Source organism: Lissotriton vulgaris, chromosome 6, assembly GCF_964263255.1.
Source record: "Lissotriton vulgaris chromosome 6, aLisVul1.2, whole genome shotgun sequence".
Taxonomy (NCBI): Eukaryota; Metazoa; Chordata; class Amphibia; order Caudata; family Salamandridae; genus Lissotriton; species Lissotriton vulgaris.
The window spans coordinates 1,011,622,477-1,012,775,909 of record NC_141694.1 but is presented as its reverse complement, the minus strand read 5'-3'; the positions used below and the strand labels follow the sequence as shown (position 1 = coordinate 1,012,775,909).

Here is a 1,153,433-nt window from a genome sequence, read left to right as displayed (position 1 = left end):
CTCTTCCTCTTCCTCCTCCTCCTGTTCTTGACCACCAATATAATTTGGAGCTGGTCCTCTTGGTGGTTGTGGTGGTGGTGGTGGGGCAGATGCACCAGCTGATGCTACTACTGAAGCCATTATTTGGAGCAAAAAAGTAGAGAGAGCAACAAACAGGTCTTCCTCAGTCAAAGGACAAAGTCAGAATAAGGAAAAAAGGTGGGGTCTTTCATCATTTGGAAAAAAAAACTGTCCTGAACCAATGAGAAGTGTTATTTTCAGGTCACAAGACCAGGGGCTTCATCATTATGAAACTAAAACTGTTATGAACCAATGAAAAGTGTTATTTTCTGCTCACATGACCCGACGCGCTTATGCTACGCGCCCAGGGGCGCGCAGCGTAAGCGCGTCGGAAGTTTACGTTGTGCGATCGTATTCGCTCGAGTACTTCCAGGTGCGCTTACGCCGTGCGTATCACACGGTCGCGGCTACGCGATACGTCACGATCATGTTTTCGTTTGCGATATTGGCGCTCACGGGACGCTCCCCGGAGCGTGCCAGGGGGCGCTTTTCAGAAATACGCTTTTCGGGGCGCACTCCGGGGCGCGCTCTGGGAGCGCTCCCCCCAAAAATTAAAAAAAAAAAAAATGGGATAATTGTAGGGACAGGTAGCCCTATTCTGAAGTGGTTTGTAAAAAAATTATAAAAATATGTATTGTGCTACATTGGGCTTAATATATGTTAGAGCCAAAATGTAGCCCAAATGTAGCCCAAAGTAGCCCAATGTAGCCCAAAGATGGCCACCAGAGACCAAAAATTGTAAATGTAGCCCAAATTTCAACTAGATGTAGCCCAACTGTAGCCCAATGACAGAATGTACCAGAGTGTTAAAAAGAACAACTAGAGTGCTAACAGTCTTATTTATAAAGTGAAACTTATAGTTAGGAATTAGCATTAACAAAACCTATGAAATTCACTGAAAAAACCATAGGTTTCACACCAGTTATAGTTAGGAATTAGCATTTAAAAAACCTATGAAATTCACTGAAAAAACCATAGGTTTCACACCGGTTATAGTTAGGAATTAGCATTTAAAAAACCTATTAAATTCACTGAAAAAACCATAGGTTTCACACCAGTTATAGTTAGCTGGAAATTTTACTGATATAAAACCATTGAAATTCCCACGTTATAGTTAGTCGGACTCACTATAACTTGCGCGTGCAATGCACTGCTGATGACATCACATATTACATCACTCATGACATGGTGAGTGACATCACTCATGACATCACTGATGACACCATCCAGTGAATATGTGTCTTTCTGAAAAGTAAATATTAGTGAGTTATGTTTAAATATTTAAATACATATATTAGTGTTTCACTTTGTGTATAAGTGGCTACATGTGTTGATAAGTAGCTACATGCGTATGTATATGGGTTATTTGATATTTTTATTAGTATCAGTTTGAGTGTCTATATGGTTTGGTGGGGGTATTACTTAGCACATAGATGCATGAGTGACTGACTCTTTGTTTGTATGTGTTTTGAAGACAGCATATGTACAGGACTGTATGGGTGGATGAGTGTCTATATGTGTTTGTTAGTGAGTGAATGACTGTCTCACTAGTGTCTTTATCAGTAACTACATATGTTTTAATCTAGTATATATGAATATTGATGTATATAAGTGAGTATATGTGAGAGTAAGAGATTGTAAGAGTTCCTGTTTAAATAAGTATGTGTTTCTATAAGTGATTGTTTAAGAGAATAAATATGTGTAATTTTCAATAGAAGTAAGGTGGAAGTGTGTGTATAACTCTATATTCAAATAAATGGTTGTTCAATAGTTTATTTGCACGTGTGAATATGTGTGTGAGTAACTTTTGGATGAATGTCGGTGTGTAACAGGATGTATAGGTGTATCTCTTCATATGATGAGTGAGTATATGTATGAGTGACTATATAGAACTGTTGGTGAATGAGTGGATGTGTATATAGATAGTGGAAGTACAGAATTGCTTGTTGTAACTGATATAGGTATGTCCATTTTTTTAAAATTTCAGTTTCTATTTTTGAATATGTGTCTCAAGGGTTACTTTACACTGAGAGGAGGTCTGTCACTGTGTCACAAGGATGGGGTCATCAGTGATGTCATGAGTGATGTCACTCACCATGTCATGAGTGATGTAATATGTGATGTCATCAGCAGTGCATTGCACGCGCAAGTTATAGTGAGTCCGACTAACTATAACGTGGGAATTTCAATGGTTTTATATCAGTAAAATTTCCAGCTAACTATAACTGGTGTGAAACCTATGGTTTTTTCAGTGAATATATATATATATATATTACCTACTGGCTATCGCCAGTAGGTATATATAGTTAGGATTTTTTCTCTATGGGACTTTTGAAAATTCTATGTCTAATAACTTTGGCGTTTGTGGACGGAATCGGCTGAAATTTTCAGGAAAATGGCACATTTTGTGTCTGAGCAGCCCCTGAAAATTTTGGGGGGGTTTGTCAAGGGGGGGCCGAGAAAGAAGGGGGGTCCCAAAACGCGTTTTTCCCATGTTAATTTCCATAGGGCGTTTGGCCTCACTTTTAGCTCGAACGGCTGAATGGATTTGCTCGAAACTTGGCAAAATTGTAGGGACTGTTAGCCCGATGTGCCTTTGCTGGGTCTCAATATATGTGCTCCAGTGGATTTTGAGAAATTAACGTTTTAAAAAATGTATATATCTGTGACAGCGTCCCAGATAGCGCTCCAGATCGCGTACTTTTCGCGTCACGGAGCTTTGCGAAGCGATGCTGATTGGCTCTCCGGTGTCTGTCAACATTCTAAACAGTCCGGAGCGGCCGCCATCTTGTCTCTCGGTAGGATCGAGAGACAAGAAGAGGTGAAAAACGAAGGGGGAATTTAATGAAAGGGGGCAATGTAGACCCCTCTTGACCCCCTAGGAATGATGTTGGGGTTATTAAAGGGTCCCGTGGGGAAAATTAAAAGAAATAGATTTTTCACGGTAGAAGCGCTTCTCGGTTCGCAAATTAACGGCTGAATGAATTTGCACGAAACTTTGCAAAATTATAGGGACTGTTAGTCCGATGTGCCTTTGCTGGGTCTCAATATATGTGCTCCAGTGGATTTTGAGAAATTAACGTTTAAAAAACAGGTATATCTGTGACAGCGTCCCAGATAGCGCTCCAGATCGCGTACTTTTCGCGTAACGGAGCTTTGCGTAGCGAAGCTGATTGGCTCTCCGGTGTCTGTCAACATTCTAAACAGTCCGGTGCGGCCGCCATCTTGTCTGTCGGTAGGATCGAAAGACAAGAGGAGGAGAAAAACGAAGGGGGAATTTAATGAAAGGGGGCTAGGTAGACCTCTCTTGACCCCCTAGGAATGATGTTGGGGTTATTAAAGGGTCCCGTGGGGCAAATAATAAAAATTTGATTTTTCGTGGTAGAAGCGCTTCTCGGTTCGCAAACTGGTAGCAAAACGTGAATTCGCCATTTTGTGTTTCGATTTCATTAAATTACTAGGTATAAGGGGGTACGGGAGACGTATCCTGACCCCTTTTGTTTTCTGAGGGTGGCTGAGGAGGCTCATATATGTTGATACATGTCTTCCAGCGGCAGTGCGTGAGCGTTTTTTTTTTGTTATGTGACGTCTGTTAACGTTCGATTCGATGGAAATCAGGAAGTGTTGACCGCCATTTTGTCACTGCGAGTAAATATTTTGTTTTAAATAATTGTTATAAATTAATCCTTATTGATAAACATTGTCTGCGCCATCTTGTCTTTCTTGCAATGCCACACTTTTGTTGAGCACGGCAGCCATTTTAGATGCCTTGACCAGACCCACTCTCTGCACGCCGCCAATCCTCAGCATGGCTCCTCACCCTCGCAAGCATCTCCCCCACGCACTGGTCACCCCCGCTCTCTCTCTCATGCATGGGCCAGAAACCTCCTCCCATGTGCGCTGCTCTTCCCTGAGAATCACACCCTGTGCCCGCCCGACACCACCCTTTCACCCTATTCACTACCGCACCCTCTAACACTCCGCTTACTCTGTGTCCGATTGTCCAGGCCGTTCCCAGGCTATCACCTAGCCCTGCAGATGTAGTTTATGGCCCCAGCTGTAGAGAATCACCCCTCTTCAAAGGAGTTACAGTAGATCAAGGCCCCCACCCGATGAGATCCGTCACACCACACGCGTTCCTACTATCTGATAACCATCCTGTATTGTGCTTGGGGAGGGGATTCTCACTGTGAGGGTGTGTGGGACCGAGCCTGAAGCGGAAGATTCCAGGGATGCCTCTTTGTACATCAAAGTTTTTACAATTATGTGTCACATTAAAAATATATAGCACTCCAACAAAGTACAAGGAAAATAACACTTTAATAACTTATAAATATATAGAACGCAACAAAAACAGTAAATACATTTAAACATTTTTTTAAAAAAGAAGCAACAATGGTCAGTAGCTGTGTTTTGTGCGAATAGTCTCAAGGCAGCACAAAGTGCTGAGTTCTGGAGGGCACCCAGGTGATGTTACCTGGGTGCCGCACTGGTTTTTGGTATCCTACAATGCAGCTCCGAAAAACGGTGTGGGGCGTCCCGGGGGGTGCGCGGGGAGGCCTCGTCAGTAGCGGTCTGTTGTGTGAATAGTCCCAAGGCAGCAGAACGCGCTGAGATGTGGATGGCACCCAGGTGATGTCCAGTAAGTTGTCGCACTGGTTTTGGCATCCTACAATGCTGCTCCGAAAAACGGCGTGGGGTGCCCCGGGTGGGGGGGGGGACGAGGCGGCGTGAACGGGTCTCCCCAGGTGGAGGCTCGTCGGCTGTACTGGAGTGCCCCTTTACCGTTTCAGTTGCCATTCCGCCCGCTTTTGCTACACTGTGCCTCATCCTCCATTCAGCTGTTTATCGCCCGCTCTTGTGGCTACAGCGTCTCGCTCACCTTGTAGTTGAGTTGCGCCCACTCTTGCGGTGCAGCGATAGGCGGCTGCCACAGGACTCTTAAAATGGCGGACAGCTCTTCGGATTTGGGCCTGGTCCACTAACATGGCCCTGGGACACCTTGGAACTCGGACGTCCCCTGAGCCTTGAAGATTTTACCAAAGTCTTGGGGGCTCCCGACTCCTGCAGGCTTCCGGTGGGGAGCGGCTGCTATGATTGCTCGCGGAATGACCACGACGGAGCCACGAAATGGTGGTGCTCTCAGGCTGACGCCAGCTTCAGTCTGAAACATCTAGAAACAAGGTGGGGCTTTCATCGTTTGGGAAAAAAAAATGTTTTAATCCAATGAAAAGTGATATTTTTAGGTCATATGATCAAGCCTTCCATCATTAGGAAACCAAAAGTAAAATGAACCAATGAAAAGTTTTATAAAGAAGTCACATGACCTGTTATGCTTACGTTACGCGCTGCTATAAAAAGCGTAGAAAATCCGTTGGCACGTGAGGCGGCGTCAGTAGCGGACCGATGTGCGAATAGGCCGAAGGCAGCACAACGAGCCGAGATCCGGATGGCAGCGAGGTGGTGTCCAGCAAGTTGCACTGGTGTGGCCATCCTACAATGCTGCGCCGAAAGTCGGCGTGGGGTGCCTGGGGGGGGGGAGGTGGCGCAAACTGGCCTCTCTCGCCTCCTCAGGTGGAGGCACCTGATGTGCAGTGCGGCGCCCCTTATATTTTCACTCACCGACCAGTAGAGTTGCGCCCGCACTTGCTGCTACAGTAGGCCGAAGGCAGTACAACGCGCCAAGATCCGGATGGCACCGAGGTGGTGTCCAGCAAATTGCCGCACTGGTGTGGCCATCCTACAATGCTGCGCCGAAATTCGGCGTGGGGCGCCCCGTTGGCCTGTGAGGTCGCGTCAGTCAGTGGGGGCTGTTTAAGAAAGCAATGTGATGCTGTGCGTCGCCCCCAAGATGGAGGCTCCTCGGCTGCAGTGGGGCGCCGCTTGGTGTTTCACTCGCTATCCAGCTGAGTTGCGTCCGCACTTGCGGCTACAGTAGGCCGAAGGAAGCACAACGCGCCGAGATCTGGATGGCACCGAGGTGGTGTCTAGCAAGTTGCCGCACTGGTGTGGCCATCCTACAATGCAGCGCCGAAAGTTCCATGGTCCGGCGGAACTTTTTTCCTTTTCCTTTCTGCATCTTGTCCCACAATCCGTTTAACCTTTAGACACGACCAGGTCCCTGAATGTGTGCAGGGGGACGCTATTGATTGAATCAAAATGGCGGCTTCACACAAAGCTGACTCAAGCGTTGCTGGTGATGCTATACAGACAAAAAATGGTTTTCAGTTTGTACATTCTTCAGGATTTTTCCATCCAAGTCTGCTTGAGAGTTTGTAGAACAATGGCTTTAGATCTTGCCCTCCCCTCTTTTGACTGTTGGTCTTGTTGCCTATGTCTTCTGTTGTCATTTAACTGAACCTTTTTTGACTGCCGAAAGGGGTTCTGGTCCGACCGCTGGTTGGTGGAGATATTTTGACTATATCCTGGACCTGCCCGGCCTTGCCCAAAATGGCGCCGGTATAAATGGGACTCGTACCTCCTTGTTGTGTACTGGTTGCACAACCTTGATATCACGAGATACGTATGCAGTTTTGAAGCACATGGCGGGCGGGAATGAGAATTGATTGAATATTTCGACATCCCTATTGATATTATGTTCTGATCTGTTATTGATTACTGTACTATTGAAAGTTCGAATTAACGTCACCCATGGTACTTGCCCGCAAATGTATATCTAGATAATTTTATTGTAAGTGGCCCTGTCGTATTTTAATTACAAAATGTACGTCCACCGATTCCGCAACTGTTAGACACCTTAGTTCTTGCAACCTAATGGCCCGCTCGTTGCGTTCCTCTACAGTGTAAATGTCTCCTCATCATATACGATTCCAGTTTGCTCCGTGGCCGGCCCACGTGGTTATAGGCCCGTATTTGTATACTGACATTTTCACAATAAAGGTTTTTAAAACAAAACATGGTAGTAGTATTTACATTGGTAAAGTTTTTAATTTTAGTCACTGTTTTCGAATCAGTAAAAGGCAAGTGAAATAAAGCAGTCCAATTACATGACGGATAAAAGGTATAATACGCAGGAACGCAGTAAAGATAAATGGTCAAGGGCTGTTGTGTTTTTTACTCCTGCAACATAAAGTGATCGATAAGAATCTGATATTCGGGTGTATCGGCGACCAAGACAGCAGGCCGAGCATCTTTTGCTCAACGGCTCCGTCATGGGACGAAGAAACGCCCTTTTGCTAGAAAAAGGAATATATTTTACTTGCAGGACAGTTGTAAATTTTCCGGGAAAATACATTAGCCTGGAACATTATAACATATATGTTTAAGAAAAAATAATGTTCGAAAGTAATAAAAAGCGTAATTTTTAGGTCATATGACCAAGCCTTTCATCATTAGTATAACAAAAGTAAAATGAACCAATGAAAAGTTTTATTAACAAGTCACATGACCTGTTATGCTTACGTTACGCGCTGCGCGCCGCGCCCCGGATCTCTTCCGGGAAGCTGCGCTTTGCGCACTGGAGTACTTCCGGGTGCGCTAACGCGGCGTGTCATATAACGCATTACGCGACAACGTAGGTCCAGAATATAGTCAAAATGTCTCCACCAACCAGCGGTCGGAACACAACCCCTTTCAGCAGTCTAAAAAGTTCTGTTAAATGACAACAGAAGGGACAGGCAACAAGAACCATCAGTCAAAGAGGGGAGGGCAAGTTCTTCCCTACCGGGTCACATTGGGGCGCTACCGGAACTGATCGAATTGGTAGTCTACAGTGTTTCTGGATGTTTCAGACTGAAGCTGGCGTTAGCATGAGAGCACCACCATCTCGTATCTCAGTCATGGCCATTCCACGAGCAATCATGGCAGCCGCTCCCCACCAGAAGCCTGCGGGAGTCGGGGGCCCCCAAGACTTTTGTAGAATCTTCAAGGCTCAGTGGACGCTTTCGAGAATGGGGCCCAAGCCCTAGCAGACAAGCGTCCGAGTTCAAAGGTGTCCCATGGCCATTTTAGTGGACCACGCCCAAATCTGAAGAGGCGGCCGCCATTTTGAGAGTCCTGTGGCAGCCGCCTATAGTTGCATCGCAAGAGCGGGAGCAACTCAACTACATGGTGAGCGAGACGCTGTAGTCGCAAGAGCGGGTAGTAAACAGCTGAATGGCGGAAGAGGCACAGTGTAGCAAAAGCGGGCGGAATGGCAACTGAAACGGTAAAGGGGCACCCCACTACAGCGTGTCTTCAGGTCAAACGGATTGTGGGATAAGGTCCAGAATGGAAGAGTCATCAAAAGGCAAAAAGTTCCGCCGGACCCCGGGAGCCGGCCGCCTATGTCGGGGGCGATCTTAGGCCACGCCAGGGCAACACGACTTGGGGAGGCGGCAGAAGTCAAGCGCACCCTCCCAGTCCGCGCCACCACACCGTATGTTGAAAATCTGAAGCCCCGTTCTACAAACTCTCAACCAGCCTTGGATGAAAAATCTTGAAGAATGTACAAACTGAAAACCAGTTTTTGTTTGCATAGCATCAGCAGCAACGCTTGCTATCAGAATGCATGAGTTTCATGCTCGATCGATTGAGCTAGCCGGATCAGGCAACAAAAAGTATAAAATAGTTATATAAATAGTTATTTAATAAAATGTTTTACCCTGTTACTTTGCTGGTGTGTTGTATATATTTATAATATTTGCATAGAGTTTATCGTTATTTTGGGCGGGGTGGGTGGCGGAGCCGAGCTGTCTTGCAGCCATCATGGTGTGGAGCTCAGTTCATCTCACTAGTTTCGTATTTCTCATGAAGGGTTGTTCCTAATGTTTCTATTTTAGCGAGGTCAAAAAGAGATCCCATTAGTGGTCTACTGATTTTGCTCGATTATTTTTTTTTTAACACGATTTTTCACTATCTGCAAAGACTAAACAGAGTATTGCGGCTTTGTGCTTGTTAGTAAATAGAGAATGAACCAAAGAGAATACATTCTAAAATAGTAAATGCTTGGATAACAATCAATCAAATGGAGAGACAAGCAGGCACGACGGATTACAACGGGGGCAAAGGCCTGCGTTAACTACCCTTCACTTTCTGCAAAGAGAGAGTACTTCTAAGAGAAAAGAGGGGAGGGGGGGGCAGCGTTTAAAGCATATCAGCGTGCATAAACACGAAAATGTTTTTACCTATCACGTACTTGACATTTGACAGCTTTTGATATTTGTTATTAAAAAACCATTGAAATTCAATGAAAAAACCACAGGTTTTAGCCCATATATAGTTAGGGATTAGCATTTACAAAACCTTATTTTACTCGCATAAAACCATTGAAATTCGCATATATAGTTAGATGCGCTAACTATATATCGCGCACCCGCAATCCACTGCTGATGATGTCACATATTACATCATTCATGACATGCTCAGTGACATTACTGATGACATCTCAAATGACATCATTGATGACATCACTGATGACATCTCAAATGACATCACTGATGACATCACTGAAGACATCCCAAATGACATCACTGATGACATCTCATTTGACATTACTGGGCACATCACTAATGACATCATTCATGTGATAATACGATTAACCTCTTCAGACTCTAATATAACCTTAGATACACTCAGTGTAAACAAAAACTCACAGACTCACTCATCCATGGAGTTACTCACACACCTAGTCAGTCATGCAACGAATCAATCACACCTCCATTTCCTCTACTATACAGTTATACACACCTTACTTATTCAAACATATACTAACACATATTGACTCTCTTATACAATCCCTGATACAAGTTCAAAATGATCCATACAGCCACTCACACATTCACTGGCTCTTATGCACAGTTATTTATATATGTCAACTCTCACATGTACTGTGTTTTACATATGTACTTACTTTGACATGTAGCACTGAGATATCCATTCACTCAGCAATACACGCATGCACACAGTCAACCGCCCATGCAGCTGTTTCCACATGCACTCTTGAACTCATACATCTAGTGAATCAACTGCTCACACATCTATGCACAGAGTCACACACCTCCCAGCCACCCCCACACACACTCAGTCTCCCATACAAATACTTGGGCAACCAATCAATAACCCATATAGTTACTCATATAGCTACTGATTAACACATGCAGCAGTTTACAGAACAACAGACATAATGATGTACAAATTAAGACAGTTTAGTCACTAACCCATGCACTCAGTGAGACACATTTAATCACTCACTCATACAGTCAGTCATGCACCTACTAAATTCTTCATCCAATCCAGACACTTATACATCCACTCATTCTTCTATATGTGAGACATATTTTAACTTTACAGAAACATACAGTCACTGGAAGATGTCATCAGTGATGTCACTGAGCATGTCATGAATGATGTAATATGTGACATCATCAGCAGTGGATTGCGGGTGCGCGATATATAGTTAGCGCATCTAACTATATATGCGAATTTCAATGGTTTTATGCGAGTAAAATAAGGTTTTGTAAATGCTAATCCCTAACTATATATGGGCTAAAACCTGTGGTTTTTTCATTGAATATATATATATATATATATATATATATATATATATATATATATATATATATATATATATATATATATATATATATATATATATATATATATATATTCAATGAAAAAACCATAGGTTATAGGCCATATATAGTTAGGAATTAGCATTTACAAAACCTTATTTTACTCGCATAAAACCATTGAAATTCCATATATAGTTAGCTAACTATAAGCGCTAACTATATATCGCGCACCCGCAATCCACTGCTGATGATGTCACATATTACATCATTCATGACATGGTCAGTGACATCACTGATGACATCACTGATCAAAACAACCAGTGATTGTATGTGTCTGTAAAGTTTAAATATGTTTCACATATTGAAGAATGAGTGGATGTATAAGTGTCTGGATGAAGAATTTAGTAGGTGCATGACTGACTGTATGAGTGAGTGATTAAATGTGTCTCACTGAGTACATGGGTTAGTGACTAAACTGTCTTAATTCGTGCATCAGTATGTTTGTTGTTGTGTAAGCTGCTGCATGTGTTGATCAGTAGCTATAAGAGTGGCCATATGGGTTATTGATTGGTTGCCCAAATATTTGAATGGGAGGCTGAGTGTGTGTGTGGGTGGCTGGGAGGTGCGTGACTCTGTGCATAGATGTGTAAGCAGTTGATTCACTAGGAGTATGAGTTCAAGAGTGCATGTGGAAACAGCTATATGGGCGGTTCACTGTGCATGGGTGTGTTGGTGAGTGAATGGATTTCTCATTGCTACATGTGCAAGTAAGTACGTATGTAAAACACAATACATGTGAGAGTTGAGATATATAAATAACTGAACATAAGACCCAGTGAATGTGTGAGTGGCTGTATCGATCACTGTGAGCTTGTATCAGGGATTATATAAGAGAGTAAATATGTGTTATTATATGTTTGAATAAGTAAGATGTGTATAACTGTATAGTTGAGGAAATGGAGGTGTGATTGATTCTTTGCATGACTGACTAGGTGTGTGAGTAACTCCATGGATGAGTGACAGTCTGTGAGTGTCTGTTTATACTGAGTGTATGTAAGGTTATATTAGAGTCTGAAGAGGTTCATTGTATTATCACATGAGTGATGTGATCAGTGATGACAAATGAGATGTCATCAGTGATGTCATTTGAGTTGTCATCAGTGATGTCATCAGTGATGTCATTTGAGATGTCATCATTGATATCATTTGAGTTGTTATCAGTGATGTCATTTGAGATGTCATCAGTGATGTCATCAGTGATGTCACTGACCATGTCATGAATGATGTAATATGTGACATCATCAGCAGTGGATTGCGGGTGCGCGATATATAGTTAGCGCTTATAGTTAGCTAACTATATATGGAATTTCAATGGTTTTATGCGAGTAAAATAAGGTTTTGTAAATGCTAATTCCTAACTATATATGGCCTATAACCTATGGTTTTTTCATTGAATTTTCAAGGTTTTGTAAATGCAAATTCCTAACTATATATCCACTATAACCTATGGTTTTTTCTGTGAATTTCATTGGTTTTTTAATAGCAAATATGAAAAGCTTTAAAATGTCAAGTACGTGATAGATAAAAACATTTTCGTATTTATGCACGCTGATGTGCTTTGAACGCTGCCCCCCCCCCTCCCCTCTTTTGCCTTAGTAGTACTCTCTCTTTGCAGATACAGAAGGGTAGTTAACGCAGGCCTTTACCCCCGTTGTAATCCGTCGTACCTCCTTGTCTCTCCATTTGATTGATTGTTGTCCAAGCATTTACTGTTTTAGAATTGGTTCTCTTTGGATCATTCTCTATTTACAAACAAGCACAAAGTCGCAATACTCTGTTTAGTCTTTGCAGATAGTGAAAAATCGTGTAAAAAAATAAAAGTAATCGAGCAAAATCAGTAGGCCACTAATTGGATCTCTTTTTGACCTCGCTAAAATAGAAATATTAGGAACAACCCTTCTTGAGAAATACGAAAATAGTGAGATGAACTGAGCTCCACACCATGAGGGCTGCAAGACAGCTCGGCTCCATCACCCATCCCGCACAAAATAATGACAAACCCTATGCAAATATTAAAAATATAGACAACACACCAGCAAAGAAACAGGGTAAAACATTTTATTAAAAAACTATTTACATAACGTTGGTTTATAAGATGATGTCAGTAGTGGACCGATGTGTGAATAGATCGAAAACAGCACAAGGCTCCAAGATCCGGATAGCAAGCTCCTGGATGTTGGGTGCCATAGTTTAGAGTTCTGAATTTCAGCCTTTTTCAATGCCTGTGCTTTGTTGAATCAAAATGGCGGCTTGACACAAAGCTGACTCAAGCGTTGTTACTGATGCTATGCAGACCAAAACTGGTTTTCAGTTTGTACATTTTTCTAGATTTTTCAATCCAAGTTTGGTTGACTTTGTAGAACGATGGCTTCAGATTTTCAACATACGGTGTGGTGGCGCTGACTGGGAGGGGGCGCTTCGCTCCTGCCCCCTCCCCAAGTAAGATTTTCATACGTGAAAGTACGTTAATGGTTTTGGTCCCTGAGATGCTTCGATGTCACTACCATTCTCAAATAGCATAAGTTCTAGATGTTGGGTGCCATAGTTAAGAGTTCTGAGCAGCGCTTGTAACACTGTCTGAAGCTTATTTCCACCTACTGCAGCTTCACTATTCTCAAAGTAAGTGAGTGTCGTTTGTGGACCTGACTGCATTAGAAAACAATGTGATATGTTACCTTCCTAAACAGCTTGACGGAGGCCCCTGAGGGGCGCTGTGATGGCCATGGACTCGGAGAAGACGCTTGGCTCCGACACCCTCCCCAAGTCTTATAGCACTGGTGTAGCCTGAGATCGCCCCCGACATAGGCGGCCGGCTCCCGGGGTCCGGCGGTACTTTTTGCCTTTTGATGACTCTTCAATTCTGGACCTTGTCCCACAATCCGTTTGACCTGAAGACAAGCTGTAGTGAGGCGCCCCTTTATCGTTTTAGTTGCCATTCCGCCCGCTTTTGCTACACTGTGCCTCTTCCGCCATTCAGCTGTTTTCCGCCCGCTCTTGCGACTACAGCGTCTCGCTCACCATGTAGTTGAGATGCGCCCGCTCTTGCGGTGCAGCGATAGGCGGCTGCCACAGGACTCTCAAAATGGCGGCCGGCTCTTCGGTTTTGGGCCTGGTCCACTAAAATGGCCCTGGGACACCTTGGAACTCGGACGCTTGTCTGCTAGGGCTTGGGTCCCATTCTCGAAAAGCGTCCCCTCAGCCGTGAAGATTCTACAAAAGTCTTGGGGGCCTCCGACTCCCGCAGGCTTCTGGTGGGGAGCGGCTGCCATGATTGCTCGTGGAATGGCCACGACGGAGCTACGAGATGGTAGTGGTCTCATGCTGACGCCAGCTTTAGTCTGAAACATCCAGAAACACTGTAGACTACCAATTCGATCAGTTCCGGTAGCGCCCCAACATGACCCGGAAGAGAAGAACTTGCCCTCCCCTCTTTGACTGATGGTTCTTGTTGCCTGTCCCCTCTGTTGTCATTTAACAGAACTTTTTGGACTGCTGAAAGGGGTTGTGTTCTGAACGCTGGTTGGTGGAGACATTTAGACTATATTCTTGACCTACGTTGTCGCGTAATGCGTTTTATGACACGCCGCTTTAGCGCACCCGGAAGTGATCCGAGGCGCGGCGCGCAGCGCGTAACGTAAGCATAACAGGTCATGTGACTTGTTAATAAAACTTTTCATTGGTTCATTTTACTTTTGTTAATTTAATGATGAAAAGCTTGGTCATATGACCTAAAAATTACGCTTTTTATTATTTTCGAACAATATTTTTTTTTCAAACATATGTTATAATATTCCAGGCTAATGTACTTTCCCGGAAAATTTACAACTGTCTTGCAAGTAAAATATATTCCTTTTTCGAGAAAAAGGGCGTTTCTTCCTTCCATGACGGAGCCGTTGAGTAAAAGAGATTCGGCCTGCTGTCTTAGTCGCCGATACGCCTGATTATCAGATTCTTATCGATCACTTTATGTTGCAGACATGAAAAACACAACTGCCCTTGACCATTTATCTTTACTGCGTTCCTACATATTATACCTTTTATCCGTCATGTAATTGGACTGCTTTATTTCACTTGCCTTTTACTGATTCGAAAACAGTCACTAAAAGTAAAAACTTTACAAATGAAAATACTACTACCGTGTTTTGTTTTAAAAACCTTTATTGTGAAAATGTCAGTATACAAATACGGGCCTATAACCACGTGGGCCGGCCACGGAGCAAACTCAAATCGTATATGATGAGGAGACATTTACACTGTAGAAGAACGTAACGAGCGGGCCATTAGGTGACAAGAACAAAGGTGTCTAACAGTTGCGGAATCGGTGGACGTACATTTTGTAATTAAAATACGACAGGGCCACTTACAATAACATTTTCTAGATATACATTTGCGGGCAAAGAGTTACGAGTCCCATTTATACCGGCGCCATTTTGGGCGAGGCCGGGCAGGTCCAAGATATAGTCAAAATGTCTCCACCAACCATCGGCCAGACCAGAACCCCTTTCGGCCCTTTATGTTACAAGATGGTGTCTTCCATTCAGAAAATATTAATGGCAGCATTTTGAAAGGAAACAGAAACAGCCGTTCTCCTAGTGAGTTTCACATTGTTACATTTAGGAAGAATGTTGAAGAGTAGTATGTGGAAAATCTGAAGCCATTTTTCTACAAACTCTCAATCAGACTTGGATGGAAAAAAAAAACCTGAAGAATGTACAAACTGAAAACCAATTTTTGTCTGTATAGCACCAACAGTAACGCTTGAGTCAGCTTTGTGTCAAGCCGCCATTTTCATTCAATCAATAGCGTCCCCCTGCACACATTCAGGGACCTGGTCGTGTCTTCAGATGAAACGCATTGTAGGAAAAGAAGCAGAAAGGAAAAGGAAAAAAGTTCCGCCGGACCTAGTGAAGCTGCAGCAGGTGCAAATAAGCTTCAGACAGTCTTACAAGCACTGCTCAGAACTCTCAACTGAGGCACTCAACATCCAGGACTTGCCATTCGGATCTTGGCGCCTTGTATTTTTGTTTTGTTTTTGATGGAGGGGAAAGAACAAAAAACAGACATTGAAAAAGGCTCAACAGTGCAGGGCGCCTTGTGCTGGTTCCGACCTATTCACACATCGGTCCGCTACTGACATCACCTCATAAACCAACGGGGCACCCCACGCCGACTTTCGGCGCAGCATTGTAGGATGGCCACACCAGTGCGGCAATTTGCTGGACACCACCTCGGTGCCATCCAGATCTCGGCGCGTTCATTCATTCAATAGCGTCCCCCTGCACACATTCAGGGACCTGGTCGTGTCTTCAGAAGAAACGCATTGTAGGAAAAGAAGCAGAAAGGAAAAGGCAACAAGTTCCGCCGGACCTAGTGAAGCTGCAGCAGGTGCAAATAAGCTTCAGACAGTTCTACAAGCACTGCTCAGAAATCTCAACTGAGGCACTCAACATCCAGGACTTGCCATTCGGATCTTGGCGCCTTGTGCTGGTTCCGACCTATTCACACATCAGTCCACTACTGACATCACCTCATAAGCCAACGGGGCACCCCACGCCGACTTCCGGCGCAGCATTGTAGGATGGCCACACCAGTGCAGCCACTTGCTGGACACCACCTCGGTGCCATCCGGATCTCAGCGCGTTCGAGTCACTGTGCCGGAAGAGTGACCGGAACTCAGCTGAACACGCCGTCTTTCGGCGCAGCATTGTAGGATGGCCACACCAGTACGGCAATTTGCTGGACACCACCTCGGCGCCATCCGGATCTCGGCGCGTTCGAGTCACTGTACCGCAACAGTGACCGCAATTCAGCTGGACACGCCGTCTTTCGGCGCAGCATTGTAGGATGGCCACACCAGTGCGGCAATTTGCTGGACACCACCTCGGTGCCATCCGGATCTCGGCGCGTTGTGCTGCCTTCGGCCTATTCGCACATCGGTCCGCTACTGACGCCGCCTCACGTGCCAACGGATTTTCTACGCTTTTTGTAGCCCTATGTCGCATAACAGGTCATGTGACTTGTTTATAAAACTTTTCATTGGTTCATTTTACTTTTGGTTTCCTAAAGATGGAAGGCTTGGTCATATGACCTAAAAATAACACTTTTCATTGGTTTAGAACATTTTTTTTTCCCAAACGATGAAAGCCCCACCTTGTTTCTGGATCATTCAGACTGAAGCTGGCGTCAGCATGAGAGCACCACCATCTCTTGGCTCCGTCGTGGTCATTCCGCGAGCAATCATGTCAGCCGCTCCCCACCGGAAGCCTGCGGGAGTCGGGGGCCCCCAAGACTTTTATACAATCTTCACGGCTGAGGGGACGCTTTTCGAGAATGGAGCCCAAGCCCTAGCAGGCAAGCGTCCGACTTCCAAGGTGTCCCAGGGCCATTTCAGTGGACCAGGCCCAAAACCGAAGAGCCGTCCGCCATTTTGACAGCCATGTGGCAGCCGCCTATCGCTGCACTGCAAGAGTGGGAGCAACTCCACAACATGGTGAGCGAGACGCTGTGGCCGCAAGAGCGAGCGCAACTCAGCTAGATGGCCCCCACCTGGGGAGGCCCGTTCACGCCGCCTCCCCCCCCCCCCCGGGCCGCCGCACGCCAATTTTCGGAGCAGCATTGTAGGATACCAAAACCAGTGCGGCAGTTTACTGGACATCACCTGGGTGCCTGTCGTACATGTTGTGTCAGCCATGTGACACTGGACACAGACCGCTACTGACGAGGCCTCCCCCCGCACCACCCGGGACGCCCCACGCTGTTTTTCTGTGCTGCATTGTAGGATCCCTAAACCAGTGCGGCACCCAGGCGACATCACCTGGGTGCCGTCCAGAACTCTGCACGTTGTGCTGCCTTGGGACTATTCGCACAACAGACCGCTACTGACGAGGCCTCCCCCCGCCCCACCCGGGACGCCCCACGCCAATTTTCGGAGCAGCATTGTAGGATCCCTAAACCAGTGCGGCACCCAGGCGACATCACCTGGGTGCCGTCCAGAACTCTGCACGTTGTGCTGCCTTGGGACTATTCGCACAAAAGACAGCTTCTAACCATTGTTGCTTTTTGTGTTAATAAATGTTTAAATGTTTTTAGTTTTTGTTCTGTTCATTATCGTTAAAAGTTAATAAAGTTTTATAACCTTAATTTGTTGGAGTGTTATCTATTTTTTGAAAAACGGGTGAATGGGGCCTTGAATCGGGTTATTGTCATGTGTGGGCTTTGGAAGTGTGCTGCTGCAGGATCGGACATTTCAAACTCAAATGCACGTTCTTTTTCTTACCTTTCCGAAGCATGGAGCGCAATAGCAGGCAGAGAAAGGGTGATGCACGTGTTGAACACTACCTGACCTGGCAAGTTGCTGGCAGTGCCCCCCCGCCCGCTCCTGAAAGAGGGCACACACACACCGCCGCCCCGAGTACTTCACAAATCTTTAAAAGACCATGCGCTTGTTCATGAGGCTTAAATGGTTTATCACCTCTTCTAGAACCCCTACATCGACCCTCTGACGTTTCATGGAAAAATTACCATGTAACACAATACCAAGCCCTGTCAGCTGAAACCCCCAAGGAATCGTGGGGCATATTATCAAGGGGGTTTATCTCCGCTTTTTTGGCTTTAAAAACCATGAAAGCGGAGATAAAATTATTTCCCTATTATCAAGCTGTCGCTAACACCAGTTAGTGACACCTAAAAGGAGATAGCGACCATCTTGGGCCCGGCTTTGCATGTCAGTGATACTTATCACTAATGACATGCAAAGTGGCGTGCCAAGATGTTAGCGACTGGAAACAGTCCCTAACATCGCTACCTTCTATTACCAACTTTTGGAGATATTCGCGCTAAGCGCGAATATCTCCAAAATCTAACACCTGCCCTGAGCAGTTCTTAGCCATGTTATCCAATGGGAGGTGGATAACCTGGCTAAGAGCATTAGGTCGATAATACATGAATATCGCTGACTTTTCTGCGATAATAGCAAGGTTTATCTGCGATAAAAATCGCCGATGTGCGGCGATAATTTTTGTCTCTAAACAAGTTATAGACAAAAATTATCGCTAGTTGTTCGTAATATGCCCCCGGGTTTTTGCTTGCAGAAATCGGGAGGCGGGAGACTAGCACTGAAATCAGTACTCACACGCCTGAATCAGGAGGATTGGCATGTCTGAATTCTCTACAGCTGGGGCCATAAACTACATCCGCAGGGGTAGGTGATAGCCTGGGACCAGCCTGGCATCTAAAATGGCTGCCGTGCACGACAAAATTGTGGCATTCGAAAAAAGGCAAGATGGCGCAGCCGCTGGAAGAGATATATCAACATATATCAGCCTCCTCAGCCACCCTCAGGAAACATAGGGGATTAGGATATGTCTCCCGCACCCCCTTATACCTAGTACTTTAATTAACGAAGCACAAAATGGCGAATTCCCGTTTCGCTACCAGTTTGCGGCCCAGTTCGCGGCCCGTGAAGCGCTTCTACCGTGAAAAATCATTTTTTTTTTATTTTCCCCACGGGACCCTTTAATAACCCCAACAACATTCCTAGGGGGTCAAGAGGGGGATACCTTGCCCCCTTTCATTAAATTCCCCCTTAGTTTTTCACCTTTTCTTCTCTCTCGATCCTACCGAGAGACAAGATGGCGGCCGCTCCGGACTGTCACGCAGCAAAAAAAAAAAAAAAGCTCACGCACAGCCGCTGGAAGAGATGTATCAACATATATCAGCCTCCTCACCCACCCTCAGGAAACATAGGGGATTAGGATACGTCTCCCGCACCCACTTATAACTAGTAATTTAATTTACGAAGCACAAAATGGCGAATTCCCGTTTCGCTACCAGTTCGCGGCCGCGCTTCTACCGTGAAAAATCATTTTTTTTTTATTTTCCCCACGGGACCCTTTAATAACCCCAACAACATTCCTAGGGGGTCAAGAGGGGGATACCTTGCCCCCTTTCATTAAATTCCCCCTTCGTTTTCCACCTCTTCTTCTCTCTCGATCCTACCGAGAGACAAGATGGCGTCCGCTCCGGACTGTTTAGAATGTTGACAGACACCGGAGAGCCAATCAGCTTTCTGCGCGCAAAGTTCCGATAAGCGAAAAGTAAGCGGACCGGATCGCTGCCCAGAGCGCTGTTACAGATATATATCTTGGTTTGAACGTTAATTTCTCAAAAACTACTGGAGCACATATATTGAGACCTAGCAAAGGCACATCGGGCTAACAGTCCCTACAATTTTGCCAAGTTTCGTGCAAATCCATTCAGCCGTTCGAGCTAAAAGTGAGTCCAACCGCCCTATGGAAAAATGAATGGGAAAAACCCGTTTTGGGACCCCCCTTTTTTCTCAGCCCTCCCTTGACGAAACCCCACCAAATTTTCAGGGGCTGCTCAGAAACAAAATGTGCCATTTTCCTGAAAATTTCAGCCGATTCCGTCCACAAACGCCAAAGTTATTAGACATAGAATTTTCAAAAGTCCCATAGGGAAAAAATCCTAACTATATATACCTACTGGCGACCGCCAGTAGGTAATATATATATATATATATATATATATATTCCATCATACCATGCTCATACGATTGAAGAAGGCGCTGACTCCGTGAATCTGAATCCAAACTTTATTCCTTAGATCAGTGTCTGCTTAGACGCGTTTCGGCGTTGCCGCCTTGTTCACTACATCTGCATAAGAATTTCAAGCGTTTATATATGCACAGAGAACTGGGCGTGACATTCAATTGAGTTCAATTAAGGTACAGGTTTAAACAGGATTTCGCCATGGTTACAATGTGGCTGAACCTGTATTTTGTAATATTATACATTTATGCACCCAGAACGAGCATTACTTCAGAATTGGTTTTTTAAACATTATCATAGTTACATTTATCACCAGACCCTAGTGTTGACATAATTTATGACCTTTCCTTTGTATAGCATGTTAAAATTCACAGCTAACATGAGGTCATAATTCAAGACTCAGTGACACCATTAGTGAGAAAAAGGAAAGAAAAGAAAAAAGTGTTATTCTGGTTAACGCAACTTGCTACTGTTTCCCTTATGTGTGTTAACTGCCATGAATGTTCCCACATAAAGGTCCCACAGAGGTAGCCCATCTGGTTTGCCTGTTTGTCTGTGTTTAGCTGAAGCCTCGTGTGGACGCTGAGTGCGTGTCTGAAAGACTGAGCGCTTCAAACAAAGACGGTCGTCTCAGGCGAGAACCTTTGCCTTGCTACAATCGCTAAATCACAGTGAGTTATTGCGCGCTGTTTGGCTGGGGACTTAAAGGCATAAGTTATGCTTTTAATTGTTATTCGGCGGGGGTTAAGCCCGTGACTCGTGTCTCTCGCTGTGGCCTTGGGTAAACGCGGTGATTAAAACATCTTACTCGTAGGAAATGCCCGGCCGGGTTGGAACGGACATTTGGTACCTTTGTATGCTCGTTGCTTAGCGCGCAGCTTAAGCGAGATAAAATGAAAATACAAAAGAATGCTGTCGCGTGTGTTAACCAAATACTGTATGTATTTTTTCACATTTAATTGAATACTGCCCAAGTGGGCAGGCTCAACTAAATAAAGCGTGTAAATAACATTACGCGTTAATCACCATTATTACTCTGTACTACCCAAAGATGACCACAAAGGACAAGGGTTATGTATGGTGTGCCTTCTTGTTTGGGCTGCATGGCATAGGGATACAAGGTGGTAGAAGTTTGTTAACCATGGGTGGATGTGAAGGAACTGGATGTGATATCGACATGTGTTACTACTGGCATAAATTCTGTTCGTAGTGTGCTCAATTGTGCCCATATGTTAACCCGTGAGGAGTGTAGTACGTGAACTGCAGATGCTATACAAATGGTGCTGGACAAGAGGAGGAAGACAATACTGGATGCTTTTATTACAGATGGACACTGAGGGCTTCATCCGCATTCAAACCTGATGGGATCTTGGAATTTAGAAGTATGATGTACCTTGACTCTAAACGGCGTAACGCCAATGGGCGATTGCCTCCCCTGGGGTTTTTTGGAATACTGTCAATAACAAAGTATTGTATGTTATTGGTATTGCCTTGGTGAACCTCATGTATGTGTCTGGTCACAGGATACGTTGGATCATTGTTAGCGATTGCTCGCAAGTGCTGCAAGATCCGAACGTGTGCTGGATGAATTGTGGAACCTACATATCTTTTACCACATGTACACACAAGCACATATACTGCAAAATCTGTTTTGCATGTAAAAGAGTCCCTTAGGAGATAGGGCTTGGTCCTAAATGGAACGTACACTTTAGTAGTGTTCACTCCATGGGTGCAAGCCTTGCACTTGGAGCATTTCCTGAACCCTTTCTGGGAATCTAGCCAATTTTTAGTTTTTTTCAGTACTGGCGCGTGGCAGACAATCTCATTTCTCATTGATTTCACCTTTCGAAAAGTTATTAAAGGGCTTTTTCCTACTGTGTCACCTATGTTTGTATCCCCACGAACCAAGGTCCAATGTCTTCTCAAGATTTTTCTAAGGTTACTGTGGTATCTATTATAACCGGTTATCAGTCTTGGAGGATTTTTGCTGTGATCGTCCCCTTCTTTTACCTTACTTTTAGGGAAAATCAAGTCTTTTCTGTTTTTATCTCTGCACTTTTCTTCTGCCCTCTGGCAGGTGCGTGCTGTATATCCCCTTTTCCCAAGTCTTGAGAAAAGCTCTTGTTTTGCACTTGATAGTCCCTCAGTGGTACTACAATTTCGTGTCATTCTTAGGCCCTCAGCATAGGGAATTGATTGTTTGAGTGGTGTGGGATGGAAACTGTGCGCATGTAGAAGGGAGTTGCCTGCAGTAGGTTTTCTATATGTGCGTGTTTGTATTTTGTTGTTTTGTACATATAGTTCCAGATCAAGAAATTGGATATTCGCATTATTGGTATTACATGTAAATTTCAAATTCAGAGTGTTTTCATTCAAAGCCAGAGCAAAACATTCTGCCTCTTCAACACTACCTTGCCATAGGATAAAAATGTCATCGATGTATCTTTTGTACATCACTACATTATTTCTCATTATTTCTGCATGCTGGACTTTCAGTACCTGCTACTCCCACCAGCCCATATGCAAATTCGCATAGCTGGGGGAGAAGCAAGTTCCCATGGCTGATCCCTGTAATTGTTTATAGTGTAATCTGTCAAAAATAAACGTGTTGTTTGTCAGACACCACTCCGCCATTTCCAATAACATCTGTGTATGGTGGTATAGTTCTATTGGTCTGCTTCCCACGTAGTGTTTCATTGCTCTGAGACCATCTCTGTGTCTGATACTAGTGTACAGGGATTGGACATCCAATGTCATAAATTTGTAGTTGTCATGCCATGCTATATCAAAGATCTTAGATAAGAAGTCACTCGTATCTCTCACATAGGCCGGGAGTTTTTTGATCTCTGGTTGCAGGAAAGAGTCAACGAAAATGCTTGTTTTTTCAAAAAGGCTGCCAATCGCTGATATTATTGGCCTCCCCAGTGGTTTTGTTTCATTTTTGTGGACCTTGGGGATGAGATACAATTGTGGTGTTACTGGATAATCGTTTTTTAGATAATCAAACTCGTCCTTACTAAGGAGGCCCATTCCTTTCCATCTGTATAGGTAATTGTTATATTTCTCTTGAATGCCTACACTGTGAGTAGGGCTTACCCTCATGTAACAATCCTTGTCTTGAAGTTGAGTGTGGGCTTCCTTATTGTACATTTGTAGGGGCCAGAGTACCACATTTTCCCCTTTGTCTGACCATCTAACTACCACATCCGATCTTGATTTTATCCTTGCCATTAGGTTGTTATACTTCCTTCTGTGGTCTTCATTTTCTTTCCAAAACTCTTTAGTACTTTGTAGCGACAGATCTTTGAGGTCTTTTATGACATTGTCAGAAAATAGATCCAGATTATCTTTTGGCATCAAAGGCATAAATTGTGATTTTGGTTTGAATGTTGTTTTGACTGACTCATATATGTTGAGTTCTGACACAGTGGCTGCTCCACTTGCTGTGATCCCATCACCTGTTGTTTCTTGTTCTAGATCAATTAGTGTTCGCTGAGCTTCCATGTTGGCCACTGATAAGTTCCGGTCTGGATCTTCCGTTTGTACCATCGTAGTCGGGCGTTTTTTGGCATTGATAAAATATTTTTGCAGTTTAAGTTTGTGAACATACTGAAACAAATCAATCCGAGTCTGTGCATAATCAAAGTTTGTGTTGGAACAGTATGATAATCCTAGGGATAAAATTGAGAGTTCTTGTGCATTAAATTCCATATCCGTTAAATTAATGACTGTGTTGTCTGTTTCATTTTGTACTTCCATTATCGGCGTCGGTATCTTCTGTTTTGTGGTTTGTTCTGTTGTTGATTTTGGCCTTGTTTTTCTCCACCGTCTGTTTTTTCTTCTCCGGCTTTTTGTTGTTGTTTTTGGTTTTTGTTTTGTGGTTTCCCTCTGTCTGTTCCTTGCTCTTGTTTCGAAGGAAAACGGGGCCTCAGTGTTCTGAGGCGTTGTATTCTTAAAAAAGCCAATTCTGGTGCAGGAGTTGGTGGTGGGCCAGTGCTGTAATTGCTTTCCCCATCAGTTTCATACTCTGAACTAAGTTCATTCTCACTTATTTCCACTGTTACATTTGTCCCGCTCGGCTGTGGTTTGGGGGATTGCTTTCTTATTTGGTCATACTTTTTAGCGAACGTGTAGATTCGTCCGCTCATGTAGTCATTGCGGTCACGTTGGAATTTTATCGCTTTCCGTTCCTTGATTTCTGTTTCATCGTTTAAGGACTCTTTCTTTGATCTCATTGAGATTTTTCGTAATTTCTTCCTAATTTGGTTTCTGTTCGAGTAGCTGCATTATTTCTTTAATGCGGGATATCATTTTTTGTCTATCACTTCCTGCAAATTGAATTAGAATCCTCAGCATGTTTTCCGAAGATTTAGCACTGTTGTCTGCCCACATTTGTAACATTTCTGGGTCAGGGTCTTCGTATGTGGGGGCCACTAAAATCCTGAGCCCTCTGGGGATTCTTCCAACTTCCAGGTACCTCGTGAGTGATTTGACTTCCCACCACTTCCCGGTCTCTTTTTTGCTGAGTTTTTCCAATTCAATGAGTAGTTTCTTCGTTTCATCCAGAGTTGTAGGTTGTGCCTGGGCGTTGGGGAGTTTTTTACCGCTTTTGCCTGTGTCAGTGTCTGTGAATACATCAACAGCTGCTTCCTCTCTCTCCCTTTCCCATTCGGCAGACATTCTGATAGTGCTTTAGTAATTGATTTAAGTTTGTATAGATTCACTGCCCGTGTGTATATTGCTCAAACACCGGGTCTCCCTCTCCCATGAACCGAACACTTTTCACCCACTTCCCGCTACTTCCAGCTGTCAGCAGTCTTACCTGGAAATCTCTGACCACTCTCCAGCCGTCGTGGATCTCCAGACAGATAGCGTCCCACTGTTTTCACAGGTCATTCGGGTCTTTGGCTCTTGCAGGTTCCGGGGGGCTCTGAGTGTCTTGTTTCAAAGAAATACCAGCAGGCGTCCTTCTATACTCAGAGCAGCCATATCGAGGAGGGTCAGCGTTGGGTTTCAAGGACTTCCACCCTATTTATTCCATCATACCATGCTCATACGATTGAAGAAGGCGCTGACTCCGTGAATCTGAATCCAAACTTTATTACTTAGATCAGTGTCTGCTTAGACGCGTTTCGGCGTTGCCGCCTTGTTCACTACATCTGCATAAGAATTTCAAGCGTTTATATATGCACAGAGAACTGGGCGTGACATTCAATTGAGTTCAATTAAGGTACAGGTTTAAACTGGATTTCGCCATGGTTACAATGTGGCTGAACCTGTATTTTGTAATATTATACATTTATGCACCCAGAACGAGCATTACTTCAGAATTGGTTTTTTAAACATTATCATAGTTACATTTATCACCAGACCCTAGTGTTGACATAATTTATGACCTTTCCTTTGTATAGCATGTTAAAATTCACAGCTAACATGAGGTCATAATTCAAGACTCAGTGACACCATTAGTGAGAAAAAGGAAAGAAAAGAAAAAAGTGTTATTCTGGTTAACGCAACTTGCTACTGTTTTCCTTATGTGTGTTAACTGCCATGAATGTTCCCACATAAAGGTCCCACAGAGGTAGCCCATCTGGTTTGCCTGTTTGTCTGTGTTTAGCTGAAGCCTCGTGTGGACGCTGAGTGCGTGTCTGAAAGACTGAGCGCTTCAAACAAAGACGGTCGTCTCAGGCGAGAACCTTTGCCTTGCTACAATCGCTAAATCACAGTGAGTTATTGCGCGCTGTTTGGCTGGGGACTTAAAGGCATAAGTTATGCTTTTAATTGTTATTCGGCGGGGGTTAAGCCCGTGACTCGTGTCTCTCGCTGTGGCCTTGGGTAAACGCGGTGATTAAAACATCTTACTCGTAGGAAATGCCCGGCCGGGTTGGAACGGACATTTGGTACCTTTGTATGCTCGTTGCTTAGCGCGCAGCTTAAGCGAGATACAATGAAAATACAAAAGAATGCTGTCGCGTGTGTTAACCAAATACTGTATGTATTTTTTCACATTTAATTGAATATTGCCCAAGTGGGCGGGCGCAACTAAATAAAGCGTGTAAATAACATTACGCGTTAATCACCATTATTACTCTGTACTACCCAAAGATGACCACAAAGGACAGGGGTTATGTATGATGTGCCTTCTTGTTTGGGCTGCATGGCATAGGGATACAAGGTGGTAGAAGTTTGTTAACCATGGGTGGATGTGAAGGAACTGGATGTGATATCGACATGTGTTACTACTGGCATAAATTCTGTTCGTAGTGTTCTCAATTGTGCCCATATGTTAACCCGTGAGGAGTGTAGTACGTGAACTGCAGATGTTATACAAATGGTGCTGGACAAGAGGAGGAAGACAATACTGGATGCTTTTATTACAGATGGACACTGAGGGCTTCATCCGCATTCAAACCTGATGGGATCTTGGAATTTAGAAGTATGATGTACCTTGACTCTAAACGGCGTAATATATATATTACCTACTGGCGGTCGCCAGTAGGTATATATAGTTAGGATTTTTTCTCTATGGAACTTTTGAAAATTCTATGTCTAATACCTTTGGCGTTTGTGGACGGAATCGGCTGAAATTTTCAGGACAATTGCACATTTTGTTTCTGAGCTGTCCCTGAAAATTTGGGGGGGTTTCGTCAAGGGGGGGCCGAGAAAAAAGGGGGGTCCCAAAACGCATTTTTAACATTGAGTTTTCCATAGGTCGTTTGGCCTCACTTTTAGCTCGAACGGCTGAATGGATTTGCACGAAACTTGGCAAAATTGTAGGGACTGTTAGCCCGATGTCCCTTTGCTGGGTCTCAATATATGTGCTCCAGTGGATTTTGAGAAATTAACGTTTTAAAAAACAGATATATCTGTGACAGCGTCCCGGATAGCGCACCGGTTTGCGAACTTTTCGCGTAACGGAACTTTGCGTAGCGAAGCTGATTGGCTCTCCGGTGTCTGTCAACATTCTAAACAGTCCGGAGCGGCCGCCATCTTGTCTCTCGGTAGGATCGAGAGACAAGAGGAGGAGAAAAACGAAGGGGGAATTTAATGAAAGGGGGCAAGGTAGACCCTTCTTGACCCCCTAGGAATGATGTTGGGGTTATTAAAGGGTCCCGTGGGGCAAATAAAAAAATATAGATTTTTTGCGGTAGAAGCGCTTTCCGGTACGCGAAACGGGAATTCGTCATTTTGTGTTTCGATTTAATTAAATTACAAGATGAAGGAAAAACAATGTGAGAAATCGGTATAAGGGGGTACGGGAGACGTATCTTGACCCCCTATATTTTCTGAGGGTGGCTGAGGAGGCTCATATATGTTGATACTTGTCTTCCAGCGGCTGCGCGTGAGCTTTTTTTTTTTTTTGCTGCGTGACGTCTGTTAACGTTCGATTCGAAGGAAATCAGGAAGTGTTGACCGCCATTTTGACACTGCGAGTAAATATATTGTTAAAAATAATTGTTATAAATTAATCCGTATTGATAAACATTGTCTGCGCCATCTTGCTTTTTTTCCAATGCCACACTTTTGTCGTGCACGGCAGCCATTTTAGATGCCTTGACCAGACCCACTCTCTGCACGCCGCCGATCGTGACGTCTGTTAACGTTCGATTCGAAGGAAATCAGGAAGTGTTGACCGCCATTTTGACACTGCGAGTAAATATATTGTTAAAAATAATTGTTATAAATTAATTCGTATTGATAAACATTGTCTGCGCCATCTTGCTTTTTTTCCAATGCCACACTTTTGTCGTGCACGGCAGCCATTTTAGATGCCTTTACCAGACCCACTCTCTGCACGCCACCGATCCTCAGCATGGCTCCCCACCCTCGCAAGCATCTCCCCCATGCACTGGTCACCCCCGCTCTCTGTCTTATGCATGGGCCATAAACCTCCCCCCATCTGCGCTGCTCTTCCCTGAGAATCACACCCTGTGCCCGCCCGACACCACCCTTTCACCCTATTCACTACCGCACCCTCTGACATTCCTCTTCCTTTGTGTCTGATTGTCCAGGCCGGTCCCAGGCTATCATGTAGCCCTGCGGATGTAGTTTATGGCCTCAACTGTAAAGAATCACCCCTCTTCAAAGGAGTTACAGTAGATCAAGGCCCCCACCCGATGAGATCCGTCACACCACACGCGTTCCTACTATCTGATAACCATCCTGTATTGTGGTTGGGGAGGGGATTCTCACTGTGAGGGTGTGTGGGACCGAGCCTGAAGCGGAAGATTCCAGGGATGCCTCTTTGTACATCAAAGTTTTTACAATTATGTGTTACATTAAAAATATATAGCACTTCAACAAAGTAGTAGGATTATAAAACTTTAATAACTTATAAATATATACAACACAACAAAAACAGTAAACACAATAAAAAAATTTTTTAAAACAGAAGCAACAATGGTCAGTAGCTGTCTTTTGTGCGAATAGTCCCAAGGCAGCACAACGTGCTGAGTTCTGGACGGCACCCAGGTGATGTCACCTGGGTGCTGCACTGGTTTTGGTATCCTACAATGCTGCTCCGAAAAATGGCGTGGGGCGCCCTGGGGGGGGGGGGAGGCCTCGTCAGTAGCGGTCTGTTGTGCGAATAGTCCCAAGGCAGCAGAACGCGCTGAGATCTGGATGGCACCCAGGTGATGTCCAGTAAGTTGCCGCACTGGTTTTGGTATCCTACAATGTTGCTCCGAAAAACAGCGTGGGGCGCCCCGGGGGGGGGGGAGGGGGAGGCGGCGTGAACGGGCCTCCCCAGGTGGAGGCTTTTCTGCTGTAGTGGGGCGCCCCTTTACCGTTTCAGTTGCCATTCCGCCTGCTTTTGCTACACTGTGCCTCATCCGCCATTCAGCTGTTTATTGCCTGCTCTTGCGGCTACAGCGTCTCGCTCACCATGTAGTTGAGTTGCGCCCACTCTTGCGGTGCAGCGATAGGTGGCTGCCACAGGACTCTTAAAATGGCGGCCGGCTCTTCGGATTTGGGCCTGGTCCACTAAAATGGCCCTGGGACACCTTGGAACTCGGACGCTTGTCTGCTAGGGCTTGGGCTCCATTCTCGAAAGCGTCCCCTCAGCCTTGAAGATTCTACAAAAGTCTTGGGGGCCCCCGACTCCCGCAGGCTTCCGGTGGGGAGCGGCTGCCATGATTGCTTGCGGAATGGCCACGACGGAGCTACGAGATGGTGGTGCTCTCATGCTGACGCCAGCTTCAGTCTGAAACATCCAGAAACACTGTAGACTATCAATTCGATGAGTTCTGGTGGAGCCCCAACGTGACCCGGTAGGGAAGAACTTGCCCTCCCCTTTTTTGAGTGATGGTTCTTGTTGCCTGTCCCCTCTGTTGTCATCTGACGGAACCTTTTTTGATTGCCGAGTGAGAAAAAAAAAGGTGGGTCTTTCATCGTTTGGGAAAAAAATTCTTTTAATCCAATGAAAAGTGTTATTTTTAGGTCATATGATCAAGCCTTCCATCATTAGGAAACCAAAAGTAAAATGAACCAATGAAAAGTTTTATAAACAAGTCACATGACCTATTATGCGGCTTTGGGCTATAAAAAGCGTACAAAATCCGTTGGCCCATGAGGCGGCGTCAGTAGCGGACCGATGTGCGAATAGGCCGAAGGCAGCACAACGCGCCGAGATCCGGATGGTGCGCCGAAAGATGGCGTGTCCAGCTGAGTTTCTCCCGCTCTTGCGGTACAGTGACTCGAACGCGCCGAGATCCGGATGGCACCGAGGTGGTGTCCAGCAAGTTGCCGCACTGGTGTGGCCATCCTACAATGCTGCGCCGCAAGACGGCGTGTCCAGCTGAGTTGTGGTCACTCTTGCTGCTACAGTACGCCGAAGGCAGCACAACGCGCCGAGATCCAGATGGCACCGAGGTGGTGTCCAGCAAGTTGCCGCACTGGTGTGGCCATCCTACAATGCTGCACCGAAGGACGGCCGAAAGACGGCGTGTCCAGCTGAGTTTCTCCCTCTCTTGCGGTACAGTGACTCGAACGCGCCGAGATCCGGATGGCACCGAGGTGGTGTCCAGCAAGTTTCACTGGTGTGGCCATCCTACAATGCTGCGCCGAAAGACGGCGTGGGGTGCCCGGGGGGGGGGGGGAGGCAGCGCAAACGGGCCTCTCCCTTCTCCGCAGGTGGAGGCACCTCATCTGCAGTGGGGCGCCTCTTAGCGTTTCACCCGCCATCCAGCTGAGTTCCGCCCGCTCTTGCGGCACAGTGCCTCACCCCCCATCCAGCTGAGTTCCGCCCGCTCTTGCGGTACAGTGACTCACCCGCCATCCGGCTGAATTGCGGCTATTCTTGTGGTGCAGCGATAGCCGGCTGCAACAAGACTCTCAAAATGGCAGCCAGCTCTTTGGATTTGGGCCTGGTCCACTAAAATGGCTCTGGGACACCTTGGAACTTGGACGCTTGCCTGCTAGGGCATGGGCCCCATTCACGAAAGCGTCCCCTCTTTTGACTGATTGTTCTTGTTGCCTATTTCTTCTGTTGTCATTTAACGGAACATTTTTGGACTGACGAAAATGGTTCTGGTCCGACCGCTGGTTGGTGGAGACATTTTGACTATATCCTGGACCTGCCCGGCCTCGCCCAAAATGGCGCCGGTATAAATGGGACTCGTAACTCCTTGTTGTGTACTGGTTGCCCAACCTTGATATCACGAGATACGTATGCAGTTTTGAAGCACATGGCGGGCGGGGACGAGAATTGATTGAACATTTTGACATCCCTATTGATATTAAGTTCTGATGTGTTATTGATTACTGTACTATTGAAAGTTCGAATTAACGTCACCCATGGTACTTGCCCGCAAATGTATATCTAGATAATTTTATTGTAATTTGCCCTGTCGTACTTTAATTATAAAATGTACGTCCACCGATTCCGCAAATGTTAGACACCTTAGTTCTTGCAATCTAATGGGTTGCCCGTTACGTTCTTCTACAGTGTAAATGTGCCCTCATCATATACGATTCCAGTTTGCTCCATGGCCGGCCCACGTGGTTATAGGCCCGTATTTGTATACTGACATTTTCACAATAAAGGTTTTTTTTTAAAAAACATGGTAGTAGTACCTACATTGGTAAAGTTTTGAATAATAGCCACTGTTTTCGAATCAGTAAAAGGCAAGTGAAATAAAGCAGTCCAATTACATGACTGTTAAAAGGTATAATACGCAGGAACGCAATGAAGAAAAATGGTCAAGGGCTGTTGTGTTTTCTACTCCTGCCCAGCCGAGCCTCTTTTGCTCAACGGTTCCCTCATGGGACAAAGAAACACCCTTTTTCTCGAAAAAGGAATATTTTACTTGCAGGACAGTTGTAAATTTCCCGGGAAAATACATTAGCCTGGAACATTGTTAGTGATAAACTGTAAATGCATCTGGGTCCTTTGCTTTACAAGTCAGAGTGAGAAAAAAAAAAGGTGGGGCTTTCATCATTTGGGAAAAAAAAATGTTCGAAAGCAATGAAAAGCGTTATTTTTAGGTCATATGACCAAGCCTTTCATCATTAGAATAACAAAAGTAAAATGAACCAATGAAAAGTTTTATTAACAAGTCATAAGACCTGTTATGCTTACGTTACGCGCTGCTCGCCGCGCTCTGGATCGTTTCCGGGAAGCTGCGCCTTGCGCATCGGAGCACTTCCGGGTACGCTAACGCGGTGCGTCATATGACGCATTACGCGACAACGCAGGTCCAGAATATAGTCAAAATGTGTCCACCAACCAGCGGTCGGAATACAACTCCTTTCAGCAGTCCAAAAAGTTCTGTTAAATGACAAGAGAAGGGACAGGCAACAAGAACAATCAGTCAAAGAGGGGAGGGCAAGTTCTTCTCTACCGGGTCACATTGGGGCTCCACCGGAACTGATCGAATTGGTAGTCTACAGTGTTTCTGGATGTTTCAGATTGAAGCTGGCGTCAGCATGAGAGCACCCAATTCTAAAACAGTAAATGCTTGGATAACAATCAATCAAATGTAGAGGGAAGCAGGCACGACGGGTTACAACGGGGGCAAAGGCTTACGTTACCTACCCTTCAGTATCTGCAAAGAGAGAATACTCCTAAAAGAAAAGAGGGGGGAGGGGGGGCAGCGTTCAAAGCACATCAGCGTGCATAAATACAAAAATATTTTTACCTACCACGTACTTGACATTTTACAGCTTTTGATATTTGCTATTAAAAAACCATTGAAATTCACTGAAAAAACCATAGGTTATAGACCATATATAGTTAGGGATTCGCATTTACAAAACCTTAATCACTCGCACAAAACCATAGAAATTCGCATATATAGTTAGTTGCAATAACTATATATCGCGCACCCGCAATCCACTGCTGATGATGTCACATATTACATCATTCATGACATGGTCAGTGACATCACTGATGACATCTCAAATGACATCACTGATGACATCTCAATTGACATCACTGATGACATCACTGATGACATCTCAAATGACATCACTGATGACATCACTGATGACATCTCAAATGACATCACTGATGACATCACTGATGACATCTCATTTGACATTACTGATCACATCACTGAGAATATCATTCATGTGATAATACGATGAACCTCTTCAGACTCTAATATAACCTTAGATACAATCAGTGTAAACACACACTCACAGATTGTCACTCATCCATGGAGTTACTCATACATCTAGTCAGTCATGAAAAGAATCAATCACTCCTCCATTTCCTCAACTATACAGTTATACACACCTTACTTATTCAAACATATACTAACACATATTTACTCTCTTATACAATCCCTGATACAAGTTCACAATGATCTATAAAGCCACTCACACATTCACTGGCTCTTATGCACAGTTATTTATATATGTCAACTCTCACATGTACTGTGTTTTACATATGTACTTACTTTGACATGTAGCACTGAGAAATCCATTCAATCACCAATACACTCATGCAGACAGTCAACCGCCCATACAGCTGTTTCCACATGCACTTTTGAACCCATACATATAGTGAATCAACTACTCACACATCTATGCACAGAGTCACACACCTCCCAGCCACCCACACACACACTCAGTCTCCCATAGAAATACTTGGGCAACCAATCAATAACCCATATAGTTACTCATATAGCTACTGATCAACACATGCAGCAGTTTACAGAACAACAGACATAATCATGCACAAATTAAGACAGTTTAGTCACTAACCCATGCACTCAGCGAGACACATTAAATCACTCACTCATACAGTCAGTCATGCACCTACTGAATCCTTCATCCAGACACTTATACATCCACTCATTCTTCAATATGTAAGACATATTTTAACTTTACAGAAACATACAGTCACTGGATGTTGTCATCAGTGATGTCATTAGTGATGTCATTTGAGATGTCATCAGTGATGTCATCAGTGATGTCACTGACCATGTCATGAATGATGTAATATGTGACATCATCTGCAGTGGATTGCGGGTGCGCGATATATAGTTAGTGCAACTAACTATATATGCGAATTTCAATGGTTTTGTGTGAGTAAAATAAGGTTTTGTAAATGCTAATTCCTAACTATATATGGTCTATAACCCATGTTTTTTTCAGTGATTATATATATATATATATATATATATATATATATATATATATATATATATATATATATATATTACCTACTGGCGGTCGCCAGTAGGTATATATAGTTAGGATTTTTTCCCTATGGGATTTCTGAAAATTCTATGTCTAATAACTTTGGCGTTTGTGGACGGAATTGGCTGAAATTTTCTGGAGAATGGCACAGTTTGTTTCTGGGCAGCTCCTGGAAATTTGGGGGGGTTTCGGCAAGGGGGGGCTGAGATAAAAGGGGGGTCCCAAAACGCGTTTTTCCCATGTTAATTTCCATAGGGCGGTTGGCCTCACTTTTAGCCCGAACGGCTGAATGGATTTCCACGAAACTTGGGAAAATTGTAGGGACTGTTAGCCCGATGTGCCTTTGCTAGGTCTCAATATATGTGCTTCAGTGGATTTTGAGAAATTAACGTTTAAAACAAGATATATATCTGTAACAGCGCTCCGGGCAGCGCTCCGGTTCGCGAACTTTTCGCGTATCGGAACTTTGCGAAGCGAAGCTGATTGGCTCTCCGGTGTCTGTCAACATTGTAAACAGTCCGGAGCGGCCGCCATCTTGTCTCTCGGTAGGATCGAGAGACAAGAGGAGGCCAAAACAAAGGGGGAAATTACCATAAGGGGGCATAGTAGATCCTCGTTGACCCCCTAGGTTTTATGTGGAGGTTTTAAAAGGGCCCAGGAGGGTCAAAAAAAATTTTTTTTTTATTTTTTGCGTGGTGAGCGCCAGGTTCGCGAACCGGAAAGCGTTCTGGGCAGCGTACTATAAGGATAAAAGAATGATAGACTTTTCTAATACTGTATGTTAATTGTTTGTTGTTTTTGTTGTTTTTTTTTGTTTTCTTTATTTTAAAAGTATTTTTTTTTAAATTTTGATTGTGTGTCATAATTCATTAAACTTTTAACATTCAATAAACATATAAAAATAAATAATGTGTCAAACAATTTTTGAATTAAGAAATTAAAATTTATTTTTCATTTTGTTTTTCAAAATTTAAAAGAAAATTTAAAAAATCGTGATCATTTTTTTCTTCATTTTTTAGTAGAAAATCTACTGCATCTACGCATTGCACAAGTTCATTATTTATTGTGTCGTCGTAGAAATCCATGTAATCTTGTGTCTCAATTTTTTCTTCTGTTTCAGTTTTCATGTTGTTTTGTTGTTCTTCCATTTTCAATTCTGAAAAATGAATTTTTAAAAAATATATCAGTACAGAAAGGGCATTGTTGGGTTTCAGTACAGATTGGCAGTTTGGTTATTTATATAGTGTTTTTTTCACAAAGAAAGGTGTCGCCTGCAATTAAGGTCTATTGCAGGGGGCCCCCTCCTTGGGCCTCCCATGGATGGTGTCAGGAGGTATAGGGGAGGGAGAAGGAGACGCTCCCTCAATTGCAAGGAGACCATTCACAGGCACTGAGGGGGCCCATTGTCCAGCATTTTTGCGCCCCCACAGTTTTAACTTTTAGACCACAATCAATTCTCACACCTATGAAGGTGTGAGATATGCGTGTGGATTTAAAGTTAAAACTGTGGGGTCGTCAAAATGCTGGACAATGGGGCCCCCTCAGTGCCTGTGAATGGTCTCCTTGCAAGGGGCCACTTATGTAAATTGGAGGGGGCTTCGCGCACGTTCCTTTTTAGCCTATGGTCTTGCAAATTCTTGGAATGGCTCTGCCATAACTAAAACAGAGTAGTCTATTTTTTTCTATAAGTATTACAGAGTGATAGAATATAATTCTCAGAAAATGTTTTTCTAATTAGGTTTCAGTACAGAACATACTTAAGTTTTATAAATAATATCTTACCTTTTAAATATAAGTTGAAGTTATCAGTTGATTTTTTGTTGTGCACTTCACGAAGTAGCAGTCAAAATGGCTGTGTTTCCTTCTCTTCCTTTATATATATTCAGGTATATAACCAATCAAATGTCAGGTATTAAAAGTTGAAAATGAAAGTAACATTTTCATTGGTTGTCAATTCCAACACTTCAGATGTGTTTTGTGAAGTAATTTACCTCACGGTACTTAGAGAGGTCTACAGGCTAAATGGCTAAATGAAATTTCAATCAAATTTGTGAAAATGAAAGGGATTGTTATGTAGTATGAGCTAATCTATATTTGGTGAGAGTGTCTCTAGTCGTTTTTCTGTAAATTACTTTCCCACCTTTTTTTAGGACCGCTTCCCGGAAAGCGGCTCGGTTCGCGAACCTTAAGCGTCACGGGAGTCCACCATTTTGTGTTTCGGTCGCATTAAGATACAAGATGGAGGGCAAATAATGTTTAGATTGGGTAGAAGGGGTCATGGTAGACTTATCTTGACCCCCTAGGTTTTCTGAGGGTGGCTGAGGAGGCTTATATGTGCGGAAAAAAAACATTTTTAAAAAAAATTCCGCGAGGTTAGCTTTCGGTTCGCGAACCGGGTAGCGCCCCGGGGAGCGTATTTTGTGGAAAATTAGTGAAAAAAGTTACAAAAAAATAATAATTGTGAGTGATCAGATGAAGGGTAGCTCTGAGAAGAGCTTTTGGGTTTATGGTACATTTAGGTACTTATAAGTAGGTACCAATGCACAGTCTTAAATTCAGAATAAAAATTCTGTTGCCTCTCATCTGAGAAGTGAACTCCATCTCCTCTGTAGATATCTTGCATGTAGTAACGCAAGTTATTGTTGTACAAGGAGCCCATTCCATGGTCTCTCAGGAAAGCTGAAACAGATTTGTTTACATGCTTCCTCGCTTTCTCAATTTGTGGACAAAATTGGTTGGACCACCTCCATTTCTGTCTTTGGCATATATTGGAATATACCAAGGCAGTTTGAGGGAAAAGTGCCATTAATTGCTCAAAGGTGTCCTTTAAAAGCATTTCCAGACCTACCCCAGTCAAAGTGCCCAAATCATTACCTCCACAGTGCACAATTAACAGGTCAGGTTTTGGCAAATGCATAAAGGTTTTCACCAATGGTATCAATTGGTGACATTTTAATCCTCTTTGGCCCAACCACTTAATTTCCACATCTTGTAAATTGAGGTTAGGTACATTTCTGTTCTCAGCATACCTTTGAGCCCAGTGGATGTAACTATGTCCAACAATCCAGACATTAAACATGGTGGGAGAAGGTTGTGCTGCAGTCAGATGAAGTGTGGTAATGAAATTGCAGTTGAAACAGTAGGAGTTTGTAAAGAAAAAAAACTGTGGATTTCCAATGCTAATGATTCATTAGCAGTGATTGGTGCATTTCCATTTCTGAAAACAGAAAGTTAGGGTGCATGGATGTGTTCTTTGAAAGATGTAATTTGAATGGTCAAGGAAGAAACATTTAATGAAAGATTGCACTGGATACGCAGGTGCACTGAGAGTTCAGAGTTCAATTGAAACATTGTTGTGTGAATTTGCAAACATGAGAGGTCTTCCAGGAGGTGGTTGCTATTAAAAAAAGGCAGAGAGGGCAGAGGGGGGAAGGGTTTTGATTTGAAAAAAGTGAGGGAAGAGTTATGATTGGCTAATATGAGAGATATGTGAAATGAATATCTGTATTTCTGTGCTTTCAATAGCTGCAGCCTCTGGAGTGCATCCTTTTTCTTCTGCTGAAGACAATTTGGTGTATTTCTGAGACTGTTTTCAAAACTCAAAAAGTATTTGCTAAGGTGAGAAAAGATTTATTTAATTTAGATAGAGAATAGTATGATTTAAGGAGAAAATGATGAAGAAAGCTGTGTTTTTAAAATGTGGCTTTGTCTCTAGTGATATACAAATAGATTTTGTTTCTTTGAGAAATTGTAATTGCATATTCGGTGTAGCATTCTGGCATGCAGTAACACAAGTTATTGTTGTACATGGAGCCCATTCCATGGTCTCTTATGTAAGCTGAAACAGATATGTTGTTTTTAAAAACGATTTTTGAAATCAATTACATTTCTGGATATGTACTGCTAGAGCTTCATAGGTTGTTTTGGGTCATATTTATAAGGCATTTGAGTGTCTTTGATGTTATTTTTTCCTTTTTAAATGGAAAGCATTCCTCATGGGGCAAGTGTCTTGTAAATACGCTCCCACCTGTGCTTGGCAAATTTAGATTTTGATTATGGGAGTTACATAGCCATGTTAATAATGTCCAAAAATGGTGCTAGGGCATTCCAGAAAACGCTTTCATGTGTCTCAAGGACATTTTCAGTCATTTCCTCTTGAATGCAGGCATACAATTGATTTAAATGCTGTGTTTAAAAACGATTTTTTGAAATCAATTACATTTCTGGATATGTACTGCTAGAGCTTCATAGGTTGTTTTGGGTCATATTTATAAGGCATATGAGTGTCTATGATGTTATTTTTCCTTTTTAAATGGAAAGCGTTCTTCATGGTGCAAGTTTCTTGTAAATACGCTCCCACCTGTGCTTGGCAAATTTAGATTTTGATTATGGGAGTTACATAGCCATGTTAATAATGTCCAAAAAATGGTGCTAGGGCATTCTAGAAAACGCTTTCATGTGTCTCAAGGACATTTTCAGTCATTTCCTCTTGAATGCAGGTATACAATTGATTTATATGCTGTGTTTAAAAACGATTTTTTGAAATCAATTACATTTCTGGATATGTACTGCTAGAGCTTCATAGGTTGTTTTGGGTCATATTTATAAGGCATATGAGTGTCTATGATGTTATTTTTCCTTTTTAAATGGAAAGCGTTCTTCATGGTGCAAGTTTCTTGTAAATACGCTCCCACCTGTGCTTGGCAAATTTAGATTTTGATTATGGGAGTTACATAGCCATGTTAATAATGTCCAAAAAATGGTGCTAGGGCATTCCAGAAAACGCTTTCATGTGTCTCAAGGACATTTTCAGTCATTTCCTCTTGAATGCAGGTATACAATTGATTTATATGCTGTGTTTAAAAACGATTTTTTGAAATCAATTACATTTCTGGATATGTACTGCTAGAGCTTCATAGGTTGTTTTGGGTCATATTTATAAGGCATATGAGTGTCTATGATGTTATTTTTCCTTTTTAAATGGAAAGCGTTCTTCATGGTGCAAGTTTCTTGTAAATACGCTCCCACTTGCGGTTGGCAAATTTAGATTTTGATTATGGGAGTTACATAGCCATGTTAATAATGTCAAAAAAATGGTGTTAGGGCATTCCAAAAAACGCTTTCATGTGTCTCAAGGACATTTTCAGTCATTTCCTCTTGAATGCAGGTATACAATTGATTTATATGCTGTGTTTAAAAACGATTTTTTGAAATCAATTACATTCCTGGATATGTCCTGCTAGAGCTTCATAGGTTGTTTTGGGTCATATTTATAAGGCATTTGAGTGTCTATTATGTTATTTTACCCTTTTTAAATGGAAAGCGTACCTCATGGGGCAAGTTTCTTGTAAATACGCTCCCACTTGCGGTTGGCAAATTTAGATTTTGAATATGGGAGTTACATAGGCATGTTAATAATGTCCCATAAATGGTGTAAGGGCATAATCAAAATCTAAATTTGCCAACCGCAGGTGGGAGCGTATTTACAAGAAACTTGCCCCATGAGGTACGCTTTCCATTTAAAAAGGGTAAAATAACATAATAGACACTCAAATGCCTTATAAATATGACCCAAAACAACCTATGAAGCTCTAGCAGTATATATCCAGAAATGTAATTGATTTCAAATAATCGTTTTTAAACACAGCATATTAATCAATTGTATACCTGCATTCAAGAGGAAATGACTGAAAATGTCCTTGAGACACATGAAAGCGTTTTTTGGAATGCCCTAACACCATTGTTTGGACATTATTAACATGGCTATGTAACTCCCATAATCAAAATCTAAATTTGCCAAACGCAAGTGGGAGCGTATTTACAAGAAACTTGCACCATGAAGAACGCTTTCCATTTAAAAAGGAAAAATAACATCATAGACACTCATATGCCTTATAAATATGACCCAAAACAACCTATGAAGCTCTAGCAGTACCTATCCAGAAATGTAATTGATTTCAAAAAATCGTTTTTAAACACAGCATATAAATCAATTGTATACCTGCATTCAAGAGGAAATGACTGAAAATAACCTTGAGACACATGAAAGCGTTTTTTGGAATGCCCTAGCACCATTGTTTGGACATTATTAACATGGCTATGTAACTCCCATAATCAAAATCTAAATTTGCCAAGCGCAAGTGGGAGCGTATTTACAAGAAACTTGCACCATGAAGAACGCTTTCCATTTAAAAAGGAAAAATAACATCATAGACACTCATATGCCTTATAAATATGACCCAAAACAACCTATGAAGCTCTAGCAGTACATATCCAGAAATGTAATTGATTTCAAATAATGACTTACTTCATTGGTAGGCCTTCACATGTATTATCTCCTTTGTTTTCTTCAGTGAAAATCTTATCTGCAACCATGTGTTGGCCTCACCTCAAACAAACAAAACAGGTGATGGACCGAATGTGGATCAATGACACACATTCACCCCAGTCCAAAGATCTGGGCCTAAACAAACCTTTAGATAGGCCACACCTTATCGTCATCCTGAATTAATCATTTAAAATATTAGGGAGAGATTTATGATTGTTGTATGCCTGTTTTGTACCACTGTGTGTCATTTTTGTGATGCAGTGCTGGTGCAAAAGATTTGCTATGTTAAATAATAAGTAGGGCATTAAGTTTTTGATGACTGTTATTCATTTACTGTTTGGTAATAGTGGTTAATAACATTTTTTATTACATTTTTCCACAGATTCAACTGCAGATCTTTTCTTAATTTGAAAAATGCCAACGAAAAATCGAATTAGAAAGGCTAGAAAACGTCAAAGACAGCAGGATGATCTTTTATTGCAGCAGTCCTCTTCCCCAAATACTTTTCAAAACACCAAGAAAGCTCCGGGTAAGAGCACAACATCATTCTTAAGAAATATTTTTAGTAAAAAAAGTATTTATCCAAAAAATGTTTCAGTTCAGAAAAAGAAAAGCAATTTAAATGGAAAGGAAAGACCCATCAAAAATGTTACTGGTAGAGGAAGAGATAACTCTGTGCATGATAGTAGAAGGAAACAACAGTTTAGGGACATTCGAAAACGAATGTTCCGTAACAGGATAATAGTTAATTTATTAAAAAATATTAAGAAAGGCCAACAGAAAGTGGCATTTTATAAGAAGAAGAAAAATGTAGAGAAAATTATTGATCATGCTTTTGAAATTAAGCGAAAGTTGTTTATTTTGGTAATCAATAGAATTAGGAAACTAAGCAAGGTAATTTCTGATTTCAAAACAAAAAGTAGATGGAAGAGAGTAGTAAATCGTAGTAACTTTTGTGAAGTTTTTTCCGGAGAATGGATGCATAGTTCAAGTTGTGAGGCATTTTTTAATGAGGAGAGTTATTTTCAGGATAATGATTTGGTGTTGGCAGTTGACACCAGTGGTCGAGCTTATGAAGTGAAGGATGGTTGTCCAGTTGAAAAAGAAAAACTTGTGACAACAGAGACAGAAGAGGCGCTAAGTGATGAGGTTTTAGGAAGACGTCCTAAGGGTCCTGTGTACATTTGGAAGTGTAGTTCTATTTGCAGTGTGCGACAGGTTTCTATCAATTTGCTTTGTGATTTTATACGGACATTTAATAAGAAAAGTTTGAAGCAGAAAATGAAGTTGTTGCAAGATTTAGATCCTTGCAGAGTGAGACAAATGACAGGTTTGCTTGGTCATTCACTGGCTTGTCTTTCCAGGAGAGTATGCCAGAGTGTTTTTCATCATTTCAGGATGCTAGCAGTGCATCATAATAAAGTGAGAAAATTAGTGAGAATGTTGTATTATGCTAAGAGTCCAGCAATTATGCTTAAACAATTATGTGCTGCTCTTTTGCATGGTTCTGAAATAGATGTGAAGAATATTTGTGAAGAAATTGAGTTTTGTTACTTTGGTAGTAAAGATGAGAATGTTCAAATTGACCCAGAAGTAGAGGGTAATGTTGAAGATAATGTACAGGTTTCCAGTACAGATAATTTTCAGAAGGAAATTGCCACGTTTCAGATGAAATCAAGTGAGAGGCCTAATTTCACTTGTGTATGTTGTCGACGCACTTATTATAAGAATCAGACTAAGTTAGTGGATTTATATGCAAAAAGTGAAAGGGAAAATAATAGTGAATGGAAGGATTTTGCCACATACTTGATGGTAGAAAATTATTTTGATTTGGGATCGGATCAACGTGTGTGTACTTATTGTTGTAATAAATTAAACCAAAACCAGATGCCTGCTAGGGCAGTTCATAATAATCTGGAATTGGTTGAGATTCCTTCTGAATTGAAGGATTTAAATACTTATGAATCTATTTTGATTCAAAGTATCCATCCCTTTCAGGCTATTGTAAGAATGGAGCCAAAGACAGGGAAGTTGCCTCCATCAGATTTACAGAGAGGATTAAAGGGAAGAGTTGTTTATTTGCCTCTAGATTTGAACAAAAACATTAACACAATTGGAGTAGAAAAAGTGGAAGAGGAACCTCTGGTTATCTTGGTTAATGGGGTTCCGGCAAAGAATAAGAAAATATGGCAAGATTTAGTGGATGTTAGGAAAGTCAAAAAGGCAACATTGTATTTGAAGAAAAATAATAAGTACTATAAGAATGTATATGTTGCAGAAGAGGAAGTAAGTGATGAAGAGGATAGCGATTTGTGTGCTGGCCAAATTGAGAAAGTAGAGGCCTCTAAAAGTGAAGAAATATATGAACATTATAGTGTTCATCCTTTGCATTCCAAGGAAGTCATGGGGAATGCTATTGAGTTGTTTCAAATGAAACAAGCCAAAGTGAGTCCCATTAGTGTTTGGGAGGAAAGTTTGGAAGCTCGGTGTTTCCCACAGCTATTTCCCACAGGTCGAGGAGGAAGATATGATGAGCGACCTCATCAAATTCCTGCGTCTGAATACCGGACTTTACGATTGTATGCAGAAGATCCTAGGTTTCGTCAATGCATTCCCTATTTGTTTAATCTCCTGTTTGAAAGCGATCTGTCTGGACTGTCATATGCAGTGAACCACATCTTAAAAAGTGGTATACAGATGCGAAACATCTCGGCAAGTGATTTTATGCATAAAGTCAATGTCCAAGACAGTATTTTGGATTCTCACTTAATTAATCTCATGGCGTGTCAGCGTGGTACTAATGAGTACTGGTACCGTCGTCATGGTGATTTAAAATGTATGCTGAGGAACTTAGGAACTCTGACATGGTTCCTCACTCTGAGCTGTGCCGAGTATGGCTGGGAAGACTTACTTGAATTTCTACGAGAGGCAAATGGAAATATTGAAAACATTGAATTCAAGACACCTGGAGAACTGTGTTCTTTGGATCCAGTGAATGTATGCAGGTACTTCAATCATAGATTTGAAGCTATGATGTCTTTCATCACAAATAAGAAGAATCCACCTCTTGGAGAGGTGTTGGATTTCTTCTGGAGAAAGGAGTACCAAGCAAGAGGTGCTCCTCATATACATATGTTGTTGTGGATCAAGGATGCACCTAAATTTGGAACAGATCCGGATGACTTCGTGATGAATTTCATAGAACAGTATTCTACGTGTGCTGTTCCAAACGCAACGGAGAAGAAAAGCCTAAGAGAACAAGTTCTACGTTTCCAAAGCCATCGTTGTGGAAAGTACTGTCGTCGTAAATTCAGAAACAAGGACAAGTTCTACACCAAATGTCGTTTCAACTTTCCACGACCGGTGATTTCTAAAGGAAGAGTGAACAGTTTGATGTCTTCACTGCGACATAATGTGACGAGGAAATCACCCAAAAATACATACAATTTGAAAAGGAACGAAGAGTCCAAGTACATCAACGACTACAACCCTATGATTTTGTCCATGTGGAATGCTAACATGGATATACAGTTTGTGGCTGACAACTGTATGGCTGTGGCTCGGTATGTGACATCTTACATCACCAAAAAAGAAAAGACAGAACTGAAGGATATGTGGGAGGACATTTCCCATGAAAAGAGCCTCAGCAAGAAGTTGTACAGTTTCCGTCTGAAGATGTTGTCGCATCGAGAAATCGGAGCTTACGAATGTTCTGATCGATTGTCTTCAGCAAGTCTCTATGCCAAATCCAGGAGTATCATTTGGGCGAGTCTTGGTCTTGCTGCAACGCGAAATCGAGTTCTAAAACCTGTCCGGGAAATTGAGTATTTGGCAGAAAAGGAACCAAACAGTACCGACATTTTGAAGACCAACATGTTGGATACATATTATCCAAATCGAAGCAGTCACCTTGAGAATGTTTGTCTATATGAGGTTCTACAAAATTATATATTCAAGAGGAACATCAAAGAAGATATTGAGAAAGTAGTGTATGCTGTAATTGGAAGTGAGGGATGCCTGGTCAAGCAAAGAAAATGCCAATTAGTAAACCATCGAAAATTGAGTGGCGAATCTCCAGAAAAAAAGGAGTTTTTCTATTTAGCACTTTTGCAACTTTTCAAGCCTTGGCGTGCAGAAGAGGAACTGCTTGGAGTTTTCCTCTGTTACGAAGACTCTTTCACTGCTGCTAAGGAGACCATAGAATGTCCTGCTTTTCCCAAATATCAAGAAATGCTAACTTTGGAAATTGAGCAGGAAGCAACGATTGCAGCCGAGATTGCCAGAGACAGTTCTCAGGACAGTCAGAGTTCTGTTTCATTGAGTCAAGATCCACTTGGAGGACCTATTATCGAAAATGAAGCTGCCACTGCTATGAATGAAGTGGAAAGAGCCATGGCACATGCTCAGGAGGATTCAGTTAACTTAGAATACTTGGAAAAACAACTCAACGTTGAGCAGAGGAAAATATATGATGAAGTTACCAAGCAAATTGAGCATGGATAAAGTCATGAGAAGAAAGAGTGCTCATGTACATCGTTGAAGCCTGTCCGACTGTACGTGAGTGGAGAAGCGGGAACTGGAAAAAGTTTCCTCATTAAAGCAATTTCTTGTTATTTGCAGGAAAGGACTGAGTCATCGCTGTCTTGTGTTGTCACCGCTCCTACTGGACTGGCAGCACATAACATTAAAGGTATTACTTTGCATCGTCTACTGATGCTGCCAGTGGAGCATGACAACAAATTACAATACCACAAGTTATCTGGGGATGCTTGCTGTGAAGTTTCAAGAGTCTTGAGGAAAATGAAACTACTTATCATTGACGAAGGAAGCATGGTTTCCAATGTCATGCTTGCCTTTGTGCATTTGAGAATGCAAGAAGTACTTAAAACTGAATATGATGTGTTATTTGGTGGCAAACACATCATTGTTTTCGGAGATCTTCTGCAGCTGACACCATTAAAAAGGTCAACCTGTGTTCAAAATACTCACGCATGAAGATACCAGGAAGTGCCTAGGGAGCATTGGCAACGTCAATATATGGTTAAACTTCAATTATGCTGAACTGCATGAAAATATGCGTCAGGCGAAGGATGAAGATTACAAGAATATTCTACAAGATATTAGAATTGGAAAAGTGACCGAGCATGGAAAAGAAGCTTTAAATGCACGATTACTTTCAAATTTATATCCCGAACAAGAGATTGTGCCTGAGAATATTTTTCAGAAAATTACTGAGAAGAAATCCGGAATATGTTTGATGCCAACTCTTGCAGAATGTGCCATCTTCAACAACAAAATGTTGAATTTAGAAAAGCAAGAGATTGTGAAACTTGAAGCTATTGACAAAATAGAGCATATGGGATCAACAATTATTTTGTCAGAGAATTTGAAATCAAAATTGGATTCATTAGAGAAGACTATATCTAAAACAGCGGGTTTTGAAAAGACTTTGAATGTGTGTTTAAATTGCCGAATCATTTTGAGAAGGAATTTACATGTTGAAAGAGGTCTGGTAAATGGATCAATGGGTAATGTTGTTGATTTTGAGAAATACAGAAATAGAGATGGAATAGAATTTTTAAAAATTAAATTTGATGGCATTGAGGAAGTACAGCTAATTGGTCGTTGTTCTGCTAGGTTTTTGCTTGTTAAAGACTTATATGTTCGCCGTAAACAGTTTCCTGTTTGCTTGGCATATGCGGTGACAATCCATAAATCGCAAGGTTTAAGTGTAGATAGTGCATTGGTGAATATTGGCAGTTCTGTGTTCAATGAGGGTATGGCATATGTGGCATTGTCACGAGTTAGAACTTTATCGGGATTGTACTTGATTGACTGTGATGTCACAAACATTTGTGCGGATCTAGATTGTGTTAAGGAATACAATAGGTTAAGAAGAGAGTATGCGCCACATTTGCCTCAATATCCTTTGTTTGAGAAACGTGTGGTAGGCCGGAAACGTAGAAATATCAGTAATAGTAGGGAGGTTGTAGCAAAAAGACCAAAAGTCAATGAACCGAAAATTGTTAGCAGAAAGAAAGTGGATTCTGTTGAAGATGTTGTCGGTTTTCAATTTGAAAACAGTTCTGGTGTCAACTGCTATGCAAATGTAGTGGTTAATGTTCTCTTTTCACTAGAGAGTTTAAAAGAACAGATTCTGTTGAATTCAGAACAAATTTTATGCTGTTTGTTGAATTCTGTTTTCGAGAAATGTAGCACTGATCGAACAAAAGTAGAAAGTGTGTCTGAAGTTCGTTATCTGTTAGATGAATGTTCAGGTCAAACAGACTTCTCTGAAAATAATCAGCAAGATTGTCAGGAGTTTTTAATGTATATGCTTGATGTATTGCAAGATGAGGGTGTAGATGTAGATCACCTGTTTGGGCTTTCTTATCAATGGCAGCATGACTGCGAGAACTGTATGGTATCAAGTACTACTAGTGTAGACTCAGAAAGATTTATATATTTAACTTTGCCAGACAGTAAATCAGTCTCCTTTAATAAGCTAGTAAATGCAGCGGATCACAACATGGAGTGTAGCCAATGTAAATCTGAAATGATGTCAACATTATTTATACGTAGATATGGCCAGTATGTCATTTTAATGATCCAACGATGTAGGCCTGATGGATCAAAATTGTCAACTTTAATAAAAAAATTTGTGGCTTCTCAGCTGTCAATATCAGGAAGGACTTTTGTAACTGTAGCAATTATCTATCACGATGGTCCTTCAACAACATCAGGACATTATATAGCTTATTTAAAGTCTCGAAACGGCTGGTCATTCTGCAATGATTCCGTTGTAACTTTCAAAAAAAAATTGCTGTTTGACCTTAAAAATTCTTACCTGGTGTTTTTAAAACCAAAATTTTAAAGAAAGAATCTCGGGATTTCCTGTGAGGAATTGCAAAAGGTTCATCAAGTAGAGGGAATGTAAGTCTGCAATGCTGTCTAGATTATTGGTCCAAAACTTTTAATTATAATGTCAATTTAAAAATCCAACTATATAAACCTGATGCAAGTAAGTCTGCTTCATAGTAAGCAGTATCAGTGTCATAGGAAAAGGAGAACATGAGTGACAAAGAAGGGTAAGATATTAGTAGTCCAGGATTGTGAAAATAATCCTAAATGATTTCTTTTTGAAAGTTGCGAAAATAGAAAATGACGGGATTTGATTGGAAGAATTACAAGAGTTGTGAATCACTGCAACATGATTTGGCCTAGTGGAAACATGTGGTAGAATGTGAGAAGTCTTTTCTTCTATGTAATATATTTTTCAAAACGATGGAGGTTTTCTTTCAGAAAGTGGCGGGCTGAAAATATTTATAGCACAACAGAGTGGACGCTGTTCATAGGACATCCTTCGACGTCATTGAAAGTAAGTTAATTTTAAGGAGTTTTGAATTCAGATTTCTTAGGTTGTATGGGTTTTTTAAACACAATCATTTTGATTGTGTTTTTTTTCCCCCGCTTTTACATGATGAATACCTTCAAGTCACTGATTTAAGTGAAATTTGATACATTCTGAGAACAGCAAAAATAAACCATTTAACATGTATAATTAATGTTCTGCTTTTTGTACTTATGATATACATTTAGAAATGTGAGGTAGATATGGAGAAACTGAGTCTTCTGTAAGTGTCAATTTTAATGCTTACAGTGCTGTACTTCTGGGTACTGTTTTTTTTAAAAAAAAGGAATAGGCCTCACCTCAAAGAAAGCTCTTGAAAGCACACATCTTATTTGCATCCTGAAACAATCATTTAAAATGTTAGACACAATTTTATGATGGCTTTACATCTTTTTTGCGCTGCTATTGCATCACTATTGTGAGACATCAGCAGTGCAAAAGAAGCACCATGTTCCAAAATAGGCCTCAGTTCATCAGCATGAAGATACTGTTTGTTTAAAATATATATCTTTAGGATTGTGTAGGGGACGTAGAGAAGCAGAGGCTTCTGTAAATGTCAAAGTTGTTGAAAAACTGTTTCTTCTTGAACCTTTTCCCTTTTCTTTTCTAATTTTTAAATACATGTTTTAATATTTTTGGAAATGTTTGTTCTCTCTTTTACAGATTGAAAGTATGAAAAAATATTTAAAAAAGTTAACAAGAATTATAAGGTAAATGTTTTCTACTCTTTTTACCCGCAATGCACTGCTGATGATGTCACTGACCATGTCATGAATGATGTAATAAGAGGACATGACTTACTTCATTGGTAGGCCTTCACATGCATTATCTGCTCTGTATTCTTCAACAAGTGTAAAATTGATCTGTAACCCTGAGTAGGTCTCACCTTAAACAAACCTCAGGAGAGATCACACCTTATCGTCATCCTGAATTAATAAATAGATCTATTAAACAGTATCTCTGGTTTACTCCCTATAGCGGTCTTTCTTTTAACATTACTCTCTGTTTACTTCCCTTATGGAAAGGGGCGACCACTCGGTCCCCCCGCACGTATGGCAGAGTACCACGATCCCCCCGGGAAGCCATCTTGGGCGGGAAGCGAGTCTCGGCTGGTATGCCCGAAGCGGCGTAGCCGGGGCGCGCTTTTTCCCGCCCTTGAGTGGGCTGGCCTAGACACTGACGCGGCTGGCCACGCCCTCCGGGCAGGCAGGGGCGGGTTGACGCCCGCCCTGAAGACGGATAAAAGGAGACGCAAGACCAGAAGGCATCCTCTTGTTCCTGTGCTCTGAAGCTGCACCTCCTCGCTGCACGTGAGCTCGAGACGGAACGAAGAGCCAATTTTGAGCGTTGTAATCTTTCTTTTGTCTTACAGATACTCTGTCGGAGAAATGCCCAAGAAAGGCGGAAAGAGAATGACGACTGAACAGATGCTTCGGGTCCTCATGAAGGAGATGACCGAGCTGAAGAAGCGGGTGGCGGAGAGAGAGGGGGAAGGGGGGCCGGAACGTCCTTCGGCTGGAGCAGCCCCAGGAGGGAGAGCCAAGAGGCCAAGGAGGGGACCAGCTGGGGGAGACGTCCCGGTTCCCTGTACCCCGCTCGAAGCGCCAGCCCCAGTACCCGTGGAGGGGAATCCGATTCCCGTGGTGGTCACCCCGGTGTCCAATGAAGATATGCCGCCCGAGCTGGCAGCACAGCTTGCAGCGTGGTTGGGCGAAAGTATTGAGGGCGCCACGGCTGTCGACGCGCAGGCGCTGATGAAGCAACTGCGCGAGAAACGGGATGCAGCCAAGGTGTCCGCGCCGGCTGCTGTAGTTGACAAGCCACAAGGGACGATTACGACCGCAGAGGCAGCGTCCGGTGCAGGTAAGCGGCCATTGCCGATTGCGAGGGACGAGTCAGCACCCTCTCGTAGAGAAAGGTTGGGTCAACATGTGCCTTTGGCAATTAAAGAGAAGATTTGGGCGGGGGAATACGTGAACATCTTCTCGTTGCTTGTTGATCATTATGAGGTGGAGCATGTTAAGGGCCAGAAAGACCTCATGCATCCGAGTGTTTGGCGCGCAAAAATGGCCGCCTTTAAAGTGAATGAGAATATTGGCAATTGGGGCAAAGCATGGGGGATTTTTACGTCGATCTTGGGGGAACGTAGGCCCGAGTTGCTTTCCGAGTTGCCGACCTATCAGTCGCGAATCATGGGGTACTCGACGTCACACCAGGGTAACCATTGGTTCTGCTACGATAATCTTTTTAGAAAGGCTAAAGAGCATAATAAAAGCTTGACCTGGGATTGTTATGATTCTTTGACATGGGATAAAATGAAGGAGACAGGAATGTTGAAGATACCATTGGTAGGGAGTAATGTTGGCGAATCCTCCCGGCAATATGCGGGGACGCCCTTCGATCAGGTACGGGTACCGACGATTCCTCGAGACCTGCCGGCAATACAGGGAAAAGGGGGTTCTGCTGGAATTTCAACAGAGGTAAATGTACTAGGCCCCAGGGATCGTGTAAATTTAAACACGAATGTAGTGGGTGCGGGTCGTCCCATCCTGAGTCCACGTGCAGAGCCAAAACGGGTGATAACGGGGGTAGAGGAGGCGCCAAACAGGTCTAACATAGTCCGAGGGGCGCCTTTACCTACCCCGATTGATACCTTGGCGATGATTCCCTGGCTCAGTGAATACCCGGATCGTACTTCTGCTGGGGTGCTGCGGAACGGGTTTTCGTATGGTTTCCGCATCCCGGTAGGGGACTTTCAGGGTGTGGAGAAGTGTAAAAATCAACTGTCGGTCCTGCAGCATACGACCGTGGTACAGGACAAGATCCGCAAAGAGGTTACTCGAGGTCGGGTTGCCGGCCCGTTTAGTGTACCCCCGGTACAGGGTTTTGTGTGTTCTCCTTTAGGGGTGGTCCCCAAGAAGGACCCGGGTGAGTTCCGACTGATTCATAATTTATCAGCTCCACGTGGTCTTTCTGTAAACGATGCAATAGACCCAGAAGTGTGTTCGGTGCGGTACGCATCCTTCGATGAGGCCGTAGCCATTTTGAATCGCCTGGGGCCCGGGGCGCTGATGGCGAAGTCAGATATCGAGTCAGCGTTCCGATTGCTCCCGGTACACCCAGACGACCAGCGTCTCCTGGGTTTCATGTTTCAGGGTCATTATTACATGGATAGGTGTATGCCGATGGGGTGCTCTATATCTTGTGCCTATTTCGAGAAATTCAGTAGTTTTCTACAATGGGTCTTCACAAAGAGGACGGGTTTCCAACATGTAATGCATTACCTTGATGATTTTCTGTTCCTTGGGGCAGCCGGGGATCTCGAATGTGGCCAGGCCTTGGCCGAATTTTGTGTGTTAATGAAGCAGTTTGGTGTGCCATTGGCACCAGGTAAGACGGTGGGTCCTGCGACTTGCCTCGAGTTTCTGGGGATCGAGTTAGACTCCAATGAGGGTTGTTTTCGTTTACCAGCTGACAAAGTGTGGAAGTTCAGGGCAGCCCTGCAAATGTGTATAAATCAATCTAAAGTTACGCTGCATCAATTACAGCAGTTGGTGGGACAGTTGAATGTTGCCCTGAGGGTTATACCGATGGCCCGCCCTTTTTCCCGTTCAATTGCCCAAGCTATGGTCGGCCTAAAGGAGGGTCATCATCGCACGAGACTATCGGCTGAGGTCCGCCAGGACATGCGCATTTGGTTAGCATTTCTGGCGGATTTTAATGGTCGAGTCATCTGGAACAAACCGGCCGTGTCCTCTGAAGAACTGGGGCTATGGACAGATTCGGCAGGTAGCATAGGTTTTGGTGCCATCTTCGGCACAAAATGGTCGGCACAAAGGTGGCCGGCATGGTGGCATGACAATGGACTGACAAGTAATATTGCCTTCCTGGAACTTTTCCCCATTTTGGTGGCCCTGAGAACCTGGCCCGAAGGGTTAAAAGATCACTCTGTGGTATTTTGGTCTGACAATATGACCGTGGTCGAGTGCATCAATAGCCAGGCAGCACGATGTAAACTGATTTTAAGACTGCTCAAAGAAATTGTTTTACTGTGTATGCAACTGAATGTGCTATTTAGAGCAAAACATGTCCCGGGGGTAATGAATCAGGCGGCTGATGCACTGTCTCGTTTTCATATGCAGGCTTTCTCGGGTTTCCTTCCCACAGCGGACCCAGAGCCGGCACCCTTTCCCGAAGCTCCCTGGTCTCTCGGTGCCCCGAACTTCGTCACCTCGTGGGAGAGAGCCTAGCACCAAGGACGAGGAAGGCTTATGAAGGGGCGTTTCGGTCCTATTTAGCCTTTTTGGGGACTGATAGAGAGGGGCTTTGGGGCCACGAGGAATGGGTAGTGAATTTTCTGATGTCTTTACGTAAGGCTGGGAAATCGGTGGCTACGGCCCAGAGGCATCGTGCTGCCATTTCCTTTGTTGCCAGGGCTCATAGTATCCAGGACCCGACAGCGTCTTTCGTTGTACAGAAAGCGCTGCGTGGGTGGCAACGCCTTGAGGGTCGCAGAGTAGACGAGAGGCGCCCGATAGGTTTGGATAGGTTGGCCCAGTTGTTGGCCACACTCCCTGCCACATGTTCATCTCAGTTTGAGACGGTGTTGTTCCGACCCGCTTTTACGCTGGCATTTCACGGAGCGATGCGGGTGAGCGAACTGGTGGCAAGGAACAAACAGGATGTGACAGGGGGTTTGTGCCAGGAACACGTTCGGATCAGAGGAGAGACAATGACTGTCTCCTTTGTCAGGTCCAAGACCGATCAAGGTGGGATGGGAGACTGCATAATCATACGCAGGATTCCCGGGTCCTCCATGTGTCCGGTACAGTGTTTAGAAGACTACCTAGCACGAAGGGTGGCATCATGGGGGGGGACCTTGTTGAGACACGCGGACGCCACCCCACTGACGAAATTTCAGTTTCAGCGGGTGCTTGCGATGTCAATTGCCGCTGCGGGCTTGAACCCGGGCGAGTTTGGGACCCATTCCTTTCGGATAGGGGCTGCTACGGAAGCTACAGCCAGGGGTCTTAATGTTGAACAAGTGAAACGAGTGGGGCGTTGGTCCTCCAAGTGTTATAAGAGGTATGTGCGGTTGCACATGTTGTGAAGCTGTAACGATGTACTCACGCTTCTTGTTTTTGTTTCGTTTTCAGTTGCGCAAGCCTACGAGGCGGGGCGGACTATGCAGTCGACCCAACACCGGGCCAGCGGTCAGACATCACCGGCTGTGAAAAAGGAGGTGTGGGTCGTGGGCCACTCATACGTGAGGCGTGCCGCGGACGTATTCAAAGCAGGTGACATGATTCACGTAGCTGGGGAATACGGGTACAGTGTGTCCTTCTACGGAAGAGGCGGTCTCTGTATTGACCAGTTTCAAGCATTTTTCGAGGGTTTGTTAGGGCGGACGAGGTCACCGCCGTCTATAGTCATAGTACATCTAGGGGGCAATGATTTGGTCACCACCGGTAGACGACTTCTCCTGGAGGCAATGCTTTCCACTGTAAGTTGGTTGGCGAGGAGAGTTCCGGGGTGCACAATTGCGTGGTCCCATATGATCCCACGAAAGGTGTGGCGAGGGGCTCTTTCTGTTCCTGCTTTGAATCACTCTGTGAGAAAGCTTAATAACAAAGTGAGTAGGTTGTTCCGTTCCAGGACATTGCATTCTATTTCGCATGGCTGTATTAATGATGACAGTATGTATTTGGGGGATGGTGTGCATTTGTCTCGGGTGGGGAATGAGTTACTCATAGGAGACTTCTTAGCATGGTTAAAAACGTTAAAACATGACCTTTAGGTAGGAGCTTTGTGGGGGGTCCGGATAGCCGGTCAACTATCCGGCCTGTGGCGGTAAGGTCATGATCGGTGAGCACTAATTGGAAGATCCCTATGAGTGGGCGTCACCCAACACGGATGGGAGCGCTCGGGAGAGGTGGCCATTGGCCCCTCAATGGGGAGGCGGTCCCTTCTAAGGATGGGTCGCCGAAAGAAAAGGAAAGGCGGTCAAGGCCCCTTCCTGTGTAGGAGGGGTTATAGCCCCCTCCTGGGGAATTTCCCGGGGCCAGTGACGTCTGCGACGGCAGATGTGGTAAGTTGTGCGGGGTTTGGGGGGGGTCTACGCTACCTTCTAGATACCTCACACGAGTCCTCGAACGACCTTTAAGTGGCGTCGAGTTTTATTGGTGCCCCCGTCAAGTCAAGGGAAATTGGTAGTTGCACTTGAGGTACGCCTCAGTGCTGTCGCCCCTCACAAGTGGGGGGGGTATTTCTGGTTAGGGATCTTGACACCGGTTACGACCTTGCCGTTGGCCCTTAAACGTTAGGATGTACAATTTCATAATTTCAAGTAAATGTTTGTAGGATGTTAGTTCGGCTAGGAGAACCTCTGTATTAGAGAATCTGTTAAGGTTAGCCAAACATCGCAATGTGGTAATGAAATTGTACATTAATATGAAACTGTTGATTTAATGTTTTAATTTTGTTTTAATAAATACGGCCGGGAGGGTCACTCCCTCCCTCTTCCAAAAACTTCAAGAACTGTTTCCGGTTTCCCTCCTTTGGGGATTGTGTTGAGAGGGGGTGGCGGGTATCTCAGCCATATACTAACTCTTCTTTTTTTTAAAAAAATATTTTTTTGGTTCGCTTCAAGTTCGCGAACCGGGCAGCGAACCGGAAAGCGAACCAAAAGAAATAGAGCTTGCCAGAGTGCTAAACATTCTAGCAATTTTATTTGAAAGGGGAGGTAGTTCTGAAAAGAACTTTTTTTTAATGTTTTTGTTGTTTTATTTATTTATTTATTTTCTGAACATTTTTTTGTTTTTTTTGTATTTTTAGAACAGTTTTATGTTTTTTTGTGTTTTTCATGGAGGGGAAACAACAAAAAACAGGCATTGAAAAGGGCTCAACAGGAGCAAAAAAAAAATTACTGTTTGGGTGGGTTAGGGCAATTGTGGTTTTCGTACGCAATGTTGATTAATTTCACGCTCATGTTCCCACATGAGAGCAGAGCACCACAATATATGCAGGTAAACTTCATGTGTTTGAAGTTTTGCTGTATGTTTGGCACGGTTTCCTGTGCCTCTCTTCCTGTCAAAGAGATATTTGACGTTGACCTGGCCACAGGAGTTGTTGGGGGATTATCTTGCAGGTCACGCAACTCTGCCCGGCTGTAGTTTAGTGGATGCCACCTGGCCATATGGCGATGCATAGTATAGTTTCCCATACTATACTTTTTTTCAGTGCCTCTAGATAATCTGTATTTGCAAATGAGGCAGGTGGCATACTTCGCATTGACCTTCTTCTCCCCTCGAGGGATTGAAAAAAACTGCCATATGAAACTTGTTTTTTGTCGGGAAACACGGGGCAACTCCTGTATAAACTGTGGTTCATCTGTCTCCTCTTCCTCTAGGTCATCCTCTTCCTCCTCTCTGTTGGAGATGAATTGAAAAGGTGGTCCTCTCTTCTCATGAGGAGGTGGAGGTGGTGGTGGGGGTCCACCAGCTGAAGCAAGGATAGAAGCCATTGCTGAACTACAGGAAAATGGTCTTTCTCTCACCAAGATGAAAGTCAGAGTGAGGAAAGAGGAGGGGTTTTCATGATTTGGGAAAAGCAAAAGTTCTGAACCAATGAAAAGTGTTATTTTTAGGTCACATGACCTAGTCATACATCATTTGGAAACCAAAAGTGAAATGAACCAATGAAAAGTTTGATAAACAAGTCACATGACCTGTTCCGCTTACGTTACGCGGTGCGCGCCGCGTCCCGGATCGTTTCCGGTTCGCAGTCCGGAACACTTCCGGGAGCGCTAACGCGGCGCGCCATAAGACGCATTACGCGACAATGATACGTCGCGCTTCCGTGATGCGTCACAGTTGCGCTAACGAAACGTTTACCGGTTCGCGGACTAGGTCGCGGCATCAAGATGAGCTAACGGAAAGCTTCCCGGTTCGCTTACCGGAAGCGAAGAAAAAAAATATTAAAAAAAAAATTATCAATAAACATCTAAAATATATTTTGGGATTTAAAGAAGAATACATTTTACAGCTACCGATGTTAGCTTTTAAAAAACCAATGAAATTCACAGAAAAAACCATAGGTTATAGACCATATATAGTTAGGAATTTGCATTTACAAAACCTTGAAAATTCACTGAAAAAACCATAGGTTATAGACCATATATAGTTAGGGATTAGCATTTACAAAACCTTATTTTACTCGCATAAAACCATTGAAATTTCATATATAGTTAGTTGCTCTAACTATATATCGCGCACCCGCAATCCACTGCTGATGATGTCACATATTACATCATTCATGACATGGTCAGTGACATCGCAACAAAAACAGTAACCACCTTAAAAATTTTTTTATTAAAACAGAAGCAACAATGGTCAGTAGCGGTCTGTTGTGCAAATAGTCCCAAGGCAGCACAACGTGCTGAGTTCTGGACGGCACCCAGGTGATGTCACCTGGGTGCCGCACTGGTTTTGGTATCCTACAATGCTTCTCCGAAAAACGGCGTGGGGCGCCCCGGGGGGGGGGGGGGTTGGTGGGGGGGAGGCGGCGTGAACAGGCCTCCCCAGGAGGAGGCTCGTCTGTTGTAGTGGGGCGCCCCTTTAGCGTTTCACTTGCCATTCAGCGGTTTTCCGCCCGCTTTTGCTGCACTGTGCCTCGTCAGTAGCAGTCTGTTGTACGAATAGTCTCAAGGCAGCAGAACGCGCTGAGATCTGGACGGCACCCAGGTGATGTCCAGTAAGTTGCCGCACTGGTTTTGGTATCCTACAATGCTGCTCCGAAAAACGGCGTGGGGCGCCCCGGGGGGGGGGGGGAGGCGGCGTGAATGGTCCTCCCCAGGTGGAGGCTCGTCTGCTGTAGTGGGGCGCCCCTTTACCGTTTCAGTTGCCATTCCGCCCGCTTTTGCTACACTGTGCCTCTTCCGCCATTCAGCTGTTTACCGCCCGCTCTTGCGGCTACAGCGTCTCGCTCACCATGTAGTTGAGTTGGTCCCACTCTTGCAGTGCAGCGATAGGCGGCTGCCACAGGACTCTTAAAATGGCGGCCGGCTCTTCGGATTTGGGCCTGGTCCACTAAAATGGCCCTGGGACACCTTGGAACTCGGACGCTTGTCTGCTAGGGCTTGGGCTCCATTCTCGAAAGCGTCCCCTCAGCCTTGAAGATTCTACAAATGTCTTGGGGGCCCCCGACTCCCGTAGGCTTCCGGTGGGGAGCGGCTGCCATGATTGCTTGCGGAATGGCCACGACAGAGCTACGAGATGGTGTTGCTCTCATGCTGACACCAGTTCAGTCTGAAACATCCAGAAACACTGTAGACTATCAATTCGATGAGTTCCGGTGGAGCCCCAACGTGACCCGGTAGGGAAGAACTTGCCCTCCCCTTTTTTGAGTGATGGTTCTTGTTGCCTGTCCCCTCTGTTGTCATCTAACGGAACCTTTTTTGATTGCCGAGTGAGAAAAAAAAAGGTGGGTCTTTCATCGTTTGGGAAAAAAAAATGTTTTAATCCAATGAAAAGTGTTATTTTTAGGTCATATGATCAAGCCTTCCATCATTAGGAAACCAAAAGTAAAATGAACCAATGAAAAGTTTTATAAACAAGTCACATGACCTGTTATGCGGCTTTGGGTTATAAAAAGCATACAAAACCCGTTGGCCCATGAGGCGGCGTCAGTAGCGGACCGATGTGCGAATAGGCCGAAGGCAGCACAATGCGCCGAGATCCGGATGGCACCGAGGTGGTGTCCAGCAAGTTGCACTGGTGTGGCCATCCTACAATGCTGCGCCGAAAGACGGCGTGGGGTGCCCGGGGGGAGGCGGCGCGAACGGCCTTCTTCCGCCTCCCCAGGTGGAGGCACCTCATGTGCAGTGCGGCGCCCCTTAGCGTTTCACTCGCCTTCCAGCCGAGTTGCGCCCGCACTTGCTGCTACAGTAGGCCGAAGGCAGCACAACGCGCTGAGATCCGGATGGCACGAGGTGGTGTCCAGCAAGTTGCCGCACTGGTGAGGCCATCCTACAATGCTGCGCCGAAAGACGGCGTGTCCAGCTGAGTTGCGGTCACTCTTGCTGCTACAGTACGCCGAAGGCAGCACAACGCGACGAGATCCGAAGGGCACCGAGGTGGTGTCCAGCAAGTTCCCGCACTGGTGTGGCCATCCTACAATGCTGCGCCGAAAGACGGCGTGTACAGCTGAGTATCGGTCACTCTTGCTGCTACAGTACGCCGAAGGCAGCACAACGCGACGAGATCCGGATGGCACCGAGGTGGTGTCCAGCAAGTTGCCGCACTGGTGTGGCCATCCTACAATGCTGCGCCGAAAGACGGCGTGTCCAGCTGAGTTTCTCCCACTCTTGCGGTACAGTGACTCGAACGCGCTGAGATCCGGATGGCACCGAGGTGGTGTCCAGCAAGTTTCACTGGTGTGGCCATCCTACAATGCTGCGCCGAAAGACTGCGTGGGGTGCCGGGGGGGGGGGGGGGAGGCAGCGCAAACGGGCCTCTCCCTCTTCCCCAGTTGGAGGCACCTCATCTGCAGTGGGGTGCCTCTTAGCGTTTGACTCGCCTTCCAGCTGAGTTCCGCCCGCTCTTGCGGTACAGTGACTCACCCGCCATCTAGCTGAATTGCGGTTACTCTTGTGGTGCAGCGATAGCCGGCTGCAACAGGACTCTCAAAATGGTGGCCAGCTCTTTGGATTTGGGCCTGGTCCACTAAAATGGCCCTGGGACACCTTGGAACTCGAACGCTTGCCTGCTAGGGCATGGGTCCCATTCACGAAAGCGTCCCCTCTTTTGACTGATTGTTCTTGTTGCCTATTTCTTCTGTTGTCATTTAACGGAACATTTTTGGACTGCCGAAAATGGTTCTGGTCCGATCGCTGGTTGGTGGAGACATTTATTTATTTATTTATTTTTATTATTTTTTCTCAGCAAAAAAACTTTAATAAAAAAGTAGAACATTGGTGCCAAAGCATATCAATGCAAACTGTCTCCAATTTGCAATCAAAACACATAAAATGAAGTCTAGACTAAAAGGCAATGATCATATTTTCTACTCTTGCTATAGTTGTTCATGCACTGAGGGTGCTGTAGAAAAAAATAGAACAATGTACCCGATGCAGCACTATAGTGCAACATACACAGCACCTGGGGTGTCAAGAGTGAACAGGTCCTAGCTGCTTAACCAATGACTGACAAATGCTATATTAAACACTTACTGTGTATAATACTTGCGTTCACAATAGTTTTACTTTACAAAACAGAACAAAAGATGTCCCCTGTAAGTAAACCCATATTAGCTGTTTCAGTTATTGAACATCCTAAGGTTTTATGACATGGGGAACAGTAGTGATATCCTGGGCGGGTGATGGAACTGGGATTGTTAATGGAAAAACATCTACAGAGAAAACTATTGGTGAATTATACTTCTCCGGAAATTTAAAACTCACAAATGTTTCATTTGTGTAATCGTTTCATAAACATGTACATTAAAAAACTAAATACGCTCCACTGTTTTAGAAAATCTTTACAGCTTGCTAGATCACCCTTTAAAGTTACAACTACGAAAACCTACTTACTTAAGCTGTTGAATTCGGCTTCAAATGTAAAGCATAAGTTCAAGCTAGCATATCATATGTCTAAAAGGTTAAACATAATTGATATGCAAATTTAAATACTACCCTTTCTTAATGGTGACACCTTATCTCTCCTATATCCCACAATTTCCATGAGCAAAGCAAAAGAAATTCTGAGGCCCTGAAGAAATAAGGCTTACTGTGGGGTTCAACTCAATCTGGTGTTTGGGCGCTTCCATGTTTTGGGGTGATATTCTGTGACAGGGTGCAGGCACCAGAAGAATTTTAGCCTAGTTCATCACATTGGAGAATGAGGGTCTGGGTAAATATCTAATCTGGTGAAGAACCATCCCTTCTTTAAACCCCATGGTGACCAACTATAGTTTATTCTCTATGTCGTTCCCTTGCCATAACAAAATAAAAGTCTTGGGTTATTTATGGAAGGGAAGACTTTTTGTTTCTTCCAATTTTTTTTAAAAAACAAAAATTTAAGGAAAGGCAACCCTTAATGTGCATGTTTTCCACAGAAATTTGCCTTTGAAAACTAGAGGCAATAAATAAGGCCGAAATCTGTATTTTGTTTTTGGATACACATGTTATTTGTGTCTGTGTATTCATTTTTATGCATGACTTTATATGGAATGGTTAAAATAACTTATGATGCAACTTAACAGGAAAGATCACAAACATTCCAATGAGTGCTATGTCCCAGGTTTTACATAAAGTAGTGTTTACCTAGAGTGGTGCTGTGTAGGACACGCTGAATGGAAATTAACCAGAACTTTAACCATCTACTTCCAATAATATAACTTTTATGCCCAAATTACGCAAAGATTTAGCTAATCTGCCAAAGGGGGGAGTCGCCATTTCTTTTGATAATTTATTCACCCATCCGTAGCCTCTCTAATCTCCATTACAATGTGTTTGTTGCTGTCGCTAGCTGATGAAAAAACTAAAGTGACAACTTCCTCATCCTTAATTTGTCTTTCTTTGTTCCTTAAGATGTCATCTGTGTCAACCTATTCCGAGAATGCAGATGCGTTAGGGATTTCCTTGTGTTTCTTAATAGCATTGGTGTCTGCACACTTCTTTGTCAATTCTGTGAACATGACAGCTGCTTCATAGACAGACGATATCTTTGTTAAGTCATTAGTGTTAAGTGTGTCTGAAACTACAGTGCCCTTCTCTGTTTTACTTTCCTCAGACACTACAGAGTTTTGTGTGTTGTTCTTCTGAGCGACAATTATTCCAGAGGTTTCAGGTTCACTTGTTTTGTCCTGCAGTGAGTTAACAGCTTCAGAGACTTCATGTTTATTTGCTATGTCCTGCTGTGCGTCAACTGCTCCAGAGACGTCAGCCTCATTTGTTATGTTTGATTATATCCTGGACCTGCCCGGCTGCGCCCAAAATGGCGCCCGTATAAATGGGACTCGTAACACCTTGTTGTGTACTGGTTGCCCAACCTTGATATCACGAGATACGTATGCAGTTTTGAAGCACATGGCGAGCAGGGACAAGAATTGATTGAACATTTTGACATCCCTATTGATATTAAGTTCTGATGTGTTATTGATTACTGTACTATTGAAAGTTCAAATTAACGTCACCCATGGTACTTGCCCGCAAATGTATATCTAGATAATTTTATTGTAACTGGCCCTGTCGTACTTTAATTATAAAATGTACGTCCACCGATTCCGTAAATGGTAGACACCTTAGTTCTTGCAATCTAATGGGTCGCCCGTTACGTTCTTCTACAGTGTAAATGTGCCCTCATCATATACGATTCCAGTTTGCTCCGTGGCCGGCCCACGTGGTTATAGGCCCGTATTTGTATACTGACATTTTCACAATAAAGGTTTTTTTTTAAAAACATGGTAGTAGTACCTACATTGGTAAAGTTTTGAATAATAGCCACTGTTTTCGAATCAGTAAAAGGCAAGTGAAATAAAGCAGTCCAATTACATGACTGTTAAAAGCTATAATACGCAGGAACGCAGTAAAGAAAAATGGTCAAGGGCTGTTGTGTTTTCTACTCCTGCAACATAAAGTGATCGATACGAATCTGATATTCATGCCTATCAGCGATTAAGACAGCAGGCCGAGCCTCTTTTGCTCAACGGCTCTCTCATGGGACGAAGAAACGCCCTTTTTCTCGAAAAAGGAATATTTTACTTGCAGGACAGTTGTAAATTTCCCGGGAAAATACATTAGCCTGGAACATTATTAGTGATAAACTGTAAATGCATCTGGGTCCTTTGCTTTACAAGTCAGAGTGAGAAAAAAAAGGTGGGGCTTTCATCAATTGGGAAAAAAAAAATGTTCGAAAGCAATGAAAAGCGTTATTTTTAGGTCATATAACCAAGCCTTTCATCATTAGAATAACAAAAGTAAAATGAACCAATGAAAAGTTTTATTAACAAGTCACATGACCTGTTATGCTTACGTTACGCGCTGCGCGCCGCGCTCTGGATCATTTTCGGGAAGCTGCGCCTTGCGCACCGGAGCACTTCCGGGTGCGCTAACGCGGCGCGTCATATGAGGCATTACGCGACAACGCAGGTCCAGAATATGGTCAAATTGTCTCCACCAACCAGCGGTCGGAATACAACCCCTTTCAGCAGTCCAAAAAGTTCTGTTAAATGACAAGATAAGGGACAGGCAACAAGAACAATCAGTCAAAGAGGGGAGGGCAAGTTCTTCTCTACCGGGTCACGTTGGGGCTCCACCGGAACTGATTGAATTGGTAGTCTACAGTGTTTCTGGATGTTTCAGATTGAAGCTGGCGTCAGCATGAGAGCACCCAATTCTAAAACAGTAAATGCTTGGATAACAATCAATCAAATGTAGAGGGAAGCAGGCACAACGGGTTACAACGGGGGCAAAGGCTTACGTTACCTACCCTTCACTATCTGCAAAGAGAGAATACTCCTAAAAGAAAAGAGGAGGGGGGGGGCAGCGTTCAAAGCACATCAGCGTGCATAAATACGAAAATGTTTTTACCTACCACGTACTTGACATTTTACAGCTTTTCATATTTGCTATTAAAAAACCATTGAAATTCACTGAAAAAACCATAGGTTATAGACCATATATAGTTAGGAATTAGCATTTACAAAACCTTAATTTACTCGCACAAAACCATAGAAATTCGCATATATAGTTAGTTGCAATAACTATATATCGCGCACCCGCAATCCACTGCTGATGATGTCACATATTACATCATTCATGACATGGTCAGTGACATGATAGGAGGTCTGTCACTTTGTCACAAGGATGTTGTCATCAGTAATGTCATTTGAGATGTCATCAGTGATGTCATGAGTCATGTCACTGACCATGTCATGAGTGATGTAATATGTGACGTCATCAGCAGTGCATTGCAGGCGCGCAAGTTATAGTGAGTCCAACTAACTATAACGTGGGAATTTCAATGGTTTTATGTGAGTAAAATTTGCACCTAACTATAACTGGTGTGAAACCTATGGTTTTTTCAGTGAATTTAATAGGTTTTTTAAATGCTAATTCCTAACTATAACTGGTGTGAAACCTATGTTTTTTTTAGTGAATATATATATATATATATATATATATTACCTACTGGCGGTCGCCAGTAGGTATATATAGTTAGGATTTTTTCTCTATGGGACTTTTGAAAATTCTATGTCTAATAACTTTGGCGTTCGTGGACGGAATCGGCTGAAATTTTCAGGAAATTGGCACATTTTGTTTTTGAGCAGCTCCTGAAAATTTGGGGGGGTTTGGTCAAGGGGGGGCCGAGAAAAAAGGGGGGTCCCAAAACGCGTTTTTAACATTGAGTTTTCCATAGGGCGTTTGGCCTCACTTTTAGCTCGAACGGCTGAATGGATTTGCACGAAACTTGGCAAAATTGTAGGGACTGTTAGCCCGATGTGCCTTTGCTGGGTCTCAATATATGTGCTCCAGTGGATTTTGAGAAATAAACGTTTTAAAAAACAGATATATCTGTGACAGCGTCCCAGATAGTGCTCCGGTTCGCGAACTTTTCGCGTAACGGAACTTTGCGAAGCGAAGCCGATTGGCTCTCCGGTGTCTGTCAACATTCTAAACAGTCCGGAGCGACCGCCATCTTGTCTCTCGGTAGGATCGAGACACAAGAAGAGGAGAAAAAAACGAAGGGGGAATTTGATGAAAGGGGGCAAGGTAGACCCTTATTGACCCCCTAGGAATGATGTTGGGGTATTAAAGGGTCCCGTGGGGCAAATAAAAAAATATTGTTTTTTTGCGGAAGAAGCGCTTTCCGGTTCGCGAACCGGGTAGTGAACCGGGACGCGAAACGGGAATTCGCCATTTTGTGTTTCGATTTAATTAAATTACTAGATGGAGGAAAAACAATGTGAGAAATGGGTATAAGGGGGTACGGGAGACGTATCCTGACCCCCTATGTTTTCTGAGGGTGGCTGAGGATGCTCATATATGTTGATACTTGTCTTCCAGCGGCTGCGCATGAGCGTTTTTTTTTTCTTTTTTGCTGCATGACGTCTGTTGACGTTCAATTCGTAGGAAATCAGGAAGTGTTGACTGCCATTTTGACACTGCGAGTAAATATATTGTTAAAAATAATTGTTATAAATTAATCCGTATTGATAAACATTGTCTGCGCCATCTTGCTTTTTTTCCAATGGCACACTTTTGTCGTGCACGGCAGCCATTTTAGATGCCTTGACCAGACCCACTCTCTGCACGCCGCCGATCGTGACGTCTGTTAACGTTCGATTCGAAGGAAATCAGGAAGTGTTGACCGCCATTTTGACACTGCGAGTAAATATATTGTTAAAAATAATTGTTATAAATTAATTCGTATTGATAAACATTGTCTGTGCCATCTTGCTTTTTTTCCAATGCCACACTTTTGTCGTGCACAGCAGCCATTTTAGATGCCTTGACCAGACCCACTCTCTGCACGCCGCCGATCCTCAGCATGGCTCCCCACCCTCGCAAGCATCTCCCCCACGCACTGGTCACCCCCGCTCTCTGTCTTATGCATGGGCCATAAACCTCCCCCCATCTGCGCTGCTCTTCCCTGAGAATCACACCCTGTGCCCGCCCGACACCTCCCTTTCACCCTATTCACTACCGCACCCTCTGACATTCCTCTTCCTTTGTGTCTGATTGTCCAGGCCGGTCCCAGGCTATCACCTAGCCCTGCGGATGTAGTTTATGGCCTCAACTGTAAAGAATCACCCCTCTTCAAAGGAGTTACAGTAGATCAAGGCCCCCATCCAATGAGATCCGTCACACCACACGCGTTCCTACTATCTGATAACGATCCTGTATTGTGATTGGGGAGGGGATTCTCACTGTGAGGGTGTGTGGGACCGAGCCTGAAGTGGAAGATTCCAGGGATGCCTTTTTGTACATCAAAGTCTTCACAATTATGTGTCACATTAAAAATATATAGCACTCCAACAAAGTAGTAGGATTATAACACTTTAATAACTTATAAATATATACAACGCACCAAAAACAGTAAACATGTTAAAAAAATTGTTTTTAAACAGAAGCAACAATGGTCAGTAGCGGTCTGTTTTGCGAATAGTCCGAAGGCAGCACAGCGTGCTGAGTTCTGGACGGCACCCAGGTGATGTCCTTTACTTGCCGCACTGGTTTTGGCATCCTACAATGCTGCTCCGAAAAACGGCGTGGGGCGCCCCGGGGGGGGGGGGGGGAGGCGGCGTGAACGGGCCTCCCCAGGTGGAGGCTCGTCTGCTGTAGTGGGGCGCCCCTTTAGCGTTTCACTTGCCATTCAGCGGTTTTCCACCTGCTTTTGCTGCACTGTGCCTCGTCAGTAGCGGTCTGTTGTGCGAATAGTCCGAAGGCAGCACAACGCGCTGAGATCTGGACGGCACCCAGGTGATGTCCTTTACTTGCCGCACTGGTTTTGGCATCCTACAATGCTGCTCCGAAAAACTGCGTGGGGCGCCCCGGGGGGGTGGGAGGCGGCGTGTACGGGCCTCCTCAGGTGGAGGCTCGTCTGCTGTAGTGGGGCGCCCCTTTAGCGTTTCACTTGCCATTCAGCGGTTTTCCGCCCGCTTCTGCTGCACTGTGCCTCATCCGCCATTCAGCTGTTTACCGCCCGCTCTTGCGGCTACAGCGTCTCGCTCACCATCTAGTTGAATTGCGCCCACTCTTGCGGTGCAGCGATAGGCGGCTGCCACAGGACTCTTAAAATGGCGGCCGGCTCTGTGGATTTGGGCCTGGTCCACTAAAATGGCCCTGGGACACCTTGGAACTCGGACGCTTGTCTGCTAGGGCTTGGGCCCCATTCTCGAAAGCGTCCCCTCAGCCTTGAAGATTCTACAAAAGTCTTGGGGGCCCCCGACTCCCGCAGGCTTCCGGTGGGGAACGGCCGCCATGATTGCTTGTGGAATGGCCACGACGGAGCTACGAGATGGTGGTGCTCTCATGCTGATGCCAGCTTCAGTCTGAAACATCCAGAAACACTGTAGACTATCAATTCGATGAGTTCCGGTGGAGCCCCAACGTGACCCGGTAGGGAAGAACTTGCCCTCCCCTTTTTTGAGGGATGGTTCTTGTTGCCTGTCCCCTCTGTTGTCATCTAACGGAACCTTTTTGGATTGCCGAGTGAGAAAAAAAAGGTGGGGCTTTCATCGATTGGGAAAAAAAATGTTTTAATCCAATGAAAAGTGTTATTTTTAGGTCATATGATTAAGCATTTCATCATTAGGAAACCAAAAGTAAAATGAACCAATGAAAAGTTTTATAAACAAGTCACATGACCTGTTATGCGGCTTTGGGCTGTAAAAAGCCTACAAAATCCGTTGGCCTGTGAGGCAGCGTCAGTAGCGGACCGATGTGCGAATAGGCCGAAGGCAGCACAACGCGCCGAGATCCGGATGGCACCGAGGTGGTGTCCAGCAAGTTGCCGCACTGGTGTGGCCATCCTACAATGCTGCGCCGAAAGACGGCGTGTCCAGCTGAGTTGCGGTTACTTTTGCTGCTACAGTACGCCGAAGGCAGCACAACGCGCCGAGATCCAGATGGCACCGAGGTGGTGTCCAGCAAGTTTCACTGGTGTGGCCATCCTACAATGCTGCGCCGAAAGACGGCGTGGGGTGCCGGGGGGGGGGGGGAGAGGCGGCGTAAACGGACCTCTTCCGCCTCCCCAGATGGAGGCACCTCATCTGCAGTGGGGCGCCTCTTAGCGTTTCACTTGCCTTCCAGCAGAGTTTTGCCCGCTCTTGCGGCACAGTGCCTCACCCTCCATCCAGCTGAGTTCCGCCCGCTCTTGCGGTACAGCGTCTCGCCCGCCATCCAGCTGAGTTTCTCCCGCTCTTGCGGTACAGTGACTCGAACGCGCCGAGATCCGGATGGCACCGAGGTGGTGTCCAGCAAGTTTTACTGGTGTGGCCATCCTACAATGCTGCGCTGAAAGACGGCGTGGGGTGCCCGGGGGGGGGGGGAGGCAGCGCAAATGGGCCTCTCCCTCCTCCCCAGGTGGAGGCACCTCATCTGCAGTCGGGCGCCTCTTAGCGTTTCACTCGCCTTTTAGTTGAGTTCCGCCCGATTTTGCGGTACAGTGACTCACCCGCTATCTAGCTGAATTGCGGCTACTCTTGTGGTGCAGCGATAGCCGGCTGCAACAGGACTCTCAAAATGGTGGCCAGCTCTTTGGATTTGGGCCTGGACCACTAAAATGGCTCCCTGGGACACCTTGGAACTCAGATGCTTGCCTGCTAGGGCATGGACCCCATTCACGAAAGCGTCCCCTCTTTTGACTGATTGTTCTTGTTGCCTATTTCTTCTGCTGTGATTTAACGGAACCTTTTTGGACTGCCGAAAAGGGTTCTGGTCCGACCGCTGGTTGGTGGAGACATTTTGACTATATCCTGGACCTGTCCGGCCTCGCCCAAAATGGCGCCGGTATAAATGGGACTCGTAACTCCTTGTTGTGTACTGGTTGCCCAACCTTGATATCACGAGATACGTATGCAGTTTTGAAGCACATGGCGGGCGGGGACGAGAATTGATTGAACATTTGGACATCCCTATTGATATTAAGTTCTGATGTGTTATTGATTACTGTACTATTGAAAGTTCAAATTATCTGCTGCACTGTGCCTCATCCGCCATTCAGCTGTTTACCGCCCGCTCTTGCGGCTACAGCGTCTCGCTCACCATCTAGTTGAATTGCGCCCACTCTTGCGGTGCAGCGATAGGCGGCTGCCACAGGACTCTTAAAATGGCGGCCGGCTCTGTGGATTTGGGCCTGGTCCACTAAAATGGCCCTGGGACACCTTGGAACTCGGACGCTTGTCTGCTAGGGCTTGGGCCCCATTCTCGAAAGCGTCCCCTCAGCCTTGAAGATTCTACAAAAGTCTTGGGGGCCCCCGACTCCCGCAGGCTTCCGGTGGGGAACGGCCGCCATGATTGCTTGTGGAATGGCCACGACGGAGCTACGAGATGGTGGTGCTCTCATGCTGATGCCAGCTTCAGTCTGAAACATCCAGAAACACTGTAGACTATCAATTCGATGAGTTCCGGTGGAGCCCCAACGTGACCCGGTAGGGAAGAACTTGCCCTCCCCTTTTTTGAGGGATGGTTCTTGTTGCCTGTCCCCTCTGTTGTCATCTAACGGAACCTTTTTGGATTGCCGAGTGAGAAAAAAAAAGGTGGGGCTTTCATCGATTGGGAAAAAAAATGTTTTAATCCAATGAAAAGTGTTATTTTTAGGTCATATGATTAAGCATTTCATCATTAGGAAACCAAAAGTAAAATGAACCAATGAAAAGTTTTATAAACAAGTCACATGACCTGTTATGCGGCTTTGGGCTGTAAAAAGCCTACAAAATCCGTTGGCCTGTGCGGCAGCGTCAGTAGCGGACCGATGTGCGAATAGGCCGAAGGCAGCACAACGCGCCGAGATCCGGATGGCACCGAGGTGGTGTCCAGCAAGTTGCCGCACTGGTGTGGCCATCCTACAATGCTGCGCCGAAAGACGGCGTGTCCAGCTGAGTTGCGGTTACTTTTGCTGCTACAGTACGCCGAAGGCAGCACAACGCGCCGAGATCCAGATGGCACGAGGTGGTGTCCAGCAAGTTTCACTGGTGTGGCCATCCTACAATGCTGCGCCGAAAGACGGCGTGGGGTGCCGGGGGGGGGGGGGGGGAGGCGGCGTAAACGGACCTCTTCCGCCTCCCCAGATGGAGGCACCTCATCTGCAGTGGGGCGCCTCTTAGCGTTTCACTTGCCTTCCAGCAGAGTTCTGCCCGCTCTTGCGGCACAGTGCCTCACCCTCCATCCAGCTGAGTTCCGCCCGCTCTTGCGGTACAGCGTCTCGCCCGCCATCCAGCTGAGTTTCTCCCGCTCTTGCGGTACAGTGACTCGAACGCGCCGAGATCCTGATGGCACCGAGGTGGTGTCCAGCAAGTTTTACTGGTGTGGCCATCCTACAATGCTGCGCCGAAAGACGGCGTGGGGTGCCCGGGGGGGGGGGGGGAGGCAGCGCAAACGGGCCTCTCCCTCCTCCCCAGGTGGAGGCACCTCATCTGCAGTCGGGCGCCTCTTAGCGTTTCACTCGCCTTTTAGTTGAGTTCCGCCCGATTTTGCGGTACAGTGACTCACCCGCTATCTAGCTGAATTACGGCTACTCTTGTGGTGCAGCGATAGCCGGCTGCAACAGGACTCTCAAAATGGTGGCCAGCTCTTTGGATTTGGGCCTGGACCACTAAAATGGCTCTGGGACACCTTGGAACTCAGATGCTTGCCTGCTAGGGCATGGGCCCCATTCACGAAAGCGTCCCCTCTTTTGACTGATTGTTCTTGTTGCCTATTTCTTCTGCTGTGATTTAACGGAACCTTTTTGGACTGCCGAAAAGGGTTCCGGTCCGACCGCTGGTTGGTGGAGACATTTTGACTATATCCTGGACCTGTCCGGCCTCGCCCAAAATGGCGCCGGTATAAATGGGACTCGTAACTCCTTGTTGTGTACTGGTTGCCCAACCTTGATATCACGAGATACGTATGCAGTTTTGAAGCACATGGCGGGCGGGGACGAGAATTGATTGAACATTTGGACATCCCTATTGATATTAAGTTCTGATGTGTTATTGATTACTGTACTATTGAAAGTTCAAATTATCTGCTGCACTGTGCCTCATCCGCCATTCAGCTGTTTACCGCCCGCTCTTGCGGCTACAGCGTCTCGCTCACCATCTAGTTGAATTGCGCCCACTCTTGCGGTGCAGCGATAGGCGGCTGCCACAGGACTCTTAAAATGGCGGCCGGCTCTGTGGATTTGGGCCTGGTCCACTAAAATGGCCCTGGGACACCTTGGAACTCGGACGCTTGTCTGCTAGGGCTTGGGCCCCATTCTCGAAAGCGTCCCCTCAGCCTTGAAGATTCTACAAAAGTCTTGGGGGCCCCCGACTCCCGCAGGCTTCCGGTGGGGAACGGCCGCCATGATTGCTTGTGGAATGGCCACGACGGAGCTACGAGATGGTGGTGCTCTCATGCTGATGCCAGCTTCAGTCTGAAACATCCAGAAACACTGTAGACTATCAATTTGATGAGTTCCGGTGGAGCCCCAACGTGACCCGGTAGGGAAGAACTTGCCCTCCCCTTTTTTGAGGGATGGTTCTTGTTGCCTGTCCCCTCTGTTGTCATCTAACGGAACCTTTTTGGATTGCCGAGTGAGAAAAAAAAAGGTGGGGCTTTCATCGATTGGGAAAAAAAATGTTTTAATCCAATGAAAAGTGTTATTTTTAGGTCATATGATTAAGCATTTCATCATTAGGAAACCAAAAGTAAAATGAACCAATGAAAAGTTTTATAAACAAGTCACATGACCTGTTATGCGGCTTTGGGCTGTAAAAAGCCTACAAAATCCGTTGGCCTGTGAGGCAGCGTCAGTAGCGGACCGATGTGCGAATAGGCCGAAGGCAGCACAACGCGCCGAGATCCGGATGGCACCGAGGTGGTGTCCAGCAAGTTGCCGCACTGGTGTGGCCATCCTACAATGCTGCGCCGAAAGACGGCGTGTCCAGCTGAGTTGCGGTTACTTTTGCTGCTACAGTACGCCGAAGGCAGCACAACGCGCCGAGATCCAGATGGCACCGAGGTGGTGTCCAGCAAGTTTCACTGGTGTGGCCATCCTACAATGCGGCGCCGAAAGACGGCGTGGGGTGCCGGGGGGGGGGGAGAGGCGGCGTAGTACGGACCTCTTCCGCCTCCCCAGATGGAGGCACCTCATCTGCAGTGGGGCGCCTCTTAGCGTTTCACTTGCCTTCCAGCAGAGTTCTGCCCGCTCTTGCGGCACAGTGCCTCACCCTCCATCCAGCTGAGTTCCGCCCGCTCTTGCGGTACAGCGTCTCGCCCGCCATCCAGCTGAGTTTCTCCCGCTCTTGCGGTACAGTGACTCGAACGCGCCGAGATCCGGATGGCACCGAGGTGGTGTCCAGCAAGTTTTACTGGTGTGGCCATCCTACAATGCTGCGCCGAAAGACGGCGTGGGGTGCCCGGGGGGGGGGGAGGCAGCGCAAACTGGCCTCTCCCTCCTCCCCAGGTGGAGGCACCTCATCTGCAGTCGGGCGCCTCTTAGCGTTTCACTCGCCTTTTAGTTGAGTTCCGCCCGATTTTGCGGTACAGTGACTCACCCGCTATCTAGCTGAATTGCGGCTACTCTTGTGGTGCAGCGATAGCCGGCTGCAACAGGACTCTCAAAATGGTGGCCAGCTCTTTGGATTTGGGCCTGGACCACTAAAATGGCTCTGGGACACCTTGGAACTCAGATGCTTGCCTGCTAGGGCATGGGCCCCATTCACGAAAGCGTCCCCTCTTTTGACTGATTGTTCTTGTTGCCTATTTCTTCTGCTGTGATTTAACGGAACCTTTTTGGACTGCCGAAAAGGGTTCTGGTCCGACCGCTGGTTGGTGGAGACATTTTGACTATATCCTGGACCTGTCCGGCCTCGCCCAAAATGGCGCCGGTATAAATGGGACTCGTAACTCCTTGTTGTGTACTGGTTGCCCAACCTTGATATCACGAGATACGTATGCAGTTTTGAAGCACATGGCGGGCGGGGACGAGAATTGATTGAACATTTGGACATCCCTATTGATATTAAGTTCTAATGTGTTATTGATTACTGTACTATTGAAAGTTCAAATTAACGTCACCTATGGTACTTGCCCGCAAATGTATATCTAGATAATTTTATTGCAACTGGCCCTGTCGTACTTTAATTATAAAATGTACGTCCACCGATTCCGCAAATGTTAGACACCTTAGTTCTTGCAACCTAATGGGTCGCCCTTTACGTTCTTCTACAGTGTAAATGTTCCCTCATCATATACGATTCCAGTTTGCTCCGTGACCGGCCCACGTGGTTATAGGCCCGTATTTGTATACTGACATTTTCACAATAAAGGTTTTTAAAACAAAACATGGTAGTAGTACCTAGATTGGTAAAGTTTTGAATAATAGCCACTGTTTTCGAATCAGTAAAAGGCAAGTGAAATAAAGCAGTCCAATTACATGACGGTTAAAAGGTATAATACGCAGGAACGCAGTAAAGATAAATGGTCAAGGGCTGTTGTGTTTTCTACTCCTGCAACATAAAGTGATCGATAAGAATCTGATATTCATGCCTATCAGCGACTGAGACAGCAGGCCGAGCCTCTTTTGCTCAACGGCTCCCTCATGGGACGAAGAAACGCCCTTTTTCTCGAAAAAGGAATATTTTACTTGCAGGACAGTTGTAAATTTCCCGGGAAAATACATTAGCTTGGAACATTGTTAGTGATAAACTGCAAATGCATCTGGGTCCTTTGCTTTACAAGTCAGAGTGAGAAAAAAAAAGGTGGGGCTTTCATCATTTGGGAAAAAAAAATGTTCGAAAGCAATGAAAAGCGTTATTTTTAGGTCAAATGACCAAGCCTTTCATCATTAGAATAACAAAAGTGAAATGAACCAATGAAAAGTTTTATTAACAAGTCACATGACCTGTTATGCTTACGTTACGCGCTGCGCGCCGCGCTCTGGATCGTTTCCGGGAAGCTGCGCCTTGCGCACCGGAGCACTTCCGGGTGCGCTAACGCGGCGCGTCATATGACGCATTACGCGACAACGCAGGTCCAGAATATAGTCAAAATGTCTCCACCAACCAGCGGTCGGAACACAACCCCTTTCAGCAGTCCAAAAAGTTCTGTTAAATGACAAGAGAAGGGACAGGCAACAAGAACCATCAGTCAAAGAGGGGAGGGCAAGTTCTTCTCTACCGGGTCACGTTGGGGCTCCACCGGAACTGATCGAATTGGTAGTCTACAGTGTTTCTGGATGTTTCAGACTGAAGCTGGCGTCAACATGAGAGCACCACCATCTCGGGGCTACGTTGTGGCCATTCCGCGAGCAATCATGGCAGTCGCTCCCCACCGGAAGTCTACGGGAGTCGGGGGTCCCGGTGACTGTTGTAGAATCTTCAAGGCTGAGGGGACTCTTTTGGGAATGGGGCCCATGCCCTAGCAGTCAAGCGTCCGAGTTCCACGGTTGCCCAGAGCCATCTTTGCAGGCCAGGCCCAAGTCTGTGGAGCTGACCGCCATTTCGTGAGCTCCGTAGCAGCCGCCTGTCACTGTACCGCAAGATTGGGTGCAATTCCGTTGGATGGCGGGTGAGACGTTGTAATAGCAAGAGCAGGCGCAATTCAGCTGGCCGAGCGAGGCACTGTGTCGCAAGAGCGGGCGGAAGTCAGCTGGTCGAGTGAAGCGCTGGGGTGTAGCTGAGAAACCTCCACCTGGGGAGGTGGGGGAGGCTCGTTCGCGCCGCCTCTCCCTTCTACTGCACCCCACGCCGTCTCCTGGCGCAGGTATATGTGATGGTCGGACCAGGGCACTGCAGGACATGTCTTCAGGTCAAACGGATTGTGGGACAAGGTGTGGAGCAGGCGCAATTATCTCGGGGGCCTCCGTCAAGTGGTTCAGGGAGGCACCGCATCACATTGTTTTCCAATGCAGTCAGGTCCACAAACAGCCCCCATTTACTTTGAGAATAGTGAAACTGTAGCAGGTGCAAATAAGCTTCAGACAGGGTTACAAGCGTTGCTCGGAACCCTTAACTATGGCACCCAACATCCAGGACTTATGCCATTTGTGCAAGGCAGTGACATCGAAGCATCTCAGGGACCAAGCAACATACCATATCCAGAGTCCTTCCCACAAACTCTGCCTTCCTTCTTACCTAGTTATTGTTCTTTCACTCCCACTCCAGGCTTTTAGTCTGTGGATGGAAAACCATGAACCTACACTCACCTATGAAAATCTTACTATTGATGGTTTATTTTTAGCCCAAAATACAAAGGCTTGTTTGGATCGATGTTGCAGCAGGCTGCCATGTAAATAGTTATTTAATAAAACGTTTTAGCCTGTTACTTTGCTGGTGTGTTGTATATATTTATAATATTTGCATAGGGTTTGTCGTTATTTTGGGTGGGGTGGGCGGCGGAGCCGAGCTGTCTTGCAGCCATCATAGTGTCGAGCTCAGTTCCTCTCACTAGTTTCGTATTTGTCATGAGGGGTTGTTCATAATGTTTCTATTTTAGCGAGGTCAAAAAGAGATCCCATTAGTGGCCTACTGATTTTGCTTGATTCCTTTTGTTTTTTTAACGATTTTTCACTATCTGCAAAGACTAAACAGAGTATTGCGACTCTGTGCTTGTTTGTAAATAGAGAATGAACCAAAGAGAACCAATTCCAAAACAATAAATGCTAGGATAACAATCAATCAAATGGAGAGGGAAGCAGGCACGACGGATTACAACGGGGGCAAAGGCCTGTGTTACCTACCCTTCACTATCTGCAAAGAGAGAATACTCCTAAAAGAAAAGAGGAGGGGGGGGCAGCGTTCAAAGCACATCAGCGTGCATAAATACGAAAATGTTTTTACCTACCACGTACTTGACATTTTACAGCTTTTCATATTTGCTATTAAAAAAACATTGAAATTCACTGAAAAAACCATAGGTTATAGACCATATATAGTTAGGAGTTAGCATTTACAAAACCTTGAAAATTCACTGAAAAAACCATAGGTTATAGACCATATATAGTTAGGGATTAGCATTTACAAAACCTTAATTTACTCGCACAAAACCATTGAAATTCGCATATATAGTTAGTTGCAATAACTATATATCGCGCACCCGCAATCCACTGCTGATGATGTCACATATTACATCATTCATGACATGGTCAGTGACATCACTGATGACATCACTGATGACATCTCAAATGACATCACTGATGACATCACTGATGACATCTCATTTGACATTACTGATCACATCACTGATGATATCATTCATGTGATAATACGATGAACCTCTTCCGACTCTAATATAACCTTAGATACAATCAGTGTAAACAGACACTTACAGACTGTCACTTATCCATGGAGTTACTCACACACCTAGTCAGTCATGCAAAGAATCAATCACACCTCCATTTTCTCAACTATACAGTTATACACACCTTACGTATTCAAACATATACTAACACATATTTACTCTCTTATACAATCCCTGGTACAAGTTCACAATGATCCATACAGCCACTCACACATTCACTGGCTCTTATGCACAGTTATTTATATATATCAACTCTCACATGTACTATGTTTTACATATGTACTCACTTTGACATGTAGCACTGAGATATCAATTCACTCACCAATACACTCATACACACAGTCAACTGCCCATGCTACTGTTTCCACATGCCCTTTTGAACCCATACATCTAGTGAATCAACTGCTCACACCTCTATGCACAGAGTCATACACCTCCCAGCCACCCACACACACACTCAGTCTCCCATACAAATACTTGGGCAACCAATCAAAAACCCATATAGTTACTCATATAGCTACTGATCAACACATGCAGCAGTTTACAGAACAACAGACATAATGATGCACAAATTAAGACAGTTTAGTCACTAACCCATGCACTCAGTGAGACACATTTAATCACTCACTCATACAGTCAGTCATGCACCTACTAAATCCTTCATCCAGACACTTATACATCCACTCATTCTTCAATATGTAAGACATATTTTAACTTTACAGAAACATACCGTCACTGGATGATGTCATCAGTGATGTCATCAGTGATGTCACTGACCATGTCATGAATGATGTAATATGTGACATCATCAGCAGTGGATTGCGGGTGCGCCATATATTGTTATTGCAACTAACTATATATGCGAATTTCAATGGTTTTGTGCGAGTAAATTAAGGTTTTGTAAATGCTAATCCCTAACTATATATGGTCTATAACCTATGGTTTTTTCAGTGAATATATATATGTATATATATATATATATTTTTTTTTTTTTTTGTTTTCATTGAAAAAACCATAGGTTTCACGGACGTTATTATTAGAAATTAGCATTTTTTTTAAAACCTAAAAAATTCACTGAAAAACCACAGGTTTGAGAGACGTTATGGTTAGTTGGACATTTCACTTGTACAAAACCAGAGAAATTCGGCCGTTATAGTTAGTTCAGCTAACTGCAATTCGCACCCCCTCAATGCACTGCTGATGATGTCACATATTACATCATTCATGACATGGTCAGTGACATCACTGATGACATCATCTTGTGACTGTGTGTTTCAATAAAGTTTAAATATGTTTTATATATATATGCCAAGGTGTATTGAAGAATGAGTGGGTGGATGGAGGATTTAGTAGGTGTGTGACTGACTGTATACCTGAGTGATTAAATGTGTCTTACTGAATGCATGAGTTAGTGACTAAATTGTGTGAATGTCTATATCAGTCTGTCTGTTGTTGTGTAAGCTGCTGCATGGGTTGATCAGTAGCTACATGAGTGCCTGTATGGGTTATTGATTGGTTGCCTGAGTATTTGTATGGGAGACTGATTGTGTGTGTGGGTGGGTGGGAGGTGTGTGATTCTGAGCATAGACGTGAGAGTGGTTGATTCACTGGGTGTATGGGCTAAGAGTACATTTGGAAACAGCTGTATGGGTGGGTGAGCATGTGTATGGGTGTGTTGGTGAGTGAATGGATGTCTCAGTTGTACGTGTCCAAGTAACTACATAAGTAAAAGGTAGTGTATGTGAGAATATGAGTATTTAAATGACTATACGTGAGAGTCAGTGATTGTGAGAGTGGCTGTATGGATGAGTGTGTACTTGTATCAGTGATAATATAATAGAGTAAGTATGTGTTACTTATGAATAAGTGAGGTGGTGTGTATATAACTGTATAGTGAGTAAATGGGAGTGTGATTGGTTGTTTGCATGACTGCCTACGTGGTAAATGTGAAAATGTAAAGAATGCCTTCAAGGGAATTTATTTTAAATATCTTTAAGTTGATTTAAGAAAACTTTTAAGGACCAATGCCTCTTCCTATCTATCTATCAAATTGAAAATCAGGAAAGGTGTCACCAGGACCTACAGATTTATATAATAATTTATCACTGATATTCCTGTAGGCCTGTTTATATATTTGTATTTAAATCTCTCTCCCTTTTAACTTGATGATAAATTTAATATGTTCATATACGCCCGTCTAGTCTTTGTTTTCTTGTATTTTGTTTTGTGTTGAACATTAGTCTTTATAACTTGAAGATAGGTTTATTGCTGATTAATTCCATTGCAGGACCATTAAATTGTCCTTATAAGTTTTCTTAAATCAACTTAAAGATATTTAAAATAAATTCCCTTGAAGGCATTCTTTACCTTTCACATACATTTACCCAAGCCCTCAAGGGTATTTCGGGTTGCTCACTGTTATAAACCTAGGTGGTAAATGGCCACCTAACCGTAAGTAAGAATCCCTTCGCATCCTGTGAGACTAAGCTGCATCTTCCCCCTGAAGCAACCCCTTTGGTGGCTGTATTAACAGGAGACACACCGCTGGAACTGAACAGTAGAGAAACCACCCAGGAGCTCCTAGGAAAATCTAGGAATTGGTGTAGGCAGTATTCTAGTGGTGATATGGACATTTCCTCAAGCATTAGCATGGTAAGAAGGGTAGGATGGGTTGGCCCTTGCCATAAGAGTCTGGAAGGAGACCGCATTGTTATAAATTTCAATAAATATAATGTAGCCGACAGTTTATTTTGGGATGGATCTGACTTGCCTAACAGTGGCATTAGGCCCCTACCCTTGTGCTTTTTTTACCACCCACCAATAAAACAGACATGGTACCCTGCCCCACGGATAAGTAAAACTCTTGTCTCTCATCATACTAACACTCAACCATCACAGATCTCCCCAGTGATCCGGACCACTCAGACAAGATCTGAAAGTTCCCCGGATGTGGGCTTAACCCTAGCCAATCGTTTCTCTCCTCTGTCCCAACTGGAGGTGAACGATTGACTAGGAGCCACCCCAGGGTCAGAAGAAACAGTCCAGACCCAAGTTTCCGCCTGTAGAATCCTAAGCTGGAACACTGCTGGAATATGGTCAAAAATTGGGGATGACAATTGGGTGGGTTTTTAAAAAATGTATGACATTATAGCTCTCCATGAAACTTGGGATTCGTCAAATAGTTTATTTTTAGATGGATATAGTCGCTTCTGTATCCCTGCAAAACCTGGCTCGGTGGGTAGAGCTAAGGGCGGCTTATTCATTTTTGTCACATTTAAGTTGAAAGGTACCCTTAAACAGCTCGACTCAGGCAGTCATAATTGTTTAATAGTGGAGTTGACAGCTTCACAAACATCTAAATTGCTATTCATTAACTTTTATAACTCCTGTGAGAGTGACTATATAAATCAACATTTAGTTTTATTAGAGCACTTTCTGTCAGAATATAGTTCTAAATCAAGCACTTTTGAGGTCATCCTTATGGGCGACTTTAATATTCACCCATGTGGACAGCACTGTGTTGCTGATGAACATGAAGGAGCCCCATACTCGGTGCCTACACACCTTGAACACACTAAGCAAGGGGAGGCACTGGAAACATTTTTGGCCACCACAGACCTTTACGAGTAAGGGTGCATGGAGGATGGTCCAAGGGCACCCACGTTCAAAGGTAAAGACTCGGAAACAGTCATAGATTATATTTTTTGTCACCTTTTGTTTTAACTAGGGTTTTATCGTATAAGTTTGAGATCTCTGATTTTAGTGACCACAATCCTGTGATAATAGAGGTGGTCCCAGGGGACCCTCTGGGCTTTAAGGTAGTGTTGAATAGGGGCGGTAGTGATATGACACTTAAAGATCAGGGTAGAAGACTTAAATGGTCAAAAGTGGTACCAGACACCTTCCTGAAGGAAGTCTTGACCATGGTTGAACCTGAGGTAGCTACTTGTTTGGACAACAAGGCATCGAGATTAGAGATAGTTGGTGCTTTTTACACCATCTGTATACAAATAAATATCAGTCTGAAGAGCGGAAATAAACAGAATAGGCACAAAGATAAAAGATGGTTTGACAGTAGCTGTTCCAAGGCACACTCTGCTCTACTTAAAGCCTTGAAAGTATGTCCCAGAAACAGGGAGCAGATAGCAAGTTTAAGGAAATTATATAAACAGGCTATCCAAGTAAGGAAAAACCAAATAAAAGAGGAAGCCTGGAGTAATCTCCTATCAGCGGAGATTCTGCAAGATAGTGGGAAATTTTGGTCGACCATAAACCAGCCTCTGTTTTCGAATGAAGAGAACTCTCCTTTAGATTGTTATATAACAGATGATCAATGGATAGCCCATTTTGGGAATATTTATGGGCACCAGAGACATGAGATTCTCCCAGTGGCTACCACGTCCCAAAATTTAACCATTCCAGTAGTTTTCCAGGTAACAGATGTGGAAAGGGCCATAGAAGAGACACGGAAGAATAAGGCGCCAGGCCCCGATGGGGTCCCTGCTGACCTTTTCAAGTGTGCTCCTAAATTCTGGGACAAAATCCTGATGAATGTGTTTAATGCATCAGGTCCAAATAGTTTCCCTGTATCTTGAGCTAAATCTATTATTATCCTGGTTTTTAAAAAGAGGCACAGGGAAGACCCCTCTTGCTACAGGCTTATTTCCCTGATAGACTCGCAGTTAAAATTTTGGGAAAGTCATCCTGCACAAACTGATGGAGTGGCTGGAAGACAGAGGGGTCTTTTCAAATGTCCAATATGGTTTTAGAGCAAAGAGAAGTACCCTCGACCAGTGTCTTAACTTACAACTTTTAATTAGTAAATATACTATAGCTAAGGAGGGGTCGCTGTATATGGGGTTCATGGATCTCTCTTCAGCTCTTGACCTGGTGAATAGGTCAAAGCTGTGGGAAATTTTATTGGACATGGGCATTGACCCCTCCCTAGTCAATTTTTTAGCTGACCTTCATTGCGGTCTTTTAGCTTTGGTTAGGGTTACCCAGGAAGGGCGATGCACTAGTCACTTTAGGTCAGAGAAGGGGGTCAGGCAGGGGTGCATCCTGGCCCCTCTTCTCTTTACGCTATATATCAATGCTTTAGAGCCAGCTCTAAGAGAGGCCTCCCTGGATGTGCCCCGTATAGGAGAAACGGTTATCCCAGTTCTCCTCTACGCGGACGATGCCGTTCTTTTAGCTCGCTGGGGGGTAGGTCTAAAAAAGCTGCTGGATACTTTTGGCAGCTTTATGGAGACCCTGGATTTGAAAAATTAACACAAAAAAGTCCCAAGTTATGATTGTAGGGAAATGTAGCAGAAAGAAAAAAGTGAAAACGTTTTTTGTGGAGGAGAAGAAGTCAAGAGGGTGCCCACTTTTACCTATATAGGGGTCCTTTTTGACGAAAGAGGGAACTGGGGTCCGTAATTAAATAACAGAAGTAACGTGTTTGCTAGATCTACCTCAGCCCTCACGGGATTTACAAAAAAACTGGGGGCCAGACCAATGGAGGCAATTTTGAAGGTTTATAAAGCTAAATGTTTAGCAATTGCCACATATGGTTCTTCAATTTGGGGCTATAGCCCCAAGATAGAATTTAGGTGACTGAAAATAAATTTCTAAGATCGGTATTAACAGTGCCACAGTCCACCGCCACTTTTACTATTCACACAGAGTTAGGGGTGGGGTATATGACAGACCTAATAAAAATTGCCCCCCTGACCTGTTGGCTGAAGACCTGGCTTAACCAGGAAATTTCTTTGAATCACATGATCCTTAAAGATTGCCTTTCGTTGGATAGAGCCAGCAGGATCCCATGGTTGGCCTACATGAAATCAATATTTTCTAAAATAGGGAGACCTGAGCTTTTCTCCTCCCCCGAGAGTATAACAAGAGAAGATGTCGGACAGACAAAAAATGCATTGTTGAATTTGTTTTCTCTAGAGAGGGAGGAGTTGGAAATGAGGAAACCCACTGTTAGAGCCAATTTTTTAGTTAGCTCCCCTGGACTCGAGCCCTATCTTATCCTGGTGACCCATCCTTTCCATCCAGAAAAGGGGGTGGTGATGAACAGAGTGTATGAATTAAGCAAACCACTCTTACCCAGTCCAAAGATCAGGGCTTGATCCATCACCGTTATTTATCTCACTGCACCATCCCAGCTCAGAACCTGGCTATATGCAAATCAGTCTGTCCCTGGCCCAGTGCATCATGGGAACAGGGCAGACTAAACTACCAAGCCAATTCTTTACCAGAAAGGAGACAAGCTACCGGGGACCGGTTTCTGGCATTTCAGCCGTCTTCGGCGCGGCTTGCTTGAATCCTGATGGTGCAGTGAGAAAGGGACTCATGTCTGAGTATACCCTGCCACACCTATAGTGGCCAAAAACGATTCAGAAAAGGGGGTGGTGATGAACAGAGTGTCTGAATTAAGCAAACCACTCTTACCCAGTCCAAAGATCAGGGCTTGATCCATCACCGTTATTTATCTCACTGCACCATCCCAGCTCAGAACCTGGCTATATGCAAATCAGTCTGTCCCTGGCCCAGTGCATCATGGGAACAGGGCAGACTAAACTACCAAGCCAATTCTTTACCAGAAAGGAGACAAGCTACTGGGGACCGGTTTCTGGCATTTCAGCCGTCTTCGGCCCGGCTTGCTTGAATCCTGATGGTGCAGTGAGAAAGGGACTCATGTCTGAGTATACCCTGCCACACCTATAGTGGCCAAAAACGATTCAGAAAAGGGGGTGGTGATGAACCACCCTTTCCATCAGCACTTGTTAACAAGATTTAATTTTAATTTAAATCATCTGACATTGGGCTGTTTTCCTACCTGGGGGAACCCAGAAAATTCCAACCCTTGTAAATGTGATAATTTCTCCGTACAAGACACTTTACATTTTATTATGTTTTGCGAATACTACTCAGGCATCAGGAAGAAGTTCTTGTTGCCTATCCTTAGGGAGGCAGGGTTTTTACAGGGTAGGCCAGCCCTCCTCTATTTACAATTGCTAAGTAGCCCCCGCATCATATTTCACGTCACCAATTTCCTAGTAGCTGAAGTGCGGATCAAGAATAAGAGTATATGTGCCCCAATTACCTCAGCCCGATTTTGATTGTATAAAATTTCTATTTTTAGACTTATGATGTTAATGTATTGTCAATTTGAAACTGATATCTTGTTTTTTCACCTTATGATAAATTTTTTAAAACCTTTACAAATTTTAAATCGTAAAACTGTTGTTTTTTATTTTATCTGTATATGATTGTACCTGTGTCTTTTTATGATATTAATTTATCGAATAAAAGTGTTTGACTGACTGACTGATTGCCTAGGTGTGTGAGTAACTCCATGGATTAGTGGTGGTGTGTGAGTGTCTGTATAGGTGTATGAGTGCATGTGATAGTGTTGTATTGATTAGTGACTGCATATATGAGTGATTGTATTGGTGAATGATTGATGTGTGTGTAGACCTAGGAATCAGGGAGTGCGTATGTAGTAACTGGTATTGGAGTGTCAATGGTTTTGAAAATGGTAGTCTGTATTTTACAGTGGGTGTATCAAAGGTTATATTAGAGTGTGAGGAGGTGCATCAGATTTTCAAGAGGATGATGACATCAGTGATATCATCAGTGATGTCATTTGAGATGTCATCAGTGATGTCATCAGTGATGTCACTGACCATGTGATGAATGATGTAATATGTGACATTATCAGCAGTGCATTGCGGGGGAGTGAGTTATAATTAGCTGAACTAACTATAACGGTGGAATATCTCTGGTTTTCTATGAGTGAAATGTCCAACTAACTATAAGGTTAATGAAACCTATGGTTTTTTTTCAGTGAATTTCTAAAGTTTTTTAAATGCTAGTTTCTAACTATAACGTCCCTGAAACCTATGTTTTTTTCAGTGAATTTCAAAGGGTTTTTAAAATGCTAATTTCTAACTATAACGCCCCTGAAACCTACGTCTTTTTCAGTGAATTTCTGTAAATTACAAGTTTTTTTAAAGATATTTTGTAACTCTAATATCCTATAATTATTTTCTCTAATTTTTTTCATTTTTATTTTAAATATGTAATGTCCTTTGTCTTTTAAAATGTATGTATTTTTTTCCCAAAATACTGGAGTACGCGAATTCAAGCCGCCATATTGGTAAAGTTGAGAAGGAGCCGTGTTTGGTAAGTGACAGGTGTGCGGTGTGTGGCCCCTCATAATGTCATAAAGTATGGGATTGCGTCATGTGCGCGATTAGTAAGCGACGGCTGCGCGGTGCATGGCCCCGCGTAACCTCATATACATATGGGATTGAATCATGTGCGTGATTAGTAAGCGACAGATGCGCAGTGCCGGGACCTGCGTAAGGTCATATACGTGCTGGGTCGCGTCGCGTGCGCGGCCCCCATAAAGAAAAATTATGTTTTAAAACTATATGTATATAACTTTAATGCACATATCAGGCCAAGAGATTATCTAAACTATTTATAAAAATAATATATTTGTACTTGTAATAAGCTTATATTTTTGTTAAATATATTTTCGCGAAGTCGCATCGGGTGCGCGCCTGTTGCGCGTCAGGTGTGCGACTCCCTTGTGACTTTAAAAGAAAGCATTTGATTGGTTCATAAGGTTTCCCAATTGAAGGACCCCACCCATTTAGTCAGTCTTTCGGCAGCTTCACAGGAGAGACACCTTCTGTGCTTTTTGAGCTAGTTATTGAATTTTTTTGGTGTTTGCTAAAAAATTCAAGAAAGGCTTCTTCAACTCCTGTTGCAGATCTTCCTTGTGATGATGAAGGGTTTAACCATCCACTCAACAAAAAGAAGGAATCTATTGTCTGGAAGTTTTTTACTATCCACCTCGTGAAAGGAAGGTGAACGCAAGAAAAGTGAGCTGTACAATTTGCCCAAGAATTTTATCAAGGGGAAGTGATAAAAAATACTTGTGTGGATCATCAAGCATGTTCAAACATTTTCAAACAATTCACCTGAGACATCTGGCACGTGAACAGCTCCGATTTGCACAAGAAGTCATGCAGGAAGGTAACCAGGGAGCTGCTCCTAACACTTCTGGAGCCTAAAGCTCCTCATGTCAAAGACCTGACATTCGCCCTGAGTTTGTAACCCTTAAAGAACTTTGCAAGAAATGCAACACTGTATTGTGTTGTGGGGAGCAATTGGTTGATGCTGTTTGTTCTGCAGCAAGATACCATAATTGCTCCAAAAAATGTTGTGTTGGAATGACTATTTAATTCCAAAAGTTAACAGTTTTCTCTGCTGTTTTTTTCTTTTTTCAAAAAACACCAACAAAATCACAAAATTGTTTAAAAAACACAAACAATTACAATATAAAAAAGAAGAAAAAATTGGTTAAAAAAGAGAAATAACTGCATGCTAATGTGTGGGTGATTGCTTGAGTATATGTGTAGAGCATGATTAATTCAAAGAGTGCATGGGTAGTGACAGGGAGATGGCTGGACTGCATGAGTAATGCATAGGTAATTTTAGCTCTGCATGTGTTAGTGCCTGGGTCATTGCATTAGTACATGGGTAGTGACTGGATGATTAGACTGCTGCAAGGAGAGTGCATGGTTATTTTATAACTGCTTGTGTATTGGTGGAGTGATTGGTTCAAGTACAAGTTGTTGGATGGGTGATTGGAGGAGTGCATGAGAAGTAACAGGGGGATTGCTGGACTGCATGGGTAGTACTTGGTTAAGTAGAGGAGTGAATCAGTAGTGTGTAGGTGGTCAGAGACCTGCATGGATAGTGCACATGTGATTGTAGCACTGCATGTGTTAGTGCCTGGGTCATTCCATGAGTACATGGATAGAGACTGGATACTTATAGTGCTGCTTTGAGAGTGCATGGTGAATTTATAAGTGCTTGGGTATTGGCGGAGTGATTGGTTTACAATTACAACTGGACAAGTACTGCCAGTTTATGCTCTCCTTGGGTTTAAAAGTTAATAAGAGCAAGACTTTCGTGATGCATATTGGCCAGAAAGTGAAGAAACCGAAACCTCTTTTTATAGAGAAGGTCAGATTGGATTACGCCAGGGAATATCCATACCTGGGCATTCTCATAGACGACCAAATAACCTGGAAACCCGCCACCGCGAGTAAAAAACTGCTATTCCAGCGTACAACTGCGGCGCTGATGTCTTTCTCCAGGAAATTGGGCAAACCCGCTCCCGCCGAGTTGCTCAAAATCTATCACGCTAAATGCCAAAGCGTGGCAACTTATGGTGCAGGTGTATGGGGTTACGCTCCTACCGATGAGCTCCAAACAATTCAAAATGGGTTTTTGAAATACGTTCTTGCGCTCCCTCAAAGCGCCCCAACCTACGGTTGCCACATTGAGCTCGGCCTGGATTATCTAACAGATACCATCAGATACCAGCCGGTCCTCCTATGGCACCGTATATGGACCAAAGAACAATGCCACCTTACTCGGTCTTTAATAACCGACTGTTTATCCCTGGCTCACTGGAAAAAGATTCCATGGTTACTGTATGTCTTTAATTTTCTGAAAGATTTAAACTGCTCATTGTTTTTCACTGACCCTCCCTCACTTGTTGACATATCCAGGAAGGCTTTGAAGAGCCTGTGTGTTAATCACCTTAGAGATCCGCGCTTATGCTCAGAGGTTGGCAAACGAACAAACGCCCATCTATTGATGATACAAACCTCACCTGGTATACAGTTGTACCTGTCCTTCTTTTTGTCAAATAATGAAAAGTAGGTCTTAACCAGGTTTCGTTTTGACTCTTTTTATCGTCTTGTCTCGTTCCCCGGGGTTTCAAACTGGTCTCATGAATTGATTAGATGCCCCTGTGATGGAATTGCACACCAGTCTACCCTACATGTAACACTGTTTTGTAGTTACTATGAGACCCCACGTAAGCGCTGGATTGTCCCTCTCCTCCGACAAATGGGCCTGAGAAGATGCAGGCCTGCACTCCTGGCCTTACAGTTTTTAGAAACACAATTTGCTGCTAAGTGTATAGCTTGTTTTTTAAAAGCATGTTTGAAAATTCGATTACAACCATCTGAGTTATCTTTGTAATCTTTATCTAATTGATATCAACTGTCTTTTTTTTAATTCGAAATTGTTTCTTATCTTTCTGTAAACACTGTATATGTGACAACCTTTTTAAAAAAAGAAAAAATTATAGTCTTGATGCAACCCTTTTTACTATGCACTTTTTATGATTGTAAATCTCAATCGAAATAAAGACTTTTGAATCTGAATCTGATTGGTTTAGTACATGGTACTGGCTGGGTGATTGGAGGAGTGTACAGGGAGTGACAGTGTGATTGCTGGCCTGCATGGGTAATACCCGGGTAATTGGAGGAGCGAATCAGTAGTGTGTAGGTGGGTAGAGGACTGCATGGATAGTGCTCATGTGATTGTAGAAATGCATATGCTAGTGCCTGGATCATTGCATGAGTACATGGATAGTGACTGGATACTTAGACTGCTGCAAGGAGAGTACATGGTGAATTTATAAGTGCTTGGGTTTTGGCAGAATGATTGGATATGGATATGGGACTGGATGAGTAATTGGGGGAGTGCATGGGTAGTAACTGGGAGATTACTAAACTGTATAGGTAGCACTGAAAGGATTGTAAAAGTGCATGAGTTTGTGCCTGGGTAATTGCATGAGTACGTGGGTAGTGACTGGATGATTAGAGTTCTGCAAAGAGACTGCATGGTGAATTTATAAGTGCTTGGGTATTGGCAGAGTGATTTGATAAGTACATGGTGGTGCATGGGTAATTGGAGGAGTGCATGGGGAGTGACAGAGGGATTGCTGGAGTGCATGGGTACTACCTGGGTAATTGGAGGAGTTAATCTGTAGTATGTAATGAGTACATGGATAGCGACTAGATACTTAGAGTGCTGCAAGGAGAGTGCATGGTGAAGTTATAAGTGATTGGGTTTTGGAAGAGTGATTAGATAAGGACATGGGACTGGCTGGGTAATTGGAGCAGTGCATAGGTAGCAACAGGGAGATTACTAAACTCTATATGTAGCACTCAAAGGATTGTAGAAGTGCACAAGTTAGTGCCTGGGTAATTCCATGACTACATGGGTAGTGACTGGATGATTACAGTACTGCAAGGAGAGTGCATGGTGAATTTATAAGTGCTTGGGTATTTGTGGAGTGATTGGATTAGTACATGGTAATGGCTGGGTGATTGGAGGAGTGCCCTGGCGTTGACAGTGTGATTGCTGGACTGCATAAGTACTACCTGGGTAATTGAAGGAGTGAATCTGTATGTATAGGTGGTTACAGGACTGCATGGATATTGCACATGTTATTGTAGCACTGCATGTGTTAGTGCCTTGTTCATTGCATGAGTACATGGATAGTGACTGGATACTTAGAGTGCTGCAAGGAGAGTGCATAGTGAATTTATAAGTGCAAGCATCACTGCCGTGAGGGGAACAGCCATCATTCTTTACACCTATCTGCTGTGAGGGGGATGGTAACAGCAGGTACCACTGCCATGAGGGGAACGGCCATTACTTTCAACAAAGTACTACACCTCCCAGCATTCCTCTACTGGTGCCTGCTGTGACGCTGCCTCCCGTGCCCGGAGGCGCAATAAGGACCCAGCCGGTCTCCCACTATGCGGGATGCCCGCAAAGAGCGAGCATCACTGCCATGAGGGGAACAGCCATCATTCTTTGCACCTACCTCCTGTCTGGGGCACGGTAACAGCAGGCACCACTGCCTTGAGTGGAACGTCCATTACTTTCAACAAAGTACTACACCTCCCAGCATTCCTCTACTGGCTCCTGCTGTGATGCTGCCTCCTGCGCCCGGAGGCACAATAAGAGCCTAGCCGGCCTCCCGCAAAGAGCGAGCATCACTGCCATGAGGGGAACGGCCATCATTCTTTACACCTACCTGCTGTGAGGAGGACGGTAACAGCAGGCACCACTGCCGTCAGTGGAACAGCCAATACTTACTACAAAGTACTATACCTCCCAGCATTCTTCTACTGGCTCCTGCCCTGACGCTGCCTCCCGCCCCCAGAGGCCCTATAAGAGCCAAGCCTGTCTCCCGCTGTGTGGGATGCGAACGGGAGTGCCCGGGCCAAGGGCGGGCCCATCTGCACCCGTCAGCGGCAGGAAGAGGCAAGGCGGGCCAGGTCTCTTGGTCCCTGGTCTCCGGATACTGTACATTTGCCTGTTCATTATACTGGTCTGTTCCTGCACAAGTAATCACATTTCTCTTACGTAAAACAACCAAATTGGTATGGCTGCAAACTTGAAATCACTGGGGGGGGGGAGGTGGCCACGCCAAAATCCTTGTCTAATTCCACACTTGACTATTTCCTACTGCGAGCTGCAAAGGTTATTGACAAGGAGATTGAGGTTGCAGAACGGCAGCTATCAGTGAGTTGTGGCTCGGTTGGTCCCATCGCCGACCGACCTGTTATGGTTGATGCTCAGGCTGCCCAAATGACTGACACTGGCTAAAATATTCATGCAGCTACGAGAAGCTCAGAGGCTCCATCTCCTGTTCAACAGCCCTGTAAAGCATCTTTAATTTCACCTGCTTGTGATTTGGTTGGCAAAAGGAAAAAAAATTAAAACATATGTAGCCACATATGTGCACACGGACCATATCAAGGAGAAAACTTCAAGACATAAACCCAGAAGCCCCGACAGAACCCTTACAAGGCCCAGCCACTATGGATGGCTCTAATCTGTCTTTATCAACTCAAATTGAGGGTATCCCCCAGCAATTGACTGCAGCGTTAATCTCCTTTCTAGAGGAGGTGATTACCAAGAACTTTCTTCCAATTTTAGTCAGACTTAACAAACTGGAGTCTACTGTGGAATTAATGCACTCTTTGGTTAGGGATATAACTTCGGGGGTCGGGGCAAAACCTAAAATGTCAGATGGGGGTTTTCATCAAGGGGGGAACATAACCAGCCAGAGGGGTCATCTGCCACACGTAATGATCAATTACCCTGTCCTGCGAGCAATGGTATCCCTAGAAACTCTGCTAGTGTAGCAGCACAGAAGTACCAAGGGCCTGCTTGTACTAGACATCTGCCAAATACACGTATGCCCCGTAGCAAAGTAAGGTCTGGATCAGCTCCCACAATCACTATAGGGAATAGTGTAGGCACAAACCAACAAACACCCTATCACTGCCCTACAAAAATGGTCCAGCTAATCGAGACGACAAGGTGACCCTACATCTCCCACCAGAGTGCTGTCCCTATGTAGCCATTCTTACCAATGTTCCCTCTCTGCACGAAAACCAAACTGAATCACAGTCCCAGCTAAATAACAAAGCCTGCCATTGGCTCCTAAAGAACACAAACTTCACAAACACAAACTATCATGATATTTTATTTGTCAGGCGAGTTAGCTGGGTTGGCCCGTTATGAAGGTCCCTACCTGGTGACTGCATTGTTATAAATTGAAGATCCCTAAATATGAAGATCCCTAAATATTACTAGACGGCTGCCTGGTTGGGAGTCTTATCCTATAGAGCAGAGGTTGGGCAAAGGGATCACCATTTTACCACTTGGGTTCTTCTACTGGCACTTGAAAACAGAGGGATGAACACTCAGGCCACTAAATTGGCTAGTATAACGCCCTCTATACACCTGGTGCCCCCCCCCCTCTGGAAACCAGAAATAGATACCATCTCCTGAGCGACCTAGACTCCCAAGATTGACTATCCAGAGCATCTTTATCTTTACTAGCAACCCCTGAAGGCTCATCTGCTATGCAGCCTGATGTCACACTTACGCCACATACCAGCAGCGATCCTGTTCTAAGTGACCCAGCAATTAAGAGTATCCATCACTATTTCCAATCAGAGCCAGAACGAGTCACTAACAACATAGGACATACACAGGAATCCTTACTCGATCTCCAGGACTTGAAAATCTTATCCTGAAATGTAACATGTATAAAGTCCAAGATAATTGACCCGACTGGTGCAAGCTAGTGGATGACTTCCATTTTTGCCTTCTGCAGGAAACCTGGGCAGTAGGGCGGGTCTACAGGGTAGGTTATACTACTTACAGTATTGAAGCCAAACAACCAACCACTGGCCGCCCAGCGGGTGATCTCTTAATCTTGGTTAAAAAACACACTAGGCTGCAAAATTAAGGTCCTACACCTTGGCTCAGAGAAACTTTTTAGTCTGGAACTATCTTTTGGCAAGGGGAATGTGCAAGTTAGATTATTTAACATCTATGACCGGTTTAATAGTCCACATAGATTATCAGGGACAATAACAACGCTAATCAAATACCTTGACTCAGCCATTGGGAACCAAAGACTGATATTTGCTGGTGATTTTAACACTACTTTTGAACCCGTTGATTATATACAGGATCTTATCTCAGACAGGGACAAAGCCTGGGGGATTGCTGAACTCCAGATACCACCTATCAAGAAATGTACTAGGGTGGGGTATCAGGTTTTATCATTCACCATTGCATTTGGGGTCAGAGCCTGCAACGACCGGACTGACTCTGACAAAGGAGCATGCCATACATTCAAGAGGGGGGCATCCAAGAACTGGATTGACTATATTCTTGTTGATCTTGAACTTTGGTCCAGTATTAAAGATATGGCTGTACTAACCTGGGAAGATAGTGACCATAATGCTCTGGCTCTCACGCTGACTGGTTTAGCTTTATTGTATGGGCACCCCAGGTCTGAGAGCACTCTGGTTATTCATAGTAACAACAACAGAAGAGTCAAATTGCCCCTGATTTTAGCTGATCCAACTGCACTTCCTAAAATATATTCAGAGGTAGAGCGAACTCTTTCTGATCTGAGTATCTCCACTACTTGGCCAGTTGATATTATCACCATATTTTTTACATTGGCCACAAATATAAGGCCTTTTTTTATAAATATTGAAATTGTTCAAAGCGGAAAACAGCTCCTTGGTTTAATAATGCCTGTAAAAAAGCCAGGGATTTTAATAATGCTGTAAAAAAGCCAGGGATGACTTAATTGACGCAGTGAAGCTGAAATCTCCCACAGATGTAAAAAAGAGCAGGAAGTTATACAAACTGGCACTAAATAAGGTAAACAGAGACTGGGAGTCTGATAATTGGAGTATGCTTCTAGAAGCCTCGAAACAAAAGAATATTCAACTCTTTTGGCACCTTTTGTCAAAAGGGTCACCGAATCTGGAAATAGAAACAGACTTCCATATACAGCCCTATGTGTGGGAGGAACACTTAGGGCAGCTATATGTAGGCCAAGGGCCCCAATATGTTCCAGGCTCACAAATGAATCTTCCTGATCTAGTAACATCCGAGGAGATTAACATCACAGTAAATAAAACTATTTTGGCCATAAAATCGATACAGAGTTGCGAAGCCCCGGGCTTAGATAAGCTCCCAGGAGACTTATACAAAGCCAAACACATTATATGGGGACCCTCGCTCCAAATAGTTTTTAACACCATCTTGTCTGGAGGAGAAATTCCAGCAACTTGGCGGGGCGCCAAAATTAATCCCATCCAAAAAAAGGGTGACAAAGCGTCCCCTGGAAACTATAGGCCTATCAGCCTAATAGATGTTTCCCCAAATATTTTCTGTAAAATTATTTTGACCAGAATCCAAAATTGGAATTAGGAAAATAATGTTTTGTCAAATTTACAGGCAGAATTTAGGGCCTCTACAAGTACTACCGACCAAGTTTTTAAATTCCTTTTGTTAATCTGGAAAGAAGTAACCTTCAGAGAAGGCCCTTTGTATTTGTGGACTTATAAAACGGCCTTTGACTCAATAGATCGGTCTGAACTCTGGCTAGCACTGAGCGAATTAGGATAACCACCTTATTTACTTAGAATCCTGATTCGGTTACAGCATGACACATGCCAAGGTCAGGTGGAATTCCGAAGGTAGTCTGTCTAATGACATATCAGTATAGAAAGGTGTTCGCCATGGTTGCGTCCTTGCCCCTACATTATTTACCCTCTACATTTATGGCCTAATCCGAGAACTGTATATTTGTGGTGGCGATCCTCCAAAACTGGCAGGCAGTGTAGTGCCCTGTCTGCTCTTTACAGACGACACACTGCTTATTGCCAGAACACCTGGAGGGATCCAAAATCTCTTGAATACATTTGTTAAGGCCTGAAAAGAAAAGGGCTTAGAAATGCACTGCTCCAAAACCAAATACATGACTTTTAATCCATATAAATCCCACAAGGCAAACTCGTGCTCGGCACGCAAATAATGGAGCAGGTTAGGTCTTTTGATTATTTGGGCGTTCCCATCAGTGACAGGCTGTTATGGACACCGCAGTTAGAGAAGAGTACACTGACCCTCCATCATGTTGATTGTGCAATAGTATGAAGAACTAGGGCACCCCCCTACCGGCCAATTTTGCCTATTTTAGAATTTCATAGGGCAAAAGGTCTAGGAGCGGCCTTATACAGGCCTGAGTTATGGGGTCTGGAAACTCTGATGGACCTAACTGTTGCCAAAAACAAATTTATCAGAGCCCTCATGAACCTGCCAGTGAATACTCCCCTCCTGCTGCTATGAATTGATCTTGGTTTAAAACCTATAGACCACTTCTCTATCCTCAGGGCATTTTTGTTCTGGATCAGGGTATGGACAAGCAACACTCAGGCCATGGACGAGCTGATTGCCCTGCACAAGCAAACAGGTCATATTAAGTGGTTCAGCAAGATCAAGGCCTTTTTTTTTAAAACTAGGGTTGGGGCAGTTTTGAGGGGAACCTGAGTCCATTACTAAATCAATGGTTCCCCGTTTAAAAAATTGTACTGGGAATTAATGGACTCGGAAAGCTTAGAACGTACTGGACATGGCACTTTAACTGCGAGCTTTTTAAATTTTAAAGGAGATTTTGGCTTTGAAATGTTTCTGGATGATATCGAACCACCCCAGGCACTAGCCCTGTACATCCAATTTAGATACGGAGCTCTCCCTTTAAATGCAAGAAGAAGTACCTGGGGAAATGTGTCCGTTACTCCACTGTGCCCTTCATTCCACACTTTTCCTGAGACCCTTGAGCACTTTCTCTTTTGTTGCCCCTCCTATGCTGACCTTAGGAAAACCTGGGTAGCTCCTGTTTGTCGCATATTATCTTTTAATCGTCCCTCTAAAGCCACGCATATTTTTAGATCAGACTCCACAAGTTGGCTACTATTTCGAGATTCTTGCTTTTCGCCTGCTGGAAGAGGTCAAAAATGGTTCAAAATATTTCAGAAAATTAGACTTGTTAATTTAGCATAATTTGGCCTTATGGTATGATCTTGTGCACTGTGTATTTATACTGGAAGAAATATATGTCTGTTTTATTTTATTGGACATTTTAATGATAATTTTTATGACATTGCAACAGTTTTTATTCTTATGAACAAGTTTTATGATGTGAATGGTCATATTTTTGATCAAATACAGAATATATATATATATATATATATATATATATATATATATATATATATTACCTACTGGCGATAGCCAGTAGGTATATATAGTTAGGATTTTTTCCCTATGGGATTTCTGAAAATTCTATGCCTAATAACTTTGGCGTTTGTGGACGGAATTGGCTGAAATTTTCAGGAAAATGGCACATTTTGTTTCTGAGCAGCCCTTGAAAATTTGGGGGGGTTTTGTGGAGGGGGGGCCGAGAAAAAAGGGGGGTCCCAAAACGCCTTTTTCCCATGTTAATTTCCATAGGGCGGTTGGACTCACTTTTAGCCCGAACGGCTGAATGGATTTTCACGAAACTTGGCAAAATTGTAGGGACTGTTAGCCCGATGTGCCTTTGCTAGGTCTCAATATATGTGCTTCAGTGGATTTTGAGAAATTAACGTTTAAATCAAGATATATATCTGTAACAGCGCTCCGGGCAGCTATCCGGTTAGCGAACCTTTCGCGTAACGGAACTTTGCGATGAGAAGCTGATTGGCCCTCCGGTGTCTGTCAACATTCTAAACAGTCCGCAGCGGCCGCCATCTTGTCTCTCGGTAGGATCGAGAGACAAGAGGAGGCCAAAACAAAGGGGGAAATTACCATAAGGGGGCATAGTAGATCCTCGTTGACCCCCTAGGTTTTATGTGGAGGTTTTAAAAGGGCCTAGGAGGGTCCAAAAAAAAAAATTTTTTTTTGCGTGGTAAGCGCCAAGTTCGCGAACCGGATAGCTTTCTGGGCAGCGAACTTTATGGATAAAAGAATGAAAGACTTTTCTAATACTGTATGTTAATTGTTTGTTGTTTTTCTTGTTTTTTTTTGTTTTCTTTGTTTATTTTTTTTTTTTATTATGATTGTGTTTCATACTTTATTAAATTTTCTAACATTTCATTGTCAGAAATGTCATAATTTATTATAGGGTGTAATTGTTTTTCATTTTGAAGCAAGTTGTCTACTGCTTCAACACATTGTAGAAGTTCGTGGTCTCTACTGTCATCCATAAAGTCATCAAGTTTGTCTTGGCTGCTCTCCTTCAGTTCAATCGAAAATGAAACTTGTTGTTCGCCTTCCATTTTGCCTGAAATTTTGAATAAGAAAATATATATTAGTAGAGATAGGGCACTGTTGGGATTAATTTTAGATAGGCAGTTTTTATCAGTGAATTTATCTTTTGGCAGTGTATAGTATGAGAGTGGAAATAGGACTATAAAAAAGTGTATGTGATTTAACCAAGACAAGCCTTACTCCATTGATAACTATAACAGAGAAGTCTATCTAAATACATTACTACTACAGAGGGATAGTGTATATCTAGCAGAAAAAGTCTACTATATTAAGTCATAGTGCACAATATATTAAATTATAACTTACCTTCTCAAAGAAGTTGAAGTTTTTTGAAGCTTTTGAAATAGGAGGTACAACAAGAAGTAGTAGTCAAAATGGCTGTGTTTCCTTCTCTCCCTTTATATATATACAGGTATATAACCAATCAAATGTCAGGTAATAAAAGTAGAAAATGAAAGTAACATTTTCATTGGTTGTCAATTCCAACAATTCAGATGTGTATTGTGAAGTAATTTACCTCACGGTACTTGGAGAGGTCTACAGGCTAAATGGCTAAATGGAATTTCAATGAAATTTGTGAGAATGGAAGGGATTGTTATGTAGTATGAGCTAATCTATATTTGGTGAGAGTGTCTCTAGTCGTTTTTCTGTAAATTACTTTCCCGCCTTTTTTTAGGACCGCTTTCCGGGAAGCTGCCCGGTTAGCGAACCTTAAGCGTCACGGGAGTCCACCATTTTGTGTTTCGTTCGCATTAAGATACAAGATGGAGGGCAAATAATGTTTAGAATGGGTAGAAGGGGTCATGGTAGACTTATCTTGACCCCCTAGGTTTTCTGAGCGTGGCTGAGGAGGCTTATATGTGCGGAAAAAAAAACTTTTTTTTAAAAAATTCCGCGAGGTTAGCTTTCGGTTAGCGAACCGGGTAGCGCTCCGGGGAGCGAATTTTGTGGAAAATTAGTGAAAAAAGTTAGAGAAAAATAATAATTGTGAGTGATCAGATGTAGGGTAGCTCTGAGAAGAGCTTTTGGGTTTATGGTACATTTAGGTACTTATAAGTAGGTACCAATGCACAGTCTTAAATTCAGAATGAAAATTCTGTTGCCCTCATCTGAGAAGTGAACTCCATCTCCTCTGTAGATATCTTGCATGTAGTAACGCAAGTTATTGTTGTACAGAGAGCCCATTCCATGGTCTCTCATGTAAGCTGAAACAGATTTGTTTACATGCTTCCTCGCTTTCTCAATTTGTGGACAAAATTGGTTGGACCACCTCCATTTCTGTCTTTGGCATATATTGGAATATACCAAGGCAGTTTGAGGAAAAAGTGCCATTAATTGCTCCAAGGTGTCCTTTAAAAGCATTTCCAGACCTACCCCTGTCAAAGTGCCCAAATCATTACCTCCACAGTGCACTATTAACAGGTCAGGTTTTGGCAAATGCATAAAGGTTTTCACCAATGGAATCAATTGGTGACATTTTAATCCTCTTTGGCCCAACCAGTTAATTTCCACATCTTGTAAATTGAGGTTGTGTAAATTTCTGCTCTCAGCATACCTTTGAGCCCAGTGGATGTAACTATGTCCAACAATCCAGACGTTAAACATGGTGGAAGAAGGTTGTTCTGCAGTCAGATGAAGTGTGGTAATGAAAGGGCAGTTGAAACAGTAGGAGTTTCTAAAGAAAAAAAACTGTGGTTTTACTATGCTAATGATTCATTAGCAGTGATTGGTGCATTTCCATTTCTGAAAACAGAAAGTTAGGGTGCATGGATGTGTTCTTTGAAAGATGTAATTTGAATGGTCAAGGAAGAAACAATTAATGAAAGATTGCACTGGATACGCAGGTGCACTGAGAGTTCAGAGTTCAATTGAAACATTGTTGTGTGAATTTGCAAACATGAGAGGTCTTCCAGGAGGTGGTTGCTATGGAAACAAGGCAGACAGGGCAGAGGGGGGAAGGGTTTTGATTTGAAAAAAGTGAGGGAAGAGGTATGATTGGCTAATATGAGAGATATGTGAAAAGAATATCTGTATTTCTGTGCTTTCAATAGCTGCAGCCTTTGGAGTGCATCCTTTTTCTTCTGCTGAAGACAATTTGGTGTATTTCTGAGACTGTTTTCAAAACTCAAAAAATATTTGCTAAGGTGAGAAAAGATTTATTTAATTTAGATAGAGAATAGTATGATTTAAGGAGAAAATGATGAAGAAAGCTGTGTTTTTAAAATGTGGTTTTGTCTCTAGTGATATACTAATAGAATTAGTTTCATAGAGAAATTATAATTGCATATTTGGTGTAACATTCTGGCATGCAGTAACACAAGATATTGTAATACATGGAGGCCATTTCATGGTCTGTTATGTAAGCTGAAACAGATATGTTGCTTTTAAAAACGATTTAAGAAATCAATTACATTTCTGGATATGTACTGCTAGAGCTTCATAGGTTGTTTTGGGCCATATTTATAAGGTATTTGAGTGTCTAAGATGTTGTGTTCGCCTTTTAAAATGTAAAGTGTTCCTCATGGGGCAAGTGTCTTGTAAATACGGTCCCACTTGTGCTTGGCAAATTTAGATTTTGATTATGGGAGTTACCTAGCCATGTTAATAGTGTCCCAAAAATGGTGCTAGGGCATTCCAGAAAACACTTTCATGTGTCTCAAGGACATTTTTAGTTATTTCTTCATGAATGCAGGTATACAATTGATTTATATGCTGTGTTTAAAAACGAATTTTGAAATGAATTAAATTTCAGGATATGTACTGGTAGAGCTTCATAGGTTGTTTGGGGTCATATTTAGAAGGCATTTTAGTGTCTTTGAAGTTATTTTTCCCTTTTTAAATGGAAAGCGTTCCTCATGGGGCCCTGAGCAGTTCTTAGCCATGTTATTTAATAGGAAGTGGATAACATGGCTAAGAGCATTTGCTGGAAAATGCATGAATATCGCTGATTTTTCTGCTATATTCATGCATTGTGGCCGTTTTTTTTCACATTGCTTCATAGGTTGTTTGGGTTCATATTTAGAAGGCATTTTAGTGTCTTTGATGTTATTTTTCCCTTTTTAAATGGAAAGCGTTCCTCATGGGGCCCTGAGCAGTTCTTAGCCATGTTATTTAATAGGAAGTGGATAACATGGCTAAGAGCATTTGCTGGAAAATGCATGAATATCGCTGATTTTTCTGCTATATTCATGCATTGTGGCCGTTTTTTTTCACATTGCTTCATAGGTTGTTTGGGTTCATATTTAGAAGGCATTTTAGTGTCTTTGATGTTATTTTTCCCTTTTTAAATGGAAAGCGTTCCTCATGGGGCCCTGAGCAGTTCTTAGCCATGTTATCCAATGGGAGGTGGATAACATGGCTAAGAGCATTTGCTTCAAAGGTTGTTTGGGGTTATATACCATTTTTGGGAAATTATTAACATGCCTATCTAACTCCCATAATCAAAATCTAAATTTGCCAACCGCAGGTGGGAGCGTATTTACAATAAATTTGCACCATGAAGAATGTAAAATAGCATACTAGATACTCAAATAACTTATAAATATGACCCAAAACATCTTATGAAGCACTAGTAGTGCATATTTCCAGAAATGTATTGGTTTTCATTTAATGATTTACTTCATTGGTAGGCCTTCACATGTTTTTTTACCTTGGTTTTTTTTCAGTGAAAATCTTATCTGCAACCATGTGTTGGCTTCACCTCAAATAAACAAAACAGGTGATGGACTGAATGTGGATCAATGACACACATTCACCCCAGTTCAAAGATCTGGGCCTAAACAAACCTTTAGATAGGCTACATCTTATCGTCATCCTGAATTAATGATTTAAAATATTAGGGAGTGATTTATGAGTGTTGTATGCCTGTTTTGTACCATTGAGTGTCATTTTTGTGATGCAGTGCTGGTGGAAAATATTTGCTATGTTAAATAATTAGTACGGCATTAAGTTTTAGATGACTGTTATTTATTTACTGTTTGGTAATAGTGGTTAATAACATTTTATATTATATTTTTTCACAGATTCAACTGCAGATTCTTTCATAGTTTGGAAAATGCCTTCCAGAAGTCGAATACGAAAGGCTAGAAAACGTCAAAGACAGCAGGATGATGTTTTATTGCAGCAGTCCTCTTCCCCAAATACTTGTCAAAACACCAAGAAAGGTCCGGGTAAGAGCACGAAATCATTCTTAAGAAATATTTGTAGTAAAAAAAATTTTGCTCAAAAAAATGTGTCTGTTCACAAAAAGAAAAGTAATTTAAATGGAAAGGAGAGACACATCACAAATGTTACTGGTAGAGGAAGAGATAACTCTGTGCATGATAGTAGAAGGAAACAACAGTTTAGGGACATTCGACAACGAATGTTCTGTAATAGGATATTAGTTAATTTATTGAAAAATATTAAAAAGAAAGGCCAACAGAAAGCGGCATTTTATAGGAAGAAGAAAAATGTAGAGAAAATTATTGATCATGCTTTTGAAATCAAGCGAAAGTTGTTTATTTTGGTAATCAATAGAATTAGGAAACTAAGCAAGGTAATTTCTGATTTCAAAACAAAAAGTAGATGGAAGAGAGTAGTAAATCGTACTAACTTTTGTGAAGTTTTTTCTGGAGAATGGATGCATAGTTCAAGTTCTGAGGCATTTTTTAATGAGGAGACTTATTTTCAGGATAATGATTTGGTGCATGCAGTTGACATCAGTGGTCGAGCTTATGAAGTGAAGGATGGTTGTCCAGTTGAAAAAGAACAACTTGTGACAACAGAGACAGAAGAGGCGCTAAGTGATGAGGTTTTAGGAAGACGTCCTAAGGGTCCTGTGTACATTTGGAAGTGTAGTTCTATTTGCAGTGTGCGACAGGTTTCCATCAATTTGCTTTGTGATTTTATACGGACATTTAATAAGAAAAGTTTGAAGCAGAAAATGAAGTTGTTGCAAGATTTAGATCCTTGCAGAGTGAGACAAATGACAGGTTTGCGTGGTCATTCACTGGCTTGTCTTTCCAGGAGAGTATGCCAGAGTGTTTTTCATCATTTCAGGATGCTAGCAGTGCATCATAATAAAGTGAGAAAATTAGTGAGAATGTTGTATTATGCTAAGAGTCCAGCAATTATGCTTAAACAGTTATGTGCTGCTCTTTTGCATGGTTCTGAAATAGATGTGAAGAATCTTTGTGAAGAAATTGAGTTTTGTTACTTTGGTAGTAAAGATGAGAATGTTCAAATTGACCCTGAAGTAGAGGGTAATGTGGAAGATAATGTACAGGTTTCCAGTACAGATAATTTTCAGAAGGAAATTGCCACGTTTCAGATGAAATCAAGTGAGAGGCCTAATTTCACTTGTGTATGTTGTCGACGCACTTATTATAAGAATCAGACTAAGGTAGTGGATTTATATGCAAAAAGTGAAAGGGAAAATAATAGTGAATGGAAGGATTTAGCCACATACTTGATGGTAGAAAATTATTTTGATTTGGGATCGGATCAACGTGTGTGTTCTTATTGTTGTAATAAATTAAACCAAAACCAGATGCCTGCTAGGGCAGTTCATAATAATCTGGAATTGGTTGAGATTCCTTCTGAATTGAAGGATTTAAATACTTATGAATCTATTTTGATTCAAAGTATCCATCCCTTTCAGGCTATTGTAAGAATGGAGCCAAAGACAGGGAAGTTGCCTCCAGCAGATTTACAGAGAGGATTAAAGGGAAGAGTTGTTTATTTGCCTCTAGATTTAAACAAAAACATTAACACAATTGGAATAGAAAAAGTGGAAGAGGAACCTCTGGTTATCTTGGTTAATGGGGTTCCGACAAAGAATAAGAAAATATGGCAAGATTTAGTGGATGTTAGGAAAGTCAAAAAGGCAACAGTGTATTTGAAGAAAAATATTAAGTACTATAAGAATGTATATGTTGCAGAAGAGGAAGTAAGTGATGAAGAGGATAGCGATTTGTGTGCTGGCCAAATTGAGAAAGTAGAGGCCTCTAAAAGTGAAGAAATATATGAACATTATAGTGTTCATCCTTTGCATTCCAAGGAAGTCATGGGGAATGCTATTGAGTTGTTTCAAATGAAACAAGCCAAAGGGAGTCCCATTAGTGTTTGGGAGGAAAGTTTGGAAGCTCGGTGTTTCCCACAGCTATTTCCCACAGGTCAAGGAGGAAGATATGATGAGCGACCTCGTGAAATTCCTGCGTCTGAATACCGGACTTTACGATTGTATGCAGAAGATCCTAGGTTTCGGCAATGCATTCCCTATTTGTTTCATCTCCTGTTTGAAAGCGATCTGTCTGGACTTTCATATGCAGTGAACCACATCTTAAAAAGTGGTATACAGATGCGAAACATCTCGGCAAGTGACTTTATGCATAAAGTCAATGTCCAAGACAGTATTTTGGATTCTCACTTAATTAATCTCATGGCGTGTCAGCGTGGTACTAATGAGTACTGGTACCGTCGTCATGGTGATTTAAAATGTATGCTGAGGAACTTAGGAACTCCGACATGGTTCCTCACTCTGAGCTGTGCCGAGTATGGCTGGGATGACTTACTTGAATTTCTACGAGAGGCAAATGGAAATATTGAAAACATTGAATTCAAGACACCTGGAGAACTGTGTTCTTTGGATCCTGTGAATGTATGCAGGTACTTCAATCATAGATTTGAAGCTATGATGTCTTTCATCACAAATAAAAAGAATCCACCTCTTGGAGAGGTGTTGGATTTCTTCTGGAGAAAGGAGTATCAAGCAAGAGGTGCCCCTCATATACATATGTTGCTGTGGATCAAGGATGCACCTAAATTTGGAACAGATCCGGATGACTTAGTGATGAATTTCATCGAACAGTATTCTACGTGTGCTGTTCCAAACGCAACGGAGAAGAAAAGTCTAAGAGAACAAGTTCTACGTTTCCAAAGCCATCGTTGTGGAAAGTACTGTCGTCGTAAATTCAGAAACAAGGACAAGTTCTACACCCAATGTCGTTTCAACTTTCCACGACCGGTGATTTCTAAAGGAAGAGTGAACAGTTTGATGTCTTCGCTGCGACATAATGTGACGAGGAAATCACCCAAGAATACATACAATTTGAAAAGGAACGAAGAGTCCAAGTACATCAATGACTACAACCCAGTGATTTTGTCCATGTGGAATGCCAACATGGATATACAGTTTGTGGCTGACAACTGTATGGCTGTGGCTCGGTATGTGACATCTTACATCACCAAAAAAGAAAAGACCGAACTGAAGGATATGTGGGAGGACATTTCCCATGAAAAGAGCCTCAGCAAGAAGTTGTACAGTTTCAGTCTGAAGATGTTGTCGCATCGAGAAATCGGAGCTTACGAATGTTCTGATCGATTGTCTTCAGCAAGTCTCTATGCCAAATCCAGGAGTCTCGTTTGGGCGAGTCTTGGTCTTGCTGCAACGCGAAATCGAGTTCTAAAACCTGTTCGGGAAATTGAGTATTTGGCAGAAAAGGAACCAAACAGTACCGACATTTTGAAGACCAACATGTTGGATACATATTATCCAAATCGAAGCAGTCACCTTGAGAATGTTTGTCTATATGAGGTTCTCCAAAATTATATATTCAAGAGGAACATCAAAGAAGATATTGAGAAAGGAGTGTATGCTGTAATTGGAAGTGAGGGATGCCTGGTCAAGCAAAGAAAATGCCAATTAGTAAACCATCGAAAATTAAGTGGCGAATCTCCAGAAAAAAAGGAGTTTTTCTATTTAGCACTTTTGCAACTTTTCAAGCCTTGGCGTGCAGAAGAGGAACTGCTTGGAGATTTCCTCTGTTACGAAGACTCTTTCAATGCAGCCAAGGAGTCCATAGAATGTCCTGCTTTTTCTAAATATCAAGAAATGCTAACTTTGGAAATTGAGCAGGAAGCAACGATTGCAGCCGAGATTGCCAGAGACAGTTCTCAGGACAGTCAGAGTTCTGTTTCATTGAGTCAAGATCCACTTGGAGGACCTATTATCGAAAATGAAGCTGCCACTGCTATGAATGAAGTAGAAAGAGCCATGGCACATGCTCAGGAGGATTCAGTTAACTTACAAGACTTGGAAAAACAACTCAACGTTGAGCAGAGGAAAATATATGATGAAGTTACCAAAGAAATTGAGCACGGATTAAGTCATGAGAAGAAAGAGTGCTCGTGTACGTCGTTGAAGCCTGTCCGACTGTACGTGAGTGGAGAAGCGGGAACTGGAAAAAGTTTCCTCATTAAAGCAATCTCTTGTTATTTGCAGGAAAGGACTGAGTCATCGCTGTCTTGTGTTGTCACCGCTCCTACTGGACTGGCAGCACATAATATTAAAGGTATTACTTTGCATCGTCTATTGATGCTGCCGGTGGAGCATGACAACAAATTACAATACAACAAGTTATCTGGAGATGCTTGCTGTGAAGTTTCAAGAGTTTTGAGGAAAATGAAACTACTTATCATTGACGAAGTAAGCATGGTTTCCAATGTCATGCTTGCCTTTGTGCATTTGAGAATGCAAGAAGTACTTAAAACTGAATATGATGTCTTATTTGGTGGGAAACACATTATTGTTTTCGGAGATCTTCTACAGCTGACACCAGTAAAAGGTCAACCTGTGTTCAAAATACTCACGCATGAAGATACCAGGAAGTGCCTAGGGAGCATTGGCAACGTCAATATATGGTTAAACTTCAATTATGCAGAACTGCATCAAAATATGCGTCAGGCAAAGGATGAAGATTACAAGAATATTCTACAAGATATTAGAATTGGAAAAGTGACCGAGCATGGGAAAGAAGCTTTAAATGCACGGTTACTGTCAAATTTGTATCCCAAACAAGAGATTGTGCCTGAGAATATTTTTCAGAAAATTACTGAGAAGAAATCCGGGATATGTCTCATGCCAACTCTTGCAGAATGTGCCATCTTCAACAACAAAATGTTGAATTTAGAAAAGCAAGACATTGTGAAACTGGAAGCTATCGACAAATTAGAGCATATGGGATCAACAATTATTTTGTCAGATAATTTGAAATCAAAATTGGATTCATTAGAGAAGACTATATCTAAGACAGCGGGTTTTGAAAAGACTCTGAATGTGTGTTTAAATTGCCGAATCATTTTGAGACGGAATTTACATGTAGAAAGAGGTCTGGTAAATGGATCAATGGGTAATGTTGTTGATTTTGAGAAATACAGAAATAGAGATGGAATAGAATTTTTAAGAATTAAATTTGATGGCATTGAGGAAGTACAGCAAATTGGTCGTTGTTCTGCTAGGTTTTTGCTTGTTAAAGATTTATATGTTCGCCGTAAACAGTTTCCTGTTTGCTTGGCATATGCGGTGACAATCCATAAATCACAAGGTTTAAGTGTAGACTGTGCATTGGTGAATATTGGCAGTTCAGTGTTCAAGGAGGGTATGGCATATGTGGCATTGTCACGAGTTAGAACTTTATCGGGATTGTACTTGATTGACTGTGATGTCACAAACATTTGTGCGGATCTAGATTGTGTTAAGGAATACAATAGGTTAAGAAGAGAGTATGCGCCACATTTGCCTCAATATCCTTTGTTTGAGAAACGTGTGGTATGCCGGAAACGTAGAAATAGCATTAATAGTAGGGAGGTTGTTGCAAAAAGACCAAAAGTCAATGAACCGAAAATTGTTAGCAGAAAGAAAGTGGATTCTGTTGAAGATGTTGTTGGTTTTCAATTTGAAAACAGTTCTGGTGTCAACTGCTATGCAAATGTAGTGGTTAATGTTCTCTTTTCACTAGAGAGTTTAAAAGAACAGATTCTGTTGAATTCAGAACAAATTTTATGCTGTTTGTTGAATTCTGTTTTCGAGAAATGTAGCAGTGATCGAACAAAAGTAGAACGTGTGTCTGAAGTTCGTTATCTTTTAGATGAATGTTCAGGTCAAACAGACTTCTCTGAAAATAATCAGCAAGATTGTCAGGAGTTTTTAATGTATATGCTTGATATATTGCAAGTTGAGGGTGTAGATGTAGATCACCTGTTTGGGCTTTCTTATCAATGGCAGCATGACTGCGAGAATTGTAGGGTATCAAGTACTACTAGTGTAGACTCAGAAAGATTTATATATTTAACTTTGCCAGACAGTAAATCAGTGTCCTTTAATAAGCTAGTAAATGCAGCGGATCACAACATGGAGTGTAGCCAATGTAAATCTGAAATGATGTCAACATTACTTATACGTAGATATGGACAGTATGTCATTTTAATGATGCAACGATGTAGGCCTGATGGATCAAAATTGTCAACTTTAATAAAACATTTTGTGGCTTCTCAGCTGTCAATATCAGGGAGGACTTTTGTTACTGTAGCAATTATCTATCACGATGGTCCATCAACAACATCAGGACATTATACAGCTTACTTAAAGTCTGGAAACGGCTGGTCATTCTGTAATGATTCTGTTGTAACTTTCAAAAAAAAATTGCCGTTTGACCTTAAAAATTCTTACCTGGTGTTTTTAAAACCAAAATTTTAAGTAGAGGGAATGTAAGTCTGCAATGCTGTCTCGATTAAAAATCCAACTATATAAACCTGATGCAAGTAAGTCTGCTTCATAGTAAGCAGTATCAGTGTCATAGGAAAAGGAGAACATGAGTGACAAAGAAGAGTAAGATATTAGTAGTCCAGGATTGTGAAAATAATCTCAAATATTTTATTTTTGAAAGTTGCGAAAATAGAAAATGTCGGGATTTGATTGGAAGAATTACAAGACTTGCGAATCGCGGCAACATGATTTGGCCTAGTGGAAACATGTGATATAATGAGAGAAGTTTTTTTTCTATGTAACATATTTCACGTATCGATGGAGGTTTTCTTTCAGAAAGTGGCGGGCTGAAAATATTTAAAGCACAACAGAGTGGATGCTGTTTATAGGAGATCGTTTGACGTCATTGAAAGTAAGTTAATTTTAAGAAGTTTTGAAATCAGATTTCTTAGGTTGTATGGGTTTTTTAAACACAGTCATTTTGATTGTGTTTTTTTTTCCCTGCTGTTACATGATGAATACCTTCAAGTCACTGATTTAAGTGAAATTTGATACATTCTGAGAACAGCAAAAATAAACCATTTAACATGTATAATTAATGTTATGCTTTTTGTCCTTATGATATACATTTAGAAATGTGTGGTACATATGGGTAAGCTGAGTTCTGTAAATATCAATTTTAATGCTTAGAGTGCTGTACTTCTGGGTAGTGTTTTTTTTTTTATAAAAAAAAGAGGCCTCACCTCAAAGAAAGCTCTTGAAAGCACACATCTTATTTGCATCCTAAAACAATCATTTACAATGTTAGACACAATTTTATTATGGCTTTACATCTTTTTTGCGCTGCTATTGCATCACTATTGTGAGACATTAGCAGTGCAAGAAAAACATCATGTTCCAAAATAGGCCTCAGTTCAGCAACATCAAGATACAGTTTCTTTCGAATATATATCTTTAGGATTGTGTAGGGGACGTAGAGAAGCAGAGACTTCTGTAAATGTCAAAGTTGTTGAAAAACTGTTTGTTTTTGAACCTTTTCCCTTGTCTTTTCTAATTTTTAAATACATGTTTTAATATTTTTTGAAATGTTTGTTCTTTGTTTTACAGATTGAAAGTATGAAAAAATATTTAAAAAAGGTAACAAGAATTATAAGGTAAATGTTTTCCACTCTTTTTACCCGCAATGCACTGCTGATGATGTCATTGACACTATCTCTCATTTACTCTCTCTAGCTGTCTTTCTTTTTACATTATTCTCTGATTACTTCCCTTATACTAACTCTTCTTTTTTTTAAAAAAATATTTTTTTAGTTCGCTTAAAGTTCGCGAACCGGTCAGCGAACTTGAAGCGAACCAAAAGAAATAGAGCTTGCCAGAGTGATAAACATTCTAGCAATTTTGTTTGAAAGGGGAGGTAGTTCTGAAAAGAACTGTTTTTTTTTGTTTTTGTTGTTTTATATTTTTTTTTTATTTTTTGAACATTTTTTGATTTTTTTGTATTTTTAGAACTGTTTTATGTTTTTTTTGTTTTTTTTATGGAGGGGAGACAACAAAAAACAGGCTTTCAAAACGGCTCAACTGGAGCAAAAAAAAGAAAATTACTTTTTGGGTGCATTAGGGCATGTATGATTTTCATATGCAATGTTCATGAGGTTGATACTCATGTTGCCATATGACAGCATATCACCACAGTAAACACAAGATAACTTTATGTGCTGGAAGTTAGGTTGGATGTTTGGCACAGTCTCTTGTGCCTCTCTTCCCGTCAAAGACAATGTAGATGTAGATCTTGCCACAGGAGTTGCCGTCGGATTGTCTACAAGATCCCTTAACTCAGCCCGGCTGTAGTTCAAGGGATGCCACCTGCTCATGTGACGATGCATTGTATAGTTCCCCATACTGTACTTCTTTTCTGTGCCTCTCGACAATCTGTAGTCACAGATGAGGCAGGTGGCATATTTTGCATTCACTTTCTTTGTTCCAGGAGGGATGGTGAAAAACTGCCAGATGAAACTGGATTTTCGTTTAGAAACCCGGGGCAACTCATCAACAAATTGTTGTTCCTCTCTCTCCTCTTCTTCTTCTTCCTCATCTTCCTCCTCTCTGTTAGTCATAATTTGACTAGGTGGTCCTCTCTTCTTATGAGGAGGTGGAGGTGGTGGTGGGGGTGCACCAGCTGCAGCAAGAATGGAAGCCATTGTGGATCTTCAGATAAATGGTCTTTCTCTCACCAAGATGAAAGTCAGAGTGAGGAAATAAGGAGGGGTTTACATGATTTGGGGAAAACAAAAGTTCTGAGCCAATGAAAAGTGTTATTTTTAGGTCACATGACCTAGTCATACATCATTTGGAAACCAAAAGTGAAATGAACCAATGAGAAGTTTGATAAACAAGTCACATGACCTGTTCCGCTTACGTTACGCGGCGCGCGCTGCGTCCCAGATCGCTTCTGGTTCGCGGTCCGGAGCCCTTCCGAGAGCGCTAACGCGACGCGTCATTAGACGCATTACGCGATAACGTGATATGTCGCGCTTCCACGACGCGTCACTGTTCCGCTAACGTAACGTTGACCGGTTCGCGGACTACATCGCGGCATCAAGATGAGCTAACGGAAAGCTTCCCGGTTCGCGAACTAGAAGCGAAGAAAAAAATATTTAAAAAAAATTATCAATAAATATCTATATATATTTTGGGATTTAAAGAATAATACATTTTACAGCTACAGATGTTAGCTTTTAAAAAACCAATGAAATTCACTGAAAAAACCATAGGTTATAGACCATATATAGTTAGAAATTTGCATTTAAAAAACCATTGAAATTCAATGAAAAAACCATAGGTTATAGACCATATATAGTTAGGAATTCGCATTTACAAAACCTTATTTTACTCGCACAAAACCATTGAAATTCCATATATAGTTAGTTGCACTAACTATATATCGCGCACCCGCAATCCACTGCTGATGATGTCACATATTACATCATTCATGACATGGTCAGTGACATCACTGATGACATCACTGATGACATCTCAAATGACATGACTGATGACATCACTGATGACAACATCCAGTGACTGTATGTTTCTGTAAAGTTAAAATATCTCTTACATATTGAAGAATGAGTGGATGTATAAGTGTCTGGATGAAGGATTTAGTAGGTGCATGACTGACTGTATGAGTGAGTGATTAAATGTGTCTGACTGAGTGCATGGGTTAGTGACTAAACTGTCTTAATTTGTGCATCATTATGTCTGTTGTTCTGTAAACTGTTGCATGTGTTGATAAGTAGCTATATGAGTAACTATATGGGTTATTGATTGGTTGCCCAAGTATTTGTATGGGAGACTGTGTGTGTTTGTGGGTGGCTGGGAGGTGTATGACTCTGTGCATAGATGTGTGAGCAGTTGATTCACTAGATGTATGGTTTCAAAAGTGCATGTGGAAACAGCTGTATGGGCGGTTGACTGTGTGCATGAGTGTATTGGTGAGTGAATGGATATCTCAGTGCTACATGTCAAAGTAAGTACATATGTAAAGCACAGTACATGTGAGAGTTGACATATATAAATAACTGTGTATAAGAGCCAGTGAATGTGTGAGTGGCTGTATGGTTCATTGTGAACTTGTATCAGGGATTGTATAAGAGAGTAAATATGTGTTAGTATATGTTTGAATAAGTAAAGTTTGTCTAACTGTATAGTTGAGGAAATGGAGGTGTGATTGATTCTTTGCATGACTGACTAGGTGTGTGAGTAACTCCATGGATGAGTGACAGTCTGTGAGTGTCTGTTTACACTGATTGTATCTAAGGTTATATTAGAGTCTGAAGAGGTTCATCGTATTATCACATGAATGATATCATCAGTGATATGATCAGTAATGTCAAATGAGATGTCATCAGTGATGTCATCAGTCATGTCATTTGAGATGTCATCAGTGATGTCATCAGTGATGTCACTGACCATGTCATGAATGATGTAATATGTGACATCATCAGCAGTGGATTGCGGGTGCGCGATATATAGTTAGTGCAACTAACTATATATGGAATTTCAATGGTTTTGTGCGAGTAAAATAAGGTTTTGTAAATGCGAATTCCTAACTATATATGGTCTATAACCTATGGTTTTTTCATTGAATATATATATATATATATATATATTTATATATATATTCACTGAAAAAACCATAGGTTATAGACCATATATAGTTAGGAATTCGCATTTACAAAACCTTATTTTACTCACACAAAACCATTGAAATTCCATATATAGTTAGTTGCACTAACTATATATCGCGCACCCGCAATCCACTGCTGATGATGTCACATATTACATCATTCATGACATGGTCAGTGACATCACTGATGACATCTCAAATGACATCACTGATGACATCTCAAATGACATCACTGATGACATCACTGATGACATCTCATTTGACATTACTGATCACATCACTGATGATATCATTCATGTGATAATACGATGAACCTCTTCAGACTCTAATATAACCTTAGATACAATCAGTGTAAACAGACACTCACAGACTGTCACTCATCCATGGAGTTACTCACACACCTAGTCAGTCAATCAAAGAATCAATCACACCTCCATTTCCTCAACTATACAGTTATACAAACTTTACTTATTCAAACATATACTAACACATATTAACTCTCTTATACAATCCCTGATACAAGTTCACAATGATCCATACAGCCACTCACACATTCACTGGCTCTTATGCACAGTTATTTATATATGTCAACTCTCACATGTACTGTGTTTTACATATGTACTTACTTTGACATGTAGCACTGAGATATCCATTCACTCACCAATACACTCATGCACACAGTCAACCGCCCATACAGCTGTTTCCACATGCACTTTTGAAACCATACATCTAGTGAATCAACTGCTCACACATCTATGCACAGAGTCATACACCTCCCAGCCACCCACACACACACTCAGTATCCCATACAAATACTTGGGCAACCAATCAATAACCCATATAGTTACTCATATAGCTACTTATCAACACATGCAACAGTTTACAGAACAACAGACATAATGATGCACAAATTAAGACAGTTTAGTCACTAACCCATGCACTCAGTGAGACACATTTAATCACTCACTCATACAGTCAGTCATGCACCTACTAAATCCTTCATCCAGACACTTATACATCCACTCATTCTTCAATATGTAAGACATATTTTAACTTTACAGAAACATACAGTCACTGGATGTTGTCATCAGTGATGTCATCAGTGATGTCATTTGAGATGTCATCAGTGATGTCATCAGTGATGTCACTGACCATGTCATGAATGATGTAATATGTGACATCATCAGCAGTGGATTGCGGGTGCGCGATATATAGTTAGTGCAACTAACTATATATGGAATTTCAATGGTTTTGTGTGAGTAAAATAAGGTTTTGTAAATGCGAATTCCTAACTATATATGGTCTATAACCTATGGTTTTTTCAGTGAATTTTCAAGGTTTTGTAAATGCTAATTCCTAACTATATATGGTCTATAACCTACGGTTTTTTCAGTGAATTTTCAAGGTTTTGTAAATGCTAATTCCTAACTATATATGGTCTATAGCCTATGGTTTTTTCAGTGAATATATATATATACATACATATATAAACATATATCATCTGTATATCTACATATAAATACAAACATAAATGCATGCATACATATACTTATATGCATTTTAGGGTTGTTAGGGCGTTTTCGTGTGTATTATGTTGCTTTTTTAGGGCTTTTGGGTCAATTAAGTAGGGTTCCCGGAGCCTAGGACTGAGGGGCCGGTTCAGTTTCGTGCGTATTGGTGTTGGCAAGGTTTTGAGGGATTTTGGCGGTTTTTGGTCGAGATTTGGCCGTTTTATGGCTTTTTTTTGTGTTTGCGGGGGGCGCGTATTCGGGTTGAAATTCGTCCCCGTTCCAGTGGATGGATTGGGCTGATTTTCGGTGAGATGTTAGGGAATCGCTGGAACTAGTGTCCAGCCAAGTTTGAAGCGGATCGGAGCAGTGGAAGTGCTTTAAAGAGCAATTTTTGTGCGGAGTAGCGAATTGTCATGTTATTCAAGGGGAGTTTTTGGTGCGCATGGAGAAGGTGAATTTGGGGTGTTCCAGTTGCGCTAGAGGGACGGGGCTTGGGTGAGCTGTAGGGAGAGTGGATCGGCAGGTGTGCCGAATTTTTGGGATTTGTTGGCGGAAGGGTGTGCTTGGGCAAAGTCGATTTGGTGAAAACGGTGCGTTATTTACATGAAAGTTGAAAAAACACTAATAAAAGCAAAGCTAAAAAGCCACCTCATTACAAACAGAATGGCTTTAACTTAAATGAGGGCGAGATCTATTGCATTTTCAATGCTTGTTTACTTTGGTTCCATCAAGAAGGCATTCAGATGTGTCACACATTTGCCATAAATTCTGAATGTTAGCACTCTAGTTGCACATTAGATCACTGTAGTAAAGCTACTGCTCACCAGGGACGTCTGCTGCTGGTATTCAAAGTGCATGTTTCAGTCTGCATGTCAGAATTTTTTTAATGAAATAGAAGAGGATTTGAGAAGTCACTCAAAATGATCCCTAATTTTTCTTTCTGAAGCACTAATCATACTTTCTATGGCAAAATTAACCCCCTCATGTTGTTCCTTTTTAAATTGAGTGTTTTCAGACTTACCACTTCATTCCAATCAAGATGGCTTCTGGTGTGCCATACTTTTGTCATAAGTAAGACTGTTAGCGCTCTAGTTGTTCTTTAGAACACTCTGGGACATTCTGTCATTGGGCTATACTTGGGGTACATCTGGGTGATATTTGGGCTACATTTAGGCTCTTTTGTCTCTGGTGGCCATCTTGCGAGACTATGTCAGAATTTTTTAATGAAATTGAAGAGGGTTTGAGAAGTCACTCAAAATGTGCCCTAATTTTTCTTTCTGCAGCACTAATCATAATTCATATGGCAAAATATACCCCCTCATTTTGTTCCTTTTTAAATTAAATGTTTTAAGAGTTACCACTTCATTCCAATCAAGATGGCTTCAGGTGTGCCATACCTTTGTAATAAGTAGGACTGTTAGCGCTCTAGTTGTTCTTTAGAACACTCTGGGACATTCTGTCATTGGGCTATACTTGGGCTACATCTGGGTGATATTTGGGCTACATTTGGGCTCTTTTGTCTCTGGTGGCCATTTTGGGAGACTGCATGTCAGAATTTTTTAATGAAATAGAAGAGGATTTGAAAAGTCACTCAAAATGTGCCCTAATTTTTCTTTCTGCAGCACTAATAATACCTTCTATTGCATAATATACCCCCTCATTTTGTTCCTTTTTAAATTAAATGTCTTAAGAGTTACCACTTTATTCCCATCACGATGGCTCCAGGTGTGCTATACCTTTGTAATAAGTAGGACTGTTAGCGCTCTAGTTGTTCTTTAGAACACTCTGGGACATTCTGTCATTGGGCTATACTTGGGCTACATCTGGGTGATATTTGGGCTATATTTGGGCTCTTTTGTCTCTGGTGGCCATTTTGGGAGACTGCATGTCAGAATGTTTTAATGAAATAGAAAAGGATTTGAGAAGTCACTCAAAATGTGCCCTAATTTTTCATTCTGCAGCACTAATCATACTTTCTATGGCAAAATATACCCCCTCATGTTGTTTCTTTTTAAATTAAATGTTTTAAGAGTTACCACTTTATTCCAATCAAGATGGCTTCAGGTGTGCCATACCTTTGTAATAAGTAGGACTGTTAGCGCTCTAGTTGTTCTTTAGAACACTCTGGGACATTCTGTCATTGGGCTATACTTGGGCTACATCTGGGTGATATTTGGGCTACATTTGGGCTCTTTTGTCTCTGGTGGCCATTTTGGGAGACTGCATGTCAGAATGTTTTAATGAAATAGAAAAGGATTTGAGAAGTCACTCAAAATGTGCCCTAATTTTTCATTCTGCAGCACTAATCATACTTTCTATGGCAAAATATACCCCTTCATGTTGTTTCTTTTTAAATTAAATGTTTTAAGAGTTACCACTTTATTCCAATCAAGATGGCTTCAGGTGTGCCATACCTTTGTAATAAGTAGGACTGTTAGCGCTCTAGTTGTTCTTTAGAACACTCTAGGAGGCTGCAGTAGAACACAAAGGAATCAACTGACAGTCTCTGTCCTTGTTGGATGTACATGTTTTACTGAGAATGTCAGACTTCATTTTCACATGACTGAGAAAGATAATGTGAATTTACAGAAAATATGCTTTCAGTTTAGCTTATAGATCCCCTTCCAAACCACTGTGGGAAAATCATGAGATATTAGTTTTCTTTCAAACAATATTCATGATATCACAGCAGAAGGTTTTTTCACATGGTAAAATCACCTTAGAACCCACCACAATTCCTAAAACGAGTATGGTACCATCAACAAATGATTGATAATGTAACTAAAGTCCTAAAACCCTCTATTAACTACAATGCTTTTTAATGAGGTGCTATCATGTATATTGGTCCCAAGATGGCTGCCAACACTTCTTGGATGAAGTGCTGACAGCCAATCAGATCAGATGTGTGGTTAGGCTCCGCCCAGATATATATATTTTTTTTAACCTAAATTACTCAAAATCCACTGGAGCACATATATTGAGACCTAGCAAAGGCACATCAGGCTAACAGTCCCTACAATTTTGCCAAGTTTAGTGCAAATCCATTCAGCCGTTCGAGCTAAAAGTGAGGCCAACCGCCCTATGGAAATTAACATGGGAAAAATGCGTTTTGGGACCCCCCTTTTTTCTCGGCCCCCCCTTGATGAAACCCCCCCAAATTGTCAGGGGCTGCTCAGAAACAAAATGTTCCATTTTCCTGAAAATTTCAGCCAATTCCGTCCACAAACGCCAAAGTTATTAGACATAGAATTTTCAAAAATCCCATAGAGAAAAAATCCTAACTATATATACCTACTGGCGACCGCCAGTAGGTAACATATATATATATATATATATATATATATATATATATATATATATATATATATATATATATATATATATATTCAATGAAAAAACCATAGGTTATAGACCATATATAGTTAGGAATTAGCATTTACAAAACCTTATTTTACTCGCATAAAACCATTGAAATTCCATATATAGTTAGATGCGCTAACTATATATCGCGCACCCGCAATCCACTGCTGATGATGTCACATATTACATCATTCATGACATGGTCAGTGACATCACTGATGACATCACTGATGACATCTCAAATGACATCACTGATGACATCTCAAATGACATCACTGATGACATCTCATTTGACATTACTGATCACATCACTGATGATATCATTCATGTGATAATACGATGAACCTCTTCAGACTCTAATATAACCTTAGATACAATCAGTGTAAACAGACACTCACAGACTGTCACTCATCCATGGAGTTACTCACACACCTAGTCAGTCATGCAAAGAATCAATCACTCCTCCATTTCCTCAACTATACAGTTATACAAACTTTACTTATTCAAACATATACCAACACATATTTACTCTCTTATACAATCCCTGATACAAGTTCACAATGATCCATACAGCCACTCACACATTCACTGGCTCTTATGCACAGTTATTTATATATGTCAACTCTCACATGTACTGTGTTTTACATATGTACTTACTTTGACATGTAGCACTGAGATATCCATTCACTCACCAATACACTCATGCACACAGTCAACCGCCCATACAGCTGTTTCCACATGCACTTTTGAAACCATACATCTAGTGAATCAACTGCTCACACATCTATGCACAGAGTCATACACCTCCCAGCCACCCACACACACACACTCAGTCTCCCATACAAATACTTGGGCAACCAATCAATAACCCATATAGTTACTCATATAGCTACTTATCAACACATGCAACAGTTTACAGAACAACAGACATAATGATGCACAAATTAAGACAGTTTAGTCACTAACCCATGCACTCAGTGAGACACATTTAATCACTCACTCATACAGTCAGTCATGCACCTACTAAATCCTTCATCCAGACACTTATACATCCACTCATTCTTCAATATGTAAGACATATTTTAACTTTACAGAATCATACAGTCACTGGATGATGTCATCAGTGATGTCATCAGTGATGTCACTGACCATGTCATGAATGATGTAATATGTGACATCATCAGCAGTGGATTGCGGGTGCGCGATATATAGTTAGCGCATCTAACTATATATGGAATTTCAATGGTTTTATGCGAGTAAAATAAGGTTTTGTAAATGCTAATTCCTAACTATATATGGTCTATAACCTATGGTTTTTTCATTGAATATCAATGGTTTTTTAAATGCAAATTTCTAACTATATATGGTCTATAACCTATGGTTTTTTCAGTGAATTTCATTGGTTTTTTAAAAGCTAACATCTGTAGCTGTAAAATGTATTATTCTTTAAATCCCAAAATATATATAGATATTTATTGATAATTTTTTTTAAATATTTTTTTCTTCGCTTCTAGTTCGCGAACCGGGAAGCTTTCCGTTAGCTCATCTTGATGCCGCGATCTAGTACGCGAACCGGTCAACGTTACGTTAGCGGAACAGTGACGCGCCGCGGAAGCGCGATGTATCACGTTATCGCGTAATGCGTCTAATGACGCGTCGCGTTAGCGCTCCCGGAAGTGCTCCGGACAGCGAACCGGAAGCGATCTGGGACGCGGCGCGCGCCGCGTAACGTAAGCGGAACAGGTCATGTGACTTGTTTATCAAACTTCTCATTGGTTCATTTCACTTTTGGTTTCCAAATGATGTATGACTAGGTCATGTGACCTAAAAATAACACTTTTCATTGGCTCAGAACTTTTGTTTTCCCCAAATCAAGTAAACTCCTCCTTATTTCCTCACTCTGACTTTCATCTTGGTGAGAGAAAGACCATTATTCAGAAGTTCCACAATGGCTTCCATTCTTGCTGCAGCTGGTGCACCCCCACCACCACCTCCACCTCCCCATAAGAAGAGAGGACCACCCAGTCAAATTATGACTAACAGAGAGGAGGAAGATGAGGAAGAAGAAGAAGAGGAGAGAGAGGGACAACAATTTGTTGATGAGTTGCCCCGGGTTTCTAAACGAAAAACCAGTTTCATCTGGCAGTTTTTCACCATCCCTCCTGGAACCAAGAAAGTGAATGCAAAATATGCCACCTGCCTCATCTGTGACTACAGATTATCGAGAGGCACAGAAAAGAAGTACAGTATGGGGAACTATACAATGCATCGTCACATGAGCAGGTGGCATCCCTTGAACTACAGCCGGGCTGAGTTGAGGGATCTTGAAGACAATCCGACGGCAACTCCTGTGGCAAGATCTACATCCACATTGTCTTTGACGGGAAGAGAGGCACAAGAGACTGTGCCAAACATCCAACCTAACTTCCAGCACATGAAGTTGTCTTGTATTTACTGTGGTGCTATGCTGTCATATGGCAACATGAGTGTCAACCTCATGAACATTGCATATGAAAATCATAAGTGCCCTAATGCACCCAAAAAGTAATTTTCTTTTTTTTTGCTCCAGTTGAGCCGTTTTGAAAGCCTGTTTTTTGTTGTCTCCCCTCCATAAAAAACACAAAAAAAACATAAAACAGTTCTAAAAATACAAAAAAATCAAAAAATGTTCAAAAAATAAAAAAAAAATATAAAACAACAAAAACAAAAAAAAACAGTTCTTTTCAGAACTACCTCCCCTTTCAAACAAAATTGCTAGAATGTTTATCACTCTGGCAAGCTCTATTTCTTTTGGTTCGCTTCAAGTTCGCTGACCGGTTCGCGAACTTTAAGCGAACTAAAAAAATATTTTTTTAAAAAAAAGAAGAGTTAGTATAAGGGAAGTAAACAGAGAATAATGTAAAAAGAAAGACAGCTAGAGAGAGTAAATGAGAGATACTGTCAATGACATCATCAGCAGTGCATTGCGGGTAAAAAGAGTGGAAAACATTTACCTTATAATTCTTGTTACCTTTTTTAAATATTTTTTCATACTTTCAATCTGTAAAACAAAGAACAAACATTTCAAAAAATATTAAAACATGTATTTAAAAATTAGAAAAGACAAGGGAAAAGGTTCAAAAACAAACAGTTTTTCAACAACTTTGACATTTACAGAAGTCTCTGCTTCTCTACGTCCCCTACACAATCCTAAAGATATATATTCGAAAGAAACTGTATCTTGATATTGCTGAACTGAGGCCTATTTTGGAACATGATGTTTTTCTTGCACTGCTAATGTCTCACAATAGTGATGCAATAGCAGCGCAAAAAAGATGTAAAGTCATAATAAAATTGTGTCTAACATTGTAAATGATTGTTTTAGGATGCAAATAAGATGTGTGCTTTCAAGAGCTTTCTTTGAGGTGAGGCCTCTTTTTTTTATAAAAAAAAAAACACTACCCAGAAGTACAGCACTCTAAGCATTAAAATTGATATTTACAGAACTCACCTTACCCATATGTACCACACATTTCTAAATGTATATCATAAGGACAAAAAGCATAACATTAATTATACATGTTAAATGGTTTATTTTTGCTGTTCTCAGAATGTATCAAATTTCACTTAAATCAGTGACTTGAAGGTATTCATCATGTAACAGCGGGGAAAAAAAAACACAATCAAAATGACTGTGTTTAAAAAACCCATACAACCTAAGAAATCTGATTTCAAAACTTCTTAAAATTAACTTACTTTCAATGACGTCGAAGGATCTCCTATAAACAGCATCCACTCTGTTGTGCTTTAAATATTTTCAGCCCGCCACTTTCTGAAAGAAAACCTCCATCGATACGTGAAATATGTTACATAGAAAAAAAACTTCTCTCATTATATCACATGTTTCCACTAGGCCAAATCATGTTGCCGCGATTCGCAAATCTTGTAATTCTTCCAATCAAATCCCGACATTTTCTATTTTCGCAACTTTCAAAAATAAAATATTTGAGATTATTTTCACAATCCTGGACTACTAATATCTTACTCTTCTTTGTCAGTCATGTTCTCCTTTTCCTATGACACTGATACTGCTTACTATGAAGCAGACTTACTTGCATTAGGTTTATATAGTTGAATTTTTAATCGAGACAGCATTGCAGACTTACATTCCCTCTACTTAAAATTTTGGTTTTAAAAACACCAGGTAAGAATTTTTAAGGTCAAACGGCAATTTTTTTTTGAACGTTACAACAGAATCATTACAGAATGACCAGCCGTTTCCAGACTTTAAGTAAGCTGTATAATGTCCTGATGTTGTTGATGGACCATCGTGATAGATAATTGCTACAGTAACAAAAGTCCTCCCTGATATTGACAGCTGAGAAGCCACAAAATTTTTTATTAAAGTTGACAATTTTGTTCCATCAGGCCTACATCGTTGCATCATTAAAATGACATACTGGCCATATCTACGTATAAATAATGTTGACATCATATCACATTTACATTGGCTACACTCCATGTTGTGATCCGCTGCATTTACTAGCTTATTAAAGGAGACTGATTTACTGTCTGGCAAAGTTAAATATATAAATCTTTCTGAGTCTACACTAGTAGTACTTGATACCATACAGTTCTCGCAGTCATGCTGCCATTGATAAGAAAGCCCAAACAGGTGATCTACATCTACACCCTCAACTTGCAATATATCAAGCATATACATTAAAAACTCCTGACAATCTTGCTGATTATTTTCAGAGAAGTCTGTTTGACCTGAACATTCATCTAACAGATAACGAACTTCAGACACACTTTCTACTTTTGTTCGATCAGTGCTACATTTCTCGAAAACAGAATTCAACAAACAGCATAAAATTTGTTCAGAATTCAACAGAATCTGTTCTTTTAAACTCTCTAGTGAAAAGAGAACATTAACCACTACATTTGCATAGCAGTTGACACCAGAACTGTTTTCAAATTGAAAACCGAGAACATCTTCAACAGAATCCACTTTCTTTCTGCTAACAATTTTCGGTTCATTGACTTTTAGTCTTTTTGCAACAACCTCCCTACTATTACTGCTATTTCTACGTTTGCGGCCTACCACACGTTTCTCAAACAAAGGATATTGAGGCAAATGTGGCGCATACTCTCTTCTTAACCTATTGTATTCCTTAACACAATCTACATCCGCACAAATGTTTGTGACATCACAGTCAATCAAGTACAATCCCGATAAAGTTCTAACTCGTGACAATGCCACATATGCCATACCCTCCTTGAACACAGAACTGCCAATATTCACCAATGCACAGTCTACACTTAAACCTTGCGATTTATGGATTGTCACCGCATATGCCAAGCAAACAGGAAACTGTTTACGGCGAACATATAAATCTTTAACAAGCAAAAACCTAGCAGAACAACGACCAATTTGCTGTACTTCCTCAATGCCATCAAATTTAATTTTTAAAAATTCTATTCCATCTCTATTTCTGTATTTCTCAAAATCAACAACATTACCCATTGATCCATTTACCAGACCTCTTTCTACATGTAAATTCCTTCTCAAAATAATTCGGCAATTTAAACACACATTCAAAGTCTTTTCAAAACCCGCTGTTTTAGATATAGTCTTCTCTAATGAATCCAATTTTGATTTCAAATTGTCTGACAAAATAATTGTTGATCCCATATGCTCTAATTTGTCGATAGCTTCAAGTTTCACAATCTCTTGCTTTTCTAAATTCAACATTTTGTTGTTGAAGATGGCACATTCTGCAAGAGTTGGCATGAGACATATCCCGGATTTCTTCTCAGTAATTTTCTGAAAAATATTCTCAGGCACAATATCTTGTTTGGGATACAAATTTGACAGTAACCGTGCATTTAAAGCTTCTTTCCCATGCTCGGTCACTTTTCCAATTCTAATATCTTGTAGAATATTCTTGTAATCTTCATCCTTTGCCTGACGCATATTTTGATGCAGTTCTGCATAATTGAAGTTTAACCATATATTGACGTTGCCAATGCTCCCTAGGCACTTCCTGGTATCTTCATGCGTGAGTATTTTGAACACAGGTTGACCTTTTACTGGTGTCAGCTGTAGAAGATCTCCGAAAACAATAATGTGTTTCCCACCAAATAAGACATCATATTCAGTTTTAAGTACTTCTTGCATTCTCAAATGCACAAAGGCAAGCATGACATTGGAAACCATGCTTACTTCGTCAATGATAAGTAGTTTCATTTTCCTCAAAACTCTTGAAACTTCACAGCAAGCATCTCCAGATAACTTGTTGTATTGTAATTTGTTGTCATGCTCCACCGGCAGCATCAATAGACGATGCAAAGTAATACCTTTAATATTATGTGCTGCCAGTCCAGTAGGAGCGGTGACAACACAAGACAGCGATGACTCAGTCCTTTCCTGCAAATAACAAGAGATTGCTTTAATGAGGAAACTTTTTCCAGTTCCCGCTTCTCCACTCACGTACAGTCGGACAGGCTTCAACGACGTACACGAGCACTCTTTCTTCTCATGACTTAATCCGTGCTCAATTTCCTTGGTAACTTCATCATATATTTTCCTCTGCTCAACGTTGAGTTGTTTTTCCAAGTCTTGTAAGTTAACTGAATCCTCCTGAGCATGTGCCATGGCTCTTTCTACTTCATTCATAGCAGTGGCAGCTTCATTTTCGATAATAGGTCCTCCAAGTGGATCTTGACTCAATGAAACAGAACTCTGACTGTCCTGAGAACTGTCTCTGGCAATCTCGGCTGCAATCGTTGCTTCCTGCTCAATTTCCAAAGTTAGCATTTCTTGATATTTAGAAAAAGCAGGACATTCTATGGACTCCTTGGCTGCATTGAAAGAGTCTTCGTAACAGAGGAAATCTCCAAGCAGTTCCTCTTCTGTACGCCAAGGCTTGAAAAGTTGCAAAAGTGCTAAATAGAAAAACTCCTTTTTTTCTGGAGATTCGCCACTTAATTTTCGATGGTTTACTAATTGGCATTTTCTTTGCTTGACCAGGCATCCCTCACTTCCAATTACAGCATACACTCCTTTCTCAATATCTTCTTTGATGTTCCTCTTGAATATATAATTTTGGAGAACCTCATATAGACAAACATTCTCAAGGTGACTGCTTTGATTTGGATAATATGTATCCAACATGTTGGTCTTCAAAATGTCGGTACTGTTTGGTTCCTTTTCTGCCAAATACTCAATTTCCCGAACAGGTTTTAGAACTCGATTTCGCGTTGCAGCAAGACCAAGACTCGCCCAAACGAGACTCCTGGATTTGGCATAGAGACTTGCTGAAGACAATCGATCAGAACATTCGTAAGCTCCGATTTCTCGATGCGACAACATCTTCAGACTGAAACTGTACAACTTCTTGCTGAGGCTCTTTTCATGGGAAATGTCCTCCCACATATCCTTCAGTTCGGTCTTTTCTTTTTTGGTGATGTAAGATGTCACATACCGAGCCACAGCCATACAGTTGTCAGCCACAAACTGTATATCCATGTTGGCATTCCACATGGACAAAATCACTGGGTTGTAGTCATTGATGTACTTGGACTCTTCGTTCCTTTTCAAATTGTATGTATTCTTGGGTGATTTCCTCGTCACATTATGTCGCAGCGAAGACATCAAACTGTTCACTCTTCCTTTAGAAATCACCGGTCGTGGAAAGTTGAAACGACATTTGGTGTAGAACTTGTCCTTGTTTCTGAATTTACGACGACAGTACTTTCCACAACGATGGCTTTGGAAATGTAGAACTTGTTCTCTTAGACTTTTCTTCTCCGTTGCGTTTGGAACAGCACACGTAGAATACTGTTCGATGAAATTCATCACTAAGTCATCCGGATCTGTTCCAAATTGAGGTGCATCCTTGATCCACAGCAACATATGTATATGAGGGGCACCTCTTGCTTGGTACTCCTTTCTCCAGAAGAAATCCAACACCTCTCCAAGAGGTGGATTCTTTTTATTTGTGATGAAAGACATCATAGCTTCAAATCTATGATTGAAGTACCTGCATACATTCACAGGATCCAAAGAACACAGTTCTCCAGGTGTCTTGAATTCAATGTTTTCAATATTTCCATTTGCCTCTCGTAGAAATTCAAGTAAGTCATCCCAGCCATACTCGGCACAGCTCAGAGTGAGGAACCATGTCGGAGTTCCTAAGTTCCTCAGCATACATTTTAAGTCACCATGACGACGGTACCAGTACTCATTAGTACCACGCTGACACGCCATGAGATTAATTAAGTGAGAATCCAAAATACTGTCTTGGACATTGACTTTATGCATAAAGTCACTTGCCGAGATGTTTCGCATCTGTATACCACTTTTTAAGATGTGGTTCACTGCATATGACAGTCCAGACAGATCGCTTTCAAACAGGAGATGAAACAAATAGGGAATGCATTGCCGAAACCTAGGATCTTCTGCATACAATCGTAAAGTCCGGTATTCAGACGCAGGAATTTCACGAGGTCGCTCATCATATCTTCCTCCTTGACCTGTGGGAAATAGCTGTGGGAAACACCGAGCTTCCAAACTTTCCTCCCAAACACTAATGGGACTCCCTTTGGCTTGTTTCATTTGAAACAACTCAATAGCATTCCCCATCACTTCCTTGGAATGCAAAGGATGAACACTATAATGTTCATATATTTCTTCACTTTTAGAGGCCTCTACTTTCTCAATTTGGCCAGCACACAAATCGCTATCCTCTTCATCACTTACTTCCTCTTCTGCAACATATACATTCTTATAGTACTTATTATTTTTCTTCAAATACACTGTTGCCTTTTTGACTTTCCTAACATCCACTAAATCTTGCCATATTTTCTTATTCTTTGTCGGAACCCCATTAACCAAGATAACCAGAGGTTCCTCTTCCACTTTTTCTATTCCAATTGTGTTAATGTTTTTGTTCAAATCTAGAGGCAAATAAACAACTCTTCCCTTTAATCCTCTCTGTAAATCTGCTGGAGGCAATTTCCCTGTCTTTGGCTCCATTCTTACAATAGCCTGAAAGGGATGGATACTTTGAATCAAAATAGATTCATAAGTATTTAAATCCTTCAATTCAGAAGGAATCTCAACCAATTCCAGATTATTATGAACTGCCCTAGCAGGCATCTGGTTTTGGTTTAATTTATTACAACAATAAGTACACACACGTTGATCCGATCCCAAATCAAAATAATTTTCTACCATCAAGTATGTGGCTAAATCCTTCCATTCACTATTATTTTCCCTTTCACTTTTTGCATATAAATCCACTACCTTAGTCCGATTCTTATAATAAGTGCGTCGACAACATACACAAGTGAAATTAGGCCTCTCACTTGATTTCATCTGAAACGTGGCAATTTCCTTCTGAAAATTATCTGTACTGGAAACCTGTACATTATCTTCCACATTACCCTCTACTTCAGGGTCAATTTGAACATTCTCATCTTTACTACCAAAGTAACAAAACTCAATTTCTTCACAAAGATTCTTCACATCTATTTCAGAACCATGCAAAAGAGCAGCACATAACTGTTTAAGCATAATTGCTGGACTCTTAGCATAATACAACATTCTCACTAATTTTCTCACTTTATTATGATGCACTGCTAGCATCCTGAAATGATGAAAAACACTCTGGCATACTCTCCTGGAAAGACAAGCCAGTGAATGACCACGCAAACCTGTCATTTGTCTCACTCTGCAAGGATCTAAATCTTGCAACAACTTCATTTTCTGCTTCAAACTTTTCTTATTAAATGTCCGTATAAAATCACATAGCAAATTGATGGAAACCTGTCGCACACTGCAAATAGAACTACACTTCCAAATGTACACAGGACCCTTAGGACGTCTTCCTAAAACCTCATCACTTAGCGCCTCTTCTGTCTCTGTTGTCACAAGTTGTTCTTTTTCAACTGGACAACCATCCTTCACTTCATAAGCTCGACCACTGATGTCAACTGCATGCACCAAATCATTATCCTGAAAATAAGTCTCCTCATTAAAAAATGCCTCAGAACTTGAACTATGCATCCATTCTCCAGAAAAAACTTCACAAAAGTTAGTACGATTTACTACTCTCTTCCATCTACTTTTTGTTTTGAAATCAGAAATTACCTTGCTTAGTTTCCTAATTCTATTGATTACCAAAATAAACAACTTTCGCTTGATTTCAAAAGCATGATCAATAATTTTCTCTACATTTTTCTTCTTCCTATAAAATGCCGCTTTCTGTTGGCCTTTCTTTTTAATATTTTTCAATAAATTAACTAATATCCTATTACGGAACATTCGTTGTCGAATGTCCCTAAACTGTTGTTTCCTTCTACTATCATGCACAGAGTTATCTCTTCCTCTACCAGTAACATTTGTGATGGGTCTCTCCTTTCCATTTAAATTACTTCTCTTTTTGTTAAGAGACACATTTTTTTGAGCAAAATTTTTTTTACTACAAATATTTCTTAAGAATGATTTCGTGCTCTTACCCGGACCTTTCTTGGTGTTTTGACAAGTATTTGGGGAAGAGGACTGCTGCAATAAAACATCATCCTGCTGTCTTTGACGTTTTCTAGCCTTTCGTATTCGACTTCTGGAAGGCATTTTCCAAACTATGAAAGAATCTGCAGTTGAATCTGTGAAAAAATATAATATAAAATGTTATTAACCACTATTACCAAACAGTAAATAAATAACAGTCATCTAAAACTTAATGCCGTACTAATTATTTAACATAGCAAATATTTTCCACCAGCACTGCATCACAAAAATGACACTCAATGGTACAAAACAGGCATACAACACTCATAAATCACTCCCTAATATTTTAAATCATTAATTCAGGATGACGATAAGATGTAGCCTATCTAAAGGTTTGTTTAGGCCCAGATCTTTGGACTGGGGTGAATGTGTGTCATTGATCCACATTCAGTCCATCACCTGTTTTGTTTATTTGAGGTGAGGCCAACACATGGTTGCAGATAAGATTTTCACTGAAAAAAAACCAAGGTAAAAAAACATGTGAAGGCCTACCAATGAAGTAAATCATTAAATGAAAACCAATACATTTCTGGAAATATGCACTACTAGTGCTTCATAAGATGTTTTGGATCATATTTATAAGTTATTTGAGTATCTAGTATGCTATTTTACATTCTTCATGGTGCAAATTTATTGTAAATACGCTCCCACCTGCGGTTGGCAAATTTAGATTTTGATTATGGGAGTTAGATAGGCATGTTAATAATTTCCCAAAAATGGTATATAACCCCAAACAACCTTTGAAGCAAATGCTCTTAGCCATGTTATCCACCTCCCATTGGATAACATGGCTAAGAAGTGCTTGCAAATGTGATAAAAAAAGGCCTGCAATGCATGAATAACGCAGAAAAATCAGCGATATTCATGCATTTTCCAACAAATGCTCTTAGCCATGTTATCCACTTCCTATTAAATAACATGGCTAAGAACTGCTCAGGGCACCATGAGGAACGCTTTCCATTTAAAAAGGGAAAAATAACATCAAAGACACTAAAATGCCTTCTAAATATGAACCCAAACAACCTATGAAGCAATGTGAAAAAAAACTGCCGCAATGCATGAATATAGCAGAAAAATCAGCGATATTCATGCATTTTCCAGCAAATGCTCTTAGCCATGTTATCCACTTCCAATTAAATAACATGGCTAAGAACTGCTCAGGGCCCCATGAGGAACGCTTTCCATTTAAAAAGGGAAAAATAACATCAAAGACACTAAAATGCCTTCTAAATATGAACCCAAACAACCTATGAAGCAATGTGAAAAAAACGGCCACAATGCATGAATATAGCAGAAAAATCAGCGATATTCATGCATTTTCCAGCAAATGCTCTTAGCCATGTGATCCACTTCCTATTAAATAACATGGCTAAGAACTGCTCAGGGCCCCATGAGGAACGCTTTCCATTTAAAAAGGGAAAAATAACATCAAAGACACTAAAATGCCTTCTAAATATGAACCCAAACAACCTATGAAGCAATGTGAAAAAAAACGGCCACAATGCATGAATATAGCAAAAAAATCAGCGATATTCATGCATTTCCCAGCAAATGCTCTTAGCCATGTTATCCACTTCCTATTAAATAACATGGCTAAGAACTGCTCAGGGCCCCATGATGAACGCTTTCCATTTAAAAAGGGAAAAATAACATCAAAGACACTAAAATGCCTTCTAAATATGAACCCAAACAACCTATGAAGCAATGTGAAAAAAAACGGCCACAATGCATGAATATAGCAGAAAAATCAGCGATATTCATGCATTTCCCAGCAAATGCTCTTAGCCATGTTATCCACTTCCTATTAAATAACATGGCTAAGAACTGCTCAGGGCCCCATGAGGAACGCTTTCCATTTAAAAAGGGAAAAATAACTTCAAAGACACTAAAATGCCTTCTAAATATGACCCCAAACAACCTATGAAGCTCTAACAGTACATATCCTGAAATTTAATTCATTTCAAAATTCGTTTTTAAACACAGCATATAAATCAATTGTATACCTGCATTCATGAAGAAATGACTAAAAATGTCCTTGAGACACATGAAAGTGTTTTCTGGAATGCCCTAGCACCATTTTTGGGACACTATTAACATGGCTAGGTAACTCCCATAATCAAAATCTAAATTTGCCAAGCACAAGTGGGAGCGTATTTACAAGACACTTGTCCCATGAGGAACACTTTACATTTTAAAAGGCGAACACAACATCTTAGACACTCAAATACCTTATAAATATGGCCCAAAACAACCTATGAAGCTCTAGCAGTACATATCTAGAAATGTAATTGATTTCTTAAATCGTTTTTAAAAGCAACATATCTGTTTCAGCTTACATAACAGACCATGAAATGGCCTCCATGTATTACAATATCTTGTGTAACTGCATGCCAGAATGTTACACCAAATATGCAATTATAATTTCTCTTTGAAACTAATTCTATTAGTATATCACTAGAGACAAAACCACATTTTAAAAACACAGCTTTCTTCATCATTTTCTCCTTAAATCATACTATTCTCTATCTAAATTAAATAAATCTTTTCTCACCTTAGCAAATATTTTTTGAGTTTTGAAAACAGTCTCAGAAATACACCAAATTGTCTTCAGCAGAAGAAAAAGGATGCACTCCAAAGGCTGCAGCTATTGAAAGCACAGAAATACAGATATTATTTTCACATATCTCTCATATTAGCCAATCATACCTCTTCCCTCACTTTTTTCAAATCAAAACCCTTCCCCCCTCTGCCCTGTCTGCCTTGTTTCCATAGCAACCACCTCCTGGAAGACCTCTCATGTTTGCAAATTCACACAACAATGTTTCAATTGAACTCTGAACTCTCAGTGCACCTGCGTATCCAGTGCAATCTTTCATTAAATGTTTCTTCCTTGACCATTCAAATTACATCTTTCAAAGAACACATCCATGCACCCTAACTTTCTGTTTTCAGAAATGGAAATGCACCAATCACTGCTAATGAATCATTAGCATTGTAAATCCACAGTTTTTTTTCTTTAGAAACTCCTACTGTTTCAACTGCCCTTTCATTACCACACTTCATCTGACTGCAGAACAACCTTCTTCCACCATGTTTAACGTCTGGATTGTTGGACATAGTTACATCCACTGGGCTCAAAGGTATGCTGAGAGCAGAAATTTACACAACCTCAATTTACAAGATGTGGAAATTAAGTGGTTGGGCCAAAGAGGATTAAAATGTCACCAATTGATACCATTGGTGAAAACCTTTATGCATTTGCCAAAACCTGACCTGTTAATAGTGCACTGTGGAGGTAATGATTTGGGCACTTTGACAGGGGTAGGTCTGGAAATGCTTTTAAAGGACACCTTGGAGCAATTAATGGCACTTTTTCCTCAAACTGCCTTGGTATATTCCAATATATGCCAAAGACAGAAATGGAGGTGGTCCAACCAATTTTGTCCACAAATTGAGAAAGCGAGGAAGCATGTAAACAAATCTGTTTCAGCTTACATGAGAGACCATGGAATGGGCTCTCTGTACAACAATAACTTGCGTTACTACATGCAAGATATCTACAGAGGAGATGGAGTTCACTTCTCAGATGAGGGCAACAGAATTTTCATTCTGAATTTAAGACTGTGCATTGGTACCTACTTATAAGTACCTAAATGTACCATAAACCCAAAAGCTCTTCTCAGAGCTACCCTACATCTGATCACTCACAATTATTATTTTTCTCTAACTTTTTTCACTAATTTTCCACAAATTTCGCTCCCCGGAGCGCTACCCGGTTCGCTAACCGAAAGCTAACCTCGCGGAATTTTTTAAAAAAAAATTTTTTTTCCGCACATATAAGCCTCCTCAGCCACGCTCAGAAAACCTAGGGGGTCAAGATAAGTCTACCATAACCCCTTCTACCCATTCTAAACATTATTTGCCCTCCATCTTGTATCTTAATGCGAACGAAACACAAAATGGTGGACTCCCGTGACGCTTAAGGTTCGCTAACCGGGCAGCTTCCCGGAAAGCGGTCCTAAAAAAAGGCGGGAAAGTAATTTACAGAATAACGACTAGAGACACTCTCACCAAATATAGATTAGCTCATACTACATAACAATCCCTTCCATTCTCACAAATTTCATTGAAATTCCATTTAGCCATTTAGCCTGTAGACCTCTCCAAGTACCGTGAGGTAAATTACTTCACAAAACACATCTGAATTGTTGGAATTGACAACCAATGAAAATGTTACTTTCATTTTCTACTTTTATTACCTGACATTTAATTGGTTATATACCTGTATATATATAAAGGGAGAGAAGGAAACACAGCCATTTTGACTACTACTTCTTGTTGTACCTCCTATTTCAAAAGCTTCAAAAAACTTCAACTTCTTTGTGAAGGTAAGTTATAATTTAATATATTGTGCACTATGACTTAATATAGTAGACTTTTTCTGCTACATATACACTATCCCTCTGTAGTAGTAATGTATTTAGATAGACTTCTCTGTTATAGTTATCAATGGAGTAAGGCTTGTCTTGGTTAAATCACATACACTTTTTTTTAGTCCTATTTCCACTCTCATACTATACACTGCCAAAAGATAAATTCACTGATAAAAACTGCCTATCTAAAATTAATCCCAACAGTGCCCTATCTCTACTAATATATATTTTTTTAATCCAAATTTCAGGCAAAATGGAAGGCGAGCAGCAAGTTTCATTTTCGATTGAACTGAAGGAGAGCAGCCAAGACAAACTTGATGACTTTATGGATGACAGTAGAGACCACGAACTTCTACAATGTGTTGAAGCAGTAGACAACTTGCTTCAAAATGAAAAACAATTACACCCTATAATAAATTATGACATTTCTGACAATGAAATGTTAGAAAATTTAATAAAGTATGAAACACAATCATAATAAAAAAAATAAATAAATAAAGAAAACAAAAAAAAACAAGAAAAACAACAAACAATTAACATACAGTATTAGAAAAGTCTTTCATTCTTTTATCCATAAAGTTCGCTGCCCAGAAAGCTATCCGGTTCGCGAACTTGGCGCTTACCACGCAAAAAAAAATTTTTTTTTTTGGACCCTCCTAGGCCCTTTTAAAACCTCCACATAAAACCTAGGGGGTCAACGAGGATCTACTATGCCCCCTTATGGTAATTTCCCCCTTTGTTTTGGCCTCCTCTTGTCTCTCGATCCTACCGAGAGACAAGATGGCGGCCGCTCCGGACTGTTTAGAATGTTGACAGACACCGGAGGGCCAATCAGCTTCTCATCGCAAAGTTCCGTTACGCGAAAGGTTCGCTAACCGGATAGCTGCCCGGAGCGCTGTTACAGATATATATCTTGATTTAAACGTTAATTTCTCAAAATCCACTGAAGCACATATATTGAGACCTAGCAAAGGCACATCAGGCTAACAGTCCCTACAATTTTGCCAAGTTTCGTGAAAATCCATTCAGCCGTTCGGGCTAAAAGTGAGTCCAACCGCCCTATGGAAATTAACATGGGAAAAAGGCGTTTTGGGACCCCCCTTTTTTCTCGGCCCCCCCTCCACAAAACCCCCCCAAATTTTCAAGGTCTGCTCAGAAACAAAATGTGCCATTTTCCTGAAAATTTCAGCCAATTCCGTCCACGAACGCAAAAGTTATTAGGCATAGAATTTTCAGAAATCCCATAGGGAAAAAATCCTAACTATATATAACTACTGGCGACCGCCAGTAGGTATATATATATATATATATATATATATATATATATATATATATATATATATATTCACTGAAAAAACCATAGGTTATAGACCATATATAGTTAGAAATTTGCATTTAAAAAACCATTGATATTCAATGAAAAAACCATAGGTTATAGACCATATATAGTTAGGAATTAGCATTTACAAAACCTTATTTTACTCGCATAAAACCATTGAAATTCCATATATAGTTAGATGCGCTAACTATATATCGCGCACCCGCAATCCACTGCTGATGATGTCACATATTACATCATTCATGACATGGTCAGTGACATCACTGATGACATCACTGATGACATCTCAAATGACATCACTGATGACATCTCAAATGACATCACTGATGACATCTCATTTGACATTACTGATCACATCACTGATGATATCATTCATGTGATAATACGATGAACCTCTTCAGACTCTAATATAACCTTAGATACAATCAGTGTAAACAGACACTCACAGACTGTCACTCATCCATGGAGTTACTCACACACCTAGTCAGTCATGCAAAGAATCAATCACTCCTCCATTTCCTCAACTATACAGTTATACAAACTTTACTTATTCAAACATATACCAACACATATTTACTCTCTTATACAATCCCTGATACAAGTTCACAATGATCCATACAGCCACTCACACATTCACTGGCTCTTATGCACAGTTATTTATATATGTCAACTCTCACATGTACTGTGCTTTACATATGTACTTACTTTGACATGTAGCACTGAGATATCCATTCACTCACCAATACACTCATGCACACAGTCAACCGCCCATACAGCTGTTTCCACATGCACTTTTGAAACCATACATCTAGTGAATCAACTGCTCACACATCTATGCACAGAGTCATACACCTCCCAGCCACCCACACACACACACTCAGTCTCCCATACAAATACTTGGGCAACCAATCAATAACCCATATAGTTACTCATATAGCTACTTATCAACACATGCAACAGTTTACAGAACAACAGACATAATGATGCACAAATTAAGACAGTTTAGTCACTAACCCATGCACTCAGTGAGACACATTTAATCACTCACTCATACAGTCAGTCATGCACCTACTAAATCCTTCATCCAGACACTTATACATCCACTCATTCTTCAATATGTAAGACATATTTTAACTTTACAGAATCATACAGTCACTGGATGATGTCATCAGTGATGTCATCAGTGATGTCACTGACCATGTCATGAATGATGTAATATGTGACATCATCAGCAGTGGATTGCGGGTGCGCGATATATAGTTAGCGCATCTAACTATATATGGAATTTCAATGGTTTTATGCGAGTAAAATAAGGTTTTGTAAATGCTAATTCCTAACTATATATGGTCTATAACCTATGGTTTTTTCATTGAATATCAATGGTTTTTTAAATGCAAATTTCTAACTATATATGGTCTATAACCTATGGTTTTTTCAGTGAATTTCATTGGTTTTTTAAAAGCTAACATCTGTAGCTGTAAAATGTATTATTCTTTAAATCCCAAAATATATATAGATATTTATTGATAATTTTTTTTAAATATTTTTTTCTTCGCTTCTAGTTCGCGAACCGGGAAGCTTTCCGTTAGCTCATCTTGATGCCGCGATCTAGTACGCGAACCGGTCAACGTTACGTTAGCGGAACAGTGACGCGCCGCGGAAGCGCGATGTATCACGTTATCGCGTAATGCGTCTAATGACGCGTCGCGTTAGCGCTCCCGGAAGTGCTCCGGACAGCGAACCGGAAGCGATCTGGGACGCGGCGCGCGCCGCGTAACGTAAGCGGAACAGGTCATGTGACTTGTTTATCAAACTTCTCATTGGTTCATTTCACTTTTGGTTTCCAAATGATGTATGACTAGGTCATGTGACCTAAAAATAACACTTTTCATTGGCTCAGAACTTTTGTTTTCCCCAAATCAAGTAAACTCCTCCTTATTTCCTCACTCTGACTTTCATCTTGGTGAGAGAAAGACCATTATTCAGAAGTTCCACAATGGCTTCCATTCTTGCTGCAGCTGGTGCACCCCCACCACCACCTCCACCTCCCCATAAGAAGAGAGGACCACCCAGTCAAATTATGACTAACAGAGAGGAGGAAGATGAGGAAGAAGAAGAAGAGGAGAGAGAGGGACAACAATTTGTTGATGAGTTGCCCCGGGTTTCTAAACGAAAAACCAGTTTCATCTGGCAGTTTTTCACCATCCCTCCTGGAACCAAGAAAGTGAATGCAAAATATGCCACCTGCCTCATCTGTGACTACAGATTATCGAGAGGCACAGAAAAGAAGTACAGTATGGGGAACTATACAATGCATCGTCACATGAGCAGGTGGCATCCCTTGAACTACAGCCGGGCTGAGTTGAGGGATCTTGAAGACAATCCGACGGCAACTCCTGTGGCAAGATCTACATCCACATTGTCTTTGACGGGAAGAGAGGCACAAGAGACTGTGCCAAACATCCAACCTAACTTCCAGCACATGAAGTTGTCTTGTATTTACTGTGGTGCTATGCTGTCATATGGCAACATGAGTGTCAACCTCATGAACATTGCATATGAAAATCATAAGTGCCCTAATGCACCCAAAAAGTAATTTTCTTTTTTTTTGCTCCAGTTGAGCCGTTTTGAAAGCCTGTTTTTTGTTGTCTCCCCTCCATAAAAAACACAAAAAAAACATAAAACAGTTCTAAAAATACAAAAAAATCAAAAAATGTTCAAAAAATAAAAAAAAAATATAAAACAACAAAAACAAAAAAAAACAGTTCTTTTCAGAACTACCTCCCCTTTCAAACAAAATTGCTAGAATGTTTATCACTCTGGCAAGCTCTATTTCTTTTGGTTCGCTTCAAGTTCGCTGACCGGTTCGCGAACTTTAAGCGAACTAAAAAAATATTTTTTTAAAAAAAAGAAGAGTTAGTATAAGGGAAGTAAACAGAGAATAATGTAAAAAGAAAGACAGCTAGAGAGAGTAAATGAGAGATACTGTCAATGACATCATCAGCAGTGCATTGCGGGTAAAAAGAGTGGAAAACATTTACCTTATAATTCTTGTTACCTTTTTTAAATATTTTTTCATACTTTCAATCTGTAAAACAAAGAACAAACATTTCAAAAAATATTAAAACATGTATTTAAAAATTAGAAAAGACAAGGGAAAAGGTTCAAAAACAAACAGTTTTTCAACAACTTTGACATTTACAGAAGTCTCTGCTTCTCTACGTCCCCTACACAATCCTAAAGATATATATTCGAAAGAAACTGTATCTTGATATTGCTGAACTGAGGCCTATTTTGGAACATGATGTTTTTCTTGCACTGCTAATGTCTCACAATAGTGATGCAATAGCAGCGCAAAAAAGATGTAAAGTCATAATAAAATTGTGTCTAACATTGTAAATGATTGTTTTAGGATGCAAATAAGATGTGTGCTTTCAAGAGCTTTCTTTGAGGTGAGGCCTCTTTTTTTTATAAAAAAAAAAACACTACCCAGAAGTACAGCACTCTAAGCATTAAAATTGATATTTACAGAACTCACCTTACCCATATGTACCACACATTTCTAAATGTATATCATAAGGACAAAAAGCATAACATTAATTATACATGTTAAATGGTTTATTTTTGCTGTTCTCAGAATGTATCAAATTTCACTTAAATCAGTGACTTGAAGGTATTCATCATGTAACAGCGGGGAAAAAAAAACACAATCAAAATGACTGTGTTTAAAAAACCCATACAACCTAAGAAATCTGATTTCAAAACTTCTTAAAATTAACTTACTTTCAATGACGTCGAAGGATCTCCTATAAACAGCATCCACTCTGTTGTGCTTTAAATATTTTCAGCCCGCCACTTTCTGAAAGAAAACCTCCATCGATACGTGAAATATGTTACATAGAAAAAAAACTTCTCTCATTATATCACATGTTTCCACTAGGCCAAATCATGTTGCCGCGATTCGCAAATCTTGTAATTCTTCCAATCAAATCCCGACATTTTCTATTTTCGCAACTTTCAAAAATAAAATATTTGAGATTATTTTCACAATCCTGGACTACTAATATCTTACTCTTCTTTGTCAGTCATGTTCTCCTTTTCCTATGACACTGATACTGCTTACTATGAAGCAGACTTACTTGCATTAGGTTTATATAGTTGAATTTTTAATCGAGACAGCATTGCAGACTTACATTCCCTCTACTTAAAATTTTGGTTTTAAAAACACCAGGTAAGAATTTTTAAGGTCAAACGGCAATTTTTTTTTGAACGTTACAACAGAATCATTACAGAATGACCAGCCGTTTCCAGACTTTAAGTAAGCTGTATAATGTCCTGATGTTGTTGATGGACCATCGTGATAGATAATTGCTACAGTAACAAAAGTCCTCCCTGATATTGACAGCTGAGAAGCCACAAAATTTTTTATTAAAGTTGACAATTTTGTTCCATCAGGCCTACATCGTTGCATCATTAAAATGACATACTGGCCATATCTACGTATAAATAATGTTGACATCATATCACATTTACATTGGCTACACTCCATGTTGTGATCCGCTGCATTTACTAGCTTATTAAAGGAGACTGATTTACTGTCTGGCAAAGTTAAATATATAAATCTTTCTGAGTCTACACTAGTAGTACTTGATACCATACAGTTCTCGCAGTCATGCTGCCATTGATAAGAAAGCCCAAACAGGTGATCTACATCTACACCCTCAACTTGCAATATATCAAGCATATACATTAAAAACTCCTGACAATCTTGCTGATTATTTTCAGAGAAGTCTGTTTGACCTGAACATTCATCTAACAGATAACGAACTTCAGACACACTTTCTACTTTTGTTCGATCAGTGCTACATTTCTCGAAAACAGAATTCAACAAACAGCATAAAATTTGTTCAGAATTCAACAGAATCTGTTCTTTTAAACTCTCTAGTGAAAAGAGAACATTAACCACTACATTTGCATAGCAGTTGACACCAGAACTGTTTTCAAATTGAAAACCGAGAACATCTTCAACAGAATCCACTTTCTTTCTGCTAACAATTTTCGGTTCATTGACTTTTAGTCTTTTTGCAACAACCTCCCTACTATTACTGCTATTTCTACGTTTGCGGCCTACCACACGTTTCTCAAACAAAGGATATTGAGGCAAATGTGGCGCATACTCTCTTCTTAACCTATTGTATTCCTTAACACAATCTAGATCCGCACAAATGTTTGTGACATCACAGTCAATCAAGTACAATCCCGATAAAGTTCTAACTCGTGACAATGCCACATATGCCATACCCTCCTTGAACACAGAACTGCCAATATTCACCAATGCACAGTCTACACTTAAACCTTGCGATTTATGGATTGTCACCGCATATGCCAAGCAAACAGGAAACTGTTTACGGCGAACATATAAATCTTTAACAAGCAAAAACCTAGCAGAACAACGACCAATTTGCTGTACTTCCTCAATGCCATCAAATTTAATTTTTAAAAATTCTATTCCATCTCTATTTCTGTATTTCTCAAAATCAACAACATTACCCATTGATCCATTTACCAGACCTCTTTCTACATGTAAATTCCTTCTCAAAATAATTCGGCAATTTAAACACACATTCAAAGTCTTTTCAAAACCCGCTGTTTTAGATATAGTCTTCTCTAATGAATCCAATTTTGATTTCAAATTGTCTGACAAAATAATTGTTGATCCCATATGCTCTAATTTGTCGATAGCTTCAAGTTTCACAATCTCTTGCTTTTCTAAATTCAACATTTTGTTGTTGAAGATGGCACATTCTGCAAGAGTTGGCATGAGACATATCCCGGATTTCTTCTCAGTAATTTTCTGAAAAATATTCTCAGGCACAATATCTTGTTTGGGATACAAATTTGACAGTAACCGTGCATTTAAAGCTTCTTTCCCATGCTCGGTCACTTTTCCAATTCTAATATCTTGTAGAATATTCTTGTAATCTTCATCCTTTGCCTGACGCATATTTTGATGCAGTTCTGCATAATTGAAGTTTAACCATATATTGACGTTGCCAATGCTCCCTAGGCACTTCCTGGTATCTTCATGCGTGAGTATTTTGAACACAGGTTGACCTTTTACTGGTGTCAGCTGTAGAAGATCTCCGAAAACAATAATGTGTTTCCCACCAAATAAGACATCATATTCAGTTTTAAGTACTTCTTGCATTCTCAAATGCACAAAGGCAAGCATGACATTGGAAACCATGCTTACTTCGTCAATGATAAGTAGTTTCATTTTCCTCAAAACTCTTGAAACTTCACAGCAAGCATCTCCAGATAACTTGTTGTATTGTAATTTGTTGTCATGCTCCACCGGCAGCATCAATAGACGATGCAAAGTAATACCTTTAATATTATGTGCTGCCAGTCCAGTAGGAGCGGTGACAACACAAGACAGCGATGACTCAGTCCTTTCCTGCAAATAACAAGAGATTGCTTTAATGAGGAAACTTTTTCCAGTTCCCGCTTCTCCACTCACGTACAGTCGGACAGGCTTCAACGACGTACACGAGCACTCTTTCTTCTCATGACTTAATCCGTGCTCAATTTCCTTGGTAACTTCATCATATATTTTCCTCTGCTCAACGTTGAGTTGTTTTTCCAAGTCTTGTAAGTTAACTGAATCCTCCTGAGCATGTGCCATGGCTCTTTCTACTTCATTCATAGCAGTGGCAGCTTCATTTTCGATAATAGGTCCTCCAAGTGGATCTTGACTCAATGAAACAGAACTCTGACTGTCCTGAGAACTGTCTCTGGCAATCTCGGCTGCAATCGTTGCTTCCTGCTCAATTTCCAAAGTTAGCATTTCTTGATATTTAGAAAAAGCAGGACATTCTATGGACTCCTTGGCTGCATTGAAAGAGTCTTCGTAACAGAGGAAATCTCCAAGCAGTTCCTCTTCTGCACGCCAAGGCTTGAAAAGTTGCAAAAGTGCTAAATAGAAAAACTCCTTTTTTTCTGGAGATTCGCCACTTAATTTTCGATGGTTTACTAATTGGCATTTTCTTTGCTTGACCAGGCATCCCTCACTTCCAATTACAGCATACACTCCTTTCTCAATATCTTCTTTGATGTTCCTCTTGAATATATAATTTTGGAGAACCTCATATAGACAAACATTCTCAAGGTGACTGCTTCGATTTGGATAATATGTATCCAACATGTTGGTCTTCAAAATGTCGGTACTGTTTGGTTCCTTTTCTGCCAAATACTCAATTTCCCGAACAGGTTTTAGAACTCGATTTCGCGTTGCAGCAAGACCAAGACTCGCCCAAACGAGACTCCTGGATTTGGCATAGAGACTTGCTGAAGACAATCGATCAGAACATTCGTAAGCTCCGATTTCTCGATGCGACAACATCTTCAGACTGAAACTGTACAACTTCTTGCTGAGGCTCTTTTCATGGGAAATGTCCTCCCACATATCCTTCAGTTCGGTCTTTTCTTTTTTGGTGATGTAAGATGTCACATACCGAGCCACAGCCATACAGTTGTCAGCCACAAACTGTATATCCATGTTGGCATTCCACATGGACAAAATCACTGGGTTGTAGTCATTGATGTACTTGGACTCTTCGTTCCTTTTCAAATTGTATGTATTCTTGGGTGATTTCCTCGTCACATTATGTCGCAGCGAAGACATCAAACTGTTCACTCTTCCTTTAGAAATCACCGGTCGTGGAAAGTTGAAACGACATTTGGTGTAGAACTTGTCCTTGTTTCTGAATTTACGACGACAGTACTTTCCACAACGATGGCTTTGGAAACGTAGAACTTGTTCTCTTAGACTTTTCTTCTCCGTTGCGTTTGGAACAGCACACGTAGAATACTGTTCGATGAAATTCATCACTAAGTCATCCGGATCTGTTCCAAATTTAGGTGCATCCTTGATCCACAGCAACATATGTATATGAGGGGCACCTCTTGCTTGGTACTCCTTTCTCCAGAAGAAATCCAACACCTCTCCAAGAGGTGGATTCTTTTTATTTGTGATGAAAGACATCATAGCTTCAAATCTATGATTGAAGTACCTGCATACATTCACAGGATCCAAAGAACACAGTTCTCCAGGTGTCTTGAATTCAATGTTTTCAATATTTCCATTTGCCTCTAGTAGAAATTCAAGTAAGTCATCCCAGCCATACTCGGCACAGCTCAGAGTGAGGAACCATGTCGGAGTTCCTAAGTTCCTCAGCATACATTTTAAGTCACCATGACGACGGTACCAGTACTCATTAGTACCACGCTGACACGCCATGAGATTAATTAAGTGAGAATCCAAAATACTGTCTTGGACATTGACTTTATGCATAAAGTCACTTGCCGAGATGTTTCGCATCTGTATACCACTTTTTAAGATGTGGTTCACTGCATATGACAGTCCAGACAGATCGCTTTCAAACAGGAGATGAAACAAATAGGGAATGCATTGCCGAAACCTAGGATCTTCTGCATACAATCGTAAAGTCCGGTATTCAGACGCAGGAATTTCACGAGGTCGCTCATCATATCTTCCTCCTTGACCTGTGGGAAATAGCTGTGGGAAACACCGAGCTTCCAAACTTTCCTCCCAAACACTAATGGGACTCCCTTTGGCTTGTTTCATTTGAAACAACTCAATAGCATTCCCCATCACTTCCTTGGAATGCAAAGGATGAACACTATAATGTTCATATATTTCTTCACTTTTAGAGGCCTCTACTTTCTCAATTTGGCCAGCACACAAATCGCTATCCTCTTCATCACTTACTTCCTCTTCTGCAACATATACATTCTTATAGTACTTATTATTTTTCTTCAAATACACTGTTGCCTTTTTGACTTTCCTAACATCCACTAAATCTTGCCATATTTTCTTATTCTTTGTCGGAACCCCATTAACCAAGAAAACCAGAGGTTCCTCTTCCACTTTTTCTATTCCAATTGTGTTAATGTTTTTGTTCAAATCTAGAGGCAAATAAACAACTCTTCCCTTTAATCCTCTCTGTAAATCTGCTGGAGGCAATTTCCCTGTCTTTGGCTCCATTCTTACAATAGCCTGAAAGGGATGGATACTTTGAATCAAAATAGATTCATAAGTATTTAAATCCTTCAATTCAGAAGGAATCTCAACCAATTCCAGATTATTATGAACTGCCCAGCAGGCATCTGGTTTTGGTTTAATTTATTACAACAATAAGTACACACACGTTGATCCGATCCCAAATCAAAATAATTTTCTACCATCAAGTATGTGGCTAAATCCTTCCATTCACTATTATTTTCCCTTTCACTTTTTGCATATAAATCCACTACCTTAGTCTGATTCTTATAATAAGTGCGTCGACAACATACACAAGTGAAATTAGGCCTCTCACTTGATTTCATCTGAAACGTGGCAATTTCCTTCTGAAAATTATCTGTACTGGAAACCTGTACATTATCTTCCACATTACCCTCTACTTCAGGGTCAATTTGAACATTCTCATCTTTACTACCAAAGTAACAAAACTCAATTTCTTCACAAAGATTCTTCACATCTATTTCAGAACCATGCAAAAGAGCAGCACATAACTGTTTAAGCATAATTGCTGGACTCTTAGCATAATACAACATTCTCACTAATTTTCTCACTTTATTATGATGCACTGCTAGCATCCTGAAATGATGAAAAACACTCTGGCATACTCTCCTGGAAAGACAAGCCAGTGAATGACCACGCAAACCTGTCATTTGTCTCACTCTGCAAGGATCTAAATCTTGCAACAACTTCATTTTCTGCTTCAAACTTTTCTTATTAAATGTCCGTATAAAATCACATAGCAAATTGATGGAAACCTGTCGCACACTGCAAATAGAACTACACTTCCAAATGTACACAGGACCCTTAGGACGTCTTCCTAAAACCTCATCACTTAGCGCCTCTTCTGTCTCTGTTGTCACAAGTTGTTCTTTTTCAACTGGACAACCATCCTTCACTTCATAAGCTCGACCACTGATGTCAACTGCATGCACCAAATCATTATCCTGAAAATAAGTCTCCTCATTAAAAAATGCCTCAGAACTTGAACTATGCATCCATTCTCCAGAAAAAACTTCACAAAAGTTAGTACGATTTACTACTCTCTTCCATCTACTTTTTGTTTTGAAATCAGAAATTACCTTGCTTAGTTTCCTAATTCTATTGATTACCAAAATAAACAACTTTCGCTTGATTTCAAAAGCATGATCAATAATTTTCTCTACATTTTTCTTCTTCCTATAAAATGCCGCTTTCTGTTGGCCTTTCTTTTTAATATTTTTCAATAAATTAACTAATATCCTATTACGGAACATTCGTTGTCGAATGTCCCTAAACTGTTGTTTCCTTCTACTATCATGCACAGAGTTATCTCTTCCTCTACCAGTAACATTTGTGATGGGTCTCTCCTTTCCATTTAAATTACTTCTCTTTTTGTTAAGAGACACATTTTTTTGAGCAAAATTTTTTTTACTACAAATATTTCTTAAGAATGATTTCGTGCTCTTACCCGGACCTTTCTTGGTGTTTTGACAAGTATTTGGGGAAGAGGACTGCTGCAATAAAACATCATCCTGCTGTCTTTGACGTTTTCTAGCCTTTCGTATTCGACTTCTGGAAGGCATTTTCCAAACTATGAAAGAATCTGCAGTTGAATCTGTGAAAAAATATAATATAAAATGTTATTAACCACTATTACCAAACAGTAAATAAATAACAGTCATCTAAAACTTAATGCCGTACTAATTATTTAACATAGCAAATATTTTCCACCAGCACTGCATCACAAAAATGACACTCAATGGTACAAAACAGGCATACAACACTCATAAATCACTCCCTAATATTTTAAATCATTAATTCAGGATGACGATAAGATGTAGCCTATCTAAAGGTTTGTTTAGGCCCAGATCTTTGGACTGGGGTGAATGTGTGTCATTGATCCACATTCAGTCCATCACCTGTTTTGTTTATTTGAGGTGAGGCCAACACATGGTTGCAGATAAGATTTTCACTGAAAAAAAACCAAGGTAAAAAAACATGTGAAGGCCTACCAATGAAGTAAATCATTAAATGAAAACCAATACATTTCTGGAAATATGCACTACTAGTGCTTCATAAGATGTTTTGGATCATATTTATAAGTTATTTGAGTATCTAGTATGCTATTTTACATTCTTCATGGTGCAAATTTATTGTAAATACGCTCCCACCTGCGGTTGGCAAATTTAGATTTTGATTATGGGAGTTAGATAGGCATGTTAATAATTTCCCAAAAATGGTATATAACCCCAAACAACCTTTGAAGCAAATGCTCTTAGCCATGTTATCCACCTCCCATTGGATAACATGGCTAAGAAGTGCTTGCAAATGTGATAAAAAAAGGCCTGCAATGCATGAATAACGCAGAAAAATCAGCGATATTCATGCATTTTCCAACAAATGCTCTTAGCCATGTTATCCACTTCCTATTAAATAACATGGCTAAGAACTGCTCAGGGCACCATGAGGAACGCTTTCCATTTAAAAAGGGAAAAATAACATCAAAGACACTAAAATGCCTTCTAAATATGAACCCAAACAACCTATGAAGCAATGTGAAAAAAAACTGCCGCAATGCATGAATATAGCAGAAAAATCAGCGATATTCATGCATTTTCCAGCAAATGCTCTTAGCCATGTTATCCACTTCCAATTAAATAACATGGCTAAGAACTGCTCAGGGCCCCATGAGGAACGCTTTCCATTTAAAAAGGGAAAAATAACATCAAAGACACTAAAATGCCTTCTAAATATGAACCCAAACAACCTATGAAGCAATGTGAAAAAAACGGCCACAATGCATGAATATAGCAGAAAAATCAGCGATATTCATGCATTTTCCAGCAAATGCTCTTAGCCATGTGATCCACTTCCTATTAAATAACATGGCTAAGAACTGCTCAGGGCCCCATGAGGAACGCTTTCCATTTAAAAAGGGAAAAATAACATCAAAGACACTAAAATGCCTTCTAAATATGAACCCAAACAACCTATGAAGCAATGTGAAAAAAAACGGCCACAATGCATGAATATAGCAAAAAAATCAGCGATATTCATGCATTTCCCAGCAAATGCTCTTAGCCATGTTATCCACTTCCTATTAAATAACATGGCTAAGAACTGCTCAGGGCCCCATGATGAACGCTTTCCATTTAAAAAGGGAAAAATAACATCAAAGACACTAAAATGCCTTCTAAATATGAACCCAAACAACCTATGAAGCAATGTGAAAAAAAACGGCCACAATGCATGAATATAGCAGAAAAATCAGCGATATTCATGCATTTCCCAGCAAATGCTCTTAGCCATGTTATCCACTTCCTATTAAATAACATGGCTAAGAACTGCTCAGGGCCCCATGAGGAACGCTTTCCATTTAAAAAGGGAAAAATAACTTCAAAGACACTAAAATGCCTTCTAAATATGACCCCAAACAACCTATGAAGCTCTAACAGTACATATCCTGAAATTTAATTCATTTCAAAATTCGTTTTTAAACACAGCATATAAATCAATTGTATACCTGCATTCATGAAGAAATGACTAAAAATGTCCTTGAGACACATGAAAGTGTTTTCTGGAATGCCCTAGCACCATTTTTGGGACACTATTAACATGGCTAGGTAACTCCCATAATCAAAATCTAAATTTGCCAAGCACAAGTGGGAGCGTATTTACAAGACACTTGTCCCATGAGGAACACTTTACATTTTAAAAGGCGAACACAACATCTTAGACACTCAAATACCTTATAAATATGGCCCAAAACAACCTATGAAGCTCTAGCAGTACATATCTAGAAATGTAATTGATTTCTTAAATCGTTTTTAAAAGCAACATATCTGTTTCAGCTTACATAACAGACCATGAAATGGCCTCCATGTATTACAATATCTTGTGTAACTGCATGCCAGAATGTTACACCAAATATGCAATTATAATTTCTCTTTGAAACTAATTCTATTAGTATATCACTAGAGACAAAACCACATTTTAAAAACACAGCTTTCTTCATCATTTTCTCCTTAAATCATACTATTCTCTATCTAAATTAAATAAATCTTTTCTCACCTTAGCAAATATTTTTTGAGTTTTGAAAACAGTCTCAGAAATACACCAAATTGTCTTCAGCAGAAGAAAAAGGATGCACTCCAAAGGCTGCAGCTATTGAAAGCACAGAAATACAGATATTCTTTTCACATATCTCTCATATTAGCCAATCATACCTCTTCCCTCACTTTTTTCAAATCAAAACCCTTCCCCCCTCTGCCCTGTCTGCCTTGTTTCCATAGCAACCACCTCCTGGAAGACCTCTCATGTTTGCAAATTCACACAACAATGTTTCAATTGAACTCTGAACTCTCAGTGCACCTGCGTATCCAGTGCAATCTTTCATTAAATGTTTCTTCCTTGACCATTCAAATTACATCTTTCAAAGAACACATCCATGCACCCTAACTTTCTGTTTTCAGAAATGGAAATGCACCAATCACTGCTAATGAATCATTAGCATTGTAAATCCACAGTTTTTTTTCTTTAGAAACTCCTACTGTTTCAACTGCCCTTTCATTACCACACTTCATCTGACTGCAGAACAACCTTCTTCCACCATGTTTAACGTCTGGATTGTTGGACATAGTTACATCCACTGGGCTCAAAGGTATGCTGAGAGCAGAAATTTACACAACCTCAATTTACAAGATGTGGAAATTAAGTGGTTGGGCCAAAGAGGATTAAAATGTCACCAATTGATACCATTGGTGAAAACCTTTATGCATTTGCCAAAACCTGACCTGTTAATAGTGCACTGTGGAGGTAATGATTTGGGCACTTTGACAGGGGTAGGTCTGGAAATGCTTTTAAAGGACACCTTGGAGCAATTAATGGCACTTTTTCCTCAAACTGCCTTGGTATATTCCAATATATGCCAAAGACAGAAATGGAGGTGGTCCAACCAATTTTGTCCACAAATTGAGAAAGCGAGGAAGCATGTAAACAAATCTGTTTCAGCTTACATGAGAGACCATGGAATGGGCTCTCTGTACAACAATAACTTGCGTTACTACATGCAAGATATCTACAGAGGAGATGGAGTTCACTTCTCAGATGAGGGCAACAGAATTTTCATTCTGAATTTAAGACTGTGCATTGGTACCTACTTATAAGTACCTAAATGTACCATAAACCCAAAAGCTCTTCTCAGAGCTACCCTACATCTGATCACTCACAATTATTATTTTTCTCTAACTTTTTTCACTAATTTTCCACAAATTTCGCTCCCCGGAGCGCTACCCGGTTCGCTAACCGAAAGCTAACCTCGCGGAATTTTAAAAAAAAAAAAAAAAATTCCGCACATATAAGCCTCCTCAGCCACGCTCAGAAAACCTAGGGGGTCAAGATAAGTCTACCATAACCCCTTCTACCCATTCTAAACATTATTTGCCCTCCATCTTGTATCTTAATGCGAACGAAACACAAAATGGTGGACTCCCGTGACGCTTAAGGTTCGCTAACCGGGCAGCTTCCCGGAAAGCGGTCCTAAAAAAAGGCGGGAAAGTAATTTACAGAATAACGACTAGAGACACTCTCACCAAATATAGATTAGCTCATACTACATAACAATCCCTTCCATTCTCACAAATTTCATTGAAATTCCATTTAGCCATTTAGCCTGTAGACCTCTCCAAGTACCGTGAGGTAAATTACTTCACAAAACACATCTGAATTGTTGGAATTGACAACCAATGAAAATGTTACTTTCATTTTCTACTTTTATTACCTGACATTTAATTGGTTATATACCTGTATATATATAAAGGGAGAGAAGGAAACACAGCCATTTTGACTACTACTTCTTGTTGTACCTCCTATTTCAAAAGCTTCAAAAAACTTCAACTTCTTTGTGAAGGTAAGTTATAATTTAATATATTGTGCACTATGACTTAATATAGTAGACTTTTTCTGCTACATATACACTATCCCTCTGTAGTAGTAATGTATTTAGATAGACTTCTCTGTTATAGTTATCAATGGAGTAAGGCTTGTCTTGGTTAAATCACATACACTTTTTTTTAGTCCTATTTCCACTCTCATACTATACACTGCCAAAAGATAAATTCACTGATAAAAACTGCCTATCTAAAATTAATCCCAACAGTGCCCTATCTCTACTAATATATATTTTTTTAATCCAAATTTCAGGCAAAATGGAAGGCGAGCAGCAAGTTTCATTTTCGATTGAACTGAAGGAGAGCAGCCAAGACAAACTTGATGACTTTATGGATGACAGTAGAGACCACGAACTTCTACAATGTGTTGAAGCAGTAGACAACTTGCTTCAAAATGAAAAACAATTACACCCTATAATAAATTATGACATTTCTGACAATGAAATGTTAGAAAATTTAATAAAGTATGAAACACAATCATAATAAAAAAAATAAATAAATAAAGAAAACAAAAAAAAACAAGAAAAACAACAAACAATTAACATACAGTATTAGAAAAGTCTTTCATTCTTTTATCCATAAAGTTCGCTGCCCAGAAAGCTATCCGGTTCGCGAACTTGGCGCTTACCACGCAAAAAAAAATTTTTTTTTTTGGACCCTCCTAGGCCCTTTTAAAACCTCCACATAAAACCTAGGGGGTCAACGAGGATCTACTATGCCCCCTTATGGTAATTTCCCCCTTTGTTTTGGCCTCCTCTTGTCTCTCGATCCTACCGAGAGACAAGATGGCGGCCGCTCCGGACTGTTTAGAATGTTGACAGACACCGGAGGGCCAATCAGCTTCTCATCGCAAAGTTCCGTTACGCGAAAGGTTCGCTAACCGGATAGCTGCCCGGAGCGCTGTTACAGATATATATCTTGATTTAAACGTTAATTTCTCAAAATCCACTGAAGCACATATATTGAGACCTAGCAAAGGCACATCAGGCTAACAGTCCCTACAATTTTGCCAAGTTTCGTGAAAATCCATTCAGCCGTTCGGGCTAAAAGTGAGTCCAACCGCCCTATGGAAATTAACATGGGAAAAAGGCGTTTTGGGACCCCCCTTTTTTCTCGGCCCCCCCTCCACAAAACCCCCCCAAATTTTCAAGGTCTGCTCAGAAACAAAATGTGCCATTTTCCTGAAAATTTCAGCCAATTCCGTCCACGAACGCAAAAGTTATTAGGCATAGAATTTTCAGAAATCCCATAGGGAAAAAATCCTAACTATATATACCTACTGGCGACCGCCAGTAGGTAATATATATATATATATATATATATATATATATATATATATATATATATATATATATATATATATATATATATATATATATATACCTACTGGCAGTCGCCAGTAGGTATATATAGTTAGGATTTTTTTGAATAGGGATTTCTGAAAATTCTATGTTGAATAACTCTGGCGTTGATGGACGGAATTAGCTGAAATTTTCAGGAAAATGGCACATTTTGTTTCTGAGCGTCCCCTGAAAGTTTGGGGGGGTTTCGTCAAGCGGGGGCGAGAAAAAAGGGGGGTCCCAAAACGTGTTTTTAACATTGAGTTTTCCATAGGGCGGTTGGACTCACTTTTAGCTCGAACGGCTGAATGGATTTCCACAAAACTTGGCAAAATTGTAGGGACTGGTAGCCCAATGTGCCTTTGCTATGTCTCAAGATATATGCTCCAGTGGTTTTTACGAAAATTAACTTTGAAAAATATATATTGGGCTACATTGGGCTATATATATGTTAGAGCCCCAATGTAGCCCAATGTAGCCCAATGTAGCCCAATGTAGCCCAAAGATGGCCACCAGAGACAAAAAAAAACAAATGTAGCCCAAATATCAGCCAGATGTAGCCCAACTATAGCCCAGTGACAGAATGTCCCAGAGTGTTCTAAAGAACAACTAGAGCGCTAACAGTCTTACTTATGACAAAAGTATGGCACACCTGAAGTCATCTTGATTGGAATAAAGTGTTAACACTTAAAACATTTAATTTGCAAAGGAACAAAATGAGGGGGTTCATTTTGCCATTGAAATTTTGATTAGTGCTGAAGAAAGAAAAATTAGGGCACATTTTGAGTGACTTCTCAAATCCTCTTATATTTCATTAAAAAAAATTCTGATATGCAGTCTCCGAAGATGGCCACCAGAGACAAAAGAGCCCAAATGTAGCCCAAATATCAGCCAGATGTAGCCCAACTATAGCCCAATGACAGAATGTCCCAGAGTGTTCTAAAGAACAACTAGAACGCTAACAGTCTTACTTATGGCAAAAGTATGGCACACCTGAAGTCATCTTGATTGGAATAAAGTGGTAACACTTAATGCATTTAATTTGAAAAGGAACAAAATGAGGGTTTTCATTTTGCCATAGAAATGTTATATATTACCTACTGGCGGTCGCCAGTAGGTATATATAGTTAGGATTTTTTTGAATAGGGATTTCTGAAAATTCTATGTTGAATAACTTTGGCGTTTGTGGACGGAATCGGCTGAAATGTTCAGGAAAATGGCACATTTTGTTTCTGAGCAGCCCCTGAAAATTTGGGGGGGTTTCGTTAAGGGGGGGCCGAGAAAAAAGGGGGGTCCCAAAACGTGTTTTTAACATTGAGTTTTCCATAGGGCGGTTGGCCTCACTTTTAGCTCGAACGGCTGAATGGATTTGCACGAAACTTGGCAAAATTGTAGGGACTGTTAGCCCGATGTGCCTTTGCTAGGTCTCAATATATGTGCTCCAGTGGATTTTGAGAAATTAACGTTCAAAACAAGATATATATCTGTAACAGCGCTCCGGGCTGCGCTCCGGTCCGCTTACTTTTCGCGAAACGGAACTTTGCGATGCGAAGCTGATTGGCTCCCCGGTGTCTGTCAACATTCTAAACAGTCCGGAGCGGCCGCCATCTTATCTCTCGGTAGGATCGAGAGAGAAGAAGAGGTGGAAAACGAAGGGGGAATTTAATGAAAGGGGGCAAGGTAGACCCCTCTTGACCCCCTAGGAATGATGTTGGGGTTATTAAAGGGTCCCGTGGGGCAAATAAAAAAAAATTGATTTTTCGCGGTAGAAGCGCTTCCCGGTTCGCGAACCGGTAGCGAAACGGGAATTCGCCATTTTGTGTTTCGTTTTAATTAAATTACAAGATGGAGGAAAAACAATGTGGGAAATGGGTATAAGGGGGTACGGGAGACGTATCCTGACCCCCTATGTTTTCTGAGGGTGGCTGAGGATGCTCATATATGTTGATACATGTCCTCCAGCGGCTGCGCATGAGCGGATTTTTTTTTTTTTTGCTGAGTGACGTCTGTTAACGTTCGATTCGAAGGAAATCAGGAAGTGTTGACCGCCATTTTGTCACTGCGAGTAAATATATTGTTAAAAATAATTGTTATAAATTAATCCGTATTGATAAACATTGTCTGTGCCATCTTGCCTTTTTTCCAATGCCACACTTTTGTCGTGCACGGCAGCCATTTTAGATGCCTTGACCAGACCCACTATCTGCACGCCGCCGATCCTCAGCATGGCTCCCCACCCTCGCAAGCATCTCCCCCACGCACTGGTCACCCCCGCTCTCTCTCTCATGCATGGGCCATAAACCTTCCCCCATCTGCGCTGCTCTTCCCTGAGAATCACACCCTGTGCCCGCCCGACACCTCCCTTTCACCCTATTCACTACCGCACCCTCTGACACTCCTCTTCTTCTGTGTCCGATTGTCCAGGCCGGTCCCAGGCTATCACCTAGCCCTGCGGATGTAGTTTATGGTCCCAACTGTAAAGAATCACCCCTCTTCAAAGGAGTTACAGTAGATCAAGGCCCCCACTCCATGAGATCCGTCACACCACACGCGTTCCTACTATTTGATAACGATCCTGTATTGTGATTGGGGAGGAGATTCTCACTGTAAGGGTGTGTGGGACCGAGTCTGAAGCAGAAGATTCCAGGGATGCCTTTTTGTACATCAAAGTCTTCACAATTATGTGTCACATTAAAAATATATAGCACTCCAACAAAGTAGTAGGATTATAACTTATAAATATATACAACGCTCCAACAAAGTAAACACGTAAAAAAAAAACATTTTAAACAACTATTTACATGGCAGCCTGCTGCAACATCCATCTCAAAGCAACAATGGGCTGCTTTGGTCTGTCTTTTAGTCGGCAAAATCCGTCGGCCTGTGAAGTGGCGTCAGTAGCGGTCCGTTGTGCGAATAGGCCGAAGACAGCACAACACGCCGAGATCCGGACGGCACCCAGGTGGTGTCCAGAAAGTTGCCGCAGTGGTCTGGCCATCCTACAATGCTGCGCCGAAAAACGGCGTGGGGCGCCCCGGGGGGGGGGGAGGTGGCGCGAACGGGCCTTCCCCGCCTCCCCAGGGGGAGGCTCCTCTGCTGCAGTGGGGCGCCCCTTAGCGTTTCAGTCACCATTCAGCTGAATTGCGCCCGCTCTTGCGGCACAGTGCCTCATCCGCCATTCAGCTGAGTTGCACCCGCTCTTGCGGCTACAGCATCTGTCCACCATCCAGCTGAATTGCGCCCACTCTTGCGGTGCAGCGATAGGCGGCTGCAACAGGACTCTCAAAATGGCGGCCGGCTCATCGGATTTGGGCCTGGTCCACTAAAATGGCCCTGGGACACATTTGAACTCGGACATTTGCCTGCTAGGGCTTGGGCCCCATTCCCGAAAGTGTCCCCTCAGCCTTGAAGATTCTACAAAAGTCATCGGGCCCCCAACTCCCGCAGGCTTCCGGTGGGTAGCGGCTGCCATGATTGCTTGCGGAATGGCCACAACAGAGCCACGAGATGGTGGTGCTCTCATGCTGACGCCAGCTTCAGTCTGAAACATCCAGAAACACTGTAGACTACCAATTCGATGACTTCCGGTGGAGCCCCAACGTGACCGGGTAGGGAAGAACTTGCCCTCCCCTCTTTTGACTGATGGTTCTTGTTGCCTGTCCCCTCTGTTGTTATCTAACGGAACCTTTTTGGACTGCCGAGTGAGAAAAAAAAAGGTGGGGCTTTCATTATTTGGGGAAAAAAATGTTTTAATCCAATGTAAAGTGTTATTTTTAGGTCATATGATCAAGCCTTCCATCATTAGGAAACCAAAAGTAAAATGAACCAATGAAAAGTTTTATAAACAAGTCACATGACCTGTTATGCGTCTTTGGGCTATAAAAAGCCTACAAAATCCGTTGGCCTGTGAGGCGGCGTCAGTAGCGGACAGATGTGCGAATAGGCCGAAGGCAGCACAACGCGCCGAGATCCGGATGGCACCGAGGTGGTGTCCAGCAAGTTGCACTGGTGTGGCCATCCTACAATGCTGCGCCGAAAGACGGCGTGGGGTGCCCGGGGGTGGGGGAGGCGGCGCGAACAGGCCTCTCCCGCCTCCCCAGGTGGAGGAACCTCATCTGCAGTGGGGCGCCCCTTAGCGTTTCACTCGCTGTCCAGCTGAGTTGGCCCGCACTTGCTGCTACAGTAGGCCGAAGGCAGCACAACGCATCGAGATCCGGATGGCACCGAGGTGGTGTCCAGCAAGTTGCCGCACTGGTGTGGCCATCCTACAATGCTGCGCCGAAAGACGGCGTGGGGTGCCCGGGGGGGGGGTGGCAGCGTGAACGGGCCTCTCCCGCCTCCCCAGGTGAAGGCACCTCATCTGCAGTGGGGCGCCCCTTAGCGTTTCACTCGCTGTCCAGCTGAGTTGCGCTCGTACTTGCTGCTACAGTAGGCCGAAGGCAGCACAACGCGCCGAGATCCGGATGGCACCGAGGTGGTGTCCAGCAAGTTGCCGCACTGGTGTGGCCATCCTACAATGCTGCGCCGAAAGACGGCGTGTCCAGCTGAGTTTCTCCCACTCTTGCGTCATGTAATCGGGCTGCTTTATTTCACTTGCCTTTTACTGATTCGAAAACAGTGGCTATTATTCAAAACTTTACCAATCTAGGTACTACTACCATGTTTTGTTTTAAAAACCTTTATTGTGAAAATGTCAGTATACAAATACGGGCCTATAACCACGTGGGCCGGCCACGGAGCAAACTGTAATCGTATATGATGAGGGGACATTTACACTGTAGAAGAACGTAACGGGCGGGCCATTAGGTTGCAAGAACTAAAGTGTCTAACAGTTGCGGAATCGGTGGACGTACATTTTATAATTAAAGTACGACAGGGCCAGTTACAATAAAATTATCTAGATATACATTTGCGGGCAAGTACCATGGGTGACGTTAATTCGAACTTTCAATAGTACAGTAATCAATAACACATCAGAACTTAATATCAATAGGGATGTCCAAATGTTCAATCAGTACTCGTCCCCGCCCGCCATGTGCTTCAAAACTGCATACTTATCTCGTGATATCAAGGTTGGGCAACCAGTACACAACAAGCAGTTACGAGTCCCATTTACACCGGAGCCATTTTGGGCGCGGCCGGGCAGGTCCAGGATCTAGTCAAACATAACAAATGAGGCTGACGTCTCTGAAGCAGTTGACGCACAGCAGGACATAGCAAATAAACATGAAGTCTCTAAAGCTGTTAACTCACTGCAGGACAAAACAAGTGAACCTGAAACCTCTGGAATAATTGTCGCTCAAAAGAACAACACACGAAACTCTGTAGAGCCTGAAGAAAGAAAAACAGAACGGCACTGTAGTTTCAGACACACTTAACACTAATGACTAAACAAAGATATCGTCTGTTTATGAAGCAGTTATCATATAAACAGAATTGACAAAGAAGTGTGCAGACACCAATGCTATTAAGAAACAAAAGAAAATCCCTAACGCATCAGCATTCTCGGAAGAGGTTGACACAGATAACATCTTAAGGAACAAAGAAAGACAAAATAAGGATGAGGAAGTTATCACTTTAGTTTTTTCATCAGCTAGCGACAGCAAGAAACACATTGTAATGGAGATTAGAGAGGCTATGGATGGATAAATAAATTATCAAAAGAAATGGCTACTCCCCCCTTTAGCAGATTAGCTAAATCTTTGAGTAATTTGGACATTAAACTTATATTATTGTTGTTGTTGTTGTTATGGTTATAGTTCTGGTTAATTTCAGCAAGAAACACATTGTAATGGAGAATAGAGAGGCTACGGATGGGTGAATAAATTATCAAAAGAAATGGCGACTCCCCCCTTTAGCAGATTAGCTAAATGTTTGCGTAATTTAAGCATAAAAGTTATATTATTGTTGTTGTTGTTGTTATCGTTATAGTTCTGGTTAATTTCCATTCAGAGTGTCCTACACAGCACCACTCTAGGTAAACACTACTTTATGTAAAACCTGCACTTAGTTGGTCACCATGGGGTTTAAAGAAGGGATGGTTCTTCACCTGGGTGCCGTCCACAACTCAGCACGTTGTGCTGCCTTGGGACTATTCGCACAAAAGACAGCTTCGGACCATTGTTGTTTTTTTTTGTCAAAAAATGTTTAAATATATTTACAGTTTTTGTTACGTTCGTTATATTTAAAAGTTAATAAAGTTTTATAAACCTACTTTTTTGGAGTACTATATATTATTAAAAAATCGGGAGAATGGGGCCTTGAATCGGGTTATTGTCATGTGTGGGCTTTGCAAGTGTACTGCTACAGGATCGGACATTTCAAACTCAAATGCACGTTCTTTTTCTTACCTTTCCGAAGCATGGAGCGCAATAGCAGGCAGAGAAAGGGTGATGCAAGTGTTGAACACTGCCTGGCCTGGCAAGTTGCTGGCAGTGCCCCCCCCCCGCCCGCTCCTGAAAGAGGGCACACACACACCGCCGCCCCGAGTACTTCACAGATCTTTAAAAGACCATGCGCTTGTTCATGAGGCTTAAATGGTTTATCACCCCTTCTAGAACCCCTGCATCGACCCTCTGACGTTTCCTGGTAGAATTAGCACGTAACACAATACCAAGCCCTGTCAGCTGAAACCCCCGAGGAATCGTGGGGCATATTATCAAGGGGGTTTAATTCCGCTTTTTTGGCTTTAAAAGCCAAGAAAGCGGAGATAAAATTATCTCCCTATTACCAAGCTGTCGCTAACACCAATTAGTGACAGCTAAAAGGAGATAGCGACCATCTTGGGCCCCGCTTTGCATGTCAGTGATATCTATCACTAATGACATGCAAAGTGGGCGTGCCAAGATGTTAGCGACTGGAAACAGTCCCTTACATCGCTATCTCCTATTACCAAATTTTGGAGATATTCGCGCTAAGCGCGCATATCTCCACAAGCTAACACCTGCCCTGAGCAGTTCTTAGCCATGTTATCCAATTGGAGGTGGATAACATGGCTAAGAGCATTTGCTGGATAATGCATGAATATCGCTGACTTTTCAGCGATATTCATGCATTGCGGCCGTTTTTTATCGCATTTGCGAGCAGTTCTTAGCCATGTTATCCAATGGGAGGTAGATAACATAGCTAAGAGCATTTGCTGGATAATGCATGAATCTTGCTGTCTTTTCAGCGATATTCATGCATTGCGGCCGTTTTTTATCGCATTTGCGAGCAGTTCTTAGCCATGTTATCCAATTGGAGGTGGATAACATGGCTAAGAACATTTCCTGGATAATGCATGAATATCGCTGACTTTTCAGCGATATTCATGCATTGCGGCCGTTTTTTATCGCATTTGCGATAAACCTTGCTAATAGCAAGGTTTATCTGCGATAAAAATCGCCGATGTGCGGCGATAATTTTTGTCTCTAAACAAGTTAGAGACATAAATTATCGCTAGTTGTTGGTAATATGCCCCCGGGTTTTTGCTTGCAGGAATCGGGAGGCGGGAGACTAGCACTGAAATCAGTAGTCTCACGCCTGAATCGGGAGGGTTGGCATGTCTGGATTCTCTACAGCTAGGGCCATAAACTACATCCGCAGAGCTAGGTGATAGCCTGGGACCGGCCTGGCATCTAAAATGGCTGCCGTGCACGACAAAATTGTGGCATTGGAAAAAAGGCAAGATGGCGCAAACAATGTTTATCAATAAGGATTCATTTATAACAAAATATTTTATCGCACTGACAAATTGGTGGTCAACACTTCCTGATTTCCTTCGAATCGAACGTTAACAGACGTCACGCAGCAAAAAAAAAAAAAAAAGCTCACGCACAGCCGCTGGAAGACATGTATCAACATATATGAGCCTCCTCAGCCACCCTCAGAAAACATAAGGGATTAGGATACGTCTCCCGCACCCCCTTATACCTAGTAATTTAATTAAAACGAAGCACAAAATGGTCTCCCGCACCCCCTTATACCTAGTAATTTAATTAAAACGAAGCACAAAATGGCGAATTCCCGTTTCGCTACCAGTTTGCGGCCCAGTTCGCGGCCCGGGAAGCGCTTCTACCGTGAAAAATAATTTTTTTTTTATTTTCCCCACGGGACCCTTTAATAACCCCAACAAGATTCCTAGGGGGTCAAGAGGGGTATACCTTGCCCCCTTTCATTAAATTCCCCCTTCGTTTTCCTCCTCTTCTTCTCTCTCGATCCTACCGAGAGATAAGATGGCGGCCGCTCCGGACTGTTTAGAATGTTGACAGACACCGGGGAGCCAATCAGCTTCGCATCGCAAAGTTCCGTTTCGCGAAAAGTAAGCGGACCGGAGCGCAGCCCGGAGCGCTGTTACAGATATATATCTTGTTTTGAACGTTAATTTCTCAAAATCCACTGGAGCACATATATTGAGACCTAGCAAAGGCACATCGGGCTAACAGTCCCTACAATTTTGCCAAGTTTCGTGCAAATCCATTCAGCCGTTCGAGCTAAAAGTGAGGCCAAAGGCCCTATGGAAATTAACATGGGAAAAACGTGTTTTGGGACCCCCCTTTTTTCTCGGCCCCCTCTTGACGAAGGATTTGAGAAGTCACTCAAAATGTGCCCTAATTTTTCTTTCTTCAGCACTAATCATAATTTCTATGGCAAAATGAACCCCCGCATTTTGTTCCTTTGCAAATTAGATGTTTTAAGTGTTAACACTTTATTCCAATCAAGATGACTTCAGGTGTGCCATACTTTTGTCATAAGTAAGACTGTTAGCGCTCTAGTTGTTCTTTAGAACACTCTGGGACATTCTGTCACTGGGCTATAGTTGGGCTACATCTGGCTGCTATTTGGGCTACATTTGTTTTTTTTTGTCTCTGGTGGCCATCTTTGGGCTACATTGGGCTACATTTGGGCTCTAACATATATAGAGCCCAATGTAGCCCAATATATATTTTTCAAAGTTAATTTTCATAAAAACCACTGGAGCATATATCTTGAGACATAGCAAAGGCACATCGGGCTACCAGTCCCTACAATTTTGCCAAGTTTTGTGGAAATCCATTCAGCCGTTCGAGCTAAAAGTGAGTCCAACCGCCCTATGGAAAACTCAATGTTAAAAACACGTTTTGGGCCCCCCCTTTTTTCTCGGCCCCCGCTTGACGAAGCCCCCCCAAACTTTCAGGGGACGCTCAGAAACAAAATGTGCCATTTCCCTGAAAATTTCAGCCAATTCCGTCCATCAATGCCAAAGTTATTCAACATAGAATTTTCAGAAATCCCTATTCAAAAAAATCCTAACTATATATACCTACTGGCGACCGCCAGTAGGTAATATATATATATATATATTCACTAAAAAAACCATAGGTCTCACACATGTTATAGTTAGCTGGACATTTCACTCATACAAAACCATTGAAATTCCCCTGTTATAGTTAGTTCAGCTAACTAAACGTGCGCGTCCCCAAAGCACTGCTGATGACGTCACATACAACATCACTCATGACATGGTCAGTGACATCACTAATGACATCACTGATGACATCTCAAATGACATCACTGATGACATCATCCAGTGAATGTGTGTTTTTCTGAAATTTAAATATGATTTATAGATGTATATCTCAAGGTCAATGGAAGAATAAATGGGTATATAAGTGTCTAAATGGATGATTTTTTTTGTAAAATTGATTGTATAACTGACTGATTAATTGTATCTTAGTGAATACATGGGTTAGTGAGTAATGTTTAAATATGCAAATATCTGTATCAGTCTCACACATTTTTGAATAAGTGGCTGCATGGGTTGGTGAGTAGCTACATGAGTGTCTATATAGGTTATTAGTTGATTTTTTGAGTATCAGTATGAGTGTCTGCTGAGTGTCTATATGGTTTGGTGGTTTGGTGCCCGCAATGCACTGCTGATGCCGTCATATATTACATCACTCATGACTTGGTCAGTGACATCACTCATGAATCACTGATGACATCTCAAATGACATCACTGATGACATCATCCAGTGAATGCGTCTTTGTGAAAATTAAATAGTTTTTATACATGTATATCTCAAGGTCGATGGAAGAATAAATTGTTAAATAAGTGTCTAAATTGATTTTTTTTGTAAAATTGATTGTTTAATTGACTGATTAGGTGTATCTTAGTGAATACATGGGTTAGCGAGTAATGTTTAAATATGTAAATATCTGTATCAGTCTGTCACTTTGTGTATAAGTTGCTGCATGGGTTGGTGAGTAGCTACATGAATGTCTATATGGGTTGGTTTTTTGAGTATCAGTATGAGTGTCTGAGTGTCTGTATGGTTCGGTGGGGGTATTACTTAGCGCATAGATGCATGAATGAGTGACTCACTGTTTGTATGTGTTTTGAAGACAGCATGTTTGCAGGACTGTATGGGTGGATGAGTGTGTTTATAGGTGTGTTAGTGAGTGAATGACTGTCTCAATAGTGTCTTTATGAGTAAGTACATATGTTTTAAACTAGTATATGTGAGTATTGATGTATATAAGCGAGTACATATGAGAGTGAGAGATTGGAAGAGTTCTTGTATAAATAAGTATGTGTTTCTATAAGTGATTGTTTAAGAGAGTAAGTATGTGTATGTTTCTATAGAAATAAGTGTAGTAGTGTGTGTATAGCTATATATGCAAGCAAATGGATGTTTGAAAGTTTATTTGCATGTGTAAGTATGTGTGTGAGTAACTCTATGTATGAGTGTAGGTGTATAACAGGATGTATAGGTGTATGAGTACATATGATGAGTGAGTACATGTATGAGTGACTATATAGAACTGTTGGTGAGTAAGTGGATGTGTATGTAGATATTGGAATTACTTAATAGGTTGTTCTAACTAGTATTGGTATCTCTATTGTTTTGACATTTTTAGTTTCTATTTTTCAATGTGTGTATCAAAGGTTATATTAGGGTTAGAGGGGGTGTGCCACTCTTTCACAAGGATGATGTCATCAGTGATGTCATCAGTGATGTCATTTGAGATGTCATCAGTGATGTCATGAGTGATGTCACTGACCATGTCATGAGTGATGTAGTATCTCACGTCATCAGCAGTGCATTGCGGGCACGCGAGTTATAGTTAGCTGAACTAACAATAACAGGGGAATTTCAATAGTTTTGTATGAGTGAAATGTCCAGCTAACTATAACATGTGTGAAACCTATGGTTTTTTCAATGAATTTTTAAGGTTTTTTAAATGCCAATTCCTAAATATAACGTGGCTGAAACCTGTGGTTTTTTCAGTGAATTCCAAAGGTTTTCTAAATGATAATTTTTAAATGTATTAATTATTATATTTCTTTCTTTTTATACTAATTTCCTACATTTTTATTATAAATATTTATATTTATATTATATTTTAAGATATATTCCATATTTTTAATGTAAAATAATAACAAAACTTAATTCAAATTTTTTTTTATTAATTAATTTTTTTCGCCAATATATTAAAATTAAATTCTATATAATTTCTTTTTCATTTTTTTCTTTTTTGGGATAATTGTACCGTACGCATACGGTGATCGCACCGTCCTTTGTACGGCTAATCGTATTCAGCGCGTACGCGTGCATACGTCGCGAATATGTTTTGACGTTACGCGGCGCATCAGTGCTTCCGCGTGACGCCATGTACGCTTGTACGGCGCCCCGTACGCGTACCCCACAAAAGTTTTATAATGTTTAAAACAATATATCTATGTATTTTTTATTTTTTTAAAGACCTTTATTGTGAACTTCCATGATACACAGATTCCAGCATACAACCCCTCGGGCTGGCCACGCAGTAAGTAACACATGCATTGTATTGTAAATAGGATAGTCCTTAGAGACCAGATGATGAGTAGATATATTCATTAGATTTATTGATAAGATAATAACATCAATATCCATAGGAAGATGGTAAGTCCATATGATGCCCCACCAGGAGCAGCCTCTGTCCTGCTCAGCCTGCACACCCAACTGACACTCCACAGCTCACCAAGCACCCAACATTCCACGACATCATCATACATCCAACATTCTAGACATCTTCAGGCACACCAACACTCACACTGACTGAGCAGTAGAGAAGAGAACCATAGAGAAGGGAAATGCAGCAGTAGATTATAACACATCCCCCTCCCTCAGGAAACCAAACACAATAAAGGATAATAAAAGATGCATGAAAATACACTGGGCAAATGAATCAAGTACATATAACATAAATGAAAATGCATAACAATCCAAAATGCCAATGAAACACACACCTTAAATCACAATAAAAGAGTTCCCGGAAAGCATTGAACTTAGACAGTAATAGGAAAATCAATCCAACATAACATAGATAAAACCAGGAAACCACAAAAAAAACTAAAGCCCAAAAATTGCTTCAACCCAAACATTTAATAAGTAAGAAGCAGAGAAAACTCGCAAGAAAGTGTCATCTGCCACACAATCTTATCCAGGATAGCACTTAAAGAAAGTACAGGAAAAACCATTCACCCACAAACCAAACAGTGAGTGTACACGCAGAGAACTTCATGTGGAAGTGCTTACTCTACGCAGACCAAACCACAATAACCAACCAGAAAAACCATTCACCCACAAACTAAACAGTGAGTGTACAGGCAGAGAAACTTTATTAAAAGACACTTCCTCTTACGCAGTCCAACATAAAAACATTCACCCACCCAAAGTAAAAGTGAAGTAGATTGGTAAACTAAAAGTCATTCAAGTAACACAGAAAATGTGAAACCATACCCACAAATAAGTGGTTGATAAACCAAAGGAACACACAAAATGTGAATCCATAACCAACAAATAAGTGGTTAGCAAACTAGAGAACATGGGAAAAACCAGTGATGAGCACTACACCCCAAACTCAGGGCAACCCAATACGGAAAACCAAACCAAGTACACACCAAGCCAAGTATGCAAGGAAAGACCATAAACACAACACACACTCTCCTCCTCTCCTTCCACAAAAATTCAAAAACAACAGAAAGGACCTGCGACAACTGCAACATGCCCCCATTGCAATAATGTAAACACCCAGTTGTAAATAGGAACAAAGCAACAGTAGCATAACAAATTAAAACAATAAACGTGGTCACCGTAGTCTACGATCGGTGAGCGATTTCTCACCCGAAAATCCATGTAGCTTCTCACCCAAAGTCCAAATGGTACAGGCCAGATCCAGTGTTTCCAACGCACCACCAGTACCACAGTCCCAGTCTTGACAACAACGTTCCAATAACATCTTGCGTTAGTATGACTACGATGACCATCCTTAGACGAGGGTGCTCTCACCCGAAATCCCCCAGCATAAGGTCTCCATCAGTGGTACCTATCAGCCCGCAGAGTCCAGTATCGCGGGTCGGCAATAACAGAAATGTTACTCAGGTCTCAAAAAAAATTTAAAGAACATGAGGCTCTTCCTTGTTTACTCAACACTTTGTGAGGCAAAATCAAACTCTTTGTCACTGAAGAATGCAAACAAGAAGAGAGATGATAACACGATAAAATGGGAAAACGTCGTGATTATCACCATAGTCAAGGGAGTCCTTCCCAAAGAGCTAAGATGGCCGCTAGTGCGTCGTTTAGCGTCATCTCTAAAGGAGATAGGGCTTGAATCCAGCGTGACATCACCTTCAACTCACACAAGTCATCTCGCGGTAAGAATGCACAGATGATCATGCGCTATTAAAAGCGTCTTTCAAAAACGGTAAGCCTCGCGCACTTTAACGCAAACGTGTATTTTCAACTGCAAAAGATTAAGAAATGCACATATAAAAAAAAACTATTACTCACAGTCAGTGACACATATATCGCCAGTTGTGTACTACCCTCTGAAGTTGTCCCTTGACACAACAGAGGCTGGAGCAGGCACCAAGACCACTTTTCACTCTTGTGATTCTGCCAATTCAATTAATTGAACATCCTGAAGTTTTACCAGCCAGAACTGTTATCCACAACCTGAAGTTTTACCAGCCAGTAATTGTTATCCTTCGATGTAATGCCTCACAAAGGTGTTAGTTTTCACGTCGCTGTAGCAGCAACACAAGCAGTGCAAGGTCACAAAAGTCAAACGCAGTTAAATGATACACTCTTGTTTGTGTTGCTCGGGGCACAATAACAATTACAGAGTTAAAGGCCCGCACTGCGCACACTTGTAAACGAGAACAGTGAATCTTTTCCTTTTCCTAGAAGAAACGTGCTGTCAGAGTCCAAACACAGGAAAAGAATACAGCAGGGTGATCATACCAGCTGCGTCTCAGAAGCTAGTGGCTGGGAAATCCTCACTGACAAAACACAACAAAACACAGCAGGATGTGGCAAAACTCAGTCCATGCGCAGGGGTAGAGCAGACACTTGTGTTCAAGAGGTTACATGAAAGTCAAACAAGCATCAAACACTCTGGTCTGCAGGCTGTCCTGTTAACCAAGGACACTGGTGGGGCTTACCAGAGCGTAGTTTTTTGTAATCTTCTTTCTTGAGAGTAATGTTCATGAGTTCCTGTAGTTAGTCAAATCCTTAGTTCCAGGGTAATCCAGGGTAATCCTTCAGCAACACGCAGTTTCTTGTACCTCGTCGCCAGTATTGTAAATAGGATAGTCCTTAGAGACCAGATGATGAGTAGATATATTCATTAGATTTATTGATAAGATAATAACATCAATATCCATAGGAAGACGGTAAGTCCATATGATGCCCCACCAGGAGCAGCCTCTGTCCTGCTCAGCCTGCGCACCCAACTGACACTCCACAGCTCACCAATCACCCAACATTCCACAACATCATCATACATCCAACATTCTAGACATCTTCAGGCACACCAACACTCACACTGGCTGAGCAGTAGAGAAGAGAACCATAGAGAAGGGAAATGCAGCAGTAGATTATAACACATTGCTTCAGATATTACACAGCCCATTGCCGTCATCCCGGGGGCACGGCGGCGTGGTAAAGTGCAGGTGTCACACTGTTTAGAGAAGGATAGTCAAGGTCTGATTTTCCTTTTTTTGATAGCCATAGACATGAGAGCTTGTTTCAAGAATATCGTAAAATGAACCCCAACAATCGAACAAACCCGCCCCCTTAACCAACACGGTCATCTCGTTGAGCACGGTAAGTTCACCTCTGTACAGGCGATGCAATTATATTTCCCAACTCTAAAGCACCTGGAGCCACAAGGTCGTTAGGATCCTCACATATCTTCTGTGCGCGCCTGCGTGATGGACGGAGGCTCGCAGATGCCCCCCTGAAATCGTTCCAGTTGGACCATACTTCCACCCATTTTTGGGGACACCCTCTCGCCACATACACAGTCTTTTCCCTTAGCATACACCAGTTCATATCGCTATGCCATTCTGTTGGTTTTGGTGGATCAGGACTACCCCAGAGTCTGGCGATGTTCCTTTTTGCTACCATTTGTCCGAGCGTAACCCAGAGCCTCCCTTTCGGTGGCAGGTCCGTTGGCTCCCAGATATTGAGAAGACACCTCTTGGCCTCTGGGCGAATCTCCACCATACCTCCTGCATACACTGCACCACCCTTCTCCAATACCGTTGAATCTTAGGGCATCCCCACAACACATGAAAAAAGGTACCCTTGCCACCACATCCCCTCCTGCAGAGTACAGTATCAGCCCTCCCCATTAGGTGTAACCTTGTACAGGAGATATATACTCTATGGAGGATTAGTCGCAGGCGGGCCGATATCGCGACCTCACGCAGTGAAGCCAAGGCATACATCTATTCCTCTTCATCTATCTCAAGCCTGTCAGCAACCCATTTCTCTCTAAGGGGTAGGAGCATGTCAGGGGGGTGATTGATCAGTTTTTCGTATGTGAGTGATATGGCGTGTTCTGTCATGTGCCCATCAAGTATCCTATCCTCAAGTGGGGAGGATTGTGGTAGTTTAGTCTCTGGTGGGATATTTGCCTGTAGGGAGTGTCTCACCTGTAAATATCGATAGTATTCAGTTTGCGCCAACTCGTATGTGTCCCGTAGGTGGGCGAACGCGTGAATCCCTTTGGGGCCCCAGATATCCTTGATTTGGGAGATTCCGATCAAGTCCCAGTTTGCGGAAGCCCTTAGTACGTCCAAGGTTGCCTAGTTTTTCAGAGGCCCAAAGTGGCGTGGCCATAGTAAGGACTCCTGACCATCCGAGCTTCTTCAGGGCAACGTGCCATACCTGTACTGAATGTAGTGTAGGTCCAGTGAGTTGGCGTGCACCCCGTTTAGAGTAGAGTGCTATCTCGTAGTTCCCCCCGGGAAGCAACCATCTGTCCATACCGTAGGCGGGATCATTCCCATCGCCATAAGTCCCCTGGTTGATTGCTGAAAGGTGGGCTGCCCAGTAATACTTGCGAATGTCTGGGAGGGCTATACCGCCATCATACCACCCCAGCGTCAATTTGGTCAGCGCGATTCGGGGTGACCCGGCCCAGAGGAGGTCGCGCTGTGCCGCCTCAAAGTATGTGTTAGGGACTAAGTCTGGATAATTTTGCAGTGCGTAGAGGAAGCGTGGCAGCGCTAGCATCTTAAATAGGGCTGCCCGGCCCAGTAGAGACAGTGGTAGGTGCTGCCAGGATTTGGCTTCCCTTTGGAGCCGACTTAATGGTGGTTTGAGGTTTAGATCGTATAGCAGGGCCTTGTTCGTGGTTATGTACACTCCCAGGTACTTGAACCCGTCCTCTGCCACCATGATAGGACATGTGTCAGGGAGCCTCGGAGGGTCACCATGCAGGACGTAGAGATATGATTTGCTCCAGTTGACCCGGAAGCCAGAGTTGCTACCAAAGCTTGCAAATATATCAAGGGCTGCCATTATCGACCTGCGCGGTCTACATAGGTACAAGAGGATGTCGTTGGCGTAGAGGGATATTTTGTCCTCCCACCCTTACGTCCAGACTATGCCTTTCAAGTAAACGTCTTGTCGTATCCAGGCTGCCAGCGGCTCAAGGGACAGGGCGAAGAGAAGAGGAGAGAGGGGGCAACCCTGTCTAGTCCCCCTCTTGAGCGTGAAAACCTCAGACACCTTGTTGTTGACCAGTACCTGCGCCAGGGGTTCTGCATATAGGAGACGCACCCATGCTATAAAATGAGGACCAAAGCCCAGTTTACGCAGGACTGCGAACATATATGGCCACTCTAGGGTGTCGAACGCCATGGTGGCGTCCAGAGAAACCACCACTGCGTCCTCCTGCAGTCTGTGGCGCTGCCCCAGTACGCCATGTAACCGTCTGATGTTAAGAGCCGTGTTGCGATGGGGCATGAACCCCGACTGGTCAGGGTGGACCAACGAGGGAAGCATCGGTTTGAGCCTATTAGCAAGTGTTTTGGCCAGTATTTTGGGCTCCGCGTTGAGGAGCGATATTGGTCTGTATGAAGCACATAAGTCTGTGGGTTTCCCCTCTTTCGGTATCGCCACTATGGTCGCTATGCACTGATCACGAGGCAAAACCCCTTTCTCCCTACTCTCATCGAACATGGGTTTCAAATACTTACTGGTGACGTCAGGTTTTAGCTTGTAAATCTCTATGGGAAGGCCATTGGGTCCTAGAGCCTTCCCAGGGCGGAGGTCTCCTATTGCACGTTGTAGTTCGGCCTCAGTAAGCGGACTATCCAAGGCCTCCCGATCTTCATCTGATAGGGAAGGCATCCGAATATCGGTTAGGAGGTCTATAGAGTCCTCCTCCGGGCGATCTGATTCTCGCCTGTAGACCCTTTGGTAATGTCTCGCAAACTCTCTCACTATCTCCCGAGGTTCTGTAATTACGACCCCTGACTCAGTGCGTATTTCCGGCACCACCCTACTGGCCTGCTGTTTTTTCTTGAGCCAGGCTATAAGTTTCCCGGCTTTGTCGCCTTGATCATAGAGTCTACCCATCTTGTGCCGGGCCATAGTTTGAGCTTCTTGGGTAACCAGTGCTCTGTACTCCGCTGTTTTCAACTGCAGTTTGTGACTAACTTCCCTGGTCCCTGTTTCTAGCGCCTCCCTTTCCAGGTCTTCTAGATCTGCTTCAAGTGTTGTGACCTGTCTGCGCTGCTCCTTCTGTCTAATCGAGATGGTCGAAAGCGCCTCCCCCCTGATCACGGGTTTAAATGCCTCCCACAAAGTGACGGGGGAGTCAACTGATCCCACGTTGTGCTGTGTGATGGAGTTTGATATGTCCTTCCTGGTGTCCTCGTGTTTTAACTGCCATGCGTTTATTGGTGCTGCGCAGGCCTCATAACTGTTTCCGATTGTTATGTGTGTTAGGACCGGTGAGTGGTCCGAGATGCCCCTGGGCAGAAGTGTTGCCTCCCGTAATGTCATGTCATGTTGTAGCACAGTAAGGATATAATCTAAGCGCGAAAAGGAATGGTGCGACCCGGAGAAGAAGGTAGAGTCTCTGCCTGCAGGATGGAGCAGGCGCCAGACATCCGTGAGCCCGAAGGTTTCGAGGAAGTTCGGTAGCCACCTCTGTACCTGGGGCAGATCTCTAGGGGGCTGCCAATCTAGGGTCTCCGGCACCACTGCGTTAAAGTCCCCACCCAGCACTAATAGGCCATCGGGAAGGGAGAGGAGTAGTGTGCCCAGGTCCGTGAAGGTCTGAGTTTGGAGGCCAGGCGGAATGTAGACAGAAAGTAAGTTAAGTGTGCGGCCCTCCCACCGTCCAGACATAGCTGTGAAGCGTCTCTGTGGGTCAGTTTTAGTGAAGTCTATATGGAGGGGCAGTGAGCGACGGAGGGGGATCCCCACCCCCCTGGAGCCGGAGTGAGCTGCTAGAGTGTAGCCCCACCTGTTTAGGGCCTGACATGCGTTCCCCAGCAGATGAGTTTCTTGAACTAGTACCACGTCTGGCTGGTGTCGTTTGATGAACTGTAGGACTATGGTGCATTTGAGTCTGTCTCCTAACCCGTTAACATTCCAGCTAAGGACTTTCAGACTCTTCTCCCACCTCCTAGCCATAGTCATTGCTGTGTAGGGTGCCATGTCCCACGACCCCGGCGTTGCGGCTGACTACCTGACAACATCTTCCGTGTGACCGTAAAGGATCCCCAACTCTCCACCCCTTCCCGGTTCCCACCTGGTAGGTGTATGCAGTGCAGTTGATCAAGGATCTGTCAGACAGTTGACTCCACAAGTGAGACATTGTACGCCTGTACTCTGGTGCCAGATCCGCACCTGACATTGCGGACTACTCGTGACCGTGAAACTTCTTCAACTCCCCCACCCTCCCAACATCCTCCCCAACATGAGCAATTCAAGCAGACAGTGCACAGCATTACAGTTGTAGAATCCTCTAGCCCCTCCCCCCCAACTCGGTGGTTTAGTACTACCCTCCCCCGAACAACAGTCCCCCCCCTCCCTGCCCCCTGCTCCTTGGGTCTTCGAACTACCCACCACCCCAATTAGCAGAGCGCCTGTCGCCCCAAACCCCCCCCCCCCGGAAGAGAGGCGAGCCCTCCCCGAGGAACTTCTTGTGGGAAACGTGGCTGGCTCACTCCCCTTTCGCCAACCCATGCTGCCCTTGTGAGTCATTAACACTTGTGCGAAGCACACAGAACACTGGTTTAAGGTCCCTGAGTCCGGCATCGTCTATGTGAACCACCCAATGAAACAACCCCCATGGTTACACTGAATGTAGTATACGTTACTGTTCGAAGATCACCGGCAGCTGTGTTATGACATCATCCGACTCCATTGTCTCGGGCTGAACCCCAACGGGGGCTGTTTGACCTGGAGCGCCAGGACCTCTGGCTCCGGTCATCTCCGTCCTGTTGTCCAGCCGTGGAGCCAGGGGGGAGGCCCCAGGTTCTCTCCAGTTGGTGTTGTCTCCTTCTGCCCGGGCCTCTGGCGCCGCGGTGTCCAGCCACTCCTGGGCCGCTGCCGGTGTGGTGAAGAAGTAGGATTTACCCCCAGATAGAACTTTCGATTTCGCCGGGAAGAACATCATATATTTGAGCCCTCGCTCACGGAGTGCCGCCTTGATCCCTTGGAATGATCGTCGTTCCTGTTGGACTTGTAGTGTTAAGTCAGGGGAGAATCATATTGTTGCCCCTTCATAGTGCAAGTCTCCTTGTTGCCTGGCGACCTGGAGTATCGCGTCGCGGTCCCTGTAATTGAGCACTTTGGCCCCGGTTTTTGGCTTGGGGATAGGGGCTCGGTGGGCCCGCTCAATGGTAAAGATGTTGGACAGTCTCTTGGGCTTTAGGTGTCGCAGGATAAGGTCCTCTAGAAACAGCTCCGTGCTGTCCCCTTCCAATCCCTCCGGCACACCTACCAAGCGGATGTTACTTCTCCGAGCCCTCCCTTCCTGGTCCTCAAGCTTCAGCGCCATTTTCTGGTGTTGGTGGATGAGCTCGGTCACCGTGTCCTCCAGGCGTTTTTCTGAGGCCTGAAGTGTTTTTATGGCCCCTTCATTAGACTTGGATCTCTCAGTGGTTTTCCCCAGGTCTTCGCGTAGTAGGTTCACCTCGATAGAGATCTTGTCAATTTTCGACTCAAGGTTGGCTCCCAGTGTCTGGATGGCGGCCATGATGGCGTTCAGGGACGGTTCCGCCTGTTCCTTTGCGTCCTTTATCGCCCCCGCCGGCTGCTGTTGCGTGCGAGTCACTGCGTATTGGTCCATCTTATTAGTTTGGGTCCCCGTTCCTCCTTTGGGGGGCCGCATGTTGAAGCCGGGCCCTTAGTGGATGGGCTGGAGTGTCTGTCTTCCGCGACAGCGGCTGCGTGCGTGGTCGAGTCGACTCAGGATGCGACCCGGGGCGGGCCAGGAGTCACCAGACACCGGGCCTGGTCACGATCTGTTCCTCGAACCAGCCGGGAAGGCAGGCCCCCGCGTCGGCAAGTGTCCCCCTGCGATCCAGTACCCAGTGGCGTAGAAGCCAGGCGGGGCCGAGTGCGACACCACACTCCCAAGCGCGACAGCCAACAGGACGCCTCCTATACGCAGCAGCGGTTGCGTGAACCAGACGGCCCACGTCGCGGCCTAGTGCGGCCTGTTCCCAGCGTTCGTCCCGCAGAGACAGAGTCGGGTCCTGTAGTGCCCTTGGACCTCAAGGAACGCGCAGGTGACCAGATGAGCACCAGTTGCTGCCCACTCATCCCGCCGGCTCTCCCGGGCAAGGATCGCTATGCACCGGCCTTGTTCGCTGTCAATGTCACTGCCCTGGGCCTCAGGTTAGGCGGCCGGCGGCGATCGCGCTTCCCGCCCAGGAAAGGCGTTCGTGGGTTCAGGGGCGCCTCTCTATCCTCCCAGCACCTCACCTCCTATGCGCCGTCAGGGACCGGATGCCAGCATCGCCGGTACGCACCCCCTCCTCCGGGGCCTCACCCTCCACGGACACGCGGGTCGCACCAAGACTGCGCCGCCGGCAGTAGTAGGACCTCCAAAGAATGTCGTCGCAGGGTCGTGTAGGCCCACGCAGTCCGTGTGGTGAGCCCGTGTGAAGTAATGATGTCCCCAGGGAGCTAGTTCAGTGTGGGCCTTCACCTTCAGGCCGCGCCGTATGCTTCCGCCTGTGTGCCTGTGCGCCCAACAGTGGTGCCTCCGCTCCGTCTCGGGCATCAATGGGCCTCCGTCTGTCTCCTCGGCAGCGCCGGCCGCGCCCCGGGCCGTCTACCAGCCCCACCACACCTCCGGCCCCTCTCGCGGGTCAGCCGGCACGGAAGGGGCCTCACGAACACCAGCCGCCGCCCTCCAGGCTCCGGTGCAGTCACCCGCCCCCGACAGCAGGAATCTTCCCCGCCGCGCCGCCTTCAGGTTCCTGGCTCCAAATTTAGTCCCCGGCTCCGGCCGTTACTGAAGGCCGCAACATTCAGTGCGGCGGATCTCGGCGGCAGCAGGGCCGATCACGTCGCTGATGGAGTCTCCGGACAGCAGGAATGCTACGGTGTCCTATGTCGCTATTTTCCGCTGTTCTAGGGCAGGATAAGTGTGCGGATGTGCAGGGGAGATTCACCGGACCACGGAGCTCTCCTAAGACGCGGCCATCTTAGCTGGTCGCTGGCCACGCCCCTATATCTATGTATTTAATGTAAATTTTAAGGGTAGACATTATCTGGGACGATCATGAAAATATTTTTTTTTTACTTTTAATAAGCGTATGTTACTTTTGAAAGCAATTACAAAAATCGTGACGGTACGTCGTACGTACTCGCAGCGTAAGAGCACGGTAAGCGCACCGTAAGTGTACGCAAAGCCATGTGACCATTAAAGGAGAGTTTTGATTGGTTCATAATACTTCCTATTCCAACTGTTGAAAGACCCCTCCCATTCTGATCATTCTACTTTGACTTTCTAAGAAGAAGCATCTCTTCTCTGAATCCTGTCAAAATAGAAGGAAGATCACCATGACAACACCTATGGAGTCATCTTCCAACCAACTTGAAAAAAACAAAGGGGCCCCCTGTAAAAAAGGATAAAACCCTAACAGGAAAAATACTTGCTTGTAAAACACAGTGCACCGGGCATAGTACTAGAGATACAAAATGTAGCGCTCAAACAATAGAACTGGATTCCATTCATGTAACAAAAGACTTCATATTTTATAAAAATATATATTTTTTATTCCATTTCTTTTTCTCTTTTATATTGCTATTTCGCGATAAAATAATTCATATCTATTTCACAATAAATTATTTCTTATTTCATAAAAAGACATACATACATATGTGCAATGATTTGACCAAGAGACTATTTATATCTCTATCTTTCCCTATCTATCAACAAACCACAGATTATCAAAAAAGTATGAATTAGCCTAAGGAGCATGAGTGTCTTCTGTTATAACATAACTTCCATGGTCAATATAGTACAAATATCGAACTGGGTTGATGGACAACAAACCTTTAACAATTTCTCTTCAGTACATAGGAAACGAATCCCAGATGTTAATTTGTTTGCACCATATATACACTTAATTTAACAAGACAGTGGTTAAAGTTGTTAAGCTTCACCGACACTTTTCGGCCGTAGCCTTCCTCAGGGTGTTCACACCGATGATTAACTAAAAACGAGGGAAAAATTATTTTTTAGAGCATTGCACATTTCCAGATCTATGGTGTAAGCAATGGCTATCATCAATAACTGTATGTGGTCACATAATGGTCCCTCTACAACCAGTATTGTACTGGTTCTCAGAGTTCAAAAGTTCAGCACTCCACTATCACATGTGCCCACTAGACTGATAGGATACAGTACAAACACATAACGAACTATACAGTAAACTCTAAAAGTTATGACTATAAAAACACTTATCTTTAAGGCTAACATCTCCATATCTAAGATTTTGACCTTAGGTTTACTCTTAGATTAATGAGGGCTACCAATAGTTATCCGCACCCTTTCTTGGGTTGCTTATGTTTCCACAAAACGCTTGTTTCCTGTCTCGCTATTTCATTGATTTGGAATTGCATTTGGTTACACCGAAAGAGATCAATACCTCAATTTATTTTACGACTGTAGCCATCTGGCTTGCATCATGATCACGGCTGCATCTCTTTTAGTCTGATCAATAGTATGGCATGTATTATTATCTTACCAACACTCTTCCAGTCTTTAACTGCATAACATCATGTCTGATTTCTCTGACTTTTCAGCAGTAATGTTTCTAAAAGGGTATAAGATAAAAAAGATGTATTTAAAACTCATTCTCCAGTTATTATGATTCTATAGGATAGGCTTTTGGATCGCATACCTAAACTATAAAAGTATATATTTTGATTGTTGACATTCCTTCAGAGTTGTCGAGTAGAAGTGGACGGATCAATAATTGGGATTAGAGGGATATAAATAGAGCTGGAAATATAAATGGATTTGTATTACTGCATTTAGCTGTGTTGTAGTTATTCCTATCAATCTATTATATAACTTAATTATACCTAGTTCATAAAGGTATATTATATATGCTACTAAATTGCTTACCAAGCTTATCTAAGTACTATTCTTCAATAAGCGAAGCCTTATGCAAGTTTCAGCATGAAAGTAGATAGATTGTTCTTTAAGATCTTGGAATTATTTTGGCAAATCCGTAAATATAAATAGACTGACATTATTCATTATGGGTTCCCCCAAGAATTACCTCTCTAGGTTTATCATAAGCTTATTTTACCTTGTGCATTCTTTATTTAGAAGGTAGCCTATGTATTTTAAATTGAATTCCTTCTTAGCAATATTCATTCTGGCCTATTATTAGTATGGATATTGCTATTGACCAAAGTATACTGACCTCTGGATTATATAGTTGTTCACTAGTAGGCAAACTCCACAAACTACGCGAGTGTACCATAGTGCGTACCATAGTGCTTTGACCAGGCTTACACGGAACACTCGTGGAGTGTAGGCCCACAATCTTCAGGGCAAATGGTGCTCAGGACTTGGACTACAAGTAGCCCCATGCACAACTTTGGGAAAGCTCGGGAAGTCGATGTACTTGCAAATGTGCACGGTGTCTAGGAGTTCCAGTCCCACGTCACACGTGAGGTCAGCAGGTCTCAGCTTTGCTGGGATCTCATGTCGGCCTCTGAGAAGTCTGGAAGTCCATGTCCTGAGTCACAAATTTGTTGGGATCTGGCCAGAGCCTAGGAAATGCAGACCGGTAAGATTCTTCTTTGGTGCGTCTTTGAACAGTGGAGTCACTCCTTGACCCCAAGGGAGATTCTTCCATCTTATAGTCAATGCAGAATGTCAAAGTTCCAGGATATATGTTGCAGAGTTTTGTCCAGGTGTAACATGAAGTCCTAAGGACTGGGTTCCTATACTTATTCTAAGATAGGGGGTTAGACATACTCTGGGGACCCACCTATGGGAGGATCCAGGGAGGGAGGTGGCTATACCCCTTTCCCTTTGTCCAGTTCGCACCAGAGCAGGGGCTGAGTGCCCCTGCAACCGGTTTGAACTGGGATTTGCACAGGGACACCAAGTGTGCCTCCAGCACTGTCTGAAAAGCATTCTATGAATACACCCACCCAGCCCCAATACACTGAAGCCTGTCTGGGAGGTGGTTACACCTCCCTGCGACAGTAAAACTATTATCCAGGCCTCCCCTGCCGGAGTTTCGTCCAGCAGCCTGAGGTCAGACTCGTGTCTGTGGCTGCAGCATCCATTTTGTGAAGCTGGGTCTCTTTTAAACTATTACCGGTTTCTGTAAGTGTGTACATGTCTTCTCCCTCTAGGAGGGTGGAATTCTACCCCTGCCGCCAGGACTGGTGGGGGGGGGGTAGGATTCCAAAGTGTTTGACACCAAACTCGACATGTTTCCATGCAGCCATTCCAAAGTTAGCAGTTACCGCAAGATTATAATGCACTTAAGAGTATATGGTCTGGCTGCATCACAGAACAGCTACAGAGAATAGATTCCGAAAGCTGCAGAGGTGTCCTGCTCATGCATGGGCACCCTTTCACACAAAACCAAGCACTCTGCCTTCAGGATTGATAAGGCCTGCCATACGAGTGACATATAGGTTTATATGTGTCAGTGATTAAAGGTAGGTATAGGTAACTGTTAGACCTGGCATCACTGGCGTGAGTCTCCCTTCCATTTTGATGGATTGCCTCCTCTGTTTTGATATGTTTTTGCTGGTTTTATGCTTTAGGCACTGTGCCACTGCTAATCAGTGCCACAGTGCTAGTGTTCCCTATGTTAAATTGATGTACTAATTGGTGATTACATGATTGGATTATTCTGATTTACCTGTCAGCCCCTAGTACAGTGCACCATGTGTGCCCAGGGCTTGTAAATCAAATGCTACTGGTGGGCTTGCAGCACTGGTTGTGCCACCCACAGAAGCAGCTTTAAAGTGTGTCTCAGGCCTACCATTGCAAGGTCTATGGGCAGTCTAGCACTGCCATGTTGACTTGGCCAAGTGCACCCACTTTCCAGTCCCTAAACCTTCCCTTTGCTTCATATTAGACACCCCTATGGTAGGCCCAAGGGCAGGGTGCATTGTAAGTATAAGGTAGGACATACTCTGATGTGTGTAGCATGTCCTAATAGTGAAATACAGCCATTTTCGTGTTTCACTATTGAAGGCTACCTGTTCTCCATAGGTTAGAATGGGCTGTTAGATTATTACATTCTTATAATCCTACCTGACTCAGGGAACATGGTAGAAATTCGATTTTAGTATGCCTGAACTCAGAATGATAAAATACATCTTTTAGTAAAGTTGGATTTAATATTATGCGTTTGAAAATACCACTTTTAGAAAGTAGGTATTTTCTTGCCTAACTGTCCAGACCTGCCTCTGCTAGGTTGTGCATTCCTGGGTTTGTGAGTGACAGGGCTGGGAGATTCCAGGAGACAGGCTGGGGCAGCCCGGTGCCGCTTTGTCAAAGGGACAGTGCTGTTGATGCTGGATGCTGGATTTCGTCTGGGTTAAGCGTGATGTGCCCTAACAGGTCTGCAGAAGGACTCCAAGTCCCAGGAGCCCTGTAACTGTTACCACCTGTGCCTGGGCGAGCACCGCCTACTGCAGCTTCATAACCACTCGCCGCACCCGCTGTGTGGGTGCAGCTTCATCAAAGGGACAGTGTTGTTGATGCTGGATGCTGGATTTCGTCTGGGGAGAGCGTGAAGTGCCCTAACAGGTCTGCAGAAGGACTCGAAGTCCCAGGAGCCCCGTAACTGTTACCACCTGTGCCTGGGCCGAGCACCGCCTACTCCCGCTTCATAACCACTCGCCGCACCTGCTGCGCGGAAGAGCGCGGGAGCGTGCCGGGAGAAGCCCGGGACAAGGGCGGGGCCGTCAGCGGCCATCCGAGGCCGAAGGAGGCTGGGCTGGGCCATCCCTCTGTGCCTTTGTACGCCAAAATAACCTACATTTACATCGGGTATGTTATATCAGAACAAGCCAAGCTGACATTGTTTTAACCACTATTGACGGGCTCATCCCTTACTGATATTTGGTTGTGTTCTATTGAAGAGGGGGAACAGGGAAAAACCAAACTGTGATACTCTTACCGGTTGATTCCCTAAAGGGATCCTATTAGTTAAATATCGTGGGGTGAAGGCAAGGGAGTACTTATACCCCTTATATTGATTATTAACGTTGCTGTTGAATTATGTTTGCTTTCTGTTAAATAGCTAACCGCTTACTTTATTACTCTATTATCGTGTGTGTAAGCTTCATTTTGGCTGGCTTAAGTCAGCGTGGAAAGTTACTAACGTATTCTTATATAACTGTATAAATATAAGTATATTGCCATAAGTAAACAGAAATGCCTAGCGGGGACGCTTGATAACTTCATTTTAAGAGCAGAATCACTTATAACTCATGAGATCGCTCTTGCAGAAAAGAAGGTTATCCTTAGATCCATCTAAGCTACCGACATACAACAAACCTGGCCTACTACTCCCAATAGACCCAATGTATAAAACAATGAGTGAGCGTATTGCATCCCCTGAACACACTTTAGGTAGCCCTGTGCTGGAGCACACTATAAATAATAGTAAAAACCAGCAGGTGCTAGACGTGTCCCCAACTCCATCGATGGCAACTAGACACCGTGGTACAAGACAAGGGGTGCAGGATAATAAGAAACCAAAGACCATATCACAAGGGAAAAGGATCACTAACAAAAAGGGAGGAGTGGGTGGGATAGGGAAGCCAGTCAAACACCAGTCTGAATTATCTGAGCATACAAGCCCTGATTGCAGATCTTTTGGAACTCAAACTGAGACTGACAATCCCTTACACCCTAATGGAGCAGATAGTATGGTGGAGACGCTAGAACAAATTGTTGCAGACATTTTCAAGACCACTCTATATTCTGTCAAGGTGCAAGTAAATGATCTTATGGCCGTTAGATTGAAGGATTTAGACGATAAAATCACCCAAATAAATCAGGCTATAGCCAAACTGGATATTATGTTCCAAAAGGGGAGAGATAACCTTGAAGAAGAAGGAGCTAAATTACTTGCAGAATATAGGCAAAGTCATGGAAAAAAGTAAAGAAGTGATCCCCGACAGGAACATTTCAGGCTAATTAGGAATACCTACCTTGAACGGAACCGATATTGTGGGAGAAAGAACACAATCAATAAGAAATAAGGAAACCCGAAGTAATGTCGCTGACTAAGGAGAAAGAAGGACTGACCAAATCATAAAGAGAACAGGCTTTCCCTGCAACAGTAATCCAAGAATACATGTACCTAGCCCCATGGGAATTAATACAATTCCCAATTGTGATAATTTAAGTTTACCACCAGCCGCATGCCCGTATGTATTAATACTAACTGGCGCACCGGCTTTAAACAGAGATCAAATCAAAACATGGCATAATCTTAGGAATAAGGTTGTAGATTGGCTCCAAAAGTATAAAGGATTCAGCCCGCAAAAAATGAACAAGATTATAATGGTGCGCAGGTTGGGGTGGGTGGGGGAACAGAGAAAGAACATTGATTGCGACTGTATGGTTGTAAATTTTAAACGCCCTCACATAGTCCGCCATTTATTAAGATCATGTGAGGATATCCAGAAAGATAGCACCAATATCCACGCCCTCCCACTGGGATACTTTTACAGACCGAAAAGGGACGAATTATGTAAGACCCCTGGGACCTTTTTCCTCTTCACACTTCTAATAGATTCCAAGACTTATCCTCTTTGGAGATAGTTGATTGACTGTCTCTAGTAATAGACCAAGGAGAAGGAATAACGGCGCCCCCATAGAAATGGAGATAAAAAAAGATAAATGACCCATTTGCTACTTTACCACAGACATATGACCTGATGCTGGAAAATGGTGATACGGGAGAAGGGGTCCTAGTGAAACAAAGACCCTTATTGACTTTGAGTGGAGAAATAGCATTGGCAGGAGTAAATATCAATATAAGTGATGAGATATTAGATGGTCCTCCCTTAGATAGGAGTGACTGTAATCACTCAAACCTCAAATTAATATCATGGAATATAGCGGGGCTTACGAAAATTTTTAGCAACCCAGATTGGTGTAGCTATATTGAAACATGTGATATTTGCCTCCTACAGGAAACTTGGGCGTTAACTACGCCGCATAGAGTAGGTTATAGAACATATAATGTTAATGCAGTTCCCTCTGTTAGAGACAGGCCCTCGGGGGGCTATTAATATGGGTAAAAGTAATGCTTGAGACCCGAATAACAATATTAAACATCGACTCAAGGGATATAGTTGGTTTGAAAATAATTACGAAAGAAGGTAGGGTGTTCCTTTTATTTAATGTTTACAACAGACCCTGCCCTTCATCCAAAGAGTCAGTGATATTGGAAAAGTTGGACTGCTTCTTAAACAGCATGGAAGAGAAACCAAGCATAATACTAGGTGGTGATTTCAATTGTAATTTCGAGCCATTGACAGGTCTCTGAGACATTTTTGATGAGGAGGATAGGGCTAATAATATCCCTCTGTTACATAATATTGAGTCAGTCCAGTGTACTGTATTGGCAGTTCAAATTATGAGGCTGGCAGCCACGCACGGATTGAGTGCGTGTAATGGCCGACTCCCATCAGACATGCTAAAGGCCTCAACCTTTATAAGGAATAATTTCCAAAGAAAAATAGATGATGTCCTGGTCTCCCTTGACACCTGGCCATATTTAACTGACCTCGAGATTATGCCTAGGATTGAGAGTGACCACCGTCCACTCCAATTGACATTTTCTTCCAGCTTGTTCCTTGGTGTATCTCCAAGGAATGAGATTCCCCATCAGGCAGAAATTACTAATGATGTTATACTAGCTAGTAATAATCGACGTTCACTAAAATGGGCCCATATTTTGGAGCATCGTGAAGTGCTAGGAGAAATTTATAGCCTATTAGCTGATACGTTTGCCAGCTACTTAAGTACACCACTAGGGGGCAATGCCTTTGTTGACCTACATATTGGGTTCTTTAACTTATTAAAACCATTGTTAACTAAAATGCCTTAAAAAACCAATCAATTTATAAAAAACATATCTAGTAGGAAACCGTGGTACGGCAAGGATTGTAGCAATGGTAAGGGTAGACTCCTAGTGGCGATAAAAAGTAAGTACCCAGGGAGGATTAAGGCAGCTAGAAAAGAACATAAGAAGATCCAAGAGAAGGCCAGAACAAATTGGGATGAGGTAAGCTGGTCGGAATCACTAATGGCAGCTAAGAGTAAGGACCAAGGTGGGGTTCTGGAGATTGGTGGCGAATGGGAATCACACAGGAGGAGTGGTTAAAGATGTGTTCCTCGATGAAATGACTTGAGTTGAACATTTCTCGCAGTTATATAGGGCTCCAGATAATATTGGAGTATTGTAAAAGGACGCATTATGGTCTAGCCCCAGCGTAAAAATGAATTACAGTTTGGAATAGAAGAAACTCTGCTAGCAATCAATGCAGTTAAAAATGGCAAGGCACCAGGATTGGACAAAGTCCCGGGCGATTTATACAAACACGAAATTAACGTCTGGGCGCCTTATATTAACTTTGTGTGTAATACTCTAGCGGCTGGTGCAGATTTTCCAAACAGTTGGAGGGGTGCGGAAATCGTTTTAATTTTTAAAGAGGGCGACAGGAACGTGCCATCCAATTATCGCCCCATTAGTTTAATGGACATTTTACAGAAAATCTATGCAAGGCATATTTTAACACGTATGAATATATATATGGAGGAAAGCTCTGTACTTGCCAAGTTCCAATCTGACTTAAGGCCCAGAATAAGTACTATTGATCAAGTTTTCAGATTCTGTTGTTTATGTTGGAAATATGTTCACATAAGGAAAGGGCATCTTTATGTTGCATTTGTAGACCTCAGGGCTGCCTTTGATCTTGTGTCATGTGATCTTTTATGAGATTCCTTATATTCGCAAGGGCTTCCGATCTGTCTTCTCTAACAGATCATAAGGTTACATGAAAAGAATTATGCTCGAGTAAGATGGGGACCAATTGGGGAACTAACAAAAGCCATCCCAATTATGCGAGGAGTCCGCCAAGGATGTGTGTTGGCTCTAAAATTATTTTCAATGTTCGTTAATGATATCCCATCCTACCTAGAGGGCTGTAATACCGACTCACCAAAATTGAATGAAGAAAGGGTCCCAGCCCTCTTATTCGCAGAGGACACCATATTGATTTCTCAAACACCCAGAGGTCTGCAATCCCTTTTACACTCATTTCAAACATATTGTAACAAAAAAGACCTAGAAATTAATACCAATAAGACCAAATATATGGCCATAAATCCTCATAAAACTTTTAGGGGGAATCTGTTCTTAAATTGTAAAAAATTAGAATCTGTGCAGAATTTTACTTACTAGGGAGTTTCGTTAACTTTAATGGAAAACCCAAGTAGAAAAGAGTAAAATGATACTTACCCAGAATACTTTGCCTATTGTAAAAAAACACGGGGCGAGGCTTAGCAAAGCAGTTTCCCCGGCACTTGAAGTTTTCAAGTTTAAGGCCCAGTCTGCTGCGTTATATGGGGCAGAAATATGGGGGCCTATGTCTATGAATGTTTTTACGAATAGTGCAAACAAATTTTATAGGACTCTCCTGAAGCTGCCAAAAAGTACTCCATTAATACCTCTAATGTTAGACCTAAACATGAAGCGCACAGATCATTATGCCATTTTGCGACCATTATCATTATGGGAGAGACTCTGGTGTACACCAGAGCTAGTAGAATATAGAATTGGTCTACAAGAAATAATGAGATTGGACTCGAATAACTCTAATGTTTGGCTAAAACACGTGCGCACATCGTTAAACAGAATTTGGTTGTCACAGTTTTGGGAAGATCCTTCTAGCCTGACGCAAAATTAGAAAAAGTTGCTGAAAACGACCTTTTGGGTGCATATAGTACATAACTTGTCTAATGACCATCCAGGTGGAACCTTGACAAGTAATTTTCTTGTCTTCAAGGATATTCCCTGTTTTGAAGAATTTTTAGACGAGGTACAACCACCTTTAGCTAAAAGCCTATACATGAAATTTAGGTATGGAATGCTAAAAATTAATGCAACCTTAGCTAAATGGTCAAGCACCTGTGAAACAAAGATCAGTGAGCTATGTACTTTGTGTCAATGTAACACAAAAGAAGACGAGTCGCACATCCTCTTCTTTTGCTCAGCCTATGAGAAGGCTAGGAAAAAATGGATTAGGCCTCTTTGTATTACCTGAGGAGTGCGTTCATAAAAGGAGGCAAAGTTGATACTAGACAGGTGATAGTTTTTGGTGTTAGTAGATTTCTATTTGCGATAAGCTTTGTACGAAACAAGATGGGCTTGAATCTATAAATGAAATTGTGATGTATAATGATTTTTGTACTTGAGGTTGACGCTGCTGCTATTCTGTGTTCATCAACTTGATTCATAAATACTCATAAATTCTATAGTTAGTTGTAATCCTGGAACTGGTTAGAATAATCTTAAGAGTTTTTTTTAAAAATTGATGCCTTTTTAATTTATTAATTTATAAAGATTTTATTGTATCGATTTCCTAAACATATCCACGCTGTCTTTAAAATCATTTATTCTCCTAAGTAGACATTGTTTTTATGTATCTTTTATGGCTCTATTGTGCCGAAATAAAGATTATAAATCAAAATGAAATGAATAGAGAGATCTGCATCTAGAGGGGAGGGAGGAGTTGCACCTGGAACCTGGATAGGGCTGGCCCTTCCCTCTACAATGCTGGCTCCACCTCCTGTGGCTTGTCTGATGTCTCTGCCCTGAACAGTGAAAGGAAGAAGAGAGTCATGTAAACAAAGTGCTCAGGAACTGGTTTGGACTAGGTAGAGGCCTCTCTGCCTTCAGAGAACAAAGGGTTTTGGGGTATAAATATTGGGACCCTGATCCCAAGAAATTAGATTACTTCTGGAACAAGAAACCTTTTGCCAAGCAGAAGAACCAAGGAAGCTGCAGGAGTTTGACTGCCCCTCTGCCAGTGTGCTGTTTGCTGGGTTGGCCTGCAGTGGTTGCTTCATTGCCAAGGAAAGGAGAAGGAACTTTTTAAGAACTTTCATCATCTTCAGAATATTCTCCAAGAGCTTGAACTGTGCTTGCCTCCTGCTGTAGTCTCAGGGACAAAATACTTCATCTCCAGCTCCCCCCTGAATTTCCTTGCTGGGAATTCTGACTCCAGACATTTGCGTGTCGCTGGGAGCTGGAAGCGCGACATATCGAGAGGAAGCGTGTCACCGCTGCAGCTGAAATTGTCGCATCGCTGAAGAAGCGAGCCTTCGCCGCATCTCCCTGGAAGCGTGTGTTTATCGAAGCTGCCTGCTGTCGCATCACTGGAGAAGCGTAACGCCATCGTGAGAGTCACCATTGCATCACCAGAGAAGCGTGTTGCAGGGCCTGTCGTGGCTCCAAAGTACAGAGTTGTCGCAAGACTGCCAGGGCGTCTACGCATCGTCATCACATCGCCGCATCAAGGGCGCCATCTTCTCGCATCGCAACCGGATCATCGCATCGCATCAAGGCACCATCTTGCACACTGCAATGGGCCCGCAGGCAGAGAATCTATGCATCACCTCCGCACCGGTAAGGAATACAACGCATCCCCTACTCTGCGCAAGCATTGAGGCACGACGCATCATCTCCCCCGGATCATGGAACCGGCGCATCTCCCCTTTTGCGAGCCTTTTGTACTTTGTTGAGAACTTTGTCGCATTTATCATCAACTTGAACTAAGCAACTTTAATAATCTTTTAAGCAATCTTAAGTGTAGTATTGTGGATTTTTGTCGTTTGTGGTCTTGTGTTAAGTCTATATAAAGAATACTTATTTTTATAAAATCTGAGTTGTGCCTATCTGTAGTGTTTTCACTGTATTACTGTGTATATTCTCAAATGCTTAACACACTGTCTCTGAGATAAGCCTGTCTGCTCGTGCCAAGCTAACAAGCGGGTGAGCAGTAGTTTTAAGGAGTGTAATCCCCTTATCCTGACTTAGAAGTAAGGGCCCCTATTTGGACAAAGGTGAATACCATTGCCAACTAGAGACCCCCAGATCCAACATTGGTGGTCAGCGGTGAGGATTTGGACTTTGCATTTGTGTTTCATATACAGTGATTGGTGTACACTACTAGTGAGTGCAAACCAAACGTGACCACATATTTTTTTTAGAATCTTTTTTCTTGGACTCTTAGGTTTTCCTGATCTTGAATTTGAGGAAGAGCAGTTGATACCTACACTGTAAAACAGCTCAAACATCCGTGCAGGAAATTGAAAGTTGCTACACCAGGCATTTCTAAAAAGGAAGACTACCAAAAGGTGCTGAGGGCCTGGGTAGAAGCAAGAAATGCCCCTGATCTTGTGGTGGAGCCTGTTGTGGATACAGATTAGCCTATTGAGAGGCCAGTGTTTTCAGCTAGCGGAGGGGGACTCTCTCCACCTGGCAGCAGTATCTCTTCCAAAGGCCTGTCCCCCAGAGAGTTGGAAGACAAGGAGAGAAATAGGGCACTGAAGCTGGAGTTGGCTAAGCTCAAGATGGAGAGTCAGAGGGAATCAGAGAATAATAGGTTGTCCTTGGAAAGGGAGAGAATGAGAATGGAGCATGAGGGGATGTTGAGGGAGTTAGATATCAAGGCCAAGGGCTTCGAAATCAATCCTTCTGGTGGCAGTGCACCATCTGTGCCTTCAGAAGGCAGGGTACATATTCCCAAGGATGTCATCAAAGATTTCCACAAAAATGAAGATATTGGGAAGTGGTTTGCAGCCTATGAGATAGCAATGTTTGCCCACCGGGTCCCAGAGAAGGATAGGGGAGCGGGGTTGTGGGGCCACTTTTTAACTGAAGGTAGGGATACTTTGTTAGACTTGCCCAGTGATCATAGGATGTCTTATGCCCACATGAAAGAAGCACTGATGACAAGGTATGGGTGAAATCCAGAGCTCTATAGACAGAGGTTCAGGAATCGTAAGCAGCTGGAGGGAACCACTTGGGTAGAATGTGGGTCTTTCTTTTGCAGGGCTATGGATGGTTGGGTGAGGGGTAGCAATGTTGATAATTTTCAAGCGCTCTATGATTTGATTGCTAGAGAGCACTTGTCTGCTAATTGTTTTCCTGAGCTACGCCAGCACCTTATTGATAGCAAGTTGACTAACCCTATAAGTAAAGTAAAACTTTATTTGATCCAGATCTCTACTGAGGTCAACAAATACAAAATTAAAATAATTCCAAATACTCATAAAAATGCTTAAACTCACTACAAGATGGTACACTGGTAAGGTTCAGCCACCAACTCAGACAACATTAGAGTGAATTTGATAGAATAGAATAAAATCTTTGGATTGTACTTCTTGTTTAAAACAGCTTCAAGAAGCTTATTAAAAACTTAAACAGGTTATGACAAACATATTCATAAACCGGAGAGTTACACAATGTAATCAAATCTTGAGCAGAGAAAGCGGTATACTTTAGTTGAATTGGGATTATGTAACGTCGGCGGACCTTAACTATGCTCTCATTAGGACAGATTAATAGAATGTGGAGCAAATCTTGTTGCCCACCTTTACAAAGTTCACATATACCTTTAGGGTTATTAGTACCATCCAAGCTAGCTGAGAAAGTGGCTAAAGGGAGTATGCCCAAATGTAAAAGTAAAATACACCACCTTACGCCATGCTCTAATTGAAAAAGCAAGTAAGGGACAGAAGTTTTAAATTCCTTTCGTTCAGCGAACCCTTTATAGTGCTTCAGTTGACTACAGTGATCTTTATCAGATTCAAAACTAATTCTAGGGGCCAAATGTTTTAAAAACAGTTTGAGATGTGCTGGAGTCCACTTCTGTAAAATTGCAACCGTGCATTGAGAGACCTCCAGGTCTTTTACCATATTCTTAATAAAGGTGTACCCAGACGCTTCCTCTCTAAGAAACTCCAATTTTAACAAATGTCTTAAGGTGTCTGGGGCTGCATGTAGCAGATTGTATGCCCACCTAATAATATTACAAATTACTCTGGCAAAAATTCCCGTAACCGATAGCTCAAGACGGAGGGCTTGAACTGGGACCAACTGTGCAACTTTTATCAGTTTTCGAAGAATGGTCCCTTCTTTTACTTTTAATGATTGCCACATTTTAATTTGAGAATATTCCATGGCATATGATAAGATCGGGGGGGGGATTTTCATATTATAGACTTCCAGCATTGAGTTAAAGTGTCTCTTTCCTGTGGAAAGATAAAATCTCTGTAGAGCCCCAACATGGGAATCTGCTTTCCGGTACAGATGGCAAAGATGGGCTTTATCTAGGAGGTTGGAAGTGAATGTTCGACCCAGAAACACATACTCACTTACGGACTCTATTGTCTCCTAGGGACCAAGTATAAGGCGAAGGCTTCCTTCTGTCCCTAAACGGGAGTACTTTAGTTTTATTGAGATTTGGCATCAGGAAGTTTTCGGTTGCATAGAGATTTAGTTCATTCAAAGATCTTTGTAGACCTATCGGGGTCTGGTCAAGAATTACGATATCGTCTGCGTACATTAAACACAGTATATCTACTTGAGCTAATTTTGGAGGAAAATTATTTCTTTGAGAGAGACGCCTTGGGAGATCGCTGATATAAATAGAAAATAATAATGGAGCTAGTAAACATCCTGGTTTTAGCCCATTCTGCAAAGGGATAGGCTTGGTTAGGCCTTTTTCGCCCCCCATTTGAACTCTGCACCATGTAGATGTATGTAGGGCGATTATTATTGTGTGGAGATCTTTGGGTATCCCTAATTTAGCCAATTTTCTCCATAGTTTCGGACGCTCAACACTATCGAACGCAGTCGAAAAGTCGATAAAAGCACAATATAAAATTTGGCCACTTGACTTCACAAACTTATCTAGCACAGTTTGGAACACAGCAATATTGTCCAATGTAGAATGCTTTGAGTGAAACCCAGCCTGATACATAGGAATTACTTTCTTGGAAAAAGCCCAGTCTTTTAAGTGTTCCAAAATACAAGCAGCAAAGATCTTGCCGGAAGCGTCTAGGAGAGCTATTTGCCTATAGTTTGCAGGGTTTGTTCGGACGCCTTTTTTTAAAAGGGGTACGACCACGCTCCCTCGCCAAGATTCAGGAATTTCACCACCTTCCAGGCAATATTGAAAAAGAGGGGCTAAAAATGTTCCCCAGTCGTCAGAGTTTTTTTGTAAAACTTTGACAGGAATCTTATCTGGGCCCATTGCCGATGTAGACCTGGCAGAAGAAATCAAAGTAGAGATCTGAGCGGCTGAGATTTACATTGTCTTTTGTTTGGGGAGTTTCATTGATGCCTGATCCAGTCCGGGGGATAAAAGGTCTTGATGGTTGGATTTATACAGCCTTAAGATATACTTTTCCCAATCTGATGATGATACAGGAGTTGCTTCAACCGTTTTTCGAATCCCCATCTGCGCAGAGAATATTTTCCAGAATGCTTTATTATTATTGTGCTTTACTGCTTGTTGGATGTCTACCCAGACACAATCTCTCAGAGCTTGTCTTTCTCTCGCCTTTTTCCGTTGGAGTTGTTTTTTCAGTTTCCTTATTTCTCCTTGTCTATAGACGCTAAAAGAACTAAATTGCATTCTAGTCAATTTATTTAGTTGTTGAGAAATATTGTTCTCCAGAGTTTTTCCTATCTGGCAAGTTTTAATACATTCGCGTCTAGAACTACTACCTTGGAGAGAGGCGACTACCGTCTGCAAGGTCACCTCGAATCTGATTATTGGATTACTGGTCTTGCTTAGTGATGTTAGCAATTCTTGTGTGATCATATGATTTGTTTTACTAATAGCTTTAGAATTCCAATGGATCCTTCCTGTTTTCTGATTTAAGACCGCCTGGCCTTCATAGGAATGGCGTGACCACAGAATGGGGTGCTGGGTATGAATTTGAACTTCCACAGTGAGTAATGCATGATCGCTTTCATGTGAATGTCTAGTAGAAAGCAATTGAACCTTTGAGAATAAGTTTAGGCTGCAGATGAAATAGTCTATGATAGACGACTTAGTTAGGGCCAATCTGGTAAATGCTGCTGGAATATCGCCCTCTTTTCTCCCAATAATTATTACGCCATTAATTGCTTCAATGGATGACAGCAACATTTTCCCCCTTTTATCTGCTTTTAATTCATCAGGAAAAACAGGAGTTGGAATCTGGCAGGCTTATTCGTGTGGAAATTTCCACCTGCTATATATTAGTGAATTTGAGATCTTCCCGTTGAAGTCCCCAGCCATTATCATCATAGGGAATCCCCTTACTTCTAATATTGATTTGATTTCCTTGAATGCTTTAATCAGGATTTGATCTTTTGAGGTTCCTATTGGAAAATATATGTTAAAAAGTAAGAGTTCAGATGAAGACTCCAATCTTTCCTTCCGACACTTAATGCTGATGCATTGAACATTTGGGAGTGATATGTAGATTTCCTCCGGGTCCCAGTCAATCTCTTCTCTCAATAGGATTGTAAGGCCTCCTTTTGCGTGACCTCTTCTGGAAGACTCTGCTGCGTTTGCAAACACCACATAATCTTTTTGCGCAAAAGTTGTTGTTGACCATGTTTCTTGAAGTAACATTATAGACGGTGGGTGTTCTGGAATAAAATGCAATTTTTCAGTTGTCTTTCCCGTGATGTTCCATGACGTAATCGCGATGTTCCATGACGTAACCCTAGAAAGCTTGCTGAAGAGACGGACCGCTGGGTCAGTACCAGGGTCCACAAGGGGCTTATGGGAGACGTCGCCAAAGGTGGGCAGGGTCCCCAGCAGAATAGTGGGGGGGACAAGGGTAAACAGAGGGAGTTCCAGAAAGGTCCCCAAAGTAAATCCCAAGGGAACCAAGGTAAGGGTTCCCAGCCTCCCCCTGAGAAGAAGTCAGGATCCCCGACAGGTAAACCTGTTTATGGGGGGCCTGTTACCTGCTTTCAGTATAAGCAGGTGGGACACTGTTGGTATGATCCCCAGTGTCCCCAAAAAGGTCAGTATGTGCCACCCCGTGCACCACCCCATCAGATGGCCAGCGTAGCCCTAAGTGGGGAGGAGATGGGTACCCAAGGTGGGTGGGGTCCCGCAGAAATGTCCCTAGTCTCATTAGGAGGCTTTGAGATGGTACCTAGAACTCAGCTGCCTGATAACACTAAGAAATACAGGCAGTGGGTGACCATCAATGGCAATAGTGTGGAGGCTCTGAGAGACACCGGAGCCGGTGTGACAGCTGTCAAGTGTCACTTGGTGTCTGAAGAGCAGGTGGTCCCCAATTCATTCTTCCCAGTTGTTGCCGCTGACAACACAGAGAGCCATTGCAAGGTGGCTCAAGTTCCCTTTTAGTGGGGGAGTCTCTGGTACTCTTCAAGTAGCTGTGAGGCCAGCCATGCCTGTTGATTTTCTGTTAGGCAATGATTTGGAAATCTCCCCTTGGGCTAAGGTGGGGAAGAAGGCGCATTTAGAGATGTTGGGTCTGCCTGAGTGGGTGTGTGTGACCACTCGGTCTATGGCAGCTAAGGGTGTTCAGGAGACCCTGGAGCCTGAAAGTATGGCCCAGGGGCCTGCCTTAAAGAGACGGTACAGGAGGAGGCAGAACTTGAGGGGGATGCCCAGGAACCTACAGGGGAACACGTTTCTGAACTGGGGAACCGGCCTGAGCTGACGCATTGGCAGCAAGAAGTGGATTCCTCCAGGGAGGAATGTTGTGAAGAGCAGCAGACGTGCCCTTCTCTTGTGGGTTTGAGGCAACAGGCCACAAACCAGGCAGCAGGTGATCAGTCTGGATCACATTGTATCTACTGGGAGAACGGTCTCCTGTATAGCGAGCCTAAGGTTGCTGAGCCTTGGTCAGTCCATATGCTGGTGGTACCCAGCGCTTCAGAGCCTTCCTACTGGGTTTGGCTCATGATGCTCCTTTAGCTGGTCATCTGGAACAGAACAAGGTCTTTCAAAGGCTTGTCTCCCACTTTTATTGGCCACAGATCCGGAAGAGTTCAGATACTCATTGTAGGACCTGTCAAACTTGCCAGACAAGTGGGAAAAGTGGAAGGAGGCACAAGGCCCCTCTCCAACCTTTCCCTGTAGTCAGTACCCCCTTTGAACGGGTGGGTATTGACATTGTGGGGCCACTGGACCCCAAGACAGCCATGGGCAAAGGGTTTATCCTGGTCTTGGTGGACCTTGCTACCCGGTACCCGGAAGCCATTCCGCTCAGGACAGTGATTGCCCCCGTGGTGGGACGTGCACTGATGTGGATCTTCTCCCATATGGGGTTCCCCAGAGAGGTGGAGTCTGACCATGGTACAAACTTCATTTCTAATTATATGAAGTCCCTGTGGAAGGAGTGTGGTGTTACCTACAAGTTCACCACTCCTTACCACCCCCAAGGTAATGGGCTAGTTGAAAGATTCAACCGGACCCTTAAAGGCATGATCATGGGTCTTGAGGAACCAATGAGGTGTAAGTGGGACGTCCTCTTGCCATGCCTTCTGTTTGCCTACCGAGAGGTGCCACAAAAGTCTCTAGGGTTCAGCCTCTTTGAGCTTTTGTATGGTCACCCGGTAAGAGGACCTTTGAGTTTGGTCAAGGAAGGCTGGGAGCAATCTCCCAGGAAACCTCCCCAGGATGTATATAGTTACATGCTGGCCTTCAGGAACCAGACTCGGAGTTTCAGAGATCTCGCTCAGGCGAATCTGGAAGCCAGCCAGGAGGAATGAAGCGGTGGTACGATCAGAATGCCACTCTGATTGAGATTCAACCAGGACAGAAAGTGTAGGTCATGGCCCCTTTGGAGCCTTGTGCCCTCCAGGAGAGGTGGACCGGTCCATATGAGGTGGTGGAGCGCAAGAGTGATGTCACTTATCTGGTGAACTTGCAGTCTCCCAGGAACCCCTTGAGGGTCCTGCATGTCAACCGCCTAAAGCCCCACTTAGAAAGGTCCAAAGTGGGCATGCTCCTAGTGACGGATGATGCGATGGAGGAGGAGACCGAGCCTCTTCCTGACCTCCTGTCTGCAACAGAGCAAGATGGGTCAGTGGATGGTGTCAGCCTCTCTGCCACACTGACCCCTGATCAGTAGCAAGATTGTCGCCAGCTGTTGGGCAATTCTCTGATCTATTTTCCTTGGTTCCTGGTGTCACAGAGTGGTGTGTCCATGATGTGGACACTGGAGACAGTCCTCCTGTGAAGCACACGGCTTACAGAGTGACTGACAAGGTTAGGGCTTACACTAAGGAGGACATCTCCAAGATGTTTGCTTTAGGGGTCATTGAGTCCTCAAACAGTCCTTGGGCAAGCCCAGTGGTCTTGGTCCCAAAGGCTGCCTCGCCAGGTGCCACACCTGAACTCCGGTTCTGTGTAGACTACAGAGGGCTCAATTCAGTCACCTGGACTGATGCAAACCCCATCCGCAGAGCTGATGAGCTCATAGATAGGTTAGGGGCTGCACGGTACCTCAGCACGTTTGATTTGACGTCTGGGTACTGGCAGATCGCCTTGACTGATGGGGCTAAGGAGAGGTCGGCATTCTTCACACCAGATGGGCACTACCAATTCCGGGTTATGCCCTGTGGGATGAAGAATGCCCCTGCCACCTTTCAGAGGTTAGTCAACCAGGTGTTAGCTAGGCTGGAGGATTTCAGCGCCACCTACCTGGATGACATTGTAGTGTTCAGCGCCAGTTGGGAAGAACATCTGCAGCACCTCTGGGAAGTGTTGATGGCACTGCGCAAGGCAGGCCTCATGATCAAGGTGAGTAAGTGCCAGATCGGGCAGGGTTCCATGGTGTACTTGGGTCACCAGGTAGGAAGCGGCCAGGTGGCGCCCCTACAACCCAAGATTGATACCATCCTGGCATGGGAACCCCCAAAGACTCAAGACACAGGTGAGAGCCTTTTTAGGACTCACAGGGTACCACAGGAGGTTTGTCAAGGGGCATGGCAACATTGTTCCTCCCTTGACTGAGCCGACTTCCAGGAAGCAGCCAAAGAAAGTGAACTGGACTGACACCTGTCAGAAGGCTTTTGATGCCCTGAAGACTGCCATGTGCACAGCACCCGTGCTTCAGGCGCCCAATTTCTCAAAAGAATTCATTGTACAGACAGACGCTTCAGAGCATGGTGTGGGGGCTGTTCTGTTACAGATTAATGAAGAGTGCCTAGACCAATCTGTAGCCTTCATCAGTAGAAGGTTACTTCCACCGGAACAGAGGTGGAGTGCAATTGAGCGTGAGGCTGCTGTGGTCTGGGCACTGAAGAAGTTGAGAACATACTTGTTTGGGACTCACTTCCTGGTTCAGACCGACCACAGGCCCCTATGATGGCTGATGCAGATGAGGGGTGAGAACCCAAAGTTGTTGAGGTGGTCCATTTCCCTACAGGGTATGGACTTTACGGTGGAACACCACCCTGGTACAGAACACACCAACACTAATGGTCTGTCCAGATTTTTCTACCTTAGTGAAGAGAACTCCCAAGGGGAAGGGTAGTTCTCCCCACCTTTCAGCTGGCGGGGACACGTGTTAGTCCTGGCATCATTGGCGCGAGTCTCCTTTCCATTTTAATGGATTGCCTCCTCTGTTTTGATATGTTTTTGCTGGTTTTATGCTTTGGGCACTGTGCCACTGCTAATCAGTGCCACAGTGCAAGTGTTCCCTATGTTAAATTGATGTACTAATTGGTGATTCCATGATTTCGGTTATTTGATTTACCTGTCAGCCCCTAGTACAGTGCACCATGTGTGGTCAGGGCTTGTAAATGTAATGCTGCTGGTGTGCTTGCAGCACTGGTTGTGCCACCCACAGAAGCAGCTTGTAAAGTGTGTCTCAGGCCTGCCATTGCAAGGCCTATGGGCAGTGTAGCACTGCCATGTCGACTTGGCCAAGTGCACCCACTTGCCCCAGTCCCTAAATCTTCCCTTTGCTTCATATTAGACACCCCTATGGTAGGCCCAAGGGCAGGGTGCATTGTAAGTGTAGGGTAGGACATACTCTGATGTGTGTAGCATGTCCTCTATCTTCCATACTCCCTTGCAGGGCACGAGCCCTTAAATCTGAATCCATAACAGCTTCAGTTATGTCTATTGTCCCCTCTGCTACGGCAACAGTAGTATCAGTTACAGGCTTGAATATGGCCGCCGTAGTTGTAGCAGAGTTTAAGGATACAGTATCCTTATGTTTTGATGTTTTGTTTTTTTTAAAACGTGGAGCGAAAAGGTGCCTTGTTTAAAATTAAGTTGAGGCAGAGGAATTTTTTTGAGCAAGTCAGCACCCACAACATTCACCTCTCTATCAATAGTCTCGATATCCGGTGAAAGCAGAGATTCACTTACGGTATCCTTAGCCTGGGCCAGCTTTCCCTCAGCTGGCTGCTTCATCTTAACACTTTGGGTCTGAGCCTTCGTCTGGACTTTTGGAGGCATCTTTTTCCTCCTCCGAGACCCGCCGCTCCCACGCACAACTGAGCACTGTAATACTGTGAAGAGCACGGAAAAACACCAAAGCGGGAAACGCTTTCGGGGTCGGAAAATGTCAAGCAACATCCGTCAGTAAACCTGGATTAACGCTGCTGAAGAAACGGCTTCCAAGCTAAAGCCTTTCGAAGACTTCCACGCCCACAGCCAGGTCCTGGATTCCGGGTCCTAAACTCGAGTCTGCTCCGGGTCTGCAGGGTCCAGTATAACGCTGCTGCACACGTTACAATACACTTTTCTTTCGCTGCATGTTGTAACTTTTTCTCCCCTCCGGATGTCGTCTGGTCAAACCAAGATGGTAAAATGCGAATTCAGAGAGCAAAATCCGATGTAAAACAGCAGTTTAGTCCGTATCCGACATGCCTTCTCTCGGGAGCGCGGCGCTGGAGTGTAGAGCTGCTCACACAGCCCACGCCACGGCCACCATCTTGCCTCTCCACCGACAATGTGGTTCAAAGTCAGCCAAAATTGATCTACCGCAGAGTACATGGACGGTTGAGACTCTTTTGAGTAATGACTCTAACGTTTTGAAAGAAGCACTAATTCTTCAAGTGGGCGGTGAAAACATCTACTCCATGTCCCATCACACTTCTGACAATAGTTTAAACCGAAGCAAAGACTGGGAGGACTATACTGCAGAGAGTAGCTCCCTAGGAGAAGACGAAGAGGATGGGGGCCCAAGAGCCATCTCAGTTTCAACTAATGTAAGTGTTGCCACAGTCAAGAGGCGTAAAAAGAGGGGTTCTAATAATCGCACCCTTACCAAACCTATCGTAGAAGATTATGTAACTAAGCCCGGCATTCCTTTAGCAAGCAATTCAGTGGCAGAAACTGGGACTGCAATCACAGAGACTTCTATTAACTCTGAATGTGGAAATAATTTTGTTGAAACCCCCACTGAAATCACGTTAACTACCATCTATAACACCATGATGGCACATCGGGCAGAAAGCAAATCTGAAAATCTTCGCACTCAAGCTACCTGTACCAAAATGAAAAATGCCATTCGTCGCGTAATAAAGATTTCAGCTGAAACTGCTGACAGAGTAACTGAAGCTAAGGCACGCATTTTGGCTCTGGAAGAAGAGTCTATGTCCCAGAAACAAGAACTCGAGAATGTTAAAGCCACAGGGATGACCTTTCCTACAAATTAACGGGCCTAGAAAATCAGGCCCGCAGAAATAACCTACGATTTCTTGCTACACCTGAAAAGAAGGAACGACTGATGTTAGACAATTTGTTATTGGACTTTTAAATGAGGCTTTTCCTGATTTAAAATCATGGGACTGGGCAAAAGAAATCCAAAGAGCGCATTGCTTCCCCTTCTCTGTTAAAAAACCTCGTCAGGGTGAGACAGACTATCCCCGGGCAATCCTTGTTAGCTTTAATAATTTCCTCGCTAGGGAGGAAATTTCAGCCTTAGCCAGACCCGAGAAAAGAGCAATTGCAAAAGGATGTACATTTTTTGTGCGGCCGGACGTCTGTCAGGCCACGGTGGCCCAACGATGGGACCTTAGACAACTAATACCTGATTTCCAGAAAAAAGGGGCCACCGTTTATCTCCAGAACCCAGCCAAACTGAAAATCTTGTGGAAAGGGCAAACAAAATTCTTCTTATCAGAGATAAAGGCTAAGGAGTTTCTACATACATTATAAAATTTAGAATGTTATCAGGCAGGATATTACGTTTTCATTTAGTTTGGAATATCACCATACCAAACTTAACTCTTAAGTCACTAGGGTTTTATTTGAGTCTAATTTCTGTCTGCTTCTCTTTTTCTTTTCTCTTGTGGTGTGCAGAGCTGGAGGAACGCGGCACTCCATACCTTACAGGAACTGAGAGTTCCTGAGCCTCATGTGTGGTGGAGGGGGGTGGGCGGCTGGTCCTGGACCAGAGGGGGGTGGTGGTGGTGGTGGGTGGTGGGGTGTAATGCAGCAACAATGGCTAACCCGAGTATTATAAAACAGATTAGTTGGAATCTCATAAGCTGTAAGAGTACTAAGAATCAATTAAAAAGACTATTGTTCATCCTCTTTCTTAAAATTCTAAAATGGGGAGAAAAATTAAAATCTGCTTGCTAAATATCAATGGCCTGAATGATTTTAAAAAGTTAGGGATTCTCCGGCATTTGATTCAATCTCTGCAATTTGATATTCTATGTCTACAAGAGACACATATTCCATGGTCCAAAAGAAGTCTGTTGAAAAATGTGGGTCTTGAGCTTCTAATTTGTTCTAAACAAATGGGAATCACAAGAGGAGTTGCTGTTCTCATAAAACAAAGGATTGGGAAATGTGTTAAAACCTTAGGCGATAAATGGGGGAGATGGGGACCAGCGGAACTTGTTATTGAAGGGACTAAATTCACTGTTGGCTCTATATATGGTCCAAACTTAGATGATAGGGAAGTATTTAATCTAATTTATTCTGAGTTAGCTGAGTGGAATCAACCTTTAATTATGTGTGGAGATTTTAACATCAATATCGAAGCTAACTGTAATATCAGGAATACTTGGAATTATAAAGGCCGTAAGATCCAAACCTTTAGAGCCCTGAGGGAACTAATTTCAGGGAATGGACTGATAGATGTGTGGAGCAAGCTAAGACCCACAGAGACAGGTTTTACTTATTTTTCAGCTCCACACCAAAAATGTGTTCGTTTACATTATTTCTTTATTTCTGCAAAGTTTATTGAAAATATAACTATAGATGTTCTACCACAAATTGTCTCCGACCATAACCCTATTGTACTAGAACTAGTACTTTCTCCTCAGGATTACTCTCAAAAAAGGCAATGGTCATTTCAAAGAAATCTACTGCTAGATCAGGACTATCTAGTCCATATGGATATGACTATAAAGGAATTTATTTTGCACAATAATAATACGGCTTCAATTCAGACAGTCTGGGACACTTTTAAATCGATTATAAGAGGTGAGACTATGAGCTATTCGAAATACCGTCTTAAAAAAAAACAAGCTGAATTTAAGGCCGCCTCGGACAAAGTAAGTCAGGCGGAATTAAAGCTAGCCTCCTGTATTAGACTCGGTTCTGGTGTACAGGAAGCCCACAAAGTTTTGTCCTCTGAGCGGTCAGCTGTCTACTCACTCTTGGCTGAGCAGGTGGCAGTGAAGTACAAATTATTTTAAAAAGATTGCTATGAATTAAGTGAGCAGACGGGTAGAATATTAGCGCAAAGATTGAGTAAAAAAGCAACTATTACTGAAATAACTAAAATTACTGATCAAGATGGTGTAAGTCAAGAGTCTAGGTCCGGTATACTGAAGGCATTCCGGGATTTTGAATAATCTCTGTATAATAAATCGAACGATGGCACTAGTGTAAGGAGTGATGCATCCAGTTATTTTTCAAACTTAGATTGCTCCTCTTCTCTCACTGAAGATCAAAGAGCAGTGCTATCCGCTCCAATCACCTGGGAAGAGATAGAAAGGGCTATTCTTGGACTATCCTCTGGTAAAGCTATGGGTCCGGACAATATCCCTTTGGAATTTTACCGTATCTTTCGTACTGTTCTGAAACCAGAGTTGCTAAAAATATTTCAAGAAGCATTTCATGGCCGGTCTCCTCCTTCATGGTCACTAGCAACTATAGTTATATTTAAAAAAAAAGGAAAATACTCTATGGATCTTGGGTCATATCGACCAATTTCTTTAATAACTTCTGACAGCAAGATCTTTTCTAAAATTTTGGCAAATAGGCTAAATGATTTGATGCCTAATTTAGTAGCTAAATTTCAACTCGGCTTTATAAAAAAGAGAGACACAACGGATCATATAAGAAGAATTATTGCCCTTTTGGATTTGGCGCAGGCCTCCGGATCCCCTGTCGGAGTGGCCCTACTAGACGCTGAAAAGGCGTTTGATAGGGTCGACTGGGGTTCCTTTGGCGTGTTCTGGCTTGGAAGTGCTTCCCCGTGGAATTTATAACGGCCTTGAATGCCTTATATAGCGAACCGAAAGCCGTAATCCGAATAGCTACTGATATTTCTACCACACTATCAATAACAAGGGGGACCAGGCAAGGGTGCCCTTGTCCCCCTTGTTATTCGCACTTTACATAGAACCATACCTGCAAAAACTCACAAACGAGGACAACATCCCCCAGGTTATAATCCATCAAATAGGATACAAAATTTTAGCCTACGCTGACGATTATGCGATCGTCACATCGGACATTAGTTTGGCATTCCCCAAGATTATAGCACTAGCTCGTGGCCTATACTCCGGTTACAAACTAAACATTGCAAAAACACAGATAATCCATTCAGCTGCCGGTTCACCAGCTGGTCTTACACTATCAACTACGGCTATGTACCTAGGTGTGAAATTGTCCGCTAAGGTAGAAGATATCTTAGGGCTTAATCTTGATCCACTACTTGCTTCCACTAATAGATCTCTTGAAAGATTAAACAATTTACATCTCTCCCTTTACGGCCGTACTAATGCTGTCAAAATGCTTTTCTTTCCTAAATTTCTTTATTTTTTTCGAACCATACCTTTATTGTTCCCCTTTAGCTTTTTTATAAAACTAGATAGAATAATCTCAAGATTTTTATGGGGATATAAAAGAGCCAGGAGGTCTCTCAATTGGTGTACCCTACCTATGCTTAGAGGAGGTTGGGGAATGCCGAATTTCCGTCTATATTATTTGGCGGTATCGCTTAGGCTCATGAGTGTTTTAATCTTTCAAGGGATAACTATAGATGTGTCCACATATCCATCAATTTATGAAATGATTCTTGGTATTCAAGCACGACAATGTCTAGTACGGTTTACCGAACCAAGTTATTATAAAAAAACAAGATTTAAAGTTATGTTAACGGCTTTCCAGGTATGGAAGCAATTTAAGAAAAGATTTTGTTGGAATAGCAATTTTAGCTATGACACACCACTATTTGATAACCCGATGTTGCCAACAATATTTACAGATCACATTGTGCAACATAGGCAAGGTTCTAACATATCCCGGTTAGGGGATCTCTATCAGGATGAGCAATTTGTAACATTTATGTATTTACAGCAACAGTATAATCTTCCCAAAGCCAATTTTTTTTAAATATTTGCAAATACGCAGTTTTCTAGATGTGTGTAGCATGTCCTAATAGTGAATTACAGCCATTTTCGTTTTTCACAATTGAAGGCTACATGTTTTCCATAGGTTAGAATGGGCTGTTAGATTATTACATTCTTATAATCCCAACTGACTCAGGGAACATGGTGAAAATTCGAATTTAGTATGCCTGAACTCAGAATGATAAAATAAACATTTTAGTAAAGTTGGTTTTAATATTCTGTGTTTGAAAATACCACTTTTAGAAAGTAGGTATTTTCTTGCCTAACTGTCCAGGCCTGCCTCTGCTAGGTTGTGTATTCCTTGACTGGGTTTGTGAGTGACAAGGCTGGGGGATTCCAGGAGACAGGCTGGGGCAGTCCAGTGGTGAATAGAGAGATCTGCAACTAGATGGGAGGGAGGAGTTGCACCTGGGACCTGAATAGGGCTGGGCCTTCCCTCTATAATGCTGGCTCCACCTCCTGTGGCTTGACTGATGTCTCTGCCCTGCACAGTGAAAGGAAAAAGAGAGTCATGTAAACAAAGTGTTCAGGAACTGGTTTGGACTAGGCAGAGGCCTCTCTGCCTTCCGAGAACAAAGGATTTTGGGGTATAAATATTGGGACACTGATCCCAAGAAATTAGATCACTTCTGGAACAAGAAACCTTTTGCCAAGTAGAAGAACCAAGGAAGCTCCAGGAGTTTGACTGCCCCTCTGCCAGTGTGCTGTTTGCTGGGTTGGCCTGCAGTGGTTGCTTCATTGCCAAGGAAAGGAGAAGGAACTTTTTAAGGACTTTCATCATCTGCAGAATATTCTCCAAGGGCTTGAACTGTGCTTGCCTCCTGCTGAAGTCTCAGGGACAAAAGACTTCATCTCCTGCTCCCCCGGAATTTCCTTTCTGGGAATTCTAACTCCAGACATTTGCGTGTCGCTGGTAGCTGGAAGCGCGACACATCGAGAGGAAGCGTGTCGCAGCCGCAACTGAAATCATCGCATCGCCAGAGAAGCAAGCCTTCGCCGCATCTCCCTGGAAGCATGTGTTCAGCGAAGCTGCCTGCTGTCCCATCACCGGAGAAGTGTGAGGCCATCGCGAGAGTGGCCATCGCATCACCGGAGAAGCGTGTCGCAGGACCTGTCACGGCTCCAAAGTACAGAGTCGTCGCAAGGCTGCCAGGGCGTCTACGCATCATCATCTCATCGCCGCATCAAAGGCATCATCTTCTCGCATCGCAACCGGATCATCGCATCGCATCAAGGCACCATCTTGAGCACCGCAACGGGCCTGCAGGCCGAGAATCTACGCATCACCTCCGCACCGGTAAGGATCACAACGCATCCCCTACTCTGCGCAAGCATTGAGGCACGACGCATCTTCTCCCCCGATCATGGAACCGACTCATCTCCCCTTTTGTGAGCCTTTTATTAAATTTGCGGTATGCATCCAGGTACTTTGTCACATTTATCATCAACTTGAACTAAGCAACTTTAATAATATTTTAAGCAATCTTAAGTGTAGTATTGTGGATTTTTGTCGTTTGTGGTCTTGTGTTAAGTCTATATAAAGAATACTTATTTTTATAAAATCTGATTTGTGCCTATCTGTAGTGTTTTCACTGTATTACTGTGTATATTCTCAAATGCTTAACACACTGCCTCTGAGATAAGCCTGTATGCTTGTGCCAAGCTACCAAGGGGGTGAGCAGTGGTTATTAAGGAGTGTAATCCCCTTATCCTGGCTTAGAAGTAAGGGTCCCTAATTGGACAAAGGTGAATACCATTGCCAACTAGAGACCCCCAGATCCAACATTGGTGGTCAGCGGTGAGGATTTGGACTTTGCATTTGTGTTTCATATACAGTGATTGGTGTACACTACTAGTGAGTGCAGACCAAAGGTGACCACATCTTTTTTTAGAATCTTTTTTCTTGGACTCTTAGGTTTTCCTGAAAACTCCCAAAACTCCCAATTTTTACTACCATGAGAAAACCAGCATCTGTTGCATCTATGGATCTTGAATTTGAGGAAGGGAGGTTGATACCTACACTGTGAAACAGCTCAAACATCCGTGCAGGAAATTGAAAGTTGCTACACCAGGCATTTCTAAAAAGGAAGACTACCAAAAGGTGCTGAGGGCCTGGGTAGAAGCAAGAAATGCCCCTGATCTTGTGGTGGAGCCTGTTGTGGATACAGATTAGCCTATTGAGAGGCCAGTGTTTTCAGCTAGCGGAGGGGGACTCTCTCCACCTGGCAGCAGTATCTCTTCCAAAGGCCTGTCCCCCAGAGAGTTGGAAGACAGGGAGAGAAATAGGGCACTGAAGCTGGAGTTGGCTAAGCTCAAGATGATCAAGAAGATATTTATTTTGCGTTACGCATCCAGGTACTTTGTCACATTTATCATCAACTTGAACTAAGCAACTTTAATAATCTTTTAAGCAATCTTAAGTGTAGTATTGTGGATTTTTTTCGTTTGTGGTCTTGTGTTAAGTCTATATAAAGAATACTTATTTTTATAAAACCGGAGTTGTGTCCATCTGTAGTGTTTTCACTGTATTACTGTGTATATTCACAAATGTTCTGAGATAAGCTTGTCTGCTCGTGCCAAGCTACCAAGGGGGTGAGCAGGGGTTATTAACCACATGGCTGCTGGGCGTTTTCCCCCCCCTGTGCTGGAAAATGCCATTTTAGTGGCACCATGACTAGCTCAGCTCGTCATCAGCACACGACACCCGTGGGTGATGACAAGCTGAGCACGTCATCAGCATCGAAAGGGTTAAGAAGTGTAATCCCCTTATCCTGACTTAGAAGTAAGGGTCCCTATTTGGACAAAGGTGAATACCATTGCCAACTAGAGACCCCCAGATCTCTCAGTAACCTATATCTTAGTAAAGGGTGCATGCACCACCTTACCCAAGCTACAGTAGCCGACTTATGGTGTCATTTTGGAAAGCTTCCCAGGGGTGGCATAATACACGCTTCAGACCCTGGTAGGCCTCTGGGGTACCTATACCCTTAGTACCTAAGGTACCATATACTAGAGACTCCCAGTAATCAATCTGGAGTGTACCTAATGTACATGCAGTCAATTTAGAGAGGAAGCAGCTAGGCTGGGATCCTGGTTAGCAGGGCTCCAGCCAGACTAAAGTTGAAAAACAGTGAAACACCAGCAAAAAGTGGGGGTAACCATAGTAAGCAGATCTTACTCTCCTACACTTGCTGCCTTTTCTTCTATGGTTGCTGTCAAGGTTATCCTGTGTTTTACCACCTCACTGAGCAGGATTTTGCTCACGATGCACTGGTGTTCTACTGCTGGCCTCTTTACACCTCGGAATATTTTACATTGCCTACAGGTAAGCTAAAAGGGCTTTTTTACTAGAATTTCGCCCTGTTATTTACAGAGTGCTTCACTAAATTTGAAACAAACTCGTGATGGCGCACAACATGCCCATACTTTTATAATTTAATGATAATCTTTGTTTTCTTTCTGTGCAAAGCGTTGCAAGTTCAGTTAACATTAAACAGCAGAATACTGCCCTCTACTGTTTTCCTGAAAAATTACTGACCCAAACCTTTATCATTCTCCTAGGCAGGCCGAGTTTTAAGGATACTGGTTTCTAGGAATAAGGCAGATAGGATTTATAGAGGTTTTGGAAATTCGGACCATTTGTTTTCGTGAACAAGTTCTGTCTCTTCCTTAGTTGGGCACGAGAGTCGAGCCAGAGCGAAGTCTTACAAGGGCAACAGAATTGACGCGAAGGTGCGGAAGCATTGAGCAAACACCTACGGAACTTTGATCAGAATGCTTATTTCTCCAGGTGAAGCTAACGAATTAAAATATTGGCAATCTCAATTAATTCACCATCGATCAAAAAGCGAGACTTGTGATACGTGCCACATCATTCGAAAGGAGGGAAAGTAATTTTAACTGTAACAGTATTCGTCCAAAATTAATCAGGTAAGATATAAGAATACATGTAGCAATTGATTATTTATCCTCAATGGGAATGGTAAGGGCTAAGGCAGGCCTCTTATTTTTTATATATGTTGCCATTATTAATTCAAACACTTTCAAGGAAACATAAAACATCCGCGAGGCAAAGGAAAGTTAGGCAAAAGAGCACAGTTGATTAACAAGATCGTGATTTCTGCACGACGTTAGTCAGAAATGTGTTTGTTTTCCAGAAGTGAAGAGTAGACTTTGGTTTGCGTTAATATCTACAAGTGACTCCAAGTTCACAACTCTTCTCAACAGCATGTGATTTACTGCTCCAGTCTAGCGCTCAAAAAGTGTGTCCAATATTATTTTGATGAATGCATATCTGATTTGGCGCTCCTGTGAGTTAATACTTCTGGTTACTGGGCCTGGCTGGAGTATTGTAGCTTTTCATTGCTCTTTCATTGGAGCTTTCTGTAGAAACTGTAAATCTTTAGCCAAAGTATTTGTAAAGTTGTACCTCGTGGTGACTAGTTTCACCTGAAATATGAAACCCCTTGTTTGGAGGGGGATCCTGGGGCTGATCTAAGCAGCTAGTATGAAAAAAATATTCCTATGATATGTTTACTCTGTGTGTTATAACCCACCAGCATTTCAGAGGCACTACCCTGACTTGTGACTGGTTCTGCCCCAGCCCAGCAGTCTTTCAGAATCACTGAGCCGACATGTGACGGACTGTGCTGCCCACCTGTATTTCAGAGGTACTCACCTGACATGGCTGACTTCACCGACCCTTCACTCTTTCAGGACTGGCCTGACATGTGACTGCCTTTGCCCCAGCCCAACAGTCTCTCAGCTGCAGTAGCATTTCACAACCAGCCCATATTTTTTCTAGATCACATGTCCAGGAATCTACTTTTTGTTAGAGAAACAAAACCAAACTGACTATCAACTATTTTCAATAAGTTTTAATACAGTAATACAGAGTTATTACTCACTTACACAAAGCAACTTTCTAAAGAATAGAGTGCCACGATGCATGGGTTTTGTATAATTCTGGACCCTTTATCATTTGTCAAAAACAATTGTGCAATCAGCAGGGCGTGACTCACGGGAAAGCACAAGCAAGGGGCAGGGCCAGTGGAGGCACGCACATTGTTTGTCCTTTGCACAATCATTCAACCTTTTACAACAGCTGCTCTCTGCCTCATGTTGTGTACGCCCACGCGCAGCGCACACGCGGACATGTTTGTGAATACTTTCAGCTGTTTGTTCAGTGACTCCTTTCGGTGATAAGCATAGCTCACACATTATTGGCCAGAAGCCTTGTGTTTATATAGAGTTTACTGCCCCGGATGAGGCATTGCCTTGATAAATCACCAGAAGCCCATACTTCATTAATGTGAATGTCCATGCCTGCCCATAATGTTCTGAGTAAGAAAAATGAACAAACATGCGTGGAAAAAACACAAGCATTTGCAATTCAATAGGTCTCGCATTTACAAGAGTTTGCGTTATTGGTATTGTAAATGACAATGCCTTTTATTCTGTTTTGTTTTTAAAATAGATAAAGAAAGGCTTTGTCATTTACAATACCAATAGTTTAAACTCTCACAAATGCGAGACCTATTGCATTGCAAATGCGTTTTGATTCTTGGCTGTGAGAAGTTGGCCTGATATATGATGTCTCCAATTCTGGGGGCACCTTGCATCAGTCCAAACAACCCCTTATGGTGGTGGTTGTAAGTCAACCTTATAGACAAGCTATCCTAGGGGTAGCATGGACTAAGCAGCCTTCAGGCTAAACTCAAGAGGGCATGTGAAGCCAGCTGTTTTACCAAACACAATCCTGTAATATCAAATGAAAGGACACCACACAAGTTATATATTATAAAAATATATGTATTTATTCTCAGAATAATCCCCTGTACTCTTTTTGAGTATAGAAGCACAAGCGTTTAAACAAAAGCACAGTAAAACATATGAAAGTTGCACAATTTGGATGAGGCCAGGGGCCACTCAACCCATATACTAAATAAGTGGTATAAGTATCACTAATCGAACAGTGGTCAGGCCTAGGGCCGGGGGAATCTCTGGGACTAATCGGGGCTAGCAGTGATGAAGTCCGAAAAAGCCCGCGGGATTCGGGTGCAGCGCTAAAAGCACACACATGCACCAATGCAAAGTCAATGGTGCGTAAAAGTTATCGAGTTACAGTTTTAGGAGTCTTCCGACTGGACTAGAAGTACAAGACCTTAGACTTAGACACTAGAGGTGTATACCACTACAGGAGCACCAGCGTTCAAGAGTTACCTCACCCACAGGAAGTGGGTGCACAGGTGCAAAGTCGTGTTGGCTTTCGTCGTGTAGATCTATGGAGCCTGGAGATGAAGATGCTGCAGGCGGCCAGAAGAGAAATGTCCGGTGCGATCCAATGGTGGATCGAAGATGAAGAGTACCTGAAAGCAGAGAGTCTGGGTCACTCAGCAGTGACCACGGTGGAACCAGGAAGGAACAAGGCAACGTCGGGCGCAATCAGGTGGTTGTCAAGAAGCTTGTCTCCGCTGCCACGTGGACTCTGGGGCACTGAGGATGTCCAGGAGTGGATCACGAGCTGTCCCACGAAGGTTCTCGCTGTCGGCGGTGTCGGCTTCCGGTTTGGAGCAAACAAACCTTGGCAAGCGCAACCCACGCAGGATTCGAAGATCGCTTCTTACTCGGACCAGCAAGGTCAGAGCGGGTGCTCCTTTTCAGGGGAGCGAGGGCCAGTCCAGAGCAACCAGACTGGCAGAGCAAATTCAAAGGTTCGTCAGTACTGGGGCCGCTAGCCAACAGGCAAGCGACCGGACCAACGCGTCAAGCAGAAAGATGCAGAAGGGCCCCACGCAGCACTCGGTTAGTGTGGAGGGGGGAGCTTTGGTGCAAAAGCTGCTCGGGGCTGGGGCTTCTCAAACTCCAATGCACAGCGTCGAGGAAGCCTCGGAAGCTGCATAGTCAGCACTTCGTAGTTTTTCCAAGATGGCCAGCCCCACGCTTCAGGTCGCCTCCATGGGTCTCAGACTTGCTGGGACTGTGGATCGAGCTGTTGGAAGGCAGGAACGCTGGGTCTTGTTGATCTCTGTTGCTCGAGTTCTGGCGGGAACTGCAACAAAGCAAACGGTGAGGCGCTGGATGGTGCCTGTTTGCACAGGGTGGTCACTCCTTGACCACAAGGGAGATTCTTCAGTCTTCCACGTCGAGTGGGATGTCAAAGGGTCCAGAGTTTCATGTCATAAGTTTCAGTCATGATAATCTGATGTGCATCTGCACAGCTCCTACCTTTATTCCAAATCTACGGGCAGGATTACCTGCTAGGTCCCTCCTATGGGTGGGACCCAGGAAGGGGGTGGTTACACCCCTTTCTCTTTGTCCAGTTTCGCGCCAGAGCTGGGACTGGAGGGTCCCAGCACCGGTTTGAACTGGACTAAGCATGGGAAGCCTTGTGCTCCCCAGACAGTGTCTAGTTTCATTCAACACTCCCTGCTACAATCCACTATCTCCTGTCTGGGGTGGTGTGACACCTCCCTATGACAGGATATCTATTGTCCAGGCCTCCCCTGCCGTAGTTTCGGTCAGCAGCAGGAGGCCAGACTCGTGTCTGTGGCAGCAGCATCCATTTTGTGATGCTGGGGCTTTGGTTAGATTTAACCGCGTTTAAGCAAAGTAACATGTCTTCTCCCTCTAGAAGGGTGGAATGCTACCCCCGTCGCCAGGACTGGGGCGAGGGGGTAGTATTCCAAAGTGTATGACACCTTACATGACATGTTTTGATAAAACCAAACCAAAGTTAGCAAGTAACCGCGAGGATTATAATGCACTTAAGAGTATATGGTGTGGCAATATCCCGGAACAGCTAACGGAATTGGACCCGACAGCTGCAGACAGGCTCAGCTCATGCTAGATCACCATCTCACATAAAACCAAGCACTCTGCCTCCAGGATTGTTACGGCCTGCCATAGGAGTGACTTATAGGTATATATATGTCCAGATATAGGTTTAGATATAGGTATACTATATCTAAGCAAGGGGTGATTACACGACCTTGCCCCAGCTGAGTGATCAGCTAGTTGTGTCAGTTTGAATAGCCAGCCAGGGGTGGCAAAATATATGCTGCAGCCCCTGGTAGGCCTTGGATGCACCTATGCCCTGGGTACCTATAGTACACTGTACAGGGGCTGATAAGGTAGTAGTAGTAGTAGTAATTCTTTATTTAGATATAAAAAACATATCTTTAAAAGATTGCACAAATCACATTGTGTACAGTTTTATGAATAAAAGATGATAAAAGAATAAAATGTGACCGTAAGCATACTAGTTAAAACCTTTCAATTTGTAAATTAACTCTCCCCGTTATTGCAAGTTCTATTAAAGTACATGTTCAATCTTGACAATCAGCTATATGTCCTCAGCAATGTCCATTTTATCTAGGTTGCGATAAGCGTGCTGAATGAATTTGGACAGGTTTATGTTTAAAACAATGTTATCTGGAGACAGAGCAGCGATAATGGCATGCCTGCAGGTCCGAATACCAAGCCTGTTTCATTCTGGCTTGAGCAGGCATCGGCGCTGGAAATTGAATGAGGGACAGATGCAGAGCACGTGCAAGATTGTTTCTGTTGCTGACCCGCATCCTCTGCATGTTGTGTCTTCCTTCTTACGACGCCAGGTGGGATGATTTTGGAGAAAGCACCAATCTCCCAATCTTAGGGCAATCAGACAGCGCTTTAGATAAAGCGAAAATGTCGTGGAGAGGTAGGCAGCAGGGGTCAATCATTTGTAGGAGTTAACTACCGCCCAGGAGTGACTGCGTTTCGTGACAAGAGCTTTATCTAAAGCCAGAGATTTCAGTCTTACACATTTTTTGATTATGTTTTTAAAAACAGTCTGACTGGGGTTAAGAGCCCAAAGATCGACAGCTGACATTTGATGGATATAATCATTCAGAAGGTGCCCAAATGTTCCCCCTGGGTTAGTCTCGTTGATTTCTTTCCATATTAGGGATTCTAGTGTGCCTGGTTCGGCCTGTCTTAATTTATGACATAGCTTAAGGTAAGTGCCAACGTTAGAGGCTTCATAGTTGGTTAATCCCAGCTCTAGTCTAATCTGAGCCGGGGAAGCAATGCTCGGTAAATGAAGTACCTTCCTGTGGATTTTAGTTGTATATTTGTTAAGGGCAGTATTCATTTTGCCTTTGAAGATCTCTATGCCATAAGAAAGTGTTGGCCCAATTTTTGCTCTAAGGACTTCTAATAAAGGGGCAAAGGTTGGGCCTGAGAGTTTCTTCGATAGCTTGGCTAAGGATACCACTAAGGCCGTAGTTTTAGCTGCGATCACACTGCTTTGCTTTGGGAAGCTGACCCTTGCGTCCAGATGGACGCCTAAATATTTGTATGATTGGCCAATCGAAAGGCTTGTATTGTTAATTGACTAACCACCACCGCTGTGGTGTTTCTTGCCAAATGGGGCTATCAGGGTTTTCTCCATGTTAATTTCTAGCTGGTTGTCAGACGAGTATTGTGATAGTTCAGCAAGGAGCCTTTGTAACCCTACTCTAGTGAGGCTGAACAAGGCCAAATCGTCGGCGTATAAAACGTTACATAATGCCGCACCTCCTATTTTAGGTGGATGGCTATTTACCTTGTCTAGAGTGCTTGACAGGTCGGCTATGAATAGGTTAAAGAGAAGAGGGGCCAGCACGCATCCCTGCTTGACACCGCGTGAGGTCATGATTTTTCGCGAGAGATGCGAGCCGGACCCTTGCTTCACTCGGACCCATGTGTCAGAGTAGAGTTGAATAATTGTGTTCAATATTTCATTTGGAATGCCCCACTGGGTCAATTTTTTACAGAGGGCCGCCCTGGGCACTCTATCAAACGCTGCTTTAAAATCGACAAAGCAGCAGAAGACCATCCTGTTTGTTGATAAAGCTTTGTCGATTATAGTGGAAACTGCCAGTAAATTTGTCATGGTTCCTGAATTGGCAACAAACCCTGTCTGGTTTAGAGGAATCAGATCGTGGTCCTTTACCCATTGCCTTAGATCCTCCAGAATGAGTCCTGCAAAATGTTTTGCCTCTATGTCCAGTAGGGCGATTAATCTGTAGTTGTTGGGCATAGCTCGTGAACCAGATTTGTAGATGGGATGAATTATTGCGCCCCGCCATAAGTCCGGGATTGTCAGTGTTCGCAGGGTGTAGTTAAAAATATTTAATAGCACCGCAGACCAAAAAGGGATGTCCGATTTGAATAGCCTTTGTGGCAGGCTGATAAGGTGACCCAAGCCAATTTAGTTATGCACCTAGGGTCATGGCACCAGCCGTTCAATTATATTGTTTATCTCATCTCTATGGCCGGACTTTGTATATATCCTCTGCTCCTAGTTGTTAAGGTCATTTTCATATGGATAGTTGTTGCTAAATCTAGTGAACTGAATTATAATGTGCTCAGACAGTGTAGGTCATTAATATCTTAATATCAACTCAGTTGCAGCCACGAGACAGGACGGTTGTGGAAGCGGTGTTCAGAGACTAACAAAATCTCTTGAAAATATAAAATCAGGCCAACCAAGGATGCAGACCAACTACAAATAAAGAGGACCACATCAGTACATAACTCTAAGTAAATCTAACCCTGGACCACAACTGCCCAGTAAAAAAGACTGTAGGCGGAAATACTTTGAGCGCCTTCAAGAACCAATTGAAAAATGAAAGGAATATATTTTTTGCATGCTGCTGAATAGAAGATATTAATGACCTACACTGTCTGAGCTCATTATAATTCAGTTGACCATATGAAAATGACCTTAACATACTAGGAGCAGAGGATATATACAAAGTCCGGCCCTAGAGATAAACAATATAATTGAACGACTGGTGCCCCAGGAAGGTTCCGGTACCACAATCTAAGGCCAATATAGTTGAACTGAAACAAGAAATTTACTGAATAAATTGTTTTTAACCTTAGAAAGCATTGTCCTGAAGAAGGTGAGCAACTCTTTCACCGAAACGCCACGTCGACAGTTTTGTGCTTTTTCTTGAAATTAAAAAAAAAAGAAATGTATTATCATGTTTTTAATAAATTGTATGTGATAAATTGTTTTTATGGAATGTTAATGAATGTAAAAAAACAGTATTTTGCTATAATAAACCTCATATATAAAAATTGTAAAACCTCTTTTTAATATCTTTTGTTCACTACTGATGCAGATCTGAAATTGTTTAAAATTACGAATATTGAATATTCATGTGGGGAAAGCAAATTATCTATACTGACAATATTTTTGTAAATTCGTTACTTTGTGGTGTTGGACTCGAATTCGATTATACTCAACAGGCTATCGTAAAATACAATTTGACAGAAGGACTATGGGACTAGTCTTATCTGTCACTTACAACCAGGAAAAGGGAACTCTTGTTATTTGTTGATTACAAACCCATTCCCTTTTCTTTATAAAGGGTGTCTCCCTATATATTTTTATTAGTGCGCTTAACAAATGACTGATTGATTGATTGATTGAGACGACATTGCTCTGAAGTAAAATAGGCAACAACATTCAGTTTTAATTAGTTCTATTTTTTTAAACATAAGCCTGTCTTGTGTCTTAAACCCCCACTGTTTCATGAAAGTACCTTATCATACCACCAAGGAATTCTCAATGAGGTGTTCATTCGGTGCTCTCTCTATGGACTTTCATCTTTGTCTTCTGATCTATAACTGGTGGGTGAGCAATTATCCCAGTATGATGCTGCTTAGAAAGTTTGTTAATTATTTCTAGCGAAGAAGTGTTTCTTGTCTACCAGATTCTGAGCACCTTCACTTCAACATGACTCTCTGTAGATTCTTAAATTACCCCATGAAAAACAACACTTTTGAGAGTTGAATATCAATCTCAAGTGAACAGTAGCTGGGTCATATGCAATTATATATACAATTGATTAAAGCGTTTTTACTTTTAAACCTGAGCCTCTGGTGTTGATGGCAAAAGCCCTAGAAACATTTGAGCAAATATGTTTGTTTGTTAATATTAATCAAGCCTTCTTCAAATCCTTATGTAAGTTTGTAAGTGCCAAAAGCTATATCGAACTGTTTTTTCCAGTCTTGTTGACTGCTGGTGCCGCATAGGCAACTGCATCACCTGCTTTCGCAGCTGTACTCTCCTACGCACTGTGATCTCCTGGTCCCCATAGTTTGGGGTTCCTGTTATCAATGAGAAGGTCTTTTAGGTAGCACAGGTGTTAAAGTACCCTGGGCTTGACGTTGGGGTAGTAGGCTTCTTTGGATAAAAGGCAAATTGGGAATTATATTTGAGGAATACTTTCGCAGTAAAATGTACCATTTAAAACCATTATCTTTTATTATGTAGTACGTTTTCTCTAAAATTTATGCTGTACAATGCATCATTTGAACTCCTTTTTTATAAGGTAATCACACTTAGCAAACCCAACCCTTTTTTAATTTGCGCTCGTCCACTGTGCTTGTTTGCATGCTGTACTTGGATTGATGCTTTCTGCCCTATCACATTTACCACAAGTTTGTCATGCGGTTTCACAGGTTGGAGAAGGGTAACCGAGCCCATGTAAATAAATACCAGGTTGTTACATTAGCAATTGTATTTGTTAGGTTTGCTTAAAATACACCAGAGCTGCCGACTTATAACTGGGGAACCAGGTTCCAGTCTCGGTGTTGGCTCAACAGCCTGTCATTCTGAGAAAATCACTTAATCACCCTGTGCATAAAATAATGAAAGAAATGTGTATTTTTGTAATGTAAGTAACTAGTGTTTGAGTAAAGTGCTCCAATATCTCCAGGTCATGTTTGCACAAAACTGGAAAAAGAATAGAATACATTAAAATATTTATAGGGAGTATCTATCCAAGTTACCTGAAAATGTTGAGAATCAGCCATTTCTTAAAACACCAATCCATGGGCTATAACGGTGCCTCCAACTGTACCAAATGTCACTGTTACTGCACGCTTTTTGAAAACGTTAAAACCGAAGGTGAAGTTCAGTTTGCTGAAAGGAGTGACATGCTATTGCCCACCTGATTGTGACTGAGCATCATACTGAGAAGAAAGATGAGGAGGTACTGCTATTGGTGCAGCAGGTGTAGTGGCACCAGGTGCCAAAACCCCGAGAGCCCTGTTGATCCTTCATAGTTGCTCTAGTGCACTACCTGAGTAGCAGCCAAAATAGCCATTTCCCTTGTTTGTATCTTGCTATGCTTCAGGGTACTACCCTCCCTTGGAGGACTCGGAGAGAAAGTAAACAGTTAGCAGGAGCAGACATTCTGCACAGATCACCTCTATGACATAGTCCAGCAACGCATTTCCATTTACTGCCTGCTTGATGCTATCCCTGGCACTCCTTCCTGGGATTAGCAATATTGGACTACATTTGGGCTACTGTTTGGCACTCATTTTCCCCAATTTTATCAAGCTGGTGCCTTACCCAATGGCATTTTAGCATTGGAATAGGAAAGATTAATATTTTTCATACAAAAGTTTAAACAGGTGCAGTGTGGCAGTATGGAGTATCCAAGGAGTCCTCCTTATCCCTTTCCAGATGCCATTCAGCAGCATACGTTGTATGAACCCTTTTTGATGCTGTAAAATGTGTTCTTTTTCCCAGTGCTTTTTTACCCTTGCCTTCCGTCTGTAATATGGCACATGCCTATAAGCAAAGGTCAGGGCCCTGTCAGACTATCTAACCAGGCATTAGGACTTCAAACTAATAACTTGCAGATCATGGAATATTTTATTTGCCCTTAAGATAAGACAGCAGGTAACTTCTAGTCATGTCATTCACTCCCTTGCCCATCACTATGATTCTGATCTCAGGAAAACATTCATGATGTTTCATGCGAAATATACTGCAAACATGCAAGTGATATTTCTCAAACATTTTCTCTTCATTGCAAGGAAAAAAGCCACTTGATCGCTAGGCAGAGGACTCCTATTCAAGAAGCATGCACATCCGAGCAAGTGAAGGTATGCATTTGTTTTTGAGTGATGGGTGAAGGGGCAGTACTGAAGTCTGCCCTAAATAACCTTTGAACAAGTAACTTGCAGAGCCTCATCAGTGGCATACAGCATATACATATTGCAGCAATTTTTGGAGCACCTACTTAAAGCCTGTATGAGCTGGAATTACTTTTTATCCACATACAATGAAATTATTATTTTATCCAAATTTATTTTATTTTTAATATAAGAAGATATTTTTGATAGATTTTTTTGAAACTACAAAGTTTAAAACTTGCTGTACCTCATGCAGCTGTAAAATTGCAGCCATTTACTGTTCATTAACATGAAGCTTCGGAATTATGTATCTTAGGTTAAACGCACTTTTGACATGGAACATTTCTTGCTGCCAAAAGGTGGTAGAGTGTTCAAGCAAAAGGCTGAAACAGAAACAGATGGAGAGGGAAAAGCAGCAAAAACACGGAAATATGATGACTCCTATTTGGACTTTGGTTTCACCTGCTTTGTTGTTAGTGGAAAAAGTAGACTGCAGTGTGTAGTTTGTGGTGTGATCGTAGCTAACAGCTTGAAGCCAACCAAACTAAGGCATCACTTTGAAATGAAATATGGGTCTCTGGCAGGAAAAAGTAGAGATTTTTTTTTTGCCAGGAAGTTGCAAGAGATAACGCAGCAGAAAGAAGCGATGAAATATGTGGCAATTACTCCAGCAAATGCAATAAAAGCATCATACCAAGTACCATATCAAATCGCCAAAAACAAAAGGCCCTTTGTAGACAGAGAAAAGGCGATTTTTCCAGCATTGCTCAACGTGGCTAGGATAATGCTTGGTGAAAAAGCAGCAGGGAAGTTCAAAACCCATCTCAGACACAACAGTTTCCCACCCCATCTCTGACATGTCATAAGATATCCAGGGACAGCTCATAGCCTATTTGAAATCAATTTTGTTTGCTTTGCAGTTGGATGAAGTAACTGATGTGTCCAAGAAGGCCCATTTAATTGTGTATGTTCGATACTTTTATGAAACACTATTATTGAAGATTTTTTATTTTGCATGCAAATCAAGGGGCAAGCAACAGGATCCGATTTGCTTGACATTATCAGTGACTTCCTGAGTATCCATGGCTTAAAATGGGAAAACTGTGTTGGAATCTGTACAGATGGTGCTTCTTGCATTTGTGGTGCTAGGTCTGGCCTAAAAGCTAACATGTTGAAAGTGGCTTCACATATACTGTGGACCCACTGTATTATACACTGGGAAGCCCTTGTTGTTCAAAATATGGTCCAGCAGCTTTTCCGTCTGGTACGCTTGTGCACTCCATGCAAACGTCACCAGCCCTAGGTCCTTGGCTGTGTGGATGCTGATCAGTGTATCATCCTCTTGGTCAATGACATGGACAACTGTGATAATTTCATTATCTTCCGACCGGATTGGTATGGTCATCTTACCACTCAGCGGCAGAGGTGAGTCGCTCCCATACGCAAAGCGCTTCATCCTGGATGGTGTCTGCTCAGGCTTGGGTTGCAGTTTATGGTATTGCTGTACCCCCATGACATTCATGGAGGCCCCCATGTCAATAACCGCCTTTACCTCCGATCAGGCTATCTTTACGGTGCACATGGGCTGTGGTCTTTACTGTTTTTTCATTTCTTTGGTGAAGGAGACCGGGTAAGTCTTGGCATCATTGTCTTTGCTTGACGTGTCTTCCACTCAGTATGTTGCCTGTTCGGTTCGTTTGGCACTGCTTGACGTTGCCAATGAGGCGCTCGATAGGTGGCGCAGACGCAAAATGATTCAGAATACCGCAGTTGGAGCATGTTCGACCTTGGGCGGGGCATGCATGGGCTGGGTGTTCTTCGCGTCAGCAGTACCCACATTGGCCCTTCAGGGTTGGGGGGAGATGGCCTTGCGGTCTGCTCCCTCAGTGTCGCATCCTCACGGCATCCACCTTCTCTGTCCTAACAGTTGCATGTTTCTCTGGTGGCGCATCAGGGTAAGGTCCATCTCATTGGATCTGGCTGAGGAGAGGTTGTGTGTCCTAGCCAGGACCAGTATGTTGGTGAGGGGTATGTTGGACTGCCTCAGTATCAGTCCAAGCAGTGTCCTGCTGCAGACGCCCTTGATTATTAAGGCGCAAGTTTCTTCAGTGGCTTGGTCGTCCGTGACATAGGTGCCAGGCAGCGTTCTCAGTCGTGCGTAGAATGCATCAATCGATTCCCCTTCCCTCTCCCGGACTTGATGCAGCTTGAACCTCTCGAAGTTGGGGTTCAGCTGTGGGTCAAAGTGTGAGTTGAGCACCACTACTGTGGTATTGTCCGTTTCACAGCCCCGTCTGTCTCCCTTGTTGCTATGAAATAGTTTTCTAGCCACCCCATCCACGGCTTCCACTATGGGGATTCAGTGGTGGGGTCCGCTGCCTCGCTGAATGGGGGTAGGACCCCTGTTGGAGCGTGCTGGGTGATCACGTGGACAGGTTGTTGGTCAGCATTTGGCTGAGGTCTCACATTTTCTCCTCCTGGGGTATCGCTCCTGTATAGTAGGGGTGGCCTGTTTGGGGTTGTAGGTGCTGGCTGGTGGTGCAGGTATGTTCCTTTGTCCCAGGTGGGCTTGTGTGGCCAAACATGAGGAACAAAAGTCTTCTATTGGGCGACATCCCTTGTGTCTTCCTTTAAAGCTTGTCCTGCAGGTTGCACTCCTTTGGGGTGTCTCTAGTATGCTGGTTGCCTCCAGACACAAGATATGTGCTGCCTCCTCACTCTTGGTTTATAGGGCCCAGCACCAGTCTTGCATGCGAAGTTCAGCATGGTGGGGCCTCAAATTGCTCTTCTGGGCAGGGCCGAGCATTGTGCGCATGCAGGGAGAGGCCTTCAGCCACAGCCGGGGGTCGTGCTCTTATCCACTGCAGCTGATTGTCTGTGCACATCGACAGTCCTGCGGGCACCTCTCCTGCAGATTCTAAAGTCGGCATAGGCCGGCAAATGCAGGCGGCAATGCCTGCTCTTCCTAAGTGTTCAGGTTGTGTGTGCGATGTTGAGGGTGTGCTGCCGGCGCTGCAGTGATTGTGCAGGAGCGTGGATCCGGCTCCGCACTCGTGCCCAGTGTGATTTTGTGCACTGACGGGCGCTTGGGGCCTGGGCTATGCAGGTATTTGGTTAGTGCTGCTAATAAATTTCACATCCACACAGTGTGATAATCCGATCGCAAGGGGCCTCGGGCGACCATGGCTCCATGTATTGGCACGCCCAGACCACGCCTGATCCGAGCGCATGGGTGCAACACATCCAGCCCACGCTAGGGCCAAACCACTACAATGCTTACTTATTACAACCACAACGTCGGTAAAAGTGACGTTCCTTTGGTGGCGATTGGGGCTTGTACACATGTCCCAGAATTTATTGGTGACTAATCAAGCATTGTACAAACACCTTTCAGGTGTGAATATGTGGGATATAATGTCACTGGCACTATAGAGTAAAAAATTATGAGTTGCCACCTCAGTAATGTATAATAAAATGATTGAACAGGTCAACGCACTGTGATGTCTCATGTTCGTATTCCCTTATGTCTTGTTTGATTTATTCTGCCACCCCCCCATATGGCAATGCTGGTGTCCACCTATGCTCAGTGAGTTACTTACTCTGCAAAAGTTAGCAGTTTATGCTGTTTAGTGGCGATTTATCGGTGAGTTATAACGAGGGGTTAAAATGGAAGTGAAAGCAACACTGACCAACCATGTTGTATTTACTTTGTTGAACATAATTGGATAATAAGGCCAGTATTTTATAATTATTCCTTCCTTTTAAAATGTTTCAGAAATGCGCTTAGTTGGTGTTATATGTAAAGCTGAATAAAACGATTCACAAAATAAAAATAAAAAAAATACATGAAGGTGTTTGCTTTTGACAGATCATGCTGAAAACGAACCTGTTGAAGACACAGACCCCAGCAGTTTATCTTCACAAATGGTATGAAGAATGTTTTGTTTATTTTTTTTACAAAAGTGATAGATTAAAAAATATTCAATTTAACTTATCCATTAACTACGTTTTTATATTTTAGCTTTATTGATTCCATGAATGAAACTGTAGGGTACAAACCTCTTTATTTTAGTCTAAATGAGCATGTGTATTCACAAAATGTTTATCAGCATGTAGAACTTACAATGTAACTTTCATTTTTCTATGGGCAAATCAGCATACTAAGAATACAAATATTTAAGTGAGAAAACTTTGTTCAAAATCCATACATCTGCTAGCAAAAATCATTCAGTATTTTGTATTATCTGAAATGCCTAGTTGGACTAGTTTTTTTCATACATTAATATTACAGATTATTTATCATTCTCTGATTATACAAACAGATTGAGCATAAAATCAAACAGGGTAAATTTATGCTTTATGACCCCACCCTTCATAATTCTCCGCTGTTTTCCAAACAGTTACAAACAATGCTATTTTAAGTTAATGAAATCTGTATAGTACACAGTCAGCTATAACTATGATCTGTATGTGTGTGTATATTCACTGAAAAAAACATAGGTTTCAGGGACGTTATAGTTAGAAAATAGCATTTAAAAAACCTTTAAAATGCACTGAAAAAAACATAGGTTTCAGCGATGTTATAGTTAGAATTTAGCATTTAAAAAACCTTAGAAACTCACCGAAAAAACACAGGTTTCAGGGATGTTATAATTACACAACCAGAGAAATTCAGCCGTTATAGTTAGTTCTGCTGATGATATCACATAATACGTCACTCATGACATGGTCAGTGACATCACTGATGACATCTCAAATGACACCACTGATGACATCACTGATGACATCATCCAGTGGCTGAGTGTTTCTTAAAAGTTTAAATATGTTTAATATCTATACTAAACTAATAAAGAGAGAGCCCAAACTTTTGAGGCGGGTAATCTCAGGAACCACAGCACCAATCACAACACCCAATACAGCGTTGGAAAGGGCAGTTGCACCAGAAGAACATAGGCTATGCAGACGCCCACCATATACATTTAAAAGGTAAAAGAACCGTGCCAGCAAAGTAGTCCCTTTTGGGCGTGTCTGCGTTGTGCTGTGGGTGTGTGCTGGGGGCATGACAAATGCAGGGGGCGTATGGTACGTTCGCCCTTCATGCCATGTCTCATATCGTGTGCTGTGGGCGTGTGCTGGGGCGTGGGCGTGTGCGGGGTGCGGGGTGCGGGATTATGGGGAAAAAAAGCGCGAGTTGTGCCCAATATTTCATTGTGTTTTCTTTCCAGGTTCTGTACATTACAGCTCCGGGTGTGCTTGCCCCGCGCTCCCAGTGAAGTGCACCTGCTTTACTGTATGGAGGTCAGGCATGGCGCTATTCCCAAGGGCCAGAAGGAGCGCAAACAGGGGCCATTGTGCAGGAAATGTAATCTCGCCTTAACTTCCGGTGACGTCTGAAGCGCACACTGGAGATTTTCCACTTCTGTTGCGCACAGGCCTCGCGCCACGCACATCCGGCCACAAGGCCCGCCTCCACGGAAATAGCAAGAAAGGGACTATCCCTCCCCCGGGAATATGTGATGATATTCCGCAAACCAACATCCTGCATACCATCACTCCGCAATTTTTATAACGCGGGACTATTACTCGGCAAAGACATCATTTCTAAAACTTTTACAACGCATATGACTTTATCACGCATGCCATTATAACGCAAATGCATGTGTGGTAAAGTCATATACATTGTAAAAGTACATTATTAAAACATCAAATGTATGTTTGTATATATGTGTATTTATATATCAAGGCTCACTGCTCCAAAGTCCGGGGCACTCTTACAGCGGGTGCTAGTCCAAGCGCGTCAGAGCTTCGCGCTTCAAAATGTGAAAGCTCTCTCCCTCCCGATCCCGGGTGGAAATAAGGACAGCACACACGGGAATTCTCCTTAGAAGCAACTTTACTCGCACAGACGCGTTTCGGAAGCCACGCTTCCTTCCTCAATGTTTGTTACACCGCAACGCGCGATTAGGCGCCATTTTATTTCAAAATACACAAACAACTCACGATGGTAAGCATAGAGAGAGGACTGACGCGTGAGCGCCATCTTGCTAGTGCAAATAATTCTACAGTAGCATGACTGTGATTAAACAACACTCATTCATCTAGTGATTGCTGCTATTCATAATCATTTAAAGACCTCACACATTAAAAACGAGGAATTTACAAAGTAATATTGCCGTGGATCGGCAAATAACCCTCTCATTAATACGATGGGCAGTGGACTGAGATCTTGCCGTGGATCGGCCTGTGGCAACTCGAAGGTTGCCATTTAAATTTCCATTAGCCCCGTATATTAGTTTTTACCAATCAGTGTTGAATGATTAATTCCAAAATATTAAAAAAAAGTTGCAAAATATTAAACAGTAATCCTGAAAATACCAAAAGAAATAAGTACGTAGTGCAATATTTATCTGAACAATCAAAATCTCTCAGTTCATTCTAAAGCACTTAATAACCATTGTTCACAGAAAGACGCACATTGCAGAAACCATTATCATTTAGCTGTTATTACATTCGTGTCCACACTGGAGATACTGCATGGCATTGTTGTCACTTAGCTCCCTAAATGTACAGTCAATTCCTCCCCACAGTTCAATCCCAAGGGGGCCTTTGTTTGGCAGTCTATGATATAACGGGATTCTAACCTGCGAAGTTTTTGTAGTTTATCCCCTCCCCTGATGTTGTCAGAAATTGCATCCAGGCAGAAATACTGTAACAGGTTCCTGTCGCTCTTATGTTTGATGGAAAAGTGTCTTGCGACAGGGTATGTGAAATCTCTGTTTACTATGGCCCGCATATGTTCTAAAATGCGCAATTTCACAGGATTTATGGTGCTGCCTATATACCTGAGCCCACAAGGGCAGAGGAGGCAGTAGACTGCGAATGGGGAAGTGCAGGTAAGGAATTGCTTGATTTTCTTTTTGGTTCTACAACCCACGATTTCATAAGAATAAACCCTTTTACTATTGGCACAGGCCTTGCATCGACCACAGGGGAAGAAACCTTTTACGTCTTTCAGTTTGCCTGTGCGTGTGGGGATAGGTGACAGGTGACTATGTACCAAAGTATCCCTAAACGAACGTGCCCTTCTAAAAGTGATTAGGGGATTTGCAGGTATATCACTCCCTATGATATTATCCTTTTGCAGTATATGCCAATGTTTTTTCAGGATGTTCCTCAGTTGTTGACAATCTTTAGAGTATGGTGTAACCATCCTGAATTTTTCTACGTTGGTTGAGGGTTTATGTTTCTTAACAAACAGGGTCTGTCTGGGTTGTGTCCTTACCCTATCTAGGGTGTTCTGTAGCAGTTGCTTGCTATACCCCCTAGCCTCAAATCTGTCGATACTGTGTATTTATATATATATATATATTCACTGAAAAAACCATAGGTTATAGACCATATATAGTTAGGAATTCGCATTTACAAAACCTTATTTTACTCACACAAAACCATTGAAATTCCATATATAGTTAGTTGCACTAACTATATATCGCGCACCCGCAATCCACTGCTGATGATGTCACATATTACATCATTCATGACATGGTCAGTGACATCACTGATGACATCACTGATGACATCTCAAATGACATCACTGATGACATCTCAAATGACATCACTGATGACATCACTGATGACATCTCATTTGACATTACTGATCACATCACTGATGATATCATTCATGTGATAATACGATGAACCTCTTCAGACTCTAATATAACCTTAGATACAATCAGTGTAAACAGACACTCACAGACTGTCACTCATCCATGGAGTTACTCACACACCTAGTCAGTCATGCAAAGAATCAATCACACCTCCATTTCCTCAACTATACAGTTATACAAACTTTACTTATTCAAACATATACTAACACATATTTACTCTCGTATACAATCCCTGATACAAGTTCACAATGATCCATACAGCCACTCACACATTCACTGGCTCTTATGCACAGTTATTTACATATGTCAACTCTCACATGTACTGTGTTTTACATATGTACTTACTTTGACATGTAGCACTGAGATATCCATTCACTCACCAATACACTCATGCACACAGTCAACCGCCCATACAGCTGTTTCCACATGCACTTTTGAAACCATACATCTAGTGAATCAACTGCTCACACATCTATGCACAGAGTCATACACCTCCCAGCCACCCACACACACTCAGTCTCCCATACAAATACTTGGGCAACCAATCAATAACCCATATAGTTACTCATATAGCTACTTATCAACACATGCAACAGTTTACAGAACAACAGACATAATGATGCACAAATTAAGACAGTTTAGTCACTAACCCATGCACTCAGTGAGACACATTTAATCACTCACTCATACAGTCAGTCATGCACCTACTAAATCCTTCATCCAGACACTTATACATCCACTCATTCTTCAATATGTAAGACATATTTTAACTTTACAGAAACATACAGTCACTGGATGTTGTCATCAGTGATGTCATCAGTGATGTCATTTGAGATGTCATCAGTGATGTCATCAGTGATGTCACTGACCATGTCATGAATGATGTAATATGTGACATCATCAGCAGTGGATTGCGGGTGCGCGATATATAGTTAGTGCAACTAACTATATATGGAATTTCAATGGTTTTGTGTGAGTAAAATAAGGTTTTGTAAATGCGAATTCCTAACTATATATGGTCTATAACCTATGTTTTTTTCAGTGAATTTTCAAGGTTTTGTAAATGCTAATTCCTAACTATATATGGTCTATAACCTATGGTTTTTTCAGTGAATTTTCAAGGTTTTGTAAATGCTAATTCCTAACTATATATGGTCTATAACCTATGTTTTTTTCAGTGAATATATATATATACATACATATATAAACATATATCATCTGTATATCTAATATAAATACAAACATAAATGCATGCATACATATACTTATATGCATACAGATGCATGTTATTTACATGAAAGTTGAAAAAACACCAATAAAAGCAAAGCTAAAAAGCCACCTCATTACAAACAGAATGGCTTTAACTTAAACGAGGGCGAAATCTATTGCATTTTCAATGCTTGTTTACTTTGGTTCCATCAAGAAGGCATTCAGATGTGTCACACATTTGCCATGAATTCTGAATGTTAGCACTCTAGTTGCACATTAGATCACTGTAGTAAAGCTACTGCTCACCAGGGACGTCTGCTGCTGGTATTCAAAGTGCATGTTTCAGTCTGCATGTCAGAATTTTTTTAAGGAAATAGAAGAGGATTTGAGAAGTCACTCAAAATGATCCCTAATTTTTCTTTCTGAAGCACTAATCATACTTTCTATGGCAAAATTAACCCCCTCATGTTGTTCCTTTTTAAATTGAGTGTTTTCAGACTTACCACTTCATTCCAATCAAGATGGCTTCTAGTGTGCCATACTTTTGTCATAAGTAAGACTGTTAGCGCTCTAGTTGTTCTTTAGAACACTCTGGGACATTCTGTCATTGGGCTATACTTGGGGTACATCTGGGTGATATTTGGGCTACATTTGGGCTCTTTTGTCTCTGGTGGCCATTTTGGGAGACTGCATGTCAGAATTTTTTAATGAAATAGAAGAGGATTTGAAAAGTCACTCAAAATGTGCCCTAATTTTTCTTTCTGCAGCACTAATAATACCTTCTATTGCATAATATACCCCCTCATTTTGTTCCTTTTTAAATTAAATGTTTTAAGAGTTACCACTTTATTCCCATCACGATGGCTCCAGGTGTGCTATACCTTTGTAATAAGTAGGACTGTTAGCGCTCTAGTTGTTCTATAGAACACTCTGGGACATTCTGTCATTGGGCTATACTTGGGCTACATCTGGGTGATATTTGGGCTACATTTGGGCTCTTTTGTCTCTGGTGGCCATTTTGGGAGACTGCATGTCAGAATGTTTTAATGAAATAGAAAAGGATTTGAGAAGTCACTCAAAATGTGCCCTAATTTTTCATTCTGCAGCACTAATCATACTTTCTATGGCAAAATATACCCCCTCATGTTGTTTCTTTTTAAATTAAATGTTTTAAGAGTTACCACTTTATTCCAATCAAGATGGCTTCAGGTGTGCCATACCTTTGTAATAAGTAGGACTGTTAGCGCTCTAGTTGTTCTTTAGAACACTCTGGGACATTCTGTCATTGGGCTATACTTGGGCTACATCTGGGTGATATTTGGGCTACATTTGGGCTCTTTTGTCTCTGGTGGCCATTTTGGGAGACTGCATGTCAGAATGTTTTAATGAAATAGAAAAGGATTTGAGAAGTCACTCAAAATGTGCCCTAATTTTTCATTCTGCAGCACTAATCATACTTTCTATGGCAAAATATACCCCCTCATGTTGTTTCTTTTTAAATTAAATGTTTTAAGAGTTACCACTTTATTCCAATCAAGATGGCTTCAGGTGTGCCATACCTTTGTAATAAGTAGGACTGTTAGCGCTCTAGTTGTTCTTTAGAACACTCTAGGAGGCTGCAGTAGAACACAAAGGAATCAACTGACAGTCTCTGTCCTTGTTGGATGTACATGTTTTACTGAGAATGTCAGACTTCATTTTCACATGACTGAGAAAGATAATGTGAATTTACAGAAAATATGCTTTCAGTTTAGCTTATAGATCCCCTTCCAAACCACTGTGGGAAAATCATGAGATATTAGTTTTCTTTCAAACAATATTCATGATATCACAGCAGAAGGTTTTTTCACATGGTAAAATCACCTTAGAACCCACCACAATTCCTAAAACGAGTATGGTACCATCAACAAATGATTTATAATGTAACTAAAGTCCTAAAACCCTCTATTAACTACAATGCTTTTTAATGAGGTGCTATCATGTATATTGGTCCCAAGATGGCTGCCAACACTTCTTGGATGAAGTGCTGACAGCCAATCAGATCAGATGTGTGGTTAGGCTCCGCCCAGATATATATCTTTTTTTGAACCTAAATTACTCAAAATCCACTGGAGCACATATATTGAGACCTAGCAAAGGCACATCGGGCTAACAGTCCCTACAATTTTGCCAAGTTTCGTGCAAATCCATTCAGCCGTTCGAGCTAAAAGTGAGGCCAACCGCCCTATGGAAATTAACATGGGAAAAACGCGTTTTGGGACCCCCCTTTTTTCTCAGCCCCCCCTTGATGAAACCCCCCCAAATTGTCAGGGGCTGCTCAGAAACAAAATGTTCCATTTTCCTGAAAATGTCAGCCAATTCCGTCCACAAACGCCAAAGTTATTAGACATAGAATTTTCAAAAATCCCATAGAGAAAAAATCCTAACTATATATACCTACTGGCGACCGCCAGTAGGTAATATATATATATATATATATATATATATATATATATATATATATAGATAGATATATATATATATATATATATAAATATATATATATATTTATTTTTTTTAAATTTAATTAGAAAATTTATTCTTTTAAATTGCATTTTTTATATTATTTTTATTTATTATTTTATTTTATTAACCTTTACACCCTAAAAACTAATCCCACCCTGCTCCCTTTAAATACCCATGCACCCCATATTCATAACCCACCCTTACTCCTTAAAATACCCCAACACCCTTAAACACTAACCCATCTTAACCCTATAAATGTACCCTGTACCCCAAAACCCAAACCTAACCCTAAACCCTAAAAATACCCCTGTACCCCAAAACCCAAACCTAGCCCTGAACCCTATAAATACCCCTGTACCCCAAAACCCAAACCTAGCCCTGAACCCTTAAAATTCCCCTGTACCCCAAAACCCAAACCTACCACTGAACCCTAAAAATACCCCTGTACCCCAAAACCCAAACCTACCCCTGAACCCTAAAAATAACCCTGTACCCCAAAACCCAAACCTACCCCTGAACCCTAAAATACCCCTGTACCCCAAAACTCAAACCTATCCCTGAACCCTAAAAATACCCCTGTACCCCAAAACCCAAACCTAGACCTGAACACTTAAAATACCCCTGTACCCCAAAACCCAAACCTACCCCTGAACCCTAAAAATACCCCTATACCCCAAAACCCATACCTAGCCCTGAACCCAAAAACTACCCCAGTACCCCATAACCAAAAACGATATCTTAACCCTTAAAATACCCAAACACCCCAAAACATATACCTCAGTACCCCAAAACATATACCCCTATACCCATAATTACCTTATCCAACATTAAATAAAAAACATGCTTTTACCATTCATGCATTTACAACGAATTTCGTTGTAAATGTAGGCCTGGTAAAAGCATATAAAATGTAATGCTATGCATTATAATGGCATTGCAGAGTCATGGTACTTTCGTAATGAAAGTATGCGGAGTGATGGTATGCGGAAAGAAAGTTGGGAATAATGGGTGTTTACCCTCCCCCGGTAAGTACATTGGTGGCAGGGCGGACCACATCTCCAGCAACATATTCATATTTTTTCACCACCCATTTGAAAAATGCACAGGTCTCTCTCATTGATGGCCAGCACCGACATACACTTTTAGACACACCTCCCGCCACGAGTTCTAGAATTGCAAACTTTAGAGCTGGGGAGCTATGTTCGAATCTCGGCATCACTTCAACATCCTGTGATTCCAGGCAAATCGCTTTGTCTCCCCGTGCCTACCACAAATGAATGTGTTCTTCTGTAATGTAAATTGCGCTCATGCCATGTTGTCGAGTTAGCGCTATATAATATTGCAAGGAAAAATAAAGTAGGGAAACTCGAGTTCACACACTACTGAACGCGCACTCTTAAGTGCATCAGCAGTGCACTGTGAATCAAAGCGTTTCACAGGCCTGTCACAGATTAGAAATGCTATCAAAACGAAATCCTACAAAACAATATACTACTGGCCGGCAGCAATTCATACCCAGACAACGTCGGGACGGGCTGCTAGTATATATATATATATCTATATATATGCCATGGTATATTGAAGAATGAGTGGGTATATGGTGACTGAAGGGATGATTTACTAGGTGCATGACTGACTGTATAAGTGAGTGATTAAAAGTGTCTTACTAATACATGGGCAGTGGCGGCTGGTGATATTTGAAAGTGATGTGGTGTGAAACTATTGTCATACTACACCACAGCGAGCAAGCATAGCGAGCGAGCCGCAACAACATACGTGTGGTTCGAGGGGGTTGTCCCCAACGGAAAAGTTTGAAAAAAGAGTGGACAAATGATGCATTTTCAAGCAAATTTGAGAAAGCAGGAAGGTTAATAAAGCAATTGGGAAAGTGCAGTTATTACATTAATAAAGAAATGCCATATAACATAGGTAGCTGCGTATTCAGTATAACCACAGAGCTTCATAACAGACTTCGAGATATAAATCATTGCTGAGTACCTCTGACGATTTTAGCTTTTCCAGACCAAGTAACTCATTATGTGACAGTTGTAATTATGTACCAGATGTTGTGAACACTTAAGCCAATGTAATTACCAGAATCTTCTGCTACATGCACCACCTCAACTTAATCCTCAATACCCTCTAAGTATTCACGATACTTAAAGGGTTAATCCACATGCAGTAGAAATCTAGGCGCAATTTGAATCATGATCGTCAAGGTTAGTATTATCGTCATAAACCAATGAGGACCTGGCTATTTTCTGCATAACAGTCTAAATAGTGCCAAGACCCTATGGAAGGGATAAGCGAACATTTGATAAAAGCCTGAAACAAAGTGAACTGGGGCCTTATCTCAGGGTGTGAAATCTTATAGTCAGTGATACTTATTACATCTTAAAGCCTCTATCTGCTCTTTCCTGGCCATTACTCTTCAACTCATGCCATCACAATGTATTCCCGATCTCCGGAGTTCCATGTATTAAAATATTCGTTTCTACTAACTCTCTCGCATAGACTAATGTAGAAACATACAAAATAATGTGCTGCCGATGCATATGTTATACCCTATAAAAATGCATTGAAGAAAGGCTGATAGGAGCTAACGTGGGCCCTCGTGACAACAACTAGTAAATTGACTTACATCATTATTAACTAGCTCATATTTATGTATGGTAAAAGCGCTCTGCTCCAGCCCTGCTGAAGGAATGACTGCTATTCACAACAGCTGGATGTTTTCCAAAGGTTTCCATGACACTGTATTCTTGCAATAACCCTTCTGTCTCTCGGGTGCCTGCTTAAATATTATAGTCCTCATTTGTTTTTGGTTTTGCATAACATTAAATATTCAAATGAAGGCTAATGTTTGCTGTTCAGTTCTAACTTACACATCTCTCACTCACAGGCAGATCTTATTTCCCCTAAAAAATACGTTCTGCCACTGCCTGCCATGTTGAAAGCAAGCAGATAGCTTTGTGTGGGCTAGCATTGTAGCAGGGTTTCCGTTCTCCCACAGAACTGTGCACAGAGATCAGGAACCTCGGTGAATTAGGGTGACCCAAAACCCACCTTAGTATCCAAAATCCCCTTACCGAACTAGCTACAGTGTCTCATTGGTCATAACAAACTCCCAATGTCTTAGACAAACCAGAACATGAACTTGGGTTACCTCAGGTATTGTGGAAAACATGAACACTCTTTCCCTCTATAATCATTTCAAACCACAACGGGGAGTAAAAGAACACACGTGCAAGTTTGAAATATTTATTTTTCAATGCAAGGTTCTCATACGCAGTATCTTATATAATACCAGCATACATATTATAAAAATCAGAGTTATCAGCATAGTCACTAATCCATAGTAATCGAACGGTGATAGCATATTACAATGCAAAAATCTATAGAAACCGGTATCACCTATATTTCGCGCACCCTATTTAGCATACTATATTATATCTAAGAAGGTCTCATTTGGGTTTTAGCAGGGCGGGCCCATACCTCTAAATATCAGTAGGAGAAGATCACATCATCAGCCACCAGCTCTCTGCATGCGAAGCACCATCAAGTGTGTTTGTGCATTCTCAGTAACTCTATCTTAAACCCGCGTAGAGCCCAATGTTGGCAGCAACTTTATTTGTGTTATATCTAATGTGGTGCGAGGATCAGGCCTCCCAGCAACCTTGTGTTAGGTTATTCTTAGAGGCTTTAGCTCTCAGTGTGCAGACAGTGTACCAAGTGTACCAAGCACGACTGATATCAGAGCAATAACATATTATTCTCAAATAAATCACATCTTTCGTCTAGGTTGAAAGCTACAATAACAATTATGTGTTGTGTGCAAACTAAAGCCGAAGGAAAATATGTTGTTTAAACATTTAATAAACTCATGCTAACTTAACACAATATATAGAAAATCAGTAACTATATGACACCCCCCCAATGATCCGAGGACGGTCAAAAACAAGCCAATAATATAATAAAGGCATAACATGAAAGCAGAGTTCAACAATATTGAGCCAAGCTAAATGTATGTAGATGTATATAAAAAATAACAATACACAAATATGTATGAATGCCTATAGTGGCCAAACAAAAAGTAAAAAAATCTCGAACTTGAGGCCAAATATAAAATCACAGGCCTAGAACATATAAAGTCGAATGTCCGTAAGAAAAAAAGGCACCATTCAGAATTACTAAAAAGTCACGTGCCAGTATAGTGAAAGTCTCCAAAGCCACTCATGGGTGGATAGAATATGCAAAATAGGTAGCCACAGCTTCCAACATGAAATCACTGTCATCATCCGAAAACAGTTCAGCCATCCAATTAAGCAATGGGAAAGAACATACGTGCTCCTCCAGCACCGGACCCTCTGGCAACATCAGAGGACAACTCGGTGGGTTCTCAAGAACGCTATGTGCCAGAAACTTATGCGCCGCTGTGGGTATGTCCCACTGACCCATTAGTCCATGCATCGCTGCCAAGGCCATAATCCTTTCGCCAGAACAAACCAACTCGTGAGCAACTACGGGGCCCATCAGGTGATTAAAATCGACTTCAGGAGATAACGGCAAGCAAAGACACAAATCAATGGCCCAGTCAAAATCGCAGCTCAAGCAATGAAACACAGGCTGGACACATGTGAAATAGGAAAATCAAAACGATAATCCAAATGCCGTGCTTAAGGTCGCAAACGGCAGGGTGCCATAGTAATCAAGCATCCGGTTGCAAAACAGTGTCAGAAGGGGCTGAGCGGCTTCTTGCGCAGGATGGGCATCCATGTTTTAGGAAGCAGAATAATATTAAAACGCCTGCAGCTAACGCCAGCAAAACAGGGAATCCGCCAAACAAACTCGAAAATATTGAATGGAAGAAAGCGGGGATGACACCAAAAATCTTTTCAAATGTAGTCACGAGACCACTACTAACTAATTTAAAAAAATGAGCCAAGCCAGACGTGGAAGAGGCATTAAAGATTTGATGAACTAATTCGCAGAAATGAAACGGCAAGCCAGTATTTAAAAGTGCCTGCACCTCTGTGCGTGTGTTAGCTATGTGAAGTACATAAGTTTCACGGGCCGAGCTCAGGGCCACTTCTTTTTGAGACAAAAGAGCCCTTATTCGGCACATACCATTGAACTCCGCTTTCAAGGTTGGGATGCGCGGCCAGATGGAAACATCTGAATTCCCATGCGTGGGTGGATATAACACGTTCTTGCAACACACCACACGTTCTGATACAGTAACCACATAGGCGATACCGACCATTAACCCACAACACTCCTCGTTATTCAAAAGTAAATAACTACCGCTTGTCAATAAAGTGAATGTGGGAACTATTGCAGGAACCGGTGTGCCTTTTAAAACACAGGCTAAATTAGGCCGTTCCTGATTACAAGAACCATGCAACTGGATGTGTCTGCATATCAGGGAACGGTCAGGCGACTGTGTGCATTCCTCACCATTCAGATTCACTTCCTTTCCATCTTTCAGGCATCTGTACGTGTATGGTAAAGACCATGCCTCATGTAGGAAAGCACTGCCTAGTGGTTCATATCGCCCTATTGTAATATATCTCATACAATTAGTAAATTTATACAAAGCAAATGGTAAAGTAATAACACCATGGATAAGCCATGTAGCAGCAGCTGCCTCAGCTACAGAAAGGGGCAAAGATTCTAACTTTTCAATGTGTAACATAGAAAATGATGCATCTCGCATGGAAAGCATGCGCTGCTTGTCAGTCAAATTAAATGAGGCAAATAGGGATGACACGTTCATGTAACTCCAGGGCACGCGACCCGCTTTCAGAGTCTGTAGTGTCCATGCAAACTGCATCACAGAACGCAATTGATTCTGTCCATGGTACAATGCAGACACTTCATCATTCACAATGTCAACTACAGAAGAGACAATATTGTTCAACGTGTAAATTCGGGAAGAAAGCATGTTAATACTGTTATCGACAACTGCAAGCACTTTTTCCAAATTTGCTTGGTCAATCGCCCTTAGGCGCTTAGCAGCCTCAATTTGCGAAAATTTCCAAATTTCATTGTAAACTGCATAAATCCACCATTTAGACCTACCCTTAGCCGGGCCTTTTATAAAATCATTTAAATCCACATTATCAGTCAACTGAGACAGATGTAGTTTAACTGCAGCTAAAGTGGAATGTTGTAACCAATTCTGACACAGTTTCCCCACAGAGTAAGTGGTGACAGTGTAATCAGTTTCAAAACGGGGATCAGGTCTGACTTGTGTGAACCCTTCAGCCAAACCCAGAAAACGACGTTGGCAAGAATCAGCACTTCTATGCCACATCAGCCAACCCTTCGGATCCAAACTGGATACATTAAAGGATGAATTATGCAATAAAGTTTGTAACTCACGAATGGACAATTCAGTATAATTACCCCAACCTGAATATTCTTCCAATTCGGGGATAATTGGTGTATTTAATTTTTTAGAAGTAGCCAATCCAAAGCATGTTGTTTGGGAAATAGTAGAATTTAGAAACAACATGTGATTCGGGATGAGACATGCGCGGTGCAAAGCCTCGGTGCCTTGTACCTGCCAAACTTTGGTACCCCAAACCGATTTAAGGTCAATTATTCCTTTCCATAATTCGTAGCCATCTACAGCTAATTTGTCTAGAAAGGACTTCGAATACAGCAATTTGGTATCGGTAAGTCTAACTTTGGACATGGGCTTTTGTGTCATTTTGAAATAAAATGACTCCGGATTTGATTGATTAAAGTCTGTAAAATAAGTGTATTTTTTCAGAAATGTACTGGAGCTGCCTATTAATGGAGCCGGGCAGTGTTCCCACTGTGTGTAATTCACAGCAACCCTTCTGGAATTCGTCTTATGCAGAAAATGATTACCATAATGTTGGAAGCAAAACAAATCACCATAATTAACAGAATCTAAATATAAATCCTCAGCATCAAAAGCAGCATAATATTTCAAATCAGAGAATAATGCTTCTACGGCCTGAATATCCCAATCATCAGAACGTATATTTTGTTTAATCACATCCCCCATGTTTACTCTAAGCACATTCGGAACATTAATCACTTCAGTGGGCCCATGTATCTGAAATCTAACCGCATCCCACACAATCCCATCAAGGACAGGCCAAGCAGTAATGTTGACTGTATTCAAGTTACGTTGCAGTCTGTGTGCTGAATGTGAAGAGGAAAGAGGGGCCAATGTTCCATTAAGGTACAGAATTCCTGTTCTTTCTTTAAAGTAGTGGCCATCGATCAGGCTGAAAAAATAAAACACAAAACCAATTGACATAAAAAGGTAACATAAAAATAGAATCACCCAAATGTATGTCCAAGGGGGAATTAAAAAATGTTTTTTTAAATAAGGTGGCATATTTTGCAATAGTTGAGGGTTTCTTTGAAAGTTCCGAAACAGAGTCAAAAGAGAATCTGGACTGGTCGGCCAAACGAGTCTGCAAACTTGGCATAGATAAATCAGCAGGATAGGTGTAGTTCAGCTCATCAATGTTAGTAACAGGAATAGTATTTAATAAAGGACTGGATATAGCAGGCATCTCAAGGGACACCTCCGGCTCTGCACCAGAAGTAATAGCCAGCACAGAATGCCTCACCATGGAAGGACAGGATACAGCCGGTGTCATGCTATGAAGAATCGGCCACCCTGTGTGTCTTGACATTGTCAATAGAGATAAATCTGTTTTCCTTACGACCTGGAATTGGTGGTAATACGACTGTTCTCGTGCCCTTCACTCCAAGAACTCGAACCGGTGCACGATATGATGGACCAAACTCTTTCTTGTTATCGATCTTCTCTCGAACCAGTTCTCCAACTTGGGGTAGCCAGCCAACTACCGGGATCTGCAACGCATCATCCGATGTGGAGGGCAAATGTTCCTTTGCTAGACTGTCTCTGGCCTTTTGTAGATCCTGTAAAACATTGCAATGTTCCTCTACGTCAAAGGCCGTGGCCTGGGCCTTGCAGTCTAGACCGTCGAGGTCAGGGACGTACATCTTGATACCAAAGAGCATTTCGTATGGGGTCCGCCCACCCAGAGACCTTCTAGGGAGATTATTAAGCGCACGCTGCACGCCATTGAGGTGGGCTAACCAGTTTCTGCCAGTGCCTATAACTCGAGCTGTCAAAGATTGCTTTAAGTCACGGTTCATTCGTTCTACTACACTATTTCCCTCGGGTCTGTACGGAGACGAAAACTTGACTTGGACCCCCAACGTAACCATAGCATCCTTATACGCCTTAGAGGCGAAAGCCGGACCCTGATCCGAATGGAAGGTACCACAGGCAAAAATCCCTACAAAGACTCGCAAATCCTTAATGACAGTACGTGAATCAGCGCTCCGATGAGGCCAAACCCACACAAAGCGTGTGCATGAATCAACTGCTACTAAGATGTACTTATATGCAGTATCAGAAGAAAAAGGACCGCAGTGATCTAAATAAACGCACCCAAGCGGTTTATTAGAGATGTACAACTGTGTCTGAGGCGGATGCGCAGCAGTTGAAGACTTAATTTGCTGGCAAATGTCACATTGAAGGACATAATCGCGCGTCTGTTTGTACAGTCCCCGCCACCAGAACCTCTGTTGTAGCTGAGTAACAGTGGCTGAGACGCCCGCATGCGCAGACGCCACACCTTCATGAGCCGCTGTAATCAAAGCAGCCCTGCGATCCGAGTTGGGAATTAAACGTTCGCCAACTTCAGGAATTTTTACATAAGGAACCATATCGGGACTTAAGTGGTATGTGTATTTAGAAGGGAACCCCGCAAGATATTTACTTCCCTTCTCAGTAGCGGCAACCGCTGCCAAGATGTCATCATCTATCTTACTTTTGGACCTCGTGACTGCTGCAACTAAGTATTTAGATACTGCTGACTTCGCTGCTTCATCAGCAAGCGAATTACCAACAGCGTGGACTCCCACGCGTTGATGGCCAAGAGTATGAATCACAAACATGAGTGGCAACTTTTCTTTGAGTTCCGCCACTCGGACCCAGATCATTTTATGTTTTATTGTGCTACCTTTGGAATCACGAAAATCATTCTGAATCCAAAAGAACAAGTTCTCATTGTAAGACTGGACACAGTAGTAAGAGTCACTTACGATCAAAGTCGTCACACTAGGATCTGCGTACTCCAATGCAAGCATCAGAGCACAAAGCTCGGTGCAGTCTCCAAGCGTCTGCGTGTGCACGACATTGGACTTGAACTCATCATTCACCATGGCACCGACCACAATGGCGCAAGCGGAAATGTTTGCATGTTTAGAGCCAGGCGCAACCTGCGCTGAACCATCAGTGTAAATGATGCAATGGAAATCCTCCAACCGCTGCATTGCTAAAGGAGCAGGATGAACAAATTCATACTGTAAGTATTCCTGCGACCGCAAAGTGGCGTCAAAAATAAACGTGACATCCTGGGATGACAAGGATGCAGCCCATTGAATCCACCGAGGGTGCAAAACTTTAGAATTTGGTACACTAGCTTTCGTAACTGCCTCCAAGGCAGGACACGAGGTCACAACCAACATGCGTTTTCCCTGTGACAGGGCACGTTCCTTGAGAATTGCCATCTGCACAGCCGTCAAAATTTTCTCCACAGTGGAAAAGCGCATTTCAGCCGAAGTGTACAAGTGTGACTTGTAAGCCATAGGTACTGTATCTCCTTCATTAAAAGTTAGGTACGTGAAACCTACCGTCCCCGGGACAATTCTTATCACCAGGTTGGTCTGGTTATCACGAGTCTGTAAGTATTCAGAAGCGAGCAAATCAGCTTGCAAAGACTGCAGTATAGCTGAATGCTCAGGCAGCCAGCATGATTTAGAAAAAGATGGTTGTATCAAAGCATACAAAGGCTTGATACGCTGGGCATACTCCGGAATGTATGTTCTCCCGAAATTCAAAAAGCCCAGTAAAGATTGTAATTTTTTCAGTGTTGTCGGAGAGCGTAATTGTGCGCATTTCTCCAGGAAGTGAGGAGCCAAGCCTTTTCCTTCATTAGTTAGTTCATAGCCTAGAAACAACACTGTGTACTCTGCAATGTGCGATTTTGCAAAATTAAACTTGTAACCCATGTCTGCGAAGTTACAAATAATACTGTTCACTCGACACAGATGGTCCCAAAGTTCATCATCTGTGAGATAGATATCATCCACATAGGAACAAGCATCTGGGTCGACCCTCTCCAAAAGAGAGACAATGCGGGCGGAAAATACTCCAGGACTATTCTTATAGCCCATTGGGAGACGCCGAAACATTTTTGGGACCCCCCCCCACATGTGAAAGAAGTCCATTGGGAACTTAGACTGTCCAATGAAGGGGCATAAAAACCATTGGAAATGTCAAGCGTGGTTTTGAACCGCTTACGCACAAGACTATTTACAAGGGCCGAGCCGTGAGTATTCTGTACTGCACAGTTACGGCAATGCGAGTTTAAATGCCGGTAATCCAAAACCAAACGGTAAGAGCCGTCCGGCTTGTTTACAGTAAAAAGGGGAATATTCATCGGTGACACACATGTTTCAATTACACCTTGATATTCCAATTGTTCAAGGATCGCTGCGACTGAAGCTTTGGCTTCACGTCGTATGGGATATTGAGGTTGAGGCTGCGGCTGAGACCGTAAAGGAATCTCGTGGTTTGGGGACAATTTATCCCAGCCACATTGCGGTACACAGCCGGTGCAAGCGCTAGAGCCCACTCTTCTGCAAAGTGCAGCGCTTCCACTCTCGAAACAGTGTTCGCGAAACTGGGGAGGATTACCTCCTCCCCTCTCGGAGCTGCGAGCACAAAAGTTGGGGGCCAGTCAGCCTCCGAAAGCAAAATGTCATACGTAGACGAAAGATTTTCCCAAAATACCCCTTTTATGGTACGCTGTATGTCACCTTCAATTAACAGGACAATTTCAAAAAGTCTATCAGGGGGAGCAACTCTTGTATCAGCTGTTTCAATCACAACATAAGTGTCAGTCGCTGTCACCTTCAGTAGTGGACGGAGGGCCTCTCTCACTATGGTAATCTCCGCCGCGCTGTCCAGCAAGGTCAGAGCCCAAGTCAGATTTCGAAGCCGCGTTCTCACAATCTGGGGCATATCGATGCGCCGTTAAGGCTGCGACTTTCTTCTTGGCAAATTGCGGTCTCTGAGGCGTAGAGCCCTCCTGCTTGTCTGCATCGTTGCGCGGGCGGGGCTGACCACGTCCTTGCTGGCCACCCCGGCCCCTGCCGCCCCCTCCACCACCGGTTGACGGAGCCGATGAGTCCTGAAAGGAACGAGGAGAGCGTTGGTCAGAAGCCTGAAATCTTTCAGGTGACTTAATCATCGCGCGGTCGCGCAAATCATAAACCCGTTCTGACTGCGCAGGCAACGGAGACGCAGGGCGCGAAACCTGTGCTTGTTGTTGTTGCTGTTGCTTACCCTGATTCTGTTTTTTAGGCCAATTTTGTTTCTTGGACTTGGGTTGAACGTCAGTTTCCGAAGCCTGTCCCTGGGGCTGCTTCTTCTCCCCCGGTCGGGAGAAACCAGAGGGGGAGGTGTGTAGCGGGGAGAGCCTACCCTCGGAAGAAGTGACCCCTGTAGTGGACTGGTGGGTCTCTGACATGGCTGCCCCTCCCTCTTTTTCTCCACATCAGGACGGCTGGCAACCCGACTCCAGGACAATCTGGCCGGACAACACCATCGGGGGAGGTGCAGGCTCCTTTAACTGGGAAAGTTGCAAGGAGGAAACCACACCCCTGAGTGACGTCTATACTATCGGATTGGTGAAAAGTGAGGAAGCTGGAAAAGCGGCGTTTGACATCACCGAGTGAGCACCAGAGGAGTACGAGGAGGTTGTTGCATGGCGCAGAGAACACTCGGAAGAAGGAGAAGAGCCGGCCCAAAGACCGAAGGTGTACGAAGAAAAGGAGCCGGTCGGAAGAGCGGGGGCGGAAGAAGGAGAGGAGGCCCACCCGGAGGGAGAGTTGAGGCCAGGAGGCCACCGTAAACGCGAGCCGCCCAGCCACACTCACCAGGGAGTGTGGCTCCACCAGGTACGGCAGTGCGTTACTAGTTGGTTTGGGAAGAGGAGAGGCACAGCGTAAACACCGGAGCGCGTAACTTGATATCCCTCCACAATGCGCTTATTCACGTGCCCCCCCCTCTTTGTAAATAGCCTGTTATCCTCCACAAACAACCCCCCCCCCTTTTTTTGCTAAGTTTTTACGGAGCACTTGTCACTACTACTACCAATAGGTTCACGATTCACGGTGTCCCTGTCACACCCCGGGCTCCCCATGGGTACAAGTGTATAAAGGAGCCTTACCTAATACTGGTCCTCATTTTCCCCATGCATGTACTTCGGTGGAGCAACCGAGGAAGAGCGGACAACGGAGGACCCAGAGAGAGAGAGCAGTAGACTCCATCCGAACCCAGGAGGAGGAGTCAACCCAGCCATATTAGCAAGAGAGCGGCTGTCTCAAAGGAAAAAGAAGACTTTTATAAAAATAAAACCATATATACCCCGGTCCAGTCTCCATGCCCTTCCTTCTCCCTCGTCACCCCACAACAATGTTCTAAAGAGGGGCTTTGGAAGTCCAGTGTTTACACCTGGTGCCTGCTTAGTGTGAGAGGACACCCAGTCCTACCCTCACATCAGGCTCATGAAAGTTTTCACCCTTCCCTTGACAAGACTCTAAAATGTCTGGGGGTGAAAAAAGGCAGGGCAGGTGTGATTTCAGATTCCTTTGTGTGGGTGGGAGGCAAAGCCTTTTGAAGTGTACGTGGGCCTGGGTACATACCCTCTCCAGTCATCCTCTTGAGTGGCACTTCCTTTCCACTCCTAAGGCCTATTTGTGTCACTGTACACACAAGCCAAATTGCAGGGCCATTCACAGTTATGTGACCCAGGACTCTGGTAGAAGGCACCGCCTTCAACCTTCTTGTTTGGAACAAGAACATTTGAACTTTCCAAAGCTGGCATTTTCAGAATCATCACTTAAAATCTGATATCACAGTTAAAGAGAACGTTAAATTACAGTTCATGTGAGTATAAACAGTATGATTATCTCTGCTCCCAATCCAAAGTCAGCACTTATTAAGTGTAATAAGGTAACAACAAGGAGGTGTGAGTAGCTGGCTAAATTCTCTTTAGCGTAATTACTCTTAATTATTGCAAAATTACTTTTAATTATGTGTAATTGTGTGAGAAGCATAATCCAGCATTTAGCACTACGTTCTTAGTTCAAAATGCACCATTGTGTCCAAAATGGGGCCGATGATGCATTTACGCTAAGAAAATAGCACTAAATGCTGTAGGACACAAACGGCAATAGCCAGCAGCCACTCGCCCTCTGTTAGTTTGTTGTTACTGTGTCCTGCGGTAGGATTTTGGCACCACATTGCTATTAATTACTCAAGCTGAGTAATTGAGTAATTTCTGTCATTTTACTTCACAAGAGTGGGAAAGCTGGAAAAGAGTGCAATTGCGTAGTCAAATCAAATCGAAGAAACTTTATTCGATCCATTTAAGAATACAGATCATAAAAGTACAAAGCAATAAAAACATTTATGATCAAATTAGTTTGGACACAATTCCTAATTTAATTCTTAACGCCAAACATGTTAAAAAGACGACTAAGTCTGGAAGTTCATTTCATAAAATTGAATTGCAAATGTCCGAATTACAATTGGGTTAATAAAGCAAGTAGTCAAATATCAATATTCATAAGGCAAGTGCATAACAGTTTTCCTTCTCCTTAGACATGCCAATAAAAAAGTAGCTACTGAGAAGCATACAAATGGATCCGAGAGTTTCTTTAAAAAGTATAATGCCGGCCGACATTGGTCAAAATTAATTTTCTTTCAAATTAGGCGTAAAAACCTAAAACGTTCATTCTGATTAAACCCACAAAAAAAGATTATATGAAGGTCCGACTGCTTTGAGCTACAGTCACAGGGGAAGAATGTAAATCTAAATCTAAATGTCTAAATCTCATCGTAGGAAAACCCCGCCTGAGTGGTATTAGGTTAAACCAGAATCTAAGCAAGATAAATCTGTGCTGCGAGTTTCTTATATGGTCTAAATATGAGAAACCCCCAGATGATATTCCTGGAGAGGTATAATACGACATCACAGTGACCTTATAATAATTTGAACTTTGGCGCTCATATATCAATTTTTCTAAGAGTATAGACCTCAGTTTTCCCATTGTTATTGTATTGCACAAGTTTGGGTTAACAAAATGTTTTTCTAATCCTTGTGTCAACAGTAATGATGTTACATACCAAATCCACAGAATTGTACAAGTATTTTCTAGGTTTTTAGAATTTTTAATTATGACTTGGGGTCAGGTTCATTGTGTCCCTAGACCAGATCTAGTGCCACCGGAGTACCTGGGCGATCTAAATGTTGTTGATCAGGTACGGGATTTCTAGTTCATGATGATAGTTGTTATTAGAATATGAAATAGGGACGGCAAACAGCTTTTTATAAAATCTATCCTTCAAGGATTAGAGTTGGGGTGCCATAGCCATTCCCCATACCCTTGCCCGGTAAGTTGCCGCTGGCACTATCTTCGCTTGGTATTTTTTCCCTATTGTTGATAAAGGTTTAGACCCTAATCTTTTTGCGAATTTCAGATTGCTGACATACCCTGCTCCATTACTGTCACTCTGTTATTTACCATAGATACCCATGACAGATTTTTGTCGAAATGAACCCCTAAATATGGGAACAAATCTATAAACTCCAGTTTCAGTGGGCCCATTGTAAAGTTCAGGGATCTTTTTGAGGATGAAGTCCCTGTAACAAGTACAAAGGACTTTGTTTTGTTTACCTTCATGCCCAGAGAAGACATGAATGCGACACAGGCTGTTATTAGGTGTTGAAGGGCCAGCCCTGTTCTTGCAATTAAAACTGTATCATCGGTGTATGCTAAAATAGGTATGGGAGTGGGGCAAAATTTAGGAACCTCTGGGGTAACTCCTAGAAGAGCTGCTTCAACTCCATTTGTGTAAACAGAAAATAAGAAAGGGGCGTGGACACAGCCCTGCTTAACTCCACTTTCTATCTTAAATGGGCGTGTCAACTCTCCCTCTTTCCACTATCTAACATGAGCAGTGGCATTTGAGTACATTTGTTGGATGAAGCAGATTATTGTTGAGTCTACCCCTAACAGCTCCATTAATTCCCAAAGCTTTGAACAAACGAACAAATGACACAATCGAACACCTGGATTAAATCCATAAATCCATAAATGGCATAAAAATCGGGCAAGACTTTGCTCTAGTATATTTTTTAGTAATTGATTATAGATTGAAGCACTGGTCTATGGTGCCCTTACCAGACTGAAAGCCATACTGTGATTGCATGAGAATATTCTTTTTGGCTGCCCACTCTTCCAACCTATTTAATAGTAGACGCCCCATGATTTTTGCTGTGGTGTCTAATAAGGAAATAGACCTATTATTCTCGGGGTTATCCTTAGGGTCCTTTTTATGGAGGGAAACAATAACACTGGTCTTGCAGGAATCTAGTGGAGTCGTTTTTGCTATGCCATTAAAAATGTTGTCAGTACAGGGGCCCATAGATCTTAGTAATCAAGAAAGAGATCAATAGGTACTCCATCTGGTCCTGGTGCCTTATCCCTACTACACTTACTCAGGGCCAATTTTGTCTCCTCAACTGAGAATATCAGTTGATCTGGCTGCAACCAGTCAGCAGGCCCACAGACATTGAAAGATGTATTGCAGGTAGTAAAATTCTGTGCAAAGTGAGCCACCCATGTGTCTTCGTTAAGATGTGAATATAGGGAAGGATCAGCATTATTTTTAAAGAATGGTGCGTTAATCGTCCCCTAAAAATCTTTGTTGTTTAAAGTTGCTGCCTTCTTCAGACTCTCCCAAGCTTCCTCTCTTAATGCCTGTTCTCTTGTTTTCCTAGACACTGAGTATGTCTTTCGGAGTAACTTAATCAGGTCTCTATACCTAGGGTGTTCTTTAAGTGCTATGTGTATATTTTTAGATGCTTTGGAGCATTCATGATCAAACCAACGCTTTGAGGCTGAGGTAGCTCTTGGATTATGGCAAGTTAAGGCCATTTTAATCTTCTCTAAGAGGTGTGTAAAATGAATAGCAGCTAATTCATAAATATCATCTGTATCCAGACATTTTAAAACCAACCCCAAGTTCTCTGTCACAATTGTGAAGGTAACTCTGTCGTATTTACTTGAGCCTATTTTAATTGGAAGCCCTTTTTTCTTCCCAATATTGGTTTCTCCATTTTTAACGTTATATGTTTTTTTGGAACTCCAAGTATCATTGTAATGAAAATAATGTCATGATCACTATATGGGGAGAATTGAGTATCAATGTGATCAATCCTTTCCTTAATAGAGGATTATGTTATTACTAAATCAATAGTCGACACATAGTTGCTATGAATAAAGGTCTTATTGTGATCCCCTGTATCTGGGTCTATCCGATTACAAATTTCCGTATCCCTCACTCAGATAAACCTACTTAGACTGTTCCCGTAATCATGATGTTCAAAATGGTAAATTGGCTCACCCTGATTATCAACAAGGCCACACAATTTATTTAGCTTATGTTTACATGGCAGCGTGTTAAAGTCTCCCACCCATACTAAGTTAATCACTTTCTTCTGCTGGGTTTGAATGAGTTTGTTCAGTTTGGATTCTACAGCACCTATCACTGATTGTGGGTCAGTAAAATTATTATTATAAAAATGTATTAAAAGCACGCCCTGGTATATATCTCCCTGGGGACGCTCACATTTTCAGCAGGGCAACCTTGGCGCTTGCTGCTTCTCCGTGGGGGCTGCGATCCATTCTGAGCATCTTGACTCCAGCCAAAACCTGAGGTGCTTTCTCTCCCTCCCTGTGCGCACAACTGCCTGGTCACACACTCTGGTGGGACTCCAAGTCCCAGAGTGCAACGCGCGCATCCTGCTTTCTGTTACCTGAGAGGAAGGAGACAGCTGTGCCCTCAAAAGTGCTGATCCACTCCTGCGGCCCGGGACACGCACGGGCCATGCATGTGCAAAGCCCGGGCCAAGGGCAGGCCGGTCCTTGTCCGTCATCACCAGAAAGAGGCAGGGCGGGGCCACCTCCCTGTCATCTAACCTCTGAACTGAGATCAAGACCTACTTACAAGCCCAACAAGGTACTGACATGAACTAACGATTGTATCAGCGCCTCTTTGATGCTAGAAGATACCACCAGGGATCCATCAATATAGTCTCTGTGCAGGGCCCCTGGATTTAGTTGGTTATTTCTGCAAACTGAACATCTGACTTTGTGCATTGGGTGCATAAACACCCTGGGGGACTATCGCTAGCTGTGTGCCATTAAACTTATCAGGGGCCAAAAAATGGTCAAAAGGAAAACGATGGAGGGTGGGAGGGGGCATGCAGTGGCCCTAACGGAGGAGTTAAGAAAGGGGAAGAAGGCACGGAAAGTACAGAAACATGCAGCAAAGAATTCCGTGATGGATAGAATAGACACCCGTATTCGCGAAGGCCTCCTTGAAGCTGAAACACCAGCTCCCCACACTAACACCCAATCACCCCCCGAAAACACCAACCCATCACGCACAAAAACTATCCCCACAATGTTCCGGAAGCACCTTGGAAAGGGAGCACCGACAAATGGTACAAAACACCACTGGAGATCAGCACAGATCAGGCGAATGATTCTCCTCCTTATGGCTCTGTGTCTCTATCGCCAAATTTTACACTCAGCAGTGATGAGAGTTAACCTGGCCCTGCCCTTGCCTGCTCAAACAGGTTTGCAGCTCTGGCAGATATGACCGATGCCTCTGTGGTTGAAATGTTGCAACCATCCCCTACAACACCACCTGTGATTAGTCAAGATGAGATTGTACAGCCTCATGCCCTTTATCAGCTTGTTTGATCCCTTGGCTAAAGTTAGGTGCCTTGGGAAGCATGGTTGAAGAGCTCACGACCACGGTCAAACTTCTACTCACAAGGGACACACCCCACAAGCATACACAACTTATACACCCCCTGTATGGACAGCACCCACAGGCCCACCGAGCTTGCTCATCCACCCAGAAAGAAAAAGGCCCAATGGGAAACTGTCCCTTTTAGCAGCACACAATCAGGCCCCGATAACGTCTAAGCCAAATCAAGCCGATAATTCCAAAGCCAACCCTGAGAATCTAGCTTACTTGCAGGCTCCCATAAACTGCACTAGATTACCAAGCCTATCAGTAGCCACACGTCTCTACCCAAAAAACTTCAAGCAGAGGAACTTCTCAGTAGCTTCCGCCTCTCTGCAGGCTCAAAAATTCTTTATGGTCAATGTCGCCAAATTAAACCCAATGGGTGGCCACGAAAATAAAGATTCTCTAATTAACAAATCGACACATTTGATCCGCCATGTTAGGGGCTGTCGTTCACTCATCCAAGAAGATATTGTCAGGGCTCGGAGATGCTCATCCTTTACCCAAACTTTGGACTGCATCGAGCTGACCCTGGCCAGGGCTGACCTGGCTGAAAATCTCCTTCCTTGCATAGGAGTTTCACACTTGTTCCCCTGGTTCCTCAGCTATACAGTTTAGGTGTTTCCCAATCACATCACCACCTAGACAAAATAGCAAGCAGCCACTGAGGGCCTCAAGTGGCTTGATCACACTTGAGGCCATCAATTGACTACACAGCGGGCCCCAGCCATCGCAGGTACCTCAAGTTATCCCCACAACAACCAATCTCAGCCCAGAGAACAACCAAATTCCTTGCAATGGCCCCGAATTACTGATAGACAGCTTGGATCGTTCCCCCAAGCCATCACCACACCAACTCAATGGGGGCTCATGAGGCTAGCCTTACAGTAGCTTCTGATCTCCTTGTTTCATCCCCAGCTCCTATACCTACATGCCAATATGTTCCTAACAAAGATACAAGCGTAGATCCAGTGCCTTTCCACCAGATAAAGATCATTTCCTGGAATGTGGCTGGGCTTAGTAGCAAACTACTATTGCCCCACTGGAATGAACTTATAGAGGGCTTTGACATTTGTGTTTTTCAGGAAACTTGGAGTTTGGTCCCTTTATACAAATCGGGGTATAGCTGTCTCCACTCACCAGCTACCACTATAGGGAAGGGGCGCCCTTCAGGAGGATTGATCATTTGGGTTAATATCGCCTTGGATTGCAGAATCACTGAACATAAATCTAGGAGTCCTGACATCATGAGGCTCACTATCAAGAGCGCAAGGGGGGGAGGGGGTGGAACGCTTAATTTATTTATTGTTTATGTAAGGGGGACCCCTGGGGGAATATCTTCATCTATTGTTACGCTACTCGAACAAGGTTTGTCTAGTTGTTTGTCCTACTCTAGAGTTGTGGTTGCTGGAGATCTTAATTGCACCTTTGAGCCCCTAAGTACAGAGGAGGTGCTTGGGGTCGAGGAGGACGATAGAAAATGGTCTGTTCCACTGCTAAGCATACCCCCTGTCAAAAAATGGTCGCTGATAGCTATCCAATTCAATGCTCTTACCCTGAAATTCGGCCTGAGGGCAGCAAATGGCAGAACGATATCAGACAGCAAGGGAGCGAATACTTATAATAGAGCTAGCTGCCCCTCTCGCATTGACTACGTCTTCCTAGAAATGAGGCTGTGGGGGTATGTAATTGACATGGTAGTGGGTAATACAACTGATAGTGATCACAACTCGCTTTGTGTGTCCATGAAGTCCCCATGGGCCCCCCTCCGCCCTCTCCTGGGCACCCACAACTTTTCCTTAAGAAAAGAGGTGGTTCCCTTTAACTGCAGATGATTTCTCAAATGACATAAGGTTGCTGTACAGGAATCGAAATGACAAGGCATCAGGGAAGTATTGAAATAAAACACCATTGTGTTACAAGAAGCAATAACAAGTGCAAGCAGACTTCCTAATGTCCTTGTTATCCATTTGCGCACAATCAAATGCATAGGTGCATTTTTCCAAGCGCCTAATAACTATAGTAAACTTAGTGCACAAATGAGGAGCATGCAGTCATGGTACAACAAAGAATGCAGACTCAAGAGGCAGGCACTAGCGGCAGCAATTAGAAGTAGGAACTGCCCTGCGATTAAAACCACTAGGAAAGACTATAGAGTGGCCTTGCTCCAAGCAAAACTGAAATGGGATGAGACCCGCTGGCAGGAACTAAAAGACGCCAGCGTAGCAAGGGATACCAATGTCTTTTGGAATCTTGTTAGACGGGCAGGTAGGAGGGATCCAGAAAAAATCCTTAATCACATCTCATCCCAGGATTTGTTCGATCATTTTGGGAAACTCTACTCAGGGCCTGATGACCTTAGCATGGAAGTGCCATGGGATCACCCCCTAACTACTTGCGGGAGTGGCAATAGCGATCCTTTCACACTGCATGAAGTGGAATCTGCCATAAGCAAGATAGTTCCCGCTAAAGCCCCGGGACCAGATGGCCTCCCAGGAGACCTGTTCCTCGCAGACCCTCGAAACTGGGCCCAGTACATCGTGCTCCTAATTAATTCCATCCCTAATGGATGCCAAGTACCGAAATCCTGGAAGGGCGCAGAGGTAGTCCCATTTTCAAGAAGGGAGCCAGGGAAGACCCTGACAACTATAGACCAATCAGACCTACCGGGTACTGTTGACATCCTCATACTCTAACCTTTAGGCAAGAACAGTGTCAAACAGGTAGTACAACTTATGTGCTGTATTTAAACTGATACTATTATAGGTCATGTTTTTGTAGATAGTAGTCTTTTATTAGGTCCTGAAGAATCGCAGTCAATGCACTAGAACCGAGAAACATGTTGACCACATTGCACTTTAGTTCTGTTTCGCCCTTGGAAACTTTAGTTCCAGCGATCACAGGCTATTCTTGATTTTACTTGCGGCAGAGGACCACCAGAATAAAAAAATGTCTGGTACCTTGTGCCACATTTTATCCTCACCCACACCATCTACTCTGTTCTGGCCCCTCACCCACACTTCACCCATAGGCAGTTGGATAAAAGATCTCCGATAAAGAGCCCCTCTTTGAGGTGAGCCCGTTGGACATTGCACCGCCTGCCCAACGAGGAGCATTGCCGATGATGAAGCGTGACACTCGCAAGGGTGTGTGAGGCCATTATATCCAACACATTTAATATCCAGGGGTGGTCCTCTATTGACCACTAGCCCTTGTACCTTAGTGACAGTTTCCGTCTTCCTTTCTTTAGGAACAGCTCAGTCATTTTTTTGTTGTCCACATATCTGGGGCTGCGACTGTGGCTGGACCTTCCATTCTACTTTCCTTGAATGGTAATATAAGCCCTACTGGATCATAATTGATCCTTATCTTCCCCTACCTGTTGTTACAATAGTAATTTTTACCCCTATGCTATCCAATGCTTTCCCTACTGTTGCACTCTCTGGAGTGGGAATAGTAATTTTTACCCCTACGCTATCCAACGCTTTCCCTACTGTTGCACTCACTGGAGTGGGAATAGTAATTTTTACCCCTACGCTATCCAACGCTTTCCCTACTGTTGCACTCATTGGAGTGGGAATAGTACATTTTATCCTCCTGCTAACCTATGGTAAAAATATTGTCTGCTTTTTATTAATATCATGTGAATATATATATATATATGTTTAAAAAATTAAAATGTTATGTTTTTTTAGCTTGAATTAATTATTTTATAATTTTAAGGTTATTTAAGTATTTTAAAGTATTTTTTAGTTAATTATTTTTAATATTTCATTTATTTTAAATTACTTTTAAGACATTTACAAAAATTCGATATTTTTACTATCTATATTATTTTTAAATGATATTTTTGATTCAATATTTTTGTACTTACCTGTTTGTAGATAGGAATTCGATATTTTTGTAGTCAATATTTTATCCTCGATATTTTTATATGTCTATATTTGTGTACTCGATATTATATCAGTGATCCATCTCCCTCAATCAATAAAAAATGGAATAGTGGGCTAGGGATGAAGAATTGTTTTACCTTTATTAATAATGTATTAGAAATTAGGGTTAGGAGACCTCCTTTGGGTCTTCCTGGTATGAACAGTATCCGTCTACATGAATGTCGTCCCCAGACCACGTCTCCTGGAAACATAAAAGGTCCTGATGCTGCCACAGTGCTAACCATAAGGGGTTTTCCAGTTTCGTATCTCTGCCCGTTAAATTCCAGGTGGCTAACTTCACATGCAAGCCAGGCCCCTGCTTTAGATTTTAGTCTAGTAAACAGACCCCCCAGGATATAGCGGCATGGATTAGCAAATTTAGCGGCACAAAAATGGAAATTTAGCGGCACAAATATGGAAATTTAGCGGCAATTTTGGGATTGCAAGATGTTGTGGGTGGCAACTAATTCAGCTCCTCTAACTTTGCTGTGGTGTACCGTCAATTGTGATGCAAATTTAGCGGCACAAAAATGGAAATTTAGCGGCGCAAATATGGAAATTTAGCGTCAATTTTGCGGCATTTTATGTGGCCATTTTTCCTACAACAAACACAGATATCTTAGTTTTTTTAGTTATTTAACAACATGAAGCTATGTATATTTGGTTTATTTACAATGTAGACACACTGTGAGGTCCTCAGTGTCCTTTTGAAGTAAATGATCAGTCTCTCCCAAATGCAGAGTCACAGTTATTAAAATGACATTATTGCCTTTGCTGCTGTACTTCTTTGAGGCCAGACCCATGATTTGAAAAGTAGCATTTTTCAAGGAGCCCAGTAGTTTGTTGTTCGACTTGATTTGGAGGAGGTCAAATGCAAAATAATGGCAATGAATAAGGTGATGCTTCCCCTCCCCTTTAATGTGGAGCGATGTGGGTGCCTAATATGGAAGTGTTCTACCTGGTCGGGCAACTGATCTGGTCAATGCACTGGATAGGCCTCCTCTCCATACCTTTACCCCAAGAAATAAAGATATCCTTCTGCCGTGATATAATGTTTCATTAATGCACAGTGATATGATGCAATGACTCAAAACGGAACTCAGAGGCGTAACACAGTGTCCTAAAGCCACTGTGGTGCAGGGTGCACCCCAACCTTTAGGTGCCCCATTCACCCCCAAAACTGTAAATATATGCAACATATGCAACATATGGAAGTCTCAGGACCCCCTGACACATTCTGCAGGTGGTTCCATCACCTTGAATCACACCATTTCCTAAACTGAGAAGGCTTTGACTATAGCGCAAAGATACTACACACCCACCCACTGTGGAAGGCTTTTTGGGATTGCAAGATGATGTGGGTGGCAACTAATTCAGCTCCTCTAACTTTGCTGTGGTGTACCGTCAATTGTGATGGGTGTTTCGGAGCCAAAGAGCAGAGGGCGCTCTAGGCCAATTTCTAAGTTAGCTGGAAATAAGCCTGCATGAAGCCAGCTGCCAGAGTCCTTCCAGCCAACCTACAATCTTCATCCACAGTGTGAATTTACAAGAAAGGAGTAAGATTGCGGGCGGACATGGCAAGTCTTGTGCGGGCACAACAGGATATGCTCAGGGTAAAAGAAGGTACACGTTGGCTGCTGGAACTTCAAGGATTGCCCTCTATAGAAAGAGATGATACTCTTGCAGAATATTGAAGTCCTTAGAAAGGATTTGAGAAGGTTGTTGGTTTTGATAAGCACAGAGGAGTCGATTTCTGGATGTAGGTTACACATAATCTACGTAAGGACCTGGACAAGAAAGAGTTTGGCAGGAATATTGGAGACTGCAATTTAAAATCAACAGGTTTTACACAAGTGTATTCAGTTAACGAAATATTTGAAATAACTGCAATACTTAAATATTTGAAAGTCGCACATCTTATTTTATTATAACAAGATTTTAGAAATAGAATTCGGTAATGTCGAAAAAAATCTCTCCGTTGTTGACAGTTTAAAAGACAATGTTGCCTTTTGGTGATATATCCAAAGACATTCATTGCTGAACATGAGTGGTGTTAGGTGATAAAGTGTACATTTCTAAGTTTAAGATCGGGCACATATCTGTGTGTCACTGCACAGCTTTTAGACCCAGCAGCACCGATCTCCGATATTGCTTTTTCCACCTCCTGCACGTGAACAACATATCAAGTGAGCCTCTCTCTTCACTTCTCCATCTGCACTGGGCCCTGGCTGCCATCCACGTGCCATAATTATCTTGAAGAAAGCTTTCTTGAGATGCAATCGAAGGCTCGTACTGCTCTAGTGATGGGGAAATGGTTGTGGGGCTTGGTTAAATAGACGCGGGGAGAAGGGGAGAAATTAGACCCCCAGGATATAGCGGCTTTTGTAAAAATGCCGCGCGATTTCTACAAAAGTGCTGATTTCGCGGGCACTTTTGTAAAAATCGCGGCATTTTTACAAAAGTGCCGATTTCGCGGCAAACCGCGAAATCGCGATATCCTGGAGGGTCTGAGTAAAGCATTGTCGATTAGGAGCTGTGGGGACCCCTGAGTTCACCACCACCTGTGTTACTGGATGTAAATCTACACTGGGTAGTCAGTCACATGCCTCCAGGTCTGTAAGCGGCGCAAACCTATTTCCTACACCTAAGTCTAAACAGTCCCAATTTTGGGGCTCACCACCCGCCATCCTGTCGGAATTCAGGACCGCCCGCCATTAGGGCGGGGGTCCCGTGAGGGGTATTAGGATGTGCCCGCCACAGTGGCGGGCACATCCTGCATTTATAGCATTGTGGCGGGCGGTGCTCTCTGCACCGCCCGCCACAATGCTATAAATACATTAATGCATTTGCATAAACAAAGCGGCAGGCACCGCGCGGGGCCTGCTGCTTTGTTTATGCAAATGAAGGGGGTACCACAGGTACCCCCCGTGTGCAGCCCCCACCTCTCCTTCACTCTGGGGGCCCCCAGGGGGTCCCCAGAGTGAAGACCGAATGCCTTTCCATGGCGGCATCGCCGCCACGGAAAGGCATCTCCCTAAGCCCATTGTAATATGGCTGGCGGTGTCTAATAGACACCGCCACCATATTAATCCTTTTCCGCCCCGGCCGCAAGGCAACCGGGGCGGAAAAGCGATGGACGGTCTTTCCGTCCGCCGAGGTCCCCCCCGCCATACTAATATGGCGGGGGGATTTCGAATGCGGATGTCGGGCGGATTCCCCCCGCCAGGCTGGCGGTAGCCACCACCAGCCTGGCAGGGGCAATCCGCCCAACATCCTAATGGGCCCCTATGTCTCTTAGCCGAGTTAGTTACCTGATTATGTGTCATGCACCTATTGGAAACAGTGCTCCAAGAATTTTGCTTAGTAGGGGCAGGATGGTGATAGAAGTACTCCAGTGATGTAATAAAAATCTGGGCCCTGTGATAACCAGGTTCACGGAGTTTAGCCAAAAGCATCCTAGGTATTATATCTTCATTGAAATTTACTACTGCACACTCACCAGAATGGGCTTTCAATGAGGGACCCACCATCCCACTCTCCTCGCCATGATGATATGATAATGTACGCTTCTGTCGTGACTACCACTGTGGGTAGTTAACCAGTGTAGAAATGTATCCATAAGTTATTGGGTGGATTCTTTTTGGCCTTCTCATAATCTCAGAACATTTACCAGAACAAGCACAAGTGGGCAGAAGCTGGAGGTAGATCTAAGACTGTATGTACGGGCTGATCAATTTGAGGGGTTCGGCCTATTTCAGTTGACATGGGGTAGTTAGATTTACTGTCGGATAATTCTCAACCCTAGGCCCCCCCAAGTCCCTTCACTCTTGCTGATCCACCCTCAGACATAGAAACAGCGTGTACCCTTGTACTCAGACTAATGCCAGCTATTTAACCCTCCTAATTTAGGGCCCTATTAGGATGGCGCACGGACCTGCGTTCGTCCGCCACCCCAGAGGAGGAGGGACCGTCCGCAGGGGCAGCGGCGGTCCCTCCGTGCAAATTAGGATGTGACCGCCACCCTGGCGGTCACATCCTGTATGTTTAACATTGCGGCGGGTGCTGCTTGAAGCAGCAACCACTGCAATGTTAAAAATGCAAGCTTCGCATTTGCATGCACAAAGCGGCAGGCACCGCGCGGTGCCTGCCGCTTTGTGCATGCAAATGCAGGGGGGTACCTTAGGTACCCCCCATGTGCACCCCCCACCCCCTGTCACCCTGGGGACCCGCAACGGGCCCCCAAAGAAATCACCGTATGCCTTTCCACGGCGGAGAAGCCACCGCGGAAAGGCATCTGTTTACCCCCATCCTAATATGGCTGGTGGTGTGTGTTAGACACCGCCTCCATAATAGAGCTTTTCCGCCGCGGTCGTAAGGCGACCGTGGCGGAAAAGCGGCGGACAGTCTTCCTGACTCCCTAGCCATCCTAATCTGGTGGGGGTCTTTGAAGGCTCCGCAGTGGTTTTTCTGCATCCTCCGGGCCGGCGGACACTTCTGCCGGCCCGGAGGATGCGGAAAAACCGCAATCCTAATGGCCCCTTTAATCTTGTCAAATTAGATGTGCACTGAGGTTTAGCGACTGTTAAATGAGCTTGAGATGTGTTTGAACATCTTCTGATTCTGCTTTCCCATTTCTCTCAGTTTGAAATTGCAGTCCCCCAGATTGCTGCGATAACCCCCCAGGTTTTAGGCAATTTTTGCCATGCTCTTCCCAATCTTCCCTTCTATAATAGTTGCACTCTGATAGTGTCCACCGGATTTGTGGGCATTGACGGCTTAGCTGGTTTTGTATTTGCCACAGAATTGCCCTTCACAGATCAAGCAGTTCTTTTCCTTTTGGGTGCCCATTGGTTACTTAAAATAGGGAATAGTTGGTACTGGGTTTAATGTGGCAGTGGAGGGGATGCCGGAGGAAGTAATGGGGGTCTCCTCTTGTTCAAGACTGTGGAAAGATACCCTACTAGATTCAAGGGGGGCTAAAGATTTAGATACATTATTTCTCCCTTTTCCCATCAAAAGACGGCTCTCAGTCATCTTGATCTCATGGGAAAGTACATTTGCTGTCTATGATAAAAACGTATTCAATGTGGTTACGATGCCCTCCCCTAGTTTTTCAACTGTCACCTTTCTCTTACCCATTGGGGATGTCCGGCAGACTAGGTAGATGGTGTTTCGAGGTGAACAGGACCAGATGACAGAGGGGGCCCAGCCTAGCCTCCTCCGGGCTCCGACGGCCCAGGCACGGCCGCGCACATCTCCCGCCGCAAGAGCCCCACATTGATTTTATGCACCTCCAGGCGCAACAGACCTAAAAGGGTGCCTTCTGGCGCAAAGGCTCTTGGGGGCTGAAGTCCCCGGTTCCGGCAGCAGTGAGGCAAGGTCTTGTTGAGGGCTCCTCGGACTCAATCAGTCTCTCAGGGGGTTTAGTTGTTAATTCTTGGTCTCTTTTTTCTCAGGAAGCTTCATGTCGTTAAGGACTCCCAAGTTGAGTAAATAAAGCAAAGAAAAAAAACACAATCCAAAGAAACAAGGACTTAGGAATGGGTCACTCTTTCTAGGAGTTTCACCAGAGTGCCACCTTCACCAGGCAAGGGGTGTTTGTGCAGGGTGGGAATCTGTGGCTACAACCTTTGTTGTGAGGGAATTCTTTCTCTTCTTCCCTCTTCCGCTCACATGCACACCTACATGCACTGTTCTCTGTTCACCAGGTGCCTGCTATAACCCGGTGCTCCTAGCTCCACCAGAACCCTGGGTGTTCTTTGTTACTTGCCTTTTCCATTGCCCATTTCCTGGGCCGTTGGGTGGGCATCTAAAGTGTTCCTCATGTCCTTCGAGGTGCTGAGGCTGTATCCTGCATAGCACAGCCATCCGTCTAAGGTCCCCTGTGCTCTGGCATCTCTGGGACTCTCAGGCACTCCTGAAGCTCCGTCCTGAGCCTCGCGCACTGCGCCCGGTAACCCTCCGCCGTCCACTTCGTTTCACCATCACAAGGGGCTTTTACTTTACAGGAACAGATCTCTGTGGTGGATGGGCCCTGGCAGCTGCAATCCAACTTTTTTAATATCCACCAACGCCAGAGACCAATAATTTTTATTCCTGTTACCTGAAAATTCTTGTCTCAGGTCCATTCATCAACAAATGGGGCATGGCGTTCACCAAATAAGCAAAGAATTTGTGGCACAGCTCTCATTTATATTTAGAGCTGTGCTGAAAATAGTCTACTCTTCTGTCTTGAGAGTCACAATGCCCGACTGCATAGAAAGTCTCACTCTGGTTGTTGGGGTTGGGCCTAACCAGTAACTTGTTCTGGGAAGTGCACGAGTACAGCAAGAGAAGAAAGCGTAATCACGTCTGCTGAGCATAAGTGCCTGGAAAACAGATTTAAGGTTGTGTGCTCGGATGAGGTTCCTGATTCCCCAAAGAAGCCTTAACTGGAAACAGGCCCTGTTAGCAATGAAGAAGATATGGTTCTGGAGGTTAAGTCATTTGTCAAAGGTGAATCCCATATATTTGGCATTCTGAATGATGAAGGGGCAGATGTCCATGTTCCGGAGGAGAGCCTTTCTTGGATCGGTAAATGAGCTTTTGGAGAGTTTTGAGAGGCGGACTCATCGTAGAATGTGCATGTTTAAAGGAAATCTAGTGGTTAGTTGAGAAGCTTATGCTGGAGCTGAAATAGGAAGAAGTTCTTCATAAAATCTCTGCCTCAGAGACTCTGACATAAAGTGTTGTCCCTTAGGAGGTAATGCCATCTCCTGGAGCTCAACAAGGCAGAATACACACTTGCTGGGTGAGGGCAAAAATATCTATGAGGCACGTAACAGGTCTGGGAAATTATATGTGGCCTAATTGAAAGCACATCATAGTCAGTTTTATATAGTGTCTATTAAAGGATAAGAAGGTGCACAGATTATTAGATAACCAGATTAAATTATTTAGATCTAAATGCCTTTATAAACATCTGTACTCAGCCTGAAGGGTCTTCTTTTGACGCCTTTAAGGTGAATGTACAAGAAGCACACCTTGACACATTGGTACACCATCAAATTAACCATCTAGAGACCTATTGGAAAAGAAGATTCAGATTCAAAGAATGTTTGGGGGGACAATTATGTCCATAAAACAACAAATACAAAAAAATAAAATCTCATATTTATTCATTAACATACACTTTATTTGAAATATGTACAAACAGCATCTAAAAATGGACTTAAAATGATTACCACATCTAAGAAACATATATTAACCAAAAGATCTATTGCTGACTCCCACGTAAAAGTGATGCATGCAATCAAAATGGTTTTTAAATGTTTTAGGAATATCTATAATAAAGGGTAGGCGTATTTTAGAAGCACCAGTTGAGTATTTTTAGTCATTGTTATTTATGTATGTATTCATACATGGTTTAGGAACCATAAAATGCACTTACAGTATTATTTTATAATATTGTTCTCGCTGTACGCATTACACTTTGCAGTCTGCTTAACCACATCGCTGCTGTGTATTTTCCCCTCCTATGCTGGAAAATGCTTTAGTACATGATTCATGACGAGCTCAGCTCGTCATCAGCACAGCTCCACTGTGCCTCATGACGAGCTGAGCTCGTCATGAGCATGGAAAGGGTTAACAATTGTAGCAGTTCACTTCTCTTGTGAGAGAAAGAAGACTGTTCAATAAAACCTTTTATTGAAAATGCCTGTCTTTCTATTTCTCTACAAACTCTGTTGAAACGAAGCATGCACGATTGACTTAGTGAAATACTTATCTATTGTTTCTGCGACTCTAGAGATGTATTTCTTATTCTTGGGAAACAAAGTTGTCATGGTTATGCGGTTGTCAGAAACTAATCCCTTCTTGTGAATTTGAGAAAGTTTCTAGTGACCTCTGAGCTAGCTGGCATTCACTATTAAGTTTAATATATTCAATAGAGACCTAGTCGACCTCAGTCCTACGTCTAATCTATAGGATATATTATTCTAATGCACAGAGCCTATTGGGAATATAGGAACTACACTACACACCAAGCATCATCACAGGCTCATAAACTCTCAATGCTTCTGGTTCCACTAACTGTACACCTCAACTCAACACCACGCGACTATAGGCCCTTGCTGACATCTACCTCTTGCCTACACTGTGGTCATCAGGGCTCACAATTAAAATTAAGTCTTGATTCATTAATTACAAAGTCCACTAGGCAAATAACTATCACAGGCCTAAAACCTATATAATATCCTTTTAGTATCCTTGCTTCAAGAACTTTTTTATAACAGGTATAGCTTTAGTACAATCACCAAGTTCATCTTCAAGTGCAAATTAACACTCAATACAAGTCTACACTGTGGGCAGCAGAGCTCACAATTCGAATTTTGGACACAGCTGCACTCGCGTTCATGGACGAGGGACAAGGTACCTGCAACTACGACTCGATGTGCCACATTGCACGTGTCCCGCCACATCATTGCACATTCTACATCTGGTCACATGTCCCAAGACGACAGTGGACATGGCTGCACTGGTGTCGACTCATGTCCGAGGCACGGACAACCAACGCTGCTTGACACGGACTACCCCAAGGTGAACATGGATGTTTTCCTACGTTCCTTATTCAGGCATGCTGCTGCATTTGTCTACATATCATGGCACTACTCTTGGCCGTACTGACACACACTTTTTTTTATAAAGTTTCCACATTTTCACTTGTCTCCAAATGTGTTGTGTCTTAATTTGTATGCCAATGTGTGTGTCACAGACTCTCTGGTTGCCTGCCATACGTGAACTGCTACGCCATCCGGACTGTGGGTTTGTATTTATGCGTTCTCATATGCCTGTTTCGTACTGACACTTTTCGGCGTTTATCCGCCACAGGCGAGTGCATTTGTGTCCTGTGTTTGATTGTGCGAATGTTTGTGTTTGGACAACATTGTGTTGGATGTTGGTGTACTCTACTTCCTATGTGTGTGTGCTGCATTGTGTGTAAGATGTCCCTTCATGTGAGCTTTTGTTCACCCTTCTCCCTTTCAGGCAGTGTGGTTTGCACTTCTATGCTTTTTCAGTGGTGTGATGTTGGCAGGTTATGTGACATATGCTCCTTGTTGGTGTGTTTCATTTTGGCCATGGTTTGTCTGTAGTTGTGCTGTACTTAATTGTGCATCTGTGCTACTGTGCCCATCTCTCCCCGTCCCCCCACTTCCTGCTTTTTCCTCTTTCTGGTTCTGTTGTGTCTGTAATTTTGTTGCTCCACACATAAATACATGTAAAGAACAAATTAGAATAGTTCCTTGATTTTTTAGATTGCAAAACGTCTCTAATGTTTCTTTTTCCATATAAACAGTTTTTTAATATTCAAGGACACATAGAAGTCAGAAGTGCAATGTATTCTATCAACACACTTTCTAGAACATTCTACAACACGTGCAGATTAAAAGTTCATCCATTTTTTTAAACCTAACAATATTTTTTTGCTACATTTTCTCGAACATTTAACGTGCAGGTTAAAAGTTCACAACTGTTTTACGTTCGAATAGTGCCTTCAAAATACAAGTAGCAGGTGTGGTTGAGTTGAGCACATTTTATACTATGATATGTACTACACGTTTAAACTGCTTTTATCATAACCAATCACAAAGATGCTTTTCCACAAAACAAATGTGCACCCTACTTTTAAAAAACAATGCTTTTCATCTCCCAATCAGTTATCGTTTTGTATGGGGAAAATAAGAAGTTCCCCATCTTTAAACATATCCTTTGTTCTACAAATGGACTGCATTAGCTACAGACATCTATCCACACCTCCCAGCCATACCTTCAAAATGCTAGTGTGGATCGTAGGACATAGTTATGTTTTCTGGTGCAAAAGGTATGCAGAACAGAGACCTATTGACTTCGACCTAGCTTTACAAAATGTCAATATTAAACGGTTTGGACAGAGGGGATTGAAGTGGCACCAATTGTTGCCTTTGGTTAAAACCTGTTTGCATCTCTAACACCCTGACCTCATGATTGTGCACTGTGGTGGAAACAACCTAGGCACATTGACATTGTTTAGGTTTGGAAATACTAATAAAGAACACCTTTAGACAATTGATATTGCTTTTGCCTCAAACCGTCTTTGTATATTCCAATATATGCCAAAGACAGAAGTGAAAATGGTCAAACCAATTTTGTCCTCCGATTGAAAAATCGAGGAAGAATGTCAACAAAGCTGTGTCTGCATACCTCAGAGACCATAGAATGCGGTCGATCTACAACATACGTTTTGATATGGCTGATATCTACAGAAGTGATTGAGTACACTTCACAAATCAGAGAAATCATGTTTTTCTGAATAACCTGAAGCTGTGCATCCACACTTATATGTAGTTCCAACTAATTAACACAAGGGCACTTTTTAGAGCTGCCTTATATTCCCAATATCGGTTCGCAGAGTGACAGCTGCGATCCGGTTAGCACAGGGAGCCCTGTGGGTCATCAAGCAGGCTCGCAGAGGGAGAGCTGCGGCCCATCGGCTCGGCACGGCTCGCACAGTGTGAGCCGATGGGCCATTTGCTCGTAAACGCACACCAGCATGCTGGCTCGCAGAGGGAGAGCACGGGTCTAACTCGCAAAGGGACACCAACGGGCCAACGGCCCTCCTAGCAGAGAAACACCTATCCCCTAACGGACTGACTCGAACATGAATAGCTAGCGACACCACGGCTCGCAGACGCACAGCTGCAAGCCAAAAGACTGGTACTGTTTTATGCTTTAGAGTAGTACTTTTAGTGTTTGTGTACTGTAGGGGGTTCGTGCTGGACATTGCGTTTTATGGTTTAAGGTAGTGCAGTGGTGTTTGGGTAGTGTAAGAATCATGCTGGAAGTAGTGTTTTAGGGCTTTAAACAATGCACTAATGTTTGGGTAGTGTAAGGGGTCATGCTGGAAGTACTGTTTTGGGGTTTAGGGTAGTGCAATGGTGTTTGTGTGGTGTAGGGGTCATGCTGGGAGTAGTGTTTAAGGGTTTACGGCAGTACAGTGGTGTTTGGGTAGTGTAGGGGGTCATGCTGGGAGTAGTGTTTTAGGGTTTATGGTAGTGCAGTGGTGTTTGTGTAGTGCAGGGGGTCATGCTGAGAGTAGTGTTTTAGGATTTATGGTACCGCAGTGGTGTTTGGGTAGTGTACGGCGGTCCTGCTAGGGGTAATGTTTTAGGGTTTACGACAATGCAGTGGTGTTTGAGTAATCTTTGCGTAGTGTAGGGGATCGTACCTACAGATTGACTCACAGAGCTCAGAGCCGACGGACGGGCTTCTAAAGGCATGCCCGCATCCTGGTGATATGAGAAGAGGCAGCGTGAAAGGCATATCTCACACAGACACAGATGCCAGTGTTGCCTCGCACAGGTAAAACTACGGACCCGATGGCTTCTACATAGAGAGATGCGAGCTGACGGAGTAAATCACTAAATGGCTGCCATAACTTCCTGGTTTCAACCATTCACAGTCAATAAGCCGCAAGCTAGTGCTTGTAACCCCTCAGCCAATCACATGTCAGAATTATCAAATATCGATATCTGTAAAATTTGATATTTCTCAAAAACTACTGAACGGATTTACACTATTCAATCAAAAGCATGCTTTCTGGACCATCACCTTTTTCCCTGCCAAATTTGGCGTAATTCTGTTCAGCAGTTTCACCTGTAGTCTTCTGAAAAGTTTTGTACGGAAATTGCATGGAGAAAACACGTCTTAGGACCCTCTTTTTTCTCAGCCCCTCCTACACCATTCACCCCCAAACTTTCAATATAGGAGCTAATCAAACAAAGATAAACTTTTTGGATAATATCATAAAGATTTGTCAAACAAAGCCAAAGTTACAAGCACATAAAAGACTCTAGGAGGGGGGCAGTGCAACCCCCTCTCAACATGAGTGAAGCCCCGGGGCTGCGTGGACCCCAGCGGACCCCCGCAACCCCTCCGAGCCATTGCTAATTTTTTTTAAGAAGTACCCTCGGAACCTAGCCCACCAAAGGGCCTCATTAAAAGAAAACGTGAGTACCCGCGACCCCAGCATGAATTTTTGCTGATTTTGTATTTTTTCTTTAGATTTTTTGGATCCAGGAGGTCCTTCTGGGACCCCCTAAGCAGACCTAGTTGGTCAGGGTTTTTTTACCCTGACCCCTTCTCTTGTTTTATACCTTTGTTTCTCTGTTTTTGGGTGACTCGCTTCTACCGAGCCTCAAGATGGCTGCCAACACTTCCTGGTTTGGAGTGCTATCAGCCAATCACAGTGAAGCTTGCACACGCAACTTAGGCTCTGCCCAGATATTGAAACTTTTATTTTTTTAATTTCTCAGTAACTACTGAACGGATTTCAGATTTACATCAAAAAAGTTGCTTTCTGATCCAAGCACTACCATTCTGCCAAATTTGGAGTAATTGCGTTCAGTAGTTTCGGCTGTAGCCTTGCACATATTTTCCTATGGGAAATTGATTTTTTCACTCTTATTTTTTGAATTTCTCAAAAACTTCTGAATGGATTTACACCATTTAAAAAAAGGTCGCTTTCTGAACCAAGCTCCACGTTTCAGCTAAATTTGGGGTAATTTTGCTCAGCAGTTCGAGCTGTAGCTCGTCGCAATTAACATGGAGAAAATGAGTTTTGGGACCCCCTTTTTTCTCAGCCGCCGCTTGACGAATCACCCCCAAACTTTCAGGATAGGAGCTTGCCTGGATAGACTTTTTTTTGAGAATTTCAGGAAGATTTGTCAAACAACGCCAAAGTTATTAGCAAATCAAAAAATTATTTTCCTATATGGAAACTAGGTTCTAACTATAACTACCTACTGGCGACCGCCAGTAGGTAATATATATATATATATATATATATATATATATATATATATATATATTACCTACTGGCGGTCGCCAGTAGGTAGTTATAGTTAGGATTTTTTTCAATGTTAAATCTGAAAATTCTATTTGGAATAACTTTGGCGCCGGTTGACGAATCTGCCTGAAAATTTCCTGAAAATGGCCTCGCGGGGTTCCGGTCCTTCCCTGAAAGTTTGGGGGGGATACGTTAAGCGGAGGCCGAGATAAAAGGGGGGTCCCAAAACGCGTTTTCCCCATGTTAATTTCCATAGGGCGGTCGATTTCACTTTTAGCCCGAACGGCTGAATGGATTTCCACCAAACTTGGCAAAATTGTAGGGACTGGTAGCCCGATGTGCCTTTGCTATGTCTCAAGATATGTGCTTCAGTGGATTTTGAGAAATTAACGTCCAAAAAAATATATATATCTGTAGCCGCGCTCCGGTACGCGCACCAGTGAGCGCTTCAGGCGCGACACGCGACTTGCGCGCAGAAAGCTGATTGGCTCTCAGTTGTCTGTAAACATTCTAAACAGTCCGGAGCGGCCGCCATCTTGTCTATCGGTAAAATCTAGTCATAAGAGGTGGCAAAAACAAAGGGTGGAATTGACCATAAGGGGGCAGGGTAGACCCCCCCTGACCCCCTAGGTTTGATATGGGGGCCATTAAAGGGCCCCGCGGGGCCTCAAATTTTTTTTTTTTTTTTTCGTTTTGCGCGGGGGAAGCGCCCGGTGCGCGCACCAGGTAGCGCACCGGGGAGCGTAAAATGAGGGAAAAAGATGACAGAGTTTTAAAAAAATGAAGTTTTCATTTAGAAATTGGAGGTAGTTCTTAAAAGAACTTTTTTTTTTCTTCTTTTTGTTGTTTTATATTTTTTTGTGTTTTTGGAACTTTTTGAACTTTTTTTGGCTTTTCAAAACAGTTTTATATTTTTTTTTGTATTTTTTAGGGGGAGAAACAAAAAAAGGGAATTGAAACTGGCTCAACTGGAGCAAAAAAACAAAAAACCCAAAAAATTATTTCTTTTTGGGGCACTTGTGATTATCACCTGCAAGGACGATGAGCTTAATACTTTGTTCCCCATAGGAGATAAGCTTGCCACAAGCAGTGCAAGTAATTTTAAAATCAGCAAATCTCGGCTGAATGCAAGGCATCACCTCAGATGTTTCTGGTTGCGAGGAAGTGGGTTGGTTTCTTTGGGAGGGGGTCCTTGATGACTGGGGGAGGTTACTGGCCAGTTCCCGGAACTCTGCGCGAGAGTAGTTGTTTGGATGCTTTCTTGTCATGTGCCGAATCATGGTATAGTTACCAAAAGAATATTTCTTGTTTGGGTTGCCCCGTGAAAGTTCATCATTGCAGATGAGGCAAGTCACCTTGGGAGCATTCACCTTTTTTTTCCCCTCTGGAATTGAAAAAAACTGCCAAACAATGTGTGGTTTGGGTTTGTAAGGTGTATTTTCTTCTGGCAGCCATCTTCTTCTCCCCTCCTCCTCTTCCTCTTCCTCCTCCTCCTGTTCTTGACCACCAATATAATTTGGAGCTGGTCCTCTTGGTGGTGGTGGTGGTGGTGGTGGGGCAGATGCACCAGCTGATGCTACTACTGAAGCCATTATTTGGAGCAAAAAAGTAGAGAGAGCAACAAACAGGTCTTCCTCAGTCAAAGGACAAAGTCAGAATAAGGAAAAAAGGTGGGGTCTTTCATCATTTAGAAAAAAAAACTGTCCTGAACCAATGAGAAGTGTTATTTTCAGGTCACAAGACCAGGGGCTTCATCATTATGAAACTAAAACTGTTATGAACCAATGAAAAGTGTTATTTTCTGCTCACATGACCCGACGCGCTTACGCTACGCGCCCGGGGCGCGCCCGGGGGCGCGCAGCGTAAGCGCGTCGGAAGTTTACGTTGTGCGATCGTATTCGCTCGAGTACTTCCGGGTGCGCTTACGCCGTGCGTATCACGCGGTCGCGGCTACGCGATACGTCACAATCATGTTTTTGTTTGCGATATTGGCGCTCACGGGACGCTCCCCGGAGCGCGCCCGGGGGCGCTTTTCAGAAATACGCTTTTCGGGGCGCACTCCGGGGCGCGCTCTGGGAGCGCTCCCCCCAAAAATTAAAAATATGTGAGAGTAAGAGATTGTAAGATTTCCTGTTTAAATAAGTATGTGTTTCTATAAGTGATTGTTTAAGAGAATAAATATGTGTAATTTTCAGTAGAAGTAAGGTGGAAGTGTGTGTATAACTCTATATTCAAATAAATGGTTGTTCAATAGTTTATTTGCACGTGTGAATATGTGTGTGAGTAACTTTTGGATGAATGTCGGTGTGTAACAGGATGTATAGGTGTATCTCTTCATATGATGAGTGAGTATATGTATGAGTGACTATATAGAACTGTTGGTGAATGAGTGGATGTGTATATAGATAGTGGAAGTACAGAATTGCTTGTTGTAACTGATATAGGTATGTCCATTTTTTAAAAATTTCAGTTTCTATTTTTGAATATGTGTCTCAAGGGTTACTTTACACTGAGAGGAGGTCTGTGACTGTGTCACAAGGATGGTGTCATCAGTGATGTCATGAGTGATGTCACTGACCATGTCATGAGTGATGTAATATGTGATGTCATCAGCAGTGCATTGCACGCGCAAGTTATAGTGAGTCCGACTAACTATAACGTGGGAATTTCAATGGTTTTATATCAGTAAAATTTCAGGCTAACTATAACTGGTGTGAAACCTATGGTTTTTTCAGTGAATATATATATATATATATATATATATATATATATATATATATATATATATATATATATATTACCTACTGGCGGTCGCCAGTAGGTAGTTAAAGTTAGGATTATTTTCAATGCAAAATCTCAACATTCTATTGTGAATAACTTTGGCGCCGGTTGAGGAATCTGCCTGAAAATTTCCTCAAATTTGCCTCGCGCCGCGCCGGTCCTTCCCTGAATGTTTGGGGGGGATTTATCAAGCGGGGGCTGAGATAAAAGGGGGGTCCCAAAACGTGTTCTCCCCATGTTAATTTCCATAGGGCGGTCGACCTCACTTTTAGCCCGAATGGCTGAATGGATTTCCACCAAGCTTGGCAAAATTGTAGGGACTGGTACCCCGATGTGCCTTTGCTATGTCTCAAGATATATGCTCCAGTGGTTTTTACGAAAATTAACTTTGAAAAAAAATATATTGGGCTACATTGGGCTATATATATGTTAGAGCCCAAATGTAGCCCAATGTAGCCCAAAGATGGCCACCAGAGACAGGCGGCAGACCCGAGAGCAGAGGACGGCCCGGGACCAGGGTTCGATTCCCGGCGCGGCAGGTTTCTGGACCAGGGTCAGCGGACTCGACAATTCTCTCGCCTCGGTGCCCACTCTGATCAGCGATCACACTCGGCAACTCTGGGCATTAGCTTGCCTCATCTTCACTAACGGCCCCACCAGACCGCCGGGGATGCCTGGCCTCACCCTGGAGATACCCATTAAGGGACGCCAGGAAGGGTTTCGCAGCGGTCGAAGCGCCTTGGGACCCTCCGGGTAAGTAGTGCGCTATATAAATGCCTATACATTTACATTTACAGTGTTCTAAAGAACAACTAGAGCGCTAACAGTCTTACTTATGACAAAAGTATGGCACACCTGAAGTCATCTTGATTGGAATAAAGTGTTAACACTTAAAACATTTCATTTGCAAAGGAACAAAATGAGGGGGTTCATTTTGCCATATAAATTATAATTAGTGCTGAAGAAAGAAAAATTAGGGCACATTTTGAGTGACTTCTCAAATCCTCTTATATTTCATTAAAAAAATCTGATATGCAGTCTCCCAAGATGGCCACCAGAGACAAAAGAGCCCAAATGTAGCCCAAATATCAGCCAGATGTAGCCCAACTATAGCCCAATGACAGAATGTCCCAGAGTGTTCTAAAGAACAACTAGAACGCTAACAGTCTTACTTATGACAAAAGTATGGCACACCTGAAGTCATCTTGATTGGAATTAAGTGGTAACACTTAATACATTTCATTTGAAAAGGAACAAAATGAGGGGTTTCATTTTGCCATAGAAATTTTATATATTACCTACTGGCGGAGCAACACCTATTGTAGGTTGAAACGCGTTGGTGGTGGTCAGTGGTGACTAATTGCACAGAATAAATCCTGAAAAATGATTCTGTTGGAGTGCGGTGCTCTCCTTGGGGATGTTTGTTGAAGGATATATATATATATTCACTGAAAAAACCATAGGTTATAGACCATATATAGTTAGGGATTAGCATTTACAAAACCTTATTTTACTCGCATAAAACCATTGAAATTCCATATATAGTTAGTTGTGCTAACTATATATCGCGCACCCGCAATCCACTGCTGATGATGTCACATATTACATCATTCATGACATGGTCAGTGACATCACTGATGACATCACTGATGACATCTCAAATGACATCACTGATGACATATCAAATGACATCACTGATGACATCACTGATGATATCTCATTTGACATTACTGATCACATCACTGATGACATCATTCATGTGATAATACGATGAACCTCTTCAGACTCTAATATAACCTTAGATACACTCAGTGTAAACAGACACTCACAGACTGTCACTCATCCATGGAGTTACTCACACACCTAGTCAGTCATGCAAAGAATCAATCACTCCTCCATTTCCTCAACTATACAGTTATACACACCTTACTAATTCAAACATATCCTAACACATATTTACTCTCTTATACAATCCCTGATACAAGTTCACAGTGATTCATACAGCCACTCTCACATTCACTGGCTCTTATGCTCAGTTATTTATATATGTCAACTCTCACATGTACTGTGTTTTACATATGTACTTACTATGACATGTAGCACTGAGATATCCATTCACTCACCAATACACTCATGCACACAGTCAACCGCCCATACAGCTGTTTCCACATGCACGTTTGAACCCATACATCCAGTAAATCAACTGCTCACACATCTATGCACAGAGTCATACACCTCCCAGCCACCCACACACACACTCAGTCTCCCATACAAATACTTGGGCAACCAAACAATAACCCATATAGTTACTCATATAGCTACTTATCAACACATGCAACAGTTTACAGAACAACAGACATAATGATGCACAAATTAAGACAGTTTAGTCACTAACCCATGCACTCAGTGAGACACATTTAATCACTCACTCATACAGTCAGTCATGCACCTACTAAATCCTTCATCCAGACACTTATAAATCCACTCATTCTTCAATATGTAAGACATATTTTAACTTTACAGAAACATACAGTCACTGGATGTTGTCATCAGTGATGTCATCAGTAATGTCAAATGAGATGTCATCAGTGATGTCATCAGTGATGTCATTTGAGATGTCATCAGTGATGTCATCAGTAATGTCAAATGAGATGTCATCAGTGATGTGATCAGTGATGTGATCAGTAATGTCAAATGAGATATCATCAGTGATGTCATCAGTGATGTCATTTGATATGTCATCAGTGATGTCATTTGAGATGTCATCAGTGATGTCATCAGTGATGTCACTGACCATGTCATGAATGATGTAATATGTGACATCATCAGCAGTGGATTGCGGGTGCGCGATATATAGTTAGCGCAACTAACTATATATGGAATTTCAATGGTTTTATGCGAGTAAAATAAGGTTTTGTAAATGCTAATCCCTAACTATATATGGTCTATAACCTATGGTTTTTTCAGTGAATTTTCAAGGTTTTGTAAATGCAAATTCCTAACTATATATGGTCTATAACCTATGGTTTTTTCTGTGAATTTCATTGGTTTTTTAAAAGCTAACATCTGTAGCTGTAAAATGTATTCTTCTTTAAAACCCAAAATATATTTTAGATGTTTATTGATCATTTTTTTTTAAATATTTTTTTTCTTCGCTTCCGGTAAGCGAACCGGGAAGCTTTCCGTTAGCTCATCTTGATGCCGCGATCTAGTACGCGAACCGGTAAACGTTTCGTTAGCGGAACTGTGACGCGTCGCGGAAGCGCGACGTATCACGTTGTCGCGTAATGCGTCTTATGACGCGCCGCGTTAGCGCTCCCGGAAGTGCTCCGGACAGCGAACCGGAAGCGATCCGGGACGCGGCGCGCACCGCGTAACGTAAGCGGAACAGGTCATGTGACTTGTTTATCAAACTTTTCATTGGTTCATTTCACTTTTGGTTTCCAAATGATGTATGACTAGGTCATGTGACCTAAAAATAACACTTTTCATTGGTTCAGAACTTTTGCTTTTCCCAAATCATGTAAACCCCTCCTTCTTTCCTCACTCTGACTTTCATCTTGGTGAGAGAAAGACCATTTTCCAATTTGATTGCAATGGCTTCTATCCTTGCTTCAGCTGGTGGACCCCCACCACCACCTCAACCTCCTCATGACAAGAGAGGACCACCATCACAATTCATTTCCAACAGAGAGGAGGAAGAGGAGGACCTAGAAGAAGAGGACACAGATGAACCTCAATTTATTCAGGAGTTGCCCCGTGTTTCCCGAAGGAAAACAAGTTTTATATGGCAGTTTTTCTCAATTCCTCGAGGGGAGAAGAAGGTTAATGCCAAATATGCCACCTGCCTAATCTGCAAATACAGATTATCTCGAGGCACAGACAAAAAGTATAGTATGGGCAACTATACTATGCATCGCCATATGGTCAGGTGGCATCCATTAAATTACAGCCGGGCAGAGTTAAGGGACCTTCAAGATAATCCCCCGACAACTCCTGTGGCCAGATCAACATCAAGTATATCTTTGACTGCAAGAGAGGCACAGGAAACTGTGCCAAACATACAGCCAAACTTCAAGCACATGAAGTTTACGTGCATACATTGTGGTGCTATGCTCTCATGTGGCAACATGAGCGTGAACTTAAACAACTTGGTGTTTGAAAACCATAACTGCCCTAACCCACCCAAGCAGTAATTTTTTTTTGCTCCTGTTGAGCCCTTTTCAATGCCTGTTTTTTTGTTGTTTCCCCTCCATGAAAAACACAAAAAAAACATAAAACTGTTCTAAAAATACAAAAAAAACAAAAAATGTTCAGAAAAAATAAATAAATAAATAAAACAACAAAAACATAAAAAAAAGTTCTTTTCAGAACTACCTCCCCTTTCAAATAAAATTGCTAGAATGTTTAGCACTCTGGCAAGCTCTATTTCTTTTGGTTCGCTTTCCAGTTCGCTGCCCGGTTCGCGAACTTGAAGCGAACCAAAAAAATATTTTTAAAAAAAAAGAAGAGTTAGTATAAGGGAAGTAAACAGAGAGTAATGTAAAAAGAAAGACAGCTATAGGGAGTAAACCAGAGATACTGTTTAATAGATCTATTTATTAATTCAGGATGACGATAAGGTGTGATGTCTCCTGAGGTTTGTTTAAGGTGAGACCTACTCAGGGTTACAGATCAATTTTACACTTGTTGAAGAATACAGAGCAGATAAAGCATGTGAAGGCCTACCAATGAAGTAAGTCATGTCCTCTTATTACATCATTCATGACATGGTCAGTGACATCATCAGCAGTGCATTGCGGGTAAAAAGAGTAGAAAACATTTACCTTATAATTCTTGTTACCTTTTTAAAATATTTTTTCATACTTTCAATCTGTAAAAGATAGAACAAACATTTCCAAAAATATTACAACATGTATTTAAAAATTAGAAAAGAAAAGGGAAAAGGTTCAAGAAGAAACAGTTTTTCAACAACTTTGACATTTACAGAAGCCTCTGCTTCTCTACGTCCCCTACACAATCCTAAAGATATATATTTTAAACAAACAGTATCTTCATGCTGATGAACTGAGACCTATTTTGGAACATGGTGCTTCTTTTGCACTGCTGATGTCTCACAATAGTGATGCAATAGCAGCGCAAAAAAGATGTAAAGCCATCATAAAATTGTGTCTAATATTTTAAATGATTGTTTCAGGATGCAAATAAGATGTGTGCTTTCAAGAGCTTTCTTTGAGGTGAGGCCTATTCCTTTTTTTAAAAAAAACAGTACCCAGAAGTACAGCACTGTAAGCATTAAAATTGACACTTACAGAAGACTCAGTTTCTCCATACCTACCTCACATTTCTAAATGTATATCATAAGTACAAAAAGCAGAACATTAATTATACATGTTAAATGGTTTATTTTTGCTGTTCTCAGAATGTATCAAATTTCACTTAAATCAGTGACTTGAAGGTATTCATCATGTAACAGCGGGGATAAAAAAACACAATCAAAATGATTGTGTTTAAAAAACCCATACAACCTAAGAAATCTGAATTCAAAACTCCTTAAAATTAACTTACTTTCAATGACGTCGAAAGATGTCCTATGAACAGCGTCCACTGTGTTGTGCTATAAATATTGTCAGCCCGCCACTTTCTGAAAGAAAACCTCCATCGTTTTGAAAAATATGTTACATACAAGAAAAGACTTCTCACATTCTACCACATGTTTCCACTAGGCCAAATCATGTTGCACCGATTCACAAGTCTTGTAATTCTTCCAATCAAATCCCGTCATTTTCTATTTTCGCAACTTTCAAAAAGAAAACATTTAAGATTATTTTCACAATCCTGGACTACTAATATCTTACCCTTCTTTGTCACTCATGTTCTCCTTTTCCTATGACACTGATACTGCTTACTATGAAGCAGACTTACTTGCATCAGGTTTACATAGTTGGATTTTTAAATTGACATTATAATTAAAAGTTTTGGACCAATAATCTAGACAGCATTGCAGACTTACATTCCCTCTACTTGATGAACCTTTTGCAATTCTTCACAGGAAATCCCGAGATTCTTTCATTAAAATTTTGGTTTTAAAAACACCAGGTAAGAATTTTTAAGGTCAAACGGCAATTTTTTTTTGAAAGTTACAACGGAATCATTGCAGAATGACCAGCCGTTTCGAGACTTTAAATAAGCTGTATAATCTCCTGATGTTGTTGAAGGACCATCGTGATAGATAATTGCTACAGTTACAAAAGTCCTTCTTGATATTGAAAGCTGAGAAGCCACAAATTTTTTTATTAAAGTTGACAATTTTGATCCATCAGGCCTACATCGTTGGATCATTAAAATGACATACTGTCCATATCTACGTATAAATAATGTTGACATCATTTCAGATTTACATTGGCTACACTCCATGTTGTGATCCGCTGCATTTACTAGCTTATTAAAGGAGACTGATTTACTGTCTGGCAAAGTTAAATATATAAATCTTTCTGAGTCTACACTAGTAGTACTTGATACCCTACAATTCTCGCAGTCATGCTGCCATTGATAAGAAAGCCCAAACAGGTGATCTACATCTACACCCTCATCTTGCAATACATCAAGCATATACATTAAAAACTCCTGACAATCTTGCTGATTATTTTCAGAGAAGTCTGTTTGACCTGAACATTCATCTAACAGATAACGAACTTCAGACACACTTTCTACTTTTGTTCGATCAGTGCTACATTTCTCGAAAACAGAATTCAACAAACAGCATAAAATTTGTTCTGAATTCAACAGAATCTGTTCTTTTAAACTCTCTAGTGAAAAGAGAACATTAACCACTACATTTGCATAGCAGTTGACACCAGAACTGTTTTCAAATTGAAAACCGACAACATCTTCAACAGAATCCACTTTCTTTCTGCTAACAATTTTCGGTTCATTGACTTTTAGTCTTTTTGCAACAACCTCCCTACTATTACTGATATTTCTACGTTTCCGGCCTACCACACGTTTCTCAAACAAAGGATATTGAGGCAAATGTGGCGCATACTCTCTTCTTAACCTATTGTATTCCTTAACACAATCTAGATCCGCACAAATGTTTGTGACATCACAGTCAATCAAGTACAATCCTGATAAAGTTCTAACTCGTGACAATGCCACATATGCCATACCCTCCTTGAACACAGAACTGCCAATATTCACCAATGCACTGTCTACACTTAAACCTTGCGATTTATGGATTGTTACCGCATATGCCAAGCAAACAGGAAACTGTTTACGGCGAACATATAAGTCTTTAACAAGCAAAAACCTAGCAGAACAACGACCAATTAGCTGTACTTCCTCAATGCCATCAAATTTAATTTTTAAAAATTCTATTCCATCTCTATTTCTGTATTTCTCAAAATCAACAACATTACCCATTGATCCATTTACCAGACCTCTTTCAACATGTAAATTCCTTCTCAAAATGATTCGGCAATTTAAACACACATTCAAAGTCTTTTCAAAACCCGCTGTTTTAGATATAGTCTTCCATAATGAATCCAATTTTGATTTCAAATTCTCTGACAAAATAATTGTTGATCCCATATGCTCTATTTTGTCAATAGCTTCAAGTTTCACAATCTCTTGCTTTTCTAAATTCAACATTTTGTTGTTGAAGAAAGCACATTCTGCAAGAGTTGGCATCAAATATATTCCAGATTTCTTCTCAGTAATTTTCTGAAAAATATTCTCAGGCACAATCTCTTGTTCGGGATATAAATTTGAAAGTAATCGTGCATTTAAAGCTTCTTTTCCATGCTCGGTCACTTTTCCAATTCTAATATCTTGTAGAATTTTCTTGTAATCTTCATCCTTCGCCTGACGCATATTTTCATGCAGTTCAGCATAATTGAAGTTTAACCATATATTGACGTTGCCAATGCTCCCTAGGCACTTCCTGGTATCTTCATGCGTGAGTATTTTGAACACAGGTTGACCTTTTACTGGTGTCAGCTGCAGAAGATCTCCGAAAACAATGATGTGTTTGCCACCAAATAACACATCATATTCAGTTTTAAGTACTTCTTGCATTCTCAAATGCACAAAGGCAAGCATGACATTGGAAACCATGCTTACTTCGTCAATGATAAGTAGTTTCATTTTCCTCAAGACTCTTGAAACTTCACAGCAAGCATCCCCAGATAACTTGTGGTATTGTAATTTGTTGTCATGCTCCACTGGCAGCATCAGTAGACGATGCAAAGTAATACCTTTAATGTTATGTGCTGCCAGTCCAGTAGGAGCGGTGACAACACAAGACAGCGATGACTCAGTCCTTTCTTGCAAATAACAAGAAATTGCTTTAATGAGGAAACTTTTTCCAGTTCCCGCTTCTCCACTCACGTACAGTCGGACAGGCTTCAACGATGTACATGAGCACTCTTTCTTCTCATGACTTAATCCGTGCTCAATTTGCTTGGTAACTTCATCATATATTTTCCTCTGCTCAACGTTGAGTTGTTTTTCCAAGTCTTCTAAGTTAACTGAATCCTCCTGAGCATGTGCCATGGCTCTTTCCACTTCATTCATAGCAGTGGCAGCTTCATTTTCGATAATAGGTCCTCCTAGTGGATCCTGACTCAATGAAACAGAACTCTGACTATCCTGAGAACTGTCTCTGGCAATCTCGGCTGTAATCGTTGCTTCCTGCTCAATTTCCAAAGTTAGCATTTCTTGATATTTGGGAAAAGCAGGACATTCTATGGTCTCCTTAGCAGCAGTGAAAGAGTCTTCGTAACAGAGGAAATCTAGAAGCAGTTCCTCTTCTACACGCCAAGGCTTGAAAAGTTGCAAAAGTGCTAAATAGAAAAACTCCTTTTTTTCTGGAGATTCGCCACTCAATTTTCGATGGTTTACTAATTGGCATTTTCTTTGCTTGACCAGGCATCCCTCACTTCCAATTACAGCATATACTCCTTTCTCAATATCTTCTTTGATGTTCCTCTTGAATATATAATTTTGTAGAACCTCATATAGACAAACATTCTCAAGGTGAATGCTTCGATTTGGATAATATGTATCCAACATGTTGGTCTTCAAAATGTCGGTACTGTTTGGTTCCTTTTCTGCCAAATACTCAATTTCCCGGACAGGTTTTAGAACTCGATTTTGCGTTTCAGCAAGACCAAGACTCGCCCAAACGATACTCCTGGATTTGGCATAGAGACTTGCTGAAGACAATCGATCAGAACATTCGTAAGCTCCGATTTCTCGATGCGACAACATCTTCAGACTAAAACTGTACAACTTCTTGCTGAGGCTCTTTTCATGGGAAATGTCCTCCCACATATCCTTCAGTTCTGTCTTTTCTTTTTTGGTGATGTAAGATGTCACATACCGAGCCACAGCCATACAGATGTCAGCCACAAACTGTATATCCATGTTAGCATTCCACATGGACAAAATCACTGGGTTGTAGTCATTGATGTACTTGGACTCTTCGTTCCTTTTCAAATTGTATGTATTTTTGGGTGATTTCCTCGTCACATTATGTCGCAGCGAAGACATCAAACTGTTCACTCTTCCTTTAGAAATCACCGGTCGTGGAAAGTTGAAACGACATTTGGTGTAGAACTTGTCCTTGTTTCTGAATTTACGACGACAATACTTTCCACAACGATGGCTTTGGAAACGTAGAACTTGTTCTCTTAGGCTTTTCTTCTCCGTTGCATTTGGAACAGCACACGTAGAATATTGTTCTATGAAATTCATCACTAAGTCATCCGGATCTGTTCCAAATTTAGGTGCATCCTTGATCCACAACAACATATGTATATGAGGAGCACCTCTTGCTTGGTACTCCTTTCTCCAGAAGAAATCCAACACCTCTCCAAGAGGTGGATTCTTCTTATTTGTGATGAAAGACATCATAGCTTCAAATCTATGATTGAAGTACCTGCATACATTCACTGGATCCAAAGAACACAGTTCTCCAGGTGTCTTGAATTCAATGTTTTCAATATTTCCATTTGCCTCTCGTAGAAATTCAAGTAAGTCTTCCCAGCCATACTCGGCACAGCTCAGAGTGAGGAACCATGTCGGAGTTCCTAAGTTCCTCAGCATACATTTTAAATCACCATGACGACGGTACCAGTACTCATTAGTACCACGCTGACACGCCATGAGATTAATTAAGTGAGAATCCAAAATACTGTCTTGGACATTGACTTTATGCATAAAATCACTTGCCGAGATGTTTCGCATCTGTATACCACTTTTTAAGATGTGGTTCACTGCATATGACAGTCCAGACAGATCGCTTTCAAACAGGAGATGAAACAAATAGGGAATGCATTGACGAAACCTAGGATCTTCTGCATACAATCGTAAAGTCCGGTATTCAGACGCAGGAATTTGATGAGGTCGCTCATCATATCTTCCTCCTTGACCTGTGGGAAATAGCTGTGGGAAACACCGAGCTTCCAAACTTTCCTCCCAAACACTAATGGGACTCCATTTGGCTTGTTTCATTTGAAACAACTCAATAGCATTCCCCATGACTTCCTTGGAATGCAAAGGATGAACACTATAATGTTCATATATTTCTTCACTATTAGACGCCTCTACTTTCTCAATTTGGCCAGCACACAAAACGCTATCCTCTTCATCACTTACTTCCTCTTCTGCAACATATACATTCTTATAGTACTTATTATTTTTCTTCAAATACAAAGTTGCATTTTTGACTTTCCTAACATCCACTAAATCCTGCCATATTTTCTTATTCTTTGTCGGAACCCCATTAACCAAGATAACCAGAGGTTCCTCTTCCACTTTTTCTACTCCAATTGTGTTAATGTTTTTGTTCAAATCTAGAGGCAAATAAGCAACTCTTCCCTTTAATCCTCTCTGTAAATCTGTTGGAGGCAACTTCCCTGTCTTTGGCTCCATTCTTACAATAGCCTGAAAGGGATGGATACTTTGAATCAAAATAGATTCATAAGTATTTAAATCCTTCAATTCTGAAGGAATCTCAACCAATTCCAGATTATTATGAACCGCCCTAGCAGGCATCTGGTTTTGGTTTAATTTATTACAACAATAAGTACACACACGTTGGTCCACTCCCAAATCAAAACAATTTTCTACCATCAAGTATGTGGCAAAAACCTTCCATTCACTATTATTTTCCCTTTCAGTTTTTGCATATAAATCCACTAACTTAGTCTGATTCTTATAATAAGTGCGTCGACAACATACACAAGTGAAATTAGGCCTCTCACTTGATTTCATCTGAAACGTGGCAATTTCCTTCTGAAAATTATCTGTACTAGAAACCTGTATATTATCTTCAACATAACCCTCTACTTCTGGGTCAATTTGAACATTCTCATCTCTACTACCAAAGTAACAAAACTCAATTTCTTCACAAATATTCTTCACATCTATTTCAGAACCATGCAAAAGAGCAGCACATAATTGTTTAAGCATAATTGCTGGACTCTTAGCATAATACAACATTCTCACTAATTTTCTCACTTTATTATGATGCACTGCTAGCATCCTGAAATGATGAAAAACACTCTGGCATACTCTCCTGGAAAGACAAGCCAGTGAATGACCACGCAAACCTGTCATTTGTCTCACTCTGCAAGGATCTAAATCTTGCAACAACTTCATTTTCTGCTTCAAACTTTTCTTAATAAATGTCCGTATAAAATCACAAAGCAAATTGATGGAAACCTGTCACACACTGCAAATAGAACTACACTTCCAAATGTACACAGGACCCTTAGGACGTCTTCCTAAAACCTCATCACTTAGCGCCTCTTCTGTCTCTGTTGTCACAAGTTGTTCTTTTTCAAGTGGACAACCATCCTTCACTTCATAAGCACGACCACTGGTGTCAACTGCAAACACCAAATCATTATCCTGAAAATAACTCTCCTCATTAAAAAATGCCTCACAACTTGAACTATGCATCCATTCTCCGGAAAAAACTTCACAAAAGTTAGTACGATTTACTACTCTCTTTCATCTACTTTTTGTTTTGAAATCAGAAATTACCTTGCTTAGTTTCCTAATTCTATTGATTACCAAAATAAACAACTTTCGCTTAATTTCAAAAGCATGATCAATAATTTTCTCTACATTTTTCTTCTTCTTATAAAATGCCGCTTTCTGTTGGCCTTTCTTAATATTTTTTAATAAATTAACTATTATCCTGTTACGGAACATTCGATTTCGAATGTCTTTAAACTGTTGTTTTCTTCTACTATCATGCACAGAGTTATCTCTTCCTCTACCAGTAACATTTTTGATGGGTCTTTCCTTTCCATTTAAATTGCTTTTCTTTTTCTGAACTGAAACATTTTTAGGATAAATACTTTTTTTTCTAAAAATATTTCTTAAGAATGATTTTGTGCTCTTACCCGGAGCTTTCTTGGTGTTTTGAAAAGTATTTGGGGAAGAGGACTGCTGCAATAAAACATCATCCTGCTGTCTTTGACGTTTTCTAGCCTTTCTAATACGATTTTTCGTTGGCATTTTTCAAATTAAAAAAAGATCTGCAGTTGAATCTGTGGAAAAATATAATAAAAAATGTTATTAACCACTATTACCAAACAGTAAATGAATAACAGTCATCTAAAACTTAATGCCCTACTTATTATTTAACATAGCAAATCTTTTGCACCAGCACTGCATCACAAAAATGACACACAATGGTACAAAACAGGCATACAACAATCATAAATCACTCCCTAATATTTTAAATGATTAATTCAGGATGACGATAAGGTGTGGCCTATCTAAAGGTTTGTTTAGGCCCAGATCTTTGGACTGGGGTGAATGTGTGTCATTGATCCACATTCGGTCCATCACCTGTTTTGTTTGTTTGAGGTGAGGCCAACACATGGTTACAGATAAGATTTTCACTGAAGAAAACAAAGGAGAAAATACATGTGAAGGCCTACCAATGAAGTAAGTCATTATTTGAAATCAATTACATTTCTGGATATGTACTGCTAGAGCTTCATAGGTTGTTTCGGGTCATATTTATAAGGCATTTGAGTGTCTATTATGTTATTTTACCCTTTTTAAATGGAAAGCGTTCTTCATAGTGCAAATTTCTTGTAAATACGCTCCCACCTGCGGTTGGCAAATTTAGATTTTGATTATGCCCTTACACCATTTTTGGGACATTATTAACATGCCTATGTAACTCCCATGATCAAAATCTAAATTTGCCAACCGCAAGTGGGAGCGTATTTACAAGAAACTTGCCCCATGAGGTACGCTTTCCATTTAAAAAGGGTAAAATAACATAATAGACACTCAAATGCCTTATAAATATGACCCAAAACAACCTATGAAGCACTAGCAGTACATATCCAGAAATGTAATTGTTTTCAAATTATCGTTTTTAAACACAGCATTTATATCAATTGTATACCTGCATTCAAAAAGAAATGACTGAAAATGTCCTTGAGACACATGAAAGCGTTTTCTGGAATGCCCAAGCACCATTTTTGGGACATTATTAACATGACTATGTAACTCCCATAATCAAAATCTAAATTTGCCAAGCGCAAGTGGGAGCGTATTTACAAGACACTTGCCCCATGAGGAACGCTTTCTATTTAAAAAGGGTAAAATAACATAATAGACACTCAAATGCCTTATAAATATGACCCAAAACAACCTATGAAGCACGAGCAGTAGATATCCAGAAATGTAATTGTTTTCAAATTATCGTTTTTAAACACAGCATATAAATCAATTGTATACCTGCATTCAAGAACAAATGACTGAAAATGTCCTTGAGACACATGAAAGCGTTTTCTGGAATGCCCAAGCACCATTTTTGGGACATTATTAACATGACTATGTAACTCCCATAATCAAAATCTAAATTTGCCAAGCGCAAGTGGGAGCGTATTTACAAGACACTTGCCCCATGAGGAACGCTTTCCATTTAAAAAGGAAAACATAACATCAAAGACACTCAAATGCCTTATAAATATGACCCAAAACAACCTATGAAGCTCTAGCAGTACATATCCAGAAATGTAATTCATTTCAAAAATCGTTTTTAAACACAGCATATAAATCAATTGTATACCTGTATTCAAGAGGAAATGACTGAAAATGTCCTTGAGACACATGAAAGCGTTTTCTTGAATGCCCTAGCACCATTGTTTGGACATTATTAACATGGCTATGTAACTCCCATAATCAAAATCTAAATTGGCCAAGCGCAAGTGGGAGCGTATTTACAAGACACTTGCCCCATGAGGAGCGCTTTCCATTTAAAAAGGAAAACATAACATCAAAGACACTCAAATGCCTTATAAATATGACCCCAAACAACCCATGAAGCTCTAGCAGTACATATCCAGAAATGTAATTGATTTCAAAAATCGTTTTTAAAAACAACATATCTGTTTCAGCTTACATAAGAGACCATGGAATGAGGTCCATGTACAACAATAACTTGTGTTACTGCATGCCAGAATGCTACACCGAATATGCAATTACAATTTCTCAAAGAAACAAAATCTATTTGTATTTCACTTGAGACAAAACCACATTTTAAAAACACAGCTTTCTTCATCATTTTCTCCTTAAATCATACTATTCTCTATCTAAATTAAATAAATCTTTTCTCACCTTAGCAAATACTTTTTGAGTTTTGAAAACAGTCTCAGAAATACACCAAATTGTCTTCAGCAGAAGAAAAAGGATGCACTCCAGAGGCTGCAGCTATTGAAAGCACAGAAATACAGATATTCATTTCACATATCTCTCATATTAGCCAATCATAACTCTTCCCTCACTTTTTTCAAATCAAAACCCTTCCCCCCTCTGCCCTCTCTGCCTTTTTTCCATAGCAACCACCTCCTGGAAGACCTCTCATGTTTGCAAATTCACACAACAATGTTTCAATTGAACTCTGAACTCTCAGTGCACCTGCGTATCCAGTGCAATCTTTCATTAAATGTTTCTTCCTTGACCATTCAAATTACATCTTTCAAAGAACACATCCATGCACCCTAACTTTCTGTTTTCAGAAATGGAAATGCACCAATCACTGCTAATGAATCAATAGCATTGGAAATCCTCAGTTTTTTTTCTTTACAAACTCCTACTGTTTCAACTGCCCTTTCATTACCACACTTCATCTGACTGCAGCACAACCTTCTCCAACCATGTTTAATGTCTGGATTGTTGGACATAGTTACATCCACTGGGCTCAAAGGTATGCTGAGAACAGAAATTTACCTAACCTCAATTTACAAGATGTGGAAATTAAATGGTTGGGCCAAAGAGGATTAAAATGTCACCAATTGATACCATTGGTAAAAACCTTTATGCATTTGCCAAAACCTGACCTGTTAATTGTGCACTGTGGAGGTAATGATTTGGGCACTTTGACAGGGGTAGGTCTGGAAATGCTTTTAAAGGACACCTTTGAGCAATTAATGGCACTTTTACCTCAAACTGCCTTGGTATATTCCAATATATGCCAAAGACAGAAATGGAGGTGGTCCAAACAATTTTCTCCACAAATTGAGAAAGCGAGGAAGCATGTAAACAAATCTGTTTCAGCTTTCATGAGAGACCATGGAATGGGCTCCCTGTACAACAATAACTTGCGTTACTACATGCAAGATATCTACAGAGGAGATGGAGTTCACTTCTCAGATGAGGGCAACAGAATTTTCATTCTGAATTTAAGACTGTGCATTGGTACCTACTTATAAGTACCTAAATGTACCATAAACCCAAAAGCTCTTCTCAGAGCTACCCTTCATCTGATCACTCACAATTATTATTTTTTTCTAACTTTTTTCACTAATTTTCCACAAAATACGCTCCCCAGGGCGCTACCCGGTTCGCTAACCGAAAGCTAACCTCGCGGAATTTTTTTTAAAAATGTTTTTTTTCCGCACATATAAGCCTCCTTAGCCGCCCTCAGAAAACATAGGGGGTCAAGATAAGTCTACCACGACCCCTTCTACCCATTCTAAACATTATTTGCCCTCCATCTTGTATCTTAATGCGACCGAAACACAAAATGGTGGACTCCCGTGACGCTTAAGGTTCGCTAACCGGGCCGCTTTCCGGAAAGCGGTCCTAAAAAAAGGTGGGAAAGTAATTTACAGAAAAACGACTAGAGACACTCTCACCAAATATAGATTAGCTCATACTACATAACAATCCCTTTCATTCTCACAAATTAGATTGAAATTTCATTTAGCCATTTAGCCTGTAGACCTATCTAAATACCCTGAGGTAAATTACTTCACAAAACACATCTAAAGTATTGGAATTGACAACCAATGAAAATTTAACTTTCATTTTCAATTTTTTTTTCTTGACATTTGATTGGTTATGTACCTGAATATATATAAAAGAAGAGAAGGAAACACAGCCATTTTCACTACTACTTCCTGAACTACATTTCAAGAGCCTTTTCACCTCCCTGTAAAGTAAATTGATAATTTGTAAGTGGCACTTTAAATTAATTTGTAAAAACGTTTTTTGATAATTATTTACTGTCCCCCTGCTATAGTTATAGATACAGATAGGCTCCTCTGTTATATTTATTGATTGACTTACACTTCTCTGCTATAATTATGAATTTACTTACTTTAACTTCACTGTTAAAAAAACAGAACTACCTGTCTGAACTTAAACCCAACAGTGCCCTAACTCTTCTAATATAATTATTTTTTTATGCAATTTACAGCAAAAAAATGGAAGGGGAGCACGAAAAAAATCAATGTTTCCTTCGACATTACAACAGAAGAGATTTTAACTGAAGAAATTTTGGATGAAGATTTTATGGATGAATCTTTTGATGAACAATTTATTGAAAGCTTACAAGACATAGAAACATGCATGTTTGAGGAGATTCCAGATGATGTAATGCTGGAAGTTTTAATGAACTATGAAAATTCTGACCCATACATTTTTTTTAATCAAAATAAATAAATAAATTTAAAAAAACGAACAAAAACAACAAATAATTAACATACAGTATTAGAAAAGTCTATCATTCTTTTATCCTTATAGTACGCAGCCCAGAACGCTTTCCAGTTCGCGAACTTGGCGCTTACCACGGGCCCTTTTAAAACCTCCACATAAAACCTAGGGGGTCAACGAGGATCTACTATGCCCCCTTATGGTAATTTCCCCCTTTGTTTTGGCCTCCTCTTGTCTCTCGATCCTACCGAGAGACAAGATGGCGGCCGCTCCGGACTGTTTAGAATGTTGACAGACACCGGAGGGCCAATCAGCTTCGCATCGCAAAGTTCCGATACGCGAAAAGTTCGCTAACCGGAGCGCTGCCCGGAGCACTGTTACAGATATATATCTTGTTTTAAACGTTAATTTCTCAAAATCCACTGAAGCACATATATTGAGACCTAGCAAAGGCACATCGGGCTAACAGTCCCTACAATTTTCCCAAGTTTCGTGGAAATCCATTCAGCCGTTCGGGCTAAAAGTGAGGCCAACCGCCCTATGGAAATTAACATGGGAAAAACGCGTTTTGGGACCCCCCTTTTTTCTCAGCCCCCCCTTGCCGAACACCCCCCAAATTTCCAGGAGCTGCTCAGAAACGAAATGTGCCATTTTCCAGAAAATTTCAGCCAATTCCGTCCACAAACGCCAAAGTTATTAGACATAGAATTTTCAGAAATCCCATAGGGAAAAAATCCTAACTATATATACCTACTGGCGACCGCCAGTAGGTAATATATATATATATATATATTCACTGAAAAAACCATAGGTTATAGACCATATATAGTTAGGAATTCGCATTTACAAAACCTTATTTTACTCACACAAAACCATTGAAATTCCATATATAGTTAGTTGCACTAACTATATATCGCGCACCCGCAATCCACTGCTGATGATGTCACATATTACATCATTCATGACATGGTCAGTGACATCACTGATGACATCACTGATGACATCTCAAATGACATCACTGATGACATCTCAAATGCCATCACTGATGACATCTCATTTGACATTACTGATCACATCACTGATGATATCATTCATGTGATAATACGATGAACTTCTTCAGACTCTAATATAACCTTAGATACAATCAGTGTAAACAGACACTCAGAGACTGTCACTCATCCATGGAGTTACTCACACACCTAGTCAGTCAATCAAAGAATCAATCACACCTCCATTTCCTCAACTATACAGTTATACAAACTTTACTTATTCAAACATATACTAACACATATTAACTCTCTTATACAATCCCTGATACAAGTTCACAATGATCCATACAGCCACTCACACATTCACTGGCTCTTATGCACAGTTATTTATATATGTCAACTCTCACATGTACTGTGTTTTACATATGTACTTACTTTGACATGTAGCACTGAGATATCCATTCACTCACCAATACACTCATGCACACAGTCAACCGCCCATACAGCTATTTCCACATGCACTTTTGAAACCATACATCTAGTGAATCAACTGCTCACACATCTATGCACAGAGTCATACACCTCCCAGCCACCCACACACACACACTCAGTATCCCATACAAATACTTGGGCAACCAATCAATAACCCATATAGTTACTCATATAGCTACTTATCAACACATGCAACAGTTTACAGAACAACAGACATAATGATGCACAAATTAAGACAGTTTAGTCACTAACCCATGCACTCAGTGAGACACATTTAATCACTCACTCATACAGTCAGTCATGCACCTACTAAATCCTTCATCCAGACACTTATACATCCACTCATTCTTCAATATGTAAGACATATTTTAACTTTACAGAAACATACAGTCACTGGATGTTGTCATCAGTGATGTCATCAGTGATGTCATTTGAGATGTCATCAGTGATGTCATCAGTGATGTCACTGACCATGTCATGAATGATGTAATATGTGACATCATCAGCAGTGGATTGCGGGTGCGCGATATATAGTTAGTGCAACTAACTATATATGGAATTTCAATGGTTTTGTGTGAGTAAAATAAGGTTTTGTAAATGCGAATTCCTAACTATATATGGTCTATAACCTATGGTTTTTTCAGTGAATTTTCAAGGTTTTGTAAATGCTAATTCCTAACTATATATGGTCTATAACCTACGGTTTTTTCAGTGAATTTTCAAGGTTTTGTAAATGCTAATTCCTAACTATATATGGTCTATAGCCTATGGTTTTTTCAGTGAATATATATATATACATACATATATAAACATATATCATCTGTATATCTACATATAAATACAAACATAAATGCATGCATACATATACTTATATGCATTTTAGGGTTGTTAGGGCGTTTTCGTGTGTATTATGTTGCTTTTTTAGGGCTTTTGGGTCAATTAGGTAGGGTTCCCGGAGCCTAGGGCTGAGGGGCCGGTTCAGTTTCATGCGTATTGGTGTTGGCAAGGTTTTGAGGGATTTTGGCGGTTTTTGGTCGAGATTTGGCCGTTTTATGGCTTTTTTTTGTGTTTGCGGGGGGCGCGTATTCGGGTTGAAATTCGTCCCCGTTCCAGTGGATGGATTGGGCTGATTTTTGGTGAGATCTTAGGGAATCGCTGGAACTAGTGTCCGGCCAAGTTTGAAGCGGATCGGAGCAGTGGAAGTGCTTTAAAGAGCAATTTTTGTGCGGAGTAGCGAATTGTCATGTTATTCAATGGGAGTTTTTGGTGCGCATGGAGAAGGTGAATTTGGGGTGTTCCAGTTGCGCTAGAGGGACGGGGCTTGGGTGAGCTGTAGGGAGAGTGGATCGGCAGGTGTGCCGAATTTTTGGGATTTGTTGGCGGAAGGGTGTGCTTGGGCAAAGTCGATTTGGTGAAAACGGTGCGTTATTTACATGAAAGTTGAAAAAACACTAATAAAAGCAAAGCTAAAAAGCCACCTCATTACAAACAGAATGGCTTTAACTTAAATGAGGGCGAGATCTATTGCATTTTCAATGCTTGTTTACTTTGGTTCCATCAAGAAGGCATTCAGATGTGTCACACATTTGCCATAAATTCTGAATGTTAGCACTCTAGTTGCACATTAGATCACTGTAGTAAAGCTACTGCTCACCAGGGACGTCTGCTGCTGGTATTCAAAGTGCATGTTTCAGTCTGCATGTCAGAATTTTTTTAATGAAATAGAAGAGGATTTGAGAAGTCACTCAAAATGATCCCTAATTTTTCTTTCTGAAGCACTAATCATACTTTCTATGGCAAAATTAACCCCCTCATGTTGTTCCTTTTTAAATTGAGTGTTTTCAGAGTTACCACTTTATTCCAATCAAGATGGCTTCAGGTGTGCCATACCTTTGTAATAAGTAGGACTGTTAGCGCTCTAGTTGTTCTTTAGAACACTCTGGGACATTCTGTCATTGGGCTATACTTGGGCTACATCTGGGTGATATTTGGGCTACATTTGGGCTCTTTTGTCTCTGGTGGCCATTTTGGGAGACTGCATGTCAGAATTTTTTAATGAAATAGAAGAGGATTTGAAAAGTCACTCAAAATGTGCCCTAATTTTTCTTTCTGCAGCACTAATAATACCTTCTATTGCATAATATACCCCCTCATTTTGTTCCTTTTTAAATTAAATGTCTTAAGAGTTACCACTTTATTCCCATCACGATGGCTCCAGGTGTGCTATACCTTTGTAATAAGTAGGACTGTTAGCGCTCTAGTTGTTCTTTAGAACACTCTGGGACATTCTGTCATTGGGCTATACTTGGGCTACATCTGGGTGATATTTGGGCTATATTTGGGCTCTTTTGTCTCTGGTGGCCATTTTGGGAGACTGCATGTCAGAATGTTTTAATGAAATAGAAAAGGATTTGAGAAGTCACTCAAAATGTGCCCTAATTTTTCATTCTGCAGCACTAATCATACTTTCTATGGCAAAATATACCCCCTCATGTTGTTTCTTTTTAAATTAAATGTTTTAAGAGTTACCACTTTATTCCAATCAAGATGGCTTCAGGTGTGCCATACCTTTGTAATAAGTAGGACTGTTAGCGCTCTAGTTGTTCTTTAGAACACTCTGGGACATTCTGTCATTGGGCTATACTTGGGCTACATCTGGGTGATATTTGGGCTACATTTGGGCTCTTTTGTCTCTGGTGGCCATTTTGGGAGACTGCATGTCAGAATGTTTTAATGAAATAGAAAAGGATTTAAGAAGTCACTCAAAATGTGCCCTAATTTTTCATTCTGCAGCACTAATCATACTTTCTATGGCAAAATATACCCCTTCATGTTGTTTCTTTTTAAATTAAATGTTTTAAGAGTTACCACTTTATTTCAATCAAGATGGCTTCAGGTGTGCCATACCTTTGTAATAAGTAGGACTGTTAGCGCTCTAGTTGTTCTTTAGAACACTCTAGGAGGCTGCAGTAGAACACAAAGGAATCAACTGACAGTCTCTGTCCTTGTTGGATGTACATGTTTTACTGAGAATGTCAGACTTCATTTTCACATGACTGAGAAAGATAATGTGAATTTACAGAAAATATGCTTTCAGTTTAGCTTATAGATCCCCTTCCAAACCACTGTGGGAAAATCATGAGATATTAGTTTTCTTTCAAACAATCTTCATGATATCACAGCAGAAGGTTTTTTCACATGGTAAAATCACCTTAGAACCCACCACAATTCCTAAAACGAGTATGGTACCATCAACAAATGATTGATAATGTAACTAAAGTCCTAAAACCCTCTATTAACTACAATGCTTTTTAATGAGGTGCTATCATGTATATTGGTCCCAAGATGGCTGCCAACACTTCTTGGATGAAGTGCTGACAGCCAATCAGATCAGATGTGTGGTTAGGCTCCGCCCAGATATATATATTTTTTTGAACCTAAATTACTCAAAATCCACTGGAGCACATATATTGAGACCTAGCAAAGGCACATCAGGCTAACAGTCCCTACAATTTTGCCAAGTTTCGTGCAAATCCATTCAGCCGTTCGAGCTAAAAGTGAGGCCAACCGCCCTATGGAAATTAACATGGGAAAAATGCGTTTTGGGACCCCCCTTTTTTCTCGGCCCCCCCTTCATGAAACCCCCCCAAATTGTCAGGGGCTGCTCAGAAACAAAATGTTCCATTTTCCTGAAAATTTCAGCCAATTCCGTCCACAAACGCCAAAGTTATTAGACATAGAATTTTCAAAAATCCCATAGAGAAAAAATCCTAACTATATATACCTACTGGCGACCGCCAGTAGGTAATATGGCTGAGATACCCGCCACCCCCTCTCAACACAATCCCCAAAAGGAAGGGAAACCGGAAACTGTTCTTAAAGTTTTTGGATGTGGGATGGAGTGACCATCCCGGCCGTATTTATTAAAACAAAAAATTTAAAACATTAAACGTTTTCATGTTATGTACAATTTCATTATCACATTACGATGTTTGGCTAACCTTAACATAATCTCTAATACAGAGGTTCTCCTAGCCGAACTAGCATCCTACAAAACATTCTCTAAGAACACTGAAATTGTACATCCTAACGTTTAAGGGCCAACGGCAAGGTCATAACCGGTGTCAAGATCCCTAACCAGACTTACCCCTCCCACTTAGGAGGGGCGATGGCACAGGGGCTTACCACAAGTGCAACTACTAACAATTTCCCTTGACTTGACGGGGGCACTTAAGACTCGACGCCATTTAAAGGTCGTTCGAACACTTGTGTGTGGTATCTAGAAGGTATCGTTGACCTCTCCCCACCCCACACAACTTACCGCATCTGCCGTCGCAGATGACACTAGCCCCGGGAAATTCCCCAGGAGGGGGCTGTAACCCCTCCTACAAAGGAAGGGGCCTTGACCGCCTTTCCTTTACTTCCGGCGACCCGCCCTTAGACGGGACCGCCTCCCCACTGAGGGGCCAATGGCCACCTCTCCCGAGCGCTCCCATCCGTGTTGGGTGACGCCCACTCATAGGGATCTACCAATTAGTGCTCACCGATCATGACCTTACCGCCTACCAAAAAATAAATACGACAGTTCTACAACCTATGAAAACATTGGTCGCTACGACCGAAGGAACATGCTAAAAATGCAACATCACATCAAATCACTTTAATCGTAACAACCTAAACGATATTCACCATCTTTATTAACCACAAACTGATACTGTTATAGCCTGTAAACGAAACGGAAAAACAAACTTATCAATTCACTTTATTGCACAACAACTTTGCTGTCCTCAGGGGCTGGTGGGTGGGTCAAAATTGGCTCTTCGTTCCGTCCCGAGCTCACGTGTAGCGAGGAGGTGCAGCTTCGGAGCACAAGAACAAGAGGACGTCTTCTGGTCTTGCGCCTTCTTTTATCCGTCTTCAGGGCGGGCGAAAACCCGCCCCTGCCCGCCCCGGGGGCGTGGCTGGCTGCGTCGGTGTCTAGGCCAGCCCACTCTAGGGCGGGAAAAGGCGCGCCCCGGCTACGCCGCTTCGGGCATACCAGCCGAGACGCGCCTCCCGCCCAAAAATGGCTTCCCGGGGGGATCGAGGCACTCATCCATACGTTCGGGGGGACCGAGTGGTCGCCCCTTTCCATATGGCTGAGATACCCGCCACCCCCTCTCAACACAATCCCCAAAAGGAAGGGAAACCGGAAACTGTTCTTAAAGTTTTTGGATGTGGGATGGAGTGACCATCCCGGCCGTATTTATTAAAACAAAAAATTTAAAACATTAAACGTTTTCATGTTATGTACAATTTCATTATCACATTACGATGTTTGGCTAACCTTAACATAATCTCTAATACAGAGGTTCTCCTAGCCGAACTAGCATCCTACAAAACATTCTCTAAGAACACTGAAATTGTACATCCTAACGTTTAAGGGCCAACGGCAAGGTCATAACCGGTGTCAAGATCCCTAACCAGACTTACCCCTCCCACTTAGGAGGGGCGATGGCACAGGGGCTTACCACAAGTGCAACTACTAACAATTTCCCTTGACTTGACGGGGGCACTTAAGACTCGACGCCATTTAAAGGTCGTTCGAACACTTGTGTGTGGTATCTAGAAGGTATCGTTGACCTCTCCCCACCCCACACAACTTACCGCATCTGCCGTCGCAGATGACACTAGCCCCGGGAAATTCCCCAGGAGGGGGCTGTAACCCCTCCTACAAAGGAAGGGGCCTTGACCGCCTTTCCTTTACTTCCGGCGACCCGCCCTTAGACGGGACCGCCTCCCCACTGAGGGGCCAATGGCCACCTCTCCCGAGCGCTCCCATCCGTGTTGGGTGACGCCCACTCATAGGGATCTACCAATTAGTGCTCACCGATCATGACCTTACCGCCACAGGTCCGGATAGTTGACCGGCTATCCGGACCCCCCACAAAAACTCCTACCTATAGGTCATGCTTTAAAGATTTTAACCAGGCTAGGAAGTCTCCTATGAGTAACTCGTTCCCCGCCCTCGACAGATGCACACCATCCCCCAGATACATACTATCATCATTAATACAATTATGCGAGATTGAATGCAATGTCTTGGACCGGAACAACCTACTTACTTTGTTATTCAACTTTTTAACAGAATGATTCAAAGCAGGGATCGAGATAGCCCCCCGCCACACTTTTCGTGGAATCATATGAGACCACGCAATTAGGCACCCCGGAACTCTCCTCGCTAACCAACTTACCGTGGAAAGCATAGCCTCCAGGAGCAGTCGTCTACCGGTGGTGACCAAATCATTGCCCCCCAAATGTACTATGACTATGGACGGCGGTGACCTCATCCGCCCTAACAGGCCCTCAAAAAATTCCTGAAACTGGTCAATACAGAGACCGCCCCTTCCGTAGAAGGACACTCTGTACCCGTATTCCCCAGCTATGTGAATCATGTCATCTGCTTTGAATACGTCTGCGGCCCGTCTCACGTATGAGTGGCCCACGACCCACACCTCCTTCTTCACAGCCGGTGACGTGCGACCGCTGGCCTGGTGTTGGGTCGACTGCTCAGTTTGCCCTGCCGCGTAAGCTTGCACAACTGAAAATAAACAAAAGACAAGAGGCGTGAGTACATGAATACAGCTTCACAACATGTGCAATCGCACGTACCTCTTATAACAATTGGAGGACCAACGCCCCACACGTTTCACTTGTTCTACATTAAGACCCCTGGCTGTAGCTTCAGTGGCAGCCCCTATACGAAAGGAGTGGGTCCCAAATTCGCCCGGGTCCAAGCCCGCTGCGGCAATGGCCATTGCAAGCACCCGTTGAAACTGAAACCTCGTCAGCGGGGTGGCGTCTGCATGCCTCAACAATGTCCCCCCCCATGCTGCCACTCTCTGTGCTAGGTAAACTTCTAAGCACTGTACCGGACACATGGATGACTCGGGGTTCCTGCGAATGATCGTACAGTCCCCTCTCCCATCTTGGTCAGTCTTAGACCGGGGAAAGGAGACAATCATCGCGTCCCCCCTGATCTGAACATGCTCCCTGCACAAGCCCCCCGTCACATCCTGTTTGTTCCTTGCAACCAGCTCACTAACTCTCATAGCCCCGTGAAACGCCAGCGTAAATGCAGTCCGGAACAAACAGGTCTCAAAAGGGGACGAGCATGTATTCGGGAGTGTGGCCAGTAACAGGGACAACCTGTCTAGACCTATCGGTCGCCTCACGTCTACTCTGCGACCCTCTAGGCGTTGCCACCCACGCAGCGCTTTCTGTACTGTGAAAGACGCTGTTGGGTCCAGGATGCCATGGGCCCTGGCAACAAAGGAAATGGCGGCACGATGCCTATGGGCCGTAGCCACCGATTTCCCAGCCCTGTGTAAAGACATAAGAAAGAGTACTACCCACTCTTCCTGACCCCAAAGACCCCCTCTCTCTGCCCCCAAAAAGGCTAAATAGGCCTGGAACGCCCCTTCATATGCCTTCCTTGTCCTGGGTGCTAGACTCTCTCCCACGAGGTGACGAAGTTCGGGGCACCGAGAGACCAGAGAGCTTCGGGGAAGGGTGCCGGCTCCGGGTCCGCTGAAGGAAGGAAACCCGAGAAAGCCTGCATGTGAAAACGAGACAGTGCATCAGCAGCCTGATTCATCACCCCTGGGACATGTTTTGCTCTGAAAACCACGTTCAGTTGCATACATAGTAAGACAATTTCTTTGAGCAGCCTCAAAATCAATTTACAATGGGCTGACTGACTGTTGATGCATTCTACTACGGTCATATTGTCGGACCAAAAGACTACAGAATGATCCCTGAAACCTTCTGGCCAGGTTCTCAGGGCAACGAGAATGGGAAATAATTCAAGGAAAGCGATATTACTCGTTAGCCCCTTCTCGTGCCACCATAGGGGCCATCTTTGAGCAGACCAGCTCGTGCCGAAGATGGCGCCAAACCCTATGCTTCCTGCTGAATCCGTCCATAGCCCAAGCTCTTCCGAGGACACGGCTGGCTTGTTCCAGACGACTCGGCCATTGAAGTCCGCCAGGAATGCTAACCATATCCGCATGTCCTGGCGGACCTCAGCCGATAACCTCGTGCGATGATGACCCACCTTCAGGCCGATCATCGCTTGGGCAATGGAGCGGGAAAAAGGGCGAGCCATTGGGATTACTCTCAAGGCAAAATTCAACTTCCCCACTAATTGTTGCAACTGATGCAGTGTAACCTTGGGTGTGTTCAAACATACTCGGAGGGCTGACCCGAATTGTAACACTTTGCTAGCCGGTAAACGGAAACACCCCTCCCTTGAGTCCAACTCGATCCCCAAAAACTCGAGGCAAGTCGTGGGACCCATAGTTTTACCCGGTGCCAACGGCACACCAAAATGACCCATCAACCCACAGAATTCGTTTAAGGCCTGGGCACATTCGGGATTTCCGGCGGGGCCAAGGAACAAAAAGTCGTCAAGGTAGTGCATCACATTACGAAAACCCGTCTTTTTAGTAAACACCCATTGCAGGAAAGTACTGAATTGCTCAAAATAGGCACATGATATAGAGCATCCCATTGGCATACACTTATCCATGTAAAATGATCCCTGGAACCCGAATCCCAAAAGACGCTGGTCGTCTGGGTGTACCGGGAGCAACCGGAACGCTGACTCGATATCGGATTTCGCCATCAACGTCCCGGGCCCCAGGCGATTCAAGATGGCCACTGCCTCATCAAACGATGCGTATCGCACCGAACAAACTTCAGGATCAATTGCGTCGTTCACCGAAAGGCCGTATGGCGCAGACAGATTATGGATCAGACGAAACTCACCTGGGTCCTTCTTGGGGACCACCCCTAACGGAGAACAAACAAAATCCGGTACCGGGGGTACACTAAACGGGCCAGCGACCCGTCCCCGGCTAACCTCTTTCTGAATTTTTTCCTGCACCACAGATGAATGTTGTAAAACAGAAAGCTGATTCTTGCAAATCCCTACACCCTGAAAGTCCCCTACCGGGATGCGGAAACCATGTGTAAAACCGTTCCGCAGCACCCCGACAGACGCACGATCGGGGTAATCACTGAGCCAGGGGATCATTGCCAAGGTATCAATCGGGGTCGGTAGAGGCGCCCCTCGGACTAAATTAGACCTGTTTGGCGCCTCCCTTGCCCCCATTCTCACCCGTTCTGGCTCTGCACGCTGACTCAGGATGGGATGACCCACACGTACTACATTCGTGTTTAAATTTACAGGACCCCGGAGGCCTGTTACATTTCCCTTTGTTGAAGTTATAACAGAAACCCTTTCTCCCGTTATTACCTGCGGGCCTCGACTGGTCGTCGGTGCTCGTACTTGGTCGAAAGGGCGACCCCACATTTTTGGCGGGAGTAGTCAACAACATTACTCCCGACCAATGGCATTCGTAACATTCCCGATTCTTTCATTTTATCCCACGTTAAAGAATCGTAACAATCCCAGGTCAAACTCTTGTTATGTTCTTTTTCCTTCCTGAACAGATTATCATAACAAAACCAATGGTTACCTTGATACGCCGTCGAGTAACCCATAATTCGTGATTGGTAAACGGGAAACTCAGGAAGCAACTCAGGCCTACGTTCCCCCAAAATCGACGTAAAAATACCCCAGGCATTGCCCCAGTTCCCAATGTTCTCATTTACCTTAAAGGCGGCCATTTTTGCGCGCCAAACACTCGGATGCATTAGGTCCTTCTGACTTTTTACATGCTCCACATCGTAATGATCAACAAGCAAGGAAAAAATATTCACGTATTCCCCTGCCCAGATCTTTTCCTTTATGGCTAAAGGCACATGCTGTCCCAATCTCTCTCTACGAGAGGGTGCTGACTCGTCCCGTGCAATCGGCAATGGCCGCTTACCTGAACCGGACGCAGCTTCTGCCGCTTGCGGCTTGTCTATCCCTGCCAACGGTGCGGCCACTCTAGCTGCCTCCTTCTTCTCGCGAAGTTTTTTGATCAGCGCCTGTGCCTCAGCAGCCGTGGCGCCATCACTGCTATCCCCCAACCATGCCGCTAGCTGTGCTGCCAGCTCGGGGGGCATGTCTTCCTTAGGTGTCGGGGTGACGACAACGGGGATTGGATTCCCCTCGATCGGTACTGGGGTCGGCGCCTCGAGCGGGGCAGAGGGAGCCGGGGCGTCCCCCCCAGCTGGAACCCTTTTCGATCTCTTAGGTCTCCCTCCAGCCGGTGGTTGGCCCGATCCCTCCACCCCATCTCGCTCCGCCAGCCGCTTCTTTATGTCGGACATATCCTTAAAAAGGGCCCGAACCATCTGCTCGGTCGTCATTCTCTTTGGGCCTTTCTTGGGCATCTCTCCGACGAAGTCTCTGAAAGACAAAGAAAAAGATCAAAAACGCTCAAAATTGGCTCTTCGTTCCGTCCCGAGCTCACGTGTAGCGAGGAGGTGCAGCTTCGGAGCACAAGAACAAGAGGACGTCTTCTGGTCTTGCGCCTTCTTTTATCCGTCTTCAGGGCGGGCGAAAACCCGCCCCTGCCCGCCCCGGGGGCGTGGCTGGCTGCGTCGGTGTCTAGGCCAGCCCACTCTAGGGCGGGAAAAGGCGCGCCCCGGCTACGCCGCTTCGGGCATACCAGCCGAGACGCGCCTCCCGCCCAAAAATGGCTTCCCGGGGGGATCGAGGCACTCATCCATACGTTCGGGGGGACCGAGTGGTCGCCCCTTTCCATATGTATAGATATATTACCTACTGGCGGTCGCCAGTAGGTATATATAGTTAGGATTTTTTCTCTATGGAACTTTTGAAAATTCTATGTCTAATAACTTTGGCGTTTGTGGACGGAATCGGCTGAAATTTTCAGGAAAATGGCACATTTTGTTTCCAATCAGCCCCTGAAAATGGGGGGGGGTTTCGTCAAGGGGGGGCTGAGAAAAAAGGGGGGTCCCAAAACGCGTTTTTCCTATTCATTTTTCCATAGGGCGTTTGGCCTCACTTTCAGCTCGAACGGCTGAATGGATTTACACAAAACTTGGCAAAATTGTAGGGACTGTTAGCCCGATGTGCCTTTGCTGGGTCTCAATATATGTGCTCCAGTGGATTTTGAGAAATTAACGTTTAAAAAAAGCAGATATATCTGTGACAGCGTCCTGGATAGCGCTCCAGTTCGCGTACTTTTCGCGTAACGGAGCTTTGCGAAGAGAAGCTGATTGGCTCTCTGGTGTCTGTCAACATTCTAAACAGTCCGGTGCGGCCGCCATCTTGTCTCTCGGTAGGATCGAGAGACAAGAAGAGGAGAAAAACGAAGGGCGAATTTAATGAAAGGGGGCAAGGTAGACCCTTCTTGACCCCCTAGGAATGATGTTGGGGTTATTAAAGGGTCCCATGGGGCAAATAAAAAAAAATTGATTTTTTGCGGAAGAAGCGCTTTCCGGTTCACGAACTGGGTAGCTAATCGGGACGCGAAACGGGAATTCGCCATTTTGTGTTTCGTTTTAATTAAATTACAAGATGGAGGAAAAACAATGTGAGAAATGGGTATAAGGGGGTACGGGAGACGTATCCTGACCCCCTATGTTTTCTGAGGGTGGCTGAGGATGCTCATTTATGTTGATACTTGTCTTCCAGCGGCTGCACATGAGCGTTTTTTTTTTTTTGTTGCTGCGTGACGTCTGTTAACGTTCGATTCGAAGGAAATCAGGAAGTGTTGACCGCCATTTTGACACTGCGAGTAAATATATTGTAAAAAATAATTGTTATAAATTAATCCGTATTGATAAACATTGTCTGCGCCATCTTGCTTTTCTTCCAATGCCACACTTTTGTCGTGCACGGCAGCCATTTTAGATGCCTTGACCAGACCCACTCTCTGCACGACGCCGATCGTGACGTCTGTTAACGTTCGATTCGAAGGAAATCAGGAAGTGTTGACCGCCATTTTGACACTGCGAGTAAATATATTGTTAAAAATAATTGTTATAAATTAATTTGTATTGATAAACATTGTCTGCGCCATCTTGCTTTTTTTCCAATGCCACACTTTTGTCGTGCACGGCAGCCATTTTAGATGCCTTGACCAGACCCACTCTCTGAACGCCGCCGATCCTCAGCATGGCTCCCCACCTTCACAAGCATCTCCCCCACGCACTGGTCACCCCCGCTCTCTGCCTTATGCATGGGCCATAAACCTCCCCCCATCCGCGCTGCTCTTCCCTGAGAATCACACCCTGTGCCCGCCTGACACCACCCTTTCGCTCTATTCACTACTGCACCCTCTGACACTCCTCTTCCTCTGTGTCCGGTTGTCCAGGCGGGTCCCAGGCTATCACCTAGCCCTGTGGATGTAGTTTATGGCCCCAACTGTAAAGAATCACCCCTCTTCAAAGGAGTTACAGTAGATCAAGGCCCCACCCCATGAGATCCATCACACCACACGCGTTCCTACTATCTGATAACGATCCTGTATTGTGATTGGGGAGGGGATTCTCACTGTAAGGGTGTGTGGGACCGAGCCTGAAGCGGAAGATTCCAGGGATGCCATTTTGTACATCAAAGTCTTCACAATTATGTGTCACATTAAAAATATATAGCACTCCAACAAAGTAGTAGGATTATAACACTTTATTAACTTATAAATATATACATCGCAACAAAAACAGTAAACACCTTACATTTTTTTTAATTAAAACAGAAGCAACAATGGTCAGTAGCGGTCTGTTGTGCGAATAGTTCCAAGGCAGCACAACGTGCTGAGTTCTTGACGGCACCCAGGTGAAGAACCATCCCTTCTTTAAACCCCATGGTGACCAACTATAGTTTATTCTCTATTTCGTTCCCTTGCCATAACAAAATAAAGGTCTTGGGTTTCCTTGTGTTTCTTAATAGCATTGGTGTCTGCACACTTCTTTGTCAATTCTGTGAACATGACAGCTGCTTCATAGACAGACAATATCTTTGTTAAGTCATAAGTGTTAAGTGTGTCTGAAACTACAGTGCCCTTCTGTTTTACTTTCCTCAGACACTACAGAGTTTTGTGTGTTGTTCTTCTGAGCGACAATTATTCCAGAGGTTTCAGGTTCACTTGTTTTGTCCTGCAGTGAGTTAACAGCTTCAGAGACTTCATGTTTATTTGCTATGTCCTGCTGTGGTCAACTGCTTCAGAGACGTCAGCCTCATTTGTTATGTTTGACTATATCCTGGACCTGCCCGGCCGCGGCCAAAATGGTGCCGGTATAAATGGGACTCGTAACTCCTTGTTGTGTACTGGTTGCCCAACCTTGATATCACGAGATACGTATGCACCGTATGCGCCCCTGGGTGCCGCACTGGTTTTGGTATCCTACAATGCTGCTCCGAAAAACGGCGTGGGGCGCCCCGGGGGGGGGGGGTGGGGGGGGGGGGGAGGAGGCGGCGTGAACGGGCCTCCCCAGGTGGAGGCTCGTCTGTTGTAGTGGGATGCCCCTTTAGCGTTTCACTTGCCATTCAGCGGTTTTCCGCCCGCTCTTGCGGCTACAGCGTCTCGCTCACCATGTAGTTGAGTTGCTCCCACTCTTGCAGTGCAGCGATAGGCGGCTGCCACAGGACTCTTAAAATGGCGGCAGGCTCTTCGGATTTGGGCCTGGTCCACTAAAATGGCTCTGGGACACCTTGGAACTCGGACGCTTGTCTGCTAGGGCTTGGGCTCCATTCTCGAAAGCGTCCCCTCAGCCTTGAAGATTCTACAAAAGTCTTGGGGTCCCCCGACTCCCGCAGGCTTCCGGTGGGGAGTGGCTGCCATGATTGCTTGCAGAATGGCCACGACGGAGCTACGAGATGGTGGTGCTCTCATGCTGACGCCAGCTTTAGTCTGAAACATCCAGAAACACTGTAGACTATCAATTCGATGAGTTCCGGTGGAGCCCCAACATGACCCGGTAGGGAAGAACTTGCCCTCCCCTTTTTTGAGGGATGGTTCTTGTTGCCTGTCCCCTCTGTTTTCATCTAACGGAACCTTTTTTGATTGCCGAGTGAGAAAAAAAAAGGTGGGTCTTTCATCGTTTGGGAAAAAAAAATGTTTTAATCCAATGAAAAGTGTTATTTTTAGGTCATATGATCAAGCCTTCCATCATTAGGAAACCAAAAGTAAAATGAACCAATGAAAAGTTTTATAAACAAGTCACATGATCTGTTATGCGGCTTTGGGTTATAAAAAGCATACAAAACCCGTTGGCCCATGAGGCGGCGTCAGTAGCGAACTTTTATGCCCAAATTACGCAAAGATTTAGCTAATCTGCTAAAGGGGGGAGTCGCTTTTTCTTTTGATAATTTATTCACCCATCCGTAGCCTCTCTAATCTCCATTACAATGTGTTTGTTGCTGTCGCTAGCTGATGAAAAAACTAAAGTGACAACTTCCTTATCCTTAATTTGTCTTTCTTTGTTCCTTAATATGTCATCTGGGTCAACCTCTTCCGAGAATGCTGATGCGTTAGGGATTTCCTTGTGTTTCTTAATAGCATTGGTGTCTGCACACTTCTTTGTCAATTCTGTGAACATGACAGCTGCTTCATAGACAGACGATATCTTTGTTAAGTCATTAGTGTTAAGTGTGTCTGAAACTACAGTGCCCTTCTGTTTTACTTTTCTCAGACACTACAGAGTTTTGTGTGTTGTTCTTCTGAGCGACAATTATTCCAGAGGTTTCAGGTTCACTTGTTTTGTCCTGCAGTGAGTTAACAGCTTCAGAGACTTCATGTTTATTTGCTATGTCCTGCTGTGCGTCAACTGCTTCAGAGACGTCAGCCTCATTTGTTATGTTTGACTATATCCTGGACCTGCCCGGCCGCGCCCAAAATGGCACCGGTATAAATGGGACTCGTAACTCCTTGTTGTGTACTGGTTGCCCAACCTTGATATCACGAGATACGTATGCAGTTTTGAAGCACATGGCGAGCAGGGACGAGAATTGATTGAACATTTTGACATCCCTATTGATATTAAGTTCTGATGTGTTATTGATTACTGTACTATTGAAAGTTCGAATTAACGTCACCCATGGTACTTGCCCGCAAATGTATATCTAGATAATTTTATTGTAACTGGCCCTGTCGTACTTTAATTATAAAATGTACGTCCACCGATTCCATAAATGGTAGACACCTTAGTTCTTGCAATCTAATGGGTCGCCCGTTACGTTCTTCTACAGTGTAAATGTGCCCTCATCATATACGATTCCAGTTTGCTCCGTGGCCGGCCCACGTGGTTATAGGCCCGTATTTGTATACTGACATTTTCACAATAAAGGTTTTTTTAAAAAAACATGGTAGTAGTACCTACATTGGTAAATTTTTGAATAATAGCCACTGTTTTCGAATCAGTAAAAGGCAAGTGAAATAAAGCAGTCCAATTACATGACTGTTAAAAGGTATAATACGCAGGAACGCAGTAAAGAAAAATGGTCAAGGGCTGTTGTGTTTTCTACTCCTGCAACATAAAGTGATCGATAAGAATCTGATATTCATGCCTATCAGCGACTAAGACAGCAGGCCGAGCCTCTTCTGCTCAACGGCTCCCTCATGGGACGAAGAAACGCCCTTTTTCTCGAATAAGGAATATTTTACTTGCAGGACAGTTGTAAATTTCCCGGGAAAATACATTAGCCTGGAACATTGTAAGTGATAAACTGTAAATGCATCTGGGTCCTTTGCTTTACAAGTCAGAGTGAGAAAAAAAAGGTGGGGCTTTCATCATTTGGGAAATTTTTTTTTTTCGAAAGCAATGAAAAGCGTTATTTTTAGGTCATATAACCAAGCCTTTCATCATTAGAATAACAAAAGTAAAATGAACCAATGAAAAGTTTTATTAACAAGTCACATGACCTGTTATGCTTACGTTACGCGCTGAGCGCCGCGCTCTGGATCGTTTCCGGGAAGCTGCACCTTGCGCACCGGAGCACTTCCGGGTGCGCTAACGCGGTGCGTCATATGACGCATTACGCGACAACGTAAAATGTTTTTACCTACCACGTACTTGACATTTTACAGCATTTGATATTTGCTATTCAAAAACCATTGAAATTCACTGAAAAAACCAAAGGTTATAGACCATATATAGTTAGGAATTAGCATTTACAAAACCTTATTTTACTCGCACAAAACCATAGAAATTCGCATATATAGTTAGTTGCAATAACTATATATCATGCACCCGCAATCCACTGCTGATGATGTCACATATTACATCATTCATGACATGGTCAGTGACATCACTGATGACATCACTGATGACATCATCCAGTGTTTGTCTGTTTTTGTAAAGTTAAAATATGTCTAACATATTGAAGAATGAGTGGATGTATAAGTGTCTGGATGAAGGATTTAGTAGGTGCATGACTGACTGTATGAGAGAGTGATTAAATGTGTTTCACTGAGTGCATGGGTTAGTGACTAAACTGTCTTAATTTGTGCATCATTATGTCTGTTGTTCTGTAAACTGCTGCATGTGTTGATCAGTAGCTATATGAGTAACTATATGGGTTATTGATTGGTTGCCCAAGTATTTGTATGGGAGACTGAGTGTGTGTGTGGGTGGCTGGGAGGTGTGTGACTCTGTGCATAGATGTGTGAGCAGTTGATTCACTAGATGTATGGGTTCAAACGTGCATGTAGAAACAACTGTATGGGCGGTTGACTGTGTGCATGAGTGTATTGGTGAGTGAATGGATATCTCAGTGCTACATGTCAAAGTAAGTACATATGTAAAACACAGTACATGTGAGAGTTGACATATATAAATAACTGTGCAGAAGAGCCAGTGAATGTGAGAGTGGCTTTATGAATCATTGTGAACTTGTATCAGAGATTGTATAAGACAGTAAGTATGTGTTAGAATATGTTTGAATTAGTAAGGTGTGTATAACTGTATAGTTGAGGAAATGGAGGAGTGATTGATTCTTTTCATGACTGACTAGATGTGTGAGTAACTCCATGGATGAGTGACAATCTGTGAGTGTCTGTTTACACTGATTGTATCTAAGGTTATATTAGAGTCTGAAGAGGTTCATCGTATTATCACATGAATGATATTATCAGTGATGTGATCAGTAATGTCAAATGAGATGTCATCGGTGATGTCATCAGTGATGTCATCAGTGATGTCACTGACCATGTCATGAATGATGTAATATGTGACATCATCAGCAGTGGATTGCGGGTGCGCGATATATAGTTATTGCAACTAACTATATATGCGAATTTCTATGGTTTTGTGCTAGTAAAATAAGGTTTTGTAAATGCTAATTCCTAACTATATATGGTCTATAACCTATGGTTTTTTCAGTGAATATATATATATATATTACCTACTGGCGGTAGCCAGTAGGTATATATAGTTAGGACCTAGTTTCCATAGGAAATCCCCAACATTCTATTGGGAATAACTTTGGTGCTGGTTGATGTATCTTCGCAAATTTCTCAAAGAAGATGGCTCGCTCTGCTCCGCTCCTTCCCTGAAAGTTTGGGGGGGATTCGTCAAGTGGGGGCTGAGAAAAAAAGGGGATCCCAAAACGTGTTTTCCCCATGTTAATTTCCATAGGACCTTTAGACACGGCTACAGCTTGAACCGCTAAAGGGAATTACCCCAAACTTGTCAAAATGGTAGTGTCTGGTACGCAGATCACGCTTTTGGTAAAATAGTGTAAATCCCTCCAGTGGTTCCTGAGAAAAGTAAAAGAGAAACAAATTATATATCTATAAGCGCGCACCCGTGCGCGCACCCCCGCGAATTTTGGGAAATTTTTTTTTGGGGGTGGGGGCTTGGGGGGCTTCTCTCTTTTATTTTTATGTGTTTTATTTTAATTTCGAGGGTGCCCACCCCTCGTTTTGCCCCCCGAGATCACCGCCGCGGCCCGAACTGCCTTAAGATGGGCGCCGCCTGGTAGTGGGCGGGGCAGTTAGGATGTGGTTTCCGCTTCTCCCTGCCTGGGGGAAGCCTTCGATGCCCGGTCTCCCGCACCGAGTGGGAGACCGGGTGATGCTGGCCGGAGTAGCTGGTTCGGGGCTCCCGTGTGCTGAGGGAGCCTCGGGAGCAGAGGAGACGCCGTGGTGTTTGAGAGAGTTCAAGGCGACGTTGAGGTAAACAGCGGCCTGGTGTAAACGTGTTTTCTCACTTGGGTCACTCCCGGGAACTGTCTGATGTCAAACCCGAAGCATATCTTTCCCCTTGGAGTGTTCGGACTTTGCCCGCAGACCATCCCCATGCCATACCTTTCCCTAGAACTCCCTGCCCAACCCGCGGCTCCCTTACAGGCGCACGCACTGACATTCACCAGTAGAAATTAGGCCTGCCGAACCTCTGCTGCATTTCCCATGGCAACACGCTTCCCATTGGACGGCTGGACTACCCCCCTCGCCCAATCGTAGTCGAGCCTAATGGTGATGCGTGTTGCTAGGCTATATATGATGCCGCCGCTTATTATGCCCAAACAAAGAAAGAAACTCGAGACAGTGCTGGCTCTCCAAAAATACCCCTCTTTTCAAAAGCATTCCTCCTTCCAGGAACGGAGCGATATAAATAAACATGTCCTGGTGCCCCACTGGAACCTCGAACCAACGCCCAATAGAACTAAGCATGCGTGATAAACTTACACGAGGGAGCTTTGCAACTGTCCGCTGGCACCGCTCCTTCATAAGTTACGCTGCCTCTGTTTTTCGGATAAAGTAACGTTGAGCATTAAGATGGGTGAGTGGCAATGGAGGATGTCGGATTTTTAAAATGGGCAACCACAGGGTTGCAGTCTTCGTACACAACCGCTCTAAAAGCAAAACTAACGAGGGTTTGTGAATGGCATAATATTGGCGGCATACCTACCACCCCTGACCTCCCATCCCCTACCCACAACCCCACTACCGCAACTCAGCACTCACACACAGAGACAGTTCTCTCCCCCCCTTACACCGCTCTCTCTCCCGCCCCTTCTACCAATTCGCGGACCTCCACACATACCTGCAACACTCCTATCACACATACAGCGGGCATCAACACCCCGCTCGTCGCTGACAGCACAGCTATCACCCATAACACACCTAACGTAGTCCAGCACCAGAATAACACGCACTCCGACAAGTCCCCCCATTTATCCCCCCCCATTCTCAGTCCTCAGTACCCTCCAACCAACTTCGCAGAACATACCCACCCTCTTAATTTAACTCCCCCCCCCTCTACAGGACCATCTCCAACCCTACTTCCCCTCCTACCCTCAGCCCCCATTACCCTCCCTACACCCCCACCACGGCTATCAGGCTCCCAGTCTACACCTTGACCCCCCCGCCTACCTCCAACGCCCTCACCCATAACACCAACCTCCTCGCTACCTCATCCACACCCCTCATCCACACCAATGCCCTCACCCATAACACCAACCTCCTCCCTTCCTCATCCACACCCCTACCGCCCAAAACCCCTTGCCCCCCTAACTCCATCCCTCACACCAACACAACGCAGACCTGCTCAAACACCATCCCTCTCTCCCACTTGCACACGAATTCCCTGGTCAGCCATTCACCCTTGACGGTCACCCCCACCCCCATCACCTGCCCTTCGATGGAATACATCACGGCCACCCTCACTCAGATCAAAGAAGAGATACACGCCATCAAAGAACTACTCTCCAAACACCCCATACACCCCCCACCCACCTCCACCTCCCCTCCCAACTTGTCCCCTACTCCGCCGGCTGACTCCCACCCTAATCACCCCACTCACCAGGCGTCAATCCCGGCTCATAGGCACAGCAACTGCCCTCGTCCCCCGCATCGCCCCCGCAACCCCTCACACATCAACACATCCCCGCCCAACGTGTCCCCCACCCCTCCGACTAACTCTCGCGCTCAGCTAACCCACCCCAATCCGACCTCAATCCCAGTTCTTAATCGCAACAACCGCCCTCGCCGCACCCACAATTCCTCCTCTGACCTCGACACACTCGCCCTTCTCCGCTCCTATGACCCAACACCCAAACCTCACTCAACCACACCACACCGCAACATTCCCACAATACACCCAAATCCCCTTAGACCACCTACACTAAACAGCAGATCCTCTATCCCCGATAACCTTAGAAAAATCCCTCTCTCCATAGAATCATCTAACACCCTCTACACACCCAGCCTCAAATGCACTCTTCTCAACTGCAGATCGGCCACGAAACATTCCGCCGCCATTGCTGAACTACTCTTATCACAGGACCTTGATCTTATCGTCCTGACTGAAACGTGGCTAACTGAATCCTCGACACCCATAATGGACATTCTGGTCCCTCCCAACTATCACATTATCAGGCTCGACAGAAAAGGCCAAATAGGTGGTGGAATCGCATGCATCTACAGGGACAACCTCTCTGTTCAGAAAGTCAACTCCACATCCCTACCATCCCCTACATCCTGGGAATACATCTGCCTCGACATCATTAGTGAGGGCAAACCGATATGCTCTCTTCACAGCATCTACCACCCACCCAGGGACAATCTCACCTTTTCCCAAGAAATCATGGATATGATCTCAACCAACTCCGGACGGCAGCTCACCCAAATATACCTTGGTGACTTCAATCTCCACTGGAATGACCGCAACGACGCGGTGGTAAATGGTCTTAAAAATTTCCTCGCTGCCCTTAACCTCACCCAAATATGCAACAGCCCAACCCACAAGAAAGGCTCTACCCTCGACCTGATCATCTCCAAAGAGGAATCTATCCAACTCGAATCCATCCAACCCTGTGACTGGTCAGATCATTATATTATCACATTCTTTATCAATGAAAAAGTCAAAGTCATCCCGGCTCAACTCTCCAAGCCCAAAGTCTGGAAAAGAGACTTGAAAAAACTCAAACCAGGCTCTTTGCCCCCTAACAGTTGCAATCTCTTACTCCCACCTACAGGCGCCACGGACGTCCAAACTCTGACTGACCACTATATCAATGCTATGACCTCTATAATTAATGAGGTCGCACCTATGCAGCTAAAAAGAGTCTCTACTAAAATCTCCAAACCCTGGTACGACGGGAGTCTCAACGAAGATAGACGAGACATGCGAATGGCAGAACGGACCTGGAGATCAGCCCCCTCTGCAATGCACCTAAAAGATCTGAAGAAAAAGAGAAACGCCTACTTCAGGAAAATAAAACGCTCAAAATCCGACTTCTTCAGCCTCCAACTCGACCAAGCAAAAAACCGCCCGAGAAAACTGTTCGAGCTAATCAAGTCACAATCAAAAGAGCAACCGCAACCACTAAACACTGGGCGTGATGCACCCTCCTGTGAAGACTTCGCTGCTTTCTTTATCCAAAAAACCGACAAAATAAAAAGCGATCTCCTCATTGACGCAAGCCTCTACTCCAAACCCCAATGCCTAGCACCCACTGAACCAAAAAACAATGCTACATGGTCAACCTTCAGCATATACTCGGAAGAAGAAATTGGCAAACTGCTCAGCACCCTGAAACCATCCAATCACCTCACGGACCCCCTCCCTGCCTCCGCTGTAAAAGACTTTACCCCTTTTCTTCTCCCTCTCTGGACTAAAATTATCAACAGCTCTCTCCAACAAGGCAGCATACCTGACTCCCTCAAAGTTGGCCAGGTCACACCTCTACTAAAGAAACCTACAGCCGACCCCTCGGATCTCAACAATTACCGTCCCATCACCAATATCCCCACTCTCGCCAAACTGCTGGAAAAATGCGCACAACTACAATTGTCTAAACACATTGAGCAATTCGATCTCCTCAACCCTCACCAGTCAGGCTTCCGAGCAGGACACAGCACAGAAACTGCTATGACTCACATAATTGACGACGCACTTCAAATGCTAGACCAAAACGACACCTGCCTCCTCATCCTTCTTGATCTCTCCTCAGCATTCGACACCGTCAAACATGAGAATCTACTAGAACTACTAAACACAAGAATGGGCCTATCTGGAACTGTCCTCAAGTGGTTCACTTCCTTTCTTCACAACAGGTCGCAAAAATTCAAGAGCAACAACCTGATGTCCTCGCCAATACCTGTAACGCTAGGAGTCCCCCAAGGATCTTCTCTATCCCCAACTTTGTTCAACCTAGTCATGGAGCCTCTCACCACCTTGCTACAAGCATCCAATGTACGCTTTCACATGTACGCTGATGACACCCAACTTTACCTCAAATTACAATCACCCAATGACATCCTGCTCCTGAACACAACGATCAGTTGCACCCAATCCTGGCTTGCCGATAACCACCTCAAACTCAATGCCCTGAAAACTGAGTTCCTTCTGATCTCACCTCCAGCTAAGATATCAACCACTCAACATTGGCTTAAACTCCTAACCGCACTCAATGTCCAACCCACCATCGTGGACTCAGCAAAATCTTTAGGCATAACACTCGACACTAATCTCAACATGCAGCAACATATCAGCAAGGCAACAAAGGGAGCGAACTTCCAGATCAATACTCTGAGGAAACTCAAACCCTACCTCCCGGCCAAAGACTTCCAAACTGCAGTACAAGCACTAGTCATCCCACAAATTGAATACGGCAGCACCGCCCTCTGCGGACTCCCCCTAACTACAACCGCACCACTAAAAGCTTCTCTAAATGCTGCAGCGAGACTCATCACTGGGTCAAAAAAGTACTCCCACATTACCCCTGACCTGAAATCCCTGAATTGGCTGCCTTTTGAAGGCAGAATACAGCTGAAAATCGCCTGCATGACACACAAGGCGGTACACCTAAACTCACCCGGCTACCTCGCTCAGAAGTTGACAATCTCTGGGGGAATTAGAAACACGAGAGGCACAAACAATCTCCTGCTAAAACCTCGAAGATTTCGGAAGGAAAAAACATACAAGCGCTCCTTCTCAGGAATGGCGCCTAGGATCTGGAACTCACTCCCTCCCGAAACCAGGCTGATCTCCTCCACTACACTCTTTAAAAAAGAAGTAAAAGCTATCCTCATGGCTAAATACACTTGAGCTACTATTTCGAATCCCATTAACACCTTGCACCGTTCTGTATTACATGTTTGATTCTTGACTTATTTGTATGAGTTGTTTTATCATCCACATGAGTGGTTGTGTCACTTAGTAGTACTATTATACTGTGATTTATTGAGTTACTCGTCTGAATATGCTCCCCCTTGCACCCTTCTATGTAAAGCTTGATTTGCTTGTTTGACTTTGCTCCCTCATGTACCCCTCTATGTAAAGCGCTCTGATATCTGTGAAGATCTTGTTTGCGCTATATAAAACTCTTTAAATAAATAAATAAAAATAAGCAAGAATCCAAAGACGAAGCCCCGCACAAGAGCAGGCCTCAATAAAGTGATTTTATCTGCCCCAGTCCCTCTGGCTTGTAAAGAGGTAGAGAGGTTTTATCACAAACTTTCTGGTCGCGTGGATGCCCCGTATTATTGCGGTTCTGACACACGGGGATGAAAGGTACCGACAGAGGCATTAACCCCTTCAATTCCAGCCTGGAACCTAGGCGTAGATGACTTCCCATCGGTCTGGAGTCTGTGTTTAACCAAAACAAGTTAACCCTTTCAGCACAAGGTTATGTGTTAGCTCCATACAGACGTATTTTTTAGTACAAGCACATTGTTTGCTTTTGTTTTCTACCGGTGACGTGACCATACAAATATCCAGTTGTGCAAAAAGATGCTTAATGGCAAACGTGCTTGTGTTTATTTATTTATTTTGTATCCGAAAATGCGCTCTGTATTTCTTCTTGCGTTTTTCCCACACAGACCTGCACACATAAATTACAGAAAGTCGAACAAGGTAGATTTGCCCTAAAACCGTGTTTGGACAGTACTAAATACATTTTTGCAAGTTTTCGTAGAGATCGTGGTCTGCGTAGGAGCGAATATAATATATGTGCGTGTCAGTACATTATGTCAGAAAAGCTGGTTAGAGTGAACCTTTTTGAGGAATAAAAATTACGTGGCGAGCCTTCAACCAGGAGTCTTCTTTCGCAACCTGTATGTATGTATGTATGTATCATGCCATCTAGTGGCGTGCCTAGAAACTGATCGCGGGTGAAGCGATAAGAACTGCGCACCGGCTATATAAGACGTGCAAATATGAATCGTGGGTGGGCACTTCTCTTTCTCAAACGCGGACCAAAACTCGCTTTCAGTCACTTTCTCTGCATCGCTGTAGTTTAGATATGATAGTTTTTACTCTTATATATTTCTGCTGTTTCTCACTCTGGGCCCTTCCTGCTGCTTGGGTAGACAATACCAAAGCGCTCTAGTTTTAATCCGACCTTGTGCCATCGTAAATCAGCAACAGTTGGCTTATATAGTCTCTGCATCTGTAGTGGAGAGCAGTGATCTGTTGCAGCATACCCTATGCTACGGTCAGTGCAAGGTTCTCGGGATAATATTAAGACTCCATAAAGTAAGGGGCAACGGGCTTCATCAAAAAGAAACAAGTCAAGGGGTAAGTATGGTGACCCAGAACTAGGCGCTGTACTGTCCCCGTAAAGCAATAAATATATATATATATATATATATATATCACTGAAAAAACCATAGGTTTTAGGCCTTATATAGTTAGGAATCAGCAATTAAAAAACCTTGAAAATTCACTTGAAAAACCATAGGTTTCAGGCCTTATTCAGGTAGGAATTGGCATTTAAAAAACCTTTGAAATTCACTGAAAAAACCATAGGTTTTAGGCCTTATATAGTTAGGAATTAGCATTTTAAAAACCTTTGAAATTCACTGAAAAAACCATAGGTTTTAGGCCTTATATAGTTAGGAATTAACATATAAAAAACCATTGAAATTCCTCCTATATAGTTAGCTCGACATTTTATTGATATAAAACCAATGAAATTCCACATATAGTTAGTTGCACTAACTATATATTTCACGCATCCGCAATCCAATGCTGATGATGTCACATATTACATCATTCATGACATGGTCAGTGACATCACTGATGACATCACTGATGACATCTCAAATGACATCACTGATGACATCATCCAGTGTCTGTGTGTTTTTGTAAAGTTTAAATATGTTTTACATATTGAAGAATGAGTGGATGTATAAGAGTATGGATGAAGGATTTGATTGTATAAGTGAGTAAGTATGTGTTAGTATATCTGTGAAAATGTAAGCTGTTCTGTGTTTAACTGTATAGATGAAGAAATCAAAGTGTGATTGATTCTTTACAGGACTGACTAGGTGTGTGAGTAACTCCATGGATGAATGGCAGTGTGTGAGTGTCTGCATAGGTGTATGAGTGCATATGATAGTGTTGTAATGATGAGTGACTGTATGTACGAGTGACCTTATGGGTGAATGAATGAATGTGCATGTATACGTAGCAATAATTGAGTGCGTATGTAGCAAATGGTATTGGTGTGTCAATAGTTTCAATAATGATACTCTGTATTTTACACTAGGTGTAACAGAGGTTATATTAGAGTGTAAGGAGGTGCATTGTATTATCACATGAAGTATATCATCAGTGGTGTGATCATTGATGTTAAATGAGCTGTCATCAGTGATGTCATCAGTGATGTCACTGACCATGTCATGAATGATGTAATATGTGACATCATCAGCATTGGATTGCGGATGCGCGAAATATATAGTTAGTGCAACTAACTATATGTGGAATTTCATTGGTTTTATATCAATAAAATGTCCAGCTAACTATATAGGAGGAATTTCAATGTTTTTTTATATGTTAATTCCTAACTATATAAGGCCTAAAACCTATGGTTTTTTCAGTGAATTTCAAAGGTTTTTAAAATGCTAATTCCTAACTATATAAGGCCTAAAACCTATGGTTTTTTCAGTGAATATATATATGTATATATATATATATATATATATATATATTCACTGAAAAAACCATAGGTTATAGACCATATATAGTTAGGGATTCGCATTTACAAAACCTTAATTTACTCGCACAAAACCATAGAAATTCGCATATATAGTTAGTTGCAATAACTATATATCGCGCACCAGCAATCCACTGCTGATGATGTCACATATTACATCATTCATGACATGGTCAGTGACATCACTGATGACATCACTGATGACATCTCAAATGACATCACTGATGACATCTCAAATGACATCACTGATGACATCACTGATGACATCTCAAATGACATCACTGATGACATCACTGATGACATCTCATTTGACATTACTGATCACATCACTGATAATATCATTCATGTGATAATACGATGAACCTCTTCAGACTCTAATATAACCTTAGATACAATCAGTGTAAACAGACACTCACAGATTTGGATTCTTGCTTGCCGCCAATAATATGCCATTCACAAACCCTCGTTAGTTTTGCTTTTAGAGCGGTTGTGTACGAAGACTGCAACCCTGTGGTTGCTCATTTTAAAAATCCGACATCCTCCATTGCCACTCACCCGTCTTAATGCTCAACGTTACTTTATCCGAAAAACAGAGGCAGCGTAGTTATTGATTATTTAAATAACTGTGCATAAGAGCCAGTGAATGTGTGAGTGGCTGTATGGATCATTGTGAACTTGTATCAGGGATTGTATAAGAGAGTAAATATGTGTTAGTATATGTTTGAATAAGTAAGGTGTGTATAACTGTATATTTGAGGAAATGGAGGAGTGATTGATTCTTTTCATGACTGACTAGATGTATGAGTAACTCCATGGATGAGTGACAATCTGTGAGTGTCTGTTTACACTGATTGTATCTAAGGTTATATTAGAGTCTGAAGAGGTTCATCGTATTATCACATGAATGATATCAGTGATGTGATCAGTAATGTCAAATGAGATGTCATCAGTGATGTCATCAGTGATGTCATCAGTGATGTCATCAGTGATGTCATTTGAGATGTCATCACTGATGTCATCAGTGATGTCACTGACCATGTCATGAATGATGTAATATGTGACAGCATCAGCAGTGGATTGCGGGTGCGCGATATATAGTTATTGCAACTAACTATATATGCGAATTTCTATGGTTTTGTGCAAGTAAATTAAGGTTTTGTAAATGCGAATCCCTAACTATATATGGTCTATAACCTATGGTTTTTTCAGTGAATTTCAATGGTTTTTTAATAGCAAATATCAAAAGCTGTAAAATGTCAAGTACGTGGTAGGTAAAAGCATTTTCGTATTTATGCACGCTGATGTGCTTTGAACGTGCCCCCCCCCTCCCCTCCTCTTTTATTTTAGGAGTATTCTCTCTTTGCAGATACTGAAGGGTAGGTAACGTAAGCCTTTGCCCCCGTTGTAACCCGTCGTGCCTGCTTCCCTCTACATTTGATTGATTGTTATCCAAGCATTTACTGTTTTAGAATTGGGTGCTCTCATGCTGACGACAGCTTCAATCTGAAACATCCAGAAACACTGTAGACTACCAATTCGATCAGTTCCGGTGGAGCCCCAACGTGACCCGGTAGAGAAGAACTTGCCCTCCCTTCTTTGACTGATTGTTCTTGTTGCCTGTCCCTTCTCTTGTCATTTAACAGAACTTTTTGGACTGCTGAAAGGAGTTGTATTCCGACCGCTGGTTGGTGGACACATTTTGAATATTTTCTGGACCTGCGTTGTCGCGTAATGCGTCAAATGACGCGCCGCGTTAGCGCACCCGGAAGTGCTCCGATGCGCAAGGCGCAGCTTCCCGGAAACGATCCAGAGCGCGGCGCGCAGTGCGTAACGTAAGCATAACAGGTCATGTGACTTGTTAATAAAACTTTTCATTGGTTCATTTTACTTTTGTTATTCTAATGATGAAAGGCTTGGTCATATGACCTAAAAATAACGCTTTTCATTGCTTTCGAAAAAAAATTTTTTCCCAAATGATGAAAGCCCCACCTTTTTTTTTTCTCACTCTGACTTGTAAAGCAAAGGACCCAGATGCATTTACAGTTCATCACTAACAATGTTCCAGGCTAATGTATTTTCCCGGGAAATTTACAACTGTCCTGCAAGTAAAATATTCCTTTTTCGAGAAAAAGGGCGTTTCTTCGTCCCATGAGGGAATCGTTGAGCAAAAGAGGCTCGGCCTGCTGTCTTAGTCGCTGATAGGCATGAATATCAGATTCTTATCGATCACTTTATGTTGCAGGAGTAGAAAACACAACAGCCCTTGACCATTTTTCTTTATTTCGTTCCTGCGTATTATACCTTTTAACAGTCATGTAATTGGACTGCTTTATTTCACTTGCCTTTTACTGATTCGAAAACAGTGGCTATTATTCAAAACTTTACCAATGTAGGTACTACTACCATGTTTTTTTTAAAAAAACCTTTATTGTGAAAATGTCAGTATACAAATACGGTCCTATAACCACGTGGGCCGGCCACGGAGCAAACTGGAATCTATATGATGAGGGCACATTTACACTGTAGAAGAACGTAACGGGCAACCCATTAGATTGCAAGAACTAAGGTGTCTAACATTTGCGGAATCGGTGGACGTACATTTTATAATTAAAGTACGTCAGGGCCAATTACAATAAAATTATCTAGATATACATTTGCAGGCAAGTTCCATGGGTGACGTTAATTCCAACTTTCAATAGTACAGTAATCAATAACACATCAGACCTTAATATCAATAGGGATGTCAAAATGTTCAATCAATTCTCGTCCCCGCCCGCCATGTGCTTCAAAACTGCATACGTATCTCGTGATATCAAGGTTGGGCAACCAGTACACAACAAGGAGTTACGAGTCCCATTTATACCGGCGCCATTTTGGGCGAGGCCGGGCAGGTCCAGGATATAGTCAAAATGTCTCCACCAACCAGCGGTCGGACCAGAACCATTTTCGGCAGTCCAAAAATGTTCCGTTAAATGACAACAGAAGAAATAGGCAACAAGAACAATCAGTCAAAAGAGGGGACGCTTTCGTGAATGGGGCCCATGCCCTAGCAGGCAAGCCTCTGAGTTCCAAGGTGTCCCAGAGCCATTTTAGTGGACCAGGCCCAAATCCAAAGAGCTGGCCACCATTTTGAGAGTCTTGTTGCAGCCGGCTATCGCTGCACCACAAGAATAGCCGCAATTCAGCTGGATGGCGGGTGAGTCACTGTACCGCAAGAGCGGGCGGAACTCAGCTGGATGGGGGGTGAGGCACTGTGCCGCAAGAGCGGGCGGAACTCAGCTGGATGGCGGGTGAAACGCTAAGAGGCGCCCCACTGCAGATGAGGTGCCTCTACCTGGGGAGGAGGGAGAGGCCTGTTTGCGCTGCCTCCCCCCCCCCGGGCACCCCACGCCGTCTTTCGGCGCAGCATTGTAGGATGGCCACACCAGTGAAACTTGCTGGACACCACCTCGGTGCCATCTGGATCTCGGCGCGTTCGAGTCACTGTACCGCAAGAGCGGGAGAAACTCAGCTGGACACGCCGTCTTTCGGCGCAGCATTGTAGGATGGCCACACCAGTGCGGCAACTTGCTGGACACCACCTCGGTGCCATCCGGATCTCAGCGCGTTCGAGTCACTGTACCGCAAGAGCGGGAGGAACTCAGCTGGACACGCCGTCTTTCGGCGCAGCATTGTAGGATGGCCACACCAGTGCAACTTGCTGGACACCAACTCGGTGCCATCCGGATCTCGGCGCGTTGTGCTGCCTTCGGCCTATTCGCACATCGGTCCGCTACTGACGCCGCCTCACAGGCCAACGGATTTTGTACGCTTTTTATAGCCCAAAGCCGCATAACAGGTCATGTGACTTGTTTATAAAACTTTTCATTGGTTCATTTTACTTTTGGTTTCCTAATGATGGAAGGCTTGATCATATGACCTAAAAATAACACTTTTCATTGGATTAAAAGATTTTTTTTTCCCAAACGATGAAAGACCCACCTTTTTTTTTCTCACTCTGCAATCAAAAAAGGTTCCGTTAAATGACAACAGAGGGGACAGGCAACAAGAACCATCACTCAAAAAAGGGGAGGGCAAGTTCTTCCCTACCGGGTCACATTGGGGCTCCACCGGAACTCATCGAATTGATAGTCTACAGTGTTTCTGGATGTTTCAGACTGAAGCTGGCGTCATCATGAGAGCACCACCATCTCGTAGCTCCGTCGTGGCCATTCCGCAAGCAATCATGGCAGCCGCTCCCCACCGGAAGCCTGCGGGAATCGGGGGCCCCCAAGACTTTTGTAGAATCTTCAAGGCTGAGGGGACGCCTTCGAGAATGGAGCCCAAGCCCTAGCAGACAAGCGTCCGAGTTCCAAGGTGTCCCAGAGCCATTTTAGTGGACCAGGCCCAAATCCGAAGAGCCGGCCGCCATTTTAAGAGTCCTGTGGCAGCCGCCTATCGCTGCACCGCAAGAGTGGGCGCAACTCAACTACATGGTGAGCGAGACGCTGTAGCCGCAAGAGCGGGCGATAAACAGCTGAATGGCGGATGAGGCACAGTGTAGCAAAAGCGGGCGGAATGGCAACTGAAACGGTAAAAGGGCGCCCCACTACAGCAGACGAGCCTCCACCTGGGGAGGCCCGTTCACGCCGCCTCCCCCCCCCCCCCCCGGGGCGCCCCACGCCGTTTTTCGGAGCAGCATTGTAGGATACCAAAACCAGTGCGGCACCCAGGTGACATCACCTGGGTGCCGTCCAGAACTCAGCACGTTGTGCTGCCTTGGGACTATTCGCACAAAAGACAGCTACTGACCATTGTTGCTTCTGTTTTTAAATTTTTTTTAATTGTGTTTACTGTTTTTGTTGCGTTGTATATATTTATAAGTTATTAAAGTTTTATATTCCTACTACTTTGTTGGAGTGCTATATATTTTTAATGTGACACATAATTGTAAAAACTTTGATGTACAAAGAGGCATCCCTGGAATCTTCCGCTTCAGGGTCGGTCCCACACACCCTCACAGTGAGAATCCCCTCCCCAATCACAATACAGGATGGTTATCAGATAGTAGAAACGCGTGTGGTGTGACGGATCTCATCGGGTGGGGGCCTTGATCTACTGTAAATCCTTTGTAGAGGGGTGATTCTTTACAGTTGAGGCCATAAACTACATCCGCAGGGCTACGTGATAGCCTGGGACCGGCCTGGACAATCAGACACAAAGGAAGAGGAATGTCAGAGGGTGCGGTAGTGAATAGGGTGAAAGGGTGGTGTCGGGCGGGCACAGGGTGTGATTCTCAGGGAAGAGCAGCGCAGATGGGGGAGGTTTATGGCCCATGCATAAGACAGAGAGCGGGGGTGACCAGTGCGTGGGGGAGATGCTTGCGAGGGTGGGGAGCCATGCTGAGGATCGGCGGCGTGCAGAGAGTGGGTCTGGTCAAGGCATCTAAAATGGCTGCCGTGCACGACAAAAGTGTGGCATTGGAAAAAAAGCAAGATGGCGCAGACAATGTTTATCAATACGAATTAATTTATAACAATTATTTTTAACAATATATTTACTCGCAGTGTCAAAATGGCGGTCAACACTTCCTGATTTCCTTCGAATCGAACGTTAACAGACGTCACGATCGGCGGCGTGCAGAGAGTGGGTCTGGTCAAGGCATCTAAAATGGCTGCCGTGCACGACAAAAGTGTGACATTGGAAAAAAAGCAAGATGGCGCAGACAATGTTTGAGTCAGAGACTCACTCAGAGAGTGATGCACCCACTTACAACCCCAGTGAGACACTTATGCAGGTAGTACAAAACTCACCCAGAAATGCACACACCCAGTCACACATCCATTGAGACACTCAAACACTCAGTCACACATCAACTGAGGCACTATTGCACTCACTCACACACCCATTTTCAAAGGTTATAGTTAGGAAATAGAATTTTAAAAAACGTAGAAATTCACTGAAAATAATAAACGTTACAGGGACATTATATTTAGGCTCACATTTCCCTTGTACAAAACCAGTGAAATTTAACAGTTATACGTAGCTGAGCTAATTATAACTTATGCGCCTGCAATGCACTGCTTATGACCTCACATATTAATGTGTGAGTGCTTGTATGTGTGTGTGAATGGGTATTTAAGTGGTTGTGTGAGTGGGTATATGAGGGTATATGAGGGCTTGGATGGGTGAGTGAGTAGCCGTGTTGAGATGTTGATTGTGTTAGTGAGTGTGTGTGTGAGTGACTTTGTAGGTAAATAAGTGGGAGTGAGTAGCTGTATGAGTAAGTGGGTGGTTATATGACTGGGTGTATGGGTGAGTAACTGGTTGTATGAGTGGCTATATGGGTAAGTGTCTGGTTGCGTAAGTGGCTGTACAAGTGAATGAGTGGGTATGTGAATAGCTCTATGGAAGAGGGAGTGGGTATGTGAGTACTGGAATAGGTCTGTGACTGGGTATGTCAGTGGTTGTGCAGGTATGTGAGTTGGCGTACAAGAGGCTGAATGGGGTATGAGTGGTTTTGTGGATGATGTAATCAGTGATGTCATTTGAGATTTCATCAATGATGTCATGAGTGATGTCACTGACTATGTCATGAGTGATGTAGTATGTAAGGTCATAAGATGTGCACTGTGGGGGCATACGTTATAGTTCGCTTAGATAATTTATAACAATTATTTTTAACAATGTATTTACTCGCAGTGTCAAAATGGCGGTCAACACTTCCTAATTTCCTTCGAATCGAACGTTAACAGACGTCACGCAGCAAAAAAAAAAAAACGCTCACGCGCAGCCACTGGAAGACAAGTATCAACATATATGAGCCTCCTCATTCACCCTCAGAAAACATAGGGGGTCAAGATATGTCTCCCGTACCCCCTTATACCCATTTCTCACATTGTTTTTCCTTCATCTTGTAATTTAATTAAATCGAAACACAAAATGGCGAATTCCCGTTTCGCGTCCCAGTTCACTACCCGGTTCGCGAACCGGAAAGTGCTTCTACCGCAAAAAATCAATATTTTTTTATTTGCCCCACGGGACCCTTTAATAACCCCAACATCATTCCTAGGGGTTAAGAAAGGTCTACCTTGCCCCCTTTCATTAAATTCACCCTTCGTTTTTCTCCTCCTCTTGTCTCTCGATCCTACCGAGAGACAAGATGGCGGCCGCTCCGGACTGTTTAGAATGTTGACAGACACCGGAGGCCAATCAGCTTCGCTACGCAAAGTTCCGTTACGCGAAAAGTTCGCGAACCGGTGCGCTATCCGGGACGCTGTCACAGATATATCTGTTTTTTAAAACGTTAATTTCTCAAAATCCACTGGATCACATATATTGAGACCCAGCAAAGGCACATCGGGCTAACAGTCCCTACAATTTTGCCAAGTTTCGTGCAAATCCATTCAGCCGTTCGAGCTAAAAGTGAGGCCAAACGCCCTATGGAAAACTCAATGTTAAAAACGTGTTTTGGACCCCCCTTTTTTCTCGGCCCCCCCTTAACGAACCCCCCCCAAATTTTCAGGGGCTGCTCAGAAACAAAATGTGCCATTTTCCTGGAAATTTCAGCCAATTCCGTCCACAAACGCCAAAGTTATTAGACATAGAATTTTCAAAAGTTCCATAGAGAAAAAATCCTAACTATATATACCTACTGGCGACCGCCAGTAGGTAATATATATATATATATATATATATATATATATATATATATATATATATATATATATAGAGAGAGAGAGAGAGAGAGAGAGATATAGAGATGGATAGATACATAGATAGATAGATAGATAGATAGATAGATAGATAGATAGATAGATAGATAGATAGACAGACAGACAGACAGACAGACAGACAGACAGACAGACAGACAGACAGACAGACAGATAGATAGATAGATAGATAGATAGATAGATAGATAGATAGATAGATAGATAGATAGATAGATAGATAGATAGATAGATAGATAGATAGATAGATAGATAGATAGATAGATAGATAGATAGATAGATAGATAGATAGATAGATAGATAGATAGATAGATAGATAGATAGATAGATAGATAGATAGATAGATACAGTTAGGGCCAAAGTTGCCATAGCAAAAGAGTTTTTTTATTTTGCCAATAACTTTGGGGCTTCTTTGCGAATCTTCACGAAAATTGAAAAAAATTGCCCCATTTTGGTTTAGCTGCTGTGTTGAATGGTGCAGAGGGATCCATCAAGCGGGGGCAAAGAAAAAATGGGAGCCCCAAAATGTGTTTTCCCAATGTTATGTCTATTGGGATTTTCTATTTTTTTAACACAACTACAGCCCGAACCACTAAACCGAAAGACACCAAATTTGGCTGAAAGCGTAGTTTTGTAACTTGGCTGAAATGTGCTCGGTAATTTCAGAGATATTTAAGTTTTAAAATAAATTATAGGTATCTGGGAGCCCAACAACTTACTGAAACCGTATTGAAATTTGATTGACTTACAACACTTCAAACCAGGACATATAAGCAGCCATCTTGTGACTTTGTTGAACCGAGTCACAGAAAAACATGTAGTAAATAGAAAAGGGGACACAGTAGAAACACCCTGCCCCCCAGGCCTCTTGAGTGGGTCCAACGTGGTGCTCTGGCCCAGGGACCTCTATATGGAGGAGGCGTACATGCAACTGAATGACTTAAGTTGTTACAAACACTGTGATGTGGGTGCATTGAGAAAAGCGCAATCTGATTTCCACTCCATGTTGATGGGCTGGCGGTCGAGTGGGCTCATCAGCATGGATGAGCTGACATTTGTAAAGAATGACCATCCAATCACCCGGCTCCCCTCCATGTTTAAAAAAAAAAACTAAATAAAGGGCTAGCCCCGGGGATAGGGCCCTTGGGTCTAAAATCGGCCCAAGGAAGGGGGGCCACATGGCCTCCCTTCCTTTATTTGAAAATTTAAAATTGGAAATTAAAAAGCCGGGCCCCAGGGGATGGAGTCCCAGGCTGTAATCGGGTCAGGATGGGGGCCGAGCAGCTCTCCTCCCCATTCTAAAAATACCTGGCCCCAAGGGAGGGGGACTCTGGGTATAAAAATTGGCTTGGGAAAGGGGGCTACACCACCCCCCTTCCCGTATAATTTAAAAAAGAAAAAGCTACTGGCACGACACCGAGGTCCACACCTTTTCTGCACCACTCTTCAATCACCCCTCCTGGCACTCTGCTGGTTAGGATATGATGTCCCCTTAACTGCTGAGGGCCCTTGGAGGCCAACAAGACCCCCTATTACCTCCAGTAAGTCTCACACAGTAGGCCTACTGAGAAGTGTTTGGAGGCCACACTGCCTTTCTCCACCAGTCTGCAAACATGCCTCCTGATGCACTGTTGGTTGGGGGATGAAGTACCCTTGAATACTGAGGGTCCTTGGGGGCCAATAAACCCTCATGTTATCACCAGTAAGTCCCACAGAGCACGATTGCTGTGAGGACTTCGGAGGCCACAACCCCTTTCTCCAGCACTCTGTAACTGCCCCTCCTGGTGCACTGCTGTTTGGCAGGTGAAGTCCCCTTGGCTCTAAAGTGTTGTTTGGGGCAGATACACTTTCCTGTTACCTCCAGTAATCCCCCCACAGCGGAGTTGATGAGAGGTCTTCGGAGGTCATGCTCTCTTTCTCCATCACTCTGCAAATATGCCTCCTCGAACACTGCTGGTTGGGGAGATGAAGTCCTTTTGGCTGCTGAGGGTTCGTGGGGACCCAGAAGCCCTACTGTCACCTCCAGTAAGTCCGACACAGCAAGATTCCTGAGAGCTGGTCGGAGGTTCCACCCCTTTTGTCCATCACTCTGCATACGCATCTACTAGTTAAAACACAATAGTTATTCACTTTAAAAGCTACTGATTACAGAGATGTTATAGTTAGGAAATAGATTAACCAGTGAAATTTAGCAGTTAATGTTATCTAAGCGAACTATAACGTATGCCCCCACAGTGCACATCTTATGACCTTACATACTACATCACTCATGACATAGTCAGTGACATCACTCATGACATCATTGATGAAATCTCAAATGACATCACTGATTACATCATCCACAAAACCACTCATACCCCATTCAGCCTCTTGTACGCCAACTCACATACCTGCACAACCACTGACATACCCAGTCACAGACCTATTCCAGTACTCACATACCCACTCCCTCTTCCATAGAGCTATTCACATACCCACTCATTCACTTGTACAGCCACTTACGCAACCAGACACTTACCCATATAGCCACTCATACAACCAGTTACTCACCCATACACCCAGTCATATAACCACCCACTTACTCATACAGCTACTCACACCCACTTATTTACCTACAAAGTCACTCACACACACACTCACTAACACAATCAACATCTCAACACGGCTACTCACTCACCCATCCAAGCCCTCATATACCCTCATATACCCACTCACACAACCACTTAAAAACCCATTCACACACACATACAAGCACTCACACATTAATATGTGAGGTCATAAGCAGTGCATTGCAGGCGCATAAGTTATAATTAGCTCAGCTACGTATAACTGTTAAATTTCACTGGTTTTGTACAAGGGAAATGTGAGCCTAAATATAATGTCCCTGTAACGTTTATTATTTTCAGTGAATTTCTACGTTTTTTAAAATTCTATTTCCTAACTATAACCTTTGAAAATGGGTGTGTGAGTGAGTGCAATAGTGCCTCAGTTGATGTGTGACTGAGTGTTTGAGTGTCTCAATGGATGTGTGACTGGGTGTGTGCATTTCTGGGTGGGTTTTGTACTACCTGCATAAGTGTCTCACTGGGGTTGTAAGTGGGTGCATCACTCTCTGAGTGAGTCTCTGACTATTTGAGTAGATGTCTAAGTGGGTGCATATGTGTCTGAGTGGGTCACTGACTGGGTGCATCAGTTTTCATGTGAATTTTACACTTTAAAAAGACTGATAAAAGGGCAAGTGATGCTTGCAGTTAGAGAGCAGAGACTAGGTCTGCGCTAGTAGCCATCACCCATGTTTGAAGGACTATTACTGTATATGGTTAAGAAGGTTGTGTCAGTTTTTACATACATATCTCAGAGAGTGTAGGGGTACACCTCTATCAGTGCCCTGAGATGTTAAGTAAATGTGCTGGTATGTGACTGCCTGCTATAATACCTCTACGGCTGCCTAAATGTGTATGTGAGTGGCTGCACAAAAACTTCAGTGCCTGTGTCAGACAATGGAGAGATTTGTTAGTTTTACTGCAACTACCTTTGAGTCTGCTGCATGCATAAATAGTTTCTGGTGAGTGACTAAATATATAAGGGCTTCTGTAGCTGTAACTGAAAGAGAGGCTTTATGCTTTTGTGAATATCTACGTCAATTCTTTTAAGGATAAAAAGCAAACACAAAGAGATGATGGACGGATAGCTGAAACTTTTCAGACACTCACCCCCAGTCACAGATCTGGGTTGAATCCATTATCGTTCTTTAGCTCACTTTGCCACCGCATTTCAGACTCAGCCATATGCAAATCAGCCTTGACCCTGTTCCTCATGGGAACAGTCAAGCCTGAACTGCCAAGCAATGTCTTCCCTGGATCAGAAATAACCATCCTGGGACCAGTTTAGGGGTAACACCCATCATCAGCCAGGCTAGCTTGAATCCAGTGGCAAAGTAAGCAAGGGACCCATGCCCAGGAATACCCTGCCAACTAGGGCAAACAAAGCAAACACAAAGAGATGATGGACAGAGTGTTGAAACCGCTCAGACACCCATGGTTTGAGTAGATACTAAGTTGATAAATGAGTGTCTGAGTGTCTGAGTGGGTCAGTGACTGGGTGCATGAGGTTTTTTTGTGGATTTGGCACTTGAGAAAGACTAATAGAAGGGCAAATGACACTTGCAGTGAGAGAGCACAGACAAGGTCTGCACTAGTAGCCATCACCCATGTTTGTAGTACTATACCTGTACATGGTTGAGGAGGGTTTGTCAGTTCTTACCTACATATCTCAGAGAGTGTAGGGGTACACCTCTATCAGTGCAATGAGATGTTTAAGTAAATGTGTTGGTATGTGACTGCCTTCTATAATACCTCTACGGCTACCTAAATGTATATGTAAGTGGCTGCAAAAACACTTCAGTGCCTGCATTAGGCAATAGAGAGATTTGTAAGTGTCACTGCAACTAACTTTGAGTCTGCTGCATGCATAAATAGTTTCTGGTGAGTGACTAAATGTATAAGGGCTTCTCTAGCTGTAACTGAATGAGAGGCCATGTGATTCTGTGAACATCTATGTCAATTCATTTAAGGATTAAGGGATAATGGACGGAGCGCTGACATTTTTCAGACACTCACAGATCTGGGTTGAATCCATCATCATTCTTTAGCTCACTTCGCCATCCCAGTTCAGGCCCAGCCATATGCAAATCAGTCTTGTCCCTGTGCTTCATGGGAAAAGTTGAGCCTGAACTGCCAAGCCAGGTCTTCCCTCGACCGGAACCAAGCATCCTGTGAATTGTTTTCAGGATGGCATACTCTATATAGTACTTGGCATAGAGGCCTGCAGGTGCACAAGTAACTTATTCAACTCAAACATACATCTGTCAATGTCTTAAGCACAACACATTATCCTTAAGTGCTTACCAACAGCATCTCTCAGAAGTGTATTATGTGCAATACAACATGGGTTTGATACTTGACAAAGACCTATAAAATGCCAAGTGAAACTTAGTGTAATGATACACAGAGAGGGTCTGCATTAGTAACCATCATCCATGATTCATGAACTTTTTCTCTGCATGGTTCAGAAGGTTGTGTCAGAACTCTCCTACATATGTTAGTGAGTGTAGAAGTACACATGTATGAGTTCTATAAGATGGTTAAGTAAATATGCCAGTATGGACTGTGTGTTTTAGTAGGTTTATGGCTGTTTAAATGTGTATGTAAGTGGCTGCACAAATACTTCAGTTCCTCTATAAGGGAATAGAGAGCAATGGATGTGTGACTGCAGCTACCTTTAAGTCTGCTGCAGGCACAAGTAGTTTCCATTAAGTGACTGAATGTATACTCTATGTAGTACTTCTCATAGGGGTCTACAATTGCTCATGTAACTTTTTCATCTCAAAAGAACGTCTGTCCATCTCTTAAGCACAAAGCAGCATCCTTTATGGCATACGTACAGAATATCTTACTGTTATTTGACCTAAAATGTTTGTTTGACACTTCAGAAACACCTATAACATGCCAAGGGAAGCTTGCAGTGTCAGTGGAAAGACAGGGTCTGCACTAGTAGCCATCACCCATTTTGAAATACTATTTCTCTGCATGGTTGATTGTGTCAGTACTTGCCTACTCATCTGAGAGAGTGCAGAAGTACACCTCTTATAGTGCCAAGAGACGTTTAAGTAAATGTGCTGGTATGTAACCGCCTGTATAATACCTCTATTTATGTCTAAATGTGTATGTAAGTGGCTGCCAAAATACTTCAGTGCATATCTTAGGCAATACAGAGCTATTTAGGTGTGACTGCAACTAGCTTTGAGTCTATTGCATGTATTAAGAGTTTCTGGTGAGTGACTGAATCTATACATGCTTCTGTAGCTGTCTCAATAGCCGAAACAGAGGCTTTATGTTTTTTTGAACATGTGTGTCAGTTGCTTTAGGGATGGCATACTCTATGTCATACTTGGCATAGGGACATGCAAGTGCACAAGTAACTTAGTAAACTAGAAATAACACCTCTCATCTTTTAAGCACCTACCAGCATGCTTATAGCACAGCTACAGCATCACTGACAATTGACTTGTGCATACTGAAACTTGGATTTAAGACTTGACAAACAAGCTACGAGTAAAAGTACACACACAGGACCTGTACTACCAAGCATCACCCATGTTTGAAAAAGTATTTTTCTACATGAATGAGAAGGTTGTGCCAGTACTTGCCAACATATCTGAGAAATTTTAGGAGTACACCTGTAGCAGTGCCATGAGATATTTAGGTAAATGTGCTGGTATGTGACATTCTATTATAATATCTCTATGACTGTGAGAGCTGGCCAGGTATATGATGTACACTGATGTAAGTGGACACCATGCACCAGTCCAGACAGCACTTGTGGTGATTTAGAAAGTTTAAAACAACTATAGAAAGCTCTCTAAGAGGTAGCTGTGGGGAGCCTCCTTCAGGCTTAGTACAGAACGAGTGTAAAGCAGCTTGTTTTACCAGAATGCAATTTTATAGGTATAGATTAATTGAAAATGAACGACACAAGGTATCTATAAAAATATGTATTTATTATATAATACTCACTAACATGTTTAAATATCTCCTACCTGAAGATATGCACAATGCACACAACACTTTGCATAGAAATCACGTAAATAGCACAGAACTCAAAGTGAACCCTGGAGGGACCCAAACCATATATTAAGAAAGTGGTATAAGAACCACAACTCATGCCATGACAAGGCCTGGAGGATGTAGAAGTGCTGGGGACCCAAGGAACCACCCATGGTGAGTGACTAGGAGCCCCACGGAGAACGGTTGCAGTGTGGGAACACGAACACGTTCTCCACACAAATCAGCGTGTAAGTTGGTGTTCAATTTTAAAGATTAGGGACCCTTCCCAATGGATCATGAAGAAAACCCGTGGAAGACAGAAGGTTGAAGACCCACCCCACCCCTGGATACCCTAGTACCCACGTTACCTACAACAGGGAAGCCTGGAGCATGGGTGTGAAATTGTGACAGAAACTGCTGTCGAACCCTATGGAGGACTTCAGGAAAGTGCCGCTTCTGGAGAAGGAGAACTGCAAGCAGAGGGGACAGAGACAATGTCACTCAGGAGTGATCCAGAAACCTCGAAGACGAATGCCCATCGATGTCAGGTGTTGCAGGAGAGTTGACTGTGACCTCGACTCTGCAGCTGGGAGGACCAGGAGATGCTGAGGAAGACCAGGAACTATGCACAAGCTGTCCCACGTTGAATGTTGAGAGCTGAGGGGTCAGTGTCCGTCTGGAGCAGCAACAAGCCTTGGCAACTGCAAACAATGTTGATCTCGAAGAAGGTGCAATGTCAGGTCTAGCAAGGTCCGGGGGACTCACCACAAGCAGAGGAGTCACCGCAGGCCCAGAGCAATCAGGGGAGCCCAAAAGAAACAAAGGTACCTCCCACCATGACCCACAGGCCGGAGGCACTGAAGTCACAAGAAGACCTCTAGCAGCTCACCAAAAGTTGCAGGCAATGGTGCAAATGATGTGGTGTGGATTAATTTTCTGTTCTCTAGAGATGCTTGAAGTTAGGGCTACTTGGAGCCGGAAGATCTTGGTGGAAGGAACCCAACAAGCCTTGCAAAGGGAAGTCAATGCTATGCACAAGAGTTTGGTTCCTGCAGCTCCCACATGGGATACTGGCCTCAAACTTGGTGAGAGGACAGTGCAGGCCTCGAGAGCTGTGGAGAACCACCACCTGTGTTGTTGAACCTTTCAGAGTGCGTAGGAGCTCAGGATCAACAGACCGATCAGCTTAGTTGCGGTGCATGCAGATGCAAGGTAGTGACTTCTTCACTTTGTGGGAGATTCCTTCAGGTGTCTTTGATGCCTACAGGCCTTGGAAGGTTCCCGTATGGTGCACAGGCACAGACAGTGCAAAAGCTGGAAGGGAGACGAAGCAGAGACCAAAGGAAGTCCAGAGAGCCCAGACAGAAGAAGTTGAAGTGGTTTCTGAATTGAATCGTGTCCCACAACAAATCTAGGGACCCACCCACAGGTAAGCCCTTGATTACCCCAAGGAAAGGGTTGGGACGATTCTGAGGACCCTCTCTGGGGAGGGTCTAGACAGTGTGGAGGTTACTCCCATGTCCTTTGTCCAGTTTTATGCCAGAGCAGGAACCAAAGGTTCCCGCAGCTGGTTTGAACTGGACTATGCAAGGAGGCAGCAAATGTGCCCCTGTAGACTGAGTGGCACTGGCAAGCAAGCGCACGGCCCCAATACACTAAATCCTGTCTGGGAGGTAGTAACACCGCCCTGTGATAGGATACCTATTGTTCTGCCTTTCCCTGCTCAAGCTTGGCTCAGCAGAAAGAGGGCAGAATTGTGACTCTGATTGGCAGCAACCATTTTGTGCTGTCTGGGTCTGGAGGACTGGTACCGGTATCATGGAGAGTTTAACAGAGGGCTCTTCCAGTGCTTGGAATCATACCTCCCATACTCTTTACTATATAAGTGGCTATAAACACTTTGTTAAGAAAAATAGAGCAAGATAGATGTGATTACAACTGTGTCTGAATCTGCTGCATGCACAAGTAGTTTCTGGGTAAGTGACTGAATGTGTATTTGCTTCTGTAACTGGCTGACAAAGCAATGTAAAGAACTACAACATCCAGAATTAAAAGAAAAACACTCATTGAGAGCAGCACATCATATATACACATGTAAATGTCTTCACATCTTCTAACGCCTTGCTAACTGAATTTCTAACTCTTAATCTACATTTCTTTAGTACCTGATTGCACCATGTTGTAAGCAGCAAATTTACAACATATTAATTCAATCTAACTTCTCATACACCTAGTCTGCAAATCAGGCAAACTCTGACGTTCTCATACACTCATAATGTATCTTACTTAAATGCTATAAACATACAAAGCGACTCAGTAAACCACTTTTAACATTACCTCCTATAGTTCCAATACTTTCTCAAAAATATTTGATACTCTCGCTCATAACATTCTCACATACACATCATAGCTTTTCAATCAATTTTTTCTCTAAATTAAATGTAATTCACATACCTGAAAATTGAGTTTGCTGATCAAATATTTTTTGACTGATCAGATAGATGCAATACAGTCAGGAAATGTAAAAACGAAGCATAAGAATGGCACACCACTCTCACATAAAGCATCGATTAATCACAGCATTTTCAACTTTGTACCCTCCATTAGTGCAGAAGGCAGCAAATAAAAACATATTTAATGTTTTTATTTTGTCACTCCCTTAATGGTTAGTATGTACTAACCCTTTCATGCACTTTCCTAAAGAAGCCCAATACATGTGGGTGTTTTGCACACTTCTGACATTGGTCCATACTTGGGCTACATTTGGGTGATATTTGAGCTGCATTTGGGCTATATTCTCTCTGGTGGCCATCTTGGGTGACTTATTTTTTATGAAGCTCACTAATCTCCTCATTTACTGCAGTATCCTCAGTAGAAAATGCTTTCGGTTTTCCACTTCGATTCAATCAAGACAGCAGTCAGATTTGCAACACTTTTGACATAAATTCAGAATGTTAGCACCCTAGTTGCTTATCAGAACAGTATAGTAAACTGCTGATTACCAGGGAGTTAACTGGCAGTCTGCTGCTGGTGTTGAAAGTGCATATTTCAGTCTACATGTCAGAATGTTTTAATGAAATAGAAGAGGAAAATGTTTGAAACTCACTTGAACCATGTCCTAATTTTTCTTTCTACAGCACTTACCTTAATTTATATGACAAAATGAAACCCCTCATTTTGTTCCCTTCTAAATTAAATGTTTACATTTTTACCTGTTTGATTAAATTAAGATGGTTTCAGGTGTGCCATACATTTATTATAAGTAAAGCTGTTAGAGCTCTAGTTGTTCTTTAGAATACTCTGGGAGGCTGCAGGTGAACACAAGGGGATGATGATTCTCAGATTAACATGCATAGAGAATCGGGATTTCATTAAAGACACAGAGGCTAACATTATGCAATACTCTGTACTGGCACCTCAAATCAGCAGCACCTTTAAAGACCTTTAGTCAACAAGAGAAACAATCCAGAATTGGAACACCATACTACATGATTGTCTCTGCAATAGGAAACTCTTTCTTTTAAAATGCAAAACCCAAAATTAAACAATCTTCTCCTTTCGATCCAAAACGAGAATCTTCAAAACTCCAACTTGCTCAGATAGCTAATCTGAAAGCAACAACATTATTTAAACTAATTACTTGTTCTTCTTGAAACAAACACCTTAACAAATAAATAAATATATATTTTTCCCTCTTTTCAAATCTCACTTCCTATAACAACTTTTCCATAACTTACACTTTTCCTTCCCTTTTTATTTTTTTTAATCATACTATAAAAGGGTGGGTTGGGAGGGATAATGTTACTGGTGTTACAAACTTAAACTTATCTCCATTGCATGTCACTGTTGAAAGAGAGATAGTCATCATGTTCCAATAGCAATCTCGTTGTCACCTACTAAAATAAAAATGGCTAATGATGTTTGCATCCTAATCAGGCTGGCATTTTAGACCTGACACATCGCACAGGGTACAAATCTGACAATATACTCAATAATGGTATTCAGGCCTTTTTGCCAGTAAGCCCGGAGGCACTACCAGCTAACATTCCACACCATAACACATTATCAAACAGGTTGTTAGCAGAAGGTAATGACATAGACATCGGCCGTGCAGCGAGTGAGGATACCTCTCTCACCAGCGTAATTACTCATGGTAACCTCTTCTGGAACATAGAGGGCTTGTCGGATAAATTAGGTATTAAAGACCGGGTAGAGTTTGATAGTGAACTTAGTATGGTCTGCTTACAGGAAATATAGCCCACATAAATGTTTTTTATTCTGTGCATACACCTGCTAGATCGTCTGTAGGTGGACACAACAAAAGAGGCCTATTAACTCTGATTTCAACCACATTAAATGGCAGAGTTAGGAAAATAGGAGTTCTCACATTTTCAGATTATTAATATCTTGTTTAAGAAAAATTTGACCTTTGTGGTTATCAATTTTGATCATAATAATTTTAATAGTGCAAACATCACTATTGTTCAGGAATTGTAAACTGTTCTAACGAAGCACATCCCAGAGTTAAAAACTGACTATGCAATACTTTGGGGGGTTATTTTAATGGTAAATTTGTGCACTGTCTAAACGTGAGTCATGTCACTGTTCAGCAGGGGACATGGTGGGCGGGTATCACTTTGAACATAATCCCTGTGGGAACATTTTGAATTCTTTATTGCTGAAATTTTCACTTTTTTTTTAACTCTATTGAGCTCCTAAATTCTGATGTAGTAACATATGTAGGAAGAGGCCAAGGGACGTTGATTGATTTTATCATTTTGTCTGACTATTTTAACTATCAAATTGTGATTTTTAATATACCTAAACTTTATTTTAGCGATCACTACCCACTGACATTAAAACTAGTGGTCCCATCAGATCCTCTTATCACACCAGCTAAAGCAGTCCCACTTTCTTATACTAAAAACAAGGGGCTAATTCAGAAGTGGAGTACTATCAATCCAGACTTTGTTCTGGGGGAGATAATAAAGAGTAACCTCTGGCAAGTATTGGATTGTCTAGAAGAAAGGCTGAATGCCTCAGTAACATTTAACTACGCATAGTTTTAGATTATCAAACCTTGGATAAAAAATAGACATTGACGTAGTTTTTGTCCTTTTACAAATCTCAAATAAAAATCCCTCTGGAATAAACATCCTGTTACTTACTTCTAGAAATTTCACATCCAATACTCTTCTACATGATATAAACATAAAAGAGTAGCCATTTTCAAATAACGGTTCTATGTGTTTAAATATCTGTTCATTGACCATGACAAAAACAACTTTAAAACCAAATTCCCATCCCACCATAAGTCATACCTAAACTTTGGTGGTCTCTTCAGCCTCATGCTCTTCATTATCCTACAAAATAACACATTACTACCAACTGATTTCCCCCCACCAAAGCATGACTTGCTGAAATTGTTGATCTGTAATAATTCAGTGTCCTGTAACTCAATCCTTTTCTAAATTTTTCTTCCATAGATTAACCACTTCCATCACAGATGCCTCCACAGGATCCACACCTCTCCATGCACCAACAAACCCATATTTTCCAAATCCCTTTATATCTATGTCTTGTTTCTGATGCCCAAGATTCCTCAAGTAATTCATTAGCCTCCTTTTAAAGGCCTTCAAATACTCCAGATCTTCTGACACCTTCCAAACAAGAAGGTTCAATTCCCTTGTCACCACCAAAGAATGTTCCTCTCCTTCTTCGTTTGTCAGAAGTCCATTCTCTGCAAATATCATCAAATTAATTTTGCATGCTAATTCCAGCGCTGCTAGAAACTATGTCTGAAATATCCAAAAGGGAGTCACTAACACCAACTGACATCTTTCCTTCCTCACCTTCAGAAGAAACCTCCGAATCATTGCAAAAGGAGGGAATGCATAACCATTTATATCTATTCACTTCTGTTGAAACGCATCCACAGATGATGCTTCTGGATCTGGAAGCCAACTGAAATATTCCTGAATCTGAAAAGATAACCTCGTTGCAAATTGATCCACCTCTAATGGATCCAAAACCTTGTCTATCCTCCAGAAAAACATCTGACCTAATTGCTGTAATCCTTCACATGTCTTGAATTCCAGTCTGCCACCATATTCCAGTTCACTGGAACATATTCTGCCCACAAACTTATCTTGTGCTCCAGACAAAAAAGCAAACTTCCTTTATCTCTGATAGTTTTTTGAAGCTGTAACCCTTTAATCGGTTCATGTAAACAACCGCTGACACATTGTCCTTCTTCATCAAAACTGTCTGACCATGTATTAAACTCTTAAAACTTCTCAGGGCATATAATCCTGCTTTCAACTCCAAGCAGTTTATATATTAAATGTTCTCCTGAGTTGACCATGCTCCCCCAGTCTCCTGTCTCTCAAACGAGCACCCCATCAAATTAAACTGGCATCCGTCTCCAAAAGAAAATCTGGGAGACACACAAAAATTGCTTCCAGAATGTGCATCCACCAATCCAATAATTCTTTTGCTTCCTGACTTAAAACCACTCTGCCTCCATACCATAGACCTTTGCTCAATGCATCTCATTTCACCCTTTGTAAAGCACAATAATACTGAGGGCCAGGAAATATCACCTGGATCGAGAAGGAAAATAATCCTAATAACCTTGCTAGATCTCGGATTGTTAAATCCTTCTTTTTTGATATGTGCAAAGCCTCCTTCTTTATCAACTTTATCTTCCTCTCTGGCAACAACAACTCTGTATTTGTGTCTATCTTGAAACGTAAGACCTCCAAACTTTGACAAGGCTTCAAAACAGATTTTTCCACATTTATAATAAAACATAGACTTTCCAGAAATTGAATCTTAGCCATCAGTTGTAACAATAGCACTTCCATATCCTGTGACATCAAAAGAATGTTATCTAAATAAATTAATAACCTATGAACGCTCTCTCTCAAATATGCCACCACAGCACGCATCGTCTTTGTAAAGAACCAAGGTCCCGAAGAAAGACCAAAAGGAAGGCATTTGAACTGATATAACCTTTTCCTCCATCTGGACTGAAGAAAGCTCTGACTCTGTACCTCCATAGTCACTGTGAAATATGCATCCTTCAGGTCTAATTTTACTAATCAGTCTCGTCCCTGCAACTTGGTTCTTAGTAGATGGATACCCTCCATCTTGAAAAGTCTGTATACCACTGATTTGTTTAGAATTCTTAGATTTATGACTGGCATCCATCCCTTGTCCTTCTTTTCCACTAATACAGCTTGCTTACAAAACCGTCAATTGCTCTCCCATCATACAGATTCCTCCTGTTTCTTACAATGCTTTTATCTCTAAATCTGCTATCTCTATTTGCTGTTGTTTCAGCTTCAATTCATCCTGTTCTTTTTCCTGATGTGGTATCTCTACAAAATCAATTTTGAATCCCTGAATTGTACTCAAAACCCATGGATCTTTTCTAATTGCCTTCCATTTTCTGAATGATCTTTTAATCAACCTCCTATTCTTTTTTGGGAAGCACCAAAACAAATCTCCATACTCACTGCGGGAATTTGAGGAAACTTGTCCTTTTCCCCCTATGCCTCTTGATCTTGCACTCCATCCACGTTGTGGAAAGAAGCCTAACGAAGGGAGAAAGCCTGTTCCGGACCCTCTGCTGTAGAAATTATATTGAGACCTTTGGAATCCCCGGCCAGCATAAGGTGCTCGTCGGCTGGCCCTTCCAAAAATACAACCAGAAACCTTTTGCATGTTGTTTTGTGCCTTATCAAGGGCCGTGAAAGTGGCAACCTGCTTCCCTAAACTTTTCACTATTCCTTGTCCAAAGAACAATCCTTTAGGATTTGTACTTGCCTCTTCATAAGTAGCAATAATAGTGGTGACTAGGGAAATGAAGCACACACGGATCTGGTCTTCCGTTGTCCTAACAGTCAGTGTATAATTATTTAGGGTGCTTAAGGAGGAGGTAGAGTGACAAAATCTTCCTCATAGGAAAATAGACAGCAGTCTGTTTCCTCACACGTTATGCTTAAGCTCCAAGCACTCCACAATCAAATCCAAGTCCGTAGTTCACGTAGCTTTCCAATGTCTTTTATTCAGACATTAAAGTTCATATTCATTAAGATCGTTCCTTTGGCGCAGATTTCTTAACCAGACATAACAACTTCATGCCACAGCTTCATGCCAACACGTGTTTCATCCTTTTTTCATAATACAGGACTTAATCAGGGCTGCAACAAATATAACAATAGTATCTGGAATGAGAGGATTTGGGATAAACAAATACACCCTCTTGGTGTCATGCGTTGTGCAAAGAAGGAAAGAAAAGAGTAGTGCAGACTTGTAATAAGTTAAGTCTTCATATAAGTACAGGCTAGCTCGTAAGTAAGAGAGCTTCCACCTAACAAGCTCAACACCTGATGTGATAAGAAAAATCCTGATTCTAAGTCAAAACAAACCGCGTATCAAGAAGCATCAAAACCCATAGTAAGAGAGAAAGAAAATTTATGTCACCACATGTCTAAAAACAAAATCAAAATGTACACTCAGCCTCCAAAGAACCGGTAATGCGGCCAGATGAAAGTACGCCGCTCACCTTAATCATCACATATATTAGCACTCACTAGATAGCCATTGTAATCCCAAAGTTAGACTATTGGTATGTCAAACCTAAAATAATAATATAAGAAAAAGATATAAAAATATAAATCTCTGAGTCCACTAACTGGTGCCAGAGAAAATTCGTACTGTTGTGCTACTCACTACGATGTGAAGAATCCATCCTCAGGATGTTGAGATGCAAAAGATGGAAAAGACCCCGGAGATCTGAAAATTAAATATAATCAACTGTCACCCATCTGTATCCTGGATGCAATACTCCACATGCTAAAATAAATGAGGTACTGCGGCTACTTCAAATATCAGGCCATACAACAATAAGGCAAAGTTAATGGAGTCCATAAATGACTATATATGTGTATCAAGAGCACTAGTCAATGCGCTCTAAATACAAAGTGTAACACCACAGTCAAGAGTAAAAAGCTATAGTGAGCCCACGTTTCAGAAAAGGTATACTATAAACCGCCCGTTATAATTGAACAACAGTGATAAATTAATTGCTTGTGTGCTATAAAAGTCCTTGAAAATATCATACCCGGGAAAACTAAGAAAACTTATCCCGTTATTCATTATTATCAAGCATATAACATAAAAGAATATCAAAGGGGCCCCCCAAGTCAAAAATGCTCCCCGGTCTTACCAGTCGGTCGTGTACTCCAACCACACATCAATTTTGGCGCTCAGCGTAAGCGCCATCTTTGAATACTTTAAAGTAGTGCAATAACCGGAAGCTAACCCTAAACTCCATCGCCATCTTGGAGTGTGTCATTTGACTAAGTCAAGAGTGAAACTCAGAAGAAACGCCACCATCAAACATATAGGTAGGACTTCCTGTTAGAATTAGCCCGAGAGGGAATATTATTCACCGCCATCTTAAACTACCCGCAAACTAATAAATAGAATCAGTCAATAGCCCCGTTTCATGGAGAAACAAATAAATATCATTAGTGGAACCCCCAAAAACCCTGTGAGAATATTAAATTATTACAAAAGAGAAATATTACAAAATCCAAACCCGTGAACAGACACACAACGTATTCTGAAATTCAAAAAGTGAAGTAAATATGTGTCTAAAGGTCACCAAATGGACTCTGTTTACTGTACCTCTAACAAAATGAGAGGATAGATACACAGGTCGGTTCAATGCAAATGCATGTGCCGTAAATGAAGGTGTTGAATTCAGTCATATTATCGAGAAATAATGAAGGCTGTGTATACATAATACAAAACACTCAAAGATGCATTAGTAAACAGAGTGAAGAAGAGAAGGAGACAAGAAAAGTAGTCACGACTAAATATGAAAATATATAAAACAGCCAGTCAGTACATTACATCTGTCGGCATATGAAATCGGTACATTGGAATAGTGCAGTGAAACCCATGATCCTATACGGATCAAAGAAATTATGTAACAATTTAAATATCTGTACATGATCAACAACGTCCAAAATACATTTTACAGTCCAGTCAAAAAACTGTATGTGTTAAAATGAAACCGAGTGATGTAAGTACATCACCATTTTACGAATCAGTAGAAGAGAAAAGATAGGACCAAGTGATGTGGATAAATCACCATTTTAAGAATACGTAAAGGAACATTATCAATCTCGAACAAGAACACAGAAATCATGAGTATCTATAAAAATTCTACAAGTATCTACATATTCATATAGTGTAGTTTTGATACTAATCATTAAAATCATCGTCTAAGTAACATAGATGAATAATATGATACAGTCAAGGTTGGCAGTCCAGTATATTAATGATCACCAAGAAAGTAGTGTAGCTCCCAGTCAATATTAAGACCATGCTCAACTGCTTTAAGGCGCTGATCCAGATTGCCTCTTGTTGTCGTAGACTGAGTTCTCTATTTCCACCCCTCTCCAGTGGTGAGACCAATTAACAACATAAAAACATTTGCTACTATGCCTGATTGACTAAATTCAAAGAAAAATCAATTTTCTTTCACAGCGAGTAAAACTTTTCGGTTTACCTATCACACACTACGGGTAAAACCTCTTCCCCTTACTGTTCACTCAAGCATCAAAGAACCTGCTTATTCCTTCAGACTTACCCTTTCTAGATGACATAAGACCAAAATTTCACCAGCGAACTTATTTGCTATTAATCACTCTCACTTTTATACAAGGAAAATAATCCCTACCCAGTGCTTCAAGTTCTACCTAACTTTACGCACTTACTTCATCAGGCCAGTAACCTCACTGCTGTATGGCTTCCATTTACCACCCGCTATTCAGTATCCCCGGAGAATTCCAAACAACATATGAAAATACAAACAGGTTTTGGTTAATACATAAATCAATATAAAATCAATACACAACTAACTACCTATCTTAACTAAACCCTAACCATAACTCAGATACTGACGGCGTAAGATTACCAGCTCAGTTTACCATACTCACCTGGGTCCATAAACATTCACTTTAAACCCGTAATCACATTTTCTTCCTGCCTATCAGAGTTGTATTCACCTAAGGACTTATGCCTGTACACCATGACTTACCAAATCGTTGTCACTTGAGCTCTAAGTCCTAATTCTGATGTATCAAAAAAGGAGTTAGAGTAATAGGTAGTAACATAACATTTACTCCAACATTTACCTTTCATGAAAATAACCACAGACTCTGGAACATGTTAAACACTTTATCTATGCAATAGTTTGTGAGCCAAATACCATAACAGTGAGATTAGGGATTTTTCAAGTAAGAAAATAATTATTAAAGCAAAAACCTTGTGAGACTTTAATCATATACTTTTAGACATTGGTATCGGGGAAGGATGAGAAAAGAAAACGGTACAAGGACATACCACACAGATTATATATATCTAGAAAGGTGCGAGGACCAACCGTGGCCACAAGCTGGGACAAGAACGGGCTCCCGACTAATCAGGTGCCAACAGGATAGGACAGGTGCAGGGCAGGACAGGTAACATCGGTTAAGTGCAACACCAGCGTCACACCCCTCTCTGCAGCTACTCTCAGATCCCTTCTAGATGTCAGAGTCTTCTACCTCAGCAATCTCCCAATTCTTCTTTCAGAGTGCTCGACCAGCCCTCTGAGGTCTGCGGCATCCACGATTCTTCTCCAGCATACATTGGGTCAGTGACATGTCTGTGACAAGTCGGACACTCTAACTAACTGAACCTACCTTAGTTATACCATTTTCCAGGATATGTACCACACCCAATGTTGCAAATATATGTATTCCCTTCATTTAATTGGTCAGAAAGACAAGGAGTGGTCACCATACCATACCAGTATGAGATAATTTCAATTTGATGTAGTTGATCAATATTCCCGCCCATAACTTACTTTTCCATTAATTTTATTCCACCCAGTAATATTAGTTTCAATTCATATACAATGTTTTAAATACCTTGAGTATTTCTTCCTCTTTTGGGGTCACAGGGTTAGGTTCCCAGGAACATAGCGAATAAGGCAGGACGTGGCTCCGTTTCAATGACAGTGCTTCAAGAATTTCAATGTTCATATGCGCAGGTGCACCAATTCAAAATGGAGTTTAGCCGTACCCTTCAGGCCCAAATACGAGCTAATAATAAAGTCAAAGAGAGACATGTTAGAAGACGAAAATAAATGAATGCACTGTATACCACTTATTTCTACTCTAACCCCATTACTTTATCTTAACTAGAGAATTAGTAGTTAAGCAGGACATAGAAAGTTTAGTTTGACCCAATCATGTGCATTAGTATGTGAAGCGTGAAGCGGCCATCTTTGGCACTAGTGCGCAGCTGTAAAGAATTCCCACCAAAAGCATAGCTCAGTCACACTACGTAGATGTAGCAGACGCATGCGCAGTAAGGTTCCTGCGTTTTTGCCGGCCATTTTAGGACACTATGGTTACTGTTAGTAAAAGCACATAGTAAAGCTTCCCCTAGGTACTAAAATGTTTTGAAATGCAGTCATTAGTAATCACAAAACATGTTGGTTAATTAGTTACATGTTATTTCAAGAGGGTTGAATACAAGCAAATATCTTCATGTATGAAACATTGCTCCATCGCCCCTAATCCTGAACATAGTCCGGATCTGTTCACCATTAGCTTTGAAATCCTCATTGCGGCTACAGTTTCTCCTTGCCCTAACCATTTCACCAAATGGTATTGCTGCGATCTGATGGTTAGGGTGAGAACTGGTTGCGTGCAAAACAGCATTGCATGATGTGTCCTTCCTATACATCGTACTATTCAGCATATGATGATATACAAAAAATTCCAGATCCAGGAATACAATACTCTGTTTATTGTAGTGCATTGTAAATGACATGTTATAAGTGTTCTCTTCTAAGTATTAGTTTAAAGCCAAGCAAATCCTCCTCTGTCCCTGTCCATATCAACAAAATGTCTGCAATATATCTGCCCCAAAAATGCTTGTATTGGACCCAATTGGCACCAGTCTTTCCCCAGATCCACTCCTTCTCAACCCACACCATAAAGAGGTTGGCGTAAGAAGGAGCGAATCTGGATGCCATGGCCGTTCCGCTAATTCGTTGGAACCACTTGCCTTCAAATAAAAACACGTTATTCTGTAAAATGATCTCAATCATGCTTATGATCATTTCAGTATGTAGAAACAACTCTGCTGGTCTCTTATGCAAATAGAGGAATATTGCATCCAAGATACAGATGGGTGACAGTTGATTATATTTAATTTATAGATCTTGAGTGCCTTTTACATCTTTTTCATCTCAACATCACGAGGATGGATTCCTAATATCGTGGGGAGTAGCACGACAGTACGAATTTTCTTTGACACCAGTTAGTGGACTCAGAGATTTATATTTCCATTATTTTAGGTTTGACGTACCAATAGTCTAACTTTGGGATTACAACGGCTATCTAGTGACCGCTAATATATGTGATGACTAAGGTGAGCGGCGTACTTTCATCTGCCTACATCACTGGTTCTTTGGAGGCTGAGTGTACATTTTGATTTTGTTTTCACACATGTGGTGACATACATTTTCTTTCTCTCTTACTATGTGTTTAGAGAGTCAGAATTTCTTTTATCACATCAGTCGTTGAGCTTGTTAGGTGGAAGCTCTCTTACTTACGATCTATCTTGTACTTATATGAAGACTTAACTTGTTACAAGTCTGCACTACTCTTTTATTTCTTTCTTTGCAAATCGCATGACACCAAGGGGGTGAATTGGTTTATCCCAAATCCTCTCATTCCTGATACTATTGTTACATTTGTTCCAGCCCTGATAAAGTCCTCTATTATATAAAAATGGACGAAACACATGTTGGCATGAAGCTCTGACATGAAGTTGTTATGTCTGGTTAAGAAATCTGCACCAAAGGAACTATCTGAATGAATATGAACTTTAATGTCTGAATAAAAACATTGGAAATATAAGTGAAGTCCATAGTTCACGTAGATTTCCTTTTTTTTTTAAAGCTGAAAAAAAAGAAAAAAAGCGAATCTACGTGAACTATGGACTTGCAATTGATTGTGGAGTGCTTGCCTCTTTATTAGCCATATTACCTAGTTTAGGGTTAATATTCTTTACCACCAATTTTATTCTATCTGTCAAAGGCCAGAATTTGCTTTACCTAATAACACCATTTCCCTTTAGCTCCAACCTCTCAACAGATTAACATCTACACTTCCATCAATAAGATGTGCCACCTCTGTCATGTCCATAATCTTTGCCAATGGACCCAAAACATCAGGTAAACAATTCTGACATTGTTTCAGCAATCTCTTCAGCCCCTTGCGTGGGTCTCTACCCATCTTATAAAGATATGTAATCATATCTTGGTCTAAGTTCCTTATCTTCAATTTGGTCTTGTGAATTCTGCTCTCAAAATATTACTCACCTCTCTCTCCAGAGGCCTTCTTATCCATTCTTTGGTAAATTTACCGATGTGCTCTGATGGAGCAAGGTTTCATACATAAAGAAACTTGCTTGGACTCAACCCTCTCGAAATAACATGTAACGAATTAACCAACATGTTTTGTGAAAACTAATAATTGCACCACACAACATTTCTGTATCTATTGGAAGCTTTTAAATGTGCTTTACTAACAAGTAATCCGAGTGTCTTAAAATGGCTGCTAAAAAACGCGGGAACTCTTCTGCGCATGCGTCTACTGCATCTACGTAATTTGACATCCTTTGCTTGTGGTGGGAATTCTTTGCAGCTGCGCAGTAGTGCCTAAAATGGCCGCTTGGAACCTCACATGCTAATGCATATGCTCTTGCTTAAAGTAAATCTTGCGTGTTTTGCTAATCTGCTAATGCAATAGTTAAAATAGTTAAAATAAAGTAATGTGATTAAAGTAGAAATAAGTGGTATACAGTGTAGGAAGGTGGATATCTGACTATATGGTTACTCTAACATTTTGCCTAGTGTTTAGCTGGTTTTTGACTTAGTTGGCCTGGGATCCTGCTAATCAGGGCCCCAGGCTATCTGCTCTCACAATAAAATGGACTCCATATACTTTAGGTGCATCTCCAATTGGATATTGGGTCACCTTGTGAGCCCCTGTATAGAGTACCATAGGTACCCAGGGCATAGGTGCATCCAAGGCCTACCAGGGGCTGCAGCATAAATTATGCCACCCCTGGCACCACAGGCTGAACACTCAGCTTGGGCAAGGTGGTGTAATCACCCCTTGCTTAGATATAGTATTCCTATATCTACCCTTATATATAGACACATATATACCAATAAGTCACTCCTATGGCAGGCCTTGACAATCCTGAAGGCAGAGTGCTTGGTTTTATGTGAGATGGTGCTCTAGCATGAGCTGAGCCTGTCTTCAGCTTTCGGAACCATGTCCTTATAGCTGTTCTATGATATAGCCATACCATATACTCTTAAGTTTATTGTAATCCTCGCGGTTAATGCTAACTTTCGTTTGGCTTTATCAAAACATGTCGTGTAAGGTGTCAAACACTTTGGAATACTACCCCACCTCCCCCGCCAGTCCTGGCGGCGGGGGTAGCATTCCACCCTTCTAGAGGGAGAAGACATGTAGTTACTGCTTTACCCGGTTAAAGTTAAACAGAGCCTCAGCATCACAAAATGGATGCTGCTGCCACCGACACGAGTCTGACGTCATTCTGCTGGACGAAACTCCGGCAGGGGAAGCCTGGACAATAGGTTTCCTGTCAAGGGAGGTGCTGGCACCTCCCCAGACAGCCTGTAGTGGATTGGGGCAGGGTGGGTTCAATGGAAACTGCTGTTTCCAGACACTGCCTGGGGGACACAAGGTGCTCCATGCATAGCCCGGTTCAAACCAGTTGCTGGGGCACTCCAGCCCCAGCTCTGGCGCGAAACTGGACAAAGAGAAAGGGGTGTAACCACCCCTTCTCAGGTTCCACCCATAGGAGGGACTTAGCAGGTAATCCAGCCCCTTAGTTTGGTATAAAGTTAGGAGCTGTGTCTAGAGACAGGAGATTATCCTGGAAAGAAACTCTGAAACGAACTCTTGGACCTTCGACGTTCCATTTCGACTGGAAGACTGAAGACATCTCCCTTGTGGTCAAGGAGTGATCACCCTATGCAAACAGGCACCATCAGTGACTTGCCGGTTGCTTTGTCGACACTCCTGCTGGAACCCGAAGACTTAGCGATGCAGAATCTGGACTTCCAGACTTCTCTGACTCCGACCTACACCCACAGCAAAGCTGTGGCGGAAACGAGAGACGTGGGACTGGACATCCTGGACTACCTGCATCTTGCTAACTGTGCAGCTTCTGAGGCACCCTCGAAGTTGTGCATTGTGGTTTGAGAAGCCCCAGACCTGGGCAGCATCTGCACTGAAACACAGCCCTCCACACTCCACGAGTGCCGCGCGAGGTCTACGCCTGCATTTCAGCTCAACGTGTCTTCGCGGTTGCTAGCACGTTGGCTAGTGGCCCATCTGAAGACATCATTTTAAAACAACACCACTTGCCTGGTTGCTCTGGGCTTGCTCCTGCTTCCCTGCAAAGGAGAAGCGCACCATACCTTGCTGGTCTGAACAGAAGCCAATCTTCGAATCCTATGTGGATTGCATTTGCCAAGGTTTGTTGGGTCCAGTCCGGATACCGACACCGCCAACAGCTAGATCCATTGTGGGACAGCTCGACTCCAGATCCTGGTCGTTGTCGACACCTCCTGGACCTCGTGGCTGCGGAGACAAGTTTCAACTCTTCACCTGAATGCATCTTGACATTGCCTGGTTCCTTCCTGGTCACTGGCTAGTGACCCAGACTCTGTCCCCTCTGCTTTCAGGTTCTTCACTGCTCCGATCCACCCTTGGATCTATCGGACACTTTCCTCCTGGTCGCTTGCAGCACTTTCTTGCAGCTCTCCATAGGATTTATTGACGAAACCCGACACGAAAGAACACCTATGCACCCGGCTTCCCTGGGTGAGGTAACTCGAGTACTCGGGTGCTCCCGTGGGTAATAACTTTCCAAGTGTCGTAGTTTAACTGGGTTTTCCCATAGACCACCTGGAAGTATCCGAAATCTACTACTTTGTAACTTTGACGTTCCCATTGAAACTCGATGGTAACCCGCGTGTGTGTTTAGACACTGCACAAGCATCCTGTGGGACTCCTACTTCCTAACCTTTGGTTGTTCAGTGTAGCCCCAGTGATTTCCTAGGCCCTAGGCCTACTCACCTTTCCCGAAGTGGTCCTTATACCACTTACTTAGTATATGGTTTGTGAGGCCCCTAGGGCAGAATTGTATTTGTGTAACTTATAGTATGCTTATTGAGTAACTTGTGCTGTATCTCAAACTCTGACCTCATAAAGAGTGCAGTGGGGTTGTGTTAGTAATAAATACATATATATTTGATATATACCTTGTGTGGTGTCCTTTCATTTGATATTCAAGGGACTATTATTGGTAAAACAGCTGGCTTCACATGCTCTCTGAAGTTTTAGCCTAACACTGCTTTGTCCATGCTACCGCTAGGATAGCTGGTCTATAAGGTTGACTTTACAACCATCACCATAAGGGTTGTTTGGACTGGTGCAAGATGCCCCTAGAATAGTGGACATCATATACCAGGCCAACTTCTCACATACAGTGAATTCATTTATTTTCATATTCTAATAGAATCCCCATTTTGAAAACTTTACACGTATGCGCTGGGAACACTGCAAGACCTCGAGCGGTGACATTGAAAGGCTGTCAATCCCCATCTTACCAGTGATGCGCCTGAGAACTTTACCTCTTGACCCGGAGAAGGGAAGAAGATGCATACAAATAAAAAACATTGTATTCAAAGTAATATGAATGTTGCTGGGAGGAATGAAGCTTAGGAAAGTAAATTTAAGGGCAGGAACATAGAACAATTAAACTAAATAGAATGATTTCACATAGTATGGTGTGATGACCCCTACCCATCCCACTGACCAATCAAATGAAGTGAATATATAAATATTGAAACAGTGGGGGGTGGCACATACCCTGGAAATGGTATAACTAAGAAAGGCTTAGTCAGTTAGATTGTCCGACTTGTCACAGACCCGTCACTGACCCAATGTTTGCTGAAGGAGATTGTGGATGCCACGGAGCTCAGAGGGCTGGTCGAGCACTCTGAAAGAAGAATCGGGAGATTGCTGAAGGAGAAGACTCTGTCCATCTAGAAGGGGAACGACAGTAGCTGCAGTGAGGGGTTTAACGCTTGTGCTGCACTTAGCGGAGGTTACCTGTCCTGTCCTGCACCTTTCCTGACCGGTTGCCTCCTGATTAGTCAGGAGCCCTTTTTTTCCAGCCCTTGGCCAGGGGTTGGTCCTCGCACCATTCTAGGTAAATATAAATCTGTGTGGTATGTCTTTGTACTGTTTCCCTTTATCACCCTTCCCAGGTACCAATGTCTTGAAAGTTTTCTAAGTCTCTAAATATTTTTAATTTGATAATTATTTTTCTCCTTGAGAAGTTGTTGATTGACATGTATTGGTATTTGACTCACAAAATATTGCATAGATAACGTTTTTTTTCTGTTAAGAAGGGATTTATTGTGCAAAATGAACTGCACAATATATTGCACACCGGAGGGTGTTGCAATTCAGACTCCTGATGAAGACGGAGAGTACAAAATCATTTGAGCTAGACAGGGAGCAGCAGTTAAAAAGATGACTCCAGATGAGCTTCGAGAGGAGATCCAAAATACTGTAAACCCTGATAAGTGGGATTTTACTGGAAAAGAAGTAGGATTGATGGCAAATGTAGACCCAGTAAAAGTAACTATAAGAGAAGGTGCAGTCTACTCAATTACCCAACAATAAAAATGAGCCCAGAAATAAAAGCAAGTTTTGCAGCAGAAATTGAACGCTTGGTTGAGCAAGGCATATTGAAAGAAGTAATGTGTAGTCCCTGTAATTCTCCTATAATTGGCATAAAGAACCCAAACGGCAAATATAGGGTGGTCCAAGATTTACGCAAAATAAATAAAATAGTTGTACCATGCTGTCCATTAGTACCGAATCCAGCAGTGATCCTATATCAGATACCCTAGAGTGCAGGTTGGGTCACTGTACTTGATTTATGCCATGCCTTTTTCTCCATTCCATTGCATCCAGACAGCCAGTTTTTATTTTTGTTCAAATTTGATGAGCATGTTTATGTTTGGAATGGTGTTCCACAAGGGTACACAGAAAGCCCATTGATCGTTAACCAGATTTTGAAAACATTTCTTGAATATCTTGTGTTGCCCAGACAGTCTGTCTTGGTGCAATACATTGATGACTTATTAGTCACGTCTAAAACTCGAAATGATTGTATCATTGACTCCATTACAATATTGAGTCATTTGGCTGAAGGTGGACATAAAGTGTCACCTGAGAAATTACAATTCTGTTTCACTTCGGTCAAATATTTGGCACACCAAATAGAAAGAGGGGTCAGAAGAATGACTTCAGAAAGAATCAAATTGATCAGAAATATGAAATTACCTCAGACTCAGAAAGAAATCAGGATGTTTCTCTGAGTTGTAGAATATTACAGGCAGTGGATTATGGGATTTGCAGTGCTAGCTAAACCATTGATACAATTGACACAGAAAAGAGCAAGAGATCCAGTAGAATAGGATGATGAAAGCATGACAGCCTTTGTGAAATTATGCAACTGTCTATGCGAAGCATCTGCATTAGGATGACAGATTACTCCAAAGAGTTTGCATTATTCTGTGATGCAAGAGACAATTGTGCACTCTCAGTCCTAACACAGACACATGGTTTAATGCGACGTCCTGTGGCGTATTTCTCTGAAATTTTTGAACCAGTGGCATCAGCATTACTAGGGTCCTTAAAATCTGTAGCTGCAACATTTATGAGTCTGGAACAACGTGAATCCATTGTAATGGTGACGGTAAATGTGACGGCGTATATCCCACACGCAGTCGTGATTTCGCTGACGCGAACTCTGACTTAATATCTTACTCCTAGTCTGACTAAGTATGCTAGGTACAGAAAATGTAACGATAGTCAGATGTACTGTCTTAAACCCAAACTCTGTTGCTTGATTCACCATTTGAGGAAGTAAAATATGAGGTTGAACTTGAATGCCTTGACGTTACTGAAGTAAGTACCAAACCTGGTCCCGACATACAGGAAGAACCTTTAAAGAATGCAGAACATGAGCTGTTTGTAGAATGCTCGTGCACGCGCCATGAGAAAGAAGGATTGAGTGCTGCTTACGCTGTGTGCACATTGGCTGGAATAGTCGAAGCATCCTATTTACCAGGAGTCAAGTCTGCACAAGTAGCCAAATTGGTAGCTTTAATTAAAGTTTGCAAAATTGGGAAAAATCGGAGTGTAACCATTTACTCTGACAGTCAGTATGGTTAGGGAGTTGTGCACGACTTTGGCCAGCTCTGGATGCAAAGGGAGTTCATGACTTCTTTAGGAACCCCTATCAAAAATGGACATATTGTAAAAGAATTAATGGAAGCAAAAGAAGTGGCCGTGGTCAAGTGTGTCTTTTAGTTACCTGTTTGTCGAGGATTAAAATATGTCCTTGTCATTGTTTGTGGGTGGAGGCATACCCGACCAGAAGAAATGACAGTTTAACTGTGACCAAACTCCTGTTGAGAGAGCTCATTCCTAGGTTCGGTTTTCCAGTAACTATTCAGTCAGACCGAGGGTCTCATTTTAATACTTTACCTCTTGTCCTGATGGGACTCAGAAGCATACCAGACAAAAATACAGGCTTGAGTCCCCATGGGATACTCATGGGAAGGGCAATGAGGCAAGATTGTATACCAAGACGTAAGCTGTTGAATATATCTGATGATTTGGTGCTGGAATATTGCGAAGAGTCGGCTGACCAAGTGCGTTCTATCTCTCACCAGGTTGGGTAAGACGCTGTTGCCAGGCAGCCGAACCATGCACATGATCTGAATCCTGGTGACTGTGTAGTAGTGAAAGAGCACACTCTAGAATCGTGCCTAGCACCAAGGTGGGGAAAACCACATCAGGTTATATTGGTTACGATAACAGCTGGAAAATGTACAGGATTACCTAACTGGGTACATGCCAGCCACACAAAGAGGATACCAGCACCTGAAGAAACAGAAACACAACAAGTTGAAGAAGTTGAGAGGGCAGATGGTTGCACAGCTGAAGAATCACAAGCAATAGATTCTGAAGCAGCTGATCAAGAACAACCTAGCACTAGTCAGGACGACTGGATCCCAATTGTGGACATACCTGAAATCATTGTAAGAACCAGAAGTCAAACTAGATTAGAAAGTCAGAGTGATAGTAAAGATGAGACAGGAATAGATTAACACACTCAGATTACAGAAAGAAAGCAGACATCAAATCTGAGGAGGGCCAGATAAGGAAAGAGCAATGCACGCAGACAGAAGACATAGAAACAGCACTCATGATTCTGAGGAGGGAGAGATAGGCACTAGAGAAAATGCCCAGGCAGAAGACAATCAAGAAATTATAAGACCTGAGCAGGACCAGATAGGTAAAGAAAAACTACCACAGCTCAGGATGGGTTTATGGATTGTCCCTATAGCAGATGTAGTCTCCTCTAAACCCCTCCTATACTGGTGTCACCTGTGGAGCACACCTGAACTAGCTGACTATAAAGAGGAGTTGGTGGATGTCATGAGCCTTCTTGGTGCAGGGAAACTCCCCTGGCTAGCTTATATCAGGAATTCCTGCCAGGTACTAGGGAGGGCAAATATGTGGACTACACCAAAAGAGACCTGTCCCACAATCTCCAGAAAGGCACTACTCAACTCCCACAGAGAATACAAACTGGCCTTAATATGCCAGGGGACCAAATCAAGTAGCGTGACTTTCAGGTTTCTGGATACCAAGCAGCAATATAGGTTGGAATCGGCACTTGATCACATCCTACCATTTTTGGCAAAGAAACTCTTTCTTCAATTTAGACACGGGTGCTCCTGCTTAGAGCATTTACTAACAATTGGCAGAGAAACCACAAACTTGATTGCCCAGGCTGTGACCAAGTTGAAGAAACTGAATTACATGTCCTCTTCTTTTGCCCAGCCTATGGAAGGCCAAGGTCTAAGTGGGTGTTACAACTCTGCAGAAACATGGGGATCAGACACTACACAGAGGTCTACAGGCTCCTCAAGTATGAAACTGACATACTCATGGTGTTCACCATTTCCAGGTTACTTTACTCGATGTGGTGCATTCGCAGAGCAATTTTAAAGAAAACTATTGCAGGAAACCCCTAGTTCCCAGTACCCCTTATACATGCTGCTATGCTACATTTGCACATATCCACTGTATGATTATTGCTACCACAAATCTTCTCCCTACGGGTTCTTCTTTTCTTTTTAAAATGTTTTATATTACCTGTTTTAATGCAGCTTTTTAATACTGTTACATATATCTATTAGATAAAGTCAAAAGCTTTTTTTAAAAACTGACAGGAGTTCTATATATATACTAATGAACTGGCTATTTGGTTTAATATACAATACTTTAAACCCCTCCAACACTCAAGGAATATACAATCAGAGGTGATGTCAGTAAATATTAGGGTTTACTTGTGCCTCTGATGTGAGGGAACGAATACTTTCTATTTTATGTATCTCACCACATAAGCAACATTCTGCAGGTCATTTAGTACTTTTAGAGTTTGTTGACGTGAGCAATGACTAGAAATGCATATACTTTTCTATTTACATGTTAGGAGTATGTGTGCTCGAAGTGTATGTAAAAATTCTGCATGTCTGAGATTCCAATGTATCTTTTCTATCACTCAGTGTGAAGGGTTTTGTACATTCATCCAACCAAGTAGCTGCACTTGGATAAGGACAACAAAATATATATGCCTATACCTAAACCAATGAGAGATGAATGGATAGTGACTATTTCCTGCGCAGGTATTGTTAAATAATATTGCTGGTTCATAGTGGAGTATTTACTCTTCTGTCATTATGAATTACTGGTAAATAGCCTAACATACCAAATGGTAAATCCCTATTGTATGTGAAATCTGTCACAGGGAAAGATGGAGAATATTTCAGTTTACTTCAAGTTGTATACCTTGTGCAGCAATGTGTCCTGTCTGCATCATGCATTGATACAAAACTATTGTCTTTCTTTAGATGACATTAGATCAGAAGGGTCTAGTGACCCTGCCAGCTTTACCCAGAAGTAGTAGAGCTTTTAGGTTTCCTGCTCCCATGAGTGAGTAGCTCATCTGGTTAAACTTTTTCCTGAGCATTCTGAACTTTGTAGTCTTGTTTAGCTAAATATAATACCAGGCCTACAAGTCTCAGAATGGAAAAATAAACCTGAACTGGACGAGCTACTCACACATGAAGCTGAGAAGCTTAAGAGTTCTGATTTAGTCTGAAGTAGTGTAACCCAAAGACTAACCCAAAGTGCGTGAAATACTAGTGCACTAGCAGGGCTCTAAAACTGGGGCATGGAGTGAAAAGAAAATAACAGCATTTTGGGATAAAATGAATATAAAATCACCCATATTTATTCATTTTTAGATAGTAAATGACATGGAAGTAGAATGTTCTGATCAGGCCATGCATATGCAGTGTAAAGCAATTCCACTGCCAAGGAAACAGGCAGATGCTGCTCAGAAGTAAATAGATGTCTGTTAACATTCCCAAACTGCAAACACAACATGATGGTGGATGGAGTGCTGAAACTTTTCAACCACTCACTCCCAGTCAGGAGATCTGGGTTTAATCAATTGTTCTTTTTCTTACTATGCCACCCCAGTTTGGACCCAGCCAGATGCAAATCAATCTTGACCCAGCTCCTCGTAGGAACATTCCAGTCCAAACTCCCAGGCCATGTCCTCCCTGAACCAGAAACAACTATCCTGGGACTGGTTTGGGAATTTCACCCCTTATCAGCCTGACTAGTTTGAATCCAGTGTCACAGAGAGCAAGGGACCTACGTCTGGGCATACGCTTGGTCACTTAGGGTGAACATAGCAAATACAACAGAATAATAGACAAAGTGCCGAAACTTTTCAACCACTCACCCCCAGTCAAGAGATGTGGATTTAATCCATCTTTCTTTTGCTCACTGTGCTACTCCAGTTTGGACACAGCCATATGCAAATCAGTCTTGACCTTGGTCCTCATGGGAACAGTCCAGCCTGAATTGCCAGGCCAGGTCCTCCCTGGACCGGAAACAATTATCTTGGGACCGGTTTCAGGATATCACACCTCATCAGCCAGGCTAGCTTGAATTCAGTGGCATAGTGAGTAAGGGAACCCTGAGCATGAGTTAAAGTGGGGGGAATAATCTCGCCCACCTACAGAGTGGAGAAAGACACGAAGCAGGGCTGTCCTTTATTACCAAAATTGCTTGCTATGGCGGTGGATTAGGCTTGCGGTTAAACTCGCAGAAAACTAATGTATTTTCCCTGTGTGCCATGACTGAGGGGAACCCTACCCCTGCGGAGATTAAGTGAGAGCTTACATAGTGCAAGGGTGTTTGCATTGAGGGGAAGATTGTTTATATGCCGGAACGCCTCCCTTCCTGCTCATAAACACTCTTTAAATGACGTTTTGTAACTTTTATGTGTCCTGCTTAATGCAGCACAGATAGAAGTTGAAAAATGTAATTTCTTTTTTTTTATTGTTTATATGCAGGAAGGGACACCTTCATGGACATAAACAAACAATGGCAGTATGCTGTCTCTATGTGTGCTGCACAACGCAGCACACATGGAAACAGCAAAAACGAGGAGAAATAAAGCATTTCTCCTCGTTTCACCTGTTTAAGACCAGATTTTCCCTGATCTTAATTTTAGAGCTGCCTCCTATTAACGCCACCCTTGTAAATAGGGGGCAGCGTCAAAATCAAGGGGTGTTGCGGTGGAACGCGCACTGCAACACACATTGCCCACCTCTTTCACGCTAAGTACAGCGTGAAAGGGTGCCTTATTTACAAGGCAGCGTTAAGCCACGTAAAGTGGCAAAATGCTGCCGTGCAAATTAGACGAACTCCCTATCGCCATCACAACGTCACTGAAAGTGACATTGTGGTAGCGATAGGGGCTTGTAAATATGCCCCTTAGTGTCAAGATAAGATGGTGAAATTGAAACTCTGCATGGGTGTAAGTGTCTTGCCTATTTTAAACAGGTTATACCACTATCACTTGCATATATTATTGAGTCTGAGGGCACCAAACCAAGTAATGGTGATTGAAGACATCAATTTCAAGGAAATCATGTGCGTTGCTAAGAGTTTTTGAAACAAAATCGGGGTGGTCAAAGGTTATGTGTACAAAGTTGTGTTGTACAAGTCTCAAGCCAGAGAATATGAATTTTTATTGGAAGAGGATGAATAAAATCTTATAAATGGTAGAGGAGGTAATTACTGAGCTAATAAAAAGTAGATCAATCGATCTTTTCATTGGTAATTACTAATAGGGCTGAAATTAATCTAAAGTTTTGTGTAGAACTGCACTGTCTAAACCAGAAAGTTATATGAGATTGTTTCCCTTCCCAAACATTAACACAATGGTGCTAATGTTGAAATATAGCAAGTACTTCTCAGTATTAGACTTGAGAAATGCTTAACATCAGACCACCTTACAATCTGAATCAAAGGCACTGATTGTAATTGTTGCAACTATAGGAGTTTCAAATTCACAGGATTCCCATTCGGCTTGACATTGGTTACCAGCGTGTTTCAGAGATCAATGACACATATTTTTGAGAACTGGTGAAAGTCATCTTGTTTCAAGATGATATCTTACTTTTTAGAAAGTCTATTGAAAAACACAACTTAGGGCACTGTGTTTGGTGGATGGGATGCTCCGTCAAAAACATGACGGATATTCTGTATCTGTATTCCAATTGGTATATGATATAATGCACTTGTGATACAGTAGATGGGACAGCCATCATGTTTGTGAAGGAGTATCCATCCATCAGACTCTCAATCAAGGGTTAGTCTTCAATCATTTCCTAGATGAAATGGATGTTGTTGGTTTGATGTTAGGTAAAGAAAAATGTAAATTCCTACCACAAGAGATAGAGTACTTAGGGTATTCCATCTTAGCTGATGAGGTAAAAGTGAAAGCAGATCTTGGGAGTGCCGCTTTCATTTCAGTGATTCAGGAGGGAAAGGATCAACCAAGGTCCTTTATAGGACCTGGAACTAATAGAATATTATGCGAAGTTTGTTCCTGACTTTGCTGACAGCACAGAAGAATTACATTCCCTGTTCAGAAAGGTAAAATTGTTTATGCAGGATCAGGTGAAACACAGAGCATTTTAAGGGTATCAAGATCGTTAGCACAAATACAAATACTTTGTCTCCATTTGATGTGAGAAAAAAATAAAAACTGATTGTGGCACTGGTTGGGAGTGCAATAGCTGTGTGCGCTGTTCTGTCACAGATGCATGAAAGTAAGGAGAGAACTGTAGCATTTGCCTCTCGATCACTATCTACTGCTCAGTGAGCAACAAGGAAGTTTTGGGTGTTGTGTGAGGTTGTGAGTACTTTCCCAACCAACATTAGGGAACTTAACGTCACTCTCAGAATGGTCCATAGGACTTCATTGAAGGCATTGAAATTGGGTGGTAGCAGCAATGGTTCAGCTACACTTGCAAGGATGGCTGCTAGGTTGCAAAGTCCTAACCTTGCCCTGTATTATGTGCCTGCTTAGAGAAATTGTAGGGCAGAATATCTCATTTGCCGGACTTTACCGAAACAGGTTAAGAATCAGAAACTGAGGAAATTGCGGAAAGTGTCTGCAAATGTCTAGGCAATATTGCGTCAAAAGAGAGGAATCAGAAAAGACCATATTGGAGGATAATAGCTTGAGAGAGGTGACTGGCTTGTCAAGTAAAGGACTAAGTGAGACATTTGTGTATCTGAGTGTACCAAGCCATTTTTACATTTTTTATTTCAAGCTGACGTGTGGTAAATCTGTTTTGATGCATGTGAAAAGATTTATTCCACTGAGGATTGTGAGATGCACCAAAATATGTTTAGTCCATTCAGAGCACCTGGTATAAACTTTGACTAAAAGCATTGGTTGAGATAAACAGAGTATTAAATGGGTGCTTGACTGGTTTGTTCGGAAGGGGGGACAAGATTAAAGGTGAGTGGTGGCAGTAGCGCTTCACTGTACATTGCTGATCCAGTCTTGGGACAAAATTTGCCTGGACTTTGTAAGACATTTTTAACTATGCTTCAACGTGAATATGCTGCTGTTGTAGTGGACATACATTTGAAGTGGATCGAGGTTATAGGTTTAAGAAACACTACTACAGAATGTTATAGTAAGGATTTCTTCAGTAAGGAAGGCATTCCTCAGTGCTTTGTCATGGGAAATTGCATCCAAATAATATCCTTAGAGTTAACCCCTTGCGTCATGAGCACACCTCGCCCGTGGCTCATGAGGGCGTGGTTCCTCATGAGCCACGGGCGAGGTGTGCTCATGACGGCGTGGTTCCGTCATGCTGCGGCCGCTCTGCCCATGCGGCACTGATTCCCTGCCTGTGCGGGCGAATTAGTGAGCGGGCAGGGCCGTGATGGAACCACGCCATCATGAGCACACGCCGCCCGTGGCTCATTACGGCGTGGTTCCGTCAGAAGCGTGGAAATGCCGCACTCACCCCCCAGCGCCGCAGCAGGATTTGCGCCGCAGCCAAGAGTGTTAAAGAGCTTCTTGGATAGTTGTGGAACAGGCACATCAAACCAAGCTTGTGTAATCCCCAATCTAATGGTCTTATGGAAAGGAACAATATTATGTTAAGAGTACTATGGTACTATGAAAAAGGCTATGTAGTCCTGATTCGTCTTAGAAAGTACCATAAGGGAAATGTTTTGGGATCCTGATGCCACCATTAAGGAAAATACTGTCAAAATGCTATTTCAGCTGATGAGATGCCAGAGAGCAAGTTCCAGGATGGTTCCAGTCTGGTTGAGAGGTTGTGCAATAGCCAAGTTATTGCTTACAGTTAGGCAAGTCAAGAGTGGTTCTCCAAGGGTAACTTGGAGATGGTCAAACTGGGTTGCTCTTCTGGTGACTTTTTAAAGTTAAAAAATCGTTACAGTTGGGAAATTGTCTACAAAATGGATAAATGGACTAGGTGATTGCTCCCCAGAAGCAGAAGTGCATGATGATAGGTGTAGTGGTCGAATGTTTATGACAAATAAAGAAATGTGTGGGGTAGAAAGTGGGAGCGGAATCTGCACTGGGCGAGATGATGAGTTATGTTCACAATGGTGTACGAGAGGCAAAAATCCCTGAGAGCTCAATGAAGCCATCATGGTTCTGGGGGGCATTGAGGATTAGGCAGCCTCCTGGTTAATTGGGGATTCTGTATAAGAATAAGCGGTAGCTTGATCCTTTCTATCACCTTCTTATCTTTTTATCGTATTCTCTGAATAAAGACTCTACTCTACCATGACCCCTCCCGAGAAATTATCACAACAAAAACATTAAAGGCAGACCTATTGACTTTACCAAAACTTTTTTGGATCTTAAAGAGCAACATAAGTAATTTAGGAATATACAATCAGAGGTGATGTCAGTAAATATTAGGTTTTACTTGTGCCTCTGATGTGAGGGAACGAATACTTTCTATTTTATGTATCTCATCACTTAAGCAACATTCTGCAGGACATTTAGTACTTTTAGAGTTTGTTGACGTGAGCAATGACTAGAGATGCATATACTTTTCTATTTACATGTTAGGAGTATGTGTACTCGAAGTGTATGTAATCTCATTTCTGAGATTCCAATGTATCTTTTCTATCACTCAGTGTGAAGGGTTTTGTACATTCATCCAACCAAGTAGCTGCACTTGGATAAGGACAACAAAATATATATGCCTATACCTAAACCAATGAGAGATGAGTGGATAGTGGCTATTTCCTGCGCAGGTAATGTTAAATAATATTGCTGGTTCATAGTGAAGTATTTACTCTTCTGAGATTAATCAAAAAAAGAAAAGGACACTTGTAACAAATCATAACCATTGGTTAGATGGATGGAACATCCTCAAAAAACTCTATGTTGCTGTCAGCTGTGAGGCGGGAGCGGGGTGGAGCTCAGGGCAGGGAGGCACAAACAATAACAAACCAACAAAATGGCGGCAATCGGGTAGTTGAACAGGACTGGGGTCCGATCGGTAGTGCCTCTAATACAAATGGCAGTGGGGTTGGCAATCGGGCAGCGGAAAACTGCAGGCAGCACAACAGCGCGAGTCAAACAATTGCAGTCTAGCGCTACTTTCGAAGGTGCCTCGGCTAATATTTATATATTAAAGGGCAGGCGGGGCAATCTCTCGCTATCCAGTTATGCCAAAAATTATGCAGATAATCAATTTCTATTTGATGCAGCAGTATAGCAGGCTGAGGCGGGCAGTCAATTAGTTATGCAGGCTGAGGCAGTGCAAAGGCGTGAAACGCTACGATACCGGTCAGGAGCAGCGGGTGGAGCAGCCGTTTCTGCTGCTAGAGGTGAATTAAAAAAGAGAAAGTCACCCTTGTGCTTTAATGTGAGGGGAAATTCTGCTTGGCTAAAAGTAGACTGATACTACAAAAAGATCATGTTACTGGATCTAATAGTATTTATAACATAGATTTGACAAATCAAGAGATGTGGCTTTAATCCATCTTTCTTTTGCTCACTGTGCTACTCCAGTTTGGACACAGCCATATGCAAATCAGTCTTGACCTTAGTCCTCATGGGAACAGTCCAGCCTGAATTGCCAGGCCAGGTCCTCCCTGGACCGGAAACAATTATCTTGGGACCGGTTTCAGGATATCACATCTCATCAGCCAGGCTAGCTTGAATTCAGTGGCATAGTAAGTAAGGGAACCCTGAGCATGAGTTAAAGTGGGGGGAATAATTTTGGCCACCTACAGAGTGGAGAAAGACACGAAGCAGGGCTGTCCTTTATTACCAAAATTGCTTGCTATGGCGGTGGATCATGCTTGCGAGTAAACTCGCAGAATACTAATGTGATGATGAGTTATGTTCACAATGGTGTACGAGAGGCAAAAATCCCTGAGAGCTCAATGAAGCCATCATGGTTCTGGGGGGCATTGAGGATTAGGCAGCCTCCTGGTTAATTGGGGATTCTGTATAAGAATAAGCGGTAGCTTGATCCTTTCTATCACCTTCTTATCTTTTTATCGTATTCTCTGAATAAAGACTCTACTCTACCATGACCCCTCCCGAGAAATTATCACAACAAAAACATTAAAGGCAGACCTATTGACTTTACCAAAACTTTTTTGGATCTTAAAGAGCAACATAAGTAATTTAGGAATATACAATCAGAGGTGATGTCAGTAAATATTAGGTTTTACTTGTGCCTCTGATGTGAGGGAACGAATACTTTCTATTTTATGTATCTCATCACTTAAGCAACATTCTGCAGGACATTTAGTACTTTTAGAGTTTGTTGACGTGAGCAATGACTAGAGATGCATATACTTTTCTATTTACATGTTAGGAGTATGTGTACTCGAAGTGTATGTAAATATTCTGCATTTCTGAGATTCCAATGTATCTTTTCTATCACTCAGTGTGAAGGGTTTTGTACATTCATCCAACCAAGTAGCTGCACTTGGATAAGGACAACAAAATATATATGCCTATACCTAAACCAATGAGAGATGAGTGGATAGTGGCTATTTCCTGCGCAGGTAATGTTAAATAATATTGCTGGTTCATAGTGAAGTATTTACTCTTCTGAGATTAATCAAAAAAGAAAAGGACACTTGTAACAAATCATAACCATTGGTTAGATGGATGGAACATCCTCAAAAAACTCTATGTTGTTCGTATTTAGCGGTATATGTGTTTCATCCGCCCCACATTAGAGTTGTGGCAGTTATCATTGGGTGCTCCAATAATGTGCTTTTTGCCTGCCTCGTCCAGAGGCACCTCTGGTTAGGAAATGCAGTGTCCAGAGATTAAGAGGTTTCCCCCAAAAAGGAAAATATTGTTCAAGTTCAAGTTCAAGAATTTATATAGCGCACTACTCACCCAGAGGGTCTCAAGGCGTTGGGGGATGGGGTTCGTTATTTATCGAATAGCCAGGTTTTAAGTTCTTTTCTGAAGCAGATGTTGTTCTGTGTAAGGCGGAGGTGAGTGGGGAGTGTGTTCCAGGTCTTGGCCGCCAAGTAGGAGAAGGATCTACCTCCCATGGTGGATCTTTGGATACGCGGAACTGCGGCGAGGCCTTGATTGGAGGATCTTAGTTGGCGGGTGGGTGTGTGGAAGGATAGTCGAGTGTTGAGGCATTCGGGTCCTAGTTTGTAGAGGGCCTTGTGTGCGTGGGTGAGGAGACGGAATGTTATTCTCTTGTTGACGGGAAGCCAGTGGAGGTCTTTCAGGTGGCCGGTAATGTGATCTTGGCGAGGGATGTCCAAAATGAGTCTCGCTGATGCGTTTTGGATGCGTTGGAGTTTTTTCTGTAATTTGGTTGTAGTTCCCGTGTAGAGGGTGTTTCCGTAGTCCAGTCGACTCGTGACTACTGCGTGGGTGACAGTCTTTCTTGTCTCGGAGGGGATCCAACGGAAGATTTTTTTGAGCATACGAAGTACGTTGAAGCAGGAGGATGAGACAGCGTTGACTTGTCTGGTCATCGAGAGGGAGGAGTCTAGGATGAAGCCCAGGTTGCGTGCGTGATCTGTGGGTATGGGTGCTGTGCCCAGAGCCGAAGGCCACCATGAGTCATCCCAGGCAGAGGGGGATGATCCTAGGATGAGCACCTCCGTTTTGTCTGACTTAAGTTTTAGGCGGCTGTTTTTCATCCATTCGGCTACTTCTTTCATGCCTTCGTGAAGATTGGTTTTGGCGGAGTTAGGATCTTTGGTGAGGGAAAGGATCAGCTGGGTGTCGTCAGCGTAGGAGATGATGTTAAGGTTGTGTTGACACGCGATGGATGCGAGTGGACTCATGTAAACGTTGAAGAGGGTGGGACTGAGTGAAGATCCTTGTGGTACACCGCAGATGACTTCGGTACCCTCTGATTTGAATGGGGGAAGTCGGGCTCTCTGGGTTCTTCCGGCGAGGAACGAGATGATCCAGTCCAATGCTTTTCCTTGTATTCCGATCTTGCTGAAGCGTTGTATGAGGGTGCTATGACAGACTGTATCGAAGGCGGCGGAGAGGTTGAGTAGGATGAGGGCCACTGTTTCTCCGTTGTCCAGAAGTGTTCGGATGTCGTCAGTAGCTGCGATGAGAGCGGTCTCGGTGCTCTGTTTGGCTCGAAAGCCGGACTGTGAGGGATCGAGGGAGTTGTTGGATTCGAGGAAGGCGGCGAGTTGTCTATTGATGGCTTTCTCGATGACTTTTGCCGGGAAAGGGAGGAGGGATATGGGGCGGTAGTTTTTGAGATCAGATGGGTCTGCTGTGGGTTTCTTCAGGAGGGCTGACTTCGGCATGTTTCCAGATTTCTGGGAAGGTAGCAGAGTTGAAGGAGCAGTTGATGACATCACGGAGATGGGGTGCGATGATGGAGTCTGCTTTGTTGAAGATGTGGTGGGGACATGGGTCGGTTGGTGAGCCAGAGTGGATGGAATTCATTAGGCGGATGGTGTCTTCGGTGGTGACTGGGTTCCAGGCACTGAGATTGTTAGAGGGCGGTTTAGGTTCTGAGGGGGGTGGAGAGGATTGTTCGTTGGAGCTGATTCCGAAGCTGTTATGTATGTCGGCAATTTTGTTGTAGAAGAAGGAGGATAACGAATCGCAGAGGTCTTGGGAGGGAGTGATGTCGTTTGAGGCTGCGGTGGGGTTGGTAAATTCTTTGACGATGTTGAATAGTTCCTTGCTGTTATGGGCATTGTTGTCGAGTCGATTCTTGAATGCTGATTTCTTGGTGGATCGAATCAGCTGGTGGTGTTTGCGGGTGGCTGCTTTGAAGGTGGTCAGGTTGTCGGTGGTTGGGTTTTTTCTCCATGTTTTCTCGAGAGTACGGCATAGCTTCTTGGATTTCTTAAGGTCATCGTTGAACCAGGGGGCCTTTTTGCTGTCTTGTTTGGTGTGATGGTTTTTCAAGGGTGCTAATTCGTCAGCGCTGTGAGTGATCCATTGTTTGAATTTGATGGCAGCTTGGTTTGGGTCCAAAAAGAGGGCGGGTGGGTTTTGGTTAAGCGATGTGAGGAGCTGGTCGGTGGTGATTTTGTTCCATTTTCTTCGGGGAATAGGTTGTGGGGCGTTGTGGGTCGAGGTGGTTTTGTAGCTGAAGTGAACACAACTGTGGTCCGTCCAATGGAGAGCTGTGGTGCGATCGAAGGAGATGTGTTTGCTGGAAGTGAAGATTGGGTCGAGCGTATGTCCGGCTACATGGGTGGGGGTGTCAACAAGTTGTTTGAGTCTGAGATTGTTCAGGTTGTCCAGGAGGGAGGTGGTGTTGCTGTCGTTTTTCTTTTCCAGGTGGAAGTTGAGGTCTCCTAGTAGAATGTAGTTCTCGGAGGCGAGGGCATGTGGACTGATGAAGTCAGTGATGTCCTCGCTGAATTGTTTACGTGTACCAGGAGCCCTGTAGATGAGGGTGCCTCTTAGTGTAGTCCTGGGGTCAGTGTGGACCTGGAAGTGGAGGTGTTCAGCGGTTGTAAGGTTATCGTCGGAACTGGTCGTGATTTTGATGGTGTTCTTATGGAGGATGGCGATGCCTCCTCCTGTTTGGACGGTGCGGTCTTTACGGATGATCTTGTAGTTGTCCGGAATGGCTATGGCGATGTCGGGTGTTGATGATGTGTTCATCCATGTTTCGGTAAGGAAGGCGACGTCTGGTGATGTAGCGTTGAGTAGATCCCAGAGTTCGGTGGCGTGTCTGTGGACCGAGCGGGTGTTCAGCAGGATGCACTTCAGGTGGTTAGAGTCAGAGCTGTGTTTGGGGTTAGTGGATGTGGTATGGGTCTTGATGCTGGTAAATTTGCAGGAGTAGAAACAATTCACAGGAACCTGTGTTATGGGAAGCACTATTCACTTATTCACTAGACGTGATAACTTTTTCTTTCTTATTCTTCATACATTTTCAATCAGATCTCAACATATTGAATACGTCAATCTTATATTTCAACAAAAGTTCATGTAAAATTTTCGCAGTCTTACGAGTCAGACTGCTAATGTAGCCATCATACAAAACATACACAACAAAATGTGAATAAACTCTCATCAAAGCTCTGGTCACATTTCTTTTCTTCAAGATTGTTTTTATTCTTCTTATTTGTCAGAAGATATATTACTTGAAATTCTTCAAACAACTCTTCATCGTTAAACACGTGAAGTCATGTCCCAATGCATTTCGGTATGCACCTTCGTCAGGGGAATACACTACAAGTAACAAAACATTCCATCATATAAAGACCAAAACATTTTTTACAGTCTACAGTCACATCTCAACTGTTTTAATTTATATAATACACAGAAACCAGTCGATCTTCTAATATACAAAACATATCCTGTGTGTGATTACCCATCATGCTCGCAAAAGTTCACCAAAAAAAATGTCCTATAACCTTATAATCCAAACCGGAAAAAACCTGAAAAAAAGTGAACACACCCATATGGACTACCCCTATTCCTGCCCGCATGCGTGCACAGAAACCAAAGCATGCCAATCATGCCAATCATACATCTTTTCTTAATGTGCAAGAAACTGTATCTGTGCCCTCTTACCTTCATAAGCTACAATAAAGTCAACAATAGTCAATGTCCGTGGTCTCCTTATTCTGAAACAACATATCAACCGAACACTTAGCTGCCTGCCATCAAAGTAAAATCACTAGCTTGTACACAATTCTTCAGATCGCAACTTACTATTTCTTCCTGATCCCACTTCTCTTCACATGAAAACCGCTGTTGCAGTGTCTATGTGTCTGTGAATCAACCAAAAGGAAAACTCCTTAGCATTGCCGTTTATTTTTAAAAATATATATTTTCCAGAATTGCCCAGAGTTGCTCTCCTAGATTCAAACTAAGTCCTACCTTGTCTCCGCTTTCAAAACACTCCGTGTGATTCCAATCGCGTCCTAACTCTGCCGCTCTATCGCTAGACCTGCTTCCTTGCCGAGTGCCGGTATATGGCGTGTGACGTCAAGATGTTAGAAACATAAAAAACGGACTTCTAACTAAAGTAACCCTATCCAAAATGGCGGGCGTATGTTTTTAAATAAAACTCACGATCGAACGCTTACCCTAAACTAAGGAGGCAAGTGCCAAACTTATCCAGAAAATGTGATTAATAAAATGAGAGATATTATAAAGTAGTGCTCAAAAAATGTATTACTCGAAGAATATGGTGACCAAAAAATAATTTGTGAGATTTTGGGAGCATGAGTGTAAATAACACTAGTCAGCAATATAAACATTAAAATACAATACAAATGGTAATCATAAATATATGAGCAATTGCGAAAAGTTATTATAAGAAACAAATCATTTCAATCTTATCATTGAGCCCATAGGGGGTCAACGTCCTAAGGGACTTTATCCAATAAGTTTCCCTTTGTGCCAACAGTCTACCTGTGTCAACATGTGGTCTTTCCACCAATCTCTCTAACACAGTGAATTTCAGTTGAGGTATTGTGTGCCCTCTTTCATGCCAGTGTACAGCCAAACATGACTTCATGTTCTTTGTTCGAATCATACTCTTATGTTCGGTCATTCGAACTTTCACCTTTCTTGTGGTGCGTCCAACGTATACAAGTCCACATGGACATTTTATCGCATAGACTAGAAAACTTGAATTACAATCCGAAGTGTGTCTCAGAGTTATGTGTTTGCCTGTTTGAGGATGGGCAAATGAATTTCCTACTAATACATTGCCACAATGGCCACAGTTGTGACACTTCATCATCCCTTTCTGGCCCAAGGCTGTACTCTCAAGTCTACGTCCTTTCAATACCTCCTTGATATTTCTTGATCTAGAATGGGCAAATAGAGGTTTGTCTAGGAATACCTGTTGGAAATCTGGCTCTTGCTCAATTATTTCCCATCGTTTCCTTATGCATTTTTTTATCGCCGCTGCGACTGTCGAGAATTTAAGTACAAAAACCTCCCTCCTATTTTTGCTCCTTGCTTTTTTTTCTAACAGAGATAGTCTGGGCATAGCTTTTACTCTGTTCTCGGCTTGATCTAGAACTGTATCTGGATACCCCCTTGCTTTGTACTCTCCACGCATTCTCTTGATAGTCTCAAGTCCTTGTGCCTCATATGAACAAATCCTCCTTTCTCTGATAAATTGTGACAATGGTAAATGTCTTTTTAGTGAATCTGCGTGAAAACTGTCAAAATGTAAAGCATTGTTTCTGTCTGTTACCTTTTTAAATACGCTTGTCACAAGTGTGTTCCTCTCTTTAACAATCAAAATGTCAAGATAATTTATTTGCTCTGCACTAACAGTGTATGTAAATTTAATGGAGGCATGACAATTATTTAACTCCTGAAGTTGTGTTCGTAACATGTCCTCTGACCCTCTCCACACCATCAGTATGTCGTCGATATACCTTAGGTATAATGCCAAATGAGTTTGCCATATCTCTTTCTGTAATATATGTTGATCTTCGAATCTGGACATGAACATATTGGCATAAGTAGGTGCCCCAGTAAACCCCATATAGGTACCCGTCTTCTGTAGGAAAAAACAATCTTGCCATTGAAAATAGCCATGATATAAACAAAATTGGAGAAGTTCAAGAAGAAAAATGTTATGGCTCTCCTCATAATCATGCTTCAATAGCATCCACTCTGCTGCCTCAAGACCTTCCATATGTGGGATTGAGGTGTACAGGGCTGAAACATCAACCGTGCACAACCACAATTCCTCATTCTCACGAATTGACACATTTTGTAGTTTCCGTAGACAGTCCGTAGTGTCTTGTACAAAAGTCGACCATTGTTGCACCAAAGGTTGCATAAAATGATCTAAGTATCTCCCTAGTGGTTCATGTAATGACCCACATCCCGCCACAATGGGTCGGAACGGTGGATCTTTCGGGTCTTTGTGCATCTTAGGCAACATATATATATGTGGCCTGGTGGGATATTCTGTAGTCAAATACCTACTTGTTTGCTCGTCAATCCTGCCTAACTCAATGGCTTTTCTCAAGATGTCTGATAGAATCCTCTGGAACTCCAGAGTGGGGTCCGTCTCTAACTGTAAGTAGGTGTTGGTGTCCTTCACATGTTGCTCTACCTTTTGATAATAATAGGCGGAATTGAGCACCACCAGTGCTCCGCCTTTGTCTGCTGATACTATGGTTATGGTCTCATTAGAAGCCAATTCATTAAGTGCCAAAGTCTCTTGTCTAGTCAAATTCCTACTCATTTTTCCATGATGTTTAATCTCTGAAAAATCTTTTTTTACCAGTGTTTCAAAAAGATCTAGAGCTTTATGTGTCATTGGTGACATGAATGTACTTTTTGGTTTAAACACTTTAGTCATTGTGGTGTCTGCCGTGGATTCAGGATTCTCTGTATTGATCTGATGAAAAAACCATCTCAGTCTCAACTTCCTCATAAACTTAAAAAAAGAAACTTCAGTCTCAAGATCGTTGCTATGATATGTTGGTACAAATGACATACCTTTGCTCAAAACTGCTATCTGTGTGGATGTTAATGCAGTGTCTGAGATGTTCATAATCAATTCCTCTTCGGGTTTCGTCTTAAGTCCTGTTTTTTTGCCTTGTCCCCTCCTTGTTCGTTTGTTTTGTCTGATGTGTGTTGTACCTGTGCGTCCGGAGGATGGTTGGAACTGTGGCCCCCTTCTAAAAAAGGCTGTCTGCTCTGATCGCTTGTTACACTCTCTGCACATGCACCCTGTGCTGTTGTCTCTACAGAAGGACGTGTGGGCAAGGTATCTTGGTCTATAGCCAAGCTTTCTTCAGAAGTATTTTCAGTTGGTTTTCTAAAAACAAGGAGGATTTGTTCATATGAGGCACAAGGACTTGAGACTATCAAGAGAATGCGTGGAGAGTACAAAGCAAGGGGGTATCCAGATACAGTTCTAGATCAAGCCGAGAACAGAGTAAAAGCTATGCCCAGACTATCTCTGTTAAAAAAAAAGCAAGGAGCAAAAATAGGAGGGAGGTTTTTGTACTTAAATTCTCGACAGCCGCAGCGGCGATAAAAAAATGCATAAGGAAACGATGGGAAATAATTGAGCAAGAGCTAGATTTCCAACAGGTATTCCTAGACAAACCTCTATTTGCCCATTCTAGATCAAGAAATATCAAGGAGGTATTGAAAGGACGTAGACTTGAGAGTACAGCCTTGGGCCAGAAAGGGATGATGAAGTGTCACAACTGTGGCCATTGTGGCAATGTATTAGTAGGAAATTCATTTGCCCATCCTCAAACAGGCAAACACATAACACTGAGACACACTTCGGATTGTAATTCAAGTTTTCTAGTCTATACGATAAAATGTCCATGTGGACTTGTATACGTTGGACGCACCACAAGAAAGGTGAAAGTTCGAATGACCGAACATAAGAGTATGATTCGAACAAAGAACATGAAGTCATGTTTGGCTGTACACTGGCATGAAAGAGGGCACACAATACCTCAACTGAAATTCACTGTGTTAGAGAGATTGGTGGAAAGACCACATGTTGACACAGGTAGACTGTTGGCACAAAGGGAAACTTATTGGATAAAGTCCCTTAGGACGTTGACCCCCTATGGGCTCAATGATAAGATTGAAATGATTTGTTTCTTATAATAACTTTTCGCAATTGCTCATATATTTATGATTACCATTTGTATTGTATTTTAATGTTTATATTGCTGACTAGTGTTATTTACACTCATGCTCCCAAAATCTCACAAATTATTTTTTGGTCACCATATTCTTCGAGTAATACATTTTTTGAGCACTACTTTATAATATCTCTCATTTTATTAATCACATTTTCTGGATAAGTTTGGCACTTGCCTCCTTAGTTTAGGGTAAGCTTTCGATCGTGAGTTTTATTTAAAAACATACGCCCGCCATTTTGGATAGGGTTACTTTAGTTAGAAGTCCGTTTTTTATGTTTCTAACATCTTGACGTCACACGCCATATACCGGCACTCGGCAAGGAAGCAGGTCTAGCGATAGAGCGGCAGAGTTAGGACGCGATTGGAATCACACGGAGTGTTTTGAAAGCGGAGACAAGGTAGGACTTAGTTTGAATCTAGGAGAGCAACTCTGGGCAATTCTGGAAAATATATATTTTTAAAAATAAACGGCAATGCTAAGGAGTTTTCCTTTTGGTTGATTCACAGACACATAGACACTGCAACAGCGGTTTTCATGTGAAGAGAAGTGGGATCAGGAAGAAATAGTAAGTTGCGATCTGAAGAATTGTGTACAAGCTAGTGATTTTACTTTGATGGCAGGCAGCTAAGTGTTCGGTTGATATGTTGTTTCAGAATAAGGAGACCACGGACATTGACTATTGTTGACTTTATTGTAGCTTATGAAGGTAAGAGGGCACAGATACAGTTTCTTGCACATTAAGAAAAGATGTATGATTGGCATGATTGGCATGCTTTGGTTTCTGTGCACGCATGCGGGCAGGAATAGGGGTAGTCCATATGGGTGTGTTCACTTTTTTTCAGGTTTTTTCCGGTTTGGATTATAAGGTTATAGGACATTTTTTTGGTGAACTTTTGCGAGCATGATGGGTAATCACACACAGGATATGTTTTGTATATTAGAAGATCGACTGGTTTCTGTGTATTATATAAATTAAAACAGTTGAGATGTGACTGTAGACTGTAAAAAATGTTTTGGTCTTTATATGATGGAATGTTTTGTTACTTGTAGTGTATTCCCCTGACGAAGGTGCATACCGAAATGCATTGGGACATGACTTCACGTGTTTAACGATGAAGAGTTGTTTGAAGAATTTCAAGTAATATATCTTCTGACAAATAAGAAGAATAAAAACAATCTTGAAGAAAAGAAATGTGACCAGAGCTTTGATGAGAGTTTATTCACATTTTGTTGTGTATGTTTTGTATGATGGCTACATTAGCAGTCTGACTCGTAAGACTGCGAAAATTTTACATGAACTTTTGTTGAAATATAAGATTGACGTATTCAATATGTTGAGATCTGATTGAAAATGTATGAAGAATAAGAAAGAAAAAGTTATCACGTCTAGTGAATAAGTGAATAGTGCTTCCCATAACACAGGTTCCTGTGAATTGTTTCTATTTTGTACCAACTTGACTAGGGGCTAGTCAAGATATGGGTCAGCACCAGGTTTAATTGAAACCAAAAAGATAAAAAATCGTTTAAATAAGGAGTGCATATCACATAACATTGTTTGCAAATTTGCAGGAGTGGCAGGCAAAGGGGCCGTGGGTGTGACCTGGGGCAGCTACGCAGCATAGAGGTGTGCGCCCGGGGTTAAGGGCTAGGAGGGTGGCTGAATCATACTTAATGCGGGCGGAGAGAGGTTTGCGGGGGCCAGGGGGTCTGGCGCTGGGTGCGGTCCAGGCGCGGACAGGCGTAGATGGGCTTACCTTTGGTGCACCACCGGGGTGCATGGGGCGCGTCCGCTGCGCTTGAACACTGCGCGCAAGTGCATCTGTCATAAATGGATGGTGGAAGGGGAGGGGTGAGGGGGGGTCAGCTGGGAGGCGGGAGCGGGGTGGAGCTCAGGGCAGGGAGGCACAAACAATAACAAACCAACAAAATGGCGGCAATCGGGTAATTGAACAGGACTGGGGTCCGATCGGCAGTGCCTCTAATACAAATGGCAGTGGAGTTGGCAATCGGGCAGCGGAAAACTGCAGGCAGCACAACAGCGCGAGTCAAACAATTGCAGACTAGCGCTACTTTCGAAGGTGCCTCCGCTAATATTTATATATTAAAGGCCAGGCGGGGCAATCTCTCGCTATCCAGTTATGCCAAAAATTATGCAGATAATCAATTTCTATTTGATGCAGCAGTATAGCAGGCTGAGGCGGGCAGTCAATTAGTTACGCAGGCTGAGGCAGTGCAAAGGCGTGAAACGCTACGATACCGGTCAGGAGCAGCGGGTGGAGCGTCCGTTTCTGCTGGTAGCAGGACGGCCACAGCGCATCAGCGGCAGAGCAGCCTAGTCAGTATCCGTGGGAGGGGGGGGTCAGCCTGGAGGCGGGAGCAGGGTGGAGCTCAGGGCAGGGAGGCACAAACAATAACAAACCAACAAAATGGCAGCAATCGGGTAATTGAACAGGACTGGGGTCCAATCGGCAGTGCCTCTAATACAAATGGCAGTGGAGTTGGCAATCGGGCAGCGGAAAACTGCAGGCAGCACAACAGCGCGAGTCAAACAATTGCAGTCTAGCGCTACTTTCGAAGGTGCCTCCGCTAATATTTATATATTAACCGCATCGCTGCTGCGGTGATTTTTGTGCTGTGCTGCATTTTTCTTATTACCGCGATACATGACGAGCTCAGCTCGTCATCAGCACACGCCACCCGTGGCTGATGACGAGCTGAGCTCGTCATCAGCATCGAAGGGGTTAAAGGGCAGGCGGGGCAATCTCTCGCTATCCAGTTATGCCAAAAATTATGCAGATAATCAATTTCTATTTGATGCAGCAGTATAGCAGGCTGAGGGGGGCAGTCAATTAGTTACGCAGGCTGAGGCAGTGCAAAGGCGTGAAACGCGACGATACCGGTCAGGAGCAGCGGGTGGAGCGGCCGTTTCTGCTGGTAGCAGGACGGTCACAGCGCATCAGCGGCGGAGCAGCCTAGTCAGTATCCGTGGGAGGGGGGGTCAGCTGTGAGGCGGGAGCGGGGTGGAGCTCAGGGCAGGGAGGCACAAACAATAACAAACCAACAAAATGGCGGCAATCGGGTAGTTGAACAGGACTGGGGTCCGATCGGTAGTGCCTCTAATACAAATGGCAGTGGGGTTGGCAATCGGGCAGCGGAAAACTGCAGGCAGCACAACAGCGCGAGTCAAACAATTGCAGTCTAGCGCTACTTTCGAAGGTGCCTCGGCTAATATTTATATATTAAAGGGCAGGCGGGGCAATCTCTCGCTATCCAGTTATGCCAAAAATTATGCAGATAATCAATTTCTATTTGATGCAGCAGTATAGCAGGCTGAGGCGGGCAGTCAATTAGTTACGCAGGCTGAGGCAGTGCAAAGGCGTGAAACGCTACGATACCGGTCAGGAGCAGCGGGTGGAGCAGCCGTTTCTGCTGCTAGAGGTGAATTAAAAAAGAGAAAGTCACCCTTGTGCTTTAATGTGAGGGGAAATTCTGCTTGGCTAAAAGTAGACTGATACTACAAAAAGATCATGTTACTGGATCTAATAGTATTTATAACATAGATTTGACAAATCAAGAGATGTGGCTTTAATCCATCTTTCTTTTGCTCACTGTGCTACTCCAGTTTGGACACAGCCATATGCAAATCAGTCTTGACCTTAGTCCTCATGGGAACAGTCCAGCCTGAATTGCCAGGCCAGGTCCTCCCTGGACCGGAAACAATTATCTTGGGACCGGTTTCAGGATATCACATCTCATCAGCCAGGCTGGCTTGAATTCAGTGGCATAGTAAGTAAGGGAACCCTGAGCATGAGTTAAAGTGGGGGGAATAATTTTGGCCACCTACAGAGTGGAGAAAGACACGAAGCAGGGCTGTCCTTTATTACCAAAATTGCTTGCTATGGCGGTGGATCATGCTTGCGAGTAAACTCGCAGAATACTAATGTATTTTCCCTGTGTGCCATGACTGAGGGGAATCCTACCCCTGCGGAGATTAAGTGAGAACTTACACAGTTTTGCTATTTGGTGATCCAGCTCCAAAGAACAGAACTAGACCTACTAGAAGGTAGCGAGGCAAGTGGCAGTAGCTAAAATGATAACCTTGCCTAGACTGTTACCTTATTTTACCACCCTACCCATTATAATGTCCAGACGTAAATTTCAGTTCATGCACTTGTTACTTGTTGATCTAATTTTGAGCACCGGGAGACACCAAGTGGCGCATTCAAAACTGCAGCGGCCGGTGCAGGATGGTGGTTTGGCAGCTCCCGACTTCAAGGCATATTACTTGGCGGCTCGGGATACCCCTATACTCCAGTGGCTGTTTCAACTCCTATTGGAGCCCAAATACCTTAAGGTGGTACTTCATATCCTGCAGCTAGTTGCTATGGATTGTTGGCTGTGGTATCTAGAGAAGGCGGGAGTAACTACCCCCTACTCAACTAGCCTACCCTTACATTGGTTGGTTTCTTTCCTCTGGTAACATGCTATACGGTTCACTGATAGAATATCAATGCCCAAAATATCCCCATACACAAATATTGATGCAAAAATGTCGATCTTCAGAAATATCGACATCCTATATTTAAAATTGTAAGGACAAAAATATTGCAACAAAAATATCAATGTCAAAAATATAGATATACAAAATATAGAATTTTGTAATTTAAATAAAAATTATGTTAAATATGTTAAATATCAAATCAAAAGTAACTTTATTCGTTTCAAAGAAATGGACCATAAACGTAATTTACAAACAAATATCTTTCAATTTAATATCCAATTTATACAATAATATTGCTCATACCCTCCTCAACTTAAAATCTAGGAGATTAAAAGGCAGAGTTAAAAGTAATTTCTTTTAAAACCAACAAAACACAATTTACATTTAGAATCCATACCGTTTCCTTATAGCAAGTGCGGATCTAAAGAAGTTTAATACAGCAGTGCAAACCGCCACAGTAGAGAGAGAGCGTAGGATATAAAAACCCTCTTAATAGTTAATAGGGCGCATTTCTCTTAAAATTGGGACGACAAACCTTGCCCTTAGCTCTTTGTTGAGTGTGCAAAATAGCATGAAGTGCAAGGTGCTTTGACAGGCCAAATTATTACAAGGGCAGCCAATGAGATTCTCACACCAGCCAGCCTGTTTTTGAAAGGCCACAAGAAAGTGCAACGTGCCAAGGCGAAACCTAGTCAAAAGAAATTGATACTGTGCGTTCCTAGTGAAAACCAGATAAAATTGTTGGTGTAAAGGGTACTGACCAAGCAAAACCAGGTTGCTGGCGATATTTAGTTGCCTCTGCAAAATATGCATCTTTTATAATCAATTTCGAGTTTGCATGGATAATGGCAGGGTTGTCATAATAATACCCTAGCCCTATTTCTTTAAATTTAATATTAACAAATCGAAGCCATGGAATGGCCAAGGCATTATCCATAGCCATGCAGTCCCTGATAATATCCCTTGAGAACTCTAGATCCTCTGACAACCAAATCTTGACCCAGAGTACCAGTGGAGCAATATTAATTTGGTCCTCAATAAAACCCCAACCCTACCTCAGAGTGGCAATAGGCAGTGGGAGCACTTTTTGGGGTCATCAGCAATCTTTTTATGAACTTATTTTCCAATATTTGAAGCTGGGTGCTTTTTTGATGCCCCCACACACCTGCCCCATAGGCTGCGACAGACAAGCAGTTTACCTTATTATAGGGTAACTAGTTCTGCAACCGGCTTATGACCCAACTTGCAGGCGAAAAGAAATAAGCCTTCAGCTGCCCGGCTAGTGTGCTGTATCCTGGTCGTGATGAAGTGGTCCCAATTCAATTTATTGTTAAAAAGATTCCCCAAATATGTAAAATTGGACACTTTGTCAATGGTCTTGCCCTTGACTATGAATTTTCTAGTTTTGGTTTGACTCGGGCCACACACCATTACATAGGATTTGGTAAAATGTACTTTTAGGTCAAGTGCTGTCATATAATCATTAAAAACATTCAAAGATTTCTGCAGGCTGTTGGCTGTTAAAGCCAATAGGACTGTATTGCCGGAATACAATAACAAAGGAACCAGCTTGCCTCCGATCTTGGGAAAATCAAGGGCCATCTCTACCAGAGATGACTCTAACCCATTTGTATATAAAAGAAAAAGAAAAGGGGCCAGTATACTTCCCTGGCGAGCTCCTTCAGTAGAAGCGATAGCCTTAGTCCTCCCTCCCCCAGGGCCAAATCGTATTGTGAATGTAGTGGACGCGTGTAACCTATGCAAGAGGGTAATAAGGGGCTCTTCAAAGCCCATTTCCCCATCTGGGCCCACAATTTCTCCCTATTGACCATATCAAAAGCATTGGACAAGTCCATGAAGGCAAGGTGGGGTGACCCCCTCCTTGCCTTCGTGTACTTGCCCATAATCAATGCCAAATTTAAGCACTGTTCATTCATCCCCCTGCCCCTTCCAAACCCATATAGTGTTTTGGACTTAAGCCCTGTCTAATTCGCCCAAGCCTCAAGACGTGGCAAAATAATCCTCCCCAAAACCTTGAGTGGTCTGCTTAATTCAGACACTCTGTTCCTCACCACCCCCTTTTCTGAATCGTTTTTGGCCACTATAGGTGTGGCAGGGTATACTCAGACATGCGTCCCTTGCTCACTGCACCATCAGGATTCAAGCAAGCCGGGCCGACGACGGCTGAAATGCCAGAAACCGGTCTCCTGGAGCTTGTCTCCTTTCTGGTGAAGAATTGGCTTGGTAGTTTAGTCTGCCCTGTTCCCATGATGCACTGGGCCAGGGACAGACTGATTTGCATATAGCCAGGTTTTAAGCTGGGATGGTGCAGTGAGCTAAATAACGGTGATGGATCAAGCCCTGATCTTTGGACTGGGTAAGAGTGGTCTGCCTAATTCAGACACTCTGTTCATCACCACCCCCTTTTCTGAATCGTTTTTGGCAACTATAGGTGTGGCAGGGTATACTCAGACATGAGTCCCTTGCTCACTGCACCATCAGGATTCAAGCAAGCCGGGCCGACGACGGCTGAAATGCCAGAGACCGGTCCCCGGAAGCTTGTCTCCTTTCTGGTGAAGAATTGGCTTGGTAGTTTAGTCTGCCCTGTTCCCATGATGCACTGGGCCAGGGACAGACTCATTTGCATATAGCCAGGTTCTGAGCTGGGATGGTGCAGTGAGCTAAATAACGTTGATGGATCAAGCCCTGATCTTTGGACTGGGTAAGAGTGGTCTGCTTAATTCAGACACTCTGTTCATCACCACCCCCTTTTCTGAATTGTTTTTGGCCACTATAGGTGTGGCAGGGTATACTCAGACATGAGTCCCTTGCTCACTGCACCATCAGGATTCAAGCAAGCCGGGCCGACGACGGCTGAAATGCCAGAAACCGGTCCCCGGAAGCTTGTCTCCTTTCTGGTGTAGAATTGGCTTGGTAGTATAGTCTGCCCTGTTCCCATGATGCACTGGGCCAGGGACAGACTGATTTGCATATAGCCAGGTTCTGAGCTGGGATGGTGCAGTGAGCTAAATAACGGTGATGGATCAAGCCCTGATCTTTGGACTGGGTAAGAGTGGTCTGCTTAATTCAGACACTCTGTTCCTCACCACCCCCTTTTCTGAATCGTTTTTGGCCACTATAGGTGTGGCAGGGTATACTCAGACAAGAGTCCCTTGCTCACTGCACCATCAGGATTCAAGCAAGCCGGGCCGACGACGGCTGAAATGCCAGAAACCGGTCCCCGGGAGCTTGTCTCCTTTCTGGTGAAGAATTGGCTTGGTATTTTAGTCTGCCCTGTTCCCATGATGCACTGGGCCAGGGACAGACTGATTTGCATATAGCCAGGTTTTAAGCTGGGATGGTGCAGTGAGCTAAATAACGGTGATGGATCAAGCCCTGATCTTTTGACTGGGTAAGAGTGGTCTGCTTAATTCAGACACTCTGTTCATCACCACCCCCTTTTCTGAATTGTTTTTGGCCACTATAGGCATGGCAGGGTATACTCAGACATGAGTCCCTTGCTCACTGCACCATCAGGATTCAAGCAAGCCGGGCCGACGACGGCTGAAATGCCAGAAACCGGTCCCCGGAAGCTTGTCTCCTTTCTGGTGAAGAATTGGCTTGGTAGTATAGTCTGCCCTGTTCCCATGATGCACTGGGCCAGGGACAGACTGATTTGCATATAGCCAGGTTCTGAGCTGGGATGGTGCAGTGAGCTAAATAACGGTCATGGATCAAGCCCTGATCTTTGGACTGGGTAAGAGTGGTCTGCTTAATTCAGACACTCTGTTCATCACCACCCCCTTTTCTGAATCGTTTTTGGCCACTATAGGTGTGGCAGGGTATACTCAGACATGAGTCCCTTGCTCACTGCACCATCAGGATTCAAGCAAGCCGGGCCGACGACGGCTGAAATGCCAGAAACCGGTCCCCGGAAGCTTGTCTCCTTTCTGGTGAAGAATTGGCTTGGTAGTTTAGTCTGCCCTGTTCCCATGATGCACTGGGCCAGGGACAGACCGATTTGCATATAGCCAGGTTCTGAGCTGGGATGGTGCAGTGAGCTAAATAACGGTGATGGATCAAGCCCTGATCTTTGGACTGGGTAAGAGTGGTCTGCCTAATTCAGACACTCTGTTCATCACCACCCCCTTTTCTGAATCGTTTTTGGCCACTATAGGTGTGGCAGGGTATACTCAGACATGAGTCCCTTGCTCACTGCACCATCAGGATTCAAGCAAGCCGGGCCGACGACGGCTGAAATGCCAGAAACCGGTCCCCGGAAGCTTGTCTCCTTTCTGGTGAAGAATTGGCTTGGTAGTATAGTCTGCCCTGTTCCCATGATGCACTGGGCCAGGGACAGACTGATTTGCATATAGCCAGGTTCTGAGCTGGGATGGTGCAGTGAGCTAAATAACGGTCATGGATCAAGCCCTGATCTTTGGACAGGGTAAGAGTGGTCTGCTTAATTCAGACACTCTGTTCATCACCACCCCCTTTTCTGAATCGTTTTTGGCCACTATAGGTGTGGCAGGGTATACTCAGACATGAGTCCCTTGCTCACTGCACCATCAGGATTCAAGCAAGCCGGGCCGACGACGGCTGAAATGCCAGAAACCTGTCCCCAGAAGCTTGTCTCCTTTCTGGTGAAGAATTGGCTTGGTAGTTTAGTCTGCCCTGTTCCCATGATGCACTGGGCCAGGGACAGACCGATTTGCATATAGCCAGGTTCTGAGCTGGGATGGTGCAGTGAGCTAAATAACGGTGATGGATCAAGCCCTGATCTTTGGACTGGGTAAGAGTGGTCTGCCTAATTCAGACACTCTGTTCATCACCACCCCCTTTTCTGAATCGTTTTTGGCCACTATAGGTGTGGCAGGGTACTCAGACACGAGTCCCTTGCTCACTGCACCATCAGGATTCAAGCAAGCCGGGCCGACGACGGCTGAAATGCCAGAAACCAGTCCCCGGAAGCTTGTCTCCTTTCTGGTGAAGAATTGGCTTGGTAGTTTAGTCTGCCATGTTCCCATGATGCACTGGGCCAGGGACAGACTGATTTGCATATAGCCAGGTTCTGAGCTGGGATGGTGCAGTGAGCTAAATAACGGTGATGGATCAAGCCCTGATCTTTGGACTGGGTAAGAGTGGTCTGCTTAATTCAGACACTCTGTTCCTCACCACCCCCTTTTCTGAATCGTTTTTGGCCACTATAGGTGTGGCAGGGTATACTCAGACATGCGTCCCTTGCTCACTGCACCATCAGGATTCAAGCAAGCCGGGCCGACGACGGCTGAAATGCCAGAAACCGGTCCCCGGGAGCTCGTCTCCTTTCTGGTGAAGAATTGGCTTGGTAGTTTAGTCTGCCCTGTTCCCATGATGCACTGGGCCAGGGACAGACTGATTTGCATATAGCCAGGTTTTAAGCTGGGATGGTGCAGTGAGCTAAATAACGGTGATGGATCAAGCCCTGATCTTTGGACTGGGTAAGAGTGGTCTGCCTAATTCAGACACTCTGTTCATCACCACCCCCTTTTCTGAATCGTTTTTGGCAACTATAGGTGTGGCAGGGTATACTCAGACATGAGTCCCTTGCTCACTGCACCATCAGGATTCAAGCAAGCCAGGCCGACGACGGCTGAAATGCCAGAAACCGGTCCCCGGAAGCTTGTCTCCTTTCTGGTGAAGAATTGGCTTGGTAGTATAGTCTGCCCTGTTCCCATGATGCACTGGGCCAGGGACAGACTGATTTGCATATAGCCAGGTTCTGAGCTGGGATGGTGCAGTGAGCTAAATAACGGTGATGGATCAAGCCCTGATCTTTGGACTGGGTAAGAGTGGTCTGCTTAATTCAGACACTCTGTTCATCACCACCCCCTTTTCTGAATCGTTTTTGGCCACTATAGGTGTGGCAGGGTATACTCAGACATGAGTCCCTTGCTCACTGCACCATCAGGATTCAAGCAAGCCGGGCCGAAGACGGCTGAAATGCCAGAAACCGGTCCCCGGAAGCTTGTCTCCTTTCTGGTGAAGAATTGGCTTGGTAGTTTGGTCTGCCATGTTCCCATGATGCACTGGGCCAGGGACAGACTGATTTGCATATAGCCAGGTTCTGAGCTGGGATGGTGCAGTGAGCTAAATAACGGTGATGGATCAAGCCCTGATCTTTGGACTGGGTAAGAGTGGTCTGCTTAATTCAGACACTCTGTTCCTCACCACCCCCTTTTCTGAATCGTTTTTGTCCACTATAGGTGTGGCAGGGTATACTCAGACAAGAGTCCCTTGCTCACTGCACCATCAGGATTCAAGCAAGCCGGGCCGACGACGGCTGAAATGCCAGAAACCGGTCCCCGGGAGCTTGTCTCCTTTCTGGTGAAGAATTGGCTTGGTAGTTTAATCTGCCCTGTTCCCATGATGCACTGGACCAGGGACAGACTGATTTGCATATAGCCAGGTTTTAAGCTGGGATGGTGCAGTGAGCTAAATAACGGTGATGGATCAAGCCCTGATCTTTGGACTGGGTAAGAGTGGTCTGCTTAATTCAGACACTCTGTTCATCACCACCCCCTTTTCTGAATTGTTTTTGGCCACTATAGGTGTGGCAGGGTATACTCAGACATGAGTCCCTTGCTCACTGCACCATCAGGATTCAAGCAAGCCGGGCCGACGACGGCTGAGATGCCAGAAACCGGTCCCCGGAAGCTTGTCTCCTTTCTGGTGAAGAATTGGCTTGGTAGTATAGTCTGCCCTGTTCCCATGATGCACTGGGCCAGGGACAGACTGATTTGCATATAGCCAGGTTCTGAGCTGGGATGGTGCAGTGAGCTAAATAACGGTGATGGATCAAGCCCTGATCTTTGGACTGGGTAAGAGTGGTCTGCTTAATTCAGACACTCTGTTCATCACCACCCCCTTTTCTGAATCGTTTTTGGCCACTATAGGTGTGGCAGGGTATACTCAGACATGAGTCCCTTGCTCCATGCACCATCAGGATTCAAGCAAGCCGGGCCGACGACGGCTGAAATGCCAGAAACCGGTCCCCGGAAGCTTGTCTCCTTTCTGGTGAAGAATTGGCTTGGTAGTTTAGTCTGCCATGTTCCCATGATGCACTGGGCCAGGGACAGACTGATTTGCATATAGCCAGGTTCTGAGCTGGGATGGTGCAGTGAGCTAAATAACAGTGATGGATCAAGCCCTGATCTTTGGACTGGGTAAGAGTGGTCTGCTTAATTCAGACACTCTGTTCCTCACCACCCCCTTTTCTGAATCGTTTTTGGCCACTATAGGTGTGGCAGGGTATACTCAGACAAGAGTCCCTTGCTTACTGCACCATCAGGATTCAAGCAAGCCGGGCCGACGACGGCTGAAATGCCAGAAACCGGTCCCCGGGAGCTTGTCTCCTTTCTGGTGAAGAATTGGCTTGGTAGGTTAGTCTGCCCTGTTCCCATGATGCACTGGGCCAGGGACAGACTGATTTGCATATAGCCAGGTTTTAAGCTGGGATGGTGCAGTGAGCTAAATAACGGTGATGGATCAAGCCCTGATCTTTGGACTGGGTAAGAGTAGTCTGCCTAATTCAGACACTCTGTTCATCACCACCCCCTTTTCTGAATCGTTTTTGGCAACTATAGGTGTGGCAGGGTATACTCAGACATGAGTCCCTTGCTCACTGCACCATCAGGATTCAAGCAAGCCGGGCCGCCGACGGCTGAAATGCCAGAAACCGGTCCCCAGAAGCTTGTCTCCTTTCTGGTGAAGAATTGGCTTGGTAGTTTAGTCTGCCCTGTTCCCATGATGCACTGGGCCAGGGACAGACTGATTTGCATATAGCCAGGTTCTGAGCTGGGATGGTGCAGTGAGCTAAATAACGTTGATGGATCAAGCCCTGATCTTTGGACTGGGTAAGAGTGGTCTGCTTAATTCAGACACTCTGTTCATCACCACCCCCTTTTCTGAATTGTTTTTGGCCACTATAGGTGTGGCAGGGTATACTCAGACATGAGTCCCTTGCTCACTGCACCATCAGGATTCAAGCAAGCCGGGCCGACGACGGCTGAAATGCCAGAAACCGGTCCCCGGAAGCTTGTCTCCTTTCTGGTGAAGAATTGGCTTGGTAGTATAGTCTGCCCTGTTCCCATGATGCACTGGGCCAGGGACAGACTGATTTGCATATAGCCAGGTTCTGAGCTGGGATGGTGCAGTGAGCTAAATAACGGTGATGGATCAAGCCCTGATCTTTGGACTGGGTAAGAGTGGTCTGCTTAATTCAGACACTCTGTTCATCACCACCCCCTTTTCCGAATCGTTTTTGGCCACTATAGGTGTGGCAGGGTACTCAGACATGAGTCCCTTGCTCACTGCACCATCAGGATTCAAGCAAGCCGGGCCGACGACGGCTGAAATGCCAGAAACCGGTCCCCGGAAGCTTGTCTCCTTTCTGGTGAAGAATTGGCTTGGTAGTTTAGTCTGCCCTGTTCCCATGATGCACTGGGCCAGGGACAGACTGATTTGCATATAGCCAGGTTCTGAGCTAGGATGGTGCAGTGAGCTAAATAACGGTGATGGATCAAGCCCTGATCTTTGGACTGGGTAAGAGTGGTCTGCTTAATTCAGACACTCTGTTCATCACCACCCCCTTTTCTGAATCGTTTTTGGCCACTATAGGTGTGGCAGGGTATACTTAGACATGAGTCCCTTGCTCACTGCACCATCAGGATTCAAGCAAGCCGGGCCGACGACGGCTGAAATGCCAGAAACCGGTCACCGGAAGCTTGTCTCCTTTCTGGTGAAGAATTGGCTTGGTAGTTTAGTCTGCCCTGTTCCCATGATGCACTGGGCCAGGGACAGACTGATTTGCATATAGCCAGGTTCTGAGCTGGGATGGTGCAGTGAGCTAAATAACGGTGATGGATCAAGCCCTGATCTTTGGACTGGGTAAGAGTGGTCTGCTTAATTCAGACACTCTGTTCATCCCCACCCCCTTTTCTGAATCGTTTTTGGCCACTATAGGTGTGGCAGGGTATACTCAGACATGAGTCCCTTGCTCACTGCACCATCAGGATTCAAGCAAGCCGGGCCGACGACGGCTGAAATGCCAGAAACCGGTCCCCGGAAGCTTGTCTCCTTTCTGGTGAAGAATTGGCCTGGTAGTTTAGTCTGCCCTGTTCCCATGATGCACTGGGCCAGGGACAGACTGATTTGCATATAGCCAGGTTCTGAGCTGGGATGGTGCAGTGAGCTAAATAATGGTGATGGATCAAGCCCTGATCTTTGGACTGGGTAAGAGTGGTCTGCTTAATTCAGAAACTCTGTTCATCTCCACCCCCTTTTCTGAATCGTTTTTGGCCACTATAGGTGTGGCAGGGTATACTCAGACATGAGTCCCTTGCTCACTGCACCATCCGGATTCAAGCAAGCCGGGCCGACGACGGCTGAAATGCGAGAAACCGGTCCCCGGAAGCTTCTCTCCTTTCTGGTGAAGAATTGGCTTGGTAGTTTAGTCTGCCCTGTTCCCATGATGCGCTGGGCCAGAGACAGACTGATTTGCATATAGCCAGGTTCTGAGCTAGGATGGTGCAGTGAGCTAAATAACGGTGATGGATCAAGCCCTGATCTTTGGACTGGGTAAGAGTGGTCTGCTTAATTCAGACACTCTGTTCATCACCACCCCCTTTTCTGAATCGTTTTTGGCCACTATAGGTGTGGCAGGATATACTCAGACATGAGTTCCTTGCTCACTGCACCGTCAGGATTCAAGCAAGCCGGGCCGACGATGGCTGAAATGCCAGAAACCGGTCCCCGGAAGCTTGTCTCCTTTCTGGTGAAGAATTGGCTTTGTAGTTTAGTCTGCCCTGCTCCCATGATGCACTGGGCCAGGGACAGACTGATTTGCATATAGCCAGGTTCTGAGCTGGGATGGTGCAGTGAGCTAAATAACGGTGATGGATCAAGCCCTGATCTTTGGATGGGGTAAGAGTGGTCTGCTTAATTCAGACACTCTGCTCATCACCACCCCCTTTTCTGAATCATTTTTGGCCACTATAGGTGTGGCAGGGTATACTCAGACAAGAGTCCCTTGCTCACTGCACCATCAGGATTCAAGCAAGCCGGGCCGACGACGGCTGAAATGCCAGAAACCGGTCCCCGGGAGCTTGTCTCCTTTCTGGTGAAGAATTGGCTTGGTAGTTTAGTCTGCCCTGTTCCCATGATGCACTGGGCCAGGGACAGACTGATTTGCATATAGCCAGGTTTTAAGCTGGGATGGTGCAGTGAGCTAAATAATGGTGATGGATCAAGCCCTGATCTTTGGACTGGGTAAGAGTGGTCTGCTTAATTCAGACACTCTGTTCATCACCACCCCTTTTCTGAATTGTTTTTTGCCACTATAGGTGTGGCAGGGTATACTCAGACATGAGTCCCTTGCTCACTGCACCATCAGGATTCAAGCAAGCCGGGCCGACGACGGCTGAAATGCCAGAAACCGGTCCCCGGAATCTTGTCTCCTTTCTGGTGAAGAATTGGCTTGGTAGTATAGTAATGTCCTGTTCCCATGATGCACTGGGCCAGGGACAGACTGATTTGCATATAGCCAGGTTCTGAGCTGGGATGGTGCAGTGAGCTAAATAACGGTGATGGATCAAGCCCTGATCTTTGGACTGGGTAAGAGTGGTCTGCTTAATTCAGACACTCTGTTCATCACCACCCCCTTTTCTGAATCGTTTTTGGCCACTATAGGTGTGGCAGGGTATACTCAGACATGAGTCCCTTGCTCACTGCACCATCAGGATTCAAGCAAGCCGGGCCGACAACGGCTGAAATGCCAGAAACCGGTCCCCGGAAGCTTGTCTCCTTTCTGGTGAAGAATTGGCTTGGCAGTTTAGTCTGCCCTGTTCCCATGATGCACTGGGCCAGGGACAGACTGATTTGCATATAGCCAGGTTCTGAGCTGGGATGGTGCAGTGAGCTAAATAACGGTGATGGATCAAGCCCTGATCTTTGGACTGGGTAAGAGTGGTCTGCTTAATTCAGACACTCTGTTCGTCACCACCCCCTTTTCTGAATCGTTTTTGGCCACTATAGTTGTGGCAGGGTATACTCAGACATGCGTCCCTTGCTCATTGCACCATCAGGATTCAAGCAAGCCGGGCCGACGACGGCTGAAATGCCAGAAACCGGTCCCCGGGAGCTTGTCTCCTTTCTGGTGAAGAATTGGCTTGGTAGTTTAGTCTGCCCTGTTCCCATGATGCACTGGGCCAGGGACAGACTGATTTGCATATAGCCAGGTTTTAAGCTGGGATAATGCAGTGAGCTAAATAACGGTGATGGATCAAGCCCTGATCTTTGGACTGGGTAAGAGTGGTCTGCCTAATTCAGACACTCTGTTCATCACCACCCCCTTTTCTGAATCGTTTTTGGCAACTATAGGTGTGGCAGGGTATACTCAGACATGAGTCCCTTGCTCACTGCACCATCAGGATTCAAGCAAGCCGGGCCGACAACGGCTGAAATGCCAGAAACCGGTCCCCGGAAGCTTGTCTCCTTTCTGGTGAAGAATTGGCTTGGTAGTTTAGTCTGCCCTGTTCCCATGATGCACTGGGCCAGGGACAGACTCATTTGCATATAGCCAGGTTCTGAGCTGGGATGATGCAGTGAGCTAAATAACGTTGATGGATCAAGCCCTGATCTTTGGACTGGGTAAGAGTGGTCTGCTTAATTCAGACACTCTGTACATCACCACCCCCTTTTCTGAATTGTTTTTGGCCACTATAGGTGTGGCAGGGTATACTCAGACATGAGTCCCTTGCTCACTGCACCATCAGGATTCAAGCAAGCCGGGCCGACGACGGCGGAAATGCCAGAAACCGGTCCCAGGAAGCTTGTCTCCTTTCTGGTGAAGAATTGGCTTGGTAATATAGTTTGCCCTGTTCCCATGATGCACTGGGCCAGGGACAGACTGATTTGCATATAGCCAGGTTCTGAGCTGGGATGGAGCAGTGAACTAAATAACGGTGATGGATCAAGCCCTGATCTTTGGACTGGGTAAGAGTGGTCTGCTTAATTCAGACACTCTGTTCATCACCACCCCCTTTTCCGAATCGTTTTTGACCACTATAGGTGTGGCAGGGTATACTCAGACATGAGTCCCTTGCTCACTGCACCATCAGGATTCAAGCAAGCCGGGCCGACGGCGGCTGAAATGCCAGAAACCGGTCCCCGGAAGTTTGTCTCCTTTCTGGTGAAGAATTGGCTTGGTAGTTTAGTCTGCCATGTTCCCATGATGCACTGGGCCAGGGACAGACTGATTTGCATATAGCCAGGTTCTGAGCTGGGATGGTGCAGTGAGCTAAATAACGGTGATGGATCAAGCCCTGATCTTTGGACTGGGTAAGAGTGGTCTGCTTAATTCAGACACTCTGTTCCTCACCACCCCCTTTTCTGAATCGTTTTTGGCCACTATAGGTGTGGCAGGGTATACTCAGACAAGAGTCCCTTGCTCACTGCACCATCAGGATTCAAGCAAGACGGGCTGACGACGGCTGAAATGCCAGAAACCGGTCCCCGGGAGCTTGTCTCCTTTCTGGTGAAGAATTGGCTTGGTAGTTTAGTCTGCCCTGTTCCCATGATGCACTGGGCCAGGGACAGACTGATTTGCATATAGCCAGGTTTTAAGCTGGGATGGTGCAGTGAGCTAAATAACGGTGATGGATCAAGCCCTGATCTTTGGACTGGGTAGGAGTGGTCTGCTTAATTCAGACACTCTGTTCATCACCACCCCCTTTTCTGAATTGTTTTTGGCCACTATAGGTGTGGCAGGGTATACTCTCAGACATGAGTCCCTTGCTCAATGCACCATCAGGATTCAAGCAAGCCGGGCCGACGACGGCTGAAATGCCAGAAACCGGTCCCCGGAAGCTTGTCTCCTTTCTTGTGAAGAATTGGCTTGGTAGTATAGTCTGCCCTGTTCCCATGATGCACTGGGCCAGGGACAGACTGATTTGCATATAGCCAGGTTCTGAGCTGGGATGGTGCAGTGAGCTAAATAACGGTGATGGATCAAGCCCTGATCTTTGGACTGGGTAAGAGTGGTCTGCTTAATTCAGACACTCTGTTCATCACCACCCCCTTTTCTGAATCGTTTTTGGCCACTATAGGTGTGGCAGGGTATACTCAGACATGAGTCCCTTGCTCACTGCACCATCAGGATTCAAGCAAGCCGGGCCGACGACGGCTGAAATGCCAGAAACCGGTCCCCGGAAGCTTGTCTCCTTTCTGGAGAAGAATTGGCTTGGTAGTTTAGTCTGCCATGTTCCCATGATGCACTGGGCCAGGGACAGACTGATTTGCATATAGCCAGGTTCTGAGCTGGGATGGTGCAGTGAGCTAAATAACAGTGATGGATCAAGCCCTGATCTTTGGACTGGGTAAGAGTGGTCTGCTTAATTCAGACACTCTGTTCCTCACCACCTCCTTTTCTGAATCGTTTTTGGCCACTATAGGTGTGGCAGGGTATACTCAGACAAGAGTCCCTTGCTCACTGCACCATCAGGATTCAAGCAAGCCGGGCCGACGACGGCTGAAATGCCAGAAACCGGTCCCCGGGAGCTTGTCTCCTTTCTGGTGAAGAATTGGCTTGGTAGTTTAGTCTGCCCTGTTCCCATGATGCACTGGGCCAGGGACAGACTGATTTGCATATAGCCAGGTTTTAAGCTGGGATGGTGCAGTGAGCTAAATAACGGTGATGGATCAAGCCCTGATCTTTGGACTGGGTAAGAGTGGTCTGCCTAATTCAGACACTCTGTTCATCACCACCCCCTTTTCTGAATCGTTTTTGGCAACTATAGGTGTGGCAGGGTATACTCAGACATGAGTCCCTTGCTCACTGCACCATCAGGATTCAAGCAAGCCGGGCCGCCGACGGCTGAAATGCCAGAAACCGGTCCCCGGAAGCTTGTCTCCTTTCTGGTGAAGAATTGGCTTTGTAGTTTAGTCTGCCCTGTTCCCATGATGCACTGGGCCAGGGACAGACTGATTTGCATATAGCCAGGTTCTGAGCTGGGATGGTGCAGTGAGCTAAATAACGTTGATGGATCAAGCCCTGATCTTTGGACTGGGTAAGAGTGGTCTGCTTAATTCAGACACTCTGTTCATCACCACCCCCTTTTCTGAATTGTTTTTGGCCACTATAGGTGTGGCAGGGTATACTCAGACATGAGTCCCTTGCTCACTGCACCATCAGGATTCAAGCAAGCCGGGCCGACGACGGCTGAAATGCCAGAAACCGGTCCCCGGAAGCTTGTCTCCTTTCTGGTGAAGAATTGGCTTGGTAGTATAGTCTGCCCTGTTCCCATGATGCACTGGGCCAGGGACAGACTGATTTGCATATAGCCAGGTTCTTAGCTGGGATGGTGCAGTGAGCTAAATAACGGTGCTGGATGAGGCCCTGATCTTTGGACTGGGTAAGAGTGGTCTGCCTAATTCAGACACTCTGTTCATCACCACCCCCTTTTCTGAATCGTTTTTGGCCACTATAGGTGTGGCAGGGTATACTCAGACATGAGTCCCTTGCTCACTGCACCATCAGGATTCAAGCAAGCCTGGCCGACGACGGCTGAAATGCCAGAAACCGGTCACCGGAAGCTTGTCTCCTTTCTGGTGAAGAATTGGCTTGGTAGTTTAGTCTGCCCTGTTCCCATGATGCACTGGGCCAGGGACAGACTGATTTGCATATAGCCAGGTTCTGAGCTGGGATGGTGCAGTAAGCTAAATAACGGTGATGGATCAAGCCCTGATCTTTGGACTGGGTAAGAGTGGTCTGCTTAATTCAGACACTCTGTTCATCCCCACCCCCTTTTCTGAATCGTTTTTGGCCACTATAGGTGTGGCAGGGTATGCTCAGACATGAGTCCCTTGCTCACTGCACCATCAGGATTCAAGCAAGCCGGGCCGACGACGGCTGAAATGCGAGAAACCGGTCCCCGGAAGCTTCTCTCCTTTCTGGTGAAGAATTGGCTTGGTAGTTTAGTCTGCCCTGTTCCCATGATGCGCTGGGCCAGGGACAGACTGATTTGCATATAGCCAGGTTCTGAGCTAGGATGGTGCAGTGAGCTAAATAACGGTGATGGATCAAGCCCTGATCTTTGGACTGGGTAAGAGTGGTCTGCTTAATTCAGACACTCTGTTCATCACCACCCCCTTTTCTGAATCGTTTTTGGCCACTATAGGTGTGGCAGGGTATACTCAGACATGAGTCCCTTGCTCACTGCACCATCAGGATTCAAGCAAGCCTGGCCGACGACGGCTGAAATGCCAGAAACCGGTCACCGGAAGCTTGTCTCCTTTCTGGTGAAGAATTGGCTTGGTAGTTTAGTCTGCCCTGTTCCCATGATGCACTGGGCCAGGGACAGACTGATTTGCATATAGCCAGGTTCTGAGCTGGGATGGTGCAGTAAGCTAAATAACGGTGATGGATCAAGCCCTGATCTTTGGACTGGGTAAGAGTGGTCTGCTTAATTCAGACACTCTGTTCATCCCCACCCCCTTTTCTGAATCGTTTTTGGCCACTATAGGTGTGGCAGGGTATGCTCAGACATGAGTCCCTTGCTCACTGCACCATCAGGATTCAAGCAAGCCGGGCCGACGACGGCTGAAATGCGAGAAACCGGTCCCCGGAAGCTTGTCTCCTTTCTGGTGAAGAATTGGCTTGGTAGTTTAGTCTGCCCTGTTCCCATGATGCGCTGGGCCAGGGACAGACTGATTTGCATATAGCCAGGTTCTGAGCTAGGATGGTGCAGTGAGCTAAATAACGGTGATGGATCAAGCCCTGATCTTTGGACTGGGTAAGAGTGGTCTGCTTAATTCAGACACTCTGTTCATCACCACCCCCTTTTCTGAATCGTTTTTGGCCACTATAGGTGTGGCAGGATATACTCAGACATGAGTCCCTTGCTCACTGCACCGTCAGGATTCAAGCAAGCCGGGCCGACGACGGCTGAAATGCCAGAAACCGGTCCCCGGAAGCTTGTCTCCTTTCTGGTGAAGAATTGGCTTTGTAGTTTAGTCTGCCCTGCTCCCATGATGCACTGGGCCAGGGACAGACTGATTTGCATATAGCCAGGTTCTGAGCTGGGATGGTGCCGTGAGCTAAATAACGGTGATGGATCAAGCCCTGATCTTTGGACGGGGTAAGAGTGGTCTGCTTAATTCAGACACTCTGCTCATCACCACCCCCTTTTCTGAATCGTTTTTGGCCACTATAGGTGTGGCAGGGTATACTCAGACATGAGTCCCTTGCTCACTGCACCATCAGGATTCAAGCAAGCCGGGCCGACGACGGATGAAATGCCAGAAACCGGTCCCCGGAAGCTTGTCTCCATTCTGGTGAAGAATTGGCTTGGTAGTTTAGTCTGCCCTGTTCCCATGATGCACTGGGCCAGGGACAGACTGATTTGCATATAGCCAGGTTCTGAGCTAGGATGGTGCAGTGAGCTAAATAACGGTGATGGATCAAGCCCTGATCTTTGGACTGGGTAAGAGTGGTCTGCTTAATTCAGACACTCTGTTCATCACCACCCCCTTTTCTGAATCGTTTTTGGCCACTATAGGTGTGGCAGGATATACTCAGACATGAGTTCCTTGCTCACTGCACCGTCAGGATTCAAGCAAGCCGGGCCGACGACGGCTGAAATGCCAGAAACCGGTCCCCGGAAGCTTGTCTCCTTTCTGGTGAAGAATTGGCTTTGTAGTTTAGTCTGCCCTGCTCCCATGATGCACTGGGCCAGGGACAGACTGATTTGCATATAGCCAGGTTCTGAGCTGGGATGGTGCAGTGAGCTAAATAACGGTGATGGATCAAGCCCTGATCTTTGGATGGGGTAAGAGTGGTCTGCTTAATTCAGACACTCTGTTCATCACAACCCCCTTTTCTGAATCGTTTTTGGCCACTATAGGTGTGGCAGGGTATACTCAGACATGAGTCCCTTGCTCACTGCACCATCAGGATTCAAGCAAGCCGGGCCGACGACGGCTGAAATGCCAGAAACCGGTCCCCGGAAGCTTGTCTCCTTTCTGGTGAAGAATTGGCTTGGTAGTTTTTTCTGCCCTGTTCCCATGATGCACTGGGCCAGGGACAGACTGATTTGCATATAGCCAGGTTCTGAGCTGGGATGGTGCAGTGAGCTAAATAACGGTGATGGATCAAGCCCTGATCTTTGGACTGGGTAAGAGTGGTCTGCTTAATTCAGACACTCTGTTCATCACCACCCCCTTTTCTGAATCGTTTTTGGCCACTATAGGTGTGGCAGGGTATACTCAGACATGAGTCCCTTGCTCACTGCACCATCAGGATTCAAGCAAGCCGGGCCGACGACGGCTGAAATGCCAGAAACCGGTCCCCGGAAGCTTGTCTCCTTTCTGGTGAAGAATTGGCTTGGTAGTATAGTCTGCCCTGTTCCCATGATGCACTGGGCCAGGGACAGACTGATTTGCATATAGCCAGGTCTTGAGCTGGGATGGTGCAGTGAGCTAAATAACGGTGATGGATCAAGCCCTGATCTTTGGACTGGGTAAGAGTGGTCTGCTTAATTCAGACACTCTGTTCATCACCACCCCCTTTTCTGAATCGTTTTTGGCCACTATAGGTGTGGCAGGGTATACTCAGACATGAGTCCCTTGCTCACTGCACCATCAGGATTCAAGCAAGCCGGGCCGTCGACGGCTGAAATGCCAGAAACCGGTTCCCGGAAGCTTGTCTCCTTTCTGGTGAAGAATTGGCTTTGTAGTTTAGTCTGCCCTGCTCCCATGATGCACTGGGCCAGGGACAGACTGATTTGCATATAGCCAGGTTCTGAGCTGGGATGGTGCAGTGAGCTAAATAACGGTGATGGATAAAGCCCTGATCTTTGGACTGGGTAAGAGTGGTCTGCTTAATTCAGACACTCTGTTCATCACCACCCTCTTTTCTGAATCATTTTTGGCCACTATAGGTGTGGCAGGGTATACTCAGACATGAGTCCCTTGCTCACTGCACCATCAGGATTCAAGGAAGCCGGGCCGACGATGGCTGAAATGCCAGAAACCGGTCCCCGGAAGCTTGTCTCGTTTCTGGTGAAGAATTGGCTTGGTAGTTTAGTCTGCCCTGTTCCCATGATGCACTGGGCCAGGGACAGACTGATTTGCATATAGCCAGGTTCTGAGCTGGGATGGTGCAGTGAGCTAAATAACAGTGATGGATCAAGCCCTGATCTTTGGACTGGGTAAGAGTGGTCCGCTTAATTCAGACACTCTGTTCATCACCACCCCCTTTTCTGAATCGTTTTTGGCCACTATAGGTGTGGCAGGGTATACTCAGACATGAGTCCCTTGCTCACTGCACCATCGGGATTCAAGCAAGCCGGGCCGACGACGGCTGAAATGCCAGAAACCGGTCCCCGGAAGCTTGTCTCCTTTCTGGTGAAGAATTGGCTTGGTAGTTTAGTCTGCCCTGTTCCCATGATGCACGGGTCCAGGGACAGACTGATTTTCATATAGCCAGGTTCTGAGCTGGGATGGTGCAGTGAGCTAAATAACGGTGATGGATCAAGCCCTGATCCTTGGACTGGGTAAGAGTGGTCTGCCTAATTCAGACACTCTGTTCCTCACCACCCCCTTTTCTGAATCGTTTTTGGCCACTATAGGTGTGGCAGGGTATACTCAGACATGAGTCCCTTGCTCACTGCACCATCAGGATTCAAGCAAGCCGGGCCGACGACGGCTGAAATGCCAGAAACCGGTCCCCGGGAGCTTGTCTCCTTTCTGGTGAAGAATTGGCTTGGTAGTTTAGTCTGCCCTGTTCCCATGATGCACTGGGCCAGGGACAGACTGATTTGCATATAGCCAGGTTCTGAGCTGGGATGGTGTAGTGAGCTAAATAACGGTGATGGATCAAGCCCTGATCTTTGGACTGGGTAAGAGTGGTCTGCTTAATTCAGACAGTCTGTTCATCACCACCCCCTTTTCTGAATCGTTTTTGGCCACTATAGGTGTGCCAGGGTATACTCAGACATGAGTCCCTTGCTCACTGCACCATCAGGATTCAAGCAAGCCGGGCCGACGACGGCTGAAATGCCAGAAACCGGTCCCCGAAAGCTTGTCTCCTTTCTGGTGAAGAATTGGCTTGGTAGTTTAGTCTGCCCTGTTCCCATGATGCACTGGGCCAGGGACAGACTGATTTGCATATAGCCAGGTTCTGAGCTGGGATGGTGCAGTGAGCTAAATACCGGTGATGGATCAAGCCCTGATCTTTGGACTGGGTAAGTGTGGTCTGCTTAATTCAGACACTCTGTTCATCACCAACCCCTTTTCTGAATTGTATTTGGCCACTATAGGTGTGGCAGGGTATACTCAGACGTGAGTCCCTTGCTCACTGCACCATCAGGATTAAAGCAAGCCGGGCCGACGACGGCTGAAATGCCAGAAACCGGTCCCCGGAAGCTTGTCTCCTTTCTGGTGAAGAATTGGCTTGGTAGTTTAGTATGCCCTGTTCCCATGATGCACTGGGCCAGGGACAGACTGATTTGCATATAGCCAGGTTCTGAGCTGGGATGGTGCAGTGAGCTAAATAACGGTGATGGATCAAGCCCTGATCTTTGGACTGGGTAAGAATGGTCTGCTTAATTCAGACACTCTGTTCATCACCACCCCCTTTTCTGAATCGTTTTTGGCCACTATAGGTGTGGCAGGGTATACTCAGACATGAGTCCCTTGCTCACTGCACCATCAGGATTCAAGCAAGCCGGGCCGACGACGGCTGAAATGCCAGAAACCGGTCCCCGGAAGCTTGTCTCCTTTCTGGTGAAGAATTGGCTTGGTAGTTTAGTCTGCCCTGTTCCCATGATGCACTGGGCCAGGGACAGACTGATTTGCATATAGCCAGGTTCTGAGCTGGGATGGTGCAGTGAGCTAAATAACGGTGATGGATCAAGCCCTGATATTTGGACTGGGTAAGAGTGGTCTGCTTAATTCAGACACTCTGTTCATCACCACCCCCTTTTCTGAATCGTTTTTGGCCACTATAGGTGTGGCAGGGTATACTCAGACATGAGTCCCTTGCTCACTGCACCATCAGGATTCAAGCAAGCCGGGCCGTCGACGGCTGAAATGCCAGAAACCGGTCCCCGGAAGCTTGTCTCCTTTCTGGTGAAGAATTGGCTTTGTAGTTTAGTCTGCCCTGCTCCCATGATGCACTGGGCCAGGGACAGACTGATTTGCATATAGCCAGGTTCTGAGCTGGGATGGTGCAGTGAGCTAAATAACGGTGATGGATCAAGCCCTGATCTTGGAACTGGGTAAGAGTGGTGTGCTTAATTCAGACACTCTGTTCATCACCACCACCTTTTCTGAATTGTTTTTGGCCACTATAGGTGTGGCAGGGTATTCTCAGACATGAGTCCCTTGCTCACTGCACCATCCGGATTCAAGCAAGCCGGGCCGCCGATGGCTGAAATGCCAGAAACCGATCCCCGGAAGCTTGTCTCCTTTCTGGTGAAGAATTGGCTTGGTAGTTTAGTCTGCCCTGTTCCCATGATGCACTGGGCCAGGGACAGACTGATTTGCATATAGCCAGGTTCTGAGCTGGGATGGTGCAGTGAGCTAAATAACGGTGATGGATCAAGTCCTGATCTTTGGACTGGGTAAGAGTGGTCTGCTTAATTCAGACACTCTGTTCATCACCACCCCCTTTTCTGAATCGTTTTTGGCCACTATAGGTGTGGCAGGGTATACTCAGACATGAGTCCCTTGCTCACTGCACCATCAGGATTCAAGCAAGCCGGGCCGACGACGGCTGAAATGCCAGAAACCGGTCCCCGGAAGCTTGTCTCCTTTCTGGTGAAGAATTGGCTTGGTAGTTTAGTCTGCCCTGTTCCCATGATGCACTGGGCCAGGGACAGACTGATTTGCATATAGCCAGGTTCTGAGCTGGGATGGTGCAGTGAGCTAAATAACGGTGATGGATCAAGCCCTGATCTTGGAACTGGGTAAGAGTGGTCTGCTTAATTCAGACACTCTGTTCATCACCACCCCCTTTTCTGAATCGTTTTTGGCCACTATAGGTGTGGCAGGGTATACTCAGACATGAGTCCCTTGCTCACTGCACCATCAGGATTCAAGCAAGCCGGGCCGACGACGGCTGAAATGCCAGAAACCGGTCCCCGGAAGCTTGTCTCCTTTCTGGTGAAGAATTGGCTTGGTAGTTTAGTCTGCCCTGTTCCCATGATGCACTGGGCCAGGGACAGACTGATTTGCATATAGCCAGGTTCTGAGCTGGGATGGTGCAGTGAGCTAAATACCGGTGATGGATCAAGCCCTGATCTTTGGACTGGGTAAGAGTGGTCTGCTTAATTCAGACACTCTGTTCATCACCAACCCCTTTTCTGAATTGTTTTTGGCCACTATAGGTGTGGCAGGGTATACTCAGACATGAGTCCCTTGCTCACTGCACCATCAGGATTAAAGCAAGCCGGGCCGACGACGGCTGAAATGCCAGAAACCGGTCCCCGGAAGCTTGTCTCCTTTCTGGTGAAGAATTGGCTTGGTAGTTTAGTATGCCCTGTTCCCATGATGCACTGGGCCAGGGACAGACTGATTTGCATATAGCCAGGTTCTGAGCTGGGATGGTGCAGTGAGCTAAATAACGATGATGGATCAAGCCCTGATCTTTGGACTGGGTAAGAGTGGTCTGCTTAATTCAGACACTCTGTTCATCACCACCCCCTTTTCTGAATCGTTTTTGGCCACTATAGGTGTGGCAGGGTATACACAGACATGAGTCCCTTGCTCACTGCACCATCAGGATTCAAGCAAGCCGGGCCGACGACGGCTGAAATGCCAGAAACTGGTCCCCGGAAGCTTGTCTCCTTTCTGGTGAAGAATTGGCTTGGTAGTTTAGTCTGCCCTGTTCCCATGATGCACTGGGCCAGGGACAGACTGATTTGCATATAGCCAGGTTCTGAGCTGGGATGGTGCAGTGAGCTAAATAACGGTGATGGATCAAGCCCTGATCTTTGGACTGGGTAAGAGTGGTCTGCTTAATTCAGACACTCTGTTCATCACCACCCCCTTTTCTGAATCGTTTTTGGCCACTATAGGTGTGGCAGGGTATACTCAGACATGAGTCCCTTGCTCACTGCACCATCAGGATTCAAGCAAGCCGGGCCGTCGACGGCTGAAATGCCAGAAACCGGTCCCCGGAAGCTTGTCTCCTTTCTGGTGAAGAATTGGCTTGGCATTTTAGTCTGCCCTGTTCCCATGATGCACTGGGCCAGGGACAGACTGATTTGCATATAGCCAGGTTTTAAGCTGGGATGGTGCAGTGAGCTAAATAACGGTGATGGATCAAGCCCTGATCTTTGGACTGGGTAAGAGTGGTCTGCTTAATTCAGACACTCTGTTCATCACCACCCCCTTTTCTGAATTGTTTTTGGCCACTATAGGCATGGCAGGGTATACTCAGACATGAGTCCCTTGCTCACTGCACCATCAGGATTCAAGCAAGCCGGGCCGACGACGGCTGAAATGCCAGAAACCGGTCCCCGGAAGCTTGTCTCCTTTCTGGTGAAGAATTGGCTTGGTAGTAGAGTCTGCCCTGTTCCCATGATGCACTGGGCCAGGGACAGACTGATTTGCATATAGCCAGGTTCTGAGCTGGGATGGTGCAGTGAGCTAAATAACGGTCATGGATCAAGCCCTGATCTTTGGACTGGGTAAGAGTGGTCTGCTTAATTCAGACACTCTGTTCATCACCACCCCCTTTTCTGAATCGTTTTTGGCCACTATAGGTGTGGCAGGGTATACTCAGACATGAGTCCCTTGCTCACTGCACCATCAGGATTCAAGCAAGCCGGGCCGACGACGGCTGAAATGCCAGAAACCGGTCCCCGGAAGCTTGTCTCCTTTCTGGTGAAGAATTGGCTTGGTAGTTTAGTCTGCCCTGTTCCCATGATGCACTGGGCCAGGGACAGACCGATTTGCATATAGCCAGGTTCTGAGCTGGGATGGTGCAGTGAGCTAAATAACGGTGATGGATCAAGCCCTGATCTTTGGACTGGGTAAGAGTGGTCTGCCTAATTCAGACACTCTGTTCATCACCACCCCCTTTTCTGAATCGTTTTTGGCCACTATAGGTGTGGCAGGGTACTCAGACATGAGTCCCTTGCTCACTGCACCATCAGGATTCAAGCAAGCCGGGCCGACGACGGCTGAAATGCCAGAAACCAGTCCCCGGAAGCTTGTCTCCTTTCTGGTGAAGAATAAGCTTGGTAGTTTAGTCTGCCATGTTCCCATGATGCACTGGGCCAGGGACAGACTGATTTGCATGTAGCCAGGTTCTGAGCTGGGATGGTGCAGTGAGCTAAATAACGGTGATGGATCAAGCCCTGATCTTTGGACTGGGTAAGAGTGGTCTGCTTAATTCAGACACTCTGTTCCTCACCACCCCCTTTTCTGAATCGTTTTTGGCCACTATAGTTGTGGCAGGGTATACTCAGACATGAGTCCCTTGCTCACTGCACCATCAGGATTCAAGCAAGCCGGGCCGACGACGGCTGAAATGCCAGAAACCGGTCCCCGGAAGCTTGTCTCCTTTCTGGTGAAGAATTGGCTTGGTAGTTTAGTCTGCCCTGTTCCCATGATGCACTGGGCCAGGGACAGACTCATTTGCATATAGCCAGGTTCTGAGCTGGGATGGTGCAGTGAGCTAAATAACGTTGATGGATCAAGCCCTGATCTTTGGACTGGGTAAGAGTGGTCTGCTTAATTCAGACACTCTGTTCATCACCACCCCCTTTTCTGAATTGTTTTTGGCCACAATAGGTGTGGCAGGGTATACTCAGACATGAGTCCCTTGCTCACTGCACCATCAGGATTCAAGCAAGCCGGGCCGACGACGGCTGAAATGCCAGAAAACGGTCCCCGGAAGCTTGTCTCCTTTCTGGTGAAGAATTGGCTTGGTAGTATAGTCTGCCCTGTTCCCATGATGCACTGGGCCAGGGACAGACTGATTTGCATATAGCCAGGTTCTGAGCTGGGATGGTGCAGTGAGCTAAATAACGGTGATGGATCAAGCCCTGATCTTTGGACTGGGTAAGAGTGGTCTGCTTAATTCAGACACTCTGTTCATCACCACCCCCTTTTCCGAATCGTTTTTGGCCACTATAGGTGTGGCAGGGTATACTCAGACATGAGTCCCTTGCTCACTGCACCATCAGGATTCAAGCAAGCCGGGCCGAAGATGGCTGAAATGCCAGAAACCGGTCCCGGGAAGCTTGTCTCCTTTCTGGTGAAAAATTGGCTTGGTAGTTTAGTCTGCCCTGTTCCCATGATGCACTGGGCCAGGGACAGACTGATTTGCATATAGCCAGGTTTTAAGCTGGGATGGTGCAGTGAGCTAAATAACGGTGATGGATCAAGCCCTGATCTTTGGACTGGGTAAGAGTAGTCTGCCTAATTCAGACACTCTGTTCATCACCACCCCCTTTTCTGAATCGTTTTTGGCAACTATAGGTGTGGCAGGGTATACTCAGACATGAGTCCCTTGCTCACTGCACCATCAGGATTCAAGCAAGCCGGGCCGCCGACGGCTGAAATGCCAGAAACCGGTCCCCAGAAGCTTGTCTCCTTTCTGGTGAAGAATTGGCTTGGTAGTTTAGTCTGCCCTGTTCCCATGATGCACTGGGCCTGGGACAGACTGATTTGCATATAGCCAGGTTCTGAGCTGGGATGGTGCAGTGAGCTAAATAACGTTGATGGATCAAGCCCTGATCTTTGGACTGGGTAAGAGTGGTCTGCTTAATTCAGACACTCTGTTCATCACCACCCCCTTTTCTGAATTGTTTTTGGCCACTATAGGTGTGGCAGGGTATACTCAGACATGAGTCCCTTGCTCACTGCACCATCAGGATTCAAGCAAGCCGGGCCGACGACGGCTGAAATGCCAGAAACCGGTCCCCGGAAGCTTGTCTCCTTTCTGGTGAAGAATTGGCTTGGTAGTTTAGTCTGCCCTGTTCCCATGATGCACTGGGCCAGGGACAGACTGATTTGCATATAGCCAGGTTCTGAGCTGGGATGGTGCAGTGAGCTAAATAACGGTGATGGATCAAGCCCTGATCTTTGGACTGGGTAAGAGTGGTCTGCTTAATTCAGACACTCTGTTCATCACCACCCCCTTTTCTGAATCGTTTTTGGCCACTATAGGTGTGGCAGGGTATACTTAGACATGAGTCCCTTGCTCACTGCACCATCAGGATTCAAGCAAGCCGGGCCGACGACGGCTGAAATGCCAGAAACCGGTCCCCGGAAGCTTGTCTCCTTTCTGGTGAAGAATTGGCCTGGTAGTTTAGTCTGCCCTGTTCCCATGATGCACTGGGCCAGGGACAGACTGATTTGCATATAGCCAGGTTCTGAGCTGGGATGGTGCAGTGAGCTAAATAATGGTGATGGATCAAGCCCTAATCTTTGGACTGGGTAAGAGTGGTCTGCTTAATTCAGACACTCTGTTCATCACCACCCCCTTTTCTGAATCGTTTTTGGCCACTATAGGTGTGGCAGGGTATACTCAGACATGAGTCCCTTGCTCACTGCACCATCAGGATTCAAGCAAGCCGGGCCGACGACGGCTGAAATGCGAGAAACCGGTCCCCGGAAGCTTCTCTCCTTTCTGGTGAAGAATTGGCTTGGTAGTTTAGTCTGCCCTGTTCCCATGATGCGCTGGGCCAGGGACAGACTGATTTGCATATAGCCAGGTTCTGAGCTAGGATGGTGCAGTGAGCTAAATAACGGTGATGGATCAAGCCCTGATCTTTGGACTGGGTAAGAGTGGTCTGCTTAATTCAGACACTCTGTTCATCACCACCCCCTTTTCTGAATCGTTTTTGGCCACTATAGGTGTGGCAGGATATACTCAGACATGAGTTCCTTGCTCACTGCACCATCAGGATTCAAGCAAGCCGGGCCGACGAAGGCTGAAATGCCAGAAACCGGTCCCCGGAAGCTTGTCTCTTTTCTGGTGAAGAATTGGCTTTGTAGTTTAGTCTGCCCTGCTCCCATGATGCACTGGGCCAGGGACAGACTGATTTGCATATAGCCAGGTTCTGAGCTGGGATGGTGCAGTGAGCTAAATAACGGTGATGGATCAAGCCCTGATCTTTGGATGGGGTAAGAGTGGTCTGCTTAATTCAGACACTCTGCTCATCACCACCCCCTTTTCTGAATCATTTTTGGCCACTATAGGTGTGGCAGGGTATACTCAGACAAGAGTCCCTTGCTCACTGCACCATCAGGATTCAAGCAAGCCGGGCCGACGACGGCTGAAATGCCAGAAACCGGTCCCCGGGAGCTTGTCTCCTTTCTGGTGAAGAATTGGCTTGGTAGTTTAGTCTGCCCTGTTCCCATGATGCACTGGGCCAGGGAAAGACTGATTTGCATATAGCCAGGTTTTAAGCTGGGATGGTGCAGTGAGCTAAATAATGGTGATGGATCAAGCCCTGATCTTTGGACTGGGTAAGAGTGGTCTGCTTAATTCAGACACTCTGTTCATCACCACCCCCTTTTCTGAATTGTTTTTGGCCACTATAGGTGTGGCAGGGTATACTCAGACATGAGTCCCTTGCTCACTGCACCATCAGGATTCAAGCAAGCCGGGTAGACGACGGCTGAAATGCCAGAAACCGGTCCCCGGAAGCTTGTCTCCTTTCTGGTGAAGAATTGGCTTGGTAGTATAGTAATGTCCTGTTCCCATGATGCACTGGGCTAGGGACAGACTGATTTGCATATAGCCAGGTTCTGAGCTGGGATGGTGCAGTGAGCTAAATAACGGTGATGTATCAAGCCCTGATCTTTGGACTGGGTAAGAGTGGTCTGCTTAATTCAGACACTCTGTTCATCACCACCCCCTTTTCTGAATTGTTTTTGGCCACAATAGGTGTGGCAGGGTATACTCAGACATGAGTCCCTTGCTCACTGCACCATCAGGATTCAAGCAAGCCGGGCCGACGACGGCTGAAATGCCAGAAACCGGTCCCCGGAAGCTTGTCTCCTTTCTGGTGAAGAATTGGCTTGGTAGTATAGTCTGCCCTGTTCCCATGATGCACTGGGCCAGGGACAGACTGATTTGCATATAGCCAGGTTCTGAGCTGGGATGGTGCAGTGAGCTAAATAACGGTCATGGATCAAGCCCTGATCTTTGGACTGGGTAAGAGTGGTCTGCTTAATTCAGACACTCTGTTCATCACCACCCCCTTTTCTGAATCGTTTTTGGCCACTATAGATGTGGCAGGGTATACTCAGACATGAGTCCCTTGCTCACTGCACCATCAGGATTCAAGCAAGCCGGGCCGACGATGGCTGAAATGCCAGAAACCGGTCCCCAGAAGCTTGTCTCCTTTCTGGTGAAGAATTGGCTTGGTAGTTTAGTCTGCCCTGTTCCCATGATGCACTGGGCCAGGGACAGACTGATTTGCATATAGCCAGGTTTTAAGCTGGGATGGTGCAGTGAGCTAAATAACGGTGATGGATCAAGCCCTGATCTTTGGACTGGGTAAGAGTAGTCTGCCTAATTCAGACACTCTGTTCATCACCACCCCCTTTTCTGAATCGTTTTTGGCAACTATAGGTGTGGCAGGGTATACTCAGACATGAGTCCCTTGCTCACTGCACCATCAGGATTCAAGCAAGCCGGGCCGCCGACGGCTGAAATGCCAGAAACCGGTCCCCAGAAGCTTGTCTCCTTTCTGGTGAAGAATTGGCTTGGTAGTTTAGTCTGCCCTGTTCCCATGATGCACTGGGCCTGGGACAGACTGATTTGCATATAGCCAGGTTCTGAGCTGGGATGGTGCAGTGAGCTAAATAACGTTGATGGATCAAGCCCTGATCTTTGGACTGGGTAAGAGTGGTCTGCTTAATTCAGACACTCTGTTCATCACCACCCCCTTTTCTGAATTGTTTTTGGCCACTATAGGTGTGGCAGGGTATACTCAGACATGAGTCCCTTGCTCACTGCACCATCAGGATTCAAGCAAGCCGGGCCGACGACGGCTGAAATGCCAGAAACCGGTCCCCGGAAGCTTGTCTCCTTTCTGGTGAAGAATTGGCTTGGTAGTATAGTCTGCCCTGTTCCCATGATGCACTGGGCCAGGGACAGACTGATTTGCATATAGCCAGGTTCTGAGCTGGGATGGTGCAGTGAGCTAAATAACGGTGATGGATCAAGCCCTGATCTTTGGACTGGGTAAGAGTGGTCTGCTTAATTCAGACACTCTGTTCATCACCACCCCCTTTTCCGAATCGTTTTTGGCCACTATAGGTGTGGCAGGGTATACTCAGACATGAGTCCCTTGCTCACTGCACCATCAGGATTCAAGCAAGCCGGGCCGACGACGTCTGAAATGCCAGAAACCGGTCCCCGGAAGCTTGTCTCCTTTCTGGTGAAGAATTGGCTTGGTAGTTTAGTCTGCCCTGTTCCCATGATGCACTGGGCCAGGGACAGACTGATTTGCATATAGCCAGGTTCTGAGCTGGGATGGTGCAGTGAGCTAAATAACGGTGATGGATCAAGCCCTGATCTTTGGACTGGGTAAGAGTGGTCTGCTTAATTCAGACACTCTGTTCATCACCACCCCCTTTTCTGAATCGTTTTTGGCCACTATAGGTGTGGCAGGGTATACTTAGACATGAGTCCCTTGCTCACTGCACCATCAGGATTCAAGCAAGCCGGGCCGACGGCGGCTGAAATGCCAGAAACCGGTCCCCGGAAGCTTGTCTCCTTTCTGGTGAAGAATTGGCTTGGTAGTTTAGTCTGCCCTGTTCCCATGATGCACTGGGCCAGGGACAGACTGATTTGCATATAGCCAGGTTCTGACCTGGGATGGTGCCGTGAGCTAAATAACGGTGATGGATCAAGCCCTGATCTTTGGACTGGGTAAGAGTAGTCTGCTTAATTCAGACACTCTGTTCATCCCCACCCCCTTTTCTGAATCGTTTTTGGCCACTATAGGTGTGGCAGGGTATACTCAGACATGAGTCCCTTGCTCACTGCACCATCAGGATTCAAGCAAGCCGGACCGACGACGGCTGAAATGCCAGAAACCGGTCCCCGGAAGCTTGTCTCCTTTCTGGTGAAGAATTGGCCTGGTAGTTTAGTCTGCCCTGTTCCCATGATGCACTGGGCCAGGGACAGACTGATTTGCATATAGCCAGGTTCTGAGCTGGGATGGTGCAGTGAGCTAAATAATGGTGATGGATCAAGCCCTGATCTTTGGACTGGGTAAGAGTGGTCTGCTTAATTCAGACACTCTGTTCATCACCACCCCCTTTTCTGAATCGTTTTTGGCCACTATAGGTGTGGCAGGGTATACTCAGACATGAGTCCCTTGCTCACTGCACCATCAGGATTCAAGCAAGCCGGGCCGATGACGGCTGAAATGCGAGAAACCGGTCCCCGGAAGCTTCTCTCCTTTCTGGTGAAGAATTGGCTTGGTAGTTTAGTCTGCCCTGTTCCCATGATGCGCTGGGCCAGGGACAGACTGATTTGCATATAGCCAGGTTCTGAGCTAGGATGGTGCAGTGAGCTAAATAATGGTGATGGATCAAGCCCTGATCTTTGGACTGGGTAAGAGTGGTCTGCTTAATTCAGACACTCTGTTCATCACCACCCCCTTTTCTGAATCGTTTTTGGCCACTATAGGTGTGGCAGGATATACTCAGACATGAGTTCCTTGCTCACTGCACCGTCAGGATTCAAGCAAGCCGGGCCGACGAAGGCTGAAATGCCAGAAACCGGTCCCCGGAAGCTTGTCTCCTTTCTGGTGAAGAATTGGCTTTGTAGTTTAGTCTGCCCTGCTCCCATGATGCACTGGGCCAGGGACAGACTGATTTACATATAGCCAGGTTCTGAGCTGGGATGGTGCAGTGAGCTAAATAACAGTGATGGATCAAGCCCTGATCTTTGGATGGGGTAAGAGTGGTCTGCTTAATTCAGACACTCTGTTCATCACCACCCCCTTTTCTGAATCATTTTTGGCCACTATAGGTGTGGCAGGGTATAGTCAGACAAGAGTCCCTTGCTCACTGCACCATCAGGATTCAAGCAAGCCGGGCCGACGACGGCTGAAATGCCAGAAACCGGTCCCCGGGGGCTTGTCTCCTTTCTGGTGAAGAATTGGCTTGGTAGTTTAGTCTGCCCTGTTCCCATGATTCACTGGGCCAGGGACAGACTGATTTGCATATAGCCAGGTTTTAAGCTGGGATGGTGCAGTGAGCTAAATAATGGTGATGGATCAAGCCCTGATCTTTGGACTGGGTAAGAGTGGTCTGCTTAATTCAGACACTCTGTTCATCACCACCCCCTTTTCTGAATTGTTTTTGGCCACTATAGGTGTGGCAGGGTATACTCAGACATGAGTCCCTTGCTCACTGCACCATCAGGATTCAAGCAAGCCGGGCCGACGACGGCTGAAATGCCAGAAACCGGTCCCCGGAAGCTTGTCTCCTTTCTGGTGAAGAATTGGCTTGGTAGTATAGTAATGTCCTGTTCCCATGATGCACTGGGCCAGGGACAGACTGATTTGCATATAGCCAGGTTCTGAGCTGGGATGGTGCAGTGAGCTAAATAACGGTGATGGATCAAGCCCTGATCTTTGGACTGGGTAAGAGTGGTCTGCTTAATTCAGACACTCTGTTCATCACCACCCCCTTTTCTGAATCGTTTTTGGCCACTATAGGTGTGGCAGGGTATACTCAGACATGAGTCCCTTGCTCACTGCACCATCAGGATTCAAGCAAGCCGGCCCGACGACGGCTGAAATGCCAGAAACCGGTCCCCGGAAGCTTTTCTCCTTTCTGGTGAAGAATTGGCTTGGTAGTTTAGTCTGCCCTGTTCCCATGATGCACTGGGCCAGGGACAGACTGATATGCATATAGCCAGGTTCTGAGCTGGGATGGTGCAGTGAGCTCATTAACGGTGATGGATCAAGCCCTGATCTTTGGACTGGGTAAGAGTGGTCTGCCTAATGCAGACACTCTGTTCATCACCACCCCCTTTTCTGAATCGTTTTTGGCCACTATAGGTGTGGCAGGGTATACTCAGACATGAGTCCCTTGCTCACTGCACCATCAGGATTCAAGCAAGCCGGGCCGACGACGGCTGAAATGCCAGAAACCGGTCCCCGGAAGCTTGTCTCCTTTCTGGTGAAGAATTGGCTTGGTAGTTTAGTCTGCCATGTTCCCATGATGCACTGGGCCAGGGACAGACTGATTTGCATATAGCCAGGTTCTGAGCTGGGATGGTGCAGTGAGCTAAATAACGGTGATGGATCAAGCCCTGATCTTTGGACTGGGTAAGAGTGGTCTGCCTAATTCAGACACTCTGTTCATCACCACCCCCTTTTCTGAATCGTTTTTGGCAACTATAGGTGTGGCAGGGTATACTCAGACATGAGTCCCTTGCTCACTGCACCATCAGGATTCAAGCAAGCCGGGCCGACGACGGCTGAAATGCCAGAAACCGGTCCCCGGAAGCTTGTCTCCTTTCTGGTGAAGAATTGGCTTGGTAGTATAGTTTGCCCTGTTCCCATGATGCACTGGGCCAGGGACAGACTGATTTGCATATAGCCAGGTTCTGAGCTGGGATGGAGCAGTGAGCTAAATAACGGTGATGGATCAAGCCCTGATCTTTGGACTGGGTAAGAGTGGTCTGCTTAATTCAGACACTCTGTTCATCACCACCCCCTTTTCCGAATCGTTTTTGGCCACTATAGGTGTGGCAGGGTATACTCAGACATGAGTCCCTTGCTCACTGCACCATCAGGATTCAAGCAAGCCGGGCCGACGGCGGCTGAAATGCCAGAAACCGGTCCCCGGAAGTTTGTCTCCTTTCTGGTGAAGAATTGGCTTGGTAGTTTAGTCTGCCATGTTCCCATGATGCACTGGGCCAGGGACAGACTGATTTGCATATAGCCAGGTTCTGAGCTGGGATGGTGCAGTGAGCTAAATAACGGTGATGGATCAAGCCCTGATCTTTGGACTGGGTAAGAGTGGTCTGCTTAATTCAGACACTCTGTTCCTCACCACCCCCTTTTCTGAATCGTTTTTGGCCACTATAGGTGTGGCAGGGTATACTCAGACAAGAGTCCCTTGCTCACTGCACCATCAGGATTCAAGCAAGACGGGCTGGCGACGGCTGAAATGCCAGAAACCGGTCCCCGGGAGCTTGTCTCCTTTCTGGTGAAGAATTGGCTTGGTAGTTTAGTCTGCCCTGTTCCCATGATGCACTGGGCCAGGGACAGACTGATTTGCATATAGCCAGGTTTTAAGCTGGGATGGTGCAGTGAGCTAAATAACGGTGATGGATCAAGCCCTGATCTTTGGACTGGGTAAGAGTGGTCTGCTTAATTCAGACACTCTGTTCATCACCACCCCCTTTTCTGAATTGTTTTTGGCCACTATAGGTGTGGCAGGGTATACTCAGACATGAGTCCCTTGCTCACTGCACTATCAGGATTCAAGCAAGCCGGGCCGACGACGGCTGAAATGCCAGAAACCGGTCCCCGGAAGCTTGTCTCCTTTCTGGTGAAGAATTGGCTTGGTAGTATAGTTTGCCCTGTTCCCATGATGCACTGGGCCAGGGACAGACTGATTTGCATATAGCCAGGTTCTGAGCTGGGATGGAGCAGTGAGCTAAATAACGGTGATGGATCAAGCCCTGATCTTTGGACTGGGTAAGAGTGGTCTGCTTAATTCAGACACTCTGTTCATCACCACCCCCTTTTCCGAATCGTTTTTGGCCACTATAGGTGTGGCAGGGTATACTCAGACATGAGTCCCTTGCTCACTGCACCATCAGGATTCAAGCAAGCCGGGCCGACGGCGGCTGAAATGCCAGAAACCGGTCCCCGGAAGGTTGTCTCCTTTCTTGTGAAGAATTGGCTTGGTAGTATAGTCTGCCCTGTTCCCATGATGCACTGGGCCAGGGACAGACTGATTTGCATATAGCCAGGTTCTGAGCTGGGATGGTGCAGTGAGCTAAATAACGGTGATGGATCAAGCCCTGATCTTTGGACTGGGTAAGAGTGGTCTGCTTAATTCAGACACTCTGTTCATCACCACCCCCTTTTCTGAATCGTTTTTGGCCACTATAGGTGTGGCAGGGTATACTCAGACATGAGTCCCTTGCTCACTGCACCATCAGGATTCAAGCAAGCCGGGCCGACGACGGCTGAAATGCCAGAAACCGGTCCCCGGAAGCTTGTCTCCTTTCTGGAGAAGAATTGGCTTGGTAGTTTAGTCTGCCATGTTCCCATGATGCACTGGGCCAGGGACAGACTGATTTGCATATAGCCAGGTTCTGAGCTGGGATGGTGCAGTGAGCTAAATAACAGTGATGGATCAAGCCCTGATCTTTGGACTGGGTAAGAGTGGTCTGCTTAATTCAGACACTCTGTTCCTCACCACCTCCTTTTCTGAATCGTTTTTGGCCACTATAGGTGTGGCAGGGTATACTCAGACAAGAGTCCCTTGCTCACTGCACCATCAGGATTCAAGCAAGCCGGGCCGACGACGGCTGAAATGCCAGAAACCGGTCCCCGGGAGCTTGTCTCTTTTCTGGTGAAGAATTGGCTTGGTAGTTTAGTCTGCCCTGTTCCCATGATGCACTGGGCCAGGGACAGACTGATTTGCATATAGCCAGGTTTTAAGCTGGGATGGTGCAGTGAGCTAAATAACGGTGATGGATCAAGCCCTGATCTTTGGACTGGGTAAGAGTGGTCTGCCTAATTCAGACACTCTGTTCATCCCCACCCCCTTTTCTGAATCGTTTTTGGCAACTATAGGTGTGGCAGGGTATACTCAGACATGAGTCCCTTGCTCACTGCACCATCAGGATTCAAGCAAGCCGGGCCGCCGACGGCTGAAATGCCAGAAACCGGTCCCCGGAAGCTTGTCTCCTTTCTGGTGAAGAATTGGCTTGGTAGTTTAGTCTGCCCTGTTCCCATGATGCACTGGGCCAGGGACAGACTGATTTGCATATAGCCAGGTTCTGAGCTGGGATGGTGCAGTGAGCTAAATAACGTTGATGGATCAAGCCCTGATCTTTGGACTGGGTAAGAGTGGTCTGCTTAATTCAGACACTCTGTTCATCACCACCCCCTTTTCTGAATTGTTTTTGGCCACTATAGGTGTGGCAGGGTATACTCAGACATGAGTCCCTTGCTCACTGCACCATCAGGATTAAAGCAAGCCGGGCCGACGACGGCTGAAATGCCAGAAACCGGTCCCCGGAAGCTTGTCTCCTTTCTGGTGAAGAATTGGCTTGGTAGTATAGTCTGCCCTGTTCCCATGATGCACTGGGCCAGGGACAGACTGATTTGCATATAGCCAGGTTCTGAGCTGGGATGGTGCAGTGAGCTAAATAACGGTGATGGATCAAGCCCTGATCTTTGGACTGGGTAAGAGTGGTCTGCTTAATTCAGACACTCTGTTCATCCCCCCCCCTTTTCTGAATCGTTTTTGGCCACTATAGGTGTGGCAGGGTATGCTCAGACATGAGTCCCTTGCTCACTGCACCATCAGGATTCAAGCAAGCCCGGTCGACGACGGCTGAAATGCGAGAAACCGGTCCCCGGAAGCTTGTCTCCTTTCTGGTGAAGAATTGGCTTGGTAGTTTAGTCTGCCCTGTTCCCATGATGCGCTGGGCCAGGGACAGACTGATTTGCATATAGCCAGGTTCTGAGCTAGGATGGTGCAGTGAGCTAAATAAAGGTGATGGATCAAGCCCTGATCTTTGGACTGGGTAAGAGTGGTCTGCTTAATTCAGACACTCTGTTCATCACCACCCCCTTTTCTGAATCGTTTTTGGCCACTATAGGTGTGGCAGGATATACTCAGACATGAGTCCCTTGCTCACTGCACCGTCAGGATTCAAGCAAGCCGGGCCGACGACGGCTGAAATGCCAGAAACCGGTCCCCGGAAGCTTGTCTCCTTTCTGGTGAAGAATTGGCTTTGTAGTTTAGTCTGCCCTGCTCCCATGATGCACTGGGCCAGGGACAGACTGATTTGCATATAGCCAGGTTCTGAGCTGGGATGGTGCAGTGAGCTAAATAACGGTGATGGATCAAGCCCTGATCTTTGGACGGGGTAAGAGTGGTCTGCTTAATTCAGACACTCTGCTCATCACCACCCCCTTTTCTGAATCGTTTTTGGCCACTATAGGTGTGGCAGGGTATACTCAGACATGAGTCCCTTGCTCACTGCACCATCAGGATTCAAGCAAGCCGGGCCGACGACGGCTGAAATGCCAGAAACCGGTCCCCGGAAGCTTGTCTCCATTCTGGTGAAGAATTGGCTTGGTAGTTTAGTCTGCCCTGTTCCCATGATGCACTGGGCCAGGGACAGACTGATTTGCATATAGCCAGGTTCTGGGCTGGGATGGTGCAGTGAGCTAAATAACGGTGATGGATCAAGCCCTGATCTTTGGACTGGGTAAGAGTGGTCTGCTTAATTCAGACACTCTGTTCATCACCACCTCCTTTTCTGAATCGTTTTTGGCCACTATAGGTGTGGCAGGGTATACTCAGACATGAGTCCCTTGCTCACTGCACCATCAGGATTCAAGCAAGCCGGGCCGACGACGGCTGAAATGCCAGAAACCGGTCCCCGGAAGCTTGTCTCCTTTCTGGTGAAGAATTGGCTTGGTAGTTTTTTCTGCCCTGTTCCCATGATGCACTGGGCCAGGGACAGACTGATTTGCATATAGCCAGGTTCTGAGCTGGGATGGTGCAGTGAGCTAAATAACGGTGATGGATCAAGCCCTGATCTTTGGACTGGGTAAGAGTGGTCTGCTTAATTCAGACACTCTGTTCATCACCACCCCCTTTTCTGAATCGTTTTTGGCCACTATAGGTGTGCCAGGGTATACTCAGACATGAGTCCCTTGCTCACTGCACCATCAGGATTCAAGCAAGCCGGGCCGACGACGGCTGAAATGCCAGAAACCGGTCCCCGGAAGCTTGTCTCCTTTCTGGTGAAGAATTGGCTTGGTAGTTTAGTCTGCCCTGTTCCCATGATGCACTGGGCCAGGGACAGACTGATTTGCATATAGCCAGGTTCTGAGCTGGGATGGTGCAGTGAGCTAAATAACGGTGATGGGTCAAGCCCTGATCTTTGGACTGGGTAAGAGTGGTCTGCTTAATTCAGACACTCTGTTCATCACCACCCCCTTTTCTGAATCGTTTTTGGCCACTATAGGTGTCGCAGGGTATACTCAGACATGAGTCCCTTGCTCACTGCACCATCAGGATTCAAGCAAGCCGGGCCAACGACGGCTGAAATGCCAGAAACCGGTCCCCGGAAGCTTGTCTTCTTTCTGGTGAAGAATTGGCTTGGTAGTATAGTCTGCCCTGTTCCCATGATGCACTGAGCCAGGGACAGACTGATTTGCATATAGCCAGGTCTTGAGCTGGGATGGTGCAGTGAGCTAAATAACGGTGATGGATCAAGCCCTGATCTTTGGACTGTGTAAGAGTGGTCTGCTTAATTCAGACACTCTGTTCATCACCACCCCCTTTTCTGAATCGTTTTTGGCCACTATAGGTGTGGCAGGGTATACTCAGACATGAGTCCCTTGCTCACTGCACCATCAGGATTCAAGCAAGCCGGGCCGTCGACGGCTGAAATGCCAGAAACCGGTCCCCGGAAGCTTGTCTCCTTTCTGGTGAAGAATTGGCTTTGTAGTTTAGTCTGCCCTGCTCCCATGATGCACTGGGCCAGGGACAGACTGATTTGCATATAGCCAGGTTCTGAGCTGGGATGGTGCAGTGAGCTAAATAACGGTGATGGATAAAGCCCTGATCTTTGGACTGGGTAAGAGTGGTCTGCTTAATTCAGACACTCTGTTCATCACCACCCCCTTTTCTGAATCATTTTTGGCCACTATAGGTGTGGCAGGGTATACTCAGACATGAGTCCCTTGCTCACTGCACCATCAGGATTCAAGCAAGCCGGGCCGACGATGGCTGAAATGCCAGAAACCGGTCCCCGGAAGCTTGTCTCGTTTCTGGTGAAGAATTGGCTTGGTAGTTTAGTCTCCCCTGTTCCCATGATGCACTGGGCCAGGGACAGACTGATTTGCATATAGCCAGGTTCTGAGCTGGGATGGTGCAGTGAGCTAAATAAAAGTGATGGATCAAGCCCTGATCTTTGGACTGGGTAAGAGTGGTCTGCTTAATTCAGACACTCTGTTCATCACCACCCCCTTTTCTGAATCGTTTTTGGCCACTATAGGTGTGGCAGGGTATACTCAGACATGAGTCCCTTGCTCACTGCACCATCGGGATTCAAGCAAGCCGGGCCGACGACGGCTGAAATGCCAGAAACCGGTCCCCGGAAGCTTGTCTCCTTTCTGGTGAAGAATTGCCTTGGTAGTTTATTCTGCCCTGTTCCCATGATGCACGGGGCCAGGGACAGACTGATTTGCATATAGCCAGGTTCTGAGCTGGGATGGTGCAGTGAGCTAAATAATGGTGATGGATCAAGCCCTGATCCTTGGACTGGGTAAGAGTGGTCTGCTTAATTCAGACACTCCGTTCCTCACCACCCCCTTTTCTGAATCGTTTTTGGCCACTATAGGTGTGGCAGGGTATACTCAGACATGAGTCCCTTGCTCACTGCACCATCAGGATTCAAGCAAGCCGGGCCGACGACGGCTGAAATGCCAGAAACCGGTCCCCGGAAGCTTGTCTCCTTTCTGGTGAAGAATTGGCTTGGTAGTTTAGTCTGCCCTGTTCCCATGATGCACTGGGCCAGGGACAGACTGATTTGCATATAGCCAGGTTCTGAGCTGGGATGGTGCAGTGAGCTAAATAACGGTGATGGATCAAGCCCTGATATTTGGACTGGGTAACAGTGGTCTGCTTAATTCAGACACTCTGTTCATCACCACCCCCTTTTCTGAATCGTTTTTGGCCACTATAGGTGTGGCAGGGTATACTCAGACATGAGTCCCTTGCTCACTGCACCATCAGGATTCAAGCAAGCCGGGCCGACGACGGCTGAAATGCCAGAAACCGGTCCCCGGAAGCTTGTCTCCTTTCTGGTGAAGAATTGGCTTGGTAGTTTTTTCTGCCCTGTTCCCATGATGCACTGGGCCAGGGACAGACTGATTTGCATATAGCCAGGTTCTGAGCTGGGATGGTGCAGTGAGCTAAATAACGGTGATGGATCAAGCCCTGATCTTTGGACTGGGTAAGAGTGGTCTGCTTAATTCAGACACTCTGTTCATCACCACCCCCTTTTCTGAATCGTTTTTGGCCACTATAGGTGTGCCAGGGTATACTCAGACATGAGTCCCTTGCTCACTGCACCATCAGGATTCAAGCAAGCCGGGCCGACGACGGCTGAAATGCCAGAAACCGGTCCCCGGAAGCTTGTCTCCTTTCTGGTGAAGAATTGGCTTGGTAGTTTAGTCTGCCCTGTTCCCATGATGCACTGGGCCAGGGACAGACTGATTTGCATATAGCCAGGTTCTGAGCTGGGATGGTGCAGTGAGCTAAATAACGGTGATGGGTCAAGCCCTGATCTTTGGACTGGGTAAGAGTGGTCTGCTTAATTCAGACACTCTGTTCATCACCACCCCCTTTTCTGAATCGTTTTTGGCCACTATAGGTGTCGCAGGGTATACTCAGACATGAGTCCCTTGCTCACTGCACCATCAGGATTCAAGCAAGCCGGGCCAACGACGGCTGAAATGCCAGAAACCGGTCCCCGGAAGCTTGTCTTCTTTCTGGTGAAGAATTGGCTTGGTAGTATAGTCTGCCCTGTTCCCATGATGCACTGAGCCAGGGACAGACTGATTTGCATATAGCCAGGTCTTGAGCTGGGATGGTGCAGTGAGCTAAATAACGGTGATGGATCAAGCCCTGATCTTTGGACTGTGTAAGAGTGGTCTGCTTAATTCAGACACTCTGTTCATCACCACCCCCTTTTCTGAATCGTTTTTGGCCACTATAGGTGTGGCAGGGTATACTCAGACATGAGTCCCTTGCTCACTGCACCATCAGGATTCAAGCAAGCCGGGCCGTCGACGGCTGAAATGCCAGAAACCGGTCCCCGGAAGCTTGTCTCCTTTCTGGTGAAGAATTGGCTTTGTAGTTTAGTCTGCCCTGCTCCCATGATGCACTGGGCCAGGGACAGACTGATTTGCATATAGCCAGGTTCTGAGCTGGGATGGTGCAGTGAGCTAAATAACGGTGATGGATAAAGCCCTGATCTTTGGACTGGGTAAGAGTGGTCTGCTTAATTCAGACACTCTGTTCATCACCACCCCCTTTTCTGAATCATTTTTGGCCACTATAGGTGTGGCAGGGTATACTCAGACATGAGTCCCTTGCTCACTGCACCATCAGGATTCAAGCAAGCCGGGCCGACGATGGCTGAAATGCCAGAAACCGGTCCCCGGAAGCTTGTCTCGTTTCTGGTGAAGAATTGGCTTGGTAGTTTAGTCTCCCCTGTTCCCATGATGCACTGGGCCAGGGACAGACTGATTTGCATATAGCCAGGTTCTGAGCTGGGATGGTGCAGTGAGCTAAATAAAAGTGATGGATCAAGCCCTGATCTTTGGACTGGGTAAGAGTGGTCTGCTTAATTCAGACACTCTGTTCATCACCACCCCCTTTTCTGAATCGTTTTTGGCCACTATAGGTGTGGCAGGGTATACTCAGACATGAGTCCCTTGCTCACTGCACCATCGGGATTCAAGCAAGCCGGGCCGACGACGGCTGAAATGCCAGAAACCGGTCCCCGGAAGCTTGTCTCCTTTCTGGTGAAGAATTGCCTTGGTAGTTTATTCTGCCCTGTTCCCATGATGCACGGGGCCAGGGACAGACTGATTTGCATATAGCCAGGTTCTGAGCTGGGATGGTGCAGTGAGCTAAATAATGGTGATGGATCAAGCCCTGATCCTTGGACTGGGTAAGAGTGGTCTGCTTAATTCAGACACTCCGTTCCTCACCACCCCCTTTTCTGAATCGTTTTTGGCCACTATAGGTGTGGCAGGGTATACTCAGACATGAGTCCCTTGCTCACTGCACCATCAGGATTCAAGCAAGCCGGGCCGACGACGGCTGAAATGCCAGAAACCGGTCCCCGGGAGCTTGTCTCCTTTCTGGTGAAGAATTGGCTTGGTAGTTTAGTCTGCCCTGTTCCCATGATGCACTGGGCCAGGGACAGACTGATTTGCATATAGCCAGGTTCTGAGCTGGGATGGTGCAGTGAGCTAAATAACGGTGATGGATCAAGCCCTGATCTTTGGACTGGGTAAGAGTGGTCTGCTTAATTCAGACAGTCTGTTCATCACCACCCCCTTTTCTGAATCGTTTTTGGCCACTATAGGTGTGGCAGGGTATACTCAGACATGAGTCCCTTGCTCACTGCACCATCAGGATTCAAGCAAGCCGGGCCGATGACGGCTGAAATGCCAGAAACCGGTCCCCGGAAGCTTGTCTCCTTTCTGGTGAAGAATTGGCTTGGTAGTTTAGTCTGCCCTGTTCCCATGATGCACTGGGCCAGGGACAGACTGATTTGCATATAGCCAGGTTCTGAGCTGGGATGGTGCAGTGAGCTAAATAACGGTGATGGATCAAGCCCTGATATTTGGACTGGGTAAGAGTGGTCTGTTAATTCAGACACTCTGTTCATCACCACCCCCTTTTCTGAATCGTTTTTGGCCACTATAGGTGTGGCAGGGTATACTCAGACATGAGTCCCTTGCTCACTGCACCATCAGGATTCAAGCAAGCCGGGCCGTCGACGGCTGAAATGCCAGAAACCGGTCCCCGGAAGCTTGTCTCCTTTCTGGTGAAGAATTGGCTTTGTAGTTTAGTCTGCCCTGCTCCCATGATGCACTGGGCCAGGGACAGACTGATTTGCATATAGCCAGGTTCTGAGCTGGGATGGTGCAGTGAGCTAAATAACGGTGATGGATCAAGCCCTGATCTTGGAACTGGGTAAGAGTGGTCTGCTTAATTCAGACACTCTGTTCATCACCACCACCTTTTCTGAATTGTTTTTGGCCACTATAGGTGTGGCAGGGTATTCTCAGACATGAGTCCCTTGCTCACTGCACCATCAGGATTCAAGCAAGCCGGGCCGCCGATGGCTGAAATGCCAGAAACCGGTCCCCGGAAGCTTGTCTCCTTTCTGGTGAAGAATTGGCTTGGTAGTTTAGTCTGCCCTGTTCCCATGATGCACTGGGCCAGGGACAGACTGATTTGCATATAGCCAGGTTCTGAGCTGGGATGGTGCAGTGAGCTAAATAACGGTGATGGATCAAGCCCTGATCTTTGGACTGGGTAAGAGTGGTCTGCTTAATTCAGACACTCTGTTCATCACCACCCCCTTTTCTGAATCGTTTTTGGCCACTATAGGTGTGGCAGGGTATACTCAGACATGAGTCCCTTGCTCACTGCACCATCAGGATTCAAGCAAGCCGGGCCGACGACGGCTGAAATGCCAGAAACCGGTCCCCGGAAGCTTGTCTCCTTTCTGGTGAAGAATTGGCTTGGTAGTTTAGTCTGCCCTGTTCCCATGATGCACTGGGCCAGGGACAGACTGATTTGCATATAGCCAGGTTCTGAGCTGGGATGGTGCAGTGAGCTAAATAACGGTGATGGATCAAGCCCTGATATTTGGACTGGGTAACAGTGGTCTGCTTAATTCAGACACTCTGTTCATCACCACCCCCTTTTCTGAATCGTTTTTGGCCACTATAGGTGTGGCAGGGTATACTCAGACATGAGTCCCTTGCTCACTGCACCATCAGGATTCAAACAAGCCGGGCCGTCGACGGCTGAAATGCCAGAAACCGGTCCCCGGAAGCTTGTCTCCTTTCTGGTGAAGAATTGGCTTTGTAGTTTAGTCTGCCCTGCTCCCATGATGCACTGGGCCAGGGACAGACTGATTTGCATATAGCCAGGTTCTGAGCTGGGATGGTGCAGTGAGCTAAATAACGGTGATGGATCAAGCCCTGATATTTGGACTGGGTAAGAGTGGTCTGCTTAATTCAGACACTCTGTTCATCACCACCACCTTTTCTGAATTGTTTTTGGCCACTATAGGTGTGGCAGGGTATTCTCAGACATGAGTCCCTTGCTCACTGCACCATCAGGATTCAAGCAAGCCGGGCCGCCGATGGCTGAAATGCCAGAAACCGGTCCCCGGAAGCTTGTCTCCTTTCTGGTGAAGAATTGGCTTGGTAGTTTAGTCTGCCCTGTTCCCATGATGCACTGGGCCAGGGACAGACTGATTTGCATATAGCCAGGTTCTGAGCTGGGATGGTGCAGTGAGCTAAATAACGGTGATGGATCAAGCCCTGATCTTTGGACTGGGTAAGAGTGGTCTGCTTAATTCAGACACTCTGTTCATCACCACCCCCTTTTCTGAATCGTTTTTGGCCACTATAGGTGTGGCAGGGTATACTCAGACATGAGTCCCTTGCTCACTGCACCATCAGGATTCAAGCAAGCCGGGCCGACGACGGCTGAAATGCCAGAAACCGGTCCCCGGAAGCTTGTCTCCTTTCTGGTGAAGAATTGGCTTGGTAGTTTAGTCTGCCCTGTTCCCATGATGCACTGGGCCAGGGACAGACTGATTTGCATATAGCCAGGTTCTGAGCTGGGATGGTGCAGTGAGCTAAATAACGGTGATGGATCAAGCCCTGATATTTGGACTGGGTAACAGTGGTCTGCTTAATTCAGACACTCTGTTCATCACCACCCCCTTTTCTGAATCGTTTTTGGCCACTATAGGTGTGGCAGGGTATACTCAGACATGAGTCCCTTGCTCACTGCACCATCAGGATTCAAGCAAGCCGGGCCGTCGACGGCTGAAATGCCAGAAACCGGTCCCCGGAAGCTTGTCTCCTTTCTGGTGAAGAATTGGCTTTGTAGTTTAGTCTGCCCTGCTCCCATGATGCACTGGGCCAGGGACAGACTGATTTGCATATAGCCAGGTTCTGAGCTGGGATGGTGCAGTGAGCTAAATAACGGTGATGGATCAAGCCCTGATCTTGGAACTGGGTAAGAGTGGTCTGCTTAATTCAGACACTCTGTTCATCACCACCACCTTTTCTGAATTGTTTTTGGCCACTATAGGTGTGGCAGGGTATTCTCAGACATGAGTCCCTTGCTCACTGCACCATCAGGATTCAAGCAAGCCGGGCCGCCGATGGCTGAAATGCCAGAAACCGGTCCCCGGAAGCTTGTCTCCTTTCTGGTGAAGAATTGGCTTGGTAGTTTAGTCTGCCCTGTTCCCATGATGCACTGGGCCAGGGACAGACTGATTTGCATATAGCCAGGTTCTGAGCTGGGATGGTGCAGTGAGCTAAATAACGGTGATGGATCAAGCCCTGATCTTTGGACTGGGTAAGAGTGGTCTGCTTAATTCAGACACTCTGTTCATCACCACCCCCTTTTCTGAATCGTTTTTGGCCACTATAGGTGTGGCAGGGTATACTCAGACATGAGTCCCTTGCTCACTGCACCATCAGGATTCAAGCAAGCCGGGCCGACGACGGCTGAAATGCCAGAAACCGGTCCCCGGAAGCTTGTCTCCTTTCTGGTGAAGAATTGGCTTGGTAGTTTAGTCTGCCCTGTTCCCATGATCCACTGGGCCAGGGACAGACTGATTTGCATATAGCCAGGTTCTGAGCTGGGATGGTGCAGTGAGCTAAATAACGGTGATGGATCAAGCCCTGATCTTGGAACTGGGTAAGAGTGGTCTGCTTAAATCAGACACTCTGTTCATCACCACCCCCTTTTCTGAATCGTTTTTGGCCACTATAGGTGTGGCAGGGTATACTCAGACATGAGTCCCTTGCTCACTGCACCATCAGGATTCAAGCAAGCCGGGCCGACGACGGCTGAAATGCCAGAAACCGGTCCCCGGAAGCTTGTCTCCTTTCTGGTGAAGAATTGGCTTGGTAGTTTAGTCTGCCCTGTTCCCATGATGCACTGGGCCAGGGACAGACTGATTTGCATATAGCCAGGTTCTGAGCTGGGATGGTGCAGTGAGCTAAATACCGGTGATTGATCAAGCCCTGATCTTTGGACTGGGTAAGAGTGGTCTGCTTAATTCAGACACTCTGTTCATCACCAACCCCTTTTCTGAATTGTTTTTGGCCACTATAGGTGTGGCAGGGTATACTCAGACATGAGTCCCTTGCTCACTGCACCATCAGGATTAAAGCAAGCCGGGCCGACGACGGCTGAAATGCCAGAAACCGGTCCCGGAAAGCTTGTCTCCTTTCTGGTGAAGAATTGGCTTGGTAGTTTAGTATGCCCTGTTCCCATGATGCACTGGGCCAGGGACAGACTGATTTGCATATAGCCAGGTTCTGAGCTGGGATGGTGCAGTGAGCTAAATAACGATGATGGATCAAGCCCTGATCTTTCGACTGGGTAAGAGTGGTCTGCTTAATTCAGACACTCTGTTCATCACCACCCCCTTTTCTGAATCGTTTTTGGCCACTATAGGTGTGGCAGGGTATACTCAGACATGAGTCCCTTGCTCACTGCACCATCAGGATTCAAGCAAGCCGGGCCGACGACGGTTGAAATGCCAGAAACCGGTCCCCGGAAGCTTGTCTCCTTTCTGGTGAAGAATTGGCTTGGTAGTTTAGTCTGCCCTGTTCCCATGATGCACTGGGCCAGGGACAGACTGATTTGCATATAGCCAGGTTCTGAGCTGGGATGGTGCAGTGAGCTAAATAACGGTGATGGATCAAGCCCTGATCTTTGGACTGGGTAAGAGTGGTCTGCTTAATTCAGACACTCTGTTCATCACCACCCCCTTTTCTGAATCGTTTTTGGCCACTATAGGTGTGGCAGGGTATACTCAGACATGAGTCCCTTGCTCACTGCACCATCAGGATTCAAGCAAGCCGGGCCGACGACGGCTGAAATGCCAGAAACCGGTCCCCGGAAGCTTGTCTCCTTTCTGGTGAAGAATTGGCTTGGTAGTTTAGTATGCCCTGTTCCCATGATGCACTGGGCCAGGGACAGACTGATTTGCATATAGCCAGGTTCTGAGCTGGGATGGTGCAGTGAGCTAAATAACGGTGATGGATCAAGCCCTGATCTTTGGACTGGGTAAGAATGGTATGCTTAATTCAGACACTCTGTTCATCACCACCCCCTTTTCTGAATCGTTTTTGGCCACTATAGGTGTGGCAGGGTATACTCAGACATGAGTCCCTTGCTCACTGCACCATCAGGATTCAAGCAAGCCGGGCCGACGACGGCTGAAATGCCAGAAACCGGTCCCCGGAAGCTTGTCTCCTTTCTGGTGAAGAATTGGCTTGGTAGTTTAGTCTGCCCTGTTCCCATGATGCACTGGGCCAGGGACAGACTGATTTGCATATAGCCAGGTTCTGAGCTGGGATGGTGCAGTGAGCTAAATAACGGTGATGGATCAAGCCCTTATCTTTGGACTGGGTAAGAGTGGTCTGCTTAATTCAGACACTCTGTTCATCACCACCCCCTTTTCTGAATCGTTTTTGGCCACTATAGGTGTGGCAGGGTATACTCAGACATGAGTCCCTTGCTCACTGCACCATCAGGATTCAAGCAAGCCGGGCCGTCGACGGCTGAAATGCCAGAAACCGGTCCCCGGAAGCTTGTCTCCTTTCTGGTGAAGAATTGGCTTTGTAGTTTAGTCTGCCCTGCTCCCATGATGCACTGGGCCAGGGACAGACTGATTTGCATATAGCCAGGTTCTGAGCTGGGATGGTGCAGTGAGCTAAATAACGGTGATGGATCAAGCCCTGATCTTGGAACTGGGTAAGAGTGGTCTGCTTAATTCAGACACTCTGTTCATCACCACCACCTTTTCTGAATTGTTTTTGGCCACTATAGGTGTGGCAGGGTATTCTCAGACATGAGTCCCTTGCTCACTGCACCATCAGGATTCAAGCAAGCCGGGCCGCCGATGGCTGAAATGCCAGAAACCGGTCCCCGGAAGCTTGTCTCCTTTCTGGTGAAGAATTGGCTTGGTAGTTTAGTCTGCCCTGTTCCCATGATGCACTGGGCCAGGGACAGACTGATTTGCATATAGCCAGGTTCTGAGCTGGGATGGTGCAGTGAGCTAAATAACGGTGATGGATCAAGCCCTGATCTTTGGACTGGGTAAGAGTGGTCTGCTTAATTCAGACACTCTGTTCATCACCACCCCCTTTTCTGAATCGTTTTTGGCCACTATAGGTGTGGCAGGGTATACTCAGACATGAGTCCCTTGCTCACTGCACCATCAGGATTCAAGCAAGCCGGGCCGACGACGGCTGAAATGCCAGAAACCGGTCCCCGGAAGCTTGTCTCCTTTCTGGTGAAGAATTGGCTTGGTAGTTTAGTCTGCCCTGTTCCCATGATCCACTGGGCCAGGGACAGACTGATTTGCATATAGCCAGGTTCTGAGCTGGGATGGTGCAGTGAGCTAAATAACGGTGATGGATCAAGCCCTGATCTTGGAACTGGGTAAGAGTGGTCTGCTTAAATCAGACACTCTGTTCATCACCACCCCCTTTTCTGAATCGTTTTTGGCCACTATAGGTGTGGCAGGGTATACTCAGACATGAGTCCCTTGCTCACTGCCCCATCAGGATTCAAGCAAGCCGGGCCGACGACGGCTGAAATGCCAGAAACCGGTCCCCGGAAGCTTGTCTCCTTTCTGGTGAAGAATTGGCTTGGTAGTTTAGTCTGCCCTGTTCCCATGATGCACTGGGCCAGGGACAGACTGATTTGCATATAGCCAGGTTCTGAGCTGGGATGGTGCAGTGAGCTAAATACCGGTGATGGATCAAGCCCTGATCTTTGGACTGGGTAAGAGTGGTCTGCTTAATTCAGACACTCTGTTCATCACCAACCCCTTTTCTGAATTGTTTTTGGCCACTATAGGTGTGGCAGGGTATACTCAGACATGAGTCCCTTGCTCACTGCACCATCAGGATTAAAGCAAGCCGGGCCGACGACGGCTGAAATGCCAGAAACCGGTCCCGGAAAGCTTGTCTCCTTTCTGGTGAAGAATTGGCTTGGTAGTTTAGTATGCCCTGTTCCCATGATGCACTGGGCCAGGGACAGACTGATTTGCATATAGCCAGGTTCTCAGCTGGGATGGTGCAGTGAGCTAAATAACGATGATGGATCAAGCCCTGATCTTTCGACTGGGTAAGAGTGGTCTGCTTAATTCAGACACTCTGTTCATCACCACCCCCTTTTCTGAATCGTTTTTGGCCACTATAGGTGTGGCAGGGTATACTCAGACATGAGTCCCTTGCTCACTGCACCATCAGGATTCAAGCAAGCCGGGCCGACGACGGTTGAAATGCCAGAAACCGGTCCCCGGAAGCTTGTCTCCTTTCTGGTGAAGAATTGGCTTGGTAGTTTAGTCTGCCCTGTTCCCATGATGCACTGGGCCAGGGACAGACTGATTTGCATATAGCCAGGTTCTGAGCTGGGATGGTGCAGTGAGCTAAATAACGGTGATGGATCAAGCCCTGATCTTTGGACTGGGTAAGAGTGGTCTGCTTAATTCAGACACTCTGTTCATCACCACCCCCTTTTCTGAATCGTTTTTGGCCACTATAGGTGTGGCAGGGTATACTCAGACATGAGTCCCTTGCTCACTGCACCATCAGGATTCAAGCAAGCCGGGCCGACGACGGCTGAAATGCCAGAAACCGGTCCCCGGAAGCTTGTCTCCTTTCTGGTGAAGAATTGGCTTGGTAGTTTAGTATGCCCTGTTCCCATGATGCACTGGGCCAGGGACAGACTGATTTGCATATAGCCAGGTTCTGAGCTGGGATGGTGCAGTGAGCTAAATAACGGTGATGGATCAAGCCCTGATCTTTGGACTGGGTAAGAATGGTCTGCTTAATTCAGACACTCTGTTCATCACCACCCCCTTTTCTGAATCGTTTTTGGCCACTATAAGTGTGGCAGGGTATTCTCAGACATGAGTCCCTTGCTCACTGCACCATCAGGATTCAAGCAAGCCGGGCCGCCGATGGCTGAAATGCCAGAAACCGGTCCCCGGAAGCTTGTCTCCTTTCTGGTGAAGAATTGGCTTGGTAGTTTAGTCTGCCCTGTTCCCATGATGCACTGGGCCAGGGACAGACTGATTTGCATATAGCCAGGTTCTGAGCTGGGATGGTGCAGTGAGCTAAATAACGGTGATGGATCAAGCCCTGATCTTTGGACTGGGTAAGAGTGGTCTGCTTAATTCAGACACTCTGTTCATCACCACCCCCTTTTCTGAATCGTTTTTGCCCACTATAGGTGTGGCAGGGTATACTCAGACATGAGTCCCTTGCTCACTGCACCATCAGGATTCAAGCAAGCCGGGCCGACGACAGCTGAAATGCCAGAAACCGGTCCCCGGAAGCTTGTCTCCTTTCTGGTGAAGAATTGGCTTGGTAGTTTAGTCTGCCCTGTTCCCATGATGCACTGGGCCAGGGACAGACTGATTTGCATATAGCCAGGTTCTGAGCTGGGATGGTGCAGTGAGCTAAATAACGGTGATGGATCAAGCCCTGATATTTGGACTGGGTAACAGTGGTCTGCTTAATTCAGACACTCTGTTCATCACCACCCCCTTTTCTGAATCGTTTTTGGCCACTATAGGTGTGGCAGGGTATACTCAGACATGAGTCCCTTGCTCACTGCACCATCAGGATTCAAACAAGCCGGGCCGTCGACGGCTGAAATGCCAGAAACCGGTCCCCGGAAGCTTGTCTCCTTTCTGGTGAAGAATTGGCTTTGTAGTTTAGTCTGCCCTGCTCCCATGATGCACTGGGCCAGGGACAGACTGATTTGCATATAGCCAGGTTCTGAGCTGGGATGGTGCAGTGAGCTAAATAACGGTGATGGATCAAGCCCTGATATTTGGACTGGGTAAGAGTGGTCTGCTTAATTCAGACACTCTGTTCATCACCACCACCTTTTCTGAATTGTTTTTGGCCACTATAGGTGTGGCAGGGTATTCTCAGACATGAGTCCCTTGCTCACTGCACCATCAGGATTCAAGCAAGCCGGGCCGCCGATGGCTGAAATGCCAGAAACCGGTCCCCGGAAGCTTGTCTCCTTTCTGGTGAAGAATTGGCTTGGTAGTTTAGTCTGCCCTGTTCCCATGATGCACTGGGCCAGGGACAGACTGATTTGCATATAGCCAGGTTCTGAGCTGGGATGGTGCAGTGAGCTAAATAACGGTGATGGATCAAGCCCTGATCTTTGGACTGGGTAAGAGTGGTCTGCTTAATTCAGACACTCTGTTCATCACCACCCCCTTTTCTGAATCGTTTTTGGCCACTATAGGTGTGGCAGGGTATACTCAGACATGAGTCCCTTGCTCACTGCACCATCAGGATTCAAGCAAGCCGGGCCGACGACGGCTGAAATGCCAGAAACCGGTCCCCGGAAGCTTGTCTCCTTTCTGGTGAAGAATTGGCTTGGTAGTTTAGTCTGCCCTGTTCCCATGATGCACTGGGCCAGGGACAGACTGATTTGCATATAGCCAGGTTCTGAGCTGGGATGGTGCAGTGAGCTAAATAACGGTGATGGATCAAGCCCTGATATTTGGACTGGGTAACAGTGGTCTGCTTAATTCAGACACTCTGTTCATCACCACCCCCTTTTCTGAATCGTTTTTGGCCACTATAGGTGTGGCAGGGTATACTCAGACATGAGTCCCTTGCTCACTGCACCATCAGGATTCAAGCAAGCCGGGCCGTCGACGGCTGAAATGCCAGAAACCGGTCCCCGGAAGCTTGTCTCCTTTCTGGTGAAGAATTGGCTTTGTAGTTTAGTCTGCCCTGCTCCCATGATGCACTGGGCCAGGGACAGACTGATTTGCATATAGCCAGGTTCTGAGCTGGGATGGTGCAGTGAGCTAAATAACGGTGATGGATCAAGCCCTGATCTTGGAACTGGGTAAGAGTGGTCTGCTTAATTCAGACACTCTGTTCATCACCACCACCTTTTCTGAATTGTTTTTGGCCACTATAGGTGTGGCAGGGTATTCTCAGACATGAGTCCCTTGCTCACTGCACCATCAGGATTCAAGCAAGCCGGGCCGCCGATGGCTGAAATGCCAGAAACCGGTCCCCGGAAGCTTGTCTCCTTTCTGGTGAAGAATTGGCTTGGTAGTTTAGTCTGCCCTGTTCCCATGATGCACTGGGCCAGGGACAGACTGATTTGCATATAGCCAGGTTCTGAGCTGGGATGGTGCAGTGAGCTAAATAACGGTGATGGATCAAGCCCTGATCTTTGGACTGGGTAAGAGTGGTCTGCTTAATTCAGACACTCTGTTCATCACCACCCCCTTTTCTGAATCGTTTTTGGCCACTATAGGTGTGGCAGGGTATACTCAGACATGAGTCCCTTGCTCACTGCACCATCAGGATTCAAGCAAGCCGGGCCGACGACGGCTGAAATGCCAGAAACCGGTCCCCGGAAGCTTGTCTCCTTTCTGGTGAAGAATTGGCTTGGTAGTTTAGTCTGCCCTGTTCCCATGATCCACTGGGCCAGGGACAGACTGATTTGCATATAGCCAGGTTCTGAGCTGGGATGGTGCAGTGAGCTAAATAACGGTGATGGATCAAGCCCTGATCTTGGAACTGGGTAAGAGTGGTCTGCTTAAATCAGACACTCTGTTCATCACCACCCCCTTTTCTGAATCGTTTTTGGCCACTATAGGTGTGGCAGGGTATACTCAGACATGAGTCCCTTGCTCACTGCACCATCAGGATTCAAGCAAGCCGGGCCGACGACGGCTGAAATGCCAGAAACCGGTCCCCGGAAGCTTGTCTCCTTTCTGGTGAAGAATTGGCTTGGTAGTTTAGTCTGCCCTGTTCCCATGATGCACTGGGCCAGGGACAGACTGATTTGCATATAGCCAGGTTCTGAGCTGGGATGGTGCAGTGAGCTAAATACCGGTGATTGATCAAGCCCTGATCTTTGGACTGGGTAAGAGTGGTCTGCTTAATTCAGACACTCTGTTCATCACCAACCCCTTTTCTGAATTGTTTTTGGCCACTATAGGTGTGGCAGGGTATACTCAGACATGAGTCCCTTGCTCACTGCACCATCAGGATTAAAGCAAGCCGGGCCGACGACGGCTGAAATGCCAGAAACCGGTCCCGGAAAGCTTGTCTCCTTTCTGGTGAAGAATTGGCTTGGTAGTTTAGTATGCCCTGTTCCCATGATGCACTGGGCCAGGGACAGACTGATTTGCATATAGCCAGGTTCTCAGCTGGGATGGTGCAGTGAGCTAAATAACGATGATGGATCAAGCCCTGATCTTTCGACTGGGTAAGAGTGGTCTGCTTAATTCAGACACTCTGTTCATCACCACCCCCTTTTCTGAATCGTTTTTGGCCACTATAGGTGTGGCAGGGTATACTCAGACATGAGTCCCTTGCTCACTGCACCATCAGGATTCAAGCAAGCCGGGCCGACGACGGTTGAAATGCCAGAAACCGGTCCCCGGAAGCTTGTCTCCTTTCTGGTGAAGAATTGGCTTGGTAGTTTAGTCTGCCCTGTTCCCATGATGCACTGGGCCAGGGACAGACTGATTTGCATATAGCCAGGTTCTGAGCTGGGATGGTGCAGTGAGCTAAATAACGGTGATGGATCAAGCCCTGATCTTTGGACTGGGTAAGAGTGGTCTGCTTAATTCAGACACTCTGTTCATCACCACCCCCTTTTCTGAATCGTTTTTGGCCACTATAGGTGTGGCAGGGTATACTCAGACATGAGTCCCTTGCTCACTGCACCATCAGGATTCAAGCAAGCCGGGCCGACGACGGCTGAAATGCCAGAAACCGGTCCCCGGAAGCTTGTCTCCTTTCTGGTGAAGAATTGGCTTGGTAGTTTAGTATGCCCTGTTCCCATGATGCACTGGGCCAGGGACAGACTGATTTGCATATAGCCAGGTTCTGAGCTGGGATGGTGCAGTGAGCTAAATAACGGTGATGGATCAAGCCCTGATCTTTGGACTGGGTAAGAATGGTCTGCTTAATTCAGACACTCTGTTCATCACCACCCCCTTTTCTGAATCGTTTTTGGCCACTATAGGTGTGGCAGGGTATACTCAGACATGAGTCCCTTGCTCACTGCACCATCAGGATTCAAGCAAGCCGGGCCGACGACGGCTGAAATGCCAGAAACCGGTCCCCGGAAGCTTGTCTCCTTTCTGGTGAAGAATTGGCTTGGTAGTTTAGTCTGCCCTGTTCCCATGATGCACTGGGCCAGGGACAGACTGATTTGCATATAGCCAGGTTCTGAGCTGGGATGGTGCAGTGAGCTAAATAACGGTGATGGATCAAGCCCTTATCTTTGGACTGGGTAAGAGTGGTCTGCTTAATTCAGACACTCTGTTCATCACCACCCCCTTTTCTGAATCGTTTTTGGCCACTATAGGTGTGGCAGGGTATACTCAGACATGAGTCCCTTGCTCACTGCACCATCAGGATTCAAGCAAGCCGGGCCGTCGACGGCTGAAATGCCAGAAACCGGTCCCCGGAAGCTTGTCTCCTTTCTGGTGAAGAATTGGCTTTGTAGTTTAGTCTGCCCTGCTCCCATGATGCACTGGGCCAGGGACAGACTGATTTGCATATAGCCAGGTTCTGAGCTGGGATGGTGCAGTGAGCTAAATAACGGTGATGGATCAAGCCCTGATCTTGGAACTGGGTAAGAGTGGTCTGCTTAATTCAGACACTCTGTTCATCAGCACCACCTTTTCTGAATTGTTTTTGGCCACTATAGGTGTGGCAGGGTATTCTCAGACATGAGTCCCTTGCTCACTGCACCATCAGGATTCAAGCAAGCCGGGCCGCCGATGGCTGAAATGCCAGAAACCGGTCCCCGGAAGCTTGTCTCCTTTCTGGTGAAGAATTGGCTTGGTAGTTTAGTCTGCCCTGTTCCCATGATGCACTGGGCCAGGGACAGACTGATTTGCATATAGCCAGGTTCTGAGCTGGGATGGTGCAGTGAGCTAAATAACGGTGATGGATCAAGCCCTGATCTTTGGACTGGGTAAGAGTGGTCTGCTTAATTCAGACACTCTGTTCATCACCACCCCCTTTTCTGAATCGTTTTTGGCCACTATAGGTGTGGCAGGGTATACTCAGACATGAGTCCCTTGCTCACTGCACCATCAGGATTCAAGCAAGCCGGGCCGACGACGGCTGAAATGCCAGAAACCGGTCCCCGGAAGCTTGTCTCCTTTCTGGTGAAGAATTGGCTTGGTAGTTTAGTCTGCCCTGTTCCCATGATCCACTGGGCCAGGGACAGACTGATTTGCATATAGCCAGGTTCTGAGCTGGGATGGTGCAGTGAGCTAAATAACGGTGATGGATCAAGCCCTGATCTTGGAACTGGGTAAGAGTGGTCTGCTTAAATCAGACACTCTGTTCATCACCACCCCCTTTTCTGAATCGTTTTTGGCCACTATAGGTGTGGCAGGGTATACTCAGACATGAGTCCCTTGCTCACTGCCCCATCAGGATTCAAGCAAGCCGGGCCGACGACGGCTGAAATGCCAGAAACCGGTCCCCGGAAGCTTGTCTCCTTTCTGGTGAAGAATTGGCTTGGTAGTTTAGTCTGCCCTGTTCCCATGATGCACTGGGCCAGGGACAGACTGATTTGCATATAGCCAGGTTCTGAGCTGGGATGGTGCAGTGAGCTAAATACCGGTGATGGATCAAGCCCTGATCTTTGGACTGGGTAAGAGTGGTCTGCTTAATTCAGACACTCTGTTCATCACCAACCCCTTTTCTGAATTGTTTTTGGCCACTATAGGTGTGGCAGGGTATACTCAGACATGAGTCCCTTGCTCACTGCACCATCAGGATTAAAGCAAGCCGGGCCGACGACGGCTGAAATGCCAGAAACCGGTCCCGGAAAGCTTGTCTCCTTTCTGGTGAAGAATTGGCTTGGTAGTTTAGTATGCCCTGTTCCCATGATGCACTGGGCCAGGGACAGACTGATTTGCATATAGCCAGGTTCTCAGCTGGGATGGTGCAGTGAGCTAAATAACGATGATGGATCAAGCCCTGATCTTTCGACTGGGTAAGAGTGGTCTGCTTAATTCAGACACTCTGTTCATCACCACCCCCTTTTCTGAATCGTTTTTGGCCACTATAGGTGTGGCAGGGTATACTCAGACATGAGTCCCTTGCTCACTGCACCATCAGGATTCAAGCAAGCCGGGCCGACGACGGTTGAAATGCCAGAAACCGGTCCCCGGAAGCTTGTCTCCTTTCTGGTGAAGAATTGGCTTGGTAGTTTAGTCTGCCCTGTTCCCATGATGCACTGGGCCAGGGACAGACTGATTTGCATATAGCCAGGTTCTGAGCTGGGATGGTGCAGTGAGCTAAATAACGGTGATGGATCAAGCCCTGATCTTTGGACTGGGTAAGAGTGGTCTGCTTAATTCAGACACTCTGTTCATCACCACCCCCTTTTCTGAATCGTTTTTGGCCACTATAGGTGTGGCAGGGTATACTCAGACATGAGTCCCTTGCTCACTGCACCATCAGGATTCAAGCAAGCCGGGCCGACGACGGCTGAAATGCCAGAAACCGGTCCCCGGAAGCTTGTCTCCTTTCTGGTGAAGAATTGGCTTGGTAGTTTAGTATGCCCTGTTCCCATGATGCACTGGGCCAGGGACAGACTGATTTGCATATAGCCAGGTTCTGAGCTGGGATGGTGCAGTGAGCTAAATAACGGTGATGGATCAAGCCCTGATCTTTGGACTGGGTAAGAATGGTCTGCTTAATTCAGACACTCTGTTCATCACCACCCCCTTTTCTGAATCGTTTTTGGCCACTATAAGTGTGGCAGGGTATTCTCAGACATGAGTCCCTTGCTCACTGCACCATCAGGATTCAAGCAAGCCGGGCCGCCGATGGCTGAAATGCCAGAAACCGGTCCCCGGAAGCTTGTCTCCTTTCTGGTGAAGAATTGGCTTGGTAGTTTAGTCTGCCCTGTTCCCATGATGCACTGGGCCAGGGACAGACTGATTTGCATATAGCCAGGTTCTGAGCTGGGATGGTGCAGTGAGCTAAATAACGGTGATGGATCAAGCCCTGATCTTTGGACTGGGTAAGAGTGGTCTGCTTAATTCAGACACTCTGTTCATCACCACCCCCTTTTCTGAATCGTTTTTGCCCACTATAGGTGTGGCAGGGTATACTCAGACATGAGTCCCTTGCTCACTGCACCATCAGGATTCAAGCAAGCCGGGCCGACGACGGCTGAAATGCCAGAAACCGGTCCCCGGAAGCTTGTCTCCTTTCTGGTGAAGAATTGGCTTGGTAGTTTAGTCTGCCCTGTTCCCATGATCCACTGGGCCAGGGACAGACTGATTTGCATATAGCCAGGTTCTGAGCTGGGATGGTGCAGTGAGCTAAATAACGGTGATGGATCAAGCCCTGATCTTGGAACTGGGTAAGAGTGGTCTGCTTAAATCAGACACTCTGTTCATCACCACCCCCTTTTCTGAATTGTTTTTGGCCACTATAGGTGTGGCAGGGTATACTCAGACATGAGTCCCTTGCTCACTGCACCATCAGGATTCAAGCAAGCCGGGCCGACGACGGCTGAAATGCCAGAAACCGGTCCCCGGAAGCTTGTCTCCTTTCTGGTGAAGAATTGGCTTGGTAGTTTAGTCTGCCCTGTTCCCATGATGCACTGGGCCAGGGACAGACTGATTTGCATATAGCCAGGTTCTGAGCTGGGATGGTGCAGTGAGCTAAATACCGGTGATGGATCAAGCCCTGATCTTTGGACTGGGTAAGAGTGGTCTGCTTAATTCAGACACTCTGTTCATCACCAACCCCTTTTCTGAATTGTTTTTGGCCACTATAGGTGTGGCAGGGTATACTCAGACATGAGTCCCTTGCTCACTGCACCATCAGGATTAAAGCAAGCCGGGCCGACGACGGCTGAAATGCCAGAAACCGGTCCCGGAAAGCTTGTCTCCTTTCTGGTGAAGAATTGGCTTGGTAGTTTAGTATGCCCTGTTCCCATGATGCACTGGGCCAGGGACAGACTGATTTGCATATAGCCAGGTTCTCAGCTGGGATGGTGCAGTGAGCTAAATAACGATGATGGATCAAGCCCTGATCTTTCGACTGGGTAAGAGTGGTCTGCTTAATTCAGACACTCTGTTCATCACCACCCCCTTTTCTGAATCGTTTTTGGCCACTATAGGTGTGGCAGGGTATACTCAGACATGAGTCCCTTGCTCACTGCACCATCAGGATTCAAGCAAGCCGGGCCGACGACGGTTGAAATGCCAGAAACCGGTCCCCGGAAGCTTGTCTCCTTTCTGGTGAAGAATTGGCTTGGTAGTTTAGTCTGCCCTGTTCCCATGATGCACTGGGCCAGGGACAGACTGATTTGCATATAGCCAGGTTCTGAGCTGGGATGGTGCAGTGAGCTAAATAACGGTGATGGATCAAGCCCTGATCTTTGGACTGGGTAAGAGTGGTCTGCTTAATTCAGACACTCTGTTCATCACCACCCCCTTTTCTGAATCGTTTTTGGCCACTATAGGTGTGGCAGGGTATACTCAGACATGAGTCCCTTGCTCACTGCACCATCAGGATTCAAGCAAGCCGGGCCGACGACGGCTGAAATGCCAGAAACCGGTCCCCGGAAGCTTGTCTCCTTTCTGGTGAAGAATTGGCTTGGTAGTTTAGTATGCCCTGTTCCCATGATGCACTGGGCCAGGGACAGACTGATTTGCATATAGCCAGGTTCTGAGCTGGGATGGTGCAGTGAGCTAAATAACGGTGATGGATCAAGCCCTGATCTTTGGACTGGGTAAGAATGGTCTGCTTAATTCAGACACTCTGTTCATCACCACCCCCTTTTCTGAATCGTTTTTGGCCACTATAGGTGTGGCAGGGTATACTCAGACATGAGTCCCTTGCTCACTGCACCATCAGGATTCAAGCAAGCCGGGCCGACGACGGCTGAAATGCCAGAAACCGGTCCCCGGAAGCTTGTCTCCTTTCTGGTGAAGAATTGGCTTGGTAGTTTAGTCTGCCCTGTTCCCATGATGCACTGGGCCAGGGACAGACTGATTTGCATATAGCCAGGTTCCGAGCTGGGATGGTGCAGTGAGCTAAATAACGGTGATGGATCAAGCCCTGATCTTGGAACTGGGTAAGAGTGGTCTGCTTAATTCAGACACTCTGTTCATCACCACCCCCTTTTCTGAATCGTTTTTGGCCACTATAGGTGTGGCAGGGTATACTCAGACATGAGTCCCTTGCTCACTGCACCATCAGGATTCAAGCAAGCCGGGCCGACGACGGCTGAAATGCCAGAAACCGGTCCCCAAAAGCTTGTCTCCTTTCTGGTGAAGAATTGGCTTGGTAGTTTAGTCTGCCCTGTTCCCATGATGCACTGGGCCAGGGACAGACTGATTTGCATATAGCCAGGCTCTGAGCTGGGATGGTGCAGTGAGCTAAATACCGTTGATGGATCAAGCCCTGATCTTTGGACTGGGTAAGAGTGGTCTGCTTAATTCAGACACTCTGTTCATCACCAACCCCTTTTCTGAATTGTTTTTGGCCACTATAGGTGTGGCAGGGTATACTCAGACATGAGTCCCTTGCTCACTGCACCATCAGGATTAAAGCAAGCCGGGCCGACGACGGCTGAAATGCCAGAAACCGGTCCCCGGAAGCTTGTCTCCTTTCTGGTGAAGAATTGGCTTGGTAGTTTAGTATGCCCTGTTCCCATGATGCACTGGGCCAGGGACAGACTGATTTGCATATAGCCAGGTTCTGAGCTGGGATGGTGCAGTGAGCTAAATAACGATGATGGATCAAGCCCTGATCTTTGGACTGGGTAAGAGTGGTCTGCTTAATTCAGACACTCTGTTCATCACCACCCCCTTTTCTGAATCGTTTGTGGCCACTATAGGTGTGGCAGGGTATACTCAGACATGAGTCCCTTGCTCACTGCACCATCAGGATTCAAGCAAGCCGGGCCGACGACGGCTGAAATGCCAGAAACCGGTCCCCGGAAGCTTGTCTCCTTTCTGGTGAAGAATTGGCTTGGTAGTTTAGTCTGCCCTGTTCCCATGATGCACTGGGCCAGGGACAGACTGATTTGCATATAGCCAGGTTCTGAGCTGGGATGGTGCAGTGAGCTAAATAACGGTGATGGATCAAGCCCTGATCTTTGGACTGGGTAAGAGTGGTCTGCTTAATTCAGACACTCTGTTCATCACCACCCCCTTTTCTGAATCGTTTTTGGCCACTATAGGTGTGGCAGGGTATACTCAGACATGAGTCCCTTGCTCACTGCACCATCAGGATTCAAGCAAGCCGGGCCGTCGACAGCTGAAATGCCAGAAACCGGTCCCCGGAAGCTTGTCTCCTTTCTGGTGAAGAATTGGCTTTGTAGTTTAGTCTGCCCTGCTCCCATGATGCACTGGGCCAGGGACAGACTGATTTGCATATAGCCAGGTTCCGAGCTGGGATGGTGCAGTGAGCTAAATAACGGTGATGGATAAAGCCCTGATCTTTGGACTGGGTAAGAGTGGTCTGCTTAATTCAGACACTCTGTTCATCACCACCCCCTTTTCTGAATCATTTTTGGCCACTATAGGTGTGGCAGGGTATACTCAGACATGAGTCCCTTGCTCACTGCACCATCAGGATTCAAGCAAGCCGGGCCGACGACGGCTGAAATGCCAGAAACCGGTCCCCGGAAGCTTGTCTCCTTTCTGGTGAAGAATTGGCTTGGTAGTTTAGTCTGCCCTGTTCCCATGATGCACTGGGCCAGGGACAGACTGATTTGCATATAGCCAGGTTCTGAGCTGGGATGGTGCAGTGAGCTAAATAACGGTGATGGATCAAGCCCTGATCTTGGAACTGGGTAAGAGTGGTCTGCTTAATTCAGACACTCTGTTCATCACCACCCCCTTTTCTGAATCGTTTTTGGCCACTATAGGTGTGGCAGGGTATACTCAGACATGACTCCCTTGCTCACTGCACCATCAGGATTCAAGCAAGCCGGGCCGACGACGGCTGAAATGCCAGAAACCGGTCCCCGGAAGCTTGTCTCCTTTCTGGTGAAGAATTGGCTTGGTAGTTTAGTATGCCCTGTTCCCATGATGCACTGGGCCAGGGACAGACTGATTTGCATATAGCCAGGTTCTGAGCTGGGATGGTGCAGTGAGCTAAATAACGGTGATGGATCAAGCCCTGATCTTTGGACTGGGTAAGAATGGTCTGCTTAATTCAGACACTCTGTTCATCACCACCCCCTTTTCTGAATCGTTTTTGGCCACTATAGGTGTGGCAGGGTATACTCAGACATGAGTCCCTTGCTCACTGCACCATCAGGATTCAAGCAAGCCGGGCCGACGATGGCTGAAATGCCAGAAACCGGTCCCCGGAAGCTTGTCTCCTTTCTGGTGAAGAATTGGCTTGGTGGTTTAGTCTGCCCTGTTCCCATGATGCACTGGGCCAGGGACAGACTGATTTGCATATAGCCAGGTTCTGAGCTGGGATGGTGCAGTGAGCTAAATAACGGTGATGGATCAAGCCCTGATCTTTGGACTGGGTAAGAGTGGTCTGCTTAATTCAGACACTCTGTTCATCACCACCCCCTTTTCTGAATCGTTTTTGCCCACTATAGGTGTGGCAGGGTATACTCAGACATGAGTCCCTTGCTCACTGCACCATCAGGATTCAAGCAAGCCGGGCCGTCGACGGCTGAAATGCCAGAAACCGGTCCCCGGAAGCTTGTCTCCTTTCTGGTGAAGAATTGGCTTTGTAGTTTAGTCTGCCCTGCTCCCATGATGCACTGGGCCAGGGACAGACTGATTTGCATATAGCCAGGTTCTGAGCTGGGATGGTGCAGTGAGCTAAATAACGGTGATGGATCAAGCCCTGATCTTGGAACTGGGTAAGAGTGGTCTGCTTAATTCAGGCACTCTGTTCATCACCACCCCCTTTTCTGAATCGTTTTTGGCCACTATAGGTGTGGCAGGGTATACTCAGACATGAGTCCCTTGCTCACTGCACCATCAGGATTCAAGCAAGCCGGGCCGACGACGGCTGAAATGCCAGAAACCGGTCCCCGAAAGCTTGTCTCCTTTCTGGTGAAGAATTGGCTTGGTAGTTTAGTCTGCCCTGTTCCCATGATGCACTGGGCCAGGGACAGACTGATTTGCATATAGCCAGGCTCTGAGCTGGGATGGTGCAGTGAGCTAAATACCGTTGATGGATCAAGCCCTGATCTTTGGACTGGGTAAGAGTGGTCTGCTTAATTCAGACACTCTGTTCATCACCAACCCCTTTTCTGAATTGTTTTTGGCCACTATAGGTGTGGCAGGGTATACTCAGACATGAGTCCCTTGCTCACTGCACCATCAGGATTAAAGCAAGCCGGGCCGACGACGGCTGAAATGCCAGAAACCGGTCCCCGGAAGCTTGTCTCCTTTCTGGTGAAGAATTGGCTTGGTAGTTTAGTATGCCCTGTTCCCATGATGCACTGGGCCAGGGACAGACTGATTTGCATATAGCCAGGTTCTGAGCTGGGATGGTGCAGTGAGCTAAATAACGATGATGGATCAAGCCCTGATCTTTGGACTGGGTAAGAGTGGTCTGCTTAATTCAGACACTCTGTTCATCACCACCCCCTTTTCTGAATCGTTTGTGGCCACTATAGGTGTGGCAGGGTATACTCAGACATGAGTCCCTTGCTCACTGCACCATCAGGATTCAAGCAAGCCGGGCCGACGACGGCTGAAATGCCAGAAACCAGTCCCCGGAAGCTTGTCTCCTTTCTGGTGAAGAATTGGCTTCGTAGTTTAGTCTGCCCTGTTCCCATGATGCACTGGGCCAGGGACAGACTGATTTGCATATAGCCAGGTTCTGAGCTGGGATGGTGCAGTGAGCTAAATAACGGTGATGGATCAAGCCCTGATCTTTAGACTGGGTAAGAGTGGTCTGCTTAATTCAGACACTCTGTTCATCACCACCCCCTTTTCTGAATCGTTTTTGGCCACTATAGGTGTGGCAGGGTATACTCAGACATGAGTCCCTTGCTCACTGCACCATCAGGATTCAAGCAAGCCGGGCCGTCGACGGCTGAAATGCCAGAAACCGGTCCCCGGAAGCTTGTCTCCTTTCTGGTGAAGAATTGGCTTTGTAGTTTAGTCTGCCCTGCTCCCATGATGCACTGGGCCAGGGACAGACTGATTTGCATATAGCCAGGTTCCGAGCTGGGATGGTGCAGTGAGCTAAATAACGGTGATGGATAAAGCCCTGATCTTTGGACTGGGTAAGAGTGGTCTGCTTAATTCAGACACTCTGTTCATCACCACCCCCTTTTCTGAATCATTTTTGGCCACTATAGGTGTGGCAGGGTATACTCAGACATGAGTCCCTTGCTCACTGCACCATCAGGATTCAAGCAAGCCGGGCCGACGATGGCTGAAATGCCAGAAACCGGTCCCCGGAAGCTTGTCTCGTTTCTGGTGAAGAATTGGCTTGGTAGTTTAGTCTGCCCTGTTCCCATGATGCACTGGGCCAGGGACAGACTGATTTGCATATAGCCAGGTTCTGAGCTGGGATGGTGCAGTGAGCTAAATAATAGTGATGGATCAAGCCCTGATCTTTGGACTGGGTAAGAGTGGTCTGCTTAATTCAGACACTCTGTTCATCACCACCCCCTTTTCTGAATCGTTTTTGGCCACTATAGGTGTGGCAGGGTATACTCAGACATGAGTCCCTTGCTCACTGAACCATCGGGATTCAAGCAAGCCGGGCCGACGACGGCTGAAATTCCAGAAACCGGTCCCCGGAAGCTTGTCTCCTTTCTGGTGAAGAATTGGCTTGGTAGTTTAGTCTGCCCTGTTCCCATGATGCACGGGGCCAGGGACAGACTGATTTGCATATAGCCAGGCTCTGAGCTGGGATGGTGCAGTGAGCTAAATAACGGTGATGGATCAAGCCCTGATCCTTGGACTGGGTAAGAGTGGTCTGCTTAATTCAGACACTCTGTTCCTCACCACCCCCTTTTCTGAATCGTTTTTGGCCACTATAGGTGTGGCAGGGTATACTCAGACATGAGTCCCTTGCTCACTGCACCATCAGGATTCAAGCAAGCCGGGCCGACGACGGCTGAAATGCCAGAAACTGGTCCCCGGGAGCTTGTCTCCTTTCTGGTGAAGAATTGGCTTGGTAGTTTAGTCTGCCCTGTTCCCATGATGCACTGGGCCAGGGACAGACTGATTTGCATATAGCCAGGTTCTGAGCTGGGATGGTGCAGTGAGCTAAATAACGGTGATGGATCAAGCCCTGATCTTTGGACTGGGTAAGAGTGGTCTGCTTAATTCAGACAGTCTGTTCATCACCACCCCCTTTTCTGAATCGTTTTGGCCACTATAGGTGTGGCAGGGTATACTCAGACATGAGTCCCTTGCTCACTGCACCATCAGGATTCAAGCAAGCCGGGCCGACGACGGCTGAAATGCCAGAAACCGGTCCCGAAAGCTTGTCTCCTTTCTGGTGAAGAATTGGCTTGGTAGTTTAGTCTGCCCTGTTCCCATGATGCACTGGGCCAGGGACAGACTGATTTGCATATAGCCAGGTTCTGAGCTGGGATGGTGCAGTGAGCTAAATACCGGTGATGGATCAAGCCCTGATCTTTGGACTGGGTAAGTGTGGTCTGCTTAATTCAGACACTCTGTTCATCACCAACCCCTTTTCTGAGTTGTATTTGGCCACTATAGGTGTGGCAGGGTATACTCAGACATGAGTCCCTTGCTCACTGCACCATCAGGATTCAAGCAAGCCGGGCCGACGAAGGCTGAAATGCCAGAAACCGGTCCCCGGAAGCTTGTCTCCTTTCTGGTGAAGAATTGGCTTGGTAGTTTAGTCTGCCCTGTTCCCATGATGCACTGGGCCAGGGACAGACTGATTTGCATATAGCCAGGTTCTGAGCTGGGATGGTGCAGTGAGCTAAATAACGGTGATGGATCAAGCCCTGATCTTTGGACTGGGTAAGAGTGGTCTGCTTAATTCAGACACTCTGTTCATCACCACCCCCTTTTCTGAATCGTTTTTGGCCACTATCGGTGTGGCAGAATATACTCAGACATGAGTCCCTTGCTCACTGCACCATCAGGATTCAAGCAAGCCGGGCCGACGACGGCTGAAATGCCAGAAACCGGTCCCCGGGAGCTTGTCTCCTTTCTGGTGAAGAATTGGCTTGGTAATTTAGTCTGCCCTGTTCCCATGATGCACTGGGCCAGGGACAGACTGATTTGCATATAGCCAGGTTCTGAGCTGGGATGGTGCAGTGAGCTAAATAACGGTGATGGATCAAGCCCTGATCTTTGGACTGGGTAAGAGTGGTCTGCTTAATTCAGACACTCTGTTCATCACCACCCCCTTTTCTGAATCGTTTTTGGCCACTATAGGTGTGGCAGGGTATACTCAGACATGAGTCCCTTGCTCACTGCACCATCAGGATTCAAGCAAGCGGGGCAGACCATGGCTAAAATGCCAGAAACTGGTCCCCGGAAGCTTGTCTCCTTTCTGGTGAAGAATTGGCTTGGTAGTTTAGTCTGCCCTGTTCCCATGATGCACTGGGCCAGGGACAGACTGATTTGCATATAGCCAGGTTCTGAGCTGGGACGGTGCAGTGAGCTAAATAACGGTGATGGATCAAGCCCTGATCTTTGGACTGGGTAAGAGTGGTCTGCTTAATTCAGACACTCTGTTCATCACCACCCCCTTTTCTGAATCGTTTTTGGCCACTATAGGTGTGGCAGGGTATACTCAGACATGAGTCCCTTGCTCACTGCACCATCAGGATTCAAGCAAGCCGGGCCGACGACGGCTGAAATGCCAGAAACCGGTCCCCGGAAGCTTGTCTCCTTTCTGGTGAAGAATTGGCTTGGTAGTTTAGTCTGCCCTGTTCCCATGATGCACTGGGCCAGGGACAGACTGATTTGCATATAGCCAGGTTCTGAGCTGGGATGGTGCAGTGAGCTAAATAACGGTGATGGATCAAGCCCTGATCTTTGGACTGGGTAAGAGTGGTCTGCTTAATTCAGACACTCTGTTCATCACCACCCCCTTTTCTGAATCGTTTTTGGCCACTATCGGTGTGGCAGAGTATACTCAGACATGAGTCCCTTGCTCACTGCACCATCAGGATTCAAGCAAGCCGGGCCGACGACGGCTGAAATGCCAGAAACGGTCCCCGGGAGCTTGTCTCCTTTCTGGTGAAGAATTGGCTTGGTAATTTAGTCTGCCCTGTTCCCATGATGCACTGGGCCAGGGACAGACTGATTTGCATATAGCCAGGTTCTGAGCTGGGATGGTGCAGTGAGCTAAATACCGGTGATGGATCAAGCCCTGATCTTTGGACTGGGTAAGAGTGGTCTGCTTAATTCAGACACTCTGTTCATCACCAACCCCTTTTCTGAATTGTTTTTGGCCACTATAGGTGTGGCAGGGTATACTCAGACATGAGTCCCTTGCTCACTGCACCATCAGGATTAAAGCAAGCCGGGCCGACGACGGCTGAAATGCCAGAAACCGGTCCCCGAAAGCTTGTCTCCTTTCTGGTGAAGAATTGGCTTGGTAGTTTAGTATGCCCTGTTCCCATGATGCACTGGGCCAGGGACAGACTGATTTGCATATAGCCAGGTTCTGAGCTGGGATGGTGCAGTGAGCTAAATAACGATGATGGATCAAGCCCTGATCTTTCGACTGGGTAAGAGTGGTCTGCTTAATTCAGACACTCTGTTCATCACCACCCCCTTTTCTGAATCGTTTTTGGCCACTATAGGTGTGGCAGGGTATACTCAGACATGAGTCCCTTGCTCACTGCACCATCAGGATTCAAGCAAGCCGGGCCGACGACGGTTGAAATGCCAGAAACCGGTCCCCGGAAGCTTGTCTCCTTTCTGGTGAAGAATTGGCTTGGTAGTTTAGTCTGCCCTGTTCCCATGATGCACTGGGCCAGGGACAGACTGATTTGCATATAGCCAGGTTCTGAGCTGGGATGGTGCAGTGAGCTAAATAACGGTGATGGATCAAGCCCTGATCTTTGGACTGGGTAAGAGTGGTCTGTTTAATTCAGACACTCTGTTCATCACCACCCCCTTTTCTGAATCGTTTTTGGCCACTATAGGTGTGGCAGGGTATACTCAGACATGAGTCCCTTGCTCACTGCACCATCAGGATTCAAGCAAGCCGGGCCGACGACGGCTGAAATGCCAGAAACCGGTCCCCGGAAGCTTGTCTCCTTTCTGGTGAAGAATTGGCTTGGTAGTTTAGTATGCCCTGTTCCCATGATGCACTGGGCCAGGGACAGACTGATTTGCATATAGCCAGGTTCTAAGCTGGGATGGTGCAGTGAGCTAAATAACGGTGATGGATCAAGCCCTGATCTTTGGACTGGGTAAGAATGGTCTGCTTAATTCAGACACTCTGTTCATCACCACCCCCTTTTCTGAATCGTTTTTGGCCACTATAGGTGTGGCAGGGTATACTCAGACATGAGTCCCTTGCTCACTGCACCATCAGGATTCAAGCAAGCCGGGCCGACGACGGCTGAAATGCCAGAAACCGGTCCCCGGAAGCTTGTCTCCTTTCTGGTAAAGAATTGGCTTGGTAGTTTAGTCTGCCCTGTTCCCATGATGCACTGGGCCAGGGACAGACTGATTTGCATATAGCCAGGTTCTGAGCTGGGATGGTGCAGTGAGCTAAATAACGGTGATGGATCAAGCCCTGATCTTTGGACTGGGTAAGAGTGGTCTGCTTAATTCAGACACTCTGTTCATCACCACCCCCTTTTCTGAATCGTTTTTGGCCACTATCGGTGTGGCAGAATATACTCAGACATGAGTCCCTTGCTCACTGCACCATCAGGATTCAAGCAAGCCGGGCCGACGACGGCTGAAATGCCAGAAACCGGTCCCCGGGAGCTTGTCTCCTTTCTGGTGAAGAATTGGCTTGGTAATTTAGTCTGCCCTGTTCCCATGATGCACTGGGCCAGGGACAGACTGATTTGCATATAGCCAGGTTCTGAGCTGGGATGGTGCAGTGAGCTAAATAACGGTGATGGATCAAGCCCTGATCTTTGGACTGGGTAAGAGTGGTCTGCTTAATTCAGACACTCTGTTCATCACCACCCCCTTTTCTGAATCGTTTTTGGCCACTATAGGTGTGGCAGGGTATACTCAGACATGAGTCCCTTGCTCACTGCACCATCAGGATTCAAGCAAGCGGGGCAGACCATGGCTAAAATGCCAGAAACTGGTCCCCGGAAGCTTGTCTCCTTTCTGGTGAAGAATTGGCTTGGTAGTTTAGTCTGCCCTGTTCCCATGATGCACTGGGCCAGGGACAGACTGATTTGCATATAGCCAGGTTCTGAGCTGGGACGGTGCAGTGAGCTAAATAACGGTGATGGATCAAGCCCTGATCTTTGGACTGGGTAAGAGTGGTCTGCTTAATTCAGACACTCTGTTCATCACCACCCCCTTTTCTGAATCGTTTTTGGCCACTATAGGTGTGGCAGGGTATACTCAGACATGAGTCCCTTGCTCACTGCACCATCAGGATTCAAGCAAGCCGGGCCGACGACGGCTGAAATGCCAGAAACCGGTCCCCGGAAGCTTGTCTCCTTTCTGGTGAAGAATTGGCTTGGTAGTTTAGTCTGCCCTGTTCCCATGATGCACTGGGCCAGGGACAGACTGATTTGCATATAGCCAGGTTCTGAGCTGGGATGGTGCAGTGAGCTAAATAACGGTGATGGATCAAGCCCTGATCTTTGGACTGGGTAAGAGTGGTCTGCTTAATTCAGACACTCTGTTCATCACCACCCCCTTTTCTGAATCGTTTTTGGCCACTATCGGTGTGGCAGAGTATACTCAGACATGAGTCCCTTGCTCACTGCACCATCAGGATTCAAGCAAGCCGGGCCGACGACGGCTGAAATGCCAGAAACGGTCCCCGGGAGCTTGTCTCCTTTCTGGTGAAGAATTGGCTTGGTAATTTAGTCTGCCCTGTTCCCATGATGCACTGGGCCAGGGACAGACTGATTTGCATATAGCCAGGTTCTGAGCTGGGATGGTGCAGTGAGCTAAATACCGGTGATGGATCAAGCCCTGATCTTTGGACTGGGTAAGAGTGGTCTGCTTAATTCAGACACTCTGTTCATCACCAACCCCTTTTCTGAATTGTTTTTGGCCACTATAGGTGTGGCAGGGTATACTCAGACATGAGTCCCTTGCTCACTGCACCATCAGGATTAAAGCAAGCCGGGCCGACGACGGCTGAAATGCCAGAAACCGGTCCCCGAAAGCTTGTCTCCTTTCTGGTGAAGAATTGGCTTGGTAGTTTAGTATGCCCTGTTCCCATGATGCACTGGGCCAGGGACAGACTGATTTGCATATAGCCAGGTTCTGAGCTGGGATGGTGCAGTGAGCTAAATAACGATGATGGATCAAGCCCTGATCTTTCGACTGGGTAAGAGTGGTCTGCTTAATTCAGACACTCTGTTCATCACCACCCCCTTTTCTGAATCGTTTTTGGCCACTATAGGTGTGGCAGGGTATACTCAGACATGAGTCCCTTGCTCACTGCACCATCAGGATTCAAGCAAGCCGGGCCGACGACGGTTGAAATGCCAGAAACCGGTCCCCGGAAGCTTGTCTCCTTTCTGGTGAAGAATTGGCTTGGTAGTTTAGTCTGCCCTGTTCCCATGATGCACTGGGCCAGGGACAGACTGATTTGCATATAGCCAGGTTCTGAGCTGGGATGGTGCAGTGAGCTAAATAACGGTGATGGATCAAGCCCTGATCTTTGGACTGGGTAAGAGTGGTCTGTTTAATTCAGACACTCTGTTCATCACCACCCCCTTTTCTGAATCGTTTTTGGCCACTATAGGTGTGGCAGGGTATACTCAGACATGAGTCCCTTGCTCACTGCACCATCAGGATTCAAGCAAGCCGGGCCGACGACGGCTGAAATGCCAGAAACCGGTCCCCGGAAGCTTGTCTCCTTTCTGGTGAAGAATTGGCTTGGTAGTTTAGTATGCCCTGTTCCCATGATGCACTGGGCCAGGGACAGACTGATTTGCATATAGCCAGGTTCTAAGCTGGGATGGTGCAGTGAGCTAAATAACGGTGATGGATCAAGCCCTGATCTTTGGACTGGGTAAGAATGGTCTGCTTAATTCAGACACTCTGTTCATCACCACCCCCTTTTCTGAATCGTTTTTGGCCACTATAGGTGTGGCAGGGTATACTCAGACATGAGTCCCTTGCTCACTGCACCATCAGGATTCAAGCAAGCCGGGCCGACGACGGCTGAAATGCCAGAAACCGGTCCCCGGAAGCTTGTCTCCTTTCTGGTAAAGAATTGGCTTGGTAGTTTAGTCTGCCCTGTTCCCATGATGCACTGGGCCAGGGACAGACTGATTTGCATATAGCCAGGTTCTGAGCTGGGATGGTGCAGTGAGCTAAATAACGGTGATGGATCAAGCCCTGATCTTTGGACTGGGTAAGAGTGGTCTGCTTAATTCAGACACTCTGTTCATCACCACCCCCTTTTCTGAATCGTTTTTGCCCACTATAGGTGTGGCAGGGTATACTCAGACATGAGTCCCTTGCTCACTGCACCATCAGGATTCAAGCAAGCCGGGCCGTCGACGGCTGAAATGCCAGAAACCGGTCCCCAGAAGCTTGTCTCCTTTCTGGTGAAGAATTGGCTTTGTAGTTTAGTCTGCCCTGCTCCCATGATGCACTGGGCCAGGGACAGACTGATTTGCAAATAGCCAGGTTCTGAGCTGGGATGGTGCAGTGAGCTAAATAACGGTGATGGATCAAGCCCTGATCTTGGAACTGGGTAAGAGCTTAATTCAGACACTCTGTTCATCACCACCCCCTTTTCTGAATCATTTTTGGCCACTATCGGTGTGGCAGGGTATACTCAGACATGAGTCCCTTGCTCACTGCACCATCAGGATTAAAGCAAGCCGGGCCGACGACGGCTGAAATGCCAGAAACCGGTCCCCGGAAGCTTGTCTCCTTTCTGGTGAAGAATTGGCTTGGTAGTTTAGTATGCCCTGTTTCCATGATGCACTGGGCCAGGGACAGACTGATTTGCATATAGCCAGGTTCTGAGCTAAATAACGGTGATGGATCAAGCCCTGATCTTTGGACTGGGTAAGAATGGTCTGCTTAATTCAGACACTCTGTTCATCACCACCCCCTTTTCTGAATCGTTTTTGGCCACTATAGGTGTGGCAGGGTAATCTCAGACATGAGTCCCTTGCTCACTGCACCATCAGGATTCAAGCAAGCCGGGCCGACGATGGCTGAAATGCCAGAAACCGGTCCCCGGAAGCTTGTCTCCTTTCTGGTGAAGAATTGGCTTGGTAGTTTAGTCTGCCCTGTTCCCATGATGCACTGGGCCAGGGACAGACTGATTTGCATATAGCCAGGTTCTGAGCTGGGATGGTGCAGTGAGCTAAATAACGGTGATGGATCAAGCCCTGATCTTTGGACTGGGTAAGAGTGGTCTGCTTAATTCAGACACTCTGTTCATCACCATCCCCTTTTCTGAATTGTTTTTGGCCACTATAGGTGTGGCAGGGTATTCTCAGACATGAGTCCCTTGCTCACTGCACCATCAGGATTCAAGCAAGCCGGGCCGCCGATGGCTGAAATGCCAGAAACCGGTCCCCGGAAGCTTGTCTCCTTTCTGGTGAAGAATTGGCTTGGTAGTTTAGTATGCCCTGTTCCCATGATGCACTGGGCCAGGGACAGACTGATTTGCATATAGCCAGGTTCTGAGCTGGGATGGTGCAGTGAGCTAAATAACGGTGATGGATCAAGCCCTGATCTTTGGACTGGGTAAGAGTGGTCTGCTTAATTCAGACACTCTGTTCATCACCACCCCCTTTTCTGAATCGTTTTTGGCCACTATGGGTGTGGCAGGGTATACTCAGACATGAGTCCCTTGCTCACTGCACCATCAGGATTCAAGCAAGCCGGGCCGACGACGGCTGAAATGCCAGAAACCGGTCCCCGGAAGCTTGTCTCCTTTCTGGTGAAGAATTGGCTTGGTAGTTTAGTCTGCCCTGTTCCCATGATGCACTGGGCCAGGGACAGACTGATTTGCATATAGCCAGGTTCTGAGCTGGGATGGTGCAGTGAGCTAAATAACGGTGATGGATCAAGCCCTGATCTTTGGACTGGGTAAGAGTGGTCTGCTTAATTCAGACACTCTGTTCATCACCACCCCCTTTTCTGAATCGTTTTTGGCCACTATCGGTGTGGCAGGGTATACTCAGACATGAGTCCCTTGCTCACTGCACCATCAGGATTCAAGCAAGCCGGGCCGACGACGGCTGAAATGCCAGAAACCGGTCCCCGGGAGCTTGTCTCCTTTCTGGTGAAGAATTGGCTTGGTAATTTAGTCTGCACTGTTCCCATGATGCACTGGGCCAGGGACAGACTGTTTTGCATATAGCCAGGTTCTGAGCTGGGATGGTGCAGTGAGCTAAATAACGGTGATGGATCAAGCCCTGATCTTTGGACTGGGTAAGAGTGGTCTGCTTAATTCAGACACTCTGTTCATCACCACCCCCTTTTCTGAATCGTTTTTGGCCACTATAGGTGTGGCAGGGTATTCTCAGACATGAGTCCCTTGCTCACTGCACCATCAGGATTCAAGCAAGCGGGGCAGACCATGGCTAAAATGCCAGAAACTGGTCCCCGGAAGCTTGTCTCCTTTCTGGTGAAGAATTGGCTTGGTAGTTTAGTCTGCCCTGTTCCCATGATGCACTGGGCCAGGGACAGACTGATTTGCATATAGCCAGGTTCTGAGCTGGGATGGTGCAGTGAGCTAAATAACGGTGATGGATCAAGCCCTGATCTTTGGACTGGGTAAGAGTGGTCTGCTTAATTCAGACACTCTGTTCATCACCACCCCCTTTTCTGAATCGTTTTTGGCCACTATAGGTGTGGCAGGGTATACTCAGACATGAGTCCCTTGCTCACTGCACCATCAGGATTCAAGCAAGCCGGGCCGACGACGGCTGAAATGCCAGAAACCGGTCCCCGGAAGCTTGTCTCCTTTCTGGTGAAGAATTGGCTTGGTAGTTTAGTCTGCCCTGTTCCCATGATGCACTGGGCCAGGGACAGACTGATTTGCATATAGCCAGGTTCTGAGCTGGGATGGTGCAGTGAGCTAAATAACGGTGATGGATCAAGCCCTGATCTTTGGACTGGGTAAGAGTGGTCTGCTTAATTCAGACACTCTGTTCATCACCACCCCCTTTTCTGAATCGTTTTTGGCCACTATCGGTGTGGCAGGGTATACTCAGACATGAGTCCCTTGCTCACTGCACCATCAGGATTCAAGCAAGCCGGGCCGACGACGGCTGAAATGCCAGAAACGGTCCCCGGGAGCTTGTCTCCTTTCTGGTGAAGAATTGGCTTGGTAATTTAGTCTGCCCTGTTCCCATGATGCACTGGGCCAGGGACAGACTGATTTGCATATAGCCAGGTTCTGAGCTGGGATGGTGCAGTGAGCTAAATACCGGTGATGGATCAAGCCCTGATCTTTGGACTGGGTAAGAGTGGTCTGCTTAATTCAGACACTCTGTTCATCACCAACCCCTTTTCTGAATTGTTTTTGGCCACTATAGGTGTGGCAGGGTATACTCAGACATGAGTCCCTTGCTCACTGCACCATCAGGATTAAAGCAAGCCGGGCCGACGACGGCTGAAATGCCAGAAACCGGTCCCCGAAAGCTTGTCTCCTTTCTGGTGAAGAATTGGCTTGGTAGTTTAGTATGCCCTGTTCCCATGATGCACTGGGCCAGGGACAGACTGATTTGCATATAGCCAGGTTCTGAGCTGGGATGGTGCAGTGAGCTAAATAACGATGATGGATCAAGCCCTGATCTTTCGACTGGGTAAGAGTGGTCTGCTTAATTCAGACACTCTGTTCATCACCACCCCCTTTTCTGAATCGTTTTTGGCCACTATAGGTGTGGCAGGGTATACTCAGACATGAGTCCCTTGCTCACTGCACCATCAGGATTCAAGCAAGCCGGGCCGACGACGGTTGAAATGCCAGAAACCGGTCCCCGGAAGCTTGTCTCCTTTCTGGTGAAGAATTGGCTTGGTAGTTTAGTCTGCCCTGTTCCCATGATGCACTGGGCCAGGGACAGACTGATTTGCATATAGCCAGGTTCTGAGCTGGGATGGTGCAGTGAGCTAAATAACGGTGATGGATCAAGCCCTGATCTTTGGACTGGGTAAGAGTGGTCTGCTTAATTCAGACACTCTGTTCATCACCACCCCCTTTTCTGAATCGTTTTTGGCCACTATAGGTGTGGCAGGGTATACTCAGACATGAGTCCCTTGCTCACTGCACCATCAGGATTCAAGCAAGCCGGGCCGACGACGGCTGAAATGCCAGAAACCGGTCCCCGGAAGCTTGTCTCCTTTCTGGTGAAGAATTGGCTTGGTAGTTTAGTATGCCCTGTTCCCATGATGCACTGGGCCAGGGACAGACTGATTTGCATATAGCCAGGTTCTGAGCTGGGATGGTGCAGTGAGGTAAATAACGGTGATGGATCAAGCCCTGATCTTTGGACTGGGTAAGAATGGTCTGCTTAATTCAGACACTCTGTTCATCACCACCCCCTTTTCTGAATCGTTTTTGGCCACTATAGGTGTGGCAGGGTATACTCAGACATGAGTCCCTTGCTCACTGCACCATCAGGATTCAAGCAAGCCGGGCCGACGACGGCTGAAATGCCAGAAACCGGTCCCCGGAAGCTTGTCTCCTTTCTGGTGAAGAATTGGCTTGGTAGTTTAGTCTGCCCTGTTCCCATGATGCACTGGGCCAGGGACAGACTGATTTGCATATAGCCAGGTTCTGAGCTGGGATGGTGCAGTGAGCTAAATAACGGTGATGGATCAAGCCCTGATCTTTGGACTGGGTAAGAGTGGTCTGCTTAATTCAGACACTCTGTTCATCACCACCCCCTTTTCTGAATCGTTTTTGGCCACTATAGGTGTGGCAGGGTATACTCAGACATGAGTCCCTTGCTCACTGCACCATCAGGATTCAAGCAAGCCGGGCCGTCGACGGCTGAAATGCCAGAAACCGGTCCCCGGAAGCTTGTCTCCTTTCTGGTGAAGAATTGGCTTTGTAGTTTAGTCTGCCCTGCTCCCATGATGCACTGGGCCAGGGACAGACTGATTTGCATATAGCCAGGTTCTGAGCTGGGATGGTGCAGTGAGCTAAATAACGGTGATGGATCAAGCCCTGATCTTGGAACTGGGTAAGAGTGGTCTGCTTAATTCAGACACTCTGTTCATCACCACCCCCTTTTCTGAATCGTTTTTGGCCACTATAGGTGTGGCAGGGTATACTCAGACATGAGTCCCTTGCTCACTGCACCATCAGGATTCAAGCAAGCCGGGCCGACGACGGCTGAAATGCCAGAAACCGGTCCCCGAAAGCTTGTCTCCTTTCTGGTGAAGAATTGGCTTGGTAGTTTAGTCTGCCCTGTTCCCATGATGCACTGGGCCAGGGACAGACTGATTTGCATATAGCCAGGCTCTGAGCTGGGATGGTGCAGTGAGCTAAATACCGTTGATGGATCAAGCCCTGATCTTTGGACTGGGTAAGAGTGGTCTGCTTAATTCAGACACTCTGTTCATCACCAACCCCTTTTCTGAATTGTTTTTGGCCACTATAGGTGTGGCAGGGTATACTCAGACATGAGTCCCTTGCTCACTGCACCATCAGGATTAAAGCAAGCCGGGCCGACGACGGCTGAAATGCCAGAAACCGGTCCCCGGAAGCTTGTCTCCTTTCTGGTGAAGAATTGGCTTGGTAGTTTAGTATGCCCTGTTCCCATGATGCACTGGGCCAGGGACAGACTGATTTGCATATAGCCAGGTTCTGAGCTGGGATGGTGCAGTGAGCTAAATAACGATGATGGATCAAGCCCTGATCTTTGGACTGGGTAAGAGTGGTCTGCTTAATTCAGACACTCTGTTCATCACCACCCCCTTTTCTGAATCGTTTGTGGCCACTATAGGTGTGGCAGGGTATACTCAGACATGAGTCCCTTGCTCACTGCACCATCAGGATTCAAGCAAGCCGGGCCGACGACGGCTGAAATGCCAGAAACCGGTCCCCGGAAGCTTGTCTCCTTTCTGGTGAAGAATTGGCTTGGTAGTTTAGTCTGCCCTGTTCCCATGATGCACTGGGCCAGGGACAGACTGATTTGCATATAGCCAGGTTCTGAGCTGGGATGGTGCAGTGAGCTAAATAACGGTGATGGATCAAGCCCTGATCTTTGGACTGGGTAAGAGTGGTCTGCTTAATTCAGACACTCTGTTCATCACCACCCCCTTTTCTGAATTGTTTTTGGCCACTATAGGTGTGGCAGGGTATACTCAGACATGAGTCCCTTGCTCACTGCACCATCAGGATTCAAGCAAGCCGGGCCGTCGACGGCTGAAATGCCAGAAACCGGTCCCCGGAAGCTTGTCTCCTTTCTGGTGAAGAATTGGCTTTGTAGTTTAGTCTGCCCTGCTCCCATGATGCACTGGGCCAGGGACAGACTGATTTGCATATAGCCAGGTTCCGAGCTGGGATGGTGCAGTGAGCTAAATAACGGTGATGGATAAAGCCCTGATCTTTGGACTGGGTAAGAGTGGTCTGCTTAATTCAGACACTCTGTTCATCACCACCCCCTTTTCTGAATCATTTTTGGCCACTATAGGTGTGGCAGGGTATACTCAGACATGAGTCCCTTGCTCACTGCACCATCAGGATTCAAGCAAGCCGGGCCGACGATGGCTGAAATGCCAGAAACCGGTCCCCGGAAGCTTGTCTCGTTTCTGGTGAAGAATTGGCTTGGTAGTTTAGTCTGCCCTGTTCCCATGATGCACTGGGCCAAGGACAGACTGATTTGCATATAGCCAGGTTCTGAGCTGGGATGGTGCAGTGAGCTAAATAATAGTGATGGATCAAGCCCTGATCTTTGGACTGGGTAAGAGTGGTCTGCTTAATTCAGACACTCTGTTCATCACCACCCCCTTTTCTGAATCGTTTTTGGCCACTATAGGTGTGGCAGGGTATACTCAGACATGAGTCCCTTGCTCACTGCACCATCGGGATTCAAGCAAGCCGGGCCGACGACGGCTGAAATTCCAGAAACCGGTCCCCGGAAGCTTGTCTCCTTTCTGGTGAAGAATTGGCTTGGTAGTTTAGTCTGCCCTGTTCCCATGATGCACGGGGCCAGGGACAGACTGATTTGCATATAGCCAGGTTCTGAGCTGGGATGGTGCAGTGAGCTAAATAACGGTGATGGATCAAGCCCTGATCCTTGGACTGGGTAAGAGTGGTCTGCTTAATTCAGACACTCTGTTCCTCACCACCCCCTTTTCTGAATCGTTTTTGGCCACTATAGGTGTGGCAGGGTATACTCAGACATGAGTCCCTTGCTCACTGCACCATCAGGATTCAAGCAAGCCGGGCCGACGACGGCTGAAATGCCAGAAACTGGTCCCCGGGTGCTTGTCTCCTTTCTGGTGAAGAATTGGCTTGGTAGTTTAGTCTGCCCTGTTCCCATGATGCACTGGGCCAGGGACAGACTGATTTGCATATAGCCAGGTTCTGAGCTGGGATGGTGCAGTGAGCTAAATAACGGTGATGGATCAAGCCCTGATCTTTGGACTGGGTAAGAGTGGTCTGCTTAATTCAGACAGTCTGTTCATCACCACCCCCTTTTCTGAATCGTTTTGGCCACTATAGGTGTGGCAGGGTATACTCAGACATGAGTCCCTTGCTCACTGCACCATCAGGATTCAAGCAAGCCGGGCCGACGACGGCTGAAATGCCAGAAACCGGTCCCGAAAGCTTGTCTCCTTTCTGGTGAAGAATTGGCTTGGTAGTTTAGTCTGCCCTGTTCCCATGATGCACTGGGCCAGGGACAGACTGATTTGCATATAGCCAGGTTCTGAGCTGGGATGGTGCAGTGAGCTAAATACCGGTGATGGATCAAGCCCTGATCTTTGGACTGGGTAAGTGTGGTCTGCTTAATTCAGACACTCTGTTCATCACCAACCCCTTTTCTGAATTGTATTTGGCCACTATAGGTGTGGCAGGGTATACTCAGACATGAGTCCCTTGCTCACTGCACCATCAGGATTCAAGCAAGCCGGGCCGACGAAGGCTGAAATGCCAGAAACCGGTCCCCGGAAGCTTGTCTCCTTTCTGGTGAAGAATTGGCTTGGTAGTTTAGTCTGCCCTGTTCCCATGATGCACTGGGCCAGGGACAGACTGATTTGCATATAGCCAGGTTCTGAGCTGGGATGGTGCAGTGAGCTAAATAACGGTGATGGATCAAGCCCTGATCTTTGGACTGGGTAAGAGTGGTCTGCTTAATTCAGACACTCTGTTCATCACCACCCCCTTTTCTGAATCGTTTTTGGCCACTATCGGTGTGGCAGGGTATACTCAGACATGAGTCCCTTGCTCACTGCACCATCAGGATTAAAGCAAGCCGGGCCGACGACGGCTGAAATGCCAGAAACCGGTCCCCGGAAGCTTGTCTCCTTTCTGGTGAAGAATTGGCTTGGTAGTTTAGTATGCCCTGTTCCCATGATGCACTGGGCCAGGGACAGACTGATTTGCATATAGCCAGGTTCTGAGCTGGGATGGTGCAGTGAGCTAAATAACGGTGATGGATCAAGCCCTGATCTTTGGACTGGGTAAGAATGGTCTGCTTAATTCAGACACTCTGTTCATCACCACCCCCTTTTCTGAATCGTTTTTGGCCACTATAGGTGTGGCAGGGTATACTCAGACATGAGTCCCTTGCTCACTGCACCATCAGGATTCAAGCAAGCCGGGCCGACGACGGCTGAAATGCCAGAAACCGGTCCCCGGAAGCTTGTCTCCTTTCTGGTGAAGAATTGGCTTGGTAGTTTAGTCTGCCCTGTTCCCATAATGCACTGGGCCAGGGACAGACTGATTTGCATATAGCCAGGTTCTGAGCTGGGATGGTGCAGTGAGCTAAATAACGGTGATGGATCAAGCCCTGATCTTTGGACTGGGTAAGAGTGGTCTGCTTAATTCAGACACTCTGTTCATCACCACCCCCTTTTCTGAATTGTTTTTGGCCACTATAGGTGTGGCAGGGTATTCTCAGACATGAGTCCCTTGCTCACTGCACCATCAGGATTCAAGCAAGCCGGGCCGCCGATGGCTGAAATGCCAGAAACCGGTCCCCGGAAGCTTGTCTCCTTTCTGGTGAAGAATTGGCTTGGTAGTTTAGTCTGCCCTGTTCCCATGATGCACTGGGCCAGGGACAGACTGATTTGCATATAGCCAGGTTCTGAGCTGGGATGGTGCAGTGAGCTAAATAACGGTGATGGATCAAGCCCTGATCTTTGGACTGGGTAAGAGTGGTCTGCTTAATTCAGACACTCTGTTCATCACCACCCCCTTTTCTGAATCGTTTTTGGCCACTATAGGTGTGGCAGGGTATACTCAGACATGAGTCCCTTGCTCACTGCACCATCAGGATTCAAGCAAGCCGGGCCGACGACGGCTGAAATGCCAGAAACCGGTCCCCGGAAGCTTGTCTCCTTTCTGGTGAAGAATTGGCTTGGTAGTTTAGTCTGCCCTGTTCCCATGATGCACTGGGCTAGGGACAGACTGATTTGCATATAGCCAGGTTCTGAGCTGGGATGGTGCAGTGAGCTAAATAACGGTGATGGATCAAGCCCTGATCTTTGGACTGGGTAAGAGTGGTCTGCTTAATTCAGACACTCTGTTCATCACCACCCCCTTTTCTGAATCGTTTTTGGCCACTATCGGTGTGGCAGGGTATACTCAGACATGAGTCCCTTGCTCACTGCACCATCAGGATTCAAGCAAGCCGGGCCGACGACGGCTGAAATGCCAGAAACCGGTCCCCGGGAGCTTGTCTCCTTTCTGGTGAAGAATTGGCTTGGTAATTTAGTCTGCCCTGTTCCCATGATGCACTGGGCCAGGGACAGACTGATTTGCATATAGCCAGGTTCTGAGCTGGGATGGTGCAGTGAGCTAAATAACGGTGATGGATCAAGCCCTGATCTTTGGACTGGGTAAGAGTGGTCTGCTTAATTCAGACACTCTGTTCATCACCACCCCCTTTTCTGAATCGTTTTTGGCCACTATAGGTGTGGCAGGGTATACTCAGACATGAGTCCCTTGCTCACTGCACCATCAGGATTCAAGCAAGCGGGGCAGACCATGGCTAAAATGCCAGAAACTGGTCCCCGGAAGCTTGTCTCCTTTCTGGTGAAGAATTGCTTTGGTAGTTTAGTCTGCCCTGTTCCCATGATGCACTGGGCCAGGGACAGACTGATTTGCATATAGCCAGGTTCTGAGCTGGGATGGTGCAGTGAGCTAAATAACGGTGATGGATCAAGCCCTGATCTTTGGACTGGGTAAGAGTGGTCTGCTTAATTCAGACACTCTGTTCATCACCACCCCCTTTTCTGAATCGTTTTTGGCCACTATAGGTGTGGCAGGGTATACTCAGACATGAGTCCCTTGCTCACTGCACCATCAGGATTCAAGCAAGCGGGGCAGACCATGGCTAAAATGCCAGAAACTGGTCCCCGGAAGCTTGTCTCCTTTCTGGTGAAGAATTGGCTTGGTAGTTTAGTCTGCCCTGTTCCCATGATGCACTGGGCCAGGGACAGACTGATTTGCATATAGCCAGGTTCTGAGCTGGGATGGTGCAGTGAGCTAAATAACGGTGATGGATCAAGCCCTGATCTTTGGACTGGGTAAGAGTGGTCTGCTTAATTCAGACACTCTGTTCATCACCACCCCCTTTTCTGAATCGTTTTTGGCCACTATAGGTGTGGCAGGGTATACTCAGACATGAGTCCCTTGCTCACTGCACCATCAGGATTCAAGCAAGCCGGGCCGACGACGGCTGAAATGCCAGAAACCGGTCCCCGGAAGCTTGTCTCCTTTCTGGTGAAGAATTGGCTTGGTAGTTTAGTCTGCCCTGTTCCCATGATGCACTGGGCCAGGGACAGACTGATTTGCATATAGCCAGGTTCTGAGCTGGGATGGTGCAGTGAGCTAAATAACGGTGATGGATCAAGCCCTGATCTTTGGACTGGGTAAGAGTGGTCTGCTTAATTCAGACACTCTGTTCATCACCACCCCCTTTTCTGAATCGTTTTTGGCCACTATAGGTGTGGCAGGGTATACTCAGACATGAGTCCCTTGCTCACTGCACCATCAGGATTCAAGCAAGCCGGGCCGACGACAGCTGAAATGCCAGAAACGGTCCCCGGGAGCTTGTCTCCTTTCTGGTGAAGAATTGGCTTGGTAATTTAGTCTGCCCTGTTCCCATGATGCACTGGGCCAGGGACAGACTGATTTGCATATAGCCAGGTTCTGAGCTGGGATGGTGCAGTGAGCTAAATAACGGTGATGGATCAAGCCCTGATCTTTGGACTGGGTAAGAGTGGTCTGCTTAATTCAGACACTCTGTTCATCACCACCCCCTTTTCTGAATCGTTTTTGGCCACTATATGTGTGGCAGGGTATACTCAGACATGAGTCCCTTGCTCACTGCACCATCAGGATTCAAGCAAGCGGGGCAGACCATGGCTAAAATGCCAGAAACTGGTCCCCGGAAGCTTGTCTCCTTTCTGGTGAAGAATTGGCTTGGTAGTTTAGTCTGCCCTGTTCCCATGATGCACTGGGCCAGGGACAGACTGATTTGCATATAGCCAGGTTCTGAGCTGGGATGGTGCAGTGAGCAAAATAACGGTGATGGATCAAGCCCTGATCTTTGGACTGGGTAAGAGTGGTCTGCTTAATTCAGACACTCTGTTCATCACCACCCCCTTTTCTGAATCGTTTTTGGCCACTATAGGTGTGGCAGGGTATACTCAGACATGAGTCCCTTGCTCACTGCATCATCAGGATTCTTGCAAGCCGGGCCGACGACGGCTGAAATGCCAGAAACCGGTCCCCGGAAGCTTGTCTCCTTTCTGGTGGAGAATTGGCTTGGTAGTTTAGTCTGCCCTGTTCCCATGATGCACTGGGCCAGGGACAGACTGTTTTGCATATAGCCAGGTTCTGAGCTGGGATGGTGCAGTGAGCTAAATAACGGTGATGGATCAAGCCCTGATCTTTGGACTGGGTAAGAATGGTCTGCTTAATTCAGACACTCTGTTCATCACCACCCCCTTTTCTGAATCGTTTTTGGCCACTATAGGTGTGGCAGGGTATACTCAGACATGAGTCCCTTGCTCACTGCACCATCAGGATTCAAGCAAGCCGGGCCGACGACGGCTGAAATGCCAGAAACCGGTCCCCGGAAGCTTGTCTCCTTTCTGGTGAAGAATTGGCTTGGTAGTTTAGTCTGCCCTGTTCCCATGATGCACTGGGCCAGGGACAGACTGATTTGCATATAGCCAGGTTCTGAGCTGGGATGGTGCAGTGAGCTAAATAACGGTGATGGATCAAGCCCTGATCTTTGGACTGGGTAAGAGTGGTCTGCTTAATTCAGACACTCTGTTCATCACCACCCCCTTTTCTGAATCGTTTTTGGCCACTATAGGTGTGGCAGGGTATACTCAGACATGAGTCCCTTGCTCACTGCACCATCAGGATTCAAGCAAGCCGGGCCGTCGACGGCTGAAATGCCAGAAACCGGTCCCCGGAAGCTTGTCTCCTTTCTGGTGAAGAATTGGCTTTGTAGTTTAGTCTGCCCTGCTCCCATGATGCACTGGGCCAGGGACAGACTGATTTGCATATAGCCAGGTTCTGAGCTGGGATGGTGCAGTGAGCTAAATAACAGTGATGGATCAAGCCCTGATCTTGGAACTGGGTAAGAGTGGTCTGCTTAATTCAGACACTCTGTTCATCACCACCCCCTTTTCTGAATCGTTTTTGGCCACTATAGGTGTGGCAGGGTATACTCAGACATGAGTCCCTTGCTCACTGCACCATCAGGATTCAAGCAAGCCGGGCCGACGACGGCTGAAATGCCAGAAACCGGTCCCCGAAAGCTTGTCTCCTTTCTGGTGAAGAATTGGCTTGGTAGTTTAGTCTGCCCTGTTCCCATGATGCACTGGGCCAGGGACAGACTGATTTGCATATAGCCAGGCTCTGAGCTGGGATGGTGCAGTGAGCAAAATACTGGTGATGGATCAAGCCCTGATCTTTGGACTGGGTAAGAGTGGTCTGCTTAATTCAGACACTCTGTTCATCACCAACCCCTTTTCTGAATTGTTTTTGGCCACCATAGGTGTGGCAGGGTATACTCAGACATGAGTCCCTTGCTCACTGCACCATCAGGATTAAAGCAAGCCGGGCCGACGACGCCTGAAATGCCAGAAACCGGTCCCCGGAAGCTTGTCTCCTTTCTGGTGAAGAATTGGCTTGGTAGTTTAGTATGCCCTGTTCCCATGATGCACTGGGCCAGGGACAGACTGATTTGCATATAGCCAGGTTCTGAGCTGGGATGGTGCAGTGAGCTAAATAACGATGATGGATCAAGCCCTGATCTTTGGACTGGGTAAGAGTGGTCTGCTTAATTCAGACACTCTGTTCATCACCACCCCCTTTTCTGAATCGTTTGTGGCCACTATAGGTGTGGCAGGGTATACTCAGACATGAGTCCCTTGCTCACTGCACCATCAGGATTCAAGCAAGCCGGGCCGACGACGGCTGAAATGCCAGAAACCGGTCCCCGGAAGCTTGTCTCCTTTCTGGTGAAGAATTGGCTTGGTAGTTTAGTCTGCCCTGTTCCCATGATGCACTGGGCCAGGGACAGACTGATTTGCATATAGCCAGGTTCTGAGCTGGGATGGTGCAGTGAGCTAAATAACGGTGATGGATCAAGCCCTGATCTTTGGACTGGGTAAGAGTGGTCTGCTTAATTCAGACACTCTGTTCATCACCACCCCCTTTTCTGAATCGTTTTTGGCCACTATAGGTGTGGCAGGGTATACTCAGACATGAGTCCCTTGCTCACTGCACCATCAGGATTCAAGCAAGCCGGGCCGTCGACGACTGAAATGCCAGAAACGGGTCCCCGGAAGCTTGTCTCCTTTTTGGTGAAGAATTGGCTTTGTAGTTTAGTCTGCCCTGCTCCCATGATGCACTGGGCCAGGGACAGACTGATTTGCATATAGCCAGGTTCTGAGCTGGGATGGTGCAGTGAGCTAAATAACGGTGATGGATAAAGCCCTGATCTTTGGACTGGGTAAGAGTGGTCTGCTTAATTCAGACACTCTGTTCATCACCACCCCCTTTTCTGAATCATTTTCGGCCACTATAGGTGTGGCAGGGTATACTCAGACATGAGTCCCTTGCTCACTGCACCATCAGGATTCAAGCAAGCCGGGCCGACGATGGCTGAAATGCCAGAAACCGGTCCCCGGAAGCTTGTCTCCTTTCTGGTGAAGAATTGGCTTGGTAGTTTAGTATGCCCTGTTCCCATGATGCACTGGGCCAGGGACAGACTGATTTGCATATAGCTAGGTTCTGAGCTGGGATGGTGCAGTGAGCTAAATAACGATGATGGATCAAGCCCTGATCTTTGGACTGGGTAAGAGTGGTCTGCTTAATTCAGACACTCTGTTCATCACCACCCCCTTTTCTGAATCGTTTGTGGCCACTATAGGTGTGGCAGGGTATACTCAGACATGAGTCCCTTGCTCACTGCACCATCAGGATTCAAGCAAGCCGGGCCGACGACGGCTGAAATGCCAGAAACCGGTCCCCGGAAGCTTGTCTCCTTTCTGGTGAAGAATTGGCTTGGTAGTTTAGTCTGCCCTGTTCCCATGATGCACTGGGCCAGGGACAGACTGATTTGCATATAGCCAGGTTCTGAGCTGGGATGGTGCAGTGAGCTAAATAACGGTGATGGATCAAGCCCTGATCTTTGGACTGGGTAAGAGTGGTCTGCTCAATTCAGACACTCTGTTCATCACCACCCCCTTTTCTGAATCGTTTTTGGCCACTATAGGTGTGGCAGGGTATACTCAGACATGAGTCCCTTGCTCACTGCACCATCAGGATTCAAGCAAGCCGGGCCGTCGACGACTGAAATGCCAGAAACCGGTCCCCGGAAGCTTGTCTCCTTTCTGGTGAAGAATTGGCTTTGTAGTTTAGTCTGCCCTGCTCCCATGATGCACTGGGCCAGGGACAGACTGATTTGCATATAGCCAGGTTCTGAGCTGGGATGGTGCAGTGAGCTAAATAACGGTGATGGATAAAGCCCTGATCTTTGGACTGGGTAAGAGTGGTCTGCTTAATGCAGACACTCTGTTCATCACCACCCCCTTTTCTGAATCATTTTTGGCCACTATAGGTGTGGCAGGGTATACTCAGACATGAGTCCCTTGCTCACTGCACCATCAGGATTCAAGCAAGCCGGGCCGACGATGGCTGAAATGCCAGAAACCGGTCCCCGGAAGCTTGTCTCGTTTCTGGTGAAGAATTGGCTTGGTAGTTTAGTCTGCCCTGTTCCCATGATGCACTGGGCCAGGGACAGACTGATTTGCATATAGCCAGGTTCTGAGCTGGGATGGTGCAGTGAGCTAAATAACAGTGATGGATCAAGCCCTGATCTTTGGACTGGGTAAGAGTGGTCTGCTTAATTCAGACACTCTGTTCATCACCACCCCCTTTTCTGAATCGTTTTTGGCCACTATAGGTGTGGCAGGGTATACTCAGACATGAGTCCCTTGCTCACTGCACCATCGGGATTCAAGCAAGCCGGGCCGACGACGGCTGAAATTCCAGAAACCGGTCCCCGGAAGCTTGTCTCCTTTCTGGTGAAGAATTGGCTTGGTAGTTTAGTCTGCCCTGTTCCCATGATACACGGGGCCAGGGACAGACTGATTTGCATATAGCCAGGTTCTGAGCTGGGATGGTGCAGTGAGCTAAATAACGGTGATGGATCAAGCCCTGATCCTTGGACTGGGTAAGAGTGGTCTGCTTAATTCAGACACTCTGTTCCTCACCACCCCCTTTTCTGAATCGTTTTTGGCCACTATAGGTGTGGCAGGGTATACTCAGACATGAGTCCCTTGCTCACTGCACCATCAGGATTCAAGCAAGCCGGGCCGACGACGGCTGAAATGCCAGAAACCGGTCTCCGGGAGCTTGTCTCCTTTCTGGTGAAGAATTGGCTTGGTAGTTTAGTCTGCCCTGTTCCCATGATGCACTGGGCCAGGGACAGACTGATTTGCATATAGCCAGGTTCTGAGCTGGGATGGTGCAGTGAGCTAAATAACGGTGATGGATCAAGCCCTGATCTTTGGACTGGGTAAGAGTGGTCTGCTTAATTCAGACACTCTGTTCATCACCACCCCCTTTTCTGAATCGTTTTTGGCCACTATAGGTGTGGCAGGGTATACTCAGACATGAGTCCCTTGCTCACTGCACCATCAGGATTCAAGCAAGCCGGGCCGTCGACGACTGAAATGCCAGAAACCGGTCCCCGGAAGCTTGTCTCCTTTTTGGTGAAGAATTGGCTTTGTAGTTTAGTCTGCCCTGCTCCCATGATGCACTGGGCCAGGGACAGACTGATTTGCATATAGCCAGGTTCTGAGCTGGGATGGTGCAGTGAGCTAAATAACGGTGATGGATAAAGCCCTGATCTTTGGACTGGGTAAGAGTGGTCTGCTTAATTCAGACACTCTGTTCATCACCACCCCCTTTTCTGAATCATTTTTGGCCACTATAGGTGTGGCAGGGTATACTCAGACATGAGTCCCTTGCTCACTGCACCATCAGGATTCAAGCAAGCCGGGCCGACGATGGCTGAAATGCCAGAAACCGGTCCCCGGAAGCTTGTCTCCTTTCTGGTGAAGAATTGGCTTGGTAGTTTAGTATGCCCTGTTCCCATGATGCACTGGGCCAGGGACAGACTGATTTGCATATAGCCAGGTTCTGAGCTGGGATGGTGCAGTGAGCTAAATAACGGTGATGGATCAAGCCCTGATCTTTGGACTGGGTAAGAGTGGTCTGCTTAATTCAGACACTCTGTTCATCACCACCCCCTTTTCTGAATCGTTTTTGGCCACTATAGGTGTGGCAGGGTATACTCAGACATGAGTCCCTTGCTCACTGCACCATCAGGATTCAAGCAAGCCGGGCCGACGACGGCTGAAATGCCAGAAACCGGTCTCCGGGAGCTTGTCTCCTTTCTGGTGAAGAATTGGCTTGGTAGTTTAGTCTGCCCTGTTCCCATGATGCACTGGGCCAGGGACAGACTGATTTGCATATAGCCAGGTTCTGAGCTGGGATGGTGCAGTGAGCTAAATAACGGTGATGGATCAAGCCCTGATCTTTGGACTGGGTAAGAGTGGTCTGCTTAATTCAGACAGTCTGTTCATCACCACCCCCTTTTCTGAATCGTTTTGGCCACTATAGGTGTGGCAGGGTATACTCAGACATGAGTCCCTTGCTCACTGCACCATCAGGATTCAAGCAAGCCGGGCCGAGGACGGCTGAAATGCCAGAAACCGGTCCCCGAAAGCTTGTCTCCTTTCTGGTGAAGAATTGGCTTGGTAGTTTAGTCTGCCCTGTTCCCATGATGCACTGGGCCAGGGACAGTCTGATTTGCATATAGCCAGGTTCTGAGCTGGGATGGTGCAGTGAGCTAAATACCGGTGATGGATCAAGCCCTGATCTTTGGACTGGGTAAGTGTGGTCTGCTTAATTCAGACACTCTGTTCATCACCAACCCCTTTTCTGAATTGTATTTGGCCACTATAGGTGTGGCAGGGTATACTCAGACATGAGTCCCTTGCTCACTGCACCATCAGGATTAAAGCAAGCCGGGCCGACGACGGCTGAAATGCCAGAAACCGGTCCCCGGAAGCTTGTCTCCTTTCTGGTGAAGAATTGGCTTGGTAGTTTAGTATGCCCTGTTCCCATGATGCACTGGGCCAGGGACAGACTGATTTGCATATAGCCAGGTTCTGAGCTGGGATGGTGCAGTGAGCTAAATAACGGTGATGGATCAAGCCCTGATCTTTGGACTGGGTAAGAATGGTCTGCTTAATTCAGACACTCTGTTCATCACCACCCCCTTTTCTGAATCGTTTTTGGCCACTATAGGTGTGGCAGGGTATACTCAGACATGAGTCCCTTGCTCACTGCACCATCAGGATTCAAGCAAGCCGGGCCGACGACGGCTGAAAATGCCAGAAACCGGTCCCCGGAAGCTTGTCTCCTTTCTGGTGAAGAATTGGCTTGGTAGTTTAGTCAGCCCTGTTCCCATGATGCACTGGGCCAGGGACAGACTGATTTGCATATAGCCAGGTTCTGAGCTGGGATGGTGCAGTGAGCTAAATAACGGTGATGGATCAAGCCCTGATCTTTGGACTGGGTAAGAGTGGTCTGCTTAATTCAGACACTCTGTTCATCACCACCCCCTTTTCTGAATCGTTTTTGGCCACTATAGGTGTGGCAGGGTATACTCAGACATGAGTCCCTTGCTCACTGCACCATCAGGATTCAAGCAAGCCGGGCCGTCGACGGCTGAAATGCCAGAAACCGGTCCCCGGAAGCTTGTCTCCTTTCTGGTGAAGAATTGGCTTTGTAGTTTAGTCTGCCCTGCTCCCATGATGCACTGGGCCAGGGACAGACTGATTTGCATATTGCCAGGTTCTGAGCTGGGATGGTGCAGTGAGCTAAATAACGGTGTTGGATCAAGCCCTGATCTTGGAACTGGGTAAGAGTGGTCTGCTTAATTCAGACACTCTGTTCATCACCACCACCTTTTCTGAATTGTTTTTGGCCACTATAGGTGTGGCAGGGTATTCTCAGACATGAGTCCCTTGCTCACCGCACCATCAGGATTCAAGCAAGCCGGGCCGCCGATGGCTGAAATGCCAGAAACCGGTCCCCGGAAGCTTGTCTCCTTTCTGGTGAAGAATTGGCTTGGTAGTTTAGTCTGCCCTGTTCCCATGATGCACTGGGCCAGGGACAGACTGATTTGCATATAGCCAGGTTCTGAGCTGGGATGGTGCAGTGAGCTAAATAACGGTGATGGATCAAGCCCTGATCTTTGGACTGGGTAAGAGTGGTCTGCTTAATTCAGACACTCTGTTCATCACCACCCCCTTTTCTGAATCGTTTTTGGCCACTATAGGTGTGGCAGGGTATACTCAGACATGAGTCCCTTGCTCACTGCACCATCAGGATTCAAGCAAGCCGGGCCGACGAAGGCTGAAATGCCAGAAACCGGTCCCCGGAAGCTTGTCTCCTTTCTGGTGAAGAATTGGCTTGGTAGTTTAGTCTGCCCTGTTCCCATGATGCACTGGGCCAGGGACAGACTGATTTGCATATAGCCAGGTTCTGAGCTGGGATGGTGCAGTGAGCTAAATAACAGTGATGGATCAAGCCCTGATCTTCGGACTGGGTAAGAGTGGTCTACTTAATTCAGACACTCTGTTCATCACCACCCCCTTTTCTGAATCGTTTTTGGCCACTATAGGTGTGGCAGGGTATACTCAGACATGAGTCCCTTGCTCACTGCACCATCAGGATTCAAGCAAGCCGGGCCGACGACGGCTGAAATGCCAGAAACCGGTCCCCGGAAGCTTGTCTCCTTTCTGGTGAAGAATTGGCTTGGTAGTTTAGTCTGCCCTGTTCCCATGATGCACTGGGCCAGGGACAGACTGATTTGCATATAGCCAGGTTCTGAGCTGGGATGGTGCAGTGAGCTAAATAACGGTGATGGATCAAGCCCTGATCTTTGGACTGGGTAAGAGAGGTCTGCTTAATTCAGACACTCTGTTCATCACCACCCCCTTTTCTGAATCGTTTTTGGCCACTATAGGTGTGGCAGGGTATACTCAGACATGAGTCCCTTGCTCACTGCATCATCAGGATTCAAGCAAGCCGGGCCGACGACGGCTGAAATGCCAGAAACCGGTCCCCGGAAGCTTGTCTCCTTTCTGGTGGAGAATTGGCTTGGTAGTTTAGTCTGCCCTGTTCCCATGATGCACTGGGCTAGGGACAGACTGTTTTGCATATAGCCAGGTTCTGAGCTGGGATGGTGCAGTGAGCTAAATAACGGTGATGGATCAAGCCCTGATCTTTGGACTGGGTAAGAATGGTCTGCTTAATTCAGACACTCTGTTCATCACCACCCCCTTTTCTGAATCGTTTTTGGCCACTATAGGTGTGGCAGGGTATACTCAGACATGAGTCCCTTGCTCACTGCACCATCAGGATTCAAGCAAGCCGGGCCGACGACGGCTGAAATGCCAGAAACCGGTCCCCGGAAGCTTGTCTCCTTTCTGGTGAAGAATTGGCTTGGTAGTTTAGTCTGCCCTGTTCCCATGATGCACTGGGCCAGGGACAGACTGATTTGCATATAGCCAGGTTCTGAGCTGGGATGGTGCAGTGAGCTAAATAACGGTGATGGATCAAGTCCTGATCTTTGGACTGGGTAAGAGTGGTCTGCTTAATTCAGACACTCTGTTCATCACCACCCCCTTTTCTGAATCGTTTTTGGCCACTATAGGTGTGGCAGGGTATACTCAGACATGAGTCCCTTGCTCACTGCACCATCAGGATTCAAGCAAGCCGGGCCGACGACGGCTGAAATGCCAGAAACCGGTCCCCGGAAGCTTGTCTCCTTTCTGGTGAAGAATTGGCTTGGTAGTTTAGTCTGCCCTGTTCCCATGATGCACTGGGCCAGGGACAGACTGATTTGCATATAGCCAGGTTCTGAGCTGGGATGGTGCAGTGAGCTAAATAACGGTGATGGATCAAGCCCTGATCTTTGGACTGGGTAAGAGTGGTCTGCTTAATTCAGACACTCTGTTCATCACCACCCCCTTTTCTGAATCGTTTTTGGCCACTATAGGTGTGGCAGGGTATACTCAGACATGAGTCCCTTGCTCACTGCACCATCAGGATTCAAGCAAGCCGGGCCGACGACAGCTGAAATGCCAGAAACGGTCCCCGGGAGCTTGTCTCCTTTCTGGTGAAGAATTGGCTTGGTAATTTAGTCTGCCCTGTTCCCATGATGCACTGGGCCAGGGACAGACTGATTTGCATATAGCCAGGTTCTGAGCTGGGATGGTGCAGTGAGCTAAATAACGGTGATGGATCAAGCCCTGATCTTTGGACTGGGTAAGAGTGGTCTGCTTAATTCAGACACTCTGTTCATCACCACCCCCTTTTCTGAATCGTTTTTGGCCACTATATGTGTGGCAGGGTATACTCAGACATGAGTCCCTTGCTCACTGCACCATCAGGATTCAAGCAAGCGGGGCAGACCATGGCTAAAATGCCAGAAACTGGTCCCCGGAAGCTTGTCTCCTTTCTGGTGAAGAATTGGCTTGGTAGTTTAGTCTGCCCTGTTCCCATGATGCACTGGGCCAGGGACAGACTGATTTGCATATAGCCAGGTTCTGAGCTGGGATGGTGCAGTGAGCAAAATAACGGTGATGGATCAAGCCCTGATCTTTGGACTGGGTAAGAGTGGTCTGCTTAATTCAGACACTCTGTTCATCACCACCCCCTTTTCTGAATCGTTTTTGGCCACTATAGGTGTGGCAGGGTATACTCAGACATGAGTCCCTTGCTCACTGCATCATCAGGATTCTTGCAAGCCGGGCCGACGACGGCTGAAATGCCAGAAACCGGTCCCCGGAAGCTTGTCTCCTTTCTGGTGGAGAATTGGCTTGGTAGTTTAGTCTGCCCTGTTCCCATGATGCACTGGGCCAGGGACAGACTGTTTTGCATATAGCCAGGTTCTGAGCTGGGATGGTGCAGTGAGCTAAATAACGGTGATGGATCAAGCCCTGATCTTTGGACTGGGTAAGAATGGTCTGCTTAATTCAGACACTCTGTTCATCACCACCCCCTTTTCTGAATCGTTTTTGGCCACTATAGGTGTGGCAGGGTATACTCAGACATGAGTCCCTTGCTCACTGCACCATCAGGATTCAAGCAAGCCGGGCCGACGACGGCTGAAATGCCAGAAACCGGTCCCCGGAAGCTTGTCTCCTTTCTGGTGAAGAATTGGCTTGGTAGTTTAGTCTGCCCTGTTCCCATGATGCACTGGGCCAGGGACAGACTGATTTGCATATAGCCAGGTTCTGAGCTGGGATGGTGCAGTGAGCTAAATAACGGTGATGGATCAAGCCCTGATCTTTGGACTGGGTAAGAGTGGTCTGCTTAATTCAGACACTCTGTTCATCACCACCCCCTTTTCTGAATCGTTTTTGGCCACTATAGGTGTGGCAGGGTATACTCAGACATGAGTCCCTTGCTCACTGCACCATCAGGATTCAAGCAAGCCGGGCCGTCGACGGCTGAAATGCCAGAAACCGGTCCCCGGAAGCTTGTCTCCTTTCTGGTGAAGAATTGGCTTTGTAGTTTAGTCTGCCCTGCTCCCATGATGCACTGGGCCAGGGACAGACTGATTTGCATATAGCCAGGTTCTGAGCTGGGATGGTGCAGTGAGCTAAATAACAGTGATGGATCAAGCCCTGATCTTGGAACTGGGTAAGAGTGGTCTGCTTAATTCAGACACTCTGTTCATCACCACCCCCTTTTCTGAATCGTTTTTGGCCACTATAGGTGTGGCAGGGTATACTCAGACATGAGTCCCTTGCTCACTGCACCATCAGGATTCAAGCAAGCCGGGCCGACGACGGCTGAAATGCCAGAAACCGGTCCCCGAAAGCTTGTCTCCTTTCTGGTGAAGAATTGGCTTGGTAGTTTAGTCTGCCCTGTTCCCATGATGCACTGGGCCAGGGACAGACTGATTTGCATATAGCCAGGCTCTGAGCTGGGATGGTGCAGTGAGCAAAATACTGGTGATGGATCAAGCCCTGATCTTTGGACTGGGTAAGAGTGGTCTGCTTAATTCAGACACTCTGTTCATCACCAACCCCTTTTCTGAATTGTTTTTGGCCACCATAGGTGTGGCAGGGTATACTCAGACATGAGTCCCTTGCTCACTGCACCATCAGGATTAAAGCAAGCCGGGCCGACGACGCCTGAAATGCCAGAAACCGGTCCCCGGAAGCTTGTCTCCTTTCTGGTGAAGAATTGGCTTGGTAGTTTAGTATGCCCTGTTCCCATGATGCACTGGGCCAGGGACAGACTGATTTGCATATAGCCAGGTTCTGAGCTGGGATGGTGCAGTGAGCTAAATAACGATGATGGATCAAGCCCTGATCTTTGGACTGGGTAAGAGTGGTCTGCTTAATTCAGACACTCTGTTCATCACCACCCCCTTTTCTGAATCGTTTGTGGCCACTATAGGTGTGGCAGGGTATACTCAGACATGAGTCCCTTGCTCACTGCACCATCAGGATTCAAGCAAGCCGGGCCGACGACGGCTGAAATGCCAGAAACCGGTCCCCGGAAGCTTGTCTCCTTTCTGGTGAAGAATTGGCTTGGTAGTTTAGTCTGCCCTGTTCCCATGATGCACTGGGCCAGGGACAGACTGATTTGCATATAGCCAGGTTCTGAGCTGGGATGGTGCAGTGAGCTAAATAACGGTGATGGATCAAGCCCTGATCTTTGGACTGGGTAAGAGTGGTCTGCTTAATTCAGACACTCTGTTCATCACCACCCCCTTTTCTGAATCGTTTTTGGCCACTATAGGTGTGGCAGGGTATACTCAGACATGAGTCCCTTGCTCACTGCACCATCAGGATTCAAGCAAGCCGGGCCGTCGACGACTGAAATGCCAGAAACGGGTCCCCGGAAGCTTGTCTCCTTTTTGGTGAAGAATTGGCTTTGTAGTTTAGTCTGCCCTGCTCCCATGATGCACTGGGCCAGGGACAGACTGATTTGCATATAGCCAGGTTCTGAGCTGGGATGGTGCAGTGAGCTAAATAACGGTGATGGATAAAGCCCTGATCTTTGGACTGGGTAAGAGTGGTCTGCTTAATTCAGACACTCTGTTCATCACCACCCCCTTTTCTGAATCATTTTCGGCCACTATAGGTGTGGCAGGGTATACTCAGACATGAGTCCCTTGCTCACTGCACCATCAGGATTCAAGCAAGCCGGGCCGACGATGGCTGAAATGCCAGAAACCGGTCCCCGGAAGCTTGTCTCCTTTCTGGTGAAGAATTGGCTTGGTAGTTTAGTATGCCCTGTTCCCATGATGCACTGGGCCAGGGACAGACTGATTTGCATATAGCTAGGTTCTGAGCTGGGATGGTGCAGTGAGCTAAATAACGATGATGGATCAAGCCCTGATCTTTGGACTGGGTAAGAGTGGTCTGCTTAATTCAGACACTCTGTTCATCACCACCCCCTTTTCTGAATCGTTTGTGGCCACTATAGGTGTGGCAGGGTATACTCAGACATGAGTCCCTTGCTCACTGCACCATCAGGATTCAAGCAAGCCGGGCCGACGACGGCTGAAATGCCAGAAACCGGTCCCCGGAAGCTTGTCTCCTTTCTGGTGAAGAATTGGCTTGGTAGTTTAGTCTGCCCTGTTCCCATGATGCACTGGGCCAGGGACAGACTGATTTGCATATAGCCAGGTTCTGAGCTGGGATGGTGCAGTGAGCTAAATAACGGTGATGGATCAAGCCCTGATCTTTGGACTGGGTAAGAGTGGTCTGCTCAATTCAGACACTCTGTTCATCACCACCCCCTTTTCTGAATCGTTTTTGGCCACTATAGGTGTGGCAGGGTATACTCAGACATGAGTCCCTTGCTCACTGCACCATCAGGATTCAAGCAAGCCGGGCCGTCGACGACTGAAATGCCAGAAACCGGTCCCCGGAAGCTTGTCTCCTTTCTGGTGAAGAATTGGCTTTGTAGTTTAGTCTGCCCTGCTCCCATGATGCACTGGGCCAGGGACAGACTGATTTGCATATAGCCAGGTTCTGAGCTGGGATGGTGCAGTGAGCTAAATAACGGTGATGGATAAAGCCCTGATCTTTGGACTGGGTAAGAGTGGTCTGCTTAATTCAGACACTCTGTTCATCACCACCCCCTTTTCTGAATCATTTTTGGCCACTATAGGTGTGGCAGGGTATACTCAGACATGAGTCCCTTGCTCACTGCACCATCAGGATTCAAGCAAGCCGGGCCGACGATGGCTGAAATGCCAGAAACCGGTCCCCGGAAGCTTGTCTCGTTTCTGGTGAAGAATTGGCTTGGTAGTTTAGTCTGCCCTGTTCCCATGATGCACTGGGCCAGGGACAGACTGATTTGCATATAGCCAGGTTCTGAGCTGGGATGGTGCAGTGAGCTAAATAACAGTGATGGATCAAGCCCTGATCTTTGGACTGGGTAAGAGTGGTCTGCTTAATTCAGACACTCTGTTCATCACCACCCCCTTTTCTGAATCGTTTTTGGCCACTATAGGTGTGGCAGGGTATACTCAGACATGAGTCCCTTGCTCACTGCACCATCGGGATTCAAGCAAGCCGGGCCGACGACGGCTGAAATTCCAGAAACCGGTCCCCGGAAGCTTGTCTCCTTTCTGGTGAAGAATTGGCTTGGTAGTTTAGTCTGCCCTGTTCCCATGATACACGGGGCCAGGGACAGACTGATTTGCATATAGCCAGGTTCTGAGCTGGGATGGTGCAGTGAGCTAAATAACGGTGATGGATCAAGCCCTGATCCTTGGACTGGGTAAGAGTGGTCTGCTTAATTCAGACACTCTGTTCCTCACCACCCCCTTTTCTGAATCGTTTTTGGCCACTATAGGTGTGGCAGGGTATACTCAGACATGAGTCCCTTGCTCACTGCACCATCAGGATTCAAGCAAGCCGGGCCGACGACGGCTGAAATGCCAGAAACCGGTCTCCGGGAGCTTGTCTCCTTTCTGGTGAAGAATTGGCTTGGTAGTTTAGTCTGCCCTGTTCCCATGATGCACTGGGCCAGGGACAGACTGATTTGCATATAGCCAGGTTCTGAGCTGGGATGGTGCAGTGAGCTAAATAACGGTGATGGATCAAGCCCTGATCTTTGGACTGGGTAAGAGTGGTCTGCTTAATTCAGACACTCTGTTCATCACCACCCCCTTTTCTGAATCGTTTTTGGCCACTATAGGTGTGGCAGGGTATACTCAGACATGAGTCCCTTGCTCACTGCACCATCAGGATTCAAGCAAGCCGGGCCGTCGACGACTGAAATGCCAGAAACCGGTCCCCGGAAGCTTGTCTCCTTTTTGGTGAAGAATTGGCTTTGTAGTTTAGTCTGCCCTGCTCCCATGATGCACTGGGCCAGGGACAGACTGATTTGCATATAGCCAGGTTCTGAGCTGGGATGGTGCAGTGAGCTAAATAACGGTGATGGATAAAGCCCTGATCTTTGGACTGGGTAAGAGTGGTCTGCTTAATTCAGACACTCTGTTCATCACCACCCCCTTTTCTGAATCATTTTTGGCCACTATAGGTGTGGCAGGGTATACTCAGACATGAGTCCCTTGCTCACTGCACCATCAGGATTCAAGCAAGCCGGGCCGACGATGGCTGAAATGCCAGAAACCGGTCCCCGGAAGCTTGTCTCCTTTCTGGTGAAGAATTGGCTTGGTAGTTTAGTATGCCCTGTTCCCATGATGCACTGGGCCAGGGACAGACTGATTTGCATATAGCCAGGTTCTGAGCTGGGATGGTGCAGTGAGCTAAATAACGGTGATGGATCAAGCCCTGATCTTTGGACTGGGTAAGAGTGGTCTGCTTAATTCAGACACTCTGTTCATCACCACCCCCTTTTCTGAATCGTTTTTGGCCACTATAGGTGTGGCAGGGTATACTCAGACATGAGTCCCTTGCTCACTGCACCATCAGGATTCAAGCAAGCCGGGCCGACGACGGCTGAAATGCCAGAAACCGGTCTCCGGGAGCTTGTCTCCTTTCTGGTGAAGAATTGGCTTGGTAGTTTAGTCTGCCCTGTTCCCATGATGCACTGGGCCAGGGACAGACTGATTTGCATATAGCCAGGTTCTGAGCTGGGATGGTGCAGTGAGCTAAATAACGGTGATGGATCAAGCCCTGATCTTTGGACTGGGTAAGAGTGGTCTGCTTAATTCAGACAGTCTGTTCATCACCACCCCCTTTTCTGAATCGTTTTGGCCACTATAGGTGTGGCAGGGTATACTCAGACATGAGTCCCTTGCTCACTGCACCATCAGGATTCAAGCAAGCCGGGCCGAGGACGGCTGAAATGCCAGAAACCGGTCCCCGAAAGCTTGTCTCCTTTCTGGTGAAGAATTGGCTTGGTAGTTTAGTCTGCCCTGTTCCCATGATGCACTGGGCCAGGGACAGTCTGATTTGCATATAGCCAGGTTCTGAGCTGGGATGGTGCAGTGAGCTAAATACCGGTGATGGATCAAGCCCTGATCTTTGGACTGGGTAAGTGTGGTCTGCTTAATTCAGACACTCTGTTCATCACCAACCCCTTTTCTGAATTGTATTTGGCCACTATAGGTGTGGCAGGGTATACTCAGACATGAGTCCCTTGCTCACTGCACCATCAGGATTAAAGCAAGCCGGGCCGACGACGGCTGAAATGCCAGAAACCGGTCCCCGGAAGCTTGTCTCCTTTCTGGTGAAGAATTGGCTTGGTAGTTTAGTATGCCCTGTTCCCATGATGCACTGGGCCAGGGACAGACTGATTTGCATATAGCCAGGTTCTGAGCTGGGATGGTGCAGTGAGCTAAATAACGGTGATGGATCAAGCCCTGATCTTTGGACTGGGTAAGAATGGTCTGCTTAATTCAGACACTCTGTTCATCACCACCCCCTTTTCTGAATCGTTTTTGGCCACTATAGGTGTGGCAGGGTATACTCAGACATGAGTCCCTTGCTCACTGCACCATCAGGATTCAAGCAAGCCGGGCCGACGACGGCTGAAAATGCCAGAAACCGGTCCCCGGAAGCTTGTCTCCTTTCTGGTGAAGAATTGGCTTGGTAGTTTAGTCAGCCCTGTTCCCATGATGCACTGGGCCAGGGACAGACTGATTTGCATATAGCCAGGTTCTGAGCTGGGATGGTGCAGTGAGCTAAATAACGGTGATGGATCAAGCCCTGATCTTTGGACTGGGTAAGAGTGGTCTGCTTAATTCAGACACTCTGTTCATCACCACCCCCTTTTCTGAATCGTTTTTGGCCACTATAGGTGTGGCAGGGTATACTCAGACATGAGTCCCTTGCTCACTGCACCATCAGGATTCAAGCAAGCCGGGCCGTCGACGGCTGAAATGCCAGAAACCGGTCCCCGGAAGCTTGTCTCCTTTCTGGTGAAGAATTGGCTTTGTAGTTTAGTCTGCCCTGCTCCCATGATGCACTGGGCCAGGGACAGACTGATTTGCATATTGCCAGGTTCTGAGCTGGGATGGTGCAGTGAGCTAAATAACGGTGTTGGATCAAGCCCTGATCTTGGAACTGGGTAAGAGTGGTCTGCTTAATTCAGACACTCTGTTCATCACCACCACCTTTTCTGAATTGTTTTTGGCCACTATAGGTGTGGCAGGGTATTCTCAGACATGAGTCCCTTGCTCACCGCACCATCAGGATTCAAGCAAGCCGGGCCGCCGATGGCTGAAATGCCAGAAACCGGTCCCCGGAAGCTTGTCTCCTTTCTGGTGAAGAATTGGCTTGGTAGTTTAGTCTGCCCTGTTCCCATGATGCACTGGGCCAGGGACAGACTGATTTGCATATAGCCAGGTTCTGAGCTGGGATGGTGCAGTGAGCTAAATAACGGTGATGGATCAAGCCCTGATCTTTGGACTGGGTAAGAGTGGTCTGCTTAATTCAGACACTCTGTTCATCACCACCCCCTTTTCTGAATCGTTTTTGGCCACTATAGGTGTGGCAGGGTATACTCAGACATGAGTCCCTTGCTCACTGCACCATCAGGATTCAAGCAAGCCGGGCCGACGAAGGCTGAAATGCCAGAAACCGGTCCCCGGAAGCTTGTCTCCTTTCTGGTGAAGAATTGGCTTGGTAGTTTAGTCTGCCCTGTTCCCATGATGCACTGGGCCAGGGACAGACTGATTTGCATATAGCCAGGTTCTGAGCTGGGATGGTGCAGTGAGCTAAATAACAGTGATGGATCAAGCCCTGATCTTCGGACTGGGTAAGAGTGGTCTACTTAATTCAGACACTCTGTTCATCACCACCCCCTTTTCTGAATCGTTTTTGGCCACTATAGGTGTGGCAGGGTATACTCAGACATGAGTCCCTTGCTCACTGCACCATCAGGATTCAAGCAAGCCGGGCCGACGACGGCTGAAATGCCAGAAACCGGTCCCCGGAAGCTTGTCTCCTTTCTGGTGAAGAATTGGCTTGGTAGTTTAGTCTGCCCTGTTCCCATGATGCACTGGGCCAGGGACAGACTGATTTGCATATAGCCAGGTTCTGAGCTGGGATGGTGCAGTGAGCTAAATAACGGTGATGGATCAAGCCCTGATCTTTGGACTGGGTAAGAGAGGTCTGCTTAATTCAGACACTCTGTTCATCACCACCCCCTTTTCTGAATCGTTTTTGGCCACTATAGGTGTGGCAGGGTATACTCAGACATGAGTCCCTTGCTCACTGCATCATCAGGATTCAAGCAAGCCGGGCCGACGACGGCTGAAATGCCAGAAACCGGTCCCCGGAAGCTTGTCTCCTTTCTGGTGGAGAATTGGCTTGGTAGTTTAGTCTGCCCTGTTCCCATGATGCACTGGGCTAGGGACAGACTGTTTTGCATATAGCCAGGTTCTGAGCTGGGATGGTGCAGTGAGCTAAATAACGGTGATGGATCAAGCCCTGATCTTTGGACTGGGTAAGAATGGTCTGCTTAATTCAGACACTCTGTTCATCACCACCCCCTTTTCTGAATCGTTTTTGGCCACTATAGGTGTGGCAGGGTATACTCAGACATGAGTCCCTTGCTCACTGCACCATCAGGATTCAAGCAAGCCGGGCCGACGACGGCTGAAATGCCAGAAACCGGTCCCCGGAAGCTTGTCTCCTTTCTGGTGAAGAATTGGCTTGGTAGTTTAGTCTGCCCTGTTCCCATGATGCACTGGGCCAGGGACAGACTGATTTGCATATAGCCAGGTTCTGAGCTGGGATGGTGCAGTGAGCTAAATAACGGTGATGGATCAAGTCCTGATCTTTGGACTGGGTAAGAGTGGTCTGCTTAATTCAGACACTCTGTTCATCACCACCCCCTTTTCTGAATCGTTTTTGGCCACTATAGGTGTGGCAGGGTATACTCAGACATGAGTCCCTTGCTCACTGCACCATCAGGATTCAAGCAAGCCGGGCCGTCGACGGCTGAAATGCCAGAAACCGGTCCCCGGAAGCTTGTCTCCTTTCTGGTGAAGAATTGGCTTTGTAGTTTAGTCTGCCCTGCTCCCATGATGCACTGGGCCAGGGACAGACTGATTTGCATATAGCCAGGTTCTGAGCTGGGATGGTGCAGTGAGCTAAATAACGGTGATGGATCAAGCCCTGATCTTGGAACTGGGTAAGAGTGGTCTGCTTAATTCAGACACTCTGTTCATCACCACCCCCTTTTCTGAATCGTTTTTGGCCACTATAGGTGTGGCAGGGTATACTCAGACATGAGTCCCTTGCTCACTGCACCATCAGGATTCAAGCAAGCCGGGCCGACGACGGCTGAAATGCCAGAAACCGGTCCCCGAAAGCTTGTCTCCTTTCTGGTGAAGAATTGGCTTGGTAGTTTAGTCTGCCCTGTTCCCATGATGCACTGGGCCAGGGACAGACTGATTTGCATATAGCCAGGCTCTGAGCTGGGATGGTGCAGTGAGCTAAATACCGGTGATGGATCAAGCCCTGATCTTTGGACTGGGTAAGAGTGGTCTGCTTAATTCAGACACTCTGTTCATCACCAACCCCTTTTCTGAATTGTTTTTGGCCACTATAGGTGTGGCAGGGTATACTCAGACATGAGTCCCTTGCTCACTGCACCATCAGGATTAAAGCAAGCCGGGCCGACGACGGCTGAAATGCCAGAAACCGGTCCCCGGAAGCTTGTCTCCTTTCTGGTGAAGAATTGGCTTGGTAGTTTAGTATGCCCTGTTCCCATGATGCACTGGGCCAGGGACAGACTGATTTGCACATAGCCAGGTACTGAGCTGGGATGGTGCAGTGAGCTAAATAACGATGATGGATCAAGCCCTGATCTTTGGACTGGGTAAGAGTGGTCTGCTTAATTCAGACACTCTGTTCATCACCACCCCCTTTTCTGAATCGTTTGTGGCCACTATAGGTGTGGCAGGGTATACTCAGACATGAGTCCCTTGCTCACTGCACCATCAGGATTCAAGCAAGCCGGGCCGACGACGGCTGAAATGCCAGAAACCGGTCCCCGGAAGCTTGTCTCCTTTCTGGTGAAGAATTGGCTTGGTAGTTTAGTATGCCCTGTTCCCATGATGCACTGGGCCAGGGACAGACTGATTTGCATATAGCCAGGTTCTGAGCTGGGATGGTGCAGTGAGCTAAATAACGGTGATGGATAAAGCCCTGATCTTTGGACTGGGTAAGAGTGGTCTGCTTAATTCAGACACTCTGTTCATCACCACCCCCTTTTCTGAATCATTTTTGGCCACTATAGGTGTGGCAGGGTATACTCAGACATGAGTCCCTTGCTCACTGCACCATCAGGATTCAAGCAAGCCGGGCCGACGATGGCTGAAATGCCAGAAACCGGTCCCCGGAAGCTTGTCTCCTTTCTGGTGAAGAATTGGCTTGGTAGTTTAGTATGCCCTGTTCCCATGATGCACTGGGCCAGGGACAGACTGATTTGCATATAGCCAGGTTCTGAGCTGGGATGGTGCAGTGAGCTAAATAACGGTGATGGATCAAGCCCTGATCTTTGGACTGGGTAAGAGTGGTCTGCTTAATTCAGACACTCTGTTCATCACCACCCCCTTTTCTGAATCGTTTTTGGCCACTATAGGTGTGGCAGGGTATACTCAGACATGAGTCCCTTGCTCACTGCACCATCAGGATTCAAGCAAGCCGGGCCGACGACGGCTGAAATGCCAGAAACCGGTCTCCGGGAGCTTGTCTCCTTTCTGGTGAAGAATTGGCTTGGTAGTTTAGTCTGCCCTGTTCCCATGATGCACTGGGCCAGGGACAGACTGATTTGCATATAGCCAGGTTCTGAGCTGGGATGGTGCAGTGAGCTAAATAACGGTGATGGATCAAGCCCTGATCTTTGGACTGGGTAAGAGTGGTCTGCTTAATTCAGACAGTCTGTTCATCACCACCCCCTTTTCTGAATCGTTTTGGCCACTATAGGTGTGGCAGGGTATACTCAGACATGAGTCCCTTGCTCACTGCACCATCAGGATTCAAGCAAGCCGGGCCGAGGACGGCTGAAATGCCAGAAACCGGTCCCCGAAAGCTTGTCTCCTTTCTGGTGAAGAATTGGCTTGGTAGTTTAGTCTGCCCTGTTCCCATGATGCACTGGGCCAGGGACAGTCTGATTTGCATATAGCCAGGTTCTGAGCTGGGATGGTGCAGTGAGCTAAATACCGGTGATGGATCAAGCCCTGATCTTTGGACTGGGTAAGTGTGGTCTGCTTAATTCAGACACTCTGTTCATCACCAACCCCTTTTCTGAATTGTATTTGGCCACTATAGGTGTGGCAGGGTATACTCAGACATGAGTCCCTTGCTCACTGCACCATCAGGATTAAAGCAAGCCGGGCCGACGACGGCTGAAATGCCAGAAACCGGTCCCCGGAAGCTTGTCTCCTTTCTGGTGAAGAATTGGCTTGGTAGTTTAGTATGCCCTGTTCCCATGATGCACTGGGCCAGGGACAGACTGATTTGCATATAGCCAGGTTCTGAGCTGGGATGGTGCAGTGAGCTAAATAACGGTGATGGATCAAGCCCTGATCTTTGGACTGGGTAAGAATGGTCTGCTTAATTCAGACACTCTGTTCATCACCACCCCCTTTTCTGAATCGTTTTTGGCCACTATAGGTGTGGCAGGGTATACTCAGACATGAGTCCCTTGCTCACTGCACCATCAGGATTCAAGCAAGCCGGGCCGACGACGGCTGAAAATGCCAGAAACCGGTCCCCGGAAGCTTGTCTCCTTTCTGGTGAAGAATTGGCTTGGTAGTTTAGTCAGCCCTGTTCCCATGATGCACTGGGCCAGGGACAGACTGATTTGCATATAGCCAGGTGCTGAGCTGGGATGGTGCAGTGAGCTAAATAACGGTGATGGATCAAGCCCTGATCTTTGGACTGGGTAAGAGTGGTCTGCTTAATTCAGACACTCTGTTCATCACCACCCCCTTTTCTGAATCGTTTTTGGCCACTATAGGTGTGGCAGGGTATACTCAGACATGAGTCCCTTGCTCACTGCACCATCAGGATTCAAGCAAGCCGGGCCGTCGACGGCTGAAATGCCAGAAACCGGTCCCCGGAAGCTTGTCTCCTTTCTGGTGAAGAATTGGCTTTGTAGTTTAGTCTGCCCTGCTCCCATGATGCACTGGGCCAGGGACAGACTGATTTGCATATAGCCAGGTTCTGAGCTGGGATGGTGCAGTGAGCTAAATAACGGTGTTGGATCAAGCCCTGATCTTGGAACTGGGTAAGAGTGGTCTGCTTAATTCAGACACTCTGTTCATCACCACCACCTTTTCTGAATTGTTTTTGGCCACTATAGGTGTGGCAGGGTATTCTCAGACATGAGTCCCTTGCTCACCGCACCATCAGGATTCAAGCAAGCCGGGCCGCCGATGGCTGAAATGCCAGAAACCGGTCCCCGGAAGCTTGTCTCCTTTCTGGTGAAGAATTGGCTTGGTAGTTTAGTCTGCCCTGTTCCCATGATGCACTGGGCCAGGGACAGACTGATTTGCATATAGCCAGGTTCTGAGCTGGGATGGTGCAGTGAGCTAAATAACGGTGATGGATCAAGCCCTGATCTTTGGACTGGGTAAGAGTGGTCTGCTTAATTCAGACACTCTGTTCATCACCACCCCCTTTTCTGAATCGTTTTTGGCCACTATAGGTGTGGCAGGGTATACTCAGACATGAGTCCCTTGCTCACTGCACCATCAGGATTCAAGCAAGCCGGGCCGACGAAGGCTGAAATGCCAGAAACCGGTCCCCGGAAGCTTGTCTCCTTTCTGGTGAAGAATTGGCTTGGTAGTTTAGTCTGCCCTGTTCCCATGATGCACTGGGCCAGGGACAGACTGATTTGCATATAGCCAGGTTCTGAGCTGGGATGGTGCAGTGAGCTAAATAACAGTGATGGATCAAGCCCTGATCTTTGGACTGGGTAAGAGTGGTCTACTTAATTCAGACACTCTGTTCATCACCACCCCCTTTTCTGAATCGTTTTTGGCCACTATAGGTGTGGCAGGGTATACTCAGACATGAGTCCCTTGCTCACTGCACCATCAGGATTCAAGCAAGCCGGGCCGACGACGGCTGAAATGCCAGAAACCGGTCCCCGGAAGCTTGTCTCCTTTCTGGTGAAGAATTGGCTTGGTAGTTTAGTCTGCCCTGTTCCCATGATGCACTGGGTCAGGGACAGACTGATTTGCATATAGCCAGGTTCTGAGCTGGGATGGTGCAGTGAGCTAAATAACGGTGATGGATCAAGCCCTGATCTTTGGACTGGGTAAGAGAGGTCTGCTTAATTCAGACACTCTGTTCATCACCACCCCCTTTTCTGAATCGTTTTTGGCCACTATAGGTGTGGCAGGGTATACTCAGACATGAGTCCCTTGCTCACTGCATCATCAGGATTCGAGCAAGCCGGGCCGACGACGGCTGAAATGCCAGAAACCGGTCCCCGGAAGCTTGTCTCCTTTCTGGTGGAGAATTGGCTTGGTAGTTTAGTCTGCCCTGTTCCCATGATGCACTGGGCTAGGGACAGACTGTTTTGCATATAGCCAGGTTCTGAGCTGGGATGGTGCAGTGAGCTAAATAACGGTGATGGATCAAGCCCTGATCTTTGGACTGGGTAAGAATGGTCTGCTTAATTCAGACACTCTGTTCATCACCACCCCCTTTTCTGAATCGTTTTTGGCCACTATAGGTGTGGCAGGGTATACTCAGACATGAGTCCCTTGCTCACTGCACCATCAGGATTCAAGCAAGCCGGGCCGACGACGGCTGAAATGCCAGAAACCGGTCCCCGGAAGCTTGTCTCCTTTCTGGTGAAGAATTGGCTTGGTAGTTTAGTCTGCCCTGTTCCCATGATGCACTGGGCCAGGGACAGACTGATTTGCATATAGCCAGGTTCTGAGCTGGGATGGTGCAGTGAGCTAAATAACGGTGATGGATCAAGTCCTGATCTTTGGACTGGGTAAGAGTGGTCTGCTTAATTCAGACACTCTGTTCATCACCACCCCCTTTTCTGAATCGTTTTTGGCCACTATAGGTGTGGCAGGGTATACTCAGACATGAGTCCCTTGCTCACTGCACCATCAGGATTAAAGCAAGCCGGGCCGACGACGGCTGAAATGCCAGAAACCGGTCCCCGGAAGCTTGTCTCCTTTCTGGTGAAGAATTGGCTTGGTAGTTTAGTATGCCCTGTTCCCATGATGCACTGGGCCAGGGACAGACTGATTTGCATATAGCCAGGTTCTGAGCTGGGATGGTGCAGTGAGCTAAATAACGATGATGGATCAAGCCCTGATCTTTGGACTGGGTAAGAGTGGTCTGCTTAATTCAGACACTCTGTTCATCACCACCCCCTTTTCTGAATCGTTTGTGGCCACTATAGGTGTGGCAGGGTATACTCAGATATGAGTCCCTTGCTCACTGCACCATCAGGATTCAAGCAAGCCGGGCCGACGACGGCTGAAATGCCAGAAACCGGTCCCCGGAAGCTTGTCTCCTTTCTGGTGAAGAATTGGCTTGGTAGTTTAGTATGCCCTGTTCCCATGATGCACTGGGCCAGGGACAGACTGATTTGCATATAGCCAGGTTCTGAGCTGGGATGGTGCAGTGAGCTAAATAACGGTGATGGATCAAGCCCTGATCTTTGGACTGGGTAAGAATGGTCTGCTTAATTCAGACACTCTGTTCATCACCACCCCCTTTTCTGAATCGTTTTTGGCCACTATAGGTGTGGCAGGGTATACTCAGACATGAGTCCCTTGCTCACTGCACCATCAGGATTCAAGCAAGCCGGGCCGGCGACGGCTGAAATGCCAGAAACCGGTCCCCGGAAGCTTGTCTCCTTTCTGGTGAAGAATTGGCTTGGTAGTTTAGTCTGCCCTGTTCCCATGATGCACTGGGCCAGGGACAGACTGATTTGCATATAGCCAGGTTCTGAGCTGGGATGGTGCAGTGAGCTAAATAACGATGATGGATCAAGCCCTGATCTTTGGACTGGGTAAGAGTGGTCTGCTTAATTCAGACACTCTGTTCATCACCACCCCCTTTTCTGAATCGTTTTTGGCCACTATAGGTGTGGCAGGGTATACTCAGACATGAGTCCCTTGCTCACTGCATCATCAGGATTCAAGCAAGCCGGGCCGACGACGGCTGAAATGCCAGAAACCGGTCCCCGGAAGCTTGTCTCCTTTCTGGTGAAGAATTGGCTTGGTAGTTTAGTATGCCCTGTTCCCATGATACACTGGGCCAGGGACAGACTGATTTGCATATAGCCAGGTTCTGAGCTGGGATGGTGCAGTGAGCTAAATAACGGGGATGGATCAAGCCCTGATCTTTGGACTGGGTAAGAATGGTCTGCTTAATTCAGACACTCTGTTCATCACCACCCCCTTTTCTGAATCGTTTTTGGCCACTATAGGTTTGGCAGGGTATACTCAGACATGAGTCCCTTGCTCACTGCACCATCAGGATTCAAGCAAGCCGGGCCGACGACGGCTGAAATGCCAGAAACCGGTCCCCGGAAGCTTGTCTCCTTTCTGGTGAAGAATTGGCTTGGTAGTTTAGTCTGCCCTGTTCCCATGATGCACTGGGCCAGGGACAGACTGATTTGCATATAGCCAGGTTCTGAGCTGGGATGGTGCAGTGAGCTAAATAACGGTGATGGATCAAGCCCTGATCTTTGGACTGTGTAAGAGTGGTCTGCTTAATACAGACACTCTGTTCATCACCACCCCCTTTTCTGAATCGTTTTTGGCCACTATAGGTGTGGCAGGGTATACTCAGACATGAGTCCCTTGCTCACTGCATCATCAGGATTCAAGCAAGCCGGGCCGACGACGGCTGAAATGCCAGAAACCGGTCCCCGGAAGCTTGTCTCCTTTCTGGTGGAGAATTGGCTTGGTAGTTTAGTCTGCCCTGTTCCCATGATGCACTGGGCCAGGGACAGACTGTTTTGCATATAGCCAGGTTCTGAGCTGGGATGGTGCAGTGAGCTAAATAACGGTGATGGATCAAGCCCTGATCTTTGGACTGGGTAAGAATGGTCTGCTTAATTCAGACACTCTGTTCATCACCACCCCCTTTTCTGAATCGTTTTTGGCCACTATAGGTGTGGCAGGGTATACTCAGACATGAGTCCCTTGCTCACTGCACCATCAGGATTCAAGCAAGCCGGGCCGACGACGGCTGAAATGCCAGAAACCGGTCCCCGGAAGCTTGTCTCCTTTCTGGTGAAGAATTGGCTTTGTAGTTTAGTCTGCCCTGCTCCCATGATGCACTGGGCCAGGGACAGACTGATTTGCATATAGCCAGGTTCTGAGCTGGGATGGTGCAGTGAGCTAAATAACGGTGTTGGATCAAGCCCTGATCTTGGAACTGGGTAAGAGTGGTCTGCTTAATTCAGACAGTCTGTTCATCACCACCACCTTTTCTGAATTGTTTTTGGCCACTATAGGTGTGGCAGGGTATTCTCAGACATGAGTCCCTTGCTCACCGCACCATCAGGATTCAAGCAAGCCGGGCCGCCGATGGCTGAAATGCCAGAAACCGGTCCCCGGAAGCTTGTCTCCTTTCTGGTGAAGAATTGGCTTGGTAGTTTAGTCTGCCCTGTTCCCATGATGCACTGGGCCAGGGACAGACTGATTTGCATATAGCCAGGTTCTGAGCTGGGATGGTGCAGTGAGCTAAATAACGGTGATGGATCAAGCCCTGATCTTTGGACTGGGTAAGAGTGGTCTGCTTAATTCAGACACTCTGTTCATCACCACCCCCTTTTCTGAATCGTTTTTGGCCACTATAGGTGTGGCAGGGTATACTCAGACATGAGTCCCTTGCTCACTGCACCATCAGGATTCAAGCAAGCCGGGCCGACGAAGGCTGAAATGCCAGAAACCGGTCCCCGGAAGCTTGTCTCCTTTCTGGTGAAGAATTGGCTTGGTAGTTTAGTCTGCCCTGTTCCCATGATGCACTGGGCCAGGGACAGACTGATTTGCATATAGCCAGGTTCTGAGCTGGGATGGTGCAGTGAGCTAAATAACAGTGATGGATCAAGCCCTGATCTTTGGACTGGGTAAGAGTGGTCTACTTAATTCAGACACTCTGTTCATCACCACCCCCTTTTCTGAATCGTTTTTGGCCACTATAGGTGTGGCAGGGTATACTCAGACATGAGTCCCTTGCTCACTGCACCATCAGGATTCAAGCAAGCCGGGCCGACGACGGCTGAAATGCCAGAAACCGGTCCCCGGAAGCTTGTCTCCTTTCTGGTGAAGAATTGGCTTGGTAGTTTAGTCTGCCCTGTTCCCATGATGCACTGGGTCAGGGACAGACTGATTTGCATATAGCCAGGTTCTGAGCTGGGATGGTGCAGTGAGCTAAATAACGGTGATGGATCAAGCCCTGATCTTTGGACTGGGTAAGAGAGGTCTGCTTAATTCAGACACTCTGTTCATCACCACCCCCTTTTCTGAATCGTTTTTGGCCACTATAGGTGTGGCAGGGTATACTCAGACATGAGTCCCTTGCTCACTGCATCATCAGGATTCAAGCAAGCCGGGCCGACGACGGCTGAAATGCCAGAAACCGGTCCCCGGAAGCTTGTCTCCTTTCTGGTGGAGAATTGGCTTGGTAGTTTAGTCTGCCCTGTTCCCATGATGCACTGGGCTAGGGACAGACTGTTTTGCATATAGCCAGGTTCTGAGCTGGGATGGTGCAGTGAGCTAAATAACGGTGATGGATCAAGCCCTGATCTTTGGACTGGGTAAGAATGGTCTGCTTAATTCAGACACTCTGTTCATCACCACCCCCTTTTCTGAATCGTTTTTGGCCACTATAGGTGTGGCAGGGTATACTCAGACATGAGTCCCTTGCTCACTGCACCATCAGGATTCAAGCAAGCCGGGCCGACGACGGCTGAAATGCCAGAAACCGGTCCCCGGAAGCTTGTCTCCTTTCTGGTGAAGAATTGGCTTGGTAGTTTAGTCTGCCCTGTTCCCATGATGCACTGGGCCAGGGACAGACTGATTTGCATATAGCCAGGTTCTGAGCTGGGATGGTGCAGTGAGCTAAATAACGGTGATGGATCAAGTCCTGATCTTTGGACTGGGTAAGAGTGGTCTGCTTAATTCAGACACTCTGTTCATCACCACCCCCTTTTCTGAATCGTTTTTGGCCACTATAGGTGTGGCAGGGTATACTCAGACATGAGTCCCTTGCTCACTGCACCATCAGGATTCAAGCAAGCCGGGCCGTCGACGGCTGAAATGCCAGAAACCGGTCCCCGGAAGCTTGTCTCCTTTCTGGTGAAGAATTGGCTTTGTAGTTTAGTCTGCCCTGCTCCCATGATGCACTGGGCCAGGGACAGACTGATTTGCATATAGCCAGGTTCTGAGCTGGGATGGTGCAGTGAGCTAAATAACGGTGATGGATCAAGCCCTGATCTTGGAACTGGGTAAGAGTGGTCTGCTTAATTCAGACACTCTGTTCATCACCACCCCCTTTTCTGAATCGTTTTTGGCCACTATAGGTGTGGCAGGGTATACTCAGACATGAGTCCCTTGCTCACTGCACCATCAGGATTCAAGCAAGCCGGGCCGACGACGGCTGAAATGCCAGAAACCGGTCCCCGAAAGCTTGTCTCCTTTCTGGTGAAGAATTGGCTTGGTAGTTTAGTCTGCCCTGTTCCCATGATGCACTGGGCCAGGGACAGACTGATTTGCATATAGCCAGGCTCTGAGCTGGGATGGTGCAGTGAGCTAAATACCGGTGATGGATCAAGCCCTGATCTTTGGACTGGGTAAGAGTGGTCTGCTTAATTCAGACACTCTGTTCATCACCAACCCCTTTTCTGAATTGTTTTGGCCACTATAGGTGTGGCAGGGTATACTCAGACATGAGTCCCTTGCTCACTGCACCATCAGGATTAAAGCAAGCCGGGCCGACGACGGCTGAAATGCCAGAAACCGGTCCCCGGAAGCTTGTCTCCTTTCTGGTGAAGAATTGGCTTGGTAGTTTAGTATGCCCTGTTCCCATGATGCACTGGGCCAGGGACAGACTGATTTGCATATAGCCAGGTTCTGAGCTGGGATGGTGCAGTGAGCTAAATAACGATGATGGATCAAGCCCTGATCTTTGGACTGGGTAAGAGTGGTCTGCTTAATTCAGACACTCTGTTCATCACCACCCCCTTTTCTGAATCGTTTGTGGCCACTATAGGTGTGGCAGGGTATACTCAGATATGAGTCCCTTGCTCACTGCACCATCAGGATTCAAGCAAGCCGGGCCGACGACGGCTGAAATGCCAGAAACCGGTCCCCGGAAGCTTGTCTCCTTTCTGGTGAAGAATTGGCTTGGTAGTTTAGTATGCCCTGTTCCCATGATGCACTGGGCCAGGGACAGACTGATTTGCATATAGCCAGGTTCTGAGCTGGGATGGTGCAGTGAGCTAAATAACGGTGATGGATCAAGCCCTGATCTTTGGACTGGGTAAGAATGGTCTGCTTAATTCAGACACTCTGTTCATCACCACCCCCTTTTCTGAATCGTTTTTGGCCACTATAGGTGTGGCAGGGTATACTCAGACATGAGTCCCTTGCTCACTGCACCATCAGGATTCAAGCAAGCCGGGCCGGCGACGGCTGAAATGCCAGAAACCGGTCCCCGGAAGCTTGTCTCCTTTCTGGTGAAGAATTGGCTTGGTAGTTTAGTCTGCCCTGTTCCCATGATGCACTGGGCCAGGGACAGACTGATTTGCATATAGCCAGGTTCTGAGCTGGGATGGTGCAGTGAGCTAAATAACGATGATGGATCAAGCCCTGATCTTTGGACTGGGTAAGAGTGGTCTGCTTAATTCAGACACTCTGTTCATCACCACCCCCTTTTCTGAATCGTTTTTGGCCACTATAGGTGTGGCAGGGTATACTCAGACATGAGTCCCTTGCTCACTGCATCATCAGGATTCAAGCAAGCCGGGCCGACGACGGCTGAAATGCCAGAAACCGGTCCCCGGAAGCTTGTCTCCTTTCTGGTGAAGAATTGGCTTGGTAGTTTAGTATGCCCTGTTCCCATGATACACTGGGCCAGGGACAGACTGATTTGCATATAGCCAGGTTCTGAGCTGGGATGGTGCAGTGAGCTAAATAACGGGGATGGATCAAGCCCTGATCTTTGGACTGGGTAAGAATGGTCTGCTTAATTCAGACACTCTGTTCATCACCACCCCCTTTTCTGAATCGTTTTTGGCCACTATAGGTGTGGCAGGGTATACTCAGACATGAGTCCCTTGCTCACTGCACCATCAGGATTCAAGCAAGCCGGGCCGACGACGGCTGAAATGCCAGAAACCGGTCCCCGGAAGCTTGTCTCCTTTCTGGTGAAGAATTGGCTTGGTAGTTTAGTCTGCCCTGTTCCCATGATGCACTGGGCCAGGGACAGACTGATTTGCATATAGCCAGGTTCTGAGCTGGGATGGTGCAGTGAGCTAAATAACGGTGATGGATCAAGCCCTGATCTTTGGACTGTGTAAGAGTGGGCTGCTTAATACAGACACTCTGTTCATCACCACCCCCTTTTCTGAATCGTTTTTGGCCACTATAGGTGTGGCAGGGTATACTCAGACATGAGTCCCTTGCTCACTGCATCATCAGGATTCAAGCAAGCCGGGCCGACGACGGCTGAAATGCCAGAAACCGGTCCCCGGAAGCTTGTCTCCTTTCTGGTGGAGAATTGGCTTGGTAGTTTAGTCTGCCCTGTTCCCATGATGCACTGGGCCAGGGACAGACTGTTTTGCATATAGCCAGGTTCTGAGCTGGGATGGTGCAGTGAGCTAAATAACGGTGATGGATCAAGCCCTGATCTTTGGACTGGGTAAGAATGGTCTGCTTAATTCAGACACTCTGTTCATCACCACCCCCTTTTCTGAATCGTTTTTGGCCACTATAGGTGTGGCAGGGTATACTCAGACATGAGTCCCTTGCTCACTGCACCATCAGGATTCAAGCAAGCCGGGCCGACGACGGCTGAAATGCCAGAAACCGGTCCCCGGAAGCTTGTCTCCTTTCTGGTGAAGAATTGGCTTGGTAGTTTAGTCTGCCCTGTTCCCATGATGCACTGGGCCAGGGACAGACTGATTTGCATATAGCCAGGTTCTGAGCTGGGATGGTGCAGTGAGCTAAATAACAGTGATGGATCAAGCCCTGATCTTTGGACTGGGTAAGAGTGGTCTGCTTAATTCAGACACTCTGTTCATCACCACCCCCTTTTCTGAATCGTTTTTGGCCACTATAGGTGTGGCAGGGTATACTCAGACATGAGTCCCTTGCTCACGGCACCATCAGGATTCAAGCAAGCCGGGCCGTCGACGACTGAAATGCCAGAAACCGGTCCCCGGAAGCTTGTCTCCTTTCTGGTGAAGAATTGGCTTTGTAGTTTAGTCTGCCCTGCTCCCATGATGCACTGGGCCAGGGACAGACTGATTTGCATATAGCCAGGTTCTGAGCTGGGATGGTGCAGTGAGCTAAATAACGGTGATGGATCAAGCCCTGATCTTGGAACTGGGTAAGAGTGGTCTGCTTAATTCAGACACTCTGTTCATCACCACCCCCTTTTCTGAATTGTTTTTGGCCACTATAGGTGTGGCAGGGTATACTCAGACATGAGTCCCTTGCTCACTGCACCATCAGGATTAAAGCAAGCCGGGCCGACGACGGCTGAAATGCCAGAAACCGGTCCCCGGAAGCTTGTCTCCTTTCTGGTGAAGAATTGGTTTGGTAGTTTAGTATGCCCTGTTCCCATGATGCACTGGGCCAGGGACAGACTGATTTGCATATAGCCAGGTTCTGAGCTGGGATGGTGCAGTGAGCTAAATAACGATGATGGATCAAGCCCTGATCTTTGGACTGGGTAAGAGTGGTCTGCTTAATTCAGACACTCTGTTCATCACCACCCCCTTTTCTGAATCGTTTGTGGCCACTATAGGTGTGGCAGGGTATACTCAGACATGAGTCCCTTGCTCACTGCACCATCAGGATTCAAGCAAGCCGGGCCGACGACGGCTGAAATGCCAGAAACCGGTCCCCGGAAGCTTGTCTCCTTTCTGGTGAAGAATTGGCTTGGTAGTTTAGTCTGCCCTGTTCCCATGATGCACTGGGCCAGGGACAGACTGATTTGCATATAGCCAGGTTCTGAGCTGGGATGGTGCAGTGAGCTAAATAACAGTGATGGATCAAGCCCTGATCTTTGGACTGGGTAAGAGTGGTCTGCTTAATTCAGACACTCTGTTCATCACCACCCCCTTTTCTGAATCGTTTTTGGCCACTATAGGTGTGGCAGGGTATACTCAGACATGAGTCCCTTGCTCACTGCACCATCAGGATTCAAGCAAGCCGGGCCGTCGACGGCTGAAATGCCAGAAACCGGTCCCCGGAAGCTTGTCTCCTTTCTGGTGAAGAATTGGCTTTGTAGTTTAGTCTGCCCTGCTCCCATGATGCACTGGGCCAGGGACAGACTGATTTGCATATAGCCAGGTTCTGAGCTGGGATGGTGCAGTGAGCTAAATAACGGTGATGGATAAAGCCCTGATCTTTGGACTGGGTAAGAGTGGTCTGCTTAATTCAGACACTCTGCTTATCACCACCCCCTTTTCTGAATCATTTTTGGCCACTATAGGTGTGGCAGGGTATACTCAGACATGAGTCCCTTGCTCACTGCACCATCAGGATTCAAGCAAGCCGGGCTGACGATGGCTGAAATGCCAGAAACCGGTCCCCGGAAGCTTGTCTCGTTTCTGGTGAAGAATTGGCTTGGTAGTTTAGTCTGCCCTGTTCCCATGATGCACTGGGCCAGGGACAGACTGATTTGCATATAGCCAGGTTCTGAGCTGGGATGGTGCAGTGAGCTAAATAACAGTGATGGATCAAGCCCTGATCTTTGGACTGGGTAAGAGTGGTCTGCTTAATTCAGACACTCTGTTCATCACCACCCCCTTTTCTGAATCGTTTTTGGCCACTATAGGTGTGGCAGGGTATACTCAGACATGAGTCCCTTGCTCACTGCACCATCGGGATTCAAGCAAGCCGGGCCGACGACGGCTGAAATTCCAGAAACCGGTCCCCGGAAGCCTGTCTCCTTTCTGGTGAAGAATTGGCTTGGTAGTTTAGTCTGCCCTGTTCCCATGATGCACGGGGCCAGCGACAGACTGATTTGCATATAGCCAGGTTCTGAGCTGGGATGGTGCAGTGAGCTAAATAACGGTGATGGATCAAGCCCTGATCCTTGGACTGGGTAAGAGTAGTCTGCTTAATTCAGACACTCTGTTCCTCACCACCCCCTTTTCTGAATCGTTTTTGGCCACTATAGGTGTGGCAGGGTATACTCAGACATGAGTCCCTTGCTCACTGCACCATCAGGATTCAAGCAAGCCGGGCCGACGACGGCTGAAATGCCAGAAACCGGTCCCCGGGAGCTTGTCTCCTTTCTGGTGAAGAATTGGCTTGGTAGTTTAGTCTGCCCTGTTCCCATGATGCACTGGGCCAGGGACAGACTGATTTGCATATAGCCAGGTTCTGAGCTGGGATGGTGCAGTGAGCTAAATAACGGTGATGGATCAAGCCCTGATCTTTGGACTGGGTAAGAGTGGTCTGCTTAATTCAGACAGTCTGTTCATCACCACCCCCTTTTCTGAATCGTTTTGGCCACTATAGGTGTGGCAGGGTATACTCAGACATGAGTCCCTTGCTCACTGCACCATCAGGATTCAAGCAAGCCGGGCCGACGATGGCTGAAATGCCAGAAACCGGTCCCCGAAAGCTTGTCTCCTTTCTGGTGAAGAATTGGCTTGGTAGTTTAGTCTGCCCTGTTCCCATGATGCACTGGGCCAGGGACAGACTGATTTGCATATAGCCAGGTTCTGAGCTGGGATGGTGCAGTGAGCTAAATACCGGTGATGGATCAAGCCCTGATCTTTGGACTGGGTAAGTGTGGTCTGCTTAATTCAGACACTCTGTTCATCACCAACCCCTTTTCTGAATTGTATTTGGCCACTATAGGTGTGGCAGGGTATACTCAGACATGAGTCCCTTGCTCACTGCACCATCAGGATTAAAGCAAGCCGGGCCGACGACGGCTGAAATGCCAGAAACCGGTCCCCGGAAGCTTGTCTCCTTTCTGGTGAAGAATTGGCTTGGTAGTTTAGTATGCCCTGTTCCCATGATGCACTGGGCCAGGGACAGACTGATTTGCATATAGCCAGGTTCTGAGCTGGGATGGTGCAGTGAGCTAAATAACGGTGATGGATCAAGCCCTGATCTTTGGACTGGGTAAGAATGGTCTGCTTAATTCAGACACTCTGTTCATCACCACCCCCTTTTCTGAATCGTTTTTGGCCACTATAGGTGTGGCAGGGTATACTCAGACATGAGTCCCTTGCTCACTGCACCATCAGGATTCAAGCAAGCCGGGCCGACGACGGCTGAAATGCCAGAAACCGGTCCCCGGAAGCTTGTCTCCTTTCTGGTGAAGAATTGGCTTGGTAGTTTAGTCAGCCCTGTTCCCATGATGCACTGGGCCAGGGACAGACTGATTTGCATATAGCCAGGTTCTGAGCTGGGATGGTGCAGTGAGCTAAATAACGGTGATGGATCAAGCCCTGATCTTTGGACTGGGTAAAAGTGGTCTGCTTAATTCAGACACTCTGTTCATCACCACCCCCTTTTCTGAATCGTTTTTGGCCACTATAGGTGTGGCAGGGTATACTCAGACATGAGTCCCTTGCTCACTGCACCATCAGGATTCAAGCAAGCCGGGCCGTCGACGGCTGAAATGCCAGAAACCGGTCCCCGGAAGCTTGTCTCCTTTCTGGTGAAGAATTGGCTTTGTAGTTTAGTCTGCCCTGCTCCCATGATGCACTGGGCCAGGGACAGACTGATTTGCATATAGCCAGGTTCTGAGCTGGGATGGTGCAGTGAGCTAAATAACGGTGTTGGATCAAGCCCTGATCTTGGAACTGGGTAAGAGGGGTCTGCTTAATTCAGACACTCTGTTCATCACCACCACCTTTTCTGAATTGTTTTTGGCCACTATAGGTGTGGCAGGGTATTCTCAGACATGAGTCCCTTGCTCACTGCACCATCAGGATTCAAGCAAGCCGGGCCGCGGATGGCTGAAATGCCAGAAACCGGTCCCCGGAAGCTTGTCTCCTTTCTGGTGAAGAATTGGCTTGGTAGTTTAGTCTGCCCTGTTCCCATGATGCACTGGGCCAGGGACAGACTGATTTGCTTATAGCCAGGTTCTGAGCTGGGATGGTGCAGTGAGCTAAATAACGGTGATGGATCAAGCCCTGATCTTTGGACTGGGTAAAAGTGGTCTGCTTAATTCAGACACTCTGTTCATCACCACCCCCTTTTCTGAATCGTTTTTGGCCACTATAGGTGTGGCAGGGTATACTCAGACATGAGTCCCTTGCTCACTGCACCATCAGGATTCAAGCAAGCCGGGCCGTCGACGGCTGAAATGCCAGAAACCGGTCCCCGGAAGCTTGTCTCCTTTCTGGTGAAGAATTGGCTTTGTAGTTTAGTCTGCCCTGCTCCCATGATGCACTGGGCCAGGGACAGACTGATTTGCATATAGCCAGGTTCTGAGCTGGGATGGTGCAGTGAGCTAAATAACGGTGTTGGATCAAGCCCTGATCTTGGAACTGGGTAAGAGGGGTCTGCTTAATTCAGACACTCTGTTCATCACCACCACCTTTTCTGAATTGTTTTTGGCCACTATAGGTGTGGCAGGGTATTCTCAGACATGAGTCCCTTGCTCACTGCACCATCAGGATTCAAGCAAGCCGGGCCGCGGATGGCTGAAATGCCAGAAACCGGTCCCCGGAAGCTTGTCTCCTTTCTGGTGAAGAATTGGCTTGGTAGTTTAGTCTGCCCTGTTCCCATGATGCACTGGGCCAGGGACAGACTGATTTGCTTATAGCCAGGTTCTGAGCTGGGATGGTGCAGTGAGCTAAATAACGGTGATGGATCAAGCCCTGATCTTTGGACTGGGTAAGAGTGGTCTGCTTAATTCAGACACTCTGTTCATCACCACCCCCTTTTCTGAATCGTTTTTGGCCACTATAGGTGTGGCAGGGTATACTCAGACATGAGTCCCTTGCTCACTGCACCATCAGGATTCAAGCAAGCCGGGCCGACGAAGGCTCAAATGCCAGAAACCGGTCCCCGGAAGCTTGTCTCCTTTCTGATGAAGAATTGGCTTGGTAGTTTAGTCTGCCCTGTTCCCATGATGCACTGGGCCAGGGACAGACTGATTTGCATATAGCCAGGTTCTGAGCTGGGATGTGCAGTGAGCTAAATAACGGTGATGGATCAAGCCCTGATCTTTGGCCTGGGTAAGAGTGGTCTGCTTAATTCAGACACTCTGTTCATCACCACCCCCTTTTCTGAATCGTTTTTGGCCACTATTGGTGTGGCAGGGTATACTCAGACATGAGTCCCTTGCTCACTGCACCATCAGGATTAAAGCAAGCCGGGCCGACGACGGCTGAAATGCCAGAAACCGGTCCCCGGAAGCTTGTCTCCTTTCTGGTGAAGAATTGGCTTGGTAGTTTAGTATGCCCTGTTCCCATGATGCACTGGGCCAGGGACAGACTGATTTGCATATAGCCAGGTTCTGAGCTGGGATGGTGCAGTGAGCTAAATAACGGTGATGGATCAAGCCCTGATCTTTGGACTGGGTAAGAATGGTCTGCTTAATTCAGACACTCTGTTCATCACCACCCCCTTTTCTGAATCGTTTTTGGCCACTATAGGTGTGGCAGGGTATACTCAGACATGAGTCCCTTGCTCACTGCACCATCAGGATTCAAGCAAGCCGGGCCGACGACGGCTGAAATGCCAGAAACCGGTCCCCGGAAGCTTGTCTCCTTTCTGGTGAAGAATTGGCTTGGTAGTTTAGTCTGCCCTGTTCCTATGATGCACTGGGCCAGGGACAGACTGATTTGCATATAGCCAGGTTCTGAGCTGGGATGGTGCAGTGAGCTAAATAACGGTGATGGATCAAGCCCTGATCTTTGGACTGGGTAAGAGTGGTCTGCTTAATTCAGACACTGTTCATCACCACCCCCTTTTCTGAATCGTTTTTGGCCACTATAGGTGTGGCAGGGTATACTCAGACATGAGTCCCTTGCTCACTGCACCATCAGGATTCAAGCAAGCCGGGCCGTCGACGGCTGAAATGCCAGAAACCGGTCCCCGGAAGCTTGTCTCCTTTCTGGTGAAGAATTGGCTTTGTAGTTTAGTCTGCCCTGCTCCCATGATGCACTGGGCCAGGGACAGACTGATTTGCATATAGCCAGGTTCTGAGCTGGGATGGTGCAGTGAGCTAAATAACGGTGATGGATCAAACCCTGATCTTGGAACTGGGTAAGAGTGGTCTGCTTAATTCAGACACTCTGTTCATCACCACCACCTTTTCTGAATTGTTTTTGGCCACTATAGGTGTGGCAGGGTATTCTCAGACATGAGTCCCTTGCTCACTGCACCATCAGGATTCAAGCAAGCCGGGCCACCGATGGCTGAAATGCCAGAAACCGGTCCCCGGAAGCTTGTCTCCTTTCTGGTGAAGAATTGGCTTGGTAGTTTAGTCTGCCCTGTTCCCATGATGCACTGGCCCAGGGACAGACTGATTTGCATATAGCCAGGTTCTGAGCTGGGATGGTGCAGTGAGCTAAATAACGGTGATGGATCAAGCCCTGATCTTTGGACTGGGTAAGAGTGGTCTGCTTAATTCAGACACTCTGTTCATCACCACCCCCTTTTCTGAATCGTTTTTGGCCACTATAGGTGTGGCAGGGTATACTCAGACATGAGTCCCTTGCTCACTGCACCATCAGGATTCAAGCAAGCCGGGCCGACGACGGCTGAAATGCCAGAAACCGGTCCCCGGAAGCTTGTCTCCTTTCTGGTGAAGAATTGGCTTGGTAGTTTAGTCTGCCCTGTTCCCATGATGCACTGGGCCAGGGACAGACTGATTTGCATATAGCCAGGTTCTGAGCTGGGATGGTGCAGTGAGCTAAATAATGGTGATGGATCAAGCCCTGATCTTTGGACTGGGTAAGAGTGGTCTGCTTAATTCAGACACTCTGTTCATCACCACCCCCTTTTCTGAATCGTTTTTGGCCACTATCGGTGTGGCAGGGTATACTCAGACATGAGTCCCTTGCTCACTGCACCATCAGGATTCAAGCAAGCCGGGCCGACGACGGCTGAAAGGCCAGAAACCGGTCCCCGGGAGCTTGTCTCCTTTCTGGTGAAGAATTGGCTTGGTAATTTAGTCTGCCCTGTTCCCATGATGCACTGGGCCAGGGACAGACTGATTTGCATATAGCCAGGTTCTGAGCTGGGATGGTGCAGTGAGCTTAATAACGGTGATGGATCAAGCCCTGATCTTTGGACTGGGTAAGAGTGGTCTGCTTAATTCAGACACTCTGTTCATCACCACCCCCTTTTCTGAATCGTTTTTGGCCACTATAGGTGTGGCAGGGTATACTCAGACATGAGTCCCTTGCTCACTGCACCATCAGGATTCAAGCAAGCGGGGCAGACCATGGCTAAAATGCCAGAAACTGGTCCCCGGAAGCTTGTCTCCTTTCTGGTGAAGAATTGGCTTAGTAGTTTAGTCTGCCCTGTTCCCATGATGCACTGGGCCAGGGACAGACTGATTTGCATATAGCCAGGTTCTGAGCTGGGATGGTGCAGTGAGCAAAATAACGGTGATGGATCAAGCCCTGATCTTTGGACTGAGTAAGAGTGGTCTGCTTAATTCAGACACTCTGTTCATCACCACCCCCTTTTCTGAATCGTTTTTGGCCACTATAGGTGTGGCAGGGTATACTCAGACATGAGTCCCTTGCTCACTGCATCATCAGGATTCAAGCAAGCCGGGCCGACGACGGCTGAAATGCCAGAAACCGGTCCCCGGAAGCTTGTCTCCTTTCTGGTGGAGAATTGGCTTGGTAGTTTAGTCTGCCCTGTTCCCATGATGCACTGGGCCAGGGACAGACTGTTTTGCATATAGCCAGGTTCTGAGCTGGGATGGTGCAGTGAGCTAAATAACGGTGATGGATCAAGCCCTGATCTTTGGACTGGGTAAGAGTGGTCTGCTTAATTCAGATACTCTGTTCCTCACCACCCCCTTTTCTGAATCGTTTTTGGCCACTATAGGTGTGGCAGGGTATACACAGACATGAGTCCCTTGCTCACTGCACCATCAGGATTCAAGCAAGCCGGGCCGACGACGGCTGAAATGCCAGAAACCGGTCCCTGGAAGCTTGTCTCCTTTCTGGTGAAGAATTGGCTTGGTAGTTTAGTATGCCCTGTTCCCATGATGCACTGGGCCAGGGACAGACTGATTTGCATATAGCCAGGTTCTGAGCTGGGATGGTGCAGTGAGCTAAATAACGGTGATGGATCAAGCCCTGATCTTTGGACTGGGTAAGAATGGTCTGCTTAATTCAGACACTCTGTTCATCACCACCCCCTTTTCTGAATCGTTTTTGGCCACTATAGGTGTGGCAGGGTATACTCAGACATGAGTCCCTTGCTCACTGCACCATCAGGATTCAAGCAAGCCGGGCCGACGACGGCTGAAATGCCAGAAACCGGTCCCCGGAAGCTTGTCTCCTTTCTGGTGAAGAATTGGCTTGGTAGTTTAGTCTGCCCTGTTCCTATGATGCACTGGGCCAGGGACAGACTGATTTGCATATAGCCAGGTTCTGAGCTGGGATGGTGCAGTGAGCTAAATAACGGTGATGGATCAAGCCCTGATCTTTGGACTGGGTAAGAGTGGTCTGCTTAATTCAGACACTGTTCATCACCACCCCCTTTTCTGAATCGTTTTTGGCCACTATAGGTGTGGCAGGGTATACTCAGACATGAGTCCCTTGCTCACTGCACCATCAGGATTCAAGCAAGCCGGGCCGTCGACGGCTGAAATGCCAGAAACCGGTCCCCGGAAGCTTGTCTCCTTTCTGGTGAAGAATTGGCTTTGTAGTTTAGTCTGCCCTGCTCCCATGATGCACTGGGCCAGGGACAGACTGATTTGCATATAGCCAGGTTCTGAGCTGGGATGGTGCAGTGAGCTAAATAACGGTGATGGATCAAACCCTGATCTTGGAACTGGGTAAGAGTGGTCTGCTTAATTCAGACACTCTGTTCATCACCACCACCTTTTCTGAATTGTTTTTGGCCACTATAGGTGTGGCAGGGTATTCTCAGACATGAGTCCCTTGCTCACTGCACCATCAGGATTCAAGCAAGCCGGGCCACCGATGGCTGAAATGCCAGAAACCGGTCCCCGGAAGCTTGTCTCCTTTCTGGTGAAGAATTGGCTTGGTAGTTTAGTCTGCCCTGTTCCCATGATGCACTGGCCCAGGGACAGACTGATTTGCATATAGCCAGGTTCTGAGCTGGGATGGTGCAGTGAGCTAAATAACGGTGATGGATCAAGCCCTGATCTTTGGACTGGGTAAGAGTGGTCTGCTTAATTCAGACACTCTGTTCATCACCACCCCCTTTTCTGAATCGTTTTTGGCCACTATAGGTGTGGCAGGGTATACTCAGACATGAGTCCCTTGCTCACTGCACCATCAGGATTCAAGCAAGCCGGGCCGACGACGGCTGAAATGCCAGAAACCGGTCCCCGGAAGCTTGTCTCCTTTCTGGTGAAGAATTGGCTTGGTAGTTTAGTCTGCCCTGTTCCCATGATGCACTGGGCCAGGGACAGACTGATTTGCATATAGCCAGGTTCTGAGCTGGGATGGTGCAGTGAGCTAAATAATGGTGATGGATCAAGCCCTGATCTTTGGACTGGGTAAGAGTGGTCTGCTTAATTCAGACACTCTGTTCATCACCACCCCCTTTTCTGAATCGTTTTTGGCCACTATCGGTGTGGCAGGGTATACTCAGACATGAGTCCCTTGCTCACTGCACCATCAGGATTCAAGCAAGCCGGGCCGACGACGGCTGAAAGGCCAGAAACCGGTCCCCGGGAGCTTGTCTCCTTTCTGGTGAAGAATTGGCTTGGTAATTTAGTCTGCCCTGTTCCCATGATGCACTGGGCCAGGGACAGACTGATTTGCATATAGCCAGGTTCTGAGCTGGGATGGTGCAGTGAGCTTAATAACGGTGATGGATCAAGCCCTGATCTTTGGACTGGGTAAGAGTGATCTGCTTAATTCAGACACTCTGTTCATCACCACCCCCTTTTCTGAATCGTTTTTGGCCACTATAGGTGTGGCAGGGTATACTCAGACATGAGTCCCTTGCTCACTGCACCATCAGGATTCAAGCAAGCGGGGCAGACCATGGCTAAAATGCCAGAAACTGGTCCCCGGAAGCTTGTCTCCTTTCTGGTGAAGAATTGGCTTAGTAGTTTAGTCTGCCCTGTTCCCATGATGCACTGGGCCAGGGACAGACTGATTTGCATATAGCCAGGTTCTGAGCTGGGATGGTGCAGTGAGCAAAATAACGGTGATGGATCAAGCCCTGATCTTTGGACTGAGTAAGAGTGGTCTGCTTAATTCAGACACTCTGTTCATCACCACCCCCTTTTCTGAATCGTTTTTGGCCACTATAGGTGTGGCAGGGTATACTCAGACATGAGTCCCTTGCTCACTGCATCATCAGGATTCAAGCAAGCCGGGCCGACGACGGCTGAAATGCCAGAAACCGGTCCCCGGAAGCTTGTCTCCTTTCTGGTGGAGAATTGGCTTGGTAGTTTAGTCTGCCCTGTTCCCATGATGCACTGGGCCAGGGACAGACTGTTTTGCATATAGCCAGGTTCTGAGCTGGGATGGTGCAGTGAGCTAAATAACGGTGATGGATCAAGCCCTGATCTTTGGACTGGGTAAGAGTGGTCTGCTTAATTCAGATACTCTGTTCCTCACCACCCCCTTTTCTGAATCGTTTTTGGCCACTATAGGTGTGGCAGGGTATACACAGACATGAGTCCCTTGCTCACTGCACCATCAGGATTCAAGCAAGCCGGGCCGACGACGGCTGAAATGCCAGAAACCGGTCCCCGGAAGCTTGTCTCCTTTCTGGTGAAGAATTGGCTAGGTAGTTTAGTCTGCCCTGTTCCCATGATGCACTGGGCCAGGGACAGACTGATTTGCATATAGCCAGGTTCTGAGCTGGGATGGTGCAGTGAGCAAAATAACGGTGATGGATCAAGCCCTGATCTTTGGACTGGGTAAGAGTGGTCTGCTTAATTCAGACACTCTGTTCTTCACCACCCCCTTTTCTGAATCGTTTTTGGCCACTATAGGTGTGGCAGGGTTTACTCAGACATGAGTCCCTTGCTCACTGCATCATCAGGATTCAAGCAAGCCGGGCCGACGGCGGCTGAAATGCCAGAAACCGGTCCCCGGAAGCTTGTCTCCTTTCTGGTGGAGAATTGGCTTGGTAGTTTAGTCTGCCCTGTTCCCATGATGCACTGGGCCAGGGACAGACTGTTTTGCATATAGCCAGGTTCTGAGCTGGGATGGTGCAGTGAGCTAAATAACGGTGATGGATCAAGCCCTGATCTTTGGACTGGGTAAGAGTGGTCTGCTTAATTCAGATACTCTGTTCCTCACCACCCCCTTTTCTGAATCTTTTTTGGCCACTATAGGTGTGGCAGGGTATACACAGACATGAGTCCCTTGCTCACTGCACCATCAGGATTCAAGCAAGCCGGGCCGACGACGGCTGAAATGCCAGAAACAGGTCCCCGGAAGCTTGTCTCCTTTCTGGTGAAGAATTGGCTTGGTGGTTTAGTCTGCCCTGTTCCCATGATGCACTGGGCCAGGGACAGACTGATTTACATATAGCCAGGTTCTGAGCTGGGATGGTGCAGTGAGCTAAATAACGGTGATGGATCAAGCCCTGATCTTTGGACTGGGTAAGACTGGTCTGCTTAATTCAGACACTCTGTTCATCACCACCCCCTTTTCTGAATCGTTTTTGGCCACTATAGGTGTGGCAGGGTATACTCAGACATGAGTCCCTTGCTCACTGCACCATCAGGATTCAAGCAAGCCGGGCCGACGACGGCTGAAATGCCAGAAACCGGTCCCCGGAAGCTTGTCTCCTTTCTGGTGAAGAATTGGCTTTGTAGTTTAGTCTGCCCTGTTCCCATGATGCACTGGGCCAGGGACAGACTGATTTGCATATAGCCAGGTTCTGAGCTGGGATGGTGCAGTGAGCTAAATAACGGTGATGGATCAAGCCCTGATCTTTGGACTGGGTAAGAGTGGTCTGCTTAATTCAGACACTCTGTTCCTCACCACCCCCTTTTCTGAATCGTTTTTGGCCACTATAGGTGTGGCAGGGTATACTCAGACATGAGTCCCTTGCTCACTGCACCATCAGGATTCAAGCAAGCCGGGCCGACGACGGCTGAAATGCCAGAAACTGGTCCCCGGGAGCTTGTCTCCTTTCTGGTGAAGAATTGGCTTGGTAGTTTAGTCTGCTCTGTTCCCATGATGCACTGGGCCAGGGACAGACTGATTTGCATATAGCCAGGTTCTGAGCTGGGATGGTGCAGTGAGCTAAATAACGGTGATGGATCAAGCCCTGATCTTTGGACTGGGTAAGAGTGGTCTGCTTAATTCAGAAACTTTGTTCATCACCACCCCCTTTTCTGAATCGTTTTTGGCCACTATAGGTGTGGCAGGGTATACTCAGACATGAGTCCCTTGCTCACTGCACCATCAGGATTCAAGCAAGCCGGGCCGACGACGGCTGAAATGCCAGAAACCGGTCCCCGAAAGCTTGTCTCCTTTCTGGTGAAGAATTGGCTTGGTAGTGTAGTCTGCCCTGTTCCCATGATGCACTGGGCCAGGGACAGACTGATTTGCATATAGCCAGGTTCTGAGCTGGGATGGTGCAGTGAGCTAAATAACGGTGATGGATCAAGCCCTGATCTTTGGACTGGGTAAGAGTGGTCTGCTTAATTCAGACACTCTGTTCATCACCACCCCCTTTTCTGAATCGTTTTTGGCCACTATAGGTGTGGCAGGGTATACTCAGACATGAGTCCCTTGCTCACTGCACCATCAGGATTCAAGCAAGCCGGGCCGACGACGGCTGAAATGCCAGAAACCGGTCCCCGGAAGCTTGTCTTCTTTCTGGTGAAGAATTGGCTTGGTAGTTTAGTCTGCCCTGTTCCCATGATGCACTGGGCCAGGGACAGACTGATATGCATATAGCCAGGTTCTGAGCTGGGATGGTGCAGTGAGCTAAATAACGGTGATGGATAAAGCCCTGATCTTTGGACTGGGTAAGAGTGGTCTGCTTAATTCAGACACTCTGTTCATCACCACCCCCTTTTCTGAATCGTTTTTGGCCACTATAGGTGTGGCAGGGTATACTCAGACATGAGTCCCTTGCTCACTGCACCATCAGGATTCAAGCAAGCCGGGCCGACGATGGCTGAAATGCCAGAAACCGGTCCCCGGAAGCTTGTCTCGTTTCTGGTGAAGAATTGGCTTGGTAGTTTAGTCTGCCCTGTTCCCATGATGCACTGGGCCAGGGACAGACTGATTTGCATATAGCCAGGTTCTGAGCTGGGATGGTGCAGTGAGCTAAATAACAGTGATGGATCAAGCCCTGATCTTTGGACTGGGTAAGAGTGGTCTGCTTAATTCAGACACTCTGTTCATCACCACCCCCTTTTCTGAATCGTTTTTGGCCACTATAGGTGTGGCAGGGTATACTCAGACATGAGTCCCTTGCTCACTGCACCATCGGGATTCAAGCAAGCCGGGCCGACGACGGCTGAAATGCCAGAAACCGGTCCCCGGAAGCTTGTCTCCTTTCTGGTGAAGAATTGGCTTGGTAGTTTAGTCTGCCCTGTTCCCATGATGCACGGGGCCAGGGACAGACTGATTTGCATATAGCCAGGTTCTGAGCTGGGATGGTGCAGTGAGCTAAATAACGGTGATGGATCAAGCCCTGATCCTTGGACTGGGTAAGAGTGGTCTGCTTAATTCAGACACTCTGTTCCTCACCACCCCCTTTTCTGAATCGTTTTTGGCCACTATAGGTGTGGCAGGGTATACTCAGACATGAGTCCCTTGCTCACTGCACCATCAGGATTCAAGCAAGCTGGGCCGACGACGGCTGAAATGCCAGAAACCGGTCCCCGGGAGCTTGTCTCCTTTCTGGTGAAGAATTGGCTTGGTAGTTTAGTCTGCCCTGTTCCCATGATGCACTGGGCCAGGGACAGACTGATTTGCATATAGCCAGGTTCTGAGCTGGGATGGTGCAGTGAGCTAAATAACGGTGATGGATCAAGCCCTGATCTTTGGACTGGGTAAGAGTGGTCTGCTTAATTCAGACAGTCTGTTCATCACCACACCCTTTTCTGAATCGTTTTTGGCCACTATAGGTGTGGCAGGGTATACTCAGACATGAGTCCCTTGCTCACTGCACCATCAGGATTCAAGCAAGCCGGGCCGACGACGGCTGAAATGCCAGAAACCGGTCCCCGAAAGCTTGTCTCCTTTCTGGTGAAGAATTGGCTTGGTAGTTTAGTCTGCCCTGTTCCCATGATGCACTGGGCCAGGGACAGACTGATTTGCATATAGCCAGGTTCTGAGCTGGGATGGTGCAGTGAGCTAAATACCGGTGATGGATCAAGCCCTGATCTTTGGACTGGGTAAGAGTGGTCTGCTTAATTCAGACACTCTGTTCATCACCAACCCCTTTTCTGAATCGTTTTTGGCCACTATAGGTGTGGCAGGGTATACTCAGACATGAGTCCCTTGCTCACTGCACCATCAGGATTAAAGCAAGCCGGGCCGACGACGGCTGAAATGCCAGAAACCGGTCCCCGGAAGCTTGTCTTCTTTCTGGTGAAGAATTGGCTTGGTAGTTTAGTCTGCCCTGTTCCCATGATGCACTGGGCCAGGGACAGACTGATATGCATATAGCCAGGTTCTGATCTGGGATGGTGCAGTGAGCTAAATAACGGTGATGGATAAAGCCCTGATCTTTGGACTGGGTAAGAGTGGTCTGCTTAATTCAGACACTCTGTTCATCATCACCCCCTTTTTTCTGAATCGTTTTTGGCCACTATAGGTGTGGCAGGGTATACTCAGACATGAGTCCCTTGCTCACTGTACCATCAGGATTCAAGCAAGCCGGGCAGACGACGGCTGAAATGCCAGAAACCGGTCCCCGGAAGCTTGTCTTCTTTCTGGTGAAGAATTGGCTTGGTAGTTTAGTCTGCCCTGTTCCCATGATGCACTGGGCCAGGGACAGACTGATATGCATATAGCCAGGTTCTGAGCTGGGATGGTGCAGTGAGCTAAATAACGGTGATGGATAAAGCCCTGATCTTTGGACTGGGTAAGAGTGGTCTGCTTAATTCAGACACTCTGTTCATCACCACCCCCTTTTCTGAATCGTTTTTGGCCACTATAGGTGTGGCAGGGTATACTCAGACATGAGTCCCTTGCTCACTGCACCATCAGGATTCAAGCAAGCCGGGCCGACGATGGCTGAAATGCCAGAAACCGGTCCCCGGAAGCTTGTCTCGTTTCTGGTGAAGAATTGGCTTGGTAGTTTAGTCTGCCCTGTTCCCATGATGCACTGGGCCAGGGACAGACTGATTTGCATATAGCCAGGTTCTGAGCTGGGATGGTGCAGTGAGCTAAATAACAGTGATGGATCAAGCCCTGATCTTTGGACTGGGTAAGAGTGGTCTGCTTAATTCAGACACTCTGTTCATCACCACCCCCTTTTCTGAATCGTTTTTGGCCACTATAGGTGTGGCAGGGTATACTCAGACATGAGTCCCTTGCTCACTGCACCATCGGGATTCAAGCAAGCCGGGCCGACGACGGCTGAAATGCCAGAAACCGGTCCCCGGAAGCTTGTCTCCTTTCTGGTGAAGAATTGGCTTGGTAGTTTAGTCTGCCCTGTTCCCATGATGCACGGGGCCAGGGACAGACTGATTTGCATATAGCCAGGTTCTGAGCTGGGATGGTGCAGTGAGCTAAATAACGGTGATGGATCAAGCCCTGATCCTTGGACTGGGTAAGAGTGGTCTGCTTAATTCAGACACTCTGTTCCTCACCACCCCCTTTTCTGAATCGTTTTTGGCCACTATAGGTGTGGCAGGGTATACTCAGACATGAGTCCCTTGCTCACTGCACCATCAGGATTCAAGCAAGCCGGGCCGACGATGGCTGAAATGCCAGAAACCGGTCCCCGGGAGCTTGTCTCCTTTCTGGTGAAGAATTGGCTTGGTAGTTTAGTCTGCCATGTTCCCATGATGCACTGGGCCAGGGACAGACTGATTTGCATATAGCCAGGTTCTGAGCTGGGATGGTGCAGTGAGCTAAATAACGGTGATGGATCAAGCCCTGATCTTTGGACTGGGTAAGAGTGGTCTGCTTAATTCAGACAGTCTGTTCATCACCACCCCCTTTTCTGAATCGTTTTTGGCCACTATAGGTGTGGCAGGGTATACTCAGACATGAGTCCCTTGCTCACTGCACCATCAGGATTCAAGCAAGCCGGGCCGACGACGGCTGAAATGCCAGAAACCGGTCCCCGAAAGCTTGTCTCCTTTCTGGTGAAGAATTGGCTTGGTAGTTTAGTCTGCCCTGTTCCCATGATGCACTGGGCCAGGGACAGACTGATTTGCATATAGCCAGGTTCTGAGCTGGGATGGTGCAGTGAGCTAAATACCGGTGATGGATCAAGCCCTGATCTTTGGACTGGGTAAGAGTGGTCTGCTTAATTCAGACACTCTGTTCATCACCAACCCCTTTTCTGAATTGTTTTTGGCCACTATAGGTGTGGCAGGGTATACTCAGACATGAGTCCCTTGCTCACTGCACCATCAGGATTAAAGCAAGCCGGGCCGACGACGGCTGAAATGCCAGAAACCGGTCCCCGGAATCTTGTCTCCTTTCTGGTGAAGAATTGGGTTGGTAGTTTAGTATGCCCTGTTCCCATGATGCACTGGGCCAGGGACAGAGTGATTTGCATATAGCCAGGTTCTGAGCTGGGATGGTGCAGTGAGCTAAATAACGGTGATGGATCAAGCCCTGATCTTTGGACTGGGTAAGAGTGGTCTGCTTAATTCAGACACTCTGTTCATCACCACCCCCTTTTCTGAATCGTTTTTGGCCACTATAGGTGTGGCAGGGTATACTCAGACATGAGTCCCTTGCTCACTGCACCATCAGGATTCAAGCAAGCCGGGCCGACGACGGCTGAAATGCCAGAAACCGGTCCCCGGAAGCTTGTCTCCTTTCTGGTGAAGAATTGGCTTGGTAGTTTAGTCTGCCCTGTTCCCATGATGCACTGGGCCAGGGACAGACTGATTTGCATATAGCCAGGTTCTGAGCTGGGATGGTGCAGTGAGCTAAATAAAGGTGATGGATCAAGCCCTGATCTTTGGACTGGGTAAGAGTGGTCTGCTGAATTCAGACACTCTGTTCATCACCACCCCCTTTTCTGAATCACTTTTGGCCACTATAGGTGTGGCAGGGTATACTCAGACATGAGTCCCTTGCTCACTGCACCATCAGGATTCAAGCAAGCCGGGCCGTCGACGGCTGAAATGCCAGAAACCGGTCCCCGGAAGCTTGTCTCCTTTCTGGTGAAGAATTGGCTTTGTAGTTTAGTCTGCCCTGCTCCCATGATGCACTGGGCCAGGGACAGACTGATTTGCATATAGCCAGGTTCTGAGCTGGGATGGTGCAGTGAGCTAAATAACAGTGATGGATCAAGCCCTGATCTTGGAACTGGGTAAGAGTGGTCTGCTTAATTCAGACACTCTGTTCATCACCACCACCTTTTCTGAATTGTTTTTGGCCACTATAGGTGTGGCAGGGTATTCTCAGACATGAGTCCCTTGCTCACTGCACCATCAGGATTCAAGCAAGCCGGGCCGCCGATGGCTGAAATGCCAGAAACCGGTTCCCGGAAGCTTGTCTCCTTTCTGGTGAAGAATTGGCTTGGTAGTTTAGTCTGCCCTGTTCCCATGATACACTGGGCCAGGGACAGACTGATTTGCATATAGCCAGGTTCTGAGCTGGGATGGTGCAGTGAGCTAAATAACGGTGATGGATCAAGCCCTGATCTTTGGACTGGGTAAGAGTGGTCTGCTTAATTCAGACACTCTGTTCATCACCACCCCCTTTTCTGAATCGTTTTTGGCCACTATAGGTGTGACAGGGTATACTCAGACATGAGTCCCTTGCTCACTGCACCATCAGGATTCAAGCAAGCCGGGCCGACGACGGCTGAAATGCCAGAAACCGGTCCCCGGAAGCTTGTCTCCTTTCTGGTGAAGAATTGGCTTGGTAGTTTAGTCTGCCCTGTTCCCATGATGCACTGGGCCAGGGACAGACTGATTTGCATATAGCCAGGTTCTGAGCTGGGATGGTGCAGTGAGCTAAATAACGGTGATGGATCAAGCCCTGATCTTTGGACTGGGTAAGAGTGGTCTGCTTAATTCAGACACTCTGTTCATCACCACCCCCTTTTCTGAATCGTTTTTGGCCACTATTGGTGTGGCAGGGTATACTCAGACATGAGTCCCTTGCTCACTGCACCATCAGGATTCAAGCAAGCCGGGCCGACGACGGCTGAAATGCCAGAAACCGGTCCCCGGGAGCTTGTCTCCTTTCTGGTGAAGAATTGGCTTGGTAATTTAGTCTGCCCTGTTCCCATGATGCACTGGGCCAGGGACAGACTGATTTGCATATAGCCAGGTTCTGAGCTGGGATGGTGCAGTGAGCTAAATAACGGTGATGGATCAAGCCCTGATCTTTGGACTGGGTAAGAGTGGTCTGCTTAATTCAGACACTCTGTTCATCACCACCCCCTTTTCTGAATCGTTTTTGGCCACTATAGGTGTGGCAGGGTATACTCAGACATGAGTCCCTTGCTCACTGCACCATCAGGATTCAAGCAAGCGGGGCAGACCATGGCTAAAATGCCAGAAACTGATCCCCGGAAGCTTGTCTCCTTTCTGGTGAAGAATTGGCTTGGTAGTTTAGTCTGCCCTGTTCCCATGATGCACTGGGCCAGGGACAGACTGATTTGCATATAGCCAGGTTCTGAGCTGGGATGGTGCAGTGAGAAAAATAACGGTGATGGATCAAGCCCTGATCTTTGGACTGGGTAAGAGTGGTCTGCTTAATTCAGACACTCTGTTCATCACCACCCCCTTTTCTGAATCGTTTTTGGCCACTATAGGTGTGGCCGGGTATACTCAGACATGAGTCCCTTGCTCACTGCATCATCAGGATTCAAGCAAGCCGGGCCGACGACGGCTGAAATGCCAGAAACCGGTCCCCGGAAGCTTGTCTCCTTTCTGGTGGAGAATTGGCTTGGTAGTTTAGTCTGTCCTGTTCCCATGATGCACTGGGCCAGGGACAGACTGATTTGCATATAGCCAGGTTCTGAGCTGGGATGGTGCAGTGAGCTAAATAACGGTGATGGATCAAGCCCTGATCTTTGGACTGGGTAAGAGTGGTCTGCTTAATTCAGATACTCTGTTCCTCACCACCCCCTTTTCTGATTCGTTTTTGGCCACAATAGGTGTGGCAGGGTATACACAGACATGAGTCCCTTGCTCACTGCACCATCAGGATTCAAGCAAGCCGGGCTGACGACGGCTGAAATGCCAGAAACCGGTCCCCGGAAGCGTGTCTCCTTTCTGGTGAAGAATTGGCTTGGTAGTTTAGTCTGCCCTGTTCCCATGATGCACTGGGCCAGGGACAGACTGATTTGCATATAGTCAGGTTCTGAGCTGGGATGGTGCAGTGAGCAAAATAACGGTGATGGATCAAGCCCTGATCTTTGGACTGGGTAAGAGTGGTCTGCTTAATTCAGACACTCTGTTCATCACCACCCCCTTTTCTGAATCGTTTTTGGCCACTATAGGTGTGGCAGGGTATACTCAGACATGAGTCCCTTGCTCACTGCATCATCAGAATTCAAACAAGCCGGGCCGACGGCGGCTGAAATGCCAGAAACCGGTCCCCGGAAGCTTGTCTCCTTTCTGGTGGAGAATTAGCTTGGTAGTTTAGTCTGCCCTGTTCCCATGATGCACTGGGCCAGGGACAGACTGTTTTGCATATAGCCAGGTTCTGAGCTGGGATGGTGCAGTGAGCTAAATAACGGTGATGGATCAAGCCCTGATCTTTGGAATGGGTAAGAGTGGTATGCTTAATTCAGATACTCTGTTCCTCACCACCCCCTTTTCTGAATCGTTTTTGGCCACTATAGGTGTGGCAGGGTATACTCAGACATGAGTCCCTTGCTCACTGCACCATCAGGATTCAAGCAAGCCGGGCCGACAACGGCTGAAATGCCAGAAACTGGTCCCCGGGAGCTTGTCTCCTTTCTGGTGAAGAATTGGCTTGGTAGTTTAGTCTGCCCTGTTCCCATGATGCACTGGGCCAGGGACAGACTGATTTGCATATAGCCAGGTTCTGAGCTGGGATGGTGCAGTGAGCTAAATAACGGTGATGGATCAAGCCCTGATCTTTGGACTGGGTAAGAGTGGTTTGCTTAATTCAGAAACTCTGTTCATCACCACCCCCTTTTCTAAATCGTTTTTGGCCACTATAGGTGTGGCAGGGTATACTCAGACATGAGTCCCTTGCTCACTGCACCATCAGGATTCAAGCAAGCCGGGCCGACGACGGCTGAAATGCCAGAAACCGGTCCCCGAAAGCTTGTCTCCTTTCTGGTGAAGAATTGGCTTGGTAGTGTAGTCTGCCCTGTTCCCATGATGCACTGGGCCAGGGACAGACTGATTTGCATATAGCCAGGTTCTGAGCTGGGATGGTGCAGTGAGCTAAATAACGGTGATGGATCAAGCCCTGATCTTTGGACTGGGTAAGAGTGGTCTGCTTAATTCAGACACTCTGTTCATCACCACCCCCTTTTCTGAATCGTTTTTGGCCACTATAGGTGTGGCAGGGTATACTCAGACATGAGTCCCTTGCTCACTGCACCATCAGGATTCAAGCAAGCCGGGCCGACGACGGCTGAAATGCCAGAAACCGGTCCCCGGAAGCTTGTCTTCTTTCTGGTGAAGAATTGGCTTGGTAGTTTAGTCTGCCCTGTTCCCATGATGCACTGGGCCAGGGACAGACTGATTTGCATATAGCCAGGTTCTGAGCTGGGATGGTGCAGTGAGCTAAATAACGGTGATGGATCAAGCCCTGATCTTTGGACTGGGTAAGAGTGGTCTGCTTAATTCAGAAACTCTGTTCATCACCACCCCCTTTTCTAAATCGTTTTTGGCCACTATAGGTGTGGCAGGGTATACTCAGACATGAGTCCCTTGCTCACTGCACCATCAGGATTCAAGCAAGCCGGGCCGACGACGGCTGAAATGCCAGAAACCGGTCCCCGAAAGCTTGTCTCCTTTCTGGTGAAGAATTGGCTTGGTAGTGTAGTCTGCCCTGTTCCCATGATGCACTGGGCCAGGGACAGACTGATTTGCATATAGCCAGGTTCTGAGCTGGGATGGTGCAGTGAGCTAAATAACGGTGATGGATCAAGCCCTGATCTTTGGACTGGGTAAGAGTGGTCTGCTTAATTCAGACACTCTGTTCATCACCACCCCCTTTTCTGAATCGTTTTTGGCCACTATAGGTGTGGCAGGGTATACTCAGACATGAGTCCCTTGCTCACTGCACCATCAGGATTCAAGCAAGCCGGGCCGACGACGGCTGAAATGCCAGAAACCGGTCCCCGGAAGCTTGTCTTCTTTCTGGTGAAGAATTGGCTTGGTAGTTTAGTCTGCCCTGTTCCCATGATGCACTGGGCCAGGGACAGACTGATATGCATATAGCCAGGTTCTGAGCTGGGATGGTGCAGTGAGCTAAATAACGGTGATGGATAAAGCCCTGATCTTTGGACTGGGTAAGAGTGGTCTGCTTAATTCAGATACTCTGTTCATCACCACCCCCTTTTCTGAATCGTTTTTGGCCACTATAGGTGTGGCAGGGTATACTCAGACATGAGTCCCTTGCTCACTGCACCATCAGGATTCAAGCAAGCCGGGCCGACGATGGCTGAAATGCCAGAAACCGGTCCCCGGAAGCTTGTCTCGTTTCTGGTGAAGAATTGGCTTGGTAGTTTAGTCTGCCCTGTTCCCATGATGCACTGGGCCAGGGACAGACTGATTTGCATATAGCCAGGTTCTGAGCTGGGATGGTGCAGTGAGCTAAATAACAGTGATGGATCAAGCCCTGATCTTTGGACTGGGTAAGAGTGGTCTGCTTAATTCAGACACTCTGTTCATCACCACCCCCTTTTCTGAATCGTTTTTGGCCACTATAGGTGTGGCAGGGTATACTCAGACATGAGTCCCTTGCTCACTGCACCATCGGGATTCAAGCAAGCCGGGCCGACGACGGCTGAAATGCCAGAAACCGGTCCCCGGAAGCTTGTCTCCTTTCTGGTGAAGAATTGGCTTGGTAGTTTAGTCTGCCCTGTTCCCATGATGCACGGGGCCAGGGACAGACTGATTTGCATATAGCCAGGTTCTGAGCTGGGATGGTGCAGTGAGCTAAATAACGGTGATGGATCAAGCTGGAGTTCTGGACTTTTTGGTTCCGTCCAGAGGTGTCAGGGTACAACACCCAAAGACCCCGGAGTTCCACCTGCCTTGGTGCACAAATGAACAGAAACACGGGCTTCTCGATGGTGGCGTCAAAGACCAAAGGTTTATTACTGCAGGGACACAGAAGTCATAGATACTACACACGGGCAGTAACCAGGAGCCTGTTCGATTTGTACAAAGTGGGTTGCTCCTTATATACTAAAAATTGTGCTCTAGGCAAATATTTCACATGTCGGTACATTCCCAAACCTTTGTGTCTCTAAACAATAAATATTTGGCGTTACACAGGAACCGTTGATAAAATCTGATACCAAACATCTACGAAGAGGGGTTCCCACTAGTTCATCACAATCCCCTGTCAATATTGCTTTCAGGACCCGGACCGCCTCATCGTAAAGTTCGTTACCTCCCCCTAATAAAGATTCAGAAAGAAAGAAACAGAGCCAGGTGTGGAAGATAGAAGAGTGGGATAAGGGATGTTTGTGGGTTGTAAATGGGCAAGGCTACCGGCTTCGGCCGCCTAATCATGATCAGGTACAATGGACACGAAGACCAGTTTGGTAGGGCTGGCCTCGGGCAGAGGAGGCAGCCTTTGTCGAGTCATGCAGCTACAGCGTGATCTGGTTTAAGGTGCACGTGTCATGTAAGAGGTGAATCTCCGGCTAAGGCTACGTGTCCTTAATCAAAGTGGAGTGAATGAAATGATCCGAGGCTATTGCATATGTGAGGGCAAGGAAACACAAAATGGCGGCCATGATCTAAGATGGATGCCGTGGGTATATCAGAAATATGTCAATGGAAGGAGTGCTCTTGCTCGTAGCGTAGCGAAAACACTAGGATATGCTAAATGAATCATTTGCGGTTCACTGATACCAATATTAGGTATTTCCGACAAACTTGAAAACACGGGTTCAAGTCGTCACAGAACCGTCACGGAACCTCAGACCCTCCTTTTGCCCTTACATAGGCAATTACTCAGTCTATGTCAGAATCTAGTTCTATGCTCATTAGGTCAGTGACATGTTGTTGTATCATCATCCTTTCTCGTGTCTTTTCTCCAAACGCAGGTGGTTTTCTGAGACAAGTCGCAGCACAAAGACTACACAGAGCAGGACCACACTGGATAATCAGACAACATGAGAATAGGAATACTAGGATGACACCAATGACCATTAGAACCTTCCATCCCCACGCTGAGATCAGAGTCCAAAACCACTCCATGAAGGACCAGTTTCCCTTGTCTACATGTATGGAGTCTGAAATCTTGTGCAACTTAGAGATCGCCTCGTAGACTGTTGGAGCATTATTAGGAATAAAGACACAGCAGCTCGATTGGATCATTCTGCATACCCCACCTCGATCTGCAAGTATAACGTCTAGAACCATACGGTTCTGCAACGTCATGAGCCTATCCGCCTGAAGCTCAGCTGTCAGATTGCTAAGGGCACCAGCAGTTTCAGTAATAGTAGATTCAACTACCCGTGTTAGCTGACGTATGTTTCTACTATTGGCCATAGGTCCCCAGAACGGAAGGAAGCCTTTGAAGAAGTCTCCGGCTTCCTGACCAGCGGTATCTTCCTTGCTAAAGACACCTCTCGCTACTCTTGTTCTGTGGTAATCGGGTGAAGCAGTGTATGTCGGAGGCAATAATCGAGCAATATAACATGATCCTGAGAAGTCGGCAGGTAACCATGTATAAGCTCTGTCTCGACAAATGAAATAGGTACCCCTAGCAGTAAGAAAGGCAGGGGAAGAGTTAGCCGGAAACACATAAGTCTCTACGCACTCACTCCTCCCTAGCTGAGCTCTCGGATTTTTCCCATTACCTTGCAAACAGACCTGACCTCGGTGAGGTACGACCCAGATTGGAGTTGAGCTTTTACGCTTGCTTTCTCCTAAACTAAGGCGATACTCTGAAGTATTCCAACTTAAATATACTCGCAATTCGTCTCTAGGGTATGATGGAGTATTATTGACGTCCTTGACCATGTCAATAATTCCCTGGACTAAAGCTTTGTTAGCAGAGTTATATTTAGTGGAACGTGGGGGACGTGGAGGATAGGTTTCAAGGGCATAAGCAAAGATGGTTTGGAAGGCCTGAAATGATCCATTATAGCTGTAAGGCAAAACCAGATATGGAATACCTTTATCCATAGTGTGAGGTATCAAGCCACATACCCAGCAGTCTGTAGTGTTAACTACCAGTTGGTGTTGGTGCAAGAGCTGTACAAAAGTGTTGTTGGTGAATTCTGAGCGTCTGGCTTGCTCATGTTCCGGAAACGGGTGAAAAGAGTGTATAGAGGAAACAGTAGAAATAGCAGGATCAAGGGGAGGTACTGTAGAAACTGGCACAAAAATCAAATTTATGCTAAAGACGATTCCACCCACCAATGTTGCTAAAAACAATCAAAAAATGTAACGGCACATTGCATCAAGAAACATTTGCTGTGAAGAATTCTATTAAGTCTGTTTCTGTGAACGTAAATCACATTTTCTCGTTGCAGCGCAGGAAGCTCCATCTTCTACAATCCGCTCGCGACCACTGATGATGTGTACGTAGATGAAAATGCCTCTATCAGCCCTGGGAGTTCCCAGAACTAACAGAAAGATCGACCTTGTGTCAGACCCCTGCAAATTCAAACTAGGCACACAGCCACGACCCTACGGCTACCCAGACGGCAAGGCAATTTTAAAAAAACAATAAACAATAGCAAACTTCCTGGCTGAAGGCAAAAGGTTCAATATATCAAAAATCACAATATGCAGTTGCCTGCTTTATTAGTCCTTTTTATGGCTTCTAAGGTTGTATCTCTTCTTCGCTGGTACTGTCTGATCGGAAAATAGTGTATTACTAGCAGTTGTTGCAGAGTTTAAGTTCGCAGATGGCAAAGTTTCTTCTGATGCTGGAGACAAATGTTCAGTGTTCAAAGGAGTCTTTTCAGGAGGAGAGTCAGGTTTCACAGTGTCAGTAATCAAATTGGCATCGCTGAAAGGGACAAATTTCGGAGTTGTTTCAGCTTCGGAGGCACCAATTCCCTTCTTCACCCAGTCGTCGTAGGGCAGCGGCAAAGGAACACGCTTTACATGAGAAGCGTGGATCCAGTGCTTGCGACCAGCAACACGTACAGCTGTCCTCGTCGCCAGCAGGACCTGGAAGGGGCCGATGTAGCGAGGTTGAAGATTCTTTGTCCTCGCAAAATTTCTGACCACCACGTGGTCGCCGGGTTTCAGCTGATGCCCTGGACTCTCCGGAGGTTTTGGCAAAGCATCGAAGACCTGTTGATGAATAAGACTCAATTTAGCAGTCAAGTCGTAAAGGTAGTCTATCAACATAGGATATTCAATGGAGCACAATTGTTTAGGCCTTGGCACACCCCAGATATTTGCCGGGCGGCCAAACACAATCTCATATGGAGAAAGCCCTATTCTAGAATGCACTGTTGCTCTCGTTGATAACAAGGCCAAAGGAAGTGCGTCTGGCCAGGCTAAACCTGTGGATGCTTGTATTTTGGCTATCTTAAGCTTCAGAGTGCCATTATAACCCTCGACTAAACCAGCAGACTGGGGATGGTTTGCACTGTGGAATTTTTGTTTCACTCCTAGACCAGCACACACACTCTGCATAACTTTCCCTATAAACTCACTTCCGTTATCTGACCATACAATCCGTGGCATTCCAAACCTAGGGAAAAATTCCTTGAGAAGAATTTTGGCAGTTGATAGGGCAGTGTTGTCTTTTAGTGGGTATGCTTCTATCCACCTGGAAAAAGCACAAACTACCACCAGGACGTACTTTAAATTGTTGCAGCGTTCCATGTGAATGAAGTCTAACTGAATCACTTCGAAGGGGCAGGAAGGAGGAGCGAAATGACCAGCAGGAGTTGGAGTTCCCTTGCCAGGATTATGCATCAAGCACACCATGCAGTTTTTCACCACTCTCTCTGCACACTTACTGATTCCCTCATTCTTCCAGACCGGAGCTAACATCTTACATATCCCTTTAGAACTTATATGCGCAACTCCATGTGTCATCGTCACTACTGCAAGCACATATGCATCAGGCAACATCCAACGCTGCTGTTCTGTCAAATCAATCCAACATCCATTCGAGTCCAATTTGCCCGTACTTTCTCTCCATACACGTTTCTCTTCCTCAGTCGCTTCTTTCTGAATCTCTTTCACACTTTCCATAGTGTCCTCACACATTCCAGACTCAGCAATCCATCTTGCAGATGTAGCAACGTACATTCTACTCATCGTGTCTCTAGCTGTCTGCTTAGCAGTTTCATCAGCAAAGGCATTCCCACGACCAACATCATCCGTGATTGCTTTATGAGCACTGCACTTCACAATCGCAACTTCAGTCGGCAAGGTTAGAGATTCCAACAAGTCGTTAACTAGCTGACCATGTTGGATCTTAGTCCCATGGGACGTAATGAAACCTCTTTCTCTCCACAACCGGCCAAAACTATGGGCCACGCCAAATGCGTACTGACTATCTGTAAACACATTCACTCTCTTTCCCTTAGCTAAAACACACGCTCTCGTTAGAGCTATTAATTCTGCAGCTTGGGCAGAATTCTGACTCACTCTCGCAGTCTCCACAATCGTCTTCAAAGTCGTTACCGCATAAGCAGCAGTCACATCACCATTCTCCAATTTAAAACATGACCCGTCCACATACAGCGTACCATCTGGGTTGGATAGAGGAGTATCTTTTAAATCGATACGTCCTTTTGTCTCTTCCTCCGTTTTGAAATAACAGTCATGTGGCTCAGAATCACTCGACTCTTGATCAGTCGGCAACAATGTTGCTGGATTCAATACATTGCATCTTTTGATCTGAATATGACTCGCTAATAATGTCAGCTCGTAACCAGATAATCTCGCACTAGTAAGGTGTTGTGTCTTCGTTCGGTTCATGAGTGTATCCACTGCATGAGGAACCATGACCACTAACATATTGTTCATCACCAAACCAGCAGATTGTCGAATGGAAGCTGCAGCTGCCGCTGTAGCCCTCAAACAACTAGGTAACGCTCTGGCTACCGGATCTAATGTTGATGAAAAATACGCACAAGGGCGTTGTTTATCACCAAATTTCTGTGTCAGAACACTCAACGCGCAACCTTCTCTTTCGTGAACGTAGAGCGTGAATGGCTTGCTGTAATCAGGTGTACCCAATACAGGAGCTGAACACAATGCTTTTCGCAATTCAGTAAAACTCTCTTGACATTCATCAGACCATGGCACCGGACTCGGAACATTTTTCCCAGTCAAAGCTACCAACGGTTTTGCTAAAAGAGAAAAATTTGGGATCCACTGCCTACAGTAAGAGGTAATACCTAGGAAGGCACGTACTTCTCTCTGTGTGCGTGGAACACTCATCTGCGTAATTGCTTTTATTCTTTCTGGGGTCAACTTCCTTCCCTCCTTTGACAAGAGGTGACCTAGGTAGGTTACTTCTTGGCAGCAGTATTGCATTTTGGAAGGTGACACCTTATGATTCAAATTAGACAAATGATGCAATAGGGAAATTGTAGCTGCTTTGCAAGTTTCCTTGTCATCTGCAGCCACTAAAAGATCGTCTACATACTGCACTAGGGCCGAACCTGGAGGAAGGACAAAAGAATCTAACTGACTTTTTAAAGCTTGACTGTAAATGGATGGACTTTCACAATAGCCTTGTGGAGCGCGTTTAAATCTGAAACTGCGACCTCCTAAACAGAAGCCGAAAATATCCCTACTTTCTTCGGCTATCGGAATGCTAAAGAAAGCATTCTTTAGGTCTATAACTGAGAACCATGTAGCTGTAGCAGGAATCAATGTTAACAAGGCAGTAATGTCTGGCACTACAGGAAACTGCGGAATTACAATCTTATTAACTTCTCTAAGGTCTATGACAAATCTATAAACTGGAGGTTTTGTAGGGTCAGTTCGCTTCAGAATCGGTAATACAGGACTGTTACAGACATTTCCTCTAGTTTCCTCAACCACACCCTTCTTGATCAAATCTTGCACAATCAATAAAAGTGCACGCTCACCTTCGCTCGATATTTTATACTGGGGAATTCTTGGAAATTTCACATTTGCTTTCAAAGTTACTACATACGGTGGAATTTCTAGGAGACCTACATCATTAGGACCAGTCGCCCAAAGAGAATCAGGGAGTGAACGTAGCTCCGACGGGAGTGCGTCCATTGACAAGTACATCGGAGAGGTGATATTTTTACCCAGTGTAAGCTGTACCCCTTCCGGAGAACAGTACAATGTCGCATATAGTCGTTTTAACAAATCTAAACCAAGCAGATTTTCATTACAACCTGTCGTCAAAATCAGAGGTGCTTTCAATTGGCACGGTCCAACAGAAATAGACAAAGGACCAGATATCGGGTTGTACACAGGGGCGCCTGAAAAACCTACGGAAACATTTGTTGAGCCGGACAAAGGTGCGCCAGGGAGTTTCGCATGCATGATAGAACTTTTTGCGGCACCAGTATCCAACAGAAACGGTTCGACTACACCTGATGTTGCTACTGCGACATAAGGCCCACTCTGATCCACTGGAACTGATACTACTCCCTCTCTTTGTCCATTGCTGTCCTAGTACCCATTTTGTTGAAAACCCTCTTCTACTTCACAATAATCTTCAACAAGATATTGCTGAGATCTATTTTGCTGAACAGATTGTCCATTTCGTTGATCAAAGTGATTGGAGGGACGATCATTCGTTTGTGGAGGCATAGCACCTCGTCCTCGTCCTCTAGAATTCTGCACAAAACCACCACGACCTCTTTGAGCTGCTGCTGCATTATTCTGCGCTAAGATCGGACATTCATTTTTATAGTGACCCTCTTTCTTGCAGTACGCGCATTGATTCCATTGATATTGAGGTCTTGATGTACTATAATCTGTCCTTTGGTATGAGTTCTGCTGCGTATTAGTCTGATTCGCGCGAGGCGGATACGCCTGCTGCAAAAGAACTTTAGTTTTTAAATCTTTCGTTTTCTTTTCTGATTTTTCCTTTTCCTCTTTATCTCTATTTTCGTAGTATTGCGCAGTCGCAAGTATTTGCACTGTCGTAGATACAGCCCACGCACTTTCTGAGTCTTTTAATTTATTGCATAATTCAGGTAACAAATTATGCACAAATTTATCGACAAACAGTCTTTGTCCTCCTTCTGTACTCATGTCCTGACCACTATGATCCACAAAAGTTTCTTCGAACCTCGTGAAGAAGTCCGAGACACTTTCGTCTTTCTTTTGCCTACATGCTGACAACTTGTCCCAATTAACACGTAGTGCTGGCATCAGAGTCTTCATTAGATCAATTATTCTACCTGGCAGATTAGCGATCAAAGGTTCAGGTTTCGCACCACCTATTTGTTGACCATCTGCTGCAGTGATAGCTGCCCAATCACCACCTAAAGCAACTTGATGATCTTCTCTACGAATTTTAGCCCACACTGGTTGCGGAACTACATTACCAAACAACATATCAATGTCGGCTAAGTTCATTATACAAGCCTCAACTGTCTGTGTTAATTCTTTGTAATATCCGGCTGGATTCTTACGCGGATCTGGCAAGGCCTGTTTCACTGCTAATACTTCTGCTCGCTTCCATGGAATGTGTATCCACACTCGTTGGAACTGTGCTGGAGCACCTGCAATACCAGCATTATCATCACGTGGCACTGCTTCGCGCCAGATTGGAGGAACTTCCCTCATAGGATATTGGCGACTTAGCTTCATTTTACCTTTCTCTAAATCTCTTGGTGAACGAAGAGATGGTTCATTCCTAAAACTTAAAATGAGTTCCATCGCTTGTTTTATTTTCTCACCTACTATCATTCCAGCAGCAAACTCCTTTTGAACCCTAATTAAATCTTCCAAATCTGATTCGACATCATCTTCTTCTATCTCTTCACGTAACAACGAGCACATCTCATCAAAGACGTATCGCTGTGTTGGTTCTCCCCACTGCATAAATGTGTCTAGCACATCTCTCGTACTATATCTTCTACCCTTCGAAATCCATCTGAGAGCCGTGGAGTCTAAAACTCCCCGTTCTTCAGTACTCGGAAGCTGACTCCGTCTCTGTACAGAGTCAGGAGTAGGAGTCTTAATCAAAGTTTTATATATAGGAGACAGCATATTAGTAACCGAATCAGTGATTCTTCGACGAACAGAAAGTGGTGTTAGTACACTCGCAGACATAGAGAATGCAGTGGAGGTAGGAATAGATGACGAAGCAGTAGGAGAATCGAGGAAAATAATTTCTGGAGCAGTAGGTACAGAGGCAGGTATAGTGGCTGGCAGTGTAGGAAGAGGAGGAGCTGTAGGAACATTTACATTCATCACAGGAAGTACAGGAACTTGATTCTGAGGGATAGGAGCAGGAACACCAGGTTGTCCAGCAACCGGCAATTGAACATTCGGGACTAGTGGAGTCGTAGCACCTTGTGCATACGGTGGAGGTGACCGTAACAGATAAGATAGCAGAGGATCGTTTTCGGAGTCCTCCAGTATCTTAGCCATTTTCGATGGCAAGGCAGGATAGCACTTGTCAATCGCTAAGTTATGTTCTCTAATGGCTACATCTATGACCTTCTCACACTCGTTAGCTTGCAACTGTTTAGTCGCTTGCTCTAGAGTTAACTCTTCTTGTTCTTTCTGTTCTTTCTTCAACCTTTTCATTTCTCTCTGTTTGGATTCTTTCCGCCAATAACGGAAGGAATCAAACATTGCCGGCCGGGCTTTCTTCTTGAACAATTTCGCTTCTAAATTGTCGAGAATCTCTTGCTCAAAACTACCATGCAGTGGCCAACTAAGGACACCATCCTTCTTACAATAACGAACCCATATCTCATTATAAGTTATAGGACCCACGCCATACTTACAATATAAATCATATAGGGGAGTCCCAATCGGAGGAACCAGACAAGAGTCCTCCAATCGTGAGTCATTGTTGCAACTAAAACAAGACAACATTTTCCGACTTACCATTTTCAGTCAGGAACACAAAACAAACAAAACACAGAACAAATATGTGCACTCGAACCAAGAACTTAGGCCTACCAAAACGAACTGATGTATCGATACCCAAAACTAAACCAAATAGATTATCGTAACTAGAACAACCAGTGATAATCTAACAAAACCAAACCAAACCAAGAACCGATCAAGGATTTTAACAATCCTCACAAAAGTAACCAGCTAGCTATCACTAAATACTTAACTGAGTCACTGAAGACGTCACCAAGGAGAAACCCGTCACGTTTCGCCGTACTAAGGACTGCACCACTTCGGGTCCAAGACAGGGCGACGGTCAAGGCAACGGCCCACTGCAGCCGTCCTGAACGGGAAACCCTCGTGGAAGAGAACTTCGGGCCACTTTTGCGATATGCCGGGATCGATGAAGTGGGGCGCCTCCCTCAGGAATCTTCACACGAAGCTTCTCGAACTCTTCAGGCTTTTGGACCGGTACCGAATGACGTCGCCCCACGTTGGGCGCCAATTGGAGTTCTGGACTTTTTGGTTCCGTCCAGAGGTGTCAGGGTACAACACCCAAAGACCCCGGAGTTCCACCTGCCTTGGTGCACAAATGAACAGAAACACGGGCTTCTCGATGGTGGCGTCAAAGACCAAAGGTTTATTACTGCAGGGACACAGAAGTCATAGATACTACACACGGGCAGTAACCAGGAGCCTGTTCGATTTGTACAAAGTGGGTTGCTCCTTATATACTAAAAATTGTGCTCTAGGCAAATATTTCACATGTCGGTACATTCCCAAACCTTTGTGTCTCTAAACAATAAATATTTGGCGTTACACAGGAACCGTTGATAAAATCTGATACCAAACATCTACGAAGAGGGGTTCCCACTAGTTCATCACAATCCCCTGTCAATATTGCTTTCAGGACCCGGACCGCCTCATCGTAAAGTTCGTTACCTCCCCCTAATAAAGATTCAGAAAGAAAGAAACAGAGCCAGGTGTGGAAGATAGAAGAGTGGGATAAGGGATGTTTGTGGGTTGTAAATGGGCAAGGCTACCGGCTTCGGCCGCCTAATCATGATCAGGTACAATGGACACGAAGACCAGTTTGGTAGGGCTGGCCTCGGGCAGAGGAGGCAGCCTTTGTCGAGTCATGCAGCTACAGCGTGATCTGGTTTAAGGTGCACGTGTCATGTAAGAGGTGAATCTCCGGCTAAGGCTACGTGTCCTTAATCAAAGTGGAGTGAATGAAATGATCCGAGGCTATTGCATATGTGAGGGCAAGGAAACACAAAATGGCGGCCATGATCTAAGATGGATGCCGTGGGTATATCAGAAATATGTCAATGGAAGGAGTGCTCTTGCTCGTAGCGTAGCGAAAACACTAGGATATGCTAAATGAATCATTTGCGGTTCACTGATACCAATATTAGGTATTTCCGACAAACTTGAAAACACGGGTTCAAGTCGTCACAGAACCGTCACGGAACCTCAAAGCCCTGATCCTTGGACTGGGTAAGAGTGGTCTGCTTAATTCAGACACTCTGTTCCTCACCACCCCCTTTTCTGAATCGTTTTTGGCCACTATAGGTGTGGCAGGGTATACTCAGACATGAGTCCCTTGCTCACTGCACCATCAGGATTAAAGCAAGACGGGCCGACGACGGCTGAAATGCCAGAAACCGGTCCCCGGAAGCTTGTCTCCTTTCTGGTGAAGAATTGGCTTGGTAGTTTAGTATGCCCTGTTCCCATGATGCACTGGGCCAGGGACAGACTGATTTGCATATAGCCAGGTTCTGAGCTGGGATGGTGCAGTGAGCTAAATAACGGTGATGGATCAAGCCCTGATCTTTGGACTGGGTAAGAGTGGTCTGCTTAATTCAGACACTCTGTTCATCACCACCCCCTTTTCTGAATCGTTTTTGGCCACTATAGGTGTGGCAGGGTATACTCAGACATGAGTCCCTTGCTCACTGCACCAACATGATTCAAGCAAGCCGGGCCGACGACGGCTGAAATGCCAGAAACCGGTCCCCGGAAGCTTGTCTCCTTTCTGGTGAAGAATTGGCTTGGTAGTTTAGTCTGCCCTGTTCCCATGATGCACTGGGCCAGGGACAGACTGATTTGCATATAGCCAGGTTCTGAGCTGGGATGGTGCAGTGAGCTAAATAACGGTGATGGATCAAGCCCTGATCTTTGGACTGGGTAAGAGTGGTCTGCTTAATTCAGACACTCTGTTCATCACCACCCCCTTTTCTGAATCGTTTTTGGCCACTATAGGTGTGGCAGGGTATACTCAGACATGAGTCCCTTGCTCACTGCACCATCAGGATTCAAGCAAGCCGGGCCGACGACGGCTGAAATGCCAGAAACCGGTCCCCGGAAGCTTGTCTCCTTTCTGGTGAAGAATTGGCTTGGTAGTTTAGTCTGCCCTGTTCCCATGATGCACTGGGCCAGGGACAGACTGATTTGCATATAAAGGTGATCAGAGGAGGGACGAGGAATACGTGTCCATTTATTTCCCCAAGTAGTAATAAAGTTAATCAAGTGAAAAAATGGACACTAGTGACAATTCTAGACCATTGGTTGGAAAAACTATGGTAACTCAAAAGACCCAATGTGAATAGGTTTAGCGGTATATATCGTTCCTCCGCCCCTACATTGTGGTTCGTTGGCAGTTATCATTGGATACCATAGAGAGTGTGGGTGCCTGCCTCATCCAGAGGCTCCTCTGGTCTAGGTTGCAGTGTCCAGAGATGAAAAAATTAGTGCAAAGAAAAATCAAAAAGGCTGTTAAAAATAAGATCAACACCTAAAGAGATTTTAATGAAATGGTGGAGATCTTATAATAAAACAAGTGGGTACTTGTCCTAGATCGAATTATGGGATCTAGAAGTGCGGATTTACAAAGATGTCGACATGTTTCAGCCCCCCTCAGCTCGAAGGAGTCTGCGGGGCTTTCGTCAGGACAAAGGACAAACAAACATAAATATTCTACTCACACTTATTATGTGGAGTTCAAAAGGAAGTAGTGAGGGTCAACTTTAGAGCCACTCAAGTCCTAATAACCTGCAAAAGACAATACATACAGACATGTTGTGCAAAGTTGTTATACATTTTCACAATATTGCTTGAACGGAGGTAGGCACGGTAGTAAGCATTAGTCTCAACTACCACATATATGCATCTTAGCCAAACAAATTACACTTTTATTCTAAACAATGGGAGCATCCCCTGGTTGGGTAGAGGAGAGAGGGAGAGGCGAAAACGACTGAGAAAGCTGTGAGGTTGTGTGGTACAGCGTCATGTAGAAGCAGTGTTTTACACGAAATCATGCAAAAGGACCCCAGGGGGGCCGGTTAGACGTGCTTAGTCAAGGTGAGTAAACTCCGTCATAACTACAAACTCTAGGGAGGTTAATTTAAAGGAGGTTTTGGCGCTGCTGGAGGGGAGCGCAGGGAGACTGACCCTAATGCGGTAAACAGATGAGGCGCGACAACATAGAGGCTCTCTTTTAAAACTTACCCCCTAATGTGGAGTTAGAAGTTTTCTTCGGGGAGGCTCAGAGCTGTAGGGAACAGATATGGAAAGGTCAGAATCACCTTACCTCATCGCAAAAGAAATGTCCGAGAGAGACATGTTCCGCCATTACCCGCGTGTCTGGGATCCTGCGCCGCTTGTGCTGACTCTGCCCCCGGACGTCAAGCTAGCGTCCGGGGGAGTGTTTATAACGGCGTTAGAGAAAATTAACTTTATTGAGATGTAACACGGAAACCTGAATGTTAGGATCAGCGATTGTGTTAACAAACGTGATGTTTTTTTTAATTAAGGAGAGTTCTAAGTTAATATCGGTTGACACAACGCAGAAAGAGTATGATTTAGTCTGTTTTGCAAAGTGGATAATTGCAAAAGTTACCAGACAAGAGAGATAAGAACAAATACAGCAACCCCATTATGAACAGTCATAATTTCATCACTGGAGAAATTTATCTGGGTGTGATGTATAGACTTTATAGGGGTGCGAGGAATATCAAGTAAGGTTGAAATAGAGTAACCTCAAGTATTTGGATTTGTTCAATGAACCGCAAACTGGTGCCAGGGGACGTTATCATTCATACCTGTGATGTTAGTCTTCAGACGGTCCACCCACCGTTGTTCTTTTTCATGAAGAATTCTTTCTGCGTTGGGGGTTTTTTCCGTCAACATTTCAATGACAGTCCATCTGATGTCATCACAGGAATGTCCTTTCTCTAAAAAATGGGCACACAGTTTTGTAGTGGTTTTCTTCAAGCGAATATTACTACGATGTTCCCCTATTCTGATCTTGATTTTGCGACACGTCATACCTATTTACAGTTTCTTACATGGACAGTTGACCATGTAGATAACACAGGAGGAGTTACAGTTCGTGTGTTGCTTCTGGGTCCAATTTAGAGTCTCTGATAATTGTAGCTGTTTTGAATGGGTGGTGAATTGGCAGGCTGTACAATTTCCGCAGGGATAATGACCACTGACTGGAGACATGGAGACGTTTCTGATAGTTTCTTGATTGTGTGTCTTACGTGGCCGGGTGTGGACCAATGTGTCTCGTAAGTTTTTAGTTCTTCTATTGGCAAAACGTGGTTTAGGCCAGTTAAATTTCCCAGTGTTGAGAATTTTCCAATTCTTGTTTACCAATTTTTGGACCTCATAGGTGGACGGGCAGAACGTAGTTACACAGGTCGTAAGATCCGGGATGGGGTCTTTAGGGTAAGTTTGTAGGAGACATTCCCTAGGTTGGTGGTTAGCACGTTTCATGCATTTCTGGATGGTACTCTGCGTATAGTCTCTTTGTTTCAATTTGGTGCACAGGTCCTTCGCTTGGGCTTTATAGTCATCAGTCTTAGTACAGTTTCTTTTCAAATGTAAAAATTGACTATAAGGTAAATTGTCCCTCAATGGTTTAGGATGGTGACTCTTATAGGATAATAGACTATTTTTGGCAGTAGGTTTGGTGAATGTTTTGGTTTTTAGTTGGTGGTCTTCTGCAAAAATTGTAAGATCGAGGAAGTCGATGGACGTGTTGTTGGCCATGTGTGTAAATTTCAGCCAAGGGTCTCTCTCATTTAACCACCTCAGAAAAAGATCTAGGTCAAGTTTGATATCCCAAATGAGGAGGATGTCGTCAATGTATCTCTTCCAGTATAGGATACTGGAAGAGTACGGGTTAGCCTCATTGAGCACAAATTGTTGTTCGAAATGGCTGACGTACAGTCCTGCCACCGAAGGGGCAAAGGCACTGCCCATCGAGGTTCCATGTTTTTGTAAATACAGCGTTCCGTTGTATTCAAAAAAGTTTTCTTTAAGTGCAAGTTGACAACACTGTAAAATAAAATGTCTCGGAGTGTGATATTCCCAATCTACACTGTAGAGGACATCCTCCAGCATTTGTAGGGTATCGTCTTGAGGCAGGCTGGTGTACAGTGACTCCACGTCAAGACCTACCAGGAGCATCGTGTTCTGATGAAATGGTATTTCCTTAATTTGGACTAGCAGATCACGTGTATCTTTCGACAGGGGTTCTACAATGATCCTATGCCATTGTGGCTGGCATAGGATCATTGCTCGAACCCCTGTCGAAATTCGCTGATGAGTTCTTAAAACCAATAGTGCAGAAGACACCTACCTACCTTAAAGATACACGTGACCTGCTAGTACAAATTAGATACATTGACGACATCCTCCTCATTTGGGATATCAAACTTGACCTAGATCTTTTTCTGAGGTGGTTAAATGAGAGAGACCCTTGGCTGAAATTTACACACATGGCCAACAACACGTCCATCGACTTCCTCGATCTTACAATTTTTGCAGAAGACCACCAACTAAAAACCAAAACATTCACCAAACCTACTGCCAAAAATAGTCTATTATCCTATAAGAGTCACCATCCTAAACCATTGAGGGACAATTTACCTTATAGTCAATTTTTACGTTTGAAAAGAAACTGTACTAAGACTGATGACTATAAAGCCCAAGCGAAGGACCTGTGCACCAAATTGAAACAAAGAGACTATACGCAGAGTACCATCCAGAAATGCATGAAACGTGCTAACCACCAACCTAGGGAATGTCTCCTACAAACTTACCCTAAAGACCCCATCCCGGATCTTACGACCTGTGTAACTACGTTCTGCCCGTCCACCTATGAGGTCCAAAAATTGGTAAACAAGAATTGGAAAATTCTCAACACTGGGAAATTTAACTGGCCTAAACCACGTTTTGCCAATAGAAGAACTAAAAACTTACGAGACACATTGGTCCACACCCGGCCACGTAAGACACACAATCAAGAAACTATCAGAAACGTCTCCATGTCTCCAGTCAGTGGTCATTATCCCTGCGGAAATTGTACAGCCTGCCAATTCACCACCCATTCAAAACAGCTACAATTATCAGAGACTCTAAATTGGACCCAGAAATAACACACGAACTGTAACTCCTCCTGTGTTATCTACATGGTCAACTGTCCATGTAAGAAACTGTACATAGGTATGATGTGTCGCAAAATCAAGATCAGAATAGGGGAACATCGTAGTAATATTCGCTTGAAGAAAACCACTACAAAACTGTGTGCCCATTTTTTAGAGAAAGGACATTCCTGTGATGACATCAGATGGACTGTCATTGAAATGTTGACGGAAAAAACCCCCAACGCAGAAAGAATTCTTCATGAAAAAGAACAACGGTGGGTGGACCGTCTGAAGACTAACATCACAGGTATGAATGATAACGTCCCCTGGCACCAGTTTGCGGTTCATTGAACAAATCCAAATACTTGAGGTTACTCTATTTCAACCTTACTTGATATTCCTCGCACCCCTATAAAGTCTATACATCACACCCACATAAATTTCTCCAGTGATGAAATTATGACTGTTCATAATGGGGTTGCTGTATTTGTTCTTATCTCTCTTGTCTGGTAACTTTTGAAATTATCCACTTTGCAAAACAGACTAAATCATACTCTTTCTGCGTTGTGTCAACCGATATTAACTTAGAACTCTCCTTAATTAAAAAAAACATCACGTTTGTTAACACAATCGCTGATCCTAACATTCAGGTTTCCGTGTTACATCTCAATAAAGTTAATTTTCTCTAACGCCGTTATAAACACTCCCCCGGACGCTAGCTTGACGTCCGGGGGCAGAGTCAGCACAAGCGGCGCAGGATCCCAAACACGCGGGTAATGGCGGAACATGTCTCTCTCGGACATTTCTTTTCCGATGAGGTAAGGTGATTCTGACCTTTCCATATCTGTTCCCTACAGCTCTGAGCCTCCCCAAAGAAAACTTCTAACTCCACATTAGGGGGTAAGTTTTAAAAGAGAGCCTCTATGTGGTCGCGCCTCATCTGTTTACCGCATTAAGGTCAGTCTCCCTGCGCTCCCCTCCAGCAGCGCCAAAACCTCTTTTAAATTAACCTCCCTAGAGTTTGTAGTTATGACGGAGTTTACTCACCTTGACTAAGCACGTCTAACCGGCCCCCCTGGGGTCCTTTTGCATGATTTCGTGTAAAACACTGCTTCTACATGACGCTGTACCACACAACCTCACAGCTTTCTCAGTCGTTTTCGCCTCTCCCTCTCTCCTCTACCCAACCAGGGGATGCTCCCATTGTTTAGAATAAAAGTGTAATTTGTTTGGCTAAGATGCATATATGTGGTAGTTGAGACTAATGCTTACTACCGTGCCTACCTCCGTTCAAGCAATATTGTGAAAATGTATAACAACTTTGCACAACATGTCTGTATGTATTGTCTTTTGCAGGTTATTAAGACTTGAGTGGCTCTAAAGTTGACCCTCACTACTTCCTTTTGAACTCCACATAATAAGTGTGAGTAGAATATTTATGTTTGTTTGTCCTTTGTCCTGACGAAAGCCCTGCAGACTCCTTTGAGCCGAGGGGGGCTGAAACATGTCGACATCTTTGTAAATTCGCACTTCTAGATCCCATAATTCGATCTAGGACAAGTACCCACTTGTTTTATTATAAGATCTCCACCATTTCATTAAAATCTCTTTAGGTGTTGATCTTATTTTTAACAGCCTTTTTGATTTTTCTTTGCACTAATTTTTTCATCTCTGGACACTGCAACCTAGACCAGAGGAGACTCTGGATGAGGCAGGCACCCACACTCTCTATGGTATCCAATGATAACTGCCAACGAACCACAATGTAGGGGCGGAGGAACGATATATACAGCTAAACCTATTCACATTGGGTCTTTTGAGGTTACCATAGTTTTTCCAACCAATGGTCTAGAATTGTCACTAGTGTCCATTTTTTCACTTGATTAACTTGATTTGCATATAGCCAGGTTCTGAGCTGGGATGGTGCAGTGAGCTAAATAACGGTGATGGATCAAGCCCTGATCTTTGGACTGGGTAAGAGTGGTCTGCTTAATTCAGACACTCTGTTCATCACCACCCCCTTTTCTGAATCGTTTTTGGCCACTATCGGTGTGGCAGGGTATACTCAGACATGAGTCCCTTGCTCACTGCACCATCAGGATTCAATCAAGCCGGGCCGACGACGGCTGAAATGCCAGAAACCGGTCCCCGGGAGCTTGTCTCCTTTCTGGTGAAGAATTGGCTTGGTAGTTTAGTCTGCCCTGTTCCCATGATGCACTGGGCCAGGGACAGACTGATTTGCATATAGCCAGGTTCTGAGCTGGGATGGTGCAGTGAGCTAAATAACGGTGATGGATCAAGCCCTGATCTTTGGACTGGGTAAGAGTGGTCTGCTTAATTCAGACACTCTGTTCATCACCACCCCCTTTTCTGAATCGTTTTTGGCCACTATAGGTGTGGCAGGGTATACTCAGACATGAGTCCCTTGCTCACTGCACCATCAGGATTCAAGCAAGCGGGGCAGACCATGGCTAAAATGCCAGAAACTGGTCCCCGGAAGCTTGTCTCCTTTCTGGTGAAGAATTGGCTTGGTAGTTTAGTCTGCCCTGTTCCCATGATGCACTGGGCCAGGGACAGACTGATTTGCATATAGCCAGGTTCTGAGCTGGGATGGTGCAGTGAGCAAAATAACGGTGATGGATCAAGCCCTGATCTTTGGACTGGGTAAGAGTGGTCTGCTTAATTCAGATACTCTGTTCCTCACCACCCCCTTTTCTGAATCGTTTTTGGCCACTATAGGTGTGGCAGGGTATACACAGACATGAGTCCCTTGCTCACTGCACCATCAGGATTCAAGCAAGCCGGGCCGACGACGGCTGAAATGCCAGAAACCGGTCCCCGGAAGCTTGTCTCCTTTCTGGTGAAGAATTGGCTTGGTAGTTTAGTCTGCCCTGTTCCCATGATGCACTGGGCCAGGGACAGACTGATTTGCATATAGCCAGGTTCTGAGCTGGGATGGTGCAGTGAGCAAAATAACGGTGATGGATCAAGCCCTGATCTTTGGACTGGGTAAGAGTGGTCTGCTTAATTCAGACACTCTGTTCATCACCACCCCCTTTTCTGAATCGTTTTGGCCACTATAGGTGTGGCAGGGTATACTCAGACATGAGTCCCTTGCTCACTGCATCATCAGGATTCAAGCAAGCCGGGCCGACGACGGCTGAAATGCCAGAAACCGGTCCCCGGAAACTTGTCTCCTTTCTGGTGGAGAATTGGCTTGGTAGTTTAGTCTGCCCTGTTCCCATGATGCACTGGGCCAGGGACAGACTCTTTTGCATATAGCCAGGTTCTGAGCTGGGATGGTGCAGTGAGCTAAATAACGGTGATGGATCAAGCCCTGATCTTTGAACTGGGTAAGAGTGGTCTGCTTAATTCAGACACTCTGTTCATCACCACCACCATTTCTGAATCGTTTTTGGCCACTATAGGTGTGGCAGGGTATTCTCAGACATGAGTCCCTTGCTCACTGCACCATCAGGATTTAAGCAAGCAGGGCCGACGACGGCTGAAATGCCAGAAACCGGTCCCCGGAAGCTTGTCTCCTTTCTGGTGAAGAATTGGCTTGGTAGTTTAGTCTGCCCTGTTCCCATGATGCACTGGGCCAGGGACAGACTGATTTGCATATAGCCAGGTTCTGAGCTGGGATGGTGCAGTGAGCTAAATAACGGTGATGGATCAAGCCCTGATCTTTGGACTGGGTAAGAGTGGTCTGCTTAATTCAGACACTCTGTTCATCACCACCCCCTTTTCTGAATCGTTTTTGGCCACTATAGGTGTGGCAGGGTATACTCAGACATGAGTCCCTTGCTCACTGCACCATCAGGATTCAAGCAAGCCGGGCCGACGACGGCTGAAATGCCAGAAACCGGTCCCCGGAAGCTTGTCACCTTTCTGGTGAAGAATTGGCTTGGTAGTTTAGTCTGCCCTGTTCCCATGATGCACTGGGCCAGGGACAGACTGATTTGCATATAGCCAGGTTCTGGGCTGGGATGGTGCAGTGAGCTAAATAACGGTGATGGATCAAGCCCTGATCTTTGGACTGGGTAAGAGTGGTCTGCTTAATTCAGACACTCTGTTCATCACCACCCCGTTTTCTGAATCGTTTTTGGCCACTATAGGTGTGGCAGGGTATACTCAGCCATGAGTCCCTTGCTCACTGCACCATCAGGATTCAAGCAAGCCGGGCCGACGACGGCTGAAATGCCAGAAACCGGTCCCCGGAAGCTTGTCTTCTTTCTGGTGAAGAATTGGCTTGGTAGTTTAGTCTGCCCTGTTCCCATGATGCACTGGGCCAGGGACAGACTGATATGCATATAGCCAGGTTCTGAGCTGGGATGGTGCAGTGAGCTAAATAACGGTGATGGATCAAGCCCTGATCTTTGGACTGGGTAAGAGTGGTCTGCTTAATTCAGACACTCTGTTCATCACCACCCCCTTTTCTGAATCGTTTTTGGCCACTATAGGTGTGGCAGGGTATACTCAGACATGAGTCCCATTGCTCACTGCACCATCAGGATTCAAGTAAGCCGGGCCGACGACGGCTGAAATGCCAGAAACTGGTCCCCGGAAGCTTGTCTCCTTTCTGGTGAAGAATTGGCTTGGTAGTTTAGTCTGCCCTGTTCCCATGATGCACTGGGCCAGGGACAGACTGATTTGCATATAGCCAGGTTCTGAGCTGGGATGGTGCAGTGAGCTAAATAACGGTGATGGATCAAGCCCTGATCTTTGGACTGGGTAAGAGTGGTCTGCTTAATTCAGACACTCTGTTCATCACCACCCCCTTTTCTGAATCGTTTTTGGCCACTATAGGTGTGGCAGGGTATACTCTAATGAGTCCCTTGCTCACTGCACCATCAGGATTCAAGCAAGCCGGGCCGACGACGGCTGAAATGCCAGAAACCGGTCCCCGGAAGCTTGTCTCCTTTCTGGTGTAGAATTGGCTCGGTAGTTTAGTCTGCCCTGTTCCCATGATGCACTGGGCCAGGGACAGACTGATTTGCATATAGCCAGGTTCTGAGCTGGGATGGTGCAGTGAGCTAAATAACGGTGATGGATCAAGCCCTGATCTTTGGACTGGGTAAGAGTGGTCTGCTTAATTCAGACACTCTGTTCATCACCACCCCCTTTTCTGAATCATTTTTGGCCACTATAGGTGTGGCAGGGTATACTCAGACATGAGTCCCTTGCTCACTGCACCATCAGGATTCAAGCAAGCCGGGCCGACAATGGCTGAAATGCCAGAAACCGGTCCCCGGAAGCTTGTCTCGTTTCTGGTGAAGAATTGGCTTGGTAGTTTAGTCTGCCCTGTTCCCATGATGCACTGGGCCAGGGACAGACTGATTTGCATATAGCCAAGTTCTGAGCTGGGATGGTGCAGTGAGCTAAATACCGGTGATGGATCAAGCCCTGATTTTTGGACTGGGTAAGAGTGGTCTGCTTAATTCAGACACTCTGTTCATCACCACCCCCTTTTCTGAATCGTTTTTGGCCACTATAGGTGTGGCAGGGTATACTCAGACATGAGTCCCTTGCTCACTGCACCATCAGGATTCAAGCAAGCCGGGCCGATGACGGCTGAAATGCCAGAAACCGGTCCCCGGAAGCTTGTCTCCATTCTGGTGAAGAATTGGCTTGGTAGTTTAGTCTGCCCTGTTCCCATGATGCACGGGGCCAGGGACAGACTGATTTGCATATAGCCAGGTTCTGAGCTGGGATGGTGCAGTGAGCTAAATAACGGTGATGGATCAAGCCCTGATCTTTGGACTGGGTAAGAGTGGTCTGCTTAATTCAGACACTCTGTTCATCACCACCCCCTTTTCTGAATCGTTTTTGGCCACTATCGGTGTGGCAGGGTATACTCAGACATGAGTCCCTTGCTCACTGCACCATCAGGATTCAATCAAGCCGGGCCGACGACGGCTGAAATGCCAGAAACCGGTCCCCGGGAGCTTGTCTCCTTTCTGGTGAAGAATTGGCTTGGTAGTTTAGTCTGCCCTGTTCCCATGATGCACTGGGCCAGGGACAGACTGATTTGCATATAGCCAGGTTCTGAGCTGGGATGGTGCAGTGAGCTAAATAACGGTGATGGATCAAGCCCTGATCTTTGGACTGGGTAAGAGTGGTCTGCTTAATTCAGACACTCTGTTCATCACCACCCCCTTTTCTGAATCGTTTTTGGCCACTATAGGTGTGGCAGGGTATACTCAGACATGAGTCCCTTGCTCACTGCACCATCAGGATTCAAGCAAGCGGGGCAGACCATGGCTAAAATGCCAGAAACTGGTCCCCGGAAGCTTGTCTCCTTTCTGGTGAAGAATTGGCTTGGTAGTTTAGTCTGCCCTGTTCCCATGATGCACTGGGCCAGGGACAGACTGATTTGCATATAGCCAGGTTCTGAGCTGGGATGGTGCAGTGAGCAAAATAACGGTGATGGATCAAGCCCTGATCTTTGGACTGGGTAAGAGTGGTCTGCTTAATTCAGATACTCTGTTCCTCACCACCCCCTTTTCTGAATCGTTTTTGGCCACTATAGGTGTGGCAGGGTATACACAGACATGAGTCCCTTGCTCACTGCACCATCAGGATTCAAGCAAGCCGGGCCGACGACGGCTGAAATGCCAGAAACCGGTCCCCGGAAGCTTGTCTCCTTTCTGGTGAAGAATTGGCTTGGTAGTTTAGTCTGCCCTGTTCCCATGATGCACTGGGCCAGGGACAGACTGATTTGCATATAGCCAGGTTCTGAGCTGGGATGGTGCAGTGAGCAAAATAACGGTGATGGATCAAGCCCTGATCTTTGGACTGGGTAAGAGTGGTCTGCTTAATTCAGACACTCTGTTCATCACCACCCCCTTTTCTGAATCGTTTTTGGCCACTATAGGTGTGGCAGGGTATACTCAGACATGAGTCCCTTGCTCACTGCATCATCAGGATTCAAGCAAGCCGGGCCGACGACGGCTGAAATGCCAGAAACCGGTCCCCGGAAACTTGTCTCCTTTCTGGTGGAGAATTGGCTTGGTAGTTTAGTCTGCCCTGTTCCCATGATGCACTGGGCCAGGGACAGACTCTTTTGCATATAGCCAGGTTCTGAGCTGGGATGGTGCAGTGAGCTAAATAACGGTGATGGATCAAGCCCTGATCTTAGAACTGGGTAAGAGTGGTCTGCTTAATTCAGACACTCTGTTCATCACCACCACCATTTCTGAATCGTTTTTGGCCACTATAGGTGTGGCAGGGTATTCTCAGACATGAGTCCCTTGCTCACTGCACCATCAGGATTTAAGCAAGCAGGGCCGACGACGGCTGAAATGCCAGAAACCGGTCCCCGGAAGCTTGTCTCCTTTCTGGTGAAGAATTGGCTTGGTAGTTTAGTCTGCCCTGTTCCCATGATGCACTGGGCCAGGGACAGACTGATTTGCATATAGCCAGGTTCTGAGCTGGGATGGTGCAGTGAGCTAAATAACGGTGATGGATCAAGCCCTGATCTTTGGACTGGGTAAGAGTGGTCTGCTTAATTCAGACACTCTGTTCATCACCACCCCCTTTTCTGAATCGTTTTTGGCCACTATAGGTGTGGCAGGGTATACTCAGACATGAGTCCCTTGCTCACTGCACCATCAGGATTCAAGCAAGCCGGGCCGACGACGGCTGAAATGCCAGAAACCGGTCCCCGGAAGCTTGTCACCTTTCTGGTGAAGAATTGGCTTGGTAGTTTAGTCTGCCCTGTTCCCATGATGCACTGGGCCAGGGACAGACTGATTTGCATATAGCCAGGTTCTGAGCTGGGATGGTGCAGTGAGCTAAATAATGGTGATGGATCAAGCCCTGATCTTTGGACTGGGTAAGAGTGGTCTGCTTAATTCAGACACTCTGTTCATCACCACCCCGTTTTCTGAATCGTTTTTGGCCACTATAGGTGTGGCAGGGTATACTCAGACATGAGTCCCTTGCTCACTGAACCATCAGGATTCAAGCAAGCCGGGCCGACGACGGCTGAAATGCCAGAAACCGGTCCCCGGAAGCTTGTCTTCTTTCTGGTGAAGAATTGGCTTGGTAGTTTAGTCTGCCCTGTTCCCATGATGCACTGGGCCAGGGACAGACTGATATGCATATAGCCAGGTTCTGAGCTGGGATGGTGCAGTGAGCTAAATAACGGTGATGGATCAAGCCCTGATCTTTGGACTGGGTAAGAGTGGTCTGCTTAATTCAGACACTCTGTTCATCACCACCCCCTTTTCTGAATCGTTTTTGGCCACTATAGGTGTGGCAGGGTATACTCAGACATGAGTCCCATTGCTCACTGCACCATCAGGATTCAAGCAAGCCGGGCCGACGACGGCTGAAATGCCAGAAACTGGTCCCCGGAAGCTTGTCTCCTTTCTGGTGAAGAATTGGCTTGGTAGTTTAGTCTGCCCTGTTCCCATGATGCACTGGGCCAGGGACAGACTGATTTGCATATAGCCAGGTTCTGAGCTGGGATGGTGCAGTGAGCTAAATAACGGTGATGGATCAAGCCCTGATCTTTGGACTGGGTAAGAGTGGTCTGCTTAATTCAGACACTCTGTTCATCACCACCCCCTTTTCTGAATCGTTTTTGGCCACTATAGGTGTGGCAGGGTATACTCTAATGAGTCCCTTGCTCACTGCACCATCAGGATTCAAGCAAGCCGGGCCGACGACGGCTGAAATGCCAGAAACCGGTCCCCGGAAGCTTGTCTCCTTTCTGGTGTAGAATTGGCTCGGTAGTTTAGTCTGCCCTGTTCCCATGATGCACTGGGCCAGGGACAGACTGATTTGCATATAGCCAGGTTCTGAGCTGGGATGGTGCAGTGAGCTAAATAACGGTGATGGATCAAGCCCTGATCTTTGGACTGGGTAAGAGTGGTCTGCTTAATTCAGACACTCTGTTCATCACCACCCCCTTTTCTGAATCATTTTTGGCCACTATAGGTGTGGCAGGGTATACTCAGACATGAGTCCCTTGCTCACTGCACCATCAGGATTCAAGCAAGCCGGGCCGACAATGGCTGAAATGCCAGAAACCGGTCCCCGGAAGCTTGTCTCGTTTCTGGTGAAGAATTGGCTTGGTAGTTTAGTCTGCCCTGTTCCCATGATGCACTGGGCCAGGGACAGACTGATTTGCATATAGCCAAGTTCTGAGCTGGGATGGTGCAGTGAGCTAAATACCGGTTATGGATCAAGCCCTGATTTTTGGACTGGGTAAGAGTGGTCTGCTTAATTCAGACACTCTGTTCATCACCACCCCCTTTTCTGAATCGTTTTTGGCCACTATAGGTGTGGCAGGGTATACTCAGACATGAGTCCCTTGCTCACTGCACCATCAGGATTCAAGCAAGCCGGGCCGACGACGGCTGAAATGCCAGAAACCGGTCCCCGGAAGCTTGTCTCCATTCTGGTGAAGAATTGGCTTGGTAGTTTAGTCTGCCCTGTTCCCATGATGCACGGGGCCAGGGACAGACTGATTTGCATATAGCCAGGTTCTGAGCTGGGATGGTGCAGTGAGCTAAATAACGGTGATGGATCAAGCCCTGATCTTTGGACTGGGTAAGAGTGGTCTGCTTAATTCAGACACTCTGTTCCTCACCACCCCTTTTCTGAATCGTTTTTGGCCACTATAGGTGTGGCAGGGTATACTCAGACATGAGTCCCTTGCTCACTGCACCATCAGGATTCAAGCAAGCCGGGCCGACGACGGCTGAAATGCCAGAAACCGGTCCCCGGGAGCTTGTCTCCTTTCTGGTGAAGAATTGGCTTGGTAGTTTAGTCTGCCCTGTTCCCATGATGCACTGAGCCAGGGACAGACTGATTTGCATATAGCCAGGTTCTGAGCTGGGATGGTGCAGTGAGCTAAATAACGGTGATGGATCAAGCCCTGATCTTTGGACTGGGTAAGAGTGGTCTGCTTAATTCAGACAGTCTGTTCATCACCACCCCCTTTTCTGAATCGTTTTTGGCCACTATAGGTATGGCAGGGTATACTCAGACATGAGTCCCTTGCTCACTGCACCATCAGGATTCAAGCAAGCCGGGCCGACGACGGCTGAAATGCCAGAAACTGGTCCCCGGAAGCTTGTCTCCTTTCTGGTGAAGAATTGGCTTGGTAGTTTAGTCTGCCCTGTTCCCATGATGCACTGGGCCAGGGACAGACTGATATGCATATAGCCAGGTTCTGAGCTGGGATGGTGCAGTGAGCTAAATATCGGTGATGGATCAAGCCCTAATCTTTGGACTGGGTAAGAGTGGTCTCCTTAATTCAGACACTCTGTTCATCACCACCCCCTTTTCTGAATAGTTTTTGGCCACTATAGGTGTAGCAGGGTATACTCTCATGAGTCCCTTGCTCACTGCACCATCAGGATTCAAGCAAGCCGGGCCGACGACGGCTGAAATGCCAGAAACCGGTCCCCGGAAGCTTGTCTCCTTTCTGGTGTAGAATTGGCTTGGTAGTTTAGTCTGCCCTGTTCCCATGATGCACTGGGCCAGGGACATACTGATTTGCATATAGCCAGGTTCTGAGCTGGGATGGTGCAGTGAGCTAAATAACGGTTATGTTATGTTATGTTATGTTATGTTATGTTATTTATTCTTTTGTATAGCGCAACGGTTACTCAAAAAGAGTGTCCCGGCGCTTTAGGTAAGGAGAACAGATTTCAGAATAACACAACACAGCTAAAAGAGGTTAAAAAATAAACCAAAAAAAGCAGAACTACAGGCAGGCCTATTGGGAAAACAGCCAGGTTTTGAGACCTCTTCTAAAATCAAGGAGAGTAGACGCCCCCCGCAAAGGGAGCGGTAATGAATTCCACATCTGTGGAGCCAACAGACTGAAAGAGCGGCCCCCGAGGCGAGCCCTCTTCACACGCGGAACAGCCGCCAAAAGTAGAGATTCTGACCTCAACGAGCGAGTCGGATGGTAAAAGGTCAGTCTCTTTTGGACATGTTTAGCTCCCACAGCATGGAGCGCTTTGTAGGCCAAGGTCAGAGCCTTAAAGGCGATCCGTTTGCGTATGGGTAGCCAGTGTAACGTCGCCAACAGCCCAGAGGCGCTGGTGCGTCTACTTAGGCCAAAGATGGCCCTGGCCGCCGCGTTCTGTGCAACTTGAAGCCTTTGCAACAGATACTCTGGCAGGCCCAGGTAGAGAATGTTGGCATAATCCAACCTGGAGCCTATCAGAGCCTGCACCGTCAGCCTCCTGTGCTCCTCGGACAAGAGAGGCAGAAACCTCCGCAGCATTTTTAACAGGCCGAAGCAGGTGCCGGTAACCCCCAAGATCTGGGCTTTCATCGTCAGCCCCTTGTCCATCTTAACCCCCAAGTTTTTGGCCATGGGAGAGGAGCCGGACGGAGGGAACATGTCGATGGGCCACCAGGCAGGCCAGCTAGGCTCCGTATCGCACCCGAAGAAGAGTACCTCCGATTTGTCGGAATTGCACTTGAGGCTGTTCAGTTGGAACCATGCGAACACAGCCCCAAGGCAATTCTGGATACTCTCCCCGTCAAAGTCAGCCCCTCTCTTGCAAGAGAAGAGGAGCTGGGTGTCGTCGGCATACGACACGATCCGGGCACCAAATGACTCCGCCACCGCCGCCAAAGGGGTCATAAAGATGTTAAAAAGGGTCGGGCTCAATATAGAGCCCTGCGGGACCCCGACTCCCAAAGGCGGCATTACAGCGGTGCCAGATGATGTCCAGATCGTTTGCCGGCGGCCGGCCAAAAAGGAAGAAAACCATTTGAGCACCGTCCCCCGCAGACCAATCTCAAAGAGTCTTGCGAGCAGGCCCTCATGGGGGACGGTGTCAAAAGCCGCCGACAAGTCCAACAACACCAGCATGACCTTGCCCCCGGAATCCAACACCCTTTTAATGGTTTCAGAAACCTCAAGGAGCGCGGTCTCGGTGCTGCGATTTGAACGGAAGCCCGACTGGGAGTCATGTAAGATCTCATGGGACTCCAGAAAATTGGAGAGCACCGACTGAACGTGCTTCTCCAGAATTTTTACAAGAGCCGGCAGCAACGAAATTGGCCTGTAGTTGGCTGGGGCTTTCGGGTCAAGTCCCGGCTTTTTAAGCAACGGGATGACCATTGCCTGCTTCCACACTGGCGGCACCTCTCCCAGACTCAACGAGAGGTTGAGAAGAGGGTGCGCCAGCGGATTAACCACCTCCGCCAATTTACCCAGGAGCTTAGCAGGGCAGGGGTCAAGCGGAGACCCAGATTTTAAATTGCCCATAAGCGCTAGGGAAGCGGAGGCTGGCAGAGATGGAAACTCAGCCAATATGGCGCCCTGCATAACTGGGGGAGGCGAGCCCGCCTCGGGCATCGGCAATGTAGCCGGTCCACTCGATAGAAAGGAGTCCTGGATGAGTTTGATCTTGCCTGTAAAAAAACACGCAAGATCCGCCGCCCAAGATTCTACGGGCCCCTCTTCCGAAGCGGTAGTCCGAGGTGAGATGAATTCTCGGACAATGGTAAAGATCTCCTTACTGGAGTTCGAAGCTGCTTCAATTCTCCCCGCAAGATAGGCTTTCTTTTCGAGGCGGATGTCTCAGTGGTAAGCTTTAACCACAGCCTTATAGGCAGACCTGTCCTTGCTGTCATAATGAGCCCGCCAGGCCCTTTCGGCTACCTTGCACTGCTGCCGCGTAGCCCACAGAGCAGGGGTAAACCAAGGGGCCAAGACCCGCTTAGATGTCGGGCGGGGGGGCAGGGCTGGGGCAAGGTCAGTCAGCCTCTCCGTCAGCCATTCTTGCAGGGACTCCAAGTCTCTCTCTAGCTCGCCAGACAGAGGGCAAGGGTGAGACGCAGCAGCCTGAGCCAGCATCTCAGGGGTCACCCTGCTAAATGCTCTAGAGGCTCGTCCCCGCTGCAGTGAGACAGGGTTAGGCGCCCTGACAATGCCGCTGATTACAAATTTGGCAAGCCAGTGATCCGACCACAAGACCGGGAGAATCTCTTTCACCACTAAAGGAGAGGTCGAAAAGACCTGGTCTAGAGTATGCCCCTTGTCGTGGGTCGGGCCCTGCAAATGCGGGGTGAGACCCAGCGGAGTCATAGCCTCCAAAAGCTTAATAGCGGCGGGGTCCGACGGATCATCCATCCGGATGTTAAAGTCCCCCGCCACTAAGCAGTGTTCTGCTCTCAGGGCTAGACCCACCAGCACCGAATCAAGGTCAGCAAAAAACGTCCCAAGCGGACCGGGGGGGCGGTAGACTAGCAGTCCCTTTACTGATTGATGCGGCGCTAGCACGATTGAAAAAGCCAGCGATTCCGAGCCGCGGATGTCCTCAGTAGGCAAGATGGTGCAGGGCGTGCCCTTCTTTACCACCAATGCAACCCCGCCACCCCTGCCCTTTGCTCTGTCCTTCCTGAAGATGTCAAAATCCGGCGGAATGGCCATAGCCACATCGGGATTAGAAGCTTCACCCCACCAAGTCTCCGTCAACATTAGGCAGAGTGGCTTCTCTGTCTCGAGGAGCTCAAAGATGTGTTGCGCATCAAGCCCTGATCTTTGGACTGGGTAAGAGTGGTCTGCTTAATTCAGACACTCTGTTCATCACCACCCCCTTTTCTGAATCGTTTTTGGCCACTATAGGTATGGCAGGGTATACTCAGACATGAGTCCCTTGCTCACTGCACCATCAGGATTCAAGCAAGCCGGGCCGACGACAGCTGAAATGCCAGAAACCGGTCCCCGGAAGCTTGTCTCCTTTCTGGTGAAGAATTGGCTTGGTAGTTTAGTCTGCCCTGTTCCCATGATGCACTGGGCCAGGGACAGACTGATTTGCATATAGCCAGGTTCTGAGCTGGGATGGTGCAGTGAGCTAAATAACTTTGATGGATCAAGCCCTGATCTTTGGACTGGGTAAGAGTGGTCTGCTTAATTCAGACACTCTGTTCATCACCAACCCCTTTTCTGAATTGTTTTTGGCCACTATAGGTGTGGCAGGGTATACTCAGACATGAGTCCCTTGCTCACTGCACCATCAGGATTAAAGCAAGCCGGGCCGACGACGGCTGAAATGCCAGAAACCGGTCCCCGGAAGCTTGTCTCCTTTCTGGTGAAGAATTGGCTTGGTAGTTTAGTCTGCCCTGTTCCCATGATGCACTGGGCCAGGGACAGACTGATTTGCATATAGCCAGGTTCTGAGCTGGGATGGTGCAGTGACCTAAATAACGGTGATGGATCAAGCCCTGATCTTTGGACTGGGTAAGAGTGGTCTGCTTAATTCAGACACTCTGTTCATCACCACCCCCTTTTCTGAATCGTTTTTGGCCACTATAGGTGTGGCAGGGCATACTCAGACATGAGTCCCTTGCTCACTGCACCATCAGGATTCAAGCAAGCCGGGCCGACGACGGCTGAAATGCCAGAAACCGGTCCCCGGAAGCTTTTCTCCTTTCTGGTGAAGAATTGGCTTGGTAGTTTAGTCTGCCCTGTTCCCATGATGCACTGGGCCAGGGACAGACTGATTTGCATATAGCCAGGTTCTGAGCTGGGATGGTGCAGTGAGCTAAATAACGGTGATGGATCAAGCCCTGATCTTTGGACTGGGTAAGAGTGGTCTGCTTAATTCAGACACTCTGTTCATCACCACCCCCTTTTCTGAATAGTTTTTGGCCACTATAGGTGTGGCAGGGTATACTCAGACATGAGTCCCTTGCTCACTGCACCATCAGGATTCAAGCAAGCCGGGCCGACGATGGCTGAAATGCCAGAAACCGGTCCCCGGAAGCTTGTCTCCTTTCTGGTGAAGAATTGACTTTGTAGTGTAGTCTGCCCTGCTCCCATGATGCACTGGGCCAGGGACAGACTGATTTGCATATAGCCAGGTGCTGAGCTGGGATGGTGCAGTGAGCTAAATAACGGTGATGGATCAAGCCCTGTTCTTGGAACTGGATAAGAGTGGTCTGCTTAATTCAGACACTCTGTTTATCACCACCACCTTTTCTGAATCGTTTTTGGCCACTATAGGTGTGGCAGGGTATTCTCAGACATGAGTCCCTTGCTCACTGCACCATCAGGATTCAAGCAAGCCGGGCCGACGACGGCTGAAATGCCAGAAACCAATCCCCGGAAGCTTGTCTCCTTTCTGGTGAAGAATTGGCTTGGTAGTTTAGTCTGCCCTGTTCCCATGATGCACTGGGCCAGGGACAGACTGATTTGCATATAGCCAGGTTCTGAGCTGGGATGGTGCAGTGAGCTAAATAACCGTGATGGATCAAGCCCTGATCTTTGGACTGGGTAAGAGTGGTCTGCTTAATTCAGACACTCTGTTCATCACCACCCCCTTTTCTGAATCGTTTTTGGCCACTATCGGTGTGGCAGGGTATACTCAGACATGAGTCCCTTGCTCACTGCACCATCAGGATTCAAGCAAGCCGGGCCGATGACGGCTGAAATGCCAGAAACCGGTCCCCGGAAGCTTGTCTTCTTTCTGGTGAAGAATTGGCTTGGTAGTTTAGTCTGCCCTGTTCCCATAATGCACTTGGCCAGGGACAGACTGATATGCATATAGCCAGGTTCTGAGCTGGGATGGTGCAGTGAGCTAAATAACGGTGATGGATCAAGCCCTGATCTTTGGACTGGGTAAGAGTGGTCTGCTTAATTCAGACACTCTGTTCATCACCACCACCTTTTCTGAATCGTTTTTGGCCACTATAGATGTGGCAGGGTATTCTCAGACATGAGTCCCTTGCTCACTGCACCATCAGGATTCAAGCAAGCCGGGCCGACGACGGCTGAAATGCCAGAAACTGGTCCCAGGAAGCTTGTCTCCTTTCTGGTGAAGAATTGGCTTGGTAGTTTAGTCTGCCCTGTTCCCATGATGCACTGGGCCAGGGACAGACTGATTTTCATATAGCCAGGTTCTGAGCTGGGATGGTGCAGTGAGCTAAATAACGGTGATGGATCAAGCCCTGATCTTTGGACTGGGTAAGAGTGGTCTGCTTAATTCAGATACTCTGTTCATCACCACCCCCTTTTCTGAATCGTTTTTGGCCACTATAGGTGTGGCAGGGTATACTCAGACATGAGTCCCTTGCTCACTGCACCATCAGGATTCAAGCAAGCCAGGCCGACGACGGCTGAAATGCCAGAAACCGGTCCCCGGAAGCTTGTCTCCTTTCTGGTGAAGAATTGGCTTGGTAGTTTAGTCTGCCCTGTTCCCATGAAGCACTGGGCCAGGGCCAGACTGATTTGCATATAGCCAGGTTCTGAGCTGGGATGGTGCAGTGAGCTAAATAACGGTGATGGATCAAGCCCTGATCTTTGGACTGGGTAAGAGTGGTCTGCTTAATTCAGACACTCTGTTCATCACACCCCCTTTTCTGAATCGTTTTTGGCCACTATAGGTGTGGCAGGGTATACTCTCATGAGTCCCTTGCTCACTGCACCATCAGGATTCAAGCAAGCCGGGCCGACGACGGCTGAAATGCCAGAAACCGGTCCCCGGAAGCTTGTCTCCTTTCTGGTGTAGAATTGGCTCGGTAGTTTAGTCTGCCCTGTTCCCATGATGCACTGGGCCAGGGACAGACTGATTTGCATATAGCCAGGTTCTGAGCTGGGATGGTGCAGTGAGCTAAATAACGGTGATGGATCAAGCCCTGATCTTTGGACTGGGTAAGAGTGGTCTGCTTAATTCGGACACTCTGTTCATCACCACCCCCTTTTCTGAATCATTTTTGGCCACTATAGGTGTGGCAGGGTATACTCAGACATGAGTCCCTTGCTCACTGCACCATCAGGATTCAAGCAAGCCGAGCCGACAATGGCTGAAATGCCAGAAACCGGTCCCCGGAAGCTTGTCTCGTTTCTGGTGAAGAATTGGCTTGGTAGTTTAGTCTGCCCTGTTCCCATGATGCACTGGGCCAGGGACAGACTGATTTGCATATAGCCAAGTTCTGAGCTGGGATGGTGCAGTGAGCTAAATACCGGTGATGGATCAAGCCCTGATTTTTGGACTGGGTAAGAGTGGTCTGCTTAATTCAGACACTCTGTTCATCACCACCCCCTTTTCTGAATCGTTTTTGGCCACTATAGGTGTGGCAGGGTATACTCAGACATGAGTCCCTTGCTCACTGCACCATCAGGATTCAAGCAAGCCGGGCCGACGACGGCTGAAATGCCAGAAACCGGTCCCCGGAAGCTTGTCTCGATTCTGGTGAAGAATTGGCTTGGTAGTTTAGTCTGCCCTGTTCCCATGATGCACGGGGCCAGGGACAGACTGATTTGCATATAGCCAGGTTCTGAGCTGGGATGGTGCAGTGAGCTAAATAACGGTGATGGATCAAGCCCTGATCTTTGGACTGGGTAAGAGTGGTCTGCTTAATTCAGACACTCTGTTCCTCACCACCCCTTTTCTGAATCGTTTTTGCCCACTATAGGTGTGGCAGGGTATACTCAGACATGAGTCCCTTGCTCACTGCACCATCAGGATTCAAGCAAGCCGGGCCGACGACGGCTGAAATGCCAGAAACCGGTCCCCGGGAGCTTGTCTCCTTTCTGGTGAAGAATTGGCTTGGTAGTTTAGTCTGCCCTGTTCCCATGATGCACTGAGCCAGGGACAGACTGATTTGCATATAGCCAGGTTCTGAGCTGGGATGGTGCAGTGAGCTAAATAACGGTGATGGATCAAGCCCTGATCTTTGGACTGGGTAAGAGTGGTCTGCTTAATTCAGACAGTCTGTTCACCACCACCCCCTTTTCTGAATCGTTTTTGGCCACTATAGGTATGGCAGGGTATACTCAGACATGAGTCCCTTGCTCACTGCACCATCAGGATTCAAGCAAGCCGGGCCGACGACGGCTGAAATGCTAGAAACTGGTCCCCGGAAGCTTGTCTCCTTTCTGGTGAAGAATTGGCTTGGTAGTTTAGTCTGCCCTGTTCCCATGATGCACTGGGCCAGGGACAGACTGATATGCATATAGCCAGGTTCTGAGCTGGGATGGTGCAGTGAGCTAAATATCGGTGATGGATCAAGCCCTGATCTTTGGACTGGGTAAGAGTGGTCTGCTTAATTCAGACACTCTGTTCATCACCACCCCCTTTTCTGAATAGTTTTTGGCCACTATAGGTGTGGCAGGGTATACTCTCATGAGTCCCTTGCTCACTGCACCATCAGGATTCAAGCAAGCCGGGCCGACGACGGCTGAAATGCCAGAAACCGGTCCCCGGAAGCTTGTCTCCTTTCTAGTGTAGAATTGGCTCGGTAGTTTAGTCTGCCCTGTTCCCATGATGCACTGGGCCAGGGACATACTGATTTGCATATAGCCAGGTTCTGAGCTGGGATGGTGCAGTGAGCTAAATAATGGTGATGGATCAAGCCCTGATCTTTGGACTGGGTAAGAGTGGTCTGCTTAATTCAGACACTCTGTTCATCACCACCCCCTTTTCTGAATCGTTTTTGGCCACTATAGGTATGGCAGGGTATACTCAGACATGAGTCCCTTGCTCACTGCACCATCAGGATTCAAGCAAGCCGGGCCGACGACGGCTGAAATGCCAGAAACCGGTCCCCGGAAGCTTGTCTCCTTTCTGGTGAAGAATTGGCTTGGTAGTTTAGTCTGCCCTGTTCCCATGATGCACTGGGCCAGGGACAGACTGATTTGCATATAGCCAGGTTCTGAGCTGGGATGGTGCAGTGAGCTAAATAACTTTGATGGATCAAGCCCTGATCTTTGGACTGGGTAAGAGTGGTCTGCTTAATTCAGACACTCTGTTCATCACCAACCCCTTTTCTGAATAGTTTTTGGCCACTATAGGTGTGGCAGGGTATACTCAGACATGAGTCCCTTGCTCACTGCACCATCAGGATTAAAGCAAGCCGGGCCGACGACGGCTGAAATGCCAGAAACCGGTCCCCGGAAGCTTGTCTCCTTTCTGGTGAAGAATTGGCTTGGTAGTTTAGTCTGCCCTGTTCCCATGATGCACTGGGCCAGGGACAGACTGATTTGCATATAGCCAGGTTCTGAGCTGGGATGGTGCAGTGACCTAAATAACGGTGATGGATCAAGCCCTGATCTTTGGACTGGGTAAGAGTGGTCTGCTTAATTCAGACACTCTGTTCATCACCACCCCCTTTTCTGAATCGTTTTTGGCCACTATAGGTGTGGCAGGGCATACTCAGACATGAGTCCCTTGCTCACTGCACCATCAGGATTCAAGCAAGCCGGGCCGACGACGGCTGAAATGCCAGAAACCGGTCCCCGGAAGCTTTTCTCCTTTCTGGTGAAGAATTGGCTTGGTAGTTTAGTCTGCCCTGTTCCCATGATGCACTGGGCCAGGGACAGACTGATTTGCATATAGCCAGGTTCTGAGCTGGGATGGTGCAGTGAGCTAAATAACGGTGATGAATCAAGCCCTGATCATTGGACTGGGTAAGAGTGGTCTGCTTAATTCAGACACTCTGTTCATCACCACCCCCTTTTCTGAATAGTTTTTGGCCACTATAGGTGTGGCAGGGTATACTCAGACATGAGTCCCTTGCTCACTGCACCATCAGGATTCAAGCAAGCCGGGCCGACGATGGCTGAAATGCCAGAAACCGGTCCCCGGAAGCTTGTCTCCTTTCTGGTGAAGAATTGACTTTGTAGTTTAGTCTGCCCTGCTCCCATGATGCACTGGGCCAGGGACAGACTGATTTGCATATAGCCAGGTGCTGAGCTGGGATGGTGCAGTGAGCTAAATAACGGTGATGGATCAAGCCCTGATCTTGGAACTGGATAAGAGTGGTCTGCTTAATTCAGACACTCTGTTCATCACCACCCCCTTTTCTGAATCGTTTTTGGCCACTATCGGTGTGGCAGGGTATACTCAGACATGAGTCCCTTGCTCACTGCACCATCAGGATTCAAGCAAACCGGGCCGATGACGGCTGAAATGCCAGAAACCGGTCCCCGGAAGCTTGTCTTCTTTCTGGTGAAGAATTGGCTTGGTAGTTTAGTCTGCCCTGTTCCCATAATGCACTTGGCCAGGGACAGACTGATATGCATATAGCCAGGTTCTGAGCTGGGATGGTGCAGTGAGCTAAATAACGGTGATGGATCAAGCCCTGATCTTTGGACTGGGTAAGAGTGGTCTGCTTAATTCAGACACTCTGTTCATCACCACCACCTTTTCTGAATCGTTTTTGGCCACTATAGGTGTGGCAGGGTATTCTCAGACATGAGTCCCTTGCTCACTGCACCATCAGGATTCAAGCAAGCCGGGCCGACGACGGCTGAAATGCCAGAAACTGGTCCCAGGAAGCTTGTCTCCTTTCTGGTGAAGAATTGGCTTGGTAGTTTAGTCTGCCCTGTTCCCATGATGCACTGGGCCAGGGACAGACTGATTTTCATATAGCCAGGTTCTGAGCTGGGATGGTGCAGTGAGCTAAATAACGGTGATGGATCAAGCCCTGATCTTTGGACTGGGTAAGAGTGGTCTGCTTAATTCAGACACTCTGTTCATCACCACCCCCTTTTCTGAATCGTTTTTGGCCACTATAGGTGTGGCAGGGTATACTCAGACATGAGTCCCTTGCTCACTGCACCATCAGGATTCAAGCAAGCCAGGCCGACGACGGCTGAAATGCCAGAAACCGGTCCCCGGAAGCTTGTCTCCTTTCTGGTGAAGAATTGGCTTGGTAGTTTAGTCTGCCCTGTTCCCATGAAGCACTGGGCCAGGGCCAGACTGATTTGCATATAGCCAGGTTCTGAGCTGGGATGGTGCAGTGAGCTAAATAACGGTGATGGATCAAGCCCTGATCTTTGGACTGGGTAAGAGTGGTCTGCTTAATTCAGACACTCTGTTCATCACCACCCCCTTTTCTGAATCGTTTTTGACCACTATAGGTGTGGCAGGGTATACTCTCATGAGTCCCTTGCTCACTGCACCATCAGGATTCAAGCAAGCCGGGCCGACGACGGCTGAAATGCCAGAAACCGGTCCCCGGAAGCTTGTCTCCTTTCTGGTGTAGAATTGGCTCGGTAGTTTAGTCTGCCCTGTTCCCATGATGCACTGGGCCAGGGACAGACTGATTTGCATATAGCCAGGTTCTGAGCTGGGATGGTGCAGTGAGCTAAATAACGGTGATGGATCAAGCCCTGATCTTTGGACTGGGTAAGAGTGGTCTGCTTAATTCGGACACTCTGTTCATCACCACCCCCTTTTCTGAATCATTTTTGGCCACTATAGGTGTGGCAGGGTATACTCAGACATGAGTCCCTTGCTCACTGCACCATCAGGATTCAAGCAAGCCGAGCCGACAATGGCTGAAATGCCAGAAACCGGTCCCCGGAAGCTTGTCTCGTTTCTGGTGAAGAATTGGCTTGGTAGTTTAGTCTGCCCTGTTCCCATGATGCACTGTGCCAGGGACAGACTGATTTGCATATAGCCAAGTTCTGAGCTGGGATGGTGCAGTGAGCTAAATACCGGTGATGGATCAAGCCCTGATTTTTGGACTGGGTAAGAGTGGTCTGCTTAATTCAGACACTCTGTTCATCACCACCCCCTTTTCTGAATCGTTTTTGGCCACTATAGGTGTGGCAGGGTATACTCAGACATGAGTCCCTTGCTCACTGCACCATCAGGATTCAAGCAAGCCGGGCCGACGACGGCTGAAATGCCAGAAACCGGTCGCCGGAAGCTTGTCTCCATTCTGGTGAAGAATTGGCTTGGTAGTTTAGTCTGCCCTGTTCCCATGATGCACGGGGCCAGGGACAGACTGATTTGCATATAGCCAGGTTCTGAGCTGGGATGGTGCAGTGAGCTAAATAACGGTGATGGATCAAGCCCTGATCTTTGGACTGGGTAAGAGTGGTCTGCTTAATTCAGACACTCTGTTCATCACCACCCCCTTTTCTGAATCGTTTTTGACCACTATAGGTGTGGCAGGGTATACTCTCATGAGTCCCTTGCTCACTGCACCATCAGGATTCAAGCAAGCCGGGCCGACGACGGCTGAAATGCCAGAAACCGGTCCCCGGAAGCTTGTCTCCTTTCTGGTGTAGAATTGGCTCGGTAGTTTAGTCTGCCCTGTTCCCATGATGCACTGGGCCAGGGACAGACTGATTTGCATATAGCCAGGTTCTGAGCTGGGATGGTGCAGTGAGCTAAATAACGGTGATGGATCAAGCCCTGATCTTTGGACTGGGTAAGAGTGGTCTGCTTAATTCGGACACTCTGTTCATCACCACCCCCTTTTCTGAATCATTTTTGGCCACTATAGGTGTGGCAGGGTATACTCAGACATGAGTCCCTTGCTCACTGCACCATCAGGATTCAAGCAAGCCGAGCCGACAATGGCTGAAATGCCAGAAACCGGTCCCCGGAAGCTTGTCTCGTTTCTGGTGAAGAATTGGCTTGGTAGTTTAGTCTGCCCTGTTCCCATGATGCACTGTGCCAGGGACAGACTGATTTGCATATAGCCAAGTTCTGAGCTGGGATGGTGCAGTGAGCTAAATACCGGTGATGGATCAAGCCCTGATTTTTGGACTGGGTAAGAGTGGTCTGCTTAATTCAGACACTCTGTTCATCACCACCCCCTTTTCTGAATCGTTTTTGGCCACTATAGGTGTGGCAGGGTATACTCAGACATGAGTCCCTTGCTCACTGCACCATCAGGATTCAAGCAAGCCGGGCCGACGACGGCTGAAATGCCAGAAACCGGTCGCCGGAAGCTTGTCTCCATTCTGGTGAAGAATTGGCTTGGTAGTTTAGTCTGCCCTGTTCCCATGATGCACGGGGCCAGGGACAGACTGATTTGCATATAGCCAGGTTCTGAGCTGGGATGGTGCAGTGAGCTAAATAACGGTGATGGATCAAGCCCTGATCTTTGGACTGGGTAAGAGTGGTCTGCTTAATTCAGACACTCTGTTCCTCACCACCCCTTTTCTGAATCGTTTTTGGCCACTATAGGTGTGGCAGGGTATACTCAGACATGAGTCCCTTGCTCACTGCACCATCAGGATTCAAGCAAGCCGGGCCGACGACGGCTGAAATGCCAGAAACCGGTCCCCGGGAGCTTGTCTCCTTTCTGGTGAAGAATTGGCTTGGTAGTTTAGTCTGCCCTGTTCCCATGATGCACTGAGCCAGGGACAGACTGATTTGCATATAGCCAGGTTCTGAGCTGGGATGGTGCAGTGAGCTAAATAACGGTGATGGATCAAGCCCTGATCTTTGGACTGGGTAAGAGTGGTCTGCTTAATTCAGACAGTCTGTTCACCACCACCCCCTTTTCTGAATCGTTTTTGGCCACTATAGGTATGGCAGGGTATACTCAGACATGAGTCCCTTGCTCACTGCACCATCAGGATTCAAGCAAGCCGGGCCGACGACGGCTGAAATGCCAGAAACTGGTCCCCGGAAGCTTGTCTCCTTTCTGGTGAAGAATTGGCTTGGTAGTTTAGTCTGCCCTGTTCCCATGATGCACTGGGCCAGGGACAGACTGATATGCATATAGCCAGGTTCTGTGCTGGGATGGTGCAGTGAGCTAAATATCGGTGATGGATCAAGCCCTGATCTTTGGACTGGGTAAGAGTGGTCTGCTTAATTCAGACACTCTGTTCATCACCACCCCCTTTTCTGAATAGTTTTTGGCCACTATAGGTGTGGCAGGGTATACTCTCATGAGTCCCTTGCTCACTGCACCATCAGGATTCAAGCAAGCCGGGCCGACGACGGCTGAAATGCCAGAAACCGGTCCCCGGAAGCTTGTCTCCTTTCTGGTGTAGAATTGGCTCGGTAGTTTAGTCTGCCCTGTTCCCATGATGCACTGGGCCAGGGACATACTGATTTGCATATAGCCAGGTTCTGAGCTGGGATGGTGCAGTGAGTGAAAAAAATAAGGGTGATGGATCAAGCCCTGATCTTTGGACTGGGTAAGAGTGGTCTGCTTAATTCAGACACTCTGTTCATCACCACCCCCTTTTCTGAATCGTTTTTGGCCACTATAGGTATGGCAGGGTATACTCAGACATGAGTCCCTTGCTCACTGCACCATCAGGATTCAAGCAAGCCGGGCCGACGACGGCTGAAATGCCAGAAACCGGTCCCCGGAAGCTTGTCTCCTTTCTGGTGAAGAATTGGCTTGGTAGTTTAGTCTGCCCTGTTCCCATGATGCACTGGGCCAGGGACAGACTGATTTGCATATAGCCAGGTTCTGAGCTGGGATGGTGCAGTGAGCTAAATAACTTTGATGGATCAAGCCCTGATCTTTGGACTGGGTAAGAGTGGTCTGCTTAATTCAGACACTCTGTTCATCACCAACCCCTTTTCTGAATTGTTTTTGGCCACTATAGGTGTGGCAGGGTATACTCAGACATGAGTCCCTTGCTCACTGCACCATCAGGATTAAAGCAAGCCGGGCCGACGACGGCTGAAATGCCAGAAACCGGTCCCCGGAAGCTTGTCTCCTTTCTGGTGAAGAATTGGCTTGGTAGTTTAGTCTGCCCTGTTCCCATGATGCACTGGGCCAGGGACAGACTGATTTGCATATAGCCAGGTTCTGAGCTGGGATGGTGCAGTGACCTAAATAACGGTGATGGATCAAGCCCTGATCTTTGGACTGGGTAAGAGTGGTCTGCTTAATTCAGACACTCTGTTCATCACCACCCCCTTTTCTGAATCGTTTTTGGCCACTATAGGTGTGGCAGGGCATACTCAGACATGAGTCCCTTGCTCACTGCACCATCAGGATTCAAGCAAGCCGGGCCGACGACGGCTGAAATGCCAGAAACCGGTCCCCGGAAGCTTTTCTCCTTTCTGGTGAAGAATTGGCTTGGTAGTTTAGTCTGCCCTGTTCCCATGATGCACTGGGCCAGGGACAGACTGATTTGCATATAGCCAGGTTCTGAGCTGGGATGGTGCAGTGAGCTAAATAACGGTGATAAATCAAGCCCTGATCTTTGGACTGGATAAGAGTGGTCTGCTTAATTCAGACACTCTGTTCATCACCACCACCTTTTCTGAATCGTTTTTGGCCACTATAGGTGTGGCAGGGTATTCTCAGACATGAGTCCCTTGCTCACTGCACCATCAGGATTCAAGCAAGCCGGGCCGACGACGGCTGAAATGCCAGAAACCGGTCCCCGGAAGCTTGTCTTCTTTCTGGTGAAGAATTGCTTGGTAGTTTAGTCTGCCCTGTTCCCATGATGCACTGGGCCAGTGACAGACTGATTTGCATATAGCCAGGTTCTGAGCTGGGATGGTGCATTGAGCTAAATAACCGTGATGGATCAAGCCCTGATCTTTGGACTGGGTAAGAGTGGTCTGCTTAATTCAGACACTCTGTTCATCACCACCCCCTTTTCTGAATCGTTTTTGGCCACTATCGGTGTGGCAGGGTATACTCAGACATGAGTCCCTTGCTCACTGCACCATCAGGATTCAAGCAAGCCGGGCCGATGACGGCTGAAATGCCAGAAACCGGTCCCTGGAAGCTTGTCTTCTTTCTGGTGAAGAATTGGCTTGGTAGTTTAGTCTGCCCTGTTCCCATGATGCACTGGGCCAGGGACAGACTGATATGCATATAGCCAGGTTCTGAGCTGGGATGGTGCAGTGAGCTAAATAACGGTGATGGATCAAGCCCTGATCTTTGGACTGGGTAAGAGTGGTCTGCTTAATTCAGACACTCTGTTCATCACCACCCCCTTTTCTGAATCGTTTTGGCCACTATAGGTGTGGCAGGGTATACTCAGACATGAGTCCCTTGCTCACTGCACCATCAGGATTCAAGCAAGCCGGGCCGACGACGGCTGAAATGCCAGAAACTGGTCCCCGGAAGCTTGTCTCCTTTCTGGTGAAGAATTGGCTTGGTAGTTTAGTCTGCCCTGTTCCCATGATGCACTGGGCCAGGGACAGACTGATTTGCATATAGCCAGGTTCTGAGCTGGGATGGTGCAGTGAGCTAAATAACGGTGATGGATCAAGCCCTGATCTTTGGACTGGGTAAGAGTGGTCTGCTTAATTCAGACACTCTGTTCATCACCACCCCCTTTTCTGAATCGTTTTTGGCCACTATAGGTGTGGCAGGGTATTCTCAGACATGAGTCCCTTGCTCACTGCACCATCAGGATTCAAGCAAGCCGGGCCGACGACGGCTGAAATGCCAGAAACCGGTCCCCGGAAGCTTATCTCCTTTCTGGTGAAGAATTGGCTTGGTAGTTTAGTCTGCCCTGTTCCCATGATGCACTGGGCCAGGGACAGACTGATTTGCATATAGCCAGGTTCTGAGCTGGGATGGTGCAGTGAGCTAAATAACAGTGATGGATCAAGCTCTGATCTTTGGACTGGGTAAGAGTGGTCTGCTTAATTCAGACACTCTGTTCATCACCACCCCCTTTTCTGAATCGTTTTTGGCCACTATCGGTGTGGCAGGGTATACTCAGACATGAGTCCCTTGCTCACTGCACCATCAGGATTCAAGCAAGCCGGGCCGATGACGGCTCAAATGCCAGAAACCGGTCACCGGGAGCTTGTCTCCTTTCTGGTGAAGAATTGGCTTGGTAGTTTAGTCTGCCCTGTTCCCATGATGCACTGGGCCAGGGACAGACTGATTTGCTGATAGCCAGGTTCTGAGCTGGGATGGTGCAGTGAGCTAAATAACGGTGATGGATCAAGCCCTGATCTTTGGACTGGGTAAGAGTGGTCTGCTTAATTCAGACACTCTGTTCATCACCACCCCCTTTTCTGAATCGTTTTTGGCCACTATAGGTATGGCAGGGTATACTCAGACATGAGTCCCTTGCTCACTGCACCATCAGGATTCAAGCAAGCCGGGCCGACGACGGCTGAAATGCCAGAAACCGGTCCCCGGAAGCTTGTCTCCTTTCTGGTGAAGAATTGGCTTGGTAGTTTAGTCTGCCCTGTTCCCATGATGCACTGGGCCAGGGACAGATTGATTTGCATATAGCCAGGTTCTGAGCTGGGATGGTGCAGTGAGCTAAATAACTTTGATGGATCAAGCCCTGATCTTTGGACTGGGTAAGAGTGGTCTGCTTAATTCAGACACTCTGTTCATCACCAACCCCTTTTCTGAATTGTTTTTGGCCACTATAGGTGTGGCAGGGTATACTCAGACATGAGTCCCTTGCTCACTGCACCATCAGGATTAAAGCAAGCCGGGCCGACGACGGCTGAAATGCCAGAAACCGGTCCCCGGAAGCTTGTCTCCTTTCTGGTGAAGAATTGGCTTGGTAGTTTAGTCTGCCCTGTTCCCATGATGCACTGGGCCAGGGACAGACTGATATGCATATAGCCAGGTTCTGAGCTGGGATGGTGCAGTGAGCTAAATAACGGTGATGGATCAAGCCCTGATCTTTGGACTGGGTAAGAGTGGTCTGCTTAATTCAGACACTCTGTTCATCACCACCCCCTTTTCTGAATCGTTTTGGCCACTATAGGTGTGGCAGGGTATACTCAGACATGAGTCCCTTGCTCACTGCACCATCAGGATTCAAGCAAGCCGGGCCGACGACGGCTGAAATGCCAGAAACTGGTCCCCGGAAGCTTGTCTCCTTTCTGGTGAAGAATTGGCTTGGTAGTTTAGTCTGCCCTGTTCCCATGATGCACTGGGCCAGGGACAGACTGATTTGCATATAGCCAGGTTCTGAGCTGGGATGGTGCAGTGAGCTAAATAACGGTGATGGATCAAGCCCTGATCTTTGGACTGGGTAAGAGTGGTCTGCTTAATTCAGACACTCTGTTCATCACCACCCCCTTTTCTGAATCGTTTTTGGCCACTATAGGTGTGGCAGGGTATTCTCAGACATGAGTCCCTTGCTCACTGCACCATCAGGATTCAAGCAAGCCGGGCCGACGACGGGTGAAATGCCAGAAACCGGTCCCCGGAAGCTTGTCTCCTTTCTGGTGAAGAATTGGCTTGGTAGTTTAGTCTGCCCTGTTCCCATGATGCACTGGGCCAGGGACAGACTGATATGCATATAGCCAGGTTCTGAGCTGGGATGGTGCAGTGAGCTAAATAACGGTGATGGATCAAGCCCTGATCTTTGGACTGGGTAAGAGTGGTCTGCTTAATTCAGACACTCTGTTCATCACCACCCCCTTTTCTGAATCGTTTTGGCCACTATAGGTGTGGCAGGGTATACTCAGACATGAGTCCCTTGCTCACTGCACCATCAGGATTCAAGCAAGCCGGGCCGACGACGGCTGAAATGCCAGAAACTGGTCCCCGGAAGCTTGTCTCCTTTCTGGTGAAGAATTGGCTTGGTAGTTTAGTCTGCCCTGTTCCCATGATGCACTGGGCCAGGGACAGACTGATTTGCATATAGCCAGGTTCTGAGCTGGGATGGTGCAGTGAGCTAAATAACGGTGATGGATCAAGCCCTGATCTTTGGACTGGGTAAGAGTGGTCTGCTTAATTCAGACACTCTGTTCATCACCACCCCCTTTTCTGAATCGTTTTTGGCCACTATAGGTGTGGCAGGGTATTCTCAGACATGAGTCCCTTGCTCACTGCACCATCAGGATTCAAGCAAGCCGGGCCGACGACGGCTGAAATGCCAGAAACCGGTCCCCGGAAGCTTGTCTCCTTTCTGGTGAAGAATTGGCTTGGTAGTTTAGTCTGCCCTGTTCCCATGATGCACTGGGCCAGGGACAGACTGATTTGCATATAGCCAGGTTCTGAGCTGGGATGGTGCAGTGAGCTAAATAACAGTGATGGATCAAGCTCTGATCTTTGGACTGGGTAAGAGTGGTCTGCTTAATTCAGACACTCTGTTCATCACCACCCCCTTTTCTGAATCGTTTTTGGCCACTATCGGTGTGGCAGGGTATACTCAGACATGAGTCCCTTGCTCACTGCACCATCAGGATTCAAGCAAGCCGGGCCGATGACGGCTTAAATGCCAGAAACCGGTCACCGGGAGCTTGTCTCCTTTCTGGTGAAGAATTGGCTTGGTAGTTTAGTCTGCCCTGTTCCCATGATGCACTGGGCCAGGGACAGACTGATTTGCATATAGCCAGGTTCTGAGCTGGGATGGTGCAGTGAGCTAAATAACGGTGATGGATCAAGCCCTGATCTTTGGACTGGGTAAGAGTGGTCTGCTTAATTCAGACACTCTGTTCATCACCACCCCCTTTTCTGAATCGTTTTTGGCCACTATAGGTGTTGCAGGGTATACTCAGACATGAGTCCCTTGCTCACTGCACCATCAGGATTCAAGCAAGCCGGGCCGACGATGGCTGAAATGCCAGAAACCGGTCCCCGGAAGCTTGTCTCGTTTCTGGTGAAGAATTGGCTTGGTAGTTTAGTCTGCCCTGTTCCCATGATGCACTGGGCCAGGGACAGACTGATTTGCATATAGCCAGGTTCTGAGCTGGGATGGTGCAGTGAGCTAAATAACGGTGATGGATCAAGCCCTGATCTTTGGACTGGGTAAGAGTGGTCTGCTTAATTCAGATACTCTGTTCATCACCAACCCCTTTTCTGAATTGTTTTTGGCCACTATAGGTGTGGCAGGGTATACTCAGACATGAGTCCCTTGCTCACTGCACCATCAGGATTAAAGCAAGCCGGGCCGACGACGGCTGAAATGCCAGAAACCGGTCCCCGGAAGCTTGTCTCCTTTCTGGTGAAGAATTGGCTTGGTAGTTTAGTCTGCCCTGTTCCCATGATGCACTGGGCCAGGGACAGACTGATTTGCATATAGCCAGGTTCTGAGCTGGGATGGTGCAGTGAGCTAAATAACGGTGATGGATCAAGCCCTGATCTTTGGACTGGGTAAGAGTGGTCTGCTTAATTCAGACACTCTGTTCATCACCACCACCTTTTCTGAATCGTTTTTGGCCACTATAGGTGTGGCAGGGTATTCTCAGACATGAGTCCCTTGCTCACTGCACCATCAGGATTCAAGCAAGCCAGGCCGACGACGGCTGAAATGCCAGAAACCGGTCCCCGGGAGCTTGTCTCCTTTCTGGTGAAGAATTGGCTTGGTAGTTTAGTCTGCCCTGTTCCCATGATGCACTGGGCCAGGGTCAGACTGATTTGCATATAGCCAGGTTCTGAGCTGGGATGGTGCAGTGAGCTAAATAACGGTGATGGATAAAGCCCTGATCTTTGGACTGGGTAAGAGTGGTCTGCTTAATTCAGACACTCTGTTCCTCACCACCCCCTTTTCTTAATCGTTTTTGGCCACTATAGGTGTGGCAGGGTATACTCAGACATGAGTCCCTTGCTCACTGCACCATCAGGATTCAAGCAAGCCGGGCCGACGACGGCTGAAATGCCAGAAACTGGTCCCCGGAAGCTTGTCTCCTTTCTGGTGAAGAATTGGCTTGGTAGTTTAGTCTGCCCTGTTCCCATGATGCACTGGGCCAGGGACAGACTGATTTGCATATAGCCAGGTTCTGAGCTGGGATGGTGCAGTGAGTTAAATAACGGTGATGGATCAAGCCCTGATCTTTGGACTGGGTAAGAGTGGTCTGCTTAATTCAGACACTCTGTTCATCACCAACCCCTTTTCTGAATTGTTTTTGGCCAAAATAGGTGTGGCAGGGTATACTCAGACATGAGTCCCTTGCTCACTGCACCATCAGGATTAAAGCAAGCCGGGCCGACGACGGCTGAAATGCCAGAAACCGGTCCCCGGAAGCTTGTCTCCTTTCTGGTGAAGAATTGGCTTGGTAGTTTAGTCTGCCCTGTTCCCATGATGCACTGGGCCAGGGACAGACTGATTTGCATATAGCCAGGTTCTTAGCTGGGATTGTGCAGTGAGCTAAATAATGGTGATGGATCAAGCCCTGATCTTTGGACTGGGTAAGAGTGGGCTGCTTAATTCAGACACACTGTTCATCACCACCCCCTTTTCTGAATCGTTTTTGGCCACTATAGGTGTGGCAGGGTATACTCAGACATGAGTCCCTTGCTCACTGCACCATCAGGATTCAAGCAAGCCGGGCCGACGACGGCTGAAATGCCAGAAACCGGTCCCCGGAAGCTTGTCTCCTTTCTGGTGAAGAATTGGCTTGGTAGTTTAGTCTGCCCTGTTCCCATGATGCACTGGGCCAGGGACAGACTGATTTGCATATAGCCAGGTTCTGAGCTGGGATGGTGCAGTGAGCTAAATAACGGTGATGGATCAAGCCCTGATCTTTGGACTGGGTAAGAGTGGTCTGCTTAATTCAGACACTCTGTTCATCACCACCCCCTTTTCTGAATCGTTTTTGGCCACTATAGGTGTGGCAGGGTATTCTCGGACATGAGTCCCTTGCTCACTGCACCATCAGGATTCAAGCACGCCGGGCCGACGACGGCTGAAATGCCAGAAACTGGTCCCCGGAAGCTTGTCTCCTTTCTGGTGAAGAATTGGCTTGGTAGTTTAGTCTGCCCTGTTCCCATGATGCACTGGGCCAGGGACAGACTGATTTGCATATAGCCAGGTTCTGAGCTGGGATGGTGCAGTGAGCTAAATAACGGTGATGGATCAAGCCCTGATCTTTGGACTGGGTAAGAGTGGTCTGCTTAATTCAGACACTCTGTTCATCACCACCACCTTTTCTGAATCGTTTTTGGCCACTATAGGTGTGGCAGGGTATTCTCAGACATGAGTCCCTTGCTCACTGCACCATCAGGATTCAAGCAAGCCAGGCCGACGACGGCTGAAATGCCAGAAACCGGTCCCCGGGAGCTTGTCTCCTTTCTGGTGAAGAATTGGCTTGGTAGTTTAGTCTGCCCTGTTCCCATGATGCACTGGGCCAGGGTCAGACTGATTTGCATATAGCCAGGTTCTGAGCTGGGATGGTGCAGTGAGCTAAATAACGGTGATGGATAAAGCCCTGATCTTTGGACTGGGTAAGAGTGGTCTGCTTAATTCAGACACTCTGTTCCTCACCACCCCCTTTTCTTAATCGTTTTTGGCCACTATAGGTGTGGCAGGGTATACTCAGACATGAGTCCCTTGCTCACTGCACCATCAGGATTCAAGCAAGCTGGGCCGACGACGGCTGAAATTCCAGAAACTGGTCCCCGGAAGCTTGTCTCCTTTCTGGTGAAGAATTGGCTTGGTAGTTTAGTCTGCCCTGTTCCCATGATGCACTGGGCCAGGGACAGACTGATTTGCATATAGCCAGGTTCTGAGCTGGGATGGTGCAGTGAGCTAAATAACGGTGATGGATCAAGCCCTGATCTTTGGACTGGGTAAGAGTGGTCTGCTTAATTCAGACACTCTGTTCATCACCAACCCCTTTTCTGAATCGTTTTTGGCCACTATAGGTGTGGCAGGGTATTCTCAGACATGAGTCCCTTGCTCACTGCACCATCAGGATTCAAGCAAGCCGGGCCGACGACGGCTGAAATGCCAGAAACCGGTCCCCGGAAGCTTGTCTCCTTTCTGGTGAAGAATTGGCTTGGTAGTTTAGTCTGCCCTGTTCCCATGATGCACTGGGCCAGGGACAGACTGATTTGCATATAGCCAGGTTCTGAGCTGGGATGGTGCAGTGAGCTAAATAACGGTGATGGATCAAGCCCTGATCTTTGGACTGGGTAAGAGTGGCCTGCTTAATTCAGACACTCTGTTCATCACCACCCCCTTTTCTGAATCGTTTTTGGCCACTATCGGTGTGGCAGGGTATACTCAGACATGAGTCCCTTGCTCACTGCACCATCAGGATTCAAGCAAGCCGGGCCGATGACGGCTTAAATGCCAGAAACCGGTCACCGGGAGCTTGTCTCCTTTCTGGTGAAAAATTGGCTTGGTAGTTTAATCTGCCCTGTTCCCATGATGCACTGGGCCAGGGACAGACTGATTTGCATATAGCCAGGTTCTGAGCTGGGATGGTGCAGTGAGCTAAATAACGGTGATGGATCAAGCCCTGATCTTTGGACTGGGTAAGAGTGGTCTGCTTAATTCAGACACTCTGTTCATCACCACCCCCTTTTCTGAATCGTTTTTGGCCACTATAGGTGTGGCAGGGTATACTCAGACATGAGTCCCTTGCTCACTGCACCATCAGGATTCAATCAAGCAGGGCAGACCATGGCTGAAATGCCAGAAACGAGTCCCTGGAAGCTTGTCTCCTTTCTGGTGAAGAATTGGCTTGGTAGTTTAGTCTGCCCTGTTCCCATGATGCACTGGGCCAGGGACAGACTGATTTGCATATAGCCAGGTTCTGAGCTGGGATGGTGCAGTGAGCTAAATAACGGTGATGGATCAAGCCCTGATCCTTGGACTGGGTAAGAGTGGTCTGCTTAATTCAGATACTCTGTTCATCACCAACCCCTTTTCTGAATTGTTTTTGGCAACTATAGGTGTGGCAGGGTATACTCAGACATGAGTCCCTTGCTCACTGCACCATCAGGATTAAAGCAAGCCGGGCCGACGACGGCTGAAATGCCAGAAACCGGTCCCCGGAAGCTTGTCTCCTTTCTGGTGAAGAATTGGCTTGGTAGTTTAGTCTGCCCTGTTCCCATGATGCACTGGGCCAGGGACAGACTGATTTTTCATATAGCCAGGTTCTGAGCTGGGATGGTGCAGTGAGCTAAATAACGGTGATGGATCAAGCCCTGATCTTTGGACTGGGTAAGAGTGGTCTGCTTAATTCAGACACTCTGTTCATCACCACCACCTTTTCTGAATCGTTTTTGGCCACTATAGGTGTGGCAGGGTATTCTCAGACATGAGTCCCTTGCTCACTGCACCATCAGGATTCAAGCAAGCCAGGCCGACGACGGCTGAAATGCCAGAAACCGGTCCCCGGAAGCTTGTCTCCTTTCTGGTGAAGAATTGGCTTGGTAGTTTAGTCTGCCCTGTTCCCATGATGCACTGGGCCAGGGACAGACTGATTTGCATATAGCCAGGTTCTGAGCTGGGATGGTGCAGTGAGCTAAATAACGGTGATGGATCAAGCCCTGATCTTTGGACTGGGTAAGAGTGGTCTGCTTAATTCAGACACTCTGTTCATCACCACCCCCTTTTCTGAATCGTTTTTGGCCACTATAGGTGTGGCAGGGTATACTCAGACATGAGTCCCTTGCTCACTGCACCATCAGGATTCAATCAAGCAGGGCAGACCATGGCTGAAATGCCAGAAACCGGTCCCCGGAAGCTTGTCTCCTTTCTGGTGAAGAATTGGCTTGGTAGTTTAGTCTGCCCTGTTCCCATGATACACTGGCCAGGGAGAGACTGATTTGCATATAGCCAGGTTCTGAGCTGGGATGGTGCAGTGAGCTAAATAACGGTGATGGATCAAGCCCTGATCTTTGGACTGGGTAAGAGTGGTCTGCTTAATTCAGACACTCTGTTCATCACCACCCCCTTTTCTGAATCGTTTTTGGCCACTATAGGTGTGGCAGGGTATACTCAGACATGAGTCCCTTGCTCACTGCATCATCAGGATTCAAGCAAGCCGGGCCGACGACGGCTGAAATGCCAGAAACCGGTCCCCGGAAGCTTGTCTCCTTTCTGGTGGAGAATTGGCTTGGTAGTTTAGTCTGCCCTGTTCCGATGATGCACTGGGCCAGGGACAGACTGTTTTGCATATAGCCAGGTTCTGAGCTGGGATGGTGCAGTGAGCTAAATAACGGTGATGGATCAAGCCCTGATCTTTGGACTGGGTAAGAGTGGTCTGCTTAATTCAGACACTCTGTTCCTCACCACCCCCTTTTCTGAATCATTTTTGGCCACTATAGGTGTGGCAGGGTATACACAGACATGAGTCCCTTGCTCACTGCACCATCAGGATTCAAGCAAGCCGGGCCGACGACGGCTGAAATGCCAGAAACCAGTCCCCAGAAGCTTGTCTCCTTTCTGGTGAAGAATTGGCTTCGTAGTTTAGTCTGCCCTGTTCCCATGATGCACTGGACCAGGGACAGACTGATTTGCATATAGCCAGGTTCTGAGCTGGGATGGTGCAGTGAGCTAAATAACGGTGATGGATCAAGCCCTGATCTTTGGACTGGGTAAGAGTGGTCTGCTTAATTCAGACACTCTGTTCATCACCACCCCCTTTTCTGAATCGTTTTTGGCCACTATAGGTGTGGCAGGGTATACTCAGACATGAGTCCCTTGCTCACTGCACCATCAGGATTCAAGCAAGCCGGGCCGACGACGGCTGAAATGCCAGAAACCGGTCCCCGGAAGCTTGTTTCCTTTCTGGTGAAGAATTGGCTTTGTAGTTTAGTCTGCCCTGCTCCCATGATGCACTGGGCCAGGGACAGACTGATTTGCATATAGCCAGGTTCTGAGCTGGGATGGTGCAGTGAGCTAAATAACGGTGATGGATCAAGCCCTGATCTTGGAACTGGGTAAGAGTGGTCTGCTTAATTCAGACACTCTGTTCATCACCACCCCTTTTCTGAATCGTTTTTGGCCACTATAGGTGTGGCAGGGTATTCTCAGACATGAGTCCCTTGCTCACTGCACCATCAGGATTCAAGCAAGCCGGGCCGACGACGGCTAAAATGCCAGAAACCGGTCCCCGTAAGCTTGCCTCCTTTCTGGTGAAGAATTGGCTTGGTAGTTAAGTCTGCCTTGTTCCCATGATGCACTGGGCCAGGGACAGACTGATTTGCATATAGCCAGGTTCTGAGCTGGGATGGTGCAGTGAGCTAAATAACGGTGATGGATCAAGCCCTGATCTTTGGACTGGGTAAGAGTGGTCTGCTTAATTCAGACACTCTGTTCCTCACCACCCCCTTTTCTGAATCGTTTTTGGCCACTATAGGTGTGGCAGGGTATACACAGACATGAGTCCCTTGCTCACTGCACCATCAGGATTCAAGCAAGCCGGGCCGACGACGGCTGAAATGCCAGAAACCAGTCCCCAGAAGCTTGTCTCCTTTCTGGTGAAGAATTGGTTTGGTAGTTTAGTCTGCCCTGTTCCCATGATGCACTGGACCAGGGACAGACTGATTTGCATATAGCCAGGTTCTGAGCTGGGATGGTGCAGTGAGCTAAATAACGGTGATGGATCAAGCCCTGATCTTTGGACTGGGTAAGAGTGGTCTGCTTAATTCAGACACTCTGTTCATCACCACCCCCTTTTCTGAATCGTTTTTGGCCACTATAGGTGTGGCAGGGTATACTCAGACATGAGTCCCTTGCTCACTGCACCATCAGGATTCAAGCAAGCCGGGCCGACGACGGCTGAAATGCCAGAAACCGGTCCCCGGAAGCTTGTTTCCTTTCTGGTGAAGAATTGGCTTTGTAGTTTAGTCTGCCCTGCTCCCATGATGCACTGGGCCAGGGACAGACTGATTTGCATATAGCCAGGTTCTGAGCTGGGATGGTGCAGTGAGCTAAATAACGGTGATGGATCAAGCCCTGATCTTGGAACTGGGTAAGAGTGGTCTGCTTAATTCAGACACTCTGTTCATCACCACCCCTTTTCTGAATCGTTTTTGGCCACTATAGGTGTGGCAGGGTATTCTCAGACATGAGTCCCTTGCTCACTGCACCATCAGGATTCAAGCAAGCCGGGCCGACGACGGCTGAAATGCCAGAAACCGGTCCCCGTAAGCTTGCCTCCTTTCTGGTGAAGAATTGGCTTGGTAGTTAAGTCTGCCTTGTTCCCATGATGCACTGGGCCAGGGACAGACTGATTTGCATATAGCCAGGTTCTGAGCTGGGATGGTGCAGTGAGCTAAATAACGGTGATGGATCAAGCCCTGATCTTTGGACTGGGTAAGAGTGGTCTGCTTAATTCAGACACTCTGTTCATTACCACCCCCTTTTCTGAATCGTTTTTGGCCACTATAGGTGTGGCAGGGTATACTCAGACATGAGTCCCTTGCTCACTGCACCATCAGGATTCAAGCAAGCCGGGCCGACGACGGCTGAAATGCCAGAAACCGGTCCCCGGAAGGTTGTCTCCGTTCTGGTGAAGAATTAACTTGGTAGTTTAGTCTGCCCTGTTCCCATGATGCACTGGGCCAGGGACAGACTGAGTTGCATATAGCCAGGTTCTGAGCTGGGATGGTGCAGTGAGCTAAATAACGATGATGGATCAAGCCCTGATCTTTGGACTGGGTAAGAGTGGTCTGCTTAATTCAGACACTCTGTTCATCACCACCCCCTTTTCTGAATCGTTTTTGGCCACTATAGGTGTGGCAGGGTATACTCAGACATGAGTCCCTTGCTCACTGCACCATCAGGATTCAAGCAAGCCGGGCCGACGACAGCTGAAATGCCAGAAACCGGTCCCCTGAAGCTTGTCTCCTTTCTGGTGAAGAATTGGCTTGGTAGTTTAGTCTGCCCTGTTCCCATGATGCACTGGGCCAGGGACAGACTGATTTGCATATAGCCAGGTTCTGAGCTGGGATGGTGCAGTGAGCTAAATAACGGTGATGGATCAAGCCCTGATCTTTGGACTGGGTAAGAGTGGTCTGCTTAATTCAGACACTCTGTTCCTCACCAACCCCTTTTCTGAATCGTTTTTGGCCACTATAGGTGTGGCAGGGTATACTCAGACATGAGTCCCTTGCTCACTGCACCATCAGGATTCAAGCAAGCCGGGCCGACGATGGCTGAAATGCCAGAAACCGGTCCCCGGAAGCTTGTCTCCTTTCTGGTGAAGAATTGGCTTGGTAGTTTAGTCTGCCCTGTTCCCATGATGCACTGGGCCAGGGACAGACTGATTTGCATATAGCCAGGTTCTGAGCTGGGATGGTGCAGTGAGCTAAATAACGGTGATGGATCAAGCCCTGATCTTTGGACTGGGTAAGAGTGGTCTGCTTAATTCAGACACTCTGTTCCTCACCACCCCCTTTTCTGAATCGTTTTTGGCCACTATAGGTGTGGCAGGGTATACTCAGACATGAGTCCCTTGCTCACTGCACCATCAGGATTCAAGCAAGCCGGGCCGACGACGGCTGAAATGCCAGAAACCGGTCCCCGGAAGCTTGTCACCTTTCTGGTGAAGAATTGGCTTGGTAGTTTAGTCTGCCCTGTTCCCATGATGCACTGGGCCAGGGACAGACTGATTTGCATATAGCCAGGTTCTGAGCTGGGATGGTGCAGTGAGCTAAATAACGGTGATGGATCAAGCCCTGATCTTTGGACTGGGTAAGAGTGGTCTGCTTAATTCAGACACTCTGTTCATCACCACCCCCTTTTCTGAATCGTTTTTGGCCACTATAGGTGTGGCAGGGTATACTCAGACATGAGTCCCTTGCTCACTGCACCATCAGGATTCAAGCAAGCCGGGCCGACGACGGCTGAAATGCCAGAAACCGGTCCCCGGAAGCTTGTTTCCTTTCTGGTGAAGAATTGGCTTTGTAGTTTAGTCTGCCCTGCTCCCATGATGCACTGGGCCAGGGACAGACTGATTTGCATATAGCCAGGTTCTGAGCTGGGATGGTGCAGTGAGCTAAATAACGGTGATGGATCAAGCCCTGATCTTGGAACTGGGTAAGAGTGGTCTGCTTAATTCAGACACTCTGTTCATCACCACAACCTTTTCTGAATCGTTTTTGGCCACTATAGGTGTGGCAGGGTATTCTCAGACATGAGTCCCTTGCTCACTGCACCATCAGGATTCAAGCAAGCCAGGCCGACGACGGCTGAAATGCCAGAAACCGGTCCCCGGAAGCTTGTCTCCTTTCTGGTGAAGAATTGGCTTGGTAGTTTAGTCTGCCCTGTTCCCATGATGCACTGGGCCAGGGACAGACTGATTTGCATATAGCCAGGTTCTGAGCTGGGATGGTGCAGTGAGCTAAATAACGGTGATGGATCAAGCCCTGATCTTTGGACTGGGTAAGAGTGGTCTGCTTAATTCAGACACTCTGTTCATCACCACCCCCTTTTCTGAATCGTTTTTGGCCACTATAGGTGTGGCAGGGTATACTCAGACATGAGTCCCTTGCTCACTGCACCATCAGGATTCAATCAAGCAGGGCAGACCATGGCTGAAATGCCAGAAACCGGTCCCCGGAAGCTTGTCTCCTTTCTGGTGAAGAATTGGCTTGGTAGTTTAGTCTGCCCTGTTCCCATGATGCACTGGCCAGGGAGAGACTGATTTGCATATAGCCAGGTTCTGAGCTGGGATGGTGCAGTGAGCTAAATAACGGTGATGGATCAAGCCCTGATCTTTGGACTGGGTAAGAGTGGTCTGCTTAATTCAGACACTCTGTTCATCACCACCCCCTTTTCTGAATCGTTTTTGGCCACTATAGGTGTGGCAGGGTATACTCAGACATGAGTCCCTTGCTCACTGCATCATCAGGATTCAAGCAAGCCGGGCCGACGACGGCTGAAATGCCAGAAACCGGTCCCCGGAAGCTTGTCTCCTTTCTGGTGGAGAATTGGCTTGGTAGTTTAGTCTGCCCTGTTCCCATGATGCACTGGGCCAGGGACAGACTGTTTTGCATATAGCCAGGTTCTGAGCTGGGATGGTGCAGTGAGCTAAATAACGGTGATGGATCAAGCCCTGATCTTTGGACTGGGTAAGAGTGGTCTGCTTAATTCAGACACTCTGTTCCTCACCACCCCCTTTTCTGAATCGTTTTTGGCCACTATAGGTGTGGCAGGGTATACTCAGACATGAGTCCCTTGCTCACTGCACCATCAGGATTCAAGCAAGCCGGGCCGATGACGGCTTAAATGCCAGAAACCGGTCACCGGGAGCTTGTCTCCTTTCTGGTGAAGAATTGGCTTGGTAGTTTAGTCTGCCCTGTTCCCATGATGCACTGGGCCAGGGACAGACTGATTTGCATATAGCCAGGTTCTGAGCTGGGATGGTGCAGTGAGCTAAATAACGGTGATGGATCAAGCCCTGATCTTTGGACTGGGTAAGAGTGGTCTGCTTAATTCAGACACTCTGTTCATCACCACCCCCTTTTCTGAATCGTTTTTGGCCACTATAGGTGTTGCAGGGTATACTCAGACATGAGTCCCTTGCTCACTGCACCATCAGGATTCAAGCAAGCCGGGCCGATGACGGCTGAAATGCCAGAAACCGGTCCCCGGAAGCTTGTCTCCTTTCTGGTGAAGAATCGGCTTGGTAGTTTAGTCTGCCCTGTTCCCATGATGCACTGGGCCAGGGACAGACTGATTTGCATATAGCCAGGTTCTGAGCTGGGATGGTGCAGTGAGCTAAATAACGGTGATGGATCAAGCCCTGATCTTTGGACTGGGTAAGAGTGGTCTGCTTAATTCAGATACTCTGTTCATCACCAACCCCTTTTCTGAATTGTTTTTGGCCACTATAGGTGTGGCAGGGTATACTCAGACATGAGTCCCTTGCTCACTGCACCATCAGGATTAAAGCAAGCCGGGCCGACGACGGCTGAAATGCCAGAAACCGGTCCCCGGAAGCTTGTCTCCTTTCTGGTGAAGAATTGGCTTGGTAGTTTAGTCTGCCCTGTTCCCATGATGCACTGGTCCAGGGACAGACTGATTTGCATATAGCCAGGTTCTGAGCTGGGATGGTGCAGTGAGCTAAATAACGGTGATGGATCAAGCCCTGATCTTTGGACTGGGTAAGAGTGGTCTGCTTAATTCAGACACTCTGTTCATCACCACCACCTTTTCTGAATCGTTTTTGGCCACTATAGGTGTGGCAGGGTATTCTCAGACATGAGTCCCTTGCTCACTGCACCATCAGGATTCAAGCAAGCCAGGCTGACGACGGCTGAAATGCCAGAAACCGGTCCCCGGGAGCTTGTCTCCTTTCTGGTGAAGAATTGGCTTGGTAGTTTAGTCTGCCCTGTTCCATGATGCACTGGGCCAGGGACAGACTGATTTGCATATAGCCAGGTTCTGAGCTGGGATGGTGCAGTGAGCTAAATAATGGTGATGGATAAAGCCCTGATCTTTGGACTGGGTAAGAGTGGTCTGCTTAATTCAGACACTCTGTTCCTCACCACCCCCTTTTCTGAATCGTTTTTGGCCACTATAGGTGTGGCAGGGTATACTCAGACATGAGTCCCTTGCTCACTGCACCATCAGGATTCAAGCAAGCCGGGCCGACGACGGCTGAAATGCCAGAAACTGGTCCCCGGAAGCTTGTCTCCTTTCTGGTGAAGAATTGGCTTGGTAGTTTAGTCTGCCCTGTTCCCATGATGCACTGGGCCAGGGACAGACTGATTTGCATATAGCCAGGTTCTGAGCTGGGATGGTGCAGTGAGCTAAATAACGGTGATGGATCAAGCCCTGATCTTTGGACTGGGTAAGAGTGGTCTGCTTAATTCAGACACTCTGTTCATCACCAACCCCTTTTCTGAATTGTTTTTGGCCAAAATAGGTGTGGCAGGGTATACTCAGACATGAGTCCCTTGCTCACTGCACCATCAGGATTAAAGCAAGCCGGGCCGACGACGGCTGAAATGCCAGAAACCGGTCCCCGGAAGCTTGTCTCCTTTCTGGTGAAGAATTGGCTTGGTAGTTTAGTCTGCCCTGTTCCCATGATGCACTGGGCCAGGGACAGACTGATTTGCATATAGCCAGGTTCTTAGCTGGGATGGTGCAGTGAGATAAATAATGGTGATGGATCAAGCCCTGATCTTTGGACTGGGTAAGAGTGGGCTGCTTAATTCAGACACACTGTTTATCACCACCCCCTTTTCTGAATCGTTTTTGGCCACTATAGGTGTGGCAGGGTATACTCAGACATGAGTCCCTTGCTCACTGCACCATCAGGATTCAAGCAAGCCGGGCCGACGACGGCTGAAATGCCAGAAACCGGTCCCCGGAAGCTTGTTTCCTTTCTGGTGAAGAATTGGCTTTGTAGTTTAGTCTGCCCTGCTCCCATGATGCACTGGGCCAGGGACAGACTGATTTGCATATAGCCAGGTTCTGAGCTGGGATGGTGCAGTGAGCTAAATAACGGTGATGGATCAAGCCCTGATCTTGGAACTGGGTAAGAGTGGTCTGCTTAATTCAGACACTCTGTTCATCACCACCACCTTTTCTGAATCGTTTTTGGCCACTATAGGTGTGGCAGGGTATTCTCAGACATGAGTCCCTTGCTCACTGCACCATCAGGATTCAAGCAAGCCAGGCCGACGACGGCTGAAATGCCAGAAACCGGTCCCCGGAAGCTTGTCTCCTTTCTGGTGAAGAATTGGCTTGGTAGTTTAGTCTGCCCTGTTCCCATGATGCACTGGGCCAGGGACAGACTGATTTGCATATAGCCAGGTTCTGAGCTGGGATGGTGCAGTGAGCTAAATAACGGTGATGGATCAAGCCCTGATCTTTGGACTGGGTAAGAGTGGTCTGCTTAATTCAGACACTCTGTTCATCACCACCCCCTTTTCTGAATCGTTTTTGGCCACTATAGGTGTGGCAGGGTATACTCAGACATGAGTCCCTTGCTCACTGCACCATCAGGATTCAATCAAGCAGGGCAGACCATGGCTGAAATGCCAGAAACCGGTCCCCGGAAGCTTGTCTCCTTTCTGGTGAAGAATTGGCTTGGTAGTTTAGTCTGCCCTGTTCCCATGATGCACTGGCCAGGGAGAGACTGATTTGCATATAGCCAGGTTCTGAGCTGGGATGGTGCAGTGAGCTAAATAACGGTGATGGATCAAGCCCTGATCTTTGGACTGGGTAAGAGTGGTCTGCTTAATTCAGACACTCTGTTCATCACCACCCCCTTTTCTGAATCATTTTTGGCCACTATAGGTGTGGCAGGGTATACTCAGACATGAGTCCCTTGCTCACTGCACCATCAGGATTCAAGCAAGCCGGGCCGATGACGGCTTAAATGCCAGAAACCGGTCACCGGGAGCTTGTCTCCTTTCTGGTGAAGAATTGGCTTGGTAGTTTAGTCTGCCCTGTTCCCATGATGCACTGGGCCAGGGACAGACTGATTTGCATATAGCCAGGTTCTGAGCTGGGATGGTGCAGTGAGCTAAATAACGGTGATGGATCAAGCCCTGATCTTTGGACTGGGTAAGAGTGGTCTGCTTAATTCAGACACTCTGTTCATCACCACCCCCTTTTCTGAATCGTTTTGGCCACTATAGGTGTTGCAGGGTATACTCAGACATGAGTCCCTTGCTCACTGCACCATCAGGATTCAAGCAAGCCGGGCCGATGACGGCTGAAATGCCAGAAACCGGTCCCCGGAAGCTTGTCTCCTTTCTGGTGAAGAATCGGCTTGGTAGTTTAGTCTGCCCTGTTCCCATGATGCACTGGGCCAGGGACAGACTGATTTGCATATAGCCAGGTTCTGAGCTGGGATGGTGCAGTGAGCTAAATAACGGTGATGGATCAAGCCCTGATCTTTGGACTGGGTAAGAGTGGTCTGCTTAATTCAGATACTCTGTTCATCACCAACCCCTTTTCTGAATTGTTTTTGGCCACTATAGGTGTGGCAGGGTATACTCAGACATGAGTCCCTTGCTCACTGCACCATCAGGATTAAAGCAAGCCGGGCCGACGACGGCTGAAATGCCAGAAACCGGTCCCCGGAAGCTTGTCTCCTTTCTGGTGAAGAATTGGCTTGGTAGTTTAGTCTGCCCTGTTCCCATGATGCACTGGTCCAGGGACAGACTGATTTGCATATAGCCAGGTTCTGAGCTGGGATGGTGCAGTGAGCTAAATAACGGTGATGGATCAAGCCCTGATCTTTGGACTGGGTAAGAGTGGTCTGCTTAATTCAGACACTCTGTTCATCACCACCACCTTTTCTGAATCGTTTTTGGCCACTATAGGTGTGGCAGGGTATTCTCAGACATGAGTCCCTTGCTCACTGCACCATCAGGATTCAAGCAAGCCAGGCTGACGACGGCTGAAATGCCAGAAACCGGTCCCCGGGAGCTTGTCTCCTTTCTGGTGAAGAATTGGCTTGGTAGTTTAGTCTGCCCTGTTCCATGATGCACTGGGCCAGGGACAGACTGATTTGCATATAGCCAGGTTCTGAGCTGGGATAGTGCAGTGAGCTAAATAACGGTGATGGATAAAGCCCTGATCTTTGGACTGGGTAAGAGTGGTCTGCTTAATTCAGACACTCTGTTCCTCACCACCCCCTTTTCTGAATCGTTTTTGGCCACTATAGGTGTGGCAGGGTATACTCAGACATGAGTCCCTTGCTCACTGCACCATCAGGATTCAAGCAAGCCGGGCCGACGACGGCTGAAATGCCAGAAACTGGTCCCCGGAAGCTTGTCTCCTTTCTGGTGAAGAATTGGCTTGGTAGTTTAGTCTGCCCTGTTCCCATGATGCACTGGGCCAGGGACAGACTGATTTGCATATAGCCAGGTTCTGAGCTGGGATGGTGCAGTGAGCTAAATAACGGTGATGGATCAAGCCCTGATCTTTGGACTGGGTAAGAGTGGTCTGCTTAATTCAGACACTCTGTTCATCACCAACCCCTTTTCTGAATTGTTTTTGGCCAAAATAGGTGTGGCAGGGTATACTCAGACATGAGTCCCTTGCTCACTGCACCATCAGGATTAAAGCAAGCCGGGCCGACGACGGCTGAAATGCCAGAAACCGGTCCCCGGAAGCTTGTCTCCTTTCTGGTGAAGAATTGGCTTGGTAGTTTAGTCTGCCCTGTTCCCATGATGCACTGGGCCAGGGACAGACTGATTTGCATATAGCCAGGTTCTTAGCTGGGATGGTGCAGTGAGCTAAATAATGGTGATGGATCAAGCCCTGATCTTTGGACTGGGTAAGAGTGGGCTGCTTAATTCAGACACACTGTTTATCACCACCCCCTTTTCTGAATCGTTTTTGGCCACTATAGGTGTGGCAGGGTATACTCAGACATGAGTCCCTTGCTCACTGCACCATCAGGATTCAAGCAAGCCGGGCCGACGACGGCTGAAATGCCAGAAACCGGTCCCCGGAAGCTTGTCTCCTTTCTGGTGAAGAATTGGCTTGGTAGTTTAGTCTGCCCTGTTCCCATGATGCACTGGGCCAGGGACAGACTGATTTGCATATAGCCAGGTTCTGAGCTGGGATGGTGCAGTGAGCTAAATAACGGTGATGGATCAAGCCCTGATCTTTGGACTGGGTAAGAGTGGTCTGCTTAATTCAGACACTCTGTTCATCACCACCCCCTTTTCTGAATCGTTTTTGGCCACTATAGGTGTGGCAGGGTATTCTCAGACATGAGTCCCTTGCTCACTGCACCATCAGGATTCAAGCAAGCCGGGCCGACGACGGCTGAAATGCCAGAAACCGGTCCCCGGAAGCTTGTCTCCTTTCTGGTGAAGAATTGGCTTGGTAGTTTAGTCTGCCCTGTTCCCATGATGCACTGGGCCAGGGACAGACTGATTTGCATATAGCCAGGTTCTGAGCTGGGATGGTGCAGTGAGCTAAATAACGGTGATGGATCAAGCCCTGATCTTTGGACTGGGTAAGAGTGGTCTGCTTAATTCAGACACTCTGTTCATCACCACCCCCTTTTCTGAATCGTTTTTGGCCACTATCGGTGTGGCAGGGTATACTCAGACATGAGTCCCTTGCTCACTGCACCATCAGGATTCAAGCAAGCCAGGCCGACGACGGCTGAAATGCCAGAAACCGGTCCCCGGAAGCTTGTCACCTTTCTGGTGAAGAATTGGCTTGGTAGTTTAGTCTGCCCTGTTCCCATGATGCACTGGGCCAGGGACAGACTGATTTGCATATAGCCAGGTTCTGAGCTGGGATGGTGCAGTGAGCTAAATAACGGTGATGGATCAAGCCCTGATCTTTGGACTGGGTAAGAGTGGTCTGCTTAATTCAGACACTCTGTTCATCACCACCCCCTTTTCTGAATCGTTTTTGGCCACTATAGGTGTGGCAGGGTATACTCAGACATGAGTCCCTTGCTCACTGCACCATCAGGATTCAAGCAAGCCGGGCCGACGACGGCTGAAATGCCAGAAACCGGTCCCCGGAAGCTTGTTTCCTTTCTGGTGAAGAATTGGCTTTGTAGTTTAGTCTGCCCTGCTCCCATGATGCACTGGGCCAGGGACAGACTGATTTGCATATAGCCAGGTTCTGAGCTGGGATGGTGCAGTGAGCTAAATAACGGTGATGGATCAAGCCCTGATCTTGGAACTGGGTAAGAGTGGTCTGCTTAATTCAGACACTCTGTTCATCACCACCACCTTTTCTGAATCGTTTTTGGCCACTATAGGTGTGGCAGGGTATTCTCAGACATGAGTCCCTTGCTCACTGCACCATCAGGATTCAAGCAAGCCAGGCCGACGACGGCTGAAATGCCAGAAACCGGTCCCCGGAAGCTTGTCTCCTTTCTGGTGAAGAATTGGCTTGGTAGTTTAGTCTGCCCTGTTCCCATGATGCACTGGGCCAGGGACAGACTGATTTGCATATAGCCAGGTTCTGAGCTGGGATGGTGCAGTGAGCTAAATAACGGTGATGGATCAAGCCCTGATCTTTGGACTGGGTAAGAGTGGTCTGCTTAATTCAGACACTCTGTTCATCACCACCCCCTTTTCTGAATCGTTTTTGGCCACTATAGGTGTGGCAGGGTATACTCAGACATGAGTCCCTTGCTCACTGCACCATCAGGATTCAATCAAGCAGGGCAGACCATGGCTGAAATGCCAGAAACCGGTCCCCGGAAGCTTGTCTCCTTTCTGGTGAAGAATTGGCTTGGTAGTTTAGTCTGCCCTGTTCCCATGATGCACTGGCCAGGGAGAGACTGATTTGCATATAGCCAGGTTCTGAGCTGGGATGGTGCAGTGAGCTAAATAACGGTGATGGATCAAGCCCTGATCTTTGGACTGGGTAAGAGTGGTCTGCTTAATTCAGACACTCTGTTCATCACCACCCCCTTTTCTGAATCGTTTTTGGCCACTATAGGTGTGGCAGGGTATACTCAGACATGAGTCCCTTGCTCACTGCATCATCAGGATTCAAGCAAGCCGGGCCGACGACGGCTGAAATGCCAGAAACCGGTCCCCGGAAGCTTGTCTCCTTTCTGGTGGAGAATTGGCTTGGTAGTTTAGTCTGCCCTGTTCCCATGATGCACTGGGCCAGGGACAGACTGTTTTGCATATAGCCAGGTTCTGAGCTGGGATGGTGCAGTGAGCTAAATAACGGTGATGGATCAAGCCCTGATCTTTGGACTGGGTAAGAGTGGTCTGCTTAATTCAGACACTCTGTTCCTCACCACCCCCTTTTCTGAATCGTTTTTGGCCACTATAGGTGTGGCAGGGTATACTCAGACATGAGTCCCTTGCTCACTGCACCATCAGGATTCAAGCAAGCCGGGCCGATGACGGCTTAAATGCCAGAAACCGGTCACCGGGAGCTTGTCTCCTTTCTGGTGAAGAATTGGCTTGGTAGTTTAGTCTGCCCTGTTCCCATGATGCACTGGGCCAGGGACAGACTGATTTGCATATAGCCAGGTTCTGAGCTGGGATGGTGCAGTGAGCTAAATAACGGTGATGGATCAAGCCCTGATCTTTGGACTGGGTAAGAGTGGTCTGCTTAATTCAGACACTCTGTTCATCACCACCCCCTTTTCTGAATCGTTTTTGGCCACTATAGGTGTTGCAGGGTATACTCAGACATGAGTCCCTTGCTCACTGCACCATCACGATTCAAGCAAGCCGGGCCGATGACGGCTGAAATGCCAGAAACCGGTCCCCGGAAGCTTGTCTCCTTTCTGGTGAAGAATCGGCTTGGTAGTTTAGTCTGCCCTGTTCCCATGATGCACTGGGCCAGGGACAGACTGATTTGCATATAGCCAGGTTCTGAGCTGGGATGGTGCAGTGAGCTAAATAACGGTGATGGATCAAGCCCTGATCTTTGGACTGGGTAAGAGTGGTCTGCTTAATTCAGATACTCTGTTCATCACCAACCCCTTTTCTGAATTGTTTTTGGCCACTATAGGTGTGGCAGGGTATACTCAGACATGAGTCCCTTGCTCACTGCACCATCAGGATTAAAGCAAGCCGGGCCGACGACGGCTGAAATGCCAGAAACCGGTCCCCGGAAGCTTGTCTCCTTTCTGGTGAAGAATTGGCTTGGTAGTTTAGTCTGCCCTGTTCCCATGATGCACTGGTCCAGGGACAGACTGATTTGCATATAGCCAGGTTCTGAGCTGGGATGGTGCAGTGAGCTAAATAACGGTGATGGATCAAGCCCTGATCTTTGGACTGGGTAAGAGTGGTCTGCTTAATTCAGACACTCTGTTCATCACCACCACCTTTTCTGAATCGTTTTTGGCCACTATAGGTGTGGCAGGGTATTCTCAGACATGAGTCCCTTGCTCACTGCACCATCAGGATTCAAGCAAGCCAGGCTGACGACGGCTGAAATGCCAGAAACCGGTCCCCGGGAGCTTGTCTCCTTTCTGGTGAAGAATTGGCTTGGTAGTTTAGTCTGCCCTGTTCCCATGATGCACTGGGCCAGGGACAGACTGATTTGCATATAGCCAGGTTCTGAGCTGGGATGGTGCAGTGAGCTAAATAACGGTGATGGATAAAGCCCTGATCTTTGGACTGGGTAAGAGTGGTCTGCTTAATTCAGACACTCTGTTCCTCACCACCCCCTTTTCTTAATCGTTTTTGGCCACTATAGGTGTGGCAGGGTATACTCAGACATGAGTCCCTTGCTCACTGCACCATCAGGATTCAAGCAAGCCGGGCCGACGACGGCTGAAATGCCAGAAACTGGTCCCCGGAAGCTTGTCTCCTTTCTGGTGAAGAATTGGCTTGGTAGTTTAGTCTGCCCTGTTCCCATGATGCACTGGGCCAGGGACAGACTGATTTGCATATAGCCAGGTTCTGAGCTGGGATGGTGCAGTGAGCCAAATAACGGTGATGGATCAAGCCCTGATCTTTGGACTGGGTAAGAGTGGTCTGCTTAATTCAGACACTCTGTTCATCACCAACCCCTTTTCTGAATTGTTTTTGGCCAAAATAGGTGTGGCAGGGTATACTCAGACATGAGTCCCTTGCTCACTGCACCATCAGGATTAAAGCAAGCCGGGCCGACGACGGCTGAAATGCCAGAAACCGGTCCCCGGAAGCTTGTCTCCTTTCTGGTGAAGAATTGGCTTGGTAGTTTAGTCTGCCCTGTTCCCATGATGCACTGGGCCAGGGACAGACTGATTTGCATATAGCCAGGTTCTTAGCTGGGATGGTGCAGTGAGCTAAATAATGGTGATGGATCAAGCCCTGATCTTTGGACTGGGTAAGAGTGGGCTGCTTAATTCAGACACACTGTTCATCACCACCCCCTTTTCTGAATCGTTTTTGGCCACTATAGGTGTGGCAGGGTATACTCAGACATGAGTCCCTTGCTCACTGCACCATCAGGATTCAAGCAAGCCGGGCCGACGACGGCTGAAATGCCAGAAACCGGTCCCCGGAAGCTTGTCTCCTTTCTGGTGAAGAATTGGCTTGGTAGTTTAGTCTGCCCTGTTCCCATGATGCACTGGGCCAGGGACAGACTGATTTGCATATAGCCAGGTTCTGAGCTGGGATGGTGCAGTGAGCTAAATAACGGTGATGGATCAAGCCCTGATCTTTGGACTGGGTAAGAGTGGTCTGCTTAATTCAGACACTCTGTTCATCACCACCCCCTTTTCTGAATCGTTTTTGGCCACTATAGGTGTGGCAGGGTATTCTCAGACATGAGTCCCTTGCTCACTGCACCATCAGGATTCAAGCAAGCCGGGCCGACGACGGCTGAAATGCCAGAAACCGGTCCCCGGAAGCTTGTCTCCTTTCTGGTGAAGAATTGGCTTGGTAGTTTAGTCTGCCCTGTTCCCATGATGCACTGGGCCAGGGACAGACTGATTTGCATATAGCCAGGTTCTGAGCTGGGATGGTGCAGTGAGCTAAATAACGGTGATGGATCAAGCCCTGATCTTTGGACTGGGTAAGAGTGGTCTGCTTAATTCAGACACTCTGTTCATCACCACCCCCTTTTCTGAATCGTTTTTGGCCACTATCGGTGTGGCAGGGTATACTCAGACATGAGTCCCTTGCTCACTGCACCATCAGGATTCAAGCAAGCCGGGCCGATGACGGCTTAAATGCCAGAAACCGGTCACCGGGAGCTTGTCTCCTTTCTGGTGAAAAATTGGCTTGGTAGTTTAGTCTGCCCTGTTCCCATGATGCACTGGGCCAGGGACAGACTGATTTGCATATAGCCAGGTTCTGAGCTGGGATGGTGCAGTGAGCTAAATAACGGTGATGGATCAAGCCCTGATCTTTGGACTGGGTAAGAGTGGTCTGCTTAATTCAGACACTCTGTTCATCACCACCCCCTTTTCTGAATCGTTTTTGGCCACTATAGGTGTGGCAGGGTATACTCAGACATGAGTCCCTTGCTCACTGCACCATCAGGATTCAATCAAGCAGGGCAGACCATGGCTGAAATGCCAGAAACGAGTTCCTGGAAGCTTGTCTCCTTTCTGGTGAAGAATTGGCTTGGTAGTTTAGTCTGCCCTGTTCCCATGATGCACTGGGCCAGGGACAGACTGATTTGCATATAGCCAGGTTCTGAGCTGGGATGGTGCAGTGAGCTAAATAACGGTGATGGATCAACCCCTGATCCTTGGACTGGGTAAGAGTGGTCTGCTTAATTCAGATACTCTGTTCATCACCAACCCCTTTTCTGAATTGTTTTTGGCAACTATAGGTGTGGCAGGGTATACTCAGACATGAGTCCCTTGCTCACTGCACCATCAGGATTAAAGCAAGCCGGGCCGACGACGGCTGAAATGCCAGAAACCGGTCCCCGGAAGCTTGTCTCCTTTCTGGTGAAGAATTGGCTTGGTAGTTTAGTCTGCCCTGTTCCCATGATGCACTGGGCCAGGGACAGACTGATTTTTCATATAGCCAGGTTCTGAGCTGGGATGGTGCAGTGAGCTAAATAACGGTGATGGATCAAGCCCTGATCTTTGGACTGGGTAAGAGTGGTCTGCTTAATTCAGACACTCTGTTCATCACCACCACCTTTTCTGAATCGTTTTTGGCCACTATAGGTGTGGCAGGGTATTCTCAGACATGAGTCCCTTGCTCACTGCACCATCAGGATTCAAGCAAGCCAGGCCGACGACGGCTGAAATGCCAGAAACCGGTCCCCGGAAGCTTGTCTCCTTTCTGGTGAAGAATTGGCTTGGTAGTTTAGTCTGCCCTGTTCCCATGATGCACTGGGCCAGGGACAGACTGATTTGCATATAGCCAGGTTCTGAGCTGGGATGGTGCAGTGAGCTAAATAACGGTGATGGATCAAGCCCTGATCTTTGGACTGGGTAAGAGTGGTCTGCTTAATTCAGACACTCTGTTCATCACCACCCCCTTTTCTGAATCGTTTTTGGCCACTATAGGTGTGGAAGGGTATACTCAGACATGAGTCCCTTGCTCACTGCACCATCAGGATTCAATCAAGCAGGGCAGACCATGGCTGAAATGCCAGAAACCGGTCCCCGGAAGCTTGTCTCCTTTCTGGTGAAGAATTGGCTTGGTAGTTTAGTCTGCCCTGTTCCCATGATGCACTGGCCAGGGAGAGACTGATTTGCATATAGCCAGGTTCTGAGCTGGGATGGTGCAGTGAGCTAAATAACGGTGATGGATCAAGCCCTGATCTTTGGACTGGGTAAGAGTGGTTTTCTTAATTCAGACACTCTGTTCATCACCACCCCCTTTTCTGAATCGTTTTTGGCCACTATAGGTGTGGCAGGGTATACTCAGACATGAGTCCCTTGCTCACTGCATCATCAGGATTCAAGCAAGCCGGGCCGACGACGGCTGAAATGCCAGAAACCGGTCCCCGGAAGCTTGTCTCCTTTCTGGTGGAGAATTGGCTTGGTAGTTTAGTCTGCCCTGTTCCCATGATGCACTGGGCCAGGGACAGACTGTTTTGCATATAGCCAGGTTCTGAGCTGGGATGGTGCAGTGAGCTAAATAAGGGTGATGGATCAAGCCCTGATCTTTGGACTGGGTAAGAGTGGTCTGCTTAATTCAGACACTCTGTTCCTCACCACCCCCTTTTCTGAATCGTTTTTGGCCACTATAGGTGTGGCAGGGTATACACAGACATGAGTCCCTTGCTCACTGCACCATCAGGATTCAAGCAAGCCGGGCCGACGACGGCTGAAATGCCAGAAACCGGTCCCCAGAAGCTTGTCTCCTTTCTGGTGAAGAATTGGCTTGGTAGTTTAGTCTGCCCTGTTCCCATGATGCACTGGACCAGGGACAGACTGATTTGCATATAGCCAGGTTCTGAGCTGGGATGGTGCAGTGAGCTAAATAACGGTGATGGATCAAGCCCTGATCTTTGGACTGGGTAAGAGTGGTCTGCTTAATTCAGACACTCTGTTCATCACCACCCCCTTTTCTGAATCGTTTTTGGCCACTATAGGTGTGGCAGGGTATACTCAGACATGAGTCCCTTGCTCACTGCACCATCAGGATTCAAGCAAGCCGGGCCGACAACGGCTGAAATGCCAGAAACCGGTCCCCGGAAGCTTGTTTCCTTTCTGGTGAAGAATTGGCTTTGTAGTTTAGTCTGCCCTGCTCCCATGATGCACTGGGCCAGGGACAGACTGATTTGCATATAGCCAGGTTCTGAGCTGGGATGGTGCAGTGAGCTAAATAACGGTGATGGATCAAGCCCTGATCTTGGAACTGGGTAAGAGTGGTCTGCTTAATTCAGACACTCTGTTCATCACCACCCCCTTTTCTGAATCATTTTTGGCCACTATAGGTGTGGCAGGGTATTCTCAGACATGAGTCCCTTGCTCACTGCACCATCAGGATTCAAGCAAGCCGGGCCGACGACGGCTGAAATGCCAGAAACCGGTCCCCGTAAGCTTGCTTCCTTTCTGGTGAAGAATTGGCTTGGTAGTTAAGTCTGCCTTGTTCCCATGATGCACTGGGCCAGGGACAGACTGATTTGCATATAGCCAGGTTCTGAGCTGGGATGGTGCAGTGAGCTAAATAACGGTGATGGATCAAGCCCTGATCTTTGGACTGGGTAAGAGTGGTCTGCTTAATTCAGAAACTCTGTTCATTACCACCCCCTTTTCTGAATCGTTTTTGGCCACTATAGGTGTGGCAGGGCATACTCAGACATGAGTCCCTTGCTCACTGCACCATCAGGATTCAAGCAAGCCGGGCCGACGACGGCTGAAATGCCAGAAACCGGTCCCCGGAAGGTTGTCTCCGTTCTGGTGAAGAATTAACTTGGTAGTTTAGTCTGCCCTGTTCCCATGATGCACTGGGCCAGGGACAGACTGAGTTGCATATAGCCAGGTTCTGAGCTGGGATGGTGCAGTGAGCTAAATAACGATGATGGATCAAGCCCTGATCTTTGGACTGGGTAAGAGTGGTCTGCTTAATTCAGACACTCTGTTCATCACCACCCCCTTTTCTGAATCGTTTTTGGCCACTATAGGTGTGGCAGGGTATACTCAGACATGAGTCCCTTGCTCACTGCACCATCAGGATTCAAGCAAGCCGGGCCGACGACAGCTGAAATGCCAGAAACCGGTCCCCTGAAGCTTGTCTCCTTTCTGGTGAAGAATTGGCTTGGTAGTTTAGTCTGCCCTGTTCCCATGATGCACTGGGACAGGGACAGACTGATTTGCATATAGCCAGGTTCTGAGCTGGATGGTGCAGTGAGCTAAATAACGGTGATGGATCAAGCCCTGATCTTTGGACTGGGTAAGAGTGGTCTGCTTAATTCAGACACTCTGTTCCTCACCACCCCCTTTTCTGAATCGTTTTTGGCCACTATAGGTGTGGCAGGGTATACTCAGACATGAGTCCCTTGCTCACTGCACCATCAGGATTCAAGCAAGCCGGGCCGACGACGGCTGAAATGCCAGAAACCGGTCCCCGGAAGCTTGTCTCGTTTCTGGTGAAGAATTGGCTTGGTAGTTTAGTCTGCCCTGTTCCCATGATGCACTGGGCCAGGGACAGACTGATTTGCATATAGCCAGGTTCTGAGCTGGGATGGTGCAGTGAGCTAAATAACGGTGATGGATCAAGCCCTGATCTTTGGACTGGGTAAGAGTGGTCTGCTTAATTCAGATACTCTGTTCATCACCAACCCCTTTTCTGAATTGTTTTTGGCCACTATAGGTGTGGCAGGGTATACTCAGACATGAGTCCCTTGCTCACTGCACCATCAGGATTAAAGCAAGCCGGGCCGACGACGGCTGAAATGCCAGAAACCGGTCCCCGGAAGCTTGTCTCCTTTCTGGTGAAGAATTGGCTTGGTAGTTTAGTCTGCCCTGTTCCCATGATGCACTGGGCCAGGGACAGACTGATTTGCATATAGCCAGGTTCTGAGCTGGGATGGTGCAGTGAGCTAAATAACGGTGATGGATCAAGCCCTGATCTTTGGACTGGGTAAGAGTGGTCTGCTTAATTCAGACACTCTGTTCATCACCACCACCTTTTCTGAATCGTTTTTGGCCACTATAGGTGTGGCAGGGTATTCTCAGACATGAGTCCCTTGCTCACTGCACCATCAGGATTCAAGCAAGCCAGGCCGACGACGGCTGAAATGCCAGAAACCGGTCCCCGGGAGCTTGTCTCCTTTCTGGTGAAGAATTGGCTTGGTAGTTTAGTCTGCCCTGTTCCCATGATGCACTGGGCCAGGGTCAGACTGATTTGCATATAGCCAGGTTCTGAGCTGGGATGGTGCAGTGAGCTAAATAACGGTGATGGATAAAGCCCTGATCTTTGGACTGGGTAAGAGTGGTCTGCTTAATTCAGACACTCTGTTCCTCACCACCCCCTTTTCTTAATCGTTTTTGGCCACTATAGGTGTGGCAGGGTATACTCAGACATGAGTCCCTTGCTCACTGCACCATCAGGATTCAAGCAAGCCGGGCCGACGACGGCTGAAATGCCAGAAACTGGTCCCCGGAAGCTTGTCTCCTTTCTGGTGAAGAATTGGCTTGGTAGTTTAGTCTGCCCTGTTCCCATGATGCACTGGGCCAGGGACAGACTGATTTGCATATAGCCAGGTTCTGAGCTGGGATGGTGCAGTGAGTTAAATAACGGTGATGGATCAAGCCCTGATCTTTGGACTGGGTAAGAGTGGTCTGCTTAATTCAGACACTCTGTTCATCACCAACCCCTTTTCTGAATTGTTTTTGGCCAAAATAGGTGTGGCAGGGTATACTCAGACATGAGTCCCTTGCTCACTGCACCATCAGGATTAAAGCAAGCCGGGCCGACGACGGCTGAAATGCCAGAAACCGGTCCCCGGAAGCTTGTCTCCTTTCTGGTGAAGAATTGGCTTGGTAGTTTAGTCTGCCCTGTTCCCATGATGCACTGGGCCAGGGACAGACTGATTTGCATATAGCCAGGTTCTTAGCTGGGATTGTGCAGTGAGCTAAATAATGGTGATGGATCAAGCCCTGATCTTTGGACTGGGTAAGATTGGGCTGCTTAATTCAGACACACTGTTCATCACCACCCCCTTTTCTGAATCGTTTTTGGCCACTATAGGTGTGGCAGGGTATACTCAGACATGAGTCCCTTGCTCACTGCACCATCAGGATTCAAGCAAGCCGGGCCGACGACGGCTGAAATGCCAGAAACCGGTCCCCGGAAGCTTGTCTCCTTTCTGGTGAAGAATTGGCTTGGTAGTTTAGTCTGCCCTGTTCCCATGATGCACTGGGCCAGGGACAGACTGATTTGCATATAGCCAGGTTCTGAGCTGGGATGGTGCAGTGAGCTAAATAACGGTGATGGATCAAGCCCTGATCTTTGGACTGGGTAAGAGTGGTCTGCTTAATTCAGACACTCTGTTCATCACCACCCCCTTTTCTGAATCGTTTTTGGCCACTATAGGTGTGGCAGGGTATTCTCAGACATGAGTCCCTTGCTCACTGCACCATCAGGATTCAAGCACGCCGGGCCGACGACGGCTGAAATGCCAGAAACTGGTCCCCGGAAGCTTGTCTCCTTTCTGGTGAAGAATTGGCTTGGTAGTTTAGTCTGCCCTGTTCCCATGATGCACTGGGCCAGGGACAGACTGATTTGCATATAGCCAGGTTCTGAGCTGGGATGGTGCAGTGAGCTAAATAACGGTGATGGATCAAGCCCTGATCTTTGGACTGGGTAAGAGTGGTCTGCTTAATTCAGACACTCTGTTCATCACCACCACCTTTTCTGAATCGTTTTTGGCCACTATAGGTGTGGCAGGGTATTCTCAGACATGAGTCCCTTGCTCACTGCACCATCAGGATTCAAGCAAGCCAGGCCGACGACGGCTGAAATGCCAGAAACCGGTCCCCGGGAGCTTGTCTCCTTTCTGGTGAAGAATTGGCTTGGTAGTTTAGTCTGCCCTGTTCCCATGATGCACTGGGCCAGGGTCAGACTGATTTGCATATAGCCAGGTTCTGAGCTGGGATGGTGCAGTGAGCTAAATAACGGTGATGGATAAAGCCCTGATCTTTGGACTGGGTAAGAGTGGTCTGCTTAATTCAGACACTCTGTTCCTCACCACCCCCTTTTCTTAATCGTTTTTGGCCACTATAGGTGTGGCAGGGTATACTCAGACATGAGTCCCTTGCTCACTGCACCATCAGGATTCAAGCAAGCTGGGCCGACGACGGCTGAAATTCCAGAAACTGGTCCCCGGAAGCTTGTCTCCTTTCTGGTGAAGAATTGGCTTGGTAGTTTAGTCTGCCCTGTTCCCATGATGCACTGGGCCAGGGACAGACTGATTTGCATATAGCCAGGTTCTGAGCTGGGATGGTGCAGTGAGCTAAATAACGGTGATGGATCAAGCCCTGATCTTTGGACTGGGTAAGAGTGGTCTGCTTAATTCAGACACTCTGTTCATCACCAACCCCTTTTCTGAATTGTTTTTGGCCAAAATAGGTGTGGCAGGGTATACTCAGACATGATTCCCTTGCTCACTGCACCATCAGGATTAAAGCAAGCCGGGCCGACGACGGCTGAAATGCCAGAAACCGGTCCCCGGAAGCTTGTCTCCTTTCTGGTGAAGAATTGGCTTGGTAGTTTAGTCTGCCCTGTTCCCATGATGCACTGGGCCAGGGACAGACTGATTTGCATATAGCCAGGTTCTTAGCTGGGATTGTGCAATGAGCTAAATAATGGTGATGGATCAAGCCCTGATCTTTGGACTGGGTAAGAGTGGGCTGCTTAATTCAGACACACTGTTCATCACCACCCCCTTTTCTGAATCGTTTTTGGCCACTATAGGTGTGGCAGGGTATACTCAGACATGAGTCCCTTGCTCACTGCACCATCAGGATTCAAGCAAGCCGGGCCGACGACGGCTGAAATGCCAGAAACCGGTCCCCGGAAGCTTGTCTCCTTTCTGGTGAAGAATTGGCTTGGTAGTTTAGTCTGCCCTGTTCCCATGATGCACTGGGCCAGGGACAGACTGATTTGCATATAGCCAGGTTCTGAGCTGGGATGGTGCAGTGAGCTAAATAACGGTGATGGATCAAGCCCTGATCTTTGGACTGGGTAAGAGTGGTCTGCTTAATTCAGACACTCTGTTCATCACCACCCCCTTTTCTGAATCGTTTTTGGCCACTATAGGTGTGGCAGGGTATTCTCAGACATGAGTCCCTTGCTCACTGCACCATCAGGATTCAAGCAAGCCGGGCCGACGACGGCTGAAATGCCAGAAACCGGTCCCCGGAAGCTTGTCTCCTTTCTGGTGAAGAATTGGCTTGGTAGTTTAGTCTGCCCTGTTCCCATGATGCACTGGGCCAGGGACAGACTGATTTGCATATAGCCAGGTTCTGAGCTGGGATGGTGCAGTGAGCTAAATAACGGTGATGGATCAAGCCCTGATCTTTGGACTGGGTAAGAGTGGCCTGCTTAATTCAGACACTCTGTTCATCACCACCCCCTTTTCTGAATCGTTTTTGGCCACTATCGGTGTGGCAGGGTATACTCAGACATGAGTCCCTTGCTCACTGCACCATCAGGATTCAAGCAAGCCGGGCCGATGAAGGCTTAAATGCCAGAAACCGGTCACCGGGAGCTTGTCTCCTTTCTGGTGAAAAATTGGCTTGGTAGTTTAATCTGCCCTGTTCCCATGATGCACTGGGCCAGGGACAGACTGATTTGCATATAGCCAGGTTCTGAGCTGGGATGGTGCAGTGAGCTAAATAACGGTGATGGATCAAGCCCTGATCTTTGGACTGGGTAAGAGTGGTCTGCTTAATTCAGACACTCTGTTCATCACCACCCCCTTTTCTGAATCGTTTTTGGCCACTATAGGTGTGGCAGGGTATACTCAGACATGAGTCCCTTGCTCACTGCACCATCAGGATTCAATCAAGCAGGGCAGACCATGGCTGAAATGCCAGAAACGAGTCCCTGGAAGCTTGTCTCCTTTCTGGTGAAGAATTGGCTTGGTAGTTTAGTCTGCCCTGTTCCCATGATGCACTGGGCCAGGGACAGACTGATTTGCATATAGCCAGGTTCTGAGCTGGGATGGTGCAGTGAGCTAAATAACGGTGATGGATCAAGCCCTGATCCTTGGACTGGGTAAGAGTGGTCTGCTTAATTCAGATACTCTGTTCATCACCAACCCCTTTTCTGAATTGTTTTTGGCAACTATAGGTGTGGCAGGGTATACTCAGACATGAGTCCCTTGCTCACTGCACCATCAGGATTAAAGCAAGCCGGGCCGACGACGGCTGAAATGCCAGAAACCGGTCCCCGGAAGCTTGTCTCCTTTCTGGTGAAGAATTGGCTTGGTAGTTTAGTCTGCCCTGTTCCCATGATGCACTGGGCCAGGGACAGACTGATTTTTCATATAGCCAGGTTCTGAGCTGGGATGGTGCAGTGAGCTAAATAACGGTGATGGATCAAGCCCTGATCTTTGGACTGGGTAAGAGTGGTCTGCTTAATTCAGACACTCTGTTCATCACCACCACCTTTTCTGAATCGTTTTTGGCCACTATAGGTGTGGCAGGGTATTCTCAGACATGAGTCCCTTGCTCACTGCACCATCAGGATTCAAGCAAGCCAGGCCGACGACGGCTGAAATGCCAGAAACCGGTCCCCGGAAGCTTGTCTCCTTTCTGGTGAAGAATTGGCTTGGTAGTTTAGTCTGCCCTGTTCCCATGATGCACTGGGCCAGGGACAGACTGATTTGCATATAGCCAGGTTCTGAGCTGGGATGGTGCAGTGAGCTAAATAACGGTGATGGATCAAGCCCTGATCTTTGGACTGGGTAAGAGTGGTCTGCTTAATTCAGACACTCTGTTCATCACCACCCCCTTTTCTGAATCGTTTTTGGCCACTATAGGTGTGGCAGGGTATACTCAGACATGAGTCCCTTGCTCACTGCACCATCAGGATTCAATCAAGCAGGGCAGACCATGGCTGAAATGCCAGAAACCGGTCCCCGGAAGCTTGTCTCCTTTCTGGTGAAGAATTGGCTTGGTAGTTTAGTCTGCCCTGTTCCCATGATACACTGGCCAGGGAGAGACTGATTTGCATATAGCCAGGTTCTGAGCTGGGATGGTGCAGTGAGCTAAATAACGGTGATGGATCAAGCCCTGATCTTTGGACTGGGTAAGAGTGGTCTGCTTAATTCAGACACTCTGTTCATCACCACCCCCTTTTCTGAATCGTTTTTGGCCACTATAGGTGTGGCAGGGTATACTCAGACATGAGTCCCTTGCTCACTGCATCATCAGGATTCAAGCAAGCCGGGCCGACGACGGCTGAAATGCCAGAAACCGGTCCCCGGAAGCTTGTCTCCTTTCTGGTGGAGAATTGGCTTGGTAGTTTAGTCTGCCCTGTTCCGATGATGCACTGGGCCAGGGACAGACTGTTTTGCATATAGCCAGGTTCTGAGCTGGGATGGTGCAGTGAGCTAAATAACGGTGATGGATCAAGCCCTGATCTTTGGACTGGGTAAGAGTGGTCTGCTTAATTCAGACACTCTGTTCCTCACCACCCCCTTTTCTGAATCGTTTTTGGCCACTATAGGTGTGGCAGGGTATACACAGACATGAGTCCCTTGCTCACTGCACCATCAGGATTCAAGCAAGCCGGGCCGACGACGGCTGAAATGCCAGAAACCAGTCCCCAGAAGCTTGTCTCCTTTCTGGTGAAGAATTGGCTTGGTAGTTTAGTCTGCCCTGTTCCCATGATGCACTGGACCAGGGACAGACTGATTTGCATATAGCCAGGTTCTGAGCTGGGATGGTGCAGTGAGCTAAATAACGGTGATGGATCAAGCCCTGATCTTTGGACTGGGTAAGAGTGGTCTGCTTAATTCAGACACTCTGTTCATCACCACCCCCTTTTCTGAATCGTTTTTGGCCACTATAGGTGTGGCAGGGTATACTCAGACATGAGTCCCTTGCTCACTGCACCATCAGGATTCAAGCAAGCCGGGCCGACGACGGCTGAAATGCCAGAAACCGGTCCCCGGAAGCTTGTTTCCTTTCTGGTGAAGAATTGGCTTTGTAGTTTAGTCTGCCCTGCTCCCATGATGCACTGGGCCAGGGACAGACTGATTTGCATATAGCCAGGTTCTGAGCTGGGATGGTGCAGTGAGCTAAATAACGGTGATGGATCAAGCCCTGATCTTGGAACTGGGTAAGAGTGGTCTGCTTAATTCAGACACTCTGTTCATCACCACCCCTTTTCTGAATCGTTTTTGGCCACTATAGGTGTGGCAGGGTATTCTCAGACATGAGTCCCTTGCTCACTGCACCATCAGGATTCAAGCAAGCCGGGCCGACGACGGCTGAAATGCCAGAAACCGGTCCCCGTAAGCTTGCCTCCTTTCTGGTGAAGAATTGGCTTGGTAGTTTAGTCTGCCCTGTTCCCATGATGCACTGGGCCAGGGACAGACTGATTTGCATATAGCCAGGTTCTTAGCTGGGATGGTGCAGTGAGCTAAATAATGGTGATGGATCAAGCCCTGATCTTTGGACTGGGTAAGAGTGGGCTGCTTAATTCAGACACTCTGTTCATTACCACCCCCTTTTCTGAATCGTTTTTGGCCACTATAGGTGTGGCAGGGTATACTCAGACATGAGTCCCTTGCTCACTGCACCATCAGGATTCAAGCAAGCCGGGCCGACGACGGCTGAAATGCCAGAAACCGGTCCCCGGAAGGTTGTCTCCGTTCTGGTGAAGAATTAACTTGGTAGTTTAGTCTGCCCTGTTCCCATGATGCACTGGGCCAGGGACAGACTGAGTTGCATATAGCCAGGTTCTGAGCTGGGATGGTGCAGTGAGCTAAATAACGATGATGGATCAAGCCCTGATCTTTGGACTGGGTAAGAGTGGTCTGCTTAATTCAGACACTCTGTTCATCACCACCCCCTTTTCTGAATCGTTTTTGGCCACTATAGGTGTGGCAGGGAATACTCAGACATGAGTCCCTTGCTCACTGCACCATCAGGATTCAAGCAAGCCGGGCCGACGACAGCTGAAATGCCAGAAACCGGTCCCCTGAAGCTTGTCTCCTTTCTGGTGAAGAATTGGCTTGGTAGTTTAGTCTGCCCTGTTCCCATGATGCACTGGGCCAGGGACAGACTGATTTGCATATAGCCAGGTTCTGAGCTGGGATGGTGCAGTGAGCTAAATAACGGTGATGGATCAAGCCCTGATCTTTGGACTGGGTAAGAGTGGTCTGCTTAATTCAGACACTCTGTTCCTCACCAACCCCTTTTCTGAATCGTTTTTGGCCACTATAGGTGTGGCAGGGTATACTCAGACATGAGTCCCTTGCTCACTGCACCATCAGGATTCAAGCAAGCCGGGCCGACGACGGCTGAAATGCCAGAAACCGGTCCCCGGAAGCTTGTCTCCTTTCTGGTGAAGAATTGGCTTGGTAGTTTAGTCTGCCCTGTTCCCATGATGCACTGGGCCAGGGACAGACTGATTTGCATATAGCCAGGTTCTGAGCTGGGATGGTGCAGTGAGCTAAATAACGGTGATGGATCAAGCCCTGATCTTTGGACTGGGTAAGAGTGGTCTGCTTAATTCAGACACTCTGTTCCTCACCACCCCCTTTTCTGAATCGTTTTTGGCCACTATAGGTGTGGCAGGGTATACTCAGACATGAGTCCCTTGCTCACTGCACCATCAGGATTCAAGCAAGCCGGGCCGACGACGGCTGAAATGCCAGAAACCGGTCCCCGGAAGCTTGTCACCTTTCTGGTGAAGAATTGGCTTGGTAGTTTAGTCTGCCCTGTTCCCATGATGCACTGGGCCAGGGACAGACTGATTTGCATATAGCCAGGTTCTGAGCTGGGATGGTGCAGTGAGCTAAATAACGGTGATGGATCAAGCCCTGATCTTTGGACTGGGTAAGAGTGGTCTGCTTAATTCAGACACTCTGTTCATCACCACCCCCTTTTCTGAATCGTTTTTGGCCACTATAGGTGTGGCAGGGTATACTCAGACATGAGTCCCTTGCTCACTGCACCATCAGGATTCAAGCAAGCCGGGCCGACGACGGCTGAAATGCCAGAAACCGGTCCCCGGAAGCTTGTTTCCTTTCTGGTGAAGAATTGGCTTTGTAGTTTAGTCTGCCCTGCTCCCATGATGCACTGGGCCAGGGACAGACTGATTTGCATATAGCCAGGTTCTGAGCTGGGATGGTGCAGTGAGCTAAATAACGGTGATGGATCAAGCCCTGATCTTGGAACTGGGTAAGAGTGGTCTGCTTAATTCAGACACTCTGTTCATCACCACCACCTTTTCTGAATCGTTTTTGGCCACTATAGGTGTGGCAGGGTATTCTCAGACATGAGTCCCTTGCTCACTGCACCATCAGGATTCAAGCAAGCCAGGCCGACGACGGCTGAAATGCCAGAAACCGGTCCCCGGAAGCTTGTCTCCTTTCTGGTGAAGAATTGGCTTGGTAGTTTAGTCTGCCCTGTTCCCATGATGCACTGGGCCAGGGACAGACTGATTTGCATATAGCCAGGTTCTGAGCTGGGATGGTGCAGTGAGCTAAATAACGGTGATGGATCAAGCCCTGATCTTTGGACTGGGTAAGAGTGGTCTGCTTAATTGAGACACTCTGTTCATCACCACCCCCTTTTCTGAATCGTTTTTGGCCACTATAGGTGTGGCAGGGTATACTCAGACATGAGTCCCTTGCTCACTGCACCATCAGGATTCAATCAAGCAGGGCAGACCATGGCTGAAATGCCAGAAACCGGTCCCCGGAAGCTTGTCTCCTTTCTGGTGAAGAATTGGCTTGGTAGTTTAGTCTGCCCTGTTCCCATGATGCACTGGCCAGGGAGAGACTGATTTGCATATAGCCAGGTTCTGAGCTGGGATGGTGCAGTGAGCTAAATAACGGTGATGGATCAAGCCCTGATCTTTGGACTGGGTAAGAGTGGTCTGCTTAATTCAGACACTCTGTTCATCACCACCCCCTTTTCTGAATCGTTTTTGGCCACTATAGGTGTGGCAGGGTATACTCAGACATGAGTCCCTTGCTCACTGCATCATCAGGATTCAAGCAAGCCGGGCCGACGACGGCTGAAATGCCAGAAACCGGTCCCCGGAAGCTTGTCTCCTTTCTGGTGGAGAATTGGCTTGGTAGTTTAGTCTGCCCTGTTCCCATGATGCACTGGGCCAGGGACAGACTGTTTTGCATATAGCCAGGTTCTGAGCTGGGATGGTGCAGTGAGCTAAATAACGGTGATGGATCAAGCCCTGATCTTTGGACTGGGTAAGAGTGGTCTGCTTAATTCAGACACTCTGTTCCTCACCACCCCCTTTTCTGAATCGTTTTTGGCCACTATAGGTGTGGCAGGGTATACTCAGACATGAGTCCCTTGCTCACTGCACCATCAGGATTCAAGCAAGCCGGGCCGATGACGGCTTAAATGCCAGAAACCGGTCACCGGGAGCTTGTCTCCTTTCTGGTGAAGAATTGGCTTGGTAGTTTAGTCTGCCCTGTTCCCATGATGCACTGGGCCAGGGACAGACTGATTTGCATATAGCCAGGTTCTGAGCTGGGATGGTGCAGTGAGCTAAATAACGGTGATGGATCAAGCCCTGATCTTTGGACTGGGTAAGAGTGGTCTGCTTAATTCAGACACTCTGTTCATCACCACCCCCTTTTCTGAATCGTTTTTGGCCACTATAGGTGTTGCAGGGTATACTCAGACATGAGTCCCTTGCTCACTGCACCATCAGGATTCAAGCAAGCCGGGCCGATGACGGCTGAAATGCCAGAAACCGGTCCCCGGAAGCTTGTCTCCTTTCTGGTGAAGAATCGGCTTGGTAGTTTAGTCTGCCCTGTTCCCATGATGCACTGGGCCAGGGACAGACTGATTTGCATATAGCCAGGTTCTGAGCTGGGATGGTGCAGTGAGCTAAATAACGGTGATGGATCAAGCCCTGATCTTTGGACTGGGTAAGAGTGGTCTGCTTAATTCAGATACTCTGTTCATCACCAACCCCATTCTGAATTGTTTTTGGCCACTATAGGTGTGGCAGGGTATACTCAGACATGAGTCCCTTGCTCACTGCACCATCAGGATTAAAGCAAGCCGGGCCGACGACGGCTGAAATGCCAGAAACCGGTCCCCGGAAGCTTGTCTCCTTTCTGGTGAAGAATTGGCTTGGTAGTTTAGTCTGCCCTGTTCCCATGATGCACTGGTCCAGGGACAGACTGATTTGCATATAGCCAGGTTCTGAGCTGGGATGGTGCAGTGAGCTAAATAACGGTGATGGATCAAGCCCTGATCTTTGGACTGGGTAAGAGTGGTCTGCTTAATTCAGACACTCTGTTCATCACCACCACCTTTTCTGAATCGTTTTTGGCCACTATAGGTGTGGCAGGGTATTCTCAGACATGAGTCCCTTGCTCACTGCACCATCAGGATTCAAGCAAGCCAGGCTGACGACGGCTGAAATGCCAGAAACCGGTCCCCGGGAGCTTGTCTCCTTTCTGGTGAAGAATTGGCTTGGTAGTTTAGTCTGCCCTGTTCCATGATGCACTGGGCCAGGGACAGACTGATTTGCATATAGCCAGGTTCTGAGCTGGGATGGTGCAGTGAGCTAAATAACGGTGATGGATAAAGCCCTGATCTTTGGACTGGGTAAGAGTGGTCTGCTTAATTCAGACACTCTGTTCCTCACCACCCCCTTTTCTGAATCGTTTTTGGCCACTATAGGTGTGGCAGGGTATACTCAGACATGAGTCCCTTGCTCACTGCACCATCAGGATTCAAGCAAGCCGGGCCGACGACGGCTGAAATGCCAGAAACTGGTCCCCGGAAGCTTGTCTCCTTTCTGGTGAAGAATTGGCTTGGTAGTTTAGTCTGCCCTGTTCCCATGATGCACTGGGCCAGGGACAGACTGATTTGCATATAGCCAGGTTCTGAGCTGGGATGGTGCAGTGAGCTAAATAACGGTGATGGATCAAGCCCTGATCTTTGGACTGGGTAAGAGTGGTCTGCTTAATTCAGACACTCTGTTCATCACCAACCCCTTTTCTGAATTGTTTTTGGCCAAAATAGGTGTGGCAGGGTATACTCAGACATGAGTCCCTTGCTCACTGCACCATCAGGATTAAAGCAAGCCGGGCCGACGACGGCTGAAATGCCAGAAACCGGTCCCCGGAAGCTTGTCTCCTTTCTGGTGAAGAATTGGCTTGGTAGTTTAGTCTGCCCTGTTCCCATGATGCACTGGGCCAGGGACAGACTGATTTGCATATAGCCAGGTTCTTAGCTGGGATGGTGCAGTGAGCTAAATAATGGTGATGGATCAAGCCCTGATCTTTGGACTGGGTAAGAGTGGGCTGCTTAATTCAGACACACTGTTTATCACCACCCCCTTTTCTGAATCGTTTTTGGCCACTATAGGTGTGGCAGGGTATACTCAGACATGAGTCCCTTGCTCACTGCACCATCAGGATTCAAGCAAGCCGGGCCGACGACGGCTGAAATGCCAGAAACCGGTCCCCGGAAGCTTGTTTCCTTTCTGGTGAAGAATTGGCTTTGTAGTTTAGTCTGCCCTGCTCCCATGATGCACTGGGCCAGGGACAGACTGATTTGCATATAGCCAGGTTCTGAGCTGGGATGGTGCAGTGAGCTAAATAACGGTGATGGATCAAGCCCTGATCTTGGAACTGGGTAAGAGTGGTCTGCTTAATTCAGACACTCTGTTCATCACCACCACCTTTTCTGAATCGTTTTTGGCCACTATAGGTGTGGCAGGGTATTCTCAGACATGAGTCCCTTGCTCACTGCACCATCAGGATTCAAGCAAGCCAGGCCGACGACGGCTGAAATGCCAGAAACCGGTCCCCGGAAGCTTGTCTCCTTTCTGGTGAAGAATTGGCTTGGTAGTTTAGTCTGCCCTGTTCCCATGATGCACTGGGCCAGGGACAGACTGATTTGCATATAGCCAGGTTCTGAGCTGGGATGGTGCAGTGAGCTAAATAACGGTGATGGATCAAGCCCTGATCTTTGGACTGGGTAAGAGTGGTCTGCTTAATTCAGACACTCTGTTCATCACCACCCCCTTTTCTGAATCGTTTTTGGCCACTATAGGTGTGGCAGGGTATACTCAGACATGAGTCCCTTGCTCACTGCACCATCAGGATTCAATCAAGCAGGGCAGACCATGGCTGAAATGCCAGAAACCGGTCCCCGGAAGCTTGTCTCCTTTCTGGTGAAGAATTGGCTTGGTAGTTTAGTCTGCCCTGTTCCCATGATGCACTGGCCAGGGAGAGACTGATTTGCATATAGCCAGGTTCTGAGCTGGGATGGTGCAGTGAGCTAAATAACGGTGATGGATCAAGCCCTGATCTTTGGACTGGGTAAGAGTGGTCTGCTTAATTCAGACACTCTGTTCATCACCACCCCCTTTTCTGAATCGTTTTTGGCCACTATAGGTGTGGCAGGGTATACTCAGACATGAGTCCCTTGCTCACTGCATCATCAGGATTCAAGCAAGCCGGGCCGACGACGGCTGAAATGCCAGAAACCGGTCCCCGGAAGCTTGTCTCCTTTCTGGTGGAGAATTGGCTTGGTAGTTTAGTCTGCCCTGTTCCCATGATGCACTGGGCCAGGGACAGACTGTTTTGCATATAGCCAGGTTCTGAGCTGGGATGGTGCAGTGAGCTAAATAACGGTGATGGATCAAGCCCTGATCTTTGGACTGGGTAAGAGTGGTCTGCTTAATTCAGACACTCTGTTCCTCACCACCCCCTTTTCTGAATCATTTTTGGCCACTATAGGTGTGGCAGGGTATACTCAGACATGAGTCCCTTGCTCACTGCACCATCAGGATTCAAGCAAGCCGGGCCGATGACGGCTTAAATGCCAGAAACCGGTCACCGGGAGCTTGTCTCCTTTCTGGTGAAGAATTGGCTTGGTAGTTTAGTCTGCCCTGTTCCCATGATGCACTGGGCCAGGGACAGACTGATTTGCATATAGCCAGGTTCTGAGCTGGGATGGTGCAGTGAGCTAAATAACGGTGATGGATCAAGCCCTGATCTTTGGACTGGGTAAGAGTGGTCTGCTTAATTCAGACACTCTGTTCATCACCACCCCCTTTTCTGAATCGTTTTTGGCCACTATAGGTGTTGCAGGGTATACTCAGACATGAGTCCCTTGCTCACTGCACCATCAGGATTCAAGCAAGCCGGGCCGATGACGGCTGAAATGCCAGAAACCGGTCCCCGGAAGCTTGTCTCCTTTCTGGTGAAGAATCGGCTTGGTAGTTTAGTCTGCCCTGTTCCCATGATGCACTGGGCCAGGGACAGACTGATTTGCATATAGCCAGGTTCTGAGCTGGGATGGTGCAGTGAGCTAAATAACGGTGATGGATCAAGCCCTGATCTTTGGACTGGGTAAGAGTGGTCTGCTTAATTCAGATACTCTGTTCATCACCAACCCCTTTTCTGAATTGTTTTTGGCCACTATAGGTGTGGCAGGGTATACTCAGACATGAGTCCCTTGCTCACTGCACCATCAGGATTAAAGCAAGCCGGGCCGACGACGGCTGAAATGCCAGAAACCGGTCCCCGGAAGCTTGTCTCCTTTCTGGTGAAGAATTGGCTTGGTAGTTTAGTCTGCCCTGTTCCCATGATGCACTGGTCCAGGGACAGACTGATTTGCATATAGCCAGGTTCTGAGCTGGGATGGTGCAGTGAGCTAAATAACGGTGATGGATCAAGCCCTGATCTTTGGACTGGGTAAGAGTGGTCTGCTTAATTCAGACACTCTGTTCATCACCACCACCTTTTCTGAATCGTTTTTGGCCACTATAGGTGTGGCAGGGTATTCTCAGACATGAGTCCCTTGTTCACTGCACCATCAGGATTCAAGCAAGCCAGGCTGACGACGGCTGAAATGCCAGAAACCGGTCCCCGGGAGCTTGTCTCCTTTCTGGTGAAGAATTGGCTTGGTAGTTTAGTCTGCCCTGTTCCATGATGCACTGGGCCAGGGACAGACTGATTTGCATATAGCCAGGTTCTGAGCTGGGATGGTGCAGTGAGCTAAATAACGGTGATGGATAAAGCCCTGATCTTTGGACTGGGTAAGAGTGGTCTGCTTAATTCAGACACTCTGTTCCTCACCACCCCCTTTTCTGAATCGTTTTTGGCCACTATAGGTGTGGCAGGGTATACTCAGACATGAGTCCCTTGCTCACTGCACCATCAGGATTCAAGCAAGCCGGGCCGACGACGGCTGAAATGCCAGAAACTGGTCCCCGGAAGCTTGTCTCCTTTCTGGTGAAGAATTGGCTTGGTAGTTTAGTCTGCCCTGTTCCCATGATGCACTGGGCCAGGGACAGACTGATTTGCATATAGCCAGGTTCTGAGCTGGGATGGTGCAGTGAGCTAAATAACGGTGATGGATCAAGCCCTGATCTTTGGACTGGGTAAGAGTGGTCTGCTTAATTCAGACACTCTGTTCATCACCAACCCCTTTTCTGAATTGTTTTTGGCCAAAATAGGTGTGGCAGGGTATACTCAGACATGAGTCCCTTGCTCACTGCACCATCAGGATTAAAGCAAGCCGGGCCGACGACGGCTGAAATGCCAGAAACCGGTCCCCGGAAGCTTGTCTCCTTTCTGGTGAAGAATTGGCTTGGTAGTTTAGTCTGCCCTGTTCCCATGATGCACTGGGCCAGGGACAGACTGATTTGCATATAGCCAGGTTCTTAGCTGGGATGGTGCAGTGAGCTAAATAATGGTGATGGATCAAGCCCTGATCTTTGGACTGGGTAAGAGTGGGCTGCTTAATTCAGACACACTGTTTATCACCACCCCCTTTTCTGAATCGTTTTTGGCCACTATAGGTGTGGCAGGGTATACTCAGACATGAGTCCCTTGCTCACTGCACCATCAGGATTCAAGCAAGCCGGGCCGACGACGGCTGAAATGCCAGAAACCGGTCCCCGGAAGCTTGTCTCCTTTCTGGTGAAGAATTGGCTTGGTAGTTTAGTCTGCCCTGTTCCCATGATGCACTGGGCCAGGGACAGACTGATTTGCATATAGCCAGGTTCTGAGCTGGGATGGTGCAGTGAGCTAAATAACGGTGATGGATCAAGCCCTGATCTTTGGACTGGGTAAGAGTGGTCTGCTTAATTCAGACACTCTGTTCATCACCACCCCCTTTTCTGAATCGTTTTTGGCCACTATAGGTGTGGCAGGGTATTCTCAGACATGAGTCCCTTGCTCACTGCACCATCAGGATTCAAGCAAGCCGGGCCGACGACGGCTGAAATGCCAGAAACCGGTCCCCGGAAGCTTGTCTCCTTTCTGGTGAAGAATTGGCTTGGTAGTTTAGTCTGCCCTGTTCCCATGATGCACTGGGCCAGGGACAGACTGATTTGCATATAGCCAGGTTCTGAGCTGGGATGGTGCAGTGAGCTAAATAACGGTGATGGATCAAGCCCTGATCTTTGGACTGGGTAAGAGTGGTCTGCTTAATTCAGACACTCTGTTCATCACCACCCCCTTTTCTGAATCGTTTTTGGCCACTATCGGTGTGGCAGGGTATACTCAGACATGAGTCCCTTGCTCACTGCACCATCAGGATTCAAGCAAGCCAGGCCGACGACGGCTGAAATGCCAGAAACCGGTCCCCGGAAGCTTGTCACCTTTCTGGTGAAGAATTGGCTTGGTAGTTTAGTCTGCCCTGTTCCCATGATGCACTGGGCCAGGGACAGACTGATTTGCATATAGCCAGGTTCTGAGCTGGGATGGTGCAGTGAGCTAAATAACGGTGATGGATCAAGCCCTGATCTTTGGACTGGGTAAGAGTGGTCTGCTTAATTCAGACACTCTGTTCATCACCACCCCCTTTTCTGAATCGTTTTTGGCCACTATAGGTGTGGCAGGGTATACTCAGACATGAGTCCCTTGCTCACTGCACCATCAGGATTCAAGCAAGCCGGGCCGACGACGGCTGAAATGCCAGAAACCGGTCCCCGGAAGCTTGTTTCCTTTCTGGTGAAGAATTGGCTTTGTAGTTTAGTCTGCCCTGCTCCCATGATGCACTGGGCCAGGGACAGACTGATTTGCATATAGCCAGGTTCTGAGCTGGGATGGTGCAGTGAGCTAAATAACGGTGATGGATCAAGCCCTGATCTTGGAACTGGGTAAGAGTGGTCTGCTTAATTCAGACACTCTGTTCATCACCACCACCTTTTCTGAATCGTTTTTGGCCACTATAGGTGTGGCAGGGTATTCTCAGACATGAGTCCCTTGCTCACTGCACCATCAGGATTCAAGCAAGCCAGGCCGACGACGGCTGAAATGCCAGAAACCGGTCCCCGGAAGCTTGTCTCCTTTCTGGTGAAGAATTGGCTTGGTAGTTTAGTCTGCCCTGTTCCCATGATGCACTGGGCCAGGGACAGACTGATTTGCATATAGCCAGGTTCTGAGCTGGGATGGTGCAGTGAGCTAAATAACGGTGATGGATCAAGCCCTGATCTTTGGACTGGGTAAGAGTGGTCTGCTTAATTCAGACACTCTGTTCATCACCACCCCCTTTTCTGAATCGTTTTTGGCCACTATAGGTGTGGCAGGGTATACTCAGACATGAGTCCCTTGCTCACTGCACCATCAGGATTCAATCAAGCAGGGCAGACCATGGCTGAAATGCCAGAAACCGGTCCCCGGAAGCTTGTCTCCTTTCTGGTGAAGAATTGGCTTGGTAGTTTAGTCTGCCCTGTTCCCATGATGCACTGGCCAGGGAGAGACTGATTTGCATATAGCCAGGTTCTGAGCTGGGATGGTGCAGTGAGCTAAATAACGGTGATGGATCAAGCCCTGATCTTTGGACTGGGTAAGAGTGGTCTGCTTAATTCAGACACTCTGTTCATCACCACCCCCTTTTCTGAATCGTTTTTGGCCACTATAGGTGTGGCAGGGTATACTCAGACATGAGTCCCTTGCTCACTGCATCATCAGGATTCAAGCAAGCCGGGCCGACGACGGCTGAAATGCCAGAAACCGGTCCCCGGAAGCTTGTCTCCTTTCTGGTGGAGAATTGGCTTGGTAGTTTAGTCTGCCCTGTTCCCATGATGCACTGGGCCAGGGACAGACTGTTTTGCATATAGCCAGGTTCTGAGCTGGGATGGTGCAGTGAGCTAAATAACGGTGATGGATCAAGCCCTGATCTTTGGACTGGGTAAGAGTGGTCTGCTTAATTCAGACACTCTGTTCCTCACCACCCCCTTTTCTGAATCGTTTTTGGCCACTATAGGTGTGGCAGGGTATACTCAGACATGAGTCCCTTGCTCACTGCACCATCAGGATTCAAGCAAGCCGGGCCGATGACGGCTTAAATGCCAGAAACCGGTCACCGGGAGCTTGTCTCCTTTCTGGTGAAGAATTGGCTTGGTAGTTTAGTCTGCCCTGTTCCCATGATGCACTGGGCCAGGGACAGACTGATTTGCATATAGCCAGGTTCTGAGCTGGGATGGTGCAGTGAGCTAAATAACGGTGATGGATCAAGCCCTGATCTTTGGACTGGGTAAGAGTGGTCTGCTTAATTCAGACACTCTGTTCATCACCACCCCCTTTTCTGAATCGTTTTTGGCCACTATAGGTGTTGCAGGGTATACTCAGACATGAGTCCCTTGCTCACTGCACCATCACGATTCAAGCAAGCCGGGCCGATGACGGCTGAAATGCCAGAAACCGGTCCCCGGAAGCTTGTCTCCTTTCTGGTGAAGAATCGGCTTGGTAGTTTAGTCTGCCCTGTTCCCATGATGCACTGGGCCAGGGACAGACTGATTTGCATATAGCCAGGTTCTGAGCTGGGATGGTGCAGTGAGCTAAATAACGGTGATGGATCAAGCCCTGATCTTTGGACTGGGTAAGAGTGGTCTGCTTAATTCAGATACTCTGTTCATCACCAACCCCTTTTCTGAATTGTTTTTGGCCACTATAGGTGTGGCAGGGTATACTCAGACATGAGTCCCTTGCTCACTGCACCATCAGGATTAAAGCAAGCCGGGCCGACGACGGCTGAAATGCCAGAAACCGGTCCCCGGAAGCTTGTCTCCTTTCTGGTGAAGAATTGGCTTGGTAGTTTAGTCTGCCCTGTTCCCATGATGCACTGGTCCAGGGACAGACTGATTTGCATATAGCCAGGTTCTGAGCTGGGATGGTGCAGTGAGCTAAATAACGGTGATGGATCAAGCCCTGATCTTTGGACTGGGTAAGAGTGGTCTGCTTAATTCAGACACTCTGTTCATCACCACCACCTTTTCTGAATCGTTTTTGGCCACTATAGGTGTGGCAGGGTATTCTCAGACATGAGTCCCTTGCTCACTGCACCATCAGGATTCAAGCAAGCCAGGCTGACGACGGCTGAAATGCCAGAAACCGGTCCCCGGGAGCTTGTCTCCTTTCTGGTGAAGAATTGGCTTGGTAGTTTAGTCTGCCCTGTTCCCATGATGCACTGGGCCAGGGACAGACTGATTTGCATATAGCCAGGTTCTGAGCTGGGATGGTGCAGTGAGCTAAATAACGGTGATGGATAAAGCCCTGATCTTTGGACTGGGTAAGAGTGGTCTGCTTAATTCAGACACTCTGTTCCTCACCACCCCCTTTTCTTAATCGTTTTTGGCCACTATAGGTGTGGCAGGGTATACTCAGACATGAGTCCCTTGCTCACTGCACCATCAGGATTCAAGCAAGCCGGGCCGACGACGGCTGAAATGCCAGAAACTGGTCCCCGGAAGCTTGTCTCCTTTCTGGTGAAGAATTGGCTTGGTAGTTTAGTCTGCCCTGTTCCCATGATGCACTGGGCCAGGGACAGACTGATTTGCATATAGCCAGGTTCTGAGCTGGGATGGTGCAGTGAGCCAAATAACGGTGATGGATCAAGCCCTGATCTTTGGACTGGGTAAGAGTGGTCTGCTTAATTCAGACACTCTGTTCATCACCAACCCCTTTTCTGAATTGTTTTTGGCCAAAATAGGTGTGGCAGGGTATACTCAGACATGAGTCCCTTGCTCACTGCACCATCAGGATTAAAGCAAGCCGGGCCGACGACGGCTGAAATGCCAGAAACCGGTCCCCGGAAGCTTGTCTCCTTTCTGGTGAAGAATTGGCTTGGTAGTTTAGTCTGCCCTGTTCCCATGATGCACTGGGCCAGGGACAGACTGATTTGCATATAGCCAGGTTCTTAGCTGGGATGGTGCAGTGAGCTAAATAATGGTGATGGATCAAGCCCTGATCTTTGGACTGGGTAAGAGTGGGCTGCTTAATTCAGACACACTGTTCATCACCACCCCCTTTTCTGAATCGTTTTTGGCCACTATAGGTGTGGCAGGGTATACTCAGACATGAGTCCCTTGCTCACTGCACCATCAGGATTCAAGCAAGCCGGGCCGACGACGGCTGAAATGCCAGAAACCGGTCCCCGGAAGCTTGTCTCCTTTCTGGTGAAGAATTGGTTTGGTAGTTTAGTCTGCCCTGTTCCCATGATGCACTGGGCCAGGGACAGACTGATTTGCATATAGCCAGGTTCTGAGCTGGGATGGTGCAGTGAGCTAAATAACGGTGATGGATCAAGCCCTGATCTTTGGACTGGGTAAGAGTGGTCTGCTTAATTCAGACACTCTGTTCATCACAACCCCCTTTTCTGAATCGTTTTTGGCCACTATAGGTGTGGCAGGGTATTCTCAGACATGAGTCCCTTGCTCACTGCACCATCAGGATTCAAGCAAGCCGGGCCGACGACGGCTGAAATGCCAGAAACCGGTCCCCGGAAGCTTGTCTCCTTTCTGGTGAAGAATTGGCTTGGTAGTTTAGTCTGCCCTGTTCCCATGATGCACTGGGCCAGGGACAGACTGATTTGCATATAGCCAGGTTCTGAGCTGGGATGGTGCAGTGAGCTAAATAACGGTGATGGATCAAGCCCTGATCTTTGGACTGGGTAAGAGTGGTCTGCTTAATTCAGACACTCTGTTCATCACCACCCCCTTTTCTGAATCGTTTTTGGCCACTATCGGTGTGGCAGGGTATACTCAGACATGAGTCCCTTGCTCACTGCACCATCAGGATTCAAGCAAGCCGGGCCGATGACGGCTTAAATGCCAGAAACCGGTCACCGGGAGCTTGTCTCCTTTCTGGTGAAAAATTGGCTTGGTAGTTTAGTCTGCCCTGTTCCCATGATGCACTGGGCCAGGGACAGACTGATTTGCATATAGCCAGGTTCTGAGCTGGGATGGTGCAGTGAGCTAAATAACGGTGATGGATCAAGCCCTGATCTTTGGACTGGGTAAGAGTGGTCTGCTTAATTCAGACACTCTGTTCATCACCACCCCCTTTTCTGAATCGTTTTTGGCCACTATAGGTGTGGCAGGGTATACTCAGACATGAGTCCCTTGCTCACTGCACCATCAGGATTCAATCAAGCAGGGCAGACCATGGCTGAAATGCCAGAAACGAGTTCCTGGAAGCTTGTCTCCTTTCTGGTGAAGAATTGGCTTGGTAGTTTAGTCTGCCCTGTTCCCATGATGCACTGGGCCAGGGACAGACTGATTTGCATATAGCCAGGTTCTGAGCTGGGATGGTGCAGTGAGCTAAATAACGGTGATGGATCAAGCCCTGATCCTTGGACTGGGTAAGAGTGGTCTGCTTAATTCAGATACTCTGTTCATCACCAACCCCTTTTCTGAATTGTTTTTGGCAACTATAGGTGTGGCAGGGTATACTCAGACATGAGTCCCTTGCTCACTGCACCATCAGGATTAAAGCAAGCCGGGCCGACGACGGCTGAAATGCCAGAAACCGGTCCCCGGAAGCTTGTCTCCTTTCTGGTGAAGAATTGGCTTGGTAGTTTAGTCTGCCCTGTTCCCATGATGCACTGGGCCAGGGACAGACTGATTTTTCATATAGCCAGGTTCTGAGCTGGGATGGTGCAGTGAGCTAAATAACGGTGATGGATCAAGCCCTGATCTTTGGACTGGGTAAGAGTGGTCTGCTTAATTCAGACACTCTGTTCATCACCACCACCTTTTCTGAATCGTTTTTGGCCACTATAGGTGTGGCAGGGTATTCTCAGACATGAGTCCCTTGCTCACTGCACCATCAGGATTCAAGCAAGCCAGGCCGACGACGGCTGAAATGCCAGAAACCGGTCCCCGGAAGCTTGTCTCCTTTCTGGTGAAGAATTGGCTTGGTAGTTTAGTCTGCCCTGTTCCCATGATGCACTGGGCCAGGGACAGACTGATTTGCATATAGCCAGGTTCTGAGCTGGGATGGTGCAGTGAGCTAAATAACGGTGATGGATCAAGCCCTGATCTTTGGACTGGGTAAGAGTGGTCTGCTTAATTCAGACACTCTGTTCATCACCACCCCCTTTTCTGAATCGTTTTTGGCCACTATAGGTGTGGAAGGGTATACTCAGACATGAGTCCCTTGCTCACTGCACCATCAGGATTCAATCAAGCAGGGCAGACCATGGCTGAAATGCCAGAAACCGGTCCCCGGAAGCTTGTCTCCTTTCTGGTGAAGAATTGGCTTGGTAGTTTAGTCTGCCCTGTTCCCATGATGCACTGGCCAGGGAGAGACTGATTTGCATATAGCCAGGTTCTGAGCTGGGATGGTGCAGTGAGCTAAATAACGGTGATGGATCAAGCCCTGATCTTTGGACTGGGTAAGAGTGGTCTGCTTAATTCAGACACTCTGTTCATCACCACCCCCTTTTCTGAATCGTTTTTGGCCACTATAGGTGTGGCAGGGTATACTCAGACATGAGTCCCTTGCTCACTGCATCATCAGGATTCAAGCAAGCCGGGCCGACGACGGCTGAAATGCCAGAAACCGGTCCCCGGAAGCTTGTCTCCTTTCTGGTGGAGAATTGGCTTGGTAGTTTAGTCTGCCCTGTTCCCATGATGCACTGGGCCAGGGACAGACTGTTTTGCATATAGCCAGGTTCTGAGCTGGGATGGTGCAGTGAGCTAAATAACGGTGATGGATCAAGCCCTGATCTTTGGACTGGGTAAGAGTGGTCTGCTTAATTCAGACACTCTGTTCCTCACCACCCCCTTTTCTGAATCGTTTTTGGCCACTATAGGTGTGGCAGGGTATACACAGACATGAGTCCCTTGCTCACTGCACCATCAGGATTCAAGCAAGCCGGGCCGACGACGGCTGAAATGCCAGAAACCGGTCCCCAGAAGCTTGTCTCCTTTCTGGTGAAGAATTGGCTTGGTAGTTTAGTCTGCCCTGTTCCCATGATGCACTGGACCAGGGACAGACTGATTTGCATATAGCCAGGTTCTGAGCTGGGATGGTGCAGTGAGCTAAATAACGGTGATGGATCAAGCCCTGATCTTTGGACTGGGTAAGAGTGGTCTGCTTAATTCAGACACTCTGTTCATCACCACCCCCTTTTCTGAATCGTTTTTGGCCACTATAGGTGTGGCAGGGTATACTCAGACATGAGTCCCTTGCTCACTGCACCATCAGGATTCAAGCAAGCCGGGCCGACGACGGCTGAAATGCCAGAAACCGGTCCCCGGAAGCTTGTTTCCTTTCTGGTGAAGAATTGGCTTTGTAGTTTAGTCTGCCCTGCTCCCATGATGCACTGGGCCAGGGACAGACTGATTTGCATATAGCCAGGTTCTGAGCTGGGATGGTGCAGTGAGCTAAATAACGGTGATGGATCAAGCCCTGATCTTGGAACTGGGTAAGAGTGGTCTGCTTAATTCAGACACTCTGTTCATCACCACCCCCTTTTCTGAATCATTTTTGGCCACTATAGGTGTGGCAGGGTATTCTCAGACATGAGTCCCTTGCTCACTGCACCATCAGGATTCAAGCAAGCCGGGCCGACGACGGCTGAAATGCCAGAAACCGGTCCCCGTAAGCTTGCTTCCTTTCTGGTGAAGAATTGGCTTGGTAGTTAAGTCTGCCTTGTTCCCATGATGCACTGGGCCAGGGACAGACTGATTTGCATATAGCCAGGTTCTGAGCTGGGATGGTGCAGTGAGCTAAATAACGGTGATGGATCAAGCCCTGATCTTTGGACTGGGTAAGAGTGGTCTGCTTAATTCAGACACTCTGTTCATTACCACCCCCTTTTCTGAATCGTTTTTGGCCACTATAGGTGTGGCAGGGCATACTCAGACATGAGTCCCTTGCTCACTGCACCATCAGGATTCAAGCAAGCCGGGCCGACGACGGCTGAAATGCCAGAAACCGGTCCCCGGAAGGTTGTCTCCGTTCTGGTGAAGAATTAACTTGGTAGTTTAGTCTGCCCTGTTCCCATGATGCACTGGGCCAGGGACAGACTGAGTTGCATATAGCCAGGTTCTGAGCTGGGATGGTGCAGTGAGCTAAATAACGATGATGGATCAAGCCCTGATCTTTGGACTGGGTAAGAGTGGTCTGCTTAATTCAGACACTCTGTTCATCACCACCCCCTTTTCTGAATCGTTTTTGGCCACTATAGGTGTGGCAGGGTATACTCAGACATGAGTCCCTTGCTCACTGCACCATCAGGATTCAAGCAAGCCGGGCCGACGACAGCTGAAATGCCAGAAACCGGTCCCCTGAAGCTTGTCTCCTTTCTGGTGAAGAATTGGCTTGGTAGTTTAGTCTGCCCTGTTCCCATGATGCACTGGGACAGGGACAGACTGATTTGCATATAGCCAGGTTCTGAGCTGGATGGTGCAGTGAGCTAAATAACGGTGATGGATCAAGCCCTGATCTTTGGACTGGGTAAGAGTGGTCTGCTTAATTCAGACACTCTGTTCCTCACCACCCCCTTTTCTGAATCGTTTTTGGCCACTATAGGTGTGGCAGGGTATACTCAGACATGAGTCCCTTGCTCACTGCATCATCAGGATTCAAGCAAGCCGGGCCGACGAGGGCTGAAATGCCAGAAACCGGTCCCCGGAAGCTTGTCTCCTTTCTGGTGGAGAATTGGCTTGGTAGTTTAGTCTGCCCTGTTCCCATGATGCACTGGGCCAGGGACAGACTGTTTTGCATATAGCCAGGTTCTGAGCTGGGATGGTGCAGTGAGCTAAATAACGGTGATGGATCAAGCCCTGATCTTTGGACTGGGTAAGAGTGGTCTGCTTAATTCAGACACTCTGTTCCTCACCACCCCCTTTTCTGAATCGTTTTTGGCCACTATAGGTGTGGCAGGGTATACACAGACATGAGTCCCTTGCTCACTGCACCATCAGGATTCAAGCAAGCCGGGCCGACGACGGCTGAAATGCCAGAAACCGGTCCCCAGAAGCTTGTCTCCTTTCTGGTGAAGAATTGGCTTGGTAGTTTAGTCTGCCCTGTTCCCATGATGCACTGGACCAGGGACAGACTGATTTGCATATAGCCAGGTTCTGAGCTGGGATGGTGCAGTGAGCTAAATAACGGTGATGGATCAAGCCCTGATCTTTGGACTGGGTAAGAGTGGTCTGCTTAATTCAGACACTCTGTTCATCACCACCCCCTTTTCTGAATCGTTTTTGGCCACTATAGGTGTGGCAGGGTATACTCAGACATGAGTCCCTTGCTCACTGCACCATCAGGATTCAAGCAAGCCGGGCCGACGACGGCTGAAATGCCAGAAACCGGTCCCCGGAAGCTTGTTTCCTTTCTGGTGAAGAATTGGCTTTGTAGTTTAGTCTGCCCTGCTCCCATGATGCACTGGGCCAGGGACAGACTGATTTGCATATAGCCAGGTTCTGAGCTGGGATGGTGCAGTGAGCTAAATAACGGTGATGGATCAAGCCCTGATCTTGGAACTGGGTAAGAGTGGTCTGCTTAATTCAGACACTCTGTTCATCACCACCCCCTTTTCTGAATCATTTTTGGCCACTATAGGTGTGGCAGGGTATTCTCAGACATGAGTCCCTTGCTCACTGCACCATCAGGATTCAAGCAAGCCGGGCCGACGACGGCTGAAATGCCAGAAACCGGTCCCCGTAAGCTTGCTTCCTTTCTGGTGAAGAATTGGCTTGGTAGTTAAGTCTGCCTTGTTCCCATGATGCACTGGGCCAGGGACAGACTGATTTGCATATAGCCAGGTTCTGAGCTGGGATGGTGCAGTGAGCTAAATAACGGTGATGGATCAAGCCCTGATCTTTGGACTGGGTAAGAGTGGTCTGCTTAATTCAGACACTCTGTTCATTACCACCCCCTTTTCTGAATCGTTTTTGGCCACTATAGGTGTGGCAGGGCATACTCAGACATGAGTCCCTTGCTCACTGCACCATCAGGATTCAAGCAAGCCGGGCCGACGACGGCTGAAATGCCAGAAACCGGTCCCCGGAAGGTTGTCTCCGTTCTGGTGAAGAATTAACTTGGTAGTTTAGTCTGCCCTGTTCCCATGATGCACTGGGCCAGGGACAGACTGAGTTGCATATAGCCAGGTTCTGAGCTGGGATGGTGCAGTGAGCTAAATAACGATGATGGATCAAGCCCTGATCTTTGGACTGGGTAAGAGTGGTCTGCTTAATTCAGACACTCTGTTCATCACCACCCCCTTTTCTGAATCGTTTTTGGCCACTATAGGTGTGGCAGGGTATACTCAGACATGAGTCCCTTGCTCACTGCACCATCAGGATTCAAGCAAGCCGGGCCGACGACAGCTGAAATGCCAGAAACCGGTCCCCTGAAGCTTGTCTCCTTTCTGGTGAAGAATTGGCTTGGTAGTTTAGTCTGCCCTGTTCCCATGATGCACTGGGACAGGGACAGACTGATTTGCATATAGCCAGGTTCTGAGCTGGATGGTGCAGTGAGCTAAATAACGGTGATGGATCAAGCCCTGATCTTTGGACTGGGTAAGAGTGGTCTGCTTAATTCAGACACTCTGTTCCTCACCACCCCCTTTTCTGAATCGTTTTTGGCCACTATAGGTGTGGCAGGGTATACTCAGACATGAGTCCCTTGCTCACTGCACCATCAGGATTCAAGCAAGCCGGGCCGACGACGGCTGAAATGCCAGAAACCGGTCCCCGGAAGCTTGTCTCCTTTCTGGTGAAGAATTGGCTTGGTAGTTTAGTCTGCCCTGTTCCCATGATGCACTGGGCCAGGGACAGACTGATTTGCATATAGCCAGGTTCTGAGCTGGGATGGTGCAGTGAGCTAAATAACGGTGATGGATCAAGCCCTGATCTTTGGACTGGGTAAGAGTGGTCTGCTTAATTCAGACACTCTGTTCCTCACCACCCCCTTTTCTGAATCGTTTTTGGCCACTATAGGTGTGGCAGGGTATACTCAGACATGAGTCCCTTGCTCACTGCACCATCAGGATTCAAGCAAGCCGGGCCGACGACGGCTGAAATGCCAGAAACCGGTCCCCGGAAGCTTGTCACCTTTCTGGTGAAGAATTGGCTTGGTAGTTTAGTCTGCCCTGTTCCCATGATGCACTGGGCCAGGGACAGACTGATTTGCATATAGCCAGGTTCTGAGCTGGGATGGTGCAGTGAGCTAAATAACGGTGATGGATCAAGCCCTGATCTTTGGACTAGGTAAGAGTGGTCTGCTTAATTCAGACACTCTGTTCATCACCACCCCCTTTTCTGAATCGTTTTTGGCCACTATAGGTGTGGCAGGGTATACTCAGACATGAGTCCCTTGCTCACTGCACCATCAGGATTCAAGCAAGCCGGGCCGACGACGGCTGAAATGCCAGAAACCGGTCCCCGGAAGCTTGTTTCCTTTCTGGTGAAGAATTGGCTTTGTAGTTTAGTCTGCCCTGCTCCCATGATGCACTGGGCCAGGGACAGACTGATTTGCATATAGCCAGGTTCTGAGCTGGGATGGTGCAGTGAGCTAAATAACGGTGATGGATCAAGCCCTGATCTTGGAACTGGGTAAGAGTGGTCTGCTTAATTCAGACACTCTGTTCATCACCACCACCTTTTCTGAATCGTTTTTGGCCACTATAGGTGTGGCAGGGTATTCTCAGACATGAGTCCCTTGCTCACTGCACCATCAGGATTCAAGCAAGCCAGGCCTACGACGGCTGAAATGCCAGAAACCGGTCCCCGGAAGCTTGTCTCCTTTCTGGTGAAGAATTGGCTTGGTAGTTTAGTCTGCCCTGTTCCCATGATGCACTGGGCCAGGGACAGACTGATTTGCATATAGCCAGGTTCTGAGCTGGGATGGTGCAGTGAGCTAAATAACGGTGATGGATCAAGCCCTGATCTTTGGACTGGGTAAGAGTGGTCTGCTTAATTCAGACACTCTGTTCATCACCACCCCCTTTTCTGAATCGTTTTTGGCCACTATAGGTGTGGCAGGGTATACTCAGACATGAGTCCCTTGCTCACTGCACCATCAGGATTCAATCAAGCAGGGCAGACCATGGCTGAAATGCCAGAAACCGGTCCCCGGAAGCTTGTCTCCTTTCTGGTGAAGAATTGGCTTGGTAGTTTAGTCTGCCCTGTTCCCATGATGCACTGGCCAGGGAGAGACTGATTTGCATATAGCCAGGTTCTGAGCTGGGATGGTGCAGTGAGCTAAATAACGGTGATGGATCAAGCCCTGATCTTTGGACTGGGTAAGAGTGGTCTGCTTAATTCAGACACTCTGTTCATCACCACCCCCTTTTCTGAATCGTTTTTGGCCACTATAGGTGTGGCAGGGTATACTCAGACATGAGTCCCTTGCTCACTGCATCATCAGGATTCAAGCAAGCCGGGCCGACGACGGCTGAAATGCCAGAAACCGGTCCCCGGAAGCTTGTCTCCTTTCTGGTGGAGAATTGGCTTGGTAGTTTAGTCTGCCCTGTTCCCATGATGCACTGGGCCAGGGACAGACTGTTTTGCATATAGCCAGGTTCTGAGCTGGGATGGTGCAGTGAGCTAAATAACGGTGATGGATCAAGCCCTGATCTTTGGACTGGGTAAGAGTGGTCTGCTTAATTCAGACACTCTGTTCCTCACCACCCCCTTTTCTGAATCGTTTTTGGCCACTATAGGTGTGGCAGGGTATACACAGACATGAGTCCCTTGCTCACTGCACCATCAGGATTCAAGCAAGCCGGGCCGACGACGGCTGAAATGCCAGAAACCGGTCCCCAGAAGCTTGTCTCCTTTCTGGTGAAGAATTGGCTTGGTAGTTTAGTCTGCCCTGTTCCCATGATGCACTGGACCAGGGACAGACTGATTTGCATATAGCCAGGTTCTGAGCTGGGATGGTGCAGTGAGCTAAATAACGGTGATGGATCAAGCCCTGATCTTTGGACTGGGTAAGAGTGGTCTGCTTAATTCAGACACTCTGTTCATCACCACCCCCTTTTCTGAATCGTTTTTGGCCACTATAGGTGTGGCAGGGTATACTCAGACATGAGTCCCTTGCTCACTGCACCATCAGGATTCAAGCAAGCCGGGCCGACGACGGCTGAAATGCCAGAAACCGGTCCCCGTAAGCTTGCCTCCTTTCTGGTGAAGAATTGGCTTGGTAGTTTAGTCTGCCCTGTTCCCATGATGCACTGGGCCAGGGACAGACTGATTTGCATATAGCCAGGTTCTGAGCTGGGATGGTGCAGTGAGCTAAATAACGGTGATGGATCAAGCCCTGATCTTTGGACTGGGTAAGAGTGGTCTGCTTAATTCAGACACTCTGTTCATTACCACCCCCTTTTCTGAATCGTTTTTGGCCACTATAGGTGTGGCAGGGTATACTCAGACATGAGTCCCTTGCTCACTGCACCATCAGGATTCAAGCAAGCCGGGCCGACGACGGCTGAAATGCCAGAAACCGGTCCCCGGAAGGTTGTCTCCTTTCTGGTGAAGAATTAACTTGGTAGTTTAGTCTGCCCTGTTCCCATGATGCACTGGGCCAGGGACAGACTGAGTTGCATATAGCCAGGTTCTGAGCTGGGATGGTGCAGTGAGCTAAATAACGGTGATGGATCAAGCCCTGATCTTTGGACTGGGTAAGAGTGGTCTGCTTAATTCAGACACTCTGTTCCTCACCACCCCCTTTTCTGAATCGTTTTTGGCCACTATAGGTGTGGCAGGGTATACACAGACATGAGTCCCTTGCTCACTGCACCATCAGGATTCAAGCAAGCCGGGCCGACGACGGCTGAAATGCCAGAAACCGGTCCCCAGAAGCTTGTCTCCTTTCTGGTGAAGAATTGGCTTGGTAGTTTAGTCTGCCCTGTTCCCATGATGCACTGGACCAGGGACAGACTGATTTGCATATAGCCAGGTTCTGAGCTGGGATGGTGCAGTGAGCTAAATAACGGTGATGGATCAAGCCCTGATCTTTGGACTGGGTAAGAGTGGTCTGCTTAATTCAGACACTCTGTTCATCACCACCCCCTTTTCTGAATCGTTTTTGGCCACTATAGGTGTGGCAGGGTATACTCAGACATGAGTCCCTTGCTCACTGCACCATCAGGATTCAAGCAAGCCGGGCCGACGACGGCTGAAATGCCAGAAACCGGTCCCCGGAAGGTTGTCTCCTTTCTGGTGAAGAATTAACTTGGTAGTTTAGTCTGCCCTGTTCCCATGATGCACTGGGCCAGGGACAGACTGAGTTGCATATAGCCAGGTTCTGAGCTGGGATGGTGCAGTGAGCTAAATAACGATGATGGATCAAGCCCTGATCTTTGGACTGGGTAAGAGTGGTCTGCTTAATTCAGACACTCTTTTCATCACCACCCCCTTTTCTGAATCGTTTTTGGCCACTATAGGTGTGGCAGGGTATACTCAGACATGAGTCCCTTGCTCACTGCACCATCAGGATTCAAGCAAGCCGGGCCGACGACAGCTGAAATGCCAGAAACCGGTCCCCTGAAGCTTGTCTCCTTTCTGGTGAAGAATTGGCTTGGTAGTTTAGTCTGCCCTGTTCCCATGATGCACTGGGCCAGGGACAGACTGATTTGCATATAGCCAGGTTCTGAGCTGGGATGGTGCAGTGAGCTAAATAACGGTGATGGATCAAGCCCTGATCTTTGGACTGGGTAAGAGTGGTCTGCTTAATTCAGACACTCTGTTCCTCACCACCCCCTTTTCTGAATCGTTTTTGGCCACTATAGGTGTGGCAGGGTATACTCAGACATGAGTCCCTTGCTCACTGCACCATCAGGATTCAATCAAGCCGGGCCGACGACGGCTGAAATGCCAGAAACCGGTCCCCGGAAGCTTGTCTCCTTTCTGGTGAAGAATTGGCTTGGTAGTTTAGTCTGCCCTGTTCCCATGATGCACTGGGCCAGGGACAGACTGATTTGCATATAGCCAGGTTCTGAGCTGGGATGGTGCAGTGAGCTAAATAACGGTGATGGATCAAGCCCTGATCTTTGGACTGGGTAAGAGTGGTCTGCTTAATTCAGACACTCTGTTCCTCACCACCCCCTTTTCTGAATCGTTTTTGGCCACTATAGGTGTGGCAGGGTATACTCAGACATGAGTCCCTTGCTCACTGCACCATCAGGATTCAAGCAAGCCGGGCCGACGACGGCTGAAATGCTAGAAACCGGTCCCCGGAAGCTTGTCACCTTTCTGGTGAAGAATTGGCTTGGTAGTTTAGTCTGCCCTGTTCCCATGATGCACTGGGCCAGGGACAGACTGATTTGCATATAGCCAGGTTCTGAGCTGGGATGGTGCAGTGAGCTAAATACCGGTGATGGATCAAGCCCTGATCTTTGGACTGGGTAGGAGTGGTCTGCTTAATTCAGACACTCTGTTCATCACCACCCCCTTTTCTGAATCGTTTTTGGCCACTATAGGTGTGGCAGGGTATACTCAGACATGAGTCCCTTGCTCACTGCACCATCAGGATTCAAGCAAGCCGGGCCGACGACGGCTGAAATGCCAGAAACCGGTCCCCGGAAGCTTGTTTCCTTTCTGGTGAAGAATTGGCTTTGTAGTTTAGTCTGCCCTGCTCCCATGATGCACTGGGCCAGGGACAGACTGATTTGCATATAGCCAGGTTCTGAGCTGGGATGGTGCAGTGAGCTAAATAACGGTGATGGATCAAGCCCTTAACTTGGAACTGGGTAAGAGTGGTCTGCTTAATTCAGACACTCTGTTCATCACCACCACCTTTTCTGAATCGTTTTTGGCCACTATAGGTGTGGCAGGGTATTCTCAGACATGAGTCCCTTGCTCACTGCACCATCAGGATTCAAGCAAGCCGGGCCGACGACGGCTGAAATGCCAGAAACCGGTCCCCGTAAGCTTGTCTCCTTTCTGGTGAAGAATTGGCTTGGTAGTTTAGTCTGCCCTGTTCCCATGATGCACTGGGCCAGGGACAGACTGATTTGCATATAGCCAGGTTCTGAGCTGGGATGGTGCAGTGAGCTAAATAACGGTGATGGATCAAGCCCTGATCTTTGGACTGGGTAAGAGTGGTCTGCTTAATTCAGACACTCTGTTCATCACCACCCCCTTTTCTGAATCGTTTTTGGCCACTATAGGTGTGGCAGGGTATACTCAGACATGAGTCCCTTGCTCACTGCATCATCAGGATTCAAGCAAGCCGGGCCGACGACGGCTGAAAAGCCAGAAACCGGTCCCCGGAAGCTTGTCACCTTTCTGGTGAAGAATTGGCTTGGTAGTTTAGTCTGCCCTGTTCCCATGATGCACTGGGCCAGGGACAGACTGAGTTGCATATAGCCAGGTTCTGAGCTGGGATGGTGCAGTGAGCTAAATAACGATGATGGATCAAGCCCTGATCTTTGGACTGGGTAAGAGTGGTCTGCTTAATTCAGACACTCTGTTCATCACCACCCCCTTTTCTGAACCGTTTTTGGCCACTATAGGTGTGGCAGGGTATACTCAGACATGAGTCCCTTGCTCACTGCACCATCAGGATTGAAGCAAGCCGGGCCGACGACGGCTGAAATGCCAGAAACTGGTCCCCGGAAGCTTGTCTCCTTTCTGGTGAAGAATTGGCTTGGTAGTTTAGTCTGCCCTGTTCCCATGATGCACTGGGCCAGGGACAGACTGATTTGCATATAGCCAGGTTCTGAGCTGGGATGGTGCAGTGAGCTAAATAACGGTGATAGATCAAGCCCAGATCTTTGGACTGGGTAAGAGTGGTCTGCCTAATTCAGACACTCTGTTCATCACCACCCCCTTTTCTGAATCGTTTTTGGCAACTATAGGTGTGGCAGGGTATACTCAGACATGAGTCCCTTGCTCACTGCACCATCAGGATTCAAGCAAGCCGGGCCGACGACGGCTGAAATGCCAGAAACCGGTCCCCGGAAGCTTGTCTTCTTTCTGGTGAAGAATTGGCTTGGTAGTTTAGTCTGCCCTGTTCCCATGATGCACTGGGCCAGGGACAGACTGATTTGCATATAGCCAGGTTCTGAGCTGGGATGGTGCAGTGAGCTAAATAACGGTGATGGATCAAGCCCTGATCTTTGGACTGGGTAAGAGTGGTCTGCTTAATTCAGACACTCTGTTCATCACCACCCCCTTTTCTGAATCGTTTTTGGCCACTATAGGTGTGGCAGGGTATACTCAGACATGAGTCCCTTGCTCACTGCACCATCAGGATTCAAGCAAGCCGGGCCGACGACGGCTGAAATGCCAGAAACCGGTCCCCGGAAGCTTGTCTCCTTTCTGGTGAAGAATTGGCTTGGTAGTTTAGTCTGCCCTGTTCCCATGATGCACTGGGCCAGGGACAGACTGATTTGCATATAGCCAGGTTCTGAGCTGGGATGGTGCAGTGAGCTAAATAACGGTGATGGATCAAGCCCTGATCTTTGAACTGGGTAAGAGTGGTCTGCTTAATTCAGACACTCGATTCCTCACCACACCCTTTTCTGAATCGTTGTTGGCCACTATAGGTGTGGCAGGGTATACTCAGACATGAGTCTCTTGCTCACTGCACCATCAGGATTCAAACAAGCCGGGCCGACGACGGCTGAAATGCCAGAAACCGGTCCCCGGGAGCGTGTCTCCTTTCTGGTGAAGAATTGGCTTGGTAGTTTAGTCTGCCCTGTTCCAATGATGCACTGGGCCAGGGACAGACTGATTTGCATATAGCCAGGTTCTGAGCTGGGATGGTGCAGTGAGCTAAATAACGGTGATGGATAAAGCCCCGATCTTTGGACTGGGTAAGAGTGGTCTGCTTAATTCAGACAATCTGTTCATCACCACCCCCTTTTCTGAATCGTTTTTGGCCACTATAGGTGTGGCCAAAATGTATACTCAGACATGAGTCCCTTGCTCACTGCACCATCAGGATTCAAGCAAGCCGGGCCGACGACGGCTGAAATGCCAGAAACCGGTCCCCGGAAGCTTGTTTCCTTTCTGATGAAGAATTGGCTTTGTAGTTTAGTCTGCCCTGCTCCCATGATCCACTGGGCCAGGGACAGACTGATTTGAATATAGCCAGGTTCTGAGCTGGGATGGTGCAGTGAGCTAAATAACGGTGATGGATCAAGCCCTGATCTTTGAACTGGGTAAGAGTGGTCTGCTTAATTCAGACACTCTGTTCATCACCACCACCTTTTCTCAATCGTTTTTGGCCACTATGGGTGTGGCAGGGTATTCTCAGACATGAGTCCCTTGCTCACTGCACCATTAGGATTCAAGCAAGCCGGGCCGACGACGGCTGAAATGCCAGAAACCGGTCCCCGGAAGCTTGTCTCCTTTCTGGTGAAGAATTGGCTTGGTAGTTTAGTCTGCCCTGTTCCCATGATGCACTGGGCCAGGGACAGACTGATATGCATATAGCCAGGTTCTGAGCTGGGATGGGGCAGTGAGCTAAATAACGGTGATGGATCAAGCCCTGATCTTTGGACTGGGTAAGAGTGGTCTGCTTAATTCAGACACTCTGTTCATCACCACCCCCTTTTCTGAATCGTTTTTGGCCACTATAGGTGTGGCAGGGTACACTCAGACATGAGTCCCTTGCTCACTGCACCATCAGGATTGAAGCAAGCCGGGCCGACGACGGCTGAAATGCCAGAAACCGGTCCCCGGAAGCTTGTCTCCTTTCTGGTGAAGAATTGGCTTGGTAGTTTAGTCTGCCCTGTTCCCATGATGCACTGGGCCAGGGACAGACTGATTTGCATATAGCCAGGTTCTGAGCTGGGATGGTGCAGTGAGCTAAATAACGGTGATGGATCAAGCCCTGATCTTTGGACTGGGTAAGAGTGGTCTGCTTAATTCAGACACTCTGTTCATCACCACCCCCTTTTCTGAACCGTTTTTGGCCACTATAGGTGTGGCAGGGTATACTCAGACATGAGTCCCTTGCTCACTGCACCATCAGGATTGAAGCAAGCCGGGCCGACGACGGCTGAAATGCCAGAAACCGGTCCCCGGAAGCTTGTCTCCTTTCTGGTGAAGAATTGGCTTGGTAGTTTAGTCTGCCCTGTTCCCATGATGCACTGGGCCAGGGACAGACTGATTTGCATATAGCCAGGTTCTGAGCTGGGATGGTGCAGTGAGCTAAATAACGGTGATGGATCAAGCCCTGATCTTTGGACTGGGTAAGAGTGGTCTGTTTAATTCAGACACTCTGTTCATCACCACCCCCTTTTCTGAATCAGATGTAACAGCCAGCAGGGAGCACGGCCCCACCAGAGGGGAAAGTGGCTGAAGTAGAACTGCGGGAGTGTCAAGCCAATGGCCGGCCCCTGGAGCAGTAGAGGAACCAGCACCCTTGTGTCCTGTAACTTAACTGTGCAGGTAGTGTGAGAAGTTGGCCTGGTATATGATGATCACTATTCTAGTGGGCACCTTGCAACAGTCCAAATGACCCTTATGGTGATTGGTTGTAAGTCAACCTTATAGACCAGCTATCCTAGTGGTAGCATGGACAAAAGCAGTCTTAGGCTAAACTCAAGAGGGCATGTGAAGCCAGCTGTTTTACCATATGCAATCCTTTAAATACGAATTGAAAGGACACCACACAAGTTATATATTACAAAATATATGTATTTATTTCTAGAATGATCCCCTTTACTCTTTATGGGCACAGAAGCACAAGCGTTAAACAAAGAACTCAGTATAACATACAATAAGCTGCACAATTATGGATAGGCCGGGTGGCCACTCAAACCATATATTAAAAAAGTGGTATAAGTACCACGTCACAAACAATGGTAAGGCCTAGGGCCTTGGGAATCGCTGGGCCTACACTGGACTAACGAAGGTTAGGACATAGGAGGCCCACAGGATGCGGGTGCAGTGTCTATAGGCAACAGCGTTTAACATACAAGTCAATGGTGCGTAAAAATCAGAAAGTTATAGGGTTAGGAGACTTCCGACTGGACTAGAACTTAGCCACTTGAAACTAGGACACTAGGGATGTAAATCACTACAGGGGCACCGGAGTACCCTCATTACCTCACCCACAGCAAGCGGGTGCATAGGTGCCAAAAGGCGTCGGGTTTCTTCGTTGAGTTATATGGAGCCTGGAGGAAAAGATGCTGCAGGCGGCCAGGAGAGAAGAGTCCAGTTGGATCCAAGGGTGGATCGAAGATGTACCTGAAAGCAGAGGGGACAGAGTCTAGGTCACTAGCCAGAGACCAGGATGGAACCAGGACGGAACCTGGCAATGTCGGGTTGCGATCAGGTGCTGTTGAGTAGTTTATCTCCGCTGCCACGTGGACCAGGAAGGATCGAGGATGACCAGCTGGGGAACACGAGCTGTCCCGCGAAGGTTCTTGCTGTCGGCGGTGTCGGTTCTCAAATCAGAGTCACCAAGCCTTGGCAAATGCAACCCACGCTGGACTCGAAGATGTCTTCTAGATTGGACCGGGAAGGTCAGATCGGTGGCTCCTTTTCATAGGAGCTAGGGCCAGTCTGGAGCAACCAGACCAGCAGTTCAAAATTGTAGGTTTGTTGTCTCAGAGGCCACTAGCCAATGGGCAAGTGACTGGACAACGCGTTAAGCAGGAAAAGTGAAAAAGGGCCCAATGCAGCACTCGGTGAGTGTGGAGAGGTGATCTTTGGTGCACAGGCTGCTCGGGAGTGGGGCTTCTCAAACCCCAAAGCACAGCATCGGGGGTGCCTCGGGAGCTGCACAGGAAGCACTTTGTCGACTTTTCAAATGGCCGGTCCCACGTCTCGTGTCGCCTCCACGGGTCTCAGCTTTGCTGGGACTGTGGATCGGGCTGTCGGATGTCTGGCAGTCTGGGTCTTGTCAGTCTCTGTCGCTCGAGCTCCGGCGGGAGCAACGACAAAGAAAGTCTTGATGAGCTGATGGTGCCTGCTTGCACAAGGTGGCCACTCCTTGGCCACAAGGGAGATTCTTCACAGTCTTCTACATTGAGTAGGATGTCGAAGGGTCCAGAGTTTCATTTCAAAGTTTCAGTCAGGATGATCTGATGTGCATTGGCACAGCTCCTACCTTTATTCCAAATCAAGGGGCTGGATCACCTGCTAGGTCCCTCCTATGGGTGGGACCCAGGAAGGGGGTGGTAACACCCCTTTCCCTTTGTCCAGTTTCACACCAGAGCTGGGGCTGGAGTGCCCCAGCACTGGTTTGAACTGGACTTTGCATGGGACACCTTGTGTGCCTCAGGCAGTGTCTAGTTTCTTTCAGCCCTCCCTGCCCCAATCCATTATCTCTGTGACAGGAAACCTATTGTCCAGGCCTCCCCTGCCAGAGTTTCAGTCAGCAGCAGGAGGCCAGACTCATGCTAGAGCACCATCTCACATAAAACCAAGTACTCCGCCTCCAGGATTGTTAAGGCCTGCCATAGGAGTGACTTACAGGTATATATGTGTCCAGATATAGGTTTAGATATAGGTATACTATATCTAAGCAAGGGGTGATTACACCACCTTGCCCCAGCTGAGTAATCAGCCAGTTGTGTCAGATTGGATGGTCAGCCAGGGGTGGCAAAAGATATGCTGCAGCCCCTGGTTGGCCTTGGATGCACCTATGCCCTGGGTACCTATAGTACACTGTACAGGGGCTGAAAAGGTGACCCAATACCCAATTGGTAATGTACCTAAAGTACATGGTTGTTGTAGGAGAGTAGGGTCTGCTCTCCTGTGGTCACCCCAAATTTTTGCTTTTTGCTTCACTGGTTTTCGACTTAATGTGGCTGTGGGCCTGCTAATCAGACCCACAGCCTGCTGTTCTCTCTCTAAATTCACATACATGTACTATAGGTACATAACCCAATTGGAACTGGACACCTTGTCAGCCCCTGTACCATGCACTATAGGTGCTCAGGGCATAGGTGCCAACAAGGCCTACCAGGGGCTGCAGCATATCTTTTGCCACCCCTGGCTGGTACTTAAATCGACACAACTGGCTGATCACTCAGCTGGGGCAAGGTGGTGTAATCACCCCTTGCTTAGATATAGTATACCTATATCTAAACCTATATCTGGACACATATATACCTATAAGTCACTCCTATGGCAGGCCTTAACAATCCTGGAGGCAGAGTGCTTGGTTTTATGTGAGATGGTGCTCTAGCATGAGCTGAGCCTGTCTGCAGCTGTCAGGACCAATTCCCTTAGCTGTTCCGGGATAATGCCATACCATATACTCTTAAGTGCATTATAATCCATTGCGGTTATATGATAACTTTGGTTTGGCTTTATCAAAACATGTCGTGTAAGGTGTCATACGATTTGGAATACTATCCCCTCGCCAGTCCTTGTGGTACTGAAAATTCTGGGCCCTGCTATTGTGTGGTACCAAAGCTCTGCACTCGTGTCATAAATATCATCGTATCATGACGATTTTGGTACTAGCAGACCGGAAATGGCTTAAATACTATACATAAGCATTTTCGTTATGTTTGAGTGATGAAATCACCCTGAAATCGTAGTTTCCGTCTTGAACCCTCTGGTTCCATTTTGTGAGCAGCATCCATTTTGTGATTGCCCTTACATAGCCAAATAACTAAGGCCAAATTTGATCTGAAAGGACACGTACACCTCTGCTGACTCCTCTATGACCTGGGCAAGCTGACTCCACTGCCTCAAGCAAAACCTGTTCGAGCAGTTCCTTTCCCAGTGGCCGAATGAGATTAGCATCCAGGTGCACATGTCGTAAACCTTTTCATCACATACAAACTATGTCTAATCTTACACACACCTGTCTCTGTTTCTTTCTTTATGACCTGTTTTACAAGGAGGAGGTGCCCGATTAGGGGTCCGTCGATATCTGATGAAAGTTCTGGGCCTTGCCGGGTAATCTATCATGAACTGGAAAAACTGAAATGTGGTCTTGTCATCATGACTCTGCTTTTTCTTTGTAGTAAAAATATTTGTATGATACACTTTAAAACAAGGAATGTTTGCCTAGGGCATAATAAATGGTATAAAAGGTCTGTGCGGAGACCATTCAGCGGGCTACCTTATTCACTTGCTTTAGGTGTGACTGGGCGACGTAGCCTCACAATTAATTGTAATAAAGATGTCTTTTTCATATTTCAGATTCTCTGTTGATTTCTTTGCTGCTTTTGAATGGACTACTTATTGGTAAGACCCCTGGGAAGAAGTGATGAAGTATTTTAGGTACTTCATCCTGGCGACGGGGATAGCATTCCACCCCTCTAGAGGGAGAAGACATGTTACTTTACTAAAACGCGGTTGATTTTAAAAGAGCCTCAGCATCACAAAATGGACGCTTCTGCCACAGACATGAGTCTGACCTCCTGCTGCTGACCGAAACTTGGCAGAGGAGGCCTGGACAAAGGGTTTCCTGTCGCGGGGAGGTGTCACACCACCCCAGACAGGAGATAGTGGATTAAAGCAGGGAGGTTTGAAAGAAACCAGACACTGCCTGGGGAGCACAAGGCTTCCCCTTGCATAATCCGGTCAAACCTGTTCTGGGGCACACCAGCCCCAGTCCCAGCGCGACCCTGGACAAAGGGAAAGGGGTGTATCCACCCCCTTCCTGGGTCCCACCCATAGGAGGGATCTAGCAGGTAATCCAGCCCACTAGATTGGCATATATGTGGGAGCAGTGCCAACGCACATCAGATTATCCTGACTGAAACTTATGAAACAAAACTCTGGACCCTTTGACATCCTACTCGACGTAGAAGACTGAAGAATCTCCCTTGTGGTCAAGGAGTGACCACTCTGTGCAAACAGGCACCATCCAGCACCTCAACGTTTACTTTGTTGCAGTTCCCGCTGGAACTCGAGCAACAGAGTTTGACAAGACCCAGTGATCCTGCCTTCTAACAGCCCGATCCACAGTCCCTGCTGAGCTGAGACCTGTGCAGGTGACCTGAAGCATGGGGTTGGCCATCTTGGAAAGACCATGAGGCGCTGACCGTGCAGCTTCTGGGGCTCCCTCGAAGCTGTGCATTGGGGGTTGAGAAGCCCCAGCCCTGAGCCACTCTTGCACCGAAGCTCACCCCTCTACACTCACCGAGTGCTGCGTGGGGCCTTTCTGCATATTTTAGCTCAACACGTTGGTCCGGTCGCTTGCCCGTTGGCTAGCGGCCCCAGTACCGACGAACCTTTGAATTTGACTTGCCAGTCTGGTTGCTCTGGACTGGCCCTCGCTCCCCTGAAAAGGAGCACCCGCTCTGACCTTCCTTGTCCGAGTAATAAGCGATCTTTGAATCTTGTGTGGGTTGCGCTTGCCAAGGTTTGTTTGCCCCAATACGGAATCCGACACTGCCGACAGTGAGAGCCTTCTTGGGACAGCTCGTGATCCACTCCTGGACATCCTCGGTGCCCCAGAGTCCACGTGGCAGCGGAGACAAGCTTCTCGACAGCGACCTGATTGCGCCTGACATTGCCTGGTTCCTTCCTGGTTCCACCCTGGTCACTGCTGAGTGACCCAGACTCTGTCCCCTCTGCTTTCAGGTCATCTACATCTTCAATCCACCCTTGGATCACACCGGACACTTCTCTTCTCGACGCCTGCAGCATCTTCATCTTCAGGCACCATCGACCTGCGTGACGAAACCCGACACTACTTTGCACCTATGCACCCGCTTCCTGTGGGTGAGGTAACTCAGCAACGCCGGTGCTCCTGCACTGTTGCACACCTCTAGTGTATATGTCTAAAGTTTCGTCCTTCTAGGTCAGTTGGAAGGTTCCTTAAACAGTAACTTTGTAACTTTTACGCACCATTGACTTTGCATTGGTGCATGTGTGTGCTTAAGCGCTGCACCCGATTCCCGCGGGCTTTTCCCGACTTCAGCATTGCTAGTCCCGATTGGTCCCAGCAATTCCCTAGGCCCTAGGCCTAACCACTGTTCAAATGGTGATTCTTATACCACTATTTTAGTATATGGTTTGAGTGGCCACCCGCCCTCATCCATAATTGTGCAACTTTTATATGTTTAACTGTGCTTTTGTTTAAACGCTTGAGCCTCTGCACTCATAAAGAGTACAGAGGATTATTCTAGTAATAAATACATATATTTTTATAATATATAACTCGTGTGGTGTCCTTTCATTTGATATTACAGGATTGTGATTAGTAAAACAACTTGCTTAACACGACCTCTTGAGTTAAGCCTTTAAGGCTGCTTAGTCCATGCTACCCTTAGGATAGCTTGTCTATAAAGTTTACTTTCAACCAGACACCATAAGGGATTGTTTGGACTGATACAAGGTGCCCCCAGAATTGGAGACATCATATATCAGGCCAACTTCTCACAGTTGTGAATTTAGAGAGAGAACAGAAGGCTGTGGGTCTGATTAGCAGGCCCACAGCCACATTAAGTTGAAGAAAACCAGTGAAGCAAAAAGCAAAAAATGGGGTTACCATAGGAAAGCAGACCCTCCTCTCCTACAGGTAGTGAGAAAGTAGCGTCTGCAAAGAGACAAGCCCCAGTAGCCACTCCGCCTTCACGAGCAAGTGTTCAAAGAAGTTGTGCGATGGCTCCCAGCCCCATGAAGATGCACGTGGCCCCCCCGGAGAAGCAGGGGCTCTGCCTGCGGCGCTGTATACCCGCAATCAGTCACCAGCGCGGAACAGGGCTACCATCCGGGAATAAGAAGGGGATGCACAACGCCATCTAGGACTGCAGGCGTGGCATCATGGGCCAAGCATCCCGCCAGGACGATGAGTGTGCAGGAGCAGCTCCTTCACGTTAGGCGGGGGATGGGGTATCACCGCTGGCATATAACTCTAAGCCTGGGGAGATATTGGGGCGCAAGGGACTCACACAGTGCAGGCCAAAAGATGTCCCCCCCAGCAGCGACGCTACCACCCCATACCCCCGTACCTGCACTGGGTCCATTCTCCTGGGCCCGCCGTCGCAGTCCAGCCACCAATGGTCAAGCAGGACCAGGCAGCACTCAGTTCACAAAATGGCGGGTTCTCCCCACCGTCCTCTGCTTCACTTGCATCAGGCCCTGCTGCGCCAGCCAAACACCGTGCTCGCAGCTCTCCAATTTCCTCTGGAGAAGTACTCCCCTTAACGATGGTCACAGGCAGCTGGAATCCTCAGCAGCCCAGGCAGCATTTAGACCTGATGTCTCTTGGGACTCCTCGCGGGTCCCTGCCAGGTCGGGGGGAGGAGCTGAAATCTCTTGGCAGGTAAGGGCGCTACGGTTCCCACAGAGACTCCCAGGGGGTCGCAGAAGGCCTCCAGTCCTCCCAGGCTGTCTCGGCAGGACCAGACACCACAGTGCAGGGCCCGGGCAGCGGCGATGGCGTGCACCCGCCCACGGCAGGATCTCAGCCTCCCCGCTCCCAGGTCCTCTCCTCCCGAAAAGGGGAACAGTCAAGTATCTCCCCGCAGCAGATCCACTGCGTGCCCCGCGAGTGTCCCCCAGGGAGTCGCGGCAGTCCTCAGAGTCCACAAGTCCGCAGAGGCGGGGAAGGCGCGATTGCACAGTGTCCAGGCACCTAAGATGGTGTGCACACCGTCCGATGCCCCGCCTCACCTCCCGGATCACCGGCTCTACAGCAGTTGAGGGGCCACCGGAGACCCCACAGCGTCGAGGCCGCCCCAGGGCCCACAGGAGCCCCCCTGGAGCAGCGGCAGGTCCAGGACTCCCCAAGCCTTGGGGAGGGTAACAGGTACAATACTGCTGGGTCCGGGCAGTTAAGATGGCGGGTGCCCGAGTCGTTATCAGGCCTTCCGTTTCACTTGAAGGGGGCACAAGCCTCCCCATAGCTGAAGTGCTTCCGATAGATCCACTTTCAGTGCTTATGGAATGCTTTAAATCACTAGTGACAGTGGTGGAATCCCGGAGCTCTCAAGGCGCGTGTCTCACTCCATGTGTAGCTAAAAAATAAACTATTTTTTAATAGAATATTTTTTTATAAAGAAAAACTTTATTGATTACTTAAATATAATATTTTTTATTTCCTACCCTTTAACACCACACAATTCACAACCCACATTTTTTTAAATGTACCTCCATAATTAACAAAAATAATTAACAAGTAAGTAAATATTTATTTATTTTTAATTTCAAACTAAAACTTAATTTACTCCCCAAACGTTACCCCTATAAAACCAAAACACACACATAAAACAATAAACACTTACCATAAACATTTATCAATTGATATATTAATATTAATAATCAACTAATTATTAGTTCATTAAACATAAATTACTTTCCAGCCAACAAACACCCAGTTCCTGAGGCGGAAAGCCGGGAGCTGGAGGTACTATTGTATTTGCAGACACTTGTTGAAAACTTTTAAAAACTAAGCTTATTTTAGAAATTGCGTGGTGTCACTTACTCTGTGTTTTTAACCCTGCACCACCGCCAGGATCTGCTATCTCTTGAGCGCACAGCCGATCTTAACGCTGTCACGCTTCTCACCATCCCCAGCGGCCGCCATCAGACCAGGCGTGCACGCTGACCACGCCCACTTAGGCCACGCCCCCCAATCGCTCTACAAAAGCGCTGACCACTAGCGCTTCTGTACACATCTCTACCCAGTTCCTGAGGCGGAAAGCCGGGAGCTGGAGGTACTATTGTATTTGCAGACACTTGTTGAAAACTTTTAAAAACGAAGCTTATTTTAGAAATTGCGTGGTGTCACTTACTCTGTGTTTTTAACCCTGCACCACCGCCAGGATCTGCTATCTCTTGAGCGCACAGCCGATCTTAACGCTGTCACGCTTCTCACCATCCCCAGCGGCCGCCATCAGACCAGGCGTGCACGCTGACCACGCCCACTTAGGCCACGCCCCCCGATCGCTCTACAAAAGCGCTGACCACTAGCGCTTCTGTACACATCTCTACCCAGTTCCTGAGGCGGAAAGCCGGGAGCTGGAGGTACAATTGTATTTGCAGACACTTGTTGAAAACTTTTAAAAACGAAGCTTATTTTAGAAATTGCGTGGTGTCACTTACTCTGTGTTTTAACCCTGCACCACCGCCAGGATCTGCTATCTCTTGAGCGCACAGCCGATCTTAACGCTGTCACGCTTCTCACCATCCCCAGCGGCCGCCATCAGACCAGGCGTGCACGCTGACCACGCCCACTTAGGCCACACCCCCCTCTGGGTTAAATATGTGCATTTACAGGAAGCGCAGCGGACGAGCGCAGCTGGAGCGCCGTTTGCGCGCCGAAGGCGCGCCTAAGGCAAGCCCGTCTGCGCCCGTCCGCGACCAGCCGGGACCCGGGGCCACAAACCTTGGCTCCCACCCCACCCAGAGCAGGACCTACAGCTCGGCGGCCTTATACAGCATAGGTAGGACTGCCACTCCCCAGTGCTCCCATATCTTTGCTCCCACAGAGCTACCCGCCCGATGTTCGGGGTGCAAACACTCCTTCCGCAAATCCCCGTCGTCCGCGGCACAAACGTACCGTATGTACGCACTAAACTGCCGCTCCTTACCTAAACACAGCACACAGATTGCCATGCTGCTCGAGGAGCAAAAGCCAGACACGGTTTTCCTGACAGAAACGTGGCTCACTGCTCACTCTGAGCCAGACGTGGTTCAAGCCTTACCCGTAGGCTACCATATCCTTAGAGTGGATAGACCGGTAGGGAGAGGCGGAGGTCTGGCGATCATTCTGAAGAACCAGTACCGATGCCGTACTACAGCAGAAACTATCCCTGAGTGCGAGAGTGTAGCATTCTGCATAGAGTTCAATGCAAATAGCTCTTTCTCCGGCACCCTGATCTACCGCCCCCCTGAGCCTGTAAAAGTGTTCCATATGTCTCTTCCAGAAATTATAGCGGAAAGAATTCTTTCTTCCGCCAACCACACGATCCTAGGGGACCTTAATCTCCATTTTAATTCCCCCTCAGACCACATTGCTCAGGAATTACTAGATGATCTGGAAGCCCTCCAACTGTCCCAACTGGTTGCAGCCCCGACCCATGAAAAGGGCAATTTACTTGACCCTATATTTAGTAACTGCCTGGATCTAACTGTTGATCAACCCACCCCCCCTTCCATGGTCGGACCATTTTTTGGTCCCGTTTACCTGGGTCAAACACAAAAACCCCCAGCTACCTCCCCAAGTCACCACCAGGAGGAACTGGTCAAAACTCCCATTGGAGTCCTGGCTGCATAACCTGGACTCCACTCGCCCGTCACCCTGCCTAGACCCCAATGTGGCAAACGTCTACTATGAAAGTTGGATCACCCACTCGCTAGACTCGATCCTCCCGCTTCGTAGATCCTCCTCGAAGAGACTACAGAAATCTGCCCCCTGGTTCTCTGACTCTCTAAGACAGCTAAAACGCCTTTGAGGGCAACGAGAGAGAGCCTGGCGTTTAGACTTCCTCCCAGATAAAAAGGCTTCCTACAAAGAGGCGATCAAAGCCTACAAAGAAGGGATCAGAATGGCCCAGGCAACCCACTATTCTGAGAAAATACTAGAAGCGAAATCTAAGCCCAAAGAAATTTTCCAAATTATAAAGCAATGTTCCAGTGCCAACACGGCACCCCCTCCTAACAAAACCCAGGACCAATGCAACGAGCTTGCGGATTTTTTTCACAACAAAGTTCTAAAAATTTACTCTACCTTCCCAACTGCAGCCACAACCCCGGATGCGATTAATCCACGCCCCCCTAGACCACCTCTTCACCCAGACCAGCCTTCCTTCAAGCACTTCCCTCCTCTGGACCTCGACACTTTAAGCAAGGTGGCACGACAAGTCAAGTCGGGCTCCCCTTGTGATCCTGCTCCTCCAGAAGTCCTGATGCAGGCAAGCAAAGCCACCCTGCCTGTAATCCTGGATCTTCTAAACACATCCATATCCGCTTGCTCAGTCCCCACAGCTTGGAAGCAGGCCATGGTACGGGCGCTGTTGAAGAAACCCAGCCTAGACCCAGATGACCACTACAGCTACCGCCCCATCTCACTTCTCCCTTGGGCTAGCAAGGTGTTAGAGAAGTATATAAACGCGCAGCTGGTCCAGTTCCTGGAGGACCACTCTCTATTACACACATCCCAGACAGGCTTCAGACCGAAGCATGGCACGGAAACCGCCTTGTTAGCGGTCACCGAAGAAACTAGAAGGATACTGGACCAGGGAGGATCAGTGGCAGTGATCCTCCTTGATCTAAGTGCCGCCTTCGATACGGTCAGCTATACCACCTTGCTGGACCGTCTCTATAACATCGGAGTTTCAGGTGACGCTTTAAGGTGGTTTGACTCCTTTCTGTCTGGGAGGTCGTTTCAGATCTTCGACGGAGAGACAGTGTCCTCTAGCAAACCCCTGAGCTGCGGAGTACCACAGGGCTCCTCCCTGAGCCCTGTATTGTTCAACGTGTACATGAGGCCGCTGGCGGGTGTTGTCGAACCATATGGCATTAAAATCGTGTCATACGCCGACGACACCCAGCTTGTGGTCTCGCTGGCCACGGAGAACAAGAGGCATTCCCCAGCCGACCTGCTAAAATGCCTAGAGGACGTTAAGGGATGGATGACCAACTCCTCCCTAAAACTAAACGGAGAAAAGACGGAGCTCATGCTCCTAGGCCCAACCTCTCCTGTGCCTTTCACTTCCTTGTGGCCCAGTGCACTGCCCCCCCCCCCACCCCTAAGGAAAGTGTTAAAAGCCTGGGAGTGTGGCTGGACAACAAACTCTCCTTCTCCACCCAGGCCACAAAACTGTCCGCCACTTGCTTTGGCCTACTTAGAATCTTGAGGAAGGTTCTCCTGCTACTTCCCCTAGAGGCCAAAAAGGTGGCGGTACAGGGTCTCATCCAGTCTCGCCTGGACTCGAACAATGCCCTATACGTGGGGGCACCTGAGATGACCCTCAGAAAGTTGCAGGTTGTTCAAAACTGTGCAGCACGCACCCTGCTGAAAATTCCGCGCACCCAGTCAGCCAGACCTGCTCTAAAAAGTCTCCACTGGTTGCCAGTGAGGCAGAGAGTGGCCTTCAAGGCGCTGTGCTTGGCGCACCGCGCCTTCTGGAAAACGGGCCCAGTCATTAACACCGACCTTGTCACCCCCTACCACCCTAACAGGAACCTTCGGTCAACGGAGGCGTTCCTCGCCGTTGTTCCCAGAGTGAAGCGAGCCAGGTCTGGGGGTAGGCTGTTCTCTTTGAACACCGCCAGGCTCTGGAATGCTCTCCCCATCTCACTCCGGTCCAACCCAGACCTCCTCTCATTCCGTAAAAACTTAAAGACACTGCTGTTTGCCAAATCCTATGTACCTTAGCTCCTCTTCCCGTCACTTCCCTGCTTCAACTCAGCGCTTGGACGCCTACGGGCAGCAATCGCGCTTAACAAATATTTTTACAATTTTTTACAATTACAAACACCACAACCCACACCTAAAAATCATTACACAATTTCCATTACTAATTTTACATGAATAAATGAATATCAATCAACAACTTATTAATTAACTTAAAAGAATTTACTTCCCACCCTTTACGACTATAAACGCCACAACTTACGTCAGAAATTAATCACACAATTGCCATATTTTAATTTTAATTAATTAATTAGCATGAATTATCAAGCAGTTATTAATTAATTATAAATACATTACTTCCCACCCTATTCTCCAATAAACTGCACCACCCTCTCCTAAAAATATGACATATGACACAATTAACATAATTAATTACAAATTAATAATAATTACCAACCAATTAATTAATATTTAATAAAAAAATAACTAACACTATAAAATATAAATAAAATAAATAATAAAAAATGCAAAACACTACTACATTTATTATAATTAAAATCACCTCCCACCCTATTCCCCTATAAACCCACAACCCGCTCAAAAAAAAGAACACAACTAACATAATTGCCAATTATTTAATAAAAAATAATTATCAGCCAAATAATTAATATTTAATAATAAATTAATTCCCACAATTAACACTATAAAATCTAAATTAAATAAATACTGATACATCAAAATGTATATTTAATGTATTATATTTAAATTACTTCCCACCCAATTGCCCCATAAACCCACAACCAGCTCCTATAAAAATAACACAATTAACATATTTGCCAAATAATTAATTTAAAAACATTAACCACCAATTAATAAATAATTAATAATAAATTAATTCCCACAATTAACGCTATAAAATCTAAACTATATACGAATATATAAAAAAGACTCATTAATTTATTATAATATTTATTTCCCACCATATTCCCCTATAATCCCACAACCCGATACAGAACTTAAAAACGCAAAATTAAATTTAGATAAAATTAATAAATACTAAAAATGTAACACATACATCAAACAACAACAAAAATTCATATAAAAAAAAATCACATACTTTAAAAATACATAACACTAATTAAAAACATCGATATTTTAAACGATATTTTTGCAAATAATATTAACAACTTCGATAATTAGAAAAATAATATTTCTTACCTGCAAGTCGATATTCTTGACCACGATATTCTTCCTGTCAATATTTCTGTATCGCAATATTTAAAACTCAATATTTATGTTTGTTGACATTTTATACTCGATATTCGGTCTGTGCACCATGCTATACGTACACTGGGGGACTGGGTGGCCTTAGGTGTTGAGACAATTGGGGATCTTTATAATGCTGGAATGTTGATAACATTTGAAGAGTTACAAGCCGCATATGACTTACCGCTGGGTTGGTTCTTCTTCTTTGGAACATTAACTGCAACACTGAGGCAGAAATGGCAGAACGGGCAGGCTGAAATTAAAATACTACAGGAATATTATAATCCGTTATATAATGCATTTCAATCAGACACACGTATCCCACTCTATTAGCCTAAGAAACATGTGGGCGACGGATAAAGGCACCTCTATATTAGATGCAGATTGGCCGAAAATGCTGGCTGGCTTTCCCCGCGTATCTAGAAATACTCCCTTTAAATGAATTTGTTTTTTATTATATCCACTATTTACCCCCAGTAGAGTTAACAAAATATATCCAAAACACATGCAGAGGGTGCGCCAAGTGTGGAGTGATAGGGGATGATTTGTTTCATATGGGATGGAGCTGCCTGCAGCTTGCAGAGTGCTGGACAAAAGTGATTGCACTCATCAACAATATTACGGACTGGAATTTACCCTTAGCCCAATGGCATGCCTACTGTCTAAATAATCTAAAAACCAACAATAAAAACATCATAAAATCCATTAAATGCCAATTATATGGCATACGTTGTCATAGTTTTGGCAGGTAAACCTTTCTATCTTATTGCATTTTTTTAAGTTACAGTACAATGATAACGTGCAAAAAGTTGCCATTTAACCCTTTCGATGCTCGTGACGGAACGGTTCCGTCACGAGCGCCGGTTGGGCTGTGCTTATGACGGAACCGTTCCGTCACAACCACGCCCGTTATTTAGAACCTTCAGCACAGCGCAAAAATTTGTGCAGCGCTGAAGGTGTTAAAAACATAAATGTATATAAGTCAAGGGGGAGGGACGCAAAGGCCTAGCAAGATTTAAAACCAGGTATTAAAATAGACGGTAATAAAAATCCTAACTCATAACCAATGGCAACAAATTGTGGGAGGCCAATAGTCCTCATTGCAGAACTTCGTAAGTAAGAGCCTCCAAGTGTGAAAGCAGTTTCCTTCGATGAATAGCGTGGGCAATATAAACGGATACTCAATAACATAAAGTCACATTGTCAAGATTGCATATCTTGTTAAAAGCAGCTTTATAAAAGATGAAACTCTCTTGTATGAATAGTGTTGCAGTATTTGTCTCCTTAGATCACTATAAAATTTGCAAAAAACTATAAAGTAGACTCATTTGACTTGCCGTCGCATGGGCAGTTAGGTAACCTTTGGGACCAGGCCTCCGTCTTAGGGAATGGGACCATGTAATGGAGAATGCCCAATAGAATTTGTGCTGTATATTTGAAACCAATAAAAGATAGCTATGTGCGCTTTGTTGTACCGGTCCTGAAATATACAATGACACAGTGTGCTTAGGGCACTCTTTAGATTCTCTGTCAGCCATCCTTATCACAATGAGGATTTTCTTTAGATATTTCGTACTAAATAGTAACACAATGGCAGGTTCTTCAATACTCATGGTCCTGTCCGCTTTCTTTAAAAGGCTATTCACATAGGCCAACTATGGAATTCTTGCTCTATGCTCTAGGTTAAGGCAGTCTACAATCAGCTCTTTAGTACATTCAGTGCCAGCTTTGCTCCATAGACTGTGCCATAAGGTGATCCAATTAATCTGCAGGCCATCCTTTAAAATGGGGACCACTAATTCATTGTGGACTATGTAAGAAGAGGTGAGTCATGGCACTGTCAATACTCTACATAAGAAGCTCTACTCAACCTCTGAGGACATGCTCCCAGTGGAAGTGGCCAAATTATATGGGCATCCTTCAGATGACTAACTTTTTACCCTGTGTGAAATTGATGCCGCAATAGGAATAATAGTGCCATCTAATGCAGCAGGACCAGACGGTATTCCGGGAGACTTATTCTTAGCCGATATTCCAAGCTGGGCCCCTATATTCTTCTTTTGGCAAATGCAATAGCCACAGGCACGCCAGTCCCTGGGTCTTGGAAATGAGCAGAGGTGGTGCCGATCTACAAAAATGGAGCTAGGGATGATCCTTCAAGCTACAGGCCCATAAGCCTGATCAATGCTCTGCAGAGGCTTCAGCAGAGTTCTGCTGCAGAGGATCAAGTCATGCGCAGACAATAATGCCATTCTATTGCAGTATCAGGCTGGCTTTAGGGCACAGACGGAGACCATTGACCAGGCATTTCAGCTCCTACTCATCTATTGGAAAGTGTGGGTGATTGGCAAGGGAAGTCTTTACCAGGCATTAATTGACTTGAAGACTGCCTTTGACTTAGTCCCCAGGAGAAAACTATGGTTGGCACTCAAAAACATGGGCATCCCCGCATTCATTCTTAATCTATGCACAGATTAGGTGGGGGGTGCAATAACAACTGACCGATCGCATTCCTGTCAGCAGGGTACTTCGACAGGGTTGCGTTTTGGCTCCCACTCGATTCTCCCTTTGTATGAATGGAGTGGTCAGCTTCCTGCAAGAAGATCCAGCAGGTGCATCAACTTTCGGGGGCGATAAGGTACCAATCTTTTTGTTCGCAGATGGCACCCTGCTGGTGTCAAAGACCCCAGCGGGGCTGCAGCGGTTACTTAAGAGGTTCCAACTTTTCTGTGACACGGGGCTGGTTACACCTCAGAAACCAAAATCATGGCATTTAACCCCCATACGTCCTATAAAGGCAGCTCCTTGCTAGGTGGGACTCCCTTGGAAAGAGTTGGTACATTCGACTACCTTGGTGTCCAACTTTAAGATAAAATGTGGTGGAAGCCCCACCTAACAAAGATGATGATGGGTCACAAGCGGGTAGCGGGATCTCTTGGGAAGGAACATCGTTGCTTCACATAGTAGACTTGAAGCTCCAATCCTCCAGGTCTACGACCCAAAAGCAGCCAGTACTGCACTGTACAGAGCAGAGCTGTGGGGATTGGATAAGGCCCATAACCTCTGTAGGCCCGAGCATAAATTCCTAAGGGATTTACTGATGCTACCTAAAAAATTCCCCTTACTTAATTGCAAATAATATCTTGCTAAAAACAGCTATTATTTGGTGTGGGGTATATTTTAACTGTATGCAGATGGACAATTCTTTGGTATTATTTTTGCTAACAGGGCAGATCTATTAATATTTGTCCATCTATGGCAGATGCCATTTGTGCCCTGTGTTTCAATGTTTTCTGCTAATTGCGTGCCTTTGGTACACTTGGACTTGATGTTAAATACCATCAACAGAGGGTGATGGTCACTAAAGTGACTTGGTTTAACTTTAAGAGTCAACCAACCTCTTTGCACTTTTCAAGACAAGGGCATTTTCTATGATAGAATCACAGTGATTATCTTGGAAAGTAGGTATTGTCATTTCTTCTCTATCTTGTATATTTACCATAAATGCTAGGTCGTATCTAAAAATAACTTTGTTTAAGGCCTACCCTTATGGGTTATGTGGACAATTCGTTTTTATACCCCCAAACACATTTGTATAGACACGTATCCTACTGTTAGAAGCAGTGCAATTGCTAGTGCTAAAATCCACCATCCCATAAGTAAAAATTATTAACTGCAACACAACTCTCAAAACATTTTTGTAGAAATTAATCAGGATAAGGTTCGATTTCTCAACAGTTTGAAGGTGAAATATCTGAAAGGAAAGTGAGCTGGCTGATATCTTTTTTTGCTGTTAGTGGACAGGTGGCAAATACTAATAGAGCTAAACCCCTCTTTTCTCGAACATGCTGGGAGAGAGAGAGCGGGGTACTCAAAGACTTGTACCCATCTATGTGGAAATCCCCTGTTTGCCAGGTTTCCTGTAGACAAATCAACTGGTTTGATTTAACCAGGCTCATCCAGTCCTTGTTTCCCAGTTTATTTTTAATACCAGTGATCTTCCATGATATAATTTTACCTTGAACACCCGTTCTGCACAAAGTAGGTTCTGGGCTTTCCACTCGGGAGGGATCCACTATTCTACCAGGGTTTACCGTTGGGGCAGGGATCCACTGCAGCAACTATGTCCAAAGTAAAAAATAAGTGATTTCACCACCACCCCGGGGAAGAGACAGTTTACTACAATACAGTCTTCCTGCCCAATTTTCCATTTGGGGACTATCCAATTTACCCTTCTCACCATAATAATTTCCTGAAAATGAAAATTGGTATCACAAATCTGGTTAGACATTCAATGTACCACATTTTAAGTCCCACCAAGTCTCAAAGTTGTGTGAGTCTAAGGTTGGAACGTCTTTCATGATGATGACATATGGGGTGGCATACAGTGGCTAGTGTAGAGTCTCTGTCTCAAGTTCCATTAAAGCTATACTGGGTGCCCTCATTTGTTGTGCGGCAGTGCTAGTGGATCATGCAGTGGTATTCTGGGGCACTGCAACCATTGTCTGGATAGCAAGACATGATTCAGAGGTTGGGCCAGGGTTTTTCCCTTGCAGGAAAGCTGGATGTCCTCCATTTTGGGGGGCCTACTGCCAGTGGGTCTAAGGGCCCTGGACTTGTGGGTCTAGTGTTGGGCTCAGGAGTTGGCAGAGTCTTAAGTTGCAAGGGATCGGTGATTTTAATGAACCACAAGTTCAATGACAGACTTCTTGATAATTCAGACACTTTCCTTAGTCTCTTTAAGCTCATATAGAAGTTTCCTTTCAAGGTCATAGAGCTTGGCATGTACCCTTTGTATGAATGTCGCAGAACTCTTTAAGAGTGCTGATTCATACTCACAGCCATTAGTGAAACCGTTGATGTTGTCACCCTTACTTTTGTGTTTGTTAAAGCAATTTGATTTTATAGGTCTTACGGCCATTGGCACCAGTGGTTGGTGACTTTTCTTTGTCGGGGGAAAATCGGTTCAATATTGTGGGACAGTTCAATAGTTTCGAGAGAGCTAATCGGGGCACAAAGAGGTTGGTCATGATTGGGCTTGTTGTTTGTAGTTTGAGTCACTTTCACTTGGGGATTTGGGCTCAGCATTGCCCGAGCTTCACCCCGATGCTTCACAGTGCTGGGAGGGGGAGTGTCTTTCTCCTCCCCAGCAACATACGAGGACACCTCCTGGAACAGGTCTCTGGGACAGCGATTCACCTGCAGCATTAATGTGACTCCATTGGTGGTGCTCACCTTGTCAAGTTGGGACCGACACCTTTTATCTGCACTATGAAGTACAGAGTGACAATACGGGAAGAAGTTGCCCTTTCCTCTAGCAGTGAAGAAGAAAACTCAATACATATTTTCAGTGACCACTCCTTGACGAATTGCGATGTCAATTATACTTTAGGTTTGATTATGCTAATGATCCTTACCTGGATCTAAAGCTAGAGTTACAACAATTATGCATTGATAATTCACCATTGAAGCTGAACTTGGTTTTACAGTCTGCCTACATCTAGTAGTCCCTTCAAATGTCCGAAGTTTTTCTAGGATTCTGTGAAGCTGAGAGAATTTTGGGGTTCTCTTATGCTGCATTTTGCCCGGCACAGTTTATTTAAGATCAAGTAAAGGTGGTTTACTTGAGTGGTGCTTTAATGAATTTGCATTGACCTCTGTAAAAGACAAATTGAGGTGCTTGTTTGGAGACATATGGGTCTTTCTCTTAAGCATTTAAGAAGATTTTGGAAAATCATGACTAGAAGTATTCTGCTGAGTAAGCATTGTGCGATGTATAGCAAGTTGGAATTGATGTATTAATTTATGTGACTAATTTTTATCACTTGGGGGTCTATAAGGATGGCGGGCGGACTATAGCCCGCCCGCCACCCTAGCGGTGCTGGGACCGGCTGCTAGAGGTGTGGCGGTCCTGCACTGGCAATTAGGATGCCACTGCCACGGTGGCATCCCGTATATATTACATTGTGGCGGGCAGTGCTGTAAGCAGCACTCGCCACAATGCAATATATTCATGTTGTGCATTGGCATGCACAACGTGACAGGCACTTTGTGCATACCAATGTTGGGGGTAATTGCAGCCCCATGGGGGCCTGCAACAGGCACCCAAAAGAAACACTGCATGTCTTTCCATGGCGGAGTCTCCGCCATGGAAAGGTAGTACACGGCCACCATCATAATATGGATGGCGTTGTCTGCAAGGCACTGCCACCATGTTGCAGGTCTTTTCCGCCCGGTAGGCAATCGGGACGGTCTTTCCGTCCGCCGCAGTACCCGTCGCCATTTGGCGGGCGGATAACCACAGCCGGTTGGGCGGTGGAGATCTGCTCGTCATCCTAATAGACCCCTTGGTAATTGGGGTTACCTTGTTTGAAAGAAATCCGAATGTAATTTTTCAACATCATTTAAAAGAAGTGAATATAGACAAGTTGGTCCATTTGCAAGGTCCTACTTCATTTTATGAACTCGTGAATTTAGTGCTGTTAATTGAATACAGATTATTAGATAGGTGAAAGATAATAAAACAGTCCAGAGAAGCTATGCTAATTTACTGAACGTTTTTTAATCTGATCAGTCAGAGGTTTCACTTGTCATATTGACTCAAGAAAAGCCTATGCATTGGGGCATTTCTGGTAAAACGAAAAGCTGTGTCTGTCTTATGGTGATGCTGGACTTGTGATTCAGGCATATGCTAAACAGCCTCTGAAAATGTCCGAATAATCAAAGTATAGCAAGATAACGAGAAGAAAACAGGAGTGTGGTGGGTTCTTTATACTGAATTGTCTATAAATAATACTGGTAGGCATTGTTCATTTTAGCAATTGCTATAAGAACTGAAGAAGTAAGAGCTATTAATACATGTTCGATGTTGTCTGGTTGTCTGTAGAATGCACATTGATCAAGACTGGGCCACTAAGAATAACATTTCTAAAAGAGTTGCGGAGACTTGTGAAATTATTTGAACTGTTGATGGCTCACTGTTAACTTCAGGTCCTTTATGAGAGAATTATTTTCCAGTGCAAGTTTAAATTGGCAATCATACAGAAGTGTTATCTTTAGAAATGATTGCTTCTCCAAATGCTGCTGTGTTTTTGGGAATTCCATGGTTATTGAAGTATAATTTGTATATCATTGTATCCGCTCAAATTGTGTCCTCACACTTTTTACATGATTTTTGTTGTGCTTCAGGAAGTTATTGTTCACAAAGTGACAATATAATAGACTCTACATGAAATGTAATAGTCGCAAATCCTCCTTGGGTTCCACTGCAGTAGCTCACATTTTTTACTAAGCCTGAATTAAGTTTGTTTAACTTCTTCCTCATATGGAATATGATTGTGCAATACCAAATAAACCTGGATCTATTGTTCTTTTTCGACATATTAATTGCTTAACAGAAAAAGAGATTCAGAATGCTTATTGCAGGAAAATTTACAAAATAGTTTAAATGTTCCATCATCTTTTGTTTTTTGAACCAAAGAAATAATAATATCTTCGACCTTGTATTCATACTAGTTTGTCATGATTACTGTTATGCATCAGAAAGTTATTGGGCACCAAGTGGCAAGACAAAGGAATCAAATTCAATGTAATATTAGTAAATCTTTATTCAGTGCCTCCACAGTACCATGCTTCTTCTCAAGTTTTTGCTAAGTCTGTTCACTTCCTTTTCATTTGGAATATGATTGTGCCATTCAATAGATCATGGAACTATGGTTCCCTTTTGGCACAGGGGAGATACTGAAGGTTTATTTGCAGTAGAATTTGCAAAATAGTTTACTTGTTCCATGTTCATCACCTGCTGGGGCCCTTTTGTTTTTTTTACCCAAGAAAGATCCATATATTTGACCTTGTATTGGTTATGGGGATTTAAATCAGATTATGATCAATTAAAGATATTCTTACCACTTATAAAGTACGCATTCGAGCCTGTCCGTGGTGCATACAGCTTTATTAAACTTGATTTGAAATGTGCTTATCACCTATTGTGTATAACAAAAGTCAATAAATGGAAAACAGCTTTCTACACCCATTTGGGCTTTCTGAATATCATATGGTGCCATTTGGGTTGGGAAATGTTCTCGCCATTTTTCAGCATTTTATGGATTCACTATTGTCTAATGTCTTCAACGAGTTTGGATTGGTCTAGTTATATGATGTTCTAATGTTATCAGATACTCTTGTGGAAAATTAAGAACCTATGGGCTTGGCGCTGTCATAATTAAAACCAACATAATTTGTCTGGCAAACCTGAGAATTGTGAGTTTGATAAGAAAGAAATTGAGTGTCTTGGGCATAGACAGAATGCTTCTGTCCTTATCATGAGCCCAAAGACATTTTCAAGAATTTTAGATTTGTCTTTACCTACTAGGGAGATGCTGTGTGCCTGGGAAAATTACCTCACAGGAGAGTTAGAAAACATCATATGTGTAGGAGTTGGAGAGCAGGGCAATGTAAACTACAATTCCAATTCCAACACAAGTATCCCACTTAGATTAGAGACAGTTGGGCATTAATCAAAATCTCTCAGGGTGCCAACATCTCAAGCACGGGAAAGGAAGCAACTCCTTTTTGTTAAATAACCCTCACACACTCTAGTAGTGTCATGCTTCATGATCGGGTTCACCCTGACTCCTAAAGGTCAGGGTGGGCTCAACCATATCTCAGGGAGCACTTAAGAGAATATGGCCAGGGAGTTAAAAGTCTGAAAATCCTCCTGCTGCTCCAGGTATCCCTTATTTTCAGAACCGTAGCGATTATTACAAATTGAAAAATGGGGGTTTGCAAGGAGGAAATGGGCCTATGACCCTAGTGCTGACATGTTCCAGTCCTCAAAAAAAGGCCCATGAGGGTCCTGGACTTTCTTCAGGGCAGAAAATGTTTCCCTCACAGGTTTTATTGATATAGGAATCTCCAATTTTTTTGTTGCAGAGGGCAGAAAGCTGCACTCATATGAAAAGGAAAGTAGATCATTTATCTCTCATCCTGTTCCGTAATGTTTCATATCCATCTGTAAGAGAAACATATTTGTGAATTGTTAGGTGCATCCTTGTCCCATCCACACTCTGAGGTTATCGCAATCATAACTATGCTTTAAGGATATCACACTCACCTAAAGTGTTATTTCAAATGGGGTGGCGATGCCAGTTACATCCAACCACCCGACCCATGAACTGACTGTAAATATAGAAAACTTTGTGTCACATTATCCACGCACAACACCACGCGCACCAAGATTGCTGCTTTCATACTGCCCGTGATTCTCTGTATCTCAAAATCATTCATATCATAATGCTCATCTTATCCCAGTAAAGCATGCTGCATAAAAATGTACCCTTCACAAGATAGATGAACTGATAGTTGAAGTAGAGGGAATATTGAACAAAGAAAAGAAACAGTTTCCATCTGCAAGTAAAAATACACACTTTTACACGCGAGCCTCCAAACCAAAACAAGCCCCCATTGGCATTACCCTGCTAATAGTAAAAGTCTCTCGTCTAATACTGAAAATTCAGGATGTACCCTTTCCCATCACCCTGATACTCATGCTTCTTCTTCAATAGTGAGGTTCACTGCACAATTGAAGCCAGTACTCAGAACCTCTTACTCTTCAACCAGTTCCACCAACGGCAAGCCACAACAATCTCAACTCGAACCCAACCAACCCTCACGAAATCACGTACACCTTTGCCTGAATGTGAAAAGGAGATGCAAGCATTGGATATTACAGGACAAAGACCATAATGGACTTTTTGAAAACAAAGGGCCATATTATCAAGCAAGGGCGATACATTATCGCCGCTTTTATTGGGCTAACCAGGTTAACACCAGAACCTGGGCTGCTATGGGAATTCACAAGGGCATATTATCAAGCCCATTATCGCTGCTTTACCGGCAGTTTCCTGCCGATAAAAGTGGCAAAAATGTATCGCCCTTGCTTGATAATATGGCCAAGAATTCTTCCAAATAAAAGATGCAATCTCCCTTCTGAATAATAGATTACCGGACCTCCAGGAGGTTATTAATTTAGTCAAATTACCACACACTAATCATAAACCTCTGAGATTCCAGCACCTGGCAGGGAAACCCTGCCAGGTGCTGGAATCTTAAACAGCTTGATATTCAATGAATTAGAGTTATGAGAGTGAGATACAAAAAAGCTGTTGCTAAAACCAAGCAGAAATGTATAGATGGCAATTGGGCCAATTTAGTTGAAGCATCAAGGCTTAGGAACACTAAAGCGTTCTGGCTGTACGGATATCCAGTGTCTATAAGCCCTCTGGAATTCCATATTTCTCCACATCATTGGGAAGAACATTGTACTACTTTATACAGGCACATAAACCCCCAACTGAGATCATAGACCATTAAAAGGCTACACCGGCACTAGTGACCAACCTCAAGAGTATATCTCTTCATGGATCATTTAAACAGCCCCCTACTTCTCCTTAGAAGATACAAATAAAGCCATTAACTGCCTGAAACTAGGGCATGCTCCTGGCTCAGATAAAATACTGGGGGACCTTGTCAGGGTTGTCAGCAGCACAAGAAACAAACAATGCCACTAACCTTGTCAACCTGGCCAGCGGAAACGATGGTCGTTGACAATTCCCCCAGTTCTCCTGAACGCGACCCCGACAGAGGAAGTGAACGCTACTGCGGGAGGTTGTGCCCCGGGGAAAAAGGGAATAGGATCAAATAATAAACTGTGCTGCAGTTGCCCTCATACCTCCCTGGTCTGGTCAAGGCGTCTGACTGACACCCTTCCAGGATTTGGCACTGCAGGGATGAGAAAACAAACAATGATGAGTACCACCCCTATCCTATGACAACAGTGTCTTTAGACTATTGTTTCATGCATACACTCACCAGGAGCCCTGTGGCTACTTTTTGAAGAACTGGAGTAAGTGTAGCAACAACAACAAAACACCAGAAAAGGAGCTCACCCGTAAAAGGTCTACGAGCTTCAATTTGAGTAATCAGTAGAAATGCTGACTGTTAGTAATCTCACATAAAGAAGCATTCCATTCCTGATACCCAGAATAATACATAATGGAGACGCTGATTGTAAGTAGCCTAAAAGAATATCCAGTTCTAAATAAAAGTGTTCATGCCCCCAGACTGAATTGTTCGACATTCATTGTAAAAGGCATTATCCTTAGTAAGCAAAAACACAGGTAATTCACAGGCAGTTTCTGACCGCCATACCAACATGCGAGGCTGATGGGCTGATAAAGGCTCAGCGGGCGAAAGATTAATACTATGGAAATTAAGGAAGTGCTCCAGCGCTCCTTCACCGTAACTCAAGAAACACAAAACCAAAAAGGAAAATGTCACAGCAGTGAAGGTAGCGCTCCTTCACCGTAATCCTACAAATGCAGAGCTAAGCAAAGTCGTAGTGCGGGCGAAAAGGAAGCGCTCCGGCACTTCAATTCTGAGTACCTGACGTGTCTGGGGGAAATTAAACAGGAACCTGAATACTTTATGAAGAGTGACACCGAACGGAATCATGGAAACGTGGTTCAATCTTCTCGCTGGAATCCGGCGGGGAACACCTTCCGCCACCCTCCTGTAACTATGAAAAATAGATTGTCAAGCACTTACCTCAGGATAAGGAAGTGCTTAAATCGGGAGGCGGCTTCTTCCGATGTGTCTCTTGAAGCGCCCCACTGCCTGCTGGGAATTGTAGAGCCTAATGCTCCTTTTCCATTTCCACCCGGGCCCTCGCACTCTGGGAAAGCGTGTACGTGCCCCTCTGGTGGTCCCTTTCACAGTGAGCGCTACAACCTTTACCGTTCTGAGATAACTGTTTGGGCTCCTTAAATTTATAAACTCTAAAATAAAATTGTCTATGGTGGCAGCATTCCTGGAAAGTAGGTATTGTCATTTCTTCTCTATCTTGTATATTTACCATAAATGCTAGGTCGTATCTAAAAATAACTTTGTTTAAGGCCTACCCTTATGGGTTATGTGGACAATTCGTTTTTATACCCCCAAACACATTTGTATAGACACGTATCCTACTGTTAGAAGCAGTGCAATTGCTAGTGCTAAAATCCACCATCCCATAAGTAAAAATTATTAACTGCATTACAACTCTCAAAACATTTTTGTAGAAATTAATCAGGATAAGGTTCGATTTCTCAACAGTTTGAAGGTGAAATATCTGAAAGGAAAGTGAGCTGGCTGATATCTTTTTTTGCTGTTAGTGGACAGGTGGCAAATACTAATAGAGCTAAACCCCTCTTTTCTCGAACATGCTGGGAGAGAGAGAGCGGGGTACTCAAAGACTTGTACCCATCTATGTGGAAATCCCCTGTTTGCCAGGTTTCCTGTAGACAAATCAACTGGTTTGATTTAACCAGGCTCATCCAGTCCTTGTTTCCCAGTTTATTTTTAATACCAGTGATCTTCCATGATATAATTTTACCTTGAACACCCGTTCTGCACAAAGTAGGTTCTGGGCTTTCCACTCGGGAGGGATCCCCTATTCTACCAGGGTTTACCGTTGGGGCAGGGATCCACTGCAACAACTATGTCCAAAGTAAAAAATAAGTGATTTCACCACCACCCCGGGGAAGAGACAGTTTACTACAATACAGTCTTCCTGCCCAATTTTCCATTTGGGGACTATCCAATTTACCCTTCTCACCATAATAATTTCCTGAAAATGAAAATTGGTATCATAAATCTGGTTAGACATTCAATGTACCACATTTTAAGTCCCACCAAGTCTCAAAGTTGTGTGAGTCTAAGGTTGGAACGTCTTTCATGATGATGACATATGGGGTGGCATACAGTGGCTAGTGTAGAGTCTCTGTCTCAAGTTCCATTAAAGCTATACTGGGTGCCCTCATTTGTTGTGCGGCAGTGCTAGTGGATCATGCAGTGGTATTCTGGGGCACTGCAACCATTGTCTGGATAGCAAGACATGATTCAGAGGTTGGGCCAGGGTTTTTCCCTTGCAGGAAAGCTGGATGTCCTCCATTTTGGGGGGCCTACTGCCAGTGGGTCTAAGGGCCCTGGACTTGTGGGTCTAGTGTTGGGCTCAGGAGTTGGCAGAGTCTTAAGTTGCAAGGGATCGGTGATTTTAATGAACCACAAGTTCAATGACAGACTTCTTGATAATTCAGACACTTTCCTTAGTCTCTTTAAGCTCATATAGAAGTTTCCTTTCAAGGTCATAGAGCTTGGCATGTACCCTTTGTATGAATGTCGCAGAACTCTTTAAGAGTGCTGATTCATACTCACAGCCATTAGTGAAACCGTTGATGTTGTCACCCTTACTTTTGTGTTTGTTAAAGCAATTTGATTTTATAGGTCTTACGGCCATTGGCACCAGTGGTTGGTGACTTTTCTTTGTCGGGGGAAAATCGGTTCAATATTGTGGGACAGTTCAATAGTTTCGAGAGAGCTAATCGGGGCACAAAGAGGTTGGTCATGATTGGGCTTGTTGTTTGTAGTTTGAGTCACTTTCACTTGGGGATTTGGGCTCAGCATTGCCCGAGCTTCACCCCGATGCTTCACAGTGCTGGGAGGGGGAGTGTCTTTCTCCTCCCCAGCAACATACGAGGACACCTCCTGGAACAGGTCTCTGGGACAGCGATTCACCTGCAGCATTAATGTGACTCCATTGGTGGTGCTCACCTTGTCAAGTTGGGACCGACACCTTTTATCTGCACTATGAAGTACAGAGTGACAATACGGGAAGAAGTTGTCCTTTCCTCTAGCATTGAAGAAGAAAACTCAATACATATTTTCAGTGACCACTCCTTGACGAATTGCGATGTCAATTATACTTTAGGTTTGATTATGCTAATGATCCTTACCTGGATCTAAAGCTAGAGTTACAACAATTATGCATTGATAATTCACCATTGAAGCTGAACTTGGTTTTACAGTCTGCCTACATCTAGTAGTCCCTTCAAATGTCCGAAGTTTTTCTAGGATTCTGTGAAGCTGAGAGAATTTTGGGGTTCTCTTATGCTGCATTTTGCCCGGCACAGTTTATTTAAGATCAAGTAAAGGTGGTTTACTTGAGTGGTGCTTTAATGAATTTGCTTTGACCTCTGTAAAAGACAAATTGAGGTGTTTGTTTGGAGACATATGGGTCTTTCTCTTAAGCATTTAAGAAGATTTTGGAAAATCCTGACTAGAAGTATTTTGCTGAGTAAGCATTGTGCGATGTATAGCAAGTTGGAATTGATGTATTAATTTATGTGACTAATTTTTATCACTTGGGGGTCTATTAGGATGGCGGGCGGACTATAGCCCGCCCGCCACCCTAGCGGTGCTGGGACCGGCTGCTAGAGGTGTGGCGGTCCTGCACTGGCAATTAGGATGCCACTGCCACGGTGGCATCCCGTATATATTACATTGTGGCGGGCAGTGCTGTAAGCAGCACTCGCCACAATGCAATATATTCATGTTGTGCATTGGCATGCACAACGTGACAGGCACTTTGTGCATACCAATGTTGGGGGTAAGTGCAGCCCCATGGGGGCCTGCAACAGGCACCCAAAAGAAACACTGCATGTCTTTCCATGGCGGAGTCTCCGCCATGGAAAGGTAGTACACGGCCACCATCATAATATGGATGGCGTTGTCTGCAAGGCACTGCCACCATGTTGCAGGTCTTTTCCGCCCGGTAGGCAATCGGGACGGTCTTTCCGTCCGCCGCAGTACCCGTCGCCATTTGGCGGGCGGATAACCACAGCCGGTTGGGCGGTGGAGATCTGCTCGTCATCCTAATAGACCCCTTGGTAATTGGGGTTACCTTGTTTGAAAGAAATCCGAATATAATTTTTCAACATCATTTAAAAGAAGTGAATATAGACAAGTTGGTCCATTTGCAAGGTCCTACTTCATTTTATGAACTCGTGAATTTAGTGCTGTTAATTGAATACAGATTATTAGATAGGTGAAAGATAATAAAACAGTCCAGAGAAGCTATGCTAATTTACTGAACGTTTTTTAATCTGATCAGTCAGAGGTTTCACTTGTCATATTGACTCAAGAAAAGCCTATGCATTGGGGCATTTCTGGTAAAACGAAAAGCTGTGTCTGTCTTATGGTGATGCTGGACTTGTGATTCAGGCATATGCTAAACAGCCTCTGAAAATGTCCGAATAATCAAAGTATAGCAAGATAACGAGAAGAAAACAGGAGTGTGGTGGGTTCTTTATACTGAATTGTCTATAAATAATACTGGTAGGCATTGTTCATTTTAGCAATTGCTATAAGAACTGAAGAAGTAAGAGCTATTAATACATGTTCGATGTTGTCTGGTTGTCTGTAGAATGCACATTGATCAAGACTGGGCCACTAAGAATAACATTTCTAAAAGAGTTGCGGAGACTTGTGAAATTATTTGAACTGTTGATGGCTCACTGTTAACTTCAGGTCCTTTATGAGAGAATTATTTTCCATTGCAAGTTTAATTTGGCAATCATACAGAAGTGTTATCTTTAGAAATGATTGCTTCTCCAAATGCTGCTGTGTTTTTGGGAATTCCATGGTTATTGAAGTATAATTTGTATATCATTGTATCCGCTCAAATTGTGTCCTCACACTTTTTACATGATTTTTGTTGTGCTTCAGGAAGTTATTGTTCACAAAGTGACAATATAATAGACTCTACATGAAAGTAATACAACGCCAACTGAGTAAATTTGTGGAAACCAGCAACATCCTCCATGAAACTCAGTCTGGGTTCCGGCCCGGTTTCAGCACTGAAACCGCGCTCTTAGAGGTAGCCGAGTCAGTAAGGTGGTCGTTGGATGCAGGAAGTTCAGCTATGCTGGTACTCCTGGATCTATCGGCCGCCTTCGACACGGTGGACCATGCCAGATTACTCAGTCGACTGGCAGAGACAGGCATTCAAGACCACGCGCAGAGCTGGATTAATTCCTATCTATCCCAGAGAACGCAGAAGGTGGCACTCGGGACAATCTCTTCCACACCAAAAATCCTCAATTGTGGAGTCCCGCAGGGCTCGGCCCTCAGCCCTCTCTTATTTAATATCTACCTGGCCCCCCTCTTCACGCTCATTGCCAACTGGGGTGTTAAGGCAATTTCATATGCCGATGACACCCAGTTGGTATTCCCCTACACGGAAATGACTCAGGAATCTTTTGCAAATTTTAAAGGCTGTCTCCAGGACATTGCACACTGGATGAATACCAACAAATTAAAATTAAACGCCAACAAAACCGAGGTCATCTTCTTTGGTAAAGGCCCTGTCCCCGCCCCTGAGCTATGGTGGCCGGTGGAAATGGGTCCCTCACCCTTGCCCAGTCATTCGGCCAAAAATCTTGGAGTGAGATGGGATGATAAGATGTCTTTCTCTGCCCATATCCAGCAAGTGGCCGGCTGCTGCCTAAGTAAATTAAGAAACCTTCGTAAATTTCTCAAACTCCTTCCCGAGAGTTGCAGAAAGATGGTAGTCCATGCAACGGTCACTTCACGGCTGGACTACGCCAATGCTCTCTATCTGGGCCTCCCTAAATTCTTAACCCATAAACTGCAGGTGGTTCAAAATGCGGCTGCGAGGCTGTTACTGCAAATTCCATTTAAACAGTCGGTCTCTCCGCATCTTCGAACCCTGCATTGGCTCCCTGTCGCCAACCGAATAAAATTCAAAGCCCTGACACTCGCGTTCAGATCTTTGCATGGTTCTTGCCCTCTTTACCTAAGAAAACGCCTTCCTAGGTATACACAACATCGTGTACTACGGTCGAATGACCGTATCCTGCTGGCTGTACCACGAGCAAAAAAGGCACGCCTTGGTGGTCGCACCTTTTCAGCAAATGTTTCTGCGCTATGGAACTCCCTACCGCAAGCAATCCAGCAGGCCCCTTCTGAACCCTGCTTTAAGAAGCTGCTAAAAACGTGGCTCTTTTCCCAGCCTCGATAGGTCTCCCCCTCCTGCCCCGGGACCTCTGTGGTACGTTCCTACAGCGCCGGGACACCTCCTTGTGAGGTAGCTGTTCGCGCTCTATAAATCACATTATTATTATTATTATTATTAATAGTCGCAAATCCTCCTTGGGTTCCACTGCAGTAGCTCACGTTTTTTACTAAGCCTGAATGAAGTTTGTTTAACTTCTTCCTCATATGGAATATGATTGTGCAATACCAAATAAACCTGGATCTATTGTTCTTTTTCGACATATTAATTGCTTAACAGAAAAAGAGATTCAGAATGCTTATTGCAGGAAAATTTACAAAATAGTTTAAATGTTCCATCATCTTTTGTTTTTTGAACCAAAGAAATAATAATATCTTCAACCTTGTATTCATACTAGTTTGTCATGATTACTGTTATGCATCAGAAAGTTATTGGGCACCAAGTGGCAAGACAAAGGAATCAAATTCAATGTAATATTAGTAAATCTTTATTCAGTGCCTCCACAGTACCATGCTTCTTCTCAAGTTTTTGCTAAGTCTGTTCACTTCCTTTTCATTTGGAATATGATTGTGCCATTCAATAGATCATGGAACTATGGTTCCCTTTTGGCACAGGGGAGATACTGAAGGTTTATTTGCAGTAGAATTTGCAAAATAGTTTACTTGTTCCATGTTCATCACCTGCTGGGGCCCTTTTGTTTTTTTTACCCAAGAAAGATCCATATATTTGACCTTGTATTGGTTATGGGGATTTAAATCAGATTATGATCAATTAAAGATATTCTTACCACTTATAAAGTACGCATTCGAGCCTGTCCGTGGTGCATACAGCTTTATTAAACTTGATTTGAAATGTGCTTATCACCTATTGTGTATAACAAAAGTCAATAAATGGAAAACAGCTTTCTACACCCATTTGGGCTTTCTGAATATCATATGGTGCCATTTGGGTTGGGAAATGTTCTCGCCATTTTTCAGCATTTTATGGATTCACTATTGTCTAATGTCTTCAACGAGTTTGGATTGGTCTAGTTATATGATGTTCTAATGTTATGAGATACTCTTGTGGAAAATTAAGAACCTATGGGCTTGGCGCTGTCATAATTAAAACCAACATAATTTGTCTGGCAAACCTGAGAATTGTGAGTTTGATAAGAAAGAAATTGAGTGTCTTGGGCATAGACAGAATGCTTCTGTCCTTATCATGAGCCCAAAGACATTTTCAAGAATTTTAGATTTGTCTTTACCTACTAGGGAGATGCTGTGTGCCTGGGAAAATTACCCCACAGGAGAGTTAGAAAACATCATATGTGTAGGAGTTGGAGAGCAGGGCAATGTAAACTACAATTCCAATTCCAACACAAGTATCCCACTTAGATTAGAGACAGTTGGGCATTAATCAAAATCTCTGAGGGTGCCAACATCTCAAGCACGGGAAAGGAAGCAACTCCTTTTTGTTAAATAACCCTCACACACTCTAGTAGTGTCATGCTTCATGATCGGGTTCACCCTGACTCCTAAAGGTCAGGGTGGGCTCAACCATATCTCAGGGAGCACTTAAGAGAATATGGCCAGGGAGTTAAAAGTCTGAAAATCCTCCTGCTGCTCCAGGTATCCCTTATTTTCAGAACCGTAGCGATTATTACAAATTGAAAAATGGGGGTTTGCAAGGAGGAAATGGGCCTATGACCCTAGTGCTGACATGTTCCAGTCCTCAAAAAAAGGCCCATGAGGGTCCTGGACTTTCTTCAGGGCAGAAAATGTTTCACTCACAGGTTTTATTGATATAGGAATCTCCAATTTTTTTGTTGCAGAGGGCAGAAAGCTGCACTCATATGAAAAGGAAAGTAGATCATTTATCTCTCATCCTGTTCCGTAATGTTTCATATCCATCTGTAAGAGAAACATATTTGTGAATTGTTAGGTGCATCCTTGTCCCATCCACACTCTGAGGTTATCGCAATCATAACCATGCTTTAAGGATATCACACTCACCTAAAGTGTTATTTCAAATGGGGTGGCGATGCCAGTTACATCCAACCACCCGACCCATGAACTGACTGTAAATATAGAAAACTTTGTGTCACATTATCCACGCACAACACCACGCGCACCAAGATTGCTGCTTTCATACTGCCCGTGATTCTCTGTATCTCAAAATCATTCATATCATAATGCTCATCTTATCCCAGTAAAGCATGCTGCATAAAAATGTACCCTTCACAAGATAGATGAACTGATAGTTGAAGTAGAGGGAATATTGAACAAAGAAAAGAAACAGTTTCCATCTGCAAGTAAAAATACACACTTTTACACGCGAGCCTCCAAACCAAAACAAGCCCCCATTGGCATTACCCTGCTAATAGTAAAAGTCTCTCGTCTAATACTGAAAATTCAGGATGTACCCTTTCCCATCACCCTGATACTCATGCTTCTTCTTCAATAGTGAGGTTCACTGCACAATTGAAGCCAGTACTCAGAACCTCTTACTCTTCAACCAGTTCCACCAACGGCAAGCCACAACAATCTCAACTCGAACCCAACCAACCCTCACGAAATCACGTACACCTTTGCCTGAATGTGAAAAGGAGATGCAAGCATTGGATATTACAGGACAAAGACCATAATGGACTTTTTGAAAACAAAGGGCCATATTATCAAGCAAGGGCGATACATTATCGCCGCTTTTATCGGGCTAACCAGGTTAACACCAGAACCTGGGCTGCTATGGGAATTCACAAGGGCATATTATCAAGCCCATTATCGCTGCTTTACCGGCAGTTTCCTGCCGATAAAAGTGGCAAAAATGTATCGCCCTTGCTTGATAATATGGCCAAGAATTCTTCCAAATAAAAGATGCAATCTCCCTTCTGAATAATAGATTACCGGACCTCCAGGAGGTTATTAATTTAGTCAAATTACCACACACTAATCATAAACCTCTGAGATTCCATCACCTGGCAGGGAAACCCTGCCAGGTGCTGGAATCTTAAACAGCTTGATATTCAATGAATTAGAGTTATGAGAGTGAGATACAAAAAAGCTGTTGCTAAAACCAAGCAGAAATGTATAGATGGTAATTGGGCCAATTTAGTTGAAGCATCAAGGCTTAGGAACACTAAAGCGTTCTGGCTGTACGGATATCCAGTGTCTATAAGCCCTCTGGAATTCCATATTTCTCCACATCATTGGGAAGAACATTGTACTACTTTATACAGGCACATAAACCCCCAACTGAGATCATAGACCATTAAAAGGCTACACCGGCACTAGTGACCAACCTCAAGAGTATATCTCTTCATGGATCATTTAAACAGCCCCCTACTTCTCCTTAGAAGATACAAATAAAGCCATTAACTGCCTGAAACTAGGGCATGCTCCTGGCTCAGATAAAATACTGGGGGACCTTGTCAGGGTTGTCAGCAGCACAAGAAACAAACAATGCCACTAACCTTGTCAACCTGGCCAGCGGAAACGATGGTCGTTGACAATTCCCCCAGTTCTCCTGAACGCGACCCCGACAGAGGAAGTGAACGCTACTGCGGGAGGTTGTGCCCCGGGGAAAAAGGGAATAGGATCAAATAATAAACTGTGCTGCAGTTGCCCTCATACCTCCCTGGTCTGGTCAAGGCGTCTGACTGACACCCTTCCAGGATTTGGCACTGCAGGGATGAGAAAACAAACAATGATGAGTACCACCCCTATCCTATGACAACAGTGTCTTTAGACTATTGTTTCATGCATACACTCACCAGGAGCCCTGTGGCTACTTTTTGAAGAACTGGAGTAAGTGTAGCAACAACAACAAAACACCAGAAAAGGAGCTCACCCGTAAAAGGTCTACGAGCTTCAATTTGAGTAATCAGTAGAAATGCTGACTGTTAGTAATCTCACATAAAGAAGCATTCCATTCCTGATACCCAGAATAATACATAATGGAGACGCTGATTGTAAGTAGCCTAAAAGAATATCCAGTTCTAAATAAAAGTGTTCATGCCCCCAGACTGAATTGTTCGACATTCATTGTAAAAGGCATTATCCTTAGTAAGCAAAAACACAGGTAATTCACAGGCAGTTTCTGACCGCCATACCAACATGCGAGGCTGATGGGCTGATAAAGGCTCAGCGGGCGAAAGATTAATACTATGGAAATTAAGGAAGTGCTCCAGCGCTCCTTCACCGTAACTCAAGAAACACAAAACCAAAAAGGAAAATGTCACAGCAGTGAAGGTAGCGCTCCTTCACCGTAATCCTACAAATGCAGAGCTAAGCAAAGTCGTAGTGCGGGCGAAAAGGAAGCGCTCCGGCACTTCAATTCTGAGTACCTGACGTGTCTGGGGGAAATTAAACAGGAACCTGAATACTTTCTGAAGAGTGACACCGAACGGAATCATGGAAACGTGGTTCAATCTTCTCGCTGGAATCCGGCGGGGAACACCTTCCGCCACCCTCCTGTAACTATGAAAAATAGATTGTCAAGCACTTACCTCAGGATAAGGAAGTGCTTAAATCGGGAGGCGGCTTCTTCCGATGTGTCTCTTGAAGCGCCCCACTGCCTGCTGGGAATTGTAGTGCCTAGTGCTCCTTTTCCATTTCCACCCGGGCCCTCGCACTCTGGGAAAGCGTGTACGTGCCCCTCTGGTGGTCCCTTTCACAGTGAGCGCTACAACCTTTACCGTTCTGAGATAACTGTTTGGGCTCCTTAAATTTATAAACTCTAAAATAAAATTGTCTATGGTGGCAGCATTCCTGATTCTTGGCGAGGAGCGGAAGTCATCTAGATTACAAAAATGGGGGATAGAAGTAACCCTGGGAATTAGAGCCCGATTAGTTTGATAGTCATACTTCAGAAGGTGTTTTGCCAACAAGTTTTGGACAGATTGCAATATTGGAAAACTGATGCTAATGTAATATCTCCCTTACAAGCAGGCTTTCGACCAAGAGTTAGCACCGTAGATCAGATATTCTGGTTTATCCTAATCTGTTGAAAATACCTTTAGCTAACAAAAGATCGCTGTTAAAATGGATTTTGATTTAGTCCAGAGAGATCAATTGTGGTTTACCTTAGGACAAATGGGTATGAGTCCTGAACTGTTAAACATCATTGATAAGATTGCACGAGATAAACCATGCCCAAGTGAGTTGGAGATCTCGAGGCGACCTATCTGACTGTATAAATATTGAGAGAGCAGCACGTCAGAGTTGCGTCTTGGCCACATCCTTATTTTCTCTTTACATAAATGATGTAATAAGCTTTTTGAACAATTGTATCCATGATTCCCTAGACTCAATAGAACTCCTGTACCAGCCATTTTGTTTGCTAATGACACCTTACTAATTTCCCTCACACCTATGGGATTACAAAATCTTTTACACAAAATTACGGATTTTTGTGAAAAAAAGGGTTTAGAAGTGAATACTTTGAAACAATGTACATGATCTTCAACCCTCATAAATCGTTTAGAGGTAGTTTCAGCACGAAAGGATCAATATTGCAGAAGGTAGATAACTTCAATTATGTAGGCATTAGACTAGATAAATCCTTATCCTGGTCTAAATATCACACTGAAATAGTACCATCTTGCTCCACAGTGCCTCTGCAGTTATAAAAAGGTACAAAATAACACTACTAGACATGTATCATTGGCCATTGAGATATATCGAGCCACATGCCCGACTGCAGCCCTGAATCAAGCTGAGATCTGGAAACATGCAAAAATAAAGGAGCTGGTCCTTAAAGAAAACACATTTCTCCAGTCACTGTTTAGCCTACCCCAAACAGCCTTAAGACCACTTCAGACTTCAGATAGCTCCTTAATTGGACTCATAGAGAAGAGCTTCAAATGATATCTTAGGCATGAAAAATTCCTTTTCCATCACATGGTTGTTACATATAAAAAGTATATTATAAGCAATAGGTATGTACTCAATATGGAGCAACCCCTCAACTATAAACGGCGGTTCAAGAGCAGCCATAAAGGCGTTATTTTAGTTCTATACAAACTAGCAATATTGTAGGGATATTGTTGCCCTGTCTTGAACCCTACATGGATGCTATTACCCCTTACCAAGCTAGTACTTTATATATCAAGTTCAGGGTGGGTGTTCAGATGGGTCAATTCCTATGTAGATGGAAGCAACCATCTGAGGTCTAAGCTTTCTGCTCTTTCATGTGGAGATACTATAGTAGACTTAGATGATTTTGCAACACACATAGAAGGAGAAAACCGCCATTAATGATTGATCATCCCTGCAACACAGGCACCCTTTCACCATGGTAATAGGCTGCCTGTGATGCAGCGCCTCTCCGGAAATATTTTCTAAAATCCTCATCACCTGTCCCTGAAGTCACAATTATCACATTTACTCATCAGTGGGGCCCATAACACTGATTTCGCTTATACACTTTCTCTCTACTCCATGGATTGGTGAGATTCAAAGGAGAGCGGCTGGATCATAGCAGAGTGTCTAAATTATGCTAAACTATTTACAAATATATATCTGCAGTTTAAATTCTTTACCATGGTTCTAGTGTTTAATCAATTTATTCAGACACACCACCATTAATTTCGATGGATCATGCTAGTAAACAATTAGGCTAAGGATGAACAAGACCACCTTAATTCTTCATTTATCTAATTTTTAGTTAGCAACAACTCATTGTCATGGCTTATTTTTATTCACACGATTTAATAAAACTGAATCCAAGTTTATTAATTGTAAATCTCAAACATTTAATTTTGTTAAATGAAAGCTCAGAAATTGACATTTATTTAGAATTCAAAGGACACTGTTATTTAGGAAAAGACATAATAGTTCCCAAGTGCATCATTCTATTTCCCTAACTATCAACCTTACCTAAATACTCCGTTCCCATTCAAGCTAAGTTCAAAATATCAAGAAAAACAGCAAAGTTCTTACGCATCAGGATTCAATCAGCATTCCGGCAGCATGTCAGAATGCATCAAGAAAGGGCGTTTTTTACTTCATCGGAACGCCTTCTTTTATACCCTTTTTTCTAACTAAGCTATCTAATTTTCTGAAACATTTAGGGTCTCTAACACATTTGATTGGTTCTTCCAAGGGGTGGATGAGCATAACCTCATCATTTCATTATTCAACTTCGGCGGCATCATCAAAATTTTATATGGCTATTGTCTCTGTAAATGTTCATGTCACTTGCGTCCTCAAATTGCATTAGCTTCAATTCCCATGATTTAATTATGGACTTCCATGTATACGTGTCCCTAGAGCCAGGACACGTATACATTTGCTCCAGGCTCCTTCACATTGGCCCTTACTATGGAGGCCCACGCTTCATCACCATGATCCTTTATGATTTGGGAAGACACAGTACCCCATTGCTTACGTGAATGCGACATTCTATCATACTCTTGCCCTGACGAAGTTCATTTTCTGAACAAAACGCGTTGGCTGATGTTCTGTTTTTGTATACTTTGGATACATTTAAATAAAGGATGATACCAATGAAGGAACTGATTTTGCTTCATCATTGAACGTTACCATACTCTGGTAGTACACCACTCCATTTTTTTCCAAGTTGTGTTTCCAAGCAGCGGATTGCATCTTCAACGGCAGATGCAGGAGTAGCTTGTGCACACCACACACTCAATAGTGTCTTAGAACACATTTTGGGTTAATTTACTGAGGCTTGTGCGGCACTTGGAGTCCGCCATTGGATGTTGTGCTTTCATTGCTGTAAAACTTTTACCTATTCTTCCAAGAACACTATCAACTTCCAGTGGTTAAATTTCTTTATGCAACTCTGTAATATTTCTAATATACTTTTCAATGTTTTGACTTTTGTCAGGTATGTACGTGCAACAGTGCTGTACATGTAAGGTTCCGCAAACTCCTCCCTCTTTTGCTAATATTATGTCAAGAGCAAGACGATTCTGCATCACGATAGCTCTCATAGCAACTAATTCAGTGTCTACCATTAAAAATCCCCATGCAGTATCTGTTGACAATCGATCTACTATTGTTGACAACTTTCGAATTTTGATTGCATTAAAAGATATCCCCACCATTGGTATCAGTGCTCTGAAAATATCACCAATTATTTCAGCTACACTCTCTCTTTTTCTACGACTTAAATGTTTACCTATCTCATATGTTCCTCTAGTACTTCTATCTACATGAAAGATTTTTAGAAAGACCAAGCCAACATAACATGTCCCGTACCAATGATCTGGCAATTTGTAATAAGCCTTATTTCCGCAAATAAAGTATATCCCAGGAACAATTGGATCTTTACCACCTTTAAACCCCCATCCCCCTATTTTACGATATGTATCTTCACATTGACTCGCAAAGTAATTATCATACAAAGTATTGTCCCTGCGAATACAAAATGTCCCTAAGGATGAGGTGTCTATATTTATAGCACCATTCATATCTTGTCCATTCAATTTTTCATCCTCAGCTTGCCAAAACTTTGATTTAGTATGTTTCATCCTTTCATTTCTTTTATACATGGCCCTCCTTTCTTCAACCATATTGAAAAATACTTTTTCTTCATTCCTCATCTTACAAGTCAAAATATGTCTGAAGGTATATTCATGTGTTAATTCCTGCGTTACTAAGAAAAATTCTCCCTTTACTTAGGTGGCTAGACCTTATTTAAAGCATAATCAACTTTCAGCGTTGCACAAATATCATCAGAATTTGAATAGTAATACTCTAATTTCCCTGTGTTATAAAACAAACTTGCTATTACACTACATGTCACACCATATGTAAGTGGAAGGTGATGGTATGTGACACCCTCTGAAACTGATGCTGGAAATTTCACACACACATAGCAGTCACTAGCATCCATAGTTCTAACATATTCAGATAGCAATCTTGAAAAAGTGTTCCTGGAGAAATCGCGAATCGACTTATCCTGGTGAATTTCTGGTCTATATACAGGTGGTTTATCAGTTTTGAATTCATTCTTAGTCACATTAGGTTGTAAGCTTCTCAAAATCATGCCTAAAAGGAATAATAACAGCTAAAATCAACCATACTAAAATTAGCAATACAGTGCATATAATTGACATTTTGCAACATTTTCTAAAAATTGAACACTTAGTAACTTGTTCATTAGTAGCCATTTTTTTACAGCGATTTTTCTAACAAAGGTTTTCTTTCACTCTTATTTTCTTCCCACTAAGATTTCAGTATGCATTCATAATGCTTTTCCAAGTCTAATTCGTTTTTCAAGCCTTCAAAATCAGTATTTCTTTTACTCTTTAGTCTCAGTTCCTTTACTCACTTTCTTTTTCCAGATCTATAACATCCACATTCTCTTTGCTGCTTCCTACTTCCTCTATAGGAGGCAAAATTATATACGTCCACTCAGGTGATTTGTATTTCTGATTTTGTCTTTTTACCCTCTTTGGTCTTTGAACTACTTCGATTTTTCTTCCTAATGATTCTTTCTGACTTGTTATCTCATTCACTTGATCTTCTGGTTTTCTTGCTTTGTTAACCAGTTTGAATCTTAATCCATCATTTTCTTTAGGCCAATCGTCTACTTTTTGAACTTTCTTTGTCTTTTGTTCTGTAGTATTGTGTTCCACTCTCCAAGCTCTTTTCCTAAAACTTCTCCTCAATTGTACTTCATCATCAGTTTCACTTTCTGTATTTTCAGCAGTTTCATTTATGATGACTATTACAATATCTGTATCTTTTTCAAAATCAAGTTTGTCTTTACTCAGCAGTTTTACTCTGTTAGGATCATCTCCATAACTGGTACTTGGAATCTCATCCTTGTCGTGAGTTATTTCCGCTTTTCCAGTGTCAGGACTTTGGTCTCTATTCTCGGAGTTTTCTGACTGCTTTTCACTACTTTCTTGATTATCAGTCTTATCTGTATTCCATTTGATACATTCACTGGTCTCAGTTCTTACCAAATCTCGACATTTGGGTCGATCTTCAGAATTTGGTACTTAAACAACTTCACCTTCTACTTCTGATGAAGAACTAGCATCTAATACTTTCAGATGTCGACGTTCTTGTCGTGCTTCAGTATCTGGATTCTGCTCTGGTTCTCCCTCTGAGTCAGAGTCAGTTGTGCTTTCACCTTCGTCGTATGGATCTTCAGGTTCAGGCACATGGATGGTGTGGCTTGCGTGTACCCATCTTTTGACTCCAGCAAACTTGACTGCAGTTGTGCTGACCAGAATATCTTGTCTTGGCCTCTGCAAATGAGGTACCAAACAGTTTCTTCTTCGGTGTACTTTTATCCGAACCCAGTCTCCTGGAACTAGATCATGAGTTGGTTGTGTTTCTTTTGTGTTTGATTCAGTTCCCACCTGATGGAACAAAGAAGTTACTACGTCAGACAGATTTTTGCAGTAATCCAGTATGATGTCATCACTAATAGTTAACAGTTTATCAACAGGTAGAAATGCCTGTCTCATGAGCCTGCCCATCAAAATCTCATGTGGACTCAATACAGTCTTTTTGTCTGGTATGCTTCTTAGAGTCATCAAAACAAGGGGTAATGCGTCCGGCCATTTCAGTCCTGTTGCCAAACACATTTTCGCAATCCTGTTTTTGATTGTTCCATTCACCTGCTCAACTACCCCTGAAGCTTCTGGTCTGTAAGCACAATGTAATTTCTGACGAATGTCCAGTGCTTCACATATCATCTGTAGCAACTCATTCTGAAAATGGGGTCCACGATCTGTTTCAATTGTTACTGGAAAACCGTATCGTGGTATGATCTCTCGTAAAAGCACTTTTTCAACAGTTACTCCATCATTTCTCCTGGTAGGGACGGCTTCAACCCACCGAGAGAATAAACAAATAATCACTAGTAAATATCTGAGGCTATTGCAAGGTGGCAACTCATTGAAATCCAATTGCATTCTTGTGAATGGACCTCCCTCCCGTCCTATGGTTCCCAAACTTACAACAGTTTTTCTGTTTAGATTAAACTGTTGGCATATCAAACATCTCTGGCACAAGCTCTCAGCAATCGTTCTGAACTTAGGATTGTACCAGGTTTGTCTGAACAACCTAATCATGGCATCCCTCCCAATATGGGCTTGACCATGGTACATTCAAGCCATATTGGAGATCATGCTATCTGGCATTACTGGTCTTTCATCTTTGTAAACCCATATATCATCTTCCTCTCTTTGTCTGCATCCTGCTTTTAACCAATTATGTTTCTCCTCTTCATTAGCTTCTTTCTGCATTTGCCTCACTTCCTGCCAAGTTTCAAATACTGTGGTTAGCATTAAAGGACTTGAAACATGTTCTTTTTCCCTATCACGATTTATGGATGCAAGGTTTCTGGCACAGTATTTTGCAATGGAATCAACATACTTATTTCCACGAGTTATATCGTCATCTCCTCTCTTGTGTGCAACACACTTAACCACAGCAATCTTGTCAGGCAGCTGAATAGCATCAATCAACATTTTCACAAACTCAGCATTTCTGATCCTGCAGAAGTTAAATAACCACTTTGGAACCGCAGTTGCTCATAATCATGAACAACCCCAAATCCATACTGACTATCAGTCACTATGGTAACTCTGATTTCCTTTCCTAATTCACAGGCTCGTATCAAAGCAATCAATTCTGCTATTTGAGCAGAGAGAATTCCTTTCAGACAAGATGCTTCCAAAACATCTGCAACTGTGCACACTGCATAGGCAGCACTCAAAATACCTTCCTCCATTCTTAGGCATGAACCGTCAACAAACATCACATAGTCAGATTCAGGCAATGGTTCATCCCTTATGTCAGGTCTCGGTTTGGTACAATATTCAAGAACATCCAAACACTTGTAATCAACTTCATTTCTTACTTTAGATTCCAGAGTATCAGGTAGTAATGTGGATGGATTCACATTAGCACAACGGGACATTGTCACATTGTCTGCTCCCAGAATGACTTTCTTGTATTTCATCATTCTGTTATTGGTAAGGTACTGTGTCTTGGTTCTGGTGAGGATAATTTCCACAGAGTGAGGCACATATACCCTCACAGGAAATCCCATCACTATTCCTTCACTCTGTTCTAAACTCACACTTGTGGCTGCTACTGCTTTCAAACAACCTGGCAAGGCTTTTGTAACTGCGTCTAAGACAGCTGAGAAGTATGCAATTGGCTTTCTCAGTTTTCCATGTCTTTGAATTAGTACTGACAATGCACATCCTTCTCGCTCACTGCAATAGAGTTCAAACTCTTTTTCATAGTCAGGCATCCCTAATGCTGGAGCTTCACATAGACTTGTCCTTAACTGTTCAAACACTTCCATCTCAGTTTTGTTTAACACAATAGGGTCTATTATGTTTGCTTTTGTCAGTCTCTGTAAAGGCTTTGCAATCAGTGAAAATCCACTTATCCACTGTCTGTAATAACCTACCATTCCCAGAAACATTCTGACTTGTCTCTGTGTTTTTGGTGGTTGCATTCCTTGTATCATTTTTATTCTTTCTGCAGTGACCTGTCTAGTTCCCTTTGTAATCTTATGACCTAGGTATTGCACTTCTTTCTGACAGACCTGTAATTTTGATGGAGAGACTTTATGTCCTTCTTCGGCCAAATGATTCAACAAGGATACAGTATCTGTAATGCATTCATCTTTTGTTTTTGATGCCACCAATAGATCATCGATATATTGGACCAATACCGATTCTCCAGGCATGCTCAGACCTCCTAATGATTTCTTTAATAACTGATTGAAAATCGATGGACTTTCAGTATACCCCTGTGGAATTCGGCACCATGCCAAAATACGATCCCTGAACTGGAACGCGAATATTGGCTGGATTTCTGGGTGTAATGGAACCGTAAAGAATGTGTTGCACAAGTCAATAACGGTATACCATTCTGCATCATGTGGAATCTGGTATAGAATCACTGCTGGGTTTGGCACGATTGGACAGCATGGGACAACAATTTTATTTACCTTTCTAAGATCCTGTACAATTCTAAATGTTCCGTTTGGCTTTTTCAATCCCATTATCGGTGAATTACAAGGGCTGCTTTCTATTTCTCTCAAGATACCTTGTTCAATCACTTTGTTAATTATTGGTGTTACTCCTTCAATTATTTCTGCTGTCATTTTGTATTGTGGGATGTTTGGGTAGCTAACTCCTTCTTTCACGGAAACATTTACAGGATCTACACCTTTCATCAAGCCAGTATCTTCTCTTGTAAAATCCCACACTTGCTCTTTCACTGTCTCTTTTAGTTCTGCAGGTATCTTTTCTTTATCAAATACTGGAAATAGTTCATTTCTCTCAGCTTCTACCATTGACATGGTTATTTTATACAGGCTGTTTTCATCTGGAGTTTGGAGTTCTATACCATCCGGTGAACAATATATGGCGCAGTTCATTTTGCACAAAATATCTCAGCCTAGCAAGTTTACAGGACTGCTATCACACACCAGAAATCGGTGCATGTCTTTAAAATTTCCAATTTCTATTTCCACTGGCTTTGTTAAAGAGGTTTTAATTTGTTTATTCACAACACCTACAACTTGGATGTGATCTCCTGAGAGAGGAAGAGTTTGGACTTCTACTGATCTAACGGTAGAACGGGTAGCACCTGTGTCCACTAGGAAAGTTATTTCTACATCATTTACCTTTCCACTGACAAAAGGACCAGATTGATCTACCTCAAGAGTGGCTCCAAGCACACACTCTTCTTCCTCCCACAGGCACCGTCAGAAACTATCGTCTGACTCACTCCCATTTTCCTCTTGCAACCAATTCTGAGAGCTCACACTCACTCTGGGCGATCGGTTTACCTGTTCGCCTCCACTGAATCCTGTTTCTGCACTGTATCCCTGTAGATTTACACTGTGTGGAAGTGGCGGTTGTGGCTCCTGACTTTGCTGAGTAACTACCTGTTGCTGAAGCAGTGGTTGCTGAATTATCTCACTCTGCATCTGTGAATTGAATTATGTATTTTCGGAATTAACTCTTGGTGGATACTTACACTCTTTCTTCCAATGCCCTATCCTGCCGCAATTATGACAAGGGACCTTTTTCTTGAATTCTTCTATGTTGCCTACCATTTTAGTCTTATTAAAATTTCCTTTTCCTTGACTTGTATCAGCATTTTTATTCTCCAATTGTGCTATCTGTTGTTCTGCTACCTTTACTTGTGCCCACATAGCTTTTACTTGTAGCTTCTTTTGTTTAGCTTCAATTTCATCACTACAATATTTAGCTTGCCTCAACACTTCATCCACAGTACTCGACTGCCATCCTATTAAACTGTGCCTAATCATATCTCCAATTTCTGGTCTTAATCCATACACAAATCGAGACACAAAATGACATGTCTTTTTCGCTCAATTCTTCATACCCACTGTATTGTTTAAACACTAGCAACAGTCTTTCATAAAATGCATGAACTGATTCTTTCGATTCCTGTATAGTTCTGTCTATTTTAACCCAATCTGTTTCTTTTGGTGAAATTTTATTCTTCAAAAACACTATTACTTGCTCAGATTTACGCATTACCTCAGGTGATGGGGGGCCTGTCACTTTATCACAAGGGTATTCCTCTCTTGGCCAATTTACAGTTATCTTACACTCAGCCCACAAATCAGCAGGTACAACTATGTCAAAAAATCCATCTAAATCAACCCATAGCACTTTTGAAACTTTCACAAATCGGTCTACCTGTCGGTACCATTCTACTGGTTTTTCTCTCAAACAGGGAAAATGATTTGTAAATGATAATATATCCTGTCTAGTCCAAGGAACATGCACATATCCTCCTCTTGGTATTTCTCTCATAGGGAATTTGTTTATGACTATCTCTTTTTCTCTTACAGGAAATGCTAATGAGGATTTATCACTGGCTTCTTTTTTCTTTGCCCATTTTATTTTCCATTTATTCACATCACCCCAACTCCTCACTTACACAATTAATTCCTTTATTTGGGTTATTCTTCCTACAGTATTCATGTTTTCAATGTCTTTCTCTGTAAAATCTACTCTGTACGATTTCTGCAATGTTTTCTGTTTTGAAAAATCCACTTCTAAATCACTAGCTAATCCTTCTAGCTGGTCATGTATAGATTTTGTTTTCCAGGTAATACTTTTGCACATGAACATTAATTCATCATCCTGATATGCTTTTAGTCTATCAGTTCTTATGGTCCCAATAATTAATTCTTCCATATCTACTTTTAGTCTGACGACTTCTAATACTTTGGGTTCATTATCTTTTACTTTTAGGGTTTTAAGCCAATCACTTAACTCTTGTTCTGACGGACCAATAGGGGTTCGTGTCAAATCTATTTTCTCTTTACTCCTCTCCGGTGTCGCAGAGTCAGATTCTGCTCCGATTGGAACTTTATACAGTAAACTTTGATTGAAAGTTAAATCTGGCGGTATTAAGTTACTTGTTCTCTTAATTTCGGATAAATCTGGATAAATCTTCTCTTTTACTTTTTGCAAACTCTGATTTAAAGGAATGGTCAAAGTTGGTTCTTTTATTCTCTGATTTTCAAACACTGGAATTACAGGACCTATAGTTACGGGGACTGTCACAGCTTCTATATTTTTAGTAAGTTCTTGTATCTTTTCAGTCAATTCATATTGTGAAACGTATATACTCAGAAGTACTATGTTGCTCTTCAATTTGTCTCTCTACTCGTGCTACACTTTTTTGAATTTTATTACCTTGCAAAGGAGTCCCAGTAAGTCTGGTTTCTATCACTGGTGTATTTGAATCATATCCCATTTCTACTCTTTCAGGTAAGTCCCTCAAATTTGAAAACTGTTTTGGGGTTTCAATAAACCTATCCTCTCTTGTTGGAGCTTTAGGAGTAGTCCATAAAGAACCTGGCTGATAAGGTGGCGGTCTTCTATTTAATATTTCTTCCAGCACCACATCCTCTGAATCTCTCTCTCCACAACTTTTCCTCCCTATTTCCACATCATTTCTTTTCTCAGTACATTTTCGTCCTACCATGTCATCTACCAATCTAACCGGATACATTTCATCACATATATCGGCATTTCTCCATCGACGCATTCTACTTTCATGTGTCTCTCCCCATAATCCACGTAACCTACCATTAATTCCGCGTGGATTTTCCAACCTTTCTCTTTCCAACTCATGCATTTCATCTTCCCATTCAGCTAACGCTTCAAACTGTGTTGGTCTAGGTCTTGGTTCAAGTCTCATCATTTTTTCTCTTAAATTTCGCAAAACAGGCGGATTTAAATATTCTACCTCTGGAAAAGCTACAGCACCATAATTCCTAGTATATTTAGCCCAATTCTCTAACCATATACAGGTATGATATCCAAATTCTGTTGCCATGTAGAAAGCAGGCGTTTTACTGGAGGAAGTACTTTTCCTTCCCTTGTCACTATTTCTTTATCTGGTTGAAATACATTTTTCAATCTTTTAAACCATGAAGTTTTCTCCCTGTGTTCTCTGTAATAGTAATCCATATTTCCTGATTGTCTTCCTGTCTTTCAAAAGATCGCTCACTCTTCTTTTGCTGCTCTGTAACACCAGCCTATCGCAGCACGGTTTACACTAGCCCACCAATTAGAACAAGATACGTCACTGTAGTGCTTAACCAATTGCTTTGCTGCTCTCGCTGATGCACCAATCAGCCCTTACTCAGTCTTGGTCACAAGGACCTATCCCTGCGCGACACTTTTGATGTCACCAGCGCTCCGGCTTTTGCAGCGCCGACTGACCCCTCCTTTACAAGATTTTTCGAGAAGTCGTATTTACAAAATATACAACTGAATCGGTTACTTACTTACACAAAACAACTCCATTCGTCTGTTTCGCTAAACAAAGTGATAGCTTTCTTAATCGCACAAGTATTTTCCAGTAGACAGCGCTTACCTCTTCTCTACCACAGAATTTTACACTTGCCGATAAAGCAGCGCTTACCTCTACCTTTACCCTTCTCGCAAGCTCGGGTTAAGCTCTATTACTCTCCTAGCAGTAAGTTTTAAATCAGGATACGCAATGATCCCTATACTTGAAGGCTAAAATGTTATAGGCTGTCCTTGCTATTCATTTATCCTTTCACACGAAAAGTCCGTAAACTTGTGATGTGCGACGACACCACTTGTGATATACGACAATATCACTGCAGTATACGACGATACTACTTTTTGAAACAGACTATGCGATGTGCGACTTCACTTGCCACACTTCCCTTTAACTGCAGACCGAGACACCAGCTTCACGCAATCCTCGGAAGCCTTTTCAGGACTACATATAACATAATACGAACTCAGCAGGTGTTATTCATAATTCTGTACATCAAGTTCTATATATTTCACCTTATACATTGTCCTAGCTAATTCTATAGCAACCAATGCTCTGCTACCAAGTTTATAACTGATGCAGCGCCTCTCCGGAAATAATTTCTAAAATCCTCATCACCTTTCCCTGAAGTCACAATTATCACATTTACTCATCAGTGGGACCCATAACACTGATTTCGCTTACACACTTTCTCTATACTCCATGGATTGGTGAGATTCAAAGGAGAGCGGCTGGATCATAGCGAAGTGTCTAAATTAAGCTAAACTATTTACAAGTATACATCTGCAGTTTAAATTCTTTACCATGGCTCTAGTGTTTAATCAATTTATTCAGACACACCACCATTAATTTTGATGGATCATGCTAGTAAAAAATTAGGCTAAGGATGAACAAGACCAGCTTAATTCTTTATTTATCTAATTTTTATTTAGCAACGACTCATTGTCATGACTTATTTTTATTCACACGACTTAATAAAACTGAATTCAAGTTTATTAATTGTAAATCTCAAACATTTAATTTTGTTAAATAAAAGCTCAGAAATTGGCATTTATTTAGAGTTCAAAGAACACCGTTATTTAGGAAAAGACATAATAGTTCCCAAGTTCATCATTCTATTTCCCTAACACAGGGGAGAGCACAGAATAGCATTGTATTCTTGTTAATAAGGCGCATCCCGGTGTTTCTTAAATGAAGCAGCTTGGCTACATTTCTAAATTGATTGCAGCGCCATACTGTGCATTTCATTGTAAATATTCCTCTAAGTGATTGTTTTATTAGTTTTATTGTATACTGTATATTGTGGTGTATGTTTTGTGGGGTTTTACCCCGAACAAAACATAATAAAAGAGAAGGCATACTGCCTGTATCAGTATTTGGTTTTTCAAGTATAGCTCTAGTTTTCAGAGGAATACTAATCAATATATGTAGAGGGGCACAGAAATCGATTTCCCTGGAGAGTCCTAATGCTCACACTCAGCAGAGATAAGATAAGTAGCAGAATTACATTAAGGAGCTTGTGAGGACAAATTAGCCATTTGTATTCCGGTATTAGGGCTAGATAATGTAAGCCTAGATCGTAGAAATAAAAAAAAAAACACAGAATTTTATTGGCATGTTAATTGAGTGCTGAGTCCACTCAGTAGCAAGAGCTCCCTTTTAATATCGAACTCAAAATATGCAGTGAGAGATTTTAGAACAGATCAGTACCATGTAAAAAACGTATTTGTAAAAGTATGTGCATCAGTGCCAAAAAGCCACTTTCATCCCTGTATTAAGTATTTAGCGTGGTAAGGTCAATGCATAACATTGGTTAAAAAATCAATTTTAATACACATTTCACTTAAGAGTTGTGCCTATTAGAAAATAGTGCTCACTATTGAAAGCTAATTGTTGTATTTCGGGGTGCTTACATGAGCTTTATCCTAATATTTGGGATTTGTCCTGATCTTCGAGTGCATTGGTGTGGCTGCTCTCCGATCTTGCCTAAGCACCCTTACGAATTACTTTGAGACCTTGTTTAGACAAAGAATCAACACAACACAAGCCATCCAACTATATGTTCTTACATTCAAACCAATTGAAGCCAAATATTCCTGAACTTTGTTATCAGCTTACATCTGAACCTCAGGTACTTATTGTACAAGTGTAACCAGAATATGAGGTTTAAGAAATGTGTTACTTTCTGACGTTTAGATGTAGTCTCACAATTTCTGATCCACTGGAAGGACTATCCTTCTCCTGAGCGTTATTGGGAAGATGCTTCTTGAGTTGATGCTCCCTTTTTAGGTCGAGCTAGACAGTGCATGCCCTGTCTCTTCGAGACCTGCTGTAATCAGTCTGTGGGCTTCTAGTCTATCCTCTTTCTTGCACTTGCTTTCATTTGTCTATGTTAGTGTCCTTTAAACATCTTTGCCTGTAAGTAGTCAGTCTTCCCTCTTTGTCCCTACTTTCTCTCTTCTTTTCCTCCCACAGAGCAGGGACTTAGTATTGTCTCATTCAGCTATGATTCTTTATCTGTTGTTTGGGGGGCTCTTTTTTCTTGTTTTCCTGCCATGTTACTGTTTGTATTCAGCTTTAGCCTCCTAGCTGCTTACATTTAAATATAGCATTCTTCCTCCCAGTGCCTCTTAATGCCACAGTTGTGTTACTGCCTGCCTCCCGCTCCTTGCTTGTAGCTCATTGCTTGTATTTATTTTAAGCTTTTTGCACTTTTCAATGTCTACTGGCAGTTAGGCTTTTTTTTAGTAGGATATTAATTTGGCTTGGGCTTTTTTTTAAGGGAGATTGGGATTGTTTTGTATGCCTGCCTCTGCTCAAGTGCTCTGTTTACTTCCCATTTGCCAGTTCACCAAATTATTCCTGTCCCCTTGTGGGCCCCAGTATTTTGCTACAATTATTCACAGGGTGTTGAACCAATGCAGAGGCTCGAACACAGATCCCCAGCTCAAAGGTCTGCAGCTCTAACTGCTGCGCTACGTCCTCTCACTCTGGGGATCCATGCTAGAGTCTTTCTTTGTTCCCCTCAACCTCACATTAGCAGCAGCTCACTGTGCATGCTTTTTGTTTAATTTTCGAAGTGCTTTCCATGAGCGCCAGTTACATTACTCAATTACAGTTTCATTTTTTTGTGGTCAGGACATTAATTAAATATCTTTAGCACAGCTGACGATTAATCTCCCTGTGTCTACAAAACATATGAATGTGCAATGTAACTTAGGCTCATGGAAAGCTCTGCCGGTCATACTTTTTAAACAAGCAGCATTAGTCAGTGACATCAAAGCCTGTAAAATTTCTAGTGCATGTATTGTTGCCAGTTGATCGCATGAGCGTGGCACATGCTTTGCTGTCACTGACTATGCTGCTTGTTTTCTATTTGTTTACTTTAGTTTATTTATTTCTAATATGGCAGATGTAGCTGTGTTTGAGGTACAATGTAGTTGTCTCTTCACTATTTCAATGAAAAGGAGTTTGAGGTCAGATGCCACACATGCTAGTGACAGCAAAAGCAGTAGTTGAGGCAAGACCATGGCAGACATTCTGGCATCATGGTTATACTCCGGGGACCAGCCCTAGGGGCAGAACGTGCTATTGGGTAAGTGCTTACAGAGTACACAAACCCCACCACCTAGCACCTGCTCCCCCCACACTCAGAAGGTCTATCTGGAGTTTTGGAAACTCACCATAAACTAAATGGGCAATTTCAGGGAAAACAAGAACAAATGACTTAACTTGAAATGCAGCGATAATGGGGTAGTACTTAGACGGCCTCTTTGGGGTGTATTCATACATTCCACATGACATGAGGGGTTACTTGCTTTTCACACTTTTGCTGCTCTGTTCTGGGTAGAGCTGTGGTTTATGCTGTTCCCAAGGAATGTGGCTAATGGAAAGGTTATAGCCTGGCTAGGAATACTTGGTCGCTGCCACTGCTGCCACCTGCTCTCTTGCACCCCTCACTTTTTTTTATTCAAAAGTCTCATTGAAGTTACGGAGGTGCTTGGCGAACACACTTAATAGAAGTTACTTATAATAGTCCTCCTCCGAGCCACATAAATTGTACTTCAAAAGCTCAGGTCGTCTGCTGACAGTGGCATCAAAGTAGCTGCCAAGTTTTGCGTCGGCCTTTATTCAACACGTTTTCAGTGTGCTTATGTGACATTTGAATGCCATTTGTGTAAAACTTATAGTCCACAAGTGCCACTTTATAGAAAGAGGAACATACTGTTACCTTCAAGTAATAAAAATACATTAACATGTTTTGTGCAAGGTAGCTTACAATAGATGCCAAGTTTTAAACAAATGGGAAGTGTCTATTATTGCAATTTGACTGTATTCCACATTTTATCCAAAAATACAGGAAAACTGATGCGGAATCCAATACTAGTTTTTTTTGTATATTTTTGCATTTGGGTAACTGTAGCGCCGTGTTTATAATAAAAAAAAAACAAGAATAGAACTGGTAGCAGAATGCAAAGGACAATGAGAAGACTAACTTTGCACAACTGACATACGTTTTTGAGGTTGTTCTATGTAGGGTCTCATATTACTTTCTTCATTGTATCTCTGGCACTTTTACTCCTTTAGAATAAAAAAACAAACACAACCTGATATTTATTAAAACATAATAGAGAGAGCTCAAGTTGGACAGTGTTAGGTGAGAGTAGCTAATACAGTTCCGTGTGTAGGTCTCGCCTGAGACAGCGCATGCGCTGTCTGTTTGAGACATTTAGTAAGTGGCTTTTAAAAGTGCCACCAGAGGCTTTTGCTGGCCTACAGCTTGCGTTCACAAGTTCGTGCACGTGCACAGCTGCCATCTGTTTTTATTGCTGTAATCAGGCTCCTCTGCTTGCACTACCCCCATCCCTTTTCCCCCTACCTCCAGGTCAGCTTCATTTGTGTCTTCTAGCTGTGAATCATGCTCCTCTGCTCGCACTCCCCCTCCTCTTCATCAGTTTAATTTGTGTCTTCTATCACTGTGAATGCTCCAGGCACACACACCACCAGCCGTCAGTGCACACTTTCACCAGGCACACACACACCACCAGCCGTCAGTGCACGCTTTTACCGGGCACACACACCAGCCGTCGGTGCACGCTTCCACCAGGCACACATACCACCAGCCGTCAGTGCGCAATTCTACCAGGCACACACACCACCAACCGTCAGTGCACGCTTCCACCAGGCAAACACACCACCAGCCATCAGTGCACTCTCTCACCAGGCACACACACACCACCAGCCGTCGGCGTACGCTTTCACTGGGCACATGCAGCACCAGTATTCAGTGCACGCTTTCACCAGGCACACACACCACTAGCTGCCAGTGCACGCTTTCACCGGGCACACGCACCACCAGCTGTCAGTGCACGCTTCCACCAGGCACACACACCACCAGCCGTCAGTGCATGCTTCCACCAGGCACACACCACCTGCCATCAGTGCACGCTTCCACCAGCCGTCAGTGGACGCTTCCACCAGGCACACACCACCAGCTGTCAGTGCATGCTTCCACCAGACACACACACCCCAGCCCTCAGTGCACGCTTCCACCAGGCACACAAACCACCAGCCATCAGTGCACACTTCTACCAGGCACACATACAACCAGCCGTCAGTGCACACTTTCATTGGGCACACACACCACAAGCAGTTAGTGCAAACTTTCACCAGGCACACACACTACCAGCCATCATACACTACCAGCCGTCGGTGCATGCTTCCACCAGGCACACACCACCAGCCATCAGTGCACGCTTTCACCAGGTACACACACCACCACCAACCGTTTGTGCATGCTTTCACTGGGCACACACACCACCAGCCGTCAATGCACGCTTTCATCAGGCATACACACCACCAGCCATCAGTACACGCTTCTACCAAGCACACACACTACCAGCCGTCACTGCACACTTCCACCAGGCACACACACCACCAGCCATCAGTGCACGCTTCCACCAGGCACACACACCACCAGCTGTCAGTGCACGCTTCCACCAGGCACACACACCACCAGCCGTCAGTGCACACTTCCACCGGGCACACACACCACCAGCTGTCAGTGCACGCTTCCACCAGGCACACACACCACCAGCCATCAGTGCATGCTTCTACCAGGCACACACACCACCAGCCGTCAGTGCATGCTTTCATTGGGCACACACACCACCAGCAGTCAGTGCACACTTTCACCGGGCACACACACTACCAGCCATCATACACTACCAGCCGTCGGTGCATGCTTAAACCAGGCGCACACCACCAGCCGTCAGTGCACGCTTTCACCAGGCACACACACTACCACCAGCCATCGGTGCACGCTTTCACCAGGCACACACACCACCAGCCGTCAATGCATGCTTTCATCAGGCATACACACAACCAGCCATCAGTGCACGCTTTTACCAGGCACACACACCACCAGCCGTCACTGCACGCTTCCACCAGGCACACACACCACCAGCCATCAGTGCACGCTTCCACCAGGCACACACACCACCAGCTGTCAGTGCACGCTTCCACCAGGCACACACACCACCAGCCGTCAGTGCACGCTTCCACCAGGCACACACACCACCAGCCGTCAGTGCACGCTTTCACCAGGCACACACACCACCAGCCGTCAGTGCACGCTTTCACCAGGCACACACACCACCAGCCGTCAGTGCAGCAGGCATGCTCTTCTCAGAGTTTCTTGGTAAATATGTGTTCGATGCCTGGGAGGGAGTGGGTCGAGTTTCCTTAAACCATGCTGAGTATGCAGGTGCAGTGCATGAACTCATGTGTGAGTGAGTCATGCTGCCTGGGGCTCACTCACTCCACACTTGTAAATTGCACCTGCACCAGGCTTTTTCTCATTTGCAAAGTTTGGCCTATGCGCACAGCTAGGCATCCCCCACACCCTCGGGAATGACTGCTTCCTACAACCAAAATGGAAAGAACATTCAGAGCAATGAAAACAAGTACATTTAATGCAAAGAACTGTTAACAAAAACCATATCCAGCTATTGTAGATCTGGCGTCTTAAACAAAACAGCAACAAAAAACAAACAAGCATTGGCATAGCCAATAGGTATCGCTTTTTGGACCCTATAAGTATTTAGTTATGCAGCAGAATATCCTTGGGGCAACAACAGCAACTGTTGCATGGCTAAACACTTCCAAGGTCCCAAATGCGAGACCTATTGGCTATGCCAATGCTTGTTTTTTTGCCTTTTTGCGTATGTTTATTTTTCCTATTAGAAATGCAGAATTATATGTTCCAGAATCCAACGGAAAACAAACCTTGATCTATTGACCTCTGATATAAAACAATTGGTGCTCTTTTTTCATATTTGGGCAGTTTCCACATACATTTCTAAAGTGCTTTTTCCGGGAAACAGTGTGAAATCCACAGTTTTTACTTACACTTTCAAAAATAATCCATTTAGTCATTTGTTTCTGTGATCTATTAACAATGTTGATCTTACTCACATAAACATTGTCTTTATTTTGGAGGTCTTGTTTAATAAGCATATTCTTACTTCCATAACAAAACCATGAAATCCTTCATGATCTCACTAAGATGTTTCAGGGGCCACTGATGAAAGGTTGCCTGGGCAGGCAGCTGATCTCTCATTGGGGAAAGGGCTGGGTGTGATAGTGCGCCTCTGGTTTAGTGACGTTTGTCTCGTCACAGGCTCCAGAATCACTCATCCACCACTGTGGTTTACAGCAGCACTGGTGCAAGGGAACTAGGGTGCAGATGTATCATCCGTTTTTTTTGTCGCAAACGCTGCGATTCAGAAAATAGCAGCGTTTGCGACAAAAAAAACGGGATTTGGAATGTATCATTCAAAAAGCCTCGCAATATTAAGGAATCGCTAATTTAGCGATTCCTTAACATTGCGAGGCTTTTAAGAAATAGCAAATTGCGATTTGATATTTGAAATGTATCAAGCATTTCAGTGTTGCGATTTTTGACTAAGAATTCGCAAATTACCATCAACTTGTAGTTGGTGGTAACTTGCAAATTCTTTTCAAAAAGCACTTTTTTTAAATTCTAAAGGTGCCATATGACGCTCATACATGCCATTAGGGCATGTATGTGTGCCATATGCGTACACATATCAAATTTAGGGGTGCAGCAGGGTGTCCTTAAGACACCCTTGCACCCTTGAAATTATTCACAATTTGCGATTAGCTAATTGCTAATCGCAAATTGAGTATAATTTTACATTCATTCCTATGGGCCTCCTGGCCCATAGAAATGAATGGGAAATTATTCCTTAATTGCGATTAGCAATTTGCTAATCGCAATTAAGGAATTCTAAGGAATCGCTAATAAATAGCAAAATTCTACATACATACCATTTTGCACTTCTCAAATAGCGATTCCTTAACAATCGCTATTTGAGAAGTGCAAAATGGTATCTTGATACATCTGCCCCTAGGTTCCTAAAATTATTGGTATATCTTGGGTCAGATGGTTCAATTTTCAAAATCATAATGCAACAGAATTACAGGTGTGATAGAGTGCGGTGAGCATAACCACTTGTGAAAACGTATTCAAATTAGTCCATTTGAAGATTAGCAAGTTATTTTAACATGCAGTAAACATTTATAAATACATGTTCGGGAAATCGTTCCTCCTACACCACCCTATATGCTTTTTATCTCTTCTGCTCAAACACTGCCCAGTTCAACTCCAACTGCCTCATTTACTCTCATCCTGCCGTCTATTATCACATCCTGCCCTCTATAATCACATCCTGCCCTCTCTACTTCGTTCCTCTTTTGCTCACACTCTGTTTTCTGCTCCTTGCACTTCTGGGGACACGCTGTACCCTGCCACACATTCCCCATATGCTCACTTATTTTCCCTCATTTGCTATCTGCCACTTCTGCTCACAGCCTACTCACTCTGATTTGTGAGTCCTATGCTTGTCTCATGTACACATATTTCCCTCTGCTTCTTTACCCTTCAAATTACAGACTATCACCTGCTCACACAGTGGCCCATATGCTCATACAATGCGTCCTCTTCATCCATGCCACTTCTGCTCATACTCTGCTCCTTTGCTCACATGCTGGCACATATGGTCCCTGCTCCTTCCACTTACACAGGGCTTTCTTCTGTACACACTGCCCTATCCGCTCCCCTATTCGTCCGCTAACACACTGGCCTTTTTGGTCACACATTGCTGTCTCGACTCCCTGAAGATTTTGCTCATACATTGCCTCCTTTGCTCACTCCCTGCTCTTCTTCTCCCAGCTGATTCTTCTCATACATTGCCTCTATGTTTCCTGCCCTCTCTGCTCATAGACTCCTCATCTGCTTCCTTTCCCTTTTCCTCACACACTCTCCCACTATGCTTCCTGACACTTCTGCTTAAACTGCCCCATCAGCTCTCATACTGACCCACCTTGACTTTGCATACATGAAGCTTCAAATACAGCAGCACGACCCCTTCCATGTTATCACATTTACTTAACACAGTGTTCTCTTCAAGAGTTTGTATTTGTAGCCCTTACTTCCGAAATGCAAGGCTGGCAGTAACTGTGCATCTTTTACTGCCAGCCTTGCTTCTCATAAGCAAGAACTATAAGTCAAGGTGCGTGTTTATGCACCGCTTGCAGGTTTTCAAAACATATAAACAAAAGGCATCGTCATTTATAATGCAAATAGCTAAAATTCTGGCAAATGCAAGGTCTATTGCATTGCAAATGCTTGTTTAGTCCGCTGTTACTTTCAACTGCATCCAAATAGGAGGGGAGCATAGAGTTATATCTGTGTTGAGAATTTGCCAAAGATTGTAAGCATTAAGGAGAATACAGTGCACTATTTGCACGATCGTACAACATGTTTGTTCTTAGACGCCACGTTGTGCATTGTCACTCATTTAACTGCTTTGGTGTTTCTGCGCTCAATAGCACTGAAGGGATGTTCCCCGAGCCATGCTGGCATGACATCAATGTCTACAACACACCGTTTACACTCTTTGTGAAAAAGGCAATATTTGTGATATGGTCCCTAAGCATAACAGCTACTTGCAAAGAGGAAACAATTAAAACCCGCCTTAGCAATTGATTATGATTAATACTGCTTCGGTGCATTCATACTAAACGTATTGATGGATGGATTCATACTCCGTTATATTTTGTATTTATTTTTGGGAGTTTTGTATAGCACTAAATGTAGTAATCAAAACAAACAACACCTAAGACACTTCAGAGCTTCAGAGTGTTTGTCGACATTGTAGAGATGCCCCTCTATTCCAGTAAGTGCAAACTCAGTCGATTATTATTAGACACAGATTCTTTGAATGTTTCTTAGCAGTACAGTGACTAGAAAACATTACCTAATATAGATGTATGATGTAATTCTGTGGTTTAACCCCTTCGGCAATTCCGCCGAAGCGCTAGGGGGAGGGGGGCCGCGCGGCGCTCCCATGCTCGTGACTGAACCGCTCCGTCACGAGCCTCGGGCGTGCTGTGCTTGTGACGGAGCGGTTCCCTCACTGCCCTGCCCGCTCAAGGGAACGTCCAGCGTGGCGCGAAATCAGCGTCGGGCAGGCGCGCCGAGCGGACCTTGACGGAACCGCTCCGTCACCAGCACAGCGCGACTGAGGCTGGTGACGGAGCGGTTCCGTCACCAGCTTGGGAGGGGTTAAAGAGGAATGTCTAGAGTGTCACCTCTATTTCTTTTGTTGGTAGATTTTAAACCAAATGTTCTTTCTAATTTGTTTCGTAGTGAAAAAACACCACAAATAACATACGAAACATATTTTGTCTTGTAACAAACAGATTGAAAAATACCCTGTTCAGGACACAGCCCTCCCTGAAGGTACAGTATATGCAACATTACTATTACATTGACGCTACAATTTAACTTAAGAATTTACATTAAGCTAATTGTTAGTTACTTTGCTCAGGTATTCACATTTGACTGTCATATCAGTAATAACTATGTTTTGTTTATAGTTAACTGACAAAATAGGAAAATGTACGTTGGTATATACTTTGAATATATTTAATTGACTATGGTCAATATATTTCCAGGACCATCATGAAAAACACCAAACAATCATAGCTCTGATTTCCCACTGCCTATGTATCCAGATACAGCTTACTTTTCTTTTTTTGTTATCACCTAAACTGTGAACGTTTCTCAATTTGCAACGTGGAACACCGTAAGAAAAATCTTATCAAATTTTATAAAATCTCAGCTGACGATTTTAGGCCGCATACAGTAATACAATAATTACTTAAATGTTTCAATTGCGAGTACATCATAAACAGAGTTTAGTAGATCTTTGCCAGTGGTGGCTGGTGACATTTGAAATTGGTGAGGCCTAAAAGGATTGTCATACTGCCCCGCAGTGCTCGAACACAGCGAGCGAGACACAACAACCTACGGCGAGTTCAGGGGGTGTCTCCCCCCGAGAAAATTTTGAAAAAAGAGTGGAAAAATGGTGCATTTTCAAGCAAATTTGAGAAAACAGGAAGGTTAATAAAGCAATTGTGAAAGTAAAGTTATTACATTAATAAAGAGATGTCATATAACACAGGCAGCTGCTTATTCAGTATAACTACAGAGATTCATAACAGACTTCGAGATACAATGCATATCTGAGTACCTCTGACGATTTTAGCTTTCCCAGACCAAGTAACTCGTTATGTGACAGTTGTATTTATGTACCAGATGTTGTCAACACTGAAACAATGTAATTACCAGACTCTTCCACTGAAATGTACCCCCTCAACTTAATCCTCAATACCCTCTAATCATTCATGATACTTGAAGGGTTAATCCACATGCAGTAGAAATCTAGGCTCAGCTTGAATTGTGATCGTCAATATCTGTATTATTGTCATGAATCAATGAGGACCTGGCTATTTTCTGCATATTTGGCTTTTCTACTCAACAGTCTAATTAGTGCCAAGACCCTATGGAAGGGATAAGCAGACATTTGATAAAAGCCTGAAACATAAAATGAACTGGGGCCTTATCTCAGGGTGAAATCTTATAATCAGCTATACTTATTATTTATTTTAATTTTATCATTTATAGAGTGCAACGTATCATCCCCAGGGGGATCTTACGGCGCCTAGGCATGACAGCAGACAGATACCACGAGCAGTGTCGACCCCTAAAACATCCAGGTTTTTAAGCTTTTTTTAAAGTGTGCCAGAGTGGTACAGCGAGGAATCTCTTCCGGCAGCCTATTCCAGTGGAATGGGCCAGATAGGAAAAAGCAGGTCCTCCCATTCTGGCTTTATGGATTCTGCAAGGTACTAGCAGATTCTGGTTACTTGACCTGAGTTGCACCCGGGAATATAAGGCCTTGTCTTCTTCCTCAAGTAAGCTGGCCCCAGGTCTCGAGTTGCCTTAAACACCAGAGTGAGGAGTTTAAAGACTGATCTTTTCTTTACAGGCAGCCAGTGTAGAGCTTGCAACAAAGGTTGGGAAGGGGAGCGTCTGGGTTTATTCAGGACCATTCTGGCGGCTGTATTTTGCAGAACTTAAAGCCTTGTGAGCAAATCTTCCCTGGCTCCGACCAATAGGGCGTTACCATAGCCCAATCTGCTTACAATAAGCGCCTGTATAAGAATTCCAAAACAGGTACCAGAAAGTGAATTAATGTGATCTTCGGATGACAATTTTCTGTCCAGTAACACTCCCAGATTCCTGACCTGCTTTGCAGGGGAGGGGGATTCCCCCAGCTCTGTAGGCCACTAGTCCTGTGACCAGAGTTCCTCCGCCTTCCCGAACAGGACAATCTCCGTTTTGTTGGCGTTCAGTTGGAGGAAATTGTCCCCAATCCATTCAGCTATGTTCAACATACACGTCCTAAACTTAATTCTGGTGACAGCAGGGTCTGAATCAAAAGGAATAATCACCTGCGTGTCGTCCACGTAAGAGATGGTATCAAAACCATGTGATAGTATAATAGCGGACAACAAAGCCACATATATGTTGAACAGAGTGGGGCTAAGGATAGAGCCTTGAGGTACTTCCTTGTCCAGAGGGGTGACTGATGACCCAAATGCATCTAACTTGACATACTGAGATCTATCTGTCAGGAAGCTCTTGAGCCGGGCCAGTGCTAGACCTCCGACACCAATATCCCATAATCTGCAAAGCAGAATGTTATGTGATATGGTGTTGAAGGCCGAGAGAGATCAAGAAGCATCAGCATGGTGGTAATCCCTTTATCCAAGGACATCCTGATGCTGGCCGTGACTTCCATTAGAAGTCACGCCTCCGTGCTGTGACCTGCACGAAAGCCTGATTGGGCAGGGTCCAACAATTGATGTTTTTCCAGATAATCAGTCAGTTGTTTATTGATCATCTTCTCCATGACTTTCGCACAGCGGGGCAACAGAGATATCGGCCTATAATTTTTCATCTCTGCTGGGTCTGCCGACGATTTCTATAGGAGAGGTTTGATTGAGGCTCTTTTCCATTTATTAGGGAAGGTGGCTGAGTCCAAGGAGATGTTACAAACTGCCGAGAGTGAGGCAGCTAAGCTCATGGCTAACTTTGCCATAATGAAAGGCGGGGCACAGTCTGACTCTGATCCTGATTTTGTTAATGCAAGTGCCTCCTCTACTTGCTCCACCGTAATGGTGGAAAATGAATCCAGGTTAGATTGTGAGGGATCAATTGGCTGTGGAGTAAACACATTGGAGATCTCTCCTCCTCCAAATGAGTAAGCATGGGCGAAATTTGCTAATTCGCGTTCTGCGAATTCACGGATTTCCCCGCGAAATCGTAAAAAAAATCTGCGAAATCATGGATTTTTTTGCGATTTGCCCTGGAGTACTTTCTACTGGCTAATCCAGTAAGTGCTCCCTCATTGGATAAATGTATAGTGCTTTTACTACACTGCAGCTGCGTAAAGGGCCAGATGATGTGTCTCCAGTGACCATGTGTGCCTGTAACACAGGCACAGGCACAATGGTCACTGGAGACACATCTTCTGGCCCTTTACGCAGCTACAGTGTAGTAAAAGCACTATGGGGCAGATTTACAAGCCACTTACGCCTCTTTAGCTCCGCAGTTGCGTCACTTTTGTGACGCAGCGGCAACACAAAAGATGCGCCATGGTGCTGGGTATTAACAATGTGACGCATCTGAGAGATGCGTCAATTTGTAAAGCCCTGCGCCATCAGGAGGCGTTCCGGCACAGGAACGCCTCCTAAAAGTGGCTGAGTGAAATCTACAAGATTTCACTCAGTCACTTTTAGGCCAATGCTGCGTCAAAACCCTGCGCCTGCTTGAAGCAGGCGCAAGGCTTGATGCAGCATTGAGGAGATAGGGCCCCCCAGAGCATTGCTGGAGCTTTGTCACGCTTGCGACGCAGCTCCAGCAATGCGCTGCTTTTACGGCACAAATGCGTGACGCATCTGTGCTGTTTTTGCCACATGGTGCGCCGCATTGTAAATGCAGCGCACCATGGGTGGCGGAGCTGCGGCGCACAATAACTGGCGCATCCCTGGGGATGCGCCAGTTATTGTAAATCTGCCCCTATACATTTAGCCAACGAGGGAGCACTTACTGATTAGACAGTAGAAAGTACTCCAGTTGAGTAGAGATATTGCACAAAAAGGTGGCATCTTGGAGATTCTTCGTGGACAAACACGCAGGGCGGGATTCATTCTGCCCCCTGTTAGACTCGTTTTTTGTGCCCTTCTGCCCTCTGTAAGACTCGTTTTTCCCTTGTTTTCTGCCCTGCCCTCTGTAAGATTCGTTTTTCCCTTGTTTTTCTGCCCTTCTGCCCCCTGTTAGACTCGTTTTTTGTGCCCTTCTACCCTCTGTTAGACTCATTTTTCCCTTGTTTTTCTGCCCTTTTGCCCTCTGTAGACTCGTTTTTTGTGCCCTTCTTCCCTCTGTTATTCCCTTGTTTTTGTGCCCTTCTGCCCTCTGTTAGACTCGTTTTTGTTGCCCTTCTGCCCTCTGTTAGACTCGTTTTTCCCTTGTTTTTCTGCCCTTCTGTCCTCTGTTAGAATGGTTTTTTGTGCCCTTCTGCCCTCTGTTAGACTCGTTTTTCCCTTGTTTTTCTGCCCTTCTGCCCTTAGTTAGACTGCTTTTTGTGCCTTTCTGCCCTCTGCATTACAACATCATCACTCAGAGCTACCCCAGCATCACTCAGCACCACCACATTATCACTCAGCACCACCACATTATCACTCAGCACCACCACAGCACCACTCAGCACCACCACAGCATCACTCAGCACCACCACAGCATCACTCAGCACCACCACAGCACCACTCAGCACCACCACAGCACCACTCAGTGCCACCACAGCATCACTCAGCATCACCACAGCATCACTCAGCACCACCACATTATCACTCAGCACCACCACAGCACCACTTAGCACCACCACAGCATCACTCAGGATCACAACAGCACCACTCATAACCACCACAGCACCCATCAGCGCCACCACAGCATCACTCAGCGCCACCACAGCATCACTCAGCACCACCACATTATCACTCAGCACCACCACAGCACCACTCAGCACCACCACAGCATCACTCAGCACCAACACAGCATCACTCAGCACCACCGCAGCACCAATCAGCACCACCACAGCACCACTCAGCGCCACCACAGCATCACTCAGCACCACCACAGAATCACTCAGCTCCACCACATTATCACTCAGCACCACCACAGCACCCCCACAGCATTACTCAGCACCACCACAGCATCACTCAGCACCACCACAGCACCACTCAGCACCACCCCAGCATCACTCAGCAACATCCCAGTATCACTCAGCACCACCACAGCTATAGGTGTCACATTTGCGAAAGTTATAACTATTGGCATCGTAAATGACAAAGCTATTAATTTAGCTATTTTCAAAACCAACACATAAATAAAAAAAAATGTCATTTACAAGACCAATAGCTCAAACTTTCCAAATGCGAGACCTATTGCATTGCAAATGCTTGTTTTTATATCTGTCAGTGCTTCCTGTTGAGGTTTAATTTTCGTGACAGGCGCCTCATTGCCTACTTGTAACTATTCTCTGACCCTGCTTCAAGGGTCAGAGCAGGGTCAGAGAATAGTTGCAAGTAGGCAACGAGGCGCCAGGAAGCACTTACAGCAGCAGGTGCCCAAGTTGAAGTTAATTTCTTTGTAACCCTTTTGTAAAAGGTTACAAAAAATGTGCTTCAACTTTTGCACCTGCTGCTGTAACCCTGTAAGTGATTGGCTGAAAATTCGTCCCCGCTGATTCGTGGATTTTACCGCGATTTCGCGAGATTCGCGGATCGCGAAATCGTGGAAAATCCGCAAATTCCGCGAGCGGAACGAATTTTCAGCCCATGCTTACAAATGAGTTACCTACTTTTCCCTAAAGTGTGTGGCTAGATTGTCACAGAGGTGTTGAGTCTGGGGTGCTGCCGCCCTACATACTATAGGGTTAGTTAATTCTTTTAATATCTTAAAAAGCTCCTTTGATGAGTTCTTAGCCTCACCTATCCGCCGACTCAGATGTTCTTTTCTGGCCATTTTTGCAAAGGCCTAGGTAGGCTCTATGTGCCACCACAAAAGCAGACTTGTTGTCCAGATCTTTCGATTTTCCCCACTTTCTTTCCAAGCCTCTGCATCTCCCCCTCTCTACTTTAAGCTCTTCCGAGAACCAGGGCGCGGGCACCCGTTTCTCTCCTACTCTTGTTGTTTTCAGCAGGGCATTGCTGTCCAGGGCCTTCCCAACATCTCCCTCCCATCTTTTTAAGGCCCTATTACTGTCTTGCTCCCCCTCCAGCAATGGGGGTGAGAAGGCAATGTCAAAGGCCTCCGGTGTGACTTTCCTCCATGATCTTTGACAAACTTCGTTAACTGGGGGCGTCATTACACTCTCTGGCTGGCAGAGAGAGAATCTTAAGGCCCGATGGTCCGTCCAGGTTAATTCCTGAGGGGAGATTACTGGGAGAGAGGGCTCAGTCGAAAAAATTGAATCCAAGGTGTTGCCTGCAATATGCATAGACTCACTTATTCTGGAAAGTAACCCAAGCGATTCCATTGCTGACAGAAGGGCCCTAGAGTCTGAATTTGCAGTATCTTCAAGATGATGGTTAAAGTCACCTGTTAACACAAAGTGATCTCCTTGAAGTACGTACGGGGCGAGAGTGTCCAATAGGGTAGAGCAAAACAACTGCTTACTTTCTCCCGGGGGATGGTAAACTACTGCTCCCTTCCACCCTTTCAGGGACTCTATCTGAAACACCATAAGCTCTATATAAGAAGTTAGGACTTTGTCTAGTACCTTGATGTGGTGGGGGGTCCGGGTTGCTACTGCCAGCCCTCCTCCACGCTTGGCTGTCCTGTCTAATCTTGTCACTATATAGTCTTCGGGGAAGGTGACTGTTAACACCGGGGTGGCATGGCTGTGAAGCCAGGTTTCAGGTAGTATGCATATGTCCAGTTTTTCCTCCTTAACAATATCCCATAGCTCCCCCGCATGCTTGGAGATTGACCTGGCGTTGATATATAGCCCCTGAAAGGAGCCTGCCTGTGCTTTGTTGCTGGCCAGGGGTTTCCCCCTCCTGCGTTGGTTCTGTCCCAGTGGTTTATCTTGCTGGAGGGGGAGAGTGATATTGGTCTGCCCTCCAGGAACCCCTGCCCACTCGCCACTACTACCGCAAATTTCAAAAGGCTCTGGGTTGCCTCTGTTCCATCTCTGCTCTATATCCAGCAGTTGCTCTCTCGTTATTAGATCTTAACGCCTCTATCCGTGCCTTCCTGGCCATTACTCTTCAACCCATGCCCGCACAAGGTATTCACAATCTCTGGAGTTCCAATTATTAAAATACTGGTTTCTACTAACTCTCTTGCATAGACTAATGTAGACACATTCAAAATAATGTGCTGCTGATGCATGTTATACCACATAAAAATGCATTGAAGAACGGCTGATAGGAGCGAACGGGGTCCCTTGTGACAAAAACTAGTAAATTGACTTACATCATTATTAACAAGCTCATATTTATCTATGTCAAAAGCGCCCTGCTCCAGCCCTGCTGAAAGAATGTCCTATTACTTACCGGTAATCTTCATTACTCCGGGTCCCGTAGTCCTCGACACCTTCATACTAACAAGTGGAGATAACCATCTCCTGACAGAAAAAAAGAACAGAGGCATGCTGGGATACTAATACTGCCCCTCCCACCGGGAGTACATAAGCAGTACTTACCCAGCATCCCGTCTGTACTAACAAGCCCAGGCAGGAAGGCCGGCTGCCCGGGAGGGAGGTAGGGGCGTAAGAAGGTGTCAAGGACTACGGGACCCGGAGTAATGAAGATTACCGGTAAGTAATAGGACATTACCCCCAGGTCCCTCCGTCCTCGACACCTTCATACTAACAAGTGGAGAATACCAAAGCAGAAAACCCGGCCTTCCGCACGCACAAGCACACCCAGGAAACCACAACAAAAGCAGCCACCCAAGGGAGCACCGAGGAGGAAAGGAAGACCGCAGGAAATAGCCGGCCCGCAACCCAGAACAGGACAGCAGGGACAAGGACCGGAGACAAAGAAAAAAGGCCAGGGCACCAAAAAAAGGAGGCCGCCAACCCGAGAAACGGCAACCGGGACCCGGACCAGGACACCAAGACGAGCCAAAACAACCCACCGGAGAAGACCGCCAAGGACAGAACCAGCCGGAAGGCACACAGTGCCAGGCAGACCCACCAGGAAGACGAGACAACCCAGAAGAAAGCCAAAGAAAGAAACGGCCAACAGAGCGTAGGCACAAGCACCCAGCCCAAAAAGGACACGAGCCCAAGAGACCCGAGGTGGAAACCCGGCCGAGGAGGCCCAGGAAGCAACAAGCACCCAGGAGCCGAGCAGGAACGAGAACCCGACCCAAAGACAGGGAAGGGGAAGAACCCCAGAACCCAGCCGAAAGCCCACCAAACAATGAGAGGCCAACAAGACCGGAAACAAGCCCCAAAGAAAACTAACCAGGCCAGGAACAGAGAAAACGACCACAAAGCCAGAAAACCCCAACCCCAAAGAGAAGGAACACAAGGCAGGAGCGGAGCACAGAGCAACCGGGAAACCCCAGCAGCCGCCCAACGAGTCACAGAGGGCAGCACAAAGAAGGCGCCCAAACTACACAGTACCGCCCAGGAACCCCACACCCAGGCCAGGCAAGCAGCAAGGGCAGGAGCAGCGGGAAAAAGAAAGCCCAGGGAGCACAGCACCCAGGCCAGAACCACAAGGACCCAACCCAGCAACGCCGGAGAGGAACCAAGCAAAACGCAAAAAACAGGTCAACAAACGCAAACAGAACCGGGAAGCCCGGAACAGAGCCAAGCAACCCGACCGCGCAGGAGGAACAGCAGGCCCAAGCAAACCCCAGAAGGAGAGCAGAGGACCAAACAGCAGGAAACCACAGACAACCCGTAGCCAGGAGGCAGGGACCCGCAGAGGCACAAGCACCACAGAACAGCACCTCAATCCGAGAGGGAGGAGTCCCCAAACAGACCCACACCGGCAACAAAGCCCGGGAAAGCAAGGGAGGAAGGAGCGAGCCAGGACCACAGAACCAGGAAAGCACCCGGAAACGGCCGGCAACAAACCCCCCGAGCAGGCTGAAAAGGGACAGCACAGCCCGAAAAACCCCAGGAGGCACAGACCAAGGCCACACACAACCAGCAAGAAGCCGGCAGAACTAGAGCCACAGAACCCCACACAGGCACACAACACCGGGAAAACAAGCCAGGGAAGAGAACCAACAGCAGGGAAGGCCCAGAAGGAACCACCAGGAAGCGGCCCCAACGCAGAACACCCCGCCAGGACCCAAAGGGAGACCAGCAAGGCAACAGAGCCCAAAAAGGAGCCCAACATGCAGGAGCGGCATGCCCCAGCCAAAACCTCAGCCTGGCACCCACCAAGGGAACCAGACGAGACCAGAACAACCCATGGAGCAAACACCCCCACGAGAAGAAGGACCAAGAAGCCAACAGCACCCAGCAGCCCCAGGAGGCCAAGCAGGAACCAACCGGGCCAGACCAAGCACAACCACCGAACCGACAGCGGAGCGCGGAGACCGCACACCACCCCGGAGAACAGGAGGCACGACAGGAACCGGAAGCCGCCAGGAAGCCCCAGCCAGGAACAAACCAAGGCAGGCACCACGTCAGAAAACAGGAGAGGCGGCCAGGAAACAACAGAACCAAGCCAAAGGCAAGCACAGGGAGAGCCACCGCAGAAGCAGCCAGGCCAAGCCCACAGAAAAGGCCCCCGGACAACACCAGAAGCCCCAGGCCGGAGCAAAGGGAAGGCCACAGTACCAGGAAGACCCAGGCAGGACCCCCCACCAGACACCACGCCCGAGAACAGGCGTAGGCAGGGAGGAGCAGAACAGCTGCACCCAAGGCAGCACAAGCCACTCAAGCGCAGGCAGAGGGGACAGAGCACCCCAAAGAACCACCGGCACAACACCGGCAAGCACCCACGAGAGGAACCAGGCGTAGCCCACGGGACGGGAGGAACAGGGCCAGGAAACAGGAGCCCTAACGGACGACCAACCCCACAGAGTCCAGGAAGGGAAGAACCAGGACCCCCAGGCGGAGCAGACGGCCACAACAGTCCAGCCTGCAGCGGAGGCAAGACAACCGAGGGAGCACGGCAGGCCAACCGGAACCAGGGGAGCCCACAGGACCCCCCCTCTACACCCCCGCAGAGGCCCAAGGAGCAGGAACACCGACCTACCACCAGACGGGGCAGGGAGCCCGAAGCAGAAGGGGAACAGGACGCAACCCAACAGGCCGTCGCAGAAGAAGAGAGAAGCGACTCCGACAGAAGAGCAGCAGAGGGCAAGGGGCAAGCAAGCAGGCAGGAAAACCCCAACAACACAGGGAAACCCACGAGCAAGCAAAGGCGGTGCCAGTGAAAAAAAGAACCAGCCACCACAGAGGCGACCGGAACCCACGCCAACTCGAGGCAGGCCACAAACAGAACGCCAAGAGCAGGGGCACCCCCGAAGAAGAGACCCAAAGGGAACAGACCCATGGAACGCCCACCACCAGAGAACAGCAAGAACCGGGGTAGCAGGAAACCCCAAAAAGGGGAGACAGCACAGTGCCCAAACGCAAGTCCCCGGCACCCCCAGGTGGCACCGACCCAGGAACAAGACACACACCAGAAGGTACTACGAATTTTGCGGATCTCGCGTTCGCGAATTTTGCGGATTTGCGGATTCGCAATCCGCAAAATCCGCGAATTCCCGCGAATTTGCGGATTTTTTTTTTTTGTGTTCGCCCGTGTTTCTGCCAGTTCGCGAGGGTTTTGTACACTTTCGCAAATTGCGAACTTACCTGTCGGGTCGCAAGTTTCGCGAACTTGTTGTTTCTACGTGTCCAGCCTGTTTGGGACACTCTTCTTCATCACTGCCACTCTCTGTCACCACTGCCACTCTCTGACTACTCATGCCACCCTCTGGCCCACCCATGCCACCCTCTGTTTCATCACCACACCCTCTGGTTGTCCAGTGTACATTATTTTCGGCAAAGCAAAGCACACCTTCCCTGCCTCAAGTGACCTGAATTAATTTGGGGCTGATTAATGTGTCACAGAATATTTTTTTAGCTGGCACCTGCTTCCTTAGTGCGCCCTGATTAGTGATCTTTTGCACTTGCTAAGTGCTTTCATTGTTGCAAAATTAGTTACAACACCTGCCCTGCCCCAACTGACAATAATGAATTAGGGGCTGATTAATGGATTTTAACTTCCAGCCTGGCTCCTGCTTGTCTCCCTTAGCTGTAATTCAGGACCTTTGTGGCATATGTGTAACTATTCTGAGGTTCAGAGCAGGGTCACATAATAGTTTCAACTGGCAACTGAACTCTGGAGGGGCCCTTCAGGAAGCACTACAGGAAATGGCTACTAATGATGAGCCTGAACTTTTGAACCTGGTAAGTAGTTACTTTCAGTTTTGCTAAGATCGTATTTCTGCAATTTTGCACTTATTCGCGGGGCGCGAACTCACGCGAACTCACGCGAACAGTGCGAGCAGTGCGAGCAAAATCCGCTGCTCGCGGATTTGCGGATTTTGCGGGAGATTCGCAAATCTCGCGGATTGCGGATTTCCCGAAAATCCGCAAAATCCGCGAGCGGAACGGATTTTCCGCCCACCCCTAGAAGGTACGCCCCACAGCACCCCAGGACCGGCACCAGCAGGCCAACAGAGGACCCACCAACACCGGACAACACGACAGCAGCGGCTGGAATGAAACCCACGGGGCAAGAGCGGCAGCCAAACCAGAGGCGCAGAAACCCCAGGGCACACACCAACGCCGCACAGGCCACCGGAGAACTGACAGAGGGCAACCAGCACATCAAAAGGACGCGCCAGGCAAAGGCGGAGGCCACCAAGGCGGGGCAAAGCACAGCAGAACGACCAGTGAGGGGCCCACAACACAGGACGAAAGGCGCCCACACCCAGCCGCAGCGGAACAGAGGCAGGGAAGGAACAAAGGGACGCCCCACACACAGCGCCAATCGGGCAACCAGAGCCACAAAAGCGGGGGGGGGCGAAAAACACGCCGTGGGGGGGGGGGGTCCAACACATCCCACCAAAGACATAGAAGCTGTAAGAAGGGACGAACCTACAAAAAAGCCACATCACAACAGGCCAAGTAGGAGAAAAAGGGCAGCAAGCACCAAAGGGAAGCCAGGTGAGAGGACATCAGTGAGAGTCCAGCGTGCACATAACAGACGTCAGAGTGATAGGCTCGAAGAACACACCGTGACTCAGCTCATCGCACAAGCACACACACCCGATGAATAAAGAACCCAAAATCCATCCCATCCATCAGGAACGACAGCACTGACAATGCACCACACACATGAACACGTCAAAGGGCCGCAAAGACCCGTCAGGGAAGCGGGCGCGGGCTGACACAAATGAGGGGGGGTGGGGGGCGGTCTGAAGCCCCGCGAACCCAACGGGGTATGCACCCCCGCACAGTGCCCCAACCAGAACAGGCACAGAGCAAAGCACCTAGCACTCCACAAAGGAAACACCGCACATCCCCCAGAGGGCCCCCCAAGACACAGCATAATGTGAAAACGTAGTATCACCACCACATTCCAAATATTGCAAAGTCGCAAAACTCGAACAATGTGAGCGACACACTTCACATCAACCAGCCTTCCATCTAGTTGCACGAATGTGCACAAACTGGCATGCAGCAGCCCAGAACTCACAGCCGCCAGGACTGAAGGATCATGAGTATTACACGCAACCCGGGGACTCCGTCAGCGCTCTTCCAACTCTGAAGCAGGCCCATGGTAGCACCGGTCGGAGCAGCAACACACCCCAGAGCCGGAACAGCAGTGGACCACACAAGGAAGGAACCTGCACTTAGGGCACAGAGAGAGCAGCAAAAACAACGGAAAGCGGGACTCACCCGGAGTGGGGGCCGGAGCATCACAAACAAGGGCCCCACACAAACAGCCGGTTCAGGAATCCAAACATCCAGCGCAGGGTGACTCCCACCCAGCCAAGCTCGGGAAAACACGCACAGCGACCCGGAAGCAACCGGGAGGCGGTCCACCAGCCGCAAAGGGCCGGAAAGAATCCGGAACACCGGCCAGGAAGAAGCCATGCCTCCCAGCAAGCCCGGGAGGCCGGGAGGCAGGCACACCAGGAAACATCACCACTGCCCACGAAGCCAGGCAGCCGGGCAGAAGGAGCAGAGAAGAACTTGCACGCCACCCCAGCCCAGCAGGAGCAGGTGCAGCAACATCAACAGCATCCATCAATCCAATCTGTCGAAGACAGAAAAAAAGAACAGACGGGATGCTGGGTAAGTACTGCTTATGTACTCCCGGTGGGAGGGGCAGTATTAGTATCCCAGCATGCCTCTGTTCTTTTTTTCTGTCAGGAGATGGTTATCTCCACTTGTTAGTATGAAGGTGTCGAGGACTAAGGGACCTGGGGGTAATGACTGCTATTCACAACATCTGGATGTTTTCCAAAGGTTTCCATGACACTGTATTCTTGCGATAACGCTCTGTCTCTCGGGTGCCTGCTTAAATATTATAGCCCTCATCTGTTATTGGTTTTGCATAATGTTAAATATTAAAATTAAGGCTAATGTTTGCTGTTCAATTCTAACGTACACATCTCTCACTCACAGACAGATGTTATTTCTCCTAAAAAATACATTCTGCCCCTTCCAGCTCTGTTGAAAGCAAACAGATAGCTTTGTGTGGGCTAGCATACCAATTAGGTGCTTTCTGAGGGCTCTGCCCTCGCCTCTCCCTCCAACCCTGCTCGGATAATCTCCACTATAAAATATTCCGAGGCGAGAAAACACAACCAGAAGATGCAGCACTTTTACTGCTTTAAAGGTGACTTCTGCTCTTTTGAGTTTTCAGCGCGAGCGTGAAAATGCTGACTGGCACAAACAAAACTGCTTACTTATGAGCAGTTCCATCCATTAGGCATCATCAAAAGTCCACAAAAGATATCTTACAGTATACATGCAACCCACTGAAACAAACTAACCGCCCTGTTTGTAATTTAATCGAACCAAGACTGTGAAAACCCAGACTTCATAGCCCATTAATCAACCGCGGCCAGCATGTTCGCGGGAGAGAGGGGGGGAGGGGGAATATGAAATAAAAATAAGTAAAATGTACCTTACAATCGGTTACAGAGACGCCTCCGCTTTTCTGTAAATACGTGTGTGGCTGTAGACTGCCCCGGCCGGATTAATTGTCGGTGTTCTGTGGTGCAATAGGTGGAAGTACCCACACTGCACACTGCTCTAAGTCTGCCTCGTCGTTTAGGAGAGGACACAAGTCTGTCTCACCTGGGCTCCTCTGGGCAAAGCCTAGCCCAGGCTCCTTCCCTGGTGCAGCTTTGATGAAGGAACTCTGCGTCCAGTGTCTTCCTTCTGTGTGCAGAACAAGTCAGGTTCAGGTTCATACGTCTTTATTTCGATTGATTCATCATAAAAGACAAGTATTAAAAATATACATAGACATCATCCTAAATCTTATTTCACAATAATTTTAAAAGCGAATAAGCATAACAATAAATACTTGAGCTTAGCCACAAATATTTACAAAAACATTTCATTTCGTAATGAAGTGCAAAATGTAATATGCAGAAAGGGTGCAACTACCAAAATAAAACAGCAGATAATTTAAATAATCAAATAATAGCACACTGCACACTGCTCTAAGTCTGCCTCGTCGTTTAGGAGAGGACACAAGTCTGTCTCACCTGGGCTCCTCTGGGCAAAGCCTAGCCCAGGCTCCTTCCCTGGTGCAGCTTTGATGAAGGAACTCTGCGTCCAGTGTCTTCCTTCTGTGTGCAGAACAAGTCAGGTTCAGGTTCATACGTCTTTATTTCGATTGATTCATCATAAAAGACAAGTATTAAAAATATACATAGACATCATCCTAAATCTTATTTCACAATAATTTTAAAAGCGAATAAGCATAACAATAAATACTTGAGCTTAGCCACAAATATTTACAAAAACATTTCATTTCGTAATGAAGTGCAAAATGTAATATGCAGAAAGGGTGCAACTACCAAAATAAAACAGCAGATAATTTAAATAATCAAATAATAGCAAGCTCAGAAAATATATTAAAACAATTCAAATAACTACTGTTAGGCCATTATCTAAGTGGTTAGCTCTGATTATCCATATCCAGCCCAGGAATTTTGCTACTGCAATTACCACTGGTTCCTTTGTGTCAGCCCTCATACTCCTTAGAGCCCCCAGTCCCACCCGCGTTCCCATGTTTCTACAGATTGGTTTAAGCCATTTGGTTTGGGGGCTAGATAGGCAGGGCATACAAAAAATATATGGCCAAAAGACTCCTTCTCATCCTTACAACAAGGGCAAAGTTCATGCACCTGTCCTTTCGATTTTTTAGTGAAGGATCTTATTGGGAGGGAACCAACCCTAAACTGGTGGTAAAGCTTCCTGTCAATACTCTTGGTGATTATATCCCAGTAGTCTTCAAAAGATGGATCTAATTTATGTTCCAGGAACCTACCAGACAATGAGGAGGTGCTTATCAAATTATTATGTTTTTGACGGACTGTCAGCCAGTATAGTGCCTTAAATTCCTTTTTTGTTGGAAAGGGATTATTTGCCGGGTCGGTCCATAGGTTACTCAAACCCATATTTTCTAGGAGCAGTCTAACTTTTTTAAACCAGGAGATATTACCCGAGCCCAACAAGGATCTAACGTCCAAAATTTCTTTAGCAAAAAGTGCCAATTCAGGCGTAGTCCATATTCTCCTCCATAAGGCCACTGGTTTAAAGCGAGCCTCATAATCAATTGCATGGCAGCCCAGGTCCAGTAACAGAGGCTTTAGGGTGCTGGAAGGGGGGAGGCCCACAAGGTTTCTGATAAATTTGTTTTGGAGTCTAACTAACGGGGAAAGGTCCGCAAAAGCCCAGAGGTCCGCGCCGTACAAGATAGCTGAACTTATCTTGGCATTGTAGATTTGCAAAGCAGGACCTATCCTTTTAGTTAGAGAGGTTCTCTGTTCCTTAATTAAACACCCCGATAGCTGCGCAAACTTGAGAGAAAGATTATCAATCTGGGGTTTCCAGCTGATCCTACTTTCCAAGACGACCCCTAAATATGTCATGACATTCACCTGCTCTAATTTAGATCCATTCATGGAAACATGAGCAGCCACTGGTCTATTTTTTGATAAAACACACAAGATGATGGACGGAATGTTGCACAATGGCACAATGGTCCCTTGCTCACTAAGCCACTGGAGTCAAGCTATCCTGGCTGAAGATGGCTGACATCCAGAAACCGGTCCTAGGATGCTTGATTCCGGTCCAAGAAAGACATGGCTTGGCAGTTCGGGCTGGACTGTTCCCATGAGGCACAGGGTCAAGACTGATTTGCATATGGCCATGTGTGAACTGGGGTGGCTTGGTGAGCAAAATAACGATGGATTAAACCCAGATCTGTGACTGGGGGTGAATGTTTTGCTAGTGTGCAACATTTCGTCCATCATCTTGTGTGTTTTGCTGTTCACCCTATGTGGGAAGGGTATGCCCAGATGTGGGTCCCTTGCTCACGAAGCCACTGGAATCAAGCTATCCTGGCTGAAGATGGCTGATAGCCAGAAACCGGTCCTAGGATGCTTGATTCCGGTCCAGGAAAGAAATGGCTTGGCAGTTCGGGCTGGACTGTTCCCATGAGGCACAGGGTCAAGACTGATTTGCATATGGCCATGTCTGAACTGGGGTGGCTTGGTGAGCAAAATAACGATGGATTAAACCCATATCTGTGACTGGGGGTGAATGTTTTGCCATTGTGCAACATTTCGTCCATCATCTTGTGTGTTTTGCTATTTTTTGATAAAACCATAAATTTTGTTTTTGATCCATTAATCTCGAGGTCATTAGATTGGCAAAATTCTTCAAATTTGATTAGGGCTGTCTGGAGACCCTTCTGAGTTTTTGACATTATAAGGGTGTCGTCCGCAAACATAAGTAGCGGAAACTTGGTGCCACCTAAGGATGGTGCATCAGTTGGAAATGCTGCAAAGTACTGCACCACCTTATTAATGAACAACAAGAAAAGGGTCGGTGCTAATACGCACCCTTGGCGTACACCACGAGACACCGGAAATCTCTTGGTTACCTGCCCTTGTTTGCCCCATCTGACCTGTGCAAAATTAGCTTCATACAAAATAGTTACCAGTTTTAAAAGTTCCTGGGGCATCCCCATGGTTCTTAAAGCATCCCATAACTTGGCTCTGGGGACTAAATCAAAAGCGGACTTGAGGTCTACAAATGCGGCGTAGATAGTGCCACCTCCCAGACTAACAAACTTCCAATAAATTAATAAAAACCTGAGGACCTGTTCTATCGTACTAATGCAAGATCTAAACCCAGCTTCAAGGGGGGATAAAACATCCTCTAAATCCATCCAACTCTGGATCTTTGCAAGCAACATCCTGGCGACTATTTTTTGGATGGCATCTATCAGACTTATCAGATGATAGTTCCCCGGGGCAGAACGGTCCCCCTTTTTAAATATGGGCAAGATCTCAGCCCCATGCCAAGAGTCCGGGATACCAGCCCCCCTCGAGATGGCATTAGCTAAGAATGTGATGTATGGAACCCAATTAATTAAATCATGTTTGAAAAGATCTGCCGGAATGCAGTCCATTCCTGGTGCTTTACCACCTTGGACCTTTCTTAATGCATCCTCTACGTCTTTCTTATCAGACAATAAAGGTTGACTAAGAGTCAGTGGTCTAGGAGAAATATCGCCATGGGCGAATTCTGTTTCTAATTCTAGTCCCCTAAACTGAGACTGAAAGTGCTCAACCCAATCTGATGGGGTCACATGATTAGCAGGGACTTGTGAATAGGCGGAGTTCCCCCATTTAACTATATGCCAGAACTTAGGGGCTTATTATGATTGTGGTTTTCCCGCATCGTCCGGGCCGGCGGAAGCCACCGCCGGCCCGGAGGATGCGGGAAAACCGCTGCGGAGCCTCCACAGACCCACCGCCAAATTAGGATGGCGGGTGGGTCTGGTATTCCGTCCGCAGCTTTTCCGCTGCAGTCGCCTTCCGACCGCGGTGGAAAAGCACTAACATGTCTGGGGGTGTCTATCAGACACCGCCAGGCATATTAGGATGTCTGCACTTCTATGCTTTTCCACTGCGGCTTTTCCGCTGTGGAAAAGCATACGGACCTTCACTTCGGGGGCCCGTTGTGGGCCCCCTGGGTGAAGGGGTGGTGGGGGGTGCACATGGGGGGTACCTATGGTACCCCCCTGCATTTTCGTGCACAAAGCAACAGGCACCGCGCGGTGCCTGCCGCTTTGTGCACGCAAATGCCGTGCATGCATTTTTCACATTGCGGCGGGTGCAGCTTGTAGCTGCACCCGCCGCAATGTTAAAGATAGAGGATGTGACCGCCACCCTGGCGGTCACATCCTAATCTGCACAGAGGGAACGCCGCAGCCCATGCGGACGTTCCATCCTACTCTGGGGTCACGGACGGACTCAAGTCCGTCCGCGATCCTAATGACCCCCTTGGTCTGGTTTTTCAGTCTACTGGCCTCAAGAAGCTCTTGCCAGTGCTGGTCATCCCAATCTTTTTTGGACTTGCTTTGAATTTTACGATAGGTTAGCCTTACCTTCCTAATCTCCAGGGTATTTCGAGATTTTATAGCTGTCACCAATAAGCCATGTGCATCACAGCATAGTTTATTATACCATGATTTCCCTCGTGGTTGGGATGGCAACTTAGTGGTTTTACCGCTTTTACTGAAATGGAATTTCAACTCCCTGAACAACTGCACATGGAGTAAAATAGTTTTCTCATTTATCTCTACTTGGGATGAAAGTGCTTGCAAGGCACACAGAGTGCGGGAAACATTGTGGGAGATTTTGTCTAGGGTTAAGGGATCATCAATTACCCTGGCCCACAGTACCCTGCGCAGGTCGTTAGTTAGCAGAGCCTCCGCAGTGGATATTGGTGGGTTGTGATTGCTCTCTGGACGGTCAAGAATTATCAAGTCCCCAAGGGTAGCCCAATACTCAACCTTAATAAGGATATAATCTATACGGCTTGTGCTAAAACCGTTATCAAAGGTTGCCTTGCCAATTTTATCGGAATTAGAACGACCATTTACTGTTCGCAAACCCCACTCCAGGCAGAAACCCATCCACTGTAGGGCTGCTTCTGTCCACTACTTTATTGGGTTCAAATTAAGGTGGGGAATATTCCATTGAGCATCCTCCTCTGCAAAAATGGTATCCCCTCCATAAATTAACGGATCAAATGTACAGTTAAAATCCCCTGCCACAATCGCATAACTGTCCAACCCCACAGAATTAAAAAGGGAATTCAACTCATTAGGAATACCCGAACCCCGCCCTCCCGGCTGGCCTCTAGCATACACATTTACAATGAGAGACTCTAACTGATTTGGCCGTTTCTACTTCAAGGCGAGTGTATCTGGGCTTTCTACCACAACTTCAAGGGGCCTAAAATTCAATGATTGCCTAACCCAAATGGTTAGGCCACCAGAAGGTCTGCCTTTTTTCCCTTTTATTGCTTGTTTGTGAAAATTCAAATACCCAAGGCGATAGATGGGGTCCACAGCCCAAGTCTCCTGGAAAATCAGGATGTCCTGGTCGTCCACCAGTTCCGACCACTCAGCAATAGATAATTTACTTTTTACTCCTGCTATATTCCAGGAGGCAATTTTCACCATTTGGGAGTCACCCATTTTGTTTGTCTGTTTATATACATTAACAGACGATTTGATCCTATTATTCCACCTTCCATTTGTCAATGCCCCACGATCGGGGGACTCTATGTTCATTCTCGCCAAGCTTTGATCATCATTCCAACCTTCCATAGTGTTTACTGAACTATACTCCCCAAAGAACTCAGAATTTTGCCCTACAGAATGACTGCTGCCCAATCCAAGCCCGGGAAGATCGCTACTTATAAGCATCACCCCATCATCAAGTTCCTCTAACCTGCTATTTCCTCCTCCTACTTTTTCCTCACCCAAGAACTGGACCGCTTTGGAACCTATAATATTTTTCTCATATCAATCCACCCCCTCTAGCCCAGAAAGTGCCTCATACTGATTTGACAGGGAGAGGTGGGACTCAACCCTATCATATCGATTAAAACTATATGGTCTCTTAATGAAACCATCGTAGGGATAGGTGTTTGGGCATGGTGGAGCACGATTATAGAAGTAGTTCAAATCGATCGATTGAATTTCTCCCACTCCTCCAGACCCTGCTTCATAACATATGTACCTGACCACCCTAGAATCTCTGAAGTTTACAATTATGCAGTCACCCTCTAGGTCCTTTTGTCTACATCCCACCCAACTCACCCTTCTGACATTTAGAATGTCTGCACTTGTAGATGGTGGGAGTGTTCTGTTTCTATTTAACCAATGGGAGACCTTATTTTTCAGCTCTCTATGGGTTTCCAACTTTACCTTACTAATCCCGGGAACTCCAGCCAAAATTACAGTGTATGGAACAGACTCTAGGGGGAGGTCAATACAGGGCCACCTCTTATTACCACTCTCTTTACCCAGTACAGTTTTCCTTTGTGATGACCTCTCTCCTTCCTGATCATAGGTTACACGCTGGCTTTCTACCTCCTTACTCGTCCCATTTTCTCCCTCTATAATATGACGTGGAGATTTACTTGGATCTATACTCAGCTCAGCACGGGGCAAAGTACTCTGGTTTTTGGCACTGCAAATTTCTTCTTGGGCACGAACCTTAGTAATCGTACTAGAACCAGGGGCCTTACTTTGGGAAACTCGAGAGTTAGAATCCACTAAGCCTTCCACTACCTGTTTCAACATACTAGAGTTCGTTGTTACTATTTTTTCCAATTTCTCCAAGTTAACATTTAATAATTTGGTTCTCTCCAGGAGTGGTAACAACAATGATTTCACAAGTTGCTCCATTTGAGATAAGAGACCCTCATTTATACCTTTAACGGCACATTGTGCAGGCTGTGGATTTGGATATCTAGCGCTTATAGTGGGGCTGGGGGGATGTTCGGTGGTAGTTAGAATGGGGGTAGGTCTGGTGATTTTAGATACCTTGGCTAATCTTCCCTTTTGGAGCCCACCTCCTCTCTTTCTTTTGCCCTGCAACTGTTTGGCCTTGGTACATTTACTAACTGGTGAATCAGGAATTAAATAATGTTGGGCAAGCTATTTACAGATGGCGATTTTGATTCCCTTCGCCTAATTCCAGATGGGGGCGAACTACCAATAGTAGTATTCGGTGGAGTGCAAACCACTGGCCCCTCAAAACCTGCCAGCGTCAGGCTGGATCCCGGGCTAGGATCTCCAATGGCAACATTTTCCCGTGGTTGTTCTGGTGTAACCGAAGACCTAATAGTGCCCAGAGAAGAGCGTTTAGCAAGTAGTAGGTCAAAAGAGAGTTGTTTCTCAGTTAGAGCAATCTCTTTTTCAAGTACTACAGCGGCCCTGGTAATAAACTGATTGAGCGTGCCAGTTACTGTCCCCCCAATAGTAGAGGTTACAGCCTTTCTTCCTTTCCCAGTATGTAACGCCATTAGATTGTGTGCTCCTGAAACACAGGAAAGAATAATATAAGCAGAAAAGGGCGGAGCTACATCCGATTACCTTATGACCAGTATTACTATTAAAACATACGCTTAACACCTAAAAGGAATTTGCACATAAAATCTCACTTTACAGTTCAAGTAATAAGGGGGGAGGCCCAGCTCGGCCTCTTGCGGCCTCGGACGGCCTCAGACGGTCCCGCCCTTGTCCCGGGCTTCTCCTGGCGCACACCCGCGCACGTCCCGCGGTGCGCGATAGTGACTGAAACTATATACAGGTAGGAAGTGGGCGTGAAGGGTCCCCAGCTGCGTCCAATGGTTTAGCGCTACTGCGGCTGGTCCTCGCAGCCCCGCGCTCTGTCCGGGTTCCCCAGGGTCTCCTAAAATGCAGAATCCAAGTAAGGGAAGGCAAGGAACGTTTTAAAAGCAATGAGACCACAAAACACTGCTGCGAGCGGCACCCACCGAGAAGCCAACGCAGCGCTCAAGCTGGTAAAGTCTGTGGTGTTTGCTGCTTCAAGTATGTGTTTGAAAGCCATCAGAAAAGGTTCATTTGAACTCCCATTTGTCTTTATGTGATAGTAACTGTTGTACGCTGCTGGAATCCACGCAACACCAAACCCTATACTAGACACCGGCATTCCAATAATCTGCTAAATTTAGCCAAAGTTTTTTGTCATGAATCATTATGTAAATGGCTGAGTAGTAAACTGTTTGCATTTCCTAGAGTGTAAGCTAAGAAAATAAACCCTAGTCCCTCGGCCCACACTCCTGGCCGCCGATCACGGTGTAATAGTGCAGCTGAGCCGGGTCCTGCGTGTTCCTGCTGCAGGAACAGGAAGCAGCCAGCCCTGAGCCAGCATCCTCCCTCCCCTACCCAAGCCAATCACAACGCTGCAATGGCAGTGTTGTGATTGGTGCGGCACCATTTGCTCTATGTGGGCTGCATGCAGCAGCCTACATATAGAAAAAGGGGGAGTGCGCATGACTGCCTTGTTCGGCCATGGGGCCGACCAAACAGTCAGTACCCACAACAGTGGGCAAGCCACTACCCCTGTCCTTGACCCAGACCGCCCACCTGCCCGCCCCCATACCAGGCACTCCAGGCACTTCTACTTTCTTGCAGTGCTAGAAGCAGAAACATAAAATGGTACTTTTACCATTTTTATGTTTCTGCCTTCTCACGAGGAAGCAGTGGGGCGACGCCCCCACGCTCTATGGAGGAGCCGCAACTGATCTTTGCTTTGTGGAAGGCATTGTGGTGTTACTGAGCCTCCCACCCTGATTGTACACCCTTATGTCCGATGCTTTGAGCATATTCTCTGTCATTCCCAAACCTTCACCCTCAAAAGTTAGAAGACCTGCTTTTAGTGGCAAATACATCAGCAGGGAAAGATATAAGAATGAGAAAAAAACAATCTACCTTGCATGGGTTTGAATGGCCTCATAGATATGGAGTAAGACAGGGCAGCCCAAATCGCTGCGTTGCCTTACTCTGCGCTCGGAAGGCATTCTATTGGCATTGCGGTGGGTGTACCCATGCAACACCCATGGATTTTGACGCTTTCCCAGATTTACAAACCCATGTAAACCAGGGGATGCACCAAGATCTTATGCCTCCTGAGGTGAGGCGTAACGAGGAGAAATACATGTATTTTTCCTCATTTTTTCAGCAGGACACGTAAAGTAGGAAAAAGCCTCCAAGGATTGTTTTTGTCCAGGAAGTCGCCCCTTCCTTCAGAAAACAATCCTACCAATATCACAGGTACCCAATGGTGCAAGGGGGCTGCATTGGTGCTAGGCTCCATAAACAGCACCAGCATCGGGGGGGAAAGGACAGGAATGCATTGTATTGGATAAATACGGTACGTTGCTGCCCTTTCACTTTGATATAGGGCAGTGCAGCAAGGTGATTTTGCTGATCCGCGCTATGCCAAAACCCCATAAACGAGGACCCTAGATCTTAAGAGACTAATTTCCTGTCCTGTGCAGCTACGTTTAAAAATAAACTGAAGTCTCTTCTTTTTCCTAGTCATTTACAATCGTGGCTTAACTTTTACAGTCTCCGTTTCACTAATTTCTTGATGGCTGGAGTCTTCACTCCTACTCCTTTGCTTATTTCTGCTTCAGCCTATATCTCCTCTTTCCTTCAGCTCCCAGTACACTTATGGCCTTCTCAGGAATTTTACTTCCCTCCTTGTTTCCTCTTTCATCAGATTGTACTGTACGTACCTGTACCATACTGTCTCCTCTCCATTTTGCCTCCAGCCCGGGCCCTCTCCCTCCTCACACTTCTTTAGCTGTGTATTGATTTCTCTCTTGAGCCAAGCTTTGGCTCTGCCTGGAATGAAGCAATAATACTTCTCTGACTATTAACTTTTGGACTTCTGTGATAGTGTCTTCATTTACTCTTTTATTCCCCCCACTTTATAATTATTGTTCCTATTGTAGGCATTGTAACTTATTACTGGCATGTTCTCGCTGTATAAAACTGTACAAATAAATAAGCTGTGTGCATATCAAACCTGGTGGCAAAGTCACATCATACCATCATTTTATACACGCATCTAATAGGTTGGGACACAATAATCAGAAGTACATCGTCCAGCTTTACTTCAGGGTGTAACTTTTTTTTATTGTTGTAGACATTGCCAAAGCAATAAAAATAGTTACACTTTAGAAATTACTCTATGAATAATATAACAAAATAACAGTTAGAAACAGTGCATCGCGATTCTATAAAGAAAACCACTGTGATTTTCGAGTTGTTTATTAATATTGTTGAATTCCCTGGGCCCAACTGCTCACGAGGGTGTGTGGCCATACGTTCAGTGCATGGAAACGGCAATGGACATCCAATTAGGGGAGCCAGTAACCTAATGCTACCTTTTCTGTTTCCCTCTTTTTGATCTTTCAGGTCATTAATCAGGTGGTCAAGAAGTAAGATGCCCCTGTTAAATATATTTGTGTTCGATCTGTCCTGTGACAAATTGCGAGTGATTAGTAGGTCGAACAATACCATAGACTTTGAATAGAGGTAATAGCCACGTTTTGCACAGGGGCCTTGTCTTTGTGCAGAAAAGTATAAAATGTGAAGCTGAGTTTCCACCCGTGTTATAATCACAAAGACCATTGCTACGTTTCGACTTATCCCATTTTGTTCCATTAACTTATGTGAGAATGGTTCCCAGCCTAAACTTGTGATATAAGGTGAGTCATGCCCTGGATAAAACCCAAATCAAATATGTTTTGATACCTATGTTTCCCTTATGCAAGAGGTAGTTGTTGAAAAGGGAGCCAGCATTTAATGCACACATTGCTTACCTTAGTTTTGAGAGCCAGTATTCCTGCTTAATATGGTCATGTACATCGTTTGTGATTGATGAAGAATTTTTCCAAATCTGACTAAGAACCAGCTCAGAGTGTGTTTTTTTATATGCAACATCCAGCTAATTTTTGTGGTATAGGCTGCCACCTTGATCACAGAGTATATATATATATATATATAATATTGCCAGCACAAAACTAGTACCTGACTCTTCAAGAATCATTGTTGTGTATAATCAACAGCACAAGGAAATTCGAAAAATGTTCACCCGTAATTGGAACCTGGTGACGGGGGCAGTGGCAGCTGGTGACATTTGAAAGTGGTGGGGCGTAAACATAAAATCACACTGCACCGTAGCGAGCGAGCGCAGCGAGCGAGCCCGAACCCCCTAAGGAGCGTTCGGGGGGAATTCCCCCCGAGAAAATTTTGAAAAAAGAGTGGACAAATGGTGCATTTTCAAGCAAATTTGTGAAAGCAGGAAGGTTAATAAACCAATTGTAAAAGTGCAGTTATTACATTAATAAAGTGGTGTCATATAACATAGGTAGCTGCTTATTCATCTTCATCATAACCACAGAGATTCATAACAGACTTTTAAACACAATGCATTGCTGAGTACCTCACAGATGTATTTTAATAACAAACAAATAAACAGGACGCATTGTGCATAGGATGTTGGAGTACTGCCTAACTAACACACAACAGCTGTAGCACTTAGTTAGTAGTTGATGTATAAATTATAGAGGTAAAATCTTCAGTGAAAATTAATCTTCCTTTGAAACAATACATGCACTATGGAAAATATGCAACAAATACAAATTCAAAGGAAGACTGAAAAGTAGTATTTTGTTGTTTTTGTCATTGCATCCAGATATATGATACAACAAGTAACATCATACTTACACGAAGTCAGGACTACTGGCTTTGTCGATGGTTCTTAGTTGCAAAAGATAAATAAGCAGCAACTGTGGCTTGTGTATAACATTGAAAAAGCTTCCACATAAAGCCCTGGTGACACCACAACAATGTTGCTGCCCCTCCAAAATTGAAAATAGGCAAATTCTTAACACAAAACATGCACAAGTACTGCTTGCTGGCTTACATTATTTACCAGTATATGCTCGATGTATGATATTGGCAGAAAAACGCTGTGAACTCTTCTTGTAGATATCATTTCCCTGGAGTGTTTTTAAACCGGATCATAAGATCTTGGCCTAACTAGGTTCCAATGATTCTATGAGCCTCTTACTTCGTCATGAAGTGCAGTAGTAAAGCACTGTACCCCCAGCCTTACTTATTTATGTTTTTAAACAAGATTTGTAAATCCTGTGCTTGATTTGAAAATCCTTAGGCCCAGCAGAGTTCTGGAGCCACAAATCGAAAAGCAGACCCAGAAATCCCGCTTTAAAAATACTTTTTATTCATTACTTCATTGCCAGCGTGGGTCACTTTTGGGCCTTCACAGGGGCATAGGGATCTGCTTCACAGGAGTACTCTGTTTCACAGCGGAACCCAGTTATTTACTGGACGGAGTGTAAATAAACAGAAAGTGTGAATTATTTAAAATACTTATTTTCTCAATCGCTAAAATGCACACGAAGGCCATAATTAAGTGACCATGTAAGCTGCACAGTAGGCGCAGACATGAGCTTTCACTCAGTACAAAACATTAAAAAAAAGCTCATTGTGCAGCATTCAAAGTGTGGCAAGTAAAACATTGCATGCAATGTGTATTTCACAGCCAAGTCCACTCGACGATAACTGCCAAGGAGGCGTCCTCACGATTAGTGACCTGGGATTGGATCACATAACCTGAGCACCAAAAGCTAATTTAGGGCTTCCTTTCTGCACCACTTATGGGCTGGTTGCTGTCTTACGTATCTGATGAGCAGGAGCGAAGTTTAAAAGACTATGCTTTTTTTTGGTTGGAAAAGACAAAGTAACAGCATTTGTGAACATTTCTAAGGCCAGTACAGAACACAATACATGACTGGCAGCAGGGGGGTATTGCGTGTTTCTGACCGGCCATTTAATTAAATTAGGAAGAAGAGTTGGAAAAGGAAAACAGTCGGTCTCGGTCAGCTCCTGAGGTGACATAACAGAATATCTTCCAACCACGTTCTTTGCTTATTTAAACGAAGACTATCAGTTGTAACCGAGAAACTTCCAGTAGGTCTTTTCATATAAAACTTTATTATTCATTTTAATGGGCTACATATATCTTGCTCAAAGATTCTATTATAGAATCTTTGAGCAAGATATATGTAGCCCATTAAAGTGAATAATAAAGTTTTATGGCTATATTAGTCATGTCTCGTCCCATATCTTCTTCTTAGTGCTGCTAGTGCACGACACACGTTATATACTGGTTCTGTCTTCACAGTGAACGGAGAAGGCCTGGCTTCAGTGCGCCTTTCACTACTGTCACGTCACGAGGCACGAGTCAGTTATGTGAACTGGGGACAGTGAGTGACCCTATTACAGGAAATGTGCAGTTCCAATCCCTTTTACATACGTGGTTACCACGCCAGCAAGATATGATTCTGAAAAACTGCACTTGTGCATTGGAAATAAAATTCTCTCTCCTTAAGGGACATTTCAATATTAAGAAAATAACACGAATGGTTGGTTCATTACATTACCACATAAAGTATTACCGAATATCTCATGCTCCCAATAATCTTCAGACACCTGAGTATCCTCTGCTTGTAAACCTCCCCCGCTCGCCTTTGGACAGACCCAATACTACCCTTATCAAATACATTTGTGGTTTAGTCCAGACATGCCTGACCCCTACAAATAGGGCTAGGGCTCACAATCCCTAAAAATATATTTTAAATGGTTGAATAATATTGGATCTTTGTATATTGTTCACCAAAGGCAACAGGGCTTTACCAGTCCTATGGGTTTGTACATTATGCGGATTCTCAATTACATAGAAATAACTGCGGGTTAAAGTAACTGTACAAGCTCAGACAACAGAATTGATATCATAGAATGTTTCGCAGTATAAATAACAAAGTTCGCATCACACAAGTCGCGAAACAATAGCAGTCTACTACCAAGCAATCAAAATCCACAGTGAGCCTCCTACATTCAGATTGCAGTGAAATATATTTCATGAATGCAATCATTTTGTCTGAAACATTGACGTGATCATTTAAGAAAATAGATATTTAAACTGAACTACAGAAATTCCTTTATGCATTAATAAGCTCAATGCTCCCGAATAGATGACTGCTATTTTCACCAAGTATGCAAAATTGGCACTCACCCAAACGGACAGATTCTGTCTTTCGTGCACATTTATTATTAAATACCAGGAACACACAAGAGCTGTCAGGGAGTTTAACCATCATATTGTAGAGATCTGCATAATTATGTCAAGAATGGCCACAATAGGCCACGGATGAACCTCATTGCACGAGGGCCACCACCTGTGTTCCAGGGTCAATATTATGCAAAGAACCACTGTAATTAGGTTAAAAAAACCCACACAATGCATGTCACGGATGGGCACCATTATACTAAGGAGGTCAGAGAATGTCACAGGAAATTCCCGCAATAATTCATAAAGTGTCCACCATTATGCTAGAATGATGAAAACAACGACTAATTATATTGAACATAGGAGATTTTCAATACCTGGACACTGTCACATAGAAACTCTCTCTCTCTCTCTCTCACACACACACACACACACAAACACACACATGATCTATCACACCTTGGCAAATGTAATCTATATCAACAGCACTAAGGGGGATATTTACAATGAAATGGCACGGCGCGGCATCGCAAAACATTTTGCTGTGCAGAGCTGCACCATTTAAAAAATCCTGGGATGTGCCATATTTACAGGAATAATGCACACCCCTGTACTCTCCCCTGCAATGGCACTAAAACTAGCTGCCGAGTGTCAACGCAGGTCAACCCTTATGGTGCAAGGGTACTTGTGTGGCAGGGATGATTGTGTTTTAGCAGAATGTAGCAAGCAAGTAGTTTTCTTCTTTTCAGACCTTCCTTCCTCTCTCTCTCCTTTTCTATCCTTCCTCTCGGCCTCTGGTCTCATCAGTTCTCTCTGCTCCACTCTCCTTACAATCTTTTCTGCCTGCAATCGATCTCACTCTGCTGCTCTGCTAACATTTCTCACTAAAGTCTCTTTCTTTGACATACTTCCTCTAACTTTCCTCTCTCCATTGTCTCTCCCCATTTATCATCCTTTGCATTTGCTGCCTGTCTATCATTTGCAACCTCCCCTCTAGGCAGTGCTTTTCTCTACACTGCTCTGCTAACCTTCCTGTCGGAGTCCTTTCTTTCTCTCAGCAGTGTCTCTCACTGTCCCTTTCCTGGTACCATTCCTTTCTGTCTCCTCACTCCTTTGGGACAGTCATCCTTCTTTGCAGCCTGCCTCCTTTCTACACCTCTTCCCCTTTCTTTTTAATAGCATGTCGCTCTGGCCCTGCTTAACTTACTGCATCTCTGAAGAGGCGCCTCAGTTCTCAAAATCCAGATCGAAAAACCTTCCATATTAAAGGTAGAGTGGGTTTCAGAAAGCTATGGTCACCACCCACGTCATAGACGGAACTGACTACAGGTGGGGAAACACATCACATACTTTGACTAAACCATTGATGAAGACAAAGAAATGTCCAAAATAAAATAAAAAAAATGTAAAAACCGCACACATTATAATATTTAGATTTAAAAATGCATAATGCAAACGAAATACAAGAATGGAGCCTACAGCTATTACACGGAATCTGCCTCAAACTGACACTGCATGCATAAAATATTCAGCATTCACTGCTGTTACCAACATAGTCAAAACAGCTCAACCCAGAAATGCAGCGCCTCGTCCTCTCTTTCTGTGTCTGACCCCTGACATGGCTGACAATACACCTCATTTCTGTGTAACAGTGTCCCTTTGATCTGTTTCTCCACTGATGATCGGCAGCGCTCCCACTATTCCACTGTAAATAACTGGAATTTATTAAATCCACTATTGCTATGCGGCGCTATATCAAAAAGAAAAGTAAACAAGTACAGTTACAACACAGAGCTGTGCCAGCACGTCACCCTTGACATTTGGAACTCTATTATATCATAAGCATACCATTCTGTCTTTGCCCCCGCCTTCCCCCCCGCTCACCCTTTCTTGCACCGACCTCACTCTGCTTAGGCAGTATTAGACCATACCGCAACAGCTATTTCATATATAAAACACACATTGTAAACTTTCCTTGTACACTGTTTCCAGTCCCGCTTTTAGACATATTGCATTGCGGTGTTGTTTTGTGCTGTTTACATGTCATCGATAATGTCACTAGTTATGCCATCATTTGAGTAAGATGGCATGATGAGTAGAGTGTAGGTAACACACTTGTTGCTTTTCATTAATGGTGAATTTCTGTTTGTTTTGTAGTGCAAATAATAAAATAACATCAATGTATCCAAAGGTTTTAAGGGAATTTCTTATTGTTTTTTTTTACCAATTGTTTTCACTTAACCGTAACTCTCCGCTTTAACAATGTTCTCTATCTATCTATCTATCTATCTATCTATCTATCTATCTATCTATCTATCTATCTATCTATCTATCTATCTATCTATCTATCTATCTCCCTGTAATACTTGGCTGTAGCTGGAAATTGTTTAATTGGGGAAGCACTAAAATCAACCTTTTAAGTTTAATTGAGGACACCATCGAAAATGAATTGTGAATTGTATTATAAACTTTAACCCTGTACCAATTTTCATACTTATTCGAGCTGTCCCCTTCTTGATGCACAAAGGCATAGCTAACACGGAGTAATTTTAAATATGCATTGGAGCATATTTAGTTCTCAGATCCTGGGACACTGTGAAATGTTTTTCACAGTCAGCTGGTTGCATTGTGTCATGTGGCAGGGACTGTTTACACAAATATTCCATTTTATTTTCCAAATGCGCGAAGGAAATGTAACGGAGACTAGACTGCTGGTGACACAAAGCATAAAGGATTCTTGGTACGTGGCACAGGGACATAATTCTCATTGACATAGAAAAACAAAGATTCTTGGGGTTCGGCAGACATCAGTAACTCCACCAAAGACACTGAGGGAAATCGCTGATGGTAAGAAACAAGGGGGACACAGATGTGGCACATGGGCCGGGAGACCGAGAAAAGCGAAAAGGAATAGGAGGAATTGTGTTAGTGTTTGGAGGGGGGAGGGGGTTGAATAATGGGGAAGAAATGTTAAGAAAAATAATTGGGGTGAAAAGTAAATGCTCGAGTTGGCTGATGGGATGAAGCAGAGAAACGGAAAAAGCCAAATACAGCCAAGAAACAATTGGGAAAAAGCAAAACCGGATATCTGATATAATGGAAACAAGGGGCACAGTAAAAAACTTACGCGGATCGCGGTGGTGGTGGTAACCGTGACGTCGAGTATCTGAAACTTCTCTCTCTCTCTGGTGGTCTGCTCCGAGTCCTCGATGTATGTCTTCCGTTCCGACCGACGCAGCAGCAGGAGACAGGAGAAAGGAGAACTCACACAAAGCACCAGGCGGTCCGGTCGGTCCGTAGTTAGATGTAGGCAGGCAGGACGACTGATCACTACTTCTGCTTTCAGTTTCACTGTTAGTTGTTGTTGTGCAGCACGCCACCATCCTGCTGCAGCAGCCAATCCTGGTGCAGCGTTAACAGTGCCACTGCGCCAGGATTGGCTAACGAGCAGCCTACTATCTGCCCATATTGTGCCCGGGACCCCGGGTCCCTGCCTGTGTCTCTGGGTGATATGGAGAGGGGGGGGGGAGGTGTACCATTGTACGCATGCGCGGGTCAGTCTCACTACTGCCTTCTCCTGGATTTCACATGCGCAGTGTTGTAAGTGTCATACACTATTCTGGCTGCCTGTGCGCCGCAGCCCCGCCCCCCGCCCACCCCACGGCCCACTTCCTTAAAGATGCCCGATTCTGTCGGGCCGGTAGTGCCCTTGAGTCAGTGCGGCGCCGGTATTTAAAGAAAAACTTTTTTTAATGCATGATTATTGGCACTGCAGTGCGGTCGTCCATGGATAGTGGGGCAATGCCCCAACGCCCCCAATGGACGCACCGCCACTGGACGGGGGATCCTGTCATCGGTAGTCTAGTGGGTAGAAAACCAGAATTATCCTTCAGAAAATCCACTTCTATGGCAGACAGATTGGTCAAGAATTATCTGGAACAGCCGATTCCAGTGACCTTTATGGCTCTTAGAAAAGGCTTCAAAAAATGCCCAATCTGTAAAGCGTGCAAATACGGCTCTAGTAAAACACAGTACTCAACACCTTTCAAGACTGAACCTGTACAAATTACTAAACAACTAACCTGCTAGACTGAGTTTGCGGTCTATGTGCTGCAGTGCCCCTGTGAGCTCCGGTATGTGGGTAGTACCCGCCTGCTGGCTCATAAGCGGATACAGCAGCACATAGGAGCAATCAGTACGAAAGATCAGTCCTATCCTGTGGCACGCCATTTTCAGAGTACTCATGATAGCGATCCCAAATATCTCTTATATTATGTCATCGATTGTGTCATGCCCCTAAAAAGAGGCGGCAATAGAGATGCACTTTTAAGAGTTCTGGAAACTCGCTACATACTTGAATTAAACAGTCGTGCCCCTGGGGGTCTGAACGCCAGCGAGGACCTTTATACATGCTTATAGAAATCCCCAAACACTAGTGAAGGCATAATTGTGGGGTTTAAGAAAGGTCCAGAATTCCTGCTATCATTCAATCTGGGTGTCACAGTTTACATCTCAATAGGACCTCAACTAGTTTGCATTTTATCTAGTCGTTTAATAACATCTGTTATAAGATTCATTAGAGAAGGGAGGGGCTCCTTCCTCTATATTTTCGAAAATTATAAATCAATATTCTGATAATTTGAATTATTTTATCACTAGCACTTTACACTTTTTTAATATAACTTGCACTATGCTGTTATAGCTGCTCCTTGCCACTTCAATTCAATTCAATTCAAAATTTCTTTATTCGACTGTGTGAAATACAGTCATAAAAGTACAATAAAATACATATATATACAAATCATATGTTGAAAAGACAATTCATCAGAAGCAGGAGATCACAAGATAGTATATGATTTCACGAACAAGTGTAAGTATACTATTTATCAAAGACATATTTACAGGGGTAATGTAGTTCAACTAGGAGTTAACCTTCCATGCTTTTTCTGAATTTCAGGGCTGTTTTAAAAAAATTACATGTAAAAAAAGTGCTTTCACAGTGCAGCATTTGAAGGTAAAGTAGTGCTGGCCCTATTTGCACAAAGTTCAGTTTCTTAAGAAGAGGTCTTAAAAACATTTTCCGCGGTATCGTGTAATAGGAACATGCAAATAAAAAGTGTGCCAGATCTTGCGGAGACTTATTGTCGCAGCCGCAAGTTGGCAACACTTGCCCTCTATGGGCTCCACTCGGCACGGCTAGCATCAAGTGAAATAGATCAAAACGAAATCTGGTCAACAGGAAGCGCTCATATCTGGAAATAGGCCAGGATAGGTATGGTTCAATTTGTATACATGATTTAGTTAAAACATGTCTCATCACACTACCCTTCTTCAGTTCAGTCTCTTCCCTAGCAAGCTGTCGGGTCAACAGAAAAGTGTCCTTTACATATGTTACATCGTGCTTGGATACTTGCTGTGGTGTTAGAAAAAGATCCAGCCTGCCCAGGTCTTGAAGGCAGTTTCTGATGTATTTTAGCCAGGATATCTTGAGTTTCCCTTCCCAGGTGAGTGCTTCGAGGAGGATGTTTTGGGTGAATGGTATTTCATCATTCAGCCAGCAGTTTAGCCAACACAGCAGGGGATTTACAGCAATCTTGTCCCCTAAGTGTGGCATGCCCAATTCCTCATGAGTGGAGAAATTAGCAGTGCTCTTCGGTAGACACAAAACCTGTTTTAAAAAATTGTTTTCAGTGGTTGCAAGGTCGCCCGCTGGGACAAAGCCCTAAAGTTCACTCCCATAGCAGGCGACTGCAATACTTTTGGCTTGATACAATTTCATCAAAGCAACCACTGGCGTGTTACCCATTTTGCGCGCAAAGTCAGTTATTTTAGCATTGGTCCTTGTTATTTCTCCTTTCTTTTTACTTAATGCGGGTCCCCATGTGAGTTTGTGATCAAACAGTACTCCAAGGGATGAAAAAGTTTTTGTTATTGGTATTTTTTCCCCATTGACAGAGAAGGGGTAGGACTTTTTTGAACCAGATCCTACCTTCATAACAAATGATTTGGTGTTTTTGATGCACAGGCCCCGCGAGTTCATAAATTGGAAAAAAGAGTCTAGTAATATCTGGAGGCCAAGTGCGGTTCTGGAGATAAGGACGGCGTCGTCTGCATAGAGCAGAACAGGGACGCCCTTCTTCCCTATATATGGGTAATCCGTGTTTGTTTTTAAAAGATGCTCCTCAAGACCGTTTATATATAAGTTAAAAAGAAATGGCGCTAAAATACAGCCCTGCCTGACCCCCAGATTTATTTTGAAGTCTCTTGTTACTTTCAAGTCTTTGGTATAACGAACATTTGCTCGTGTATCACTGTGGAGGTCAGCCAAAAAGTTAATCAGATTATTTTCAACTCCCATGTTTAACAGGACATCCCAGAGTTTGCTTCTATCAACGCAATCGAAGGCCGATGAAAGGTCCATAAAGGCCATATTTAATGTTCCGTTTCGGGTCAGGGTGTACTTACCACTAATTAGATATAGATTCAGGCATTGAGTTATTGTTGAATGCCCCGGTCTAAAGCCATATTGAACGGGCGCCATTATATTGTTGTTTTTGGCCCATGTGGTCAGCCTGTTTAAAATGATTCCTCCCACTACTTTGGCGACTGAATTTATCAGGGAAATTGGCCTGTAGCACGCTGCGTTGGTTCTGTCGCCCTTCTTGTAAACAGGTACGATGGTAGAGGCCCCCCAAGACTTTGGGGCCCCGATTGCGGCTCCAGCATTAACAACCGCCGTGAGGATTGGGGCCCAGAAGGGAATGTTTGATTTAAATAAGTCTGGGGGAAGGCCATCTGGGCCCGGGGCCTTATTACTGGTTAGACAACGGATCCCCTTTTCAACTTCTTTAACTGTAAAACGCAAAGGTGCTTCTTCAGGAAGTATGGGTGCTTGTATCGTCTGGGGATCGTCGCTCTTAAAGATTAGGCTGAAATGGGAAATCCATTCATTCTCGGGTATGACAGTTCCGAGGCTGGCAGCGTTAGGATCATCAAACATCGGCTTGTTGATTATGCTCCAAAACTTGGAGCTGTTGCCCAGGGTTGATGGATCAAGCAAAGACTCCCAGATGTTCATCTTTATGATCTTTTTGCGAGATGCCAAGACTGATTTATATTCCGATCGCAAGATTTTGATAAGTGCGGGGTCCCTTGGTTTATTCTTAAGAGCCGTTTTCAGTTTTCGACTGGCTACTGAGCAGGTGTGATCAAACCATCTTGGCTGTTGGGCAATTGGTCCTTTTGATGGTACAGAGAGCAATTGATCAATTCTTTGAGTTAGCACAGCAAAGGCAGATAAAATGGATTCAAAGGGTGTGGTGTTAGAGGCACAAAGGTTGAGTTCTTGTTCACAGCTCTTTATAACAGTCTCATGCAGGGTATCACTATTTATCGTGGTCCATTTCAGTCGGCGGTTTCTGTTGACCAGTTTTAGGACTCCCGGATCCTTATGGTTTTTCCGAAGTGCAAAAAGGGCCGCCTTGTAAATCCACTGAGATTGGATTATGATCACTATAGGTGCTTTCGTGTATATTAAAGTTTAGAGCCGAGTTTGCCACGTCAGCAGAAAGAAGTATATGGTCTATAAAGGATCCTAGCTCTGAGCCTTTGTAGGTTGGTGTTTCAAAAATAAAAGAATCATCTTTCAGAGACAGTGCAATACTCAAGTTCAGAACATCTGTTAAATTGTTCATATTTGTTCCTCGAGGGCAGTGTGCAAAATGAAGGCCTGGCCTATTTCCACAACCCAGAGAGCCCAAGGGTGACACAGATGGATTTCCACAGATATGTGCGTTAAAGTCACCAACAATTATTTTATTCCGTGAGAGTTTTGTCAGATTGTCGTAAAGGTATTTTTGGAGTTTGATAATATTACATTCTCCTGATGATGTTACAGAGTTGTAAAAGTTGACCAGGGTTAATTCTTTTTTGCCCTTCCTAAACTCCAGTATCTGAATATTCCTAGTGTCCAGCTGTTTGTTTTTTATCTGGGAGATGAGAGAGAGACTAATGAATGTTGCCAGGCCCCCCTTTGCCCTTCCGCTAGGCGATGGAGAAGCAGGGACAAAAAAGCTTTGGTATCCCTCGATAAAAACGTTATTGTCTATGAGCCAAGTCTCCTGGAAGCACAATATGGTGTAGTTTCTGACAAAGGTTACCCACATCTGATCGTTTACTTTTGCGGCCAATCCTGCAATGTTCCACGACAGGATTTTGATGGAGTTAAGGTCGTTTTGATCTATCAATAACTCTGGGGTCGTGTTAGGTGGTGGGTGCAGGTTTAAGTTAGAGTAACTTATTGTATCTGTCAGGAGACTTTTAGTAGTGTGTGAAGGATTAAGGGCTGGGGGTAGTGAAAGAACTGCTTGCTTCAGGTAAGGCAGGGATAGATGCACGTTCTAAAGAGGAGCTTTCAGGACAGGGAGTTATCATCATTGTTTTAATGATGTCTGGTGCCGCGCCTGGGAGGTCAAAAGTTCTTGCTGGTTTATCAGTGCATGTTATATTGAAATGTTCTTTGGTATTTAACCGATCAAGTGAAAGATTAAAGGGCAGAACAGATGGCAGTCAATCCACCTCGTCCAAGTAATCGTAGGTGTACAGGGCATCATATCTGTTCGATATTGGAATACCATAGTGATTATGAAACGAGTTGGGGCTCTTGACCATAGTGACGTTTGGGTTTTTTCCTTTGACCGTCTGGGTGGTGAGGATAAAAGTAACTTAAACCCATTGTGCGAATCAGACTGTTTGTCAAGGAACTCCTCCAGTTTGCGATAAATTTCGCCTCTCCTCTGTTTTTAAAGCTAACCACAATACAGTCTCCCTCTGTTGACTTAAATCGTGAGCCCACCCAGTCTACTCTCTTCACGTGGGAAATGGTTCCTATTATGTTGGGGGGGGTGGCCTGTGAGTAGTTAGCCATTGCATCACCTTGTTCTTTAGTTCCACATAGGTTTCCCCCCTATTGTCAGTCAATTTAGGTACCCCAATCATAACTATTGTATAAGCATTAGACTCAGGTGGAAGATTTATGTGGGTAGGTGTTCTTACCGTCATGGGTCTAAGCTGGTGTGTCCCTACTGCTTTAGTGGGGATATTCGTAGTTGGTAAATGGGGTGCCTTGATGTCTCAGCAAGGGTTGTGACTGCATCTGAGGGATGGCCCTCCGCGGCCCATTCACTGTCATCGGCATCCTCACGTGTTTGTATAGTTTGCGTGTTGTTTGTGGGTGTAGCTACTATCTTCACTGAGGGGGATGCTATTTGTGGGGTTGATGCTGGGTCGTTAATAGCAGGAGGTCCCTGTTGCTGTGTCTTTTTCTGTTTATCAGTACTTTTCGCTGGGTCGCTAGTGTTTTTTATTATTCTTGAGTTATTTGCATTGAGGGTTGTACTCGCTGGGACAAAGGTAGGGCGTGTGGTGGGCATTTTTAGCAGTTTGAGAATGCTAGAAGATACTTCGCTTTGTGCTCTCTCAAATTTTCCTAAGGCCTTCTCAATATTAACAATCCGTTGACTAATAGGTTGTAAGAGGGATTTAACCATGATTTCAATTTCGCTCATGAGATGGTGTTTTCGTTGTGGATCTCTTGACTATATGCCCTGTCTGCTCATTGACCTGGGTACTCTCCACATTGTTCTTATTATTTCGGGATGTGTCCAGGTCTTGAGAGGGAATCAATGGGGATCCTGTGGTGGTGGATTCAGCGGGTTTCCCCTGAATGAGTTTCTGCCACATATCTTTAATTGAGCGTTTCGGTTTGCCTAATAGGCAATGTTTTTTTTTCATAAGGTGTTTTGTCTTTCGTTTTTTCTTGTTGCGCTTGGAGTTACAAGCTTGTTCAGAAGTTTGAGTCACTGCCGGTTGGGTGGCGGATGTGTGGTTCTCAATTAGTTGGACCTCGGAGTCTGGAGACGATGTGTGTGAACAGTTTGTATTATTTCCACGATTAGTTAGAATCAAAAGGCTACTCTCCATTGTATTCACTCTAGGACATGTAAGCAGAGGTTTAGATGTATTATCCTTGACTTGCGACCTTGGTAGGTCTGTGAATGATTGCATTAGTAAGGATTCCTGTGAGTTAGGGGATTCGTCCATAATATGGGTATTGTTTGTAGTATGCATGGACAAATTTGGAAAGCACATGTCTGGTGTCAGGGAGAGTCGTCTCTCCGTGTCCTGGATGGCATCTGGCACTACACTAATTGTTTTTTGAAGCATTATGTCAATGGCGGTTATAGTGGGTAGTGGTGTACTCACAGTTTTCAGTCTCGTGGTTGATCTCGTTGCCATCGGGGTTTTCTGTACTTTGGTCATCCTCAATCAGTGATTAGGTATCCACAAACCGTGTATTAGTTACGTTTTATTATCTTGTGGCTGGGTGTCCTAACTGGCGATATTAAGGGGGTGGCCCGTCCCGGCCACTTCAGGCCCCTGAGGGCCTCAGAGGGCCCGCCCTTTGCCCAGGCTTCGCTCCGCGCTTTGCCCCGCGCGCGTCCCGCTAGCGCGTCAATGTCTGTCTCTAAATAGCGGGAGGGGGCGGGAAGAGGACCAGCTGCGGCGAGTTAGGAACGCAGCGCCCGCTGGTCCTCGCAGTCCCTGATGCAGTGGAAGTCCCTCGGCGGTCGCCTCTTGGCTCAGGCAATCCGGCAAAGTGAATACCTCGAGCGGCCCCCGCGAAGCGGGGGCCGCGAGGCGTGGGGCGTGAGGCTGCAAAATGCACATTAAAGCACCCGGTAGCAATCGGTGAAGTCTCTATGAGCAGGCACCCGGAGTGCGTCCAGCCCTCCGCTCTTCAAGTCCAGGCGGGAGGGGGCAGGAAGAGGACCAGCTGCGGTGAGTTAGGAACGCAGCGCCCGCTGGTCCTCGCAGTCCCTGATGCAGTCGAAGTCCCTCGGCGGTCGCCTCTTGGCTCAGGCAATCCGGCAAAGTGAATACCTCGAGCGGCTCCCGCGAAGCGGGGGCCGCGAGGCGTGGGGCGTGAGGCTGCAAAATGCAAATTAAAGCACCCGGTAGCAATCGGTGAAGTCTCTATGAGCAGGCACACGGAGTGCGTCCAGCCCTCTGCTCTTCAAGTCCAGGCGGGAGGGGGCGGGAAGAGGACCAGCTGCGGCGAGTTAGGAACGCAGCGCCCGCTGGTCCTCGCAGTCCCTGATGCAGTGGAAGTCCCTCGGCGGTCGCCTCTTGGCTCAGGCAATCCGGCAAAGTGAATACCTCGAGCGGCCCCCGCGAAGCGGGGGCTGCGAGGCGTGGGGCGTGAGGCTGCAAAATGCAAATTAAAGCACCCGGTAGCAATCGGTGAAGTTTCTATGAGCAGGCACTTCATTGGGTATATATGTACAATATGTTTACATTGGATAAAGTAATTGATTGCACAAGCACTTTTTATGGATCCCCACTAGGGGTTTATTCGGCTTAGGTCTTTTCAATCAGGAATCACATAGCCTCAAATGTCATGACATTGAAATAACGTTTTTTGGTGTTTACATATATATATATATATATATATATTCACTGAAAAAACCATAGGTTTCACACCAGTTATAGTTAGCTGGAAATTTTACTGATATAAAACCATTGAAATTCCCACGTTATAGTTAGTCGGACTCACTATAACTTGCGCGTGCAATGCACTGCTGATGACATCACATATTACATCACTCATGACATGGTCAGTGACATCACTCATGACACCATCCTTGTGACATAGTGACAGACCTCCTTTCACTATAATGTAACCCTTGAGACACATATTCAAAAATAGAAACTGAAATTTTTAATAAAATGGAGATACCTATATCAGTTACAACAAGCAATTCAGTAATTCCACTATCTATATACACATCCACTCATTCACCAACAGTTCTATATAGTCACTCATACATATACTCACTCATCATATGAAGTGATACACCTATACATCCTGTTACACACCGACATTCATCCAAAAGTTACTCACACACATATTCACACGTGCAAATAAACTATTGGACATCCATTTATTTGAATATAGAGTTATACACACACTTCCACCTTACTTCTATTTAAAATTACACATATTTATTCTCTTAAACAATCACTTATAGAAACACATACTTATTTAAACAGGAACTCTTACAATCTCTTACTCTCACATATACTCACTTATATACATCAATATTCATATATACTAGATTAAAACATATGTAGTTACTGATAAAGACACTAGTGAGACAGTCATTCACTCACTAACAAACACATATAGACACTCATCCACCCATACAGTCCTGTACATATGTTGTCTTCAAAACACATACAAACAAAGAGTCAGTCACTCATGCATCTATGTGCTAAGTAATACCCCCACCAAACCATATAGACACTCATACTGATACTAATAAAAATATCTAATAACCCATATACATACACATGAGTGGATGTGTATTAGATGGTGATATTACTGAATTGGTTGTTGTAACTGGTATGGGTATATCCACTTTTTTGAAAATATTAGTTTCTATTTTTGAATATGTGTTTCATGGGTTACATTACACTGAAAGGAGGTCTGTCACTGTGTCACAAGGATGGTGTCATCAGTGATGTCATGAGTGATGTCACTGACCATGTCATGAGTGATGTAATATGTGATGTCATCAGCAGTGCATTGCACGCGCAAGTTATAGTGAGTCCGACTAACTATAACGTGGGAATTTCAATGGTTTTATATCAGTAAAATTTCCAGCTAACTATAACTGGTGTGAAACCTATGGTTTTTTCAGTGAATTTAATAGGTTTTTTAAATGCTAATTCCTAACTATAACTGGTGTGAAACCTATGGTTTTTTCAGTGAATTTCATAGGTTTTTTAAATGCTAATTCCTAACTATAACTGGTGTGAAACCTATGGTTTTTTCAGTGAATTTCATAGGTTTTTTAAATGCTAATTCCTTTGTATATCGAGTTTCTAACCTTTTTTTTTTTTACAATTTGCTGTTTTTTTTTAAGTATTCATTTTTTCTTATAATTTTTTTCTTTTGCGCTCTGGGTGCGCGCTCCGGGAAGCTTTCAGCTAAGCTCTCCTGTAAGCTTCTCCGAGAGCTCATCTGAAAGCGCACCCAGAGCGCAACTGTCGTTCGTGAAAAAAAAATATGAATGAAAAGTTAATAATAATGCAAAACATTTCGTACCATACAAATAAAATTAGTTTTTTTTAATATGGAAAATGATTATGCATTTCTATAAAAGATTGATGACGTCACTTCGGCGCGCAACGTAAGTGCCCTCGGAAGCGCATACGTGCGCGGCGCATAAACGCACGGAAAAGCGCCTACGATCGCGCCACGTTTGCGCCCCGGAAGCGCCTACGATCGCGCTGCGTAAACGCACCCGGAAGTGCTCCGGAGCGCGCAGCGTAAACGCGTCGGGTCATGTGACCCTCAAATAACACTTTTCATTGGTTGCTAACAGTTTTTTTTTACAATGAATGAAATCCCCACCCATTTCCTTCACTTCTTCTTTCACTTTTGTGACTGAAAGACCTGCCTTTTTTGCTGCTCCATATTCCTGGATTCATCATGGCTGCCAGACCATCCAGCAGTGAAGATGACTTCATTGATGAAGAGCCTCCTACCCCAAAGGTGAAGGAACATTTCATTTGGAAATTTTTTAAGTTTCCAGAAGGCCAGAAGAAGGTGAATGCACCAAAAGTAGAGTGCAGGATCTGCAAACAGGTCCTGTCACGGGGTAACCCCCAAAAAAAATACTCTTTTGGGAACTTTACGATGATCCGACATGTGGAGAGGAGGCACCCCCAGAATTTTGCCCGGGAAAGTGTCAGGGCTCTGGCACAGGAGGTTCCCAGAGATGGGGCCTCTACATCAACAGGAGGAGCAACTTCTTCTGGAAGAGAACAATCTCAGGGGCAGGTAGCAAACATTCAACCTGCATTCAACCATGGGGTCGTCAAATGCAGATACTGCAATCAACTCCTCACCTATGGGGAGCAAAGTGTCCTGCTCATGGTTCGGGCATTGGAGAACCATCACTGCCCTTCCCACCCCTAATTTTTTTCTTTTCTTTTTGCTCCTGTTGAGCAGTTTCTATTCCCTGTTTTTGTTCCTCTTCAGTTAAAAGAAGAAAACCAAAAGTTCTTTTCAGAACTACCTCCAATTCTCATCAAAGAGCTATAATCTTAAAAAATGAAGAGTAAGTGAAATATAGTGCATTGATAATTGAAAGGAGAATGAGTAAGAAAGAACAGAAAGGTATGAGAGGTGAAAGGAAGTGAAGTAGGAGGAATGAAAGAAGGTGAGTGTTAGAAAAGAAAGTTATGACACAGTGAATAAACTGGAGTATTTCTGACATATCTGTAAACACAAAAGTAACGCATTGCAGGAGTGCGTCACAAAAGTGACGCAACTCCAGTAATGTGTCCTTTCACATGGAAAAAGCACCATGTGAAAGGTTTGCTGTGAAGCAGGCGCAAGATTTTGGCGCAACTGCATCCTAAAAGTGACGCACTGCGTCATTATTACCAAGCTTTTTGCAAGGAACACCCCCTCTGCATGCATTATACCTGACACTATTTTTTAAAAAGTGACGCATCTAGGTACATGGGTCACTTTTTAAAACTCTGCGCCATATTGTATCTGCATCAGGTATATTGTATGCAGAGGGGCAATCCCGCGCAAAAAGCTTGGTAATAACAACGTACTGAAATCTATGAGATTTCCCTGCGTCACTTTTAGGATGCTATTGCGTCAAAATTTTGCGCCGGCCTCGCATCACTTTTATGTTTACACATATGTCAGAAATACTGACGTATCTGTAGCTCCTTGCAACATGATTCGTCATACATTAAATATGACACATCTGGAATGTCATAAGGACTGTGGACAGAAAAGTGACGCATCACACCAGCAGTGTAATAAAATGTGCCTCGTTGCACTATATTTAAAGGATGCAACAGCATCCTAAAAGTGACGCAGTGAAATCTCAAACATTTCACTGCGTCGCTATTACAAAGCTTTTAGTGGGAGAACACCCCCTCTGCATGCATTATACCTCACGCAGATATAATGTGGCGCTTGATTTTAAAAAGTGACCCATCTACCTAGATACCTCACTTTTTAAATATAACGCAACGCGGCACATTTTTTTACACTACTGGTGCAATGCGTCACTTTTCTGTGCGCACTCCTTATGACATTCCAAGTAACGCATTGCTGGAGTGCGTCACAAAAGTGACGCAACTCCAGTAATGTGTCCTTTCAAATGGGGAAAGCAGCATATGAAAGGTCTTGCCTCAGTCTAACACCTGCTGTAAAGCAGGCACAAGATTTTGACGCAACAGCATCCTAAAACTGACGCAGTGAAATCTGAAAGATTTCACTGCGTCGCTATTACAAAGCTTTTTGCGGGAGAACACCCCCTCTGCATGCATTATACCTGACGCTATTTTTAAAAAGTGACGCATCTAGGTACATGGGTCACTTTTTAAAACTCTGCGCCATATTGTATCTGCAACATGATTCGTCATACATTAAATATGACACATCTGGAATGTCATAAGGAGTGCGCACAGAAAAGTGACGCATAACACCAGCAGTGTAATAAAATGTACCTCGTTGCACTATATTTAAAAAGTGACGCATCTAGATAGATGCGTCACTTTTTAAATATTGCATAACAATGCGCATTTTTTTACACCGCTGGTGCGTCACAAAAATTGACGCACAGGAAGCGCAAAACTAACAGCGCAAGGCCTTCATAAATATAATCCTGGATTTTCCCCGTGCTTCGCCGGTGCGCGTACCATGCGCTTCCCCCGCGCAAAACGAAAAAAAAATTTTAATGCCCTGCAGGACCCTATTTTAGTCCCTACATCAAACCTAGGGGGTCAGAGGGGGTCTACTCTTCCCCCTTATGGTCATTTGCCCCTTTTTTTTTCAAACCCCTTGTGTCTCGATTTTACCGAGACACAAGATGGCGGCCGCTCCGGACTGTTTAGAATGTTTACAGACAACTGAGAGCCAATCAGCTTCCTGCGCGCAAGTCGCGTGCCGCGCCTGGAGCGCACTCGGGTGCGCGCACGGGAGAGCGCCTATAGATATATATATTTTTTTGAACCTAAATTACTCAAAATCCACTGGAGCACATATCTTGAGACATAGCAAAGGCACATCGGGCTACCAGTCCCTACAATTTTGCCAAGTTTGGTGGAAATCCATTCAGCCGTTCGGGCTAAAAGTGAAATCGACCGCCCTATGGAAATTAACATGGGGAAAACGCGTTTTGGGACCCCCCTTTTATCTCGGCCCCCGCTTGACGAATCCCCCCCAAACTTTCAGGGAAGGACCGGACCGCCATGAGACCATTTTCCTGAAAATTTCAGGCAGATTCGTCAACCGGCGCCAAAGTTATTCAAAATAGAATGTTGAGATTTAACATTGAAAATTATCCTAACTATAACTACCTACTGGCGACCGCCAGTAGGTAATATATATATATATATATATATATATATATATATATATTTATTTATTTATTTATATATATATTTATTACCATTGTGAAATGTTGCACATATTTATTACATTATATACTGTATGGAATGACTCACTATGAGTTCGACCTTTTGAGGCTCAAGGCTGCAAAATGGCATATAGTCTTTTCTTTCTTTCCTTAGCAAAGAACCTTTGAAATGTTGGGGGCGGGAATTATAAGTCCGCCTTTTGTGTTTGTTATTTATACCCCACCTGTGGCAATGCAAATACATCATGTGATCAAGACTGTGGAGACAGTCCAAACGCGTAATGGCGGGCAAGCTGGGTAATAATAAGCATAAATAAAGGCACCTTTGTTTTGGCACCAGAAACGGGTTCCACTCTTCGTCATTTCTCCAATTGGTGGCGCTGGTCAGCGCCTGGCGAGTTTTGTTTCATATATATATATATATATATATAAGGTATATATAAGGTCGAGCGAAACATGTCAGGACTGCCGAGTGAGAGAAAGTACTTTTAATAAAAACACAAAGGCTCCGCTGTTGGTGTGCGGCTTACTTTCTTTCTTTGTGGAAGATGTTGGGGAATTTGTAATGGCGTGGTTCTGCCGTAAAGCGACGCACCTCCAGCAAAGAGCGCCATGCCTGCCCGAAGGGAACCGTAGGTGGAGTTACAGAAATGTCAAGGGCAGTGCGGTGAACGCCAAAGACTGACTTTGGTAATGGACCACAGGGAGCTTTGAAAATGGGCTCACAGTGGCACAACGGACTCTTTGTGTAAAAATTGAAATTGTAAAACATTTCCTTTCAGCCTGGGAACCATTACAGACTACAAAGACCAGGAGTTTCAGCAGCCATTGGGGGCGTGTCAAAACAGAAAAAGTATAAAAGCTTGGTTTCCATCAGCTGAAAGGACAAGGACTCACGGCGCACCTTTGAAAAAGCTCGAAGGTCGAGCGAAACATATCAGGACTGCCGAGTGAGAGAAAGTACTTTTAATAAAAACACAAAGGCTCCGCTGTTGGTGTGCGGCTTACTTTCTTTCTTTGTGGAAGATGTTGGGGAATTTGTAACGGCGTGGTTCTGCCGTAAAGCGACGCACCTCCAGCAAAGAGCGCCATGCCTGCCCGAAGGGAACCGTAGGTGGAGTTACAGAAATGTCAAGGGCAGTGCGGTGAACGCCAAAGACTGACTTTGGTAATGGACCACAGGGAGCTTTGAAAATGGGCTCACAGTGGCACAACGGACTCTTTGTGTAAAAATTGAAATTGTAAAACATTTCCTTTCAGCCTGGGAACCATTACAGACTACAAAGACCAGGAGTCTCAGCAGCCATTAGGGGCGTGTCAAAACGGAAAAAGTATGAAAGCTTGGTTTCCATCAGCTGAAAGGACAAGGACTCACGGCGCACCTTTGAAAAAGCTCGAAGGTCGAGCGAAACATGTCAGGACTGCCCAGTGAGAGAAAGTACTTTTAATAAAAACACAAAGGCTCCGCTGTTGGTGTGCGGCTTACTTTCTTTCTTTGTGGAAGATGTTGGGGAATTTGTAACGGCGTGGTTCTGCCGTAAAGCGACGCACCTCCAGCAAAGAGCGCCATGCCTGCCCGAAGGGAACCGTAGGTGGAGTTACAGAAATGTCAAGGGCAGTGCGGTGAACGCCAAAGACTGACTTTGGTAATGGACCACAGGGAGCTTTGAAAATGGGCTCACAGTGGCACAACGGACTCTTTGTGTAAAAATTGAAATTGTAAAACATTTCCTTTCAGCCTGGGAACCATTACAGACTACAAAGACCAGGAGTCTCAGCAGCCATTGGGGGCGTGTCAAAACGGAAAAAGTATGAAAGCTTGATTTCCATCAGCTGAAAGGACAAGGACTCACGGCGCACCTTTGAAAAAGCTCGAAGGTCGAGCGAAACATGTCAGGACTGCCGAGTGAGAGAAAGTACTTTTAATAAAAACACAAAGGCTCCGCTGTTGGTGTGCGGCTTACTTTCTTTCTTTGTGGAAGATGTTGGGGAATATATATATATATATATATATACATATATACATACATCTATATATATACATATATTACCTACTGGCGGTCGCCAGTAGGTATATATTAGGTGTATATAGTTAGGATTTTTTCTCTATGGGACTTTTGAAAATTCTATGTCTAATAACTTTAGCGTTTGTGGACGGAATCGGCTGAAATTTTTAGGAAAATGGCACATTTTGTTTGTGAGCAGCCCCTGAAAATTTGGGGGTGTTTCGTCAAGGGGGGGCCGAGAAAAAAGTTGGGTCCCAAAACACGTTTTTAACATTGAGTTTTCCATAGGGCGTTTGGCCTCACTTTTAGCTCGAACGGCTGAATGGATTTGCACGAAACTTGGCAAAATTGTAGGGACTGTTAGCCCGATGTGCCTTTGCTGGGTCTCAATATATGTGCTCCAGTGGATTTTGAGAAATTACCGTTTTAAAAAACAGATATATCTGTGACAGCGTCCCGGGTAGCGCTCCGGTTCGCGAACTTTTCGAGTAACGGAACTTTGCGAAGCGAAGCTTATTGGCTCTCCGGTGTCTGTCAACATTCTAAACAGTCCGGAACGGCCGCCATCTTGTCTCTCGGTAGGATCGAGAGACAAGAGGAGGAGAAAAACGAAGGGGGAATTTAATGAAAGGGGGCAAGGTACACCCTTCTTGACCCCCTAGGAATGATGTTGGGGTTATTAAAGGGTCCCGTGGGGCAAATAAAAAAAATTGATTTTTTGCGGTAGAAGCGCTTTCCGGTTCGCGAACCGGGTAGCGAACCGGGACGCGAAACGGGAATTCGCCATTTTGTGTTTCGTTTTAATTAAATTACAAGATGGAGGAAAAACAATGTGAGAAATGGGTATAAGGGGGTATGGGAGACGTATCCTGACCCCCTATGTTTTCTGAGGGTGGCTGAGGATGCTCATATATGTTGATACTTGTCTTCCAGCGGCTGCGCGTGAGCATTTTTTTTTTTTTGCTGCGTGACGTCTGTTAACGTTTGATTCGAAGGAAATCAGGAAGTGTTGACCGCCATTTTGACACTGCGAGTAAATATATTGTTAAAAATAATTGTTATAAATTAATCCGTATTGATAAACATTGTCTGCCCCATCTTGCTTTTTTTCCAATGCCACACTTTTGTCGTGCACGGCAGCCATTTTAGATGCCTTGACCAGACCCACTCTCTGCACGCCGCCGATCCTCAGCATGACTCCCCACCCTCGCAAGCATCTCCCCCACGCACTGGTCACCCCCGCTCTCTCTCTCATGCATGGGCCATAAACCTCCCCCCATCTGCGCTGCTCTTCCCTGAGAATCACACCCCGTGCCCGCCCGACACTTCCCTTTCACCCTATTCACTACCGCATCCTCTGACACTCTTCTTCCTCTGTGTCCGATTGTCCAGGCTGGTCCCAGGCTATCACCTAGCCTTGCGGATGTAGTTTATGGCCTCAACTGTAAAGAATCACCCCTCTTCAAAGGAGTTACAGTAGATCAAGGCCCCCACCCCATGAGATCCGTCACACCACACGCGTTCCTACTATCTGATAACGATCCTGTATTGTGATTGGGGAGGGGATTCTCACTGTGAGGGTGTGTGGGACCGAGCCTGAAGCGGAAGATTCCAGGGATGCCTTTTTGTACATCAAAGTCTTCACAATTATGTGTCACATTAAAAATATATAGCACTCCAACAAAGTAGTAGGATTATAACACTTTAATAACTTATGAATATATACAACGCACCAAAAACAGTAAACACGTTAAAAAAATTTTTTTTTAAACAAAGCAACAATGGGTTGCTGTTTTTGGCGTCAGTAGCGGTCTGTTGTGCGAATAGTCCGAAGGCAGCACAACGCGCTGAGATCTGGACGGCACCCAGGTGATGTCCTTTACTTGCCGCACTGGTCTTGGCATCCTACAATGCTGCGCCAAAAAACGGCGTGGGGCGCCCCGTGGGGGGGGGAGGCGGCGTGAACGGGCCTCCCCAGGTGGATGCTCCTCTGCTGCAGTGGGGCACCCCTTTAGCGTTTCATTTGCCATTCAGCGGTTTTCCGCCCGCTTTTGCTGCACTGTGCCTCGTCAGTAGCGGTCTGTTGTGCGAATAGTCCGAAGGCAGCACAACGCGCTGAGATCTGGACGGCACCCAGGTGATGTCCTTTACTTGCCGCACTGGTCTTGGCATCCTACAATGCTGCGCCGAAAAAACGGCGTGGGGCGCCCCGTGGGGGGGGGGGGGAGGCGGCGTGAACGGGCCTCCCCAGGTGGATGCTCCTCTGCTGCAGTGGGGCGCCCTTTAGCGTTTCACTCGCCATCCAGTTGTCTAGCGCCCGCTTTTGCAGCACTGTGCCTCATCCGCCATTCAGCTGAGTTGCGCCCACTCTTGCGGTGCAGCGATAGGCGGCTGCCACAGGACTCTTAAAATGGCGGCCGGCTCTTCGGATTTGGTCCTGGTCCATTAAAATGGCCCTGGGACACATTTGAACTCGGACATTTGCCTGCTAGGGCTTGGGCCCCATTCTCAAAAGCGTCCCCTCAGCCTTGAAGATTCTACAAAAGTCATGGGGGCCCCCAATTCTCGCAGGCTTCCGGTGGGGAGCGGCTGCCATGATTGCTTGCGGAATGGCCACGACGGAGCTACGAGATGGTGGTGCTCTCATGCTGACGCCAGCTTCAGTCTGAAACATCCAGAAACACTGTAGACTATCAATTCGATGACTTCTGGTGGAGCCTCAACGTGACCGGTAGGGAAGAACTTGCCCTCCCCTCTTTTGACAGATGGTTCTTGTTGCCTGTCCCCTCTGTTGTCATCTAACGGAACCTTTTTGGATTGCCGAGTGAGAAAAAAAAAGGTGGGGCTTTCATCGTTTGGGAAAAAAAAATGTTTTAATCCAATGAAAAGTGTTATTTTTAGATCATATGATCAAGCATTTCATCATTAGGAAACCAAAAGTAAAATGAACCAATGAAAAGTTTTATAAAGAAGTCACATGACCTGTTATGCGGCTTTGGGCTATAAAAAGCCTACAAAATCCGTTGGCCTGTGAGGCGGCGTCAGTAGCGGACCGATGTGCGAATAGGCCGAAGGCAGCACAACGCGCCGAGATCCGGATGGCACCGAGGTGGTGTCCAGCAAGTTGCCGCACTGGTGGGGCCATCCTACAATGCTGCGCCGAAAGACGGCGTGGGGTGCCCGGGGGGGGGAGGCGGCGCAAACTGGCCTCTCTCGCCTCCCCAGGTGGAGGCACCTGATGTGCAGTGTGGCGCCCCTTACCGTTTCACTCGCCATCCAGCTGAATTCCGCCCGCTCTTGCGGTACAGCGTCTCGCCCGCCATCCAGCTGAGTTTCTACCACTCTTGCGGTACAGTGACTCGAACGTGCCGAGATCCGGATGGCTCCGAGGTGGTGTCCAGCAAGTTTCACTGGTGTGGCCATCCTACAATGTTGCGCCGAAAGACAGCGTGGGGTGCCCGGGGGGGGGGGGAGGCAGCGCAAACGGGCCTCTCCCTCCTCCCCAGGTGGAGGCACCTCATCTGCAGTGGGGCGCCTCTTAGCGTTCCACTCGCCTTCCAGCTGAGTTCCTCCCGCTCTTGCGGTACAGTGACTCACCCGCCATCCAGCTGAATTGCGGCTACTCTTGTGGTGCAGCGATAGCTGGCTGCAACAGGACTCTCAAAATGGTGGCCAGCTCTTTGGATTTGGGCCAGGTCCACTAAAATGGCCCTGGGACACCTTGGAACTCGGACGCTTGCCTGCTAGGGCATGGGCCCCATTCACGAAAGCGTCCCCTCTTTTGACTGATTGTTCTTGTTGCCTATTTCTTCTGTTGTCATTTAACGGAACCTTTTTGGACTGCCGAAAAGGCTCCGTGGCCGGCCCACGTGGTTATAGGCCCGTATTTGTATACTGACATTTTCACAATAAAGGTTTTTAAAACAAAACATGGTAGTAGTACCTACATTGGTAAAGTTTTGAATAATAGCCACTGTTTTCGAATCAGTAAAAGGCAAGTGAAATAAAGCAGTCCAATTACATGACGGTTAAAAGGTATAATACGCAGGAACGCAGTAAGGATAAATGGTCAAGGGCTGTTGTGTTTTCCACTCCTGCAACATAAAGTGATCGATACGAATCTGATATTCATGCCTATCAGCGATTAAGACAGCAGGCCGAGCCTCTTTTGTTCAACGGCTCCCTCATGGGACGAAGAAACGCCCTTGTCTCGAAATAGGAATATTTTACTTGCAGGACAGTTGTAAATTTCCCGGGAAAATACATTAGCCTGGAACATTGTTAGTGATAAACTGTAAATGCATCTGGGTCCTTTGCTTTACAAGTCAGAGTGAGAAAAAAAAAGGTGGGGCTTTCATCATTTGGGAAAAAAAAATATTCAAAAGCAATGAAAAGTTATTTTTAGGTCATATGACCAAGCCTTTCATCATTAGAATAACAAAAGTAAAATGAACCAATGAAAAGTTTTATTAACAAGTCACATGACCTGTTATGCTTACGTTACGCGCTGAGCGCCGCACTCTGGATCGTTTCCGGGAAGGTGCGCCTCGCGCACCGGACCACTTCCGAGTGCGCTAACGCGGTGCGTCATATGACGCATTACGCGACAACGCAGGTCCAGAATATAGTCAAAATGTCTCCACCAACCAGCGGTTGGAACACAACTCCTTTCAGCAGTCCAAAAAGTTCTGTTAAATGACAAGAGAAGGGACAGGCAACAAGAACCATCAATCAAAGAGGGGAGGGCAAGTTCTTCTCTACCGGGTCACGTTGGGGCTCCACCGGAACTGATCGAATTGATAGTCTACAGTGTTTCTGGATGTTTCAGACTGAAGCTGGCGTCAGCATGAGAGCACCACCATCTCGTGGCTACGTTGTGGCCATTCCGTGAGCAATCATGGCAGTCGCTCCCCACCGGAAGTTTACGGGAGTCTGGGGTCCCGGTCACTGTTGTAGAATCTTCAAGGCTGAGGGGACTCTTTTGGGAATGGGGCTCATGCCCTAGCAGTCAAGCGTCCGAGTTCCACGGTTGCCCAGAGCCATCTTTGCAGGCCAGGTCCAAGTCTGTGGAGTCGACCGCCATTTTGTGAGCTCCGTAGCAGCCGCCTGTCGCTGTACCGCAAGATTGGGTGCAATTCCGTTGGATGGCGGGTGAGACGTTGTAATAGCAAGAGCAGGCGCAATTCAGCTGGCCGAGCGAGGCACTGTGTCGCAAGAGCGGGCGCAAGTCAGCTGGTCGAGTGAAGCGCTGGGGTGTAGCTGAGAAACCTCCACCTGGGGAGGTGGGGGAGGCTCGTTCGCGCCGCCTCTCCCTTCTACTGCACCCCACGCCGTCTCCTGGCGCAGGTATATGTGATGGTCGGACCAGGGCACCGCAGGACGTGTCTTCAGGTCAAACGGATTGTGGGACAAGGTGTGGAGCAGGCGCAATTATCTCGGGGGCCTCCGTCAAGCGGTTCAGGGAGGCACCGCATCACACTGTTTTCCAATGCAGTCAGGTCCACAAACAGCCCCCACTTACTTTGAGAATAGTGAAGCTGCAGCAGGTGCAAATAAGCTTGATGAGATGTCATCAGTGATGTCATCAGTGATGTCACTGACCATGTCATGAATGATGTAATATGTGACATCATCAGCAGTGGATTGCGGGTGCGCGATATATAGTTAGTGCAACTAACTATATATGCGAATTTCAATGGTTTTGTGCGAGTAAATTAAGGTTTTGTAAATGCTAATCCCTAACTATATATGGTCTATAACCTATGGTTTTTTCAGTGAATTTTCAAGGTTTTGTAAATGCTAATTCCTAACTATATATGGTCTATAACCTATGGTTTTTTCAGTGAATATATATATATATATATTGCCTACTGGTGGTCACCAGTAGGTAGATATAGTTAGGACCTAGTTTCCATAGCAAATCCACAACATTCTATTTGCAATAACTTTGGCGCTGGTGGACGAATCTTCACGAAATTCTCCAAGAAAATGGCCTGCTCCGCTCCGCTCCTTCCCTGAACCTTTGGGGGTGATTCGTCAAGTGGGGGCTGAGAAAAAAGGGGGGTCCCAAAACATATTTTCCCCATGCAATTTTCCATAGGACCTTTAGCCAGGGCTACAGCCCGAACAGCTGAACGGAATTACACCACATTTGGCAACAAGGTAGAGTTTGGTTCGCAGATTGTGCTTTTTGTTAAATGGTGTAAATCCGTTTAGTAGTTCCTGAGAAATTCAAAAGTAAAATCATAGTGATATCTAGAGACAAAGTACAGTATTCTGTACTGTACTCTGTACTGTACTCTGTACTGTACTCTGTACCATCCCGAGCACGAGCTGCATGGTCATTGGCTATCAACTGTCTATCAACACTCCAAACCTACAGTTTTTTTAGTGAATTTCTAAGGTTTTTTAAATGCTAATTCCTAACTATATCAGGCCTGAAACCTATGGGTTTTTCAGTGAATATATATATATATATTACCTACTGGCTATCGCCAGTAGGTATATATAGTTAGGATTAATTCCCTATGGGATTTTTGAAGATTCTATGTCTAATAACTTTGGCGTTTGTGGACGGAATCGGCTGAAATTTTCAGGAAAATGGCACATTTTGTTTCTGAGCAGCCCCTGAAAATTTGGTGGGGTTTCGTCAAGGGGGGGCTGAGAAAAAAGGGGGGTCCCAAAACGCGTTTTTCCCATTCATTTTTCCATAGGGCGGTTGGACTCACTTTTAGCTCGAACGGCTGAATGGATTTGCACGAAACTTGGCAAAATTGTAGGGACTGTTAGCCCGATGTGCCTTTGCTAGGTCTCAATATATGTGCTCCAGTAGTTTTTGAGAAATTAACGTTCAAAACAAGATATATATCTGTAGCAGCGCTCCGGGCTGCGCTCCGGTCCGCTTACTTTTCGCGAAACGGAACTTTGCGCAAAGAAAACTGATTGGCTCTCCGGTGTCTGTCAACATTCTAAACAGTCCGGAGCGGCCGCCATCTTATCTCTCGGTAGGATCGAGAGAGAAGAAGAGGTGAAAAACGAAGGGGGAATTTATTGAAAGGGGGCAAGGTATACCCCTCTTGACCCCCTAGGAATGTTGTCGGGGTTATTAAAGGGTCCCGTGGGGAAAATAAACAAAAAAAGATTTTTCACGGTAGAAGCGCTTCACGGGCCGCGAACTGGGCCGCAAACTGGTAACGAAACGGGAATTCGCCATTTTGTGCTTCGTTTTAATTGTTTAGAGACAAAAATTATCGCCGCACATCGGCCACAATGCATGAATATCGCTGAAAAGTCAGCGATATTCATGCATTATCCAGCAAATGCTCTTAGCCATGTTATCCACCTTCCATTGGATAACATGGCTAAAAACTGCTCTGTGCGTGAGCTTTTTTTTTTTTTTTGCTGCGTGACGTTTGTTAACGTTCGATTCGATGGAAATCAGGAAGTGTTGACCACCATTTTGTCACTGCGAGTAAATATTTTGTTATAAATGAATCCTTATTGATAAACATTGTCTGCGCCATCTTGCGTTTTTGTCCAATGCCACAATTTTGTCGTGCACGGCAGCCATTTTAGATGCCTTGACCAGGGCCACTCTCTGCACGCCGCCGATCCTCAGCATGGCTCCCCACCCTCGCAAGCATCTCCCCCATGCACTGGTCACCCCCGCTCTCTCTCTCATGCATGGGCCATATACTTCCCCCCATCTGCGCTGCTCTTCTCTGAGAATCACACCCTGTGCCCGCCCGACACCTCCCTTTCACCCTATTCACTACCGCACCCTCTGACACTCCTCTTCCTCTGTGCCCGATTGTCCAGGCCGGACCTAGGCTATCACCTAGCCCTGCGGATGTAGTTTATGGCCCCAGCTGTAGAGTATCCAGACATGCCAACCCTCCCGATTCAGGCGTGAGACTACTGATTTCAGTGCTAGTCTTTCGCTTCCCGATTCCTGCAAGGAAAAACCCGGGGGCATATTACCAACAACTAGCGATAATTTTTGTCTCTAACTTGTTTAGAGACAAAAATTATCGCCGCACATCGGCGAATTTTATCGCACATAAACCTTGCTATTAGCAAGGTTTATCGCAAATGCGATAAAAAACGGCCGCAATGCATGAATATCGTTGAAAAGTCAGCGATATTCATGCATTATCCAGCAAATGCTCTTAGCCATGTTATCCACTTCCCATTGGATAACATGGCTAAAACTGCTCAGGGCAGGTGTTAGGTTTGAAGGAAAAACCCGGGGGCATATTACCAACAACTAGCGATAATTTTTGTCTCTAACTTGTTTAGAGACAAAAATTATCGCCGCACATCGGCGAATTTTATCGCACATAAACCTTGCTATTAGCAAGGTTTATCGCAAATGCGATAAAAAACGGCCGCAATGCATGAATATCGTTGAAAAGTCAGCGATATTCATGCATTATCCAGCAAATGCTCTTAGCCATGTTATCCACTTCCCATTGGATAACATGGCTAAAACTGCTCAGGGCAGGTGTTAGGTTTTGGAGATATTCGCGCTTAGCGCGAATATCTCCAAAAGTTGGTAATAGGAGATAGCGATGGTTAGGGACTGTTTCCAGTCGCTAAAATCTTGGCACGCCCACTTTGCATGTCATTAGTGATAAATATCACTGATATGCAAAGCGGGGCCCAAGATGGTCGCTATCTCCTTTTAGCTGTCACTAACTGGTGTTAGCGACAGCTTGGTAATAGGGAGATAATTTTATCTCTTTTTTTTTTGGCTTTTAAAGCCAAAAAAGCGGAAATAAACCCCCTTGATAATATGCCCCATGATTTCTCGGGGGTTTCAGCTGACAGGGCTTGGTATTGTGTTACGTGCTAATTCTTCCAGGAAACGTCAGAGGGTCGATGCAGGGGTTCTAGAAGGGGTGATAAACCATTTAAGCCTCATGAACAAGCGCATGGTCTTTTAAAGATTTGTGAAGTACTCGGGGCGGCGGTGTGTGTGTGCCCTCTTTCAGGAGCGGGCGGGGGGGCACTGCCAGCAACTTGCCAGGCCAGGCAGTGTTCAACACGTGCATCACCCTTTCTCTGCCTGCTATTGCGCTCCATGCTTCGGAAAGGTAAGAAAAAGAACGTGCATTTGAGTTTGAAATGTCCGATCTTGTAGCAGTACACTTGCAAAGCCCACACATGACAATAACCCGATTCAAGGCCCCATTCACCCGATTTTTTAAACATATATAGCACTCCAACAAAGTTAGATTTTAAAACTTTATTAACTTTTAAATATAACGAACGCAACAAAAACTGTAAATATATGTAACCATTTTTTGAAATTAACCAGAACTATAACGATAACAACAACAACAACAATAATATAACTTTTATGCCTAAATTACGCAAACATTTAGCTAATCTGCTAAAGGGGGGAGTCGCCATTTCTTTACAATAATCAATAATGAAAAATCCACATCAATAGGGTTGTCCGTTTTCTCGATGCAGCACTATAGTGCAACATACACAGCACCTGGGGTGTCAAGAGTGAACAGGTCTTTCTTTGTTCCTTAAGATGTTATCTGTGTCAACCTCTTCCGAGAATGCTGATGCGTTAGGATTTCCTTGTGTTTCTTAATAGCATTGGTGTCTGTACACTTCTTTGTCAATTCTGTCAAGATGATAACTGCTTCATAAACAGACGATATCTTTGTTTAGTCATTAGTGTTAAGTGTGTCTGAAACTACAGTGCCCTTCTGTTTTTTTTTCTTCAGGCTCTACAGAGTTTTGTGTGTTGTTCTTTTGAGCGACAATTATTCCAGAGGTTTCAGGTTTACTTGTTTTGTCCTGCAGTGAGTTAACAGCTTTAGAGAGTTCATGTTTATTTGCTATGTCCTGCTGTTTGTCAACTGCTTCAGAGACGTCAGCCTCATTTGTTATGTTTCAGTAGATCCTGGACCTGCCTGGCCGCGCCCAAAATGGCGCCGGTGTAAATGGGACTCGTAACTGCTTGTTGTGAACTGGTTGCCCAACCTTGATATCACGAGATACATATGCAGTTTTGAAGCACATGGCGGAGGCTTGTCTGCTGTAGTGGGGCGCCCCTTTATCGTTTCAGTCGCCATTCCGCCCGCTTTTGCTACACTGTGCCTTTTCCGCCATTCAGCTGTTTAGCGCCCGCTCTTACGGCTACAGCGTCTCGCTCACCATGTAGTTGAGTTGCTCCCACTCTTGCGGTGCAGCGATAGGCGGCTTCCACAGGACTCTTAAAATGGCGGCCGGCTCTTCGGATTTGGGCCTGGTCCAGTAAAATGGCCCTGGGACACCTTGGAACTCGGACGATTGTCTGCCAGGGCTTGGGTTCCATTCTCGAAAGCGTCCCCTCAGCCTTGAAGATTGTACAAAAGTCTTGGGGGCCGTCGACTCCCACAGGCTTCCGGTGGGGAGCGGCTGCCATGATTGCTTGCGGAATGGCCACGATGGAGCTACGAGATGGTGGTGCTCTCATGGTGACGCCAGCTTCAGTCTGAAACATCCAGAAACAAGGTGGGGCTTTCATCGTTTGGGAAAAAAAATGTTTTAATCCAATGAAAAGTGTTATTTTTAGGTCACATGACCTAGTCTTACATAATTAGGAAAAGAAAAGTAAAATGAACCAATGAAAAGTTTTATTAACAAGTCACATGACCTGTTATGCTTACGTTACGCGCTGCGGGGCGCGCTCTGGATCGTTTCCGGGAAGCTGCGCCTTGCGCACCTGAGCACTTCCGGGTGCGCTAATGCGTCGCGTCATATGACGCATTACGCGACAATGCAGGTCCAGAATATAGTCAAAATGTCTCCACCAACCAGCGGTCGGCATACAACCACTTTCAGCAGTCCAAAAAGTTCGGTTAAATCTTAAGAGCGGGAGCAACTCAACTACATGGTGAGCGAGACGTTGTAGTCGCAAGAGCGGGCGGTAAACAGCTGAATGGCGGAAGAGGCACAGAGTACCAAAAGCGGGCGGAATGGCAACTAAAACGGTAAAGGGGCGCCCCACGACAGCGTGTCTTCAGGTCAAACGGATTGTGGGACAAGGTCCAGAATGGAAGATTCTTCAAAAGGGAAAAAATTCCGCCAGACCCCGGGAGCCGGCCGCCTATGCCGGGGGCGATCTCAGGCCTCACCAGGGCAACACGACTTGGGGAGGGGGCAGGAGCCAAGCGCCCCCTCTCAGTCCGCGCCATCTCACCGCCCCTCGGGGGCCTCCGTCAAGCGGTTTAGGGAGGCACCGTATCACATTGTTTTCCAATGCAGTCAGGTCCACAAATGGACCCCACTTACTTTGAATAGTGAAGCTGCAGCAGGTGCAAATAAGGTTTAAACAGTGTTACAAGAGCTGCTTAGAACTCTGAAGTATGGCACTCAACAACCAGGACTTATGCCATTTGTGTAAGGCAGTGACATGGAAGCAACTCAGGGACAAAAAGCATGAACGAACATTCACGTATGAAAATCTTATTTGGGGAAGGGGTAGAATCCAAACGCCCCCTGCCAGTTCGCGCCACTACACCGTATGTGGAAAATCTGAAGCCATCGTTCTACAAACTCTCAACGCTTGCTATCAGTGCATGAGTTTCATGCTCGATCGATTGAGCTAGCCGGATCGGGCAATAAAAAGTATAAAATAGTTATGTAAATAGTTATTTAATAAAATGTTTTACTCTGTTTCTTTGCTGGTGTGTTGTGTATATTTATAATATTTGCATAGGGTTTGTCGTTATTTTGGGCGGTGTGGGTGGCGGAGTCGAGCTGTCTTGCAGCCTTCATGGTGTGGAGCTCAGTTCATTTCACTATTTTCGTATTTCTCATGAAGGGTTGTTCCTAATGTTTGTATTTTACCGAGGTCAAAAAGAGATCGAATTAGTGGTCTACTGATTTTGCTCGATTACTTTTATTTTTTTACACGATTTTTCACTATCTGCAAAGACTAAACAGAGTATTGCGACTTTGTGCTTGTTTGTAAATAGAGAATGATCCAAAGAGAACCAATTGTAAAACAGTAAATGCTTGGATAATAATCAATCAAATGGAGAGACAAGCAGGTACGACGGATTACAACAGGGGTAAAGGTCTGCGTTAACTACCGTTCACTATCTGCAAAGAGAGAGTACTACTAAGAGAAAAGAGGGGAGTGGGGGGGGGCAGCGTTCAAAGCACATCAGCGTGCATAAACACGAAAACGTTTTTACCTATCACGTACTTGACATTTGACAGCTTTTGATATTTGCTATTAAAAAACCATTGAAATTCACAGAAAAAACCATAGGTTATAGTCGATATATAGTTAGGAATTTGCATTTACAAAACCTTGAAAATTCAATGAAAAAACCATTGGTTTTAGGCCATATATAGTTAGGGATTTGCATTTAGAAAACCTTATTTTACTCGCATAAAACCATTGAAATTCCATATATAGTTAGAAGCGCTAACTATATATCGCGCACCCGCAATCCACTGCTGATGATGTCACATATTACATCATTCATGACATAGTTAGTGACATCACTGATGACATCACTGATGACATCTCAAATGACATCACTGATGACATCACTGATAACATCTCATTTGACATGACTGATCACATCACTGATGATATCATTCATGTGATAATACCATGAACCTCTTCAGACTCTAATATAACCTTAGATACAATCAGTGTAAACAGACAGTCACAGACTGTCACTCATCCATGGAGTTACTCACACACCTAGTCAGTTATGCCAAAAATCAATCACACCTCCATTTTCTCAACTATACAGTTATACACACCTTACTTATTCAAACATATACTAACACATATTTACTTTACTCTCTTATACAATCTCTGATACATGTTCACAATGATCCATACAGCCACTCACACATTCACTGGCTCTTCTGCACAGTTATTTATAGATGTCAACTCTCACATGTACTGTGTTTTACATATGTACTTAATTTGACATGTAGCACTGAGATATCCATTCACTCACTAATACACTCATGCACAGTCAACCGCCCATACAGCTGTTTCCACATGCACTTTTGAATCTATACATATAGTGAATCAACTACTCACACATCTATGTACAGAGTCACACACCTCCCAGCCACCCATACACACACACTCAGTTTCCCTTACAAATACTTGGACAACCAATCAATAACCCATACAGTTACTCATATAGCTACTGATCAACATATGCAGCAGTTTGTAGAACAACAGATATAATTATGCTCAAATTAAAACAGTTTAGTCACTAACCCATGCACTCAGTGAGACACATTTAATCACTCACTCAATCAGTCAGTCATGCACCTAGTAAATCCTTCATCCAGAAACTTATATATCCACTCATTCTTCAATATGTAAAACATATTTTAACTTTACAGAAACATACAGTCACTGGATGTTGTAATCAGTGATGTCATCCGTGATGTCATTTGAGATGTCATCAGTGATGTCATCAGTGATGTCACTAACCATGTCATGAATGATGTAATATGTGACATCATCAGCAGTGGATTGCGGGTGCGCGATATATAGTTAGCGCTTCTAACTATATATGGAATTTCAATGGTTTTATGCGAGTAAAATAAGGTTTTCTAAATGCAAATCCCTAACTATATATGGCCTAAAACCAATGGTTTTTTCATTGAATATATATATATCCAAAAACAAAGGCAAGAACGCGGCACTCTTCTTATCACGGTAGATTTATTTAGGTCTCAAGCAAAACTCCCCAAAAACAAAGGCAAGAACGCGGCACTCTTCTTATCACGGTAGATTTATTTAGGTCTCAAGTGGGAACATTTGCAAAGAATATATATATATATATGTATATATATATATATATATTACCTACTGGCGGTCGCCAGTAGGTATATATAGTTAGGATTTTTTCTCTATGGGATTTTTGAAAATTCTATGTCTAATAACTTTGGCGTTTGTGGACGGAATTGGCTGAAATTTTCAGGAAAATGGAACATTTTGTTTCTGAGCAGCCTCTGACACTTTGGGGGGTTTCATCAAGGGGGGGCCGAGAAAAAAGGGGGGTCCCAAAACGCGTTTTTTCCATGTTAATTTCCATAGGGCGGTTGGCCTCACTTTTAGCTCGAACGGCTGAATGGATTTGCACGAAACTTGGCAAAATTGTAGGGACTGTTAGCCTGATGTGCCTTTGCTAGGTCTCAATATATGTGCTCCAGTGGATTTTGAGTAATTCAGGTTCAAAAAAAGATATATATCTGGGCGGAGCCTAACCACACATCTGATCTGATTGGCTGTCAGCACTTCATCCAAGAAGTGTTGGCAGCCATCTTGGGACCAATATACATGATAGCACCTCATTAAAAAGCATTGTAGTTAATAGAGGGTTTTAGGACTTTAGTTACATTATAAATCATTTGTTGATGGTACCATACTCATTTTAGGAATTGTGGTGGGTTCTAAGGTGATTTTACCATGTGAAAAAACCTTCTGCTGTGATATCATGAATATTGTTTGAAAGAAAACTAATATCTCATGATTTTCCCACAGTGGTTTGGAAGGGGATCTATGAGCTAAACTGAAAGCATATTTTCTGTAAATTCACATTATCTTTCTCAGTTATGTGAAAATGAAGTCTGACATTCTCAGTAAAACATGTACATCCAACAAGGACAGAGACTGTCAGTTGATTCCTTTGTGTTCTACTGCAGCCTCCTAGAGTGTTCTAAAGAACAACTAGAGCGCTAACAGTCCTACTTATTACAAAGGTATGGCACACCTGAAGCCATCTTGATTAGAATAAAGTGGTAACTCTTAAAACATTTAATTTAAAAAGAAACAACATGAGGGGGTATATTTTGCCATAGAAAGTATGATTAGTGCTGCAGAATGAAAAATTAGGGCACATTTTGAGTGACTTCTCAAATCCTTTTCTATTTCATTAAAACATTCTGACATGCAGTCTCCCAAAATGGCCACCAGAGACAAAAGAGTCCAAATGTAGCCCAAATATCACCCAGATGTAGCCCAAGTATAGCCCAATGACAGAATGTCCCAGAGTGTTCTAAAGAACAACTAGAGCGCTAACAGTCCTACTTATTACAAAGGTATAGCACACCTGGAGCCATCGTGATGGGAATAAAGTGGTAACTCTTAAAACATTTAATTTAAAAAGGATCAAAATGAGGGGGTATATTATGCAATAGAAGGTATTATTAGAGCTGCAGAAAGAAAAATTAGGGCACATTTTGAGTGACTTTTCAAATCCTCTTCTATTTCATTAAAAAATTCTGACATGCAGTCTCCCAAAATGGCCACCAGAGACAAAAGAGCCCAAATGTAGCCCAAATATCACCCAGATGTAGCCCAAGTATAGCCCAATGACAGAATGTCCCAGAGTGTTCTAAAGAACAACTAGAGCGCTAACAGTCCTACTTATTACAAAGGTATGGCACACCTGAAGCCATCTTGATTGGAATAAAGTGGTAACTCTTAAAACATTTAATTTAAAAAGGAACAAAATGAGGGGGTATATTTTGCCATATGAATTATGATTAGTGCTGCAGAAAGAAAAATTAGGGCACATTTTGAGTGACTTCTCAAACCCTCTTCAATTTCATAAAAAAATTCTGACATACAGTCTCCCAAGATGGCCACCAGAGACAAAAGAGCCTAAATGTAGCCCAAATATCACCCAGATGTACCCCAAGTATAGCCCAATGACAGAATGTCCCAGAGTGTTCTAAGGAACAACTAGAGCGCTAACAGTCTTACTTATGACAAAAGTATGGCACACCAGAAGCCATCTTGATTGGAATGAAGTGGTAAGTCTGAAAACACTCAATTTAAAAAGGAACATCATGAGGGGGTTAATTTTGCCATAGAAAGTATGATTAGTGCTTCAGAAAGAAAAATTAGGGATCATTTTGAGTGACTTCTCAAATCCTCTTCTATTTCATTGAAAAATTCTGACATGCAGACTGAAACATGCACTTTGAATACCAGCAGCAGACGTCCCTGGTGAGCAGTAGCTTTACTACAGTGATCTAATGTGCAACTAGAGTGCTAACATTCAGAATTTATGGCAAATGTGTGACACATCTGAATGCCTTCTTGATGGAACCAAAGTAAACAAGCATTGAAAATGCAATAGATCTCGCCCTCGTTTAAGTTAAAGCCATTCTGTTTGTAATGAGGTGGCTTTTTAGCTTTGCTTTTATTAGTGTTTTTTCAACTTTCATGTAAATAACATGCATCTGTATGCATATAAGTATATGTATGCATGCATTTATGTTAGTATTTATATAGATATACAGATGATATATGTTTATATATGTATGTATATATATATATTCACTGAAAAAACCATAGGCTATAGACCATATATAGTTAGGAATTAGCATTTACAAAACCTTGAAAATTCACTGAAAAAACATAGGTTATAGACCATATATAGTTAGGAATTAGCATTTACAAAACCTTGAAAATTCACAGAAAAAACCATAGGTTATAGACCATATATAGTTAGGAATTCGCATTTACAAAACCTTATGTTACTCACACAAAACCATTGAAATTCCATATATAGTTAGTTGCACTAACTATATATCGCGCACCCGCAATCCACTGCTGATGATGTCACATATTACATCATTCATGACATGGTCAGTGACATCACTGATGACATCTCAAACGACATTACTGATGACATCACTGATGACAACATCCAGTGACTGTATGTTTCTGTAAAGTTAAAATATGTCTTACATATTGAAGAATGAGTGGATGTATAAGTGTCTGGATGAAGGATTTAGTAGGTGCATGACTGACTGTATGAGTGAGTGATTAAATGTGTCTCACTGAGTGCATGGGTTAGTGACTAAACTGTCTTAATTTGTGCATCATTATGTCTGTTGTTCTGTAAACTGTTGCATGTGTTGATAAGTAGCTATATGAGTAACTATATGGGTTATTGATTGGTTGCCCAAGTATTTGTATGGGAGACTGAGTGTGTGTGTGGGTGGCTGGGAGGTGTATGACTCTGTGCATAGATGTGTGAGCAGTTGATTCACTAGATGTATGGTTTCAAAAGTGCATGTGGAAACAGCTGTATGGGCGGTTGACTGTGTGCATGAGTGTATTGGTGAGTGAATGGATATCTCAGTGCTACATGTCAAAGTAAGTACATATGTAAAACACAGTACATGTGAGAGTTGACATATATAAATAACTGTGCATAAGAGCCAGTGAATGTGTGAGTGGCTGTATGGATCATTGTGAACTTGTATCCGGGATTGTATAAGAGAGTAAATATGTGTTAGTATATGTTTGAATAAGTAAAGTTTGTATAACTGTATAGTTGAGGAAATGGAGGTGTGATTGATTCTTTGCATGACTGACTAGGTGTGTGAGTAACTCCATGGATGAGTGACAGTATGTGAGTGTCTGTTTACACTGATTGTATCTAAGGTTATATTAGAGTCTGAAGAGGTTCATCGTATTATCACATGAATGATATCATCAGTGATGTGATCAGTAATGTCAAATGAGATGTCATCAGTGATGTCATCAGTGATGTCATTTGAGATGTCATCAGTGATGTCATTTGAGATGTCATCAGTGATGTCATCAGTGATGTCACTGACCATGTCATGAATGATGTAATATGTGACATCATCAGCAGTGGATTGCGGGTGCGCGATATATAGTTAGTGCAACTAACTATATATGGAATTTCAATGGTTTTGTGTGAGTAAAATAAGGTTTTGTAAATGCGAATTCCTAACTATATATGGTCTATAACCTATGGTTTTTTCTGTGAATATACATATATATATATATACATATATATATATATATATATATATATATATATATATATATTCACTGAAAAAACCATAGGTTTCACACCAGTTATAGTTAGGAATTAGCATTTAAAAAACCTATTAAATTCACTGAAAAAAACCATAGGTTTCTCACCAGTTATAGAAATGGAAATTTTACTGACATAAAACCATTGAAATTCCCACGTTATAGTTAGTTGGACTCACTATAACTTGCGCGCCTGCAATGCACTGCTGATGATGTCACATACATCACTCATGACATGGTCAGTGACATCACTCATGACATCACTGATGACACCATCCAGTGAATGTGTGTCTTTCTGAAAAATAAATATGTTTTATATATGTATATGTAAAGGTCGATGGAAGAATAAATGTTTAAATAAGTGTCTAAAAGGATGTTTTTTTAAAAAAAATTGATTTGTTAACTGGCTTATTAAGTGTATCTTAGTGAATACATATATTAGCGAGTAATGTTTAAATATTTGAATATATGTATCAGTGTTTCACTTTGTGTATAAGTGGCTGCATGGGTTGGTGAGTAGCTACATGAGTGTGTATATGGGTTATTAGATGTTTTTTTAGTATCAGTATAAGTGTCTGTATGGTTTGGTGGGGGTATTACTTAGCACATAGATGCATCAATGACTAACTCACTGTTTGTATGTGTTTTGAAGACAGCTTATGTGCAGGACTGTATGGGTGGATGAGTGTGTATAAGTGCGTGTTAGTGAGTGAATGACTGTCTCACTAGTGTCTTTATCAGTAACTACATATGTTTTAATCTAGTATATGGAGTATTGATGTATATAAGTGAGTAAATGTGAGAGTGAGAGATTGTAAGAGTTCCTGTTTAAATAAGTATGTGTTTCTATAAGTGATTGATTAATAGAGTAAGCATATATAAGTTTCCTTAGAAGTAAGGTGGTAGTGTGTGTATAGCTGTATATGCAAATAAATGGATGTTCAATAGTTTATTTGCATATTTGAGTATGTGTGTGAGTAACTTTTGGATGACTGTCGGTGAGTAACAGGATGTATAGGTGTATTACTACATATGATGAGTGAGTATATGTATGAGTGACTATATAGAACTGTTGGTGAATGAGTGGATGTGTATATAGATGGCGGAATTACTGAATTGGTTGTTGTAACTGGCATGGGTATCTCCATGTTTTTGAAAATGTTAGTTTCTTTTCTTGAATATGTGTTTCAAGGGTTACATTACACTGAAAGGAGGTTTGTCACTCTGTCATAAGGATGGTGTCATCAGTGATGTCATGAGTGATGTCACTGACCATGTCATGAGTGATGTAATATGTGACATCATCAGCAGTGCATTGCAGGCGCGCAAGATATAGTGAGTCCAACTAACTATAACGTGGGAATTTCAATGGTTTTATGTCAGTAAAATTTCCAGGTAACTATAACTGGTGTGAAACCTATGGTTTTTTCAGTGAATTTAATAGGTTTTTTAAATGCTAATTCCTAACTATAACTGGTGTGAAACCTATGGTTTTTTCAGTGAATTTCATAGGTTTTTTAAATGCTAATTCCTAACTATAACTGGTGTGAAACCTATGTTTTTTTCAGTGAATTTCAAAGGTTTTTTAAATGCTAATTTTTAACTTTTTATAGGGCTTCATACCTATGTATTTTTTAGTAAATTTCTATGCTTTTTTTTTCAAAAATGTCTATAGCTGAAAAGATATGTTTTTATGAAAATGAACACTATAATGTATATTTAGATAATTTTTTTGTTTTTGAATAGTATTTTACTTTTTTTTTATATGTGACGCTGGAGCGCTTCCGGTGCGCGTACCGGTGCGCGTACCGGTGCGCGTTCCGTTAGCGCACACAAAAAAAAGAAAAAAAAAAGTATGAAGGAGTGACTATGAGGAATGGGGATAGAGAGAGTAGTGTTAAGAGAAAGAGAGTTACAGAGAGGAACACAGAGGAACTGTGTAATAGATAGTAAAACAGATAAAGGGTATAAGAGGAAGTAACTGAGAAAAGGAAAATGAATAAGGGAGCAAAAGAAGAGAAGAAATAGGAAGAAGACTAAAGCAGAAGTTCTGGGAGAATGTGAATGGATGATGAAAGTAAAAGGAAGGACAGTTAAGTATGGGAATGACAGGTAGTGACGGAATCAGAGGAAAGGAATAGCAGTGACGGAGGGAAAGTAAATAGCAGTGAGTATAAGTAAAGAGGGGTGAAAGAGGGTACATGTAAGTGAATAAGGGTAAGACATAGGGAGTAATAGAGAGAAAGAAGAGAGAGAGTAAAAGAAGGAGTTTCACAAAGGGACTAAGTGAACCAGTAAAAAAGGTAAGTGAAGGAGTGTGCATAGGCAGAGGTACTGAAAGAAGTTGAATGTGGTAGGAAGTAAACATGGAAGAAAAGAATAAGTGAGGGAAGCAAAGTAAGGAAACAGGGGTGAGGTAGGGTGAGAGAAAAATAGTGAAAATAAAACAAAAGGTGATAACAAAAAACATTTTGTAAACACACTTACCATATAATCAATAAAAACTTGTATCTGTGAAAGATAAAAGAAAAAACATGTTATAATTACTTAAAAATATATAATAAAATAGAAGAAACAGTTCATGAGGTTTAAAAATCTACCAAAGTTTACTAAGAAATGAAGCAAAAGTGAAGGATACAAAAACAGAAAGAAAGTAATGTAGAAAGAGAAAAAAAAAGGGAAAAGAAATAGAAAGAGAACAAATTCCTAAAGGTAAGTAAGATACTAAAAGAATGTAAGATATCAAAACAAAATCAGTAAAGATAAAAAAGTAAAAGAAAAATGAGTGAAAAGGAGAGAAGTCTGATTGAGAAACTATAAATAAAAGAGGAATAGAAGATGATTGAGAGTAAGTGAAGTGAAGTCACAGAGTGAAGGGATGAAAGGAATGAGATTATTATAGAACGATGAAAAAACAGGAGTGAGAGAGTAAGTACACAGAAAAACAAAAGGAAGAACTAAGTGAACTGCAGTACAATGAGTGCAAAAGAAAAAAAAATGGAGAAAAAGAAAGAGAGGGTTAGGAAACTAAAGCAGTGGTACTGAGAGAATATGAAAAAGATAAAAAGTGGTGGAAGGAACAGATGAAATGCAGACAGTTCCTATTAGATTGAGAAGTTGTGAATGAAGTGCAGTAAAGAAACAGCGATGAAAAAAGAGTGTAAATTAGTAAAGAGAGGTAAATAAGGGTGAAAAAGGAAAATGAGTGTGAGACAATGTGAACACAATATAAATTACACAATGGAAACTACACAATAACTTCTACAATATGTTACATTATTTATTTTTGCTGTTCTCAGAATATATTGAATTTCACTTAAATTAGTGAGTTCAAAGTCTTCATCATATAACAGCGGGGAAAAAAAAACACAATCTAAAAGATTGTGTTTAAAAAAAACCATTCAAACATACATCTCATGAATGTACACTAATGTTTGATTCACTTACTTTTCTGTGAGGCCAAATAGAAGATAGTGAAGGTCCTTTTGGTGGAAAAAAAGTCTGCTGTGCTCTATAACTTCCATTTCATCGACTTCCTATGAAAAAAGATCTAAGAACATCATACCTTACACTTTCCTCACGGCCAATTTGTGTCATATATATTAGTATTTTTTACTTTGAGATCCACTTAAAGTATCTACATGAGATAAATAATTTAAAATATTAGATTAACTAACTAACTAACTAACTTTTATTATCTATTCCCGTCTTCAAAGGCCTATTCCCTTTACTAAAACCTTGGTTTTAAAAACACTAGATAAGAATTTGTAGAGTCATAAGGCAAACGTTGTTTATAAGTTAAATGAGAATCATTGCAGTAACTCCATCCATTTTCAGATTTTAAGTAGCATGTATAATGTCCTGAGGTTGTCGAAGAACCGTCATGATAAATAATAGCTTCAGTTGTAAAGGTTCTTCCTGAAATTGATAACTGAGAAGCTACAAAATTTTTGATAGAAGTTGTCAATTTAGTTCCATCAGGTCTACATCGTTGGAAAACTAAAATGATATACTGCCCATAACTTTGTATAAATAATGTGGATAGCATTGGATAGTTACATTGGGTACACACCATATCATGATCTGCTGCTTTAACTAGATTTTTAAAAGACACTGATTTACAGTCAGGTAAAGTCAAATATATAAATTTTTCAGTATCTATTCTAGTAGTACTTGATAAACTACAATTGTGGCAGTCATGCTGCCATTGATAAGAAAGGCTGAAAAGATTATCTACATCTACACCTTCATCTTCCAAAACACCAAACATATACATTAAAAATTCCTGACAATCCTGCTGAATGTTCTGTGAAAATTTATCTTGACCAGAACACATATCTAAAATATTTCGAATTTCTGTTACACTTTCTATTTGTGCTGTACCACTGCTACATTTCTCAAACACAGAATTCAATAAACCACACAATCTTTGATCCCGATTTTCAACAATCTGTTCTTGTAAACTTTTAAGAAAAAAAACAACATTAACCACTACATTAGCATAGCAGTTGACACCAGAACTATTTTCAAACTGAAATCCAACAACATTTTCTCCACAATTCTTTTTCTTCCTGTTTTCAATTACAGTTTTCTCTACTTTTTGTCTTTTTGCAACTACCTCACTACAATTATCCTAATTTCTTCGTTTCCGGCCTACCACACGTTTTTCAAACAGAGGATATTGAGGCAAATGTGGAGCATACTCTCTTCTTAACCTATTGTATTCTTTTACACAATCTAGATCTGCAGAAATCTTTGTCTCATCACACGCAATCAAATACAATCCTGATAAAGTTCTGATTCGGGATAATGCCACATATGCCATACCCTCTTTAAACACAGATCTTCCAATGTTCACCAAAGCATTATCTACACTTAAACCTTAAGATTTATGAATTGTTACCGCATACGCCAAACAAACAGGAAACTGTTTTCGGCAAACATATAAGTCTTTTACAAGTAAAAATCTAGCACAACCACGACTTATTTGTTGTACTTGTTCAATGCCATCAAATTTTATTTTTAAAAATTCAATTCCATCTCTATTTCTGTAATTCACAAAATCAACAACATAACCCATTGCTCCATTTACCAGACCTCTTTCAACATTTAAATTCCTTCTCAAAATGATACGACAATTTAAACACACATTCAGAGTCTTTTCAAAACCAGCTGTTTTTGAAATACTTTTCTCCAATGAATCCAATTTAGTTTTCAAATTTTCAGACAAAACAATTGTTGCACCCATATGCTCTATTTTATCTATTGCTTCCAGTTTCACAATCTCTTCATTTTCTAACTCTAACATTTTGTTGTTGAAGATGGAACATTCTTGCAGAGTTGGCATCAAACATATTCCAGATTTCTTCTCAGTCATTTTTTTAAAAATATTCTCTGGAAGAATGTTTTCATTTGGATACAAATTTGAAATTAATCGACTATGCAAAGCTTTTTTCCCAAGCTCAGTCACTTTTCCAATTCTTACATCTTGTAGAATATTTTTATAATCTTCATCCTTGGCCTGTCGCATATTTTGAAGCAGTTCAGCATATTTAAAATTTAGCCATATATTAACGTTTCCAATGCTTCCAAGGGACTTCCTGGTATCTTCATGTGTGAGCATTTTAAACACTGGTTGTCCTTTTACTGGAGTCAACTGCAATAAATCTCCAAAAACAATAATGTGTTTTCCTCCAAATAACACATCATACTCTGTTTTAAGAATTTCTTGCATTCTCAAATGCACAAAAGCAAGCATTAGATTTGAGACCATGCTTACTTCATCAATGATAAGAAGTTTCATTTTCTTCAAGACTCTTGAAACTTCAGAACACGCATCTCCAGATAACTTGTTGTAATGCAATTTATTATCATGTTCAACTGGCAGCATCAGTAAACGATGTAGAGTAATCCCTTTAATGTTATGTGCTGCCAGACCAGTTGGAGCAGTTACAACACAAGAGAGTGGTGAATCAGTCCTTTTCTGCAGATAACTTCCAATGGCTTTAATTAGAAAACTTTTTCCTGTCCCCGCTTCTCCCCTTACGTATAGTCGGACAGAGTCAAATGATATACATGAGCACTCTTTTTTCTCATGTCTGAATCCATGTTCAATCTGCTCTGTGACTTCATCATATATCTTTTTCTGCTCAATGTTTAGTTGCTTTACCAAATCTTCTAAGTTAACTCCATCCTCTTGAGCTTGTTCCATAGCTCTTTCCACCTCATCCATGGCAGTGGCAGCTTCATTTTGGATAATTGGTCCTCCTAGTGGATCCTGGCTCAATGAAGTAGAACTCTGACTATCTTGAGAACTGTCTCTAGCTATCTCTTCAGCAATTGTGGTTTCTTGCTCCATTTCTTCATTCAACATTTGCAGATAATTTTGAAAAATAGGACATTCTATGGTATCCTTAGTTGCATTAAAAGAGTCTTCATAACAGAGAAAATCTCCAAGTAGTTCCTCTTCTGTACGCCATGGCTTAAAGAGTTGCAAAAGAGCTAAATAGTAAAATTCTCTTTTGTCTGGGACTTCACAACTCAATTTTCGATGATTAATCAAATGGCCTTTTTTCTGCTTCACTAGACATCCTTCATAGCCAATGAGTGCATATTTTCCATTATTGATATCTTCTGTGATGTTCCTCTTATAACTGTAGTTTTGAAGAACTTCATACAAACAAGTGTTCTCAAGGTGAGTACTTCTATTTGGATAGTATGTATCCAACATATTTGTCTTCAAAATATCTGTACTGTTTGGTTCTTTCTCCGCCAAATATTCAATTTCTTGTACAGATTTCAAAACTCGGTTTCGTGTTGCAGCAAGACCTAGACTCACCCAAATGATTGTTCTTGATTTGGCATAGAGACTTGCTGATGATAACCGATCAGAACATTCATATGCTCCAATTTCTCGATGCGACAACATCTTCAGACTGAAACTGTATAATTTCTTGCTTAGACTCTTTTCATGTGAAATGTCCTCCCACATTTCCTTCAGTTCTGTCTTTTCTTTTTTTGTGATGTAAGATGTCACATATTGAGCCACAGCAATAGAGTTGTCAGCAACGAACTGAATATCCATGTTAGCATTACACATGGACAAAATCACTGGGTTGTAATCGTTGATGTACTTAGATTCTTCATTTCTTTTCAAATTGTATGTATTTTTGGGAGATTTCCTCGTCACAGTATGTCGTAGAGATGACATCAAATTATTTACTCTTCCCTTAGAAATCACTGGTCGAGGAAACGCAAAACGACATTTCGTGTAGTACTTTTCCTTGTTTTATAATTTTCGACGACAGTACTTTCCACAACGATGAGATTGAAAATGTAAAACTTGTTGCCTTAAATTGTTTTCTTCAGTAGATTTTGGAACAGCACATGTTGAATACTCTTCAATGAAACTCATCACTGTTTCATCTGAATCTGATCCAAATTTGGGTGCATCTTTAATCCACAACAACATATGTATATGAGGAGCACCTCTCGCTTGATATTCCTTCCTCCAAAAGAAATCCAAAACCTCTCCAAGGGGAGGATTTTTTTTGTTGGTAATAAAAGACATCATAGCTTCAAATCTATGATTAAAATATCTGCAAACATTCACTGGATCTAAAGAACACAGTTCTCCTGGTGTTTTCAATTCTATATTTGGTATGTTTTCATTTGCCTCTCGTAGAAATTGAAGTAAATTGTCCCATGCATACTCAGCACAGCTAAGAGTGAGGAACCATGTAGGAGTTCCTAAGTTTCTTAGCATACATTTCAATTCTCCATGACGACAAAACCAATACTCGTTGGTTCCACGTTGACATGCCATGAGATTGATTAGCTGAGATTCCAAAATACTGTCTTGCAGATTAACTTTCTCCATAAAGTCTCTTGCACAAACATTTTGCAAATGAGCTCCACTTTTTAATATATGATTAACTGCATAAGAAAGCCCAGACAAATCACTTTCAAACAGTAGATGAAACAAATATGGAATGCATTGACGAAACCTTGGATCTTCAGCATATAATCTTAGAGTCCGGTATTCAGCTGCAGGAATTTGAACTGGTCGATCATCATATCGTCCACCACGACCTGTTGGAAATAATTGTGGAAAACAACGAGCTTCCAAACTTTCTTCCCATACACTAATGGGACTTCCTTTTGCTGCTTTCATTTGAAACAAGTCAATTGCATTTCCCATTACTTCTTCGGAATGCAAAGGATGAACAGTATAATGTTCATATATTTCTTCACTTCTAGACACATCAACTTTTTCAATTTGACCAACTGAAGAATCACTATCTTCTTCTATAGCTGTTTCCTCTGCTCCAACACTTACATCTTTGTAGTACTCATTGTTTTTGACCAAATACAACGTTGCCTTTTTGACTTTTTTAACATCCACTAAATCTTGCCAGATTTTTTTACTCTTTGTTGGAACCCCATTAACTAGAATAACTAAAGGATCTTCTTCTACTCTTTCTACACCAATTGTATCAATATTTTTCTTTACATCTAGAGGCAAATAAACAACTCTTCGCTTTAATCCTCTCAGTAAATCTGATGCAGGCAATTTCCCTGTCTTAGGCTTCATGCGTACAATAGCCTGAAAAGGATGGACACATTGAATCAAAATAGATTCATAAGTATTTAGATCCATCAATTCAGAAGGAATATCTATCAACTGAAGATTATTATAAACTGCTCTAGCGGGCATTTTATTTTCATTTAATTTATTTAAACAATAATTACAAATACGCTGATCCAAACTCAAATCAAAAGAATTCTCCACCAACAAATAAGTTACAAAATCCTTCCATTCACTATTATTTTCCAATTCACTTTTTGCATATAAATCAACTAACCTAGTCTGAATCTTATAATGAGTCCGTCGACAACACACACAAGTTAAATTAGGCCTTTCACTTGATTTCACCTTAAACTTGATAATTTCCTCATCAAACTTTTCTATACTTGAAATCTGTTCATTATCTTCTGCATTACCATCCATTACTATATCTATTTCTACACTGTCCTTTTTGTTCCCAAAATAACAAAACTCAATTTCTTCACAAATAGTCTTCACATCCACTTCAGATCCATGCAAAAGAGCACTGTTTAACTGTTTAAGCTTAAGTGCTGGACTTTTTGCATAATACAACTTTCTCACTAATTTCCTCACCTTATTATGATGCACTGCTAACATCCTAAAATGATGAAAAACACTCCGACAAAGTTTTCTAGAAAGACAAGCTAGTGAATGCCCATGCAAACCTGTGCTTTCTCTCACTCTGCAAGGATCTAACTCTTGCAAGATCTTCATTTTTTGTTTGAGACTTTTCTTACTATATGTACGTAAGAAATTTCGAAGCAAATCGATTGATTCCTGTCGCACACTACAAATACTACTGCATTTCCATGTGTACACTGGACCCTTAGTACGTCTCCCTAAAACTTCATCAGCTAACACCTCTTCTGCATCTCTAGATACAAGTTTCTCTTTTTCCATCATACAACCATCTTTCACCTCATATGCTCGACCACTGGTGTCAACTGCATGCACCAAATCATTTTCCTGAAAGTAACTCTCCTCATTGAAAAAAGGCTCAAAACTTGAACTATGCATCCATTCACCAGAAAATACTTCACAAAAATTACTCCGATTAATAATTCTTTTCCATCTACTGTTCGATTTGAAAACATCAATTGCCTTATTAAGTATCCTAATTCTATTGATTATTAAAATAAATAATTTTTTCTTAACTTCAAAAGCCTGATCAACAATCTTTTCTACACTTTTCTTTTTCTTGTAAAAAGCAGCTCTCAGTTTACTTTTCTTATCATTTTTTAGCAAATTTAAACTACCCTATTGCGAAACATTCGCCTACGAATGTCCCTAAAAAGATTTACCCTTCTATTGCTATCCATTCTCTTCTCTCCTGCTCCAATCGAGACATTTTTTGTGGGCCTCTCCTTCCTTTTTAGATTTGTTGACTTTTTCTGAATATTCACATTAGCAATATCATTTTTTTTTCTACGACATATATTGCGAAGAAAAGACTTAATTGGCTTACCAGAAGCTTTTCTGGTGTTTTTTGAAGTAGTTGTAGAGGATTCCATAAACTCTGTTGTTGATGTTCTCCTTTTCCGTATGGTATTTTTGATAATTCTTTGCCTTGAAGGCATTTTTGCTTGCTTTTCAGAAGTTGATTTGAATCTGTTGTTCTGTTAAAAAAAACACATGAAAGACCACTATTAGCAAACAACAAAGTAATGTTAAAAAGCAAACAATATAAACAATAAATTGCAACATATTTAAGTTTATACAATAGCAACTCAGGGCTTTATTTATAAAGGCCTTGCGCCACCAGTGCGTCACTTATTACCCATGTTTAAAGTGATGCATCAGTTGCAAAAGGCAATCATAAAAAAGGGCCAAATACAAATACCAATCAATTGCACCCAAAAATCGTTTTTTGAATAACATGTAAGAAACACTGCGCAGAACCTATGTACAACCACTCAATATCAGCAAACAAACTCAGGGCCTTATTTATGAAGGTCTTGCGCCACAAGAGTATCACTTATTTCCCATGTATAAAGTGATGCACCAGTTGCATAAGGCAATCATAAAAAGGTCCAAATGCAAATACCATTCATTTGCACCCAAAATCGTTTTTTGAATAACATTTAAAAAATACTGCGCACAACCTATGTACAAGCACAGAATATCACTTTTGAAACGTCACTGTTTCCCCAAATACAAATCCTCTATCTTTCAAATGTTGATATCAAGCATTATCAAAAATCCAAAATCAAATCAACAGCAAACAAAGTCAGAGCCTTATTTATGAAAGCCTTGCGCCACCAGTGCGTCACTTATTACCCATGTTTAAAGTGATGCATCAGCTGCACAAGGCAATCATAAAAAAGGGCCAAATGCAAATACCAATCAATTGCACCCAAAAATCGATTTTTGAATAACATGTAAGAAACACTGCGCAGAACCTATGTACAACCACTCAATATCAGCAAACAAATTCAGGGCCTTATTTAAGAAGGTCTTGCGCCACAAGAGTATCACTTATTTCCCATGTATAAAGTGATGCACCAGTTGCATAAGGCAATCATAAAAAGGCCCAAATGCAAATACCATTCATTTGCACCCAAAATCGTTTTTTGAATAACATTTAAAAAATACTGCGCACAACCTATGTACAAGCACAGAATATCACTTTTGAAACGTCACTGTTTCCCCAAATACAAATCCTTTATCTTTCAAATGTTGATATCAAGCATTATCAAAAATCCAAAATCAAATCAACAGCAAACAAAGTCAGAGCCTTATTTATGAAAGCCTTGCGCCACCAGTGCGTCACTTATTACCCATGTTTAAAGTGATGCATCAGCTGCACAAGGCAATCATAAAAAAGGGCCAAATGCAAATACCAATCAATTGCACCCAAAAATCGTTTTTTGAATAACATGTAAGAAACACTGCGCAGAACCTATGTACAACCACTCAATATCAGCAAACAAAGTCAGGGCCTTATTTATGAAGGTCTTGCGCCACAACAGTGTCACTTATTTCCCATGTATAAAGTGATGCACCAGTTGCATAAGGCAATCATAAATAAGGGCCAAATGAAAATACCATTCATTTGCACCCAAAATCGTTTTTTGAATGACATTTAAAAAACACTGCGCAAAACCTATGTACAAGCACAGAATATCACTTTTGAAAAGTCACTGTTTCCCCAAATACAAATCCTTTATCTTTCAAATGTTGATATCAAGCATTATCAAAAATCCAAAAACAAATCAACAGCAAACTAAGTCAGAGTCTTATTTATGAAGGCCTTGCGCCACCAGTGCGTCACTTATTACCCATGTTTAAAGTGAAGCATCAGCTGCAAAAGGCAATCATAAAAAAGGGCCAAATGCAAATACCAATCAATTGCACCCAAAAATCGTTTTTTGAATAACATGTAAGAAACACTGCGCAGAACCTATGTACAACCACTCAATATCAGCAAACAAAGTCAGGGCCTTATTTTTGAAGGTCTTGCGCCACAAGAGTGTCACTTATTTCCCATGTATAAAGTGATGCACCAGTTGCATAAGGCAATCATAATAAGGGCCAAATGCAAATACCATTCATTTGCACCCAAAATTGTTTTTTGAATAACATTTAAAAAACACTGCGCTGAACCTATGTACAAGCACAGAATATCACTTTTGAAACGTCACTGTTTCCCCAAATACAAATCCTTTATCTTTCAAATGTTGATATCAAGCATTATCAAAAATCCAAAAACAAATCAACAGCAAACAAAGTCAGAGCCTTATTTATGAAGGCCTTGCGCCACCAGTGCGTCACTTATTACCCATGTTTAAAGTGATGCATCAGCTGCACAAGGCAATCATAAAAAAGGGCCAAATGCAAATACCAATCAATTGCACCCAAAAATCGTTTTTTGAATAACATGTAAGAAACACTGCGCAGAACCTATGTACAACCACTCAATATCAGCAAACAAAGTCAGTGCCTTATTTATGAAGGTCTTGCGCCACAAGAGTGTCACTTATTTCCCATGTATAAAGTGATGCACCAGTTGCATAAGGCAATCATAAATAAGGGCCAAATGAAAATACCATTCATTTGCACCCAAAATCGTTTTTTGAATAACATTTAAAAAACACTGCGCAGAACCTATGTACAAGCACAGAATATCACTTTTGAAACGTCACTGTTTCCCCAAATACAAATCCTTTATCTTTCAAATGTTGATATCAAGCATTATCAAAAATCCAAAAACAAATCAACAGCAAACAAAGTCAGAGTCTTATTTATGAAGGCCTTGCGCCACCAGTGCGTCACTTATTACCCATGTTTAAAGTGAAGCATCAGCTGCAAAAGGCAATCATAAAAAAGGGCCAAATGCAAATACCAATCAATTGCACCCAAAAATCGTTTTTTGAATAACATGTAAGAAACACTGCGCAGAACCTATGTACAACCACTCAATATCAGCAAACAAAGTCAGGGCCTTATTTATGAAGGTCTTGCGCCACCAGTGCGTCACTTATTTCCCATGTATAAAGTGATGCACCAGTTGCATAAGGCAATCATAAAAAGGTCCAAATGCAAATACCATTCATTTGCACCCAAAATCGTTTTTTGAATAACATTTAAAAAATACTGCGCACAACCTATGTACAAGCACAGAATATCACTTTTGAAACGTCACTGTTTCCCCAAATACAAATCCTCTATCTTTCAAATGTTGATATCAAGCATTATCAAAAATCCAAAATCAAATCAACAGCAAACAAAGTCAGAGCCTTATTTATGAAAGCCTTGCGCCACCAGTGCGTCACTTATTACCCATGTTTAAAGTGATGCATCAGCTGCACAAGGCAATCATAAAAAAGGGCCAAATGCAAATACCAATCAATTGCACCCAAAAATCGATTTTTGAATAACATGTAAGAAACACTGCGCAGAACCTATGTACAACCACTCAATATCAGCAAACAAAGTCAGGGCCTTATTTATGAAGGTCTTGCGCCACAAGAGTGTCACTTATTTCCCATGTATAAAGTGATGCACCAGTTGCATAAGGCAATCATAAATAAGGGCCAAATGAAAATACCATTCATTTGCACCCAAAATCGTTTTTTGAATAACATTTAAAAAATACTGCGCACAACCTATGTACAAGCACAGAATATCACTTTTGAAACGTCACTGTTTCCCCAAATACAAATCCTCTATCTTTCAAATGTTGATATCAAGCATTATCAAAAATCCAAAAACAAATCAACAGCAAACAAAGTCAGAGCCTTATTTATGAAAGCCTTGCGCCACCAGTGCGTCACTTATTACCCATGTTTAAAGTGATGCATCAGCTGCACAAGGCAATCATAAAAAAGGGCCAAATGCAAATACCAATCAATTGCACCCAAAAATCGTTTTTTGAATAACATGTAAGAAACACTGCGCAGAACCTATGTACAACCACTCAATATCAGCAAACAAAGTCAGGGCCTTATTTATGAAGGTCTTGCGCCACAAGAGTATCACTTATTTCCCATGTATAAAGTGATGCACCAGTTGCATAAGGCAATCATAAAAAGGCCCAAATGCAAATACCATTCATTTGCACCCAAAATCGTTTTTTGAATAACATTTAAAAAATACTGCACACAACCTATGTATAAGCACAGAATATCACTTTTGAAACGTCACTGTTTCCCCAAATACAAATCCTTTATCTTTCAAATGTTGATATCAAGCATTATCAAAAATCCAAAATCAAATCAACAGCAAACAAAGTCAGAACCTTATTTATGAAAGCCTTGCGCCACCAGTGCATCACTTATTACCCATGTTTAAAGTGATGCATCAGCTGCACAAGGCAATCATAAAAAAGGGCCAAATGCAAATACCAATCAATTGCACCCAAAAATCGTTTTTTGAATAACATGTATGAAACACTGCGCAGAACCTATGTACAACCACTCAATATCAGCAAACAAAGTCAGGGCCTTATTTATGAAGGTCTTGCGCCACAAGAGTGTCACTTATTTCCCATGTATAAAGTGATGCACCAGTTGCATAAGGCAATCATAAATAAGGGCCAAATGAAAATACCATTCATTTGCACCCAAAATCGTTTTTTGAATAACATTTAAAAAACACTGCGCAGAACCTATGTACAAGCACAGAATATCACTTTTGAAACGTCACTGTTTCCCCAAATACAAATCCTTTATCTTTCAAATGTTGATATCAAGCATTATCAAAAATCCAAAAACAAATCAACAGCAAACAAAGTCAGAGTCTTATATATGAAGGCCTTGCGCCACCAGTGCGTCACTTATTACCCATGTTTAAAGTGAAGCATCAGCTGCAAAAGGCAATCATAAAAAAGGGCCAAATGCAAATACCAATCAATTGCACCCAAAAATCGTTTTTTGAATAACATGTAGGAAACACTGCGCAGAACCTATGTACAACCACTCAATATCAGCAAACAAAGTCAGGGCCTTATTTATGAAGGTCTTGCGCCACAAGAGTGTCACTTATTTCCCATGTATAAAGTGATGCACCAGTTGCATAAGGCAATCATAATAAGGGCCAAATGCAAATACCATTCATTTGCACCCAAAATCGTTTTTTGAATAACATTTAAAAAACACTGCGCAGAACCTATGTACAAGCACAGAATATCACTTTTGAAACGTCACTGTTTCCCCAAATACAAATCCTTTATCTTTCAAATGTTGATATCAAGCATTATCAAAAATCCAAAATCAAATCAACAGCAAACTAAGTCAGAGTCTTATTTATGAAGGCCTTGCGCCACCAGTGCGTCACTTATTACCCATGTTTAAAGTGAAGCATCAGCTGCAAAAGGCAATCATAAAAAAGGGCCAAATGCAAATACCAATCAATTGCACCCAAAAATCGTTTTTTGAATAACATGTAAGAAACACTGCGCAGAACCTATGTACAACCACTCAATATCAGCAAACAAAGTCAGGGCCTTATTTTTGAAGGTCTTGCGCCACAAGAGTGTCACTTATTTCCCATGTATAAAGTGATGCACCAGTTGCATAAGGCAATCATAATAAGGGCCAAATGCAAATACCATTCATTTGCACCCAAAATTGTTTTTTGAATAACATTTAAAAAACACTGCGCTGAACCTATGTACAAGCACAGAATATCACTTTTGAAACGTCACTGTTTCCCCAAATACAAATCCTTTATCTTTCAAATGTTGATATCAAGCATTATCAAAAATCCAAAAACAAATCAACAGCAAACAAAGTCAGAGCCTTATTTATGAAGGCCTTGCGCCACCAGTGCGTCACTTATTACCCATGTTTAAAGTGATGCATCAGCTGCACAAGGCAATCATAAAAAAGGGCCAAATGCAAATACCAATCAATTGCACCCAAAAATCGTTTTTTGAATAACATGTAAGAAACACTGCGCAGAACCTATGTACAACCACTCAATATCAGCAAACAAAGTCAGTGCCTTATTTATGAAGGTCTTGCGCCACAAGAGTGTCACTTATTTCCCATGTATAAAGTGATGCACCAGTTGCATAAGGCAATCATAAATAAGGGCCAAATGAAAATACCATTCATTTGCACCCAAAATCGTTTTTTGAATAACATTTAAAAAACACTGCGCAGAACCTATGTACAAGCACAGAATATCACTTTTGAAACGTCACTGTTTCCCCAAATACAAATCCTTTATCTTTCAAATGTTGATATCAAGCATTATCAAAAATCCAAAAACAAATCAACAGCAAACAAAGTCAGAGTCTTATTTATGAAGGCCTTGCGCCACCAGTGCGTCACTTATTACCCATGTTTAAAGTGAAGCATCAGCTGCAAAAGGCAATCATAAAAAAGGGCCAAATGCAAATACCAATCAATTGCACCCAAAAATCGTTTTTTGAATAACATGTAAGAAACACTGCGCAGAACCTATGTACAACCACTCAATATCAGCAAACAAAGTCAGGGCCTTATTTATGAAGGTCTTGCGCCACCAGTGCGTCACTTATTTCCCATGTATAAAGTGATGCACCAGTTGCATAAGGCAATCATAAAAAGGTCCAAATGCAAATACCATTCATTTGCACCCAAAATCGTTTTTTGAATAACATTTAAAAAATACTGCGCACAACCTATGTACAAGCACAGAATATCACTTTTGAAACGTCACTGTTTCCCCAAATACAAATCCTCTATCTTTCAAATGTTGATATCAAGCATTATCAAAAATCCAAAATCAAATCAACAGCAAACAAAGTCAGAGCCTTATTTATGAAAGCCTTGCGCCACCAGTGCGTCACTTATTACCCATGTTTAAAGTGATGCATCAGCTGCACAAGGCAATCATAAAAAAGGGCCAAATGCAAATACCAATCAATTGCACCCAAAAATCGATTTTTGAATAACATGTAAGAAACACTGCGCAGAACCTATCTACAACCACTCAATATCAGCAAACAAAGTCAGGGCCTTATTTATGAAGGTCTTGCGCCACAAGAGTGTCACTTATTTCCCATGTATAAAGTGATGCACCAGTTGCATAAGGCAATCATAAATAAGGGCCAAATGAAAATACCATTCATTTGCACCCAAAATCGTTTTTTGAATAACATTTAAAAAATACTGCGCACAACCTATGTACAAGCACAGAATATCACTTTTGAAACGTCACTGTTTCCCCAAATACAAATCCTCTATCTTTCAAATGTTGATATCAAGCATTATCAAAAATCCAAAAACAAATCAACAGCAAACAAAGTCAGAGCCTTATTTATGAAAGCCTTGCGCCACCAGTGCGTCACTTATTACCCATGTTTAAAGTGATGCATCAGCTGCACAAGGCAATCATAAAAAAGGGCCAAATGCAAATACCAATCAATTGCACCCAAAAATCGTTTTTTGAATAACATGTAAGAAACACTGCGCAGAACCTATGTACAACCACTCAATATCAGCAAACAAAGTCAGGGCCTTATTTATGAAGGTCTTGCGCCACAAGAGTATCACTTATTTCCCATGTATAAAGTGATGCACCAGTTGCATAAGGCAATCATAAAAAGGCCCAAATGCAAATACCATTCATTTGCACCCAAAATCGTTTTTTGAATAACATTTAAAAAATACTGCACACAACCTATGTATAAGCACAGAATATCACTTTTGAAACGTCACTGTTTCCCCAAATACAAATCCTTTATCTTTCAAATGTTGATATCAAGCATTATCAAAAATCCAAAATCAAATCAACAGCAAACAAAGTCAGAACCTTATTTATGAAAGCCTTGCGCCACCAGTGCATCACTTATTACCCATGTTTAAAGTGATGCATCAGCTGCACAAGGCAATCATAAAAAAGGGCCAAATGCAAATACCAATCAATTGCACCCAAAAATCGTTTTTTGAATAACATGTAAGAAACACTGCGCAGAACCTATGTACAACCACTCAATATCAGCAAACAAAGTCAGGGCCTTATTTATGCAGGTCTTGCGCCACAAGAGTATCACTTATTTCCCATGTATAAAGTGATGCACCAGTTGCATAAGGCAATCATAAAAAGGCCCAAATGCAAATACCATTCATTTGCACCCAAAATCGTTTTTTGAATAACATTTAAAAAATACTGCACACAACCTATGTATAAGCACAGAATATCACTTTTGAAACGTCACTGTTTCCCCAAATACAAATCCTTTATCTTTCAAATGTTGATATCAAGCATTATCAAAAATCCAAAATCAAATCAACAGCAAACAAAGTCAGAGCCTTATTTATGAAAGCCTTGCGCCACCAGTGCGTCACTTATTACCCATGTTTAAAGTGATGCATCAGCTGCACAAGGCAATCATAAAAAAGGGCCAAATGCAAATACCAAATCAATTGCACCCAAAAATCGTTTTTTGAATAACATGTATGAAACACTGCGCAGAACCTATGTACAACCACTCAATATCAGCAAACAAAGTCAGGGCCTTATTTATGAAGGTCTTGCGCCACAAGAGTGTCACTTATTTCCCATGTATAAAGTGATGCACCAGTTGCATAAGGCAATCATAAATAAGGGCCAAATGAAAATACCATTCATTTGCACCCAAAATCGTTTTTTGAATAACATTTAAAAAACACTGCGCAGAACCTATGTACAAGCACAGAATATCACTTTTGAAACGTCACTGTTTCCCCAAATACAAATCCTTTATCTTTCAAATGTTGATATCAAGCATTATCAAAAATCCAAAAACAAATCAACAGCAAACAAAGTCAGAGTCTTATTTATGAAGGCCTTGCGCCACCAGTGCGTCACTTATTACCCATGTTTAAAGTGAAGCATCAGCTGCAAAAGGCAATCATAAAAAAGGGCCAAATGCAAATACCAATCAATTGCACCCAAAAATCGTTTTTTGAATAACATGTAGGAAACACTGCGCAGAACCTATGTACAACCACTCAATATCAGCAAACAAAGTCAGGGCCTTATTTATGAAGGTCTTGCGCCACAAGAGTGTCACTTATTTCCCATGTATAAAGTGATGCACCAGTTGCATAAGGCAATCATAATAAGGGCCAAATGCAAATACCATTCATTTGCACCCAAAATCGTTTTTTGAATAACATTTAAAAAACACTGCGCAGAACCTATGTACAAGCACAGAATATCACTTTTGAAACGTCACTGTTTCCCCAAATACAAATCCTTTATCTTTCAAATGTTGATATCAAGCATTATCAAAAATCCAAAAACAAATCAACAGCAAACAAAGTCAGAGTCTTATTTATGAAGGCCTTGCGCCACCAGTGCGTCACTTATTACCCATGTTTAAAGTGAAGCATCAGCTGCAAAAGGCAATCATAAAAAAGGGCCAAATGCAAATACCAATCAATTGCACCCAAAAATCGTTTTTTGAATAACATGTAAGAAACACTGCGCAGAACCTATGTACAACCACTCAATATCAGCAAACAAAGTCAGGGCCTTATTTATGAAGGTCTTGCGCCACCAGTGCGTCACTTATTTCCCATGTATAAAGTGATGCACCAGTTGCATAAGGCAATCATAAAAAGGTCCAAATGCAAATACCATTCATTTGCACCCAAAATCGTTTTTTGAATAACATTTAAAAAATACTGCGCACAACCTATGTACAAGCACAGAATATCACTTTTGAAACGTCACTGTTTCCCCAAATACAAATCCTCTATCTTTCAAATGTTGATATCAAGCATTATCAAAAATCCAAAATCAAATCAACAGCAAACAAAGTCAGAGCCTTATTTATGAAAGCCTTGCGCCACCAGTGCGTCACTTATTACCCATGTTTAAAGTGATGCATCAGCTGCACAAGGCAATCATAAAAAAGGGCCAAATGCAAATACCAATCAATTGCACCCAAAAATCGATTTTTGAATAACATGTAAGAAACACTGCGCAGAACCTATGTACAACCACTCAATATCAGCAAACAAAGTCAGGGCCTTATTTATGAAGGTCTTGCGCCACAAGAGTGTCACTTATTTCCCATGTATAAAGTGATGCACCAGTTGCATAAGGCAATCATAAATAAGGGCCAAATGAAAATACCATTCATTTGCACCCAAAATCGTTTTTTGAATAGCATTTAAAAAATACTGCGCACAACCTTTGTACAAGCACAGAATATCACTTTTGAAACGTCACTGTTTCCCCAAATACAAATCCTCTATCTTTCAAATGTTGATATCAAGCATTATCAAAAATCCAAAAACAAATCAACAGCAAACAAAGTCAGAGCCTTATTTATGAAAGCCTTGCGCCACCAGTGCGTCACTTATTACCCATGTTTAAAGTGATTCATCAGCTGCACAAGGCAATCATAAAAAAGGGCCAAATGCAAATACCAATCAATTGCACCCAAAAATCGTTTTTTGAATAACATGTAAGAAACACTGCGCAGAACCTATGTACAACCACTCAATATCAGCAAACAAAGTCAGGGCCTTATTTATGAAGGTCTTGCGCCACAAGAGTATCACTTATTTCCCATGTATAAAGTGATGCACCAGTTGCATAAGGCAATCATAAAAAGGCCCAAATGCAAATACCATTCATTTGCACCCAAAATCGTTTTTTGAATAACATTTAAAAAATACTGCACACAACCTATGTATAAGCACAGAATATCACTTTTGAAACATCACTGTTTCCCCAAATACAAATCCTTTATCTTTCAAATGTTGATATCAAGCATTATCAAAAATCCAAAATCAAATCAACAGCAAACAAAGTCAGAGCCTTATTTATGAAAGCCTTGCGCCACCAGTGCGTCACTTATTACCCATGTTTTAAGTGATGCATCAGCTGCACAAGGCAATCATAAAAAAGGGCCAAATGCAAATACCAATCAATTGCACCCAAAAATCGTTTTTTGAATAACATGTATGAAACACTGCGCAGAACCTATGTACAACCACTCAATATCAGCAAACAAAGTCAGGGCCTTATTTATGAAGGTCTTGCGCCACAAGAGTGTCACTTATTTCCCATGTATAAAGTGATGCACCAGTTGCATAAGGCAATCATAAATAAGGGCCAAATGAAAATACCATTCATTTGCACCCAAAATCGTTTTTTGAATAACATTTAAAAAACACTGCGCAGAACCTATGTACAAGCACAGAATATCACTTTTGAAACGTCACTGTTTCCCCAAATACAAATCCTTTATCTTTCAAATGTTGATATCAAGCATTATCAAAAATCCAAAAACAAATCAACAGCAAACAAAGTCAGAGTCTTATTTATGAAGGCCTTGCGCCACCAGTGCGTCACTTATTACCCATGTTTAAAGTGAAGCATCAGCTGCAAAAGGCAATCATAAAAAAGGGCCAAATGCAAATACCAATCAATTGCACCCAAAAATCGTTTTTTGAATAACATGTAGGAAACACTGCGCAGAACCTATGTACAACCACTCAATATCAGCAAACAAAGTCAGGGCCTTATTTATGAAGGTCTTGCGCCACCAGTGCGTCACTTATTTCCCATGTATAAAGTGATGCACCAGTTGCATAAGGCAATCATAAAAAGGTCCAAATGCAAATACCATTCATTTGCACCCAAAATCGTTTTTTGAATAACATTTAAAAAATACTGCGCACAACCTATGTACAAGCACAGAATATCACTTTTGAAACGTCACTGTTTCCCCAAATACAAATCCTCTATCTTTCAAATGTTGATATCAAGCATTATCAAAAATCCAAAATCAAATCAACAGCAAACAAAGTCAGAGCCTTATTTATGAAAGCCTTGCGCCACCAGTGCGTCACTTATTACCCATGTTTAAAGTGATGCATCAGCTGCACAAGGCAATCATAAAAAAGGGCCAAATGCAAATACCAATCAATTGCACCCAAAAATCGATTTTTGAATAACATGTAAGAAACACTGCGCAGAACCTATGTACAACCACTCAATATCAGCAAACAAAGTCAGGGCCTTATTTATGAAGGTCTTGCGCCACAAGAGTGTCACTTATTTCCCATGTATAAAGTGATGCACCAGTTGCATAAGGCAATCATAAATAAGGGCCAAATGAAAATACCATTCATTTGCACCCAAAATCGTTTTTTGAATAACATTTAAAAAATACTGCGCACAACCTATGTACAAGCACAGAATATCACTTTTGAAACATCACTGTTTCCCCAAATACAAATCCTCTATCTTTCAAATGTTGATATCAAGCATTATCAAAAATCCAAAAACAAATCAACAGCAAACAAAGTCAGAGCCTTATTTATGAAAGCCTTGCGCCACCAGTGCGTCACTTATTACCCATGTTTAAAGTGATGCATCAGCTGCACAAGGCAATCATAAAAAAGGGCCAAATGCAAATACCAATCAATTGCACCCAAAAATCGTTTTTTGAATAACATGTAAGAAACACTGCGCAGAACCTATGTACAACCACTCAATATCAGCAAACAAAGTCAGGGCCTTATTTATGAAGGTCTTGCGCCACAAGAGTATCACTTATTTCCCATGTATAAAGTGATGCACCAGTTGCATAAGGCAATCATAAAAAGGCCCAAATGCAAATACCATTCATTTGCACCCAAAATCGTTTTTTGAATAACATTTAAAAAATACTGCACACAACCTATGTATAAGCACAGAATATCACTTTTGAAACGTCACTGTTTCCCCAAATACAAATCCTTTATCTTTCAAATGTTGATATCAAGCATTATCAAAAATCCAAAATCAAATCAACAGCAAACAAAGTCAGAGCCTTATTTATGAAAGCCTTGCGCCACCAGTGCGTCACTTATTACCCATGTTTAAAGTGATGCATCAGCTGCACAAGGCAATCATAAAAAAGGGCCAAATGCAAATACCAATCAATTGCACCCAAAAATCGTTTTTTGAATAACATGTATGAAACACTGCGCAGAACCTATGTACAACCACTCAATATCAGCAAACAAAGTCAGGGCCTTATTTATGAAGGTCTTGCGCCACAAGAGTGTCACTTATTTCCCATGTATAAAGTGATGCACCAGTTGCATAAGGCAATCATAAATAAGGGCCAAATGAAAATACTATTCATTTGAACCCAAAATCGTTTTTTGAATAACATTTAAAAAACACTGCGCAGAACCTATGTACAAGCACAGAATATCACTTTTGAAACGTCACTGTTTCCCCAAATACAAATCCTTTATCTTTCAAATGTTGATATCAAGCATTATCAAAAATCCAAAAACAAATCAACAGCAAACAAAGTCAGAGTCTTATTTATGAAGGCCTTGCGCCACCAGTGCGTCACTTATTACCCATGTTTAAAGTGAAGCATCAGCTGCAAAAGGCAATCATAAAAAAGGGCCAAATGCAAATACCAATCAATTGCACCCAAAAATCGTTTTTTGAATAACATGTAAGAAACACTGCGCAGAACCTATGTACAACCACTCAATATCAGCAAACAAAGTCAGGGCCTTATTTATGAAGGTCTTGCGCCACCAGTGCGTCACTTATTTCCCATGTATAAAGTGATGCACCAGTTGCATAAGGCAATCATAAAAAGGTCCAAATGCAAATACCATTCATTTGCACCCAAAATCGTTTTTTGAATAACATTTAAAAAATACTGCGCACAACCTATGTACAAGCACAGAATATCACTTTTGAAACGTCACTGTTTCCCCAAATACAAATCCTCTATCTTTCAAATGTTGATATCAAGCATTATCAAAAATCCAAAATCAAATCAACAGCAAACAAAGTCAGAGCCTTATTTATGAAAGCCTTGCGCCACCAGTGCGTCACTTATTACCCATGTTTAAAGTGATGCATCAGCTGCACAAGGCAATCATAAAAAAGGGCCAAATGCAAATACCAATCAATTGCACCCAAAAATCGATTTTTGAATAACATGTAAGAAACACTGCGCAGAACCTATCTACAACCACTCAATATCAGCAAACAAAGTCAGGGCCTTATTTATGAAGGTCTTGCGCCACAAGAGTGTCACTTATTTCCCATGTATAAAGTGATGCACCAGTTGCATAAGGCAATCATAAATAAGGGCCAAATGAAAATACCATTCATTTGCACCCAAAATCGTTTTTTGAATAACATTTAAAAAATACTGCGCACAACCTATGTACAAGCACAGAATATCACTTTTGAAACGTCACTGTTTCCCCAAATACAAATCCTCTATCTTTCAAATGTTGATATCAAGCATTATCAAAAATCCAAAAACAAATCAACAGCAAACAAAGTCAGAGCCTTATTTATGAAAGCCTTGCGCCACCAGTGCGTCACTTATTACCCATGTTTAAAGTGATGCATCAGCTGCACAAGGCAATCATAAAAAAGGGCCAAATGCAAATACCAATCAATTGCACCCAAAAATCGTTTTTTGAATAACATGTAAGAAACACTGCGCAGAACCTATGTACAACCACTCAATATCAGCAAACAAAGTCAGGGCCTTATTTATGAAGGTCTTGCGCCACAAGAGTATCACTTATTTCCCATGTATAAAGTGATGCACCAGTTGCATAAGGCAATCATAAAAAGGCCCAAATGCAAATACCATTCATTTGCACCCAAAATCGTTTTTTGAATAACATTTAAAAAATACTGCACACAACCTATGTATAAGCACAGAATATCACTTTTGAAACGTCACTGTTTCCCCAAATACAAATCCTTTATCTTTCAAATGTTGATATCAAGCATTATCAAAAATACAAAATCAAATCAACAGCAAACAAAGTCAGAGCCTTATTTATGAAAGCCTTGCGCCACCAGTGCGTCACTTATTACCCATGTTTAAAGTGATGCATCAGCTGCACAAGGCAATCATAAAAAAGGGCCAAATGCAAATACCAATCAATTGCACCCAAAAATCGTTTTTTGAATAACATGTATGAAACACTGCGCAGAACCTATGTACAACCACTCAATATCAGCAAACAAAGTCAGGGCCTTATTTATGAAGGTCTTGCGCCACAAGAGTGTCACTTATTTCCCATGTATAAAGTGATGCACCAGTTGCATAAGGCAATCATAAATAAGGGCCAAATGAAAATACCATTCATTTGCACCCAAAATCGTTTTTTGAATAACATTTAAAAAACACTGCGCAGAACCTATGTACAAGCACAGAATATCACTTTTGAAACGTCACTGTTTCCCCAAATACAAATCCTTTATCTTTCAAATGTTGATATCAAGCATTATCAAAAATCCAAAAACAAATCAACAGCAAACAAAGTCAGAGTCTTATTTATGAAGGCCTTGCGCCACCAGTGCGTCACTTATTACCCATGTTTAAAGTGAAGCATCAGCTGCAAAAGGCAATCATAAAAAAGGGCCAAATGCAAATACCAATCAATTGCACCCAAAAATCGTTTTTTGAATAACATGTAGGAAACACTGCGCAGAACCTATGTACAACCACTCAATATCAGCAAACAAAGTCAGGGCCTTATTTATGAAGGTCTTGCGCCACCAGTGCGTCACTTATTTCCCATGTATAAAGTGATGCACCAGTTGCATAAGGCAATCATAAAAAGGTCCAAATGCAAATACCATTCATTTGCACCCAAAATCGTTTTTTGAATAACATTTAAAAAATACTGCGCACAACCTATGTACAAGCACAGAATATCACTTTTGAAACGTCACTGTTTCCCCAAATACAAATCCTCTATCTTTCAAATGTTGATATCAAGCATTATCAAAAATCCAAAATCAAATCAACAGCAAACAAAGTCAGAGCCTTATTTATGAAAGCCTTGCGCCACCAGTGCGTCACTTATTACCCATGTTTAAAGTGATGCATCAGCTGCACAAGGCAATCATAAAAAAGGGCCAAATGCAAATACCAATCAATTGCACCCAAAAATGGTTTTTTGAATAACATGTAAGAAACACTGCGCAGAACCTATGTACAACCACTCAATATCAGCAAACAAAGTCAGGGCCTTATTTATGAAGGTCTTGCGCCACAAGAGTATCACTTATTTCCCATGTATAAAGTGATGCACCAGTTGCATAAGGCAATCATAAAAAGGCCCAAATGCAAATACCATTCATTTGCACCCAAAATCGTTTTTTGAATAACATTTAAAAAATACTGCACACAACCTATGTATAAGCACAGAATATCACTTTTGAAACGTCACTGTTTCCCCAAATACAAATCCTTTATCTTTCAAATGTTGATATCAAGCATTATCAAAAATCCAAAATCAAATCAACAGCAAACAAAGTCAGAGCCTTATTTATGAAAGCCTTGCGCCACCAGTGCGTCACTTATTACCCATGTTTAAAGTGATGCATCAGCTGCACAAGGCAATCATAAAAAAGGGCCAAATGCAAATACCAATCAATTGCACCCAAAAATCGTTTTTTGAATAACATGTATGAAACACTGCGCAGAACCTATGTACAACCACTCAATATCAGCAAACAAAGTCAGGGCCTTATTTATGAAGGTCTTGCGCCACAAGAGTGTCACTTATTTCCCATGTATAAAGTGATGCACCAGTTGCATAAGGCAATCATAAATAAGGGCCAAATGAAAATACCATTCATTTGCACCCAAAATCATTTTTTGAATAACATTTAAAAAACACTGCGCAGAACCTATGTACAAGCACAGAATATCACTTTTGAAACGTCACTGTTTCCCCAAATACAAATCCTTTATCTTTCAAATGTTGATATCAAGCATTATCAAAAATCCAAAAACAAATCAACAGCAAACAAAGTCAGAGTCTTATTTATGAAGGCCTTGCGCCACCAGTGCGTCACTTATTACCCATGTTTAAAGTGAAGCATCAGCTGCAAAAGGCAATCATAAAAAAGGGCCAAATGCAAATACCAATCAATTGCACCCAAAAATCGTTTTTTGAATAACATGTAGGAAACACTGCGCAGAACCTATGTACAACCACTCAATATCAGCAAACAAAGTCAGGGCCTTATTTATGAAGGTCTTGCACCACAAGAGTGTCACTTATTTCCCATGTATAAAGTGATGCACCAGTTGCATAAGGCAATCATAATAAGGGCCAAATGCAAATACCATTCATTTGCACCCAAAATCGTTTTTTGAATAACATTTAAAAAACACTGCGCAGAACCTATGTACAAGCACAGAATATCACTTTTGAAACGTCACTGTTTCCCCAAATACAAATCCTTTATCTTTCAAATGTTGATATCAAGCATTATCAAAAATCCAAAAACAAATCAACAGCAAACAAAGTCAGAGTCTTATTTATGAAGGCCTTGCGCCACCAGTGCGTCACTTATTACCCATGTTTAAAGTGAAGCATCAGCTGCACAAGGCAATCATAAAAAAGGGCCAAATGCAAATACCAATCAATTGCACCCAAAAATCGTTTTTTGAATAACATGTAAGAAACACTGCGCAGAACCTATGTACAACCACTCAATATCAGCAAACAAAGTCAGGGCCTTATTTATGAAGGTCTTGCGCCACCAGTGCGTCACTTATTTCCCATGTATAAAGTGATGCACCAGTTGCATAAGGCAATCATAAAAAGGTCCAAATGCAAATACCATTCATTTGCACCCAAAATCGTTTTTTGAATAACATTTAAAAAATACTGCGCACAACCTATGTACAAGCACAGAATATCACTTTTGAAACGTCACTGTTTCCCCAAATACAAATCCTCTATCTTTCAAATGTTGATATCAAGCATTATCAAAAATCCAAAATCAAATCAACAGCAAACAAAGTCAGAGCCTTATTTATGAAAGCCTTGCGCCACCAGTGCGTCACTTATTACCCATGTTTAAAGTGATGCATCAGCTGCACAAGGCAATCATAAAAAAGGGCCAAATGCAAATACCAATCAATTGCACCCAAAAATCGATTTTTGAATAACATGTAAGAAACACTGCGCAGAACCTATGTACAACCACTCAATATCAGCAAACAAAGTCAGGGCCTTATTTATGAAGGTCTTGCGCCACAAGAGTGTCACTTATTTCCCATGTATAAAGTGATGCACCAGTTGCATAAGGCAATCATAAATAAGGGCCAAATGAAAATACCATTCATTTGCACCCAAAATCGTTTTTTGAATAACATTTAAAAAATACTGCGCACAACCTATGTACAAGCACAGAATATCACTTTTGAAACGTCACTGTTTCCCCAAATACAAATCCTCTATCTTTCAAATGTTGATATCAAGCATTATCAAAAATCCAAAAACAAATCAACAGCAAACAAAGTCAGAGCCTTATTTATGAAAGCCTTGCGCCACCAGTGCGTCACTTATTACCCATGTTTAAAGTGATGCATCAGCTGCACAAGGCAATCATAAAAAAGGGCCAAATGCAAATACCAATCAATTGCACCCAAAAATCGTTTTTTGAATAACATGTAAGAAACACTGCGCAGAACCTATGTACAACCACTCAATATCAGCAAACAAAGTCAGGGCCTTATTTATGAAGGTCTTGCGCCACAAGAGTATCACTTATTTCCCATGTATAAAGTGATGCACCAGTTGCATAAGGCAATCATAAAAAGGCCCAAATGCAAATACCATTCATTTGCACCCAAAATCGTTTTTTGAATAACATTTAAAAAATACTGCACACAACCTATGTATAAGCACAGAATATCACTTTTGAAACATCTCTGTTTCCCCAAATACAAATCCTTTATCTTTCAAATGTTGATATCAAGCATTATCAAAAATCCAAAATCAAATCAACAGCAAACAAAGTCAGAGCCTTATTTATGAAAGCCTTGCGCCACCAGTGCGTCACTTATTACCCATGTTTAAAGTGATGCATCAGCTGCACAAGGCAATCATAAAAAAGGGCCAAATGCAAATACCAATCAATTGCACCCAAAAATCGTTTTTTGAATAACATGTATGAAACACTGCGCAGAACCTATGTACAACCACTCAATATCAGCAAACAAAGTCAGGGCCTTATTTATGAAGGTCTTGCGCCACAAGAGTGTCACTTATTTCCCATGTATAAAGTGATGCACCAGTTGCATAAGGCAATCATAAATAAGGGCCAAATGAAAATACCATTCATTTGCACCCAAAATCGTTTTTTGAATAACATTTAAAAAACACTGCGCAGAACCTATGTACAAGCACAGAATATCACTTTTGAAACGTCACTGTTTCCCCAAATACAAATCCTTTATCTTTCAAATGTTGATATCAAGCATTATCAAAAATCCAAAAACAAATCAACAGCAAACAAAGTCAGAGTCTTATTTATGAAGGCCTTGCGCCACCAGTGCGTCACTTATTACCCATGTTTAAAGTGAAGCATCAGCTGCAAAAGGCAATCATAAAAAAGGGCCAAATGCAAATACCAATCAATTGCACCCAAAAATCGTTTTTTGAATAACATGTAGGAAACACTGCGCAGAACCTATGTACAACCACTCAATATCAGCAAACAAAGTCAGGGCCTTATTTATGAAGGTCTTGCGCCACCAGTGCGTCACTTATTTCCCATGTATAAAGTGATGCACCAGTTGCATAAGGCAATCATAAAAAGGTCCAAATGCAAATACCATTCATTTGCACCCAAAATCGTTTTTTGAATAACATTTAAAAAATACTGCGCACAACCTATGTACAAGCACAGAATATCACTTTTGAAACGTCACTGTTTCCCCAAATACAAATCCTCTATCTTTCAAATGTTGATATCAAGCATTATCAAAAATCCAAAATCAAATCAACAGCAAACAAAGTCAGAGCCTTATTTATGAAAGCCTTGCGCCACCAGTGCGTCACTTATTACCCATGTTTAAAGTGATGCATCAGCTGCACAAGGCAATCATAAAAAAGGGCCAAATGCAAATACCAATCAATTGCACCCAAAAATCGATTTTTGAATAACATGTAAGAAACACTTGGCAGAACCTATGTACAACCACTCAATATCAGCAAACAAAGTCAGGGCCTTATTTATGAAGGTCTTGCGCCACAAGAGTGTCACTTATTTCCCATGTATAAAGTGATGCACCAGTTGCATAAGGCAATCATAAATAAGGGCCAAATGAAAATACCATTCATTTGCACCCAAAATCGTTTTTTGAATAACATTTAAAAAATACTGCACACAACCTATGTATAAGCACAGAATATCACTTTTGAAACGTCACTGTTTCCCCAAATACAAATCCTTTATCTTTCAAATGTTGATATCAAGCATTATCAAAAATCCAAAATCAAATCAACAGCAAACAAAGTCAGAGCCTTATTTATGAAAGCCTTGCGCCACCAGTGCGTCACTTATTACCCATGTTTAAAGTGATGCATCAGCTGCACAAGGCAATCATAAAAAAGGGCCAAATGCAAATACCAATCAATTGCACCCAAAAATCGTTTTTTGAATAACATGTATGAAACACTGCGCAGAACCTATGTACAACCACTCAATATCAGCAAACAAAGTCAGGGCCTTATTTATGAAGGTCTTGCGCCACAAGAGTGTCACTTATTTCCCATGTATAAAGTGATGCACCAGTTGCATAAGGCAATCATAAATAAGGGCCAAATGAAAATACCATTCATTTGCACCCAAAATCGTTTTTTGAATAACATTTAAAAAACACTGTGCAGAACCTATGTACAAGCACAGAATATCACTTTTGAAACGTCACTGTTTCCCCAAATACAAATCCTTTATCTTTCAAATGTTGATATCAAGCATTATCAAAAATCCAAAAACAAATCAACAGCAAACAAAGTCAGAGCCTTATTTATGAAAGCCTTGCACCACCAGTGCGTCACTTATTACCCATGTTTAAAGTGATGCATCAGCTGCACAAGGCAATCATAAAAAAGGGCCAAATGCAAATACCAATCAATTGCACCCAAAAATCGTTTTTTGAATAACATGTAAGAAACACTGCGCAGAACCTATGTACAACCACTCAATATCAGCAAACAAAGTCAGGGCCTTATTTATGAAGGTCTTGCGCCACAAGAGTATCACTTATTTCCCATGTATAAAGTGATGCACCAGTTGCATAAGGCAATCATAAAAAGGCCCAAATGCAAATACCATTCATTTGCACCCAAAATCGTTTTTTGAATAACATTTAAAAAATACTGCACACAACCTATGTATAAGCACAGAATATCACTTTTGAAACGTCACTGTTTCCCCAAATACAAATCCTTTATCTTTCAAATGTTGATATCAAGCATTATCAAAAATCCAAAATCAAATCAACAGCAAACAAAGTCAGAGCCTTATTTATGAAAGCCTTGCGCCACCAGTGCGTCACTTATTACCCATGTTTAAAGTGATGCATCAGCTGCACAAGGCAATCATAAAAAAGGGCCAAATGCAAATACCAATCAATTGCACCCAAAAATCGTTTTTTGAATAACATATATGAAACACTGCGCAGAACCTATGTACAACCACTCAATATCAGCAAACAAAGTCAGGGCCTTATTTATGAAGGTCTTGCGCCACAAGAGTGTCACTTATTTCCCATGTATAAAGTGATGCACCAGTTGCATAAGGCAATCATAAATAAGGGCCAAATGAAAATACCATTCATTTGCACCCAAAATCGTTTTTTGAATAACATTTAAAAAACACTGTGCAGAACCTATGTACAAGCACAGAATATCACTTTTGAAACGTCACTGTTTCCCCAAATACAAATCCTTTATCTTTCAAATGTTGATATCAAGCATTATCAAAAATCCAAAAACAAATCAACAGCAAACAAAGTCAGAGTCTTATTTATGAAGGCCTTGCGCCACCAGTGCGTCACTTATTACCCATGTTTAAAGTGAAGCATCAGCTGCAAAAGGCAATCATAAAAAAGGGCCAAATGCAAATACCAATCAATTGCACCCAAAAATCGTTTTTTGAATAACATGTAGGAAACACTGCGCAGAACCTATGTACAACCACTCAATATCAGCAAACAAAGTCAGGGCCTTATTTATGAAGGTCTTGCGCCACAAGAGTGTCACTTATTTCCCATGTATAAAGTGATGCACCAGTTGCATAAGGCAATCATAATAAGGGCCAAATGCAAATACCATTCATTTGCACCCAAAATCGTTTTTTGAATAACATTTAAAAAACACTGCGCAGAACCTATGTACAAGCACAGAATATCACTTTTGAAACGTCACTGTTTCCCCAAATACAAATCCTTTATCTTTCAAATGTTGATATCAAGCATTATCAAAAATCCAAAAACAAATCAACAGCAAACAAAGTCAGAGTCTTATTTATGAAGGCCTTGCGCCACCAGTGCGTCACTTATTACCCATGTTTAAAGTGAAGCATCAGCTGCAAAAGGCAATCATAAAAAAGGGCCAAATGCAAATACCAATCAATTGCACCCAAAAATCGTTTTTTGAATAACATGTAAGAAACACTGCGCAGAACCTATGTACAACCACTCAATATCAGCAAACAAAGTCAGGGCCTTATTTATGAAGGTCTTGCGCCACCAGTGCGTCACTTATTTCCCATGTATAAAGTGATGCACCAGTTGCATAAGGCAATCATAAAAAGGTCCAAATGCAAATACCATTCATTTGCACCCAAAATCGTTTTTTGAATAACATTTAAAAAATACTGCGCACAACCTATGTACAAGCACAGAATATCACTTTTGAAACGTCACTGTTTCCCCAAATACAAATCCTCTATCTTTCAAATGTTGATATCAAGCATTATCAAAAATCCAAAATCAAATCAACAGCAAACAAAGTCAGAGCCTTATTTATGAAAGCCTTGCGCCACCAGTGCGTCACTTATTACCCATGTTTAAAGTGATGCATCAGCTGCACAAGGCAATCATAAAAAAGGGCCAAATGCAAATACCAATCAATTGCACCCAAAAATCGATTTTTGAATAACATGTAAGAAACACTGCGCAGAACCTATGTACAACCACTCAATATCAGCAAACAAAGTCAGGGCCTTATTTATGAAGGTCTTGCGCCACCAGTGCGTCACTTATTTCCCATGTATAAAGTGATGCACCAGTTGCATAAGGCAATCATAAAAAGGTCCAAATGCAAATACCATTCATTTGCACCCAAAATCGTTTTTTGAATAACATTTAAAAAATACTGCGCACAACCTATGTACAAGCACAGAATATCACTTTTGAAACGTCACTGTTTCCCCAAATACAAATCCTCTATCTTTCAAATGTTGATATCAAGCATTATCAAAAATCCAAAATCAAATCAACAGCAAACAAAGTCAGAGCCTTATTTATGAAAGCCTTGCGCCACCAGTGCGTCACTTATTACCCATGTTTAAAGTGATGCATCAGCTGCACAAGGCAATCATAAAAAAGGGCCAAATGCAAATACCAATCAATTGCACCCAAAAATCGTTTTTTGAATAACATGTAAGAAACACTGCGCAGAACCTATGTACAACCACTCAATATCAGCAAACAAAGTCAGGGCCTTATTTATGAAGGTCTTGCGCCACAAGAGTATCACTTATTTCCCATGTATAAAGTGATGCACCAGTTGCATAAGGCAATCATAAAAAGGCCCAAATGCAAATACCATTCATTTGCACCCAAAATCGTTTTTTGAATAACATTTAAAAAATACTGCACACAACCTATGTATAAGCACAGAATATCACTTTTGAAACGTCACTGTTTCCCCAAATACAAATCCTTTATCTTTCAAATGTTGATATCAAGCATTATCAAAAATCCAAAATCAAATCAACAGCAAACAAAGTCAGAGCCTTATTTATGAAAGCCTTGCGCCACCAGTGCGTCACTTATTACCCATGTTTAAAGTGATGCATCAGCTGCACAAGGCAATCATAAAAAAGGGCCAAATGCAAATACCAATCAATTGCACCCAAAAATCGTTTTTTGAATAACATGTATGAAACACTGCGCAGAACCTATGTACAACCACTCAATATCAGCAAACAAAGTCAGGGCCTTATTTATGAAGGTCTTGCGCCACAAGAGTGTCACTTATTTCCCATGTATAAAGTGATGCACCAGTTGCATAAGGCAATCATAAATAAGGGCCAAATGAAAATACCATTCATTTGCACCCAAAATCGTTTTTTGAATAACATTTAAAAAACACTGCGCAGAACCTATGTACAAGCACAGAATATCACTTTTGAAACGTCACTGTTTCCCCAAATACAAATCCTTTATCTTTCAAATGTTGATATCAAGCATTATCAAAAATCCAAAAACAAATCAACAGCAAACAAAGTCAGAGTCTTATTTATGAAGGCCTTGCGCCACCAGTGCGTCACTTATTACCCATGTTTAAAGTGAAGCATCAGCTGCAAAAGGCAATCATAAAAAAGGGCCAAATGCAAATACCAATCAATTGCACCCAAAAATCGTTTTTTGAATAACATGTAGGAAACACTGCGCAGAACCTATGTACAACCACTCAATATCAGCAAACAAAGTCAGGGCCTTATTTATGAAGGTCTTGCACCACAAGAGTGTCACTTATTTCCCATGTATAAAGTGATGCACCAGTTGCATAAGGCAATCATAATAAGGGCCAAATGCAAATACCATTCATTTGCACCCAAAATCGTTTTTTGAATAACATTTAAAAAACACTGCGCAGAACCTATGTACAAGCACAGAATATCACTTTTGAAACGTCACTGTTTCCCCAAATACAAATCCTTTATCTTTCAAATGTTGATATCAAGCATTATCAAAAATCCAAAAACAAATCAACAGCAAACAAAGTCAGAGTCTTATTTATGAAGGCCTTGCGCCACCAGTGCGTCACTTATTACCCATGTTTAAAGTGAAGCATCAGCTGCACAAGGCAATCATAAAAAAGGGCCAAATGCAAATACCAATCAATTGCACCCAAAAATCGTTTTTTGAATAACATGTAAGAAACACTGCGCAGAACCTATGTACAACCACTCAATATCAGCAAACAAAGTCAGGGCCTTATTTATGAAGGTCTTGCGCCACCAGTGCGTCACTTATTTCCCATGTATAAAGTGATGCACCAGTTGCATAAGGCAATCATAAAAAGGTCCAAATGCAAATACCATTCATTTGCACCCAAAATCGTTTTTTGAATAACATTTAAAAAATACTGCGCACAACCTATGTACAAGCACAGAATATCACTTTTGAAACGTCACTGTTTCCCCAAATACAAATCCTCTATCTTTCAAATGTTGATATCAAGCATTATCAAAAATCCAAAATCAAATCAACAGCAAACAAAGTCAGAGCCTTATTTATGAAAGCCTTGCGCCACCAGTGCGTCACTTATTACCCATGTTTAAAGTGATGCATCAGCTGCACAAGGCAATCATAAAAAAGGGCCAAATGCAAATACCAATCAATTGCACCCAAAAATCGATTTTTGAATAACATGTAAGAAACACTGCGCAGAACCTATGTACAACCACTCAATATCAGCAAACAAAGTCAGGGCCTTATTTATGAAGGTCTTGCGCCACAAGAGTGTCACTTATTTCCCATGTATAAAGTGATGCACCAGTTGCATAAGGCAATCATAAATAAGGGCCAAATGAAAATACCATTCATTTGCACCCAAAATCGTTTTTTGAATAACATTTAAAAAATACTGCGCACAACCTATGTACAAGCACAGAATATCACTTTTGAAACGTCACTGTTTCCCCAAATACAAATCCTCTATCTTTCAAATGTTGATATCAAGCATTATCAAAAATCCAAAAACAAATCAACAGCAAACAAAGTCAGAGCCTTATTTATGAAAGCCTTGCGCCACCAGTGCGTCACTTATTACCCATGTTTAAAGTGATGCATCAGCTGCACAAGGCAATCATAAAAAAGGGCCAAATGCAAATACCAATCAATTGCACCCAAAAATCGTTTTTTGAATAACATGTAAGAAACACTGCGCAGAACCTATGTACAACCACTCAATATCAGCAAACAAAGTCAGGGCCTTATTTATGAAGGTCTTGCGCCACAAGAGTATCACTTATTTCCCATGTATAAAGTGATGCACCAGTTGCATAAGGCAATCATAAAAAGGCCCAAATGCAAATACCATTCATTTGCACCCAAAATCGTTTTTTGAATAACATTTAAAAAATACTGCACACAACCTATGTATAAGCACAGAATATCACTTTTGAAACGTCACTGTTTCCCCAAATACAAATCCTTTATCTTTCAAATGTTGATATCAAGCATTATCAAAAATCCAAAATCAAATCAACAGCAAACAAAGTCAGAGCCTTATTTATGAAAGCCTTGCGCCACCAGTGCGTCACTTATTACCCATGTTTAAAGTGATGCATCAGCTGCACAAGGCAATCATAAAAAAGGGCCAAATGCAAATACCAATCAATTGCACCCAAAAATCGTTTTTTGAATAACATGTATGAAACACTGCGCAGAACCTATGTACAACCACTCAATATCAGCAAACAAAGTCAGGGCCTTATTTATGAAGGTCTTGCGCCACAAGAGTGTCACTTATTTCCCATGTATAAAGTGATGCACCAGTTGCATAAGGCAATCATAAATAAGGGCCAAATGAAAATACCATTCATTTGCACCCAAAATCGTTTTTTGAATAACATTTAAAAAACACTGCGCAGAACCTATGTACAAGCACAGAATATCACTTTTGAAACGTCACTGTTTCCCCAAATACAAATCCTTTATCTTTCAAATGTTGATATCAAGCATTATCAAAAATCCAAAAACAAATCAACAGCAAACAAAGTCAGAGTCTTATTTATGAAGGCCTTGCGCCACCAGTGCGTCACTTATTACCCATGTTTAAAGTGAAGCATCAGCTGCAAAAGGCAATCATAAAAAAGGGCCAAATGCAAATACCAATCAATTGCACCCAAAAATCGTTTTTTGAATAACATGTAGGAAACACTGCGCAGAACCTATGTACAACCACTCAATATCAGCAAACAAAGTCAGGGCCTTATTTATGAAGGTCTTGCGCCACCAGTGCGTCACTTATTTCCCATGTATAAAGTGATGCACCAGTTGCATAAGGCAATCATAAAAAGGTCCAAATGCAAATACCATTCATTTGCACCCAAAATCGTTTTTTGAATAACATTTAAAAAATACTGCGCACAACCTATGTACAAGCACAGAATATCACTTTTGAAACGTCACTGTTTCCCCAAATACAAATCCTCTATCTTTCAAATGTTGATATCATGCATTATCAAAAATCCAAAATCAAATCAACAGCAAACAAAGTCAGAGCCTTATTTATGAAAGCCTTGCGCCACCAGTGCGTCACTTATTACCCATGTTTAAAGTGATGCATCAGCTGCACAAGGCAATCATAAAAAAGGGCCAAATGCAAATACCAATCAATTGCACCCAAAAATCGTTTTTTGAATAACATGTAAGAAACACTGCGCAGAACCTATGTACAACCACTCAATATCAGCAAACAAAGTCAGGGCCTTATTTATGAAGGTCTTGCGCCACAAGAGTATCACTTATTTCCCATGTATAAAGTGATGCACCAGTTGCATAAGGCAATCATAAAAAGGCCCAAATGCAAATACCATTCATTTGCACCCAAAATCGTTTTTTGAATAACATTTAAAAAATACTGCACACAACCTATGTATAAGCACAGAATATCACTTTTGAAACGTCACTGTTTCCCCAAATACAAATCCTTTATCTTTCAAATGTTGATATCAAGCATTATCAAAAATCCAAAATCAAATCAACAGCAAACAAAGTCAGAGCCTTATTTATGAAAGCCTTGCGCCACCAGTGCGTCACTTATTACCCATGTTTAAAGTGATGCATCAGCTGCACAAGGCAATCATAAAAAAGGGCCAAATGCAAATACCAATCAATTGCACCCAAAAATCGTTTTTTGAATAACATGTATGAAACACTGCGCAGAACCTATGTACAACCACTCAATATCAGCAAACAAAGTCAGGGCCTTATTTATGACGGTCTTGCGCCACAAGAGTGTCACTTATTTCCCATGTATAAAGTGATGCACCAGTTGCATAAGGCAATCATAAATAAGGGCCAAATGAAAATACCATTCATTTGCACCCAAAATCGTTTTTTTAATAACATTTAAAAAACACTGCGCAGAACCTATGTACAAGCACAGAATATCACTTTTGAAACGTCACTGTTTCCCCAAATACAAATCCTTTATCTTTCAAATGTTGATATCAAGCATTATCAAAAATCCAAAAACAAATCAACAGCAAACAAAGTCAGAGTCTTATTTATGAAGGCCTTGCGCCACCAGTGCGTCACTTATTACCCATGTTTAAAGTGAAGCATCAGCTGCAAAAGGCAATCATAAAAAAGGGCCAAATGCAAATACCAATCAATTGCACCCAAAAATCGTTTTTTGAATAACATGTAGGAAACACTGCGCAGAACCTATGTACAACCACTCAATATCAGCAAACAAAGTCAGGGCCTTATTTATGAAGGTCTTGCGCCACCAGTGCGTCACTTATTTCCCATGTATAAAGTGATGCACCAGTTGCATAAGGCAATCATAAAAAGGTCCAAATGCAAATACCATTCATTTGCACCCAAAATCGTTTTTTGAATAACATTTAAAAAATACTGCGCACAACCTATGTACAAGCACAGAATATCACTTTTGAAACGTCACTGTTTCCCCAAATACAAATCCTCTATCTTTCAAATGTTGATATCAAGCATTATCAAAAATCCAAAATCAAATCAACAGCAAACAAAGTCAGAGCCTTATTTATGAAAGCCTTGCGCCACCAGTGCGTCACTTATTACCCATGTTTAAAGTGATGCATCAGCTGCACAAGGCAATCATAAAAAAGGGCCAAATGCAAATACCAATCAATTGCACCCAAAAATCGATTTTTGAATAACATGTAAGAAACACTGCGCAGAACCTATGTACAACCACTCAATATCAGCAAACAAAGTCAGGGCCTTATTTATGAAGGTCTTGCGCCACAAGAGTGTCACTTATTTCCCATGTATAAAGTGATGCACCAGTTGCATAAGGCAATCATAAATAAGGGCCAAATGAAAATACCATTCATTTGCACCCAAAATCGTTTTTTGAATAACATTTAAAAAACACTGCGCAGAACCTATGTACAAGCACAGAATATCACTTTTGAAACGTCACTGTTTCCACAAATACAAATCCTTTATCTTTCAAATGTTGATATCAAGCATTATCAAAAATCCAAAAACAAATCAACAGCAAACAAAGTCAGAGCCTTGTTTATGAAGGCCTTGCGCCACCAGTGCGTCACTTATTACCCATGTTTAAAGTGATGCATCAGCTGCACAAGGCAATCATAAAAAAGGGCCAAATGCAAATACCAATCAATTGCACCCAAAAATCGTTTTTTGAATAATATGTTAGAAACACTGCGCAGAACCTATGTACAACCACTCAATATCAGCAAACAAAGTCAGGGCCTTATTTATGAAGGTCTTGCGCCACAAGAGTATCACTTATTTCCCATGTATAAAGTGATGCACCAGTTGCATAAGGCAATCATAAAAAAGTCCAAATGCAAATACCATTCATTTGCACCCAAAATCGTTTTTTGAATAACATTTAAAAAATACTGCGCACAACCTATGTACAAGCACAGAATATCACTTTTAAAACGTCACTGTTTCCCCAAATACAAATCCTCTATCTTTCAAATGTTGATATCAAGCATTATCAAAAATCCAAAATCAAATCAACAGCAAACAAAGTCAGAGCCTTATTTATGAAGGCCTTGCGCCACCAGTGCGTCACTTATTACCCATGTTTAAAGTGATGCATCAGCTGCATAAGGCAATCATAAAAAAGGGCCAAATGCAAATAACATTCATTTTCCCCCAAAATCGTTTTTTCAATAACATAAGAAACACAACACAGGACTTATATACTAGCATACCATTTGACTTCTAAAACATAACTATCTGCTTCTAAATATTCTCCATAGAGCAAACAAGTCTCTATCTAAATTAAATAAATCATTACTTACCTTTACAAATGCTTTGGGAGATTGAAAACAGTGTCAGACACACACACCAATTTCTCTTTAGCAGAGCAAAAAGTGTGCACTCAATACACTGAAACCAAGACTGGCATAGAAAATCTCTAACTTTGTACACATATGCCTTAATTCAACCAATCAAAAGTTTTCCCTCACTATTTTCAAACCAACACCCTTCCCCCTCTCAGATCTTTCTATCTGTTACCATAGCAACTCCCTCCGAACTGAACTCTCAGGTTCAAAAGTTTATTGTACAATGTTGCAAATTAAATCAGCAAGGATGTTTGACCTCTCAATACACCAGCCTATCCAGGGTATTTTAGCTTTTAGTGACTTTTTTTTAACCATTCAAATTGCTTCTTTAACACAACACAACCATGCACCCTAACTTTAAGTTTTCAACTATCTGAATCCACCAATCATTGCTTGTGATTCAAAAGCAGTGAAACTCCACAATTATTTTTTTGTAAACTCCTACTGTTCCAACTGCCATTTCATTCCCACACATCATCTGACTGCATCAGAACCTTCTCTCATCATGTTTTCTGTCTGGATCCTTGGACACAGCTACATCCACTGGGCTCAAAGGTATGCAGATAGCAGACATTTTCACAACCTCGATTTATCAAATGTGGAAATCAAGTGGATTGGCCAGAGAGGATTAAAATGTCACCAATTGATACCATTGGTGAAAACCTTTTTGCATCTGCCAAACCCTAACCTCTTAATAGTGCACTGTGGTGGAAATGATTTAGGCACTATGACTGGGGTTGGTCTGGAAATGCTCTTAAAGGACACCTTTGATCAATTAATGACACTTTTTCCACAAACTGCCTTGGTATATTCCAATATATGCCAAAGACAGAAATGGAACTGGTCCAACCAATTTTGTCCACAATTTGAGAAAGCACGGAAACATGTGAATAAATCTGTTTCTGCTTACATGAGAGACTATGGAATGGGTTCAATATACAATAATAACTTGCGTTACAACATGCAAGACATCTACAGAGGAGATGGTGTGCACTTCTCAGATGAAGGGAATAGAATATTCCTCCTGAATTTAAGAATGTGCATTGGAACCTACTTGTAGGTACCTAAATCAACCACAGAACCCAAAAGCTCTTTTCAGAGCTATCCTACCTCTGATCATTCAAAACGTTTATCTTTTTCTAACTTTTTTCACTATTTTTCACCAAAGTACGCTTTCCGGTACGCTTAACGGTGCGCGTACCGGACGCTCCCCCCGTGGAAAATTAAAGATATTTTTTTTTTTTTACGTTTATGAGCCTCCAAAGCCCCCCTCAGAAAACCTAGAGGGTCAAGAAGTCTCTACCGTGCCCCCTTCTACCCATACCGAACATTGTTTACCCTCCATCTTGTGTCTCGATTGTACCGAAACACAAAATGGAAGACTCCCGTAACGCTGCCGGTGCGCGTAACGGAGCGCGCACCGGTAAGCGCTCCATAAAAAAGGTGGGAAAGCAATTTACAAAAAAAACACTGGAGACACTTTCATCAAATATAGAATAGGCCCTACTACATAGCAGTCCCTACCATTTACCCAAATTTGGTGGAATTCCATTGAGACATTTAGGCTACAGGCCTGTCTAAATATCCTGAGGTAAATTACATGACAAAAACACATATGAAATGTTAGAATTTACAACCAATTAAAAAGTTTCTCTCATTTTCTACGATTATTTCCTGACGTTTCATTGGTTAAGTACAAGAATATATATAAAAGAAGAGAGGAAAACACAGCCATTTTGACTACTGCTTCCAGAAGTACATTTGAAAACAAATTACACTGACAACTTCAACTGATTTCTCCAAGGTAAATTGTTATTATGGAAGTATATTGTACACTTTAAGTTAATTTCTGAAAAAATATTCTGTTAGTTATATACTATCCCTCTGTAATAGTTATAGATTGAGATAGACTTCTCTGTAATAGTTATGGATTGAGTTAGGCTTCTCTGGTATACAGTACCCTAACTCTACTAATATAGTTAATTTGTATGCAATTTTCAGAAAGAAAATGGAAGGAGAAAATCAAGCAAATGTTACTTCTATCGAAATAAAGGTGGAAAAACCAGAAGAGCAAAAAGATGAAGTAGATTTCATGGATGACTCTTTGGATCAACAGTTAATAGAATGTTTGGAACAAATGGAATCATGTACTTATAATTATGAGGAAATTCCGGACAATATTATGTTAGATATTTTCTTAAATTATGAAAAAGAATCAGAGGAATAAATTTATATTTAATAATTTTAAATTGTTTGAGACAATATTCATTTTTATATGTAATTCATAAAGTATTACCAAAAAATGTTTAAAATATAAAGTGAGACTTATAGTATACTGTTCAACTATTTTTCTGTTACATAGTAAGTTTACTCATAGTTACTACCTTTCTCCCACTATATTATCTCCTATATATTTTTTACACCTCTTTTTCATAAGGGAGCAGGATAGACTACTCATGATCCCCTAGAAATTCTCAGGGAGTGCTTAAAAGATCTGTTTCTGCTTTCCAGACAAACTATGTTATGAATTCCATATACCACAAAAAATACAATAACAACATGCAAGATGTCTACAGAGGAGATGGTGTACATTAAATGTAAGTCTCTGCATTGGTACCTACATGTAGGTACTTACATAAAATAAAATAAAAATAAAAAAACAATTAATAAACAAACAATTTTTTAATGTGATTATTTTTCCATAGTACCCTCCCCGGTGCGCTCCCCGGTGCGCGTACCAGGCGCTTCTCCCGCGAAAATCGAAAAAAAAAAATGTTGAGACCCCGCGGGGCCCTTTAATGGCCCCCACATCAAACCTAGGGGTACAGGGGGTGTCTACTCTGCCCCCTTATGGTCATTTCCCCCTTTGTTTTGGCCACCTCTCATGTCTCGATCCTACCGAGACACAAGATGGCGGCCGCTCCGGACTGTTTAGAATGTTTACAGACAACTGAGAGCCAATCAGCTTTCTGCGCGCAAGTCGCGTGGCGCGCCTGGAGCGCTCTCCGGTGCGCGCACCGGAGAGCGCCTATAGATATATATATTTTTTTGAACCTAAATTACTCAAAATCCACTGGAGCACATATCTTGAGACATAGCAAAGGCACATCGGACTACCAGTCCCTACAATTTTGCCAAGTTTGGTGTATATCCATTCAGCCGTTCGAGCTAAAAGTGAAATCGACCGCCCTATGGAAATTAACATGGGGAAAACGCGTTTTGGGACCCCCTTTTATCTCGGCCCCCGCTTGACGTATCCCCCCCCAAACTTTCAGGGAAGAACCGGAGCTCGACGAGGCCATTTTCAGGAAATTTTCAGGCAGATTCGTCAACCGGTGCCAAAGTTATTCCAAATAGAATTTTGAGATTTAACATTGAAAAAAATCCTAACTATAACTACCTACTGGCGACCCAAATTCAGTGCTTTAGTTTATTTCAATTTTGCCACCAGCCATCACGACGCGTTTCGGCAGATCCCTGCCTTGATCACATGACAACAATGTCGTGAGACACACCTCTATTTAAAGTGACTGTGCATAAATAGACATAAACGAAATATTCAACCGTTTGGCGATTTTTTCCATTTGTTGCTTTTTCAAAGGAGGTTTTGTATACATGTAAAATACATTGACTTTGTCCAATACCTGCTTAAATGCATTTGCGGGTGAACATAGCTATCATGGTAAAATACATTATTTCATACCTCCTGCTTGCTGACAAGTTTTTATATCTCAATAGAATCATTCGGTTTAAATACCGTCCCCATATAAGTCAGTATACATGTTCTTGCAACAAATCATGTTTTTTGTGACATTCTTCCATTTGCCACTAAAAGAATCGACCTTTAAATATAATTTTACTAGTTTGTCTAAAAATTGCTATTAACAGTGTGTATCCCCTGAGCCCCCATAAATAATATCATAATAATGTTTTCTGAAGAAAAGTGCTAAAAATAAATGAACTTTGCCCAACACCTGGCACCCCAGTGCTTCTAAAGTAATTTCAAAAGATTCCTACTCATTCACAACCTATAGCAAATTATCCACAAATTTGTGATAGAGACAGTCTTCCAGGCTATTCTTTTTTTGACTTTATAACATCACATAAATGATTCCCACAATTAATTATAACCAATATTTAAAATTGGCTGATCAATAATTAATTCATTCTTTTCAATATCTAAAATCTCCATAAAAGTCGTTGTCAATAGAAAAATATACATATCTCTGGATACACATTTCTGTAGTAAAAAAAATATATATGTGTATATATATATAATTTCATGTTATTTACACAATCATTTTCTTATGAATGAACTATTGTGCCCTTTTCTACACAATGTTAATAGAGAACCAATGAGTAATTCTGAACAGGTCTTGCTGATTACACCCTGTCATATCATAGATACATCATGTTACACACATTCTATGTTTAATGTAACTCCACGATCAAAATATACATCATCAGGGATATTTATTCCAAATATGTATGTAAGTCATCGCTCATATTCAATCCATTTGGCTGTTTCGTATCTAATAGTAGTATGTAGTGGGTCTCTAACCGGCGTAGCATACCCTCCCTGTCCCCTCCTCTTCTCTGTATTGGGACACTGTCTATTAGGTAGTACTTTAGATCTTTGGATATACCCCCATGGGTTTCCCAGAAATGCCGTGCTACTGGGTAACTTGGATCATTGTTATTGATAGCCCTGATGTGCTGTAAAACCGGCTTGTGGCCAGGTAACTTCGTACTTCCTACGTACTTGAGATTGCAACTGCACTCTAGGATGTACACCACATACTCACTCTTACATGAGAGATGATTCTTGATTGTCTGGGGTTTTAGGCTGATGGCTGTCATAAATGTAGTTTTATTGACGCCATGTGAGCATGCTTTACAGCTAGGGCACTTATAAAATCCCTTTCGGGCCAATGACCTTCCAGTGTTGTCCTTATACTCAGGGCTGCTTTTAACCAAAATATCTGCCATAGAGGTAGACTTCCTGTATGTGATTGCCGGGTACTGTGGGAGAGAACCACCTATCACCGGGTCATCTTTCACAATGTGCCAATTACGTTGTATAATTTTACGTAAATCTCTATGTTGTCGACTATACATCAGGATGAGTCTGGGGATATCATCTGTTGTCTGTATCCCTCCCTTCTCTTTGTTTGAGGTGGTACCTGCTACTTCCAGGAGATCTTCACTTGCCCTCAATCTAGATTTCCTGATCGTTGTCTCAATCGTTTTGGCACTGTATCCCCGGTCCAAGAATCTAATCTTGCTCTCCTGTTGGTGTCTATGTAATTCTCCATCATCACTACATATTCTCCGCAGCCTCAGCATTTCCCCGTAGGGAATGCTGTGTATTAGATGTGTAGGATGCACACTTGTTGCATGAAGCAACGTATTGCCTGCTGTTTCTTTCCTATATAATGTGGTGTTGATCTTTTCTTTCTCTATATTGACTTGTACATCTAGGAAGGATACCTGACAATTACTAATTTGAGATGTGAACTTTAATTTTACATCATTCTCATTAATGCATTCAATGAACTTTTCAGCCTCCTCAAGTGTTCCTTTCCAAACTGTTATTATCAGGTCGTCTATATATCTTAACCAGGATACAATGTTGTCCCTGTATGTGTTGTTGTATTGCCTTCTGAGGACCAGCTCCTCCCACCAGCCCATAAAAAGACAAGCATAACTGGTGGAGAAGCTGGCCCCCATGGCAACTCCCTGAACCTGGTGAAACATCTGTTTGTTGAAAAGAAAGTATTTGTGCTCTAAACAGAAAGTTAACATGTCCATGAGCATTTTGTAATGTTGAGTGTACTCAATTGACCTTTTTGCGAGAAAATATTCCACTGCCCTTAGACCATCAGGGTTCCTAATACATGTGTACAGTGATGATACATCAAGAGTTATTAGATGGTAGCCATCCTGCCATTTCACATTACCAATCTTCAGTAAAAAGTCTCCAGTATCCCTCACGTACGACTCCAGCTTTCGCACATGTTCTTGCAGTTAATAGTCTATATATTTCGACAAATTTTTAAGGGGGCCATCGCATGCTGAAATGATTGGCCTTCCTGGAGGCTTTTCCTTGTCCTTGTGTATCTTCGGTGTAAAATAAATAACCGGCGTTCTTGGATGTTCTTTTTTAGGAATTTAAACTCTTCCAAATTCAAAAGTCCCAGACTTTTCCACGCCAGTAATTTGCTACACAAGTTATCCTGCATATGTTTGTAATTAATGGGAGAACTGTGATGATAACATTGGATGTCATTGAGTTGGGTATTAGCTTCAGCTAAATATTGGGAGAGAGGCCAGAGTACTATGTTCCCTCCCTTGTCCGAGTTTCTTATGACGACATTATTTTCTAGCCTTAACTTATCCAACAATAACCCATATCTTATCTCTTGATTCGATCGTTTTCTCTTGGTCATTTGGATTTTCACATTCAATTTCTTGACCTGAGCCACCACCACTTCATTGAATGCATCAATCGAGTCTTTCATCATTACAGGTACACATTTTGATTTTTTCTTAAATGGTGTTTCTGGCTTTTTGTTTCCAAGGTCCCTTATTTCCTGAGTATTTAATACTGGAAATGCTTGCGAGGTTCTTGCTTCTTGTTGCGACCCCGTGTTGCTTTGCGAGTTCCTAGGAATGTTGACTATACGTTGTACCGCAGCAAATAATTCAAAGTCCCCGGCTACCAAATTCGGGTTTTCTTTCTGTGTTTCCACATTAAGTATTAATCTGCCTGATGATTGCTGTTTATGGTATTTTTGTAACTTTAACTTCCTTATGAACTGAAAGACATCCGCCCTAGTTCTGGTATATTGAAAGTTCGTTTCAGGGCAGTACGAAAGACCTAAAGATAAAAGTTGCTTCTCTGCTATCGACAGATCTATCTCAGCCAGATTTATGATGGTATTGGCGTTCAACTCTTTCATTGGGGTTTTTTCATTTATTGCGTTTGTTTGTTTTTCCATGCACCCCGACCTCGACCCCAGCCTCCTCGTTTCACCGTGTTGTTTTTGGGCGGCCCTCCTTTCCCGCCTGCTCCTGGTGCGCTGGTTTTTTGCCAGCTGAGCTGTACTAGAACGAAGAGTCTCCCGCCTGCTGCGTCGTATGTATTCCAGTTCTTCTCCCATAGTTAGCTTCATTGCGCCGGCCAACTCCTCTCCTCCTTCTCTCTCAGACCCACTTTCCGTTAGTGAGCTCGCCCCCGATATCGAGGATGTTTCAGGCTCTGATTCCTCCGTGGGTTGCGAAGTTTTACCGATATTCTGATTCTTTGTTTTGGCTGCGTTTTTTCTTATGGTATCATATTTCCTGGAAAACGTGAATATTTGACCATTTTGGTAGTTCTGTTGATCTCTCCTGAACTTATATGTTTTTCGCGTTTTTATTTTCTCTTCCTCCTTTTGCAGTCTCTGTTCCATTTCCTCATTCATCTTAACTTTAAGTGTTTGTGGGTCACTGAGCGCTTGGATTTCACTGCGCAGGATTTCAATTTGGGATAGAATCTCCTCGCGGTCACTTTCCGCGTACTTTACCAACAACTCCACTAATCTCCGTGAGGAATCTAAGTTGCATTCTGCCCACTCTGCCATGAGTTTGGGGTTGGGCGTTTCATAGCTGGGGGCAATCATTATCCTTAAGCCCCTGGGTATTCGACCCGCCTCCAAATATCTACGGAGTGACTTCGATTCCCACCATTTGGCAGTTTCTCTGCGTATCAACTTCTCAAGCGCCTTGTATTTGTCCCTTAATCCTGTCCCCGCGGCGTTGCTGTTATCGCCGGTATTTGTGTTGTTCACTATAGGCTGTGTTGCTTCGTCCGAGAACATTCCCTTGGCTGCACTTTCTCGGCTCCGTACTGTTGCCGCTGACATGGTGGCTATTGTTTTAGTCTTTTTTAACGATCTTCACCCGCTGTTTATTTTGCTGTGTTTGCCCAAACTCCACACTGGTTTGGGGTTACTCGGTGCACACCTCCCCACCTGCCGACCTATCTCGGGCCCGTCTCGTAGCTGGTTCGGGTCGCTGCTCACTCCCTCCTCCGAGCTGCACTCGGCTGCCTGGAGATGAACGCTTCCCTCTTCCAACAAGACGATGCTTCCGCTGCGGCAGGGGGCTCTGTGGGTTTCCGTCTCCGAGGCGTTTCGCAAATGGCGCCTTACTCCGTGAGGCTTCACTGGAGAGCCGGCACCCGTAACTTTCCTTCTTTCCACAAAGCCGCTTTTCGAGGAGGGAGTCCACGTCGCTGGGGAAAGTTAACCAGCTCCAAATATATATATAAATATATGACGAATGGCAAGGGTGTCATTTACCGGCTTGATGCTAGGCTCTAGATTTAGGGGTATAAGAAGGGTACCCTGACCCGGTTGGAAAAATATATTTTGCAATTGTTTTCTACCTAGCGCCTATCCTTGAGAATAAAGAACAACAACCAGACCCAATGTGAGCCTTGTTTTCAGGTATGCTGAGTAGCATAAAAAGAACATCCATTCCTCCTGAATGGATGCAAAGCATTTAGCCACCCATCTTCTCAGCTCTCTGTATTCCTCTTTACTTCATTATGTCTACCTTCAGGGAAAGAGCCCTTGAGTTTGCTACCTGTATGCTACATATACTTAGTTGGAACATCTAAGAAAAGCACTAGGTTTCGCATTCCGTGAATTTGAGCTATTGCCATTGTAAATGACAATTACTTTTATTTATGTGTTTTGAAAACCTGCAAGCGGTGCCTAAACACACACTTTGTGCTTATAGTCCTTCCTTATGAACAGCAAGGCTGGCAGTAAAAGAGGCTCAGTTACTGCCAGCATTGCTTCTCATAAGCAGCGACTATAAGTACAAAGTATAAATATAATTAGTAGCTTTGAAATGTGACAAAATAAATATTATATTTATTCCAGATTAGGTTGTACTCTACCTTAGAGCTGATTAAGGGAAATTTATAGAAGGTCCAATATAAATGAGATGTAGTAGGTGCAGTACTGCAAGCTGCGCCTAGATGTCCCTAGTGAGCAAGGTACCAGCACTGCTTGTCTAGGTGCAGTAGCACAAGCTGTGCCTAGAGGGCCCTTGTGTGCATAATAAAGGTTGTAGAAATGGTAAATCAACCCTACCCATAATGCATTGCATGCAAGACAGTACCACAAGTATATGCAAATAGCTATGTCCATGTATACAATAAGTAGCTTTGAAATGTGACAAAATAATTATTATATTAATTCCAGATTAGGTTGTACTCTATGTGGAGCTGATGAAGGGAAATTTATAGAAGGTCTAATATGAATGTGAGATGTGCTAGTGAGTTAAGTAATCACTGCCAATCTAGTTTAGGACTAAGTGAGTGTCCTGTCTGAAGACTTTTAAGAAATGAGTGCCTTGAGGCTGTAATTGAAACCTAAGGCGTAACAACACATGTAACAGGGGGTGTCCTCATGGGATGTTACTAAGGAGGGACTACAAAGCCTAATGATTGCCTCCTGTTGCATAGGACGTTGGCTTGGGTCATGACAGGGAGCATCATCAGACACCCAAAATCAGCTCCTGTGATGACTAGGCAAGGCTCCTAAAACACAGCTGTTTGGGAAGTGTTGTGAGCACAAAAGACAAAAGGGCACCTACTGTGACAAAGCCCATGAACTAGTGCTCAGTGGTTGTGAGCTCCTGAATGCTGTTAAAGACACTGATGGAGGTTGGTTCTTTGGTTGGCGAATGGCCGGGGTAGTACAGAGGTGTCTGGCAGCTACCCACCACCATGGGACCAGGCAGAGCACTTGACTGGATGAAAGAGGAGTGACTGAGATGCACCTGGACCAGCCACAAAATACCCAATGTGTCACTGTGGGAGTAATCTGGCCTCCATCTCTTGAGTGGGTGGGAGTGGGTTGAAACAGGATTGGTGTATGGGCTGCAGGTACACAGAAAAGCCCAGGCAGCCAGCACAGCCTAGTTTGTGCCCTGCTCAGCAGTGAACAAACAGCAGATAACACCGTTGATATGGATTTATGTAGTTTTGGAGTGTGAGGACCCAATGCGGGGGAGTATATCACGGCACTTAAGGATTGAAGCAGTACCTTATACCAAACTGGACCTCCTGAGACACAACAGTACCCCAAAATGTGGACAGATCAAAATTTACCTCATTTGGTCTTCCATAGTTTATTGAAATTGAGATGGTGTTTTTTTAAATGTATTTTTATTTATTTGTACATTTTCAAAAATGAAAAAAAACAAAGTACATTCATACAGATCAAAGCATTGGCAAGGCATACTCATATTATACAATTCATTTGGCATGACAGAACATTTCTCAATTCGTCATTACATACATACATAGACATGGCAGTAATTTAAAGTGCATTTTGTGATAGTACATCGCAAGGCATTCTCGGAAAAAGATCGGACATCAGACATCAGTTACCGTTAGTAGATAAGCAGTGAGAGGGCCCCAAATTTCAAGAGGTTTTGACGCTGCAGGCAACTCCTCAGCATAACACGTAAGCTGATTCTGACATCATGCCAAATCCTGCAACCATACCTTAGTAGGAGCAGGTCCGCCCCCCCAACCCATGGAGACCCTGCGTTTATCTAACAGCAATGCTATAGCCACAAACTTCCTATGAGACGCCTTAATCTTGGCTACTGCGCCCAATAGACAGAGCTGCAGGGTACATGCAATGGGCATCTCTACCATCAGGTGCAGAATTTGTGTGACTGACCTCCAATATGCGTGCACCTTTGGGCACTGCCAAGCTAAGTGATAACAATTGGCACCAGGGGCACCGCAGCGTATACAATTGTCAGCATCTCGCAATCCATACCTATAGAGCTGAGTCGGAGTGTAATACAGTTGATGTAAATATTTAAAGTGCGCCAATCGTAGATTACCATTCGCTGTCAACTGTCCAGTCAAGCGGCAACATTCAAACAACTCATCCTCAGAAAGCGGGTCAGGGAGCATGTCATTCCATTTAGCCATGGCAGTCATACCGATTGCAACCAAATCCCTCTGTGATGCGTGATATAGTCTAACCAGCCGGGCTCTAGTTGTGGTGGTGTATATTAGTTGCAACACTTCAAGTGCCGGTGGTTCTAAAGGAAATTGTGGATAAAGCACTCACATGTCGGAGCACAGCCTAGTATAGACAAACAGCTGCATGGCGGTAGCATTTCCCCCTGAAACCATAGTTGCTGATGTTATAAATTGACCCCCAGGAAACACATCCTCCATTGTTATCAGCTCCATGTCATGAAGGGTCCTTAGTGTACCAGTTTTTCCCGTTACAGAAAGTTCAGAATGGTGTAATAATGGCATACCGGGTGCATACAAGGCAAATTTCTGTGCCTGTTTCCCCAAATCTTGGCAGGCCATGGATGTAGCCTGCACAGAGTCGAATTCCCCTTTCTCGAATACCGTATGCTTGTTGACTATCATGGCTTTAAGTGGTATAGGGTGTACTGCGCCTGCCTCCACCGCTACATGGGGAATATAAGCTGGGTCCGGCTGCCAGTAATAGGTGTAATGGGCCTGCGCACAAAGGTAATAAAGATGAAAGTCTGGTGCCGTGAACCCCCCTTGTTCATAAGGAAGTGTAAGTGTTTCCCATTTGATTCAAGGTTTTTTACCTCCCCATGCCAACGTGATTAGGAGGGAACGGAGCCTGTCGAAAAAATGTTGTGTTAAATTTACCAGGATATTTAAAAACAAATACAGAAAACATGGAAGGATTACCATCTTCATTAGTGCTATATGGTTTGCGAAGGACAAGGGCAACTTGATTCAACGGCTGACCTGTCCCTCCAGACGCGTGATAGCTGTGCCATAGTTAGATTGTACGACAGCCTACGGATCCCTGTGGAGCCATATTCCTAAGTATTTCACAGTGTCAGTGCAACATGTTAAAGGATAATCCAGGTCGATTTGGTGTGTGTTATCCGTGAGGGGCAGAATGACCGATTTAGACCAATTGATTCACAGTCCTGAGAACCTTTCGAACCGGATATATTCCCTAATGCATTGTGCAAGGTGCAGAGCAGGGCCCCAAACATACAACACCATGTCATCAGCATAAATGGAAACGGCCAAAGGGCATTGAAAAAAACATAGTGCTCCCTGTGCATAGCGTTTCCTCAGAATACAAGCCAGTGGTTCGAGTACGAGTGCAAAGAGCAAGGGCAATAATGGACACCCTTGCTGTGTGCAACGTTGAATACAAAAAGCCTCCAACAGTTGACCATTAACTCTTACACGCCCCACTGGGTTGGTATAAAGCAGTTTGATTCATTTGGTGAAAATAAATGGCACACCCATGCGGTGCAGAATTGCAAACATATATGACCAGGAAATAGAATCAAACGCTTTTGCAGCATCTAAAAGCACTGCAACAGCCGGCAGGGTGGGCTCAAGCACATGCATTACAGCAAAGAGCATTCTTAAATTATGAGACGTAGAGCGGGTTGGGACGAACACGGATTGATCAGGGAGAGGCATAACGGGGAGGAGTAACTTCAATCTATTTGCCAAATACCTTCGCTAAAATGTTAACATCCGTGTTTATTAAGGATAAAGGCCGATAAGAATCACACCTATCAGGCAGTTTCTCAGGTTTTAATAATGTGATCACCAGCGCCTCGCGCAAGGTCGGCGGCAAGCACTGAGTCTTGTATGCTTCCTCATATAACTGGAGGAGGCAAGGGGCTAGTAGATCTATGTACTCTTTATAAAATTCTACTGGCAGCCCATCGGTACCAGCCGATTTTCCATTAGGTAGCAAAACAATAGCATCCCGTATTTCGTCTAGGGTAAGGGGATGCATTAAGAACGCTGGCTGTCCTCGCGAGAGCCCCACCAGCGCAACATCGTCAAGATATTGCATGAGTTCTGCTTCGTCTGCGGCTTGGCAATGTGCATACATCCCTGCGTAGTACTTTGCAAAGGTTTGGAGTATATGGGGTGTATCATAATGCGTGGTGTCGTCTGCAATGACTGCTTTGATTAGACAGGTTTTATGGTGGGGTTCAATGATGTTGCTGGCCAGTGCTCTGCCCGGCCTGCCACCTGCCACTTTCGCCATAGTATCGATCTTTGCTCCGGCGCAACATATCTCTGATTTCCTGACCAGCCACATCATTATATTCTCTGATTTTAGCTTTGATAAGTGCCAACGTAGCAGGATCTGTTGTTGAATCATATCTGCGCTTTAGGTCACTCAAGTCTCGTTCAAGTGCAGTCATAGTGCCATGCAACGATTTCAATACTCCAGCCTGAAGTCCTATACAGGCCCCCCGAATGGTCACGTTAAAAGCTTCCCAGAGCGTCTCCACAGTTTGAACACACCCAGTGTTATGTGAGAAATAGTCGGAGATGGCTTCACGAATGACTTCACAAAAGACCTGGTCTAGGAAAGAGCATAACTGTAGTCGCCATTGAAATTGGGAGGGGATGTAAGATGGCAGTGCCATACTTAGGAATACTGGGGAACGGTCTGATAACGTTCAAGGTAGATGTTTAATCTGTCCAGTCCATGTACAAACGTCTTGCGTAACCAGCCAGTAGTCTATATGGGACCACGCCTGATGCGCGTAGGAGTGGCATGTACCTTCCTGGGAGCTTGGGTGTCTCAGTCGCCAAATATCTGTAAGCCTGAGAGTCACCAGACCGTTGTGTACCGATACAATGGCCTTCTTGGGGGGAGGGTCGACTGTAGATACTCTGTCCAATACAGGGTCTAAAACCAAATTAAAATCACCCCAACTAATAAGGGCTGAAGAGGGTAGTTTTTAGAGCTTGCCCCACAGCGTATCATAAAATGCTGGGTCATCAACGTTTGGACCAATTAAGTTGATGATAACCAACTTCCCACCATATAGTGTTCCCTGAATTATTATGTATTGTCCACCCTCGTCTTCCTCGACGTGTATGGGTACAAAAGGAATGCCCTTCTTTATGAGAATCAGAACTCCCCGAGCATAGGAGGAGTAGGACGCAGCCAGCCGCACGCCCGCCCACCTGGTAGCTATGGTTGAAACCGCCCGCTTGGTAAGGTGAGTCTCTTGCAAAAGGGCCATCTGGATATGGTGACGATCCAGGTACGAGAGCACCTGCCGCAATTTTTTAGGATTTTTAAGCCCCCTGACATTCCAGCTCAACCACGATATCGTAGGCATTTTGGTCTCAGCCATGTTTATTGATGTTGTTGATTGTACCTTAGTTCTTGCCTAGAAATGAATGTAGTGCAAGCCAAATCCTGCCAATATGATATAGCCAATGCAATTTCAATAAAGTAGAGTTCCCCAACAAGCCTTCCCACCCACTTCAGCATTGGAATCATGCTGCAAATACCCCCATAAGAATAACACAGCAAGTAAACATTTGCATTCTGAAGACATTGAATCTAAAATAAGAGAAAACATAAATCAACATTACAAATGCACCCAAGGGCACCCGAAAAGAAGAAAGAACATTGCTGGGAATTCCCATACTGTGGGTCACTAGTAGCCATCAACCCCCCGATGGACAGGGTGGATCGAGACAAAAAGAGGCAGGCTAACCAACCATTAGCTCAATAACATTTGACAAGCCCTGGCGCATAGCGCCAAAAGCAAGCCAGTATTCTAGAGTTGGTAACATACAATAACAGAAGCCTAAGCATCTTACATCTTACATAGAACAATCGGAGCGTATTAGGCGGTGCAATGCATATCAGACATATACCAATAACCACATAATATACCAAACATAGCCAGATCAAACCCATGAGATATCATGGTAAATCATAAGCAACGATCCAACGGGTTACAGCAAACAGCATAATTCTCACGTGTTCAGTCCTCAGAGTTGGAGTCCGCACCCCTCTCTCTCATTAACTCCTGCCGCTCAATCCGCCGAATATATTGAAGTGCTTCTTTGGGTGTTGTGAAAATGCGCACCTTCCCTGCATGCTGGATCACCAGGCGGGCAGGATATAGCATCGCATATTGGATATGTAGAGCTTGCAATTTCTTTTTGACAGCTTGAAATTCTCTGCACGCCTGTTGCACAGCTACTGTGAAATCGGGAATTAGTTCCACTTTCATTCCCTGATAGTTCAGACTGCCCTTCTCCATAGCCAAAACGGAGCGCTGTGTCCCGTTCACAATAATTCAACAGTCTGGCTATAATAGGACGAGATGGTGCCCCCGGCACAGGGCGAGCAGCCAAGGAACGGTGAGCCTTTTCTATTATAAGCACTTTGGAGAAATGTTCCGCTCCCAGAAGAGATACAAGCAGCATTACGACGTAGGATTCCATGGGCCCGGTGTTGGTGAATTCTGAAATGCCGGTTATGCGAAGATTGTTCCTGCGGGAACGGGCCCGATGTCTTCATTCTTCGCTCGGATCACCTCCAGTAGCTTCTCCATACTGGTACAGGATGTGCTGACAACCTCCATGCGATCCTCCGTAGTCGAGATGCGCTGCTCAGCCTCCGCAATCTGTGTGCCATGTTTATCTAGCTTTGCCGCCATAGTATCCATGCGCAAATTAAGATGATCAATCTTCGCGTCGATGGACTGCAAGCTCTGTTGCATGCTCAACATCAGTCGCTCTAGCTTTGTTTTCGATCCCGCTTCAGAATCAGGGTCAGTATCTGAAGTGTTTGGGGTTTGGGCTTTTGTGTGCTTTTTGGCCTCCAATTGCAATTTACTCTGTTGCTTGTCTGTCCTCCCCATGTTAGCCATGGTCTGAAGCAGTTATTCTCTGTTGGATGGAGAGATTTCTGTACAGAAACAAAAGGCCAGGAAACCAAGGCCCCGCAGATGATATAGCACCAGCTGGCAACCCACCTCCTGCAGTTCACCAAAGAGAGACTTTATGAGGACATATGTAGGCTTTCGTCAACGTTATTCCCACGGGTAATGATTTGGTCTCAAGTTGCCAGGACCGGCAGAATCCCTAGAGTCGTGCAGCCATATATTCAGCCATGTGTAGCACTGGGTGGGAGACGCAGCAGGCGTACACAGAAACGCGGTCACTTTTCAGCCTGGCAGGTTGATAAAAGTAGTAGCCTTGCAGCAGACCCAGACAAAGCACCTACGCAATAATCACTTCAATGAGGTGGGTAGCGCACAGTATAGCAGATCCAGTAGTTATATAGCGGACACCAAAAGACACAGCGAATAGTCTCCGCACATCAACACCCACGGGGCCACAATGGCGTGGTTCCCAGGCCGCGACAGGCACAGTACAAGGTGGAGCCCTGAGGTGTGATGACACAGTAGAATCCAGCAGATGAGGCAGACCCCGAGGCGATCCCAGGGCTAACAGAGTTGTGGGTATAAAAACAGGAAGAGGAATTACCGGCGAGACCAAACTAGACGCTCATCTCCCAGTTTGAATGCTAGGCCACAGAAATGAAACATGTAAAGTTTGAGAGGCTGCAATGCAGATAGAGGGGACGAGTGCGCACGGCCTGCCAGCTAAATGCAAGGTATATAAAGAGGCACCTACATGAATAGTTCTCCCTCCATTCCCGTCAGCGCTGCAGATATTTCCCTCCGCTGCCGATCCGGAGGTTCAGTGGTGGCGTGTCAAGCGGCAATCCGCTTCAAGCTGAGCAGGGTAGCGCCGAGAACCACATGTCCGGCGTGTCGCCCGATCAAAGGCCGTAATGCAGGACAGGTCCCAGATGCGGGAGAGTTCCAGCCCGCACGGGGAGCAGCAGAATAGCAACAAGGAGCGAGCGGCGTGCCCGATGTCTGTCACGCCGACTTACACTGGCCTTTCAACGCGTCTCACTTCCCAGCGGTCGCCGAAGCAGGCATGGGGGGCTGCAGTGCAGCCACCTCGCCTCAGCGGCTCCTGAAATTACGGCCGACTGTCCAGCCGAGAATACAAGTGAGCTCCAGATCCTGTCACTCCACAGCACGCCTCTAATCGATCAGCTGGCATACAGGCCCGGCGATCCAGACAGATGTCTAGGATTCAAGTTGCAGCACCAGGGCAGGAGAGAGTCGTGGCATGAGATTTCAGCGACCTGTACCCTCGGGGGCAGCCATTTTACAACAAACAAGGTCTTGTTTCAGAAATGCGTCTGCAACTCGAGAGTCAGGATACCCTAAGTACAGCCATGGATGGTGCCAGTAATGCAGGCTATTTGGCGGATGATGGTCTCGAACAGCAGAGCAGCACTAAAGTGCGGCCATCTTGCTCTGGGCTCTCTAGCGCCCCCCCAAGATGGTGTTAAACCTCATTTTCATGAGGCCATTTTTCCCTGTGGTAAAGCACCTCCCAAATATATCAAATTAGCAGAGTTAAGCAGTTCATTAAGCAATGGAGTCCACTCAATAATCGAGTTCAATATCCAAAAAAGTAAAAGGGCTTTATTAGAAAAATGCAAAATAAGCGGTACGGAGTCAATGCCATGAAGGCTCCCTGATGTAAGTTATACAGAGTATGCAAAATCAGGGAATATTCTAAGTCGCAATGAGAAGCAAAGACGTAAAACAAATTGGACAGCATCCTTAGCAGCATAGGAAAGCTCACAAAAATCTCTGGCTCACCCCTAACATCAAGGGGTGATAATACATAATTCATGCATAGAAAATTAGTAATATGACAAAATCAACATGGTTTGAGCAGAAGTATCAATTCTTTAGCAAATCAGACTACAAGAATAACACACATCATTACTTTAGTCCATAAGCACAATTCCAATAAAAAATAAAAATATTCAACATCCTCTATGCTAATGTCTTAGGGAGATGCTTGAACAAATATGATCTATTTAAACAATAAAAACTTTCAGTGAATGAATAGACTATAGATCACAGTGGAAGATAGAAGAAGGACCTTGCTAAACATAACAAATCACGGGGAACAGGGAAAAGTTAATTGAAAGCAATGTAATCATAGCTCTGAAAATAAACTCCTACATGTTAGTTTGAGACGATATTCGTCTTGTCTAAGATGGTGTTTTTCACAGAAAATGTGGTATACCTAAAACACATTAATAACTTCACATCTATACATCATAAGAAATTGTCTCAATTGCAATTATGTTAATTCAGTCTATATATGTAAACTTGTGTGTACAAAGGCATATTAATCATTATTATTGGTGCATAAAATATAAATACCCTGAAATACATTTAACAAAACCCCCTCTGATTATTTTATAACCGCTAAACAATTAATACAACTTTATGTATCAGTAATTCTGTCAGTTCTTTATTATTTTTTGCTTTCTGGAATCCTCCTCCACCATCTTTGATTAGTTATAGACACAATCCTTGAATGAATGAATGTTAGATTTATAGAGCGCGTGGTTACCCTGAGGCGTCCCAGCGCTGTACCACTGGGGATGGTGACTGATGTCCTTGACTGTCTTGTCATATGTTAGTAATTTGTGGGTGGGACACAAGGTGCCCAGTGGATATGCAGTAATAGGAAAGGTACATTGTAGAGTGATGGGGAGTGATCAGACAGAGCAGACTTCCCAATCTCCACCACCAATGTGGCAGATGTGATGGGGGAAACATTAAAAAAAGATCAATTCTAGCATAGGTCTGGTGGGCAGCAGAAAAAAATATTCCTCACGGTGGGGTTATAGTATCTTCACAAATCACCACTCCGCCCTATCTCTGCAGTCTACTGCCTAAACTAAGCGTAAGTGACCGGTGTTGTCCCCCCCCTCTGTGTGGAGCAGTCTAGTATGGCCATTAGGGACAATACTAAAGTCTCCTCCTAAAATGATGTACGGAACTGGGGTAGTAAGGATGCTACCAATAGCATCTTTAAGGAAGGACAACTAGTGCATATTGGTTTGCCTAGGTGACCATATGACTGACCATTAAGGTTGATGCCGAGGGAGAGAAGCTAATCTGCTATTTTTGTCTGAGTGTGGATCACTGTTCTAGGGAAATGTGTAGCAAATAAGATAATCACCTGCCCTCCTCCCCTGTCCCAATGAAAAGTACTGGTGATCAAACCATCTGGTATCCATGCATCGCCAGTCTGCCCTGAGGAGGTGTGTTTACAGAATGAGGTATATATTGCACTTCGCATCTCCAATCACAGACAAAAGTGGCAAGCATTTAGCCGGTGCATTAAGGCCTCTCACATTCAAGCTAAGTATGCTAATCATTGGGAAGTGCGTGCCTGGGCGTGCAAGAGGACGGATAGTGTCCTGGTCAAAAGCATACAATGTGAGGGAAAGTTACTTTATGGAGGATACAGGGAGTGGGTGGTACCTGAACAGATCTGAAGAAAAGTCTATGAAGTTAAGGACGCAGTTCGATCTATCTTTGGCAGCTCTGCAGAGTTTGTAGAACAGGCAGGTGTTTCTTGTGAAGGCACATTAATGTAAGTGTCATTATTGGGCCAAATTGCAATTTACGTTTCAGTTGTATTTGGATGCTGTTCAATTAGCAAAGAATTTGTCCAGACACAATAAAAAAATCCCTTTACATTCCGGCCCTGTTTCGATGTTTCAGTTCAGTTATATTGTGTTTCATTTGAATGCATTCAAGTTTTTATGACAAATATATTTCTTTTAGCTAAAGGCAGCCTAGCAGGAGAAACAACACTGGAAGTAGCCTCGGTTGCCATCCAGACACATTCATCTGATTCTGAAAGTATAAAACAGGTATGAACTTTTAAACTGCAATATATCATAACTAATTTTTTATTGAACAAATATAACAGTGTGGTTCACCAATTATACACACACAGACATATGCATTTTAAATTTGCAAAGACTGTTGCTTGATCCTTAATTTCTGATTTTCATTAAGCATACTCTATCTGTGTATTTCCTCCAAGGGTTTCTCATTCACCATTTTCTACTGCATTTGCTGTCCACTATATTGCCTGAATTCTTGAATTATTCTGTTGTCTAAAAACGGCTCTAATAATTAGTTTTGGCGTGTTCAAAATGGTCATACATTTATTTCAGTTTAAGAAAATGCATAAAAAGTACAAAACACAAAGTACACAATTAATTACTTTCATGATCAGTCAGTCAGTCAGTCAAGTACACTTTATTCGATTGTTAAAATCATAAAAGGTATAAAAATTTAATGTGCATACATTCCAAATACAGGATGACACATAGTAAAAACAAATTAGCAGCAAGGATTATAAAAAGGTACAATTGATTATAAAAATTTAATTTCAAGGAATGTAAACTGTTCAAATGTTAATAAAATCATGTTCTTGTTATACGAGATTTCGTTCTTGTTGCAGCTACCAAGAAATTAGCAACGCTAAACATAACATAAGTACTGCCTAGGAGCTGAAGATAAATTACAGCAGGCCTTACTTGGGTAAAGCCTTCCTTTCTTAAAATAGGTAGCAAAAATGTAGCCCTTTCCACAGTGAAAAACCTGCAGAACATAGTAAAGTGCATTGTGTTTTGTACAGATCTATTATCACATTTACAAAATGGGGCTGCCTCCGGTTTCGCCCACTTAGGGTAACTACCCAACTGGTAGTGGATTAAATTAAAACAGAACTTGGTCAACAGGAACCTATGAAATGGTTTGGTGACAATGGCAAGATATGGTTCCATTGAGGGGGAATGTAGAAGCAAATAATGAGATCTAACAGTTGGCTTCTTCAATTCCCTTTCCTCCCGTGCCAGCCTGACCCCCTCCATGTACTGTTTTTTGATCATGCCAATGTCCTCCCTCCTAATGCAAGAGAGTGAATAAAAAAGTTCCGGGCGACCCATCTCAACTAAAGATCTTTTTATGTACTCCAGCCAGGGCACCCTATTGGAATGATCTAAGGACATGACGTCAGCCATAATAGAGTGGTTCAGAGATAATTCGCTGTTCAACCAGGTCCTTAGCCAGAAGATTATTGGGGCTAGCCTTAACCTATCGGAAACAAAATCCAACCCCAGCTCCCCATGTGTCGAGAAGGTTGGGGTAGACGGAGGGACCGACAGCAGCGATCGTAATAACCTATTTTCCACCTTCTGGATGGTGTCGTCTTTTATATAACCCCATAAAGGAGAACCATATGTTGCAATTGCTACACATTTGGAGTTATAGATCTTTAACATTGCCTGCATCGGCCTAGCCCCCAGCCTTTTAGAAAACCCCATAAGTGAAGCAGTTGATCTTGCCACGGCTAGACCTCTAGCTCTGACCTGTGGTCTCCATGAGCCTCTCTCATCAAAGAGTACTCCTAAGTAGGGAAAAACGGCCACCCTTGAAACCACCTCCTCCTTGCATTTAAAAATCATCCTTTTCCCCTTTCTGCAATGGAGGCCTAGTACCATGGTATGGGATTTGTTGGCATTAATTTTTAAATCAAGTTGGTCCATGAAGACCCCGAAAGCATCCAACAGCCGTTGCAGTCTGACACCAGTACGTGCTATGAGTACTGCGTCATCCGCGTAAAGGAGGGCGGGTATTTTAGCCTCTCCTATACGCGGAAAATCACCCTGTACCGCCTCCAGATAGCTACTTAGGCCATTAATGTACAGTGTAAGGAGGAGGGGGGCCAGGATACAGCCCTGGCGCACACCACGCATGGACCTAAAGGAGGTCGTGCATCTACCCTCCTTGGTGACTCTGATCTTAGCAAACAATTCCTGGTGTAGTGATGCCATAAAATTTACCAAGGGCCCGTCTATACCCATCTTCAAGAGAATGTCCCATAATTTAGTTCTGTTTACCAGGTCGAAGGCCGAGGAGAGGTCCATAAAGGCCAAAAATAAAGACCCCTCCTTGGCTACAGTATATTTAGCAAGCAAAAGATGTAAATTTGAACACTGCTCGACCGTGCCTCTCTTCTCCCTGAACCCATATTGGGCGTAGGCTATGCCCCCACTACTTTCCATGCTATCCCTTAGTTTCGTCAGGAGGACTCTGCCCAAAATTTTAATGGCAGAATCTAAAAGGGATATAGGTCTGTAACACCCTGGGTCCTCCCTCTGTCCGTTTTTAAAAATTGGTACTATAACTGAGGTGGCCCAGGAAATAGGGATAACATTACCATTGGCGGCTGTGAAAACTTTAGATAGCACTCCTGCCCATAGCTTCGGGGAGTGCCGGTAAAGGTCTGCGGGGACCCCATCCGGGCCTGGGGCTTTATTTTTCGAGGTTTACTTTCATGATCAAATCTATCCTGTTCCTATGAATACAAACATACTTTAAAAACTCCAAGGGCAATTTATTGTTGGTCTCACTTACAAACTACATTTTAAAAACAGTATTACATTCTTACAAATTAGACACGCTTTGCCTGGGCTAGCAAGTCCGAAATGGGGACGCGCCCTAAAGAGGCTCCACACACCTACCCTTTTATCCACCAATAATCCTGGCCAAATTTAGCCATCTCCTGTCTTAATATGCCCCATCTGCCTTCCGTTATTGTCCCTGATACTGTGCAGATTACATAAATTACAAAGAGAGGGGCCCACAGACCAAAGGAACAGGGCACCGAATAAGACTTAAAACGCCAAAATAAATAATTCCCTTAGAGTACGTTTATCATGCAATCACTCCACATATATTCACATACATCAAAACAGGAGCACAAATTAGCAGGATACCTAAACACTTATTAAGCCACTTTAATAAAAACATTAATCAAATATGCATCATATTATATCTTAAAAATTATTAAAAACATGTATCAATACAAGTTTATTAATAGCTAAAAGCAGAAAAGACTCTAAAAAGACAATCACATTTGTCATCAGAATGTTAATTTGTGAGAGTACATAAAGACAACACACAACAAAAATTCAATTTCTTTGTCAAAAAGTAGTTCTGTACTACACAAATTTAACAAGGACGTAACGCATTGACCGGTTTCGGTGGATTAAAATGAATGAAGACCACCTTCTTCAAGACAATACAATTATTTCTTCTCCAGTCCTATGTGTTTTTCATACATCCTATTTGAGAAAAAACTACCTGTAATTCATGTTTTCTTTCAGTACTAAAACACACACATATGTTGAAAAAATACATCAATTCATCTGAATGAAAACCATAATCACAATAAGTGTTCCTTTATCCAACCATACACATGTTAATACGGTAGTCAGGGTATAAACAAAGCACCCAACAAACCTTGAGCATATAATCAGTTCTACCCTCTTACTTGAACCATACTGAAACATGACCTACTCCCCTTTGTAATATTAGATGTAGTCTTTTTGATGGTTAATGTAAAGCTTCCTTCTCCATACAACTTTAAATTGTCAGCTGTAAAGAATATGTACAAAATTGGCAACATTCTCAGTTTGAATATTAAGTCTATTAAACCATAAGCCATGTTTTAAAAATCATATCCATGTGCCATTGTACTCCAAAACCACCCAGCATTCTTAAGTCATGGTGCCTTGTCACTGCAGCACAATTTGTTCCTCATCTGGCTCCCAATTTTTTTCTTCTATGCTCTGTGTGCTACAATGCCTTAGTACTCAAAGGCTTTGCGAGAAAGGCTCTGACAATGTTCACTTGCAATTCCACGCCTTCCTGCCTTTATTTTAACAGAGAGCCTTAACTGTTGTTTATAATACATCTCCTTTCACATCTTCAATTGCATTTTTGTCAGATGAACCAACCAAGTAACTTTATGAAATTCACATGCAGAATATATGCTTAAGGCTTAAGTCACTTAATTAAGATTTATGCCAATTATCTTTGAAAGCACAGTATTATTAAATCTTAAATTTAGTGGTGGTAATTAAACACTATTCGAAACTCCAGTTCATTTGCTGCACAGCAGCCACTGGGAGATTTGCTGTTATGAGCTTGGTATTTTAGCACAAAACACAATGTTTGAATGGTGCTTGTTATATAGCAAATGCTGATCTCCACCACACGTTTTTAGGTGAACCTTATTTCAGAGACTCTGGCTGTTAATAATGAAACTCAATTAGGGGTGGCCACTGACCAGGAGTAGCAGCTCCTATCCCTGGCTTGTCCTTGGGTACTCGTGGTGTGGCACTGTTCTTGTTGGTTTCTAACCCTGCACCAGGTGTAATGAAGAAGGCAGGAATAGAAATAGAAAATAAGGAGGGTTTTAAATGGCCTATTAATGTGTGAAGTGTCCCTTACCGGACGACTTTTAAAACTTTTTACTATAAGAGAGAGGAGGAGGAGGAGGAGGGGCACAAACAAGGAGAAGTATGGATATCGAGTAGCCTGAGAGCCACACCTCCCTCTCCCCTAAAACTCTAGCAAAAGCTTCAGAGGCTACCACTAATTTCCTAGGGAGGTTGCTTGCAACCCCCTTTATGGACGTCAGCAATGCAAAGCCTCCACACACACAAGCTGAAAGGCTGCTCTGTGAAAGGGTTTCCAGCTCACCTTGTCTAACACTACTTCCCCGGTGTGGTATCTCCCACCTTCATGCCCCCCGCGCTCCCGCATGTAATGGGTGCTGCTCGCGGTGGCATCACTTAGAATGTCACCGCGACCAGCGTTCCAAGGAGAGCGCCCGTGAGAACGAAGCTGCATCCGTTGAGGCATGTTGTGGCTGAGGTCGTCAAGCTTATACTGAACTTAATAAACGACATATGTTACTCTCACAGTGTCGTCCTGGTATTTGTGGCGGTTTCTACACTGGCGACGAGGGTCAAAAGAGATCTACGACCTCAACACGCATGGAAGAAAGGAAAGTGCAGCAGGAAGTAATAAAGCATCTGTACGCTTTTGTGGCAGACCGAAGTACGGAGGTAGTACCTAATGAGGAGCGACAGCAGGCTCAAGGGTCAGTAAGCGCGATCCTGTAGCAAACTGGAGTGCGGAAGAAGGATCGTGAAAGGAGCAACTGCGGGTCAGACTGTCCTGTCACCAGTCCCGGATAAATAGAAGTAAGGCAACGCCCGCCAGCTGTCAATAGGCACGCTGCGTTCACCCACTAGAAACCATCTGACTGAGGCGAATTACGACAGGGGTAAAGGAAGCATGTGCAGTGGCGATTTTAGCGGTTGGCTGAGGAGTTTTACAGTAAGCGCGAGGAAGAATCATGAGGAGGAGCGACAGCGGGTCAGAGGGTTATAAGCATCTGTCTTTGTTCAAGGAAGAAGGAAGGGAACGCCTGTCAGCTGCCTGTAGGCGCGCTGTGGTAATCACACGAACATCGTATTGCCTGCGGTGAACCTGTGACAGGGGTCATTAGAACGAGTGAAGCGGCTGCTGTAGCGAGTAATTGAAAGACGTTACTGTGAAGCGGCAGCTGGATCAGTTCACTAACCAGCGTGTGTCTGTCAGTTGACACGCAAAGCCAGGGGCGCTGTGTCCATACCCTCTAAGGGAGACTGGTGTGAGCTTGTGACAGGCAGTCACGGAAGCGTGGTGTGCTCACGCTTTTAAACCCTTGTCCAACTTATCTGCAGTGTAGCGCCAACATCTGAAAACGGGATATGCACAGGATGGCCTGTCATCATTATGTGGATATGTGGCAGTAGCGGCGCGATGTTTGCCTGACTCCTCGATTCTCCAGCAGTATTTGTGTTGCCCTCATCAGGAAGCTATCAGCGTGCCAGGACAAACTCCCCTTGGTCATCACCTGATTGTGTATTACACGGTGAAGTGACTGGCAGCATAAGCAGCGCTCTAACTCCTGGTGTTTTGTTCGATTTAAGAAGAAAACCTTCGGGCCCCCGTTTTGGAATTCGTTTTGGCGCAACAGCTTCGTGAATTTCTGTCTGTGTGCACCCTGGAACCTGTTTGCATTCGCCTCACGAGCCTCTGGCATTCTGCTCGGAAGGGTGCTGGCTGTATTTGACAATTTTTTACGAGACGAAGAAGCATAACTGTGGGCCCTCCACTGCTGTTTGGGAGTGTACTGTGCAATACAAACAGAAAAGCTACCCTCTTGTGTACAAATTGGTACCCAAATGAACTGACACTCGCAACTCTGGCCACTAATGTTTTAAATGCTCCCAGAATGCAAAATGTAGAAGAAGAGTATTATTTGATTTAGTGCACTTGGTAATATTTTATTTAGTCTGGAAAAAGCACTGTGCCCTACCTGTATACAGTAGACTAGCTAAACTCACATTGGTTCCTTGGTTTTCACCTTGCAATATAGCTCAGTGATTGTACCATGCAGAGTGTGACACCTCCCCCCTTTTTCCTGACTAACCCCGGTGATCCTAATATTCAATGGAAAAAGTGGAAGAAAGTGTTCTTGAATTACGCTACTGTGTGTGGGCCAAACCTTGGACTAGAAAGAAAGGTAGCATTATTGGCGTATTACCTAGGAGCAGAAGGGGAAGAAGTCTTAGATCACCTCCCAGATTTAGTGACGCAGGAAGCAAGGGGTCTTAATGAGTTTGAAGTAAGTTTGAAAAAACTAGATTTACACTCCCTCCCTAAGACGAGCACCATAATGGAGAGGTATCATTTTGGGAAAAGAGCACAGAAGGAGGGGGAATCTATTGAAGATTTTGTCTCCGAACTAGGAAAACTAGCTGCGACATGCAAGTTCGGTGGTGCAAGTGAGGAAAGGATCAGGGATCAGTTTGTATTAGCTTGCAGAATGGAGCGTGTACGTGAAGAGTTATGGCTTAAGGATGATCCGCCCTTGAGGAAGGTTTTAATTATAGCAAAACAGGTTGAGCACATGTTACAGTGTGTCAAGGAAATAAAGCAAGACACTGGGGAGAAAAAAACGAAGATAAACCCAATGTGAGTGAAGTGGTGACCGAATGTGAGGCTGTGTCTGTGATCAAAGGCCAGAAAGTAGCGGGTAGAGAGCAGAAGGAGTGCAAATTGGGAGGACCATTCAAGGGCACCTGCTATAGATGTGGTAAGCCGGGGCATCTAGCCTACGATAAAGAGTGTCCCGCCCTCAGGTTCACTTGTAACAAGTGTGGTAAGAAAGGTCATTTTAAGCAGTATTGCAAGAGTGGACAAGGGTTCAGTAGACAGAGTAGAGACAGGACGAACATAGTCTGTGACGAAATTGTAGTGCAAGTTAACGAAAGTCAGGTCCAAGAACTTAATGACACTAAGTGTGAAGAAATTGTAGTGCAGGTTGATGAGAGTCAGGTCAGCAGCCCCAAAGACACCATAAAAGTAGGGGGCACTGAGTTAGAAGCATTGTTTGATTCCTGTTCTAGGATAACAATCATAAGTGCAAGAGAATTCTCCCGTGTGTCCAAGGGGAGGATCATTTTGAAAAAAATGGATGTGAGGCCTGGAGGGTATGCGGGTCATCCAATCTCAATGAAAGGTTACTTTTGGGACAAAATTGAATACAGGAACAGGACAACAGTGTCCAAGGTGTACGTGTCTACGGTCCGAGATAACATTTTGGGGTGGCAAGCACAGAAGGAGTTGGGGGTCTATCTCAATCCCAATAGTAATCCCCAGATCTTGATACAGGAGATACAGGAACAAAAGGAAGACGTAGTGTCTGAGTTCAAAGAAGTATTCAGAGAAGAGCTAGGATGCTTAAAGAACTACTGTCACAAGATAAAATTGAAAGAGAACGCTAAGCCGGTTGCGGCCAAGGTCAGGAAGCTTCCGATTGCCATCCAAGAAGAGGTGAAGTCTGAACTTGAGAAACTGTGCAAGGCGGGAGTCATCGAACCGGTGGAAGCGACGGAATGGTTGGCACCCATTGTGGCCGCAAAGAAAAAGGATGGGTCAGTTCTGCTCTGCATCGATCTGAGAGCGTTGAACAAGGAGGTCGTGGTCGATCGATTCCCTCTACCGAACATCACCCAGATGATGAGCATGCTAGAGGGGGCAAAGGTGTTCTCTACACTCGACCTCACCTCGGCTTACTTTCAGATCAAACTGCACAAAGAGTCGCAAGAACTGACAGCATTTGTGACACCTGTGGGCGCGTACAAGTTCAAAAGGATGCCCTTCGGGTTAGTCTCGGCGGCTGCCGTGTTTCAGAGGCTCATGGGGAACATCTTGAAAGACATCCCAGGTGTCGTGTGTTACCAGGACGATGTGCTGATATTTGCGAAAAACCACGAAGGGCATGATGAAAGGCTGAGACGCGTGTTGGAAAGGTTCAGGTCGCAAGGACTAACGGTGAAAAAAGAGAAGTTTGTTTTTGGCTGCGCAGAACTGGACTTTTTGGGACACAAGGTGACAGCTGAAGGAATCTGTCCCAAAGCCGAGCTCCAGAACACCATCGTAAATTTAGTGCCCCCTACGAGTAAGGATGAAATCAAGTCATTCATGGGAATGCTAGAGTTCTACGGAAAATTCATACGGAACCTTGCAGGAAGGACTTACGCCATCAGGCTGCTACTAAAGAAAGAGACAGAGTTCAACTGGAGTCAGGAGTGTCAGAGGGAGTTTGAAGATGTAAGGAGGGCACTGGCAGAAGCTCCCAGCCTAAAGTCCTACATACCCAACCGGGCGACAGAGGTCACCACCGACGCAAGCGCTAAAGGACTGGGAGCAGTCCTCACTCAAGTAGGCAAAGACGGAGAAGAAACTATAGCTTTCACCTCAAGATCACTCCAGAAGTCTGAAAGCAACTACTCTGTGATCGAAAAGGAGGCTCTGGCAGTATCCTGGGCATTGGGAAAATTCAGAGACTTCCTGTGGGGCACACAGTTCACTCTTCGCACTGACCCCAAGCCGTTGGTAGAAGTCTTCAGCAAGAAGGGCCTGGATGCCATCTCCAGCAGGATCAGGCGTTGGGTGGTCGGCCTCCAGGAATACACTTTCTGTGTCGAGTACGTCCCGGGTATGCGTAACTTTGCAGCAGACTGCTTGTCAAGACTAGTAAATGAAGAAGAGGCGAAGGAGACGCATGACAAGGCGGAAGATGAAGCGGATGAACATCAGATGGAAAATATCTGCGCTATCCAGAGAGCATTAGGAGAAGAAACATGGAAAAATGCATTGAAGGAGGATGAAATCCTGGAGGAAGTGTGCAAAAGAATAAAAGACAGGTGGAAACACGAAGATAAATGGGAGGAGGCTCTACGGCCATACTGGGTTGTCAAAGACAAACTGTTCATAGTCGATGAATGCCTGTTCAGGGGGACTAGACTAGTACCACCCGCGTCGGTGAGGGAGAACCTTGTTGAGATAGCTCACGAAGGCCACATGGGTATCACCAAGACAAAACAAAGGCTCAGAGAGAACTATTGGTGGCCAAGCATGGACCTTGCAATCGAAAGGAAAATAAGAGACTGCATTCCGTGCAGCAACAGCGACAAAGTCTTGAAACAACTGACGCCTCCAATGGTGTGCAGGCCGCCACCGGCAGGACCTTGGGAGGAGTTGTCGTTGGACATTGTGGGTCCATTGACTAGAGAAGGACGCACGCCGTATATTCTGGTGCTCATGGATATGTACTCTAGGTGGCCCGAAGTGAAGTTAGTAAGTGAAGTCACAACTAAGGTTGTCATTGGGTTCCTGCAAGAGGTATTCGTCAGGGAAGGATTACCCAGCAGCATACTCACGCACAATGGGGTGCAATTGTGTTCAAAAGAAATAGAAGATTTCCTTGGGGAGAGAGACATCACACACTAACGTTGCGCTTTGTATCACCCCGAGACCAATGGCATGGTCGAGCGTTTTAACAAAACCCTCAAGGAGAGTATCCAATTAGCCAAGGCCAGTGGCATAAGCTGGAAAGAAGAGGTATGGAGGCGGATAGAAGCGTACCGGTTCACACCGCACCAAACGTCGGGAGTCACACCATTCGAGTTGCTCCGTGCAAGGATACCTAACAGCAAGCTATCCCCAGGGTGGATGGGGTGGCACAAGGGATGGTCAGACCACTCCAAAGAAGCGAAAAGTTTGGCGAAACAAGAGGGAGCCATGGTGGGGAGAAAAGAAAGATACGACAGGCTCAACTCCACACGGGAGGCCAGGTTTAAAGTAGGGGATGACATAAAAATCAGGACCCCCACTGGTAAGGCAAGTTGGTCAGCATATAGTAGACCTTCCAAGATCACTAAATTGTTCAGGAATGCTGTGAAGACTCAGGAGGGGAAGATCTGGAACCTGGGGAGAGTAGTGAGATATCACCCACCGGGCAGCATCTCTGCAGTGGAAGGGAGGGCGAAGGCAACGCGGCGGGGAGCAAAGGCCCAGATGCCAAGAAGCCGTTGCCGGTCCCCCACCTGGGTCGTAGGTCCATCCGGAGGGTGACCAGACCCCCCAGATATTTTGAACAATATGTGATGATGTGATCCTTTGTAATACTATTGTTCTTCTGTTGCATTCATATGTTTCATTCCGCAGGGGAGGGGGATGTGTGGTATCTCCCACCTTCATGCCCCCCGCGCTCCCGCATGTAATGGGTGCTGCTCGCGGTGACATCACTTAGAATGTCACCGCGATCAGCGTTCCAAGGCAAGCGCCCGTGAGAACGAAGCTGCCTCCGTTGAGGCATGTTGTGGCTGAGGTCGTCAAGCTTATACTGAACTTAATAAACAACATATGTTAATCTCACAGTGTCGTCCTGGTATTTGTGGCGGTTTCTACACCCGGGTGACCATGTGAAGGGAGCCAATAGTGTGACACACGCTCACACCATGTGAGGTAGCATTTCTAGCTTCCACATCTTGCCCTTACTGCCCCTGGGCCCTTCGGAGCAAGTAGGACTAGGAGGCCGTTGAAGGGCTTGGGCTGGGATCAGAGATCAACTCTGTGATGTCATCAGAGGGTTGGTGATATCATTTGCCTAACACTACGCCTTCTGTGCAGCTAATTTGTTACAGATTGGAATCGATGCAAGGCAGACCCACCATTTTCAGCTTTCTGAGGCCAAAACACATGAATACTATTCAGCTAGATAATCTGTTCCTTAGACATTAAAAACAACACATCATAGAACACACAAGAATTGGGTATAATGAAACAGCAAGTCTCTTTCGAAAACTTCTGCCAGATTGCACACTGGGAACTGCAGCTACCTAACCGTCACTGTGGCCCGATTGCATCTTTTAGAAGTGAACCATCCACTGAACACACAAGTGTGCGCATTTTAACAGCGCAAACTCCTTTCTTGTGAAATTCGGACTGAAATCCGGACAATTAAAAAAAAATTGAGGTCACGAACCAACTGAGCTAGCGTCAAGGGAACGCACAGAGGGCTCCTAGAAATGTACACGTTAGCTTAAGTGGCAAGTGCCAGTGGCAACGACACCAGTGGCCAGTGGAAAACAAAACTAAAGGACTCACTCGTGTAAAAAAAAAAAAACACTTGAAAGCCCTGTTTTCTGCTTAAAATATATTTTTCTGCACAATCCCCAAGTTGGGGCTTGTGCTGTGCTTGTGCTGAAAAATATATTTTAAGCAGACTTGCTGACCCCAACCTTCGCCCCAGTTACAGCCCCCAAGAGTCAAGTAGCACAGCGCCACCAAAGGGAGCAGCACACGTATCCTGCCTGATGGCTCGGAACATTGCAGCTGGCCTGGCCCTGCCCGGAGACGGACACACACTAACAACACCTGACGAAAATAAAACCCATTTATACAAAATCTAACCTGAGATCATGTTTGAGGTCAGTTCTGCACTGCTGGGGTGGCGGCCCGTGGGCCGTGGCAGGAGGAACCAAAGGGCTGCTCATGTCATTGCCAGTCCGGCGCTGATCCACACTCAGGGGGCCAGGGCGCTAGAAGTGCGCTGTGCTCAGTGGTCAAAGTGGGGGAAAAAAAGTAGAGGAACTGTGGGCGGAGACTCCGAGGGCAGAGCTAACCCAAGGATTCGATCAGTGGGTGGAATCAGAGGTGCGGTCAGAATGTGCCAAACATCTAAATTTTTTGTATTTGTTTGGCATTTCACTGACCAGTTACAGCTTATTGTGTTATTTAATTCAACCAATGGATTCAATTGATTATTTAAGGTTTAATAGGAGTTATTGGCATTTAAATACATTCACAAAGTGGGATATATTTCTAATCACACAATGTCCCAAATACGCTTAAAAGTGGAATCATAAGCCATTTGTCTCCAAGCCATGCAGTTTCTCTCATTAGCACTTCTCCTCCCTTCTTCCACAAGAGCAGTTCAAACATGAATGGAAAAATATCCTAGCTTGCCAATGTTTTCTATATAATTATGGCTCTGACATATTTGCCACATAATACATCATCCACTGCATAATCTTACAGTTTTAATTAATCATTTTTGTAGCTCAAACGGATAAAAAGTTACTGAAACACATGACTTGAGTTGCTGCAAAGTGGACAGCCCTTTGCAAAGGTAGACTGATCACCTTTCTCAGTGCTGCATTTGTATGCTATACTAATACTAATGAGTCGGAATCTTTGCAGAGACTTAACATGTGTAAAAATGTCTAAATAATAAAGTATGAGAAAATATATTGCATTACGCTGAAGCCTTTTTTTTTGTTGCATAATTTAGTCAACACTGCAGCATCATTTTGTCCCCCATTGCTGCATAATTCCAGTGGCTCCAAAGCAGGCAGCACATGTTAAAAGTGCTTGTGCATGAAGCAGAGAGACTGTGAAGTTTGCAAACTTAATTTGGTGTGCGTGCAAATCCTGCATTGCCGATCCTTGGTGAGTTGCAGCTACTACTGCTGAAACAAGGCCAATGGAGGTACCAATGGGTGAGTTGGATTGGCCTAGATTGCAGGGCCGGCTTTAGTGCTGGTGGCGCCCTGTGCAACAATGTCTGCTGGTGCCCCCAATGATCACCTACGCCTCAGACTCCCTCACTACCACCCTTTAACAGTCCTCCTCAAGTCTCCATAACCACACTCTTTCTCAGATGCATTTAATTTGATTTATAGTGCCACTCATACCAGTGTAGAGTGTCAAAGCACTTTACATCTCACATACTACACAAAGACAATCATTTATACATGTATAAATCACTGTATAGGAAATGTTACATATGACAAAGGACTACAAGGTGTAGAAGCCACATGACAACCATACTAGCAGGCAGTATAGTTTAATAGCTCACTGATCTATGTTAGTATTTTAACTTATTAACTGCAAGTAACAAAAGGATCTCTCTGACAAAAGCAGTAACCTACTAACCTAGTTAACATTATGTGCACTTTGTGATCTGAATGGTACGTGTTCTTTGCAGCAGGCACATTAACCCTCTGTGCTACCTTTCCAGGAGTCAACCCTTCCACTAGACTAAACTCTGATCTCTCTCTAGGAAGAACATTAATCACCGAAGTCATCATGACATTTTTATTGTTGCTGAAAACTGCTGGAGGCCAGGAAGGAGGCTGCAAGTTTTTTTAAAACCATAATATACTTGCAACACTACACACCGATCCGAAATAGGTACCCAGTGCGGTCACACCGGTCGCACCGCCCTAACCTGCTCAAGGTTCATGTGACCTCAGTGACAGAGTCACAGTTACTAGATCACTGTTGCTCTATGGTGTGCTGCTTCCTAGGCCTGCCCGCAAGACTGGAGATGAACTTTAGTATGGATTGTGGTAGACAGGTCTTCACGGTTAACCCACAATTAACACCACTAGGGTACACCTGCATGTGCTAAGACATCAGGCCTTCTAAGGTCTAGTGAGGCCTTCTAAGGTCTAGCATGGGAATATGCTCCCACAGGAGAGTGGTCTGGTGGACTGATCATGAAGGCTGAACCCGGTTCCCCAGTTCCAAATTCGACAGCTCTGGCCATAGTGCCACATCCTCTCCCCCACTGAACACCATACTGCCCCACTGAGAGAAACACGCACTGCCTTCAGCTACAACTTAACTGTGCCTGCTATAAACACTTGGATGTGGCTCAATTTAAATTATGCACTTGATAAGAGTAATATGCTGCCTAAAAAAAGCAAACTCTCATAGGGAATGCAAGATTAAGTAAAGCATGTGAAATGTAAGCAGAAACAACATGGTTACCTTAACGATCTCTCACTCACAATTGAGAAATCAGCGAGTGGTTTTACCTGAAAAGTTAAGGACATGACTACAGGGCCCTGAAGGGAACCGTTTCAATGTCCTTTGCTTATATCCCTACAAAACGTAAGCAGTATGGTTTAAAAAGACCACATCCATAAACACAGAGCCATGGTACACATTTTGTTTTCCAATCCACCCATCAACCAGGTATTGCAATACATCCAGGAATGGTGCACTTCCCCACCTGGGGACAACAATGCTGTTCAAAGAAAGACGAGAAAACAAAAGTAGCTCTTCACTGCAAGGTCGGTAAAGTTAGGCTGATGCGTTAGGATGTGAATTAAACCAATCTGGTCACTTTGAAACCACTCTGTCTTGCTTTATTCAGTTATGTATTTATTTTTCATATTTAAAACCCTTTATTTCTCTCCATCCCGAGGCTGCACTTTGGAATAGAAAAATGTCAGAAAAAGGGCATTTCCCGCAAGAGTGTTTGTCTTTTTTGGATCTATTTCACAGGGCAGCAACTAAATGAAAGAAGGAAAGAGAGGTTGTGAACTGTTTCTTCAAGTCACGGTTTTCAGTAAGTGAGGAGCAAGACAGAAAGAGATGGAGTAATAGGAAGGGAGCAAGGGGCAGCTGCCAGCACAGAAAAGAAGAGGACATTGTCCGTGTCTTGGCTGGGAAGTAAGGAAGAGACAGAGTCCTCATCCTTCTCTGCCCGTCCCCGAACTGTCCATGAAAGCAAGCCGAGCCTTATCTGAATGCCTTTGCTATTTCTGCCGTCCTCCCGCCCACTTCGACCACTGGCTGTGCTGCTTGCTCAGAACCGGGCCAGGGATTAAAACAAAAAGGGATAGGCCAAGGCCCTGGGCCAGGAATTAGTATTTTGTTCTTATGTAGTTAAATCACTCTTTTTCAAACATGTACTTGATTTTAAAATAGATAATGTCCTATCCATGTCTTTTCTACTTACATGCTGTGCCTGTTAACCCTAGGGCTGTTTCCTCAAATCATCCTCATCACTGTAATAACAAATGTATTTGACGTTGTCATACCTTATTAGAAAATCAAGTATATGCAATGCAGTGGCTTCGTTTGCTATTTCATCTCTGTGCCTCTGCTGCTCCTGCTTGTCAGCTTCACAGGATGCCCAAAAATACCACACAGCACAGAATGCTGGTTCCGTTATTATATATTCAGCACTTTCACGTGTAGCTCCGATGCACTGGCCGACTTTGCACAGGCACAAGAAGCATATTTTAGCTCATTTAGAGGGCCTTGTCTGAGTCATCGAGGACAGCGCTGCGGGGGCCTATACCTTTTGTTTATTCCCGTCTCGGCCCTGCCCACAGTACCATGATGAATCTGATTGCAAATGCAAATGACTTCAGTGACTCACCTGCGGGCGGCGGACGGCAGAAGGGACTGTCAGGCAGGGGCTAGAAATAATTGAATTATGGGGTGCCTCTGGATGTATGACGGTACAACGCGTACCGTCACAACGCATCCCTTTACCACGCATCCCTTACAACGCAAGTCGTTACCACGACTTGCGTTGGGGGTGCGGATTTTGAATAGTATAATTTACTATTCTAACACCAGTCCCCGTGGACCCTAGGGAAGGTGTTGGGATAGTAAATATACTATTTGTAATCCTTTAGCGCCCTCCAGCGCAAGTCGTGGTAACGACTTGCGTTGTAAGGGATGCGTGCTAAAGGTACTGCGTTGTTAAAACATTGTGGTAAACAATGTTTACCGGTGCCTCTCGGCGACTTGTCTCAGACAGTCTCTGGCTTAGCTCTGGAATGCTCCTCTCGACCTGTGGTCACAGGTCATGCAAGCGCACGTTTTATTGCGCCAGCCACTATGCGCATGTCACCACCAGCCTGAACTGAAGAAACCATGCAGACGCAGCAGCAGATACATCTGCACGCTGCGCGTGCGACCCACCCCCTATTGAATGGTGCACAGTTCTCAAGAGCATTATTTATGGATTTTTACAGGAGAGAATCCACTCCAGGGATTGATGATAGTTGTACTTTTTTTTACCCCTGCAAAGAGCGAGGAAAGACGCAGAGTAGTGAGTGACTACTGTGAGTGAACTTCTCTGATTTTTAATTCTAACGTAACGCCGGACCAAAAATCGGCCCCCAGCAAGAAAATTGCCCCCCACCCCTGACAGTCTACTGGAGGACTGCCCGATGCCCGGCATTGCCAGTCCGGCCCTGGGTTTCGGCAAGGGTGAGGTCGGTGGATTGGAGGTTTCAATTGGGTATGTGGAAGGAGATTCTCTCATTGAGGTATTAGGGTCCGGTGTTGTGGAGGCATTTGTAGGCGTGGGTGAGTATCTTGAAAGTGAATTTCTTCTTGACGGGGAGCTAGTGGAGATCCTGCAGGTGCTGGGTGATGTGTTTGTGTTGGGGGATGCCAAGGACGAGGCTGGCTGCAGTGTTTTGTATGTTCTGGAGTTTGTGGAGCAGTGACTTGTTGATTCTTGCATAGAGGGTGTTTACGTAGTCCAGTCTGCTGGTTCTGGGTGCTTGGGTGACGGTTTTCCTCAATTCAGGGGGGATCCATTTGAAGGGCTTTTGGAGGATGCAGAGCGTGTTGAAGCAGCTAGCGGCGGCGGCGTTGGCCTGTCAGGTCATGAGAAGGGAGGAGTCGAGTACGATGCAGAGGTTTCGGGTATGGTCTGTGGGTGTGGGGGGCTGCTGAGGGCCATGAGCCACCAAGTGTTGTCCCATGCGGAGGGGAAGAGGGTCCGATGATGTGGACCTCTGTCTTCTCTGAGTTGAGATTCAGGCAGCTGCAGCATCATCAATGATGCGACATCCTTCATTCCTTCCTGGAAGTTGAGTCTGCTGGTGATGGGGTCCTTGGTGAGGGAAAGGATGAGCTGGGTGTCGTCTGTGTAGGATACTATGCTGAGTCTGTGGAGTCTGACAATGGCTGGCAAAGGGGACCATGTTGAAGAGCGTGGGGCTGAGTGACGATACTTGGGATACTCTGCAGTTGATTTCCATGGGTTCAGAGTGGAAGGGTACAGTCTGATTCTTTGGGTTCTACCGGTGAGGAAGGAGTGGATCCAGTCGAGGGCTGTTACCTGTATGCCGGCGTCGTGGAGTCTGGTGGTGAGCGTGCGTGGGAGATGGCTTCAAATGCTACAGAGATGTCGAGCTGGATCAGGGCTGCGGTGTGTCCTTGGTCGAGGAGGTTGCGAATGTTGTCTGTGGCGGCAAGTAGAGCGGTCTCGATGATGTGGTTGCTGCGGAAGCCGGATTGGGAGGGGTAAAGGATGGAGTTTTCTTCGATGAATTTTGTTAGCTGGGCATTGACGATCTTCTCGGTGACTTTGGCCGTGAAGAGAAGGAGGGAGATGGGGCAGTAGTTTTTGAGGTCAGTGGGTCTGCTGTGGGCTTCTTTATCAGGGGTCTGCCTTCTGCGCATTTCCAGTTGTTGGGAAAGGTGCCTGTCTTGAAGGTGGTGTTGATGGTGCGTCGTAGTTCTGGGGCTATAGTGGTGGCGGTTCTGTGGCAGATGTACGGTGGGCAGGGGTCTGTGGGGGCCCCCAAGCGGATGCCCTTCATGGTCAAAGTGGTGTCTTCGGTGGTGACTGGGGTCCAGGGGGAGATGGTAGGCTGGCTGGCATTGCTGGGGGGGGGGGACGGTTTCAACGTCAGGTGTCTGGTCGTTGACGTGGTCGTAATGGCCCTTGATTTTCAGGTAGAAGTAGAATCCGGGCTTGTCGCAGAGGTCCTGGGAGTGGGTGATGTTGGTGGTTTCTCTTGGGGGCTTGGTGAATTCCTGGATGACGTTGAAGAGTTCTTTGGAGTTGCTGGAATGGCGAGGATCTTGTTTTGGATGAAGGTCCTTTTGGTGGATCTGACGCGTTGGTGATATTCCTTCATGGCATTCTTGTAGGTGGTGCGGTCTTCTTGCGTTTTTCTGTTTCTCCAGTTCTTCTCGAGACGTCTGCAGGTGCGTATGGATTCTTGGAGGTTGGCGGTGAACCAGGTGGCTTTCCTGAGGCACTGTCTGTTGGAGTTGCATAGGGGTGCGAGCTTGTCTGCGTAGTTGTAGATCCATCTGTGGATATCTTTTGCTTCACTGTTGGGGTCGGTAAAGATGGTGGGGGGACGTGGTTGTGGGTGGAATTGAGCTGCTCCTCTGTGATTTGGCTCCAGTTCCTTTGTGGGGATTGTAGTTCCAGTTTGGGGGCAGTGGGTTTGTCGACTTTGAAGTGTACGCAGTGATGATCCGTCCAGAGGGGCAGCGTTGTGTGGCTGAAGTGGATGCTGTTACCTTCTGCGAAGAGTAGATTGCTTACCTATGTTCCCTCGAGAGATTGTTAAAATCAGGATGAACATCAGTGAGAGATTTCTTTATGTTCACCTACACAACTCTTTCAAAAGTATCCATATTTTTGCTAACCTGGTGAGTAAAAGGAGTAAATGTGGACTTGGCTTTTAAAACTGAAATGTTCTTGTCCATTGAGGCCACCCTAGTTTTAAAATATCTTTTTAATCTGATCTTTCTAAAAAAACACGTTAAGATCCTTTCCTAGATCAAATTTATTTACATTAGCTGTGAGTGCAAAACTAAATCCCCTCTCTATTACCCCTTTCTCAGTTGTAGTTAATATTTTCTTAGATAAGTTTACAATAGGGAACTTTTTTATTACCAATACCTTTGATTTCGGGTTTTCAGGTACTCTTGGGCTTGATTACTCATTTATGGGCCCCTGCCTTTATTTGGGGTAAGCCTTCGACCCCTCTGTCGGTGCTCTAAAAAACACCATATTCTACGTTTGAGGTATGTACATTCTGCTCTTGTCTAGAGGGACCCTCCTCCTCACTGCTGGACCCCGAAGTTTCAATGAAAGTTACCTACTGACTGCCTCCTCTGGAATAAATGGGTCTTTGATAGTGTTGTCTATCCCCTCCCTGTTCTTTTTTCTGTTGAAAAATAATTGTTATTGCTATATGGATATAAAAGTTCTAAAGTAAATGTATTAATATCTTTTTTTTAGTTTAATCATTTATTTAGTGACAAGGTAGTCTTAATATCCATTACTTTTTGTTTTAATTCATCAAATTTTCTTTTTGCCTCCTCTAAGGCTGTACTTTCTTTTAAATTGCATTCTAAGTCTTCTATCTCCTGTTTATCTAACACTATCATCTCTTGAGCGGTTTCTATTATCAATAGGATGCAATCTCTGCTACATCTGTTAGCTATTTGTGTCCAGATGTTCCAAAACTTTTTATTTTCCACAAATAGACCAGGTTCATTGCGCACTTGTAATCCTATTGGGATAACTCCTGCTTTCACACATTCAATTAAAAAGTCAGCATGCAAGTCCGTCCAAATCAATTTTTTCTTTAAGTTTAAGACTTTTCCCCACTTGTCATTGTTACTAGAGATGATTGCTAATTTATTGAACTTCTGTGAAACCGAAGTTTTTAAACGGGTCCATTCTAGTTTGACTAGTGATGGAACAAACACAAACCAGTTAATTAGTTTGCCATTCACAAACGGTCACAGACTAAAACTCTCCAACCAAAAAGTTGTACAATGTAAATAAAATACAAAAAGAGGGGCCCCATAGACCAAAGAGACAGGGCACCGAATAAAACTTAAATATAAAAATAATCATTCCATAAGGGTACGTTAATCATGCAACCACTCCACACACATTCACATAAATAAAAACAGCAGCACAAATTCACAGGATACCAAACACTTATAAAGTCAATTTAATAAAAACATTCCATCACATTTGCATCATATTATATCTTAAAAGACAATCATATTTGTCATCAGAATGGTAATTTGTGAGAGTGCATAAAGACAACACATAACAAAAATACAATTTCTTTGTCGAAGTGCGGTTCTGTACTACACAAATTTAACAATGGCGTAACGCTTTGACGCTTTTTGGTGAATTAAAACGAATGAAGACCATCTTCTTCAGGACAATAAAATTATATCTTCTTCACTCATATGTGCTTTTCATAAGTTCTGTTTGAGAGGGTTCACAGGCCCCCTCAACATCAACTCACCGGTGAGTGACACTCGATGAGACACCGTTTCTAAGTGAAATACAGTTGCGCCAAAGCGGAGTATGATCTGTACATAAAATATATATACATATGTCCAAAATAACATAAGCGGGAAAAGGACATCAAATTATGCCAATTTCCCTAGGCTGTTCAATGCGTAAGGCACACCTGTTTTATATATATGTTAATGCAAAGAATGTCAACCGTGAATCTAATCTCTCATCGGATTAATGAGTAGGCTGGTTATGCTCCACTGCTATTCTCGCAGACCATAGCCAACTGTAAATATAGTACCTATAATGATAATATATAAACTAAATAAGCGAAAATATTTCCGATTGAGAAAATAAAGGATTTAATAACCTATGTCCCTATGGGGCATATGTACAACGGTGCCGTAGCATAATTTTTTTTTACGTTGCAGTGGCTTTTCTTTTATCGTCGTATTTACAAGTTGCCGCTAACCGCAGCTAGTGGGAATTTTCCAGCATAAACGTGAATTTTTAGGATCGCCACTTCCGTTAGCGGGACTTAACAAACACGGATGCAAGGTAGGCGTTCCCATGCAAAAATTGCTGCTAACCCCACTTCGCGATACTTGCAAAGAAATTCCTTTTATGGTGCAAAACCCAAAAAATGCCTCAAACTCCAGTTAGAGGCACTTTTTGAAGACCAGAAAATAGGTGATCTTACAAATGGTGCAAACACTTGGGGCCCCATTTCAGAAGGTTTTGGTGTTGGACAGCACTGTAAGGAATGTTGCTGCGCTGCCCTGTGACAAAACAACGGGCAGGAATGCGTACCATCAATGAGGTAGGGTGCATTCCTGGGCCTCATTCATAAAAGTGTTGCATCGCTGCGACAAAACAGCATTGCAACACTTTTCACTACTCCCTTCTTGCCACACCATGGATGAGCTGTATTCCCCGTACGGCGCTCCATGTCACAAATAATGACAGATACATCTAGAATCCTGATGTTTCTGTCAGTGAAGTCATCAATTGATGCAGTTGTGTCACAAGCATGACGCAACTCCTGCAATGCATGGGGCCAGCCTATTCCTGTGGCACTGCGTCACCCTTATGCCTGCCATGAGGCAGGCGTAAGGTACTGCAATTGTTGCAGGGAAATCTGATCTATTTCACTGCACCACTCCTATGAGGCTTTGTTGTCTGGGACCGCCCACCCTGCATACATCAATCCTGATGCAGGTATAACGTGGCAGAGGGCTTCACAAGGTCATGCATGTGCCTAGATGCGTCCCTTTGCAAATATGGCGCAATGTGGTGCAGGAATCATGCTGCAAGTACGTCAAGAAAATGACACACCAGCGGGGTGAAACTGTCAGAAGGGGGTCATGAATAAGCCCCCCTGTCTTTTTCCCCTACGTTGGAACACAATGGCTACCATGCACCAATGCAGGCACCATTGTGAACAAAGCAAACACAAAGAGATGATGGACGGGGCGCTGAAACCTTTCAAACACCCACCCCCAGTCACAGATCTGGGTTGAATCCATCATCGTTCTTTAGCTCACTTCGCCACCCCGGTTCAGACCCAGCTATGTGCAAATCAGTCTTGACCCTGTGCCTCATGGGAACAGTCCAGCCCGAACTGCCAAGCCATGTCTTTCCTGGACTGGAAACAAGCATCCTGGGACCGGTTTTGGGCTAACAACCCAATAATTACCTGGTTGCTCCAGACATGCCCTGACTCTCCATCACCTGGGGAGTCACCAGGACCTTGCTGTTATAATATATGTATTTATTACTAAACACTCTCTACTAATCTCTTTATGAGATTAGAGAACAAGATACACAATATCAACACAATAGAACTTAAGTAAATAGCACAATATACAATGGGCCCCGGGGGGGAGACCGAACCATATATCAAGAAAGTGTGGTATAAAAACCACGACTTAACTGGACACAGTGCCTAGAGCATGTAGAATCGCTGGGAACCCAAGGAACCACCCAAGGTATTGACACTGGGGACCCACGGGGGACGCGTGCAGTGTGAGAACACAGCTGCAAGCTCCGTACAATCCTATGGGAAAGTCGTATTTGGAAAATTAAAGATTAGGGGCACTTCAGAGAGGACTTGGAGCAAACCCTTTTAGGCTTAGAAGGTTCTAAGGCCAGCACCCATGTGAGCACAGGAGTACTCGTGTTGCCTCACCCAGGGAAGCAGTGTGCATAGGTGCCAAATGGTGTCAGGAATCGTCGCTGTTTTAAATGACGAGTTGCTGCAAAGTGCTGCTGCCGTGGAAAGGAAAAGTGTCCGGTGCGATCCAAGCCTGGATCAGAGATGTGAAGAACCTGAAAGCAGAGGGGACAGAGTCTGGGTCACTTCAGGGTGACCAGGGGCAGGGTAGACCAATGCCTACCAATGTCGGTTGTGTCAGGTGTGATGAGGTGAAGCTTGACTTCCCTGCCACTGGAACTAGGAGATGTCGACAATAAACAGAGTCCACAGGCGAGCTGCCCCACGAAGGATATGGAATGCTGGGGAGTCGGTGTCCGGATTGGAGACCAACAAGACTTGGCAACTGCAACCCACGCAGTGAGAGTAAAATGGCTTTGGGACACTGCAGCAAGGTCAAAGACAGATTACAGTGTTAAGTCCATTATTCTGAAGAGATAAGATTTCGATTTATCTAAATTAAACTATAAAATTTATATGACAAGTACCTCAGAAAGTGAGGACAGAGAGAAAAGGCACATTGACACAATACACAGATTTATATTTACATAGGATGGTGCAAGATCGGACCCCTCTGGCCAAGAGTTATGGACCCCTTTGAAAACTCAGGTGTTCAGGACAGGTAGCCTCTTCTGGATTCGACTCCTGCATCTCACCCCTCTCTGATTCTAATTTCCTCCTCAATTCTTCTGGGCTCTTCTTTCTAATTCTATTACCTCCTCGTTTCTTCCGCAATCTTCTTTATAATTTTATTTGTTGAAAATTCTAAGTCTGCTTATTTAGGTATTTCGATCAGCAATCAGACAGCATTTCTATCTCTCAGTGTTCTGGCAGTGATTGACCTAACTAATCTAACTAACTACTCCAATTATACCTTCTTAATGGCATGTTCCACCCCTAAATGTTTCAACCTTATGAAACTCCTAATTCTTATTGGACAAACAGAGGGGATGATCATCACACCATGCTAAGTTTAATACTTTTTTCTCCCAAGCTTTATTTCCCACCCATGTTCATAATGCATTTTTAACAATGTATACAGTTTGTACAGTAGTCCATTGAATCTTCAGGATGTTCAGCTGGTTCTCAGAACACGTGGAAAGGGTGTCCTTGATCGGGTTCCAAGACTTGAGCTCATGACTCCGGAGTGGTCTCTACCGCGCATGCAGATGGGTGTCATATGGGTGTCAGCCCTTAGCACTCTTTAAGGCCCAAATACAAACTAACAGAGAAGTCAAAAAGACAAGATGTTAGATGCAAATAAAATGATTTCAAGGTATGCCACTTATCTCTACGCTAATCCCATTTAATTATAAAGACTATTTATGCATTAGCACTTGTATATAACACAATTTAGTTTCAGCAGAGCAGATGCTTAGTATGTGAATTCTAAAGTCGCCATTTTAACTGTCATTGTGCAGAAGCAAGGCTTCCCATCCAAGCGTTAGGACGCCATGTAGTTGATGCATGCGCAGTTCATTTTCCCGGGTTAGCAGCCATCTTTAGTTGCACTCGGGTTACTTGTTAGTTAAACACATAGGCAAGCTTCCCCCTTTTCTAATAAGCGTAAAATGTAGTGTAAAATTAGTATTGCAAACATTATTAATTTATTACAAGGTTATATGAGAGGATTATATCCGACCAAGTTGCTTATTTGCGAAACCTTGCTCCATCAATCCCCTCTCTGATGGTATTTATGCCATCAACAACTATCCATACCAAATCAAATGCCAACTTTAGCATATCTCCATTCCCTTCTCTATCTTATCCATTTCTATTTCATCTTTTCCTTTCATGTTCTTCATTTTCTTATATAATTCTCCTTTTAATTCTTCAAGTCTAATTTCTTCATATTTTCTTTTCTTTCCCTGTTTGTTTACTTCATATTTTCGTCTCCTTTTAACACATTTGCACCAGATCATTATTATCAAACTTATCATAGTTATTCCAAGTATGGGTAGTATTACTTGAGCCACAACGCCATTACCCAAATTAGCAAACCATGACCCTATTGATGTTAGGCTATTTATTAATTTCTTCCATACACTGTCAACTTCCAGTGGTTTTAATTCTCTTCCAAATTTGTAATATTCTTCATGTATTTCCCAATTTCTCTAATTTTATCAGAGATGTAAGTGCAACAATGTTGCACTTTCAGCATTTTATATATTCCACCCTCTTTTGCCAGTAGAATATCTAGTGCCAGTCGATTCTGCAAAACCATAGATCTGATCACAACCATTTTAGTATTGATCATTAGAAACCCTCCAGCAGTATCAGTCGATAAGCGATCAACTACTGTGGACAATTGACAAATTCTTCTTGTATTCAGAATTACTCCCACTGAAGGTATCAATGCACTAAATATGTCTCCTACTATTTCTGCAAAACTAGCTCTTTTATTACGTATTAGTTCATTATTGTTTTCATTGTTTCCAGTGATTCTTTTCACATGATAAACTTTAGGGAATACTATTCCAAAATAGCAACTCCCATACTATCTTGCTGGTAGCTTAAACTAAGCCTTTTCCCACATATATAGTAAATTGCAGGGAATACTGGATCAGTTCCCCCTTTTAGTCCCCATCCTCCAATAATCAAAAAATTAGGTTCACATTCACTGGAACCAATAAACACATTGTTATAGTCAGTTTTTAACGGATGTATGATGTTAGCACGCACACTTTTACCACACATACCATTACCACGCATTTTTTACAACGCGATACCTTTACAACGCATAGTGCTTTGGGTGCTGGATAGTGAATAGTTTAATTTACTATTCCAACACCAGTCCCCGTGGACACTAGGGAAGGTTATTGGATAGTAAATTAACCTATTCACTAGCCATTCCCTAAGTCAGATCGCCTCAAAGCGCTATGCGTTGTAATGGTATGCGTTGTAACAGATGTGTGGTAATGGTAGTGCATGCTAAAAGATGCGTGCTAATGGTTGTGTACCGTTTTTAACCTATGGAGACAGATTTTCCCTTTCTTCTTGAAATTTAGTGCCATTGCAGCCTGAGCCTTGCCAGGTGTTAAAATTATTTCTTTTCCAGCCCATGGTGGAATATTGGTTTACTGTTCATTGGCTTTCTTCTGGAAATCGTGTCTCCTTTTGTCTACTGAATTCAAAAATATATTTTCTTCTTCTTTTAGTGAGCATGTTAAATTATGATTGTGAGCTTCTGCTATATCTATTGCATTTTGTGCTTTGTAAAACTCTCCCATAAACTGCAGCTACACTACTGAGCACTGGATCATATTCTTTCGAACATGAACCTGGGGAAATATCACATCTCAAATCAGGTGTTTGAAAGTGCGACTACTCACCTGTAAGGGTCTCAAGGTGCTGGGGCTGTGGGGGGGTTCGTAGGTTCCAGTCCATCAAGAAGGGGGTCTGTCGAAGAGCCAGGTTTTGAGGTTTCATGCGAAGATGGGGAGCAATGTTATCTGTCTGAGGTGGAGCGGCACTGGCCGCGTGGGAGGAGAAGGAGCGGCCTACCGATCTAGTATTTATGGTGCTGGGGACCATGGCGTAGGAGAGCTGGGCTGATCGTAGGGTCCTCTGGGGTGTGTGGAATTTGAGTCGGTTGTTCGGGTATGCTGGTCCGGTGTCGTGGAGGGCCTTGTGAGCGTGGATTAGCATCTTGGCAGTGACTCTAGCTTCGATGAGGAGCCAGTGGAGTGTGCGCAGGTGCTGGGAGATGTGGCAGTGGCTTGGCAGGTTGAGGACCAGTCTTGTGACGGCGTTTTGGATGTTCTGTAGCTTGCGAGTGAGGTTTTTGTTTATTTCGGCATAGAGTGTGTTGCCGTAGTCGAGCCTGCTGGTGACCAGGGCATGAGTGACCGGTCTTTCCGTGTTCGAGGGGGATCCATTTGAAGGTCTTACGTAGGAGGGGGAGGGTGTGGAAGCAGGAGGAAACAACGGAGTTGATCTGGCGGTCCATTTTGAGCTCTGAGTCCAGGAGGATTCCCAGGTTGCGTGTGTGGTCCGTGGGTGTGGGCGGGCCTCCGGGGGCGGAGGGCCACCAGGTGTCTTTCCAGGCGTATGGGCTTGGGCCCATGATGAGTACTTCCGGTTTGTTTGTGGTTAGTTGTATGCAGCTGTTTTTCATCCATTTGGAGACGGCTTCCTTGCCTACTCGAAAGTTGTGTCTGGCGGTGTTGGGTTTGTTGGATAGGGAGAGGATGAGTTGGGTGCCGTCTGCGTATGACACAATGTTGAGTCTGTAGGTTCTGACGATGGGTCGAGCGGAGCCATGTAGATGTTGAAGCGCGTAGGGCTAAGGAAGAACTCCTGGGGGACACCACAGGTGGTAGGTGTTGGGTCTGAGAGGAAAGGGGGGAGTCTGACCGGCTGCGTCCAGCCAGAGAGGATGGATCAGACCCAGTCGAGGGCCTTGTCTTGGATCCCTGTGTCGTGGAGTCTGCGTATTAGAGTGCGGTGAAAGACTGTGTTGAACGCCGCTGAGAGGTCAAGGATGATGAGGGCTGCTGTTACTCCTTTGGCCAGGAAGGTACGGATGTCGTCTGTTGTAGCAAGGAGGGCGGTTTCCGTACTGTGTTTTTTTCTGAAGCCGGATTGGGAGGAGTTGAGGATATTGTGCTCTTCGATGAATGTGGCGAGTTGGCTTTGTCAAGGACTTTCGCTGGAAACAGAAGCAGGGAGATGGGTCTGTAGTTTTTGAGGTTGGTGGGATCCGCCGAGGGTTTCTTCAGGAGGGGGTTGATCTCAGCGTGTTTCCAGTCATCAGGGAATGAGGTGGTTGCCAGTGAGCGGTTGATGGTGTGGCAGAGCATAGGTGCGATGGTGTTGTCAGCTCTGTTGAAAATGTGGTGAGGACAGGGGTCCGTGGGGGCCCCGGAGTGGATTGACTTCATTGTCTACAGTGTGTCTTCGGTGGTGAGGGCTGTCCAGTTGTCGATTGTTGGCTTCAGGGTGTTTCGGGTGGTTGGTGAGTGTTCAGTGTGTTGGTTGTCTTCGTCGAAGTTGTCATAGATGCTCTTGATTTTGTGGTGGAAAAAGGTGCTGAGTTTGTCGCAGAGGTCTTGTGAGGGAGGGATGTTGGTGGACTCGCTGGTGGGTTGGGCGAACTCCTTGATGATGTTGAAGAGTTCTTTGCTGTTGTGTGTATGAGTAGAGATTCTGTCTTCAATTTCTTTTTTCCCCGTTTTTCTGATGAGTTGGTGGTGGACGTTAGAGGTGGGCGTTGGAGGCAGCTCTGAAGTTGTTGTGGGCTTCTGCCGATTTAGTGTTCCTCCAGGCATTTTCGAGGCAGCGGCAAGTGCGTCTGGACTCTCGAAGTTCGGTGGTGAACCATCTAGATTTCTTGGCGTGGGTGTTGTTTTTCTTGAGGGGGCTGAGGTGTTGGCGCTGTCGGAGATCCATCTGTGCAGAGTTTGGGCTGCAGTGTTGGCGTCGTCGTTTTCCGTGATGGTTGGGGTGGAGTTGCTGAGTGATAAGGTTAGCTGGTCGTCGGTGATTCTGGTACAGTTCCTTCGTCGGAGCAGGTGCTGGTGTCTGTGGATGGTGGGTGTTCTGAAGGTGAAGTGGAGGCATCGATGGTCAGTCCATGGGAGTTTGGTGGTGTGGCTGAAGGTGATGGAGTTTCCTGTTGTGAAGAGGGGGTCGAGGGTGTGGGTTTGGTCCAGTTGGTTGTGGAGGTGGAGTTGAGATCTCGCAGTAGGGTGTAGTTGATGGACACGATAGCATGCGGGGAGATGATGTCCGTGATGGAGTTGACGAAAAGTCCGCAGGGTCCAGGGAGTCGGTAGATGAGGGTTCCATGGAGGGTGGAGGTAGGGCTGGCCAGTATCTTGGAGTTAAGATGTTCCATCAGGTCTGTGGGCTCATCGGGGAGGGTGCTCAGGCGGAGGGTGGATTTGGGGACGATGGCAATTCTTCCTCCAGGGCGGGTGGGGCGGTCCTTCCTGGAGATCTTGTATCCTTGGGGAATGGCAATGGCGATGTCCAGTCCCAAAGTGGTGTTGGTTCAGGTTTCGGTAAAGAATGCTACGTCAGGGGTAGTGCTGTCGAGGAGGTCTCAGATTTCGGTGGCGTGTTTGTGGCGGGATCGGACGTTGAGGAGAATGCATTGCAGGGTCTTCGGTTTGGTTGTGTTCTTGCAGACGGATTGCGCTGGGTCAGTGGTCTTGGCCGTGCTGCTGCAGGTGTGCCGGCAGCGGTGACAGCTGAAGGGTCTGTGGGTGTGGGCTGGTGATGCTAGCTTGCAGTTATTGTTGCGGCCTGTGTTGAGAGTGTAGAGTGCCACTGGGTAGTAGCGTTGGCTGTGCATAGATCCAGGGTTCCTGCCGCTGGTCGCAGTCGGGTCGCAGACAGGCACAGACGGGCTTGCCTTTGGTGCCCTGGCTGCGCAACCGCGCAGTGGTCGCCATTAAGTAGGGGTCGGGGAGGGCTGGACAGATGGGAGGCAGGAGCAGGGAGCTGGATTGGGCCAGTCGCACTGGTCGTGCTGGGGGGAGGGGCAGCGGGGGCAGCAGCAGCGGGGAAAAACGAGCTAAAAAAGGCAAAATGAAAAAGGCAAAAAGAGAGAGAAAAGTGCAAATAAGGCAGTAAAAGTGCATGAAAGAATGGAGGAAAGACACAGAGGACACAGGAGAGTGAAAGGGGGAGATTGAGATGAGGGTAAAAAACGAGTGAAAAACAGAGGAAAGACACAGGAGAGTGAAAGGGGAGCTTGAAATGAGGGGAAAACGACAGAAAATGGAGGTTAAGACCCAGAAGGAGAGGAAAGGGGGAGATAGAAGTGAGGGAAAAAAGGAGAGAAAAAGCGGAGCAAGAGAATGGAAACAGAGGTCCACTGGACCACCAGAGATGAGGCGCAGGTGAAACCTGTAGATGGAGGAAGGCCTCAAACACCAACACTCGAGAGTGCAGGGGCTCGGGGGAAGGCCTCACTTAATGGTTGAGCTGCGAGGGAGAGAGAGCAATTTCACTGACAATGAGTCAGTGGTCTAAGTTTGAATAATAATACTGCAATTTTCCTGTTTTATAGAACAGACTTGCTAATACAATACATGAAATGCCATATGTTAGTGGTAAATGGTGATATGTAACTCCTTCTGCTACTAAAGCTGGTAATTTCATACATACGTACCAATCACTAATCTCCATAGTATCTATATATTCAAACAATAACTTTGTGAAAATGTTTAAATCTGTGTTATTATGTGTTACTGTGTGATGTATTTCTAACTCATCTGATGTTTCTAGTTCTAGTCTATTTCCCATTATGTTAGCTAGTTTTCCACCTGTATTTGTATTATTTCTCCTTCATATACTCATCAAATATAGTCCTGCTATGGTTAAACCTAACCATACTACAATCACTAATAGGATGCTACATATACATATTTTACAACAATTTCGTTTTGGTCTTTCAACAACTCTATTTTTAGCTTTTTTAAGAAGATCTCTCTCCTTTCTTTACTTCAGAAATTTCAATTTTTCTGGGTTCTTTTCAAGGAGGTCTCACCTTTCCTTTGTCAATTTGATCTGTAATTATTTCTTCATCACTTTCTTCATTTAAATCTAAATTTTCAAGTTCTTCAAGAATCACATATGTCCATTCATTCTTTGACTCCTTTGTTTGTGTTTTTCGTTTGTCTGTCCTGATTGACTAGTGACTTCATTCACTTGGCCAGGTTCTTCATTAATTGTCTTTAGATGGTACCCTAATATTTTGACATACCTGGGCCAATTATCACCTTTTCTAACCCTTTTGGGTTGCACTGTACTTTCTTCTTCTTCGTCACTTTCGAGTATTCTTTTATTTGTGTTATGTTGTGGTACATTTTGATTTTCTTCGTCTTCTGAATCCCTCTCTAGTTGATCGAGTTCAGGACTTCTTGAAGTACTACCATTCACCTGAATGTGTTCCAAGTTGTTTATCTGTTCCTGTTCAGGATTTTCTTTAGTTTGATCTTCCTGAACTTGTTTTTCTTTTCCTAGCTGGTTCTGTTCAGGTCTTATTGCACTGGACTTGTTTGCTGCCTGAACATGTTCTTCTACACCTATCTGTCCCTCTTCATATTTGTGAAAATCCTTGCTCACCTCGGTCTAAGTGTATATTTCTATCTCTGTCTGTTCCCGCCCAGGGTCTTCAACAATCTCAAATTCTGTTTCTTGAGCTTGATCTTCTATACCTGTGTGGTCTTTACTAGTTTCTAGCTTCTCTAATTTTGTTTTGCTTCTGGTTCTTATTTCCACATCAGGTATGTCAATTGCTGGTACCCAATCCTCCTGACAAGTGCTTGATTGTTCTTGATCAGCTACTTCAGTGTTTGTTATTCTAGGCTCTTCAGCAGCACAACCTTCTGCACCCTCAACTCCAATTTCCTGTCATTGGGTTTCTTCATCAGGAGCTGGTACTCTTTTGGTATGGCTGGTGTGTATTCAGTTAGGCAATCCTGCACATTTGTAACAAGTATAACCTATTTTGGAGTACTCCACCTGGGTGCCAGACTCGCCTCCCTGGTGTGAGTCTTCATCAACACCCAGTCTCCATGGTTTAGATCATGTGCTTGATCTGGCTGCCTGGCCTCTGCGTCTTCTCCAACATGGTGAGAGACAGAACACAATAGGTCAGCCAATCTTTTACAATAGTCCAATACCAGATCATCAGTTATGCTTAACAGTCTGTGTCCAGGTATGAAGGCTAATCTTTCCCTGAGTACTTCATAGGAGTCCTTCGGTGCCTTCTTGACAACGATATTCTATGTAATGATATTTCTGTACCAGCTGGGTTTAAACTAGAATGGCATGGGAAGCAAAAAAACGATGGATATAGGCCCAGATCACTGTACTGGAGTAAATGTTTGACATTGTTCAACACATTCTGTTCATCAATTGTTCTTTTTACATGTGTCACCACAAGTGGGACTGGTATGCCCAGACGTGGATCCTGTGCTCTCCATGCAACTGGAGTCAAGCTAGCCTGGCTGATGAGTGGTGAAACTTTGAAACTGTTCCTAGGATGCTTGTTTCCAGTCCAGGGAGAACCTGGCCAGGCGGGTACGGGCTTGACTGTTCCCAAGGGGAACAGGGTCAAGACTGATTTGCATATGGCTGGGTTTAAACTGTGATTGCATGGGGATCAAAAACACGATAGACTTAGGCCCAGTTTTCTGTACTGGGGTGAATGTTTGACATTGTTCAACAATCTGTCCCTCAATTTTTTTTTTTATTATGAACCTTGAAGCAATTGTTTTGACTCCCCATCTTCTCCCTTCTACACACCACAGGCAGTGATTAACACTCAATACTGAATGGCTCTTTAAACCTCTGATACAGACGTACCTTATCACATTTAAAAATGGACTTCTAGTCTATTTTTACCCTAAGAGAAGAGGTTTTCACTTGTTCATTTTTGAATAAGTACTTGAAGATTTATAAAGACCCAATTTAAATATATCTTTCATTTAGTGGCAGAGCCTGAATGGGTGCTGAAATTGATACTAGAAACCATTTTGCTAGTACTTATTGTGTCGACTGAATGCAGCAAAAGAGGTTTGGGATCTTGCATAAACACAATTTGAAGTATATTTGCAGCTTAAATTATTAGTTTTTTTGCATATTTCCAAATATGTTTTTTGGGTTAAAAGGCATATGCTTTACTGAATGGTCTTGCATACCACATACAAAAGGATCCCTCAGACCATTGAGCCTAAAACAGATCCTGTTCTATGGCCTACAGGGATTTTCACTTGGTGTTCGGGAGAGGTAGGAAATGTGCCTACAGCCCTCCATATACAAGTTCATACTTCCAATTTATGCCTCTTTTGTGAGAAAATATTGTCTTGACCACCTGTCTTATTAGCTATATTAAATATTTATTTCTATTTAAATTATTTCCCCTGTACTTACAAATGTGGTAATGCACCTTTTTCTATCTGGGAAAAGACAGCTCAAGCTTGTTACCAGTCTCTTGTAATTATCAACGCTGATATTAATAATAATAACAGTAGCAATTATAAGAATTATCAATCAATCAATCAATCAAAAATCTTTATTCGGATACAAATATATCCATAAAAGCACATGTCGAATAGCAGCATGATGGTACACAAATCAATGAACAAATAGAATCAATTAAAAGTAGAACATCATAAGAAAACAGTTTCCAATTAGGGCCTTTTAGTTTATACATGATCTATATCATAAAAATTTGAAGAGGATTAATCAATTAAAAAACATCCTGAAATTTTTAACAATGGTCAAAAATACAATATTGATATAAGATCGATAAAAAACAACCTTCAGAAGGTACACATTGGGTTCGAGCACATACTACAGCTTTCAAGAACGAGCCTACAGGAAAGATTAAATCTTCCTCTTACAATTTGAGGATTTTCATGTAAGCTACTTTATAGTGGATGGGAGAGTTTTTTTTTTTTTTAAATGGTATCAAAACAATTTTATATATTTTAAATCAAAATTAAAATAAATAAAAAAGTGTGACATTGTTTGTCTACTTTGATTGTCAGAGGGACCTAGCAGTTGGTCAAGATTGGCATTGTACCCCAGAGGAAAGCAGAGTAAAAAGGTCAGTGTGCCAGCCCTTAAATGAAAAAGTAATCCTCTCTCCCAGCGACCTATTGGTTTTAAAAGGTAACTGGATGGCAGGTGAGAGACATCCTCTATAGACATATACCTAGCAACAGAGGTTTTCTGAACCTCCTTTTCGTATCTTGCTTTGCTATACTGTGCATACAGAGCCTTCTGTAGGGCTTTTTTATTTGTACTCTCTAAGTCAGTGGGATTTCGGAAAATGTGCGCAAGGTTCATGCTACTCAAACTCTCCCTTACAGGGGCAAGCCATGGTATAGCCCTACCCTTATCACACTCTGTTATTATATCCCTGGTGAGGGTCGCTGCTGGATTTGTCCAGATTGCAAGCCAAAATATGGCCAGGAGAGTCTTAATATAATCTGCAACATAAGGCAATTTCAATTCGCTGTGGCAGACGTACTGCGATGTGGAGATCGAGGCTCCTAGGAGTTTTCCACAACATCTATTTTTTTCATGTTGAACACTAATACACACTGTGAAACCCTAGACTTCTGCGCCATATGTTGCAGTAGGGATGCATTGTGATTTAAAAATCTTAGTAATAGCTAAAACCACCTGTCTTTTTGGGTTGCGGAAGACCAAAGATTGAGTTAATAGCTTTAGAAAACGCATTCCTGCTATGCGCCACATGGTCAACCCAAGAACCATTAGCTGCAAATTCCAGCCCCAGGTAGGGAAAAGTGCAAGTGCAATGTAAACTTTGTGAATCTATAATAATAGTATTTATAGGGTACTTTTTCGGCCCACAAGTCATTAAAAACGATTTTTTTAAATTGGTACATAAATCTAAACTAGTAAAAAAAAAAACAAATATCCCGCACTAAGACACGTAATGCGTTAGGTGCACGGCCTATTAAGACCGCATCATCAGCGTAAAATTGGGCAGGGAGTCTAAAGCATTGATTTTTGGGACATCATTAGAAAGTGTAGCCAGTGATTTATGTAGATCATCAATATATAAAATAAAAAGTAGGCGGGCCAGGACACAGCCCTGCCTGACCCCTCTTCCAAATTTGATTTCATTTGATACCTCCCCGCTCTTGCTAATCCTCACCCTAGCATTTAAGTCCTTATGCAAATAAGCTAAAAAATGAACTAAAACCTCATCTAACCCATATTTCAAAAGAATAGACCATAAACGTGACCTGTTAACATAATCAAAGGCTGAGGTAAGATCCATAAAAGGCAAATAAATTGGAGATTTTTGGGCTACAGTGTATTTACCAATAATCAAGTTAAAGTTTAGGCACTGTTTGATTGTGCCTATTTTACTTCTAAACCCTAACTGTCATGGTTGTAAAATGTGGTCTTCCTCAGCCCATATTCTAATCTTGTTATACAGGATCCTCCTTAAAATTTTCAATGTGTTGTCTATCAGCGAGATTGGTCTGTAACAACTTGGATTAGATCGGTCGCCCTTTTTAAAAATTGGTACGATAATGCTAGTGGACCATGTGCTTGCAATCGTAGTGTTTGTTAAATTATTAAAAAACATTTAATAAGCGAGGAGCCCAGAACTCTGGTTTGTGTGTAATAGTATCAAAGGGCAGCCCATCGGGCTCAGGGGCTTTGTTGCCCAGACTCTGTTGGATAGCATCCTCCACTTCAGACAGGGATATCTGAATTCCAATGGGGACTTGATATTCAACAGGGTCTTCATTTTGAGTTGGGGTTAACTAAATCTTAGAGAAGTGGGCTCACCATGCCTCGCTGGTTATGTTGCAGCTTATCGGGGCCAGTGAGTGTACAATGGACCTCATATCTTTAACCGCTGCCCAAAAGCCGTTCCCATTCTTTAATATAGCGGCGTGTGCAAGGTTATCCCAACGCTCTTTTACAATTTCATCCTTCCTTAGCGTGGTAGCTGCCTTACACTGTTGCCTTAGTAATTCAATAAGAGTAAGGTCTCAAGGATTCATAGAAAGTGCCTTGAAAAGCTCTCTGTTGGCTAAGGAGCAGTCTCTGTTAAACCATCTTAGTCCAGGTGGTGCTTCCACAATAGGTTTGGGCAGCATGAGTTTAATGCCCTCACAAAGCTTAGAAGAGGCACAAATTGCCTCGGGATTATGATCTTTTGATGACAGATAAATGTCAATGGATGAAGGGTATTCCCTTACCATCTAATAAAACAAATTGGTATTATCAATACCTCGCCAGACTAATCTTAAATTGGCAGTAGAAGTGGTCAGGTTCCTTGCGCCACACTCTTTCACATATGTTGGTTTGAGGGCAATTCTCAAAGTTATTTTAATGGGATTATGGTCACCATGACCGGTAGGGATGCCCTCAGCTTTTAACAAACAGTCTTCTAGGGTAGGTGAAATAAAAACATAATCAATAGTAGAAGCACTGCCCCTACCTCTGAATGTTGGCTCAAAGGAGTTATTCTTGTGAAGTACAGCAACAATTTCCATCGCATTGATTAAGTTGTGGTTACGCAGGTGATCCAATAGTTCTATCCCCCTGTTACACGGGGGCACCTTTGTGGTGGAATATATATCTAGAAACATTTCTCTGGAGATCTTAGCGTTAAAATCACCCCCCAAAATGCTGTCAAGATTGTCAAGGCCTTTTTGGTTTTGTAAGGTAGAAATAAAATTAAACAGATTAATAAAATTCATGTTCGGTGAGGTATGAAAGTAATTGTTGTAAATATGAAGTAAACAAATGGCTATACCCCTTTTATAAATCAATGCCTGGAATTTGTGATTTTTTGTATCTAGAGCCTTTACACCACCTCCTGCGGAGATATTAACTCAGGTTGAGAGTCCGCCGGATGGGCTGCCTGACTTGGGAATAGGGACAACATTATTAAAATATTCAAACCCTTCTAGATGTAAATCCTGTGTAGCCCAGTTCTCGTGAAACATGAGGATATCCTGTTTTTGAATTATTTTTAGCCAGTCTGGTAACTTTATTTTAGCTGCCAGACCAGCACTTAAGTATTGGTCAACGCTGGGTATACTTGGGATACAATGCTCACGTGGCGGGTGCTTGTTCAGTTTGAAGGTGATCTCATTGGGTATCGGTAGGGGTAACAGTCAATCCAGTTTATCGAGGCCAGAAAATGGTGAAAACCTGTTAAGCATGGTTAAGAGGGGAGCATTATTGGTTGTAAACCCAGGAGTCCATTTATAAAAGTAACCAAGTGGCAGTGACCAAATATAAGTTAGGTTGGTGGTGTTTACCTCCTGTACCTTCAGCAGTGATCTGACCTTTGACGGGTTTCACAAATTAATTACTATACAGTCCCCCTCTATGTTCTTTGAGGGTGGGCCCCACCCATGCCCACCCATCCTACTCTTCCTACCATAATGATATCATTCATGTTTGACACCCTAAACCCTTTATGTTTGGATAGCCAATCTGCACTTTTATTACGCAGTTGATCCCATGTTTCTTCTTGGTTTTTCTTAAGGGTAGGTACCCCTGCTAGGACCAAGACTTAGGGGCATACTGCTGTGGTAGACTTAATACCTCCCTACAAGGCTGAGAGGATTTCGTTCACAGGGAGTCTAGGACGCCCTCACTTAATTTGTCTACCCATACATTTATTCTGTCTATGCAGAATTTTACCAGGCATACTTATAAAACTGCTAACATTAAGGAGATTTTCAAATGCGGTACTAGGCTTCAAGGAAAAGCATTCCTTAACTTTGTCACATATACCACATAACGCAGCAGGTGAAATTGATGTTGGTGGGGGGGTCTGTAGATTAGAATTGGTTACAACATTGATTGGCAAACTCGAACCTGCCTCTCTGGTAGTGGCAGAATTAGATCTGTCAGCCCTAGGGTTGTCTTACCCCGTTTTTTTCCCTTTTTGCCTAATTTTTGCCACCATCTTTTTGTTGGACCTAGGCCTCTGGGCGCCTTACCACTGCCAATCAGTGCTGAGGTGCAGGTGCTCTCTACTAATAACATGGCTGCCACAGGCCCCTGCTACTGCGGAGTGGCCATTGTACATGCACGCACCAGTAGTTAGAAGCAGGATGGGACATACTGCTACTGTATCATTGCCGTCCCACCTTTTTGTCCCATAGACAGATATGTAGAAGCTCCTGAAACCTTCCAGCCCAGGGAGGAGTTATACTTTGACGCCTTTCAGGAGGCTCACCTGGCCTAGGGGTATAAGAGGAAAGGAGAGAAACCTAACTAGTCAGTTGGGACACCACTGGACCTGTGGGAACCTCTGCTGGAGTATAGGCGGTTGGGCTTAGGGGGAAACCTACACTACTGAGACTGACTGAGCTTAGGCCCTGCTGTACCCAAGATAGCTGAGGGTCTCTGCCAGCCTGCTGACCTTGCCCAGTGAGGGGGAAACCCAGGAGACCAACTCCAGTGGGCTGCAGGGAACCATCTTTCCTCTTGTGCCTGCCAACTCAACCCCCCATCTTCCCTCATGATACTGCAACCAAGGAAACCACAACCAAGATCCACTACCACCTGAGCTAGGACTGAAGCGCTGAGGACCCTGTGAGCGCTGCTGCTACTGGGGGATCACCAGGTAAAGCGAGGTGCCCTTCCAAGCGATGGACTGCCAAAACCTATCTCATCCTATGAGTATTGTGTTCCCCCCAACGCTCAATTATACCAGTCTGGCCCCCCCTGCTGTCAGCACTGCCCCCGCAAGAATCTGTGTACCTGCCAGTGCTGTGACCTCCAAGCGCTACACCCCAGGGGGTGCCGCCTGCTGCTGGCTGGGGCGCTGCATGCGCCCAGAACCTGAGTGGGCCCTTGACTCGGAGCGCTCTCCCCGAGCGCATCCTGTGCCCCTGGAGGGCTGCCGCGGTAGTGGAGAGGGCCGCGTTAAGCCCTGGAGCGTTTCCTCGTGGCCGGCGTCATTGGCCACATCTTGTAGCAGCTGCGCCCCATTGGCTCCTGCGGCCACGCCCACTGTCAGCCGCCATCTGATTTGCTTCCGCACCCGGCCCCCAGGAAGCCACGACCACATTTGCTCCTGGGCTGCGAGGAGGCCTGAGGCCCGGGGCTGGTCACAAACATCGCCGGAGGGGCTCCGCTGCAGGTGGGAGCCCCTCGATCAATTTCCTGTCTACGCGGACTCCATTCCAGAAAGGAAATTCTGCCGCCCCCCCAGGTGAGAGCCCCGCGAGAGAAGAGTAGCAGGCTGCCTGGGGAGGGGGCGCCTACCCGGGACTCGGCTGGTGAGTGAGGGACAGCTGGGACCCGGACGCCTGTAAACTCACACTGGAAGGAGGGGGGAACTGCTCCTCGCTAGTAGAGAACCTGCCCCTCTTGGAGCTGGTGTGAACTGGGCCTAAAGTAAGCACAGAACTGCCCTGATTAATGATGAACTGGACCTGAAGGAGTCTGCATGCCCACCCTTAGTAAGAGCCTGGTGGGTTGGGAGTGTTTCTCAGTTGTGTTCACCCAGCCTGAGAACTAAGCCCTGAATTAACCCTTGCATAGGGACTGTTATTCCGAGAATACACCTGCATAGGAAATGTTGACTTTATTGAATGTGAATCTAGGAAATGTTGTGCATGTTGCCTATATGATCCCCATGTCTAAGAAGTGTTATTTGGATGATTCACATTCATAGGAAATGTTATTGATGTTACATTCATGCCCAGGAAGTGTTGCATTCTATGACCATGCATATAAGAAATGTTACCTGAATTGAATTTATGCCTAGGAAGTGTACTTGCATTGATTTATGGTTATGAGAACGGGTTACTCTGTTTTAGGTGAGAGCCCAGCGTTACCTTCCTGAACTTAAAGTAGATAAAGAATCTGATTTCATAAAACAACCTGGTGTGGTGTCACTTCCTTGCGTAAGAGTTACTGTGTCAGTGTGAGTATGTGCTGCACCACTGCTTTACACATTGCCTTCGGGTGCCTTCCTGCCTCGCACCAAGCTAATGTGTCGGAATCAGTGACCCCGGTTCTAACATTGGTGTGCAGCGGTGGGATAAGGACTTGTGGTTGTGCAGCACCCTCCAGTGATTCAGTGTGTGCCGCAATTGGACACCTATTGTAATGCAAGCCTAACAATTCGCCCTTCACAGCCTGATTGATTGCACAGGCTCCTGTGTTAAACCTGTTGCCTACGTCCTAGTTTTTTTTCCTTAACCACTTGGCTGCTAGGCGTTTTCCCCCCCTGTGCTGGAAAATGCCATTTTAGTGGCACCATAACGAGCTCAGCTCGTCATCAGCACACGACACCCGTGGGTGATGACGAGCTGAGCTCGTCATCAGCATCGAAGGGGTTAAATTGTCTGGGGCCCCACCTGTCAGGATGGAGTTCGAGCTGGACAACCTAGAAATGTATACAGTGGCGCAGCTAAGGGAGTTCAGTCAGGGGATGGGGGTGTCCGTCAAGCGAGTTGCCAAGAGTGAGGAGCTTCAGAAAGCCTTGAGGGCATGGGTAGTGGCCCACCCGGAGGGTAGAGTGGATGAGGAACAGGGGGAACCGGGCGCTTCAGGAGAGCTAGACCTACTGCAAATAGACCCCAGTGAGAGTGTGTTGCCAGGAAGACGTTCCAGGGCAGGCATTAGTTTGTCAACGAGGAGTGCGTCTGCGGAGGAGTACGAGGACAGGAGGGAGGAGAGGCAATTGAGGCTAGAGCTTGCTAAAATGGAGAAGGATCGAGAAAAGAAGAGACTAGCTATGGAAGAGAGGAAGGTTGCGCATGAGCTTAGCCTGAAGGAATTGGAGCTTCGAGCATTGCAGATACCGGCACAAGGCAACATGAATGGTGACAGCGTACCCGCTGAGGCTCCACGAGAGCCTAGGTTTTACCTACCTAAGAAGGTGGTGGCCAGTTTTAGTGTAGGGGATGACATAGGTAAGTGGTTGGCGTTGGCGGCGTATGATGTGTCCTTGGTGGCCCATGGGGTGCCCAACAGTTACTGGAGCCGGTGGCAAGGGACACACCCTTGACTTTGGACAAAGGAGATCAGACAAATTACCCTATCATGAAGGAGGCGCTACTTAAAAAGTTTGCCAGAGATTCTGCAACAGCCATAAGCTCCCCACACAGAACTGGGTGGATTTTTTTGATAATGGTCGCAAGGCATTAGAGGGTTGGGTGTATGGCAGTGAAGTGAGTGACTATGAAGGGCTGTACAATCTGTTTTTAAGGGAGCACCTTCTTGATAAGTGTTTTCCAGAGCTGCGCCAACACCTGGTGGACTGCAAGCTGGCTGACCCTCGAGAACTTGCAGAGGAGGCAAATACCTGGGTCAGCACTCGGGTGTCCCACAAGGGACCCATGGGAGACACCCCAAAAGGTGGACAGGGTTTTCCCTAGAAGAGAGAGGGGGGAGATAAAAAAAAAGGGGTTCTCTAAAGGCCCCCAAAATAGACCGCATGGGAAAGGGATAGGTTCTCCACCCCAATCTGGATTCCAGAAACCCACTTACCCTGACAAGAGTCAGCAGCCCAGAACTGCCCGGTGCTACAAGTGCGGGGAGGTTGGACACTACAAGGGGGATCCCCAGTGTCGCAAAATGACCCCAGCCCCCACAGGAGGTAAGAGCCCCGAGGTGGCCAGTGTAGCGCTGGGGGATGAGTTGTCCCTAGATAAGGGGGGGTGAGTGGACAGGCATGACCCTATTTTCCCTTGGGGATAGAGAGATGGTCCCAGAGACGCAGTTACCCTCGAATACTGCCAAGTACAGGCAGAGGGTACGGGTTAACAGGCAGGAGGTGGAGGCTTTGAGGGACACGGGTGCCAGCATGACAATGGTAATGAGACAGCTGGTGTCCCCGGAGCAAGTGTTCCCTGACGTATTCCACCCGGTTGTGTTGGTTAACAACAGTGTGGGTCACTACCCTGTGGCCCAGGTTCCCTTTGAGTGGGGAGGGGTCTCTGGCCCGTTGAGAGTCGCAGTAAGCCCTGCCTTTCCAGTTGATTGTCTGCTCAGAAACGATCTGGAGTATACCGCCTGGAAGGAGGTGGAGTTCCAAGCCCACACGATAATGCTTTCGATTACAAGGATGGACCTGCATGGTCACGCGGTCCATGGCTGTCCGGCAAGGAACTCAACCCCGGTTGGAGCCTGGAACAATGGCCTAGCCCAATGCTGGACAAGAGGACGTTTTGGAGGACACACCCTGCAAGATGGATGGGGAGCCCGCGGAGGTAACCTTGGAGTAAGTGGAGGTGGATGTTGTTCCAGTGGGACACTTGTCAACCCCTGCAGAGTGGCAGGTGAAAGGAGGGCCTACCTAGGAGGAATTTTGTCGGGCGCAGAGAGAGCGCCCCCCGCTTGAGGGCATGCGGCAGCAGGCCGAAGCCCGAGCGACTGGTAAGGAAACCGGCAATTACCATAATTACTGAGCCTTTTCTACAGTGAGACTAAGGCTCCGGTACATGGGTCATCAAGGGCCTTAATGGTCCCCCAATGCTACTGAGCCTTCCTGCTGGAATTGGCACATGAGATACCACTGGCGGGACACCTTGGCCCGGATAAGACCTTTGCTCGGTTGGTCCCACATTTTACTGGCCCAGAATGCGAGTTGCCTCTGACACCTTTTGTAAGACCTGTAAGACTTGTCAGGCGAGTGGCAAGACTGGGACTAAGTTGAAGGTCCCTCTGGAGCCGCTCCCGGTTGTAGGTACCCCTTTTGAGTGGGTAGGCATTGATATTGTTGTGCCAATGGACCCGCCGACTTCTTCGGGACACCAGTTCATCTGATGCTGGTGGACCTTGCCACACGGTACCCGGAGGCCATCCCTCTGAGGACCATCACTACACCTGCAGTGGAGCGGGCCTTGATGGGGATTTTTACCTGAGTGGGATTCCCCAAGGTCGTGGTGTCAGATAGGGGCACGAATGTCATGTCGGCCTACATGCAGACCATGTGGAAGGAGTGCTGAGTGACCTACATGTTCTCCACTCCATACCACCCCCAAACTAAGGGTCTCGTAGAGCGCTTCAACAAAACCCTGAAGGGGATGATCCGGAGCCTGCCAGAGGACTTAAGACAGAAGTGGGACATCCTCTTACCCTGTCTGCTGTTTCCCTACCGAGAGGTGCCATAGAAGGGAGGCGGTTTCAGCCCCTTTGAGCTGCTCTATGGACACCCCGTTAGGGGGCCGCTCAGTCTTGTGAAGGAAGGGTGGGAGAAGTCTTCCAAGAAGCTTCCCCATGATGTGGTCAGCTACATGCTGGCATTCCGGAGCCAGATGGCCAAGCTGTTGAAGGAAGCCTCAGACCATCTGGAGGCCAGTCAAGCCACCATGAAGGAGTGGTACAACCGGAATGCTCGGACGGTGGAGTTGGATGCTGGACAGAAGGTGTGGGTCATGGAGCACAGAGAGCTTAGCGTCCTCCAGGACCGGTGGACTGGACCATACGAAATTTTGGAGAAAAGAGGCCAGACCACTAACGTAGTAGACCTCAAGACCCCCGACAACCCCACAGGGTGTTCCACATCAACCACCTGAAGCCGCACCATGAGCAATCTGAGCTTACTCTCCTATGGTGACGGATAGGAGCAAAGAGGAGGAGAGTGAGCCTCTTCCGGACCTTCTGGTGGCCCAAAAGCAGGATGGATCGGTGGACGGAGTGGTCCTCTCCCCATCCTTGACCCCTGAGCAGCAGAGGGACTGCCGCCAGGTATTGGAGCAGTACTCCTCATTGTTCTCCCTCACTCCTGGGATCACGCACCTGTGTACCCATGATGTGGACACAGGGGACAGCCCACCCGTAAAAACCAAGTCTTACCGGCTGTCGGACAAAGTCAAAACCAGTATCCAGAGTGAGGTTGCCAAGATGTTGGAGCTGGGGGTGATTGAGCCTTCCAGCAGCCCTTGGGCTAGTCCGGTGCCTGAGTGGGATGGGTATGCTCAGACGTGAGTCCCATGCTCTCCACACCACTGGATTCAAGCAAGCCGGGCTGAAGACGGCTGGAATGCCAGAAACCGGTCCTCAGAAGCTTGTTTCCGGTCCAGGGAAGGCATGGCTTGGCAGTTCGGGCTGGACTATTCCCATGAGGCACAGGTTCAGACTGATTTGCATATGGCCATGTCTGAACTGGGGTGGTGTGGAGTGCAAAAAAACGATGGATTTAGGCCCAGATCTCTGTACTGGGGTGAATGTATGACATTGTTCTGCATTCTGTCCATCAACTGTGGTTTTTGCATTTGTCACCCCGAGTGGGATGGGTATGCTCAGACGTGAGTCCCATGCTCTCCACACCACTGGATTCAAGCAAGCCGGGCTGAAGACGGCTGGAATGCCAGAAACCGGTCCTCGGAAGCTTGTTTCCGGTCCAGGGAAGGCATGGCTTGGCAGTTCGGGCTGGACTGTTCCCATGAGGCACAGGGTCAGACTGATTTGCATATGGCCATGTCTGAACTGGGGTGGTGTGGAGTGCGTAAAAATGATGGATTTAGGCCCAGATCTCTGTACTGGGGTGAATGTATGACATTGTTCTGCATTCTGTCCATCAACTGTGGTTTTTGCATATGTCACACCGAGTGGGATGGGTATGCTCAGACGTGAGTCCCATGCTCTCCACACCACTGAATTCAAGCAAGCCGGGCTGAAGACGGCTGGAATGCCAGAAACCAGTCCTCTGAAGCTTGTTTCCGGTCCAGGGAAGGCATGGCTTGGCAGTTCGGGCTGGACTGTTCCCATGATTTTTTAATAAACAAGGGGGACCCACTTAATGGCTTGGGACCATGGGTATCAAGTATTTCTAACAAAACAACGGTCCTAAGCCTAGAACAATATTTAAAAAACAATAATATAAAGGCCACAATCGGACAATATATGCACTTTTCTTATACCCAGCCGGGCAAAGAATTTATTTGAAAAATATATGACGCAAGGTCAACGTATACGTTACAATATAACATCAAACATTCAGTGTTTGAAGTAAGGCACAAGCCTGTGCCGTACTCAGAATAGAGAAAAGGTTGTGAGAAAGGGTGCAAGAGAAAAGACAGTATACATCAGGCAAAAGGAAAGTGTGAGCAAAGGCCTGGTACTGCTTAGGAATTTAAATTGGCAGTATTCCCTGGAGTAGAACATACATATACAAATAACAATGAAAAAACTGTATGTCTACAAATTAAAGTCGACGGCGTTTCGATCCCGCCCTCAAAATAATGGGATCATCATCAGGACTTAATAGTTGCCTGGAATAACATGAAACAATATGCCCAGGGCTGGAGGGCAAGTTCTCTTGTGTTGGCAAGGGCCGCCCAGTGTGGGGCCACTCATGCGCAGGAAAGGCACTTCTGAAACCGATTTTAGATCAGAGATAGTTGTGAAGATAAGTATTTGAGTCGCCCGATATGCGAACTCCGTCTAATTTATTCTCCGTATCGAAGTACGATCTTCGAAGAAGAAAACAAACAGGCGGTCCAAGGGATTCGATGATCCGCTATGGGGAAAGAGTGAGCGCCTCAGTATTGGCGTTCTCACCTTGATGAAACAATATTCGTTCCGTGGCGGCGGTCAGTAAGATAAACGATCCGCTCAAAGGGCTGAATAGCTGCCGATACACCGGTTCCTCACTCGCAAAGTTGCTTCCTCGACAGTTCGGGCTGGACTGTTCCCATGAGGCACAGGTTCAGACTGATTTGCATATGGCCATGTCTGAACTGGGGTGGTGTGGAGTGCAAAAAAACGATGGATTTAGGCCCAGATCTCTGTACTGGGGTGAATGTAAGACATTGTTCTGCATTCTGTCCATCAAGTGTGGTTTTTGCATTTGTCACCCTGAGTGGGATGGGTATGCTCAGACGTGAGTCCCATGCTCTCCACACCACTGGATTCAAGCAAGCCGGGCTGAAGACGGCTGGAATGCCAGAAACCGGTCCTCGGAAGCTTGTTTCCGGTCCAGGGAAGGCATGGCTTGGCAGTTGGGGCTGGACTGTTCCCATGAGGCACAGGGTCAGACTGTGTCTAAACTGGGGTGGTGTGGAGTGCAAAAAAACGATGGATTTAGGCCCAGATCTCTGTACTGGGGAGAATGTATGAAATTGTTCTGCATTCTGTCCATCAACTGTGGTTTTTGCATTTGTCACCCCGAGTGGGATGGGTATGCTCAGACGTGAGTCCCATGCTCTCCACACCACGTTTGTACAGGGCTATGGAACCATCGTGGCCCCCCTGACCGAACTAACATCCAAGAAGTAACCACGCAAGGTCATTTGGACAGCTGCCTGTCAAGAAGCTTTTGACACCCTCAAGCACGCGATGTGCACTGCTCCAGTGCTTGGGACTCCGGACTTTGGAAAATAATTCATTGTGCAGACAGACACCTCTGAGCATGGCATTGGAGCTGTGCTCTCTCAACTGAATGAGGAAGGCCAAGACCAGCCAGTGGCCTTTATCTCTCGAAGGCTACTCCCCAGGGAACAGCTGTGGAGTACTATTGAATGCAAAGCTTTTGCCGTGGTTTGGGCCCTGAAGAAGCTGAGGCCATACCTCTTTGGCTCTCACTTCCTTATTCAGACCGACCACCGACCCCTTCGCTGGCTCATGCAGATGAGAGGCAAAAACCCCAAATTGTTGAGGTAGTCCATTTCCCTCCAGGGTAAAGACTTTAGGGTGGAACATCGACCCGGAGTAGACGACGCCAACGCTGAAGGTCTCTCTCGGTTCTTCTGCCTTAGTGATGAGAACTCCCTAGAGGTTGGGTAGCTCTCCCCACTTAAGGCTGGGGGGACGCATGTTAGACCTGGCAGCCCTAGGGTGGTCTTACTCCGTTTTTTTTCTCTGTTCGCCTCATTTTTGCCACCATCTTTTTGTTGGACCTAGGCCTCTGGGCGGCTTACCACTGGCAAACAGTGCTGAGGTGCAGGTGCTCTCTCCTAATAACATGGCTGCCACAGGCCCCTGCTACTGCAGAGTGGCCATTGTACATGCACGCACCAGTAGTTAGGAGCAGGCTTGGACATACTGCTACTGTATCCTTGCCGTCCCGCCTTTTTGTCCCATAGACAGAAATGTAGAAGCTCCTGGAACCTTCCAGCCCAGGGAGGAGTTATACTTTGCCGCCTTTCGGGAGGTCACCTGACCTAGGGGTATAAGAGGAAAGGAGGGAAACCTAACTAGACAGTTGGGGCACCACTGGGCCTGGGGAACCTCTGCCGGAGTATAGGAGGTTGGGCAGGCTTAATGGTAGGCTGGCAGGCTTAATGGCTTTTAGTTGTGAACTAAGTTTGTTTGTGAGTTTATCCAAACGATCTAATCACTTCCATAAGGAAGTAAAATTCTTATCTATTAGGTCTTTAATGCATTCAAAAACAGTGTCCACAACTATATTGATGAAAGTGTCTCTAAAGCCGCTACAATCAGAGATGTGGGTAACAACCTCAGTCTGGGTGCTGTTGGATCGGCTCAGTTCCTCATTCAGAGTAGTCTCTGCAATATCAACATTCTGGGTGGATAGAGGGACCTGTATCCATGAACTCATAACAGTGCGGGTTGGGCTGGAGTGAGTTGGTGGTTTCCTCTTAGAACAGGCCGGCTTTACAAACTTCTTTTTACGTTTAGCCCGAGCCTGGGAGAGGTGTAGGCAGGCCGGTATTTAGTGGTGGTTCAACAATACTCTCTCCCTTACGGGTTTCGTCGGGGAGATCCTTGTTATTGTAACTGAGTCCTGTAATTAGTGGAATACTCAATGTGGTGACGGACGTGTTGCAAAATGAAGAGGTGGGACAGGATCAACTAGGGCCACCCCTAACAAGGGACCAGCCTGAAGAGCCTCAACTCTAAGGGATAAACGCCTCTCGGTTAGTTTGATTTTGTTGGAAAATATATTGACTGCCCTTTCCAACATGCTGTCTATACTTGTGGTGACAGCCCGTGTGGGGGTACCACTGTGCACTTCCCCATGGAAGATACTTAGGAATACTTTAGCTTTTCAATTATATTAGCACTCACCTCAAGAGTCTTGGCAGTTAGTAAATGTAAGAGTGGTGGCCCAGCCCGGCCTCTTCTTGAAGCTGGCGGGTGCAGCGGGAGCCCCTGAGGATTTTTAAAGGTGCCTCCCGGCGCTGAAAGGTACGTCGGCGGCAACACGCTGAGCAGCAGGGGATGCTGGGGATTGAAGTCCTTATTCCTCAGCTCCTGATCTCCGGTTTCTGCTCTCCTCTCCTCTTTCCTGACCCCCAGCGAAGGGCGAATAAAAAGGCAAGTGGCAGATGGGCTTTCCACGCTGCAGGATCCCCTGAGGATTTTTGAAGGCGCCTCTTGGCGCTAAAAGGTACGTCGGCGGCAACATGCTGAGCCACAGGAAATGCTGGAGATTAAAGTCCTTACTCCCCAGCTGCCGATCTCCGGTCTCTGCTCTCCTCTCCACTTTCCTTACCCCCAGCGAGGGGTCAGTGACAAGGCAAGTGGCAGATGGGCTTCCCGCGCTACAGGAGCCCCTGAGGATTTTTGAAGATGCCACCCGGCGCTGCAAGGTACGTCGGTGGCAACATGCTGAGCCGCAGGGGATGCTGGGGATTGAAGTCCTTACTCCCCAGCTCCCGGTCTCCGCGTTCTTCTCCGCTTTCCTGTCTCCCGCGATGGTCGAGTAAGAAAGCAAGTGGCAGACGGGCTAATAATTACATACTCATAATGATTAATAATAATTACATTATCATTATTGATATATTAATGTCCCCTGATTTGCGTACAATTGTTTTCCCCTGCCCTGAGTGCCTGACTGCAAGTATCTGGTATACAGTTTTTTATTTTGACTCCCGACTCAAGCTAAACTAGTGTGTGCACAAAGGCCTACCCCTATCCTCTGCCATGAATGGGTTCCTGGACCTGCTCTGTGACCTGGAGGGACTCATCATGGAGCCCTCATTTGTTTGACGGAAGACTATTGTCCCTGTCATCGGTTTCACATGTAAAGTGGTGGTGGGAGAGTGCTATGTTTTGTGAATCAGCAGTTGTAACCAAACTGATGTATCTGTGTTGCTGGAGTACAGACCTGCTGCCCACTTATACTCAATCTCAGATCCTAGCACTAACATCCCAAGTCTATGTTATGAGTGTGTGTATGTGGCCTGAATAGTACAAGCATGTTCTGTATAAGTGAACCAGATTAATGGAGACCTTTAGGTTCCATTTTGGAACCTCTTGGACTGTCCCTGTGTGCAAGATGGAGGTGAGGTTGATTTCCTAGAGAGTGGAAGTGTTGTGCTGACATGTTTTGAAGATAGAGAGATGAAACCTAGATAATGAGGTGGTGGAAGAGGAGACATGGCTCTTTTAGAAATTTAATTCAGCCTTTTTTCTGAGAGGAGCTGCTGATTAGTCTTCTGGAGCACTGCCATTTCGTAGATAGTCTGGGTGAAGGGTAGGACTGCAGTCTCTGTTGCTCAGAGGAAGACGGGCCCTTAGGTAAGACCAGCCTTTGGTCTTTTTTCTCATCACTGCCGTGTGGCTTTTGATACCCAGGTATAGAGAGCTCACACCTCCTTTTGCCACTGTTCTGTATCCTCCATACTAAAGACAACCCTGCTGTGCAGAGCTGAGATTGGAGAATAGCCTGGACAGGACACTTTAAATCATGCTGAAACTACTTAGAATCTACAATCCCTGTCTGCTTCCATTGTATAAAAGTTAGAGCCACTGTCCCATTTATTGTTCAAGTTCTCTTTGCCCAAGGAAGGGCATATTCCGCAGAGACATCAGAGTACTTTTGTGCAAACAGAGCTGGTGTGTGCCTGACAGCCAGATTCCCAGAAATGAGGGGACATCACCTGCAGTTTTGGCTGAATGGAAGAAGCTGTCCCCTTGACCCGGAAGCCAAGTATTTCAGGGACAGCTAGAAGCAGCTTGATGCAGGTCATGTGAGGGTGCATCCGAACAAAAGGGCTAAGGAGACTGATCTGCATGCTCAAGGGAATGTGAGTGCCGTCTCTCTGGAAGACTCGTTTCAGATGCGAACCGTGATACGAGTGGACTGCGCTGCTACATCAATGAAGTGTGTCTGAGCAGGCTGTGCCACTGCATCAACTAAGTGTGCCCAGATAGTCTGTGCTGCTGCAATGATTGTGCCCTTGTGGAGTGTTTCCCTACATCAACAAACTGTGGGGGCAAGTCATTTATATTGTGTAAAAAATATCAACTAACACAAATACCGTCTAAAAGTATTGTGATTGCAAGGATATTATGAGATAGAATATTGCAGATAAGAATATTGTATTTTTAAGTGTTTAGTATGATTTATTTCCTTATATCTGTATATACTAATGATTTTTAATTAATTTCTATTGCTTTATGATTTTGGGTGTTATTAGTTATTATTATGTCATATTAGGAACAGATTATCAAATACTGGAGAAAATTCTGTCCAACAGATATGCGTAAATCCTTCCAAAACCTATCCAACTAGACCAAACGGATATGTCCCTGGGCACAGTACCTCGCACAACCTTCAACGTCTTTTTCACATACAAGATAAGGTTCAAGGACTGTTCTAATACACAATCTGCCTGGTGCTTGACTTGGAGAAAGGGTTTGATTAGCTAGATTGGGATTGCCTATTTCAGGTCCTTGCATGGATGGGCATATGTCAATCAATCAATCAGAAGATTTGTAAAGCACACTACTTACCCGTGAGGGTCTCAAGACGCTGGGGGGAGAGGGGTGCTGTTATTGCTCGAATAGCCAAGTCTTGAGAAGCCTCCTGAAGGTTAGGGTCTGCCATAGGAGGATAGCGAGGGTGTTCCAGGACTTGGAGGCGAGGTGGAAGAACGATCTGCCGCCGGTGGTTGCTCTTCGGATGCGGGGGACGGTGGCGAGGGCGAGGTCGGCAGAGCGGAGCTGGCAGTTCGGGGTGTAGAAGGTGAGTCGTCTATTGAGGTATTCTGGTCCGGTGTTGTTAAGTGCCTTGTGTGCGTGGGTGAGGAGCTTGAAGGTGATCCTCTTGTTGACTGGAAGCCAGTGCAGGTATCTCAGGTGGGGTGTGATGTGGCTGTGATGAGGGATGTCGAAGATCAGGCGTGTAGAGGCGTTCTGTATGCTTTGTAGTCGTTTCAGGAGTATGGCCAAGGCGCCAGCGTAGAGGGCGTTGGTGATCGTTTTTCTTGTCTCGTGGGGATCCACCCGTAGATCTTGCGAAGCATGCCGAGGGTGTTGAAGCAGGAGAATGAGACGGCGTTGACTTGCTTGGCCATGGAGAGTGTTGAGTCGAGGATGAACCCAAGGTTGCAAAGTGTGGTCGGTGGGTGTCGGTGCTGCTCCCAGTGCGGTCGGCCACCAGGAGTCGTCCCAGGCTGAGGGGGTGGAGCAGAGTATGAGGACCTCTGTTTTGTCCGAGTTCAGCTTCAGACAGCTGTCCTTCATCCAGTCGGCGGCGACGTTCATACTTTCGTGGAGGTTGGTTTTGGCAGTGGTAATCAATCAACTACTCACCCGTAAGGGTCTCAAGGCACTAGGGGTGGGAGGTGCAGGTTCCATTCCATCAAGGAGGGGGTCTGTCGAAGAGCCAGGTTTTGAAGTTTCTTGCGAAGATGGGGAGCGATGTTGTCTGTCTGAGGTTGAGCGGAAGGGTGTTCCATGCATTTTCCGCGAGGAAGGAGAAGGAGCGGCCTCCCGATCTGGTCTTTCTGGTGCGGGGGACCTCGGCGTAGGAGAGCTGGGCTGATCGTAGGGTCCTTTGGGGTGCGTGGAATTTGAGCCGGCAGTTCAGGTATGCTGGTCCGGTGCCGTGGAGGACCGTGGAGGGAGTGGTAAGGGAGAGGATCAGCTGGGTGTTGGCGTAAAAGATGATGTTGAGGCTGTGCAGTCGGGAGACGTGGGTGAGCAGTGACATGTAGATGTTGAACAATGTCGGGCTGAGGGATGACCCTTGGGGTACGCCGCAGATGATCTCAGAGGCTTCGGAGCGGAAAGGGGGAGGCGGATGCTCTGGGTTCTGCCAGAAAGGAAGGAGGTGGTCCATTCCATAGCCTTGTCTCGGATCCCTGCATTGTAGTGGCGTGTGCGTAGGGTGCCGTGGCAGACAGTGTCGAAGGCAGCTGACAGGTCCAGGAGGATGAGGGCCACAGTTTCGCCGTTGTCCAGCAGGGCCCTGATGTCATCGGTGGCGGCGATGAGGGCAGTTTCGGTACTGTGGTTGCTGCGGAACCTGGACTGCGACGTGTCCAGGATGTTGTTCTCCTCGAGGTAGCGGGTCAGCTGTCTGTTGACGGTTTTCTCTATGACCTTCGCCAGGAATGGGAGCAGGGAGATGAGAGATGGGCCGGAAGTTCGTGAGGTCCCTATGATCCACCTTGGGTTTCTTCAGTAAGGTGTTGTTCTCGGCATGCTTCCTGCTCTACGGGAAGGTCGCAGTCTCGAAGGAGATGCTGATGGCCATGCGGAGATGGGGTGCGATGGTGGTGTTAGCTTTGTTGAAGATGTGGTGTGGGCATGGGTCAGACGGTGAACCGGAGTGGATGGTGTTCATGATTTTGATGGTGACGTTGTCATTTATGTTGGTCCAGGTGAGCAAGGGGTTGATGTGGGTGGTGTTCGTGTGGTCTGGGTTGTCGGTGGCTGTTGGAGTGGTCAGGTTGTTGAAGCTGTCGTGGATGTCTGCAATCTTGCGATGGAAGAAGGTGGCAAGGGAGTCGCACAGGTCTTGCGATGGTTGGATGTCTTTGGTGTTGGAGGTAGGGTTGGAGAGCTCTTTGCTGTTGTGAGCGTCGTTATCGAGGGGGTCCTTGAAGGAGGCCCTTTTGGCGGCTCTGATGAGGTGATGGTGTCTGCAGATGGCGTTCTTGTGGGCTGCGTGGCTGTCCGGTGTCTGTTCGCGGTGCCATTTCTTCTCTAGTTTTGGACAGGTTTGCTTGGAGGCCTGGAGGTCCACGGTGAACCAGGTGAATTTCTTGTTAGTGCGTCTGTTGGAGGCTTTCTTGGAATGGGTGGGTGTTGTGACGAGCTGTCTGAGACCGAGGTTGGCAAGGTTGGCAATCAGGGTGATGGAGTTGGTTTTTGGTGTTGTTTTTCGAGTTGGAAGCTCAAGTCTCCGAGGTGGATGTAGTCTGTGGAGGCAAGGGCGTGCGTGCTGACGAAGTCGGCGATGGAGTCGCTGAACTGAGGCCGGGGACCTGGGGGTCTGTAGATGAGCGTTCCACTGAGGGTGGTGTTAGGATCAGTATGGATCTGGAAGTGTAGGTGTTCAGTGGTGCTGAGGGTGTCGTCGGTGCTGGTCGTGACCCTGAGGGTGTTCTTGTGGATGATGGCAATTCCACCTCCTACTCCATTGGTCAACACTGCGGTATCTTCTTGCTAACCAAATAAACTCGTGTCATTGCATGCTGATGATCTACTATCGTACATCAGTGATCTCTGCGCAGATCTATCCCCCGTCCATGACACACTCCAGGCATTTGCCAAAGACACAGGCCTTGGGGTCAACTGGGACAAGTCCTCCGTCTTCCCATTGCACCCTGACATGGCTCTGCAGGAGATATGTTTGCGTGGGGTGCCTCTTACCTGGCCGAGTTCTGCAGTTTGATATTTAGTTTGCCTGTACCACTCCTCGGCTGACCGCCTAGAGGGCAATCTGAGACATGCATTAACCACATTGAAGTCACTGATGCAATTCTGAAAGAAGTTACCACTTGCTACCATGGGGAAGATTGCTTTATCGAAGATGGTGATTTTACCTCACCTTCTATACTACTTTACCAACCTACCCATGGTTCTTCTACGAACTTGACTCATCGTTATTAGAACTTATCTGAGGCAGCGGCCGCTACCGGGTAACCCTGAAAGGATTACACTTGTCTATCTGAGGAGGTGGTTTAGGCGCTCCATCATTTGTAGCCTACTTCTTGGCTGCACGATTGCAATGGGTTGCCAGAGGGCTGGTTAATTGTAATTTGGAGGAAACATACATGGCTCACAACTGTCATAATCTGAGGCTTCCTGCTCCCTCTCTTTTTGCCAGACTCCCCATGCTCTTTACACGTAAAAGTTGCCTGCACACACATCACCAGAGGGTGTTTTTTCACATGACACATTCCTCCATATGCTCCAGGATTCCCACTGGAGGGCCTCCCACGTTACCCTGGTACATACTCAGCCGCAGAACTGTGAAGTTGGCACCATCGGTCTCTGACAACGGCTGACAACCATTTCTCAGATGTCCATCTCCTTATGTTTGAGCAACTTCAGATTGACTATGACCTCCGCCGGGACAATTCCTTACTTACCACCAACGACATCACACTTGCCATACCCATGGTCTATACGAGACAAGGAACCTCAAACACATGCTGTCCTCCTGGCACTCCTCCCCATGGGGGTAGGGTCATCATTTGATCACATTGCTCTACAGTGCCTGACAAGAACATTCAGAAAAGGCGGTGGTGATGAACAGAGTGTCTGAATTAAGCAGACCACTCTTACCCAGTCCAAAGATCAGGGCTTGATCCATCACCGTTATTTATCTCACTGCACCATCCCAGCTCAGAACCTGGCTATATGCAAATCAGTCTGTCCCTGGCCCAGTGCATCATGGGAACAGGGCAGACTAAACTACCAAGCCAATTCTTCACCAGAAAGGAGACAAGCTACCGGGGACCGGCTTCTGGCATTTCAGCCGTCTTCGGCCCGGCTTGCTTGAATCCTGATGGTGCAGTGAGAAAGGGACTCATGTCTGAGTATACCCTGCCACACCTATAGTGACCAGAAACGATTCAGAAAAGGGGGTGGTGATGAACAGAGTGTCTGAATTAAGCAGACCACTTTTACCCAGTCCAAAGATCAGGGCTTGATCCATCACCGTTATTTATCTCACTGCACCATCCCAGCTCAGAACCTGGCTATATGCAAATCAGTCTGTCCCTGGCCCAGTGCATCATGGGAACAGGGCAGACTAAACTACCAAGCCAATTCTTCACCAGAAAGGAGACAAGCTACCGGGGACCGGTTTCTGGCATTTCAGCCGTCTTCGGCCCGGCTTGCTTGAATCCTGATGGTGCAGGGAGAAAGGGACTCATGTCTGAGTATACCCTGCCACATCTATAGTGGCCAAAAACGATTCAGAAAAGGGGGTGGTGATGAACAGAGTGTCTGAATTAAGCAGATCACTCTTACCCAGTCCAAAGATCAGGGCTTGATCCATCACCGTTATTTATCTCACTGCACCATCCCAGCTCAGAACCTGGCTATATGCAAATCAGTCTGTCCCTGGCCCAGTGCATCATGGGAACAGGGCAGACTAAACTACCAAGCCAAATCTTCACCAGAAAGGAGACAAGCTACCGGGGACCGGTTTCTGGCATTTCAGCCGTCTTCGGCCCGGCTTGCTTGAATCCTGATGGTGCAGTGAGAAAGGGACTCATGTCTGAGTATACCCTGCCACACCTATAGTGGCCAAAAACTATTCAGAAAAGGGGGTGGTGATGAACAGAGTGTCTGAATTAAGCAGACAACTCTTACCCAGTCCAAAGATCAGGGCTTGATCCATCACCGTTATTTATCTCACTGCACCCTCCCAGCTCAGAACCTGGCTATATGCAAATCAGTCTGTCCCTGGCCCAGTGCATCATGGGAACAGGGCAGACTAAACTACCAAGCCAATTCTTCACCAGAAAGGAGACAAGCTACAGGGGACCGGTTTCTGGCATTTCAGCCGTCTTCGGCCCGGCTTGCTTGAATCCTGATGGTGCAGTGAGAAAGGGACTCATGTCTGAGTATACCCTGCCACACCTATAGTGGCCGAAAACGATTCAGAAAAGGGGGTGGTGATGAACAGAGTGTCTGAATTAAGCAGACCACTCTTACCCAGTCCAAAGATCAGGGCTTGATCCATCACCGTTATTTATCTCACTGCACCATCCCAGCTCAGAACCTGGCTATATGCAAATCAGTCTGTCCCTGGCCCAGTGCATCATGGGAACAGGGCAGACTAAACTACCAAGCCAATTCTTCACCAGAAAGGAGACAAGCTACCGGGGACCGGTTTCTGGCATTTCAGCCGTCTTCGGCCCGGCTTGCTTGAATCCTGATGGTGCAGTGGGAAAGGGACTCATGTCTGAGTATACCCTGCCACACCTATAGTGGCCAAAAACGATTCAGAAAAGAGGTGGTGATGAACAGAGTGTCTGAATTAAGCAGACCACTCTTACCCAGTCCAAAGATCAGGGCTTGATCCATCACCGTTATTTATCTCACTGCACCATCCCAGCTCAGAACCTGGCTATATGCAAATCAGTCTGTCCCTGGCCCAGTGCATCATGGGAACAGGGCAGACTAAACTACCGAGCCAATTCTTCACCAGAAAGGAGACAAGCTACCGGGGACCGGTTTCTGGCATTTCAGCCGTCTTCGGCCCGGCTTGCTTGAATCCTGATGGTGCAGTGAGAAAGGGACTCATGTCTGAGTATACCCTGCCACACCTATAGTGGCCAAAAACGATTCAGAAAAGGGGGTGGTGATGAACAGAGTGTCTGAATTAAGCAGACCACTCTTACCCAGTCCAAAGATCAGGGCTTGATCCATCACCGTTATTTATCTCACTGCATCATCCCAGCTCAGAACCTGGCTATATGCAAATCAGTCTGTCCCTGGCCCAGTGCATCATGGGAACAGGGCAGACTAAACTACCAAGCCAATTCTTCACCAGAAAGGAGACAAGCTACCGGGGACCGGTTTCTGGCATTTCAGCCGTCTTCGGCCCGGCTTGCTTGAATCCTGATGGTGCAGGGAGAAAGGGACTCATGTCTGAGTATACCCTGCCACATCTATAGTGGCCAAAAACGATTCAGAAAAGGGGGTGGTGATGAACAGAGTGTCTGAATTAAGCAGACCACTCTTACCCAGTCCAAAGATCAGGGCTTGATCCATCACCGTTATTTATCTCACTGCACCATCCCAGCTCAGAACCTGGCTATATGCAAATCAGTCTGTCCCTGGCCCAGTGCATCATGGGAACAGGGCAGACTAAACTACCAAGCCAAATCTTCACCAGAAAGGAGACAAGCTACCGGGGACCGGTTTCTGGCATTTCAGCCGTCTTCGGCCCGGCTTGCTTGAATCCTGATGGTGCAGGGAGAAAGGGACTCATGTCTGAGAATACCCTGCCACATCTATAGTGGCCAAAAACGATTCAGAAAAGGGGGTGGTGATGAACAGAGTGTCTGAATTAAGCAGACCACTCTTACCCAGTCCAAAGATCAGGGCTTGATCCATCACCGTTATTTATCTCACTGCACCCTCCCAGCTCAGAACCTGGCTATATGCAAATCAGTCTGTCCCTGGCCCAGTGCATCATGGGAACAGGGCAGACTAAACTACCAAGCCAAATCTTCACCAGAAAGAAGACAAGCTACCGGGGACCGGTTTCTGGCATTTCAGCCGTCTTCGGCCCGGCTTGCTTGAATCCTGATGGTGCAGTGAGAAAGGGACTCATGTCTGAGTATACCCTGCCACACCTATAGTGGCCAAAAACTATTCAGAAAAGGGGGTGGTGATGAACAGAGTGTCTGAATTAAGCAGACAACTCTTACCCAGTCCAAAGATCAGGGCTTGATCCATCACCGTTATTTATCTCACTGCACCATCCCAGCTCAGAACCTGGCTATATGCAAATCAGTCTGTCCCTTGCCCAGTGCATCATGGGAACAGGGCAGACTAAACTACCAAGCCAATTCTTCACCAGAAAGGAGACAAGCTACCGGGGACCGGTTTCTGGCATTTCAGCCGTCTTCGGCCCGGCTTGCTTGAATCCTGATGCTGCAGTGAGAAAGGGACTCATGTCTGAGTATACCCTGCCACACCTATAGTGGCCAAAAACGATTCAGAAAAGGGGGTGGTGATGAACTGAGTGTCTGAATTAAGCAGACCACTCTTACCCAGTCCAAAGATCAGGGCTTGATCCATCGCCATTATTTATCTCACTGCACCATCCCAGCTCAGAACCTGGCTATATGCAAATCAGTCTGTCCCTGGCCCAGTGCATCATGGGAACAGGGCAGACTAAACTACCAAGCCAATTCTTCACCAGAAAGGAGACAAGCTACCGGGGACCGGTTTCTGGCATTTCAGCCGTCTTCGGCCCGGCTTGCTTGAATCCTGATGGTGCTGTGGGAAAGGGACTCATGTCTGAGTATACCCTGCCACACCTATAGTGGCCAAAAACGATTCAGAAAAGGGGGTGGTGATGAACAGAGTGTCTGAATTAAGCAGACCACTCTTACCCAGTCCAAAGATCAGGGCTTGATCCATCACCGTTATTTATCTCACTGCACCATCCCAGCTCAGAACCTGGCTATATGCAAATCAGTCTGTCCCTGGCCCAGTGCGTCATGGGAACAGGGCAGACTAAACTACCAAGCCAATTCTTCACCAGAAAGGAGACAAGCTACCGGGGACCGGTTTCTGGCATTTCAGCCGTCTTCGGCCCGGCTTGCTTGAATCCTGATGGTGCAGTGAGAAAGGGACTCATGTCTGAGTATACCCTGCCACACCTATAGTGGCCAAAAACGATTCAGAAAAGGGGGTGGTGATGAACAGAGTGTCTGAATTAAGCAGACCACTCTTACCCAGTCCAAAGATCAGGGCTTGATCCATCACCATTATTTATCTCACTGCACCATCCCAGCTCAGAACCTGGCTATATGCAAATCAGTCTGTCCCTGGCCCAGTGCATCATGGGAACAGGGCAGACTAAACTACCAAGCCAATTTTTCACCAGAAAGGAGACAAGCTACCGGGGACCGGTTTCTGGCATTTCAGCCGTCTTCGGCCCGGCTTGCTTGAATCCTGATGGTGCAGGGAGAAAGGGACTCATGTCTGAGAATACCCTGCCACATCTATAGTGGCCAAAAACGATTCAGAAAAGGGGGTGGTGATGAACAGAGTGTCTGAATTGAGCAGCCCACTCTTACCCAGTCCAAAGATCAGGGCTTGATCCATCACCGTTATTTATCTCACTGCACCATCCCAGCTCAGAACCTGGCTATATGCAAATCAGTCTGTCCCTGGCCCAGTGCATCATGGGAACAGGGCAGACTAAACTACCAAGCCAAATCTTCACCAGAAAGGAGACAAGCTACCGGGGACCGGTTTCTGGCATTTCAGCCGTCTTCGGCCCGGCTTGCTTGAATCCTGATGGTGCAGTGAGAAAGGGACTCATGTCTGAGTATACCCTGCCACACCTATAGTGGCCAAAAACTATTCAGAAAAGGGGGTGGTGATGAACAGAGTGTCTGAATTAAGCAGACCACTCTTACCCAGTCCAAAGATCAGGGCTTGATCCATCACCGTTATTTATCTCACTGCACCATCCCAGCTCAGAACCTGGCTATATGCAAATCAGTCTGTCCCTGGCCCAGTGCATCATGGGAACAGGGCAGACTAAACTACCGAGCCAATTCTTCACCAGAAAGAAGACAAGCTACCGGGGACCGGTTTCTGGCATTTCAGCCGTCTTCGGCCCGGCTTGCTTGAATCCTGATGGTGCAGTGAGAAAGGGACTCATGTCTGAGTATACCCTGCCACACCTATAGTGGCCAAAAACGATTCAGAAAAGGGGGTGGTGATGAACAGAGTGTCTGAATTAAGCAGACCACTCTTACCCAGTCCAAAGATCAGGGCTTGATCCATCACCGTTATTTATCTCACTGCACCATCCCAGCTCAGAACCTGGCTATATGCAAATCAGTCTGTCCCTGGCCCAGTACATCATGGGAACAGGGCAGACTAAACTACCAAGCCAATTCTTCACCAGAAAGGAGACAAGCTACCGGGGACCGGTTTCTGGCATTTCAGCCGTCTTCGGCCCGGCTTGCTTGAATCCTGATGGTGCAGGGAGAAAGGGACTCATGTCTGAGTATACCCTGCCACATCTATAGTGGCCAAAAACGATTCAGAAAAGGGGGTGGTGATGAACAGAGTGTCTGAATTAAGCAGACCACTCTTACCCAGTCCAAAGATCAGGGCTTGATCCATCACCGTTATTTATCTCACTGCACCATCCCAGCTCAGAACCTGGCTATATGCAAATCAGTCTGTCCCTGGCCCAGTGCATCATGGGAACAGGGCAGACTAAACTACCAAGCCAAATCTTCACCAGAAAGGAGACAAGCTACCGGGGACCGGTTTCTGGCATTTCAGCCGTCTTCGGCCCGGCTTGCTTGAATCCTGATGGTGCAGTGAGAAAGGGACTCATGTCTGAGTATACCCTGCCACACCTATAGTGGCCAAAAACGATTCAGAAAAGGGGGTGGTGATGAACAGAGTGTCTGAATTAAGCAGACCACTCTTACCCAGTCCAAAGATCAGGGCTTGATACATCACCGTTATTTATCTCACTGCACAATCCCAGCTCAGAACCTGGCTATATGCAAATCAGTCTGTCCCTGGCCCAGTGCATCATGGGAACAGGGCAGACTAAACTACCAAGCCAATTCTTCACCAGAAAGGAGACAAGCTACCGGGGACCGGTTTCTGGCATTTCAGCCGTCTTCGGCCCGGCTTGCTTGAATCCTGATGGTGCAGTGAGAAAGGGACTCATGTCTGAGTATACCCTGCCACACCTATAGTGGCCAAAAACGATTCAGAAAAGGGGGTGGTGATGAACAGAGTGTCTGAATTAAGCAGACCACTCTTACCCAGTCCAAAGATCAGGGCTTGATCCATCACCGTTATTTATCTCACTGCACCATCCCAGCTCAGAACCTGGCTATATGCAAATCAGTCTGTCCCTGGCCCAGTGCATCATGGGAACAGGGCAGACTAAACTACCAAGCCAATTCTTCACCAGAAAGGAGACAAGCTACCGGGGACCGCTTTCTGGCATTTCAGCCGTCTTCGGCCCGGCTTGCTTGAATCCTGATGGTGCAGTGAGAAAGGGACTCATGTCTGAGTATACCCTGCCACACCTATAGTGGCCAAAAACGATTCAGAAAAGGGGGTGGTGATGAACAGAGTGTCTGAATTAAGCAGACCACTCTTACCCAGTCCAAAGATCAGGGCTTGATACATCACCGTTATTTATCTCACTGCACCATCCCAGCTCAGAACCTGGCTATATGCAAATCAGTCTGTCCCTGGCCCAGTGCATCATGGGAACAGGGCAGACTAAACTACCAAGCCAATTCTTCACCAGAAAGGAGACAAGCTACCGGGGACCGGTTTCTGGCATTTCAGCCGTCTTCGGCCCGGCTTGCTTGAATCCTGATGGTGCAGGGAGAAAGGGACTCATGTCTGAGTATACCCTGCCACATCTATAGTGGCCAAAAACGATTCAGAAAAGGGGGTGGTGATGAACAGAGTGTCTGAATTAAGCAGACCACTCTTACCCAGTCCAAAGATCAGGGCTTGATCCATCACCGTTATTTATCTCACTGCACCATCCCAGCTCAGAACCTGGCTATATGCAAATCAGTCTGTCCCTGGCCCAGTGCATCATGGGAACAGGGCAGACTAAACTACCAAGCCAAATCTTCACCAGAAAGGAGACAAGCTACCGGGGACCGGTTTCTGGCATTTCAGCCGTCTTCGGCCCGGCTTGCTTGAATCCTGATGGTGCAGTGAGAAAGGGACTCATGTCTGAGTATACCCTGCCACACCTATAGTGGCCAAAAACGATTCAGAAAAGGGGGTGGTGATGAACAGAGTGTCTGAATTAAGCAGACCACTCTTACCCAGTCCAAAGATCAGGGCTTGATCCATCACCGTTATTTATCTCACTGCACCATCCCAGCTCAGAACCTGGCTATATGCAAATCAGTCTGTCCCTGGCCCAGTGCATCATGGGAACAGGGCAGACTAAACTACCAAGCCAATTCTTCACCAGAAAGGAGACAAGCTACCGGGGACCGGTTTCTGGCATTTCAGCCGTCTTCGGCCCGCCTTGCTTGAATCCTGATGGTGCAGTGAGAAAGGGACTCATGTCTGAGTATACCCTGCCACACCTATAGTGGCCAAAAACAATTCAGAAAAGGGGGTGGTGATGAACAGAGTGTCTGAATTAAGCAGACCACTCTTACCCAGTCCAAAGATCAGGGCTTGATCCATCACCGTTATTTATCTCACTGCACCATCCCAGCTCAGAACCTGGCTATATGCAAATCAGTCTGTCCCTGGCCCAGTGCATCATGGGAACAGGGCAGACTAAACTACCAAGCCAAATCTTCACCAGAAAGGAGACAAGCTACCGGGGACCGGTTTCTGGCATTTCAGCCGTCTTCGGCCCGGCTTGCTTGAATCCTGATGGTGCAGTGAGAAAGGGACTCATGTCTGAGTATACCCTGCCACACCTATAGTGGCCAAAAACTTTTCAGAAAAGGGGGTGGTGATGAACAGAGTGTCTGAATTAAGCAGACCACTCTTACCCAGTCCAAAGATCAGGGCTTGATCCATCACCGTTATTTATCTCACTGCACCATCCCAGCTCAGAGCCTGGCTATATGCAAATCAGTCTGTCCCTGGCCCAGTGCATCATGGGAACAGGGCAGACTAAACTACCAAGCCAATTCTTCACCAGAAAGGAGACAAGCTACCGGGGACCGGTTTCTGGCATTTCAGCCGTCTTCGGCCCGGCTTGCTTGAATCCTGATGGTGCAGTGAGAAAGGGACTCATGTCTGAGTATACCCTGCCACACCTATAGTGGCCAAAAACGATTCAGAAAAGGGGGTGGTGATGAACAGAGTGTCTGAATTAAGCAGACCACTCTTACCCAGTCCAAAGATCAGGGCTTGATCCATCACCGTTATTTATCTCACTGCACCATCCCAGCTCAGAACCTGGCTATATGCAAATCAGTCTGTCCCTGGCCCAGTGCATCATGGGAACAGGGCAGACTAAACTACCAAGCCAATTCTTCACCAGAAAGGAGACAAGCTACCGGGGACCGGTTTCTGGCATTTCAGCCGTCTTCGGCCCGGCTTGCTTGAATCCTGATGGTGCGGTGAGAAAGGGACTCATGTCTGAGTATACCCTGCCACACCTATAGTGGCCAAAAACGATTCAGAAAAGGGGGTGGTGATGAACAGAGTGTCTGAATTAAGCAGACCACTCTTACCCAGTCCAAAGATCAGGGCTTGATCCATCACCGTTATTTATCTCACTGCACCATCCCAGCTCAGAACCTGGCTATATGCAAATCAGTCTGTCCCTGGCCCAGTGCATCATGGGAACAGGGCAGACTAAACTACCGAGCCAATTCTTCACCAGAAAGGAGACAAGCTACCGGGGACCGGTTTCTGGCATTTCAGCCGTCTTCGGCCCGGCTTGCTTGAATCCTGATGGTGCAGTGAGAAAGGGACTCATGTCTGAGTATACCCTGCCACACCTATAGTGGCCAAAATCGATTCAGAAAAGGGGGTGGTGATGAACAGAGTGTCTGAATTAAGCAGACCACTCTTACCCAGTCCAAAGATCAGGGCTTGATCCATCACCGTTATTTATCTCACTGCACCATCCCAGCTCAGAACCTGGCTATATGCAAATCAGTCTGTCCCTGGCCCAGTGCATCATGGGAACAGGGCAGACTAAACTACCAAGCCAATTCTTCACCAGAAAGGAGACAAGCTACCGGGGACCGGTTTCTGGCATTTCAGCCGTCTTCGGCCCGGCTTGCTTGAATCCTGATGGTGCAGGGAGAAAGGGACTCATGTCTGAGTATACCCTGCCACATCTATAGTGGCCAAAAACGATTCAGAAAAGGGGGTGGTGATGAACAGAGTGTCTGAATTAAGCAGACTACTCTTACCCAGTCCAAAGATCAGGGCTTGATCCATCACCGTTATTTATCTCACTGCACCATCCCAGCTCAGAACCTGGCTATATGCAAATCAGTCTGTCCCTGGCCCAGTGCATCATGGGAACAGGGCAGACTAAACTACCAAGCCAAATCTTCACCAGAAAGGAGACAAGCTACCGGGGACCGGTTTCTGGCATTTCAGCCGTCTTCGGCCCGGCTTGCTTGAATCCTGATGGTGCAGTGAGAAAGGGAATAATGTCTGAGTATACCCTGCCACACCTATAGTGGCCAAAAACTATTCAGAAAAGGGGGTGGTGATGAACAGAGTGTCTGAATTAAGCAGACCACTCTTACCCAGTCCAAAGATCAGGGCTTGATCCATCACCGTTATTTATCTCACTGCACCATCCCAGCTCAGAACCTGGCTATATGCAAATCAGTCTGTCCCTGGCCCAGTGCATCATGGGAACAGGGCAGACTAAACTACCAAGCCAATTCTTCACCAGAAAGGAGACAAGCTACCGGGGACCGGTTTCTGGCATTTCAGCCGTCTTCGGCCCGACTTGCTTGAATCCTGATGGTGCAGTGAGAAAGGGACTCATGTCTGAGTATACCCTGCCACACCTATAGTGGCCAAAAACGATTCAGAAAAGGGGGTGGTGATGAACAGAGTGTCTGAATTAAGCAGACCACTCTTACCCAGTCCAAAGATCAGGGCTTGATCCATCACCGTTATTTATCTCACTGCACCATCCCAGGTCAGAACCTGGCTATGTGCAAATCAGTCTGTCCCTGGCCCCGTGCATCATGGGAACAGGGCAGACTAAACTACCAAGCCAATTCTTCACCAGAAAGGAGACAAGCTACCGGGGACCGGTTTCTGGCATTTCAGCCGTCTTCGGCCCGGCTTGCTTGAATCCTGATGGTGCAGTGAGAAAGGGACTCATGTCTGAGTATACCCTGCCACACCTATAGTGGCCAAAAACGATTCAGAAAAGGGGGTGGTGATGAACAGAGTGTCTGAATTAAGCAGACCACTCTTACCCAGTCCAAAGATCAGGGCTTGATCCATCACCGTTATTTATCTCACTGCACCATCCCAGCTCAGAACCTGGCTATGTGCAAATCAGTCTGTCCCTGGCCCTGTGCATCATGGGAACAGGACAGACTAAACTACCAAGCCAATTCTTCACCAGAAAGGAGACAAGCTACCGGGGACCGGTTTCTGGCATTTCAGCCGTCTTCCGCCCGGCTTGCTTGAATCCTGGTGGTGCAGTGAGAAAGGGACTCATGTCTGAGTATACCCTGCCACACCTATAGTGGCCAAAAACGATTCAGAAAAGGGGGTGGTGATGAACAGAGTGTCTGAATTAAGCAGACCACTCTTACCCAGTCCAAAGATCAGGGCTTGATCCATCACCGTTATTTATCTCACTGCACCATCCCAGCTCAGAACCTGGCTATATGCAAATCAGTCTGTCCCTGGCCCAGTGCATCATGGGAACAGGGCAGACTAAACTACCAAGAACATTCAGGAACTCCTTTAGGGCCCCTGCACACTTAGTGGGAAGAAGATATTGGGAGGTCTTTGCATGACACTGAATGGGCCCAGACCCTAATTTTTCCCCAGAACAACTTGAGAAATGCCAGATTCAAAAACATACAATTTCATGTCCTTCACCGGACATATTTGACCCCTGCACAATTAAACATCTACTTCCCATCAGCAAACCTGCTGTTCCACCGTCAGACATAAATCTCTGCCACATGCCATGGTCTGTTTCATGCTTGTTTTCTAATGGAGGGGGGTGCATGCAACTCTACGTGAGGTCACTGAACCCCGGACATACTTAGGTGAGAAGCTTGTGCCCAAGGCATCTTCAAGAGAAGGTAAAGACACGCAGCTTGTACTCATTTCATGGGGTTAGCCCTCTTACTTGCCAAAAGGACGCCTACACTCAAAGGGAGGGCCCAAAATGCTCCACCACAAGCAGCATGACAAGGTGCAGTGCACAAATGGGGGATGGCAGAGCGAACTGCCCTACGCTGCGAGGAGGAGGCATGGCACTTTGCTAGTGCCCAATTTCACAAGAGTGGGGCACTCTCCCAATCCTATTCCCCCTTGAATCTGACTGCCTTGCAAACCAGCCTGGGGTTCACCTAGTGAATGACTCCACCACAATACATCATCATACATACAGACTCCTTGAACCTCCTCTCCCTACACTCCTTGACCACTCACACAGCAGAAACACACAGCGAGACTTACTCACGGACCTCCCTTATATCGCTGCAATCATATTCTCTGAACTAACCCATATTATCCATGAAGACATCCATCTGGCGATGTCCCTGCCTGCCTTCGCCCCACCCAACCTCCAAGTAGTGGATTTTCTCCTCTGAATATTTATCTGTTCTTGTTATTGTGTGCTTCAATTGTATTACACTGTTGTAAGACGTGTATACCCTTTTTGTATACCCTTTTTATTTTTATTACTGGCAAAGACACGGTGCGGGCAGTCTCTGAATACAGTGCTTATACTTGTATTGCATACACAGTGCTTACTTCTGTGACTCCCTATTTAGAGATTGTTTTTGCATTAAAGTGTGCGTATTTAATTATGGGGATTTTGTTTTAGGGTTAAGGGTACTGTAATAGTGTTTGTGTAGGGTAGTGTTTTAGGGTTTAGGGAAGTGTCAGGGAGTCGTGTAGGGGCAGGACTAGGAGTAGGGTCAGGGTCGTGCTTAGGGTAGTGTTTTAGGGTTTAGAGTAGTGTAGTTTTTGTGTTGTGAAGGGTAGTGTTTTAGGGTTTAGGGTAGTGTTGGGGTTAAGCAGGGTAGTGTTTCAGTATAGGGGATGGACTGGGGGTAGGAGCATGGCCGTGCTGGGGTAGTGTTTTAGGATTAAGGGTAGTGTATGTGTAGGGTAGGGTACTGTTTTAGGATTTAGGGTAGTGTCAGGGGGTTGTGCAGGGTAGTATTTAAGACGGACTGGGGGTAGGGTCGTGATGGGAGCAGTGTTTTAGGGTTTAGGGTAGTGTAGTAGTGTAGGGTAGTGTTTTAGGGTTTAGGGTAGTGTTGGGGGTTGTGCAGGGTAGTGTTTCAGTGTAGGGGATGGACTGGGGTAGTGTTTTAGGATTAAGGGTAGTGTAGTTGTGGTTGTGTAGTGTAGGGTAGTGTTTTAAGGTTTAGAGTAGTGTCAGGGGGTCGTGCAGGGTTGTGTTTAAGTGAAGGGGACGCACTGGTAATAGGGATAGGGTCATGCTGGGGGTAGTGATTTAAGGTTTAGGGTAGTGTAGTAGTGTTTGTGTAGTGTAGGGTAGTGTATTAGGTTTTAGGGTAGTGTCAGGGGGTTGTGCAGGATAGTGTTCAAGTGAAGGGGACGGACTGGGAGTAGGGGTAGGGTCATGCTGGGGGTAGTGTTTTAGGGTTTAGGGTAGTGTTGTAGGCTTTGTGTACTGTAGGGTACTGTTGTAGGGTTTATGGTAGTGTCGGGGAGTCATCCAGGGTAGTGTTAGGGAGTAGGGACAGGACAGAGGCTAGGGGCAGTGTTGTGCAGGAGGTAGTGATTTAGTGTTTAGGGTAGTGTAGTGGTGTTTTAGTAGTGTAAGGTAGTGTATTTGTGAGGGTTTTGGTAGTGGTTTTAACTTTGGGATATGTAGTGTAGTGTATTTGTATGTAGTGTTGGGTTTTGTTATTACTAGGCAAGTTTTTAGTTCGCATACATTAACTCTTTCAATGTATTGGAACTAATAAACTTGTTATTATAAGGAAATTGGGTACAAGACGTTGGAAGGTATATGGTATATATGGAAAACTGTTAAAAAAGCACTAGATATACCCACTATCCATTACCGCACACCACTTTGGAATTCAACACTCTTTCCAAATCTTAGTAGGGATGGAACGTGGCGTCATTGGGAGAGCCATGGTATTGTGGAGTTGGGGCAAATAATGATTAGAGATCACTGTAGAACGCTTGAAGAACTCACACACCAATATTCACTACAAGGCTATCAAGGGTTCAAATACCTACAGATTGTAAATAGAATTAAAGCAATTAGGCCACGTATCACTCAGCTTGGGAAATTCGAACTAATTGAGTATTTGAAGTCAGGGGGCCATAGAATTAGAGATATATATAAAATATTTAACGACGCATCAATCGACGATATTGAAAAAACTGAAACCACATGGTCCAAAAAATTGGGAGATCCCGAAATAGACCTTGATAAAGCGCTAGATATGGATAAGAGGCTTCTACGTTCCTCGAATCTCAAGGCCCAACATTTTAAAACACTATTTAATTTATACTATACGCCCGAAAAATTATTCTCTTGGGGGAAAGCGACAGATAGTAACTGCCCCAGATGTGGAAATGGTACAGCAGATCTTATACACATGTTCTATGGCTGTGAAAAATTAAAAACTATTAAAATTGAAATAACACGGTTTTTAGAGGGGCTACTCGACGTCACAATTAACCTATCCCCAACCTTGATAATATTTGGTTGTGATGTGAAATTAAACATGAGTACGGAGGCCGAAGCTTTAGTTTTTATTTCCGTAGCAGTCCTTAGAATTTTAATTAGCGCAGCCTGGAAGGATACAGAAGCCCCAACTTTTCAAATGTGGTTGTGTAGAATGTTGGGTATACATAATATTGAGGAAGCATTATATGATTTAAAGGGAACGAAGCTAAGGGATATGGGCAAGCGATTTTGGGCCCCAGTGGCTACTTGGAGGACAGCAAAACTACAAATGAATGATTTACTGGCTGTGTAGTTATTTAACATGTCAACTGACTGTGTACTGTATAGTATTATTTCTGCTTTTCTCGCCTGACGATATAATGTAATGCTTCTATCTATGTATTTATGTACGCATTTATGAATATGTATTTACCGGTATGAACTCTCAATAAAAATATTAAATTAAAAAAAATAAAAAAAAGGAACTAATAAACTTGCGTAGTAACATTTTTGCTGAGATAAATGCGTATTAATGGCATGCAAACTAATTGCATGCGAAATAACCAGTCATATTAAATTTTTTTATTTATTATGATTTATTTATATTTTACATTATTTCAATTTTATGTGGGTTTTGGGATTATAGGGGAGTAGAGTGTGAAGGTTTTTACGCAATAGTTTTTAGTGTTTTTAATTGATAAATAAGATTTTAACTGGTCAATTTTTCAATAAGTACATTTTTTAAGTTAGGGGTCTTATCACGAAGTCAGTGGGGCACGTGTCTGAACAACATCGTTTCGGAATGGAAATCGCCCGATTAGTAGTCTGAAGTTCTATTACACAAATTAGGTTGTGAACATCAATTTTTCCATTGCAGCTTGTGTTGCAGCCGGAATAGGGCTGCAGCACAAACTACGTTGGAAAAATTAATTTTTTCAAACATCCATTCACCTTGTGCCAGGAAACATGTGGTGCCTGGCACACAGGGCATGGATGTTTTGGATGACACCAAAGGTACCCCCTATCTCATAGCAGAGGCCATGATGGGACGGGGGCCCTGCGTGGGTCCCCACAAGTCTGTTTCCTGCAGCCTCTCTATGGCGGTAGGCTCGCCATAGGAAGGCTGTCTGAAAGGGACATCGTAATCTCTATGGCGATGCCTGAGTAGGCTCAGCAATTGTAGGGTATCACGCTCCAACCGTCGGATCATGGAGCCCGTCGGAAGCATCGGCCGGTCTCTTTGCCCGCTGCCTCCGACCACCGCACATTATAATGCGGCGGTCGGACCACGGTACCAGATGCCAGCCGGACCCCAACTAACAGCTTGTCGACTGCGATTCGACTAACATTGTAAGGAAACCCTATGTGTTTAATTTAAATAAAAATAAGGAGTATTTGTTATTTATAAAAAATGGTTTTTATATTGAATTTGTGTTGCTTTTTATGGCAATAATATTTTTGTGTTGTGACTTTTATATTTCATATTAATTATTATTCATTATTATCCTATTTTTGCTTAGGGTAGAGTGCAAATAGTAAATCTGCACCTTTCCAAAGTCTGTCTCTTTCCCTACTGCTGCTTAGGGTGGAGTGGAATTGATAAATTTGACTCCCCTAAACTCCAATGCTTTCCCTACAGTTGCTTGGATTGGATTGGGAATTTTATATATACATCCTCCCAAATCCACAATTTGCCTACTATTGCTTAAATTAGAGTGAGAATAGTACATTTTGTTATGTCAAATCTTATTACTTTTTGAAATATTTTAGGTAGATGTTGTAATCCTAATTTTTATTAATTTACGTTTTTGTTATTTATATTTCAATGAAGTTTGTATTTGTTTGATATTTATTTCACAATTTTTATATACATTAAAATGAATGCTGAATTATACATTTTTTCTCAGAATATTATTAAATGTCCAGACTCCAAGTGGTGTTCCCCACTGTTGCCTGTGATGGTTGCGACCCACATGCAGGTGAACCTACAGCCGGTGCAACTCCTTCCTCAAAAGGGAGTGAGCCAGACATGTACTGTGGGTTCTTGCCCGATGCCCAAAAAGGACTGAGGGACTGTTGTGGTAAGAAGTATCAAATAGAACTGTTGAACCCACTAAGCACAGTAGTAAGAAGGGTTCATTTGCACCTACCCTTTGATATCTGATCAAAAAGACCCCACTGCTGAGGCCCAGAGGCATTATCTGACTAGTAATACTACTACTATTACGTATAATAATAATAGTTGGTATTCATATTATTATTAATACTAATAATAATAATAATAATAATAATAATAATAATAATAATAATAATAAGGCAAGAATTATTATTATTATTATTATCATCATCATCATCATTGTTATAATCATTATTGTTATACATGACTCAAGAGGGGATTTGAATCAGACTTCTTCAGCCATTATCTTGATAGAGTGCCATTGGAATGTTGGATCAGCTCTCAGAACAGCATAGCTAGAATGTAGAAATTTGTCAACCACCTTCAGCCACTGACTTTGGGCCTTATTAGGCCCCCTCCTCCTCCCTCCGTTCTCCCCCTCCTCCTCCCTCCATTATTCTCCGTTTACCTCCCCTAATCCATCCCTCTCTCCCCTAATCTTCTCTCCCCTTGCATATTCTTTTTCCTCATGTTTATGCTATGCTTTGATTTTCATGTAATTCCTGTAACTACGCTCCAGTAACTGATGTAACTTTGTAATCATGTTCTGAAACAATATTTCTTCCTCATGTAAAGCGCTCTGATACTTACGGGTCTAGCCAGTGCTATAGAAAACTTTTCAAATAAAATTATGAGTTTGGTTCCATCTGCAGGAGGACTGCCAAGGCCATGGTGTGCCCGCCCGCAGGATTCAGAGTTGAATCCATGGTGGGCAGGCGGTGTAGTGGTGGTCTCACTATGGTGGGTTATTAAGCTAATAGGGGAGCCTAACATGCAGCCCCCCCATGACAGCGCCTGCAGCACATTCCTGCACGGTGTGACATGAATGAAACCTAGTGCTGTTGTGTGTTGATTTGGGATACCGTATATAGATTTCCCGATTCATGCCCTTATATAAGTACAATTCACATTGCAAACTCCACATCCAAACTCTTGTTGCAAAACATTTGCAGTGCAAAATGCACATAGTACAGCATTAATGAATAACATTGTGCGTAAAAAATATAAAACCACATTAGATATATCAAATGCTTTCTTTTGTCAAAACATTGCACCTGAAAGTAACTATTTGACCGCTTTCTCAATAATGAGGACACAGCGTCACTTCTGTCGCCTCCTTCAAGGATTCAAGAATAGTCCGGGGTTATTCTCATCAAGGGTAACAGAGTTACTACAAACTTATGATGTCGAGGCATTGTCATATGTCGATGATATCTATCTGACAGACGATGACCTGGATAGGCACTTGAACAGGGTGAACACCATTATACTGGGCTTCGCCTCAGAAGGGTACAAATTAAATTTTAAGAAATCAAGAATTGTCCATCTCAACATCCTTCTTCTAGGATATGAACTCTCAAGTGAAGGCAAAAGCCTGGCAGCCAACTTTTTAGAAAAGTGTGCGCTGCTCCAACCTCCAAAAATGCTGAAAAACTTAGTCAATTCTAGGTTTCCTGAATTTCGGAAAAACTTACATTCTAAACTACGCAGACAGGGTTAAACCTCTGTAAGAATTAATCAAACAGGATTTTAAAACAATAAATTGGACACAAGAACAAACAGAAATTTTGCGTTCACTTCAAACTGACATTTTAGCAACTAAACATTTACAAACATGCGTAAACGTACGCAACTTCCGGGTCAATGCGGATTCACCTACTTAACTTTTAACGAAGGTGAAAAAGTACCAATTGCATACAAGTCACAGTTGTACACACAAGCATAAATGAAATTCACTTCTACAGAAATATTCTGACAGCAGTTCAAACGGCTGTAGCAAAAGAGAGAGCCCTAGCACAGGACAAACGTATTATGGTCGTGACACCTTTACCAGCCTTAGAGGCTGTTACAAAAGCCTGCATTCAGAATGCAAAAGCTTTACATCCGTGATGGATACAATGGGTTAATTCTCCTGCTGCAACTGATGTTGAATACATTTTTGCTCCTTATTTGAAAACACAAGCATTCCTGCAATACGAACAAGAATGTCCTCTACCTACTGAAATTCTACCTCTAGACCAGTATGAATATATAATTTATACTGACGGATCTGCACAACCCGCTGCGGGAGGTAAGCAAGCTTATAGTGCAGCATGCGCGATCGTTAAAGGTCATATGCAAGATGGCAAATTCAGACCTAAGGTCACAAAACGCAATCTCTAGGAGATTGTACAGCTCAGCGAGCTGACTACAAGCATTTAAAATGGCACTTGAAAATATGGATCACAAATTTCCCATACTCATAGTGTGCGATTCCTTCTACTGTGTTCAATCATATAATGAATATTTACAGAATTGGCTTCAAAATGGTTTCAAAGATGCAAAGGGTGGCACAATCCAGCATAAAACGCTTTGGGAACAAATAGCTCAGTTGCGAAACGGACTACAAAACATTCATGTGATACACATGCTTAGTCATCAATGTGATGGCATTCACGTTGAAAGGAATTCACTGGCTGATGAAGCCGCGAAGGGGGCTTTGCAAACGGCTTCCGTAGCTGCAATCACTCGTTCAAAAATGAAAATAGATAGTGAAATAATACTGGCTGTCAATGCTTCAAGCAAAGGCAGCGGTGCAGCGTTACCTAAAGGGTTTCCACTCAAATACTCATATATAACTCATACAAATAATGTTCCGTTTGCTCGAATCCCTGGAGTGGGGGATAGGGTAATTTCAAACATGGAACATAGATTAGGACTAATCCTAGCAGCACATGAAGGGCTCGCCTCTGCTCATGCAGGTGTTTCCGCCACAGTATCATTATTAAAACAGAGGTTCTGGTGGCCAAGCAATAGGAAACAGACCCGAAACTATGTTTTGGACTGTGAAATATGTCAAAAGATGAAAGTCTCTACTGTGAAACATCCTGCGCAGACGCCCCTGTTAATTTCGGATGAACCATTAGCGTGTGTTTAACTGGACCACTGCGGTCCCTTACAAAGGGATGGTAACTACAAATATATCATGGTCGCAGTGGATTTTTGTTCAAGGTTCTTTTGGATGTGGCCTCAGCGCTCGCCTGACGCTCGAACTGTTGTAAAAGATTTGCGAGTTTCTTTTGGCACATACGCAATAGGCACACTACATTCTGACCAGGACCCTGCATTTAGCTCTCGAGCTTACAAAGATGCCATGGCCAGTTTGAGCGTTGAATTGCGGTATTCTTCTCCATTCCATCCTGAGGGAAATTCTGTTGTGGAAATAAAAAAACAGGACATAAAGCAGTCTATAACAGCTAGGGTATTAGGTTTGGGTGATGGGTGGATGAAATATCTTTATGGGGTCCAACGTAGTCTAAACAACCTGCCAAGAAGTTCTCTATGGGGTATCACTCCATATGAGGTCCTATTTGGGACAATAATGTTGGTTCCGAACCTTGATTGTCATGGAACAGTGGTGGAAAATAAGAAATTTGATATCAAAGATCGTTTGGCTGTTTTACAGGACTTAAATGAACTAAGAGCGAAACAAAGCAACGTGTTCCCGAAGCCAACCACCACAGGGGAAAAACCAACTGTCCCAGCAAGGCCTATCTGGATCCCAAAGCTTGGTGATCTAGTCAGAGAAAAGATCACAGACAAGAAGGAATTTGGGCCTTCTTACAGACAACCAGTACCTGTCCTGCAATCCACGTTAAGGAACAGTACTACTGCCGCCCCTTGCTGGTAAAAATGAGAGAAGATTTGTGTCCATCGACCTGATCAAACCACACTATGTGGTCGATACTAAGCAGTAGGCCAAGTAGACTCCAACAATGTAGCAGACGCACTCCTCTAGCTACAATCCAAGAGGTTCAAACTGAAAGACTCATCACCTTTGAAGATTCTGCAGTGAGAAAAGAAGGCCTAAGCAACAAAGCTATGGAACTCGTTCCTCTTGAAACCCAAATAACAGTTCGTCCTGAAACACCTGTCTACAATGAAGTAACAAATGATCAAGTTGTTCCAGCGATTTCAACAAATCCAGATGCAATTCCAACCATTGACAGAACTGCTCTGGCTATTTCATTAACTTTGATATGTTTTCTGCGGATTCCAGCAAACCTGAAACAACGCCAGTCAAAAGAACTTTCAAAGAACAAGCAACAGACCTTTTTCATCACCTGGAAAAGACGTGTCTGGTTTCACTATGGATTGAACTTTGGATTGTGTTGGGAATTTTTTTTCTTCTACTTTGGATAGCTCTGGTAATAACTCTGGGTATGCTGATAAATGGAAGATATGTTAAAATGGACACAGCAAGTAAAAAGGTGTACTTACTTCTCCAGCCACACAAATCATCTCATTGTGAACAAAGAGACTTGTCAGCAGTGAACATCACAGCCGTTCCTATACAAGATGGTATAGTTTGGGACAAAAACAAATATGACATTCTTGGCCCGTCAGAGCTGTTGAAGATTCCACACTTATTCAAGATTTCATTAAGTGACTTTATTACCTCTAGTACCTTTTCTGATGATTGGGACTTCGAGACTGTTAATAATATGATGTCTGATCTAGAGATGTCTGCAGGGTTCACAAATCATGAATATTTAGAGGGTTCATCAGATTATGAACAAATGTATTGTTATAACCATTATGGTCATCATTTCCTGCACAAATCTGCAATTTCTAGAAATGTATATATGTATAATCAATGGGAACATTTTCCTACACCTCCAAAGGGTAGCTCAAAACATTTGGCGAATAAGTTTCCATATTTTTCAGGGTTCAATGTATCCAATGCTGAATCATTTTATTTAAAAAATGTGAACAGAACAGGAATGAAAAATATGTTAACCAATACCAAACAGTTTTATTCTGCAGCCTTTATTGCCCAAATGTCTATACAGGGTTTCGACTTTTGGAAAGACAACATTGAGACAAAAACTGTCTGGGGTACAAAAGATTTGCAGGGGCTAGAAGCCTTGTTTGGAGCCTGTATCATCCCTGAGCAAATTATGTTTTTGAATGACACTGTCCAACAAACGTCTTGCCTTTGGTCAGCCAAGATCAAGGACATAAACACACCGACCATACCTATACCTGCGAGTAATCGCACTACACGGGGGGAGGTTGACGTACATATTGGAACAAATGGTTGCTCTGGCCCATAGAAACAAGCAACTGTCAAGGTCGATTCCTGAAAAAAACTCAGGGTTTTACTATCAATAGGCCAGACCCATGATATGTTCAAAGACAGTATCCTGGGGTAATAACAACATACAGTGTAGGGAAGCTATGCCTTGATAGGCTACATAAAGCTATACTACAGGATGTAAAGCAACACTTATCTTTACTTAGAGATGGCGCAGACCTTAGGGAATTCTTGCTAGGACTAAGAAAACTGCATCAAAAACATTAAATATATGCCGGTATATATGCTGCAAATAACGAAATATGGATGATAACCCAAGCAGAGACTGCAGACCGAATACAAGAAATTGATCTTATTCATTTAGAGAAATCTCTCTCTGTAGTAGACAATGGGTTAATGACTGTCGTCCAGGATATATTAATTGGACAGTATTTTGTCTTCTGCCATAGACATCAGGACTTGGTCATGTTGCAACATGGTCAGTTTCAGCTACTTTCTATCATGCTACTAGGCTGGACGCTACAAAACTTGAGTTCAGGCTATGTGCCTTGGCGTTTAATCAATACTACGTCACTGTTTTCAGAATTCAAGCTCACTGATAAACAGATCAAACTGGCACAAAGGGGAGCAAACTGTACGGTTCTGAGCATTGAAGAACTGGAAAGATTACCATTCACGGTGGCAGAAAAACCAGCTACTGAATGGATAATACATGGAAATATCACTCTGCCTGTTACAATTTTCCATTTTCAGTATTGCCTAAAACACATACCAACAGGCAAATATGAAAGGTTGGGTAAAGAATACATCAAGACATCCCAGGATTTATCATACACACATAGATGTTGGAGCGGGGGACATGAAGTGTTCCTTAGCGGTACTAACTGTAAAAAAGCACTAAGCGATTCTCTCCTTTGTCAGGGTAATAATTTACACAGGGCCTGCGATGGTTCTTCCAACAACTTATCCTGTCACCTGCAAGATTCACCAGCTGCAGTGATTGATCAAATTTTTGGACAACTTTCAAATGGAAGTTACCTCATGTTGAACGATCACAGCTGCTGTGACATGTTGCTAGGTATACCATATCTAGCGACTGTTACATCCATAGTCACTTGCTGTATGCAAGTATTGTTTCCACAAACCAAAACAGCCAGGGAGTCACCTCTATGGCCTTCACTGAACATCTCTTCTATACGAATTGATACTCTAAGCAGAATGAAAGCCATTCTTTTGCAAAAAACTGTGCCACTGACCTTGGCCAAAGGGACCTATGATCTACAAGTCGCAAGGACTTCTGCCGAGATACATGCCCATTTGAATACAAGCTGCCCTATACATTTCTCAGAAATTTTAGGTCGTATCTTAAACATGTCTGATACAAGCAGTATTGTACACGTATTTCATTCTGTGTTTTCCGGACTGTTAGCACCTTTTCAAGCAGTCCTCGGAACAATTTCAAACTTTGCGCACTCTGTGTTTGGCGGACAGCCCCTACTTTTGGGACTATATTGGGATAATATTTTTGCTCCTACTGCTACGATATGACAAGCCAAATCATCAGCGACACCCAGTTCACCATGGAGAGAGCTCTGCAGTAGATGAAGTGTCGTGAGCGCATCGTCCTAATTTTGGGTTGACCTCATCTACAAGAAGTAAATACCACATGGTTTCTGTCATTCAGACCAGTCTGACAAGATTGCATCTTACCTGTTCTACGCCTTCTGCTTTGCGGTGAAGAATGCGTGCCAGACATCTGTCTAACACTCCCATCAGTCATGCTTACGGATGTCGATACACTGCTGGACCCTGTAACGGGCCATGCTCTGTGTTGTCCCCAGCGGCTACCAATCCTGATGACGGCATCAGGCGATAGTTCATATCTATGTGCGGTAATCCTCTAAACAAGGTATTCCAACTTTCACCTACAACGGTAGATGACTTTTTGTGTACAGATATAGAAGATTTCATGTTTTCTCCAAGCCCTAACACTGACTTTTGATTTTGGCACACAGTGTACTGAAAGACTCTGAATCTGACCTTCATTTTTTCAAAACAAGGTACTAACTTTGGAATGAATAATTTTTTTTTTCAAATTTGTATTTTCCATTTTTGGTAATCTGCTTATAGTAGAACTATTCATAGAGAATAGAATTATTTGAATACTTCCAGAGACAATATATGACCTTGTCCACATACAAACAGTTTTATGTAATCTGACATGAAATGGTTTCGGATATTTTTTCTTCTGTATTTACGAGCCATTTCATAAATGTATATTTTCATGATTCATCCAGTTAACATTCGAATGTAAACATATGCTTAGAATTAATAATTGCTTTAATATGTACAGCATCATTGCATTTTTATGCATAGCAACACTTTTAGATGCATTTTAGAAATATGTTTTTGAAGCATGTTTTTAGCACTTCGTGTGTCGATATATTTTAGATATGTTTAAATTTGTTTAGGATTTAGTAATGTCGTGCATACGAAAGTGGAGTGGGTGTTGTGTGTCGATTTAGATACCGTAAATAGATTTCCCGATTCATGCCCTTATATAGTTACAATTCACATTGCCCTTATTTAGGCATATAAATCCAGGCTTTATTTAGACATTGCTCATGCTAACTAAATATAGGCATGGTCAACTACATCCGATCCTCTTCGTCACAACGAGTTCTTGGAAATCCAGACTCTTAAGCCTTTAGGACTTCCCCTTGCCTGGATATGGATTTCTCCAAGAACTCATTTATTATGCATGAACATCTATTCCTTAGGGGTTCATTCACGACGTTCATATGCCCGACTTGTACGTCAATACTGGCACTCCTAAACACCTTCAAGGTATACATATGCATTCACTTGCTATGGCAAGGCACGGTGCGGTTCGGCTACCTACTTGCGCGACGCGGCTCACCACAGCAAGTCCCTAAGGAAGTCAAGTCCCCAACTGACGCACTGACCAGACGCTGTCATCCTCCTCGCCGAGAATCCAGCTCCCGTGTTTCTGACTCCCCTTGCGGGGTGTTAGAGATCGAGTCCCGGGAAAGAGATACCAACCTCTCCCATTCCATGGTATGGGGCTGATTAGTACCTAGAGAAACTTTTGGTAATTCTTGGTAAAACTAAAACTAAAACTAAACTAAACTAGACTATAGCTAAAACAGAACCTGCTTCTTCCCTTGTACTACACTTAGGTTAGGTACACTGGGGTAGGATTATTTTAGAAGCACCAGTTTAGTATTTTAGCCTGTGTTATTTATGTATGTATTTTTATATATGCCATAGCTATAGACCATGCTATTACAATATTATTTTATATTACTGCTAAAGCTGTATGTATTATATGTATATAGTCTGTCTTACGATTGTAACAGCTTATATCTCTTGCATGAGAAATAAGACTGTTCAATAAACCCTTTTATTGAAACTCCTGTTTCTCTATTTCTATGCAACTCTGTAGAAATGAAGCATGCACAATTGACTGAGTGAAACTGTAATCTATTGTTTCCACGACTCTGAAGATAATGTTCCGACTCTAAGGGAAACAAAGCTTCAAAGTTGTCATGTTTATGCGGTTGTCAGAAACTAATCCCTTGTTGTTCATTCGAGAAAGTTTCTAGTGACCTCTGAGTTGGCTGGCACATAAGTAATTAAGTTTAATGTACTCGATAGAGACATACTGACCTCAGTCCTATGTCAAATCTATAGTGTATATTATTCCAATGCGCAGAGACTATCAGGGATATAGAAACTACACTACAGTGCAGGAACGGGTGTGCAATTACAGAGGGGCACCTCATGTGCCCCCTTGCATGCACCCCCAGGCACAGATACGACAGGGGGCCAACAGGGCCCCCTTAGTTGCCTCTCTGTCACCCATTTAATGATAGGCTCTCAGCAATAAAAAGGGTGGTGAAGAGGCAACTCGTAATATGTAAGGCAGTGCCATCAGCAGGCACCACCAGCATATTCAGGCCGGTTGCAGACCTCTGGCCCAGCAGGATCCTTATTCCGGGCGGAACCAGCAGTCTTGTGGCGGTCCGGCCTTCACATTCATGATACTTCAGTGGGGTCCACAGAGTGACAGTGGTCAGACCAGCACCATGAGTACGGACTCGTAATCAGGCACATATTTACTATTTTATGCATGATTTGAAGACACCCAGTAGGCATTTCGAGCAGCAAACAATAGAAAAGGGAAGTGTTAATAGGCAAATGAGTGTGCCTTGTAAGACTTTACTGCAGCTGTGTATGTGATCCTAAAGCTGGTTTGTGATTATACTGTGGAGACACTGTTGTAGGCGGGACCAGGGAGCTGACGGTTCCAGGGCCTCTTACCATGGTAAGTGGCATTCAAAAGTTTATGATTTTCTAACTTTGTAATAGATGCGATTTAGGAGAAGGGAGCAAAGCTTATAACTTCACTTCCTAACGTGGACTACTTTGCCACCATCTATAAGCTGGATGAAGACAACAACAGATGCCTGCACTTGAAAAGATGGTCAGAGACGAAGAGCCAACAAGATTTTCTCCACATCCTATTATCAAGAGGATAGAGTATGACAGAAATTACATTTTCTGAGCCACTGAATAAACTGGTCAGCCCTCCTAAAAACTGAGTACTCAGCAGAATGTATTTTGTTTAAGAAAACAAGCAAGATTACCAGGTGATTGACATATTTGAAACTTAGGAAATATAGGGGGATATGTACAATAGAAGTGGTGGAGCATGTCGTTGGCCTTCTGGGCTTAATTAAACGCTCCGCCACTTCGGAAACACAAGGCTGCACCATATTTACAAGAATGTGGGGCAGCCTTGTGTTTCCCCCTGCGATGGTGCTAAATGTAACAGTTTAGCGCCAACGCAGGCACCCTTGCACCAGAGTGCAAGGGTATCTGTGTGCAGGGGAGGATTGGTTATGTGTAGGAAGTTGTCCCGTCCTGCACATAAACAATCCTAAAATTCCATTTTATAACTGTTATGTGTGATTCTTCATGCAGCACACATGAGAGTTAGAAAATGGAATTTTTTAAAAGGTTTCTTTATGTACAGGAAGGGACACCATCCTGTACATAAACAAACCACTGCATTTTGCTTTTTCAATGTGTGCTGCACAAGGCAGCACACATGGAAAAAGCAAAAACAAGGAGAAATAATCCATTTTTCTTTGTTTCGCCAACATAAGGCCAGGGTTTTCCAGGTCTTTATTTTGGCACTGCCTCCTATGTACGCCACCCTTGTACATAAGAGGCAGCGTCAAATACAATGGGAGTTACGGTGGAACGCCCACCAAAACACCCACGCCACGCCCCTTTCATGCCACACATATCATGAAAGGGTGCCTTATGTACAAGGCAGAGTTAAGCCATGTTAAGTGGCTTAACAGTACCTTGTGCATAAGGCAAGGCCCCTATCGCCACCAGAACGTCACAAATTTGATGTTCCCGTGGCGATAGGGGCTTGTACATATGCCCCATAGTTTATTTTGTTAATGCTTGATAATGCAATGATAATTATATGGAGTCCCCCCATATCTGTAATTGGGAAAGTGCCTATGACAAAATGTTCACTGCTGGTGCTATGGGATTCTCCGAAGTGTGTTGATTTCGGTTGTCCAACTTTTGTGTCAATGATGTCAGGGATTCTCCGTGAGTGTCTTTGAAAAAAAACCAATGCAGTCTGCTTGAAAACTAGAATCTGTCAGAAGCCGACGAGGTACCACATCATTTCTGGCATCCATTGAATTCAGGTTTAGAGTCCTGTTGAGAAGTGTGCATGGAATAAAAAAATTAGACGTGCTCTACTGCCTGACATGAAAAATGCAACTTTGTATTTATGAAGAGGAAGAACTGCTCCAGAGGAATTGAAAAGCAATCTACAAGTAGACAGATCTTTTGGAAATGGCACAGGGGTTAAACTGACGTGTAACCTTGATGTACAAGTCCTATGGCCTAAGATATTTGTAAAAGTGTATAGTCAGTTTTGCGGTTCTCTTCCTTCCACTTCTGCCTCCTACTAGCTGGTAGCTTACAGAGTCTTTAGGATGCACAGATGCTTACTTTACATACTATTTTAATGTTCTAAAATGTGTCAATTATATTTTTAATCCTTGTAGCCTGAAGAAAATGAAGATACAAGAAATAGTGAACAGTCCCAATCAGGTACAGTGTTGGCTCTTGTGTTACATTTGTTAAGAATGAACAGGCGCCTAGTGGAGGGGCGCCCTTAGTTGCGCCACGCAACTGAGCCCCTTAAGGGTTGGAATACTTAATGATAAATAAAGCAGAATGGTCAAACGTTAATGATAAATAAAGCAGAATGGTCAAACTAGTCAACATAAATAGTGTGCTAAATCTACCTGCTAACACAAAAAAATGTTAAGCCGGACGGTCCTCTCTAGAGGAAGCTCACATTCTGATTTCTGTTTTCTATGGGTTAAGGCAATCTTCAGGTCAAAACCTTTCTCAAATCACTGCATATTGGGAGCCAACTGTCAGTACAGTCACATAGATTTAAAAGTAAGGAACACAAATTATGTGGCGATTATCTATGAAATGTGTTGAGTTTATCTATTAATTATAATCCACCTAACTAACATATCTCCTTTCATGAAATCTTTTGATTAGTGCAGCATGCCGTCCATCCCTTGTGAGTTCTTAAAGTAATTAGGCAGTTAAGGGAACAATCACATAACTTGTGCTTTGTTTGTATTCACAAAAAGATAATTCAGTCAGTATTGATAGAAGGTCAAGTATTAAACCCCCCTCGCTTTAAAAATGTAATGCAAGGCGTAGTGAAAGGTACCTATAAAAAAGTTGCTCTCACCATGGCACAGCAGGCCCAAGGCCTAGCTCTCCCATGCTGCTGCACCGCTCTAGTTCCTCCCCGTTTTTCGGAGTGCTTTCTCCTGCTTTTGTCTCGTTTTATACTGCGTTCTCCTTCCTGTCCCATGTTTTTAGGTTTCGTCTGCTCAGCGCTTACGTTATGCTTGAGAAATCTATTGTTTTCAAATCAACCTAAAATGGATTTACATCTCGCCTCCTCTCTTTCCTGGCTTTTCATTGGTTCCTGTGCGTACCACTTACCTTTTGTCCATTTCTTTTAGCTGTAGCATATTTTCCTGCATTTACCAATGCTTGTTGCTCATCTGCTTCTCTTATCAGTTTTCTCTCCTCTGAAATACTATTAATATCCACTTTGGTGGAAAATATTTTCATAAAGTTTTGCCTTTTGCTCTTGTAGCATATTTATGTAAAAATGTATCACCCGGAGAGATTTAGGGCCAGATGTATGACCATTGGAAATTGTGACTTGTCAAAAAAAAACCTTGCTCTCCATCTTTGGTTACTCTACTTGTCAATTGCACCAAATTGTGTGTCGCAATTTGCCAGTTCCAATTTTCAATGTACAACAGTGTCTGAGGCGCTGTTAGTGATTCCCAATGGGGTCGCAAATTGCATGCCTCATGCATATTAATGAGCCCGTAGCAATTTGCGACCCCATTTGGAATGGCTGGACCTCCCAGGGATGGTAGCCTGCTGGTGTCAGCAGACAAAGCAGTTGTTTTTTTTAAATGCAGCCCGTTTTCCTTAAAAAAAAAACAGGATGCATTAAAAAAAATGAAACATGTTGGTTTCATTTTTTTTTTAAGGGCAGGTAGTGGTCCTTGGGACCACTGCCTGCTCTGAAACAAAATGTGCACACCCATTCACAAAGTGGAAGGGGTCCCTTAGGGACCCCTTCCCGTTTTACGAATGGTTTACCACCCTTCTGAGAAGGGTGGTAAACTGCAAGTGTTTTGCAACCGAAATTTCAGTTGCAAAAACATTCATACATATCTTTCGGAATCGCTATTAGGAAGTAACGTCCTTGGAATGCCCCTTCCTAATAGCGAGTCGCTGATCCTTTTTTTGCGAGTTGCAAATTGATTTGTAACTCGCAAAATAGGATTAGTACATGGGCCACAGTTTTTTTAGCGGCCACAAACGGGGCTAAAATCCATTTGGGCCCCCAAAAAAACGTCTTACATCTGGCCCTAAGTGATCTGAATAGGATCACAGGCTGTTTTGCAATGCCACCGAGACTTGACCCAGGATCCCCAGCTGTCGAGTAAGCAGGTCTGGCCCCTGCACTACTTCCTGTTCGCTCTGGGGCAGATTCACAGAACTAATCTGAGACAAAATCCTACATTTACTACTTTTGATATTCATAAAAGATACTTAGTAGTAGTAAAGTTAGTTTTTTTCTTTAGTTAGGATGTTGTCTTAAGTTAAACTTAAGTTTGTCTTAAGTTTTGGTCTTAAGACAAAATCCTAACTTTACTTCTACTAAATGCCTTCTGTGAATACCAAAAGTAGTAAGTTTAGGATTTTGTCTCAGATTAGTTCTGTGAATTGGCCCCTCCATTATTATCTGTCAGGGAGTTCTTTCCTTCTCCCTAATGATGATTGATGAAAATTGCTCTTTATTCACTACATAGGTGATGTTTTGAGTGCTTTTTCCTGCTTTTGTCTCGTTGTTAGGTTTTGCCTGCACAGCGCTTGCTTGTGCTTGTGAAATCTCTTGTATTTAATATATCTTAAAAGGGGGCACTTATTAGTGACCGATTTACTGTGTTCATTCACTGTTGTGTAGAACTTCTTTTCTTAACTTCCCCTGGCTGCACGTATTTACGATACTTCTACAAAAACTGTTCACATTGTTTAAGCCCCATTCACTGTCAAGATAAGATCTCTTCCCACAGATAAGGCAGACAGCTTCTAACAGTATGCTGGAATGCTTGATTTTTAGGTTTCACCTGCCCAGCTCACAAGTCAGCAGCTCTGTCTGCTGCTCCACATCCTGTCCACTCCGTTTTATCTGTCAGGGAGCTCTTTTCTTCTCCTGGACGATGATTGATGAAAACATCTCTTTATTCACTACATAGGTGAAAACAATGCATTAGCTATTCTTGTTTTCAGTGCTTTCTCCTGGTTTTGCCTTGTTGTTAGTTTTTGCCTGCACAGCGCTTGTGAAATCTCTTATTTAATATATCTTAAGTCAGTTCCCATGACCGATTTACTTTGTTCATTCACTTTTGTGTGGAACTTTTTTTCTTAACTTCCCCAGACTGCACACATTTACAATACTTCTACGAAAACTATTCACACTGTTTAAGACCGATCATTGTCAAGATGAGTTCTCTTCCCACAGATAAGGCAGACAGCTTTTAACAGTATGCTGGAATGCTTGATTTTTAGGTTTCACCTGCACAGCACTTGCACTGTGCTTGACAAACCTATTGTTTTTAATATAAACTTAAAAGGGACTTACATCCCACCTCCTCTCCTTTTTTTTTTAAACCAGATTTTATTGTCAGACTGCACATATTATGCAGGGGCCTGTAACCCAGGGACGTCTGCAGATCACAAACATGACAGTATCCAAGGGCAATTGACTTTTCCCTTTACAAGCACAAACTAGCGAGTAGATAACCAAGCACTCTTTGAACAACCCCCCCTTCCTCACTCCTCTCACCCCAAAGCCCCCACCCCCCCAACTCCCCCCACTCCCCAACTACCCCCCCCCCAAGAGTCGCACAACCACCAGGCCCTATCCATTCATATTGAGAAGTATACTGCGAAAAAAGATAAAACATGTACATGCACGCCCGCCTCCCTAGCCCCATGTCCCTCAGCTCCCTACCTCCTACCCTATCATCCCTCCCGGGGAAGGTCCTCCTGCTCCATAGGGGGTTCAAGCCACTGACCCCTATAATCTGCCCAGCGCTTCCAGATTTTATAATGTTTCCTCTGGCATCCCCTGGCCACGAATATCGGCTGCTCCAGCCCCATACAAAAATCCAACCCCCTCTTCCAGACGGCCACGACGGGGCCCGTGAGTCCTTCCACCTTTTAGCAATGTCTCTTTTGGCCGTTGTAAGGCCAAGTAACATCAGGTGCCTTTTGTAGAGGTTACACCCCACCCCATCCATTACATGCAGTAGGGCAAACTGTGGCGTACGCGGGAGCACCCATCCCAATACCTCAGTTAGACAGGCCAGGACCCCCATCCAGAACCTATCAAGGGATCCACAGCTCCAGACTGTATGCATGAACGACCCTTCATCCCTGTTACAGCGGAGGCAGTCAGGTGAGGCAATCAGTCCCGCCCGCCAGAGCCGAACCCTGGTAAAGTAGACTCTATGGAGGTACTTAAATTGGATGAGGCAGAGACGCATGGCTATGGCGGCCCCCCTGGGAGCGGCCAGGGCTTCCCTCCAGCCCTCTTCCTCTAGCTCGCCTACGTCCTCCTCCCATTGCTCCCAGAGCCTCTGCAGTGTGGGGGAACAGTGTGTAACTAGTGTCTGGTAAATGCAGGATATTTTCTTCGTCTCCATGTCCCCCATGAACACTTTCGCTTCCAGCGGGCTAAAGTCAGGGAGGTACTCCAACCCCTCCATGCTGGGGAATAATACATGGCGAAATTGGATGTATCTAAAAAACTGGGACCGAGGCATACCAAATTCCTCCTGAAGATCCTGGAAGGACTTAAGTGTCGTACCCTGCAATACATCTCCCAGAGTTGAAATGCCTATGTTGTCCCATCCCCTAAAGACCTGTAGCGTCGCCAGGCCGGGAAACCGGCCATTGTACCATAAGGGGGTCTCTGCAGTCAGGGTATTCCATCACCCCATCCGGCGCAAAACCTGCTGCCAGATGCGAAACCCCACCCGAGTGGCCGCTGGCAGCACACTTCACAACGCCGCTGTGTATAGGATGATGTGTAATGTATGGGATCCCATCCAGTAGCGTTCCATGGCATACGCCGGGTCCCCCCTGTCACCATACCACCACTCATTCAATACCAAAAGGTGGGAGGCCTGATAGCATGAAAGGATGTCTGAGGTCGCCAGTCCCCCACAATAGGTGGAGAGGAAACATGTGCGCAATGCCACGCCTACCGTGCCTCCCCCCTACAAAAACTGCCCTAGGGCTGAGTTCACCTGCCGGAACCATCCGGGCTATATCGGATACGGGTGATTTTGCGGTTGGTACAGCAGGCGGGGGAGTGCCACCATTTTAAAACATCGTCGACCTACCATATATAGTCAGTCAGTCATAAAGCTTTTATTATCGGTTAAAAACCATAAAAAGACATATTTACAGATGTGCACATACTTCAATACAATTTAAATATAAATACAGTTTTAAAAAATGCAAAAGACCTTGAAGGGCAACGTTCTTAAAAGGATAAAAAGATTTAAGAAAATACATGCATAAGTATCTCACGAGGGCAACGAAGATTCCCTACTGAACTGCCTGATTTCTTTATTAGGAAAATACCCTCCGCTGTTATAACATTATAGCACCCCAGAAGCAGTAATTAATGAATTTGTGTTTTTTTTAAATATTGCACACCTAGTGAACCACATGGACAAAAGAAATGTTGCCGTTGCATATACTGTCAGAAAGGTGGTGTCAGTTTTGAGGATTCGGAAGGTCTCCCTGTTAATCCCTTATACCCCTGGACTTGAGGAAAGTAATTATCTATTTTGCTCTTGCCCGAGAGTACGAGGGGCAAAAGAGCAGAACGTGCAGTTCTGTCTCCCTGCTACCTGCGCACCCTGGGCAAATGCTCCCTGGGAGTGAAGCATTTGACCACTTATCAGTGTCCTCCCTGAGAGGGAGTGAGCCGTGCCTGAACTGGATATAAAGTTTCTTGGCCAGGGGGGGGCTGGATGTCATCCAGGAATCTCTCAAAGTTGGGATGTGCCTTAATCTCTAAGAAGGTATTAGTTAGTCTACCCAGGGAGGAATTTGATAGTAAGAGGGCCATACCATGCTCTCTCAACTGCGAGCTCAAGGTTTTTCTTGAGAGCTGGGCGCAGGCCTCCTCAGGAGAAGACCACAGGTCCCCCCTACCAAGAGACTGAGAAAAGTGCTGGATATACTTTAACCATGGGATCCTCCCCGCTCCCCTTCTAGCTAGCAGATCCCGCAGGTCCTCCCTGTAACTCTCAAGTTCCGGGGTCGCTCAAAGTCGTCTCCAGTATAGCAATGGACGATTCGAGACGACGTCCTGGATAGGCGCCAGACCCATGTCCAGCCTTAGTGGGGTAAGGGGAGTACTCCGAGGGAGTCTCAGGAGACACCTCATAAAACTATTCTCAGTGAGGGAGAGGGGCGCCGCACTTACATGTCCCCATAATTCCGCCCCGTATAGCGCACCACCTCTTGCCTGAGCTTTATATATCTCTACGGGCGGTCCCATCAGTTTAAGGGAAGATTCGTTAAAAACTTTTAGGATACCACCCGAGGATTGGGCAAGCTTCAGATTAGCTTTAGCTATCTGCGAGCCCCAGTACATTCTGTCATTTAGGGTGACCCCCCAAATACTCAAATGTGGAAACCCGGTCCAGAACCAATCCGTCCAGGTGTGGATGGGGGCAATTCGGGTGTTTCATGTTAGGCACCATGTACTTGGTTTTGGCAAAATTAATTTCCAATTTCGTTAATGTGCAAGAACTGGAGAAAGCCTCTAGTGTGCGCTGAATACCCCCCAATGACTTTGACAATAGGAGGGTATCGTCGGCGAACATTAGGGCCAGAATTTTCCATCCAGCTAAGGTAGGGGAGTCCAAGTTTTTTGCTCCCAGTAGGAAGACAATCAGACCATTAAGAAATAGTGAGAAAATCGTGGGGGCTAGAACACACCCTTGCCTCACTCCCCTTTCCACTGGGAACGGGGATGACAATTCCCCTCCCCTGCCAAACCTCACCCTAGCATACGTCCCCTGATGCATGCGCTTGAGTATCTCACACAAATAGGCCGGGGCACCCATCTCATTTAGAATTACCCAAAGCTTGTACCTCTGGACCAGATCGAATGCGGACCGAAGGTCCACAAAAATCAAATACAAACTACCCTCCCCTAGGATGACCGTCCTCCAGTATACCAGCTGTAATCTTAACAGCTGGTCGATCGTGGAAACCCCTGCCCGGAAACCAGCCTGCAGAGAGGTTAGGATGGAATGATCATCCATCCAACTCTGCAGCCTGGTTAGGAGAACTCTGGCAAAGAGTTTCTGGAGGACGTCAATCAAGCTTATGGGCCGGTAGTTGGCCGGGTCCAAGGGAGAAGCTTTTTTATGGATTGGTATTATCTCGGCTCCCAGCCAAGTTGAGGGGATATCCAGGCCCTGCATGATGGCATTAAAAAGAATGCAAATATAAGGTGCCCACACCCTTTCCTCAGTACGATATAGGTCCCCCGAGATCTTATCAAAACCCGGGGCCTTCCCCGGAGTCAGGCTCCTAATTGCTGCCTTAATTTCCAGAATCGTAAAGGGATGACTGTCATGTTCCCAGCCCATCCCAGGGGCTGGATGAGGGGTAGTTACAGGTACTTGTGGGTCTGCAGGGGAGGCCTCACAACCTAATGAATAGAGGGGCTTGAAATGGGCAAGCCACACTGTGAGAAGTTGGTCTGGTATATGATGACCACTAATTCTAGTGAGCACCTTGTACTAGTCCAAACGACCCTTATGGTGATTGGTTGTAAGTCAACCTTATAGACCAGCTATCCTAATGGTAGCGTGGACAAAGCAGTCTTAGGCTAAACTCAAGAGGGCATATGAAGCCAGCTGTTTTACCATATGCAATCCCTTTTAATACCAAATGAAAGGACACCACACAAGTTATATATTATAAAATATATGTATTTATTTATAGAATAATCCCCTTAACTCTTTATGAGCACAGGAGCATAAGCGTTAAACAAAGAACACAGTATAACATACAATAAGCTGCACAATTATGGATAGGCCGGGTGGCCACTCAAACCATATATTAAGAAAGTGGTATAAGTACCACGTCATGAACAATGAACAGGCCTAGGGCCTTGGGAATCGCTGGGCCTACACTGGACTAACAAAGGTTAGGTCGGGAGAGGCCCACAGGATACGGGTGCAGAGTCTATAGGCAACCACTTTTACCGTACAAGTCAATGGTAGGTAAAAATCAGAAAGTTATAAGTTTTGGAGACATCCGACTGGACTAGAACTTAGCCACTTAAAACTAGGACACTAGAGGTGTAATCCCCTATGGGAGCACCGGAGTTAACTCGTTACCTCAGCCACAGGAAGCGAGTGCATAGGTGCCAAAGTGTGTCGGGTTTCGTCGTGGAGTTCTATGGAGCCTGGAGATGAAGATGCTGCAGGCGACCAGGAGAGAAGAGTCCGGTTGGATCCAATGGTAGATCGAAGATGTAGAGTACCTGAAAGCAGAGGGGACAGAGTTCAGGTCACTAGCCTGTGACCAGCGAGGAACCAGGAAGGAGCCAGGCGATGTTGGGTTGCAATCAGGTGATATTGAGGTGTTTGTCTCCGCTGCCACGTGGACCAGGAAGGATCAAGGATGACCAGCTGGTGAACACGAGCTGTCCCACAAAGGCTCTTGCTGTCGGCGGTGTCGGTACTCGATTCGGAGTCACCAAGCCTTGGCAAAGGCAACCCACGCAGGATTCGAAGATGTCTCCTTAATCGGACTGAGAAGGTCAGATCGATAGCTCCTTTTCAGGGGAGCTGGGGCCAGTCTGGAGCAACCAGACCAGCAGTGTAGTTTTGATGTTTCGTCATCACAGAGGCCACTAGCCAACGGGTAAGCGACCGGACAACGCATCGAGCAGGAAAAGTGCAAAAGGGCCCCCATGCAGCACTCGGATAGTGTGGAGAGGGGATCTTTGGTGCAAGAGCTGCTCGGGGATGGGGCTTCTTGAACCCCAATGCGCAGCTTCAAGGGGACCTCAGGAGCTGCACGGGAAGCACTTCGTTGACTTTTCAAGATGGCCGGTCCCACGTCTCACGTCGCCTCCACGGGTCTCAGCTTTGCTGTGGCTGTGGATCGGGCTGTTGGAAGTCTGGGAGTCCAGGTCTTGTTGGCCTCTGTCATTCGAGCTCCGGCGGGAGCAACGGCAAAGGAAGTCTCATTGCACTGATGGTGCCTGTTTGCACAAGGTGGCCACTCCTTGACCACAAGAGAGATTCTTCAGTCTTCTACGTCAAGTAGGATGTCGAAAAAAAAAAAAAAAAAAACTAAGTTTCAGTCAGGATGATCTAAATTGCATTGGCACAGCTCCTACCTTTATTCCAAATCAAGGGGCTGGATCACCTGCTAGGTCCCTCCTATGGGTGGAACCGGGGAAGGGGGGTTACACCCCTTTCCCTTTGTCCAGTTTCACGCCAGAGCTGAGGCTGGAGTGCTTAAGCACCGGTTTGAACTGGGCTATGCATGGGATGCCTTGTGCGCCCCAGGCAGTGTCTAGTTTCATTCAACCCTCCCTGCTACAATCCACTATCTCCAGTCTGGTGTGGTGTAACACCTCCCTGTGACAGGATACCATTTGTCCAGGCCTCCCCTGCCGGAGTTTTGGTCAGCAGCAGGAGGCCAGACTTGTGTCTGTGGCAGCAGCATCCATTTTGTGATGCTGGGGCTCTGGTTAGATTTAACCGTGTTTAAGCAAAATAACATGTCTTCTCCCTCTAGAAGGGTGGAAGGCTACCCCCGTTGGCAGGACTGGCGAGGGGGTAGTATTCCAAAGCGTATGACACCTTACACAACATGTTTTGATAAAGCCAAACCAAAGTTAGCAAGTAACCGCGAGGATTATAATGCACTTAAGAGTATATGGTATGGCAATATCCCGGAACAGCTAAGGGAGTTGGTCGCGAAAGCTGCAGACAGGCTCAGCTCATGCTAGAGCACCATCTCACATAAAACCAAGCACTCTGCCTCCAGGATTGATAAGGCCTGCCATAGGAGTGACTTATAGGTGTATATGTGTCCAGATATAGGTTTAGATATAGGTATACTATATCTAAGCAAGGGGTGATTACACGACCTTGCCCCAGCTGAGTGATCAGCCAGTTGTGTCAGTTTGAATAGCCAGCCAGGGGTGGCAAAAGATATGCTGCAGCCCCTGGTAGGCCTTGGATGCACCTATGCCCTGGGTACCTATAGTAAACTGTACACTGTACAGGGGCTGATAAGGTGACCCAATATCCAATTGGAGATGTACCTAGGGTACATGGAGTCCATTTTAAAGAGAGAGCAGATAGCCTGGGGCCCTGGTTAGCAGGATCCCAGGCCAACTAAGTCGAAAACCAGCTAAACACTAGGCAAAAAATCTGGGGTAACCATAGTCAGGTGTCCACCTTCCTACACACACCTCTTCACTAATTTTGGGAATAATAGCCGACGGCCCTGTGGCCGAGCCTCCACGCACCAGGTTCTAGAAAGACCTGAACTCTCGGGCATCAAGAGCTGCTCTAATTTTTTCCCATCTGTCGGCCTCCCATTCTGACTTGGCTGCCTTAGTCAGATTTTTGTAGGATAGCCGCGCGGTTCTGATGGTCAGCTGAGTACCCGATTTCACCTCCTTTATTATGTTAGATTTTGCCTCCCAGCAACTTTTATTGAACCAGTGGTCTCGCTTATGTGCCTTCACCCTACCAGTCTTGGAGGTTGCAAAGAATTCGGCCAATGTGTTGAATAACATGTTGTGGGTAGCCTGCAGAGCCGGAGAGTATGAAGACTCACATTTGCGGTTCCACAGGTCACTAACCACAACTAAGGTCGCTGCTACCTGGTTATAAATCTCAGCTAGCGTGTCTGGTGCCTGGGCCACCCTCTCCCACCTGACACGCCTACCTCCCGCAACTTGTAGTAGGTTCGGAGTGGTTGGGGACCCTACTCTATCCTGAAACGCTTGGTTCCCCAGGGGATTATCTAGTTCGAGTGACAATAAATTATGATCACTATCTACCCTTGGGATTACAATAAACACTTTTACTCGTGCCTATAGTTCCACATTGACTAAAGTATAATCAATTGTCGTACTTTTCCCTGGTCTATTATAAGTGCGTGCACCCGGTACATCTTAACTACAAGAGCCATTGGTGTCAAACGCTTTAGTGGATACATGGAGCATTCCGGGATGGACCAGGTCTCGTCCTCCTCTAAAGTGACAGGGGGAATACCCAAGAGTGGCTCAAAATGGCAATTTAAATCTGCCCCAATAATTTTGTAATAAGAAGAGGGAAAGGAGGATAGGAGCGCCTCCAGGACCTCCAGAGTAGATAGACCTTTCTGTATGGGGAGGGGGCGTAGGTAAAGATTTATCACTACCAGTGCCAAACCCTCTCTGGGTGTGAGTATAACACACAGGATATCTGGGCAGTTAGTGTCAACTACCTTTGCTACACACCCCAGGTGCACTGCCACCCAAATGCACAACCCTCCCACGGGTCTTCCCCTCGGTCCCTGATCTGCCGCTCTGTGGTATGACGCAAATCCTACCCTCACAGGGGCAGACAGGAGCCAAGTCTCTTGGAAAAGACATGGATCATAGCCATCCATCAGCTCCCCCCATTCAGGATTTAGTAACTTTGGCCCCAGTCCAGCCACGTTCCAAGAACCAATCAATGTAGGACGAGGGACCGCTGGCCCTGGGGGAGCTGCGATGGAATGCACTTGCCCAGGGGGGTAGATGTTACACAGGGGTGGGAATCCAACACCTGTCCTTCTACTGTGGGTGCAGGGTTATTAGGTGGAGAGGGTAGACCATGCACTGATAGACTGCGTGTCTGTGCCATGAGGCCTACTGCCCTGTTTGAACCTCCCACCTCCTGTCTCACCCCAAAGTTTTGGTCCGATGTGGGAGCGCCCGTGGATAGTGGTAGTCAGTCCACACTACTCAAAACCCTAAATCTATTGGCCACTGGAAGATTATACTCTGGAACACCACTAGCATAGGGGGAAAAAGGGTGTTCCAGCGTGGCCGGTGCCCAATTCGGACAATAAAAATACCCCAAATGGCTATTGTTAATTGATCCTGAGAAGACTTGTCCACCACTCCCCAGTATTTGCTTAACAACTACAGTATCCCTGAAATTGATGATTATGCAGTCGCCCTCAATGTCTTTGGATCTTGTCCCCAGCCAGTTGACCCTGCGCGCAAACAAGATCTCTCCCTGGCCACCTCCCATAAGGGGTCTGTGCCTATTTAGCCAAAAGATGATCTTGTTCTTTAGCTTGAGATAAGTTTCACCACGTGCTCCAGCAAGTGGTGGAACACCCGTAAGCACCATCACATATGGGGCTGCCTCTGGCGGTAGCTGAGGGCAAAGAGAGGGCTTTGGGTGGCTAGTTTCTTGAGGTTTAGGAAAAGAGGATGGGTTATGTGTGCTCCCAGTTGCGTGCTGATACCCAAGGGGTGTGGTGGGGGTACAAGGACAACATGTCGGCCTACCGGATACAGTAGGGGGCGCATTAGTACTCCTAGGGAGTCCATTATTAACTGGTATTATAGTGGGTTTCTTCGCAACTGCGTGTGCCGGGGGTTGGGGAGGGTAGGCAGGAGGGAGGCTGTCACCCTGCCTGGCCTCTAGGGCAATGTCCGAGCCAAGGCCGGGGCCTGCTCTCGTATCCAAGTTCCCCGGTACACTAATTACCTGTTCTCTCCCCAGACCTTTGTTATTGATAAGTGTCGCTAGTCTGTCTATCCTAGAGGACAGTGTTTTGAAGTGAGAGGTGATGAGCTTCTCCATGTGGGCCGAAAGGTCAATTAAAAGATGAGTAGCCCAATAAGGGATGTATGGGGTCCAGGCACCAACTGAGGTGGGACCGGTATTGGTGCCACATTTTTTGCCTGTTTGCGTGTAGGATTCCACTTCCTACGTTTAGTGCACGGTTGGATGGCTTTACTGCCGACTGGTGTCAAGTGAGATGGGGGTCTGCTGCTGGGACAATAGGCTCCGGATCCCGCTGAGCACAGGGTAACTCTGAGAATGACGTGAAAAATGAGGTATATTCAGAAGGGTTGACTGTAGTTTCAGCGGGATCCCCTGCGGACTGGGGGGGGGGGGGGTAATCACTGGGGTAAGGCAAAGACGCCTCTCAGTATTTACAATGGCAGTTGGAACAACTCCTATCGTTTTTTGCAGCATTTTATCAATGGCTGTAAGAGTTGGTAAAGGTTGGGTAGAGGCTGCTAACTGCCGAGTCATGGGGAGTGAGGTAAGAGGCTTATTGTGTTTTCCCGTGGTACTCATGATAAAGTTAAAAGTAGAGGGAGAATACCCACTATACAACAATATATCAAATTAAACTTTGCGTGCGGAGGTCAGTGTAAAAGATAATAACATACAACTTCCCTACTCGCTATGCCTAAGTGACTAGGAAAAAGCTTTGACTGATAGACGAATAATAAAATACACATGGATACGTTGTATCCACAATAGCACACAAAGTCAATATAATTACAGGTCAATGATGGAGGTTTGCTGGTAAAGTTAAATGGAGGTGGCCCAGCCCTGCCTCGTCCTGCCCCGGAAGGCCACAGATGGCCCGCCCTTTGCCCGGGCTTCGCCCGGCGCCCGCCCGCGTCCCGCGTAGCGGGAACTATAACTATTTATAAAGAAGGTGGAGGCGGGGAAAAGCGGGGTCCGCGAGAAGCTAAGAGGAGGCTGGAGGCGGTAGGCGGGGCTGTCAACTCGCCCACCGGTGTGCTGTTCCCGGGGGCTCCTGGTCCGTGGAGTCCTCCCCTGGGCTGCTGGCACGGTTCTCCTTGTCCGTTAGGGGGTAAGGTCAGCATGTCCCCCTGCTGCTGCCCACACAGCGCTGTTTGCCCCACGCAACAAACTCCTTCCTCGAGCGGCTCCCGCAAAGCGAGGGCCGCGAGAAGCTAAGGGGAGGCTGGAGGCGGTAGGCGGGGCCATCAACTCGCCCACAGGTGTGCTGTTTCTGGGGCTCCTGGTAGTAAGCAGCATACGCAACCAGGTTTTGAGATCAGCCCACACACGTTTCCACACCTACGCCAAGTTTCGCTCCCAGGATACGGCCAGGACCTCCGACAGGAAAACCCCCAGATACTTGAGACCCCCCACCGCCACCTGGAGTGAAGACGCCCAATTACCTACTTGTGTCCACTCCCCCAGCACCCATAATGTGGACTTGTGAGGGTTCATATAGAGCCCTGATGACTCACCGAAGATCTGCATTATCCGCAGGAGACGCGGCCCTGATCTATTGAGATCCGTAAGAAAGAAGAGGACATTGTCTGCATACAATGCAATCCTGTCGGACGGCCCCTGTGCCCACTCAAACCTGCTCAGCTGCGCATCAATGCTTACCCACGCCGCCAGAGGCTCCATAGCCAAGGCAAACAGGTAGGACGAGAGGGGGCACCCCTGCCAGGTACCTCGCCGAATCTGAAACCTGGACGAGACCGCCCCGCCACTCGAACCGAGGCCATCAAATCAGTGTAGAGAAGACGCAGATAGGACAGGAAATGAGGCCCAAGATTGAGCCGTGGCAGTAACGAGAACAGATAGACCCAGCTTAACAAATCGAATGCCCTGTCCATGTCAGCAAGGAGGAGCGCAGCCTGCTGCCTAGTGTGTCGGACCGCCTCCACCGCCACATGCGCCTGTCAAATATTATGCCTGGTTGCCCTATGAGGCATAAAGCCGGCCGGGTCCGGGTGAATAAGCTCTGAGATATGAGGAAGAAGTCGGTTGGCTATCGCTGTAGCCAAGACTTTGGCTTCAACATTCAAGAGCGAAATCGGGCGATACGAGGCATGTTGTTCTGGGGGTCGACCTGGCTTGTGGAACACCACCACTTCTGCATGACTCCAGTCCAGAGGGAGCCTGTCTTGGTCCCTGGCCTCCTCCAACGCCGCCCGATAATGAGGGGCTAATTGTACATTATATTTCTTGAAGAACTCAGTGAGGAATCCATTCGGACCGGGGGCTTTCCCGAATTGAGTTCACCCAGGGCCATGCCCAGTTCCTCATCCGTCAGGGGGAGCTCCAACCGATCCCGCACCTCGTCCGATACCGCTCTAGGAGGCAAGTCAGCTATAAACTTGTCCACCATATATTCCGGCAGACACTCCTGCAGAGCATATAAGTCTGCATAGTACGCAGCAAAGCTCTCCGCCAATTCCCCTGGGTCCGTCAGTGGGGCACCCACTCCATCAAGGATCCCCGGCAACGTCTGCGCATGAAAGGTCCCCTGACAGAGCCGATGCAGCATTTTGCCAGACTTATCCCCCCACTGACAAATTCTACTGCACGTGGCAAGCCATATTTTCCGTGCCTCATCCAAAAGGAGAACCGCGTAGGACTGTTGCACCAGAAGGAGCCGGCTCACCTCCTGAATCTCACCCACCGAACGTCCCTGGTGCTCCAACTCCTCAATCGCCGCCTCAGCATGCACCAGATCTGCCCGACGCTGCTTTTGAGTCGCCGTACACCAGGCAATATCCACCCCCCGCAGAGTGGGTTTCAGTGCGTCCCATAGAGTCCCGGCACTAGAGACTGAATCTACATTCCCGACTAAATAATCCGATATTGCCTCACGCATATGGTCAGAAAGGCCACGCGGGAGGATTGCCGCCGATTCCACTCATCCGGCCGCTTCTCTGGGTACAAAAATTTAATCCAACCTGGAGAAGGATTTGTGAACGGCAGAGAGAAATGTGTACTTCCGTTTACCCCTTGGAGGCGCCGCCACGTGTCCACCCAGTCCAGCCCCACCACCATATTCTGCAGCTTCGTGGAATGGCCTACACTCGGGCCCCCCCGGCCTGTATCTATCCTTGGTGACATCCAGAACATCGATCCAGTCTCCCCCAAGTGCCGCGAGCGCGTCTGGGATGTCCGCCCAGATCGCAAACAATTTCTCGACCAGTGACCACTGCAATGGTGGTGGGGCATAGACGCAGCCCAACACTAGAGGGTCCTCCCCAACCATGCCCTTGACAAACAAATACCTCCCTTGTGTATCAGTCCATAATTTCGTGTGAATGAAGGGAATTCTACGATGCACCAGTATGGCCACTCCCCTAGACCCCCTCACAAAATGTAAATGTAAATGTATTTGAGACTGTAAAGCGCACTGCTACCCGTAGGTTTCCTGGCACTGTATAACGCTGGGGAACCCGTCCTGGCTTTCTCTGTGGGATGGTCCCTGCTGGGAGTCCCCAAGGTGGAGCCAGGCATCCCCGGCGTTGATGGGGCCGTTGTGGAGATTAGGCAACCTAATGTCCAGAGTTGCCGAGTGGAACCCCTGATTGGAGTAAGCACCGAAGCGAGAATTATCGAGTCCGCTGACCCAAGTCCACGACCCTGCTGCGTCGGGAATTGAACCCTGGTCCCGGGCCGACTTCTGCTCCCAGGTCTGCCGCCTCTAACCAGTGAGCCACACTACTCCACAAAGCCTGCATGAAAGACCTGCTAGAAGCAGTAGCGTTGCAAGCACAGGGCCTTAGTGCCTAGCAAGTGGGTTTCTTGTAGCAGAAGTATATTAGCCCCAGCTCGTTTCGCATGGCGTAGCACTGCTCCCCTCTTGATTTTGTCTAAGACCCCATGCACATTCCAGCTAAGAATACGAAGGGTATTTTGGGACCCTGAGGCTTTAACTGTGCTATGTGCCATCAGAGATCGGCCCTGTTCGCCGCACAAACACCGGGCGTGCATAAATCAAATGTAGGGAACCCCCCGTGACTGTACGACTCAAACCCAACCAGAACAAACCCCTCCCCAAACAACTGACCTCCCACCCACTCACCCCATACCTCAAAACAGTTAAAGTACCTGTCGTGGTAAGGTTGGCTTCCGACCCCCAACATGGGGCCCAAAGTCTACCACGCCAATGTATCCCCACCCTACAGCCCATACCTCCCTGGCCCACCCCCCACCAGTACCAGACCAAACGGGGATCAGCCCGTAACACACCTCCCTCCCTCTAAAAGGATCAGACATAACTAGCAGTCCCCTAGGAGGAACAACCCGACTTTACATTAACCGTAGGATACAAGAGTCAAGGGTCAGCTGTTTGTTGGCCAGAGGCTGCGGACCCCCGGGCAGAGCGCCGTCGAGATCGGGATCACCAGTTTCCCTCCTGGCGAGATCCCCTGGAGGATTTCAACTTTGCCTCGCTCATGGAGGAGTCCGAGTCAAGCCCCGGCGGTGTGTGTTGCTGCACCCTCACCGTCTCATCAGTCCACTTAAAAACCTCCTCCGGAGTATCGAAGAAGTATCGAACACCACCCAGAGGCGGGCCGGGAACAGCAAGGCAAACGGAAGCTTGAGGTCCCTGAGACGGGCCTTGGCCGCCAGGAACGGCTGACGCTGCTGCTGCACCAGGCACGTGTAGTCCGGAAAGATCATGATGTGGCGGTTCTCGTACAGCAGGGGCTCTAGCCTGTTTCAGAATTGCGTTGCGGTCATGATAATTCAACAGTTTGGCGATCACCGGTCTCGGCCGGGCCCCTACCGGAGGTTTCTGGATAAGAACACTGTGGGCCCGCTCCACCACAAAGCATTGGGACATGGCATTGGGGGGAAGCCAGCCTTCCAGCCACTGAGTCAAGAACTTATCCATATTGCCTTTCTCACAGCCCTCCGGAAATCCAACAAAGCGCAGGTTATTCCGTCGCGCCCGTCCCTCTGCATCTTCAGCCCGCAGTGCCTGGCCTTTTTGGATGCTTTCCTTATTGGCCACCTGACGCTTCAGGGCCACGACATCGTCTTCCACCCCTCAGATCCTAGTCTCGGCCTCTGTAATGCGGGACACGGTGTTCCTTAAATCCTGCCGCAGGAGCTTGACATCGGCACCCACTGTGCCGTCTCAGCGTGCAACATGTTCCGGGACTGCTGCTCCAGCCCCACCCCCAGGCCCAGTAAATATATCAATGGGTCCATGGGTTGTGGTGCCACTACTGCCCTTGCCCCTAGTCATGACCACCTGCCTCAGGGCACCCACTGATGTGGCTCAGGTCCGGAATGTTGCCTCCACCAGACCTCGCTCCACAAAGGCACCTCCAAAGTCAATGCTGGCCGCTATCTACCAGCAGGCCCCAAGAGCTAGGGTCCGCAGCCCTCCTGCCGTAAGCCCGCACCTCTAGTATCTCCGCCTGGCTCAGTTCACTCACCTTGCCCTCCGCTAGCGCTCCACCGGCGCCGGTATGGGACTGCAGGACACCACACTGGCCCCTCCGCCACTCTCATCACCGGTGGGGCACAGGCCTGTTCCGTAGGGCCTACTTCAGCCCAGCACCGCCTGCGATGCCTCTATCACCAACGCCGCCCTGTCCACCGGTCACCACTGCTCAGCCACCAATGTCCACCGTGGCCATCACCACCAGGCCCAGCCACAGGAGACTCTTGGCAGGGAGAGCCCAATGACAGGAGGAGACCCCCCTTCCCTCCGGGGCCACTGACTATCTGGGACCTCCGCAGCCACGTCCCGGGGGGGGGGCTGCCCCAGCCGTCAGGGCCAGATGCCCCGGGCCACGATCTACGCAGCAGCCGGCCTATCTCCCCCGGGCCGCAGGATCAGGCCGCGTGTCTAGGCCCCACGCTCCACTCCGACCTCACAGCAGGACCCCCGGGGGCCCGATCAGCCCAGGTCACTCGCTCCCAGGTCCACCGCCTCTGGCACCCACAGGGCAGATAGTGGCTCCAAAGGCATCGGCCCCTCACAGGTACGGGGTGCACCAACATTTTGTCCCCGGCTCCTGCGCTCCTACTGGGCCTCTCACTCAATTCCACAGGCTGGCCCGGCGGCCGGGCCTGGCGCCCTGGGTCTGTCATTCCGCTCTCGCCGCCTGATCCTCTTCCGCCAGCAGGACTGGCCGCCGCTCCTGCCGCGGGACACTCCACACCTCGCCAAGATCAGTGCCAGCAATCCCCGGGAGCCGACGTGCCCCCCGACCACCGCAGGCGAGGCCCACCACTGCGGGGACCCACCGGCGGATCCTCCACTGCCGAGCCGCCCACCCGGCGCGGCTACAGGAGTCGCCAAACTCGATGCCCCGGCTCCCCCTCCAGCCTCCAGGCCGCAGCTCGCAGGGGTCCCCAAGCTCCGGCCCCCGGACCCTCCGGTCACCAAAACACAGCGGAAGCGATGTCGCAGCCTACAGGTATGCCAAGATTTCCCCCGGGGCTGCGAACGTGTTGAGGGAGTCAGGATAACAGCAGGATAATTGTTGGGCCGGACGGAGCACAGCTAAAGCACGTCCGCCATTCTGGCTCGCCTATCCATGCCCCCCCCTCCTCTCCTTCTTGGCTTCTAATTGTTTTCTGTGTGAGCCACTTACCTTTCCTCAATTTCTATTGACTGTAGCATATTTTCCTGCATTTACTAATGCATGTTACTCATCTGCTTCCCTTATCAGTTTCCTGCCACCAAAATACTGTTAACAACCGCTTTGGTGGAACTATATTTTCATAAAGTTTTTGGCTTTTACTCTGCAGGATATTTATGTAACAATTTATCACCAGGAGAGATGCATTGATTTGCATAGAATCACAGGATGTTGCGCAGCGCTGCCCAGACTCGAACGGGGATCCCCAGCTCTTGAGTCAGCAGCTCTGGCTGCTGCGCCACTTCATCTCCACTCCTGTATTATCAGTCATGGAGCTCTTTTCTTCTCCCGATTTGATTAAAACAGCTCATTATTCATTACATAGGACAAACCAATGCATAACATTGCTTGTTATTACTTAGTTGTGTAAACCCGATGCTTTAGCCTTAGACCGTTTGTGGCATTTCCTATTCATGCCTCAGTACATTTCTTTGCACTTTGTAGGCATTATTGAATTCATTTTTTCAACTTACCAAATTCTAAATGTTATAATAGGCATGTTAAAAATAAAGCGAATACTCCTGTAAACACATAATATTGCTATATTTGACTACTAAACAACCAGTCACAATTGCAGTTAACCTGCCGTCAAAAGGGACTTGATGCTAATGTTGCAGCAGGTGCAGTGGCAACGGGGCCAAAAGCTCTATGGACACCACTAAACCCATATTATTGCTAAATTTTTTAACTAAACAGACAGTCACAAGTGCAGTTACCTTGCAGACAACAGGGTCATGATTTGAATGTTGCAGCATTGTGGTGAATCTTAGAACTCCAAACCTGGCATACTACTTGGCTTTTAATTTTAGACATTCTATTCAGTAGCTCTATTACCCTGGTCCCACTTGGCCATTTTATAGACCCCTCTGCTTTTTTATGGCGCAAGTCATGCAATCTCTCATGCGACCACCAGCATCCCGGTGCACCTGATGTGTGTACTAGTATTTATTGGGGGCTTGAAAAACCTTGTTCAGTTAACCTTGTCCCCTATCATTTAGCTCGAATCTCTTCCACCAATGCTACAGCAAATGCGCAGGCCATTAGGCATTTACTGCGCACCTCAGGCGCTGTACCCACATCTAACACGTATGACGTACTATCTGACTTAGACTGACATGCGGGCAACAAGGCCCTTTTTATTGCCACCTCTACTAAAGCCCAGGCAGATATATCACCAGACAGCTCACTACAGACACCTCCGTCACTCTGTCCACACAGTACACCTCTCTTTCTATATTGAGTTGGAATGTGGCAGGACTAAAGTAGCGGATTAATAATAGTGACTGCACCAGCGTAACAAAACCTGAGAGAGCCCCCCTGCAAGGTACGTTGAGGGGCCCCCTCTGGGCTCAATGAAGAGCTCACCAGCCATTGTATTGCAATGAGGGCTCCCCCTGGAGCTTGGGTCCCCCCTGCACTGCAGGGGCTGCGGGGCCTGTGTTACGCCACTGAGTGACTGGCAGGGGCCGGGGTTTGGCCAACAAGATGGCCTAGTGGAGAAGAGTGTTGCCGGTGGCAGAGGCGAGCTCTACCCACTTAGCGCTAATACTTTTGCTTAGTTACACTGCTCGCGCTGCTATTATAGCGGTTCCGGTTTTACTGTAGCGATTGAGGCTATTTTTAAAACGTTCAGTGTTTCTTTACTGATTGTACCTGTATTTGTCACTGCACCACACTTCAGGCTGTTTGTTTCCACCCACTCCCGCCCCGGTCCGCCGCGTCCAATCATGGGCGTTTGATGCGGAGGGTGAGGAGGAGCCTTGCACTTCCGGGCTCAGGGAGCACAGGTCAGCGCTCTAGCGACCCCTCCCCTTATTATAAATGTGCTTTGGTCAGCGACCTCGCAGCGGACGCGTGCAGCGGGCGCGCCGGAAGCGCACCGAAGTCGAGCCAAAGTCCAGCCCGTCTGCGCCCGTCCGCGGCCGGACGGGGCGCGGGGCCAGAAACCATGGCTCTCCCACACCAACTACCATAAGGTATGGCAGACAGGAACTGCTTGACATCCAACCCAATACGCCCGCGTGCTGCAAACACTCTATGAATGCTCTTTTGCTAAAATCTTGCACCTTATGCACTTTTGTCCCGGTCAATCCTGCTACTACTACTTGTACGACCAAAACAATTAAAGCAGCCCTGCTTAATTGCAGATCTCTTCGCAAACACCGTATAGAAATCTTCCACTTACTTGAGGATCATGACTTCAACATCCTGTTTCTCACGGAAACATGGCTGGATGAATACTCAGACCCAGATATCATTCAGGCTCTTCCTCCCGGATACTCCCTCTCTAGACTGGATAGGAATGACGGTAGAGGTGGTGGCATTGCCATTGCTACTAAAGCCCCTCTAGTGTGTACCCTCTCTCCTATCTCGGTTGACCATAGTGAAGCTGACTCTTTCACCATCAATACCGGTCCCAACCACTCTATCTCAGGCATCCTTGTATACCGTCCTCCCGGAAGGCTATATGATTTTACTTCCACTCTCATGGAAGCCTTAACCCATCTAGCACTGAGAAAATCTCGAGTATTAGTGCTAGGAGACTTAAATGCTCATTTTGATGACCCCCTAGATAAGGAAGTGACAGATATTAAATCTGAGCTACTCTCTTTACAACTAGAATTAAAAAATAACGAGCCGTCACACCAACTAGGACATCTATTGGACCCAGTTTTTGGGAACTGGAAGGGAGTTCAGACCCTACCTCCCCAGCCTATACCATGGTCTGATCATTTTATCATCCCTATACTATTCCAACTAGATAGGACTGAGCATCATAACCAAAACTCTCTACGTTATAAACGAAGGAAATGGAAGAATTTCTCGGCAGATTCGTTTACTAAAATTGTTCAGGATGCAGGGCCTCCTAGAGGAACCGATTGTGAGACAGCACATAAGCACCTTCTAAACTGCATCACAAAGGCTCTTGACATCACAGCCCCGATTCGCACCGTAACCAATGCCATGAGAACTAAAAAAACGGCTCCCTGGTTCAGTCAGGAGCTTCAGATTCTTAAAACGGCTTGTAAAAAGCTCGAAAGGGTATGGCGTCACAATTTCTGCCCAGAAATCAAAGCCCAGTATAAAGCAGCGCAAAAAGAGTATAACAAAAAAATACGCTTATCCAAGGCAGCTCACTATAGCAACCGAATCCAGGAAGCGGAAAACTCCTCTAAGGAGCTCTATCAAATTTACAAAGAAATTTCAATAAATCGACTCTAACTCTTCCTCCCAGAATGACTCAGTGGAAACCTGCAATAAAATAGCTAAGTATTTCTCAGGAAAGATTACTAACATCTATGCCAGCTTTTCCAGCAATATAAAACCTGGCACTGAATTCACAGAGAATGAAGATCACATACGTACTCAAGTCTGTCTAGGTTCATTCTCTGTTCCTCCCGTTGAAACACTGGCTAAAGTGTGCAAAAGCATTAAATCTGGCTCTCCACGAGACCCTGCGCCACCTAAAATCTTGGCTGAGACCATCTCTGTGTTGGAGCCCCATTTTAGACACATGCTTCAAATATCTTTCTCGACTGCCTGTTTACCTACTGAATGGAAACAAGCCATAGTGCTCCCAATCAAAAAAAAGCCTAATATGAGTCAGGACATACTGGAGAACTTACGCCCAATCTCCCTGCTACCCTATCTAGCTAAATTAGCAGAGAAAGTAGCCAATGTCCAACTTATGGCCCATCTTGAAGCCCAGAATGCTTTTCATGTATCGCAGTCAGGCTTCAGATCGAGCTTCTCGACCGAAACAGCTCTCCTGAGAGCAACTGAAACTCTTCGGGAAGGAGATGATGAGGGCAAGACCATGGCTCTCATCATGCTGGACCTCAGTGCCGCATTTGACACTGTAGCGCATTCCATCTTGCTACAGTGTCTAAACAGAGCGGGGGTCACCAAAAAGGCGCTGGGTTGGCTGAAGGCCTTTCTCACCAACAGGAGCTTTCAGGTCCAAAGAGGGACTTTTCTCTCGGACAGTATGACACTAGAACAGGGGGTACCTCAGGGCTCTGCCCTGAGTCCCACCCTGTTTAACTTATACATGGCACCACTGGCAGAAGTGGTACAATCGTTCGGCGTAGAGCTTGTCTCTTACGCCGACGACACTCAACTGCTAATCTCCCTGTCCCAAGCTCCCTCCTCTGAGGCCGACAATTTCAAATCTTGCATGTGCAAGCTTGCCGCATGGATGACTGAACACTGCCTTAAATTAAATGGCACAAAAACGGAGGTACTTATAATAGGTGGAAATGACACAAAATGGACGAAAGAGTGGTGGCCCACCTGTCTGGGTCCCTTACCTACTCCCAACCAGGAAGCAAAAAACTTAGGTGTCTGGATTGACAACAAGCTGTCCTTTGACAGCCATGTCAAAAAAACAGTAGGTAAGTGCTTCGGAGTTATGAAAACCCTCAATCGCACACTAGATTTGCTCCCGCTGAAGTCCAGGCGTACCATGACTCAGGCACTTGTCACTTCCCGAATAGATTACGGGAATGTGCTGCTGCTGGGTACGTCCGCTAAAAACATCAGAAGATTACAAGTCTTACAGAACTCAGCAGCCCATCTAGTGCTAAGACTTCCCCGTAGAGCTCCCTCCAGACCCTCCCAGGCCACCCTCCATTGGCTGCCCATTAGCAAGAGGATACTATTCAAAGCACTCCTCTGGTGCCACAGGATTATTTACCAAAAAGCTCCTTCCTACATGTCCGATCTGGCATTACTGTATGAGCCCAACAGATCTCTTAGATCTAAAGGAATGGGCTTGCTTAAAACTTCGCTCCCTAAAAGAGCTAGAATGGGAGGTAGGTCCTTCCGCACTCTGGCAGCCAAGAAGTGGAACACCCTCCCCACGAACATTAGACAAGAAACGAACGAGGCATCTTTCAGAAAGTTACTGAAAACCCAGTTATTTACTCTTTAGTGGTATCTATCTCTGTCTCTCCTCCTAAAACTCTCTCTCCACAGCGCGGGGACACGCCGGGAGGCGTCACCAGGCACTTTACAAACCTCTTTATTAATCATAAAAGTAGCTACATCTGCTGTTAGTTACCTCAGGCAGCCCTGTATTAATCCTGTTGCATATCCTGACCTGCTAGATGCCATCCATACACAGGGAAGTCCCAGATGTAACCGGACGGCCACTGCAGAGTATAGACAAAGCCTCCTGGGCTGCAAGACCATCCGAAGCCTGACCCATGCGCTCCCAGCACACAAGAGCTCACTCAGGCCCTTATTTATGAAGGCCTTGCGTCAGTTTTGCGCCACGGTGCGTCACTTTTTGTGACGCACCAGCGGTGTAAAAAATGTGCCTCGTTGCGCCATATTTAAAAAGTGACGCATCTAGGTAGATGCGTCACTTTTTAAACCCCTGCGCCACATTATACCTGCGTCAGGTATAATGTATGCAGGGGGGGCGTTCCCCCGCAAAAAGCCTCGTAATAGTGACGCAGTAAAATCTATGAGATTTCACTGTGTCACTTTTAGGATGCTGTTGCATCAAAATCTTGCGCCTGCCTCACAGCAGGCGTAAGACTGACGCAAGCACTTTCACATGGGGCTTTCCCCATGTGAAAGGACGCATTGCTGGAGTTGCGTCACTTTTGTGACACACTCCAGCAATGCGTCACTTTTGTGCTTACAGATGCGTCAGAAACACTGACGTATCTGTAAGTCCTTGCGACATGATGCGTCATACATTAAATGTGACGCATCATTGGTGTCGCAAGGAGTGCGCAGTGAAAAGTGACGCATGGCTGTTTTCACGCAGCGATGCGTCACTTTTCATAAATGAGGCCCCCAGAGTTGAGGGAAGATGGCGGCCTGACCCAGTCAATGACGGACTCAGATAAGAGATCTTCAGCACACAGAATTGTTGCAGAGAACATCCGCCCAGCATTAGTCATTGACACTGCCAAGCGCCCTTAAAATGCCAGGGCCAACAGGGGACTGACAACTCTTGGTGGCATCTCTAAGCCGGCGTCCCTGTGAGGCTGGGTGGGCCCTGCGGGCGTGACTGAAAAAGCGACAGCAGACAGCTAGGCTTTTGGGTCAGACCGTCAGGAGTGAAAATCAACGGAGCCCGAAAAGAGGTAACCAAATACAGAGGAATCCAGCAGAAAAACTCCATGGGGCCACCCCCTCCTGGGCACGGGATCTATAAATGGGACGGTCTCCCATAGTGTGTCTGAGCTCTTACTCAACAACCCCCGAACACTGGGACAGGTGAGGAGAGCACAAGACATGTGACAGAGCGCGTACCCCCGGCGTTAATCATCAGCATTGCCGGCGGGGTGGTCCCTGCGGTTGAGATGGAAAGAACAACGGTGGGCTCTTGGACATGAGATCAATCGATGAGGCGCCCTCCCGTGGTGTGTTTGTGTCAGCAACCCCCAAGCACAGGGACAGGCATAGAAGGCTCCGGGACAGTAATAGGGTCTAATAGAGGCCCCGGTGAGGGTGCACCCCTCCACCTCTTAGCTGCGAGGTCAGCTGCAGATTGGCACTCTCCCTGCGGGCTGAAGATTTGCACCTCTTCTGTGGTTCCCGAGGCAATAGACGCTGACTCAAGTCCCCTGCGGTGATCTTACGTAGCATTCGGAGACAACGAGGGGTCGCGTAATGCAGAATATAGGGGAGACCCTCGTGGCCCTCACTGAGAGGAACAGCGATGAGCCAGAGAGAGGCAGAGGAGCAGGGGAGACCACCAGCGGGGGCCTGGCAGAGATTTACTCAGACACGGACCTCTCGGCCAGAGTGGGGACCAGTAAAATACAGAACACAGATAGCCCACAAAGAAGACACTTGAAGCCCGGTGAGATAATGCACGTTGACCCTCCCAGCCCATGTGAGAGATAACAGACACCAAGCAAGCCAAGGTAAGAGAACCCCCACACTGCTGGTCGAGTGGTGGGATGCAAACCTGAGTAAGGTGTGAGATCTAAAGGCCCTAGAAAAATATAGCTAACACCAGGGTAAACATAGACGATGGACCCACCTGAGACCAAGCCACTGATGTGGAGGGAGCATAATCTACAGTGGAACGGGCCCTCAGAGAGACACTACTTAACAGAAACATGATGGCGAGGGACAAAGACCCCAAACCGTCAAAGCAAGGGAAGATGGACAAATATGCCAAGGTGATCCCTCAACCCCCGAGACGAAAGTGGTAGGCAGCACCCTACCAGACAATGCAACTCTCCTACATGCAATCCATGCTTTCAGAGAAGTCCTAGAAGGAAAAATGACAGAGATACAATAGAGGTGACCCTATTGCGCCATGACATACAAAATGTTTCAGAGAGAGTGACGCAGGCAGAGCCTGCTTGGTGAAGTCTCTGGCTTAACTGCCACCTTGAAAGAAGTGACGTGGATGTTTTTTCTTTTTTCTTTATAAAGCTTTATTGGCTTTTCATGCTTGTTGAACATTTATTAAAATAATTGAATGTACGATCCTATTTTAGGTTGTCATAGAAATGATTTGCTTTCTATGTGAATTATTAAAAACTTTCCTGAAAGTGACCCCTTGTTCCTTCCTGGGGAGAGGGGCGCTTACCACACTAGCACTCGCGGGGTTCTCATCTGGGTCAAGGGGTGTTGCCATCCTGATAAAGAAAACACCCCCTTTTACAACAATAGAACATGGACGGACTCAAACAGCACCTTTGTTGCGGTGAAGGGCACCTTGGGCCAGAGAGAATTGACCCTAATTAGTGTCTATGCCCCTCCACGACTATAAAACCAGACACTAGATAAAATAGTTGGGATACTATTGGATTTTGGAACTTCCACAGATATCATAGGGGGTGACTTCCTTGACATGGTAGATCCACAAATAGACCGCTCACATGTAAGCCTTGGTACACGAGCACACACATGCCCCTGGCTGAATTTTTTAGCACTCTGGGTCTAACTGATCTCTGGCACCAACAATACCCTCTTGAGAGTGCCTAGTCCTTCTCAGGCAGCCATGGAGTCTTTCCCGAGCTGGACTACCTCTTCGCACAGGCAAGAGAGGTGGCGGTAGTGGACTGCAGTGGAAAGGGCAGAGTACCTTGGAAGGGGCATATCTGATCACTCACTCTTTTGGTTGAGGGTGGGTGGGAGAACACTTAGGTGCCGACAGGGATTGAGGTTGGCAGCCTGGGACCTAAAAGATAGGGTGGTAGAAGGTGAGATCCAATAGCAATCGGACAGATATTTTAGTGAAAACAAGGGTTCAGAATCCTCCACAGTCATTCAATGGGATGCCTACAAGGCAGTGCTACAAGACAGGGTGAAAAATATACTAGCAGGAAAGAAGAGAGAAGAGACACAGGAGATCGAGACCCTGGAATCTAAACTCCTACAGCTAGAGAGACAGTTGGAATCCAGAGCAGATGTTCAAATTATTCGCTAAATTGAGATAACATGTAGGGAGAACCGAGCACTGGTGGAAAAAGAAGTTAAAAGCCAACTTCAGGCCTCACAACACCAACTCTATGAAACCCGGAATGCTGCTGGCCTGAAGAAGGAAGAAGAGGGAAGCAAGATGGGTAGCCATGACACAGGAAAGGAAAGAGACACAGCTAGTGCAGGCGCATTTGTCTGATACTACGCAGAACTCTACTAAACAAGGCCCATAGCTGACCACTCCCAAATCCACAACTACCTAAGCTGCATTAAAGCACCTACTCTTACCCAAGAACAGCGTAATACCCTCGAAGGAGACCTAACCCTCCAAGAAGTAATTAATGCAATTAGCAATCTAAAATCAGGGAAAGTCACAGGACCAAACGGGCTCCCGGCGGAATTCTTCAAAAGCAACGCTAGTTTATTATGCCCCAGCTACTAAACATGTGCTAAGTGGCACAGCAAAATCAGACACTCCCACCAGTTCTCCACAATGCTGCAGTGGTAGTGATCCATAAGCCTGGAAAACCCGCCACTGACTGTGGGTCGTATCAACCCATTTTGCTACTCAACGAAGAGACAAAAATTCTAGCCTCAATACTAGCTATGAGACTACAATCTGTGATTCTTGCATTTGTCCATGGCGATCAATCCGGCTTCATGCCCAAGCAAGTCATGCGCTTCAACCTCCGGTTCCTGGAAAACTAGTGTGCCCCTGTGAAAACCAGGCCGACCCCCCCATGTGTTCCTTTCTCAATTCCATTGGCCCTATATGCAACAAGCATTGATAACATTTGGATTTGGCCCTGTATTCACAGCCTTGGTACAATTGCTGTACACCAATCCGAGAGCCAGGGTTCGAGTCAATGGGGTGCTGTCAACAGACTTTCCAGTTAAGAGAGGCACTAGACAGGGCTTCCCCCTGTCCCCTGTACTGTTCGCACTAGTACTGGAACCACTTGTTGGGCGTGCTCCGCTCTTCCTCGCACAGGAGAGCCAAGCCTGTATATTAATTAAGGGCCAGAGAACTCACTAACGCACTTTGCTTCCAGTGCTTGTTTTACCTGAATCCTGCTCCGATTACAGAAGTGCCAGGGTAATCCCACGTTGGGTTTTCAAGCACGTTGCTTCTGGTCCTTCATTTCGATTCCCTTTCTGGGTCATTGTAGGCTCCCTCGGCGGCGCTGCAGATTCGAGGAGTTACTCATTGACAGTGCTTGCTCCTTCCTTCGTGGAAAAATTCTTGTTTAGCAGCCTGTGTCTAATGAGAGAAAAAACTGAGATTTTTTTAAAGAATCTACCGTACTTGAAAGACAGTCCAATTTTTATGTATTATGAAAATACTTATCTGAAGTACACCTTCCACGGTGAGTGGGCATTCTCTTCTATTTTCTGGAACTTCTTCCTGGCTGTAAATATAAAATAGAGCAAAGTATATATTATTAGTAGCCTGACGTTACAAGGTGCTAATTTATCCTGAAATGCATATTATTAGTATCCTGATGTACAAGGTGCTAATTAATGATATCATAGGGTCCAGCACCTTTTTGTGTATTTTCTATCAAGTATGGGAGAATATGTTTTTGTTTTATTCCTGGTTTATATTGGATTTGAGTTTTTTGGGGCTTTACTGAATAGTGACGAAAAACATTCAGGTTGGTTACATCACTTATTATTACATAATCTAAAGACCTGTTTAATTAGACCATTGGGGTTAAACACATCTATGCCTCGGGGGCGCTAGAGGGCGCCAGGCAAGATGGGCGCACGTATGTGAGGCTCCGCCGGATCGAGCTATAATCCTTTTAATATCCTGCACGTCCTGCCTTTGTAACTCAACAGCGCTGTGGCAGTACTTGAAGACGGCGAGGCGGCACTGTTTGGCGATGTTTCTGGCGATGTAACTCTTCCCCGGAGGCGTGTGCTGCCGTTTGGTCTACCGGCTGGGACCGGACATCGTAGTGCTCCGGGACGGACCCGCGTCTGAAGTCTGCCTGTAGCGGAGGACCCCTGGCTTTGCGGACGAGGGCGGCTCGAGTGCCTGCGAGTACCATCAGGGCCAGCGAGGAGGCTCTACATAACAGCGAAGGCGAGCGGTCGTCGCCTGGGCCGGTCCCTACCTCTGCTGGCTGTGGTGAGTGGGGCAGCGGCCTACGAAAGCCTGGGGCTGCGGAGGTGGCGCTAGGCTGCGATGGGCCGCTCCGTGCGAACTGCGGCTGGTGGGGGTGGGGTGCGCTTGGAGGTGACGGCGGGGACCGGGCGGCATGGCGGTGACTCTGAGGTGACGGGCGACTCGCCTGCCACCTGGGACTGCGGACGAGCGTCCCACTGCACTGCGGGAGAGTGGCTTGGGCCTGGTAGACGCGCCATTTGCAGTCTGGCGGCGGGCCTGAGGGGCGCCTGCAGCCTCTCTTTCCAAGATATCGGGGCTGATTCTGTGCTACATCGGACCACGGATCCGATCTGTTCTGACTAATAAACTACCGTATAGTCACGCACTGCTGCCAATGTCCTCTGGTGTGGCCTTCGGAGCGATCTGTGGTGCTTGGGGCTGCATAAGCGACTACATTCTGAATTGGATGGTGGGTTTGAAGGAGTGCGATCGGCGTCCTGGGGAGCGCGAACTGAGCCTAGTTGGACTGAGACTCCTGGCCCGGAGGCGCTGCCTGTTTGGATTCTGGTGCCACCTCTCCCCGGGTATTGGGACTGTTCTGCCCTGGTTGCTGGTGGACACTGGTCCGAACTGCTGATATTGCCCGCTGTCTGTGAATTTGGGTGTTGGGTGTGACGTCCTGCCGGCAGTATGGGCAGGCCTGAGAGAAATCAGCCCAAATTAAATGTTGACACTAGAAAGACCGCGATGTCGGCTTCGCAGGCGCCACCGGACACTGAGTCGGCTGGAGCGTCTGGAGGGACACCGAATTTAGAGGCCGTACTCGTGGCGATGCAAAAGACATTGCAATCCATTGAGGGCGCCATGGAGGCTGTGAATCGCAGACTTGATCATATGGCCACGCAATTTGATAGGCAGAATGAAAGGATGGGAGAGGTGGAGCAGAGAGTGTCTGCCACTGAGGATGGTCTGGCTACTGTGAACACCAAGGTTTTTAACATGGAGCGGGTTTTGGCGGTCATCCAGGCTAAGAATGAGGAGTTGGAAGGGCGGTCCCGACGCAACAACATCCGCGTCACGGGGCTGCCGGAATCCACCAATGTGGGCCGAATGGAGGATTTCATGGAACTATTGTTGATAGACATTTTTGGAGCGGATCAGTTATCTCGAGTGTTCATTGTGGAGCGGGCGCATCGCTCATTAGCGAAAAGGCCAGTGCCTGGAGCACCATCCCGTCCCATCATTGCCCGCATACTTAATTATAAAGACGGAGATGTGATTCTGCGCCTGGCACGGGAGAAGGGCACCATAGACTATCAGGGCAGCAAACTTGAATTTTACCCTGATTTTACGGTAGCGGTGCAAACAGCGAGGAAAGAATTTAATGTAGTAAAGCAACTTCTCAGGGTGGAGGATATTCCATATGCCATGCTATACCTGGCCCACCTCCGGATTGGGGCACCGTCAGATAACAAAATCTTCACTTCTCCTAAGGCAGCCATGGACTATGCAAAGAAGCAGAAAAAGAGAAAGGGTAACTCAAATGCAGCGCAAGACAGGGAGGAGGAGTTGCATGATGAGGCTGCATGAGTCTAAGTACTTACTCAGTACAATCTTCAATCTCGCCCATACATGCTGGAATGTTGCTATGTGTTAACAATCCGCTCTTCTAAATTGGCGCTTTAGTCCTTTCTCACTACTGCTGGTGGGTGGTGGGCCTGTGCGACTTTGCAAACCCAGCAGGTGACACCGGTGCCCTGGCTAAGGATTCATGTTATAGCACTGTTTGATTTATTGTCTGTTAACGTTCGGCTGCTAGACTTTTGGGACTATTTATGTGGAGGGAAGAACCAGACATAAAGATGTGGCCTGGGGGCTGGCTATCTGCTGGGAATGTTTCTGCTGCACTGTTTAATTGACTGTCACTAGCTGCATGCTGGCACAAGATGATAGATGACATATAGCCTCCTCCATTAGGTACTGCCGGAATGTTATGATATAGGTCGCAGCGCTGGGAGGATGGGGATGGACGTTCTGATAAATTGCTCGGCCCTCTCCTGCTTAATTCACTAGTGGGAGTTGGGCACCTCTACGCCCCCACACATGGGAGTTCCCCACAAACTGTTTGGAGCTAAGTTCGGGGTTGGGGCATTGGGGGTTTGGGGAAGGCTTTGGCAGGTTGGGGGTGCTGAAGTGGGCGGGGGGAGGGTAACTGGATACCAGGGGTTTCAGATTTGGGAAGGGAGGTTGACTCATGGGGGAGAACATAAAGAGGTCGTGATACACTGTGCGGGGGACTGCTTCGGGTGGGACATGGGAGTGAACACAACTATTACTGTTAACTGGCCGAAAAGTACATTAGAGATCAGATGGTTATGCATTAACTGTCATTCTGTCTAGGGAGGGTACACTGAATTGGATAACGTGGAATGTGCGGGGTCTTAATCGACCACAAAAGACCAGGCAGATGCTTGCATACTTGAATAGACATGCAGTGCAGGTGGTCTTCTTGCAGGAGACGCATCTTAGCGGGCAGGCAGCTAGCGCGGTTGCTAGCCGTTGGGCTGGTACCAGAGTCAAGTCAAGTCAAGTCAGAGAATTTATATAGCGCACTACATACCCAGAGGGTCTCAAGGCGCTTAGGAAGGGGAGGAGGATTACTTGTCAAATATCCACGTTTTAAGTTGCTTTCTGAATGCTAGGTGGTTCTGGGTAAGGCGAAGGTAAGTGGGGAGTGAGTTCCATGTTTTAGCAGCGAGGTATGAGAAGGATCTGTCTCCCATGGTGGTCTTGTTGATGCGAGGTACAGTGGCGAGGGCTTGGCTGGAAGAACGTAGTTGGCGGGAGGGGGTGTAGAAGGACAGTCGTGAGTTGAGGCATTCTGGTCCGATGTCGTAGAGTGATTTGTGTGCGTGGGTTAGCAGTCGGAAAGTGATTCTCTTATTGACGGGTAGCCAGTGGAGGTCTTTCAGGTGACCAGAGATGTGTTCGTTGCGCGGGATGTCTAATATGATCCTGGCTGAGGCGTTTTGGATTCGTTGGAGTTTCTTCTGAAGTTTAGCGGTAGTACCTGCGTAGAGGGTGTTTCCGTAGTCCAGTCGGCTCGTGACCAGAGCATGGGTGACTGTTTTCCTGGTTTCGGTGGGGATCCAGCGAAATGTTTTTTTGAGCATGCGAAGAATGTTGAAGCAGGATGAGGATACGGCGCTGACTTGTCTGTTCATTGAGAGTGAAGAATCCAGGATGACGCCTAGGTTCCGTGCGTGGTCTGTCGGGATGGGTGCTTTTCCAAGGGCTTCCGGCCACCAAGAGTCGTCCCATGCAGAGGGGGATGTACCTAAGATGAGGACTTCTGTTTTATCTGAGTTCAGTTTCAGACGGCTGTGTTTCATCCATTCGGCAACTTCTTTCATTCCTTCGTGTAGGTTAGTTTTGGCGGTGCTGGTGTCATTGGTGAGAGAAAGGATTAGTTGAGTGTCATCCGCGTAGGAGATGATGTTGAGGTTGTGTTGGCGGGCGATGGCCGCGAGGGGGCTCATGTATACGTTGAAGAGGGTGGGGCTGAGTGAGGATCCTTGTGGACCGCCACAGATGACTTCAGTGGCCTCGGCCTTGAATGGTGGAAGGCGGACTCTCTGGGTTCTTCCGGTGAGGAACGAGGTGATCCATTCGAGTGCTTTTCCTTGTATTCCGATGTTACTGAGGCGTTGTAAAAGGGTGCTGTGGCAGACTGTGTCGAATGCTGCAGAGAGGTCGAGGAGGATGAGGGCGACTGTGTCTCCATTGTCCAGTAGAGTTCGAATGTCGTCTGTTGCTGCGATGAGGGCGGTCTCAGTGCTGTGTTTTGCTCGGAAGCCGGACTGAGAGGAGTCGAGGGATTTGTTGGCTTCGAGGAAAGCGGCGAGCTGGTTGTTGACAGCTTTCTCGATTACTTTGGCCGGGAATGGAAGGAGCGAAATGGGGCGGTAATTTTTGAGTTCGGTGGGGTCCGCTGTGGGTTTTTTCAGAAGGGCGGTGAGTTCAGCGTGTTTCCAGTGTTCCGGGAAGGTGGCGGAGTTGAAGGAGCAGTTGATGACGTCTCGGAGGTGCGGTGCTATGACGGAGTCAGCTTTGTTGAAGATGTGGTGAGGACATGGGTCTGTGGGGGATCCTGAGTGGATGGAGTTCATCAGGCGGATGGTGTCCTCAGTGGAGATTGGGTTCCAGTCGTTAAGGGTGTTCGCGGGGGGAGAATGTTCAGCATATGGTTGGGTGGGTTGGTCTCCGGGTTGGTTGTCGAAGCTGTTGTGGATGTCTGCAATCTTGTTGTGGAAGAATGAGGCTAGGGAGTCGCAGAGGGCTTGAGAGGGGGTGATGTCGGAGTTGGCCGAGGGATTGGAAAATTCCTTGACGATGTTGAAAAGTTCCTTGCTGTTGTGGGCGTTGTTGTCAAGTCGATCCTTGAATGCTGTTTTCTTGGCCTTTCGGATTAGTTGGTGGTGAGTGCGGGTGGCGTTTTTGAAGGCGTCCTTGGTGCTAGTGGTTGGGTCTTTTTTCCAGGCCTTTTCAAGGGAGCGGCAGAGTTTCTTGGACTTCTTAAGATCATCGTTGAACCATGAGGCCTTCTTGTTGCCAGGTTTGCTTTGACGTTTTTTCAGTGGTGCTAGGGTGTCGGCGGTGTTGGATAACCATAGGGTGAGGTTGGCGGCGGCTTGGTTTGGGTTAGAAGAGTGGGCTGGGGTGTTTAGAAGGAGCGATGAGGAGATCTGGTCGGTGGTGATTTTGTTCCAGTTTCTTTGCAGAGTTGGTTGGAGGTGGTTGGTGGGTTTTGGCTTGTTGTAGGTGAAGTGAACGCAGCTGTGGTCAGTCCAGAGGAGATCCGTAGTGTGGCAGAAGGAAACATGATTGCTGGAGGTGAAGATGGGGTCGAGTGTGTGACCTGCGATGTGGGTGGGGGAAGTGACCAGTTGTTTGAGTCCGAGGTTGGCGAGGTTGTCCAAGAGGGTGGTGGTGTTGCGGTCGTTGATCTTTTCGAGGTGAAAGTTGAGGTCTCCCAGAAGGATGTAGTCTTTGGAGGGGAGCGCGTGTGGAGTGATGAAGTCCGTGATGTCTTCACTGAATTTTGCGCGGGGTCCTGGTGGTCTGTAGAGGAGGGTGCCTCTGAGTGTGGTCTTGGGGTCGATGTGGATATGGAAGTGAAGGTGTTCGGAGTTGGCGAGGTTGGCGTCAGAGCTGGTTGATATGCGGATTGATTTCTTATGGACGATAGCGATTCCTCCTCCTGTGTGGCCGGTGCGGTCTTTGCGAGTGATCTTATAGTCTTCAGGGATGGCAATGGTGATGTCTGGGGCGGAGGAAGCGTTCATCCATGTTTCCGTTAGTAAGGCGATGTCTGGAGAGATGGTGTCTAGTAGATTCCCTAGGTCAATGGCGTGTCTGTGGACCGAGCGGGTGTTGAGAAGGATGCATTGTAGGTGGTTGGGGTCGGGAATCTGTGGTGTGGTCGTAGCGGAGATGTTGTCGTTGCCGCTGAATTTGCAGGAGTAGCAGGAGAAAGGTCCATGGGTGTGTCCAGGAGCTGCTTGGACCCAGTTGGGGGCGCGACCGGGGTTAAGGGCTAGGAGGGTGGCGGCATCGTAGGTAATGCGGGAGGGCTGGGAGGGACGGGGGCCAGGGGGTCTGGCGCTGGGCGCGGTCCAGGCGCGGACGGGCGTAGACGGGCTAACCTTTGGCGCACCTTCGGCGCGCCTGGGGCGCGAACGCTGCGCGCGGGAGCAACTGTCATATATGGAAAGTGGAGGGGGAGGGGCGAGGGCGGCTCAGCTGGGAGGCGGGGCGGGCACGTAGGAGGACAATAACAACAAAATGGAGGCGGAGGGGTCAGCACGGCAAGAGCGCCTGGGGGAGAACGCGACTACAGCAAGGAATAAGCGCTAGCAATTGTGATATGCTAATAAGCAAAGCGGCAGTCAGAGGCAAATAGCAGTTAAAAGATTATAACCAGTTTCCGTGAAAATGCGCTGCACAATGATATCAGAAACGGCAATAAGGTTGCGCTGGCGGTTTAACAATGCTAATACAAATAAGCGCTGCACAATGATATCAGAAACGGCAATAAGGTTGCGCTGGCGGTTTAACAATGCTAATACAAATAAGCAAAGCGGCAGTCAAAAGGTAATAGGTTGCAAGCAGTTTCAAATGCGCTGCACAACGATACCACAACGACACCACAGGGGAGCGACCACTCGGCACCGAAGCGAAGAGTGAGTCACAGCGCTTACAGGTGTGGGAGCGCTGTTTGTAGTTTGTGGGAGGGCGGCTCAGCTGGGAGGCGGGGCGGGCAACGTAGGAGGACAATAACAACAAAATGGAGGCGGAGGGGTCAGCACGGCAAGAGCGCCTGGGGGAGAACGCGACTACAGCAAGGAATAAGCGCTAGCAATTGTGATATGCTAATAAGCAAAGCGGCAGTCAGAGGCAAATAGCAGTTAAAAGATTATAACCAGTTTCCGTGAAAATGCGCTGCACAATGATATCAGAAACGGCAATAAGGTTGCGCTGGCGGTTTAACAATGCTAATACAAATAAGCGCTGCACAATGATATCAGAAACGGCAATAAGGTTGCGCTGGCGGTTTAACAATGCTAATACAAATAAGCAAAGCGGCAGTCAAAAGGTAATAGGTTGCAAGCAGTTTCAAATGCGCTGCACAACGATACCACAACGATACCACAGGGGAGCGACCACTCGGCACCGAAGCGAAGAGTGAGTCACAGCGCTTACAGGTGTGGGAGCGCTGTTTGTAGTTTGTGGGAGGGCGGCTCAGCTGGGAGGCGGGGCGGGCAACGTAGGAGGACAATAACAACAAAATGGAGGCGGAGGGGTCAGCACGGCAAGAGCGCCTGGGGGAGAACGCGACTACAGCAAGGAATAAGCGCTAGCAATTGTGATATGCTAATAAGCAAAGCGGCAGTCAGAGGCAAATAGCAGTTAAAAGATTATAACCAGTTTCCGTGAAAATGCGCTGCACAATGATATCAGAAACGGCAATAAGGTTGCGCTGGCGGTTTAACAATGCTAATACAAATAAGCGCTGCACAATGATATCAGAAACGGCAATAAGGTTGCGCTGGCGGTTTAACAATGCTAATACAAATAAGCAAAGCGGCAGTCAAAAGGTAATAGGTTGCAAGCAGTTTCAAATGCGCTGCACAACGATACCACAACGATACCACAGGGGAGCGACCACTCGGCATACTCTTCCTATGCCAGGGGTGTTATGATACTCATTAAAAAAGATGTTCCATTTGTGAGTCTGCACAAGGAGGTCGATAAAGAAGGTCGCTACATCATTTTGCATGGAAAACTGTGTGGTACACTGATCACAATGGTTAATGTGTATGGGCCTAACATCGATGACCCGGACTTCTATGTCGCGTTGTGGAATAAGGTTTATCAGCTGCCTCCATCTGCGATTATTTGCGGGGGGCGATCTGAATGTGACACTAGATTAAGGGTTGGATAAGAAGGAGATATGTCAGACCTCTATGAAGCGTGCATGTGGTGCTGTCAGTGATGGGATGGAGGTGCTGGGGCTGGTGGATATGTGGCGTCTGGGACATCCAGGAGTGAAAGAGGGCACCTGCTATACGTCCGCTCATGATACCTGGTCGCGATTAGATTACTGGCTGGTAACGAAAGATGTGAGTGGCTGGGTGGGGAAGACAGCACACTTGGCTCGCACATTATCTGATCATGCCCCTGTCCTGATGGAAGTTAGGCTCCCGACACATGCGCATGGGGTTTTGAAGGATCAGGTACTGCGGGAGAGCTTGCGTGAATCGATTGAATCGTTTTTCGAGAAGAATGTGGGGTCAGTGTCAAGTGCGGGTGTGGTTTGGGAGGCGTTTAAGGTGACAATGCGGGGTGCATGTATTGGTATGCAGGCTGGGGTACTTAAATCGCTCATGGACTCTATGGATCGGTTGGAGCATGAATTGCTGAGTTTGGAGCGACACTGTGAGCAACAGCCCTCTGATCGCCTGCTGGCTGACATAGGCTTGAAGGTCTCTGAATATAATGAACTGGCGGATCAGGAAGTTCAATATCTATCTAAACGCCCTAGAGCACGGTACTATGGAGAGGGTGGCAGACCCGGGCGGGGACTGGCGGATAGGCTGAAGGACCCCTGGGCTAAACATTGTGCAGTGCAGGAGATTAAGGAGGGCGATAGGACGGTGACCGATGCGGAAGGTATTTTAGACTGTTTCACTCAGTACTATATCGCCATGTATGCATATAAAGACACGGCAGACGAGGGGGAAATTGCGGAATATCTAGAAGATATTGCATTGGTCTGGCTCTCGAAGGGACAGCAAGACTTTCTAATGCACCATGTCACGGAGGGGGAACTAAGGGATGCGATTGCGGCGCTGTCTAATGGTAAGGCTGCTGGTACTGATGGCCTGCCGCCTGAATTCTATAAAGAATATGTAGATTTACTATTGCCACATTTGGCGATGGTGCTGGAGGAGGCCTTTGAACAAGGACAACTACCTGCGACGATGAGGGAGGTTCTGCTGGTTGTACTCCCGAAACCGGGTAAACCACTAGACAGGTGTGAGTCATATCGGCCCTTGTCCCTAATGAACACTGATGTTAAGATTATTGCCAAGGTGCTAGCCACGCAATTACAACTGTTATTACCGGTAATGGTATTGCCGGACCAATCTGGATTTGTACCGGCACGCTCCACCACGCATAACCTGAGGGCACTTTTCGCTGTCCTTCATTTGCTCAAACCCGACTTAGCTGCGGTGGTGGTCCTTCTGGACGCTGCCAAAGCGTTCGATTCTGTGGCCTGGAAACACATGATGGCAGTATTGCATTGCATGGGTGTGCCGTTCTTTTTTACATCTCTGGTCGCTTTATTGTACACTAATCCCTTGGCTCGTGTGCGAGTAAATGGGCGGGTGTCGGAGCCGCTTGCAATACAAAGGGGCACGAGGCAAGGGTGTCCACTATCGCCCTTACTGTTCGCTATAGTTTTAGAACCCCTAGCCTGTATTTTGCGACAAAGACACGCATCCTCAGCTCTGTGTTTTCGTCTCCGCTCCCTGGCGGTATCCATGTTCGCGGATGGCATGGTGCTTTATGTTCGGGAGCCAGACAGATACCTAGATGGGGTGCTCAGGGAATACGTTAGGTTTGAACGTTTCTCCGGCCTGTCGATAAACTGGGGAAAGTCCATTGTGCTACCATTGACCGATATTACGCGCCCATTTCCGTTACAATTTCCTTTGGAATGGGCTGAGGAGCCTGTCCGATATTTGGGGATCTGGATACACAGAGATACCCAGGAAATAATTTGGGCTAACTACGGTGTGGCCATTTCAAAATTAGAAGACCAGGTAGCGCGCTGGATTCGATTGCCCCTGTCGTTCGAGGACCGCGTGGCTCTGATTAAAATGGTAGTGCTCCCCAAATTTCTATATTATTTCGTAAATATTCCGCTTCACTTGAAGTCTAATTTTTTCGCAACGTTGCAATCTCTGCTAATTACCTTGGCCTGGGGAGGAAAGAAACCACGAGTTAAATGGGATACCCTGACCAAACCATATGAGAGAGGTGGATTTGTGGTGCCTGACATGAAATTATACTATTTATGTGCACAGGCGCATTTTGCCTCATACTGGATTTCGGCGCCGCCATATACGCCACACGTGGCAATTGAGGCGGCAGCGACACATCCATTGCCCTTAAAAGCGATGATTGTGAACTCACACTCTGTGTATGAGAGGGACGAGGTGGACACAGTGCAGAGTACGGTGAAGGAGTGGCGGGAGTTGGGCAGGCGCGCGGATTCCCTGCCACTTTATGCGCCGGCCATGCCCTTGCTCTATCATGAGCATATATCGGTCTCGAGTGAGATAGGGGCCCTCCACCTGCTACAGGATGTTGGTATAAACACCATGGGGGATATCTTTCCGGCGGGCCACTTTCTGGCTTTGCAAACGATATTGGACCAAATGAACAATGGCACTATGGCTACCTTCACTTATGTCAGATTACGCGCCGCGGTGCGTGCTCACTTTCCGACCTTCTCGATGGAGCCGCCGGCGCTGGCTGCACTGCAGTTGATGTATACAGCGACCTCTCGCGTCAAAATGGTTTCGAGGTTGTACAAAACTTCAGAGGACGAGGAGTGTGGTATGGATGTGGCTGCGAAGGCTAGGTGGGATGAATGTCTGCTGGAGCGACTTTTGGATGACGAATGGGCGGAGTGCTGTGCTATGACTGGGAAATTTGCTGCTAACGGGAATTTCAGGCTCTTGCACTATAAATTCTTGCAACAGTGGTATTATTTCCCGGAGCAACTTTTTAAACTTGGCCTGCGTGACACACCTGCGTGCGTGCGCTGCAGGGCTGCCGTGGCCAATTTTTTGCATCTGGCTTGGACGTGCCCACGTGTGACTAGGTTCTGGATAGATGTGACTGAGGCATTGTCTGCTATGACCTCAGTGACAATTGAGGCGACACCACGTGTATGTTTGCTGGGTATGGTGTCTGGTGTTCCGTTGAGTGTGAGGCGGTTAGTGGCGCTGGCGCTGCAACTGGCCAAGCATAGAGTGGCGGCCTGCTGGGGGGGAAGGAGGGCACCGGATGTTAAGACTTGGCTGCAAGAAATGGCGTACTGTCGAGATCAATTGACATGCTATTATGAGGAATTACCAGCAGGCTCACGGCCCCGCGATATTTGGGAACCGTATACCACTTATTTGTTGGCACAACTATATGATGATGACTAGCCTAGCCCATGTCTAAGAGTGCGAGGTGTCCTGACTGGGGGGTTGCCAGATCAGAGGAGGCATGCTGTTGGTCACCCCTGTCCTTGCTTGATTCTTTGTGCTGCTGCCTTTTATAGATGCCGGTCGTCTGGCCGGTGACGTGACGTCGACTGCGTAGCTCCTGCCTGTGGCTGACCCCCAAAACCATTGCAGTTCCTGGTTGCTCCTAAAGTATGCCTTGGCGATTGACCCATAGTGCATCTCTCATGTGAAGTGAGGGATCCCTCGCATCGAGTCTGTTATCCCCTATGATATCCGTACAGCTGATGCATTACGGCCGGGGGGGAGGGTTGGGGGGGTTATGTTTGTTCCTAAACGTTGACTATTGTTTATGGAAAAAGCAAAAATAAGACCTCAAGTAGATTCGTCCTTGCTCCTCCAAGTTCGGTTCCACTTTCTGTACTGCTTGATGCTGCTTGATACGCCGCCGGGCCTATGGCTGTTGGTAATCTGGCTGTGTGCTGAGAAACATGTGTGCTTCTGATTCAACGATTGCGGCCGGCCCGTTGGGTTGTAGGCCAGAGGCTGTGTATCTGCAATTGATGTAATAAAGGTCTTCCAAAAAAAAAAAACACATCTATGCCTATTATTTTGTTTAGCTTTTTCCAATTATGACAAGACTGTCTTTCATGTTTTCTGCCTTTCTTTACCTTACTACGAGAGGACATACCTACAGGAGCATGTATAGATTCACTTCCCCAGAGTAGTATAGAATAACCCTTGTGTTTCATTTTCTGTTCAGGAAGTACATATCACCTGCTCCATCCAAACACAGAGAGACGTCCGCCTGTGATACATCTCTTTTTCACTTTTCTTGTTTTGTTTACCCCCTTTCCCCATCACACCATAGCTACCTTTGACCATATTGAGCTGCCTTTGGTGGGTGTGGGAAGTTGGGTCCTTGCATTGGTTCTTGCATCTACCTTCTGCGGAAAGCATAAGTGAGATCAACACCACTGGCATGCTTGATTTGGATGCATCCTGGTCTGAGCGGGTTCAAAGATGATATGGGGCTGCGCAGAGATGAAAGGATCTCGCTACACCTGGATGACATACTTCTGTATGTAACTAATCTAGACCAAACACTCCCCCTGATCCTGCAAATATTCCAAGAATATGGCAAACATCAATTTGGACAAATCGAGCCTCTACTCAGTGGGGGGCACTCTAGACATCGAGACCCCCCCACCCCAGGACAACCTTACAGTAGTCAAAGATGGGTTCCGCTACTTAGGTTTATACATCACAACTAATGAAGCGGCAAATCTCAACCATAACATTAAGAGGGTCTTTACAGAATTCCACAAAGAGTCTGGGAGTGGAGGCGACTTTCTTTGATGCTAATGGGTGGAGCCTCAATGTACAAAGTGATTACACACCCAAAGCTACTCTGCATACTGCAAAACACATACTGCAGGCAGCCAGAGATGGTTTTTGCAACAATTAATCAGGAACTCCACACATTTTTTGAGATGGGGGCCACCCCAGAGATGCACTGTAGACACTGCAACTTAAGCAATATAATGGGGGCATTGCCCTACCAGACATACAGTCATACTATGGAGCAGCACACCTGATTGCAATCAACGAATGGGGACACATGTCGGGAGACCATCCCACCTAGGCTTTGGAAAGGCTGCAATGCCAGAGCCACACATATCTCCATTACATCTATGGGGGCAGGGTAACTGGTCGGTTGCTCGCCGTCACCCACGGAACAATTGAGGCCTGAAAGGGAGCTGAGCGACAAATACAGTGGGACAAGAGACTCATGAGGGAGACCCCACTCTGGGAAGGCACTAGTATATCAGAGATAAGCAGGCTCCAAGGTTTTAGGCATTGGGACACAGTTGGGATCTCTAGACGTGGTGACATCCTGCAAGACGCATTCTAATCTCATTCGTCATGCTCTAATCGGAGTATCAATTGAGCAACACCCAAAGATAAAAATACCTGCTACTGAAGCATGCATCAGTGGTGGAAGGGGTGGATACCATCGACATTCCCTAATTTGTGCCCTTAGAGGGTAGGTTGCCACAGGAAGAAATAGCTTGTAAAGCTATATCATATTCTTATAAAAGCTTAATTAACAATACACTTGACAACTTGAAACTCCTTAGATCCAAATGGGAAACCACAACAGGAGCACTAGAAGGCATAGACTGGGATGCCGCCTTGATGCGCCTAAGGAAGTGGCAATTAGGGTGTGACTCCATTTGATAGAATGCAAAATCCTGCATAGGGTGTACTTTGACAGAGCATGCCTACACGCTATGGGGAGGGCAGAGACATCTGACTGCCTGTGCTATAAGACAGAACGCAGTACATACATACATACACTTTGGAAATGCCATCATTTTATAATATATTGGTCCCAGATTCTAGGGGAGCTAAATGAGATTCTAGGAGCGCAACTCGCTATGGACGCCAAACATATCTTACTAGGTATTCCTTCGGAAATAGATCTCCCCGCAATAAACTCCTGCGAGGACTAGAGGTGGCAACAAGGGACAGAGCCCGACACTGAGGGGCACCACGTCTTCCCACACTTAAGGAATGGAGATTAAGCATTTTCCTGTACATGCTCACAGAAAGGGTAACATACAAGGCTAGAGGGTGCCCAAACTAGTTTAGGAAAATCTGGACCCCATGGTTGACATACTATGGACCGGAGATTAAAGAGGAGATGAGCACCCATCAAGCACCTACTCGGACACAGGTAAAAAGTGGAGCCAGGGGAGGTTTATTTTGGGCCTGCTAGAACTTGAAACTTGGGTAAATAATGTACTTAGCACACGGTCAGATAAACTATGTAGGAAGGTGGCTACCTGACTATGGTTACCCCAGATTTCTTCCCTTGTGTTTAGCTGGTTTTCGACTTAGTTGGCCTGGTTCCCTGCTAATCAGGGCCCCAGGCTATCTGCTCTCTCTGTAAAAAGTACCCTAGGTGCATAACTGAATTGGCTTGGGTCACCTTATCAGCCCCTGTACAGTGCTCTATAGGGGCCCACGGCATAGGTGCATCCAAGGCCTACCAGGGGCTGCAGCATATATTTTGCCACCCCTGGCTGCTATCCAAAATTGACACAACTGGCTGATCACTCAGCTGGGGCAAGGTGGTGTAATCACCCCTTGCTTAGATATAGTATTCCTATATCTAAACCTATCTGGACACATATATACCTATAAGTCACTCCTATGGCAGGCCTTAACGATCCTGGAGGCAGAGTGCTTGGTTTTATGTGAGATGGTGCACTAGCATGAGCTGAGCCTGTCTGCAGCTGTCGGGACCAATTCCCTAAGCTGTTCCGGGATAATGCCATACCATATACTATTAAGTGCATTATAATCCTCGCGGTTATATGTTAACTTTGGTTTGGCTTTATCAAAACATGTCGTGTAAGGTGTCATACAATTTGGAATACTATCCCCTCGACAGTCCTGTCGACGGGGATAGCATTCCACCCCTCTAGAGGGAGACAACATGTTACTTTGCTAAAACGCGGTTGATTTTAAAAGGAGCCTCAGCACCACAAAATGGATGCTTCTGCCACAGACACAGGTCTGACCTCCTGCTGCTGACCGAAACTCAGCCAAGGAGGCCTGGACAAAGGGTTTCCTGTCACAGGGAGGTGTCACACCACCCCAGACAGGAGATAGTGGATTGTAGCAGGGAGGTTTGAAAGAAACCAGACACTGCCTGGGGAGCAGAAGGCTTCCCCTTGCATAATCCGGTCAAACCGGTTCTGGGGCACACCAGCCGCAGTCCCAGTCCGACCTGGACAATGGGAAAGGGGTGTAACCACCCTCTTCCTGGGTCCCACCCATAGGAGGGGACCTAGCAGGAAATCCAGCCCCCTAGATTGGTATAAGAATGGGAGCAGTGCCAAAGCACTCAGATTATCCTGACTGAAACTTATGAAACGAAACTCTGGACCCTTCGACATCCTACTCGACGTAGAAGACTGAAGAATCTCTGTTGTGGTCAAGGAGTGACCACCCTGTGCAAACAGCACCTCAATGTTTGCTTTGTTGCAGTTCCCGCTGGAACTCGAGCGACAGAGATTGACAAGACCAAGCGTGCCTGCCTTCTAACAGCCCGATCCACAGTCCCTGCAGAGCTGAGACCCGTGGAGGCAACTGGAAGCGTGGGGACCGCCATCTTGGAAAGACCATGAGACGCTGACCGTGCAGCCCACGAGTGACCCTCGAAGCTGTACATCAGGGTTTGAAAAGGCCCAGCCCTGAGACTCTTTTTCACCGAAGCTCACCCCTCTACACTCACCGAGTGCTGCGTGGGACCCTTCTGCTTCTTTTGGCTCAATACGTTGGCCTGGTTACTTGCCCGTTGGCTTGTGGCCCCTGTGCCAATGAACTACGAAATCTAACTTGTGATTCTGGTTGCTCCAGACTTGCACTCGCTCCTCTGAAAAGGAGTACCCGCTCTGACCCTCCTGGTCCGAGTGTGAAGCAATCTTCCAGTCCTGCGTGGATTGCTCTTGCCAAGTGTTGTTTGCTCCAATCCTGAAGCCGACACTGCCAGCAGCGAGAGCCTTTGTGGGACAGCTTTTGATCCACTCCTGGACGTCGCAGATGCCCTAGAGTCCACGTGGCAGCGGAGAGAAGCTCCTCAACAACCACCTGATTGCACCCGACATTGCCTGGTTCCGTCCTGGTTCCACCCTGGTCACTGCTGAGTGACCCAGACTCTGTCCCCTCTGCTTTCAGGTACTCTACAACTCCGATCCACCCTTGGATCACACCGGACACTTCTCCTTCACACCGCCTGCAGCATCTTCAGCTCCAAGCACCATCAACCAGCGTGACAAAACCCGACACTACTTCGCACCTGTTCACTCGCTTCCTGTGGGTGAGGTAACTCATCAACGCCGGTGTTCCCACACTGGTACACACGTCTAGTGTATGTGTCTAAAGTTTCATCTTGCTAGGTTAAGCAGAAGTCTCCTTAAACTGTAACTTTATAACCTTTACGCACCATTGACTTTGCATTGGTGCATGCTTGTGCTTTAAGCGCTGCACCCGAATCCCGCGGGCTTTTCCTGACTTCAGCATTGCTAGTCCCGACTGCTCCCAGCGATTCCCTAGGCCCTAGGACTAACCACTGTTCGATTGGTATCTCTTATACCACTTTTTTAATATATGGTTTGCGTGGGCTCCCGGCCTCATCCATAATTGTGCAACTTTCATACGTTTAACTGTGCTTTTGTTTAAACGCTTGTGCCTCTGCACTCATAAAGAGTACAGAGGATTATTCTAGTAATAAATACATATATTTTTATAATATATACTTGTGTGGTGTCCTTTCATTTGATATTACAGGATTGTGATTGGTAAAACAGCTTGCTTAGCACGACCTCTAGAGTTAAGCCTTTAAGTCTGCTTAGTCCATGCTACCATTAGGAAAGCTTGTATATAAGGTTGACTTACAACCAGACACCATAAGGGATTGTTTGGACTGATAAAAGGTGGTTCCAGAATTGGAAACATCATATATCAGGCCAACTTCTCACATTGGTGTGCAGCGGTGCGGATTTGAGCTTGCTGTTGTTTTACCATTGCAATCTTTTTTATCAAATTGAAAGATCACATCAAGTACCTTAGGTACATATAAACAAAAGCTTAGCATATTTAAGTTCTACTGAACTTAGTAGTTGTAGATTAAAGGGATTAGCACACCCTGCCTACAACTCACTAGCAAGGTACAGTAGGAAAACCCTTAGTGTAGGTAAGTGCACCACTTGCACCTCACTAGCAGTCATGTCTGGCACAGGAGGAGCTTCAGGCTCTGCCCCTGTGACAGTTGACCTTACCAAGGCAACTTCCAGCTTTGACAAACTTAGCCATAAAGACTTGAGTGCCTTATGCAGTGCAAGAGGGCTAAAAAGGGGTCACAACCCCACCATTCCTTCCCTGATAGCCATCCTGGAAAAGGATGACTTAGATAAGGCGAGTGCAGTTCCCTTAGATGCAGGAGATGGAATAAACCCCCCTGAGAATGAGAACACCCCAGAGGTGGACGAAGAAGAAGAGGAAGAAGAAGAGGAGGAGGAGGGCTCAGACGTAGATGAGCCAGTTCAGAGGGGTAACCAGGTCATAGTTGGCAGGCTTAACCAGACCAACTTAGACCTACATGGGAATGGAGAGGGCCAGCACCTCCCCAGATCCTATAACATAGTTGCCTCAGGCAATAGAAGGGTGAGATCTCCCTCAGGGGACTCTCATATTTCTAGTGTCTCAAGGGAATCTCAAAGGGGAATGACTTCCCCCCAGAGAAGAGAGCATAAGGCCAGGATGAGAGCTGTAGAACTCCAGATAGAGAGGGAAGAGTTAGCCCTGGCCCAAGCTAAACTTGCTTTAGCAAGGGAACAGAAATTGTGTGGCTTAGATGCCACTGGTGGCAGCAACAATATTCCTAGAGAGAAAGACAGGTCCTATAATACTAGAAACCTGACAAAGATTGTGCCCCCCTAAACAGAAGGGGATGACATCCACAAGTGAATAACTGTTCTTGAGAGAGCCTGCATGGTACAGCAGGTTCCTGAAGAACAGTGGGCAGCAATCTTATGGTACTCCTTTTCTGAGAAAGGGAGAGATAAGCTCCTCACTGTCAGACATGAGGATGCTAAAAACTACAAAGTCCTGAAGAGTGCTCTAATAGATGGGTTTGGCTTAACCACTGAACAATACAGGTTTAGGTTCAGAGATACCCAAAAGACACAGACACAGGACTGGACTTATTTTGTAGATTGTGCTACTAAGGCTCTGGAGGGTTGGCTACATGGCAGCAAAGTACATGACTTTACAGGATTGTATAGTTTGATTATGAGGGAGCAGATCCTAAGTAATTGTCAGAACCAGCTCTTACACCAGCACCTGGTGGACTCAGATTTGACCTCGCCCCAAGAATTGGGAAAGAGGGCAGATAAATGGGTCAGAACCAGGATTAGGCCTAAGAATCAGGGCAATGACCAGAAGAAGGAGTCTACTAAGCCTCAAGATAAGGGTGGGGGTAAAAATAAAGAAAAGACTCCCCCAGGGCCTCAAAACTCCAAGGATGGGGGTGGGTCCCAAGACACTTCATCTGTTCAGAAGAAGCCATACTGCCATGTCTGTAAACAGACTGGCCATTGGAAATCAGACAGCTGTTGTCCAAAGAATGGCAATAAAGAAAATATACCTCCAAAAACAGCTCCAACACCTCCTGTTACTGTCAGCAGTAATCCCCCGGGAAGTGGGAGCACTCCCAGGAATCTGGGTGGGTTTACTTTTGGAGCACAGTCGGACCCTGGCCTATCCAGGTCCCCATCACCAAATGATCTTGTCTATGAGACTGGCATGGGGTTTGCCAATTTCTCTGATTGCCCAAATACCTTGAGCAAATATAGACAGGAACCCATCATCAATGGTTTGAAAGTTGAGGCCTTTAGAGACACAGGGGCTAGCATCACCATGGTGGCTGACTGTATAGTCCCCTCTAAGCAACCTTTACCTGGTGCCACATACCAGGTGACAAACATTGATGGAATACAAACCAATCATCCCATGGCAGTAGTAAGTCTCAGCTGGGGAGGTGTCACTGGCCCAAAGAGAGTGGCAGTGTCACCAAACTTGCCTGTAGACTGTCTACTAGGAAATGATTTGGAAATCTCAGCCTGAGCTGAGGTTGAACAGGAAATCCATTCTAAAATGGTAAATTTCACTGGAAAGGTTAGTGGGGCTGTAATGGCTACAGCCCCATTTCAAGATGTCCTTCCTGAAAAGGTTGGTAGGGCTGTGCAAGACTCAGCCCCATTTTTAGCTGACTCCCTTCCTGAAAAGAATAGCAGAGCTGTTATGATAACAGCCCATACCCAAATTGAGTCTCCCCCTGAAAAGGTTGGTGGGGCTGTGATGGCCACAGCCCAAACTCAAACTGACACCTGTGTTGTGAAGCCTGAAATGAAGGATCACTCCACACAAACAGAGAGCATGGAGGAGGAAGAGAAATCTCCCCCTCACCAGACATTAGGACAGGATCAGCCTCCTCAGGGAACTGATCTTACCCCTGATGAAGGAACTGTCCCAGAGGTTGTTAGGCCTGGCCTGACAGAGCCTCTGATGGCAGTGGACCCTTCTCAGGTGGGACCCAGTCTGGAGCAGGTAACCTGCCCCTCTCTGCCTTGCCTTAGTCAGCCCAGGGCTGCAGAGGACAAGAAGGACAGTGAGCCCCAAAGGGCCCCCTGTCAAATAAAGCACCCCCATCAAAAGATTAGGGGCACCAAAACTAGTAGCCCTAGTAAGGTGAAAACTTAAAAAAAACTCTTGAGGGAGCCCCCTTAAAAGTAGCTAGGAACCTCCCACAGATGGATTCTGTTGGGCACAGCCAAACCTGGGACCCAAAGTGCCCAAACCTGAACTGTCCCTCCAGTAAGCCAAAACAAGGGACCCAGCCTCCAGCTTTAGGTAGCCAGAGGTTGACCTTGAGAGCACAGTGCAACTCAGTTGAAGAAAGAAAGGCACACATGGTGGAAGATAATTGCAGGAAGCTGAGCCCTAAATTAGTGGAGCCTCACTTCAATACTCCATATCCAAACCAGCCTTTTACTTTGCATAAACACACCCAAGGTAGTGATTCCCTATGGTGGAGACCCTCTAATACCCCAAGGGTGAGGGACTGCTTAGTGGACCATGAGACAGGGGGTACCCATGCTAGTGCAGGTACTTCCTTATATGGCCACTCAGGCAATATAGGCTTACCTGGTCAAGGATAGCCTTATCTCCTTTCGTTTGGGGGGGGGGGGGGGGGTTCTGTAGGAAGGTGGCTACCTGACTATGGTTACCCCAGATTTTTTGCCTTGTGTTTAGCTGGTTTTCGACTTAGTTGGCCTGGTTCCCTGCTAATCAGGGCCCCAGGCTATCTGCTCTCTCTGTAAAATTGATTCCATGTACCCTAGGTGCAAAACTGAATTGGCTTGGGTCACCTTATCAGCCCCTGTACAATGCACTATAGGTGCCCAGGGCAAATGTGCATCCAAGGCCTACCAGGGGCTGCAGCATAGCTTTTGCCACCCCTGGCTGGCTATCCAAAATTGACACAACTGGCTGATCACTCATCTGGGGCAAGGTGGTGTAATCGCCCCTTGCTTAGATATAGTATACCTATATCTAAACCTATCTGGACACATATATACCTATAAGTCACTCCTATGGCAGGCCATAACGATCCTGGAGGCAGAGTGCTTGGTTTTATGTGAGATGGTGCTCTAGCATGAGCTGAGCCTGTCTGCAACTGTCGGGACCAATTCCCTAAGCTGTTCCGGGATAATGCCATACCATATAATATTAAGTGCATTATAATCCTCGCGGTTATATGTTAACTTTGGTTTGGCTTTATCAAAGCATGTCGTGTAAGGTGTCATACAATTTGGAATACTATCCCCTCGACAGTCCTGTCGACGGGGATAGCATTCCACTCCTCTAGAGGGAGACGACATGTTACTTTGCTAAAACGCGGTTGATTTTAAAAGGAGCCTCAGCACCACAAAATGGATGCTTCTGCCACAGACACAGGTCTGACCTCCTGCTGCTGACCGAAACTCAGCCAAGGAGGCCTGGACAAAGGGTTTCCTGTCACAGGGAGGTGTCACACCACCCCAGACAGGTGATAGTGGATTGTAGCAGGGAGGTTTGAAAGAAACCAGACACTGCCTGGGGAGCAGAAGGCTTCCCCTTGCATAATCCGGTCAAACCGGTTCTGGGGCACACCAGCCCCAGTCCCAGTACGACCTGGACAAACTCGAGCGACAGAGATCGACAAGACCAAGCGTGCCTGCCTTCTAACAGCCCGATCCACAGTCCCTGCAGAGCTGAGACCCGTGGAGGCGACCGGAAGCGTGGGGCCCGCCATCTTGGAAATACCACGAGACGCTGACCGTGCAGCCCACGAGTGACATTCAAAGCTGTACATCGGGGTTTGAGAAGCCCCAGCCCTGAGCCTTTTTTGCATCGAAGCTCACCCTTCTACACTCCCGGAGTGCTGCGTGGGGCCCTTCTGCTTCTTTTGGCTCAACGCTTTGGCCCGGTCACTTTCCCGTTGGCTTGTGGCCCCTGTGCCGACGAACTACGAAATCTAACTTGTGATTCTGGTTGCTCTAGATTTGTACTCGCTCTGAAAAGGAGCACCCGCTATGACCCTCCTCGTCTGAGTGAGAAGCAATCTTCCAGTCCTGCGTGGATTGCTCTTGCCAAGTGTTGTTTGCTCCAATCCTGAAACCAACACCACCGACAGCGAGACCGTTCGTGGGTCAGCTTGTGATCCACTCCTGGACATCGCAGATGCCCTAGAGTCCACGTGGCAGCCGAGAGAAGCTCCTCAACAACCACCTGATTGCACCTGACATTTCCTGGTTCCGTCCTGGTTCCTCCCTGGTCACTGCTGAGTGACCCAGACTCTGTCCCCTCTGCTTTCAGGTACTCTACAACTCCGATCCACCCTTGGATCACACCGGACACTTCTCCTTCACACCGCCTGCAGCATCTTCAGCTCCAAGCACCATCAACCAGCGTGACAAAGCCCGACACTACTTCGCGCCTGTGCACCAGCTTCCTGTGGGTGAGGTAACTCATTAACGCCGGTGTTCCCACACTGGTACACACCTCTTGTGTATGTGTCTAAAGTTTCATCTTGCTAGGTTGAGCGGAAGTCTCCTTAAACTGTAACTTTATAACTTTTACGCACCATTGACTTTGCATTGGTGCATGCTTGTGCTTTAAGCGCTGCACCCGAATCCCGCGGGCTTTTCCCGACTTCAGCATTGCTAGTCCCGACTGCTCCCAGCGATTCCCTAGGCCCTAGGCCTAACCACTGTTCGATTGGTATCTCTTATACCACTTTTTTAATATATGGTTTGCGTGGCCCCCCGGCCTCATCCATAATTGTGCAACTTTCATATGTTTAACTGTGCTTTTGTTTAAACGCTTGTGCCTCTGCACACATAAAGAGTACAGAGGATTATTCTAGTAATAAATACATATATTTTTATAATATATACTTGTGTGGTGTCCTTTAATTTGATATTACAGGATTGTGATTGGTAAAACAGCTTGCTTAACACGACCTCTAGAGTTAAGCCTTTAAGGCTGCTTAGTCCATGCTACCATTAGGATAGCTTGTCTATAAGGTTGACTTACAACCAGACACCATAAGGGATTGTTTGGACTGATACAAGGTGGTTCCAGAATTGGAAACATCATATATCAGGCCAACTTCTCACAAACTGAGATTCAGTAATGCCCTGTGCTGACCTCACCTGATTGAGTCACCTGATTTTTCAATGTTATGTGTTAGACTTGCAATGTACGTAACCCAACATAATGGGTATTTTTGTGTTAATAAAAACAGTTTAAAATGAATAAATAAATAATGACTGTCTGGCGTTTGTGTTAAAGTTTGACATTATTGTATTACAAGAAACATGGCTCACCTCCCCACAGCATATTGAGGGCTACGCCTGTTACTCATGCAAGCCATCTCTTAAACTCGGTGTCGGGCTATGGGACGGCTGGCTATTTGGGTGAGCTTAAGTCTTAAGGCAGGTCAATTCTGGGTCACCCACCTTTTTAGCGATATTAATTCGTATTCCAAAGTTTAGGAGTCCTAAAGTTAGGAGTCCTAACTTTACTACTACTAAACTGAGAAAAATCCTAATTTTGAGACTTTCGGTATTTACAGAAGGCATTTAGGAGTCCTAAAGTTAGGAGTCCTAACTTTACTACTACTAAACTCAGAAAAATCCCAATTTTAAGACTTTCGGTATTCACAGAAGACATTTAGGAGTCCTAAAGTTAGGACTCCTAACTTCTGTGAATACCGAAATGAGTAAGTGCCTTCTGTGAATACCAAAATGGTAGTAAGTTTAGGATTTTGACTTAAGTTAATTCTGTGAATTGGGCCCTAGGAGTTTAGGCGGTTGGGCCTAGGGGAGGAACCTACACTACTGGGACTGACTAGGCCTAGGCACTGCTTTTCCAAGTTAGATGAGGGACTCTACCAGCCTACTGATCTAGCCCAGCGAGGGGGAACCCAGGGAACCGCCTTCAGTGTGCAAGGGGAACCATCCTGCCTCTGAAGCCACCAACTCAACCCCCCTTTCCCCCCCCCCCAAGAAACTACTCAAGAACCTGCCATCCATTCCCCCAAGAAGGGCGCTGTGACCATCAAGCGCTGTTTGGAAGCACCTGTCTGCTGTGAACACTGCTGGGGGATTAACCAGGTAGTCAGCGCATACTGCCTGAACTGTGCCCCTGCCATGTCTTCCCTATCTGTGACTAATCCTCAGCGCTATTCTGCCCGAACTGTGCTTCAAGCGCTATAACCCCCGGTCACCGCTGCTGCCCTGAACTGCCAAGTACTGTTTGCTGCCGGGACTGTCTGCCCCCTGAACGCTATCATCTCTAACCTGCCCAGAACTGTGCAGGCCCATGTAATGTGCCACTAAGCGCTGAGGCCCTGGAAGCGCTAGATTGCCCTTACTGTCGCCGCCCGGTATCTGTAAGTGGGCACTGGGACTGAGCCCCATGGCCTGGGAGGCGCTGTTGTGTGAAGAGGCGCTGCCTCGCGCCGATCACTGCCCCAGCCCCGGACTGGTCTGCGCCGCTGCTGGGCGCTGCTCTGGATTGAGCCTGGGTCCCGTCATCAACACCACGGCCCGGCGCCTTGTGAGCAAAGTTGCTGCTGTTCGCACACTCACTGCTGCGGCCCCCGAAGCCAGGGGAGGGCCCCACGGTATTCCTGCAGGCCGCGCTGGGCCTCTGAAGCCGTCACCATCGTCACGTGATGGGGCGTCGGCCGGGTCATATGCCATGGCCCCGCCAACGCTGTGCAGCCATTGGGCGAGATTGCCGCTCCCCCACAAGCCGCGCTGCCATTGGAGGCTGAGGGCACGCCTTTGTTTAGCCGCTCCTGATTGGTCCCGGGCCCAAGAAGGAAATGCGAGGCCCAGGACCAGTTCCAACACTGGCGAGGGGGCTCAAAGAAGAGCGCAAGCCCCCCGATCTGCCTCAGGCCTGGGATACGTCGCGGGGAGCCACCTAGCCTGCACAAACTCCCATACCATGCCGCAAGCACCCCTCAAAGGGCTGAAAACTAAGGTTACACCCCCTGGGGGAGGGCGAGAGACTGTGGAGGCGGCGGGGCTGCAGAGGAGCCTGTGGAATGAGTGAGACAGCCCCGCGTCCGCCCTTCCCCTCCTGAGACTGCAGCTGGGCTCTGTTGGCCCTGATTAACCCTCTAATGGCCCTAAAGAACTGAGGTGAGAGGGAAAAGTGACTACAGGCCTTCTGAACTGGGACTACGAACTGCTTTAGATCCTGTTGTATTGGGCCTAAGTTAACCCTCCCCTTTTAGGGGGCTGTTCTTTCTAGGGTGACCTGGTTGAGGAAATGTTACACTTGATTCTGTTGTGCCATTTATGCTTAGGTTAAACTATACCCATGATTCCTTTGCACGAGAAATGCTTTATATTGAAACTAGTCCTATGAAATGTGGGCTTTAATGAACCTGCTTCTGATAAATGTTATTGCCTAGCCTGTCCCTACATAATCGTGTAGGGACATTACAACGATGGATTAAACCCAGATCTGTTACTGGGGTTGAATGTTTTTCCATTGTGCAACATTTCGTCCATCAATTGTTGTTTTTGCATTCGTCACCCCGAGTGGAACGGGTATGCTCAGATGTGAGTCCCGTGCTCTCCATGCCACTAGAACCGAGCTATCCTGGCTGATGATGGCTGATAGCCAGAAACCGGTCTTAGGATGCTTGATTCCGGTCCAGGTAAGACATGGCTTGGCAGTTCGGGCTGGACTGTTCCCATGAGGCACACGGTCAAGGCTGATTTGCATATGGCAATGTCTGAACTGTGGTGGTGTGGTGAGCAAAATAACGATGGATTAAACCCAGATCTGTGACTGGGGGTGAATGTTTTGCCATTGTGCAACATTCCGTCCATCAATTGTTTTTTTTGCATTTGTCACCCCGAGTGGGACGGGTATGCTCAGACATGAGTCCCGTGCTCTCCATGCCACTGGAATAAAGCTATCCTGACTGATGCAGGCTGATAGCCAGAAACCAGTCCTAGGATGCTTGATTCCGGTCCAGGGAAGACACAGCTTGGCAGTTCGGGCTGGACTGTTCCCATGGGGCACAGGGTCAAGACTGATTTACATATGGCCATGTCTGAACTGGGGTGGTGTGGTGAGCAAAATAACAATGGATTAAACCCAGATCTGTGACTGGGGGTGAATGTTTTGCCATTGTGCAATATTCCGTCCATCAATTGTTTTTGCATTTGGCACCCCGAGTGGGACGGGTATGCTCAGACGTGATTCCCGTGCTCTCCATGCCACTGGAATCAAGCTATCCTGGCTGATGAAGGCTGATAGCAAGAAACCAGTCCTAGGATGCTTGATTCCGGTCCAGGGAAGACATGGCTTGGCAGTTCTGGCTGGACTGTTCCCATGAGGCACAGGGTCAAGACTGATTTGCATATGGCCTTGTCTGAGCTGGGGTGGTGTGGTGAGCAAAATAACAATGGATTAAACCCAGATCTGTTACTGGGGTTGAATGTTTTGCCATTGTGCAACATTTCATCCATCAATTGTTGTTTTTGCATTTGTCACCCCAAGTGGGACGGTATGCTCAGACGTGAGTCCTGTGCTCTCCATGCCACTGGAATCAAGCTATCCTGGCTGATGATGGCTGATAGCCAGAAACCGGTCCTAGGATGCTTGATTCCGGTAAAGGGAAGACATGGCTTGGCAGTTCGGGCTGGACTGTTCCCATGAGGCACAGGGTCAAGACTGATTTGCATATGGCCATGTCTGAACTGGGGTGGGGTGGTGAGCAAAATAACAATGGAATAAACCCAGATCTGTGACTGGGGGTGAATGTTTTGCCATTGTGCAACATTCCGTCCATCAATTGTTGTTTTTGCATTTGTCACCGCGAGTGGGACGGGTATGCTCAGACGTTAGTCCCGTGCTCTCCATGCCACTGGAATCAAGCTATCCTGGATGATGAAGGCTGATAGCCAGAAACCGGTCCTAGAATGCTTGATTCAGGTCCAGGGAAGATATGGCTTGGCAGTTCGGGCTGGACTGTTCCCATGAGGCACAGGGTCAAGACTGATTTGCATATGGCCTTGTCTGAACTGGGGTGGTGTGGTGAGCAAAATAACAATGGATTAAACCCAGATGGGTTACTGGGGTTGAATGTTTTGCCATTTTGCAACATTCCGTCCATCACTTGTTTTGTTTGCATTGATATTGAAACTAGTCCTATGAAATGTGGTCTTCAATGAACCTGCTTCTGAGAAATGTTATTGCCTAGCCTGCCCCTACATAATTGCGAGGTATTTACAGACATGTTTGCCTGATGTGTAAGTAATGTCCAATGCCTTACTTGATGCCTAAGGTATAGAAAAAGTGACTTACCTGCATTGAAGAAGTCTAGATAAAAGAGTCTTGTTTTAAACAACTATCTGGTGTTGTGTCATTTTATTGCGTGTGACTCCCTGTCTCAGTGTTAGTTTGTGCCGCCCTTCTACTTCACACATTGCCTTCGGTGCCTTCCTTCCTTGCGCCAAGCTACCGTGGTGGAATTGGTGAACCCAGTTCTAACATTGGTGTTCAGTGGCGGGATACGGACCTGTGGTTGTGCAGCACCCTCCAGTGATTAAGTGTGCCCCGCAATTGGACACTTGTTGTATGCAAGCCTAACAAGTTGACCTCCACTGTCTAATTGATTGCGCAGACTCCTGTTTTAGACCTGTTACCTATGTCCTAGTGTTTCTTTCCTTTAAGTTGTCTGGGGCCCCACCTGTCAGTATGGAGTTTGAGCTGGCCAACCTAGAGGTGTATACGGTGGCGCAGCTGAAGGACATCTGTCAGGGGATTGAGGTGTCCGTCGGGCGAGGTGCCAGGAGAGAGGAGCTTCGGAAAGCCTTGAGGGCATGGGTAGTGGCTCACCCGGAGGGGAGAGTGGATGAAGGACAGGAGGAGATGGGCGCACAAGGGGAGGCGGGCGCTCAAGGAGAGTTAGATCTACTGCACATTGACATTAGTGAGAATGTGTTGCCAGGAAGACGTTCCGGGGCAGGCAGCATTGTGTCAAGGATGAGTGCATTGACGGAGGAGTATGAGGAGAGGAGGGAGGAAAGGCAATTGAGATTGCAGCTTGCTAGAATGGATAAGGGGAGAGAGGAAAAGAGGCTAGCCATGGAGGAGAGGAACCTTGCGCACAAGCTTAGCCTAAAAGAATTTGGGCTGCGAGCAATGCAGATAGGGGCGCAAGGTAATATGAATGGGGGCAGCGTACCAGAGGTTCCACAAGAGCCTAAGCTCTATCTACCTAAGGAGGTGATAGCCAGTTTCAGTGTGGGGGAAGACATTGATAAATGGTTGGCAGCATTTGAGGTGTCCTTGATAGCCCATGGGGTGCCCTAGAGTTACTGGGGGGGCCTGTATCGGTACATACCTCCAGTGGTAAGGGACACTCTCCTGACTTTTGAGAAAGCGGACCGAACCAACTACCCTGTCATGAAGGAGGCGCTGCTTAGAAAGTTTGGCCTCACCCCAGAGAACTATCGCCAGAGGTTCCGCAACAGCCATAAGCTTCACACACAGAACTGGGTGGATTTTTTTGATTACGCACGGAAGGCCTTGGGTGGTTGGGTGCATGGCAGCAAAGTGAGTGATTATGAAGGGCTGTACAATTTGTTTTTAAGGGAGCACCTTCTAGATAAATGTTTTACGGAGTTGCGCAAACACCTGGTGGGTTGCAAGCTGACCGACCCTCGGGAACTTGCAGAGGAGGCTGATACCTGGGTTAGCACTAGGGTGTCCCACAAGGGACCCGGGGGAGATGCCCCTAAAGGTGGACAGGGTTTTCCCCAGAAGAGAGAGGGGGGAGATAAAAGGAAGGAGTTCTCTAGAGACCCACAAAATAGACAGCCTGGGAAAGAGTTTGGTTCCCCAGCCCAATCTGGATTCCAGAAACCCACTTACCTGACAAGAGTCAGCAGCCCAGAACTGTCCGGTGCTATGAGTGTGGGGAGGTTGGACACTACAAGGGGGATCCTCAGTGTCATAAGAGGTCCCCAGCCCCAACAGGAGGTATTAGCCCCTGGGTAGCTAGTGTAGCACTGGGGGAGGAGTTGTCCCTAGATGTGGGGGGTGAGTGGACAGGCTTGACCCTAGTTTCACTCGGGGTAGAGAGATGGTCCCATAGAGACAGTTACCTTCGAACACTGCCAAGTACCGGGAGTGGGTGCGGGTTAATGGGCAGGAGGTGGAGGCTCTGAGAACACGGGTGCCAGCATGACAATGGTACTGAGACAGCTGGTGTCCCCAGGGCAAGTGATCCCAAACGTACTACATCCGGTCGTGTTGGCTGACGGCAGTGTGGGTCCCTACCCTGTGGCTCAGGTTCCCTTTGAGTGGGGAGGGGTCTCGGGCCAGTTGAGGGTTGCTGTAAGCCCTACCTTGCCAGTTCAGTGTCTGCTCGGAAACGATCTGGAGTATACCGCCTGGAAGGAGGTGGAGTTCCAAGCCCACACTGAAATGCTGAGGTTACCAGAATGGAATTGTGTGGTCACGAGGTCCATGGCTGCCCGGCAAGGAACTCAACCCGGGTTGGAGCCTAGAACAATGGCCCAGCCCAATGCTGGACAAGAGGACATTGTGGAGGTCACACCCAGCAAGATGGATGGGGAGCCTGCGGAGGTGACCCCGGAGTCCGCGGAGGTGAATGTTATTCCCGTGGGGGACTTGCCGACCCCTGCAGAGTGGCAGGTGAAAGGAGTGCCTCCCGGGAGGAATTCTGTCAGGCGCAAAGAGAGTGCCCCTCACTTGAAGGCATGTGGAGGCAGGCCGAAGCCCAAGCAACTTACCAAGAGACCGGTAATTACCACATTTACTTGGAGGATGGCCTCCTCTACAGGGAGCCTAAGGCTCTGGAGCATGGATCATCAAGGGCCTTAGAGGTCCCTCAATGCTACCGGGCCTTCCTGCTAGAATTGGCACACAAGGTACTACTAGCTGGACACCTGGGTCGGGACAAAACCTTTGCATGGTTGGTCCCACATTTTTACTGGCCCAGAATGCGAGTTGCCTCTCACACCTCCTACAAGACCTGTAAGACTTGCCAGGCGAGTGGCAAGATGGGGACTAAGTTAAAGGTCCCTTTGGAACCGCTCCCGGTTGTTGGTACCCCTTTTGAGCGGGTTGGCATTGATATTGTCGGGCCAATGGACCCACTGACTTCTTCGGGACACCGGTTCATCCTGGTGTTGGTGGACCACGCCACCCGGTACCCGGAGGCAATCCCTCTGAGGACCATCACTGCACCTGTGGATGCGCGGGCTTTGATAGGGATTTTTACCCGTGTGGGATTCATCAAGGTCGTGGTGTCGGATAGGGGCTCGAACTTCATGTCGGCCTACATGCAGGCCACGTGGAAGGAGTGCAGAGTGACCTACTGGTTCTCCACTCCTTAATACCCCTAGACTAACGGGCTCGTAGAGTGCTTCAATAAGACCCTGAAGGGGATGATCTGGAGCCTCCTAGTGGATTTGGGTTGGAAGTGGGACGTCCTCTTACCATGTCTGCTATTTTCGTACCGAGAGGTGCAGCAGGAGGGAGTCGGGTGCAGCTCCTTTGAGCTGCTCTATGGACACCCCGTTAGGGGGCCCCTCAGCCTTGTGAAGGAGGGGTGGGAGAAGACTTTGATGAAGCTTCCCTGTGACGTGGTCAGCTACATGCTGGTATTCCACAGCCAGATGGCCAAGCTGTGGAAGAAAGCCTCAGACAACCTGGAGGCTAGTCAAGTCATAATGAAGGAGTGGTATGACCGCAACGCTCGGACGTTGAAATTGGATGCTGGACAGAATCTGTTGGTCATGGACCCCGAAGAGATTAGCGCCCTTCACGACCTGTGTACTGGACCATATGAGATCATGGAGAAACTAGGCCAGACCACTTACGTTGTAGACCTTAAGACCCCCCCACAGCCCCATAGGGTGTTCCAAATCAACCGCCTGAAACCGCACCATGAGCAATCTGAGCTTGCTCTCTTTATGGTGACGGATGGGGGTGAAGAGGAAATGAGCGAGCCTCTTCCGTACCTTCTGGCGGCCCAAGAGAAGGATGGATCGGTGGAGGGAGTGGTCCTCTCCCCATCCTTGACCCCTGAACAACAGAGGGACTGCCGCCAGGTATTGGAGCAGTACGCCTGTTGTTCTCCCTCACTCCTGGAATCACGCATCTGTGTACCCATGACGTGGACTCAGGGGACAGCCCACCCGTGAAAACCAAGTCTTACCGGCTGTCTGTCAAGATCAAGACCAGCATCCAGAGTGAGGTGGCCAAGATGTGGGAGCTGGGGGTGATTGAGCCTTCCAGCAGCCCTTGGGCTAGTCCGGTGGTGTTGGTGCCGAAGGCGGTCCCATCGGGCACCACACCAGAACTTCGGTCCTGTGTGGACTACTGTGGTCTGAACTCTGTGTCCAAGACGGATGCTCACCCGATCTCTCGGGCGGATGACCTAATTGACTTACCGGGAGCAGCTCGGTATCTAAGTACCATCGACCTGACGTCAGGGTATTGGCAGATTGCCATGGCGGACGGAGCAAAGGAGAAGACTGCATTCTCCACCCCGAGGGCCACTTTCAATTCCGGGTGATGCCCTTCGGGCTCAAAAATGCTCCGGCCACTTTCCAGCGGTTGGTTAACCAGGTGCTTTCTGGCCTAGAGGCCTTCTCAGCTGCCTACCTGGATGACATAGCTGTCTTCAGCAGCAGCTGGGAGGACCATCTGGAGCATCTCCAGGAGGTGCCCCAGGCTCTACAGAGGCCTGGCCTAACCATCAGGGCTAGCAAGTGCCAGATTGGACAGGGATCTGTCGTGTACCTGGGACACCTGGTGGGCGGGGGTAAGGTGCAACCCCTCCAGGCCAAAATTGAGACCATCCTGGCCTGGGAGCCCCCCAAAACCCAAACGGAGGTCCGAGCTTTCCTCGGCCTCACTGGTTACTACTGGTGGTTTGTCAAGGGGTATGGAACCATCGTAGCCCCCCTGACTGAATTGACGTCTAAGAAGCAGCCATGAAATGTCATCTGGACGCTGCCTGTCAAGAGGCATTTGACACCCTGAAGCACGCGATGTGCACCGCTCCGGCGCTTGCAACTTCAGATTTCTCCAAGGAATTTATCGTGCAGACAGACGCCTCTCAGTACAAATAAGGTTTGGTCTGAGTTAAAACAGTATCAAATAATTCCAAATAAACACACACTCACCATTGAATTTGAGAATGGATCGGAATAATGGAACAACTTATTCATTTCATACATTTTGGCATTTTAATCATACAAGGTCAGAGTGCGATCCAATTGCAGCCAAAGTTAAGAGTAAACATATTGTAATATATACATGTAATTGTAATGTCATTACATTCGGTATTCGAAAATGGTGCTCTCAGTGAAAAAGGGGGAAGGTAAGTGAGTGAGTGAAAGGGACAGGGTAAAGGTGTGGTGACAAAATGGTTACATCCAAATTAAGATTGAAAAACCTCTACAATCAAGTTAATGGGCAAAGGTTCCCAAAGTCACATCACACATAGATAGCAAGAATCCACCGCTTATTTAGCTCCTATGGTGTGTAGAGTGGAGGCGTAGTTCTACGTTTCGACCCCTGGTTACGCTAAAGGGCAATTCGCGGCCTCATGGTGGGGTCTTCATCAGAAAGAAAAAGGAGAGCCTACAAAATAATTTGAACACAGAGTTCAGTATCTACGTGGTGAGATAAGTGATAATATAAAGGGAGGGGACGTGGGTGGTTACCTACGTCGTCAAACGGTCATCAAATGTTCCGTCTGTGAAAAGGGGGGCTCCCTCGAGCTCCAAAGAGTACTGAAAAACAATTGAAAGGTGCCATCAGGGCCCTGAAACTTGTTATATTAAAAATGGCCGGGGGTGGTAGGTCAAAAGGGACTTACTTGGCGTGCAGGTCAACACACAGCCGATGGGCACAGGTAGTTAGATCCTCGATAGGTAATTTTAACTGTAAGGAGAAGGGAAGTGGTGTTTAGCATAATAGGCTAACTCTGCACGTACAGACACACAGAGCGAGTGTTTCTAGAAGGTCGCGCTAGTTTGGATGGTAATTACCTTAGAGACGGGAACGCACAGCCGTGCTGTATCTCCGTCGGCGTACTGCATCCGAGTGTGCTCGCGGTGCAGGCGCTCAATGCCAGTGACTAATGGAAAAAGGGGCCCGGCTCACGGGTCCAATAAGAAACGAGGCTAGTCTTGCACGCTCAAGGGAGCGTCTCGCATGAGTTGTCTCACCTACTGGCGAAGTATTAAAATGAACTGGGGGAGTTCTTTCAAGAGGCTGTGTTCGAGTGAGTACACAGTTGTGACAAACTGATGTATGTATTCTGATGACAGTGTATAATCTGGCAGAGTTCAAATATCCTACAAATATATACAGTTTTTAACATGTAAAAGACCAGACAGAACTAACAGCGCAAAGGTACTAGGAAAATTGTTCAATTATCGTGATGGCCAAGAAAATGTCCAAACATTGTTGTATAAAGAAAAATTATACCTGACAAATATGTGAACACATTACATTGTACCAACACAGAGAATACTGGATGTAGCAAGTGAGTTTGAATTGTCCCATAGTCTATTCAGGATTGAGTCCCGCCATCTGCGAGAAGCTAGCTTCAAGTTCATTCAACCCCTTACTTATTGTCTGGAACTTTTGCATCCATTTGCATTCCCTTGTGTCAAGAATTGTATTCAAATTTCCCCCCCGTGGGCCCAGGGAAATTTTTTCAATTACCAACCAGCGGATGGATTCTGGTGAATGGTTTTTTTCGATGAAGTGATCTACCAAAGGGGCCCCTTGGGTAGTACAGCGAATGCGACTACAGTGTTGAAATATGCGGCTTTTGACTTTTTGCTGTGTCTGTCCAATATACATGAGGTCACATGGACACAAAATGCCATAAATCACCCCACTTGAGTTGCAGTTGGTCAGGGACTTGAGCTCTATTGTGAGTTCGTTGTACTGTATTTGCTTAGTCTCCAAACACATCGGGCAGGCTTTGCATTTGGTGCACTTAAAGTGGCCCACTAGTTCAGGTAGATTCCATAGGCTTTGAATCGTGGGTGCTGGTGGGGTTTCTAGCAAGGAGCGCACCACAAAGTCTCTGACATTCCTAGATCTTTTGAAGGCATGCATAGGGGGATGAGGAGCTTTCAAGATTTCTCCTACCAAGCTCCAGTGCTGATTGACAATTTTTCGAATAGCATTGCTTTCAGTACAGAACGTCGTCACACATATCATTCGGTCCTGTGCTGTAGCTCTGGTCCTAGGTTCCAGTAGTGTTGCTCTGTCCTGGAACCAAGCTCTCTTTCTTGATCTCTTAACAAGGCGTTGGGGGTAGCCTCGATCTATTAGTCGACTGATAAGGTCGTCTGATTCCCTAAAAAAGTCATCTTTGAGGGAACAATTTCTGCGCAGGCGAAGAAATTGGCCGAAGGGCAAATTGTCCCTGAGTCCTCTGGTATGGTGACTCGTATACCGTAATAGGGAATTTCTTTCAGATGGCTTGCGGTACAAGGTGGCATAGAGGTAACCATCCCTCTCCTTAATGCTTAAGTCCAGGAAATCGATCGATTCTTTATTAAACTGCATGGTAAATTTAATGTCATGTGACTGGTTGTTTAGCCGGACCAGGAATGCCTTGAGGGATTCCTCTGGACCAGTCCATATCATGAGGACATCGTCGATGTATCGATGCCATGATGTAACCATCGCTCTGTATGGGTTATTGTGTGAAAGGATGCTATCCTGTTCCATTTCAGACATGTAGAGAATGGCTAAGTCTGGGGCAAAGGCAGCGCCCATCGCTACTCCTTTACTTTGTTCAAAAAAGTTACTTTGGAAAATGAAGAAATTTCTGGTCATTGCGATTTCTAAAAGTGCCACTAGAAATTCTGTTGGTACTGAGGTGGGTTGCTCCCGGCCGTCAAGTACTCTCCTCATACAATCAAGTGCTGGTCTCTGAGGAATGCTGGTATATAGGGAGACAATGTCCATTGTTACCAGGATCTGTTCCTCTTTGTTGAATGGCTTGTTATCAATGAAGGTGATAACTTGTGTGGTGTCTCTAAGATATGTGGGAGTGGCCTCTGCTAGTGGTTTAAGGAAGACATCAATATATTTGCAGAGTGGTTCCAGTAGGGAGCCGCACCCGGAAATGATGGGTCTTCCCGGTGGTTTAACTGGGTCCTTGTGGACTTTGGGTAAGACGTATATAGTTGATATTCTGGGTTGTCCCACATTAAGATAATCAGATTCTTTTTTAGAGAGAAAACCCATCTCTAGTGCCAGACGCCTCTGAGCATGGCACAGGAGCTGTGCTCTCTCAGCTAAACGCAGAAGGCCAAGACCAGCCCGTGGCCTTCATCTCCCGAAGGCTACTCCCCAGGGAACAACGGTGGAGTAGGATATTGCGTGAAGCCTTCACCCTGGTTTGGGCCCTGAAGAAGTTGAGGCCATACCTCTTTGGCTCTCACTTACTCATTCAGACCGACCACCGACCCCCTTCGCTGGCTCATGCAAATGAGAGGCAAAGACCCCAAATTGCTAAGGTGGTCAATTTTCCTCCATGGTATGGACTTTTGGTTGGAACATCGGCCCGGAGAAGACCACGCCAATGCTGACGGTCTCTCCCGGTTTTTCCGCCTTAGTGATGAGAAATCCCTAGAGGTTGGGTAGCTCTCCCCACTTTCGCTGGGGGGGACGCATGTTAGACCTGTCAGCCCTAGGGTGGTCTTACCCTGTTTTTTTTGCCCCTTTTGCCTTATTTTTGCCACTGTCTTTTGTTGGATCTAGGTCTCTGGGCGCCTTCCCACTGCCAAACAGTGCTGAGGTGCAGGTGCTCTCTCCCAACAAGATGGCTGCCACAGGCCCGTGTTACTGCAGAGCGGCCTTTGTAGACACGCACTAGTAGTCAGGAGCAGGCTGGGACATCATGATACAGTATCACTACCATTCCGCCTTTTTAGTCCATAGCCTAGAATGTGGAAGCTCCTGGAACCTTCCAGCCCTGGAACGGGTTACGCCTTGCCACCTTTAGAGGAGGGTCATCTAACCTAGGGGTATAAGGGGAAAGGAGGGAAACCTGCTTGTCAGTTGGGGCACCACTGGACCTGGGGGAACCTCTGCAGAAGTTTAGGTGGTTGGGCCTAGGGGAGGAAACTACACTACTGGGATTGACTGGGCCTTGGGACTGCTTTTCCAAGTTAGGTGAGGGACTCTGCCAGCCTACTGATCTAGCCCAGTGAGGGAGAACGCAGGGAACCACCTCCAGTGTGCAAGGGGAACCATCCTGCCTCTGAAGCCACCAACTCAACCCCCGTTCTTTCCCCCCAAGAAACTATTCAAGAACCTACCATCCATCCCCTCCAAGAAGGGTGCTGTGACCATCAAGCGCTGTTTGGAGGCACCTGCCTGCTGTGAACACTGCTGGGGGATCAACCAGGTAACCAGCGCTTACTGCCTGAACTGTACCCCTGCGCTGTCTTCCCTAAGCTGTGACTGATCCTCAGCGCTATTCTGCCCGAACTATGCTTCAAGTGCTATAACCCCTGGTCACCGCTGCTGCCCTGTACTGCAAAGAACTGTTTGCTGCCGGGATTGTCTGCCCATGAGCGCTATCATCTCTAGGCGCTAACCTGCCCAGAACTGCGCAGCCCCATGTAATGTGCCACTAAGTGCTGTGGCCCTGGAAGCACTAGATTGCCCTCACCGCCACCGCCTGGAACCTGTATCTGGTAGCTGGGACTGAGCGCCGTGGCCTGGGAGGCGCTGTGGCGTGAAGAGGCGCTTCCTCAAGTCGATCACCGCCGCAGCCCCGGACTGGTCTACACCGCTGCTGGGCGCAGCTCTGGATTGCGCCTGGGGCCCGTCATCACCGCCACAGCCCGGCGCCTCATGGGCGAAGTTGCTGCCGCTTGCACACTCAGGGCTGTGGCCCCCGAAGCCAGGGGAGGGCCACTGCGGTATTCCTGCAGGCCGCGCTGTGCCTCTGAAGCTAACACCACCGCCACGTGACGGGGCGTCAGCTGCGTCATAGGCCATGCCCCTGCCAATGCCGCGCAGCCATTGGGCGAGGCTGACCCCCCCGCAAGCCACGCTGCCATTGGTGGCTGTGGGCACGCCTCTGTTTAGCCGCTCCTGATTGGTCCCCAGGACCGAGAAGGCAACAGGAGGCCCGGTATCAGCTCCAACACCGGCGAGGGGGCTCAAAGGAAAGTGCGAGCCCCCCGATCTGCCTCAGGCCTGGGATAAGTCACGGGGGGCCCTCCTAGCCTGCCCAATCTCCCGTACCATGCTGCAAGGGCCCCTCGAAGGGCTGAACACTAAGGTAACACCCCCCGGAGGGAGGGCGAAAGACTATGGCGGCGGCGGGGCTGCAGAGGAGCCTGTGGAATGAGTGAGGCAGCCCGAAATCTGCCTTTCTCCTCCTGAGACTTCAGCTGGGCCCTGTTGGCCCTGATTAACCCTGTAAGGGCCCGAAAGAACTGAGGTGAGAGGGAAAAGTGACTACAGTCCTTCTGAACTGGGGATACAAACTGCTTTAGATCCTGTTGTACTGGGCCTAAGTTAACCCCCCCTTTTCAGGGGACTGTTCTTTCTAGGGTTACCTGGTTTAGGAAATGTTAATCTTGATTCTGTTGTGCCATTTATGCTTAGGTTGAACTATACCCATGATTCCCTTGCACGAGAAATGCTTTATATTGAAACTAGCGCAAATACAACAATTAATGGACGGAATGTTGCACAATGGCAAAACATTCCCCCAGTCACAGATCTGGGTTTAATCCATCGTTATTTTGCTCACCACCCCAGTTCAGACATGGCCATATGCAAATCAGTCTTGCCCCTGTGCCTCATGGGAACAGTCCAGCCCGAACTGCCCAGCCATGCCTTCCCTGGACCGGAATCAAGCATCCTAGGACCGGTTTCTGGCTATCAGCCTTCATCAGCAAGGATAGCTTGATTCCAGTGGAATGGAGAGAACGGGACTCACATCTGAGTATACCCGTCCCACTCAGGGGGACAAATGCAAAAACAACAACTGATGGACGGAATGTTGCACAATGGCAAAACATTCACCCCAGTCACAGATCTGGGTTTAATCCATCGTTATTATGTGCAACATACCACCACAGTTCAGACATGGCCATATGCAAATCAGTCTTGACCCTGTGCTTCAAGGGAACAGTCCAGCCCAAACTGCCAAGCCATGTCTTTCCTGGACCGGAATCAAGCATCCTAAGACAGGTTTCTGGCTATCAACCTTCATCAGCCAGGATAGCTTGATTCCAGTGGCATGGAGAGCACGGGACTCACGTGTGAGCATACCCGTCCCACTCGGGGTGACAAATGCAAAAACAACAATTGATGGACAGAATGTTGCACAATAGCAAAACATGCACCCCAGTCACAGATCTGGGTTTAATCTATCGTTACTTTGCTCACTACATCACCCATGAGGCACAGAGTCAAGAGTGATTTGCATTGGGCCATGTCTGAACTGGGGTGGTGTGGTGAGCAAAATAACAATGGATTAAACCCAGATCTGAGACTGGAGGTGAATGTTTTGCCATTGTGCAACATTCTGTCCATCTATTATTGCATTTGACACCCCGAGTGGGACGGGTATGCTCAGACGTGAGTACCGTGCTCTCCATGCCACTGGAATCAAGCTATCCTAGCTGATGAAGGCTGTTAGCAAGAAACCAGTCCTAGGATGCTTGATTCCGGTCCAGGGAAGACATAGCTTGGTAGTTCGGGCTGGACTGTTCCCATGAGGCACAGGGTCAAGACTGATTTGCATATGGCCTTGTCTGAACTGGGGTGGTGTGGTGAGCAAAATAACAATGGATTAAACCCAGATGGGTTACTGGGGTTGAATATTTTGCCATTTTGCAACATTCCGTCCATCACTTGTTGTTTGAAACTAGTCCTATGAAATGTGGTCTTTAATGAACCTGCTTCTGAGAAATGTTATTGCCTAGCCTGCCCCCTACATAATAGCGAGGTATTTACAGACATGTTTGCCTGATGTGTAGGTAATGTCCAATGCCTTACTTGATGCCTAAGGTATAGAAAAAGTGACTTACCTGCACTGAAGAAGTCTAGATAAAAGAGTCTTGTTTTAAACAACTATCTGGTGTTGTGTCATTTTATTGCGTGTGACTCCCTGTCTCAGTGTGAGTTTGTGCCGCCCTTCTACTTTACACATTGCCTTCGGTGCCTTCCCTCCTCGCGCCAAGCTACTGTGGTGGAATTGGTGACGCCAGTTCTAACATTGGTGTTCAGCGGCGGGATAAGGACCTGTGGTTCTGCAGCACCCTCCAGTGATTCAGTGTGCGCCGCAATTGTACACCTGTTGTATGCAAGCCTAACAAGTTGACCTCCACTGTCTAAGACATTGCGCAGACTCCTGTTTTAGACCTGTTACCTATGTCCTAGTGTTTCTTTCCTTTAAGTTGTCTGGGGCCCCACCTGTCAGTATGGAGTTTGAGCTGGCCAACCTAGAGGTGTATACGGTGGCGCAGCTGAAGGACATCTGTCAGGGGATTGAGGTGTCCGTCGGGCGAGGCGCCAGGAGAGAGGAGCTTCGGAAAGCATTGAGGGCATGGGTAGTGGCCCACCCGGAGGGGAGAGTGGATGAAGAACAGGAGGAGATGGGCGCACAAGGGGAGGCGGGCACTCAAGGAGAGTTAGATCTACTGCACATTGACATTAGTGAGAATGTGTTGCCAGGAAGACGTTCCGGGGCAGGCAGCATTGTGTCAAGGAGGAGTGCATTGACGGAGGAGTTTGAGGACAGGAGGGAGGAGAGGCAATTGAGATTGCATCTTGCTAGAATGGATAAGGGGAGAGAGGAAAAGAGGCTAGCCATGGAGGAGAGGAACCTGGCGCACAAGCTTAGCCTAAAAGAATTTGGGCTGCGAGCAATGCAGATAGGGGCGCAAGGTAATATGAATGGGGGCAGTGTACCAGAGGTTCCACAAGAGCCTAAGTTCTATCTACCTAAGGAGGTGATAGCCAGTTTCAGTGTGGGGGATGACATTGAGAAATGGTTGGCAGCATATGAGGTGTCCTTGATAGCCCATGGGGTGCCCGAGAGTTACTGAAGCGGGGCCTGTATCAGTACATACCTCCAGTGGTAAGGGACACTCTCCTGACTTTAGAGAAAGCGGACCGAACCAACTACCCTGTCATGAAGGAGGCGCTGCTTAGAAAGTTTGGCCTCACCCCAGAGAACTATCGCCAGAGGTTCCGCAACAGCCATAAGCTTCACACACAGAACTGGGTGGATTTTTTTGATTACGCACGGAAGGCCTTAGATGGTTGGGTGCATGGCAGCGAAGTGAGTGATTACGAAGGGCTGTACAATTTGTTTTTAAGGGAGCACCTTCTAGATAAATGTTTTACGGAGCTGCGCATACACCTGGTGGGCTGCAAGCTGACCGACCCTCGGGAACTTGCAGACGAGGCTGATACCTGGGTTAGCACTCGGGTGTCCCACAAGGGACCCGGGGGAGATGCCCCGAAAGGTGGACAGGGTTTTCCCCAGAAGAGAGAGGGGGGAGATAAAAGGAAGGAGTTCTCTAGAGGCCCACAAAATAGACAGCCTGGGAAAGGGGTTGGTTCCCCAGCCCAATCTGGATTCCAGAAACCCACTTACCCTGACAAGAGTCAGCAGCCCAGGACTGTCCGGTGCTATGAGTGTGGGGAGGTTGGACACTACAAGGGGGATCCTCAGTGTCGTAAGAGGTCCCCAGCCCCCACAGGAGGTAAGAGCCCCGGGGTAGCTAGTGTAGCACTGGGGGAGGAGTTGTCCCTAGATGAGGGGGGTGAGTGGACAGGCTTGACCCTGGTTTCACTCGGGGTAGAGAGATGGTCCCGTAGAGACAGTTACCCTCGAACACTGCCAAGTACCGGGAGTGGGTGCGGGTTAATGGGCAGGAGGTGGAGGCTCTGAGGAACACGGGTGCCAGCATGAAAATGGTACTGAGACAGCTGGTGTCCCCAGGGCAAGTGATCCCAAACGTACTACATCCGGTCGTGTTGGCTGATGGCAGTGTGGGTCACTACCCTGTGGTTCAGGTTCCCTTTGAGTGGGGAGGGGTCTCGGGCCAGTTGAGAGTTGCTGTAAGCCCTGCCTTGCCAGTTCAGTGTCTGCTCAGAAACGATCTGGAGTATACCGCCTGGAAGGAGGTGGAGTTCCAAGCCCACACTGAAATGCTGAGGTTACCAGGATGGAATTGTGTGGTCACGAGGTCCATGGCTGCCCAGCAAGGAACTCAACCCGGGTTGGAGCCTAGAACAATGGCCCAGCCCAATGCTGGACAAGAGGACATTGTGGAGGTCACACCCAGCGAGATGGATGGGGAGCCTGAGGAGGTGACCCCGGAGTCCACGGAGGTGAATGTTATTCCCGTGGGGGACTTGCCGACCCCTGTAGAGTGGCAGGTGAAAGGAGTGCCTCGCGGGAGGAATTCTGTCGGGCGCAAAGAGAGTGCCCCATACTTGAAGGCATGCCGAGGCAGGCCGAAGCCCAAGCAACTAACCAAGAGACCGGTAATTACCACATTTACTGGGAGGATGGCCTCCTCTACAGGGAGCCTAAGGCTCCGGTGCATGGATCATCAAGGGCCTTAGAGGTCCCCCAATGCTACCGGGCCTTCCTGCTAGAATTGGTACACAAGGTACTACTAGCTGGACACCTGGGTCGGGACAAAACCTTTGCACGGTTGGTCCCTCATTTTTACTTGCCCAGAATGCGAGTTGCCTCTGACACCTCCTACAAGACCTGTAAGACTTGCCAGGTGAGTGGCAAGATGGGGACTAAGTTAAAGGTCCCTTTGGAACCGCTCCCGGTTGTCGGTACCCCTTTTGAGCGGGTTGGCATTGATATTGTCGGGCCAATGGACCCACTGACTTCTTCGGGACAACGGTTCATCCTGGTGTTGGTGGACCACGCCACCCGGTACCCGGAGGCAATCCCTCTGAGGACCATCACTGCACCTGTGGATGCGCGGGCTTTGATGGGGAATTTTACCCGTGTGGGATTCATCAAGGTCGTGGTGTCGGATAGGGACTCGAACTTCATGTCGGCCTACATGCAGGCCACGTGGAAGAAGTGCAGAGTGACCTACCGGTTCTCGACTCCTTAATACCCCTGGACTAATGGGCTCGTAGAGTGCTTCAATAAGACCCTAAAGGGGATGATCCGGAGCCAGCAAGAGGACTTAAGGCGGAAGTGGGACGTCCTCTTACCATGTCTGCTATTTTCGTACCGAGAGGTGCAGCAGAAGGGAGTCGGGTGCAGCTCCTTTGAGCTGCTCTATGGACACCCCGTTAGGGGGCCCCTCAGCTTTGTGAAGATGGGGTGGGAGAAGACTTTGATGAAGCTTCCCTGTGACGTGGTCAGCTACATGCTGGTATTCCGCAGCCAGATGGCCAAGTTGTGGAAGGAAGCCTCAGACAACCTGGAGGCTAGTCAAGCCATAATGAAGGAGTGGTATGATCGCAACGCTCGGACGTTGGAATTGGATGCTGGACAGAAGGTGTTGGTCATGGACCCCGGAGAGATTAGCGCCCTCCAGGACCTGTGTACTGGACCATATGAGATCATGGAGAAACTAGGCCAGACCACTTACATTGTAGACCTTAAGACCCCCCACAGCCCCATAGGGTGTTCCAAATCAACCGCCTGAAACCGCGCCATGAGCGATCTGAGCTTGCTCTCTTTATGGTGACGGATGGGAGCGAAGAGGAAAAGAGCGAGCCTCTTCCGGACCTTCTGGCGGCCCAAGAGAAGGATGGATCGGTGGAGGGAGTGGTCCTCTCCCCATCCTTGACCCCTGAACAACAGAGGGACTGCCGCCAGGTATTGGAGCAGTACGCCTGTTGTTCTCCCTCACTCCTGGAATCACGCATCTGTGTACCCATGATGTGGACTCAGGGGACAGCCCACCCGTGAAAACCAAGTCTTACCGGCTGTCTGTCAAGATCAAGACCAGCATCCAGAGTGAGGTGGCCAAGATGTGGGAGCTGGGGGTGATTGAGCCTTCCAGCAGCCCTTGGGCTAGTCCGGTGGTGTTTGTGCCGAAGGCGGTCCCATCGGGCACCACACCAGAACTTCGGGTCTGTGTGGCCAGCTGTGGTCTGAACTCCGTGACCAAGACGGATGCTCACCCGATCCCTCGGGCGGATGATCTAATTGACCTACTGGGAGCAGCTCGGTATCTAAGTACCATCGGCCTGACGTCAGGGTATTGGCAGATTGCCATGGCGGACGGAGCAAATGAGAAGACTGCATTCTCCACCCGAGGGCCACTTTCAATTCTGGGTGATGCCCTTTGGGCTCAAAAATGCTCCGGCCACTTTTCAGCGGTTGGTTAACCAGGTGCTTTCTGGCCTAGAGGCCTTCTCAGCTGCCTACCTGGATGACATAGCTGTCTTCAGCAGCAGCTGGGAGGACCATCTGGAGCATCTCCAGGAGGTGCCCCAGGCTCTACAGCGGGCTGGCCTAACCATTAGGGCTAGCAAGTGCCAGATTGGACAGGGATCTGTCGTGTACCTGGGACACCTGGTGGGCGGGGGTGAGGTGCAACCCCTCCAGGCCAAAATTGAGACCATCCTGGCCTGGGAGCCCCCCAAAACCCAAACGGAGGTCTGAGCTTTCCTCAACCTCACTGGTTACTACTGCTGGTTTGTCAAGGGGTATGGAACCATCGTAGCCCCCCTGACTGAATTGACGTCTAAGAAGCAGCCACGAAATGTCATATGGATGCTGCCTGTCAAGAGGCATTTGACACCCTGAAGCACGCGATGTGCACCGCTCCGGCGCTTGCAACTTCAGATTTCTCCAAGGAATTTATCGTGCAGACAGACGCCTCTGAGCATGGCATAGGAGCTGTGCTCTCTCAGCTAAACGCAGAAGGCCAAGACCAGCCCGTGGCCTTCATCTCCCGAAGGCTACTCCCCAGGGAACAACGGTGGAGTAGGATATTGCGTGAAGCCTTCGCCCTGGTTTGGGCCCTGAAGAAGTTGAGGCCATACCTCTTTGGCTCTCACTTCCTCATTCAGACCGACCACCGACCCCCTTCGCTGGCTCATGCAAATGAGAGGCAAAAACCCCAAATTGCTAAGGTGGTTAATTTTCCTCCATGGTATGGACTTTTGGTTGGAACATCGGCCCGGAGAAAGCTCTCCCCACTTTCGGCTGGGGGGGACGCATGTTAGGCCTGTTAGCCCTAGGGTGGTCTTACCCTGTTTTTTTTGCCCCTTTTGCCTTTTTTTTGCCACTGTCTTTTGTTGGATCTAGGTCTCTGGGCGCCTTCCCACTGCCAAACAGTGCTGAGGTGCAGATGCTCTCCCCCAACAAGATGGCTGCCACAGGCCCCTGCTACATGATACAGTATCACTACCATCCCGCCCTTTTAGTCCATAGCCTAGAATGTGGAAGCTCCTGGAACCTTCCAGCCCTGGAACGCTTTGCCACCTTTAGAGGAGGGTCATCTAACCTAGGGGTATAAGGGGAAAGGAGAGAAACCTGCCTGTCAGTTGGGGCACCACTGGACCTGGGGGAACCTCTGCAGAAGTTTAGGTGGTTGGGCCTAGGGGAGGAAACTACACTACTGGGATTGACTGGGCCTAGAGACTGCTTTTCCAAGTTAGGTGAGGGACTCTGCCAGCCTACTGGTCTAGCCCAGCGAGGGGGAACCCAGGGAACCGCCTCCAGTGTGCAAGGGGAACCATCCTGCCTCTGAAGCCACCAACTCAACCCCCGTTCTTTCCCCCCAAGAAACTATTCAAGAACCTACCATCCATCCCCTCCAAGAAGGGCACTGTGACCATCAAGCGCTGTTTGGAGACACCTGCCTGCTGTGAACACTGCTGGGGGATCAACCAGGTAACCAGCGCTTACTGCCTGAACTGTGCCCCTGCGCTGTCTTGCCTAAGCTGTGACTGATCCTCAGCGCTATTCTGCCCGAACTATGCTTCAAGCGCTATAACCCCTGGTCACCGCTGCTGCCCTGTACTGCCAAGAACTGTTTGCTGCCGGGACTGTCTGCCTATGAGTGCTATCATCTCTAGGCGCTAACCTGCCCAGAACTGTGCAGGCCCATGTAATGTGCCACTAAGTGCTGTGGCCCTGGAAACGCTAGATTGCCCTCACCGCCACCGCCTGGAACCTGTATCTGGTAGCTGGGACTGAGCGCCGTGGCCTGGGAGGTGCTGTGGCGTGAAGAGGCGCTTCCTCGAGTCGATCACCGCCGCTGCCCCGGACTGGTCTACGCCGCTGCTGGGCGCAGCTCTGGATTGCGCCTGGGGCCCGTCATCACCGCCACGGCCCGGCGCCTCATGGACGAAGTTGCTGCCGCTTGCACACTCAGGGCTGCGGCCCCCGAAACCAGGGGAGGGCCACTGCGGTATTCCTGCAGGCCGCGCTGGGCCTCTGAAGCTAACACCACCGCTACGTGACGGGGCGTCAGCTGCGTCATAGGCCACGCCCCTGCCAATGCCGCGCAGCCATTGGGCGAGGCTGCCCCCCTCGCAAGCCGCGCTGCCATTGGCAGCTGTGGGCACGCCTCTGTTTAGCCGCTCCTGATTGGTCCCCGGGCCCGAGAGGCAACAGGAGGCCCGGTATCAGCTCCAACAACGGCGAGGGGGCTCAAAGGAGAGCGCGAGCCCCTGATCTGCCTCAGGCCTGGGATAAGTCGCGGGGGGCCCTCCTAGCCTGCCCAATCTCCCGTACCATGCTGCTCGAAGGGCTGAACACTAAGGTAACACCCCCCGGAGGGAGGGCGAAAGACAATGGCGGCGGCGGGGCTGCAGAGGAGCCTGTGGAATGAGTGAGGCAGCCCGGAATCTGCCTTTCTCCTCCTGAGACTGCAGCTGGGCCCTGTTGGCCCTGATTAACCCTGTAATGGCCCGAAAGAACTGAGGTGAGAGGGAAAAGTGACTACAGTCCTTCTGAACTGGGGCTACAAACTGCTTTAGATCCTGTTGTATTGGGCCTAAGTTAACCCCCCCTTTTCAGGGGACTGTTCTTTCTAGGGTTACCTGGTTGAGGAAATGTTAATCTTGATTCTGTTGTGCCATTTATGCTTAGGTTGAACTATACCCATGATTCCCTTGCACGAGAAATGCTTTATATTGAAACTAGCTCAAATACAACAATTGATGGACGGAATGTTTCACAATGGCAAAACATTCACCCGAGTCACAGATCTGGGTTTAATCCATCGTTATTTTGCTCACCACCCCAGTTAAGACATGGCCATATGCAAATCAGTCTTGCCTCTGTGCCTCATGGGAACAGTCAAGCCCGAACTGCCAAGCCATATCTTCCCTGGACCGGAATCAAGCATCCTAGGACCGGTTTCTGGCTATCAGCCTTCATCAGCAAGGATAGCTTGATTCCAGTGGCATGGAGAGAACGGGACTCACATCTGAGTATACCCGTCCCACTCGGGGGGACAAATGCAAAAACAACAATTGATGGACAGAATGTTGCACAATGGCAAAACATGCACCCCAGTCACAGATCTGGGTTTAATCCATTGTTATTTTGCTCACCACACCACCCATGAGGCACAGAGTCAAGAGTGATTTGCATATGGCCATGTCTGAACTGGGGTGGTGTGGTGAGCAAAATAACGATGGATTAAACCCAGATCTGTGACTGGGGGTGAATGTTTTGCCATTGTGCAACATTCTGTCCATCTATTATTGCATTTGCCACCCCGAGTGGGACGGGTATGCTCAGACGTGACTACCGTGCTCTTCATGCCACTGGAATAAAGCTATCCTGGCTGATGAAGGCTGATAGCCAGAAACCGGTCCTGGGATGCTTGATTTCGGTCCAGGGAAGACATGGCTTGGCAGTTCGGGCTGGACTGTTCCCAAGAGGCACAGGGTCAAGACTGATTTGCATATGGCCATGTCTGAACTGGGGTGGTGTGTTTAGCAAAATAACAATGTATTAAACCCAGATCTGTGACTGGGGGTGATGGTTTTGCCATTGTGCAAAATTCAGTCTATCAAATGTTTTTGCATTTGTCACCCCGAGTGGGACGGCTATGCTCAGACGCGAGTCCCGTGCTCTCCATGCCACTGGAATCAAGCTATCCTGGCTGATACAGTCTGGTAGCCAGAAACCGGTCTTAGGATGCTTGATTCCGGTCCAGAGAAGACATGGATTGGCAGTTCGGGCTGGACTGTTTCCATGAGGTGCAGGGTTAAGAGTGCCTTGCATATGGCCATATCTGAACTGGGGAGGTGTGGTGAGCAAAATAACGATGGATTAAACCCAGATCTGTGCCTGGGGGTGAATGTTTTGCCATTTTGCAACATTCCGTCCATCAACTGTTGTTTTTGCATTTGTCACCCCCGAGTGGGAGGGGTATGCTCAGACGTGAGTCCCGTGCTCTCCATGCCACTGGAATGAAGCTATCCTGGCTGATGAAGGCTGATAGCCATACACCGGTCCTAGGATGCTTGATTCCGGTCCAGGGAAGACAAGGCTTGTCAGTTTGGGCTGGACTGTTCCCATGAGGCACAGGGTCAAGATTGATTTGCATATAGCCGAGTCTGAACTGGGGTGGGGTGGTGAGCAAAATAACGATGGATTAAACCCAGATCTGTGACTGGGGTTGAATGTTTTGCCATTGTGCAACATTCCGTCCATCAATTGTTGTTTCTGCATTTGTAACCCCGAGTGGGACGGGCATGCTCAGACGTGAGTACCGTGCTCTCCATGCCACTGTAATAAAGCTATCCTGGCTGATGAATGCTGATAGCCAGAAACCTGTCCTAGGATGCTTGATTCTGGTCCAGGGAAGCCATGGCTTGGCAGTTTGGGCTGGACTGTTACCATAAAGCACAGGGTCAAGACTGATTTGCATATGGCCATATCAGAACTGGGGTGGTGTGGTGAGCAAAATAACAATGGATTAAACACAGATCTGTGACTGGGGGTGAATGTTTGCCATTGCGCAGCATTCTGTCCATCAATTGTTGTTTTTGCATTTGTCACCCTGAGTGGGACGGGTATGCTCAGATGTGAGTCCCGTGCTCTCCATGCCACTGGAATCAAGCTATCCTGGCTGATGAAGGCTGATAGCCAGAAACCGGTCCTAGGATGCTTGATTTCAGTCCATCAGTCCAGGGAAGACATGCCTTGGCAGTTCGGGCTGAACTGTTCCCAAGAGGCACAGGGTCAAGACTGATTTGCATATGGCCATGTCTGAACTGGGGTGGTGTGTTTAGCAAAATAACGATGTATTAAACCCAGATCTGTGACTGGGTGATGGTTTTGCCATTGTCCACCATTCCGTCCATCAATTGTTGTTTTTGCATTTGTCACCCCAAGTGGGACGGCTATGCTCAGACTTGAATCCTGTGCTCTCCATGTCACTGGAATCAAGCTATCCTTGCTGATGAAGGCTGATAGACAGAAACCGGTCCTAGGATGCTTGATTCCGGTCCAGGGAAGACATGGCTTTAGCAGTTTGGGCTGGACTGTTCCCATGAGGCACAGGGTCAAGACTGATTTGCATATGGCCATGCCTGAACTGGGGAAGTGTGGTGAGCAAAATAGCAATGGATTAAACCCAGATCTGTGACTGGGGGTGAATGTTTTGCCATTTGCAACATTCCATTCATCAATTGTTGTTTTTGCAGTTGTCACCCCGAGTGGGACGGGTATGCTCAGACGTGAGTCCCGTGCTCTCCATGCCACTGGAATCAAGCTATCCTGGCTGATGAAGGCTGATAGTCAGAAACTGGTCCTAGGATGCTTGATTCCGGTCCAGGGAAGACTGGTTTGGCAGTTCGGGCTGTACTGTTCCTATGAGGCACAGGGTCAAGACTGATTTGCATAGGGCCATGCCTGAACTGGGGTGGTGAGGTGAGTAAAATAACGATGGAATAAACCCAGATCTGTGACTGGGGTTGAATGTTTTGCCATTGTGCAACATTCCGTCCATCAATTGTTGTTTTTGCATTTATATTGAAACTAGTCCTATGAAATGTGGTCTTTAATGAACCTGCTTCAGAGAAATGTTATTGCCTAGCCTGCCCCTACGTAATTGCGAGGTATTTACAGACATGTTTGCCTGATGTGTCGGAAATGTCCAATGCCTTACTTTATGCCTAGGGTATAGAAAAAGTTACTTACCTGCTTTGAAGAAGTCTAGATAAAAGAGTCTTGTTTTAAACACCTATCTGGTGTGGTGTCATTGTACTACGTGTGCCTCCCTGTCTCAGTGTGAGTGTGTGCTGCCCTTCTACTTTACACATTGCCTTCGGGTTCCTTCCTGCCTCGCGCCAACCTACTGTGGTGGAATTGGTGACCCCAGTTCTAACAGTGATCGAATGTCCCTAAGTGTTACCGCCAGATATCACTTATCAACAGTAAAATCAAAATTATCAGCAGAGTCATATACGACCACCTAGTAAATTGGGCAGCGGATAAGGGTATTCTCTCCCCCTTTCAATTTGGCTTCCACCCGAAATTAGGCACAAACGAACAGTCTTTGAACCTGGCTTTAATAATTTCTAAGTACACTAACGCCAGGCGCTCCCCCATTTATCATGCCTTGACAGAACCAAGCTATGGATAATGCTCCTGGATCAAGGAGTGGCTTGTCATTGATTAATTTTCTTTTTTCACTACACTTAGACCTGTCAACTAGAGTGCGCTTAAATTCATATAGCAAAATTTCTGCAAAATTTCCCCCTTAGGAGTGGAGCGTGGCAGGGATGCATGTTGGCCTCTTTATCATTCATTTTATATATAAACGGACCAACAGCAAATTTAACTTCCCGCTCATCAGATAGCCCTAGAATAGTTGGCTCTCCAATTCCAGCGTTACTCTGTGCCGACTGTTAGACCTGTCAGCCCTTTGGGTGGATTCTCCCTATTTTTTCTTCCCTTTTTGTCTTCCATGTTTTTTTAGTCCACTACAATTTCTTTTGGTGTTGACCTTAGGTCTCTGGGCACTCCATTGTTACTAATAAACAATGAAGCGCAGGTGCTTCTCTAAAATGGAGGAAAAGTAGGAGACCCTCACTAAATGGTGGCCTGTCCAGATTACCTCACAGCCTGGGGCCATACAGTTGTTATGAGGGGTTCCAGAACCTTCTGGTCCACTCTAGACACTCTGGGCCCAGGCTATATAAGGTGGAATGTTGGATGGCCATTTTGTATTGTATGAGGAGAGTGATCAAGCTGGAGTACAGGCTGTAGAGCAAGGAGGTTGGCGCACTGTGGGGGATCTGATTGCCTAAGGGGCTGCTATCCCTACTTGCTGATGCTACCCCCCGATCGTTGACCTGACCCAGCAAGAACCGTTACATCTGGTACCACTAACACGGAAGAGGCCCTAGTCTACCTCAGGTGGGGCGGCCAGGACGTGGACTGTGGGTAACCGACAGGTGAGGTTGAGTGTGACTGCCCCCTGTGTGAGGCTAACACCTTTGCCAGTTAGACCCTCGCCGCTACTGTGACCCCGTGCCCGGCGCGACCCCACTCCCAGCTGCCCTGACGTGTCCCACCTGAGTCTGCCTTCTGTGACAGGGAACTTACTGTGTCACCACGTGGACTTCAAGTCGTCCAGCGCTTCCCGCGCCTGTGTGGCTTCACCGCTGCTGACTCGTTAGAATTCCTGTGGTGGGGGCGCTGCTCTTGTAGATTGGAGCTGGCAGCGCCCTCCGGTCTGGTCCCATGTGAGGATAGCAGGAGGCGGGAGGGTGTGTCGGGCATTGTCGGCGGGCCGATCACTTGCTGAGAAGAACCTGGGGAGCCGGCGTTGACAAGGAGAGCGCCGCACCAGGAAGTCTGCGTCCAGGCAGGAACGGCCTGGATAGAGCCCGCCCCGGTGTTGTTGAGGAGAGCGCCGGAAGGAGTGAGGCGGGATCGGAGGAGGCTGAGGGAGGAATTTTCCCTCCTTGTGGGCGTGTGAGGGAGTAACGCGGGGACGGCCGGAGAAGCAGTGACTGAGTTGCGTCCTGTCTCTGGTGCAGGTCCTGCCTCCAGGGGTCTGTTTCTACTGATTTAGGCAACGGCTATCAGGGACCTCAGAGGGGAAGTCTTAACCTTTTCAGACTGCCGTGCCGGATCGCCTAATAGAACGACCAGCCCAGAAGTATGCAGGGATTTGGGACTGGAGGGAGGCGCACCTCACAGTGACCTCTGCTGGGCCTGGTGGTTATGTGGTCTTCCTGCCCCACGAAGGAAGAGTGAATGAGGGGGCTAGTAAGCTGTAAACAGCAAAACCGTACTGGGGAGGTTTCCTGTTTGTAAGAGACCCACAAACTAAGAGGCAGCTGCTGATTCATCTGTAGCTATCCAAGAACCAGGTCATTGCAGATTAACCAACTAAAGGCTTGTTACTCCCAAGAATTAATGTAAACCTTGCCTGATTATACGCATGGTCTTTAACTCTTTTTCTAGGTGAATGCCTTTCATAACTGTTATTATGCTGATGTTTCTTAATGAAAATTACCTGACTTCTCCATCCTAGGCATTACTTTGCTTAATAATTAATGCAACCATCTTCTTGATTCTTACTGAGGTGACTTACAATCAATTTGTTTCTAGGCCTGTCTCTAATCACTTTAATATGTAAATGAGTCATTACCTGAAATGGACTCTTACATCTATCCTGTGAATTAGTACTATAGCTGGCTAAGGTTCACTAGTAATACCTGATTTAATGCCATGTCATGTATTTAGAGGGACAGGAACTTTGAATGTAAAATGATGATTTGTTAATGCTGATGCAATTGAAACCAAACTTAAAGGAAAGATGAAGCTTTTCTACTTTTCTAAAGACGGTGTGGTGTCATTTTTAAGTGGGGGTGCGCTGAGCTGCTGTGTTGAGTGTGACGCAAGTACGACAAGTTTGCCCTTGGAGTTAGGCCTTACCACTTGTGCTAAGCTACCCTAGGTGGACCGGTGACCCTGGGTCCAACACCGACAACCTGGTGCTGTTTTCCCTCACTCCAAACGCACTGAGACTACAGCTTTTCTCCTCTTTTACATCTGACTGAATCTGAAAAACAATCATACAAAGTCGCACATTATGTCCTGCGGACCGGGATAAATACAGCTGAATAAAATCAACCTTAATGGGCATGATGTAAAGGCTGTGGATAACCTCTTCTACCTAGGCCTAACTTTTAGTTCATGAGGGTCCTAGGACCCCCCACCTGCCGCGAGCCACCCAAACGTTTGTAGAACGGCAGGGACTGTTTGCAATCTTTCAAGAGCAGATTGTATAGGGACTATTCCTGCTCCACTTAAAGTTTATAATTCTCAAAAGAATTAGTGCAGCCACTTATGGTGAGAGTGTCTGAGGCTTTAACACATTTTGGCCTTCAGTCCGAGAAAAAACGCTTCCCTCTGCAGGTGCTGAGTTTACCACCAACTTCCAGCTTCATTATACACTCAGAAATAAACCAGACCTATATATTAGACAAGGTACATGTGGTGCCACTTCTATTGTGGGTCAGCATCTGGACGAACCCAGCTATAAAGTTATGTAGGGACATTATACTTGGTTGCCTTGGCTAAGTTACATTCACAACACTTTAGGAACCCTGGGCTTATCCGCCTGGTTCTCTGAACCTAACAGTATTGGGAAAGCTGCAGAGGCAGAGGTGAAAGCAGCATTCATGAAGCATAGTGAAGATCTAAGAACGAAAATCGAGTTGGTAAAATCCTCAGTTTTTACGTACGACACAACCTTATTACCAGAACTATCTCCTGTGTATCTGTCTCTAGACCTCACAAGACGGGAGAGGTCTCTTCTTTTCCGTCTCAGGGCAGGATCCATTAATTGGTTGCTGTTTTTTAAAAATCCCCCTGATTTCGCGATAACACAGATTTGATCTGCCGTTGAGATAATCATTCTGCACAATTACTTTTGCACTTTATGTTCTTTAGCAAATCGTGCACGCACGCACTTTATCCAGCCTTTGCTATGCAAACTAGGTTTCCAACAGTGTAGAGTAGCCTTGCTACACTTACAGTTTTTAAACTCATACAAAATTTATTTTTCCGTCTGTGCTTTCCTTAAAGCAGCCATTCGGACCAGAAAAAATATGCATGGATAACTTGCTTGCACTGAATCCCCCTTTTGTTAGATTAAGTAAATAGTTTAGGAAACCCAATACACCCTTGCTGGCTTGGGCAATAACGAATCAAAGATAAGAGGTGCCAACAAGGGATTTTGTTTATGAAGAATTTGTTTTTATAAGACTTGTTTGAGGGGTAAGTCATATATGAACAAACTCCAAAGTGTCTTTAGACAACAACACTAAATGAGAATTGAGAGCACAGAACACACGGGAAATCCTATTTATGTAGAAATATATGTATTTTTATATAGCAAAGATTTAAAAGGAGTACAAACATATGAAACAAATCAGCAATACATCATGAAGGGATGTAAAACCAAATTAATCAAACAGTTCATGACAAACATCAACTCCAAACACAATCAAAAAGCGACAGATCTCCTCAAGAGAATACACGTCACTAAATAACAGTACATTTCTCTTGATTTGCATGGTACAGAAAAAAATTGCATTTTAGAAAACCAACAGCAATAGCAAAACGCTCTTGAATACGTTATTTTTCTGAAATTTATAGAAGCCAGCGTCGTGTTTGGAAACTGCATCAGTCGCGGGAAAATCGATTTTCTGCTGGTTTTCTAAACTGCAATTTTTTCTCCACCGTGTACCAGTGACTTTATCAAGGTCCTGACCACATTTTCATGTGCAGGCAAGCTTCTATATTCCATGCATAGGTCTTATGCTGGTTTGACTAAGTACAGAAGAGTCTTTTTTTGCAAAAAGCAACTGTCCTGATGATGGTCTAACAGACTGAAGCTACAAAGACCGAAACGTAAACCTTTTCGTCAACTCCATTGGCATTAGATCAAGCTGTCTTTCATTTATTCTTTTAGTATTACCTAGGAGCACATGGCAGACCCTATTTGAGGTCTTTGTCCTCCTATCTTGCCTGATAATTGTATATATGTGTCCATGTTTCTGTTTGTGTCTGTGCTTTTTTTTAACATTGTTTTACTATGAACTTGGAGACCTAAACACTGATGTAATCATATTTTAAAATGTTTTTAAATGAATGCAAATTTGGATTCTTACTATTGTCAATTTGTGGATTCATATTTTAATATCATGTACTTTTATGGCTTATTCTATTCGGCCGAACAAAGAATTTAAATTGAATTGAATTAAATGTGCAACAGTAGGGAAAGCGTTGGATAGCGTAGGGGTAAAAATTACTAATCCCACTCCAGAGAGTGCAACAGTAGGGAAAGTGTTGGATAGCGTAGGGGTAAAAATTACTATTCCCACTCCAGAGAGTGCAACAGTAGGGAAAGCGTTGGATAGCGTAGGGGTAAAAATGACTATTCCCACTCCAGAGAGTGCAACAGTAGGGAAAGCGTTGGATAGCGTAGGGGTAAACATTACTATTCCCACTCTAGTGAGTTTAACAGTAGGGAAAGTAATGATTTAATGTATTAATAAAAATAAATTAAATGTTAATACCAATAAAACATTAATTAAAATGAATTGCCAATGGAATATTATGTAATATTTAATCAATTATAAATACAAACAAATATTAGTCAGGGGCTTTGCATACTTTGGGGCCACGCATAACAACTACTCACTTGCCCAGACGCTGCCCAGAGGCTCTGCCAACGCTGCTGTTCTCCCTCGCTGCCACTGTTAGATCCACCGCGGTTGCAGAGAAGGGGGACTACAGCTCCCAGCATTTCCTGCACACCGGAAGACGCCCACTACCACCCACTTCCGCGCCCGGAGGTGCTCAAAGGAGAGCTGCTCCTGTGGTGGAGCGGGGGCTTTGCATACCTTGGGGCCACGCATAACAACTACTCACTTGCCCAGACGCTGCCCAGAGGCTCTGCCAATGCTGCTGTTCTCCCTCGCTGCCGCTGTTAGATCCACCGCGCCCGCCGAGAAGGGAGACTACAACTCCCAGCATTCCCTGCCCACCGGAAGATGCCCACTACCACCCACTTCCGTGCCCGGAGGCGCTCAAAGAAGAGCTGCTCATCCCACATCGTGGGACGCGCACGGGCAACGCCGGGAGAAGCCCGGGACAAGGGCAGGACCGTCTTAGGCCGTCCCAGGCCGGAGGAGGCTGGGCTGGGCCCACTCCCCTAAGTTTAGTTCTATAGTGACTGTTGGACCTACTAGGACATCTTAACATTTCTAAGTTATAACGGGCTTTGCGGTAAGCCTGTTGTTTTGTGTCCCGTTCATCCCTCTGTGCATATATTTTTCTATCTTGTCACAGCACATAGCTGTTAGAACTGACTATTTCTGGTAGGCTAAGGCTGACGCCAAAGCCAGGCAGAAACCACCATTCTAGTCAGGGCAAGGAAGTCACACGCCAAGATAACCCCTGCTCACCCCCTTGGTAGCTTGGCACAAGCAGTAAGGCTAAACTCGGAGGCAATGTGTAAAGCATTTGCGCCAGCACACAACAGCAACAACATACTAGGCACACCACAAAAGGAACTCCACACAAGGTTATATTAAAATAACTTTTGTATTGTCAAAACACATCAGATAGGATCACACAATATACAGGGTGCCAACTGGCATGGGCAATATTCACAAGGGATTATTTACAAGACAGGGCCACATGGGCCACTGTCAAAATCAACACTTTTTAGTAATAGAAATACTGTCAGAAATTAGAATAAAAGGATATAAAATCACTGTAGCACAAAGTAACAGTTAGAAATTACAACCAGTATCTACTGGTAACAGGTAAGTCCCACCTACGCAACCCTAAACACCTTAGGAGAATGTCACGCAGGGAACCAGGACCTTACTAGGACTACCTGTACTAAAAAGAACAACCACCTAAGTATCACACAGCATTTAGGGGTCTAGGAAAGAACACATTACCCATGATGCATAAATATACATTCAGAAGAGTAGTAAAGAGAAACACATGATGCATAAACCTACACATTCAGCGGTGTTAAGAACCAGCACATGATGCACTAAAATACATTCAGAGGTGCAGCGCAAGAAGACACATGATGCCTAAAACATTCAGAGGTGCAGCGCAGGAAAGAAAGATACATGATGCATAAAAACATTCAGAGGTGTAAGACAAGGAAAACACATAATGCATAAACCTACACATTCAGCGGTGTTCAGAACAAAGCACATGATGCAATAAAATACATTCAGAGGTGCAGCGCAAGAAGACACATGATGCCTAAAACATTCAGAGGTGCAGCGCAGGGAAAAGGAAGACACATAATGCATAAAAACATTCAGAGGTGCCAGAGCAATACAATAGCGCAAAAATCACATGATGTCTAAAATCATTCAGAGGTGCAGGAATAACACATGATGCAAGAGAACCCATTCAGAGGTGCAATAACCATACAATTGCGCAAAAACTCACATAAGCCACTACCTGTGGCAGTCCCTAGACCAACTGGCCTTGTTGGGGCTCAGACGCCCTGTGTCTCAATCTCAGGGGCCTAAACGGTGCAGGTGCCCACTACTTGCTGGGCAGCTGGGAATCAAAACTGCGCCAGGGCCCTCACTGGCCCTAGAACCAAAGCTGTGCCATCTGGGAGCCACACAGGCTCAGGACACCACACATGCACAGAACATTGGAGCCACACAGGCTCTGACACTAACTTTCCCCCTAAGAGCCCTCTCCTGGGCTCACAAAACAACAAGGGGGGCAGGGAGCCTCTCAGGGCTCTACAACAAGGAATGTCCACAGAGCCTCTCGTGGCACAAAACAAAGAAATGCCCCCTCGAGCCTTCTCTCAAGCTCCAGAACCCAACATCTCGCAGGCAGGGGGGGCGGGCACCGACAATGTGCCCCGACGCCCCCTTTTAGCTCAAAATGGCCCCCAGAGCCTTCTCAGGGCTCTAAAACAAATGTTGGGGCCTTCAGTGGAGCCCCCCCTGGGGGACTCGAAGAACAAATGCCCCTGGGGCCCTCGCAGGGCTCTAGACCAATATTGTGGGCATGGAGCCTCTCAGGGCTCTTCAGGAACCACTCTCACCAGGCTGGAGCGGCCCGCTATCAAGTGGGGCCACTCAGGGTGAAGGCACCAGCAAAGTGCCTCCTCACTCCCTCTCCCTCCCAGCCGGCTTCAACTCACCGGCTTCCATGGGGGGGGGGGGCGGGAATACTCTTGTTGCTCCGGTCCCGCTCTCTCTCTCTCTGGGGCTCCCTCAGTACACGGGAGCCCCAGCAGCAGGCCACGCTTCCTCCTTTCTTCCCGGGGCTCCCTCCAGATCACGGGAGCCCCGGGCGGCCATCACCACTCTCCGGGTCTCCTCGACGTCTCCGCCGCAGCTCCTCACCAATGGGCCAATCAGTTCGCGGCTCGGGTGGCGAGCCTCCACACTCGTCACACAGCTTCCAGGAGTCAGCCAATCCCAGCGCGGCTCCTGGACCAGGCTCCTCTGACGCCGGGGGCGAATCGACCAATTGGAGCGCAGCTCTGGGGGCAGGTCCACGGCAAAGGCCAATCAGAGCGCGGCTCCTGACGACGGATGACCAATCAGGTCGCGGCCCCCTTTGTTTGTTTTCTCTGCGGCTTCTGATCACTTTCAGGCCCCCGGGCCGCAGTGGTGAGAACACGGGGCAATGCCGGGTGGGCACCGGCCTTAAATAATTAACCAATAAATCGAGGTGGGCACTCGTAAATAATTAAATAAATACGGGCAAGGAACCTCAGCGCGTCCAGCGAAAATAAAGCGCTCCTAAGCGCTAGGAAGTCCAGATAAAGCGCTCTCAAGGAAAATGCAGCTTCTCCAGGCTGCAAAGGTCCCAGAGATTCCCAGGGGGCAAAGCCAAGTCCCCCCCATCAGCCCCAGCAAGGCAGAGGGGTCCCCCAGGAGTCCAGGAAAGTCCATCAGAGGTCCAGAGGTCCAGGGGCTGGGCAGGGCCCAGGGATTCCCCTGAGCCCAACCAGCAGCATGCCCCTGTCAAGATTCAAGTCCACAAACAAGAACATTTTGGAAGGGGACACAGCCCCTTCTTATACACAGAAAAGTCTTTGAAGTCTTTGTGTAGGCAGTGTGAGAACCAGCTAGAACCGGTTATAGGGAAGTCCTGTCAGTATCAGGGACAGAGGTGACAGTCGCCCAGCGGGGGGTGGAGACAGCATTGTGGTCAGGCAGGCACAGCCCTTCACTATCAGGTGCCATCTCCTCCCACTTCCCTGGCAGCAGATGCTGCCTTTCATCCATGGGCTGACTCAGACAACCTCCTGGGCTCTCCAGCCCCTGTCAACCTCAAACCAGACAGTCAATCCACAAGCAGGCCCAGGCACTCCTGGACCAGGCTCACCAGCCAATCACACGCCAGACACAATTTACACAAATATGCCAACTTCTAAAAGTGGCACTTCTAGACTAGACACAATCATGCCGCATATACCATTTCGCAGCATTCAGTCTCACGAGTTCTCTCATACCAAACTCGCCCCTGCACTCTCCACACATCAGGAACTACCATGGGCATGCATATTCCCCATTCATTCCTACGGGAGGGCAGGTCACTCACCACACATACACAGAGAGCTCAAGCACTTTACACTGTACCACAGTGAAAAAGTGCGCAGAGGCCTAAAATCACCAACACCAGGTCACAGAAACAGGCTAGGAAAAAGCAAAAAGTCTCGGGCTGAACCTGCCTAAAGGGCCGGGTCCAACAATAGCCTTTATACTTTGCCTAAAATGGGAAGGAAGAGAATACAGCCACTTTCCGTAGATACTCGTAATACCATAGATAATTATTTAGTTAAAGCGATTAGCACATTGACTGAGGACATTGACCGCACGGAAAGGCGCCTCTCATTGGGGCCAAGTATAATACCGAGTGAGCAAGTTGAGCCAAGTCCCCACTCGAGAGCAAGCCCTGCAGTCACTTCAGGCTCTGACCTAGAAGAAGGTGTAACCAATTTTGACGAAGGCAGCTCTCGTATTTCAGTGACCCCTAATTAATCACCAGCTGTTACCCCCCTCAACACGGTTGTGCCAGTTGTAAGAAAATCTAAGGGGCCTAAAAGGAGGGGCCAGAAAAGCACGAGAGCGAAAAAGGATGTCAGTAACCCACACCAAGGCCAGGGCCGGACTGGGAACCAGAACCGGCCCTGGCAAAGTGCTCGGTCGGCCACCCTTTCCCCCTCCGGGAGGAGAGGGGATGGGGGAGAGGTGCGACCGCGCTCTGTGACAGGATCGATTTTCGGCCGTTTTTGTTACAGGGCCGTTTTTGCAGCATAACGGCCCTGTAACAAAAACGGCCCCAGGGGCCCAAAACCGGCCCCCAACCATGCGGCCCACCGGGGAATTGCCCGGTGCCCTCAACGGCCAGTCCGGGCCTGCCCAAGGCAATATGGTTACAACAAGGTCAAAGCTTACTAGATTAGTACCCTTAAGTACTATAGACCTTGAGGCTATTTATGTAAAGTTAATTGAGTTAATGAAACCTATTCACGATAAAGTCGACAATATGGCTAGGGAGGTACACAAACTTAGAAACCACATAGAGAAATCTAGCATTGCAGCTCATTCTGATGCCCCCAAGTTATTCCAAAATATAGGCAGTACATTAGTAAATGCATGCCAAAGTAGCACGAGTGTACCCAGATTGGCAACCATTCATCAACCTGCCTTAGAGGACAGACCACTTATAGACCTGGCCTGCAGAGGCCCTAGAGGGACCAACGGCTTAGGGACCACTACTATAGCTTCCACTTCAGAAAAATTACCTCTTAATGGTCCTATTGCCACTTTAGGGAAGACAGTGTCGTAAGAATGTAGCAAGCTAGGCAACTTAGAATCTAATAATTTATGTAGATCAGAGTCTGCGCGCAAATATTTGAATGCAGTCCCAGCCGTGATAAATTTACCACCTGAATGCGGCGCCTATGTAGCAGTCCTCGCGAATATACCGAAACTAAAGCCCACCCAAATTGAAAATCAAGATACGCTAAAAAACAAAACCTTGCATTGGCTTTCCAAACATTGTGGCTTTCCCATGTATGGGACTAACCAGATAATCATGACCCAAAGAGTAGGTTGGTTGGGCCCCCTTGAAAAGAAAATTGAGGGTGACTGCGTAATTAACAACTTTAGAACACCAGACTGGGCAAGGGATTCTATTATGAATGCACCCCCGTCCAAATGGGAGTATAATACAACCCTACTCCCACTAGAATTTTTCTATAGGCATCAGATAGGCAATCAAAATAAAGTTCGTACCAATGATTGCCCCAGTGTCAATCATTACACCATTGCCCATAATTTGTTTCCCTTGTCTAAATTTCAGGACTGTTTCTCCATTCCAACTTTTAACAGATACAAGGCTTTTGAATCAATGGAGGATATTGATTGACTTGCGGGACACTACGATCAGATGCATGATGTTGATACCACAAGCCCTGAAAGGGGAGTTGAAGATCAGGCTTGTATAGTCAATCCCGGGGAGCTATCGCTTAGTATTAAAACTTATGTCAAGGCGCTCAGACCATATAGCGTAGCAAGGAAATCCCAGGTGGTGGTTTTAAATGATGATAAACAGAAGGTTGCAGCTACGGTACAACATAATACTTCACCGCTAGCTGCTACTAATTTATCCAACATTCTAACAACATACCAAACTCAACCTAACTCAAATGCCTCTATTGAGGAAGGCCTCAATATTATCACTTGGAATATAGCGGGTATTGGTGGGAAGTTGACTACTCCATTCTGGAAGGATTTTATCACACAAGGGCACGATATTATTTGTCTCCAAGAGACTTGGTATAGAGAGTCAATTCACGTGGAGGGTTATACATCTTATTGGGTAGCGGCAGTAAATTCTGCTGCAGGCAGGGCAAAAGGTGGCCTCCTAACTTTGATATTGACTAGGTTAACTGAGTTTAAACTTAAGAGTCACTCTGAGATTGCCCCTTATGCACAGTTACTACGTTTAGAGCATCATAAAGGTAGAGAGTTTGTTATAATTAACTACTATAATAATATCTTTGATGCAAGCAGGGGATCCATAGTGCAGGACATAGGGAGGGAGATAGATGAAATCCTAGCTCAGTCAAATGACCAACCGGTCATCCTCTGGGCTGGAGACTTTAATATACAGGTCTGTAGATTTGCACAAAATGGGACCTGTGGTGTCCTGAGGGAGCAGGATCCCAGAGGCAGTGCCCATATATTCATTTCCCACATAATAATTATGGAACTGCACTGAATAACTTAGTAGCTAAAGTAGATTTAGAGCTATTGGATTGCACCATGAAAAAGGGTAACATTAGATGCCCAACCCTTAAAGGAAGGGACACCAACTCTAATATTGACCATATCCTTGTCTCCTGCGGCACGGCCTACTCTAATCAATGGATAGTTGAACAGGCTGTAAGTGATCACAACAGCATTTCCCTGTCATTACTGTGCAGGGGATATAAATGCAATAACTTTAGTAGTCCAATTAGGTATATTGCCGCAGCAAGTGGGTAACGTTAATCCTGACCGACTTTTGGAGGATGTTAAATATAAATGCAGTGCAGAAATAAGTTAATGCTTAATCAATGAGGTAACCCCTGCTACATTGCTCTCTAAGTTTTATAAGATAAACCTGGTCATAGAGGGCTTATTGACAGGCAGGAGTCGGAAACCGAGGACTACACAGGCTGGTTGGTTTGATAAAAATTGCATCCAAGCTCTATCCAAATTGAAATCGGTTTTAGCTGCCAAACCAAGAGATCCAGCACAAATTAGGGATGAACGTTACAATTATAAGATCTCCCTGGAGGTGCGGAAAAAAGAACTACAAAATGAGGCATGGTCCAACCTTGATCTGGCAGCGGTTACAAAAAATAATTAATTATTTTGGGAGATTATTAATTGTCCCTTTTTAAAGAATAATAACAGTCCTGAACTAACTTCCCATGTAAACTGCAACGCCTGGACAGACCATTTTACAAAGATTTTTAATCCGTATGGGTTGATTTTAGATTCTTTTTTGAATAATAAATCCATATGGCCCACTATACCGTTACTTATTAGCCTGGATGAGGTATATGAGGGGCTAGCAAACATTAGCGGAGGTAAAGCCCCGGGCCCCAATGGTGTGCCGGTGGATTTATATAAGCATGAGATGTATTTATGGGCACCAATTTTAACACGGTTTTTTAATGCTGCTATTGAAGGCGACCTTCCATTGACTTGTGGCCAATCTATAATTGTCCGCCTTATTAAAAAAGGTTCTAGGTCGGAGGCACGTAATTATCATCCTATCCCCCTTCTGGATTCGGCTATTAAAATCTTGAGTAGAATCCTCCCAAACAGACTAGAAATATGGGCAGAGGAAAATACCATCTTATCGCCTATACAGTACGGGTTCAGAAGGGGGATAGGTACAATGGAGCAGTGTATAAACCTCGATCTTATTATCAATAAATATACTACGGTTAAAGAAGGAAACGTATTTTTATGTTTCGCCGACTTAAGTAGTGCCTTCGATTTAGTTAAACATTCTCTTTTATGGCCTATTTTATTGAAAATGGGAGCGCCAAAAGAGATCATACATTTCCTGGCAAGACTATACGAAGGATTGTCTAGCAAAGTGCGCTTCGGGCCTGCCGGCGAATGTACTCCCTTTTTTAAGGTCAATAGAGGCATTAGGCAAGGCTGCGTTTTAGCACCGGTTTTATTTTCTTTATTTATTAATCAAATTGACACAATCCTTAGAAAGACCCCAGCGGATGCTCCCTTAATAGATGGTAACCATATCCCAATATTGCTGTATGCAGATGATGCGGTCCTCCTATCACGTACTCAAATTGGCTTTCAATGCCTTATTGAAAAATTCCAGTTGTTTACGGACAGTAGGAAACTGCTAAATAATTAAGAAAAAACTTTTGTAATGTCATGCGGGAAGAAGACCAAGCAAAATAGGACCTTTCATTTAGGCGATGTCAAAATTGAAACCGTCAAAATGTTCTGCTATCTTGGCATAACATTTTCCGGAGATGGAAGGTGGGTTCATGAACAGGAGAATGCGCGCCTCAAAATGGTTAGAAACACCAATAGCGTTTTTAGACTTGCTGCCAAACTGGGGAACCGCAGAATTAAGGATATGGTGTCAATTTATAATGCATGGTGCCTATCATCTGCCTTATATGGGGCGGGAGAATGGGACAACCATATCTATAGCGGCAAGCTAATCCAATACGAGGAAAACTTATTCCTGAAACGCTTGTTGTGTGTCCCAGCATCCCAGCATCAGCCTCTACTGAGATAATCCACAGGGAAGTGGGCCTAAATTATATTAAGGACCTAGCAGCTTTGCATCCGTAGACACTATGGCGGTCTATCTGGTCTAAAACCGAAACAAAATTTACAGAGAGTGTAATTAATGACTGTTTAAAGCTAGACCATTGCTCACGCATTCCATGGCTTAGACATATTCAACATTGGTTTAAGTTACTCTTTGATCTAGACCCTTTTCTGGAGACGGATCAGGTTGCATCTATATAAATAAAAAGCTTAAGGAATCCTTTTTAGAATACACAAGGAATGCCAGGGCTGCTGAATGTGAGAAACAATGACCCTGATTTTTTACCGTGAGCATAATGTAAGCGAAGACCTTCAGCCCTACCTTACAGAAGTCACAAGAAACTCCCACCGTTTAGTATTAACACATTTAAAACTAGGCACTGTCCACCACCTTGTGGCATTCCCTCACATTAGACGGAATAGTACCTCCCCATGCCCTTGTGACGGCATTTCTAAGCAAAGCTGTTGCCATTTTATGTTGTTTTGTAAATTTTACATTTTTTTAAGGAAATTCTATCTAAAACTCATCTTTTTAAAATATAAGGTATGATCTACCAAGGCTGTGATGCAGATAATGTTTACTCTGGAAAGTTCTGATATATGTTTTTATGTAGCTACATATATTTTAAGATGTATGACTGCCAGGAAATCAATTATCATTTGAACATTAAGTACTTAGGAATTATCACATGTCACTTTAAGGAGCAGAGCTGAGCCTCTATTTCAGCCCTCGCAAGGGCAGAAGCGCCACTGTCAGGGACACTGCATTTATGTGATTTCTGGTTACGAGCACGCGTCACTTTACTTTTGCAAGTTTTGTACATGCGTTGTAAAGGAATTTGCACTTTATTAGGCGTGTTTTGCATATAAAGAGTACTGAAGTTTCTGGACATATTTATTGCACTGCCTTTCTGAATGACTGTACATCAGACTTTTTATTGATAATTGTCCCCAGACTGTGGACTACGTCTACTTACCCGGAATATTGTATGGATATTGCAAGGTTTTAAGCACAAAAATTGTATTATATTCACAGTGCGTGTTTTTATGTCTCATGCTTTATGTCTGCTATATATACCGAATAATTAAACAACAAGGGGTGGTGATGGACAGAGCCTCTGAATTAAGCAGAATACTCTCACCCAGTCAAGAGATCAGGGCTAGATCCAACACCGTTTTTTAGCTCACTGCACCATCCCAGCTCAGAACCTGGCTATATGCAAATTAGTCTTTTCCAGTTCCAGTGCATGATGGGAACAGGGCAAACCAAACTACCAAGCCAATTCTTTCACTGAGAAGGAAACAAGCTTCCGGGGACCGGTTTCTGGCATTACAGCCGTCTTCGGCCCGGCTTGCTTGAATCCTGATGGTGCAATGAGCAAGGGACTCACATCTGAGTATACCCTTCCACGCTTATGGTGGACAAAATAATTAAACAACAAGGGGTGGTGATAGACAGAGTCTCTGAATTAAGCAGAATACTCTCACCCAGTCGAGATCAGGGCCAGATCCAACACCGTCTTTTAGCTCACTGCACCATCCCAGCTCAGAACCTGGCTATATGCAAATTAGTCTGTTCCTGTCCCAGTGCATGATGGGAACAGGGCAAACCAAACTACCATGCCAATTCTTTCACTGAGAAGGAAACAAGCTTCCGGGGACCGGTTTCTGGCATTACAGCCGTCTTCGGCCCGGCTTGCTTGAATCCTGATGGTGCACACTGATCTCCCGAGGCGACTCCAGGAGCAACGAGACTCTTAAGCATTCTTGCTTTTTAAATAAACTTGGCCACACACCTGCACTGCGCCTCGATCCCGGCGCTCGGATCCTTCCTGGCTGCCCCTTCCCTGCACGCGACCAGGACCAGACCGCCGCCGCTGATCGCCCCCTCCTCGCCTGACTCTCGGAGGGGACGGGCGGCTCCACCATCTTGGGCGGGTCTGTCCTCGGCGCTGCAGCGCTTTGGCTCCTCCCCCCCTGGCTCAGCTTTTTAAGGAGCTCATTTACCTGGGCTCACCGACCTGCACACTGATCTCCCGAGGCGACTCCGGGAGCAACGAGACTCTTAAGCATTCTTGCTTTTTAAATAAACTTGGCCACACACCTGCACTGCGCCTCGATCCCGGCGCTCGGATCCTTCCTGGCTGCCCCTTCCCTGCACGCGACCAGGACCAGACCGCCGCCGCTGATCGCCCCCTCCTCGCCTGACTCTCGGAGGGGACGGAGGGGACGGGCGGCTCCACCATCTTGGGCGGGTCTGTCCTCGGCGCTGCAGCGCTTTGGCTCCTCCCCCCCTGGCTCAGCTTTTTAAGGAGCTCATTTACCTGGGCTCACCGACCTGCACACTGATCTCCCGAGGCGACTCCGGGAGCAACGAGACTCTTAAGCATTCTTGCTTTTTAAATAAACTTGGCCACACACCTGCACTGCGCCTCGATCCCGGCGCTCGGATCCTTCCTGGCTGCCCCTTCCCTGCACGCGACCAGGACCAGACCGCCGCCGCTGATCGCCCCCTCCTCGCCTGACTCTCGGAGGGGACGGGCGGCTCCACCATCTTGGGCGGGTCTGTCCTCGGCGCTGCAGCGCTTTGGCTCCTCCCCCCCTGGCTCAGCTTTTTAAGGAGCTCATTTACCTGGGCTCACCGACCTGCACACTGATCTCCCGAGGCGACTCCGGGAGCAACGAGACTCTTAAGCATTCTTGCTTTTTAAATAAACTTGGCCACACACCTACACTGCGCCTCGATCCCGGCGCTCGGATCCTTCCTGGCTGCCCCTTCCCTGCACGCGACCAGGACCAGACCGCCGCCGCTGATCGCCCCCTCCTCGCCTGACTCTCGGAGGGGACGGAGGGGACGGGTGGCTCCACCATCTTGGGCGGGTCTGTCCTCGGCGCTGCAGCGCTTTGGCTCCTCCCCCCCTGGCTCAGCTTTTTAAGGAGCTCATTTACCTGGGCTCACCGACCTGCACACTGATCTCCCGAGGCGACTCCGGGAGCAACGAGACTCTTAAGCATTCTTGCTTTTTAAATAAACTTGGCCACACACCTGCACTGCGCCTCGATCCCGGCGCTCGGATCCTTCCTGGCTGCCCCTTCCCTGCACGCGACCAGGACCAGACCGCCGCCGCTGATCGCCCCCTCCTCGCCTGACTCTCGGAGGGGACGGGCGGCTCCACCATCTTGGGCGGGTCTGTCCTCGGCGCTGCAGCGCTTTGGCTCCTCCCCCCCTGGCTCAGCTTTTTAAGGAGCTCATTTACCTGGGCTCACCGACCTGCACACTGATCTCCCGAGGCGACTCCGGGAGCAACGAGACTCTTAAGCATTCTTGCTTTTTAAATAAACTTGGCCACACACCTGCACTGCGCCTCGATCCCGGCGCTCGGATCCTTCCTGGCTGCCCCTTCCCTGCACGCGACCAGGACCAGACCGCCGCCGCTGATCGCCCCCTCCTCGCCTGACTCTCGGAGGGGACGGGCGGCTCCACCATCTTGGGCGGGTCTGTCCTCGGCGCTGCAGCACTTTGGCTCCTCCCCCCCTGGCTCAGCTTTTTAAGGAGCTCATTTACCTGGGCTCACCGACCTGCACACTGATCTCCCGAGGCAACTCCGGGAGCAACGAGACTCTTAAGCATTCTTGCTTTTTAAATAAACTTGGCCACACACCTGCACTGCGCCTCGATCCCGGCGCTCGGATCCTTCCTGGCTGCCCCTTCCCTGCACGCGACCAGGACCAGACCGCCGCCGCTGATCGCCCCCTCCTCGACTGACTCTCGGAGGGGACGGGCGGCTCCACCATCTTGGGCGGGTCTGTCCTCGGCGCTGCAGCGCTTTGGCTCCTCCACCCCCTGTCACGCCCCCTTGACCCTCCCTCTCCATGTGTCGCCCCTATATAACTGTTCCTGTTTTCCGACGGCGCAGCGGGCGGGCGCAGCGGGCGCGACGACGGCGCGCCGAAGTTGCGCCTAAGTTAAGCCCGTCTGCGCCCGTCCGCGACGGGCCGGGACCAGGGGCCACACACTCTGCCTCTCGCCTGGTTTATACTGCTGCCCAACTTACTGCCCTATCCGCTTTTCCCTCTCCTGCCCCTCTCCCCCTCTATCACCTACAATCACTTGGCATTCTCTCTTCTCCCCTACTTCACCCGACTCTTATCTCTTCTGATCCCCCTCCTCTCCCGTCTACTTCTCCTACGGTCCCTCGTCCCCCCCCGGCCCTCACGGTTGCCTCTGCCTACCTACTTAATACCCGGTCCGCAGTTAAACACCAGACAGCACTTTTTAATCTTCTAACCACTGACTTTCCTGACTTTTTATTTCTGACCGAAACCTGGTTCACTACTGACTCTCTCCCTGACCTCCTAGCCATCCTCCCCGACACCTACTATGCCCTCCGAGCTGACCGCCCGGATGGCAGGGCCGGCGGGGGGGTGGCGATGATTGTCCGGTCGCCACTTAAATTTCAGCTCCTTCCTCATCCCCCCATTCCTAATGTTGACTACCTGGTGGCCCGCTCCCTCAATTTTCCTTCCCCCCTCACTGTGGTTCTTGTCTATCGCTCCCCTCAATCGATGCCTTCCTTTGTAATCTCCATCCAGGAGTTGCTGGCCACCCTCGTGGTCAACAACTCCTCTGTGCTCCTTCTCGGTGACTTTAATTTCTGGCCTGGAGACCCTAAGGAAGATTCTTCTTCTAAAGACTTCTCTGCCACTCTTCAATGTCTGAATCTTACCTCTTATGTCACAACCCCTACCCACGTGCACGGCCATATACTCGACCAAATCTGGTCATCTTGTCCCCTTGCTTTACCTCCCTCTATCTCTCCCTGTGTTTGGTCTGATCACTCTATTATTTTCTTTTCTGTTCACTTAGGTGTGGCTGATAAACCCTCTCCCCCTAAAAGCCTTCTAGCCCGCAATTGGAACCATACCGACCTTGACTCCCTTTCACTATCTTTGATTTCTTCCGCTCCTGATCTTACCTGTCTCCCCCTTGATTCCCAGGCCAAAGCCTTAAATACTTGGCTGGCTGCTTCGTGTGACCGTGTGGCCCCGCTCAAAAAGATCAAAGCGGTTCGTCCATACGACGCGCACAAATGGTTCTCTACTGAGCTCAAAGCACTAAAACTTGATCTTAGGCGGGCGGAACGCCTTTGGAGACGTCAGTACTCCCCCCCTCTGCGAGCTCAGTACAGGCAACTCCTTACCAACTACAAAAAAGCAGTTCTTAATGCCAAAACTTCTTATTTCACGGAGAGAGTATCGCTCTCCGTGAATAAACCCCGCGAAATCTTCTCTTTGGTTCGCAATCTTGCCACTTCTGACCGTTCCTCCCCCGGCTTGGTTCCTTCCCAACCCCTCTGTCTCTCACTCAATAACTTTTTTATCGACAAGATTGCGAAAATTAAAGCTAACATTCCCACTGTGCCTCAGCCTATCCTCACTAGCCCTGCCACTCTCCCTTCTTCTTCCCTTGACATTTTCCCCCCTATCTCCCCTGACTTGTTTCACAACTATCTGTCTAAAGTTAAATCTGGCTCTCCCTTGGACGGTGTTCCCGCGCGTATCCTCAAAATCCTCTTCACTAACTGTCCTGGTCCTCCCCTCTCTCTTCTCAACTCCTCACTGGCCTCTGGTACTGTTCCTTCTTCCTTTAAATCTGCTGTTGTGCTTCCCATTCTAAAAAAACCTGGTCTAGATCCTTCCCTCCCCGCTAATTTCCGTCCTATCTCCCTCCTCCCCTACCTGGGTAAAATCTTAGAGACCCACGTTACCTCCTGCCTTTCCTCATACATCGAGGACAATGGTCTTTTAGCTTCCCACCAGGCGGGCTTCCGCCCTGGCCATTCTACAGAAGCGGTGGTTCTAGCGGTCTTGGATGAACTCAAAGGCAAGGCTGATGTTAACCTTCCCCAAGCCCTGGTGCTTCTCGACTTGTCCGCTGCGTTTGACACGGTCGACCACTCCATTCTGCTCGACCGTGTCCGCGCAGCGGGCATTCGGGGCGCGGCCTTCTCCTGGCTTTACTCCTTTCTTCAGGATAGGCATCAGGCTGTTCATCTCTCCGGTTTCTCTGCCCCTTTCTGTCCGGTCACCTGTGGTGTTCCTCAGGGCTCCTCTCTTTCCCCTCTCCTCTTTAATCTGTACATCTGTCCCCTTGTTTCCTCTCTTCTCAAGCTGGGGGTCTCTGTATATAATTACGCAGATGACCTCCAGCTTGTCTTTGATCTGTCTTCTTCTCCCGATTCTATTCCCAAGTTCAGTTCCACCCTTATCTTTATCTCTGAGTGGATGAGCGCCAACCATCTTAAGCTCAACCCCGATAAGACGGAACTTGTCCTCACGGGTGGCCCTTCTAACCCTTGGTCCCCTGCACATTGGCCCCCTTCTTTCGGTCCCCCCCCACGCCCTCTTCCTCTGTTCGTACCCTTGGCATTAAAGTCAGCTCTGACTTAACCATGCACAGCCAGATCAGCTCTGTTGTGTCTTCATGTTTCCTTTCCCTCCGTCTCATTCGGAAAATATCTCGCTTTTTTACCATCGACGCGCTTAAAACCATAGTCTTGGCTTTAGTCATCTCACGCCTCGACTATGGCAATGGCCTGTACGTGGGCATTCCTTCCCACGAGTCCCGACGCTTACAGGCCATTCAAAACCAGGCTGCCCGTCTCATTCTCTCCCTCCCCAAATCCTCTCACATTACCCCGGCTTTGAAATCCCTTCACTGGCTCCCTATCCGCTTTAGATCCCTCTTCAAACTTGCTTGCTTTGCCTTTCGTGCCCACTCTCACTCTGCCCCTGCCTACATCACTTCCCTCATTTCTTCCTATGTCCCCAGTCGCACCCTCCGCTCTTCCTCTCTCTCCCTTCTCCACATTCCCCGCTTCCGTAAATCCAGATCTGGGGGCACTCGTCTTTCTGTCTTGGCTCCCCAGTTCTGGAATAGTCTCCCACTTCATCTTCGCTCCATTCCTATTTTTAGTCACTTCCGTAAAGCCTTAAAAACTTTTCTTTTCTCTTTGGCTTTCCCTCCTTAGGTTCCCTTGTGTTCCCCTCTGTGAGTTCTGATCCAGGTCCCCCAGCGCCAGGAAGCCGCTTGGCAGCAGTGCGCTTTATTAAATACTGTTTTCATTTCATTTCATTTCAATGAGCAAGGGACTCACATCTGAGTATACCCTTCCACGCTTATGGTGGACAAAATAATTCAACAACAAGGGGTGGTGATGGACAGAGTCTCTGAATTAAGCAGAATACTCTCACCCAGTCAAGAGATCAGGGCTAGATCCAACACCGTTTTTTAGCTCACTGCACCATCCCAGCTCAGAACCTGGCTATATGCAAATTAGTCTGTTCCTGTCCCAGTGCATGATGGGAACAGGGCAAACCAAACTACCAAGCCAATTCTTTCACTGAGAAGGAAACAAGCTTCCGGGGACCGGTTTCTGGCATTACAGCCGTCTTCGGCCCGGCTTGCTTGAATCCTGATGGTGCAATGAGCAAGGGACTCACATCTGAGTATACCCTTCCACGCTTATGGTGGACAAAATAATTAAACAACAAGGAGTGATGATGGACAGAGTCTCTGAATTAAGCAGAATACTCTCACCCAGTCAAGAGATCAGGGCTAGATCCAACAACGTTTTTTAGCTCACTGCACCATCCCAGCTCAGAACCTGGCTATATGCAAATTAGTCTGTTCCTGTCCCAGTGCATGATGGGAACAGGGCAAACCAAACTACCAAGCCAATTCTTTCACTGAGAAGGAAACAAGCTTCTGGGGACCGGTTTCTGGCATTACAGCCGTCTTCGGCCCGGCTTGCTTGAATCCTGATTGTGCAATGAGCAAGGGACTCACATCTGAGTATACCCTTCCACGCTTATGTTGGACAAAATAATTAAACAACAAGGGGTGGTGATGGACAGAGTCTCTGAATTAAGCAGAATACTCTCACCCAGTCAAGAGATCAGGGCTAGATCCAACACCGTTTTTTAGCTCACTGCACCATCCCAGCTCAGAACCTGGCTATATGTAAATTAGTCTGTTCCTGTCCCAGTGCATGATGGGAACAGGGCAAACCAAACTACCAAGCCAATTCTTTCACTGAGAAGGAAACAAGCTTCCGGGGACCGGTTTCTGGCATTTCAGCCGTCTTCGGCCCGGCTTGCTTGAATCCTGATTGTGCAATGAGCAAGGGACTCACATCTGAGTATACCCTTCCACGCTTATGGTGGACAAAATAATTAAACAACAAGGGGTGGTGATGGACAGAGTCTCTGAATTAAGCAGAATACTCTCACCCAGTCAAGAGATCAGGGCTAGATCCAACACCGTTTTTTAGCTCACTGCACCATCCCAGCTCAGAACCTGGCTATATGCAAATTAGTCTGTTCCTGTCCCAGTGCATGATGGGAACAGGGCAAACCAAACTACCAAGCCAATTCTTTCACTGAGAAGGAAACAAGCTTCCGGGGACCGGTTTCTGGCATTACAGCCGTCTTCGGCCCGGCTTGCTTGAATCCTAATGGTGCAATGAGCAAGGGACTCACATCTGAGTATACCCTTCCACGCTTATGGTGGACAAAATAATTAAACAACAAGGGGTGGTGATGGACAGAGTCTCTGAATTGCATATAGCCAGGTTCTGCACTGGGATGGTGCAGTGAGATAAATAACGGTGATGGATCAAGCCCTGATCTTTGGACTGGGTAAGAGTGGTCTGCTTAATTCAGACACTCTGTTCATCACCACCCCCCTTTTCTGAATCGTTTTTGGCCACTATAGGTGTGGCAGGGTATACTCAGACATGAGTCCCTTTCTCACTGCACCATTAGGATTCAAGCAAGCCGGGCCGAAGACGGCTGAAATGCCAGAAACCGGTCCCCGGTAGCTTGTCTCCTTTCTGGTGAAGAATTGGCTTGGTAGTTTAGTCTTCCCTGTTCCCATGATGCACTGGGCCAAGGACAGACTGATTTGCATATAGCCAGGTTCTGAACTGGAATGGTGCAGTGAGATAAATAACGGTGATTGATCAAGCCCTGATCTTTGGACTGGGTAAGAGTGATCTGCTTAATTCAGACACTCTGTTCATCACCACCCCCCTTTTCTGAATCGTTTTTGGCCACTATAGGTGTGGCAGGGTATACTCAGACATGAGTCCCTTTCTCACTGCACCATCAGGATTCAAGCAAGCCAGGCCGAAGACGGCTGAAATGCCAGAAACCGGTCCCCGGTAGCTTGTCTCCTTTCTGGTGAAGAATTAGCTTGGTAGTTTAGTCTGCCCTGTTCCCATGATGCACTGGGCCAGGGACAGACTAATTTGCATATAGCCAGGTTCTGAACTGGGATGGTGCAGTGAGATAAATAACGGTGATGGATCAAGCCCTGATCTTTGGACTGGGTAAGAGTGGTCTGCTTAATTCAGACACTCTGTTCATCACCACCCCCCTTTTCTGAATCGTTTTTGGCCACTATAGGTGTGGCAGGGTATACTCAGACATGAGTCCCTTTCTCACTGCACCATCAGGATTCAAGCAAGCCGGGCAGAAGACGGCTGAAATGCCAGAAACTGGTCCCCGGTAGCTTGTCTCCTTTCTGGTGAAGAATTGGCTTGGTAGTTTAGTCTGCCCTGTTCCCATGATGCACTGGGACAGGGACATACTGATTTGCATATAGCCAGGTTCTGAACTGGGATGGTGCAGTGAGATAAATAACGGTGATGGATCAAGCCCTGATCTTTGGACTGGGTAAGAGTGGTCTGCTTAATTCAGACACTCTGTTCATCACCACCCCCCTTTTCTGAATCGTTTTTGGCCACTATAGGTGTGGCAGGGTATACTCAGACATGAGTCCCTTTCTCACTGCACCATCAGGATTCAAGCAAGCCGGGCCGAAGACGGCTGAAATGCCAGAAACCGGTCCCCGGTAGCTTGTCTCCTTTCTGGTGAAGAATTGTCTTGGTAGTTTAGTCTGCCCTGTTCCCATGATGCACTGGGCCAGGGACAGACTGATTTGCATATAGCCAGGTTCTGAACTGGGATGGTGCAGTGAGATAAATAACGGTGATGGATCAAGCCCTGATCTTTGGACTGGGTAAGAGTGGTCTGCTTAATTCAGACACTCTGTTCATCACCACCCCCCTTTTCTGAATCATATATACCGAATAAAGCATTTTTTAATTGAATTGAATTACCTATTCATAATTCATTAACAACTAATTAATTTTCAAAAACAAAAGCTAATTAATAATACAAATTAATACCAATTAATAATTAATTAACAGTAAATTAATGATCAATACACAAAAATTATTTTAAAGATGTAAATAATTACAATTAAATTACTTCCCACCCTATTCCACTATAAACGCGCAACCTGCTACAGAAAATAAATTAATACAATTAACATAATTATCAATGAACCAATTAATAATAATTAATTACCAATTAAAAATGAATTAACAATTAAATCAAAATCAATACCAATAAAGAAATACAAATATTTAATTAATTACAATTAAACTACTTACCACCCTATTCCCCTATAAACCCACAACCCGCTACAGAAAATAAATTATTAAAATTATCATAATTATCAATTAATACATTAATAAAAATTAATTACCAATTACAAATTAATTAACAATTAATGAAAAATGAATACCAATAAATAAAAATACTTAATTATTTACTATTAAATTACTTCCCACCCTATTCCCCTATAAACCAACAACCCGCTACAGAACTAAAATGCTAAATTAAATTAAAAATAATTAGTCATTTCTAAAAATTCATATTTAATTTAATATAATTAAATTACTTCCCACCCTATTCCCCTATAAACCCACAACCCGCTACAGAATTAAATTACGCAAAAATAAATAACATAAAATTCATTACCTAAAATAAATTACAAAAATAATATACACTTTTCACACATATATTAACATACAAAACACTTTAAAAATTCAATATTTAAAAAAATTTGATATATTTTAATACCTATATTATATACTTCTATTTGTTCGATATTTTTCACCACTACATTCTGTCCATTCGATATTTTGTCCATTCTATATTTTGACTTCGATATTTTGTCTAGTTACCATGCCTGCTGACACATCCACCTTAAGTTTATGACATTTACAATGTTTGAACATTATCTAGATACCTCATTGGGAGTGATTGTGCTGAGGGTAGCTGTGAGAGAGATTCCTTGTCAGCTAAACATTGAACTCATTGTGGGCTAATTACACCCACCTTGCCCCCAAGGTGTGTCAGTGTTTCATTGCCAGTGGCACTGTTACCTGGTGCAGTCAACTTACTGGGACATGTGGTGAGAACATACATATGCATTGATGTCCTTGTGCATGAGTTGAGTTTGACTCTGCATGTATGCATATCTGAGTAATACCCATTGTGAGAAGTTGGCCTGATATATGATGCCTCCAATTCTGGGGGCACCTTGTATCAGTCCAAACAATCCCTTATGGTGTCTGGTTGTAAGTCAACCTTATAGACAAGCTATCCTAAGGGTAGCATGGACTAAGCAGCCTTAAAGGCTTAACTCTAGAGGTCGTGTTAAGCAAGCTATTTTACCTATCACAATTCTGTAATATCAAATGAAAGGACACCACACAAGTTATATATTATAAAAATATATGTATTTATTACTAGAATAATCCTCTATACTCTTTATGAGTCTAGAGGCACAAGCGTTTAAACAAAAGCACAGTTAAACATATAAAAGTTGCACAATTATGGATGAGGCCCAGGGGCCACTCAAACCATATACTACAATAGTGGAATAAGTATCACTAATCGAACAGTGGTCAGGCCTAGGGCCTGGGGAATCGCTGGGAGCAATCAGGACTAGCAATGCTGAAGTTGGGAAAAGCCCGCGGGTTTCGGGTGCAGCGCTTAAAGCACTCACACGCACCAATGCAAAGTCAATGGTGCATAAAAGTTATCGAGTTACTGTTTTAAGAGTCTTCCAACTGACCTAGAAGGACAAAACTTTAGACATAGACACTAAAGGTGTATACCAGTACAGGAGCACCGGCGTTCATGAGTTACCTCACCCACAGGAAGCGGGTGCACAGGGCAAAGTAGTGTTGGCTTTCGTCGTGTAGATCTATGGAGCCTGGAGATGAAGATGCTGCAGGCGGCCAGAAGAGAAATGTCCGGTGCGATCCAAGGGTGGATCGAAGATGAAGAGTACCTGAAAGCAGAGGGGACAGAGTCTGGGTCACTCAGCAGTGACCAGGGTGGAACCAGGAAGGAACCAGGCAATGTTGGGCGCAATCAGGTGGTTGTCAAGAAGCTTGTCTCCGCTGCCACGTGGACTCTGGGGCACGAGGATGTCCAGGAGAGGAACACGAGCTGTTCCACGCAGGCTCTCGCTGTCGGCGGTGTCGGCTTCCAGATTAGAGCAAACAAACCTTGGCAAGCGCAACCCACGCAGGATTTGAAGATCACTTCTTACTCGGACCAAGAAGGTCAGAGCGGGTGCTCCTTTTCAGGGGAGCGAGGGCCAGTCCAGAGCAACCGGACTGGCAAGTCAAATTCAAAGGTTTGTCGGTAGTGGGGCCGCTAGCCAATGGGCAATCGACCGGACCAACGCGATGAGCCAAAAGATGCAGAAGGGCCCCACGCAGCACTCGGTGAGTGTAGAGGGGTGAGCTTCGGTGCAAGAGTGGCTCAGGGCTGGGGCTTCTGAAACCCCAATGCACAGCTTCGAGGAAGCCTCGGAAGCTCACGGTCAGTGCCTTGCGGACTTTCCAAGATGGCCGGCCCCATGCTTCAGGTCACCTCCACGGGTCTCAGCTCTGCAGGGACTGTGGATCGGGCTGTTAGAAGGCAGGCACGCTGGGTCTTGTCAATCTCTGTTGCTCGAGTTTTGGTGGGAACTGCAACAAAGCAAACGTTGAGGTGCTGGATGGTGCCTGTTTGAACAGGGTGGTCACTCCTTAACCACAGGGGAGATTCTTCAGTCTTCTATGTCGAGTAGGATGTCAAAGGCTCCAGAGTTTCATTTCATAAGTTTCAGTCAGGATAATCTGAGTGCGTTGGCACTGCTCCCATTCTAATACCAATCTAGGGGGCTGGATTACCTGCTAGGTCCCTCCTATGGGTGGGACCCAGGAAGGGGGTGGTTACGCCCCTTTCCCTTTGTCCAGGGTCTCGCTGGGACTGGGGCTGGTGTGCCCCAGAACCGGTTTGACCGGATTATGCAAGGGGAAGCCTTGTGCGCCCCAGGCACTGTCTAGTTTCTTTCAGCCCTTCCTGCCCCAATACACTATCTCCTGTCTGGGGTGGTGTAGCACCTCCCCGCGACAGGAAACCCTTTGTCCAGGCCTCCTCTGCCAAGTTTCGGTCAGCAGCAGGAGATCAGACTTGTGTCGGTGGCAGCACCATCCATTTTGTGATGCTGAGGCTCTGGTTAGGATTAACTGCGTTTTAGTAAAGTAACATGTCTTCTCCCTCTAGAAGGTTGGAATGCTATCCCTGTCGACCGGACTGTCGAGGGGATAGTATTCCAAATTGTATGACATCTTACATGTTTTGATAAAGCCAAACCAAAGTTAGCACATAACCGCGATGGATTATAATGCACTTAAGAGTATATGGTATGGCATTATCCCAGAACAGCTAAGGGAGTTGTTCCGGACAGCTGTAGACAGGCTTAGCTCATGCTAGAGCACTGTCTCATGTAAAACCAAGCACTCTGCCTCCAGGATTGATAAGGCCTGCCATAGGAGTGACTTATAGGTTTATATGTTTCCAGATATAGGTTTAGATATAGGTATACTATATCTAAGCAAGGGGTGAGTACACTACCTTGCCCCAGCTGAGTGATCAGCCAGTTGTGTCAATTTAAGAACCAGCCAGGGGTGGCAAAAGCTATGCTGCAGCCCCTGGTAGGCCTTGGATGCACCTATGCCCTTGGCACCTATAGTGCACTGTATAGAGGCTGACAAGGTGTCCAGTACCAAATTGGTGATGTACCTATAGTACATGGAGTCCATTTTACAGAGAGAGCAGATAGCCTGGGGCCCTGATTAGCAGGGAACCCGGCCAACTAAGTCGAAAACCAGCTAAACACAAGGCAAAAAATCTGGGGTAACCATAGTCAGGTATCCACCTTCCTACACCCATTGATATTTGTGTGTCTCAGTTCACATTCAACACATGTAGTAATTTCTGATTTTGACCATCACATTGCTACATCTCACCAGGATTGTCATATGCATGCACATGATAAGAGTGGCTCAAATCCACCTGAGCGACTTACCTCACTCATCTATCTTTCTCATATAATAAGCCAGCCAGGTAGTGGAGAAGAATTAGAAATATATTTATTAGGACATAATATTCATCTGCAGATGGGCCCCGTCAGGTCTACACCCCAGGGAGTGCACCGAGAGGACTGCCTCATCTCATCACAGCAATACATTATAACATAGCATGGCAGAGTGAAACCACGCCCAGAATGGAAAAGTACTGGGCTCAGCAGAGGGTGAACAATGAACTCATACATGAGGCATCTGCACCTGCGAAGGCAACACTGTTATCTCCCCTCAAGGCCACAGAGCCGAGGCTCTGCTACTCCAGGGCATGGAAACATTTCTGCAAAACTAACTCAAGGCAACAAATGCTGAAACAGGAATTTTCTGCTCATAAGGGAGGGGGGAAAACTGTACCATGAGACATTGGAGCTGCAGAGCAAATGTCAGCATCAGAAGTCTGTCTGCCATAGACAAGCTTCTCTCTCTTATAGGAAAGTATACAGAAATATCAATAATGGGAACCTAACCAAGGGAAAGCAATGTACTACAACAAGTCTTCTAACTTAGAAGGCAAAAATAAAACAAAAGCTTAACCATTACAGAAACAATTCTATCCAACTGAAGCTTGCATATTACAAAAATAGCTCAGTGGGTTGCAGCACATGAATAATAAGCTGTAACTGCATATTAGTTAGACACATTAGGCTAACATATTCACAACATCATTAGGACATTCTGTAACAGGAAAATTACAATCTATCACACAACATGTATTAGGTTTTGGATTTGTATAATTTGCATGCTCTTTTGGTGCAGGCTCCATTCTGCAACTAGACAGAGAGATGTTTAATATCGTTTTGTGAGTATTTGTGTGCAGTTGTTGCTACTCTGATGCAGCACTACTTGTAATCCCATGATACAGAGATACATGCTGCATGCTGCATGGCTGACTATGTTTTTGCATGGCAGCTAATTGTGTCCCATAACATGTGTGTGCAGGGGATCTGTCATTTTCTTGTACATATGGCACGTGTTTGTTTCAACAGGTATGTACCAAAGCAGAAGCATATATTCTGTGTCAGGTGCTGCACTATTTTTCAGCAGTTATCTGATGTGTTCAGAAAAATGCATATTCTTTGTTTGTTTACTGGTTTGTGTGTGATTTAGTAGGCTACTTCCTTGTTGAGCTGTCTGAAATATACCTGCTTGTGTAATTTGTTGTTTGGACCAGTTCCAAGGTATGTCATGTTACATTGCGTACATGTGCATTCTCACATATTTGGGCTACATGCTTTTGCTCTTGAGGTGTATGGTGTGTTCATTTTGAACTTACCAACAAGCAGTCCATTTCCATATTACCATTTTCAAAACACTGTTTGATTATGTATTGTCTAAAGATGTAGGAGTCATTCACACTTCCAGGAAACTTGGCAACAACATTGATGGAAAGGCCCAGGTGGTCTACAATTGCATGCACATTCATTGAGTGCATGTGCTTCCAGCGAAGTAATAAAAGCCTTGCTTTTTGTGAAGTTGCTCTTGCGCAGTGTTGGGGAAGCGTAGGTGCTGCGGCGTCAGGCAGATGATAGCATTCAAGACATTTGGGAGGAACCTTGAGAAGGATGACTGCGAGATTCCACCCACTCTGGCAGCTGTTGGTTAGAAGGTACCAGAGGCCAACATGTGCAGCACTGCTAGAAACTTTGTCTCCGGAGGGATGTTCATGCTATGCTGTGATGGTACCTGCATCCAAGGGGTTATCTGGCTCAGTATGCGTAGGATGGATGTCCTTTTAAGCCTGTAGTGGGCTATCACATCCTCTGGCATGAGGTCTATCAGGGTGATGCATTGGCGGTAGACCGGCTCTCTTCTTTGGTGCTGCCTCTGAGGTTGTGCTGGTGGCGGTTGTCTTCTTGGAGCTCCAAGCTGCAAAAGTAGTACCTCCATGGAATAATTTGGTAAGCAAATGAGGGTCAGGGTTGGTCTCCCTTATGTGCAGGCGTTTTTGCTGTAGTTTTTAGAGCTGCTTTTTTTGGTCTTAAAAACCAGCCACTAATGGGACTTAGCAGCCATTTTTTGGAAGTATCGCCGGAACAGTGAATCATTGTAAATATCGTAAAGTTGAGTTACCAGCTGTTTTTGCATGGGTACTCCTACCTTGCATCCCATTTTTGTTAAGCCCAGCTAACAGATTAGGCGATCCAAAAATTTTGCGTTAACACAGAAATACTACTGCTAACCGAAGTTAGCGGCAACTTGTAAATAAGGTGATAAAAAAAAAACAGCGGTCAAGTCACGAAATTAACGCTACGGCGACGTTAACTCCTTGTACATATGCCGCGCAGTTTCTGTCTATTTTGGGGAATGGATAAACACTGATAAGCATTGATTCAAATATTTTGGAAAACACAGAGAAACCACTACTGAAATACATAGAAAATAAACAATGAATACAGGACAGCCTAACAAAGTCTTGCTCCTGCCACAGTCATTTCGGCAACCTGGGTCATAACTCCAAATGAAGCCATTCACCTTTCTATTCAGGTCCCCCCACATGTACTACCTGAGTCATCCTGAAACTTTACAGTACCCTGGTCTGGTATGGCATGTGTATATTCCCTCTGAAGATCTCTACCACTCCATGAGCCAATCATAACCCAGCTCATCTTCTTTCTGGTTCTTTCCTGCACTGAATTTCTTCCTTATGAGTTTCCTCTTGCATCATGTCTCTTTTCTGCCTTCTTTTAATGTGCTGCAAAACATGCTCTGCAAGTTAGATTTTCTCCTATTCGCTCATTACTCCTGCCCAGTTCTTTTCCACATCATATGCTGTTCTGCTGTTGCAGGGATTCCGTGGAGTCACAGAACTATGCTTGGGCTAATAGGACTGTGGCAGGCGGGGACTGAGTCATCCTACCTCCTGAGTACCCATGAGTTTGGGACCGACTATGTATAGTGTCTCACTTGCCCTCCTACTCACTCATCCTACTCACTCACAGAGGAACAAGTGATTAGACACCCTAGAACACAACACTGCCGACCCTCTCAGGAATCTCGGTTACAGGACACACCCTTTTGCTCTTACATTCGTACTAGTCCACAATAAGTTCTGACAGAGACACAAGAAAAGTTTAATATGTGTACTTTAACTATCTTGCTCTAGTATGCAGTGTATGTGCCACAATAAGTAGGAAAATGCCTAACAAAAATACAGTTAGCATAGCAAGTAGTCCTTAAATCATAAATAGAGCGGTCATTATATACAACAGTATAGCCTAATGTAAATGTGTAAATGTTTTTGTACTTGTATAGCGCACAGCTACCCGGACCGGGTCTCCCGGCGCTTGTACTCATACCGCTAAGGAACCCTTCCTGGCTTTTCCCTGTCAAATGTCCACTCCTGTGCATCCCCAAGGTGAAGCCAGGCATCCCAGCGCTGTTGGAGCCGTTGTGGAGATTAAGCAAGCTATTGCCCAGAGTTGCAGCGTGGGACCCATGATTAGAATAGGCACCAAGGCGAGAAATTAGGTCCGAGGAATTAAGAGCTCAATACCCCGCCAAGACCCGCCGAGGCAGGAATTGAACCCTAGTCCCAGGCCAGACCTCTGCATCAGGGTCTGCCACTCTAACCATTGAGCCACACTTCTTCAGCCTAACCTCCCTCCCCTTCTACAGAAGCAAAATTATTATATATCAGAAGATCTCAGGGTATTAGGAGAGGACACAGTACCTTAGTATACACAGATGAAAGTTCTACATCTCAGGTGCTGTCACGATCTTTTCCGTGGAAAGGTCCCTCACTGAGTGTGTGTTACCTATTTTTGCATACCTATATGACAAAAGTACGTGTTCCCAAACAACAGCTGCGTTTGCGTTTTTTGTCTAGGTTTTAGGGCCTGATCAGAACAAAATAACAAGGGACATTGTTGTTCGACCTTGTCTACATGTTCAGACTAAATCCCAGGAAAGAACAAAATGCAAAAACAACAGTGTGTTCAGTGTGAAAGTACAGTGTGGCAAAAAGCAAAATGTGTCTGTAGAGTAACGTGCGCAAAGCAGAACACAGTCTGCAACATGGTCATACTTACATAGGGAAAACGACAATGGGCCTGCACTGGACATATGACACCCTCCCCTTGGTCATGATAGTAGCACTAAATGATGATAGAAATTAGGCAATAAGCAGAACCAATGTGCATAACCAATTGCAGTTCGAAAGCATGTGAAGAATAATATTACCGAAGGAGAAGGATTGTTTTGTGCACAAAAATAAATCCAATTACAGCGTATTGCTGGGACCCTGGATCTAAGATGCCAAATGGAACAACATAAATAATACCAGTATGATAGCCAAACCTTCCAAGGTCAAAGGAATAAACATGCTCCTCATTTCCAGTTGTCGATAGGACCATCCAAGGAGAACCTGTGTTGAGTTTGATGAAATTGAGATGCAGGAGAAGCTGTTCAGTTGCACAGAGACCACCTCCGGCTACTGGCCCCAACGCTGGGTTGTATACAAGCAGCACACCCAAGGAACAGACCTGGTTATGGTCTACTAAGGGACCCATCAACAGTTCGAAATCCACGGCAGCATGAGATGGGGTAGCCAGGTAAATATCCAGGGCCCACTGAAAGGGGCACTGGATGCAATGAAACACAGCCTGCACAGGTGAAGTTAGCATATGTGAAATTCATACAAAATTTGCCATCAAGAGTCACCATTCCCTAAAATGGTAGCATTCACTCACAGTACAGCTGCAGCGATGCCTCACTGGGCAGGACCACAGAAGGAACAGCCATTGCATAATAGAAGGAAGAGCAAATCAAGATTCTCAGCAGTGGGAACCCACCAAACACGCTACAAAAAAGAGACTGTATAAAATCTGGTATTACTCCAAAAAGAGTTTTATAAGAAGTCACAATGCCAAAGTCCACGAGATAAAAAAAGTGTGCTAGGCCCTTGGTATCAGACGTATTAAATATTTGATGCATCAATTGCCCGAAATGCAGGGGGGACATTTGTGTTCAGTAATGACTGTATTTCCCTACATGTTCTTCCACCTGCAATTCAAAGATCTCATGTGCAGAAGTGAGAGCCACTTATTTTTGAAACAATAGCGCTTTGAGTCTGCTTAGCTAATTGAAATCTGTTTTCAGGGTTGGAATGAAAAGCCACAACAAACTATCTACACTACCATGTGAAGGAGGAAACAGGACGGTATTGCAACAAGTAACTAACTGAGAAACGGAGACTACGTAAGGGATTCCCGCACAAAGACCACAACAGTCGTGAATATTAAGAACAAAATACCTGCCATTTGCAAGCAATGTGAGGGTGGGAATAATTAGAAGAACCAGAGTTCCATTCAAATAACAAGCCAGATTAGGGGCCGAAGCATTACCAGTGCAGTGGATTTTTACTTGTTGAAACTTATGGGAATGTCTAGTAGTGGAATCGCATATTTCTCCTGTAAGAAAAACCTCACTTTCAGCCAGTTGATAACTGTACATAAAAGGCAGGAACCAAAACTCATGTATGTAACTGCTCCCAAGAGGTTCATATCTACCTATATGGAAGTGTTTTATGCAGTCAGTACACTGAAACATCGAGATGGCAATGAGATAACCCTGTGTATTAACCAAACCACAGAATGATTTCTACTACAGTGAAGGGAAGCTGTTTGAGTTTTTCTACATGTTTTTCTATTTGTAGCATGGTATAAATAGCATCTTTCATAGCCGTTAGCTGCTGTTTGCATGTTAAATTGAACGGTAAGAACAATGCACTACAATTCAGGTAATGCCAACGTACGCACCCATTTTTTAGTGTTCAAACAAATTGCGTAACCGGTCTAAGTTGATTTTTACCACAATACAAGGTAGACATTTCATTCTGTACAACATAAATAACAGAACACACAATACAAAGTATAAATATGAGATGATACGAGATGATAAAGTATTGATGGTGCTGTCGACAACAGCAAACACTTTGTCTAAATTCTTCTCATCAATATGGTATAAATGCACAGCATCTTCCATTTGCGAGAATTTCCAAAAATCATTCTATGCAGCATAAACAAAGTGTTTCAAACAAGGGGATTTTGGACCCAAACGTAAATCAGAAAGGTTTATATGTTCGAATAGAAGTGCAATATGTTGTTTCACAGCAGACAAAGTGAAAAGTTCTAACCATTTTTGACATAATTTACCTACAGATTGAGTAGTAACAGTGTTGGAATGTGGGAAAGTGGATCAGATCTATTTAACGTAAACCCTGAAGTAGTATTCACTAAACAAGAATGAAAACATTCATGCTCAACTATCATAATGACCATCCAGATGGCGCTATCACAGTCGATTAAATGTGCCATTTGGTATCATACTATTTAGTTGGTCTTCAGAATAATTTGTATGTGATTGCCGATTATCAAACTTGGCCAAGGACGTGGTTGGTCTTCAGTATAATTTGTATGCTATTGCCAATTATCAAACTTGGTCAAGAGCGGAATAGTGTGAGTATCGATTATTTAATCTTAGACAACCCCCAACAAGTAGTCTATTGGACTGTATCATTAAGAAAAATTATTTGATCAGGTATCGAACATGCAGGGAATAAATATTCAATACCTTGGACCTGCCAGGACGTAGTATCCCATACTGATTTCAAATCGATATTGTCTTTCCAATAATCATATCCTTTCAGGGCTAAGTTGTCAATAAAATGAGATGCCTAGATTAACTTTGTTTGATTAAGCATGTATTTTTTTGAAAGATTGGAAGCCACCAATTTATAATAATATGATGTCGGATCCAAAAGGTTCTAACCAGTAAAGTAGGTGTACTTCATCTTTTGTGCATTGGACCGACCCTAAGATGGAGTTGGACAATGTTCAGATTGAGTGCAATTAAATGGGGACGCCTTCCAATTACTCTATGCAAGAAATGATGTCCATAATGTTGATAACAGAACAAATTGATATTTATTTTTTTCATCAGATTTTAAACATAAACCCTCAGTATCAAAAATTGTGTAAAAGTTCAATTCCGAAAACATTGAATTCACAGCATTGACATCCCAATTATCTGACCCAACCCTGGTATTATCACATCACCCTTTAAAACACGGAATACATATGGTATCTGTAGAGTCTCTGTAGGACCAAATACGTTGAATAGTACTTTATTCCACACAATTTAATCAGGGACTGGCCTCTTTTCATTTTATGTGAGGAGTAATGTGAGCATTCTGGGAGGTAGTGACCATTGATCAAAAGAAAAAAACCGGTCACAAATCCAATCCACATGAACAGAAATACAAACAAAAACACAATTAAACCATCCATTATGGGAAGAACTGTTACAGAGAGACATATCACCGGTAAGCAACTACCTCAAGGAGTCCCTGGCAACAACTGGGGTGTCCCATCTCTGGGATGCACACATCTATCACACAGCCATTAAAAACGGGCATGGAGAGCAACAAAACAGCTTTCACTTGTGGAGGATAAGGCTACCTTCTCAGCTAGAGCTCATGCCCGGATGGCCTTAAACAGCTACAGAACTCTCGCCCCCAAAAACTTTTAAACCAAGGTTATCCCAGAACTGTTAAATCAAAATTCTTGGGCATCGCCTGGGCAGACTACCGCATGCCTTGAATTTTCCACCTTGGCTGAGGGACCAGACTCTAGCCTCCTGCTGCTTATGCTGCAATAGAATAGAAGACCTTTTGCACCTACCATGCATCTGCAAATAGTACCTGAAGGAAAGGAGGAAGCTGTTCAAGGCTCCTTTCAACCAAATGGGGATCTGCTTATGGAGGCAAGTATTGCTGGACTACTTTAGGTCTGGGGACCCACAGCTAAACTGTAGGCTGGTAAAATTACTCACGTTTTTATAAAAGAAAGGTCACCCAATGGAATAGGTGCATGGACGCACTGGGTCATGCCGAATTTAAGGTGCAATTCAGAAAAGGGGGTGGTGATGAACAGAGTGTCTGAATTAAGCAGACCACTCTTACCCAGTCCAAAGATCAGGGCTTGATCCTTCACCGTTATTTATCTCACTGCACCATCCCAGCTCAGAACCTGGCTATATGCAAATCAGTCTGTCCCTGGCCCAGTGCATCATGGGAACAGGGCAGGCTAAACTACCAAACAAATTCTTCACCAGAAAGGAGACAAGCTACCGGGGACTGGTTTCTGGCATTTCAGCCGTCTTCGGCCCGGCTTGCTTGAATCCTGATGGTGCAGTGAGAAAGGGACTCATGTCTGAGTATACCCTGCCACACCTATAGTGGCCAAAAACGATTCAGAAAAGGGGGTGGTGATGAACAGAGTGTCTGAATTAAGCAGACCACTCTTACCCAGTCCAAAGATCAGGGCTTGATCCATCACCGTTATTTATCTCACTGCACCATCCCAGCTCAGAACCTGGCTATATGCAAATCAGTCTGTCCCTGGCCCAGTGCATCATGGGAACAGGGCAGACTAAACTACCAAGCCAATTCTTCACCAGAAAGGAGACAAGCTACCGGGGACCGGTTTCTGGCATTTCAGCCGTCTTCGGCCCGGCTTGCTTGAATCCTGATGGCTCAGAACTTGGCCACTATGGGTGTGGCAGGGTATACTCAGACATGAGTCCCTTTCTCACTGCACCATCAGGATTCAAGCAAGCCGGGCCGAAGACGGCTGAAATGCCAGGAACCAGTCCCCGGTAGCTTGTCTCCTTTCTGGTGAAGAATTGGCTTGGTAGTTTAGTCTGCCCTGTTCCCATGATGCACTGGGCCAGGGTCAGACTAATTTGCATATAGCCAAGTTCTGAGCTGGGATGGTGCCGTGAGCTAAAAAACGGTGATGGATCAAGCCCTGATCTTTGGACTGGGTAAGAGTGGTCTGCTTAATTCAGACACTCTGTTCATCACCACCCCCTTTTCTGAATCATTTTTGTCCACCACAAGCGTGGAAGGGTATACTCAGATGTGAGTCCCTTGCTCATTGCACCATCAGGATTCAAGCAAGCCGGGCCGAAGACGGCTGAAATGCCAGAAACCGGTCCCCGGAAGCTTTTTTCCTTCTCAGTATAAGAATTGGCTTGGTAGTTTGGTCTGCCCTGTTCCCATGATGCACTGGGCCAGTGTCAGACTAATTTGCATATAGCCAAGTTCTGAGCAGGGATGGTGCAGTGAGCTAAAAAACGGTGATGGATCAAGCCCTGATCTTTGGACTGGGTAAGAGTGGTCTGCTTAATTCAGACACTCTGTTCATCACCACCCCCTTTTCTGAATCAGAATTTAAGGTGCAAAGCATCCAGACACACTGCACGCTGACCCTACACATGGAATGATAACATCAGGGACAGACTGAAAACTCATAGCATTACATTACATATCAAACCACAGGCCCCAAAGCACTGCACATTTTTTTTAAACATTGATGCACAGTACTTTGCACTACATTGCACAACATTTTACATACCTAATTTTATTTATGTATAGTCATTGTTTTATTGTCACTCGAATATTATGCACAGGTTTTTATAAACTGCAATTAAATAAACTTCAACTTGAACTCTAAGCCCTTCATGTAACCTCTTATGTCTGGCAGTCTATCTGGCACTGAGAGTAATAAAATAAATGATGGTGTTAGCACAATAGTATGTTATCTCCTCAGATTTAGTGAGGAAACCTAGTAGCAATTCTCAGAAAGTCACCCTCAGCCTCAAGGGGTTCTTCTACTTCCTTCACCAATTTATCTTCAGAACCTGCTACTAATACAGGGGTATTGAATGCCTATCGCCCCGCAACAGGGACATATTGTTTGGGGCTCCTCTGCTCTTTTTTCACTTTCAATGAGCAGCTTCTTCTCTTCTGCTTGAGCCTTAATATTTAAAACCTCCAACTCATCCTCTCTGGCCCTTTGGTTTTCCTCCAGCTCCTCTGGGGAAAAACTCCTCCCTGAATAGGTACTACCAGCCCCTAAGGATGGTTCTGCCTTTGGCAAATCCTGTGGCCCAAATCCATTCCCTGGGTCATCCTCATCCATCTCAACATCACCTGTCTCCTGAGCCTCTTTGGCTTCCCACCAGCCCCTCAAGGCCGTCTGCAGCTCCTCCTTATTGGCGCTACTTTTCATGGGAGATCCCAAAGCTCCTTTATGGACACCCTGTAAGAGGACTATTGATGTTGAAGGAGGGCTGGGAGAAGGCTCCTAGACCCTCCCCCCCAGGATGTATCTATGCCACATGCTGGCCTTCAGGAGCCAAACTAGGCATTTCAGGCAACTTGCTCATGTGAATCTGGAAGCCAGCCAGGAAGAAATGAAACAGTGGTACGACCAGAATGCCACTCTGGTCGAGTTTCAACCTGGGCAAAAAGTGGGTGATGGACGGTGCCAGTGGAGTCTTGCGAGCTCCAGGACAAGTGGACTGTGCCTTATTAGGTGGTGGAGTGCAGGAACAAAGTGACCTGCCTGGTTGACTTACGGTCTCCTAGGAACCCTCTGAGTGTCCTCCATGTGAACTGCCTCAAACCACACTTTGAGAGGTTTGATGTTACCATGCACTTGACTACAGATGACGGGCGGAAGAGGAGAGTGAACCTCTTCCTGACCTCCTGTAAGCCAAGGAGAAGGAGGGGTCAGTGGATGGGCAAACCTTTCGCCTCCCCTGACCCTGGAACAGCCGAGGGACTGTCGCCTGGTATTGGGTCAGTTCGCCTCCCTGTTCTCCCTGACCCCAGGAGTCACCCATTGGTGCGTCCATGATGGGGACACTGGAGACAGTCTGCTTGTAAAATAAACATTTTATAGAGTATCTGATAAGGTATGAGCCAGCATCAAGGAGGTGGTTTCCAAGATGCTGGCACTAGGGGTGATTGAGCCATCCAGCAGCCCCTGGGCTAGCCCAGTGGTCCATGTGCCAAAAGCTGCTGCACCAGGTGCCACCCCAGAATTGCGGTTCTGTGTGGATTATCCTGGGCTCATGTGGTCACCAAGACTGATGCTCACCCCATCCCCAGAGCTGATGAGCCCGGTACCTCAGTACATTTGACTTGACATCTGGGTACTGGCAGATTGCCTTGACCGAGGGGGCCAAGGAGAGAGCAGTGCTCTCAACACCAGAGGGGCACTACCAGTTCTGGGTTATGCCCTTTGGGTTGAAGAACGCCTCTGCCATCTTCCAGAGACTGGTTAACCAGGTGTTGAGTGGGCTGGAGGAATTCATTACCGCCTACATGGTACCACATTGCTGTGTTCAGCTCCAGTTGGGAGGAAGATTTGGGACACGTCTGCGAAGTTTTGAAGGCCTTGCAGAGGGCAGGCCTAACTATCAAGGCAAGTGAATGCCAGATAGGTCAGGGTTCTGTGGTGTACTTAGGATGCCAGGTAGGGAGCGGCCAGGCGGCACACCTACAGGCAAAATGTATACCATTCTGGCTTGGGAACCCCCCAAAACCCAGACAGGAGTAAGGGCCTTTCTAGTGCTCACTGGGTATTAAACACGGTTTGTGAAGGGGTATGGCACCATTGTTGCCCCCGTGGCAGAACTGACGTCAAAGAAACAGCCCAAGAAGGTGGTCTGGATTGATGCCTGTCCAACCGCTTTTGATGCCCTGAAAGCTGCCATGTGCACAGCACCCGTGCTCAAGGCGCCTGATTTCTCCAAAGAATTTGTAGTGCAGACAGATGCTTCAGAGAATGGTGTGGGAGCGGTACTCTCAAAATTGAACAGCGAGGGCTTGGACCAACCTGTAGCTTTCATTAGCAGGAGGCTACTTCCCAGGGAACAACGGAGTGCAATTGAAAGGGAAGCTTTTGCTGTGGTCTGGGCGCTGAAGAAACTTAGGCCCTACTTATTTGGGACTCACTTCCTGGTTCAGACCAACCACAGGCCCCTTAGATGCTAATGCAGGTGAGGGGTAAGAATCCAAAACTGTTGAGGTGGTCCATCTTCCTACAGGGAATGGACTTCACTGTGGAACACCGACCTGGAACAGAACATGCCAATGCTGATGGTCTGTCCAGATTTTTCTGCCTAAGTGATGAGAACTCCCATGAGGGTGGGTAGTTCCCCCCATTTTTCGTCTGGAGGGGACACATCTTCATTAACCCTGACTTTATACAAGGACAAGTTTTCATGTTTGTTGTGTCCACGCAACAGTACCCTAAACCACAATCCTAAATCCTTTGGCTGACTCTTCAAAGCAACATAGTATGGGTTGGTAAAAGAGTATTCTATGTCAGAACCGTAGACAAGGATTATACCAGTCTTTCTTCACTTTATTTATCAGCAGCCATTTCTTTGTTATTTTTGTATTTGTCACTACAAGTGGGACGGGTATGCTCAGACGTGAGTCCTGTGCTCTCCATGCCACTGGAGTCAAGCTATCCTGGCTGATGAGGTCTGAAAGCCCGAAACTGGTCCTAGGATGCTTTTTTCCAGTCCAGGGAGGACCTGGCCTGGCAGTTTGGGCTGGACTGTTCCCATTGGGCGCAGGGTCAAGACTGATTTGCATATGGCTGGGTCCAAACAGGAATGGCATGGTGAGCAAAAAAACGATGGATTTAGGCCCAGATCTCTGTACTGGGGTGGATGTATGACATTGTTCTACATTATGTCCATTAATTGTTCTTTTTGCATTTGTCACCTCGAGTGAGAGGGGTATGCTCAGACGTGATTCCCTGCTTTCCATGCCACTGGAGTCAAGCTATCCTGGATGATGAGGGCTGAAAGCCCGAAACTGGTCCTCGGATGCTTGTTTTCAGTCCAGGGAGGACCTGGCCTGGCAGTTCGGGCTGGACTGTTCCCATTGGGTGCAGGGTCAAGTCTGATTTGCGTATGGCTGGGTCCAAACTGGAATGGCATGGCGAGCAAAAAAACGATGGATTTAGGCCCAGGTCTCTGTACTGGGGTGAATATATGTCATTGTTCTACATTCTGTCCATCAATTGTTTTTTTTTTTGCATTTCACAAACTTCAGCAAGATAAACTACCATTCCCTTGAAGCCTTTGGGAATACAGTAAAACAATACCATCCAATGGGAGAACAGTCCCAAGTATCAGCCAATCAGCTAGTCCTAGTCCATAAAATAGTCCATCAACTGTGTTCCTTTAGTTTCCTTCTTCGCCGCTCGCACTCAAGATATCTGCTGTTTTCCTTCGCTCTACCATTTGAAATGTATTGTGAATTGTTTGCCTGGTTACTTTGAGTTTTAACTCTATTGCCTTCCAAGGTTTGATGTGACTGCAGAAATGATTTGAGCTCCTTCGAAGTTGTGTTATTGGTGTAGCTTAGTGGTGCGGCCCTCCCACCATTTGGTGGCACTGTCAGTGACATTGCAAGTATCCTAAAGCTGCCCAAGCTCCGAATTCCCTCACACTGGATAGCAGCTGCATGCCATTGGTGCAGTCTTGCCGCCTGGAGAATTATGCCCCTCAATGGGATCTGTACTACATGGGTGGAATGATTTCTGTTTTCTGAAACCCTGCAACTGTGACCCTTTGAGTCTATATTGAGTCAGCAGCTCAGGCAGACTGGGGGATATAGCCCCAGGTGTGAAATTCCTAAAAAAGGTGCACCAGGGGTGAGTTGTCCTCAGGCCTGGACCCACCTGCACTGAGACTTTACCCACAACACAGTTTGGCTGACATCCAGCCCCACCATATTACCAGCGCCTTGCCTGAACTGGGCCTAATTATAGTGCTGGGTTAAGAACCCACTTAGCTTGTGTATTGCCTCTGAATACTCTGGCAGTGCTTGCCTGACAATAGCCTCTGGACCTTTGAAGCACCGCTTTTGGAGCACCAGTTTTGGTGGCTTCTTCCTGAATGCTCTACCCCTTAAATGCGTCAGATGGAGTTTGTGGAGGATGATCAGAGGGAGGAGGATCCCCTCGCATCGCTCCTTTGGGATGATAAATTTTACATTGCTGTAGATGCATCAATTTAGTAGGGCGGTGACTGATGCTATGGCTATGTTAGAAGAGCGCCACTAACGGCAGATTGCGCAGGCTTGCGTGAAAATAGCATGGGCTCCACCAGACCCCATTGCAACTCGGGGTTCGACAGGAGACTCTAAGTCCTCAGAGACTGCTTCCACAGCTGCGAAGCGCCACAGTTAGGCTGGTGTGGACCTTAATGCCTTCAACCGGCTAAAGCAGCCCTTTACTGCCGGTTGTGACCCTCCCCCTTCCTGTGACCCCAGAGTTCAGTAGCTGGCTGACTTATGACAGTCATACGGACACTAACAATGATGCTGGCCCTTCCCTACACTGGCACCCTTCCTCCCAGCCCCTGCCTACGCTAGAGACCACTTCTGACATGTCGGACCCCCATGGGTACCTTCATCCTTAGTCTTCTGAGTGGGCCCTATCTGAGAAGGTTGCAAACTATGTGGTGAGTTTCATTTAGAAACCTCTGGAGAAGAAATCCTGCAATTGCCTCAGAGCTGAGTGCACTCCCTCGAGAGGAAGGTGACTCTTACACGAGATATTGACCCTCGTATGGCCACATTCCTGCAGAAATTTATGAAGGACCAGAAAAAGGGAATCAATAGGTCCTGGCAGGCATGCCAGGACAAACTCCTGGATACCCTCGGTGCACTCACTAAGATACTGGACATGGCCAAAGAGACCAAGTCATTGGGCTCTTTAATTTTCTCAGAGGTGCTGTCTGGCTGGGTGCAACGAGCCATAATTTTTTTCAGTAACGCAAACTGTGCATTGTCGACTGTGCACTGCTGCACCCTGTTGATAAAAATCAACCCCAAAATTGGGGACTTGGCCGACTCTTAAGCTGAGGCCATAGCACAAGGGAAGCTATTCCGGTAACTCTTTATCAAAGAATTAGGGAGATCAGTTTACCTTCACTTCCCTCAACAAGGCTCTGTCATCAATTTAGAGAGTGTTTTCCTCCCCAATGCTCAATACCCTCCCAGAGGGCAAGGCTCCCAGCGAGGCCAGTACAAAGACCAAGCCCAGTTACCCAACAAGAGGGTGATGCTCCAGATTCAGAAGAGCCATAGGAGCAGATGCTTTCACCAATTCCAGTGAGTGTTCTCCCTTCTTCCCTTCTAATGGTAGGGGGGTGGCAAGCAATTTTTTTCCCGGCCTGGACTTCCATGACAAGCGATGCGTGGGTCCTGCAGATCGTCTAGGGTTTCAAATCGAATTTTACAGTGCCCCTGACAAGATTGCTGACTGAGATCCATACATTTTTCTATGCTCGAGACTGCCAAGGTGGATGAGAAGGTTGCCTCCCTAATAGCCAAAGGTGCTATGCTATTTCTCTATCTGACCCACATCCCAGAAGCTTCATCAGCAACATCTTCCTGGTTGACAAGGCAGATGGGGGTCAGTGGCACATCATCTACCTACACAAGTTCAACGAGTGGCTCGTATATCATCACTTCAAAATGGAGGGCATCCACCTCTTTCAGTATGTACTGAGACTCTGGTGTTAGATGGTGCATCTGGATCTCACAGACGCATCTCTTTCCATTTCCATTTTCCCTCCTCACAGAAGATTCCTCCAGTGTGTGTGGCGCCACCAGACCTATGAGTTTACAACTGTGCCTTTGAGCCGCTCCTACGCCCTGTGGTCCTTCACATAGGTTCTCAAATGGGTCATGGAATACCTGAGGGTGCAGGGGATCTGCCTCATCATCTACCTTGACAATATTCTTATGCTGGCCCAGTGTACCCGCAAACTGTCTGATGTACTCCAAAAGGTTGTCAACCTCCTACAAAACTTAGGCGTTTATCATAAACGAGACCAAGTCCATTTTGGTTCCCTCTCAGAAGGCAGTTTTTCTGGGGCTTGTGATAAATTCCATCAAGGCCACCCTGAGTCTTCCACCTCAGAAGGTGGTGAAGATCAGTTACGCTTTGCAGCGCCCCCTTGCCTGACAGTGTGCCCCGCTACAGCAGGTGGCCCGTCTAGTGGGCCTCCTCTCATCATCATCCATTCAGGCATCTTCCTCGGAGCCCTCCACAATTGAGCCTTGCAACGGCTGAAGCCACTCATCTACACAAGGATCTCACTTATTCCTGGATGATTACTCTTTCTGAGAGGCACAGGAAGAGATCGGTTGGTGGCTGGACAACATGGACGCTTGGAATTGGAGAGTGATCTTCGGTTCTGCCCCGGACATCGTCAAAGAGTCAAACACCAGCAGGTCTAACTGTGGTGCCAGATGTGATTTTCCACAGGAGGTTTGTGGTCTCCGCACGAACAGAGATTACATATCAACTGTCTGGAAATGCTGGCTGGTTCCTTTGCAGTCACCTGCTGAACCATGGATTCCATCCAGTTATGTATGCTCTTCAAGATGGACAATGTATCAGCGGTTTGGTACTTCAACCATCTGGGGGCACCCATTCCAAGGCTCTTTCAAACCCTGTGACCAGCTTCTGGCAGTACTGTCTAGACTGGCTGATGTTGGTCATGGCGGAATACTTACCGGGGTCAAGCAAATCAGGCGGCGGACTGCCCATCCAGAAACTTCTGGGATTCGAGCCTCTGGAAGCTCCATATAGGAGTGTTTTCAACCCTCCAAGCACAGTGGCGGCCGTTCATCATTGGACTTTTTTGCATCCCAGTTGGATCACCAGCTTCCCAGTTTATCAGTTGGTGACCAGATCCGCTGGCGGTAGCCACGGATGCATTTCTCCAGGATTGGTGTCTGGAGACGGGGTACGCCTTTCTTCCATTTGCGATGATCATGCGGGCCTCTGTGCTTGTCAGGCATCAGCAGGTGAATGAAGTGATAGTCACCCTGGTTTGGAAGTCTCAAGTTTGGTTTCTAGTTCTTCTGGAGGTTTTGTTGGATTCGCCAATCCCTCTCCCCCTCTTCCAAAGCTTTGGCTCAATCCGGGTCATGTTCCAGGTCCATTGGTTTTAAAAGGGTCACTATCTCTCATGGCATGGTTTATTACAGGAGATGATGCTCGGTTCCAGGCCTTTTGAACACAGATGAGAATTTTTTGTACAAGGCCTGGGCCAACAGTACTGTCAAACGATAAGAGATCTGAACAGCTTCAATGGACCCTTTGGTGTTTGCGATGGAGTCTCCATACCCTGGCAGCTAAGGTAGCTTATGTTCTTAATTTTTTGGCACACCTGGCCTCGGAAGGTTTGGCGTATCAGTCTTTCAATACCTTCCATTCAGCCATTTCGGCAGGGCATACTCTGGTGGAAAGGGCCCCTATAGGAAAGCATCCCTTTGTGTACCACCTTTTATGGGGGATTAGACTGTCTTTTACCCTGGAACCTTGACACTCTGATCTGGGATGTCAATTAGGTGCTCAATTTGTTTCTGTTATGGAAACTGAACCGCTCTTTGTCCAGGAAAGTGCTCTCAGCCAAACTAGTCATGCTGCTTTCCCTGGTCTACTGTAGATGGGTTTCTGATGTGTGTGCCCTGGATATCCCAGGCTGGACTTTTTCACCATCAGGAGATACCTTCACGGTCTGTAGGAGGACGAAATGTAGTACCAGGGTCATTTCTTACCTGGCTTTTCGGGATTCTCCTAAGCTGTGTGTAGTGCAGTGCCTTAAGGCCTTCGGCGTGATGTCGGTGGAATTCCTCCCTTTGGGTGAGCAATAGCTCCTCATAGCTCTAAGGAAGCCAAATAGGGAGATGTCTTCTCCCACAATTGCCTGTTGGGTATGGTGGGTGATGCAGGAGGCAGGAATTGATCTGCAAATTTTTGATGCCCATTTGGTGCGGGGCAATGGCCTCGAAGGCATTCAGTTCAGGTGCCCGCTTAGAGTATATCCTCAATGCTGTAGATCGGTCCCCGGACTCGACCTTCAAGAGGTTCTATTTTCAGCTGGTTTTGGATATGGCTCACTTGGTCATGAGCAAGCTTTGAACTAGATTAATCCTTGCATCCGGTCCTGACATAGAATGAAAAATTTACTAGCTATCGTAATGAAAAGTTTCAATTCTATTATGGACTTGGAGGTGAGGATCATCTTTCCCAGTGAGTCATGATCAGACTGACCCTCCCCTAGGCTAGAAAGTATTGAGTTTATTATGCTCAGTGGTTGTCATTATGCTCAGATTGTTTTCTCATGGAGTTTCCCCTGTATGTATTTGCTCCCTGCTGACTTATCTACTTCTTTCTGCAGGTATTAACTCTGATCACAGTCTCTTGCTAAAATTGCCCTCTTTGTTGTAGGGACAGAGACGGGTAAACAGGACGGGTGAGGATGGTGCAATGACTGGACTTGCAAGACGAAAGAGGCCGACGGGACACCGTTGATGGACTATATTATGGACTGCGACTGGATGATTGGTTGACATTTGAGAATGTTCATCCATTGCATGTTATTATTTTATTGCATGTCCAAGGCTTCATGGGAACGGTAGTTTATCTTGCTGAAGTTTGTGAAATGGCTGCTGTTAAATAAAGTGGACGAAGAACGGCATAACACTTGCCTCCGAGTCCTTAATAGAATTCAAACTTTCCATTATGATAGCTAGGACATTTTTCATTGTCTGTCACTAAAGCAAGATGTGTATTCTTTTGTATTAATTATTCAACCCTGTGCATATGATTCATTAAAGCAAAAGTCTTTACTATTAAGGTGAATGCACTAAGGAAATACAGTGAGCTCTAAGCTCAGAATACATTACTGACAGTGGCTCTGGTATAAAAATGTGTACACGTTTTCACAAAATTTAACCATTTGATGCTACATATAATGCTCCCACATTGCTCCCTGATTATATGCAAGGACATGCAGAAACGTGAAAGCAAGACAGGAAATTGCTTTAAAAAAATACACAAAACCTGCAACTTGGAATAAATATATGCTAAACCTTTTTGCAACTTTACATAAGATGTCTCTGAGGCATCATTTTATAAAATGTGTTTGAGGCAGCCATAGGTATTTAAAAAAAAAAGGAAGTACCTAAGTGCACACTCTGGCATGTAACCTTCCATAAGTGCAGATTTCCAACTTTCAGAAGTTCACAAGAGTTTACAGAAGGGGTCCTGGAAATTGCTCTCCTGATTTCCATTTTAACTACCAAATATACACACATATCTTTCATTATGCAAAAATCAATTGAGCAATTACAAACCCCCAGATTCATCATTGTCCCGTTTTGCGAGTCCTTAATAGCGATTATTAAGGAATCGCTATTAAGGACTTGCAAAACGGGATTCATGTAGAAATTGCAATTTTATTTGCGATTTCTACAGCTTCCTTATTTGCGATTAGCAAATTGCTAATCGCAAATAAGGAATGACTCCCAATTCATTGCTATGGGCGAATGAATGGGGAGTCATTCCTTATTTGCGATTAGCAATTTGCTAATCGCAAACAAGGATGCGATTTCAAGGGTGCCAGGGGTGTCCAAAGGACACCCTGTAGCACCCCTGAAATGTAAATGTAGACTGATGTTGCGCACACACATGTCCAAATGACATGTGTGTATGTAACATCCAACTTAGAAAAATGCACTAAAGTGCATTTTTCTAAGTTTTCGCTATTTACCACGAAGTCAGACTTCGCGGTAAATAGCGGCCAAAAATAGCGAATTCGCAATTCAGAAATGGATCATGAATTGCATTTAAGGAATCTCTAATTGAGATTCCTTAAATGCGATCGCAATTTGATAAATCGCAATTATTTGCGATTTTTCAAATTGCGAGTTCATGACACATTGATGAGCCTCAAATGCCATTTTGGCGGGCGAAAACGGCCGAATTTTGCGATTCGCACCGTTTGCGCTCGCAAAAATGCTTGATGAATCTACCTGAAATTCTCTATCCCTAAACTCCATGTTTGTTATGCATTAAAAAGATTTAATATTGCCTTTTTCAGGAGTATATTTCCAACCTTTTCCAATGTTGAAAGAGTTTGTCAAGGAGTTAATGAATACTCTTAAACATGTAAACTTGTGGGTTTGCCCAGACTCGCAGGGTATTCCAATCCACTTCCTGCCTACTTCCTGCTTTTGCACTACCCCAATTACAAGTTGCACTGTATTGACGGGGTGGTACATTCATGCCAATAAAAAATGGTACTATGTAGTAACATAATGCCTGGGAATGCATTTACAAGTGTATCTCCATGGAATGGGGAATAACCGGGTAGACCCAGTTTTCTGCACACTGTTTCATTTTCTAGGGGGTTTATCACTCACATTTATCACATTCCAGATAAGGTGCTATGCATGTGCAGAAGGACAGCAGTGGGGGCAAGTAGGAGGAAAGAGGTTAGACAGCCAGGGAAGCCTCTAGCTTCGCAGGGGGGTTCATTACTTTCTCCCCATTGCTCCCCAAGTGCCATAGCTGAGGGTTGTGTAGGACAACAAAAAGGGTTGAGGCCTGAATGCAGGCTATTTTCAAAGTGATTTTAACGGCTTGAGTTTTTGGCTAGTACATTCGGGTCTATTTTTCCCCCACCCTGTAAATCCAGGTGCATGGAAAACTACCCACTTAAGATTGAGCAGAGTAAGATTCCATACTGGTATATAGCTTCGCTCATCTAATCTAAGCTTATGTAGATTTGCAAAAAGATGTATAAATCAAAACCTTGCTGGAATCCAAGCCTCAATACAACATGAGCACTGCATAGATAAGAGAAACTATTATCAGAGATCATATAAAGATAATGCTACCATACTTTGTTACTCGCACCAAATGGCACCTGTGGTTTTATTAATAAGGCAAGTAGATTGTAGATGCATCCCATCCCTTGGAAAAGTTCATATACCACCTCTGTAACAGTATTCAGGGTTCCTTTGGTGACCACCCAATTGTAAAGTGCCTCCAACACAGCTTTCTAGTGGTAGATGCCAATTTCAGAATGTTTCCTGAAGTTCATATGACTAAACATTTTGAATGGGAATCAGATTTAGACAATTTAGATTAATAACCTTGCCATGATGGTCCACAGACACTTGTACTAGCACAGTGTCATGCAAGTTTCTAGCTGTAGAATAAGACTGACTCTGCGTAGATGTTCTCCCTAACCTGAATAAAGAGCAGAGGGCCAAGGATAAGGCAAAGCCAGGTGAGATGACAAGCTTAATTTCTTTTTAAAATATATTAGGAAGGAACATGGTAGCACTGAGCCGATGAAGACATGCCTGAGGTGAGCTTCCCCCAACTCTTGCCCTCAGGAGACTAAACAGCTTTTACGAAGCCATTTAAACAGCCATCAAAAGATGGAGGAGCATCAGAATTAGTGGGTTCAGTGACTAAAAGTGGGAGATAAAGGAGCAAGATTCAATGGGACCTGAAGTGACTGATAGGCACCTCCAGAAATCTACATATGGCCATAGAGAGCCTGATCTGCTCTTTAGCCTAAAAAGTAGTACCTCCATTGACTTGCACTCTGGGACCAGCAAGGCTAAATTGTCACAACAACCATGAGGAATAATAAACTGATTCTTGGAAGGGGACTTCAGGCTACAGGGGTGAGGACGGAGTGGTGGCTGCCACAACAGTGCAACACTTGGGGAAACATAGAAATCCCTCACTCTCCCCTTGCATTACGACTAACAAAGAATGAGTCAAGTGATAAGCGGAGTCAAGTGACACACCATATTGAATTAAATGGAGCTGCAACTACCAATCAGTGCTGGACCTGCAGCAGGCCATAGAGCGGGGATTTTGAGGGACTGTGGAGATATCATTGGAAGGACAGTTGATCTGTGAATAATATGAAGAAAGCAAGTACTCTTCTCTCTGGCCAAAACATATAAGCATCCCCACAACAATTAGGGGCCGATTCCGATTCGGGAAAAAAAGCATCCGTCCAAATCGTATCCGGAGCCCTCTCCGTACGATTCGTACTCGTCCGTCCGAATCGTCGCGAACTGTACGAATTGCAAGGGTGAAACCGTATGACACGGACCCTCACAGTGAACTATACGATTCGTAGACATGCTGTACGACCCGACGAGTATGATCCGGACCGGGGTATTAGGACGCGATTCGTGCGGTCCACGTTAAGTAAGGGCGATTCATATGGACAACCGCACAATCACACCGTATGGTGCGTATACCTCATGATCGCAGGGGTACGGTACGTACCCCTGCGATCATGGGGTGTACACATCATACCCCATGATCACAGGGTGTACGCACCGTACACCCTGCGGTCATGGGGTACGGTGCGTATACCCTGCGATAATGGGGTACGCACCGTACACCCCATGACCGCAGGGGTACGCACCGTACCCCTGCAGACATGGGGTGTATGCACCGTACCCGGGGGGAGGGTTCCGTACCTGTTTCGAGGCGGACTCTGCTTCCCTGGACGTTTTGGGCTCCCATAAAGAAAGTGCCGTATGGTGCGTACCCGACACGCTGGGTATGCACTGTGTCTTGCTGGGTCGGGGAAACCTGCTTCGAACCGTACGGATGTCGCGTACAACAGGTTCCGAGGGAGAATCGCGCAGAGATTAGAGTCGTATGGTCTTTGTACGATTCGTATTGAGTCCTGCTCCTGGTAAGAATCGTACTTCATCGTACGTACAGGGACGTTGCAGGGTACGATTCGGACAGGAAAAACACTCCATACGGCTATTCGGAGTTGTTTTTCCCGATTCGGAATCGGCCCCTTAGTGTTCAGAAAGCATAGACAGAATAAACTCAACAAATAAGTGCAGATGGAGAAAAATAGCTCAGACAAAGTAAACTCAAGAGACAAGAGCAGATGGTACAGAGGTGATGAAAGCTAACACAAAAGCAAATGAAGTTAGGGAAACAAACCCCTGTGAACAAAACTTTTGAGATCAGCTTACTGAGACACAACTCAAGTAATGTGTCCTTATGTAATGCAACTGGTGCTATGTAAAGTGCTCTGATAACCGATTCGGGTCAAGTTCGCGCTATATAAAATTCTGTAGAAAAAAAAGTAGAACCTGGCCACTTTTCAAAGTCATACTGAGCCAAAACAAATGCTTGACAGTGTAGGGGAGTCGGGTCTGCTTTCCTATGGTCACCCCAATTTTTGCTTTTTGCTTCACTGGTTTTTCGACTTAATGTGGCTGTGAACCTGCTAATCAGACCCACAGCCTGCTGTTCTCTCTCTAAATTCACATCCATGTACTTTAGGTACATTACCAATTGGACATTGGGTCACCTTATCAGCCCCTGTACAGTGTACTATAGGTACCCAGGGAATAGGTGTATCCAAGGCCTACCAGGGGCTGCAGCATATCTTTTGCCACCCCTGGCTGGCTATCCAAACTGACACAGCTGGCTGTTCACTCAGCTGGGGCAAGGTCATGTAATCACCCCTTGCTTAGATATAGTATACCTATATCTAATCCTAAATCTGGACACATATACACCTATAAGTCACTCTTATGGCAGGCCTTAACAATCCTGGAGGCAGAGTGCATGGTTTTATGTGAGATGGTGCTCTAGCATGAGCTGAGCCTGTCTGCAGCTTTCGTGACCAACTCCCTTAGCTGTTCTGGGATATTGCCATACCATATACTCTTAAGTGCATTATAATCCTCGGTTTACTTGCTAACTTTGGTTTGGCTTTAGCAAAACATGTCGTGTAAGGTGGCATACGCTTTGGAAAACTACCCCCTTGCCAGTTCTGGTAACGGGGGTAGCATTCCACCCTTCTAGAGGGAGAAGACATGTTACTTTGCTTAAATGCGGTTAAATCTAACCAGAGCCCCAGCATCACAAAATAGATGCTGCTGCCACAGACAAAAGTCTGGCATCCTGCTGCTGACCGAAACTCCAGCCGGCAGGGGAGGCCTGAACAAATGGAATCCTGCCACAGGATGGTGTTACACCACCCCAGACAGGAGATAGTGGATTGTAGCAGGGAGGGTTGAATGAAACTAGACACTGCCTGGGGCGCACAAGGCGTCCCATGCATAGCCCAGTTCAAACCGGTGCTGGGGCACTCCAGCCCCAGCTCTGGCACAAAACTGGACAAAGGGAAAGGGGTGTAACCACCCCCTTCCTGGGTTCCACCCATAGGAGGGACCTAGCAGGTGATCCAGCCCCTTGATTTGGAATAAATGTAGGAGCTGTGCCAAGGCAACTTAGATCATCCTGACTGAAACTTTGAAATGAAACTCTGGACCCTTCAACATCCTACTCAACGCAGAATACTGAAGAATCTCCCTTGTGGTCAAGGAGTGGCCACCCTATGCAAGCAGGCACCATCAGCACATCAAGACTTCCTTTGCCGTTGCTCCCGCCAGAGCTCGAACAACAGAGGCCAACAAGACCTAGACTCCCAGACTTCCAACAGCCCTATCCACACTCCTAGCAAAGCTTAGACTCCTGGAGGCGACGTGAGATGTGGGACCGGCCATCTTGAAAAGTCAACGAAGTGCTTCCTGTGCAGCTCCCAAGGAACCCTCGACGCTGTGCTTTGGGGTTTGAGAAGCCCCAGCCCGAGCAGCCTGTGCTCCAAATATCACCTCTCCACACTCCCTGAGTGCTGCGCGGGGCCCTTTTGCACTTTTCCTATTTGACGCGTTGTCCGGTCGCTTGCCCATTGGCTAGTGGCCTCTGTGACGACGAATCATCAAAACTACACTGCTGGTCTGGTTGCTCCAGACTGGCCCCAGCTTCCCTGAAAAGGAGCCACCAATCTGACCTTCTGGGTCCGATCCAGAAGACATCTTCGATTCCTGCGGGGGTTGCATTTGCCAAGGTTTTTTGACTTCGAATCGAGTACTGACACCGCCGACAGCAAGAACCTTTGTGGGACAGCTCGTGACTACCTCCTGGACATCCTTGATCCTTCCTGGTCCACCGTGGCAGCGGAGACAAACACCTCAATGTCACCTGATCGTAACCCGACATCGCCTGGTTCCTTCCTGGTTCCTCGCTGGTCACTGGCTAGTGACCTGAACTCTGTCCCGACTGCTTTCAGGTACTCTACATCTTCGATCCACCCTTGGATCCATCCGGACTCTTCTCTCCTAGCCGCCTGCAGCATCCTCATCTCCAGGCTCCATAGAACTTCACGACGAAACCCGACACACTTTGGCACCTATGCACCCGCTTCCTGTGGGTGAGGTGACGAGTTAACTCTGGTGCTCCTATAGTGGATTACACCTCTAGTGTCCTAATTTTAAGTGGCTAAGTTCTAGTCCAGTCGGAAGACTCCTAAACCTATAACTTTCTGATTTTTACGCACCATTGACTTATATGGTAAACGCGGTTGCCTATAGACTCTGCACCTGTATCCTGTGGGCCTCTCCCGTCCTAGCCTTTTTTAGTCCAGTGTAGGCCCAACGATTCCCAAGGCCCTAGGCCTGTTCATTGTTCGTGACGTGGTACTTATACCACTTTCTTAATATATGGTTTGAGTGGCCACCCGGCCTATCCATAATTGTGCAGCTTATACTGTGTTCTTTGTTTAATGCTTGTGCTTCTGTGCTCATAAAGAGTATAGGGGATTATTCTAGTAATAAATACATATATTTTTATAATATATAACTTGTGTGGTGTCCTTTCATTTGGTATTAAAGGGATTGCATATGGTAAAACAGCTGGCTTCACATGCCCTCTTGAGTTTAGCCTAAGACTGCTTTGTCCATGCTACCATTAGGATAGATGGTCTATAAGGTTGACTTACAACCAATCACCGTAAGGGTCATTTGGACTGGTACAAGGTGCTCACTAGAATTAGTGGTCATCATATACCAGGTCAACTTCTCACATTGGTGTGCAGCGGTTGGGATTTGAGCTTGCTGTTGGTTTACCAATTGTAATCTTTGACAATATCATTTGAAAGATCACATCAAGTACCTTAGGTACATATAAACAAAGCTTAGCATACTTAAGTTCTACTGAACTTAGTGGTTGTAGACCAAAGGGCTTAGCACACCCTGATTACAACCTCTAGAGAGGTTCCAGTAGGTAAACACATAGTGTAGGTAAGTGGGCCACTTACACCTCACTATTACATGTAATGGGGTGACCCTGTAACCCTCAGAACCCAGGTATCACTTACACCTCACTAGTCATGCCTGGCACAGGTGAATTATCCAGTTTTCTACCTGAGGGTGACCCTCCCAAGGCACCATCCAGTTATGAAAAACTCAGTCACAAAGACTTGAGTGCCCTATGCACTTCAAGGGGGCTGAAAAGGGGCCAAAACCCCACCATCTCTATCGTCATAGCTATCTTAGAGAAAGCTGATCTTGAAAAGAAGACTGAGACAGGTCCTTTAGGAAAGATAGGAGAAGAGACCCCCAGAGAAGATGAGACCCAGACTCCAGAAGTTGAGCCTGAAGAGGTAGACGATGATGAGGATGGAGAGGACTCAGATGATCAGGGGGATTGCCAGGTTCAAGTCAGAAGACTGAGCAGGACCAACTTAAGCCTACATGGGAATGGAGAGGTGGCACACCTTTCCAGACCTAGCAGTAGACTTTACCCTGGCACTAGAAGGGTTAGATCTCCCTCCAGGGAATCTGACCAGTCTAATGCCTCCAGGGGATCTCAAAGGGGAATGACTTCCCCCGAGAGAAAAGAACATGAGGCTAGGGTGAGAGCTGTCTAACTCCCGATTGAAAAGGAAGAGGTAGCCCTGGCCCAAGCTAAACTTGCTTTAGCAAGGAAGCAAACGTTAAGTGGATTAGATTCCACTGGTGGCAGCAGTATCCCTAAGGATAAAGACAGGTCCTATTAACATAGAAACCTGAGTAAGATTGTGCCCCCCTACAAGAGTTGGGATGACATCCACAAGTGGATAACTGCTCTTGAGAGAGCCTGCATGGTACAGCAGGTTCCTCAGGATCAGTGGGCTGCAATCTTGTGGCTCTCCTTTTCAGAAAAAGGGAGAGTCAAGCTCCTCACTGTTAGACCTGAGGATGCTAAAAACTACTCTGTCCTGAAGAGTGTTCTTATTGAAGGGTTTGGCCTAAACACTGAGCAATACAGGTTGTTGTTCAGAGATACCCAAAAAGCTCAGACTCAGGACTGGACTGATTTTGTTGATTGCGCCACTAAGGCTCTGGAAGTTTGGTTGCTGGGAAGTAAAGTTCCAGACTATACAGGATTGTACAATCTAATAATGAGAGAACAGATCCTTAATAATTGCCAGAACCAGTTGTTGCATCAGCACCTGATTGACTCAGATCTGACCTCTCCCCAAGAATTTGGAAAGAAGGCAGACAAATGGGTCAGAACCAAGGTGATGATCAAAAGAAGGCAGACAAGAAGGGTGGAGATCAGAAACAAAAAGACCAGAAGTCTTCTTCAGGCCCCCAAAATAATACTAAGGAGGGGGGGTCCCGAAATGGAAAAAAGAAGAAGTTTGAAGGCCCAAAGAAACCTTGGTGCAATTACTGTAAGTCAGTTTCTCACTGGTTTAGTGAGTGCACTAAGAAAGGTGGAGCCCCTGCCACTGCAGCCCCTAAGGCAACTGCACCCCCTAGTACAGTCAGCAGTGGTGGTCCCCAAACTAAAGCTATAGTGGGTTTAACCATGGGTACTGAGATGTAGCCTGGCCTAGTCAGAGTTCCTACTCAGGCAGTCTTGATCTGTGAGGGGGACATGGATATGTCCCTTACTATGAGTCCCAGTACTCTGGGCAAGTACAGGCAGACGCCTTTGATTAATGGTAAAGTGGCTCAAGCCTACAGGAACACATGTGCCAGTGTGACAATGGTGACACCTAACTTTGTGGACCCTGGACAATTCATACTGGGTGATAATTACCTGGTGACAAATGCTAGCAATGTCACTACTCCCCATAGTGTGGCAGTTGTTAATGTCTCCTGGGGAGGGGTAACTGGCCTCAAGAGAGTTGTGGTAAGTGCAGACCTCCGAGTTGACTGTCTTTTGGGCAATGATCTAGAGGATTCAATTTGGTCAGAAGTGGAGTACAGGACTCATGCAGAGATGCTAGGTATTTCAGCACATGTCCTTGCTGTGACCAGGTCACAGGCCAAAAAGTGCTTACCTGAACCTGTGCTGGATCTTGGAACAATAGACCAAGCACAACCCAAGAGAAAGAGCAAGAGGGTTAAGGCAGTGCCTTCCCACTTGCCCCAGGTTGAGGATCAGTCCTCACAGGAGGCTGATTCTGTGATCCAAGAGGAGACTGTCCCTGAAGAGCTTGAACCTGATCAGGTTGAGTTTCTGGGGACAGGGGGACGCTCAAGGGCAGATCTGGGGCAGGCTCAATGAACTTGCCCTTCTCTTGAACCCCTCAGACAGCAGGCTGCTGCTGAGGCTGCTGGGAATGCTCAAGGTACCCATAGAGTGTATTGGGATGATGTGCTGCTTTATTCAGAGGCTAGAGACCCCAAGCCTGGTGCTGTCAGGTGGTTGGTCATACCTCTGCAATTTAGAGGCTTCCTTCTAACCTTGGCACATGATATTCCTCTAGCAGGACACTTAGGCCAGAACAAGACTTGGGACAGGCTTGTCCCTCACTTTCACTGGCCTCACATGTCATAAGATACCAAGGAGTTTTGTCGCTCCTGTGTCACTTGCCAAGCCAGTGGTAAATCAGGCGGCACCACAAAGGCCCCTCTCATACCACTATCTGTGGTGGGGGTACCCTTTGAGAGAATGGGGATAGACATTGTTGGACCAATGGACCCCAAAACAGCATCTGGGCACAGATTTATACTGGTGGTAGTGGATCATGCCACCGGGTACTCAGAGGCAATTCCCCTGAGGACCACAACAGCACCTGTTGTGGCAAGGGCCCTACTTGGAGTATTCTCCAGAGTGGGCTTTCCAAAGGAGGTTCTTTCAGACAGAGGTACCAACTTCATGTCTGGATATCTAAAAGCAATGTGGAAAGAGTGTGGTGTTAACTACAAGTTCACTACACCCTACCATCTACAGTGCAATGGGCTTGTTGAAAGATATAACAAGACCCTAAAAGGGATGATAAAAGGGTTACCTGAAAAGCGTAGGCGAAGATGGGACATCCTTTTACCCTGCCTTCTCTTTGCTTACAGAGAGGTCCCACAGAAGGGGGTTGGCTACAGCCCTTTTGAGCTTTTGTTTGGACATCCTGTAAGGGGTCCCTTGTGTCTGGTAAAGGAAGGATGGGAGTTACCTCTCAAAAAGCCTAAGCTTGACATAGTAGACTATGTACGTACTTGGTCTCCGCTCCAGGATGGCTGAATACACGGAGAAAGCATCCAAAAACCTTGAGGCTAGCCAAGAACTCCAAAAAGCTTGGCATGACCAAAAGGCTGTGCTGACTGAGTACCAGCCAGGACAGAAGGTGTGGGTGTTGGAGCCAGTGGCCCCAGCCGCTCTCCAAGACAAATTGTCTGGACCCCATACCATCATTGAGAAAAAGGGAGAGGTCACCTACTTGGTGGACCTTGGCACCCCTAGGAGCCCCCACAGGGTGCTACATGTAAACAGATTGAAAGCATTTGTGGACAAGGCAGACATGGGCTTGCTCATGGCTACAGATGGGGAGCAAGAGGAAGAGAGTGATCCTCTCCCAGGCTTGTTATCCCATAACCCTGATGATGGTTCAGTTGATGGTGTGGCCTTAGCTGGCAGCCTCACTGACCAACATCAACAGGACTGAAGACAAGTTCTACAGTCTTTCAGACACATGTTTTAATTGACACCCAGTCAAACTAACTGGTGCACCCATGAGGTGGACACTGGTGACAGTCTGCATGTGAAGAGTAAAATCTACAGGCAACCTGACCATGTCAGGGATTGTAAAAAGACTGGGGTGCAGAAAATGCTTGAACTTGGAGTTATTTAGCCATCAGAGAGCCCATGGGCCAGCCCAGTAGTCCTTGTGCCAAAACCCCATACCCAAGATGGAAAGAGAGAAATTAGGTTTTGTGTGGACTATAGAGGTCTCAATGCTGTCACTAGGACAGAAGCTCATCCTATTCCATTAATTCAGAACTCTGTCCATCACCACCCCCCTTTTCTGAATCGTTTTGTCCACCATAAGCTTGGAAGGGTATGCTCAGATGTGAGTCCCTTGCTCACTGCACCATCAGGATTCAAGCAAGCCGGGCCAAAGACGGCTGTAATGCCAGAAACCGGTCCCCGGAAGCTTGCTTCCTTTCCAGTAAAAGAATTGGCTTGGTAGTTTGGTCCGCCCTGTTCCCATGATGCACTGGGCCAGGGACAGACTAATTTGCATGTAGCCAGGTTCTGAGCTGGGATGGTGCGGTGCAGTGAGCTAAAAAACGGTGATGGATCAAGCCCTGATCTGTTGACTGGGTAGGAGTCTTCTGTTTAATTCAGAAACTCTGTCCATCACCACCCCCTTTTCTGAATCGTTTTGTCCACCATAAGCGTGGAAGGGTATGCTCAGATGTGAGTCCCTTGCTCACTGCACCATCAGGATTCAAGCAAGCCGGGCCGAAGACGGCTGTAATGCCAGAAACCGGTCCCCGGAAGCTTGTTTCCTTTCCAGTAAAATAATTGGCTTGGTAGTTTGGTCTGCCCTGTTCCCATGATGCACTGGGCCAGGGACAGACTAATTTGCATGTAGCCAAGTTCTGAGCTGGGATGGTGCAGTGAGCTAAAAAACGGTGATGGATCAAGCCCTGATCTGTTGACTGGGTAGGAGTGTTCTGTTTAATTCAGAAACTCTGTCCATCACCACCCCCCTTTTCTGAATCGTTTTGTCAACCATAAGCGTGGAAGGGTATGCTCAGATGTAATTCCCTTGCTCACTGCACCATCAGAATTCAAGCAAGCCGGGCCGAAGACTGCTGTAATGCCAGAAACTGGTCCCCGGTAGCTTGTTTCCTTTCCAGTAAAAGAATTGGATTGGTAGTTTGGTCTGCCCTGTTCCCATGATGCACTGGGCCAGGGACAGACTAATTTGCATGTAGCCAGGTTCTGAGCTGGGATGGTGCAGTGAGCTAAAAAAACGGTGATGGATCAAGCCCTGATCTGTTGACTGGGTAGGAGTGTTTTGTTTATTTCAGAAACTCTGTCCATCACCACCCCCCTTTTCTGAATCGTTTTGTCAACCATAAGCGTGGAAGGGTATGCTCAGATGTGATTCCCTTGCTCACTGCACCATCAGGATTCAAGCAAGCCGGGCCGAAGACTGCTGTAATGCCAGAAACCGGTCCCCGGTAGCTTGTTTCCTTTCCAGTAAAAGTAATGGCTTGGTAGTTTGGTCTGCCCTGTTCCCATGATGCACTGGGCCAGGGACAGACTAATTTGCATGTAGCCAGGTTCTGAGCTGGGAGGGTGCAGTGAGCTAAAAAACGGTGATGGATCAAGCCCTGATCTGTTAACTGAGTAGGAGTGTTCTTTTTAATTCAGAAACTCTGTCCATCACCACCCCCCTTTTCTGAATCGTTTTGTCCACCATAAGCGTGTAAGGGTATGCTCAGATGTGAGTCCCTTGCTCACTGCACCATCAGGATTCAAGCAAGCCGGGCCGAAGACGGCTGTAATGCCAGAAACCGGTCCCCGGAAGCTTGTTTCCTTTCCAGTAAAAGAATTGGCTTAGTAGTTGGTCTGCCCTGTTCCCATGATGCACTGGGCCAGGGACAGACTAATTTGCATGTAGCCAGGTTCTGAGCTGGGATGGTACAGTGAGCTAAAAAACGGTGATGGACAAGCCCTGATCTGTTGACTGGGTAGGAGTGTTCTGTTTAATACAGAAACAGTGTCCATCACCACCCCCCTTTTCTGAATCATTTTGTCCACCATAATCGTGGAAGGGTATGCTCAGATGTGAGTCCCTTGCTCACTGCACCATCAGGATTCAAGCAAGCTGGGCCGAAGACGGCTGTAATGCCAGAAACCAGTCCCCGGAAGCTTGTTTCCTTTCCAGTAAAAGAATTGGCTTGGTAGTTTGGTCTGCCCTGTTCCCATGATGCACTGGGCCAGGGACAGACTAATTTGCATGTAGCCAGGTTCTGAGCTGGGATGGTGCAGTGAGCTAAAAAACGGTGATGGATCAAGCCCTGATCTGTTGACTGGGTAGGAGTGTTCTGTTTAATTCAGAAACTCTGTCCATCACCACCCCCCTTTTCTGAATCGTTTTGTCCACCATAAGCGTGGAAGGGTATGCTCAGATGTGAGTCCCTTGCTCACTGCACCATTAGGATTCAAGCAAGCCGGGCCGAAGACGGCTGTAATGCCAGAAACCGGTCCCTGGAAGCTTGTTTCCTTTACAGTAAAAGAATTGGCTTGGTAGTTTGGTCTGCCCTGTTCCCATGATGCACTGGGCCAGGGACAGACTAATTTGCATGTAGCCAGGTTCTGAGCTGGGATGGTGCAGTGAGCTAAAAAACGGTGATGGATCAAGCCCTGATCTGTTGACTGGGTAGGAGTGTTCTGTTTAATTCAGAAACTCTGTCCATCACCACCCCCCTTTTCTGAATCGTTTTGTCCATCATAAGCGTGGAAGGGTATGCTCAGATGTGAGTCCCTTGCTCACTGCACCATCAGGATTCAAGCAAGCCGGGCCGAAGACGGCTGTAATGCCAGAAACCGGTCGCCGGAAGCTTGTTTCCTTTCCAGTAAAAGAATTGGCTTGGTAGTTTGGTCTGCCCTGTTCCCATGATGCACTGGGCCAGGGACAGACTAATTTGCATGTAGCCAGGTTCTGAGCTGGGATGGTGCAGTGAGCTAAAAAACGGTGATGGATCAAGCCCTGATCTGTTGACTGGGTAGGAGTCTTCTGTTTAATTCAGAAACTCTGTCCATCACCACCCCCCTTTTCTGAATCGTTTTGTCCACCATAAGCGTGGAAGGGTATGCTCAGATGTGAGTCCCTTGCTCACTGCACCATCAGGATTCAAGCAAGCCGGGCCGAAGACGGCTGTAATGCCAGAAACCGGTCCCCGGAAGCTTGTTTCCTTTCCAGTAAAATAATTGGCTTGGTAGTTTGGTCTGCCCTGTTCCCATGATGCACTGGGCCAGGGACAGACTAATTTGCATGTAGCCAAGTTCTGAGCTGGGATGGTGCAGTGAGCTAAAAAACGGTGATGGATGAAGCCCTGATCTGTTGACTGGGTAGGAGTGTTCTGTTTAATTCAGAAACTCTGTCCATCACCACCCCCCTTTTCTGAATCGTTTTGTCAACCATAAGCGTGGAAGGGTATGCTCAGATGTGATTCCCTTGCTCACTGCACCATCAGGATTCAAGCAAGCCGGGCCGGAGACTGCTGTAATGCCAGAAACCGGTCCCCGGTAGCTTGTTTCCTTTCCAGTAAAAGAATTGGCTTGGTAGTTTGGTCTGCCCTGTTCCCATGATGCACTGGGCCAGGGACAGACTAATTTGCATGTAGCCAGGTTCTGAGCTGGGATGGTGCAGTGAGCTAAAAAACGGTGATGGATGAGCCCTGATCTGTTGACTGGGTAGGAGTGTTCTTTTTAATTCAGAAACTCTGTCCATCACCACCCCCCTTTCTGAATCGTTTTGTCCACCATAAGCGTGTAAGGGTATGCTCAGATGTGAGTCCCTTGCTCATTGCACCATCAGGATTCAAGCAAGCCGGGCCGAAGACGGCTGTAATGCCAGAAACCGGTCCCTGGAAGCTTGTTTCCTTTCCAGTAAAAGAATTGGCTTGGTAGTTTGGTCTGCCCTGTTCCCATGATGCACTGGGCCAGGGACAGACTAATTTGCATGTAGCCAGGTTCTGAGCTGGGATGGTGCAGTGAGCTAAAAAACGGTGATGGATCAAGACCTGATCTGTTGACTGGGTAGGAGTGTTCTGTTTAATTCAGAAACTCTGTCCATCACCACCCCCCTTTTCTGAATCGTTTTGTCAACCATAAGCGTGGAAGGGTATGCTCAGATGTGATTCCCTTGCTCACTGCACCATCAGGATTCAAGCAAGCCGGGCCGAAGACTGCTGTAATGCCAGAAACCGGTCCCCGGTAGCTTGTTTCCTTTCCAGTAAAAGTAGTGGCTTGGTAGTTTGGTCTGCCCTGTTCCCATGATGCACTGGGCCAGGGACAGACTAATTTGCATGTAGCCAGGTTCTGAGCTGGGAGGGTGCAGTGAGCTAAAAAACGGTGATGGATCAAGCCCTGATCTGTTAACTGAGTAGGAGTGTTCTTTTTAATTCAGAAACTCTGTCCATCACCACCCCCCTTTTCTGAATCGTTTTGTCCACCATAAGCGTGTAAGGGTATGCTCAGATGTGAGTCCCTTGCTCACTGCACCATCAGGATTCAAGCAAGCCGGGCCGAAGACGGCTGTAATGCCAGAAACCGGTCCCCGGAAGCTTGTTTCCTTTCCAGTAAAAGAATTGGCTTAGTAGTTGGTCTGCCCTGTTCCCATGATGCACTGGGCCAGGGACAGACTAATTTGCATGTAGCCAGGTTCTGAGCTGGGATGGTACAGTGAGCTAAAAAACGGTGATGGACAAGCCCTGATCTGTTGACTGGGTAGGAGTGTTCTGTTTAATACAGAAACAGTGTCCATCACCACCCCCCTTTTCTGAATCATTTTGTCCACCATAATCGTGGAAGGGTATGCTCAGATGTGAGTCCCTTGCTCACTGCACCATCAGGATTCAAGCAAGCTGGGCCGAAGACGGCTGTAATGCCAGAAACCAGTCCCCGGAAGCTTGTTTCCTTTCCAGTAAAAGAATTGGCTTGGTAGTTTGGTCTGCCCTGTTCCCATGATGCACTGGGCCAGGGACAGACTAATTTGCATGTAGCCAGGTTCTGAGCTGGGATGGTGCAGTGAGCTAAAAAACGGTGATGGATCAAGCCCTGATCTGTTGACTGGGTAGGAGTGTTCTGTTTAATTCAGAAACTCTGTCCATCACCACCCCCCTTTTCTGAATCGTTTTGTCCACCATAAGCGTGGAAGGGTATGCTCAGATGTGAGTCCCTTGCTCACTGCACCATTAGGATTCAAGCAAGCCGGGCCGAAGACGGCTGTAATGCCAGAAACCGGTCCCTGGAAGCTTGTTTCCTTTACAGTAAAAGAATTGGCTTGGTAGTTTGGTCTGCCCTGTTCCCATGATGCACTGGGCCAGGGACAGACTAATTTGCATGTAGCCAGGTTCTGAGCTGGGATGGTGCAGTGAGCTAAAAAACGGTGATGGATCAAGCCCTGATCTGTTGACTGGGTAGGAGTCTTCTGTTTAATTCAGAAACTCTGTCCATCACCACCCCCCTTTTCTGAATCGTTTTGTCCACCATAAGCGTGGAAGGGTATGCTCAGATGTGAGTCCCTTGCTCACTGCACCATCAGGATTCAAGCAAGCCGGGCCGAAGACGGCTGTAATGCCAGAAACCGGTCCCCGGAAGCTTGTTTCCTTTCCAGTAAAATAATTGGCTTGGTAGTTTGGTCTGCCCTGTTCCCATGATGCACTGGGCCAGGGACAGACTAATTTGCATGTAGCCAAGTTCTGAGCTGGGATGGTGCAGTGAGCTAAAAAACGGTGATGGATGAAGCCCTGATCTGTTGACTGGGTAGGAGTGTTCTGTTTAATTCAGAAACTCTGTCCATCACCACCCCCCTTTTCTGAATCGTTTTGTCAACCATAAGCGTGGAAGGGTATGCTCAGATGTGATTCCCTTGCCCACTGCACCATCAGGATTCAAGCAAGCCGGGCCGGAGACTGCTGTAATGCCAGAAACCGGTCCCCGGTAGCTTGTTTCCTTTCCAGTAAAAGAATTGGCTTGGTAGTTTGGTCTGCCCTGTTCCCATGATGCACTGGGCCAGGGACAGACTAATTTGCATGTAGCCAGGTTCTGAGCTGGGATGGTGCAGTGAGCTAAAAAACGGTGATGGATCAAGCCCTGATCTGTTGACTGGGTAGGAGTGTTCTGTTTAATTCAGAAACTCTGTCCATCACCACCCCCCTTTTCTGAATCGTTTTGTCCACCATAAGCGTGGAAGGGTATGCTCAGATGTGAGTCCCTTGCTCACTGCACCATTAGGATTCAAGCAAGCCGGGCCGAAGACGGCTGTAATGCCAGAAACCGGTCCCTGGAAGCTTGTTTCCTTTACAGTAAAAGAATTGGCTTGGTAGTTTGGTCTGCCCTGTTCCCATGATGCACTGGGCCAGGGACAGACTAATTTGCATGTAGCCAGGTTCTGAGCTGGGATGGTGCAGTGAGCTAAAAAACGGTGATGGATCAAGCCCTGATCTGTTGACTGGGTAGGAGTGTTCTGTTTAATTCAGAAACTCTGTCCATCACCACCCCCCTTTTCTGAATCGTTTTGTCCATCATAAGCGTGGAAGGGTATGCTCAGATGTGAGTCCCTTGCTCACTGCACCATCAGGATTCAAGCAAGCCGGGCCGAAGACGGCTGTAATGCCAGAAACCGGTCGCCGGAAGCTTGTTTCCTTTCCAGTAAAAGAATTGGCTTGGTAGTTTGGTCTGCCCTGTTCCCATGATGCACTGGGCCAGGGACAGACTAATTTGCATGTAGCCAGGTTCTGAGCTGGGATGGTGCAGTGAGCTAAAAAACGGTGATGGATCAAGCCCTGATCTGTTGACTGGGTAGGAGTCTTCTGTTTAATTCAGAAACTCTGTCCATCACCACCCCCCTTTTCTGAATCGTTTTGTCCACCATAAGCGTGGAAGGGTATGCTCAGATGTGAGTCCCTTGCTCACTGCACCATCAGGATTCAAGCAAGCCGGGCCGAAGACGGCTGTAATGCCAGAAACCGGTCCCCGGAAGCTTGTTTCCTTTCCAGTAAAATAATTGGCTTGGTAGTTTGGTCTGCCCTGTTCCCATGATGCACTGGGCCAGGGACAGACTAATTTGCATGTAGCCAAGTTCTGAGCTGGGATGGTGCAGTGAGCTAAAAAACGGTGATGGATGAAGCCCTGATCTGTTGACTGGGTAGGAGTGTTCTGTTTAATTCAGAAACTCTGTCCATCACCACCCCCCTTTTCTGAATCGTTTTGTCAACCATAAGCGTGGAAGGGTATGCTCAGATGTGATTCCCTTGCTCACTGCACCATCAGGATTCAAGCAAGCCGGGCCGGAGACTGCTGTAATGCCAGAAACCGGTCCCCGGTAGCTTGTTTCCTTTCCAGTAAAAGAATTGGCTTGGTAGTTTGGTCTGCCCTGTTCCCATGATGCACTGGGCCAGGGACAGACTAATTTGCATGTAGCCAGGTTCTGAGCTGGGATGGTGCAGTGAGCTAAAAAACGGTGATGGATGAGCCCTGATCTGTTGACTGGGTAGGAGTGTTCTTTTTAATTCAGAAACTCTGTCCATCACCACCCCCCTTTCTGAATCGTTTTGTCCACCATAAGCGTGTAAGGGTATGCTCAGATGTGAGTCCCTTGCTCATTGCACCATCAGGATTCAAGCAAGCCGGGCCGAAGACGGCTGTAATGCCAGAAACCGGTCCCTGGAAGCTTGTTTCCTTTCCAGTAAAAGAATTGGCTTGGTAGTTTGGTCTGCCCTGTTCCCATGATGCACTGGGCCAGGGACAGACTAATTTGCATGTAGCCAGGTTCTGAGCTGGGATGGTGCAGTGAGCTAAAAAACGGTGATGGATCAAGACCTGATCTGTTGACTGGGTAGGAGTGTTCTGTTTAATTCAGAAACTCTGTCCATCACCACCCCCCTTTTCTGAATCGTTTTGTCAACCATAAGCGTGGAAGGGTATGCTCAGATGTGATTCCCTTGCTCACTGCACCATCAGGATTCAAGCAAGCCGGGCCGAAGACTGCTGTAATGCCAGAAACCGGTCCCCGGTAGCTTGTTTCCTTTCCAGTAAAAGTAGTGGCTTGGTAGTTTGGTCTGCCCTGTTCCCATGATGCACTGGGCCAGGGACAGACTAATTTGCATGTAGCCAGGTTCTGAGCTGGGAGGGTGCAGTGAGCTAAAAAACGGTGATGGATCAAGCCCTGATCTGTTAACTGAGTAGGAGTGTTCTTTTTAATTCAGAAACTCTGTCCATCACCACCCCCCTTTTCTGAATCGTTTTGTCCACCATAAGCGTGTAAGGGTATGCTCAGATGTGAGTCCCTTGCTCACTGCACCATCAGGATTCAAGCAAGCCGGGCCGAAGACGGCTGTAATGCCAGAAACCGGTCCCCGGAAGCTTGTTTCCTTTCCAGTAAAAGAATTGGCTTAGTAGTTGGTCTGCCCTGTTCCCATGATGCACTGGGCCAGGGACAGACTAATTTGCATGTAGCCAGGTTCTGAGCTGGGATGGTACAGTGAGCTAAAAAACGGTGATGGACAAGCCCTGATCTGTTGACTGGGTAGGAGTGTTCTGTTTAATACAGAAACAGTGTCCATCACCACCCCCCTTTTCTGAATCATTTTGTCCACCATAATCGTTGAAGGGTATGCTCAGATGTGAGTCCCTTGCTCACTGCACCATCAGGATTCAAGCAAGCTGGGCCGAAGACGGCTGTAATGCCAGAAACCAGTCCCCGGAAGCTTGTTTCCTTTCCAGTAAAAGAATTGGCTTGGTAGTTTGGTCTGCCCTGTTCCCATGATGCACTGGGCCAGGGACAGACTAATTTGCATGTAGCCAGGTTCTGAGCTGGGATGGTGCAGTGAGCTAAAAAACGGTGATGGATCAAGCCCTGATCTGTTGACTGGGTAGGAGTGTTCTGTTTAATTCAGAAACTCTGTCCATCACCACCCCCCTTTTCTGAATCGTTTTGTCCACCATAAGCGTGGAAGGGTATGCTCAGATGTGAGTCCCTTGCTCACTGCACCATTAGGATTCAAGCAAGCCGGGCCGAAGACGGCTGTAATGCCAGAAACCGGTCCCTGGAAGCTTGTTTCCTTTACAGTAAAAGAATTGGCTTGGTAGTTTGGTCTGCCCTGTTCCCATGATGCACTGGGCCAGGGACAGACTAATTTGCATGTAGCCAGGTTCTGAGCTGGGATGGTGCAGTGAGCTAAAAAACGGTGATGGATCAAGCCCTGATCTGTTGACTGGGTAGGAGTGTTCTGTTTAATTCAGAAACTCTGTCCATCACCACCCCCCTTTTCTGAATCGTTTTGTCCATCATAAGCGTGGAAGGGTATGCTCAGATGTGAGTCCCTTGCTCACTGCACCATCAGGATTCAAGCAAGCCGGGCCGAAGACGGCTGTAATGCCAGAAACCGGTCGCCGGAAGCTTGTTTCCTTTCCAGTAAAAGAATTGGCTTGGTAGTTTGGTCTGCCCTGTTACCATGATGCACTGGGCCAGGGACCGACTAATTTGCATGTAGCCAGGTTCTGAGCTGGGATGGTGCAGTGAGCTAAAAAACGGTGATGGATCAAGCCCTGATCTGTTGACTGGGTAGGAGTCTTCTGTTTAATTCAGAAACTCTGTCCATCACCACCCCCCTTTTCTGAATCGTTTTGTCCACCATAAGCGTGGAAGGGTATGCTCAGATGTGAGTCCCTTGCTCACTGCACCATCAGGATTCAAGCAAGCCGGGCCGAAGACGGCTGTAATGCCAGAAACCGGTCCCCGGAAGCTTGTTTCCTTTCCAGTAAAATAATTGGCTTGGTAGTTTGGTCTGCCCTGTTCCCATGATGCACTGGGCCAGGGACAGACTAATTTGCATGTAGCCAAGTTCTGAGCTGGGATGGTGCAGTGAGCTAAAAAACGGTGATGGATGAAGCCCTGATCTGTTGACTGGGTAGGAGTGTTCTGTTTAATTCAGAAACTCTGTCCATCACCACCCCCCTTTTCTGAATCGTTTTGTCAACCATAAGCGTGGAAGGGTATGCTCAGATGTGATTCCCTTGCTCACTGCACCATCAGGATTCAAGCAAGCCGGGCCGGAGACTGCTGTAATGCCAGAAACCGGTCCCCGGTAGCTTGTTTCCTTTCCAGTAAAAGAATTGGCTTGGTAGTTTGGTCTGCCCTGTTCCCATGATGCACTGGGCCAGGGACAGACTAATTTGCATGTAGCCAGGTTCTGAGCTGGGATGGTGCAGTGAGCTAAAAAACGGTGATGGATGAGCCCTGATCTGTTGACTGGGTAGGAGTGTTCTTTTTAATTCAGAAACTCTGTCCATCACCACCCCCCTTTCTGAATCGTTTTGTCCACCATAAGCGTGTAAGGGTATGCTCAGATGTGAGTCCCTTGCTCATTGCACCATCAGGATTCAAGCAAGCCGGGCCGAAGACGGCTGTAATGCCAGAAACCGGTCCCTGGAAGCTTGTTTCCTTTCCAGTAAAAGAATTGGCTTGGTAGTTTGGTCTGCCCTGTTCCCATGATGCACTGGCCCAGGGACAGACTAATTTGCATGTAGCCAGGTTCTGAGCTGGGATGGTGCAGTGAGCTAAAAAACGGTGATGGATCAAGACCTGATCTGTTGACTGGGTAGGAGTGTTCTGTTTAATTCAGAAACTCTGTCCATCACCACCCCCCTTTTCTGAATCGTTTTGTCCATCATAAGCGTGGAAGGGTAGGCTCAGATGTGAGTTCCTTGCTCACTGCACCATCAGGATTCAAGCAAGCCGGGCCGAAGACGGCTGTAATGCCAGAAACCGGTCCCCGGAAGCTTGTTTCCTTTCCAGTAAAAGAATTGGCTTGGTAGTTTGGTCTGCCCTGTTCCCATGATGCACTGGGCCAGGGACAGACTAATTTGCATGTAGCCAGGTTCTGAGCTGGGATGGTGCAGTGAGCTAAAAAATGGTGATGGATCAAGCCCTGATCTGTTGACTGGGTAGGAGTGTTCTGTTTAATTCAGAAACTCTGTCCATCACCACCCTCCTTTTCTGAATCGTTTTGTCCACCATAAGCGTGGAAGGGTATGCTCAGATGTGAGTCCCTTGCTCATTGCACCATCAGGATTCAAGCAAGCCGGCCCGAAGACGGCTGTAATGCCAGAAACCAGTCCCCGGAAGCTTGTTTCCTTTCCAGTAAAAGAATTGGCTTGGTAGTTTGGTCTGCCCTGTTCCCATGATGCACTGGGCCAGGGACAGACTAATTTGCATGTAGCCTAGGCATGAGCGGATTTTGCGGATTGGCAATCCGCGAATTTGCGGATTTGCGAACTCGCAATCCGCAAAATCCGCGAATTCCCGCGAATTTGCGGATTTTTTTTTTTTTTTGTGTTCGCCCGTGTTTCTGCCAGTTCGCGAGGGTTTTTACAATTTCGCAATTTGCGAACTTACCTGTCGGGTCGCAAGTTTTGCGAACTTGTTGTTTCTACGTGTCCAACCTGTTTGGGACACTCTTCTTCATCACTGCCACTCTCTGTCACCACTGCCACTCTCTGACTACTCATGCCACCCTCTGGCCCACCCATGCCACCCTCTGTTTCATCACCACACCCTCTGGTTGTCCAGTGTACATTATTTTCGGCAAAGCAAAGCACACCTTCCCTGCCTCAAGTGACCTGAATTAATTTGGGGCTGATTAATGTGTCACAGAATATTTTTTTAGCTGGCACCTGCTTCCTTAGTGCGCCCTGATTAGTGATCTTTTGCACTTGCTAAGTGCTTTCATTGTTGCAAAATTAGTTACAACACCTGCCCTGCCCCAACTGACAATAATGAATTAGTGGCTGATTAATGGATTTTAACTTCCAGCCTGGCTCCTGCTTGTCTCCCTTAGCTGTAATTCATGACCTTTGTGGCATATGTGTAACTATTCTGAGGTTCAGAGCAGGGTCACATAATAGTTTCAACTGGCAACTGAACTCTGGAGGGGCCCCTCAGGAAGCACTACAGGAAATGGCTACTAATGATGTGCCTGAACTTTTGAACCTGGTAAGTAGTTACTTTCAGTTTTGCTTAGATCATATTTCTGCAATTTCGCACTTATTCGCGGGGCGCGAACTCACGCGAACAGTGCGAGCAGTGCGAGCAAAATCCGCTGCTCGCGGATTTGCGGATTTTGCCGGAAATTCGCAAATCTCGCGGATTGCGGATTTCCCGAAAATCCGCAAAATCCGCGAGCGGAACGGATTTTCCGCCCATGCCTAATGTAGCCAGGTTCTGAGCTGGGATGGTGCAGTGAGCTAAAAAATGGTGATGGATCAAGCCCTGATCTGTTGACTGGGTAGGAGTGTTCTGTTTAATTCAGAAACTCTGTCCATTACCACCCTCCTTTTCTGAATCGTTTTGTCCACCATAAGCGTGGAAGGGTATGCTCAGATGTGAGTCCCTTGCTCATTGCACCATCAGGATTCAAGCAAGCCGGGCCGAAGACGGCTGTAATGCCAGAAACCGTTTCCCCGGAAGCTTGTTTCCTTTCCAGTAAAAGAATTGGCTTGGTAGTTTGGTCTGCCCTGTTCCCATGATGCACTGGGCCAGTGACAGACTAATTTGCATATAGCCAGGTTCTGAGCTGGGATGGTGCAGTGAGCTAAAAAACAGTGATGGATCAATCCCTGATCTGTTGACTGGGTAGGAGTGTTCTGTTTAATTCAGAAACTCTGTCCATCACCACCCCCCTTTTCTGAATCGTTTTGTCCACCATAAGCGTGGAAGGGTATGCTCAGATGTGAGTCCCTTGCTCACTGCACCATCAGGATTCAAGCAAGCCGGGCCGAAGACGGCTGTAATGCCAGAAACCGGTCCCCGGAAGCTTGTTTCCTTTCCAGTAAAAGATTTGGCTTGGTAGTTTGGTATGCCCTGTTCCCATGATGCACTGGGCCAGGGACAGACTAATTTGCATGTAGCCAGGTTCTGAGCTGGGCTGGTGCAGTGAGCTAAAAAACGGTGATGGATCAAGCACTGATCTGTTGACTGGGTAGGAGTGTTCTGTTTAATTCAGAAACTCTGTCCATCACCACCCCCTTTTCTGAATCGTTTTGTCCACCATAAGCGTGGAAGGGTATGCTCAGATGTGAGTCCCTTGCTCACTGCACCATCAGGATTCAAGCAAGCCGGGCCGAAGACGGCTGTAATGCCAGAAACCGGTCCCTGAAAGCTTGTTTCCTTTCCAGTAAAAGAATTGGCTTGGTAGTTTGGTCTGCCCTGTTCCCATGATGCACTGGGCCAGGGACAGACTAATTTGCATGTAGCCAGGTTCTGAGCTGGGATGGTGCAGTGAGCTAAAAAACGGTGATGGATCAAGCCCTGATCTGTTGACTGGGTAGGAGTGTTCTGTTTAATTCAGAAACTCTGTCCATCACCACCCCCCTTTTCTGAATTGTTTTGTCCATCATAAGCGTGGAAGGGTATGCTCAGATGTGAGTCCCTTGCTCACTGCACCATCAGGATTCAAGCAAGCTGGGTGGAAGACGGCCGTAATGCCAGAAACCAGTCCCCGGAAGCTTGTTTCCTTTCCAGTAAAAGAATTGGCTTGGGAGTTTGGTCTGCCCTGTTCCCATGATGCACTGGGCCAGGGACAGACTAATTTGCATGTAGCCAGGTTCTGAGCTGGGATGGTGCAGTGAGCTAAAAAACGGTGATGGATCAAGCCCTGATCTGTTGACTGGGTAGGAGTGTTCTGTTTAATTCAGAAACTCTGTCCATCACCACCCCCCTTTTCTGAATCGTTTTGTCCACCATAAGCGTGGAAGGGTATGCTCAGATGTGAGTCCCTTGCTCACTGCACCATCAGGATTCAAGCAAACCGGGCCGAAGACGTCTGTAATGCCAGAAACCAGTACCCAGAAGCTCGTTTCCTTTCCAGTAAAAGAATTGGCTTGGTAGTTTGGTCTTTCCTGTTCCCATGATGCACTGGGCCAGGGACAGACTAATTTGCATGTAGCCAGGTTCTGAGCTGGGATGGTGCAGTGAGCTAAAAAATGGTGATGGATCAAGCCCTGATCTGTTGACTGGGTAGGAGTGTTCTGTTTAATTCAGAAACTCTGTCCATCACCACCCCCCTTTTCTGAATCGTTTTGTCCACCATAAGCGTGGAAGGGTATGCTCAGATGTGAGTCCCTTGCTCACTGCACCATCAGGATTCAAGCAAGCCGGGCCGAAGACGGCTGTAATGCCAGAAACCGGTCCCCGGAAGCTTGTTTCCTTTCCAGTAAAAGAATTGTCTTGGTAGTTTGGTCTGCCCTGTTCCATTGATGCACTGGGCCAGTGACAGACTAATTTGCATGTAGCCAGGTTCTGAGCTGGGATGGTGCAGTGAGCTAAAAAACGGTGATGGATCAAGCCCTGATCTGTTGACTGGGTAGGAGTGTTCTGTTTAATTCAGAAACTCTGTCCATCACCACCCCCTTTTCTGAATCCTTTCGTCCACCATAAGTGTGGAAGGGTATGCTCAGATGTGAGTCCCTTGCTCACTGCACCATCAGGATTCAAGCAAGCCGGGCCGAAGACAGCTGTAATGCCAGAAACCGGTCCCCGGAAGCTTGTTTCCTTTCCAGCAAAAGAATTGGCTTGGTAGTTTGGTCTGCCCTGTTCTCACGATGCACTTGGCCAGGGACAGACTAATTTGCATGTAGCCAGGTTCTGAGCTGGGATGGTGCAGTGAGCTAAAAAACGGTGATGGATCAAGCCCTGATCTGTTGACAGGGTAGGAGTTCTCTGCTTAATTCAGAAACTCTGTCCATCACCACCCCCCTTTTCTGAATCGTTTTGTGCACCATAAGCGTTGAAGGGTATGCTCAGATGTGAGTCCCTTGCTCACTGCACCATCAGGATTCAGATGCCGCCCCGAAGACTGCTGTAATGCCAGAAACCGGTCCCCGGAAGCTTGTTTCCTTTCCAGTAAAATAATTGTCCTGGTAGTTTGGTCTGCCCTGTTCCCATGATGCACTGGGCCAGGGACAGACTACTTTGCATGTAGCCAGGTTCTGAGCTGGGATGGTGCAGTGAGCTAAAAAACGGTGATGGATCAAGCCCTGATCTGTTGACTGGGTAGGAGTGTTCTGTTTAATTCAGAAACTCTGTCCATCACCAACTCCCTTTTCTGAATCTTTTTGTCCATCATAAGCGTGGAAGGGTATGCTCAGATGTGAGTCCCTTGCTCACTGCACCATCAGGATTCAAGCAAGCCGGGCCGAAGACGGCTGTAATGCCAGAAACCGGTCCCCGGAAGCTTGTTTCCTTTCCAGTAAAAGAATTGGCTTGGTAGTTTGGTCTGCCCTGTTCCCATGATGCACTGGGCCAGGGATAGACTAATTTGCATGTAGCCCGGTTCTGAGCTGGGATGGTGCAGTGAGCTAAAAAACAGTGATGGATCAAGCCCTGATCTGTTGCCTGGGTAGGAGTGTTCTGTTTAATTCAGAAACTCTGTCCATCACCCCCCCCCTTTTCTGAATCGTTTTGTCCACCATAGGCGTAGAAGGGTATGCTCAGATGTGAGTCCCTTGCTCACTGCACCATCAGGATTCAAGCAAGCCAGGCCGAAGACGGCTGTAATGCCAGAAACCGGTCCCCGGAAGCTTGTTTCCTTTCCAGTAAAAGAATTGGCTTGGTAGTTTGGTCTGCCCTGTTCCCATGATGCACTGGGCCAGGGACAGACTAATTAGCATGTAGCCAGGTTCTGAGCTGGGATGGTGCAGTGAGCTAAAAAACGGTGATGGATCAAGCCCTGATCTGTTGACTGGGTAGGAGTGTTCTGTTTATTTCAGAAACTCTGTCCATCACCACCCTCCTTTTCTGAATCGTTTTGTCCACCATAAGCGTGGAAGGGTATGCTCAGATGTGAGTCCCTTGCTCACTGCACCATCAGGATTCAAGCAAGCTGGGCCGAAGAGGGCTGTAATGCCAGAAGCCGGTCCCCGGAAGCTTGTTTCCTTTCCAGTAAAAGAATTGTCTTGGTAGTTTGGTCTGCCCTGTTCCCATGATGCACTGGGCCAGGGACAGACTAATTTGGATGTAGCCAGGTTCTGAGCTGGGATGGTGCAGTGAGCTAAAAAACGGTGATGGATCAAGCCCTGATCTGTTGACTGGGTAGGAGTGTTCTGTTTAATTCAGAAACTCTGTCCATCACCACCCCCCTTTTCTGAATCCTTTTGTCCACCATAAGCGTGGAAGGGTATTCTCAGATGTGAGTCCCTTGCTCACTGCACCATCAGGATTCAAGCAAGCCGGGCCGAAGACGGCTGTAATGCCAGAAACCGGTCCCCGGAAGCTTGTTTCCTTTCCAGTAAAAGAATTGGCTTGGTAGTTTGGTCTGCCCTGTTCCCATGATGCACTGGGCCAGGGACAGACTAATGTGCATGTAGCCAGGTTCTGAGCTGGGATGGTGCAGTGAGCTAAAAAACGGTGATGGATCAAGCCCTGATCTGTTGACTGGGTAGGAGTGTTCTTTTTAATTCAGAAACTCTGTCCATCACCACCCCCCTTTTCTGAATCGTTTTGTCCACCATAAGCGTGGAAGGGTATGCTCAGATGTGAGTCCCTTGCTCACTGCACCATCAGGATTCAAGCAAGCCGGGCCAAATACGGCTGTAATGCCAGAAACCGGTCCCCAGAAGCTTGTTTCCTTTCCAGTAAAAGAATTGGCTTGGTAGTTTGGTCTGCCCTGTTCCCATGATGCACTGGGCCAGGGACAGACTAATTTGCATGTAGCCAGGTTCTGAGCTGGGAGGGTGCAGTGAGCTAAAAAACGGTGATGGATCAAGCCCTGATCTGTTGACTGGGTAGGAGTGTTCTGTTTAATTCAGAAACTCTGTCCATCAGCACCCCCCTTTTCTGAATCATCCTATTCCAAGGGCAGATGAGCTCATTGATAGATTGGATTCTGCCAAATTTCTGAGCACATTGGACTTGACAGCTGGTTATTGGCAAATCAGGTTAGCTGAGTAGTCCAAAGCCAAAACAGCATTCTCAACCCCTGGAGGCCTTTATCAATTTGTGGTAATGCACTTTGGCTTGATGAATGCACCTGTCACTTTCCAAAGGTTGGTGAACCAAGTCCTTTCTGGGCTAGATGACTTTTGTGCAGCTTATCTAGATGATATTGCTGTCTTCAGCTCCACCTGGGAGGATCACCTGATCCACCTGAAGAAGGTTTTAGAGGCCCTGCAAAAGGCAGGCCTAACTATCAAGGCAACAAAATGCCAGATAGGGCAGAGCAAGGTTGTGTACCTGGGCCACCTGGTAGGTGGGGGTCAGGTTCAACCACTGGAGAGTGAGATCCAGACCATACAGGACTGGGCTCCTCCAACCACCCAGACACAGGTCAGAGCTTTCTTGGGCCTGACTGGGTATTACAGATAATTTGTAAAGAACTATGGGTCCATTGTGACACCATTAAATGATCTGACATCCAAGAAGATGCCAAAGAAGGTTCAGTGGACAGTTAGATGTCAAAAGGCATTTGATGACCTGAAGAAGGCCATGTGCTCTGCACCTATCCTAAAGAGTCCTGACTACTCCAAGGAGTTCATTGTCCAAACAGATGCTTCTGAGTTGGGGGTGGGAGCTGTGCTTTCACAACTTAATGTAGATGGTCAAGACCAGCCCATTGCTTTTATTAGCAGAAGGCTGACCCCTAGAGAGAAACGTTGGTCAGCCATTGAGAGGGAGGCCTTTGCTGTGGTTTGGGCCCTGAAGAAGTTGAGACCATACTTGTTTGGCACTCACTTCAGAATTCAGACCGACCATGAGCCCCTCTTGTGGCTAAATCAGATGAAGGGTGAAAATCCCAAACTGCTCAGGTGGTCCATTTCCCTACAGGGGATGGATTTTACAGTGGAGCACAGACCAGGGACTGACCATGGTAATGCAGATGGTCTCTCCAGGTATTTCCACTTAGAACATGAAGACTTATCTGGTCATGGTTAAGTTTAACGTCCCTGCGTTTGGGGGGGGGGGGTTATGTAGGAGAGTAGGGTCTGCTTTCCTATGGTCACCCCACTTTTTGCTTTTTGCTTCACTGGTTTTTCGACTTAATGTGGCTGTGGGCCTGCTAATCAGACCCACAGCCTGCTATTCTCTCTCTAAATTAACATCCATGTACTTTAGGTACATTACCAATTGGACATTGGGTCACCTTATCAGCCCCTGTACAGTGTACTATAGATGCCCAGGGCATAGGTGTATCCAAAGCCTACCAGGGGCTGCAGCATATCTTTTGCCACCCCTGGCTGACAATCCAAACTGTCACCGCTGGCTGATCACTCAGCTGGGGCAAGGTCGTGTAATCACCCCTTGCTCAGATATAGTATACCTATATCTAAACCTATATCTGGACACATATACACATATAAGTCACTCCTATGGCAGGCCTTCACAATCCTGGAGGCAGAGTGCTTGGTTTTATGTGAGATGGTGCTCTAGCATGAGCTGATCCTGTCTGCAGCTTTCGGGACCAACTCCCTTAGCTGTTCTGGGATATTGCCATACCATATACTCTTAAGTGCATTATAATCCTTGCGGTTACTTGCTAACTTTTGTTTGGCTTTATCAAAACATGTTGTGTAAGGTGTCATACGCTTTGAAATACTACCCCCTCACCAGTTCTGGCGACGGGGATAACATTCCACCCTTCTAGAGGGAGAAGACATGTTACTTTGCTTAAATGCGGTTAAATCTAACCAGAGCCCCAGCATCACAAAATGGATGCTGCTGCCACAGATACAAGTCTGGCCTCCTGCTGCTGACCGAAACTCCGGCAGGGGAGGCCTGGACAAATGGTATCCTGTCACAGGGAGGTGTAACACCTCCCCAGACAGGAGATAGTGGATTGTAGAAGGGAGGGTTGAATGAAACTAGACACTGCCTGGGGTGCACAAGGCGTCCCATGCATAGCCCAGTTCAAACCGGTCCTGGGGCACTCCAGCCCCAGCTCTGGCGTGAAACTGGACAAAGGGAAAGGGGTGTAACCACCCCCTTCCTTGGTTCCACCCATAGGAGGGACCTAGCAGGTGATCCAGCCCCTTGATTTGGAATAAAGGTAGGAGCTGTGCCAAGGCAACTTAGATCAAACTGACTGAAACTTTAAAAACGAAACTCTGGACCCTTCAACATCCTACTCAACGTGGAAGACTGAAGAATCTCCCTTGTGGTCAAGGTCAAGGAGTGGCCACCCTGTGCACGCAGGCACCATCAGCGCATCAAGACTTCCTTTACCGTTGCTCCTGCCAGAGCTCGAACAACAGAGGCCAACAAGACCTGGACACCCAGACTTCCAACAGCTCGATCCACAGCCCTAGCAAAGCTTAGACCTGTGGAGGCGACGTGAGACATGGGACTGGCCATCTTGAAAAGTCAACAAAGTGCTTCCTGTGTAGCTCCTGAGGCACCCTTGATGCTGTGCTTTGGGGTTTGGAAAGCCCCAATTCCAAGCAGCCTGTGCTCCAAAGATCACCTCTCCACACTCTTCGAGTGCTACGTGGGGCCCTTTTGCACTTTTCCCGCTTGACGCGTTGTCCTGTTGCTTGCCCGTTGGCTAGTGGCCTCTGTGATGATAAATTATCAGAATTACACTGCTGGTCTGGTTGCTCCAGACTGGCCCTAGCTCCCCTAAAAAGGAGCCACCGATCTGACCTTCCCGGTCCGATCCAGAAGACATCTTTGATTCCTGCGGGGGTTGCATTTGCCAAGGCTTGGTGACTCCGAATCGAGTACCGACACCGCCAACAGCGAGAGCCTTTGTGGAACAGCCCGTGACTACCTCCTGGACATCCTCGATCCTTCCTGGTCCACGTGGCAGCAGAGACAAGCACCTTGATGTCACCTGATCACAACCCGACATCGCCTGGTTCCTTCCTAGTTCCTCGCTGGTAAGTGGCTAGTGACCTGAACTCTGCCCCCTCTGCTTTCAGGCACTCTACATCTTCAATCCACCCTTGGATCCAACCGGACTCTTCTCTCCCGGCCGCCTTCAGCATCTTCATCTCCAGGCTACATAGAACTTCACGACGAAACCCGATACACTTATGCACCTATGCACTCGCTTCCTGTGGGTGAGGTAACGAGTTAACTCCGGTGCTCCTATAGTGGATTACACCTCTAGTGTATTAGTTTTAAGTGGCTAAGTTCTAGTCTAGTCGGAAGACTCCTAAACCTATAACTTTTTGATTTCTACGCACCATTGACTTATATTGTAAACGCGGTTGCCTATAGACTCTGCACCCGTATCCTGTGGGCCTCTCCCGACCTAACCTTCATTAGTCCAGTATAGGCCCAGCGATTCCCAAGGCCCTAGGCCTGTTCATTGTTCGTGACGTGGTACTTATACCACTTTCTTAATATATGGTTTGAGTGGCCACCCGGCCTATCCATAATTGTGCAGCTTATTGTATGTCATACTGTGTTCTTTGTTTAACGCTTGTGCTACTGTGCTCATAAAGAGTATAGGGGATTATTCTAGTAATAAATACATATATTTTTATAATATATAACTTGTGTGGTGTCCTTTCATTTGGTTTTAAAGGGATTGCATATGGTAAAACAGCTTTCTTCACATGCCCTCTTGAGTTTAGCCTAAGACTGCTTTGTCCACGCTACCATTAGGATAGCTGGTCTATAAGGTTGACTTACAACCAATCCCCATAAGGGTCATTTGGATTGGTACAAGGTGCTCACTAGAATTAGTGGTCATCATATACCAGGTCAACTTCTCACAGACAGTCAGTAGTGCTGGGAGACCTTTTGAGAGACCGAAAAAATATCCCTTGCAGACGTTCACTATGACACAAATCAAAAATCTCTTACAGAACTCTTCTTGAGGATAAACAATGCAGGGCTTACTCAACACAGTGTAAGGACCTACTGGGACTCAATCAATCACCCACAGGAATTGAGCAAAAAAGGTCTCCAACCAGTTACTAGTACCAGAAATGATTATGTGATGATAACAAAAGATTACAAACAAGGCCTACTAACTGAAGATGAATAGATGAACGGCTTACTGGACCTACACGAGAAGATAAGCAACACCATCAAGGATCAAATTACTAAAATGGAAAATAAAATAATTTCTCAGATGGCTGAATCTCCCAAGATAGATATATATACAAACTGAAAAAGCCAAAGGTTACAGAGACTTTATAGCTAGAAAATAGAATAAAAGAAAACCTTAGAAATTCACTTAAAAAAGAAAGGTTACAGGGACATTATAGTTAGGCTCAAATTTCACTTGTACAAAACCAGTGGAATTCAGAAGCTATAGTCACATGAGCTAACTATAACTTATGGCCCAGCAATGCACTGCTTATGACCTCACATTTTACATCACTCATGACATGGTCAATGACATCACTCATGACATTTCAAATGACATCACTGATTACATCATCAAGTGAGTGTGAGTGTTTCATAAATGTTACACTAATATTCTTTCTATACTAGCAATCATTCATACTATTTCTAACATATCTCATATGAATGGCTATGTCACTTTAATATTGTGTGAGTTGAAGTCTGAGCAGCTGTATGCAGCTGTATGGGTGAGTGAGCGGCTGTAAGGATATGTTAGTGGGCATATGAGTAGCTGTATAGGTGAGTGAGTGGCTGTTTTGGAGAGAGCGTGTGTGACTGTATGAGTGAATTAAGTGGCTGTGTGAGTGGCTGTATAGGTGTGTGAGTGGGTGTTTTAGTGGCTGTATAGGTGACTGAGAGGCTATGTGAGTGGCTGTATAGGTGAGGGAGGGGCTGTTTGATTAATTGTATGGGTGTCTATTGGTAAGTGTATCTGTTGGAGTGTGTGTCTATTGGTAAGTGAGTGGGTATAGTGTGAATTTCTGAGTGAGCGAATGTCAGGGTGAGTGAGTGGGTGTGTGAGGGGTAGTATGGATATGTGAATGTGTTTGTAAGTGGTTCTATGGGACTATGAGTGGGTGTGTGAGTGGTTGTATGCGTGAATACGTGGCTGTGTCAGTAGCTGTATGGGTAAGTGAGTGGGTGTGTGAGTTTCTGTATTAGTGAGTGCCAGGATGAGAGGCTGTAAGGGGGAGTGATTATGTGAGGGGTTGTATTGATGTATTAATGGGTTTGTAAGTGTTTCTGTGGGAGTGTTAGGGGTGTGTGAATGGTTGTATGGGTGATTGAGTAGGAGTGGGATTGGCTTTACTGGTTTATGAATGGGTGTGTAAGTGTCTGTATGACTGGATGTGTGGGCAGCTGTATTGGTGAGAGGGTACATGAGTGTCTGTAGGGGTTGAAATAGTGTGTGTATGATTGGCTGTATGAGTGAGTGGTTGTGAGAGGGGCTCTATAGATGAGTGATTGTTTTTGCGAGTGCTGGTATGGTTTTGAGCATGGGTTTGCGAGGGGTTGTGCTGGAGTGCGAGTCGGTGTATGAGAGATTCTATGGCAGTATGAGTGGGTATGTGAGGGTATCTGTGGATGATGTCATCAGTGATGTAATTTGAGATGTCATCAAGGACATCATCAGTGATGTCACTGACCATGTCATCAGTGATGTCATATGTGAGGTCATAAGCAGTGCATTGTGGGGGCACAAGTTATAGTTAGCTTAGGTAACTATTGCTGCTGAATTTCACTGGTTTTGAATGAGTGAATTCTGAACCTAACTATAATTTCCCTGTAACCTTTTTTTAGTCGATTTCTAAAGTTTTTTAATTCATTTTCCTAACTATAACCCGCAATCTTTGTTTTTTCTGTGAATTTCTAAATTTTTCAAAATTCTGTTTCCTAACTATAACATCCTTGTAACCTTTAGTTTGTTAAGTGAATGTCTACGTGCATGAAGTGAAAAAATGTATCAGAGGTGAAAGAGGAATAAAAGTAGAGGAGGAGCTTTGTTTCCGTAATCGTGACTGCGATCACTCGTCATTGCTGTTGCCGACCTGTCGGACTCTGTTGGCCGTTTGCTGCTGCTGCTTCTTCCATCTTGGAGTGCCGCAGCAGTGAGCAGAAGGCAGAGGACAGTAGGTGGCAGCCATGGAGCCGACCGTGCCCCTTCAGCTGTGGGAGGTGCCTCGGGTCAGTTGGGCCTTGCAGTCTTCGCTGTCGGACGCTGTTTTCTCCTGCCCAGCAGTGTGGTGTGGCAGTGCTGCACCAGTAAAGTGTGGTTCGGTGGAGCGGTGTGCGGTGGAGCGGTAGAGAGGCTAGGGACAGGATTCAACCTTGGCCCTTGCTCTGATTTAGTTCCAGTCTGCCCAGTTGCAACTAGACAGTAACAAGTATCATGGAGCAGCAACAGGCAGCAGGCAGCAAGCAACAGGTAGCCCGACTTTTGAAAGTGGCCCACTTGATCGGGTGCGGCTTGATAGCTTGATAGCTGAGGGCCTTTATATAAATGAGTGCCCTAAAACCTATGAAAGGCAATACTTCTAATTGCTTATGCTCAAGTACTGGAGACACTGTTCCAGCTTAAACTCCTACCTAAGGATATGGTCAGAGACACGTTAAGAGAAGCAGAGGGCACAGGAATGTTTGTGTGGTAAGCAGTGCACTTGTGCCTCACACTTTATTCAGAGGTGTGCTCAGATTGAGTAACTTCAACAAGAAGGGAGGCAAGGCGGCGCTACTTTACATTTGCCACACCCATCACCCACTTTCCTTTCATTCCTATATCTTCGGGCACACCATTACAAGCCCTCACGCAGAAGACTTGTTCATCACAGCCTCTACATCACGCCCCTCTAGAACTTAGCAAGAAGCTAACAATGATTGATGATTCCCACTTAACTTATTATGGCAAAAAAGAGAACTCTGGGCTGAAAAATTCAGGCAGACCCCTCAGATGATCGCCTCACCTCAATCCAGATGACTTACCCACAGGGCTCTAGTGCTGCTTCGGGCCCTGGCCCTGGCCCTGCGTCTGAGGACCATGGGTTGAGGAAATAAAGTAATCAGATATCATTGGGCTTGTGCCAGTGTCAAGTTACAATGTTCAAGTTCAAAGTTCAAAAGACCTTTATTCGAATTGCGTAAAATTCATAAAAGCAATATACAATAAAACAGTCCCACAATCTCTTTACAAATCTATTTACAATAGTTAGAATTTGTTACGACTCTCATACATCAAATATAGACAGGCCTTCCATCATTTTACGTGCACGAGTTATCAATCTCAAGAAAGTGTTGGTGCGAAAAACCAATTCATCGGTGTCAAGAGAAATCAACATTAGGTAAGAATTCCATAAAGAAAGCGGCTTCCGTTTTCTAAAATATGATGATAAAAACCATTTAATATACTTTAAATAAAATGTACAGAAAATAGGAAGTGCAAATCATTTTGTGTACTTATCCCATCACAAGGGCATGGTTTAAAATGTGATGTCTGGTTGTAACCCAAGGGGAAACACAATAAAGATTTTACAGTGCCAGCCCTTAGACGAAAAAGAAACGATCTTTCCCAGTTGGTCATGGGGAGGGTAAGATATAGTGGGAGCGGTTGCCTAATCAAGTCATTCCCCCTGTAAGTCACAACTGATGATTTGAGTAATTCCTTTCCCATTCTTTTGGAGTTATAAAGGGCATATAGTGCGTGTTTTAACTCATTCTTGTCTTTAAGCTCTATTTTGGATGGGTCAGAGAAAATGTCTCCCCTGCCCACAGCACACAGGGTCGTAGAAACTCCTGCGAGCCAGGGAATTGCTAAACCCTTTTCGCAGCTAAGACAATCATTTATGATGTCCTGTGTTAGGGCAGCTGAGTTATTCTTCCAGATCCTGAACCAGAACAGAGCTGGTCTAGACCTGATGAAATCACATACATAGGGCAGGTTTAGTTCATTATGACAAATGAACTCAGAAGAAGAGATTGGGGCACCCAAGATCTTTCTACAAAAACGATTTTCTTCTCGTTGGATGCTATAACTGGTTCCCAGACCCCAAACCTCAGCCCCATATGAGACTACTGGTACACACTGTAATTGAAAAAAAATTTAAATGGCTTTAGAGGCGCCTATTTTCTTTGGGCGGGGCAAGCTCAAGATGGAATTGATGGCTTTTGATAACTTGCCCGTGGCGTGGACCAAATGTCCACTCCACGAGCCGTTCTCAGCAAAAACAATCCCCAAATACGGGAATGTACTCACAGATTCCAGCTTGTCAGTCCCCACATGTATAGTATTGGGCTTCCTTTTCCCTGGGCCACAAGACATAATAAAAGATTTTTTTAAATTCACACGCAGATCTAGGGCCTCCATATATTGTACAAATGTTTTAACAAGTAGGAGGAGCGCATTTGGGGTGCGGCCCATAAGGACCGCATCATCTGCGTATAAGAGGACCGGTAGCGGTTGCCCCTTGATTACTGGCACGTCTGGAGTCGCCTGTTTTAAGGGTTTGGTTAGCCCATTGATATAAATGATAAAAAGCAGGGGAGCTAAAACCCACCCTTGTCTAACCCCTCTTCCTATTTTAATAGGCTTGGAGACTGCCCCACCCACCAAAATCCTAACTTGCGCTTTAAGGTCAGTATGGAGATAAGCTAAAAAGTTTACAAGAGCCTCATCCAGTCCATAGTCCAAAAGAATGGACCAAAGTTTAGATCTGTTGACTAGATCGAAAGCGGATGAAAGATCCATAAATGCAAGATAGATAGGGGACGATCGAGCAATGTTATACTTGTCACTCACCAGTTTCAGGTTTAAACATTGCTCAACCATGCCCACCCTGCTTCTAAACCCCATCTGACAGGGGTCCAACAATTCACAGTCTTCCGTCCACTCCAACAACCTATTATAAAGAACTTGCCCCAAGATTTTTAAGGTGTTATCTAAGAGCGAAATTGGCCTATAGTTGGTCGGATCTGACCTATCGCCTTTTTTAAATATTGGGACAATTGTGCTAGTGGACCAGGAATTGGGCATAGGCACTAAGGGCAAACTATTGAAAACGTTGAGTAATATTGGTGCCCATAAATCAGGGCTCCACTTAATAACATCGAATGGGAGTCCATCAGGACCAGGAGCCTTGTTACCAAGGCTCTGTCTGATGGATACTTCTACCTCGTGGAGACCAATCTGCAGGCAGCGCAGTTGCCCAGGAACAAAACTTGTTGTCTTCTCAATTGGAATGGTGTATATTTTAGAGAAGTGGGCCTCCCAGGCACTACTGGTTATGGTGCAACTGGTTGTGGTTAATTGTTTGCCCATATCTCGCATTTTTCTGACAGCAGTCCAGAAGAAGTCACTGCTTTTCTGATTTGCACTTTTGACCAGTAACTCCCACTGCTCCGTCAGTAATGCAGCTTTCCGCTCAGCAACTCTAGATTTATCATCTTTCCTAGCTACCTGTACCTCTGCTATACATCTAGGTTTTCTAGTTAAAGCCCTGCGCAATCCCCTATTTGCAGTCGAGCAGGCGGAGTTAAACCACCTTGGGTCTTTCTCTGTCTTTGGTATAGGGACTGATGGGCAAGTTTTTATAACAGAACACACCCATCACCCACTTTCCTTTCATTCCTATATCTTCGGGCATACCATTACAAGCCCTCACATGGAAGACTTGTTCATCACAGCCTCTGCAGCACGCCCCTCTAGAACTTAGCAAGAAGCTAACAAAAATTGATGATTCCCACTTAACTTATTATGGAAAAAAAGAGAACTCTGAGCCAAAAAATTCAGGCAGACCCCTCAGATGATTGTCTCACCTCAATTAAGATGACTTACCCACAGGACTCTAGTGCTACTTCGGGCCCTGGCCCTGCGTCTGAGGACCATGGATTGAGGAAATAAAGTAATCAGATATCATTGGGCTTGTGCCAGTGTCAAGTTACAATGATCAAAGGAGTCCCCAGGAGATCATCACTGCTTTAAAGGCGTCTTGGGATATAAACCTGCATCTGCCTGCTCAAGGTTTGATCACAGGTTTGATTACAGAATACTTATAACAATCCTGCCCTAAGATTCCTCTATCCCCTTCATCCAGGAGCTCAACAAACCTTAACAAGCACAACAAGTTGTCATCATCCACATACAGCATAGGTCCAGAGGACTTACGCACAACAAGGGAAAAAACGTAGGCAATAAAACTCCGGTCCAGGGATCAAACAGGGACACCAGCATAGAGACACATTTTCCCCCTTAAACCAGTACACCAGCCTTCAAGATACCATCTCAGAACTGGGAGCCTTAGCGGCAACAAGGCACCGTTATCCAAGTGGAGTGGCCGCACATCTAAAGGGCTCAGGGAGTCCTGGGCAAAAAAACATACTCCATCACTCACTCCCGGGAGCAATGATCAGGGGACCATGACAACTGTGCTAGTCGATGTGAATAGCATCAACAACTTCTCACTGCTTTCAACTCCAGAATCTCATTCGCAAGCAGAGACACCATCCAGCTCTGAGCTAGCCATTTTTCAATCGCCCACCAAGAAACCCAGCAGGAACAGCATATCCGATCATGAACTTGGCAACTTTTCAGACCAATTTCTAACCATACTAGAAGCTTAAATAGAAGCCCAAATGGAGGCATCTCTGGTACAAACACTGGCACCTAGGAAGGAGGGCTCCAAAAAGTCTTCATACTCAACCTACCCAGGAGATCGTTCTTTGCCCAGCCCCATAAGCTCCGCCACTCCATCCCTGGCCTCTCTTACCTTCAAACAGGACACAATAGTCAAAGCTCTTCTTTGGCAATCCCAAAAGATGGAACTTCAAATTGAATTAATGCAATCCGTTGCATCAAGCTTAATGGACCAAGATTTCAGATTAAGATCTCTGACAAATCTATTTAAGCAGACGGAAGTGAGCCAATTCTACTCTTGGTCCCCACTGATTGATAAACTAAGCTCACTACCAGATATTCTTTTGGCCCTCCTAGACAAGGTTAAAAGTTCAACTCATACACCTGGGTAAATTTCACAGAAACCATCCCTGGGAAAAAGCCAGTTATATAATCAATTACTTAAAACAGCAACTGTCCTTCCACAACAGAATCAGCAGCTCTTTCAACAATGAAATTAGCATCTCTCTTAACAACTGAACCAAGAGCTTACCGTTTAAAAAATCTGCACTCATGCGAACCAATCAACACCCTGGACTCAACCTTTGATTGGCAACATTACAATCTTTAGATTTCCCAGGAGCAACTGTTCCTATAATCTCGACCACTCTCTCAAGAAAATGTCGAAAACTTTCAAAAAAATTGTGCCTTATAAAACAGATTCAGCTGACAGTTGGGCCAAACAGTACACCGCGCACACCCCAACAAGTCAACACCACTGAGCTTTTCTTAATTTTTAACCAAGTGCCAAACTCAAGCAGCAGACAAATTGAATCCACAAAGCATTACTCAGGTGACACTGTGGACCCCTATGCAACAAGACCTTTAGGTGCCTCTAAAAAGAAAACAGTCACCCTGACAGTCACTAAGGGCCAAGAAAACCCCAAAACATCTGGGCAGGAGGCCAACATTACCCAAGCACTACCAAAATCTATGAATAAACCTGGGGCTGAATCAAGACCACCCTTGAGCTATCCTTAAGCGACAAGGCATCTCAGGGAAACACCAGAACTGACTGGGGAGCAACATTGACCTTAGAACCAACCGTCTCTAACACATAGGGCAGACTGATCAACAGACAGGGGAACGCCCCAAACCAGCAGGGCCGCATTCTCTAATCCATCAAGGAATCAGAGAACTAACACCTGATCCCATTGGCCAAAGCAGTAATATCATAAACACCCACTTAACTAATTCCCTGGGGAAACCAATAATATACCAGCCCCATTACAACAGTGGTTGGTCTCCAAATCCACAGCCCCATGGGAAACTCCAGACTGTAATGATTACCCTGGCATGGCTTCCATTCCTCATTTTACCTTCAAGGGGCCCCGGATACATTAAATAGAGGCAACCTGCTTTGATTATTACAACATATCCCCTTGCTGAAAAATCTAACTAATCTTTGTGAGATTCACTCAAATCCCTGGAAAAGGGGTGTCAGAGCCCTCAATCTCAAAATAGGGTAGTCCCGTAATTTGTCCCGTTATTAGGGATGGCATCCTGAGAGAATAATATACCTTTTAGGACTGGGACATTGAGCTCCAAATGCTGCAGCCACCAAATTATCTGTATGTTCTTCCATTTGAGGAACCCACAGTGCAGCTCAGAAGTGTATTAAAAGGTGCATGGGGCGCTACCCATGATTGGCTACCAAGCACTTCAAAAACCTATCTTATGACAACAACCATAGAAATTGTTACCCACAGTGAAGGAAGGATGTGTCAATCGCTATTTTTTTTTTAAAGAAGTACAGAAATGGCAAACAGCAAAGCTTTGAAAAAGTACCCTTACCCACAAAAGTTTGTGGCATGCTTCATCATAGGGCTGCTACTGACACCTCTGCTCAGACCAATGCATGAGGTTGAGCAATGGGGTGGGGAAGAGAATACAAACATAAAGAAAAGAATAGGATCTAAAGAAAAAATAAGTACAGACAATGAGTTAAAACTAACTAAGGGATATCCCCAACATCAACAACATCATTGCACTGGCCACCCTAAGTCAGCAAGCAGCTTAATGCAAACAGCTCCCACTTCTCTGCTGTTTTATTAATTATAGTGCAGTTTCTGACAAATTTGACAGACCGACACTGTGGAGGAAGCTATCACAATGGGGTATCCCATCCAACCTCTTAAAGGCAATTTTCCCTTTATTCCACAACATGGGTCCGTGTAAGAATTGGTCCACGAACACTCACCTCCAAAATCCTAACTGTAGGGGGTCTAAAGCAAGGCTGCATTTTAGCGCCTCTACTCTTTAACTTATACACAGCAGATCTGGGGAACGCTCTACCAAATAGCATCCTTGCCCTCCCTCGACTAGGGCACAAGCCACTTCACATGTTACAGTACCCGGACAACATAGTTATTTTGGATCATACAAAAGTGGGCCTCCAACGAGCCCTGACCAGCCTCTGTGTATACAATGAGAAAAATGTCCACACTATCAATTCATACAAGACCAAAATCGTAATCTTCGATCGCTATAAGAACAAGAACTCCCTTTCATGCACCATGGGTCCCAAGCCCATCACTACAGAAATAAAATATAACTATCTGGGGATGTGGTTTACTGAATCTGCTCAACCGTTTGCCCACAAAAGTTTTCTAAAAAACAAATCAAATACTATTATTTATGGTCTAGCCAGCCTCAACAAGAAACTCAACAGCCCCTCTGCTGCAGCAATATTTAAAGTTACTTAGGCTTCCCTCCTCCCAGCACTACAATATGGCCACCAGGCTTTTCCCGGCGCTTGTTCAGGCTTCCTTGAGAATTCTCAGTGTGGCGGATACAAGAGGATCTTCCAACTGTCTGAACACCTTAGTAGAGAAAGGCTTAGCCTGGAACTAGGCCTGGTAAAATAAACACTAACCAGAGAAGCATATATTCTGAAATTTTACATACGCACACTGGAGATCTTACACTCTTTAAACTCTTCATACTTGGTGGGAAGATTCCAGACTTACTTATCTGTCACCACAACTGCAGACTGCAGAGAGGTATCATGTAAATTTGCCTTTTTGACCTACCAATAGTAGATTTTAACCCGGCATGGGCAAAGCAAAAAAATGGAGCTGCCTGCAGTTAGTGCAAGTTCAAACGAGAATCATGGCTCCACCTTCTGTGCTGCTGCCCCATGATTAAAGACGCAAGGAGGGTCCTACTGAAACCAATATGCTTGACAAAGGGGGTCCGCAATTGTGCTGAGGCATCTTCTGTATGTTTTTCCCAAACCGACGCACCTTCTAAACACTCAGAGACACCCTTCAACCTCGTCATGGATCTTCTCCATCTATACATAAAATTCTAAAACGTATAACTGATTACTACCCTAAGCACCTCCAAGTTACCCTGCCCGCACTCTGGGCCTTTTCCCCTAGCAAATGTCTTAAGCACGCCACTTTGTGATTTCACCGACTGATCACCTAAGTTCCCATCCGCTGGCTGGCTGGCCTCTGTGAGAAGCAAGTTTAGCCACTCAACTTATATTTTTTAAACCAAATGGATGCTATGGTTGCGGGGACTAGCGTCTGATTCTAAACATGTATAACTCGTATATTTTCTGTACTGTATTAACTTTATAAAATGTTTTGAATCTTTTTAACCAAACACAAAGTAGCTAAATAGTACTTTGTTTTTATATCATGTAAAGGTTTTAATTAACTGAATCATGACCACATAAAGCTTGAAACTTGAACTTGAATGTCTAAGGTTTTTTAATTTTATTGCCTAGCAGTAACCTGTAACCTTTGAGAGTGAGTTTGTGAGTGAGTGAATTAGTGCTTCAGTGGTTTTTTGAGTGAGTGTCCGAATGGGTGTGTGAGTAGGTATGTGAGTGTCTGAGTGGACCTGAGAGAGGCTGCATAAGTGTCTCACAGGGTGTGTCAGTGTGTGCATTAGTGCCTGAGTGGGTGTATGTATTGGTGCATGAGTTCTAACTGGATGTCTGAATGGGTGCATGAGTGTCTGAGTGGGTCTGTGAGGGGGTGCGAGATTGTCGGAGTGGGTTTGTGAGTGCCTAAATGTGTGTATGATTCAGTCTGTGAGTGAGTGCATGAGTGTCTGAGTGGGTCTGTGAATAGGTGCATGAGTCTCATAGTGAATCTGTGAGTGGGTGTATCGGTCTAAGGTGTTTTTAATTGTAATGCCTAACAGTAACCTGTAACCTTTGAGAGTGAGTTTGTGAGTGAGTGAATGAGTGCTTCAGTGGTTTTTTGAGTGAGTGTCCGAATGGGTGTGTGAGTAGGTATGTGAGTGTCTGAGTGGACCTGAGAGAGGCTGCATAAGAGTCTCACAGGGTGTGTCAGTGTGTGCATTAGTGCCTGAGTGGGTGTATGTATGGGTGCATGAGTCCTAACTGGATGTCTGAATGGGTTCATGAGTGTCTGAGTGGGTTTGTGAGGGGATGCAAGATTGTCTGAGTGGGTTTGTGAGTGCCTAAATGTGTGTATGATTCAGTCTGTGAGTGAGTGCATGAGTGTCTGAGTGGGTCTGTGAATAGGTGCATGAGTCTCAAAGTGAATCTGTGAGTGGGTGTATCAGTGTCATATTCAGTCTGTGAGTAGGTGTGAGAGTGTCTGAGTAGGTTTGCAAGTGGCTCTATGAGTGTGTGAATCAGTCTGAGTGACTCCATAAGTGTCAGAGTGGGTAGGTGAGTGGAGCATGAGTCTCTTAGTGGGTCTGTGGGTGGGTGTGTGAGTCGCTGAGTGGGTCTCTGAGGCAGTGTGTGAATCTCTGAGTATGTTTGTGAGTGGCTGTTTGAGTCTCCGAGTGAGTCTGTGAGTGGGTATGTACATCTCAGAGTGAGTCTGTGAGTTGGTATGTGAATCTCTGAGTAGGTCTATGAATGGGTGAGAGAGAGTATGAGTAGATTTGTAAGAGGGTGCATGAGTGTCTGAGTGAATCTATGAGTGGGTGTATGTGTCTGATCGGGTGCATGAGTGTCTGAATGGGTCTGTGAGTGGGCTGTGACAGTGTCTGAGTAGTTCTGTGAGTGGGTATGAAAGTGCCTGAGTATGTCTTTGAGTGGGTGAATGAGTGTTTAAGTTGGTCTATGAGTACATGTGAGAGTGTCTCAGCAGGTCTGTGAGTTGGTGTGTGAATGGGTGCAAGAGTGTCTGTGTGAGTCTGTAAATGGGTATATCAGCGTCTGAGTGGATCTGTCAGTGGGTGTGTGGGTACCTGAGTATGTGAGTGAGTGAGTGTCTAAGTGTCTGTGTGGCTAGGCCAGAAACTGTGTCAGTTCCTGGGTCAAAATAATACCATACCCGCCCCTTTACCCAAAAAAGGGTCCACAGTTTTGCACAAAAAATCTACCCAAGTGGAGTACTTTCTGCTGGTTAATTACTAAGTGTTACCTCCTTGGGTTATTGTTCAGTATCTGCACTATAGCTGTGTAATGGAGCATGAGGAAATATCTCCAGTGACCTTGAGGGAATTTTGGCAATCTGATTGTTCCTTGTGCGTTTTTATCCAGAAATTTGTGATAACAATAATCTTCCTATAGAGAAGACGACAAGTGTAAAAATAGGTAAATCTGCACCAAACAAGGGTCCTTACTCTTAACTATATTAAATAAGTGACTCTTTCTTTGATGGAGATGTCCTCAGATTCCTCAGCATCAAGAATGTGTCACTAAAATAGTTGGGAAACATTCTGTGGGCCCACTGTGAAGCTGTCCATCATCCTGGCAATAGGCAGGAAGACCTTTGCATACTGCTTAGGTGGGTGGGCCAAATGGGCAAAGCTTCCAAGTGAATTGAACTTTTTAATACTTGTAGTAATTAAAAGAGAGAACCATGGACTCTGCTCTCACCAGGACAGAACAAGAAAGAACCCACTCATCGCAATCACATGCAGATTGCGTGCAAATCGATCAACAATACATTCACCTCCACAAAGCATTCCAGATCATTTTTCAGTATGGACTTGCTATGAAAACACACTTGCTTTGCTTTCCCCAAGCCCAAGAGTTAGGATCATTTGTCTTTTACAGAAGTGGAGCTTCATCTGGGCATGACTTAATAGGGGAGGGGGCCGTATGGCCCCCTCCGTAAGCAGATTTGTTTCCCCAGGGACCCCACTCCCTCAAGGCCCAGTCTAAATTTATATATACTAAATGAGGCAGGGAGCTATTGCACACAGGGGCCTGCTGGAAATGCAGCTCACTATGTGCAAGAGCAAGAATTTATTTTCTTTCTCTGCCTGCATGTCCGTGGGCAGGGAAAAAGATGAAACCTCCACTTCCATTAGGCCGGAGTACTTTGGCAGCTCCTGCCTGCTGGAAAGAGTGCTTGCTTTTGATTGGTGGGAGCAGTTAAAGTCTCCTGCCAAGCAAAAGCAAACAGCTATGTCCAAGGGTTGGGCAACCAGAAACATAGCAGGGGCTAGCCCTGAGATGTGGTGGTCCCTAGGGCCATAAATGGCTCCAGCAGGAGGGCCGTGTGGGCCCACTCCATGCTTGTATTTGGCCCTGGGGAGGGGTTAGTTCCAAGGGCGGGGGACCTCACAGACCCCACTTTAATGTGGTCCCCGGACCTCGGGGAACTGTGTGGCTGCCCTATTTATTAATTTTGGTACCCCGGGGAGGTAGTGGTCCCCAGAGCCGGGAGGTCTGTGTTGCCTCCTCATCACATTAAAAAGAAGCCCTGGGGAGGTGGTGGTCTCTAGGGCTTGGGGATGTCCACACGGCCCCTATTCATTTCATTCATATGCCTGGGGAGGTGGTGGTCCCCAGGATCCTGAGAGGTTTGTGCTGCCCCCGCATTTACTTTTGCATAAGCCCCAGGGAGGTGGTGGTCCCTGGAGCATAAAAATGCCCATGGCCCTGTGCCACCCTCTCCTTTAATTCAATAAACGTGGCATGCCCCAGGGACCTCGCCAACCTGAAGGTTTAATTAAAAACAAAAACGCAGGTGACCATGCTTGTATTGTAAAAAATTGTTGTCACAAAATAGTTGCTATTTATTTTAAAGTGCTTTTTCGCCCTGGCAGAATCCCTCTTGGACCCCCAGGACCAGAGCTAAGGGGTCAGAGTATTCCTACCCTGGCCCCTTTTCTTTTTTTTTGCCTTTTTTTTGGGACTCTGCTCAAGCCAAGTGCCAAGATTGCTACCAACAGTAACTGGTTGAAATGTTGGCAGCCCATCATAGCTCTGAAGATTTCTGCACAAGCTCATTATGACTAGCTAATTAGCCACGATTGTAGATATACAAATTAGAATGACCTCAAATTTCTCTAAAACTAATGAACAGATTTACACCAAATAATTGAAAGTGTGATCTGCGTAACCAGACATCTTTCTGCCAAGTTCAGTGTAATTCCGTCCAGTGGTTTGGACTGAGGTGCGTTCAAAGCCCCTATGAGAATTAACATGGGAAAACAAACTTTATTTACACGCTTTTTTCTCTGCCCCTACTCAACTGATTGTCACAAAACTTTCCATGCACAAGACCACATTTGAACCTTTTTTGAGAACATTTTGTGAAGATTCATCAGACAGCGCCCGAGTTATAGGCGAGTGAAAACACGCTTTTCCTTAGAAACGTGTGTGTGTGTGTGTGTGTGTGTGTGGGTGTGTGTGTGTGTGTGTGTGTGTGTATACATATGTGTATATATATATATATATATTGATAAGTTCCGTTTCCGCCTCAAGGCTCGCTCGCTCTAAGCGCCCTCCCAAGCAGCACAGACACAGACCATAGATTTAGTTCTGTTCTTTATTGTAGAATTTGCGTGCTAGTCGCCATAACATTTCGGCTCGCCCGGAGCCTTGTTCACATGACAAAGTGAAAGTGCATATCGCTCCCTTATGTACGTCACAAAGCCCCTTACACATGACAGGGGACTTCATAGCCATAGAAAACAGACAATACAATACAGCAACGATGGTACATTGGTAATAAAATCAAAGCAATTGGTTTACAATACAGGTTAAAAATCGAAATGTACAATAAATAACCAAATAATTGCATTTGAGAAAACCATACTTGATTTAAGACAATGAGCCCTGCATATTCATAATAAATAGGGCTTAGAATTCATCTTAATAGTCATCTAATACGAATAAGTTCTAGATGCTTTTGAATGTCTAATTTCATGAGTTTGAATTCATATTCATAAATGAAAACATACGTCAATACTTATAAACCAATGTAAAGTGCATTATTGTCATTAAATGAACTTACCACCAGTTATAGTTAGGAATTAGCATTTAAAAAACCTATGAAATTCACTGAAAAACCATAGGTTTCACACCAGTTATAGTTAGGAAATAGCATTTAAAAAACCTATTAAATTCACTGAAAAAACCATAGGTTTCACACCAGTTATAGTTAGCTGGAAATTTTACTGACATAAAACCATTGAAATTCCACGTTATAGTTAGTTGGACTCACTATAACTTGCGCGTGTAATGCACTGCTGATAACGTCACATATTACATCACTCATGACATGGTCAGTGACATCACTCATGACATCACTGATGACACCATCCAGTGAATGTGTGCCTTTCTGAAAAATAAATATGTTTTATATATGTATATGTAAAGGTCGATGGAAGAATAAATGTTAAAATAAGTGTCTTAATGGATGTTTTTTTAAAAAAAAAATTGATTGGTTAACTGGCTTATTAAGTGTATTTTAGTGAATACATATATTATTTAAATATTTAAATGTTTGTATCAGTGTTTCACTTTGTGTATAAGTGGCTGCATGGGTTAATGAGTAGCTACATGTGTGTGTATATGGGTTATTAGATGTTTTTTTAAGTATCAGTATGAGTGTCTGTATGGTTTGGTGGGGGTATTACTTAGCACATAGATGCATCAATGACTGACTCACTGTTTGTATGTGTTTGGAAGACGGCATATGTACAGGACTGTATGGATGGATGAGTGTGTATATGTATGTGTTAGTGAGTGAATGACTGTCTCACTAGTGTCTTTATCAGTAACTACATGTGTTTTAATCTAGTATATGTGAGTATTGATGTATATAAGTGAGTATATGTGAGAGTGAGAGATTGTAAGAGTTCCTGTTTAAATAAGTATGTGTTTCTATAAGTGATTGTTTAAAAGAGTAAGTATGTGTAAGTTTCCTTAGAAGTAAGGTGGTAGTGTGTGTATAGCTGTATATGCAAATAAATGGATGATCAATAGTTTATTTGCATGTGTGAGTATGTGTGTGAGCAACTTTTGGAAGACTGTCGATGTGTTACAGGATGTATAGGTGTATCACTACATATGATGAGTGAGTATATGTATGAGTGACTATATAGAACTGTTGGTGAATTAGTGGATGTGTATATAAATGGTGGAATTACTGAATTGGTTGTTGTAACTGGTATGGGTATCTCCTTTTTTTTGAAAATTTTAGTTTCTATTTTTGAATATGTGTTTCAAGGGTTACAGTGAAAGGAGGTCTGTCACTCTGTCACAAGGATGGTGTCACCATGATGTCATGAGTGATGTCACTGACCATGTCATGAGTGATGTAATATGTGACGTCATCAGCAGTGCATTACACGCGCAAGTTATAGTGAGTCCAACTAACTATAACATGGAATTTCAATGGTTTTATGTCAGTAAAATTTCCAGCTAACTATAACTGGTGTGAAACCTATGGTTTTTTCACTGAATTTAATGGGTTTTTTAAATGCTATTTCCTAACTATAACTGGTGTGAAACCTATGGTTTTTTCAGTGAATTTCATAGGTTTTTTAAATGCTAATTCCTAACTATAACTGGTGTGAAACCTATGTTTTTTTCAGTGAATTTCTAAGGTTGTTTAAATGTTAATCCCTAACTATAAGTCTCTGTTTATAAGTAAGACTGTTAGCGCTCTAGTTGTTCTTTAGAACACTCTGTGACATTCTGTCATTGGGCTATATTTGGGCTACATCTGGCTGATATTTGGGCTACATTTGTTTTTTTTGTCTCTGGTGGCCATCTTTGGGCTACATTGGGCTACATTGGGCTACATTTGGGCTACATTTGGGCTCAAACATATATATAGCCCAATGTAGCACAATATATATTTTTTTCAAAGTAAATTTTCGTAAAAACCACTTGAGCATATATCTTGAGACATAGCAAAGCCACATCGGGCTACCAGTCCCTACAATTTTGCCAATTTTTTTTTTGTATATATATTTTTATTTTTTATATTTTTTTTGCCTTGGAGCCCTCCCGGTGCGCGCCCCGGTGAGCGCCCCGGAAAGCGTAGTTTTATGAAGCTCCCCGGGGCACGCACCGGGGAGCGTCCCATAAGCGCTAATATCGCGAACGAAAACATGATCGTGACGTATCGTGTAGCCGCGACCGCATGATACGCATTGCGTAAACGCACCCGGAAGCACTCGAGCAAATACGATCGCGCAACGTAGGCGTCCGACGCGCTTATGCGACGCGCCCCTGGGCGCGCCCCGGGTGCGTAGCATAAGCGCGTCGGGTCATGTGACCTGAAAATAACACTTTTTATTGGTTCATAACAGTTTTGGTTTCATAATGATGAAGCCCCTGGTCATGTGACCTGAAAATAACACTTTTCATTGGTTCCTAATATTTTTTTTTCCAAATGAGGAAAGCCCCCACCTTTTTTCCTCATTCTTACTTTCTTCTTTGAGAGAGCAAGAGCTATTTCTTTGTGAGAGACCAATAATGGCTACTCTACTTTCTGCTGCTGGTGCTCCAACACCACCACCACCACCACCACCACCACCACCAAAAGGACCACCACCACCTCTGCTTTTTAGTGGTGAGCAGGACGAAGAGGAGGAAGAGGAGCAGGAGGAGCAGGAGAGACAGTTCCTACCAGAGGAACCCCACCCATCTCATGTAAAGGAGCACTACATTTGGCAATTCTTTAAGTTTCCTGCAGGACTGAAGAAAGTTAATGCCCCTAAAGTAACATGTCTAATTTGCAGCAATATCCTTTCATGTGGCAATCCTGCTAAAAAATATAGTTTTGGCAACCACACCATGATTCGCCACATGGAGAGGTGGAACCCAAATAATTTGGCCCAAGCACAGGTGAGAGCTATGGCTGAAAACCCACAGACCCCTCAGCCTAGCACCTCAAGTGCGGAATCATCTTTTGCAGCACCTGAAGAGCGTCAAATGGTGCCCAACATCCAAAGCAAATTCTCACACTTCAAAATAGTTTGTATTTATTGTGGGGCTACTATTGCTTATGGTGAAAAAAGTATCACCTTTATTAACAGAGCAGAAGAAAACCACAAGTGCTCTCACAAACGAAAGCAATGATTCCTTATTGGTTTTTTTTGCTCCTGTTGAGCCGTTTTCAAATCCTTCTGTTTTTTTCGAAGTACTAAAAAAACAAAAAATCTATAAAATTGTTTTCAAAAACCAAAAAAAGTAAAAAATGTTCACAAAAAAAAATATATAAAACAACAAAAACAATTTAAAAAAAGTTATTTTCAGAACTACCTCCCATTTATATAAAATGACTTACATTTTTAAACTCTGCCATTCTCTTTTCTCTTCGCTGCGCTCCCCGGTACGTGTACCGGGGCGCACACCGAGAGCGAAACCAAAAAAAAAAGGAGTGAGCATAAGGGAAGGACACAGAGAGAGTAATGATAAAAGAAATACAGCTAGAGGGATGTTCTATACAAGTCTCTATCTAGGTTTTGTAAATGCAAATTCTATTAGCGATTAACGTTTTTATATGTTAATATCCTTCTGGTACCACATGAGCAGCCATCTCATTTCTCAGTAGAACTGAGGCACAAGAGGGCACAAAACAAGAGTGGAAAACGCAAAAAGGGGGCAGGGTAGAGACCCCCTTACCCCCTAGCCCTTCTCAGGTTGTCCCAGAAAGACTCCCAAGGCCCAAAAAAAAAAGAAACATTTTTATTTTTTAATGAAATTGCTGGGTGCATGTACGGTACATACGCGGACCTGTACGCGTACCGTGCGCGCAACCCGTGATTTTTTCGTTTTTTATTTCACCGGTAAGCGCTCCCCAAAAAAATGTGGGAAATAAAATTACATAAAAACCACTGGACAGACTATCACCAAATATAGAATAGACCCTACTACATACCAGTCCCTACCATTATCCCACATTTGATGGTATTCCATTGAGCCATTTGGGCTGTAGCCCTGTCTAAATATCCTGAGGTAAATTACATGACAAAAACACATATGAAAGTGTTGGAATTTTCAAGCAATTAAAATGTTACTTTCATATCCTACTTTTTTTTCATGACATTTGATTTGTTATGCACATGAATATAAATTAAAAATGAGAGGGAAAACACGGCCATTTTGACTACAACTACCTGAGATACATCTTTTAAAACATTTCCTCATTTATCTTCATCACCTTTCTATAAGGTAAGGTATAAATTTGTGAAGGGGCACTTTAAGTTCATTTGTAAAAACGTTTTCTGACAGTTATTTAATGTCCCTCTGTTATAATTACAGATTCAGATAGGCTTCTCTGTTATAGTTATAGATTAAATTAGGCATCTCTGTTATATTATAATTATATTAGGCTTCTTCACATACACTTTTTTATATTTCTACTTCCTACTACATCCAATTTATAAAAAAAGGCTACATTTTTTTAAAAGTCTGTCATTCTTTTTTCCTCATGGTACCCTCCCCAGTGCGCTCCCCGGTGCGCGTACCGAACGACCCCCCCCCCGCGAAAATCAAAAGCGGGACCCTTTTATAGCCCCCACATCAAACATAGGGGGTCAGGGGGGGTCTACCCTGCCCCCTTATGGTCATTTCCCCCTTTGTTTTGACCACCTCTTGTGTCTCGATCCTACCGAGACACAAGATGTCGGCCGCTCCGGACTGTTTCGAATGTTTACAGACACCCGAGAGCCAAACAGCTTTCCGTGCGCAAGTCGCGTGTCACGCCCGGTGCGCTCCCCGGTGCGCGTACCGGGGCGCTGCCATAGATATATATATTTTTTTGAACCTAAATTACTCAAAATCCACTGAAGAACATATCTTGAGACATAGCAAAGGCACATCGGGCTACCAGTCTCTACAATTTTGCCAAGTTTGGTGGAAATCCATTCAGCCGTTCGGGCTAAAAATGAGGTCGACCGCCCTATGGAAATTAACATGGGGAAAACACGTTTTGGGACCCCCCCTTTTATCTCAGCCCCGCTTGACAAATCCCCCCCAAACTTTCAGGGAAGGACCGAGGCGTCGCAAGGCCATTTTGGGGAAATTTTCAGGCAGATTTGTCAACCGGCGCCAAAGTTATTCCAAATAGAATTTTGAGATTTAACATTGAAAAAAATCCTAACTATAACTACCTACTGGCGACCGCCAGTAGGTAATATATATATATATATATATATATATATATATATATATATATATATATATATATATATATATATATATATATATATATATATATATATATATTCACAGAAAAAACCATAGGTTATACTCCATATATAGTTAGGAATTTGCATTTACAAAACCTTGAAAATTCAATGAAAAAACCATTGGTTTTAGGCCATATATAGTTAGGGATTTGCATTTAGAAAACCTTATTTTACTCGCATAAAACCATTGAAATTCCATATATAGTTATAAGCGCTAACTATATATCGCGCACCCGCAATCCACTGCTGATGATGTCACATATTACATCATTCATGACATGGTTAGTGACATCACTGATGACATCACTGATGACAACATCCAGTGACTGTATGTTTCTGTAAAGTTAAAACATGTCTTACATATTGAAGAATGAGTGGATGTATAAGTGTCTGGATGAAGGATTTAGTAGGTGCATGACTGACTGTATGAGTGAGTGATTAAATGTGTCTCACTGAGTGCACGGGTTAGTGACTAAACTGTCTTAATTAGTGCATCATTATGTCTGTTGTTCTGTAAACTGCTGCATATGTTGATCAGTAGCTATATGAGTAACTGTATGGGTTATTGATTGGTTGTCCAAGTATTTGTATGGGAAACTGAGTGTGTGTGTATGGGTGGCTGGGAGGTGTGTGACTCTGTACATAGATGTGTGAGTAGTTGATTCACTATATGTATAGATTCAAAACTGCATGTGGAAACAGCTGTATGGGCGGTTGACTGTGCATGAGTGTATTAGTGAGTGAATGGATATCTCAGTGCTACATGTCAAATTAAGTACATATGTAAAACACAGTACATGTGAGAGTTGACATCTATAAATAACTGTGCATAAGAACTAGTGAATGTGTGAGTGGCTGTATGGATCATTGTGAACATGTATCAGAGATTGTATAAGAGAGTAAAGTAAATATGTGTTAGTATATGTTTGAATAAGTAAGGTGTGTATAACTGTATAGTTGAGAAAATGGAGGTGTGATTGATTTTTGGCATAACTGACTAGGTGTGTGAGTAACTCCATGGATGAGTGACTGTCTGTTTACACTGATTGTATCTAAGGTTATATTGGAGTCTGAAGAGGTTCATGGTATTATCACATGAATGATATCATCAGTGATGTGATCAGTCATCTCAAATGAGATGTTATCAGTGATGTCATCAGTGATGTCATTTGAGATGTCATCAGTGATGTCATCAGTGATGTCACTAACCATGTCATGAATGATGTAATATGTGACATCATCAGCAGTGGATTGCGGGTGCGCGATATATAGTTAGCGCTTATAACTATATATGGAATTTCAATGGTTTTATGCGAGTAAAATAAGGTTTTCTAAATGCAAATCCCTAACTATATATGGCCTAAAACCAATGGTTTTTTCATTGAATTTTCAAGGTTTTGTAAATGCAAATTCCTAACTATATATGGAGTATAACCTATGGTTTTTTCTGTGAATTTCAATGGTTTTTTAATAGCAAATATCAAAAGCTGTCAAATGTCAAGTACGTGATAGGTAAAAACGTTTTCGTGTTTATGCACGCTGATGTGCTTTGAACGCTGCCCCCCCCCCACTCCCCTCTTTTCTCTTAGTAGTACTCTCTCTTTGCAGATAGTGAACGGTAGTTAACGCAGACCTTTACCCCCGTTGTAATTCGTCGTACCTGCTTGTCTCTCCATTTGATTGATTGTTATCCAAGCATTTACTGTTTTAGAATTGGTTCTCTTTGGATCATTCTCTATTTACAAACAAGCACAAAGTCGCAATACTCTGTTTAGTCTTTGCAGATCGTGAAAAATCGTGTAAAAAAATAAAAGTAATCGAGCAAAATCAGTAGGCCACTAATTGGATCTCTTTTTGACCTCGGTAAAATACAAACATTAGGAATAACCCTTCATGAGAAATACGAAAATAGTGAAATGAACTCAGCTCCACACCATGAGGGCTGCAAGACAGCTCGACTCCGCCACCCACCCCGCCCAAAATAACGACAAACCCTATGCAAATATTATAAATATACACAACACACCAGCAAAGAAACAGAGTAAAACATTTTATTAAATAACTATTTACATAACTATTTTATACTTTTTATTGCCCGATCCGGCTAGCTCAATCGATCGAGCATGAAAGTCATGCACTGATAACAAGCGTTGAGAGTTTGTAGAATGATGGCTTCAGATTTTCCACATACGGTGTAGTGGCGCGAACTGGCAGGGGGCGTTTGGATTCTACCCCTTCTCCAAATAAGATTTTCATACGTGAATGTTCATTCATGCTTTTTGTCCCTGAGTTGCTTCCATGTCACTGCCTTACATAAATGGCATAAGTCCTGGTTGTTGAGTGCCATACTTCAGAGTTCTAAGCAGCTCTTGTAACACTGTTTAAACCTTATTTGCACCTGCTGCAGCTTCACTATTCAAAGTAAGTGGGGTCCATTTGTGGACCTGACTGCATTGGAAAACAATGTGATACGGTGCCTCCCTAAACCGCTTGACGGAGGCCCCCGAGGGGCGGTGAGATGGCGCGGACTGAGAGGGGACGCTTGGCTCCTGCCCCCTCCCCAAGTCGTGTTGCCCTGGTGAGGCCTGAGATCGCCCCCGGCATAGGCGGCCGGCTCCCGGGGTCCGGCGGAATTTTTTCCCTTTTGAAGAATCTTTCATTCTGGACCTTGTCCCACAATCCGTTTCACCTGAAGACACGCTGTAGTAGGGCGCCCCTTTACCGTTTTAGTTGCCATTCCGCCCGCTTTTGGTACTCTGTGCCTCTTCCGCCATTCAGCTGTTTACCGCTCGCTCTTGCGACTACAACGTCTCGCTCACCATGTAGTTGAGTTGCTCCCGCTCTTAAGATTTGACCGAACTTTTTGGACTGCTGAAAGCGGTGGAATTCCGACCGCTGGTTGGTGGAGACATTTTGACTATATTCTGCACCTGCATTGTCGCGTAATGCGTCATATGACGCGACGCGTTAGCGCACCCGGAAGTGCTCCGGTGCGCAAGGCGCAGCTTCCCGGAAATGATCCAGAGCGCGCCGCGCAGCGCGTAACGTAAGCATAACAGGTCATGTGACTTGTTAATAAAACTTTTCATTGGTTCATTTTACTTTTCTTTTCCTAATTATGTAAGACTAGGTCATGTGACCTAAAAATAACACTTTTCATTGGATTAAAACATTTTTTTCCCCAAACGATGAAAGCCCCACCTTGTTTCTGGATGTTTCAGACTGAAGCTGGCGTCACCATGAGAGCACCACCATCTCGTAGCTCCGTCGTGGCCATTCCGCAAGCAATCATGGCAGCTGCTCCCCACCGGAAGCCTGCGGGAGTCGAGGGCCCCCAAGACTTTTGTACAATCTTCAAGGCTGAGGGGACGCTTTCGAGAATGGAACCCAAGCCCTGGCAGACAAGCGTCCGAGTTCCAAGGTGTCCCAGGGCCATTTTACTGGACCAGGCCCAAATCCGAAGAGCCGGCCGCCATTTTAAGAGTCCTGTGGCAGCCGCCTACCGCTGCACCGCAAGAGTGGGAGCAACTCAACTACATGGTGAGCGAGACGCTGTAGCCGTAAGAGCGGGCGCTAAACAGCTGAATGGCGGAAAAGGCACAGTGTAGCAAAAGCGGGCGGAATGGCGACTGAAACGATAAAGGGGCGCCCCACTACAGCAGACAAGCCTCCGCCATGTGCTTCAAAACTGCATATGTATCTCGTGATATCAAGGTTGGGCAACCAGTACAGAACAAGCAGTTACGAGTCCCATTTACATCGGCGCCATTTTGGGCGCGGCCGGGCAGGTCCAGGATCTACTGAAACATAAAAAATGAGGCTGACGTCTCTGAAGCAGTTGACGAACAGCAGGACATAGCAAATAAACATGAACTCTCTAAAGCTGTTAACTCACTGCAGAACAAAACAAGTGAACCTGAAACCTCTGGAATAATTGTCGCTCAAAAGAACAACACACAAAACTCTGTAGAGCCTCACGAAAAAAAAACAAGGGCACTGTAGTTTCAGACACACTTAACACTAATGACTAAACAAAGATATCTGTTTATAAAGCAGTTATCATCTTGACAGAATTGACAAAGAAGTGTACAGACACCAATGCATCAGCATTCTCGGAGATAACATCTTAAGGAACAAAGAAAGACCTGTTCACTCTTGACACCCCAGGTGCTGTGTATATTGCACTATAGTGCTGCATCGAGAAAACGGGCAACCCTATTGATGTGGATTTTTCATTATTGATTATTGTAAAGAAATGGCGACTCCCCCCTTTAGCAGATTAGCTAAATGTTTGCGTAATTTAGGCATAAAAGTTATATTATTGTTGTTGTTGTTGTTATCGTTATAGTTCTGGTTAATTTCAAAAAATGGTTAAATATATTTACAGTTTTTGTTGCGTTCGTTATATTTAAATATTAATAAAGTTTTAAAATGTAACTGTCTTGAAGTACTATATTTTTTTAAAAAATCGGGTGAATGGGGCCTTGAATCGGGTTATTGTCATGTGTGGGCTTTGCAAGTGTACTGCTACAAGATCGGACATTTCAAACTCAAATGCACGTTCTTTTTCTTACCTTTCCGAAGCATGGAGCGCAATAGCAGGCAGAGAAAGGGTGATGCACGTGTTGAACACTGCCTGGCCTGCAAATTGCTGGCAGTGCCCCCCCGCCCGCTCCTGAAAGAGGGCACACACACACCGCCGCCCCGAGTACTTCACAAATCTTTAAAAGACCATGCGCTTGTTCAATGGGAAGTGGATAACATGGCTAAGAGCATTTGCTGACTAATGCATGAATATCGCTGACTTTTCAGCGATATTCATGCATTGCGGCCGTTTTTTATCGCATTTGCGATAAACCTTGCTAATAGCAAGGTTTATGTGCGATAAAATTCGCCGAAGTGCGGCGATAATTATTGTCTCTAAACAAGTTAGAGACAAAAATTACCGCTAGTTGTTGGAAATATGCCCCCGGGTTTTTCCTTGCAGGAATCGGGAAGCGAAAGACTAGCACTGAAATCAGTAGTCTCACACCTGAATCGGGAGGGTTGGCATGCCTGGATACTCTACAGCTGGGGCCATAAACTACATCCGCAGGGCTAGGTGATACCCTAGGTCCGGCCTGGACAATCGGACACAGAGGAAGAGGAGTGTCAGAGGGTGCGGTAGTGAATAGGGTGAAAGGGAGGTGTCGAGCGGGCACAGGGTGTGATTCTCAGAGAAGAGCAGCGCAGATGGGGGAAGTATATGGCCCATGCATGAGAGAGAGAGCGGGGGTGACCATTGCGTGGGGGAGATGAGTGCGAGGGTGGGGAGCCATGCTGAGAATCGGCGGCGTGCAGAGAGTGGCCCTGGTCAAGGCATCTAAAATGGCTGCCGTGCACGACAAAATTGTGGCATTGGACAAAAACGCAAGATGGCGCAGACAATGTTTATCAATAAGGATTCATTTATAACAAAATATTTACTCGCAGTGACAAAATGGTGTTCAACACTTCCTGATTTCCATCGAATCGAACGTTAACAAACGTCACGCAGCAAAAAAAAAAAAAAAAAAAAGCTCACGCACAGAGCAGTTTTTAGCCATGTTATCCAATGGAAGGTGGATAACATGGCTAAGAGCATTTGCTGGATAATGCATGAATATCGCGGACTTTTCAAAGATATTCATGCATTGTGGCCGATGTGCGGCGATAATTTTTGTCTCTAAACAATTAAAACGAAGCAAAAAATGGCGAATTCCCGTTTCGCTACCAGTTTGCGGCCCAGTTCGCGGCCCGTGAAGCGCTTCTACCGTGAAAAATCATTTTTTTTTTATTTTCCCCACGGGACCCTTTAATAACCCCAACAACATTCCTAGGGGGTCAAGAGGGGTATACCTTGCCCCCTTTCAATAAATTCCCCCTTCGTTTTTCACCTCTTCTTCTCTCTCGATCCTACCGAGAGATAAGATGGCGGCCGCTCCGGACTATTTAGAATGTTGACAGACACCGGAGAGCCAATCAGCTTTCTGTTATCCAATGGAAGGTGGATAACATGGCTAAGAGCATTTGCTGGATAATGCATGAATATCGCTGACTTTTCAACGATATTCATGCATTGTGGCCGATGTGCGGCGATAATTTTTGTCTCTAAACAATTAAAACGAAGCACAAAATGGCGAATTCCCGTTTCGCTACCAGTTTGCGGCCCAGTTCGCGGCCCGGGAAGCGCTTCTACCGTGAAAAATAATTTTTTTTTTATTTTCTCCACGGGACCCTTTAATAACCCCAACAACATTCCTAGGGGGTCAAGAGGGGTATACCTTGCCCCCTTTCAATAAATTCCCCCTTCGTTTTTCACCTCTTCTTCTCTCTCGATCCTACCGAGAGATAAGATGGCGGCCGCTCCGGACTATTTAGAATGTTGACAGACACCGGAGAGCCAATCAGCTTTCTGTTATCCAATGGAAGGTGGATAACATGGCTAAGAGCATTTGCTGGATAATGCATGAATATCGCGGACTTTTCAACGATATTCATGCATTGTGGCCGATGTGCGGCGATAATTTTAGACTTTTTAGAATGTTGACAGACACCGGAGAGCCAATCAGCTTTCTGCGCGCAAAGTTCCGTTTCGCGAAAAGTAAGCGGACCGGATCGCTGCCCGGAGCGCTGTTACAGATATATATCTTGTTTTGAACGTTAATTTCTCAAAAACTACTGGAGCACATATATTGAGACCTAGCAAAGGCACATCGGGCTAACAGTCCCTACAATTTTGCCAAGTTTCGTGCAAATCCATTCAGCCGTTCGAGCTAAAAGTGAGTCCAACCGCCCTATGGAAAAATGAATGGGAAAAACGCGTTTTGGGACCCCCCTTTTTTCTCAGCCCCCCCTTGACGAAACTCCACCAAATTTTCAGGGGCTGCTCAGAAACAAAATGTGCCATTTTCCTGAAGATTTCAGCCGATTCCGTCCTCAAACGCCAAAGTTATTAGACATAGAATTTTCAAAAATCCCATAGGGAAAAAATCCTAACTATATATACCTACTGGCGATAGCCAGTAGGTAATATATATGTATATATATATATATATATATATATTTATATATTTATATATATCTTCCCCAAGTTGCCCTGTGCTTAGAGGACGCCACTCCACAGGGATTAGGTTAACAAACCTTTATTTGCAACAAGCAGCTTCACAAACAGAGAGTGTTCAAGGACGTCCTGATGCGTTTCGAGGCAGCATGCCTCTTCTTCATAGGGCAAAAAGCAGTAAGTGCGTGGCTGCGCATTGTGAACCTTTAAATTTCCCATTTTGCATGCCGCGCCCAAATGGGTTTGACAACAGCATGCTGGGTGTTGAAGTTCTGTTTAATGCCTCTGGTGGCTTGCCGAGCACTTGCCTTCATTATTGCTTTTTCATTCGTCTTAAAAAGCCTTCCAGTAGGCTCCGTTTGAAAAGCTGTCCGTAATTAAAAAGCAATTCTTGTGCTGACATTTCGGCATGATTCCGTCGTGTAGACCCGTCATTCCTTCACACGGGTGGTGCATCCTCCCACGGTCGAGCTGCCGTGTGATAAACATCTTCCCCAAGTTGCCCTGTGCATAGAGGACGCCACTCCACAGGGATTAGGTTAACAAACCTTTATTTGCAACAAGCAGCTTCACAAACAGAGAGTGTTCAAGGACGCCCTGACGCGTTTCGAGGCAGCATGCCTCTTCTTCATAGGGCAAAAGCAGTAAGTGCGTGGCTGCGCATTGTGAACCTTTAAATTTCCCATTTTGCATGCCGCGCCCACATGGGTTAGACAACAGCATGCTGGGTGTTGAAGTTCTGCCTCTGGTGGCTTGCCGAGCACTTGCCTTCATTATTGCTTTTTCATTCGTCTTAAAAAGCCTTCCAGTAGGCTCCGTGGAGTGGCGTCCTCTATGCACAGGGCAACTTGGGGAAGATATATATATATATATTCACAGAAAAAACCATAGGTTTTACACACGTTATAGTTAGGAAGTAGCATTTAAAAAACCTATGAAATTCACTGAAAAAAACATAGGTTTGACACATGTTATAGTTAGCTGGAAATTTTACTGACATAAAACCAATGAAATTCCACGTTATAGTTAGTTGGACTCACTATAACTTGCGCGTGCAATGCACTGCTGATGACGTCACATATTACATCACTCATGACATGGTCAGTGACATCACTCATGACATCACTGATGACACCATCCTTGTGACATAGTGACAGACCTCCTTTCACTGTAATGTAATCCTTGAAACACATATTCAAAAATAGAAACTGAAATTTAAAAAAAAATGCAGATACCCATATCAGTTACAACAAGTAATTCCACCATCTATATACACATCCACTCATACATATACTCACTCATCATATGAAATGATACACCTATACATCCTGTTACACACCGACAATCATCGAAAAGTTACTCACAGACATACTCACACGTGCAAATAAACTATTGAACATCCATTTATTTGAATATAGAGTTATACACACACTTCCACCTTACTTCTATTGAAAATTACACATATTTATTCTCTTAAACAATCACTTATAGAAACACATACTTATTTAAACAGGAACTCTTTCAATCTCTTACTCTCACATATACTCACTTATATACATCAATATTCACATATACTAGATTAAAACATATGTCGTTACTGATAAAGACACTAGTGAGACAGTATTCACTCACTAACAAACACATATACACACTCATCCACCCATACAGTCCTGCACATATGCTGTCTTCAAAACACATACAAACAGAGAGTCAGTCACTCATGCATCTATGTGCTAAGTAATACCCCCACCAAACCATATAGACACTCATACTGATACTAAGAGAAACATCTAATAACCCATATACATACGCATGTAGCTACTTACCAACACATGTAGCCACTTATACACAAAGTGAAACACTAATATATATATTTAAATATTTAAACATTACTCACTAATATTTATTTTTCAGAAAGACACATATTCACTGGATGGTGTCATCAGTGATGTCATGAGTGATGTCACTGACCATGTCATGAGTGATGTAATATGTGACGTCATCAGCAGTGCATTGCACGCGCAAGTTATAGTGAGTCCAACTAACTATAACGTGGAATTTCATTGGTTTTATGTCAGTAAAATTTCCAGCTAACTATAACATGTGTCAAACCTATGGTTTTTTCAGTGAATTTCATAGGTTTTTTAAATGCTACTTCCTAACTATAACGTGTGTAAAACCTATGGTTTTTTCTGTGAATTTCATTGGTTTTTAAAATGCTAATTCAGAAAAATGTCGTGTATGCAACCTATACTTTTGGCAATAATGTTCTGGCAATATTTTTTTCGAAAACAAGCCGTTTTCTTCACTGTTCAAGTTCCATAGAGACTCCTTGTAAAGCAATACAGAATTCGAAAGTCTGTACCTTGCCTTTTTTTAAACACATTAAAATTTGTCTGTAAATAAAAATAGCCTTACTAAACTTTCGTGCGCGACCCGGTGTGCGCACTCTCGGCAACAGTTGTCAATAAAATGGATATCGCATTTCCAGGCTTTCGTGCGCGACCGAGTGCGCGCACAGGCCTATATATTTCGTAAAAACGTTGCGATTTGAACTTATTGAAATTCTTCATACACCCCTCAAAGAACTTATAGTACGTCAAAGAGACTGTACCTAGACTTCTTTTTTATTCTTATGAAACTTTTCAGTAAATGGAGCCGAATGTGTTTTTAAACTTTCGTGCGTTACCGGATGTACACACCTTGGTATTTTTTTTAGAAATATAAAACGTTTCATACTTTAACAATTGTGCGCTTAAATCCAGCTCAGAAGATATACAAAATCATGATGGTAGTTGGTTCAACCCGGACCGTTTATTAGAGGTAGATCGTCCGACTCCACCGGAAGACACCCCTAATAAAAAGGACATATATATAAAATGCGGACTAGCCGCTGTATCGTGCTAGCAAACTATAACATATAAATCGTTAGAAAAAACAAAAGGAATCGAGCAAAATCAGTAGGCCACTGATGAGATCTTTTTTTGACCTCGCTAAAATAGAAAAATTAGGAACAACCCCTCATGAGAAATATGAAACTAGTGAGAGAAACCGAGCTCGACGCCATGATGGCTGCAAGACAGCTCGGCTCCGCCGTCCACCCCACCCAAAATAACGACAAATATTATAAAGATACACAACACACCAGCAAAGTAACAGGGTAAAACGTTTTATTAAATAACTATTTACATGGCAGCCTACTGCAACATGAAAACAACACTTTCAATTGGTTCTTAATAGTTTCAATTCTGGAATTTACACGCAGCACTCCACCCACTTCCCTCACTATCTTTTCTACTCTCAAGAGACAACAACGTCCTACATCTTTTGGAAGACTTTGGTGAAATGGCTACCGTATCTCATTCATCTTCCGAATCTGACCAAAATGATCGACTACCTTTAATAAGAAAAAAATAAATCTTTCATCTGGCAATTTTTCACTTATCCTGAAGATCAAAAGAAAGTGAATGCACCAAAAGTAACCTGCACGATATGTGACTTGGTTCTCTTAAGAAGAAATCCAGCAAAAAAATATTTCTTTTCCATACATACCATGGTGCGGCATGTCAAACAAGTGCACCCTCTGCAATTTGCAGAGGCAACGACAAGAGCCCTGGCCACGCTATTACCATTAGAGGTGGCCAGCACATCTTCTGATCGACGACCTGTATCTCCATGCAGTGCAGAGATGGACTTCAGATATTTAACTATATATGGTCTATAACCTATGGTTTTTTCAGTGTTTTTCTTTGTTTTTTAATAGCAAATATCAAAAGCTTTTTTGTGGAAAATGACTACAATTAGGTATACATAAGCGGCGTTCATTTATGTTCACCACAGCCATTGTTAAAAGTAAAGTGAAAGTCGCGAAACAGTGGCCACGCCATCTAGTCCCTTTTAGGCCCCATCATGCACGTAAGTAACAGCCATTTTCTGTGTCATGGCCTCTCTGCCCACTGCCAATAGCCTATGTTTGTTCAAAATTGGTTCTCTTTGGGTCATTCTCTGTTCACAAATAAGCATAAAGTCGCAATACTCTATTTAGTTTTTGCAGATAGTGAAGGATAGGTAGTGCACACTTTTGTCCCCTTTGTAACCCGTCATGCCTATCTCTGCCCCGTTTGTTGCTAGTTGGTTCAACCCGGACCGTTTATTAGAGGTAGATCGTCCGACTCCACCGGAGGACCCCCCTAATAAAAAGGACATATATATAAAATGCGGACTATCCGCTGTATCGTGCTAGCAAACTATAACATATAAATCGTTAGAAAAAACATGAATATAGAGAGAGGAACCGAGCTCGACGCCATGATGGCTGCAAGACAGCTCGGCTCCGCCACCCACCCCGCCCAAAATAACGACAAACACTATGCAAATATTATAAATATATACAACACACCAGCAAAGTAACAGGATAAAACGTTGTATTAAATAACTATTTACATGGAACCTACTGCAACATGAAAACAACACTTCTAATTGCTTCTTAGTAGTTTCAATTCTGAAATTGAACACCCAGTACATCCAGAGGTCATGTCCGACAAGTTGTGTGGGGGGATACCTTGCTAATGCCGCCACCCCCACCACCTTCTGTAGGAAGGACTCTGGATATCCCTGCCTTGCACAAATGTCATAAGTTCTGGATGTTGAGAGCCATACTTCAGGGTCCAAGAAACGCGGACTCGGAGGGGGCGCTTGGCTCCTGCCCCCTCCCCAAGTCTTGTTCCCCTGGTATGGCCTGAGATCGCCCACGACATAGGCGGCCGGCTCCCGGGGTCAGGCGGAACTTCTTGCCTTTTGAAGCCTCTTCCATTCTGGACCTTGTCCCACAATCCGTTTGACCTGAAGACACGTCCTGCGGTGCCCTGGTCCAACCATCACATTTACACCGTCTCACCCGCCATCCGGCTGAATTGCACCCACTCTTCCGATATAGCAACAGGCGGCTGCCACGGAGCTCAGGAAATGGCGGTCGGCTCCACAGACTTGGGCCTGGCCTGCAAGGATGGCTCTGGGCAACCCTGGAACTCGGACGCTTGACTGCTAGGGAATGAGCCCCATTCCCAAAAGCGTCCCGTCAGCCTTGAAGATTCTACAAGAGTCACCGAGGCCCCCGACTCCTGCAGACTTCCGGTGGGGAGCGACTGCCATGATTGCTCGCGGAATGGCCACGACGTAGCCACGAGGTGCTCTCATGCTGACGCCAGCTTCAGTCTGAAACATCCAGAAACACTGTAGACTACCAATTCGATCAGTTCCGGTGGAGCCCCAACGAAGTATCGCGTTCTTGCGTAATCCGTCATATGACGAGCCGCGTTATCGCACCCGGAAGTGCTCCGGTGCGCGAGGCGCGAAGTGCAGCTTCCCGGAAGCAATGCGGAGCGCGTAACGTAAGCAATTACATTTCAGTTGGTTCTCCCTCACAATATTTTCAATGTCACATAAAACTCACCCATCACCCACTGCCATCTCTGGCTGTTTCCATGGTAACACCTCATTCTGCACCTGGCTGAAGGCACAGGTCAAAAGTTCATATCTCAACGTTCTACAGCAAAGTACAACACTGTTTTCCCTCCAGAAACACCTGCCAATCCACAGCTCTGTTACATGTCTTTTTTTTTCACACCCAATAGTACTTTTCGTTTAACATAAACATTAACATGCAACGTACTGTTCAATCTCCACTTCTTACAATCAACCAATCATTTTTATTTTTTAAACCACACCCAGCCTCTTCCTTTTTCTTTATTTAGAATTTCAACTTCTAACTACCATTCCACTTCCAGAACCGATCGGAGGACGACTACAAATCCCTTGAAAATGAAGGTCTGGCTAATAGGACACAGTTATAGTCACTGGAGTGAAAAATATGCAGTAAGCAGACGAATTTGCAACCTCAGCTTACCAAATGTACACATAACATGGATTTCCAAAAGAGGATTGAAATGTCACCAATTGATTCCATTGGTGAAAACTTTTATGCATCTCCCAGAACCAGACCTTATAATTGTGCACTGTGGTGGAAACGATCTAGGCACAATCACTGGGGTAGGTCTGGAAATGCTTCTAAAAGACACCTTTCGACAATTGATGACACTTTTTCCTCGATCTGCCTTGGTATATTCCAATATATGTCAAAGACAGAAATGGAATTGGTCCAATCACCATTGTGCACAATTTGAGAAAGCAAGGAGACATGTAAATAAATCTGTTTCTGCGTTCCTCAGAGATTATAGCATGGGTTCTATTTACCACAACAACTTGCGATACCACATGCAAGACGTCTATAGGAGAGACGGTGTTCATTTCACGAATGAGGGAAACAGAATCTTCCTCTGCAACATCAGGCTCTGCATCGGTACTTACTTATAAATGCAGAAAACACTCAATTAACACAATGGCTCGTTTCAGAGCCACCTTATATCTAAGCACTCAAACTTCTGATTTATCTCCATTTTCACACTCTTGTAAAAAGGTGTGCGCGACCGAGTGCGCGCACCACGCAACTTTAAAAAAAAAAATATATATATATTTTCGCCTTTAAGGGCCTTACTGCACACCCTGAGAAAACCTACGCAGCAAAACAATCTCTACCTTCTCCCCTTTCCATATTCCAACGCTTTGAAATCAACAATATATTTACTCGCAATGACAAAATGGCGGTCAACACTTCCTGATTTCCTTCGAATCGAACGTTAACAGACGTCACGCAACAAAATTCCGCTCGCGCGCGCAGCCATTTGGGTGCGCGCACGTGTGCGCGCGTATAGATATATAATTGACTTTAACTTTAATTTCCTCAGCAACTACTGAACGGATTTACACCATTCCAAAAATAGCGTAATCTGCGAGCCGGACTGTACAGTTTTGCCAAATTTCTTATAAATCCATTCACCCGTTCGACCTGTAGCCGAGTCTAAAGGTCCTATGGAAAATAACATGGAGAAAACACGTTTTGGGACCCCCCTTTTATCTCAGCCCCCACTTGACCAATCCCCCCCAAACTTTTAGGGAAGGAGCGCAGCGGACCGAGCCATCTTCTTTGAGAAATTCGCTAAGATTCTTCAACCAGGGCCAAAGTTATTCCAAATAGAATGTTGAGGATTTCCTATGGAAACTAGGTCCTAACTATAACTACCTACTGGCGACCGCCAGTAGGTAATATATATATATATATATATATATATATATTCAATGAAAAAACCATAGGTTATAGACCATATATAGTTAGGAATTCGCATTTACAAAACCTTATTTTACTCGCATAAAACCATTGAAATTCCATATATAGTTAGTTGCGCTAACTATATATCGCGCACCCGCAATCCACTGCTGATGATGTCACATATTACATCATTCATGACATGGTCAGTGACATCACTGATGACATCACTGATGACATCTCAAATGACATCACTGATGACATCACTGATGACATCTCATTTGACATTACTGATCACATCACTGATGATATCATTCATGTGATAATACGATGAACCTCTTCAGACTCTAATATAACCTTAGATACAATCAGTGTAAACAGACACTCACAGACTGTCACTCATCCATGGAGTTACTCACACACCTAGTCAGTCATGCAAAGAATCAATCACACCTCCATTTCCTCAACTATACAGTTATACAAACTTTACTTATTCAAACATATACTAACACATATTTACTCTCTTATACAATCCCTGATACAAGTTCACAATGATCCATACAGCCACTCACACATTCACTGGCTCTTATGCACAGTTATTTATATATGTCAACTCTCACATGTACTGTGTTTTACATATGTACTTACTTTGACATGTAGCACTGAGATATCCATTCACTCACCAATACACTCATGCACACAGTCAACCGCCCATACAGCTGTTACCACATGCACTTTTGAAACCATACCTCTAGTGAATCAACTGCTCACACATCTATGCACAGAGTCATACACCTCCCAGCCACCCACACACACACTCAGTCTCCCATACAAATACTAAGGTAACCAATCAATAACCCATATAGTTACTCATATAGCTACTTATCAACACATGCAACAGTTTACAGAACAACAGACATAATGATGCACAAATTAAGACAGTTTAGTCACTAACCCATGCACTCAGTGAGACACATTTAATCACTCACTCATACAGTCAGTCATGCACCTACTAAATCCTTCATCCAGACACTTATACATCCACTCATTCTTCAATATGTAAGACATATTTTAACTTCACAGAAACATACAGTCACTGGATGTTGTCATCAGTGATGTCATTTGAGATGTCATCAGTGATGTCATCAGTGATGTCACTGACCATGTCATGAATGATGTAATATGTGACATCATCAGCAGTGGATTGCGGGTGCGCGATATATAGTTAGCGCAACTAACTATATATGGAATTTCAATGGTTTTATGCGAGTAAAATAAGGTTTTGTAAATGCGAATTCCTAACTATATATGGTCTATAACCTATGGTTTTTTCATTGAATTTCAATGGTTTTTTAAATGCAAATTTCTAACTATATATGGTCTATAACCTATGGTTTTTTCAGTGAATTTCATTGGTTTTTTAAAAGCTAACATCTGTAGCTGTAAAATGTATTATTCTTTAAATCCCAAAATATATTTAGATGTTTATTGATAATTTTTTTTTTAATATTTTTTTTCTTCGCTTCTAGTTCGCGAACCGGGAAGCTTTCCGTTAGCTCATCTTGATGCCGCGATCTAGTCCGCGAACCGGTCAACGTTACGTTAGCGGAACAGTGACGCGCCGCGGAAGCGCGACGTATCACGTTATCGCGTAATGCGTCTAATGACGCGCCGCGTTAGCGCTCCCGGAAGTGCTCCGGACCGCGAACCGGAAGCGATCTGGGACGCGGCGCGCGCCGCGTAACGTAAGCGGAACAGGTCATGTGACTTGTTTATCAAACTTCTCATTGGTTCATTTCACTTTTGGTTTCCAAATGATGTATGACTAGGTCATGTGACCTAAAAATAACACTTTTCATTGGCTCAGAACTTTTGTTTTCCCCAAATCAAGTAAACCCCTCCTTATTTCCTCACTCTGACTTTCATCTTGGTGAGAGAAAGACCATTTATCTGAAGATCCACAATGGCTTCCATTGTTGCTGCAGCTGGTGCACCCCCACCACCACCTCCACCTCCCCATAAGAAGAGAGGACCACCCAGTCAAATTATGACTAACAGAGAGGAGGAAGATGAGGAAGAAGAAGAAGAGGAGAGAGAGGGACAACAATTTGTTGATGAGTTGCCCCGGGTTTCTAAACGAAAAACCAGTTTCATCTGGCAGTTTTTCACCATCCCTCCTGGAACCAAGAAAGTGAATGCAAAATATGCCACCTGCCTCATCTGTGACCACAGATTGTCGAGAGGCACAGAAAAGAAGTACAGTATGGGGAACTATACAATGCACCGTCACATGAGCAGGTGGCATCCCTTGAACTACAGCCGGGCTGAGTTGAGGGATCTTGAAGACAATCCGACGGCAACTCCTGTGGCAAGATCTACATCCACATTGTCTTTGACGGGAAGAGAGGCACAAGAGACTGTGCCAAACATCCAACGTAACTTCCAGCACATGAAGGTGTCTTGTATTTACTGTGGTGCTATGCTGTCATATGGCAACATGAGTGTCAACCTCATGAACATTGCATATGAAAATCATAAGTGCCCTAATGCACCCAAAAAGTAATTTTCTTTTTTTTTGCTCCAGTTGAGCCGTTTTGAAAGCCTGTTTTTTGTTGTCTCCCCTCCTTAAAAAACACAAAAAAAACATAAAACAGTTCTAAAAATACAAAAAAATCAAAAAATGTTCAAAAAATTACAAAAAAAACATAAAACAACAAAAACAAAAAAAAACAGTTCTTTTCAGAACTACCTCCCCTTTCAAACAAAATTGCTAGAATGTTTATCACTCTGGCAAGCTCTATTTCTTTTGGTTCGCTTCAAGTTCGCTGACCGGTTCGCGAACTTTAAGCGAACTAAAAAAAATATTTTTTTAAAAAAAAAGAAGAGTTAGTATAAGGGAAGTAAACAGAGAATAATGTAAAAAGAAAGACAGCTAGAGAGAGTAAATGAGAGATACTGTCAATGACATCATCAGCAGTGCATTGCGGGTAAAAAGAGTGGAAAACATTTACCTTATAATTCTTGTTACCTTTTTTAAATATTTTTTCATACTTTCAATCTGTAAAACAAAGAACAAACATTTCAAAAAATATTAAAACATGTATTTAAAAATTAGAAAAGACAAGGGAAAAGGTTCAAAAACAAACAGTTTTTCAACAACTTTGACATTTACAGAAGTCTCTGCTTCTCTACGTTCCCTACACAATCCTAAAGATATATATTCGAAAGAAACTGTATCTTGATATTGCTGAACTGAGGCCTATTTTGAAACATGATGTTTTTCTTGCACTGCTAATGTCTCACAATAGTGATGCAATAGCAGCGCAAAAAAGATGTAAAGTCATAATAAAATTGTGTCTAACATTGTAAATGATTGTTTTAGGATGCAAATAAGATGTGTGCTTTCAAGAGCTTTCTTTGAGGTGAGGCCTCTTTTTTTTATAAAAAAAAAACACTACCCAGAAGTACAGCACTCTAAGCATTAAAATTGATATTTACAGAACTCACCTTACCCATATGTACCACACATTTCTAAATGTATATCATAAGGACAAAAAGCATAACATTAATTATACATGTTAAATGGTTTATTTTTGCTGTTCTCAGAATGTATCAAATTTCACTTAAATCAGTGACTTGAAGGTATTCATCATGTAACAGCGGGGAAAAAAAAACACAATCAAAATGACTGTGTTTAAAAAACCCATACAACCTAAGAAATCTGATTTCAAAACTTCTTAAAATTAACTTACTTTCAATGACGTCGAAGGATCTCCTATAAACAGCATCCACTCTGTTGTGCTTTAAATATTTTCAGCCCGCCACTTTCTGAAAGAAAACCTCCATCGATACGTGAAATATGTTACATAGAAAAAAAACTTCTCTCATTATATCACATGTTTCCACTAGGCCAAATCATGTTGCCGCGATTCGCAAATCTTGTAATTCTTCCAATCAAATCCCGACATTTTCTATTTTCGCAACTTTCAAAAATAAAATATTTGAGATTATTTTCACAATCCTGGACTACTAATATCTTACTCTTCTTTGTCAGTCATGTTCTCCTTTTCCTATGACACTGATACTGCTTACTATGAAGCAGACTTACTTGCATTAGGTTTATATAGTTGAATTTTTAATCGAGACAGCATTGCAGACTTACATTCCCTCTACTTAAAATTTTGGTTTTAAAAACACCAGGTAAGAATTTTTAAGGTCAAACGGCAATTTTTTTTTGAACGTTACAACAGAATCATTACAGAATGACCAGCCGTTTCCAGACTTTAAGTAAGCTGTATAATGTCCTGATGTTGTTGATGGACCATCGTGATAGATAATTGCTACAGTAACAAAAGTCCTCCCTGATATTGACAGCTGAGAAGCCACAAAATTTTTTATTAAAGTTGACAATTTTGTTCCATCAGGCCTACATCGTTGCATCATTAAAATGACATACTGGCCATATCTACGTATAAATAATGTTGACATCATATCACATTTACATTGGCTACACTCCATGTTGTGATCCGCTGCATTTACTAGCTTATTAAAGGAGACTGATTTACTGTCTGGCAAAGTTAAATATATAAATCTTTCTGAGTCTACACTAGTAGTACTTGATACCATACAGTTCTCGCAGTCATGCTGCCATTGATAAGAAAGCCCAAACAGGTGATCTACATCTACACCCTCAACTTGCAATATATCAAGCATATACATTAAAAACTCCTGACAATCTTGCTGATTATTTTCAGAGAAGTCTGTTTGACCTGAACATTCATCTAACAGATAACGAACTTCAGACACACTTTCTACTTTTGTTCGATCACTGCTACATTTCTCGAAAACAGAATTCAACAAACAGCATAAAATTTGTTCAGAATTCAACAGAATCTGTTCTTTTAAACTCTCTAGTGAAAAGAGAACATTAACCACTACATTTGCATAGCAGTTGACACCAGAACTGTTTTCAAATTGAAAACCGACAACATCTTCAACAGAATCCACTTTCTTTCTGCTAACAATTTTCGGTTCATTGACTTTTAGTCTTTTTGCAACAACCTCCCTACTATTACTGCTATTTCTACGTTTGCGGCCTACCACACGTTTCTCAAACAAAGGATATTGAGGCAAATGTGGCGCATACTCTCTTCTTAACCTATTGTATTCCTTAACACAATCTAGATCCGCACAAATGTTTGTGACATCACAGTCAATCAAGTACAATCCCGATAAAGTTCTAACTCGTGACAATGCCACATATGCCATACCCTCCTTGAACACAGAACTGCCAATATTCACCAATGCACAGTCTACACTTAAACCTTGCGATTTATGGATTGTCACCGCATATGCCAAGCAAACAGGAAACTGTTTACGGCGAACATATAAATCTTTAACAAGCAAAAACCTAGCAGAACAACGACCAATTTGCTGTACTTCCTCAATGCCATCAAATTTAATTTTTAAAAATTCTATTCCATCTCTATTTCTGTATTTCTCAAAATCAACAACATTACCCATTGATCCATTTACCAGACCTCTTTCTACATGTAAATTCCTTCTCAAAATAATTCGGCAATTTAAACACACATTCAAAGTCTTTTCAAAACCCGCTGTTTTAGATATAGTCTTCTCTAATGAATCCAATTTTGATTTCAAATTGTCTGACAAAATAATTGTTGATCCCATATGCTCTAATTTGTCGATAGCTTCAAGTTTCACAATCTCTTGCTTTTCTAAATTCAACATTTTGTTGTTGAAGATGGCACATTCTGCAAGAGTTGGCATGAGACATATCCCGGATTTCTTCTCAGTAATTTTCTGAAAAATATTCTCAGGCACAATATCTTGTTTGGGATACAAATTTGACAGTAACCGTGCATTTAAAGCTTCTTTCCCATGCTCGGTCACTTTTCCAATTCTAATATCTTGTAGAATATTCTTGTAATCTTCATCCTTTGCCTGACGCATATTTTGATGCAGTTCTGCATAATTGAAGTTTAACCATATATTGACGTTGCCAATGCTCCCTAGGCACTTCCTGGTATCTTCATGCGTGAGTATTTTGAACACAGGTTGACCTTTTACTGGTGTCAGCTGTAGAAGATCTCCGAAAACAATAATGTGTTTCCCACCAAATAAGACATCATATTCAGTTTTAAGTACTTCTTGCATTCTCAAATGCACAAAGGCAAGCATGACATTGGAAACCATGCTTACTTCGTCAATGATAAGTAGTTTCATTTTCCTCAAAACTCTTGAAACTTCACAGCAAGCATCTCCAGATAACTTGTTGTATTGTAATTTGTTGTCATGCTCCACCGGCAGCATCAATAGACGATGCAAAGTAATACCTTTAATATTATGTGCTGCCAGTCCAGTAGGAGCGGTGACAACACAAGACAGCGATGACTCAGTCCTTTCCTGCAAATAACAAGAGATTGCTTTAATGAGGAAACTTTTTCCAGTTCCCGCTTCTCCACTCACGTACAGTCGGACAGGCTTCAACGACGTACACGAGCACTCTTTCTTCTCATGACTTAATCCGTGCTCAATTTCCTTGGTAACTTCATCATATATTTTCCTCTGCTCAACGTTGAGTTGTTTTTCCAAGTCTTGTAAGTTAACTGAATCCTCCTGAGCATGTGCCATGGCTCTTTCTACTTCATTCATAGCAGTGGCAGCTTCATTTTCGATAATAGGTCCTCCAAGTGGATCTTGACTCAATGAAACAGAACTCTGACTGTCCTGAGAACTGTCTCTGGCAATCTCGGCTGCAATCGTTGCTTCCTGCTCAATTTCCAAAGTTAGCATTTCTTGATATTTAGAAAAAGCAGGACATTCTATGGACTCCTTGGCTGCATTGAAAGAGTCTTCGTAACAGAGGAAATCTCCAAGCAGTTCCTCTTCTGCACGCCAAGGCTTGAAAAGTTGCAAAAGTGCTAAATAGAAAAACTCCTTTTTTTCTGGAGATTCGCCACTTAATTTTCGATGGTTTACTAATTGGCATTTTCTTTGCTTGACCAGGCATCCCTCACTTCCAATTACAGCATACACTCCTTTCTCAATATCTTCTTTGATGTTCCTCTTGAATATATAATTTTGGAGAACCTCATATAGACAAATATTCTCAAGGTGACTGCTTCGATTTGGATAATATGTATCCAACATGTTGGTCTTCAAAATGTCGGTACTGTTTGGTTCCTTTTCTGCCAAATACTCAATTTCCCGAACAGGTTTTAGAACTCGATTTCGCGTTGCAGCAAGACCAAGACTCGCCCAAACGAGACTCCTGGATTTGGCATAGAGACTTGCTGAAGACAATCGATCAGAACATTCGTAAGCTCCGATTTCTCGATGCGACAACATCTTCAGACTGAAACTGTACAACTTCTTGCTGAGGCTCTTTTCATGGGAAATGTCCTCCCACATATCCTTCAGTTCGGTCTTTTCTTTTTTGGTGATGTAAGATGTCACATACCGAGCCACAGCCATACAGTTGTCAGCCACAAACTGTATATCCATGTTGGCATTCCACATGGACAAAATCACTGGGTTGTAGTCATTGATGTACTTGGACTCTTCGTTCCTTTTCAAATTGTATGTATTCTTGGGTGATTTCCTCGTCACATTATGTCGCAGCGAAGACATCAAACTGTTCACTCTTCCTTTAGAAATCACCGGTCGTGGAAAGTTGAAACGACATTTGGTGTAGAACTTGTCCTTGTTTCTGAATTTACGACGACAGTACTTTCCACAACGATGGCTTTGGAAACGTAGAACTTGTTCTCTTAGACTTTTCTTCTCCGTTGCGTTTGGAACAGCACACGTAGAATACTGTTCGATGAAATTCATCACTAAGTCATCCGGATCTGTTCCAAATTTAGGTGCATCCTTGATCCACAGCAACATATGTATATGAGGGGCACCTCTTGCTTGGTACTCCTTTCTCCAGAAGAAATCCAACACCTCTCCAAGAGGTGGATTCTTTTTATTTGTGATGAAAGACATCATAGCTTCAAATCTATGATTGAAGTACCTGCATACATTCACAGGATCCAAAGAACACAGTTCTCCAGGTGTCTTGAATTCAATGTTTTCAATATTTCCATTTGCCTCTCGTAGAAATTCAAGTAAGTCATCCCAGCCATACTCGGCACAGCTCAGAGTGAGGAACCATGTCGGAGTTCCTAAGTTCCTCAGCATACATTTTAAGTCACCATGACGACGGTACCAGTACTCATTAGTACCACGCTGACACGCCATGAGATTAATTAAGTGAGAATCCAAAATACTGTCTTGGACATTGACTTTATGCATAAAGTCACTTGCCGAGATGTTTCGCATCTGTATACCACTTTTTAAGATGTGGTTCACTGCATATGACAGTCCAGACAGATCGCTTTCAAACAGGAGATGAAACAAATAGGGAATGCATTGCCGAAACCTAGGATCTTCTGCATACAATCGTAAAGTCCGGTATTCAGACGCAGGAATTTCACGAGGTCGCTCATCATATCTTCCTCCTTGACCTGTGGGAAATAGCTGTGGGAAACACCGAGCTTCCAAACTTTCCTCCCAAACACTAATGGGACTCCCTTTGGCTTGTTTCATTTGAAACAACTCAATAGCATTCCCCATCACTTCCTTGGAATGCAAAGGATGAACACTATAATGTTCATATATTTCTTCACTTTTAGAGGCCTCTACTTTCTCAATTTGGCCAGCACACAAATCGCTATCCTCTTCATCACTTACTTCCTCTTCTGCAACATATACATTCTTATAGTACTTATTATTTTTCTTCAAATACACTGTTGCCTTTTTGACTTTCCTAACATCCACTAAATCTTGCCATATTTTCTTATTCTTTGTCGGAACCCCATTAACCAAGATAACCAGAGGTTCCTCTTCCACTTTTTCTATTCCAATTGTGTTAATGTTTTTGTTCAAATCTAGAGGCAAATAAACAACTCTTCCCTTTAATCCTCTCTGTAAATCTGCTGGAGGCAATTTCCCTGTCTTTGGCTCCATTCTTACAATAGCCTGAAAGGGATGGATACTTTGAATCAAAATAGATTCATAAGTATTTAAATCCTTCAATTCAGAAGGAATCTCAACCAATTCCAGATTATTATGAACTGCCCTAGCAGGCATCTGGTTTTGGTTTAATTTATTACAACAATAAGTACACACACGTTGATCCGATCCCAAATCAAAATAATTTTCTACCATCAAGTATGTGGCTAAATCCTTCCATTCACTATTATTTTCCCTTTCACTTTTTGCATATAAATCCACTACCTTAGTCTGATTCTTATAATAAGTGCGTCGACAACATACACAAGTGAAATTAGGCCTCTCACTTGATTTCATCTGAAACGTGGCAATTTCCTTCTGAAAATTATCTGTACTGGAAACCTGTACATTATCTTCCACATTACCCTCTACTTTAGGGTCAATTTGAACATTCTCATCTTTACTACCAAAGTAACAAAACTCAATTTCTTCACAAAGATTCTTCACATCTATTTCAGAACCATGCAAAAGAGCAGCACATAACTGTTTAAGCATAATTGCTGGACTCTTAGCATAATACAACATTCTCACTAATTTTCTCACTTTATTATGATGCACTGCTAGCATCCTGAAATGATGAAAAACACTCTGGCATACTCTCCTGGAAAGACAAGCCAGTGAATGACCACGCAAACCTGTCATTTGTCTCACTCTGCAAGGATCTAAATCTTGCAACAACTTCATTTTCTGCTTCAAACTTTTCTTATTAAATGTCCGTATAAAATCACATAGCAAATTGATGGAAACCTGTCGCACACTGCAAATAGAACTACACTTCCAAATGTACACAGGACCCTTAGGACGTCTTCCTAAAACCTCATCACTTAGCGCCTCTTCTGTCTCTGTTGTCACAAGTAGTTCTTTTTCAACTGGACAACCATCCTTCACTTCATAAGCTCGACCACTGATGTCAACTGCATGCACCAAATCATTATCCTGAAAATAAGTCTCCTCATTAAAAAATGCCTCAGAACTTGAACTATGCATCCATTCTCCAGAAAAAACTTCACAAAAGTTAGTACGATTTACTACTCTCTTCCATCTACTTTTTGTTTTGAAATCAGAAATTACCTTGCTTAGTTTCCTAATTCTATTGATTACCAAAATAAACAACTTTCGCTTGATTTCAAAAGCATGATCAATAATTTTCTCTACATTTTTCTTCTTCCTATAAAATGCCGCTTTCTGTTGGCCTTTCTTTTTAATATTTTTCAATAAATTAACTAATATCCTATTACGGAACATTCGTTGTCGAATGTCCCTAAACTGTTGTTTCCTTCTACTATCATGCACAGAGTTATCTCTTCCTCTACCAGTAACATTTGTGATGGGTCTCTCCTTTCCATTTAAATTACTTCTCTTTTTGTTAAGAGACACATTTTTTTGAGCAAAATTTTTTTTACTACAAATATTTCTTAAGAATGATTTCGTGCTCTTACCCGGACCTTTCTTGGTGTTTTGACAAGTATTTGGGGAAGAGGACTGCTGCAATAAAACATCATCCTGCTGTCTTTGACGTTTTCTAGCCTTTCGTATTCGACTTCTGGAAGGCATTTTCCAAACTATGAAAGAATCTGCAGTTGAATCTGTGAAAAAATATAATATAAAATGTTATTAACCACTATTACCAAACAGTAAATAAATAACAGTCATCTAAAACTTAATGCTGTACTAATTATTTAACATAGCAAATATTTTCCACCAGCACTGCATCACAAAAATGACACTCAATGGTACAAAACAGGCATACAACACTCATAAATCACTCCCTAATATTTTAAATCATTAATTCAGGATGACGATAAGATGTAGCCTATCTAAAGGTTTGTTTAGGCCCAGATCTTTGGACTGGGGTGAATGTGTGTCATTGATCCACATTCAGTCCATCACCTGTTTTGTTTATTTGAGGTGAGGCCAACACATGGTTGCAGATAAGATTTTCACTGAAAAAAAACCAAGGTAAAAAAACATGTGAAGGCCTACCAATGAAGTAAATCATTAAATGAAAACCAATACATTTCTGGAAATATGCACTACTAGTGCTTCATAAGATGTTTTGGATCATATTTATAAGTTATTTGAGTATCTAGTATGCTATTTTACATTCTTCATGGTGCAAATTTATTGTAAATACGCTCCCACCTGCGGTTGGCAAATTTAGATTTTGATTATGGGAGTTAGATAGGCATGTTAATAATTTCCCAAAAATGGTATATAACCCCAAACAACCTTTGAAGCAAATGCTCTTAGCCATGTTATCCACCTCCCATTGGATAACATGGCTAAGAAATGCTTGCAAATGTGATAAAAAAAGGCCTGCAATGCATGAATAACGCAGAAAAATCAGCGATATTCATGCATTTTCCAACAAATGCTCTTAGCCATGTTATCCACTTCCTATTAAATAACATGGCTAAGAACTGCTCAGGGCACCATGAGGAACGCTTTCCATTTAAAAAGGGAAAAATAACATCAAAGACACTAAAATGCCTTCTAAATATGAACCCAAACAACCTATGAAGCAATGTGAAAAAAAACTGCCGCAATGCATGAATATAGCAGAAAAATCAGCGATATTCATGCATTTTCCAGCAAATGCTCTTAGCCATGTTATCCACTTCCAATTAAATAACATGGCTAAGAACTGCTCAGGGCCCCATGAGGAACGCTTTCCATTTAAAAAGGGAAAAATAACATCAAAGACACTAAAATACCTTCTAAATATGAACCCAAACAACCTATGAAGCAATGTGAAAAAAACGGCCACAATGCATGAATATAGCAGAAAAATCAGCGATATTCATGCATTTTCCAGCAAATGCTCTTAGCCATGTGATCCACTTCCTATTAAATAACATGGCTAAGAACTGCTCAGGGCCCCATGAGGAACGCTTTCCATTTAAAAAGGGAAAAATAACATCAAAGACACTAAAATGCCTTCTAAATATGAACCCAAACAACCTATGAACAATGTGAAAAAAAACGGCCACAATGCATGAATATAGCAGAAAAATCAGCGATATTCATGCATTTCCCAGCAAATGCTCTTAGCCATGTTATCCACTTCCTATTAAATAACATGGCTAAGAACTGCTCAGGGCCCCATGAGGAACGCTTTCCATTTAAAAAGGGAAAAATAACTTCAAAGACACTAAAATGCCTTCTAAATATGACCCCAAACAACCTATGAAGCTCTAACAGTACATATCCTGAAATTTAATTCATTTCAAAATTCGTTTTTAAACACAGCATATAAATCAATTGTATACCTGCATTCATGAAGAAATGACTAAAAATGTCCTTGAGACACATGAAAGTGTTTTCTGGAATGCCCTAGCACCATTTTTGGGACACTATTAACATGGCTAGGTAACTCCCATAATCAAAATCTAAATTTGCCAAGCACAAGTGGGAGCGTATTTACAAGACACTTGTCCCATGAGGAACACTTTACATTTTAAAAGGCGAACACAACATCTTAGACACTCAAATACCTTATAAATATGGCCCAAAACAACCTATGAAGCTCTAGCAGTACATATCTAGAAATGTAATTGATTTCTTAAATCGTTTTTAAAAGCAACATATCTGTTTCAGCTTACATAACAGACCATGAAATGGCCTCCATGTATTACAATATCTTGTGTAACTGCATGCCAGAATGTTACACCAAATATGCAATTATAATTTCTCTTTGAAACTAATTCTATTAGTATATCACTAGAGACAAAACCACATTTTAAAAACACAGCTTTCTTCATCATTTTCTCCTTAAATCATACTATTCTCTATCTAAATTAAATAAATCTTTTCTCACCTTAGCAAATATTTTTTGAGTTTTGAAAACAGTCTCAGAAATACACCAAATTGTCTTCAGCAGAAGAAAAAGGATGCACTCCAAAGGCTGCAGCTATTGAAAGCACAGAAATACAGATATTCTTTTCACATATCTCTCATATTAGCCAATCATACCTCTTCCCTCACTTTTTTCAAATCAAAACCCTTCCCCCCTCTGCCCTGTCTGCCTTGTTTCCATAGCAACCACCTCCTGGAAGACCTCTCATGTTTGCAAATTCACACAACAATGTTTCAATTGAACTCTGAACTCTCAGTGCACCTGCGTATCCAGTGCAATCTTTCATTAAATGTTTCTTCCTTGACCATTCAAATTACATCTTTCAAAGAACACATCCATGCACCCTAACTTTCTGTTTTCAGAAATGGAAATGCACCAATCACTGCTAATGAATCATTAGCATTGTAAATCCACAGTTTTTTTTCTTTAGAAACTCCTACTGTTTCAACTGCCCTTTCATTACCACACTTCATCTGACTGCAGAACAACCTTCTTCCACCATGTTTAACGTCTGGATTGTTGGACATAGTTACATCCACTGGGCTCAAAGGTATGCTGAGAGCAGAAATTTACACAACCTCAATTTACAAGATGTGGAAATTAAGTGGTTGGGCCAAAGAGGATTAAAATGTCACCAATTGATACCATTGGTGAAAACCTTTATGCATTTGCCAAAACCTGACCTGTTAATAGTGCACTGTGGAGGTAATGATTTGGGCACTTTGACAGGGGTAGGTCTGGAAATGCTTTTAAAGGACACCTTGGAGCAATTAATGGCACTTTTTCCTCAAACTGCCTTGGTATATTCCAATATATGCCAAAGACAGAAATGGAGGTGGTCCAACCAATTTTGTCCACAAATTGAGAAAGCGAGGAAGCATGTAAACAAATCTGTTTCAGCTTACATGAGAGACCATGGAATGGGCTCTCTGTACAACAATAACTTGCGTTACTACATGCAAGATATCTACAGAGGAGATGGAGTTCACTTCTCAGATGAGGGCAACAGAATTTTCATTCTGAATTTAAGACTCTGCATTGGTACCTACTTATAAGTACCTAAATGTACCATAAACCCAAAAGCTCTTCTCAGAGCTACCCTACATCTGATCACTCACAATTATTATTTTTCTCTAACTTTTTTCACTAATTTTCCACAAAATTCGCTCCCCGGAGCGCTACCCGGTTCGCTAACCGAAAGCTAACCTCGCGGAATTTTTTTAAAAAAAAATTTTTTTCCGCACATATAAGCCTCCTCAGCCACGCTCAGAAAACCTAGGGGGTCAAGATAAGTCTACCATGACCCCTTCTACCCATTCTAAACATTATTTGCCCTCCATCTTGTATCTTAATGCGAACGAAACACAAAATGGTGGACTCCCGTGACGCTTAAGGTTCGCTAACCGGGCAGCTTCCCGGAAAGCGGTCCTAAAAAAAGGCGGGAAAGTAATTTACAGAATAACGACTAGAAACACTCTCACCAAATATAGATTAGCTCATACTACATAACAATCCCTTCCATTCTCACAAATTTCATTGAAATTCCATTTAGCCATTTAGCCTGTAGACCTCTCCAAGTACCGTGAGGTAAATTACTTCACAAAACACATCTGAATTGTTGGAATTGACAACCAATGAAAATGTTACTTTCATTTTCTACTTTTATTACCTGACATTTGATTGGTTATATACCTGTATATATATAAAGGGAGAGAAGGAAACACAGCCATTTTGACTACTACTTCTTGTTGTACCTCCTATTTCAAAAGCTTCAAAAAACTTCAACTTCTTTGTGAAGGTAAGTTATAATTTAATATATTGTGCACTATGACTTAATATAGTAGACTTTTTCTGCTACATATACACTATCCCTCTGTAGTAGTAGTGTCTTGGTTAAATCACATACACTTTTTTTTAGTCCTATTTCCACTCTCATACTATACACTGCCAAAAGATAAATTCACTGATAAAAACTGCCTATCTAAAATTAATCCCAACAGTGCCCTATCTCTACTAATATATATTTTTTTAATCCAAATTTCAGGCAAAATGGAAGGCGAGCAGCAAGTTTCATTTTCGATTGAACTGAAGGAGAGCAGCCAAGACAAACTTGATGACTTTATGGATGACAGTAGAGACCACGAACTTCTACAATGTGTTGAAGCAGTAGACAACTTGCTTCAAAATGAAAAACAATTACACCCTATAATAAATTATGACATTTCTGACAATGAAATGTTAGAAAATTTAATAAAGTATGAAACACAATCATAATAAAAAAAATAAATAAATAAAGAAAACAAAAAAAAACAAGAAAAACAACAAACAATTAACATACAGTATTAGAAAAGTCTTTCATTCTTTTATCCATAAAGTTCGCTGCCCAGAAAGCTATCCGGTTCGCGAACTTGGCGCTTACCACGCAAAAAAAAATTTTTTTTTTTGGACCCTCCTAGGCCCTTTTAAAACCTCCACATAAAACCTAGGGGGTCAACGAGGATCTACTATGCCCCCTTATGGTAATTTCCCCCTTTGTTTTGGCCTCCTCTTGTCTCTCGATCCTACCGAGAGACAAGATGGCGGCCGCTCCGGACTGTTTAGAATGTTGACAGACACCGGAGGGCCAATCAGCTTCTCATCGCAAAGTTCCGTTACGCGAAAGGTTCGCTAACCGGATAGCTGCCCGGAGCGCTGTTACAGATATATATCTTGATTTAAACGTTAATTTCTCAAAATCCACTGAAGCACATATATTGAGACCTAGCAAAGGCACATCGGGCTAACAGTCCCTACAATTTTGCCAAGTTTCGTGAAAATCCATTCAGCCGTTCGGGCTAAAAGTGAGTCCAACCGCCCTATGGAAATTAACATGAGAAAAAGGCGTTTTGGGACCCCCCTTTTTTCTCGGCCCCCCCTCCACAAAACCCCCCCAAATTTTCAAGGTCTGCTCAGAAACAAAATGTGCCATTTTCCTGAAAATTTCAGCCAATTCCGTCCACGAACGCAAAAGTTATTAGGCATAGAATTTTCAGAAATCCCATAGGGAAAAAATCCTAACTATATATACCTACTGGCGACCGCCAGTAGGTAATATATATATATTACCTACTGGCGGTCGCCAGTAGGTATATATAGTTAGGATTTTTTCTCTATGGGATTTTTGAAAATTCTATGTCTAATAACTTTGGCGTTTCTGGACGGAATTGGCTGAAATTTTCAGGAAAATGGAACATTTTGTTTCTGAGTAGCCCCTGACAATTTGGGGGGGGTTTCATCAAGGGGGGGCCGAGAAAAAAGGGGGGTCCCAAAACGCGTTTTTCCCATGTTAATTTCCATAGGGCGGTTGGCCTCACTTTTAGCTCGAACGGCTGAATGGATTTGCACGAAACTTGGCAAAATTGTAGGGACTGTTAGCCCGATGTGCCTTTGCTAGGTCTCAATATATGTGCTCCAGTGGATTTTGAGTAATTTAGGTTCAAAAAAAGATATATATCTGGGCGGAGCCTAACCACACATCTGATCTGATTGGCTGTCAGCACTTCATCCAAGAAGTGTTGGCAGCCATCTTGGGACCAATATACATGATAGCACCTCATTAAAAAGCATTGTAGTTAATAGAGGGTTTTAGGACTTTAGTTACATTATAAATCATTTGTTGATGGTACCATACTCGTTTTAGGAATTGTGGTGGATTCTAAGGTGATTTTATCATGTGAAAAAACCTTCTGCTGTGATATCATGAATATTGTTTGAAAGAAAACTAATATCTCATGATTTTCCCACAGTGGTTTGGAAGGGGATCTATAAGCTAAACTGAAAGCATATTTTCTGTAAATTCACATTATCTTTCTCAGTCATGTGAAAATGAAGTCTGACATTCTCAGTAAAACATGTACATCCAACAAGGACAGAGACTGTCAGTTGATTCCTTTGTGTTCTACTGCAGCCTCCTAGAGTGTTCTAAAGAACAACTGGAGCGCTACCAGTCCTACTAATTACAAAGGTATGGCACACCTGAAGCTATCTTGATTGGAATAAAGTGGTAACTCTTAAAACATTTAATTTAAAAAGAAACAACATGAGGGGGTATATTTTGCCATAGAAAGTATGATTAGTGCTGCAGAATGAAAAATTAGGGCACATTTTGAGTGACTTCTCAAATCCTTTTCTATTTCATTAAAACATTCTGACATGCAGTCTCCCAAAATGGCCACCAGAGACAAAAGAGCCCAAATGTAGCCCAAATATCACCCAGATGTAGCCCAAGTATAGCCCAATGACAGAATGTCCCAGAGTGTTCTAAAGAACAACTAGAGCGCTAACAGTCCTACTTATTACAAAGGTATGGCACACCTGAAGCCATCTTGATTGGAATAAAGTGGTAACTCTTAAAACATTTAATTTAAAAAGAAACAACATGAGGGGGTATATTTTGCCATAGAAAGTATGATTAGTGCTGCAGAATGAAAAATTAGGGCACATTTTGAGTGACTTCTCAAATCCTTTTCTATTTCATTAAAACATTCTGACATGCAGTCTCCCAAAATGGCCACCAGAGACAAAAGAGCCCAAATGTAGCCCAAATATCACCCAGATGTAGCCCAAGTATAGCCCAATGACAGAATGCCCCAGAGTGTTCTAAAGAACAACTAGAGCGCTAACAGTCCTACTTATTACAAAGGTATAGCACACCTGGAGCCATCGTGATGGGAATAAAGTGGTAACTCTTAAAACATTTAATTTAAAAAGGAACAAAATGAGGGGGTATATTATGCACTAGAAGGTATTATTAGTGCTGCAGAAAGAAAAATTAGGGCACATTTGAGTGACTTTTCAAATCCTCTTCTATTTCATTAAAAAATTCTGACATGCAGTCTCCCAAAATGGCCACCAGAGACAAAAGAGCCCAAATGTAGCCCAAATATCACCCAGATGTAGCCCAAGTATAGCCCAATGACAGAATGTCCCAGAGTGTTCTAAAGAACAACTAGAGCGCTAACAGTCCTACTTATTACAAAGGTATGGCACACCTGAAGCCATCTTGATTGGAATAAAGTGGTAACTCTTAAAACATTTAATTTAAAAAGGAACAAAATGAAGGGGTATATTTTGCCATATGAATTATGATTAGTGCTGCAGAAAGAAAAATTAGGGCACATTTCGAGTGACTTCTCAAACCCTCTTCAATTTCATTAAAAAATTCTGACATGCAGTCTCCCAAAATGGCCACCAGAGACAAAAGAGCCTAAATGTAGCCCAAATATCACCCAGATGTACCCCAAGTATAGCCCAATGACAGAATGTCCCAGAGTGTTCTAAAGAACAACTAGAGCGCTAACAGTCTTACTTATGACAAAAGTATGGCACACCAGAAGCCATCTTGATTGGAATGAAATGGTAAGTCTGAAAACACTCAATTTAAAAAGGAACAACATGAGGGGGTTAATTTTGCCATAGAAAGTATGATTAGTGCTTCAGAAAGAAAAATTAGGGATCATTTTGAGTGACTTCTCAAATCCTCTTCTATTTCATTAAAAAATTCTGACATGCAGACTGAAACATGCACTTTAAATACCAGCAGCAGACGTCCCTGGTGAGCAGTAGCTTTACTACAGTGATCTAATGTGCAACTAGAGTGCTAACATTCAGAATTTATGGCAAATGTGTGACACATCTGAATGCCTTCTTGATGGAACCAAAGTAAACAAGCATTGAAAATGCAATAGATCTCGCCCTCGTTTAAGTTAAAGCCATTCTGTTTGTAATGAGGTGGCTTTTTAGCTTTGCTTTTATTAGTGTTTTTTCAACTTTCATGTAAATAACATGCATCTGTATGCATATAAGTATATGTATGCATGCATTTATGTTTGTATTTATATAGATATACAAATGATATATGTTTATATATGTATGTATATATATATATTCACTGAAAAAACCATAGGCTATAGACCATATATAGTTAGGAATTAGCATTTACAAAACCTTGAAAATTCACTGAAAAAACCATAGGTTATAGACCATATATAGTTAGGAATTAGCATTTACAAAACCTTGAAAATTCACTGAAAAAACCATAGGTTATAGACCATATATAGTTAGGAATTCGCATTTACAAAACCTTATTTTACTCACACAAAACCATTGAAATTCCATATATAGTTAGTTGCACTAACTATATATCGCGCACCCGCAATCCACTGCTGATGATGTCACATATTACATCATTCATGACATGGTCAGTGACATCACTGATGACATCACTGATGACATCTCAAATGACATCACTGATGACATCACTGATGACAACATGCAGTGACTGTATGTTTCTGTAAAGTTAAAATATGTCTTACATATTGAAGAATGAGTGGATGTATAAGTGTCTTGATGAAGGATTTAGTAGGTGCATGACTGACTGTATGAGTGAGTGATTAAATGTGTCTCACTGAGTGCATGGGTTAGTGACTAAACTGTCTTAATTTGTGCATCATTATGTCTGTTGTTCTGTAAACTGTTGCATGTGTTGATAAGTAGCTATATGAGTAACTATATGGGTTATTGATTGGTTGCCCAAGTATTTGTATGGGAGACTGAGTGTGTGTGTGGGTGGCTGGGAGGTGTATGACTCTGTGCATAGATGTGTGAGCAGTTGATTCACTAGATGTATGGTTTCAAAAGTGCATGTGGAAACAGCTGTATGGGCGGTTGACTGTGTGCATGAGTGTATTGGTGAGTGAATGGATATCTCAGTGCTACATGTCAAAGTAAGTACATATGTAAAACACAGTACATGTGAGAGTTGACATATATAAATAACTGTGCATAAGAGCCAGTGAATGTGTGAGTGGCTGTATGGATCATTGTGAACTTGTATCAGGGATTGTATAAGAGAGTAAATATGTGTTAGTATATGTTTGAATAAGTAAAGTTTGTATAACTGTATAGTTGAGGAAATGGAGGTGTGATTGCTTCTTTGCATGACTGACTAGGTGTGTGAGTAACTCCATGGATGAGTGACAGTCTGTGAGTGTCTGTTTACACTGATTGTATCTAAGGTTATATTAGAGTCTGAAGAGGTTCATCGTATTATCACATGAATGATATCATCAGTGATGTGATCAGTAATGTCAAATGAGATGTCATTAGTGATGTCATCAGTGATGTCATTTGAGATGTCATCAGTGATGTCATTTGAGATGTCATCAGTGATGTCATCAGTGATGTCACTGACCATGTCATGAATGATGTAATATGTGACATCATCAGCAGTGGATTGCGGGTGCGCAATATATAGTTAGTGCAACTAACTATATATGGAATTTCAATGGTTTTGTGTGAGTAAAATAAGGTTTTGTAAATGCGAATTCCTAACTATATATGGTCTATAACCTATGGTTTTTTCAGTGAATATATATATATATATATATATATATATATATATATATATATATATATATATATATATATATATATATATTTGTATATATATACATAGTTAGGCTGAGGTTTCACTTGTACAAAACCAGTGCAATCCAGCAGTTATAGTTAGCTGAGCTAACTATATCTCGCACCCCCGTAATGCACTGCTTGTGACTTCACAACCTCATATATCACTATTACATCACTCATAATATGGTCAGTGACATCATTGATGACATCACTGATGACATCATCCAGCAACTGTAGTGGTTTTACAAAGTTTATGAATGTTAAAAATATATACCACGGTTTATTGTGGAATCAGTGGGTTTATGAGTGCCTGTATGGCTGAGTCAGTGGGTAAGTGACTCAATAAATGTATGAGTGAGTGACTGGTTATGTGAATGTTTTTATCAGTCTGTCAGTTGCTGTCTAAGTGGCTGTATGGGTTTGTGAGTGGGTACGTGAGTGGCTGTATGGATGATTGATTGGTTGTCTGAGTACCTGTATGGGTGTCTGAGTGACTATGTGGGTGGGTGAAGGGGATGTGATTGCCTATATGGATGAGTGAGTGGGTGAGTCAGTGGCTCTATGGGTTAGTGAGTGTGTGTGGGGGGCCGTATGGGTGAGTATGTGTATGGCTATGTGGGTGAGTAGATGTGTCAGTGATATATGGGTGAGTAACTGGGTATGTGTCCACATATCACCTAAGAATTTGGCTTTTTGTTAAGTTTTCTGTGTTCATTGACCTATGTCAACTGCAGAAAGTAAATGGTTAATTGCTAGATTATATAATACACCCCTAGCTGGGCATCTCACTGCAAACTGTAACCTCCGAATAATACATTTTAACTTTCTTAACAAATGTACTCTACGCCTGCTCGATTACAGAAATATGGGTTGCGGGACGATTCTTGATGTGTGCACTGTGGCGAAGATGCAGCAGACTTTGTGCACTTGCCTGGGACTGTAAACCTATCCCTTCCTTCTGGGCTAAAGTAACAGAGGCTATAACGCAAATAGTACTGGAAACCATGGACTGCACACCGAAAGTGGGCTATCGGGCCTAGTTAAGTCGTGTAAACCATGTAGTGGCTGTCACTACACTGTTAGCGAAATGACTGGTGGCGAAGCACTGGGGTGGGAAGATAACAACTACAGTGATCAAATGGTTGAAGGAGATAGCATACTGCAGGGAACAATTAGACATTTATAACTACCTAAGGCCTCCAGGCTCAAGGATTTCTGGGCACCGATGACTGTATTCTTCCTTGACCATCCAAAGTTGTCATAGAAGCCCCTTGTTGTGTAGCAACCAGACGCAGCCCAATAAGATATATAGTGAAATACTAGGATGTAAGTGTACCGATGTACATGCTCAGTCAAAAGGATGATGGATATGAATGTGAAACTGATGTACGGCACTGCACGAGTTGTTTTCTTTTGACTTGTTCTTTTCTTTCCTTACTGTTTCCAATTCATTTGTCCTGCAGCCATGTTGTGGTGCTGAATGCACTGCATAAATTGTATGTAAAAAAAGTAAATTAAAAAAAAAATCATACCATCCCAGAAATTTGCAAGAACTGGTAAGTAGTCGCTTTTTTTCCCTATGTTGCTCCCCTTGTCATTCCCCCAGTTCTTGTTTGCAGACCCATGCTGCCGCTTTCATGTAATTGACCCAGTTGGGTGTACCAGGAACCTGCTCTGGAGAGCTGCTAGAAATGACCACTTGAGTTGTGCAACTGGTTACCAATGGGGAGGAAGAGAGAATTCCTCACAGCAATGCGCTGGCCAGGAATCAATACTGCTGGTGACCTCTTCCAAGATGGGGTGGTCCCCACTCCACATGATATCAATTCTGTACACTCTCTCCAATACAGTGACCGGGCCCTAAAACACGAAAGCATTTCTTGAGTGGCGCACAGAGTTACAGGTAGACATCAAAGATGAACTGTGGATATACTGCTGCACAGGCACAAAGTCCGCCTCACAAAATGGCAAACATCGCCTAAAACATTTTAAGTTCTTGCAAAGAGTTTATTACACTCCAACCCGCTTGTTTAAGTATGGCCTTAGAGAGGATGATAGATGCTTGAGGTGTGGGGTTCCGGATGCAAACTTTACACACCTCGCTGGGAGCTGCCCTGGAATACGTAGGTTCTGGGAGGCAGTGCACATAGCCCTACAGGACATAACGAGGTGGGCTTGAAGCTGACACCTTTTGAGGCCTTGTTAGGCTATACTAAAGGTTTACCCTAAAGCCACGAGGAGGCTGTTATCCCTGGGCATTTTAATGGATAAGCCCAGGATCGCATTGCATTGGATGAGAGGCCCCACGCCGACACTAAGCGATTGGTGTGCAGAATTACCCTACTGAAGAGTACACTCTGAAAATGTCAATGCCCTTATGCCCCCGTGAAGTAGACCAAAGAATATCTGGGTTCAGTACAGGGCATATTTGGCTAAACAGGCTGCGGCAACCGAATCAGAAGAGGAACAGAACAAGGCTGGGATTGGTTGATTTAACAATACATAATAATAGACCCTCAATATACTCAGTCTGCTGTACCTTTTAGCCATTTCGGACTGGTTTGTAACGGATATGTGAAGCTGTAGCACCCTGTTGCTACACAGTATTGTATTAGAATTCATACACAATGGTTGTACCCTTAGCTCACAAGACAGAATGCTGTACTAAGTAGACAGTTGATTTCATGATGTGTCTCAATGCACTCGCTGCCGCTTCATTTAATGTAATGATCATTGGAAATAATGTTTGTTTGAAAAATGAAAATAAAGTTTTAAAAAAATAATGATACCGGCATTTGTAAAGGGCAAACAATTAAACCTAAGAGTGTTGTGGTACTGGGGGCCATCGGGATGATTAAGTAAGCTATTGCTCACTCCTTTGTATTAATAATTTGTGTTGTAAAATGTCAATCAATCAAGCCCTGGAAGCTGACACACCTACTTGCTCCCCGCGAAGAACCAGATTCTAGGACCTACACTGTGTGTACTGTCTTCCCCAGCCCAGGAGAATGCCGCTGAATTTCGTCACACTGGAGCAGAGGTCAATCATTACTTTATTCTTCAACATGCACTCACACACTGCGTATTACATATTACTTCCCATTAACCACACCCTAACACCTCCCCACATATTACGTATTTCCTGTTCAGAGTCTGCCCAGAAACACAAGGGTCCTAGTGAACTTAACATCAAAAGACTACACCTCCCTCTCGTTAAATAAAGAGTGGCAGACAGCACTAAAATCACATTTCCCCAATTAGTTGGCGAAGTGCTTGCGCTTGTCTGCTGGCTCGGGTGATCTGAGTTGATCGAGGTCCACCCTGTTCATGCATCATTGCAATAGGCTCAGGCGCTTGAGCCGAAGCTGCCAGCTAGGTCGCCCCACACATGGTTTCGAGATTTGATAAGTGTCACGGTAGGTGACAAAAATGTGATGTGTCCCAAGTGATGGATTCTCCAGGATGATGTGCTATCACTATATGTCTCTTGCAAGCCATAACCTGTAAAGGTTCAGTGGCAAAACAAGTGTCCATTTTCCATCTTCATCTCGGCTTAACCAGTACCAGTCTCCTTTGTCAAAGACTGCTTCTTAGGCATGGCGACGCTGATCTGCATATATTTTAATTTTCCTTTCCCAAGTCGCTTCAGTGTCTTGAACCTTGTCAGTATTCACTGGCCCATCGGTGGTCCATTGAGGTAGTTTTGTTCCGATGGCTCTCACAAATAGCAAGGTGGCTGAATTCTCACCAGTTGTGGAGTTGATCGATAGGACCAGAAGGCCTGGCAAATGGCTCGGTTCAGATTGATTCCCTCCATGGACACTCATTAAATGACCCTCTTGAGGGTGCTAATGAATTGTTCAACTTCACCATTAGCTTGGGGCCAGAGAGGTATTTTCTTTTGGTGTTTGGCTTTTAGAAATTCTTTGCTGTCAAATGACAGACAATTATCAGATTTGAGTATTTCGGGGATACCCCACAATGCAAAGATGTCATCAAGCTGTTCTATACTTTGTCATGGGTTGTCGAAGAGAAGTCTTCCACCAAAGGAAAAAACAAATATTCATCTATCACTACCATGAGAGGATGTCCACTTCTTAAAGGCCCAAAAAATGTCAACTGCAACCCTCTGCAACCCTCTCCCAGGCATGGGCAGGAAGGCTAGAAATTGTCACTGGTGCTGCATCACTTATGGGGACAAACAATTGCATATGTGGCGTGCCTTCAGCTCCTTCTCAACTTGCTGCTCTAGGAGAGGGAACCACATTCCATCTCTTAAGGCTGTTTTGGTGGCTATAATACCACGGTGTTGTTCATGGGCCAGCTCGATGACCCAATGTCTCAGGCTACCAGGTATGATGATTCTCGAGCCTCACAGTATTACACCTTCTTAGGTGGCTGCTAACTTATCCTGTTCATTTTCTTAACTTGTGGAATTCAGCCTCATCGGCAAGGGTCTAGGTAATTCTCATCCATGATCACATGGTAATAGGTTATTTTATTATGGTCATGTCTATCTGCATTCGGGCAGCAGTGATTTGTTCCACCGACAGACGCTTGTGTGCTGGATTACACAATAAAGTTGAGATTTGCTTCAGCTGTCCTTGAGGTCGAACTGTGATGAGGTAGCGGCACTCGTGACAAACAATCTGCCGGGTTTTGGTTCCTCCCTGGTTTGTGCATGATCTCATAGTCTTACTCTTGCAGTCTTAACCCCCTCTCTCAATGCGTAGGGGCATCATAGCCTTCGAGTTTCCAAAAATTGTAAGCAATGCCTGGTGATCTGTGATGACAGTGGATCATTTTCCATGGAGGATTACTTGAAAATGTTTGCAGGCCCATACCAAAGCCAGACTCTCCTTCTCCAGCTGAGAGTAGGAATGTTCTTTTTCAGACAGGTTTTGACTGGCATGGGCCACGATGTGTCCAAGCATTCGGATGGCCATTGTGTTGAGCAAGGATTGCACCTAGCCCTACCTGGCTTGCATCAACTGTTATTTTGGTATGAAACTTGGGGTCGAAGTAGGCCATTTCAGTTGCATTTTCAATCACAATGTCTTTAAAACTCTGGTCACACTCCGGAAAACACTGAAACAATACATTTTGCTTGTCAAGTCTCTCAATGGGGCACTCACTGTAGCAAAGTTGTGGATGTATCTTGAGCAATAGCTTGCCAAGCCTAGAAAGGATTGCAGCATGGTAATATCCTGGGGGTCAGGTGGATGACAGGGCTTGCACCTTGTCTGGACCTGGAGTTATTTTCCGATCAGAGAACATTTATCCAAAAACATGCGTTTGGTTTTGTGAAACTCACACTTTGCGGTATTTAGAGTGAGACCTGCATCAGCAAGTAACTGGCACAATTGGGTAAGGGCTTACTCATGTTTTTTCTGTGTTCTCACAAAAACAGTATGTCAACCCTATAATTGAAAGCATGTATAACAGTTTGGATTACCCGGCAAATAACATTCTGAAATATCTCAGCAGCCGAAGATACTCCAAAACTCAGTCTCCTATATCTAGCATACTGGAAAACACTTTGCCTCCATTCCATTGCATGATCATGTCCGATATTTATGGACCAAGGTGTGTCTCTCTCTTTCTATGGCTTAGTTTGCCTGGCGCATATTAATTCAAATGTCCACCGCTCCACTACTGCCCTTTTTTAGTGCTACTATTATAATTGAAGCCCATGGAGTGGGGCCAGTGGATCGTTACATGATGTTATGTTTTAAAAGTTCTTCCAACTCTTTTTATACAGCTTCTTGTAGATGCAAGGCAACTCTACTGTGTTGCTGAGCAGCAACAGGGTGCATGTCTTCATTGATATGAAGCTGCATTTTATATATTTTTTTAGTTTTCCCATTCCATGGAACAACAACAGGAATTGGCATGTGGTCTCAGACTGAACACAGAGGTTGTAGTTTAGGGATATCAATCCTATGTCAGAAGGGGTGACACAAATTAGCTAACAGGTACTTGATGAAGTCCCTTGTAGAACATGAATAGTAGCTTGCATCAATGCCCTTTTGTATTGCATTGTTGCTGTGAACGACCCTTGGCTTTGCAATGGCTCAGAAGAAGCCAAGGTATATATTTCATGCCTGATGGAGTGAGGTGAGGCACAGGGGATAGGTTGTTAAACAATTCAACTGACATGATTTTACTCAATGCACCACTGTCTATGATGAAAATTATAGGAGAATAGCATCTGTTACCACGCATGCTAACACAACTCGTGGCCTAATGACTCAGTCAATACCACAACTGGGTCGTTACCACGAGTTCCATTACAACACAAGTCATTACAATGACTTGCTTTAGGGAAGCGCTGGACATTGGAATAGTTTAAATTACTATTCCAACTCCAGTCGGTGTATCAGGAGGGAAAGTCTTCGACTTAAAATCCAACACTAGTCCAACACTGAATTCCAAAAAGCAATTTGTAAAGGCTTACGTTGTAGTTCATGGTAATGTCGCAGTTGTGGTACTGACTGCGTTGTATAGGCACTACGTTGTAATGCCTGCGTTGTAATAGATGTTTCCCATTACTGAATGATCGTTCACTTTCAATATGATTTTGGGAGTGTCTAAATGAAGTTTGTTGCTTTGTTTAGTGAATTTTCTTTGAACTGTGATCATCTTTGCAGACAGCTGGTTCCACGTACGAGCACTGTCCTTTGGTAGACATAATCAGCACACACCCATCTTTTTCCCTTGTACTCGATACCGTTGTCAAAGAACCTTTGTACGATGAGCTGGTCGTTGATTGATTTTGCCTGGTTTCTACTTGTTGTAGCTGAAGTTGCTTTTTGGTTTTAGGGGTGTGTCGAGGATGCTTCTTGAACGTTCTCATGTACATCTTTTCTTAGAATATGACACTTTACCCCGCACACATTTACAACACATGTATTACCCCACATTTTTTACCCCGCAGAAACTTTTACAACACAGGGCTTTACACCACATTCAATTACAAAGCTTAGTCCATTGCAGCGCAATTTACTACATTAACTCCACCGGGTCATTGTAATGGGGAATGCATTGTAATGGTTTGTAGTATAAAGCCCTGCATTGTAAAAGTTTCTGTGGAGTAAGAAATGTGGGGTAATGACATGCATTGTAACACAGTCATTCTAAAGGATGTTTACCCTTTTCTTGCCATCATGGCACACTTGATTTTTCTTTAGCTCTGCACACAGTTATGAAATGGCTCTTTTTCCCACATCCTTTGCAGGGGAAACGAGAACCACATCGGAAGCACAATGTCAACTTATGTGTATCTTGTTTATGATTGTGCTTGCTTTTCACCGTCAATCCTGATTCATTGTGTGTTGTTCCTACTTCAATGTCAGCAGCTCTCGCAGCCATCAACATTTTCTCCAGACTGTGTGTTTCCCTCAGCAATGTGCCTTCTAAACAAATCTAAAAGGCAGCCATCAATGACTGAGGTGCAGGGCTTCTTCATAGGTGGAATCACAGAACTTGTGTGTAATGAGTGCATCAAGTCTTTTTACAAACGTCTATTGCTTCACAAATTTGATTTTGTGCTTGGTTGAAGATATACCTTTCATAGTTGACATTAGGCATTGGATTGAACTTGGCCTCTAAAGCTTCTTTTACCTGCAGGTACAATTTTATCAGTCTGTGAGATTTTCTTTAGCACTTCTTTCATTCCAACACCTACAAGGTTTTAAATATATTTGATGATCTTCTTGCCATCTTCCTCTAGTGCAAGTGAGATGTCATCAAATGTTTCAATGCACGCAGCCAGCCTGGCACCAATATTCTGCTTCTTAGAAGTGTTGAAAGGTAGTGGGGGCTTCAGGAACACAGCTGCAATGTACTTTGCAATCCCTTCTGCTGCCATTGTGTTGCCACATGCCATCCAGGCAATCACAAAACAGGCTAGCTCGGACAACTCCTGCAAGCAGAAGTTGCCTTTGAAGCATGTGTCGCAGTATGCTTCAATCATCCATGATGGTAAGTTCTCTGTTTCTCGCACCTTGCTGACTTGATCATTATTTCTTGCTTCATCTGATTAGTTGCTCTGTATTTGGGGCGTGTTTTGAGTATTCTTCTCTGTAGGGCCTTCGATTTCTTCTGCAGAAGTTTATGGGCTGGAGCAGAGCTTTGCTTCCACATTTGCCAGTCAAAGACTGCTCTGCATCGATTCTGGGCACACGTGGCATGCACAAGCAGTTTGCCATATTGTTGCAAACTCTCAAGGAGAGCAGTCTTGTCTTCTTAGGGACTTATCCTCTACTCGTCACCAATGTAGCATCTTTCCCATCCCAGAAGCATGAAGGTGAGTTACACCACATGGTCAGCTGTAGTATTGGGAGTTAGAGGCTGCTTGAAGTAAGAGACCTGATAGCGAAAGCACAGTGACCTTGAACATTGGCCTAGCCAATCTCTAGCATCCTACAGCCCCAGAAGGTTGAAAGCAAACTTCTTCACCGTTTTTTAGGTCCTCAGAACTGCTGAAAGAACCCGGAATGGAGTCCCTGACACTAAGGACAACACTGGGGGTTAGGAAACTGGACTGCAACACACATAGTTGCAACTGAAGGATGAGCTTTTGGGCTATCACTAAGGAATGTTCCCCATTGAAGCTTGAAAGTTGCGATAATTGCAAGGATTCTGTAATGTAGATTTGTCATAAGGAGCAAGGACATGTAACTGCATTGGTGCCAGAGGTCAGCTGAACTTGAGGTCGAGAGACAGATCTAACTCTGGAAAGAGAGTTCCTATTGAGAGCCCTGAGCATTCGGAAAACCCTTCCTATAGTCCACAAAGCATGCACACCTTAGTCATTCGATCAATAAGACTGTACAGACTGCAAAACAGACACGTAGGCTCTCTACCTCTGTTCATGTCCTACACCCATAATGTATAGTAGAAAATGGCCTTACACTTTAACGCACTAGAATCACTTTCCACTGAAATATGTTTTCATATGTACCCTTCAGCATGGATGAAAGTTGTTTGCGAAGGATACTACAGTTAAAACACACAAGAGCAAGGATCACCCGGTCTTCATTGCTGAAAGGCATTCACTACTCATGTATGTTTGGTGCTATTATCTTTTTTACTGCCACTTAACCTTTGCATCCTAACTTCTTTTCTCCTTCCCATTCCCTTTTCTATTTACACTGGAAACTTTGTTGTGATGTATGACAAAGAGTCGAGGAGTATCTTTCAATATTCTTTATTAGTCATAATTGCAGGATAGTATTCAAGTACAAGACCCCCCACAAGGAGCAGCCTGTCGGCTGCTCAGACGATACTCCGACTGTCACACCTCACCGCACAGGCCCCCGAACATTCCATTCATCTCCATCACACCAACATTCTACACAGAACATTCACACTGGCTGAGCAGCTGGGAGACAAGCTAACAGGGAAGATACATGAATATCAAAGCAGGATATAACAGTATTCGCTACTTATGTTTGTTTGGTGGGCTTATCTTCTTTACTGCCACATAACCTCCGCATCCTAACTTCTTTTCTCCTTCCCATTCCCTTTTGTATTTGCACTGGAAACTTTTTTCTCTATGGAAGATTCCCCAATGTTGAATGCATCCTTAACAAGCATTTACAATGCAATGGTCTCGGCATTATTAAAGGTAGAGCTATTGGCATTGCCCTTTACTTTTTTTTCAAATCATAAATAAATGGCATTGTCATTTACATTGCCAATAGCTTAATCGTTAAATAAATGGCATTGTCATTTACAATGCCAATAGATAAATCGCTCGCAAATGCATGACCTATTGCATGTACACCCACACACACATACAGAGCCACCCACACACACATACAGAGCCACCCACACAGAGCCACACACACACACAGACACACACAGCCACACACAGAGCCACACACACAGAGCCCCCAACACACATACCCAGAGCCCCCCCACACACACAGAGTCCCACACACACACACACACAGAGTCCCCCCCACACACACAGAGTCCCACACATACAGAGTCCCACACACACACAGAGGCCCCCCCACACACACACAGTTCCCCACACACCCAGAGCCCCCCCACACACACACACAGAGTCCCCCCCCCACACACAGAGTCCCACACACACAGAGTCCCACACACACACAGAGGCCCCCCCCACACACACACAGCCCCCCACACATACAGAGTCACCCCAAACACACACAATCCCCCCACACACACAGAGACCCACACACACACACAGAGCCCCACACACACAGAGCCCCCCACACACACAGAGCGCACCACACACACAGAGCCCCACATACACACACAGAGCCCCACACACACAGAGCCCCACACACACACAGAGTCCCTCACACACACACAGAGCCCCCCACACACACACAGCCACACACACACACACACACACACACACAGAGTCCCCCCCACACACACACAGTTCCACACACACACACAGAGCCCCACACACACAGAGCCCCCCACACACACAGAGCCCCCCCACACACACACAGAGCCCCCCACACACACAGAGCTCCACACACACACAGAGCCCCACACACAGAGCCCCACACACACACACACAGAGCCCCCCCACACACACAGAGCCCCACACACACACACAGACCCCCCCACACACACAGCCCCACACACCCACACACAAAGCCCCCCCACACACACAGAGCCACACACACACACAGAGCCCCCCCCCACACACACAGCCCCACACCGACACCCTGCTCTGCGGCCTGCAACATGACTGCAACTTGGACCACCTGTGTATCCGGGAGGGTCCTGCGAACCGGACCCTTTGCAGTCTTACCCGCAACTAAACAACCCCACACCAGGCTGCCTCACCCCTCGTGGCCACCCCCCTTGGGACATCTGAAATATGAATGAAAGGAAAACATGCTTCTGGTTGTCAGTATAACTAACTGGAAGGGGGGTCTAGTATGGTTAATGCATATGCTGCAGAGATCAGACTTGTGAACTTCTGCGCAGAGAAGAGAAGGTGTTACTCACCTGACTAGACCGCCTGTTCAGAAGTGCCTGGGGACTGTGTGTGCTAAACTGAGGGCTTGTCTCGAGAGCGTCTTAATTAGCAAGTTCTTTTGCCAGGCTGCTAGCTGGGGCCACTGGGGTGTTGCAGCCGCAGTCAGGCTCGTAGACACTGGCTGTTTGCAGCGGATGGTCAAGTCTTCACTCAATTGTGTGTGACACAAACAGTGCTGTCTGCTTGGCTCAGAGAGGAAAGGGAAACATCTCTAATCCCCCACATCCGATCCAAGTAAATTGTTGTTGATGTTAGAGACAACTAATTATTCTGACCAGTGCAATCTGGGGGGAGGGGCTGGGGTAGAGAGAGCCAAATGTTTGTGTTGCTCTCTCAAGTGTTTCTAAACATCCTGCTCTCTGCCTGCCTGCCTCTGATCTGATCAGTGAGTCAGTGGCCGCTCTGGGGCCAGTCTGTCACCGCGCTGTGTCACTTATCTAGGGGTCAGTGGCATACAGTGAGAAAAACAATTAAGGACCACTTCAACCAAGGTTTAAACCGTAATGATCTGCAGCTATACCCAGAAAACAACAGAAGGTGCCGGTTTCACATGAGGCTGAGTCCAGAGGGTAAACAGTCAAAATATAGAGTAAAAAATATCGAATGGACATAATATCGAGTTTAAAATATAGAATGGACAAAATATCTAATGGACAGAATATAGAAATCAAAAATATTGTTTTTAAGGTAAGTAATGTAATATCGAATGTTAAAAATATAGAAAGTTAAAATATCGAAGTATATAATATAGGTTATTAAAATTATCGAATTTTTAATAATATCGAATTTTTTATAGTGTTTTTTATGTTATATGTGTGAAAAGTGTGTATTTATGTTATAATTTATTTTAATTAATGAATTGTGTTATTTTAATTTTTGCGTAATTTAATTCTGTAGCGGGTTGTTGGTTTATAGGGGAATAGGGTGGGAAGTAATTTAATTATAATTAATTAAATATGTAAATTTATTTATTGGTATTCATTTTTAATTAATTGTTAATTAATTTATATTTGGTAATTAATTAAATTGTAATTGGCAATTAATTTTAATTAATTGATTAATTGCTAATTATGTTAATTTCACTAATTTATTTTCTGTAGCGGTTTGTGGGTTTATAGGGGAATTGGGTGGGAAGTAATTTATTTATAATTAATTAAATATGTAAAATTATTTATTGGTATTTATTTAGAATTAATTGTTAATTAATTTTTTATGGGTAATTAATTAATTTTTAATTGCCAATTAATTTTATTTAATTGATTAATTGCTAATTATGTTAAGTTTACTAATGTATTTTCTGTAGCGGGTTGTGGGTTTATAGGGGAATAGGGTGGGAAGTACTTTATTTATAATTAATTAAATAATTCAATTTATTTCATTGTATTTAATTTGAATTAATTGTTAATTGTTTTTTTAATTGTTAATTAATTAATTGTTAATTTGTATTAATAGGTAACTAACTGTAATAATTAATTTTAATTTGTAATTTTAATTGATTAATTATTATATTATATTAAATTGGTAATTACCTTTAATTATTTTTTTATAGATATTAATTTATATTTTTTTAAATAATATATGAAGTATTTACTTTCCCTACTGTTGCACTCTCTGGAGTGGGAATAGTAATGTTTACCCCTACGCTATCCAACGCTTTCCCTACTGTTGCACTCTTTGGAGTGGGACTAGTAATTTTAACCCCTACGCTATCCAATGCTTTCCCTACTGTTGCACTCTTTGGAGTGGGAATAGTAATTTTAACCCCTACGCTATCCAACGCTTTCCCTACTGATGCACTCTTTGGAGTGGGAATAGTAATTGTTACCCCTACGCTATCCAACGCTTTCCCTACTGTTGCACTCACTGGAGTGGGAATAGTAATTTTTACCCCTACGCTATACAACGCTTTCCCTACTGTTGCACCCACTGGAGTGGGAATAGTAATTTTAACCTCTATGCTATCCAACGCTTTCCCTACTGTTGCACTCACTGGAGTGGGAATAGTAATTTTACCCCTACGCTATCCAACGCTTTCCCTACTGTTGCACCCACTGGAGTGGGAATAGTAATTTTAACCTCTACGCTATCCAACGCTTTCCCTACTGTTGCACTCACTGGAGTGGGAATAGTAATTTTACCGCTACGCTATCCAACGCTTTCCCTACTGTTGCACTCACTGGAGTGGCAATAGTAATTTTACCCCTACGCTATCCAACGCTTTCCCTACTGTTGCACCCACTGGAGTGGGAATAGTAATTTTAACCCCTACGCTATCCAAAACTTTCCCTACTGTTGCACTCACTGGAGTGGGAATAGTAATTTTACCCCTACGCTATCCAACGCTTTCCCTACTGTTGCACTCACTGGAGTGGCAATAGTAATTTTACCCCTACGCTATCCAACGCTTTCCCTACTGTTGCACCCACTGGAGTGGGAATAGTAATTTTAACCTCTACGCTATCCAACGCTTTCCCTACTGTTGCACTCACTGGAGTGGGAATAGTAATTTTTACCCCTACGCTATCCAAAACTTTCCCTACTGTTGCACTCACTGGAGTGTGAATAGTAATTTTTACCCCTACGCTATCCAACGCTTTACCTACTGTTGCACTCTTTGGAGTCAGAATAGTAATTTTTACTGCTACGCTATCCAACGCTTTCCCTACTGTTGCACTCATTGGAGTGGGAATAGTAATTTTAACACTCTTGCTATGCTACGGTAATATTATTGTATATTTTTTGATAATATTATGTTAAGATATATATATATATATATATATTCACTGAAAAAAACCATAGGTTTCACACCAGTTATAGTTAGGAATTAGCATTTAAAAAACCTATTAAATTCACTGAAAAAACCATAGGTTTCACACCAGTTATAGTTAGCTGGAAATTTTACTGATATAAAACCATTGAAATTCCCACGTTATAGTTAGTCGGACTCACTATAACTTGCGCGTGCAATGCACTGCTGATGACATCACATATTACATCACTCATGACATGGTCAGTGACATCACTCATGACACCATCCTTGTGACATAGTGACAGACCTCCTTTCACTATAATGTAACCCTTGAGACACATATTCAAAAATAGAAACTGAAATTTTTTAAAAAATGGAGATACCTATATCAGTTACAACAAGCAATTCAGTAATTCCACTATCTATATACACATCCACTCATTCACCAACAGTTCTATATAGTCACTCATACATATACTCACTCATCATATGAAGTGATACACCTATACATCCTGTTACACACCGACATTCATCCAAAAGTTACTCACACACATATTCACACGTGCAAATAAACTATTGGACATCCATTTATTTGAATATAGAGTTATACACACACTTCCACCTTACTTCTATTGAAAATTACACATATTTATTCTCTTAAACAATCACTTATAGAAACACATACTTATTTAAAAAGGAAATCTTACAATCTCTTACTCTCACATATACTCACTTATATACATCAATATTCATATATACTAGATTAAAACATATGTAGTTACTGATAAAGACACTAGTGAGACAGTCATTCACTCACTAACAAACACATATAGACACTCATCCACCCATACAGTCCTGTACATATGCTGTCTTCAAAACACATACAAACAAAGAGTCAGTCACTCATGCATCTATGTGCTAAGTAATACCCCCACCAAACCATATAGACACTCATACTGATACTAATAATAATATCAAATAACCCATATACATACGCATGTTGCTACTTATCAACACATGTAGCCACTTATACACAAAGTGAAACACTAATATATGTATTTAAATTTTTAAACATAACTCACTAATATTTATTTTTCAGAAAGACACATATTCACTGGATGGTGTCATCAGTGATGTCATGAGTGATGTCACTGACCATGTCATGAGTGATGTAATATGTGATGTCATCAGCAGTGCATTGCACGCGCAAGTTATAGTGAGTCCGACTAACTATAACGTGGGAATTTCAATGGTTTTATATCAGTAAAATTTCCAGCTAACTATAACTGGTGTGAAACCTATGGTTTTTTCAGTGAATTTAATAGGTTTTTTAAATGCTAATTCCTAACTATAACTGGTGTGAAACCTATGGTTTTTTTCAGTGAATTTCAAAGGTTTTTTTAATGCTAATTCCTAACTATAAGTTTCACTTTATAAATAAGACTGTTAGCACTCTAGTTGTTCTTTTTAACACTCTGGTACATTCTGTCATTGGGCTACAGTTAGGCTACATCTAGTTGAATTTTGGGCTACATTTACAATTTTTGATCTCTGGTGGCCATCTTTGGGCTTCATTGGGCTACTTTGGGCTACATTTGGGCTACATTTTGGCTCTAACATATATTAAGCCCAATGTAGCACAATACATATTTTTATAAAGTTAATTTTTTTACAAACCACTTCAGAATAGGGCTACCTGTCTCTACAATTATCCCATTTTTTTTTTTTTAATTTTTGGGGGGAGCGCTCCCAGAGCGCGCCCCGGAGTGCGCCCCGAAAAGCGTATTTCTGAAAAGCGCCCCCGGGCGCGCTCCGGGGAGCGTCTCGTGAGCGCCAATATCGCAAACGAAAACATGATCGTGACGTATCGCGTAGCCGCGACCGCGTGATACGCACGGCGTAAGCGCACCCGGAAGTACTCGAACGAATACGATCGCAAAACGTAAACTTCCGACGCGCTTACGCTGCGCGCCCCCGTGCGCGTAGCGTAAGCGCGTCGGGTCATGTGAGCAGAAAATAACACTTTTCATTGGTTCATAACAGTTTTAGTTTCATAATGATGAAGCCCCTGGTCTTGTGACCTGAAAATAACACTTCTCATTGGTTCAGGACAGTTTTGTTTTCCAAATGATGAAAGCCCCCACCTTTTTTCCTTATTCTGACTTTGTCCTTTGACTGAGGAAGATCTGTTTGGAACTCTCTGTACCTTTTTGTACTTTAAAATGGCTTCAGTAGCAGCAGCAGCAGGTGCATCTCAGCCACCACCACCACCACCACCACCAAGAGGACCAGCTCCAAATTATATTGGTGGTCAAGAACAGGAGGAGGAGGAAGAGGAAGAGGAGGAGGGGAGAAGAAGATGGCTGCCTGAAGAAAACACACCTTATAAACCCAAACCACACTTCATTTGGCAGTTTTTTTCAATCCCAGAGGGGCAAAAAAAGGTGAATGCGCCCAAAGTCACTTGCCTCATCTGCAATGATGAACTTTCACGGGGCAACCCAAATAAGAAATATTCTTTTGGTAACTATACCATGATTCGGCACATGACAAGAAAGCATCCAAACAACTACTCTCGCGCAGAGTTCCGGGAACTGGCCAGTAACCTCCCCCAGTCATCAAGGACCCCCTCCCAAAGAAAACAACCCTCTTCCTCGCAACCAGAAACATCTGAGGTGATGCCTTGCATTCAGCCAAGATTTGCTGATTTTAAAATTACTTGTAAGGCTTGTGGCAAGCTTATCTCCTATGGGGAACAAAGTGTTAAGCTCATCGTCCTTGCAGGTGATAATCACAAGTGCCCCAAAAAGAAATAATTTTTTGGGTTTTTTGTTTTTTTGCTCCAGTTGAGCCAGTTTCAATTCCCTTTTTTTGTTTCTCCCCCTAAAAAATACAAAAAAAATATAAAACTGTTTTGAAAAGCCAAAAAAAGTTTAAAAAGTTCCAAAAACACAAAAAAAATATAAAACAACAAAAAGAAGAAAAAAAAAAGTTCTTTTAAGAACTACCTCCAATTTCTAAATGAAAACTTCATTTTTTTAAAACTCTGTCATCTTTTTCCCTCATTTTACGCTCCCCGGTGCGCTACCTGGTGCGCGCACCGAGCGCTTCCCCCGCGCAAAACGAAAAAAAATAAAATATTTTAAATGCCCCGCGGGGCCCTTTTATAGCCCCCACATCAAACCTAGGGGGTCAAAGGGGTCTATCCCTGACGCCTTATGGTCAGTTCCCACTTTGTTTTAGCCACCTCTTATGTCTCGATTTTACCGAGACACAAGATGGCGACCGCTCTGGACTGTTTGGAATGTTTACAGACACCCGAGAGCCAATCAGCTTTCCATGCGCACCTCGCGTGTCGCGCCTGGAGCGCACTCCGGTGCGCGCACCTGTGCGCTGCTATAGATATATATATTTTTTTGGACCTAAATTACTCAAAATCCACTGGAGCACATATCTTGAGACATAGCAAAGGCACATCGGGCTACCAGTCCCTACAATTTTGCCAAGTTTGGTGTAAATCCATTCAGCCGTTCGGGCTAAAAGTGAAATCGACCGCCCTATGGAAATTAACATGGGGAAAACGCGTTTTGGGACCCCCCTTTTATCTCGGCCCCCGCTTATTGTATCCCCGCCAAACTTTCAGGGAAGGACCGGAGCTCGACGAGGCCATTTTCCTGAAATTTTCAGGCAGATTCGTCAACCGGTGCCAAAGTTATTCCAAATAGAATTTTGAGATTTAACATTGAAAAAAATCCTAACTATAACTACCTACTGGCGACCGCCAGTAGGTAATATATATATATATATATATATATATATATATATATATATATATATATATATATATATATATATATATATATATATATATATATATATTACCTACTGGCGGTCGCCAGTAGGTAGTTATAGTTAGGATTGTTTTCCATAGGAAATCCTCAACATTCTATTTGGAATAACTTTGGCCCTGGTGGATGAGTCTTTGCGAATTTCTTAAAGAAGATGGCTAGGTTCGCTGCACTCCTTCCCTGAAAGTTTGGGGGGGATTGGTCAAGTGGGGGCTGAGATATAAGGGGGGTCCCAAAACATGTTTTCTCAATGTTATTTTCCATAGGACCTTTAGACTCGGCTACAGTTCGAACGGGTGAATGAATTTATAAGAAATTTGCCAAAACTGTAGAGTCTTGTTCGCAGATTACGCTTTTTTTGGAATGGTGTAAATCCGTTCAGTAGTTGTTGAGAAAATTAAAGTTAAAGTCAATTATATATCTATAGGCGCGCACACGTGCGCGCACCCAAGCGGCTGCGCGCGCGAGCGGAATTTTGCTGCGTGACGTCTGTTAACGTTCGATTCGAAGGAAATCAGGAAGTTTTGTCCGCCATTTTGTCACTGCGAGTAAATATATTGTTCATTTCAAAGCGTTGAAACATGGAAAGGGGAGAAGGTAGAGATTGTCTTCCTGCGTAGGTTTTCTCAGGGTGTGCAGTAAGGCCCTTAAACGCAAAAAGATATCATTTTTCCCCGGAAAAAAAATACGGGGTGCGCGCACTCGGTCGCGCACACCTATTTACAAGAGTGTGGAAAAGGAGGTAAATCAGAAGTTTGAGTGCTTTGATATAAGGTGGCTCTGAAAAGAGCCCTTGTGTTAATTGAGTGTTTTCTGCATTTATAAGTAAGTACCGATGCAGAGCCTGATGTTGCAGAGGAAGATTCTGTTTCCCTCATTCGTGAAATGAACACCGTCTCTCCTATAGACGTCTTGCATGTGGTAGCGCAAGTTGTTGTGGTAAATAGAACCCATGCTATAATCTCTGAGGAACGCAGAACAGATTTATTTACATGTCTCCTTGCTTTCTCAAATTGTGCACAATGGTGATTGGACCAATTCCATTTCTGTCTTTGGCATATATTGGAATATACCAAGGCAGATCGAGGAAAAAGTGTCATCAATTGTCGAAAGGTGTCTTTTAGAAGCATTTCCAGACCTACCCCAGTGATTGTGCCTAGATCGTTCCCACCACAGTGTACAATTATAAGGTCTGGTTCTGGGAGATGCATAAAAGTTTTCACCAATGGAATCAATTGGTGACATTTCAATCCTCTTTTGGAAATCCATGTTATGTGTACATTTGGTAAGCTGAGTTTGGAAATTCGTCTGCTTACTGCATATTTTTCACTCCAGTGAATATAACTGTGTCCTATTAGCCAGACCTTCATTTTCAAGGGATTTGTAGTCGTCCTCCGATCGGTTCTGGAAGTGGAATGGTAGTTAGAAGTTGAAATTTTAAATAAAGAAAAAGGAAGAGGCTGGGTGTGGTTAAAAAAATAAAAATGATTGGTTGATTGTAACAAGTGGAGAGTGAACAGGTCAATGTTTATGTTAAACGAAAAGTACTATTGGGTGTGAAAAAACAAGACATGTAACAGAGTTGTGGATTGGCAGGTGTTTCTGGAGGGAAAATAGTGTTCTTAGTTTGTTGTAGAACGTTGAGACATGAACTTTTGACCTGTGCCTTCAGGAAGGTGCAGAATGAGGTGTAACCATGGAAACAGCCGGAGATGGCAGTTGGTGATGGGTTCACTCTTTGGTGCCTCTGCATCTGAGTCTGTTCTCTGGTGGCTGGCGGACAACTGTTTGTTATTGTGGAGATGAAAGGGTGATAAGGAGAGAAATACGACATAGTGTCTGGCCTGTAGAAGCGTGGGAGCAGTGATTAACTCTGAGTGAAGCGGAACTGTGTCGGTGCTTAGTAACAGTAAAAAAAAAATGTTAACAGTGGTATAACTGTCTTTACGGTGCGCGACCTACTAAGAAAGAGTTCACGGGCCGTAATTGGTTTGCAGGTTCTAGTATCAGTAAGTGAGGTAGAGAAAAGAAAACATTCAGGACTTTATTTATGAAGGCCTTGCGCCACCGGTGCGTTACTTTTTCCCATTTTAAGAAATGAGGCACCGGCGGCGGAAGGTCTTCATAAATAAGGTCCTCAGTGACTACAGTTAAGGTTATGTGGAACCCATGAATAGTTTTTCAATATGAAATCATTTCAGTTGAGATTATGGATTAAAAGAGAAACCGTGAATATTTGAAATGTTTATTTAGAAATGTACTGTTTTAAAGGCAAATCATTATGTAATATGAGTACAGAAATTGCAAAAAACACAGTAATTGGTATTGTCAGTAGTACATGGAATACCAACGCTATAGTTGAAGAAAAATGAATATAGTTGGAAAAAAACATTGTACACTCTTATAAGGAAGTATATTATATTTTAATAAATGGAAGAAGGTCTCTGGCCTTTCAGTTTGGGAACGATATATGAAAATGCAAGTGGTTATACATCATTAGTTTATGAATCAGCTGTCAAACAACACGAAATTATAATGTCCACTGTTAGTAAAGCAAATAGGTCTGTTCTTCAAAAGAAAATATGGAAAAGAACGTGAAGAATATAGAAAACCAAAAGGAAATGAGGACGTCAATGGCTTGTTTGAGAGTTATTGAAGCATTGTTTAGGGAAAATAGGTAGCTTCTGCTTGTAACAGGAAATCAGTTTTATTATTTGAAAACATGTCAGCCATCCAATTGAGAAGAGGAAAGGAGCATTCATGATCTGTCATTATTGGAGCGTCTTTTACCATGATAGGGCAGCTCAGTGGGTTTTCGATGTAGCTCTCTGTTAGGAAATCTTGCGCCGCTGCGAATATATTCCAATGACCCAGAACTCCTTGTATCGCTGCAAAGGCCATAAACCCTCCGGAAAGTATGTCAGCTATCCAATGGAAAAGAGTAAAGCAGTACTGATGATCTGTTATAATCGGAGTGTCTTTTTCCATCAGAGGGAGCTCGGTGGGTTTTCGATGTAGCTCGCTGTTAGGAAAGAGTTAAGTGTCCATTGTGTAGGCAAAGTATGCAGCAAGTGCCTCTAACATGAAATCATTGTTATCATCTGAAAACATGTCAGCCATCCAATTGAGAAGATGAAAGGAGCATTCATGATCTGTCATTATTGGAGTGTCTTTTACCATCATTGGGCAGCTCGGTGGGTTTTCGATGTAGCTCTCTGTTAGGAAATCTTGCGCCGCTGCGAATATATTCCAATGACCCAGAACTCCTTGTATCGCTGCAAAGGCCATAAACCCTCCGTTGTAACAAAGCTGTTCATGATCAAGTAACGGATTCATGAGGTGATTGTAATTCGGTTCAGGAGGTACCAAATTGCAGAGACATAAATCCAGGGCCCACGTGAAATCACAGCTCAGGCAATGAAATACAGGCTGCACACAGGTGAAATGCGAATATCGAAATGATAATCGATATGAAGTATTCAAAGTCGAGAGTGGTAAGATGCCGTAGTAGTCAAGCATCCTCTGGCAAAATAGTTCTAAGTGGCCCGGCTCGTTTGCGAAGGCAGGAGGGACATCCATTTTGAATTTCCCAAGATGGTACAGGAAACGGCGCAGCACCGCTGGTTGTATAGCAACTCCACAGATTTAGGTCGCCGGCTATGCAGTGGAGAGGAGCAGAATGTCTTGATACATTTTCTAGGAGTCTAGTCACTTATATATTGCTTAGTGGTTATTAAAAAAGTAGCTTTTTTTGAACTGGAGGATGCGTTAAAAAATAAGGGAGTGATTTGAGGGAGTTGTAAAGCAAGGTCAATTTTTTTTTACATCAATGCTGTATTCTGTGAATGTTAGCTTAGTGAAAGATATGTGTGTGAGCAGATGCAACGTTCAGTTTTAAATGTGACAATGGCGCTCTTGTTCATGTCTTCCGATTCAAGGTCGGTATTCGCTGCCAAATACAAAGATTAAGAAACGCATGCGTGGGGTACATAGTGTGCATTCTTAAAGGAAAGTAAATGAAGGGTTATTTTTACCGCGTTAGCATTGTCGTTTAAAAAGTTATAGTGATTTCTATTGTATGTGAAGAAAGTGTCACTGATGAAGACTGAAAATAAATCCTTATAAATGATACAGACTGGTGTATTTTAGAAAAGGTTTGTAACATTACATGAATTGTGGAAAAAAATAATGTAATTGAAAGTGTATGGTTTGAAAATGAAAAGTAAAGGTTTATAGTTCATGTTTTGAAAGCAGTTCTAGAGGGTCAGAAGAAAGTGTATGGTTTGAAAATGAAAAGTAGAGGTTTATAGTTCACGTTTTGAAAGCAGTTCTAGAGGGTCAGATGCATGATAGATTTATTAAAAATAGAACATGTTTTTAAATAGTATTTTGGAAAAAATATGTGTCTTTATGTACTATTTACATTATGTGCCTGTTGCGTATTCTTTGAGTTTTAGTAATCCTGTGTCTTATAAGTTTTCTAAGGGCGGTTTGAGGTTCATGGTGGGTTTGGGCAGGGAGGGTAGGTTGGGGGTTTGTAATAGGGGGTTTGGCTGGGGTGGAGTGCGGACTTTAGTGAAAAGTGAGGGGGGCGGGGAGTTACGGTGTTTGGTAATGGAGCAGAGTCAGAGGACGCCACATTTGTGTTATGGGCTGCCACGGAAATATGTATTTATTCTCAGAGGTTTATTATATTAAGGATATATATTAGCATGGTGGCTCTTGTCGTTTTGATGTTTTGTGTATGTTTATAATGCTGGTTCTGTATTTTTTGTTTATGGACCTTATTGCGACACACAGGGGATTTACGTTGCACAGTTGGCGATCAGAGACTTAGGAACTAAAACTATATAAATGTAAGGGCTGTAAGCGATAGAAATCGCCCGTTCTCGGTGTAAAAAATATCAGCGCTATTGGTGGTATTTTCTACGGTGTTAGTACTCGAAGGAGACTAGTAACATATATGTGTAATAAAATTATGTAATAGGCTCAGCATTTTACATTATCTTGGAGAGCAAAAGTTGATTTTACATAGCAATAAGTCTCTTATAATTAAGGGACGGAGTGTATATAGTGCTATTTAGTACTCTGCTATGTGATTGATGTCGAATATTTCATAAGAGGAGGCTTTAAAAGATTTACGATAAACTGGTTTTCTAGGGAAGTGGGTGGAGTGTTCCGTGTAAATTGCAGAATAGAAACTAGTAAGAACCAATTGGAAGTGTTGTTTTAAAGTCACATGACTGCACATGCGTGTCTCGACGCCTGTACGCGATAGGTGGGTGCGCGCACCCGGTGGCGCACTATAAGAAAGCGGCGAGAAAATATCAGCTAATATGCTCTTCAAGCTTGTTTTGGTACAAAGAGTTAGTTCTGAAAAGAACTTTTTTTTTTTTTTTTTTTGGGAAACAAGTGTTATGATGCTTTTTATTTCTTAAAGTTGCGACAACATTTTTCAGTATGTCATACTATCCAAATAAAGTGAAGAAATTTAACTTTTCTTGGAGCATTTATGACTCTCAATTATTTGTTTAATTAGAGTAAAGCTTTGCTCTCCGTATACAAGAAGTTCTCCACAGTTCGTGCATTTCATGTGCACGTTCGCCAGATATGGTCTCAAGTCCATCTCAGCACTCGATGGAGATACAGGTCGTCCACCGGAAGATGTGTTGATTACCTTGATGGTAATAGCGTGGCCTCCGTTTTTCTTGTGAAAAGTGGTCGCTCATTTTCATCAGATTCGGAAGATGAATGCGGAACGGTAGCCATTGTATCGAAGTCTGCGGGAAGATGTTCGACGTTGTTGTCTCTTGAGAGTAGAAAAGAAAGTGATGGTAGTGGGTGGAGTGCTGCGTGTAAATTGCAGAATAGAAACTACCAAGAACCAATTAGAAGTGTTGTTTAGAAGTCACATGACTTCACATGGGAGTGTCAGGTCCTGTACGCGATAGAAGGGTGCGCGCACCCGGTCTCGCACTAAAATAAAGCGGCGAAAAAACATCTTATAATACGCTCTTCGAGCATGTTTTGGTGGAAAGAGTTAGTTCTGAAAAGAACGTTTTTTTTGGGGGGGGGAAAGAAGTGTTATAATGCTTTCGATTTCTTAAAGTTGCTACTACATTTTTCAGTATGTAATAGTTTGAAAATGAAGTGAAGAAATTTATCTTTTCTTGGGGCATTTGTGACTTTCAATTTTCAGTTTAATAAGAACGAGGCTCTGCTCTCCATACAAAAGAATTTCTCCACACTCGTTGCATTTCATATGCACCTTCGCAAGATATGGTCTCAAGTCCATCTCAGCACTCGATGGAGATACAGGTCGTCCACCAGAAGATGTGCTGGCCACCTCTGATGGTAATAGCGTGGCTAGGGCTCTTGTCGATGCTTTTGCATAATGCTCAGGATGCCTTTCTTTAACATGCCGCTGCATGGTGTGTGCAGAAAAGGAATATTTTTTATTTGGATTTCCCCTTGAGAGCTCCGAATTGCATATCGTGCAGGTTACTTTTGGCGCATTCACTTTCTTTTGATCTTCAGGATAAGTGAAAAATTGCCAAATGAAAGATTCCTTTTTTCTTCTTAACGGTGGTCGCTCATTTCCTTCAGATTCGGAAGATGAATCTGGTAGGGAAGCCATTTCAGCAAAGACTTCCGGAAGATGCTCGACGTTGTTGTCTCTTGAGAGTAGAAAAGATTGTGAGGAAAGTGGGTGGAGTGCTTCGTGTATATTCCAGAACAGAAACTACTAATAACCAATTGGAAGTTTTGTTTTCAAGTCACGTGACTTTACATGCGCTTCTCAGGACGTGTAGGCGGTGACACTATGTAGTTACGAACGTGATTACATACTTAGGAACTAGCATTCAAAAAAACTATGAAATTCACTGAAAAAACCATAGGTTTTACACACGTTATAGTTAGGAAGTAGCATTTGAAAAACCTATGAAATTCACTGAAAAAACCATAGGTTTGACACCAGTTATAGTTAGCTGGAAATTTTACTGACATAAAACCAATGAAATTCCACGTTATAGTTAGTTGGACTCACTATAACTTGCGCGTGTAATGCACTGCTGATGACATTACATATTACATCACTCATGACATGGTCAGTGACATCACTTATGACATCACTGATGACAGACCTCCTTTAAGTGTAATGTAACCCTTAAAGCACATATTGGAAAATAGAAATTAACATTTTCAAAAAAATGGACATACCCATACCAGTTACAACAACCAATTCAGTAATTCCACCATCTATATACACATTCTCTCATTCACCAACAGTTCTATATAGTCACTCATACATATACTCACTCATCATATGTAGTGATACACCTATACATCCTGTTACACACCGACAATCATCCAAAAGTTACTCACACACATACTCACACATGCAAATAAACTATTGAACATCCATTTATTTGCATATAAAACTATACACACTCAACCACCCATACAGTCCTGCACATATGGTGTCTTCTAAACACATACAAAGAGAGAGTTAGTCATTCATGCATCTATGTGATTAGTAATACCCCCATGAAACCATAGAAACACTCATACTGATACTAAAAAAACATCTAAGAACCCAAATACCTACACATGTAGGTACTCATCAACCCATGCAGCCAGTTATTCACAAAGTGAAACACTGATACATATATTTAAATATTTAAACATTACTCGCTAATATATGTATTCACTAAGGTACACTTAATAAGCCAGTTATCCAATCATTTCTTTTTGAAAAAAACATTCATTAAGACAATAATTTAAACATTTATTCTTTCCTCGCCTTTACATATACATATATAAAACATATTTATTTTTTAGAAAGACACACATTCACTGGATGGTGTCATAAGTGATGTCACTGACCATGTCATGAGTGATGTAATATGTAATGTCATCAGCAGTGCATTACACGCGCAAGTTATAGTGAGTCCAACTAACTATAACGTGGAATTTCATTGGTTTTATGTCAGTAACATTTCCAGCTAACTATAACTGGTGTCAAACCTATGGTTTTTTCAGTGAATATATATATATATATATATATATATATATATATATATATATATATATATATATATATATATATATATATATATATATATATATATATATATATATATATATATATATATATATATATATATATTCACTGAAAAAACCATAGGTTATAGACCATATATAGTTAGGAATTAGCATTTACAAAACCTTGAAAATTCAATTAAAAAACCATAGGTTATAGACCATATATAGTTAGGGATTAGGATTTACAAAACCTTATTTTACTCACACAAAACCATTGAAATTCGCATATATAGTTAGTTGCACTAACTATATATCGCGCACCCGCACCCGCAATCCACTGCTGATGATGTCATTTGAGATGTCATCAGTGATGTGATCAGTAATGTCAAATGAGATGTTATTAGTGATGTCATCAGTGAAGTCATTTGAGATGTCATCAGTGATGTCATCAGTGATGTCATTTGAGGTGTCATCAGTGATGTCATCAGTGATGTCATTTGAGATGTCATCAGTGATGTCATCAGTGATGTCACTGACCATGTCATGAATGATATAATATGTGACATCATCAGCAGTGGATTGCGGGTGCGCGATATAGTTAGTGCAACTAACTATATATGCGAATTTCAATGGTTTTGTGTGAGTAAAATAAGGTTTAGTAAATGCTAATCCCTAACTATATATGGTCTATAACTATGCTGTCCTGTTTTCAGTTTCTATTTTTGGTAAATTCTGGTGGGGTTTTTTCAGTGTTTTCAATATCTTAAAAAACAGTTGTTATCAGTTGTTACACATTTTTACGCCACTAAAAACAACAGAAAAAGGGTTTTTCCGGTGTTTATGGAACGTTTTGCTTTTTTCATTGCTTGCTTTCTGCACTGAAAGACATGGTATATAGACAGAGTACGTATAGTGTATATGAGGTCCAAAGAGATTTTTGCAAATTAAACTTATTGTAGTACACCATACAATACTTCTTCAGTGAGTCTTTGGTCATGTGCGCTCGCGCTTTCCTTCCCATGTAAACTTCTGTGAAAAGGCCCTCTCAGCATTCATAGCCCCTTGGGCTGAGAACCGTCAGCTAAGGGACACAGTTGGGAAGGCTCTTTCTTTGATGCCACATAAAGCACGAAATGATAAATATTTGCATTTTAGCTCCTGGGCATAAGAAAACAGTGCACCAGAATGGACTAAAAAGTCAATAGCATCCCTCATTAACTTTGAAGATTGTAAAGATGCTTTTAGCATACCATCTAACAAGTGGCAAGGATCTCCTACAGGGAATCACTTCAGTTCGGGTATCAATTTTGACAGGTCATCACACAAATGTTTTATACACGTAGCTGAATCACTACAAATACAAACAATATCACTCCAATCTTTGTTGAACTTGGAAAGAACCTTTTTTGCAGAGCATAACAAGTTTTCCAAAAGTCTGGTGTCACGTTTTCACCACTATCCCAGATGCTTGGTGATATATATACTTGTCACTATACCTTGCATTTAATGTTTAAAGCCTGAGTTGTTGGCAATTCACCTACTATCAATACTGACCCACTAGAAACTATGGTCTGATGTATTAAGGGTTTATACCAATTCTCTGTGGGTAAATTTGATGACACATATTAGGAAAGATTTTTATGAAACTAGCCATTTTACCTATCAGTGAAAGAATCAAATGCAGCCAAAATATCAAATGTGAATTTGATATGTCCTGATTCTCTACAGTTTATAAAATAATTTAATTAAACCTAAAACGTGAAACTAAACCCTGCATCTTTTTAGACCAAAGGCCATAAAACTGAAAAAAGTAGAAGGAAGAAGAAACAATATTTTAGTGGCATCCCTAAAGAACAAAACTCAAGCAGAATAATGTTAGCCAGTCTTTCTTACTGCTAGCTTGTATAACAAAGTTACATTTTATTGACCCCTTAAGTAAGAACAAAATGACTCTTTCACTTTCTTTTTTCCTTTCTTTGAATGGCATTTAGTTTGTGGTTGTGCAGGTGTTTTTTCAGTGTTTATATGTTTTTACCGGTGAGGGCTATTTTTCTTTCAGTGGGGTTTTATCAGTTATTATAGGTTTAAACCTAAAACCCCACAGCCTATCTATAACCTATGGTTTTTTTCAGTGAATTTTCAAGGTTTTGTAAATGCTAATTCCTAACTATATATGGTCTATAACCTATGGTTTTTTCAGTGAATTTCAATGGTTTTTTAATAGTAAATATCAAAATCTGTAAAATGTATTCTTATTCTAATTCAAAAATATATTTTTTATATTTTTGTATTATATTTTTTTAATTTAAATATTTATTTAATTATTTTTTTTGTTTCGCTGCCGGTCCGCGAACCAGGCAGCTTCCCGTTAGCTTCAATTTGTTCCGAGACCCGGTCCGCCAACCGGTAAATGTTCCGTTAGCGCAAGTACCGCGTTAGAAAGCAACATCGTGACGCGTCGCGTAATCGCAACGTATTGCGTTACTGCGTAATGCGTCTTATGACGCGCCGCGTTAGCGCACCTGGAAGCGCTCCGGAACGTGAACCAAGGCGCGAAACGCAGCGCCCCGGAAGCAATCCAAGGCGCGGAGCGCGTAACATAAGCATAACAGGTCATGTGACTAGTTTATAAAACTTTTCATTGGTTCATTTAGAAACTCTGTCGCTCCCTTGAGAAGGCCTGGAAAAAAGACCCAAACACCAGCACCAGGGACGCCTTCAAAAACGCCACCCGCATACACCACCAACTGATCCGGAACGCCAAGAAAGCCTCATTTAAAGACCGACTAGACAACAACGCCCACAACAGCAAGGAATTATTCAACATCATCAAAGAGTTTACAAACCCCACTGCCAACTCCAACGACATCACTCCCTCTCAAACACTTTGCGACTCCCTAGCTTCGTTCTTCCACGACAAAATCGCTGACATTCACAACAGCTTTGACAACCAACCCGGAGACCAACCCACCCAACCTTCTGCCGTACCTCCACCCCCCTTGAACATCCTTAACGACTGGAACCCAATCTCCACTGAGGACACCATCCGCCTGATGAATTCCATCCATTCAGGATCCCCCACAGACCCATGCCCTCACCACATCTTCAACAAAGCAGATTCCATCATAGCACCACACCTCCGAGACGTCATCAACTGCTCCCTCAACTCCGCCACCTTCCCGGAAAGCTGGAAACACGCCGAACTCAGCGCCCTTCTGAAAAAACCCACAGCAGACCCCACCGAACTCAAAAACTACCGCCCCATCTCGCTCCTACCATTCCCGGCCAAAGTCATCGAGAAAGCTGTCAACAACCAGCTCGCCGCCTTCCTCTAAACCAACAAATCCCTCGACTCCTCACAGTCCGGCTTCTGAACCAAACACAGCACTGAGACCGCACTCATCGCTGCAACAGACGACATTCGGACTCTACTGGACAATGGAGACACAGTCGCCCTCATCCTCCTCGACCTCTCCGCAGCCTTCGACACAGTCTGTCATAGCACCCTATTACAACGCCTCAGAAACATCGGTATCCAAGGAAAAGCACTGGAATGGATCACCTCGTTCCTCACAGGAAGAACTCAGAGAGTTCGCCTACCACCATTCAAGTCAGAGGCCACTGAAGTCATTTGTGGCATGCCACAAGGATCTTCACTCAGCCCCACCCTCTTCAACGTTTACATGAGCCCCCTTGCAGCCATCGCTCGACAACACAACCTCAACATCATCTCCTACGCTGATGACACCCAACTGATCCTCCCACTCACCAAAGACCCTAACACCACCAAAACCAATCTACATGAAGGAATGAAAGAAGTAGCCGAGTAGATGAAGCACAGCCGCCTGAAACTGAATTCAGACAAAACAGAAGTCCTTATCTTAGGTACCTCCCCCTCTGCCTGGGATGACTCTTGGTGGCCAGAGGCCCTTGGGAAAGCACCCATCCCGACGGACCACGCACGGAACCTAGGCGTCATCCTGGACTCCTCACTCTCGATGACTAGAGAAGTCAACGCCGTTTCATCATCTTACTTCAACATTCTTCGCATGCTCAAAAAAACATTTCGCTGGATCCCCACCGAAACTAGAAAAACGGTCACCCACGCACTGGTTACAAGCCGCCTGGACTACGGAAACACCCTATATGCCGGTACCCCCGCAAAACTTCAGAAAAAACTCCACCGCATCCAGAATGCATCAGCCAGACTCATACTAGACATCCCGTGTAAAGACCACATTTCTGGTCACCTGAAAGACCTCCACTGGCTCCCCGTCAATAAGAGGATAACCTTCCGCCTCCTTACCCACGCACACAAAGCACTTTACGAACTTGGACCAGAATGCCTCAACACACGACTCTCCTTCTACACCACCTCCCGCCAACTTCGCTCTTCCAACCAAGCCCTTGCTGCTGTACCTCGCATCAACAAAACCACCATTGGGGGAAGATCCTTCTCCTACCTAGCGGCTAAAACCTGGAACACACTTCCCACTCACCTTCGCCTCACTCAGAACCACCTAGCATTCAGAAAGCAACTTAAAACCTGGATATTCGACAAGTAACTCCCCACCCTTCTCCAAGCGCCTTGAGACCCTCTGGGTATGTAGCGCGCTATCCAAAATATTTGACTTGACTTGACTTGACTACCCGATAAATTACAGTGCTGCCCAAATACGTGATCTGGTGGATAAACCCCGACCTGCCAGTACATCCACCAATGAAGAGGCAAGGGAGACGGTCCCAAATCTACAGATGAACTTTGGCCAAATGAAATTAACCTGTTTAACTTGCGGCAAATTAATTTCCTGTGGAGAGAGGAGTGTAACTCTAATCAATAGAGCTTTTGAACATCATCAATGTACAAAACGTCCCAGAAAATAAATTTTCTTTTTTTTTTGTTGCTCCTGTTGAGCCCTTTCTAATGAATCATTTTTGTTTCCCCCCCAAAAAAAACAAAAAAAATATAAAACAACAAAAATAATAAAAAAAAGTTCTTTTCAGAACTACCTTCCCTTTATGAAAAATTGCTAGAATGTTTAGCACTCTAGCAACCTCTATTTCTTTTGATTCGCTTCCCGGTTCGTGCGCCGGTACGCGACCCGGAAGCGAACTAAAAAAAAAGAAAAATAAGTAAACAGAGAGTAATGTTAAAAGAAAGACAAATAGAGGGAGTAACACACAGTTACTGTTGAAAGAGGGACTGAGAAAAGGAGTGGAAAGAGTAGTATAAGTAAGTAATAGAAAAAGAAATGAGGGAAGTAGCAAAGGCAGGAAACTGAAGGTTAAAGAAATGAAGCAGTGGAACTAATAAAAGTTAAATTTGATAGAGATGTAACGTAAAGAGTACTAAACACTTACCTTATAATTGTCGTTAATTTAGTCAATTGTAATTTTTATACTTTTAATCTGTGTAAGAAAGAACAAAAAATGTTATATTAATAGAAGGTAGTAATAAAAGAGTGAGCATGAGACAAGATGAATACATATTATAAATCACAATTCAAAGTACAAAATTAATTATACATATTTAATGGTTTATTTTTGCGGTTCTCAGAATATATCAAATTTCACTGAAAACAGTGAGTTGAGGGTATTCATCATATAACAGCGGGGGAAAAAAAACACAATCAAAATGATTGTGTTTAAAAAACCCTTAAAATATAATCAATCAGAAATAAGAACTCCTCAAAAGTAACTTACCTTCTATGATGTCAAAGGATGTCCTATGAACAGCTTATACTCTGTTGTGCTGTTACTATTTTCTGCTCGCCACTTTCTGAAAGATAAACTCCATCGTTTTAAGAAAAATGAGACATACAAAGCAATTTAAAACAGCACACTAAATTACAGCATCACCTAGAATCATTATAGTCCAGTTACCTACCCTAAATTCTCACTTCAGAAAACAAGTCAAAAGGCAACATTGCTTCATACTCAATTGGTAATGTTTGCTGAAAGACTAGCCTTTTTATATTTCAAATAAGCTGTGTAATATCCTGATGTTGTCAAAGGACCATCTTAATATATAATAGCTGCAGTTGCAAATGTTCTTCCTGAAATCGATGACTGTGTAGCCAAAACATTTTTAATTAGACTTAACAACTGTTTTTCATCCAGTTTATGTAGTTGAAATTGTAAAATGACATTTCACCCATAAGTTTCCATAAATAATATGGACAGCATTGCAGACTGACATTTCCTCTACTCCTTGTTTTGATCTGCTGCTTGAATTAGCTTATAAACACAAACAGTTTTCGCTCTGTACTACACTTATCCACAAGGCCATATAGAGTAGGAGCCATTAGAACCTCTTGAAATTCCTCAGAACAAATCCCGAGATTCCTTCCCTAAAATTTTGGAACACCAGGTAAGAATTTTGAAGGTGGAAAGGCAATCTTTTTTTGAAAGTTAAAACAGAATCATTGCAGAATGACCAGCCGTTTCCAGATTTTAAATAAGCTGTGTAATGTCCTGAAGTAGTTGAAGGACCGTCATGATATATAATTGCTGTAGTTACAAAAGTCCTTCCTGATATTGACAACTGCGAAGCCACAAAATTATTAATTAAAGTTGTCAATTTAGTTCCATCAGGCCTACATCATTGGAACATTAAAATGACATACTGGCCATAACTTCGTATAATTAACGTGGACAGCATTGCAGACTTACATTGGCTACACTCCATGTTTTGATCGGCTGCCTATACTAGCTTATTGAAGGATACTGATTTACTGTCAGGCAAAGTTAAATATATACATCTTTCTGAATCTACACTAGCAGTACTTGATAGCCTACAGTTCTCGCAATCATGCTGCCATTGATAAGAAAGGCCAAACAGATAATCTACATCTACACCTTCATCTTGCAATACATCAAGCATATACATTAAAAACTCCTGACAATCCTGCTGAATATTTTGAGAGAATTGTGTTTGACCTGAACATTCGTCTAACAGATAACGAATTTCAGACACACTTTCTACTCTTGTTCTATCAGCGCTACATTTCTCTAACACAGAATTCAACAAACAGCATAAACTTTGTTCCGAATTGATCACAATCTGTTCTTTTAAAGTCTCTAGTGAAAAGAGAACCTTAACCACTACATTAGCATAGCAGTTGACACCAGAACTATTTTCAAATTGAAAACCAACAACATCTTCAACAGAATTCATTTTATTTCTGCTTACAATTTTCGGTTCATCGACTTTTGGTCTTTTTGCTACAACCTCCCTACTATTACTGATATTTCTTCGTTTCCGGCCTACCACACGTTTCTCAAACAAAGGATATTGAGGCAAATGTGGCGCATACTCTCTTCTTAACCTATTGTATTCCTTAACACAATCTAGATCCGCACAAATGTTTGTGACATCACAGTCAATCAAGTACAATCCCGATAAAGTTCTGACTCGTGACAATGCTACATAAGCCATACCCTCTTTGAACACAGAACTGCCAATATTCACTAAAGCAGTGTCTACACTTAAACCTTGCGATTTATGAATTGTCACCGCATATGCCAAGCAAACAGGAAACTGCTTACGGCAAACATATAAGTTTTTTACAAGCAAAAACCTAGCTGTGCAACGACCAATTAGCTGTACTTCCTCAATACCATCAAATAAAATTTTTAAAAATTCAATTCCATCTCTACTTCTGTATTTCTCAAAATCAACAACATTACCCATTGATCCATTTACCAGACCTCTTTCAACATGTAAATTCCTTCTCAAAATGATACGGCAATTTAAGCACACATTCAGAGTCTTTCCAAAACCCGCAGTTTTAGATATAGTCTTCTCTAATGAATCCAATTTAGATTTCAAATTCTCAGACAAAATAACTGTTGCTCCCAAATGCTCTATTCTGTCAATAGCTTCCAGTTTCACAATCTCTTGGTTTTCTAAATTCAACATTTTGTTGTTGAAGATGGAACATTCTGCAAGAGTTGGCATCAAACATATTCCAGATTTCTTCTCAGTAATTTTCTGAAAAATATCCTCTGGCAGAACGTCTTCTTCTGGATACAAATTTGACAGTAATCGTGCATGTAAAGCTTCTTTCCCACGCTCAGTCACTTTCCCGATTCTAACATCTTGTAGAATATTCTTGTAATCTTCGTCGTTCGCCTGACGCATATTTTCACGCAGCTCAGCATAATTGAAGTTTAACCATATGTTAACGTTGCCAATGCTCCCTAGGCACTTCCTGGTATCTTCATGCGTAAGCAGTTTAAACACTGGTTGTCCTTTCACTGGTGTCAGCTGCAGAAGATCACCGAAAACAATGATGTGTTTGCCACCGAATAACACATCATACTCTGTTTTAAGAACTTCCTGCATTCTTAAATGCACAAAGGCAAGCATGACATTGGAAACCATGCTTACTTCGTCAATGATAAGAAGTTTCATCTTCTTCAGGACTCTAGATACTTCACAACAAGCATCCCCAGATAACTTGTGGTATTGTAATTTGTTATCATGCTCCACTGGCAGCATCAGTAGCCGATGAAAAGTAATCCCTTTAATGTTATGTGCTGCCAGTCCAGTTGGAGCGGTGACAACACAAGACAGCGATGACTCAGTCCTTTTCTGCAGATAACATGAAATTGCTTTAATGAGGAAACTTTTTCCAGTTCCTGCTTCTCCACTCACGGACAGGCTTCAACGACGTACATGAGCACTCTTTCTTCTCATGACTTAATCCATGATCAATTTGGTTGGTAACTTCGTCATATATTTTCCTCTGCTCAACTTTGAGTTGTCTTTCCAAATCTTCTAAGTTAACCGCATCCTTCTGAGCATGTGCCATGGCTCTTTCCACTTCAATCATAGCAGTGGCAGCTTAATTTTCGATAACTGGTTCTCCTAGTGGATCCTGACTCAATGAAACAGAACTCTGACTGTCCTGAGAACTGTCTCTAGCAATCTCAGCTGCAATTGTTGCTTCCTGCTCAATTTCTACATTCAACATTTTATAGATATTTTGGAAAAACAGCACATTCTATGGACTCCTTGGCTGCATTAAAAGAGTCTTCGTAACAGAGGAAATCTCCAAGCAGTTCCTCTTCTGCACGCCAAGGCTTGAAAAGTTGCAAAAGAGCTAAATAGAAAAACTCTTTTCTTTCTGGAGATTCGCAATTCAATTTTCGATGATTTACCAAATGACATTTTCTTTGCTTGACCAGACATCCCTCACTTCCAATTACAACATACACTCCTTTATCAATATCTTCTTTGATGTTCCTCTTGAAAATGTAATTTTGTAGAACATCATACAGACAAACATTCTCCAGGTGACTGCTTCTATTTGGATAATATGTATCCAACATGTTGGTCTTCAAAATATCTGTACTGCTTGGCTCCTTCTCCGCCAAATACTCAATTTCCTGTACAGGTTTCAGAACTCGATTACGCGTTGCAGCAAGACCAAGACTCGCCCAAATGATACTCCTAGATTTGGCATAGAGACTTGCTGAAGATAACCGGTCAGAACATTCGTAAGCTCCGATTTCTCGATGCGACAACATCTTCAGACTGAAACTGTACAACTTCTTACTGAGGCTCTTTTCATGGGAAATATCCTCCCACATATCCTTCAGTTCTGTCTTTTCTTTTTTGGTGATGTAAGACGTCACATACCGAGCCACAGCCATACAGTTGTCAGCCACAAACTGTATATCCATGTTAGCATTCCACATGGACAAAATCACTGTGTTGTAGTCGTTAATGTACTTGGACTCTTCGTTTCTTTTCAAATTGTATGTGTTTTTGGGTGATTTCCTCATCACATTATGTCGCAGCGAAGACATCAAATTGTTCACTCTTCCTTTAGATATCACCGATCGTGGAAATGCAAAACGACATTTGGTGTAGTACTTGTCCCTGTTTCTGAATTTACGACAACAGTACTTTCCACAACGATGGCTTTGAAACCGTAAAACTTGTTCTCTTAGACTTTTATCTTCGTTTGTCTTTGGAACAGCGCATGTAGCATACTGTTCTATGAAACTCATCACTAAGTCATCTGGATCTGTTCCAAATTTGGGTGCATCTTTGATCCATAGCAGCATATGTATATGAGGAGCACCTCTTGCTTGATACTCCTTTCTCCAGAAGAAATCCAACACCTCTCCAAGAGGTGGATTTTTCTTGTTCGTGATGAAAGACATCATAGCTTCAAATCTATGATTGAAGTATCTGCATACATTCACTGGATCCAAAGAGCACAGTTCTCCGGGTGTCTTGAATTCGATATTTTCAATGTTTCCATTTGCCTCTCATAGAAATTCGAGTAAGTCTTCCCAGCCATACTCAGCACAGCTGAGAGTGAGGAACCATGTGGGAGTTCCTAAGTTCCTCAGCATACATTTTAAGTCACCATGACGGCGGTACCAATACTCATTAGTACCACGCTGACAAGCCATGAGATTAATCAGGTGAGAATCCAAAATACTGTCTTGCACATTGACTTTATCCATAAAGTCCCTTGCCGAGATATTTCGCAGCTGTACACCACTTTTCAAGATGTGGTTCACTGCATAAGACAATCCAGAGAGATCACTTTCAAACAGTAGATGAAACAAATAGGGAATGCATTGATGAAACCTAGGATCTTCTGCATACAATCGTAAAGTCCGGTATTCTGAAGCAGGAATTTGAACAGGTCGCTCATCATATCTTCCTCCTTGACCTGTGGGAAATAACTGTGGGAAACATCGAGCTTCCAAACCTTCCTCCCAAACACTAATGGGACTCCCTTTGGCTTGTTTCATTTGAAACAACTCAATAGCATTCCCCATGACTTCCTTGGAATGCAAAGGATGAACACTATAATGTTCATATACTTCTTCATTTTTAGAGGCTTCTACTTTCTCAATTTGTCCAGCACACAAATCGCTGTCCTCTTCTTCACTTACTTCCTCTTCTGCAACACATACATTCTTGTAGTACTCATTGTTTTTTATCAAATACAATGTTGCCTTTTTGACTTTCCTAACATCCACTAAATCTTGCCAGATTTTCTTACTCTTTGTCGGAACCCCATTAACTATGATAACCAGAGGTTCCTCTTCCACTTTCTCTACTCCAATTGTATTAATGTTTTTCTTCAAATCTAAAGGCAACTAAAAAACTCTTCCCTTTAATCCTCTCTGTAAATCTGATGGAGGCAATTTCCCTGTCTTTGGCTCCATTCGTACAATAGCCTGGAAGGGATGGACACTTTGAATCAAAATAGATTCATAAGTATTTAAATCCTTCAATTCAGAAGGAATGTCAACCAATTCCAGATTATTATAAACCGCTCTAGCAGGCATCTGGTTTTGGTTTAATTTGTTCAAACAATAAGTACACATACGTTGGTCCGCTCCCAAATCAAAACAATTTTCTACCATCAAGTATGTGGCAAAATCCTTCCATTCACTATTGTTTTCCATATCACTTTTTGCATATAAATCCACTAACTTAGTCTGATTCTTATAATAAGTCCGTCGACAACACACACAAGTGAAATTAGGCCTCTCACTTGATTTCACCATAAACGTGGAAATTTCCTTGTGAAACTTATGTGTACTGAAAATCTGTACACTCTCTTCCACATTACCTTCTTCTAGTGGGTCAATTTCAACATTGTTCTCCAGCAAAGTAACAGAACTCAATTTCTTGACAAATATTCTTCACATCTACTTCAGAACCATGCAAAAGAGCACTGCTTAATTGTTTAAGCATAATTGCTGGACTCTTAGCATAATACAACATTCTAACTAATTTCCTCACTTTATTATGATGCACTGCTAGCATCCTGAAATGATGAAAAACACTCTGGCATACTCTCCTAGAAAGACAAGCCAGTGAATGACCATGCAAACCTGTCACTTGTCTCACTCTGCAAGGATCTAATTCTTGCAACAACTTTATTTTTTGTTTTAAACTTTTCTTATTAAATGTCCGTACAAAATCACAAAGCAAATTGATGGAATCCTGTCGCACACTGCAAATAGAACTACACTTCCAGGTGTACACTGGTCCCTTGGACGTCTCCCTAAAACCACATCACTTAACACCTCTTCTGCATCTGCAGACACAAGTTTTTCTTTTTCAACCGGACGACCATCTTTTACCTCATATGCTCGACCACTGCTGTCAACTGCATGCACCAAATCATTGTCCTGAAAATAACTCTCCTCATTAAAAAATGCCTCACTATTTGAACTATGCATCCATTCTCCTGAGAAAACTTCACAAAAATTACTTTGATTAACTACTCTCTTCCATCTACTATTTGATTTGAAAACATAAATTACCTTGTTTAGCTTCCTAATTCTATTAATTACCAAAATAAATAACTTTCGCTTAATTTCGAAAGCCTGATCAATAATTTTCTCTACATTTTTCTTTTTCTTATAAAATGCCACTTTCTGTTGGCCTTTCTTAAATTGTTTTAGCAAATTGACAATTACCCTGTTGCGGAACATTCGCCTACGAATGTCCCTGAATGTATTTTCCCTTCTACTGCCATGCACAGAGTTATCTCCTGCTCTAGCAGAAACTTTTTTGACGGGCCTTTCCTTTCCATTTAAATTGGCTCTCTTTTTCAGGACTAAAACTTGTTCTATAGTTATACTTTTGTTTCTACAAATGTTTCTAAGGAATGATTTCGTTCTCTTACCCGGAGCTTTCTTCGTGCGTTGACGAGATTTTAATGTAGAGGACTGCTGCCAGCATTTAGTAATCTGCTGTCTTTGACGTTTCGTAGCCTTTCGGATTCTATCCTTAGACGGCATTGTCTAATTTCTAAATAATCTGCAGTTGAATCTGTGGTAAAATATAATAAAAAATGTTATTAACCACTATTACCAAACAGTAAATCAATAACAGTAAGGATTTGATTCAGCAATGCCATAAAGATGATTCAGTGAAATCTTCTTAATTTTACTGTGATAGTTTTACAGGGCTTTCATGCAAATGACTGCCCACCCTGCAACAAAAAGCCCACATGAAACTTGACGCACATTAAATTGTGTACTTACCTGCAATAATCCATATGCCAGTGTTTAGGTCCCTCCACCCTGCCCCTCCCCCTCCCCGCCTCCCTGCCCCACCGCAACTCCCTCCACGACCCGCGGCTGCTATCTTGCAACATGGTGCATCTTGTAAATCTCTGCTGCATTATAAAAGTGACGCAACAGCAGCACAAAATAGGCGCACAGCCATCATAAATCTGCCCCTAACACTTTAAATGATTGATTCAGGATGACGATAAGGTGTGGACTATCTAGAAGTTTGTTTGAGGTGAGGCCTACTCAGGGTTGCAGATGAAATTTAGGCTTGTTGAAGAGTACAGAGGTGATAATACATGTACAGGCCTACCAATGAAGTGAATCATGTCCACTGCACTCTTGAACAAAGGCCAGACCTCCTCTATCTCCCTGAACACGACTAAACCTCATCTGCACAATGTGATTCGTAATGTTAGGAAACACAAGTGATATAATTGAAAAACGTGCAAATATTTTTGCACATTTAACAATCACATCACCTGTATTTCTTCAGCTTAGTTATCTCATTGTGCAGATGTAGTCGACGTCCTATGTAGAAGCACACCCTATCAATACTTAAATTACCCAAGCACACATGGGAGCGTATTTACAAGGACCTTGCTCCAGGGGAAATGTCTTAAATTAAAATTGGAAAAATTACATCAAAGAGACTCAAAGGCCTTGTAAATATGCCCCAAACAACCTATGAAACACTAGCAGTACATATCAAGAAACCTAATTGATTTCAAAAAACGTTTTTAAACCTTTTATGTAAAACAATTATATACCTACATTCATGGGGAACTGACTTAAAATGCCCTAATACACATGAAAACGTTTTTTTAAGGTCCTTGCACCTTTTTTTCCATCACTTTTAACATGGCTATGTAACTCAAACAATCAAAATCAAAATTTGCCAAGCACACATAGGGGCGTATTTACAAGGACCTTGCACCACGGGGAAAGTGACTACAAATGACCAAACACACATGGGGACGTATTTACAAGGCCCTTGAACCAGGGGGAAGTGACTTGAAATGGCCAAGCACACATAGGGGTGTATTTACAAGGCCCTTGCACCACTTATGCATCACTTTTAACATGTACACTGTGGAGCACCATGGGGCAAAACAACACAGATGCATCATGCATCTGGTCCGCAAAAGCGACGCATTGCAGGAGTCACATCGCAAGTAAATAAATTCTCATAAATTTTGAACGTGAAAAGGCTTTATTTCGATACGTAAATATCTTAAAAGCAATACATTACAAACATGCAATTTCAAAATTTAAGAAAAAGGACTTACAGTTATAATTTCATAAACCAGTCAGATAAAAAATGCAATAAATAATTAAAAATAGTATTAAATTGAAATGGAAAGCCTTTTTGTTCTAATTGTCCAAGCCCATTTTAGGAATTTGGAGACAGCACAAACTGTAGAAGGGGAAGTATCAGTTAATAAAATGCGGAGGGCCACCAAATGTTGTCTGGTGCCAAGGAGCCTGTATAGAGGTATCAGCCATCGCTTCCTTGGGGCACGGTAATCGGGACATTCGAACAGAAAGTGTGCCACTGACTCGACCCTTGTAGGACACGCCGCGCAAAAAACAGAGGGCTGAGCCGTTGGTGATCTCCACCTGGACACCAAGTCGGCCAGGGGTAAAGTGCCCACTCGGAATTTAAAATAGAGGGCCCTATCCATGGAGATGGAGATTAAATCCAGGTAGGGCTCGAATGCTACAGCGTCTTTAATTTGTAAAAATGCAGTGGTTGAGTTACAGTGGCGGGGGTAGCAAATGAGTTTGTTGGTTACCCAGTCCCAATATATCTTTTTCAGGGTGACTTTTGGTGGGGCGGAACGGGTAGCCCAACAATTTTCCAAGCTCAACTCCACCAGGAGGCTCTTGATGTCTCTTAACCATTTTATGCGATGCCATCCATCCATTGCAAGTACTTCGGACAGACCAGCTGCATAGGAGGCTAGCTCCGGTACCCTCCATAAACGGCCCCAGAGGAGCAGTGGCCGCAATCGTGCCTGGTCCATGATTGATTTGCAGCCCGTGTCGAGAAGCACTGGGATAGTAGGTGTGCTAGTTGGGAGTAGTAAAAGGTCTTTCAAAAATGTATTTTCTGCTTTCCCCAGTGCTTCTAAATTTGTAGAGCCCCACAGCTCCGCCCCATACAAAGCCGCTGGAACCCCTCTGGCTTTGTAAATGTCTATTGCTGGGGAGATGCAATGTTTGGGAGAAGAACGGTGTTCCCTGAGTATAGCACCCGCCACCCTTTTGTGATTAAGTAACATCTTGTTGATATGTGGGGTCCAGCTCATAGTGTTGCTAAGGCGAATCCCCAAGTAATCAAACTCGAGGACCCTTTTGAGTGCAACAGAATTTAGGACCGGGGGTGGACCAGGGTTTTTGGGGGGTTTCATGGATAGAAATTTAGTCTTATACACATTAATTATGAGGCCCCTGAGGGAGCAGAACTCCTGGAAACGAGTGAGGAGCTTTTGGAGACCCTGCGGTGTTTTGGCGATGAGCAAGGTGTCATCGGCAAAGAGCAAAGTTGGTATCCGAGTGCCCGCCAGTGACGGGGCGTCTGCTGGCTCCTTAAGCAGATGTTCAACCACACCATTGACATATAATGAGAATAGTGTGGGGGCCAGCACACAGCTCTGGCGGACGCCGCTTTGCACTGGGATTCTGTTGGTTTTCTCTCCGTCCTTGCCCCACCGCACCTGCGCATAGTTATCTGAGTGGAGTTTGACAAGAAGCGACAGGATGTGGGCGGGTAATCCCAGCCCCTGCAGGACCCTCCAAAGCTCCTCTTTTGGTACTAGGTCAAAGGCAGTCTTCAGGTCTATAAAGGCCAAATAAAGACTGCCCTTGCCCAGCACCACCACCTTCCAGTACAGGAGGGTCAGCCTAAAAGCTTGTTCTATCGTGCCCGTGCCTTTACGGAAGCCCGCCTGGAAGTCTGACAATATCTTGTGTTCCTCAGCCCATTGTAGGATCCTCCCCAGGATAGCCTTCCCTGCCACCTTTTGAGAAGAGTCAATCAGGCTGATTGGCCTGTAGTTGGCGGGGCTGTCCTGACATCCCTTCTTGTAAATCGGGACAACCTCCGCCCCCTTCCAGGAATCAGGTACTGATGCACCCCTCATAATTGCATTTAGTAAAGTGGCAACCAATTTGCCCCATACCTTGGGATTGGCGCGGAGCAAATCACCAGGTAACCAATCGGGCCCCGCAGCTTTTAGTGGGACTACAGACTTGATTACTGCTTCTACCTCGCTCTCGGTGAAGTCATCCGCATGGCTGACCATTGGGTCATTCACCTGGGAAAAGGAATCGCTAGGAGCCCCTATAGGTTGGGAGTAAAGAGCCTCAAAATGAGTATACCAGAGCTGGGCGGGGATGTTACAAGTTATAAGCAACCCATCTGGCCTATTCTTGTTCTTAATCGTACTCCAGAAGCTCCTTGCGTCCTTTCCCCTACTTGCGGTCAGAAGATCATCCCAAAACTTTTCCTCCCATTGGTTTTTGGCCGCCTTTATGGTCAGGGAATATTCTTTCCTGGCTGATCTAACAGCAGTTGGGGACTTGGCTTTGACTGCCTCTATCAGGGCCCTTTTTTTGTGCCTGCATTTTGCTGTATACCAGCCCTGTTTTTTCCCGGAGTCTTTCCTGCTGGAAGTGGTCCGGGCACCACTGGGTAGAACAAAGAGTTTGCCCAGTGCACCAGTTAAGGCACAAAAGACCTGCGTGGCCTCCTCCGGTGCACTACGCAATAGACTCAGCTTGCTCTGGGCCTCGACCAACAGGACCCCTATAGTAGAAAGTTTCTCGGTGGACAGGGCGATCTTGGACCATTTTAATCGTCTCTCACAGTTAGATACCGTGAATCTCTGGATATTTGGTGCCGGCAATGAACATTTGAGCCTGTCCATGTCCCCAAGCCACCCTGCGGTTAGATCAAGTGACAGGAGATTGTGGTCACTGTCAATACTTTCAATGATCCTCATGTCGCGCAGGGTACTCCACAGAAATACATCGAGAAGAATGTAATCTATTCTCGATGTATGATTGGGCCTATTGTATGTGTGTGCGCCCTGCACGTCCGATTTTGACCTCCCGTTTACCGCCCTTAGGTCAAATTCCAAATTTAGTGCGTTGATCTGGAGTGCCACTTGGGTCCATTTCTTGATGGGGGGCAGGGCCAGGGCCGGGATCCCTCTTTTCGCGTCCTCCTCCTCTACGCCCAGCACATCATCAGGACCAAGGGGTTCGAACGTGCAGTTAAGGTCACCTGTCACCATGGTGTTCGAGTGCCTAGGCCGTTTTCTTAGCAGGTCTTCCAGGAGTGCTATGGTGGCCGATTGCACTCCCCCCCTTGTGCCTCTAGCATAGACGTTGTAAATGTCTAGCTGGATGCGACCCTGGGAATCTTTAAGCATGATGTTGAGTATATCAGGGGAGTTTGTAGAGTGCTCCTCCACCCTGCAGTCCAAGGAGACTGCAGCCCAGATGAGGAGGCCCCCCGAAGGGCGCCCCCTCCCTGTCAGGGGCTTGACCGCAGGGATAAAATGTGATGAATAGCCCACCTTGTGACGGGTCTCCCTGGCCCATGTCGCTTGGAATATACAGATGACGTAGCCCTCCACGAGGGCACTCCATTCTGGCAACTCCATCTTCCTGTCAATTCCCGCGATGTTCCAGCTGAAAATCCTGAGAACTGGATCCGTCACAGCTGGAGCGGCGCCGGGAATAGGGTCATTCACACCCGCCACAGGTTCCTGTATCACTATGGTACTAACCCCATCTTGCTCAGCTAGGCCCTGGCTTCTCTCATGCGTGGGCGTGGGGATTTTACTGCACATAAAGGGAGTGTCAGAGACAGCCACCAGACTGCTCAGATCGAGGTCTCCCGCAGCAGTGTCATCTACCACCAACTTCTCAGAATTTAATTCGGTTCAATATCCCAAAGGGTTCCGCCCGGTTGGTTGCCAGGCTGCCTGAGGATAGAACAGAGGTTTAGTGGGGAAGTCAAAGTAGTTTATGTTGTTATTCCACCCAGAAGCAAAATCTCGACCATTCATAAGTGGGGTTGTTCTAGGGTAGAAGAATGTTAGATCCACTATGCTGATTCCCTGCCCATCAGGATTAGGATTGGAGTCGCAGATGGATTGTGCTACTCTACTGTCTCTAAAATTTACCACCACGCATTCACCTTCCAATTTTTTGTGCCCATAGCCCACCCAGTTCACCCTTCTTGCTCCTATGATATGGCCATCTAGGCCCCTTGCTAAGGGTTTGTTGGAATTGAGCCAGTACATGGTTTTATTTATTAATGCAAGGGGGGTTTCGTTGGTGTCAGCCTTTAGTGTAGGTACGTTAATCAGGACGGCAACATATGGGTGGCAATCTGGCGGCAAATTGACTGGGGGAGGTTGCGGGGCAGTTTTAGACCGAGTGGCCTTATGATTAGCCTTAGGAGTTGGAATTTGCGGTTGCGTTGGGACATTGCTAGTATGTGAGGTAGTCACAGACTGGGCATTCGGGATCCTTTTGCTAGTTCCCTTAGTTGATACTTGGTTTTTCCTCCCCGGGAGCTCTGCCCCACCCGATGGTTTTGAGTGCTTGAAAGTACTTGGAGCAGCTTTCGCTGCTTGACCAGTGCTACCCGCGGAGGAAGAAGCCCTCCGTGGCTCTACTAGTACAATATTGGGCGGGTCCGAAGTTATTACATTGGGCGTGGATGTTGTGTCGAGAGGGGCGAGCTGGGGCACCTGGGTGGAACCGTTAACGGGGGTCCCTCCCTTCACCGCCTCCCCTATCTTAAAGTGTAGTTTAAACAGTGCTTTCAGCGAGAAAAAGCTGTCGAGGGTCGATTGTTCGAGCCTGTCAAGCCTTTCTCCCATCCCTGCCACTTTGTCAACAATCGGGGCCAAAAGAGATTTCAGCAGCCCCTCCATCTGGACATAAGTAACCGGGGCACAGAGAGGCACAGGCTGGGGGGCTATGAAGGGAATAGCACTAGCATTATCAGCAATGGAGTCTGCCCCCTTAAAAACAAAAGGGGCATTGGTTTGATGCTTGGAGGATGAGCGCTTTGGACCCCTTTTCCGCAGAGTCCTGTAACGTTTCATGGAGTTTGTTTTGAACGGGCTGGCAGTCCTTTTCCTTTTTGTTTTCCCTGAGGTCAGAGTCTTAGGGTCCGGTATTGGTTTGTCTGGGGGCCCAAGGTCTGTTGCTGAAGCTGGAAGAGCAACTGCACTTGTTTGTGTTGGAAGCATTACCTCGGAATCAGCAACCTCGGGGTGGGGAATAGACAGTGCAGCCAAGTTTTCCAGCCTGTATATACTAGCCCTTAGTAAAACAAGTCGAGGTTCCTCCTGTATGCAAGGTGGGGATGACAGTTGGGCCGAGGAGCTCATGGGGGATACGGCTCGAGCTATGGAGCCCAGGGATGATCTATTTGACGGATTTAAGTCCATCGAGAGCCGCCGCTCCGTCATGACTATCTCCTTCTCAATGACGGCAGCAACCCGGGTTATGAATTTGTCCATAGTGCCTATTGCACCAATTGAGCACCCTCCACTTCCTCCCCTTAAGTTCTTCCCTGAACGGGTTTCCATGAATCCAGGAAGCAGGGGTAGGGCGTATACTCACGCTACGGGTTGAGAATTCACAGGACCAATCCGGGAAGCAGATCACAGGGGGGTTGCCCAGCCCAGCCTTTGACAGCCCCTGACTGCCACAGACTGCCCGCCCTTTGCCCGGGCTTCGCTCGGCGTCCCGCTCGCGTCCCGTCACTGTTTCAACTGCCATTTCATTCCCACACTTCATCTGACTGCAGCAGAACCTCCTCTCGCCATGTTTTCTGTCTGGATTCTAGGACATAGCTACATCCACTGGGCTCACAGGCATGCTGATAACAGAAATTTACACAACCTCAATTTACAAAATGTGGAAATCAAATGGATTGGCCAAAGAGGATTGAAATGTCACCAATTGATACCATTGGTGAAAACCTTTTTACATTTGCCAAACCCTGACCTCATAATAGTGCACTGTGGAGGAAATGATTTGGGCACTTTGACTGGGGTAGGTCTGGAAATGCTCTTAAAGGACACCTTTGACCAATTAATTGATGGCACTTTTTCCTCAAACTGCCTTGGTATATTCCAATATATGCCAAAGACAAAAATGGAGGTGGTCCAATCAATTTTGTCCACAAATTGAGAAATCGAGGAAGCATGTAAATAAGTCTGTTTCAGCTTACATGAGAGACCATGGAATGGGCTGCATCTACAACAATAACTTGCGTTACTACATGCAAGATATCTACAGAGGAGATGGCGTGCACTTCTCAGATGAGGGGAACAGAGTTTTCATACAAAATTTAAGACTGTGTATTGGTACCTACTTATAAGTACCTAGAACTTACACAGAACCCAAAAGCTCTTTTCAGAGCTACCTTAACTTTAATTACTCTTTTAAAATTTCGAATGTACCTTCTTTCACTAATTTTCACTTATGTTCGCTTCCCGGTTCGCTACCCGGTTCGCGTACCGGCAGCTAACCGCGCGAAAAATTCAAATTTTTTTTCCGACATATATGAGCCTCCTCAGCCACCCTCAGAAAACCTAGGGGGTCAGGATACGTCTACCGTGCCCCCTTCTACCCATTCTGAACATTATTTACCCTCCATCTTGTATCTCAATTCTACCGAAACACAAAATGGAGGACTCCCGTAACGCTGCAGGTTCGCGTACCGGGACACGCACTGACAAGCACTCGCTCAAAAAAGGTGGGAAAGTAATTTACAGAAAAACCACTGGAGACACTTTCACCAAATATACATTAGCTCATACTACATACCAATCCCTACCATTTTCACAAATTTGGTTGGAATTCCATTTAGCCATTTAACATGTAGACCTCTCTAAATTCCCTGAGGTAAATTACTTCACAAAACACATCGGAAGTGTTGAAATTGACAACCAATTAAAATGTTACTTTCATTTTCTACTTTTTTAACCTAACATTTGATTGATTATTACCTGAATATATATAAAGAAAGAGAGAAAAACACAGCCATTTTGACTACTACTTCCTGAAGTACATTGCAAGAACATTTTCATTGACAACTTAAACTTGTTTTTGAAAGGTAAGAAGTTATTTTAAAAATTTGAAATGAGAACTATGTTATGATAATTTGTGAAAACGTTTTCAGATAGTTATATACTGTCCCGCTGTAAGAGTTAGAGATTGAGATAGGCTTCTCTGTTATAATTATGGATTGAGTTAGGCTTCTATGGTATAATTATGAATTTACTTAGTCTTCATCACAGGCACTTTTTAATAGTTCTACTTCCTGCCTGAATCCATACAGTGCCCAAAGATAACTTCACTGTTAAAAACTCACAAGTACCTGCCTGAACTTTAACCCAACAGTAACCTATCTCTACTGATATTTTTAATTTTTATGCAATTTACAGCAAGAAAATGGAAGCACAACAGAAAGAAAATAATATTTCCTTTCAAATAAATATTGAAAACAATCCAAATGAAGAAAAGGATGAAAATGACTTTTTGGATGACACATTAGACGAAGAATTAATTGAATGTGTAGAAGAATATGAATCATGGAATGAAAAGGAGGACATACCTGATGAATTGATGTTACAAATTCTTTTAGATTTTGAAAAATCTGAACAATAAATTTAAATTTTTAAATTAAAAATTGTTTGAGACATTATTCTTTTTTATATGTAAATTATGAAATAGTACCAAAATAGATATAATATAAAGTGAGACTTAAAATATACTGTACAACGTTTTTGTGTTACATAGTAAGTTTGCTCATAGTTACTTCCTTTCTCCAACTATATTATCTCCAATGTGTATTTAACATCTCTTTATCATCTCCTGCCTCCATATTGTTTCGGCTTTCCAGACAGACTATGGTATGAATTCCATATACCACAATAACTTCTGAAACAACTTGCAAGATATCTACAAAGGAGACGGCGTTTATTTATTTTTAGACTCTGCATTGGTACCTACATGTTGCTACGTAAATAAAAATAAACAAAAAAAACCCAACAAAACGAACAATCAATAAACATACAATATTTAAAAAGTCTATCATTCTTGTTTCCTTATAGTACGCTCCCCGGACCGCTTTCCGGTGCGCGTACCGGGCGCACCCCACGCAAAAAAAACGTTTTTTTTTTGCCCTGCGGGGCCCTTTTAAAGCCTCCACATCAAACCTAGGGGGTCAGGGAGGATCTACTATGCCCCCTTATGGTCATTTCCCCCTTCGTTTTAGCCTCCTCTTGTCTCTCGATCCTACCGAGAGACAAGATGGCGGCCGCTCCGGACTTTTTAGAATGTTGACAGACACCGGAGAGTCAATCAGCTTCGCTTCGCAAAGTTCCGTTACGCGAAAAGTACGCGAACCGGAGCGCTACCCGGGACGCTGTCACAGATATATCTGTTTTTTAAAACGTTAATTTCTCAAAATCCACTGGAGCACATATATTGAGACCTAGCAAAGGCACATCAGGCTAACAGTCCCTACAATTTTGCCAAGTTTCGTGCAAATCCATTCAGCCGTTCGAGCTAAAAGTGAGGCCAAACGCCCTATGGAAAAATGAATGGGAAAAACGTGTTTTGGGACCCCCCTTTTTTCTCGGCCCCCCCTTGACGAAACCCCCCCATATTTTCAGGGGCTACTCAGAAACCAAATGTGCCATTTTCCTGAAGATTTCAGCCAATTCCGTCCACAAACGCCAAAGTTATTAGACATAAAATTTTCAAAAGTCCCATAGAGAAAAAATCCTAACTATATATACCTACTGGCAACCGCCAGTAGGTAATATATATATATATATATTACCTACTGGCGGTCGCCAGTAGGTATATATAGTTAGGATTTTTTCTCTATGGGATTTTTGAAAATTCTATGTCTAATAACTTTGGCGTTTGTGGACGGAATTGGCTGAAATTTTCAGGAAAATGGAACATTTTGTTTCTGAGCAGCCCCTGACAATTTGGGGGGGTTTCATCAAGGGGGGGCCGAGAAAAAAGGGGGGTCCCAAAACGCGTTTTTCCCATGTTAATTTCCATAGGGCGGTTGGCCTCACTTTTAGCTCGAACGGCTGAATGGATTTGCACGAAACTTGGCAAAATTGTAGGGACTGTTAGCCCGATGTGCCTTTGCTAGGTCTCAATATATGTGCTCCAGTGGATTTTGAGTAATTTAGGTTAAAAAAAAGATATATATCTGGGCGGAGCCTAACCACACATCTGATCTGATTGGCTGTCAGCACTTCATCCAAGAAGTGTTGGCAGCCATCTTGGGACCAATATACATGATAGCACCTCATTAAAAAGCATTGTAGTTAATAGAGGGTTTTAGGACTTTAGTTACATTATAAATCATTTGTTGATGGTACCATACTCGTTTTAGGAATTGTGGTGGGTTCTAAGGTGATTTTACCATGTGAAAAAACCTTCTGCTGTGATATCATGAATATTGTTTGAAAGAAAACTAATATCTCATGATTTTCCCACAGTGGTTTGGAAGGGGATCTATAAGCTAAACTGAAAGCATATTTTCTGTAAATTCACATTATCTTTCTCAGTCATGTGAAAATGAAGTCTGACATTCTCAGTAAAACATGTACATCCAACAAGGACAGAGACTGTCAGTTGATTCCTTTGTGTTCTACTGCAGCCTCCTAGAGTGTTCTAAAGAACAACTAGAGCGCTAACAGTCCTACTTATTACAAAGGTATGGCACACCTGAAGCCATCTTGATTGGAATAAAGTGGTAACTCTTAAAACATTTAATTTAAAAAGAAACAACATGAGGGGGTATATTTTGCCATAGAAAGTATGATTAGTGCTGCAGAATGAAAAATTAGGGCACATTTTGAGTGACTTCTCAAATCCTTTTCTATTTCATTAAAACATTCTGACATGCAGTCTCCCAAAATGGCCACCAGAGACAAAAGAGCCCAAATGTAGCCCAAATATCACCCAGATGTAGCCCAAGTATAGCCCAATGACAGAATGTCCCAGAGTGTTCTAAAGAACAACTAGAGCACTAACAGTCCTACTTATTACAAAGGTATGGCACACCTGAAGCCATCTTGATTGGAATAAAGTGGTAACTCTCAAAACATTTAATTTAAAAAGGAACAAAATGAGGGGGTATATTATGCAATAGAAGGTATTATTAGTGCTGCAGAAAGAAAAATAGGGCACATTTTGAGTGACTTTTCAAATCCTCTTCTATTTCATAAAAAAATTCTGACATGCAGTCTCCCAAAATGGCCACCAGAGACAAAAGAGCCCAAATGTAGCCCAAATATCACCCAGATGTAGCCCAAGTATAGCCCAATGACAGAATGTCCCAGAGTGTTCTAAAGAACAACTAGAGCGCTAACAGTCCTACTTATTACAAAGGTATGGCACACCTGAAGCCATCTTGATTGGAATAAAGTGGTAACTCTTAAAATATTTAATTTAAAAAGGAACAAAATGAGGGGGTATATTTTGCCATATGAATTATGATTAGTGCTGCAGAAAGAAAAATTAGGGCACATTTTGAGTGACTTCTCAAACCCTCTTCAATTTCATTAAAAAATTCTGACATACAGTCTCCCAAGATGGCCACCAGAGACAAAAGAGCCTAAATGTAGCCCAAATATCACCCAGATGTACCCCAAGTATAGCCCAATGACAGAATGTCCCAGAGTGTTCTAAAGAACAACTAGAGCGCTAACAGTCTTACTTATGACAAAAGTATGGCACACCAGAAGCCATCTTGATTGGAATGAAGTGGTAAGTCTGAAAACACTCAATTTAAAAAGGAACAACATGAGGGGGTTAATTTTGCCATAGAAAGTATGATTAGTGCTTCAGAAAGAAAAATTAGGGATCATTTTGAGTGACTTCTCAAATCCTCTTCTATTTCATTAAAAAAATTCTGACATGCAGACTGAAACATGCACTTTGAATACCAGCAGCAGACGTCCCTGGTGAGAAGTAGCTTTACTACAGTGATCTAATGTGCAACTAGAGTGCTAACATTCAGAATTTATGGCAAATGTGTGACACATCTGAATGCCTTCTTGATGGAACCAAAGTAAACAAGCATTGAAAATGTAATAGATCTCGCCCTCGTTTAAGTTAAAGCCATTCTGTTTGTAATGAGGTGGCTTTTTAGCTTTGCTTTTATTAGTGTTTTTTCAACTTTCATGTAAATAACATGCATCTGTATGCATATAAGTATATGTATGCATGCATTTATGTTTGTATTTATATAGATATACAGATGATATATGTTTATATATGTATGTATATATATATATATTCACTGAAAAAACCATAGGTTATAGACCATATATAGTTAGGAATTAGCATTTACAAAACCTTGAAAATTCACTGAAAAAACCACAGGTTATAGACCATATATAGTTAGGAATTCGCATTTACAAAACCTTATTTTACTCACACAAAACCATTGAAATTCCATATATAGTTAGTTGCACTAACTATATATCGCGCACCCGCAATCCACTGCTGATGATGTCACATATTACATCATTCATGACATGGTCAGTGACATCACTGATGACATCACTGATGACATCTCAAATGACATCACTGATGACATCACTGATGACAACATCCAGTGACTGTATGCTTCTGTAAAGTTAAAATATGTCTTACATATTGAAGAATGAGTGGATGTATAAGTGTCTGGATGAAGGATTTAGTAGGTGCATGACTGACTGTATGAGTGAGTGATTAAATGTGTCTCACTGAATGCAAGGGTTAGTGACTAAACTGTCTTAATTAGTGCATCATTATGTCTGTTGTTCTGTAAACTGTCGCATGTGTTGATAAGTAGCTATATGAGTAACTATATGGGTTATTGATTGGTTGCCCAAGTATTTGTATGGGAGACTGAGTGCGTGTGTGGGTGGCTGGGAGGTGTATGACTCTGTGCATAGATGTGTGAGCAGTTGATTCACTAGATGTATGGTTTCAAAAGTGCATGTGGAAACAGCTGCATGGGCGGTTGACTGTGTGCATGAGTGTATTGGTGAGTGAATGGATATCTCAGTGCTACATGTCAAAGTAAGTACATATGTAAAACACAGTACATGTGAGAGTTGACATATATAAATAACTGTGCATAAGAGCCAGTGAATGTGTGAGTGGCTGTATGGATCATTGTGAACTTGTATCAGGGATTGTATAAGAGAGTAAATATGTGTTAGTATATGTTTGAATAAGTAAAGTTTGTATAACTGTATAGTTGAGGAAATGGAGGTGTGATTGATTCTTTGCATGACTGACTAGGTGTGTGAGTAACTCCATGGATGAGTGACAGTCTGTGAGTGTCTGTTTACACTGATTGTATCTAAGGTTATATTAGAGTCTGAAGAGGTTCATCGTATTATCACATGAATGATATCATCAGTGATGTGATCAGTAATGTCAAATGAGATGTCATCAGTGATGTCATCAGTGATGTCATTTGAGATGTCATCAGTGATGTCATTTGAGATGTCATCAGTGATGTCATCAGTGATGTCACTGACCATGTCATGAATGATGTAATATGTGACATCATCAGCAGTGGATTGCGGGTGCGCAATATATAGTTAGTGCAACTAACTATATATGGAATTTCAATGGTTTTGTGTGAGTAAAATAAGGTTTTGTAAATGCGAATTCCTAACTATATATGGTCTATAACCTGTGGTTTTTTCAGTGAATATATATATATATATATATATATATATATGTTTTAACAAATAAAATTGTATGCTTTTTTTATAACTTAAAATAATTATTTAATAATTTTAAGGTTATTTAAGTATTTTTAAGTATCTTGTAGTTATTTATTTTTAATATTTTTTCAATTTCACTTTAATTTTAATAAATTCTATATTTTTACAAAGTGCATATTTTTAAACAATATTTTTGATTCAATATTTTTGTACTTACCTGTTTGTAGATAGCACTTCGATATTTTTGTAGTCGATATTTTGGAGTCGATATTTTAAATGCCTATATTTTTGTAGTCGATATTATGTCAGTGATCCGTCCAGAGCTGCTTGTGGTTACATGTACACCCTTTCGATCAGGAATGAGAATCCCCACCCACTGCCATATCCTTACGTTTTCCTTCAGAGTGAGAGGCCGACAGAGGAAAGATTTATTTTATGCAGTAGAAACAATGTATCAATATACAAGAGTCTTGGTCACCATAGCAATCAGAGAGCCAGGGCCGGCTGCTAGCCTCGGCAGGTTAAGAAAGTTAAAACAGGAAGGTCAAGGTTAAGGATAGGAAGTTTGGTTACTTAGAGGATAATGCATGCAGTCATGACTGTAAGGGAAAGTTCAAGTACTGTAATGCTCTGCCTTTATATCTGCCTAAATATGCAATGCATAAGCTACAGTTGGTCCAAAATTCAGGCCCCTTCCTGATTCTAGGTCTCCAAAAGCATAATCCTTTTACTCCAGATTTGTCAGCAGAACATTGGTTGTCTGCCAAAGAACGAAGGGTGAAACAGCAGTTAAACACCCTGGTCGTGCTTCGGCTGTGGCGTCTCTAAGATGGCGGCAGCGCGCTGAGGCGAAGATTACCCCTGGTTAGTCCGGCGGGAGCTCTGCGATCTGCTCCTGAGCGATTAGCACCTAGCCCCCGGCGGTGCACTACAGAGGCAGCGGTCCAGGAGGGGAGAACTGAAAGGACGGGATTGACAGCATATCCGAGAGCTGGGCTACGCTTTCAAGATGGCGGCTCTCTGAGGTGACGGACAGACTGGGAGCCGCAAGCAGTGAAGAAGAGGCTTAGACGGAACGGCAGGGAGGAGTTGCTTACGGGAGAAAAGGCTAGCCGCTGAGACGCGCGCCCTGAGCCCGGAACCAGAACACTGGGCGAGAAGACAGCGGCGATCGCTGTGAAGTAATACTGAAACCTGGAGTTCCTGAGTAACTGACCGACTGAGAGGTGCTCCGAGGTGTGAAAGCACGGCGGGCCTGGCCGCGAGATCAAGAGGAAGAACTGGGGAAGCGGGGTGCTGTGACGCCCACCAGAGATGAGTGCTGGGTGCCGTGGAACAGGGTTCTGATGCTGGTGGAGCTGGGCTGCAGTGCGGAGGTAGCTGGGCTTTGCAGGGACTGCTGGCTGGTGAAACGTGTGCTTTGTGCATTGATCAGCCGTATTGCGAGGTGAGGTGGCAACTGGATTGAACCTGCATGGTGCCGACAGGGGAGTGGGGTCGCTGAGGACACAGGCTGGATGACGGGTGGTAGATGAAAAATGAGAGAGCATTGGGCAAGAAAAACGAGTGAACAGAGGGCAAGAAAAACGAGACAACAGAGGGCAAGAAAAACGAGACGAGAGAAGAGAGGGCAAGAAAAACAAGAGAACAGAGGGCAGAAATTACTTCGAGAGGAGCGCTCCACACGACCACATTTCTCCGAGGCGAGGCAGGAATGCCTCAGAGAAGCCAGCGTCTTTTTCAGATTCGGGGGCGTGGTTTTCGTTCTCTCCTCTTCCCGTTGGCTGGAAGGTAAAATTCCAGCCAATGGGAATTGGAGAGAAAGAAAATAAGAAAGAAGCTTTAAAAAACACCCCCGAATCCGAAAAAAGACGGGGCTTGAACTGAGTGTCGCCCCTCTCCTCCAATGGCTGGCCAGCATTTACTAGGCCAGCCAATGGAGAAGAGGGGCGGGTTCCAAGCCCCCTCTAAGAAACATAAAATCTTCGGCTCTGCCCACTGCTACGCAGTGCGACGGTCCTCGACCTAAAAAGTAAAAACAAATGGCAAAAGCAAACACTATTGACAAGTCCACTGTTGCACCAGCACTAACTGACATTTTCATGCAGGATGCACACAAGAAATACCTAAACAAGTTCCTTTAAAAAATATTTTATCTAAACAAATGTAAGGGGTGAAAGGATATATGGGCACATAGCAGGTGAGGTTTGTGGTAATAGTGGCATAGGGTAAAATAGAATTCAATAAAAGCTAACAAAAATACTGCCTGACTCTGAGAAGTATACAACTTCCCTGGGGTGTGTTTTGTAAAGAAATGCCCCAACAGAACATAATCTATACTCCACAGTTCCAAATGACATGTCCGAAAGGGAAAATGAAAGCCCATAACCATCCTGCAATGGGTAACAACAAAGGGAAGTCCAAAGCAAAACTTAGATGTCCTGCTGTCAGGCTGCTCAGGGCGGAAGAGGGAGATTCCTTTCCAATCCATTTCTGATGAGACCATCACAAGAAGCATATCCTCGTTTACAAGCTGATCCCCAGATGCAGCAGAACCAGTCACTTTCTGGAATGCATCACAGACGGCGCCAGCAACTGGAATTGGACAATGAATGAGACTGACAGAGACAACTGCTGGATGGACCCAGGAGTCTGGGGTAAGAAATAGATGGCAGTCCAGGATGAGAAGAACAAGATCACGTCCGTAGGGTGGGGCTGCGGGTGCATCCTGCAGTGTCCAAAACCTTCATCCTTGGTTGCAAAACATTTCACTACGGGGTAAAGGATCTCATTCTGCCAGGCACCACCTGCCTCAGCAGCTCCTGGACTAGTTCCAGTGAGGCAATGTGATAGGAGGGTGGAGTAGGACACATGAGGTCTCTGGGGTGCCTGAAGAAAAATGAACCCTCAGCAATTGTTGGACACTTTGGCAGGCATTGTCTTGGGAGGAGGAGGGATAGGAGATGTGGGCACAGAGTGAGACGTTTAGCTAGTCAGATCCCTGGGACACCAGCTTCTGCTCTTGGCCAGGTCAACCACCTTTCATGCTGTCCAGAACCATCTGCCTCCACATTGATGTTTAAAAGAGTACTGTCTGTGTGTTAGCCAGTGGACAGTGTTTCTTCTGCATAATGTCCAGCACAACAGGAGGATTCCTCCACATTTCTTCCACCGCGGTGGTGGTGAGCGGTAGTGGTGAGTGCGCGCTCAGTCCCCAAAGTTCTTCTTGCCTGCCCCAGGTGCTGCTGGCCATTACCTATGTCTGCAATCAATGCAAAGAATGAGAAAGAGACTAAGAAAAGGCCATTTGCCTCAAATTATTCAGTGACAATGGATGTAATAAATCTCACAGTTAAACATTACTCTGCAACATTTATGTTTCACCCAATTTTACGAATGTGGATGTAACACATGATTCATTGTCCCAAACTCATGGAATCTACTGTCTAACAAATTGTCGTAAATATATAATTTACCGTCTTAATTTCTATGCAGGTAAGTACTTAATCAATAATAACTCAATCGGAAAGAAAGAAACAGAGTCCGTGGTGTTAGAGTTCTTAGGGGTTTTATTCCTTAAAAAGGAATCGTTCCGGAACTGGATATCTGGTTCCTGGCACCACAAAGGGTCCAGGAAGGGATAGAGCACTATTTTATTGACAATACATAGCTTATATACTTAATTTACACCATAGAAACCAATATAGGAGGCGTAACAGCTGAGAGAAGACAAGATAACAGCATCCACGTGTTACTAGTACGTAATCAGAAGGCGTGGACTAGGCGTGAGCTAGAAACGTCACAAGTAGGTGTCACAAGAGGGTGGCACTAAAACAGAAATGTTGCAATGTCAGCAGAAATCGGAAGCTTGGATGCGCGCGCAGCTGCATGACGTGTGATTGACGTGAAACTGGAGGGTGCAGAGGGCTTGACATTTACACTAACGGAAAGAGACAGAAGTCTGGCATGTCAGATCAACTCGTACTTCTATCATATCTGATATCTGATGTTTGGGAACCATATTATCTGAACGGAAAAGGTCTCTGGGGCAGAAGCTATTCTATACTGACTGTGAGTGCGTGTATAAGCGCCTGGGTGTCTGCATGAGATGCGTGGGGGCATGGGCCTTCCATGGGAGCACGGTAACCGAGGCTATGAATTACTTGCATGGAGACAGGCCGGCCCTTTGGCTCTGCAGCTGGGGAATGTTTACTTAAACTAGTAGGCAGGAATGTATTTTCGAGGAGCGGAACAGATAATTTGAAGGTTGTAGTCAGTCTTGGCAGGCAGCAGGCTGGGCTAAGCGCGGTGGGCCGCGCTGGAAGTAAGTCAGAGTTCACGGGTACAGAGGCAGCCTGGCTGAGGCTTTCAGAGTCAGAGGCCAGAAAAAGGCTCGATGGCAGAAATTCAGGGCCTACTTTGCCAGAGCTGAAAAACGTGTAAAGTACACTACAAAAAGACGTTGGCATAGCATACTTAGGAACGGACTATTCAACCCATTCAGGGTGGGCCTGAAAGAGGACATGTTAACGTTAGACGCAAATGTATTTGCGTCTTCATAGCTGGCACAGGAGGGAAGTTACATGCACTTTAAGCTGGTACATGGAGACGGTGGGGTACACGCTAGGGAACACAACTTGACCATAAAATTTATATTTCCTCATTCCCTCCTTGTTCCCTACGGACCCTTCATGATATATCGATCCTCATGAATCGATCAGTTTGTTCTTGTAACATCATTTGCTCTTCTTTCTTTCTTTCACGTCTTGAAAGAAAACTGGAATGTTCAATGCATGAAGTGGCGCACAGTCCACAAATCGCCGGCCCACACTGCAAGCATAGGCAGCAACTGAATACTAGGACTAGGCCAATGCCTAGGAAGGATAGGATCTTCCATCCCCAAGCTGTTAACGTTGTCCAGAACCAACCGGACCAAGTCCAGGTGCCTGGATTCTGATGTATCAGATTAGCAATTTTATGAAGACGTGTAATAGCTTTGTATACAGATGGCGCGTTTTCTGGAATGAAAACACAGCAACTTGACCCGATGACCTTACAGGCTCCACCTCTATCTGCCAAGATGACGTCAATAACAAGGCGATTCTGAAGGACAACAACCCGCATGGCGGACTGTTCTTCGGTTAAGTTACCTAGGGCGGAGGCAGTTTCATTCACTACTGCTTCAAGTGTTCTAGTTAATCTGCGTATTAGTTTACTATTTTGGACAGGGCCTAAAAAGAAAAAGAATCCTTTATTAAAATCGGTGTATTGTTCCCATGCCGTTTCTGTGTAGTCGACAAGCGGGATATCTCTTCTGAATCTACTCTTTACTAGATTTGTATTTCTGTGATAATCAGGAGGAGCTAGAAAAACAGGTGGCAGAAGGAAAGCAATATAACAGGTACCATCCCAATCTGGAGGTAAACATATGTATGCGGTATGACCACAAACAAAATAGGAATGACGGGTAGCTTTAAAGGACGATCTACCATGATCACTGAATTCGACCACAGTAGTACATTTACTATGACCTAAGTGTACTGAACCTTTCTTTCTGACACATAATTCACCAATGACTGGTAATACTGACATAGCGGGCAGAACTGGTGTAGCTTCGGATTCAACTGTAAGAATCATAAGGTTAATTGTATAATTACTTAATCCGTATACTTCATTTTCTAGATCAGTTCCTATTCTGATGGGGAGTCCCTCCTTATCCGGGTAACAGATGTCGAGCAGAACTAAGTTCAAGTTTCCCCAAACCCAGCTCCCGTCGAAGACAGAAATATCAGGATCTAAGGAATTAATTATTTTAAACCATGCACCACAGGAGCCGTTGTGAGTGAACGGATACGGAAAGAGGGGCAGAGCTCCCTTGTAATTCTGGTAGGGAGGGAGTCGGCCACATATCCAGCAATTTGTAGCATTATTAGTCTGATGGGAATGATGAAGCATACTAATGAAAGTGTTGTTGCGCAGCGCAAGTCTGTAAGACAGTTCATGTGGAGGTAACTCGCTAAAAGAATGTTCAGCAGAAACATTGTAAGCAGATTGTTCACGCTTGAAAATAGGACAGTAGATAGGAAGTAATATGCTTGCAACAATAATCAGAATACTTAGAAAAAACATTATTAACAATGTCACTATACAGTGACTACGCAGTGATTTGCAGTATGTATGTTTCTTGAATTGTCTCTCTCTCTCTCTATCTCGATCTAGGGGATACATGTCAGAAACTATTTAACCGATTCACCTAGGGGAGGACTTAAACAATTAAACTGTCTGACTTGCTAGATCGGAGCTTTGATCTGTACTCCTCTTGTGGAGTTTTCTCTCGGTCGGAAACTTTAAAGTCACTGGGCTCGATACAGTCTTTGGAAGGGGTGGACGAGCCTGGGTCTGGTTTCAGTTCATTGCATAGTTTGATATGGCTCGTGTGGATCCACCCCTTTCTGCCCTCCACTTTCACCGCTGTCCTCGTAGTAAGTAGAACGGTCTTCGGTGCTTTCCAGCGGGGCTCCAGCGGACTTTTCCTGTCAAAGTTCCTTATTAAAATCAGGTCGCCTGGACGGACATCATGCGGCTTTACGTCAGTGTTGTCAGGGAAGGCTGCGGCAACCTGTGAACGACATGATTGGAGTGCAGACATCAAGGAGGCAAGGTAATCTGTCAACATATTGCAATCAACATCAGTAATTTTCTAAGGAATGGGCGTCCCCCACATATTCGGTGGTCTACCAAAGACCACTTCGTACGGGGATAGTCCTGATCTCGAGTGGGCAACCATTCTCATATAGAACAGTGCCACTGGCAGGGCGACTATCCAGTCGACCCCTTTCTCTTGACATATTTTTCCAAGGCGGGTCTTTAATGTCTGATTATGCCTCTCTACAAGGCCTGCGGCTTCGGGATGTCGGACACAATGGAATTTCCATTGATATCCTAGCAGCAAGGAAACTTGCTTCATTAATTCGGATGAGAATGGCTGACCGTTATCTGAGTACACGACACGAGGCATGCCGTACCGTGGGAAGAATTCACGAACCAGCTGCCTGGCAGTGGTCGGAGCAGTGTAATCTGGGACTGGATATGCTTCGGTCCAACGGGACAGTGCACAAACAATTACGAGGACATATTTGAATCCTCGACAACGGTTCATCTGGATATAGTCCATCTGGAGGACTTCAAAAGGGTGATCGGGAGGATGAAATCCACCTTGCTCTACAGGGACGCTTTTACCTGGATTGAACTGACAACAGATCATGCAAGTACGCACTTTCTGTTTTGCTGCTGCTCGTAAGTGTTTATTGCTCCAAAGATTTTGTAAACTGTCTAACATCGCTTTCTCTCCTAGATGTGCTGGACTATGTGCTGTATTGATCATGACTTGAACCATAGAATCAGGGAGAAACCATGTAGATTTTCCCTTCGTCATCCAACCTTGATCTGTCTGGATCCCTCCTAGTTCAATCCATTTCTTTATTTCATCTGGGGTAGCATGTGTCTGAATATCGATAACGTCTAGTGTGGGATCCCTGACTGTCATACAATTTGTCGGTCCTATTGTCTTTGTCATGTCAGTTGTCTGAGTGTGAGTCAATGCTGTATGTTTTGCTGTCTGATCTGCCAGGTCGTTACCCTGGGAAACAGAATCTGTAACTTTAGTATGTGCTTTACACTTCATGACGGATATGCCTGAAGGCAGATGTATTGCTTCTAACAGTGCTTGAATGAGGAGACCGTGTTGGATCTTGGCACCATGAGAGGTCAGAAAACCTCGTTCTTGCCATAACATTCCGAAGTCGTGTACAACTCCGAACGCATAACGGGAATCAGTGTATATGTTGACATTTCTGTTCTTGGCTAGTATACAGGCTCGGGTCAGAGCAATAAGCTCTGCCGCTTGAGCGGACAGTGTGTCAATACGATGTGTTTCTTTTACTTCGGTTTCAGTGGTCACTGCATATGCGGCCACTAATTCTCCTGTACTTGTTCTCATACATGAACCATCCACATAAAGTGTCAGGTCTGGATTTGTCAATGGAACATCTGTTAAGTCTCGTCGAGGCTTTGTTACTGCATTAATGATCTCTAAACAATCATGCGGGGCTGGATCTGTCATATTTGAAGGTAACAGTGTTGCGGGGTTCAGAATGCTGCAGCGTCTGATTTCTATGTGTGGCTGGAATAGCGTTAATTCGTAACCTGTCAGTCGTGCTATGGTCAAGTGCTGAGTCTGGGTTCTGTTTAAAAGAACCTCTACAGAATGTGGAACTTGTACTATCAACTGATGGCCTAAAACAATTGAATCGCTCTGTCTGATTGCTAGTGCTGTTGCTGCTACTGACTTTAAGCACGCAGGGAGTGCCTGGGCTACTGAATCCAATGTACTTGAAAAATAAGCGCAAGGCTTATGTGAACCTGCTTGGTCTTGAGTGAGAACAGACAATGCTGTACCATCACGTTCTGTAACAAAAAGTGTAAACGGTTTACTGTAACATGGTGTCGCTAAAACTGGTGCTCGACATAATGCTCTCTTTAATTCCTCAAAGGCTTGTGTGTGTTCCTGAGTCCAAGGGAGGACAGTCGAAGTCGCTGCCTCCTGTGTCGTTAACTGGATGAGTGGTTTAGCTAGAAATGCATATTGAGGAATCCATTGTCTGCAGTACGAGGTGAGGCCTATAAAGGCCCGCACTTCCTTTTGTGTCTGGGGTTGTGGCATATTTACAATTAACTGAATGCGATCGAGAGTGAGCTGTCTCCCCACTTTGGACAGCAAGTGACCCAGGTACACAACTTGCTGAACACAGAATTGTAGCTTCGAAGGAGACACCTTGTGTCCCTTGTCGGCCAGGAAATGTAAAACTGTCAGTGATGCTTGTTCACATTCGGGCTCACTTCGTGCGGTGATCAGCAGATCATCGACGTATTGCAGTAAAGCGGTGTTAACTGGCATTTGAATACAATCTAGTTGTTTTTTCAGTGCTTGACTATAGATGCTGGGGCTTTCTGTGAATCCTTGAGGTGCGCGGGAAAATTTGAAACTTCGTCCATTTAAACTGAATCCGAAGAGGTATTGGCTCTCTGGATCAATAGGTACACTAAAGAAAGCGTTCTTGAGATCAATTACAGTAAAGAACGTTGCTTCAGAATCAATAGCAGTCAATAGGGAAGAGATATCAGGGACCACAGGGTACTGTGGTACAATGCATTTATTCAGCTCTCGCAGATCAATCACCAGCCGATATACTGGCGGTGCATTGGGGTCGGTACGTTTAAGAATTGGAATGATGGGTGAATTACAGATATTGGAGTCGGTCTCTACGACCACTCCTTGGGCAATGAGCTCTTCAATGATTTTCAGTAAAGCCACTACAGCATCGGGTGGTAACTTGTATTGTCTGATTCGTGGTAAAACAACTCCTGTCTTGAGTGTGACACGGTATGGTGTGATATGCATACAACCTACATCAGTTGGGCCTTTTGCCCACAAGTAATCTGGTACATTTTTCAATCTGACGTCGAACTCTCGTAAAACGTAATGACCCTTGAAATCCTGCAGAAAGAGTCTAACTCCCTCCGGGGAACAGCAAATTATGGCTCCTAGAGCCTTCAACGTTTTTATTCCTAACAGATTTTCTGGACATGATTTCGTAAGTAACAAGTCTGTAACTCGTGATAATGGACCCACAGCCAGGGGGACTGGTTCTGATACTTCATTTACAATGGGCTGTCCTGAAAAACCAAGGGAAACATTCTGTGAGCCTGAGAGGGGTGCCCCTGGGACTTCATCATGGCTAATTGTGGTGCGGCTTGCCCCTGTGTCAATTAAAAACTTTCTGTCTTTTCCCAATACTTGACTGTGTACATAAGGACCTTCTTGATCTACAGGAATTTCAATAAGAGGCAAACCCATCTCCCTCTCTAGGCTATTTCATGCGTATCGTTGGTAATCGGGATAAGCAGCTTGGGCATACTGGTACATCTGTTGGGAGACTTGTTGAGTCGCGGCAATGGGCTGTGGCTGTGATACCGCTACTGTCTGTGCTGTATGAGGTGAAGCATGCATAGGCTGCGTGTTCTGCATAGGCTGTACATTCTGTGAGGTCTGTTGCTGGACCTGATCTTGTCTTGGTGGATGCGGTCTCTCTTTAGTTTTACCTGTTGATATGTTATGTTTCAGGACTGGACATTCATGTACGTAGTGACCTGGCTGCTTGCAATAGTTGCATGTCCCTTTAACGGGAGCTGCGGCGTGACCTGTCTGGGTCGTACCCTTTCTGTGGCCGTCGGTTGGGACCGACTGGGCTACTAACATTTTCATTTTAGTGTCTTTCATACGTTTCTGTTCCTGATCCTGTTCTTCTCTAATTCTGTTCTGATGGTATTGTAACATTTGTAACATCTGTGATGGCGTATTTGCTTGCCATGTACTCTCAACCTTGTATACACGATTTTTGACTGCTAACAGGGAATTCTCAACTAACTTGGATACAAAAAGATGCGGGTACGACTCGCTACTTGGTTTAAGACCACTATTAATAATGAAACATTTCTCGAATCTTGAATAGAAGTCACTAGTATCTTCGTCGGGTTTCTGTTTACATGCTGAGATTGCATCCCAGTCTTCCTTTCTAGTTGTCAACAATCTTGGCAGAACCTGTACTATCAAACCTGGTAATGCTTTAGTTTTCTCCCCAAGGCCTACCCCTGGGACTCGTTTGTTCTCCTCGTCTTCTATTTCTGCCCATACAATCTTTTTCTCTCCCACCTCCCATTCCTTTTCCTTTAGTTTTTCGTAGATGCCCGTGGGCAGCAGTACCTTTAACATTTTTGTGATATCTTCGTACGTGTAATCCCCCATCAGTAACATGTCTTTAAGCTCTCTGTGAAAACCTGCGGGGTCTTTATCATGGCACGGGACTAGTTTCTTCATTTCTAACAGTTCTAACTTAGTCAGTGGCGTGTGTACATACACACGTTTCAAGATATGATCCTCACCCATAACTGGGTGTACTTCTCGTAAGGGGTTCTGACTTTCAATGCCATTCAGGCGTTCCATATGATACATTTTTCTTTCTGGGGGCGGAGCGGGAACGTATTCAGAGCTTATGAAAGTGTTATATCTATGTCGTTGTTCTAGAATTATTTGTATTAACTTGGTACTGAGACCTCTCCATCTATCCATGAGTAGTGCTTCTAATGTTTCGTGTAAGGGACCTGGATCAGAATGTTGGTTTCTGTATTTCGTGAGGAGGTGCTGAATCATGTATACACCTGCTAATTTCTGCTCGTCTGGGGAAAGGTTCAGGAATGTCTGCGCTACGGTGTCATCATTATATATATCCGGATTTTCAGTCCATAATATGGCTGACCGGGCTAGTTCTTGTTCATCCATAGAATTGAGTACATGGTACCCCATTCTCTCTCGGAGCCTTTTATCAGTCTCCTGGAACTGATGTTCAGAAGAATTCGGGTTTGTTAAGGCAGAGAGAAAAACTCTCTTGCTTTCTGGACGAGTGCCTTTCCTAAGATAAGTTCCCTTACCTACATACGCTATAGTGTCTGTAGTCCTTTCTGGTTCTTCAGGTTCTTCTTCCTCCTCCTCGGAAGCCTTTTCTTTCTCTTCTTTGTGTATTTCTATCACTTCTTTTCTTATTTTCCTGTACATACTGGCTATGCAAGTCCCCTTGTCGTGTTTTCCTTCATATATATTTTGACCCCACTTGTTCAGTGCATCTAATTCACTCTGATCTGTCCCAGGCCTGTCTCGTTCTCTTATTAGGCAATTTATGAAAAAACGTAGTATCTGTGCTTGAACGTCAACTTTCTGATGCTCCATGGCATCCTTAATACTGTCAGGGTCTTTCCCAGTCTGAACAAACTCATATATTCTATCTAGGCGCTCTTTCATTCCTGCAAATAACAGCAGGAAATCGGTAGCAGATCGTAACCGTAGTGATGCCATCATCATTCTATCGTCTTTGCCGGGTACTGGATCATATCTGCAAACTGAAAGGTTTTCTTTAAGTATGTCGAGGCGGGGTGATTTGAACGTGAAAGGACTCTGCATATCCCTAAGGTTTACTCTGTGTGTTAATGGCGGGGTCCTGAGACCCCCCATCGCACCTCCTGAGGCGGAAGCTTGGACATTAGCTCTCTGTGGAGTCTGTATCTGAACTTGAATTTGTCTTTTAGTAGAGTCAGGTAGACGTGGTTTCGGTAGATCAATTTTAGGTACAGGAGGTGGTGGAGGTGGTGGAACAGGAGGAATCTGTTGCGGTACTGGCGGAATATGATCTTGGGGCGGGTTACCACCCCCGTCCCTGTCGTTAGGCAGGGCGCGGACAGGCAGATTGGTGTAAGCGGGTGCTACATCCTCTAGGTAGGAGTTCAGGAATATGTCTTTAGTGGTCTTATGAGTTACTTTAGTTGGAACCAATGGTGACGGCAGATTTTTCGGTATTTCTAAAATGGCCTCAGGCGAACCCTCGGCCGCGAGATACATACCGTTTACGAGATTGTTTCGTGCACGGTCTACTTGCTCTGATTTTACTCGGATCCCTTCAGTAATTAATTCATTTTCTTGGGCCTTATCTGATTCTCTAAGTCTGTCTTCTCTACGTAATTCTTTTTCAGCACGCTTATGTGATTCCTTACGCCAAAACTCTATGGCGTCTTTCTGAGATTGTCTGGCTTTCTTTTTCCATAGTGCTTCCTCTACCTTCATGATGCACTCGGCATCCCATGTTCCGGTAACAGGCCATCGGTGTCTTTCGTCTAGATGTTTAGTATACTCGGCCCATAAGTCTAGATATAATATGGCATCTATGCCATGCTTGTGGTACATAAAATTTCCAGGAGTGTCCCTAGGGGGGATAGGAATTTCTTCCTCTAGTATCCCTTTCCTAGTTCCTATCTGCTTTAACTTGTTGAAAAACGGCATCTTGTTTACTTAGTACTGAATGCTCAATCCTTGCTACTTAATACTGGATACAGCTAGTTATACAAGAACACAATAATATACATTAAAAACAGTCACACTCATACCACGACATTAATCACATGAAAAGACATTTGAGACGTATATGACTACCCCCTATACCGGATGTACTGCTAAACAGCACAGATACACTGCTAAAACAGTGCAGAAACTTGAAATAACGGATGTACTGCTAAACAGTACAGATACACTGTCTAAAAACAGTGCAGACCGGACTTGTGTACCCAAACCCGTCTAGATACGTCCCAGCAATGGTACTCACCGGGAAGCACGGAAACAGAAGGCCTCGGAAAACTCGACTGGACTGGACTCGACTCGACACTTCGGAAAACTTCGGAAAACTTCGGAAAACTTCGGAAAACTGGTGGGCCTCTTGACACCTCGGACCTTGCTTCTTTCGGCTAGGCTCTGGTCGGGATCCTCCGCACTCCTCACCGCCTCGTCTGGGTACTGATCGCAGTCTTCGTCACCTCCGTGGGCCAGAGGGAGATACAGGAAATCCTGCCGGTACGCGTAGTTTCCTTCTAACTGATGGCAGGGGACAGAGCTTGCAACGCACCAACCGGCGCGTGAGGTGGGGGAGGGGTCCCTGTTCGGGCGCCAAAATGTCGTAAATATATAATTTACCGTCTTAATTTCTATGCAGGTAAGTACTTAATCAATAATAACTCAATCGGAAAGAAAGAAACAGAGTCCGTGGTGTTAGAGTTCTTAGGAGTTTTATTCCTTAAAAAGGAATCGTTCCGGAACTGGATATCTGGTTCCTGGTACCACAAAGGGTCCAGGAAGGGATAGAGCACTATTTTATTGACAATACATAGCTTATATACTTAATTTACACCATAGAAACCAATATAGGAGGCGTAACAGCTGAGAGAAGACAAGATAACAGCATCCACGTGTTACTAGTACGTAATCAGAAGGCGTGGACTAGGCGTGAGCTAGAAACGTCACAAGTAGGTGTCACAAGAGGGTGGCACTAAAACAGAAATGTTGCAATGTCAGCAGAAATCGGAAGCTTGGATGCGCGGGCAGCTGCATGACGTGTGATTGACGTGAAACTGGAGGGTGCAGGGGGCTTGACATTTACACTAACGGAAAGAGACAGAAGTCTGGCATGTCAGATCAACTCGTACTTCTATCATATCTGATATCTGATGTTTGGGAACCATATTATCTGAACGGAAAAGGTCTCTGGGGCAGAAGCTATTCTATACTGACTGTGAGTGCGTGTATAAGCGCCTGGGTGTCTGCATGAGATGCGTGGGGGCATGGGCCTTCCATGGGAGCACGGTAACAGAGGCTATGAATTACTTGCATGGAGACAGGCCGGCCCTTTGGCTCTGCAGCTGGGGAATGTTTACTTAAACTAGTAGGCAGGAATGTATTTTCGAGGAGCGGAACAGATAATTTGAAGGTTGTAGTCAGTCTTGGCAGGCAGCAGGCTGGGCTAAGCGCGGTGGGCCGCGCTGGAAGTAAGTCAGAGTTCACGGGTACAGAGGCAGCCTGGCTGAGGCTTTCAGAGTCAGAGGCCAGAAAAAGGCTCGATGGCAGAAATTCAGGGCCTACTTTGCCAGAGCTGAAAAACGTGTAAAGTACACTACAAAAAGACGTTGGCATAGCATACTTAGGAACGGACTATTCAACCCATTCAGGGTGGGCCTGAAAGAGGACATGTTAACGTTAGACGCAAATGTATTTGCGTCTTCATAGCTGGCACAGGAGGGAAGTTACATGCACTTTAAGCTGGTACATGGAGACGGTGGGGTACACGCTAGGGAACACAACTTGACCATAAAATTTATATTTCCTCAAAATCCTACCTTGGAAAAGAAACACCCACCTGCATCATCCTTTGACATAATCACTGATTGAGGAACAGCAATCAAAGGTCAAAAATGTGATACCTTCAACAACCCAAGCATGCAGCAGTGATATACTCTACTTTTTCATTTGCTTGTTATTGTTTAACTCGAATCCAGTCATTTTTAGATAAATGAGTGTGCTGTGCTTATCTCATTATATGATGTAAAACACATGATAATTTATACCTGATACATCTTTGGAGAAATAACATTACCTTACAATGAATCCCCCCCCCCTCTACCTCCCCAGCGCCATGAGACTCTCTCGGGTGAGTAGCGTGCTTTAAAATTCCCTGATTGATTGATTAAATGCATAACATTTACATTTATATACTTAGCAATTAATGAACCCGTATTCAAGGAGGTTGTCTCAGGCCTGGAAAGTCCAACCATGCCATCTCCAGCATCCTCTTCTGCAGGGAGCTAGTATATTGTACGGTGTGGTTGGACCTAAACAGAATGGCTAGGACCTTGATCATGGACCAGAAGTGGAAATCCTACCAGCACACCTCCTAGGATCTTCGGGTGCTAATCCTCATCCCAATACACTTCCTGGTAATCTCTTGCCAGATCACAAGGTGTGCATTCTAGGCCAGGTGGGTGCTGATCAACCCAGGCAGGAAAAACAATGACCCAGATGCAGAGAGAAACCTCCCTATGTATTTAAACCATTTGTTGTCCGTTTTCTGACTAAACACCCGCTTTGGAAGGTTGTTTCTGAAAAACAAAAAATGAATACCAACTGTGTCAAATTAACACGGTGCACACTTAACATTAATCTTGAGTATAGGTGGAGAGGAGGGGCCAAGCTGGCGACCAAGATGGCTGCCTAGGCTCCCGGCTCCGCAGACCTCCTTCTCCTGCCACAAGATCCTGCCATTTATCCTGCGCCTATGCCCTGCCCCCGCATAGAAGAATCGAAATGACGCCTGACTGAGTGATCCCGAGCGATCCATCTGCTTTGGAGATGGAAAAACATCGTCATTAAGATTGCGGCCTGCACCAACATTGCAACCTCGAGTGATGAAGTGGCCGGCATGTAGTTGAACAACATCGGCCACGAGGCGACGCAAGGCACCGGTCAGCCGAGATGGATATTTGAATTTTCCCAAATTTGACGACAGGTTTCCACCACGCATAAATGCATGAGAGGTGTGAGATAGCAACACCAAGGCTACGCTCGGAGTGCCCTGAACAACAGGACCTGTAAGCCCGAAGGCGAAGTAGCGAACCGGGACTTGACCCGCTCGACGCGGGACGAACATTCGACGATAGCCCCGGTGGGTTTCAGGAAACCGGGGAAGCTATATGCTGAACGTACAATATCATCGGATCGGAGAATCAGCCTGCGAGGCCGGGTACAGGGTGCATAATGGCGCCCAAAACAGACCTGAGTCAGACCCAGACCCGCTCCTCCAGGGGGACTAAAAAGACCCAAATGAATATTTTGGAACGTTATATCCTGCGATTGGGGCAAAAACAACCGCCACCGGGGGAGAGGAGATGGCGCTGGCCGGGGATGAACAAACGCTATGAGATATCATGGCGGTGATTGGTAGAGTGCACTCCTCCCTGACCCAGAAGATGGAAGCCCTTGACAATAAACTGGTCACTGTAACACTGGAGATTGGTCTTATTAAAGCGGACCTAGTAAAGTCGAACGGGAAAGTGCAGGCCTTGGAACTCAGAACAAGCAGCTTAACAGACGACGTAAATTCATTGAAGCAGGAGGTGCCCGAGCTTCTGGCCTCAAGAGCTCTTGTGGATAGCAAGTTCAGTGATTATGAAAGACGGGCACGGCGAAACAACGTTCGCATACTGGGAATACCGGAGGAGTCGGAGGGACATACATCGGCCCGGTTTGTGGAAGAACTTATCCGCGATCACCTGAAACTGAAAGGACTTAGCAAACACTTCGCGATCGAGAGTGCCTACAGAGTTCCGGGGGGTAAGCCCCAACGGGTTGCGCCCCCCCAGTCCGATGATCGCAAGGGTTCTGTATTTCCGAGATCGCAACGCCATCCTTCAGACGGCTCGAGCAGAGACTCAGTTGCGGTTTAATAACGTGGCCCTTTAATTTTTCCCGGATTTCACGCAATTGGTTCAAAAACAACGCCAGGGATTCTTATCGGTGAAACGGGAACTCAGAGAGAACGGTATACCATATGCTTTGATGTTTTCGGCTCGCCTCCGGGTGGAACTTAATGATACAGTTTGGTTCTTCGACGCTCCTGAGGTGGCTGCAGACTGGCTGGGAAGTATCCATACACCTGATCCTACGGGCCAAGGTTGAGAAGAGATGACTGTACCAGAACTTTGGTTAACTTGGTGGTTGTTCGGGACTCAATTTCAACTTAGCGATGTGCGGAAGGCGGGATGGGCATATAATGACTCTCCATTTAGTACATTTTGAAAATCTCCTTAGTGAGCTACATATATAGGGGACGCTCAGATGTGGTGGGGGGGCGGGGAGCCTGAACGAAGGTCCTCCTCCATTTTCTACATTCAGTTATCTTAGATTAGTTTTGGGGCGACAGGCACACTGCTAGTTGGGGATGAGCGTAAGCTACATGCAGGGGTGCAGGGAGGGGGAGGGGGTTTGCGCATTAGCGGTTTTGTTTTAATGTATGCATAGATATCGTCAATTATTCTGATCATATTTCAGTATCCGGGGGCTAGACTTATTTTAATATCCTGATTCTACGGGTGGACGGGTTCTGAGGGCTGCAGCGCTTAGGTTGTGTCGTCAAGTGATCACTAGCGTCAGTGTCTCAGCAACTTCTCCTGTCGCTCTTCATGTATCCTGTTATTTGTACCTGTTCCCCTATTATTATGATTGAATGTATGGCACCCGATACGTTTGTATTTTTTGTTTATATCACTAATAAAAAGAAATATTAAAAAAAAGACAATTTTTTTTAAAAAAAATCTTGACTATAGGTGCAGGGCCTTTGCCGACCTAAGCATCTTTTTCTTATTAATTTTCCTTTCAAGTAATCAATTTTTATAGCACATTTACCGAAAGTGTTTATACCTAAGCAGAGGTTATACTATCACAAAGGGGATTACAAATCAGCCAAAATAAATAGTCATGAAAGTGGTGTTAGTATGGTACATAGAAGCTATTATGAGAAGAGGTATAAATGGGTTTTTAGTTCAGCTGGTAATATATAAGATGCGGGAGACAAATGGATAAGAAGACGCAAGGAGAGTGGCAAGGAGGAACATAACATTGAAAAAAGAAGAAGCGGAGGGGGCATTAGGAACAGATTATGTGAACCAAGAGAGCAGGAAAGTGTATAGATGGAAGGTGTATAGATTGAAGGTCAGAAATAGGGAGATTTAAGAATTAGTTGGTATTTGTAAACAAAGTAAATACATTCAAAGAGGATACATTGGCTGTATTCTGCAATCACTGCTGTTAACATTATGTTGTAATAAAGGAATAAATAACACGGTACATATTCTCATTGACTTCAATGTACTCTTTTCCATTATAGGTGTAGCATCGAAGTGTCAGTCCTGTAGAACAGCTTTTAGTGAAAACTGCACCTGCTCTGTGATATGTTTCTCACCACCAACAATAAGTGACCTGCTGAATGATGAGGATTTACTTTACATTCTAAGGATTAAGCTAGATCCATGTCACCCAACTGTGAAAAACTGGAGAAACTTTGCAAGCAAGTGGGGGATGACATATGATGAGTTGTGCTTCATTGAACAGAAACAGAAAAGTCCTACATTGGAATTTTTGTTCCGGAATAGTGAAAAGACTGTAGAGCAGTTGATTGACCTATGTAAATTATATAAAAGAGCTGATGTGCAGACCTTATTATTGAAATGGGTAAAAAATGATTGGCCCAAAAGGGTACACAGAAACCATCCGAATTGCTTGTAATCTAATAGTTGTATTAAAATGTACTAGTTTGTTTTTACTCTGCTCTTTTCTCCATTGAACGTTGCCGATTTGTTTACTTTGAACAGTAGGAGAATAGAAATATAATTTGGATTAAATGATATGCAGTGAATACATTGGATATTAGATGGTCCATTGCACACTAATGATGAATAACCAGTGTCTTGTACAATGCCAACCAACTAAATTCATGTGTCTAGTTACTATATGATCTCTCTTATTTTCTACACTAGTCTTGCTATGAATTAGGAAGAATTGCTAGTAACCAAAATAAAAGTATAGACATGTTCTGTCTTTCAAGCTACTATTAATTTACTCGGATATTCTGTTAACTGTGCGGTAAAATAAGTTGAATTGCAGTCATGGAAAATATCTGAAAGAGTGAAGGTAATTAATAACAGTGGCATACGAGTAATTGCAATTGACAGGGGAGACGAAAAGTTCAGGTACGTGGAAGCTGGTCTTATAGTTGAACGTTAAAAAAAGTTGTCTCCACACAGAGGATCTGTTGGGATCAATTGAACCAAAAACTTACTGATTCTTAATAATCAAAAAATTCAGACTGTGTACGTTAGATTATCTGATGAAGTAGGACAGACAGATCTCATGTCTCTAAATTGTGTCCTGTATACTCATTAGTATGCGTATGTCATGTAAAAGAATTGCTTCTAGGACAAGATCCCCTCACTCACCCAAGGGTGACAGGCTTTATCATTGGGTCCCCTTCTCACACCCGGACTGCAAGGTCCATGGTGTGGTATACAACTACCCACAGGAAAGGACCTGAGGTGTTTCACAAAGATGAGCAATGGAAGGGGTCAGCGAGGGGCAGAGTGCAGAATATATATATATATACAGGTGATAAATAAAAGAATCTCCTGGGGTCCACTTTATTCAGTGGGCCTCAGGTATAGAGTTTAAAAAGAGGACTAGGGATCCAACAAATATATCCCTATCAAGGGTCCACATGTTTCTGGGATTCCGGGGCATTCATCAGGACGTTAAAAGTTATTTAGTCACTCTGCATTAACTCGTGAAAATGAGAACATTTTTAGGTCTCGAGACCTATCAATGCGCGCAAGCGCATTGAGCGGAGCGAGAATTCATGTCGGCAAAATCCTCTTCAAACCAAGGGCTTTCAGCCCCGCGGTTTTCTTGAAGTTCACGTGAATCACGTGAACAAACAAGCACGCGCATCGCATGCAAGCCCAGCCTCTGCACTCCTCCCCTCGCTCGCATTCCCAGGCTCTCCCGCCCCCATCCGGCATCAGGCACTCCTCACCGACATCTGTTCATTTCTCCTCCCCCTCCCCAGCCCGAGCCTTCTGCCTCCTCCCTCCCACAGGCTTCCCCTAATTGTTCACTTCACACGGCCGCAGGCCGTGACTTGCATCTGCTTCTCCTGTCTCTCCTCCTCCCCCAACTCGCCATTCAACACATCCTCCCTGTGCCCCCCCATACAGTTGTCTCACTTAGTACATTGTTGAGCCATCTGTTCCTCCACGTGGTCGTGGTCGCTCGAGTTGCCCACCCGCCCCCTCTCCCCTTCCGTGACTCGCATGATCATCAAAGGCAGCCCAGCAGGCAGCCCACCCCCTCCCTCTCCAGTGCCTAATCTCTGCCCGCAGCTCCGACTCTGTCTACAGCTTGCTCTCCCTCGCCATTATGACTGCCACAGGTTTGTCCTCTATAAAGAGGCTTCTCTGCGGACCAGTTCTCTCACAGGCAAGCACATTCCTTTCTGTACTCACGTGACTCGGGACTTGGCTTTCGGACCTAGCGCCTTCATCTCTAGCACACCTTATTATAATTCATCAAAAGGTGGGGGCCTCCTATTCTTAACTCACTCCTGGCTTTCAGACGTGATCACCGAGTGGATAGGAAGGTAAGACGAAACACACCCCCTGACTGATGTCACAACGTGCAGGCATTGCGTGAAATACACTGAAATCCTGATGTTTCGTTCTAACTGCACCCTGAAAGAGTCACCCCGGAAGAATTCCCGGGAACCTCCCCACAGCGTCACCCATTCAGCGGTAATTGAATGAATAACTTTTGTATTGTGGCCTGCAAGACGCGCTCGTGTGGGATCCTTTGCTGTGACTCCACTGAAGCGCGTGTCCTTTTCATCTCTCATCCTCCTATGCTCACCTCACATGCCCCCCCCCCATCGTCCCCCCTGCTGCCCTCTGTGGTTCTCTCTTGTGTCCTTCTCCCCATTCTTAGTGTTCTGTCATGAGCTTTTCTCCCCTACACCATGCTGCTATCACTCCTCACACTCTGCCTTCTTCCTTTCATCATGTGCTTCTCTTGCCGCCCCAGTGTTGCCCCACACCCCCATGTTAGTCTACCTTGTGCACTGATTTCATCGCCAGCTCTCCCCTCTCGGCCCCCTCCCCTGCCCGCCATGTCGCATTTCTCCTCCCCCCTCCCCTTCTCCGCTGCTTGGGCCTCCACCTCGGTTGGGAGCTTGACATCCCCCACTCCCAGCACGTCGTGCTTGTACTTGCTCACAAACTGCTCCATTTGCTTCACCTCGCCGGGGGACAACTCGTGGCATTTCGAGGGGTCCTGGTCGTGAGCTGGCAGCTGCTTCGCCAACTGCTTCTTCCTTTACTGCACGCCACCCGAGCAGGCCACCGGCAAGAGGGTGAGCGGCAGTCAGACAGTGCGTGCCATGTCACTTACAACACCTCAGAGCAGGCACATTTACAGTGCGGACCAGAAGGCGTGCCAGGCCGCTCCCATCAGCAGCAAACACACCCATGTTAGCATTAATGGATTTTTATACAAACTTTACTAACTTAATTTTAATCATATGGAAGGTGGAAAGTGCTCACAAGCCAGCGATGTGAAATGAATTACGTCAATTGTATTACATTACTGCAGTATAGTGCTTTCCAATCCTTTGAACGGCCAAAGTGTGTAATAAGCCAGCAGACTGCAACAAAGTGTGTTCTAGTACAAAATAACAAACAGCCACTGAAATTCGAGAGGTCTACGACTTGAGCGTGTTTCTATTAACGGAAATACAGAAATGTCATTCCCACACTCCAAATGCAGAAAGAGTACACCAGAGTGACCTAACCGCACCTCAACATTAAAAACACAAATTCATTCATTCTCTCTCTCTCTCTCACTCTCTCTCTCTCTCTCTCATTCACTCTCATTCTCTCTCCCTCACTCCCTCCCTCCCTCCCCTTAATGCTCTAGCCCGACCTAATACTTCGGGGACAACCCTGTTATGCTGGGCTATCAGTTAATCTCCTGAAGGTTAAATTTGCTCGGTAGACCTGCCAAAAAACTGTGCGTGCTTACAAACAGACACATCTCAGTATTTAGAAGGCTGCTGATTTTATTTTAAGCCAGCATTTAATGTGTATTCAGAGCATGGGGAAAAATTCAAAGCTCAAACTTCGTGTTGTACAACGAAACAGCCAATATCATCTATGCCACGACTCATCTTGGCCATAAAGCATGTAAACACAAACAAGCACTGGCGTTGTCAATAGGTCTCGCAGTAGGAAAGTTGGAGCTATTGGTTTTCTAAATGACATTTTATATTTATATATCGTTATTGGCATTGTCAATAACAATATATAAATATAAAATGTTATTTACAAAACCAATAGCTCCAACTTTCCTACTGCGAGACCTATTGGCAACGCCAGTGCTTGTTATAAATGTAAATATACTGGCCACCACGCGTTCAAAGCAGCCAGGATAGTGATGACCCGTATTATTCTGTGAACACTACCTTTTTGAAAGTGATAAGAGATGTCATAGTTCAATTTTCACCAAAGTATACAGGAATTTCAAAAGGAAGTTCAATTCCATCCATAACTGGTATCTATTGGAACTCTTCAATAGTTAAAAATATCTATGAAATGTTATGACTTTGCTTAGTAGTGTATAATTGGTCTTATCTAATGATCAGAAAAGTGGGATCCACTCTCGAACCATTTGGTACGTCTTGTCGTGCCCAACTGTAAGTGAAAAGTGCAACAATAGTAGACAATATATACACAGCTATGTAGCATCACAAACTACAGGAGATATTGTGTCTAGGTCTAATCGGGAAACATGACATCATGTGTGGGTGTTTGCAAGACAAACTCTCACTGTTCTCTTTTGTATGTCTTGTAGTGCCCAATTATAGGTAAAATATGTGCAGCTCTAGACATTACATCCAGAGTAGTGGGAATCACAAACTACAAAGGATAATGCATCTTGATCTAGTCTGGATGTATATCTGGTACGAAGTAATCTATTGAGATATCAGCCAAGATATTGTTATCGCCTAGATTGAAGGCAACAGTGTCCTGTTCTATTATCTGTAAATAGACCTAGCAGCATGTATATACGTGTGTACGGCACTGCATAAGTGTGTGTACACACGAGGGTGTAACATAATCTCTCATTGTGTCCAGCTAAAACGGAATGTCATGTATTCAGATATGTCGATAGTTAATATTATGAATTTACAGTAGGCTTGTCATGACTACAATTGGGGATGTCAGCGGAAAACTGACTACTGTGACCCTGCAGCGCAATACGCTGGTCAGGGCCAGCGGCTAGCATGGCTCTGTCGGGGTCTCCTGTCATATCAGGAAAATATCAATTGCTGTTCAGTGTAAAGCTAGAAAGATGTATCGGGACCGCTTACCTCTTTGGTCAGTGCCAATCCCCAAACAGACGAGACGTCCCAGCGAGAGTAGAAAGTGACCGCCGTCCGAGTACTTTTTGAAGGGGCGGTGTCTGATGTGTTTTGCGTGTGGTACCCAGCCATGACTTACTGCCTAGGAATGTCGGGGTATGTAGTCCAGAAGAATACGGGCAGTGTAAAGAGATGCTCATTGTGTTTATTGTGATAGTTCTTAGTTTATACAAGTTCAAGTATGTATAGTCGTTTGTATAATGCAATGAGGTGACAAAGTGCTACATAACGAATGCCTTTTGGTGTTTATGTACTGCACTTAATAGATGTGTGTTTTTTTCTTCTCCCCTGGGCGGGTACTCAATAGAAATCTCATGATCTAAATGAATAAAGAGCCATTAAATAGATCATCAAGAGCCATTATAGAGATCAGAAAGGAGAGAGGTCAGAAAAGAAGATTGGTGAATGCGAGCTATATAAAAGACGTATTTAGGAATTATATACCTCAAACTAAAAGTATATTGACATGGCCTTATAGTGCATATGGTCCTAATCTTGATCAAGTGGTCTCCCTCTAGGTTTTATATGTTGTTATATGTCACTATTTAGGCTGGTCCAAGGGATCTCATCATTCAGCCCACATCTATCACTCTTCAGTCTAAAGACCCAGCGTTGTTCCCTCTGTAAAACAACTGGTCGTGGGAGCCCATTGCTGGTGAAAAGTTTGGTTTGTCTATCACCAACTACATTATATCATTATCAGTGTGTGCTAGTTTAAAAAAATGCCTGGTTAGTTTAGTGTTGGTTTTTTTACACGTCACTGAGCTCCCGTGTTCAATGATCCTGGTCTTAACCTTGCGAGTGGCCATGCCTATGTAATTCAATTTGCAGGGGCATCTGAGTAGATATATTACACCCTCCATATTGCATTTTGTGTGCTTCAAGTATTTCCATGGTGTTTTGAGTCCCAGATAGATCTTGTGTGTCACATTGGTGTATTGACAGACTGAGCACGATCCATACGGAAATGGTCCCTTCACAGGAGGGAGGGACCACAAGGTATTTTGATTTGACTTGTCCTGATCACGTGGCGGTCTTGTTTGGACAACCATGTTCCAAAGTTCTTGCTACGTTGTAGGGCAAATAGAGCTTTATGAAGACTCCTATGTCCTGTGTTGAGGATTGGCCAATTCTTGTTTACCACCCTTTTTATTGTGTTTGTGCGATGGCTATATGTGCTCACACAGACACGTTTTTCAGTTTGTTGTCACCCTTTAAAAAAGGACAGGCATTGCCAACCTCAATGAATCATCAATAGATTCAATTAGTTTGCATTTCAAATACTTAACATTCTTAAACAGGTAATGTCCATCTAGAATTGCAGGGAGCAAAGATGGTGACAGCCTGAGCGCCACGCTGCTTGGCTGCGCACGGCAGTCACGCATGGAGAGCCGATCGGCTAGCTGCCCTGCGTGATCATCAGGATGCTCGGCTACAATGCATGGCGTCAGAATATCTCCTCGAGGCAGAGGCGGCGGAATCCAAGGTGTTTCATGAAACGGAGCTTCACAGCTGGAAGATTTGTACTGGAGTGTGAGGGATCAAGCATCCGCTTAATCCGCCTGGAAACCTTCTGGAATCTCTTCTATCTCGCATACGCGGTTTGCGTACATCGGAGCGAGACAGCTGAAGAGAGTTCTGGCGAACGTGCTCCTGCCTCCTCACAGGCTCTAACTCGGAGCGGGGCTTTCTGCCTCAATTTGATCGTCTCAGCGGCAATAACCCTGACTTACAGGATTTCTGAACTCTTGTGTCTGAGGCAGGAAGAGCCAAAAATCACAGACTCCAAACTCTGCCCTTGCTTGGAAATTAGTGCTCGCGGAGCAAGGAGGGGGATTAAGCAGAAGACCCCAGCTCCATAGAAGGACACCTTGGCAGAAGAGACCACCGGGAAGACTAAGCTAGACCAGGTCAGTGGGGCGAAAAAACACGTTTTGGCTAAAATAGGGGGGGGGCGACCATTAAAGACCCTAAAGATAGTAAAGACTTTAAAGATCCTAGCCTTAATCAACGTCCCTGCCAGCCCCCGCCAAAATATTTACGGTAGCCAGAACCCAGGCCAGTTTAAAGAACAAACAACCCCCCACTCCACCTAAGACCTTCCCACAGCAGGACGGCACTACTGACAACGGGGGCCTAAAAGAGCCTTGCATTGATAGCATGAGCACAGCGGAAAAACTGGCCAGCTCCCCAAGTAACTTCTCTGCATCTGCATCTCCTCCTAGTAACTATATACCCATTGAGGGCTCTGAACTTGGCCTGCCTCAACCTATAGGGGTCCCCGGCTTCTCTGACCTTCCTATACCACCTCTGTCAGCTCCGTCCTCAGCTCCAGGACAGCAGCAGCTACTAACTGAAGGAATCAGCCACAAAGGGTCCGACACACCTCTGGTCACCTCTGGTACCGACGCACAACCCACGGGGGCTGAATTCACCTTTCAAAACATGGAGATCCCCTTTGGAAAACACAATCCATGGACTCCAGAGGCAGGGCAGGAGGACTTTTACACTGTGTCCGACAGCACTCCTAGCTCATTCGGTGAGGGGGAAGAGGAGACGGACGACGACGATGAAGAGGCAGGCAGTGTCAGCATCAGCGAAGAGGAAAGCGAGGGCTCCCTTGTTAATCCTGACACAGTCGTGCGGCCCAAGAAACCTAGAAGTAAGAACAAACGACGAAGCCAACTTAGATGGGACTACTCCGACTCGAGGATGTCTTACCCCTTGGAGGGAGATAGCTCAACCCAACTACAGTGGAATAGCATGGGAAACCAACAATCTAAAGCAACCGAACCAGTGGAGCCCTCATTGGCAGCCATATTAGCTTCTATAAAGGAATTCCAAGAAGAGGTGAGGGCTGATAACCGGCCTGCCAAGAATGCACCAAAAAACTCCATGGGGGCCTAGGAAATGCTGAACAAGACGTGCATAGGCATTTGCGACCAGGTAAGCATGGTTGAGGCACGGACAGAGCATCTGGAAACCGAAGCTGTGGCTACCAAACAATTGAGCGAATCCCACTCCGCCTGCCTCACAGACATAATGGTCAAGATGGAGGAGCAGGAGAACCGTCAACGAAGAAACAACCTTCGCTTATTAGGCATTCCAGAAGGGAAGGAAGGGGAAGACTGTAGGAGAGTAGGGTTTGCTATCATATGGTCACCCCAATTTTAGCTTTTTGCTTCACTGGTTTTCGACTTACTGAGGCTGTGGGCCTGCTAAGCAGACCCCCAGCATGCTGTTCTCTCTCTAAATTCACATACATGTACTATAGGTACATAACCCAATTGGAAAATGGACTCCTTGTCAGCCCCTGTACCATGCACTATAGGTGCTCAGGGCATAGGTGCCACCAAGGCCTACCAGGGGCTGAAGCATAGCTTTTGCCACCCCTGGCTGGTTCTTAAATTGACACAACTGGCTGATCACTCAGCTGGGGCAAGTGGGTGTAATCACCCCTTGCTTAGATATAGTATACCTATATCTAAACCTATATCTGGACACATATAAACCTGTGAGCCACTCCTATGGCAGGCCTTATCAATCCTGGAGGAAGAGTGCGTGGTTTATTGTGAGATGGAGCTCTAGCACGAGCTGAGCCTGTCTGCAGCTGTCGGGAAAACTCTCTAAGCTGTTCCGGGATAATACATTACCATATACTATTAAGTGCATTATAATCCTCGCGGTTATATAGCAACTTTGGTTTGGCTTTATCAAAACATGTCGTGTAAGGTGTCATACGAATTGGAATACTATCCCATCGACAGTCCTGTCAATGGGGATAGCATTCCACCCCTCTAGAGGGAGAAGACATGTTACTTTAATGAAACGCGGTTGATTTTTAAAAGAGCCTCAGATCCACAAAATGAATGCTTCTGCCACAGATACAAGTCTGACCTCCTGCTGCTGACCGAAACTCAGCAGAGGAGGCCTGGACAAAGGCTTTCCTGTCGCAGGGAGGTGTTACACCACCCCAGACAGGAGATAGTGGATGTAGCAGGGAGGTTTGAAATAAACCAGACACTGCCTGGGGAGCACAAGGCTTCCCCTTGCATAATCCGGCCAAAGCGGTTCTGGGGCACACCAGCCTCAGTCCCAGTGCGGCCTGGATCAAAGGGAAAGGGGTGTATCCACCCCCTTCCTGGGTCCCACCCATAGGGGGGGACCTAGCAGGTAATCCAGCCCCCTAGATTGGTATAAGAATGGGAGCAGTGCCAACGCACTCAGATTATTCTGATGAAACATTTGAAACAAAACTCTGGACCCTTCAACATCCTATTGGACGTAGAAGACTGAAGAATCTCCCTTGTTATCAGGGAGTGACCACCCTGTGCAAACAGGCACCATTCAGCACCTCGACGTCTGCTTTGTTGCAGTTCCCGCCAGAACTCGAGCGACAGAGATCAACAAGATCAAACTTGCCTGCCTTCTTACAGCCCGATCCACAGTCCCTGCAGAGGTGAGACCCGTGGAGGCTACCGGAAGCGTGGGGCACGCCATCTTGAAAAAACGACAAGACGCTGACCGTGCAGCCCACGAGTGACCCTTGAAGCTGTACACCGCGGTTTGAGAAGCCCCAGCCCTGAGCCACTTTTGCACCGAAGCTCACCCCTCTACACTCGACGAGTGCTGCGTGGGGCCCTTCTGCTTTCTTTGGCTCAACGCATTGGCTCAGTCACTTGCCAGCTGGCTTGTGGCCCCTGTGCCGAGAAAACTTGAAATACGACTTGTGATTCTGGTTGCGCCAGACTTGCACCCATTTCTCTGAAAAGGAGCACCCGCTCTGACCCTCCTGGTCCGAGTGAGAAGCAATCTTCCAGTCCTGCGTGGATTGCTCTTGCCAAGTGTTGTTTGCTCCGATCTTGAAGCCAACAGCGCCGATGGTGAGAGCCTTCAAGGGACAGCTCGTGACCCGCTCCTGGACGTCGCAGATGCCCCAGAGCCCACATGGCAGCGGAGAGAAGCTCCTTGACAACCACCTGATTGCGCCCGACATTGTGGTTCCACCCTGGTCACTGCTGAGTGACCCAGACTCTGTCCCCTCTGCTTTCAGGTACTTTTTGACTCTGATCCACCCTTGGATCACACCGGACACTTCTCCTTCACATCGCCTGCAGCATCTTCAGCTTCAAGCACCAACAACCTGCGTGACGAAACCCGACGCCACTTCGACCCTATGCACCAGCTTCCTGTGGGTGAGGTAACTCAGCAACGCCGGTGTTCCCACACTGGTACACCGCTCTAGGGTCTGTGTCTAAAGTTTTATCCTTCTAGGTTCAGCGGAAGTATCCTTAAACTCTAACTGTGTAACTTTTACGCACCATTGACGCATGCGTGTGCTTTAAGCGCTGCACCCGAATCCCGCAGGCTTTTCCCGACTTCAGCATTGCTTGTCCCGACTGCTCCCAGCAATTTCCTAGGCCCTAGGCCTAAACCTGTTCGATTGGTATCTCTTATACCACTTTCTTAATATATGGTTTGAGTGGCCACCCGCCCTCATTCATAATTGTGCAACTTTCACATGTTATACTGTGCTTTTGATTTAACGCTTGTGCCCCTTTGCTCATAAAGAGTACTGGTGATTATTTTAGTAATAAACACATATATTTTTATAATATATACTTGTGTGGTGTCCTTTCATTTGATATTACAGGATTGTGATTGGTAAAACAGCTCGCTTGACACGACCTCTTGAGTTTAGCCTTTCAGGCTGCTTAGTCCATGCTACCCCTAGGATAGCTTGTCTATAAGGTTGACTTACAACCAGACACCATAAGGGATTGTTTGGACTGATACAAGGTGGTTCCAGAATTGGAAACATCATATATCAGGCCAACTTCTCACATTGGTGTGCAGCGGTGCGGATTTGAGCTTGCTGTTGTTTTACCATTGCAATCTTTTTATCAAATTGAAAGATCACATCAAGTACCTTAGGTACATATAAATCAAAAGCTTAGCATTTTAAGTTCTACTGAACTTAGTAGTTGTAGATTAAAGGGATTAGCACACCCTGACTACAACTCACTAGCAAGGTACAGTAGGAAAACACTTAGTGTAGGTAAGTGCACCACTTGCACCTCACTAGCAGTCATGTCTGGCACAGGAGGAACTTCAGGCTCTGCCCCTGTGACAGTTGACCCTACCAAGGCAACTTCCAGTTATGACAAAGTTAGCCATAAAGACTTGGGTGCCTTATGCATTGCAAGAGGGCTAAAAAGGGGTCGCAACCCCACCATTCCTTCCCTGATAGCTATCCTGGAAAAGGATGACTTAGATAAGGCGAGTGCAGCTCCCTTAGACACAGGAGATGGAGTGAACACCCCTGAGAATGAGAACATTCCAGAGGAGGCAGAAGAGGAGGAAGAGGAGGAGGATGGCTCAGAAGTAGATGAGCCTGATCAGGATCAGAGGGGTAACCAGGTTGTAGTTGCCAGGCTTAACCAGGCCAACTTAGACCTACACGGGAATGGAGATGGCCAGCACCTCCCCAGATCCTATAACATAATTCCCCCAGGCAACAGAAGGGTGAGATCTCCATCAGGGGACTCTCATATTTCTAGTGTCTCAAGGGAATCTCAAAGGGGAATTACTTCCCCCCAGAGAAAAGAGCATAGGGCCAGAATGAGGGCTGTCCAACTCCAGATAGAGAGGGAAGAGATAGCCTTGGCTCAAGCTAAACTTGCTTT

At 45.2% G+C, this 1,153,433-nt stretch overlaps 1 protein-coding gene across 1 annotated transcript; it reads left to right on the top strand.

Annotated features, from left to right (window-relative positions):
• Nucleotides 1–212,642: 212,642 nt before the first annotated feature.
• On the top strand, nt 212,643–1,142,323 carry EDARADD (EDAR associated via death domain). The gene is made up of 5 exons (XM_086925336.1): nt 212,643–212,697; nt 654,679–654,718; nt 778,724–778,812; nt 859,326–859,371; nt 1,141,615–1,142,323. The coding sequence occupies exons 1-5, from the start codon at nt 212,695–212,697 to the stop codon at nt 1,142,010–1,142,012; spliced, it is 576 nt and encodes a 191-aa protein (XP_086781462.1). The 5' UTR covers nt 212,643–212,694; the 3' UTR covers nt 1,142,013–1,142,323.
• The last annotated feature ends 11,110 nt before the right edge of the window (nt 1,142,324–1,153,433 follow it).

Bases quoted from the DNA above. Each gene is read 5' to 3' on its own strand.
- EDARADD (XM_086925336.1), top strand. The intron at 778,813-859,325 runs GTATGAACTTTT...TAATCCTTGTAG, and splicing joins ATTCTGAAAGTATAAAACAG to CCTGAAGAAAATGAAGATAC. The intron at 859,372-1,141,614 runs GTACAGTGTTGG...TTTCCATTATAG, and splicing joins TAGTGAACAGTCCCAATCAG to GTGTAGCATCGAAGTGTCAG.